The sequence below is a fragment of the Cervus elaphus genome, chromosome X (assembly GCF_910594005.1).
Source record: "Cervus elaphus chromosome X, mCerEla1.1, whole genome shotgun sequence".
NCBI lineage: Eukaryota > Metazoa > Chordata > Mammalia > Artiodactyla > Cervidae > Cervus > Cervus elaphus.
The window spans coordinates 61,287,754-62,367,065 of NC_057848.1; the positions used below are offsets into that span (position 1 = coordinate 61,287,754).

Consider the following 1,079,312-nt stretch of genomic DNA (forward strand, 5'->3'; position numbering starts at 1 on the left):
GTAGAAGCTGCAGCAAGTTATCCAGAAGATCTGGTTAAAATAACTAACGAAGGTGGCTACACTAAACAACACTTTTTCAATGAAATGAAACAGCCTTCTATTGGAAGAAGATGCCATGTAAGACTTTCATAGCTAGAGTTGTTATTGTTCAGTTGCTAAGTCATGTCCGACTCTTTGTGATCCCATAGACTGCAGCACACCAGGCTTCCCCATCCTTCACTATCTCCCGGAGCTTGCTCAAACTCATGTCCATTGATTCGATGATGACATCCAACCATCTCATCCTCTGTCACCCCCTTCTCCTCCTGCCCACATGAGTTTGAGTTTGAAGTTGATTCCAACCCACATGGATGACTCTGTGGGGTTCAAGACTTTAGTGGAAGGAGTCATGCAGATGCCATGGAAATAGCAAAAGAACTATTAGAAGTAGAGCCTGAAGATATGACTGAATTGCTGCAAGCTCATGGTAAAACTTTAAAGGATGAGAAGTTGCTTCTTAAGAATGAGCAAAGAAAGGGGTTTCTTGAGGTTGTAACTACTCCTGATAAAGATGCTATAGAGTTTGTTGAATAACAACAAAGGATTTCAAATATTACATAGACTTAGTTGATAAAGCAGCAGCAGGTTTTGAGAGGATTGACTCTGATTTTCAAAGAAGTTCTACTGTGGGTAAAATGCCATCAAACAGTGTTGCACACTACAGAGAAATCTTTTGTGAAAGGAATAATCAATCAATACAGCAAACCTCACTGTTGTCCTATTTTAAGAAATTGCCACAGCCACTCCAAACTTCTGCAACCACCACTCTGATTGGTCAGCAGCCATCAATATCAAAGCAAGATCCTCTTCCACTACAAAGATTACAACCCTCTGAAGACTCAGATGATGGTTAACATTTTTTTAAGCAAGTAAGTATTTTTAATTGAGGTGTTAGCAGATATAGAGAGGGTCGAAGGGGACCCTCCCTTGTGGGCCTCGGCTCTTGGTAAGGACACAAAGAAGAATCTGAGGTCTTTCCTGTGGCAAAAACAAGTTTATTAAGGAAAGAACAGAAAGAACACCTCAAGGGAGAGTGGGCCAGACCAAAAGTGGCACTGGTACCAGCATCAGAATGATGAGGTACAGGGGTTTTCAAGACAAGGCTGTTACATATCCATCTAGGTGGGCGTGGACTGACAGTTTTTATTGACAGTTGCAAGTTACATAACAACAGGCTCTATTGCACATGTCTTTCCCAGAATTCAGTCTGTTATAATCAGACGTACATACGTATAGAGTATTTATGAACCCTTTGAGGACACAGCTGTGCCTCAAGAGCACGTGTGTGGGAGTTGGAGAAGCCCCTGCGGTTAGTTTGTATCCACTGTGTGCCTAGGGCGCATGCGCTGGCGTTGGAAACGTGGGAAAGTCTCTTGTGGTTATTTTGTAGCATATCTGTGAGCTTTCCTGGGCCACACTGGGGCGTGTCTGAGGTGGGTTTTAAAGACCAGCTTGAATCTTTTTCAGCTAAGCTACCTCTCGTTGCTCACGCCTGACTTCCTAACACAGGTATGTACTATTTTTTTTTTTTTTTAGACGTAAAGACGTAATGCTATCGCTACAATATGGCATAAACCAAACTGTTACATGCACTGGGAAACCAAAAAAATTAATGACTCACATTATGGCGATATTTGTTTTATTGCAGTGGTCTCGATTCAAACCCACAATATGTCTGAGCTATTTCTGTGTGCTTTCTTGGTACCAATAATCATTCTGTCCTTTACCTCTTCAAACCTAGGGTTGGTAACAGCTCCTCTATTGTTATCCCTGGGGTATTTCACAATTCTGTGTTGCTCTTCCTAAACCCTCCCACACTTTTGTAAATAGTCCCTATACTAATTCTTTCTCATATTATCCAAGAAGAGTGTGCCATCTGCTTCCTGCTTGGACCCTGGCTGATAAAGCCCCTAACTTTTCTTGTTTCTTCCTATCTGTCTTTTCATACAAGCTCCTGGTTTTCTAATAACCATCCTATGTTCACTGAGGTATTCTTGTCCTCACTGTCGCCCAAGATCCTCATGTTCCAGTCAGTGCTAGCTCTTAGTTATGGAAGCGTTCATATGAATATTTCTGTCAGATGTGTTTAGTGTTTAAGGGAGTAACCTTTGAGTCCCTAAAGAGCTATGGAGTTGTTGGTGCTTAAAATGTAATTGCACTAGAGTCGTGGCAAGACTCATGACACATTTCACAAATATAACATATTTGTGATAGACATATCTGTCTCACCTGGATGTAGGTTTTAACAGTTTTCAGCTTTAAGTGGTTGATAGTGCACTAGTAAGTCCAAGATGTACTATTTAATTATGATGACCATGCATCCTAGAAACTGTTTTTGTCACTTGGACACAGTGCCTTTCTCAACACAGGTTATTTCTTGAAAGAAAGAAAAAACCAACAGTGGATTCTTATGCAAAAAAATATTCACAGATGGGAAGAGAGCTGTTATTTTAAGTGTTAATATTGCCAGGGACTCACAGCATAAATTGACTTCTCTGTGGCTACATTTTCCCCCTACCTTTGAAACTAGAACCCTTTGAACATGGGTTGCTGTATTGCAGGTTAGCACCTGCTGCCCAGGCAAAAGAATCTCTACAACAACCAGAGAGCTAGTGGCAACAATTATCTATATAGTAGAGTAAAGCCTGTATATGTACTTGCCCATGGAAGCCCTCAAATGAGCTTGAACTTTTGAACAATGAGATTTTGCTGTCTTAACCCTGAATGGTATTTTTTTAAATTGAAGTATAGTTGATTTGCAATGTCATGTTAGTTTCTGATGTATCTCAAAGTGATTTAATTACACATATATATTCATTTTCATATTATTTTCCATTATATGTTATTATATTAAATATAGTTCCCTGGGCTATAGAGTAGGACCTCGTTGTTTGTCTATTTTCTATAGAGTAGTGTGTATATGTTAATCCCAAATTCCTAATTTATTCTTCCTCCTCCCTTTCCCTTCTGGTTATCATAAATTTGTTTTCTATGTCTGTGGGTCTATTTCTATTTTGTGCATAAGTTCACTTGTATCATATTTTAGATTCCACATATAAGTGATATCATACGGTATTTGTCTTTGTCTGACCTACTTCATTTAGTATGATAATCTCTAGGTCCATCCACGTAGCTGCAAATGGCATTATTTCATTACAAAGCTAACGACATTGCTTTCCTCCACCCACTAGAGTTTGCCAGAACTTAACCTCTTCTACAGAAAACCTCCACAACTAGTGATTTGGATAAATGGTCAATGTAGTGGACAATAACAGCAAAACCTGAGTTATTTGAATCAGTTGAGAGGTTGTTTCACAGAGCTGATCGGTAAATCCAACAAAAAGAACTATTTTAGCTTTTTTGAGACTAAAACTGAGACTTATTTTTTAAATCCACAGACACTAGAAACATCCCGGCAACAAATTTTCTTATTTCTGTGTGTGAAACTTGCCCTATTTCAAGAACAGTTTTAGAAGTTATGACCAAATTGCTTGCATGTTATGCTATTTTTCAAGAGACAGTCTGTGACAATGGTTTAAGAATCTCTTTACCATCCCATACTAGACACTTTGTTTCTGGTGAAACAAACAATAAGGCTCAGTTTTAGTCTCAATCAAGAACATCTGATTATCATCATCAAAAGGAATATTTGGTTCTGATGTCTTACATATTTACTGTCTGTAAAATATAGCCAGGGGATTGCAGTTCCTGACATTTACATTTGTCTAATTTATTGTCCACAGGCTTTGAATTGCTTATTTAATTTAAATTAATGGGCCATGTTCAAATCAAAGAAAGCTAAACTAATTAAGGCAAAATAGTCTAATCTGGCACTTTAAACTCTAAGATTTATTACAGACATTCAAGATTTGAATTTGATTGCATTTATTGAATCAAGCCAGGAAGCTATTTGACTGTAATGTTTGGGCTAGGTTAATCTATGATGAAGTCAAACCTAAGATTAGAGGTGGGAGTTCAATTCAGTTCAGTGTCTGAGCATATAGGTAGTGGGTCCAGGGAGAAAGGGAGGGCAAGGCCTCATACCCTACTATCAAGGAGCCCATGGTATATTGAGAAGAATCAAAGGGGAGGGATAATATCACAAAGGACGAATTCTTCCATCTTCTCTCCATTTGAAACCCACCATTTTGAAGACTTCCAGAGATCCATTCGGTTCAAAAATGTTTTCCTAAGCATCTACTCTGTGTCAGAAACTGGTACCAGTGCTAGCAACTGGGAGCACATAGATGATTTTTTTTAAATTTGTAATTGAGATGTACGTGGAAAAAATGGAGAGAAGAGATAAATATTTACAATAGAGTAGGACTAGGAAGATACATGGACCCTGTGAAGAGAACCGCAATTTGTTCTGAAAGAATTGAGGGTTATGAGATGTTGCCAGCTGATACATTCAATAAACATTTAATAAGTGCCCACAATGTGTCAGATCATGAGGGTAAAAAGATGAATAAGAAATATTTCTTTCCCTGGAGGAGCTCACCATTCAGTGGAGCTATATATTGTGAAGTTCTAAAAATGTCTGCATCAGATGGATTATTATACCAACAACAAAAAATATAGAATCCTTAACCTTCTGAAAGATATATAACTGACTTAATGTAAAAAATAGAAAAATCCTGTGGACAAAATAATGAACAATGTACATTAAAAGACTCAGAAATATCTATTATATGAAGGTTAACAGTTTATTTTACTGAGTTTTATTGTGTATAAAAAAATATAAAGCTGAAGTTCCAGAATGATTCACAATGCAATTATGATTTCTGTAAGTTAAATTATATTAAGGTGCCTCAAATATTTCCCTTGGATTAAATTCCAATTTATGACACTAGGTTGTTTATAAAAGCTTAAAATCACTGGTTGGGAAATGTAAGACTTGGTTAACTAGCTTTTATCTACTTTATGCTAAATGATTTAAATGTAACAACAATAATTTTCAATAAATATAACAATGTTCAAATACTGATTCACAAAATTTTTGCTTTAGTATATTTCTGTACAAGCAAAAATTGTTGAATCAATTGGGTACAGAACTTTTTGCAGTTACATAAAGCAGTTTGTTTGCATTTATAAAGGACATATACTTTTTAAGTTTTCAAAATTCACAAATATTAAGATTACAGACAATTTTCCCCCTTAAACTCCTGTTTTATGGCTAAGAATAATAAATTTTGGAGAAATTTTCTACATGTGTCACCAACAGTTGACTTTCTTGTGGGGGCTATTTTTACCCACACAAGTTTTTATCACTTAGAATTATGTGAGGTTGACTAGGGAACAATCATGCCACTTGCAGAGGAAGTGGTTGCCAACCCACCAGCTCTACCTGCCAGCTAAGTGACTCCTGATGGTTGCTAACAGGGTGGGAGGGAGACAAATTATTATATCATCAACCTAAAGGGTCACTTGAAATTATTTTAAACTTTCAATATGAAATCTATGCATGCTGTATTGTATATGAAAAGTCTTATCCTTATATTTTTAACATACATGCCTGACATTATTCCTAACTCTTTCCAAGCAATACAAAGATGATAGAATTACTCCAATATCACCTCTCCTATCTTCCATGTTTTTGTTTTCTAGTATTATAGTCCCACCCTCTTTTTAATCACATCACCCTAAAATTCATCATTAATATAACTGTTTGTAGCAAAATCACTCACTAACATAATTAGTCTTTGATTTGATGTTAGCAAGCATGTTCTGTAAAGATGAGATAGTAAATATTTTCAGTCCTTGTCACAGCTCAGTTCTGCTATAGTATGAAAGTGGCCACAGACAGTAGGTAAAAGAATGAGAGTAACTGTGGTTCTATAAAACTATAGGTACAAAAGTAGGCAGTGGGCTGCTTTTGGCCCAAGGCCATAGTTTGCCATGTTCTGGTTTATACAATCCGAGCTTTGTTGAATTTTAATTTCCCAGTCCCTCCTTCCTTTTTTTACCTTTCACATCCCACTCTTTGTAGGTTCAATTTCTTCCTTTCTGAAATGAATCCTCTCCTAGGTCTCTAAAGCGTAACCACTCTTTGACAGTGAGAAATTTTTGAAGCCCTTCAGTCTAGAGCTCTTAATCGAATTTGACTTTCAAGGATTTTAGGCTTTGTGTAAAAAAAAAGTCCTAGTTCTGATCATTTTCTTTGAAAAGTCCTACTCTAATACAAAATTCAATCTACCTTATATTTAAAACCATTTAATCATGATATGAATATGGATAAGGACTGAAATGGAACATGAGAAAATGAAAACAGTGGATTTGATAGAAGGGTAGGGTTGGTAGATGATTCTTTTTCTTTCTAGTTATGTGTGTGGGGTGGAGGATGTGTTAGTCGCTCAGTTGTGTCTGACTCTTTGCGACCCCCAGGGACTGTAGCCCACCAGGCAAGAATACTGGAGCGGAGTGCCATTTCTTCCTCCAGGGGATCTTCACAACCCAGGGATCCAACCCGAGTCTCCTGCATTGGTAGGCAGATTCTTTACCCACTGTGCCACCTGGGGTGGCACGGAAGTCTTGGTTTCACTATTATCAAGCATTTTAAGAATTCTCATTTTATTTGCCATCTTCCTTGTCCTCTTCACTGTTTTTGAATTTCTCTCATCTACTTTTTTGGTTTTTTATTTGGATGCCATTCTTCTCCAAACTTACACTAATGTATAGTTACTGGAGCTTTTCTATCACTGAGCAAGGCATACATGCATGCATGCTAAGTCGATTCAGTTGTGTCCAATTCTTGTGACCTCATGGACTGTAGCCCGCCAGGATCCTCTGTCCATGGAATTCTCCAGGCAAGAATACTGGAGTGAGTTGCCTTTCCCTTTTCCAAGGGATTTCTAGTTATGTTTGTTCAATAAATAATTTTTCCCAGTCGGGTAGAGAGGGAGGTGGGAGGGGGGATAGGGATGGGGAATACATGTAAATCCATGGCTGATTCATGTCAATGCATGACAAAAACCACTACAATATTGTAAAGTAATTAGCCTCCAACTAATAAAAATAAATGAAAAAAATAAGTAATTTTTATAAGATATATCTCAATTATATATATAATATCAATTTCTAAATAGAATGGCATTGATTCCCCTTTGTAAGTTCCCAGTTTCTCAAATAATACCTTGGGAAAAACTTTTGACAACTCCCTGTCATTGTATTGTCCCAATGACAGAAATGCTTTGAACACTGATTCCCGGAAGTGTATGCTGGTTCCTTCTCAAGAGCCCTGTGTGCCGACCTCGTGTGCTGGCAATTGGCATCCTCTTGGCATGGGAGGTGTACTGCATAGTGACAGCCCAGCTTCTACCAGTAGCATCTGAGTTGCTGCTTTAATCTCAAATGTACGTTGATTTTAATGCCCTTGGCAAAGACTATGTAGAACCTGTTATTAACATTACAACTAGAACCACTTTAATCTTATGTGTCTGTTAGTCACTCAGAGTCGTGTCCGACTCTTTGTGACCCCATGGACTGTAGCCTGCCAGGCTCCTCTGTCCATGGAATTCTCCAGGCAAGAACACTGGAGTGGGTTGCCATTTCCTTCTCCAGGGGATCCAGGGATTGAACTTGAGTCTCCTGCATTGCAGGCAGATTCTTTACTGTCTGAGCCCCAGGGAAGCTCTTTTAATCTTACACTCACAGCCTTTAATGATTACTGTTATAGTGTAATATAATGTAATATTCTGTATCAGTTATCAATCACTACATAATTAACTACCTCAAAACTTAATGGCTTAAATACATAACTATTTCTTATCTTTTAAGATTCTGTTAGTCTTCTAGGATATTTTTTTGATCTTGGCTGGTTTGCTTTGTCTCTGCTGGGTTCATTGATGTGTCTGGGGTCAGGTAGTCGGTTGAGTGGGACCTGGATGACCTGGGATGGCATCCTAGGCATCCTCTGTAGTGAATACTATGACATGCAACCCAGATCCCCCTCTTTAAGGCCAAGACATTTTTCCCACAGTGACTAGAAGTGTTGTCTGCTGACAACTTGCTGGTGAACCTCTACCTCCATAATGCCAAAAGCAGCTACCGAGCCCTAGATCACACTCCCTCCTTGAGGGCAGCCCTCATCCAATGACTGGTTGATGCAGACATCAAAGTGCCCAGCCCCTTTGCCTTAATGTGAATCAACTTTGAAGAGCCATCTCAGCTTCAGAGCTCCCTAAGGGATCAGCTGAGACCTCTGTTCCAACTGTGCTGCAGCCTAACTTTCCCATGATCAATCGTACATGTATCCTGCCTCATAGTTGTTGCTAATAGCACTCCCCAGTAAACTTTCTGTTTGAAAGTCTCCATCGCAGAATCTGTCTTCTGGGAAACATGACTGAAGACATCTTCCATGTGACCTCTCGTGGTCCAGCAAGCAACCTTGTGCTCACTCATGAAGGTGGTTACAGGATTCCCAAGACCATAAAAGTTAATTGCAAATTCTTTGAAGGAAATGGGTTCAGAACTTGCGCAATTTATTTTTTGTCAAGTGATTTTGGTCAAAATCACAGTTACTAAAATAAGTGTGAATGGGCTGTGTGTGTGTGTGTGTGTGTATGTGTGTGTACGTGCTCAGTCGTGTTCGACTCTTTGTGACCCCATAGACTGTAGCCTGCCAGGCTCCTCTGTCCATGGGATTATCCAGGCAACAATACTGGAGTGAGTTGCTATTCCCTTCTCCAGGGGATCTTCCTGATTCAGGGATCAAACCTCGGTCTCCTGCATCTCCTGTATTGGCAGGCAGATTTTTTACCACTGAGAAACCTGGGAAGCCTTATTAAATAATCTTAATAGCAATTTTCAGACTTCCCTGGTGGTTCAGATCGTAAAGCGTCTGTCTACAATGCGGGAGACCTGGGTTTGATCCCTGGGTTGGGAAGATCCCCTGGAGAAAGAAATGGCAATCCACTCCAGTAGTATTGCCTGGAAAATCCCATGGACAGGGGAGCCACTAGGCTACAGTCCATGCGGTCGCAAAGAGTCAGACATGACTGGGCGACTTCACTTTCACTTTCACTTTCAATAGCAATGGTGATGATAATGCCTTTTCAATGCTTACTTCATGCTAGGCACTGTTTTAAGCATTACATGTATAATAATTTCTTTAATGCCATAACTTTGTGAGGTAGGTGCTGTTGTTATCCTTTTTTTATTTTTTACAGCTGAACAAAGAGCAGTTTCATCAACTATTTCCCCAAACAAGCTAATCTGCTACTTTAAACCTGTGAAATACCTCTGATCCTAAAATGAGGATGGGTGCCACAGCTCTGTGATGTACAGAAATCATTCCAATTGGCTGACTTCACTCTGGGGCTTTAATCATTGAGCAATGCTGATGCTAGTGAGAAGTTCCATAAATTTCAGAATTTTATCAAATGACCAAGACTTGGGTGAAGCAGGGACACTCTGAACATTTTTGGACTCTTCATATGTTGTGGCCTTCAGTTCACTCTTGCTCATGGACCTTTACTGTATTTTATTCACTAAGGGATTCCTGTGCCAAAAGACATTCAGTTGAAGGATTAGTCTGGTGCAGTCAAACCCCCTGCCATGCATCAGAGCAGACATTTTAAGCATCAGTCCAGCACATATTTGAGAAGAGGTAGATTTAGTGACTGATCCCATGTATTCATGCTGTCTGCCTTTTATTTTAATGACTGCTTTTCTCCAACATCCCTTGATAATCAGAAAGTCTTTATTTATGGCTACCCAAATGCTACAGAGGCAGAAGGATTTAGCCTAGAACTTCTTACAGCTAAGAGCTAACTAACCATCCCCTCATTCCTCTAACTTAACCATTTCTAAGGGAATGTGAGAGCACTAGTTGTTACACCATTGTCACCCCATGGATGACTGGATGGATGTGGATTCACTTTCTCCCTTACTACTTGGCACAGACATAAAAAAGAGGCTGATCCGGTCATAGGAATCCAAGTTGTTACCCTCTCATACTAGAATTTGCAAACAAGCACCTCTGTCCATGGGATTTCCCAGGCAAGAGTATTGGAGTGGTTAGCCAATCCCTTCTCCAGGGGATCTTCCCGACCCAGGGATCAAGCTCAAGTCTCCTATATTGACAGGCAGATTCTTTACCACTGAACCACCTGGGAAGCACCTAAAGTGTAGACATTGATTTTAAAAAATCATAACCATGCCCCTGGGGTACTTAGTAAAATCATTAATGAAAGGTGACAGCACCAATCAAATTTGAAAGGTTCCCCAGTGAATAGCTGCTAACTGAATCAGAATATTAATTTTTGTTTTATTGTAATATATCACTTGTTGAGTATATTAAATAAGCAGCTCAGTGTTAGGCTTCTTGACCACAGTATTATTGATATTACTAGCAGAAGTAAGATTTTCCCCAGGGAAATTATTTTGACTAATTTTTCTGTGTTCTAAGGAAAGGTTCTATCTCATTTCTGACTCATAGAGTTACTATTTTGTTCACTTCAATTGGCGACAGAAAAGAGAATTCTCTGAAATTACCAGGCCACTCTGTCCTATTTTGTATCATTCTTGGAGTTATCTACTTCCAAAAGTAGGAGAGGACTATAACCTTGATCACAGAGTTCCCAGAGTTCCGGACTACTCTCCGCAGGCCGTAGGGCATTGTGTGCATCTGACTCAGGGCAAGTCCCATCTCACTAAGTATTAGGGCCAAACTTCTCAAAATCAGAGAACACCAGCATTTTCATTCATACACTGCTGCTGCTGCTAAGTCACTTCAGTCGTGTCCGACTCTGTGGGACCCCATAGACGGCAGCCCATCAGTCTCCCCCATCCCTGGGATTCCCCAGGCAAGAACACTGGAGTGGGTTGCCATTTCCTTCTCCAATGCATGAAAGTGAAAAATGAAAGTGAAGTCGCTCAGTCGTGTCCGACTCTTAGCGACCCCATGGACTGCAGCCTACCAGGCTCCTTCATCCATGGGATTTTCCAGGCAAGAGTACTGGAGTGGGGTGCCATTGCCTCCTCCCATTCATACACTAATATACTAAAAACACTTTCAGCAAATGATTTGGTATAGCTGAGTTTAAAATGTCTACAACTTCTTCTTTTTTTCAGCTGAGTCTCTTCATTTTTGCCTAATATGACAGAGATATCAAATAAGAGGTAGGGAAGTGATTTTTTTATTTGCCCCAAATAAGAACAAAGGCCTTATTGAAGTTTGTTTTGTTAGGTCTTCCCAACTCCACCAAGACATCCTGTTTCAAGATAATTAAAATCTAATCAACAGTTACTTGTATCTATATACACAGATATTTTCTTCAATGTGCAAATCCCTTTGAAATTGTCTTCCCTTTAGCTCTTAATTTCTTATTAAGTGTGTTTTCAGTAGAAGCCTGAAATCATCATTAAATTGCCACAGATGGCTCTGCCTTGATCGTACTTTTCCTCAGTCTTTCCCTTGATGTAGCTAAGGAGCTAGCTTTCTGCTTTGATTTTCCTGAGATCTTGAAAACTAGAAATGCAAATGTCATTTTACACCATAAACTGGACTAAGTTTCTTTTTCCTCCTCATAATTCCTTGGAGGATCCTTTTAATATTGGTTTAAGTTGTGTAGCCATTTCTAACTATGTAGCATGTGGGTTATTTCCCTGAAATTGGTTTGATCTGATTTTGTCTTCATGATCAACTGAAAGCACTTATCAAAATCATTCAAATAAACCTACTTTTCATTCATTAATCTATCTAGATGTCATAGACAGATGTGTTTAGGATCAACATTTCAAGCCACATTCCCTAGCTTTTCACTTTCCTATCCCACCGTAAACCCAAGTGCCAGTAGTCCCTAGCAGTAGCCAAATATCAAAGACAAACAAAAAAAAGGATTTGCAGATGCCAATGCTGGTGTCGGCAACCAGTTTTCCCAAGTCCATGTGCAAAATTATGTTTTATGTGCTGGTTAGATAGTAGAATTCTCCTCCAAATATATGTAGACAAAGAGCCACCTTTTACTTCAAGCTGTGAGTTCTTTAAGGATGGAGACCTCATTAACCTTGATTATGGACCTTCAAGAGCCAGCCCAGTGCTGCGGGCTCTGTGAAGATTCTTGGTGAATTACAGACTGATTACCTGAAAATCACAGGCTGTGAAGAGACTCTTAATTAGGAATTAAATTGTAGGATTGATTAAATAATATTTTATACATTCTATGAAATTTAATTGAATCTAAAGCATATACTACAATGCTATAAAAAGGACCAACACTAAAGAAACCATAATTGAAGGTAAACATGAATGCAAACAGTTCAGAAAAATCAGTTCAAGCAGCATCAGGCATTGTTACTTAAACTGCCCCTATACACACACATACCTAACATGTACCCCTCCTTTGTCCTTTCGCATTATCTGGAGAAGAATTAAACTAAGGGCAATCACGTGGAGGTGATATTGTGCTTATCTTCCTTGTTCACTTAAATGTGCTTATTATTCTTGTTCACTTCTGGTTTGCTTGTTCTTCTTAAGTATTTGTGTATGTGGGAAGTAAATAGTGGTAACAACATAGAACTCAGTTATAGCTTAAAATAACTGAATCTCTATTACTGTGACCCTCAAACCATTGCAGAAAATGAGTGGGTCTGGTTAATGTCCAACTTGAATCTCCTCCTAAGTATCCAAGTATTGATGATGTTAAAATAAAGGAGATAGTTTATAGTAGTTCACTTGAATTCCCTCATCTCTTTAGCAACCCATATGAAGGGGTTGTCCAAGGGCAATGTCATATTTTTGTCCAAGAAGGGGTGTCCAAGGGCAATGTCATATTTTTGTTCCCTCTTTCTCTACAAGTCACCTCCAAGTTAGGGTTGGCAAAAACTGCCTTCAGTGGCTTCCCACAGTCTAGTGCCCCAAATGTATGTGTTCCTTTGTGCCCCCCTGTTAAATTCCTAGTCAAATATTTAATTTATTTTGTAGAAATACTATAGAATATTAGCAATCAACCCTTTTCATACAAGTGAGGAAACCAAGGCTTAGGGAGGTGAAGTAACATGCCTGATATAACCCAACTAGTTGTTTACACTCAACACAAATACAATTATGCCATAATCCCGGACCTAAAAAGACTGTTATGCATCACTTTTAAATACAGTTATATTCCGCCACAAAAACCATTTGAAATGGCAGTATTAGTGAAATGAGAATTTTGTTAAGATGAAGGTTGGAAGCAAACCCACGAAATATGGAGTTGATAGCTTTCTTCATTGTGTGTGTGTGTGTTTGTGTGTGTGATAGGCCTATATGGAATGACACAGTAAGTATCGTAAAGACAAAGGATACTTAGGTTATAACTTCAGCACTGTGTGAAAATAAAAATAATCATGCCTCCAACAATCACAATTTCCCTTATTTACCTTTGGCCTTTTCTGTTATTGTAAAATTCACATATAGTAAATGCACATATTTTAAGCATACCATTGGATTAAATTTGATAGTTACAAATACCTGTGTAATTATTACATGATGAAGAACACCGACTATGCCCATCACCTCAGAAAGTACCCTTCTTCCCCTTCCCACTCAATTCCTGTGCTGTGCTTAGTCGCTCAGTGGTGTCTGGCTCTTTGTGACCCCATGGACTGTAACCTGCCAGATTCTTCTGTCCATGGGGATTCTCCAGGCAAGAATACTGGAGTGGGTTACCATGTCCTCCTCCAGGGGATCTTCCCAGCCCAGGGATCAAACCCAGGTCTCCTGCATGGCAGGTGGATTCTTTACTGTCTGAGCCACCAATACAACCATATTTGGATTTTTATTACCATGGATTTATTTTTCTGGTTTTTGTACATAATATAAATGGAATCATATAAATGGTTTACTTTTTTATTTTTCTGGCTTCTTTAACTCAATGCTCAGTGAAAATCAACTAAATTGTTGCATATTACTGTTCATTTTGTAAAATCCCTATCTAGCATTCCACTGTATGACTCCTGCATTATCAACATCTCCCACCAGAGCGGTACATTTGTTACAACTGATGAACCTACTTTGACACATACTTATCATCTGGAGTCTAAAGTTTACATTTAGCTTCATTCTTGATGTTGTACATTATATGAGTTTGGACAAATTTATAATGACACATATCTACCATTTTGGGCTTCCCAGGTGGCACTAGTCATAAAGAGCCCACCTGCCAATGCAGGTAGACATAAGAGATGTGCGTTCAATCCCTGGGTCTGGAAGATCCCCCGGAGGAGGACACGGCAACCCATTCCAGTATTCTTGCCTGGGAAACCCCATGGACAGAGGAGCCTAGTGAGCTACAGCCCATGGAGTGGCAAAGAGTCACCCATGACTGAAGCTACTTAGCACAGGCACACACAAACACACATCCACCATTTATTTTAACATTGTATAGAGTAGTTTCACTGTCTTAAAAATCCTTAGTGCTCTGCCTATTCTTCCTCCTTCCCCCCTCCAACCCTTGATAACTGCTCTCAGTTTTGCCTTTTCCAGAATGTCATATAGTTGGAGTCAAACAGTAGGTACCTTTCCAATTTGGCTTCTTTCACTTACTAATATGCATCTTCCCTCGTAGCTCAGTCAGTAAAGATTCTGCCTGCAATACAGGAGACCTGGGTTCAATTACTGGGTCGGGAAGATTCCCTGGAGAAGGAAATGACAACCCATTCCAGTATGCTTGCTTGGAGAATCCCATGGACAGAGGAGCCTAGCAGGCTACAGTCCATAGGGGTCACAAGAAACATACACGACTTAGCAACTATACCACCTCAAGGTTCCTTGATGTCTTTTGGTGACATAATAGTTCATTTCTTTTTTAGCACTAAGTAATATTCTGTTGTCCAGACATACCATAGTTTATTTATCCATTGTTTATTTTTTAACTATTTCTTTAAAGAGCAGAATATTTAATTTTTAATGCATCACATTATTTTTTTCGTGGATAGTTAGTGCTTTTTGTGTCTGGTTTAATCAACCTTCACTTACCCAAAAGGTTGTAAATATATTCTCTTAAGTGTTCTTCTAGAAAATGTATAAATTTTACATTTGGATCTATGATCACTGTCAATAGAACTGGTGAGAATCAATATGCTTGCCTTGGTCTTAGGAGAAAAGAATTCTATATTTCACTAGTGTGATGTTATCTATTACTGTATAACAATCTAACACAAAACTTAGTGGCTAAAAACCATACTGATTTATTGTTACTCACAAATCTGTGTATCAGCTAGGGGCTTCCTTTGCTAGTTTTTCCTGGGATAACTCATGTGGATGCTTTCACCATAACATACAGTTCAGGATTAGGCTCAGCTGGGGTGCTAGAGCAGCCGGGCCTTTCTTCATTAAACCTCAGGGCCTTTCTCTGCACATTTTCTCCCATCTTTCAGTAAGTCGGCAAGACTTTCTTACAGGTCTATAAGAGCATTTCAAGCAAGCCAAAACAGAAGCTGTAAGGCCTCTTAAAGTCTAGCCCAGAAGACACACAGGAACATTTATAATACCAAATGTATTGGTCAACAGAAGCCACAGTGCCAGCTTAAATTTAAGGAGAGAAAGTAGGCCCCACCCCTTTTGGGAGGAGTAATATGCATTTAAATAAATGTGAGAATTGTAGGTAGCCAACTTTGCAGAAAAATCTACCACATTGCCTGTAGATTTTTAGATAGATGTCATTTCTCTTACAGGGAAATTCCCTTGGATTCCTAGTCAGCTGAGAATTTTTTATGATGAGAGAGGGTTGAGTTTAATCAAATGATTTTGTTATATCTATTGAAATAATCATATAGCTTCCTGTTAATGTCCTGATTTATATTTATTGGTTTTCAATGCTAAAGCAACTTTAATAGCTGCTATTTATTAGGGACCTACTAGGTGTCAAGAATTTTATATGGATTATTAACTCATATTTATCCTGAAAAGTAGGCATTATCTTCCCCATCATATAGATAAAAAAATTGAGTTTCAGTGTTGGAGTTACTTGCCCAGGGTTACTGAGCCAGTGAGTGGAAAATCCAGGACCCAAGTATAGGTCAGTTGACTCTAAAATCAATGTCTTACTTCTATATTCTGGTAGCAGAGTACTTAAAAAGAAGGTGGAAAATTTCTGGAGGCCAGTTTCTCTAGCTTCAGTACATATTTATATGTATGTCTAATCTTTGAACTTTTTTTTCTCTTTCTTTTTCATGTTTTAAATTATGAAAGCATAATAACATATTTATAGGAGACTTTATGGTTCTACTATATATTATAATTATTTTTCAAGTACATAAATTAATATTTTTAGTTGGAGTTTCAATATCAAGCTCTCAAAACTAATAGAGTGAATATACAGAGAAGTAGAAGGATATAGTGGACCTGAAAAGCACTATGAACCAATTCAACATAATTAAGATTTGTATAATTTTCACACAACAGTAAAATACAAATTCTATTCAAGTTCCCATAGACTATAAGCTAGGAGACACTGGAATATATCCAAGGACATAAAATAAGGTGCACAAATTTCATGGTCCAAAGGTATTGAAAGTTTTTCTTTATATATGGATCTACTGTTGTCCACTTTAGCATTTGACAGTGCACATTTTTTTTTAAACACTGAAACTCAAAATATTAAGTAAAACTGGAAATGACTAAAGCTGGAAGATTTTAACTTTCCTCTCAGACTCAAGTCAAATTAAGTCCAGAAATACGTGAACAACATTACATCATAGAACATTCGATCCCAAATTCTATTGCTACTGACTCCCAAATCTTATTAGACAGGATAAGAACACCCAAAATAGTGTATTATGATTCCATCAAACACAGCAAATGATCTTAGCTATGATGAAACTGCCAAATTATAGTGGACCTGTGACTCAAAAATTGCAACTCTTCCTATACTACTATTCTACTTAAAAATACACTGTTGGGACTCCCCAGTGGTCCAGTGTTTAAGAATCTGCCTTCCAATCCAGCGGGTGCTGGCTTGATCCCTGGTGGGGGAACTAAGGTCCCACATGGCACATGGTGCTACCGGCATACATACATATATATCTTGAAAATTGTCCTTTGTCATACAGCACCAGGGAAATAACATTCTGTCTTTAGTCATACTGAGTGAATTTAGTCATATTGAGCCATATTGAGAAGTTACCTGTAGTCCACCAGAATTTCCCCACTGCACGAGACATATTTTTATAAGTCACAGTACAAAGGAAGTCCATTCAGGTGTAATAGTTATAAAGTTCTGTCTCTATGTTAGTCAGTGTCTGTAAATAACAGACTCATGAATACAAGACTTTATAATGAATCATATTTAGAAACAATACTCGGATACCTAAAAACATATGTTCATGTCTTTTACTGTGCAATAGCTATTTCTCCATTAAAATATTTCTATATATCACATCTGTGTAATGTTCTGAATTTGCATTCTAAAGAAAGCAGTTGGGCCAATATTAAGAAGTGGCCTTATTTAACTCAGATATTACCAGTGGTATAATGTGAAGAACGATATTTTCTTCTGTCAAGAATTATTTCTGCCACATATCCCTCACTGCTTATTATTTGCCCATTTGGATTGGCAATCTCTTTTAAAATGTAAACAACCTAAGGGTCAACAGATTACTCCAATGATAAACTGAAGTAGCAATTTCTAAGATATCTATAGTGCTCTATATTTTATTAAGAATAACTATACTTTAGAAATTATAGTTGGGGAATTATTTCCACCTCCTTTAACTTATTTGATTTTCATCAGAACCATATGATTTAGTTGGTTATAGTAGTAGTAGTAATAGTAGCAGCAATAATAATGATATTAATGATGAAACCCTTATATACCACATACTATGAGCCAGTGTTTTAAGTACTTTATGTATATTAACTTATTTGATTATCCCATCAGCCTTACACAGTAGCTTCTATTTATATTACCATTTTTAAAGATGATAAAGCCAAGCCATGGAAAAGGTAAGCACCTTGCCCAAGGGCATTGGACTGGTGAGCAGTGGAAAAAAAAAAAGAAAGCTGCTCAGTGGTGTCCAACTCTTTGCAACCCCAAGGACTGTAGCCCTCCAGGCTCCTCTGTCCATGGGATTCTCCAGGCCAGAATACTGGAGTGGGTAGCCATTCCCTTCTCCACAGGATCTTCCTAACCCAGGGGTCAAACCCAGGTCTCCTGCATTGGCAGGTGGGTTCTTTACCGTCTGAGCCATCAGGGAAGCAGTGAACCAGGATTCAAATCCTGGCAGTCTGTTTCTAAGGGCCTAAGCTCTTAACCACTTACTGAAGATCATTTGTTTTTTTATTTACTAAGTGGTTATTTGCTGAGTACATACTGTATACCAGATACTCTTCAAGGCCTTGGAGATACAGCAGTGAGCAAACAGATTTGGTATCTCCTCACAAAGAGCTTTCATTCCTGAAGCAAGAGACACAGCAAATAGAAATTTCACTTCGTTACAAGTTATACAAGAACAACAGAGGAAAATCTCTGGCAGTTCAATGGCTAAGACTCTGAGTTCTCACTGCCTGAGGGCCCTGGTTCAATTTCTGGTCAAGGAACAGAGATCCCACAAGCCACACAGTGCAGCCAAATAAAATAAAATAGACAAGGTTATGTGAAAGACAGTGGTGGAGACTTAGTTGCTTTTGAGAAGAAAACACAGGGGCTGAGAATAAACAAGAGGAAAACAGCTGCCCTGTGTAAGATTTCATGACAGAGTTTATTTAGGAAGTAAGAATAGCAATAGCTCTAAGGGGAGAATGACTTTGAAAAGAGAGGAAGTGAATCTGAATTTGAGTTAGAATTGGAGAATGGGCAGAGCAAGTATCAGAATAGGAGATGCCAAAGGGGCTTGTTTATATGGATGGACTGTGGATTTTGCTCTGAGTGAAATGGGAAGTCATGGAAGGTTTTTAGCAGAGAAGCATCCAGATATTAAAAAGCAGAGACATTACTTTGCCAACAAAGGTCTGTCTAGTCAAAGCTATGATTTTTCCAGTAGTCATGTATGGATGTGAGAGTTGTTCTATAAAGTAAGCTGAGCACCGAAGAATTGATGCTTCTGAACTGTGGTGTTGGATAAGACTTTTGAGAGTCCCTTGGACTGCAAGGAGATCCAACCAGTCCATCCTAAAGGAAATCAGTCCTGAATATTCATTGGAAGGACTGATGCTGAAGCTGAAACTCTAATACTTTGGCCACCTGATGTGAAGAACCGACTCATTAGAAAAGACCCTGATGCTGGAAAAGATTGAAGGTGGGCGGAGAAGAGGATGACAGAGGATGAGATGGTTGGATGGCATCACCGACTCAACGGACATGAGTTTGAGCAAGCTCTGGGAGTTGGTGATGGACAGGGAAGCCTGGCAGGCCGCAGTCCATGGGGTTGCAAAGAGTCGGAATGACTGAGCGACTGAACTGAACTGATCAAGATCTAATTTCAATTTAAAAAGGTGATAGCTGGCTGCTTTGTGAAGAAAGAATTTCATAGAATTAGAAGCGGAGACCAAAAGACCAGTTAGAATATTTCAGTGGCTCACAGGAGAGATGAGGGTGAGGTGCAGAGTGGTGGCAAGAGAGATGGTGAGAGGTAAATGGATTGGAGGGCGTGTTGTGAGCTCACAGACAGTGAGGAGAAAACCTCAATGAAAATTTAAATTGTCCTGACTCTAAATTTATGCACATATTATCTGCCCCTAAAAAACGAATTTCAATTCTAGCAGCAGGAAGCAAAGATGTTCATTGTGGGAACCAGGGAAGATGAGGGAAACATGAAGGGTGAATGAGGTGGGCTGCCACAGTTAGGGGCTTTAGGCAGCCAAAGGTCTCTCTCTAGATTTGGGAAAGCAAATATTTCAGACTACATCATAGTAGAAGATCCCATTTAGCCTGCTCATTACAGAATGAGGCCAAATAGACTTTTTCCTCTCAAGGGACATACACCCCTCAAATTGACAAGCTTCATAGAATTCAATCAGCTGAATTAAAATTTTCATTTGCTTCTTTAATAGAGAGTGATTTAGCAGAGTTCTGCCATTTTCCTTTCAAATAAGGCTGTGTATAAGCAGAGTGTATGTCTCCTGAGCGTCCCAGCCAATGTAGTGCGCTGTGAAAGCCTGATAAATGTTCCATCACTCTAATGGCCTAAGACTTCTTCCTGGATGTCCTTAGGCTTTTCTCTGGGGTGTAAAGACTACATTATTCTGGGAAGCAGTAACTGTAATGGTTTGGTCAATTAGTATAAGTATTAGCTGTGACTAGGTCCAAATGATGAAATTGTAGTTTTAAGCATTTTGGATGTAAAGCACAATATATCTAAAACCTCTTTCATAGATTAAATCAGGTTACAGCCAATATTTTATCAAACTCCATTTAACAAAGTGGGCCAAGACTTGGAGGATCACTCTCTGTCAACCTTGTTTCTCCTTTGCTTCCCTTCTCTTGTCAAAACTTGTTCTAAAGAATTATAGATTTGAGAGTCATTTGCAGAAATACAAATGCCTAGTAAGACTTCAGGTATTTGCTCCTCCAGGGAGGTTCTCATTTTCACAGGAAAACAAGAAATCTTGAGCCAAAAGAGTGAATTTGGCCACCAATGAAATGAGTGGAGCAAATAAATTAAATGCTACTGTATTCACTAGGGTACTCCAGAGAACCAGTAAGATGTTTGTGTGCATGTATATATGCACAGAAAGAGATTGACTTTAAAGGATTACTTACATGATTATGGAGGCTTGCAAGTCTAAATCTGCAGTGTGGGCCAGCACTCTTGAGACCTAGGAGAGCTGATGTTGCAGTTCCAGTCCAAAGGCACTCTGTGGGAATATTCCCTCCTGCTCAAGAAGGCTGGTCTTTTTGTACTACTTACACCTTGAAATGACTGGATTAGGCCCACCAACATTACAGAGGGCAATTGGCTTTACCCAAAATTCACTGATTTAAATGTTAATCTCATTTAAAATCATCCTCCAAGTTGACACATAAATTTAACCATCACACCGACCTTTAATAAGAACTGTTAAGTATATGGGTCTACAGACAGTCCCTGGTTTACAATGGTTCAACATTATGATGGCATGAAAGTAAAACTCGTTTAGTAGAAATCGTGCTTAGAATTTTGATCTTTTCCCAGGCTAGCACTGCGTGGGCCCATACTCTTTCATGATGCTGGGCAGAGGCTCCCACTGCAGCTCCTGATCAGCCACGTGATCTCAACTCGTATACTTATAGCCATTCTGTACCCACACAACCATTCTGTTGTTCACTTTCAGTACAGTATTCAATAAATTGCATGAAATATATAACAGTTCATTATAAAACAGACTTTGTGTTAGATGGTTTGCCCAAGTGCAGGCCAATGTAAGTGTTCTGAGTATGTTTAAAGTCAGCTATGCTAAGCTATAGTGTTCAGTAGGTTAGATGTATTAAATGCATTTTCAATTTATGATATTTTCAATTTACAATGGGTTATCAGGACATAATTCCATCATGAGTTAAAGAATATCTATATTTGTTTACTTCTTATATGATTTATATCCCCCATTATATTTGATACTCTTTGGTTTGCAGTTCTGTTCAAACCACAGATAGATACGTACATACCTTCATATTTGAAATGCTGGTTTAACTCCTATTCATATATAGGTATGATAAAGAACGTATCAAGAGTTGTTGACCATGTCCAATTGGGCATATATTGACCCTGTATTAGATGGTACAAATCATAGGAGAAATCAAAAGTAAGTAAGGCATAGTTATTATTGTCATATGAAAGGCAGAATATTAATGCACTTATCTTAAAAAATGATAAGCACAATGCAGCTGGATTCAGAGAAGGGGAACAGGACATCCCAATGAGAGAATATATCCATTTTTTTCTTCTTTCCTTCAGCAAAAATTTATGAAGCTCTTCTATAGGTCAACCACTATTTTACATTCTGAGATAGAGTAGTAAAACATAAATGAATTTCCTAGCCTATTGGAATTTACTTTCTAATGAGGGAGACAACATGAAAACAAGTAAGTAGGGTGATTTTAGGTCTTGATAGTATTTTAGATAGCAACAGGTAAGATTTAAAAATTAAATGGAGTAGCAGGAGAGACTACCAATGCTGTTGCCGCACACGTGCTTAATTGTGTCCGACTCTTGTGACTCCATAAACTGTAGCCCACCAGGCTTCTCTGTCCATGGGATTTCCCAGGCAAGAATACTGGAGTGGGTTTCCAGTTCCTCTTCCAGGGGATCTTCCCAACCCAGAGATAGAACCTGCATCTGTCTGCGTCTCCTGCATTGCAGGCAGATTCTTCATCCACTAGGGTTGCTATTTAAGTTAGGGAGAGGCCTTTCTTGCTACAGAATGGCACTGAGCTGACACCTGAATGAAGAGGAGTTATCCATGCCTGTGTCTCAGGGAAAAGCATTCCAGTCAGAGGGAACTGCAAATATGAAGATTTCGAGGATGAAATGAGTTTGCAGTGTTTAAGAAAATCATGAGAGATGGCATTTATGAAAGCCCAAAGATGAGGTCAGATTTTTACAAATAAAGATTGGAGAGAGGTAAAGAAATGCAAAGGACCACAAAGAAGCAAAGGACCACAGCCTTGACTAACTCAGTGAAACTAAGCCATGTCGTGTGGGGCCACCCAAGACTGATGGGTCATGGTGGAAATATGTCTGACAGAATGTGGTCCACTGGAGAAGGGAATGGCAAACCACTTAGTATTCTTGCCTTGAGAACCCCATGAACAGTATGAAAAGGCAAAAAGATAGGATACTGAAAGAGAAACTCCCAAGGTCAGTTCAGTTTAGTTCAGTCGCTCAGTCATGTCTGACTCTTTGCGACCCCATGAATTGCAGCACGCCAGGCCTACCTGTCCATCACAAACTCCCGAAGTTTACTCAAACTCATGCCCATCGAGTTGGTGATGCCATCCAGCCATCTCATCCTTTGTCGTCCCCTTCTCCTCCTGCCCTCAATCCCTCCCAGCATCAGGGTATTTTCCAATGAGTCAACTCTTCGCATGAGGTGGCCAAAGTATTGGAGTTTCAGCTTCAGCATCAGTCCTTCCAAAGAACACACAGGACTGATCTCTTTAGGATGGACTGGTTGGATCTCCTTGCAGTCCAAGGGACTCTCAAGAGTCTTCTCCAACACCACAGTTCAAAAGCATCAATTTTTCGGTGCTCAGCTTTCTTCACAGTCCAACTCTCACATCCATACATGACCACTGGAAAAACCATAGCCTTGACCAGACGGACCTTTGTTGGAAAAGTAATGTCTCTGCTTTTTAATATGCTATCTAGGTTGGTCATCACTTTCCTTCCAAGGAGTAAGCATCTTTTAATTTCATGGCTGCAGTCACCATCCGCAGTGATTTTGGAGCCCCCCAAAATAAAGTCAGCCACTGTTTCCACTGCTTCCCCATCTATTTGTCATGAAGTGATGGGGCCGGATGACATGATCTTAGTTTTCTGAATGTTGAGCTTTAAGCCAACTTTTTCACTCTCCTCTTTCACTTTCATCAAGAGGCTCTTTAGTTCTTCTTCACTTTCTGCCATAAGGGTGGTGTCATCTGTGTTAGAGATGTGTTAATATTTATCTATTAATTAGGACACAGATAACTTAATCCAATATGTATCAATACAATTATCTGGTCCCTATTTATCCCTCTTATGCATAGGATAAGAATAAAGGCTTTGTCAAATGCCACATAGAAGTCCATTTGCACCGCTTTTATAGAGTACCTTTGATATGTCAGTTGACAAAATTCAACATAACCTATCTCATCACCTTACTCCATGACAAATCTGCTTCTTCATTTTCCTCTTTCTGATGAAGAGGCCCTTTCTTCTTTAGGTCACCCAGGCTTGAAAGTTGAATTGTTTTTGATAACCTCCACTTTCTTCTTCTCGGGATCAATTAATCACTAAACCAGTTGTTTGCTCTTCATTATAATATTCTGGAACTCTTATGTCTCCATTTCCCACTTTTCCCACCCTAATCCAGGGCTTTATCATGTCAGACACAGACCACTGCAAAAGCTGAACTGACTTCCCTCATTCTTCTGCGTAGTGACAGTGTGAAGAATGGCTCCCTTTTATTCCTGTCACTCCCATTTAAATGCATTTACCCATTTCTTGTGTACACATTTATTAGACATTGGGGCAGAGGGGAGTGTTTCTTGTCTCACCTCTTTGTGAGCAACTTGAAGGCAAAGATTATACTATCAACTCCCCCATCATTGTCCACACAACTATTACACAAATACCGTTTAATTGCTTTATAGTATACAAATATGTAAATAGCTGTTAAAAGTGAAAGTAAGTCACTCAATCGTTTCCGCCTCTTTGTGATCCCATGGATCCCATGGAGCCTGTCAGGCTCCTCTGTCCATGGAATTCTGCAGGCAAGAATACTGGAGTGGGTTGCCATTCCCTTCTTCAGGAGATCTTCCCAACCCAGGGATCGAACCCAGGTCTCCCACATTGCAGGCAGATTCTTTACCATCTCAGCCACCAGGGAAACCCAGGAAACTGGAGTGGGTAGCCTATCCCTTCCCCAGGGGATCTTCCCAACCCAGGAATTGAACTGGGGTCTCCTGCATTGCAGGCGGACTCTTTACAGGCTGAGCTACCAGGGAAGCCCTTAAATAGCTGTTAACTAGAGATCAAAACCATTGAGTCAGTTCACTTATTTCATTTATTCTCTTATTTCATTCTTATTAAATGTAGGTATGGAATATTTTTGTAGCACCATAGTTACATGAAGATAATTATATGCAACTTATTAGAACCAAGACCAACACATTGAATTCATCTGGATGGTCTTGTGGTAAAGTATTAGAAATTTGTCATTTGAGAATCTTCCAAATGTATAGGATGCTACTCCAAGCAGAAATCTATTGGCAGACAAAATACCCTGAGTTCGATGCTTCACTTGCAGTGTTAGGCTGAATGGTATTTGGCAGCAAAAATCCATCCAGAGACCTCCAGAGACTCATTAAAACTAGATTAACGCTGAAGCATAGCAAAATGGTTTCCATTTGGACCATGGTGCCAACTTAATAAATACATGAAAAATAAAATGATTAAGTAGTTCCTTGTAAAGACATTCATCTAACTAGGCAGTTCCTAAAAACAGTCAATGTGTATACACTTATTAGGTCAATGTAGTTAATGTAACTTCTTTGAAACATAGGACCTAAACTCAAGTGACAGGAGAGATGACCCAAAACCAGGCCACATATGTGCAAGAAGAGTAAAAATTAATTATATAACTTTAAAGTTGAAGTACTAGCACATAAATATGCCTCATTTGTATGACATAATGGAGAAGGAAATGCAAGCCACTCCAGTATTCTTGTCTGGAGAATCCTGTGGATGGCAGAGCCTGGTGGGCTGCTGTCCATAGGGTCGCACAGAGTCGGACATGACTAAAGCGACTTAGCATGCATGCGTGCATTGGAGAAGGAAATGGCAACCCACTCCAGTATTCTTGCCTGGAGAACCCCGGGGATGTAGGATAGGAGCCTGGTGGGCTGCAGTCTATGGGGTTGCACAGAGTCCGACACGACTGAAATGCCTTAGCAGCAGCAGCAGCAGTATAACATAAAAAATGAGAATAGTCACTCTATGGGAGAACCACTTACTGATGGATACATAGCTAAGTGGCTCCCAATCCTGTATATGATATGCATTTATGTCAGAACTCAAAGCAAGTACAAATCTTTTTCTAATCACTAGAGTAACTCATTGTCATTGTAGAGCATTTGGAAAATATATAAGCACAAAAGGAAGATGAAATTTACCTGGAATCTTACTACTCAGTTATGACTCCTATTAACATTTGGTGAAGCTATGTAATTGTAATATATTTTATATATAGGGATCTTATTGTGCATACGGGCAAAAGACATATTTTCTACAATCAAAAACACATTTCATTTTCTTATGTCACCGATGCCACCTAATTATTATCGATACATCTGCTCTTACAAATTTTAATTATTTTGTTGATTTTTATTAGTACTTTAACAGGGAAAGTCAAGAGCATATGTGTTGTCAAGATAATGGTCTGATGTTTGCTTTGGCAATTTTGCCAGCTATTATGAAGCCTCTCTTTAAAAGACCTCACTGAATCCATAGTAACATCTTATGAAATAGGAAGCACGTTGGTAGTTGCCAAAAGGTGTCAAGTAGGCCCATTTCAGGGAAGATTATGGGTCTTCTTGGAGCCTGTTTGGCAAGGAACATTGGAACATGAGGCATTGCTTGCCTGGGAATTAGGAGATCTGAGTTCTAATTTTGACCCTGCCACTAAATTACCACTAACCTCATTTTCTTACCTAGGTATAGAATTGGGGGGATGGGTATTAGGAGAGAAAAAATATTTGAAATGATCTGAAAACTCATCAAAAGCCTATTGTGATCTAGACAGAAAGTACAGGTGCTCAATGTATTGCATATTGGATATTGATTGATTGAATAGCATATCCAGGTCAAAAAGTTGTTGACGAAGCAGTTATAGCCACAACATTAAATTAACTGGAAATGTGGGAAAAGAAAAAAAAATGTGTCAACCCTTTTAAAAATGCCCTTCAGTGAAAAACATAACATAAAGGTCTCTTTTGCAACTGTAAATATTTGTGAATAGTTCTCAGATAACTCCAAGTCACTGATTTGCTGAGGTTGGAGTCTTGACCTCCTATTGACCCCTTCATGTCATAGCATTCCTTTTACTTTGGTTATTTTTTATTTTTCTAATCTCATAGCAATAGATCAACACAGGCCCATGGTAAACACCAAGGGAAGTCTCAATTAGGGTGTTTCATTATATTAAGGCTTTGAATGATAATATCACGTGTCCAGTTCATATTATTAAAGTTATGGTTAATCTTTCCTGGACTACATCTGCTGTACTTCCATTCCTTTCAGAAGGGACTAGGAGAACAATTGTCGTGTGCATGAATAAGGTTTACTAGTGAGACCTTTTGGTTTGGGGGACTCAACTTTATTGACTCAAAGTTGGAGAATAACATTAGCTATTAGATTCTTCAAGACCCCTCAGCTGGCAGTTATTGTTGTTGTTTAATCAGAATCGTGTCTAACTCTTTACAACCTGGTGGACTATAGCCCACCAGGTTCCTCTGCCCATGGGATTTCCCAGGCAAGAATACTGGAGTGGATTGCCATTTCCTTTGCCAGGGAATCTTCCTGACTCAGGGATTGAACCCACATCTCCTGCATTGGCAGGCAAGTTCTTTGGCCACTGGGCCATCAGGGAAGCCCACAGTTGACAGATTAGATTATAAATGATATAAGGGACAGAGCTCTGACAAGGCTTCACAATGATAAAGTGTTGGGGCCAGAGACAGGCAAAAAAAAAAATAGGAATCTCAAATCCCTGTTACAGGGATCTCTCAATTTTCACCACTAATCACATCCACACTCCCAGAATAAGAGAGAAAAATCACTTTCCTACCCATCTACCCTTTCCCCTGCACTGCTCCTGTGTTCACTTTCTTTAGACCTGGTTTCTCTTCCTTTGATTCATATTATTTCTTGGTTTCCTTTGACCGCTTAGAACACAGAGTCAGCAAGAAGTCTTTGGGGGTGAGGAGAGACAATACCAGTCTGGGAGAATCAGAGCTTTTGCCTGTGAAGTGCATTGCCCTGCTGTTCCCTGTTACTAGCCATAGGAAATCAAGAAAAAGGGATCCGGTGTCAGATGAAGAAAAGAGTGAAAGAGAGGAAGCATCAAGTGTCTTTTTTATCTCTCAGGGATCTATGGGGGTCTCTCTCTCTGAAAGACGGCAAAACATGAGGGCAAGTGACAAAGCCCTGTCACGTGTAATTTCAAGTTTGGCAGCAGGAGAACAGATTGAATGACATGTAAACCTTCCTCACTGAGACTTGGAGTCACATACCACTTGTTCCAGAAACACAATCATAAACACCAGCTGAGGACTTTATAGAAAAGAACAAGAATTTACATGGAAGTTGTGGCCAGTGAATAGCATTTCCAGGGAATAATGCAGTGTGATAAGGGCAAGAGACACATAGAGAATCAGCCAAAAGCTCCATCTTCTTTCATTAAGTGTTCTGCCCACGCCCATGAAAATTTCTCCGAGACAGCTTTTGGCAGAGCCTTGGAAGAAATGAAAATTCAAGTTCCTGCCTAATGATGGAAAGCAAAGAGTTAACTAGATGTCTGCTAAAGCCTGTCTTCAGTCTCTCCTGGTCATACATCTCTCTTGGTCACTCATCCTAGGAGTAATATAATAACAGCTTCCAACAGGGCTGATATCCAGCTATTACATTCCTCTACAGTCCTACCTATTGTTTGCATCTGTTCTAATCATCCAGTGCCCATTTAGGCTATCATACTTCTACAGGCAATTTTTGAAAGAGTTTCCTCTCATGATTTTGCCTGAGATATGCTGCTCTTAGACAGGACAGCCTCTTCTAGAGACTCACTGGAGAGGTCTAGGGAACGCACATAAAGGAAACTGCCCTATTTCACATTTGACAGCCCAATACTGCCAGCTTCTCAAGGGCTGACAAAGTTAATAAGCCACAGAAGACTTGGGGAATGTGTACATGTAAGTGAAAAGGACTAATAGATCCCAGCAGGTTTAGGACCGTCAGGAGGCATGCATGCAGCCTCCCTCATCACCTCTGTCTTCTCCTCTGGCTGAATGGAGTTCTCATGGTTGCTCATCTCCACCCAAAGTAGGGGACCCCTGGATGAGACCCACATCCTACTTGGTTCCTTAAGATTGGAAGCATTTTGTGTCTCTGGCCACATGGCTCTGACTAGTTTGCTGCTACCTTTGCAGTCCAGCTCATGGTTGTTGTGTTAGGAGGGTAGCAGCAGAGAATGAAGCCTACCCCAGTCATTCACTTGTTCAGCCTGTGGGGTGAGTGTGAGAAAAGTAGCATGAAAATGCAAGCGTTCTCATTCTAAAATAGAAGATTAAATCCATTCCTATAAGCGAGTATAGGAAGGTCTTAGAGGTTTATGGTTCCTGCATGTCCCCTCATTGTGTAGGTACAGCCCTTCCAAGAGGCAGAGGGCTGGGCTGTAATAACCAAACATCTTTTTAGTTTGATATACTGTTGTCTAGCCACAAAGACCTGGTTCAAAATGTTCCTGAAACTCAGAGAGATGGGTGCCTTACAAAGTGGGCTGTCTCACAGTTTGATGAAAATTGCAGATTTTAGAGCCCATTTCAGATCCCAGATCTGCCCAGTTCAGATCCCAGATCAATACACATTGAATGTGTATTCTGTGACTTCAATAAACCTGGTCTCTGTTTTCTCGTTTGTCAAATGGGACCAGTAATAGCACCTATTTACTAAGGCTGAATGGGGCTTAGCTAGAATACTGTATATAAAGCCCCTCACACAAGGATCTGGCACATAATATGTGCTCGGTAAGTGGTATTCACTCCCCCTCCACTTTGCCCTCATTTTTTCTTGGCTTCTTGGAGTACAAGGGCTTAAGTCATAGAAACACACATGAGCCTGAGAAGGCCAGAAAATGAAGGGTGACTAAGCGTGACACTTCTTTTCTCCAGACTGTAGGTAAAGGTAAACCACTGCTGCCTTGTGGGCTCTGAAAGGTTCTTCTGTATTAGTCTGGGCACATAGAAGGGAAGTTAAAATAAATAATTTTTAAACCGGAACAAGAAGCAGGAGGGAAAGTGTCATGACTTCCCAAGTTTCCTTGGTCTTCTCTGTGCATCTTTGCTCTGAAGACTTCAGTCAGGTGAGCTGGAGAGGGTATGGGCCTTGTCAGGGTTAGGATATGCTGTGGGAAGCTCAGTGGTCCCCCAGCTTCACCCCCAAATGCCTGATAAAGATCTCCATTCATGAAGATCTCATAAAGACTGATCAGAAAAGTCTAAGAACTGAAGAGCTTAACTAAAAGTCTTTATAGGCAGACATTTTGGGGAATAAGGAAGAAGAAAACCAAGAAAGAAAGATGCCAGCAGCAGTATTGCCAAGTAGGCTGCCCTACTTACCTTGCTTAGGATCAGTACTAAGTTGTCAGAAAAAAACCTAATGGAACAGTGATGTAAAGCCCACTCATGACAAAGAATTTAGTTCACAGAGTAGTTGAAAGTTACAAATGCTTATCAAAGAGTTAAGTTGCTTCCCTAGCTCAACTCCACAAGTGCTTTAAGGAACGCCCAGAAAAAGCAAGCATGTTACAACCATGCCATATTTTAGATGTAAAATTGGAATTTATGTTGAATTTTCTTGAAGATAAATTAGAAATTATTTCTTTATAAAAATATTCATATCAGGATTTCTTTCAATAGTGTGTTTTAGAAGGGCTTTTCTCCATATGTAACTCCCATGAACGTCTATTGGGCAAAGGTAGGAAGTCCTATACAAAGAGAGAAAGACATGATGTTTTATGAAGAGCCAGGGAGAGCAAGCATGAACTGGACACAATTCTTTCCAATTTGTTCCAGTGCCTTCTGGGTGGTTTTCTTAAGCTACAAACCAATCACAAAGAGAAAGAGTTATCCAATGGGCTGAAAATAAAAGTATGTCTCCTGAACTGTCTGTTTGGAATCAAACACTGCCATAACATTGCTATGTGCACCAGAATCTCTGGCAATAAGTATTATGTTTAGTAGCTATATATTACTATTAAACCTATTTAATAATGATTCTAGGGATCCAAGCTGTCCACATATAGCAGCTATAACTTTTTGCTGATAGAGGAGAAATTAGAAAGGCAAGAAGGAAATAAAATTAATTTATATTAAAATTAAAGGAAAGCATTAGCTGACTTCATTAAGACAAGTCAGTCATTAGGAAATCAAATTGCATGTCTAAGATCACAAAGCCCACAGATAGAGCAATAAGTATGAAATCTATTTCTCTTCTAAATTTATCCAATATTACCTCAAAACCCTGCCAGAAACATAATTCATATCCTCGTGCCTCTTTCCTAGTTAGAGTTTTAAAACTTTATATAAAAGACTTAAAACTCAACATTAAAAAAACTAAGATCATGGCATCCGGTCCCAAAACTTCAAGGCAGATAGAAGGGGAAAGCGGAAACAGTGACAGATTTTCTTTTCTTGGGCTCTAAAATCACTGCAGATAGTGTGACTGCAGCCATGAAATTAAAAGACTCTTGCTCCTTGGAAAGAAAGCTATGACAAACCTAGTCAGTCTGTTCAGTCACTCAGTCATGTCCAACTCTTTGCGACCCCATGGACTGCAGCATGCCAGGTTTCCCTGTCCATCACCAACTCCCAGAGCATACTTAAACTCATGTCCATCGAGCTGGTGATGCCAACCAACCATCTCATCCTTTGTCATCCCCTTCTCCTGCCTTCAATCTTTCTCAGCTTCAGGGTCTTTTCCAATGATTCAGTTCTTCACATCGGATGGCCTAAGTATTGGCGCTTCAGCATCAGTCCTTCCAAAGAATAGTCAGGACTGATTTCCTTTAGGATTGACTGGTTTGATCTCTTTGCTGTCCAAGGGACTCTCAAGAGTCTTCTCCAAGACCACAGTTCAAAAGCATCCATTCTTTGGCACTCAGCCTTCTTTATAGTCCAACTAACACATCCATACGTGACTACTGAAAAAACAATAGCTTTGACTAGATGGACCATTATTGGCAAGATACTGTTTCTTCTTTTTAATATGCTGTCTAAATTTGTTATAGATTTTCTTCCAAGGAGCAAGCGTCTTTTAATTTCATGGCTGCAGTAACCATCTGTAATGATTTTGGAGCCCAAGAAAATAAAGTCTGTCACTGTTTCCATCATTTCCCCATCTATTTGTCATGAAGTGATGGGACCGGATGCCATGATTTTCCTTTATTGAATGTTGAGTTGCAAGCCAGCTTTTTCACTCTCTTCTTTCACTTTCATCAAGAGGCTCTTTAGTTCCTCTTTGCTTTCTGCCATAAGGGTGGTGTCATTTGCATATCTGAGGTTATTGATCTTTCTCCAGGCTATCTTGATTCCAGCTTGTGCTTCATCCAGTATGGCATTTCCCATGATGTACTCTGCATATAAGTTAAATAAGCAGGGTGATAATAGACAGCCTTGACGTACTCCTTTCCCAATTTGAAACCAGTCCATTGTTCCATGTCCGGTTCTAACTATTGTTTCTTGACCTGCATACAGATTTCCTGGGAGGCAGGTAAGGTGGTCTGGTATTCCCATCTCTCAGAATTTTCCAGTTTGTTGTGATCCTCACAGTCAAAGGCTTTGGCGTAGTCAATAAAACAAAAGTAGATGTTTTTCTGGAACTCCCTTGCTTTTTTGATGACCCAGTGGATGTTGGCAATTTGATCTCTGGTTCCTCTGCCTTTTCTAAATCCAGCTTGAACATCTGGAAGTTCACAATTCATGTACTGTTGAAGCCTTGCTTGGAGAATTTTGAGCATTGCTTTTCTAGCACGTGAGATGAGTGCAATTGTGTGGTAGTTTGAACATTCTTTGGCATTGCCTTTCTTTGGGACTGAAGTGAAAACTGACCTTTTGGAGTCCTGTGGCCACTGCTGAATTTCCCAAATTTGCTGGCATATTGAGTGCAACACTTTCACAGCATCATCTTTTAGGATTTGAAATAGCTCAGACAGTGTATTAAAAAGCAGAGGCATCACTTTGCCAACAAAGGTCCTTATAGTCAATGCTATGGTTTTTCCAGTAGTCATATACGGATGTGAGAGTTGGACCATAGAAAAGGCTGAGCACCAAAGGATTGATGCTCTCACATTTTGATGCTGGGGAAGCCTCTGGAGAGTCCCTTGGATTGCAAGGAGATCAAACCAGTCAATCCTGAAGGAAATCAACCCTGAACATTCATTGGAAGAACTGATGCTGAAGCTGAAGCTCCAGTATTTTGGCCAGCTGATGCAAAGAGCTGACTCGTTGGAAAAGACCCTGATGCTGGGAAAGATTGAGGGCAGGAGGAGAAGGCACCAACAGAGGATGAGATGGTTGGATGGCATCACTGATTTAATAGACATGAGTTTGAGCAAACTCTGAGAGATAGTGAAGGAAAGGGAAGCTGAAATTATGTTATATGATAAGACACAAGTTTTTATTCTATGTTTACTCCTGGAGTTGTGTCCAGGCCCAAAACACGCTACACAGTCAAAAGTAATTTTAAAATAAGCCAAGTCCTTACTTGTATTTCTTAACATTGCTGTATCAGTCAGAGTCCCAGCAGAATATAGATGGCATACTCAAAGGGTGTAAATCAAGAAGGTTTTACAAAGGAGTAAGCAGGGTATGAGAAACCAGCAAAGATAGTAAAGTGCCTGGATACTGAAAACAGAGGGAATCCGTTACTACTTAGGATTGAAGGAGCCAAGGGAGGGAGGTGGTGTTACTAGAACTGAGAGCTGTAGCAATGGGAGAAGGGCACCTCAGTGGGAACTGTGGCTCTTGTAAAAGACTCTGTGCGTGTGTGCTAAGTCTCTCAGTCATGTCCAACTCTTTGAAACCCCATGGACTATAGCTCGCCAGTCTCCTCTATCCATGGGATTTCCCAGGCAAGAATACTGGAGAGGGTTGCCATGCCCTCCTCCAGGGGATCTTTCCAACTCAGGAATCAAACCAGCATCTCCTGCATTGACAGGGAAGCAGGTAAAGGACTGCAGTCACTGCCAAAAACCTAGCCAGCCTGCATATGGGGTGGGGAATCAAAACCCTATCCAGCTTCTTTTCGCACACCTTGACCTTATGCTAGTGCCTCCCTCTGGCTGAATCTGGCTCTAGCCCCAGCCACAGACCCAGGAGATGTAGTATCTGGAGCCTCCAGGAGTACAAAGCAAAGCAGAGAAAGGTAGAGAATGACCCTGCAAGAGCAAACAGAAAATAACCAGCACAAATGTGAACAGGAATTCATAAGCCACATCAACACATCCTTGAAGTGTCCTTAAGGTGTTCCACTTCTTTTTCATCCATTTCCTTCATAAATCACAGCTCTTCTCTCCATAACCCCTAAAAAGCCCTCCATCTCTCCGCTCTACATGATTCTTGTTAATGTCTTGTGCTCCTGCTCTTTACAGTTGATTTATTCTATGTTGCAAAACTCCAAGAGTAAATTTGATCAGGCAGAACCATCTTTCCAAGATGCAGGAAAATAAGAAACTGACACATACCACACTAGAAGTCTCTTTAGCAAACAGCAGAGAAACACTAGAGGACTTAATTTGTTAATCACTTTTGTCCTTTTATAATAAGATTTTCTAAAATTCTGACCTCACCACCCATTCCTTACCATTATAATTAGCACACCTGTAAAGTGTCCTTATTCTTTTTTCTTTTCATCCTTAAAACACATGCATACACTCAAACATATAAAATGCTGTACAACTCCATTAAGATCTCAAGTTCATTGATGAGAATGATACCTCTGATGGAAGCCAAGATTGCCTTCCACTAAGACTTTCACACTGAGTGGTACCGTCTCTATTTTCAGCCCAAATGGCTTTTCCAGTTGCTGATGGGAGTTTTTCCTCATCATTGAAGAGAAATGCCAGGCTTATAATAAACACTGCCTGGAGACAGGAACTAACAATATATTAAACCAAATTCTGAGAATCAATTAAACTACTTTATTGAATCAATGAGTCAAACTTTCATCAGGCATTCTCTTTAAGTCCCTGAAGCACAGCCATCCTTTCCTTGGGTACCCATTTATCTCAGTGTTTTCTCTCTTTTTGAATTATCCCATATTTCTGTCCATTTCGTATTTTTACAAAAGATGCCTGGTATATTTATTTGATAGGCCAGGCAAGTGGTTGATAGCATAAGACCACGAAGTAAAATTTGTAGTGATGAAAAGAAAGCAGAATTGTTGTGTCCCGGGTGATATATATTTTTAAGGTTCTTTAGGTACATTCTCCAGAGACTTACCAGATTACTCTCCCAATTTCAGCCTATCAGTATTCCCATTCCTCATTCCATTGCCAACATTAGTCATTCTGCTTCTTGGAATTTGTCTGAAGGACATAATCATGTTAACTCATGTTATACCAAAAATGACTCCTTTTGTTTTCTTTCTGATCTCCTCTTTCCCTACATTTCTGTAATGAACAGTTACTTTTGTTATAGGAGAAAAATAACTTATTTATGAGCAGAGATAAATAAACAAGGGAGTCATACTGATTTAATGGGAAGAACACTGAGCTAGTCACCAGAGATTATGGATCTCAAAACTAGATGTGCCTCAGAATCACCTGAATAACTCTTAAAAAATCATCTTTATTGGAGAATGTCTCAGTTATGGCTTCTAGCCTCTATTACTTGATTACTTGTCATTCCCATGGCTGTTAACAAACCAAGCTTGGAGACAACATCTTTTGCCATCATCCCTGGCCTGCAGAACAGAACCACCTTTCAACTCCTTAGTAATGCTAGGGCCCCTCTAGCCATCACATTTCTGAGATCCTTGGTAAATGGTGGGTGTTTTGGGTTCCCCTGGGGATAATTCTCTGATGGGTTTTATGGCCCCACATAATATATCTCTTATAGTATGCCCACATTCCTGAGCTTTAAAAAAATTTTCCTCTACCATCTGCTAGGGCAACTCTGGCATTTCCACTTCCTATGACATGAGATGTATCTTTCTCTAGGTTTCTGAGACATACGAAGTGAATTTTTACCACCGATAGGAGCTTACAGGTATTAAATCCTGTGCCCTAAGAAAATGCTTTGAGTCAATTAATTCTTCATAACTCAGTCTTAGATTCCAGTTATTTTGTAGAAGCATCTTCATAATCCAATCCCAGGGAGTACTATGGATTTTACAGGACATGCTACCAAATTCTTACAGGCCTTCCGGGTATAATCTCTTTCCTCCTTATCAGACCATCCTAAGCTAGATTACCCTGGGATTTAACCCTGGTTGGAGAGGAGGTAAGGCACCTCTGAGGGCTGAGGCGTACCTATTGCCTTGCATCAGAGAAAACTGCAGTTTCTTCCCTCATGGACCAAGTGCTAACTCTTATTCCAGAATGATGGGCCATCTCTTGCAAGCTGTCTGAGGTTTCAGGGAATCTACAGAGCCAAAACCCTCAAGAGCATTTTCTCAGATGTCCCCATCTCATGTTTCAGGGACCCTCCCAACAATAGACTTGACTTTGGCTGACAATTCAAATGTCTATGGAGCTCTAGGATCCTAACTGTCAAATCCTGAATTTATTCCTCAGCTTCGCCTGTTCTCCCACAAGAGATACAGGCCCCCTAGTAAGCTACCAAGGAGACTGTCTGGCTCTCACACTTGGCCTTTACTTGTTAACCACTCTTAGTTGCTTATTATCTCTCAGGGCATCAGTACACTTAGTAACAATCAACAACTCTTACTGGACTACATCAAAATTTGAAACTCTAACTCTTCAAAAGGCATTGTTAAGAAAAGTGCACAAGTGCCATTCACAAAGATAGAACATATTCTGGGATATAAAGCAAAGCTTAACAAATTTAAAATAGTCCATACTATACAAAACATATTCTTTGACTGTAACAGAATTAAAGTAGATATCTAGAAAAATAAATATTCTGTAAAATCTCCCGAGGTCAAAGTGGGAATCATAAGAGAAATGAGAAAGTATTCTGAGCTGAAGTATAACAAAAGCACAACATAGCAGAATTCATACGACAGCCAAAGCAGTGCTGAGAGGAAAATTTTAAACATTTAAGGTTTATACTATAAAAGAAGAAAACTTTATCAATGACCTAAGATTTCACCAAAAAACAAACAAAAAACCTAGGTAAAGAAAAACAAATTTTAAAAAAAGCAAGTAGAATGAAAAACATAAATGTGAAAGCAGCCAAAATGAGAAACAAGCAAACAAAAAAGAGTAGAGAGACTCAATGAAAAGAAAAGTAGGTTCCTTGAAAAAGTCAATATATTTGATAAACTAGCTGAATTGACCAAAAAAATAAAAAAGACACCAATTACAAATATAAGAAATGAGAGAGAGGAAATCACTATAGACAGTGCATATATTAAGATGATAATAAAGGATACCACAAACAACATGTGGCAATAAAGACATTTTACAACTAAGATGAAATGAATTCCTCAAAAGATACAAGCTTCTACAGGTCACTGAAGTTAACAGTGATAACTTGAATAGTGCTGATATTAAAAGAAATTAAATTTGTAATTTAAAAACTTTTAACAAAGAAAAATCCTAGTCTAGATGGCTCCTCATGCAAATCTTAAAACACATTTGAGGAAAGAATAACATTTCCACACAAATTCCTCCAAAATCTGTAACAAAAGGAAACCCTTTCTAACTCAATTTATGAGGCCAGAATTATACTGATAAGGATACCAGACAAAAACATTCCAACAAAAGAAAACTACACAATAATAGCTCTCCATTAAAAACAAATATACTCAATGAAACACAAATTAGACACAAAATGCAAAAAATATAATCCAACAGTATATAAAAAGGCTAATAATGCATTATGACATAGTGGGGTTTATCACAGAAATACAAGGCTAGTTCAATATTCAAATCCTAATCAGAAGAATTCACCATATTAACTGACAAAGGAAGAAAGCCATATCAACATCTCAATAGATAAAGAAAAAGCATTTAGCAAAATTTTATATCTATTTAATATGATAAAAAAGAAAACCCCCATAAATCTGACAGTAGAAATGAACTTCCTCAATCTCATAAAGGTTATATAAATTTACATTGCTCCAATTGATGATCTAATTTCATTATTTCTTTAGTCATAGAAAAAATTTGTTTTTCAGTTTATATTGAATTGTGACTTTTATTCACATCCTAAAAATCCACCAAAAGCTTTTGAGATACTGGATTAATGGGAAATATTCTTTTTTTTTTCTTTTTTTTTAATTTTATTTTATTTATTTTTTTTTTAATTTTTTTATTAGTTGGAGGCTAATTACTTCACAACATTTCAGTGGGTTTTGTCATACATTGATATGAATCAGCCATAGATTTACACTTATTCCCCATCCCGATCCCCCCTCCCACCTCCCTCTCCACCCGATTCCTCTGGGTCTTCCCAGTGTACCAGGCCCGAGCACTTGTCTCATGCATCCCACCTGGGCTGGTGATCTGTTTCACCATAGATAGTATACATGCTGTTCTTTTGAAACATCCCACCCTCACCTTCTCCCACAGAGTTCAAAAGTCTGTTCTGTATTTCTGTGTCTCTTTTTCTGTTTTGCATATAGGGTTATCGTTACCATCTTTCTAAATTCCATATATATGTGTTAGTATGCTGTAATGTTCTTTATCTTTCTGGCTTACTTCACTCTGTATAAGGGGCTCCAGTTTCATCCATCTCATTAGGACTTGTTCAAATGAATTCTTTTTGACAGCTGAGTAATATTCCATGGTGTATATGTACCACAGCTTCCTTATCCATTCATCTGCTGATGGGCATCTAGGTTGCTTCCATGTCCTGGCTATTATAAACAGTGCTGCGATGAACATTGGGGTGCACGTGTCTCTTTCAGAATGGGAAATATTCTAAACTGACCAATGATTAAACATTGCACCAGACAGCCTAGAACCTCTTTGAAAGTGAATGTCTTTGAAAGTCATGTCTGACTCTTTGAGACACCATGGACTGTAGTCTGCCAGGCTTCTCTGTCCATGGAATTCTTCAGGCAAAAATACTGGAGTGAATTGCTATTCCCTTCTCCAGGGGATCTTCCCAACCCAGGGATCAAACCTGGGTCTCCTGCATTACAGGGAGATTCTTCCTTTAGCATGTATAATTTCTCCAGAAATTAAATATCATGTCAATGTTTGGGACAGACATGGGGCTACACAAATTAGTATAGGAGACTAGGAAGTCTAACAGCATTTTTTTTTTTTAGAGTTTTAACCTGTCCTTTCATATCACCTCAACTTTACCCATGCTTAAGTTTGACAAAGAAAGATTAGTTCAGATCTTGTTGTTATTCCCCTCTGTAGCTACTTAGGCTTCAGTTCTTTATGTTCTAAACCCTTTACCAATCTTCTATCTACTGTAGATCTTTCAGATTTTTGTTTGTTTCTCCTGCTGAGTCTTCTCTCCTGTTCTTTGTGGCTATGATTAATATGTGTCTTATTTCTTCATTGTTGTTTTAATGGGATTCAGGGTAACAGCATAGATGTTTTCATCTGCCACTTTTTATAGCCTTAGTGTGGTTTAATTTATATAACATAAAATTTACCCACTCTAAGTATCGATTTCAATCATTTTAGTAAAATCAGAGTTGTTCAACTCTGAACAAAATTGTTCAGTCAGAACAATTGTTCAAAATTAAAGTTGTTCAACTCTCCCTGTAGTCTAGTTTTACACTTCCATCACTCCAAAAAGTTCTTTCATGTTCATGTGTAGTCTAAACCCACTCCCAGATCCATCCCTAGACAACCAGTGAACTGTTCTGGCTCTGAAGATTTATCTTCTCTGGAAATTACATTTAAAATGAATCATTCAGTATATAATCTTTTGCATTTGCCTATTCTCACTTAGCATTATGTTTTTGAGATTAATGCTTGTTGCAGAATGTATCAGTAGCTTATTTCTTTTTACTGATGAATAATTTTGCAGTAAAACCACATTTTTTTTTTATCCTTTCACCAATTGATAGATATTTGGGATGCTTCCAGTCTGTAGATACTGTGAAAAAAATGCATCAGTAAACATTCCTCCACAAGTCCTTGTGTAAACAAGTTTTCGTATCTTTCATAGATATCTAGGCATAGAATTGTTTTTGTTGTGTGGTATGTTTATGATTAACTATCTAAGAGTCTGTCAAATTGTTTTTTAAAGTGCCTGCAACATTTTTTATTCTCACCAGTGATGTATGACCATTCTACGGGTTGCATTTTAGTGGTGTACCAATCTGATTTTAATTTGCATTTTTGTAATGAGTAACAATGTTGAGGTTTTTATTTCCATGTATTTATTCACCCATCTCTGTGTCATTTTTGTTGAAATATCTGGATCTTTGGACCATGTCTTAATTGGATGGCCTTCTTATTATTGAGTTATGAGAGTAATTATTCTTGATACCAGTTCTTTAGCAGATATAGGAGTTGCAAATATTTTTTGCATGTTATCTAATTGTCCCAGGACCACTTGTTGAAAAAGCCATTTTTTCCCTATCAAATTAACTTCTCAACTCTGTCAAACATCAGTTGACCATAAATGTGAAGGTAATTTGAGAATTTCAGTTCTGGGCCATTAATTGATATGCCTATCTGTGCACCACTCCCACACTGTCTTTACTAACACAGTAACTTTTGATTTGGGAAGTGTGAGCCCCCCCAGCTTTGTTCTTTTTAAATATTGTTTTGGTTATTTTGGGTCCCTTGCATTTCCATGTAGTTTTGGGGATACCTTGCCAATTTCTGCAAAAATGCCAGTTGAGAATTTGATTGCAATGAATCCATAAATCAGTTTGCCACGTAATGTTAAAACTTAACAATCTATGAACATGGAAGTTCTCTCCTTTATTTAAATCTTCTTTAATTTCTCTCAGCAATGTTTTATAGTTTTCACATGAAAGAGCTGCACCACTACTGTAAAATTTTTCCTAAGCATTTGTTTTCTTTTTGATGCTGTTGTGAGTGAAATTTTCTTAATTCTATCTTTGGATTCATTGCCTTTGATTTCATATCTTTGGTTTCATTGCCTTACATGAAACACTCTTTAATGGTCATTCCCAGCCCCTTTATGTAAAATATTTATTCCATGTTAGTGTGCGAGCATATATATAAATATAGTTTCCCAGATAATTTCCAATAACTCCATACACCCTTTCCCTGAAATATCCAAGGCCCAATGGTTAAGAATTACTTTCATATAAACAACTAGGGCTTCCCTGGTGGCTCAGTGGTAAAGAATCTGCTTGCCAATGCAGCAGACGTGGCTTCGATCCCCGGGTTGGGAAGATCCCCTGGAGAAGGAAATGGCAACCCACTCCAGTAATCTTGCCTGGGAAATCCCATGGACAGAAGAGCCTGGTGGGCTACAGTCCATGGGGTCACAAAAGAGTTGAACACGACTTAGCAACTAAACAACAACAACGAACTACTAGGTACATTAAAATGTGATTTAAAAAGAGAGTAAATATTGCTCTCTGCATTTAGATGCATGTTTTCTGGATTTAGATTATCTTAGTTGATTTTATTTCTGACCATCAAGGTTTATTAGAGAAGATACTTATAGTTTGAATTACAATAAGTAGATAGGCTGAGAGGTGGAAATAAAATCATTCTGAATGAATACATCTGGGGCTTCCCAGGTGACTCAGTGGTAGAGAATCCGCCTGCCAATACAGGAGACACAAGAGATGCAGGTTCAATCCCTCGGTTGGGAAGATCCCCTGGAAGAGGAAATGGCAACCCACTCCAGTATTCTTGCCTGGATAATCCCAGGGACAGAGGAGCCTGGCAGGCTATAGTCCATGGGGTCTCAAAAGAGTCAGACATGGCTGAGTGACTAACATACACACGCATGTAATAACCTATAAATGTGTCTGATCTTTACTCATGATAATAGAGTTCTTATGAAATCTTTTGTTAACAAAACCTTTTACATGTCTGTATACAACCTATCAGCTACAGATGGCCACAGGAACATGCAAACAACTACTGTTATCTCAGTGGTTTAAATCATATTTTTTTTAGCTCACAACACTGGGTCAACTAATCTAGGCTGGACTCTGCTGGACAAATCTGCTAATCTCAAGTTTCGCTTGCTTATATGTCTAGGGGTTGGTTTATCTGTGTTGAGCTCAGCTAAGAAGCCCTTTTGATCTCAGATATGTTTGCTCACATATCCAGTGGTTGTTTGATCTAGTCTGGGATACAGTAGGCAGCTCTGGTAACCTCAGATATACTTGTTCACACGAGTTGGCTGGGAGTTGGCTGATGCAGGCCAGGCTTCGCTGTGGTAGAAACTCTGCTTCACTTTTCTCTCATCCTTCTTTGGGGTCCAGTGGGCTATCCTGAGCTCGCCATGTTCTTCCAGCAACAGCAGAGGCACAAGATCAAGTGGAAAAATGCAAACCTTTTGAGGACTAGCTTTGGAACTGGCTCCCTGTTACTTCCAGCTTATTTTAAAGTCCAAGGCAAATCATACAGTCCTACTCAAATTTGAGTTTGGGAGGATGCTACTGCAACACAGACATATGGAAGGATGAGGAATTTGAAGCAAATAACACAATCTACAACGAAACTTTAGAAATAACTGACTATTGAAATTCCAAAATCAATATGACTTGGTCATGATTATGCAAACTCATACTTGGGAATCTCACCCTTAGACCCTCTCAAAATGACCTCCAAAAACCCAGCTCATGAGAGTCAGATACTACTGAAGGTCTTGGTATTTGTGCCTTTGTTCTGCTTTCTGCAATTTAAGTAAATAAATACGTTTCTAATATAGGGCTATACGAGTGTGCTGACCTATACAATATGCCTGAAACTGCAAATAGTTATCTAAATGATGCTTTGAAATATCACAACAAATATATTTAATTTGATTTTAAAAAATCAAATGGCTTTGTGCTTTCGAAACTGCGCTCGAAGCATTCTGATTACTATCTGCCTCTAATGGATGTGTGTTTCAACGCTCCCTAAGCCTCTTGTGTTAAGGAGGCTCTGAGTAGGATGTTCCTAGTTGTCAAGATTTCAAATAATCAACTAAATGGTAGAAAAATTTCTCAGTGTGGCACAGAAAGAGAAAAAAATATTTGACATGTAATTAGATTGTACTCACTTAGTAAATTTATTGGGAGCAAAGGGAAATTGCATTTTGAACAAATATATCAAGAAGCTAGTATTTTACTCTAATTAGTCATTTGACTATGGGTTTCTATTCAACTGTGACTAGGAAATTATTTCACTCAGTGAACTCTAAATACAGGAACAAATGAAAAACAAGAGTCAGTTTATGTAAATTTGAAATTTCTTACAAATATTCTTCTCTTAAAAAAACCTAGCAGTATTTCATAATCTGAAATGCTATAAGAAGTCATGTGATACTCAAATAATACCATGTCTACAGAATGCTGTGAAACCTAAGAGAATCGTAAGTTTACTTATAGTCAGATATATGTTTGGATAAGAACAAACAGTTTAAATCCTTCAGTACAAATCCTTATCTATTCACAAACCTGTTAATTCACGAAGGAACTGGCCATAGCTCCTTTTGAATAATTCATTTTAACAACTGGTTATTGGGTCCTCATTAGGTATATCACCTATGATAAGTGTTGTGTTCATCATCCAGACATGGCTTTGGAAGACTCAAGTCCAAAAACAGAGAGAGACATTTAGAAAATTACTAATGATAGAACTGACATTTATTGAATGCTTACTTTGTGCCAGGCACTGTGTTATGATAATTATATCATATAATCCTCACCACACTACTATGACAAAGGTATTATCATTATTCCCATTTTACAAATGAGAGAACAGAGGCTTAAAATAGTTAATTAACTGGTGCATGGTTTCACAGCTAGGATAAAAGGCAGAGCTTCAATTTGAACACAGCTAGGATAAAAGGCAGAGGTTCAATTTGAACAAAATTCTTTTGGACTCAGTATTAATCACCATTGTCCAATAGGTGATAAGTGCTCCTCAAAGGAAAGTGATGCATTAAATAGTAAGGAAAGGGGTCAGAAAAGGGTGGGGTGTAGTAAGGAAGGGAATTCTAGGCAGAGGGATATATGAGCAAAGCTAAAGCTCTACAGAAGATATTCAGACAATACAAGGAATTCTGGCATTGCTGCTACCTTCAGGGTGTGAAGGGGAGGGAAAATGCATGGAAAGAAGCCTGGGAATAGAAGTTTGGGGTGAATTCGTCCAAGGTTTTGAATGCTTTTCATAGGAAATTGGACTTTGTTTTTAAAAGCAATGGGCTGCCATAGAAAGTGATTTAAAAGGGGGGGTGATGAGTTTTAAATTATGAGATCTCTGCACTTACCTAAGGGGTGCTGCCATGTTCTATTATTCAGAAAGCTGCAAGTTCCCATTACTAAGGCATGCTGGCCTCAGGGTGGATGGGGGAAGAGAGTCAGCTTGAAAAGCCCAGGCTTGGGCCAATTTCAGTACTAAATATTAATATATAGTGAAACTATCAAATCAGTACTATATTAATCTCCACATATAGATATTTATAAAAACTGGGCCATTTGAAAGTTGTTTCTCAAATGGATAAAATTGATAGTAAATCTTCACTTTTGGGAATTAGGCTTCCCAGGTGTTGTTGTTCAGTTGCTCAGTTGTGTCCAACTTTTGGCGACCCTGTGGACTGCAACACACCAGGCTTCTCTGTTCACCAGTTCCCAGAGCTTGCTCAAACTCATGTCCATTGAGTCAGTGTTGCCATCCAACCATCTCATCCTCTGTTGTCCCCTTCTCCTCCTGCCTTCAATCTTGCCCAGCATCAGGGTCTTTTCTAATGAGTCTGCTCTTCACATCAGGAGGCCAAAGTATTGGAGCTTCAGCTTCAGCATCAGTCCTTCCAATGAATATTCAGGATTGATTTCCTTTAGGATTGGCTGGTTTGATTTCCTTGCAGTCCAAGGAACTCTCAAGAGTCTTCTCCAACACCACAGTTCAAAAGCATCAATCCTTCTGCACTCAGCCTTTATGGTGCAACTCTCACATCCACACATGACTACTGGAAAACCATAGCTTTGACTATAGGGACCTCTATTGGCAAAGTAATGTCTCTGCTTTTTAATATGCTATCTAGGTTTGTCATAGCTTTTCTTCCAAGGAACAGGTGTCTTTTACTTTCATGGCTGCAGTCACCATCTGCAGTGATGTTTGGAGCCCAAGAAAATAGTCTGTCATGGTTTCCATCATTTCCCCATCTATTTGCCATGAAGTGATGGAACCAAATGCCATGATCTTCATTTTTTGAATTTGAGTTTTAAGCCACCTTTTTCAGTCTCCTCTTTTACCTTCTTCAAGAGGCTCTTTAGTTCGTCTTTGCTTTTTGCCATAAAGGTGGTGTCATTTCCATATCTGAGGTTATTAATATTTCTCCCAGCAATCTTGATTTCAGCTTGTGCTTCATCCAGCCTGGCATTTTGCATGATGTGCTCTGCATATAAGTTAAATAAGAAGGGTGACAATATACAGACTTGATGTATGTACTCCTTTCCCAATTTGGAACCAGTCTGTTGTTCCATGTCTGGTTCTAACTGTTGCTTCTTGACCTGCATACAGGTTTCATAGGAGGCAGGTAAGGTAGAGGGGTATTCCCATCTCTTCAAGAATTTTCCACAGTTCATTGTGATCCACACGGTAAAGGGCTTTAGCATTGTCAGTGAGGCAGAAGTAGAAGTCCTTCTGGAATTCTCTTGCTTTTTCTGTGATCCAATGGATGTTTGGCTTCCCAGGTGGCTCAATGGTAAAAAATCTGCCTGTAGTTCAGGAAACTTAGGAGACATAGGTTCGATCCCTGGGTCAGGAAGATCCCCTGGAGGGGGAAATGGCAACCCACTCCAGTACTCTTGCCTGGAACATTCCATGGACACAGGAGCCTGGTAGGCTGTAGTCTATGGGGTCGCAAAGAGTCAGACACAACTGAGCACACATACACATGAGTTACAAAGTGAAAGACATATGCCATCTATATAGAAGTGACTTCCAAGATGAATTGTTTAATGAGATGATGAGATATCACATTAGGACTAAAAATAAGCTTTTATATTCCACTGATCAGAGGATGTGATGGTTGGATGGCATCACTGATTCAATGGACATGAACTTGGGCGAACTCTGGGAGATGGTGAAGGATAGAGAAGCCTGGCATGCTGCAGTCCACAGGGTGATGAAGAGTCAGACACAACTTGCAACTGAACAACAACAATTCCACTGAAGTTCTTTTTTAAAAAATAATTTTTAATGGAGTATGGTTGCTTTATAGTGTTATGTTAGTTTCTGCTGTACGGCAAAGTGAATCAGCTCTACATATACATATACCCCCTCTTTTCTGGATTTCCTCCCCATTTAGGTCACCACAGAGCCCTGAGTAGAGTTCCCTGTGCTATACAGTAGGTTTTCATTAGTTAGCTATTTTATATAGAGTACTGTATATATGTCAATCCCATTGAAGTTCTTGTTTGTTTTGTTACTTCCAGAATTCTCATCACGACTCCCTCTTAGTCCTTGCTCCATGTTTTGTATGTACTGATCCCTCTGCCTGATAAGTAGTTTCCCTCTCTTTTCTTGATTCAGTGTTAATGGTCATGCAAAACTTGGGTTGGTCATCATCACCTCCACCAGGAAGCTACCCTAGCATATTTTCCCTGCTCCATTCTTAATTAGGTGTTCATGTTGTGGGCAACCAAAGCCTCTTGTTCTCACTTCCAGCTTCTTTCATAGTCCCTCTTATACTGGGTTGCAGTATTCTCTTTACCTTTCCATGTCCCAGTGACTGTGAGCTCCAAGAATGAAAAGACAGGTATCCAACTTTTGTATTATTTTCCCATGTAACCACATATGCAATAAAAGTATGTTGAAAGTGACTTCAGATTTTATTACCAAATGATCATAATCAAAACAGTATGGTACCGGCATAAAAACAGATATATAGACCAATGGAACAGAACAGAGAACCCAGAAATAAACCCATGCATTTATAGTGAATTGATAATCACCACAGAAGACTAGAATTGAGTTCTTTATATATAAATGCTTTAAATATATATATATATATATAAGCCTTGTTATATGCAACACGATGAATACAGAAATTAAAAGTCCTTTCCTACCAACAAAACATGAGGAAACAAGAAATTATATTTTCATATGCTGTATTGAGTTGGTTTACTTTAGTAACATTTTTAAAGTTTTTTGCATTAGCTATCTCTTTAAAAAGACATTGTCAACATAGCTTTCTCTCATATTGTATTAGTGCTGTCTTAAAATCCAAGCATTTCTTTTTAAGGCATCCTCAAGGATGAGCATAGTTTAATTACAAGGAGAGAAACCAACAGAAATACTTTTGGCACAGAAATTTTGCACTCTGCCAAAGTACAATTTATTCCTGGTGTCACATACTTAAGAGTATATATATATATTCTCCTGTCAGAGCACATTGTTTACTATATCCCCATAAAGATGAATAGAAGAAAGGTTAAATAACACACAAAGTCCATGATTTTCACATTTTGCAGAAAATTTAAGATGAGCATTCATCCATTCATTCGTTTGACTAACCTTTTGACTACAAATGCCACAATGGTGGGCTGGATTCCCTAGGAAGCCAGTTCTGAGATAGACATCATTGTGCAGGCTATTTACTAAGGAGTGCCTTGGAGATAAACACCTATTGAAGGGAGAAGAAAGGAAGTGGGAGTGGGCTGTGGAAGAGGTCAAGTTATGATGTAGCCCAATGACAGCCTTGTCTAACCCCACAGGGATCTCTGAAGCTATAGTTCCCCTTCAGAGTTGCCATCCTGAAGGATGCCATTACTAGGCCTGTATACTTCTAAATTAATTAATCATTGTGTCTCAACTACCTTGGGAAGGGATGTGACCTTGAGCAAGGCAGTTCTATGTAGCTGAGGTGATTCCTGAAGGAGCTGACAACTGAAGGCTGTTTGTCAACAGTCCTCCCAATAGTAAGGGGAATAAATCCTTCACTGAAGGGGGTCTGGGTAGCATGTCATCTTGTCCACCCTAACTATGCACTATACCAGGGCTTGGAAATAACTCTTACCCTTGGAAAACTCAAAGTCTGAAGGATAGATTGTCTTGGAAGCACACAAACAAAAATGTTTTGTTTTGTGGTTATGGTATTTAAGACATTGTTACAAACATTTCATATGTATTATCTCTTTTAATGCCTACCAGGACCCAATGTGGGTGGTACTATCAATATCCCCATTTAACAGAACAGGGAAAAGAATCAGTGGTAAAATGACTTGCCCAAGGTCTAATAATAAGTGGCAATGTACCTAGGATTCAAACTTTTTCAGTTTGACTCAAGTCTGATAAATGGAAAAACAGTAGGGACTGTAGAAACACACACAGAAAAACAGGATCAAGTTTGTTTGCATGACTCTGTTTCAAAGAGTAGAATCAGGGCTTCCTTGGAGGTCCAGTGACTAAGAATCTGCCTGCCAATGCAGGGGACACAAGTTCGATCCCTGATCCAGGAAGATCCTACATGCTGCAGAGCAACTAAGCCCATGTGCCATAACTACTGAGCCCAAGCTCTAGAGCCTGCAAGCTGCAACTACTGAACCTACACAGCCTAGAGCCCATGCTCTGCAACAAGAAAAGCCCCCACAATCAGAAGCCCACACACCGCAACTACAGAGTAGCTCCCAATTGCCACAACTAGAGAAAGTCTGCGCACAGTAACCAAGACCCAGCACAGGCAAAAATAAACAAATGAATGAAATTTTATATTTATGTAAAAAGAGCAGAATCATTTCTAAAGTGATACAGAGTTGGGATTAATATACACACTACTAAATATAAAATAGGTAAACAACAAGAACTTACTGTAACACAGGGAACCATACACAGTATCTTATAATAATCTATAAAGGAAAAGAATCTGAAAAAGTACATATATTATATATATTATAAATTATTTATATATACATTTTCTTATACATATTTATATTGATTTGGCCAAAAAGTTCATTCACATTTTTCTGTAACATCTTGTTGGTCAACCCAGTATATATATATATATATGACAGAATTACTCTGCTGTACACTTGAAATTAACACAACATTGTAAATTAATTATACTTCAGTTCAAAATTTAAAAATAGAATGAGATGCAGACGATGTTAGTTCTTCATCTGACAAGGCCACGCTCCTCAGCGTGGGCTTTTCCAGTGCACTTTATGACCTAGTCATTCTAGCTCTTCACCCTTATCTCTTATTCATTGCTTATGGCCTCTCTCATCTCTCGCCCCCTCATTCACCCACACTGTCAGGTTGAAAAATTTGAAGTTTCAGTACCCAAATACAGTCATGCTCTCTTAAACTTATGAGCCTTTGCACACACAGCTCCTTCTTCCAGGAATGATTTTACCAGGATGATCTGTGATCATCCAACCAACTCCTATATATTCTTGAAGACTTGGTTCAAGTGCTACCACCTCTCTGAAGCCTTCCTCAAATTTCCCAGGTAGAGTAAAACACTTCCTCCTATTCCTGCCCCCACTGTAGCTTGTACATAATTTTACAATAACCCATCATGCTCTTTTATAATTATTCGTATTCATTTCTGCTTCTTTCACCTTAAAACAAGGATTATGTTTTAATTATCTTCAGATTTCTAGGTTCTAAGCCATTTCTGGAACAAAGTAGAACATTAATGCACTTCCCAGGTGGCATTAGTAGTAAAGAACCCACCTACCAATGCAGGAGACAGAAAAGACATGGGTTCGATCCCTGGGTTGGGAAGATCCCCTGGAGACGGGCGCAGCAACCCACTCCAGTGTTCTTACCTGGAGAATCCCATGGACAGGGGAGCCTGGTGGGATACAGTCCATGGGGTCGCAGAGAGTCAGACACGACTGAAGCACTCTAGCAGAGCACAACACAGAACATTAATATATTTTTGGAATGAATGGACGAATAAGTCTTTCTGGACTCATAACTCCACTTTATCCCCCACACCCAATCGGCCACCAAGTCTTGTGGCATCTGCCTCTTAAAAAAATTTCCGAATCTCTAATATCCCTTTCATCTCCGCAGGTAGTGCCTAGTTCAGTGCTTCATCATTTCAGACCTAGACTATGTCTGCAGCATCCTAAGTAGTTTTCTTGCCTTTAATCATGCCCCCTCCTCTCTCTGCTCAGGCTATCTTCTGCATGACTAGCAGAGTGATTTGTCTGAAACATAAATGGGATTACACCAATCTCTTAGCTAAATCCTTTCCATGGATCCCAATGACACATAAGATAAATTTTATATTTTACGTTGCTTATATGGTCTGCTAGTTATTTGTCCCCTGCTGATCTCTGAAGCCTCATCTCTCATTATTCCCCTATATTCAGAGACAGAATGATAACAAGTGGTACTCCCTGGATGGCTACTAATTCGGCACCCCATCAAGTTGATATTCTTTAAATACATACTTCCTCGGCCATATTTTAAAGTGAGGATGGAAAGATATGAATTTTCTAATAATAAAATTTATATGCTTCTTTACATTTTAGCTAAAGGATTTGTGACATTAATTTATTCCATACAATTTCCAAATTCTGACAACCTCTTGGGAGGCATAGTGAACCATTTAACATGTAGCTACTAGATGAAATTTCTTATTCCAAATAAATAGTCCTATTCTTTGCTGCTGAATTTAGGTGACTGTCCTCTGACTGGTCGTGGGTTTGGTTGTGCCATCTGCCTGTAGTTGGAACCTGCAACTTGCATGTGTGTGTTGCAAAAACTGTTCAACCATGACAAGTCAGCACCACCAGGAATATTTTTATTTCTACTTCAGGTACTGAATATTTCAGTCAAAGGGGATCTGATTTCCATTTTGCCAGTTATGTAAAGAACTGTAGATTGAAGCATGAATGAACTGGTGTCATTTGCTATTTAATATTTAACACTTTAGTGTTTTAGCACCCAGAATATACTGACACCCTGTGCAGTTGCCTGTCTGCCCTCCTCCTAAATCTGATTCTGCCCCTCACCAGCTTGCTTAAGTATACCGTATATGAGCAAGGACCCATGACTGCCCAGAAAACTCCTATTCATCTTTTTATTCTCAATCTGAGGGCCACCATCTCTATGAAACCTTCCCAAATTCCCCAGAAGACTTAAGTTTCCATTGTCTGCTATATATATTGTTATTTGCTTTAGTCGATCACTTATCACACAGTATTCTTACTGCTGGTTTACATTTATCTTTTCTCTTAGGGCAAAAATATCTTTATAAAATATGAATACAAACAACACACTTATTTTTCTTAAGGCATATTTATTGTAAGTAGGTTTGATGAAAAAGGGAATGGATATCTGAAATTGGGCTGATACAAGATGACTGTACCCACATCCCAAATAATCTCACATGGGAGAGAAGTATGATCAAGTTGTAGGGTAGGTTAGACAGACTAAATTAATTTGATAATTGAATTCCTTTTCTAAAAAACCACCCATTGCCATCGCTCATGACGCTAATATCAGATTAGTTTGGGAAGTGCTACACTTCGCTGTGATAGCAAATGTCACCTATGTATTTAGAAATTGTAACTGTGTTTACAGAGGAAATGTATGAAAACAAAACTTGCATGACTTTTGCCCACTCATTGTAACTCATCAGTTTACAAATAAATGGATAGTATGGCTCAGAGCTCCTATGGGCCAGTTCACATTGTTAATTGTTGACTTACTATTCCATTACAGAGGTATCAGATGGCCTTATTTCATACCAGGGGCACTGGCATTTCACTTCTGACTGGCTCTGACTGGGAAAATGTTTCTCTCTACCTTAGAAATACTACCCAAATATAATTATACATGAACAAAAAGACCTGCAAGTGATCTCACACCAATTTTGGAAACATCAGTGTGAGTCTTCTTAAAGTAATCAGACTTTGTATGTAAAAGTCCTGGTTACAAACTCTTTGGGGAAAAACACACTATTTATTATTACATATGGCAAAGCCATCATTCCTTGATCATTGTTCTGCTTTAGATGAACATTTGTTATTTCATTTCACATCTTATTGGAGAACCCAGCTCACGTTGTCTGCATGTGATTATAAAGGCAGAGAAGATGGAGACATTAACTCGTTAGTGTAGACCTCTTTTTATATTTCCATATAGGTATAATTTAAGATGGTTTGCATTTCTCTCACAACCTCAAAATAAATGTAACCCACACTAGCTGTTATTTTATCATAGGCAAGTGACATTACAGTTCCATCTTCTATTTAAAGTAAATGTATTAGAATAGAATTTTAATTCAGTCTGTAATGGTTAAAAGGGTAAACTCTAGAACCTCACCATGTGGACCCTATCCCTTACTAGCCGTGTGACATGGAACAAGTCACATATTCTCCCTGTGCCTTAGATTCCTCAACAACAGAATAAAGTTAATACTAGTCCCAGCCTCACAGAATTTTAGGTGGATTTAATGAACTAACACATATAAAGCACTTAGAATAGTAACTTAAACATAGTAATGTTATATAATTGGTAGCAGATGTATTAACTGCAAGCCTTCACCATACCTTTTTTTTTTTTGCCATACCACGCCGCATGTAGGAATTCCCTGGTCAGGGTTCCAACCCCTGCCCCCTGCAGTGTCTTAGCCACTGAACCACCAGGAAGTCTGTCCTCACCATGCCTTTAACATGGCTATGTTCCTTGTGAATCTATAGGCGTCTAACTACTAAGAAATGGACTGGCATCCTACCTATTCAACACTGCACTAGAGTTCCTAGCACTGTAAAAAAACAACAACAACAAAGAAACAAGTTACTAGATTTGGAAAGGAAGGAAATAGGACTAGTATTAATCAAGACAAGTTTACCTACATAGAAAACCAAGAGAACAGAGTCAAAAAATTTTGGAACTAATAAGGGGATTCAGACACACTGCTGAAAGTGGTGTTGATATATAAAAAAAATTTTATTGATATTTCTACACACTAGCAACAAAGAGTTATAAATGCAGTCAAAATGTTTAAGTATCATTTATACTAGCAACAAAAATCTTAGATACCTAGAAATAGTCCATTGAGAGTTGTGCAAGACCATTACATATAAAATTATAAAAATTTTAATTGAAAGTTACCTTAAAAATCTAAATAAATGAAGAGCATGAATAAGTGATCATGGGAAGACTGAAAAGAGTAAGGATATTGGAGTTCCCTGGTGGTGCAGTGGATAAGAATCCAGCTGCCAATGCAGGGGACACAGGTTCGATCCCTGGTCCGGGAAGATTTCACATACCATAGGGTAACTAAGACGCTGCACCACAACTACTGAAGCCAGCACACCCTAGAGCCTGTGTTCCACAAGAGAAGCTGCCGCAATGAGAAGCACCACAACTAGAGAATAGTCCCCGCTCACCACAGCTAGAGAAAGGCCACACACAGCAACAGAGATCCAAGAAAGCCACAAATAAATAAACAGAGTAAGGATACCAATTCTTGCCAAATTAACCTACAAATTCAATGTAATTCCAATTATGAGAGTAAGTTGTGGGTCAAACTCCCAGGGCTCAAATTCCAATGCAGCCACTTACTATATGACCTTGGGCAGGTTACTTCACCATTCTGTACTTCAGTTATGTTGTCAGATGAATAGAGATAATGTATGGCCTTCCCTTTTGGGTTTTTGTGAAGAATAAATAAAATAATAAATATATAAAGTGCTTAAAGTATTCCTGGCACATAGTCAGGTGCTCTAAAGATGTTACCTATCATTGTTAATGTTATATTAAGAACTACAGATCCACAAAGACAAGAAACAAACACTTTAAGGAATAAGAAATAAAACTGTCCAATGTGCACTTAAAACAACCTTTACTAATAATTGTAAAAGGCAAATTAAAACTCTGAGTTATTTCTCCAGTCGTATTGGCAAAAATTAAAATGTGTTGGCAAGAATGTAAAGGAAGCAAGTGTTTTTGAGTACTGTGAGAATATAAGTTGGCACCATTTTATAGGAAAATATGACAGTAACTAACAAATTGTAAAGTGTATATACATTTTAAAATTTATCATGTACATACTTTTTTTGTTTTTTAATTAATTAATTAACTTATAAATTAATCTTCGTGGCTGCAAGCAGGCTTTCTCTAGTTGCAGAGAACAGGGCCTACTCTTCACCATGGTGCACAGGTTTCTTATTGCAGTGGCTTCTCTTGTTGCAGAGCACATGCTCCACAGTGAGCAGGCTCAGTAGTTGTGGCACAGGGGCTTAGTTGCCCCGCAGCAGGTGGAATCTTCCAGGACCAGGGCTCAAACCCATGTCCCCTGCACTGGCAGGTGGATTCTTAACCACACTGGACCACGAGGGAAGTCAGTGCATAAGTTTTTGATTGCCATTTATGGCAACTTATCCTACAAAAACCATTATGTAAGTACACTAAGATGGAAGAGTGTTTATTGTCATATTATCTGTAATATAAGAAACTGAAAAAACCCTAAAGATCCATATTATTCAGTCAATGAAAATAAAGTGATGGTGCAAATTAAAACATGGAAAAATGTTCAAGCTAAATTCTCTGCACGAATATACAGAAATCGTTCACAGTAGGAAACTTGGAGGGTGCGAATAGAAAGGTTATGTATGTTTACATACAGGTTATGTATATTTATGTATGTTTAGAGTTTTATTTTCTATATGAAGCATGTCTGCGTTTCACAAAAACATCACAAGGTGAGAGCATCATTTTTATAGTAAATTCTTCTAAATTTTATTTAATTAACGTGGTTCCCACTGTTAAGCATGTTTCTCAGCTTGATATAACTATGTTAAACTATCTTATTTGACGAAGTACTAAAGACTTCCCCAATTCAGGAGGATAGAATCTTTAGATTTTAAACTTATGAAAACTTTGGAATGGTGATTCATGAATGTTTCAGTTCTGCCTTTTCAGGTGCATGCTAAAACTGATTATATATTTCACCAGAGCCAAATGGCAAAGGTTTCAGATCTCTGAGTGCTTGAACACATTTTGTTATTTCCCTATATGTCCCTTCCCAAGACAATGAAGAACCATACTCTTAGGCTTTCTTTAGTCAGCAAGGAATTTCCCCAGGAGTGGTAACTCTGGGGTGGCTTCAACATTTAAAAAGCACCACTCTTGATACCTCAGTATGGGAGTGTAAGGGGATCCTGTAAGACAAAACACTCTAATTGCAGAAAGGGAACATTTATTTTTAGCACTTCTAAAGAGCCTTCCCAAAATGAACTTTCACTTTTCCTCATCTTCCCACGATCAGCTCTGACAGTCGACATGCCTGAAAGAGTGTCTCCTCCAAGCCTTTCATCACAGCCACTCCACTCAGTGGTTCATTCTGTTCTTTCTCTCCCACCCTTCATCATGCATGACCTATTATTTTAGATGTCTTATCTAAAATCCCCCCAGTGTAATGTGACTACATTTAATATATAAGTCTCAGCAGATATGTGAATTGTCTCACTTTCTTCCTACAAATTTCCCTTATATGCAACTTTTCCATTCTTCCTCATTTTCACAATGTCCACGTAGCTCTTCTCAGTTCTCTGTTTCTAGCCTGAAATCACTGCCTTCATTCTGTCAAGGTTTTTGTGAATTAAACTTGCCCTAGTAAGTATCCTACTCTTGTTTTAAAACTAGGGGGTTATATTCAACTCAAAAAGTATATTACCTAACCTTAGGTTTTTTTCAGTGCAGGTGGTGAGGCGGCAAATGTTCACATGCTGAAATTTGTTCTTGGGTGTTTGTATTCAAGAACTACTATCTAAAACTGATGTGCAGGGAAACACTGTTCAACTTCATACTGAAGGTTCAATCCAGTGCAACATGAGGGGGAAAAGGCCTTCAGATCAGAAAGAGAGATGTAAAAATTATTCAGACTCCAAGATAGTGTATATAGAACACTTTATCAATCTTTTTTTTTTTTAAAAAAGGCTTCAAAAACCAGTATTTGAATTTAGTAATGTTGCAGCATACAAAGTCTATATACAAATATAAAGTTTATTTTTACATACTGGCAATGAATAATTACAAATTTAAATGAAAAATAGTGATTTTAAAGTAGTTATCAGAAAATATGAAATACATAGGGATAAATCTGACAAAAGGTGTAGAAAAACTATATACCAAAAACTAAATATCATTGTAGGTATAAACTAATGAAGATCTAAATAACTGATAATGAGAGGTAAAACAACTTATCTATAGAGAAAGAGGTTTTAGTAGGTTGAACTGTGGTCCCACAAAAGATGTGTCAGTCCTAACCCCCAGTGGCTGTGAATGTGACTTTATTGGGAAAAAACATTGTTTGCAAATGTAATTAAGTGAAGAATCTCAAGATGAGATCATCCTGGGTTATCTGGATGGGCCCTAAACCAAATGACAAATATCTTTGTAAAAATAAGAGAAGATACAGAATACACAAAGGAGATAACGAAAAGAAAAGGTCATGAGAAAATAGAGGCAGAGATTGGAGTCATGCAGCCCCAAGACAAAGGTTAGAGCCACCAGAAGACAAAAAAAGCAAGGAAGCATTCTGCCCCAGAGCCTTGGGGAAAGAGCAGTCCTACCAATACCTTGATTTCAGACTTCTGGCCTCCAGGACAGTGAAAAAAATAAATTTGTTCTAAGGCACCCAGTTTGTGATAATTTGGCAGCTCTAGGAAACTAATACACAGATACAAGAATTATAGTGGACATCTCATCAGAACCTATGCAGAAAAGAATGTGAAGTGAAATATTTAATGTATTGAAAAATAAATCCACCAAACTAGAATTCTATATCCAGCAAAATTGTTCTTCAACAGTGAAGAGAAGGTAAACTTTCTCACACAAACAAAAAACTGAGGGAATTCATTGCCCATACATGCATTTTGCAAAAAAAAAAAAAAAAAAAAAAGTTAAAACTTCCTTGGACAGAAGGGAAAATATACAGATCAAAACCTTAGATCTACATAAAGAAAGGAAGAGCATGGGAAAAGGGGAAAGAAATAAAATGATTAATTTTTCCTATTCTTAAATGCTCTGATAACTGCCTAGTAACAATGTACTGGGTGATTATAACATATACATAAAATATGAATGTAATAGCAATGTCAGAAGGAATAGGTGGAAGGAATTGTGAATGCTCTTTAATAAAATACATACACTATATGTGAAGCAGCTTTGTGTTATTTGAAGGTAAATGTAAATGAATGAAAAATATTTAATATTATAAATTAGGGAAACTTAATTTTAAAAAACATATTGATAAGTTTCATAGAGAAAAAGAAATAATATATAATCTCACTTACATGTCTAACCTGAAAAAAAAATGAACTCTAAGAAACAGAGTACAGATTGATGGTTGCTGGGGTAGGGTGGGGAAGGGGGATGTGGAAATGGGTGAAGGTGGTCAAAGGATACAAACTTTCAATTACAAGAGGAACAAGTTCTGGTAAGATAATACACAGAATGGTAACTAGGTTAACAGTACTGTATTATGTATTTGAGAGTTGCTAACAGTACATTTTAAAAGTTTTTACCACCACCAAAAAAAAAAAAAAAAATTATAACCATATGAGGTGACGGATGTGTTAAACTAACTTTATTGTGGTAATCACTTTGCAACATATACACATACCATGGGCTTCCCTGGTGGCTCAGACGGTAAAGAATCTGCCTGCAATGTAAGAAATATGGATTCAATCCCTAGGCTGGGAAGATCCCCTGGAGAAGGGAATGGCTACTCCAGTATTCTTGCCTGGAGAATTCTATGGACAGAGTCTGGTGGGCTATAGTCCATGGGGTCACGAAAAGTTGAACACAACTGAGTGACTAACACGCACATACACACACACTAGATGATGAGTGCTTCCTAGATGGTGCAGGGTGAAGCGGTAAAGAATCCATCTGCTAATGCAGAAAATGCGAGTTAAAAGATCCCCTGGAGAAGGGCATGGCAATCCACTCCACTATTCTTGCCTGGAGAATCTCATGGACAGAGGAGCCTGGTGGGCTACAGTCCATAGGTTGCAGAGAGTCAGACATGACTGAAGCAACTTAGCATGCACTCATAACAAATTATTACATTGTATACTTAACCTTACATGGTATTATATGTCTTATACATCTCAATAAACCTGAGGTGAAGTATATTTGATATATATAAGATTATTGTTGTTCAGTTGCTCAGTCATATCCGACTCTTGGCAACCGCATGAATGGCAGCATGCCAGGCTTCCCTGTCCTTCACCATCTTACAGAGCTTGCAACTCATGTCCATTGAGTCAGTGATGTCATCCAACCATTTTCTTCTCTGTCGTCCCCTTCTCTTCATGCCTTCAATCTTGCCCAGCATCAGGGTCTTTTCTAAAGAGTCTGTTCTTTGCATCCAGTGGCCAAAGTACTGGAGCTTCAGCTTCAGCATCAGTCCTTCTAATGAATATTCAGGATTGATTTCCTTTAAGATGGACTGGTTTGATCTCCTTGCAATCCAAGGGACTCTCAAGAGTCTTCTCCCACACCACAGTTCAAAAGCATCAATTCTTCGGCATTCAGCCTTCTTTATGGTCCAACACTCACATCCATACATGACTACTGGAAAAAACCAATGCTTTGACTAGATGGAGCTTTTGTCAGCATGTCTCTTCTTTTTAATATGCTATCTAGGTTTGTCATAGCTTTTCTTCCAAGGAGCAGGTGTCTTTTAATTTCATGGCTGCAGTCACCAATGCAGTGGTTTTGGAGCCCAAGAAAATAAAGGCTGTCACTGTTTCCATTGTTTCCCCATCTATTTGTCATGAAGTGATGGGACTGGATGCCATAATCTTTGTTAACTGAATGTTGAATTATTTTAAATTAATTAATTTTAATTAGAGGCTAATTACTTTACAATATTGTAGTGGTTTTTGCCATACATTGACATAAATCAGCCATGGGTGTACATGTGTTCCCTATTCTGAACCCCCCTCCCACCTCCCTCCCCATCCCATCCCTCAGGGTCATCCGAGCACACCAGCCCTGAGCACACTGTCTCATGCATAGAACCTGGACTGGCAATCTATTTCACATAGGATAATATGCATCTTTCAATGCTATTCTTGCAAATCATCCCACTCTCGCCTTCTCTCACAGAGTCCAAAAGTTTGTTCTTTACATCTGTGTCTCTCTCTTTTGCTGGCTCATATATAGGGTCATCATTACTATCTTTCTAAATTCCATATATATGCATTAATATACTGTATTGGTGTTTTTCTTTCTGACTTACTTCACTCTGTATAATAAGCTCCAGTTTCATCCACCTCATTAGAACTGATTCAAATGCATTCTTTTTAATAGCTGAGTAATATTCCATTGTGTATATGTACCACTGCTTTCTTATCCATTTGTCTGCCAGTGGACATCTAGGTTGCTTCCATGTCCTGGCTATTGTAAACAGTGCTGCAATGAACACTGGGATACACATGTTTCTTTCAACTCTGGTTTCCTTGATATGTATGCCCAGCAGTGGGATTGTTGGGTGGTATGGCAGTTCTGTTTCCAGTTTTTTAAGGAATCTCCACACTGTTCTCCATAGTGGCTGTACTAGTTTGCATTCCCACCATTCTGACCAGCATGAAATGGTACCTCATTGTGGTTTTGATTTGCATTTGTCTAATAATGAGTGATGTTGAACATCTTTTCATGTGTTTGTTAGCCATCTATATGTCTTCTTTGGAGAAATGTCTGTTTAGTTCTTTGGCCCATTTTTTGATTGGGTCGTTTATTTTTCTGAAATTGAGCTGCAAGAGCTGCTTGTATATTTTTGAGATTAATTCTTTGTCAGTTGCTTTGTTTGCTATTATTTTCTCCCATTCTGAAGGATGACTTTTCACATTGCTTATAGTTTCCTTCGTTGTTCAAAAGCTTTTAAGTTTATTAGGTCCCATTTGTTTATCTTTGCTTTTATTTCCATCACTCTGGGAGGTGGGTCATAGAGGATCCTGCTGTGATTTATGTTGGAGAGTGTTTTGCCTATGTTTTCCTCTAGGAGTTTTATAGTTTCTGGTCCTACATTTAGATCTTTAATCCATTTTGAGTTTATTTTTGTGTATGGTGTTAGCAAGTGTTATAATTTCATTCTTTTACAGGTGGTTGACCAGTTTTCTCAGCACCACTTGTTAAAGAGATTGTCTTTTCTCCATTGTATATTCTTGCCTCCTTTGTCAATGATAAGGTGTCCATAGGTGTGTGGATTTATCTCTGGGCTTTCTATTCTGTTCCACTGATCTATATTTCTGTCTTTGTGCCAGTACCATACTGTCTTAGTGACTGTAGCTCTGTAGTATAGTCTGAAGTCAGGCAGGTTGATTTCTCCAGCTCCATTCTTCTATCTCAAGATTGCTTTGGCTATTCAAGATTTTTTGTATTTCCATACAAATTGTGAAATTATTTGTTCTAGTTCTCTGAAAAATACCGTTGGTAGCTTGATAGGGATTGCATTGAATCTACAGATTGCTTTGGGTACTGTACTCATTTCACTGTATTGATTCTTCCAATCCATGAACATGGTATATTTCTCCATCTCTTTGGGTCATCTTTGATTTCTTTCATCAGTGTTTTATAGTTTTCTATATATAGGTCTTTGGTTTCTTTAGGTAGATTTATTCCTTAAGTATTTTTTTCTTTCTGTTGCAGTGGTGAATGGAATTGTTTCCTTAATTTCTCTTTCTGTTTTCTCATTGTTAGTGTATAGGAATGCAAAGGATTTCTGTGTGTTAATTTTATATCCTGAAACTTTACTATATTCATTGATTAGCTCTAGTAATTTTCTGGTGGTGTCTTTAGGGGTTTCTATGTAAAAGATCATGTCATCTACAAACAGTGAGAGTTTTACTTCTTCTTTTCCTATCTGGATTCCTTTTATTTCCTTTTCTTCTCTGATTGCTGTGGCCAACACTTCCAAAACTATGTTGAACAGTGGTGAGAATGGGCACCCTTGTCTTGTTCCTGACTTTAAGGGAAATGCTTTCAATTTTTCACCATTGAGGATAATGTTTGCTGTTGGTTTATCATATATGGCTTTTATTATGTTGAGGTGTGTTCCTTCTATGCCTGCTTTCTGGAGGGTTGTTTTTGTTTTTTTTTTTTTTTTGAGGTTTTTTTTAATCATAAATGGATGTTGAATTTTGCCAAAGACTTTCTCTGCATCTATTGAGATAATCATATGGTTTTTATCTTTCAATTTGTTAATGTGGGGTATTACACTGATTGATTTGTGGATATTAAAGAATGCTTGCATCCCTGGGATAAAGCCCACTTGGTCAAGATATGTGATTTCTTTAATATGTTGTTGGATTCTGTTTGCTAGAATTTTGTTGAGGATTTTTGCATCTATGTTCATCAGTGATATTGGCCTGTAGTTTTCTTTTCTTTCTTTTTTTTTTTTTTGTGGCATCTTTGGTTTTGATATTAGGGTGATGGTGGCCTCATAGAATGAGTTTGGAAGTTTACCTTCCTCTGCAGCTTTCTGGAAGAGTTTGAGTAAGATAGGTGTTAGCTCTTCTCTAAATTTTTGGTAGAATTCAGCTGTGAAGCCATCTGGTCCTAGGCTTTTGTTTTTTGGAAGATTTCTGATTACAGTTTTGATTTCCATACTTGTGATGGGTCTGTTAAGATTTTTTATTTCTTCCAGGTTCAGGTTTGGAAAGTTCTACTTTTCTAAGAATTCATCCATTTCTTCCAAGTTGTCCATTTTATTGGCATATAGTTGCTGATAGTAGTGTCTTATGATCCTTTGTATTTCTGTGTTGTCTGTTGTGATTTCTCCATTATCATTTCTAATTTTGTTGATTTGATTCTTCTCCCTTTGTTTCTTGATGAATCTGGCTAGTGGTTTGTCTGTTTTATTTATCTTCTAAAATAACCAGCTCTTAGTTTTGTTGATTTTTGCTATGGTCTCCTTTGTCTCTTTTTCAATTATTTCTGGCCTCATTTTTATGATTTCTTTCCTTCTACTAACCCCGGGGTACTTCATTTCTTCTTTTTCCAGTTGCCTTTAGGTGTAGAGTTAGGTAATTTGATTTTTCTCTTGTTTCTTGAGGTAAGCTTGTACTGCTATGAATCTTCCCCTTAGCACTGCTTTTACTGAATCCCATCAGTTTTGGGTTGTTGTGTTTTCATTTGTTTCTATGCATATTTTGATTTCTTTTTTTATTTCTTCCATGATTTGTTGGTTATTCAGAAGCATGTTGTTTAGCCTCCCTATGTTTGTATTTTTAATATTTTTTCCTGTAGTTGACATCTAGTCTTACCTCATTGTGATCAGAAAAGATGCTTGGAATGATTTAAATTTTTTTGAATTTACCAAGGCTAGATTTATGGCCCAGGATGTGATGTATCCTGGAGAAGGTTCCATGTGCACTTGAGAAAAAGGTGAAATTCATTGTTTTGGGATGAAATGTCCTATAGATATCAATTAAGTCTAACTGGTCCATTGTATCAAATAAACAAATAAATAAAAATAAAAAGAAATAAAGTTTGTGTTTCCTAGCTAATCTTCTGTTTAGTTGATCTATCCATATGTGTGAGTGGGGTATTAAAGTCTCCCACTATTATTGTGTTACTGTTAATTTCCCCTTTCATACTTGTTAGCATTTGCCTTACATATTGCGGTGCTCCTATGTTGGGTGCATATATGTTTATAATTGTTATATCTTCTTCTTGGATTGATCCTTTGATCATTATGTAGTATCCTTCTTTGTCTTTTTTCACAGCCTTTATTTCAAAGTCTATTTTATCTGATATGAGTATTGCTACTCCTGCTTTCTTTTGGTCTCCATTTGCATGAAATATCTTTTTCCAGCCCTTCACTTTCAGTCTGTATGTGTCCCTTGTTTTGAGATGGGTTTCTTGTAGACAGCGTATATAGGGGTCTTGTTTTTGAATCCATGCAGCCAGTCTTTGTCTTTTAGTTAGGGCATTCAACTCATTTACATTTAAGGTAGTTATTGATAAGTATGATCCCATTGCCATTTACTTTGTTGTTTTGGGTTCAAGTTTATAAAGCTTTTCTGCATTTCCTGTCTAGCAAAGATCCTTTACCATTTGCCGAAGAGCTGTTTTGGTAGTGCTGAATTCTCTGATCTTTTGCTTGTCTGTAAAGCTTTTGATTTCTTCTTCATATTTGAATGAGATCCTTACTGTGTACAGTAATTTGGGCTGTAGGTTTTTCTCTTTCATCACTTTAAGTATATCCTGCCATTCCCTTTGGCCTGAAGAGTTTCTATTGAAAGATCAGCTGTTATCCTTGTGGGAATCCCCCTTGTGCATTATTTTTAGCTTTTCCCTTGCTGCTTTTAATATTTGTTCTTTGTGTTTGATCTTTGTTAATTTGACTAATATGTGTCTTGAGGTGTTTCACCTTGGATTTGTCCTGTTTGGGACTGTCTGGTTTTCTTGAACTTGGATGGCTATTTCCTTCCCCATTTTAGGGACATTTTCAACTAATCTCAAGTATTTTCTCATGGTCTTTCTTTTTATCTTCTTCTTCTGGGACTCCTATGATTTGAATGTTGGTGCGTTTAACATTATCTCAGAGGTCTCTGAGGTTGTCCTCATTTCTTTTAATTCTTTTTTCTTTTTTCCTCTCTGCTCCATTTATTTCCACCATTCTATCTTCCACCTCACTTATCCTATCTTCTGCCTCAGCTATTCTACTCTTGGTTCCCTCCAGAGTGCTTTTGATCTCAGTTATTACATTATTCATTATATATTGACTCTTTTTTATTTCTTCTAGGTCCTTGTCAAACATTTCTTACATCTTCTTGGTCCTGTCCAGACTATTTATCTGTAATTCCATTTTGTTTTCAAGATTTTAGATCATTTTTACTATCATTATTCTGAATTCTTTTTCAGGTAGCCTCACTATCTCCTCCTCTTTTGTTTGGTTTGGTGGGCATTTATCATGTTCGTTTACCTACTGAATATTTCTCTGTCTTTTCATCGTGTTTAGATTGCTGTGTTTGGGGTAGCCTTTCTTTATGCTGGAAGTTTGTGGTTCCTCTTTATTGTGGAGGTTCCTCCCTGTGGGTGGGGTTGAATGAGTGGCTTGTCAAGGTTTCCAGGTTAGGGAAGCTTGTATCGGTGTTCTGGTGGGAGGAGCTGGATCTCCTCTCCCTGGAGTTCAATGAAGTGTCCATTAGTGAGTTTTGAGGTGTCTATGGGTTTGGTGTAACTTTTGGCTGCCTGTATTTTAATGCTCAAGGTTATGTTCCTGCATTGTTGGAGAATTAGCTTGGTATATCTTGCTCTGAAACTTGTTGGCTCTTGGATGGAGCTTGGTTTCGGTGTAGGTATGGAGGCTTTTGGATGAGCTCTTGTCAATTAATGTTCCCTGGAGTCAGGAGTTTTCTGGTGTTCTCATATTTTGGATTTAAGCCGCCTGCCTCTGGCTTTCAGTCTTATTCTTGCAGTAGCCTTTAGACTTCTCCATCCATACAGCACTGATTATAAAACATCTAGGTTAATGGTGAAAAGATTCTCCACAGTGAGGGACACCCAGAGAGGTTCACAGAGTTACATGGAGAAGAGAAGAGGGAGGAGGGAGATAGAGGTGACCAGGAGGAAAAGAGGGGGTGTCAAAAGGAGAGAGACAGATCTAGCCAGTAATCAGTTCCCTAAGTGTTCTCTATAGCCTGGAACACCCAAAGAGATTCACAGAGTTGGGTAGAGAAGAGAAGGGGGAGGGAGGAGATAGAGGTGACCTGGGGGAGAAAAAGGAGAGTCAAAAGGAGAGAGAGCAAGCCAGTAATCACACTCCTAAGTAAAAATGGGTACCAAAGATTGGATTCTTAAAGGTACAGAATTGATAACAAATACCAAAAAGCAAAGATTAAAAATCTAGAGAAGTTAGACTCTCAAAAATACAATATTAAAAAAAATCACAATAACTATAAAAAATATATATATAAAATTTGCTTTAAAAATAAGGTCTTTTTGAACAGCATGTATACTATCTATGGTGAAACAGAGCACCAGCCCAGGTGGGATGCATGAGACAAGTGCTCCGGCCTGGTGCACTGGGAAGACCCAGAGGAATCGGGTGGAGAGGGAGATGGGAGGGGGGATCGGGATGGGGAATAAGTGTAAATCTATGGCTGATTCATATCAATGTATGACAAAACCCACTGAAATGTTGTGAAGTAATTAGCCTCCAACTAATAAAAAAATTAAAAAAAAAATAGGGTCTTTTTTTGCAAGGTAATAGTAGATTATAAAAATGAAAATTAAATTAGTAATAAATAACTTAAAAATAAAAAATTAAAAATTAAGAAATGATAATAGTAAAATATATCTAGGAATTTCTCTGGAGCTGTTGAGGATGGTGTGGGGTCACTTCAGTTTCAGATAGTTCCTTGTTCCAGCTTATACTTCTTCTCAAGGTCTATAGGCCCCTTCCAATGTAGTCAATGCCAGCTACAGAGTTTTAATCTGTTGCACCTGTCACTTCCAAAGCAGGTCCCTGTTCTTTGTTTATTTTAGCTTCCTCTATTTGCAAGTCTCTTCAGTGTCTAATTTCCACCCTGACACAAGGGGGCGAAGGTGGTTACTTATTTAGGCTCACTTGTTCAGTTGTGCTGTGGGGAGGGAGGAACTCTGTGTAGGGGGAGAGCTCATAGTGTATGGACCATGCTGGGTTTGCCCCAGCTCACAGCATGTGTGCTTTCCCGGTCTACACTGCTCAGGCTCCTGGTTGCTCTACAGGGAAACTGTCTAAAGTGGGCCCTGGGTTGCGTACACTTCCCAGGTCTAAGCCACTCAGGTTCAGGTTCTCTGATACTCCACAAGGGCACAGACTCAGCTGGGCCTGCGTTTTGTGCCCTTCCCAGGTGCTTGGTGAGTGCACTCTCCCAGGTGGGCTGTGCATCTTATCACCTTCCCGGTCCCAACCCCTTGGTTTCCTGGGTGTGCAGTGAGAGCACCATCTCAGGTGTGCCGTGTGTCTCCTCTGGTGAGCTGATCTCTGACTGCGACCCTTCGGGCAGATGTCAACCATCCAGAATCCCAGGAAGACTTGGTTAGCAACTGGAAGCCTGTTCACAGTTTGGTGGAGGATGCAGTCTCTGGGGCTGAGATTGCCCCTCACCTTCCAGCTCTGGCTGTCGCCCACCTGCCTCCCTGCCTCCAGCTGGGGGAGGGGATGGTCTGCAGCTGGCTAGCTCTCCTCTAGTGTACCCTCAATCCTTTGTTCTGTGAGCAGGCCAGGATGTGTCTTAGAGCTTTTCGCAGGAAAGTTCTCTCTCTCTCTCTTTATTTCTCTCTCTCTGGCTGTCCCACAGTTTGGGTTGCTATCTCACATTAGCTCCCTCAGAGAGCCCTCAGGGCATTCAGGCCTGGTCCTTACCCTAAGCATGCAGCCATGACTCCCTGTTCAGCCACCGCTCGCTGCTGGCAGACGCAAACTTCTGGGCTACTTCTTCTCTGGGAGGTGCAGTTAGGTGCCTAATCTGTGGGTGTTTTTTCTTTTTTTTTCCTCCCGGTTATGTTGCCCTCTGGGATTCCAAAACTCTCCCACAGACCCGCTGGTGAGAGGGTTTCCTGGTGTTTGGAAACTTCTCCTCCTTCATGACTCCCTCCCAGGGACAGGTCTCCATACCTAACTCTTTTGTCTCTCTCTTTATATTTTATATTTTGTCCTACCTCCTTTCAAGGAGAATGGGCTGCCTTTCTGGGTGCCTGGTGTCCTCTGCCAGTGTTCAGAAGTTGTTTTGTGGAATTTGCTCAATGTTCAAATGATCTTTTGATGAATTTGTGGGGGAGAAAATGGTCTCCTGGTCCTTTCCTCCACCATCTTAGGACCACCCTGAATGTTGAATTTTAAGCCAGCTTTTCCACTGTCCTATTTCACCTTCATCAAGAGACTCTTTAGTTCCTTTTCACTTTCTGCCATAAGGATAGTGTCATCTTCTTATCTGAGGTTATTGATATTTCTCCCAGCAGTCTTGATTCCAGCTTGTGCTTCATCCAGCCTGGATTTTCACATGATTTACTCTGCATATAAGCTAAATAAGCAGGGTGGCAATAAACAGCTTTCATGTACTCCTTTCCCAATTTGAAACCAGTCCATTGTTCCATGCCCAGTTCTATCTGTTGCTTCTTGATCTGCATACAGGTTTCACAGGAGGCAAGTAAGGTGGTCTGGCATTCCCATCTCTTTAAGAATTTTCCAGTTTGTTGTGATCCACACAAAGATTTTACTGTAGTCAATGAAGCTGAAGTAAGATATAGATCAATTAAAAGAGGGGATGAAGTGGAATCATATTAAATTCTCAAATAAAAGCAGAGAAGGCAGAAAAAGTGGGGAGAAATGTAGAATAAATGAAACAAATAGAAAACAGTTACAAATATATTAATAGTAAACATTAATCCAACTATATCAACAATCACTTTAAATGTGAATGATCTATTATACAAGTTAAAAGACACAGATAGTCAAAGTGATATAAAACAATATCCAATCACATTTTGTCTAAAGAAATTCATTTTAAAGATAAAGATTCAGGTAGGCTAAGAGTAAAGATATGGAAAAATTTTTGTTTGTTTTTTGGTTTTGACTATAGGACAAGGAAATCATTAGGGACACAAAGAGGCATAACATAGTGAAAAATAAGTCAATTCTCCAAGAAAATATAGAAATGTTAAATGCATATGCAACTAAAAACAAAGTATCAGAATATGTGAAGCAAAATCTGATAGAGATGAAAGGAGAAATAGGCAAATCTACTATTATATTTGGAGACTTCACTACCACTCTGGAAGTAATTGATAGACCAAAAAGGCAGAAAATCAGTAGAAAAACAGGTGACTTGAAGAACTCTATCAATCAACTTGATCTACTTGACATTTATAAAATATTCCATCCAACAACAACAGAATACATATTACTCTCAAGTGACATAAAGCATTTATCAAGATAGAACAAATTCAGAACCATTAAACATACCTAAAAGAATAGAAATTATACTGTTTGTTCACAAACCACAATGGAATTAAACTGAAAATCAGTAATAAGAAGGTAGTTAGAGTATCTCTGAAATATTTAGAAATGAAATAACATACTTCTAAATAATTTGTAAGTTAAAGAAAAAAGCCCAAAGAGATTTAAAATATGTAGCTTAGCCTAAGTAAAAATGGAAGTACATCTTAACAAAACTGTAAAGAAAGCAGAGAGAAAAATAGAGTAAAAAAATCAAAGAAATTGAAAACAGGAAAACAATAGAGAACATCAAGGAAACGCAAAATTGGTTTTCTAGAAAGATCAATAAAATTAATAAAGTTCTAGTTGGGCTATCCAAGAGAAAAGAAGACAGAATTACAAATATCAGAAATGAAATAGGAAGCATCACTTCTGATTCCATGGACATTAAAAGGAAAATAGTGAAATACATGCACATGTATTCTACACCTGGCAAAGCTCTCCTTCAGAAATGAAGAAGCAATATAAACTTTCTCACACCAAAAAAGGTGAGGGAGCTCATCACCACTGAACCTGCCTTACAAGAAATAGTAAAGGCAGTTCTTCAAGTTGAAATGATATAATCATATACACAGAAAACTGTAAAACCTCAGCAACAACAACAACAAAACTGTTAGAAATAATGAACAAATTCAGTAAAGTTGTTCCAGAATGACAAGCTTGGGCAGCTGTCTTCCACAGTTGATTTGATATGGACAGACTCTGGCCCACAGAGGGAGAAGGCTAACTTAGTGCCAGGAGTCAAGGTGATGATCCTGAGAAAGGACTAAAAACTCCCACCACAGAAGAAACTGGTCTCCATCCTACCCCAGCTGTTAGCCTTGGGAGACCCTGGGGTATGATAGTCAGATGTGGCAGACTCTTGACTTCCACCAGCAAAAGAGATACATTTACACGGAGGTGAGGATTTTGATTTGAGGGGAGCACTCAGGTCAACCAAGGAAGGACTCCCAGACCCTGCCAGGCATGAAAGAGAGGACCCTTATGGAGGGCTGAATTATCTGCCCATCCCAAACAGAGGCTTCCCACAGAAATGTACCCAAGACCCCAAGCAGGAATGTCAGGAACAGGTGACACCACCCTACCCATTCCATTTCTGCAGTGGGCATCTCGGGAGAGAAGGGCCTTCTGAGGGCAGGGGATGCAGGCCCAGGGGAAGATGAGGGTGACCCAACCTAGAACACACAGGGAGCCATGCATAGCCCCCTGACCCTGCAATCAGCTCTGATGGACCCCCACAGAAGCCTGTCAGGTGGAGGTTCCCCTTTACTCCCTTCTTGGGGAGGGAAGGCTCCTTATCTGAAGGGTGAGGCATCAGGTGGATCCAGGCAGGGCCCTCAGAGTGCCGCGGTCAAGGTGAAACCTGTGGGGTTTTCCCAGCAAGGTGCCCCTGAGGTGCAGCAGAGGAAGGAGTCCAGGCCCCACCAGAGGTTGGTTGGATTCAAAGTGAGTATTCAGAGTAAGGAGACCAGGCCCACTCAGCCCCTGGCTCTGGCATGCTCTCTCCCTGCCTTCGTCCCTGGGAGACCCCAGGCAAGGGTTCTAGATGTGTCTCAACTTCCACCCCAGGGAACTGAAGCACAGTGGCATCGTCAGTGGGGGACTCAGGGTGGGGGACATGGAGGTGAGGATGCGGAGGAAGGCTCCCACCCTGCCCTGTGAGGCTGAGAGGGCCTCTCTGGGGACCCAGGGGCCCATGACGCCTGCCCCGCCTGCTGTCAGCTCTGAGGCGACCTGAGCTGGGCTAGGGGGCGCTGCGCCCCTCTTTGTCTTCTGACTTCGGTCTCTGGCACCTCAGGGCGATGATGGTTGCAGGATGAAGGAACGGTGGGCTCCAGGTGGGCTGAGAGGTCGAGGAGACCCACAGGGACCTGCCCTTCTCTACCGTCAGAGGCCCAGGGAGGCGCCTCCATCCTCCCAACAACCCCGCCTCCCTGGGGTCTCAGACATGGTGGCCTTCGCCCCACAGAAGCCCTCTCTAGGAGTGTTTCTACCGGACCAGAACCCCAACGTAGACAGAGTTGTGCAGACATCGCCCTGCCCCTGCCACAGGCCCCAGAGACCCCGCAGGTCTGTCTGGCAGATTCCTGGCCTCTGCCCTTCTCAGTAGTCCCTGCGAGGTGGCCGCCATGGTCTGAGGGGCTCACCCTCCGATCGGCAGAGGGAGGAGCCCCAGTCCTAGCAGGAGTGGAGACTAGGACTCCGAAGGTAGGAGAGGGAGGCCCTTCAGCTGTGGAAAGATGGATCTCCGACCTCTCCCACTCCTGCCGTCAACCCCAGTAGACTCCCAAGTAGAGTTGCTCCAGTGCCCTGTGTTGCCCGCCACCAGCCCCCCAAGCCCCACTCTCTTGTCTGGTCTCTGGGAGGCAGAGCCTGGGCCTCAAAGGTTCAGCTGCAGGTCAGCTGAAGGGGAAGAACGCACCCCCATCTGCTGGTCTCATGAGGCTCAGTGCAGCAGAGGGATGAGTCTCAGGCTCTGCCAGGGGTTTACTGGAGGATGGAGCACGGAGTGGACCCACTACTGAAGAACAGAAGGGGCCCACGCCTCCCTGCCCCTGCTTTCAGTCATCAGGGACCCAGGGTGTATGGTTGAGTGTGGTGCCCCTTCACTTTCTCCTCTGCTATCTCAGGGAAGTGAGACCTTAATTTCGGGAGGGCTACCTCAGGTCAGCAGAGGGAGGAGTTACAAGCCTCAACATAAGGACTCCCATGAACGCCCTATTAAGAGAGTTGGCTCCCCAGAGTTCATCCAGCCCTTATGTCACCCCAGGTAGACCCTTGGCAGGTGTGGCCAAATGTGGTGCCCCCCTCACTCCCTCCTCTTGGTTTGAGGAGTGTGAACTCTTGTTCTGAGACTTTTGTCTCAGAGCAGCAGAGGAGTGGGTGCAGGCCTGCCTGGACAGGAGAAAGATGAGGCCTCTCAGTGGGCACTGATGGGACCATCCACCTTGGAACAGTGAGGACATCACAAAGTCTGGCCTTCCCCCTCCTGTTGGTGCTCTGAGTTGGGGGCAGGATTGTGATTGTAGCTGCAGCCTGAGGTGCCCCTTAGCTCCTCTTATACGGATTCACATCATCCTGGGGGTGAGGGCCATGGTCTGAGATGTGTGTCCTCAGGTCAGCTAAGCAGAAGAAGCCCAGACAAGGCCAGGAGTCAGTCAAGGTGATGTCCCTGAATGTCTGCCACACCAGAACAGAGGGGACACCACAGTGCCCAACCTTGGACACCCTGCTGTCTCACCTGGAATCTACAGGCTAAGCCAGCTGGTTACACCCTGAGGAGCTTTCTCGGGATTCTTAGGACACTGATCAGTCAGGAAAACAGGAGACCTCCACCCGAGCACTATCTAAGGGGAGATCTGTTAAGATAGCCTTGACAGGGTTGAGTTTCTCACATTCTTCCTCTTTTCCTCAGATCAATTAGCTCTAATCACCACCTCTTGCCTACGCCTCTGCCTGCCACCCTCAACAACATCACTATGTCTCACAGTCAGAAGAGTCAGAGCCAGAAGCTTGAAGTAGGCCTTCAGGCTGAAAAAGAAGCTCGGGGCCTGGTGGGTTCACAGGTTCCTGTAGCTGAGGAGAAGAAGGCCACCGCCTCCTTGCTCTCCTCTTTGATCCAAGACACCCCAGAGGTTGTGCCTACTGCTGGGGCACAGAGTGTTCCCCAGAGTTCTCAGGGGGCCTGCTCCTCCTCCACTACCATTGAAGCCATTCCACTGAGCAAATCAAATGAGGGCAGCAGCCAAGAAGAGGGTCTAAGCAGCTTCCAGGTTCCCACATTCTTGCTTGGTGATGTGCTGAACAAGAAGGTGGCTGAATTGGTACAGTTGATGAATGCCAAATATGCAAAAAAGGAGCCCATCACAAAGGCAGAAATACTGGAGAATGTCATCAAAGAGGATGAGGATCACTTCCCTGAGATCTTCAGCAAAGCCTGTGAATGCATGGAGATTGTCTTTGGCCTTGAAGCAAAGGAAGTAGACCCAACCAGCCACTCCTATGTGCTCCAGACGACACTAGGTCTCACCTACGATGGGATGCTGAATGATGGCCAGAGCATGCCCAAGACCGGCCTCCTGATATATATCTTGGGTGTGATCTTCATGGAGGGCAACCGTGCTACTGAGGAGAGAATCTGGCAGGTGCTAAATATGATTGGGGTGTGTGCTGGGCTGAAGGATTTCATCTACGGGGAGCCCAGGAAGCTCATCACCGAAGATTTGGTGAAGGAAAGGTATCTGGAGTACCAGCAGGTGCCCAACAGTGATCCTCCATGCTATGAATTCCTGTGGGGTCCAAGGGCCCATGCTGAAACCAGCAAGATGAAAATCCTGAAGTTTTTTTCCAAGGTCAATGGGGCTGACCCCACTTCCTTCCCATCCTGGTATGAGGAAGCTTTGAGAGATGAGAAAGAGAAAGCCCAGGCGAGAGCTGCTGGTGGAGATGCTACTTCTGCCATGGCCAGCATCTAGGTTCATGAATGACGTTGGTCACATACTTATTGCTGTTTGTCAGATTTTAGAATAAGTATTTTGCTATTCTGTTAAACCTGGCATTAGAATAGGAATTTCCTTAGAAACCTGCAAGAGCCCAACAATAAAATAGATGGGATCAAGAAACAGAAGAAAAAAATGTAAAAGGTGGTTATCCTAAGAATCCTATATCTCTTTTCACCTGTTGTTTTGTAAAGTTAAAGATATACACTTAGATTTGCTTGGCTAATTAAGCAATGTATGAGAAGTTAAATTCTAATAAATGAGAATCCTGGCTCACTGGCTTATTTGTGCTTATAGGTGGGTCTTAGAGGTGAGAGAAAAGCCTAGAATGGAAAATTGCCCCTGGCAGTTCCTCTGGGATCATGGAGAAACAGAGCCCACTCTCCACCTGGAGCAGGTGTGGAAGATGTCCTGCCTTCTGTCCCCACACCACTAAATACAGTGTACAAACTTGGTGTTCTGTACACATCGTCTAAAAGGATTTCCTGAGAAAAGGCTGATATTTCTTTGAAGCAGTGCCCAGAGGCTGGCACTTTTTCCCTGCTAGGAGAAACAGAGCCCATGGCACTGAAAGGACATTTAATTATTAATAAGTTGTCATCAGTGTAATTTGGCCAACCCTAAGCAAGGGCTAGATCTTCGATAGGGGTGAAACGAATGAAAATAGTCATTTGGATGGAAGAGCAGTTGGGAGGAAGGAAAGGGTTAGTCCTTGACTCAAATTCTGGGAGTTTTGGGTTGCATTCAGCTGGGGAAGACCACCCAATATCCAAGTTAAAGATTATACCTACTAGCAAGGAAAATTTACTGAATTTTGTTACAAAGAAACATTTGAGGTTCACTTGTTTTATGTCAGAGAGTGCCGTATATTCTCTGAGATGCCATGGAGCACCCGCGTACACACACACACACACACAATCCCAGGAGAATGATAGAGTCTAGGGTCAAAATCATATTAGAATTATTGTTATTATTAAAGGTCCATTAAATGCCAGGCCATGTGCTTGACAGTCCCACAAGTCAGGGCTTGTTAAACCTGCTTCACAAATGAAGAACCTAAGGCTCATATTGGCCACTTGGTCATGGACCCAGTATCACATATCCAGTAAGTGACAAAGCTAGGACTGGATCCCTGGTCTGAATTCACTGAGATCCAAGCTGTCCCCACTCCTCCTAGCCTAAGGCAGACCTTTTGTCTCTTAGTTCATTTCTCTTCCCAGTACTGCATCATGGCAACAGAAAGAAGGGCCCTGTGGCCAAGATACTAAAAGCAGGACTAAAGAAGAAAGGTGATAATGAGAATTAAACTGGATTTCTGGATTGTGTGTGTGGCCTTAATTTACCTCTGACCCTTGTGCCTGAGCCCCAGGGCTCCTTGAAAGCTGACTTGAAAAGTGCCCAGGAGCTGACACTTTTGCCTGGGGCCTGGCACTTTCTTGCATTACACACCCTTCCAGTGGTCTTCCTTCATGTGCACTTCTGTCCAACTCTGGAATGTGGCCTGCTAATCAGCTTATCACTTCCTCTTCTCTGAAGATTGTGCCCTGCTCCCAGTGGAACAGCCCCAAATATTATATCAACATTATTTTAATTTGTGTCTCCCCTTTTCTCATTAGGCTAAGCAGAAAATTAATTTAATTCCTCACCCATATAAAGACAGATTTAGGCAGTGAAGTCCTGAGTAAAAGGATGCCTCAGGGCAGGATTTAATGTCAGCAGGACCTTTCCCCTTTGTTTCAAGAAGCAAGCATTGAGCCAGAATGACCAGGAGCCAGGGGAAAAGATCAGACAGGACACAGTCAGTCAGTGAGGGTCGTTAAGAGCATCCTGGCAAGAGCAATTGCCAGAGTCCAGAAAAGAGACCACCTACCAAACCAAGTCAGAAGAGGCCCAGGCAGGCTGGTGGGGCTCTCTGAGTCCAGAGTTCAGGGGCCAGAAGACGAGATGGTGGGGAACCTGGGTGGGTGGTACTGAATGCATTATAAGAATAGGCTGGGCACTGTTTACAATAGCCAGGACGTGGAAGCAACCTAGATGTCCACTGGCAGACAAATGGATAAGAAAGCTGTGGTACGTATACATAATGGAATATTACTCAGCTATTAAAAAGAATGCATTTGAATCAGTTCTCACGAGGGGAATGAAACTGGAGCCTATTATACAGAGTGAAGTAAGTCAGAAAGAAAAACACCAATACAGTATATTAATGCATATATATGGAATTTAGAAAGATGGTAATGATGACCCTATATGGAAGACAGCAAAAGAGACACAGATGTAAAGAACAAACTTTTGGACTCTGTGGGAGAAGGCGAGGGTGGGATGATTTGCAAGAATAGCATTGAAACATGTATATTATCATATGTGAAACAGATCGCCAGTCCAGGTTCAATGCATGAGACAGGGTGCTCAGGGCTGAGGCACTGGGATGACCCTGAGGGATGGGATGGGGAGGGAGGTGGGAGGGGGGTTCAGGATGGGGAACACATGTACACCCATGGCTGATTCATGTCAATGTATGGAAAAAACCACTACAATATTGTAAAGTAATTAGCCTCCAATTAAAATAAATTAATTAATTTTTTTAAAAAAGAACAGGCTGGGAAATCGGCATTTGTGGTCACAAATGCTGGAAGTCTCAGTGTGGTCTGAGTGGGTAAGTCAATTGGAGGAGTGGGCCAGCCATGTACCAGACACCATGCGTTCACTTCCCCACCACCCATTGTGTCCTATTAGAAAGAGCACAGGTGCTACCCTCCATCATTTGGATGAGCTACGTTTCTTGACACCTCTAGGGGTGCAGGGCACCCTTGTGAATGTCCCTGGACTGGAAGCTGTCTTGATGCTTGCTGGAGGCTGGGGTGTTGCTCCTGTGCAGAGTGAACCTCTCCATAGAAGCTAGGGCTGTGTAAGTGAGTGGGGTTGGGGACCGACGTCTACCAGTTCAAACAGGTCAGGGGCACCTGTGAAGAGTGGAAGGCAATGCACAGCCACAAGGAGGGGGCAACTGGAGAGGCAATCCTTGGGACTAATCACCTCAGAGACTCTATGGCTAAAGGGCTAGGCATGGGCATGCATTGAAAAATGATCCAGGTATTGTCCCTGGCTCAGGCTGCCTCCCTTGGTTTCTGAGCTGTTGGGACACTAGAAGGTGGGTGTCCAGTGGCTATGACTGCTGGTCTTCATTGCCACCAGATTGTCCAGGACAGAGGATTGGCCTGCATTATCTACCCAGGTGTAAACTGGGGCACTGTAGGACTTAATTCATTTGCTTTCCGTTTCTTAGAGATAAGTGTCCTTCATGACCCAATGTCAAATCAGTTGAAAGTTGTTTCATATCTGGATTTTTAGGTTTATCAGGTATGATTCCATTCCTCTCACTCCACTGTGGCCAGAAGCAGAAGTTCTATAATCCAAATTTAAAATCTAAATTATCAAGGCATGACAAACGTCCTCAAATTTCAATCTCATTCACATTATAACTAGTATTGAAAGGCTATGGGACACATTTGTACTAATATAGACATACATACAACTAGGAGAATATACAGCAAAATGTCAACAATATATTTCTCTACTGTTGTTGTCCAGTTGCTCAGTCGTGTCCAACTCTCTGTGACCCCATGGGCTGCAGCATGCCAGACTTCCCTGTCCTTCAGTATCTCCTGGAATTTCCTCAAACTCATGTCCATTGAGTCAGTGATGCCATCCAACCATCTTAACTTCTTTCATCCCCTTCTCCTTCTGTCCTCAATCTTTCCCAGCCTCAGGGACTTTTCTAATGAGTCGGCTGTTTACATCAAGTGGCCAAAGTATTGGAGCTTCAGCTTTAGCATCAGTCCTTCCAATGAATATTCAGGGTTGATTTCCTTTAGGATTGACTGGTGTGATCTCCTTGAAGTCCAAGGGACTCTCAAGTCCTCTCCAACTCCACAATTCAAAAGCATCAGTTCTTCGGTGCTCAGCCTTCTTTGTGGTCCAACTCTCACATCTGCACACGACTATTGGAAAGACCATAGCTTTGACGATGTGGACATTTGTCAACAAAGTTGATGTCTCTGCTTTTTAATACCCTGTCTAGTTTTGTTATAGCTTTCATTCCCAGGAGCAAGTGTCTTTAAATTTCATGGCTTCAGTCACTGTCTGCAGTGATTTTGGAGCCCAAGAATATAAAATCTGTCACTGCTTCCACTTTTTCCCCTTCTATTTGTCATGAAGTGATGGGACCAAATGCCATTATCTTAGTGTTTTGAATGTTGAGTTTTAAACCAACTTTTTCACTCTCCTCTCTAACCCTCAGCAAGAGGCTCTTTAGTTTCTCTACTAGTGGAAATATAAGTTATTTCTTTATTTTCTTATTCATGGTTTTAAGATTTTCCAACATTTTGGAAATATGTATGAGTTACCTTTATAACTATAAATATTTTAAATGTGATTTTGACTGCCAAAAATAAATACATATCCTCTAGATGGTTTGTTTGCAGAAAAATTGATCAACCTCTTGCTGAATTCTACCCAGCCTCTGGCTTGCCTATTGCTTATTTGACTAGAAAGAAAAAGAAATGCAATCCAATTAGTAAGCTATGTGTAGCCATCCAACTTCCCTCACACTTTCAAAGACAGTGCTGCACAGATAAGAATCCATCTCCTTTTTAAAGCTTTCTCTCCAGAAAAAGTATTAACTTGTATTTCAAAAAGTAAAATTACATTTACATCTAAATCATATTCTCCATGATATGATTGGATCCAATATTTATACAAAGGAGAGTATATGGGCAATTTGAGGAGGAGGAATTATAATTATCACATTCATTACTATGAATGTTGTTTATGTGTCTCTTGTCAGAGCTCATAATAAATAAATGATGTTATTTTAAAATGATATTCTTCAGTCATTACTGCATTAATTCCAACTTGTGCCTGAAAATGCACTTTTATTTTCTTATGACTGATGCAACATTTTCATTAGAACATTTATCATTTTCTTTCATAGACTATTATCAACACACAATTTCCCAACTCATGATTATCTTTCACAAAGTAAATATCATGTAAAAAGTATTGTAATTGATAAGTTTGATAATTTTCTCTACTGCAGGTTATATGCTCTGTTGTTGGCTATATTTCACATACCCATTTTCTGCACTCAACTATTTCACTATTTTCATGGTTTCATTCACACACTGACCTAACAAAGTCATTAATGATTATTGATATGATTCGAAATTATTTGTGTGCCTTGTGCTGTGCTGTGCTTAGTTGCTCAGTCATGTCCAACTCTTCGCAACCTCATGGACTCTAGCTCGCCAGGTTCCTCTGTCCATGGGGATTCTCCAGCTAAGAATATTGGAGTGGGTTGCCATGCTGTCCTCCAGGGCATCTTCCCAATCCAGGGATCAAACCCTGGTCTCCCACATTGTGGGTGGATTCTTTACCTTCTGAGCCACCTGGGAAGCCCAAGAATACTGGAGTGGGTAGCTTATCCCTTTTCCAGGGGATCTACCTGACCCAGGAATCAAGCCAGGCTCTCCTGCATTGCAGGTGGATTCTTAACCATTTGAGCTACCAGGAAAGCCCTTTTGTGTGCCTTAGTATATTCTAATCACTGTGTTGCTTGTTCCTTGTTCTTTACTTTACTTTCTCTTTTCCCTTTGTTCCTTCCTTTCATTCCTTTCTTTTTTTTAAAAAGTACAACTACATAGCCTCTTTCCTTATGTGAACATTTTCTCTTTATTGGACTGTAGCCTACTTTCTGAAATTAATCAGCCCCTGAATTTTACCAAATCATTTTGATCCAAATGTGTTTCTATGTTTTTTGTTAGGTGTAAAATATATACATATGATCTATTTCTTTGCAACAGGATATTTTCTAATACTTTCATTTTTTATTTTTAAAATGTAGGTTTCACATTCTCCAAAAAAAGGATGCATGTGAAAATATACTTCAATTTAAAGAATAATAAAAGTGCAAGTGAATTAATAAGTACCAGTGACTTTCCCAATACCATTTTTTTTTACCAGTGTCATTTAATAAGTTAGCTAGCATTTTCCTCTTGGAAAATTAAAACTGTTCCTAATTTTCCCACGTCATCACCTTGTTTCCTTTATATGCATTTGCACTAGATCTAAATCATTTAATCACTATTCTACACTTTTAAACATAACAAATTACTACTGTAAGACATTCTTCTTACAATAGTAAGAAGAATATGATTTTATGTAACCTGTATAAGATTTTAAGTAACCTGTCATTTTTGCCTTTTCTGCAAACTCCTGTATTCTATGTCATTTCCTCTATATGCACAGCTTCATATAATTTAAACTGTGTCTGCCATGGACTGAATATTTATGTCTTCTCCAAATGCTTATATATTTGGAGGTGAAGTATTTGGGAGGTAATTAGGTCATGAAGATGGAGCCCTAATGAATGGGTGCCTTTAAAAGAGGCCAGAGAGCTAGCTAGTTCTCTTTCTTCCATGTAAGGATCAGTCAGTTCAGTTCAGTCGCTCAGTTGTGTCCGACTCTGCGACTCCATGGACTGCAGCACGCCACGCCTCCCTGTCCATCACCAATTCCTGGAGTTTACTCAAACTCATGTCCATCACGTCGGTGATGCCATCCAACCATCTCATCCTCTGCTGTCCCCCTCTCCTCCTGCCTTCAATCTTTCCCAGCATCAGGATCTTTTCCAATGAGTCGGTTCTTCGCATCAGGTGGCCAAAGTATTGGAGTCTCAGCTTCAGCATCAGTCCTTCCAATGAATATTCAAGACTGATTTCCTTTAGGATGGACTGGTTGGATCTCCTTGCAGCCCAAGAGACTCTCAAGAGTCTTCTCCAACACCACAGTTCAAATAAGGATACTGAGAAGTTAACAGTCTGCAACCTGGAAGAGGGCTCTCATCAGAATCCAACCATGCTGACACCATGATCTCACCCTTCTAGCCTTCAGAACTAAGAGACATAAAGTTCTACAGTTGATAAGTCACTCAGTTTATGGTATCTTATTATAGGAGCCTAAACTGATGAAGCTGGTTTTAGAAAAGGCAAAGGAACCAGAGATCAAATTGCCAACATCTGCTGGATCATCAAAAAAGCAAGAGAGTTCCAGAAAAACATCTATTTCTGCTTTATTGACTATGCCAAAGCCTTTGACTGTGTGGATCACAATAAACTGTGGAAAATTCTGAAAGAGATGGGAATACCAGACCACCTGACCTGCCTCTTGAGAAACCTGTATGCAGGTCATGAAGCAACAGGTAGAACTGGACATGAAACAACAGACTGGTTCCAAATAGGAAAGGGAGCACATCAAGGCTGTATATTGTCACCCTGCTTATTTAACTTATATGCAGAGTACATCATGAGAAACGCTGGGCTGGAAGAAGCACAAGCTGGAATCAAGCTTGCCGGGAGAAATATCAATAACCTCAGATACACAGATGACACCACCCTTACGGCAGAAAGCAAAGAGGAACTAAAAAGCCTCTTGATGAAAGTGAAAGAGGAGAGTGAAAAAGTTGGCTTAAAGTTCAGCATTCAGACAACTAAGATCATGGCATCTGGTCCCATTACTTCCTGGCAAATAGATGGGGAAACAGTGGAAACAGTGGCTGACTTTATTTTGGGGGACTCCAAAATCACTGAAGATGGTGATTGCAGCCATGAAATTAAAAGACGCTTACTCCTTGGAAGGAAAGTTATGCCCAATCTAGACAGCATACTGAAAAGCAGAGACATTACTTTGCCAACAAAGGTCCATCTGGTCAAGGCTATGGTTTTTCCAGTGGTCATGTATGGATGTGAGAGTTGGACTGTGAAGAAAGCTAAGCACTGCAGAATTGATGCTTTTGAACTGTGGTGTTGGAGAAGACTCTTGAGAGTCCCTTGGACTGCAAGGAGGTCCAACCAGTCCATCCTAAAGGAGATCAGTCCTGGGTGTTCATTGGAAGGACTGATCCTGAAGCTGAAACTCCAATACTTTGGCCACCTCATGCGAAGAGTTGACTCATTGGAAAATACCCTGATGCTGGGAGGGATTGGGGGCAGGAGGAGAAGGGGATGACAGAGGCTGAGATGGCTGGATGGCGTCACCAACTCAATGGACATGAGTTTGAGTAAACTCGGGGAGTTGGTGATGGACAGGGAGGCCCGGCGTGCTGAGATTCACGGGGTCGCAAAGAGTCGGACACGACTGAGCGACTGAACTGAACTGACTGAACTGAAGCTGATGAAGACAGTGTTCAAAGCCATTGTTTTATAACAGTCTTTTTTTAAAAAGTTCTTAGCTCCCTTGTTTTGTTCCATTGTTACTCTTTATTGTTTTTCTAATTTCAGTTTCATTTATTTCTGTTTGTATCTATATTATTAGTGATACTATCATTCTTCTTGCCTTGGTTTTAATTTACTTTTATAATTTTTCAAGTTAGGAGCTGATATTATCAAATTGAGTCTTTTCTTCCTTTCTAATATAAGCATTTAATGACATAAATTTCCCACGAAGCACTTCTTTAGCTAAGTCCCCAAAATTGTGATATGGTGTATTTACGTTTTCATTCAGTTCAAAATATTTTCCAGTTTCCTTCAATAATTTCTTTTGATCCATGGTTTACTAATTGTACTGGTTAATTTCCAGATATCTGGGGATCTTGATGATATAAAAGAAAATAAATGTCAAGGTCTTAAATGCTACAGTGAGGAGTTTCTACCTAATGTGCTGACCAATGGGAAATCATTAATGATTTTTGAGAAGTGTGCTGACATGATCAGAGCTATGCTTGAAGAAAGACAGTCTTGAAGGATAGAATGGATTGGAGGCAGGAAGTAGGGAGGTAGCTAAGGGTCAGCTACTCATTCTCACCAACTATGCCATATCATGCTGTTACATGTACTGAATTTCTCTCTGCTCCTGAAAGATCATTTCTTTAAGTATTCAAGTCACTTTGAATTTAAATGCCAATTTAAATGTACTAACAAATTCACTAGTTAGTCATCTAATTAGTACATACTTTAACTATCTACATGAATGACTGATTTAACCATTACCATGGCCAAGTCAGTTAAATTGCTCAGTTTGGGCTAAAATTGTTGTTAGTGGAGTAGATATTTGTATTTAACATATGCATTTCAAACTATAAGTAATTGCTACTTAGAACCTAAAACGTAATTGTCATGAGACATAATTAGTGTTAAAAATCAGAATCTTATAAATCTCTGCCTAATTCCTAAATCATATATCTAAATGTCTGGTTGCTATATATATTTTATAAGGTCTCACGCTCTTTTAAACCAAAGCATTTATTTTAATAAATCTCTTGGAACTTACCAATTCTGTGGAAGTGGAACAATTGTCACCCAGCATGTGTGACTTACATGGTAAACAAGATGAAAATGGGCTGAGCTCATAAAATGGCATGTGTATCCCTGACCTGGGGAGAGTGGCACCTGGTTGGTGGTGCCTGTCTCATATTAACCAGAGACAAAACAACTCCTTGTTTATCCCAACTTGGCTTTTTGCTTGTGCCCATGCTTGGCTCATGCCCTGGACACAAGGGAAAAAAAGGATTTCATTCTATTCAGTGAAGATGCTGCAATTTTAAAAATTTTTATTTTTTCAATACAGTTAAATGTTACAACATCCGTATTATGAAGTCAGGAAGTTGGAATAATTTCTTGAAGATATATAAGGAAATAGGAATAATTGCTTGCCATAAATGGGAAAGGACAAAGCACTTGAAGTCATGCCTTGAAGTTAAAAGAGTCTGGTTGGCCTTTCACTTTCCCCTACTTGGCTCTTCACAGACAGTCAGCAGTAGAGAGACTCTTGAGTCATGAATCAGAAACACAACGTTCATCCTGAAGTCACATAGTCACTTTCAAAGAACACTACAGAACTTTTGTGACCAAGACCCTTTGTGTCCTTCCCTTCAACATTGTTTTCATCATCACTGTGGCTCTTAATGTTTTGGGGTATGGATCCTTTTCAGAATCTGATGAAAGTAAGGGAAATGGGAAATTTTGCCAAGAAAATTCTCTCCTAAGTGCATAAAATTTTGTCTATAATTTTTGTCTAAAATTATAGACAAAATCATAATTTTGTATATAATTTCAGAACGTTGATAGATTCCTCCCTGTGTGAGGTTTGTGTCCCACAAAGGATATGTTGACGTCCTAACCCCCAGAAACTATGGCCTTATTTGGAGAAAGCGTCTTTCCAGATGTAACCAGGTCATTAGGGTGGACCCTAAACCAATATGCTTGGTGTCCTCACAAGAGAGGGAAAACAATGTGAAGACATAGACACAGGATGAGAATACCATGTGAAGACAAAGAGATTCAAGTGATGTACCTATGGCCCATGGAACACTGAAGTTTGCAAGTGTCACCAGAAGCTAGAGCAGAGCATGAAACAGATTCTCCCTAGAACACTCAGAAGCAGCCCAACAGTGCTGACATCTTGATTTCAGACTTCTGACCTCCAGAATTATGAGACAATACATTTCTATTGTTTTTAGCCTTCCAGTTTGTAGTACTTTGTTTTGGCAGTCCAAGGAAACTAATACAGATTTTGGTTGCTACTGTAACAAATATCTAAAATATAGAAGCAGATTTGGAATTGGATAATGGGTAGAGTGGAAACAGTGTCAGACTTTATTTTTTTGGGCTCCAAAATCACTGCAGATGGTGATGGCAGCCATGAAATTAAAAGATGCTTACTCCTTGGAAGGAAAGTTATGCCCAATCTAGATAGCATATTAAAAAAACAGAGACATTACTTTACCAACAAAGGTCCATCTAGTCAAGGCTGTGGTTTTTCCAGTGGTCATGTATGGATGTGAGTGTTGGACTGTGAAGAAAGCTGAGTGCCAAAAAATTGATGCTTTTGACCTGTGGTGTTGGAGAAGACTCTTGAGAGTCCCTTGGACTGCAAGGAGATCCAACCAGTCCACCCTAAAGGAGATCAGTCCTGGGTGTTCATTGGAAGGACTGATGCTGAAACTGAAACTCCAATACTTTGGCCACCTTATGTGAAGAGTTGACTCACTGGAAAAAACCCTGATGCTGGAAGGGATTGGGGACAGGAGGAGAAGGGGACAACAGAGGATGAGATGACTGGATGGCATCACTGACTCGATGGACATGAGTTTGAGTAAGCTCTGGGAGTCAGTGATGGACAGGGAGGCCTCGTGTGCTGAGATTCATGGGGTCACAAAGAGTCGGACACGACTGAGTGACTGAACTGAACTGAACTGAATGGGTAGAAGCTAGAAGAATTCTTAAGTGTTGATCAAAAAAACTTGGATTACCATTAAGAGAGGATGGTAAAAATAGAATATTACAGGCATATTAATGTTATGGGGGGCTTCCCTGGTGGTCTGGTAGTTAAGAATCCACTTTGCAATGCAGGAGACATTGGTTGGATCCCTGCTCCGAGAAGATCCCACTTGCTGTGGGGCAGCTTGGCCCAAGTACGACAACTGCTGAGCCCATGTGCCTAGAGCCTATGCTCCGCAACAAGAGAAACCATCACAAAGAGAAGCCTGTGCACCACAACTAGAGAGTAGTCCCCGATCACTACAACTAGAGAAAGCCCATGTGCAGCAATGAAGACCTAGCACAGCCATAAATATATAAATAAAAATATATTAAAATCGGGTGGAGAGGGAGGTGGGAGGGGGGATCGGGATGGGGAATACATGTAACTCCATGGCTGATTCATGTCAATGTATGACAAAACCCACTGCAATGTTGTGAAGTAATTAGCCTCCAACTAATAAAAATAAAAAAAATTTAAAAATAAAAAAATAATTAAAAATTAAAAAATAAAAGCACTTCTGGTGAGGCCTTAGAAAGAAATGAATGCATTATTGAGCACTGAAGGAAAAGCAATCCACATTATAGAGTGGCAGAAAGTTTGTTTGAATTGTGTTTTGCTGTTGGGGGAAATGTAAAAAAAGCCATAAACTTGGATATTTCACTGAGAAGTTTTTCAAACAAAGTGTGGAAGATATAACTTGTTTCCTTTGTACTGCTTTTATTAAAAGGTAAGAGTAAAGATATAAATTAAGGAATAAATTATTAAGCAAAAAGCAACCAACACTTAATGATTTGGAAAATTCTGTCTATGTAGATAGACTGGAAATAAGGTCAAAGGTGTGGCTGAACAACTATTGGCTACATCACTCAGGTGTGTGCCTTATGGATCCAATCAACCATCTCAGCAAAAGTCAGCAACAGGAATGTGGTGATCTCAGAAGGCTCTGGGGGAAACCCCATATCAAATGGTGTGAATTCCCTTGACATTCATGGAAGACAGGTTTTTGAGAAGTATACTAACATGGCATAGTTAGCCTAGATTGGAAGGGACAGAGGTGGGACAAACTGAAGGAAACATGACTCTAAGGGCAGAGCCATGGATGCAAAGGCCAGAGAGAGCACAGGCCGAGGGGGCAGAATTGCCTCTTTGTTTCCAGAAGGTAAGGCTGCTGCCCAGGGATAAGAGGGAAGAGCATCAAGTCACAGAGATTTAGTCCTAGGCCCTGGAACCTAGTGAAATCTGCCCTATTGTGAACTTACTTTTAGACTGACACCTTTTTTTTTCTTCCAATTTCTCCCTTTTAGAATAGGACGTATAACTTTTATTTATTTATTTGGCCATGCCCTGTGGCATGCATGATCCTAGTTCCCAAACCAGGAATAGAACTCATGCCCCCTGTGATGGAAGTGCAGTGTCCCAACCACTGGGCCACCAAGAAGTCCCTAGCATGTCTATCTTAAACCTGTTCTATAATTATACATTTGAAGCAAATTTCTTTTCCAGGTTTCACAAGTATATAGATGAACAATAATTTTGCCCCAAGATGGACCATATTCTGAGTCTCACCTATAACTTATTTAAATGATGCATAGGATAAGATTTAAGACTTCCATTGATTATACTTAGGTGATATTTTGGACTTAAAATTGATGCTGGAATGGGTTAAGACTTTAGGGGATGTTGGGCTGGAGTTAATGTATTTTGTACACAAGAAGTACATGAACTGGGGGGTGTGCAAAAGAAGATTGTTATGGGTTGAATTGTGTCACCCCCCCAAAAAAAACACATGTTGAGGGCTTCCCAGGTGGCGTTAGAAGTAAAGAATTTGCCTGCCAATGCAGGAGATGTAGGAGACGCGAGTTCGATCCCTGGGTCAGGAAGATCCCCTAGAGAAGACAGTGGCTAGCCACTCGAGTATTCTTGCCTGGGAAATCCCATGAACAGAGGAGCCTGGTGGGCTATAGTCCATGGGATCGCAGAGTCGGACACAACCGAGCATGCATGCACACGCATGCACAATGTGTTAAGAAGTTCTAATTCTCAGTATCTGTGAAATTGACTTTATTTGAAAATAAGTTCTTTGCAGATGTAATCAAGTCATTATTGTGGGCTCGAATCCAATATGCCTGGTGTCCTTACAGAAAAAGGAAATGATGTGCAGACCACAGACACAGGACAAACACCACATAGAGGTGGAGGCAGACATTGCAATGAGGTATCTACAAGCCAGGGTGTGCAAAGGATTGCTGGCCGCCACCAGAAGCTAGGAAAGGAGCACGGAACAGAAACTCCCTGAGAACCCTTCTAAGGGACCAGCCCTGCCGATGCCATGATTTCAGATTTCTAGCCTCCAGAACTGAGAGACAACCAATATCTACGGTTTCAAAACGCCCAGTTTACCCAGTTTGTGGTACTTTGTTTCACCATCCCCAGCACACTAACCCTACCACCCTAAAGTCTCATCCACATGTTTTTAAGCAACCCGTGAAACCCAAGATCCTTCCATTTTTAGGTATTTGTTCAGCAGCCAGACCTAGCAGCAAGATGTCTTGAGTACAGTACAAAGCAAATTTTGATGCAATTTCTATGACTAAACCTAGAGAATATTCTACCGCTTAAGAATCGTTGCAGAATTTAATGAACTACAAAAGAGTATGCTTTGAAAACAAGGTAGACTGGGAGCAGAAATTTCATCCTAGAGTTCAGATCCTCGCTGTGACTAACCTTTGCTTACTCATTGATTAATGTGTTTACCTGTCTTCTCCACAAGCATAGAGTTGAATATCAAATTTGCAGCTGACTCACTTTTTGATGGATACTCACATTCTTTTTCAAGTGCTAAGTAAAAGCTTATCCTTAGCGAAGTAAAATGCAGTCAACAGGCAAGTGAACTTGTCCTGAATACTTTACTAAAGTGTTAGTGTGAGTCCCTCCTTAGGTAGTTAGCTGGGATTACGTCTGTCAGCTTCCAGTGGCCGTAGATCTTGGAAATATGGAAAAATACATGTTAAAAGATATAAGGGAACATAAGTAAAAAATCAGATGATATGAGCTACTACATCATATAGTTTTGAGGTCAAAGAAGCTGCTGAAAACTCATGAAATAGAATAGATTTCAAAATGTTTTTTTTTTAAAAAAGAAAAATTTATTTCTATTATATTTAACTTTTCAATCTCTGAGGGAAAATATATTATTCTATTAACTTTGAATTTGGGGCTCTAATTTAGAAAGAGTTTTCTTTTTTAATTTAAATGTATTTATTTTTAATCATAGGATAATTGCTTTACATTATTGTATTGATTTCTGCCCTATATCAAAATAACTCAGCCATAGGTATATATATGTCCCCTCCCTCTTTAACCTCCCTCCAACCTCCCACCTCCCATCCCATCCCACCCTGGATTTTCTTCTTATTTTCTCTTGTGCAGTGGTAAAAATATTCTTTCCATTGGGTGTAAAGAGAAAATCCAACCATTAGTATAAGGAGAATCATTTATTCATCAAATATTTACAAAGTATCTACTATGTATCTATCTTCAAACTGGGCAAAGGCAATACAGAGACACATGAGATAGTGTCCCTGTCCTCAAGGATTCTCACTGATAGAGGAAGACTCAAAAAATTATAATTATAGTATGTGCTGATAAGAGAGATACCTGATTCATTCAGGATTGGTGGAAGGGAGTGTGGAGGACAGATGCACTCCAAGAGGTAGTAATTGAGTTGAACCTTAAAACTGGCAAGTGCATTAAAGGGAGATGTGATAGCATGGACTAAGGAAAAGGTAAGAAACAGCACGTTACATGGGATACATTCACACTAAAAAAGCACTCATTGTGTTTATCTGAAACTCAAATTTAATTAACTGTCCTATATTTCTATTTTCTAAACTTGGCAACTCTAAATGAATTGAATGCATTTCTGTGTCGCTGGAAGGTCAAGTGCAAGTCAGAGGTTGTGAGAGACAGGACTGGAAAGACAGATGTCAGATCATCAAAAACCAGGTTTGCCAAGTCAGACAACTTGTACTTAGCTTTGAGAACAGTAGTGAGCTATTGAAAAGTTTTTAGCAGAAGGGCCATATAGTCAAGCTCCTCTTTTAGATGGTTCTTCTGGCAATATATGGAGCATTCATCGAAGCAAATAAGGGTAGGGACAGGGAAATTATTAAATAGACTAATGTAAGGTTGATCCCATAGAAATGATGAGCTTAAACTAGTGCAATGGTTGGGGGAGATGGAGATTAGGTGCTGGAAGAAACTTCTAGGAGTAAAGTCCAGAAGTTTAGGTAGTTGACCAAAGGGGGTTAAGAAAGAGAGAGGGAATCTAGAATGACTTCACAGATCCTGTCTTAGTGACAGGATGTATGACATGGAAAATGTAGGAGAAAGGGCAGGACTTTTAAGGAAGATGACAAGTTATATTTTGGGCATGTTTATTTAGCTGGTTGGACTTCCCTGGTGGCTCAGATGGTAAAGCGTCTGCCTATAATGTGGGAGACCCAGGTTCAATCCCTGGGTTGGGAAGATCTCCTGGAGAAGGAAATGGCAATCAACTACAGTACTCTTGCCTGGAAAATCCCATGGATGGAAGAACCGGGTAGGCTACAGTCCATGGGGTCGCAAAGAGTCAGGCACGACTGAACGACTTCACTTTCTTTCTTTCGTTTTCTATTTAGCTGGTTGGCTAAATTCCAACCAAATGGAAATGAGCAGCAGGTATCAGAGGAGTGTTCCATTTTGTCAATGTAGACTTGGGAATTGTTAGCATAGAGCTAAAACTATAAAAAACAAAACAGAGAACCAATTAAGAGCATTCATTCTTGCCATTGGTAGAATTAAAAATCTTCTTGAAGGACAATTGTCACTCTATATAGTTCTTTCTAAACCTGGCTCGTCCATGTACCATAAAAAGATTCAGCACAATGAATATACTATCATGGCAGGACACTGTATTAATACTTACTGTAAATCATGTGGTGGAGTTCCTGTTTATCTTGTTTGTGGAATTACCTCATATTTAATATACCTCAGTGTAACATGAGCTAGAAATAAGCCAATTTGTAGAAAAAGATAACAGTCAATATTTTTGTGGAATGCATATATCATTCCCATCACAAGATATGACAAAACATCAACAGCAAGATGACTTATCTGAGCCAATGTCAGCATTTATAAAAGGGAATTTCTGGCCTTTCATCCAGTTTAAAACTTCTACTCTGTAACAATGTTGGTTGTAGCTTTAGGTAGCAAAGGAGCTTGTTCAATTAAATGTCAATGTATAGAATAAGGAGAGGGTGAAAAATTAAGTTCGTATGAAGAACACTTTAACTCTTTAACTTGGAAAGAACATTTAAATGCTAAATAAAACAGACTTTCATTGCCTAACAAGACTCTAAGATATGTATACCAATAATAAACATATAGGTGGATTATTGAGACCCTAATGTATCAGACACAGAATTAAACAATTTACATGTTATTCCATATAACTTTCACAGAAATCCTATAAACTAGATATATGGTCATTCTCATTTTATCATTGAGGAAACAAACTCAGAGAAGTTGCTTAACATTTTACAGAGAGACAATTTTCAAAGTCTATATTTAATATATATATATAAGAATATATATAATATAAGAATATATATATATATATAAGAATATATATATATATATATATAAGAATCCACCTGCCAAGCACAAGACACAAGAGACAAGTTCAGTCCCTAGGTTGGGAAAATCCCCTAGAGAAGGAAATGGCAACCCACTCCAGTATTCTTGCCTGGGAAATCCCATGGACAGAGGAGCCTGACGAGCTTACAGTCCATGGGGTCACAAAGAGTCAGACACGACTTAACAACTAAACAACAACAACAATATATATAATTCAGATACACACATATATACATACATACACATGTACCAAACATATATCTGTGTATATATACATTAAAACACATTTATTTATGAAAATACATAGCCTAGTTACTTTTTATCATTGTCAAAGTAAGCATTTCTAATTTCACTGTCTGGTTCACAGTTCGCATCATAACATCTTCTTTAAAGGGAAGAGTGTAACATGAATTCCTCCCTCTCTGAGCAGTTATGAAATTAAATAATCAACATATTGCTTTGCCTTATGTCAATTTACCTTCCTAGATTTAAGCCATAGAATCTGTGTTGAATACTATTTTAAAGTTTATCAAGTCCTACATCCTTTTCTGTGTAGGAATCCCTCTTTGAGATTCTTGACATATGGTTTTTTCATTTTCATTCAAATGTTTGCATTTGACTAGGAGGGAAAAAAAGTGGGTTAGTTGCTCAGTCATGTCCGACTCTTTGTGATGCAACTCCATGGACTGTAGCCCACCAGGCTCCTCTGTCCATGGGATTTTCCAGGCAAGAATACTGGGGTAGGTTGCCATTCCCTTCTCCAGGGGATCTTCCCAACCCAGGGATCAAACCCGCGTCTCCCATACTGCAGGCAGATTCTTTACTATCTGAACCACCAGGGAAGCCCAAAGAGAAAGTTTGTTTCCACCTGGTTTCAAACAGAAAACCTTTTGCATGTGAGGGGAATGTGATAACCGTTACACTACAGAAATGAGGAAAGGTCACCAATTCCAATGTTGGGGAGCTGTGGTAGGTCCTAAATCTGTCCTCTAAAGATTATAGATCTATCCTTGTTGTCACAAATAATGGCAAGATTTCATTCTTTTTATGGCTGAATAATATTTCCTTGTATATGTACCACAACTTCATTATACTTTCATCCATTGCTAGACACTTAAGTTATTTACGTATCTTGGCATTTGTAAATAACCTACAATGAACATTGGGTGGCATATATGTTTTCAAATTAGTATTTTAATTTTCTTCGGATTTAATACTTTCTAGGTATTGTGCGATTGCTGGATCAGATGGTAGTTCTATTTTTAGCTTTTTGAGGAACTGCCATACTGTTTTCCACAGTAGCTGCACTAATTTACATTCCCACCAATAGTGCATGATTTTCTTTTCTCCACATTCTTACCAATGCTTGTTATTTCTTGTTTTTGTTTTCTTTTTTAAAATAATAGCAATTCTAACCAGTGTGAGGTGATACCTCACTGTAATTTTGATTTGCATTTTTCTAATAATTAGTGGTGTTGAGCAGTTTTTCATGTACCTATTAGATATCTGTGTCTATTCAGATTATTTTTAAAAAATATTTTTTCTTCTAACTCCTCCACAGTACTTCTTATAGAAGTTCTTCCCACTTTTTGCTTCACTTTTGTTTTACAGAACTAAAAGTATTTTAAACATTATTTTTTTAGACCTTATATCTTGAAAGGGTACCATATGAGTGAAAAAATGTTTCCTTTATGATGTTTGTTTGTTTAAAACTAATATATTAGGAAGAATGCTTTACTGTTAATAGTGGGGATGGAGTGGAAGGACACATTATGATTATCTGTACTGTTTTCAGTCTTGATATGATCTTTCCCAGCATCAGGGTCTTTTCCAGTGAGTCAGTTCTTCACATCAGGTGGCCAAAGTATTGGAGTTTCAGCTTCAACATCAGTCCTTCCAATGAATATTCAGGACTGATTTCCTTTGGGATTGACTGGTTTGATCTCCTTGCTGTCCAAGGGACTCTCAAGAGTCTTCTCCAACACCACAATTCAAAAGCATCAATTCTTCAGTGCTCAGCTTTCTTTATGGTCCAACTCTTACATCCATACATGACTACTGGAAAACCATAGCCTTGACTAGACAGACCTTTGTTGGCAAAATAATGTCTCTGCTTTTTAATATGCTGTCTAGGTTTGCCATAACTTTTCTTCCAAGGAGCAAGCGTCCTTTAATTTCATGGCTGCAGTCACCATCTGTAGTGATTTTGGAGCCCAAGAAAATTAAGTCTGCCACTGTTTCCATTGTATCCCCATCCATTTACTATGAAGTGATGGGACCGGATGCCATGATCTTAATTTTTTGAATGTGGAGTTTTAAGCCAGCTTTTTCACTCTCCTCTTTCATTTTCATCAAAAGGGTCTTTAGTTCCTCTTCACTTTCTGCCGTAAGGGTGGTGTCATCTGCATATCTGAGGTTGTTGATATTTCTCCCAGCAATCTTGATTCCAGCTTGTGCTTCATCCAGCATGGCATTTCTCATGATGTACTGTGCATATAAGTTAAATAAGAAGGGTGACAATATATAGCCTTGATGTACTCCTTTCCCAATTTGGAACCAGTCTGTTGTTCCATGTCCAGTTTTAACTATTGCTTCTTGACCTGCATACAGATTTCTCAGGTGGCAGGTGAAGTGGCCTGGTATTCCCATCTCTTTTAGAATTTCCCAGTTTGTTGTGATCCACCCAATCAAAGGCTTTGGTGTAGTCAGTAAAGCATAATTAGATGTTTTTCTGGAACTCTCTTGCTTTTTCTATGATCCAGTGGATGTTGGCCTTTTGATCTCTGGTTCCTCTGCCTTTTCTAAATCCAGCTTGAACATCTGGACTTTCTTGATTCACATACTGTTGAAGCCTAGCTTGGAGAATTTTCTGCATTATTTTGCTAGTGTGTGAGATCAGTGCAATTGTGGGGTAGTGTGAACATTCTTTGGCATTGCCTTTCTTTGGGACTGGAGTGAAAACTAACCTTTTCCAGTCTTGTGGCCACTGCTGAGTTTTTCAAATTTGCTGGCATATTGAGTGTAGCACTTTCACAGCATCATCTTTCAGCTCAGCTGGAATTCTACCTCCACTAGCTTTGTTCGTAGTAATACTTCCTAGGCACACTTGACTTCGCACTCCAGGATGTCTGGCTCTAGATGGGCGATCACACCATCATGATTATTTGGGTCATGAAAATCTTTTTTGTATAGTTCTTCTGTGTATTCTTGTTATCTCTTCTTAATATCTTCTGCTTCTGTTAGGTTCATATCGTTTCTGTCCTTTATTGTGCTCATCTTTGCGTGAAATGTTCCCTTGGTATCTAGTTTTCCTGAAGAGATCTCTAGTCTTTCCCATTCTATTGTCTTCCACTATTTCTTTGCATTGATCACTGAGGAAGGCTTTCTTATCTCTCTGTGCTATTCTTTGGAACTCTGCATTCAAATGAGTATATCTTTCCTTTTCTCCTTTGCCTTTTGCTTCTCTTCTTTTCTCAGCTATTTGTAAGGCCTCCTCAGACAACCATTTTGCCTTTTTGCATTTCTTTTTCTTCAGAATGCTTTTGATTACCACCTCCTGTACAATGTCATGAACCTCTGTCCATAGGTCTTCAGGCACTCTGTCTATCATATCTAATCCCTTGAATCTATTTGTCATTTCCAGTATATAATCATAAAGGATTTGATTTAGGTCATACCTGAATGGCCTAGTGATTTTCCCCACTTTCTTCAATTTAAGTCTGAATTTTGCAATGAAGAGTTCATGATCTGAACCACAGTCATCTCCTGGTCTTGTCTTTGTTGACTGTATAGAGTTTCTCCATCTTTGGCTGCAAAGAATATAATCAATCTGATTTAGTTTATAGAAGGTCTTGTAGGTCTATGAAAAGACCTTCTAGAACTAACACCAAAAAAAAGATGTTATTTTCATCATAAGGAACTGGAATGCAAAAGTAGGATGTCAAGAGATATCTGGAGCAACAGGAAAGTTTGGCCTTGAAGTACAAAATGAAGCAGGGCAAAGGCTAACAGAGTTTTGCCAAGAGAATGCACTGGTGATAGTAAACACCCTCTTCCAACAACGTAAGAGAGGACTCTACACATGGACATCACCAAATGGTCAATGTCTTCAGAGAAACTGATGAAAGACCCGAGGCCAAGCACAAACCATGTGAAGGCATTCTCTAGCCACATAAACATTGCTCCATTCATATTTGTGTACATTTTTACCAAGTATGATGCCTCTTACCTATCTTATCATCTAGTCCATGTTTCTCCCTCTTGTTTCTAAAGCTATAGTGAAACTCTTTGCCTAATTTAATAAGTATCAGTATTAGTTACTACGGCTGCTGTAACAAATTGCTATAAACTTAGAGGCTTAAAGCAACAAGAATTTATTATCTTAAAATTCTGAAAAGCAGAAGTCTGAAGTGGGAGTGACTCAGCTTAAGAGGTATTGGCAGGGCTGTGTTCCTTTTAGAGACTCCAGGGGAGACTAAAACTCCTTGCCTTCTCCAGGTTTCAGAGAAACCTGGCATCCCTTGCTTCAACCTTCAGAGCATCATTCCAGCCTCTGCCTCCACCATCACAGCCTCCCTTTCTCTGACCCTAATTGTACTATCTTCCTTTTTTTTCCCATTTATTTTTATTAGTTGGAGGATAATTACTTTACAATATTGTAGTGGTTTTTGTCATACATTGACATGAATCAGCCACGGATTTACATGTATTCCCCGTCCCGATTTTATAAGACTGATTACCTTGAGCCCACCTGGATATTTCACCTTAATCTCTCCATTGCATTTCTTTAATTTAATCACTCCTGAAAAGTCCCTTTTGCTATGTAAATTAACATATTCCCAGATTCTAGAGTTTAGAATGTGAACATATTTGATTCCACCTACCACAGATTTTTTTTCCCCTGAATTTCAGACATTTTGGTTCAACAGCATTCCCTTGATTTACCAGCCTAGTTAGGCTTTCAAGGCTCATCAACTGAATCCATTAATTTAACTGCAATTCATTGAATGAATTGAGTAGAAAGTACCACAATAAACTGGACATGCCAATTATCCTGCATGTGTCTGGACACACACAAAATGACTTCTCAAGAGTCATAACTTTTATTAAACACAAGCCTTGCTTTACTGCTTTCCACACTCTGCCTGTTTGGGAGCAATGCTTGAGATATTTTGCAGACTCAATATGCATTGAGTAATGGTTCTTTCCACATCTTTCCACCAAGATACTATTTTAATGATATGTGTTATTGATTTGCTTTTTCCCCACAGTAAGATCACAGTAATAATCTATAGTGGTAAATAAAACAAAGAGATGATTAAATATTCACTTGAGCTATATTCTGATCAGTTCTTTCAGAGACACAGGATAATAGAGACAATATCAATAACATCATAGAAACTAAGCAATTCTCCCCACACTAAAATGTGAAGGCATGCTCAAATGGTAACATTTTTCCCTAATCCATACCATATTGGGTCTTCAAAGGTTGGTTTCTCACTACCAAACTAAAGTTGATTTTCAATTTACAAAATCACTTGGGGACTAAACCACTTTTGGGACTTCTCTGGAGGTCCAATGGTTAAGACTCCGCTCTTTCACTGCAGGTGATGTGGGTTCGATCCCTGGTCGGGGAGCTAAGATCCCACATGCTGCAAGGTGGGGCCAAAAACTAGAAAACAAAACACAAAAACTAAATCACTTTTAAAGGCATTCAGACTGCTTAGAAAGTTCCATTATTATCCATGACAATTACTAGCTGTAAATGTAAAAAGTATACAAAATCTCAGCATACATTCTGGGCCAGTTGGCACCAATGAGAGTGTTCAGACATTTATTTCCTAAGCCTGAAATTCCAAAGGAATGTTATGAAGTCCTCTGGACTAAAATCCAACTCCTAGATTTGTGGCATCTGCCCATTTAATAAACGTGCCTCTGTGTATTCCTTGAATAAGTTGACTTAATAGAACCAAAGACAGAGACCAAAGCAAGAAGTTTCCTCTAGGACATTCTTAAGCTTTGTTTGGACACTTCCTAAGACTACTTTGGGGTTTTCTAAGTTACCTCTGCCCTCCCCCTTCGCCCTCTGCCCTCACTCTCCAAGCTAACTGCTTTGCTGATCATGCTGTTTGCTTGTGTTTTCATGTGTATCTGGTTGGACTGTTTTGGTATAAGGGAGTCACTGAGGATCTCTCTTTCAGCTTCAGTTTTACTCTGTGTCACTAAGTCCAAAGGATAGAAAGCCCCTTTTACAGGCCATGGACTGAATGCTTCTGAGATATCTTTTCTGCAGTCTGTAGCAACTAGGGATTTGCATTACTTTGCCTTTTGCCTATATGTTAAGACACATAATTTACTTACTTTTAAAACGAAATAGTATATATTGATATTTCATTGTTTCTTTGTTTTTCTTTGTTTCCATTTGTCTCTCTAAGCTGTGAGCTGAGAGGTTTGAGAGCCAGACTTTGAAATGAGTCAGCTGTTTAGAGCTTAGACACTGAAAGAGGTTTCCGTAGCAACGGGAGATGTGTGGGAAAGCCTTATGCACACTATAGCTTAGGAAGCAGGATTTACTGGCTGAATCGCAAAGCTTTCCCTCCGTCCAGGAGGTATTTTCTTAGTACAGGGATACTTGATCTGTGTTAGTTTTAGCTAACATTCAATTTCTTCTCAGGGTGAACTTTGCATTTTGTGGAAATAAATTAAATACTGATATTAAACACATACTGTTTCAAAAAAAAATAATCACAAAATCAATAAAGCAGTATTAACTAAAGGAACTAAGCGTTAGTCAATGGTAAATAGCAAAAGTATCTTATTGATCTCATCACATATTCACTGCTACAATGAATTCAATCTGGCAGATGTCTTGCCTGCATTCCTGTCTATAAAGTGGTCATTAAATAAATATATAGAAAACATCTGACGCCTAGTAGGTTTCCTAGAAGAGATTTCATATTTCAGACAGCCAATCCTTATTTGACCTATGGCCAGCTAACTTGATTGATTAGAAACTGACTAAGCAAACCAAGTCTTCTGGTCCAATTCAATAGCCACTTAATGCTAGGTCACTGCATTGTGATGCAGGCATCAGGCAGAAGTGAAGGAATCAGTGTATTTCCATGTCCACAATTAGAGAAACAACTCCAAGGGCATTTCCTAGGAAATTCATTCCACATACACTGCCTGGAGTTTTGAAAACAAATTACAAAAGGACTTGTGATCTAAGAAATGTTGCAGTTGGACTATAAACAAATTTGGCCATATGAAAAATTTTACAAAATACTGTATCTTAACCTAGAGCTAAACATGGTAATTTGTTAGGCCAGGGTTCTCCTCCTATAATCTTTAGGGCTATTGTGGCTTATTAAAAACCAGCTTTTCTCTTTATTTCTGTGGATGGCCTCCACACTCTTGTTACCATTCTGCTGGAAGTAAGCCTTATCTTTCTGATAGAATCATTTTGATTTCTAAAATGACCTCAGAATTTTAGCTAAAAACTACCTCAAATTAGTGATCATGATAATTCAAATATTAGTGGTCTTTTAAAAGTGGCTATTACCAAAAGCTATGTGGGAATCCATACAAACTAGCAGCAATGCTTTGTAACTTCAAAATATTCTATGATTGTAGACTTGGATCCATATTTATAGAAAGTCAGAGCAAGAATTGCTTTTGTGATCAAGTATTCCAGCTTCCTCATTTTACAGATAACAAGGCTTTTGTTGACAAAAGAGCCTTTGTCCTTCAATTACATTAAATTAAGTGAGATTTGGGGCTTCCCAGGTGTCACAAAATAGTAAAGAACCCACGTGCTAATGCAGGAGATACTTGGGTCAGGAAGATCCCCTGAAGGAAGAAATGGCAACCCACTCCAGTATACTTGCCTGGGAAATCCCATGGACAGAGGAGCCTAGCAGCCTATGGTCCATAGCGTCACAAAGAGCTGGACACGCCTGAAGCAACTATGCATGCACACAAGTGAGATTTGGAGATGGTTTCATTTGAAATACATTTTCAATTCCCTGCTAATATATATTTGAATGTCAAATTATATTTGGTTTACATATCTGTATTTCTTTAAAAGAACTTACATATCTGTAAGGTATTTAATGGAATTGGAAATAAAACTTAATCATCTGTGTCTAGGTTCTATGACTTTTCATTGACAACTAAAATGGTCTCCCCTCTTCCTTGAGGATAAATGTTGAAAATGCCTAGTATCAATCAGACTTCTCTGTAATGGTCATAAACACTGAATATGTAAGTGGCACACTAACTCTTATTTCTGCATGGATATAACAGTATTAAAGCTATAGCTATAGACTCAACAAGCTACATCATTCAAAACAAAGTATCTTATGGTTCAAATGAAAGAATTTTCGTATTAGTTGTCTTTTATCAGGTAGGCCCTAAATAGAAAGCATGCCTATAAAACAACTTTTCAAATATGTACTAATTTGACTATTGGACCTGCTTTCCATATTGGAAGCACTGAAATAGTTAAATTAACCCAAATCTTAATTACCAGTGTGTTGAGTAATTAATGTTTTAACAAATATATGTGACACATGGTTTAAGGTTAGTAACGCTTATCAAGTGAGTGAATGAGGGAATGAACATCCTCAGTTGATTTTGATCAGTCTCTCTCATGAACCCCTTATCCTCTATCCCATCCTCCCGAGTTGGGAGTGCTAAAGAATGCATCACACACCATATACATTTACAATGTGATCTTTTTCTTTGAATCTCAAGGCTAATAGCTCTGCCCAGATACTAGACATGTCTTCCTGAGCTGTGAGCTCTTCCATCCCAAACCAAGCAAACACACTTTTCCATAGTCCCCTCTTCCAATCACGTTCAGTTTTATTCCAAATAATTTTGTCCCTGGTAGTAACACTTTTATTCTCTCAACCTATTCAGGTTTAAAACCTTGAATCATCTTTGGCAGTTCCTACTCACAGAACTCTCATTTCAATTAGTCATAGACTCTATCCATTTTCTTTCAAAATGACTGTCATTTTCATCCAAATGCATGCATTTCATCCAAATGTGTTCTTCTCTATGCATGCCTGCATGCTAAGCTGCTTCAGTTGTGTCCGACTCTTTGTGACCTTATGGACCGTAGCCCACCAGGCTCCTCTGTCCATGGGATTCCCCTGGCAAGAATACTGGAGTGTGTTGCCATGCTCTCCTCCAGGGGATCTTCTTGACCCAGGGATCGAACCTGTGTCTCTTAAGTCTCCTGCATTGTCAGGCAAGCTCTTTACCACTAGTGCCGCCTGGGAAGCCCTTTCCCTTCTCTATGCCCATTTCCAAAGATTTGTCTGCTTACTCTTGGATGATGACAATAGCCTCCTATACCAGCCCTCACTTTCCGAGTTCTCTCTCACCCCAAATGACCTCCATTGTTCTCCCTCTCTGCTATCTGCTACAGCATTTCCAATTTGTGTCTCTCAGTTTAGCACTAAATTCCATAATTTTGCACTGGTTTTCACTGCTGTGTGGAAAGCTCATTTCCCCAATGTATTATAAACCCCTTAAAGGCAAGCATAGCTTAAACTGCTCTGTATGTCTTACAGCCCTGGGCACAGAGTGGCCACTCCTTCTCTCTTAAAATAAGAGAAGCTCATGAGTAAAAAATAAATAGAAGGCAGAATAATAGGAAGCAGACAAGGAGAAAATAATCAGAGGAAATCAAAGGGGGTTTTCCTGTGCAAAAATACCCTTACAAAGTGAGATCTCCCTATCCTATCCCACTCTACCTCTGTTGGACTCGCCCTAGTGGAGCAGTTACCATGCTTCTATTCTCTTTACCTAGTGTCATTCTTTTGGTTGGTCTGAATAATCTAAAAGGGAGGAAGCAATGGCAGGGGTGAGCTCTCAGCCTTAGCATCAAAATAGGACCCATGGCAGCACTGGTATCTTGGCTGAAATACTGAATTTTGAGATGATTTGGAAAGACAATGGGAAATGAAGGGTCTTTGCTAAAGAAACAATAAACCCTCTCCTTTCTCTAGCAGGAACTACCATTAAAAGCTGTTTAGAGTTGCATATCTCTAGTTTCCCATAGACTTCCACAGAAAATCTCACATCATCATGCCTTAGGTTTGTGACACTGTTCACCAGAAGGGGCTTAGATATGTTTCAACCACACAGCCCCCAAATCACAGAGACTAAAGACATAAACATTTCTCACTGATGCAAAATCAACTGGGGAGCATTTGGGAGGTGGGGTTTTCCACCATTTAGTGACTCGGAGACTGAGGCTCCTTCTGTCCTCAGAACATATATTCTCCATGGTTACTAAAGAAAGGGAATAGAGAGCTTGGAGATGCCTATGAACTCTTAATGCTTTGACTTAGCAGTTACATGTCACACCCACTCAGTCCATTAGCAGAGTTTTCACATTGTTCCAACATAACTAAAAGGATACTGGGCTGTTTATGGGATCACATGGAAAGCTGGGAAAGGACTGATGTCTTCCACAAGCACCATTATGTTATCCGAGGAGTTCTGCATCAATTTATCACTTGATTCCCACAACAATTCTGTGAGGTGTCTGGGACAGATAGCAATTCCTTTGTCAAGAAGTAGCAACCAAGACCCAGACTGCAAAAGCGACTTTTCTAGGTTACACATTTAACTAGTGGCAGAGGTAGAATTAGAAACCAAGGGGCCTCTTTTCACTACTGAGCTCTTTGTGCTTTAAAATATTTACTGCTGGAAAGAAAAAAATCAATGGCTAAGTACAAGCCAAGAAGATAAAGATGGTTGACTCACTTCATACTCAGTCACTTTCAGCCACTTCCAGATTCAATGAAAATATCTCTCTTCAGATTGTAATCATACTAAATAAAATTATCTAGAAAGTTTTTAAAGAAATTATCAGATATTTAACTATTTTTAACTAAACCCATGGACTTTTTTCACTGGCAAAAACAAAAAAAAAGAAATCTCTATTGACCTGTAAGTAGTTACCACCACAAAGCAGATTGAAAGAAATAGTAGAGAAATCTTGCTTAGCAGACAAAAGAGATGCTGAAAGGAAATTTAATCAAAGGAAGCTTAATATTAAATATGTAGTCTGTTGGTCATGTGACCGACATGAATATACCCATGAATATATTATGCCATACAGATAACTGGTCAACTACACTTCAAAATAATGGATGTGTCCCATTCATTACTAGGCTTCTCCTTATACTCACCTCTTCTGCACTAATATACCTCAGATTTAATACCTGTCACATTGTGTTGCAAACGCTGATGTGCTTGTTCTTCCCTTTCCTGCAACCTTTGAAAACAAAGATCATGTGTTATTGATTGTTATTGATTGTCCTTTCTTGTCCCCCCTTCGATGGTTCCCTTGGCTTTAGTTGATCGCTTTCATATCCCTCATTGCTCTGTCCTAGGTCCAGTACTCTTCCCAATCTATACTAACCTCTTGGGAGGTTTCATTTACTCCCATGGATTAAAGTACCATCAATATTGTGGTGATGCCTAATCTCTGACTCTGATTGACCTTTAGATCCACCAGTCATTCTCTACAGGACTTGTCCATTGGTCATGAAACTCAATACATTGCCAGGTGACCCAATTCTCTCCCTTACCACCCCCAAACTGCTACTGCTCCTATGTTCCTTGACTCTTTGAATGGCACCATTATCCAACTGATAATGCAAGCCAGATATTTGGTAGTCATTCTCCTCCTCCCTATTCATTTCCCACCACAATCAATCAATCATCAAATCCTGACTTATTTCCTAAAACATTGCTCAAATCCATAAAATTTCTCCCCATCTCCATATCTACTACATTAATCACAACAGTATTAGCTCCCAACTGGAATACTCCAATATTTCCTCTTCTATCCCGTTTTCTATACATCAAAGAGAGTGATCTCTCTAAAATACCAGTATGGTCTTGTCAGTGCCATATGTAGAAGTAATAGATTATCTGTTGTTGCTAGGTGCTTTGAGTACACAAAGATAAAAATCTAGATGAGGGTGGCATTATGAATTGAATGCTTGTGCCCCGCAAGTTCATATGTTGAAACACCAATCCCAGTGTGATATTTATTAGATGGAGTCTTTGGAAAGCAATTGGGGTTGCACTAGGTTTAGATGCAGTCATGGGGGTGGAGCTCTCATGAAGGGGATTAGTGCCCATATAGGAAGAGGCCAGAGATCTAGCTAGCTTCCTTTCCAACACTGTGAAGATACAAGGAGAAGTCAGAAATCTATAGCCTGGAAGAGAGTCCTCCTCAGAACCTGACCATACGGACACCATGACATGGAACTTTCAATATCCAGAAAAGTGAAGTGAAAGTTTTAGTTGCTCAGTCATGTCCAACTCTGTGACCTCATGGACTATAGCCCACCAGGCTCCACTGCCCATGGAATTCTCCAAGCTAGAATATTGGATTGAGTTGCTATTTCCTCCTCCAGGGGATCTTGACTCAGGGATAGAACCTGGATCTCCTCCACTGTCTGCAGATTCTACACTATATGAGCCACCAGGAAAGCCAGTCTCCAGAAATGTGAGAAATAAACTTCTGTTGTGTTTGTAAACTACCCAGTCTATGGTACTTTGTTTATAGAAGCTTGAACTAACTAAGATGAAGGTTGAAAGAAAAGATAGTCTAAAATCAGTTAGGATTTTTAGAGACAAATAGCAAAAACTAACTGGATAACTTAAGGGGAGAAGTTTGTTGAATGGATATTGGAGAGTTCACATAATCAACAGGATATCTGGCAAAGGAGGTTTACAAAAATACAGATATATGGAGGCTAAACAACATGCTTCTGAATAACCAACAAATCACAGAAGAAATCAAAAAAGAAATCAAAATATGCATAGAAACAAATGAAAATGAAAACACAACAACCCAAAACCTATGGGATTCAGTAAAAGCAGTACTAAGGGGAAGGTTCATAGCAATACAAGCTTACCTCAGGAAACAAGAGAAAACTCAAACAAATTACCTAACTCTACACCTAAAGCAACTAGAAAAAGAAGAAATGAAGAACCCCAGGGTTAGTAGAAGGAAAGAAATCATAAAAATGAGGCCAGAAATCAATGAAAAAGAAACAAAGGAGACTATAGCAAAAATCAACAAAACTAAAAGCTGGTTCTTTGAGAATATAAATAAAATAGACAAACCATTAGCCAGACTCATTAAGAAAAAAAGGGAGAAGAATCAAATCAACAAAATTAGAAAAGAAAATGGAGAAATCACAACAGACAACACAGAAATACAAAGGATCATAAGACACTACTATCAGCAACTATATGCCAATAAAATGGACAACTTGGAAGAAATGGATGAATTCTTAGAAAAGTATAACTTTCCAAAACTGAACCAGGAAGAAATAGAAAATCTTAACAGACCCATCACAAGCATGGAAATAGAAACTGTAATCAAACATCTTCAAACAAACAAAAGCCTAGGACTAGATGGCTTCACAGGTGAATTCTACCAAAAATTTAGAGAAGTGCTAACACCTATCCTACTCAAACTCTTCCAGAAAATTGCAGAGGAAGGTAAACTTCCAAACACATTCTATGAGGCCACCATCACCCTAATACCAAAGCCAGACAAAGATGCCACAAAAAAAGAAAACTACAGGCCAATATCACTGATGAACATAGATGCAAAAATCCTCAACAGAAGTCTAGCAAACAGAATCCAACAACATATTAAAAAGACCATACATCATGACCAAGTGGGCTTTATCCCAGGGATGCCAGGATTCTTCAATATTTGCAAATCAATCCATGTGATACACCACATAAACAAATTGAAAGATAAAAACCATATGATTATCTCAATAGATGCAGAGAAAGTCTTTGACAAAATTCAACATCCATTTATGATAAAAAAAAAAACCCTCCAGAAAGCAGACATAGAAGGAACATACCATAACATAATAAAAGCCATATATGATAAACCCACAGCAAACATTATCCTCAATGGTGAAAAATTGAAAGCATTTCCCCTAAAGTCAGGAACAAGACAAGGGTGCCCACTCTCACCACTACTATTCAACAGTTTTGCAAGTTTTAGCCACAGCAATCAGAGAAGAAAAAGAAATAAAAGGAATCCAGATAGGAAAAGAAGAAGGAAAACTCTCACTGTTTGTAGATGACATGATCTTCTACATAGAAAACCCTAAAGACACCACCAGAAAATTACTAGAGCTAATCAATGTAAAGTTTCAGGGTATAAAATTAACACACAGAAATCCCTTGCATTCCTATACACTAACAATGAGAAAACAGAAAGAGAAATTAAGGAAACAATTCCATTCACCATTGCAACAGAAAGAAAAAAATACTTAAGGAATAAATCTACCTAAAGAAACCAAAGACCTATATATAGAAAACTATAAAACACTGATGAAAGAAATCAAAGATGACCCAAATAGATGACAAAATATACCATGTTCATGGATTGGAAGAATCAATACAGTGAAAATGAGTATAATGGCCAAAGCAATCTATAGATTCAATGCAATCCCTATCAAGCTACCAATGGTATTTTTCAGAGAACTAGAACAAATAATTTCACAATTTGTATGGAATTACAAAAAACCTTGACTAGCCAAAGCAATCTTGAGAAAGAAGAACAGAACTGAAGGAATAAACCTGCCTGACTTCAGACTATACTACAAAGCTACAGTCATCAAGACAGTATGGTACTGGCACAAAGATTGAAATACAAATCAGTGGAACAAAATAGAAAGCCGAGAGATAAATTCACACACCTAAGGACACCTTATCTTTGACAAAGGAGGCAAGAATATACAATGGAGAAAAGACAATCTCTTTAACAAGTGGTGCTGGGAAAACTGGTCAACCACCAGTAAAAGAATGAAACCAGAACACTTTCTAACACCATACACAAAAATAAACTCAAAATGGATTAACGATCTAAATGTAAGACCAGAAACTGTAAAACTCCTAGAGGAAAACATAGGCAAAACACTCTCTGACATAAATCACAGCAGTATCCTCTATGACCCACCTCCCAGAGTAATGGAAATAAAAGCAAAGATAAACAAATGGGACCTAATTCAACTTAAAAGCTTTTGCACAATTGAGGAAATTATAAGCAAGGTGAAAAGATAACATTCAGAATGGGAGAAAATAATAGAAAATGAAGCAACAGACAAAGAATTAATCTCAAAAATATACAAGCAGCTCTTGCAGCTCAATTTCAGTAAAATAAACGAGCCAATCAAAAAATGGGCCAAGGAATTAAACAGACATTTCTCCAAAGAAGACATACAGATGGATAACACACACATGAAAAGATGCTCAACATCACTCATTATCAGAGAAATGCAAATCAAAACCTCAATGTGGTACCATTTCACGCCAGTCAGAATGGCTGCTATCAAAAAGTCTACAAACAATAAATGCTGGAGAGGGTGTGGAGAAAAGGGAACCCTCTTACACTGTTGGTGGGAATGCAAACTAGTACAGCCACTATGGAGAACATTGTGGAGATTCCTTAAAAAACTGGAAATAGAACTCCCATATGACCCAGCAATCCCACTGCTGGACATACACACCAAGGAAACCAGAATTGAAAGAGACTAATATACCCCAATGTTCATCACAGCTCTGTTAACAATAGCCAGGACATGGAAGCAACATAGATGTCCATCAGCAGGCAAAAGGATAAGAAAGCTGTGGTACATATACACAATGGAATATTACTCAGCTATTAAAAAAAAATGCACTTGAATCAGTTCTAATGAGGTGGATGAAACTGGAGCCTATTATACAGAGTGAAGTAAGTCAGAAAGAAAAACACCAATACAGTATATTAATGCATATATATGAAATTTAGAAAGATGGTAAATATGACCCTATATGCGAGACAGCAAAAGAGACATAGATGTATAGAACAGACTTTTGGACTCTGTGGGAGAAGGCAATGTTGGGATGAATTGAGAGAATAGCATTGAAACATGCATATTGTCATATGTGAAATAGATCGCCAGTCCAGGTTCAATGCATGAGAGAGACTGCTCAGGGCTGGTGCAGTTGGATGACCCTGAGGGATGGGATGGGGAGGGAGGTGGGAAGGGGGGTTCAGGATGGGGAACACATGTACACCCATGACTGATTCATGTCAATGTATGGCAAAAAAAAAACAACTACAATACTGTAATAAAGTAATGTCTCCAATTAAAGTAAATAAATTTTAAAAAAGAAAGAAAACTAGGAAAAAAACAATCAAGAACCAAAAATAACTAGGCAGCAAGAAATACAGCCAGTCACTCCACAGGAACAACTGGTGTTGGCACCACTGCCACAGGTCACTTAACTACTGCCTCAAGGAATAATCTCTAAATCTCTCTGTTCCTTTGCATCACTCTCAAAATTCCAAGTCCCAGGAGGGAACATTCAAATGGTGAAGCCTAGGTTATACATCTGTGACCAAATATCAGGGAAGACGAGGTTGAAGTACCAGGTGACTTCAAAATTCATGATGGAGATGGAGCCCTAATTCCCACTGACTCACATGATGGCAGGTTCTCTCAGAATTGAATGGTTGTCTAGATATAGGCAGAATAAAAAAATACAACTGCATATAAATCTAATCAAGTTTACAGTTCCTCTCCAAGAATTTTGGAAACAGATGTATTTCAGGATTCATACATTTTCAGACTTAGGACAGTAATAAGATTCATATACACGTAGTATTCAAGTACAAGTAGTATACCAAGCATACGTGCATGCTCAGTTACTGAGTCATGGCTGATTCTTTTGTGACCCCATGGGTACTCTAGCCCACCAGGCTCCTCTGTCCATGGGATTTTTTTAGGCAAAAAATAGTGGAGTGTGTTGCCATCTCCTCCTCCAGGAGATCTTCCCAACTCAGGGATCGAACCTGAGTCTCCCGTGTCTCCTGCATTGGAAGGCAGCTTCTTCTTTACCTGCCAGTGATTAAATAACACACAGAGGGATTTGAGAGAGTAGTGCATTATCAAATACATTTCTATTTCTGAACTGAAATAAATGCTTATTAACTGAGATAAATAAAGACTAGAGAGAGTCTCACATCACTTCAGGTTGAATTTTACTATCAAATGAGTTCAGGTCAGATCTGATTTTTTAATGAATTTTGAAAATTTTTTTATTTTCGTAGCTTTGGGGGTTTGAGAATTGCAAGAAAAAGATGGTCAGCCTATCTCTGTCAGCACCATAAAGCCTCATCAAAGTTTCTGGGGAAAGGAAAATGCGATTATTCTGAAAGAATAAAGGATGACTTATTGAAGAGCATAACATCTGAACCCAATCTAACATAAAGGATGAATAAAATTTGAATAAATCTGAATGTGAGGGAAGACATACATATTAGAAAGCATAGCATAAGGGAAAATCCTTGGATGGAAAGACAAGGAAACATGTGAAGTATTGCTTAGGTCAAGTTTCAGGATCTGTGAAGGAGAACAGGATATAACCTTGAAAGGTAGACTATACACCATAGAGTGCCAGATTAAGGGATTAATTTTATTCTCCAGCCAATGGGGAGCCATCCAACGTTTTTGATACAGAATTATAAAATCAGAGCTATGCTTTTGGAAGTTTAATCTGGGCATATTGTTTCAGTTTCAAATGATTATATAGTTGAGTTTTATCTGATATCACAGGAGGTGTTTATACAATGGAAATCCATTTTCTCTTGCCCTTATCTCAGTAAAGATCAACAGCTGCTCAACATCACCTGGTCAATATCCCTCTCCTGGCAGGCCACTCCTACTCAATGCCTACTAAGAAGTACTGAAGAATGGTCAGAAGACTTGTGAAGAACTAAGTTATTGGTGTAAGATAAACCACAAGCCCACAATGCAATACAGAATTAAGGGTTAACATCTAACCACTTCTTCAGTTGCTATTTATTTCATTTAATGATCTGGTATCAGGATGCCAGATGCTAATCAGAATAATGAGTTAATTATAATTATTCCATGTCAGGGAAAGAGTTAAAGAGAAGATCAACTCCAACAAACATTTACTGAACATTCAGTGAGAACCAGACATTATCCTAGACAATTTCTGTACATGATACTCATGTCAGGGATGAACTATTTCTTGGCCATGCACCAAGAAACCAATCTCTCTCCCTTCCCTTCTTAACTCAAATTCACCCTCCTTTCTTGGATACAAAATGAATTTTCCATCTTTGGCACTACTCTGTCCTTAGGAACAGGAACTGGTAATTTTCTTCATTACAAAGTATCTGTAGTCCCAGCTACCACAGAGATCAGAGTGGCTCTATATCAAAGACCATTGGCTGCCCCAGTTGATTAGCAGCCAAAAGCACAAAAAAAAATGCATTCTCAGCATTTTTAAATGATATTAGCCCATTACTTCCTGCTAAGTGTGAGCCATAAAAGCATTTTCACTGCTCCCACCCAGACTACTGCATTTGGTTCAGTAGTACTGTCCTCCCTACCAGCTGTTACCTGCAGTCTCTGCAATGACACGTATTGGCCAGTTATGGCTGAGATCAAATTGCAGAATATTTTGGCTCTATGGGCTAAAATATTTCCAGGAATTAAAGGGATTTAAGAATAAACTATTTAAAATTATATTATTTAATATAGTTAATACAAAATATTAAGCAATCAACATGGAAGCAGTTTAAAATATTAATGAGATAGTTTGCAAGGAATAAGCTGTTTTAAAACAACTTGGGTTTCATGTGCTTCACCAGTGTCATTACAATACTACCACCATCAACTCATCTTCCAAAGTTACTCTTCTTTAACTTGAAAAAACATTTTTGTGTTAATATACTTGAAATTTCCTGGCTCTAGTTAAATACATTTTTAAAAAGACTTTAGGGACTTCCCTGGTAGTCCAGGGACTAAAAGTAGGCACTCCCAACACAGGGGGCCTGGGTTTGACCCCTGGTCAGGGAACTAGAACCCACATGCCACAAATAAGAGATCACATGCAGCAACTAAAGATGCCACATGCCCCAACTAAGACTCTGCACAGCCAAATAAATAATTTTTTTTTTAATAAAAAGACTTCATATTTATCTGGCTACTGTAAGATAGTATGATTCAATGCAGCAATTCTCAACATGCTTCTCCCATGGTACATAGAATGGAAGGCATGAATATGCTTACACCATTCTTCTGAGAAAGTCTCAGTGCAGTCATCATAACTGCATCCCTTTTCTTCTCATTCAAGAAAGCAAATCAGAATTCAAGGGACTGAGAGTGACCACATGTTCTCCTGGTTTTCCTTCCGTCCCACTCAGTGTCCTTTTTTGGTCCTTCCTCCACAACTGACTTCAAATTAATGGTGTGCATTGTGGTTCGGTCATGGGGACATCTCTTCTCATACTATATTCTTTTTTAGGGACTTTCCTTGATACCTAAAGACATTTAATACCTACATGTTGAAAACTCCCAAAATTTATATTTCTAACATAAATCTCTTTTCTGGTCTCCAGAAATCCACCTGTTCCTCTGTCTATTTGATATCTGACTTTCCAAAGACATTCCAAACTCAGTTTTTCCTTATAATCTTCCCCCACCAGCTAGGTCCTCTTTCAATACTCTATGCCCCAGTGAAGAGTTTCTATTCAGTTCTGTAAGTCAGAAACCTATATGTCAGCTATAATACCTCCTCCTTCTGCATTTAATCTATCTCCAAGTCCTGTCAAGATCCTCAGCGACAGATTTCTTAAATCTGTCCACATATCTCCCTTCCTACAGCTTTTCCCCTAGTCTAAGCCATCACCCTATTTCACCTGGACTGCTGTAATTTACTTTCCACACAGCATATATGGAATACAATGTTAATGGCACCCTAAAGAGTTGCTCAACTCTGAAGGTTCTCAAGCCACTGGAGAGGAATAAAATCAGGGGGTCATGGCCAGAACTTAGTTTCTGTGCAGGAGAAGAGATGGTCATCTTTAAGGAGACTGTTGTGACAGAAACCCATCTTTATGTGGAACAGTTTAAGATTACAGTTGATAGGAAAAGATTAGTAGAGTCTACAAGAGATAGGACTCAGGAGTTGAGAAGCCTGGATTCATTTTCTGGGGAGAAGTTAACTCTTCTCCCCATAACTCCTATGACAGTCCTCAGCCTGCCTTTGTGGATGCAATGCAGCCACCTGAAAATCTCAGTACTCTAAACTGGCATTTATTTTCCACAAATGCCTGCTCTAGCTTCTGGATTTAGCTATATCGGCTAGGTTCAGTTCTCTAGAAGAGGAGAAAGCATAAACAGAGAGATGTGGATGAAGACAGGGCTAAACGGAACAGAGGGTCAGTACTGGGAAAGAAAGGGACACAAAAAATGATCTAAAGCAATGAGAAAATGTATCATCCATAGCCTCTTCTGTCCTCTTGCAAAGTCACACAATCAATCTCACCATATATTTCTAATTAAACAGGAGCCATGGTACTGATGGGGCTTCCCAGTTGGTGCTAGTGGTAAAGAACCCGCCTGCCAATCCAGGAGACACAGGAGACGTGGGGTCAGTTCCTAGGTTGGGAAGATCCCCTGGAGAAGGAAATGGGAGCCCACTCCAGTATTCTTATCTGGAGAATCCCACGGACAGAGGAGCCTGGTGGGCTACAGTCCATGGGATCATGAAGAGTTGGACACGACTGAAGCAACTTAGCACTCATGGTACTGGTAGTATTCCTCATCTCTTAACACACCCTACTCTCTTATTCCTTTGCTGCCACCTTGTTTCTTTCCTATTCCTGGAATATACTAGGCTTCCCTCAGCCTTCAGGATTTAAACTTGCTGTTGCCTTTGCTTGGACCCATCTTCTCCCAGGTATTCTCACTACTTTCTCCCTCATTTATTTCACATCTCTGCTCATATCATTTTTTATCAGAGAAGATTCCCCAACCCTCCTCACCTGTGCTTACTATCCCTCTTATTGTCTATATATTGTCTATATACCACCCCCACTGAGGGGGTTAGCTTCAAAGGGGTAAGTTCTTCTATATTTTTCCTTTCCTCTTTCTTTTCATCCCTAGAGTGTCTGGAGCAGTTTTTCTAATTGATATAAGTGACATACAACATTACATTAGCTTCAGGTGTACAACATAATGATTCAACACTTGTATACATTGCAGAATAATCACCACAATAAACATTAAGTTAACATCCATCACCCATACATAGCTACAATTTTTTTTGCAATAAGAACATTTCAGATCTACCCTCTTAACTTTCAAATATGCAGTACAGTATTATTAACTATAGTCATCATGCTGTACATTTCATCCTCAGGACTTATTTATTTTATAACTGGAAGTTTGTACCTTTTGACCCCTTTACCCATTTTGCCCACCCTCCCACAACCCTGCCTCTGGCACCCACCAATCTATTCTCTATATCTATGAATTAGGTTTATTTTTAGAGTCCACATTTGAGATCATACAGTGTCATTCTCACTACATCAGTTTAGAACAACACTAGACTTACAGTAGGTATTAAATAAATATTTGTTATATAAAAAGAATCTCCCTTGTAGCTCAATCGATAAAAAAAAAAAAATCTGCTTGCAATGCAGGACGCTGGGGTTTGATTCCTGGGTTGGGAAGATCCCCTAGAGAAGAAAATGGCACCCCACTCCAGTACTCTTGTCTGGAGAATCCCCATGGACAGAGGAGCCTGGTGGACTACAGTCCATGGGGTTGCAAAGAGTTGGACATGACTGAGCAACTAAACCACCATATAAAAAAGAATAAATAATCCAATGCAACATAGTGATGAAATACCCTAATGAAAACTTTTCCTATCAGTTACTAACTAATGCTAACAAAGAAAGTCTTCCATACTTAAGCAGCATCGATTTGGTTGGATAGAATCCAGGAACTTTGACAATCTTTGCCAACACCCACTCAGAACCCCCTCTGCCCCATCCATCTGCTAAACGTTTCTATTCATATATTTGCCTTGTGGCTTTGTTTTCAGCCCCATCTAAACTTCTTCTTGCCCAAAGGAAGAAGCATAATCTAGGTGTCTGGTACATATTTAGCCTTTTCCTGCTCGAGACTTGGTGTTCTGTCTTTTCCCAGGACTTCTGAACCACAGGCTCCTCTTCTCAGTGGTTATTCCACAGCCACGCCTCCTGCCCTGCTCACCACATGACTGATCTGAAGCAGGTTCGGATCTTGTACAGACCAAGTACCCACCTCCTACTGGTAATGTCCGGACAAGTTGAGTTGTGTGTGGGAGGTAGCGCGGGGGAATGAGTTTTCAAGCTGCTTTTAAGAGCCGTTTGAGTCGTTATGCTTATGACAGTACACAGCAGAAGATTGTATTCATGCTCACTAAACTCTAGAAAAAAATACTGAGTTTTTCGGAATTTAAAAATAGAAAGGTATACCTATTTATACAGAACCAAAATAAAACACTAATTATTCTACTGAAATTATATTGGGCCTTTTGCCTGTGAAGGTTTTAGGTGGAGCATTTTATGGAAGTGAAAGTGAAGTCGCTCAGTCGTGTCTGACTCTTTGTGACCCCATGGACTGTAGCCTACCAGGCTCCTCCATCCATGGGATTTTCCAGGCAAGAATACTGGAGTGGGTTGCCATTTCCTTCTCCAGGAGATCTTCCTGACCCAGGGATTGAACCCGGGTCTTATGCATTGTAGGCAGATAAAAGTGGCTAAATCAGTCTAGCAGAGAGAATAAGAGGAAATGCAACTCTTACTCATCGGTTAAAAGGCTATAGAAAGTCCATGAAATTTATACTAGAGTCATACCCAGAATCCTCAACTCTTATTTTCTTTAGGGTGATTTTTCCAACAGATAATACTAATTTAGGACCCCCCAAAATAAAAATATCCCCGGGTTTAGTTAATGGTTTAGTTATAGTTAGCATATTTTTCATGCCCAATCTCAGAGCATGATAGAATTAAAAGAGAATAGAAATGTGAACCAGGATTTAATCATAGTTCTGTTGAAAAAAATTGGTGTTCAACTCTAAGCCAGTTACCTATCCTCTCTGAGTCTCAGTTTCTCCATCTGGACAATGGGGTCATTTTGTAACCATGCGGCTTCCCTGGTGGCTCAGACAGTAAAAAATTTGCCTGCAATGTAGGAGACCCGGGTTCAATCCCTGGGTTGGGAAGATACCCTGGAGAAGGAAATGGCAACCCACTCCAGTATTCTTGCCTGGAAAATCCCATGGACAGAGGAGATTGGCAGGCTACAGTCCATGGGGTCGCAAAGGGTTGGACACAACTGAGAGACTAACACTTTAGTAACAATGGTTGTTTTTAAAAAAATTTTATTGGAGTACACTTGATTTACAATGTTATATTAGTTTCAAGTGTACAGCAAAGTGATTCAGTTATATATATACACATATCTTATTTTTAGATTCTTTTCCCTTATAGGTCATTATAGAGCAATGGTTCTTTTTTTCCCCTTAAATAATTTTTTTAATTGGAGGATAATTGTTTTACAATGTTGTGTTAGTTTCTGTACAACAGCGTGGATCGGCTGTATGTATACATATATTCCCTCCCTCTTGAACCTCCCTCCCTCTAGGTCATTACAGAGCACTGAGCTGAGCTCCTTATGTTAAACAGCAGCTTCCCACTAGCTATTTATTTTACACATGGTAGTGTATATAATCAATGCTACTCTCTCAATTCATAATGGTTCTTAACTGAGGGTTGTATAATACACCCAGTTGGGACTTTGGAGATGTATGGGGACATTATTTTTTGGCATTTAGCAGGTAACTGCATGAGCAAGAATTGTCCCCCTCAAAATACCAGTAGTGCTCCTCTGGGGAAAGACCAGTTGGGATTTTTAAGATCCCTTCCAGGTCTGATATTCTATGATCCTGTGATACCTGCCTCTCTTAGATTCACTCTGTTAATATGTAGTCTACTAGCATTGGGAACCTATAAAATCACTTTTCAAGTGATTTTGAAATTATTTTTCTTTAAGATGTACCATGAAATTTCAACTTTTCTCACAGACAATACAGTGTCTTGGGTAGAACTATACATTGAACGTGACAAAAAGATAGCATAAAGGATGAGAAAAGGAGAAAGTGGACCTATACGACTCAAGGTATATATATGTGTGTGTGTATATATATATATATTCCATGACGTAATAAAATATTAACTCTAAGTAGACTGTTAAATTGAAACACATTTATGGTAATCAGGCTCCCCTGGTGGCTCAGTGGTAAAGAATCTGCCTGCAATGCTGGAGCCATAGGAGATGCGGGTTTGATCCCTGGGTTGGGAAGATCCCCTGGAGGAGGGCATGGCAACCCATTTGCCTAGAGTATTCTTGCCTGGAGAATCCCATGGACGGAGGAGCTTGGCGAGCTGCAGTACACACAGTCTCAAAGAGTCAGACATGACTGAAGCAACCTAGCATACATGCACATGGTAATCTCTAGAGGAAAGACTAAAATAAAAAATTGAATAAAAAAGATCTGGACAGGCAAGTAATGAATTTCAGGAAGATCAGTATACACATACTCACACACCTGTTTGGACTTTAGACAAGTTATTTAAATTTCCTGAGCTTTTGTTGCTCATATGTTAAAATAGAGATAATAATATAAGGCTGTAACTTTTAATTAGGTGGCATATTCAAATGCATGGGTGAAACAAGGCCTACTTTGAAGGTCTTAGCCCCCATGATTAGTATTAATAAACCAAAATAGAGTGGCTAAAAAAAATGATTGATGATCATTTGAATTGCTGGATTTCAATGAAACAAGGTCCATTTCTTCAAAAGAACCACCATAGGAGCCCAAATGCTCAGAAAATCATTGATAAACTGCCAGAATAAATTTATTAATTCATCCTCAATGAATCCCTGACATCAGAATGCCTGGGAATCTTTGCTCAGGTGAACCAAAGTCATATGCATGGTTCCCAGCCCTTAACATATTTTTTAAGGCCAAGAAATACGCTTCTGGTGTTCTAAGACTCAATTTCCAATGTGTGTGGGGAGGAGGCAGGCAGAGGGGGTTTCCCCCACAGCAATGAAGGAACAACACCAAGATGCCTGAGAATTTAACTTGATTCTGACACCATTTCTACCAGAGATACAGCATTAGATGCCACAGGTTAAGGGCTCAGTCCTACAAGACTGCCCTCCACTCACTGTCCTCTCTCCAACTTCAGATACCAGTCTAGGTTGTCACCTGTCTTTCTGACCAACTGACCACAAAGTGGGGCTTCCCAACAACCTCCACCTTGGGTTTCAGACACCAGCCTCAAGTCCAGATATTTACCTGTACTTCTGACCAACTGGCTATAAATCAGAGGTTCCACAACCTCCTCCTTGGGTTTGATTAATTTGCTAGAGCAGCTCACAGAACTTCCAGAAACATTTTACTATCTAGATCACCTGTTTATTGTAAAAAGATATAACTCAGGTACAGCCAGATGGAAGAGATGCATAGGGCATGATATGAAGAAGGGGTGCAGAACTTCCATGCCTTCTCCAGGAGCGCCACTCTACCCAAATCACAAATTCACCAAACTGGTGAATCCACCCAAATTTACCCAAACCCTGTCTTTTGGGCTTTTTATGGAGGCTTCTTTTATATAGGCATGATTGACTAACCCAGTGGTCACGGGTGATTGAACTCAACCTCCCGCCCCTCTCCCATCCTTGGAGATGTAGGGGTGGGACTGAAATTTCCAACCCTCCATTCAGGAGGTTGACTCCTCTGGCAACCAGCCCCCATCCTTACGAGCTTTACAAAAGTCATTTCATTAATATAACAAAAGTGAAAGTGAAAGTCACTCAGTTATGTCCGACTCTTTGCGGCCCCATGGACTATACAGTTCATGGAATTCTCCAGGCCAGAATACTGGAGTGGGTAGCCTTTCCCTTGTCCAGGGGATCTTCCCAACCCAGGGATTGAACCCAGGTCTCCCTCATTGCAGGCGTATTCTTTACCAACTGAGTTATGAGGAAATATAACAAAAGACACCTTTAAAGTCTTATCAGTTAAGAAATTTCTAGGTTCTATGGAGCTGTAAGCCAGGAAATATGGGCAATAACCAAATATGATAAATATATTTTGGTCATATGAATGACCAAATATAGATTTTTAATAAATTATAATATTGCAAATACATTAAAAACTTATAGAAACAATGTCAGTAAACCATTAACACTTTTTTGACACCAAAGGGTTAATCTTCACCTATCTAGAAAAAGTGTTTATTCAAACAACTACTTCTTCAAAGATTTCAATTTTATAAAGCTTAATCAACCACTGTAAAGTTGTAAGGATATGACACAACCATTGTGGCATATTCAAAATGCACATACCTAACTGCTTCAAATTTAATTTTGTGTATTTCCACATCTGGCTTTATGCAAAGGAAGGTCTTGAGTAGGCAAATAGCTTCCCCATTCTCACTGATCTAATATACCGTGGCATTCCAATATCTGAGTGTTTCCACTAGATCAGTGATTAATTCAAGAGATATTTATTGAGAATCTACCTATTATGTGTCAGGCACTATCTTCAGCACAGGAAGAAAGTGTGATGAAAGAAAGATCAGAAGAAAAAAATAAAGATCAGAGTCTTGCTTGTGTAGAGTTTGCATTCTCATTTCCATAGTGTTAACTCCAGTGAAGAAAATAAAAGAGAATGACAAGAGAATGATTTAGGATAGTGGCAGGGCATCTTTCTCTTGAGGGACCTGTAAAAGCCTCTGGATCAAAAGTAAGCTAGATGTGGATTGGCAGTAAGACACATCCAAGGGAAGGAACAGCAAGCAACAAGGACTGGTTTTTAAATATTCATGTTGGTGAAAATCTCCAAGAGGACTGATTTAAATGACAATTTCTGAGCTCCAATTCCCCTCTTTGAGTTCGGTAGATCTGAGCTGAGCTCCCAGATCTGTGACTGAACAAGCTTCATGCCCACCCTAAGGCTTTGCTGATTCTGGTGGTCTATGAATCACATTTGGAGAAACACAAATCTCAGGCCTGCTTCTTGGTGTGGGGGGATGAATTTTCATACTGAAGCCCAAGATAGGTTGGGGAATCAGGAGCTTTGGGCTAAGAGGAAGAATCCCTAGAATCTTGGGACCCTAGAGGCACAGACAATGAAATAAGCAGGCCAGGTGGAAGCTGGTAGGTTTGTTATTCAAGACTGAAGAGGCCATGGGGGTAAGGAGATGAACTAAGGTGGGGAGATCAACATTGATGGGTTTAATCAATGTTCCAACTATCAGAAATCAGTACATCATTGAGACCTGCAAGAGTGGAAGCCTCTTCCTAAGGCGGGTTGCTGTCTGCCTTGTTTCATACTTCCCACTGTGTGGGGGTGGCCCTGAGCTCATAGGTGCTGATGAAAGACAGAAGGACCTCAGAAACCTGCAGATGTACTCCATCTCTCAGGGAGAAAAGGGTTGAGATGCTCCATTTTACCTCTTTCCTGGCTTTATCTCACCAGCGGAAATATCGCAATGTTGACTGAGAGCAACTTGAGTAGGGAGGAGATGCAATCTACTTTTTATTTCCAACCCAGATGATGATAATGAGCTTCACCACATTCTAATTACTGATTTCTGCCTGGAGGAACATCTTGGCTTTTCCAATTAACAATAATTTAATATGTTATTGCTTATCCTTTGTTCTTTTTCTTTGAGCTCATCCAATTACTGCATACTGCTTTGGTTTTCTTAGTCCTAAACACTAGCTTTATTATTTTTTCTTATGAGACTTTTTTTAGATCTTGTCCTAATTATAAAATATTTCCAGTTGTATTTAAAATCATGGTTAAATGCTTCATGGGGGGGTACATGTAATAAACGAGTGGATGAGTGGATGAAGTCTCATCTCTTTGTTACTTGGGAAATAATACAAGTTACAAAATACTGTTTTGAAATTTTTAAACAAACCATTTTTATTGATTTAAACTTTTCTCAGCTCAAGGTATATGCAGTTTAAAACTAAATTGCATCTTCTTTGCAAATCAGTGGCTTCAGAAGCAACCCCCTTGGTTGATTGACTAATCAGTCCGGGAGTCATTCTGCACTTTGCTGCCTTTCATATAGTGTGGGACTCAAACCATCTCAGGAACACAGTGGTTTCACAATATGCCTAAACTGTTTTAGAAAGAAAGCAACCACAAGGACAAAATTTCACCAGATGCTATTCTATCAAGTTTTATTGAGTAGTAACTATCTGCTAGGTATTCCAATTACTGTCTTCCAAACAGTGCTTGCAGTCTACACCTCATAATTAACTGTGTCAAAATGTTTTACTGTTTCCAAACGCAACCGTAAATTTCTTGAAGGCAGAAGATATGTCATACCTTTGTTTGTCCCCATAATATCAAGAGAAAAAAAAGTCAGGTCAGAGGGGGTTTCCAAAAGTAAACATTGATGTGTTTCAGTGCCGGTTCTCATTCAATGCACTAACTTCATTTGGGCTATATGAATCTCTCCGAGTATAAAATCCAATAAATTAAACTTTTTAGCCCAATCGATCATCTGCAACTGCACTGAGATCACTTTTTGTCCCTTCTGTGGACTCTTACATAGGCTTGCTGACCTGCTGCTGGGAGAAAAATAGAAGTGTAAATTAGACACATTTCTAACAGTGTTTTTCCAGTCTCTATTAAAAAACTCTATAGCCTAGTGGCCAAAGGACAATTTTCATGACCACTTTATTAACGGAACACATCAGCTTTATTCCACTGACTTCATTTATAGAATTTCTAGTCTTGTAGAAGAAATGTAACCTTGAAGCCATTTATTACTAGAATACACTTTTAATCAGATTGTGTACTTTGAAAGACATTATACATAGGAAGCCCTATTGGAATATCCCAATTACTTACTGTTCCCAAGGGATTGGGCAGTTTGCCCCACTGCAATAAATCATTTCCTTGTGCAAATAAATTATTAGCAATGTGTCTGTGAGCACTCTCATCCTATTCAAATTTGCTAAAAAGCTCTTCAGTAGATTTGTGTTTATGTAAGAGAAGGTGTTCCAAGTGTTGATCTAACTTCAGCTGTGAGAATGTGAAACAGGCAGAGGGTAGCTGAATAAATTTTGAACTTAAAATTTTGAAAGAATAAGTTCTAGACCTGTCCCCATCACTCATTGGGTAACCATGGGCAAGTCATTGTACCTCTCTCAGGCTTTGACTTGTGTCCATAAAATGGGGGTAAAGCTGCCTGCCCTCCCACCTCTCAGGACTGTGAGGATTTACAGGCTTTGTAAGCAGCAGAGCACAATACAAATTTAAGGGAAGACAGCCATAGCATAACAAATTCCTTTACCTTGAGCAGTTCTTTGTGAACTGAGCATAAATTTTCCTGGGAGAAATTGTAGTTTCTAAATGAATAAAACTTAAAGTTCTACTGACTAAAATGAATTCTTTTTTTTCTTTTCCTTTTTTTTAAAGTATAGTTGATTTGCAATGTTGTGTTAGTTTCAGGGGTTGAATGCTATGCATGACAGCCAAGAGTTCCCTTGTCTTTGACTTCTATTTGGTTTCAAATGGAGAGCATTAGAAAGAAATTGAATGGACAGTAGAATTTTCATTCCTTCAGTCCCCTCTCTGTGGAGTCATCACATCATGAGCTAAACTAATGTCTTCATAATTTCTCCTGAAGTGACATTTTCCTTACTGATTTGTAGGATTTCTTTACATATGCTGGGTGCTAATCCTGTTTTCAGTTATGTACATTGCAAATATTTCTCCTAATGTATGGTATGTCTTTTTACTTAAAAAAATAATTTTGTTTAAACTTAAAAGCTTTTGCACAACAAAGGAAACTATAAGCAAGGTGAAAAGACAGCCTTCAGAATGGGAGAAGATAATAGCAAATGAAGCAACAGACAAAGAGTTAATCTCAAAAACATACAAGCAACTCCTGCAGCTCAATTCCAGAAAAATAAATGACCCAATCAAAAAATTGGCCAAAGAACTTAACAGACATTTCTCCAAAGAAGACATACAGATGGCTAACACACACATGAAAACATGCTCAACATCACTCATTATCAGAGAAATGCAAATCAAAACCACAACGAGGTACCATTACACTCCAGTCAGGATGGCTGCTATCAAAAAGTCTACAAGCAATAAATGCTGGAGAGGGTGTGGAGAAAAGGGAACCCTCTTACACTGTTGGTGGGAATGCAAACTAGTACAGCCACTATGGAGAACATTGTGGAGATTCCTTAAAAAACTGGAAATAGAACTGCCATATGACCCAGCAATCCCACTGCTGGGCATGCACACCGAGGAAACCAGAACTGAAAGAGACACATGCACCCCAATGTTCATCACAGCACTGTTTATAATAGCCAGGACATGGAAGCAACCTAGATGCCCATCAGCAGATGAATGGATAAGAAAGCTGTGGTACATATACACAATGGAATATTACTCAGCCATTAAAAAGAATACATTTGAATCAATTCTAATGAGGTGGATGAAACTGGAGCCCATTATACAGAGTGAAGTAAGCCAGAAAGAAAAACACCAATATAGTATACTAACACATATATATGGAATTTAGAAAGATGGTAATGATAACCCTATATGCAAGACAGAAAAAGAGACACAGATGTATAGAACAGACTTTTGGACTCTGTGGGAGAAGGCAAGGGTGGAATGATCTGAGAGAATAGCATTGAAACATCTATATTATCAATTGTGAAACAGATTGCCAGTCAAGGTTTGATCCATGAGACAAGTGCTCAGGGCTGGTGCACTAGGATGACCCAGAGGGATGGGGTGTGGAGGGAGGTGGGAGGGAGGTTCAAGATGGGGAATACGTGTAAATCCATGGCTGATTCATATAAATGTTTGGCAAAAACCACTACAATATTGTAAAGTAATTAACCTCCAACTAATATAAATAAATGAAAAAAAAAAAGAACTTTGTGCCAATTTTTTTACAGGGATTCTATGTGTCAAGTTATTCCTTGTGCATGTTTTCTTTGTCTTCTTAAAAAAACAATTTCTCTACTCTAAAATCATTAAGATCTTTTCCTAAATTTTCTTATAGAAGATCAGTAAAATTTTGGCTCTTCACATTAGACTTTTAAGCCACCTAGAACTGATTTTTGTATGAAAGAGAAACCTACATTTGCTCAATTTTCATGTGAGTAGCCAATTTTTCTGAACAAAGGATTGAATGGTTATTCTTTCCCTACTGTGAAATATTTCATGTTTTTGTTTCATGCTACTGTTCCCTTTATCACTCCAGGCTTAATATATGTGCTGACAAAGTGAGCATTCCCATTTCACTTTATTCTCTGGCTATGTGACTATCTCCTTGTAATAATTTTCTGTTGCTGCTCTAACAAATTATCACAAACTTGAAGGCTTAAAACAACATGGATGTATTCTCTGAACTGGACTTTCTGGAGGCCAGAAGTCTAAAATCAATTTCACTAGGCTGAAACCTCTGGAGGCTCTAGGGAACAAAATGTTTCCTCTCCTTTTTCAGTTTCTAGAGACCTTCTGAATTTCTCAAATTCATTGATTAATGATCCCTTCCTTCATGTTTCAAAGCCCAACAACTTCAAATATCTCTCTGCTGAGGTTGTCACATCGTCTTTTCTCTTCTGCAGTAGAATCTGCCACTGCCTCCGCCCTCTTGTAAGGACATTTGTAATTATATTTAGGGTCCATCTGGATAAACCGGGATAATCTCCCCATCTCAAGATTCTTAACTTAATCACATCTGCAAAGCCCTTGTTACTATATAAGGTAACATTCACAGGTTTCAGGGATTAGGATCTGGATGTCTTTGGGGGCCATTATTCAGCCAATCACTTTCTCCATTAATTAATTCTATGAGCTTCTTGAGAGCCTGTACTCTTACTAGCCTTTAGACTCCTAGTGCATCAAAAGTAGCAAATGTTCAGCAGACATTTTCCAAATAAATACAATTTTGTTTCATCTTTATACTATGATGGTAAATTCCTTCAAGGAAAACTTTGCATCTTTAGCTTCTTTCATACCTTCCAATGAGTCTATGATGGCCTAGATCCCAAATAAATTCAAAACTCTTGAGGCAATATGGTAGAATAGAAATGGATCTAGGATCCAGTTCTGGTTGTATCACTTATTAACGATGAGTTTTAAGGCAAATTCATTTTTACTTATCTGGAATTCTCTTTCTTCATTGATAAAACAAGAGGAGGAAAGAGTAAGCCTAGCTGGTGAGGGCCCAAGCCCCCTACACCAGACTCATTCAGAGCATTTCTGCTCTTATCTATTTTATATGATTACTGAACTTTTTTATACAAAATTTTGTTTGAAAAAATAAAAGGTTCTCCTCCTTAAAACCTTTTGAAAATTACTGTTCTCATCTCAGACTACCATGGGAAGTACACCTAAAACTCGGGTGTACTCTTTGCCTTCTAAATTCCTTTTCCAAGGACCATTGCCTTGAAATTATTTTGTTGAAACCATTGCCTTGAACAGAGGATGAGATGGCTGGATGACATCACTGACTCAATGGACATGGGTTTGAGCAAGCTCTGGGAATTGGTGAAGGACAGGGAAGCCTGGCATGCTGCAGTCCATGGGATGACAAAGAGTCGGGCATGACTGAGCAACTGAACTGAACTGACTGCCTTGAAACCAGTGTGTCAGAAGAGTCCTTGTGCCCTCTTCTTGGCAGTTGCTTGTGTCCTCTTTTGCCTTAACACACAAAAGTCAAATGCGTAAGCTCTAAGATACCAAATGAATATGTGATTTGAGGCATACTTTCTATAGGCAAACCAGGATCCAAACCTGCCACACAGACCCATCCAATTGCAAACCACAGCAGTCATTTGGGGAGATGGGATAGAGGAGCACCATGGCAATTAATAAGCCAGGAAATTCACTGTATTCAGTATGTAGGGGTATACAAAATGCTCCTTGAGAACAAGATGGTGTCTTCTTCAGATTCATATGTACACATTTATACTGAATAGATGACACAGTATCTCCCCCCCAAAGGACTTATATCTTAGTATATTACATCATAAGCACAGCTTTAATATATCTCCATCAGTAAGATAGCCATGCTGATTAGATGGACTGTAGGCCAATATTTGCAGTTTCTCAGATATGACTTACATTGTCTCTCTCTGAAATTCATCACAGAAGTCCTAGAGCTCACTGCTATATATCCCAGCAATGATCAATAAAATTACTGATAAGGAAGATCTTAGCTTTTTTTCATGTATTTCCATAGCTTTTCTGGAAAATAAAATCCCAGCCTCATTTTGCTATATGAGAAAGAATCGTGTTTATGTATTCTGATCACTTACTGTCTGTGTGACCTTAAGCAGTCCCTTTCTACACCTGTGCATCATTTATTCCCATCTGTGAAATGAGAAGATTCAGACTAAATGAGCTCTGAATTCCTTTTCAGACTCAAGCCTTTACAATCTATTATTACCAGAGTAAATGTATCATTTTAATCCACTGAATTGGTTTTCTTAGCTGTCTGCACCATTCAATAACTATTTATTTAATACTTCCTGGGTGCAAGAATTTCACTCAGAAAGAAAAAAAGAGCAGCAGGAAACTGTTGATTCTGTCAGTGACTGATAATATTATTCATTGGCACAAATTGTGATTTCTGTATTTTTTTAAATTGACCAAGAGTAACCATGGCAACATGAGTTGACTATTGCCCTATGGTGAAGTGTCAAAGTCTTAACAAATTCCTCCTCTGCAGCAATGATAGGGAAGTAAGAAACATGCCACTCTTTTCTAAAGCTCAATTAGTTCAAATTAATGCAGGAAGCTGGGTAATTTCAATGGACTCTTCAGAAATTCTGTGACAGATCATTTAAGGGTGGAGGAGCAATCCAACTACCAACAAAATTTGGTTACTATTTTTAATGCTCCATTACAGCCATACAACTTAAAAGCAATAGCCTGGGTTCTCGAGGCATGTGGTAATCAAGAAAAGAGTGATATTATAAGTTTTTGTTATAAAAGTGAAGTATGGTCAATTTTTTAAATGATTAAAATCTAGAAAGAATTTATGTTTTAATTGCATCATAAATAGTATAAGAAAAGGTGGATAGAAAAAATCACATGATGTGTGAAAATATGAAAAATCAACCAGGCATCATGAAAAAGAATGTTGTTAAAGGTAGAAAAGTTTAGAAATACTACTCAAAAATCACTTGACATATAAATTAAATTAGTTACATATGAAGAGGTTATTATTTTCCTCAGTTCTGTCGTGTTATAGTGACTTTTTTCATTAGAAGATATATATTGGCAGTGTTTATTAACAAGTTGAACTGCTTCCCAGATAAAGCTATTTGAATATTTCTTATCAGTTTCTTAGTATGACATGTTAAGAGTGATGCTACTCTGCATACCTTTCATGCAAAGGCTTTTCTGAACATTTCCTACACATGTTGAGTCCCTAATCCTTCCTTAGCTCTTCTTACTCTCCATTCAGACTTTACAGAGAAGACTCAAGACAATCAAAGTCGTCTTTGCTGGCTCACTCGAGGTCTTTCTCTTCCACTTCTGAAGTCATCTCTCTGTTCACTTACTTCCTCATTTTCTTTCTGTATTTTAGAGAAAGAAACATCTCCCCACCACTCTAAGTCAAATTCGTCCCTACAGGTTCTTTGATTCCATTACTCTTCTCTGGTTCTTTCCTCCAAGCCTGCTCATCTCTCCTTTTCTCTATTCCATGTCTAGCACTCATCTTTCATCTAGGTGTCAGATCTAATCTTACCAACTACTGGGTGGATATTTTCAGGTAAATGTTCCTTGGACTCCCTAAACTAAATTTTTTTAAAAAAGTAAACTCATCACTTGACGCTCCCTGGTGGTCTACTGGTTAGGATTCAGCACTTTCACCACCACGGCCTGGGTTCGATTCCTCGTCAAGGAAACCTTTTTTCTGGAGAAGGAGATGGCAAACCCACTCCAGTATTCTTGCCTGGAAAATCCTATGGACAAAGGAGCCTGGTGGGCTACAGTCCACAGGGTAGCTAAGAGTTGGACACGGAGTGACTAACAAACTCCTGTCCAATAAGTTGCTTCTCCTGATTTCCTCATTTTGTTTAATGGTACTACACAGTGAGGGTTTCCGTGGTGGCTCAGATGGTAGAGAATCTGCCTACAATGCAGGAGACCCAGGTTTGATCCCTGGATCGGGAAGATACCCTGGAGAAGGAAATGCAACCCACTCCTGTATTCTATGGACACAGGAGCCTGGTGTATCGGGTTGCAAAGAGTTGGATACGACTGAGCGACTTTCACACAGTTAAACTCTGTTATCTTAAACCATGTCTTATGTAGGTAATCACCAAGTCCTATTAATTGTAAAACCATAATGTGGATGGCGTCTGACCTCTGCTCTGTGGTCAAGTTAACTTAATTCAAGCCCTCATTCTTTCCTAGCATTACGACAAAAGTCCCCTAAGTCATCTTTCTGTTTCTGTTCTCACTTCCCTCCATTCCATCCTTTATATTATCACCAGGGTGTGTCCTTTGGGTTTTTTTTAATTGAAGTATAGTTGATTTACAATATTGTGTTAGCTTCAGGTATATACTAAAGTGATTCAGTTTTATATTTTTTCAGATTATTTCCATTATAGGTTATTACAAAACATTGAATATAGTTCCCTGTGTTATACAGTAAATTCTTGTTGTTTACCTGTTTTATATATAGTAGTTTGTATTTTGTATCTGCTAATCCAAAACTCTTTATTTGTCCCTCCCCTAACCCCTCTCCCCTTTGGTAACCAAGCATTTATTTTCTGTCTCTTGAGTCTGTTTCTGTATCATAAATAAGTTCATTTGTATCCCTTTTTTTTTAGATTCCACATATAAGTGATATCATATGAGTCATCTCTGTCTGACTTACTTCACTTAGTATGATAATCTCTAGGTCCATCCATGGTGCTGCAAATGGCATTATTTCATTCATTTTATTGCTGAGTAATATTCCATCCTATACAAGTATAGGATGGAATATATATACAGTGTGGAAAAAAATATATATATATATATCCATTTCTTTATCCATTTCTCTGTCAATGACCATTTAAGTTGCTTCCATGTCTTGGCTAGTATAGTGTTACTATGAACATTGAGATGCATGTATCTTTCCAAATTAGAGTTTTCATCTTTTCCAGATAAATGCCCAGGAGTAGGATTGTTGGATTATATGGTATTTCAAGTTTTAGGTTTTTAAGGAACCTCCATACTATTCTCCATAGTGGGCTGTGCTAGTTTATATTCCTACCAACAGTGTAGGAGGGTTCCCTTTTCTCCCTGTCATCAGGATGATTTTTGAATACACAGCTCTGATCATGTCATTCACCTGCTAAACACCTTTACTAGATGCACAGAATAAAAATCTAAACTAGTTACCATGCTATTCCATATCCTCAGCCACATGGCCTGAGCTTCCTATGGACCTTGGAAATAGGATCGACCTACTTAATAGCTCTCTGTTCTAGAGATGATCCCAGTGCATTACTCTTTGCAAACGTTGCCCCCCTGTATCTGTAGTCTTGTTCTCATCTTTGATCAAAACTCAAGGTCAGTTCAACTCCTCCATGAAGACTTTGTTTATTCCCTCTGTTTCGAATCACTCTTCCTTGCTTTGTGTTCCCTTCAATCTCCACTTGCTCTTATGAGGTTTTCCTTCTGGTTGCTATGTTCCTACAAATCCTGGCAGAGTGTCAGCCCTTGTTTGAGGTGAATTGGATCAATACATACTTGATACAATACACTGAGCTATGATTATGGTAATATCATGGTATACCATAAGAAATCAGTTTCTCTAGGTAAACAATGACTATCAGTTGGTTATTCTATGTGGTTTAACCTAATACTTAGTTCTCTAATTGAATTACTTTCATTACTACCATTACTTCTTTTTTTTCTGGAAATGAAATTTTACATTATAGATGGGTCATGATTTGAGTCCCTGGTTCTCATAGTTAGAACAGAAAATGTCATTTAGACCTTCTTATTTGTATTCCTCCCTTGTCAGCAGACTCATTTTATTCCCTCGATCATGTCACTTAAATCACAACACTAAGGTCATGTATGCTCAGGGCTAACAGCTAAACACAGTGCATCTTGGAAAAAGCTTGGCACAGGCACTTAATGGAAAACAGTCATTCTGGCCAAAAATAGTATGGCCAAACATCCTGAGTCATTGGAAAAGTTTAATTTTGGTTCAGTTGATCTGGTTCCACTAAGAAGATCCTACCACATTCTTACTGCACTTTATAAATGAACTGAATTCAAATTCCCTTCTTTAAATTCTTGATGATCTGTTCATAGGAATTACTAAAATGTTTTCACACATCAAATTGAATACACTTGTAATCTCTCTGTAATTCCCCCCTACTCTGCAGAGCCCACAGAGTTAAATGACTTCCTAGAAATAGGTATCAGAATATTTGCATTACACTTTGTATTTTGTCAATTATAAAGTATGTTCTTTAGAAGTTCACAGTCACTGGACTCTACACATGGACATCGCTGGATGGTCAATACCAAAATCAAATTGATTATATTCTTTGCAACTTAAGATGGAAAAGCTCTATACAGTCAGCAAAAACAAGACTTAGAGCTGACTGTGGCTCAGATCATAAGCCCCTTATTGCAAAATTCAGGCTTAAGTTGAAGGAAGTAGGGAAAACCACTAAGCAATTCAGGTATGAACTAAATCAAATCCCTTATGATTATACAGTGAAAGTGATGCATAGATTCAAGGGATTAGATCTAGTAGACAGAGTGCCTGAAGAACTATGGATGGAAGTTTGTGACATTGTATAGTAGGTGATGACCAAAACCATCCCCAAGAGAAAGAAATGTAAGAAGGCAAAGTGGTTGTCTGAGGAGGCTTTAAAAATAACTGAGAAAAGAAGAGAAGCAAAAGGCAAGGGAGAAAGGGAAAGATATACCCAACTGAATGCAGTTTCAGAGAATAGTAAGGAAAGATAAGACAGCGTTCTTATATGAACAATGCAAAGAAAAAGAGAAAAACAATAGAATGGGAAAGACTAGAGATTTCTTCAACAAAATTAGGGATACCAAGGGAACATTTCCCACAACAAAGGACAGAAACGTCAAGGACCTAAATAGAAGAGATTAAGAAGAGGTGGCAAGAATACACAGAGGAACTATACAAAAGAGATCGTAATGACCCAGATAACCAGAATGGTGTGGTCACTCACATAGAGCCAGACATCCTGAAATGTGAAGTTAAGTGGGCCTTAAGGAGCATTTCTACGAACAAAGATAGTTGAGGTGATGGAATTCCAGCTGAGCTATTTCAAATCCTAAAAGATGATGCTATTACAGTTCTGCACTCAATGTGTCAGCAAATTTGGAAAACTCAACAGCAGACACAGGACTGGAAAAGGTCAGTTTTCATTCCAATCCCAAGAATATTCAGACTACTGTACAATCGTGCTCATTTCACTATTAGTAAGGTTGTACTTAAAATCCTTTAAGCTAGGCTTCAGCAGTACATAAACTAAGAAATTCCAGATGTACAAGCAGGGTTTAGAAAAGGAAGAGGAACCAGAGATCAAATTGCCTTTGGATCAAGGAGAAAGCAAAGGAATTCCAGAAAAACATCTACTTCTGCTTCATTGGCTACGCTAAAGCCTTTGACTGTGTGGATCACAACAAACTGTGGAAAATTCTTAAAGAGACGGGAGTACCAGATCACCTTATCTGCCTCCTGACAAACCTGTACGCGGGTCAAGAAACAACAGTTAGAACCAGACATGGGAAATGGACTGCTTCAACACTGGGAAAGGAGTAGGTCAAGGCTGTATATTGTCACCCTGCTTATTTAACTTCTATGCACAGTACATCATGTGAAATGCTAGGCTGGATGATTCACAAGCTGGAATCAAGATTGCCAGGTGAAATATCAATAACCTCAGATATACAGATGACATTGCTCTGGCTACAAAGGTCAGTATAGTCAAAGCTATGATTTTTCCAGTAGTCATGTACAGATGTGAGTGTTGGACCGTAAAGAAGGCTGAGCACTGAAGAACTGATGCTTTCGAACTGCGGTGCTGGAGAAGACTCTTGAGAGTCACTTGGGCTGCAAAGAGATCAAACCAGTCAATCCTAAAAGGAAATTAAAGGGTTGATTTCTCTGAGTATTCATTGGAAGGACTGATGCTGAAGCTGAAGCTCCGATACTTTGAACACCTGATGCGAAGAGCCAACTCATTGGAAAAGACCCTGATGCTGGGAAAGGTTGAGGGCAGGAGGAGAAGGAGGCAACAGAGGATGAGATGGTCAGATAGCATCACCAACTCAATGGACATGAATCTGAGCAAACTCCAGGAGATAGTGAAGGACAGGGAAGCCTAGCATACTGCAGTCCATAGGATCACAAAGAGTTGGACATGACTTAGAGACTGAACGACAGCAAAAACAGCAATCACTGGAAAGGATATGGTTTTATTCTCCTATATTTAAAGTGTTCTTTTTTATTATCCTGATCAATTAATCTCTTTGATGATTGTAATCAATTTTCAACTGTGTCTCAGATGTTGCATTGTTGTGGTAGTTTTACATAATATCAAATTATGGGAAAGAATGATTCTTTAAAGGACTGGCTGATATACAATTAATCTATCAGTATCAGTTCAGTAACCCAGTCGCGTCGGATTCTTTGCGACCCCAGGGACTGCAGCACATCAGGCTGCCCCGCCCTTCATTATCACCTGGATACAAATGTTTAATAAATAATAATTTGGAAATATACTGAGTTTTAAAGTCATACATTCTTAAATAAAATCAAGCCTCTAATCATTGACCCTTTGGATTCCATAAAGAAAGAAATAGGAGTCTTGCCAGCTCTCATTCTGAGATCATTTATAGGTTTAATCTGTGTATCTGAGCCATCATGACACCCTTAAAAGCTCTTTTCTCACTCATTGCCAGAGCTACTTGTGCACTGGAAAGAGGCTTAGTAAATTCCCCTAAGCCCTGCCTTCCGCTCATCATCATCCATTATGCTCTGGAGCTATATTGCAGGTCCCACTTCTTCATTCCTGATTCTCCCCATCTTCTTTACTCTCCTATTTAGAATTCTTGTTTGAATTGTATGTTTCAGTTCGGTTCAGTCGCTCAGTCATGTCTGACTCTTTGCAACCCCATGAACCGCAGCACGACAGTCCTCCCTGTCCATCACCAACTCCCGGAGTCCACCCAAACTCATGTCCATTGAGTTGGTGATGCCATCCAACCATCTCATCCTCTGTCATCCCCTTCTCCTCCTGCCCTCAATCTTTCCCAGCATCAGGGTCTTTTCAAATGAGTCAGCTCTTCACATCAGGTGGCCAAAATATTGGAGTTTCAGCTTCAGCATCAGTCCTTCCAATGAATATTCAGGACTGATTTCCTTTAGGATGGACTGGTTGGCTCTCCCTGCAGTCCAAGGGACTCTCAAGAGTCTTCTACAACATCTCAGTTCAAAAGCATCAATTCTTCAGTGCTCAGCTTTCTTTATAATCCAACTCTCACATCCATACATGACTAGTGGAAATACCATAGCCTTGACTAGATGGACCTTTGTTGACAAAATAATGTCTCTGCTTTTTAATATGCTGTCTAGGTTGATCATAACTTTCCCTCCAAGAAGTAAACGTCTTTTAATTTCATGACTGCAGTCACCACCTGCAGTGATTTTGGAGCCCCAGAAAATAAAGTCAGCCACTGTTTCCACTGTTTTCCCACCTATTTGCCATGAAGTGATGGGACTGGATGCCATGATCTTAGTTTTCTGAATGTTGAGCTTTAAGCCAACTTTTTCACTCTCCTCTTTCATTTATCTGGCTTCAATTTTGGTTTTCCCCCTGGATACTGTCTTTCAACACTCTGGACACCAACAGCCAGATCCCGATGCCTTTGGGACTACAACCCAGGTACAATACCCCAGGCTTCAGTTGTCCAAGAACAGAGCACAGACACTCTGCCTGGTTTAATATTGACCATGCTGCAGCTACAAAACCAAACCCATGTACCAAATGCTTTTGAAAGTTTTCAAAATCCAGAAATCAAGGCCAATGCATTTTGATAACTATATTAAAGATTTTTTTAAAAGGAGCAAGGGAGAAAGGAACCAATCAACAAAGTGATTTGGAGTCAGCAGATGTGAATCTGAGTCCCTGCTCAGCCATATACTAGCTAATGACACTGGACAAGTTTGCAATTTCTCTTCTTTATCTATAAAGTAGCACCTTGCCTGCCAGTTTCTTAGGGCTGTTATAAGGACTAAACAGAAGATCACAGAAAATGAGACACTTTGCAAGCAAAGAAAATTATCCTTATTGAGACAATAAGGACAAATAAGTAATGTTTTGAAAGGAATAAAGCTTTCGACATTTTACAAAGTAGCTAAGAAAATAATTATTTAAAACGTAAAGGTATTTCAGCAAATTCTAGTTTCTTATGGCTCCTGGAGTGTCCTAGAAAAGTTAATTATTCATGCTAACTGGCTGTTGCCATTTTTTTACTTACCATTTCTCCCATTACACCATCACTCTGGTTTCTTACACACAGAAAGGGCTGCCTTTATATTTCATGTCTTCTTTTCAATATCGAGACTAATACAGCATGGTGACATGAATAATAGCCAATCTGTCACAGCCTACGCTGCACCTCATAACATGATTCATCGATGCAGTTTTGGTGGTGCAATGCTCCTTGATTTGAAGTTCTGGAGGTCTATGGTTTCCCTCTATATTAACTTTGAACATGTTCTGTCAGTATTCTAAAGCACAGTGGCTTTGAAGTGAAGGGATGCTCTATTTTAAGGGACAAGGATTCCTAACGTTTAGTATAGAACTATGTTCCGTACACTAATTCAATCGCTTTCTTAGTTTTCATGCCCTTGTTTACATCAGAAATAACCATCACCCACAGTTTACATAAATATTATGCTTCACAAAATATTCCATCATTTTTCCTCAATTTTCTTTTTGTAAAGAACAATACTTAGTTAATAGAGCTACCACCAAAAGCCTTTTAATTGAATGAGTCATCTATAAAATAATCAATGGTCATGCTGAGGGCAATTCCATTTACAGCTTGCCTGCTTGCTTGTAGGTTTTTGGGGGAAAAAAGCAGCACTTTCTGGGAGATTCTTTCTTCAAGTCTCTGAGAGGTTCTCTTTGTTCTAGCACATCAACCGTTTTCATATCCCTATACCTCTAAAGTCACGTATCTGTGGAAGAGCCATTTCTCTATTTTTAGCTGTGCTAATGGCCAATTTTCACACAATAGAGCAACCTGACCAAACAGTGACCTGAAACAGCATGTTGAGACAGATGACATGCAGACTAGCCGTTACAATCCAAAATACTGGCTGTTAAAGGCTATATGTGGTAACAGTTAAATCTGGGCTGTTTAAAGATGGCACCCACAGCACAACTTTGGGAGAGTTATTTTCAGCTCAGTTTCAGATAGACACTGAATTCATGCTCTGGGACAATGGAGTGAGCCCTTTTATGAGCTGAGGTTGACATTTCAACTGATTGATACTTATTTCTAGAGCCCTTGCCATGGCTGTCAAAGTGACTGAATCATTTGATTGAGTTAGAAGGCAAAAGCTGGATTTTAAAGCACAAATTAAATTTATGAAGTGAAAAACTAAAGTGAAAATGCCTGGGCGAACAAGGCTGAGATACCTTAAAGATTCCCCCAAACAGTGTGTCCGAAGAGCAGACTAGGGGACAGCCAGCCAGAGCAGAGGGTAGCGAGAACCATGGGGCACATGGCCTCCAAAAGGGATGGAGAGATGAGGGCAGATTGCCAAGCATTCAGTCTGTTTTCTCCCTTGGCCACTCGCTCTCTTAGGAGGGACACTGGATATGTCTTTGGCATGCAGGCAAATTAGTCAACTGGTAAATATGAAATGCCTACCATGTATCCTACTCTCCAGGTGCTATAAGAAGGAGATACAAAGAAATTTGTAATGTGACTTCCACACTCAACTTGATTAGTTAGGGAGTAAAGATATCTCTTCATAACAAAACTAAAAGTTTGGCCATATGCCAAATGAGAGATCAGGCTTTTGAAGTTCATGGAAGTTCGTGGTTCTCCATCTGTTTGGACCTTTTCCACCTTTCTTCACTGACTTCACAAACTAAGGCAAGTTCTTTCAGTATAGGCTCTCCTAGAACCTCCACTTTCCTTCATAGCCCTTTTCTGGAGTAACTCTGTGATTATTTTGCTTCTAGACACCTGCCTGTAAAACCTGCAATCAACTTGAAAGACCAGGGCATTTTCCTGTTCAACACTTTATCTTCAATTTTTAGCACATCGCTTAGTTTTCCTCTCATGTAATTTAGTATGTTTTTTGATATTTATACTTTAATTGGATATGATTTACATATAATAAACTAAATTCATTCAATAGGCAAACTTTTTTTCCAACTTTTTATTTTGCATTGGGATACAGCTGATCAACAATTTATAATAGCTTCAGGTGAACAATAAAGGGACTCAGCCATACATATACATATATCCATTCTCCCTCAAACTGCCCTCCCATCCTCAATGTACAAATTTAGATATTAATAAATGCATACAGCCAGGGAACCACTGCCACAACCAAGATACAGACTGTTTCTATCAGCTCGAAGTGATCTCTTGCGACCCATTGCAATCCATCCCTACCTCTGATCCTGGCCACAGGCCACCACCAAAGGTTTTGTCTGCATTTTCTAGAATTTCTACAAAATTTAATTTTCTAGAATTTCTAGTTTCATATCCATGGAATTATACAAGGTGTACCCCTGTATGTAGATTCTTTCTTTTTTTCCATGCCCACACATAATAAATATATTTTATTCATTTTGATAGATAAAGGTTTTCATATATGGCTGAATCAGGTGTTATACAACCAATTCTTTGCTGATAAGCATTGAAGTTTTTTCCTATATTTTTCTTTCATGCTGTAGTAGCTTAAACATTGTCAGTTCCTGTTCCATTTTATCTTCTGGATTAAAAAATAATTTCAGTGTGGCCTTGACCTCTGGTTTACTATTTGGAGCTGTCAAATTTGGATATTGGTAGATAGTATATTAAGACTCAGTTTCAAATAATAGAAAAGCAACTCAAAGTAAACTTAAGCAAACAAGGGTAGTTATTCAACATAATGATTTTGAGAATCCTTCATGTTACTATGCTGACACAATAATTTTTATGCATCTTCCAACAGTATTTTCTGACAAAGAATGCATTTCTGTTTTATTAGCATGTTTCCCTCATATGTTATTTCAGTCATTTTGTCATGGCAAATGAACAGAAGTGTTTCAAGTGGTGTGTGAATAGGTGAGAATCCTCAGCAGGGGCTGCAAACTTTCATCAACTGTTAAATGAACTTGGGTAAAGTATTGGACTGAGTATCACATGATTTTATACATTCGAAACTCTGGAGTTCACCTTTTTTTTTTTTGCTAACTCTGTCACATCTGTGAGATGATCACTGTTTTTACCTTGTAATATAGCCAAGCACTTGTACCAGGAATCAGAAGTGTGTCAGATCAGCCAATTATTTGTCATTAATTTCTGCTTATGTTATTCATAAGAGCCCCAAAGCTGAGTTTCTTTGAAGGGATATTTTTAAGTGACATCAATTTTTCAAAGGTTTCTTTACTTCCAGCTAGATTTTTGAAAATCCCCAAGTTGGCTTTCTGGGTTCAAAGAAACTGTAACTAGTTGATATCAGGGGAAACTGAAAGGATGAGCTATGGCCCCTTTGTGGGGTGGAACTCCCCACATTCCTTGGGACCACTTGTCTCCCTCATGCAATAGATGGTCACATAAATACCAAGGGAGTGTGCCAGTGTATTTGCAGATATTCAAAAGTAATAGAGTTTTTTTCTTTCTGACTATAAGAGCTTAAATATATAAATAGAACATCCCTCACTTTGAAGACCATTGCTAAGCAGTGGAGAGTTATTGACACTCAGTAAATAGAGGAGTGACATCATAAAAAGGGTATTACAACTATACTAATGTGGTGATACTACACAGAATGTGTTGCAAAGAGTAGTGACCAGTGAAGTGAAAGTCACTCAGTCGTGTCCGACTCTTTGCAACCCCATGGACTGCAGCATGCCAGGCTTCCCTGTCCATCACCAACTCATGGAGTTTGTTCAAACTCATGTCCATCAAGTTGATGATGCCATCCAACCATTTCATCCTCTGTTGTCCCCTTCTCCTCCTGTCTGCAATCTTTCCCAGCATCAGGGTCTTTTCCAATGAGTCAGTTTTTCACATCAGGGGGCCACAATATTGGAGCTTCAGCTTTAGCATCAGTCCTTCCAATGAATATTTAGGACTGATTTCCTTTAGGATTGACTGGTTTGATCTCCTTGCAGTCCAAGGGACTTTCAAGAGTCTTCTCCAACATCTCAGTTCAAAAGCATCAATTCTTCAGCATTCAGCTTTCTTTATGGTCCAACTCTCACATCCATACATGACTACTGGAAAAACCACAGCTTTGACTAGACAGACCGTTTGTTGGCAAAGTAATGTCTCTTTTAGTAATACTTTTTAATATGCTGTCTAGGTTGGTCATAGCTTTTCTTCCAAGGAGCAAACATCTTTTAATTTCATGGCTGCAGTCACCATCAGCAGTGGATTTGGGGCCCAAGAAAATAAAGTTTGCCACTATTTCCATTGTTTCCCTGTCTATTTGCCATGAAGTGATGGGACCAGATGCCATGATCTTTGTTTTTTTGAATGTTGTTTTAAACCACCTTTTTAACTCTCCTCTTTCACTTTCATCAAGAGGCTCTTTAGTTCTTCTTCACTTTCTACCATAAGGGTGGTATCATCTGCATATCTGAGGTTATTGATATTTCTCCCAGAAATCTTGATTCCAACTTGTGTTTCATCCAGCCTGGCATTTCTCATGATGTACTCTGCATAGAAGTTAAATAAGCAGGGTGATAATATACAACCTTGACGTACTCCTTTACCAATTTGGAACCAGTCTCTTGTTCCATGTCCGGTTCTAATTCTGGCTTCTTGACCTACACATGGATTTCTCAGGAAGCAGGTAAGGTGGTCTGGAATTCCCATCTCTTTTATTTATTTATTTATTTTTTATTGTAAAGATATATATTATGTATCTGTTTTATTGTTTTCTTTTTTTTTGTTTGTTTTTGTTTTTGTTTTGTTTTGTTTTGTTTTTATTTTATTTTTTTATTAGTTGGAGGCTAATTACTTCACAACATTTCAGTGGGTTTTGTCATACATTGATATGAATCAGCCATAGATTTACACGTATTCCCCATCCCGATCCCCCCTCCCACCTCCCTCTCCACCCGATTCCTCTGGGTCTTCCCAGTGCACCAGGCCCGAGCACTTGTCTCATGCATCCCACCTGGGCTGGGGATCTGTTTCACCATAGATAGTATACATGCTGTTCTTTTGAAACATCCCACCCTCACCTTCTCCCACAGAGTTCAAAAGTCTGTTCTGTATTTCTGTGTCTCTTTTTCTGTTTTGCATATAGGGTTATCGTTACCATCTTTCTAAATTCCATATATATGTGTTAGTATGCTGTAATGTTCTTTATCTTTCTGGCTTACTTCACTCTGTATAAGGGGCTCCAGTTTCATCCATCTCATTAGGACTTGTTCAAATGAATTCTTTTTAACAGCTGAGTAATATTCCATGGTGTATATGTACCACAGCTTCCTTATCCATTCATCTGCTGATGGGCATCTAGGTTGCTTCCATGTCCTGGCTATTATAAACAGTGCTGCGATGAACATTGGGGTGCATGTGTCTCTTTCAGATCTGGTTTCCTCAGTGTGTATGCCCAGAAGTGGGATTGCTGGGTCATATGGCAGTTCTATTTCCAGTTTTTAAAGAAATCTCCACACAGTTTTCCATAGCGGCTGTACTAGTTTGCATTCCCACCAACAGTGTAAGAGGGTTCCCTTTTCTCCACACCCTCTCCAGCATTTATTGCTTGTAGACTTTTGGATAGCAGCCATCCTGACTGGCATGTAATGGTACGTCATTGTGGTTTTGATTTGCATTTTTCTGATAATGAGTGATGTGGAGCATGTTTTCATGTGTTTGTTAGCCATCTGTATGTCTTCTTTGGAGAAATGTCTGTTTAGTTCTTTGGCCCATTTTTTGATTGGGTCATTTATTTTTCTGGAATTGAGCTGCAGGAGTTGCTTATATATTTTTGAGATTAATCCTTTGTCTGTTTCTTCATTTGCTATTATTTTCTCCCAATCTGAGGGCTGTCTTTTCACCTTACATATAGTTTCCTTTGTAGTGCAAAAGCTTTTAAGTTTCATTAGGTCCCATTTGTTTATTTTTGCTTTTATTTCCAATATTCTGGGAGGTGGGTCATAGAGGATCCTGCTGTGATTTATGTCGGAGAGTGTTTTGCCTATGTTCTCCTCTAGAAGTTTTATAGTTTCTGGTCTTACATTTAGGTCTTTAATCCATTTTGAGTTTATTTTTGTGTATGGTGTTAGAAAGTGTTCTAGTTTCATTCTTTTACAAGTGGTTGACCAGCTTTCCCAGCACCACTTGTTAAAGAGGTTGTCTTTTTTCCATTGTATATCCTTGCCTCCTTTGTCAAAGATAAGGTGTCCATAGGTTCGTGGATTTATCTCTGGGCTTTCTATTCTGTTCCATTGATCTATATTTCTGTCTTTGTGCCAGTCCCATACTGTCTTGATGACTGTGGCTTTGTAGTAGAGCCTGAAGTCAGGCAGGTTGATTCCTCCAGTTCCATTCTTCTTTCTCAAGATTACTTTGGCTATTCGAGGTTTTTTGTATTTCCATACAAATTGTGAAATTCTTTGGTCTAGTTCTGTGAAAAATACCGTTGGTAGCTTGATAGGGATTGCATTGAATCTATAGACTGCTTTGGGTAGAATAGCCATTTTGACAATATTGATTCTTCCAATCCATGAACACGGTATGTTTCTCCATCTGTTTGTGTCCTCTTTGATTTCTTTCATCAGTGTTTTATAGTTTTCTATGTATAGGTCTTTTGTTTCTTTAGGTAGATATACTCCTAAGTATTTTATTCTTTTTGTTGCAATGGTGAATGGCATTGTTTCCTTAATTTCTCTTTCTGTTTTTTCATTGTTAGTATATAGGAATGCAAGGGATTTCTGTGTGTTAATTTTATATCCTGCAACTTTACTATATTCCTTGATCAGCTCTAGTAATTTTCTGGTGGAGTCTTTAGGGTTTTCTATGTAGAGGATCATGTCATCTGCAAACAGTGAGAGTTTCACTTCTTCTTTTCCTATCTGGATTCCTTTTACTTCTTTTTCTGCTCTGATTGCTGTGGCCAAAACTTCCAACACTATGTTGAATAGTAGTGGTGAGAGTGGGCACCCTTGTCTTGTTCCTGATTTCAGGGGGAATGCTTTCAATTTTTCACCATTGAGGGTGATGCTTGCTGTGGGCTTGTCATATATAGCTTTTATTATGTTGAGGTATGTTCCTTCTGTTCCTGCTTTTTGGAGAGTTTTAATCATAAATGAGTGTTGAATTTTGTCAAAGGCTTTCTCTGCATCTATTGAGATAATCATATGGTTTTTATCTTTCAATTTGTTAATGTGGTGTATTACATTGATTGATTTGTGGATATTAAAGAATCCTTGCATTCCTGGGATAAAGCCCACTTGGTCGTGGTGTATGATTTTTTTAATATGTTGTTGGATTCTGTTTGCTAGAATTTTGTTAAGGATTTTTGCATCTATGTTCATCAGTGATATTGGCCTGTAGTTTTCTTTTCTTGTGGCATCTTTGTCTGGTTTTGGAATTAGGGTGATGGTGGCCTCATAGAATGAGTTTGGAAGCTTACCTTCATCTGCAATTTTCTGGAAGAGTTTGAGTAAGATAAGTGTTAGCTCTTCTCTAAATTTTTGGTAGAATTCAGCTGTGAAGCCATCTGGTCCTGGGCTTTTGTTTGCTGGAAGATTTCTGATTACAGTTTCGATTTCCTTGCTTGTGATGGGTCTGTTAAGATCTTCTATTTCTTCCTGGTTCAGTTTTGGTAAGTTATACTTTTCTAAGAATTTGTCCATTTCATCCAAGTTGTCCATTTTATTGGCATAGAGCTGCTGGTAGTAGTCTCTTATGATCCTTTGTATTTCAGTGTTGTCTGTTGTGATCTCTCCATTTTCATTTCTAATTTTGTTAATTTGGTTCTTCTCTCTTTGTTTCTTAATGAGTCTTGCTAATGGTTTGTCAATTTTGTTTATTTTTTCAAAAAACCAGCTTTTAGCTTTGTTGATTTTTGCTATGGTCTCTTTAGTTTCTTTTGCATTTATTTCTGCTCTGATTTTTAAGATTTCTTTCCTTCTGCTAACCCTGGGGTTCTTCATTTCTTCCTTCTCTAATTGCTTTAGGTGTAGAGTTAGGTTATCTATTTGGCTTTTTTCTTGTTTCTTGATGTAAGCCTGTAATGCTATGAACCTTCCCCTTAGCACTGCTTTTACAGTGTCCCATAGGTTTTGGGTTGTTGTGTTTTCATTTTCATTCATTTCTATACATATTTTGATTTCTTTTTTGATTTCTTCTATGATTTGTTGGTTATTCAGAAGCCCATCTCTTTTAGAATTTTACACAGTTTGTTGTGATCCACACAGTCAAAAGCTTTAGCATAGTCAATGAAGCAGATGTTTTTCTGGAACTCTCTTGCTTTTTCTATGATCCAATGGATGTTGGTAATTTGATTTTAACTAACTTGTTTAAGTGATATACACTCATAGGACAGTATATAAAGGAATAAAGAGTATAAAATCCTCTATATCCAGCCCAGATCCTTAGCTAACTACTTAGCTAAACTAGTTAATAGTTTCTTGTGCATCCTTCTGGATGGTTACTGTGTGTCTACAACATGTACACTTATGCCTGCTGTTGTTTAGTCGCTAAGTCATGTTTGATTCTTTGCAACCTCATGGACTGCAAGAGCCAGGCTCCTCTGTCCTCCACTACTTCCTGGAGTTTACTCATATTTGTGTCCTTTGAGTCAGTGATGCTATCTAACCATCTCATCCTCTGCTGCTCTCTTCTACTTCTGCCTTCAATCTTTCCCAGCATGAGGGTCTTTTCCCATGATGCCTATGCCTAGACTTGTCTATTTGGATAAATGAGGTTAACTGTTCACACTGTCATGAACATCGCTTTTTCATTTAACAATATACCTTAGACACCTTTCCACCCATGTAAATAGAGAATCACTTGATTCCTTTTCAGTGCTATTGAGTATTCCATTACATGGATATGCTATGCTTTGTAAACCAGTTCTTTCTCTCTTTTTTTTTTTTTTTTTCTGTTTTGTTCCTCATTAGAAACACTCTAGCGGCCATGTGTATACATATGTCATGCATAAGGTTATTCTTAGAAACAAAATTAGCAGAGTAAAAGCACATATAGCTTTCTATTGTTGCATAACACACTGCTCTGTCAAACACCAGCCATTCATTTTTTCATGATTTCCTGGGTTGGCACCTTGGGCAGAGCTCACGGGCTGTGGCTCACCTCTCTTCCCCATGATGCCAGATGGACCCACTCAGGCATGTTCAGTCTCTTGGTGGGTTGGTTGGTCCTAGATGCCCCTCTCCCCTATTGGGGGCTCCAGCACTAAGAGCTGTGATGGCTGGGCCCCTCTTTCTCACCACATAATCCCTGTCTCCATGTGGTATCTCATCCTCAAAATTAACCCAGGATGAAATACAAGGTTGGAGCAATAGAAGCAAGTAAGAACAGACACTGAAAAGCTTCTTATGGCCTAGACTTGGAAGCCACATGATAATAATTCTGCCACATTCTATTGGTCAGAGTAAACCCACAGCACGCCAGATAAAAGGAATAGGAAGGTTAAGTCACCTCTTTGTTTAATTTTTATTTTTTTATTTATTTTTTAATACAATAAACATTTTGTACTGGATATAGCCAATTAGCAATGTTGTGGTAGTTTGAGGTGAACAGCAAAGGGACTCAGCCATACGTATACATGTTGATGGAACTTAAGACAAGTTTACACAGCAAAGACACCATCGTACAGAGATGGAAGATGTTTAACCATTGTTGTAAGCAAATTTGTAAACCACCCTCCCCAAAGAATGTGCACATGTTAATTTTTATGTATCTTTTCAATTAGGAGAATATTGTAATGTTCAAATCACTATAAAATAATACAAGAATGATGCAAGGCACCTTGTAAAGGAACTTATTAACTGATTAAGAAAGAGGTGCTAGGCAAGAACAGAAGATTCTTTCAGTGTTGTTCAGAACTAGGTCTCTGATGTCATTGCACAAGTTCAGAATATTAGGAATGGTGGAGACCACAGGCCTAATTTGCTCCAGCCCCATCTAATGTTGAGATTCCCTCTTCAAACACATCCCATTGGTAGGGACATTTTGTCTCCATGGATAGTCCATTCCATTTTTGATGAGTTCTGTTACATGGATCTCTCCTAAATTGAGCCAAACATTGCCTCCTTCCTCAGTCCTGCTTTAAATCTGTAGAGGCCAGAGAATGATTCCATTCATTCTTGGCCATAAGGCCTCCCACACTGAAGTTCACTATTGTGTCCTCCCTTAGTCATTTCTTCTCTTAATCAAACTTCCAAGGTCCTTCTTCCACTCCCCATATCACGTAGCTTCCAGAATTGCCATCCTCTCTAAGGACAGCAGTGTTTGGATATACCTCTGTGTGTCAATCTTTCTCAAACTACAGTGCCAAAACAGAATACAGGGACTTGCCTGGTGGTCCAGTGGTTAAGACTCTGCACTCCCAATACAGGGGGCCTGGGTTCGATCCCTAGTCAGGGAACTAGATCCCACATGCTGCAACTAAGAGTTTGCATGCTGTAACTGAAGATACTGCATGCCACAACTAAAGATCTCAGGTGCTGCAGTTAAGACCCTGCACAGCCAAATAAATAAATATTTAAAAGGAAAAAAGAATAGAACACATACAAGGATGGTCTGACTAGCACATAACAAAGCTGAGCTATTAACTCTTTTTCTTGGACATTTTACTTCATTTAATAAAACCAAGGCTACACCAGCTTTGGGGAAGCTACGTTTTATACTTCACTCATTTCTACTTTCAGTAAATGAAAAACTTCTGAGATTTTTTTCCCCGACTATGCTCCTTTCAGTACAGTGCCAGGAATCACTTGAAAAGTCCTGTCCTTCCAAGCAAGGAGCTTTTTGCAATTCTCCATGTGACAATCCTTTTTTTCTTTTTTTTTAAGTGGGTTTAATAAACTCTCATTTGTATTCCTACAGAGTGGTATCAGTACTTGGTCCTTCTTTTCCCAAATAATTGATGTATTGCATGCTTTACAAGGGAACAAATCAAGAGGTGCTCTTCAAAAAATTCTACATCTTACTTTCTGTCCTAACACAATATGTATGTTGGCTCTTTTGTAATTTTTAAGTATAGAAAGTGAAAGGAAAGAAAGTGAAAGTCACTCAGTCTTGTCCAACTCTTTGTGACCCCATTGACTATGGGATTCTCCCGGCCAGAACACTGGAGTGGGTCGCATTTCCCTTCTCCAGGGGATCTTCCCAACCCAGGAATCGAACCCAGGTCTCCCACACTGCAGGCAGATTCTTTACCAGCTGAGCCACAAGGGAAGCCCTTAGGTATAGAACAAGCCCACTTTTTGCTGTCCCAAATGAGAAAGGAAAACTCAGGATCAGACATTGTGATTATCAATCATCTTGGTTGTAGGAGTCAGACATACACTCCCTTAAGATGCACTAAACAGGTGATGCCAAAGGAGCTTGGTTCTCCTGAGAAAGTGAAGAGGGGTGGCGTTTATACTCTTCAGACTTTTTAAAAGGAAGAAACATTGCAACTAGGATTGAAAAACCATTACAGGTAAAAACTGATTGTTCCTTAATATTATCCCCATCATATTTTGTTGAAAAATTCTTTTTTTATTTTTTGAGTTCAAAATCTTTTGCTGGCTGCCTTATGAAAATAATCAGTTAATTTAGAGCCTGGAAATGAGAAGTATTCCCTGATTTTTGACTAAAAATTCCCTTAAAATAAAAAAGCCTTTTTTCAACAAAAATATAAAATTTTATATTTATTTATATCAATCAAGGTTCAGCTTTTAGATTCAGAGGAAGTATCTAGCTGGGATAGATTTTAAGGCTCCTGATTATGTCTTAAAAATACATTCACTGTCCCTACCAAATTCTTGTGATAAGCAGATTTTATACCTATGTTATGGATGTCTTCCTCCAAGTCACTGAAAAAATGTTGAACAGGTCAAGACCAAATTTCCAGCTTTTCTGTATGACACTAGAAAGTTCCCTCCAGGATTGCAATGAGCTATAACCAACACCCTTTTGGCTACAGTGAATCGACTACGGCTGAATCCACCAAGCTCTACTGGGCATGCAGCCCACGCTTCTGTAACTCATCCAAAAGGACATCATGAAACACACTAATATCTGCTTTCCCAATGCAATGCCCTCTTCTTTCTTTCTCCCTGAATTCCTAGTTTTAAACTTGGCAAGTTTAAGGTTGTTCCACAGATTTGAGTTTATTTAACCTTCATAAGGAAAGACATTCCTAATGCAGAGATTTTTTAAGTGTCTGTACAATTCTGTAATTTAAAAATGCCAAATTCATCCATACACCAAATAAAGTGAGCTAGCCCAATGCACACACTATTCTTAGCTCAGTCTGCCAGGGCACATTTGCATAATATCACAATGTACTGATTTCAGCTGTTTGTAATATCAGGCCCAGACTGAGCAAGGCCAGGAAAAAGAATGGAAGTGGCGATAGACGCTACACTACTGCTTTTCATTAATGAAAGGCTTAAAGAATGGCCTCTAAAAAAATAACACTTGTCAGAGCCTTAAATGGGTACTGTCTAAGGAGTATTGATTGATTCTCGACTAGCCAGGAAATTAGAAAGAGGAGAGTCATAGTGGAACAATTCATCTTTTGTCAATAAAAGGAATCTTTGTTTCTTTTGGAAACCATCTCTCTAGTTGTTCATAGCATGCAGTCTCTAAGAACAGTATATTCTGTAACGATTTTCATGTGTTATCTTGGAAAGTTCTCCAATTGCAATAATTTTGTGTGCTTATACATGTCACCTTTAACCACTTTTAATCACATTCACCTACCAACGTGAAGTGTCCTAGAAATGAAATGTTGGCCCAATGCACCCAGGGGTTGTTTAGTATGGTAGCATTGAAAATGGAGAGAAGTTGTCGTTTATGTCAATGAAGACTAAAAATTACATTCTGTTATGTTGTCTAGATAGTCATTTTTTCATTAGAATGTAAGTGCTATGGGAGCAGGAATGTTGTTTTGCTCAATGTCCTGTCCTCAGCACCTTGAAGAGTGCCTATCACATAGCAGGCACTCAGTAATATTCATGGGGTGAATAAATGGATTAATGGATAACTACTTCAATATGCATATCTACTCAATGTCTCCTATGGACAAGGCACCAGATAACATATTATTGGGAGTAGTCATTCATTTATTCAACAAATACTGAATGCCTAGCATGTCTCAGGCACAGAACTAGGCTCTAAGAGTATAACTATGGAGAAGATGGATTGTGCCCTCTTAGAGCATATAGCCCAATGACAAGTAACCAAAAGTAAACGATAGATTCTCCACTTTGGGGAGCTATCTATGTTAAAATTAAGTTGGGGAGAAGGTCCTACTATAGAGCACAGGGAACTCTGCTCAATGTTATGTGGCTGCCTGGGTAGGAGGAGAGTTTGGGGAAGAATGGATCCACGGTTATGTATGACTGAGTCCCTTCACTGCTCAAACTATCTGAAACTAACAGAGCATTGTTAACTGGTTATACCCCAATATAAAATAAAAAGCTTGAAAATAAATAAATATGATCAAGTTGGAGAGGCAAGATATGAACAGAAAGCTAAATAATGAGACTTCAACATATACAATACAAAGTCTATCATCCCTTTTTTGTGTAAGGTTCTAAGGCTTTTACAGACTCCACCTGCAATTAAGTTCATGTCCAGTTTTTTGTTTTGCTCTAGATGCGAAGAGCTGACTCATTTGAAAAGACCCTGATGCTAGGAAAGGTTGAGGGCAGGAGGAGAAGGGGACGACAGAGAATGAGATGGTTGGATGGCATCACTGACTCGATGGACATGGGTTTGGGTGGACTCTGGGAGTTGGTGATGGACAGGGAGGTCTGGCGTGCTGCGGTTCATGGAGTTGCAAAGAGTCGGACACAACTGAGTGACTGAACTGAACTGATGAAGGTTTCACTCTGTTTTTTTTTCACTTATCATTTTTTCTTTCCCATACACTATAAACCCCCAACCAAACAGGAAACAAAATAAAGTGTGATACAGCTTGTTTACTTGAAAACATCTCAACCTTTCTGCCTACACCACCAAAAGCAATCATACTTCAAAGTCTGTTGGCTGTATCATCTCAACACTTTTAATTTAGATGTAGTTACATTTGCATAACAGTTTAGCTGTGAATTTGGCAGGAAATTTCTGAAGAGTTATTTTGGTTCTACAGAGAGCATGCCCAATGTCTAATAAGCAGATCTCCTGTGCAGTATTGCATTTTTATCTTCACAAAAAAAGTACCCTGGAGGCTCATACCTTGGCAAAAGCTTTTTTTGCTAACAAATAATACGATTAGCAGCATTGCTTTTCCTGAGAGTGATAATGTGGTAAAGCCTGTTGAATTTTTGAAACCATAGTAACAATACAGGAGAAACTCAAAGAAAATTATATTTTCAAATTTTCATATAGTTTACTTTTCTGATTATAAAAGAAATGCATATTCATAATTATATATTTGGAAGGTACAGAAAAATAGAAAGAAGGTAAAAATCTCTCAAATCCTACCACCTGAAGTTAAACACTTTAATGTATAGGAGTAAGTTGTTCTGGTTACCTGTGTGTGTGTGTGTGTGTGTGTGTGTGTATGTAGCAGACTAAAAAGGATTCTAAGATGAGGATACCATGATGGATTAATAATGACTACCTTCTTTCTTTCATTCTTTCATTGTTTCATCCTTTGTTTTTTTAATTTAATTACAGAAAATTTCAAACAAAAAACAAAATAAGCAAAATAAAATCCTGAAACCTCATGTACCCATCATCTAGCTTCCACAACTTTCAACATTCTACCATTTTTGTTTCATCTATATCTCTTGCCCAATTCCCAAGAGACTTGATTGTACCATTTGTATACTTCTTTTATCATTAAGAATGGCATATATTAAAATACACATGCTTCAACTGCACAATTTTGAAAAAATTGATACATCCATGTAATCTACACCCATATCCAGAGAGTTCCCTTCACAATCAATTCTGCCCCTCCTCCATCTTAAAGGCAACCAGAATTTGACTCACATAGAACTTCATATACATATACAAATGCATGTACATAAACTGTACGCAAGTCAGGAAGCAACAGTTAGAACTGGACATGGAACAACAGACTGGTTCCAAATAGGAAAAGGAATATGTCAAGGCTGTATATTGTCACCCTGCTTATTTAACTTATATGCAGAGTACATCATGAGAAACTCTGGGCTGGATGAAACACAAGCTGGAATCAAGATTGCCGGGAGAAATATCAACAACCTCAGATATACAGATGACACCACCCTTATGGCAGAAAGAAAAGAAGAAATGAAGAGCCTCTTGATGAAAGTGAAAGAGGAGAGTGAAAAAGTTGGCTTAAAGCTCAACATTCAGAAAACTAAGATCATGGCATCCAGTCCCATCACTTCATGGCAAATAGATGGGGAAACAGTGGCTGACTTTATTTTGGGGAGCTCCAAAATCACTGCAGATGGTGATTGCAGCCATGAAATTAAAAGACGCTTGCTCCTTGGAAGGAAAGTTATGACCAACCTAGACAGCATATTAAAAAACAGAGACATTATTTTGTCAACAAAGGTCCATCTAATCAAGGCCATGGTTTTCCCAGTAGTCATGTATGGATATGAGTTGGACTATAAAGAAAGCTGAACACCGAAGAATTGATGCTTTTAAACTGTGGTGTTGGAGAAGACTCTTGAGAGTCCCTTGGACTGCAAGGAGATCCAACCAGTCCATCCTAAAGGAGATCAGTCCTGGTTGTTCGTTGGAAGGACCAGTGTTGAAGCTGAAACTCCAATATTTTGGCCACCTGATGCAAAGAGCTGACTCATTTGAAAAGACCCTGATGTTGGGAAAGATTGCAAGCAGGAGGAGAAGGGGATGACAGAGGATGAAATGGTTAGATGGCATCACCGACTCGATGGACATGAGTTTGGGTAAACTCCGGGAGTTGGTGATGAACAGGGAGGTCTGGCGTGCTGCAGTTCATGGGGTCGCAAAGAGTCGGACATGACTGAGCAACTGAACTGAACTGAACTGAAACATATAGACATCATAAACATTTCATGTACATAAACATATATATATAGTATGTACTCTTTTGTGTCTGGGTTCTACATTCAGCACAGTATCTATGAAGTCCATCCATGTGATTGTGTGTTTCAGTAGTTTGAATTTTGGGTTTTGTTTTGCTGAATGTATGAAGATATCATGGTTTGTTTATCCATTTTTCTGTTAATGAACACCTGAGCTATTTCCAGTTTGGGATTTTATGAATAAAAGTGATGTAAACACTCTAGTGTGCATTATGTGTGTGTGTAAATATAATTTTATTTTTCTTGAATAAATATGCAGAAGAATGGCTGGATCATCAAGTAGGTGTATATTAGTTAGTTTTATAAGAAACTGTTGGACTTTTTCCCATAGTGGTTGTAACTGTTCCCCACATCACCAGCTATGTAGGAGAATTCTAGTTGTTCTACATCCTCACCCACATTAAGCATTGTCAACCATTCTGGAGGGCATGTCAGTGTTACATTCTGATCCAGTCGTTAGGACAACCTAACATGTACATTTCTAGGTTGAGGACAGATCGGGGCCCAGTGGGTACCAATGGCATCCCAATGTCTATGGTGTCACAAAGGCCACTCCCTGACCAGTTAGTGCCTAGAGTATGGGGGACAGAATTGGCAGGAATGAGCACTGGTGACTGGTGTCTTAAAAGGCTCAGGCCAGCTAAACAATCAAGCTAGGTCAATAGAGCAAAACATCATGTCTGGAAATAGAAGCTATCACAGCTCTGATGGGCTTAGGAAGCATACAGTCCCCTGCACCATGAAAACCAAGCAGCAGTTCTCCAAGAGCCATGTGGATCACCTCCTCCAGGAAAACCAGGCTGCCCAGAACCAGAACTTGACCACCCAGATTTTCCTCTCTGTCATTCTCAAGCACGTGTCTTCCAACATTCTGAAGCTGGTGAGCAATGAGACCCAGAGCAACTGCGAGATTCTCAGGGCAATGGACAACCACCATCACGTCTTTTTGACAATGACGCCAAATCTCAGGTTCATGAAATATTCTGATGCGGGAAGGACTGCTGATACCTGAGTCCCAGAATCTGGAGAGAGTCCACACTGACTTATTCATCGCCAAAATCTCCCATGGACCAAGAAGCCCTGTGCTGTTAACACTTGCACTTGTTATTAAAGAACTTAAATATATGGGTGTGCTTCTGGCTTCTCTCAGGTGTAATCCTGTTGAGTTGAAGGTGTCTGTGAGGCATCCAAGAGATGAGTCCATAGAGAGCTGGAGGGATAGAGGAAGTGGTCAGTGGAGGGGGGGGGGCTTGAAACGGATTACAGAGGAGTGGTTTCTCATGATAACTTTGTGGGGAGTGCCCTGGCGGGGAAGGGTAAGTACCAGGTTGAGTTGGGGGAGGGGGGAAAGAGGACTTCCTCATTGGCTCTGAGGAAGTAAGGGTTTGAGACCAGAAAGTTGGCTGGGGGCATTCTAGGCATGTTGACTTCCCAGAGTGATGGTGGTAACTGAGGTGGAGCTGAACATGATGACTGGGGAGGGGTGCAGAAAGTGTTGGTCGCTCAGTCATGTGTGACTCTGCGACCCCATAGACTGTGGCCCTCCAGGTTCCACTGTCCATGGAATTCTCCAGGCAAGAATACTGGAGTGGGTAGCCATGTTCTTCTCCAGGGGATCTTCCTGACCCAGGGATGAAACCCAGGTCTCCCGCCTTGCAGGCAGATTCTTTGCCATCTGAGCCACCAGGGAAGCTTCATTCAGAAAGGGGAATGTCTATAGGTCAGAAGGAGATATCAGTGGGGGTGGGAAGGAGAGGGCTGTACAGCAATTGGCATGAACTTAATGGAGCAGAGACTTACAGGAAGAGCAAGGTGGGATAGAAGAAAGATTAAACAGGTATACAGAGGAAATTATGTTCATGTTGATTTCATTTATTGTCTATACCCAGCCTCATTCCCAAAAATAGATTTGAAGCATGGATTATTAGTTACATAGTGCCATGATGTTTCCTACAGAATGTATCCTTTTATCCTCTCTTACAAAAACATAAATAGGAATATTACATATAAGCCACTCTCTGGCCTTAAGGCTGGCAATTCAAGCAGCTCCTAATGATTATTAAATATTAATGAAACGATTTTTTTTCAAACTTTTTGTGTGCTCTACGACTTATGAGATCTCAGTTCCCCAACCATAGATTGAACTCAAGTCCTGGCAGTGAAAGTGCTGAGTCCTAACCACTGGATCACCAGGGAATTCCCCATGAATTGATTTATTAATGTGTTTCATTTTAAATACAGTTATCAATCTCATTTTCGATGAAACACCAATGAATCTAATGATCATATATTTTATAGGGCACCATAAAGTTTTAAGTAGTTGAATAAAGTTTTTAAAAGTATAAATATATTCCATGCATAAATTCTGTTCCAAGTAATGAACTAAAAAAAAAAAATGAATAGGGAGATGGAGTGGGGAAGGATTGGGAGTTTGGGGTAAGCAGATACAAATTATTAAATAGTGAATGGATAAGCAACAAGGTCCTATTCTATAGCACAGGGAACCGTGTTCAATATCCTGTGATAAACCATAATGGAAAAGAATATGATAAAGAATTTATATACATATATGTATATGATCCAAGTCATGCTTATGGAGAAATTTTGCAACCACTTCTGCACCAAATGTGAAGGACACTCCTCTGTCATTTTCACCCCAGCCTAAGACAACTTTATCAGGGTCAGACCACAAAAGATCACAAAGAAAACCTTGATCTGGTATATCAGTTGTTTGCTTAATTTGCTGAATCCACTCTGTAGATTGACAATCTGGTGATAAAGCTCCATGACAACAGAATATTTTCTCATCCACGATGGCTGCTATTGGTAAACAGTTAAAGCAGTCTGTGAAAGTTTTCCATAGTTTAATGTTATATCTTTTTTCATATTTATCATAAAATCCATAAATTCTATTGATGCTGGCACATTCGTGATTTCCTCTAAGAAGAAAAAGTTCTCGGGATATTTGATTTTGTAAGCCAACAAGAGGCAGATAGTCTCCAGTGATTGTTTTCCCCTGTATATATATATAAACCTGAATATATATATCTATATACAATAGAATTGCTTTGCTGTGCAGTAGAAATTAACACATTATAAATCAACTATACCGAAATTTAAAAAGGAAAAGAAAATACAGTTCTTATAGACACATTCATGCACTGTATTAAGTTCAAAACAGTTGTCATGGTGTCACATTATATATAGTGGAAATCTGAGATTAATTTTTTTGAACATAATTATTCACCCTCCTTTGTGAGCATCAACATTTGAGGTTTTTGCTTGTCCATTGGATGCTCAAAGACCACCCTCTGCTGTCTCTTTTCATAGAAGGCTGGTAAGAGGCCATCCAGATAACCAGAACAACAGAATTAGATGGACTGAGTTCAAGACAGCAGTTCACCACTGACAGGCCGTGTGATCTTATACATTCATTTATTTCCTCTGAACATCAGTTTCTCATCTATAAAATGGGAATAATGAGTTTTTCCATCTGTGGGCTTTCACAAGAATTAAGACAATTTTTGCCTGTAAACTGCAGTTTAGCACAGTGCCCAGCACAGAGTATTCTTCATGAGCACATTCAACTTCTTCCATAAATACCACGTGTTTAGGCATGCTTCCCTAAGACGCAGCTAGATCTGGTTTTTACATGATACCTGGCTGGATGCTGTGGCCGCTGGCACCGAAAACCATACCCTGCTAAACCTTGCAGAGAGATGAAAGAGTGCCTTGAAGATGTGAGAGTTAGAACAGAGGACTAGACAGTCCAGACACAGATTTCCTCTTGGTTGCCCACTGCCTGGTGACCTACTTTCTCTCTGCTTTCCACCATTTGTGCAGCAGAAGGCCCCACCCTGGCCTTTGCCTGTTACACAGTAGTACCGTGAGAATAAGAGTATTGGTGCTGACTTTACAGCTCTTTGCTGTATAGATCCAAGAAATCTTTCTTGCCACATGATTTCATTATCCAAATGTTCACACTACAAACTTGTGATTTGTTACAGAGACCCATGAAGCTCTCCTAGCATCAGCCAAGCCCAACTCTTCCTCTGCTCTTCATTGCCATTGACAAACAGCCCTGTCCCCAGTAACTGCCTATGGAGATTCACCTTTAAGATTACTACCACTACCCCACCCCAAAATGAAGTATCTGTTTGTCCAGGGCATTGGTTTCTCATATTATATTGTCCTTCAGCCTACAGAGAATGGTGGGTAATGCCAGGGAATTAATTACTATACTAAGATCATAGCATGTTGGCTAAATAGCTGGTCTATGCTGTGCTGTGCTTAGTCGCTCAGTCATGTCCAAAGTTTTGCAAAACATAGTCTCCTGGATACTTCACCGAGCAGTACAACAAAGGATATTAATAGTCTCAAGAAGCCATAGCAGGTGGGTAAACCATGCCAGGGTTAGCAACTCCCTGTGGCCGGGTCATCAGGCCTTCCAGTTCATGCAATGGCCCAGAAGTGGGGGTCAGTTATGACTCTTGGAAGGAGGCAGGCTTCTGAGGTCTTTCGAACACGCTTTGATTTCTGCAGTGAAGTTTGGAGGCTGAGCATGTAGGAGCTCAGGTTAGAAAGCCCTTTGGGGAGTCACATAGGTGAGAGAGAATCAGAGAAATACTCCAATGCCTTTAAGGAATTATGCCTCAGCTATGCTTGCAGTTTTTATGGGAAACCTGGGGACTATGACAAACATAGTACCCAGCTTATCTCTTGCCTCTTCATTTCCTTAATGGTATCTTGTGAAGAGGAGAAATTTTTAATTTTTATGAAATATAATTTTTCAACATGTAATCTTATTTTCTGTTATTGCATGTGAATTACATGGACTATTTTTACCTTCTAGGCTAGGCTAATTCCACTAGGTCAAAATGTATTTTCTATTTTACATATTAGATACAATTGATAATATTTGATACAAATTTTTGGATTTGTCCTCCTGGTGGAATACCTTTAACAAGTTTTGGTATCAGGGTTATTCTATTTTCTGAAAGACTTTGTATAAAATTGTTCTTATTTCTTTTTGATATGTTCAATAGAATTTACCACTGAGATAATCTGAGACAGGGGTTTTGTTTGTGTAGATGTTTCTAATAAGTTCAATTACTTTGACAGGTATAAGGCATTCAGATTTTCTATTTCATCTTGTATCAGTTTTGATTGTTTTGTTTTTCAAGTGCATTTTTTCTCACTTGTCTAACGTACTGGCATAACATTTCCCTTTTGACATCTGTAGACCCTATAGGGATATCTGCTCCTTCATTCCTAGTACTGGTTATTTGGTTTAATTCTGTTTTTTTTAAGTCAGTCTGGCTAGGGTTTCATAAATTTTATTAACCTCTTCAAAAACTAATATTTGACTTAGTAAGCTTTTTATGTTGTTTTTCCATTTTTTATTTCATTGATGTCTGCTCTTTATAATTTCTTTTCATTCTACTAACAGGATTCAGTTTGGTATTATTTCTCTAGGATCATAAGATAGAAAAGTAACAATTATTTTTACTCATTCTTTCTCTGTAATATAAATATTTATTATAAATTTCCTTCCAAGCATGCTTTAGCTGCCAATCACAAAGTTTGTTGTTTTGTATTTTCATTTTCTTTCCATTTGAAATATTATCTACCTTTTGATTTCTTATTTGTACTATGAATTGTTTAGAAATATGTTGCTTTATTTCCAAATAATTAGGGCTCTTCTTGTTTTATTATTGCAATGGATATCTAATTTCATTGTAATCAGGAAAATAAACTTACAAAACAAACTTCTAAAATTTATTGAAACTTGATTGATGTCCTTATATATGTCTATCTTAGTACACATTTCATGTGTATTTAAAAAGGATATATACTCTGCAGTTGTTTGATGTTACATTTTATAAATGCCAATTAGGTTGAAGTGGCTGATAGCATTCTACAAATCTTCTATATGTTTAGTTATTTTTCATCTAGTTCTATCAATTATTGAGACAGGGTATTTATCTCTGATTATGTTTTGGGGTTTATCTTTTTCTCTAATATAGTCAAATTTGTTTTAATGACATTTTGGCTGTATTTTAGGCATATGCAGAGTTAGAATTCTTATTTCCTCCTAAGGTATTGTTGATTATCATTAAGAAATGCCCATCTTTCTCACTAATAAAACTATTTGTCTTGAATTGTATTGGTATAATCAATCCCAATTTCTTATAGTATTATTTATATATTGTTTTCCATCTTTCAACTTTCAGCCTATTTGTGAATATTCATTGAAAATTCATCTTTTGGAGACAGCATATGTTGTTTTGTTTGTCTGTTTAAACTATGTTTTTTACATTCCCCCCTACAACTTTATTGAGATATTACTGACACACAACATATATGAGTTCAAGATTTACAATGTGATGACTTGATACACATATGTATTGCAAGATATCACAACAAGGTTAACACCTCCCCTCATATAATTACACACTTATTTTCTGTGGGGAGGATATTTGCAATCTACTCTCAGCAATTCTCAAGTATACAATACAGTATTGCTAATTATAGTCACCATTCTGTATATCAGATCACCAGAACTATTCATATTTTATTTAGTTGAGAGTTTGTACCCTTCAACCAACATCTTCCCATTTCCCCTACCCTCCAGCTCCTGCAACCACCACTCTATTCTCTATAAGTTCAGTGTTTTAGATTCTGCATATAAGTAAGACTATACAGTATTTGTCTTTCTTTGCCTTATTTCACGTAGCATAATGCCCTCAAGGTCCATCATGTTGTCACAAAGAGCAGGATTTCCTTCTTTTTCATGGTTGAATAATATTCTTGTGTGTATGTGTGTGTGTGTCACATTTTGTATATCTCACATTCTACTTATCCATTCATCCATCAGGGGACATTTAGGTTGTTTGTAAGTTTTGGCTGTTGTGAATAATGCTGCAATGAACATGGGGGTATGGATATCTCTTTCAGATAGTGTTTTCATTTCCTTAAGATGTACACAGGGAAGTGGGATTGCTGGATCATATGTTATATTTATTTTTAGTTTTTTTGAGGAATCTCCATACTGTTACCCATAGTGGCGGTGCAAATTTACATTTCCACCAACAGTGATGAAGGGTTTCCTTTTCTTCACATCCACAGCTTCATCAGCACTTACATTTTGCCTTTTGACAATAGCCACTCGAATGGGTATGAGGTCATACCTCATTATTGTGTTGATTTGCATTTCCCTGAGGATTAGTGATGTTGAACAACTTTTCACATATTCATCAGCCATTTGTACATCTTCTTTAGAAAGACATTTATTTGAGTCCTTTGCCCATTTAAATTCAGATTCATTGGGTTTTTTTTTGTTTGTTTTTATTATTGAGTTGTATGAGTTCCTTCCATGTTTTGGATATTAACCCCTTATCAAATAGATGGCTTGCAAATATTTTTCTCCCATTCCATAGATTGCCATTTCATTTTGCTGATTTTCTTTTTTTTTCCAGAAGCTCTTTAGTTTGATGTCATCCCACTTGTTCATTTTTGCATTTGTTGCTTGCACTTTTGATGTCATATAAAAAAAATCATTGCCAAGACCAATGTCAAGGAGCCTTTAAGTCTTCTTGGAGTGTCCTTGACTCAAGATCTAACATATCTCTTCTACCATGGTGCTATCTTCCTGACAACTCTACCCTATGTCCTTTGTGTGATAAAGTTTTTCACTCTGGCTGGTGAGAGCACAGAATATTCCCATCCCTATGGGAGCTTTGGAAATTGTTCAGCCTAGTGCTTTACGCAATTCTATTTCCTGTGCCTGGTAGTTTCCTCTCATGCATGCACAGGAATAATAAGCTGAGAGCTCAAGGGAACACCTTTACAGATCTCTGGAGTTTTCTCTCTGCAGCTTTCTCCTCTCTGCTACTCTACCCCATGATTACCAGCTCCACTGGTCTCCCTGAATCTTGTTCTTTAGCTTTTCAATTCAGCAACACCACAAGGTTGTGTTTGGCTCCCCCTTCCCTCTGCATTGCAGCTTAGAAATACCTCCCAGCCATACATTGGAGCAATTTGAGGGATTGCCTCATTTATTTCTTTTCTCCTTGTGATAATAGTCCTATGCTTCCTGTTGTCCAGCCTGAAAAGCTGATTAGTTTATTTTATCCAGTTTCCTAGTTGCCTAAGCCAGGAGAGTAAATCCCATCCTGATTACTCTACCATGGATGACTGTAGAACTCTGTGACAAATTTCATGGCTTCATGTTTCGTGCTGATCTTTGAAAGCTTTTCTTTTATTTCTTTAAATACAGCAAGCATAGCTCTTTTATAGTTGATTACAGATTGTTCCAATTTCTCAGGTCTTTGTTGATTATGATTTTCCTATTGTTGCATAAAAAATTACTACAAATTTAGTCACTTAAATCCACAACCAATTACTAGCCCACGATTCTGCCTGTCAGAAATTCAGGCAGAATTCTTTGCTTGGGGTTTCACAAAACTAAAATCAAGGATTTGGGCAGGCTGCATTCTCAGCTGCAGCTGAGAGTCTTCTTCCAATTTGACATTGTTGCGGCAGAATTACATTTCTTGCCATTGTATAGGATTGAGTTGGCTCTTTAAGTGTTTTCTGTCAGCTGGGGGGCACACTTGTTCCCCAATACTGTGCATTCCTGGCCATGTGGCTTTCTTCACCTTCAAAGCCAGCAACAGAGATTTTCCCTGTGCCAAATCCCGCTCATGCTTGCTTCAAATCCCTTCAACAGAAAGAGTCCAATAAATTGTCCTCTGTGGGTCTGATTAAGTCAGGCCCACAGAGGATAATCTCCCTATCCTAAAGTCAACTGATTTAAGACCTTAATTATATCTGCAAAATCCCTCTACAGCAGCACCTAGATTAATGTTTGATTGAATAGCTGGGGACAGAATTTGGGGGATCTCTAAGGGGCTGTGTTCTTAGAATTTTGCCTACTACATTTGATATGTTTCTATTGCCTATAGTTTCTGTTGATTCTTGTTCTTGGTGTCCTGTTTCCTTATGTATCTAGTTACAGTTGCTTGTTTTCTCAATATTTGATAAGAAACTTTATTAGCAGGAATTATATGAAGCCTAGAATGATGGCTTTCTCCTACAGAAGACTTTTTGTTTGCTTACAGCAGGAGCCTGTGGGCACTGTTTTTCCAGGAACACCTTAATAATATCTATTTAAGGTTTGTCCAGACCACCCAGGACCATTTATGGTCTAATTTACTTCTAGTTCACCTTCATCCCAAGGATTAGAGTGGGTGGTAATTTATTCAATCTTTTCCCCCAGGAAGATCTTGGGATTTGATCATCATCCTCCTCATCCCATAGGCCTTGGGTGGCTCAGGTGGTAAAGAATCTGCCTGCAATGCAGGAGACCTGAGTTCAATCCCTGGGTCGGGAAGATCCCTTGGAGAAGGAAATGGCAGCCTGCTCCAGCACTCTTGCCTGGAGAATCCCATGTATAGAGGAGCCTGGCGGACTACTGCCTATGGGGTTGCAAAGAGTTGGACATGACTCTTTCACTTTCTATCTCCTCATCCCAGGATGTTACCCAAAATGCAGATCAATTTTGTGGCTGTTTCTTTGAGTGTAAAATACGCTCAGAACCAAAGTCACTTTGAATGCTGGGATTCCCTCTTCATTCTCCTCTTCTCTTAGAATTTGGATTTTTCTCTAGTTCTTTTGTGCTTTATTAATATGAATTTTATATTGCATCCGACTTTTTGGTTGTACTCTATAGATTATTCTGATTGTCTAGCTGCCAATTTTAGAAGTGGATGCCATCTCCATTGTTTCCTATTTCTACTGTTATTTTTAAGAAGCTCAGTGCCATTTTGATTCTTGTTCTCTTATATGTGACCAATTTTTTCTTTCTCCATGGAACATTTAGCATCCAATCTTTAGCTCTGGTTTTGCATAATTTTGTGATGATGTACCTAGTATGGATAATTTTTGCAATTTATTGTGCTGAACACTAAGTGGGTTCTTTAATCGAGAAACTCATATCCTTCAGTTCCAGAAAGTTGCATCATACACATTATAATTTACTTGTCTATGACTTCACTATTGTTTTTTTCTAAAACTTAAGTTAGTTGGATGTTTGGCTTCTTGTAGTGATTGTCTAATTTTTTTGTCTTTATTCCTTTGTATTCCCTTTATTCCCCTTTCCCCTTTTTCTTCTATTTCACTAAGATTTGCTCAAATTTATCTTCCAATCTTTCATCAAATTTTCACATCAGCAATTACATATTTAATTTCCAAGAACTCTACCTTGTTTTCAGAATATTCCTTTAAAATAGCATCCTGTTCATGTTCAGTGATGGGATTTTCTCTGATTGTCAGAGGATATAAACTGCAGTGTCATTTAAAGTTTTTTTTTTTTTTTATTCCCTGCATCATCTCTATTTCCTCCAAGTTCTTTACTTTTGTTCATTTTGAACTCTATTGTTAATATTAGCGCTTAATTAGCCCCCAGGCCCCTCTGTCCATGGGGATTCTCCAGGCAAGAATACTGGAATGGCTTGCCATGCCCTCCTCCAGGGGAATCTTCCCGACCCAGGGATCAAACCCAGTTCTCCCACACTGCAGGTGGATTGTTTACCATCTGAGCCACCAGGTTGCTCAAGAATACTGAAGTGGGTAGCCTATCCCTTCTCCAGGGGAACTTCCCAAACCAGGAATCGGTTAATATTACAATCTTTGCTTAAATATGTGTGATTATTTGCTATCCATTCATATTTATTAGTGAGTTACTAAAAATCTTACTGGAATTTCTATATTTGGGAAATAAGATTTTCTGTATGTGAAATACATCATAAATCAGGAACCTCTTTCAGTGGGAGACACTTAAATGTGCACGTACATGCGTGAGTGTGTGTGTGTGTGTGTGTGTGCGCGCGTGCGGCATTTTGTTTAGGGCCAGTTTTCACAGAGAAGATTTCTCTCATCTCTAATCTTTCGGGCCCCTGTTTTGGGAGCTGACAGAGAAAATGGGGTTGTGGGCTGTCAGTGTTCAATATGAAAACTTGCAACCAATTCCCTTATTTTCAGTATATTCCCTTACTTCAGACCTCAGTTCAGTCTGGTATCCTCCAGCCCAAAATCGCTCCTGTCATTTCACTGTCTTGTCGTTTCTCTATACACAAGTTTCATTCTTATAGTGACAAAGTGGCTTTCTCTGAAATCCTTTAGATTTCCCTCTTCCATATCAGTTACTTTTGTGAGGCTGTGGCAATATCATGGTGGCAACTCCACGCCAGCATTCTATTCTAAGTGCCTTCTTCAATCATGTAAGTGACCCACTGTCTCAGTGTTTCAAATTCAAGTTCTTAGGGAAAAAATCAAATTAACCCAACTTAGATCAAGGATCCCATTTTGGTCATATCAGGTTCAAGGGAGGAAAGCAAGTCATACACAGCTTATAGAAGCATTTTAAAACTTCTATATAGCAGAAAAACATCATAAACAAAATTAAAAGGCAAATTACAAACTGGAAAGAAATTTGCAATCCATATAACAGACAAAGGGTTAATAGACACACAGATGAAGAGATAATACATACTAAGAGAACTAAAATAAACACCTGGTAGCAGAAAAATGGGCAAAAGGTATGCAAATACCGTTCACACTAGTGACTAATAGATATTCGGGGAAACATTCAACACCAAACAGTAATGAAACGAACAAAATTTAAACAGAAAAGTTTTCACCTAGGAGATAAAAAGAGATAATGATATTCAGGATTAGTGGTAACCCATGTAACCAGGCACCCTCAGACACTGCTATAAATGGTATCATCTTTCTTGCGGCTGTTTGGCATTATACCTCAAAGGGATTAAAAATAAGCATTCCTGGGGGAATGGAGAACTTGGTGTCCTGGGCTCTTAGGCAGAGCCTGGGGGTTAGCCACAGGGTGCTGGCGGGGCGTGGGATGCTAACAATATGCAGATGAGGCCCAGTGTGGGATGAGGTCCCCAATCAACCAAGATGGAGCACCAGTGCCAAGACTCTCAGTGGGCCTTAGATCACCTTTTCTTTGGCTGAGAGTACTCCTGGGGAGTCGTAGGACCCCACAACCAAGGCCTTGCCCTTAGGATCTGCAAAGCCAAAGGTCCCTTTGACTGTGTTGATCATCAAGATGGGCACTTCACCTGGATTATCACATTTAATCTTCACAGATTCACGGAGTGAGTGCTACTAGTTCACTGGACCTTACAAAAGATGTCACCATTACTTTTGAAGATCAGCAAGAGATAATAAATTTTCACAGACTGACTAGAAGCCCAGAACTAAAGGAAGAAAAAGAAGGGATAAAGAAACAATTCCAAAATGTAGAAGATGCTTATGATGACATCAGGCTGGTGGATGATGGCCTAATGACACCTTATCCCATTGGCGATGCTTTCACCATTTTCAAGAAGAAACACCATAAATGTTAGAAAAAGCAAAGAAAATTTTGCAAGAAGAAAATGACATCTTAGAATTCATAGTGGAATCAGTTCAGCAAGTGTGAGCAGATTGGAAAGTTCAATTACATGCCAAAATTAGGAGCAACATAAACCTTAAAGCTGATGAAGATGAAACATTCTATACCTTTTTTTTTTTTTTTTTTTGCCATACCCATGGCTTGCAGGATCTTAGTTCCCCAACTGGGGATGGAACCCCAGCCCCCTGTAGTGGAAGCATGGAGTCCTAACCACTGAACTGCCAAGGAAGTCCCAGTATACTTTTAAAAATTTGTTTAATACATCTGAATATTGTTTAAAATGAAAAACTAAACATTTCTTTTGACCCAGAAATTCCACTTCTAAAAACCACATCCTAAGAAAAATATACATGGATTTATATTAAAATCTACACATGTTCAACAGAATATTATTAACAATAGAGAAAAACAGTAAACATCCTTAATGTCCAACAATGGAAGACTAGTTAAAAATATGTGGGGCACATGCATGGAAGGGAATAATGGAATATAATATACACATTATTATATATAATAATGGAGTATATTTATTCAGTATGTATATACATATTTATTAACATTCAGGTTCTAAACATATTTAACTACATGAATTATGTCATTTTAATTTTTTTGAATTATGTCATTTTAAATTTAAAAACAAGTTGCAAAATTTTATTTATTTACCATCTTCTTATTTTTGTAAAAATAAATAGAATAATACATTAACATGAAAGGCTATCCATGGTTAGATGGCATCACTGACTCAATGGACATGAGCTTGAGCAAGCTCCATGAGCTGGTGATGGACAGGGAAGCCTGGTGTGCTGCAGTCCATGGGGTCGCAAAGAGTCGGACACAACTGAGTGACTGAACTGAACTGATCCATTCTCAGTGAAGAAGGAAATGGCAACCCCCTCCAGTATTCTGGCCTGGAAAATCCCATAGACAGAGGAGTCTGACAAGCTACAGTCCATGGGGTCACAAAGAGTCAGACACGACTTAGCCACTGAACAATCCAGTCTCAAGCAAATAATAGTTATCTCTGGATAGTGACATTCAGTTGCTCAGTCATGTCCGACTCTTTGTGATCTCATGAACTGCAGCATGCCAGGCTTCCCTGACCATCACCAACTCCCAGAGTTTACCCAAACTCATGTCCATTGAGTTGGTGATGCCATCCGACCATATTATCCTCTGTCGTCCTTTCTCCTCCTGCCTTCAATCTTTCCCAACATCAGGGTTTTTTCAAATGAGTCAGCTCTCTGCATCAGGTGGCCAAAAGATTGGAGTTTCAGCTTCAACATCAGTCCTTCCAGTGAACACCCAGGACTGATCTCCTTTAAGAGGGACCGGTTGGATCTCCTTGCAGTCCAAGGGACTCTCAAGAGTCTTCTCCAACACCATAGTTCAATCTATGGTGTCAAAGAAGCATCAATTCTTCGATGCTCAGCTTTCTTTATAGTCCAACACTCACATGACTACTGGAAAAACCATAGCCTTGACTAGATGGACCTTTGTTGACAAAGTCATGTCTCTGCTTTTTAATATGCTGGATAGCGACATTAGGAATGACTATTCTTTTCTCTGTAGTTTTCTAAATTTTCAAAAATTCCACTGTGAACACATATCCCTTTTGTAAATATAAAAACCAAGTAAATATTATTTTATTTATTAAGTAAAGAGGTCTGGTATTGTGGAATAGTTTATTGGTCACTTCAAAGCACAGGGGTCTTACAATAGGCAAACGCTTGGTTGTCCCAATTTTCAGGTCTGTACAGACCTGGAGTTTCTGTGCTGACAGCCAAGTAGTAAATGAGAGACCAGGCTGCTCTGCTACATGGGGAGACAGGGAGAAGGGGGCACTATTGGGGAAGTGGTCATTTTTTTCTGAGCTCAATCAGTCTTTTTTTTTTTTTGGCTGTGCCTTTTGCAGGACTTAGTCCCCCAACCAGGGATGGAACCCAGACCCCTTGCCTTGAGAGCGTCAGATCTTAACCACTGGACCGCCAGGGAAGTCGCTCAGTCAGTCTAACAATCATAACAATTCTTTCCGGAGTCTGTCAGTCAGGTGTCTCTCAATCTTACTTTTCACTGCTGCTGAGCTCTGATTTTTATATGCCTTCATCTGCATTTTAGAGGGAAACTATATACGGCTGCAACAGACATGCTCTCCTGAAATCCTTTTAAAACTGAATGTATCAGAAAAATTCTCTAGTTTGAGCTACCCTTCTCTTGTCATGTATGGTATGATGGTATCTTAACTGGGCCTTTTTTTCTTTTATATTATTGCTTCATAGAGATCAGTAATTCCTCCCACTTCATCATCACTCTAGGGAGGTGGGCATGGATTCCTGACATATAAGGGAAAATGGTCTCATTTTTGTGTGTTTATTCCACATCTCTGAAACAGAGGATCGGCAGCTTGCCCCCAGAAACAGAAGGGAGGAGTGTGACAGGCAGGGAATGTGCTCTGTGTTGAGTCCTGCCCCCAAGGCCACAGAAGCGGAGCCCCAAACCAAGGTCACCTCCAGAGCTGCCTGAACCCCTTTGTACCCAGTGCCAAAAGCCCCCTGATCATTACTAACACGCTTCCTGATTCCCAATTAGGCAAAGACGTGCACTCCAGTAAACACCCTATAGTACCCCAACCAATCACCTAACACAAACCTTCCAGCAGGAATTTTCCTTGTCTTGAGGCTATAAAGATTGGTTATTGACCCATGAAAACTGTCAGCTTTCCCTGATCTGTCAGGAGGTCGGCCCACTGCCTTCTCAGAGCCCATTTTGTGTCTGCTCTTTGTTCTTAATAAACTCACACCTTTCTGAAATGCCCTTGTCGGGAAATTCTTTTCCAACCGGTGCTCAACCTTTTCCAACCTGCCTCAACATTCTGGGAGCAACAGAGTCTGGTCATTTCTGAAGATCATCTCTGGAGGCTAAGGCTGCTTTGGCTCTAGATTTCTGAATCGTGACTCAGGTCTTTTCTGAAACGGGAACATGGTTAGGAACCCAAATGTTATATAATATACAAGACCGTAGAATCAGTTCTGGGGCTTCCTTGGTGGCTCATTGGTAAAGAATCCATCTGCCAATGCAGGAGACACAGGAGACACGGGTTCAATCCCTGGGTTAGGAAGATCCCCTGGAGAAGGGAATGGCAACCCACTCCTGGATTCTTGCCTGGAGAATCCCATGGACAGAGAGAGGAGCCTGGCGGGCTACAGGCCATGGGGTCACACAGGGTCGGACACGACTGAAGTAACTTAGCAGGCACACACAGAATCAGTTCTGCCCTCTTGGTCTGTGGGAATCACCTTATAGTTGTTTCTATATTTTGGGTAAAATCACCCTGAAAGTTAGATTACACCTCTATGGAAATTAAGGCAACTGCATGAAAAAAATAACTGTACAGAGATCCCACGTTTGCCATAGCATGTGTTGATAAAATCACTTTGACCATTGTTCTTTCATAATGAAACTACAAAGTCTTTTCATTTTGCAGCAAAAATATTTGCTTTCAAGCTTTATAATGTATGGAAAAATGCATCCCCACTGTAGATTTTATATTGTGTTTATCTTGATGCTGGTATGTTTTATTTCTTGTTTTTAAAATTATATGAAGATTTCTTTTTGCAGGGTGGTATAAAGACTGAAGATTCAAATAAGTTGTAAAATAAAATTTGACTTTTTTTTTCACAGAATGTGATTTTTAAAATCCTGAATGAATGTTAAAATGCTTTGGCTATTTAAAATTACTTATAATAAATTAAAACACCACTCCTTGTAGAGAATAGACATATGGACACCAAGGGGGGAAGGAGGGGGTGGGATGAATTGGGAGATTGAGATTAACATATGTACACTATCGATACTGTGTATAAAATAGATAACTAATGAGAACCTATTGTATAGCACAAGGAACTCTACTCCATACTCTGCGGTGACCTAAATGGAAAGGACATCCGAAAAACAGGGGATATATGTATATGTACAGCTGATTCACTTTGCTGTACAGAAGAAATCAACACAACATTGTAAAGCAACTCCACTCCAATAAAATTAATTTAAAAATAAAATTTAAGAAAACACCACTCTAAAATGTTTGGTTAAAGTGGTAGTAAAATGGATGGATAGGATGTCTGGTTACATGTGACTCTTATAGAGATTGGGAGGTGAATCATTCTTAGAAGTTCACTGAAATTTTCTCGTAATATAATTTGCTTGAACATGTCAAAATTTGGGGTTGACCAAAGAGTTAGCTTGGGTTTTTCCAAAAGATGCTTTGGGAAAACTCAAATCATTTTTGTGGCCAACCCAAATAAACTTCTTTGATTTATATATTTGCTTTTAATTCCAATACCTTATGTGTGTTATCCTTCAAATGTATCATTAAGTTATGAGGTTTTACGTTTGAAATGGAGCAAATGGAAAAATGGAAAAACTAGCATTCAAAAATAATGTCACTCTAGAGAGGAGTTGTGATTCAGTTTTCTGTGTGTCTCTGAATTATTCTCAACCAAATTCACAAACCTGAAAAATCCTGAAAGCCAATATCACATTCTTTTTTTTAGCTTGAAGGATGTCTGGATATTATCTAAACCTAATTCCAAATTTTACAGAAGAGAAAACTAAGATTTTCTAAGACTAAATATGTAACCTAGGATCATACACCAGAGTCTTAAAATCACTCTTTCCAGCGTCTTTATAAGACAATGAAATGTACAATACACAGCCTACAGAGGACACCACTGCAAAATCCCATGATGGCAAAATCCTGTGCTCATTTGTGGAGCAACTATTTTCCCTCTGTGAAGAAAGAAGAATCAGAGCATCTACTGCTTCTGCTATCCCTTAGCTCTAAATTGGGCTCAGAAAATTTCTCAAATGCCTATTTGGTAATTGCATAAAATCACAACCATTAGGAGTGAGTCACTCTACAGTTAAGCAAATTTTTATTGAGATTACTTTATGCTAATCAAGGCTAATGGGCTGACCATGAGCAAAGGTATCAGCTAATGTAAATACATGGTCAAGTTATGAGTGGTGGTGCTTTTACTAATAAGCCAGTTTTTAATGAAACAGGCTCCCTGAACCCCTGCACTGCCATTACAGACCTGTCAATCCTTCACACTCCCTAAGGCCTATTCTGCCTAAGCTTTGACGTTAGCTAGCAGAAACTAAAAACGATTTTGTAATTCTTTGACAAAAATCTTTCTGGCATTTAGTGTCTTGTTAGGCACCTAAGCAGCAGATAAATCTCAGCTTCATGGAATCCGACTGGCTCTGTCTCTAATGGAGATGAAACTAAAGAAAAAGATCATCTCTTTCTGACACCATCATGATTTTCTGCAAAATTATGTGAATACATTATTGTCATTCTGATACACACCCCTCTAGCGGTTTCCTTGTGGGCTTTTAGAGAATAGTTACTAATAGACTTCCCTGGGAATGCACTGGTTGTCTAATGATGACTCATTTTTCCATATAGTCTCTCCTATTCAGAAGGTGTTTATTGCTTCCAATTCTACAAGCAGTGCCACCCGCATTTCCTTCCCCATCTCTCAGCCTAAAAATGCAGCTGAAAGAAAGCTAAAAGTGAGAGTCGTTCACTGTAAAATTCTCCAGGCCAGAATACTCTGGAGTGGGTAGCCTTTCCCTTCTCCAGGGGATCTTCCCAACCCAGGGGTCGAACCCAGGTCTCCCGCATTGAAGGCAGATTCTTTACCAGCTGAGTCACAAGGGAAGCCCAGGAATATTGGAGTGGGTAGCCTATCTCTTCTTCCTGTATCTTCCTGATCCAGGAATGGAACCAGGGTCTCTGGCATTTCAGGCAGGTGGATTCTTTACCAACTGAGCTATCAGTGAAGCCCCCTCCCACTGCCAAAAAATGCAGTTGTGACTTCAAAGCAATACACAGTTCCATTTGATTTCATCTTGAACACACACACACCTGAAATATTTAAGAGGTCAGTTTGGATTAATGAAAATTTGATATTTCTGAATGTTTAGATGAATAGCAATAAAAAATATTGTGTATAGAATGCCTTTATGCTTTCAAAAGAATTTCAAATCTATGGCTTCTCGTGATTTTAGAACAGCACTGAGAAGTTCATAGCACATGTATTAGCACCCTTCTTTTCCATGTGAGGATCCAGAGGCTCAGAGAGGCTGCATGGTTTTTCCCAGCTTATTCACCAAGTTAAGTTTAGTAGCAGAGACTAGTATGGCCTTCCCCCATATCCTCTGCTTTAGCTCCTATCAGAAATACCTAGATAATAGAATTTGACGCACTTTTCCTGAGTTGCTTTGAAGATGTAAAAACCTCCCCATCTCCAACAAATGGAAGATGTTTAACTACTTGATGGCAATGAGCACATAGCCCCAAGCCTCCTGGACCCTAAGGACTGATAATGTGAACTCCTGTGACCTCACCATCGACCATTCAGAGACTGGCGCATAAGCTGATAGGAGACCCTGCAACCCTACTCCCTCACCTGGCTTTTAAAGGTGTTTTGTCAAAACCCTTCAGTGAGGTGTTGGCTTTTTAAAAATGACAGAGTGAGAGGAACCAGGTTACTACTCCCATTTAGCACACTGAAACAATTGTTTCTAGTGATGAGTAGAAATCCATGAAAGTTTAAGAAAAAGGCATTTTCACTCTTTCATAAGACATTGTGTGTCCTTGTTACCAAGTCCAAGCTCACTTTGCTCACCGCACGATAGGCCAGTGAATCCGAGAGACAAGGTGTTGAGGCAAGGAAGAAACTTTAATCAGGGAGCCGCAGACCGAGAAGATGTCAAGCTAGTGCCTCAAAATAACCATCTTATTGGGGTCTGGATGCCAGGTTGTTATCTCTGATCTGAGAGAGAGAAGCAATGAGGAACTAAAGTCAAAAGGCAGAATAGAGAGGGAGATGCAGTGGGGAAGTAAAGTGAAACAGTCTTCAGTTTTGCAAAACATCTCCAAGGGAATGGCCAGCCTTCAGAAGAGGTGTGTTAATCTCTTCTTTTCACAGGTGGCAGAGACAAACTATCTCTCCAGGAGCTGAACAAAGGCACTTTACAGTCAAGCAAGGGAGCAGGTCTGTCTAGTCATAGCAGGGACAAAGGTCCATCTAGTCAAACTATGGTTTTTCCAGTAGTCATGTATGAACGTGAGAGTTGGACTATAAAGGAGCTGAGCGCCGAAGAATTGATGCTTTTGAACTGTGGTGTTGGAGAAGACTCTTGAGAGTCCCTTGGACTGCAAGGAGATCCAAACAGTCCATCCTAAAGGAAATCAGTCCTGAATATTCATTGGAAGGACTGATGCTGAAACTCCAATACTTTGGCCACCTGATGTGCAGAGCTGACTCATTTGAAAAGACCCTGATGTTGGGAAAGATTGAAGGCAGGAGGAGAAGGGGACGACAGAGGATAAGATGGTTGGATGGCATCACTGACTTAATGGACATGAGTTTGAGTAAACTCTGAGAGTTGGTGATGGACAGGGAGGCCTGGCGTGCTGCAGTCCATGGAGTCGCAAAGAGTCAGACACGACTGAGCGACTGAACTGAACTGACTGAGGGGAGCAGGGTCCTCCAGACCAATCACTGAGTATGATTGTAATAATAAAAGCAAGTCATAGAAACAGTTTCCAACATAGAGTCAGAATTGTCTTCCTCCCTGCAACATCCTCTTTACTGCTCTCTCACTTAATTATAAGTCTTGGACCTAGTGTGTTGGCTCTATTTAGAAGCTTTGCTTTTCTGATACTTGGAACTCCAGGGAAACTCATTTTAATCACTGCCACTGGTTCTACCAAGCTTAGAGCATCCTCCTTGTTTCATATTTATTGACCATATCTCTCATTCCTTACCTTTATCATGCTACCTTTCAATATTTGGGGTAGTATGGTGTCCTTATTAGAAACAAAGATTTAGGGATCACATCCCATGAGGTTTGATCTTATTCCTTACTGCCCTCACCAGTTTCTAGCCACACGACCTTGGATTTCTTACTCAAGGTCAGTGACTCCTCCTCTTGTAACATAGTGTTCATGTATTGGGTTCGCCAAACTGTTTGTTCAGGTTTTTCTGTAATTACTATTGGCCAACGCAATTTTAATCCGCAGGTGATTGGATGAAGATCACACAGCAGGTTTATGGCTGAGACAATCAGGAATGAGTACTAAAATTGACTCAAATTGATCATTAAGCCAGACTGTTTACACTGAGAAAGGCTGTTTCACTTAACTTGGTTGCTATAGCTACAAAATTATAGATAGGTAGGTAGATAGATAGAAAAATAGATAAATAGACATAGATATTGACAGACAAAATCTACATTCCCCTATGGCTAATAATTATGCTACCATCCAAGTATAGAATTTCTCCCATATATATATATATATATGTGTGTGTGTGTGTGTGTGTGTGTGTGTGTGTGTGTGTGTGTGTTTGTCACATAGTTTCTGCAGTTCATTTAACTTGAATTCTTCTGGGACCCTAACTAGGATATGTAAGTTGCAAGTAACCTGACTAAAAATGACTTAAAACAATAGGGATTTATTGTCTCACTTGATAGAACTCCATAGTTAGCCTTCTGCTGGGGTCTATAATGCAGGACTCTCAGTTGATTTCTCTGCAATTATTTTGGCCTCCCCCTCAGCTCAAATTGTCACATTTGTGACACATTGATCACATTGTCAGAAGGCCCATCAAAAAGTGGGAAGAAGATACTTTCTCTTTTTGCATCCTCTGCTCTTCTTCAGAGAGGAAACCTTTCACAGAAGCACATAATTCTCCCCTTGGAAGAATTCCTCTTACTTTTTTTTAAAGACAAAATTGGGTCACATGTTCAACTGGAAACAAATCACTGGCAAGAGAGCAATGGGGCTACCATGCTCGGTTTAGATGGGAGCAGCTTTGGCATGTTGCTACTATCCTGAACAAAGTCAGAGTTCTGTTAGCAAGGTGGCAGGGGAGCATGGCTATTGGATAGGTAAGAACCAGCAGTGCCATGGAGATGCAGAGACTGGTATCTGGCAACAGATTTCTGCCTGATGTAACCTTACATGAAGATCAACCTTCCCTGTGACTTAATACTGAAAAGGAAAGCCCAAGAGATTTACTCAAAGTGATGTTAATTATGGACCACTACTTTGTGTTTTTTCTTTTTGATATAGAAGTGAAATTTGATATACAAAACCACATAGGATGAAGCTAAAGTTGAGAAGGAGGGTAATTTGGAGTATTAACAATTCATAGAACTTTTCAAGTTTAAAAGGAACATTAGAAAATATTTATATTTACATTTCAGAATCCTCTGTATAGTCTATGTTTTCAATAGAACATCCATATTGAATGATTGTTTCCCTCTTCTTGAAAGTGAAAGTGTTAGTCACTCAGTTGTCTCCGACTCTTTGTGACCCCATGGACTGCAGCCCACCAGGCTCCTCTATCCATAGGATTTTCCAGGAAAGAATGCTGGAGTGAGTTGCCATTCCAGGGCATCATCACAATCCAGGGATCGAGCCTGGGTCTCCAGCATTGCAGGTGGATTCTTTATGGTCTGAGCCACTGGGGCATCTTCACCCCTCTTCTTGAACCATTTCAATGATGGGTGTCTCACAGCTTTCTGATGCAGTCCAGTGCTCTTTTAAACAAGCCTATTAAATAGTTCAAGTCTATGCTGAGCCCCAAATCTCTCTTCAACCATTCATCCTAGTATTTGAATGTAGGACCATACGGAACTGATCTAATCTCTCTTCTAAGTTCTAGACATCCAGACATTGCTCAGTCTGTCTTCCATGTAACAACCCTGCAAATATTTGAAGAGAGCTATTGGGTGCTTTTTTATTGTGTACTTTTATGTCTTTTCTTCTTGAAGTCATTCATCCCCAAATCTTGCATAGTTTCATAGTCCATCACAATCCTGGTCCCTTGCTTGTAGCTTTTGCTCATCTTTTTTTTTTTTTTTATTTATAATTTGTATTTATTTATTTTCTTTTTTGCTGCACTGGGTCTTAGTTGTGGGAGGCAGGATTCTCTAGTTGAGGTGCTCAGGCTCAGTAGTTGCAGTGCTCAGGCTTAGTTGCCCCACGGAATGTGGGATCTTGATTCCCCAACCAGGGATTGAATCTGCCTGCATTGGAAAGTGTATTCTTAACCACTGGACCACCAGGAAGTCCCAGCCTTGGTCATCTAAAGAGAGCAGCCAAAGAATGACAAGTGCAGATACTAAATATCTATTAAGGGAGTCCAAGCAGGCACTACTTCTATATTTAAACTGTGGACTTAAATAGGTTTTTAGTATATGTGCATGCTCAGTCATGTCAGAAGTGTCTGACTCTTTGAGACCCTGTGGACTATAGCCAGCCAGGCTCCTCTGTCCATGGGATTTTCCAGGCAAGAATACTGGAGTGGGTTGCCATGCCCTCCTACAGGGGATCTTCCTGATCCAGGGATCGAACACTTGTCTCATGTCTCTTGCATTGGCAGGCGGATTCTGTACCACTGAGCCACTGGGGAAGCCCAGGTTTTTAGTATATCTAAGTCTTTTTTTTTTTTGTGCAAATATTCAGTTTATCATCTATATCCTGTAAAGTGAAAGTCACTCAGTTGTGTCCGACTCTTTGTGACCCCGTGGATTTTACAGTCCTTGGAATTCTCCAGGCCAGAATACTGGAGTGGGTAGCTTTTCCCTTCTCCAGGGGATCTTCCCAACCCAGGGATCGAACCCAGGTCTCCCGCATTGCAGGCGAATTCTTTTACCAGCTGAGCCACAAGGGAAGCCCATATCCTGTAAAGGCATTGTTTTTATTATTTATGAGATTTTTAAGGGAGAAGTGTAATTTGAGGAAAGGATGTTAAATTGGTTCACTTAAATTCACATCAGATTGAGATTTTTCTTCTTAAAAATCTTATGTCTTTTGGGACTTCCCTGGTGGCCCAATGGATAAGAATCCACCTGCCAATGCAGGGGACATGAGTTCGATGCCTGATCCAGGAAGATTCCACAGTTTGCGGTGCAAATAAAGTCTGTGTGCCACAACTACCGAGCCTGCACACTAAAACCTGCAAGCCATGACTACTGAAGCCCACACGCCTAGACCCCATACTCCACAACAAGAGAAGCCACTGCAATGAGAAGCCTGTGCACTGTGACGAAGGGTAGCCCCCAATCTCTGTAACTAGAGAAAGTCTGGGAGCAGCAAGGAAGACCTAGCATAGCCAAAAATAAAAATTAATTAATTAATTAAAAGAAAAAATCTTACGCCTTTTTAAGTGTAGCTGAGATGTGGTAACCATTGAAGTTCTGTAAGAAAAGGGGCTTTCAGAATTTGTTGAAACTGGGGCTCTCAATCCCGACTGTATAGTATCATCTGGAAAGTGGAGAACAAAACAAATATCACAAACAAAACCCTTGATATTCAGGTCCGCTCTAGACCAATTTAATCAGAACCTCTGGAGGTGGGTCTGGGTACCAGCATTTTGGGGGAAACTCCCCAGATCATTCTTATGAATAGCCAGGATTGAAAATAATTGCTCTGTAATGACACAAGCCCAGAAGTTCTGGGTACAGTAAGAAATGGTCCTCTAATTTAAAAATTATAGCCTAGTATCTTAGAAACAAGATAGTCTTCTCAGATTCAGATGTTTTTCCAAATTTTGTATATATTTTGGACCAAGGTTAGGGGCTCCTTACATTTATTCATGTACAGTCGTTCTTCCTTATCCATGAGGGATACTTTCCAAGACCCCCAGTGGATGCCAGAAACCACACATTGTGCTGAACTCTCTATATATTAATACTATGATTTTCCTGTACTAACAGGGTGGGTAGCATATACAGGGTGGTGAGCCAGACAAAGGGATGAATCACCAGCCAAGAGTGAGTGGACCACAGGAAGTTTCATCACACTGCTAGATGGTACTCAATTTAAAAGTTATGAATTGCTTATTTCTGGGATTTTCCATTTAATATTTTTGGACCATGGTTGACTGTGAGTACCTGAAACCATGAAAAGAGAAGCCAAAGATGGGGGGAGGGTGGGATTTTGTAAATATATAATCCCCTTTCCCCTCTAATATAACTACCAAACATTTTTGTATTTTTTCTTGCAGTTTTCCATGAATCTCTTTTTTTTATAGCTTGAATCATATTGATTTTAAGCCAAAATATTTTCAAGTACTATTATCTATTCTTTATACTTATCATTTTAATGAATGCATAATATCTTAATAAAAGGATGCATCATACTTTCTTTACCCATTTCCCTGTTGCCAGACATTTAGGATGGCTGTTTTAGGTATTGCTATATGGAGTACTTTCATCCATATAACATTTACTATATTTTGAAAAATTTCCTAAGCATAACTCCCAGAAGTGGAATTAATTAGTCAAAAGGTATAAATATTTTATTGCATATTTTATAATTGCTTTCCAAGAGAGCTCTAAAATTTTCAGTAAAATTTTCTACATATGATAATACTGGTTCTGCCACACTGAAGCCAACATTAGGACTCACTGAATTTTTTACAACTTCTTTCTCAAATTGCCTTTCCTTGATCATTCACATGATTAAATGTGTACTTATAAATATTTTCTCACTCTATTTTTTTTTATATTGGAGTAAAGGGATAGGACTGAGGGGGAAATAATAATGTTGTAAAAGTGAAAGTGAAAGTAGCTCAGTTGTGTCCAACTCTTTGTGACCCCATGGACTGTATAGTCCTGAATTCTCCAGGCCAGAATACTGGAGTGGGTAGCCTTTCCCTTCTCCAGGGGATCTTCCCAACCCAGAAATCGAACCCAGGTCTCCTGTTTTGCAGGCAGATTCTTTACCATCTGAGCCACCAGGGAAGTCCTTATATTAGTATACACAAAACTAAATAAATGAATAAAGACTTATCTGGGCCAAGGGAAACCAGACTAGCAGGACCAAAAGCCCTCACTATCCTGGGGTAAGGGTGAGGAGGAGGAGGGAAGGGGAGTAGGGAATTACCTTTCATTCCCTATTTTAAAAATATCAGCAAAATAAAAAAAATATGGCATAACAAAGTTTGCAATCAGATTATATACACTATCCCACACAGAAAAAAAAAATAAAACCCTGGAAATAATATAAATTCTAAGAACACACTATTGTCCATTTTATGTGGATCTTTTCAATCTATCTTGCAGACCTTTATGTACATAAGTATTCACAATATTTTTAAAAAATATTTATTTATTTGGCCTCACCAGGTCTTAGTTGTGACACACAGGATCTTTGATCTTCATTGCGGCAAGCAGGGACTTTTACTTATGGCAGGCAAACTTTTAGCTGTGGCATGTGGGATCTAGTTATAGACTAGATGACTAGGTAATCAGGTTCTCCTTTTATTTCCACTTTGGGGGACCAAAATCATATTTATGGGAATCCTGTCCACTATTTAGACATGGACTTCAGATACCTCACACTATATATAAGCACAAAGATTTCCCAATGCACCATGTAGAAAAGGGTAAAAGTAAATGTCAGATGGAGTCAGAAGATCCTTCCATCATTGGGCTTGATCTATGATTTAGCTTAGGAGAGAAAATAAATTTTTGGTTCGTGTATGCAAGTCAGCTCAAGTATGAAACTGCTGTTATTATGATTATCCACTTCAAACTTTCTTCCAAATATGCAGACATATCTGAAATGTTTCCCATCAACACCTGCAAAGTGAAAGTGAATCTCATAGTTAACTTTTCAGGGATGGTAGTTAGACCTTGGGCATTGAAATTGATTATACTTGGAAGCTTTCTATTTGCAGTACAGGTTCACTGTCTTACTACTCAATTCTTTTTAATCATGCTCTGAGCACTTAGTGGATTTGAATGAAGGCATGTTTTATTTACTCATTTACCAATGACAGAACTATCAGAATGCCAATTCCTAAGCCTCACTATATATGTACCTTCTTAGATGATTTTGTTTTGGTATCTGTGGATTTCTAATTCTTTCATTATTTTGTAACCCTTGATGATTCTTAGCTGACTACCCAGCCAATTCCTGTTCTCTAGTTTTGATTGATGCCAGATTACTTAGCTCAAATTACCCTGACCAGACATGAGTGGACCTAGATATCATAGCTCATGGGATCCTAGTCCCAGAGTTTGCCTCAATAGTGTGATCTCTGAATGACAAAGCTCCTCTCTGACACCCTCAAATGCATCGTCTTCTCCTTATTGTCTGTGTATATAGTCCTCACTGATAGATGCTGTGAAGAAAACTTCTGGGGAATTTCTGTGGCCATTTTATTTGACTGTGGTAAAATTTATATTTATTAGATCTTTATGCAATTTAGGGAGAGGGATGCACAATCTAAAAGCCTGAAGGAACATTTTGACAACAGCTGAAAGAAATCATAGTTACTCTGTACTGGCAAAGGTTTTATTGTTCACAAATTCTATAAACTGCCTTTCCACCATAGGTTAATTATTATAAAATACTGCATATCACTAATTTAGTTTCACTGTCTCTCTTCATTCTGAGGTGGTGACCTTCCTTCTTTTACCGAGAAAAGAGAAGCAATCAGAAGAGAATTTACACATCCTCCCACTGCCAAATCCACTAACCCCACTACATTATACACAAACACAGTGCCTCATCCTTTTTTTCCTATGTAATAGCAACTTTTCTGCCTTAGTCTGGGATCCCTACCCAAGGATTTTAATTAGTATCCCTCTCTACTGCATCATTGTATGCTGATGAGAATGATCTGTGACAAAGAGAAAAAAAGAAACATGCTGTAAAAGGTCTCCATTTAAAAGGAAACCCTTCGTACACAGGGAAACCATCCTCCCCACTCCTCCACCCCCGAAGTTGTTATCTGTTGCCATGTAACAAAGTCCCCCAAACATGGCAGCTGAAAACAATAGGGATTATCTCACAGTTCCTGTGGATCAGGAAGTTGGGAGCAAGTGAGTTGGTGGCTTTAGCTCAGGTTCTCTCAGGAGGTTGTCATCAAGCTGTCGGCCAAGGCTATAGTCCCAAGTCCCCTGGAGCTGAAATGTTCTCCTTCACGCTTAGTCACCAAGTTGCTGGTCAGCTTCAGTTTCTCGTGGGTGCTTGGACTGAGGTCCTCAGTTCCTGACCACGCCACCTGGTCCTCTCCATCGAGTTGGAATGGCAGCTTGCCTCCCCGGGCACCAGTGTTCAGAGAGAGAGAGAAGCCTTGATGTAAATTAATCTCCCAGAAGTGACACCCCATAACTTCTGCCGCATTCTATTCTTAGAAGTGAGTCACTAAATTCAGCCAGAACTCCAGGGAAGAGGATTACACTGGGGTGTGAGTACCAGGAGTCAGGGAATCATGGGAGAGCAGTTTAGATCCGATTACCATACTCCCCTAGATATTCCCATAGTCCTCTGCTTCCCTTTCTAGCTCAACTTTTCAAAAGAGTAGCCTATACTTACTATCTTCATTTTCTCACCTCCTATACCAGTTCGGTTTTTACCCCCATCCACCCCATTGAAACAACTCTCACCTTGTCAAATTTAGTAATCCATTTTCATTCCTTTTATTAAGGATTCATCAACAATATTTGGCCCAGTTCATCACTGTCTTCTTCTTGAAACAGTCTCTTCACTTAACTTTTAGGATTCTCTAGTCCCTTGGTTTTCCTAATACCCTACTGGCTTTTCCATGTCAACCTCTTTTGTTAGTTTTCCCTCATTTATCCAATCTCTAAATCCTATCTCATCTGGGGAAGGAAACCCCAGAAAAGAGGGTATAAATGTATATGTATAGCTGATGCACTTTGCTGTACAGTAAAAACTAACACAACATTTCAAAGCAACTATACTCCAATAAAAATTAATTTTAAAAATGTTCTCTCATCTTGGAGCTTCCCAGGTGGTGCTAATGGTAAAGAGCCCACCTGCCAAAGCAGGAGACACAAAAGACGCAGCTTTGATCCCTGGGTCAGGAAGATCCCCTGGAGGAGAACATGTCAACCCACTCCAGTATTCTTGCCTGGAGAATCTCATGGACAGAGAAGCCTGGTGGGCTACAGCCCATGGGGTCACAAAGAGTTGGACACAACTGAAGCAACTTAGCACGCACGCATGCATCACATCCAGATTTCATCCAGATTTACATCTCATAAACATCTAAATCTTAAAATGTCCCAAACAAGACCCTTGATTTCTACCCACAAAATTAATATTCCCAATGTTTCCCATCTTATTGAAGAGCACGTCCATCAGCCAGATTGCATAAGTAAAGATCTTAAGCACTTTCGTGGCTTATCTCCGTCTCTTCAGACCCAGAATCAATGTTTCAGCAAGTTCAGTGTACTCCACCTTCAAATACATGCCAAACTCAACCCCTGCTCTTACCACTAGGATTTTTTTTCTTTTTTTTTCATTTATTTTTATTAGTTGGAGGCTAATTACTTTACAATATTGTAGTGGTTTTTGCCATACATTGACATGAATCAGCCATGGATTTACATGTGTTCCCCATCCCAATCCCCACTCCCACCTCTCTCCCCATCCCATCCCTCTGGGTCTTCCCAGTGCACCAGCCTTTAACACTTGTCTCATGCATCCAACCTGGGCTGGTGATCTGTTTCACCCTTGATAGTATACTTGTTTCACTGCTATTCTCTCAGAACATCCCACCCTCACCTTCTCCCACAGAGTCCCAAAGTCTGTTCTGTACATCTGTGTCTCTTTTTCTGTCTTGCATATAGGATTATCATTACCATCTTTTTAAATTCCATATGTATGCATTAGTATACTGTATTGGTCTTTATCTTTCTGGCTTACTTCACTCTGGCTAACAAACACATGAAAAGATGCTCAACATCACTTATTATCAGAGAAATGCAAATCAAAACCACAATGAGGTACCATTACACGCTAGTCAGGATGGCTGCTATCCAAAAGTCTACCACTAGCATTTTGGTGCAACTCACCAAAACTCAAGATGAACCTAAAGAGGTGTTTAAAAGGAGGTTTATAGCTGTACATTTCAAATGCCTATCTCTTTATGGATGTTCTCTATCTGGTGACACATCGGTCTCCTGGTGTCCTGTGTTCTTTGTCCACACTTTTCTTTAGCTCTTGAGCATACTGAAGACAGTTGATTTAAACTCTGCCTAAGTGCAACAACTATGTTTCTTCGGGGACAGTTTCTATTGACGACTTCGCTTGCTGTTTGTGGGCTATACTTTTTGCTTCTTTGCATGGCTCATATTTCTTTTGCTCAAAATTGGACATTTTACATAATAGAATGTGTCAAAGCTGGAAATCAAAGTCCTCCTCCTTTTTCTTAAGGGTTGCTTTTCTGCTACTGTTGTTTGCTGGTTTAGTCACCTTCCGAAACTAATTCTCTAAAGTCTGTGCATATTGTAAGGAAATCATTTATTGTGTGTGATCACTCTGCTCAGTTAGAGAGTCTGATGGTTGGACTAATGGTTAGACAAAGATTTCCTAAATGCTTGGAACAAAAAGTTTCCCAGTGTTTGCTGAAGGGCTCTGTTCTCATGCTTGGGCATGCCATCCACACTTCAACGCATACTGGGTTGGGAATGTTCATTTGGGTTTTTCCATAAGATGCGACAGAAAAATCCGACCCAACTTTCTGGCCAACTCAATCGTTTCCAACTCTAGCCTTTATTTTCTTCTTGCAAAGAGCCTTAAGTTCAGCTCAAGGTGAGAGCTTAGGACCTTCTCAGGTCTTCCTTGAACATTCGCAAAGCCCTGGGGATAAACACACCCTTATACATGTGCTTAGTCTTCCAGATTTCCAGAAATCAGAGCTTTCCAAAGCACTCTATGCACAACACATGTCCAAGACTTCCTTTTAAGAATTTTGATTAGCCTCTGGTTTGCCCCAGCTGTTTATCTCCCCCCTCAAACAGCTATAATTTTTAACAACTGCTGCAATTGTTTTAATCAAAGACCTTCAAGAAAAAGCTATTTTTTTTTTGGTTCATTTTGAGTCAGGTTGGATAAAGACAAGCTTTGGGACTGTTATCTACTAGGGAGCCACCAGGTCCAATGCCATTCTGTACCCCACCAATGGCTGCCAGGCTTGTTCAGCTTCTGTAGAGCAGGGAAAAGGAACTCAGGAAAAGAGGAAATTGAAATGCTGTAAAGCTCCCTGTCCTTACCAAGACTCAACTATTTTTCTTGAATAGATGCTCCCAGATTGTTCTGAGCCTTTGTTTAATTTTCAGAGTTCCGAAACAGGTGATTCTGTCAACGACAATCTTTTCATTGATTTTATGGAGGAGAGGGTTTACGAAGTTTCTTATTCCATCATTCCCACTGATGTCACTTAATTGCTATTATTTTGACTAGAACGTTCCTTCTTTGAAACTTTGCATTTTTGGCTACCTCAGTTTAGTCAGGTCTTATTCTAGATTGTGTTATTCGTAATGTCTATTTAAGGAAAGCTAAGAAAATGTAAAAGTACTTACTCATATGGAAAAGTAAGCAGCAAAACGTAGCCCATTATTCATTTATTTATGTTTGATTATGCTAAGTCTTTGTTGCTGCCTGCAGGCTTTCTCTAGTTGCGGTGAGCAGGAGCTACTTTCTAGTTGCAGTGTGCAGGCCTCTCTTGTGAAGCACCAGCTCTAGGGTGTGTGGGCTTCAGTAGTTGCAGCACACAGGCTTAGTTGCTCCATGGTGTTATAGCCAAATGCTCTAGGAAACAAACTCGCTCAGAAGGACCAAGTGGATAGTGGAGTGCAGTTAATTTCACCGGCAGGTCCGAGGCAGAGTTTCCTCTTTAGCCAGGCACCCCGACTGACTTTTGTGAGAACCTTATATACCTTAAGTGTACTGCTGAAGCCCACCATCCTCAAATTCCTTAAACCTAGCCTGGAAAGTGTTAAAGGGAGATACAATCAGGTTACCGCCATGATCCATAATCAGAAGGGTCAGCTGGTTATATATCGTAGCCTACGCCAATGGGTGCCATAAAGATTACAAAGGTGATTGACTACATAGGGGATTATTACATTCTTTTTGGCAATGGGAAATCTTGGTATGGAATCTGGTGTTTATCAGTCCAGGAGGCCAGTTCAGCAGTAGGTATGTTATCTCCATGGCTACCAGGCACATGGTCCAAAGTTCACTGAAAGTGCAAGATGGCATTTCCTTCTTTTTCAAGATAGAGTCAGCTCAGCCTGTTCCTTTCCTCCCTCAATGGTACATGGAATCTTCCCAGACCAGGGATCAAACCTGTGTCCCCTACATTAGCAGGTGGATTCTGACCTACTAGGCTACCAGGGAAGCCCCTAGCCCATTATTTATAGCTCAATTTCCTAGGAAAAATTTTAAGCTATAATACTTAGGGTGAAAACAAGCATGTGGTTAAAATGTAATACAGAGAGTATTTATTCAACTGTCCATGTGCTTTCTGAAGATGGCAAGTTCTTCTTGCTCCAAAATTTAACAAACCAACTGCAATAGCCCTGGATTGAAAATACACACCCGTAAAGTCTGTAGCTCCCCAGTCACTGGCCAAAACAATAAAACTCACATTCTTATCTTGCAAAAATACAATCACTATAACCTCTCACTAATGATTTGCCCATTGCAGTTCCTCTCCTTTCTAATATTTTATTCCTATTCATTTTTCTGCTTCATTCCTCTCATTTCATTAACTTTCATTTCTCTCAAGTCCTTCCTCATTTTCCTCTGTTACTCAAAACAGATCAGCTTTTGTTTTTCTTAACAATTTATCAGTTTTTTTCTCTCTTTTATTTCCATGTTAATTATAATGTCACTTGAAAATAATGATTTACTCATTCCTTCTTTCAACACATATTTATTCAGTACCTACTCTGGGCCAGAAATTTTTCCTCACACTGGGGATATGTTCCCACCTACAAAACAAGACAGACGATAACTCTACCCTCATAGCAGAAAAAAGATAATGATCGAACCAAACCTTCTATAATATATCAGGTGGTGATAAGTGTTATGAAGAAAAATCAGCAGGGAAAGAGGATATTGAGGGGTGACGGTAAAGAGAAGTTGCAATTTTAAGTAGGGTGGTTCAGAAAGGATGCCCTGATAAAGTGACTTTGAGAAGAGACTTGAAAAAAGGTAGAGAGTCAGCCATGCAAAGATCTTGATCCGGGTAAACAATGTTCCAGATAGAACAGCATGTGAAAAGTGCAGCTCTAAATCAGAAATGAGTCTGAAAAGTAAGGAGGCCAGTGTACCTGGAGCAGAGTGAGCAAGAGGGAGAGAATTAGGAGATGAGGTCAGAGAAGTAGAAAGGATGGCAGAATGTGTAGAACCTTGTAGACTTTTGGCTTTTACCAAAGTATTTAACAGATTTCAGAAGTCATACATTCCATTTTGGGGGCTATTCACTTACATTTAAGTATTTATTTGTTTGGAAAATACCCTGATGCTGGGAAAGATTGAGGGCAGGAGGAGAAGGGGGCGACAGAGATGAGATGGTTGGATGACATCACTGACTCAATAGACATGAGTTTGACCAAGCTCCTGGAGATGGAGAAGGACAAGGAAGCCTGGCGTCCATGGGGTCACAAAGTGTCAGACACAACTGAGCAACTGAGCAACAGCAACAATTTATTTATTTGACTGTGCTGTGCCATAGTTGTGGCACACAGGATCTTTTAGGTGCAGCACTAGGGCTTCCTTTGTGGCTCAGATGGTAAAGTGTCTGCCTGCAATACAGGAGACCTGGGTTTGATTCCTGGGTCGGGATGATTCCCCTGGAGAAAGAAATGGCAACCCACTCCAGTGTTCTTGCATAGAAAACCCCATGGACGGAGGAGCCTGGTAGGCTACAGTCCATGGGGTTGCAAAGACTCGGACACAACTGAGTGACTTCACTTTCTATCTTTCTTTCTGTGGGGTCTAGTTTCCTTACCAGGGAAGCCCAGGAGCTATTCATTTAGATGTATATTACTTTGGTTGATAAACAGAAAGGATAATTTTAGTCATTTTTAAAATTTATGCCAAAGCTCAGAAATTTTATCTGTAATATGCTCAGTCATGTCCGACTCTTTGCAACACTATGGGCTGTAGCCTGCCAGGCTCCTCTGTCTATGAGATTCTCCAGGCAAGAATACTGGAGTGGATTGCCATTCCCTTCTCCAGAGGATCTTCCCAGCCCAGAGATCAAACCCACATCTCCTGCTCTGCAGGCAGATTCTTTACCATTTGAGCTGCAGGGAAGATGACAATAATAACTTACCTGAGTTGATAATATTTGACTTAAAACATTATTTTCAAAACAAGGTCTGACATTTCCCAAAATCCATTCTATAAATGTGGAATACCAATCATTATTACATGAAAAAAGGGAATGCTATGGTCAAATAAATTTGGGGAGGTAAGGATTTAAAATTTTGTGTGGCTTCTTTGCCACACAAATTCTCAAAATTTAAAAATATATCAAATGTGCTTTACTGAACCACCAAAACAGACACATGCCTGCAGCATTTCATAAAACTCTTTGATCAAACAAATATAAACCCCAAACAAAACCTTTTCTTGGAACTTGGAGAATTTTTTGGAACTTGCTGAAGCAAAAAATATTTTGGAAAGTGTTCTTCCAACCATGCTCTGATATCTTCCATTAAGCTCAGATGTCTGAGGCCAATCTGATTTTTCTTCCTCTGCAAATTCACTTTTTTTCCCTACATTTGTTTTCTCAATAAAAATTAAAAGTTTTGCCCAATTTTTCTCCATATCTTTACTAATTTTTCTTAGAAAATTTTCTCAGTGTGCAGATCCAGATCTTTCCTTCTTCAGAAATATTTTCCTTCTTATATTTTGCTTATTTTGGTTTCTCATCTTGGTTCGGTTCCTTGTACAAGAGCATGAATGGTCTGCATTTGCCTGATCCCTCATACCCACCCTACCTTTCCTTTTTATAATCATCTTTTTAACTGGCAGAACCTCAATATCATTGTAGTGTTCTGATCTTTGTCACTTCTTCTAGAGATTTCACTTTCTTTTGGTGAATTATAATTTTCCTTATATGTTTCCATTATTCCAAATTCTTTTGATTTTTTCATTCTCTTAGCCAGACTTTTTGTAACTTTCCTTTTTCATAGTCTCTGATTTAATTTCTTATTTTATACTCTCCATTTCTAATAATATCTGTTAAAAATATTACCTAAAATTTATTTTTCTCTCCTTCCAAAAATTATTTTTTAAAGTATGTCCTTTCTCTTGAAAGAGGAGAGGTCGTTCATGATCACTATTTCCCCATTTCCAAAGTGTGACCGACACAGTGACATGACATTCCAAAGAAATTTATAATACCCTTTACCTTGCCTTCCTTCCCAGACATCCTTGCAACTGAGTATGGTCATGTGACACAGTCTCCAGCCAATGAAATACAAGCAAATGTGGGGAGCGAGAGGAATAAGGCCTCCTGAAAACTTTTTATATAGAGCATACTAAGTTGGCATGACCCACTGACACTTTGTATCTTCCTGCCTAAAATTTGGATGTGAGGCTTGGAGATCAAATAGCCACCTTGCAACCAGGAGGAAGAAAGTCACACACTGAGTCCCACACTAAGAAGATAGAAAAAGCTCAGATTTTGATGACATCCCTGACTACATCACTGAAATAACCTCATCTTTTTAGACACTGCTTGTCTGTTTTCTCATACACACAGACAAATGTGAGTGGATTTTCCTTTAGCACATTTACTTTTCACCAGTTTGCTATTCAAGAGGACAGGCTGATATATGTTTAAAAAACTGTGTGGTGGAGGAGTGTGGAGAAGGAGTTGGTGCTTTGGCAAGTCCCAGAAAAGAGATTTTCATCTCTCTGTGATACCTCCCTTCTCTTCGGTAAAGCCATTGAGCAATGGAACAACTTTATATACTTAGATATCTTTTAACCTAGCCTCCATTTCAGTTCTTTGATGGCTTTGTCTGGCCTTCTTCCCAGAGCTGTTGTCAGAAATGCAGCCATCTGTACAACTGGCTATCTATCTGTTCCTGGTAGCTCTGTGCCTCCCGGAGCTTTCTAGGGTATTTGTCTGTTGATATTCTAGCTCTTTGTTGGCAAAGGGAGCTCAAGGAGGCTTGTTTCTCATCTGTCCTAAGTTCCTTCCTGCCTGCAGCCCTTGCCTTTCCAAATGAGGTGGTTGAGGTCCAAGCAGGACCCTGTGGGGCTCCTGGGCCCAGAAGCCTTGCTGTCCAACCCATGCACACTCCTTCCTTCCCATTTCTTGATTACAGGAAATAGGTTTCATTCAGCTTCTATAACCCTCCCTGAGAGTTCCCATGGGCAGGTTCAAATAGTTGCTAATTAGGGAAAATCCACTCACATTTGTCTGTGTGTATGAGAAAACAGACTAGCAGTGTCTAAAAAGATGAGTTTATTTCAGTGATGTACAGAGGGATGTCATCAAAATCTGAACTTTTTCTATCTTTTTAGTGTGACTTTCCCTCTCCTGGTTGCAAGGTGGCTGTTTGATCTCCAAGCCTCACATCCAAATTTCAGGCAGGAAGATACAAAGTGTCAATGGGTCATGACAAAATGTGGTCCACTGGAGAAGGGCATGGCAAACCACTTCATTATTCTTGCCTTGATAACCCCATGAACAGTATGAAAAGGCAAAAAGATAAGACACTGAAAGAGGAACTCCTCAGGTCGGTAGGTGCCCAATATGCTACTGGAGATCAGTGGAGAAATAACTCCAGAAAGAATGAAGAGACGGAGCCGAAGCAAAAACAACACCCAGTTGTGGATGTGACTGGTGATGGAAGCAAGGTCCAATGCTGTAAAGAACAATATTGCATAGCAACCTGGAATGTTAGGTGCATGAATCAAGGCAAATTGGAAGTGGTCAAACAGGAGATGGCAAGAGTGAACGTTGATATTTTAGGAATCAGCGAACTAAAATGGACTGCAATGAGTGAATTTAACTCAGATGACCATTATATTTACTACTGTGGGCAAGAATTCCATAGAAGAAATGAAGTAGCCATCATAGTAAACAAAAGAGTCCAAAATGCAGTACTTGTATGCAATCTCAAAAACGACAGAATGATCTCTGTTCATTTCCAAGGCAAAGCACTCAATATCACAGTAATCCAAATCTATGCCCCGACCAGTAACGCTGAAGAAGCTGAAGTTGAATGGTGCTATGAAGACCTACAAGACCTTCTAGAATTAACACCCAAAAAAGATTTCCTTTTCATTATAGGGGACTGGACTGCGAAAGTAGGAAGTCAAGAAAAACCTGGAGTAACAGGCAAGTTTGGCCTTGGAGTACAGAATGAGGCAGGTCAAAGACTAATAGAGTTTTACCAAGACAACACACTGGTCATAGCAAACACCCTCTTCCAACAACACAAGAGAAGACTCTACACATGGACATCACCAGATGATCAACACTGAAATCAGATTGATTATATTCTTTGCAGCCAAAAGTGGAGAAGCTCTATACAGTCAGCAAAAACAAGACTGGGAGCTGACTGTGGCTCAGATCATGAACTCCTTATTGCCAAATTCAGGCTTAAATTGAAGAAAGTAGGGAAAACCACTAGACCATTCAGGTATGACCTAAATCAAATCCCTTAAAATTATACAGTGGAAGTAAGAAAGAGATTTAAAGGACTAGATCTGATAGACAGAGTGCCTGATGAACTATGGATGGAGGTTCGTGACATTGTACAGGAGACAGGGATAGAGACCACCCCCAAGAAAAAGAAATGCAAAAAAGCAAAATGGCTGTCTGAGGAGGCCTTACAAATAGCTGTGAAAAGAAGAGAAGTGAAAGCAAAAGAGAAAAGGAAAGATATACCCATTTGAATGCAGAGTTCCAAAGAATAGCAAGGAGAGATAAGAAAGCCTTCCTCAGTGATCAGTGCAAAGAAATAGATGAAAACAATAGAATGGGAAAGACTAGAGATCTCTTCAAGAAAATTAGAGATACCAAGGGAATGTTTCATGCAAATATGGGCTCAATAAAGGACAGAAATGTATGGACCTAACAGAAGCAGAAGATATTAAGAAGAGGTGGCAAGAATACACAGAAGAACTGCACAAAAAAGATCTACACGACCCAGATATTCATGATAGTGTGATCACTCATCTAGAGCCAGACATCCTGAAATGCAAAGTCAAACCGGCCTTAAGAAGCATCACTACAAACAGAGCTAGTGGAGGTGATGGAATTCCAGTTGAACTATTTCAAATCCTGAAAGATGATGCTGTGAAAGTGCTACACTCAGTATGCCAGCAAATTTGGAAAACTCAGCAGTGGCCACAGGACTCAAAAAGGTCAGTTTTCATTCCACTCCCAAAGAAAGGCAATGCCAAAGAATGCTCAAACTACCACACAATTGCACTCATTTCACACACTAGTGAAGTAATGCTCAAAATTCTCCAAGCCAGGCTTCAGCAATACTTGAACCATGAACTTCCAGATGTTCAAGCTGGTTTTAGAAAAGGCAGAGGAACCAGAAATCAAATTGCCAACATTTGCTGGATCATCAAAAAAGCAAGAGTTCCAGAAAAACATCTATTTCTGCTTTATTGACTATGCTAAAACCTTTGACTGTGTCTTGTGGAATTTACCACAAACTGTGGAAAATTCTTAGAGATGAGAATAGCAGACGAGCTGACCTGCCTCTTGAGAAATCTGTATGCAGTTCAGGAAGCAACAGTTAGAACTAGACATGGAACAACAGACTGGTTCCAAATAGGAAAAGGAGTATGTCAAGTCTGTATATTGTCACTCTGCTTATTTAACTTATATGCAGAGTACACCATGAGAAACGCTGGGCTGGAGGAAGCACAAGATGGAATCAAGATTGCTGGGAGAAATATCAATAACCTCAGATATGCAGATGACACCACTCATATGGCAGAAAGTGAAGAACTAAAGGCCCTCTTGATGAAAGTGAAAGAGAAGAGTGAAAAAGTTGGCTTAAAGCTCAACATTCAGAAAACTAACATCATGTCATCCAGTCCCATCACTTCATGGCAAATAGATGGGGAAACAGTGGAAACAGTGGCTGACTTTATTTTTCTGGGCTCCAAAATCACTGCAGATGGTGACTGCAGCCATGAAATTAAAAGACATTTACTCCTTGGAAGGAAAGTTATGACCAACCTCAACACCATATTAAAAAGCAGAGACATTACTTTGTCAACAAAGGTCCATCTAGTCAAGGCTATGGGTTTTCCAGTAGTCATGTATGGATGTGAGAGTTGGACTATAAAGAAAGCTGAGCACCGAAGAATTGATGCTTTTGAACTTTGATGTTGGAGAAGACTCTTGAGAGTCCCTTGGACTGCAAGGAGATCCAACCAGTCCATCCTAAAGGAAATCAGTCCTGAATATTTGTTGGAAGGACTGATGTTGAAGCAGAAACTCCAATACTTAGGCCATGTGATGAGAAGAACTGACTCATTGGAAAAGACCCTGATGCTGGGAAAGATTAAAGGCTGGAGGAGAAGGGGACAACAGAAGATGAGATGATTGGATGGCATCACTGACTCAGTGGACATGAGTTTGAATAAACTCCGGGAGTTGTTGATGGACAGGGACGCCTGGTGTGCTGCAGTCCATGGGGTTGCAAAGAGTTGGACATGACTGGGTGACTGAACTGAACTGAACTGAGGTAAGGGAGGGGATGCAGAGATAAGCGAGGAATAGTGAAGGAACACTAGTGAAGCCTCATGGCAGTGTCCTGGTTCCCCTTCAAGGGAAACACATGATAATATCTTTGAGCTGTTTTGTAGATACTGAAATCCCCACCAGGTAGGAAAAATTAATGATACGATGTCCAGGAGCATGTAGACCCCAGACTGGTTGGAACTAGAAGTTGATGCTAATATTCACTTATCTCACCACCAACAAATCAGAATAATGTCCATGACCTGATCATGTGCTTTTTGAATGACTACTATAAAACTACCCCCTCCAGGTCAGGATACACAGTTTTGAGGGCATTAGCCTGCTGTGGTTCCCTTTGCCTGGCAAAGCAATAAAGCTATTCTTTCCTACTTCGTCCAAAACTCTTGTCTCGGGGATTTAATTTGGTGCCAGGATACAGAGGCCAGGTTAGGTTTAGTTGTTGCCTTTTTCTGTGATGGCCTCTCCATGTGACCATAATTCTCTGATACCTTTTCCAAAAAGAGGTAAAACTAGCATTGGCACTTTTCTTTAATATTTAGAAGAAAATTTGTTCTTAATATTTAGAAGAAATTTCTTAAAAGTTCAGATAGGTAAATAACACCCTTACTTGGTTTCCAAAGAGGAAATAGATCCCCAGCCATCCTTTTAACTCTTTTGCTTATTCCATAGGTGGATATTTGGGTTTTATTCAAGTCCCATCTTACACAGGGTTTCCCAGGTGATGCCAGTGGTCAAGAATCCACCTGCCAATGCAGCAGATGCAAGAGACGCGGGTTTGATCCCTGGGTCGGGGGAAGATCCCCTGAAAAAGGAAACAACAACCCACTCCAGTATTCTTGCCTGGGAAATTTCATGGACAGAGGAGGCTGGCAGGCTACGGTTCATGGGGTCACAAAGAGTCAGACACAACTGAGCATGCATGCACACATCTTACACAGAGTTCCTGAAGTTCACTTGGAACTTATGAACACACATAAACATTCAGAAGGGAAATTAAATTTCTCAGTTCCAAATACAGATGTACTGCAACATGACTTTTGCCACTGAATCTAATGTGCCCAAGTCCAATCACTGAGGTACAGTCTGAAGGGCACTATTCTGGGAACAGGAGGGTCACTTATGAAGTCTGTGACCAAGGTTGAGGGATTTAAATTTTCAATTTCTTCATTTCCTCATCTGTAAAAATAAATGTTTGGATTAGAGTGACATGCTCAACCAAATTATACATTAGAATAGTAAACTATCCAATATCTGTATGGTGAACCTCAGGAATAAACAAATAGGAGACAGGAGAGAAGAGGGCATGTTTTCAAAATATGAAATAGCAGATACTAAACTGAGGTTCCTGCTGTCTCTGACATTCTGCTACATCGGTTTTATGTATATATATATATATATATATATATATATATATATAAAAATAATATATATATGTGTATATGTTTATGTATATATATATACACACAAGTACATGTATTTTTACACACACAGGTTCATAGTGGTTATTTATTTTTAATTTGGTGATTTTTATAGTTTTGGAAAGTTTATGCCTTTCTATAGGTCTCAAATTTTCTACCATATATTACATATTTTATAATCAAAGAAAGAAAACAATAATTCTTTTCCCATAATGACATACTCATTTGTGTAGGGAGTTGTCCAGCGGAGACCAATAGACAACATAATATGCCCCTGTCAGTGTCCAAAAGGGGTGATATAGCAGCAGCAGCAATAATAATGTCAAAAAACATTAAGCTATTATTTGAGCCCTGCTTTTTGTTTTATACCTTTATTTTCATGTTATATAATATAGTGAACCTTTCTTATTTACCATGTACCAGGCCCTGTTCTACACTCTTTAATTTAAATTTCATAAGAAATCTATAAGAAAGGCACTATTATGATCCCTATTTAATATATAAAGAAATCCAGGGATAAGGAGTTCTACATCATCAGAATGACACCCTAGCACATGAAATAGCAGAGAGGAACCAAAGAACTCTGCAAAGGTGAAGTCCATTTTTCTGGCAGAGCATTTAGGAAGTGCTGTCTTTCTTTGTTCTCTAGAGGTGTGGGTCTCAATTGCATTGACCTGACATATGCTTTGAAACATATGAAATATACTTTGTTACTAATACTAGTTTAATGACCAAAGTTTGCTAATTATGTTCTTTTTATTTTATTTTTATTTTTTGCCACCCCATGTGGCTTGTGGGATCTTAGTTTCCCGACCACGGATTGAACCCGGGCCCTTGGCAGTGAAAGCACAGAGTCCTAGCCACTGGACCACCATGAAATTCCCAACTGTGTACTTTTTAAAGTTAAAAAAAATTAAGTGTACAATTTAGTGGTTTTCATTATATTCACAAATTATATGAACAGCACCATGGATTCCAGAATATTTCAACACTTCAGAAGGAAACCCCATACTTATTATAATTCTTAATCTTCCTTTTCCCCAGCACATGGCAACTACTAATTGACTTTCTGTCTCTATCAATTTGCCTACTCTGGACATTTCATATAAATGAACTCATACAAATATGTGTCCTTTTGTGTCTTCCTTCTTTCATTTAGCATAATGTTTCAAGGTTCGTTCATGTTGTAGATATGTCTGTACTTAGCTCCTTTTATGGCTGGATGATAGTCCATTGTATAGATATACCACATTTTGTTTATCCAATCATTGGTTGGGAGAACATTTGGGTTATTTCCATTTTTTAGTTATTGTGAATAATGCTACTGTGAATATTCATGTATAAGTTTCTGTGAGCTACTATATATAAAATAGATAACCAATAAGGACCTACTGTATAGCACAAGGAACTATATTCAATATCTTATAATAATCTATAATGGAAAAGAATCTGAAAAATAATATATATGTATATGTATAAAATGGAATCACTCTACTGTACACCTGAAACATAAATCCACTATGCTTCAATAAAAAAGTTCTTATATCTATACCTGGGAAGGGAATTGCTGTGTCATATGGTAACTGTATGTTTAGTTTTCTGAGGAATTGTCAGACTTTTTTCCAAAGTGGCTGCACCATTTTACATTTCCACTACTGGTGTACGAAGATTCCAGTTTCATCATATTCTCACTAGTATGTGTTTTTTTTTTAAAATCCCATTTTACAGGGTGTGTTTACAGCAATTTCATTGTGGTCGTGATTTGAATGATCTAAATGACTAACAATGTTGAGCATCATTTTATGTACTTATTGGCCATTTTTATGTAGTCTTCAGAGAAATGGCTATTCAAATCACGAAACCATTTTCAAGTGGGTTATTGTCTTTTTATTGTCAGTTGTAAGAGTTATTTATGTGGTCTGGTTAATTTCCAGAGTTCTCAAAAGGCTGATTTAAAAATTTTTGCCAGTGTTCTCATGGCTTTTATGAAGGAAAATATTTTCATAGGTCCTGACTACCATTCCCAAAGGTCTTCCCTAATTATATACTTTTAATAATCAATCACTGGAAGATAATTTGGAAACTGTATTTCTGCCAAGGGATTCATACTTACAGTACATAACAAACTCATAAAACTGTGTGGCAAAATTTTAAAAATCTAAGAGAAAATAGATAAAAGTTATGAATAGAAATTTCACAAAAGAAGAAAATTAAAACATGAAAAAAATGTTCAATATCATTAGCCACTTGGAAAATGCAATTAAAATCATGGTGATATATGGCATGTATCTATCAGACTGACTAAAATAAAACATATATTGACAATTGCTGGTGAAGATGCAGAGAGTTTGGATCACTGTATGTTCATGGTGGAATCTATAATGATACAGCCATGTGGAAAGCAATTTGTCAGTTTCTTACAAAACCAATTATTATGTGATCCAGCAATTATACTCTTGAGCATTTATCCCAGAGATATTAAAAACTAATTTCCATAAAAAGTCTTGTATATGAATGTTCATAACAACTTTATTTGTAATAGCTGAAAACTGGAAGCAACACAAATGTAGTTCAACAAATTGATAATTAGATCAACTGTGGCACATCCATACCAAGGAATACTATGCAACAATAAAAAGGGATACACTATTGATACATGTAACAACATGGATGAATCTCAGGGGAATTTGCTTGAGTGGGAAAAACAAATCTCAAAGTGTTGTATTATTTATGATGACATTTATATAACATTCTTGAAATAACAAAATTGTAGACATGGACAACAGATTGGTGGTTACTAGCATTTATGGATGGGGAAGATGAGAGGGAAATGGATGTGACCATAAAAGAACAATATGTGGGATCTTAGCAGTGATGAAACAGCTCCATATCATGATCATTGTGGTAGGTTACATAAATCCGTACATGTGATAAAGTTACAGGGACCCTCACACACATTGTAAAACTGATGAAATCTGAATAAGCTCTGTAGATTGTACCAGTGTTTATTTCCTTGTTTGGATATCCTAGGATAGTTCCCTTAGGGGAAGTAGGTAAGCAGAACACAAAGTTCTCTGTACTCTTTGTATCTTCCATGAATCTATCATAATTTCAAGACAAAAATATAAAGAAGTCAGTCAGAGAAGACTTGTGCTTAGTCCTACAGTTGCTATGTTGCACTCACCTACATTCTGATAGCGTTCCTCAAGTGAAGAGAAGAGGTGAGGAGTCAAAGCTAGTAATCTGGAAATTGAAATGAATCACAATAGATCCATCTGAGTGAGTGTCATGGTAGAAAAGAAAGGCTCAGAAACACCACCTTCTGGGATCAGAGAGTAAAGTACAAGGATAATGCAATAATGGAGGAGAGTTATGAGAGTATAGATTTGCTTATTTATGTGTGTGTGTTGTTAAAACTTTACCCTGTAAATCTTTTAATAAGTGGATTTCAAAATGACAGTCTGTCAATCTCACTAAGGTTAGTTTTAGGTCTAGGGCATTTTCTCACTATATTTATATTTTATACTTCAAGAACAATTCTGGTTCTGAGAAAATGTAAAATCCTTGATATGTTCTCACACTAGCAATGCCAGGGAAGAAACGGCAATGAGTTTTCCTTAAAAAACCCTACAGCCCAAGGGACTGAACTGCCTCTAGTTTCCTAATTGGTGGCAGAAACTCTATTTGCTATGATGTGGCTAACTTAGCAGAATGTGGTCCTTGGACACTTTGTAAAGATTATACCTAGCATTCCAGTCAATAGGGTAGTTTATTTGTAGATGTCCTGTCTTCTTCTTTAGACTACGTTCTTTCCCAGGACAAGGATCGAATTTATTTCATCCTCATATTCTAAGTGCATACACAAGGCCTGAACCTTAGTAAGAACCCAATACATTTTTGATAAATGAATAAGTGTGACAGATGAGGTCATCATACTTGGAAAATGTGTATTTTGGGGTCCCCAGACTTGATAGTAAGGGTAGCATATTTCATTCTCTTGACCAATTCTGTAAGTTTTACTTTCAACTTTTGGGGTCCAAATACGGTCCAGTGATACAATAGTTCTAGATCCAGGGCCAACTTAATGTTTGAATAGACTGGAAGTTTCCTACATTCTATATTTTAAGGGAAGGACTTCACACCCAGACACCCAGAAGACCTTTATCTTAGTCCATTCTGGATTCTATAACAAAAATACCACAGACTGGGTGGTTTGTAAACACAGGGATTTATTTCTGGAGGCTGAAAGTCCGAGTCAGGGTGCCAGCACTGACGGGTGGGGGCCCTCTTCCAGGGTGCAGACTTCTTGTTGTCCTCCCATGGAGGAAGGGGTGATGGATCCCTGTCACTTCTATAAAACACTAATCTTACTCAATAGGCATCCACCTTCATGACCTAAGCCCCTTCCAAAGGCCTCACCTCCTAATACCATTACATTGAGAATTAAGATTTCAATGTATGAAATTTGGGAGGGACACGTTCAGACCATAGTGGCCTTCAATATGATTTTAGACGGGGGTGACTGGAGTAACCTTCAACATTGATTCTGAACCCCATGTTTTCCAAATAAAAAACTGGAGAGAGGAGAAGTGACTCATCCTACCTCATCAAGCAGGTGAGTGAAATGGCTAGAATTGGAGTGCCTATCTCCTAAATTCTAATAAAATGAAAACCACACTCAGCTTCTTTCTACAATGATAGGCATTTCTTTAGGAAACAATGAGTTGGAATGATCTGGAGCCTAGACTGAGGGATGTAGTGGGAGATTAGTCATGTATAAAATACGAAAAGGAAATGTCAGTATTTCCTAATGTACATTTTGAAAATACCTTCCTTTGCTTCCTTAGAGCAAAAGAACAAACGCCTAAAGTGTGCTCCCTACAGAAGTGTCTAGGAACACAATCTGAGAACATTCATGTTTAGCATTGTTGGTTAGGTTGCAGAGGACCTGAGGTCTTGGTGAACTACATGGCCAATTCTGAGTAGCAAGTGCTATAACAATGAAGCAATCTAAGGTGGCTCTCAGAGCTTTATTCACCAATAGATGCAAGAATATTTTAAAAGGTGAGATAGTTAAATAATTGAAGTTTATGCCAAAATGATTATTGAAAAGTGAAAACTTTTAATGTGGCATGGTGACTAAATAATGTTTTTTTCCTTCTGACCTGAGAAAAATTTTTACAGCTACACTGGAAAGGCTGGATTTTATGTAGTTAGAAAAATATTGTTGAAAGGCTCAAATAGGCTGATACATGTCAATGTATGTCAAAAAACCACTACAATATCGTAAAGTAATTAGCCTCCAAATAAAATAAATAAATTAATTTAAAAAAAGAAAGGCTCAAATAACTATCAGATAGCACATTTATTTATAAAGACTGCTAGGAGAGGAAGTGAGAGAGTTGGAGGAAGCCCCCTGGAGGAGGGCATAGCAATCCACTCCAGTATTCTTGTCTGGAGAATCCCATGGACACAGGAGTCTGGCGGCGGTGGGGGTGGGGGGCGCTACAGTCCATGGGGTCACAAAGAGTCAGACATGACTGAGGTGACTGTGCATGCATACACATGTGGAAGAGCCTCCAAGGACCAAATGCAGAGGTTTGAAATTGATCAGACATTATCAAATAAGGAAACAATATGGCCCAAAGGATTTTTAGGAAGTTTATCTAACTGGGATATGAAGTGGAGGTAGTGGGAGACAATAGCATTAATTCAGGTGGAATGTTCCAGAGAAGGTGGCTCTGAGAATGGTTTAAAAAAAATAGAAAAGAAAAACAAATAAATATTTGCAACCCTCTGTGATTAGCCATGGGAGATGAAGAGACAATTCAAAGACCTTGTATTTCTGAGCTTGAAGCTGGTAAGAGTGATCGCACTTCTCATTTGGGCCAGCTTGGGGGAAAGCCTAGCGAGGTCAATTCGCTGACGTGGAGAAATAGCTAAGCTTTAGGGGAATGTCTACATGGGCTTGGGGCATAAATTAGACTTAGCCGGAGATTACGATTCGATTTGGAGATTCATTAGTTAGCAATGATGAATGAAAACATGAGATCAGGTGAGCACTCGGAGGGGATGGAAAAGTAGAAGGGCAGATTAAACAGCAAGCCTTGTGGGACATCTCCAGCTCCCCAAAGAAGGACCTAGAATGTTCAAAAGCTATCCAGAGAAGAAGAACAAAGTGGAAGGAAATTATTACCAGACTTCAAGACCTATTACAGAGTTACAGTAACTTAGACTGTGTAGTAATGGCATAAGAATCAATAAATATACCAGTAGGACAGAATAGTCTGGAAATAGACTCACACATATATGTGTTTATTTGATTTCTTGTCAAAGACACCAAAGCAACCTAATGTGGAAAGAAAAGTCTTTTCAGCCAGCAGGGCTGAATATTCACATTTTAAAATTAACCTTAACTAGGACCTTATACTGTACACAAAAGTTAGTTTGAGCTGGATTGTAGATAAAAAACATAAAAGCTAAGGATAAGACATAAAAATCAATAATAATGAAAGAAAATAATTTATAAATTAGATTTTATCAAAATTAAAATGTCTGCTCACTAAAAGACATCATTAAATCAATGAAAAGGCCATAAATTGGAAGAGAATATTCACAAGTCATATATCTGACAAAGAACTAGTATCTGGGTTATATAAAGAACTCCTACAGATCAACAATAAAAAGACAGTGTGATATAAATGGGCAAATCATGGGAGCAGACATGTCACAAAGGAAGATACACGAATGGCCAATAAGCACATGAAAATGTGGTAGACATCACTAATCACCAGGGAAATGCAGATTAAAGCCGAATGGGATAACCACTGCACACATACCAGAATGGTTAAAATGAAAAAGAATGAAGACACAAATGCTGACAAGGATTTGGAGCAACTGGAACTTTTATACTCTGCTGGTAGGAGTATAAAAAAAGTACTACTTTGGAGAAAGTTCTGACAAACTCATAAAATGAACCATACACCTACTCTAGGAGAACAGAAGATCTACACCTTGGTATTTACTTACGTGCCTGTTTTCACAAAAACCTGCAAATGAAGCTGTTTATAGCAGCTCTCTTCCAAACAGCCCAAATTTGGAAACAGCCCAGGTGTTGTCAACTGGAAATGGGTAAGCCAACTGTGGGTATAGCCAAATTATGTTCCCTGATGGTTCAGTGGTAAAGAATCTGCCTGCCAATACAGGAGACACGGGTTCAATCTCTGGGTTGTGAAGATCCCCTGGAGAAGGAAATGGCAACCCCCTCCAGTATTCTTGCCTGAAGAATCCTACGCACAGAGGTGCCTGGCGGGCTACAGTTCATGGGATCACAAAGCGACTTAGCGACTAAACAACAACACTCGGCAATAAACAGGATGAAATACAGATAACATGCAACAACATGCATGGATCTCAGAAACATTATCCTGAGCAAAATAAATCTTACACAAAGACCACATATGTATGATAATATTTATAATAAGTTCTAAAACAGGAACAAGTGATCTAAGGTGAAAAAATCAGACTGCTGGTTGCCTTTGGGTGGTGGGTGGGAATTGACTGGGAAGGGGCATAAGAAAACTGGATGGGGTGCTGGAAACACTCTACATTATAAGGTTTGGGTTCCATGGTGATTGTGTTTGTCAAGCCAAATTAATTTTATACTTAAGAACTTTGTATGTTACATTATATGAAAACTTTAGCTCTCCTTCCCAAAGAAGTATACAAATATTGTGTGTGTCTTTGTGTGTGCATGCTCACCCATGGCATGTGTGGGGGTCCGTATGTGATGGAGTATAGAGAGGGAGGCAGAGATGCTGTTTTAACTTTGGAAACCTGAAAACTCCAAATAAACTTTATTCAAAGGAAAAAAATCTTTTAAATGTACATTTAGATGGAAGGAATTTGCTGGAAGAAAGTTTTCCTTTCATTATCTTGCTGCTGCTTTTCTTTCTCTATGTGATTGTACTGGTCAAACAACCCATATTGCTTGACAAATTCTTTTTTAGAGCCGGCAAAGAACAGATTGTTCAATAGATGCGAAGGGGGAATTAGTAAGACCCATCCACTCCAGTCTAATAGACAAGATTGTGATTCATACTTTGCTCATAGACCATTATCTTTGATTTTTGTCTACTGAAGAGAGCAATTTACTCACTGGGTTTTTACAAAACGTACAGAGTAACTAAGTTTCAAAACTTATATTATACATGCCAATAATCCAGACCTAGGTGGCTCACAGTCTCTTTCCGGCAGCGAGACATAATGGAATGAAGAAGGTGGGGAGGTTGTTCTCCTCCCAAGCATCTCTTGCATGCATAGCAGGGGCTCTGCCTCCTATTGTCCCACTACACTAGTCTGATTAATGTTTTCTGGACACTCAATGCTTTTTAATGACTCTGTGTTTTGCTTATATTGGTTTTTTGTCCTAGAGTCATCTATATTACCTTTCTAACTGTTGAAGTCCTATTTGTCTTTTAGTCTCCACTCAGATGAACTCCTCTTTGAAACTTTTTCAATTTCTCTAATCAATTTTCTTCCACTGCTGTGTTCTCCTGACACCTTGATTATATGTATTATAGTGTTTGTCTTAATCTGACTAAAGTTGATAGTTGCACGTCTGTTGACTATTCTAGACTGAGTTTCTGGAAATTAGAACCTGTGTATTTGGTTTCTAGCGCTGTTTAGTCACATGATATTCTACTTGATATGGGTGACTTCAAGGATATTTGCAGATCTCCTCACTGAAACTTCCCTAAGAGTAGGCAGCAGGACTCTATTTAGCGCCCTACCCACTACATATACACACCCTAGGGACGTGTTTTGTGTGGATTTGGCATACAGCACATTGGTGAATGTAATGATGATGTACTTTGAAATGTCCCTAAGACCCAGGAAACTCAAATGTTGTGCAAGCTGTTTTGTTCAGCTGTTTTATATTAAAGGGAAAACTGTAGTACAGCCAGTCTTTGAGAACTAATTGATCCTAGTTTTGAAACTTTTAAAGAAGAAAAGAACACTTGGGTTGGAACCATCCAGTTTGTATTATACAAGGGTATTAGTGATGGAGAGGTTTACATATATGAAGAGTGTAAAACTGAATAGTTATTTCCAGTTGGAGTTCCACTTTACTAATCCCAATAGGGAAGGAAAATGTCCCCATTGCTCAAACCCCAAAATATCTCTTTTTTCCTGCAAGATTCACTCAGTGTCAATCCATTTGTCCTTGCCTGAATGCTTTCTCCAGACCTCAGTCATGTGCTGCGGTGCACTGAAGGCTTATAAGGTAGTAAATATCCGGTGAGCCAACAAGCTGAGAAATTGACTCCAAGGAGCTGAGTTTTTACTCAGTCATCACCCTTGTACATTTCTCTTACTCTAAGTGTTAACTTTGCAGAATTGAAAACAAATTGAGTGCTCACAATTATTTAGAGTACAGAATGTACAGACATGCTAACATGTTGTGGGGACAAATCTGAACAATTCTCCTTAGTGAAAAGAGGTGTCATAGCTGGCAGGACAGCTTCAGAAGCCAGGGGGCACTGCTTTTTAAAATCTGATTTTATTCTTCCCGGTATTTTTTGAAGTATAGTTGACTTATAATATTATGTTAGCTTCAGATGTACAATATAGTGACTTGAAATTTTTATACATTATAAAATGATCACTATGATCATAATACATTTAGTTACTATCTGTCCCCACATGAAATTATTAAAGTATTATTAGCTCTATTCTTTGTGCTGTATATTACATCCCCATGACTTGTTTATTTTACAACTGAAAGTTTGTACCTCTTAATCCCCTTCATCTATTTTGCACAACCCCCACCTCCTTCCCCTCTGGTAATCAGCAGTGTGCTGTCTGTACCTATGAGTCCATTTTTGTTTTGTTTGCTTTTTCCACGTTGTCACAAATGGCAAGATTTCATTTTTTTCATGGCTGAGTACTATTGTACTGTGTATCTATATGCCACATCCTCTCTACCCATTCATCTACCAATGGGCACTTAGGTTGCTTCCATATTTTGGCTACTGTAAATAATGCTGCAATAAACTTAAGGGTGCACATATCTTTTTTTAGGTTATCTTATTTACATTCTTTTCTCAACTGAACTGTAGTTGATTTATAATGTTGTGTTGGTTTCCTATTATAGCAAAGTGATTCAGTTATAAATATATATATATATTTCAGTATATATATGTGTATATATATATTCTTTTTCATATACTTTAAAATTAGTGTTTTTTTTCCATTTATTTTTATTAGTTGGAGGCTAATTACTTTACAATATTGTAGTGGTTTTTGCCATACACTGACATGAATCAGCCATGGATTTACATGTATTCCCCATCCCGATCCCCCCTCCCACCTCTCTCCCCATCCCATCCCTCTGGTCTTCCCAGGTGCACCAGCCCTGAGCACTTGTCTCATACATCCCACCTGGGCTGGTGATCTGTTTCACCCTTGATAGTATACATGTTTCAATGCTATTTTCTCAGAACATCCCACCCTCGCCTTCTCCCACAGAGTCCAAAAGTCTGTTCTGTACATCTGTGTCTCTTTTTCTGTTTTGCATATAGGGTTATCGTTACCATCTTTCTAAATTCCATATATATGTGTTAGTATACTGTATTTCTGGCTTACTTCACTCTGTATAATCGGCTCCAGTTTCATCCATCTCATTAGTACTGATTCAAACGAATTCTTTTTAATGGCTGAGTAATATTCCATAGTGTATATGTACCACAGCTTCCTTATCCATTCATCTGCTGATGGGCATCTAGGTTGCTTCCATGTCCTGGCTATTATAAAATTAGTGTTTTCATTTCCTTTAAGCTAATATGGAGAAATGGAATTTGTTGGATCATATGGTAGTTCTATATCTTGAGGAACCTCCATATTTTTTTCCATAGTGGCTGTACCAATTTACATTCCCACTAACACTGTAGGAGGGTTCCTGCTTCTCCACAGTCTCACCAATGCTTATTATTTCATGTCCTTTTTGTAACAACTGTTCTGACAGGTGTGTAGTTAGGTATCTCACTGTGATTTTGATTTGTATTTCCCTCATGACTAGTGATGTGGAGTGTCTTTTCAGGTACCTGTTAGCCATCTCTGTCTTGAGTCCTGGTTTTTTAAACTTGACTGTCCCAGTCTCCCTATGGAACAACATATGTTATCCTCCCAGAGAAACAGAGCATCTCTGAGAATCTTTGGGGTCACATGTATGTGTGTGTGTGTGTGTGTGTGTGTGTGTGTGTGTGAAGTGACTGACGAGAGACAGAGAGGCAGAGTGTGTGAAATAAAATTAATAGAAAAGAGATTGCATTGATATTTGGTAAATTTGTTTGGAATCCTAATACTGAAAACCAGCCATATTGGGTGTTCTAGAAAGACAGCCTGCATAATGACAGAATTGCAACTGTTACAAACCTCTTCAAGAATGCCCACGTAGAAGTGGAAACATTCCTGGAAGATGCCCTGTACTTTCCTTTATTTTTTTTTATTAGAGTAAGTGTGATGAAGAAAATACCAGACATTTGTATTCATGTGTATTAGCAAAAGGGCTGACTGATTTGGCATAGAATGTTGCTCTCTGTGTAGCAAATTCAAACTAACCTCTAAAAAGTGGCACAATGTTTAGAGATTAAAAAGGTCCTGGATGTGATGATTCATGAAAGAAGAGCACTCAAATGCTATTTCTCTAATTGTGGATTTTCCCTTTTTTTCTCATTTAGAGCTAAAGAGCAACCCAGAATTTAAGGCACATTCTGTTGCGTGTACCTGCTTGTAGCATTCCCATCCATTAGGGATAAAGGGCACACCCAAGGTGTCAGAAAAAGCTAGCATGTTGGCCAGGTGGCCTCATTCCAAGATAGCCAAATGCATCAAGCCAAACCCTGGGACCATATATATGTTTTGGTTTTGGCATATAGCATGATGAAAAGTATGATAAGTTGTCATTTTCAATAAAGTTAATAATTTGGGGCAGAAATTCCTACCCTAGCTACAGCTGTCCACTTGGTTTTGATTGGAAATGGTCATCCATTTTGCCACTACCACATTCTTGTACAGAATATAATAGGGTGCTGCTATAATCAAGATCTAAAATGTGGAAATGGCTTTAACTAGAGGTTGGAAGATGTCTGAGAAGCATGATAGTAGAAGTCTAGATTGCCTTGGAAAGACTGTTGGTAGGAATACGACGTGCCAGTGAGGGCACATTTCAATTTATCTCATGAATGACACACCTCAACTAAATGAGGTTTCTAAGGCACCTGGATGACATTTATTCAAAATGGTCATCAGCCCTGGATTCCGCCATGCCTTCTCCACATATTGGTTATTAATATAATCAGTCAGTGTAGATGAAGAGATGATCCTATTGGATATTCATTTCCTCCACTGTGTTCACTTGGATTATGGCTATTTGGAAAATTCGGATACATGTTGCTGGCTCCTTTGACAAGTTCTTCAGTGAACTTGAAGAAGGAAATGGTAACCCACTCCAGTATTCTTGCCTGGAGAATTCCATGGACAGAGGAGCCTGGCGGGCTACTGTCCATGGGGTCGCAAGGAGTCAGACAAGACTGAGTGACTATCACTCCCTCACTCAGTGAACTTGATTGGTTTAGGACCAGGCCAGTGAGGAAGGTGAGGATAAGGGCTACAGATCACTTCCCCGCTCAGTCCTTTAAGGATCCGTGTTCCCTCCAGGTACAAGCGCAACTCCTGGAGGAAAACTTTGGCATTCATTTTTCTTTTAAATAACTGCAAGAAGCTTGAAGAAAGGGGTATTGGTTGTTGTTTTCTATATTGTTTCCTAGACTCAATTCAAGAAGATATACACTTCTCTGTATATACTCTGTGGATATACACTAACAGAGTGTGCCTAACTGAGGTTGAGTGCAAGCCACAGAGCAGTGGTCTCACCATGGGTGGTTCTGGCATCCCCAAAGGCCTGAGGACCATTGCTCTACTGCAGGGTTAATATGGGCTCTGTGAAACTGTGCCTTCATGGTCAAAGAAGTAGCAGTTCATCCCAGCAGTTCTCAGTTAAGCAGGCTTCCTTAACACAGAACTTTCTAGAATTCAATGTTCTAATACACAGTTTCAATCCTGAGGGATAGTGTGTGTGCCAGTGTTTCTCAAAGTATGGTTCCCCAGGACCAGCAGCCTTACCTGGGAACTTAAACATCCGAAGGCTTGAGCCCACTCCAGACCTACTCAATCAGAAACACTGAGGTGGGGTTCAGCCATCTGTATCTTACAAGCCCTCTAGGTGTCTACAATGTGGACACATACCTGCGAGTCAATAGTCCTTGTGGTGTTTTTCCGAAACTGCTATTTCATCAAACATTTGCCACAGCTAATGTTTCCGACCACAGGAAATGTTACTGGTGTGTGTGTGTGTGTAATGAAGGTATGTGAAAGTATTGCTGTTTGTGGTGAGGGTTTTTTGGAGCTCAGTTTAATTATTGACTTATTTAAACGTCACCTTTGGTTAAAAACAACGTGAGTCAGCTCATAGAGAATGCTGGGACTAAAGGATTATTCCTGGGCATTCTGGCCACTTCTAATTTATGCCAGGCTTCCCTAAGACACCAAAGTACTGACTTGTTTGTTACCAGCAGACCTACGCTATTCTTGAGCAATGAAAAAGGAAAAGCTGCAAGGAAACTCGTCAATGATCAAATCTTAAAGTCCTTGGAGCAAGATTGAGACAATGCAGTACTTTTCTCTATGGATTGAAAATTAGGAAGACTGAATAGGGGGGCAAGGTTGAGTGAGTCTGGTTACAGCATAGGATACCCAGGCTCCTGTCCAATCTGGGCAGGCAGCATCTTTCATGCAGCTGGACCTAAGAGCTCTGGCACGAGGGGGGCTTAAGACAGGATCACAAAGTGACTGAACTGGGCTGGGTTGGGCTAGGCTAGGAGCTCCTGCTGAATCTAGTCCAGATGTCTTAGGAATCAGCAGACTTCCTTTGTGCAAAAGCACGCTGCTTGGGGCCCCAGGAACTTTATTTGATGGATGCCAATTATGTTTCACCTGTTTCTCCACTCTCACCTTCCTACATGGTCGACTTCTGAAGCTTCATGACCAGGCAATGGCAGCTTTGGGGAGATAGTGAAAAGTCATCAACACTGACAATGTTTATGGTGACCCAAATGTATGCATCTGTCAACTCAACAAAGACACTCTATGTGCACTTTATTGTAAGTTGTATATGATGGAAAAAAACTGCAAATGGACACTGAACTCTAGTTCCTGAGATACATACCAAATTAGAAGGAAGTGTACAGATATCTGTAGTTGATTTTGAAATGTGTCACAAATAAGATGGAGTGATGGATGGATAGATGTACAGTATAGTAGTATGTGAATATTAGAACACAGGTGTAGGTTTACCAGCATTCACTGTAAAATTCTATTTTTAATTTATGGTTTGAAATTTTAATAAAAAAAGAAAATAGCTATGTTCAGTTCTCAGAGATGGAAAGGACTTGAGATATTTAGTCCCATGCCTTTCCTCTATGGAAAGAAATGAGCATCAGAGAGGGGGAAATGACAGTGTGAACAGCAGGGTACTAGAATATAGTTCTTTTTGTACAGTTCATCACTGAATGGGAATGAGAATTCTTCTGTTCCAGCCGGCAGTTCAAGTACAACAATTATACTTTTAAGAGTATTCATGTGAATATAAATCTCTAGACTGTAGATTATCTGAAGACAGTGATCAGATGTACATAATTCAATGTGTAACTCCAGTTTCTACCACAATTCACGGCACATAATGGACACAGTAAATACACGTTAAAGGATTTTTCTTTGAATGAATATAAAGAGTTTATTCGGTGCGTATCTGGGTATACAACAACAAATATTAAACAACTTTTTTTTAAACTTTTTTGTGCACAGGACAGAAAACTGCCTGTACATGCTATGTCCACTTTTGGAACACAGATTTTAACAATTATTAATGCACAAAATCTTACATATCATGCAACTCTATGCCAAGATTCCAACTTTCTTCCATGCAACAGATATGAAGATCTAAATGGAAACCTAGCTAAGTCTTAAACACTTTTCCAGAAGCAGGTATAAGTATATGTTGTTTAGGGGTAACCAGTCTTAACATTTCCTTGTACACAATATTCACGTGCCAAATACAATGACAGGAGGACTCATACGTACACAGATAAGACATTTCTTATTTTAACAACACAAAAGACAACATCACAGTTCCACAGTTACTGTCTTTACACAAGAAGCCACAATAATAGTTTAACATGATAACACAAATGGAATTGAGAGAAAACTACACTTGAGGATAATCTTTATTTTTAAGTAATCTTTACTGACTGGGGTTGACAACACAACACAATTTCTACGCACAAAGTACAGCACAAGAACTTGACCAGAATACTACGAATCTAAAGGGGAAAAAAATGGTAAAATCACAAGAACCTTGAGCCTGAGATGCCAATTCAGCTTCAACCCTGAATTTGGTTGAGTTGGATTAAGTGACAGAGAGTCAATAGAACCATTGAATTTCAGAAATCATAAAATTGCAAAGTAAAGAATACATATGAATCAAGCATAGATAGAAAACATTAAGCCAAGAAAACAACACGGTTCACAGAATTTTGTTTGCCCCTACAAAACACGGAAGCAGTTAATTTTGTTCTGTTTTCTTTTTTGTTTGTTTGTTTTTGAAGAACAATGGTGGTCTTTTCAATTGTCTTGGTTGGAGAGCAAATTTTTCTTAACCAGCATTAGTGCTGTGAAATGTTTTTGGTTTGTCTTCCCCTAAGCAGAGGTGAGATCATGAGAAAATTGGGCAGTCCTTCTCCCAGATTTAGTTCACTGATCAGGCTTGGCACTGTTTTTTTGCACAAGCTCGATCTAAATTATGGGGCTTTTGGATGGATGAGAAGGTTTGATGGCAGATTAGAATAGTGAACTCTGCCTTGTTTGTTTGGTAAACGTCATTGACAAATCTCAACTTTCGGGTGAAGGACTGCTAGAATTCAACAGCACCTGGAGGTAAGGTTCTGTTACAGAGCCCTTGTTTTGCCCTCACTGGCTACGTTGATTCGTTGTGGCTCATAGACTTGCCTCCGTTCAGCACGCCGGAGACACTTCTGCTCTTGGTCGGGGTCCCGCTTCCAGATCGGGAGAACTCCGTGAGGTCATGCAGAGACGGCTCCTTGTACATGGCCACTACAAAGCACAGAGACATGGCGTTAGAGGCCACCGCACTGGCCCTCAGCTTTCCTTCTATCCCCTGGGCTTCTCTACTGGAGGCCAAACCTGAGAAATGCTGCTTTCAAAGACTCAGTAAAGAGTGGACTGGACCAGATGAAGCAAAAGCCAGTCTTGGTACAGAGATGTGTAGAGAATTCTAATGCCTTATTTCCATCACTGATGGTTTTATATGAAAAGTTAAAGTGAAAGTCACTCAGTCGTGTCCGGCCCTTTGTGACCCCATGGACTATACAGTCCATGGAATTATCTAGGCCAGAATACTGGAGCGGGTAGCCTTTCCCTTCTCCAGGGGACCTTTCCAACCCAGGGATCGAACCTAGGTCTCCCACATTGCAGGCGGATTCAAGTAATCTGGCTCCAGAAAACGTGCTGTAAAAGGGTGCTGTGCTGACTTGACTGGGCAGACTGCACCTCTGGTAAACTGCTCTTCTAACCTCAGGCCAGTAACCTCTTGAAGGGCTTGCTCTGCTCTGTCTGGATTTTCTACCCCTTTTCCACTGTGTCTCACTCCTTCTGTCATCCCTACCTCCTGCGGTCCATTCCTATCTCTCACACTTTCTCACTTGCTGTGTGTGTGTGTGTGTGTGTGTGTGTGTGTGTGTTAGTTTCTCATCTGTGTCCAACTCTTTGTGACCCCATGGACTGCAGCCCACCAGGCTCCTCTGTCCATGGAATTCTCCAGGCAAGAATACTGAAGTGGGTGGCCATGCCCTCCTCCAGGGAAATCTTCCCAATCCAGGGATCAAACTCACATCTCCTGCATTGGAGGCAGATTCTTTACCAACTGAGCCACCATGGAAGCCCTCGCATTTGCCACCAAGCTGCTAATAATGACCGAAAAACAAAACTGTGAATGAAAACTGTTGGGACAATACTGTTGGGCCCAAGGTAGTTTCCAATAAGTGTTAAGTGTGCACGCATTTGAGCATCCGTGTTTCTACCTATTTTGGCATACCTTGAGGTTCTTGGCTGCCCTGAGTTAGCAATTTCCACATAAGTAAGGTGTTACCACATGTAGATATATTGGGTTGGCCAAAAGTTCATTTGGATTTGGCCAAAACAAACTTTTTGGTCAACTCTAATCAGGAGATTAGATGTTCCCATCAATGCTTTAATGTTCTTTTTAAGTGTAAAATTTTACCGAAGTTTTGTATAAATGCCTCAGGATGGAAGGATTATGTTCCACTTTCAAAATAAAGGATTGATTGCAATACCGATACTCATTTCATCCACAGCTGGTATACTCTCAAGTTTACCTTTCAGTGGTTTGGGCAGAAAGTGAGCTGCAGGCTTGTTCTTCTTCACATGGTTTCCTTTCATGATCTCTCCTTCTTTGTTCAGACCCAGATACCACCCTCGGCCTGACTGCTGCTGACGGTATATCATCGATGAATATGTCACGTAATAATTTTCAAACACCGATTCTTTGAATTTGCACTCAGGTGTGAAATGTTCCTACAAGAAAAGTAAATAAACAAAAGCTCAATATTTACAGCTATGAATTTCATGGAGAACCATATGGTATTGCCCTTCAGGAGTTTAGGACATACTTTGTTAAAGCTTGTTATGACTGGCATTCTATTTTAACAGCAGAAACTATTATCATTGGAAACCGAGACTATATATAACATTTCACGTGATGCTTTATAAAAAGCCCTAAGTGTGAGGGCTACTAATCAATAATTAGCTCTCTTTGTAATAAGGTAATGGAAAAATGAGAACCAGTCACATAAGTGTAATGTGTTGGATAAACAGAGGAGCCACAGATTGAAGAGACAAGCATAACAGTGTCACGTGGAGCTTTGTTCCTTTCAAGATTAAATATGAGAAATAAATATCTCATCCTTGCACTTAATTTTCATAGATTGTCCAGTTACTATATGCTATAATTTTCAGTTGCCCTAGGCTGAAATCTGTGTTACAGTGTTACAATGCTGAACGCCTAAATTTTTAAAGACATGCTACTAAGAAAGACTAACTTTCACTTTTAGATAAACTAAACTGATTTTTTTTTCAGACCATTGGACCTTGACTTAAAAACAGAAGAAAAAAGTCCCTCATCACCCCATCCTTGCCTTACAGTAGCATTTCACACAAATCAATATAGAAGCAAGGAATTTACAGTAATTCTACAAGCAGACATGAGAGAGCAGCCCAGGGGATTTTGAACCTGACAATGTGATTTTCTGCCATGTACATGACCATGTTTTCTTTGGACTTCCCCATACAAATGAAGGCTTCCTGACCCAACAGACTGTTTCTGAAAACAAACAAAACCAGAAAACCTTCTTTTAAGCTTTGCAATATGTGCATTATGCAACAAATAGCTATGTAAAATATCCATTTGTAGACAACATGAAATGAACAGCAGATTTTAATCTCTAAGTAATCTGCAGGGTAGCAGTGGGTCCACTTGGAGTCCAAGATAATAAGGAAAATGCTAAGTGAGTTTCCTATGACAGTGACACCAAGGATGCCCTTTGATTCTTGCTATTTTGCTGGGATCTTATCAGGAATAAGTTTCGATAAAACCTGAAAAAAAAAAAACCCACCTTGCAATAAAATATTGCAATCTTTCCAGACACCAGTCTTTTCTGAATGATGCCTCCATGGTCCTACCTTCCTTCATTTTCATGTTAGGTAGCATTACTATCTGAGCAACAGTATCAGAGAATCACTTCAGCAAAGAGAGACAGATTCCTCAAATGAGGCGGCTTTTTTTCTTAATGTTAAATAATTGAGCACTTTTCTTTTTTCTGGAAATCCACAAAATCTGTTTCACTCAGTAATTTCACTGGTTCTTCCATCTGGCTTCCAGAGTGCCTGGAACAGAGTCATCTTTTGGGATAATTTCAGCCTAGGGGCATACTCGATAGAGACTCAGAAGACTCACACAAATTCAACCTACTCAAGAAGCAATGTACTTTGAAGGCAACTATCACAGGGTAGGAACCAAAGCGTTCTATTTATGGGCTGTGAACACTCCTCTTTGTAGAATTCTCAACATAGGGAAAGCCAAGGTATGCCTACAAAGAAATATGACTAAAATAGTCTCCACGTGTTCTCTGGGGATGAGCATGATTGCATAGAATGTTGGTTTAGCCTTGCCTAGAGTAAAATGACAACTTCATGTGGCATTTTAAATTCTCCACAATGTAGTCGTTACCATGCCTTGTGCCTTTATAGACCCCATTCACGTCATTTCTTGGATCTCTCTACCAACTGGCTTTCCTCACATTCCTCAAGGTTGAGCTCAAATATGACTGCCCCGGAAATCATATATGACCTCTCCTAAATCAGAACCGATGACACTTGTATTTGTGTCCCCAGGAACCCTTATCTCCATCTCTGGCATGGCCCTGTGACTCGGACATGTGCATACTTGGCTCTGGAAGACAAGGAACTTGTCTTTTATTTCTGAATCTGCCTTTCAGCCATCAATGACTGATCATATTGCCTTGCACACAGCAGACCATTCAGTTATTGTTTACAGCAGGGGTCCCCAACACCTGGGCCACAGACCAGTACCACTCCATGGTCTGTTAGGAATTGGGCTGCAGAGAAGGAGGTGAGCAAGCGAAGCTTCATCTGCATTTACAGCCACTCCCCATCACTCACATTACTGCCTGAGCTCTGCCTCCTGTCAGATCAGCAGTGGCATTAGATTGTCATAGGGGGGCGAACACTACTGTGAACTGCGCATGCAAAGGACCGAAGTTGTGCACTTCTTAGGAGAATCATCCCAAAACCATGCCCAGCCCCCTCTCCACCCCATCTTTGGAAAAAAACTGTCTTCCATGAAACCAGTCACTGGTGCCAAAAAGGTTGGGGACCGCTGGTTTACAGGACTTGCATTGCAGAGGTTCAGATTGACGTATCAGAAACGCGGGGATTCAGAAGTATCAACCCAGTAAGAAGTCTGCAGGGAATTTCCTGAATACCACAGAATGAAATCAGCTGTATGTAGATGGAGGCTGTCATTGCAGGGACAAATCCTGTTTGTGTGACTTCGAATCTGTTCAGAATAACAGATACTACACAGACACTGGCACCTCCAACATGCAGAGGAAAAAAAACTTGGCAATTGTTACAACTATTGGAAAATGGCAAGGAAGGACTCAATGAACTGAATGCTCTGTCACATCCTGGCAATTTCTTAGTCATCACCACTAAATTTGGACTCAAGAACTCAGTAGAGAGGGAGGAAAATGAGGCCAAAAAAAGAATGTTGAAGAAACCAAAGCAGTGTTCTGTTCTCGGTGTGTGACACTGTCATTTTATCCAGTGCTGAAATGAGTAGGCAGAAGAGGCTTGATTTTTATCAAATGTGGAAAGATGTGAACATCCCACCCAACACAGGAAGGGCCACCAAAGGGAAGAGGGGTGTATAGCTGCATCTCTGTGTCTCAGCAGTGGTTCACAGAAATAATAGAAATCGGACTGAACCCTAACCAGAGAAGCCTTATTCACAGAATACCAAGTAGACCTCTGGCAAGCAATCAATCTTTGATTGATCTGGAGATGATTATTAGTGCTCTGGGAAAAAAGGTACCAGAGTGGCCTTGACACTTAGTAGGCACGAAATAGAAGCAGCACTCATTGTACTCTGTATTGAATAGGCATTAGATAAATACCGGCTATCATAATAAATGAATTAAAAAGACGTCACGCATTCCCTGCACAGCCACGAAGAAATTACTTGGCATGAGTACAAAAGAAAAGGTGCTTTATGTCTTCTAACCTTTCATGCACTGATTTCTCTTAAAAGTTGTTTACCTCTCTTGCATATCTATACTTATTTTGGAGGAATAATGTTAGTAAGGTTCAGAGGAATAACTCTGAAATAAAATATTCAGTCTCTCTAAACTCTCTTTTCTGTAATCATCCTCTCTATTCCCCTTAAAGTTCAAGGTTAGTTTTTTCCTCAGTGATTACCTAACTTTTTTATCCACAGAATCCATACCAGTTAATGACAGTGATTATATTCTGAGTAAAGAATGAAAAATCTACATTTGCAGAATGAACAGATCCAGGAGCAAGATCTAACAGTACAAACTTTTTAAACCAATTTATTCACTATTAAGGGCAAAATAGTTCTTTGAAGGTTTACCACTGACAAGATGTAAACATCTGAAACCCTCAACATCAGGTCAATAGAGCATATTAGAGAATACTTAGAGATACAAATGGTGATGGTCAGCTGCCCTCAGTGGGGCATATTAGGCTTCCGCATAGACTTTGAGAATCAAGTGAATAAGGCATTCATGCAATCAATAACGCAGGATATACGTAAAGAGCCCCCCAGATCCAATGGTGTGCTAGAAAGCAACCTTGTCCCAGAAGAAAGGCTCTGGACCTGGGATAGCAATTTACCCTGGTGCCTTGAGTTGCCCCTGGCACCAAGGGCATAGAATGGAGGGGATGAAATAGCTCTCTGGCCTCTTGGAGCTTGAGCCAGGTCAGAAGAAGCATTGGCTGTGATGGTAGCTTCCCGGAAGGGAGCCTACTAAGGGCCTTGTCACTCCGCAGGGGATGTGAAGCTGTATCCTCAAGAAAGTGAAAGTGCTAGTCACTCTCAGAAATCCCATGGACTGTAGCCCGCCAGGCTCCTCTGTCTGTGGAAAATTCTCCAGGCAAGAATACTGGAGTGGGTTGCCATGCCCTTCTCCAGTAGAGCCATAACCTAAATGGCAAGAGCTCCAAACCATCTGTATATCATGTACATCATCTCCACGTGCTAAACACGTCCACAATACCACAGTGCACACACCACGGCTAAGTGCCTTCTTGATTAAAAGACGTCATTGTGGGGGTGGGGGGTGGGCTTGTCTGGTGGCCCAGTGGTTAAGGCTTCACTTTCCAATGCGATGGGTGTGCATTTGATCCCTGGTCGGGGAGCTAAGATCCCACAGGCCAAAAAACCAAAATATAAAACAAAAGCAATATTCCAACAAATTCAATAAAGACTTTAAAAATGGTCCACATTAAAAAAAAAAAGTCATTTGCCAAACACATACCGTAATAGCAGCTTTTTCATTACTTTTGCCCCCAGCTTTTGTACTTACAACTATGCTACCAACCGATAGGGTGGCAGTGATCTGCTTGAGTTTGTTCCTCACTAGGCTTTGAGGATTGCCAGGAATATCGTGAATGCTTTGAACACATTTCTCCCAAAAGAAATCTTTTTTAAAAGGGTGGTGCTGATTTCCTTGGATCTCAAGAGACCAGCAGAGTCTCCTTAGGTTGTCCACACATAAAATGGCAACACGAAGGTCCTAGGCTGTTGAACAAAGCCTGAACACTGAATATAAGTTTTCGCATATGTAGGCACTATATGAACTGCACATATCCTGGTAGAGATGAATGTGTCTCCATACATTTTGTTCTATTCACATGTCACATTATTTATTGGCATCATGGAACACAGAAAAACAGTTTATAGGTCAATGAGTGGGCATCTTTAAATGTTTAAAGTTTCTTTAAAAACTTTAAAAAATGAACTCAATAAAACATGATTTCTTCTTTTCAGCAAGTTCTAGAAACATAACTAATCTATCTCACTCTTTACTTCTCTCACTTCCTTCTCTTTTCCTACTCTCTTCTGGCCACATTTTCAGTAGCCTGACGATCCAATTAATTTAACAATTACTGCCAAGAGCAAGGGTCACTCTTCTGATTCTCAGCCTGATGACAATTAATTTTCTAGACTTAAAGTTAGCAGGTTATACAAACAGGTCTGACTTGTGTGTGTCAATTATTCCCCAGCCTAATGAAAATAACATGCAGATTAACATTAGATTTTCAACTCTGTTAAAAAAAATAAAATAGAATCTAAAAGATAAATCATACCCATGGAGGGGATGACCCCATAACTACCTATAGACTCTATATAAACTTCCCTTCTATCGGTGATTTCAAAATCCAGGATTAATTATTATATTCAGGACTTTGATGTTCTCTCCCAGGGTATATTTGACGTGAATGAACTTCATTATTACTAAGATCAAAGCACGGGAAGGGAGAGGTTGGGGAAGAAGGAATCAATACTTAGCCAGTGCACTGTAGCTAAACAAAATGATTAATTCATGATAAACAGAGTTTGGTTTGTTCACTCAAATATTCCCTGGACTGGGGGATACTTGAGGGCAGCTCTGAGCATGGGGCCTGGCTTAGAGTCAGTGATCAATATATATCTAGTGAAATAAAGAAAAGAACAGAATTTCATAGGAAGAGGACTTGGGAGATAGCTTATACAGGTCCAAAAAATGGTTAAACGGGGTAGGATATGAATAGAGGGCTGTTTGAGAGGAGAGACTGACAAGTCAGAACTTGCCTGCCAGGGCAGAAAGAGTAGGTGATAAAAGGAGGAAAGCAGCCTACAGATAAATTCAATTTAAAAAACTGGAGAGGGAGAAGAGAAAGGGAAGGACGGAGGGAGGGAGACAGAGAGGGAGGAAGAGAAAGGGGACTAATAAAGACAAATCCAAAGCTGAAGCTGCAAGAATAAAGAGATTTTAAACTCATACTCTTGGTCTTTGGCTCTGCAAACAGCTAAACACTGCAACTAAATTCTGTTCGCTTGATTTCTGTAAAAAGGTGAGGAGGTGGGGTGGGGACCAGTCCTGCTGACCTTACTGGATTGTTGGACGAAGAGGGCAATGAGATGATGTATGTGAAAGAAGCTCTGAGAATTGTAAAGCCCCATACACATGAAATGTGTGATTACTTTTGATAATACATGCCCAGAAAACCAAGGCAAAATAAATACATTCTCTCTTCTTTTCAAGGTTCTTCTGCACTCTGGAATCAATTTCTAAGGAAAGGATCTGCCTATATTTGCTTTATTGTCATGGAAGGAGATCAATTCTGCCCAAAATGAAGACTGCACGTGAATGACACTCGGTGTTTAGCGTTCTCCTCCAAGGTTGGCTCCCCCAAAACTGTTTTGCTTCCCTCCATTTGTCATTTTGGTCTGCAATCGGCTGAAAAGGCTGCAGTGCTTCAAGCCACAGCACTAAAGAGATGAAGTACTGAAAAATGGGCTTCATGAACTACCACGTCACAAAATGACTTCAAAGTACACGTGCTAACTGGCAACTGTTTGCAATGAAACAAATCATAATCAAGAATATGCACATGGGACTATTTCTCCTCATATGGTTATAGTGAAACTTCTCAGCAGCGTTTTTGTATTCCAAGGTATCTAATAAACATTTTCATTGACTTCATGTTGAGCCCACAAAATAGGGCGCCCCAGTATTGCCTTTCTTCAACTCTTAACAAACAAAAATGAAAAACAGGAAAAAAAAAAGGAAATGTTAACGAGATTGTCAAGCAATGGCTTGTGTAAACAAAATTAGGATGCAAATATGACCACCTTTTAGCCCTGGGGTTCATTGAGTCCTTTGTATTGGCTTGTTCTAGATTTTCATCTATTTCTGTAGAGCAGTCTCATGAAATATTGAATTCTACAATTTGTTTTATAAAATACACAGAAATAAGCTAGAATAAAGCAGGAATCAAAACCAAAACACTGCATCCCTTACAGAGCCTAATAAGGGTGATTTTTGTTGTGATTAAAAATAAATGATTAAAAAAAAAAAAGATCCTAAGGCCTCACTCAGTTCCAAACCTGGTCAGCAGATAACATTCTGAAATGGAAGTAACTTGCTGAGATTTGTGATGAAGAAGTGGGATAGGCCACACATCTCCAGGGCCGTGTGATTGGTCCCAGGCAGTGTCAATCTGGTCCAAGCCTTGCAGAAGAATACAGATTGGCTAGGAATCCAATTAGGTAGCAGAAGAGAGATTTCATTTTACATAAGATATGACAGAGACTATGTGGCCATCATACTTTCTTTAAAAATCTTACCAGATTAAATCTTACTGCTGAACGAAAACCTGTGCATGGAAAAGCATTTTTTTCAAGTGAAGAACACTTCTCTAAAGTGAGTAACTTTCTCAAACTTTTTTTGTCTATGATATGTATTAACTCACAGTGTTGGTTTTTCTTATAAGCAGGGATGACCTATGTGCTTTGAAAGGAGAATCAAATATCAGATATGATCTCTAAAAATAAGCTTTCCTGTCTTTTGGCTGGTTACTGGAATTAATCTGAGACTATTAGCTAGCTATTCTCCATTACTGTGATGCTTTCTAATTTGTGGCAGGATTCTTCTGTAGAACTTCAGAAAGAAAAGTGAAAGTGCTAGTCACTCAGTCGTGTCTGACTCTTTGTGACCCTGTGGACTGTAGCCCACCAGGCTCCTCTGTCCATGGGATTCTCCAGGCAGGAATACTGGAGTGGCTTAGCCGTTCCCTTCTCCTGGGGATCTTCCTGACCCAGGGATCGAACCTAGGTCTCCAGCATTGCAGGCAGATTCTTTACCGTTTGAGCCACTGGGGCGTCTTCAGAGCAGGATCTAAACCCATCAGCAAGAGAATGACTTTGGAAGTATTTGTAGTCACCAAGAGAATAAACTTATAGGTTGTATTTTAGATAGCTCTTCCAAGTTCCTGCCCAAATGTTCAAAGCCTGGGAACTGTGAAAACCTTCCCTAGACATCCAACAAACTGTCATGCAAAGGAGAAAGGTTCTTTCTGCATAGATCAACTGAAAAAACCCTGGCAAGGTAGGTGGCCTATTAAAACTGAAATTGTATCCAGGTGGGTTCATCAGGCGCCTGTTCTAGTGCTGCAGGCCACTGTGAGGGTGGTCATTCTGACTTGTGGTGGATAGTGGTCGAGTTAGATTTGATAGGGTCTGTCTCTGCAGAACAGAGTCATTTACAATAGCCAGGAGTCTACTTCTTCAAAGACTTTCAAAGAAGACTTCTTATCTTTTCTTTTGCACAGGTAGCAAAGCAATGCCTCTGCTCAGAAGGAAGTCACTAATGTGTGCTTTCCACTGCAAACTAGAAAACCTGGAGTCACAGGGCAGGGTTCAAAGGCCTCATCTATAAACCGAGGATGAGAAAGAAGTCGTAGAGGGCTATGGGATGACCACAACGCATAACACCTGCAAATGACCTCTGGGGATAGGAAATTGTACAGAGTCCTGTTTCCATGTAGACAACGCATTTCCACTAACATTTGCCCCTTGAAAGGAGATAATGAAAGGATGCTTGTGACAGTCACTTACCACAAGTCTGAGTGGTATGATTATTCACTAACTGAAGACTCAGATGGAAGAATTCATTCTCAACTATTCCTTACTGAGAGCCCACGGTGCACTGAGCACTGTGGGAAGTCCTTTTGCCTATATAATGATCTAATTTAATCTCAACAGCAGGTCTCTGTATGAGCTTCAGAATGGAATGACCTCCCTGTGGCCTGAGAGAGGAGCTCTCCCACCTCACAAGGGAGAAAAGAAGCCCTTACCAAGCCACTTCCTTATGAACTCCACTGCAAGCGCACCCTTTCACCCCAACAGTCACTGTGTAGACAAGCGCTGTCATGTCAGTTCTCCTCTAAATGGATAGTTCCAACGTTGGCTGAAGGGTCAGTCCTGCCTCCGATTCGTGTGCCCTGGCTCTCTGAACACCACAGAGCTCTCTTCGAAGCTGCCACATCAACTTTTCAGATTTCGGACTTCGGGCAGCTGACCTGGGCTCCGATCCTGAACCTCTAAGAGGAGAATAGCAACACGTGCCTCCCAGGGAGGACTGCAGAGAGTATGGAAAGCAGCCAGCACACATGGGGGTGCTCACAGACTAGGGGGTCCGTGGCTTTGCCTTACTTTCCTGTTCTTGTGATAGACAGGTGAATGCAGACTCCTCCCCATGACCGTCCCAACTTCCAACTGATCTGGGAGTAGAGAAGTGCCTTCCCAGTTCACAGAACTTCAAGTTACACATGAACTATATGGGTGAGAACTCCTTTCATTAGTGATTCCTTTGCAAGGGTGACAATGCATGCATCTTTCATTTGGGGCTTAAAATATCCTAAGATTCTAAAATTTGAATTACTATAATGTGTATCAGTGAACCTGCATGATATTAAAGAGATTTGTGAAATAATCCAGTATTAATGGGCCAAGTGACATTTACACATCTCATTTTAATTACTATGCCACAAAAGTGCAACATGATTATTCCACTTCTTTTGTTCTAAACCACTGTTTTGCTAGTTCTACTTTCATCATGTAGGTTACTAATAACAACAATCCTGAAAACTCTAATAGCTCCTTATGTTTAAGCAGCACCTACTTTAACAGTTTTCTACAAATGCTTCAATAGTTAATGACATTCGAGTGATAGATAAGGGACAGTTTTATAATGATGACAATAAGAAAGGTAATGATTACAATGGATTTGGTAGACTTTTTTTTTTTACAGTCGAAGAAATGAAACCAGAGATGTTAATGCACTGGAATCTGGCTTCCACACTTTCATTTAGAGGACGAATCCAGAGCAGGGAGGCAACTCCTTCTAGAGGAAGCTGGAATCTGTTTAAGGTAGCCGGTGTTGACATACGTGTGTGTATGTGTGTGCTAGAGTCACTACAGTCTCTGCAACTGTAGCCCACCAGGCCCCTCTGTCTATGGAATTCTTCAGGCAAGAATACTGGAGCCATTTCCTTCTCCAGGGGATCTTCCCAAACCAGAGATTGAACCCACATCTCTTGCATTGACAGATGGATTCCTTACCACTGAGCCACCTGGGAAGCCATGTTGACATGTGAGAGACCCTTATTTTCAGGCAACTTGATCTCTAAGATGTTTCCAGAGCTGAAAAACACCGAGGACCCAGCAGTGCTAACTGGCCCTGGGCTGCAGAGGAAAGGAAGAACTTTAACTCAGAGCACAAGCCAAGCCTGCCAGGCAACATCCCATGGATCTTAAGTAATGTGTCCATGGAACATTCTCTTAGTTTATGCCATAAAAACTTGACTCTTCCATGGCAAAATATTCATGTCTGAATTTCAGTACATTTGGGTGCTGATTTTCTTTTCTTTTCAGGGACCTCTGTACACTCAAGAGTTTTTAGGGGATGACCCCAGAGAACTTTTACTGACACTAGCCTTCTGCCTCTTTAGGTGCAGAGGTGGGTAACTGGTAGAGCGAAATAGAAATCAGCCTGATCGGAGTCCTGTGTCTGTCTGTATGTTCTCAAGAGACAGACGGACATAAAGAGAGAAGTGGGGGTGGGGCAGACAAAGAGACAGAGAAAGACAAGTGAGAAGACAGAAAGTCAAGGTGGTGAGTTCTTTTTCCCAGTTCTATAATCCTGAGGCCTTTGAGAAATGCCTGCCGTTCCCCATCCTGCCTCCACCCCCAACCCCACCATACAGCGGGAGGGTGAGAAAGTGAGCCATCTCTCTTGTTGGAGAAAATCTGTCTCCTGTCCAAATTCCAGGCTGTGCTCAGACCTCGGGGTAAAATCTGAGAAGCCATTCAGGGCAGGTTTTCTTCTGTAAAGTTAGCATCTACAGAGGAGCCTGATAAACAAATAAACCTATTTCTTCCTAGAGATTTTCCTTTGCGGAAAGTACATCCATCTTTGAAGGAAAAGAAAAAGGAAGTCCAGGTCTTTGGAGAAACTCAGGATTAGTATAAAGTTCATTAAAATAAGACACTTTGAAATATGAATGTTGTTATCATAAAGTGAATTATATTTTCATAAGAGGGACGTAATGTTCAGATGTGTAACTATGGCGCAGTAACAAGACAATGGTTCCCTATTTATGACCAAACTCTTGTCACCTGTGATGCTGTTTATGCTCCTCATTACCTGATACTATGGTTCCAGAGAAACCACGGCGAAAAACGCGATGCTTTAAAGCACTGTTTAGACCGAGTGTCCAGCTACAATTCATAAATGAGCTTTCAGTAGCTTAGATTAAATTAAATTTGGTCTGTTCTGGATTTCCTGAAATACTGCAGCATTTTTAGATTAATTTTTTAAAAGGGTTTTGATGTCATTCAATTTTGAAATAGACAAATTACAGTTCTTTATCAAAATATGCAATTTCAATTTTCAAATATTTGTTACCTAAGTATTACCGGAGTTGAAAACACAAGGTAAGGATACAATATAAACTATAAGAATATATCAAGATGATTAAAACTGCATAAGCTTTGCACAACCATGATCTATTTGGAATAATTTTCAGCTTTCATTTTCAACAGTGTAGATTGTTAAAGCATTTGCATGATAATGCAAAATACATAAATTATCCCTGCAGGGAACACTTAAAACTTAAGGTAATTATATAGCATAGAAGTGATTTCAAAGAACTCCAACAAAATAACAAATAATTCTACAGTCACCCTTTACAATGCTTATTATTCTGTTACCAGTGATCTTGACCACTAAAATCCCTTTCTTTACAATTATACTCACATTATCAATTCTTACTTTGTTCTTTTACCATCAAGCTCTTACAGCTGGCCCTGAAAATTTGCATGCTGTAAAAGCTGAACTAGACAGCTAGTAGAGATGAATTCCCCAGTTATATTCATGCTGTGAACAGAACCATAACACTCCCTTAATATATCTTATCATTGCACTTTTATACTAAACACGAATCCAAATCAAGTCCTATTTTTTACATTCCTCCTGTTTAAAATCTTTTAATGGCTCCCTGCTGCCTACAGGATAAAATCCAAAACTCCCTGGCCTGGCGTTCAAGGCCCTCCATAATCTCGCACATGTGTTCCTACAAGTCTAGCATAAGATTCCTCAACTCCAGCCAGATTGGAGAAATAAGGCCAGGACCAAAAGGAGCAGAGATTTTGCTTATGAACGGAAAAATATCTCCTCCAAACCAATTAGTATGCTTTGGAGGCTGGGATATTCACTGTGATTAGAGAGAATTACTGCGTCACAGGGAATATATAACTAATCTCTCCTGAGTTTCTTAGGCTCTGCATTATTCTTATTTTTTAAATTCAAAGAAAATGTCTTGCACTTCTGGAACATCCCAGCCACCTCGTGTCTTGATTCTGCACCCTGTGACTTAGCAGGGGCTGCCCCCAGGTATGGAATTTTCTGGAGGCCACTGGTAATAACCGGTACCTCTTCCTTTCATGGCACAAAGAGAAAACAGAGTCAAATGTCAGCATGTCAGGAACCTTCAGGCTCAGCTTCAGCTGGAATGCAAAAGCACTTTACAACCGACTATTTCTGAAGACTTTTCACAGTATCGAGGAAAAGGGTAATGAAATTGTATCTGAACAGAAGGAAGCTAAATTATTTATCTCATACTAATTTTTACCAGATGGCTGGTGATGAAAAATCTATACTGGCAAATCTGCTGTATGTATTAAAGATAATCAAGGGGGCTAAAACCTTAAATGGTCACAATATATTTGGATTTAGTTTTATGGCTCCTATCGATTCCATACATAGGTTCTTCTAAGTCAATGTGATTGGGACACAATAAATCATATCATCAAATCATCAGGAGCTGCATCTTCTATTCATGAATCACATCAGCACTTGGATTGTGTCTCTTTTTTTTGTTGAACCTGCAGAGAGAATACATTTGGGATGTTGCCACATGATGTTACCTATCATATCCCTCTGCATCAGGAGGTTCCAAATGACACTCCTTCCCCAAGAGAAAGAGATCACAGTCCTCAGAAGGAAATTCCCTCACCGAGCTTCCAGCAGAACCAGTTAAATGCTGACTTCTGATGACAATAAACCATTGAGGACTGGAAGGGAGATAGGGTGTACCAGATGTGCATCCTTTTCTGCTCAAGTGATGTCTCCAGGGAGCGGGTTGTGTGGGTTCAACATCCAATTTGGGCCTGTCATGGATCCATTTCCTCTCTGTTCTGAAGCCCACCACTGGAAAAAGCCCACCCTTGTTCTTTGGTTGACTCTCAAATGCCAATTGTCCAGGAAAGGCTAGAATATGTTTGATAACACGTGCTGGTTCACATCAAACAAAGCACGTTCACATGTGCCAAGCCACTCGATACTGTTCTCCAGGTAAAGCAGGTAGAAGTGCTGGCCCTGGCAAGGAATTGCTGTGTATACCAAATCCCAGTGTATGATTCACCTAGTGAGTCTGAACATCTTTATACAATGTATGAAGACCAACTGTCTTACATAGCATTTTCTGGGAGTTATATGCCTTCAAGTCAACACAGACTGTTTGAGTGCCTGCCATGTGCATTGTTTTTCCTAAACTAGATGCCGATACTCATGGTGCTTTAGCACTTTTGGCAGAGCAGCTGCTGTCCCCCAACAGTTGTCCAAAGAGGACTTTTGGAGCTGCAGTCAGAACTCATACAGTGCCCCATGGTGTGTTCTTATGGTGAGGGACAACAGGTCAAAATTGAGTTCCATAGTCTACAGTGGCCAAGCAAGATACAGACCTACTGTGCATTCTTCCCACTATGACAACCTGATTGGGCATTTATTTCATTTGCAAAAGGTTCATTTAGTCATTTAATCTGTTATAGTTAAATGTTCTACTCTCAGCAGCAGCAGCTGAGGAGTTACCAGTTGCTCAAAAATTGTGGTGATCCTGGGTCAAGTTACAGATTAGAATGGCAGTAGCTTATACTGACACGTAAAAGCAAATCCTTCAGAATCACACCAGAATGATCAAAGTTGCCACTGTGATATTACCTCAAGGAACATAGAACCCCTACATTCTATGACTAGCCAAACTCGAGTCAATTTAACCTAGTAACTAACTGCAAGTGATACTGTACACCATATGCCAATATAAGATAACAAGGCTCCATCGTTAAACCACCTTGCTGCAGGGCGAGGTTCCTAGTACTCTAACCGCCGGCAACAATATGCTGTAAACACACTTTGGTGTCACTGAAGTTATACTTTCTGCAATTCTGATCTATTGAAAGAATGGTTTCAGAAGCAAGGTATTTGTGGAAAAATCATAAGGAAAAGGCACGAACAGGTAGGCTGTGAGCTAGGTGACCAGAATAAAGGACAGTACTTCCCTGGAAGTAGAGTAGCTAGGACTCTGAGCTCCCAATGCAGGGGACCTAGGTTCGATCCCTGGTCAGGCAACTAGATCCCAGCAGAGCAAAAAAAAAAAAAAAAAAAGACAGTTCAAATACTCCTTTGAGTAAACACTAGCAGAGTTTCAAGTCTCAGAGCTTTGGGGTGACTCCATAAGCCTTGCCCAGTTGTCACAATCTCTGCGATTGTTCTAGCATTAGAAAGAAACAGGAGGGACAGATCAAACAGATGTGAAGCAATCAGCACTTTGGTGTTTACCTTTGCACCAACACGTCAAATCACGCATGTGGCTCCAGTGAGAAAGCAGAGATGGGGCGCACGCAGCAACCCGTCAAGGAAGGATAGACGTACACACCAAGTCTGTGTGAGAACTGCAGATTACATTTTGTCTTTTTAGCAACATTAACTCTGTTCTTCTAAATAGTCTCAATGTGTATCCACAGTTGATTACTATATTTTGAATGAGCAATAATAGGATCAATTTTCCCTGAGCCTGAGTCACAGCCTGGTAGTAAATTAGGTGCTCAGGAAGGTGTGTTACTTCCTTGAGGCCACTGAGCCATCATTTAAGGCATAATACACTTGCTTTTGTTTGTGAAGATGCACTGACTCACTTCAGTAGGAGTTGTTTTTCCTGCACTGCTGATGGCTGAGTTAAAGGAATGTACTTTTTTTTTTTTTTCCCTCCTCACAGTATGGATGAGATGGCATGAGCTAAAAACACATTCTTGCCACCTGTACTGTGACCCTTGGAGCAAATGCCCGTGATGTTTGGTTAAAGTTTGAAGTTTAATCTGTAGCTGTGGAACAGAGTCCATGAGAACTAGGGGGAGATCATAGATTCCTCCAGAGCATCCTCTAATTGTGTTACCTGGTCACCAATGCCATAAAAACCATCCTTGTAGTAAAACATTAATTTACAGCATAAGGCAAATCGTGTTACTCTACTACTCAACACGCTTCAATGACTTCCCTTCTCACTTAGAGTCAAAAGCAAAGTCCTTACCTTGGACAATAAAATCATCTGTTATCTGATCCTGGCTACTTCTCCATTCTCATCTCTCACTTGCCGATTTTTTGTTTGTTTGTTTCTTTGTTTTTACTTTATGTCAGTCACACTGGCTTCCTCGCTTGTCCCATGAATATGCCAACCATATTCTCACCTACTTTGTGATCCCACAGACTATAGCCCTCCAGGTTTCTCTGTCCATGGGGATTCTCCAGGCAAGAATACTGGAGTGGGTCATCATGCCCTTCTCCAGGGGATCTTCCTGACCCAGGGATGGAACCCAGGTCTCCTGCATTGCAGGCTGATTCCTTACCATCTGAGCCACCAGGGAAGCCCTATTTTCACCTAACGGCCTTTGAATTTGCTGATACCTCTATCAAGAAGTTTTTTCCTTTAGACACCCACCTGAACCCTTCCTTCCCGTCCATCAAATGCCACCTTAACAGAAAGGCTTTCCCTGATGACCCTGCATGAAAGTTGTCCCTATCTCTCAGCACAGCCTTGTCCCTCAAACCCTGATTGTTCATTCTCCAAAGCAAATTATATATGAATTTGTTTATTATCTGCTGTCTGTCTAACCCATCTAGAACATAAGCTCCATGAGGACAGGGCCTATGTTTTGTTCATTGTTGTGTTCTAGAACATGGAACAGTGCATCTAGCTCTGTATTCATGCCATAGAAATGTGCTGAGTGAACAGATGGATGAATTCTGGTGGCCTGATAAGTTGAAAGGACAAATCAGACTAGATTAGTAAGGTCTCTGCATAAGTATTAAGGAATTAGATTTGTCATAAAAAGATGTTTCAGCTCCGTTGAGGTACAGTTATCAGGGCTTTCATTTTCACTATGGTTATGAACTGCATTATAATTATAAACCAGCATGTCTACGCAGAGAAACAGAAGCAACCTTTACTAACACTCTTTTGAGCTATACATGAAAGGCTATTCATAAAAAAAGGGTAGATCAAGATGAAAGGAAATAGCTAAAAAGAATACCTTTGAAAAGTATGCCAATAGGTAATTAATCATTAAAAGCAGCAAATCCTGATGGCTGGTAAATTTCAAGGGCTTATCTCAGTAATATATGAAAGTGCAATCTCCTCAACATATTAGAAATGTCAGTTCATTGTACTGAACAAAAGAATAAATGAAGAATACGTCTTTCCCAAGAAGAAGCCATTATTTTTGATGATTTCATTAAAACACATTAAGTAAAGATTAAAACAGTAAAATATCAAGGGGAGTTTAGTCAGGGACCCAGTGCTTCACTCTGATGTGTTTTTCATGGGGGCTGAACACCTACTGTGACCTGTGCTTCCACTGCTCTGCACTGAGTACAGGCGTCTTGGGCTGAACAGGTGTAGAGTAGAAGGGACCACATCTCATGTCCTTGCCGTGGACCACATTTTGTCTGCCCCTGACCAAAACAAAGATAAGGATTTCTGAAGAAAGAGGAATGTTGAAGAAGAAAGAAATGCCACAACTTGCTAATGAAGTACAAGGGAACAGGAAAACCACTTTGGCGTGCCGTACTTTAGATGCTGTTTAGAGACAGGAAGAATTTGAAAGGAAGCATTACGTGAAGGAGAAGGAAAAAAGAATGGTTTCTATTTGGACCCACATGGCATAAATAAACATCAAAACCTACCAACAGCAATAAATGCAAACCGTACCACTGTTTCACTCACTGGACGATTGTGACTATGTGAAGCAAGTGTGAACATCAGGACGCCGCTGCAATGTGCGTGGTTCAACATGGACTCAGAAGGAACTTTACCTAACCAAATGCCTGGGATGGTTCTGCCAATAGCAGAAGTTCAGGGCCGTGATCCAGGTGTAATGAAGAGGTTTGGCTGTATTCCCTGGGAGATAGTCTCTTTTGGATATAAACTAACGGACTAGATACTGGAACCTTATAAAATAAAGCAACATACATATTAAGCCTCTAGCAGTTCTTTTTATGGAAACTGGTTTTTAAGATATGCTGACTTCAGTCAAATGTCTTGGCTTGTTGATTTTGACACAATGGCAAAAGGAAAAGTGGATAAACAATCCTAACTAAAGGCTGATGGCAAAGAGCAGCCCAGAACTGTTGTCCTTTGCAGTCTTTTCTTCTTCATTGAATGTTCTATATTAAGGCAACTTTGCGCCCTGGTTGAGAAAATAGGTTTTCAAGTCAAACAGTGGCAGAGCACAAATTAAAATCCAGCTCTGTCTAACTGGGTAACTTTGGGTAACTACTATGACCTCTGGCCTTAGTTTCTTCATCTCTAAACTGGGGAAGATAACTTTCTTCATAGGGTTATTGGGAGGATTCAATAGGTTAAGATTTGCACAGGGGTCACTTAATAAGGAAGAGAATTTTCTAAAGCGAATGTTTTAAATTCAGGAATGAAAGGCATTATTGTGGGACACTGGCATTCCTATAAAACACAAATACTTTGTGCTTGAATAAAACATTGGGGCAGTGAAAGCTGCTAACCAAGTCGCGTCACTTCTCTGTACAAGTCACAGTGGGGCTGACAATCAACTGGCGTCTGCAGTCTGCATCAGTGCTGCTTCCGGGGTTGGAGGGGACGGTTTAGGTGTTTGGTTCAGAAAATAGGGTGGTGGCAGGTACTAAAATTCAGTAAAGTCATTTCTGGGGTAAAGTCTGTTTTTCTTTCCATCCTTAATCAGTCATCCTTCGAGCAGAGGTTAGGATTGTCTTCCTCTGAGAACTGAAACAATGAGTTGTTAAACATCTGGCTAAGAAATCCCTAGGGGGTTTCTCTGGCATACTCTGCCACTTCTCTGCTCTTTCTCAGCTTTTCAGGAGTGAAGCCACTTCTCCTGTTGCCAGGCAATGAATTCCAAGAGCTTAATTTGGATGGTGACTACTAAAAATGCATCTAAGTGCACCTTCTTGCCTACATCCTAGTTCCTAGGCCTTTCTTGTTTTGTTAACATCCACATTTAAAAATACTGTTCAACGCTGCACTGCAATGGTCATCTATCATGATAGTCTTCATCTGCTAGTCCTCAGGTATTAGTGAAAAGGGGACCTCGAGTGGGCGCTTGATTGTAAGTAACAGTTTAAAGTCTGTTTCTTCCAATTAACTCTACGCTCATAGAAAGCAGGGACTGTGTTTGCCAAGTATGAGGAAATCACTGGATTACTGCTTGGATGGATGGATAATGGATGGATGGAAATATGTATACTACAGGAAGCTATTACGAGAGAAGCAGAAGGACTAAAGATCTAAAAAAAGCAAGAAATATATCCTTACTAAGCAGTCAAAGGAAAACAAAAAGGAGCTCAGATTAGGTATAAAATTTGGTCAGACAATCAACAGCAGGTGGAAAAATGAAAAAAAAGATAGGGTTAAGATGGGCTGAAAAGGGGCTACCAGAGTTGATCTGCGAGTGTGAGGGTTACCTGAGAGGGAAAATGCCTTTTAGAGGCTGCTCCTCTAACCAGATTGTAGCCAATCAGTATCAATATTACATAATGATGGTGAAAGGATAATTACTTAGTTCAGTTCAGTTCAGTCACTCAGTCGTGTCCGACTCTTTGCGACCCCAAGAACCGCAGCACGCCAGGCCTCCTTGTCCATCACCATTACTTAGTATCCAATGAGAATAACTATAATTGATATGCATTCATTCAGCAAACATTTACTGAACATGTACTATGTGCATGAAAAGTTGAGACACTAAGTGAAGCACTAGGGCTACAGCAGTGGACAAGACACAGTTGTTTATGGAGTTTACCGTCCGGTTAAAGAAACAAGAGTGAGAAATGCTCAAGTACTGCTGGCAAGGTGAGTACTGACGTAGGAATAACCATCGTGCCCTATAGGATCTTGGAGGACACGCTGTTAGCTATCCAGTCAGGGAAGGAGCTGTGGTTCAGCTAAAGCATCTTAGACCCAGGTTCAACAGCCATTTTATCCTGAGGGCCACTAGAGAGGCTCAGTCACAACCCTGAATATTTGATAACAGGTATAGGGCTTATCCAACTGAACAGGAGGAAATCTCATATGGAAATCCCATAGATGTTGGGAGGGAAAAGAGCTGAGTTGCCTTGGGAAGTTTTCTAAGAAGGCTTTCTCTAGCCTGTAACGGCTTCTCACAGCTGACAGCAACAGAGAATAAGAACCATCCTGCGGCACGATTTCCTGGTTAACAAGGAGTTCACCCGAGTTTGTTGGAGGGATTGAGCATCGTACCTTGGGATTCCCATGACAGCCGGTGAATGACCACACTTGGAATAGTGATTCCACATTGCCAGTCACCAGAAGCATGAGGGTCTAACACTAGTACATCTTCTGGCAGATGCCAGCAGGTCACTAGCTGAATGTTGGAGGGTAAAAATGGTTTTTTAAAAATGATGGGCATATAGGAAACACAGCCTTCTCTGCCATCCTCCATTGAGGCACTACTAAAGTGTAAGAAAAATGACAGGTGGAGAAAAAATAGATACAATGTCCAGGAAAACAGAGACAGCTGGGCAAGCCTAATTTGGGAACATGGCAGGGCATCTTAACCATGGACAGGCCATACATAGAAAGGAAGAAAGTGCCAGCCACGGGCATTGCTAAGGCCTAACCTGACTGACAGTGAAATATTTAACGACCCCTATTGAAGCTTTTCAGAAACAATGGCATTTATAGATCACCCGTGTGCACTGTGAGCTCCATTCCCAATTATTGGTAAAATGACTTCTTTATATTGTTCCCCCTGAAGGAAGTCTTGTTCTTAAGGAATTATAGGAAACCAGTCTTAGCCAAAACAAAGCTAATTAATTGGCATAGGTTAATGGATGGCCGACGGGCAGCGTACTGTACTAGATTCTTAGGAACGAATGAAAAGACTTAGTTGAATCTTTGCTTTTAACTTTGACCCCCTAGGGTCACATTTATTATGAATAAACACAACCCATTAAAAATCACTAACTGACAGATTAGGCATCTATATGACTCCATCTATTACTACAATATTATTACCACTCCATATTCTTCAATGATCTTACTAGAACCTAACACATAATTATCTCTAGCAGGCACCAGAAAGAGCTGACTTAAAGATGGACATTCGCCTTAACCCCTAAAAAGCTGGTAGTAGGCTTTCACTCAAACCACATGTGTATGCACAATCTATTTGAAAACATTTAAAAACTTGGACCCAGTGTTATGTTCATACAATGGTATTACATGTGATGCTAGAGTGACATGAGCTACTTTTTATCATCTGAGGTTTTCACTTTATGGCTGTGGCTATATGCTTAAAGAAGTCAAATAAAAAAAAAAAGAAGTCAAATCTTTGATGACTGGGCTTTATGAAGGTTTACTCTGGGAGTTCACAACAGAAATTCAGTTTATTTTCTAATATTTCACCTGCTGAAAGAAATTACCAACCCCCACTACGATTATCACTCTGATGCCACCAATCACAGCCTGAACTATTTGATGTCTCTAGCTTTTTGATGATCCTGTTTCTTCTTCAATTTCTAGAGAAGAGAGCAGAAGAATTTAATGAAGATCTCACCTTATTGATTTGCTTCAGGTGTTTAAAATGCGCTGAGAGTAAAATATTTATTATGCCTAACTGGTTGGTTTATTTTCTTGAGGATCTGCATGAAAGTGCAGACTATGTAATAAGTTCCACTTGTGACTGCAAAACCTCACTGAGACAAAGCCACCTAGGGAAGCTGAACAGTTAGATTTCACCAGGCTACAGTATTTGTGTTCAGAAGGGAGGGATGTTTTTTCTAAGAAGGAAAAATAAATTGTCTGCACTCAAGTAATTTTCCCAAGTCATTTTCAGAATGAGCAAAAAAGGGGAGCCTGCCAAAACAGACAAGTTTCCTTTAAAGAAAGGTGTGAGCAAATACAACCAGCAATTATGAACAGAAACTGCCTTCACTACAGCTATCAGCTAGGATACACAGCACATTCGGGAAACTAATCCTTAAAACGCTCATCTCCTTTTGTATGGCTACTTAGATGAAAGCACCGAGCTAATCCAATTATTCTAACTGTGCTTTTAAAATTAAATTTTTGATTTATTTTGGCTAGGTAGATGATTCAAAAGTTACAGTTACGACAGATTTGAAATTCAACTGACATAGAAGAATCATCATTCTTAGAAAGTATTATAGAAAAGAACTTTCCAGTTTGTCTGAAAAATGTCTGTGCATTCAAGTGTCTGGAGTAGCTTATGCAACTCCACTTATATTCTTTTAAATCAAGGAGTTCTGTTGGGAAGAGACCTTGGGCTCTGTCACTTGATTTCACTTACTTAAGTCTGGCAAGTGTTTCGAAGCTTGGGTTTCCTAGTTTATATAATGGAAAGAATGATACTGATCTTTGTAATTTACACATTAAAGACATGATGTATAGTATTTCTACAAGGCCACATAATTAAACAGCTTGGTGTTTTCTGCATAACTGTCTTTAAAGAGGAAGTTAGGTTTAAAAGTGGAAGCCCCCATCTCCTGCATATTCTGACAAATACCTCACACTGAAAGTAGTTTCAACGATATCACACTTCAATGATAAGTAAAAATATAGGATCTTAATTCAGACTGATGATGAAATGCCAGCTTGCTTTTTCCATCCATCTTAAATAATCCAGAAAATTGGTCTTATCTCTCCAATCCTTCTGACATGTGAAGGACATGAGTAGTGACTTGAAAAGAAAAGATGAAAGACTGATCTTCACCACTGCATTAATACCTTCTAAATCAATGACCTAAAAATGTTTCATAGGGTGATTAAAAAAAAAAAATGTAAAACGAACATTATAGACTTAATAATGGCAGCCTCATATTCTTTTTTTAATCCACTTGGATATTTTGTTTGAATAATTTATACCTTGTCTAGCAAGGCAAGCCAATGATTTGAAGCACCCTTCCTAGAAGTACTCTATGGAATACATTTGATTTGAATACTGCTCTATCTATGTAAGATATGCTTCATTTTTAGAATATGGGATTTGAAATTTATTATATTTGGGAGAGTTACATAGGGAATACATGCTCACTTTAGTATCTGCCCAATAAAAATGTAACTGAGAAGAACAATTTCTGCAACAAATGCCATCACGTACAGTCCAAGGATCCAACAGAAACACATTTGAGGAGTTCTGCTCCTTTAGAAAATCTGCACTGTGCTGTCTTTCCAGAAGCCTATTACCACTACTACCCATTCTTTGGAGGAGTTGGAGCTGGTCAATGGATAACAAATCACTCAAACTACAAGGCTGCTTGGCTAGTATAAGTCATTGTTCTTTCTTGTCCCAGTCCCCATCACAGCTGTCTTGTTCAGCCTTCTCTTTCTATTGCACACTGAATAAAGAAGAGCTTGGGAAAGTTTGTTAGAAGCAGTATAACCCTCAAATCTCGCCTTTTCAGATGCTCGGTGCTCCTCTACAACTGGCATTTGTGGATATGAAATAATAATTTTGCTTTGTACCTCTTCCCTAAATCTAAACTGTGAGTCTCTTTCTTGACTGAGAAATCTATAACAGAGGTTCTAGCCTTCTAAGCTCTAATGCTGAGTCCGCTTGGCACTCTGGAGTTCCAGTGGGGATGAATGAAAATATTTCACTGTGAACTCTGGTGATGTTACTGCTGCCGCATTACTGAGCTGTATTTGACGCTTTCCATAACCAGGACTCCAGGAGGCAGCACGATCAAGTCCGAAGATTTTCCTTCTTCCTCATATAGTCTTCTGTTTTCAGCAATAATATTAGATAGTAATTTAATTTATTAGCCTAAGATTACTTCAGTTAAAAAAATGAGATGGAAAGAATTGCTAGATTAGGTGAGATAAAAATATAGGAACAGTTGAAGATGGATATTTCTTTATTCATATTCATGGGTAGTTTGCCATTTTCATGTGTTTCATTCTATAGGAATGGCTTCATTTTATTTGATTTGATAATAGAGATATAATGAGAAATAGAATCAAGCTGTGAAAATGTTCATGACAAAATCCCTCTCGCTAAACACTCTTTCTTTAAATGTGATGCAAATTTCATCAGGCAGTTTGAACTTTCTTTATCACCCTAGTCTTTGGAAAGAAGAAAACACAATCCTCAATAAAAATTCTAACTTGCATATTAACCAAGTTTTCCTTCTCTTTGGAGGAGGTAGGATAAAAATGCAAATAAACAAAGTCTTCAATATAAGAAATTAGGGAATTTGCATTTATATAAAGCCTCATTCATGTCCAAGTAAGAAACACAAAAAATTCCACATTAGCAAAGTTGAAATTCATGAAGCTCTAATGATGTTGCCTGATTTCTATAGGCCTGGCATTGAATGATTCACTCCCTGAACACTGACAAAAATCAGATCCATTGTTCCTTTAATTTTATTATTTTCCCCTATAAAACAGTTCCTTTTTATACAAGAGTACCGTGATAGGCAATGACAAGTACAATAAAATTGAAAATGTTCCCAGTTAACAATGAATGATTAAACTGTCTTAGCAGTTATCAATACGGTTCCATATTCTTGCTGAATGAAAAGAGACCTTTGGAATACGCTGTAACTATGATTTTAATATATACATTGTTCAGCACGAAAAAATTAGCTTACTAAATAATGCTTTCTGAAAAGCATTATCCAAAAATAAATTGCAGCAATCAGCAATACACAGACTGAATCCATGTCCAGGAAATTTCCATTTTTAGATAGAAAATAGCATGTATCCATGACAGAGGAATAAAATGTAATCCAGGTAAAATGACACGTCTGACTCTGAAAAGAACATTTTGATTCCGTTCAAAAGTTGCTTTTGAAGGCTAAAAGCAGCAAAGGCCTCTTCAGTTTTTCATTTGGTAATTGTTTCTAATCTACTCTGCAATTAAAAAAATAGCGTATTAATGGATAATCATTAAGAAGGAGGGAATGGCTTTCAGCTAGCTTCCATCCTCTCGAAGTCCACAGAATGTGCGGGCTGTGGGGCAGAGATACTGATGGCCACGGAGTAGTTGCTGGGTGCTTGTCACTTGACAGACATGGCAGTTGGGTGGTCCCTTTGCTCCAGAAGGCTCTTGGCTTTTTCATTGTCTGCTCCAAAAGTCTTTTTTAGGATTTCTACACTACCTGTGATTTTAAGGAGCTCCAGTTTGGAGAGGACCAACTCCTCTACCACTTCCCAAAGCTAGATACGCGACTAATGAAAAGGAAAAAAAAATCAGCATAAGTTATCCAAGAGAACAGACTGACCTCAAATGTGTTCCTCCTGGAATTCTGTATTGGGCAATGCGATGTTCGGGACAGAAGTTTGTCTTCCTGCTTATATTTTGCTTGTGCTGTGCTTAGTCACTCAGTCATGTCTGACTCTTTGCGACCCCATGAACTGTAGCCTGCCAGGTTCATCTGTCCATGGGGATTCTCCAGGCAAGAATACTGGAGTGGGTTGCCATGCCCTCCTCCAGGGGATCTTCCCAACCCACGGATCGAACCCAGGTCTCCCACACTGCAGGTGGATTCTTTACCATCTCAGCCACCAGGGAAGCCCAAGAATACTGGAGTGGGTAGCCTACCCCTTCTCCAGGGGATCTTCCCAACCCAGAAATCGAACCGGGGTCTCCTGCATTACAGATGGATTCTTTACCCGCTGAGCTACCAAGGACACTTACGTGAATATTAAAATGGTTGTGTATTCTCTGAGCCTCCTGAAATATGGAGGAAGAACTGGGAAGTTGAAGGCTGAGATGGCCTGGAATTTAAAATCTTCTACATGTACAAACCACAATTTTCCACGTCTTAACTGGTTCTAATAAATTCTGAGCCGAACTGCTCTACAAAATCCATAAAGCAGTTAACATTACCTTGATTATTTCTACCCAGATAGTTGAAAGTTCACTAATGAATCTTAAGCAACAAAAATCTACAGAGCACTGATGTCCTTTATGAACGACTCTTTCACAACCCCAAGGACTGTATCCCGCCAGGCTCCTCTGTCCATGGGATTCTCCAGGCAAGAATACTCAGAGTGGGTTGCCTTGCCCTCCTTCAAGGTATCTTCCTGACCCAGGGATCGAACTCTAGTCTCCTGCATTGCAGGCAGATTCTTTACCGCTGAGCTACCAGGGAAGCTCCTTTATGAACGAGTACATAGTAAATCCACACCAGAAACCAGCAGAGCCATTTTCAAGCTCAAGCCTTGGGTAGAGACATCCATTAAAATCTTGAGAATGGCAATATTTGAGTTACATCCGCATTCTGTATCTAGTCCCAAATGAGTCATTCTCAACTACTCTCCCTTACTCTCCAATATGTAAGCATACAGTAAATGAATGGACATATGGTTGTGGATAACCTTAGCCATAGACATGCAAATAAACCAGCACATGTTTCACTTATTAGAAAGCAAACTGGCAAACTATCTAAAATCCAAATTTATATCAGAAATAAGATAGAGCTGGTGTGTGTGTAGCAGGGCGGGGGGAGGCGCGTGCACATTCCGTTTCTATATTTTCAGTGCTTTGTACTTCACCAAATCGTCGCTGCTGAAACTTCAGTTATTTCAGAGTCACTGTGGGGAAGCCCTACAGAGAGTCCCACAGTTATCTTCTGTGAGTCACCTGTCTCTTTGGTATTCTTTGTCATTTGATGTCTACTAGTCCCATTTAGGTCTCTTAAATTTAGCACCACTCCCCGCTCCCCCCAAGGCTGCTCTTACAAACGAGCAGCTGCTGCAAGAGTGTCGTCTTAAATGGCTCCATAAATGAATAAGTAAAGACTATGGCCCATTCCAGTGGCCTGTTTTGGCTCAATGGTACAAACTCCCAGCTGGCGAATTCCCCGGGAAGTACCACTACAAGAACAATCTGTTTGATTGATGCAGCAAAGTCTGAAAATTGTTATGACATGAAGCTCCCTACACAGATTGTGAGGAAACTTTGGTTTGCACATTCTTTTGAGGACAATAATGTGAAAGTCCACCTTACGTACTTTATTTTTTTGTCCAGGGCTGTTATGAAGCTCAGTTATTCCAAATTACAAGTCAGTTTTGAAATGTTATACTCGATACCTATACAGGCTATGAAAAGACACATCATTTCTTTGTTTCTGTGAAATGACCTCATTTAAGATGTTTTATGAGAAATTATTCAGAAAAGTCAAGCAAAAAAGTTCAACTGTAAAAAGGAAGTTGCTCCAAGAGATTAGTTGCTCATTAACCCGAAACACTAGTCTGAGTGTGTGTGTGTAAAAGTGAGAGAGAAAAGGAAATGAAACTAATTAAAAATTTACTTAAGAAAAAAAAAATTCCACAGATGGCTGGTTCTAGAACACTAGGCAGTTTAGAAAATGCCAGAGGGTTTCCCACATAGGGCCAAGAAAAATTCTCCTTTTAAAAGAAGCAGGGGCAGGAGGACCAAGAAACAGGGAAAGAGAGAGAGGTGAAAACCCTGAACCTCTCTCTACAAATATCCAACAATGGTCTGGCTCCAGGAAGTCCGGCAATATACAGCAACTAGTTTGCTAGTTAGAAGTTCAAAGAAATAAGTATATGAAAGAGGTTCTCTTCTCACCCTTTTCTACCTTCCTCACTACTGCCCTATTCGTTTACTTCCTTGTTGTTCTTAAATTTAGCTGTTCATTGACCACCACATTCAAATACATGCTGGGTCCACTGAGCTCCCTGAAAATGAGGGGGTACAACCAAGATCTCTGTTTGTATGAAAGGGGGTCTCAGTGACTTGGAGTGTGCTCTTTTAGCCCCTTCCCTCCTGGAGAATATTCTTTAGGTCAGAGTTGTCAGAGGTCACCCCGAGTCAAGATCCACGCTTTAACTAAGTCTAAAATTCCTTCGTTGATAGCTAATTCCTTCTTTCAAAGGCAGGCTGTCTGCTTCTCCTTGGTCCGATGAGGCCTGGGAACGTGTGTTAATTCTCCTTCAAGCATCACATTGATTCTGGGGTTCGGTTCAAGCCAAGGCTCCTGTGGTTTCAAGTTATTTTTGATCCGACTGTGCAATTAAGATCGTTTCATCCCTGTGCGCCGAACAGCCATTATACTTACTGCAATTGTTCCTGCTTGGTTTGAGGGAATAGTGAGTGAGTGATACCCGTGCATTTTAAGGAGACACAGGGAACCTAATTTTGGCAGATTTCATAAACTCTTAGAATCTATGTATCTACAATGCGACCTTCTGGCTGGGCCTTTGGGAAATGTATCTTAAGCACCTAGCATACTACAGCTAATCAGACATTAATTCTGAGCAAAGGGACACTGTGAAAAGCATCTCATTCCTATTTATGAAGAACATGCAGATTATTTTGCAGTAGATTGTTTTCAGTATTCTGTAAGTGCTTATTACATGCAGGCAGTTTGGCTGAGATGTAAATGACACTTGAAAGAAAAGCAAGTCTTTACCTTGATATAAAACAGATGGCCAAAGTGTGTGCCTGACCACTTTCTTAATAGGCACCAGGATAAAGCAGAGCATCAAAAGGTGCTACTTTTAAATTAAAAAAAAAAAAAAAAGCTATCTGCTGAAAAGAAAAAAAAAGCAAAGAACAGTAATGTCATCAACTAAATTAGGGCTGACAAGGGACTGGAGGTACTTTGTCATTAGTTTCCCAGGTAATCAGGTGAGGAGGGACCCCATCCCGGGTATAAGCACATGGAACCTCGCTCTCGTTCTGTCTCTGAGACACACACACACGGAACCTCGCTCTCATTCTCTCTGTCTCTGAGACACACACACACACACACACACACACACACACACACACACTTCTTACTCCTGCTCTGCTATGTCCTGGGAGCCTAAATGAGAAGAAGACTAGATGAAACATATCAACTTCAAGGGTGGCTACAGGGTGGGCTATTCTGACCCACACTCCTTAGCCAGTGTCTTTATTTTAACATGTTTCCTATCTCAGGTCATGATAGGGAGTTTTTATCCTATGCTTTAATTCCCCAGCATTTACACTGTATTTCTTAACCTGACCATCTGCATTTTCAAATCAAGATGTCCCAACTCTGAATGACTTAGGCCAGCCTGCCTAAACTGTTAAGGGAAAAGAAAGGATTTTCCTCTTTCTGAGAAGAGCCCAAGTTGCTATATAAGGTACCTCATAAACATCATCAATACAAATCCAACATCTAAGAGTTTTTTCACCAAGTATAATACACAGCATATTGGCATTTCTGAAAGGAAAAAAATGTGTTTTTATTGTTAGGATCTAGCCATATTCATTTTTTGCTAATGAGGAAATTGGTGGGACAACTACATGTGCCTAAGTCATGACCAAAAAAATGTGTAAGAAGAGAACATTTGAATAAGAAATGTGAGTAAGAAGCCCTGAACTTAAGTGGAGAAGTTGGAACAGGGCAAAATGGACTGGAAAGAGACTGGTTTGTAATGAAAAGACTTGAGTTCAACTTCAATTCTGCCACTTATTTATGAACTGTGTGTCCTTTGTCAAATCAGTTCATCTCTCTGAACATGAGAGTCCTTATCTGTGAAGACATAATAATAACCCTTGGGATCACACAAGGTGGTTGCAGGGATCAAACAAAGTAACAACACAAAAACACTATACACTTGAAAATGTTAGACATAGGTCAATTACCTATATTATACATGACCAGGATACACAACAATATATAATTTGTAAGTCAAAGACCATTATTAACTATTCTGTTTCCTCCCACTTTTTCAAGGATTCAAATGCCCTGATCTAGACACAGAGGTTGCACACATTTAGGCATTTCAGAAAACAAAACTGAAGAAACACAACAATCTAAGTACACTAATAGTATTCAGCCATTCAAATAATGATGTGGAAGAATATCTTAATACAGGGAGGAATATTTATGATAATAATAAAAGGTTTCAAACATTTCATATATGTTGTTGTCATTTAGTTGCTAACTTATGTTTTTCTCTTTTGTGACCCCATGGACTGTAGCCCACTAGGCTCCTCTGTCCATGGGATCTCCCAGGCAAGAATACTGGAGTGGGTTGCCATCTCCTTCTCCAGGGGATCTTCACCACCCAGGAATTGAACCCTCATCTCCTGCATTGTCAGGCAGGTTTTTCACCACTGAGCTACCTGGGAAGCCCATGTTATGTGTGTGTGTGTGTGTGTGTGTGTGTATAAAACATAATTATATGTATATGTGTGTGTGTGTATATATATATATAAAACATATATTAGAGAGAGAAATAGTCACTGGCCACTGTAAGGATCTATAACAGAATATTAATATTGGTTGTCTCTGCTTAGGGGGGTCTTAAAATGGATAGTTCTTTGTATTTTCCAATTTTTCTACAAGCACAAATTACACTGTTAAACAGGAAATTAATATCCTCAAAATCAGTATTCCTTTAGAGACAGGGAGGAGGAGAAAGGGAGAGAGAGATGAACAAAGAGAGAGGGAAAGGGAGGGCTCAATGAGAAAGTTAAAATTCTTGTTCTACGTAAGACTATAAGAGACTTACAAGGACATTTCAACAATTACTAAAGAGACTTATCAGGTGGCACTTCTTATGAGCAGACCAGCTGGATGTTCATGAAGCATTGGACCGGTGGGGGTAGATTCCGGTGAATTGGCTTTGAAATTGAGTTCCGATCCACCTTTGCCATGCGGTGGTTGCCTGTGCCCTCTGTATGGGAAACCCTGCCCTGCGCTCCCTTCAGTAAGCATACAGACAGAGTGCAGACCAGGGTCTCCCAACAGCAGCTGCATCAATGTTCCACTTCAGATTTTCTCTCTTCAGTTGTGATTTTAGGTGGGAATGGATGGCTCGTTGAGTTACCTTTTCCTTTGGAACCGTCCCGCTGCAGTGATGAGCACTGGCTGAGGAGGGTAGCGTGACCTTGCGGAACAGTTTGTCCCCTGGGAATAACCATACTTTTGGATTTTCCGCGAATCTTATTAATTCAGTCTTAGAAAAAAGGCACAATCTGACAGTATAATAGATAAGATCCTCAGAGTCTTCCAAGAATTATAGGCTGAAGTCAGCATGTCACTGTATAGACCATAACAGCAAATAATAAGATCAAACATTTATGAACTCTTTGTGCTTTTAACACTGTAAAACACTGTGCGTGTCATCGCATTTAATCCTCTTAAGGACTCCATTAAGTCTATACTACTATTACCCCCATTTGAGAAATGGGGGGTAGAGGGACAGAAAGATTAACTCCTTATCCAAAATCACAAACCTTACAAGCAGCTGAGCTGGGTTTCCAATCCATGTCTGACAGAGCCCTCCCTCTTAACCTCTGTAAGCATCCTGAAGGCAAATATGAAGTGTCGTTTATTAATGATGCCGCAGCCTCCTTAAACCTAGGACATCAAAAAGTTGTTGCCAGAGAGTGAGAAGTAGGATTATTCTATTTTGGAGATAGAGAACCATGATTCCATTATTTGCTATCTTGAGTCTGAAGACTCATTAGCAGTAGACAGATGTTGAGATGTAGTAGCCAGTCCCTTGTCAAGAGGGAAGCTGTTTCTACATAGGAATGGTAACTGTAGCCTGTGAGGAGATTTAATAATCTGAGAATATGTGTAGAAAAGAAGACAGCCACTGAGGCAGAAACCTGGGGGTTAGGAAAGGTATCAACATTTAAGAAGAGACAAAAGAAAGGGAACAATCAAAAGAAAAATAGAGAGAAAGCAGTGTTGGGAAAGCCCAGAGAAGAGTTTGTGCCAGTGAGGAGGAGCTGAGGAAACTAGTCCACTGCTGCAAGAAGGAGAAGTCACGTGAGGTCCGAAGAGAACAGTGGATTTAGTTTGGTGGTCACTGGTGACCTCAGCAGTAGGAGTTTAAGGACAGTAATAAGCGCAGAAGAGAAAGTGAAAAAGACTGAGGAATTAACGAGATGAGAAAATAGACCAATCAAAGATAGATTAGGTTGGCTCTTGGCTATCAAGGAAAAGAAGCAGTTTGAGAGGGGAAAAGAGTCCCAGGAGAGACTTTTGAGGATGGGAGTCCTGACAATTATATGTACGATAATGGGAAAAAGCTGATAGTCAAGGAGACAGTTAAAGTACAGTATGGGAAACTAAATAATTGACCGATCTAGGTCTCCATGGCTTTGGGAAATGATACAATCAAGAGAAAGATGGAGGACTTAGCCATAAAATGGAAGAAAAGGCCTTCTTTTGGTAGAGGGAGGTTGAATGGAAGGACCTATAAGATCCTTCACAGTATTAAGACTTTTTGATGAAGGACAAAAAAAAAATCCTGTCACTATTGCAGAGTGTTTGGATGGTGAGGAAGGAAAGGTACACCTATGGACTCAGGTCCATAGGTGTTCTATATGGTACAGAAAAAAGTAATGTTAAAAGGATCTAGTCTACTTCAGAAAATCACCAATAACCCCTTCACCTAATGCTAAACCTGGACATTTTTTTCAACAAAGAGGTCTCTCTCTCTCTTTTGTTGTCTTATCAGGCTTCTAAAAGCTGAGAATAATACCTTTGCATGAAAGTGACATGCAACATGCAATCTACCCGCACAATGACAAGAATATCCGGAAACCATGTCACTTTAATAACGTGGCCGGGGGCTCCCTCCCCCACTTTGGGCCCCATGCTGTCCTTACTATCTCTAGACTCAGCCTCCTACTTCTGCCTAAAATACCTTTAGGATTTCTCCTGTGTGCATAACAAATAACAGCATGATGTACATTTCAGCACTTATTCAAAGAGGTTTCCAGGTGCTAGATACAAGCGGTGGAAGATCTTGTGTTTTTTCCTTTAGATCTAAATAGTCTGAATCTCAGTATTGCTCATGGGAACTGTTTCAAAGGCTGAAGTGTCAGAATCAGAAAGGAAAGAAATGTGTGGGTGGCAAGTTGCTACATGCAAACCTGTCATATTCTTCTTTCATTTTCAGACCTGAATATGCATGGAAGAAGAAATTATAGCTTATCCCAAAGTTTTTATTGTCGGCATCAAATACAACAAAAAATGTCAAGAAGATAAGATTGGTATATTTAAGTGAAAATGTTCACAAATTTGATCTTTAACTCAAATAGCTCTATCTGTTAATGAGCCCCTTCACTCCCTTTGAATATATTCTGAGAGAAGGTTGTGGGGCAAAGTACAGAGTAAAATCTCATTTATTCAAATTTCACTACTCTGAAATTTACAATAATTTAAAAACAGAATGGAAAGAAACTTATTTTTGTTTAGCGATCCATTTAGACATGGGTACAAAATAATGGCACTGAGGAAGAAACTTAAAAATATTTATTAAAAATGTAGGCATAAAAATGACCACCACAGCATTGTTTTATAACAACAATAAAAAGAAAACACTCTAAACATTCATCAACAGAGAACTGGATAAGCAAATTATGGTACATACATACAATAGAATATCACCAGCCTTTTAAAATGATGATGTGGATGCACATTTATTGACAAAGTATGCGCACAAGATGTAAGTGAAAAAAATGCAAGTTACAGAATAGCACATACAGAATTATCACATTTATGTACAACAAAGTACATATATGTGTATATACATATACATAGAGAGGCATATGGGCGACAGACATTGAAATCTCTGGTTGGTGAATTTGTGGTAATGTTTAACTTCTCTTCACTTTCATATAAAATAAAAAAAAAGAAAGTATTTGTGAACAAACTTTTCTGGAGTCCTCAAATAACTTTAATTCACATGTCAACAACTGAGACATTAATTATACATAATTTCATTAAATCAGGTCATCTCAGGACCTTTACCAAAAAAGGAATAAGCATAGTTTGAATTAATCTAGGGAACAGGTGTTATTGCATCTCTTTAAAAAATACTTTATAAGACTGACCCACTTCATAATTCTTTTTTAGTAGTGAGTGGGTTTTATGTGTGTGTGTGTGTGAACTGAACAGCAAGTCTCAAAGTTGTTCCTTAGCTCTGGCGTGCACACACACACACACACCAGCACCACCATCATTTCCATTATTAATCTACATCATCATAAAGGATACTAAAAGATATTAAAACTGATTACATAATTCTTAGTGGAAATAAATATATACTTAAAATACCCATAGTGCTTCCTAGCAACAAATCTATAACAAATGAGAAAGGAGTCAATGGTTGGATTATAGGAGCTCAATTTAAATTAGGCTGAATGACATCTCTACTTCATATGGTGGGATATGTTTAGCCAGAAAAACCTATGGTTTTCAAATTTATACTTAACAGTTTTTAAAAATAAATCATTTCCATATAATGAAGTAGGATAAAATTATGAATCTTACAAACACAGTCAATGTTTTTTAATGTTTTCCTCATAGACAACTTGGATATGTATCAACTGCACTGATATGAGTTTAAGCATTACTCCCAGAACTTATTTTAAGCCTGACCCAGTGAATCAACTAAATATTTCAACAGCTATTTATTGAGCACCCACTGCACTGTTCCAGGCACCAAGAAGAGGTTACTGAACAAAATAAAGACCCTGCCCTCAAGGAGCTGACATTCTAGTAGAGAGACAAAATAAATAAACATGTACATATCCATTCATTCAACAGAAACAGTGAACAAAATTCTTGCCTGCAAATAATTTATGTTCTAGGATATAGATACAAACAACATACAAATAAACATTTTATTCAGCAAACATACATTCAACAGGTTTGTTCTGATTGGATTGATTTATATCTGTATATATTATGGACAGTGGGAGATGGAGAATCAGGAGGACAAAGTACTGATTTAAATTAGGGAAGCTTCTTTGGTAAGGTGATATCTGAACAGGGATCTGAAAGCAGGGAGAGACGAGCAGTGGGGCTATCTGGGGAAGAGCAGTCCAGTCAGAAGGAACAGCCTTTGAGAAGGCGCTAAAGCAGAGGAGGCTTGTCATGACGTGAGCAAGGAACAGAACGAAAGCTAATGTGACTTGAGCTAGCGAGTGGGGAGTGAGAAGCCAGAGAAAATGCAGAGGGTGCAGTCAGACAGAGAGCTGGGGGACCATGTCACAGAGGGTCTTATCATCCACACTGGGTCTTATCATCCACACTAAGGACTCTGAAGTATGCTCTAAGGAAGCCATTGGAAGAATCTGGGCAGAGGAGTTATTACACGATCTGACTTACATGTAAAAAGGATGACAGTAAAATAGAGCAGGGAGGCATGGAATGTAAGAAGGAAGATTACCTAGGAGGTTGTTGCCAAAATCCAGGTATGAGAGGGGGAAACAAGAAGGTAGAAATGGAAGTGATGAGAACTGGTTTGGTTCTCAAGTTGCATATATTTTGAAGGAAAAGTCAAGCTTTGCTGCTGCATTGGGTGTGTAATGTTAGAGAAGAGAAGATGCAAGACAACTCCAGGGACATTGACCCAAGCAGCTGGAAGGATGAGGTTGCCATTTATTGAGGTGGAGAAGCTTGTGGGGTAAAGCAAATCTGGGGAAGGAGTATGAATATTTCTATTTGGGCAAGATAACTGAATGATGCTGATAAGGCACCGAAATGGAGATGTCAAAGAAGCAATTGGAAATACAGTTCTGGATTTTAGATAAGAGGTCCAGGCTGGAGGATTTGGGGAGCCACCCATACACAGATGGGTTTCCCTGGTGGCTCAGATGGTAAAGAATCTGCCTGCAATGTGGGAGATCTGGGTTCGATCCCTGGGTTGGGAAGATTCACTGGAGGAGGGCGTGGCAACCCACTCCAGTATTCTTGTCTGGAGAATCCCCATGGACAGAGGAGCCTGGTGGGCTACAGTCCGTGGGGTTGCAAAGAGTTGGACGTGACTGAACGATTAACACATCCATATACAGATAGTATTTGCAAGTCATCAGAGTGGTTCTGAAGAGAGTGGTTCTCAAGAGAATAAATACAGATAAAGAACACATCCAAAAGCTAAGTCCCTGGGCCCACCAAAATCTAAATGTGAAGAAGTTAAGAAAGAACCAGCAAAGGAAACAGAAGGATTGGCCAGTGAGAGAGGAGAAAAACCAAGAGAGTGTGGTGTTCTGGAGGCCAAGTGAGATGTGGAGGTAACTGGTGATTTTGAAAAGAGTAATTGGGTGGAATACTATGATGGGTGGGGTGGGGGCGTGTAGGGGGCAAAAGCCAGACTGGTTAGGTTTAAGGAAGAATGAGAGAAGATGAGGGGAGATGAGCATACAATTCTTTTAGGGGTTGTGCTGTAACAGGAAACTAATAAATGGATTGGTACCTAGTGAAGGATGTATAATCAAGGAAGATTTTTCTTATTTAAATGGGAAAAATAGGAGCATGTTTGTATGTTGATGGGGATTATATGTTACAGAGGAAAATATGATGACATAGGAGGGAGGGGTGATCATTTCTGAACTGATCATCTTGAGAGATGTGGGGTTGAATCCAGTGGAAAACTGTAAGGGCTGGCTTTCTATACGAGCAAGGAAAAGTGACATAATAACAGGGGGGAAAGGCAGAGTAGGTAGGCAGAGATATAAGTGGGTAAGAGATAAACTGGTGGAAGTACAGGGAAATTTTATTTTCTATTTTCTCTGTGAAATAAGAATCTTAGCTTGAAGAGCAGGAGGAGACATTCAGGATTTCAGGAGAAAGAAGTATGAAACAATCAAGTACGTTAATTCAACTAGGAAAATTCTAATAATACTACTACTAATAAGGAGGATGAGGTAGAGGAAGATGGCTTTATATATGCCAACATATTTAAATCCCTCAACCCTATGGCTTAGTTTCCTACTACTATCCCCATATTATAGATGAGAAAACAAAGTCAAGTCAGCAATTCATTTGTGTAGCAGGCTTACTGGGCAGCACTGATGGTCCACCAATGATCAGGAATTTAAAGTGAAATCAGATAGCAGCACTGTGTTTTCCTCTAACCACACTTGTACAGATGTCGAATTGGCAAAGATGTGAATTTAACTAGGGTGGGATGTTGCCAGTTGATGAACAACGGGTGGGGGGAAATTGAATTCAATCGATAGTGTAACCAAGAGTGATTAGCATGATGGATTGTTGTCACCTAAGTGGGGGAAGAAGCTAAGTGAGGAAATGGACAGTCTTGAGCCTGGGGACTAGAAGGAATGAACTGTACAGGCAGAAAGTGATAGTCAAAGAACAAGATGCTTGAAATTACGATGGGGATAAAGGTTACTTTGAATGACCATCTAATGTTTTCCTTCAGAGTGGATGGCTGAGGTAGAATGGATAAGATCACTGGAGAAGAAAAATTCAAAGAACTGAGGTCAAAGCACCTGGAAGTCATCTACATGGATACTGAGATCATCAAGATTTACAACAAGAGTAATGTTGGAGGGTGTCTGTCAAGGGGCAATGGACAGTAGTGTTGAAAAGAATGATGATGAAACACAGGAAAGATGCCTCTTGTCTCCTCTTCAATTAAGGTAAAACTGAAAAGTGGTGCACAGTCCAAGATAAACCAATAATAGAGAACAAACATTTGGGAGTTCTCATAGTTATAGTTCTGAAGAGTGCCCCAAATCCTTGTCATTTTCACAAATAATCAGTTTCATATCAATTTGCTGCTTGCTGACTTCTGATCATCTAATATGCACCTTAGTGACAACGTCACATATTAAATCAACACACAGACAAAAGGGACTGAAAAGTTGAGGTAAGTTAGACACTGTTCAAAGAACACTCTTACTTTTTTATCTTTTATACAGGTAATATAATTAATTTTAGAAGCTTTGATAAAAGTATAAAAATAAGAATCATGTTCATGTATGATTCTACCATGGAGTAATAACTAGTTTTGAATCTTTGGGGGTATGTGCCTCTTATATAGGGAATGAGAGCCAAGAGTTGGGGGCCTGAGTCCTCGAAGAGATGTTTTTGTTCTTGAACCTTTTTAATCTTAGCAGTGTGCAATAATTCAGCCTCCTGTTAAATTAATACATGCTAGTTGCTAAAGCATCATTACTATTAATGAAAGGTTTTGCTCTAAATGAGAAATACTTATTTTGAATGAATAGAAACATCTTCAATCTGTAGCAGAATGGCTTAGTATAGAGGTACTGGGGGGTGATCAAAGATTACAGATAGCAGAAAAAAAACGTAAGAAAGAGAAAGCTGAAAAACTTATACTTCAGTGAACCTGCAGCTATTTGGTCCTTATAAGATTTGTTAGCCCAGCAGCCTAACAAGACAGGGTGAGCTGAAACCGGCACAGGTGAGGTTGATGGGGCTATTCCAGTTCCAAAAGCATGTTAAAACATGGATGGGATTAATGCACTTAGAAAACCCAATTAAATGTCTAGTAATGATTTATTATTATGAATACATGTTTTCTTCCCCAGTACATATCAATGAATTCAGAAAGCCTAACTGGACCCTCAGTCTCCCTGTCTATATAAAAAAAAAAGTAGGCTGCAAAGGGAAAATGGTATATTATCTGCATTTGGGTGGTTCACCTTTGTAGAGATGGTCGTGATTTCCTTACATGGAATTCAGAAAATTATGAACTCCTACTCATACATCAGCCAATCAGAAATTAAAAAGGTTGGGGAATACGATTAACATTTCAAAAAGCTCTTCCTTCAGATTTAGTTGATTCTTTCCCACGGAGCTTCTCATATGTCACTACACCATGCACGGTCTGTTAGAGACATGCACAGACAGAACATCTCTGCAAAACAAGAGCAGAGCTGCTGCTGAACTATGGGATGGTATCTTAGGAAATAAAGCAGCGTTCCAGATACATTATCCTGTGAAATGGGTAACGAAGCTGTGAGATTCTGACATGTCAATTTTTTTCTTAGTATCTTTCATGTGCTCTTTGCTCCTTTTGATAAATGGCATATACCTTTCACATCTATACTGACTCCAAATTAAACCTAGAAAGAGGAAAGCTCTGACTGCGAGCCTATCACCATGCCCCATTCATGCACATTTATGACTGGACCATATGATTTTCTTGATAGATAGGTGAGCCATGGAAATTCTAAGCTCAGAAATGATCCCAGACTTACAAAGATGAACTTGCATGAGTGTAGTGTTTCACCCCCACCCCTGGCCCACTGATATTCTTCAGTTCATTTAACTTAGAAGAGCTTTCAGCCCCTAATGAGCAAAGAAATACACTCAACCAAGTAAAACAGGATAACAATGCACCCATAAGAGATGGTTTTCTTCATAAAAATGTTTCAGAAAATACTCAAAAAATGGATTGCTTCTTCATAAGCTGCACTTGTAAGCTAAAATTTAATTTTAGATTCTACAGTTGCCTGAGCCTCATGAAAAGTCTCTGAAACTTTTGTTACATAGAAGGATGCCTTAAGTCCAATGTTCATTCAGCCACAGTGATGGGGATGCAAAGATTCATTGAGCACCTATATATGTCAGACAATTCACAGAAGTAATCTTCATGAAGCCCAGAAATATGTAATACCCCAGGTTTTACATGAGGAATCTGCAATAGATCACAAAGCGGCCAAGTGACAGTGAAGGGTGGACATGCTTATGATGTATGTATTATGTCTTAGTTGAGGGTTCTCTTAGTCCCCTATTTTCTGTGACCCTATGAACTTGGGAAATATGGACAATTCTTTCCCCTACATTCCTACAAATGTATTACGAGATGGAGAACCTGAAGAACTGCCATGCCTTAGGAATATTTACACTACCCCTAAAGATTGTACTATTCTGGTAGCTGTCTCTCTAAGACAGAAAAAAGCTTACAAGAGTAGAAAGCTATTGGGTTGGTCAAAAAGTTCAGGGGTTTTCCATAAGTTGTTTTGGGAAAACTCAAAATTTTTGGCCAAACCAATATATCACGAACTCCTCAGCATAGTTCTACAAGTTAAACGTGCTCAGAATCCTCCTAGTTCCTAACAGAATCTTATACATCTCCATCCTCAAATCTATTTACAAAGAAGCAATGTGGGAAAATTACTCTTACTGCGTTTCTCTATAATGAAACGATTTGTGCAGAAACAGGAATTTTATGACAGATTCTGTGTCCTCTAAAAGTTATCTTTAATTTCACTGCCATGTAGAGATTGATGAAAGAAAGGAGACTATAAACTATGCAACAGCTTTTCCTGGCTCATTGATGAGGGAATACAACAGAACCCCTTGGATTTAATTTTCAGAAATACCAAAGGCCAGCATTTTTGATTCTTTATGAAATTCAATATAAAGGAATAGATAAGCAAAACTTAAGTCAAATCTGGTACATTAGACCTTCCTCTCCCTTCAGATCAACAAAGCTTGAATGGGTTATCTGCTATCAATTCCTCCAAAGAAATCTCAAACATATTTTCTTGCCAGAAAAAGCAATATATATTCTAGGGAATCATGCTTTAATACATTCATAGAAGAGAGAAAATTCCCATTAATATATCAGACGCTTGCTGATATTCTGGAGTAACACTAACAAAATCTGCTAACATAGTATGTAAGCAACTAGGGTAACTCTGTGGGTAAATTTGGTTTCATTTGACCTCTGATTATATATTTGTTAAACTGTGCATATTCAGTTATGCCCAGAGATCCCTTTTGATAAATATTAAGTTTTCAAATACTGTTCTACTGGGTTTGGAATGAAACTATAGAGTGGATAATTACCATCTGAGAGAGCAAAGCCTCTAACTACCACAATTACCCACATTAATTCAAATTGCATGAAAAGAGAAAATAACAAATGTTTGGAAGACTGCACTATGGGGGAAACTAAGCAAACTAGCACAAGGAAAAACCTGATATTAACAGAAGGAGGAAATCATGTATTTTCTCCCGTTGTATGGGGTAATGAGAGTCAAGCTTGGAGTCCACTTGATTTGTTTCCTGGGTCATTACCAGTGGGCAGGAATACAGACAAGGCAAGTGAGCCCTTCATTAGGTGATATAATAACTGAGTGCAGCATAAAATCCTATTTCTAAGCCCAAATGAGAAATGTTCTCAGTCGAGAAACATCTAGTTATGTACCTTACCATTTTCAAAAGCTGTCTACCTCTCTTTACATACAGCAAACTGCCATATTTTGACACCATTCACAGGTTCATTTATCATATGAGTCACAGACCATAGAAATGTGACATTTTCTACAGTTGAGCGGGGTGAAGAGCAGGACCATTAAGCGGAGGCAATTAGAAGACACAAACAGTCATCCTTTATTGGTCAAGTCCAATTATATCCCCAGTGGAATCCTAATGGTACTTTTATATAAATAAACCAGATCATCAAAGGCAGAGACAAAGAAGATAATGTTATCATGAAAGATTCATTAGAAACCAGTAACAATTTTTTGAGCATGAGTAGAAAGTTAATTGTTCTTTTCCCCAGATACAACCCAGCTATTTCAAAGATGGTCCCTGGTCAACCAGTACCAAGGAGCTCTCATTAGATCTTCATGCTACTCAACTCTATTGCTGGGGATTTTATGAAAAAAACTTCATGACGGATACAAAGTTCAGGTATTTAAGGCTTGCAAAATAGATTCTAGGGGTCAGAGGGATCAGATGTAATTATCTCATTTAATATAAGGAAGGGAGCTGCGTATGTGTGTGCTAAGTCGCTTCAGTCGTATCCAACTCTTTGCAACCCCATGGACTGTAGCCCACCAGGCTCCTCTGTCCATGGGATTCTCCAGGCCGGAATACTGGCGTGGGTTGCCATTTCCTTCTCTAGGTGATCTTCCCGATCCAAGTATGGCACTCAAGTCTCTTACATCATCTGCATTGGCAAGCAGGTTCTTTACCACTAGAGCTATCTGAGAAGCCCAAGGAAGGGAGCTATCTGAGTTCATACTTTCATCTAAACTGGACTTAGAAGCTGAATTCTCAGCTTTCTAGATCAGTGTGCCCACCCTGGGGTTCCCTGGACAGTTGTGACATTACTACATATTCAACAGTGTTTCTCATGTGTAAGAAGAGAGGACATGATTTATCAAGTGGCATTTTATTCATCACTATCTTGCAATGGTGACAGAGACTTGGTAAACACTCAAGCCTCCATGAGGAAGGGGGGAAGCCCACGTGTAGTCTGGCTCTCCAAATGGTTCCTTTCTAAACTGTGGTGTTCTTGATTCAGCCATCTCTTATTATGGAAATGAAATAAATAATTTCTTTTCTCTCATTCGTTGGCCTCTAACACAGCAAAATGTTCTTCTATCATCTTCTATCATTTATTAAATATTAGTAGAGTATCTATGAGATATTTAATAATGAATTTGGTATGGAGGGGGGATGTTAAAGGAGGGCATGCCATTCATTATCCACAAATAGCTTAAAATACGTTTTGAGGATGCTTGATTTACACACAAGAAACACCTGGGGAATAAAATAGGTACATGAAAATATGACATACAGTCTGCTCTGAAAACACAAAGTGAGGCCCTGTGATGTTTATGCAGACGTTTCTAAGGTTGTAATGCTGCAAGGAAATTGTCTGATACTATCGCATACTTCTTTAATCTCTGTATTTACAATTGGCTTAATGAAGCCAAACAGAGTAGGGCCTTAAGGACATGTAATCCAGCTTCTATCAAGGGACTTTTGCTAAATAAAAATTTGAAGACTGGAAGTTCTTCCATGAGTAATTCAGGAGAGGAGGGAATGACTGTAGACAAAGCAAACGATAAAGCAAAAACAAACAAGAGACTCTATCTCATTTGAATTCAGAATGTCATACCTGAAGGGAAAATGAACTACTGGGTATCCTTATAAAAGAAGTTTTCAATTAAAAGCAGGAATTAAAATTGAGTTGGTAAGGAAGCTTCTTTGAGCAACCACAGAGACAATAAAACTGTCTGGAGGAACAATTTGCCGTTGAATTAAGTGGGATGGCCACAGAAGGTACATGATTGCTTTGGGGACTACAGTTAGTATCATAACAGCAAGAAAAACGTTTTAAGACCTCTGGAAGATATGTGAATCTGCCATGAGATCACATCAGAGGTGGTGATGCTGAAATTCCACAGAAGATCAAGATGCATGAAACGACTAGAGAAAAGTTCATGTATGTTGCAAGAAAGCCACTTAAGATTTCCTGGCCAACACTGTCTCACATATAAACATTATGTACATACCTGCAACTTCTGGAATAATGAAGAATTCTTTCACTGTGACTCTAGGCCATAATGATCAAACAAATTTTACTGGACAAAAGGATGAATTTCACATTACTCATTTTGGGTTTATTGTCACAAAATATACTTATTTTGACTTTGCATTTAATTCAGCAGTACAACATGGTGATCCAAAAGCAGTACTTTTTTTTTTTTCTTTTGGATCATTTGTTACACACACATACTATAATGTAAACAACAGGACTAGGAAAGAGGAAATCACCATATTTGATTATGTGTTTTTGATATTATTACTACATTGCTTGTCTCTATAAATCTACCCTTAGAATCCTAGAGATAGGAAAAACTTAGAATAAAAACTCCTTTTACAGCCAACTTTCTTTCGCATGACACAAGCTAAACTCTCTCAACAGGATCGTCCTTTACAGAAAGAGTACATTTATATCAAGGGTCCCCCATGAACTTTGACTCATCATGGATTCTGGTAAAGTGGCTCTGTATATGGCTTCCTGAATGATTAATTTCCTCAATATATCAAATGAAACACTGGTCCATGACAAAATGGAAATGGATTTGGTGGCAACAGTAACAACAAATAAAGATTTAATAAAATCTCATAAAAAAGACAAATTTCCTCTATTACTGCTATATTTAGATAAATTCCCCATGAAAAATGTTGTTTTTAATGTCTTGCTGCTAACTTTTAAGAACAAAGTTTTCCCTTAAATTCGAAGAGAAAATACATTATTTATGCAAAAGTGACCCTGGTTGGCTTAGATTTCCCCCTAATGTCCCAACAAATGTTTGGAAATGCAGTGTAGCCACTCGACTGGGTGACACCATATGCTAATACATAACCTATGAAATAGTCATTGATTCATTAAGAAATTAAAAGTTGGTAACACTCAGAAAAAGAAAGTGTTATTGTGCTTATAAACGTGAAATGGGAACACGATGAACAATTTGTGAAGTAATTAACTAATGTGCCAGAAATGAGCAACTTGCTGATGAGACTTTTCAGGTTTTTTCACAGTGGGTCCTACTTTCATTTCCCTGAACTGGGAACCAGATGAAGTTTGACATCCCTCAGGTTAAGGGAATACCGAGCCATTTAAAAATCAGGATTTAACTATTAATAGACGCTAGAAGTGAAAGTTGCTCAGTCATGTCCGACTCTTTGTGACCCCATGGACTGCAGCCTGTCAGGTTCTTCTGTCCATGGGATTCTCCAGGCAAGAATACTGGAATGGTTTGCCATTTCCTTCTCCAGGGGATCATCCCAATGCAGGGATCGAACCTGGGTCTCCTGCATTACAGGCAGATTCTTTACCATTTGAGCTACCAGGGAAGCCCAACAGATGCTATGTACTCAATAAATCAGTGGGTCGCTATCTCATACTCTTATGACGCATTTCATATAGAGGGATCTCTATACAAATGACAGTGAGGTATTGGTAGAATTTCTCAGATTACTGAATTCTAGATTTGATGAACTCTATATACTGCTAGCTAAGAAAAATATATCATAGTAAAGGAATGATTTAAGGAAATTATGCGAATGACACCTAGACTTGAGTATTAGGCAGGTATGCATAGAAAAAGGCTAGAATTGTGTGTTTGTAAAGCCTCTCAAAGGATGACTTAAGTCACCATTCAATGACGCATAACAATACTCCAAGAAATAACAATCATAATAAACACTCAATTAGGCACAGGCGGTTAAAGCAAAGCAAAACTCCAAACCAACTAATTGTCCATCTTCTTTCAGCAGGCTTTTTTATATCAGCATTTAGTCAGTTACAATAACTACCCTATCACAGCACCAATCAACTCTCATTATGGTTCCAATTTTTAAACTCAGGCAGCTCACAATTATCCTGACAAAAATGCCAAGTATTTCCCTCTTCCAAAAGGAAGATCGACCATATAAAAACACTATTGTATAAACGCTTCTATATTTGCCATAAAAAACACTGTGTCAAATATTCTGACAGAAAATTCTAAGCAAAATAACAGGAGAGCCTGAGCTTTAGGTGAGTGATAGAACCATTTAAAACCTGTTTGCAGAGCTACCTGTATGAATTATTAGCACAAATGGGGAAAAAGAGCAATGATGACAAATGTATTTGAAAAGATTTGCCATCATATAATCTTCTCTACCGACTCACTGAATTCCTGCCGTTTCATGGTGTATCTTTACCACTATGGTGGCAACAGGGATTATGGGGCCTGGGCCAGGTCACCCGGACTGTGAACCCAGAAGGTGGAGCGTCACCCTTATAGCCTAGTTGGAATTTCAGAGCACTTAGAACCTTGTGGGAGCAAAAGAGTGCTTCCTTTTTCATTTTGGGTCCCTGAACCTGACAAGACTGAGGTGTCTCGACTGACAGAAAGTTCTGAAACAAATCTAGTCCAGAATTGTTTCAAAACCATCTGGAATTCTTCTACTTCTTTAATACTATCACTCCTCACCAGTTTGCTTGCATCTTTTGATGTTATGATGGTACACAATTACAAAAACAACACTACCAACCCACTGGCTGGTTGTCAAACTGCCTCTCTGCATCCACACGAAGGTGCCAGCTAGGAGACCAGAGCTCTTATCTCTTCGACAGCAAGAACCATGCAAATAGATGAACATCTCCACAGACAGTGAAAAACAAACAAAACACACCCCACCCCTCAACCTTGAGGTCCAAATCCACTAGTCTCACCAAAGCTTGAGAGGTTCAAGAAAGCTGCTGTTTGAGGGATGGTGAAGGATGAATTATGGAGATAAAAAAGCACCCACCCCCCACCCCGACTCTGGAGAGAAGGCATACCAAAAGAGCTTCCAAACCACGGAAAATAAAACGCTGCTCTGCGTGCCCCAAGTGTGAACAGAAATCAGGCCACGGTCCAGAGCAAAGAAAAGCACTGAGCAAAACCAGCCATCATGGTTCCCTTGACCTCTTTTCTCTAGGTTAATTATTGGCTTGAATAAAGTCTCAAGCCTAGATCAAAGACACTGGCGCTTAAAGTGTTTCCTGAGCCTATTATCTTATGCAAAATTTAAGAATTGTTAGATTCAAATACCCTTGTGACATGCAAATACTTTGTTTCCTGGACTTCCCTACTGGAAGCAGAACTTTTCTGGTCTGAGCAAATGACTCTGGGAATAGAAGAGAACAAAGAAACAAAGTCAGCTGGGCTAGGTGACTTCCCTTGCTGGTGAGGATATTACGAATGCAAATATAATAAACAGCTTCAATAAATGTGCTTTTTATCCATTTGCTGTCTCCAGTGTTAAATACCTATCTAACCACCCACCTAGTCAGAAAGAAGTGGTCATTTCCTACCAGTGATCTTCATGCCAGATGTGGAAATGGAGCCAGATTTTGACCCTACCATGTCCTCTTGCTCTGAGACCCCTCTTATTCAGTGACCACATCAATATATATTTAACGCAACTGGTAAATTTCCACAATGATGCACCCTCCCCCACCCCCACCCCCAAGGACATTCAAATTGTTTCCCTATATGGAATTTTCTTACAGTGAATTCTAGATTAAAAACATCATTACCAGGAAATGGCAACCCACTCCAGTATTCTTGCCTGGGAGAATCCCATGGACAAAGGAGCCTGGTGGGCTACAGTCCATAGGGTCGCAAAGAGTTGGACAGGACTGAGCGACTAACACACACACACACATACCAGGCTGCCCAGCTCGGGGAGAAACAGTTTATGTCGATCCCTCCAGTAGTAGGTCAACTGTTAACGATTAGGGCTCGGAACTTAGGACAAATCTCCTTATGTGCACTGTAAACTCCAGCCATCGTCAGTAGAGATGAACGTGATCACGGGGCTGCCTAAGTATCTGTGGATGCTGCACAGATATCTGATCATTGATTGGTTGATAAAGCTCTTAGACTATTTCAGGCCCAGATGTGTGACTGGGCTGTCTGAGACTGGAGGAATGGAGGGAGTTTTCAGGACATTTGTACGTTAAAGGTTATGAATTAACTATTAATAATAGTTAATTTAGAAAGTATATAAATTAACTATACTCTGATATAAAATAAAATTTAAAAAATTAAATAAGAGATTATGACACAGTATAGAAATACTCAGCTTCAGATCTCTCCTAGGCTCTGCCTATAACTTCTTCAGTGGAAAGAGTCTGCAAAGTGTTAACACTTGTATTACAGTAAATCGTCCTTATGATGATGTGGACAGGGACCGGGGAATACTGTATATAATACTTCTGAGAATTTTTTAATCAAACCAACAAGCAAACACTTTGGTTGTTGTAGCCTTGCTGATTTGGGGGCCAGATTATAGCAGTGGGTTTGTTATGCACAGGATTTTCTGTTATACTATTTGCTATACACAAAGGAGTATACCTGTTGACATCTCATTTCTGAAAGCTATCACTGTCATTTTCTAGTGTCTCTTTCTCAATTATAACAGTGTTATGGGATGATTCATACTCTCCCTCTGTTAGGCATTTTTTCATCCTTTGTATTTTTACAGTCTATGTCCTGACACCTTAGGGTTGTTACTTACTTTTGACTTTTCCAAATCTCTACAACAATTTTTTTCTCACATAAAAATGGACATCATCTCTCATTCTAGCTACTTGTTTTATGCTGAGCCAGAACTCCTATACACATCTGAGGCCCTTATGGAAGGAGATGTAACATGGCTACTGGCTATATGTTAAATCTTTTCAAGAAATCAATTGAGGCTTTTCCAGTATTTTCACTTCCAAGACTGTCAAAAGCAGTTAGCATCAGAGAATCTGATGAATAACTTAATCAGAATTTTAGCACAGACGTGTTATCTATTCACACATTCAGCCTGGGCAAAACATATTAAATGTATTAGTCAGGGGCTTGCCAGTTATTAACCTTGGTTACAGCTATTATAATGATCAAAGAAATGCTTTCATTTAAAGTTTCCCTGTTCAGAAGTCACAATTCCCTTTAAGCAGTGTAACCATTGAAACCAGTGCTGTTGCCTTCAATTTTTTTTTCTCATGTCTCAGTAATTCACTTTCTTATGTAATCTTGAAATGTTAACACTTGCAAGGAAGGATGGAAGGTTAAAATTGACCCTTTTAACTTATTTTAAATATTCAAAAGGCTTGACAGAAATAATGTGCTTTGTCTTTATTCTTTATTATACACATCTTTATTAATTTAGTAAACATTTATTTAAAAGGTAATTTTTGCTGGGCATTGCTCTCTGACTAAGAGGGAGGTGGAGAAAAATAAAACCAGTTATTCCTTAATGAGCATAGGATTTAGTAGGCAAACTACTCTTAAATACAGCTTTCATGGAAAAAAGGATAATAAGAAAAAAGGTCTTGATAGGCTCTGTGTTTTTCTATCATACTGTAGATTAACATTATACTAAAAAACTATACAAACAAGAAAACAGGGACTAAAAACAATGTCTGCACCAAGCCATGAGATTCACTGAATGATTACATAAAATACAGCTAAATAGTCTTATTTGCTCTATTTTACAAAGCTATTAAGCATTATCAAATATGTTGCTAGAGCAATCTCTAAAGGTATTACACGTTTGGTGCAGGCTATGTATTTAAAACTGAATTATTTGGGGACTTAAAAAGTAATTCATCCTGTAATAGCAACAGAGCAATGAACATAAGATTGGTTTCTTCCATTATCTTTCCTGTATGTGTGTTGTGTGCGTATGCATATGTGTCTGTGTGCGTGTATTACCTCCTTACATCAGTTTTACTTGCTAAAATTCTTCTTTGTTATTCTTGCCAGTTATTTTATTTATTAGCTGCAACAGACTGGCTTTTTATCCTAAAAATATGAATTTAGCTTCTGAGTGAAAGCCATGAGACACTCTTTTAAATATGTATCCCAATGACCTTTCATTTGGATTATTTTTTCAACTTGGCCTCAAAAACAGAATTGAGAGCCAATCTTATTCTATTTAGCTACAACCACTATTGTTTCCTTGATTTCTGAGAAAGTACCATCCTCAGTCATTTTTTCCACCTAAGAAATGAAGAGCTTCACCCTGAATAATTTCCCAGTTTGGTTATTTCTTTTTTACAGAGACCATAAAGAGAAGGCCCTTGACTTTGAAGGCACAACTAACCAGAATCATCTAATTTCACATTCAAATAATGCCAAGCTAGATTTTCTTTCACATTTGAATGAAATTTCCATTAACTGCAAGAGAACTAAACATGTGAAATAATCTGTGACTTAGGAAATGTGTTTTGGGTTTGAAAATTATGCTGATTCACCGGTATTCTGAAGGAATACCTAAGATGAATACAGATACTTTGGTATATTTTTCACTACATAATTGTTAGGATCTCTAGTTCAATAGTACCAATATAATAACTGCAAGCCTCTTTAAAACATAAAGTTTGTCTCCTTGAGCTAGCAGAGTCATTCATTAACAAATAAAATGTGCTTGTTTTCTTTGCTTTTCTTCCTGTAAAATAATCCCGTTGTTTACATTTTCCATTTTAGTGATACCACTCAGAAATAGGGATGTATGTGTATAATTACCAACCATTAGTCTGAAAGTGTCAATCTAAAATGTTTAATCCCATAGGCCGTGGAAACAAAAAAGTTTTCTAGATGTGAGTGAGTGTGTGAAAGTCGCTCAATTGTGTCCAACTCTTTGCGACCCCATGAACTATACAGTCCATGGAATTCTCTAGGCCAGAGTACTGGAGTGGGTAGCCCTTCCCTTCTCCAGGGGATCTTCCCAACTCAGGGATCGAACCCAGGTCTCCTACACTGCAGGAGGATTCTTTACCAGCTGAGCCACCAGAGAAGCCCTTTCTAGATGTAGGTACCAAAATTTGGAATCTAAGTTTCCAGGGTCATAAACACTAAACATAAACTAATGTTTTAATTAGAGGGTAAAATTTGTGTCTACTTGTTTTGTAGGGAGTGCTATACATGATGGCTACTGGCTATATGCAAAATCCATAATGATCATTTTCTTCTGCATTGGATAGGATAGTGCTCATGTTCATTTGAGATGTATTTTCTTTTATAACTGAGTCAATCCCACTTCCCTAAAGAACAATAATGTTTAAACCAGTGCCCTTTCATTTAATTCTATTAAATTTAAAAGCTTCTGTAATAATAACCCCAGAAATTAAATTACACAAACTTGCTGATATACAGATTTGACATAACTCAAACATTTTACATGCTACAAATGTTTGCTAGGAGTACATTCATCACTGTGAATTGATCGATGAATTCATCTAAACTTTAACATCCTTTCTGTATTAGAATATGGGCTTGAGCTGTGAAGCCATGTCACTGAAAATTAGATATTAAATTGTCACATACTAAAATCAGAGAAACCAAATAAATCTGTAAAAGAGTAAGTTCTCAGCTGACAGCTAAATGTCCTGAACATCTGAGGCCTCTTAATATAAACAATCCCCCCACATATAGTATGAAGTCAAAACATGTATCAGAACCCATTTTAATTTACCTGGACAATTTAAATTTCCATTAAATAATGGAATTTAAGCTTAGTGACTAGAATGCTGAACCCAGGAAATCTTTGCTGTTGAATCTCATTTTTTATGACACTTGTTCATTTTGGGGAAAATGAACAAATTTTCTTGACCTCAAATTAGCTTATAGTAAACTTGTATGGTCTATCTAAAACAACAACAACAACAACAACAATGGTCATTTCTCAGTTTATTGACTAATTATCCTATTTTTCTGAAGAGATTTGGGATACCTGAAAATATCATGTTAAAAACTGCATTCTCGAGAGCAGGTATTTACTCAAACTGTCTCCCAATGGATTGTTTGCTAGTTGCCACGAAATAAATTTAAAAAGCAAGAACTATACAGTAAAACATCTTGAATGGATCATCAAAATTCACATCTGTGATGGGAGAAGAAATTTGCTAAGTTTAAGCTAGGTAAAAATAATTCGATAGAGAAGGAAAATGTCCCCTTAGTTCAGATTCCAAGTCTGCCTGGGCCCACGGGATCAGTAACACACGCTGCTTCATTCCCATCGCATCAAGCTAACACTCAGGGAGACCTGCTTTCTGGCCTTGCATCTAGTTTGCCCAGGACCATAAAACAGCAGTTAAAATCACTCTTAAAAATCCTCTCTAGAAATATATGAATAGAAAAGTTTTGCTTGTCAAAGGATTTCTACTTATCTACACATTTTAGCTACCCCTACAGTAACCCAAGCAACACTGTGTACTCTGGAAATGGAAAACAAGTGTTGATGAATGGTAAATAATTAGTCAGGGGAAAATGCCGTTACTAAGTTCTGGAACATTTCAAAATCAAAAGATAAGGCTTTGGGCTCGGCTTTGAATCTTTACTATCTTGTTTCGAATATCTGTTATTATTCCTCTATTAAAATAGATACTAGGACATTAATCACACTTTTACATTTAAGACTCGATTTCCTTTAGTTAATGTTTATCTCAAGCAGCTTTGAAATATGTATAACAAATAGCTTTATATGATTAAGTTTTGAAAAACTCTCAAAAGCTTCTGTACAACTCATTATTCTTGGTAAAGAAAAACCAAAGGTATGAACAAAGTTCTCAATACACAATGAGTAATAATTTCCTTACAGTTCTAGAAAGACTTAGTTATATCATGGACAAAAGTAAATATGTTACAAAATAATGGCTAATTATGATTCTCTGTGCCACAGATGGTTTCCCACTGCCACCTGAGCCTACATCAAGTCTGCCCCCATGGCAACAAGGAAAAAAGGGAGTGGGGAGGGGGGAAAGGTGCAAAAATCCTGAGATTAATCATGGAAAGCAAATTGCTCTCTGTAGCAATAACAACATGGAGGTATTGTTTCTTTGTTTAATGGCCAAAGGGGGGTAAGAAAGGGCAAAAGTGTAAAACTGAATTTGAAAGAAATCAAGGGATGTAGAAGCAGAAATGCAAAAGAAGATAGGAAACAGAAAAGGAAATAAAATAAGAAAGCTCTTCCAAGGATCAGCATTTTCTTTCATCTCAAGAAACAGTCCTTCAGAAATGTAAAGGCAATTTGTTTGCAAGAACAGAAAAAAATCAGCTTCAGAAATTTCAGATATGGGACAGAGTGTCTATAAATGCATGGTTTCCGACTTCATTGGGGGTGGGGGTGGTTCTCAGTGCGGCAGTCATTTTTCTTACTTGTCTTATTAGTGGTTTTCAACCCAGGCTACACATTAGAATCAGCTGGGGAGCCTTAGAAACTATTCCTACACAGACTCCACCCTCAGATATTTTGATATTATTGGTTCCTGTCTAGCATACAGAATGGAATTTTCTTAGAGGTCCTCAGGTGATCCTCATAGGTAACTAAGATTGTGAACTATCATCTGACTAGGGGTCAAAAAACATATTTTTTTTATAAAGAACAAGATAATAAATAATTTAGGCTTTGTGTGGCAACTATTCAACTCTGCCATTGTATTGCAAAGCTTTTAAATGGGCGTGACTGTGTCTCAGTAAAACTTTATTTACAAAAATAGGTGGTAGGCCTGATTTGGCCTGTGGGCCACAGTTTATCCACCCCTGGTCATTAGACTATCTCTTTCCTCTCCCTTTTCCTAAAACCACTGTTGCAAACTTTCACCCTATGTCATCCTTATGCCTGATTTTTAGCTGATGACTCTATCTTGCTTCAATCATCCAGCTGGAAATTCTTCAACTTCCTTGTCCATCACCTGCAGATTCAGTGCACCTATGTTCACATCTGTCCTCATCGATTTACTGTAGAAGCAGCACCTCTTCAAGGTGAATCTGATCTTCTCACATATTCAATTCCATCACTCTCTCTCTGACTCCTCTGAGACCCTTACTCCACAAAGGATCCCATCTCCTATGTCTTCAACATCTCCATCTCTACTGGCTCTTGCCCTTCAGCTAACAAATATATCTAAGAATCTGAGGCAAAGAACCCTCAAAGCCTTCTTCAGTTCTGTGTCCTCCTCTAAATACTCACCCATGTCTCCCCTTCCCTTAGAAATTCTACAACTACTGCCTGTCCCCTGTCTCTTCCCATTCACTCTTCAAGTCACTCTTCAAGTCTAGCTTCTGTCTCTACTACTCCACTCAAGGTGCTCTTATCAAGAATGCTCAAGACCTTCATATGGTAAATTTCTAGTTCTTGTTTTACTTGTTTTCTTTGAAGCATCTGACATTGTTGACTCTTCCGAAAACCCTCCCCCCACTTGGTTTTTACAATGCTATGACATCTGTCACAATTTGTTCTTCTGTTGCAGGGCTTCTATGCTATTATTGCCTAATATTATTTGACAAACTCTTTTTTGCTCCTCATGCTATGTATTCCTCAGCTATTCTCATGGCAACAGCCACCACCAACATGTGATAACTCTCATATTTTATCCCTAGCTCACACCTCTTTCTTAAGCTCTAGGGTCATATTTTCAAATACCTATGTCAACCTGTACTTGGGTATCTTTTTTTTCCTACTATTGTTTTTCCTTTATTCTCCACCTTGGTTAATAGCTCACCATCAACTCAACTGCCAAAGGTAAAATTCTCACTCTCCTTCAGGGCCCCTAATAATACTGTGCACATTTTAAACAATGTCTACCTAAAGATATTTCACTTCTATCTGCGCAGTGGATGGCAACTATATACGTTCAACCATACATGGTGCTCCTGTTTTCCCTCCAAATCCAAACAGCCACCAAATCCTCATGATTCTACCTCGAAATACCTCCCGAATCCATCTCCTTTTAGCCCCTGCCACTGCAAATGTTTTAAGGCAGACTTTACTCAGCCCTCACAAAGATAATTTTCGATAACTTCCTGATAGATTTTTTTCCTTGCCATAGCAGTAGCCTCTGTTTCCTGTTTCTCTTTTTGCTTCCTCCTCAGGTCACTGTCCAATTCTATTTTCTCTTTGGTAACAAAACTGCTTACCATATTTCAGGAGTAGAAGTGCCATGGTTTTATGTAAGGAAATAGTGATCCTTTCTCTTTGGTTACCCATTCTTCTTGATGCAATAAGATATGTCATTTAGCTTTTTGGTCTTGTGTTGCTAAAATCACTAAGACAGGCAATATTCTGAGAGAGTTGGAGTGCTACATTTTAAATAAGATGATAATAAATGAATCACCCACTAAGGATGGTGATCAATGTGGTGATGGGACTCCAAGTCACAATCAGTAAGAGGTAATGCAAAGAATCAGAAAATTTTTCCTGGAGAAGATTCCAATTCTTTCCCAGAGCAGATGAATTTGGATATCTTTTTTCTCTGAACTCCAGGATTATCAATCAGACATCTCTCCTCCTTAACCAAGACATAGCTTCTTTTCTTTCATAGGAAATATTTAAGATTTCTTTTCCTTAATGGGATATGTGTACAAAGAGACCCACATTTGCTATAGACTGGCCTGCCTACCAAAGAAAGGAAGCCCATCCATCTACAATGTTGAGTCCCCTGGAAGGCCTTCCTTAGGAATGAGCTCACATTGACATTTACCATTTGCTAGAATAATGGTCAACTTGAATGGTAGGGTATGAGTTTTGACATCAATTCCCTCCATGTAATACTCTTGCCCTAATTTTCTTAAGTGGGAGCATGTGTCATACTAACTAACTTATATGACATTTTCTCATTCTAACTTAAATATTATCTCCAAACTGTTTAAAAACATTTACTATTGCCAGATTAAAATTAAAAAAAAAAACCCAATCCTCTCATCAGGGCACCTCAATGGTGACCAAAACTCAGGGAAATTCTGGATGCGTTACCAGTAATGACTTCCTGCGTCATAGCTATTTACCTTCTCAAAAGTATGCCCCACGTATTCCATTTAGTTCCCATGCCTGCACAGTAGTTGCAGAAAGCAATCATTTCTTTAAGAAAAACCTACCTTTGCATCTGGTCCTGGTGAGGTAGTCTGTTGATCTAAATGAGGTTAATTAAAATCCTTCATTGTTAAATTACCTTACCTCAATGCACAAATCTGAAAGACAAATCCCTTTTCCTATTGTTTCTAATAACGTGTGTGTATGTGAGTGTTAGTCACTCAGTCATGTCTGACTCTTTGCTATTCCATTGACTGTAGCCCGCCAAGCTCCTCTGTTCACGTAATTCTCCAGGCAAGAATACTGGAGTGGGTTGCCATTCCCTTCTGCAGGGGATCTTCCCGACCCAGGGTTAGAACCCAGGCCTTTTGTACTGCAGGCAGATTCTTTACCATCTGCGCCGCCAGGGAAGCCCTACTTAGCCATGTATTTAATAAACTGAAAGACCTCATGTAGTTTGAGATACATTCAAATCTTGCATTTGTAAAAAGGGTAAAACCCCTGCATTTATTTAACAATAAGACAGTAGAAATGGCCTGATGGGAATGCTGATAGGGACTGGGATTTGAAGATTATGCTGCTAATCTTTTATTGTGAAATCTGAAATGTTCTACCCCAGTTTACCAAATGAATGGGCCCTTCGGTTCCACTCTTCTCCCTCCCCTCTTTCTCATCCTAGTCTCTGAAAAACAGAGTTATGATATGCTTTCACCATTTCTAAGAATCTTTCTACATACCTGGCTTTGAAACAAATTTAAGGAACAGGCCAGAGCAAGAGTGTTTAAAGGTAACCACTTTTGCACTTTGAGAAATAGATATCTTTAGTCACGGTAATAGACTGCTTCAAGGCTATCTAGAACAAAGTCTGACAAGCAATTTTCTCCATTTTTAACATCTTATCCTTTTCTTAGACTATATGAAATTCAAAACAAAGATTAAAAAATATCCATATATTAAGTGGTTTCCTGTAATCTGTAACTAGATCTACTGCTAAAAGTAAAATCCTAACCCTGGCACTGTACCATTTCTGCCTATATTTAAATATAAAATTTTAAAAAGCTTAATGTGGTCCCAGGTTCCTAGCTAAACTGTTGTCTACATTGTGTATAAATTTCTTGAGAAAAGTTTCACTTTTTACTTCATTCATCACAAACTTCTAAGAAAAAGCCAAGCTGGAATTTGTATGTAAGAAGAGTGTACTTGATGGAAAAATAGTACTTAGAGATAGCAAACATGACCTAATTGAACTGAAAGGTAAGATAAAGAAACACTTCTAAAACTGTTCTTTGTGTCCTAGAGTTGATTTGAGGAAGTGGTCTCATTAATTTCCTTAGGAGTAAACATGGATAGATATATGCTGAACTGAGTTGTAGAAATGGCTTTGCTTCCCACAGTTGCAAAGCAAGTCAGCAAGACAGACATTTGGGTTGAAAATAACAACCCAAATGCCAATGTATGCAAAAATGTTTAGTGAGTCTTTGAATTTTACACCAAAAATGCTAGCTTCAAATGATTAATTAGCAATATATATACTTTCATTGGAAATTAATTTGTCTTTTTGAATATTTCCATTCAGAACACTCCTCCTTGAATCACACAAACCTGCAGTGATAACACATGTGCAGCAATTTCCCTTCATATCAGATGAAAACTAGAATAATCAAAACATAAGCACAGTGAAAGGCTTACCGAGGTGTACAGGTATCCCTCACTGTTCATTGCCAAATACAGCTTGGTTTGAACTCCTTGAATAGCCACCACTCGAAGACCCACAGGGATGAGGTTAAACAGAGCTGCAACCAAAAAGAATGTGAAAACAAGGTTACAATATCGAATTCCATAGCTTTTCAATGTTTCCAGCAGGGCTATCTGGTCTTCCAAAAGTAAAGTCTGCTTGGTAAGAATATTCATATATGTATATATGGCTAGATAGATATAGATGATAAAGCCTCTTCCGCCTTTCAGTACCCTCAATTCATGGTTGTAGTCACATATTGGGGATGTAATTTTCAAACACCCTGGAGAAAATGGAAAGGAATTCCATGGTTTGTAGTGTTGGAGGTGGGGAATCTTGATGCTTCTGAAGCGATCCAGTTCCAGGAATTAGTCTAGTCTACATATTAAATAACTTTATCTTCAACAAACCAAGGTTTTAAACTGCTCTCTTAGACAACTGCTGAGATTCACAGACACAGATATGATCTACCAGTTGGGGAGAGATTCCTAGAATCTTAGCAAAGACACTAGTCCAACTCCTTCACCTAAATTATCTGTATTATTTCTGACACAACCGGTAAAAAAAAGAAATCCAGGACTTAAAAAAAAAAAAAAAAGTCATTTTGGAATCTTATGTTCCCAGAGTAGTATTTCTTAAAGAACATTTTTCTAAGATGGGGTTCAGAGGGGTCTTAGCTTTTAGTCTCCGGGAGCAAAGGTTATAGGAATAAAAACAACAAACTTGAGAATTTTATTTAATTTTTTTCCCTAAATAGTTGTAAGCGGGCAGCTGGCTGGTGCCAAAGAGGACTTCATTTCTCCATTTGAAGGTCTGATTGCGTGAAACTTACATCCCGGCTGTCCTCACAATCACACACCACTCACTGGAGAAAAGCAGTGGGTGCCTTCCCCCTGCCAGCTGTCTACTCCCTCCTACACCAGGAATAAAAATAAAACAGTACATTTTTAAAACATAGTGCTTGCCACACACATCTTTTGAAAATAGCCTGTGCACCTTTCTCTCAAGACTCCTAGACCAATGTTGACGATTTTTGCTTTGGTGTGTAAGTTTATGGAGGATGATAAATCGGTCTGCTATCATTTCTGTGAGCAAGAACGTAGTCACCCCGTGGGCAAGAATATTTTTTCTCAGCTCTCTTATCTTGATGTATATAGATTCTACTGCAGTAGGTGGAGTTATAGAGATGAGAAATATTAATGAAGAACTCAATATTCCTTGGTGAGCCTACAATGTACCTTCCCCTTAAAACCAGGGTGTTACCACAGAGGAGCTAGGACAGATTGTATGGTGCAAAATGCAAGTGTTCCTACCACATGCTGCTGATGGCACTTCATTCAATATTCATCATATTAAAAGCTGTGCCCTTCTGTTATGTGAGGTGAGGGAAAGGAATTGCACAGATTGGAAGCCAGGATCTCATGCTATATTTGACCATGCAGTGCCCAGGAGTGAAGTCTGATCTTGTTCAGCATGTCATGTATATGTTCCAGCTCTTTCTGTGATGGCACCTTGCTCACGGCAGGTGCTCAACCTACATTTGTGGACTGCTAGCAATCTGTATGGTGAAATCATGATAATATTATATTTTTGAAATGTAATAGATCACAGTCCCATTACATAACAGCTCAAGAGTTTTAAAATTCTGATATCTAAGAAATCAAATGAAATCAAACAAAGACCTCCTTATGGGTTTGGCTTAAAAGGCATAGCACTAGACAACTAGAACACCAGCGTAGGCTGGAGTCCTAGTTTAATCAAACTAATAGATGACGATATATGACAGGTAATAAAGGATGTTTAGAATTGTTTCTAGAACTCCATTTTTTACAGTATTCTGAACCTTCTTAGTCCCCTGAATGCAGGTGGTAACAAGCTAAAAAAAGAGAAAGAAAGAAAGATTTGATTTTCACCACATGCCCCAACTACTCTGACGTGTGTTTTAATGGGCAATAAAATGTTTAATTCTCAAACATCAGATAGCAGTAGAAGGAAGAGAAGCAAAGAATATGAGTAACCCATGCCCAGGATTATCTATCCCTGAATAATGGTATGAACTATACAGTGGCACATGGATTTTTCACTATGTACCATAGATATTTGTGATGCCCGATTCAGAAATAAAAAATACCATGGTAAAATAAAAAATTGAAGAAAACAGCAAAAGTGGAGAGTGACTGGTGATACCAGTCCAATTGTTTTTCTGTAGACATTTAATATCATAAACATTTAAGATCATTAAGATGAATTTATGATCAATTAAGATCATAAACAGGTTTGTTACAAGTCTGTCTAAAGGGACAGTCTTTCCAGATAAAAATGCAAAGAAATTATTACATCAAGGGTGAGCTTGCACAGATTAAGTATTCTCCAATATGCCTCTGTTTCTCTAAATCTGGAGTACTTCTTCATGGACTTAGGACATTATTTTGATTAGGATGAAAATATGCTAAGCGTGAGAAGAAAACAATGGATTTTGTGTGTATCTAAAACACATTCACTAAACATCTGATATTTCTTCTTCCGTTTCTGTCAAAATTTTGAGGAAGAAATAAAAGGGCCCCATTTCTTGTTTCCTGTTGTATCTACATGAAAACAATTAAACTCCTTGTACATTGAAAGACCCGTTTTCCTTAGAGATGTACACAGAGTTGGCACTCAGTGTTTGCTTAATACAAAAAGGAGGCCATCTTTTTTTTAATCAGTTGGGTTAAGATCAACTTCTCAAAGGGAGCAATTTAAAAAGTATATCTTAATGTTGATCAGAAAGACTTGACCCATTAAATTGGTAACACTACTGGAGACTTGAAAGGAAAGTTGCCTATTCTAACATCACCCTCACTGAATCCAAGGCAGATATAATAAAACTGCTCTCATGAAATGTCTATCATCTTTTCCTTTTCAGGGGGCAATATATAATTTACAATGGCTGATTTGCTCATGGTGAGATTTTACTGGACTGATATTTACGATTGTAATAAAGCTACTTAAGGTCAGCTTAAATGCATAATACCAAATATATGCTTTTAGAAATAGATGTATCTTGGTAAATGTGAATTGATTTGTTTTATCATGATCTGGCTTATCATGTCAGAATTAAAATATCATAAAATCAACCAAGGTGAACCAAGTGAGAAAAAAAATATGATGAAAAACCCTAAAAATTAAGAAAAATATAAACATAAATAACAAGAATGCATATTAAGGAAATAGTATATAAACAAAATAAATAATGAATGCCAAGAAAATTGCTTGGCTTTAGGGGGAAAAAAAGAATACATCTGCATAGTTAAGACTTCCATTTTAATGATGATCATTTTAATTATTACTTTAACCATTAAATATTCTTGTTTCATGATGACTTACACCCTACAATATACTCAAGTGGGAAGAAAAGCTAGCCCGCTGGCCTCTGATCACACTTGGCTGCTGGGGCAGTCAAGCCCCACAGACTTGCTATTTCTTCTGAGACACTTCATTTGTGTGCTTCATCTTATGGTAATACTCACCATTGGCTGACTCACCTCTCATTATTTCATTCTGCCTAAACACAGACTCTGGCTCTTTTAAGGCCCAACAATATCATTAGTATGCAGAAATGTCATGCATATCAGTCAGTTATAAGACAACCAAAGGCAGAAGCTATGCATATGCACGAACTGAAAAGTAAAACTGACTACCTGAGTCCACAGTTAAGGAAATGGAGCCTTATTTACATACACAGGTGTGTGTGTATACGCATGTGTCTATGTGTAGATATATGTGTGTGTGTATAGTACTCTACAATGACTACATACAGTGTGATCTTGAGGTGTGTGCTGTATCACTGCTTATACAACAAATGAACCGTCCGGGTTTTTTTTCCTTTTCAGGAGAGGTATGTGAACATTGGACCCAAAATAAACTTTTTCACTGATTTCTGCACTAATCTGCAGAAAATGTTAAAAGTAGGTGAGGGAAAACCTGACTGCATGGGGGTCATTAGCAGCTGATCATGAACTTCCTTTTAGTAGTGCCCAACGAATCTGTTTTGCTGAGGCACTTTGGAAAGACGAGCAGCTTTGCTGTTGTTCAGTCACGAAGTCGGGTCCAACTCTTTGCGACCCCATGGACTGCAGCAATTCATGGGAACGTTTTATGATGGACTCACGTCTGTTATAGGGGAACAGTAAAACCCTCTAATTAGCCTTGACTCATTTTTTCAAAGAGAATAGTATACCTGAAAGAACATCTAGCATACTCATTGTAGAACTGCAACAGTACAGCATTTTGCAAAACAGTGAAGAACTATGAAAACTATGGGCAACTATGAAATGTATGGAACTTTTTCATCCTAGGTACCCACAGAGCTTTCTTTAAGGGTAATTAAAGGTGACTTCCTCTTGAGGTCTTGCCTTGGCCATCAATCAGCCCAGGAAGCTGTCTTAAAACATGTGAAACTCTTTTAACACTCAACATTGGAACCCTTGTCTATGGTTTTGTTCTCTCTAGCCCCGTACCTCTGGAAATGTCACAGAGGACTTGTTAGCTTTCAGGTGGGCTTTTCTTGGCAATGGCACAATTTCTGGGAGATTAATGAAGTCTGAGGGAAATGCAATATAAATTACAGAAAACTGGGAAGGAATTGTGAGAATTAGGTGATTTAGTCTCATGAAACATCGAATATGTCTACAGCAATCTTCTAATTGCAAAAAAAAAACCCCACCAATTATTATCATTGAAGAGGGTGTCACTATTAAGGAGTTCATGCATTTATGACTCCAAATAAATAAAGCCAATCACAAAAGGTTATATAACATCTTGGAATCACTATCCTTCAGTAATTGGAAATAAAACTTTCTTTTTGATGTGTTTCTCTTTTAGGTTCACCATGATGGTCTCCAATTTGGTCTTGACTTAAATCACGATTAAAAATAAAGTGCTCAAAGAAATCTCTTTACCCACCTGTGGAAGTATCTCAATGTTAAAATCCCAATTAGTCTGAGAATTATCAGTGTGTGTAGGGCAGGGGGAACAGAAGTGAAAGCTTGTAATGATGAATTCTCCTGACATGAAACCACTCTTCTCTCTTGGGATGAGACCGGTGCTTAAGAGTAGAGATAACTGTGCTATTTCAGGATCAGTGTGGGGGTGAGTAAATTTTCTGTGGGAAAAAAGTAATAAAATCCAAAGGACAGCCATAAATCTATCCAGATTACCATGGAGATGACATTTGGACTGTTCTTCAGATGGTGTCAACATTATTTGCTACAGTTCACTATTTTAGATATTTTTATGTTCCCCTTCCTTTAGGCTAACCTGCTGAAACAGGATGATATAGTGCTGACTCTATTTTGGATTCACTTCGGGATTAAGCAGGGTTGTTTACTTAAAAAAAAGAAAGAAAGAAAGTGTCAACAATATGCTGGGATATACTATTATTTATTTTGCAGTCACTTACTGTAAGTGCTGTCCTCATCTTTGGTGCCATCAATAGTTCCATCTGCCTGCAGCTGCAAGTGGTAACCTTGTCGACTGTATAGCTTGGTAACTATACCCTTAAGCTGAGGCTCTGCAAAGAGAAAGAGGGTTGGGATCAATTGATAAGTTGTGCACATATGGTTGAAAAGACTTAGAATTCTAATTCCAGTTATACATTTTAGTGGAAAAGGTCAAATGACACTTTTTATAAAGAGTCCTCTGAAAGAAGGAAAACAAGCAAACAAACTGCAAGTTTCAGAACCAACCTCCGGACTGAAGAAACATGTGACTGCCACCTGGTAACATTGGTAAAGCCCTAAAGCTACTGACCGCAGAGACAGTTTCTGATGGCGTGTCCTTTGGCTTACAGAGTGGCACTTCATCTCACTGAGCATTCAAAATGGCTTGGCAAGGGGCATATTCTGCCTTTTAACAACGTGCCACTTCTCATGCGGAAGGAAAAGGAGAAACACTAAGATGAGATTTAGAGTGGTTTTCCAAGCAGGGACCAAAAACACACCAGCAAAAGTTTCCCTCAGAATCACCACAGTTGGAATAAAGCATCCCCTCCATTCTAAGAAGGTTAAAACTGCGTAAACAATCTGGAACCCCATCAAAGGATTTCTATTTAGAAAACTGAGCCGCCATACAGAAAAGGGGGGGGGGGGGAAGGAGAATAAAACAAACATATTAATTATCCTTAGGGGAAAATGCGTGCAAAGAGCAGGGGTTTTGTTGGTGGGGAGGCAAGAAAATTAGTTCATACTTATTTTCAAATTTAGTATCAGAAATGTAATTATCCAAAATATGTGTTCTCAAGATAATTTTCAATTATGAATCACCATAGATTAATGAAGCACCTCATTTATCAATAACAGCCGTGCTATCCAAAATTTGCTTTTATTGAATACAGACACCTGCACTGAAATAATATTTATGTCATTATTCAGACCACATAAACATGCTTTGCCACCACTTAAACCTGTTTCAAAGCAAGCCTAATTTACAGCTAATTCCTTAAAAACTTCGAGCAAGCAGAAAATGCATGTCTGCATGTTCATTCCAGGATGTGTAAAACACACAAATAGCGAAATAACAGACTGATACGTCAGAAATTCTGTAATATGTATCTAGTACAAGTAAGACAATTGAGTAAAGGATCCATTCGGTTAAGAGGAGCCAAAGAAACTGCTTCTTCGCCTGAAGGTCTACCTTGACGCAACCCGACACCTCGAGCTGTGTGAATTTCCCCTGGCGCTGGAACACCGCGCTGCTCTTCTCACTGAATTGGTTCAAAAGGACCCACGATCTGGTTAAATTTTCTCTTCAATCCTGCATTTTAGGAGCAAGTAACCAACCAATTTGACTAATCGAACCAGATCACTAAGCTCTCGGCCACAGGTTCTAGGAATCCACCCCCTCCTCTCCAGCAAATATTTCAAAGCTACACCACAAGTCTGTCCCAGTAAGCTTAAAAGTGACCAAAGAAACAGAATGCCTAGACAGCGGAAACCCAGGGTCCTTGGGGAAGGGTCAGCGCTGCGGGGATGAAGGCAAGGGAGGGATTCCCTGGGTTCTCCCTCGGGGGAGGGGTGGGCAGGGGTCTGCCCGGCTCCGCGCCTGCAAAACACGCCATCCACACGGCTGCCCAGAGCTCCCGGCTGCCCAGAGCTTGCACACATGTGGCCTGTCTGAAGCTGATGGCGCGCCCGCTGGGCAGGGTATGCCCCCCAGCTCTGCGCCTGTCCCACGGCAGTTGCAATGCAGCAAGCCTGTTACTGTTACGAAGGAGGCGAGAGAGCGATCGCTTCCCACGCACGCACACCGGCTAGGTGGCCACATCCGCACTAGATGGGCCACCGACAAACTCACCTCCGCTTCCATCCACGCCCCCCAGCCCCTTCCATACTCGTAAAGTACGAAGAGAGAGAGAGAAAAAAAAAAAAGCCAGCCAAGAGCCCCCTTCCAACCTGGTCTCCTTCTGCGCCTCTTCTTGGAGCCGAAGAGTTTGACCCGGGAAAAGACGTTTAACTTGTTTTTGTCGCAGCTGGTCTTGCCTTTGCTGGGGCTGCTGACACATTTGCAGGCGTTTGATTTCTCGCGCTCGCGGGCTTGTCGCTTCTGCCGGATGAGCGAGCTGGCGATAGCCGCCGCCATGGCCACGACGCCCACCACCACCACTTCTTTCGCGGCCCCTCTCCGGGTTCGCCTCCTCCTCCCGCGCCTCCGCCGCCTTCGTCTCCGGAGCCGGCGCTTGCCCGGGCTTCTCGGCGCTCGGGCTTCAGCCGAGGAGGGGGCTCAGCATCCCGGCCGAGCTCCTCCGGCGGTGGTCCGGCTCCCGCGCGGGCGGCCGGCTTGCCTGGGTCCGAGCCGACGCCACAAGCCCCGGGCCGGGCTCGCGGGCGAGACTGGCTGGCAGGCGGTGGCGGCAGAGCGGCGCGAGTGCGTGCGCTCGGCCCCTGCGCCCGGAGGACACTGCGAGTCCAAGTGGCTCGGGTCGGAGTTTGGCGGCACCCCCCGCCCGGTGCCGCGCGGAGGGGGCCGGAGGAGGGAGGCGGGCGGAGGGAGGGAGCGCGGGCGGGAGAGCGAGGCCGGGAGCGCGGGCGGCTGCAGGGAGGGGGGGATGGAGGGACCGTGCGGGGTGGGGATGGGGGGGCGCGCCCTCGCCCTGGCCCTTCCGAGCCTCCCACTAGTCCTTGCAACTTCTTGGCCCGCCGATCGGGAAAAGTTGGCCCGTGCCAGCTTTCCGACGCGGCTCAAACAGGTAATGGCCTCGCATCTTTGCTGCCGCCGCTGCCGCCGCTGCTGCTCTGGGCGCGGCACCGACTCAGTATAGGAATTCTGTCGCTGCAGGCACCCTCCGGAAGAGCGCGACGGCCTCCCGCGGCCCCCTCCCCCGGTGGCCCCTCCCTCCCGGAGCCCAGCCCGCCGGCGCCCCGCCGCCGGCCGCCCCCACCCGCCGCATCCCCCCCAAGTCCCCGGCGGGCCGCTCGGGCTAACACCTGTCGGGGCTCCGGCACTGCCCCATCGCCCAAACCCTCCTCCCCGCCTCTTCCCCAGAGGAGCCTCGGGCGGAAACAGTGATGGAGGAGACGCCGGGATGAGGCAGTTGGGTTGGAGGCGCGGGGAGGCGGGTGGGGGTTGCTTGGAGATGGGGGATGGCGGGGTGGGATGTTCCGTTCCTGGGTGATTCGGAGTTGGCCCCAGGACGCCCGGGCTGGAGCCCAACCGAAGTTCGCCAGCCCCCAGCCCCGGGCTGGGACTCGCCACACGCACTCCCCTCCTAACACACACTCGCTGAGGTTTTTCGCATGGCGACACTTGTAGCCTTTCAGGCGCGAGGCCGGGGCTCGCAGACGGGTTCGGCCTCCCCCCGCGGCCGCAGCAGTAGCAGCAGGCACTGCAGAGCTGCGCCCGCACACCACGCTGCCACCCAGTGGTTTTTGCTGACTTTTCATTTCAGGCCAGTTTGTGCCTTCCGAACCCCGTTTTCCCTCTGCGCCCCCTCACCGTTCAGCTCGGCTTTGGGATCCACGCAAAGAAGTCGTGTGCAGAAGCAGTATCTGGGAAATGCAGAGCTGAGCCTTTCTTTAAGCTCTGGCGCGTCTCCAATATTTTAACTTCTTTTTTTTTTTCTTTTATTTCCCCTGCTCCTCAAACTCAGGCAGCCTGCCTCCCTCCAATTCAGGAATCAAGTGTGGCTTTTTGCCCGCCTCACTCAATTCACAGGTTCTGCCCCATCTATGCCAGAAAGGAAGCCCCTCAACGGCTCTGACATGGAGCTATCACTACTGCTCTGTCGACTAGACCTCTGGCTCTTTTCAGAACTGCTGCAGATGCAAAACCAAATGCCCAGGCTCTGGTCCTTTCCTGACCTTTTGGGCCTGAGCCTCAACTAAGAAACTGAAATCTTTCAGGCTTCTTACTTTTAGCCTGTCAGAGTTAAAGCTCTTGAACCTTCTGTAAATTTCACTGCTCCACCGGGTAAGCTGTTGCCATCTCCCTTCCACCTTTCCCCAATCTTGAAGTGTCTCTTGCCCTATGGGAAGCACAGCTGTGTCTGCTGAGGTGCACTGGCCTGAAGGTTGCAGTGACTGAAATGGATAGACACGGGACAATGATGCCGAACAGTCTGAAATTTCCTGCAGGTTAGTCTACCACTCTTTCCTGCTTTGCGTTTTCCCAAGAGAAAAGGGAGGACAAGGTAGAAAAGTTTTAGCATCTCAAGTCCACTGAAGTATCTTTAGACTTTAATTCATGGGGGGAAAACCCTGGGCTGCTCCCTTGGGACTCTGAATGCCTTAAAAATTGGGACTGGGTCTTGGTCACCACTATATTCCCACCCCCTGGCACGTTTTCTGTCCACATAGTTTAAGCTCAAGAAAAGTTTATTAAAAATAATTGACAAGTGACTGATTGATACTGATTCTGAAGGGTACAAAGATGTCTCCTGGCTAGAAGGTATTTGATTTAAATTCCAACTACAATGAAGGGAAATAATCTCCCTAAGAGAGGGGTTGAAAGCAGCTCTGACCAGGACCAAATATTTGGGGTGTGGGATGGACAGTTAAGAGATTCCTACTCATTCATTATGCATGCTTTTACCTTCTGCTGTGTACTACCTTCAAGACTTCCCCCCACCACCACCACAAACCCACCTTTTTTTCCTCTTGTTTCTCTCTTGGGACCTTGCATCAAAGCAGGCATGACAAAGCTAAAGAAAAACACAGTCCTGATTCAGACAAGGGACAGAACTTGGGAAGAATAAGGGAATGGTACTGAGAAAATAAAGAGGGCTTTCCCAGGCTCTTCCCACTGCTTCTCCACCAGGTCAGCACTCACTGTTTGCTTGTCTGAACAAGGTATTTGCAGATGGGATTTGAGGTAAACAGATGCAGAGAAGACTTCGGGGATATATAATGAAGAGAAGCGGCGCACCATTACAGAGACTCAAACACAAACATGTAAATACATCAACTCTTTTTCTGACTCCTACCCACCACCCCAGGCTTTTTTTACACATATAAATTAGAGAATTAAACTCTATGCTATGAACACATGAAACCACTGGATCAAAGCTGACAACCGGATGATTCTTTGGGTATTTATATATATCTTTCTTGCTCTAACCTCTCTTGAAAAATGAGAGGTATCAGGGGAACCAGAGTCTCTCCCTGTCCCATGTCCCTGTCAGCCCATAAAATGTACTTCTGCTGATTTTTATCCTGCCTTTATCCTTTCAACTCCATGGACAGGAAAACAAATGACATGTGATGGGCAAGACCAGACATAGGGGTCTCTAACTCTTTGTGATCTGTCTACAGACCACATGCATGCTGTCTCTTCCAGTAAGAGAATCTGAGGGCTGTCACTGGAGAGGGATCATGGCAAGGGAGGAGGGTGTTGGGGGAAGAAGGGTGGGGAAGGGATGGAAGGAAACCCACTTTCACTTTGGGTCCAAATTGCGTTGTACAATCACTTTAACCATTAATGGAGCAGACCTTTTCATCCTTTCCTAACTTGCCTGTGTCTTTCTCAGGTGCTCTCAGAGAAGCGTGTTAATACAACAATGAAACCCTCAGAGGAGACCTGTGCTAAAAACTCATTCATCTTGAGAAGGCAATAATGAAAGAAAGACTTGCAGGTCACCCTAGAGAAGCATATTTTGCCTTTCCTTTCTGTCACACTGCCACCCCAGACCAGGAGTGTGGCATTTCAGTGGAAGGATGAATTAAGAACTTTCCTTTGATGTACATGCATGCTCAGTTGCTCAGTCGTGTCTGACTCTCTGTGACCCTATGGATTGTAGCCTGCTAGGCTCCTCTGTCTGTGGGGTTCTCCAGGCAAGAATACTGGAGTGGGTTGCTATTTCCTCTTCCAGGGGATCTTCCCGACCCAGGGATCAAACCCACATCTCTTGAATCTCCTGCATTAGTAGGTGGATTCTTTACCACCGAGCCACCTGGGAAGCCCTTTCCTTTGACACTCACTTCCAATGTGCCCTTTTCTCCTGTCTTGCTCTGTTCCTACCAGTTCACCCTGCACCCTTGTAGGGGAACTTTCCAGATCTCCTACAGATCTAGAGTTTCAATTCTTCCTGCTTAACTCCAAGGCTCACAACTCCTCTATGCTAGGTGGCCCTACTCACTGCAACTCTTCCCAGACCTCTGATACTCACTGCACTTTCCACCAGGCTCTCTCCTTCATCTGATTCAGGAAGAAAGCATTCTTGGCTCCTTTCTCCAAGTCAACTCACTAGCCTGAGTGACAGGAGGCACAGGTCTTTACCACTGTGTGACCTTTATCATGTCATTTCCCCTGTTGGGGCTTCAGTTTTCCCATCTTTAAAGTCATCCTTGAAACATGATAAATGGCTTTCCAGTTGTATCCTGCAGAACCCAAAGAGTAGAAGGATGTAAGTTCCCTCACCTGTGTTTCAATCATAGCACTTCCGTTTTCCTCACTTTTATATACTGAGACTTGTTTGTATGATTTCTTACAAAAAAATAAAAATAAAAAAGATGATACTGCTGAAAACAAAACATTTGAAAACCTTGGGATGAGATGTTCTAGAAAGTCTTCTTGACTCTGGGAGCCTATGATTTTTGCGCCTGTGCCCCTATTCCTCCTCATACTTGCCCTCTGCCCTTTCTCTTCCCATCCCATTAGAATATAAACTCTACATGGGAATCCCAAAGAAAAATCTGAAAGTCTCTTTGGCTCCATTCCTCCTGGGTTCACTTGAGAAGCAGGCTTTGGTATTCTTTTCAGGGAGAGGTATGTGAGCTACTGGAGCAGAGAAGGCTGATCTTGGTCTGCCAGTCTCTTTTGGCAGGACTCAGGGGAGCTGGAAAGAAGCTGAGGGGACCTGCTCTCAAGAGGCATCTCCAGGAGAGAGACAGAAACCCAAACAGATGTGACTGTGATGAGTAAAAACGAGAGAATTGAGACAGCCTAATCAGGAGCAGCCTCAGTACTTTCTAAGCAGGAAGGAATTGGCTGTCTTTCTGAAACTCAGAAAAGATTTCAAACACCCTTCCTCCGTGAAGATAAACATAATCAGAGCCTCTTGCTGGCTGGCTCTGCACCTTTGCTAACAGTCCATCAAAACATCTGAGTGACAAGTTACCAGGTCAAGGACTGATGATGAACTCAAAGGGAGGGCGCTGGGAGTGGGAGGTGGATTCAAGTGTACCGGGGCCAAGCAACACTGGGATCCTGCCAGTAACTGGCTAGGGCAGCAGAGGGGTTATTGAAGAGACTGGGTAGCAAGTACCACCTTTTGTGGTCTATTTAATTATACCCAAAAGCCCAGAGAAACGACTGGATAGAAATACAAATGAGGAGATTAGAGAAAAGCCATTAGCAAAAGCTCTTGCCACATAACTCCAAGCAGAAAGAAAAATATGATTTAAGGAAATCTTGTCAATGTCACACTGGAATTCTAGAGACAGAAAGAGTGACTACTGTATTCTGTAACATAACCTGACACATTTACCAGCTGGCATAGAGTCTCTCCTACTCAGATCATTTGGGGGAATTCTGTTTTGGAAATAAAAGGTCTACAGAATCAATATTTTGGCAATTGATTGGCTCTCCTGACCCCCATTCAGAGTGAAAAGCCAGGGAGCCCTATGCTTGCACTGCTCTAGACTAGTAGGGTTGGTCTTCATTGTGTCCTATTTCTGAGATCATTCTCTAAATACTTAAGCTGTAGAACGTACTGAACCTATCTCTGGTTTATATTTAAATCAAAGAAATAGATAAATAAAATCAGTGGGGAACACACTAATTGATTCTGATCCTTAGGAAGAAAAATCCTATAACCCATATAAAAATTTCATTGTTTCATAATTTATGAACTTTAAAACCATAAAGTATCCTGATGGAATTAATCATACCTATGAATTCCACTCTTTGCCATTTAATTAGCCATAGCAGCAGCAACATCAAGGGTTCAAGGCCTCTGAATATCTGCTTAGTCATTTTAATTAAGAAAACCTGGAGAAAAATACCCGATGACTGAGATGGACCTTTCTCCCTTGAGGATTAGGAGAGAGGAAGGATCACAAGAAAACGAGCTTAAGCTTCAATATGTGGGGATTGAAGTTTTGTACAAGGAAAACACTATTTTCAGCAAGGGTGTCCAATACCATAGTTGAAAATCGGCAGATTTTTTGATAGAAGATTTTGTGACTCCAATAGAAACCTTTTCTACCTTAGTGAATATGTGGGCTCAAGGCTCTCATTCTGTGATTTAAAACTACGCTCTATTCACATGGTCTTCCCAGTTGGCAGAGTGGTAAGGAGTACACCTGCCAAGCAGTAGATGCGGTTCCTTCTCTAAGTCAGGAAGATCCCCCTGGAGAAGGAAATGGCAACTCACTCCAGTATTCCTGCCTGGGAAATCCCATGGACGGAGAAGCCTGGTGGGCTACAGTCAATGAGATCGCAAGGAGTCAGACATGACTTAGCGACGGAGCATGAATGCACACACTATTGACATGCTCATGACCTGCAACCAAGAAGGAGTCATGAGGAAAAGGGTAGCAATACCATTACTGAGAAAGCGTATGGTCCTGTGTGATGGAGCTTGGAGACTCCTAGTAGCTTTGCCTTTGGAAGACCATACTGAGTGAACTTGGAGCACTCGGGTTAAGGAAGTCACATCCATTTTCTAAAGTTTCTCTCATGTAACGTGTGGTTAATACTTTGCAGATACAATACATCTATTCTCAACCAAATGGTTTGCCCCAGTGGTGACACAGTGTCCCAAGCCAGCAACGACACCAGCTTCTCTGAAATCAATTTAGTTTTGTTCAATCATATTTGAAGATCTTGAAGGAATAGTTGCTATTTTATGAACTGACTGGTGACTAACAAATATAAATGAGATGTTTCTATGATGAAACACTTAGGGCAGACAAGAAATGTGCAAAACTCAGAGGCAAAATATCTGTAGCACGGGGTTCATTTCTTGCCTAGTGAACTAAGTAATCTAAATGAAAAGCTAGGGGAAAAAATAATGGGAGGATGTGAGCCAGAAGCCGACCATCAGTCATTTTTCTGGATCTCAGTTGTTTCAGGAAATAGGATTTCTGGAGCAAAGTGAGCTAAACTCCAGATGTGAGGAAGGGAATACAGTGTTTGCAAATGATCTAACCTTCCCTGTTACCTAGCCTGGGGCAGGGGTGGGGTGGGAGGGTGGGGCAGGATTCACAACCAACATAAGAAACTCTAGTCTAGTTAAAGCTGTGGTTTTGTCTAGTCTAGTCAAAGCTATGGTTTTTCCAGTAGTCATGTATGGATGTGAGAGTTGGACTATAAAGAAAGCTGAGCGCCAAAGAATTGATGCTTTTGAACTGTGTTGTTGGAGAAGACTCTTGAGAGTCCTTTGGACTGCAGGGAGATCAAACCAGTCCATCCTAAAGGAAATCAGTCTTGAATATTCATTGGGAGGACAGATGCTGAAGCTGAAGCTCTAATACTTTGGCCACCTGATGCAAGGAACTGACTCATTGGAAAAAACCCTGATGCTGGGAAAGATTGAAGGCGGGAGGAGAAGGGGGTGACAGAGGATGAGATGTTTGGATGGCATCACTGACTCAGTGGACATGAGTTTGAGTAAGCTCTGGGAGTTGGTGATGGACAGGGAAGCCTGGTGTGCTGCAGTCCATGGAGTCACAAAGAGTCAGACATGACTGAGGGACTGAACTGAACTGATAAGGAACTCTGGATGGATTTCCTATTTGCTAATGATATTGTTTCCATCAACTTCCTATCAAGAGTTGCCATCTTTTACAGGAGCAGAGAGGTAATGAGAAACTACTTCAGTGCTCTCTCAGGATTAAGTCTTAACACATCTCTTTACAGACAGCAGCCAGGACATGGGCAGGAGAACCGACTGAATTTGGGGGAGATGGTATCCATCAGATTCTAAGAAGGGGACAAAAGCCAGGTCAATGATCCACCTGAGAACCATTCAGATGCCTCAGAGGATTTTTAAACCCTCCACACTGCTTTAGTTGTTATTCATTCGTTTTTTGGTTTTGGGTTGTTTTTTTCCCCCCTAAATTGGGGTTTCAAATGGTGATAACAATAAATACTGTTGTTATAATTGGATAAACAACTTGTTAAGTGGATGACAGATGGGCAAAAAGTGGAAACAGTGTCAGATTTCATTTTCTTGGGCTCCAAAATCACTGCAGATGGTGACCGCAGTCACAAAATTAAAAGACACTTGCCCCTTGGAAGAAAAGCTGTGACAGTGTATTAAAAAGCAGAGACATCACTTTGCTTACAAAGGTCCATATAGTCAAAGCTATGGTTTTTCCAGTAGTCATGTATGGGTGTGAGAGTTGGACCATAAAGAAGATTGAGTGCCGAAGAACATGCTTTCGAAATGTGGTGCTAGAGAAGACTCTTGAGAGTCCCTTGGACAACAAGGAAATGAAACCAGTCAATCCTAAAGGAAATCAACCTTGAATTAGAAGGGCTGATGCTGAAGCTCCAAAACTGTGGCCACCTGATGCCAAGAGCTAACTCACTGGAAAAGACCCTGATGCCAGGACAGATTGAAGGCAAGAGGAGAAGGGGGACGACAGAGGATGAGATGGCTGGATGGCATCACTGACTCAATGGACATGAGATTGAGCAAACTCAGGGAGATAGCGCAGGACAGGGAAGCCTGGCATGCTGCAGTTCATGTGGTCTCAGAGAGTCAAACACGACTGAGCAACTGAACAACAACAAGTGATGTGACATCAGTATTTTTCTTAATCCCTACAAGAACTTATAAAGTGTTATCATTACTGCCACTTACAGATGAGAAAGGGAAGTCTAGTGAGACTTGCATCTATGGTTTTCCGGCCTGTACATAGGTGGCAGAGCTCATAGTTAAACTAAGGATTCTCAGACAATACAATGTTATGTTTACAAGGCCAGACCTTTTCTTCTTGGCATTGGGATTGAAATTTAGGTTGCTGAACAGTGGTGCTTGATATGACTATCTTTTGGCTTGGGTAACAGGAAAAGATGAAATATGGCATGATTTTCAACTCACGTGTTTTTTTTTTTCTTTCTTAAACAAAAGTGAATTATGAAACACACAAGAATCGATATGACCTATGCATAATTATTAGCACAGTTCATATACTTTGAATAATAGCTTCTTAGAGTGATATTGAAAGAAAACTTCACTACCTTTCTCACTAAAATTCAATGATTAGGACTTCCCTGGTGGTCCAGTGGTTAAAGAATCCACCTGCAAATACAGGGGACAGAGGTTCGATCCCTGGTCTCACTCATGAGCCCACAAGCTGCAACTACTGAGCATGCACTCTCCAACAAGAGAGGCCACCACAACTAGGAGCCCATGCACCGCAGTGACAGACTAGCCCCCTCTCTCCACAACTAGAGAAAGCCCACGCACAGCAACAAAGACCCAGCTCAGCCAAAAATAAATAAATAAATTCAATGATTATAAATCACTGCTTGATGTTATTCTGCGTTTCTCAGCCCAGGGAGTACTTGGAGCACAGGACCTGGTCTGACTCACATCATCTGAGGTTTGGAATGCTAGGATACTTAACATTTCCTGGACTTGATCTTCACCCCTTCGTAGCAGAGATGAGAAGTTAAAGTGACTCCCAATTCGCTCAGTTCTTTTTTTACAGGGAAAACTGGAACTGGCTTTGCACACTGTAAGCTTTTTTGTGCCATCTGCTTTCAGCTACAGGAAGCTTGAGTTCAGCCAAAAGAGAGAAAAATATTACACACAATGTATTCACTTCCATGCTCTGACGCCCATGACTATTCTTTTGCAATCAGGGGTTCCTCTAGATCCATTCTAACTAATTTGCTCTAACGTTTCCCTTCTGACAAACAATCAAGAGATTGAAATTATTTACTAACTTCTCCTGTAATCACTGAAGACCTCAAGCAACTTTAGAACCTGATTTCATAACAGGGGCCTTGATGCTCAATTAACAATCTCATTTTACAGAAGCAATCTGAGATAAGTGAAATCAATTTGTCCTGGACCAAACTGTTCATTCCTTGATTTAAAATTTACTGAGAACCATTTGCCATGTACCGAGCTACACCCTGAAGGGATGCAAAGGTACCTGAAAGATGCAAAGGTAAAAACAGCTATATCCCTGGGTCAGAAAGATCCCCTGGAGGAGGAAATGGCAACTTACTCCAGTATTCTTGTCTGGGAAATCCCATGGACAGAGAAGCCTGATAGGCTACAGTTCTTAGGGTTGCAAGAGTCAGACATGACTTAGCCACTAAACGACAACAACAATTTACTGAGCACCAACTATATCCAACCAGTCCATCCTAAAGGAAATCAGTCCTGAATATTCACTGGAAGGACTGATGATGAAGCTGAAGCTCCAATACTTGGGCCATCTGATGTGAATAGCTGACTCATTAGAGAAGACCCTGATGCTGGGAAAGACTGAAGGCAGGAGAAGGGGACGACAGAGGATGAGATGGTTGGATGGCATCACCGACTCGATGGGCATGAGTTTGAGCAAACTCCAGGAGATAGCGAAGGACAGGGAAGCCTGGCATGCTGCAGTCCATGGGGTCGCAAAAAGTCAGACACTACTGAGCAACTGAACCGAACTGAACTATATCCCTGGCATTATCTAAGTACCTTGTCCTTATTTACTCATGTAATACTTACAACAACCTTCTGAGCTTATCCTCATTCTACAGATGAAAAAGCTGAGGAAAAGAGAGATTACTGAGTTCATTCAGGTAGGAAGTGATGGATTCAAATCCATGCATTCTGACTTATATCCCATGATCTTAAAAGGGCTCTATTGTCTCTCCAGAGACTGTCCTTGGCCTCAAGTGGAGGAGAAAGAGAAATATAGACTAAAACCAAATGTGATTAAGCACAGTAAGAGTGGGACCAAATGTCCAAAGTGTTGGGAGCACACAAAAGAAGGCACAACTAACTCTGGGCAGGAAAGGTCAGTTTCAGGGAAAAAAGAAAAAAAAAACATCTTGGAGGATGAATTCTAGAGGATGAGAAAGAGCTAGGGAGGTTGGGGAACGAAACTGGGTAAAGCCAGACTTAAAACCTGGGTTAAACTGACTCTTGGTGCTGAATTCTTACCAAGATATATTACTTACCCTGAGGTGAGAAGATTTACACAATCTTGAATTTTTTAAAAAATTTATTTATTTTAATTGGAGGCTAATTACTCTACAATATTGTAATGTTTTTTGCCATATATTCACATGAATCAGCCATGGGTGTACATGTGTTCCCCATCCTGAACCCCCCTCCCACCTCCCTCCCCATCCTAGCCCTCAGGGTCATCCCAGTGCACCAGCCCTGAGCACCCTGTCTCATGCATCGAACCTGGACTGGTGATCTGTTTCACATATGATAATATACATGTTTCAATGCTATTCTCTCAAATCATCCCACCCTCACCTTCTCCCACAGAGTCCAAAAGTCTGTTCTTTACATCTGTGTCTCTTTTGCTGTCTCGCATATAGGGTCATCATTACCACCTTTCTAAATTCCATATATATGCGTTAATATACTGTATTGGTGTTTTTCTTTCTGACTTACTTCACTCTGTATATTAGGCTCCAGTTTCATCCACCTTATTAGAACTGATTCAAATGCATTCTTTTTAATAGCTGAGTAATATTCCATTGTGTATATGTACCACAGCTTTATTATCCATTCGTCTGCCAATGGGCATCTAGGGTGCTTCCATGTCCTGGCTATTATAAACAGTGCTGTGATGAACATTGGGGTACACGTGTCTCTTTCAATTCTGGTTTCCTCGGTGTGTATGCCCAGCAGTGGGATTGCTGGGTCATATGGCAGTTCTGTTTCCAGTTTTTTAAGGAATCTCCACACTGTTCTCCATAGTGGCTGTACTAGTTTGCATTCCCACCAACAGTGTAAGAGTGCTCCTTTCTCTCCACACCCTCTCCAGCATTTATTGCTTGTAGACTTTTGGATAGCAGCCATTCTGACCAGCCTGAGTTGGTACCTCATTGTGGTTTTGATTTGCATTTCTCTGATAATGAGTGATGTTGAGCATCTTTTCGTGTGTTTGTTAGCCATCTGTTTGTCTTCTTTGGAGAAATGTCTGTTTAGTTCTTTGGCCCATTGGGTCGCTTATTTTTCTGGAATTGAGCTGCAGGAGTTGCTTGTATATTTTTGAGATTAATTCTTTGTCAGTTGCTTCGTTTGCTATTATTTTCTTCCATTCTGAAGGCTATCTTTTCACGTTGCTTATAGTTTCCTTCATTGTGCAAAAGCTTTTAAGTTTCATTAGGTCCCATTTGTTTATTTTTGCTTTTATTTCCATATTCTGGGAGGTGGGTCACAGAGGATCCTGCTGTGATTTATGTCCCAGAGTGTCTTGCCTATGTTTTCCTCTAGGAGTTTTATTGTTTCTGGTCTTACATTTAGATCTTCAAACCATTTTGAGTTTATTTTTGTGTATGGTGTTAGAAAGTGTTCTAGTTTCATTCTTTTACAAGTGGTTGACCAGTTTTCCCAGCACCACTTGTTAAAGAGCACAATCTTGAATTTTTATACCCCTACACTTTGAATCACTTGGCAGCAAGTTGATCCCTTATTGTAAGCATTCTTCAGGAGTGTATTTTTCTGTAAAATATTGATTATAGGTATGGTTGTTAGGCATTCTGGGGATCGGGAAAAATAAAATGTGTTATGTAGAGGTTCTGATAGACATTTGTGAGTTGTTTATTTCTTGCTTGTAAGCAACTGTCTTCCCTTTCCCACTGACTGTGTTCCACACAATATTGTCAACGGTGATGTTCAAGTGTACAGTAGTTTATCGATTTACAACTTCCATCAGCAGAGGGTTTAGTAGAAGTAATCCCCTTGGAAAGATGCCAATCAAAATGAAAATTAAATTGGCATGTATACCACAGTGAGTCACACATTCTCCTCCTGCAATAATGGGTTAGCTTAATGACCAGAGATTTGCATGTGGGCAGTTATTAAATAATTTTATGATGATGATAAAACTGTAAGCTAATGAATTAAAGATTATAGGGAAATGACTGTCACAACCAGATAATCCTAGTAATTCCTCTTGTAGATGTCAATATTCCTACTGGAGAGGGACAACTATTATTTGGTTACTGTTTGAATATATTGTAAACATATTAGAAAAAAAAATTTTCCTACTTAGTCATTCCTCTTCCTGCTACTAAAATACCAGTGCCTACTTTCTCTATCATAATCTTGGTATACTTTGGTCTGAAAAAATATACTTAGAATTATTAAGGGAAACAACAGTGCCCCATTTCACTGTAAGAACCAAGACAACATACTGTATGTACGTGTGTGTGTGTGTATACACTCCAGACAGGCTGAAGACAATGCAGTAAAGCCAACATTTCAGCCCACATGCCCACCGTCCTTTAGAGGTTCCACAAGAGCCAGCTCTTACAGGTAAGACTTCAGGATCCAGGTTGTCCTAATTCTATTCCTTCATTAATATTGTCCTTTCCCATATTGCATCCCTGGGTCACCGCTTTCCAATAAGACAGCTCCTCTCATCAGTGCTGGATTAATGATTACTAGTAATGTTCTCATGACCCCCCTCCCCGGCAAGTGGCTCATTCTAATAAGGATTTTATGGAGGCAATATTATACCATCAATACAAAAGAGCACCTCTAGTGGTGACATGTTAAGTGACAGAATAGGCTGCCTGAACGGCTTCAAGGGAACTAAGAGCTTTGGAGAATCCCTCAATTTAAAAGTCCCCAGTGCATGAGGTCATGACTAAAGTCACGTTTTAATAGTGCTTCCGCGTTTTCTGAATTTATAAAATTATCTTCTGTGATGTTACTATCTAAAGTGGTAAAACTTTAATACGCCCTTAAAGGCAGCATCTAAAGCAGTAGTTCCTAAACTCTGATTTGTGGTCTCACACTCCATGATGAAAACTTCACCTACTTGAGATGAATGAGGAAAAACATGAAAATGTAAGGAATTCTTCAGAATGCTGATGTATTCACTTTAAAACTGTCCTTTCAGTCCTTATCACCATTTTTTCTTTTGCTTTTCAAAAGTTGTAGGAAAGATGATGTTAAATAAATCTTTTACAGTTGAAAAATTATTAATGATATAGCAAATATACGTCAGTAGCAAATCAACACACACACACACATATTCATACATACATACATCCTGGCTGACAGAATCCAATCTAAATTAGTAAGTATAAATTCAAAATAAATAAATTAGTAAAAAGTCAGTATAAAATAAAATAAAAGTCCCCTGTGATTGGTGGCTCAGATGGTAAAGAATCTGCTTGCAATGCAGGAGACCCGGATTTGATCCCTGGGTCAGGAAAAGCCCCTGGAGAGGGGAACGGCAACCCACTCTAGTATTCTTGCCTGGAGAATTCCATGAATAGAGGAGCCTGGCGGGCTACACTCCATGGGGTCGCAACAAGTTGGACCCAACTGAGTGACTAAACACTTTCACTTTTCACTGTGATTTTAAGTTTGGGACTAGCTAATGCAAACTATTACATATGGAATGGATAAACAAGGTCTTACTACATAGCACAGGGCACTATATTCAATATCTTATGATAAACCATAATGGGAAAGAATATGAAAAAGAATACACACACACACATATGCATAACTGAATCACTTTGGTGTACAGCAGAAACTAACACATCGTAAATCAACTATACTTCAAAGTCCCCTGCCATTTTATTCTACCACCTCTATGAATATGTGTGCATGTGAGTGTACACATAACCTCGCTGCGTTGCTTTTGCTATTCATGTTGCATAAATTTCCATATCACACAAGCTCATTCAGCTCTCGTTCAAGTTTTTTACCCTTCATGGCCAGGATTCATGAAAAAATGTGGTCTTTACCAACACACTTACCTTCTTCACATTCACCATTCACTCTAATTTTATCATATAAAAGTGTGTGTGTGTGTGTGTGTGTGTGTGTGTGTGTGTGTATTCTTAGCAATTCTTCCCTATAGATTTCAATACCCCTTTTAGAGGACAACTACTATTTGGTTGGTATTTGAATATATTTAAAATATTCCTGTTCATTGCATTCCTCTTCTTATGCTCCTTCAATTGTTTGATTGTTTTGGTTCAATTCTGGAAATTTAGCCATCAACTCTTCATCTAATGTTTCCCCTTAAATCGCTGTCTATTCTTCTTCTGAAACTTCAGTTAGGTGTACATGAGACTTCATTCTCTCCTCCATTCCCTTTCTTCCTTCTCCTTCCTAATCCCAACTATTCAACTTTGTAGAATCAGGGTGCTTCACCGATCCCCTCTCTAGTTGGATTGAGTCTATTGATTGATTTTGTTTTTATTCCATCAATGCACACACAAATACTGTATTATACATTATGCAACATAAAATATATATAGCATATTGAAAATTATATATGTATATACATACAAGCATGTGTATACAGTAAGTCCTTCAAGCTGAGAATTTTCAAAGGTACAAATGTGCATTCCTGGCCCAATCATGAAAGCCAGTTCACATGTCTGGCATACATTGTCACATGCATGCATCCTGTCCAAGCGGCTATACTTTTGTACTTTTGTACTATATGATGCTGCACAGTATCATATAGAGCACCATAGTACCATAGCTTTATTTCAAGCCTAGGATGTCCAGAAGAAAGCATAGAAGCAGCAGTGATGTAGCTGGTACTACTGTACTTTTCAAGGTACTGTACTATAGGATTAAAAATGTTTTACTTTTTGTTTGTTTTTCATGTATTATTTGTGTGAAAAGTATTATAAACCTATTAGAGTACAGTACTATAGAGCTGCTTATGTTAGTTGGGGACATAGACTAACTTTGTTGGACTTACAAACGAAACAAACTAGACTTATGAATGCACTCTCAGAACAGCACTTGTTCATATGTAGGGGGCTTACTGTACATATATATATATACACACACACACACACATAATTTTTATAATGTCTGGTTCATCTTTTCTAATATGTCTGCTATTTCTTGATAATATGCTGTTTATACTTTATGGATTCTATTCCTTCCTTTATCCTATCGAACATTTTGAAGATGCTTATGTTAAAGTCTCTTCCATATTGCCTTATTATACAACTTTTCTGGAATATAGATTACCCTGTTTATTGTCACTTCTGACCACCCCTGCAATGACTTATATCCCTTCTTGCTCTGTAAATCTGAGGGGCTCACCTTCAGCAGGAGAGTTCCTTTCTGTAGAAGTCCTATGTGAACACTGGAAAGCAGTTATCTATCTCTACAATTTTGTGTTCTTTCTCTGCCAGCATTCTCTGGGTTTCACTGGATCAAAGCCAGTTTTTAAATTTCCCAGCTTGTTAGTAAAAATTAAGATGTGGAGCTTTGACTTTTTATACTCTAGGCCCAGAGAGGACACTCCACCTATATTCTGCATCCCAGGCCTTGAGTCCTGATTCATCATGAGCCAGATGGACTTTTGACTCCTAGGTTTATGAAGGAAGCCCAAGGCTCTGTGTCAGGGCTGTGGCTTCACCTGAGTATATTACTCACTCAGTCGTGTCTGACTCATTGTGACCCCATGGACTATAGCCCACCAGGCTTTTCTGGAATTCTCAGGAATTATCCAGGCAAGAATACTGGAATGGGTTGCCATTCCCTTCTCCAGGGGGATCTTCCTGATCCAGGGACTGAAGCCGGATCTCCTGCATTGCAGGCAGATTCTTTACCATGGCTTCACCTTAAGATCCAAGATATATATCCAGGTCTAATACTCTTGGGAGAAGGCAATGGCAACCCACTCCAGTACTCTTGCCTGGGAAATCCCATGGACGGAGGAGCCTGGTAGGCTACAGTCCATGGGGTTGTGAAGAGTTGGACACGACTGAGCGACTTCACTTTCACTTTTCACTTTCATGCACTGGAGAAGGAAATGGCAACCCACTCCAGTGTTCTTGCCTGGAGAATGCCAGGGATGGAGGAGCCTGGTGGGTCTATCTATGGGGTCGCACAGAGTCGGACACGACAGATGTGACTTAGCAGCAGCAGCTAATACTCTTGATGGCCATTTAGCTTCAACTGTTGCAGTTTGCTCTGGCTTTGAATTCTTTGTTTCTACCACCTAGAAATTTTCTTTTGGATTTAGAACTTTTGTATTGTCAAAGACATGCTTAGATTTTATCTGCTGTTTGTACATTTTTAAGGAAGGATGGGGGCTTCTCTAATAGTTCAACATATTGACTAAAAATCTCGATCCAAACTTTATTTCCATCATAACACTAAAATTGTTTTTACTAAGATCATCCATAACCTTCTTATTGTTACATCCAATGACTGCTTCTCAGTCATTACTTTGCACAACTCTTTAGCAGCATTGGATGCCAGTGATCACTCTTCTTGACATTTCTTCCATAGGCTTCTCTGAGACCCTGTTCTCCTGGTTTTCCTCCTACTTATATTTGATTGCTCATTCTCAGTCTCCTTTTCCTCTTACTGACCACTTGAGTTCCACAGGATTCTGCCCGAGGTCCTCTAATTTTCTCCCTTATTGTTTTCTTTAAGGTATTTACTCGTCATTCATCCATTTGACACATGTTCTTGGAGCACTTACTATGTGCCGTGCTGAGTTGCCAGTATTCAGTAGTAAACAAGGCAGATGTGATTGGGCTCACATGGATAGCCAGAGACTGGACTCTCAAACATAAATAACTAGCTAGAAATTGTGATCCCCGCTATAAAGCAAAAGAACAGAACACTCTTCAAGAGTAATACCAAAGAAGCTAGTTGAGATTGGAAGGTCAGGGAAGGCCTCTAAAAGGAGAAGTGGTCTAGCTGAAGCTTGGTATATGGTAGGAATTCAGCCTCATGAATAATGTAGAAAATAACTACCTTTCCTACCGTAACAACTCCAGAAATTTCTACTGCTTTTGATGGAGTTGAGGACATGCTGCTCCTAAATAGGACACTTGGGCACATTGAAAATGTTAAGCTGAAGGAGTTAGAGAAAACAGTAAAAGCAGGTAAGTCACTGACCTTCCACCCTCCCTTGTCAGAAGCAGGCCATAAAATCCTCATGTAAGAGGCTTCCCTGATAGCTCAGTTGGTAAAGAATCCGCCTGCAATGCAGGAGACTGTGGTTTGACTCCTGGGTCAGGAAGATCCACTGGAAAAGGGTAGGCTACCTACCCCAGTATTCTGGGGCTTCTCTGGTGGCTCAGCTGGTAAAGAATCCACCTGCAATGTGGGAGACCTGGGTTCGATCTCTGGGTAGGGAAGATCCCCTAGAAGAGGGAAAGGCTACCCACTCCAGTATTCTGGCCTGGAGAATTCCATGGACTGTATAGTCCAAGGGGTCACAAAGAGTCAGACACGACTGAGTGACTTTCACTTTCACAAAGGGCCCTTATTGTACCCAGAGGAAAGAAACATCATTGTCTCCAAAGGCCTTGCTCACTTTCCTCAAGTTTATGCACTTACCTCATACACCTTGGTCTATAATGACTGCCCATTCTGCAGGAAAACTAGCATAAAAATACTCACGTCTAATTGTTTCTTCTAGTCTGCATTACCTTATGAAGACTCTTATGACGCATAATAGAAGACACTTGCTCCTTGGAAGAAAAGCTATGACAAATCTAGACAGCATACTGAAAAGCAGAGATCACTTTGCCAACAAAGGTCCACCTAGTCAAAGGTATGGTTTTTCTAGTAGTTATGTATGGATGTGAGAGCTGGGCCATGAAGAAGGCTGAGCATTGAAGAACTGATGCTTTTGAATTGTGGTGCTGGAGAAGACTCTTGAGAGTCCCTTGGACTTCAGGAAGATAAAACCAGTCAATCCTAAAGGAAATCAACTGTGAGTATTCATTGGATGGACAGATCCTGAAACTGAAGCTCCAATCCTTTGGCCACCTGGCACAAAGAGTTGACTCACTGGAAAAGACCCTGATACTGGGAAAGGTTGAGGGCAGGAGGAGAAGGGGGTGACAGAGGATGAGATGGTTGGACAGCACCATCGACGTAATGGACATGAGTTTGAGCAAACTCTGGGAGATAGTGAAGGACAGGGAAGCCTGGCATGCTGCAGTCCATGGGATTGCAAAGAGTTGGACACGACTGAGTGACAGAATAACAACAACAATGCCATGTAAAACTGATGCTAAGTAATTCTGTATGCTTTTCTCTGAATTTGTCTTTGTTGTTCAGACCTTAGCCAGGGTTGAGGCTGGGTCTGAAATCCACGAGAGTTGGGGAAACCTTTCTTGTTCCCTATAATTTCATCAGCTCAGATAACTCCTCTGAACTCAATACATGGATAGTTTTCCCCAAATGCCACTTAGGACCTCGAACTGAACAAATCTCAAATTGAACTCATCTCCCCCAGACTGGTTCCTCTTCTCTTATTCCATGTGGCTATTGAGTTTGTTTCTTATAGCCTACTTCTTTCTGGATTCATTCACCATCTCAACTGAGCCAGAAACCTGTGGTATTATCCTGAGTCCTTCCCTCTCCCACCTCACATCCAATGAGTAATCAAGTAATGCAGATTCTATATTCCTACTACTTCTCTAAATTCCTCTTGTTAAGATTTCACCTATTCCAGTGTTATTTCTTCCTTGAATTTCACCATAGCCTCGTCTCTGGACTGTGACCAAAATACTCGGCTCACTGCTCTAATGTTAACAGAAAAATCTGATGATGCATGCCCTGTTAACAACTCTCAGTGGCTCGCCACTCACAAGCCTTCCATTATCAGGCCCCAGACTTCCTTGGCACCCTTACGTCCTTCCTCAGACACGTTGTATTTAAGCCACACCGAAGGACTTCCCTTCCCCAAGACACCCTTTCCATCCCTTTAGCCACTCCAGCTGCTATAGCTTTGACAATTCTATCTACCTCACTTGCAAACCTCCAGATTTATTTCAGGCATGATCTCCTCTGGGAAACCTTCCTCCACGACCCCCCTGTAAAGACAGTTTCTTCTTCTTTGCTCCATAGCACCCCAAACAGATAACTATTATGGCATTTACACTGTTCATTTACTGTCTACTTGTCCGTCATGCCCACCAAGCAGGGAGCTCACACGGCAGGTGCTGGGACTTCATCTCTGGATGCCCACAGCTAGACAGAGGAGGGACTCCATAAATGACAGTTTCCTGACTCCATGAGTTAGCTAACTCTCTGTTTCTCTGTTTAGAAAGTAGACATCTGAAACACTGAAATGCAGACAGATCTATTTTAATGAGTAGGTTCATGTATGAATGCATGTTAGAAGGTAGCCATGTTTTAACCTAGAAGAACTACACAGTTCATGCATCAAACTATAAGCTGGGAATGATTGGATCCTTGTGAAAGGGGAAGTTAAATCATGTTGGTAAATAGATTGACCCATATATTGTCATATTTGATATTAAAATAATTCTTCAGAAGTATACAACCTGTTAAGGTCTGACAGAACCCTCTTACAACCATTGTCTTATTTGATATGCTTGAGAACAGCTGATGAAGCCAGAGATTTCAGCTGGCTCTATTTTACAGACCAGAAAACTGTTTTCTCACCAAGGGGTCATGGTTTGCCTACCATCACACACCTCATTTACTGACTGATCATTTTAAGCCCTACCTCATTCCAAAGAGGCAGTGTAGTTACTTACAAAAGGTATCCAGGAAAACTAAGGGCAGAAGAGTGAAGGAAGAAGAGTCAGATGTAGCAGAGGCCAGCAGGGTTTCAAACCTCAGGTTTCAGACTCCTAGGCTCCTCTCTTTTAGTTCCATTAGGCTGCCTCCAAAAGCTTTTTAACCACTAGGTGGTGATCAGCAGGATCACCTGCTTTTGTTTGCATTAAAAAAAATTTTTTTTTAACCTCATAAAGCAAGTAGCCCAGTATCTATTAGAATAATCTCATATCAAATGTAAGCACGGAAAACTAAATCCAAACTTGAATTCCTGAAATTATTCTGCTTGCACTAGAAATCTACACAACAAACACACAGAGGCAAGGTGAAATGAGCTGAGACCACAAAGAAAAATTGGCCCATGAGGGTACAAGGGCCTGCATTTGTTTTAAATATATATACATATACACACACGCACACACACACACACACACATTTAGATCAAAAGGTGACTTGGTTTCTGAAGTAAATGAATTCAATTTTGATCACATCCCATTTTAAGGACATCCACCTGCTCCTAGGTTTTGATGAAAGTTTAAACAATGATGTGGCCTTACTTGGATCCCACGCCTCAACCAGAATCAGTTACCATTTTCCTAAGTGTTTTATTGAAATTGAAAATGATAATACCTATAAAACCTCTTCAGGGCTGACATTTAAAGTCTCTTTTTCAGTACAAACAAAATTATAAAATGGAAAATATAACCTTTCTCGCCCTGTATTTTCTTCACAGGATATAAAATTGAAAGGTAGTCCCTATTCCAGAATCATGAGCAACTAGCAGGAATAATGATGAGGAGTGATAATAATAATAATAATAGCAGCTAGCATTTTTTTGGAGCATTTAGTCTGGACCAGGCCCTGTTCTACCACTTTACATGGGTTGACTTACTCAATGATCACAGCAACCCTACCTGGTAGGAACTATTATTATCTCCACGTTACAGATGAGGACAATGAGGTACGAAGAGGTTAAGATTTAGCCTAAGGGTATATAGCTGATGACTGCTGGAACTAGGTTCCTAACCCAGATAATCCTGCTATGCAGAGACATGCAAATAATCTTAATTTATAGTTGTTCGGTCAAAAAGATGGATTATAGATTTTGTGGGTCCCTTCTGACCTTTTTCTACTCCCTGTTGTTGTTCTTATTTTCTGTTTATAACATCGTCAACTAACATTCAAGTAGCAGAGGCTCAGACTTCCCAGGTGGTGCTAGTGAGAAAGAACCCACCTGCCAATGCAGGAGCCACGGGAGCCACAGGTTCAGTCCCTGGGTCAGGAAGATCCCCTGGGGTAGGAAATGACAACCGACTCCAGTGTTCTTGCCTGGAGAATTCCATGGACAGAGGAGCCTGGTGGGTCCACGGGGTCGCACAGAGTCGGACATGACTGAAGCGACTCAGCACGCATGCACACATGCATGCACATGCAGTAGGGGCTCAGAGAAAATAAAAACTTACAGAAAGTTGTATGAATTTCTTCAAGAAGTGGGAATAGTTTTCAGTGATCTTTTTCCCCTTTGATGCTCATCACAGTGCTTTCTATCATACTTTGCAGCTTTGAAATTACTTCTTCCCATGTACACAGCTAACCCTGGTGTTGCCATGGAGACTGAGATCAATGCCACAAGAAGAGGCTTCATTTGCATATTTTGTTGATTAGCAGGGGTATTTGCTAATCCTTTCCAAATTCTCCCATCCACTACCATGACTAATCTCTTACGTTGGCAATATATGGTTTTCATGAATGTTAGGAACTGATCCTCTCAGGTTATTTAACACTTCAGTTCTGTTCAGTAATAGCTTAATTAAACCTTGAGGAAAAAAAGTCACAGGAAAATAAAAGTAAGTCTTTGAAATCAGTTAACAAGAAGAGAAAGATAGAATTCACTGCTGTGAGGAAGAGCAAAGAATGTAATAACATAATACTGGGTTGGCCCAAAAGTTGGTTTGGGTTTTTCTATAACATGTTGCCAAAAAAAAACCTGAACAAACTTTTGGGTCAACATAAATGGTACATTTCATTCTGGGTATTCAGGAGTTGACCATCCTGATCAACCCTCATGTGTTAAGAATCTTCTCTGTGCCTGGCAGTGTGCAGGTGCTGTCATACGTGTTACTTCATTCATGTTCATAATAATCCCATGAGGCCCAGAGCAGAGTTGTTGAGTCACACATCCAAATTCAGACACCTACCAAATAACAGTATCTGAACGGAGCTGGACCACCCAAGTGTGTCTGACTCCTGCCATTCCCCTGGAGTGGGACTTGCCATCCCATACTTAACTTAAGATGGAGCTTACTTGCTATCTCATAACTTAACTCTCTAGACAACAGCAATAGTGTCCGTGAAGAAAAACTTCAAGGCAATAGATCAGGGCTCACTTTGATGAAGCCATTTCTAATAAACAGGGACGGTCCAAAAATGGAGAGAATAGATTCTTTGGGGAGGTAATTAGTGTCCTGTTATTGCAGTGTTTATATATGGGTGGTGGGGTTCACACAGGCCTGATAGAGACTTATCAGATGCTGTAGAAAGAATTCTTGCATTTTACTGGATGATTGAATCAAATCATTATGAATCCCTTTGTCAAATCCAACACAAAGACCACCAGTGAAGGCCACTGGTCTTAAAAACATGCTGTACCCTCTTGACAGAGGTTCAGTAGTGGCTTAAAAGTGAGAGTTACAAGGGTTCCAGAGGCTGGAATTGGTCATAAGGCAGTTTTAAAGCAGAATTTTGTTACGTTCGGTCCTTATAAATCCAGATCAGATTTTGTAAACTAGGTGAGTTTCTGGGATACTCAGTGATCTTGTCTTTGAGATACAGTAGCCACGTGGAGTTACTGTTAAAACATCCAAGGTAAAAAAAAAAAAAAAAAGAGAGAGAGACACAAACTGTCACAGACCAGAAGAGATGAAGCTCTCTCCATCTCTTAGGGTTTCCCTGGTGGCTCAGATGTTAAAGAATCTGCCTTCGCAATGCAGGAGACCTAGGTTTGATCCCTGAGTTGGGAAGATCCCCTGGAGAAGGGAATGGCTATCTGCTCCAATATTCTTGCCTGGAAAATCCCATGTAGCCTGGTGGGCTACAGTGCATGGGGTCGCAGAGAGTCGGACACAACTGAGATGACACCCACAAGAGATGAAGACGTGACAATTAAACGAGGTGTGATATCCTGGATGGGATCCTGGAAAGGAATAAGGGCATTAGTGGAGAAACTGGTGATATCCAAATAAAATCTGGAATTTATTTATAGTAATGTACCAGTGTTAGTTTCTTAGTTTTCACAGATGTATCATAGTAAATTAAGATGTTAACATTAGGGAAAATTGTGGCAATACCCCAGCTATCCAGTGGTTAGGACCCAGTGTTTTCACTGCCAGGACCCGAGTTCAATCCTTGGTAGGGGAGCTAAGATCTTGCAAGAAGCACAGTCCAAAAAAAAAAAAAATTAGGGAAAATTGGATGCAGGGTAAGTGGGAACTCTCTGTATCATCTTTGCAATTTTTCTGCAAATCTAAAATTCAAAAAAAAATTAAGTTTATCAAGAAACAGTTTGAGTTTCCCTTGTACCTCATGGCTTGCTTCAGTTGATCTATTTCTGAATCATAGTTCAATATGTTTTACAAATTGTGGTTTGTTTTCTTTCTCACTTTGATTTGGGAAACATTTTACGGGCCTTCTAGTCTGAATAGAATTTCTCTGTAACCTGAACTATGAGGAAATAAGTAGTAGGATTTGATGGGGATGGAAAAGATGTGTCTAAAAGAAGACTTATTTTTTCACTCCTTTTTTTCCCCAATCTTATACTTTCTTGAGTTAAGGGGACCATCTTGAGTACACAAATGACGCTGCACCCACAGGGTGGAGAGAAGAAAGCTGCTAAATCTGTTCAGAAAGGCAGGCATACCCTCTGTCACCGATAGAAAAGCGTCAAGTAAAGACCAGTGAAGCCATGACACGATGATGTACCAGAGGATACGAGAGGTTGACACAAGCCAAGGAGAGCGCTCCTTTCTCTCTTATTGAATCAGAAGCTGCACCCTTGTTCTTCCTAAGTTGTACCAGGAGATTTCTCAGCTAGCAAGCACCAGACATTACGCATTTCAAGTTTTCCCCTCTTCAGAGGAGCGGGCTGCAGATGGTATTTGTGATTGCAGCAGAGGAAAATGCCATTGAAGGCAAAGAGTACGGATAATATAATAGCTTCTTTCCTAAGGATATTTGTTTTGGCATGCCTTTCCACTGATACTTCCTCTTACGTGCCTGGGAGGCTTGAAGCTTGTTTTCTCCTCCCCGCAAAAATATTGACATTATTGGTAATGGACAAAGCATGACTTGGCATTTGCAGAGATAAGGAGCCCTGATAGCTCGTTGGTAAAGAATCAGCCTGCAATGCAGGAGACCCTGGTTCAATTCCTGGGTCAGGAAGATCTGCTGGAGAAGGGACAGGCTACCCACTCCAGTATTTTTGGGCTTCCCTTGCGGCTCAGCTGGTAAAGAATCTGCCCGCAATGCAGGAGACCTGGGTTATAATAAGGCACCGTTTGTTGTGGTTTGCACCTGATAATTAGAACTAGTATTTATTTGTGTCCAAGGTCAACTATCATTTCTGCTTTTTCAACTACAGGCTTGATGGAATGACGAAAATAAGTATCCTGGGTTCTCCTCATAACTTGTCTTGAGATTTTTGGAAAACTGTTTACACTCAGGGCTTCTATTTCCTCATCTAGAAAATAAGTGACCTATATACAAAAAAACCTCTTTAAATGTAATTAACCCACCACTAATCAGGAAAACAATGATCATGGGAGTTTATCTCATTTGCCAAACAATTATTTGTCCATCATATACAGTTGCTTCATCAAATTGAAAAAGTCATGAAGCACAAGAAGCTGGAAGCCCCGAGGCAGGCTCTCCACTTAATATAGAAGATGGCAGGCCCAATTACAGAGTGGTTAAGAGCACAAACTCTGCCACTAGAAAAGTAGGTGTGAATCTTGAGTCCATATCATGTGAGCTGTGTGACCTTAGAACACTGATGAACCTCTCTGTTCCTCAGTTTTCTCAACTATAAGATAAATATTACTATTAGTACCTATCTCCTAGGGGAATTGTGAGAACTAAAGGGATTAATATTGGTAAAGAGCTTAGCATGTTCTTGGTATACAGCATACAAGGAAAAAACTGTAGTTGCTGTTTCTATCATTCTTCTCATTGAGACATATTATTAAACTCAACTGTATCTACACACATACCTTGACAAAAACAGCCAGAATTTCCCATCTACCACAGACCAACAGAAATGACTAGTGTGGGTACTATCATTCTCCCTAATTTGGGGGATGAGAAAACTGAGGTACAAGGAGTTAACACAACTTGCCTAAGTGTCAGTTAGTATATATCAGGCACAGGGTTTGGACCCTGACAGTCTGGTTCCAGAGTCTCTGCTTTTAACCCTATGTATTGCTGCCATAATAACAACTCATATTTATTAAGTGCCTACGAAGTACTACACTCATTACAAACCTTATCCCTCATCCTTATGATAACCATGCAAGGAAGGCATTATGTTTACTTCAGTTTCTCACAGTTGTGGAAAGTGATGCTCAGAAAGACTGGGTAACTTGCACAATATCACAGAGTGAGGGAGGGCTAGAGGCTGTCTCTATAATCCATGTTTTGCCCACTCTCTACTGTACTGTTTCTTAGCAAAAATGAGATTCCTGGTTTTTAGTTTAGTTTTTTTCTTTTTTTAGACTCAGTCTTTCCAGTGGGAGATGAAGGCAAATTTTGCTCAGTGTCAAATTTCTGGAAGGGTTGGATAACGGCAACACCAACGTCCTCCCTGGGAAATGTGCAGAGCATGCCCATTAATGAGGCTCAGGAAGCAGTAGCCTTGGGTGGAGGCCCCCTGCTGCTGGTCCAGACCCCACAGGCACGGAGATCTGTAGATCCCTCCAACAAGAAGATTTTCTCTTCCTTAAAGGGAAAGAGTTACTGAAGCACACAAAGAAAGCTTTCATATGAAATTCAAATTTGCTCAACCTTCCTGAGAATGAATCTTAAGTGAGCAAAACAACATTCTGACTAAAGCCCATAATCACATCACTTGTTACATGATGAAATACAATGAGATGCTTGGAAGAAATCCCCGTGGAACAAATTCACCCGATTTAATTCTCTGGGCAAATAGTTCTTCTTGATGTACCCTAGAAACACACAGGCTATCAAGGAAGCCAATGCATTTTTGTGATCTAGTAAGAAAACATACCTAGTAAAATGAGAAACAAAGCCAAAAGTTAATATTTCCTTGTCCTTAGATGCTTGGAACCATGGTCCACAAAGAATGCTTCAAGAGGAATTACAGTGAACAACAAAGGAAGGGCTGGAAAAATATGTAAGTTCTGCAGTGTTTATGCTTTTCCCATTGGATATTACTTTTATATAACTCCTTATTTCAATTTGTGTAAAAAAAAGTCTCCCAAGTTCAGAAAGGTTATAAAACTAAATATGAAAAAGAAGACAGACAGGAAAACTTATATTTTAAATAGAACAGACTTTTACTCTTCCAGTATTTTAATATTATATTATCTTTCCCAAAGCCATACTTAGCAAAAACTGAAGAAAAATGTGTGAATTCATACTGTTGAGGAACCTTATAAGCAGTAAAATATGAACACGTTTATATTAAATAAAAGCTTTTATGAATCATAATCCATCATGCAGTGGCTTAGTTGCTTATACTTTAAGCTGATACAATTTTTGTAGTTTTCCTGTTTTGGCTCTGTGGATTTTAACTCCAGGTTACACAAAGTTTCAGAGGGAAGACAATCTCTTATCCAGCATTTAAATATGGGGAGACAAGACGTAAGATTTTTCCCTTCTCCCATTCCCAATGAGCCATAGTCCCCCGACTCTACAAAAACCTCTCATGAAAAATTTACCATGAACAAACTCTGACCTCCAAATTGGAGAATAGGTTTAATCAGGCCATATGCATAATTATCGTGTAGTCAAGCATCACAGAATTTTGGAATATTATGTGGTTGGTGGATATTTTATGAGCATTATATTGGTGCTATTGCTTCTGCAATAATGGTACTTACACACAGATCTAAGATATCATGGCACACAAAACTCAGAAAGTAGGAATTACAACTCTTCCCATACTCTAGCCTTCATTTACAATGAGTAGGAGATAGCAGTCATCTGCCATTGGAGGAGGAGTGGGAAAGCAGAGGGAGATATCCCTTGCTCCTCAATCCGAGGTACGCACTGCAGGAAGGGCAGGGATAATAACCGACCGACGGGGCTTCCCTGGTGGCCCAGTGTTTAAGACTCTGTGCTTACACTGTGGGAGGCATGGGTTCGATCCCTGATCAGTGAACTAAGATTCCACATGCCACACACCATGACCAAAAAAGAAGAAAAAAATAACTGAGAGAAACCTCACAGGCACCGAGGACCTGAAGAACATGGAGTACCAGCCAGTGGCCCTCTGCTGCTGTGATGGGCAAGAGAATAAAGAGGGAACACCCCCACCTGCCACAGTTCCAGTTTACAGAGCCCGCTGAAGCATGGGGATAAGGAAGGAGAATAGAAACAAAGGGTCCAGGTACTCAGACCAAAAGCCCTGCTGAAGAAAAAGCTGTAATCCTGCTCTTCAATAAAGTGAAGCCTATTGTGAATTGAATAAAACTAAAGCAACAACAAAGCCCAGATCCAGATCAATCTAACAATAGACTGACCCCAAAGCAATACTAATGGCCTAATAGAAGAAAAGGCATTCCCACTTTTGGACACTGATATAATTTAACTCAGTTTCTGTTCTTTTACATCGAGTGACTTGCAATCAAAAGGAAATTACAGAAACAAACAAAAGACTTTTTTGTAAGGAAGAAAATAGGAAACATTCTCAAGAGATAAAGAGTCTATAGAACCAATCCTAGAGATGATCTAGGATGGAGGAATTATCAAACAAGATGTTAAAATAACTATGATACACATTTTCAAAAGATATAGTGGAAAGGTGAGTAACATGCATGAGTGGATATAGAATTTCAGCATTGAGATGGAAACTGTGAATAGAGGAAGATGGAAAAGCTGAAAATAAAATGTAGACTATCAGAGATGATGAATTTGTTTTGAGGGGTTATCAGTTGACTGGCTACAGCAGAGAATAAAATTTGTGACTTGGATACATGTAAATATGAAGTATCTAAAAAGAAACAAAAAGAAATAAAGCAGCAAAAAAAGGAACAGAGCATCTGATATCTGTGGCACAATAGCAAACCATCTGACATACAAGTAATTAGAATCCCTGGAGGAGAAGAGAGAAATGAGCAGAAAAAATATAGAAGGGGATAACGGCCAATAATTTTTCAAAATTTATGGAAAGACATCTTTACTATCCAAGGAGCTCAGAGAATACCAATCAGGATTAATACAACAAACAAAAACCAGCTGGCCGTATTAGAATCAAACTACTAAACATACTAAGATAAAAAGACTGTCTTGAAAGCATCAAGAAAAATCAGAAATACTACATACAGGGAAACAATGATAAGAATAATATTTAACGTCTCATCAGAAACCATGAGACTGAAGACAATGGAATAGCATTTCATCTCCTCGCTGGGAGAAAAATAAAACCTGCCAAATCTGAATTACATATCCAGCAAAAATATTTTTCAAAGATGAAGGCAAAATAAAGAAATTTTCAGGAAAAAAGGAAGCTGAAAAGAATTTTTATTCAGCAGAAATATGCTGTAAGAAGTACTCAAAATAAGCTCTTTATACTGAAGCAAAATTATACCACCTAGAAATCTAATTCTGTTGGAAGAAATGAAAAATGCCTGAAGAAGTAAATGTACTGGTAAATACAAAGAATCATTATTTTAAAAAACAGTAAATATGTGTTTGTCTGTGTGTGTGTGTGAGTGTGTGTAGAAATCATATCAAAGACTACTGTTTATGGTAAAAATAATAGTAACGTAACAAGGCGGGGTTAGAACACATAGTGGAGAAGGAAATAGCAACCCACTCCAGTACTCTTGCCTGGAAAATCCCATGGATGGAGGAGCCTGGAGGCTACAGTCCATGGGGTCACAGAGTCGGACATGACTGAGCAACTTCACTTTCACTTTTATGCATTGGAGAAGGAAATGGCAACCCACTCCAGTGTTCTTGCCTGGAGAATCCCAGGGACAGGGGAGCCTGGTGGGCTGCCGTCAATGGAGTCGCACAGAGTCAGACACGACTGAAGCGACTTAGCAGCAGCAGCAGCAGAACACATAGAATAAAACATGAGAAAATGATCATAAAGGCTGTGAGTAGGATAACTGGAAGAATAGTTCTGCAGACTTCTTATAGTCTATGTGAAGTAATAGAACATATATTGAAAATAGCAGAGATAAAGATGCATACTGTATGGTTTCCCTGGGTCTCCTGCATTGCAGGCAGTTGGTAAAGCATCTGCCTGCAATGCAGGAGACCCAGGTTCAATCCCTGGGTGGTGAAAATCCCCTGGAGAAGGAAATGGCAACCTACTCCAGTATTCTTGCCTGGAAAATCCCATGGACAGAGAAGCCTGGCAGGTTACAGTCCATGGGGTCGCAGAGTCAGACACGACTTAGCGACTAACCACCACCAAAGATGCATACTGTAATCTTGTGAAAATGCTACAAATAATACAAAGAATGTAATATAAAAAATATATGAGGGAATTCCCTGATGGCCCAGTAGTTACGATTCTGTGCTTCCAATGATGGAGATGGGGGTTTGATCCCTGCTCAAGGAACTAAGATCCCAACATGATGTACGGTGCAACCAAAAAAAAATTTGTTTTGATTCACCCCAAAAAGTCTGGAATAAAGGAACAGAGAAGCACCCAAATGGAAACTTTAAATCTAAACATACATAATTATAATATGAAAAGTGAAAGTGTTAGTTGCTCAGTCGTATCCAACTCTTTGCAACCCCTGTCAGGTTTCCCTGTTCATAGGATTCTCCAAGTCAGAATACTGGAGTACATTGCAGGTGGATGCTTTACAGTCTGAGCCACCAGGGAAGCCCAATTATGATATAAACAGTCTAAAAACCCCAAATAAAAGGCAGAAGTTGGGAACTGGAAGAAAAATAATGACTCAGCTATACACTGCTTTACAAAACACACTTTAAACATAGAGACACAAAGAGGATGAATGTCAAAGGATGGAAAATATAAATACTGCAATGCTGAGCCTAACATTGATGGTGTGGCTGTACTAGATAAGGTAGGCTTCGTGGAGGTGAATATCATCAGAGATGAAGAAGGAAATTTCATTATTTATACAATGGTCAGCTTAACAAGAATATAAATTCTTATGTGTTTGCACCCAACAAAGGCATTATTACATACATGAAGCAAAAATTGATCGGAATAAAAGAAAAATACAGATAAATCCACAATCATGGTCAGAGGTTTCAATACTCATCTCTATTGCACTGATAAAATATCTAGACCAAAAAATCATAGCATAGAATTGAACAACACTATCAATCAATTTGACCTTATATAAATTTATAGAACACTACTGTAACCAATAGCAGGAAGCACATTCTATTCAAGGGCGCCAAGTACACTATTAGCTCAGCCCACTAAATAGTTTAAATAAATGTCTGAAATCAAACAGATATATCTGATTGCAACCATATCAAGTTTAAAATCCACACCAAGAATATACACTAGACCTTGCCCTCAAATTTGGACATCCAATATTACATATTTATTAATAAAAAAGCCAAAGGTAAAAGAAAAATTTGGGCTTCCCAGGTGGCACTGGTGGTAAAGAACCCACCTGCCAAAGCAGGAGACCCAGGTTCAATCCCTGGGTCAGGAAGATCCCTGGAGGAGGGCATGGCTACCCACTCCAGTATTCTTGCCTGGGGAATCCCATGGACAGAGGCGCCTGGTGGGCTACAGTCCATGGGGTCACAAAGAGTCAGACATGACTGAAGTGAAGTACCATGCATACACAAAAGAAAAATTTAAAGTGGAAGTTAGAAAATACTGAAGGAGGGGATATACATATAATTATGGCAGATTTGCATCTATGCATGGCAGAAACCAACACAACTTTGTAAAGAAAACTTCCTCCAATTAAAAAATAAAGTAAAAAAATAAAGCAACTATATTCCAAAAAATTTATTTACAAGAGAAAATACAAGTGAATGATAATGAAATACAATAGATCAAATGAGTCTAAAGCTGTCCTTGTAGGGAAATGTACAGCTGCTTTAAATGACTTTACTCGAAAAGAAGAAAGTTGTACAATAAGTGATTTATATTTCCACCTTAAGAAGCCACAAAAAAACCTACTGTATAGCACAGGAAACTCTATTCAATACTCTGTAATGAACTATAAGGGAATAGGATCTAAAAAAGGGTGGCTATGTGTATATGTATAATTGATTCATTTTGTTGTACACCTGAAACTAACACAACATTGTAAATCAAGTATGTGTGCATGCTAAGTCGCTTCAGTCCTGTCTGACTCTTTGCAACCCTATGGACTGTAGCCCGCCAGGCTCCTCTGTCTATGGGATTCTCCAGACAGGAATAGTGGGGTGGGTAGACATTCTCTTCTCCGGGGGATCTTCCGATGCAAGGATTGAGCCCACGTCTCTTATGATTCCTGCAGTGGCAGGTGAGTTCTTTACCAATAGCGCCACCTGGGAATCCCAAATCAAGTATACACCAATAAAAATAAATTAAAAAAAAAAAGAAGTCAGAAAGAGAAGAACAAACTAAATCCCAACTGTATAAGGAGGAAGGACATGATAAAAATGGGGTTATCAATGACACATAGAAGAGATAATCACCAAAGCCAAAAGATGATTCTGTGAAAGAGTAATAAAATTTTAAACCACTAGCAATACAGATCAAAGGACTTCCCTTGTAGCTCAAGTCAGTAAAGAATCTGCCTGCAATTCAGGAGACTCAGGTTTGATTCCTGGGTTGGGAAGAACCCCTGAGAAGGAAATGGCTACACACTCCATTATTCTTGCCTGGAAAATCTCATGAACAGAGAAGCCTGGCAGGCTACAGTCCATGGGGTCGCAAGAATTGGACACGACTTACCACTGAACCACCACCACCACCACCAATACAGATCAAGAAAAAGAAAAAAAATACAAACTGTGAATATAATAAATGGAAATGAGGACATCATTAGAGATACTACAGACATTAAAAGGATAATGAGAGACTGTTGTGGACAACTCAATAAAAAAGACCAAAAATCAGTGAAAAACAGGCAAAACACTTGAACAGATACTTCAGTAAAGAAGATTTATAAAGAACCACCAAGCACATGAAGAAGTACTCAACATCCTTCGTTATCAGCCAGATGTAAATTAAAACCAAAATGTAATCCCACAATATACACACAAGACTGTGACAAATAAAAACAACCGTCAACAACCCCAAATGTTGGTGATTATGGGGAACGATCAGAGTTCTCCTTGGCAGGAATATAAAAATGATGGGAAACTGTTTAGCAGTAGCTTAAAAATTAAACTTATATCAACCTTAATAGGCAAGTGCTAGGTGTTTGTCCAAGAAAAAAAAAATGAAAACGTATGTCCATAGAAAAATTCATAAGAATTGCTTTACTCATTGTAGGCAAAATCTGGCAACAGTCTAGATGTCCCTCAGTGACAGATTAGGTAAACAAACTGATATATTCGGGCAATGGAATAGTTCTCAGCAAGAAAGTGTCACGACTTACTGATACACACAGACACATGGGTGAGTTTCACAAACCTTATACTGGGCAAAAGGAGCCTAGACACCAAAAAAGCACCTACTATAATGTTTCCATTGATATGAAGTTCTAAAGTAGCAAAAATATAATCCATGATGATAGAAATAAGTTCAGGAATTGCTTCTGGGGTGTTGACTAGGAAGGGAAATAAGGGGGCTTTCTGGGGTGATGGATATGTTCTCTATCTTGAGTATAGATTACATGAGTGAAGGCATTTTTTCAAAACTGATGACACTATCTATGTCTACTTAAAATCTGAGAACATCACTGTATGTAAATTATATCTAAATAGCAAAAAAAAAAACTTTAAAAAGTAATATACACTCAACTTCTTGTGTGTGGATGTGGGAGGCTGGTGAGGGAAGGACAACAATGAAGACTGGGAAGAGAATAGTGAGTGGAGAAGAACAGTTCCAGAAAGATTGCTCCGAGTGTGGTATGTGTCATCTTCCTGTTCCAGAATGACATGGAATCCTCGTTCCAATGTAGATTCTTGTTTAGTTCAGTTCAGTTCAGTTCAGTCGCTCAGTCGTGTGTGACTTTTGAGGCCCCATGGACTACAGCACACCAGACCTCACTGTCCATCACCAATTCCTGGAGTTTACTCAAATTCATGTCCACTGAGTTGGCGATGCCATCCAATCATCTCATCCTCTGTTGTCCCCTTCTTCTCATGCCTTCAATCTTTCCCAGCATCAGGGTCTTTTGACCCTGAGTCAGTTCTTTGTATCAGGCGGCCAAAGTTTTGAAGTTTCAGCTTCAGCATCGGTCCTTCCAATGAATATTCAGGACTGATTTCCTTTAGGATGGACTGGTTGGATATCCTTGCAGCCCAAGGGACTCTCAAGAGTCTTCTCCAATACCACAGTTCAAAAGCATCAATTCTTCAGCAGATTCCTGGGTTCCAACCAAAGCATCACCAACTTGAACCACTTTCACAGAGGATACTGATGGCACACCCTGACATTGCAAAACAGCTGGGTTCCAAATTCTTTAGCCCAGAATCCAGAAGTTTATCATAGAGAAATAGTGTAGTTAGACAACACTGAAGCTAAGGCTTGAAATGTGATCTTGGATCTTTTCACAAGTGATGAGTGTTATGAGTCAGCTTTCATGTGTCTATGAAACTATGAATCAGATTACTCTATTTTATTGAGATGAATTGATGTTATAATTTTTAGTTGGAGGCTTGAAACTTTGAGTATTTGACAGAAACTATAACATTAACTGAGATTCTACATCTTCCTGTTATTGAGATGAACTGTCAATAGGTATTCATGTAAAGAATGTTTCAGGAGAATGAGTTCTACTGTATCAAAACAATAATTTGGCTTCTATGATGCATAAAGCAGTCATAGAATTGTTATGGGAACAGAAAGACACAGGCTGGGGATTGCTAGCAACCCAAGACTATAAACCTCTGACATTGGTATTTTAAATATATAAAAATATTGCCATCAGAACAGTAACATTGAGCCTATCAACAAACCAATATTTGCTCAAAATTCATTACACCTGGGACAGTATGGTATTAGATGTTGTTGTTTAGTTGCTAAGTTCTGTCCAACTTTTTTGTGACCCCACGGACTGTAGTCCACCAGGCTCCTCTATCCATGGGATTTTCCAAGTAAGAATACTGGAGTGGGTTGCCATTTCCTTCTCCAGGAGATCTTCCCAATTCAGAGATCGAACCCAGGTCTCTTGCATTGCAGGCAGATTCTTTAGCACTGAGCCACCAGGGAAGCCCAGTATGGCATGACATGGATGTATATTAAAGACTGGCTCCAACGTTCATGAACTGGGAGCTCAGTCTGATTATTTAATCTCTCTGAGCCTCGGTTCCCCCAGCAGTAAAATTAAGAAAATATTTACCTGCCTGGCAGGGTAGTTGTAAAAATGAGAGTTATCCACGTACAATATTTAAGCTGGAGGCTGGCCCATAGTTGATATGTAACAAATAGTAGCTGTTTTCTCTTGGTCACACAGTCTAACCATTAGGGTGATGACTTCAGCCTCTTTTTCTTAATGAGGAGGAAGAAAGAAATTGCTGACCAAGAATAAGGACCAAGTGGATCACATATTTAAGAGAATGAAATTATATGGAACAGAAAATACTAAGAGTCCGATATAGTTGTTTTTGGAATGTTAAGATCTATACAGCAGGATCATGATGTGATGTAGGGGAAAGGGACCAAAAAGGCTTCTTCTTTTTTTTGAGCTGCTTTGAGCTGCTTCTGGACTATATATCCCGTGGTTTGCACTGTCCATCCCGAAGCCAGCACAGTGCCTGTAACATAGCAAGCTCTCAGTGCATAGTTGTTGAGTGAATGAAAGATGTTAAAAGGAATCATCACAATTTGTCTGCAGTCCAGGCTGGCTCAGCTACAGTGAACTTGACTAGTTGTGTTATATCTCGATATTCTACTATGTAGCCCGTTTGTCAAGCAACTAAGAAGTCAGAGAGTTCTCAGGATGCAAACAAAAGTTTGTATTTTTTTATTTCATATAAATGATATTTTTAAGTTACTATTGTGTTTAGTCCTGTGCTATCAACTGGGAGCTGGGGGGCAGGGGTCTTTCCAGGTGGCGCTAGTGGTAAAGAACTCGCCTGCCAATGCAGGTAGACACGAGACACAGGTTCAATCCCTGGGTCAGGAAGATCCTCTGGAGGAGGCCATGGCAACCCACTCCAGTATTCTTGCCTGGAGAATCCCATGGACAGAGGAGCCTGGCGGGCTACAGTCCATAGTGTCCCACAGAGTCAGATAGGATTGAAGTGACTTAGCACACATGCAAATGTAGATTAGAGGAATAATAATAAAAAAAGGATTCAGTAGGAGCCCTGCCTCCAAGGAGTTTAAAATCCAGTGGGGAAATGAGCACAAAGTTCAATACAAATGAAGGAGTTTAGAACGAGTGTCATATGATTGGTTTAGCCAGTAAGTCTTATGAGAGCTCTAGGGGTGAAGAAATCTTATTTGTCTCGGGAGAGCTTTGGAAGGGCATCTCAGAGGACATGAACCAAAGTCTCACACATGTTTTAAGTCCCTGGTTAAATAACACCTCCTCAGTGAGGTGATCCCAAATCCAGCCAGCAGACGGCGGCTGTCCTAGTCCTGACCCTCTGTGACTTTTTGTATTTCCATTACAGCACTTGTTACGGGTCTGGTGTTAGCTGGGCAACCAGACTATGCCTTCCTGGAAGGCAGGCCCTATGGCTCTTTCATTTTGGCACTTTCTTCAGCAAGTAGAACATCACAGAGAGGCTGCTGCAGAGAGAACACTTTAATGAACTGGACAAATTCCTGTTGGTGTAATGGAGCCAAGAGGACTGACTGAAGCCGTTCTTTTGGGGAAGAAAGGAGATAGGACTAGAAGGTATGTTGAACCAGCCTGTTGTGGGTTCTGCTTACAGAATAAAGCCAACCACCCCCTGCCTCCAACTGGTTGGCGTACAGAATGAAGCCAGTGAGCGTTCTTCTTGAGAGAAGCAACATGATGAATGTGGAATTTGAAGACCTTGTCATGATACCTTATACTAGCTAGTATTGGAGCTGGAAAAATATCTTCTTACTCACGCATGCAGTTAAGCCCTCTAGTGAACAGTAAATAGTACAAAGAATGCCAGCAACGCATGCACATAACCAACCAAACAAAGAGTCCCACTGTGTGTGTGCATGCTAAGTCACTTCAGTCGTGTCTGACTCTTTGTGACTCTGTCGACCGTAGCCCAACTGGCTCCCTGGTCCATGAGATTCTCCTGGCAAGAATACTGTAGTGGGCTGCCATTTCCTTCTCCAGAGGATCTTCCAGATCCAGAGATCAATCCTGTGTCTCTTATGTCTCCTGCATTGGCAGGCAGGTTCTTTATCACTAGCACCACCTGGAAAGTCCAAGAGTCCCAGTAGATATCCCAAATCTGACTCCTCTGGAGCCCTAGTATATGCCTAGATAACACTCATTTTATCATGAAAGGATCCTGAATCAGCAGTCTTAGTCCTCTAAGAACAGAGTACAGGATGGAGTATGTTGGGAAAGGGTTAATATTTGGACACTGAAGCTACATGTTGAACTAGACCTGGGAAATTGGCACAGGTAACAGATTAAAGCTTTACGTCCAGGAGAGAGGCACATACTGTCTTTAAATATACAAATGATCATACCTGTTATTTACAACTCCCTTTGAATGAAACTTTTTCAAAATTCTATTTTAGAAGGCAGTAGTATCATGTCATGTCAGATAATAGCTGCTAAATCCAAAGAAAATAACAAATTATACAAGTAATTGCAAAACAAAGAAACCAGACTTAAATGCAACCATTTTTAACATTCTCCCAAATAAGGCCCTATTAAAACAGTTTAGCAAGCCCTGGCCAAAGAATTCCTTCTCAAAAGAATGTTGTTATGTTTTAATTCTTGTAGGCAAAACTCAGACTTTCCAATGGATAGATTAAAGGGTAATCTTTTAAATATATCTATTTTAAAAGAAGTCTTCACTTTACAAAAACATTCACAAGGCTCGTTTCCTTACTACACACTCCATTTGGATTTCAAATGGTACTTGATGTACACATAGTTTTCTGGAAGCAGTTTAATTGTATAAAGCAAGACACACTTGTTCTGTAAATTGAGATATCCTTAAAGTTACGGGCCACATCCAGTGGCACTGCAGGAATTAAAAGAAATATTATGGCATATTCATCTTTCTCCCACATCACTGGTCTTCCAAGAGGAACTTATGGAACTTTTACTACCCCAAAGATACTTGCTTCCTATGGATACTCTCCTTTTCTTCTCAAGATCTCTTCACTTCTAACAGTATTCACAACCCCAAGCTTCCAGTTTCTAAAGCGAAAGGCAAAGGCAAGTACACACTTCCATGATACATTCTAAAGACATGATTTGAAGATATTCTTTCTGGCTAGTTTTATAAGATCAGTTTAGATTGTTTACTCATTTGTCCACAGCAACTAGATTGAAATATTCTGGAGTGCTCTCTATGCAACCACTGTCAAGATATTCATTCACTCAAAACACCCTGAGTATCTTCTAAGCCCCAGACCCACGGCCAGGCAGTCAGAGCTGTGTATCACAAGAAGGCACTCTGAAGCACTGCCCAAGTAACAGTGGCCTCCATGTTTGAAATGAGTGATCTATGGAACAGCTGAAGGTACACATTTGCATCCCCTGAAAAATAGACTTAAGTCATCGTTGATTAAAAAACAATGAAAACATATACCATTTCCTAAGTGCCTATCGAGAAGAAAACAAAACAAATACACTGTTTCCTGTAGTTCCTAAAGACAAAACAAATACACTGTCTCCTGTAGTTCCTAAAGAAGGGGGAATCTGTCTTCATGTGTTCTAAATTCTGGAAACTCTCAGTCAACATGATATGTGGACGATTAGGCAGATGTAGGCATAGCCATGAATAGAAGGCCCACAACAGCCAGAAAAAGAAACGGATACGAAAGGACTTTGAAAAGCTGAAAAAATAGTCACAGGGACAAGCAGAAAGCAGTACAACAAGGATATAAGGACTTAGAGAAATAAATGGGTGAGGTAAGGCAGGATGGTTAGACATAAGACTTTTAGGAGTCTAAAGACGCTTAGCATCCTTAACTTCAATTAGCATGATCAGGAGGGCTTCTGTGTTATGAAAGGAAAGGAAAGGTTAGTTGCTTAGTCGTGTCCGGCTCTTTGCGACCCCATGGACTGTAGCCTGTCAGGCTCCTCTGTCCATGGGGATTCTTCAGGCAAGAATACTGGAGTGGGTTGCCATTTCCTACTCCAGGGGATCTTCTGGACCCAGGGATTGAACCAGGGTCCCCTTCACTGCAGGCAGATTCCTTACCATCTGAGCCACCAGGGAAGCCCTTCTGTGTTGTGAAGGGTTACACAGAACACAGCTACAGTCTGTTTCTGGGTTCCCTGAGGACCAAACAAGAGGCACCAGAGTCAACTAGAGGAGGGAGAATTTAGGGTGAATGTTTTTGCCTTAAGAGCCATTGAAATGAATTCTTTAAAGAGCTCAAGAGCTGGTGGGTGTGGTGGCTGAAGACAAAATCTCATGTGTACAAGAGAAGTATTTTCCTGTCTAAACACAAAGAGATAAACTACCTGACCTTTCTTGAGACTAATCATTCTTTGGTTGCAAAATCCTTTCTCCTGGTCTCCTTTGCACTGTGTTACCATGGACTCAGAGCTTACCCTATATCACATCAGGTACCTTCCTTTCCTTTCAAAGAGACACTGCAGCATCCTCGGTGACTGCCAATCTGTCCCCAAGTTTGCACTCATTTCTGCAAAGGGCCTTGGTTTGCCATGAACATACATCTATTTAAAACAGACACATCTATTTATAGCATTTCATCAATCAATCTAGAAGTCTTTTGTAAGCATAAAGTTAGATTGTGCTTGAATCTAACCAAACAGCTTAGATGGCAATCTGATCGCTTCCAATTAATCTATGCACTTGTCAGTGAAATAATTGTCTGGTAAGAATTACTTATGGCACAGACCTTACTCAGCTAAGAATTAATGCACGCTTTCTACTCAAATATTTTACAAGCAGAGCAATGAGTTTAAAGGTTTCTTCCACATGAATTCTAAGGGGCATGGAGTCCGTAGTCCCTTTAAGGATGATCACAAGCCATTTACCATCTGAAATGTAGAAACTTTGGTGGGTTTATTAGAAGCATGAGTTGTGAAAATAATCAGAAAATGAAATGCTGAACTGACCTCACAAAGTCTATAATGATCTCCATCACTAATATTGCCCAGGATGCCCTAATGCTCAGATGAGCTTTTTTCTCCTTTTCATGAGGAGATCAATTGAAAATAACCAAATAAGCAACGCCCATGCAACATGACAGATCAATCCTAACCTTCATCTCGGGATGCTCCAGGACCACTCCAAGTAGTTCGGGAGATCTTATGAAGTTCTCAGAAGGGAAAAATCTATCAATCCCAGTTAATTCTGTTGAGTAAACACGCGCTACTCAGTAGTTTTTGAACAGGGGGGGAAAGATTTTGAAGAAACAAAAATTGTAAAGAGTAATCACTCATTTGGACTAAACATCCTAGCAAAATGAAATATTTAGAGGGGTGAGCAATCCTCCTGGTCCTTGCGAGTTCAATGATCAAGAAAGTGCAAAGGGTTGCAGTGGAAGTGTTTTCTTGATGAGGCTACTTCGTTCAGATAATATGAAGACTGGCCAAAGTTTCCAAAGTAAAGATGTCATTTTCCATTTAGTTACATGTTCATATTTCTCATCAAAAAGTAGCCACCAGAGTGACTGAAACCCTCCCCAAGAATCCCTGTCATGTTATTTTCAGAGGCTGGAAAGTGGCCGCTCAGGCAACCTTGTCTCATCTTGTTTTCCTCCGTGAGCCGGAGGCTCTTGGGCGTTGGTTCCATTAGCTATCTGCCGCATCTCCCTGGCCGCCATGGAGGAACAGATCTTCTCTTAGTTTCGCTTATATATGGAGTGCCTATCTTCTGTGATTTCCCTGAAGATACACCTAATAAGATTCTCAGAATTAATATGTGACTGTGTCGACCCCCCCCCCCACCGCCTTAGCTCTATGTTGCCTTCTCTTTCCTTCCTTTCCTAAGCTAAAAGCAAAATACATTTCAAGCTGATGATAATTATTTATTCCCCTTTCTTCCTTTAGAAATTCAAATGAATGTCTTGTGCTACCTACACAGAATAAAGGCAAATTCAGAGTTAGGAAATCTCTCTTGAACCAGCTTGTGTCACAGTTTTCTAAATACAAACAGGGCTTTCAGGACACAAACATTCCTCTTCTCTAACAATTAAGATCTAAAATTCCTTAGGAAAAAACACAACAAAACAAAGGAAGCATTTCTCAAAGAGTCTATGTTCAACAGCCACCCATCATGGAGAACGGGGAAACTGAACAGCCGCTGTCCCATTTGGACAGAAGAGATCTCAACAGAAAGATCTCCGACATAATTCTGCTAATTTCCACAAAGGCATTAATGTCCAGGATAAGTTCTCAAATCTGTCCTTCAAAAACATTGCTTAAATAAATCTTACCTGAATACGACTTCCTTAACAAAGCCATGCTTCTTTATAAGCTGGTCCTACCCCAGACAATTGCTGTCTACATTTGGAGCAGACAGAGAGAGAGGAGATCAGAGAAAGTTTAGGGCACATCTAAAGTATTCTCCAAGGTACTGGCCAGAAACATCAAGCCCATACTCGCGGTATAGAGAGATCATTAATGGGCATTAGTGACAGACCATTATGACTCTCACAGATCATTAATGATTCATCATGCAGCAGTATTGTTCTGGCAATAATCAGACCATTGCTTGGGCTCAGATATAAGCTTTGCCCATACTATTTGCTTAAACTTATTATTTCCAAGCATAAAATTTTATTTTGCCTTCTAGAATTACGAAAAATGGTCTGTAACAGGATCCCTCAGCACATTAGATGAGTTTTTGGAGCAAGCTGCTTTCTTTGGTAGACGTTTCCCCCACAGTCAGAAATCTTGTTGTCTGAAAGGCTCCCTGATACCTTTTGGGATGTGGAAAATGTGTCTTTTGTTTTGAAATTGATTTACTGATGAATCAAAAAGGCTACAAGCAAAATAAACATGGATAAGAATTACAATTGTTCAATCCCCTGTCACAATTCCTGTCAAATGTTGACATTTTACCTGAATTTTGAGTTTTTTGCCAAAAAATGCATTTTCATATCAAAGTCCCTTGTTAAAAAATTCAGAGACTCTACTAGCAGCCAATGACGAGGTTTTTAGCTAATTATAACAAAAGGCAAGAAACACAGTCTATTTTAACATTATGCCACACACGTTACTGAAGCACTCAACAGTGTTAATATAGGAATCAAAATTTTAAGGAAAAGTGAAACCCCAAACCAAATTGTCATTCTTTTTATTTCTGCCTTATGGAAGATCCACTATTTTGGTTAAAAATTCAAGTGGAAATGGAAATTAAGTTATTCCGGGAGCAAATGAGTCTTTCCTATTGAACAGATTGGATTCTCCTTCTGTGTAGCTCTGGGAAAATTTCCCTTGAGTCAGAAAGAAAGGAAATCTGTCTCAAGGTCTGAATATCGTCACTATCAATGAATATTGAAGAATTACTGACACCCACCAGGAGCTATATTTATTGAACCCATCACCCATCCTCAGTGCTATATGGAAAGGAAGATTTTGTATACCCCAAAGCATTCCATAAACTTACATAATTTTTTTTCCCTTAAGCGTCTCTGCATACTCAAAATTGCCTTGTGCTCTCTCCCTCCACTTTTCCATCCAACACGAAGAGTGTAACAGACAACAGCTGCAGACGGGAGCCCCTCCCAAAGGGATCCAGCCTCCAGCGAAATTGGTTTAGCTTTGTAAGGACAGGATTTCAGCAGTAGGCAGAGGATGGAGAAAATTTGTTCTGCCTTCAAATCAAGCATCTTCTCCCCGCCCCCATCCACTGCCCACAGCCAGGGGGCCTGAACACCAGGAGCCCTTAGAACCCACAGAAACCAAGGAGCTTTTCCTCAGCAGGGGAGAGTGTCCTGGTTTCATAAGCTTTGTTGTCACCGTTCTTTTGGATTTTTTGCTTGTTTTTTAAAAATTTTCAATAATTTTGGAACAAAGAGCAGAATTTTTTTAACATTTTCATTTTGCACCAGGCCCTGCAAATTAGGTAGCCAATCCTGAACCTTGCCAGCCATTCGTCAGTCCTGCTTAGAGGGCAGATGGTCAGCTTCAGAGTGTGGCCATGGGGTCTTCCCCACGGCCCTGGGACCAGGAAGCTCAGCTCGTGTTCTGGCACTGGACACACAGCTGCACCGGCCTGGATCCCTGTTTGCAACCCCAAATGGCTAATGGAAGAATTGAGGCTTCAGTGAACTCCTTACACAGGACAGATGCCAGCTTCCTTCAAACAAAAATAGAAAACCCTAATACAGAGGCAGTCTCTCTTGGCCAATGGAAGAACTCTTATTAAAAAGGCATTTCTCAAGGGAGGAAATTAAGTCATCTCCATCTGAGTGGTCTTATTGGGTCTCATCAAGAGACTCGGATCTTCCCTGTAGCTGCGCTCTAGTTTCCTCTGGCCGGACAGGGGCTGCACCGGTCAGTGCACTGGGATAAGAGCAACTCAATCTTCGACTGTCTAGACGGTACAGAAATAAACAACGTGAGGGCTGACTTGGAGCCAAACTGCAAGGCAGGTGAAATTTATTTCTGCGCTCCTTTCTCCCAAACTAGTTGTCAGCTACTCCGAGCCTTCGTGCTGCCATCCAGCTGCTAGAAGTCCACTGCAGGAGGAGCCAGCCCCGTACGAGGCCTGGCAGCCCCCTCCGTACCCCAGGCCCTTCCTTCTCTTGCATTCCAGGTCTCCCCCACCTCCTAGTCCTCAATGTGGCTGGTCTTGGTCAGGCATTATGGAGGAAAGCAATCCAATTAAACGGATTCACACGAATTTGTGAATAAATGACAAATCTCACAAAGGTGTTTTCACTTTGAAAGAAAGAGCCTTGTTCTTTCATTGGCATACTCTTGGGTACTGGGACCAATGGAAGGTTTTCAAGCAACAGAAAAGTAAGTAATAGCAAGGGATGCTAGTCTATTTTGCCTTAGGTGGGATGGACTTCAATGTTTTCATCACTTCTTAGTTGATTACAGTTTCTGAACCTTAGTGCTCAGGTCCTCCCACCCTTTCAAAAGTAGTAAGGGGGATAGGTTTGGGCTGAGCCAGTCTCTTGGTACCACTCCCAACCCCACATGTCAGACTAATTGAGTTCTCAGAACTAGTACCAGGCTCTTTCATACCTCAGCAGGTCTGTTCAAGATCTCCCAGCCTGGGGTGCCCTCTGTCTGCCTGTTAACCTTCCAAATGGATATCTCCTAGAAAGGTTTTTCTTCCAGCCTCTCCACACTTCTCAGCTGACCTTGGTCCCTTCAGTGTACCCAACACAAACATCTATCATTGGACTATTCAACTTGATTGTGTTCAGCTGTTTACATTTATTGGCCGGTAAGTGGGCCTGAGGGCAAGGGTCCCATGTGAGCTGACAAGTGCCTGTGAACAAATGAAATCAATAGAAAATAGGGTATCCTAAATGGTGAACACACTAGGAGCCTGAGCCTGTGCAGCTGTCATCACTGGGACAAACGTTCGCCAGCTGTAGGACACAGTTTTGCATTTGTCAGCTTACACAGGGGTGGCCAGGGTGCCTTCACTCCCCTTACAAGGATTTCATCCAGGTGGGATTGATACTGAGGTCAGCCCGCAGTGCTGTGTCCCTCACCCTCTTCAGCAACTCTCTTTCTGCCCATTGACCAACAGTACCCCGCCAAAGTCACAACCTACTGTCTGTCCTACAGGGACAGTCCCACTAGACAGAAGCTGACAAATCTAGTCAGCTCCAGTGAGTGGCCCTTCATCCCAGCCCTAGAAATTCAGATCTTCAAGTTTTCATCAGCCTGTGGCCCAGTAGCCCGAGTAAGCATCCTGCCTTCCTGGAGGCCCTGATCAATACTCTGCCCTCCTCTTAGAGCCCAGACACATCCACATCCAAAGCAATAATGCCTGATATTTAATCATTTCCCATTAAAATGCAAGACTGTCTCCAGGCCCCCTTGACAGTTTAATTGTTTTAAAATGTCTGCAGAAGTCGATGTAAACAGATTTGTAGTACATTGTTCACTTGCTGTACCACTGCAGCTTCCTGGCTAATTAATAAGACAGTTTTGCTGCAAATTGGGCATCTAGGCTGCATGGATCCCTCACGTTGGGAAAAAGTTATGGGAGAAAGGAAATTATAGGAGTAAGGACAGGCACATTTTCCATTGAAAAGTACCAGTGACTTGAAATTTTATGCCTATACCAAAACCTGCATGCAAATGTTTATACTAGCTTTATTCCTCATCGCCCAAAACTTGGAAGCAACCAGGATGTCCTTCAGTAGGTGAACAGATAAACAAACTGTGGTACATCCAGACAATGAAAGGGGCTTCCCAGGTGGCGCTAGTGGTAAAGAACCTGCCTCCCAATGCAGGATATGTAAGAGATCCTGGGTTCGATCCCAGGATTGGGAAGATCCCCTGGAGGAGGGCATGGCAACCCTCTCCAGTATTCTTGCCTGGAGAATCTCATGGAAAGAGGAGCCTGGCAGGCCATAGTCCATGGGGATCACACAGAGTTGGACATGACTGAAGCGATTTAGCACGTAGCAACAAATGGACAGAAATGACCTATCCAGCCACGAAGGGACATGGAAGAACCTCCAATGCATACGACTGAGTGAAAGCTGCCAGTGAGCAAAGAGCACATACTGTGTGATTCCAACCAGATGACATACTGAGAAAGGCAAAATATGGGAACAGTAAAGTCATTGCAAGGGATCATGAAGAGGAAGGGATGAATAGGCAGAGCACAGAGGATATTTAGGGCAGTGAAAATACTCTGTATGGTACCACAATGGATGCATGTCATTATACATTTGTCCAGACACACTGCATGCACAAGACCAAGAGTGAACCCTAGGGTATGCTATGGACTTTGGGTGATTACGATGTCACTCTCAGTTCATCAATGGCAACAGATGCACCACCATGGTAGGGGATGTGGATAATGGGGGAGACTGTGTGTGGGAGGGGACAGGGGTATAGGGGACATCAGTGTACCTTCCCCTCAATTTTGCTGTGAATCTAAACTGCTCTAAAAAATAAAAATGAAAAGTACTGAGTACCTAGTATGTTTCAGGAGTGCATGTTATCTCACTGAATTCTCATGACAACCCCGTAAGGTTTTCTTTGTTCTACTCTTTGTTTTTGTAGATGAGAAAATGCAGGCTAAGAGAGGTGAAGTTCCTTGCCCAAGATCACACAGCAGGCAAGTGGCTGGAATCCTATCAAGGGTTTCAAAAGCTTGCTTGGTGGTTAAACTGGATACCCTTTATGGTTTCTCCTGAGGCAGAGTTATCATGATGGTGAATCCCTCCTCCTCTATAAAGCATTCTCCAGTGAATCCAATTGCTCGACATCCATCAGCACTGCCCATGTCTCTCATTTCTGATGATACTCAAGAATCCCAGGGAGGAAAGGAAATGCCCAACAGGCAACACCCCCCGCCCCCGACTCCAGTCAAAAGATAGGAACAGCTTCACTTCTGTCCACTGCTGAGGGCTGCATCTCCCTGTCAATTTCTCTGACTGTAGCAGGGGCAGAGGAGCAGCCAAGGAGATCCACATCGCCCCTACCCCTGGGAACACAGGAGTCAGCTTCAGTAACAGCTCACCATTTATTCTGCCCACGGCTCAAATCCAAAGGTACAAAAGGCACACATGAAAACTTGGCCACTCCCAGGAATGCTGCTTAATTGAGTATTTTAATGTAAGAGTCAAAACTCTGCAAAAAGCTAAGTGATGGGATCAGAGTGGTAATGATTTCTTCCTTGGGCTTCTGTAAGAATTAGATGAGAAATTCACAGAAAGTGGGTAGGGCGGTGCCCAGCACACTGAGAGGTCGATGAAACGAGTCTTTTTCTCTTCCCCTCAGTCCCTTCTGGCCCATTTACTCGTATCCCCTGTAATCTCATCGCTATCCTTCCTGACACAACATTTTGTGTCAGGCAAACATTTTTGGCAACATTTTTACAGAAACTGATCAATAAGCAAGCAATCCATGAACACTGAGTCTTTACAGTGTACCTTTGTACAGTGTACCTTTGGCGTGTTCAGGAGACACAGATGGAAAACACACACATATATATGGAACTTGGGGAATCTAAAAGGATGCCAAACATGAATACAGTTTAAAAATATCATTCAGCATCCAAAGCCAACAGGGATATGCTGAAGGCAGAAACTGGAGCGATGATGTTGAAAACAAGGTTTGATTGGCCTAAGTCGCCGGTTATACAAACTACAGCTTCCCAAATATTGATCGTGGTGTGTGTATTCCCCTGTTACAGTCTTGTAAGAATCAAAACTGAACCAGTGCACACAAGCTGGCACTGCTTTGTCTTTGTGCTCTTAGTAACAAGAGCTGGATGATACCCCATCTCTGATACTTGGACTGGTCTTCTAGAATATTCTATGTCAGGGTTAAAAGCAACATAGCACATGCTATCTTCTGCTTGATTCTGCTTTTGATGTTGTAGTAAATAACACCTGAATGTGTCACTGAACAAGCTCAAGATATACAACAATTCATACATTTGTAAACTTGATGCTTGATCTTTTAAAGGTTCTGGGGGGAGGGGGGTGTGTGCGCGTGTGCACGTGCACCAGCAGGCAGGCACACATGCACATCTTATTAGAAGGAAGACTTGTTCCAGACACACGTGATTTTCAAGCATCGTGGGAGAGTTATTCATTTCTCCTCAAATTGTACGCAATGCAGGGAGAACAGAAAAGTTATTTGATTTCTGCAGTTTGTCTCTGAGGGAGAACAAACTAATGAAAAACGGCTTCTCTTTGTGTTCATAGCACCCTCTGGTGGAGAGCTAGCATATTTCAGTTGCGTGCTAATCCTGCTTCAATGATTTTTATTTTCCTCTTAAGATTTTATGGAAGTAGAAATGAAAATTTTTGACTTTTTAAGATTCATATCTGAATACCATAGGAATAAATTATAGTCTGTTTAGTTCTCTTATTCTGAAAATTATCTTGGCTGGATTTTAAATGAATGTCAATTTCTTATTTTAGGGAAACTACCTTTCATTCAGCAAACATTTCCTGAGTGCTTATTATGTGCTAAGCCTGTTCTGGCTGCTTGAGACACTGGAATAAAGAAGCCCGGGTCCCTGCCGGGGAGGAGCTTGTCCAGAGCTGAGAGGTACCTTGGAAAACCATCTTCAAAAGTGAACCAGGCCAGGTTAAGACTCAAAGACGGTGAGTAAAAACCTAAAAGGCTTCATAGAGAAGGAGACAGTTGACCTGTGCATTGAAAGTTGAATAGGTGTTCGCAAGGCAGATGGAGTAGGTAAAAGAAATAGGTATTCTAGGCCAAAAAAGTAGACAGAGCAAGCCAAACCCACATGGGACACTCCTGAAGGTGAAGTCATTTAGCATGACCACAGGCTAAGGATGGGCAGCAAAGAACAGGGGATTTCAGAGGCATAAACTGAAGAAGCAGGCAGGTGATCATTTAGAAAGTCAGTTTTAGGAATTTGGACTTCACCACAAGGGCAATTAGGTTTTATAGTAGAAAGGTTTAAAAGTGCTCTCACACAGGTAACATGGGCTGCGGCCTGGGGGGTGGGAGAGGAATGAAAAAGAGGTAAGTGACACAGTGAGAGATAATGAAGATGGAAAAGGGAGTCATAGGTTCCTTCTGAAGACCCCACCATCACTATTCCCCACAAAAAACCCTAGTTCTCTTCACTACACAACAACTGATTCTTGGGTTGGGGAAGGGGCAGGCACTGATGACTTCAAATAGTCACCTAAGCTGCTCTTTGATTTGGATGACACCAGGCCAATGGGCTCTATCCCATCTGGAGATTAACAAGGAAGTAAAACTGAGTCCCCCCAAAACCAACTCTTCTGCCGAGATTAACCTCTCTACCCAAAACGTTATTCTCTTTCTTGTCTTACTCCTTTTCCCCTCAAGATGGAGCAGAATAAAAAAAGTGGGAGAGGGGATTGAAATTGAGCAGGACCCTGTGGGGGTCCTCCCGGGTACAAAAGCCTCTCTTATTTGTAGGGAAAACGGTTCAGCCTTCCAGTCCTTCCCTGAGCTCCACAGGGCAGATTCAAACACTTATAATTAAGGGAGTGAGGGAATGCAGGGACAGGAAACAGCGCAGGCATGGAGCAGGGTCCTGGCTCCTTCTGGGGGTGTGCACAACAATCTGATATCTATCTTTGAGTTCTTCTATGGAACCAGCGTCCCCACCCAGATGGAGGTTGGTAACTTCAGGCTGAGCACACACATGTGGACCCCAGACAGGTTGGAATCCGAAGGTTGATGATTGAGGGTCTGAAAACACCACCCTCTTACCTCACTACTAACCAATCAGAGGAAGGCCACACACCCTGCCATGCTTCCTACCACTTCCTCCAAATTTTGCCTATTAACACTCTTCCCCAGCAAAACCATAAGGGAGATTGGGCTTTGTGAGCATGAGCCCCTCCTTTCTCCTTGTTCAGACTGGCAATAAACCTTTCTCTGCTCCAAACTCCAATGTTTCTGTTTGGCCTGAGTGTCAGGCACACCAGTGACTAGAGAAGCAACAGAGCAAAGTGGTGAAAAGCATGGGCTCCAGAGCCACACAGACGGAGGCTTGAGTCCTGTCTCTGAGCTTCCTTGGGCCTATTTCCTCACCTCTCTGACTTCCAATTTCCTCCTCTGGAAGATGGATGGAATAATTGTAGCTATCTGTTAGGGTGGTTGTGAGAACTCAACTAGGTGATGTATATAAAGCACTCACTACAGTGGCTGGCACATAATATGTGTGTGTGTGTTCAGTAGTTCAGTTGTGTCCGACTCTTGAGACCCCATGGACTGTAATGTAGTCTGCCACGCTCCTCTGTCCATGGAATTCTTCAGGCAAGAGTACTGGAGTGGGTGGCCATTCCCTCTCCAGGGGATCTTCCATCCAAGGATTGAACCCGCATCTCCTGTATCTCCTATATTGCAGGCGGATTCTTTACCACTAGCACCACCTTGGAAGCCCTGATAAAAAGCAGTTGCTATATCCTTCAATTAGAAATAAATAAATCTAAAGAGACTTTAATTTAGAGATTATATTTTTGTGTTTTTCTTAGCATTACGTAACATGAAAACTAAGCAAAATTCTGATCCATTTTGGCTTTATTAAAATTTTTAAAAATGTAAAAAAAAAAAACTGACTGTATTTCCCCTTCCCTGTTCAGTTGGCCCAGGCAAACGAGTCTTTTGTAAGATGCCTATTATGCGAGTCCCACAGTATTAAATACCTGCCTTGGGTCTCAGGAAAGCCTCTATCTGCAAGGTATCTGATGATTTCAGCAGTCTGTATCCCTCCTGACCAAGACAGAGTCTAAACTGCATGGGGAGGATTGAGAACAAGCCAGACTCTCTTGGTCCAGAGGGCCTGGTCTGTGTACCTGCCAATTCTTACTGGAAAGCAGAGAGCCCGGAAAGGAGGCTGGCAGCAGAATCCTATGGGATTTCTAAGTCAGCCAAGAAAGAGGCAGGTGAACAGGCAAAGGCCAAGTCAGGATGGGAGAACAAGAGGACTTGGCATTGCTGGGAGCCCAAGCAGAAAGACAGACAGCATGGTTAGGCCTGGAGGAACTGGGTCAAGGTGCACCTCCCACATGACTTTTTGCATGACTGTCCCAGAGTAGGCATTCCTAAGAGTGAGTCCTTGGAAACACTAATCTGACCAAGATTTTCTGACTGAAAAGGCCCCGTGATCAGTTAGTTTGGGAAAGGCTGTTCACCACGCCCTGCTCTTGCGGATTTGTATCATACATTTGGATGGCTGAAGGTTCTCATAAAGCCTACAATAAAGAAACCTATTATCTGTGAGAAACTGGGTTAAACATACTAATTTGTCCCCAGAATCCTTTATTTCCCACAATAACTACTAATGTTCCTTAATACTAGTATTTAGTGAAAACCACGGAGGACATGCCAAGCTAAGGTCTCCTCGGGCATCAGCCTCTTTAGCCAGGGCAGAATCATTCAGGGAGCCCGTGGAGTGGCTCCAAGGTCCTGATCCTAGGTGGGTGTTGTGTTCTCCACCTGTGTATCAGATGACCCCAGAGTCTAGAGATCAGAAAACCGCCCTGGATGGCACTGCCTCTACTATTTCTGGAATTTCTGGTTTCCAGGCGAGGGCTCCCTGAAGGAAGTTTTGAAAACCTGACACCCAGAAAACTGAAGCCCTTGAAGAAGGCAGTCCACTTGACCTAGAAGGAGAGCACTTGTGGGCCAGCCACGGTGACTCTAGACTTCTGAGATAATGAAGCCCCGGAAAAGGGAAAGAACTCAAGTATCATTTCTCCAGCCTGAGGGTTTCCTGTGGGCTCACCTGCCCCCACACTGCTTCCGCAGCAGAAGTCCCCTCCTTTGACACACGAGGGAACAGAGACTCAGGAAGTCTCATCATAAGTTGGGGTTACAACCAACCCTGCTGCTTTTGTTCTAAGACAATATAAATATAGCGTTTAATGGAATGGCACAAAATGTTGATAACCTTGGGATGTGGTTCTCTTATGCACTGAATTGTGTGTCTCCCGCCCCCCAGAATTCAGGGGTTGAACCCCTAGCCCCCAGTTTGTCTATAGGGCCTTTAGAGGGGTACATGCGTGCGTGCTAAGTCGCTTCAGTCGTGTCTGACTCTTTGCGATCCTATGGACTGTAGCCCACCAGGGCACCTCTGTCCATGAGGATTCTCGAACCAAGAATACTGGAGTGCGTAGCCATTCCCTTCTCCAGGGGAATCTTCTTGAACCAGGAATCGAACCCGTGTCTCCTGCAGCTCCTGCATTGCAGGCAGATTCTTTATCCCTGAGCCACCAAGGAAGCTCCCTTAGGGGGTTAATTAGGCTAAATGACATCATAATGGTAGGATCCTAAACTGAAGGGACTGGAGTCCTTATAAGAAGAGGAAGAGATACTAGAGCACTCAGAAAATCTCTCTCTCTCTCTCTTTCCCACTCCCCCACCCCCAGGACTATGTAAGGGCACCATGAGAAGTTAGCCACCTACAAGCTGGGAAAGAGGCTTTAACCACAAACTAACCCTTACAGCACCTTGATCCTGGACTTCTCGCCCCAGAACTTTGAGAAAAGAAATGTCCAGTGTTTAAGTCACACTGTTTCTAGTATTTGGCTATGTCAGCCCTAGCTGACTAATACAGTACCTCCTTCTTCTAAAGTATACATAACTTTGCATTTCTTTTCCAAACAACCCCACCTAGAGGACAAAAGTGTCCAAATCTGTAAAACTATATAATGCTTGGAAAATATGCCACCAGGAGCGGTATACAAACAGGAATGTCATTTAAATGAAATAGAAATGAGGCAAAATCACAATGTCCAAATGCAAAGTGAAATCAGCAAACGTTTAATGAATGAGTAATCTGTACCTGGCTCTGTGCTTGACTGTAACAGGAGGCTGGGGTGGGAAACACCATGTTGAATAAAATCTCAAGGGATTCTGCATATAGTGGACGAGACAGAGAAGTAAACATTTAAAGAGGAGAGAAGTTCAGGGTTACAGAGCAGGGACGTCGAAGACACTGGTCGGAGTTTGGGAGGTTGGAATCAGGGGAGGCATCCAGAAAAGGGGATATTAATCTGAAACAAATGGGACCTAATGAAACTTAAAAGCTTTTGCACAACAAAGGAAACTATAAGTAAGGTGAAAAGACAGCCCTCAGATTGGGAGAAAATAATAGCAAATGAAGAAACAGACAAAGGATTAATCTCAAAAATATACAAGCAACTCCTGCAGCTCAATTCCAGAAAAATAAATGACCCAATCAAAAAATGGGCCAAAGAACTAAACAGACATTTCTCCAAAGAAGACATACAGATGGCTAACAAACACATGAAAAGATGCTCAACATCACTCATCATCAGAGAAATGCAAATCAAAACCACAATGAGGTACCATTACACGCCAGTCAGGATGGCTGCTATCCAAAAGTCTACAAGCAATAAATGCTGGAGAGGGTGTGGAGAAAAGGGAACCCTCTTACACTGTTGGTGGGAATGCAAACTAGTACAGCCGCTATGGAAAACAGTGTGGAGATTTCTTAAAAAACTGGAAATAGAACTGCCATATGACCCAGCAATCCCACTTTTGGGCATACACACTGAGGAAACCAGATCTGAAAGAGACACGTGCACCCCAATGTTCATCGCAGCACTGTTTATAATAGCCAGGACATGGAAGCAACCTAGATGCCCATCAGCAGATGAATGGATAAGGAAGCTGTGGTACATATACACCATGGAATATTACTCAGCCGTTAAAAAGAATTCATTTGAACAAGTCCTAATGAGATGGATGAAACTGGAGCCCCTTATACAGAGTGAAGTAAGCCAGAAAGATAAAGAACATTACAGCATACTAACACATATATATGGAATTTAGAAAGATGGTAACGATAACCCTATATGCAAAACAGAAAAAGAGACACAGAAATACAGAACAGACTTTTGAACTCTGTGGGAGAATGTGAGGGTGGGATATTTCAAAAGAACAGCATGTATACTATTTATGGTGAAACAGATCACCAGCCCAGGTGGGATGCATGAGACAAGTGCTCGGGCCTGGTGCACTGGGAAGACCCAGAGGAATCGGGTGGAGAGGGAGGTGGGAGGGGGGATCGGGATGGGGAATACGTGTAAATCTATGGCTGATTCATATCAATGAATGACAAAAAATAAAAAAAAAATGCAATCAGGTGAAAACAGGAACTGTTCTAGAAAGGGGCAGAACCCAGAAGAATCACACAAAGTCTCTATGCTAAAATGCTTAGATATGCTTAGCTCCCAGGAGAGAGCAACTAACACACATATAATTAATTACCTTACAAGGCAGTCAGCATAACAACAAGGCATTATGAAAGCACAGAGTGAGTGGGGCATCTACCAAACCCAGCCGTGGGGTTGGGGGTGGTCAGGGAAGCCCCTTCTCAGAGCAGGTGGTGGTGGCAGAGTTTTGAAGGCCAGTGGTCATTAGTCAAGTGAGTTGGGAGGGGCTAAGAATTCCTGGCAGAGGGAACAAATACAAAGACAGACAGGCTTGAGACAATCAGACCAGTTGAGAGACGCATCCAGTTTGGAATGCTTGGCACACAGATCTGCAGGGGTGGGATGAGACATGAAGTCGTGAAAGTTGCTAGTAGGCTAGATCGTGTGGCACCTCGTGGACCATGGAAAGGCTTGCCACCATCCTATGTGCCTGGGGGGAAATATGCATTTTCAGTGAGGGACCCGACCCAGTTGGCATTTTAGAAAGAGCTCAGTGGCTGCAGTGTGAAGACTGTGTGGTGGCTGCAAGTACAAGACTAGAGAAGGAGGATGACATCTGAGATGTCAGCTATCCCAAGCAATGTCAAGAGCCTAAAGAGGCAATGACACGGTGAACAGAGAAAAAGCAGACTTCAAAGCTACTGTGGATATAGAATTCATAAAACATGATTATGGACTGGAGATGGAAGGTAAGGAAGAGGCAGGTGTCAAAGAGTACTCTAGGGTTTTTGACTTGGGCAACTGGATTGTTGGGGTGGTGTTGTTCATCAAGAAGGGAACCGTGGGGGGAATTCCCTGGTGGTCCAGTGATTAGGACTCTGCACTTTCACTGCTCAGGACCCAGGTTCAATCCCTGGTCAGGGAACTAAGGTCCCATCAGCAATGAGGCACGGAAAAAAGAAAAGACAGGGAACCTCAGAGTGCATTTTCCCAATATTCTATTTTTACAGGTGAGGAAAGTAAACTCACCCAACATCATTCAAAAAGTGAGTGACGACTGGCACTACAAGTCAAATATTTTCCGATTCTTTGCCAACTAATCATTTCATATTTGTGCACATTCAGTCTTGAATATGAGGGGAGGTGGAGATGATCTAGAATTACTAGGTTTGGGATATGGAAGAGGGACCTGATATGGAGTCAGGGATTCTGGAGTGAAGAGCAAAGAGACAGTAACTGCAGTCTTGGGGGGGCGGGTAGATTAGATAAGATGTGATGCCCTGGGAAGGATGCATAGAAGGAGATGAGGAGGCTGAGGACGAAATCTTGAGAAATGCTAACATTTATAATAGAGGAAGAAGAGGGAGTGAAGGAGAGGAAATAGTATCTTTCTGCTAGCATCTTTTATTCTGTTTCAGTAACTTATATTGTTGAAAGGCATCACCTTTTGAGATGAGCTTAAAGAGAGTAACCACCTCTTCCCTTTTCACTTTTTTGTAAATCCATTAGCAGGAAATTACATCCATAAGCAGCAACAGAATTTTCCAGTAGGAACAGACCCTATCAAGTGGAATATGTGAAGGGTATCCATGGTCAAAAGTAATGGTGTCATAAGGGTGGAGCCTAATTACCTTCATCTGAGAAGGGAGCAGTTAACAGCGTTTGCCACTGTTAATCGTTATCGTCATCATCATCAACATAGCAACTATTATTTACATTTACTCTTTATGATTATCTCAAAATGCAGCCATTATGAACTTATTCTATTTTATAGATGACAAAAGCCCAGTATATGGAAAGTAGAACCTGCTCAGGTTCACACAGGCAGTAGAAGAATTTACATTTGAACACATTTAATAATTCAACAAATATGACTGAAAAGAATGGAAGTACTTCCCTGGTGGTCCCGTGGCTAAGTCTCTTGAGCTCCCATTGCAGGAGGCCCGGGTTCGATCAGGGAATTGGTCAGGGAACCAGATTCCGCATGCCACAACTAAGAGCTGGTACAGCCAAATAAATATATAATTAAATAAAGAAAAGACTCGAGCACCTCCTATGATGGACCACACTCTAGAAAGGTATTCTCTGAAGTCAGATACACAAGTCTCAGGGATGGGCAAAGCAAGCAGATGTGGGAAGGACAGATTGGAACTCCAATTACATTTATTTCTTTCATACTTTTTTATTTGTATGCTTATGTTTATTTTAGAATATAATTTAAATCTATTAGTAAAGATTTACATACACACAATTGTACACAAATAAATATATACACTCAGGTAGAGGTGTGTGATCAAGAGGTTTGTAGATGACCGGGTGTACAAACAGTGATAAACAAAATCTCACTAGCCCTGACCTCGTATAAATTACACGTAATGCTGTCTGTCTCGTGAACCCATGTTCCTGAGTCTATTTTTTACCACCTTGAAGTACACAAATCCTTTGTACTGTTTGGACCGAAGCACAGGCCATGGATTTAATTTAAAATATAGTTTTGTGAACAATCTATTTTCTAGACATTTATCCTCAGAGGCTATTTCTCATTGTCAGAAGAATATCAGGGGTATCTGTGTTTGAATCAGCACCTTCCATTACTCATTTTTAGCAATGATGATTTTTTATAGTTCAAACATGAAAAGAATTTTAAAATTTGAAATACGTACCAGATAGCTGACCACATTACAGGTTAGCTTCATTTTCCCACATTCCCTAAGCACTACTTTGCTTTAATATGTTGAATCCTCCATTGTCTCAGACATTCATCAAATGTTTGAGAGCATTCTGCATTCTAAGCCCTGTTCCAGGCACTAAGGAATTCAACTTGTATGTTAGCCTATCTCCAGTTTTTGTCTTTTCCAAAAGTTAAATGCTAGGTAAAGCTTTACTTATCTGGGTATTATTTTTTCCCTTTCTCTGAGTCCCTTTCTCTGGTTGTGGCCACCACAACCAACAACAAAAAAGAAGGCCCTGTTAGGGGCTCAAGTTTTAATTGTCAGATATGAACAGAGCAAATACACAGGAATTAACTTTACTGATAGACATGAAGTCACAGGTGCAGAAGTGGTTTCCCTTTTGATGGCTATGAGCTACGCTTTGAATTTTTAGAGTGCAAAGATCAGAATGTGTCTGAATTACCAAACATCTGCCCTGCCAGTATGATAGAGTTTCAAGAGAGCCCAATTCAACTAAGAATCAACAATGCCAAACTATAAGACTCCTGGAACCAGTGAGATGAGACAATGAAGCCTATAACCATCCTGATCTTTCTAGTTGTGTGGCCAAATCTGAGCAGTGTTTGAGTCTAAGACTTAACTCGATGAAAGCAAATTTTTCTTTCATAAAATGTCTGAAAGGTGAGCTGAGAGCCACTCTCAGTGTACAATAGGGTGACAGGATTGAGATGGCTGACTGGCTGGCTGGACAGACAATGAATACGAATACTTCAGCCTATCAAGTAGCAGGATTCTTGTGAACTTAATCAAAATTGATCAAACACTAGACTTCTAACTGTGCTCTTTTGTTTGACTAAAGCTGATGAGTGTTTTCTGGACTGGTTGTGTCTTGCTGCTCTCTCAATAGCTAACAGATTACTTCTCCCTCTTGTTATCACCACCATTACCATCACCACCAACAAAATTATGCAGCCAACACATAAATGGATTCAGATTCCAAGACTCACAACTGAAATAATGCCAAAGTCTTTGATCATAGTAGTAACAACTGGCTCCCGCTTAAAAATCCATTTTATCAGCATTTACTATGTACGTGTTACTTACACACAGGACTAGCTCAAATTTTGGATAGAAGTAACCTTCTTGTGTTTCTTCTAATGAAAGAGCATGCCAAATAGATCTACATGTTCATGGTCTATTTAAAATTAGAGAGAGAATTTCCAGTAAAATGGGTGTGGTATAATTCAGCATATGTGGATAAGAGGCACCAAAACGGAGGCTCTCTGAGGACAGGAACATTGGTTTGGTTCCCTGTGTGTACTCTGCTTTATATAATAGCTGGCACATGGTAAGCAGTCAATAAATATTGTTTTGAATGAATGAATGGATATAAGACTGTCCACTAGATTAATCTGACTCCCTCTCCTCTGCCTTCAATCAGTTAGAATGCTCATTTCCAGAAAATTAACTCCTTAGTTCCCACCACACACACATTACTTCACCAACTTAACTGCCCTGACACTACTGTCCTCAAAAAGGCCTGCTTGCACAGTTGGCTCCTTGCCTGGTGTCTGGAATTAGGCTGGCAAACAGTTCCCTAAAATGATATGAAATGATAAAGGTGACTTGGTGCATTTAAACAATTTTGAACAAACAAGGTGGTTCATGCCGAATACCTATCCGTTTTCCTTCTGGGTATCTGGAATTTTGGCATATATCAGGCAGATAGATGGTGCCTATGTGACTAGCCCTCAGTAGAAACCCTGGGTCCTGGGTCCCTAATGAGAGTCCTGGATAGACAACCTTTCCCATGTGTTGTCATGCTTCTTGCTGGGGAAACAAATATGTCCTCTTGGAAAGAACCCTTGGAGACTTGCGCCTGGTTTCCTCCAGATTTCTTCCCATGTACCTTATCCTCAAGCTGGCTTTGTTGTTTATCTTTTCACTGTAATAAATCACAAATAGAAGCAAGACTGTATGCTAAACCCTGGGAGTCCTTCTAGTGAATCACCGAGCTTGGGAGTAGTCTGGGCAACTCCTGACACATCTTCTACTACATACTCATCATGAAATAAATAAAATAGCCTCAGATCCACCTGAGACTGTCAGCTCCATGGGGCAGTAACCTTGCTGGTTTCATTTACCACAGTATCCTCAGCATCAAACACAGTGCCTGGCACACTGACTGTGAATATTTAAAATATTGGGTTGGCCAAAAGGTTTATTCTGGGTTTTCAGTAAGATGTTATGAAAAACTTGAATGAACTTTTTGTCCAACCTAATATAGCAGAAAGTGAAGAACTAAAGAGCCTCTTGATGAAAGTGAAAGAGGAGAGTGAAAAAGCTGGCTTAAAACTCAGCATTCAAAAAACAAAGATCATGGCATCAGGTCCCATCACTTCATGGCAAACAGATGGGGGAAAAATGGAAACAGTGACAGACTTTCTTTTCTCGGGCTCCAAAATCACTGCAGATGGTGACTGCAGCCATGAAATTAAAAGGCACTTGCTCCTTGGAAGAAAACCTATGAACAACCTACACAGCAGATTAAAAAGCAGAGATATTACTTTGCCAACAAAGGTCTGTCTAGTTGAAGCTATGGTTTTTCCACTAGTCATGTATAGATGTGAGAGTTGGACCATAGAGAAAGCTGAGCACTGAAGAACTGATGCTTTTGAACTGTGGTGTTGGAGAACTCTTGAGAGTCCCTTGGACTGCAAGGAGATCCAACCAGTCAATCCTCAAGGAAATCAGTCCTGAATATTCATTGGAAGGACTGATGGTGAAGCTGAATCTCTAACACTTTGGCCACTTGATGCGAAGAACTAACTCCTTGGAAAGGACCCTGATGTTGGGAAAGATTGAAGGCAGGAGGCGAAGGGGCCGACAGAGGATGAGATGGTTGGATGGCATCACCAACTTGATGGACATGAGTCTGAGCAAGCTCCAGGAGTTGATGATGGACAGGAAAGCCTGGCGTGCTGTCCATGGAGTCTCAAAGAGTTTGACACAACAGTGACTGAACTGAACTGAATATCTGTGCAACACACGAGTTAATGAAAGAATACATAAACTAGAGAACTATGTATGGAAAATTAATACCTTAAGACTACATGTACAAACTCATTGTTAAAGGCAGAAATATGGGTAACCCAATATTAGTTCTGATTTTTATACCTCAGTGTCCAACAATTTCTTATGGAATATTTATCTAAAATTATAACAGAGCTAATTAGAAAATACAGTCTAATAGATTCAGGTTTTTTCTCTTGCCTTTAGCATAGCACCTGATATATATAAGGCACTCAAATGTAGTTATTTAATAAACAAATTAATGAAGATATATATCAAGTTCAAACTCTATAATGAAATTGCTACATTAGTTTGCTCTCAGAATAAGAAATCAGTCTGGACTGTGAAAATCTATTTGTTAGCGAATCATCACAAATTTGCATTTCTTTTCTGAAAAACTTATGCATACTTCAGAGAATCAGTTATTTGTGCAGAAGATTTCTAAGCTGGTAGGTCTAACTCATTTATCATAGAGGTCAAGAGAGGGAAAGAGCTTACCCAAAGTCTTCACTGTATGAGGAATATATGGGGGGTTGAACTTATACCCCAGATTCATATGTTGAAGTCCTAATTGCCTCAGCACCTCAAAATGCGACTATTTGGAGATACAGCCTTTACAGAGATAACTGCATTAAAGGAAAGCAGTAGGGGCTTCCCAGGTGGCTCAGTGGTAAAGAATCTACCTACCAATGCTGAAGCTGCAGGAGCCGTGGGTTCGATCCGTGGGTCAGGAAGATTACCCTGGAGAAGGGAACGGCGACCCACTCCAGTATTCTTGCCTGAGAAGTCCCATGGCCAGAGGAGCCTGGTGGGCTACAGTCCATGGGTGACAAAGAGTCGGACATGACTTAGCGACCAAACAACAGCGACAGTCCAAACAGAAAGGTGTCCACAGAAGAAGTGGAGATTTGGACACACAAAGGCAATGTACACACAGAGGCAAGTCCACATGTGGACATTTAGAAGGTGGCTATCTGCAAGTCAAGGGCAGAGGTCTTTGAAGAAACCATCCCTGCTGACCCCTTGATCTTAGACTCGAGAACTGTGAGAAAATACATTTTTATGGTTCAAGTCACGCATTCGGTGGTGCTTTGTTATGGCAGCCCTGGCAAACGAATACAAATGTCATCCTTCAGATGACAAACTTTGCTACGCACCCCTGTCAGACCAGAGAGAAAACAGAAGGCAGCTGGCAGTCAGAGATTCTGGGAGCTCTGGGCAGCTCATCCCTCCTTCCTGCTGCCCAGTCAAATTTCAGGCTGGAGAAGCCAAGCCAGCCTGTGGAGGCTGGAGTAGGGTTTGGGGAGGAGCCTGTATGGCAGAAAGTCTGATGCAGGCTACTGGGTGCCGGTCATTGGCAAGCAGATTCCTGGAGATGGCAGCATTAGCTAATGATTGCTCCTTCAGGCAGGACAGCTGCCTTTTTCCTTTTTCCCTCACAATTGACAGCCAGGGTAGGATAAGGAATGGGTCCAAATCAAGCAAGGACCCTTGCCAGAGCCATATGTTCCTAACTGGGGTGGGGAGCCCTAGCAAAGCTTATAGGATTTCTTCCTCTTGGCTAATTTCCACACCCCGCCCGCCCACCTCCCATCTCAGCACTTTAGTGGAGCACAGTGTCCATGAATGCCAGGCTGCCTGGGGGACAATTAGACCATCACATCATTCAGTGTGTGTTGCACATTTCCCATTCCAGTCATCCTGGGGTGATTTGATAGTCCTGCCCATTCCCGCCTCTCCCCACATCCCTCCTCCCCACCACCTCGAGGCAATGTACCATGCAGATTTCTGGCTCCCGACTTATGTTCCCACTGTAGACTCCATCTGGAATGTCCTCCTTCCCTTTGTCTAATGCCAATCCTTTGTCTACTTCTAGGCTGAACGAAGCCCCTGTCATCCATGAAGCCTTCCTTGGACACCATAACCTTTCCCTTCCCCTCAATCACAGTAATGTGGTATGATGAGCATCCTATAAGAGAGCTGTATGTGAGAAGCTGTGAGATGGGAGCCGGGGCTGAATGAGGGTAGGACAGAGACGGGAGAAATAACCTTGTGTGTATACCGAGCGTGGCACTTACTGGCTTGGCACCTAACCATGTGCTCCCTTAGGAACAAGTGTGACATCATGGTTTGACTGGCAGGTCATGTTCCACTTTCTGTATGCTGATCACCGCTACCTCAGGGCTCTCCCTGCCAACACAACCCCACTCCTCACCCCCTTCCCCAGCCTTTGTGCCTCACTTACCCTGTGTGTCACTGGATATTCTCCCAAGCTGCTTCCCAACTCTTATAACTTAGTAGGTGCTGAATATACACGTAGAGGTGAATTTCAATCCAGTGTAGCACCTCACTGAGTGTCTGAGAAAATCTAAAAATAACTGTCTTGTGATTGTTTTCGGTCATCATGAAAATGTCAGGCAAGCATGAAGCGGAGCCAGCTGCTCTCAGGGAACTCTTCTGTGCCTAGAAATGAGTGTGAGTCAAAAGTGAGTTGTCAAAGGAATGGAGGCCGGAGGCCACTGCAAAGGGCCAGACGGGTGATCCCTGACCTTGAAATGCTCAGACTGCTGAGGAAGACAGGTACTGAGCACTGCAGGGACAAATGGGCAAGGAGATGTGGAAGCCTGAGAAGATAGAAAGGGGGTGGGGAGCGGATAAAGCAGATTTGAGGACCCGCCCTCCGCCAGGTTCTGGGTGAGGTACTTTACCCAGAAGAGCTCATTCAGTGTCTTTGGCAAAGTCGTGAAGTTGGTCCCGTTGCCCCACCCATTTCTGACATCATAAAAAGCCAGGTTAAAGGACTTGCCCAGCACCACACATCTAAAAAGTAGTCGGGTGAGATTCGAACCAGGTCAGTTAGACTCCAATGGGCTATACTGCTCTTGTGCTGTCCCCCCAAATGCAGCTCCGAAGGCCGCTACCATGTAACACTTCGGCTCTGATTTCTTGGTTCTCAGACCCTCCCTTCTCAGTTATCACCAGGGAAAGGTTGAGATGAACAGGCCTTACCCTCTTCTCACACAGGAAATGTAAATACCTTGGCATATCACATGCTCCCTCTTTAAACTGCAGCTGGCCCTGAAGCATTGTGATCTTGCAGCTCTTGCAGCAAGTTTTGATTACAAAAACTCTCTGATGGAAAATCATTTATCCTTGTTAAAGGATGCAGCCAAAATCAATATATGCATTCTATCTTCTATAACAGTCATTTCATTTATGCTAAGTAAATAATAGATCCACAATCAATGATTTGGCTATATACTAATGGAAAATAATGAAAGCAGCTCATGTGAATACATTGAGCCCCCCCCCTTTCCTTTTGAATCATCTTGGGATGGTCTGCACCTACTTCACTTTAATATAACTGGGCTGGCAGGCCAGCAGGAGCAGTAGGCAGGTCTCCTGGCTGCACATTAACTCTTGAAGGCCAACCCACAGCCAAGAGCAAATCACAGCCCTTTCGTAATGAGAGGGTAGAAAGGTTTACTGCATGCTGCCTGCACTCAGTTTTTGCGGCAGGTTGGTCAAAGTCATCGTTGGCTTTCGATTCATAGGTAAAGATGCAAATATCTGCTTAACCATAGACACCCAGACCAACGACTGGGGATGACATCATGAAACCGATGAACCCACTTTTGCTTCAGGATCTCGACACATCTAAGTTTTTGCAATAGATGGGGAACCCTGCAAACACCAAGTGAATATTGGTGCCCTGACAGCTCCTTAGGGCTTATTTCAAACTGGTCATCTTCCCTGTAAAATGCCATTTATGGCAACTGGCTGAGAGGGAGCTATTAATAGTAAGCAAAGCAGGGCATGGCTCCCGCAGACACCTCAAGTATGCTGTTCTCATCACCTGGTTCTCTGGATTAGCGAACAAAGGGAGAATGACGTTCGCATATGGGCTGAGGAAAAGAAAGCGTGTGGAGCGGTTACAATGGCCTAGTTCACTGATCCCAAGCCGAGGTCACCAGGGGAACAGGATGACCTTTAACCCTGTATTCTGCAGCCCTGCTGGCCTCACTCTGGGGCCTGATCCTGGCCTCCTCATTGTCTTCTTTGTCCTACTTCTTGAGTGCGATGTGTATAAGAGGAAAGGGTACAACCTCCAGAATCTGAGACCTGGACCGACTCCACCAGTTAGGAGCGATGTGACTTGGAGCAATTATGTCACCTCTCTAAACTTCAGTTCTTCCTCTGTAAACTGGAGCTCTGCAAGGTTATCAGGAGGCTAAGGGGAGATGATTCTAATAAAGCAGCTGAAATCTAACAGGGTTTCAATAAATGGCGATTGTTCTGGCTAATTCTGAAGGTTAGGATCCTGTATTCCCCTTCTTCTCTACTCATAACAATGATCAGCACAGTTACTTCATCAATAAACCTGGCCTTTGATGAGTCCTTGCTGTGTGCTAGGAACTGGGCTAGGTACTCTGCGTGCCTTGTTGGGGCATGTGAAGGTGGGTGGGGAGAAGTGGGGAGATGATGGTTATAATTAAAGGAATGGTCTGGTCCCTGAAACTCTGCCTACCTCAGCAACCATTATTAATCTTAGAGATGCTTGTGTCAGAGATCATAAACAATGCACATTTAATGTTCTCCTCACACATCTGCCCTCCTTCAGCAATTCCTTGTGTCCATCCTGGGCTGAACAAGCAGCAAGGCACTGCTCTGTGGTTTGAGCAGCTGTGTGTGTGTGCATGTGAGTGCACACTTGTGCCGAAAAAGAAAGGCAAGGACTAGAAAACCCTTTGCAAATGTCTGACAGTGGTTTCTTTACATTAACCATCCCATTCTAGTGTTGATTCTTGCAAAGAGGGAGCAGGCAGCCACCTCAAGCCTATCCTGGTATTAGCTTGGCGTGTCAAGGTTGCAGCCCCCTTAGAGAACCGAGATTCCAGAACACTCCTCCCGCCCCCAATGTGAGTGGGAGAGGATCTTGGGAAGTGTGGCCAGAAGAAAAGAAATTAACAGACAACTCATTGCAGATGAGAAGACTGAGGGCTACCATGCCACCCCACCACATCCCGGTCTCCAGTTCAATTACTGTCAAGGCCTCCAGTGGGACTTCAGCACTGAGGTCACTAAGTCAAAAGCAAGGCTGGATTAGAACCCATTTCTAAACTGTGTGAACCCCAGCCCTCTTACACTCCACCGTAAAAGGTGCCTAGAAAGCTACAAGGAAAGAAAAGGCTGGGATGATGGAACAAGGACAGGTCAACACGAAAGCTCAGCTTTCTTTCAGCCTCTAAGAACACATGTCTGGACATACATCACACTATCAGACTGTGGGTCAAAATCCTGAACATGCAGATTTATGTTCCTCTCTGGCTCTGATCTCAGCGGAATCACCATGTTAAGTGTGCCAGAAAGAACCCCAGAGGGTTCACTTAAGTCCCCTCGAAGGGCCCTTGCTCATGCTTTTTATGGCCCTTGAGGTTTAATATTCTCTGCCATGCCGCCTGGTCCTCCCTCACCTGCCATTCAGTTCTTATTAACGATGACTTATGCCTGTGACAAAGGTCACAGACATGATTTTTTACTTTCATCAAACTCGGTCATAACTTTTGAATGAAATAGGACTGCTCCCCTGGAGCTGTGAGCACTTCACCACTCCTGGAACAGCTTTGGAGATGTTCAAGGCTGAAAGCTTAGAAAGGGCCACTGAGGCAGCAGGCTAGTCAGGAGGCATGCTGCCCTCTACACTGTTAAAGCTGGTGGTAAGTCGGGTTCTCAAACAATGAATAGTGTGATATCTGCCTCACGGGACTTGAGAGCAGGGGTGGATCGTTCCACTGTCCAGCACGATGTTTGTGATAAAGCTGTCCCAGCGTCAGTGCTCACCAAGGTGGCACCAAGTTTCCTCCTATTTATCAAATCCAGACGGTATTTTTCAACTCTTAAGTTCAAAAGGTCTGTTTGCCAACACCTGACATTAAGAACCACACTTGGTTCTTGGATATTCCCTCACTCTTGGTTTTCCTGACCCCACATTATCCACTTTATCTTTCCAGCTTCTCCATCTCCTCTCCTGTCTCCTTAATGGCTCATTTTGTACTTCAAACTCTTCATTGTTGGTGGTACTCAAGATTCTGTGAACACTTCTCCTTCCTTCTTTTCTCTTTAGATCAGTGCTGTCCAATGGAACTTTCTGCAGTGATGGAAATATTCTATATCTTTGCTGTCCAATATGGTAGCCACAAGTTAGATATGGCCATTGAGCAATTAAGCGTGGCAAGTGGGATTAACGAACTGAATTTTTAACTTCATTTAATTACAGATAACTTAAACTTAACTAGCCACATGTGCCTACGTGCCTATCTTTTTGGATAGCCCAGCTCTAGACACTCATGTGTGGCAGTCTCATTTGGTCACATGTCTACAGGTAACACTTGCATGTTTATGACTTTTCCACGTCCTTTGACTTGATAACCAAGTGTACATGGAAGAGTTTCATCAATGTTACTTCCAGTAAAATTTCTACTTACAGGCCCAGCACATACAACAAATACTTGTGAAATGAGAGTCTGAACAAAGGATAAATATAAATAAATAAGCGTCAGGGGAGTGGGTGTGTTAGTCACTCAGTTGTGTCTGACTCTTTATGACCCTATGGACTGTAGCCCACCAGGCTCCTCTGTCCATGGGATTTTTCAGGTAAAAATAGTGGAGTGGGTTGCCATTTCCTCCTCCAGGGGATCTACCTCACCCAAGGATCACACCCAGGTCTCCTGCATTGCAGGAAGATTCTTTACCATCTGGGCCACCAGGGAAGCCCGAACAAAGGATAGTGAGTTACTTTGACTTTCATCCATTCTTGTGAGAGCTAGGATTTTGGAATTCAGGTGAAGAGCAAATGCCTTAGCTGGCTGATGAAAGCCAGAACGTACATTCTTCTCCAAATGTATCCCATTCCTTCACCACCTGCAGAACAGGAAGAACACAGATTTTGTCCTCCAAAGAGGCAGTGTGGGGATTGGGTTAAGATTTTGGTAATATCTGAAGTCACACTGTCTGGGTATGAATCTTGACTCTACCTCTTATTAGATGTGAATGAGGGCAAGTTACTTAACCTCTCAGTGCCTGTTTCTTCATTGTAAAATGGGGATGATAATCATAGCACTTACTTCCTGGACTTATTGTGAGGATTAGTGAAATACTATGGCCACCTGATGCGAAGGACTGACTCACTGGAAAAGACCCTGATGCTGGGAAAGATTGAAGGTGGGAGGAGAAGGGGATGACAGAGGATGAGATGTTTGGATGGCATCACCGATGTGATGGACATGAGTTTGAGTAAGCTCCAGGAGTTGGTGATGGACAGAGAGGCCTGGCGTGCTGCATTCCATGGGGTCGCAAAGAGTCAGACACGACTGAGCAACTGAACTGAACTGAAGTGAAGTGATGCATAAAACTGTACCTAATGCAGTTGTCTAGCATAGAATAATGGCAATAATGATAGCTAATATGGATCTGGATCATAAGCTAACTGAGTTCCCTAATCTGGCTTAAACATGCCCTCCATAAGAAGGTCCAGGAACTCTGGATCCCAGGTCCAAAATGAGGGCCACTTAATGAGGTCCCCCAAATCAATACACCTTTAGTAGTAGAAATGGCTACAAGGCCTTGTCTTATACACTCAGTTCTGGAGTACTCTCAGACCCTGGGTTTCTAAGCCTTGTACGGCTGCTCACAAGTTAATAGAATTGTTTTCATAGCCAACTACAGAGTCCTGGAAGATATTCTGGATTTATAGAGAAATATTTCCCCAAATGACTGAGTTTTTAATTCTATCTCATCATAACTAGAGACAATGGAATCCCTGCTTGGCTTACAGACAGCCTGGGGAAAATATGTACATGTATATATAATATAAAATATAGATCTATATATATTACATTGTATATATATTTTAGGGTTTCCCTGGTGGCTCAAATGGTAAAGAATTCACCTGCAATGCAGGAGACCTAGGTTCAATCCCTGGGTTGGGAAGATCCCCTGGAGAAGGGCATAGCAACCCACTCCAGTATTCTTGCCTAGAGAATCCCCATGGACAGAGGAGCCTGGTAGGCTACAGTCCATTAGGTTGCAAAGAGACATGACTGAGTGATTAAGCACCCATATATATTTTATATGATGTATATACATTAACATATATGTATATATACATAATGTACATATGGATATATACATAAACCTATTTTTTCCCAAATTTGCTTTGAGTCAAGCAGAGGGCTCCACTTTCTCCAGTTATAGTGTGTCTACCTAGGTATATAATATAAATATACATTACACACATCATATATGCAGTATATATTATATCTTGTTCATACATATACTTACATACACCTTACAAGTCTGAAGGGCTTCCCCTATTCAACATTGTCCTTAATACCTAGACCTCTAGCTGGGAACCTGTGTATCTTTTCTGGTTTGGGGACAGATACATGGCTCACTCCATGAGTATCTGCAATCCTTCCATGTCACATCCACTACATTTGCTTGTGCACAAAAGCATGGCTTTTTTTTTTTTATCTGTAAAGACGGTGTCTCCTGTACAGCAGGAATGATAATTGGATGCTAAGACCTTAAATTCAACATTGATTTGGGAACTGAATGTTCTGGTAACAGTTAGTTAGCATCCTTAATCGTAGTATTAGCCTCGATCCTAAATCATGAACCTTAACACGAGGAGCGACTTTGGAGGACACTGAAGAGTTGGCACTTTTCCCTGGATGGACCACCCCCTCCCTGCTGTGAATTCACCAGCTGTCAAACAAGGCCTTGCATGCTTTGCCTACATGGTAAGTTGCAGTTCTGGGTTCCATCCAGTGCTAAGAATACATCCTCAGCCATGGGACAACATGTCACGCTTGCATTTATGTACTGGGCAGAGAAAGAACAGAGCTGGAGAAGTGGCTGAATTGGGGGAAGCACAAACATAGTAAGTGCTCACACTGTCAGCTGGTGGCTCTTTAGAAAGAAGCAAGTGGTTACCAGTCAGCTACCTTGCTTCCCATGCCGTGCCCAAGGCACAGAGGGAAGGAAAACACCATCACTTCTTTGGATCCAGTTGTCCCAAACGAGCCTCTTTCCCCTGCTTGAGTAGCATTTGCTGTGTTTGTAGCTTGTATTGTGAGCTGAGAAACCCCTTCCTCTGCCCAGGAAGCCTCAGATCCAGGCCCCACCTGGACAGCCCAGCAGCACAGGAACCAACTATGATTAGAAAGCATGTCAACCCTGAACCTGGGTAACTGGAATCGTGGCAGCTTTTCTAGATAAAAGCAGGTGTAATTAATGCTTTGATATGCCAGTGAAATAAAATCAAATTCTGTTGTTCCACCTGAAATAAAATTCAAGTATAGGGCAAACCTCTACACCTTGCTGAGGGGAACACCCAACTTTTAAAAAGTGGTACAACAGTTCCTAGGTGGGCGCCCTTAGGCCTGCTGCTGGTCCTTTTGGTGTTGAAGTTGGCCAACTATGGCCCAAAGGTCACACACAGCCCACTGTCATCTGTTTTGGCCCAACCACAAGCTAAGACTGTTTTCTCCATTTTTATATTGTTGAAGAAAATCAAAAGAAGAATAATGTTCAAGGTCCTTAAGCAGAGTTTTCTTGGAACAGGCCAGGGCCATCTGCATTGTCTGTGCCTGCTTTCTGACTACAGTGGCAAAGTTGAATCATTGGAGCAGAGGCTGCAAAGCCTAAAATATCTACTGCCTAGCCCTTTATGGAAAAAGTTTTTCAACCTCTTTCTTAGTGCTCCAATAATCTCTTTTATAAAATGCTATTAACTGTACCTTTATCTTAAGACTTTTGTAGGGATCAAATTAGATGATGGGTTTAAATGCACCTTCTTGGGAATTCAAAAGGTAACACAGAGACTGAAGGAAATCTGGGGCCTATGAGAGAGGCTATTTCTCCTCTTTTCAATCAGTTCCTTCACAATAATGGCAAGGATCTACTCAACACAATAAACATATACTAAGCCTCTGAATGGAAAAAAAAAAAGTAGTTATGAATGCAAGAGGTAGTGGGGACCTTCCTTTGGATATTAGTTCCACCACTTGCTAATATGTAAACTGGAGAAGTCCTGGGACCTTGCTGAGCCTCTTTCCTTATCGGCAAAATGAATTAGTAATATATCACCCCATTTAGTGTACAGAGCAGTCCAGTGTGAGAAGTAACTATGTCTTACATGCCTTCCTATGTGCTCACTCACTCTGTCATGTCTGACTCTGTGACTTCATGGCCCACCAGGTTCCTCTGTCCATGGGATTTTCCAGGCAAGAATACTGGAGCAGGCTGCCATTTCCTTCTCCAGGGGATTTTCCTGATCCAGGGATCAAAGTCGTGTCTTCTGCATTGGCAGGCAGATTCCTTACCACTGAGCTACCTGGAAAGCCCCAATTATGTAATAGGGAAGAACAAGTCTGACTCCATATTGGATCTATTTATTTCATTTGAACCTTTGTACCCTATTGCTTTTGCTACAAGTTAATCACTAAAGGGATGTTGCCCGAAGCTTAAAGGAGGCATAATGGTCAATCTCTCAGGACCCTGACTCCTATGCCTGGAACATTAAGCTAAAATACCTTTATTTAGTTCACAGGAAACATTCTGAATAGGCCTCTGAATGGCTGCAGGAAAGAAGAAATTAAAATATCTCTTCTGGAGTCTGGCAGGAACTAAGAAATATTTTGGTGGGAACTAGGAAATATTTGCAACAACTTAGTGACTTTTTTACTTTAACTTCTCACCTCCCCTTCTTTGTACAATAAAGAAACTAGCATCCAAACCCAGGCAAGATGGTTCTTTAGGACATTAGTCCACCATCTTCTCAGCCTGCTGGCTTTCCTAATAAAGCCACCACTCCTTGCCCCTACAGTTTGTCTCTCAATTGACTGGCCAAGCTTTGTGAGTTTGGACTCCGAAACTATTAGCTAGGCCAAAGTGCTTTTTAAATGCAAAAGTAAAAGTGCCTCACATGCCAGTGTGATGATTATTACACATACTGTCTCTCCTCTGTTCACTTGCTTAGTCACCCTTTCAAAACTGTCAGATCTATTAAGCATGGCTTCCCCTTACAGAAACTAATTACATGTGCTGCCTTTGTCCAGGTGGGATTATATGATACTGTCCTCTAGTATACACTCCACCAGCTTATTTGACATGGAAAATCAGACTCCCTAGTCTCAGTGGTACCATGCCAGGTACCCTGATCCCATGCCCAATTGTCATATGGCAGAAAGAACCCAAGAGACAAAACAAGGAATAGAATGTGAGTTAGAGATGGCTGGCAGGCAATTCCAGAAAAAAAACATAGCTGCATGAAAACTGACAAATGCTATGCTGTCATGGTTAAGAGAGCTGGTTCAGGAGTTAGATGGGCTTGGATTTGAATTCCCACTCTGCCTCTAGCATTTGTGAGACCTGGAATGAGTTATAATCTCTTTGAGCCTACTAAAAGCCCTTCCAAATCTCCCCATTGCCCCAGAGATAGCATCACCTTTCCCAAGATGGCTATCAAGACCCTGCATGATCTGGCCTATATGCAACTCTCTCTCCTCTTAAGCCTTCATGGACCTGTTTCAGATCCTTGAATGTTCCATGTTCTTCCCTACCTAAGGGACTCTGCATGTGCTATTTACCCAGGTGGGACTGAAATGCCCTCCCCCACTCTACTCTTGCCTCCTTCACCTATCTGTCATCTGTCTTGTCCTTTTAGGTGTTTGAAGACTTTTGCTGGTTTTTGGTAGGTGTTCTATGAGAACTGCTCCATTCGTTGATGTATTTTTGATGTATTTGTGGGAGGAAATGAGATCCATGACCAACGATTCTGCCATCTTGACTCTCCTTCTCTTATTCATTCTTCAGACCTTAGTTTGAATGTCATTTCTCCAGAAAGTTTTTCCTAACATTACCCCTGTATCCACACAACTGGTTTATGGAACACCACCCCCCTCCCCCAACAGCATCCTGTGCCTCTATTGACTAGCATTTGACACCATTACATACATTTTTAAAAGTGTAAAGTGGGTATTAATTGTTGAATGCCTGTCTCATCCATGAGAACAAGGATCTGGTCACCATTTTGTCTAGTACCTAGATTTGTGCCCACTACATAGTGGGTGATGAAGAATAAACACTTATTGGATAAATGAATGAATGACTCTGGGATGTACTTTATTTTAGAGGATATCAACTTCATCATCTCACAGAGTAAAAAGTTCCTGAAGGCTAACATCTGCAAGGACTTGGATAACAGGTCCAAATAGCAGGTCCTTTCAGAGTAACAATTCCAACCTCCCTGCTGGCATAATTTCAGGGCAAACCTCTTTTTTCTGTTGCTAGCCAGAATGCTATTCAAAGCCAAATAATGCAGGCCATGTTAAAGGGATTTAAATAGCTTTTTGACATTGCATGTGATTTATAATGTCTGCAAAGGCAGAGCTGAGATGGCTGATGTTTCCTTACACTGCAACAAATTAAGGTGTCTATTTTCCCCAGCAGGTGTGTGAATACTGTAAATCCAATTAATGCTAATGACAGCACGTTCCTGCAAAGTGAATGAGGGAGGTTGTTTCTGTTATAATTTCTCGCAACTTCCCACTGCTTCAGCGAGAAGGCAGCTTCCTTTTCTACCTCTTGAAATGACAGTAAAATCTCACTCCTATTTTTCATGTCTTTTACCCAAGACAGATATAAGCTCCCTATAAACCCATTTTGAGCAGAGTACATAGAATGTGGTGTTTGGGCATTCAACTATGCTTCTCAACTTTTTATGTGGGTACAAATCCCCAGGGTATCTTGGTAAAATGCAAATTCTCACACAGAAGTCCAGGGATCCTTTCAGGCTGTGGGTTCACGAACCAGACTTTGCGAAGTGAAGTCCTAACGGATACTTTCGTCTTTCTTTATCATCAGTAGTAAATGATGTGATCAATGATCATTCTGATGCCCTGAAAATTCCTTCTGAACCACCCCCCAAAGAGCAGAAATCCAAGGCATTAACTTGAAATTTGGGGGTCACAGTCAAGAATTCCCCAAGAAAGCAACTCTTTGGAAAGCTAAAGGGTGTTTCAAGCTCAGAGTAGGAAGGCTACAAGCAGAAGTTGTAGTCAAAACAGACACAGACATCCTGGTCCAGTTATTTACAAGTTGTATGACCTTGGCCAGGACATTTAAGCTTACTGACCACCAGTGTCCTCATTTGTGAAAAGGGATAATAATTGCCGAGGGAATTTGGAGGATTACAAACTTGAGATATAGTGCAGAGCCTGGCAGTGACTGTATTAGCACAGCCAAGGGACATCTTGGTTCCATAATACCTGGTTGCATTTAAGACCCACACTAGCTGACCAACTAAGCTTCCTCATTGGCAGCCTCCTCTGTGGACATACCTGCCAGAGAAGGGGCCTTTGGGGGGACTGCAAAGCCACAGAGGTTTGGGACTTGGTCCTTAGCCCTTTAAGTTCACAACTGCCATCAGCCCCATGAGGAATACTGTCACTGAAGCCTGGCATCACCCACCGCCCCTCTCCACCACCATGGCCACCCTTTCAGGCCTGGCTATTTAGGTATCTAAGGGCTTCTCTGGGCTTCCCTGGTGGTTCAGAGGTTAAAGCGTCTGCCTGCAATGCGGGAGACCCGAGTTTGATCCCTGGGTCGGGAAGATCCCCTGGAGAAGGAAATGGCAACCCACTCCAGTACTGTTGCCTGGAGAATCCCATGGACGGAGGAGCCTGGTAGGCTACAGTCCACGGGGTCGCAAAGAGTTGGACATGACTGAGTAACTTCACTTCCACTTTTTTTCACTTTTCAAGGGCTTCCCAGGTGGCTTAGTGGTAAAGAATCCACCTGCCAATGCAGGAGGTGCAGATTTGATCCCTGGGTCAGGAAGGTCTCCTGGAGAAGACAATGGTAACCCACTCCATTATTCTTGCCTGGGAAATCCCATGGACAGAGGAGCCTGGAGGGCTACAGTCCATGGGGTTGCAAAGAGTTGGACACAACTGAGCATGCATGCACATCTAGGTATCTATCATTTTATCTCCAGACACCATCAAACACTTCTTTAAAACTAGAAACTTTCTTCTCTCTATGGAATTTGGAAAGTTTTGTAGTTTCTAGGCATGCATCACCCGATGTATACAAAATAAAATAAAAGGTCTGGAATCAGATGGTCCACATTTCATGTCTGACAGTTTCTTTTAACATCTAGGCTGTTCACAAACAGGATAGAGGTTTCCCTTAGAAGTTAGGAACCAGAGTGGTGCTTCTTGGAGTGCTGGTAATGCTTTCATCTAGGTGGTCATTACTTAAGTGTGCTCAGTGTATAAACCTTAATCATTAATTATATGTGCAATCTTCTATATATGCATATACTTTACTACAAATTGTTGAAACATGCCATTCATACTAACTCATCTATAAGATTAGGCAATGTTGGGAATAAGTGCTTTTATGTTCAGAAAGCAAGAGTAGGTAGGATAGTTTAAGAAAAAATCTTGCCAGTGGACAGTCTCTGTGCCAGCAGCCTAGGAGGTGACATCTTATTAATTCTCCCCATCAGCCCACTTCCTTTTATTTTGGTCTGTGTGAAAAAAGGCATGAAGCAGATTCATGGAAGCCTCGAACTCCTGTGGGAAGCGTAGGAAGGACTGCGCAGTTTGGGGTCCAGCACGGTGGTGCCCTTACTTGCTTGGTTTGGTTCTGTCCCAGGTTCTGTCCCAGGTGGTGTCTAATTGTGTGACATCCAACATCCAACATCCTGCATCAGCTGACAGGTATGACTCGGCAAGGAGCACAGCTCAGCTGACTGTTCTCGTCCAATAACACTGTCAGCAAGCTTCTCTGTCACAGAGAGCAATGAGACATACTCAAGCTGTGGCTACTTGGCACGCAGTCATAAATGGATCCTATTTCAGTAGTTACTGAGGTTAGGATTTTCTTCTTCAAGATAATCTTCTCCTGTGTCTTTGTGGACACAGGAGTTGCATTCAACTCCTCTTTGGTTATATACTGAAAGGGACCATATACAGTAGCTCTGACAGCAGTGTGGTGGGGCGGTTAAGCGTGTGGGCTTTAGTGTAAGATAGATTCAGGTTCAAGTCCTTGCTTTGCCACTTACAAGCTGTGTGACCTGGCACAAGTTGCCAAACCTCTCTGTGCCTCAGTTTTATTCGAAATGGATCAAGTTGTTATGAAGCATGAATGACATAATATTTGTAACACGTGCTTAGGCCAGTGCCTGACACAGATTTAAACACTCAGTAAGTAATCATTATTGTAGCATCATCATGCCTGTGACTGCCATGGAAAATCAATGAGACAAAATGTAGAAAATGTGTGATGCAAAGTTAGTGCTTGACAAATGCTAACTGTGATCATCTTGAGACAACTGCTTCAGAGATTAGCATTGCTGTGGGAACATTTGCTCCATAGGGAAGCTGGGTATTATCCTGATTAGTTGGAGTATAATCTGACTTGTAAATAAAGAAAAGGAAAAAGTATGAGTTATTGTCCCTGAAAAGGTCTTGCAAAACCCCCTGGGACTAGGGTCAGCTCTCTTTGCACCTGGTCACCCATGCTGCCCACCTGCAATCAACCATCCAGTTACTGAGAAAGTTGAACATCATTGTCCCTAAATGTAATCCCTGAAATCTTATATTGGATTTCTCTCACTCTATATTCATTCATGTAGCTATTCATTTGCAGGTCTTCTTTAGAACATGATTTTGTCAAACGTACTGCAAAAAAACAACAGACTCTGAAAATGTAATATTCAGTGAAAAAAAAGTTTTGTGGTCAAAGGTGGCAACTCTGCATACTATACCAGTTTTTTGACATCTGTAATATACATTGGCCTACTAAAGGTTCTGACAAGTCCTGCCAATCGCTTGTTGGTTCATTCCTTTAATAAAACACGTACTGAGTGCTTAGTATTTGCCAGTTACTATTCTAGGCACTGAGAGGAATAGAGCAAAGAACCAAACCACCCTCCAGGGCACAGTTTAATCCAGTGTTTCCCAAATCCACTCTCCGTAGAGACCATGATTTGGCACGTCCTAATTCCCCACTCTCACTACAGCTGAAATGAGTATCTAGATTTTCCAAAGCCTGGCATTCAACCTCACACCTCTGCATCTGCTTTACCCTCCTCCGCCTGGAATGCCTTTTCTCTTTCCTCAACCCGTGTCTGCCTCACCAACTCTCTTCTTGCATGGGGATTCTGCTCCAGCTGCAATTTCCCTGAGAAGGGCCACTTAGCTCACGCCACCAGGCTGAAAGAGTCCACCCTCGGCACGCTCACCATGCAGAGGGCACACCCTGTTTTGTGGCACGGATCATCAGGATCTCTTAACTTCTTGGTCCTCGAACAGACGCTGCCTTCCTAGAAGGAAGTGACCGTGCACCATCCATCTCTGTATTCCCAGAACTTAACTTGGGTTTGGCTCTCAGTAGGGACTGTGCGAACAAATGTTAAGTGTCTGTGCGAATCTGGGCCACCTGTCTTGGGTTATGCAAATGATCTTCCAAAGGCACCTGTTCTTAGGAGCCTCAACCTGGGAGGGCATGGTTTGCCAAGTGCAAGACACATATGTATGTCTGGGTGGGGTGGTGCCCTTTCCTCTAGGGGCAAGGCTTGGGAAGCAGAATACGGGTTGGACTTCAGCCGGTATGGCCTGGACTTGGCCTGGCAACTTTTCACCAGCAACCTTGGAATGGAAGAATGGGGTTCCGGGCTCGGATAGGGGATCTTGGAGGGACCATTAGGCTGATTACCCTGCACAGCCTTTTCAGACCTTAACACTATATAAGTAAACCAAGTAAAATAAGTCAACGACAAAGACCTTTTACACAAGCATGAATATACTTAGCGTGTTTCCTTTCTTTTGCCTAAATAATTATGTAAGTTGGTTGTACTCAGCTTATGGCTTATTAACCAAATAGAATATTTGCTGCTCATTTGATTCTAAGGAAGTGAAACTCAGTCTGGAGGATTCCCACTGCAATGGAACAAGTTAAAATTGGCCTTACTGCTGCATTTCATTTATATAACTTGGAAATGATAAACAACACTGAGAATCGCCAGATAAAATATAGGATGCCCAGTGAAATTTGAATTTCAGATAACAGTAAATTTGTTTTTTGTATAAGTATGACCCATGCAATGTTTCAGGTATACTTAAAAGATTTGTTGTTGTTGTTCATCTGAAATTCAAATTTCCCTTGGTCTCGTTTATTTTTATTGGCAATTGCACATGTGATGCCTCTGTATGAACAGCTATGGGATAGTCAAACTGTCCTATGACTACACCTTCAATAAAAAAAAGTGCAGGGCATTGGAGGCAGTAATTAGTGGATAAGCTTGGGAACAATCTCTCATTCTTTCCTGACATTCATGGTGGAGAACACAGGGAGAACAGAGACCGTCATCATTCTAGAAGAGAAAGAATGTGAGCAAACTCTCTGAAAGAACGTGAGCAAACTCAGTTTGAAAGGGTTTAGAACATCGAGGTTCAGTTCAGTTCAGTCACTCAGTCATGTCCGACTCTTTGCGACCCCAGGGACTGCAGCATGCCAGGCCTCCCTGCCCATCCCCAACTCCCGGAGTTCACCCAAACCCATGTCCATTGAGTCGGTAATGCCATCCAACCATCTCATCCTCTGTCTTCCCCTTCCCCTCTTGCTTTTGATCTTTCCCAGCATCAGGGTCTTTTCAAATGAGTCAGCTCTTCACAATAGGTGGCCTAGCAACATCGAGGTTGGGTTGCTAAAATCTGTGGAGGCCGTGGTAACAGACCCATTTAAAGTGAAAAGTGGAAAGAGCCTTGATTTTTGCTATTGATTGGTTAGGTTTTGTCTCTGTGCTTTCAGAGAATGCATAAATTGATGATTTCTTAAAAGGGAAGTTTATCAAATATTACAATGAGAATAAAAGTACCTATGTCTCAGGGATTTAGAAGAATTAAACCTAACACATTTTAAGCATGTAACCAGAGTATAGACGTTCCAAAAATTGGAGCTGCTAACATTACTATTATGTCTATTGTTTGGCATTATTTCTAAATCTGGAGCAATCTTCTATAGGCTTCCCGTCTTTCAAACTGTTAACAGGATGGTCTAGAACAAAGGACTAACTTTTAGGGGAAAGGCAAGCATAGGGAACTCGAAAACTTACATCTCACCATCAGTGCTGAATTTGTACTCTCAAATTATAGCACCCCTGGCTCGCTTGTAGTGCAGGAGACCTGGGTTCGATCCCTGGGTCAGGAAGACCCTTGGAGAAGGGCATGGCAACCCACTCCACTATTCTTGCCTGGAGAATTCCATGGACAGAGGAGCCTGGCGGGCTACAGTCCATGGGGTTGCAAAGAGTCGGACATGACTTAGCAACTAATACTTTCACGAAGAGCAAAGATTTTATCCTGACATAATTTTGATACTGTTTATTTTTAGTTATTATTTATTCTCTGTGTCAGTCCATTAACTCCGTGCCTTTTTCAGCCATGCTTAACATTGGCATTTGAGCAAACTTTGCTAGTTTCATGAGTGAGCTGCAAAGATGGAAAGATGGCCAGAGATTAGGACTCATTTTGTCCTCAAAGGCATGTTCTGATAGCTGGATCACAAATGAGAATCTCCAGTTCTATCACAAATTGATCCACTATGGTTTTGGCCACTTTTCCTTTTACCTCTGTGACCTATTTAACAGCTTTGGAAACTTTTAAAATCCATGAAGTACTCTAACTGCAATTAGATCTTGTGTTAGGTCAGTGTTACCTCTCATACTATTTGTCCCTAACAGGAATCTACACAAAATGTCATTCATTGAGTCTTGCTGGCAAAGCTAGTTATGAATGTATATATAGTGGGCTCAAACCACAGCAGCATAGAAGACTATTTCTGCACTGAGCTAACTGCTGTGTCATTGTAAGTTCAAGGTGATGGCTGGTCTATATTTAGCTAAAAAAAAAATGGCCTCACTAAAAAACGAAAGAGATGATCAGTTGATACTCAGTAAAACCAAATGACAGTAGTCTCATAAAACTTAAAGAGGGATCAGGTTCCAGAAAGCAAGTTACTACAAATAGAACCATGAAACTAGTTAGTCCATCCTTATGGCCTGTGCTTCCCACAGTCTGTACAGTGCCTGGGAATTAGTCCCAATGCACAATGCTGTTCCTTCCAGTGAGGTCACATGAGGGCCTTCCAGAGAAATCCTGATCTCACTGGGCCCCTACAGGACAGAGGAGTAAGGCTAGACTTATGAATGGTAAAAGCTTGGGTTCCCCAAGTTTCAGAGACCCAGTAGGTGGCAATGGAGGGGGGATCAAACATGCCATTGTTCCCACTTGCATATCTTATGAAATATTAAATGCCAATAACAACTGCCCAGTAACCCAAAAACTTTGAAATACTGAACAATCAAATGATGAACAATATCCACGTTTTGTAAAGTCAAGCTATAAGATATTGTGTGTGGACTAAGGCATTACAAGCAAAGTAAAATTTGGATTGTTCATATTAAGGAACAGTTAATGTTTATAATCTTACCTCTTAGCTGTCAATACTTTTGCTATGTTCAGTTCAGCTCAGTCACTCAGTCGAGTTCAACTCTTTGCAACCCCATGGACTGCAGCACGCCAGGCTTCCCTGTCCATCACCAACTCCCAAAGCTTACTCAAACTCATGTCCATTGAGTCGGTGATGCCATCTAACCATCTCATCCTCTGTCGGCCCCTTTGCCTCCTGCCTTCAATCTTTCCCAACATCAGGGTCTTTTCCAAGGAGTCAGTTCTTCGCATCAGGGGGCCAAAGTGTTAGAGATTCAGCTTCACCATCAGTCCTTCCAATGAATATTCAGGACTGATTTCCTTGAGGATTGACTGGTTGGATCTCCCTGCAGTCCAAGGGACTCTCAAGAGTCTTCTCCAATACCACAATTCAAAAGCATCAATCCTTCATGGCTCAGCTTTCTTTATGGTGCAACTCTTACATCCGTATATGACTACTAGAAAATCCACAGCCTTGACTAAACAAACCTTTGCCGGCAAAATAATGTCTCTGCTTTTTAATATGCTGTCTAGGTTGGTCATAGCCTTTCTTCCAAGGAGCAAATGTCTCTTAATTTCATGGCTGCAGTCACCATCTGCAGTGATCTTGGAGCCCAAGAAAAGAAAGTCTGTCACTGTTTCCATTGTTTCCCCATCTGTTTGCCATGAAGTGATGGGACTGGATGCCATGATCTTAGTTTTTTGAATGTTGAGTTTTAAGCCAGTGCTTTCACTCTCCTCTTTCACTTTCATCACGAGGCTCTTTAGTTCCTCTTTGCTTTCTGCCATAAAGGTGGTGTCATGTGTATATCTAAGGTTATTGATATTTCTTCCAGCAATCTTGATTCCAGCTGTGCTTCATCCAGTCCAGCATTTCACATGATGTACTCTGCATATAAGTTAAATAAGTAGGGTGACAATATACAGCCTTGACATACTCATTTCCCTATTTGGAACCTTTGTTCCAGGTCCAGTTCTAACTGTTGCTTACTGACCTGCATACAGATTTCTGAAGAGGCAGGTGAGGTGGTCTGGTATTCCCATCTCTTTCAGAATTTCCCACAGTTTGTTGTGATCCACACGGTCAATGGCTTTGGCATAGTCAATGAAGCAGATGTTTTTTCTGGAACTCTCTTGCTTTTTCTATGATCCAACAGATGTTTGCAATTTGATCTCTTGTTCCTCTGCCTTTTCTAAATCCAGCTTGAACATCTGAAAGTTCTTGGTTCATGTACTGTTAGAGCCTAGCTTGGAGAATTTTCAGCATTACTTTGCTAGCATGTGAGATGAGTGCGATTGTGCAGTAGTTTGAACATTCTTTGGCTTTGCCTTTCTTTGGGATTGGAATGAAAACTGACCTCTTTCTGTCCTGTGGCCACTGCTGAGTTTTCCAAATTTGCTAGCATATTGGGTGCAGCACTTTCACAGCATCTTCTTTTAGGATTCAAAAAACTCATCTGGAATTCTATCACCTCCACTAGCATTGTTCATAGTGATGCTTCCTAAGGCCCACTTGACTTTGAATTCCAGAATGTCTGGCTCTTGGTGAGTGATCACACCATTGTGGTTATCTGTGTAATTAAGGTCGTTTTTGTGTAGTTCTTCTGAACTTTTGCTATGGTCCCCAAATCAATTTAGGATTAAGCAATTTAGTAGAAAATATTTCATGGAGGGGTGATTTCACTTGAGAACACAGACCATTCAGCATCCGTCCAAAGGCCACACAACACATTTAAGGTACTATATGCCAGCAGTGGGACACACCCTTGCCTTTATTCTGTTAACATTCTTTCCAGACTTTTCAGTTGATTTTATTAAAGCCAACGCAGAAGGGGGTTTTACCTTTACAAGTGTGTACGTGAATAGATTCGAATATCTAGGCATTGGCTTACTATTCTACCAGCCCCCAGTCCAGTGACACCAGGGCCACTGTCCTCTGTCCTTTCATCATCCTCTTCCTTTGCTCTAGCTTTTGCCTCAGGCCCTGACTTGAAGGAGATGATGATCTAGTAGAAAGGAGGAGATAATGGTTTCTACTTATTCTTTGCACTAAGAAAAGTAGGACCTCAATACATAACTTATTTTCAAATTTAAAAACTGAAAGAATTAATTGTGAAGTTTAGGTCACCTTACAAAATACACTTCAAGTATTTCCTCTGTAGCAACAGAGATGATGATGTGGAGAGCTAAAACTTACACAGCACTTACTAAAAGCTAGGCTAAGTGTTTTGTATATATTAACTCATTTAATCCTGACTTCATTCATATGAAGGAAGCACTGTATTCTCCCAATTTATCGATGAGGAAACTGAGGTATTAAGAGGTTTAGGACCTTGCCCAAAGTCATTCAATTGGTAAGTAGGATTCAAAACTAGAATTCAAAAACAACTAGGATTCAAACTCAGACAGGTTGGAGCCAGAGTCTGTGCTCTTATCCACCACACCAAACTGTTAGGTGTTCCTAGAGTTCTCACAGCACCTGCAGAGATTTTGGCTTACCCTAACACTGTTATGTACAGATGTGAGAGTTGGACCATAAAGAAGGCTGAGCACCAAAGAACTGATGCTTTCGAACTGTGGTGCTGGAGAAGACTCTTGAAAGTCCCTTGGACTGCAAGGAGATCAGACCAGTCCATCCTAAAGGAGATCAGTCCCAAATATTCATTGGAAGGACTGACGTTGAAACTGAAGCTCCAATACTTGGGCCACCTGATGCGAAGAGCCGACTCAGTGGAAAAGACGCCGATGCTGGGAAAGACTAGAGAAGGAGGAGAAAGGAGGATAAGGGGATAACAGAGGATGAGATGGTTGGATGGCATCACTGCCTCATTGGACATGAGTTTGAGCAAGCTCCGGGAGATGGTAAAGGACAGTGAAGCGTGGTGTGCTGCAGTCCATGGGGTCGCAAAGAGTCGGACACGACTGAGTGACTGAACAACAACAACAGCAACAACAACGCTGTTGGCGCTTAACAGAAATGACTAGAATAAGGGGCATGTAATCTAAGATGTTCAAGCTGGTTTTAGAAAAGGGAGAGGAACGAGAGATCAAATTTCCAACATCCACTGGATCATCGAAAAAGCAAGAGAATTCCAGAAAAACATCTATTTCTGCTTTATTGACTATGCCAAAGCCTTTGACTGTGTGGATCACAACAAATTGTGGAAAATTCTGAAAGAGATGGGAATACCAGACCACCTGACCTGCCTCTTGAGAAACCTGTATGCAGGTCAGGAAGCAACAGCTAGAACTGGATATGGAACAACAGACTGGTTCCAAATAGGAAAAGGAGTACATCAAGGCTGAATATTGCCACCCTGCTTATTTAACTTGTATGCAGAGTACACCATGAGAAACGCTGGGCTGGAGGAAGCACAAGCTGGAATCAAGATTGCTGGGAGAAATATCAATAACCTCAGATAGGCAGATGACACCACTCATATGGCAGAAAGTGAAGAAGAACTAAAGGCCCTCTTGATGAAAGTGAAAGTGGAGAGTGAAAAAGTTGACTTAAAGCTCAACATTTAGAATACTAAGATCATGGCATCCAGTCCCATCACTTCATGGCAAATAGATGGGGAAACAGTGGAAACAGTGGCTGACTTTATTTTTCTGGGCTCCAAAATCACTGCAGATGGTGACTGCAGCCATGAAATTAAAAGACATTTACTCCTTGGAAGGAAAGTTATGACCAACCTCGACATCATATTAAAAAGCAGAGACATCACTTTGTCAACAAAGGTCCGTCTAGTCAAGGCTATGGTTTTTCCAGTGGTCATGTATGGATGTGAGAGTTGGACTATAAAGAAAGCTGAGCACTGAAGAATTGATGCTTTTGAACTGTGGTGTTGGAGAAGACTCTTGAGAGTCCCTTGGACTGCAAGGAGATCCAACCAGTCCATCCTAAAGGAGATCAGTCCTGGGTGTTCACTGGAAGGACTGATGTTGAAGCTGAAACTCCAACACTTTGACCACCTGATGTGAAGAGCTGACTCATTTGAAAAGACCCTGATGCTGGGAAAGATTGAAGGCAGGAGGAGAAGGGGATGACAAGATGAGATGGTTGGATGGCATCACCGACTCAATGGACATGGGCTTGGGTGGACTCTGGGAGTTGGTGATGGACAGGGAGGCCTGGTGTGCTGCAGTTCATGGGGTCACAAAGAGTTGGACATGACTAAGCAACTGAACTGAACTGAATCTAAGTGTCCATTTCCCCCACTGAATGGTGAAATGCTTGAAGTCAAGACCCATGTCTCATCTGTCTCTGTATGCTCCAGGGCCTTGCACAATATCTAGGCCTATTATATGTCCAAAGGGCTTTCCTGGTGGCTCAGCTGGTAAAGAATCCGCCTGCAATGCGGGAGACCTGGGTTCGGTCCTTGGGTTGGGAAGATCCCCTGGAGAAGGGACAGGCTACTCACTCCAGTATTCTGGCCTGGAGAATTCCATGGACTGTGGTCCATGGAGTTGCAAAGAGTCAGACATGACTGAGCGACTTTCACTTTCACATGTCCAAGAGAAATTTGTTAAGTGAACTAATTTGAAATATTAATCCAATCCATATGAAGTTGACATTGTTACAGGTCAAAACAGTTCATTGTCAATTTCATTTAGTTCAACCTTCTGGGACACAGACAACACCTACCAGCTCTGAAGCTAACCTATTCTTTATGCTCTTTCAAAGCTTTATTAATTTGTAGCACATTGATACTTACAAAAAGAGTATACCATCAGACAGTTCTACTCATCTACCACAGACAAGGCCAGATTATGGAAATGTTGGTAGTCCTTGATTTATTCATTCAAATATCTTATTCCTCATTTTCTCTATTGCAGGTACATAATAATGCCTCAACAGACTTCCCAGGTGGCGCTAGTGGTAAAGAACCCACCTGCCAATGCAGGAGACTTTAAGAGACTACGGGTTCAATCCCTTGGTCAGGAAGATACCCTGGAGGAGGGTATGACAACCCACTCCAGTATTCTTGCCTGGAGAATCCTGTGGACAGAGGAGCCTGGTGGGTTGCAAAGAGTTGGAAACTACTGAAGTGACTTAGCATGAATGCATGCAACAATGTCTCCAACAACATCATTTTTAAAGGTCTCCAAGCCAACAATGGACAGGACATCAGATGTTTCATCAAAGTGACATCCAGCTTAACTTTCCAAAGCAAATTTCCACTTCATCCCTATCCCCTTCTCTCATTTATTTATTCAGGAAATAATTTTCAAGCATTTCTTTCAGGCTGGTTCTTGAGGACATAAAACACACTCAGCTCCCATCAGTGGCTTTTTGTAGCTAAGTGGTAATAACAGCTCACGCCACAAGATGGCACTCCTAATTCTTCTTTGTATTCCCTTTCTACTGTGATGAAAGACCTTATAATTTTTCCACTGTTGCAAAACAAATAGAATCACCATGAGGGTTGTTTTTTTTTTTTTTTCACGATTGATGTAGCTGACTGTTCCTATGAAGTATATTTCAGATACTTCAAAACGATAGTTTTCTCAGGGACTTTACATGTTACTTTGGGAGAGGGTGTATGTTGTAACACCGAGGCCATGCTATGAGGTGAAGAGGTTGGAACCTTCTCTTACTGCTGACCATGACCCTGAGATCGCTAAGGTTTAAGGAAAAGAAGGGCAAAAAGTTACAGAGAGCACTGCAGGCAAACAGCTCTGCAGCAGAATGTGCAGGGAGGTTGGAGTGGGGGTGGGGAGCTAAGTTGGCCCCAGGCACTCACCTAAAGCTTCCCAGGGAAGAAGATGCTGGAACTGCATCTTGGAGTTTCTCATACTCAGTTGCTAAATCCCCTCTATTCTTACCTACTTTGGTTCCAGATGCTTATGGCCTGGACCCTCTCTACCAAAGGCACAGGACTGAGTTGAATTTGGCAAATTTTGATCAATGAGTTTTACTTCAAGGAAAGAGCCAAAGGCTGAAAAGAACACATTTGAAAATGATACTAATATTTATTAAATGTTGAATACCGAGCAACTTGATAAGCAAAGGGCTTAGCAAATTTATTTCATTTAATACAAGAAGCCTATGAGAAAGTTTTATGTACCAAAGGTTTATGTAACACCTGATTCTAAGCACTTCACAAATATTAATTCATTTCAGCGTATCATCATAACATCCCTATGAGGATATACGCTATTGTTTTTTCCCTCCCATGGGAAACTGAGGCATATAAGGATTATGTGATTTGCCAAAGGTCAAATAGCAGGTAAGAAGCACAGCTGGAGTTCGTGGTCAAGAATGCCAAACTCCAGTGTCTGGGCTCTTATGCTGTCTCTCTGTTTCACAGAAAAAATATTATGTCCATCAGATAAGAATGCTCTCAAATTTCTGCTATGAAACCGATAAGTTTACCTAATCTGCACCTCCTCTATTTGCCTAACATATTTGCCAAAATGTCCAGGACACAATTAATAATCAACAGTCATAAATCACAACCTGAATTTTTAAAAATGTAATCAACTAATCTCAACAGATGACTTTCATGTTGGAATTATCTGACAAAGATTTTAAAGCAACCATCATAAAAATGCTTAAACAGCAATTAGAAATTCTCTTGAAACAAAAAATATAGAATCTCAGAAAAGAAATAGAAATTACTAAAAAGAACAAAATGGATATTATAAAAATGAAAAATATAATAATATAAATTTAAAAATAACTGGATATAATGGATAGTGAAGTGATGACCAGAGGACAGAATCAGTGAAGTTGAGAATGGGTCAACTGAATTCACACAATATGAACAGCTATTAAACTGTAAAAAAAAAAACATGAACAGAACCTCAGAGATCTGTGAAACAACAAAAGATCCAATATTCACATCATGGACCTCCAAGAGGAAGAGAAAGAAAACTGAACTGAAAAAAAAAAATACATAGAAAATAAGAGCTAAAAATTTCTGAAGTTTGGTGAAAGATGTAGACCTATAGATTCAACAAGCTGAGCAAACTCCAAACAGTATAAACCTAAAGAAATGCATGCCAAGACACGTTGTAATGAAACTTCTGATGAATAAAGACAAAAAATTCCTGAAAGCAGCCATACAAAAACAACACATTACCCAGAGAGAATACCAATTCAAATGCCAGCAGATTTCTCATCTGAAACAACGAAGAACAGGAGGAAGTGGCACAACCTTTCAAGTACTGAAAGAAAATTCTTTTCTTCGAGAAAGGCCATGTGAAGAGAATGAAAACACAAACTACAGTCTGGGGAAAAGTTATTTGCAAACCACATACCTGATTGAAAGTATCTAGATTATCTAGAATTATAGAACTGTCAAAGCACAACAGTAAAAATAAAAAAATCCAATAAAAAATAAATCAACGAAAGTACAAACAGATATTTCACTAAAGTGGATATATAGATGGCCAATAAGCATATTAAAAACTGTTCAAAATAATTGGCTATCAGGGAAACACGAGTTAAATGCACTATAAGATACCACTGTGCACTTAGCAGTGTGGCTAAAACAAAAAATAATAACAGAAAATTCCGGTGATGATGCCAAAAAATTGGATCACTCATCTATTGCAGGTAAGAATGTAAACTGATACAGCTACTCTGAAAAACGGTTTGAAAGTCCCTTAAAAAATTAAACATACAACTATCATATGACCTAGTAATTGCACTCTTGAGTATTTATCCCAGAGAAATGAAGACCTATCTTTACACAAAAACCGGTACACATATGTTTACAGCAGTTTTACATGTAAGTTCCAAAAAGCAGCAACAGCTCAGATGTTCTTTAATGGGTGAATGGTTAAGCTAAGTGTGGCATGTCTATATCATGGAACTCAGGAATAAAAAGGAATAAACTATTGATACTCACAATACTTGGATGAATCTCTAGGGAATCATGCTGAATGAGAAAAGCCAATTCCAAAAGTTTACATACTGAGTGATTCCGTGTATATAGCATTCAAGAAATGACAAAACTGTAGGAATGGAAAACAGATTAGTGGTTGCAAGCAGATGGGGAGGGGTGGTGAGAGGGATATAGGAGAGCAGTGGATGTGGCTATAAAAGAGCAACATGAGGGATCCCTGTGGTGTTGGGACCATGTGTAGTCCTGTGAGTGCTGACGCACATGCAACTGCACAGGTGATAAAACTGTATAGAATTTAATATGTATACACTCACGCAAGTGCAGGTGGTGCTAGGGGAAATCTAGGGAGGATTGGCATCTTATATTAGTGTCAGTGTCCGGGGTGGGATATTGTACTGTCTTACCGCAGGATATTACCATTACCATAGGGCTTCCCTGGTGGCTTAGACGGTAAAGAGTATGCCTGCAGTGTGGGAGACCTGGGTTTGATCCCTGGGTCTGGAAGCTCCCCTAGAGAAGGGAATGGCAACCCACTCCAGTATCCTTGCCTGGAAAATTTCATGGACAGAGGAGCCTGGCAGGCTACAGTCCATGGGGTCGCCAAGGGTCGGACACGACTTAGCAACTTCACTTTCTTTCTTTCACCATTGGGGGAAACCAGGCAGGTCCCTCAAAAAATCTATTTCTTGCGACTGCATGTCAATTTACAATTATATCAATAGTAATTTCCACTTTAAAAAGTAAGCATGTTACTCAGTCACTTAAGGCTCCATATTCCTCCCTAGGAACCACCTATTTTTTTAGTTTCCCTTCACAATCAGTTCTCAGTCCACCACAATGGATCCTATCATTCCATTGAAATGGCTTTTGTCATTCTATCCCTATCTCACTTAATGTCTCACCCTACTGACTGCTCCTTCCTTCTGGAATCATTCTTTCCATTTCCTACATCAGGGATCACTCCTTAATCTCCTCTTTGGGATCTCTTTCTCTATCTGCCTATTCTCTTCCTACCAGATCACCTGCCGCACTATCTCATTCAGTAATTAACTTCATCAAGACCCGCAAGGTACTGCAAGGTACTCACAAATTTCTCACATTCAATCATCAATCCTATTTCTTCAATTCACTCTATCCAGACCTTCGACTTAACAATCCAGCATCATATTTGCTCTCTTAGAAACAAACTTGCCTCACTAATTTCTCTTTCTCTGTCACATCTGCCTTGCAAAGTCCGAAATTCAGTGAGCTCTCCTCTCTGCCTACTACATCCCTGTATTTTAGCAGCTGAACACTGTCTGAAAAATCACAGTCGTGTTGGCAGCTTTCATTTTAAAATCAAGGTCATAAATTTCAAATGAGCCCTCTATGTTGCCTGAACATCCCACCCCTACTTTAATGTTCACATTCCTACTATCCAAAACAACTATTTCACAGCTTTCTCTCCCTCTTCAAAGCTACAAACAAATCCAACATCTAAACTTTCACTCACAAATGATGTTTGTGCCTCACTCACTTGACAAAGCAGGCGCCCTATAGGGAAATGTCCCTGCTTCTCTCTGCGGGTACCTACTCCACTTGTGTTCAGTGTCCATGCCATCCCCTCCATCCTTCAGAGGGGTCCCCTTTCTCCTATTATTCCATTTCTTTCTTATATCTCAAATTTCTCTCCGTCTCTCTGATCATCTTCATCAGAAAACAGGTATGCCCTAGCTATTATCCATTTAAAAAAAAATCCTTTTACCTCACATCTGCATTCCACCTGCCACCTCACTTCTGATCCACTTCACAACCGTATCTCTTGTATAAATGGTCTATAGTCACTATTTTCACTTATCATCTCTCATTTTTTTCCTCAACTCACTCTAATCTAGTTTCTGTCTCCACCACCCACGATATAGAAACTTTTTTTTTCTTTTTTTAAATTTATTTTTATTAGTTGGAGGCTAATTACTTTACAATATTGTAGTGGTTTTTGCCATACATTGACATGAATCAGCCATGGATTTACATGTGTTCCCCATTCCGATCCCCTCTCCCCCCTCCCTCCCCATCCCATCCCTCTGGGTCATCCCAGTGCACCAGCCCTGAGCACTGATGCATGAGTCTCATGCATCCAACCTGGGCTGGTAATCTGTTTCACACTTGATAATATACTTGTTTTGATAACATTTGTTTTTGCAAAAGATATCAATGACCTTCATGTCATTAAAGTCAGTGGTCTCTTCTCTGCTCTTAATTTACTTGACTTTCAGTAAGACTTGACACATCTGACTATTCCATCCATTTTAAAATCTGTTCTTCCCTGGGCTTCAAGAACACTGCACTCTCCTGGTTCTATTTCTATCTCACTGGCCTCTCCTCAACCTGTTTTGTAGCCTCCTTTTCTTCTCACCCTAAGTGATCTCATTCGGTCCTATAGCTTTAAATACTGTCTATGTCCTGATGACTCCCAAACTTACATTTCCATTAATATCCAATTGCCTACCTGACATCACCATTTGGATGTCCAATAGGTACTGCAAAATCAACATGGTCAGATGCAAACTCATGATTCTTCCTGCAAAAGTCCACTCCCCCAACTCTCCCAGTTGCTTACATAAAAAGTCTAAGATTGATTCCATTCTTTTTCTCACCACATGTTCAAATCATCCAAAAATCCTTCATACTCTACCTTCAAAAATGTATCCTGAATCTGCCTACTTCCATCCGTCACTAATATTACCATCCTGATCTGATCCAGCATTCCTACTTGGCCTAAAGCAATTGCTTCTGATGTATTTTACTTAGCTTTTATAACTCCCTGCCATCCATTCTCCAGTCACACTAGAGTAATCAGTTTTTAAAAAAAAATAAATCAAGTTTCCAAAATGGTCCCTTTACCTTCTATGATGCCCAAAGGGACTTTTCTTTGATATTTACTGTGGGAATATGATTGAGCTCTTTGAGGTAAATCTTGTATTTTACAGAGTGGCCCCTCTGATGGGATCCTCCCAGATTTTATAATGCTCAGACTTGTCTGCACTGAGTCTCCAGCAATTCATCAACCAGCACTAGATCTCACAGCAGATTCTAATCATCAGTCTCTGCCCTGTAATAAACTTAAAATCCTTGAAAAAGAGAGAGTGGCAAGGATGACAGAGTAGAAGAACTCTACGCTTACCTCCTCTCACACACACACCATAAGAACAACAATCTGCAGAATAGCCACTGTTGAAAAAGTCTGAAATCTACAAGAAAAGACATAAAGAAGGAACCAAACCACACTGAGGAAAGTAGGAGGAGCAGACTTGCAATAGAACCAAATCCCATACCCACTGGGTGGGTGACCCACAACCTGGAGAATAATTATATCACAGAGGTTCTCCCATAGGAGAGTAAGTTCAGAGCCCCACATGAGCACCCGCCACCCCACCCCCCTGCAGCCTGGGGGTCAGGCACCATGAAGGGGAGCCACCAGAGCATTTGGCTTTGAAGACCAGTGGGGCTTAACTGCAGGAGTTCAACAGAATTGGGAGAAATAGATACTTCACTCTTAAAGAGTGCACACAAAATTTCACATGCACCAGGACTAAGGCAAAAGCGGCAATTTCATAGGTGCCTGAACCAGATCTACTTGCTGGTCTTGGAGGGTATCCTAGGGAGACAAGGCTGGGGGAGTGACCTGTGGCTCACCCTGGAGACATACACAGTGGGGGCAGACATCCCTGGGATTATTCATCAGCATGAACTCTCCTAGAGGCTGGCATCTTGCACTGAGACCTGGCCTAACCCAATAGCCTATAGGATCCACCACTGGGATGTCTCAGGCAAAACAGCTAACTGGCTGGTGAACACATATCCACCCATCAGCAGAGAGGTTGCCTAAAGACTACCTGAGCCCACAACTGTCTCTAGACATGCCCCTAAACAGGGTCTTACTCACCAGAGGGTCAAGAAGCAGCTCCAACCACCAGTGGACAGGAACCAACTCCTTCCGCCAGGAAGCCTGCACAAGCCTCTAGGCCAGTCTCACCCACCAGGCAGCAGACACCATGAGCAAGAAAACTATGGTCCTGCAGCCTGCAGACTAAATCTGCAAATGCAGACCAAACACTACCATGGGAATCAGATGACCCCTGGCCCTTGGGTGATGAGAGGGGAGTGCACTGAGTTTGCTCAGATTCATGTCCATTGCACTGGTAATGCCATCTAACCATCTCATGCTCTGCCACCTTCTTCTCTATTTGCCTTCAATCTTTCCCAGCATCAGGGTCTTTTCCAATAAGTCAGCTCTGCACATCATGTGGCCAAAGAATCAGAGCTTCAGCTTCAGCATCAGTCCTTCCAATGAATATACAGGGTTGATTTCCTTTAGGACTGACTGGTTTGATCTCCTTGCAGTCCAAGGGACTCTCAAGAGTCTTCTCTAGCACCACAGTTTGAAAGCATCAGCTCATAAAGATGTTCAAATAATTTGGCATGAGAATGGATGCAAAGAGCAAGAAATTAGTACTTTTAAACAAAGAATTAGAAAATACAAAGAACAAGCAAAGGAATTAAAGAATACAGTAACTGAAATGAAAAATACATAAGAAGGAATCATCAGTAGACTAAATGAGACAATGAGCTGAAAGAAAGAGTAGTAAAAATCACTATCACTGAACAGGAAGAGGAAAAAAAGAAAAGAAATGAATTTCCAAACTATATAAACAGCTCACACAACTTAATAACAACAACATCAAAAATCAACCCAGTCAAAAAATGGGCAGAAAACCTAAATATACATTTCTCCAAAGAAGACATATAGATGGCCAATAGGCACATAAAAAGATGGTCAATATCACTAATTATTAGAGAAATGCAAATCAAAGCTACACCTCACACTGGTCAGAATGGTCATCATTAAAAAGTTGACAATAAATTCTGGAGTTGGTGTGGAGAAATGGGAACCCTCCTACACTGTTGGTGGGAATGTAAACTGATGCAACCACTATGGAAAATAGTATGTGTTTTTCTTAAAATACAATAGAGAAATATCACATGAACCAGCAATCCCACTTCTGGGTATATATCTGGAGAAAACTCCAATTCAAAAAGATACATGCACCCCAGTTTCATAGCAGTATTATTTATAATAGTGAATACATGGAAGCAAACTAAGTGTTAATAAAGAAGATGTGGGTGTGTGTGTATGTGTGTGTGTATAGACATATATAAAGGGATATTACTCAGACATAAAATAGAATGAAATAATGTAATTTGAAACAACATGGATGGACCTAGAGCCTAGAGATCATCATACTAAGTGAAGTAAGTCAGGAAGAGAAAGACAAATATCCTACCACTTATATATGAAATCTAAAAATATAAACATTTTTACAAAACAGAAAAAGATTCACAGACATAGAAAAAAAGTTATGGTTTCCAAAGTGGATAGTGGGATAGGGAGGGATGAGGAGCTTGGGATGGACATGTACACACTACTATATATAAAATAGATAACCAACAAGGACCTACTGTATAGCACAAGGAATTATATTCAATATCTTGTAATAATCTATTAATATAATAGAAAAGAATCTAAAAAAGAATATATATATGTATAACTTTGCTGTTCATCAGAACTAACACGACACTGTAAATTAACTATACTTCAATTCTAAAACATGGTTAAAAATCAAATCATTCATTTCCTTACTTAAAATGAACCAAGAACTACCTGAGAGATTTAGAATAAAATCTAAACTCCTTTTCCTACCTACTTTCCCAAGCAGTCCTGTGCAAAGAGTCACGGAGGGATTTCAGCCTCTACTTTTCAGAAAAAAAATTGGGGGAGAGGGCAAGGGAACTAACATATAAACAACCACTCCATATCTGCATTGGAGAAGACTGTTTTATTTTGCAGGAAATTAAAAGCCTTTGGCAGTTCTTTACCAAGCATGGGTCAACTAGTCTGGCACCTCCAGGGTCTTCCCAGGGGGACTGATTTTCATATTTCCCTAATCTGAAGACCCTGCTTCAAGTGGGCTGGTTTCAGTGGGCCAGAGAAGGTGTTACAGTGAGCCAAAAAATTTCCTGCATCCAAGAGTTTGTTCTAATTCCACCATCTATCTCTTTACCTCATCCACTACTGTCTTTCTCACCACCCAGTGAACAATCATTCATTACGGCGGTCAGAGGGCAGCACTGACCCAAAGAAACATAATGAAAACCTTGGCCTTCTGGTCCAGCTAGATATGCCACTAACTTAGCTGTGTGACTCTGGGCAAGCCACATACCCTCTTGGAGCCTCAATGTACCTGCAATGATCCGTGTTAACACTAAGATTCCACAATCAACTGCTAGCTTCAAGCTGCAATTCTACTAGCACCAGATCAAAGACAGGAAATGTAAGAGTTATGTAAGAAATAATAAAAAATCATTGGTACTTTCCTCTTTTTCCTTGGAAAAAGTTCATGGTTTCTTTAGTCTTTCTTTTGTGAGACAGGGCTTCCGTTGTGGCTCAACTGGTAAAGAATCTGCCTGCAATGCAGGAGACCTGGGTTCGATCCCTGGGTAGGGAAGATCCCTTGGAAAAGGGAAAAGCTACCCACTCCAGTATTCTGGCCTGGAGAATTCCATGGACTGTATAGTCCACGGGGTTGCAAAGAGTTGGACATGACTGAGCGACTTTCACTTTCTTTTGTGAGACAGAAATCTTAAGCTCCTGAACCAAACTGCCAATATCTACTCACTTACTAGCTTCCAATTTGCAACAGTTTGAAACTAATTTCTTTAAAGTGGTGGGTCCTGCTTGACTTTTCAAAGCAGAAGATTTTTCATTATTTGCACTGTGAAAATGTTTTAAAGGAAATTAAATGAGGAACGATTAATTGATATTTGAATAAGTCCTTAATCAGCCAGATGGGAGCTCCAGGGATGTGTGGTCTCTAGTGGCCCAGATTTTGCTGCTCAGAGAAAGTACGCTGTGCAAACCTAAACTGCCCTCCCAATGCCTAAGTAAGGCTTCACAGCTTTTCTGCCTCCACACCCCCTTTCCTCTCTGGTCTCCTGTCCATTCTCTGTTCCCGGTGAATCTATGCTGAAACACTTCTGGATAGGTTCAGACCCAAAGAGCTAGCCCTTTTCCAATTCACCCACCTTAATGCTTTTTTTATTTGCTTGTTTTCACATCTCTATGCCTTTGTCCTTTGCCTCTGATATCCAGGCTTAGTTCTCATTCCATCCTCTCAAGTGTAGCTGGTATGGCTTCTCCTCTGGGGCCATAACTCTTCCTCAGCCCTCTGCCCTGACCCTTCCGAAAACAAGCAGCAGTGTCACAATAACTTTTTAATTCCCCGTTAAGGCTGAGTCCTCCTTATCTCTGTATTGCACAAGGCTGGTGAATTTGCAAAGTACAGTTGACCCTTGAACAACACAAGTGTGAATGGTGCAGGCCCACTTACACATGAATTTTTCTTTTCACATAGCACCTGCTACACAACTGGTTGAACCTGCAGATGCAGGACCATGGATACAGCCGGCCAAGTGTCAACTGCTGGGCAGCATTTCGACTCTAGCAGGGTCAGCATTCCTAAGCCCTGAGTTGTTCAAGGGGCATCAGAACTTAATCACTTGTCTACTGAATAAACAAAGCACAAGAATGGATCCCCAAAGCCTGGATTTGCACATGCAGGAAAGTTGTACTTCCTAGACTCTATGGCTAGAATGATGTCAAGGCCTCCCTTCTGTATGCCACTGTTCATTGGCTGCTCTCTACAGGGAAGTCATTTGCCTCTACCATAGACTGTGGTAATGCATTTGAACTGATGTTGAAAGACTTAGCAGATGTTTTCTACTTAACTGCAATCAAAGGAGGCAGGAACCAGGCTAATGTGGACTGTTGTCCTGGAAGGCTCCCTCGGTGGTCTGAATTGTATTATCTTGATGTCAGCAGCAACATTTTAACTTCTGTACAAAGCAAGATATTTATGAACAGTCAAGCTGGTTTTGTCACTCTAATGACCCTAATTGGAATTCGCCAGTAAAACAAGAAAAAATCTCCGTGAGCATTCGGCTTGAAAAGTGAAATGCAATTAAAAAGGGTTCATTTGTTAGTTGTCTACATTTCTCAACTTATCCCCAGGACATATTTAAAATCTATGAATTTTGACAGGAAAGACATTATCTTTGATCTGTGGTCTTGATATCAAAATATTCACCATAGTTAAAATGTTGGCTCATTAAAACTTAATTCACCCTCAGCTCCTCCATTCCTTTCTAAACTCTTCAAATTTATGCAATTTCACCCAAGAGTGACGATGACTTCAGAAATATCCCATGGAATTAATTTTCAGGGGCATAACCTAGACAGTATATTAAAAAGCAGAGTCATTACTTTGCCAACAAAGGTCCGTCTAGTCAAAGCTACAGTTTTTCCAGTAGTCATGTATGGATGTGAGAGTTGGACTATAAAGAAAGCTGAGCGCCAAAGAATTGATGCTTTTGAACTGTGGTTTTGGAGAAGACTCTTGAGAGTCCCTTGGACTGCAAGGAGATCCAACCAGTACATCCTAAAGGAAATCAGTCCCAAATATTCATTGGAAGGACTGATGCTGAAGCTGAAACTCCAATACTTAGGCCATGTGATGAGAAGAACTGACTCATTTGAAAAGACCCTGATGCTGAGGAAGATTGAAGGCGGGAGCAGAAGGGGACGACAAAGGATGAGATGGTAGGATGGCATCACCGACTCAATGGACATGAGTTTCAGCAGGCTCTGGGAGATGGTGAAGGACACGGAAGCCTGCCATGTTGCAGTCCATGGGATTGCAAAGAGTCAGACATAACTGTGCCACTGAACAAAATAACAAGTTGAGTGAAGTTTCTAGTTTCTCACAATCACACCATCTTTCTCCTTCTAAAAGTTCAACCTTCTCTATAAGAGCATGTCCACTGTGCACAGTAGGACATCTGGTATAGATTCTGCCTTCTCATTAGTTGTAGCTAATGACAACAATAATAATCAGTAATAATATAATTAACATGCATTGACACGAACGGTATTTCCTATAACTTTTACTTTTAAATTTTAACATCTCTGTAGGATAAGGGATATTAAACCCTACCGTGTGAATGAAGAAACTGAACATTAAGAGATTTTCAGTGTCTTGCCCAAACTGTGGTTAGTGGGGGTGGCAGAGACAGGAAACAGACCCATGTCTTTCTTTCCTCAAAACCAAGGCATTTGTTTCTCTCTGACAGGAGCCTCTGACCAAAATGGACTTATTTATCTCATTTCTGCTTTACAGGTGAGTAAACTGAGTCCTCGAGAAGGTCAATTAACTAGTTCAAGAAAGTACTGGAGTAACTTCAAACTCAGTTCTGTCAGCTTCCCAAGTTCATGCTCTCTCTTATACCTCCCTACTTCCACACTGCACTTCAGTTGACCTGAGACTCATCACATGGGGTGTCAGGACAGCCTGGGGCCTGGAGGACACTATGGGTGAGTTGCCATATTTAAAAAGGTCGGGGTGGGGGGGGGGGAGGGAGCCATCATCAATTTCCCTTTTCCTCATGGCTCATTTTGGCCCTGGGCAACCTGATTCCCTGTGGTTCAGAGCACTGTGGGAGGATGTTGAGATTCCTGTGGTAAGTTGAATGTTGATTTCCCCCAAAAGATAGTTACACATCCTAATCCCTGAACCTGTGAATAATATCATATTAAAAAAAAAGAAGGTCCTTACATCTGTGATTAAATTAAGGACCTTGAGATGAGATCATCTTCAATGATCTGTCTAAATCCAATTACAAATGTCCTTATAAAAGAAAGACAAGGGTAGAAAAGGAGGTGATAAGAAGATGGAGGCAGGGACTTCTCCAATGGTCCAGTGGCCAAGACTCCAGGCCACCAATGCAGGGGGTTCAACCCCTGGTCAGGGAACTAGATCCCACGTGCCACAACTAAAGATCCTGCTTGTCTCAATGGAGATCAAAGATCCCGTGTGCCACAGCTAAGATCCAGTGCAGCCAAATAAATAAATAAATAATATTAAAAAAAATACAGAAGCGGCCATTAAAGTGATGAAGTTACAAACCAAGGAACATCAATGGATGCCCAAAGCCACCCCAAACTAGAAGAGGCAAGGAGCAGATTCTTCCCTAACGCCTCTGGGCATAGTGTGGCCCTGCCAAAACTTGACTTGGGACTTCCAGTCTCCAGAAATGTGAGAGAAGAAAATTCTGTTAAGTCACCAAGTTTGCAGTCATGTGTGATGGCTGCCACAGGAAAACAATGCACGCCCTGAGTGTGGTTTGAGGTGCTTCCATCTGGAGATACATACAGGGACAGCTCTGTCTACCTCTAGGACTGAGTATTTTGATCATGAGAAACCCCCAACCAGGAAATTCAGGATGCTTAGAATGCAGGGTACAGGGCAAACTTCTCGGACTGAAAGGTGCATGGTGGATGGTGGATGGTGATCAAAGTGGACGGCAATTGGGCCCTAGCAAAGGCACTGTGATTGGAAACACCTGTGTTAATACAAGCACCATGAAAATCTTGATAGGCATGCAAGCTAAGGATTCCTACAAACAGGAAATCAATACTGTACAAGATGTACTAACCAGAAACATGAGGGCATCAGTGAGGCTTCAATTAAGATAACTCGTCCTGCCCAACCGGTCCTGCCTTTAAATTTCATCTGAAGCTGCGTGATGTGGAGAAATGAGTACAGACTGTGCTCTAAAAACATTGGATTTGAGTTCTGGTCCTGTTCGAGGTAACAGAGTCATTGAGCTGACAGTGACTAGAAAGTTTATCACTGAGATGTTGTCAGGATTGAGTTAAATGGCACAAGTTTCTATGAAACACCAAACAAGGGCATACTGAATGGTGGTTGGTGTTCTCTTCAGTCATGAGACCTCAGCCTGCAGCGCTGTCTCTGCCATCCTTTCCTTGAGCTGCTTCAAGAGTAAGAGGCAAGGGAGAGGAGGATGAATTCAAAGAGGAGCATTAGCATACATACACTATCATGTGTGAAATATAGAGCTACGGGGAAGCTGCTATATAACACAGGGAGCCCAGCCTGGCACTCTGGGATGACCTAGAGGGGTGGGGTGGTGCGAGGGGAGGAAGGCCCAAGAGGGCATGGATATATGTATAATCTTGACTGATTCAATGTATGGCAGAAACCGGCATATGGTAAAGCAATTATCCTCCAATTAAATAAACAATTAATTAATTTTTTAAAAACAAGAGTAAGAAGCAAGATCTATCCTCATGTCCACTGCTCTAACCTAAATGTAAGATGATGGCTCAGAGCAAGAGCCTCCCTTCCATACTGAACCGAAGTCTCAAATGGTGAAATGCAATGGACTTTTCCCTTGGACTGCAAGGAGATCAAACCAGTCAATCCTAAAGGAAATCAGCCCGAATATTCATTGGAAGGACTGATGCTGAACCTGAAGCTCCAATACTTTGGCCACCTGATGTGAAGAACTGACTCATTGGAAAAGACCCTGATGCTGGGAAAGATTGAAGGTGGGAGAAGGATACCACATAGGATGAGATGGTTGGATGGCATCATCGACTCAGTGGACATGAGCAAACTCTGGGAGATAGTGAAGGACAGGGAACCCTGGCATGCTGCAGTCCATGGGGTTGCAAAGAGATGGACATGACTTAGCAACTGAACAACAACAAATGGATGGACATCGCAGCTCTGAAAGAGCAGATGGTTCCTCAATTTATCTACTTTTTGTTTCTCTTGTAGCTGATCTTGTAGATCTTGTAGCTGAATTCCCTGGGTGAGCTAGGTGACTGTTCCCAACCATTATGTATTGGTAACATAGATTAAAATTTTGGTCACATTTATTAAATGAATGATTCACAGAGTTTACATTTTTAAAAATGAAATCAACAATACAATACAAGCTACCACCACAGCTACCGGGCTAGATTCTGTCATGACATTTTGTGCTGGCAGTCACTTGAGTGGCTGGGAAGAGTGGATGATGCAAGAGACGTGGCATTAGGAATAATTACTTTCTATGAAGTCAAACTTTATTTCCATTGTGACACCAAATGACTGAATTCATTTTCGTCCGTTATGCTCAGCTCTTGGGCCTTACCTGGAGTCTTATGTGTCAGATTCTTTTAGAGGTGTTAGCATTGAGATCTGTCAGTATGACAAGTGGTCTCTTTTATTCCTACTGTTCAGTGTTCCTCGTTCTGGGATTCTGACAACTGAGAAAACTCCTGTAACTTCTTAATTAATCATGGGAAGCCTCAGAGGTGAAGAAACTGACCTGTTGTTCAAAAGGCAATAATTTTGTTTTAAAATATTCACCAGGGAAAGAAGAGCACAGCCTGAAGTAAGCAAAATTTGGAGTGATTTGAATGGTCTCCATTCTACCAAGTCACAACTTAACTCTGTGGTAATGGATCAGTCATTTAAAGGAGAAAAAACCAGAATGGTAAATAACTCCAGCCAGGAATAATACCATGCATGTGTTTGTCCTCAGAAGTATTCTGACATTTTCTGCTGGACCTGACATCTTAAGAGTTTCTTTGCAGAAGTACACGGGAAATCAAAGTCAGACAATCCAAGTGCAGTTTTCTTCATTCTATTGGGAATTCTCTTTACAACTACAAACACAGGGTATAGGAAAGGTCAAGTTATTTCCTTAAGAAGCTAAAATGTAGGTGGAATGGAGCCAAATTAATTAACTCCTACATAGGTTTAAGTTATTTATAAATGTGAGAAGTAAGCACAGCCTCGATTTCCAAGTGCCTGTAGCTAGCATCCTTTATGAACCACTAAAAACACCCTAATCGTCATTTTTACACTGGAGGAATTTTGGTTTAGCCAAGTCAGTTCTGCTTTCCCCACTTATTTTTCACACAATAGGATCTGGCAAAGATGCCGGAGTCCTAAAATAAATACAATGAATCTAGGCTGGTTTGTACCATGAGTTATTTCTGTCAGTAACTGACAGACCCACTCTGAATCATCAAGATCCATCCAAACTGAATGACTGTCAAGGGGTCTTGGCAGATAACACATGAATGGCAGCTTTTGAGCAGGTAAAGCCTCAGGAACACAGACACTCTATGTTGTAAGACATGTTACACATGTTTTAAGACTTATGTTTGGGAACATACAACCTGCATTGTAAAGACACACAGGGAATGATTCTTTTCATAGATCCACACATAAGGGTCCTATTCCAATTGAATTCAGAAAGCCTTTGCAGAGGCAAAAAGACTTACAGAAACAGAGTAGACCAGACGAGTTGGAGAAGTGGACCATAAGTAATAAATGTAATTTATTGTCCAAATCAGAACATTTTTGAAGATGAAATCAGGAGCTATTACTGCATGAAGACCTAGCTCTCAGGCATGGGAAGGGCACTGTTAATATTATAGTGGATACTGGCCACAGAGACAGAACATCTTGCACGATGCCTGGCACCTAGAAAAGTTCAATAAAGGTTCAATGAATAAATTAAGAAAGTAAAATCGGATCCCTTGACTTCTCCAAAGTCTTTAAGTTACAGATCCACTGAGGTTCTTAAAGTATCATTATTAAGGACTTGGTGGTGGCCATGGTTTTGATTCACTTTGTTATAATAAAACAAGAGAAATGGGAGATGCAAGCACCAAACCCAGTGGCTTTGTCTCAGCTTACACCTTCTTAGATCTTTGGAAAAATACGCCATTGTTGGCCACCACTCTCTTCCCTTGGTTTCCATGACATTGTGCTGTCCTGGTGCTCATCTTACTTTTCTGACCATTGTTCCCTGTACTCCTTTACTAGCTTCTCTTCTGTGTTTTTTTCTCTCTGCCCTACAACCAGGTATTCACAGGGGAGCCATCTCTGACTCTCTGCCCTCTCTCTTTACCTATGTTCCCTAGTATTCTCATCTACTCTGTGTTCTCCTCATACAATTCTGAAATTTTGGCCTGTATCCAAAGCATCAATTCTGCAATGCAAGGTTGCACCTGCACCTAAGAGTCATCTTTTTGAAACAGAACTCAACATCTTAAATCAACTCTTCCTTCTGCTGTCTTTCTGTGAAAGGTCCCATTTTTCAAGGGACCAAGGCTTGAAGCCTTAAGCTCATCACTTTTTCTTTCCTTTCTCTGAGCCATACAACCAGGACAGCACCAGTTTCTCCTGGACCAGTCTACCAAATTACTTTTACATTTGCTCAACTCGAAATGCAATCGCCTTCCTTCAGGTCTACCCTCGATTTCTTGCTACAGTGTATCTACCTCCTAATTAGCATTTCTGCCTTAGTTGCAAGTTCCCCAATCCAAATCACTAGGGTTTAAAGTTTCCTCTATTTGGATGTCAAGGCATGACGTATCTTAGCTCCATAACTGCCACTGCTGAAAGCAAGAGGGGTGGTTCAGAGGCAATCCAAGCACTAGAGAAAGTGAACACAAATCTCCATAAATCCGTCAAATAGTTGAAAGGGCAGGTAGGAGACAGAGAACTGGAAGAAATATTGAAATAGAAACTTAATAATATTAGAGTGTGTGCTAAGTTAATTCAGTCATGTCTAACTCTTTGCGACCCTATGGACCAGAGCCTGGCTGCCAGGTTCCTCTGTCTATGGGATTCCCCAGGCAAGAATACTGGAGTGGGTTGCCATGCTCTCCTCCAGGGGATCTTCCCAACCTAGGGATTTAACCCTCGTCTCTTACATCTCCTCCATTGGCAAGTGGGCTTTTTGCTACTAGTGCCACCTGCGAAAGGTAAACAAACATTTCATACTACCTAAAGTTATCAGGGCAGGAGGAGAAGGGGATGATAGAGGATGAGATGGTTGGATGGCATCACCGACCCGATGGACATGGGTTTGAGTAAACTCCGGGAGTTGGTGATGGACAGAGAGGCCTGGCGTGCTGCGATTCATGGGGTCGCAAAGAGTTGGACATGACTGAGCGACTGAACTGAACTGAACTGAAAGTTATGATGAATCATTTTAGAGTAAAAAGAAAGACTTATAATAATTACTTGTTGATACCAATGAAATGGAAAGGCAGATATTTCAAGTATAAGCAAAATTAATGTTAGATGTCACGTTGATGTGGGTTTCTGTATGTTATATAAAAACAAATTAGTATATGTATAGTTTCCTATACATTCAAGTTTAAATAAAACACTTGGATGTGGACAACAAAAACCATATATGGTGACTCTGGGGAAATAAATATACAAAGTAATATCAGATGCCAAGTTATTTTCAGATCTTGCTGTCTCAGGAAACCTCTTTGCTTCCTGTCCTTAAAATCTTTTGAAATTCTTCACTATATTTTCAGATACTTGATACATTCCATGTGAAATAAAGTGAACTGATATAACAGCATAAAATATGTGATAAACATAAGCACACACATACACTGAGGGAGAAATTTAAATATTAAAATGTCTGATGCTTCTTGGTTAATTGAATGGCTGGATGCATTTATTAAAATGCAATATTTGATTGGACTTGTGATCCAGCAATCTAAAGTAGGGGCATAGGGGTGGAGGAATCTGTTAGGGGCAACAATCTAATTAGTCCTATGCTCAATGGTTGGAATGAAAAACAAATTAAAATTTCATGATTCAAAAATGTGTAGAGCAAGTTTAATTCTTCAAGTGTTAGGGCCTAAGCACTGCTAATCCTTTAGGGCAAGGGGAATGTGGGGGCACTATTACAAATCTGGGCTGGTTGATGATCAGAATTAAATAGTCTGTGAACTTTGCCCATTTCTGTGACTCCCAGATGAAGCACAGTGATTGGCACATAGTGGGTACTCAATAAACAGCTATTAATGAGTGAATAGAAAAAAGATAATGAAAAAAGATCTTTAAATAACAGTATTTTCGCCAAAATACTGGTGAATATTGGATCTCTACTTCTCCTGCCCATCTTACTATAGTCATTGTTGTGACTATTGAAGGTTTATTCTCCCCATAACACTCACATTTTTCTTGCTAGATGACCTACCCAATCATTAAAATTAACATGTTCTTCGGTTGACCAGAAGTAAGAAAACAATTCTGAAAAAGAACGCCCAGTTGAACAAAGGAATATAGTTAAATTAGGAGTGGAAAATCCCATGGACAGAGAAGCCTGGAGGGGTACAATCCATGGGGTCGCAAAGAGTTGGATACGACTGAAGCGACTTGGTACATAGTTTTAGAATAGCGAACTTCAAACTTTATGTGAATGAAACCATAGATAAACCTCTTAGAAATGTAATCACAGAGCTGGCAGCTGGTGTGGGGAGGGGGCCTTTAGTCCCATCCTGAATACATCTGACTGCTAACTTCATCCTCTCTCTCCTAATATTCTGGAGTTCATAATCCCACGATTCTGAAAGGCAGAGTTTGAAAACTAGTGCCCTAGGACATGCCTGCAGCAAGGGTAGAGAAGGGAAGCTGAGTTCAAACTCAGGGGGAGGATATGTGGCAGGAATTTGGAGCTGGACAACAATAAATTGACTTGAAAGAATGTATCACAAGACAAAACGAGCATGAGCTATGATCAGATTATGGCGGCTTCCTAGAATAGCACAGCTATTGGTGGCAGCTGCCTTAGCAAAAACACACCACCTGCTGTCTATATTCAGAGTTCACAGGGCCGGCCTGTCAACACACCCAAGTGTAGAAAGTGCTTTCCTCCCCATGTGCCGTCTCATTGGCACACCTGTATTTCCTTCCAAAACTCTTCTATCTGGGAAACTGAGTTGATACTACTCTGTGGAAATTACTCTGCATCCTGGTCCAAGCAGAGAGTGTAATCCCAGGGGGAGGTGGTTATCTCTGGTGCTCAAGACAGGCCATGAAGGGAACAGAGAACCGAGAGTCTCTGGAAGTCTTGTGCCCTGCTGCACTCCACTGTCCACATCCCTTAACCAGGAGCAAAGACTTTGGCAAAACTGGGGCATTTCCACCCCAAAGCCAAATGGAGCAAAGCACCCAGGGTACTCTGAGGAAATGTCAAAGTCATCAAATCAAGCCACATCAAAGCATACCCTCACAAAGAATGAAGGCCACATGATATTTTAGAAGGCCTTCGAATGTTCACAACCTTTCTCTCTCCCTGGGCATAGCATTTAGGGCCCAGAGCAAATGCCACCTTCTGCAGGAAGCCTTGGCTCACTGTAATCTTCAATGATCTGATCTTTCGTTTCTCGGGCCTTCTTCTGCACCAACCATTTCTATCACATTTCATTCTGATTGTGTACTTTTGCTTCCTGAGTTATTCTAAGATGATTTTCTGCCTCGCAAACCAGACTAGGGGGTCCCTTAGGACAGACACTCCATAATATATAATAATTACTTAGCTCTAGGCCCGACTTCTAGAAATCAACCACCTAGCCTTGCTGTGACCAATCAATAGCTTTGGTACTGACTTGTTCCTTTATTACCACATTCATAAAGCCATCGGCACACTGTCTTCACTTCCGTGTTTAGCGGACATCTCAAAACTGACATGATCATAGAAGGACACGAGATTTCCAACCCCACTACCACTCCATCCTGATTTTTCCCCAATACTCCCTATTTTGATAAATAGCAGCACCACTCAGTTGTTGAGCTCCCAAACTTAAAATTAATCCTTTATTCTTGTCTCTCCATCATCTTCTACATTCAATCCATCAATAAATCTCACTCATTCTACCTATAAAACTTATTTCAAATTCAACCACTTTCATCATCTCCAGGATAAATCTAGAGTCTACACCAAACCACCATCATCTCCTGGCTATACTGTGCTCACGTCCTCCTAACTGAGCTCTCAGCTTCTGCTGTTGTGCCATTCAGAGTTGAAGAAATGCAAAGACATTCCATGTTTTTTGATAGGATGACTTGATAGTATAAAGATGTCACTTAATTAAGTTTAATTTATAGAGTTAAATTATAAATTTAACATAATCCCACTTAAAATGTCTCAAGTTTTTAAATACAGTTAGATGAACTGTCACTGACCTCCACATGGAAAAATCAACAAGTCATGGAAATACAAAACTGAAAAACTATGAGCAGGTACCAGTCCTACCAGAAATTAAAACATACTACAAAACCTCTATAACTGAACAGGTGTGATGAAAGTGAAAGTGAAGTCACTCAGTCATGTCCGACTCTTTGTGACCCCATGGACTATAGCCTACCAGACTCCTCAGTCCATGGAATTTTCCAGGCAAGAGTACTGGAGTGGGTTGCCATTTCCTTCTCCAGTGGGTACTAGCACATTATTTAGAGATCAGGGGGAAAAAATAGAAAGTTTAGAAATAAGTTCAAGTAAATATGGAACTTTAGTATATGAGACAGATCATATCTTGAATAAGTAGAGAAAGATAAACATTTTTGATAGATGGCACAGGGAAAAAGATTAACCAATTGGAAAAAGAAAATTAGATTTACGCATCACACAATACATAAGAACAAATTCCAAATCGATCAGGGATCAAATGTAAAGTGAAACCATACAAACACTAGAAGAAAATATGGGTGAATTCCTCTTTAATCTGGATGTAGTAATAGATCTTTTGACTAGAACTCCAAATCCAGATACAGTAAAACAAATGATTTTCAAATCTCACCATATAATAATAACTTTTTAAATGAATGCACATCAATAAATACCATAAATAGAACAAAAAGGTAACTGAAAAACCAGGAGAAATATCTGCAAAATGTATGACACATAAACGTCTAATATCTCTAATGCATAAATACTTCTTAAAATCTGAAGGAAAATAAAACATAAATCCCAGATAGAGAAATGGCCAAAAATATGAATAACTCACATCAAACTAGACAAAAAAATGGTCTTTAAGCTTATCAAAAAAATTCACCCTCACTCATAATAAATGATATGTTAGTTAAAATTACATTAACAATACATTTCTCACCTATCAGATTGGCAAAAATGAAAAATTACAGCACTCTTTGAAGGTGTGGCTGTGGAGAAACAGGCACTCTCATATACTGTTGGTGTGAATGTAAACTGGTTCAGTTCTTGGGAAGGGAATTTGGCACTATTTAACCAAATTATATATGTACTTACCTTTTGACTCAGCAATCCCACTTACCATGATTTACTCTGAACATCTATCTTTAATAATATGAAAATATGTATGTACAGATTGTTTATCACAGCACTACAATGGCAAAGATAGGAAAACAGTGATATACTATCGACTTCTGTTCTTGTGATTTCTCTTTAAGTCCAAAATCATGTCAGAAGTAAGAGAAAAGATTCTTTTTCCTCTAAAGAAGCCTTCACTAGTTTATCAGAAGAATTTTCAGACCTCCTTTTTCATAGTATCCATCTCACATTGCATTTGCAAAATAGAGAATCAAGGCTTTAAATGTGTAAGTGAACAGAATATTTAACAAATCATTAATCACACTGTTGTACTTCTCCCCAGACTGACAATAAATTTTGTAAAAAGTCAGTCAATCAGCCAACACCATTCATCTTGAGAATTCCTACTGCGTGGAGAGTACTCCAGGAAGTCCTACGTCACATTACTGTAGAAGTGATGGAGGTCATCCTGCTTATTCTTCCATGTCTCCCTAAAGCTGGTCGTTGAGTACATTCCAGTCTGGCTTACCAGGACACAGGCATAAGGCCAGGGTGGTTAGAGAATGACTGCAAACGCTGCATTTTCATTATTATCTATGGAAAGGAAGACAGTCCACTGGCCCTTATTCCCTCAATTTACCTACAGTTCAATGTCTTCAGCAAGGGTCCATAGAGATTCTGAACTTGCTTCATTTGAAATTCAAAGAGCAACGTGAAGAGAAGTGGTTCTTAATCCCCTTTAGTATCCATAGGCCACCTATGGATTTCTCTCTTCTGCATACATTGGCAGGCTGAATTTTATAAGATTTTGCCACTTCTCTGTAAGGAGCAGGTATGTTTTCCTCCCTAAAAAAATGTCCGGGTATGAGAGATACTGTAGAGGAAATATGTAGAGGACTGGATGGGAAATTAGGACAGTTAGAACCACAAAGGTCTCTTCCCACTCCAAGATGGCATGATTATATGGTTTAATTCCTTTGAAAATTTTCTGATCCTTCAAGAAGATGTAATTATATGTGCTGCCTTTGTGCCTCCTCCCGTTTCGTACTTAGGCCACTGGATTAAAATTAAAGATGTACATGTTTGTCTACAAGGAGCTTTGGCAAACTTCTAGAAAGAATCAAATAGGTTTTGTGGGCTACACGGCCTCGGTGGCAACTATTCAGTTTGGCTCTAGTAGTGCAAAAGTAGCCAGAGACAATATGAAGATGAGGGGCGTTCACTGTATTCCAATAAAATTTTATTTACAAAGAGAGATGATGGATGGGATTTGATCTGAGGGCCATAATTTGCTGACCCTGGTGTATGACACTTAAGACAGAGGCCATGTCCTAAATCCTGACGTCTCCAGATCTAGTACAATACCTGGAAATTTCTAAGGTAACCAATAACCAGTTGCTGAATGAGTTCATGGTTGACCACAGGGTGAGATTGTCTGGTTATGCCTAGAAATTTCAAAGTACCTTGTTTCTCATAGAGTGTGAAGTACAGATAACCTCAATCATAATTGTAATCCAATCATCACTATAATGTTCGAATAACATCTACAACATTCCTAACAAGTCATTGTCCATTTCTACTTAAATATGGAAATTATCACTCTGTGACAACCTAGAAGGATGGGATGGGATTGGCAGTGGAAGGGGGGTTCAAGACAAAGGGGACAGCAGGGCTTACCTGGTGGCTCAGACTGTAAAGAATCCGCCTGCAATGCAGGAGACCAGGGTTCAATAGCTGGGTCAGGAAGATCCCCTGGAGAAGGGAATAACTACCCACTCCAGTATTCTTGCCTGGAGAATCCCATGGACAGAGGATCCTGGTGGGCTACAGTCCATGGGGTCACAAAGAGCTGGACACGACTGAGTGACTAACACTTTTACTTTCATGTTAGATTCACACTATTGTGTGGCAGAAACCAACACAACATTGTAAAGCAATGATCCTCCAATTAAAAGTTTAAAAAAATGGAAATTCCCCATGTCTTAGGGTATCCCAATTCATTTTAGGAAGGTAATGTCCAGTTGAAACAATTTATTCTATTGAACCAAAATCTGTCTCCTTGAATAGGTCCTGGCACCTCCTAATCACTCAAAATCATAAACTATGGGCCAGAAAGGATCTTAGATTTCACCTAGCCCAAGTTCTTCAGATTACAGATAAGAAATTCAGGCTAAAGGAGATCTAGAGAGTTCCTCACAGTAGCCCAGACTGTCAGCAGCAGAACTCTGAAAGAGACAATTTCATGTGTGCTGGTATCCCTGGCTAGATTTACCACAGATTTGGCAAAAAGAAAAAGAAAAAAAAATCATCTTTGGAGTACTTTTGGAGTGCGTGTTCAGTCGTTCAGTTGTGATGGACTCTTTGCGACCCCTTGGGCAGTAGCCGGCCAGGCTCCTCTGTCCAAGGGATTCTCCAGGCTAGAACATCAGAGAGGGTTGCCATCTTCTTCTCCAGGGGATCTTCCTGACCCAGGGATCGAACATGCATCTCTTGAATATTAAAATTGACCAGGAATATGGATGAGGTCATGTGGGCAAGTTGTTTAACCTCTCTGGATTAAATTAGGTGACTTCTTGAGTCCCTTTATGCTCTAGGATTCCTCCTCTAGATGAAAAAGGCAGAATATTTCAAAGCACAGTATAGGGATGTTGTTCCAAAAAGCCTAATATTGTTCACGCCAGAAAATATTACAGCTTCTATAAGTGGTTCAGGCCATGGACACCTAAGACTTGGGTTCAACTCCCAGATCTGCCATTTACTTGTTATGTGACCTGAGTGCAGGGCATTTAGCCTTTTTGAGGTGCAGTATTCTTATCTGTAAGTTGAGAATAAAAGCACCTACCTCACGGGGTTATCATGAGGATAAGGAATGAGTTATGTAAACAAGAGATATAGATGATATTATGAAACAAAATTCATATTCTATGGCAAGGCAAGAAAAAGTTAAACATAAAAATTCTTCCCTGCTCTTTAGTCTCCCCTCTACCCCTACTGTGCATTGTGTATCTGAATTATGCATCAAGCAAGCCTCCCCCATCGGGAGTTATACCTGTTCAACCATAAAGAGCAACAGTCTCCTAGCAGCAACAAGACAACTCCTTATAGATAACATTCCTTCTTGATCTTGTAAGGGGCCACATGACTCACCACGATGGCGCTTAGATATGGAGTATGTAAACTGTCAATAATACATCATTTATTGTACAGCCCTCTGTCTCAAAAAAACTTCTATGACTGTGCCTTGACTTCTAACCTGCGGGACAGTTCTCAGAGCTTTCTGAGATGCTCTTCCCAGGTTATAATTCTCAAATTTAGCTTCAATAAAATTTTCCATTCCGTTCTTAGGTCGACTGATTAATTTTTCGTTGACAATATACAGTTGGGCTCAATAAGTGAAATCTCTCATTAACGTAAGAATTCTGAAAAAAAGCAAGCTAGATAATGCAACTATAAGACTGGGTGTGGGGGTTGGTGTGGATCATGAATGCCTCTAGTCATTCTCAATTGGAAAGTCATCCTAGAAATGGAATGACGGCCCCTCCATCTTTGTCCTCGTGTCATAAAGCCTCCAGAACTTTCAACAAGATGTTTAGTTCTTCATTCATAGAGCTCAAATGGGAAACGATCTCCAACGTTTGCTTTCAGAATTCTAGTTTTACACTGCAACGTGAGAAGTGATGAACATGTGGTTTTTTTTGGTGTTACTACAGAATTATGAAAGTGTTATTGATGTCCAACAATTTCATCCCACAAACGGGAAACTTTTAATAATGGAGGGTGACTCTAAGTAATGTGTAAACTTGGTGCATATTCTGCTCAGTTCTTGATTGTCTACAGAGGAAAAATAGCTTCTTTTATTTAAAAAAATCTATCTAATGTTAAGAATATTCATTACAAAACTGCATATTGTATTCATACACATTTCAAGTAATAACTTGAAGGTGGAATAATGTAATTTACACTAAAGACTCAGAAAAGAACACTAACAAGTCAGGTCAAGTGTCTTATCCAAAGTAGTCAATTAAGCCAAAGATCAAGCCAAGACTTGAATTCACAGCTTCTGCCACTTCTCTGTGTTGGAGGCACTCAACTTATAAGGATTTAATCACTTTGTGTCCTTGGGAAACAAGTTAAATCAAACAGAAATTGAAGTAGGAATGGTAGGTGGTACATCATATTTTTTTAAAAAAGAATGAAGGATGTAAAAGAAAAATTGCTTTATTCAAGCCAACAGTTATAAAGTGACAATTGGGTAGATACTGTAAAGAATTCTAAACAGGTAGCAGGAAGGATTTTCTATCCTCAAAAATCTTCTCAATTTCAGAGAAAAACATCAACTTTCATTCAACTCATTAATTCAATTTCATTCAATTCATTTACTGTTCAATCCCAGAAACATTTACAGAGAACTTGCCATGTGTCTGGTGCTGTCCTAGGACAAGGAAGATGACGAACACAGAAACCCCAAGCTATGGGACAGAGGTAGGTAAAGTTTTCCTGCAAAACACCAGATAATAACTATTTTAGCCTTTGTGGGTCATTCAATACAAACAATTGCAGTAAATTAAATAAAGTAAAGAGCTGAAGAAACACTATCACTGGAGCAAGAAGACAGCAATAGGCAATGCATAAATGAATGAGCACAGCTGTGTTCAAAACTGAAAACTGTTTTAAATCAGTGGGTCTTAACAGGGAGTGTTTTCCCCCCAATGTCACCTCTTACATCAGGGGCACACTGGGGAAAGGGGTGACCTATTACTTGCATGCCAAGGGCAAGAGTTGTAGGACTCTGCTAAACATTGTTCGTTATTCAACTGCTAAGTTGTGTCCAACTCTTTGGAACCCCCATGGACTGCAGCATGACAAGCTTCCCTGTCCTTCACCATCTCCTAGAGTTGCTCAAACTCAGTCCTGAATATTCATCGGAAGGACTGATGCTGAAGCTGAAACTCCAATAATTTGGCCACCTGATGCGAAGAACTGACTCATTTGAAAAGACCCTGATGCTGGGAAAGATTGAAGGCAGGAGGAGAAGGGGACGACAGAGGATGAGATGGTTGGATGGCATCACCGACTTGATGGATATGAGTTTGAGTAAGCTTCAGGAGTTGGTGATGGACAGGAAAACCTGGACTGCTACAGTCCATGGGATCACAAAGAGCCAGACATGACTGAATGACTGAACTGAACTGAAGGTAAAAAAGTAAAAAATGGCAAGAAAAAACTGGTCAATGGCTAACCTAGAGATCCTAATTACTTTGTTCAAGACAGACATGTAGACAGTATTGAAATGATTCAAACAAAGATCAAAGACAGACATATTTGGATAAACTGACCTTTTAGGTCACTTCTAAACCTGAGGTTGCCAAGAAGGAAAGAATACAGAAAACTCACTTGTGGAAGAAAGAGTCTGATCTCCTCACAGGAAAAGCAAAGGTCTTTGGCATATCTGTAGCCAATGCCCAAGATACAAACAAACTACTAGCTGTCACAAGATTGGCGAATCTCAAAAGTAAGCAACAATCCAGTCCCTTAGCCAAGGGAGCTCTGACTGCTTCTTCCTTCCTCAATCAATTTCTTGCTTACCAGCATCCAAGTCCTGACCCTCCCAATGGGATTGACCCTGAGCCAATCAGATTCTCTTTTTCTCTGAAACACTTGCTAAGTGCTGAAGGCAAACTTTGCATCTTAGAAGGAGGAAGTTGATGATAATTACTGACTTTGCTAAGTGGCCTCATACACATTGAACAGGGAAGATGGAAGCTTTGTCTTTCAAATGGCTGAGAAATCACTAAAATCATTCAGGCCCTCGAGAAGGTGAGAGAAGAGTAGCTGAGAAGGGATTCTGCTTACAAGAGCTAATTATTTTTTAAGAGGCTACCTCCCCCTTTTATTCAAGAAGTTCAAAGGTTTGATTTTCTAGCAACAATGGGAACAGAAAGGATGGAACCGAATATTGTATTAATTTTCTATCTTTAGAATGCTTAAGAAAGGAGCATTGCTATTTAATACCTTTGAAAGTACAAAAAGAACAATCTCCAATAATATGATAAAAATAAATTGGTTGAAGTGACCAACTGGTGGGCAGTGTCACAAGGCCATAGTAGCTTGTACTAAGTACCCAGGCATTGGATATACCAAGCTTAACTCATCCTAGTCCATGAGGAGTTCCAAGTGGGGCAGGATGGAAAAGCAGATCAATAATGAACATACCATGTGGGACAGTACACGTAAAACTATGGGATGACCAACTCTGCCCATACTATGAGGATGAAGAAAACATTACTGATCAAAGTGCACCATTCTAAGACTTGGGGAGAAAAGGGAAAGGCAGAGAAAGTAGAATGAACAACACGAACAGATTCATGAGGAATTAAAGTTCACAGCATGACTGGGGAATGGGAAGTGGGCCAGCAGGCCTGGAACAAGGGTGGGGGATGCTGAAAGGAAGTGAAACTGGGAAAGAGTTTGGATACATCTGAAATATATTAAACACTGTGACAAAGGATGGGACAGGAGATTACAGAATCCAAACTTATATTTGGAGAAATAAAGGGCACCTTGAAGACATTTCAGTTCAGTTCCCCATATGCTTATTCCTACTACTACTATAAGTACAATAAACAATATCATGACTACAAAGGTCACCATTTTCGAGCACTGGATTCTAGATCTGCTTACAAGTTTGAAGGTGCAGATGAAGGAATCTAAGGGGATTCACCTGGAGTTTCTTCTGCAGTGTTCAGAGTTCCTTTGCTAAGTAGGTGAGATGGTTAACTTTATGCGTCAATTTGACTGGGCCAAGGGATTCTCAGATTGCTGGTAAAACCTGATTCCTAAGTGCATCTGTAAGAGTGTTTCTGGAAGACATTAGCTTGTGAATCAACAAACTGAGTAAATAAGATTGCCCTCCCCAATGACCATGGGCATCATCCAATCCATCAAGGGCCCGAATAGAGCAAACAGGCAAGGAAGGGCAAGTTTGCTCTCGGGGGCTGGGACATGAGTCTTCTCTGGTCCTCCTACGCTGGTGCATGGTTCTCGAGTCTTCGAGTCCTAGCAAGGACCTACAGCACCCCCCATGCACACCGATTTTGGGCCTTTGCACCCAGATTGTGACTTCTACCATTGGTTCCCCTGGTTCTTAGGCATTCAAGTGTGGTTGAATTACACCATGAGCTTGCCTGGTTCTGCAGCCTGTAAATAGATGGCAGATTATGGGTCCTGGCTTTCATATCACACAAGCCAATTCTTATTATCTGTGTGTGTGTGTGTGTATGTGTGTGTTTCTCTGGAGGGTGATACAGTAGACTTCAGATGGGGCAGTGGCCTGAGACCCGTGGCATGTTAAGGACATCCGTTGTGGGAGATGAAAATGGGAGACAATCTACAAGCAATACATGCTGGAGAGGGTGTGGAGAAAAGGGAACCCTCTTACACTGTTGGTGGGAATGCAAACTAGTATAGCCACTATGGAGAACAGTGTGGAGATTCCTTAAAAAACTAGAAATAGAACTGCCATATGACCCAGCAATCCCACTCCTGGGCATACACACCGAGGAAACCAGATCTGAAAGAGACATGTGTACCACAATGTTCATCACAGCACTGTTTATAATAGCCAGGACATGGAAGAAACCTAGATGTCCATCAGCAGATGAATGGATAAGGAAGCTGTGGTACATATACACCATGGAATATTACTCAGCCGTTAAAAAGAATACATTTGACTCAGTTCTAATGAGACGGATGAAACTGGAGCCCATTACACAGAGTGAAGTAAGCCAGAAAGATAAAGATCAATACAGTATACTAACGCATATATATGGAATTTAGAAAGATGGTAATGATAACCCTATATGCAAAACAGAAAAAGAGACACAGATGTACAGAACAGACTTTTAGACTCTGTGGGAGAAGGCGAGGGTGGGATGTTTCGAGAGAACAACATCAAAACATGTATATTATCAAGGCTGAAAGAGATCACCAGCCCAGGTTAGATGCATGAGACAAGTGCTCGGGGCTGATACAATGGGAAGACCCAGAGGGATAGGATGGAGAGGGAGGTGGGAGGGGGGATCGCGATGGGGAATACATGTAAATCCATGGTTGATTCATGTCAATGTATGGCAAAAATCACTACAATATTGTAAAGTAATTAGCCTCCAACTAATAAAAATAAATGGAAAAATAAATAAATAAAAGAAAAAAAAAGAAAATGGGAGACAATATGATACATAACTGACCCAACAATGTCACTGCCAAGGCTGTGTATCCTGGATGCGCTTTTTCTACTCACTTTCCAGTGTAAAGGATCAATAGGTGAAATTCTTCTCTTATTATGTCCCGGAGTATAAATAACCCCAAAAATTTTAAAAATGACCAATGATACTACTTTTTTGTAAAAACTGACTTTATGAAGGTCAAAAATTAAGAGATAACAGAGGACACAAAATAAAAACTTCTTATTCTTAGTGATAAAAAGTACCTCTTAAAAGTGGATCTGTGTCAAAGATCTTGGCCATAAATACAAGGTATTGCGTATACTCTGTCTAAGCATATTCAAAGGGTCCATAATATGGTAACATGTGGCTTTGAAAGAGACAGAATCAGAATTGATTAGGATTTTCCATGTTAAAAAACCTCTAACTCACATCCTTTCCTTCTCTTATCCTGGAGCTTTACAATCCCTAAGGAAAAGAAATGTTGTCATTCTGCTTCGGTTAGCAGACTATTATTTCTTGTTGTAAGGGAATTATACACCCTACTCAATTTGGGCTCAAACATTTTCTCCTTTTGTGCATTTCCTCCAACACACACGCAGCTCCCAATCTATTTCTTATGCAGATAGCACACTAGCCTAAGTAGTTGAGGAAAGCCTTCCTTTAAAGAGGATGATTTTTGGTCCACTGAAAAAGACCATGGGAGATCAGGCCTGTCAATTCACTCATCTCCCCTTTTACCCATCACCTCAGGATCTCAGTTAAGAGTGATAAATGTGGTAGTGAAAATGATTGTTTTGGTGGTCTTATGGGTTGCTCATTAGGAGCAATATATACACAGAAGTTAAGGGTAATACTCTTTGGAGTCAGATCAGGGTTCAAATCCCAGCTCCACAATTTACTAGCTAGTTGACCTTGGGCACATAAATTCAAATTCATGCACCAAGTCTCCATTCTTGCATCTCAAAATTAGGGGTAAATAATAATATCAAACTCATGATACTGTTGGGAGGATTACAAAGATAATGCATGTAAAGCTTTAGCATGGCATCTGGCACAGAGCAGTGCTCCATATTGTGCGGCTACATAAAAATTATTTGGCGCTTCCGCTTGCTTTTGTTTCAAAGGCAAAAGGAACTTGTCTTTTGTCCTTCCAGGCCCCATCATAGACATGAAAACCACTTCAGAATGGAATGCTGTGGCTAAGAACTTGACCTCTGGACTCTGCCCAAGCTTGAGTCCCTGTCCATTATGACTTTTCCAGGTCTCTGTTTCCTCATCTGTAAAGTGAGAAAGAAAGGAAATCATAGATGTAAAGTGCAGTGATTGGCCTATGGTATACAGTAAAAATGTAGGCAAGAGATATTACTGTTGGGGAGGCTTACTCTGAGCATATGAAGGTAAGATGACATTTTTCAGAGGCAGTCTGACAAAAGTTGAATTCAAGGGTTCCCATCAATTAGTGTCCAAAGCTCTGCAGTGTACTTGATTCTGTGATGGTGGTCTATTTCACAGAAGGATTGTTCATCACTTGGCTTCTTAAACAGGAAGTTTCTAACTCCTTGGGGAATGAAGAAAGAGTGTGGCTACACTGGGCCAACCTGGGTGGGCGTCTAGAAAACTTGACCCACAATGCTGGTTTCTCATTGTGTGGGTAAGGGCATTTATGGCAGTAGCATTTGATGAAAAAGTTTTGCTGGCTGAAAAGCAAGATATTCTTTCATGCTAAGTCACTTCAGTTGTGTCTGACTCTTTGTGACCCCATGGACTGTAGCCCACCAGGCTCGTCTTTCCATGAGATTCTCCAGGCAAGAATCCTGGAGAGGGTTGCCATTTCCATCTCAGGGGATCTTCCCCACCCAGGGATTGAACCCGTGTCTCTTACATCTTTTGCACCAGCAAGTAGATTCTTTACCACTGGCGCCACCTGGGAAGTCCATATATCCTTTCAGTCTCTGTCAGTTCAGCTTTCTGATTTATCAAGATCCTTTCTAGACACCTGTCCTTCCTTAAGTGTTTGGCTGTGCCATTTCCCACAGGACCTTGGTATTATAAGTCTTCAGAGTTTCAGGATGATTTGCCCAAAGCATTAGGTGCCCTTGGGAATGAGTTCTCTATTTCTGAAAATCTCTTATCTCTATTAGGCTAAATGAATACCATTAGTACAATGTAGACATACATTGTAGACATACATTGTGCTAATGGTACCCGGGTGATCTACAAGTCAGCACATCCTTTAAATGCCTAACCATTTCCCTACAAGTCATTTATAGCGTTCAAACAAAATCCATCCAGAATAAAACCAAAGCACAGTGCCTTTCCAAAGAATAAAAACACAAGTCTAAAGTACAAATTTCTCAAGTGGTAAAAAGAAAGACCTGAATGGTAATATTTCACAAAATATTCTAGTCATGAAAGCCCCTTCATGATCTGCCAACTATACAGAAACAAAAAAATTAGATCCAAAGGATGCTGTGACAGGAAAGAATCAAACCACATAGCCCAAGGCATCTACCCCTCAGTTTGTCTAATAAAATGGTTTGATCTTGGAAAGTTGTGGATAAATCAATGCTCATTTAAAAATACTTTCAAAAAAATAAAAATACTTTCAAAAAGCTTTACAAAGCAATCTTGCAGTGGATCCATTAATAAAATGAATAACTGGTCCCATTTTACCTCTTTTATAAAGTTAAATGCTCAAATAGTAATACTTAAAGTGGGATTTACTTATGACCCAAGAGACCCTAGCTCCACAGCTATATAGCTTAAGCAACTTTCATTCCAAGATGGATATTATGGCCCTAAACTGGTACACTGGTGTATTAATACATAGTAAAGTCAATTGCAAACCATAAAGCTTCAGGCATATGGAATTGTACCATGGGGATGTATATGTGGCATATAATCTCCTCTATATGAGATTATATTCAGCTGATATCAAAGGAAAAATCTGGCAACTCCTAGAGCATGGCTTCATATTGTAAGAACTTGTATATGAGCTAGAAAATGGCATTGAATACCAACCACATGGAAACTTCTAAAGAACAGATTGACAACATCTTATGATCCTGGTGGCCTGATCACATTGACAGAAACTTCATAGCCTTTGTCTATTCAGGGACTTCCCTGAAGTGGAAAGAGAGTGGGAGAGTGATAAGATATAAAAATGAAGACAGCAAGAACAGAAGAGATTTTATTATGGGGAGGTGCTTTGTAACTGCAAAAAACAATCTCATATGCATAAAAGAAGAATGATATAGGACTCTTCAGAGTCTTTAATATTCTAATGTGCAGTGCAAATCTCCAGGGCAGGAAGATGGCAAGCAGCTGCTTCTCAAACAATTTGTACTCTTGGGACCCATCCCAGGGGAGCATTTCATTTGGGTAACATATTTAGAAATGCTGCCTTAAAGACAATTTTAACCACAATAAGAATAACTAGCATCTATTAAGTGCCAGGGACAGAATAAGTGATACACAGGTACCAGTCTGAATGCATCACACAAGATGGGTCACAGTAAGTAGCTTGGGACCGTGGCTATAAACTGATGAGGACTCAAAAGGCTCATTTATATATAACAATGGCTGAATAGGCTTAAGGGTGGCCTGACAAGTTAAAATCCTCACCCAGAGCTACATCTTCATCATCAAGAGTGATAAAAATAGTTCACCTTTATTGATCACTTTTCATGTATCAGGCACCATGGTCAATCAGTCCTCAAGACAGCCCTATAAATTTCAACCATGTTATTGTCTCTAATTTTACCCTTGTTTGACCTAATGACCTGGTGAGTGTCAGGGGTAGGATTGAAACCTGGGTTTCGCTGTTCTTTCCATTCACTAGCTGTCTCTCATGAACACACTGATGAAGACAGTTTCTGAAGGACTGGCAGCATATCGTATAGCAGTTTATGCTGCAGTTAATTACACCCAGCAGAAGGCAGTGAGAGAAAATGATATATATGAATGGATTCTCACAGCTCAGGATTAAAAATACAATCAGCAACACAAATGTTTTTAACCTGAAATAACCTGCCAGCAAATTCTATGTGGAGGCTAATTGCCTTGATCAAGTAATGAATCTATTTTTCACTCTGCATTTGAAAATTTTCATTAAGGTAAAACAGCACTCAAGAGACAGACCTTATTGTGCAACACGATCTGTGAAAGCCTCTTACTAGTAAGACAAACATGCCCTTAACAGTGATGCGTAACACCCAGTATTTTCCAATTTTGAGAAGTATTCTTTTGTGCATTAAGAGGTAACGGAGGTTCCTATTTCCTTGATATACCACGCAGCCTCATTTCTAAAATGGAATCGTTGCATCTTCAACAAAGGCACTTGTATTGGGCACCTATGGTGTGCTCGGAAGACATGGGTTGTGCACTCTACGGGAAGATGAAACACTCTATGGGAAGAGTTTAACATCAGGCAGGCAGTGATAAGGGACTCGACAACAAACTGTGATTCCAAAAGAATCTCAGGGTGAGAGTGTTGGGAACAGGTCTAGGGAGGCAAGAGGAGGGACTGGATTTGAGCAAGGTTTTGAAGACTTTTGAACTTGATCAACTTCAAATTACCACCTTGGGCTGTGTTGTCCATATTAAAAGAAAAGTGAAAGACTTCAAGTTAAAGAATAAAGTTCAGAAATAAAGATACTCGATAAACCAGGTTTTCTCTTTAAGGACAAATACAGTTGAATATACATTTATGCAGCTACCATTTTTATGGCTAACAAGAGATTTACCAAAGCAGTGTTTTATGTTTCTAGGGGAGCTATTATTCTAGAATGAATTATTTTGTACACAGAGAAGATAAACTGAAATTTAGTCACATCTTACGCAACAGTTCAAGTCACCAACCTAGGGAATATCCTAGATGGGGGAGTCAATCTATCCAAAGGCTGGTTTGTATAACTTAAGAGTTCAACATTCAAACCAAACTATGTTTTTAACACCCCCTAGGTTCCAAGTCCTGTCCAAACTCTCTGAGCCTCAGTTACTTCATGTATGAAACGGGGATAAAATAATTACATTACAAGATTTATATAGAGATTAGAGAAACTCGATATGTACTTGGCTTAGACTGGGTCTTCAAATAAATGGTGTCTACAGTAATTGCTGCCTCTTGTCCAAGGTCAGGTGCAGTGGACAGGAGGCGAGGAGACATGAGCTAGAAGCCCTGCTTGAGGTGATATTCCACAAGGTTTCCCCACTTTTCTTCAAACTGGCACATCACTCCATTTTCCTAACCATTTGTTAAGCTCCTCTATCATCCAAAGCATCAGCACCCAGAATAGGTGGAGGACTCTCAGAGCAGCTGCAGTGCTCATAGGAGAAAGGAGCTGATTCTGTGAACAACAGGCTACCACCTAAAAGAAAACTGGTAATTTGGAAAACTACAGGGTTTTTCCGGTGGCTCAACTGGTAAAGAATCTGCCTGCAGTGTGGGAGACCTGGGTTCAATCCCTGGATTGGGAAGATCCCCTAGAGAAGGGAACGGCTACCCACTCCAGTATTCTGGCCTGGAGAATTCCATGGACTGTATAGTCCATGGGGTCACAAAGAGTCAAACACGACTGAGCGACTTTCACTTTCACACTCTTGTAGTTAGTTGAGTAAATATCCCACACCCCTCTACCTAGCGCTCACCCAGAAACAGTTTTGATTCCAGGAGGATGTGGGTTGTTAATTCGACTTCCCACAGAAGGAAGTGAACATAGGAGTAGGTGGTAGAGTCCCAAGATGAGGGACAGTAAGCAGAGGAGGGATGTGAAGATTGACACCTAGGATTCTGAGTCAGGAAATAAGAGGAGTAAAGTGCAGTGGTTGGGGTGCGAGTCTAACCAAGCAGCCGATCTCTCTCACCCCTAGCTCTGACTTTCTGTGCTAAGGGAATCCTCGTAGCTCCAAAGAACTTCTCCACCAACGGGTACTAAATGGTAGGTTCTGCACATCACGATCCTGACAGCATCAGATCCCTGAAGTCAGGTTTAGAAGCACGAAGAGTTAAGGTCATCAAGAAAAAGTATGCTTAACTCTTAATCCTCCTCAAAGCAGTCCCGAGAGCCTCTGTTGCAGAGAAAGTAGAGTACAGTTCAGGCAAGGCAATCTGAGTCTGAAACTCAATTCCCCCATTTTCTAATAGTGTGATATTGGGCATGTTACTTAGCTCATTGGCTCATACTAACACATGTTTGAAATACAGACAGTGAAGTACTCAGAAAAGATTACTTTTCTTCTCTCCACCCCAACACCAGCCCACGCCTGGGCCTTTCCTCTTCTTAAAGCTGCCCAGAATCAAGATTGCCAGTTTCAGCAAGAATCTGGAAAATGAGATGCCCATGGCCGACATCATTTGGCTATGAAGCCCTGGAACTTTTGAACACTGACCTATCCAGCTGAATGAAGAAAACATGTGACGCTTACATGAAGTCAGACTTCAACCACATCTATCAGTCCAATTTCCATCCATTTGGACTGTGCATAACGTTGTTAGGAAACCTAGCAACAGATAGAGTCTTATTTGAACCACTGAGAAATTTAAAACAAGAAGTCAATCAGTCCCCCATCAATCCATTTCCACCCCCCCATTTAAACACAAGCATATGGAGACCCAAAAATGGAATGGACCTTGTTCAAGTTATATAACTTCCTGAGAGCCCTTTACTCTGATAAGGGAATAAAAGCAAAGCTAAAAAACAGGAACCAGATAAATTGCAACTGCTTTTGAAAAAAACTAAATAAAAATCTATTAAATTACTGAGGTAAATTTAATTTTGTTCTTCATCTTTTAGAGGACTGATTTCTCTGAAGTTAGATGAGTTGAATTCCTGTTTGTCCCTTAAACTATTACTTAGGGCTTCACAAAATCCCTTTTTCTTGATTTCACATGCTTGTTGGTGGTATAAAGGAACTAAGAACTTAGGGAAAAGTGATAGTTCATTTTTAGGAGTGTTTTCAGAACTAAACACTCTGAAGGAAGCAACTAGCCCAGTGCCTGGCATAATGGTAGGTACCAAGGCAGTTTGAGTTCATTCTCACTGGTTAGATTTAATTCTCTAAGCTTTTGAATTTTGAACTAGATATGGAGACAGGCAAAAGAAAACACTGAAGAACACATTCCTCTCTGGTCATCATCAGCTCTGCTAAAGAAAAAGAGTGAACTAAGGGAAGCTTTCTCAAAGTACTGCAATGAAAAGAGCTTCCTGAACAAGATTATACTTGAGCCTGGGCCCTGGCCCCAAACAGACTGACATTATTTAAAACTTTTCACAGATGAGAGTTTGCTACTAAGCTCCTAGAAGGGAGGAACTCTGTCCTACTTCTCCAGATCTCCTACAGTAGACACAAGAGGAAAACAATGACTAGGAAAAGACTCACTGAATCGCAGCCCTCAGCTTTCTTCTACCCAGTCATTGCACTGAGCTCTAATGGAAAGTCTTATAAATAGTTTCAGTTCAGTTCAGTTCAGTCACGTCTGACTCTTTGCGACCCCATGGATTGCAGCACAACAGGCTTCCCTGTCCATCACCAACTCCCGGAGCTTACTCAAACTCATGTCCATTGAGTCGGTGATGCCATCCAGCCATCTCATCCTCTGTTGTACCCTTCTCCTCCTGCCATCAATCTTTCCCAGAATCAGGGTCTTTTCCAAGGAGTCAGTTCTTTGCATCAGGTGGCCAAAGTATTGGAGTTTCAGCTTTAGCATCAGTCCTTCCAATGAATATTTAGGACTGATTTCCTTTAGGATGGACTGGTTGGATCTCCTTGCAGTCCAAGGGACTCTCAAGAGTCTTTTCCAACAGTTCAAAAGTATAACTTAAAAAGCTTTTGGCAGGGAGGGATCAATTAGATGTTCAGAATTAACAGATATAAACTACTATGGTGGCTCAAATGATAAAGAATCCACCTGCAATGTGGGAGACCTGGGTTCGATCCCTGGGTTTGGATGATCCCCTAGAGGAGGGCAGGACAACCCACTCCAGTATTCTGGAGTGGAAAATCCCCATGGACAAAGAAGCCTGGCAGGCTATAGTCCATGGGGTCACAAAGAGTCGGACACAACTAAACGACAAAGCAGAGCATAGCATATATGAAATAGATAACCAACAAGGGCATAATATGTAGCACAGGGAACTATATTGAATATCTAGTAACAACCTATAATGGAAAAGAATCTAAAAAAGGATAGGTTTATACAAATATGTATAACTGAATCACTTTGCTGTACATCTAAAACTAATAAAACATCATGTATCAACTACACTTTTGGGAGAGAGTTGATATAGGTACATGTATGACTGAGTCCCTTCATTGTTCACCTGAATCTATCACAACATTGTTTGTTAATTGGCTATATCCAATACAAAATAAGTGTTTTAAAAAATAATAATAAAGAAAAAAACCTTGTACTTATAAGCTGGTAAGCCAACCATGGGAAAAAACCCAAATATAAAATTAATGGAAAAAAAAGCTTTTGGAAGGATGAGGGAAGAATTAGGAGGCAGAATTTGGATTAAATTGAAATTATGACTTTAATAATCCAAGGAAACAGGACACTGGTGGGGATTAAATAGAAGCATTATGAATGTCTCAAAGAAACAGTAACTTTCAGACCATAGCTTTCTTATTGGCATAGTTATTATATAGCCAAGGGGTGCATTGCTGGGTGATGACTTTGATGAGACATGTGGCCATGTGTGAAGATGTCTGTTTGTTATCACTACTCAGTGGGGCAGGGGGCCAGCTGAAGGGTTGCTACTACTATCTTGTGCACAGAGTCCGGGCATCTGCTCATCCCACCAGGTTCAGGACAACCTCTGACAACAAATAATCTAGATCCAATGGTCAGTAGTGCTGAGGTTGAGAAACTTTAGTCTAGCCCAACATGGGGCCTTGAACTGACCAACTGAAGGGAAAAAAAAGATATATAAACTGACTTTTACAGCAGGAAAGAAGCACAAATAAATATGCTCCCTGGGTTTTAGTTCTCACGTATGTTCCCCATGTTAATTTGGTGTCATTTTTAACCCAATGTTATTCATTATCAAGTATCTGATTGTCTTGGTTGATGTGATAAACTGCTCTATGTACAAACAAATTAGGAACCATTACATAAAGACAATGCCTTCCACCCCATGGGGACACTCTAGGGACACCAGTCCATTTCTGATTTTCCCCATGTCCACTCCTCTACCCCCAGCAGCAACGAAATGCAACAGGAGAGAAGACAAAGTTCAGATTTTGTGTTCAATCTAACCTCTTCCCCCTACCTGCAGAGATACTGTTTCTTCCTTTTCAAAGCTCTTTCTTGAGGCCAGCAGACAGGTGAGAAAGGATGACAGGATATCAAAAAGCTTCTCAAGCCAAAGGAATATACAGTCTCCTTGGTTAGTTTTCATGTTCCACTATGGAGATCCCAACCTACATTTTAAGGTACAGGATACTGTTTCAGCAAAGATTTAATTGAGACACAGGAGAGTAGTACTGGCTAGGCAAAGGGGAAAAATGTCATTAGAGGTGGGTGAATGAATACATTCTCATCTACCATGACATTTTGCTGTCTTGGGAAGAAGGGTACTGAGCCAAGAGTTTAGCAGCTGTAGCTTCTGGTCTTAGTTTAAAAATGAGTAAAGCATAATGTAGTTTTACTTAAGGGGTAATCGAAGTACAAGAATTTATTTAAAAATAAGTTTCCCACAAAATCTCTGAACAACTTTGCACTATGAAAAAATAACTAATTTTTTATTTTCTAATCCTGAAAAAAAAAAACAAAGCGTTTTTACTTTTTTGAGGCCACCAAGGAAGAGGAATTTGACCTTGGACAAGGGGACACCCTGTACAGAAAACTTTCATCCAGTTTTGCACAGTAAGTTAACATTTCCTTTCAATGTAAATTTGTAAATCCTAGATGAAAACTCAGCTCAATTATATGGACTCTATATCATATTGTCAACTCAACAGTTCTTCACTGCAAAAACTGTGTACCTGCGCTTTTTATATCCAAGCTCTGATATAAGAGATTTTCACTGTTAGACAAGGAATCAATTTCCATAGTCTAGCAAGAATGCACATGTTTGTAAAGTTGGCAGAAAACTTGCCTTATTGGAAACTCATGTAACATTATCCTTGATTGCAGCACATTAATACAACTTCAAAGTATGTCAGATTGAAAATACTGAACTCAAGAGGTAATTTACTTTTAATTTGAATTCCCCGTGGTCCAATATTTTTATGCTATTAAGAATTATTGAGAAAGCTTAACTATATTTAAAAGGACAAACAACAAAAGAATAAATCAGTCCTGGCAACGACTTAAACTTGAGATGCACTGAGGAGAAGAAAAATCAATGACATCTTTACAACGATCTACTCTTTCTTTAGCATTGAGACAGTCTGTGATTCCTCATCACTCCCTCTATCCAGGGTCATTCAAACCAAACTTGCCTCAATAATTTATGCTAGTTATGTCCAGGATGTATAACAAGGTATGCGAAGTGAGGAGACGTTTTTTGGACATTGAAATCAACTGGGCTACAAAGTCCAGATGTTATGAGGGACATATGAGAAGCTTGTATTAAATTAGTATCTCCTTCCTGCAATCAGCTCTACTAATTATATCCTGAAGCTCAGTCCCACCTTGGCTTCCTTAGTACCTTCTTTTCCTGCTTCTCCTTCTCTTGTTCCTGAGGAGTGCTTTCTCTTCCAGATCACCTTCTCTGCCTCTCTTCCCTCCAAAGATGATCTCCTCTGGTCTGATGCTTTTCACACCACCCACAGGCTGGTAATGTCTGTCACCAGCCTAGAACTCATTGCTGAGCAGTTTAAATGCAGGTCCACTAGTGTTTTAAACACAGAAATGTTGCTCAATAAGGGTTGAAAGTGATAGTTGCTTAGTGGTGTCTGACTCTTTTGGAGCCCATTGGACTGTAGTCTGCTGGGCTTCTCTGTCCATGGGATTCATCAGGTGAGAATACTGGAGTGGGTTGCCATGCCCTCCTCCAGGGGATCTTCTTGACCCAGAGAATGAACCCAGGTCTCCTGCATTGCAGGCAGATTCTCGACTGTCTGAGCCACCAGGGTAGGATAAGGGTTACATGAATGAAATATAAAAATGGATTCATGGGACTTCAGTGAAAGACAGGTAGAAGAAAGCTGAGTTGTCTTAGACAAGTCCATCCTAGAACCTGGCTCACCAGCTGCAGACTATGAGAAAGAATAACTACAGACTATGAGAAAGAATAAATTTGTTTCTGCTTCAAGCCAAAATCTTTTCAGTTCAGTCGCTCAGTCGCGTCCGACTCTTTGCGACCCCATGAATCGCAGCATGCCAGACCTCCCTGTCCATCACCAACTCCCAGAGTTTACTCAAACTCGAGTCGGTGATGCCATCCAACCATCTCATCCTCTGTTGTACCCTTCTCCTCCTGCCCCCAATCCCTCCCAGCATCAGGGTCTTTTCCAATGAGTCAACTCTTCGCATGAGGTGGCCAAAGTACTGGAGTTTCAGCTTCAGCATCAGTCCTTCCAATGAACACCCAAGACTGATCTCCTTTAGGATGGACTGGTTGGATCTCCTTGCAGTTCAAGGGACTCTCAAGAGTCTTCTCCAACACCACAGTTCAAAAGCATCAAATCTTTAGCTTAGGGTGACTTAAAAAACAAGAGCTAACTGATGGTTCAAGATCTGCCATTCAAGTCAGTCTTTCCTCCTCAAGGGCAGAGATTGTACCTCTTGTTGGTGGTATGCCTAATAACCGGCACAGTACTTGGTTTGTACAAGACAATAAATACCTATTGATAAATACATCAGATTCTGTTAACAGTGAGTAAAAGCATCATCAGTCATTTTCTGCCTAGAATTATGGTAAATGGCAGGTTGAACTCAGAGTACCAAAATTCGTTATTGGAATAATTATAAATTTTTATTATTTCTTGATGGACACTGTGCTGGCCTGTGGTTTCTATGTAATAAAGCTCTATTTATTAGGTATGAAATAAAGGGTGTATGTTTAAATGGAGTCTAACTGGTAAGGGAGACAGATCTCTTTTAAGACACCAGTAACTGCTCCCAAAGAAAATGCTACCCTAGAATAAAAGGCTCCCGAACTATTCTGATTTGCTTTGGGGATTTTTTTCCCTCCCACTAAATATTCTGGGTATATTTAACCAATTATCCACTAAGTGAACAGCTAACCATGCATGCCAATTAGAAATTGACTGAATCGGTTCATGAATCTTCTAACATAAATTCAAAATGCTACCTTCTCAGAGAGAAAAATCAAGGGATTACAGAGGGGAAATGGCGGAGGAGGGAACCAAACAGAAAAGTTATTGGCTGGCAGCTTCTATAACTCCCTAATTTTTGAAATGCCCTTTGTTCCTTCCTTATTGCATGAAAAGAAGTAGATTTAGTTCACAGCCTGAGGCAGCCTGCGAGACAAATGTGCTCCCTGTGTGAATGGACTGCTTGAGCCCACATTATCCCATAGAAGGCTGTGACTAGGCTGAGCTTTGCAGGTTGGAAGGATTCTAGAAAGGGCCCCAAGAGAGGGACCACGGGAGCTCTACTACCTCCTTGCTTGTAAGTGTTTTTCCTCAAAAAAGTATTTTCACTGGTGGTGTGTGCGCGCGCGCGCGCGCGTGTGTGTGTGTGTCTGTGTGTGTGTGTGTCTGTGTGTGTGTGTGTGTGTGTGTGTGTGTGTGTGTGTGTGTGTGTGCTTACATCTTCTCTGAATGCCGGCTTGTGACCACAAGGGGCACACTTCACTTGTCTCAGGGTTCTGTGCTTTTGGAAGGGGCAGAGTCCACAGAGCCAGGCGGGTAATGTTGGGTCTCTGGGAGAATTAAACTGAGACAGCTCCTGCTCCATTGAAGTCCCCAGTGGAGGACCACACATAAGACCCGGGGAAATGTGCTCACACCAAGAGAAAGGAGAAGGAGCAAATAATCTCAATATGAACATGTGTCGCTAAAACCAACTCACATTAAAGACAGGCCACACCAAAAAGGGGTCCACCCTTACCGCACAAGATCACTGCATTCCGAAGTGGACAAAAAATCCAGAACATGTGTGGAACCTGGGAGCTCTCACTGGGAGTGCCCAAAGCTGGGAGTTTGGGAGTTTTGTACTGGTACGGACCCTGCCTCAGAATCTTGGTACCGCCAGAACCTTGCATCATGGCTTTCTTTTTCTTAGAGAGCAGCTCTAAGAATTCAAGGTGCAGTGGTTCCACAAGGAAAACTATGAATTAGAAGCATTATTCCACTTAAGAAAGCAATTCAGGAAGAATGACCTGCACTTTGTTCATCTAGGGAACAAGGGAGAAGAGCATGTGATAAATCTCAGGGATGACTGTTTAACCCCTTGCCTACTGCTTATACCGATGTTCCTACCAGGATTGGGGAAACCCACAGGGAAGTCTCCCAATGCATGCGCTGGGTATGTACACTGTGCTGAGACATGAGAGAGATTAATGTAGTGTTTGTCTAAACTGTATCTGTCACCAGCAATGGGTAAGATGGTGCTGAGCTCTTCAACATGGATGGACCTTAGAGATGATTATACTAAGCAACTCAGATAAAGACAAGTACCATATGATATCACTTACATGTGGAATATAAAGTAAGATACAAATAACCTTATCTACGAAACAGAAAGAGACTCACAAACATAGAAAACACACTTATGGTAACCAAAGGGGGAGGGGTAAGTTTAGGAGTTTGGGATTAACATATACACAGTACTATATATAAAACACATAAAGCACAGGGAACTATATTCAATAACCCAACATAAGCCATAATGAAAAACAATCAGAAAAATATATTGAATATATATAACTGAATCACTTTGCTGTACACCTGAAATTAACACGTTATTTTAAATCAACCATATGCCAAATAAAAAAAGCAAAACAAGCAAAACAAGAAAAATATGGTGCTGAGTTCTTACACCTAAAAGGGGGGGGGGTCAGGTATTACAGTAGAGCATGAGCTGGGGCAGCACAGTGTGGTAAAGGAGATGAAAGATTTGGCTTCAAATCCCAATTAAGGCGTTATTATCTGAATGATGCTGAAAAAGTTATTTCCCATCTCTACACACCAGTATCCCCATCATGTCCTTCAAGATTTATACCTACCTCATGGGTAGGGAAGATTAGTAAAAATAAATTGGAAGTGCTCGGCACAGAAAAGATGCTAAAAAATTTGAGAGCTGAGCATCTAACCAAAGCACAGTATGGAATGCCATGCACAGAGCAGTCCACACAAATTCCGGAGACCTCCTTCTCCATGCTTCTAGAGAGAAGTGGACCACTTTATACAATTTCATTCATTTTGAAATTCACATAGAGCTATCTCTTGACAGTGACCCAACCCAGCTGGTGATACTTTCTCTTCAAGTGCCTTTAAGTCAGTCCTCACTATGTCATGAAGGTTGTGTCATTCAGGGATTTAAGGTCAGCAGGTGTTTTGTGAGCGAAGGTTTTAAGGTAGAAGGTCAACTGGCCTGAGGTGACTAAGAACTGACCTGTAGCTGAATATTGTGCACCAGCACAGTGAGTCAATTGCAGTTCTTACACTGTAGACTGTACAGCATTTCAACAGTCATATATGATGAGAATCTGCCCTGTGAACATGCTAAGTTCACCCTCACCGTTTATCTTTTCTCTGAAGAACAAGCTACCTTTCGATTCCATCGTTTTTCTCACAGCAGACCAATTGTCCGCCCATGCCTGCGGACCTTAGTGTACCTGGCAATGTGTCTCCATAAGATGATACCGGAGGGACTGGAGAACAGAAGGGGAGCTTTTCCTAGGGCTGGTCTCATTACGAGACACACTCTCCTATACTGGAGAGACGGCAGTCTTTGGAGTGAGACAAGCTGCAGTGGAGCATTGGCTCTACTACGTCCCAGTCAGGTGACCTTGAACAGGTTATTCCACGTCTCTCCGTCTCTGCTTCTTCATCCATAAAGAGGAGAGGAAAAAAAAATCTCCTACACACTTCTAAGAACCTTTGAAAGACTTAAGATAAAGTTAGGTAAAGCACTTGGCACATAGTAAATTCTGGATAATTGTCAGTTATTGCTTTCATTATTATTTACCATAGACTATAGAGTAGGGTTCCAACAAATAATGAGAGAGAACTCATGGCTAATTTCTAAACCTCTAGGTAAAACCTAATCCAATAGAAGAGGGGAAATACTCAGAGTGGGTCTTAATAACATTCATATCCAGGGTGGAATTTTAATGAACTGAGAAAAAAATTAAGCAATAGCATCTGCTTTTTAATTATTAGAAATGACCTTTCCTCATTTATGCTATTATAGGTGATGAGCATCCTCTGGCATAATGAAAAAAGATGAGGCAAGTGACCAGTTTCTGTTATTTATCAAGGGAACCTTCTGCTGCACTCAGATGGAATGTAGTTTTCATAATCACTCCACTCTGCCTTTGCATGTCCAAGACAGGTCATAACCTCCTTGACGGTGAGGGTCATTTCACTTCCTTCTTCTGAGTGCCCCATTCCACCTAACTTTAGGCCCCAGAATCAACCAGTACCTCCCAAGTCCCTTCTACTTGTGACAATGTCCTGCAATAGCAAAGCTGAGAATGGAGTGCAGACAACATTTTTCCCTTTAAAACTAACATGTTTCAGGAATTAAACTGCTTTTAGACAGCAAACTCACATATAGGGTAAAGCTGAGCATATGGAGAAATCATGGGAGATAAAGGACATGGGCTTTGGAGGCCAGAAAAACCACACTCAAATCAAGTCCGGTCATTCATTGGAGAAGTGAATTAACATTCCCATATTTTAGTGTGCTCATCTGTGAAAGGTTGGGAGCAACCCCTACCTTACAAAGATTTTGTGATCCTACCTCCCAGGGCCTTTGCACAGTGCTCGCTGCATGTACATGTGAACTCAGTGAAACTGGGCTCTCTTTGCCTTCCTCTGTGGAGATCCGGTTTTCCAGACAGTGTATACTAGTTGCTTCCAAAGCTGGATATGATTGAAGGTTGACCTGGAGCTGTTCTGAAAATATACATCTTAAAATAGCCAGGGCTCCTAAGTTGCAATAGGCTAGCACATGAGTGGAAGTGAACATGTGATTTTGATGTGTTGGAGTGAGTGTGGATATTGGCTGCGAAGCAGGACAAGGGTAAGTGTTTGATAAAATGCAGGATGTAATCTCTCTTGTTCCACACTTTCCCATGGGCATTATCTAAGCTGCATATCAAGCACATGGAGAAATACTGTAGCATATAACAAATGAATACCTGAATGAATTTAACTTAGAGTGCTAGGAATGATTGATAAACACAGATAACACTGAAATCATGGCAAAGTCAGTCTACACATACACGCTGCTGTAATAATGTTATGCTGAGGGAGCTGGCGATGATGTTTAGATGATAAAAGGGTAATGCCCCAGTGATGACAGCCAGGGGGAGAGATACCCAGATCAGGAGCAGCTGGTATCCACTTCTGCAATCTTACCCTAGAGCAGCGGGAAGCAAGTCAAGAAGCATGCAGATGACCTTTTCTGGCACGGTGATATGCTCTGCTAATTCTCCATTTTCTTCTTTAAGTGCCATCACAGGAGGTCCCAAGAAACTCTTCCTCCCACATTTGCAAGCTGCATCACAGAGAGCAGAACGAGTATTTCCACCACTACTTGCAAAAAAGGATGTTGGTCACAAGGTGGCAGGTTACCACGCTCCTATGGAAAAGCTGGATTATATTTCTAAAAGCTCAGAGAGGCAGAGGCAAGAGAACTTCAAAAAGGTAAGTGTGTGTGTGTGTGTGTGTGTGTGTGAGAGAGAGAGAGAGAGAGAGAGAGAGAGAGTGAGTGTGTGTGTGTAGTGGGAAGGACAGATACCTTACATGGCCACAAGCTCTAAAGGTCATATAAGTGCTGCCTGTCCAGCGTGCCCTCTAATCACAGGGCACCTCCTCAACAGGCTCATGCAACCAGCATGATAAGAATTGCGAATTGACAGCTGACATCATACAAATGACCTATGCCAAGGTAATTCTGTTCTGAGGCAGCGAGTCCAACCCTGCTAATACATTAGGAACTTTTGAATATCTAGGAACTTTTGAAATTTAAAAAAACAAAACAAAACAAAACCACATCAAGAATTAGCCACCAGAGACTATGCAGGGTTTTCATTTGGACAAGTTATTGTTTAATTACTTGATTTTGGTCCTATGTTGGGTTCAGGCATCACTATTATTTAAAAGGTCCTCAGATAATTCAAGGGTGGAGTCAAGGTTGAGAATCACTGAAATAATCTAAGCAATATTACTGAAAGTAGGGTCCACAGCCTTAGAGCTGACCCATGAACTTGTCACTAGGCACATTTTTTGTTTAGTTCAGCTGACACTATTTTTCACAGCAAGATAACAATACTTTCTTTATTTGATGTATAGTTGATTTACAATGTTGTGTTAGTTTCTAATGTACAGGAAAGTGATTCAGATTTACAAATATATATGTATATGTATGTATGTAGGTATACATATATATGTATATGTATGTATGTATATACATGGACTTCCCAGGTGGTTCATTGATAAAGAGTCTGCCTGCCAATACAGGAGATCCGGATTCGATCCCTGGCTCCGGAAGATCCCCTGGACGAGGGAATGGCAACCTACTCTAGTATTCTTGCCTGGAAAATTCCATGGACGGAGGAGTCTGGCAGGCTACAGTCCATGGGGTAGCAAAGAAGTGGACACGACTGAGTGAGCACACATGCATGCATGTATATACACACACACACCTATATACGCATATACTTTTTCATATTCTTTTCCATTATGGCTTATTGCAAGATATTGATTATAGTTCCTTGTGCTATACAGTAGGATCTTGATTTTTATCCATTCTATACATAATGGTTTGCAGCTACAAATCCCAAAGTCCTAAGTTATCCCACCCCATCCTTCCCCTTTGGTAACCTTAAGTTTGTTTTCTAAGGCTATGGGTCTGTTTCTGTTTTGTACATACGTTCACTTGCATCACAATTTAGATTTCACATATAAGTGATATCAGAAGATATTTGTCTTTTTCTGACTTACTTCATTTAGGATGATAATCTCTAGGTGCATCCATGCTGCTGCAAATGGCACGTTTTCATTTCTTTTTATGGCTGAGTAGTATTCTATTGTATACATATATACCACATCTTCTTTATCCAGCCCTTGTAAATTGTTTGCAAATAATTTCTCCCAGCCTTTAGGTTACGTTTTTACTTTGTTTATGGTTTCCTTTGCTATGCAAAGGCTTCTAAGTTTGATTAGGTTCCGTTTATTTTTGCTTTTATATCTACTGCCTTGGCAGACTGACCTAAGAAAACATTACTACAATTTATGTCGGAATGTTTTGCCTATGTTCTGTACTGGGAACTTTATGGTGTCATGTCTTATATTTAAGTCTTTAAGCCATTTCGAATTTATTTTTGTGCAGGATGTGAAGGAGTGCTCTAACTTCATCGATTTACACGCAGAAAGACAGCAATACCTTCTTGATAAAACAGTGCATTGACTTACATTCTGGCACAAGCTCCTCATCTTATCACTGACTGGTAACAAACAATTCAGACTCAGCCCTGAACCATGGAGCACACTTGGAGTAGCACTTTCCTAAAGATAGCAGGTGGGGGCTAGAGAAAAAGGGAACGGCATTCATCTTTGAAAGTGTGTTACTTGTCAAAGCTGAGCTTTGATGGGAACACACTGCTTAGTGGGGCCAGCAAGGCATTTCCCAAAGCATACTTTTAGGATGTTACTACGTATTATGAACAAAAATGGTCTGGTACCTGGAAGATGCTGTTTACCATTTAACTGCCCAAAGTGAGACAAATTCCTCTCTTATGCAGGATGACTCTCTAAGAGTGGTATGGAATTCAAGAAACATGTATGGGATCACAGAATCTTTCTTTGCACGAGGCCATATGATTAGTAGTTCATAAAACGTAACTTGGAAAATAGTGATGCAGTTATTATTTAAGAACCTGCATAAGAGAGTATAGTTAATTCTACATTCTCTTCAACCAGGCAAGCAAGTTATCATTTAAAACAAATGAGTGAAAATTGGAGTTGACACAGCAGCCCATGTGGTGTATCTCCGCAAAGGCGCAGCCCTAGACCTTAGGGTTGGGCTTGACTTGGTGAAATAGCTCAAAGTCATCCAGGCTATGCCTTTCTGGGGGTGGACCACAGTCTACCTATGGTCATACCATGCCAGGTCAGAAAGGCAGATTTGCTTCAGTGGTTTATTAACTGACTGTGAAAAGGAAAAACCCAAAAGGTGTTGCTGAGACATCAGGGCACCAGAAGCATGCTGGCAACACAAACCTTGATGGAACAGCTTTGAAGGGAGTAGTGCTGCATGGCTGGAGACCTTCCAGATTTTTTTCAAGGATCAGCATCTAGATTTTGACTTTGTTTTAAAATCAAAATCACCACCATTGTTCATCCAGTAGACCTTTCTGGGCACGTTCCCAGGGCAGTGTTCCTTTAATTATAAATACTTAAAGTGGACCATCTGTGTTGGCTTCACAAAGGAGAAATATCTGCCTCCAGTATTAAGTGAGGAAAACCTCAGTCAAGAGAGTCCTAAAGGAGAGATTACTTCTTAGGAACCCTCACTACCGCCTCGACAGGAACACCGAGGCTCGAGGGAGAAGGGAGGCCTGTTGCTTTAAAAAGTGAATCATCAAAGAATGAATGGTTGTTCATTTCTACCAGAAAAGCCAGCCTGGAGACTGAGTTGAGATGCATGCATCTAATAAGAGAATAATAAATGCCCATCCTGACCTGAAATTGAATTAGTGGCTGTTATGTATACTTCCTTGATCAAATTATGAGTTTTCCAGAGAGTAGAAACTATCCCCGAAACATGACTTAATGCTGTGCTTGCTGCCATAAGGTGGGGAAATAGGAGAGAAGAGAGACTGCGTTTCAGTGCCATTACTAGCTTCCCAATCTTGTTAGGAGATAACAAGTTGTCTTGTTAGAAGTAGCTGACAAGCAACCAAGAGAAATACACTTAATCAGTATATGGGGAGAGGATAGTGTTTATTCATCACTAAACAACAAGGCTTTCAAATTTTGGGCTTTTAATTTGATTTTGATATGGACCAATATTTTAACTTTTCTTGTGACTCTGCGATTAAGCTGCCATTGGCTTCAATGAGCAAAAAAACCTTTCTGAGTTGTTTTGTCATCCTTCACCTCATAAATCAGAGGAAAAGTGACCCCAAATCAGTTATTTTGAAATTTAAAGTTTTGGAATAAAATCTTTTATTGCTTCAGAGTCACACAAACATATGGCCCCATGTTTTTCTAATCAAATAGGAATAGCCCTAAATTCTTACATTCACGGGGACAGATATTGAACCCAATTATACCATTTCTGCAAGTCAAGACATTTTCCAATATCACGCATCAGAGGTGATTTAGTTTTATTGAACTATGAATTCAAATAGTGTTAGACCCATTCTTCTCAAAAGGCAAATTAGAGGAATATGAGGAAGACACACAACAGGAGACATCAGAGTTGAAGAAAAGGTGAGGATGAAAATAAACACAATTCTCTTGACACATTCCTACATATTCTTCTCTTTTCTCTCCTACCATTTAGACAAGACTGATATTCATGGTGACATATTCTCTCTCTGGGATAAGGAAACCAAGGCATTATCAGAGTAACAGACATTGTACTTGTTACACATATGCCCCCTTAACATTTGGCACATAATTTTGCTTTCTTTTGGTTGGTGAAAGCTGCCATACTTCATCACCGGTCTAGAGCACAGACTCTCTTCTCCTCCAACCAAAGTCACTATGCTTGGATGCCTCTCTGAATAAAAAGGTTACAGATGTCCTAAGGGAGATGGAATATATATATTTCTATAACTTTTTTAAAAAATTCACATGAAAACAGGAAGAAGGCCAGACCTTTGATTAAGATGGTGACAAATCATTGAACTTTGTGATATTCTTCTATGTTGTGAGAATTCCTTCAACTTTGCTATTGTAATCAGATTTTCAATCCCACAAGCACATGCAGGTAATCTGTGATTTATTTCTCTCTGCAGATTTTCAACATTATCTACTTGGAAGCCTGTATACCTTGATGTGATTCTTCTAAACAATCTTCAAACATCAGTAACAGACCAGTGACTCGAATTTAGGAAGCAAAAACTATACTGTTAAAAGATAGGCATTCAGAAGTTACTCTAAATCAGTGATTTTATTGGGGCAGACATGACAATGAAAGAAAAAATGAGGGAAAGAATAAAGCTGTAATGATTATACTTTCTCTTGCCAAAAGGCTCCTGGGACAGTAAGAAAAAGATTTTAGTAAACATCTCAGCTCTCCAAGTGGCTTTCTTATAACAAAGACCATAGCTGGTCCTGGGCCAAGATTAGACTCTCAAACACTTGTGTGTGCTTCTTCAGCCAAATACCAGTACTCATATAATATTACATCATACGTGGTTTTTATGGAAATAATCACATCACTGAAAATCACAAGTATTTGGAAACAGACTAAAGCATTTATTTTGGAATCAGCTGTTCAGAAATAGAAACCTGTTTCTGGCAAAGTGTAATCTGTCCTAAGGATATCCTGAAAAGCCAGTGAGGTATTTCAGGCCTTCTGTGTATTATTTTACATGAATTCTGAAGGCCCTGGAAACAATGCAAAAAATGTCTTTCAAAAGACAGACAGTGGTGAACAATTGCTATCTGTACCAAATCTCAGGTGATTATAAATTATGGAAATAACTTGGCCTTTACAAAAACATCACCAACCAAAAGAAACACCAAGACTTTGTCTATAATAATGCAAAAATAGTTGGCAGATTTTATCAATTCAGTAAAGAAGCAGAAAATTAATTCCAGCTTTATCATAATATACATAAACCTCTTTGACCTAATTTAATCATTTGTAAGAATTTTCCAACTCTAATTTACATTCTACCACCACCACCACCCCCCACCACCACACTGGCCAAATTTCAATGAATGTTTCATTCTTTACTTGAGGGCTACACACACACAATCTCATTAGAAGAGGTCACACCAGCAGCTTGGCATTGCACAGATCAATCAGCCTAACCATGCTGCCCACTGCCTTCACCTGCAGTGGAAATGGTGGGCATCCACAGTCAAGGTCAATTAATGTTTCATGTTTTGGAAGAGAGGCCATGAGAGGACCTCTCTCTTCAAAATGCCTCACATGAGAATAAAATGTTTCAAGGTATGGACATAGTTTAGAACCGAGATTCTATCCATTTTTAATAAAGAGATCTCTTATTTATACTCATTATAATATAATGTTATAGCAACTGGAAGAGAGAACTGAAGACAGGACCTTACAGCATTTAAAAATCAGTCTTGCAAAAATCTTCCAGGTGGCCAGAATGACCACTGAACCCTTCTAAACCCATAGTTACTTCACCTCCTGGCAATGACGAGTTTCTGGCCTTCGAGATCCCACATGAAGTAAGCATGTTAATTTCATAGCATTGTTTCCTTATTTATCCAAGGTCTCTTCCATGGCATGTTTTCTTTCACCCCCATCTAAGGTCTTCAGGATCCTGTTAATTTGCACAGAGATCAAGCATATTCATTGCAAATTTGGGATCACCATTAGCTTTGGGGTCCTTGTTTAAAGGTGATGAAGTAAAATTGTAAATAATATCACAATGTCATCCCAGAAAACCTCTCATGTGTCTAATACTATTTATAAATAATTCTTACAAATCAAGAGGGAAGTATTAGCTTCACTATTCCAGAGGACCTGGCAGGACGGCAAGACTAAGGAAAATCTTCAGTCTGAAAGAAGACAATGCCCATCATCAAAGCACACAAGAGAAAGGATGAAAGCCACATTTAACACAAGGACAGCCAGAATAAAAAGTATCCAAACCTTGTATAAGAGAGCTTAACTGCTACCCATTCTCTAAAGAATTCTTCATATTTGAAAACATTCATAACAGTATTCATGATACACTCCAGATATTTTGAAAACTAATAGATCCTATCTAAACTATATGTAATAAGAGAATGGATGGGTCTTAAATTTAGTTATTCAACTGCCTTTTTTTGAATCTGAGAATTGTTAAAACAATTTGAAGTAAGTTTCTAACCAAATTCCTGACTGAATTTAACCAACTGCTTCTTAAATGGCTTATTATACTTACTCAAACCAACCTTTGTGTTTCAGGACAATGTACAAGTAGAAAAAAAAAAAGTATAGTATCTGTTAATACAGACACACACATCTGTAAGAATATAATTATATAAGAACTAGTATATTTCTATAATTCAGGTACTGTTTTCTACATGCAAATACATATACTGCACACAAACATTATTTGAGAGAAAAGAAAGAAAATATTGGAATGCATCATCTATAGTAAAGTAAATATCACTGGCTGAATTTTTTTGTTTCAGTGAAGCATAAAATCAAGTTAGTATTTTCTCTACAAAACCACCAAAATTTTGTCTTACTCACTGTAAAGGGCCACCATTTATATCTCCAGATGAATAACTGTTCACATCAGAACTTCTATGCAAAGTGGACAGCTTGCATACCAAAGTATGAAGTAGAAAACAAATTCAAATGCTGTATTCTATAGCTCAAATAGAGTTAAGCATAGAAAATGTACACTTGTCATTTTCTGCCAAAGAACATTTGAAGCTCTATGTGGAAGGGCGGAAAAGGGGGAGACTTTGAGATGTTAAAATCTGCTTACAAAACTATAGATTGGAGTCAATTGGGAATAATTTCCTCAAACACCAAACTTTGAACAGACCTGTGCAGCAGAAAGACAGTTGTACTGGAGATCCCATAATGTTGCCAAAAGGGCGACTTGAAATAGGAACAAGGGCACTTTTAGAAATCGTACCAGAAACAGTTACGCAAAAGTGTATACCCACTGCCAAAGGACTGGTTGAATTCTGTCACCTCTGACGTCATTCATTGCTAAAATGCATGGATGGCATTTGGTCTGGGGGGGGAACTCAGGTTGTTATATAATAAGTACTTAATTAGCATACACAGTATACCTCTCTACTGTCATTTTGGAAATCAAAACATACACAGATGGCAAAAAGTTTACCACATTTGGTGATGTGAAAACTGATCTTATTTGACATGTGCCAGAAAGTTGGGAAAAAAATGAATGCATACACTTTCTGGAGAGACGAGGAACTTTTGAGATACATTTGTAATATGGATTGCGATGAATACCTTATTGACCTCAGTTTAAGTACCAGCAAGTAGAATTTTCCAAACCTGTACTTGAGCTGCAAAGAAAAACAAACTACTCATTGTTTCCTTGAGGCATGCATTTCACTATGGCAAAGCGCACCAGGCGTGCATGACAGGGGAATCTGGGCCTGCTTCAGCCAACTGAGTAGACCATGAGCATATTTCGAACACAAGGCAGAAGGCTTTATGGAGTGGAGAAGAGGGAGAAAATTTGGAACCATCGTCTCATGATTTCATTTTGGAAGGGCCATTCCTCAGCCGACTGCTGCTTCAGGAAGGCGAGGTGATGGGCCAGACTCGGCTACGGGAGCAAGCAACTTTAGCAGCCAAAACGGGGCAGTGTCATGACACCAGCTGAACACGTTTCAGCTGCGAGAAGCAGGAATATGCTGCGCGCCGGGCCAGAGCTGACTGTATTATACAGCGTCCCATCTGAGGCTGCATAAGACATTCACTGGCGAGCTTACGGGGCCTCGGGACGATGTCAGGAGCCGCACAACACACAGCACACCAGAGGGCAATGCACAGTCAGAAAGAAAGAGAAAGAAAGAAGAATGAGGGGAAACAAGCAAGACACGCGTCCGTCGTGCACAAACCTTCGGGCTCTGTGTGTTCTTTGTGATGGACTTGCTTCAGCGGGCAGCAGAAGATTTCGTGACACTTAGCACGAAAGGGGGACTCTTTTTTCTTTAATTCCGCAGATTGGATGGAATCTTGCCGTAACATAATGTATTCCTGTGTGCCAGGGGGGGCGTCATCCAGAACTGTGGTCACCACATAACAAAATGAACTCAAGTTAGAGCTTCAGGAAAGCAGGGAAACGTCTTACATCAACTCTACTCCCGGGGGAGACTATAGAAACAACAGTCCCAAGAAAAGTTTCCAAGAAAAGCATTGCATTGCTTGGGGGTTTTCTTTTGAGGGGCTTAGTTTGCTAATATGAGTAGTTTACTCAGCTATACATACCTTGATAGCTAGTACTGAATTGGCCAAAAAGTTCGCTCGGATTTTTTCCAGCCAAAGGTGAGAAAAACCCAGATGAACTTTTTGGCCATCACAATATACTGAGCATTTAAGGGTTAGATTGTCCCGGATGAACAATAAAACATGTTATTACCAATAACCATATTGTATCTAAATAAACACTGTGGAAAGCAACATGTTTCAACTTGAGGTACAATATAAATATTTACAGGCGAAAACGGCTAATTTCCACAAAATTTTCAGTGTATTTGTTTACATTTTCTTCCAGGGTCTGCTCCTGGTGAGGGCCTGGCTTTCATGCACTATGTACAGAGTTGGACAAAAGGATTCACTTTGTGTGTCCCAAAGAGAACTGGGGCCGTGACAAGTAACCTTCACATATTCAAAATCCCCTAATGAAGTGACCACATTCCAGTAAAGAGTCTAATAATCAACAGTGGATCAAAGACCTACCTTGAATGAGGCACTGCAGGGCCTCATTCATTTTTGGCCTCAGATAAGAGGCCCCTCTTAGATTTCTAGGCCCTTTGTGCATTTTCCTAAGAAATACTATGAATTTCTAGTGTTTGTTCCCTGCTCAAACAAGGTGCCTGCTTTCACCTGGTCCATTGCAACATTGTTTTTCCTGCTAACTACCCACCAAAGAGTGTGCAAATTTGATCTGGGTCTGCAGAAACAGGGCATTGACCTCAGAATGGATTTTTTTCTTTCACACCTTCCCAGTGAGGCCATCCCATTTTACCACGAGTGAGTCAGTACCCCTAAAGTTATGATTAACAATGGACTGACTCATCCTACTCATCCTACTCCCTCAAATGCATACTCTTAACATGCCTTGAGCAAGACTGGGTACCAGCTGCAAACTTCCTATGGGGAGAACAATGCTTGTAAAATATCACCAGCTTATGGCTGAGATTGGATGGGTCTCATGCTTCCACATTTGGCACAACATTCTCAGCTCACTGGCTAGGATCTTAACAGACTTTTAAGAACTGTCTTTCACATTGGAATGAAAATGGCATGAAAACCAACATAACCTGGAAATTAGTGTTATGAGTTGAAAACAAGTTCTTGATAGATTGGCTGTGTGTGGAATTGTTGCCTTCCTTTATAAGTCATTAAGTTATGCAAGAAGGTGATGAATATTTTAGTCACTTCTCTATTTTCCTCTAGTGCTCAGCAGTAGTAATAAAAAATATTATATAGACAAACCACCACAGCCTTTTCTGAAAGAGAGTTCCCTTCATCTGCTAGGAATGTGACTGCAACTTCTTAGAATCTGGTTGCTGAATGCACATCTTTGGTAGCAACAGCTGCTATCCAGACCACTGGCAACCATTTCCTGCATTTCCTGCCATGAGCAGATAGTTATGATAATATATACATGTATCAAATTCTAGCATCACAGATGAAGGTAAGTTCTAGTTTGACTATACAAAATATTTAAGGAAAACCTCCCAAACTTAGAAACTCAAAACAAACAAACAAACAAACAAAAAACACACCCATGATTATACAGAAGCTGAGAAATCCCATTTTCTTTTTTTTAAATTTATTTTATTTTATTTTTTCCATTTATTTTTATTAGTTGGAGGCTAATTACTTTACAATATTGTAGTGGTTTTTGCCATACATTGACATGAATCAGCCATGGATTTACATGTATTCCCCATCGCGATCCCCCCTCCCACCTCCCTCTCCATCCTATCCCTCTGGGTCTTCCCATTGTATCAGCCCCGAGCACTTGTCTCATGCATCCAACCTGGGCTGGTGATCTGTTTCACCCTTGATAATATACATGTTGCGATGCTGTTCTCTCAAAACATCCCACCCTCACCTTCTCCCACAGAGTCCAAAAGTCAGTTCTGTACGAGAAATCCCATTTTCATGTATTGTATATAAGAGACACATTTTAAGATCAGAGGAGAATTGGAGGATTAAAAAGAAAAGAACAACTTTTGGATAATACATAGAGAGCTTATTATTCAGAAGTACATGATAAACACCAGTAAATTGTTTTCCATTTTCATTTTTCGACATCACAAATGGGCATCTCTGGAGATTAATGGCACAATAGCCTTTGGCTGACTCTCCAGCCATCAGCTTTACCCAGCTGGTCATTAATTTCCACAAAAAGCCTTGTACTTCCATCATTATTGTTTAATTAGATACAACTAGTATCTGTAACATACAACAAAATTCTAGTGAAAGAGCCCCACTGACTGATATAAGAACCAGACCTCAAATTCATCATCATGGGGAAAGCAGGAAAGTCACAAAAGTGCAACATAATTGCTTTCCACAAAATTCTCTCTCTCCTATTCTTTCTTCAAATTGAATTTAGCAAGTGCAAAAGATGCCAAGATGAGAGCATTTAAGGAGCCATCTGAGTAATGACCGCAGGCAAAGAACATTTCCTTGGAAACTGTGAACATCTGGGAGTTAATGGCTTAGCTTTGCGTCCAGGCTGTCTCTACTCAAATGCCCCAAACATAAATCAATTCAGGAAAAGCAGAAAAAAATATTAAATCCATCAGCACAACTTGGTGTCATTTTGACACAAGACCTAAAAATATTTTGGACTTTTTAACCAGAAGTGGCAATCTACAGGAAACACATCACTTTAGTCTATAAAATCTTTGAATGTAAATTCATTTTGATGAAAGATTAAAACTATTGTATTAATTTATTCCTAGGGCTCCTTCAAGTAGAACAGTGACTGTATGTGCAATTGAGAACAGCAGGAGTGACAGGGAACTTCCCACAAGACCCCAGCACCAAGGCAGGTGGGTACCTTAATTCTACTACCTTAAAACAAGGATGAGGAGACAATGTGTCCAAAGGGCACAAACTCTAGAAAAAGGAGAGGAGACTTGCAAAGAAGTCAGCTCATCAAAACAGGAAAAAAGAATGGAATCTACCTTCCCCTGACTTAATCCTAGGATTTCTGCTATTTCCCCACTTCTAGTGCAATCCTTCTTGCACACCATTCCAGCCTCTGAAAACCACTCTTGCCTTTGTTCACTGAAACTATTTGCCCACATTTATTCAGTCACTCCTGCTCTTCTTCTCAATAATGTTTATCCAATCTTGAAGGTTGCATGAAAGACTGCAGTGATTAGGCAGGCAATAGATTTACACCAAACCTCTTCCAGTTTCAGAGCTTCAATTTGACTCTTTCAGACAGGTAAGATGGTAAAAGGAGCTCATGGTTGATTTCTGAACTGCGGGGCCCATGTTTTGAGAAAGGCCATGAGCCCCATGACAGTAGCAGCCAAGGAGTAGACCTCTGCTGGGAAATGGCACCCACATAGCCAGTGCCCTTGACCTTGATCACACAGGCCAACTACTCAGAATCCCAAAGTCCCACAAGGGTGGTAGAGAGTTGGAGGAGAAGTGCACACATGCAAAGTCACACACCCACAGCATGCAGACACTGACAGGTGGCATACTCAGACACAAGGGTGACAATAAGTGACTCTACTAGTGGCACAATTTATGGAAGACCTTGTTTCCATTCTACAAGGTGTTTATTGACTAACCATTAGGTGGGCAAGCCGACATCCAGGATTGGTTTCCCAGAAACAGTACTGGATTGGCAGTAAACCGCCCTCACTCTCCCTCCAGGCTTTTCAGCGATTCTTAGGATCAAGGCCATGGTCACGAGTGGGGACAGTCATAGGAAGGGAAAAGAGTTTATGTCTAAAGCCAGTGACCTGGTCTACGTTACTCATGTTCACAGAAATAAAGGGTTCCCATTTCAAACTGGACATAATGCATCAATCTGCAGCAAACTATCTGAGATAAAATGAAAACGTTTGTCGTGGTTGTTCAGTCGCTCTGTCATGTCTGACTCTTTGCAACCCCATGGACTGCAACACACCAGGCCTCCCTGTCCCTCACCATCTCCTGAAGTTTGCCCAAGTTCATGTTCATTGCATCAGTGATGCCATCCAGCCATCTCATCCTCTGACACCCTCTTCTCCTTCTGCCCTCAATTGTTCCCAGCAGCAGGGACTTTTCCAATGAGTTGACTATTTGCATCAGATGACCAAGATACTGGAGCTTCGGCTTCAGCAAAACTAATTCCAATGTAATATATGTCTAAATGCATTTTTAATTAAAGAAGTTAACAATAATCTATTCTATGTTTAGAAAGTCAACTTCTTATTTTACCCTGTACTTTAATCAATAAAGATGATATTGGCTACATAAAATACCTACCCAAATATTTAGTAGTATCACAGACACTACACTCTTCCAAGTCATTGCAAACAGAATTTCTTTAGCGATAACTTAATGCAACCCCTTTGTCTTAAAACATAAGGAAAATAAAGCTCAGGAAGGGGAATTGACAAGCCACAAAGCTATTGGAAAAGCCCAGCCTAGAAACCAGGATTTTAGTGTGTTTACCAGCAAGTCTTAAGTAGTTTCTGGTTGGTTTTCTTTGTTTATACAAACTGATATATTTAAACAGGATCTTTGGTATACCTTAGCTTCAAAGATTATCTCTGTCTCCAATGAAGTTTACTGTCTTTATTTAAAGACAGAAAAGCAACCATAAACAACCTGGGAAACTAAGACAATGCCACAAAGGCATCTGGCCCCTGGCCAGGCCACTGTGACTTGCAAGGTATGCTGGTTTCAAGCTGGAAGCAGTTAATAAGCCCTCAGTTATTTGATGATGCTGTTTTTTGCTTTTCAATGAACTCTTTGGAAAGACGACTCAACATACTTAATTAATGATACATGATTTGAAATCAAAGCAAATCTGAGATCACCAGGGCAACAGAAATGAACACAACCATGGGACTACCAATCAAAGTTACTGGACATATATTAGTGACTCCAAAAAGCAAATGCTTGAAAGCATCTATGAAAGTAAAAATAGGGAAAACATACAGATTATCAAATTCCTCAAATAATGAAAAAGAAGAAAACAGAGTAATTAGAGTGATTATTCTTCCTTGTCACTGAGCACCTGTCAAGCAGAAAAGTAAATTCAGCCACAGATGAATTAACTCAAGTCCTCTATTTTGCTTTCCAACTCACTATCTATTGAATGCATGTGTGCCTGCTAAGTCACTTCAGTCATGTCCAACTCTGTGTGACACTATGGACTGCAGCCCGCCAGGCTCCTCTGTCCATGGGATTCTCCAGGCAAAAATACTGGAGTGGCTTGCCATTCCCTTCTCCAGGGGATCTTCCTGACCCAGGGTTCAAACCCGAGTCTCTTAGGTCTCCTGCGCTGGCAGGAAGGTTCTTTACCACTAGCGCCACCTGGGAAGATCCATCTATTGAATACTTAGACATAAGCTTTACTGCCACACTGGATACTATCAATGGCAAGTTTAAATGTCAATGAATTCTCTGTCTCCACCTGTGCTCATGTGCAGTCATGTCCGACTCTTTGTGTTCCTTTGGACTGTGGCCCACCAAGCTCTTCTGTTCATGGAATTTTCCAGGGAAGAACACTGGAATGGGTTGCTATTTCCTCCTTCAGGGTAGCTTCCCAACTGAGGGATTGAACCTCCATCTCCTGTGTTTCCTGCACTGCAGGTGGATTCTTTGCCCGCTAAGCCATTGGGGAAGTCAATGAGTTATTCAGATAATTCACTGAATTGCATTAATCAGTACTAATGGTCATTTGGTTTGGCCAAAATAGAAACAACTGTAAAATATTTCTGGACATTTCAGTTACCTTCCCCTTTGCAATCTTCCCCAACTTCATGCAGCCTCCCAAGCACTATCCAGTTTTCCTTCAATTTTGTTTCTTCAGGCTGTTTTGCTACTTTCATGGAAGGAAAAAATTCAAACTCACTATCATGGTGGCCACCCACCTCCAAAATGCTATCACACGTCTATCTTCTTCCACACACTAGCATTCAGTTCAGTTCAGTTGCTCAGTCATGTCTGACTCTTTGCAACCCCATGAGTCGCAGCATGCCAGGCCTCCCTGTCCATCACCAACTCCCGGAGTTTACTCAAACTCATGTCCATCGAGTTGGTGAACTAGCATTACATAGTATCTAAAATATGCCTGAAGACCTTGTGTTGTTCCTGCTGTTCAATATGACACCCCCATTGGCTCTACTCAAATGCCACCTCTTCTGAGATTTCTTTTCAGCCATGTTAAATAGGTTTGCACTCATCACAATCTGTAATTATGTAGGTATTTATGTACATGCCTCTCCTCTGACTCTTCCCACATGAATATAGGATCTCTGAGGCAGAAACACTATTTGTCTCATTTGTCACTCTATGAAGTGAAGTGAAGTGAAGTCGCTCAGTCGTGTCCGACTCTTTGCAACTCCATGGACTGTAGCCTACCAGGCTCCTCCCTCCATGGGATTCTCCAGGCAAGAATACTGGAGTGGGTTGCCATTTCCTTCTCCAGGGGATCTTCCCGACTCAGGGATCGAACCCAGGTCTCCTGCACTGCAGGCAGACGCTTTAACCTCTGAGCCACCAGTCAATTGTAAAACACACTCAAAGAATTCTTACGAATCAAATGAAGGATGCCCACCTTCACCCAGCCTTACTTCAAAGCAAAGGTAAACAGCTCATTCTAACTCTTCATGAGATGGTTAGATAGCATCTCTGACTCAATGGGTGTGAATTTGAGCAAACTCCAAGAGATAGTGGAGGACAGAGGAGCCTGGCATGCTACTGTCCAACAGGTCACAAAGAGTCGAATATGATTCAGTGACTGAACAACAATAACAACAATAACAACTCTTCATGTCCATATAACACTTTAAGAAATTTATCCTGTCATTTCTTGAGATAGCCTTCTAGACATCATCAAAATCTTTTAGTGAAAAGTGAGATTGATAATTATTTTCATATATGTGTCTTTCCTCCACAACTTGAATGGGAGCTCTTAGAAGACCAGAACCATGTCTCTTGGTATCATCTTTGCTTTCCTAATGGCCCACCTACAATGCTTTGCACATGGTAACTTTGCATGCACAAACTCAGTCCCTTTTAGGGAGAGTCCCGCCTACTTTGAAGGTGTGTGCTAAGAAGAAGGGATCAGAAATGGAAAGAGTTCAGCACATTGCAGGTACCTGGCAGGCACCATAGTGGCTGCAATGGAAGAAAGACCATACCTGACAGAGATGGAGCCCGTCGAGCACTGTACCAGGATCCCCACCCTAGAGACACAGCTAAATTCCTGAGTGACCTTTGGAATGGCACATCACATCTCTGAGTCTCAGTTTTCTCATTTCAAAAGTAAGTGATGTGGGGACTTCCCTGGTAGTCCAGTGGTTGGGGTTCCAAATTTCCACTTCAGGGGATGTGGGTTCGATCCGTGCAAGATCCCACATGCCAAAGACTGTGCAAAAATACTTTTAAAAAATAAAACAATAATAAGTGATGTGGACCAGGCCAGGCTTTCTCAACATTAGCACTCTGACATCTGGGGTTGGATAATTCCTTGTTCTATGCACTGTTCTATGCACTGCAGGATGCATAATAGCATCCCTGACCTCTACCTTGTAGATGCCAGTAGCATTCCTGTCCAATTTGTGAACACCAAAAAAGGTCTCCAGATACTGTCAAATCCCCCTTTACCAGTGGGATGAGGGCAAAATCATCTCAGTTGAGAATCACTAGCTTGATGATTCTCCCACCCTCGTGCCCAGTTCTATAAAGCTCTCTGTAAAGAAATCTTACCTGGAAGTCTCTTTGTGACCCTCGGAGATGCTTAGCATCCAGCAAGGACTCAGATGTTCTATTCAGGGGAGTTTGGTTCAGACCAAATAGTGAGTAAGATGTGCTAGTGAGCACACCAGTCATCCAGGTAAAGAAAGCCTCGGACAAGATGGAAAGCACTACAGCTGCACACCAGTGAAGTCCTTGCTCAGCTCATGGCAAAGGCCTTCTCTAGTGAGGGATGCCACTGGGCAGCATCGATGGCATTGCACAACGTTAGGGGAGTATGTCCAGGCACGTGCTGAGAATACATAATAGATGGGGCACAGCCTACCAAAGACCCAGCTCAAATGGGGACAAGAAGCAAGAAGAGGAGGCGGGCAACTCTCTGAGGCCTTATCTACGGAGCTTTCCTGAAGGTTGGTCTTCTCATCATAAAAGGACCCACATCATCAGGGAATATGGGTTTCCAAGGTGGTGCAGTGTAAAAGAATCAGCCTGCAATGCAGGAGAAACCTGGGTTCGATCCCTGGGCCGGGAAGATTCCCCTGGAGAAGGGAATGGCTACCCATTCCAGTATTCTTGCCTGGAAAATATCATGGGCAAAGGAGCCTGGTGGGCTACAGTTCATGGGATTGCAGAGTCAGATGTGACTGAGCACACACACACTTGCACACGACATCAGGAAATATGCAGCCCTTCCCTCAAGACAGAAATGAGTCCTTCATGCAGCAAAGTGGCAGCTCCTTCTCGCAGAACAGATTGTGCGCAGAGGTTCTGTGCACAGCTGGAATGGCATGGATATTGTCCCCACCACCATGTAAAGCATGTGAGAAAGAAATGCCAAGACATACACTCGACCTGAGAACACTGGGTGTTGTTAATTCACCTCAATATACTGTCTGTAGGGCTGGCCCCTGCCCATTACTTCCAAGTTTTCTAGCCTGATGTCATCGCATTCCTCTCCCCCATGTACCTGTTCGAGTCCAAGTCAAACTGAAGTATCCATCCTAGTCTCCTGGAAGGTTTGTTAAGACACAGGTTGCTGGGCACCTTCACCTAGAGTTTGTGATGGAGTTGGTCTGGAGTGGGCATGAACAAGTTCCCAAGTGCTGCTGATGCTGCTCAAGGATCACATGGGGGTGGGGGGATGACTGCCTAGGTGTTTGTTTTACTTACTCCAACTACCTCTGCTGTCTGCATCCTCCTCCACCTGGTACAAACACAGCCTACACCATTGGTTCTCAGCTAGGGTTGAGCACTAGTATCACGTGTGGAACTTTTAAAAACTAAAGTTCTCATGGTACCACCCCAGATCAAGCACACTGGACTCTCCAGCCTGTGGCTGGAGTGCTGGTGGGTTTCCAAACTCCGCTGGTGATTCAACTGCACAACTGGAGTTAAGAATGACTGTTGTAAGTCAGTGAAAATTCCTCTCTCTCCCTTGGAGTGGGGGCGAGGGGGCAGCGGCTCTGGCCTCTGATTATTTTGCTACAGTTGACCCTTGAACAAGGCACAGGGTTAGGGGTTGTCAAGCTTCCTTACAGTTGACAATCCACATATAACTCATACTGGTCCTTCCCTATCTGCGGTTCCTACATTCGCAAGGTTCCACATCTGCAGATTCATTCAACCGTGGCTCATGCAGTCCTGTAGTAGGAACTACTGAAAACAACTCTTGCGCGTAAGTGGACCCTGGCAGTTCAAACCCACATTGTTCAAGAATCAACTGTATTTCCATTTCTTTGCACACCTCAGGCCAGAGTGGCCATGTCCTCTTGGGCACTGGTACTGTTCACTGTGTAAAACTCTACAGCAGCTCCTATCTCCCCACAGCCAGTCTGTTGTACTCTGAACAGCCATGGTGGTTGGTGTATAACTCTACCACAGCATTAACCCACGGTACCCTAGGTTCTTCTTGTCTTTCAATATGACAATCTCCTCACTAGCCAGTTTTCTTGAAGGGAATCAAAGCAAGCTCTCTGCTTATTAGAACCCCTCAAGGTCAATGTCTTGGGCTGGCGATAGCAGGTGTCTTGGCCCTGAAGCCAGTTGGTGACGCTGCATGTCACCACTCTGGATTCGTGCTGATCAGCTCTGCACATAGATTCCTTACCCTCAGGGTCCACACAGAGTTACTGCAAACTTTCCATGTGATGCAATTTGAACCACAGTGCAGCACTAGCTCATGGTCAGGAAACAAAATGGTACCAAGGATTCATCGGGAACCTTGTTGGTGACCAGTCCGGTAAATACACTAGTCCTTCTTTTATGACATCACAAAAGGGGGGGTGGAATACATTTTCCATAAACTGCATCCTTGAGTCCTGTAATTCAGGGGCTCTCCACCCTAGCTACAAAATCAGAACCTCTTCAGGGATCTTTTATAACACACCCATGCCTGGGCCCCACCTCCAGAAAGTCTCTTTAATTGGTCCTGGAGCAGGGTATGGACCTTGGCAGTCAAGCTCCCCAGGTAGTTCTCAGGTGCAATTAGGATGGTGAACCAATGTGCCTAACCAAAGGAACAAGAGAAAAATTGAAGCTGCAAATGTGAGCTCAATTAATTGCAAAGATGTCTTCCTGAACAAAAAAGGAAGCGCTCTAGAAGATGCTGGGAATTTCGCATTCTAAACCCCTTAATGATTGGATAAATAAATATAGAACACAATAAATTCCAATAAATATGGAATACAAATGGCTCACTCAAGGAGAAAGCCTTAGGGAATGAAGAAGAATATACTGGCAAAGGCCTCATAATCCACTGGTACTGGTTCAAATTCTAGTTCAAACCCCCAACTCCCAGTCCTCCCCTTTGCCAGTATCTCCCCCTTGGCAACTGCAAGCCTGTTTGGGATTCAGTTCAGTTCAGTTGCTCAGTCGTGCCCAACTCTTAGCGACCCCATGGACTGCAGCAGGCCAGGCTTCCCTGTCCATCACCAACTCCTGGAGCTTGCTCAAACTCATGTCCATTGAGTCGGTCATGCCATCCAACCATCTCACCCTCTTTCGGCCCCTTCTCCTCCTGCCTTCAATCTTTCCCAACATCAAGGTCTTTTCCAGTGAGTCAGCAGGTATAAACTGGGATTAGCAGGTGTAAACTATTACATTGGGGTGGCCAAAAAGCTCATTCAGGTTTTTTGTACCATCCCAAATGAACATTTTGGCTAATCCAATATATAGGATGGAGAAACAAGGTTCTACTGTACAGCACAGGGAACTATATTCAATATCCTGGAATAAACCATAATGGAAAATAATGTGAAAAAGAATATATATATTCAGATGTATATATATATATATATGTGTGTGTGTGTGTGTGTGTGTGTGTATATGAATTACTTTTCTGTACAGCAGAAATTAACACACTGTAAATCAACTAGACTTCAATTTTAAAAAATTAAAAAAAAAATTTTAATTCCAGTTCTGAGACCAGAAGTGGTCTCAACAGTGTGTTCAGCAAGTTCTATCTCCTCTGAATCCAAGAAACAGGTTGATCGCTATTTGGAAGTGAGGATCCTAGACCAGCATCATGGGTAATGCCTGGAAGCTTGTTAGACATGTAGTCCCTCATCCCTGCAAGTCTAGTCCAATAGGGTCAGAATCTGTATTTTCATAAGATTCTAAGGGGACTGCAATGCATACTAAAGATCGAGATGCACCTAGAACAGGGGCTGGCAGATAGTCATGGAGTCTGCCCTCAGGATTAGTTCACTTCCTTGTCCCTTGAGTCCAAACAACTATTTGGGTGGCAATTTTACGTATATTCCTGGAAACCCATCCACAGGGTAGAGGAAAAAGCAGAGGACTTGAGAGACCTCTGCCTCCTACTGCTTAACCAAGAGTCCATTTCCTACCTTTTATACATGGCCCAACTAAATCAACATAGAACTCCTAACAAAGTTGTGTTAAAAATTAAAAGAGATGCTTAGGTGGAACTATCCAGCACAATGCCTCACCCTTGATAGGTACTCCATATGTATTAAGTACTCCCTGAACATTAACTGAGGCTGAATCCAATTTAACATCAAAGTGTCTTTCCCAAGAAAAAAACAACAGCCATCTACTCTCTAGCTGGACAAAGCTTTCACATGACCCTCATGTTAATTTTCTAACCAAAGTAGGGAGAATGACTCGTAGGAGAAAAAGATGCTATACTGCTCACAGAGTAAGAAAATGAATGACAAATGGTATCTTTTCCAGATTGTCAACTGGAATTTCTTGAAAATGTTTCATTATAACTGGGTTCATTGAAAAATTGTATTTGCTTTCACTTATTTTGTTTTCTGACACAACGTGCTTCTGGTCATGATGTCCTAGGGACTGAAATAACTAGGCAGTCTTTAAAGATTACTTATAGATTGTTTCCAGGTGTGACTTTTCCACCAAATTTTGCCTCTTCCTCCATGAATGATGATGGAGGTCACTGGTACCATTTAATAAGGAGTCTTTCTCTTCAGACAGAGTAAACTAATGGGACTGCCCACAGCATGCTGTCCCAGCCAGCTCTGCCCAGTGTGTGTGAGTGTGTGTCTATGTATGTGTCTGAGGCTAGAGACATGCCTTTATTTTTAACAACTATTAGTACAAGAGCTCGGGTAGGCTCACAAAATGATGTCATAGTTACTCACAGAAACTTTGTCACCTGATATTTTCTCAGACTTTGCTCTTAAGACCTTTCTTGGGCAACATCATAGGCTACATTGCTAAAGAAAGCCTATTTTTTTCCTATCAATTTTTTCTATTTTTAGAGCATTAAATCTCGGAGGAATGAGGTTTCCTCACCTACATACTAGAAAGTGCACTCTCAAGCATCACACCCGTCTTACTAGCAAATGTGTTCATGGTCACCATACTTCTTCACATGGCATGCTAGAAGATCCCTGCACTATGCATGATTGCTATTTCCTTCATACTTTTCTCTCCTGTTTTGAAAGCTAAGCTCTGATTCAAATCTCATGGTTGCCCCAAGTCTCCTGAGATGTCTCAAGAGCCCTACCTCACAGGCTCTGCTAATAGCCAGAAATTCCTCAGCCCTGGTGATAGTGACTGGAAAATTATACTGTAAAAATTATATGATCAAGTGCTGTCAACCTCACCTCTACCTCTCCATATCCCCCCAAAAGGTATTTAAGCAGTACACTCATTTTACTTAACTAGTTATAAAATATCAGGTTCTCCAAGAAGTTCATTTGCATTTTCCATAACAGCGTGAGAAAACCTGAATGATCTTTTTGGCCAACTCATTACAATCCTTTCAAGCAATCAGAGTTCTCTTATTTCCTCTTCCTGCCACTGTTCTATGGGCCATATGTGTTTCTGTCACTTACTGATGTCTCCTTCCAACCCAGCAACACTGAAGAAAATTCACTGAAGTACATTAGCAGCTCATCTTGACTGACCCTTGGGCAGGAACCATAAAGCAAAAATCAACGTATGGGCTGATCTATAAAAAGCATTTCTCAAAAACTATAAACTAGGCCTATGGCATTGTGGCTTTGTGCTCCCTGGCATTCTGTGAAGTGTGGCTCTACCAGTTGATTGAGAAGTACTAAAGAGGGAAAGAGGCCCCTGAAAAGACATCAGAAAAAATTCTTTCAATTGATCAAGACGTGAGCCATCTCAAGTCTTGTCTCATTTAAACTATGCACTGGTTAAATCCTTCCATTTCGAGTTAGTCACAAGCTGCACTCAAGCTCATCAAAATGATACAAAATGAACTTATTTACAAAACAGAACAGACTCACAGAATTAGAGGACAAATATATGGTTACTAGAGCAGAAGAGTGGGGAGGGGGATAGACTGGGAGTTTAGGATTGACATGTACACACTGGTATATTTAAAATAGATAATCATCAAGGACCAACTATATAGCACAAGGAACTCTGCTCAATACTTTGTAATAACCTAAAAAAAATTTTAAAGGAATAGATATATGTATATGTATACATACATACATACATATATATACACACACACACACACATATATATGAATCAGGCTTCCCTGGTGGATCAGATGGTAAAGAATCTGCCTGCAACACGGGAGAGTCAGGTTCAATCCTTGGGTTGGGAAGATGCCCTGGAGAAGAGAATGGCTATCTACTCCACTATTTTTACCTGGGAAATTCCATGGACAGAGGAGCCCAGCCGGTACAGTCCATGGGTCTCAAAGAGTTGGACATGACTGAGTGGCTAACACACAACAGCAACACAACTGAATCACTGTGCTGTATACCTAAAGCTAACACAACATTGTTAATCAACAAAATTCGATTATAAATTTTTTTAATGACAGCTCAGTTTGGCTGCAACATCAAATTCATCAATTTACAAGCTCAAATGGTTTTTTAAAACCTCCAGGAAATGCAGTCTTCACCTGTATCCTGTGGAAGAATTCCTTGCCCTTACATAATTAAAAGAGGGACATTTTTTAGCCAATAGAAAGTTTCAGAACAAAATTCCCAAATCCAGTGGCAGAAATCCAGAAGAGAATTCTCAAACAGAAATATTTCAGTAACATGAGTGCTCTTCTCTGCACTCAGGTCTGCCATAGTTTCTAACTCCCCATTAAACAAACCGAGCTGTTGTTTCTTCTCAGGAGGGCTGTCCCTGTGTGGATGACAGAAGGAAGAATATAGTGTGCCAGGTTAGAACCCACTCTAAATTTGTTTATGAAAAACTGCAAAGCAAATGGTATTTGAGTTTGTTTACTCTTGGCAGCATTTCTGTTTAAGAAAGAGGCATTATGACTGTTTGAAAAGCTTCGAGCCATCAAATGTCCTTAAAATAGCATTTAATGATTTAGGTGTAAATGAATCATAAACACTTAAATTAAACTTCCCCCTCATTCCCTACAAACCCAGCTGGTTAAGTGAGGTTTTAGCCAAAGAGCACTCTTTAATCCTATTTTTCTCTTAATCCTATTAAACGTAAGGTCTTCTGAGGTGGGCTCAAGGCTAGATTTAGTGCTCCCATTTAAGACACTGGGAATACTCACTTTTTTTTTCCAGTTCTTACAAAATTTCAAACTTGCACTTTTCTTTCTTTTGTTATTGAAGTATAGTTGATTTATAATGTTGTGTTACTTTCTGCTGAACAACAAAGAGTCATTCTTTTGATATCCTTTTCCATTATGGTTTATCACAGGATATTGAATATAGCTGCCATTGCTATACAGTAGAACCTTCTTGTTTGCCCATTTGATACTCACATTATATTTTTAAAAGGAGTAAAGTGGAGTGTCTTGTGTGTATAAATGCACTTTTATATATTTTCAATATCTGTAACAACCTCATAAGGCAGGTGACATTACCGTCCCCAGTTGGTACAGAGAAACCTGAATGAATGTCAGAGAGATAACAGAGAGGAACCCAGAAACAAGATGAGAGCTGGGATTCAAACCCAGGACTTCATGTCTCCAGGGCCTATACTCTTACTCACTGTGTCTTACTGTATACTCAATTATATATCTGTGGTAGGCAGAACAATGGCCCCTGAAAGATGCCCACATCCTAGTTCCTGGAACCTGGGAATATGTTACCTGAAGATTGCAGATGTAATTAAGTTTGCTCATAAACTGTCATTTAGAAAGATTATCCAGGTGGGCCCTATGTAATTTCTATGTGCTCTTGAAATCAAAAGAGAGACAATTTGGTCACACAGATGAAAAGGAAGAAGACACAGATCAGATTAAAAGTGTGAAAAGACTCAACAGGCTGTTGTTGGCTTTCAAAAGTGGCCTGAAGGAGGCCTGAGCCAGGGAATATACGTAGCTTCTGGCAGCTGGGGATGACCTTCAGTTGACAGCTAGCAAAAAGATGGGCATCTCCATCCTACCAGGAACTGCATCCTGCTAAAAACCAACATGAAAAGGGAATGGATCCTTCTCTAGAGCCTCCAGGAAGAAATACACCCAAAGCAAGCCAAGACTTGCTTCTAACGTTCAGGACAGCAAGATTAATAAATTTGCATTGATTTAGCCACCCAGATTGTGGTATGTTGTTGCTGCTGCTGCTGCTAAGTCGCTTCAGTCATGTCCAACTCTGTGCAACCCCATAGATGGCAGCCCACCAGGCTCCCACATTCCTGAGATTCTCCAGGCAGGTATGTTGTTAGGCCAGCAGAAAACTAATAAAATATTCAATGTTTAAAATGCTGAAAACCTAACTAGGTTCTATATCCTGTAAGCTTTCTAAAGGTATTTTAATAACAATAATCAAATATCAATATGTGGAACTGACATACCTTCATTATCTGCAGCCTGAGAAGAAAACATATGCACAAAGAGGTTTCCTTTGGCCTTTTGCTTTTTCACTGCCTCCCATAATACTACCTTTCAATATTCTTTCAACAACTATTTATTGCTGCTTCTAAGTCACTTCAGTCATGTCCGACCCTTAGCGACCCCATGGACTGCAGCCTATCAGGTTCCTCCGTCCATGGGATTTTCCAGGCAAAAGTACTGGAGTGGGTTGCCATTGCCTTCTATTTATTGAGAACCTACCATATGCCAGGCACCATTCAATGTATACAGTACACAGCAGAAAGGAAAAAAAAAATGTAGAGAAAAACCCTTGCCCTCATGGAGTTTACACCTCTGGAGTGGGGCTGAGGGGTAAACATAGAGTAAAGAAATCAGGAAGATGAGACTTCCAAGGGTCTCTGAGTCACTCACAGGAAGGGATGTGCTTGAAATCCTTGGAAGACTCACATAGTTGAAAAATAAACACTGACAAGTTAAGCTCCTGATACATCAGTGAGCTGTCCTTTAGAGCAATCCAGGGTGAAAACAGAGCAGAGGCCTGAATGAAGTGCCATAGAGAGACCCAGAAGAGTGTGCCCAGTAAAGGGATCAAAATCACAGATCCTGTGGAAAGAAGCAGGACTTGCTGTTCTGGGTCTTTTTTGTTTGTTTTTCCTTTTAAAGAAAATGAAAATGGACAAAAAATGTGGTTGGAAGTGATTTGAGACTAAAGGGGAGAGTGGGAGGACGTGAGTTCAAAAAAGTAAATGGAAGCCCACTCACTAGACCATTGTAGTATCTCTGGCTTCAATTCTGAGTGGCGGGGAGCCATTGGGCAGACTCGGGCAGAAGAGTGATCAGACCTGGCTTATGTGAGCCAAAGCTCATTCTTGTCACTATGTAGAGAACAGACTTCAGAAGTGAAGAAGAAAGACTGGTTAGGAGTCTACTGCTATGATCCAGGCAAGGGATGAGAGCAGTTAGGACTTAGTGGTGTAGGCATGAAGAAGTGGTTGTATTCTGGGTACATACTCTAGGAATACAAACTTTTATGAACAGAAGTTAAGTCTAACAGCTAACACTATGCAGCTGCAAATGATGCTGCTTCATATAGATACCCTTTGAAAATGGTAATTCTGTGGAATATACACTTCCCAAAGGGAAAATATTTATTGTGGATGAGCCAACTCTATTCTCTCGGCCTAGGAGAGACCTCTCCTCACACTGAACCCCCTTCTGCATGACTTCATCGTACTAAATGCGTCTGTGTAGACTGGGATCCAATAGGTACCCAGCAAACATTCACACAGCAGGACAGTATTAGTGACAGTGATGGAGATGAGAATGGACAGTTTGCAAAACAACATTCTTGATAAATCGATTCTCTTGAGCCTTGACACCATGCTTCTCTCTCTCTTCTCTCAATGTATTTTCTCTGTCAGTATGTCAAAGATTCCACCAAACAAGACTAACACTTCGAGTGCTAGCGGGAGAATGGAGGAACTGCAAAGTGAAGAAGAGGCACCAGGCATGCCAAGCTGGGAACCTGTAGTGAGGGAAGGCCTGCTGCCGCTGCTCTTGGCTTCATCTTTGCCTCTCAGCCCTTAAGCAAGTCCAGTTTACATCTCCTGTTCCAGAAGCTCCCTAGAAGCATGCTTTCTAAAACGCTGTGAGCAGACTTGCAATCCGCTCCACCAATGGTTGGAGGAAACAGTCGCAGGACTGCCCCTCACTTCCGGGGTAAAGCAAGAACTAGTTGAGTCCTGCTGCCATGATAATTGGCAGAGAAAAGAATGTCCAGTTATTGAAGAATACTGTAATGGTTCATTTTATGTGACACCTTGACAGAGCCATAGGGTGCCTAGGTCAAACATTATTGTGAATGCTTGCTAGGTCCGAGGCACTTTTCTTATATGATCATTTTTTGTCAATGTGTATTGCCCCGTGTGTTGCCAGATTGCTAGATTTGGAAAAGCCCATTCATGCTTTAACAATAAAAAGAACAAAATATAGAGGAAGATTGCAGGACTTGAGCTGCCTATCTTCATCTCCCAGTCCTTTTTCTTCCTTGCAATTGATAACTCACTTATTTTACTTCCTCTTTTTCCATATTGGAAACTGATCTAGCCAAACCATGAATCTAAAAACTGTTTATTAGAAGTTTCAGTGTTTTCTCCATCACTCTGCATGAGTCCTAAGCGCCCTCGGCAAGTACATTGGTCTGCAGAGTTACAATTGTTCCTCCAACTCCTTCAGTGTTATGACAGAATGAATTTTTGCTTGATGGGAAATTATTTTGTATTTCATTCCATATTTTAAATCCCTGTGTCTATACACACTGGAAAAGGTTAAAATCAACACTTCAACATAATTCTGATCAGAGGTGATCACCTCTCCCTGATCAGAGGTGATTATCCTAAATGAAATTTGCCAATGATCAGCATCATTTCTCTTATGTGCTATCAAAGTGTTTTAATGCAGTGAGTAAAAAACACTGACGGTTGTTATCATGATACAGAGGAGACACAAACTTAATGCTGTGTGCGACCAGTTGAACAGTTACCAGCTTGATGTGTTTTCCCTTTAAAAATCACGTTCCCACGTAGCCCCCAATTTGGTGTAATGTTCACCTTCCTAACAACTCTGATTGCTACAGTGAAGGAAGGTGAGGCTCCAAGAATTATTTGCTTAAGGTTACCCAGAGACTACACGCCAGAATTAGGAACACAACAAAGTTGCTGATCCTAAAACTGACATCTAACATACAGATAAATTTCATAAGTTCATTAGTATAACCTTTACTCAGCATCCACTGTGTATCAGATCTGTGCTATACTCTGTCCGAAGCACATAGCTATGACCAAACCAATGAACGTTGACAAGAAGTTAATAAATAAATGAATCGCTCTCAGCATTTTTTTTTTTGTCTCATCTTACACAGCTCCCCAGAGAGAGAAGGTGTATGTGTGTGGGGTATGTTGACATGATAATGGGGGTGTTGATCTGATAACAGAGACTTTCTTTCTGAGACGCATGAGGCTAAGCACCATACAAGCACAACATGAACAAGCTGAAGACTTTGGAACCTAGGCCCATTGAGGGCCAGTGGCAAACTTAGAAGCAACCCTGAGAAGGAAGGATTATTCAATTACGGGTTGCCAGCATGGCCCCTTGGGAGCAAATTACTCCAGACAACTTTTAAAATTTTCTTTCTTGAATTGAAATTCAGCAGCAACAACAACAAAAAGAGTGCAACGGTGTCCACCCAAAACAGCCCGAACAATACTTCCAGAGATAAACACAAAGATGGAGTCGCATTTCCTCATACTCAGTTGCTGGAGAAGATCATAGTGCTTTTCCTCATTGAATTAAAAGGCCACAGATTCCTAAACGTTTCCATGTTTTGGCAAGAAAATTATAAGTAGTTGTGCCCGCTGAGTTTGGTATGAATATAAATACAGGCAGGTGTAGATAAACCGAAATGTATCAATGCTATCACATAGAAATGCAAGCGTCACTCAGCATTTGGGGTGCGAGGGGTGGAGGAGGCCATCTCAGCCAGCCCTACAGGACTGCCCAAGCCCAGAGGGTTGGTTTATAAAAGCTTTTTTGGCCAGGCCTGGCTTCCTTTCTCCTGTTGAATGGGGCCTAGTGCCAACCTAGCAGGTGCCCTGGAAACGATGGAGAGGTGGGTAGGGCTTCTCTCACACACTCCACGTCACCTCAGGGCCTGCAGTGACTCAGCCTGGCCTCTTCACACACAGCATGGGTAAATGTTAGGTGGGAGTTTTAGGCCCCGCCTGGTCAAGCATGTCACCCATAGATACCCCACGGGGCCTAAGGAGAATGGAGTGACAGAAGAGAGATGACTCCACAGAAGCCAGCACAACTACCAGAAATAGAGGCCATACAGTGTCTCTGAAAGCCTAGCAGTTAAACCTTACTCTCCACTTCCGAGAATTCATGCTGCCTTGGCTTTACCAGCCAAAAAGACAGCCCACGAACATTCTACAGAACAATGTCCCTAGGAAGTTTCCTAGAAGACTCAGAATATGGGCTTAGTCCACGGTGATAACTGAATTGCTTTCTTTTGGCTAACTTTAGAAAAAAAATGGCAAGCGAGAACCCTCTCCCCTCCCCTCGGATGGTTTGAATCATTGAGGGAGTTCTATTTTCTGCCACAAAACGCATGGCCAACCATCTTTTCCACAGGACCCAGTTTCATCCTACCTCTCACTCACCTCAGCACTTGTCCTCTGCTGTCTAAAACTGTGACCTTCTGGTTGAACTGAAAGCAAGCTGATCCAAACATACTGAGGAGGGTTGGTAGATGGAGCTCAGCTACATAGGCAGAGGCAATCCCTGAGAGCACAGGTGGCGAACCAAGTGGTGAAAAGTGATGTCAAATGAGGCTCCAGAAACAATCTAGCCAATCCAGAGTCCAAAAGCAGGAAGCTTACAAGAACCACTCCATGGGCATCACCGGCAGCCAAGAGGAGGATTCCATGAGGAAACCACATTACTTGGAGGAAACAAAGATCTGGCTTTAAGATGTACAAGGCAATGCCGTCTCCAGATCACCAGTAAGTAAAATGACCATATAAAAAGCAGAATGACAAAAAGTCACTGCCTTCTCATACCACCCAAAAGGCACAGAGGTAAGCAGTGTGCATGCGTGCTCAGTTGTATCTGACTCTTGACGACCCAATGGACTGTAGCCCACCAGGCTCCTCTGTCCATGGGATTCTCCAGGCAAGAATAATGGAGTGGATTGCCGTTTCCTCCTCCAGAGGATTGTCCCAACTCAGGGATCAAATTTCTGTCTCCTGCATTGCAGGTGGATTCTTTAGCCCTGAGCCACTTGGGGAGCCCCTGCAATTAGAAGACATGGGGTCTATCTCTGACTCTGGCACTCACTAGCTTTGTGATCTTGGGCAAGTCACTTAAGTCTCTGAATCTTTCCTGCTTCATGTGCAGAATGGGAACAACTGCACAGGGTAGGATTAACTAAGGAGGGAGACAGGGCGGCTGACACCAGCTGGACTCCAGTTGGCTCTGCTGGGGTTAGAGAGAGCTGGGCACAGGGGCCAGAATTCACAGGGTCAGGTTACAGCTGCTCTCTGGCTGAGAGCACAGCCTAGCTTGGTGGGCACCCTCCCCTGCCCTTTCCCTTCTCCTCAAAGAATCCCAGGCCCTGGATTTGCTTCCAGGGAACCAAATTGAAGACAACCAACTTTCAACAACACAATGAAAGGAAACTAATATATGCAATTTTTCTCCTCAAAGGCCGACTTGGGGCTATATATTATTGAACCACATACCCCGGACAGTGAGGCAGATTTCTCAAGCCAGTCTCCACTGCCTTCCACTGCCTTCAGGAGCCAGGAGAGAGGTCCCTGAGCAGGCTGGCAGGAGAGGTGCCACCCCTGACACCTGGGCCTGTCTCTCGAGCTCTGCTTCTCAGTGGAGGAGGGCATTGTCACTTGGGTCTTGATGCGCTTGTGTTACAGTGACTGACTTGTGATTACATCAGGCAGTGAATCCACGGGAGGGTCCCTTGAGGTGTCTTATTCTAGTTATTTGGAATCATAGTCAGTACAGATTGACTTCCTTCCTGCAACCCGGCAATTGTGTGAGTGAATATAGGACATATCTGTTCCTGAGAAACACCCATGCTTTAGACACCTTTTGTCTAACTGTGTACCCTTTTATTCCCTCTCTCTACTTTAGAAAAGGGAAAGAAGCTGTGGTTTTGAGGACAAAAGTAGAGCAGAGTAACTTCCCAGAATTGTGTTTCTGAAGGCTGCTTGTCTTCAGTTCAGATCCTAGGGATTCTTTGGTGAGAAGGGAGCAGGCAGGAGATGGCAGGGGTGTGGGGCGGGGGTGGGGAGTGGGGGTCGCAGGGCGCTCACCAAGGAAGGCTGTGGTCTCAGTTCGAGGCTAACCCTCACCTGATCCCACAAGGTGCTCTGGACCACAAATGGCACCATAGCATTGGTCCCATCTTCAGGCAATAGTTACAGTTCAGTCGCTCAGTTGTGTCTGACTCTTTGCGACCCCATGGACTGCAGCACCAGGCTTCCCTGTCCTTCACCAACTCCCGGAGTTTACTCAAAACTCATGCCCATTGAGTCAGTGATGCTATCCAACCATCTAATCCTCTGTCATCCCCTTCTCCTCCAGCCTTCAATCTTTCCCAGCATCAAGGTCTTTTCAAATGAGTCAGTTCTTCATCAGGGGGCCAAAGTATTGGAGTTTCAGCTTCAGCATCAGTCCTTCCAATGAATATTCATGACTGATTTCCTTTAGGATGGACTGATTGGATCTCCCTGCTGTCCAAGGGATTCTCAAGAGTCTTCTCCAACACCACAGTTCAAAAGCATCAATTCTTCGGTGCTCAACTTTCTTTATAGTCCAACTCTCACATCCATACATGACTACTGGAAAAACCATAGCTTTGACTAGATGGACCTTTGTTGTCAAAGTAACGTCTTTGCTTTATAATATGCTGTCTAGGTTGGTCATAACTTTTCTTCCAAGGAGCAAGTGTCTTTTAACTTCATGGCTGTAGTCACCATCTGCAGTGATTTTGGAGCCCCCAAAAAACAAAGCCTCTCACTGTATCCATTGTTTCCCCATCTATTTGCCATGAAGTGATGGGACTAGAAGCCATGATCATAGTTTCCTGAATGTTGAGTTTTAAGCCAACTTTTTCATTCTTCATCTTCAGGCAATGGGGTTGAACAAGTCACTGGCTGTGGGCTTCCCTCAGGTATGAGGAGGCCATGCTCATAGGCAAGAGGCCTTTTGCTATAGAGAAGGGGGCAATGAGGAACCTCAGCAACCAAAATCCCCAACGACTGGGAAAGGGAAGGTAGGCAGCTCACCAACACTGTCCGTTACACTAGCCAAACAACAACCAGACATCTTGTAAAACAAGCTTCTCACCCTGGGCCAACGAGCTCCCTGGGAACTTGTGTATCCTCACCTCCCACCACTCTCTCCTTCCTCATTCCACACCAACCAGATTGGTCCTTGACCATGCCCGCATCTTAGGGTCTCTGCACTGGCTCTCCCTCGGCCTGGAGCTCTCTGTGTGTAGATAGCATCTTCTTGGTTGAGCCTTCTCTAGCCACCCCACCTCTGCACATACACGAGCAACCCCATCACTCTTCATTGCTTTATTTTTCTCTACACAACGTATCACCATCTGACATAAAATATGCTTTATTAATATTTATTTATTTTCTTCCCCCCTTGAATGTCAGCTCCAACGAGGCTGGAATTTTTGTGTTTTTTTTTTTTTTTTTATTATTCATTACTGTTTCTCCAGTGCCTACAACAATGCCTGGCTCATTAAATATTGGTTGAATAAGTAAATGAATAGCTCCTTCATTTTAAAGCCCTCTCCCCTCAGCTTGAGCTAATGAGACTCTATTTCCAATGTTCTCATCTTTCCCCTCTATTTCATCTACACCATTTCCAGTGCATTAGGTTTGCTTTTTAAAAAACATTTATAGGAATAGTCATGTTTATTTCCACTTCATATTTTTAAATGTTCACCAAATCAACAACAGTCATCACTTCCACACTGGTGATAAGCCATGTTTGTTTTGAAATTGAAAATCCATAAAATGCCCAATTCTGCCAATCATGAAGAACAAAACATCTCAAGAAAGAATCCAGTGACACTTACCAAGTAGACAAAATCCCAGTGGAGTAAAGGTGTGTCATATATCCTAAAAGGTTTCCAAGCTGTCACCCTCACACCAATAAGCTGTATTTGAACAGAAATCTAAATACCTTCCATCAAATAAAGCTTTCCATATAAGTCACTTGTTTCAAAAAACCTACAAAATAATATGTGCTACTTTTTGTACCCCTTATATAATACAGTGTTTGTGACTAAAAAATCAATACTTAATAAATGAGGTTTTGGGGGGGGACATGGAATGAAAAAGAAATCTCACTATACCATAGTACACTTGCACACACAGTACCTATTTTTTTAATTGTACAATAGAAAACCTTTATTTTTTAGTGGTTGTCCATATTATATTTATTCAATGTAAAGGGTAATATTTAGATTTCCCAGGTGGCGCTAGTGGTAAAGAGGCCACCTGCCAATGCAGGAGACATAAGAGACACAGCTTCAATCTGTAGGTCAGGAAAATCTGCTGGAGGAGGGCATGGCAACCCACTCTAGTATTCTTTCCTGGAGAATCCCATGGACAGAGAAGCCTGGCAGAACGACAGTCCACAGGATTGCAAAAAGTCAGACACAATGGAAGCGACTTAGTACGCACACACACAAAGGATAATATTTAAAGAAAAATTTGAAGATGCCTATCCTTATATGGACCTCAAGGTCACAGTATCTATTTTGGAAAGTCAAATGTTTTACTAACTGATTCATTTCACTGGGGGCACGAAACAGAAGTGCAAGTTTAGATAAGCTTCCTGAAGAATGGGTATGCTTTCTCCCATTTCCAATGGTAAAAGAACCCAGCAATGGCTACAAAACCCTTCCTGGCTACATGACCTTGGACTTTCTGAGCCTTAGATTTCCTCAGCTATACAATGGGAAGAATCTCACTGGGGTTGTAGTAAGGATGCCACGACATCACGAATGTGAAAGGACTTCATAAGCAAGATATACACACAAGATTTGAGGTAAATCTGGTCTCTAAATTCAGATGGTACAAGTGTAGTCGTCTGTAGTTTTAAATAGTGGAGGGGGGACAGTGGTAGGATAGAAAGGCTTTACCAATTATGATCACATGCACAAAAAAGTAGGAAAGGGGATTCAACAGTCACTTGACATCTGAAATTAGTAGATGAGGCCAATCTGCTCTTCCATGTCTAGTGTTTTGCTTTTCACCTGTTAAATGAATCCTACTAGGAGTCCTGCTGTGAAAGTGCTGCACTCAATATGCCAGCAAATTTGGAAAACTCAGCAGTGGCCACAGGACTGGAAAAGGTCAGTTTTCATTCCATTCCCAAAGAAAGGCAACGCCAAAGAATGCTCAAACTACCACACAATTGCACACATCTCACATGCTAGCAAAGTGATGCTCAAAATTCTCCAAGCCAGGCTTCAACAGTACGTGAACTGTAAACTTCCAGATGTTCAAGCTGGGTTAGAAAAGGCAGAGGAACAAGAGATCAAATTGCCAACATCTGTTAGATCATCAAAGATGCAAGAGAGTTCTAGAAAAACATCTACTTCTGCTTTATTGATTACACCAAAGCCTTTGACTGTATGGATCACAACAAACTGTGGAACTTCTTAACGAGATGGGAATACCAGACCACCTGAAATCTGCATGCAGGTTAAGAAGCACCAGTTAGAACTAGACATGGACCAACAGCCTGGTTCGAATTAGAGAAAGGAGTATGTCAAGGCTGTATATTGTAACCCTGCTTATTTAACTTATATGCAAAGTACATCATGAGAAATGCTGGACTGGATGACTCACAAGCTGGAATCCAGATTGCTGGGAGAAATATCAATAACCTCAGATATGCAGATGACACTGCACTTATGGTACAAAGAAGAACTAAAGAGCCTCTTGATGAAAGTGAAAGAGGAGAGTGAAAAAGTTGGCTTAAAACTCAATGTTCAGGAAACTAAGATCATGGTATCCAGTCCCATCACTTCATGGCAAATAGATGGGGAAACAATGAAAACAGTGAGAGGCTTTGTTTTTTTGGGCTCCAAAATCACTGCAGATGGTGACTGCAACCATGAAGTTAAAAGACACTTGCTCCTTGGAAGAAAAGTTATGACCAACCTAGAAAGTATATTAAAAAGTAGAGACATTACTTTGCCAACAAAGGTCCATCTAGTCAAAGCTATGGTTTTTCCAGTAGTCATGTATGGATGTGAGAGTTGGACTGTAAAGAAAGTTGAGCACCGAAGAATTGATGCTTTTGAACTGTGGTTTTGGAGAAGACTCTTGAGAGTTCCTTGGCTGCAAGGAGATCCAATCAGTCCATCCTAAAGGAAATCAGTCCTGAATATTCATTGGAAGGACTGATGCTGAAGCTGGAAGTCCAATACTTTAGCACCCTGATGAGAAGAACTGACTCATTTGAAAAGACCCTGATGCTGGGAAAGATTGAAGGCTGGAGGAGAAGGGGATGACAGAGGATGAGATGGTTGGATGGCATCACCAACTCTATGGACATGAGTTTGAGTAAGCTCCGAGAGTTGGTGAAGGACAGGGAAGGAAGCCTGATGTGCTGCAGTCCATGGGGTCGCAAAGAGTCAGACATGACTGAGCAACTAAACTGAACTGAACTGAGGAGTCCTGCCAGAAAGAGCAATCTTTGGCCTTTGTTTCAGGATGTCTCATTGTCTCTGGGATAATGTCACTGACTCCATTCTATTCCAACAGATAGCTCCAGTGTGGCATGATGGTTAAGAGCACAGGCTAGCAGGAGAACAAGGTGGTGGAGGAAGAGGTGGATGTGTAGTACATCTATCTCCACGGATACATCAGGAACACACCTTCAGACACAGATGTGCTTGCAGAACACCAGCTGAAAGCAGACAGGAGTACCTGACCACCAGAAAAGAATATGTAGAACCATGCAAAAGTCAGTAGGACGAAGGAACTGGGGGGGAAACCAGGAGTGTTAGTAGGACTGAACCTGCCCTCGGCGGGGGTGGGAACTGAAGCAGGGGTCTGATCCCCACATCGAGCCAATTGTCTGGGTCAGTGGAGAAACATTTAAGGCTGAGAGTAAAGCAGCTGATCTGTGGCAGCCTAAATGGAATGAGAATAAGAGCATAGGCTATGGAACTGGACCATGTGGCTTTGCATACTGTACCCACGAATTACTAACAAAGCAAATGAGTGTGAGTATGAACTACATTTACAGGGTTGTTGAAAGGATGAGATACATGACATGTGGAAAAATGTCCATCCCACAGAATTAACTCCAAAAGGGGCAACTGTGGTTGTTACACAGATGAGCTATGCTTTTCTGTTTTAATTTCAACTTTATGTTTTACATGTCCAGGTCCCAATGTCCTCAGTAAGCACTAAGGAAGGCTTCCCCAGCTGCTAGAACAAAAGCTCAGTTGCCTCATCGAGTCAAGTCTTCATAGATGTGACTGAGAAGGTCTCTTCCTTCTAGAGGCACAACATAACAACATGGAGTGCTGGGCTTGGAGTCAAGACCTCAAGTTTCAGCCCTCCATCTTACTAGGAACTGTGATCGAGGCTAATTCACTCTATTTCTACAGTACAAAGTCAAGGTCCTGGAGGGAAGTGACCATATCTAAATGTTCATCCAGCCCCAGCTCATTGACTTGAACCTAGTAGGGCTTCGATAATGACTCGTTAAATCAATTAAAAACATCACTATGTTTGAGTTTAATTTTCCTGTGTGTTCAAAGGGATAATACCAGTAGCTCTGTCTCAAGTTTGTTTGGAAACTGGGCAGTGACTCTCACAGTATAGCATCCTTTCCTTCCATTTCACCCATTGAACAATGCCTGCCTTGGCTTCCTCTGCCTGGTCTCTCATGATTCCCTTCCTCCATCTATTCCCTACTGGTTAGTACCTATTCATCCATCAGTTCTCAGCTCAAAAGGTCCTTTCTCTGACTCTTCATAATTCTCCTGCTATTAGAGCCCTTCCCATATGTCCTTCACGGAACTGTAATTATACTTGCCTGATGATTTCATTCTTCCCATTAGATTGTAAACACCACCAGGGCAGGGCCCCATATCTTCCATGCACACCACTATATTTCCTCTTCTTTGGTCAATTGTTAATCTATAGGAACAGCTTATTAAATAGTTGTTGGATGAATGCATGAAGAGATGATTAAATGAACAAATGAGAAGCAGTAATAATAATCCTTTCTCCCAGACCCTTTTCTAGAACCTTCACATTGTTAGTTTAAGACCATTTCCATTGAGTGGATCAGTCCATTGCAATGCCCTTAGGAAGATCACTTTGCAAGCCCTACTATTTAATTGGAAAATATACTATAACAAATTCTTAGATACAGAAACTGAGAAAGCCATCACACCACCTCTGTGGGCACCCATCTACCTCCCCACCATCAGAATAAGCCTTCCTGTCCTTGGACCCGCACCATTTCTTCTGTCTAGCATTCATTCAAGCCCCCTGACTCTCATTTTTCCAGCTTGCTTGGAACCTGGTTGAGTCCTCAACTGTTCTGATCCTCTAAGGCCTGTCTTCAGCAGGTCTTCATCTCAAGCTGATGGCCGGCTTTTAGCACATTGTTTGGCTTAGCGAAAATGGTGAGAAGGGAAAAAGGAAGGGAAAGGGAAGGAGTCAGCTCTGCTTGCTTCCCAAGGCAGGGCCGTTTTTCCTTCTTCCCCATCCTTCTGCCTGCTCATAGTAATGGCGGTGGGGAGGAAGCAAATTTCTCCTGCAACTACAGAAGTCATGAGCTAGCTCCCTGTAGAGTATGTTCCCACTGAACCTCTACAGACTTCCAGGGATTTCACTATTATTATTGTTCCTATGTTCCAAATGGAGAAGGTCTATGACCAATCATTCTCGTGGCAGCAGTCCCATGAAGGCCACCATTCTTCAGATGTCTTTGTCCACAAAAAATCCTGTGTTATATAAATGTGATGCATGGCACTGTCGTTGTTTTTGCTGTCCACCATGGGCATTAAAGTCATTAACCCAACTAATATTTTCTGAGTGTCAGCTCTATTCTCATCATTTGGGAATACAACACAAACACAGAACCACAGGAATGAGAGCAAGGGCAGAAAGCCAGAGACACATTACTGTATAGCAAGTACTTTAATAGGGAAAATTATGGATGTGGGGGGCTAGAGAACAGGGCTGAATAATCCAGGATGGGGGAACAGGTAGAAAGAAAACACTTTCTTTGCTGGAGTACAGAGGAGAATGGACAAATCAAAACACGCCAACATAAAGTTTTTACAGTCTTCCACTTGCAAAATATTCATTTGATCAGTAGACATCTATCACATACCTACTCTCTGCCAAGCATATTGCTATACACTGGGGATACAAACTGAAACAAGGCAAACATGGTCCCTGCCTTTAGACGGGGATTTCGACCAGATGGTCTCAAAGGTGCCTCCCAGCAAGAATGTTTGTTTTTCCTCCCAAAACTACAAAAGCCCTTTGATTTGATGCCACCATGACAAATCCCAAGGGTAACAACAGGCAGTCTCTCCAAGATTAGAAGGGCATCTCCTTAGAACCATACAAAAGGAAAACCCATCGAATCTCCCTGGTGACAGAGAAGACAATACCTGTGGCTTTCACAGCATATCCTGCAGCCCAGCTCTCCTGAATAGGCCCATTAAGGAAATGACAAAAGAATTCCAAGCAGCAGGCATGGAGAACTCCAAGAAAAATCATTCTCATTCATATGCCAGGGAGCAGAGTTATTATGGTGGTATCCTTGTTTATAATTGTATATCAAGGCTAGAATAGAGAAGAGTCTGCCATGGTGCTAAAAATTGGGCTCTGGGGGCTCAGAGTGGAGGAAGAGACTGAATATTAGTATGGATTGGTAATCCACTCATTTTTCACATGATGGAAACAGGTAATCCAACCTCTATCTTCGGAACTTATTTTTTCAATACATAGATACTTCAGCACAGTGAGGGTCTGAGATTAGTCTACAACTTGTTCAATCTACAAATATTTCTGTAGTGCCTGTTATGTGTCAAGCACTGTGCCAAGTGGCATATAAGACACTGATAGGCCTTACCTCCCAATACCATTAGGACACATGAATTTCCAGGGGCCACAAACCTTCAGTCCATAAAAAAGAAGATATGTGATGTCAGACTCTTATTTTCCCATTTAGAGTGTCAGTTCTTTTAAGGCATAGGTTAATATCCGATAATGTAGGAGTAAAGAATATAGACAGTGAATTCATATGAAAACTGAGTTTCAATCTCAGTTTTACCACTGATGAACTATATAGCCTTGGGCATGTTACTTAACCTTTCTGAACCTCTCTGAACCTCTCTGAGCAGGACGACAATTTGGAGTGGTACAGATACACTGCATATCCAAAAGCAAATAATGCATGTGAGTATTTTGTATATATATACATATTTACACACACATATACATGGGTCACATGTAGCAGAGAATAAGCAGGGATCGATGACATGGAGGACAAGAGCTGCAGGAGGTCAGCAGAGTGAGGAGCACTATAAACAGCAGGTGTAAGAGAAGGCTTCACGGAAGAAAGAGAGCTAAAGAATGCTTCAGAAGAAGTAAAGCAGAGGACGGAGAGCATTTTGGACCAGGGAACAACCTGAGCTAATAAAAAGGCCTAGGCATAGGAAACCCACAAGAAATGACTGGGTTGGGTGTGGGGTCAGGATGCTAGGAATAGCTTCTGTTTTGTAATATTAGTTATTACCTTTCATTTTCATATGTGTGTGTTTGTGTATAAAATATTTATTGGTTTGGGCTTCCCAGGTAAAGAATGGTAAAGAATCCGCCTGCAATGCAGGAGACCTCGGTTTGATTCCTGTGTCTAGAAGATCCCCTGGAGAAGGGATAGGCTACCCACTCCTGTGTTCTTGGATTTCCCTGGTGTCTCAGTTGATAAAGAATCCGCCTGCAATGTGGGAGACCTGGGTTCGATCCCTGGGTTGGGAAGATCCCCAGGAGAAAGGAAAGGCAACCTACTCCAGTATTCTGGCCTGGAGAATTCCATTGACTGTATAGAACATGGGGTCACAAAATGTTGGACACGACTGAGTGACTTTCACTTTTGTTTTCCAAAAGAGTTCCATATTCTGAAATGCACTGGGGCCCAAGAGGTATAGAGAGAAGACTCAGGTCCTATACTATATTCCCTACATATTTACATAATTATTCTAAGGAGAAATTTTCAAATGGTGTGAATATTCCAGGAATATTTCATAATAAAAAAGGGTCTGTGAAAATCAAAGTGAATATCATATAACTATAAATCGCAGCTATGGCCGAGACTGTATTATAATAGTGACAATCTAAGTGGTGCAATGACTGTCACATCATTGCAAAATAAAAGACTATCAGTTCAAAATAATTTCACAATTTGTATGGAAATAGAAAAAACCTCGAATAGCCAAAGCAATCTTGAGAAAGAAGAATGGAACTGGAGGAATCAACCTGCCTGACTTCAGGCTCTACTACAAAGCCACAGTCATCAAGACAGTATGGTACTGGCACAAAGACAGAAATATAGATCAATGGAACAAAACAGAGAGCCCAGAGATAGATCCATGTACCTACAGACACCTTATCTTCAACAAAGGAGGCAAGAATATACAATGGAGAAAAGACAACCTCTTTAACAAGTGGTGATGGGGAAACTGGTCAACCACTTGTAAAAGAATGAAACTAGAACACTTTCTAACACCATACACAAAAATAAACTCAAAATGGATTAAATGTCTAAATGTAAGACCAGAAACTATAAAACTCCTAGAGGAGAACATAGGCAAAACACTCTCCGACATAAATCACAGCAGGATCCTCTATGACCCACCTCCCAGAATATTGGAAATAAAAGCAAAAATAAACAAATGGGACCTAATGAAACTTAAAAGCTTTTGCAAAACAAAGGAAACTACAAGCAAGGTGAAAAGACAGCCCTCAGATTGGGAGAAAATAATATCAAACAAAGCAACAGACAAAGGATTAATCTCAAAAATATACAAGCAACTCCTGCAGTTCAAGTCCAGAAAAATAAATGACCCAATCAAAAAATGGGCCAAAGATCTAAACAGACATTTCTCCAAAGAAGACATACAGATGGCTAACAAACACATGAAAAGATGCTCAACATCACTCATTATCAGAGAAATGCAAATCAAAACCTCAATGAGGTACCATTACATGCAAGTCAGAATGGCTGCTATCCAAAAGTCTACAAGCAATAAATGCTGGAGATGGTGTGGAGAAAAGGGAACCTTCTTACACTGTTGGTGGGAATGCAAACTAGTACAGCCACTATGGAGAACAAGGTGAAGATTCCTTAAAAAACTGGAAATAGAACTGCCATATGACCCAGCAATCCCACTCCTGGGCATACACACTGAGGAAACCAGATCTGAAACAGACACGTGTACCCCAATGTTCATCACAGCACTGTTTATAATAGCCAGGACATGGAAGCAACCTAGATGCCCATCAGCAGACGAATGGATAAGGAAGCTGTGGTACATATACACCATGGAATATTACTCAGCCATTAAAAAGAATTCATTTGAATCAGTTCTAATGAGATGGATGAAACTGGAGCCCATTATACAGAGTGAAGTAAGCCAGAAAGAGAAAGACCAATACAGTATACTAACACATACGTATGGAATTTTAAAAGATGGTAACGATAACCCTATATGCAAAACAGAAAAAGAGACACAGATGTACAGAACAGACTTTTAGACTCTGTGGGAGAAGGCGAGGGGAGGATGTTCTGAGAGAACAGCATTGAAACAAGTATACTATCAAGGCTGAAAGAGATCACCAGCCCAGGTTGGATGCATGAGACAAGTGCTCAGGGCTGGCGCACTGGGAAGACCCAGAGGGATGGGATGGGGAGGGAGGTGGGAGGGGGGATCGGGATGGGGAGCACATGTAAATCCATGGCTGATTCATGTCAATGTATGACAAAAACCACTACAATTAAAAAATAAAAAAAGACTATCAGTTCAATCCACCAGGAAGGCTGGTGAGCCACTGACTGTGACAATGATCTGGTCAGTTTAGCCTGAATTGTGTCTTTCACTTCCTCAAGCAAAGGCAGCAATGCCTCTTGTTTAGTCTCCATCACAATCGGGGTGAATATGTGTTTGAAGTTGGCTTCCTTGCTGTTCCGTTACCCTCTAAATTCTATTTAGTGTAGCAAAGAAACATCTTAGTAATTTTATGTATTTGATTGGAAGAATCTTCTTCCAGGTCCTTCTGACTAATCCTCAGACTCAATATTTCACTAAAAAAAAAGAGCAAGAAGGAAAACCACATCTGGGCTTCTGTAGCCTATTTACGAGTCCCATGTTCACAGCAGAGAGTCAAAGAGGTATTTGATTATAAAGACATGGTTGTTATTAATAAGGATGTAGTGACAGTTTCACAAATAATTAGAATCTAATTCCCTTTAGCAAAAGAAATGAGTAAAGTACATGTTATGACACATTACCTACAGCCTGTTTACTTTGGTAACTCTCTAGTGCACCAAGTCCTGTTATTTACAGAAACTCACTCCAATTTTCCTGGGAATTTGTAAAGCCATACTATATAAATGTGCAGTCAGTGTCTTCTAAATGTACTCCCTATTGATGGTTCACATTTTAAAGCTCAGCTTCCAATTGGAATTACTGTGGTCTTGGTGGTTTTGAATTTACTGAATACTTTCAGTTGCTTTTTCTTTATTGGAAATCCAAGTTCTTCCTGCCAACATGACCCCATAAGTATTTTATTGCGTCTGTACAGTATTCACAAATAGCACTGGAGAAATTTAATCTAGCAATTCTATGAGGGCTACAAACAATAAATAACTCAAGGGAATAGAATGCAAATGGCATATTCAGAAAAAAAGTAAACAAAAGGGTGATATTCATTTGCAAAGTTCCTGATGCCTTACTGAAATGTTCCGGTCAATCCAATTTATTTTATATTCATGAAATGTAAATTAAAATTTTAAAAAGCCCTAACTACCACTACCACCCAAATATACTCCATTCCAACCACCTTTCTATCAGGAATGACATGTGCAAAATCAATATGAACCCAGTAATGGAATGTACCCAGGAAGGGAAAGTGAGCACTAACAAATTTCCTTTTTAGATAATGCTGTATTGGCATAAGCTGGTGGTCAGAGCTGATCAGATTATGTTAAATGAAATCTACGATCCCCATCCCACCTCACACTACTGAAGGGCAATTGGAAAGGACTTTTCATTCTTTCCTGCCTATAGTTTCTACCACGTGCTGAGTCGCTTCTGTTTGACTCTTTGCAACCCTAAAGACAGTAGCCTGCCAGGCTCCTCTGTCCCTGAGAATCTCCAAGCAAGAATACTGGAGTGGGTTGCCATGCCCTCCTGCAGGGGATCTTTTAACACAGATATATTTAAATTAACTTACTTCTGCCCTTTAAAGTTTCACATGCCCACTGAGGGAAATTGGGAAAAACATAATGAAGCAAACAACTACACAAAAATCAGTCAATTAGAGATTGTTAACATCTTGGCATTTTTTTCCTCCAGTTCTTTTTTCTACATATTGTTAATTTTCCCCATACGATTATAGTTAAAACCTTGATATCTCAATCTACAATGGGCACTATCCATGTTGTTAAAATTTATCATATGATTGAAATTTAAATGACCATGTAATATGCTATCAAACTATTTTCTAATGGTAAACATTTAGGTTTTTCTCCATTTCTGTTGTAATGAATAAGAAGACATGATTTGTAAACAAAATGCCACAAATAACAGTAAAATAACGTTGTCTTTGTTCTAGATGTAGAATTACAACTTTAAAGGATATGTGCATTTTAAGGCTTTGGATACATCTGGTCAAGGTGATTTCTAGAAAGATCACTTGGATGTACAATTCCAACAGCAATGTACTTGAATGCCAGTCTTGACATAATTTTCTTCAAAGATCCGTACTACCAGTAAAATACAGATAAATGAAGAAATCATCTTTTGCCAATATGATAAATATAAAATGGATATTTTATTAATTTGAGTTTCCTTGATTACTAGAAAAGGAACTTCTCATAGGTTATTGACTCTGTAGACTGTATTTTGTAACTTGACTTTTTAAGGCCTTTGAGACCAGACTCCTGTTTGAAAACAATGAGATTCTAAATATTTTCAAAGTAGAATAAGGATTCTTTCTGTCTCCCTGGAGGTGGTGGTTTAGTCACTAAGTATCTGACCCCATGGACTGTAGCCTGGCTCCTCTGTCCATGGGATTTTCCAGGCAAGAATACTGGAGTGGGTTGCCATTTCCTTCGCCAGGGGATATTCCTGACCCAGGGATTGAACCTGGGTCTCCTGCATTGCAGGCAGATTCTTTACTGGCTTAGCTACAAGGGAAGCCCCTTCAGTCTTCCTAAATTTACCCTCAATACCTCTTTCTGTTGTCCAAACTTACTTCCAATTGTGATTTCCTCAGTGGGGTAGCTGACTTTCTAGATGACTTCATATGTCAGTTAGTTTAGCCCTCAGCCTCTTCTTGCTTTCCCAGGTCTTGGGTGGGGTAGAAAATGTGTTTAATAAGTACTCCTGGCAATTCTGACACAGATGATATAGAAACTATGCTTTGAGAAGCGCTACTTTAGCCACTTCTCTGAAATCTCTAATAACTTCAGAAATTCTATAAAACTTGCCTGTACCCCCTCACCAGTTTCCGCTTCAGAGTCTCCTGGTAGGGACAACTCTATGGCATTAGTGCCTGGATACTTCCCAGTGGAGCAGGACGTCCCACTCAATGCAGAGTGTTTCACAACACTGGCACCCACCCACGAAATGGCAGACAGCCTCAAAACACTCCCACCACTTTGCCAAATGAATATGGCTCCTGGGCAGGAAACATGGCCAGAGCCACTTTGGCTCAGATTCTTAGGGTACGTCTGACCACTGCTGAGATTCCAGCAGCTGTGTGTGCATCTGTGTTTAGTCCAATATCATGTTTGTTTCTTTTTAACAACCCTGGATCTACTTGTCACCACTCAGAGAAGATGAAGCCACCTAGCACACAGATAAGATGTTAGAAGTAAAACAGAAAAGATCCAGGAAACAAAGAATGCAGGACAATCTCTCTTGGACTCTGTGGATCGGTATTCTTTTCAGTCACAATGGAAGAACAGCTAGGTGCTGGAAAGCTAAACCATGATGGCTCATATGCCTCTCAGGTGATAATGCGGCCCTATACTCTTTGCCAACGCCGACATCCCAAGTCCAGGCAGACTCTGATTTTAGGCAACCAGGTGACTGATGGTGTTGCAAGCTAAGGTGAGTGTGGAGTATGTTCCCTTGGATTGCCCACCACTGAAGAGCAAAGATGGGCAGAGTGAGATGGTGGGTTCACATTTGAAAGCGACAAAGGGTCATTTGTGTGGAACTGCACTCCTATTTTGGCCAGTGTGAGTTTCAGTGAGCCCTGGGCTTTTTCTTCCTTCCTCCTGGCAGTGGAACCACAGTGAGGGAGAACTCACCGTGAATATAGCTACATAAGCAGTTGGTAAGCTATTAGCAACTTGAAAGCATCTATTTCTGTCTCAGTCTACAGAATGTAATGGTCCAGCTAACATGATCGTCAGCTTCTTGGATCCTTTCTATTATGTGTCCTAAGTGGCTTGCAGGAAACAGACTGAAGAAGTGATCCTTCTAGGGATACCCTCTAGTTAATTTCATCATGAAAATCCAAAACATAAGCAAAACATAAAGCAACAAAAAACTTAACAGTGGAGCCAAGAGTGAACCAGGAATCACTCAAAACATAAAGCAAAAAAAAAAATACTTAAGAATGGAGCCAAGAGTGAGCCCGCAGAGCCATATTGCCCAGGTGGATGTTGGGACAGGCACCAGTGCTGTGGGGATGGGCAATTCTGTTCTCTGATGGATGGATGTAGCATCCAGGAAGACTGCAAGATCACTTTTGTAAGTTCCAAAAACAAAGAGCACAGAGAAATCACAATTCAGTAATTCTCTCAGCAGCAATAGCATCAGGATGTTCATGCATGCCTAATGGTAGTAAGGACAATGCATGAGTCCCTCTCTCAGGACTTCTGCCAGGACACACAATGGTCATGTGACCTCTAGGCAACATGAAACACAGATAAAAACCGTTCCTTCTTCCAACTCCCCCTCACTGAGCTCCCAAGGCTGCAATTCATCTTGCCCCTTCAAGGAGCCCAGTGAGTACACATTTCCACAGTCTGAAGGGAACACAGAAGTCCCCATTCAGCTCTGTATGGATGCTCCAGACTTCTCCTGGGTCCCCCAAATGTGAAAACTTATTTTGGAAGTGTTAGTGGCTCTGTCACAGAATTTCTTTTTAGAAGAACTGTTAGGAAAAAAAGCTCCCAGGGTCCCTGCTTCAACCCCGGCAATCAAGACTGTGGGGCCTGCTCCCTACCCAGAAGACAAGCCAGGGGAGGGATGAACGTCTGCCTGCCAGGCTCTCCTCCAACTGCTCTGGGGTCTCCATGGAGGCTACTCTAGGCACCTGATCTTGGGGAAGACACACCCTTTGTCAGCTCCTCTTTATCGGCTAGTCTACTGAGTTCGGTTAACAACCCGGGTGGAGGCTTTGGGCCTGTGGGTTTAACATTCTACATTCTCTGTCTTGAAAAGGCTCTTTGGGTCTCACCTGTTGCCCCCATGCTGCTGGCTGCTGAATGTCTACCCCTAGCCTGACTTCTCATCCAAGCCCATTTCGGTATCATCCGCCGGGAATCTCCTCTGTACTGGGCTGTACTGCTGGTACCTCAAAAGACATCTAAAACCAAAATCTTCCAAATCACAGACCAAGAAGCCAAAAGGGAGAGAGCAGAGTCTCCCTTGTCTTACTTCCCAGCTTCAATCTTCACGTTCTCCCAATTTCTCAACACAGTGCTCTTGAACCAATCAGACGTGGTTTCAGTTCACATGCTGGCTCGGTTTTCTCTGGTGATGTGGTCAGCCATTCTATGCCTTCTTTTTCAGCTTCACTGAGATACCATTGACAAATAATATTGTGTAAATTTAAGATGTCCAATGTGATGATTTCAAGCACGTACATATTGTGAAATGACTGCCAAAATAAGAATAGTTAACGTCTCTATGACTGCCAGTTACCCTGTTTTGCATGACTGACAAGAACATTTGACATCTACTCTCTAACCAACATTCAAATATACCATTGGGTATTGTTAATTACAGTCACCATGCTCTATTCTACACCTGCTTAAAGGGAATCTCCTTCGTTATAAACTAGGGTTGATAACAGGACCTATTTTCCATAGTGGCTATAAAGATGAATTGAGAAAATTTAGTTAATAATACTTGCTTAGCTCAAGAGCTCCTCCTGACATAGTAGCTGTTACCATCGTTCTGCTAATGTTTTCAGTGTTTATCTACATTACCTCAGGCGAACTATTTCAAATCTTGTTTCACTATCCTTCATTCACATTCATTCATCCAAACAACAGGTATTTATTGTGTATTTATTACATGCCTGGAACTGTGTGGGCAGTGAAGATAAAGCAGTGAATAAGAAAGACACAGTTCTCATTGTAAGCAAGCTTACAGATTAGCGGGCAAAGACCAACTTTGAAAAATACAACTCTGATCAAAATTACGATAGGGGAAGTAAACAACAGTAGCTCAGCAAACAGTAAATGGGTCCTAAATCATTTACGACTAGGCTTTTACACTGTCCTGCAACTGGTCTCCTATTTCTAGCCTCTCACATTGCTTATCCAGCTAGCACATGGCCACTAAATTTATCTTCCGAGAACACGGCTTTCTTCACATAAGTCTTCTCCATAACCTTTCTAAGGTAGCCCACTTTTTACATGATATGGCCAAACTCCTCAGGCTGGCCTTCAGGAGGCGCTTATGTGCAGATGCACAAGTATTGGACCTAATTAGACACATGGAGTTAAAATTTGGGCTCGGCTCTGCTACTCACTAGACATGTAAACTTCAGCATGACACCTAGCTCCTGTAAGCCTCAGTGACCTTAAGAATTCGCCCTGCCTGGAATGCCTCCCTCAACCCTTTCTCTGCCATCTCTGTCTGAATGACTCCTACAGTATCCCTCCAACAGCGTTTCATTAGCAGATGGAATGGAAGAACAATGAGATAATATCAATGATAGTAGATGATGGTAAGCATCTAAAAACATGATCTAATCAAAAGCTGTGAGGGGTGGTGGAGGGGGTTAAACAGACTCTTATAAGTCTTGCTTGGCAAGTGAACATGGATCCCAGGCTTGGAATGGTTCCTTCTCCACTGATCACGAACTACAACGAACAATTATGTGAGCAGGTGCTAAGGCCACATGACATAAGGCACAGTTGTTAAGAAATCTAGAAGGAGTGCTCGGGCCTGGTGCACTGGGAAGACCCAGAGGGATCGGGTAGAGAAGGAGGTGGGAGCGGGGATCAGGATGGGGAATACATGTAAATCCATGGCTGATTCATGTCAATGTATGACAAAAACCACTACAATACTGTAAAGTAACTAGCCTCCAACTAATAAAAATAAATGAAAAAAAAAAAGAAATCTAGAAGGGAAATTCAGGAGCGAAGCAGCAGAACAAGTCACAGTAGATGCCACATTTCTGTCTGTTGTTCAGTTGCTAAGTCATGTCTGACTCTTTGAAACCCAATGGACTATAGCACACCAGGCTTCCCTGTCCTTCACCATCTCCCAGAGTTTGCTCAAACTCATATCGATTGAGTTGGTGATGCAATCCAACAGTCTCATCCTCTGTCTGTTGGGTCAGAACTATTTCCACTGTCCTGCTTCCAGAAGATTTTCAGGAGAACCACTGAGGCTGGGCACACTTGCTGATTAACCTGGATACGAACCCAGAGAGCTCACCCCACCAAACCACTTGGGTGGATGGGTTTCCACCCTTTCCTCACATCCAGGGCCCGTGAGGTCAGCCAGAGCAGCTTGCAACTTGAATGCACTTGAGGGCCAGGGTGCTGTTCCAAATTGAGATCTGAACCAGGATCCTTCCCTCTGTCATAAAGAAACCCAAGAGCCCTGGGTTCTCTTTTTTCTTGATGAGGCCAAACATTCATAGGACTCTTTCAAACATCCGCAGGATCAGGGAACACCCTCTCAGGCTTTCGATAGGCCTGCTGACAAATTGTTTCACATGTACAAAGCTCAGTCACACCATCAGCTGCCTCTGAAGTGAAATCCCACTCGTGAGAATAAATGCTACAGGACCTTTCTCCAGCTACAAGAGGCATATTTGCGCTGCTGTGCAAAAATGCTTCTGATGTTAACTGTAACAGCACAAATGAAGATTTCCTAGTGGAGAGGAGACAGAGGAGGCATAAGGGAGGGAGTCCAAGTCCCGGTTGATTCTACTGCACACCTTTTAACAACCTAAATTATTTGTTTAGGGGCATGTAGGACCTGATTAGTTCACATCTCCATCATCAGCAACTCTCACGGGTCAAACCTTAGAGGACTTGGTCCATAAATACTTCTTGAAGATCCACTAGGGGTGCACACTGGCACTTTACTAAACACCAAGTATCTAGTGTGTGTGCTAAGTCACCTCAGTCCTGTCTGACTGCGATCCTATGGACTGTAGCCTGCCAGGCTCCTCTGTCCATGGGGATTCTCCAGGCAGAAATACTGAAGTGAGTTTCCATTCCCTTCTCCAGGGGATATTCCCAACCCAGGGATTAAATCAGAGTCTGTTATGTCTCCTTCATGGGCAGGTGGCTTCTTTATCACTAGCACCACCTGGGAAGTATCTAGTAGTGCTCAGTACACATGGGGTGAACTACAGTCATGATTTCATCATACTTCCTAACCTTGAAGCACGCAGCACCCACCTCATACCTCACTTCTTTGAGGGAGAAACACAGGACTTAGGTCACCTTCAGCCAACACGTCAGATCACTCTTGTTTTCTCTGTGTCCTACTCCTGTTTCAAAGCATTCATAGGTTTTTTTCAATAGAAGGTTGAAAATGTACTGAGAGATAATGATATGCCCCAAGTTTGTTGGGGAGGAGGAGACTCAGAATAAAAAAGAGAATCCTTTCCCATCTTCATAAAATATCAGAGCAATTTTATAGATAGAAAGGAGAGAAGCTATCTTCCAGATGCAGAGAGCACTCTGTGAGAGAAATAATTGAGCGAATCTCTTTGGTGACTTCCCACTGGTGCTCTTCTCTTCACCCCTGCTTTCTCACTGATGTCCACTTCGAGGGGTCAGGAGGAGACTGCGCCACTGAAAAGCCTGGAACATTTCCCTCTCACTGAGCAGAGATCTTTCTGGTGTTTGCCTTAATGCTGGTGTGTTCAGCTTCCCTCCCCACACCATAACAACTGCAAAAGTTGGGTCCGCGGAACCAAGACTCAGAGGCAAAACTCACTTTTATTCTAAGATTCTCCTGGATAACTAATAAATGAGCAACTATTTCCTTGGGTTCCAAAATCACTGCAAATGGTGACTGCAGCCAAGAAATTAAAAGACGCTTGCTCCTTGCAAGAAAAGCTATGACAAACCTAGACAGCACATTAAAAAGCAGAGGCATTACTTTGCCAACAAAGGTAGTCAAAGTTGCAGTTTTTCCAGTAGTCACGTATGGATGTGAGAGTTGGACTATAAAGAAAGCTGAGCACCAAAGAATTCATGCTTTTGAACTGTGGTGTTGGAGAAGACTCTTGAGAGTCCCTTGGACTGCAAGGAGATCCAACCAGTCCATCCTAAAGGAGATCAGTCATGAATATTCATTGGAAGGACTGATGCTGAAGCTGAAACTCCAATACTTTGGTCCCCTGATGCGAAGAGCTGACTCACTGGAAAAGACCTTGATGCTGGGAAAGATTGAAGGCTGGAGGAGAAGGGGATGACAGAGGATGAGATGGTTGGATGGCATCAGCGACTTGATGGACATGAGTTTGAGCAAGCTCCAGGTATTGGTGATGGACAGGGAAGCCTGATGTGCTACAGTCCATGGGGTCACAAAGAGTCAGACACTACTCAGCAACTGAACTGAACTGAGCTGTCAAAGCCCCAGGAAATTGCCTGCAATTAGAAGCATGAAACAGAGAGTGAGGCCAGCTCCATTAAGTGAGGTCACTCACTCTCTGCAAGAATTTGGGAAATAATACAATTATGCATATGTAAGAATGTGTCAGTTTCCTCGTGTGTGGGTCTATGTGCATGTGCCCTGGGTTTATCATCATGGAAGGGCTGAAGTTTCAGAGAAAGAAAAGAGAAGAGAAAAAGAATAAAAACTTAGACTGTACACGGTCACAGGTCTCATCAGGCCTGGGAAGTCAGCAAGGTTCTTTTTGTTCATAGGAGTCAGAACCATTTTGACTATACATCTGTCAACATTTCAGGACCCCCAGTTCATTCAAAATTCCACAAGCTAATCATCTTATTTACTACTGTCCAAAGCTCCACCCAGGATTCCACGGGGGGACCATATCCTAACTCCTTCCTAACATGTCCTTATACAATATCACCATTTTTAGCCACTCCCCTTAGCCATTTAAAAACTTGAACCCTAGATACTCATCCCTGCCCCTCTCTTCCTCCTGCCAATCTTCACCATCTAGGAACTCAGCATAAAACCTGGGTTTCCTCTTTCCCACATCTTGAATTCTAACCCATCACCAGGTCCAATGGATTCTGCCTCAAAAATGGATCTCCAATTCAATTACTCTCACCATCCACACCCCACCATCCCAGGCCAAGCTACCATTGCACATGTTTACTCCTACAGCGGGGTCCTGATTTATCTCCAAACTTGCCCTTTTCCACTGAATTATTCATATAATCTCCAGAGAAATCTCTTAGAAACCAAAATCTGATATTGCTGTTGCTCTGCTTAAAGCATTTCTTCTCATGTTGTTTACAAGAAAATGCAACTCCCTCAGGATGCCTTGCCAGGCCCTAGGTGACGTGGCTCATGCCCACCTTCCTGGCTTTATCTCCTCTGACTCTTCCCAGGCTTCAGGGCTCTTTTCTGCCCTTTGGACCTAATCCACTAGTTCCTGCCTTGGCAGTTTTGCACCTCCTCTGCCCTCTACCTGGAACACTCTTCACCTCTTTGCTTGCCCAGTCATTGCTCATTATTCAGGTCTCTCTTACCTTACTTAAAAAAAAAATCATCTAAAGAAACTCTCACCCAGCTTCCTCTCTCCCTGTTCACTCTATGCCTTTTATATGATAGTAGCTCTATATCAGGTTACATGTTGGTGGCATGTCTCTTCACTTTGTGCACTGCCGAACTCCCAGCGCATCGTCTAGCACATAATCAGGGCGACTGTGCGGAAAGGCAGGCCAGATTTACTTCTCATTTTACTTGTGAAGTTGGTAATTTCTCTTTCTTCCCGAGTTTCAGGATTCAGCATCTGCATGGATATTGTTGACTAAATCATGACACAGAAGGCGGAACTATTGGCTGGAATCTTAGTGGGGCCTGCTCATTCCACCACAGGCTTGAAGCCTGCTGGCTATTCTGCCCATCCCCTTGTTGTATGTCACCAGGAAAGCTGAGCGGGAAAGTGGCAAGCTCGGTGTGCTGGAGGCAGAGTTGCCTGCAGAAGGGGCCAAGGCAGAGGGGACATGTTCCCTTTATGCCCAAGGCTTTTCCCTCATCAGAAGACATCAATATGCCCATCTCCAAGAGTCCTAGGGGTTTGGTAATCTCTGAGCCTTTGACTACACAGTAATTCCTCTCTCCTTTCTGTGCCTTGTGCCCATGGCAAACTCTTAAAGACCCTGCAAAGCCCAATACAAGCATAGCTGCCTCTGAAATATTTCCCTGGCTGCCACTCCTTCCTCTGGCTCCAACCATATCTTGAGCATGTAAACTAATGACAGGGCGATGCCATTGATGGCATCTCTCTTAAAGTGTAAGCTCCAGGAGGTCACTGGCTGAGGTTTTTGCATTTCCATAGGGGAATGGGTTCATTGATTCATTTAATGACTTTCACAAGTTATTTACTGAGGAAAAAAAAATCAATGGTCAGTGTTTGTCCTCTTAAAACACACACCACCAGCAGGGAGAGTGATCTCCTGGCTGAATTCCTTACTCCGGATGAATTTCCTATGAGTTAGAGGGTGTCAGGAATAATGAAAATAAAATTTTGAATCCCTTGCAGATACACACAGATCTGAAAATCTGGTGAACGGGAAGCTTTCTGAGAAAAGAAATCCAGACTGCAGTACACACAGAGAAACAGATGAAACTGATGAAGACAAGGTTAACAGACATGAAATGTGAAATGAGGAATACCAACCAAAGTAAGAAGGGGGAGAGGAGATATTTTAAGATATATAACAATCATTTCCAATAATTGCAGAAAAAGACATGAATCCTCAAATTTTAAAAACACGCTTAGTTACAGGAAGGCTAAATAAAAACAAATCTTACCCTACATACACTTAGTGAAACTGTAGGGGTGGAAGAAAAATAAAAAATATCTGAAGCAACTAAAGAAAAACAAAAGATTACTTACAAAAGAAAGACAATCGGATTGACAACACTTTCCACAGCAATAAATGGAGAAGTGTTCTGAAAGTGCTCTACTTCGCATTGGGGCAAAGACACCTCTACCCAGCTAACCCATGATGAAAAGAATGAAACAAAAATTTCAACATCTTCAGAGAAAAACTGAGTTTTTTGCTTTAGTACAAGGATATTCTATAGTTTGAAAACAAGGCAACTGAATCTAAATGAAAGGAGTAGAACGTAAGAATGAAATGGCAAACAAAAAAGTTGCTAATGAATCTAAATCAACACTAACGAAATAATAAAGGAAAATAATAGCTAATGGAGGGAGTGTGAAAATAAGGTGGTTCTAAATACAACTAGACAGTAATTTAGTACATGGTAATTGGGAGATCAAAGATAAAGCACTTTAGGTTCTTTACAATTCTTGGGAGAAAGTGAATAGTTTAAGATTTGTAAAGATAACCCTGAGTCTCTTAACATTCAATGAAAAAGCAATTAAATATCAGAAACCGACGCTAACGGAGGTTTGAGCTTGGTTCCAAGTGTTCATTCTACTACAGACTCTAAAATCTCGGGAGTTGGCCCAAAAGTTCGTTTGGGTTTTTTGGCAAGATGGTACATTAAAAACCAAACGAACTTTTGGGCCAGTTCAGTACTTTCCCTGATGTCTGGACACCATCCAACTATCTCAGCCTGCCAAGCTGCAGATATAAGGATGTTAGATATTTCTGCCAGGCTGCTAGAGCAGGGCACTAGACAGTCATTATTTTGATAGCTTTACCAAGGGGTAAATGGGGTACCTGTTGTGTATTATACACACAAATGTTCTTAAGGTGGCCAATCTGCTGGAAAGCCAATGCAGCGTTTTCCTTTATTGTGAGGAACCCCATCTCAGGCTTGGCTGGTCTCTCCTTGTTCTCTGAAGGAGTCCATACCTCCTTTTCTAACAGAATTCCATCACTCTGGCAACTTTTCCTTTCCACAGATACTATCACAATATCATTGTAACTAATCATTTTGACCTTTTGTCCATTTACATCTTCTTCTCTTTTTTAAATTTTTATATTTATTTTAATTGGAGGATAATTACTTTACAGTATTGTGATGGTTTTTGCCATACATCAATATGAATTGGCCAGAGGCAACCACTAGGGAGAACAGTATGGAGACTCCTTAAAAAAAAAAAAACTAGGAATAAAACTACTGTACAACATAGCAATCCCACTACTGGGCATAAACCCTGAGGAAACTAGGACTGAAAAAGACACATGTACCTCAGTGTTCACTGCAGCTCTGTTTTAATAGCTAGGACAAGGAGGCAACCTAGATGTCCATCAGTAGATGAATGGATAAGGAAGTTGTGGTACATATACATAATCAAATATTACTCAGCCAGGAAAAGGAATGCATTTGAGTCAGTTCTAATGAGGTAGATGAACATACAGCCTATTAATCATTTACTTTACATGTTTTTAAGAAAATGGAAAAAAAATTAAGTGAGAGCTCTGATTCTTCCCCATCTTTCTGTCAGTTCAAAAACAAGCAGGAAGGTGAAGACTAGGAAATCAGGGAGGTGAAAACCCTGCCTAAGAAATAGCTTGGTAGAAATATTGAAATACCATAAATACATCTATACAAGGAAATCTTTTTGAAATCTATTAAGGAATTCTGCATGTATTTGATGATGGCTTCTGTATTTAAAGCAAAACACAAATTGCATGCAGCATTACCTAAAAGCTTAAGTAAAACCATAAAACCTTTGATAGTTGTCTCTAAGGGACCCATCACCACATTTGATTAAAAATTCGTGGTTTCAAAAAACACACTGACTTTCATATCAAATAAATCAATGGACAAAAAAATGTTGAGTCTTACAGGGAAAAAAAAACAGTAGTTTTTGATGAGAAATACTCGAGTCCGGAGATCTGGGTTAGGCAGAGTCAAAATTTCATGATCTGTTATACTAAGAAAAGGGTTTAAATGAAGTTTAATCTCAGAGAAACTGAGATCCAGTACGGTTTCTAGGAATGGTGAAAACAAAAAAGAGAAAAAAAAGATCTAGAAACCAGTGGAAGAGTTGCCATTCCCAACCAGTTTAAAAGCACCTTAACAATTAAAAACAAAGGAATAAAAATACTAGTTACCAAGCACAGAATGACTATCCCTTGCATACAAGCTTCTAAGGCATCAATAAAACTGGCTCTCCAGATTCCATTACTGAATATGCCAACAGTCAGATTTGATATACTGCTGGAAAATGTTATTGTAGAACAGAAGACAAGAAAACTGACAAGTCTATAAAAAATTTAAATGGCAAAATGAGTAGGGACCAATAAAAGTCGACTCTTTCAGCTGAAAAGCAATCAACCTAGTCTAGAGAAGCCATTTCTACTGGTGAGGCTGTTTCAAGGGTTAGAACCCAGCCCCTGGGAGCCTTAGAGGAGCCGTTTGCAGGTCAGTCTGAGAATTTTCAAGTAGTTAAAGTACTTATTTTCACAGGGTTTGTACCTTCGTTTCATAAAATGGAAATCTTCCCCAGCACCAGGGTATTTTTGAATGAGTTGGCTCTTTGCATAAGGCAGCCAAGTTATTGGAGTTTTCAGCATCTGTGCTTCCAATAAATATTCAGGGCTGATTTCCTTGAGGATTGACTAGTTTGATCTCCTTGCTGTCCAAGGGACTCTCAAGAGTCTTCTCCAGCACCACAGTTCAAAAGGATCAATTCTTTGGCAATCAGCTTTCTTTATGGTCTCTCCACATACATGTGGCTAGTACCTGGAAGGTTCTCTACCCGGTGTCAGGCAGTGGAAAAACAGAGCCATTTAATATAAGCTATATGATTCAGTGGTTCTTGATCTTAGGTATATAAGAAATACCTTCAGCCCTAAGACCAGAAATTCTGATTTACATGGCCTGCTGTAGAGTCTGGACATTTTTAATGTTAAGAAACCATTCCAGGTGATTCTATTATATAGCCAGGGTGTGAACTCCTAAGCTAGTTGGGAGCAGAGACATGTGTATCCCAAGAGAACAAATCACACGGGCAACTTTTCTCCCTTGACAATTGATGACTCGAGCTGACGGCATAAATTGAAAAGTGAAACTTGGATGAAAAATAGATCGTTCTCTAATGTGTCAGAAATCCAAGTGCCAGGAGTCTGTACTCCTATTAGGGATTTACTCATTCACTACAAATCAATATGAAATATTGAAGAATATTAATACTTTGAAATCTCAGTGAATTCCTAATAGACCTAAGTACAAGTGTGACTCACCTAGAATGAAAGAAATTAGAATGGCTCAGGAAGTCTGTTATGAGTTTGAACATTAAAAAGGAACATAGGTCCAGATGGGGTTGGGTGGCCCAGATTTTCCATAAACCCTGGGATTCTTGGGATAGGGGTGGTGACTGAACACAGAATCCACAAAGTCAGTGGTGCTAAAGCTTGCCTTGGAAACAAGAAGGGATCCCTTGAATCTTCCATAGAAACACAGAGTCTCTCACTCACTCATATGGAGGCCTCCTCAAAGAGGAATTAATAGGACTCTTTAATTGGCTGATTATAATAAAAATATGATAGAGACCTGAGTTTTCATAGACACAAGATAATGATGTGACAATGGAATACACCAGGTGATATGATGTGCATAAGTCATGCTCAGGAGGAAAATGACACTCTAGGCACACCCTGAGTCAGTGCCTTGATGGTACCTGGAAGCCCCCAGAAGGAAATGAGCCTCTGTAGGGGCCTTGAGGACTGTGGGGTACACAAAGAAATATACCCTAGCCTTGGGGAGCCCAGTAGGCTGCTGGTCCTTGATGTGGTGTTTTGGTCTGACATTTTCATTGCATTTTCTTTTGGGAGGGAGGGTACAAGAAAATTGCAATTTCACTTTAAAAAGCTGATGAAAAAAGTAACTAAGAGGCCCTAACACGCTCTGGCTTTGTAAAATACTTTGTCAATAAACAGTGTTTTCCTAGCCACATGTCTTCAGCAAGTGAAACTCAACAAATGGGACATGTCAGAATGGCAGTTCATCTTTACCTCCAAATTGTCAAGAAAAGGAACTCCAACTACCTGTATGGTATGGCTTCACTACTGAGCCATCACTGTGACAAAGAATGCTCTGCTACTTTGGGTTTATGATGACAAATTCAAGGATCTCATAGGTTTAGTACATGCAAATAACACATCCACCTCATGAAGCAACTGCTTGATCGAGCTGGGTAAGAATCATGGAAAGAAGCTCCAACTAACTCAATTCAAAAGATTATCAAGTAAATGCTCAGTCTGGTATGTCTGAAAAGACGGCCCCCAGGCTGGAGATCAAATCCCGGTTCTGCCATTTATTAGCATGGTGACCTCAGGGTCACAGAAGCAAGTCACCTGTTAACCCCTAAAGTCTAGTTTTCCTTACTGCAAAATGGGGTTAAGGACAGCATGGAGAATGCAGAACTGCTGAGAACATTCAGGGAGTTCATCACAGCCTTCAAGACATCAACTGCTGTTGTTGTCCTTGCGGGAATTGGTCTGCTCCTTGCCTGGTTCATACTAGGTTCATACAGTCCCGCAATACACTGGTTTATTTCATATCTATTTCCCGGTGTTCTGCCATTGGCCAGGCCCTGTTCGAGGCCCTGGGGACACAGCAGTGAAAAAACCCAACTCCAAGTTCTCTTGGACCTTACGTTCTATCGGATAAGACAGATGACGGCAAAAGGAATAAACAGAGCATAATAAAGGAATTAACAGAGGAATAAACAGGGCATAATGTCAGGTAGTGATGTGTGCAGGGAAGAACAATAACACAGGCTAAAAGGGAGCGTCAGTGTCAGGGCCTGCTTGAGATAAGAGTTCCATGGAGACCTCAGCGAGGGTGACACCAGAGCAGAGACCCGAGGTTTCAATCTTCCCGGTGACTGGGGCACCTTATTTGTCTGTCAGTTCTATCACCCAGGTACTCGGTGGAGCAGACTCCCTCGGCCCCCTGTCCCCGTCTCCTGTTGGAAGCATTCATGTGTGGCCTGCCCAGGGACATGCGATGACACTCACGGCATTGCAAGGAGGCAGGGAAGAAAGGCTCGTTTGCAGCCCAGCTACAAAAACTCGAATGTTCGGGTTTGCCAGATTGTTATTCCGGTCCATCCCTAAAGGGTAAGCTGCTACCTTCCCCCCCTTCTTCTAAAAATAGCTGGCTACTTCAGTAAGGCGCTGTGTAACAAAGACGCTGCCTGGCTCCGATCCACATCTTCCTGTTATTCAAGTCTGCCAGGACAGGAGTGAGCGCCTGCCTCCCCAAGGAATCGTGGGCAGACGGCCAAGTGCACAGGATTCGGATGCTGCTGTTAGGAAAAGCCTTGGGGGAGCTTCTCAGCTGAACTCAGGGGGCACGAGAGGAGTGTGGGGGGGGTGGATTCTCCTACACTCTCTCAGGGCACAGAATGGCTCCGCGTCACTTTCATGAAAGCAGATCGACTGGAAGGGCATTCTGACCAGTCTCAGGCCCCCTGAGTCACATCTCCCCCAGCTCCTCCTCCCCCTCCTCTGACAGCCTGGATAACAAGATTGTGGGTTGGTAAGAGAACAGAGCTTTAAGTGCAGGCTGCAGCTGGAGTTCTAGTCATTCAGCCTTGGCACAGTGCGCAGAAGCTGAGTCAAAATGCCCCGTGGCTCAGGCACTGCATTCCTAAAGGGAACAGGACTGTGGGAAGCATCTCGTGCGACCTCTTCATTTTCGGCTCCGATTCCAGCTGGGGTGAACACAGGCTGAGTGGGCCTGGTTCTGACAAGGGCCACGCCAGGGAGGGCACTCTGGGTAGGGTGGGGGTGGTAGTGAGGGGCTCAGGGGGGTCCCCTGAAAGTCTAGCACCAAGGTGGCTTCCTGGGAACGTCCCTGGTGGTCCAGTGGTCAAAGCTCTATGCTCCCAACCCGGGGGGCCTGAGTTTGATCCTTAGTCAGGGAACTAGATCCTGCACATGGCAACAAGGATCCCAGTACGGTCAAATAAATGAAAAAACAAAACAAATCTTGGCTTCCTATTGTGGGCCATCCTGATGATCTGATGTCATTATTACACCTGTTTTCTAAATGAGCCACATACATCTGCGGGGGGGGGGGGGGGGGCGGGGCATGGGCAGCTTTCCTTAGCTTTGAGAAATAAAAATGTAACTTTTATTGATCATATATCAAATAACGATAGTGATTAGAAAGGTGGCCTGCTATGCCAGCGACAGCATTGAGTGTGAGCTTAGAAGCCCTGGGTTTTACCGTGTCTCTAGGTAAATGGAAGAAAATGAGCTGAGAGAGGACAGAAAGGAAGGAAATACACCAAAATGGTCAGAGTGGAGTTGTCTGCACAGGCGGTCTCTTCCTTCTTTATCATTTTCCCTACTTTTCAAATTTTATCTAATAAGCATGACAAATCAGAACACCGACGTCATAGAAGATAAAAGACGAGCGTTAGAATCTCATTCTTATGATTTGTGTCACTTTGGAGCCAGGTACAGTCTCTTCTTTAGGTCCTTTGCTTTCCCATTTGTGAAGAGAGGCAGGGGCAGGAGGAGGAGACATTAGTTCTAACATTCAGTGCTGCAAACACATTTATTTTTTAATACTAGTACATCTAGGCACTTTGAAGAGCTGGGACATGATCACTATTTCAAGTCACCCTGACCAAAGTTGTCTTGTGCTGTGGAGCGAATCCTCTCTGCAGGGTAATGACACTCAGCCTGAGAGTGAGCAGGTGTGAGTATTTTTCTGCATTTGCTTGAGTCACAGTCATCCTGATCTTGATCTTGAAGTGTGGGATTAATAACAAACTATTCATAACGTCTGTCTTCGGCTGAAGCCATTTCTTTATTTCAGATCCTGCTTTTGAGTGTTCCTCAGAAACACAGATAACAAAGCACATCAATTATCTCATTTAATCCTGAAAACCACCCTGGTAAACAGGAACAGTATTATTATTAATTATGCCCTGCTTATGGATGATGGAAGCAGGCTCCGAGAAACACATAGAGAGGACCAACACCTGAACCCCTGTCTGCTCAGCCATGTTAAATACCATTCTAGGAATTTTATCCCCCCAAAAAAGTGGTCAAGGGTTTGCTGGGGATTGGGCTTCATCACTGAGCTTCTAGTTGTCTCTATCTGGTTTTCCTTGTGACTCAGGACGATCGCATCCTCTAGCAAGAAGGATTCTGCTGTTGTTGTGGTTGTGCTGTTTCCCTGGTCCCCGGGCCATGGAGAGAACAAGTGGCACTGCAAAAGCCTCTACCAGCCCTCCCACCAGGAACTCGAGGCTCAGGAGTGGGTGTGGAAGATGCCGGCAATGTCCTCAAGTAGAGCAGGTGGTAATTATGCCGTGATCAGTGCTCCTCCCATTTCAGAATTCCTCCAAGCCTGGGGAGAGGTGAAGATGACAGTAGGCCCCACGGAAAGCCCCTGGGGGTAACACTGAGTGACACGCTTCCCCAACCTTGTTTTATGGTTCCCGTTCAACTCAGTCTCCAAGTAGAGCCGATCCAATGTCTACAATGCAGGGCGTGAACATGGGCTTGTGATGGACACGGGCAACCTCCGCAAGGGGGTGGTTTCTCAGTGTTGTGCTAACATGATGTTTCTATCCCAAGAGCCAACAGCAGGGCATGTGTGCAATGGGAGCAATGGGTGTGAGCAGCTCTACAACTGGCTCACTAGGTGACACCGGACAAGTCTTTGGATCTCTTATACTCCATTTTCTGCATCAATAAAATAAACATAATAAATAGATCTTATAGTATGTTTATGAAGATTAAAGTAGGACATTTTCCCGAAGTGTAGAGAAACTATCAATATTTTCTAGGTATGTTCACAGGTGTTTGGTAGGTGTGTACGTGACTCAGGGTGTACCTGAGCACAGTGTACCATGATCTCACAACTTGGGTAAACATTAGGTTAAATAAAGCTAAGGCATTATATTTATAGCTCTTACACCACCAACTTCCCAACTTATCATGGAGTCTAGAAGCTGCTCAGAAGCCCCATGGACAGTTCAGGGCAGGCCAACAGTGTCAGGCTGGCCCAGGGGAGCCACTCTGCACCACCAGCTTTTCCAGAGGATATAGCACCAAGATTGAGCTATGACTCCCAGGTCCTCTGTCTGTTGCCTAAGGGGTATCATCTGTTAGGGAAGGCCAGGGTTGAGGAGGCCAGTTCAAGCACTAAGGCTGGTCACAAGCTTGTGCCCAAGGCTACCAATCATGAAAAGGTTGGTAACCTTTGACCACCCACAGAAATCCATAAGACTGGCTGGCAATACATGCCCCAGACAAAGACTGGAGTCCCTGTGAGAAGACATTAAGGAAGCGAAGTCTAGCGGTGACATTGCTACCTCAGTGGGATTGTGGTCATGGTCCAAGGCAGATAGGACAAAGCCAGGAAGATTAAAAAGTTCAAGTAGAGGCAAAGTATCAGAGCAAAGAAAGATGGGAGAATTAGCTGAAAGAATCCTCAAATGAGGAAGCCGCTGCCAATTCTATAGGAATGGTCTTTCTTTCTGCCAAATGGCGAACACTTCACAGAGCAAACCTAACCACATAAAGCCAAGTGAATAGTTAAGATGTGAAGGAGACATAATAGGTTATAAAACAGAAGCAGGGACCCTACGGAAATGCAGATGAGCATCTACCATCCTTCTTTAAAACTTGGCCTCTGCACGCGGGACTCAGGCAGTTTATTTACCAACCATTTACAATGTACCAGCTGCAACAGGGACACTGTGCCAGTTACATTTATTGATTGCCTAGGATAACGCTGGCAAGGAAGTAGCAGGACGGGGATTGAAATTCGGATCAATTTGATTCCAAAACCCAGGTTTCTTCATTGACCCACAAGAGAGGCAGGTTGCTTGTCTTTCCTAAGCCTCTCGGCCTCTTTCAGTAACATGTTCCAGTGCTAGATCCTAAGCAGGATCACACGGTTGGCCTCCAGGCCTAAAGGGATGCAGCTATTTGGTCCTGTGTTCCCATAGCTAACAAGCCCTGGCATCCTCGGCCTGTTATATATAAAAGGAGGGTTGCAATGTCTGGGTGTCTATAAAATCCCTGACAGATTAAATAGTAAAAAGAACCGCCAGGAACTTCCATGGGGGTCCACTGGTTAAGAATCTGCCTTCCACCACAGGGGATGCAGGTTTGATCCCTGGTCATGGGACTAAGATTCCACATGCTGCTGGGAAACTAATCTCACGCCACAACTAGAGAGAAGCTCAGGCACAGCAATGAAGAGCCCATGTGCCACAATTAAAACCCGAGGCAGCCAAAAATAAATGAATTGATTTAAAAAAAAAGAACCCCAGCTTTTGCCAAGAAAGGGTAAATTACTCTCTTTCCAGGACAATCTGAAAAATCTTTCAGTGAGTTTTTCACAACAATTTCAAACATATCTTGCCTGTGCTACCATCAGGTCATTGTTTTATCTCTTTCCTTTATTGGCGATGTCTTTCTCTGGTTGAATCCTGCATGTTTTTCAAAGGCCATCCAAAATCATAATTCCCCCTATGAAGTATTTGCTCATTTTTCTAACACTCTGGGACCTCACATTACTCTGAATCTCCATGGTAAATATTTTATCTGGTATCACAGTTAATAATTTACCTCTATTCCTAAACTTCCCAATCATTACCATGAACTGATTAAAGCAGGAGATCCATATTCCTCACATCTGCAGGCTTTAGAACAGTCTGAATAAGAAACAGCCAGAAAAAGACTTCTGTCCCTACAAGGTACCCAGGAGCCATTTCGCAACTTGAATGGATACATATGTGCCCAACACAGATCCTCACAGCTCCTCCCCTTCCTGGAAAAAGGAAGAAAAGAAAATGAACCTCCCAGGTCCCTGAGCAAACAGCTCCTTCCTCTCCTAGAGACTGATCTTCATGTATATCCCCGAAGTGACAGGACAACATTTTAAAACAATGTTTGGAGCCCACATAAAAAAAATAGTAACCCAGGCAGGAGGCAGGAGGCAGTGATCAAGTGATCAAGGCAGTGATTGAGACCATCCCCAAGAAAAAGAAAAGCAAAAAGGCAAAATGGTTGTCTGAGGAGGCCTTACAAATAGCTGAGAAAAGAGACTCAAAAGGCAAAGGAGAAAAGGAAAGATATACCCATTCGAATGCACAGTTCCAAAGAACAGCAAGGAGAGATAAGAAAGCCTTCCTCAGTGATCAGTGCAAAGAAATAGAGGAAAACAATAGAATGGGAAAGACTAGAGATCTCTTCAAGAAAATTAGAGATACCAATGGAACATTTCATGCAAAGATGGGCACAATAAAGGGCAGAAATGGTATGGACCTAACAGAAGCAGAAGATATTAAGAAGAGGTGGCAAGAATACACAGAAGAACTATACAAATAAGATCTTCATGACCTGGATAACCACGATGGTGTGATCACTCACCTGGAGCCATACATCCTGGAATGCGACGTCAAGTGGGCTTCATTCAGGAAGCATCATTACAAACAAAGCTAGTGGAGGTGATGGAATTCCAGATGAGCTATATCAAATCCTAAAAGATGATTCTGTTAAAGTGCTGCACTCAATAGGCCAACAAATCTGGAAAACTCAGCAGTGACCACAGGACTGGAAAAGGTCAGTTTTCATTCCAATCCCAAAAAAGGGCAATGCCAAAGAATGCTCAAACTACCGCACAATTGCACTCATCTCACACTCCAGCAAATTAATGCTCAAAATTCTCCAAGTCAGGCTTCAAAAGTACTTGAACCTTGAATTTCCAGATGTTCAAGCTGGATTTAGAAAAGACATAGGAACCAGAAATCAAATCGCCAACATCCGTTGGATCACAGAAAAAGCAAGAGAACTCCAGAAAAACATCTACTTCTGCTTTAATGATTACACCAAAGCCTTTGACTGTGTGGATCACAACAAACTGTGGAAAATTCTGAAAGAGATGGGAATACCAGACCACCTGGCCTGCCTCCTGAGAAATCTGTATGCAGGTCAAGAAGCAATAGTTAGAACTGGACATGGAACAACAAACTGGTTCCAACAGGGAAAGGAGTACGTCAAGGCTGTATGTTGTCACCCCGCTTATTTAACTTATATGCAGAGTACATTGTGCAAAATGCCGGGCTGGATGAAGCACAAGCTGGAATCAAGATTGCAGGCAGAAATATCAATAACCTCAGATACGCAGATGACACCACCCTTATGGCAGAAAGCAAAGAAGAACTAAAGAACCTCTTGACGAAAGTGAAAGAGGAGAGTGAAAAAGTTGCCTTAAAACTCAGCATTCAGAAAACTAAGATCATGGCATCAGGTCCCATTACTTCATGGCAAATAGATGGAGAAACAGTGGAAACAGTGACAGACTTAATTTTTTTGGGCTCCAAAATCACTGCAGATTGTGATTGCAGCCATGAAATTCAAAGATGCTTGCTCCTTGGAAGAAAAGCTATGGCCAACCTAGACAGCATATTAAAAAGCAGAGACATTATTTTGCTGACAAAGGTCTGTCTAGTCAAAGCTATGGTTTTTCCAGTAGTCATGTATGGATGTGAGAGATGGACTATAAAGAAAGCTGAGGGCTGAAGAATTGATGCTTTTGAGCTGTGGTGTTGGAGAAGACTCTTGAGAGTTCCTTGGACTACAAGGACTACAAGGAGATCAAACCGGTCAGTCCTAAAGGAAATCAGTCCTGAACATTCATTGGAAGGACTGATGATAAAGCTGAAACTCCAATACTTTGGTCCACTGATTCATTTGAAAAGACCCTGATGCTGGGAATGATTGAAGGCAGGAGGAGAAGGGGACGACAGAGGATGAGATGGTTGGATGGCATGACCGACTCGATAGACATGAATTTGAGCAAGCTCCAGGAGTTGGTGATGAACAGGGAAGCCTGGTGTGCTGCAGTCCATGGGGTCGCAAAGAGTCAGACACGACTAAGTGACTGAACTGAACTGAACTGAAGCCAGGCAATTCAGTCCTGAAATCTGTAACTCCTTTGAAATCACTCTATTTAAAATGATAACAGAGATTGATTAATGCAAGGCTGACAAACAGATAGTTTCATCCCAGATCTGTCTTTCCCTTCCTCTGCTTAGTATATGTGCTTTATCGACACTATCATGTTTCCATGGCAGTTTACATTTTGAAATTTTCACGGTCCTTTTCCTTTTGCATCCAGCATGCTAAACAGGAGTGGTTAGGTCCACATAGAAGACAGGGAGAGACTCAAGCACCATGATGTTAAAGGTCATCCTTCAAATCAGAGGCAGATTTGAGAACAGAACACTGACTTCGGAGACTTGGACTCTGTAAGCATATTAATCAACAAGCCCGCTGTCCATACAAAGAAAGGAAGAAAAATGTCACTGAATTAGAGTTAGAAGATTCTTCTATCAACATACTATTATTTAATCAATTTAGAGTAAGGGATTGACACAAACTGACCAAAAGGAACAGATTAAAGATCACAGACACCCAGACCCCACCCAACATGCGCTGTCTCAAAATCTTGGCAATACTGCCCAGGAATCTGCCTTAACAGGATTCCAGGTGATGCTGTTGGTTACTTCTCATGGGTTTATGCCACTAGAAAGGTGTCAGATTTGAAGTCTCACACCCAGACTCTGTCCGGCCTTCCACTGAAGTCCCTATTTAAAATGGCAGTGGGGGTTGGGGGAGTGTGGGGCTAGTTATCACACTGCATCCAGGGAAGATGAACTCTTCACATAGACCTGTACAAGTCCCTGGAAGAGACTGTCCAGACTGTTTGGGTGAGCCCTACGTTTGGCCTTGACATTCCCTCAGAATGTGCTTTTCACTCCTCTATTATTCTGGTATGAAGAGAAAGGAAACCCCTAGCAAAGACAACTCATTCCAACCCAGGTTATGATTCTAAAGCAATAAAGAGCAAACGCTGTTAAAGTAACCAAAAAACATCATTCCCTTTTAGGGACAGGTCCTTGTTCTGATTTCCTTCTTATGTACCTGGGCAGGAAAAACCTCTACCATTTAGAAACCCCAAAAATAGTTGGGGTACTGTTAGACCTGTGGAAATATGATGAATTGAATTATTCCAAATTACAGCCATAAACAGGGCAGGAAAGAAAAAGAAAACAAACAATGAGAAAACAACCATCACATTGTGCAACTAGCATTTTAAATCATCCTTAAAAAAAATAATCTGACTTGACCGGTTTTGTCTATCCTTAATAATTGGAATAAATCAACAGCTTGTTTGGCGGTTTTGGTGGAAAGATAAAACAGGAATAAAGCACTTAATGGAAACAACATGCCTCCACCCCAGGATTCAATCCACACCAACCCCTGTGGGAAGGCTCTCCCTGCCCTCCTGTTAGCATGATTTGTACTGTGCTTGAACCAGGTGAGCTAATGCCTCATTAATGAGTGCAAGGCGCCCACTGAGATAATTCCTCCTGTTCCGGGCCTTAAAAATAAAGAAAATACAAAAAGCCTTGGAAAATTTACATATGCCTTTGACAAACTTCATTCACTGATTACAAGTCAATCATCAGTTCTCTCTGTGACCCTAATCTTAGGGTTCCTCAGGAGAGACCTGCCCACCGGCACCTCCGATGGCTTCCCCTAGGCAGCAAGCAGCTGATGACCAAGAAACTACTCAGACCCTTGAACCCGAGGGTTCGCCCCACTTCTGCCCTCAGAGCAGCCACTGTCTTTCACACAAAAACCTTTCCAGTCCTTTAAGCCCCACCTCATTTCCTTGAATCCTCCTTCTACCATGATTTTGCAGCTAAACCACACTGCAATATAGGCTGATTTCCTGGCCTCTGCCTCTTCCTTTTCCCATTCCCAGAGAATACAGCCTCGTCCCTCAACCTGCCTTCCTTCTCGGTTCCCTAGAAGCAGGGCGGGAGAGCATCCATGGCTCAGAATACAATTTCTAATTTATCTCTGCCCTTTTTCTTGAAAACCTATCTGCCTGACAGCACGCTGACAGCTTCGAAACTCACTAATGGTTTCCAAAGCTTTTGTCAAGTCAAGACCTTGCTACTGTTTCTGTGCTTCTCTTGGACCTTTCTTGCCTTACAAACAGAAAAATAAAAGAAAGAAGGAAAACATTATTTTTCTTATTTGGACCAAAAAAAAAAAAATAACCCAACACAACTCATGCTCAGCTGGAGAGAGTGTGGGGGCAAACTCCATGGGGAAGAAAGGGCAAACTGCTCCAAGTAAGGGCTTAGTTCATCTTCTTAAAAAAATGCTTTCAGGCGTCATAGCAGATGCCACACTCTCTGCACCCCACCCATGTTCCCTTGGCACTTCCAGTTCCTAGACACATGGAGGGCTTTCTACTGGGAGAATCTGCAATTCTGCCTGCCAGAGGCCAGAGGAACTTGCTCATCCTGGGCATGAGGGAGGCTAGGGAGTTAGGAAGTTCCAGGAAGCTGACTCTATGGACATGAGTTTGAGCAAACTCTGGGAAACAGTGAAGGACAGGGAAGTCTGGTGTGCTGCAGTCCATGGGGGTCACAAAGAGTCAGACACAACTTAGTGACTGAGCAACAATAAGTGAGCTGACGTTTCCAGGAGTGGTCCCTTAACAGACATGGGTCCATGAATAAACGCTCCACTTTCTTCTAGTCTAAGAAATGTTCTGCCCAACTCTGTGACTTCACCCCAGTTGCCCATATTGGAAACTTAATAAATCATGTACTGTGTATATATTGGCCTACAGTGCTTGCTTCCCCCTTCCATCTATCAAGGTGCTTCCTGGAAGCACCTCGGAAATAAATCACCTGAACTCAAGTCTTAACTCAGGGTCTACTTCCGGAAGAAATGAGTTAAGACCTCTATCATTCTCATCCCCAGTCCCACGACCACCTCTCCCCAAGCCCTGCTGCCACGGCTACACGGCAGTCTCTGAGGGAAAGCCAACAGGTCTGGGCACAGCAGCCTTCCTGCCCTGAAGTGAAAGGTAGCACTCTTTCCAAGGACTGTTTGGATGTGCAGTTTACATCCACAAGACCAAGAGCTGGGATGCTTGCTGGCCCTGGCTCAGCCCTGGAGGAGGGGCCTAGGACATTTCTAAGGCATCTCGAGGATGTTGCTAACTATGATGAGGAGGGATGCTTGGGGAGCTGGCCAAGATGCTCACTGAAAGGTGTCATCTTCAGCTACTACTCAGAATCATGAATTAAGAGTTATAGGTAAGACTTCTTGCTTCATCCACCCGAAGGGCCACTCTAGAAGATTCCCAAACCAGGGACTATAATTCTTGGCTCTGGTCTGGAGAACTAGGCTTCCCTGGGACTTATCCCAGTCATTCAACAGTGCACTCCTGTGTCTCTCAGGACAAATTTCTTTGGGCACCTTCATGATTCCACGAGGAGAGGCTGCCTGAACCATAATGCAGTTATAACATGCCCTCTTGCCACAAGCTCACTCACTAATCCCTGTGAAGCTGTGACCAGTCTATTTAACGAGTTTGGAGGAAGGAAGAACTGGGCATATTTAGCTCAGTTCCCTCTTTCCCTTTGCAATCTGCTGGCTTAAAGAAACAGATGTTCTGGTCTGCTTGGCCATGGACCTACGTTGAGATCTCTAAACAGCTTTATCACAAATCAAGGTGAATCATCTAACTTTCCATCTACCTCACTACTGTGCCTCATCTTTATTGATTATCTTCTACTGTTGGAAGGAATCTACAGATGAGGACTTCCAGATCTTCAAGGGTTTAAATTGATGAGTTCATGGCCATCTCTTCATTACTCTCGTCAGTTTCCACCCAGGCTTCAGGGAGGTACAGATATTCATTACTTCCCATGTGAATTTTGGAAAACTACTTAAACCTTCAATACCTCCATCATAAGATGGCACTAAGGATTAGATAGGAAGTGAAGTGCCTTTAAAAACACTTGGCATGTAGTATGCATAGAACAAATGAGAGATAAGGTAATATGCTGGCTGTCCTGGTTTCTCCAATTTCTTTCTGGTGCTAACACCATCACTAATCATACTTCGCCATTTCATAGCAAGTACTGCTATAGTAATATTTTTGTCCTGGATCATAAGAAGCTGCAAAGTGAACAGCAAGCGGCTCTGTGATGTTTGGGTCATGTTTCCTCAATTGGTCCTGCTGGTGTTGCACAAAGGGTGCCTCCAGGGCTTTGAGAGGCCTAATGATCACAGAGCAACATCTGCTCTATAATCCCCAGTGAGTCAATTGGAAGACAGCAGGAGATGACTTGAAAATCTCATGCCAGGACTGGGATGGCCAATTCCTAACAGACTGGCCAAACTGACAATTCTAAGTTTGCAGTGGCCAAACCATTCACACAACACGCTGAACAGACTCCTGACATCTTTCACCAAATGACTGAAGTTGGCAAAGGAGATGAACACATTTGAAATCTCTGATCTTGGGAAACTGGATGACAGAGGAAACACCCTTCATAAAGAAGGTGGTGAAATTTGCAGGGGCGTTTTGTTTACGATGCAAAGGAAGGATCTACATTCTGATAGAGCACCATCAGAAGAGGGCAGCAGTAAGTCAGAAAAGGGCTGCATTCAGCTAATCACATTGATTGTCAACTCCCACCTCTGATGTGCTCAGAGATATCATGAATAGAAATATTAATATGAGGCAGGCAGAAGACATTCACTCCTATTTGACAAACTGATTGCTTTCAGAAAGTTGCTTCAGCCAGGAGAATGATCACATGACTGCTGGCTGTTGAGGCCTCACATCAATATCCAACCAAGTGGTCGTCATATTTCAATGGGACCAATCTAAGAAGAAACAGGAGAAACTTGACAGCAAGTCTCTAAAGTCTCTCTTTGTGTAGATGGACTCGCTGAACACTTCAAAGGAGAAGAAATGTGCTTAAGTTCAATACCAGAGTCACGACCACAGCCAACATGACCTGGCTGATGGACCAAAGCTCTTTTTACAAACCAGACTATCCCTTTATTACCAAAAAAATAAGGTGGGAGCAAGAGTGAAAGAGGGGAGGAGGGGAAATGGAAACATGAAAGATTCTTTTTGAAGCTGATCCTAAGTATGATGTTGTAGTGGCCACAAAGATCACTATGAATTAGGTAAGATTAAACAGAAAATTTAAAAGGAGCAGCATTATCCTGAATAACGAAGCGGCTGAGGACTGAGGTAAATGCCTGTTGACCTGTGTGCCTCTCCTACCCTTCATTTAACCTGGTGAGCAGCAAGTCTAACCTAAGGGAATGTCCTTTTCTCTAATCTACCACACATTCGAAATGATAGTTCGCTTTTGGACAACTGCTTACAGTTCAGTATAGATATGAAACTGTTCACCCTGTTTCATGCTTTCCCCAAGTTTGCTCTTTATTTTCCCTTTTCCTCTTCAGTTGCCTGGCCGTGGCAGATTTTGTTCCAGGCAGCATCCGGGAGTGTCTATTTTGGCTGCAACAGGTTACCCTGACAGAAGATTAGGCTTTCAGCTCTAATTAAAAAGAGCCTTCTCGCTTCCTGAAGGCAGTTGGAGCCTGGGAGCAGCAGGGGCTGCCGGAAAAGAGGCCCTATTTTCTCCTCAGTTGCCCATGGAACAATTTTCAGGAGCTACACTGAGTCCAAAAGGAAAGTACATGATGATTTTCTCTGAAAAAAAAAAGAACAGCCAGGAATTGTTTCAGAGCTGGCTAGCCCATCTCCCTTGGAATGAACACATATCTGTGTTTCCATATCTGATGGGGGAGAGGAGTGAGACCACCAGAGAGTTTAATCATCTTGGAGCAAAAAGCTTTCCTGAACAGTTGACACACTTCTCTGCTTCCTTAAATAGAGGAGGAAAAACAATGTAAGACTCTCTACCTACTGTGCTCTCATGTAACTTCCTTGTAGCTCTTGGTTCTTGACTTTGAGGCTTGGTCACACCTGCTCTTCAGGGAATTGGCCCTTGACTTTCCTTCACTCTGTTTGACCGAACCTATCCCTTCCACTACCAAGCCCCTCCTCCCATGCCTTGAGTATGAAACCCCACATTGTAGCCTGTGACCCCTGGACCGTATTCTCTACTCGAAGTGTCAGCCCACAGAGCCCTGGGCAGTCGGCGATCCCCATGAGGAAGGGAGCTCTGGATAATGAGAGAATTTCCTCTGCACCACGCACACTGTGATTTAGGAGGTCTGATGTCGGCTTATTCTCCACGGATCTCCCACATTCCATCAAGGTCTGTTAGGTAAGATTAAAGAGAAAATTTAAAAGGATAAATTTTTAAAAATTTATCAAGGTCACTAGTCACTCACCACAGGTTCAAACCCTGCAAGGAGAGATATAACCATTAAACAGACTGGTAACCCTCTCTTATCTCATGGAGCCAAAGCCATGTGGGGGACCTGGGGTGTAAACATGCGGGTACACTGCAATGTGAAAAGTGCTACAACGAGGGGAGAACAGGGTAATGTGAGATTTGGGAAAACAGACTTGTAAATCGTCAATGAAATCCTCCCGGAGGCATAGATGTGAAGTTGGGTCCTGAAGGATGAATAGGAGTGAATGAGTCATGGGCAGAAAGTACAATGAACTGAGATGACCAGAAAATCACCATTATTTGCTGCTATGAGACTAACAACTGTCTCTAGAATTTCCCTGGCTCAATCCAACATACTGGTGTGCAAAGTATTTCAAAATCAGATCAGCAGGAATGGTAGTACTGGGTATAAATTAAGAGCAAAGAGACTGTTTGAGTCTCTATGAAGTCTTAACTACGAATAAACTGTAAACTGATTTCTTATTCAAGACCACAAAACCCACAAACCATAAAGGGAAAGAATGATGAATGTGACTACATGCAAAATTTAAATGTAGCATAAAAAAAGACATCATAAACAAATTAACCCAATAGATCACAAGCTGGAAAACATGTGCAATATATTTCACCAACAAAAGGATTAAAATCAACAATAAATGAAGAACTGCAACAAATCAGTAAGGGCCAAAAAGATCATTAGAAAAAAATAAGCAAATGATAGGAATTTCAAGGAAAAGATCTAATGGTCAAGGAACATATAAAAAGATGTTCTACATCAATATCATCTTGAAAATGTAAATTAACGAAAAGGAAAAGGGACAGCTTCTCAGAAAATACTTTGGCAGTTGGCAGTGTCTTCCCAAACTAAAAATGTACTACGCCATGAGGGACAGCAATGGCACCCTCAGGCATTTTCAAAAGACGTATTTTCAAAAACTATAAATTATACAAATGTTCTTCGATGGGTAACTGGTTAAACAATGGTCCACCCATACCATACAGCATGCTACATGCAACAATTTACAATAATTAGGATAATGGAAAACAGGTAGTAGCCAGAGATTAGGAAGGGTGAGAGGAGATGGGTCTGGATAATCAGGGACATCTTGTGTACAGTGGGGTATGTTAACTGTGGTGGTGGTTACACATGCTCTATACATGATGAAACTCCATAGAAAAACACACACGAGTGTACATACAACAGGAGAAATCTAAATAAGCTCTAAGAACTGTCAGTGGTTTTAACACTGCACTATAGTTGGGTAATATGTTAACACTGGAAGAAGCTGGGGCAGGGTGCTCTGGTGAATCTACCATTATTTCAAATTAAATTTTTTAAAAAATTAAAAGTATCGGTAGACCTGAGGCAAAATATTAACTTTTGTTTGATCTTTTTGGCAGGCATTGAAGAGGAGGTAATATTGTTTTCTATCCCAATAGTCCATGTTGGAATTCTTTTGTGATCATAATAATAAAGAATAACAGTAACAGAAAAAACACAGGTTAAAGAGCAAACAGGTTAGTTACCAGAGATTCAGGAGAGGGGATGGATGTGGCCATAGAGTGACACTGGGAGGTCTTGTGGAAAGTGACAAAAGCATTTTTGTTGTTGCGTGCATGCTCAGTCTTCTCTGACTCTTTGTGACCCCATGGACTGTAGCCCACCAGGCTCCTCTGTCCATGGAATTTCTCAGGCAAGCAAACTGGAATGGGTAGCCATTCCCGTCTCCAGGGGATCTTCCTGACCTAGAGGATCGGACCTTGGTCTCCTGTGTTGGCAGGCAGATTCTTTACCACTTGAATCACCTGGGGAGCCCGGCTAAAGCATAACTCATTTCAAATCACATATCTATTGCATACTAGCTGTGCAATCATGAGAAAATTGCTTAGCTCTCAGAATATCAGTTTCCTCTTTTATAAAGTCAGCACAATAATCCCTGCCTTATACAGACTTCTTTTTGTAAAATTAATTAAAATAATGGCTACAACGTGCCTGGCTTAGTACGAATGTGATTAATGGCTGGTATGAAATGATCATAATGATGATGATAAGGGTGTTCCTTTTTTCTAGAGCCTCAGCTGAAATTAATTGGACAAGTCACCACAAAGTAAGCCAAAGATGATTCGATTTAACCTAGGGGGGCTTTCTTACATGGATAAGTTTACCATTCAAGGTCTTCTTGACTTGAGTAACATCAAATCATAGTGTCCTTTAGACAATTCCATAAAATGTTATAACAGAAAAGGTACACAAGGATACCCGATGTGCTACCAAGTCTGCTCAAGTTTTAGGACTATTGGTCAATATTTTAACCACACAGAAAGGTAGAACTTGAGGAGGTGGTGAGAAGAGCTGCTGCAAAAATGCTCAAGCTCTTTTTGGTCTTCTCTCGTCTCTATTTCGTAGCCATCGACAAAGGTAACAGTCCTTGGCAAGGTTCCATGAACTCAGTGCAACTCTACCCAACTATGTGTAAAAGAACTGGCACTGATTTTAATGATAAAAAAATAAAACCCTACTTCATAGGGTTATTTTAAGGATTCAATGAAATAATCTCAGTTAAAACAATTACTATGGTGCCAGATCTATATTCAATGCCACTCAACCCCATTAAGTATTACTTATATCAGAAAGAAACTACTGATGCAATTAAGAGGTCATAAAAAAGTGAAATGGGTTAGAACATGCATCCACAGATCATTCCTACCAGGCACAACCTGTGCACTGTGAACTCCTAAAGTCCTTGTTTTTACTGTGAACCCAAGTGATGATGCTATGGACATTTATCAAGTTCTTTGCAAACTTATTACTTCATGTGGTAATAATTCTAACTCCAAAGGGGCCCTGCTTTTGAGTAACAATGTTGATGGGATATGTATTCATAAGAAATGCTATTACCAAGTTCCTTAGGATGAGCCTTAACAGTGCTTCTTTTTGTCTCTATTACTACTAGTTCCCTTGGTATTTCTGACTTCCAGCCATAAAGACCCCTTGAAGCAATGGTTTCTCCATATGACTTTATGCCTAAGCCTAAGAAAGATAGCTTGTGATTTATAAGAAGAAAGTCAGTATTTATGGGACAACTTGATTGCAGCAGTGCACACAGGCATGTAAACAGACTTGACTGTGTTTCAGGGCTTTTTCTATCTAGTCTGATAATTCTACTTGTTGTCATGTAATTTTTCCACAAAAAGTATTTGAATACATGTTACACTAGGCCTACACTATTTTAGGAACTGTAGGGAGATCCAAAAATTATGAGGCTGAATCCATGCTTCAAAGGAACTAAAAATGGGGGAGATAAAATTTACATACATGAAACAGTCAGTGAAATCAGCCACCTAGGTTCTCCTCATGGAATTAAAAAAAAAGATACAAAACTTCTACATGACTATGCTTCATCTTGGTCTACAGGTCAGGGTGTCAATAGCTGATACTGCTGCTGGCTACATAAACCTCAAGAAGAAATCACTTCTCATTTCTGAAAATGTTTATATGTTAAATTAGGGATTTGTAACTGAATCCTCAGTGGATGTAATGTTTATTCTCAATGTTTGAGGTCCACCATCCAACCATCAAACCATCAAACAGGATCCCAGTGGTAGAAATTGAATGTTCCCATAAATCCCTCTTTTCTACAGTATAAGGCTTGAATCCCAAATCAAGACGGACCCAATGGTTCTAATTACTGAATGGGGCAAGGCATTATGGGTGACTGCAGGGTGGTCTACATGGGACTCTGCAGGTCTCCATCTGTGGTAATTCTCTTCTCATGCTACACTTCCTTACTAGAGACGGTCATCAGTTTCCAAGGCTTTCACAATCATCTTCAGGGGGCGGGGGATAATCTCCAAAACTATAAATCTTCAGGACTTAACTTGACGTGCAGCTCTAGACCTGCCTTCCAGATGTCTACTGGGCAGCATCACTCCAAACTAGATTTCCTCAAGAATTCCCAATTCTATCTGAAGCACCAACATTGTTCCAGTCAGTTAATTCCTGTCTGTTGATTCCACAGACATAACATTTGATTTGCATATCACCCTATTTCCCCACATTTAATCTGTCCCCAAGTCCTGACAGTGTAGCCCCCAGATGTCTGTATCTGCCCACGTACGATCGCCTCTGTCACTTTCATAGCTCATTCTTATATCTTCTCTTCCCCAGAGTGCACCAGTAATGGCCTTAAAAGGACCCCCTGCTTCATCTCTTCCCTTTCATCCAGTCACTGTCCACAATGGGAGCAGAATCTTCTTTCTAGACTGTAAATCCATACAAGCACAGCATCTATGTATGTTGAACTGAGATGAATTCAAGTGCATTATCCAATCTTCTAAAATGGCAGTTTCCTTATTCAAAACATGTGCACATTAATGACTTAAGGATGCTTTCAGAGCCAGAGAACAAACAGAATTTCATTGTATTTGACAAGTATACTGTCCCAAGATTTAGAAAGAAGGATATACTTCTATAATATTCACATACTATTACATCACCAGCATATTGGAATCATGATGAGCTTCATAATATCCAATATATTAATGTTATGAGTTCATATTTTATGGGGCTCCCCTGTGGAAACCAAGCAAAATTCTCAGAGTAAGGTGCTCACCCCCAGATAGGGTGTACTGCTGGGCCATCTAGAGCAACAAGGAAGCAATCGCTAAATTAAGCCCTGGTGAATGTGAGAGGGTAATTTATGTCTCCAACCTGAGCCATTTATTCCCAGTTCTGCAAACTTCCTATCAAATAGAATATATTTAACTATATGATCAAAACAGAAGGCTGATTCACTGGCTTTTCTAGGTTGAATTTCCTCCTACAGCCTTGAAGGTACCATCTTGTATAGCCACACTGAACGACACAGTGCCAGCCAGGCAAGCCACCCTGCGAGGTGACTGAATGACTGCAAGACTGCACTGTCTTTGCTGTTGCCCATTTTTTTCCTCTGACCTCGTGTCAGAAGACTACTCCTTTTGCCTACATCATGCCTGCTCCTAAAAGATACCAGTGACGCTTGGCTACCTTTCACCTCCCATCTGTCTCCTGTGTCACAAAGCTCTAGTCACGTGGACCTTCTGGAGAGTTCTAAAACCAACAGTGAGCCCTTTCCTGTCTCTGGGACTATGCATTGGGTTGGCCAAAAAGTTTGTTCAGGTTTTTCCATACAATCCAATAAACTTTTTGGCCAACCCAACACTTGCTCTCTCCTCTACCTGGAATGTTCTTCCTCTAGATAAGCACATATCTGGCTATTTCTCATTCAGATGTCAATGTAAGTGTCACTTCCTTTATGGAGAGTACCCACCCTCAACACCACTTTAGGTGCTCCTTAGGCAATTACAGAGGCCTTCTGTCTTTAGTGGCATCATTATTTCTGCACTGCTGAACTGATCAAGGCAGAAAAAGAAATTTTTAATACCAGAATTTATGACCTTTTGCTGATGAAAAGTTCCTTTTGATTTTCCTGAAGCTGTAGGAGGTACAGGAGAGAAAGGGTATTAGTCAGTCCTCTTTTGATAGCAAATGGCAGACGCCTCAGTCAAATGAGCTTTAGTAACAATAGGGATTTATTGGCTCACAAATGGGAGGTCAAAGGTTATGTGTTGGCTGTAGATGTGACAAGATCTGAGGGTTTGGACAATGGGAGCAGTGCTTGGCCTCTCTTCTTCATCTCTTAGCTTTGCTTTTCTGTGTGTTGCCTTCATTTTCAGGCATGATTTGCTCACATTTGGAAAAGATGATCACAGAATACTAGGCTCTGGGCTTGGGACACAATTGTGAATAGTAAGAAAGGCAAGGATCTTGCTGTCTGGAAGGCATGACTTGGTGAATGATGAACTGTCTGGGCATCAAGCCTTTCCCAACATTTCACAGCAGTAACAAGGGCAACTGTGAAGAAGCAAGGACATATAGGTGTGCAAATAAATAAATAAACAGAGTCATTTCAGATAGTGACAATGGGACCTCTCTGGTGGTCCAGGGCTAAGGCGCTATACTCCTAATGCAAAGCGCATGGGTTCCATCCCTGGTCAGGGAGCTAAATCTCTCCCTGGTTACAAAAACCAAGAGTCCGCATGGCGCAGCAAAAATAGACAATCTCGAGTGCCACAACTAATAAATCTAGTGCCAAACGAATAAATCAATAATTTTTTAAAAAAAGATAGTGAATATAGGGTTATCATTACCATCTTTCTAAATTCCATATAACAGATCACCAGCCCAGGTGGGATGCATGAGACAAGTGCTCGGGCCTGGTACACTGGGAAGACCCAGAGGAGTCGGGTGAAGAGGGAGGTGGGAGGGGGGATCGGGATGGGGAATAAGTGTAAATCTATGGCTGATTCATATCAATGTATGACAAAACCCACTGAAATGTTGTGAAGTAATTAGCCTCCAACTAATAAAAAAATTTAAAAAAAAAAAAAAAAAAGATAGTGAAAATGTCATCTAATCCACCTTCAGGACACCTTGTCACAGATTCCCAGAGATTTTAATTCTAGCCAGTCTTTACTGAGCACCTATTCTGTGACAGCCTGTGCCAACAAGCTGGGAGCAGACCAAGGGCTGTTCCATCCTACTAGGTGAACTCCCAGGTGGTTGGTGGATGGGGGAAATCAAGAGAGAGTACGGGTAAAACAGTTCCTATATGAAGTGATGAGGGGCAGAGACAGAGTATCAGAAGTGATGGACAGGAAGAGATAACTCATCAAAGAATTGGGACAAATGCTGCTCCCGAGAGCTACAGGGATATGGAGGAGAAGCAGTTCTCAATAAGAACAGTAGGGGAGGGAGTGATGAGCTTGATATAGGACATATTTATTTGAAGGATATATGGAAAGCAGTTACCAGTATCATTTCTGCTCCTTTTTGTTCAGGGCCTATATACACCAAAAATTATACTTCACATACATTATTCCACTTAATTACATATCTAGTGACTCTTGGCAAAGGACATGTTGTTACTCCCATCTTTTACATGTGGCACATAGGAACATCAGAGAGGTTATGGAACTCATGCAAGGTCACACAGCAAGTTCGTGACACAGCAGGCCTTTGACTTTCTACCCCTATCTGACCCATTCTATCTTATGCCCCTGCCTTATTACAACCTATATTTTTTAAAATGGCAGCCACAAAGATCTTATGGACTCATCTTCCCATTAAAATAATTTCCAGTTGAAGAAAGGAGCAAGGGGAATGACTAAACCCCATGTTGATTTATTTTGGAAGACTTTTCACAAGACTCTTTAAGGAGCTCTCTGACAGTGCTAATTTTAACCAAGTCATTGTAGAGCAACCTTGGATTTCTCCATGGAAGGCAAAGTACAAATACAAGTGGATGACTCAGCACAAAACAGCTGTGGTTCTCCAAGCAGCCCATTACTGGCACCATAAAATGGATGAGTAACAGCCCTGAGATTCAATCAAGATTCTGAACTTGCTCAGAAATGCCCTCACATTTCCCAGGCCCACACCTGCACACACTGAGGCAGTGGCACTACTTCCCAAAGAGTTTACCCCCAGTGAATCTTCTTCCTATAATCCTCCTTGTTCGTGCATTGAAGGCAGGCCTGAGTTGGGCCATGGGACATGTCCTGCAAATGATAAGTGGCAGTAAGCATCTGTTTGCTGAGAACACAGATCACAGTGGTAGGCAGTCAAGGAGGGGCAGAAACTGCAATAACAGTAGGAGCAGCAGCCATGGAAATCTGGTTTCAACATCTGGATGAAGTCCTTGACTTAAAGAGCTCTGAGATGCTGGCCAGCATTACTGTTACCATGACAGAGCCGCTTAAGGCACTCTAAACCCAAATATCCCCCATGACGTTTTGTCCTGTCTCTCCTGCTGATCTCACTACCCGCCACCCAAGGAATAGGGTAGGGTGTTTCTTCAGACTTCCATCTGGAGTCCAGAGCCCAGGCGATGCGGAATGTTCTCCCCTGCTTTTGTGAACATCCACTTCAATGTCATGCTGCCAATCACATAATCAGGTTTTCATTCCAGAAATATATAATGAGGGCAAGATACTGTTTAGGCTCCAGCGATACAGCAGGACCAAAACAGGAAAAGATTCTTGCTTTTGCAAAAGTAAGGGGGTGGGGCAGACAACAAACAATCAGAATAACAAATTAAGTTACTGTTACTGTTAGTTGCTAAATTGAATCTGATGCTTTTACAGTATAATAAAAAATATAGTGAAATTTGATGAAAATGGGGGAATGTGGGCAGACTAAGGGGAAGTAGGAGTGCCAGAGTTGGGGTTTAAAATAAATAATAAATGTCATAAATTAAATAGGGTGGTCAATGTAGGCCTCATTGATGATGTAAGAGATGAGCAAAGACTTAAACAAGATGAAGGATTTGGTCCAGTGGGTATCTGAGAAAGACTCATGCCACACTAAAGGAACAGCCAGTGCAAAGGCGCTGAGGTGGGAGCATGACTCGTGTATTTGAAGAGCAGCAAGGAGGCCAGAGAAGAGTGAGTCTTGCTCAGTCAGCCTCTTAGAAAGCCAACGTGATTGCTTTAGGCCCAGAGTGAAAACCTTTTACCAGCTTCCTCCCCCCAAAACATTTGAAGGAACTACCAGAATGGAAGATTCAATGCTATGTTCATAGGTACATCCCCACTGAGAAAATGTTGCCAATTCAAAAACTATTTGCTAATGGATGACTGGAAAAAATGAATACAAAAATCTGACTTTTATGATTACAACCAAATCACCCTGTCACCTCTTGAGTTCTTACTTCATCTTAGGCCTGGGGATCCTCAGACCTATTCCACAGGGTCCAGGGTTTAACCTATTCATGCTTCCACCGAAATAACAGACAATCTCCTTTGCAGTCACCTGTGCTTTGCTGAATGGAGTAGACCATACTGTATTTTTAACAACTTGCTCTCCCTAACATGATATGCTTAAGTTCCAAAGCATTTAACAGCATCCTTGCTCATTAGCCCTTCATCCTCAATCCTACCTCTCCACCACTTTCTCCTACAGAGGCTTAAATTAATTTCCTTTTGACGTCCCCACAGACCTGGAGCAAATTACATATCATCCTAATGGATCTTACCACCTTCCCTGTTGGTGGCAGCTTATTCAACAAACATGCGTGTTGTGCCTGATACGTATTGAGAACCATTAAAGAAGTTAATGTCAAGGGTGAGGCCCTGGATGAGCTTTCCAGCTCTCCAATATGGAATACAAGCCATACGATTGCTTAGTGCCAGAGAGGATAGGCTTGTCAACATCTCTTATGTAACTGCCCATGCAAGTGTATGTATCAGTACACTCTTTCTAACAAACCCTTTGGAACTCTGTAACAAGACCCTTCACATCCTTTCCCCTAGTAATCTCAATTTTGGAAAGCTGGAGTAAGAGAGATAGTGAAGTGCTTGCACACAAAGATATTTATTTGCATTGTTATTTGGGAAGGTGAGAGGCTGACAATTAAATTTGCCCAAATAAGTGGATATTTAAGTGTGTATCTATACAACTATCGGAGAAGGCAGTGGCACCCCACTCCAGTACACTTGCCTGGAAAATCCCATGGACAGAGGAGCCTGGTGGGCTGCAGTCCATGGGGTCGCTAAGAGTCGGACACAACTGAGCAACTTCACTTTCACTTTTCACTTTCATGCACTGGAGAAGGAAATGGCAACCCACTCCAGTGTTCTTGCCTGGAGAATCCCAGGGATGGGGGAGCCCGGTGGGCTGCCATCTATGGGGTCGCACAGAGTCGAACACAACTGAAGCGACTTGGCAGCAGCAGCAGCAGCAGCAGCAGCAGCATACAACTATATAACTGCTAGGAATATTTAGTGATATGAGGAAATGTTCATTATATAATGCTAAGGGGAAAAAACGGACACAAAACTCTATGTACCAATGTTGCTGCTGCTGCTGCTGCTGCTGCTAAGTCACTTCAGTCGTGTCCGACTCTGTGCGACCCCATAGACGGCAGCCCACCAGGCTCCCCCGTCCCTGGGATTCTCCAGGCAAGAACACTGGAGTGGGTTGTACCAATGTTACTGAGTCATAAAAAGAATGAAATAATGCCATTTGCAATGATATGGATGGACCTATAGATTGTATACTGAGTGAAGTAAGTCAGACAGAGAACAACAAATATATGATATCACTTATATGTGGAATCTGAACAAATGGTACAAATGAACCCATCTGCAAAACAGGAGTTGAGTTATAGATGTAGAAAACAAACTTGTGGTTACCAGGGGGAAGAGGGATGCGTATAAATTGGGAGACTGTGATAGACACAGATACACTACTATATATAAAATGTGTGCTATGCTTAGTCGCTCAGTCATTTCCAACTCTCAACAACCCCATGGACTGTAGCCCGCCAGGCTCCTCTGTCCATGGGGATTCTCCAGGCAAGAATACTGGAGTGGGTTGCCATGCCCTCCTCTAGGGGATCTTCCCAGTTAGGGATGCTCTCCCACTTTGCAGGCGGATTCTTTACCATCTGAGCCACCAGGAAGTCCATTTATATCTATATATAAAATAGATAACTAATAAGAACCTGCTCTATAGCACAGGGAACTCTATTCAATACTCTAATGACCGATATGGGAATAGAGTCTAAAAAAAAAGAGTGTATGTAGGCTGAATCCCTTCGCTATTCACCTGAAACTATCACACCACTTTTTGTTAGTCGGCAATTGTTGCTGTTATTCAGTTGCACAGTTGTTTCTGACTCTTTGCAACCCCATGGACTGCAGCATGCCAGGCTTCCCTATCCCTCACTGTCTCCCGGAGCTTGCTCAAACTCATGTCCATCGAGTTGGTGATGCCATCCAACCATCTTGTCCTCTGTCATCCCCTTCTCCTCCTGCCTTCAATCCTTCCCAGCATCAGGGTCTTTTCAAACGAGTCGAATCTTCACATCAGGTGGCCAAAGTATTGAAGCTTCAGCTTCAGCATCAGTCCTTCCAATGAATATTCAGGGTTGATTCCTTTGGGATTGACTGGTTTGATCTCCTTGCTGTCCAAGGGACTCTCAAGAGTCTTCTCTAGTACCACAGAATTTTTTTTTTTAAGAGTCTATGTGTATGTATAACTGACTCACTTTGCTGTATAGCAGAAATAAACACAACATTGTAAATCAACTCTACTTCAATAAAAACATTAAGGAAAAAAAAAGAAATGCATGATAGCTGAGCTTACAAAATTCCTTACTTACAATCCCTTTGGGGTGAAGTGAAATAAAATTTTGATCAACTTTATTCTTCAAAGAGAAAAAAAAATAACCTCTAGGTACCACATTTTTCTAATTTTATTTTAAATAATACACAACATGTACAAAATACTGGAAAGAATGCAACAAAATGCCAACTTGATCTTCTTCGGGTGATTGGTATGACAGTTTGTATACTTTCCTGAAATCTCCCAGAAGATGCAAAGACTCTAATTTCTATATTAAATTTTAATAAATGGTTATTTTAGAGCTGATTAAAAGTAAATAAATAATTCAAATATTTAAAGTTGGGTAATGGGTATTATTAAAAAAATGGACCATATCTAGGTGGGGTGGTGGGATCCTCCAAGAAAAAGGACATGTGTATTACACATGTATATTGCATTCATCTAAGGTAGAGGAGATTTTTGAATCTCTCCCATTTCTGCCTTTGAAGGACACAGTCTTCTTTTGGGAAGGTGTTTAACACTGGACTCTCAGGAAGTCAGGCCAGACCCAAGGGTGCCCTCACCTCCCAGGATTCTCCTGACCCCCAGAGGGCAGTTCACTCCCCAGGAGAGAGAGAAATCACCAAAGCTCCTCTGACAGAGGAATCTGAAGCACCTTCAAAATAAAAAACCCAAAAGCTGGGAATCAATCTCAGAAAATTCTTATTCTAGTCCCCCAAGTCCCCATCCAGGGCAGTTCTCACCTGTTTCTCCAGGAGTTGGGCAGTCAGAATATGTCTCAGTACCAATGAGACCCCAAGACTTTCCTCTTCCTTACCTAAATGCTCTCCTAAAACACAGGCCCACCTACTGGCCTTTCTGGTCTACATTTGCACCACTTCCTACCATGGTGCACCTGGCTCTCAGTGATATCCGGATCCCCACTCTTTATCAAATACACCATATTTGGGTCAAATATTAATCCTCTGCATGTGCTCTTCTCCTTTCTCCCAACAACACCTGTCTGTTCCTGAAATAACAATCATTTCTCCTGCACTCTTCTCAAAGCCATATGACTTACCCCATGAGGCACAGCTGATTGGATTGGAATGTACAACATGGCAATGAAACACGGGAATTCTGGTCAGTCTCTGTTGGATCCTTGAACTTGGAATAGAAAGTAGATTTAAAGTTGAGGCTGATATAACCATAAGTGCATGAAAGTAGAAGAAGATAACAGAACTTCTGTGTGTGTGTGTGTGTGTGTGTGTGTGTGTGTGTGGTGTGGGGAAAAGGAGAGAAGAGATGAACTTGAAACAGTGTTAAAAGCCACAGTCAGTGTCTATTTGACCCAAGATGATGAGACAAGTAATCTGAGTTCTTGACCTTCCTGTTCTTGAATCCCGCCACATGATCCAGGTCAGATTGCACTCACAGACTCCGCCAGTCTGATTGCCTCTTTTATTCAGGCAGTCAAATGGATTCTCAACTTACTCACAGCACTTTGCACATTTGTAATAGCCCAGCCAGTAAAATACAACTAAAATAATCGTCTTCAGACTACAGGTTAAGCTTCATGAAAGCCTAGACGATGCCTGGCTTATTCTTCACTTCGCCCCTGGTAGCCACCAAGTAAGAGGCCCTCAGCAACTACTTGCCTTTCTTGGGCAATTTCATGACTCGATGATCTCCCAGTTTTTCTTAGTCAAGTTCAAGCTCCATTTTGCCAGTGGCCTTTCCCTGGCTCCCTAAATTCACAGTGATGAACTACTTACTTTTCCTAAACTACTCTGCACCAACTGTGGTCCCCATTATTCGCCCTGATCCTCAGTCACATGCTGTCATGAACTCTTATTTCCCTACCATAGCTGTGTGTGCATACATGTGTGTTGTGCAAATGCGTATGACAGTCCCTGCCACTGGTCAGGGCATGGACTAAATAAATATTTGCCTAACAAATGCAGCATGTATTCTAAATTTGCCTTTTTCTGACTCTGACCCAGTCTTTGGCAGGAAACTAATAGTCTTCAAAGTCACAGCTTCAAGCCAGCAGGATACTGGGTGCTTAGTAGCGAGTGGCCTGAAAGAGTTAATGAGTCTGAGAGAATATAGTTTGGTTACTTGCAGGCCAACATATTTGTCAAGGGCCCAGTGAAACATGTGTTGTGCTACAGTGTCTGATTTGTTTTTTCATGCTGCTTTTGTGCCATAATAATGTTTCTATATGAAAGCTGCTTGAATTCAACTAAGAACTACTGTGTTCATTTACATTGAGAAAGCAAAATTTAGATTGTAGGGTTTGGTTGATTTTAATGTTCACTGAAACAAGGTCAACGGATAGTAAAATGCATATAGAATGGAAAACATGATCTATTGCTTCCTGAATGGGGCAAATTTCTCCCTCAAAAGACTGCTCTAAATCCATAGAAAACACAGGAACGAAGATAAATGAAAAAAAAAATTCTACTTAGGAGAACAGATCTGAAAGTGTTTTCATTTTTTTTTTCTCTTTAAAATCAAAAATAGTCATGAGCCAAGCGTCATTTTTCTTCATGAACCTAAGAACCTACACTAAAACTCGACAGGCTTTCACTTGCTAAATCACCCTCCCCATGCATTTATCTCAGCAGCTTAGTAGAGATGATAGCAAATAGGGCCAGGCTGGCTGTGTACTGCAGCTATTTACTGAAAGCCTGTGGCATGGACTGCACACAGCTTAAACCACAACTCAACCAAACGGATTTATAATTGAAGCTGAAAAGTCAAGGGCTGCGAAGATACCCCAAATCTCCCCCAACTGCTCTGGCCTGAGACACTTGATGTCTCCCTAGCAACTTGGGTCACCGAGGTACACACATATCCTCCATGTAGTAATTGCTTGTCTGCAGGACTCACTGAAAATGAAAAGAAAGGACAGTTGAAATGAGGGGGAAAAACCATCTAAGATGGATTCTCTTCTGAAATAAATTTCTTAGGAACTATAAGTCAAGAAGGAAGTTCTCCCTTAATCAGAATTCCAGTCATGTTCCCCTCCCCCTAAGGCCAATCTTTGGGACTATTTGCTCTTTACGTACCCACAATGCTTAGCAATAGTGAGTATATGTTGAGGAAAATACTAGAAGAAATAGCTGAGCATTGAATACAGCCCATTTGCTCCATCACACTTAGCTCCTGACTGATAGCAAAGGGTTCTTTTTTTAATAACTCTGAATTTCCCCTAACCAGGCTGCAGACATGTCTACAGCTGGGAGTAGAGACTGACAAGGTTGCTTCCAGTTACAGATATTCATGGGGTAACCTTCTAGTGAACACTGTCGAGGACAGCACAGATCCCTTTGCTGTAGTGCAGATGTTTTTGTGAAAACCTAACCCACCAGGGAGCTGAGAGTCGAAGCAGAATCTTTTGTCAAGAATCAAAACAATGAACCAACACCTCTAACCTGAACCAGGCAAATACACTCATTAAAAATCGAACATGTCACATTGTCTACTTTCAGGGTTAACTTTTCCTCCAAACCTGAAAACATTCTCTGTGGCCAAACAACTCCTGGCCTCCAACAGACCTAATGTCACAGCATCTGAATAGAGTCATGAGCTTCTGTAAATCAATTCACAGAAGCATGCATGTTTCCAATTTTACCCAAGGATATAGAGAAGGGAGAATTTACTGTTTTCCAAAAACTCACATGTGCTCTCCTCATTCCCTTGTCTAGGGGATCTTCCCAACCCAGGGATCGAACTCGGGTCTCCTGCTTTGCAGGTGGATTCTTTACCAGCTGAGCCACCAGGGAAGCCAGGATGACCCCCAATGTATAGAAGTGTAGTAAGAGTGTGACAAAGGACAATTCGCAGCATACAGAAAGAGGTTTGTGGGTTCAAATAAAAACAAACAAGCATATGAATAGAAAAGAATAACTGGAGCTCAGTTAATAAAAAATGTAGCTCATATTTTCCCATGTCCACTTCCTGAGAGTGTAGGTTAAAGGTCAAGTGTTAGTCGTTAAGTTGTGTCCGACTCTTTGCGACCATATGGACTGTAGGCCGCCAGGCTCCTCTGTCCATGGAGTTTTCCAGGCAAGAATACTGGAGTGGGTTGCCATTCCCTTCTTCAGGGGATCTTCCCAACCCAGGGATCGAACCCAGAGCTCCCGCAGTGAAGGCAGATTCTTTACCAACTGAGCCACCAGGGAAGCCCTAAGGGTGTGGGTAGCCACAGAGAATGAAAAACCAGCAGCAAACTAACCCTATCATTAGAAAGGTCATTCCTCCTTCAAACTTTGGGTAGCTCACCCCTCCTGAAGACAGGCTCTAGGCACTTCCTGTTCCTGAGATTGGTTCTAACAGTAAATCTGTCACCCTCAATGGTGGCCTTGTAAACCTGAATATCACTTTGAAGTGGTACCAGGTGCAAAGTCAGAAGAGCTTAGTACCTTTTACAGTAAAACAAGCCCACTAATCCCATCCTTCCATCCCAGAACACAGTTTATGGTGCCATTAAAACCAATTCCTGAAATAAACTCAAAAATAACCCCAGCAGAAAATGGGGGGGAGGGTGTCTAAAAGGAGGGTAATAGGATTGATTGTTATAAGTTTTGAGTCTATTTGCTTCTTGATTGTTTTGAAATTGCAGCACCGTGTCCAACAATCAACCAGAGTCCTTGGAGTCTGGGTTCTGTGGCAGGCGTCCCAGCTATAAAGGCCTTGGTTTGCAGAGGCCAAGCCATCTTCCCTATCCTGGAAGCAACAGGTATTTAGTGGCTGGGTCGTGGTGGAAGGATTCAGGAGAGAAATCTGGGGCCACCTTTGCCACTTAAGGCAAAGTGGGCAAGTATGACACTCGGGCAAATATGACCTTTCCAGGTCTCCCTAATTCATCTATAAAATGAAAGGTCTCCAAGGCTCTTCTGGCTTGAAATGTCTTGCCATCCACACCATTCTGACCAGGAGCATCCTAGTTCTTAAGAAACTTTAAATTTCTTGGAGATTCACAGGGGAAGACCTGGAAAAGATTCTCCAAGATAGTTCTTAATACGAACCCCCAGTGGCTGCTTTGTGGGTTAAAGGTAAGTTCCCTAGGGCTCAGTTCAGCAGCACGGCCTGGGAACTCAGCCAGTCAGGGGGAGAGAGAGAGAAAACATGGCCTGCCACCCTTCCAATGAGGGGCTCCCCTCAGTCCCTTTGTGCTCGGTCACTGTGAAGAGGGCAAGGTTCCCTTCCAAGTCTTACTCTTGGAAGTTCCCAGAGTGAGTAACTTGGGAGGGCTCTCCCTCTGGTTGAGTGATGTCGTGTTAATCTTCAGGCCAAACAGCAAAATGTGTGGCCTCTTAGCAATGGCTTCCTCATTGGCCTCCAGACTTGAGGCCACACTTTCTTCACACCATCCTGCGCATGGCTAATGGATAAATATCCATCCCTGAAATATTTTCATCTTCTCAAAGTCCTGCTCAAGACTAGTACTGGCTCCCAAATGCCTGGAGGACGAGGCTCCTGTATCTGTCTTCCCCATCACTCTGTGAGGTGGCTAAGGGCACTGGCCAAGCCATAACGTCTTGAGATTCACCACCTAAACCATCAACCACCATTCACAGCAACTGAACACAGGAAGCTGGAATAAGTGATGAGCCTGTTGACCTAAGGGGTGGATTACAGCTAATTTTCCTTTTCTCTGTTTTGCTAATCACTATTTCAGTAATCAACACATTTCGTTTTGCTTTCCTAAATGAAAAAGCAAAACAAAACAGATTGTCTTCTTAGAATTCAAGGTAACGTCTTTTGCTTTTCACTTTCAACTCAAGAGCTAAATCTAGATACCAGCCATACACAAGGCAGTACACATACATCGTGCTAGCCCTGGAGGGGCTTCTAGACCATTCAAGGATGTGGCAAATAAAGAAGCAATGATGCCACAGGAAAAATGTGGCAATAGCTTTAAGAGTGATCCCAGCAAAATGTTAGAGGAGTTCAGAGGAGAGGAGGGAGTAGGCCCATAGCCACAGAAGAAGATGCCTTCTCCTCAAAAGCTGATGAGGATGAAGGACCTAGGTCATTCTTCCCCCAAATTAACACACCTCAAAAGATGCTTGGTTTGATTGTGGGCAAGTACAAATGAATTGCAGGCATGATAAAAACTGCTTTTCAATGCTGCCTAATTATTCTGCATCACAGTAACAATTTGGCATCCTATCTAACATGTCAGAAAACCTTGATGGGAATTTGTTATTTTATTTCAGAAGTGCTCTGCTCACTGAGCATGGTTCTCCACTCACGACTTTGAAAATAAGCTGGATGAAATGTGCTCTAGGCTGCAAATAATGTATTTGCAATTGGGTGGCTTAGTAAGTTGGAAATCACAACATACCATCCCATGGGAAGAAATGGTAGGTGTACAAGCTAGTCCATCATAAATCCTATTCAATTCGCCCTTAACATCACACAAATGTGCCCAACTCTTTGACCTTTGATCCAAACGGTCATTCTGGAAGTTAAGCAAAACATATGTTGCTATCCACATGTCCCAGATGAGGAAAGAATCAAAGAAGATTAAATGCTTTGCCAAAAGTCCAGCAGTAGGTAAGGAGAGGAACTTGGGGGGAAAAATACTATGCCTTTTACTGAAGCTAGTCCAGTTACAGTATAACTGGTGATAAATCATTCCTTCTCTTTTCCTCTTGCCCTGGACTAGAACATACCCAAGACTTCAGGCTGAGATATGAGAGAGGGAGAGGGGAAAAGGGCAGCTCTCCAGTCTGGCAGAAATGAGTGGTCCTTCTGCCCTACAGCACCCGAAATGAAGGTTCCAGAGTCACTACTCTTTCCTGGAAGCCTGGTGGGTGACCCCACACACACCACCACCACCAAGGGCTTGGAGCCTATGGAAGTCAAGGTTTGCCTGCTCTGGGCTACAAGTACAAACAGGAACTGAAGTCACATCAAACACTCACAGAAAGCTGCAAAGTGGAGCATTTGAGGATTCCGGGCTGCAACTTGGGCAAAAATTCTCTTTCACCCAGCTTCCCACTACTTCATGGGAGCGTGCCCTAGCACCCTGCATCATCCCTTATTGCCCATGTGGCACTTTTGAACAGAGATGGTACATGGGAGGATAAATTAGCTTCTCACGACTTGAAAAGAATCACGGGCCAAGTTCAAACTATGTTTCTCTTATTAGCCTTCTTCCAAACCTGCCAAGTCACCTAAGGCTAAGAGTGCCCGAGTTTTTGGGCAGGGAGACTAATCGGTGAGAAATAAAAACGATGTAGGTGGCCTTAGTTCTTTCTTAAATTCTGCTGATAAAAAACAACATACAGTACAATTGCCTTTTGTTAGTTATAGTTCTGAGTTTCATCACATGTATACATTTGCAGACCTATCATCACTATCTATCACTCCAACCTCGTGCTACCCCTTCTAAGTCACACCTGTCCCCCTACTCCTAACTCTTCACAACTGCTTTGTTCTACATCACCATAGTTTTGGCTTTTTAATAATGTCACATAATTGAGATGAATGGAGCCAAGTGGTGTGTGCATCTTCTGGATCTGTAGGAGGTACATTTGCAGTCCCTGCCTGGGCTGAAGGTTTAAGAAATACTTGCAAAGACAGTCTTTCCACCGATTCAGCTGAGCGCCGAAGAACTGATGCTTTCGAACTGTGGTGCTGGAGAAGAGTCTTGAGAGTCCCTTGGACTACAAGGAGATCAAACCAGTCCATCCTAAAGGAAATCAGTCCTGAATATTCATCAGAAGGACTGATGCTGAAGCTGAAGCTCCAATACTTTGGCCACCAAAGAACTGACTCATTGGAAAAGACCCTGACACTGGGAAAGATTGAAGGCAGGAGTAGAAGGGGACGAGAGAGGATGAGATGGTTGGATGGCATCACCAACTCGATGTACATGAGTTGGACCAAAAGAAGATGACATTAAACCATCAGTGTGCTTCACAGTTAGCCCTAATTCAGTCTTCTGTTGTAGAGAGACTAGCCCAACACACTTGGTGGAAAGCATGAAGAGTGGGAAAGGAAATATGCCAGTCGACTGCACAAAACATTAAAGCACCAAGAGTAATGAGATGGTGGGGCAGGGTATACAGAGATGGGCAAGAGGAGAAAGTCCAGAAACAAGCTCTAAGGAACCCTACCATTTAAGGATCAGTTATAGGAGGACAAGCCTGTAAGGGAGGAGTAGAAAGAGTATCCATTGAGGAAGGAGAAAGAGGAGAAAGCAAAATTAAATAAACCAAAAATAGAGAACAGTCGATGGTGGATGTGATTAAGAGATCAAATGAGATGACAAAAGAGAAGACCATTTTATTGGGCAACGCAGGAGGTCACTGGCGAACTGGACAATAATAGTCTCAATGGAGGAAGGACTAGAAGGGGACAAGGAGAGAATGGGGAAAAAGTAAGTGTGGGTGGCAGTACAGACACCTTCGTGGAAATGTAATCTCCTTGCCAAATCTTTTTAGTAGTTCACTTCCTGCCCACTACTTAAAAAGGCCTTTCTCCTAGCCAGATCACAGCAGTTCGAGGATGCAAATAACAGGCGTCCAGAAAAGGGAGGTTAGGTGGCAAGCTCTTAGCCTAAGCACTGTTGGTTTCCACAGCCCCAGAGAGGCAAGACTTCTCTGCCCGTGCTGCCCTCTGTCCACGGCTGAGAGCCTGGCACAATCTTGCCCGCTCCACTCCATCCATTATTAATGAAATCACTGCAATCAAAAAAGAGTTAGGGAGAATTTGGAAGGCATCGAGTAGGAATTGCAACAAAACACTTTGGGATTCAATGAGGAATTTTTTTTTTCATTTATTTTTATTAGTTGGAGGCTAATTACTTTACAATATTGTAGTGGTTTTTGTCATACATTGACATGAATCAGCCATGGATTTACATGTATTCCCCATCCCAGATCCCCCCTCCCACCTCCCTCTCTACCCGATCCCTCAATGAGGAAATTTTAAATGAAACATCCAAATACACATTTCTCCCCAAGAGATGCTCTGATTTGAGGCTGAGCTTGATGTACTTCAGGGCTTCCCTGATAGCTCAGTTGGTAAAAAATCCACCTGCAATGCAGGAGACCCCGGTTCAATTCCAGGGTTGCAAAGATCCCCTGGAGAAGAGATAGGTTACCCACTCCACTATTCTTGGGCTTCCCTTGTGGCTCAGCTGGTAAAGAATCCGCATGCAATCTGGGAGACCTGGGTTCCAGCCCTATGTTGGGAAGATCTCCTGGAGAAAGGAAAGGCTACCGACTCCAATATTCTGGCCTAGAGAATTCCATGGACTGTATAGTCCATAGGGTTACAAAGAGTCAGACACAACTGAGCGACTTTCATGTTGATGTACTTCCAAGAAACTGTCAAATTATAAATTAGGTCCTACTCCTAGATGCCTAGGTAAGTTTCTCACGCAGAACACAATGCAGTCTTTTCTGCCCTGCTCCTTCTCCTGTGGGCTAGGGTTCAGAGCAAGGGAAATGCCAGAGGCTCTGATGATAAGCCTGTCCACCAGACATTGAGAGGCATTTGCTGAGGTTTCCCAAACCATGGGCAGGCAGGGGATGGGGGTGGGGTGTGGAGGGGAGTGGCTTAAGTATAATTTTCATTATACTTTGCGTTTAAAGGAGAAGAAAGAGGAGAAGAAAAGCTGGTATTAAAGTTAAAGTCGCTCAGCTCTGTCCAACTCTTTGCGACCCTATGAATTATACAGTCCATGGAATTCTCCAGGCCAGAATACTGGAGCAGGTAGCCTTTCCCTTCTCCAGGGTATCTTCCCAACGCAGAGATCAAACCCAGGTCTCCTGCATCGCAGGCGGATTCTTTACCAGCTGAGCCCCAAGGGAAGCCCAATTTAGAGTATTTCCTAAAACAAAACCCAAAAGTCTGATGAAGATTTGCATGCTTGGTTGAGAGAGTGCCAGGAAATAATGAATCTGGACCTAGCTTGGCCTCCTGTTGAGATTGCCAAAGCTGGTAGGGATCAAACCCACACGCCCTGCATTGAAAGGTGAAGTCTCAGCCACTAGACGCCCGGGGAAGTCCCTCAGGTCTTTAACCAGCAGTCCCTTAATACCAATGCCTGAAACTAAGGAGCACCAGACCGCATCCTGTAGCCATCTGTCAGGACTCTTCTCTGAGTAACTCACTGGCCCAAAGAATGAGGTCTCCTCACCAATGGCACATCCAAAACAATAGTCTCCAAGCCCAGTCAGTCCTTTCCCTGCCAAACCTTGCAATTCTCATCTACCTTTCATTGACCAGCTGCTTCATTATGTGCCTGGCATGGGGAGAAAGGGCTTTACAAAGAATATTTCATTTCACCCACGAAACAACCCTTAGAAGTTGGTATTATTATTTTCTGCATTTCTTAGACAAGCCAACTGAGGCTATGAAGATACGCCATCTGCACCAGGCTATATATGTAGTAAATATTCAAGCTAAGACTCCAGCACGCCCCACACCTGCACCTCCTCCTCAGGATCAAAATGCCTGCCAGAGTCCATAAGTAGTTTCAGACTCAATAGTCAATAAGCCAGAGTCAATAAGTAGTCAATAAGCCAGAGTCAACAAGTAGTCAATAAGTCAGAGTCAATAAGTAGTCAACAAGGAGGTAAATAAGTTTCTACCTCCACTGAGAAACGTGCCCCACAAAGGACACACACACACCTCCACATACCACTTTGTCAAAGAAAGGGAAATTTTGGAGGCAACCTAGGAGCCTTGACCCTGGGTCAGCTGTGAATCAGCCACAGTTCTGGGTCCAAAACACCTAGTCATTTGAGCAATGAGATAATGTCCTCTTCGGTCTTTTCCCCTGGCTTCCTCAGGAAAGCCAGTATGAAGAAATAGTTCCTTTCATTTGCCCGTTTCAGAGCTAATTCTTCCAATCCATAGAAAGAACCGTCTCAGCATCGTACTTCACAAGACAAATGTCTGGATGGTTAATTATCAATCTATTCTTAACTGGTCTCAATGGTATTTTCCATCTCCTTAGTTCACAATGGGGGAAAAAGAAAAGAAAAAAAAAAAAACAAAAACACACTACTGCAAGAAAAACAAAACCGGGTAAAATTTCTCATTATACAGCTTCCTTGTACATGGTGCTCTTCAAGTATTTTGTTTGCTTGTTTTGCCTTTCAAACATACAACTTTTCATCTTCAAGATTGCCCCAGGTCATTTACAAGATGAAAAATTTTTATTTGAGTCTGACAAACAGTTTCTGCAAACATGAGACCAGCCAAGATTCTACATAGCTCATGAAATTTATATCAACTTGACCTAAAAGTCCAGTGCAGGGGAGGTAAATCTCATCTATTCTCTCACATTGACTCTAAAGCCTTTGTAATAATCACACTACGGGATTTTGTGGGTGTTTTTTGTTTTTTTTTTTGCATCCCTGCGGTCATGAGAGGGAACAGTTGATCAAACGCTAGGCCACCTGGTCCTCTCTGGGGCATCAAAATGGGCTCCGGAGCTGTGCATGAGCGTGTTATTGGCTCACCTCCAAATCCCGTGGCCAGTGAGTGATGAGGGACGACAGATGCCTCCTGTGACCCCGGGTGGAATGTGTAGTAGGGCCTGGCCAGCTCTTTTTGTGTAGGTTGTGCATAGCTCATTCTGGTCAACATGACTGTCTCCCTACACGTGGGAACATAAGCCCTACCATTAAGGCTCTGCCTCAACATTTCACTAAACTAAGAGAGTATGAACTTACCAAATACAGCTTCCAATGAAAATCACATTTGGAAATTTGGAAAACTCAGCAGTGGCCACAGGACTGGAAAAGGTCAGTTTTCATTTCAATCCCAAAGAAAGGCAATGCCAAAGAATGCTCAAACTACCGCACAACTGCACTCATCTCACATGCTAGCAAAGCAATGCTGAAAATTCTCCAAGCCAGCCTTCAACAGTATGTGAACTGAGAACTTCCAGATGTGCAAGCTGGATTTAGAAGAGGCAGAGGAACTAGAGGTCAAATTGCCAACATCTGCTGGATCATAGAAAAAGCAAGGGAATTCCAGAAAAACATCTACTTCTGCTTCATTGACTATGCTAAATAAAGCCTTTGACTGTGTGGATCACAATAAACTGGAAAATTCTTAAAGAGATGGGAATACCAGACCACATTGCCTGCCTCCTGAGAAAACTGAATGCAGGTCAAGAAGCAACAGTTAGAACTGGACATGGAACAAAGGACTGGTTTCAAATAGGGAAGGGAGTACATCAAAGCTGTATATTGTCACCCTGCTTATTTAACTTATATGCAGAGTACATCATGTGAAATGCTGGACTGGATGAAGCACAGCTGGAATCAAGATTGCTGGAAGAAATATCAATAACCTCAGATATACACATGACATAACTCTTATGGCAGAAAGCGAAGAGGAACTAAAGGGCCTCTTGATGAAAGTGAAAGAGGAGAGCGAAAAAAGTTAGCTTAAAACTCAACAGAAAACAAAGATCATGGCATCTGGTCCCATCACTTCGTGGCAAATAGATGGGGAAACAATGGAAACAAGTGAGAGACTTTTTTTTCCTGGGCTTCAAAATCACTGCAGATGGTGACTGCAGCCATGAAATTAAAAGATGCTTGCTCCTTGGAAGAAAAGCTATGACCAACCTAGACAGCATATTAAAAAGCAGAGACATTACTTTGCTGACAAAGTCTGTATTTAGTAGAATTTATTCAGTATTTATTTAGTAGGTCAGATATTTCAAAACATAGAAGGCACAGGGAAATTAATTAAAGATGCCCTTGGTGATGAAAACTTTTGGAATCACTAAACTAGATCATCTCCAAGGGCCCTTCCAGCCTGAACATCCTCTAAAGCACTCCTGAGTAGCCAATAGATCCACAGGCTACATCTTAGAGCCAGGCAGGCTAATTTCAGGATGAAAGATTAAAAAGCAGCTTCTGTGTTGCTGCTTCTCAAATATGCTTAGATATTAAATTTTTTAGTGACTGAAAAGTAGTGGCAATTTTCTCACTGGTATTATTCTATTTGGGAAAGGGGTAATCTAAAATTTGAAGAATAAACATTTCCCACCATTCCACTGCCACCATGGGATTAATAAAGCCATTTTAATTTTGAAAACCATCTGTCCCTTCTTTCCTTCCTTCTGGTCCTATGTACTGAATGTGTCTACTATTTATGCCATACACAGTCTTCCTTTTCCCGGTTTGGCCTCCCATGGAAGGTATTTGTCACTGATGCTCTAAGAATGCTGCTCTTGTTAAGTGGCAGGAGGGCTGAGATGAGGTATTAAGTGTACAGAGGCCGCCCACTCTGAGAAGTCAAGATTGCACCTGCAAGGAGCAGCCCAGGAAAAGGTAGCTACAGTATTCAGAAATGCAGACACCAAGGATGGACGGGGAGCATCAGGGAGGCTTGGACTTTCAGTTCTTCCATCTTTACATCCAAAGTGGCATTCTTCACTACTGCAAGAGGAGACATCTCTGGGACACACACTGAGCCATCTGAATCAAAGTCCTGTTAAGTCATGAAGATGATTTGTGTAAGGACCACTCCTATGCTCCCCTAGAAACTTGTGTGATGAGTAGCTCTCCACTAGCCTCTGCCAGCTCGTGTGATGAGGGTAAATCACAGGTCACGACAAAAGAGATAGATGGCTACAGATCATTCAGACAGTGGAGTCCCAAGGAAGCCAGTTCAGTTCAGGGTTCTTGCCAGCTCTATGCACAGAGAGGACTGTTCCTAGTAGAAAGGATCAGCCTACCCAGGGCTCTTCATTAGGATGCTTCTCAACACCACTTGCCAACAGAAGTGATTAACCCTTTATCCAGAAAGGATCCAGGAACTGAGACGTCTGTTGGTGAGTATGTTTCCAATTAAACGATTACATAGGAACCAAACTAATATGTGGAATGCATTGAACAGATCTGGTGGAGTAGAGAGAGGCGAGGTCAGAAATTGTTTTATATCAAGAATAAGCAAAGAGAGCATCCTCTATGTGGGCAGAGTGAGTGCAGGTTACACCCAGAGAAGCTTGGTTGACATCATAAGATTCCCAGGCAACAATAGAAGACTATTACCTAACTGGATGATGCAGGTAAGATGACAATTCCACCTTCCAGGTGCATATTCCATTGCATTTATCTAAGATTACTATTTACTTTTTTCAATCGATTTACTTAGGAATAGATTTCCCCCCAGGTAAAGAGGTAGAGTCTTTAAAAGCAATGGTCAGGCGCCAGATTCAATGACTTCAAATTCTGGCTCTGCCACTTACTCTCTGTGTAACCTTGGGAAAGTTACTTAAGAGTGCCAGGCCTCGGTTTCCCCATCTGTCAGGTGGGTATAATACCTCTCTTGCAGAGTTCTGGTGAAGATCAGATCCCAGTGCAAAGGCAGCACCTGACGAATGACTTAATATTCTGTACACGGTGACTATTTGTTATGAATTATTAGCAGCCAGAGCAATGGAAGGAAGACTGAAATATGGCCTGAGTTTTGTAAATGTTTGGCTTCGTAGAGCCTGGAGAGAAAAGAACCCCTGCATCTTGATTGGCATCCACTGGGCAATTGAAACTAATGAGCAATTATTTATGATCCCAATTCTACTTATAAATTGTTCCAGGAGGATAAAGCGTTCAACAGTTGGAAGTGAATGAACTCAGTGAGTTGGATTTCTACAGAGTAATTTAGCAAGAAAGTCAGGGGTGATCAAAAGACCTGGGAGTCTGTTCTGCTTCCATTTAACCTCTTTGAATGACAATTTCCACATCTGGAAAGAAGATATAACAGTGTCTGCCTGATTACTTCAATGTATTTTTGTGAAAATCAAATGAGATAAAGATCCATATACACCGTAAAGAATTTCACAGTGGGAAGCATGGCTGTTATCACAGACATCATCATTTTTAACTGGTCCTCTAATCCTCTCAAATGTTTTCTACCTGTCACTTGAACTGCCAACACCCTCTTCCTCTGCAAAGAATTCATACTTAAGAACTGAACCATTTTGCTGGGTAGAAACAGTATCACAAAATATGTCATGATCACAGAAACTGTCTGGAGAACCGGGATGCTCCTGACTTTTCCTGTGTGATCTCTGACCACGTTCAGAGTGTGGGAACAAAACTGCATAGGGGACAGAGCACAGTAACAGACCACTTTTTGGTTCTGCAAGCCCATGTGCTGTGAGGTGGAGCTGGACTGCAGAGGCCATAGGACAAATCTGAATCCCTTCATCACACCAGCATGACTGAAAGAGCTCCCTGCAACATCACCTCTCCTCAGTTCTTTTTTCCAACTTATTTTGAAAATTGTATTTGTTTAGTAAAAAAAAAAAATTGTATTTGTTTAGTTAGTTTTACTTTTGCCTGTGCTGGGTCATCCTTGCTACGCATAGGGGCTTCCTCTACTTGCTGTGAGTGGGGGGCTACTCTTTGCTACAGCGTGAGGGTTTCACACTGTGGTGGCTTCTCAATTCGGATCATGGGCTCAAGGGCACATGGGCTCAAGAGCTGTGACACACGGGCTTAGCTGCCATGCGGCATGTGGAATCTTCCCAGAGTAGAGATCGAAGGGTCCTCTGCACCACCAGGGAAGTCCCTCCCCAACCCCACTTTATAATTAACCACTTTACTGTCACCATTTCCTAATTTTTCAGTTGTACAATTTGCATGGCAAGCTTTAAAAAAAAACACAAGCAAACAGCAAGTGAGATAATACTATAAAGAATGCACAGTCAAATATGCATAAATGATCAATGGAAGGATAAAAAATGATGACTAGAAACTTCTAGAAACTCTAGGGTTGTTTTTTTTTTTCCCCACTTTGGTGCAAGAGGTTGAAATGGGAAAGAGGAAACTTGTTTTCCAATTCTAGATAAGGGATGCATGTAGAAAGGACATGGTTCTAAAATCAGACGGGTTTACGGTTAAATTCCCAAGTCTAGGACTTAGTAGTTGTGTGTCTTTGACCAAATCATTTTAGCCTCTCGGAATCTTAATTTCCACATGAGTGACTGCCAGGAGTAAATTAAAAATACCATTACAGTGCTTGGCACATGTAAGATGTTCACAAGTGCTAACTTCTGTCAATTATTTACCTCTCCTGGTGATGAAGACCTATAAATTGTGCTGGAGTAATTTCTGTATGTATAATGAACACCATGAATCTAAACATCCTGAACGCCCACTGGAAAAAAATAAATTAAAAAAAAAAAAAAAAACCATTACAAAGCTGAGAACTTCAAAAAAAAAAAAAAACGTGATATTTGGAGAAGAAAGACTAAATAATAAATTCATCAAAAAATGATTTCAAATCACTTTGATCGTGATCATAAGACAACGACAGGTCTGTTTAGGCTTTCTGTTCATCCAAAATTCAGATGTTCATATTCTAACCCTCTGTAAGAATGTGACTATATTTGGATATGAGGGCTTTAAAAAGGTAATGGAGATAAAATGAAATCATTAGAGTGAGGCCTTATGGCTTGCCCAGTGCCTCAGTGGCAAAGAATCTGCTTGCAATGCAGGAGACCCAGGTTTGATCCCTGGGTCAGTAAGATCCTGTGGAGAAGGAAATGGCAACCCACTCCAGTATTCTTGCCTGGGAAATCCCATGGACAGGAGAACCTGACGGGCTAGAATCCATGGGGTCGTAAAGGGTTGGACATGGCTGAAGCGACTTAGCACACACGCACATAGTGAGGCCTTAATCCAGTATGACTGGCATCCTTATAAGAGAAAATTTGAACTCAGATATGTACTCACAAAGAGGAAAGACAACATGAGGACACGGCCATGGCCATCTATGAGGCAAGGAGAGAGGCCTCAAGATGAAATCAACCCTGCTGATGCCTTGATCTTAGGCTTCTAGCCCCCAGAACTGTGAGGGTAAAAAGGTCTGTTGTTCAAACCACTCATGGTATTTTTTTTAATCAGCCTAGCATATTAATACAAGGGCTTACCAGACAGAGAGGGCAGGTATTTGGGTTTATTAACTCTGTCACGCTAACTGGAGTACCAGTCAATATCCATACACACTTCAGTGCAGTCTTATAGCAAAGCTTTCAAAAAGGAGATTGGGACTAAAAGTAGGGGGATGATATTATTTTTGACGTTTTCAAAAAGCTTGGTAAGGGTGGTGACTGAGGGTGCAGACAGTCAAAAAGAATTGCGGACAAGGAGCACCTTTGAGTGCCCAACTTGGGCGTGACAGTCAAGATTCCAGGAGTGAAACAACAGAGAAATCCTCTAGGGATGAGGCCTTTGGGAGAATGTCCTGGAGGAAGAGAGACCAGCTTGGCAGGAGCTTGATAAACATTTGGTTTTATCAAGTGTCATGACATTCCAGTGCCTTCTACAGGAGTTGGACAATCAGTAGAGGGCTCTTCCTTGCTCCACATTTAGACACTGAGAAAAAATCCACCCTGGATCTTACAATGCTGGCACATAAGAGCTAAAAGCAGACTTCCCCATTTGTCTTTTATAAGTCAGTCAACAAACTTACAGCAAGAACTCCCACTGTCGAAAACTGGACTCCTGACGTGGCCAGGAAAGGGAGACTCCTGGAAAACTGATTGTCTCTACCACTGGAGGGGACTGCATTTTGTCTGGTATGAGATGAAGTTGACTACATGCGTACCCATGCTCCCTCCAGCACTGGAACCAGGAATAAGAGAACTACTGCTCTTACTACAGAATTACTGCAATATGAGGCAGAAAGAGAGGGAAAACCATATGTAAGGACACAATAATCCTATTAGATAGACATTATTAATTCCAGTGGACAGATGAAGAAATTCTGTCAGTAGCTGGGCCATGATGAGAGCCAAGATTTTTCTGGCACTGAAGATTGTGATCTTTATACTACAGCCTTGCTACAGAGGTCAAGAGTGGGAAATTACATCTAGTTGAAGAAATCTGGGAAGATGTCATATTTCAGCTTGACCTTGAAAAAGCCTAAGGGCTACCATGGCAAATTACCACAAACTAGGTAGGTTAAAACAACAGACATTTATTCTTCCACAGTTCTGGAAGGTGAAGCCCCAAATCAAGGTCCATTCTCCTTCTAAAGGCTCTAGGGAGTCATCTTTCCTGCCTCTTCCTATCCTCTGGTGGTTGCAACCATCCTCGGTTGGCCTTGGCTCTTAGCTCCATCACTTCAACCTCTGCCTTCAACTTCACATGGCTTTGTCCACATGGGTCTGTGACTCTGTGTTTCCAACAACTTTTATTCTTGATTTATATATTGTTTTGCTTTTTTTTTCCTTTTATTTACTTTTTTGAGATTTTGACTTTTCAGTGGCTTCTTATAAGGACACCAGTCATTGGATTAGGGTCCACTCTATTCCAGTTTGACCTCATCTTCACTAATTGCATCTGCAGAGAACCTATTTTCAAATGAGATCACATTCTGAGGTTCCAGATGGACATGCATTTTAGAGGAACATTACTCAGAACGGATGATACACATTTAGCAGACAGATAGGAGAGGAAAAGCTTCTCAAGTCTGGGGGAAGAAATAGCATGAGCAAAGGTGCAGAAACAGTAAAACATGGAAGTTGTTTGGAGAATGGTAACTGGCTTGCTTTGACAAGAAAAGAGGTAGAGCTACAGTGATAGGTTGAGACCAGCCTAAGACGGACCTAGAGTGAGTCCCGTGGGGAGGACATGAGCAGATGTCACTTCAAAGGCTTGATTAAAGTCTGTTGCCTTCAAGACACAGAAAGAATGCTCAGCCAATAGCCTTCTGTGTTTGGTGTGTGTGTGTTTTCATTCTGAAAGCAGCAGCAGTAGCAATAGCAGAGAGCAATGTATGTGCACAATCCTCTCCTCCCTCTCCCCACGACTACAGGAAGAAGTTGAAAGTATTCAAGGGGGAAATGTATGGAGCAAAAGCCACATTCTTCTCCATTACACAGGATCATTGGAACGTGTGTTTCCATCATTTCAACATGACAAATAGCCAGGGATGCTCCACTACAATTCAGGAATGCACTGTATCAGTGAGTGTTCTGCAAAAAGCCTCACATATCAAATGGGTGTATTTTGGGCATATAATTCCAAAACACAGAGGAGAAATCCATTAAAAATATTGCTTTCCTCCTTTAGGATGTAATTCATTTGAGACTCAACAGTTTGCCTTTGTTTGACATTACATATAAAAGTAATAATACAAGTCATAAAAGAATGAGGCTAACCGATAAGCACCATTTTCAAGGACCTACTATGTGCCATACTTTGTACTCATATTCTATGTAACACTCACAAAATATTTATCAGTACTTAAACTCCGTTTTACAGATGATAGAGGTAAGGTTCCTAACAGTTCACAACAGTCAAGCGACAGGGCCAAGAATTCAAGTTCCATGTTTGTTTCATCTCCCTTCATCTCCCTTCTTTTTTCACTGTACAACACTATCCTTAAAACCTTCTAAACATCTGCCTTTAACCACATTTAACCAGCACGTCAGATTTCTAGAAAAGCATTGCATCTGCTCTTTCATACAATTTCAGTTTTCAATAAAATTGTCCTTTCTGCCAGGGAGTTGTATAATCGTATCTGTCATATCAGCACTGGGAGATTCTGTTATTCACATTAATCAAAAGTATAAAAATGATTTTAGACTTATATATAAATAACTCTGTTCATAGCTGTAGCTGGTTTATTCTCGGTGGGTCATTTCTACGTTCAGTGATTCTGTTTGAAGTCTGGTGAGTGGGAAAAAAAAAGGCAAATCTCTCTTTATTGGACTCTAGCATTTAGAGCTAGTGGTGAGATAGATTTAATATGAATGGAAATCATTCTATCTACAGCAAATACCATTGGCTGAGGACTTACTATGTGGTATGCCTTATGTTAAGAAGTGATCATACAATTATTCACTGTTATATTTAAAACTGATAACGCACAAGGACCTACTGTATAGCACAGGGAACTCTGCTCAATGTTCTGTGGCAGACTGGATGGGAGGGGAGTTTGGGGGAGAATGGATACATGTATATGTATGGTTGAGCTGCTCAGCTGTCCGCCTGAAACTATCACAACATTGTTAATCAGATATACTCCAATAAAAACTAAAAAGTTAGGAGAAAAAGAAGTGATCATACAGTTATTCATTTGATAACTATCACTTCCTTGTAGGATAAGCAGCAGGTATTATTCCCTTTATATAAATGAAAAAACAACACACAGAAAGATCAAGTAACTTGCCCAAGGTAAGTATCACTGCTAATAAGTATTAGAGCCAGGGTTTGAATTCACATCTGTCAAACATCAAAGCCATCAATACAGTGCCTCCCATCAGCTACTTCTGATAAAAAAATGATCTGATGAAGTAATGTATCCATTATAAAAATAAGGTCAAGGAGAGGGTGCATGTTACAGTGACTGTAAAACAGAGGCTTTAGGAGATGTTACAGAAGATTATCTTCACAGACTTGGGGTTAACAAATATTTCTTAGGGCAGAGACAATATGAGCCATAAAAGAAAAAAATTGATAAATTAGACTTCATTTTATTAAAATATCCTATATACCAAAGAGTAGAAAAAGAATAATTGAGCCACAATCTGGGAAAAAATATTCATGAAACACTTATCTGATAAAGAACTTGTACCCAGAATATATAAAGAACTCCCATAATTCAATGGTCAAAAGATGAACAAGCCAATAAAATATAGGCCAGAGACTTCCCTGGTGGGCCAGTGGCTAAGATTCCATGCTCCCACTGCAGGGGGCCCAGGGCACGATACTTAAGACCCAGTGAATGAAAATAAATGAATAAGAATAAAAAGAAATAAACAGTAAAAATACATTAAAAAAAAAGACAAGACTTTAACACATTTCACACGGAAAACACGTGAATGGCCAAACAGACATGAAGCAGTGCTCACCAGGCACACATCAGGGAAATACAAATTAAAACCATAATGATACCACAGCACACCCGCTAGAGTAGCTAAAATTAAAAAGACTTCAAATATCAAAGTGCTGTCAAGGATATAAATTAACCACAGTTCTCATACATTGCTGGTGGCAATCTATTTGAAACTATGCTTGGAGTTTTCCTGAAATATTAAACGAACTCTTCCCATATCACCTAGGAAATGCTTATCCAGATAAATGCTGAAGAAAAATGAAAACATATTTACAAAAGACCTGAACACAAATGTTCAGGTAAAAATCTGTAAAACTAAAAACTGAAAACAACCCAAATGTCCATCAACAAGAGAATAATAAACTGTGCTACATTCATATATTGTGTGTGCATGCTAAGTCACTTCATATATATTGTGTGTCTGACACTTTCTGACCCTATGGACTATAGCCACCAGGTTTCTCTGGCCATGGGATTCTCCAGGCAGAATACTGGAGTGGGTTGCCATGTCCTCTTCCAGGGGATCTTCCTGACTCAGGGATGGAACCCACGTCTCTAATGTGTCCTGCATTGGCAGGCAGGTTCTTTAATACTAGCGCCACTTGGGAAGCCCATTCATACGTTGGTGGGCTACTTAATAACTAGCAACATAGAGCTTAAAACCATCATGCTGAGTGAAAAAAAAAAAACGGGCACAAGGGACTTCATAATGTATGATTACATTTATGCAAAATTCTAAAAAAGACAAAAGTAAGCTATGATGAAAATAGAAACAGAATAGCCTTTGTCTCCAGAGTGGGTGAAGAAGTTACCTGGGAAATGACAAAGGGGAAGCTTCTAGGGTGATGTTTTATATCTTGATAGCATTGCGGATGGCACAATTGCAAACATTTGTTAATAAGTTTATAAAATCGTATACTAAATGTTGGTACATTCCATGGTATGTAAATTTAACCTAAGTTAAAGATGTGTGTGTTTAAGAATTACTGAAATACATACTACTATATATAAAAGAGATAATAAGGAACTACTGTATGGAACAGCAAACTATACTCAATATCTTGCAATCACTTATAATAGACAGAATATGAAATATTACATACATGGGAATCAGTTTGCTGAAACATGGTAAATCAGCTATACTTCAATATAAAATAAATAATGTTGACCGAAAAAAAAATTATTACTTAAAAGTGAGCACTGATATCAGATAGTCTTAAGTTGAATCCAGGTCCCATTAAGAAATTTATTCCATAAGTATTTACTTATTGAGTTCTTTTTACATGCCAGGCACTGTTCTCATTATTGGGGATACAGTAGTGACCAAAACTGACAGAAATCACTACCCTCACAAAGTTGTTTAGGAAACTGTGCTAAGGGTAAAGAATAAATCACTGAAGGAATTTAAGAGGGAGGAAGGTGATCCAGTTTGCAATTTCAGAAGATTATGCTAATCCCCATTCACTAAATGAAGATGTGTTATCAGCTGTGTGGCCTTAGATAGGGGCTTCCCAGGAGGTGCCAGTGGTAGAGAATTCTCCTGCTAATGCAGGAGACATAAGAGATGAAGGTTTGATCCTTGGGTTGGGAAGACCCTGTAGAGGAGGGCATGGCAACCCACTCCAGTATTCTTGCCTAGAGAATCCCATGGACAGAGGAGCCTGGCAGGCTACAGTCCACGGGGTCGCAAAGAATCGACATGACTGAAGTGACTCAGCATGCACGTATGCAGGTATCTAAACTTTATCATTGTTATAAAATTGGGAAAAAGAACTGCCTATATCAAGGATTATCATAAGGATTATAGAAACAGAAGTAGCAACTGACATTTAAAAATTGTCTAGTAGCTCTTATTATGATCAAACCTGATATACTTCCACTCCATTACATGAATTGGTAAACTTCATTACTGCAGCTGGAGTCATAAAATAGAAAAATGCATCTTCAAAATGATCTGAGTGATCATTGGGGAAGCCATAAGAAAGATTCCTTGAAGTTCATTGTCTTCTAGTATTCCATCCCCTAGAATCTGATCTCAAGTCATAAAAGCAGGAACAAAAAGAATTCACCATGGAGAATAAAATCTCATCTTTGAGGTCCTCTAGAGAAACTGTTGGAGAAGGCAATGGCACCCCACTCCAGTACTCTTGCCTGGAAAATCCCATGGACGGAGGAGCCTGGTAGGCTGCAGTCCATGGGGTCTCGAAGAGTCGGACACGACTGAGCGACTTCACTTTCACTTTTCACTTTCACGCATTGGAGAAGGAAATGGCAACCCACTCCAGTGTTCTTGCCTGGAGAATCCCAGGGATGGCGGAGCCTGGTGGGCTGCCATCTACGGGGTTGCACAGAGTTGGACACGACTGAAGCAACTTAGCAGCGGCAGCAGAGAAACTGTAAATACTCTTTGATGTTCTGTGTGAAAACCACCATGTGTGAGTGGTGGGCCTGATTAATGAGGAGACAATTTTGTGAAGGTAAGAAGTTCTGAGACCGAAGGAAGTTGGGGAAGAGAAATCCTGTAGAACTCTCCAGAATCAGGGGTCCCCACAACTGACGACTCATCAGAATCACTGGGGGGAACCTGACGTATCGTCTACATTTGTGCAGAGCACGCTCTGGATCTCCTCACTCAGACAGCCTGGGAGGGCCACCTGAGCATCTGTACTTTAGAAACAAAACAAAACAAAAAACCTCAAGATAATGATGATAGTCGCTCCTCACAATTGGGATACAGAGGATTGGTGGAGAATGCAACACTCAGAATAGGAAGTCTGGGGACTTCCCTGGTGGTCCAGTGCTGGGACTCTACTCTGCCAATGCAGGGGACCTGGGTTCCATCCTTGGTCAGGGAACTAAATCACTAAATCACCACATGCCACTGTGCTCAGTTTGTCTCTTATGCCTCAGAACTCTCTTCTAATGTAGATATTATGTTCTGCATCTTGATAGATGAAGGAGTGGAGGCCCAACAAAGTGAACTTGGCCAAGGCCACACGGACAGTAAGTGGCAGGGTCATGATTCAAACTCTTACCTGACTGGATCCAAAGTCTGTGTTCTTAACCACTCCACCATGCCACTCTCCTGGCTGGGAACACCTTCCACTAGTCCTCAGTCCCCTAGATAGGCTGAAGTGATGTATAAATGGATCTCTGGCTTGGCAGATGGGCTATTTTTGCTTTCAATGCAGCACAGAGAAATTCCACCCAAAGAAATATGGATCAGGAAGACTGGAGACCAGCTCGTCCCTTACCCCAGCAACGGTGTCTGTGAACTGCCTGCTTGCCTTCTTGACTTTGTCATTTCTCTCTCTTGACTTATGTACCCAGAAGCAGCTGTCCTCACCGTGAACCAATGCACAGCAGAGGAGACCCGGACAGACTCGGCATGGCTTGCCCATTGTCAGGTCCACAAGTCTACAGACTGCAGCTGGCTCAGTTGGCTTTCCTGACAGTGACAAAGTAGCTTGGAAGACTGGGGAGGAGACCGGCCCAAGAATAGCCTGGATTGTCCAGCTGGTGGCCCGAAGCCAAGCAGGCACTGTGCCAGGGCCACAGCTGGCTGCTGCTTCCTTACGAATTATGGCAGAGCGTTTGTGGAAAGCCAACAGGATGGCACTTTGTGGAGGGCAACCAGGATACTTTTGACTGTGCTGTGTATTCTAATAACACACGAGCTGTAAAATGGATGCAGGTCACAAAGGCAAGAGAGCAAGCAGAAATGAGACAGAATGAAGACGGCTTTGATGGCCAACCACATGCAAGTCATTTGTGTATTTCCATTTCCTCTGACTTCAACAGTGATGATTATATGTGAGTTTAAACCATGGTATGTGCAAGTTCTCTGCAACACTAATGTGGCATGGATGGTGGAGTTTTGCAATCACAAGAAAAATGAGGGAAGACCAAGGCTCTGTTCTGCAGGCCTCAGCTCTACCTCTGAGAGAATGTATGACTTTCTGTTAAATCATTTCCACTCTCTTTGAATCAATATTCCCATGTGAAGGAATGAAGGGACTGGACTAGAACACTGGGTTTTGTTTTGTTTTTTTTTTTGAGGGAGTGTTAACTTTGTAATCTTTTTTTTTTAATTAGTTGGAGGCTAATTACTTTACAATATTGTAGTGGTTTTTGTCATACATTGACATGAATCAGCCATGGAAGAACACTGGGTTTCAAATTGCATTCCTCAGAACCCCCTCAGGAAGCACTTTGAGGGGAGATACAGGTGAGAATTACTCGGGCTCTACCTTCCCTTTAGTGCCTTCAACCAGAGGGCTCCGTGGTTAAAATAATTTTGAAAACCAGTGAACTCAATGACATGTAGGGCTGACCCTGCAGAAATTCTATGGTCTCCACGTGCTATGAGGCAGCATCGATGGACAGGCTATGCCCTTGAGATATCTCTTAACTGGATGCTGAATTATACACATTCATACACAAGTGCACTTCTCTGGGGGAAAGGGTTAATAGTTTGCATCAGATTCTCAAAGGTACACATGAGCCCTGCTAGCAGAACTGTAGAATGTTTAGAAGACTCCACACCATAGAAATCCATTGCACTATAAATCTGGATTGGGTATAAATGAGGACATTAGGATATATCTAAAAAGAAAGAAGAAATCAAAAGGAAAAGAAAGCAAGAGATCAGTTTTCATCTAATCTAGCCCATCAGAATTAGAGAAATCATCACAATAGAGTCTCTCCATAGACGAGACTGAGAGCATTGGCCAAGCTTATTAAAACCCATTACAGTGAGGAGAAACAATTCATACTTCCATAAAACACTCTCAAAATGCACAACTGATTTCCTGGCATTCAGAAAGGCTTGGCAGAACTGCTGGGAACTATGTAGTGGAAAGGTGGATAAAGAATGAGCAAGCACAGAAACAGATTTACTTTGTACTTCCACATCAGACTGATGTCCAACTCAAGACCAAGAACATAGGTGGGAGTTAAAAGTCCAGCTGCCAGAAACACAAACTCCATTTGACTTCTTTGGCACATAGTAGTCACTCAATAAATACTTGCTGATGAGTTAAGAGACTCTCCCCAACCAATCACTGGTAGGAATATTAAACACTTTTAGTCCCTCAAAGTCCTTTTTCATATGACATGAGATCCCTACTCTAACTTTCTAGGCATCTGCCAAGACTCCACTCCAGGCCAGGCCTTCTGACCACTCCTTTGCTGGACGATTCTCAGCATGGTTGTGGTTGCAGACTGGAGTGTGGCAGTTTGGAGAACAAATTACCTGGAGACGAGTTCATGAGTGTCCCGGGACATTTGCCATAGAGATTATGGTTCCTTTGGCATTGGTTACCCAACCCGCATGGAACTACCTTCGTGGGGTGATGTGCCTGGGTGACTCTCATGGCTTGGACTAGCGCATGCCTGGGGCTTTCTCTGTGTCCCCACCTCGCCACAGCAGCCCACACCTACACAAACTCTCTTGGTACTTGACTTACACTACCTTGGGTTGCTGGATTTACCTGCTCTGCAGTTATCTGACCTCCCTTGTTACATTGCATACCACATGAGAATAAAGAGAAAACAAATCAAAAAGAATCTTCATAGTTGGTGTTTCGCTTCTAGAAAATCCTTATTTAGCTGGTCTTATATGTCTCATTTCTAAACACAGCAACCCACTCCATTATTCTTGCCTGGGAAATCCCACAGACGGAGGTGTCTGGAGGGCTACAGTCCATGGGGTCGCAAAGAGGAGGACACAACTTAGCGAGTGAGCATGCACACACTTCTACATGTCTAGAAAAGCAATATGGATAACTAGAAAGTTGTTTCTATTTTACCACCTAACACCTCTTTGACTTTGGTCAGGATCAACTAGCCATGCCTTTGTTTCATCATCTGTAAGATGAGGATAGAAATAATACCACATATTCATACATATGGGCTCCAAAATCACTGCAGATGGGGCTGCAGCCATATTAAAAGACACTTGCTCCTTGGAAGAAAAGCTATGATCAACCTAGACAGCATATTAAGAAGCAGAGACATTACTTTGCCAACAAAGGTCCAGAGTCAAAACCATAAGCAAAGCTATGGGTTTTCCAGTAGTCATATACGGATGTGAGAGGTGGACTATAAAGAAAGCTGAGCACTAAAAAACTGATGCTTTTGAACCATGGTGTTAGAGAAGACTCTTGAGAATCTCCTGGACTGCAAGGAGATCCAACCAGTCCATCTAAAGGAAATCAGTCCTGAATATTCATTGGAAGGACAGATGCTGAAGCTGAAACTCCCATACTCTGGCCACCTGATGCGAAGAACTGACTCATTTGAAAAGACCCTGATGCCGGGAAAGATTGAAGGTGAGAGGAGAAGGGGACGACAGAGGATGAGATGGTTGGATGGCATCACCGACTGAATGGACATGAGTTTGAGTAAGCTCCGGGAGTTGGTGATGGACAGGGAAGCCTGGCGTGCTGCAGTGCATGGGGTCGCAAAGAGTTGGACATGACTGAGCAACTGAACTGAATTGATTCATACATATATTTGGCAAATATATACTTGTTGAGAAGCTACTCTCAGCCTTTATGCTTGGCACAAAGCATAGACACAGAATCGTTTTCATTAAATTAATAAAGGAACAAATGAATGAATATCAGGATTATATGGTACATGACCAAGGTATCAATGTGTAGGTGACCTTCTATAATCCCCTTGAGGTCTAATATTGCTGACAAGATATTTTCCTACATCATAAAAGTGGGCCTGATGTAAAAATTGTCACTGGAAGCATGAAGGTTCTGAAATGATTCAAGAGACTGTGCTAACTACATGATTTAGGGGGCTGAGTACAAGATAAGAGAGGATGGTGTATTGTGTTCTAAAATTAAGAATTTCAAGATGGCAGCAGCAGAGCATTAAAATAAGAACACACACCCTGAAGAGACTGCTAAAGATCAGAAGTCTCATTAACGTCTGTAGCCAATAAGAGTGAGTGTTAAAGAAGAGCTGTTTTTATTTTTAGTATTTTAGGATGAATAGAAGTTTTTCCAAATTAATTTTGATGTATCAACTCTTTCAATCATTTCTTTGTGATTCCTGTTTTGCTACCTCTTGTAAACTCTGACAATTATTACACAGCAAGAGGATATGAAGGCAAAGATTAATTTACCTGTGTGTGAGGAATATTTCATTTAATTTCTTAGTTTAATGTTAAGTTGATGAGACAATGACTTATAAACCAAATCACAGGGAGAATACGTGTTCCCTCTATACTTTTTAGGAAATACCATCTGTTGTAAAACTCAGTGGCATTTTCTTGTCTAAGCAATCCCACTGGGTCATAATTTAAAATTAGTTAAAAGTTTTCCAAGCTAAGAAGAATTGGAAATAAATGAGTTTCCTTACTTCCTTTAATTCTTTTGTGGACCAAACACCTTTTCAGAGCCCTGATTAAGTGTTGGCACAGCACTGGGGACTCTGAAGACAAAGAGATAAAAATACTATCCAAGTAAACAAAGAGCATCAGGAGGGCTGGATATGACATGCAAACAATGAGAAATGAGAGAAAAACAAATGCTATCCTCAAAATACACCAAAGCACAGAGAAAAAAGAAGAAAGCAGACTGATATCTACCTTAGACAAAATGTTTAAAAGCTAATTCCTGAAAGGGGAATGAGGTAGATGTAGAAGGCAAGGAACTTTCTTCAGGTGGAGAAATGGGCATATGGAGACAAAGTTGCACAAATAATGTATGTGCTTTTTGTTTCCCCCTCTAGAATAGAAACTCTATGAACAGAGGACCTTGGTTCTGTTTGTTCACAATGGTATACCCAGTGTCTAGCTATAAATAGCCACTGAATGAATGAATGGTGCTTTATTCTAGAACTCTAAGTATTTTGATATGACTGGGAAATAAACAGGGATGATGAGAGTAGAGACTAAATAAAGTGGAGACAAACTGGGCAGAGTTCTGCATATCATGCCAAGCAGTTCAGGCTTTATTCTGCATAAGCAATATGGAGCCATTGAAGACACTTAACAGGAAAGTGCCACGGTCACCTGCGAGCCAGTCAATGGCTTCTGAAGGAAAGGCTGGGCTGTGGGGGAAGGTGGAGGAGGACTGACTGGAGGTGAAGAGGACTTCTGAGTTATTGGTGTCACTGATGTTTGAGAACAAGAGAACATGGATTAAAGTAGTGGTAGTGGGGATGGAGATGACGTCTATTTAAGGAATAAACTCTACAACTTTGCAATGGAACAGATTTGGGGAAGGGAGAAGTGCGCCGGCTGCGACGGACGGCGCAGAAGGGTGGCCGTGAGGAGCTACCCCTCGCCCAAGGTCAGGGATAGTGACCAAGAGCACCAGACTGCGACAGTGCAGGAGCAGCGGCCGAGAGGAGCTTCCCCACGCCCGAGGTCAGGGGAGGCGGCCGAGAAGAGCTACCACACGCCCCAGGTCAGGGACAGCGGCCTAGAGGAACTACCCCACCCCAGAGGTCAGGGGCCCCGCCCGAGAGGAGCTACCCCACGTCCAAGGAGCGCCTGCTGTGCGGGCGCAGGAGGGCCAGAGGAGCTACTCCACGTTCAAGGTCAGGAGGAGCGGCCGTGAGAAGATACCCCTCGTCCAAGGTAAGAGAAACCCAAGTAAGACGGTAGGTGTTGCGAGAGGGCATCAGAGGGCAGACACACTGAAACCACAATCACAGAAAACTAGCCAATCTGATCACAGGACCACAGTCGTGTCCAACTCAATGAAACTAAGCCTTGCTGTGTGGGGCCACCCAAGACGGACGGGTCATGGTGGACAGGTCTGACAGAATGTGGTCCACTGGAGAAGGGAATGGCAAACCACTTCAGTATTCTTGCCTTGAGAACCCCATGAACAGTAGGAAAAGGCAAAATGATAGGATACTGAAACAGGAACTCCCCAGGTCGGTAGGTGCCCAATATGCTACTGGAGATCAGTGGAGAAATAACTCCAGAAAGAATGAAGGGATGGAGCCAAAGCAAAAACAACACCCAGTTGTGGATGGGACTGGTGATAGAAGCAAGGTCCGATGCTGTAAAGAGCAATATTGCATAGGAACCTGGAATGTTAGGTCCATGAATCAAGACAAATTGGAAGTGGTCAAACAGGAGATGGCAAGAGTGAATGTCAACATTCTAGGAATTAGCAAACTAAAATGGACTGCAATGGGTGAATTTAACTCAGATGACCATTATATCTACTACTGTGGGCAGGAATCCCTTAGAAGAAATGGAGTAGCCATCATGGTCAACAAAAGAGTCCGAAATGAAGTACTTGGATGCAATCTCAAAAACGACAGAATGATCTCTGTTCGTTTCCAAGGCAAACCATTCAATATCAAGGTAATCCAAGCCTATGCCCCAACCAGTAACACTGAAGAAGCTGAAGTTGAATGGTTCTATGAAGACCTACAAGACCTTTTAGAACTAACACCCAAAAAAGATGTACTTTTCATTATAGGGGGCTGGAATGCAAAAGTGGGAAGTCAAGAAACACCTGGAGTAACAGGAAAATTTGGCCTTGGAGTACAGAGTGAAGCAGGGCAAAGGCTAATAGAGTTTTGCCAAGAGAACACACTGGTCATAGCAAACACCTTCCTGCAACAACACAAGAGAAAACTCTACACATGGACATCACCAGATGGTCAACACCGAAATCAGACTGATTATATTCTTTGCAGCCAAAGATAGAGAAGCTCTATACAGTCAGCATAAACAAGACCGGGAGCTGACTGTGGCTCAGGTCATGAACTCCTTATTGCCAAATTCAGACTTAAATTGAAGAAAGTAGGGAAAACCACTAGACCATTCAGGTATGACCTAAATCAAATCCCAAATGACTATACAGTGAAAGTGAGAAATAGATTTAAGGGACTAGATCTGATAGACAGAGAGCCTGATGAACTATGGATGGAGGTTCGTGTTATTGTACAGGAGAAAGGGATCAAGACCATCCCCATGGAAAAGAAATGCAAAAAGGCAAAATGGTTCTCTGAGGAGTCCTTACAAAAAGCTGTGAAAAGAAGAGAAGCAAAAAGCAAAGGAGAAAAGGAAAGATATTACCATTTGAATTCGGAGTTCCAAATAATGGCCAGGAAAGATAAGAAAGCCTTCCTCAGTGATCAATGCAAATAAATAGAGGAAAACAACAGAATGGGAAAGACTAGAGATCTCTTCAAGAAAATTAGAGATACCAAAGGAACATTTCATGCAAAAATGGGCTCAATAAAGGACAGAAATAGTATGGACCTAACAGAAGCAGAAGATATTAAGAAGAGGTGGCAAGAATACACAGAAGAACTGTACAAAAACGATCTTCATGACCCAGATAATCACAATGGTGTGATCACTCACCTAGAGCCAGACATCCTGGAATGTGAAGTCAAGTGGGCCTTAGAAAGCATCACTACGAACAAAGCTAGTAGAGGTGATGGAATTCCAGATGAGCTATATCAAATCCTAAAAGATGATTCTGTTAAAGTGCTGCACTCAATAGGCCAACAAATCTGGAAAACTCAGCAGTGGCCACAGGACTGGAAAAGGTCAGTTTTCATTCCAATTCCTAAGAAAGGCAATCCCAAAGAATGCTCAGACTACCACTCAATTGCACTCATCTCACACGCTAGTAAGGTAATGCTTAAAATTCTCCAAGCCAGGCTTCAGCAATACGTGAACCAAGAACTTCCAGATGTTCAAGCTGGTTTTAGAAAAGGCAGAGGAACCAGAGATCAAATTGCCAATATCCGCTGGATCACTGAAAAAGCAAGAGAATTCTAGAAAAACATATATTTCTGCTTTATTGACTACACCAAAGCCTTCGACTGTGTGGATCACAATAAACTGTGGAAAATTCTGAAGGGGATGGGAATACCAGACCACCTGACCTGCCTCTTGAGAAACCTGTATGCAGGTCAGGAAGCAACAGTTAGAACTGGACATGGAACAACAGACTGGTTCCAAATAGGAAAAGGAGTACGTCAAGGCTGTATATTGTCACCCTGTTTGTGTAACTTATATGCAGAGTACATCATGAGAAACGCTGGGCTGGAAGAAGCACAAGCTGGAATCAAGATTGCCAGGAGAAATATCAATAACCTCAGATATGCAGATGACACCACTCTTATGGCAGAAAGTGAAGAGGAACTAAAAAGCCACTTGATGAAAGTGAAAGAGGAGAGTGAAAAAGTTGGCTTAAAGCTCAACATTCAGAAAACTAAGATTATGGCATCTGGTCCCATCACCTCATGGGAAATAGATAGGGAGACAGTGGAAACAGTGTCAGACTTTATTTTTTTGGGCTCCAAAATCACTGCAGATGGTGACTGCAGCCATGAAATTAAAAGAGACTTCCTCCTTGGAGGAAAAGCTATGACCAAACTAGATAGCATAGCTTTTTAAAGCAGAGACGTTACTTTGCCAACAAAGGTCTGTCTGGTCAAGGCTATGGTTTTTCCAGTGGTCATGTATGGATGTGAGAGTTGGACTGTGCAGAAAGCTGAGCACCGAAAAATTGATGCTTTTGAACTATGGTGTTGGAGAAGACTCTTGAGAGTCCCTTGGACTGCAAGGAGATCCAACCAGTCCATCCTAAAGGAGATCAGTCCTGGGTGTTCATTGGAAGGCCTGATGCTGAAGCTGAAACTCCAATACTTGGGCCACCTTATGCGAAGAGTTGACTCGTTGGAAAAGACCCTGATGCTGGGACGGATTGGGGGCAGGAGGAGAAGGGTATGACAGAGGATGGGATGGCTGGATGGCATCACCGACTCAATGGAGATGAGTTTGAGTAAACTCCGGGAGTTTGTGATGGACAGGGAGGCCTGGTGTGCTGCGATTCATGGGGTCGCAAAGAGTTAGACACGACTGACTGAGTGAACTGAACTGAACTGGTGACATGGAAGGGAACATCTAGGCAGACTTCCAGATTCCTAACTTCTTCAGTGGAATCACAAAGGCTTGACCTACATGGTGCAGGGCAGTGTGTGGAGGAAGATGATCAATTATGACAGATAACTGCAATATTGCAAGAGAACTTCTACAATGCCTGGAAAACAAAATGAGTTTATGGGATGTCATAATTTTGAAACTTGTCCCAAAATATCACAGCGCAGTTTTCATTACTAGCATCATTTTCTTACAAGAGCATTCTCTTCTGAACCCCAAACACACTATATTAGGGATGTCTTTTAATCACCAAATTGTTACAACAAATTGGAAAGCTAATAGCTTGTCAGTGCCTCCAATACACAACTAACCACAGGAGCAGGAAACTCAATTTGAAATTCTAACACCAAAGGAAATTCTGAAAGACACCTGATTCAGTGACAGTCAAGTTACTCAAAGTAATGAAGCCCATTTTAAAAAATATATTTATTTATTTGACTGCACTGGGTCTTAGTTGCAGCATGTGGTGATACAGTTCCCTGACCAAGGATCGAACCCAGGCCCCCTGCATTGGGAATGTGGAGTCTTAACCACTGGACTACCAGGAAAGTCCCTTGAGTCCATTTTTGACTGGCTGATGCTCCTGCCCTAAGGATTATGTGTGCAAATGGCAACAATCTTGGACTAAAAGAAATGAAAGTCACAGAGATCTGAGTGCATCTGTGTGTGTGCACACCTAAGTATACCAAGTGCCATAACAACAAAATGGAGAGAAGGAAAGGGTGGCCATACTTTGTGAGCACTATGTTTTGACCACTTTTATCATGTTGGCCAAAAAAGTACGGCTTTTTCGTATGATCTTAGTGGAAAAATCCAAACGAACTTTTTGGCCAATTTAATACATCCATCACTCTCCTTAAATTCTCACAACAGGCTGAACTGACAGGAAGGTAGGTGAGATCTGTTTATAAGTTTCCTGAGTGCAGGGTAAGTGTTTTATTCGCCATTATACCATACTCTTCAGCACAGTGCCTGACACATGGCTGAATTTTCTGAAAATAATTGAAAGAAGAGAGGGAAGGAGGGCAGACATCAGCCCCATTTTACACTGACTTCAGGCAGCTAGGAAGAGATGCCACTGGGGTTTATATGCTTTTCGCCACCATGGCCTAAACTGTGTCTACTCTGCCATACTGTCTCCTAAAGGTGTACTGGGTCTGAGTGGAAATGTTCTTAAACAAGAAGGGTCAAAGACTTTCATGGAAGACTGTGGCAGCATCTAAGTTGGCACTGCTTCTGTAGCCCACCCACCTTCAGACAGAGGGCACGTTTCTTCTTCTTCCCTGCTATCAGTGAGACAAGAGATAGACATTTCTAATCGCACAAAGCACCAAGTGGACCTATCTACTAGCAACTAACAAGTCCACTTGGGGATGGGCAGAAGAGAACTTCTAAACATACTTTTCTCTTTTGGATTATTTGTTCTAGTTCTGTGAAAAATGTCATGGGGAATTTGCTAGCCCCATGAATCAAAACCCCCTAAATTGGTTAGCTCAGTGGAATAGGGGTCAGAGGCCAAGAGTTGAGTGCGTGCAGTACTGAAGAAGATGGGATTGTGTAAAGACTGGAAGAATATGAAAAGCTGACTATGGTGTTTACAGAACTTGGGTGCTCTCCACAATCAATTGCTGCAAATCCTCTACAGTCAATTTCGGGGTACAGGATGAACTGGTGAAATGAAAAGAGTACGAGTGGCACAGATAGTGGACCTTAGCCCTCTATAGGGAAAACGGGATTGGAGAGCTGGATTCGATTTTGCATCATTGTTCATTGGCTGCATCGCATTCTCTCTCTCTCAAAAAAAAAAAAAAAAAAAAAAAACTTTTTCAAAGCCTGGACTTGTATTCATGGCATAGACAGTAGATCTGTCTGGGTGGTGCTATTAATATTTGGTTCATTTTATAATCTAGCCTGTAACGGATCCCCCAACCCTGAGAACAAGGGCTCAAGCAAGACTGTTACCATGCATAAGCCCCATCTCTATAGTCCTGCCAAGTCACCATTCTGAGACCCCATTCTTTTCACTGAGTCACTATCTCCACTTCTAAGTCTTTATCTCTTAAATATTTAGTGCAAGTTAGGAGAACCCCTCAGTACTGCAGGAAAAGTCTAACAGATCAGATTGTCACGATATAGGTTTGGGAAACTAATAGTGAGGATTTCATTTACATGCATCACACTGTACGTTTTTACCATTCATCACAGCTCACTAAAGGAAGGTGAAGATGCGCACACAGGCTCCGTCGTGGCAGGCTCTGCAGAAGACACGCCGCTGAATCAGATGCATCGCTGTCCCCATGAACCTCAACAGTGAGAGCAAGTGCTGTGACCACAGCTGCTCTTGATTCTCAAACCCAAAAACCCGAACATGAAGAATGACTAAAAGTTTCCGAACCTCTTCTGGTGCCAGGGGCCATTTGGAAAGTAGAGTTTAGAGGCTGAAAGACTACAGTTTCTGGGCTAAGCTGATGGTCATGCCCAGGGATTAGGTGAAAAACATCTTCCCTCAGCACCTTTCAGAATGATTACTTCAAAACTCCCTTTTTCATGGAAGAACCACCACGAAAAGACCAGTACTGCCCATGTTTGTGGTGTTTCACTGCATACTGAGCGCTGCGGGTGTGTTATCTCCTTTGAGGGTCACAGCCAGCCTGTGACATGTGCAGAGGAGGCAATATACTGTCTCCGTGTGCCAGAAGAAGGCACGGCCTCAGAAAGTGAAGTTCAGTGTCTTGTCCAAGATCACACACCTTGCAAATGACAGAGCTGGGATTCGAACTCAGCATTTCTGAATCAGAGCTCTTATACTACACCAGTTTCAAAGTGCCAGAGGACTGCACAGAAAAGGACCTTCAGCATGTTTAGGGGTTCTGGGGAGGTTCCTTGGATAAGGAAGGATTTGAACTGGGATGACAGGAATGGATCATTCTTTGCCCGACAGATCCAGAGGAGCAAAAGAATGCTGAAGGCAGAATGGTGTGGACAAAGGGAGGTGACGAAAAATGATGGCAGGTGACAAAAGAGCTGAAAACAGTGATTGGGGCTGCGGGAGAGCAGACCCGTGAGAAGAGAGGCTGGAATTGAGGGTAAGAGCAAAGTCACGAAGGACTTTTCGACTTTGGGACAGTAAAAGACTGCATCTGGCAGGCATCGGGTGGTGCAGAGGTCCAAGAACAGCAATGGGCAAGACGACTGTGCTATACTTGAGTAAGTGTACACATGCAGCAGTGTGCAGGATATACTGGAAAGGCACAACTCTGCCTGCTATAGGAAAATGGGATTGGAGGGAGCTGTCCCAAAATGGGATCTGGGACCTGCCAGACTAGACTCTGTTTCACTGTTCCTTGGATGCTTCTCAAAATTTGTTTCTGAAACCTGGACTTGTATTCATGGCCATTCACTGGCGATTGCTATTTGCAGCCTGGCCTTCGAACAGTGTATTACTTGAGTTAGACACAGGACCCCAGAAAACTTCTGGGTCCTGGGGGCCTCCCCAGAGGAAGGTTCACTTTTTCACTTTCCAAATGAATTACACTTATATACGTTTTCTCTAAGTATCTGTGTAAGAACTTACAACGGTTAGCTCTATTTTAAAGAAAAATGAAAAGTATTTGTGAGAACTTCCTGTAGGGGGGAAAAAAAAGGTCACTGAAAATGCATTAAGGTGTGTTACTAGCAGACAGATGGAATGACATTTCGGAGAAAGAAAATGGGCACAAGAACACTTTGGGGATTTGATTGTTGAAATTATGGTCCTCTTCTCCATGGTCAAATGGAATAAAAGGTCAGAGCTACCATTTTCTCCGCAGAAAGCTGCTGAAGTGATCATTTTAATATGGATGGGTTCCACAAATAAAAAAAAGGTTTTCCGGTGCTCTGCAAAATAGCTGCTTTTACAACAGTAAACATTCAAACTATTTAGGATCCTAACTATGACCCAGTGCACATTAAAAATATTCAAAATACTAACAATGGGACTTCTCTGGTGGTCCAGTGGTTAAAACGTCACCTTCCTGCAAGGGGTGCAGGTTAGATCCCTGTTCGTGGAGCTAAGATCCCACAAGCCTTGTGGCCAAAAATTAAAACATAAACCAAGCAATATTCTTAAATTCCACAGACTTTAAAAATGGTCCACATAAAAACAAATCTTAAAGAAAATACCAACAATGAAATGTTTTAACCTGTATATGAGAAACGCAGAAAGGAGTTGTTCTAGAAAGTCTGGAAGTTTGTTCCCATGGAGAACACTGGACCCAAACACCACTTGGATAACAATGTGTGAGATTCTCGATTCATATGTCCTGGCTAGGACCTCTTCACCTTCCAAATCATTGCAATTCGCTTTCTTGACATATTAAATGTTCCTCTTTCCCTTAAAGGACTAGTTAAGCTTTCAAAATAGAATGTGTTCGAAGACGAGTAAGGTGTTTTTTTTTGCATTTTTTATTGATGTATAATTGATTCACAATGCTGTGTTAATTTCTGCTGTACACCTAAGCAATTTGGTTATACATATATTCATATTCTTTTTAATATTCTTTTCCATTATGGTTTATCACCAGATATTGACTACAGAGGAGGGCCCTTTTAAGAGCTATACAGTAGGACCTTGTTGTTTATCTATTCTATATATAATAGTTTGCAGCTGCTAATCCCAAACTCCCAGTCCATCCTTTCTCTATTCCCTGATCAACAATGACAAGTCTTTTCTCTATGTCTACAAGTCTGTTTCTGTTTCATGGATAAGTTCATTTGTGTCATATTTTAGATTCCACATATAAATGATGTCATATGGTATCTGTCTTTCTAAGATGAGGAAGGCATTGAAATATCATCTGTATCTAGCTCAGGGGAAAACAGTGGGAGGCTCCACTGACAACCCACAAAATCTCAAATGATCTTACCTATGATCTACTACTTAAAAGATGAACAGAATCAATACTAAATCAATGGAAGGTGACACTTAACATGAAAATGGTGTGGGGAAAAGTTCTCTATTTGCCACAGTTATGACTTCCTCCCAGTGGGCTTCCAGTCCTAAGGAATTGGCCATTGTCATGTCTTAAAACACTTTCTTGTGGATATTGTATTGACCTTAATTGTTTGGGACTTACATACCTATGCACAGGTCTCAATATATTTGGCTAAAGAGCATGGACATAGGGAATGAAGAAGGGATAATGGAAGGGGTACAGAAGAAAGGGGAGAAAGGAGAACAGAACTAGAGGGAGAAGGAGAGGTAATAACGGAGGATGGACAGAACCAGATGAGGGCCATATGAATCCCACTTGGAAGTAATTCCAAGTCCCTGCTCCCAACCACACAGCACTCACTCTCAAGTCAGTTTCACTTTTGCTGTCTTCACAACCAGCTGAGGCTGGCTTCCTACTCCGAGATTTACAGTGACTGATGAAGACAAGGCTGGTATCTTGAACCTCTACTAGCCAAAATGATGGCAGTCATCAGCTACACGTGGCTATTGAAATTTAATTATAAACTAATTAATATTACATAAAATGCAAAATGCCATTTCCTCACTAGGATTACCCACATCTGAAGTGTTCAAAAGCCGTATGTGACTAGGAGCTACAACATCAGACAGTGTCGATATAGGACACTTCTGTCACCATAGAAATTTCAATTAGACAGCATTTTCCTAAACTATGGTTTTATCTGTGACTTTTTGTTTTCATCTGTGACTTGATGAACCTTCCATAACACTATCTGGATCCTCCCTTTCTGCAGGCCTGCATTCTATCGACTTTTTGCCCTTGGGTGAATTTAATGTATTTTTCCAACCTGCTTCATTTTCATAGGCTAGCTCTCTTAATTCTCTTAATGTAAGATGATTTGATGGTTTCAAACACCAAGAATGACAACAATAACTACTTTCAAGCACTTGACTTAGAGCATATACTCAATCCTTATAACCTATTTTACAGATGGGGAAACTGAGGTATTGAGAGGTTAATATTTTGCCCAAAGTCATATTGTTGGCAGATAGCAGAACCAATATTTTAATCAAGGCAGTTTGACCCCAGAGACATATAGGTTATTGAGTGTTTTAAGGGACTCTCAGATAAAGAAATGAAAGACAGACTTTATGTATTTGAAACCTTACAATTTAATCCAGGAGACTTAACAAAATGAGGTAAATAATAAGCTATTCAAAAGATTGATAGCTACCGTGAGCTTTTGGCCCCACAGTAAAGTGTATTTTCTACTTATCATGAAACAGGCTTGTTAAATTACAGGCTTTTGCATGAAGGCTTGTTAAGTGGTAACCCTATCTGCTTTACCTGCAAGAAATATCAGAGCAGATACAAACAAATAACTACCATCCTTGCATCCTCTATGGAAACGCATGCTAAGTCACTTCAGTTGCGTCTGACCCTTTGCAAACTCATGGACTGTAGCCCACCAGGTTCCTCTGTCCATGGAATTCTCCAGGCAAGAATACTGGAGTGGGTTGTCGTTTCCTTCTCCAAGGGATCTTCCCAACTGAGGGACTGAACCTGTGGCTCATGCTTGGCAGGCGGATTCTTTGCCACTAGCGCCACCTGGAAAGCCCCTCTCTGTGAAGAAACATTAAGGTCAGAGCTCATCTTCTATGAGAAAACTCCGTGTGACTGTCTAGAGATTAGTCACATCCACTGTAGGACAGACTCATGAGACATCATGGGGCAGAGCAAGCACACTATCTGGGAAATTGAAATACCTCTATCCAATATTGGCCCTTCCACTGGTTAACAAGCATTACCAACTGCGAAAGAGTCCATGCTTCTTGCTAGATCTTAAGTTGACCTATCAGTAAAATGAGAGAAGTACACAAGGTCAGAAATTTCCAAGTTTGGGTATCTGACTTTTCAGATGGTCAGTATGACAGGATACCTGCCCATTGCTTGTAGATTTTTCTTTCCCAATTCCATGTCCATGATGGCCCTTTTCACCATTGACAAAAGAGAGATGAGGGAATTCTCTGGTGGTCCAGTGGGTGGGACTCTGCGCTTTCACTGCAGGAGACATGGGCTTGATCCCTGGTCAAGAAACTAAGATTCCATAGGCCATGAGGCAAGGAAAAGAAAAACATTTTTTTAAAAGAGGAAGAGAGACAGTCCTCTGACCACCCTGAATTTTACTATGGAGCTTTATCTCAGGGAATAAAATCCTCAAGAGTACAAAACAACAAAGATAAGATTCAAGAACATGGAATTCCTGAGGGAGAGACCTTGTAGAGCAAACCCAAGAGTGTCAGAGTAAGAAATATTGATAAGGCAGGGCCTTTATTTCATCCAGTGACAAATCACGGCAGATTCCATGCCCTTATCAACCCATCTTCATGTTAGAATTTCAATAGTATTACTTGTCACAGGATAATATAATCAAATCAGACTTAACCAGAAAGGCAATCTTGGCTGATTGATTTGACAATGAGGACTGGTTTCACTACTGAGGTTATATGGTGGACGTTTTCCATAAACTGAATGACCTAAACGAACATTTCCAAGGTTATGATGAAAATACACATACAGTATATAATTAATATAGCGAAAAGTGAAAACTACATCCTTTAAAACCACTTAAACTCATGCTTTATATATGTGAAAATAGTGACGTGAACAGTTACACAGGATTCAAAATGATTTATCTTTTTAGGTGGACTACAAACAAAAAAAAATGAGGAACCAGATGTCAAATATTAAAAACCTTTCCACCTCTATTAGTCTGGGTTTCTCTAATGTTCAGAAAGTACTTCTTATCCATTCCTTTTAATCCCTCAGCAAAGTCTTTCTTCACTTTAAGTCTCCAACATTTGAATCACTGGATTCTGCAAATTTCCTTGCGACATGGAACATCTTACCTTTCAACTTCTTAACAAGGAATCAAAAAGCATCTACTACTTCATCTCTCTCCTGGCTCATGAATGCTGATCAGTAATAATTTGAAGTTGCCTTTCCCATGTGGACTTGATTAGGGAGAGAATGTTTTCTTTTAAAAAAGAAATTTTGCACGGGTAGCCACTTTGTTCCTACAATTAGCTACAAAATGCAAAACAATTGCTAAAGCTCTTCCCATGAAACAGCTGGTTGATAAATGCTACTAATCTCTAGAGATTAGTAGTGGTAGTCAGAGCCAGGGATATGCTTCCAGAAGTATTTTTTGTGTCTTTAATGGAGGGAAGGCATGGAAGAAATTCATGGTTAGGAGAGATACTGGTATCTTTTGTTTTCTAGATGATAAGAATGAATAGGGTTTGCTTGTCAATTGCTCATTAATTTTGGGGACTTCATGATCTGTGTATTCAACTTACAGACAAAAAGAATGGAAGAGGTGGATGAAAGTGTTTAAAGGAGCAGATAAGATAAGAGGGAAGATACTTTCCATTCACATATTCAGGAAACATGGAAAACCTAGGATGCACCAGGCCTTGGGTTAAGGACCAGGGATAGAAAGAGCTGAGTAAGATGCAGCCTCTGCCCCTTGCAAGCTTCTGGTTCAATATGGGATGAGATCACAAACAAAACTGTCAATTTTTGTTTATTTCACTTCTATGACAATGACGCTGTAAGAGTGGAATGCTATGACAACATAGAGAAGGGACATCTGGAAGGGCAGTAGTGGGGAGGGGGTTTTGTGGGTTAGTAAGACAGACATTGTGGACAAAATAATGCCCATGCTAAGACTGGAAGACTGAACAAGATGTAGAGGGAAAGGACATGCTAGAAAGAGAAACAGAGGTGCAATGGCAAAAGCATCTCAAAGCATATGGCCCATTCACAGTTGGAGTGGAGGTGTACATGCTCGTGTGTGTGTGTGTGTGTGTGTGTGTGTGCACACAGGAACAGCAGAGAGGGGGCTTATGGTGGTGAGAAATGAGGCAGGTAAGAATTTGGAATTAGAGAAATATCCTGAAAAAATATTTCTACTTTGACCAAAAACTATATGCTACATATGTGCCAGGACGCTAGGAGTGAAGGGAAGACTGTCAGGATAGGTAGGACACATTCCTTTGAAGAGCTCACAGACCAAATCTTCACATTACCAGTATTCCCCTACACAGGGTTCCAGAGACTTTTCAATCAGCCCTTCCTTTAAGGTTCAGACGACATAGTCCAATAATCTACCTGCTCCCCAGCATACAGGGTGAAAGGAATCAGGAATAGCCTACATGCTTCACTCAATTTATCCCCAGTCTTCATCCAAAAGCACAGGGCATTCATGTGAGGCTCAGGAGCTACATCAGGAAGCCCCCCATGTTATCAGCGCGACTCATCCCTTCCTCACCCTTTACTTCTCTCTCCCTGCCATGCAACTACTCCATTCATTTAACTCTTTTGCTCCCAACTCTTGCCGTAGATATGGCTTCCAGAATCAGTCACCAATAGATAGTAAGGATCAAGGATCAATGATCAGAGCTAAGCACGTTCAAAAGGCTTGGAAGAGCACTCAGTGTTGAGTACTGTTGGCTGTGAACACTTTGGGGAGTATGAGGGTGGGAGTGTAGTCAGCAGTGGAGGCAATGACATGGGGGTAGAAAGGTCTGAAGGATGTAATCAAGCCTGGGGGAAGATGCTCTAAGGTCGAGAATGCAAGTAGGACCAGAGATGGGAGATGAGCAGGTCAGCGGAAAATCGTCTGAGTTGGGTGTTATCAACGTTCATGAATATGATTTGAGCAAAGAGGAATAGTTGTACTAATAATTAGACTTCTTTTTTTCCCCTTAAATTTCAAGCCTATTTTCTCTGCTTTAACAACACCATTAACTTTTCCCTTAAGTAATACTATAAACCTTGTCTAGCCTGTCCACATAGTCAGGACACACATACACCAGGGGAAAAAAGAGGATAAAATTCAAACTCAGAATGTGTATTTTTCAATGGAAAACAAATTATTGATAGCAGAGGGAAATGGATTCTGCATTTCATTCACAGATTTGTGCATACAACCCAGGAAGACACTGAAATGCAGCCACCAAAGAAACTGTACAAGAAAGGTTGAGGAAATTGTGATTTCAACCACACAGAATAATAACATACCTTCATAGACTTACACTAATACAAGAAAAAGTTTCATCTATATGATCCAGGGGCCTAGCAGAGATCCGCACAGGCTGGAGTGGGGAAAGTAGCTGGCTCAGAGGCTCTGGGAAAATTCTATTGTGCTTCTCTCGGACCCACAGTTTCACTGTTGAAAAAATGAGGACATTTGACTGGTAGGTGGCCCGGAAGACCGAGTCAGAAGGGACCTCAGCATTTCTTTGTGGTTTTTTGCTTTGTTTCAGAATCAAGTTAAAAGTGTTACGTCCTAAGCTTGTGTGTCAGTTTGCTGTAGGTTTTTTCTTTTTTTAACTTTTGTAACGTTTTTCTTTAACAGCAATCAAAGCAATATCATCATCAGTTCTCATAAAAATGAAAGCACGACTGGAGACATTCCCCAGCCACAACAATTACCTACAGGCACTAATAGCATAAAGGCAGTTTGGGGAAATATTAATGGCACTGGACCTAATCATATGAGTGCTTTGGAGTTAGACAGCAGCTTCTTCACAGAGAGCTCAAACAGTGCACCTGGACTTTAGCACGCTTCTCCTCACCATAATCCTGGTAAGTAAGGAAGAAAAAGACTCACATCTTCCAGTAGGACTGCGTGGAGGAGAAGGTTGAGGCCAGGTCTAGCTGAAAGCAGACTTCAGAAGGGAGGGGAAGGTTGAGACCAGGTCCAGCTGAAAGCAGACTTCAGAAGGAATGGCATGTTTCACAGGCTTACAGACAAGAACTGATGTACCCAGTTTGGGGGGTAGTTGGGGGAGGCTGTGTGTGTGTGTGTGTGTGTGTGTATGAGCACATGTGCACCAAGTCTAACTGACAAGGATCCCAGAATCACAAACTTGGGGGGTAGTTGGGGGAGGCTGTGTGTGTGTGTGTGTGTGTGTGTGTGTGTGTGTGTGTGTGCACATGTGCACCAAGTCTAACTGACAAGGATCCCAGAATCACAGACTTGTCCTGAGACAGGGAAAGGGGACAGGACAGTGAACAGTGGCAGGGATGGTGCAGAGCTCAGGTCAGCTGTCTCTCAGCCCATGGCCTTTCCACGCAGTATTTCTGGAAAACTGGATGGAATTTCCTGCAACAACACCTCCCCAGCAGTGGTGTTCTCTTACAGAGAGGGAAAAATAAAAGTGAGTCAGTTAACAGCCACTGCTCTCCTCTCCTCTGGCTACAGTTAAGAAGATAGGAAATGCTAGTAGCCAAAGAGGCTGAAAGAAAGTGACATGAAAGTGTCAGTCACTCAGTCGTGTCCGACTCTTTGCAACCCCATGGACTGTAGCCCACCAGGCTCCTCTGTCCATGAGATTTTCCAGGCAAGAATACTGGAGTGGGTTGCCATGCCCTCCTCCAGGGGATCTTCCTGGCCCACAGATCAAACCTGGGTCCCCTGCATTGTAGACAGATTCTTTACCATCTGAGCCACCAAGGAAGTCAGAGAGGTTGAAAGAGCTAGAAAGTGCCTCTAGGCTTTGGCCAAAGTTACTCTGGACAAGTGGGGACTGAGCAAAACAGGCAAGCACTTTGCAAGGATCCAAGAGTGCCTGCTTTCAGCTGAGAAGAAATGCCTGAGGCCAAAAGCAATGAAAAGTGTTGGGGTCCTTTAATGGACCGGAACCTTGTAGTACGGAGTCGACGATAAGAAATTGAAAGAGAGAAAGAGAGAGAGAGAAAGAGACAAAAAAGACCCGGGGACCTAAGCTCTGGTGGAGCAAAGGTGCTTTAATGATTTTCCTATGAGTATATATAGGCTGTGGTACAAGAAACTTCTTTCGGGAATGATAGAGATCAGAAAACCAAACGTACAGCAACCGTTACCAAGGGAACAAGGGGTAATGTTAGTCACAAGGTCAGGACACAATCTATATCTCAAGAAAGGGGAACGAGACTAAGCAGTTTTGTCCTAAAGAGAATGTTTACTAAAGGAGACCCAAGCCTGCCTCACACAATGACCTCAGTCCCTGGGAGCAGCATGCTGTTCCGCTTGAAGAGGAACAAAGGACTCATGAGAGACAGCACGTAGGAATCCTCCCGTCAAACATTCCCTGACAAAAAGGACCTTGACCCTTCCCAAGCCCTAGGAAAATAATTATCTAAAAATCTGAGTGATTACTAAGTATGGGTGCCAATTTACCAAACACTAGCAACCCCACTTCCCTGGTAGCTCAGACAGTAAAGCGTCTGCCTACAATGCGGGAGACCTGAGTTTGATCCCTGGGTCTGGAAGATCTCCTAGAAAAAGAAATAGCAACCCACTCCAGTATTCTTGCCTGGGTTGCGATTTCCTTCTCCAGGGGATCTTCCCGACCTAGGGATCAAACCCGGGTCTCCCACATTGCGGGCAAATGCTTTAACCTCTGAGCCACCAGGGAAGCCCTAGTCTTAGAGATTCTTTCCCATTCTATTGTTTTCCTCTATTTCTTTGCACTGGTTACTGAGGAAGTCTTTCTTATCTCTCCTTGCTATTCTTTTGGAACTCTGCATTCAAATGGGTATATCTTTACTTTTCTCCTTTGCTTTTCCCTTCTCTTCTTTTCACAGCTATTTGTAAGGCCTTCTCAGACAACCATTTTGCCTTTTTGCATTTCTTTTCCATGGGGATGGTCTTGATCCCTGTGTCATGTACAATGTCACAAACCTCCGTCCATAGTTCATCAGGCTCTCTGTCTATCAGATCTAGTCCCTTAAATCTATTTCTCACTTCCACTGTATAGTCATAAGGGATTTGATTTAAGTCATACCTGAATGGTATAGTGGTTTTCCCCACTTTCTTCAATTTAAGTCGGAATTTGGCAATAAGGAGTTTATGATCTGAGCCACAGTCAGCTCCCAATCTTGTTTTTGCTAATTGTATAGAGCCTCTCCATCTTTGGCTGCAAAGAATATAATCAATCTGATTTCAGAGTTGACCATCCGGTGATGTCCATGTGTAGAGTCTTCTCTTGTGTTGCTGGAAGAGGGTGTTTCCTATGACCAGTGGGATCTCTTGGCAGAACTCTATTAGCCTTTGCCCTGCTTCATTCTGTACTCCAAGGCCAAATTTGCCTGTTACTCCAGGTGTTTCTTGACTTCCTACTTTTGCATTCCAGTCCCCTATAATGAAAAGGACATCATTTGGGGGTGTGAGTTCTAGAAGGTCTTGTAGGTCTTCAAAGAACCGTTCAGCTTGCTTATTTAACTTATATGCAGTAGTCATGTATGGATATGACAGTTGGACTATAAGGAAAGCTGAGCGCCAAAGCATTGATGCTTTTGTTTTGTTTTGTTTTGTTTTGAATTGATGCTTTTGAACTGTGGTGTTGGAGAAGACTCTTGAGAGGCCCTTGGACTGCAAGGAGATCCAACCAGTTCATCCTAAAGGAAATCAGTCCTGAATATTCATTGGAAGGACTGATGCTAAAGCTGAAACTCCAATACTTTGGCCACCTGATGCAAAGAACTGACTCATTGGAAAAGACCCTGATGCTGGGAAAGATTGAAGGCAGGAGGAGAAGGGGACGACAGAGGATGAGATGGCTGGATGGCATCACCGACTGAATGGACATGAGTTTGAGTAAACTCCCGGAGTTGGTGATGAACAAGCAGGCCTGGCGTACTACAGTCCATGGGGTTGCAAATAGCTGGACAGGACTGAGTGACTGAACTGAACTGAACTGAGTCTTAAGAAGTGGAATGATTATTCCGCAAACTCTTGTTGTTTGAAAATAAATAAGAACTAAATTAGAACAGCATTTCTTCAATAAAGTGATTAGCATTAGAATAATCTCATAAGGTGAGACTCTTATCCTTCTGATAGGTAAAACTCCCTCTGGTCATAAAGTTAGAAAAGGCTTTTTTTTTTTTTTTCTCTACTAGGTTTCTTGAGAGAGAAAAAGACTGCTGCATTATGTGTTCTGTTTAGATACCACATAGCTTAACTCTCTAAAAAAATTTTAGTACCTTGTTTATAATGGATTCTTTAGTCTTCAGGCTTTACAGACCTTAAATTATTTTACCCTTAAACAGATAACAAGGAACTATTTTTATGCCCATTTGACAGTTGAGAAAACTGAAGCATAGAGCCCTGGAAGAACTCACCTAAGGTCATACAGCTTTTAAGCGATAGAGGTAAGATTCAAACCCACCAGGCTAGCTCCAGAGCCCAAGCCCTTAACCACCATGTGTTTCTGCCAAAGGGTAAGGAAACTTCCCAGTGGTGGGAGTGTTTGTTTCTATTTTTTTGCCCTGTTAGAGCACAGAGAATGGTAATTATGACCAAAGTAGCACTTTGAGCTCATCTAACATCATTTATCTCATTTTACTCATGAGGAAACTGAGACCCAGGCCAAACCCAAGATCAGAAAATAAGAGAATGGTAGAGACAAAGACTTCAAGTATGTGTCATGACCCCTCATGGCACCAGCCTGAAGTTCTTCCTCTCCACCACGCCCTTGAAGCCAAACTTGTCCTCAATTGGGTTAGCAAATCCAGTTAATCAGTGCATCATCAAGAACCTGTGTTGCCCATACAGAGAGGGACAAGGGCACATTTTCCCACATAAAGGAAATATTTTTTAAAGAAAAGGCTGACATACCAAGTAAACAGGTGCTAGAGTTAATTTCTGTAATACAATCCTATTTTCCCACTGCATACATTTAAAAAATAGGAATATGTAACATTCGATTTTCTTGTCACATGATATTATGAGAGGTATATCAAAATAGTCACAGGAAGGAAGCATGGAAAATTAACAAAACTAGAAAGAACATTAAAAGAAAAATCACCTATTATCTTCCATCTCTTCAAGTCAAATCTTAAACACTGTTACAATATTGCCTGTGTGACAAATATTTTACATGGACAAAACTTCAAAAACCTCTCAAAGAAAAAAAAAAAAGCAGGCAGCGCAGTTTTTTCCAATGTCTGTGTCCCTCTAGAGGCAGGTACTGAATGAAATGGCCCACCCACACTCCAGGAGAGATGACCCCTACATTCCAAGGAACCAGAGATAACTTGCAAGAGGCTGAAAAGGTTTCCCAGGAAGATGATGTCTCTGGGGTAGAGCATGAATGTTGTGAGACATCCACAAAGGGAGCAGTAGTTTCAGTAGCAATCAGAGTATGAATCCTCTATTTTTCTTGGGTTTGAATTATTTCAATACTCCTATCTTCACAGTGTCTCTGACCACTCTGCTCCATCCTTCCTCTTGCCCTAGTGGTTTAGCTGCTGGACTCTACTCTTCATCTACTGGTAAGCCTGTGGATTCTTCTGAATACCCTGCCAGGACTGCCAAAACCAGCCTCAGCAGCAAAATGCAAGATGCAAACCTTGCATGTAGCTCCAGATGTGCAGCACAGCAGACGGAGCTCAGGACTGAAATTCATTTAATCAAATTTTGAAATTCAACATTGGATAATTTTCTGCTAAAGCAAAGATTTGGCTGGTGTCCACTTAGTTCAGTAATCTCAACAATGACCCAAATGACTTCTGATTGGCTTGCATGGTCCAAATGATATATAAAATAATTGTTCCCATTAGCATATTAGCTGATGGCAATAGTAGTCAGATATACTGGGGGCAAGGGGCGAACTCTTAGACTTATATTAAGTTTCTCAGGGAGGGTGTGTAGGTTAATATTTGTTTTCTTAATAACTATTAATCAGATTTTGGCTATAAGATAAATGTGCCACATTTTGGGGATAAACTAAGGATGTGTAAGTGCATATTTGCTAGTTATGTCTAACTCTTTGCAACCCCATGGACTGTAGCCCACCAGGCTCCTCTGTCCATGGGATTCTCCAGGCAAGAATACTGGAGTGGGTAACCATTCCCTTCTCCAGGGGATCTTCCCAACCCAGGGATCGAAGCCGGGTCTCCTGCATTGCAGGTGGATTCTTTATCATCTGAGCCACCACGGAAGCCCAAAGCTAAGTATATATAAAGCATATTCTATTTATTTGTGACTTCACTTTTGAAACAGACCCGGACTCTGTGGGGGTTCCTGAACAAGGAAGCCTTTCTGTCTCTCCCATTACTTGTTTGTAGGGAATAGACTCCAGCCTCTATGACCTTCCTTGAGTTCCAAAGGCCAGATTAAAGGAACAGAGAAGCTCATCAGGAGGCCACCTGAGGCCAGATTAAACAAGTGCAGACACTGCACCCACCTTGATCCTTATTAGCAACCCCACCCTTGAACCATGGCTATAAAACTTCTCACCAAACAACCTCAGGATCGGACAGAGAATTTTTGAGGCACGAGCCCACTGTGTCCCCCTGTGCCTGGCAAAGCAACAAAGCTATTCTTTTCGACTTCATCCAAAGCTCCGTCTCTGTGATTTGATTTCTACGGACACTGAATTTGCTGCATCACTTTCAGTGTTGTTTCTGCTGCTGCTAAGTCACTTCAGTCGTGTCCAACTCTGTGCGACCCCATAGACGGCAGCCCACCAGGCTCCCCCATCCCTGGGATTCTCCAGGCAAGAACACTGGAGTGGGTTGCCATTTCCTTCTCCAATGCATGAAAATGAAAAGTGAAAGTGAAGTTGCTCAGTCGTGTCTGACTCTTAGCGACCCCATGGACTGCAGCCCACCAGGCTCCTCCATCCAGGCAAGAGTGCTGGAGTGGGGTGCCATTGCCTTCTCCGTCAGTGTTGTTGAGGGGACACAAATGTAATCTTTATGATTTTATGAGTAACCTGTAAGACCCTTTTAGATGGGATAAATCTTCTCATCATAACAATGAAAATAGCCCAGTTTTATTGCTATAAGTTAGAAAAAAATTACCTTGACTTACAAAACTCAATCTCTCTCTCTCTCCCCCTATGGTTTTCACCTGTTCCCTAGTTAGGAACAGGAAGCAGAAACATTTTCCACGTAATTCACTGTGTGTCCTTACAGTGAGCTTTTTTACTTACACACCCCAAACCTCCTTCATTAGCACTTTTCCTTCTCCCTTCATACCCTCCTCTGCTGTGAATGTCTTCTGCTCTTGGCATCAACTAGTCCTATGCTAATGACCCTCAAAGGGCCTTAAATTCTATAGCAGACTAACTTGTCAGCTAAGTCAGCAAATCAGATTTCTAATTCACATTAAAGTGAGTAGGCACAGACCAGATGCTTCATAATATGTGTTGAATGAATAATTGAATGGACAACCAAAAAAGGTGTCCTTTTCATTATAGGGGACTGGAATGCAAAAGTAGGGAGTTAAGAAACAACTGGAGTAACAGGCAAATTTCGCCTTGGAGTACAGAATGAAGCAGGGCAAAGGCTAATAGAGTTCTGACAAGAGATCCCACTGGTCATAGGAAACACCCTCTTCCAGCAACACAAGAGAAGACTCTACACATGGACATCACCAGATGGTCGACACCGAAATCAGATTGATTATATTCTTTGCAGCCAAAGATGGAGAAGCTCTATACAGTCAGCAAAAACAAAACTGGGAGCTGACTTTAGCTCAGATCATAAACTCCTTATTGCCAAATTCAGGCTTAAACTGAAGACAGTAGGGAAAACCACTAGACCATTCAGGTATTACCTAAATCAAATCCCTTGATTATACAGTAGAAGTAAGAAATATATTTAAGGGACTAGGTATGATAGAGTGCCTGATGAACTATGGACAGAGGTTCGTGACATTGTACAGAAGACAGGGATCAAGACCATCCCCAAGAAAAAAAATGCAAAAAGGCAAAATGGTTGTCTGAGGAGGCCTTACAAATAGCTGAGAAAAGAAGAGAATCTAAAGGCAAAGGAGAAAAGTAAAGATATACCCATCTGAATGCAGAGTTCCAAAGAATAGCAAGGAGAGATAAGAAAGCCTTCCTCAGTGATCAGTGCAAAGAAATAGAGGAAAACAATAGAATGGGAAAGACTAGAGAGCTCCTCAAGAAAATTAGAGATACCAGGGGAATGTTTCATGCAAAGATGGGCTCAATAAAGGACAGAAATGGTATGGACCCAACAGAAGCAGAAGATATGAAGAAGAGGTGGAAAGAATACATAGAAGAACTGTACAAAAAAGATCTTCATGACCCACATAATCACAGTGGTGTGTTCACTCACCTAGAGCCAGACATCCTGGAATGCAAAGTCAAACCGGCCTTAGGAAGCATCACTACCATCAAAGCTAGTGGAAGTGATGAAATTCCAGTTAAGCTATTTCAAATTCTAAAAGATGATGCTGTGAATGTACTGCACTCAATATGTCAACAAATTTGGAAAACTCAGCAGTGGCCACAGGACTGGAAAAGGTCAGTTTTCATTCCAATCTCAAAGAAAGGTAATGCCAAAGAATGCTCAAACTACCGCACAATTGCACTCATCTCACATGCTAGTAAAATAATGCTCAAAATTCTACAAGGCAGGCTTCAACAGTATGTGAACCGTGAACTTCCAGATGTTCAAGCTGGTTTTAGAAAAGGCAGACGAACCAGAAATCAAATTGCCAACATCCGCTGGATCATGGAAAAAGCAAGAGAGTTCCAGAAAAACATCTATTTCTGCTTTATTGACAATGCCAAAGCTGTTGACTGTGTGGATCACAACAAACTGTGGAAAATTCTGAAAGAGATGGGAATACCAGACCACCTGACCTGCCTCTTGAGAAACCTGTATGCAGGTCAGGAAACAACAGTTAGAACTGGACATGGAACAACTGACTGGTTCCAAATCAGGAAAGGAGTAAGTCAAGGCTATATACTGTCACCCTGCTTATTTAACTTATATGCAGAGTACATCATGAGAACCGCTGGGATGGAAGAAGAACAAGCTAGAATCAAGACTGCCAGGAGAAATATCAATAACTTCAGAAAATGAAGTTGCATAAATGTGGAGGGAAGCACACAGACTGGAAATGTAGCAACATTTATTAGGATTTTCCTAAAAAGTTCCAGGTAAATACTGTCATTCAACAGAGCTCTGCTCTGTTAGCAGCAGTCAGAAGCGGTATGCTTTAAGGGGTATGCAAACATTAATATATATGATTGCAACATAGCCATCACACAGGGTGCCCAAACCTCTAGAACCAAGAACTTCATTTTACTCAAAATGAGTAAGTTCAAGCAATCTATCTACAACATAGTGCCTGGAGGAGCAAATGGCAATCCACTCCAGCATTCTTCCCTGGAAAATCTCATGGACAGAGGACCCTGGTGGGCTACAGTCCATGGGGTCGCAAAGAGTCACAAAGAACTTGCTTTGGACTGACAGCATACGTTTGATTCCTCTGTGAGTGACACGACAGGATACAACTTATAGGGAAGAGTGTAAAAACCCTTCTCTTCTTCTTAAACTATGAGTTCGTCATTATTTTGTGTTCTCTTCAGCCATTTCCAGGATATTTGCATATACTTCCTTTGTTGTTGTTGTTGTTGAATTGGTAAGTCATGTCCGACTCTTTGTGACCCCATGGACTGTAGCCCACCAGGCTTCTCTATCCATGAGATTTTCCAGGCAAGCATACTGGAGTGGGTTGCCATTTGCTCCTTGATGCTGATATGTTTTTAATAAATCCAACCACGAATGAGGACAAGAGGAACTAACAGAGAAATGGTACTTGTGTTTAACAATCAGGAAGGACTCATTACAAACTATATCAAAGTGAAAACTGTACTTCCTAGATGTCACTCCGTCAATATGTAAGAAACCCATTTACTGAGTCAACTGACTTGGTGTTCCAGGATTTTATTTTACTGTTGAGTTGTCCTATCCAGAACACCAAGAGGCTATGCTGATCACAGCCACACTTTACACAAGTACCTCCTTGAGTCTTTCTTGAGCTGGAGTGGACAGCTGCTGATACCTACCTTGAAAATATCCTAACCCAAAGTATTTCCTTAGAAAAGACCTGTCACATGGTAACTCTTCTTAGTGATTTTTCATATTTAGAAACTGCTAAGCTAAAGAAACCTCCTGGTATTGTTAGATATCTTGCATAGGGAAATGCCATCTGAAAATAGCTTTCAAAATTAGGGGGTCCTGCAGAGGCAGAGTTAGAAGGAGCATCATCACCATTAAGAGAAACAGAAGAGATATCTAACCATATTTGATATTTAAATTTTATAGTTGAGTCACAAAATGAATATTATGCAGATGTACTAATAATGATGTAAAAGAATAATGACATAGGAAAATACTCACCATTTACTATTCTGTGAGGGAAAAGCAGGATATCCATCTAGATGGGGTTAAATGTCCCACCTAGAGTAATGTAACTACCAAGGGAAATACCAGGAAAAGAACCAGGACTCGCCCATCCCAAAAGCATGTTCATGCCCTAAGTCACATTAAATCCCCAAATTCAAGATGAAGAAAGTGAAAGTGTTGCTCAACTGTGTCAGACTCTTTGCGACCCCATGGACAGTAGCCCACCAGGCTCCTCTGCCCATGGGATTCTCCAGGCAAAAATGCTGGAGTGGGTTGCCATTTCATTCTCCAGGGATCTTCTCAACCCAGGGCTCCTGCATTGTAGACACAATCTTTACCTTCTGAACTACCAGGAAAGCCCAAAATCCCCAAATAAGCTACAATTTTCACAGCCTTGAATTAAATGAAGCCTTGGCACATATTTCTTAGCAGAGCTTGTGAAAGACTTTGTAAAATCAACTAATGCTGGGAGGAAGTTTTTGGCATCTAAAAGGAATATAGACAAAATGGGAAGGAAATCCAAAAATGAGGGGATACATGTATACACATAGCTGATTCACTTTACGTACAGCAGAAACTTAAACAACATTGTAAAGAAACTATCCTCCAATAAAATTTAAAAAAAAAACAAACCTCTCTGGAAAGTATGTGTCCAAGCCAGGAAACTTCCTAATTTGAGGAGCTACAGGTTTCCCTTTCTTCTCCAGAAATGAACTGTATGGTACGTTTAGAGTGAGCCTTTTTGTTGTTACAAAGAGCCCTGGATTGATGATCACTCCTGCATGCTATGCTGTGATCTGTGTGTACAGTGGGACCACAGACTTATGTCTAAATTCTTCTCTATCTGTGAAGGGTATGGTCTGGATTGCATTGTCTCTCAACTCTTTCAGCTGTCTGGGTAACTACTGAAAAACACAGGTGTTAGATTCAGAAGGACTTAGCTTTGAATCTCACCAGCATCTCCACTAGGCTATGCAGCTGTGACGAAGCAAAGCTCAAGGCTGACTGGGCCTCTGGGAGAACAGTGTCCCTGCCTGGGAAGGAGGCGGTCACCAGCCAGGGCTCAAGGTTTCCATAGTGGAGCTCAGGCGGACCCAAGTCCCATTAGCTCCTTCCCTAAGGGTCTTGTCGTGCTGCTCAAACTGAAAGCCTTTGAAATGGAAGACTCGAGGCCCAATGCAGGCCAACTGGTGCTCAAGCAGGACCTCAACCATCTGGAGCTGGCTCATAATTTAGAAATCAACACAAACTCACCACTGGGTGCCTTTCCTTGATGTCACGGTTGTCATTGCTAATCAATTGTTGCTGCCTAAGGATCCTGGGAGGATCAAAAATACCATATATACACCTTCCCTCAAATTGGTATACTTAGAAGGTAAGTTCCACTCAGGGAATGAAACTGAATCGGTTATTCTTGCTCTCACAGCCTGCTTGCCTACTGTGTGTCTGGTACTCTACATGCACCTTGCAAGACAAAATAGAATATTCTGGTCAGTTCAGTTCAGTTCACTCAGTGGTGTCTGACTCTTTGGGACCCCATGGACTGCAGCACACCAGGCCTCCCTGTCCATCACCAACTCCCAGAGTTTACTTAAACTCATGTCCATCATGTTGGTGATGCCATACAATCATCTCATCCTCTGTTATCCCCTTCTCCTCCTGCCTGCAATCTTTCACAGAATCAGGGTCTTTTCCAATGAGTTGGTTCATCGCATCAGGTGGCCAAAGTATTGGAGTTTCAGCTTCAGCATCGGTCCTTCCAATGACTATTCAGGACTGATTTTCTTTAGGATGGACTGATTGGATCTCCATGCAGTCCAAGGGACTCTCAAGAGTCTTCTCGAACAACACAGTTCAAAAGTATCAATCCATTCTGGTCAGAACCCTTCAGGTTTGGCTCACTTTGTGACTCTGGGCAAGTCACTGACCCTCTCTGGGCCTCATCCCTTCTTGTAAATCATTCAGGGATGGGTTCTCTAAGGGTCTTAGCAGTTCTGATCTTTTTGACTCTAGCTGCATCAGCTGCCAGAGTCTAGCAGGGAGTAGAAGCAGCAGCAAAATCAACAACCATGGAGATGGCTTCCCAGTCACAGGGCGCTTGTTTCATGATACTGATCAAAAGGGGTTGAGGAGGGAAGCAGGTGGGAAACAATTACAAGTACCTATAAATTGTTGAACAATCTTTCACAACTTATACTACCAGCAACCTTCAGGAACACTGTAAACCAGCCTACTCCTAAATGTCACCAGAAAATAAACACATTTCTGGTTTGAACTCCTCCATCATCTCTGGACCAGGTAGCTCTAAACGCCCCTTTTTGCACTGATTACCATGCCCAGCAGCAATGAATGAGAGTACCTACTGGCCCATGTTGGCCTTCTTTAAAATTTTCACCATTCTGACCAGTGGGAAATGGGCATTTGGTGTGGCTTTGATTCACATTTCTCTCAATATGAGTGAGCCGGAATATTTTTCTGATGGTTAAGGGTCATCTTTATATCAATTTTTTGGTAAGTTGTCTCTTCCTAGTTTTTTCCCCGTATTTTCGTAAAGCTTTTAGTCATTTAGTTCTTGCGTTACCAGTTTGTTATATATTAAGTGTATTCACCTTTTGTGGTACAGTACAAATATTTTCTTCATATTGTGCCAGTTTTCTGTTGACTATGTTTACAGTGTTTTATAGTGCAATTGGTTTTGATTTCATATAGTCATCCATCTTTCATGTATTTGATTATGCTTCCATCTGGAATTTGAGTGATGGTTAGGAAGCATTTTGATACAACAAAGTTTAAAACACATTTTTTTCTTCTTTTTTTTCAGATTTTTTTCTAATGTTTATATCCTTTCATTTTTTACGTTTATTTGCCTGTTTGATTTGGAGTTTATTCTTTCATATAGTGTGAGATATAAGCTTAATTAAATGGTGATAGTAATGGAGTTCAATGCATACAATAAAATAAATATGCTTGAGTACGTATGTGCATGCTAAGTCGCTTTGGTCATGTCAGACTTTGCAACCCTATGGACTGCAGCCCACCAGGCTCTTCGTCCATGGGATCCTCCAGGCAAGAATCCTGGAGTGGAATGCCATGACCTCCTCCAGGGGATCTTCCCCACCCAGGGATCAAACACAGATCTCTTATGTCTCCTGCAATGGCAGGCAGATTCTTTACCACTAGGGTCACCTGGGAAGGAAATAAATATCATTGAGTACATACCAATATGAATAAATAAGTAAACAGATAAAGAAACAATGGAAAATAGCAGATCCTCTTTACAGAAGAATTAATAAGCAGAAGGTATGTTATAATAAGAAGAACATGATCACTGGAAAAACACCACAAAAATTATTGTTGCCGTCAAGAAATATTGATGGGTGGTAAAATTATGGTTAAAACCATATATTTACATAAGCTCAAGGCATTTCCCCATAAAATACTAATTAATACAAAGATAAAATTAGCATCTTTACAATGGAGTGACCTGGTAACCTATATCAACCAACTGATTAGAGTTAATATCACCAGTGAGGAGACAGGGTGATGTCACATGACTCCTGATGTGACTCACTGGGAAGGGCATGATTATTGCTCCTGTGCTATTTCTCCCCAAAATTCAGATTTTCAATTTAATCAGGGGAGACTTAAACCAATGTTGAGGAACACTTTGCAAAAAGAATAAAAAAAGAAAGAAAACTAAGCAGTACTCCTCAAAAGTGTCAAGGACACAAAAGACAAGAAAGACACAAAAGCCTGAGGACTGTCACAGGTCAGAAGAGACTCAGGACACAGGGTCACTAAATGCTATATGACATCCTGGGTGGGATCCTTGACCAGCAACGGGACAACAGTAGAATAACTGGAGAAATCCAAATAAAGTCTACATAGTATAGTTAACAGTATTATGTCAAAGTTTGCCTCCTCATTTCAATAATTACATAGGAACACAAGAAGTTAAGATCAGAGGAACTTCAGTCAAAAGTGTATGGGAACTCTGCTAATTTTGTCACTTTTCAGAAAGGCTAAAATTATTTCAAAATAAAAGTTTTTAAAAGGCCCTCCTTGCCTTCTGATCTATTTCATCCAAAGTGAACAACTGAAGAAATAAAGCAGCTTTTCTCATCTCTGCTTAAAAAAAATGTGCTGCTAGAACATTAGAACACTCAGGTTTAGACTCCGGTTACTGGTTAACCACCAGAGCTGAATACCATCCCTGCTAGAAACTCTTTCCTGGCATGGTGATCAGCAAACAAGGAGACCTGGGAACAAAAATCTCCTTCTTTTGCACATCATAGCTACATGATCTTGACTGTCAATCTCTCAGAGGCTTACTGTCTACATCTGCCAAATTAACTCCCACCTTGCCATACGGTGCAATAAAGAATAAATGGGATATTGTGTTATCATATGGATTACATGAGTTAAAGTTGTAAAAAAGTCACTCACAATGTCATACACTGAGAGATACTTAATAAGTAATAACTACCATTTTCATTATTTTTATTATCATGCCAGTTGGCCCAATCTTTCCTCTCAGGAGCAATACATTTTATATCACTGAAACTATTTCCAGTGATCAGAGACATCATGATTTTCCTACTATATCAGTCTACTGGATCCCCAAAGTAGGAAGCAGCTCCTCCAGTTCTGTTATTATCTGTCGTAGGCTGCTCAGGCTGCTATAACAAAATATCAGAGACTGGTGCCTTAAGCAATAGACATTCCCTGTCCTAGAGGCTAAGTCCTGAGGTCCAGGTGCTAGCATGGTCAGATTCCTGTGAGACCTCTTTTTCTAGCGTGCCAACGGCTGCCTTCTCACTATCCTCACCTGGCAGACAGAGAAAGAAAGCTCTAGTCTCTTCCTCTTCTTATAAGGACACTAATTTCATCAAGGGGGCTCTGCCCTCACGACCTCATCTAATCCTAATTACCTTCCTCTGCCTCCGCCTCCACCTCCAAATTCCAGGGATTAAGGCTTCAATGTATAATTTTGGGGGAACATAAACATTCAATACATAGAACGCTTATACCTTTTAAAATTCCAAATACCAGTTTACTTTGTAGATTTCATTTAAAATTTAGAAAATAAAAACATTTTAAACACTTATTTTACTGGAAAGGCTGACATTTCAAGATATTTTTCTCTTGTGTTTTCCTATATATATAATGTGTATATACAGACATATGAATTATACTGAATATGCAGAGTTTTCTTTCACTTAGCATTTGCATCAATATACTTAGAGACTAGACTTTTTTTAGGAAATGGAGGAAATTTAGGGGTTTTAATCATGCATACATCACAGCATGTATTACAGTACTCACTACCTCTCTATTGTTGGATATGCTATGGTTTGCTCTGCTATCATTCCTATAAACAATGTTATAATGTGCTGAAAGGTGTATAAATAAGGATCCTCCCCTTTGAGAATATTTCCCTATATCAGTAAGTAATCTTTCACAGTACACATTTTAACAACTGCATTATACTTAATTATGTCTTCCATTTCCTTAACTAACTGTCTGTTACTGAACAAGAGATTATATCTACCATTTTGCTCTGAGAAATAACCTTGAACAAACTTCCTTGAAAAAATGGCCTATGTACATCTCTGACCTGTTATTTCAAATAAACCCCCAGAAGTGGAACTGCTGGATCAAAGGCTTCATAACTGTGTAAGGTTTTGATACATACTGCCAAGTTGTATGCTCAGGAAAAGCGTATTATCTCAACACTTGCTAGAAGGCTATGAAAGTGCCCACTTCTTCTCTGTCCCCTTACCAATGACATCATGGCTTGGGAAAAAAAAATCTCTATTTTAATATGCAGAAAATATTTCATTTTTGTTAACTTTTCTCTTTTACAACAGCTAAAAATTTTAGTCTCATTTTAAACATCAATTGGTTGAACTCATGAAGGAGTTTACAAAATATCATCTTGGTGGTGAAAAGTAACTTTGGTGCTTTATATTTTGATAACAAGCAATATGTGGAAAGGGCCAGAAAGGTATTATTATCCTTAGCTCTATTTTGGTAAATGTGGAAGTTGATGTTCAGGAAGTCCGAAGCTATTTTCCCAAGGTCAATAAAAGATCACGACTCCCAGGATTCATCACAGGCCCTGAAGTTGTTAAGTAAACATGGAGTGGGTAAGGAATCTAAACTTTTACAGATGCAAATAAAAAGGTAACATATGATATAACTCAGTGATGGAGTTGGCCCAGCCCTCTCCTCTCCTTTTGCCTTTCCCCTCTAAGCATCATCTTGGCAATAAAAAAATAAAAGCAAAGGGAGGAGGCAAGTGAGACAGCTGGGCTTGGGAGGTCTCCCAAGCATAACTAGAACATATTTTATTCGCTTCAGCATTTGGCTCCACAACAGTACTTGGGATGACAGTCTGTGTGGTGCCTCGGGGCCAGTCACATGGCTTCCCGACCGATGTCCTATCTAGGTTGCTCGAGCCTCCCTGGTCCCAGCATGTCTCCGCTTGGCTTTTTGCATGGAGATCCAAAAAGAAATGGGCCACTCAAGGGACAGTAGCTTTCTCCCACATCACACAGGTCTGCTCATGTCTTAATGTTCGTTTCTGTGTTTTTAAGGAAGATGCAAATGCACTAATTCTTTTCAGGCAGTCACATTTTCTGTCTTTTCCAAAATAATTCATTTACTTCCCTCATATCAAAAATTCAAGGCTGACCTCTGTGGTAAATAATCCAGCATTCTTTTAAGTGACTTAAATAACTATTTATTTAATTCCAGAAGATAGATGAGACAGGGATTTTTATATATGTAGCATATATATCATATATAATATGTATGTGTGTGTATATAATATATGACATATTTAATATATACACACATATATGTGCTATACCTACACACATAGACACACGACACATACTTTGGAATTTGATAGGAAAGGCTTACAGGATTTCAGAGACGCAGAGCTTGAGCAACAGGGTGGATGAAGGTTCCATTTGCTAAAACGGGTAAAAAGTGGAGGGGATGGTAGGTCAAGAGAGACACATTAAGTAAAGAGCCAAACTAATACTACAGAAAATAAAACCAAACATTCACATTCTGGAGAATTCCAGTGATCCAGTGGTTGGCATTCCAAGCTATCACTGCTGAGGCCTCAGGGTCAATCCCTGGTTGGGGAACTAACATCCCATAAGCTGAGGATCACTTTCCTGAGCTGAAGAAAAAGCTGAGCATATTCCAGGCAAAACCAGTGAAAAGAGATCCATACTTGGATAAATATGGTGTGTATCTGTATAAATAAAATTACACGGGAATTCAGTCTACAAAAGAAGAGGTCGATTATTATACAACCATCAGCTTAGTCTTCCCTGGAGACATATGGGTTTTTTCCTTCTGATATTTAGTACTACAGAATTTTTCTAGGAAAAACTATCACCTTAAGGGTCCAAAAGTTGTGGAATAAAAGGAATAGCAACCATTGTTACCATCCTTGAAAACTATGTTGTTTAGCCTAGAGAAGCAATATAGAGTAATGGAAAAACTGTCAAACTAGATGCCGTAAGATAGCATTATGGACATAGGAAATCTCTTAGCTTCCTTAAGCCTTGGCTCCTTCCTAGATAATATCAATATAATTTTAATATTTTCTCATAGCTTTGTATGAAGGATAAAAGTTGATGGTATACACTTACTTAGAATTACAAATTCACAGGCAGAATCAGCCTAATGGTTTTCACTTCCCTTCTCAGGAGAGTTTTGTCGTTGAGATAGCATGACCCATGGAGACATAATAATTCCCTTTCTTCTTCCTTTTCTCAGTGTAGTGAAAACACAGGTATAAACATCTCTCTTTGGCAAGGGGAGTAACAGCTCTCTTGACAATCTAGGTGCCCCAAAATTTGGTCCCATCTTCTTTAATGAATCACCCCTTCTCTGTAGGGTGAAGCTGATGGATCTTCACTTACATTACTGATAACCTGCTTTACTCTCCATCATCTATTCTGTATTAGGGTCCTGGTTCATGCCTGCTCTAATACCTTCATTAAATGGAGATAACTTAGCATTGAGGAAGAGAGCAATGTTAAACTTAAATTCCATCTTTTAAACTTAAATGCCACTTCCTCAACGGTTTAGCGAGTTAAGAATCTGCCTGCAATGCAGGAGACGCAGGACATATGGGTCAGGAAGATCCCCTGGAGGAGATGGCAACCCACTCCAGTGTTCTTGCCTGGAGAATCCCATGGACAGAGGAACCTGGTGGGTTACAGTCCATAGTGTTGCAAAGAGTTGGACGCATCTGAGCATGCACGCACATACATACCACCTTTGCTATTTTTCCCTCAAGGGAAAAATTGATGCCACCATCAATGAAATTCTATAATTCAAATTTTCTAAACTGTTATAAATAAGATGATTGATGTTCAAATCATATTCTTTAATTTCTATACTTCACAATTTGGTTCTGTTCTATTTGCTATTTTAGGTATGTGTGATTGTATCCTGAAATCCATTTTAATTCCCTTGGTGTTAGGGATATAGCAATATGATATCTAGAAGGAGCTTATAATAATATAAGAAAATGCTTATGGTAAACTGAAATTTAAAAAAATCAAGATATAATAATGATTTTTATATAAGATCTCAACTAGAAAAAATATACATAGAGATGAAGGGAAAACTATGTTCAAAAGTTGCCAGTGATTATGACTTGGTGATGGGTTGCAGTTTAAATGTATGCAAAGATAAAAGATATCAATACTAATTGTAATTCCCACAATAACCAGTAAGGAGATCAAACCAGTCAATCATAAAGGAAGTCAGTCCTGAAATATTCACTGGAAGGACTGATGCTGAAACTGAAACTCCAATACTTTAGCCACCTGATGTGAAGAGCCAACTCATTGGAAAAGACCTTGATGCTGAGAAAGACTGAGGCAGAAGGTAAAGGGGGCGACAGAGGATGAGATGGTTGGATGGCATCACTGACTCACTGGACACGAGTCTAAGCAAACTCTGGGAGATAGTGAAGGACAGGGAAGCCTGGCGTGCTGCAGTCCGTTGGGTCACAATGAGTCGGACACAACTGAGGGGCTGAACAACAACAACCAGGTATTACTTTCATAAGTTAAAAAAATTGAGAATGTACTTCAGTAAGTAAATATTTAGGCATCCATTTCATAAAAAGTAGAGTTGTTCTAAAAGTTAAGAACTTATTTAAGGTTTTATTTTATTAATTTTATTAGAATTAAAGAGGCTTATTATATAATCATTACATATGAAATATATCAAGTATATCAATATAACTGTAAAAGTAAGTGACACAAAAATGTCATACTTACAAGGAAAAGTCACTGAACCCACAATTATAGCAGAAGAGTTTTAACAAACATCTCTCAAAAAGTGACAGATCTATCAGGCAAAAGATTAATACAGTCATAGAAGATTTGAACCACATAATTAACAAGCTTGATCTAATTGAACTGAAAACAGCCCTACACTCAATGATTACAGAATACACATTCCTCTCAAGCACGTGCAGGACATTAAGGGAATCTGATCACAAACTAGCTATAAAGCAACTCTTGAAAATTCCAAAGAAATGCTTTAAAAAAGAAAACAAGCTCCTTTCAAAATCCCAAGATTCAACAAAAAATGGTTAAAAAAAGGAAGAGAGGGAGAGAGACTTGTGTGTTTGGAAATTGAAATAGCAATTTAAATAATTCACAGATCAAAAAAAAAATAATAGTATTTAGAATATGCTGTGCAGAGTAAGCATGATATGTACTTAAAAGGTGAATACTTTGAAAAATAGTCACCATATTAACTTTGATCTGGATAATTGAAAATTGATTGTGTTAGCAGACAGCAGTGAGTGGTCTCTTTCACCCATGTTAGAACTCCCACCTTGTATTGCTCCAAATACCAAAGAAGACCCTGTGATAAAGATTCTGTAGAAAATATCACGTGGAATGTCTGAAGATGAAGAGACATAGTGGAGATAATTGATGGAGAAGGCGAAAGATTTCCAATGCAGGTACGAGGAGGAACGGGAAGCAAGACCAATGCATCAGTCTTAGTAGGAAAGACTCTAAGATGGGAGAGAAGTTAAAATAGATAGATAGATAGATAGATAGATAGATAGATAGATAGATAGATAGATATGGAAGAAGGCAGAATGGACCTAACAAGTTATATAAAAAGGATAATAACCAAACTTTGGTTAAATGGCAACCCTGGGTTTTGAAGTCATTTCTCACCACAATGTACTTCTCAGTCGCTTCAGTCGTGTCTGACTCTTTGTGACCCCACAGACTGTAGCTTACCAGGCTCCTCTGACCATGGCATTTTACAGGCGACAATACTGAAGTGGGTTGCCATTTCCTTCTCCAGGGGATATTCCCCACCCAAGGATCTAACCTGTGTCTCTTAAGTCTCCTGCATTGCAGGCGGATTCTTTACCACTAGCGCCAGCAGGGAAGCCCACTTAGTCTAGTTTCCACATATTTTTTGCTGCATTCTTTTTTGAAGCTCACAATACACAACCATTTTAAAAATGATTGTCCTAAACCGAGCTAAAGTTTAAACTCAGCACATTCCAATAATCCCCCTTTTGTCTGCCTCCACTGTCAAGCACCTCTTCTCTTTCTTGATATACTCTTTATCCAAATCAGTTATCGTTTCCTTCACTGTCCTCATTTTCTATAAATTGCTGATTGTATGCACATTTGCAATTCCCACACTGCCAATGGTGACTTTCTAGCAGTACTGAAACATATCCAACCCCATTCAACCACCTAAATTCTCTCTACCAAGGCCAGCAACCCAAAGATGCTTGTTCAGGGAGAACAATTCCCACCCCAGCCACATGAGGGCGCATCAGCAATGATCTCAGGAGGCACAAAAGTGTGCAACAGATAGGAAATTCACCAAAAGCAATCTTGGACTTCTTTCCTTCGAAATAAATGGCACACCCTCCAAGGGAACACTTTGCAAGCTCTCCAGTGACAGTGCTTATCAGTTCTAAGTCAGGCATTATTCCAAACATTTCAAATGTATTAAATCATTCTCTACAAAACCTGCATGAGATTGTCATTATTATTATCCTCATTCTACAGATGAAGAAACAGGGGCACAGATTTACAATATAAATAGAACATATAAAAATTATTCTGGAGTTAAAATAAAGGATTGGTTGATTACCTATAATTGCTTTATAAAATCCTCTGACCTGAATTGGGGGTCATGAACCTTTCCCTACAAAAGACCAGACTGTAAATATTTCAAGCATGGGGGGTCATATAGTCTTGGTTGCAACCACCCAACTCATCCATAGCATATGCATGAAAGGAGCCACATACAATGTATAAACAAATAGGTGTTGGCTATACTCCAAACTTTCTTAATGGACAATGAAATCGAAATTTCATATAATTTTCATATATCACAGGACATCATTCTTTATATGTTTTTTAATCATTTAAAAAAATAATAGAAGTATTCTTAGACTATGGGAATCATTCTCCCTAATCAAGGAGCATCTTTAAGTCATATAAAAATGGGAAGCAAGCTGGATTTGACTTGTTGGACGGAATTTGTCAACCTCTGGTCTAAATCAGTAACATACATCTGATAACAAATCCACCGCACCAAAATCACAAGGATAAATTAGTTTTCAAGTGCAAACTGTAACATTAAAAAAAAAAGGATGAAAGGAAGGCCAACAGGAATACAGGAAGAAAAAGAAAGAAGATAGGAGGAGGGAGACAGAAGAAGGGAGGAGGGACTCACTTTAATCTAGTCATTATATTTCTAAGAATGTATTTAAGTAATCATGAATGTGTGCAAGATTTATTTCTTCCCTAGGATGTTCATACCTACATGATTCATAACTACAAATAGACAAACAAAATCCAGGTAAACAGCATGACACAACAAGTTAAATAAATACAGTAAACCAATGGAATACTACATTGAATGCCATTTTGTCAAAAAGTTTCCATGGCATCTGATCATGATAAGACAATAAAAGAAAAACAATGTAAAATATGTAACAGTGATCTAATTTTTAGTAAAAAGGATATAGACATAAAAATGACTGAATAATATGCATGAAGATGTTAACAATGGATATCTCCAGCTGGTGAGTTACAAAAGACTTTTTCTTTGTTTTACAATATTCTTTGTTTTTAATATTTTTTTACAATGAATATGTGCTACCTTCAAAATCAAGAAAAAGAACTTAATCTTTTACCTGCGTCTATCCCAGTGAGGTAGTTCTATAAGACTTCTGAAGAGTTTCTAAATGTTCCTGCTGGTTTTAAACATGTTGGGCTTAGTATCACGAAGAAAAAACATTTTGTCTTCCCTGATGAGCTGGCTCTTCTGTCCATGATGATATCAGTGAACCCGTAGAAAACCATCATACACCCATACCACTAAGAAGTACGAAAGCAGTACTCAGTGAAATTCACACCTAGTGCCCCCAACATCATTTGAACCAGAAATTTCTCTGGAAGCCATTTTATAAGCACTATTGCAAAGTTAATAATTTGAATATTGCATTCACTTACTATGCTTATGGGGATATTTTCAGGTCACAGAATATCCAAAAATTGGATGTGAAAAGGGCAGACTGACCCCCTCAAAAGCTTTCCCAAATTAACTAAAGATACATTCCCAGTCAACTTCATTGATGCTTCTCAAAAGAAAACCGACAATACTGAATTACCTGCCTTACAGCCTCCCTGGAATAAGGCAGGGGCAAAACAAATGAACAAAATGTATTAAAAGAAAGCAGAAGATAAGACTATTAAGGAATGAATAGTGTCCTCAAGATATCACTGGTCAAAGATGAATCTGTATTGAAGCAAACTGTTAGACTGGTAAGAGATATTGACAAAGTACTAAGCTCTGAAGTTTGGGGTCCTTATCTAACCTCAAACTTTGGACACCAAGACCTCTCACTCATGACTCACTTCTCTACAACTCAAAGGGCTGAAAGAAGTGCCACAAAGCCTCTCATTGGCTTCAGGCACCAACCGGAGGCCAGCGCCAATCTCAATGGGTCTTCCATCCCATACACATCATTTGCAGTCTTGTTCTCACCCCACTGTGGTGCTTCTCTCTGCTTCAAGCTTCCACTGCTGCCCTTGTCCATCGCTGTGTGTTCTGATTCCATCAAAAGAGAAATCGGGTTATTTGCTGAACCTTGACAGAATGCTCCTCCAGCTCCTACTTTTACTGAACCCTAACTATCTTCTGATGACACTGCCTTCCCAGCAGACTTTCGGGTGAAGACTGTTTACTCTTCATATTTCACGAAGTGGGAATAATGGAGATCTGAACCTGTTATTTACTAACCCAACACCATGCTCATTATTCTCGAATTCTCATATAAAAACCTCTGGTCTCTTAAATGCTTGCCTCTTAGCTATCTACCTCTTTATGCCTCCTAATAACTTTCCCCGTTCATGACCTATTCAAGATGGTTTTAGTTCATGGTTTACTGCCTTGTCCACTACCGTAAGTCCTGACATCATCCTTTAGAGATCTGCATTGCCTTTGCATCCACAGACTTATCTCTTCACTTCCATCCCTATCTGGCCTGGATCTGATGGCTAAAAATTGAAGCTACTTTCCCTCCAGCCCCCTCAGATTCTTTCCCTCATGGTCCTTCTGCCACCACTCCAAATTCCAAACCCTAACCCAATATTACAATCTACCCTTGCTGATTCACTAAGCAAGAGAAAGTCATGCAAACTGGTCAGTTTAGCAACATTACAAACTCATGATCTCCAACCTTTGCTGGAGTTTCAGCAACACCTCCTTTACACTTTTACTCAGTCCATACTCTATCTTCCCCAACGACCATGTTAAGCCTTCACTACCTTGCTCAAAAGCCCCTGCTACCCTCCAATTTCAATCTCTGGCTTGCCCCCTGCTTCACTAACAGAGCTGAGGTTTTTGGCTATAATCTTCTTCACTTTTTCCAGCTCCAACGTAAACACTTACAAATCATATCCTTCCTCATTTTTTTCCCTCAAAAATGAGAACTGGTGGGAATTCCCTGCCTGTTCAGTGATTAGGACTTGGTGCTTTCATTGCCAACGGCCTGGGTTTGATACCCAGTCAGGGAACCAAAACCTCGTGTGCCACATGACTTATCAAAAAATACCACGAAGACTGTAAGGACCATCATCCAGTTTAAGGGCAATCCTTCCCCTGGGCCTTGCTCCACACCCTCTCCTGTCATCTCTCAGACACTGGTACTCCTATATCCTATATCTTCCATCCTATATCTAAACCATCCTCTCCATGTAGACCTTTTCCTTTCATACTCCAGTTATGCCAGAGTCTTTTCATAGCTGACAATTTTCAAAAGTACCCATCTGTTAGGATGTGTCCCCAAGAAACTAGTCCCTTCTCCCCTTCCTGCCCTATCAAAACCACTAGAAGTCCCAAACTATTCACAATATTCTTTTCCTTCATTTTCTACTGATCTCTCATTCATCTGCATCTTGCTCTTCCCACTTCATAGAAGGGGCCCTTGGGACGGTCAGCACTAAGCTCCAAATGCAAAATCCTTGGGCTCTTTGCAAGCTTTCTCTTTCTAGATCTCTTGTACATAATACAGTGTTGAAACATTTGCTCCATCTTGGTGCAAGATTGTAATCCTGGATTAGGGTTTGGAATTTGGAGTGGTGGCAGAAAGACTGTAGTGGAAACACTTCTTCCTCCTTTGGTGTCCCTGACAATGCATTCTAGTTCTGCCCACACCTATCTGACTCATGGCCTCCTTGTAATGTCTGCCATGGGATTCAGGACTGGACCCAACATGTGTAGCCTAGATGGGACTCAGTGGATTTCAATGTCCACCACAACTTCCCAGCCCTCACACCACTTCACCAGTGGTATGTCCTTGTTGTAACTGTCAACGCCAAATATAATTTTTTAGCGATGAGATATATCTTTTAAAAGAGGATGGCTTTATCACCTTGATCTCACATTACACAATATAATATTATATATAAAAACATTAGTATATTTCCCCCTAAAGTGAGGAGAGCCATAGCATGGGTTAGCACAAAGGGTCCTGATTTAATCATCTAAAAACGGGAATACTAACATTACCTTCAAAATGTAATGAGGATTAAATGAGTTAAAGGGGCAGGAGAGACCAGAACCGTATGCAGTACACAGCAAGTGGCATGATACGTGTTTGCTGAATCCACAAAGTCAGTGAGTGACCTTGGGCAGTAAACAATTGGTTGGTTGCAAAAACACAAAGTTAGTAAAGGCAAGTAAAGCATCAGTCCAACAAATTGTCTGGGGTACTCGGATCAAGTCCAGGGATTACGATCCCCTAGGCTATGTAACCAAGTATGCACGTGCTGACATGGCATCTCTGGTGGGAGGCCCAGTGGACTTCCAGTCTTCTCTCCATGATTCCTGTCAGCACCATGATGAAAACCAGTAGCAGCAGAAAGCTGGGAGAGCTGGAGTCTGAGCTGCCCTGGATGGCAGACAAGGCAGGCACGGAACACATTTGCTGCTGCTCCAACCAGTATGCTGTCAACAATCTCCTCCCCCAGCTATGACCCAGCATACCTCGGCCCACCCATTTCAAAAGCTGCCAAACACCAGCATCAAGAAAACCAGTGGCAGATGGACTGGAATTTGATTTTTGCAAGCAGTCATTCTGGCATTAGGCAGTCAGTCTTGGAGTGCTCTGCCCCCCTCCCCCCAGATTAATGAGGTCACCATGGGAGTTTGTGAATAGACACAGGAGGTGGAGCTGCCACATTTCTTTAGCTCCTCTTTTTTGGCTGTCAAGTGAAATTACCCAGTGTGGCTTTAGCAGTGCCCAAGGCAATCACGAATTTAGCACACATTACACATATCCATTGCATCTCTTCTACCATGCCCCTTATTCAAAGTGGCATTTGATTGTATTGGGAAAATATTTGTTCTTATGTAAGTTTCCTTAGACCTTATAAAATGTACTGACACTAAAACCTAACCAATACAGAAACTTGTACATGACACTGATCTTTCTTAATTCGAGAGTGGCTTTAATATATAACACGTCCCCATAATAGGATACAACTTTTTCTTTTACATTTTCCTAAAAATATGTTTAAAAACTTCCCTACATACTAAGCACACAGTGTGATGTAGGAAACTTTTAGTCCAAAGGAATATAGTGCGTCACACATATTATCTTTTGTGAGTCCTAAAGACTCATTTGTAAGTGTCTCAAGCTCTTCATCTGCCTAAATATAATTTCATTCACACTTTGTGGTTGCTGCATGGATTCAGTTTACATCCAAAGGAACACACTGATGATGACATTAACAACACAGGATGCCAATTAACATCTGTGCTTCTTTTGTTCAAAATAGGAACAGGTTTATTTCAAGTCAAGTTTTCATTCAATACTGACAGCCATAAAGAGAGATACATCTTTAAACATGCTAAACAAAAGGCCAAGGGCCTTTTGTACCCTTTCTTTAATGTCACTGTAAATAAAGAGGCGTAAGAATGCAGACAGACAAGGAGTGAAAGGACAGTGCAGGACACAGAGAGGAAAAACTCGGAAATCAACACGGAAATCTATTCTTCCAGGCCAGTTATTTCTTCTTCAGTTTTTGAAACAACATCAGAAACTGTCATAACACAGTACATGGAGATACATTTATTCGGCAAATTGACTTGTTTCTACATACTTCTGAAAGAATGGACGAAAGGCAGACAATAACCATCACAGAGAACCCCTTCCACCCAGAGGTCATGGGTCCTGACAATTTTATTTGACTAGGGTGAGTGAGTTAATACACATATTGCCAATAAAATACATCATGCAGAGCTGAGATCACAATGTATACAGAGCTATTTTGACCTGCATTATCCTATAGATTTCACATCACTCAACAGTTTTGTAAACGTAATTTTAGTATTATATATAAAACTCCATCATATGGCTATACCAAGATAAAAATAGGATTAAAAAAATTGTACTCAATTTACTTTTGATTGGCTAGAGAGATTGGAAGACTGGCAGTGGTTAAAGCAGTCATATAAAGAAATATAGCAATCCTTGAATTTTTTTTTGTTTGCAATTCTACAGAATACCTTGGAAATCCCTAACATTGAGACAAAAAAGCAATCAGACATCTGTGCTACGAGAAAGACAAAGATAGAATGATGATGGCCCAAATCTCATGCCATTCCATCTTTTACTACAGGTCCTGAGAAAGTCCATGCTACGTTTAGGTTAAGACTGAAGTGTGTATGTGTTTGTATGTGTGTATGCTACAAGGAAGAGGGGTGTGATCGTGGAGTACTTTCACCAAAGAAGTTCTGTTTTAACCTATTTTATATATATCAGGCAATTAGAAGGCATTTTTTTGAGTAAAAGAAGGTTCTGCTGCCAAACACACACACTGCTGCTGCTGCTAAGTCATGTCAGTCGTGTCCAACTCTGTGTGACCCCATAGATGGCAGCCCAACAGGCTCCTCTGTCCCTGGGATTCTCCAGGGAAGAATACTAGAGTGGGTTGCCATTTCCTTCTCCAATGCATGAAAGTGAAAAGTGAAAGTGAAGTCGCTCCATCATGTCCGACTCTTAGTGACCCCATGGACTGTAGCCTACCAGGCTCCATCCATGGGATTCTCCAGGCAAGAGTACTGGAATGGGTTGTCGTTGCCTACTCCGAAGTGCACACACACACACACACACACACACACACACACACAAATAAAAATTTGGAAAGCACTGGTGTAGGAGAAAAAAACAAGTATTGAAGCCTGTGGACTGGGTTCATATCCTAGTTCAATCATGTCAGCAGTTCAGTTCAGTTCAGTTGCTCAGTCATGGCCGACTCTCTGTGACACTATGGTCTGCAGCACACCAGGCCTCCCTGTCCGTCGCCAACTCCCGGGGTTTACTCAAACTCACGTCCATTGAGTCGGTGATGCCATCCAACCATCTCATCCTCTGTCGGCCCCTTCTCCTCCTGCCCTCAATCTTTTCCAGCATCAGGGTCTTTTCCAATGAGTCAGTACTTCGCATCAGGTGGCCAAAGTACTGGAGTTTCAGCTTCAACATCAGTCCTTCCAATGAACACCCAGGACTAATCTCCTTTAGGATGGACTGGTTGGATCTCCTTGCAGTCCCAGGGACTCTCAAGAGTCTTCTCCAACACCACAGTTCAAAAGCATCATTTCTTCGGCGCTCAGTTTTCTTTATAGTCCAGCTCTCACATCCATACATGACTACTGGAAAAACCATAGCTTTGACTAGATGGACCTTTGTTGACAAAGCAGTATCTCTGCTTTTTAATATGCTGTCTAGGTTGGGCATATCTTTTCCTCCAAGGCGTAATCACCTTTTAATTTCATGGCTGCAATCACCATCTGCAGTGATTTTGGAGCCCAAAATATAAAGTCAGCCACTGTTTCCCCATCTATTTGCCATGAAGTGATGGGACTGGATGCCATGATCTTAGTTTTCTGAATGTTGAGCTTTAAGCCAACTTTTTCACTCTCCTCTTTCACTTTCATCAAGAGGCTCTTTACTTCTTCTTCACCTTCTGTCATAAGGGTAGTGTCATACCAGCATATCTGCGGTTATTGATATTTCTCCTGGCAATCTTGATTCCAGATTGTTCTTCTTCCATTCCAGCGGTTCTCATGATGTACTCTGCATATAAGTTAAATAAGCAGGGTGACAGTATATAGCCTTCAGGGTGACAATTTACAGCCTTGACGTACTCCTTTCCCTATTTGGAACCAGTCAGTTGTTCCATGCCCAGTTCTAACTGTTGCTTCTGGACCTGCATACAGGTTTCTCAAGAGGCAGGTCAGGTGGTCTGCTATTCCCATCTCTTTCAGAATTTTCGACAGTCTGTTGTGATCCACACAGTCAACGACTTTGGCATCGTCAATAAAGCTGAAATAGATGTTTTTCTGGAACTTTCTTGCTTTTTCAATGATCCAGCGGATGTTGGCAATTTGATCTCTGGTTCTTCTGCCTTTTCTAAAACCAGCTTGAACATCTGGAAGATCACGGTTCACATACTGTTGAAGCCTGGCTTGGAGAATTTTGAGCATTACTTTACTAGCATGTGAGATGAGTGCAACTGTGTGGTAGTTTGAGCATTCTTTGCCACTGCCTTTCTAAGGCATTGGAATGAAAACTGACCTTTTCCAGTCCTGTGGCCATTGCTGAGTTTTCCAAATTTGCTGGCATATTGAGTGCAGCACTTTCACAGCATCATCATTCAGGATTTGAAATAGCTCAACTGTAATTCCATCACCTCCACTAGCTTAGTTCATAGTGTCAGCAGTTACATGACTTTAATTAAATTATCCTTTCTTTCCAAATTAGAAATTTCCTGATCTGTAAACTGGAGACAAAATATCCACCTCATAGGATAGCACACATTAGCTGAGGCAGAACTTACCTGCTTAGTGGTCCACAGAAAAGATGACATTAGAAGGAAATCATCATGAAGTCAGGTTGTCAGATTCAGTCTACATATAATACTGCACATAATCTTAAATACCATCAACCAATTAGCTCAATTAGACAAGGGTTGGCAAAGGATTGGCAAAGGGTTTTGGAAACTTTTTCTGTAAAGGTCAGATAGTAAATATTTCTGGCTTTGCACAACATACCATCTGTCACAAGTATTCAGTTCTTCCATCCTAGTGAAAAACCAGCGAAAGACTATATATAAATAAATGGGCAAGTTTCAATACAACTTTACTTACAAAAATAGTTAGTAGTCTCCCTGCGGGCTCTACTCTGCCAACTCTAGTTTTAAAGAGTGCATAAGGTCATCCTGGCAAGAAATTGGGGAAACAATTGCACAAAATCCTCTATAGAACTTGTCTTACAAATAAGAAAGAAGGGATGAACTTGAATACCAAGGAGTCCAGTGGGAGAGATATAAGTTGTATTCTTGCCCCAGTGGCCTTAACCCAAGACAAGTGACTTTCTAGATGAGGGTTAAGGCTCATCAACTTGAGTCAATGGCAACCAACATGGACCCTCTTACTAGGAAGCCACAGATCCTGCAATAATGGTACTAGATTCTCCCACTACTAGACAATCTGATTAGATACTCTGCTGGCAGCTGCACATATTCAACGTAAATGTCCATCAATAGAAGAATGAATGAAGATGTGGTACATACATACAATGGAGTACTACTCAGCCATCAATGTAATGAAATAGTGCCATTTGCAGAGATGAGGATGGACCTAAAGACTGTCATACAGAGTGAAGTAAGTCAGAAAGAGAAAAACAAATATTGTATAACATTGCTAATATGTGGAATCTAGAAAAACAGTACAAATGAACTTACTGGCAAAACAAAAATAGAGTTACACATGTACAGAAAAAGCTTATGGTTACCAAGCAGGGGAGGGGGTGGGATGAATTGGGAAATTGAGATTGACATATATACACTGTGTATAAAATAGATAACTAATGAGAACCTACTATAGAGTTCAGTGAACTCTATTCAATGCTCTGTAGTAGCCTAAATGGGACAGAAATCCAAAAAAGAGAGGATATATATACACATATAACTGATTCACTTTGCTTTGCAGCAGAAACTAACCCAACATTATAAAGCAGCCATACTCCAATAAAAGTTAAAAAATAAAAACGCAAACTAGTGTCTCCAAACAATTTATTCATCTCATAGTTCCGTAGATTGATTTGGCTAAGTGAACAGTTCTTACTTGGGGTCTCTCTGGCAGCTACAGTCAGATGGAGGTTGACGTCCTCCAAAGTTTCACCTGGGCTGGATGTCCAAGAAGGCTTTTTCACTAACAGGTCGGGCACCCTCAGCTGGGATGGTCGGAGCAACTGGTGGCTGGTCAGACATTTCTCTCTTCATGTGGACTCTGAACATCTAAGCTTTCTCTAGCATGAAGAACTAGTTTGGATGGATATCTTACCTGGAACGTAGCTTCTAGCAGGATGAGCATTCCAAGAGATTCAGACCAATGTTGCTCCAAAGCTTCTTATGATCTAGTCTACAGGGTCATCAGTGTCACTCCCACCACATTCTAATGGGCAAAGGCCAGCCCTGGTTCAAACAGAGGGCCTACATACAAGGAAATATTGTTCATTTGGATGCCATCTTTGGAAACCAGCTGATAGAAGCATGTCAAAAGGTATCCATTTAGAAGAGCAAGTTTTTGGAACAGTGCTCGGTTGACTTCTTTAAAGGTCTAAAGCCAAACTAGATCACAAACGCTAAGCTTTCACTATCTCCTCATAAATGTGTGTTTCTCGAGATCATCTAGCTACAGAGTATGTGTCAGAAGTTTTGGTTAAAGCCTCCTCGCCTCACTAAGGGACACACAGAACCACTTTATAATAAAGATGTAAAAATCTCTTCAAAGAAGCTGAAGGTAGTTTAAAGACATTTTGTAAAGCTGCTGACCTTTGAGGTGAAAAGCAATCCTTGCTCAAGATTCTAGTCACAAAGCCTGCTTGAGGGTAAATCCAAAGCAAGAAGATAACAGTTACTGGATTATTCAACAAAAATAGTGGAAAAGATAAAGCAGAATCACAAGGGACCTGACAGAACACCCAACCCAACACACAGGGCAGGTGTCCTTTCCCCAGTAAGTTTTAGGGAGCTGACCTTCTGAGCAACTACTCTGTACCATGAAAAACAATCTGCATGCATTATTTCTCACAACTGCTTACTACGACCCCATGAGGCCATTATAAAGTAGGCAGTAGCATTATTCCTATGTTACAGATAAGTAAATTGAGGCTCAGATCAATTGAGCGATTTGCCCAAGGAAATACACAGGAATTGGCAACAAAAGGATCTAAAGCCAAATCTGCCTGATGCCAAGTCTGATGCTTTCTTCCACTATGCCACTCCACCCCTCTGGCCAGCCAGCCATCTCTACTTGTGAAATAATGAAGCAACCATTCTCTCCGGAAATGGCTCTTTCCAATATGGGGCATTTCTAATGATCAGGGGGACAGAGCCATGCTTCCTTAGTGTACATTTACCCCAACAGTTTGTGCAGTCCATCAAGAGGAGTCTTTCCTGCAGGGATTCTTAGTCTCAGAAGGCATGGCTAGGTTTTAGCAGTACCATAATTCCTTGGAACAATATGTAAAATGTCCTGTTTACAACCAATTTTCACAGAAATGGATCTACAACTTTGATCAGATTCTCAAAAAAAGATGACTGAAAAAATTTAGGAGCAACCAATCTATAAAGAAAGCAGAGCTGTGTCCAGGGGGAGCTAATGAGCTGTCTAATCATTAAAACAGCCAATAGGGACCCTGGTCTTCACAAGCTCACATTCCACTTGGAGTGATACAAAATGCATCTGTGCAAGCAGAGAAGGTACAAAATGATACCATCCACGATCAACAGGTCCCTATGGGGCTGAGCCAATGCTTCCCCCACAAATTATTTTGCCCATTCATTTCTTTAATTGAAATATCATGCTAATGCCAAACACAGGACAGAGATTAAACAAACAAACAAACAAAGAAACCTATCATTTCACTTTTCTCTGACCATTCTCTGGTCAGAGCAATGATAGGTTCCCCACAGTCTTGTCCATTCACTGTCTTTCTCCCACCCATCTCCCACCAACTTCCTCCCTCTAAAGCCTGGATACTTCTCCAGAGTTTACCTCAAGGGTCTTGGAAGCAGAATTTGAAACCAAGTATAGCTTTGAACTGGCTTCTCAGGTGGCGCTAGTGGTAAAGAACCCGCCTGCCAATTCAGGAGACATAAGAGATGCGGGTTCGATTCCTGGGTTGGGAAGATTCCCCTGGAAGAGGAAATGGAAACTCACTACAGCAATCTTGCCTGGAGAATCCCATGGACAGAGGCGCCTGGAGGTCTATGGTCCAACTCGCAAAGAGTCGGACACAACTAAAGCAACTTAGCACGCATGCATGCATAGTCCTGAACATGATCTCTGAGAACCCACTTCTTTCTACACTTCCCTGTAACCCTATGTAACTGGGTTGTATCTAACTGCCAAATGAGCTTCTCATGTGTTCTCAGCTAGGTGACACCAGAAGTTGTTAGGAACTGTCAGTGAATGCACAAAAGACAGTCCAAGAAGGAAAGAGAAGAACCCTCAGAGCCACAAAAGAGGACTTGGCTTGGTTGCCAGGAAGCACAGGTAGGAAGGAAGGCACCAGTCAAGTCAGCAAGGAGCCTAAGGAGTTTGGATACATGGGCGGCAGCAGGTGGGAGCTCCTGTCTGCACTTTGCGGCTCACTGCTGCCTGCTCTGCTGGGGTCTGAATGACGGAGGAGTCATGACAACGGGGATAGATGGATGTTTCTTTGCTCGTTTCTCTGCCACCTTCCTGCCTCCACTCAATAACCTTGCAGTCTCAGGAGGCAGATCGCACACATTTCAAAGGAACAGAGGAACTTCAATGGGCTTTTTGTTCTTTTTTTGAATTTTGTGGTGCCAAGGAAGAATCGGCCTTATTTGTCAACTCTCCATTCCCCGCCTGGTGAAATTTTAGAAGGCCAGAGTCAGAGTATCTGATTACGCTTAAAAAGAAATGTGGTTGATATTCAAGGGCTAATTTGGAGAGATTTGTGGGCCTCCGTTTTCCCCTCAGCTCTGTAGGAAAACTTCCAGTTTGCATATGGATTACATCAAAGCAGAGCAAAATTGGAGTTTCTGACAGCTACTGCTTTATTAAACAAATCAATTTTATTTGGAAACGTAAGTTACATGACATTCTTTTTTCTTTATCTTTTTTGAGGCTGGGTACTGTGTGAATAAATATTAATAGTAACAATAAAAATGCTTAAATTCATGTACAAACTTTGAGAAAGAAAAGCCAGAACATTCAAACTTATTCATCCCAATGGGGGCATATCTTTCTTGAACACTTGGATTTAACAAGCCTTTAGTAATCGCCTTCTAGGTGATTTTATCCAGAGGTCATGTGGCTTACATTACCTCATGAGGTCCCATTTTAGAGGCAAGGAAATCAAGGGTAAGAGCGATCAACCAACTTGTCCAAAGTAACCATGTTAGGAAATAGAAAGTTGAGAAATTTTGGTTCCAAATTCAAAGCACTTTCCAATACACACACCTGCTTTCTCATAGAGGAATAGATAAAATCTTATTGGCGAAAAAAAAAAAGCCAGGTAGGAAACTTCCTGGCAGGCCAGGGGTTAAGACTCCATGCTTCCACTACAGAGGGCGTGGGTTCGATCCCTGGTAGGGGAACAAAGATTTCATATGCCATGAGGTGCAGTCAAAAAAAAAAAAAAAGGCAATATAAATGCACAAGGCATTTCATGTCACCCACTCCTGTGCTTCTACCCTCAACTGTCATATTTCAGGCACGCTCCACTTCAGGACAAAATGACTGCAGCCCAGGCAAAGCTCCAGCAGCCCCTTTGAGTTGCAGAAATAGGCAGTCATCTTGGAAACAGTCACGCTCCCAACTGATATGACCTTTCCTTGCATAGAGCAAGTGCTAACTAAAAGTGAAAATTAGTTTCAAGAGAGCTGAATCCTCTCCCTTGCTGCAAGTCTTATTACCCCTCACAACTGTCTACAGAGCAGGGGCCAGGAATGTCCAGCTATAGAGTCCACACACTGCAAGGGCATCGCCTTCTCTCCTTGAACGATTATGGCTGTCTCGCTCCAAACAAGACTCCTAGAAGCACCTTCAACATTTACCAAGTGCCTTTCAAATATGGAAATACACACTTTATAATCACCATAGCAGTACTGAGTACTTCCTCTATGCTAGCCACTGTGGTAAGTGCTAGAAATGCAGTGACAGACAGAGTCCTGGAGCCTATATTCTAGAAGGCGAGAAGGAAGTTAATCCCGTGATCACCCTTCAGGGGGAGAAATTGTCCAACAGAAAAAGTAATTAAACAGGAAACAGGGCTGGACCTCAGGGAGAATTTCTAGTAGGAAGAAACATCTAAGTTGAAACATGCAAAGAATGAAGGGGAGTTAGCTAGATGAATGGGAGAAGAAGGAAAAGAATATGATCCTGACAGATGGAATAGAAAGTGCGAAGGATCAGAGGCAAGAGAATGTTCTAGACACTGAAAGCAATACATTATGACTAAAGTTGGCAGGGCGGGTTAATGGTTTGAGAGCTAAAGAGGTAAACAGGGGCCCATTCTTAGAAGGCCTTGTAGGTCATAGTTTCTGGAGTATACTAAGAAGGCACAAAAGCCAATGGCTTATTGTTTACTTGCATGGGTGGCAATTGTGGAATTTCAAGTGTCATTGAAGACTGGACTTATTCTTCATAAATACTTGTTTTGTTGATTTTTCTACTCTCTATATTCACTCGGCTTAAAGAAAAGCCCTCTGAGGAGAGATTGGGTTTCCGAAAAAAATAAATGTTTTTGTCATATTGTGCATGTGTGGCAGATGGAATTAAAAATATGTCTTAAATTAATTTGTTTCAGTGTTTTAAACAATTGCTAATGTTCCTCTTTTCAGTTAAAAAGTTAAAGATGTATGGGCATGATTTATAATAATATTACTAAGGACCATGTATTCTGTTATATCTGCACAAAGAATGGCAAGTGGCATTTGTGGTGTCTAATGTGTGAAAATATCCCAAGGCAGTGAACAGATCCATTATAAACACAGTATGGCACCTGTCTGTCTTTCCATCATCTCTTCACCTACCAATACATCTTCTGCCTCATTTCAAAGGTCATTCAAAAACATTCAAAAGTGAAAGTGAAGTCGCTCAGCTGTGTCTGACTCTTAGCGACCCACCAGGGGTCTGCAGGGACTGCAGCCCACCAGGCTCCTCCATCCATGGGATTTTCCAGGCAAGAGTACTGGAGTGGGGTGCCATTGCCTTCTCCACAAAAACATTCAAAAAGCCCCCCAAAAACATAATGGCAATGTGATTTATAAAAATAGGTAAAGAAAGAGACACGTGAACCCCAATGTTCATTACAGCACTGTTTACAATAGCTAGGACATGGAAGCAACCTAGATGTCCATCGACAGATGAATGGATAAGAAAGCTGCGCTACATTTACACAATGGAATATTACTCAGCTAGTAAAAAGAATGCATTTGAATCAGTTCTAATGAGGTGGATGAAACTGGAGCCTATTATACAGAGTGAAGTAAGTCAGAAAGAAAAACAGCATTACAGTATACTAACGCATATATATGGAATTTAGAAAGATGGTAATGATGACCCTATATTCGAGATAGCAAAAGAGACACAGATATAAAGAACAGACTTTTGGACTCTGTGGGAGAAGGTGAGGATGGGATGATGACAGGGTAGCATTGAAACATGTACATTATCATATGTGAAATAGATCGCCAGTCCAGGTTCGATGCATGAGACAGGGCGCTCAGGGCTGGTGCACTGGGATGACCCTGAGGGATGGGATGGGGAGGAAGGTTCGAGGGGGGTTCAGGATAGGGGACACACGTACACCCATGGCTGATTCATGTCAATGTATGGCAAAATATTGTAAAGTAATTAGCTTCCAATTAAAATAAATAAATTAATTTTAAAAATAGGTAAAGAAGAGGAAGAGTAAATCAAAATACATCAGTAAGGTCAAGTCTTGACTGGAAGTGCACTCACCGCATATCATGAAGTCCTATAGAGCTGACAGAAAATGACCCAAACTGGATCTTGAGTTTTCCAGTGGCCAAAAGCAGAGAAGCAATTAGTTGTAACTGTGATCCTCAATCTTGGCTGCTCATAGAAATCACTAGGAGGGAAGGGGGCTTTTGAAAAATTATCCTCATCTGAGAGTGGATATGCCTCACGAGGCATGAATATTTCTAATATGCAGCTATGGTTGTATTATTCAGTGGATCTGACCATTCAAATAACAAAATTCCAAATACTCGTAAGTTAGAAAACATGTCAGTTGCTCATGAGAAACAGAGCCTTTCCTGGTAGTGAGGACAGAGAATATCTTCCCTTGGATGAGTTCTTCTAAAGGGTAGAGAGTGGGAAACTGCAGACAGAGCTTTCAATACTATCCCTCCCATCAACACGATGACAGGCTTCTGACGAGTTCCAGCAGAGCCCTCCATGGGCGGTCCAGAGCCTAATGCTGAAGGACAATTCAAAGAAGGTAAGCAGGGCTTCCTTAGTGGCTCAGTGATAAAGAATCCACCTGCCAACAAAGGTGATACAGATCCAATCTCTAGCCTGGGAAGATCCCACATGCCATGGGGCAACTAAGCTGGTGCGCCACAACTACTGAGCCTGTGCTCTAGAGCCCAGGAGCCCCAACTACTGAGCCTTCGAGCCACAACTACGAAAGCCCACACACCCGACAGCCTGTGCTCTGTAACAAGAGAAGCCACCACAATGAGAAACCTGTGCACCACAACTAGAGTAGTCATTGCTTGCCACAACTAGAGAAAAGTGTGCACAGCAATGAAGTCCCAACTCAAACAAAAATAAATTTTTTTTTAAAGGTATGTTTAGGAGGCTTCAGGTGTATTTCATGGACACCGTTCTCTGATGTACTCACTTCCGGAAGAACATTTCTACAGGAGCAGACAGAAAAATTAGTTTCTTCACCCACTACCCACCAAAAAGAAGCCCTTCTGAAACTCAGGAACATTTCTCAGCAGCCAGGCAAAGCAACAGCTCAATGTGCAATAATTCCAGATGATATAGTTAAAGTACTAGAGATATGAAACGCCCTTCGTTTGCCAAGGGACCGGTCAGTAAACCTTAAAAGTCATTTTTATGTCAAGCAAATACTTAAGGATCACAGAGAAATTCACTAGTAATCTGTGGAATAACAGCACACCAGACCTGTGAAATAGGGGAAGATATGAGAATCATATTGATTTTGACCTTTACCAATGCAACAGAAACATCCTGGCTTCACAAATATGATTAAGCCTCCTGGGTGATGGAGCTCCAATTCTTATAATCCACTTTAAAAATCAAATACCACTCCAGATGCTGTCATATGCATGTCATTCTGCCGCTTCTCAAGGCCACCCTCTGCTTGGAATCTGGAAGGCCAGGCCTCAAGGGTCTCTCAGAAGTCTGTTCCTCCCTTTGTCCGAGTTCCATGCTGCTTGATCACCCCAGGATCTCTGCTTCTTCTTATCTTCTACTGTGGCTGAAGGTACTTCAGCACTAGGCTATGGCCCACCCATGGAGAACTCTACTGTGCAGTATTTTACTGGTAGAAAATACTGTCCACCAGTATTTTCAAACTTTTTTTTTTGCCCCAGGAATATGTGTGTGTGTGTGTGTGTGTGTGTGTAAAATCTGACCCAGAAGTTAAATATATAAAATAGATAAAGGCAGAACTTCTCTGGTTGAAGAAAACTGATCATCTCCTGTAAAAAAATTTTTTTAAAACTCCACAAACCTTTGGTCTCTGGAGGCTCAGCTTGAAACCACTGCCTTGTAACAATCATGGGTTTAGATGAAGGTTGATGCCCTGACCACAGTTTCATATTAATAAATAGTTCCTTCATTAAATTATCTTCTAATTATCCCCTTGGATGTACCACTTGTTCCCTGCAGGAACCTTAACTGATAAAAATACCAAAATGACGATTATAGAAAGCTTACCAGGATCACCTTCTATAAACTTTCTTGCCTGCCTTTACTCCCCTGACCTTTCTAGAATATTTGATGATGTCTACAGCCCTTGATTACTGTTCTAAATACAGTATAGGTATATTCTTTCAAAATATTCAGGACATTGGGCTTCTTTTAGTTGTGTGAACAGGCCAACCTCTTCCCACATCGTTCTACATGCTGTTCCCTCTGGCCGGAATGCTTTTCCATTTCTAGCTCCCTCTCAGCACTGAGATCTCCACACTGAGATTTCAGTTTAGATGTCCTCTCTTAAAAGGTGTTGTTCTTTATCCTTCTATTTAAAAGTAAGCAACTATTAGTCACTATAATAACACTGTTTGTTTCCTTCATTACATTTTCACCATTTGTGCTTAATTAATTAAATAATTATTCTCCTGGAGAGCACGGGATGTCTATCTTTCTCTCCACTGTACCCCCAGGGCTCAGCATAAGACCTTGCAAAATATCCATTAGTGAACAAAGTCAGAAGAACAGAAGAATATGTTCTACATACTGTTGTTGAAATTTTTATCTCACATAATCCGTAGAACAATCATGTGGATAAGCAGATATTAAATTTCATTTCGCAGAAAAGGAAGCCTATCCTCAGTGAAAGTAAATAATTTGTTGAAATAAATGAATCAGCTAGTAATCTTGGAAAGGATATTTGAAACCAGGCATCCTTTACTCTGTGGCTCTTTCTAGTAATAGCTAATGTTTATTGGACAATAAAGGACAAAAATGGTAGGGACCTAACAGAAGCAGACAATATTAAGAAGAGGTGGCAAGATTACACAGAACTGTACAAAACAGATCTTCACGACCCAGATAATCATGATAGTGTGATCACTCACCTAGAGCCAGACATCCTGGAATGGGAAGTCAAGTGGGCCTTAGGAAGCATCACTATGAAAAAAGCTAGTGGAGGTGATGGAATTTCAGTTGAGCTATTTCAAATCCTGAAAGATGATGCTGTGGAAGTGCTGAACTCAATATGCCAGCAAATTTGGAAAACTCAGCAGTGGCCACAGGACTGGTAAAGGTCAGTTTTCAGTCCAATCCCAAAAAAAGGCAATGCCAAAGAAAGCTCAACTACTGCACAATTGCACTTGTCTCACATGCTAGTAAAGTGATGCTTAAAATTCTCCAAGCCAGGCTTCAGCAATACGTAAACCATGAACTTCCAGATGTTCAAGCTGGTTTTAGAAAAGGCAGAGGAACCAGAGATCAAATAGCCAACATCCACTAGATCATCAAAAAAGCAAGAGAGTTCCAGAAAAACATCTACTTCTGCTTTATTGACTATGCCAAAGCCTTTGACTGTGTGGATCACAATAAATTGTGGAAAATTCTGAAAGAGATGGGAATACCAGACCACCTGACCTGCCTCTTGAGAAACCTGTATGCAGGTCAGGAAGCAACAGTTAGAACTGGACGTGGAACAACAGACTGGTTGCAAATAGGAAAAGGAGTACGTCAAGGCTATATATTGTCACCCTGTTTATTTAACTTATATGCAGAGTATATCATGAGAAACGCTGGGCTGGAGGAAGCACAAGCTGGAATCAAGATTGCCGAGAGAAATATCAATAACCTCAGATATGCAGATGACACCACCCTTATGGCAGAAAGTGAAGATGAACTAAAAACCCTCCTGATGAAAGTGAAAGAGGAGAGTGAAAAAGTCGGCTTAAAGCTCAACATTCAGACATCTAAGATCATGGCCTCTGGTCCCATCACTTCATGGCAAATAGATGGGAAAACAGAGGAAACAGTGGCTGACTTTATTTTTCTGGGCTCCAAAATCACTGCAGATGGTGATTGCAGCCATGAAATTAAAAGACGCTTACTCCTTAGAAGGAAAGTGATGACCAACCTAGACAGCATATTAAAAAAGCAGAGACATTACTTTGTCAAAGGTCCATCTAGTCAAGGCTATGGTTTTTCCAGTAGTCATGTATGGTTGTGAGCAGTTGGACTACAAAGAAAGCTGAACGCCGAAGAATTGATGCTTTTGAACTGTGGTGTTGGAGAAGACTCTTGAGAGTCCCTTGGACTGCAAGGAGATCCAACCAGTCCATCCTAAAGGAAATCAGTCCTGAATGTTCACTGGAAGGACTGGTGTTGAAGCTAAAACTCCAATACTTTGGCCACCTGATGCGAAGAGTTGACTCATTTGAAAAGACCTTGATGCTGGGAAAGATTGAGGGCAGGAGGAGAAGGGGGCGACAGAGGATGAGATGGTTGGATGGCATCACCAACTCAATGGACATGGGTTTGGGTGGACTCCGGGAATTGGCGATGGACAGGGAGGCCTGGCGTGCTGCGATTCATGGGGTCGCAAAGAGTCGGACACGACTGAGTGACTGAACTGAACGTTTATTGAGCACTTACTGTGTGCCAGGCCTGTATAAAGTGCTTTATGGACATTCTCTCATTTTAATGCTCACAACAACCCAAGACAGTGGTAATCATTAGCCTTCATTAACAACGAGGAAACTAAGGTTCAGAGAGGTGAAATGACTCAAGGGAGATTACACAACTGGGAAACAGTGGAGGTGAGATGAGTTCAGTTGGGTCTGACTCCGAAAGTGATGTCCTTTGCACCAAGAAGTGCTAGTGCCTTTAAAACAGTTAGAAAACCTAACACCTAGAATAAGGAGAGGCTACCTAGAAATGACTTACCCATTATTTCCCAGACAGGATGAAGAGAAAATGCTAGGCTTATTCTTGGGAACAACAGCATGCTGTAACCAGAGGTGGGGAAAGGCAACGATTTTCAGCTTTCACTTCACTCCTATCATCTCCATCAAAGGTAAGGAGCCGAACATTGGAAAGGCAACATGAAGATAGTTTGAAAGGAAATGGAAGAGGGCTGAGCAAAGCAAGGAGCCTGGAAAAGCAGCCTTGGCTATCCTAAGGGATTTCAACTGAACAGGGATAGAAGCTTCATCACCCTGTATCCCTACAACAGCAATGGTCACATCACAGGTACTACATCCAAGTTTTAAGAATGAATTAAACAAGTCTCCTGACCCTCCTAGATGACATCAGAGGCACAGAGACCACATGGAGATTGAATTTCCAAGTGACCCTTTGTAATCTGAGGGAAAGAGAAGAATCTGAGCCATGCCAACAATTTTCCAAAAGGTTGACTATTTACATTTTCAAACAAATTAAATGAGATCAATGGGATACTTTCCCAGAGTAGTTTGTTTAACAGGATGACTTGGGGGAACTTTTCTGTGAGGAATCCCAGTGTTCACCATCATCTTTTGTTACATTAATTAAGAACTGTACAAAACAGATCTTCACGATCTGTGCGCAGTGGAAGCACTAGGTGTTTCAAGTGTTTATCCCATTTCCTTCTCATAAGAGCCCTAAAAGGTAGGTATTTCCCTGTTCTCTTTTCATTGGTGAGAAATGGAGGCACAGAGAAGTTGAATGCCCAATCATCCTACTCCAAAGCCTGGCCATATAATAGCCCCATCTGAACACTGTAGTAACAACCTGCCAAGGTAGTTGCAGACACTCTCCAGTCATATGGGTTAACTAAGAGACTCACAAAATAAGGAATTCCGGTCACTGAAGCATTTCTCGCGTGAGGGGCTAGAAATTTAGAAATGGAGGGCAACAGAGATGTTCAACAGCAGGGAAGAGAATGTAGATTAGATTGGCAATATCAAAGGACACTTAAGAATCAATCCCTTGGAGGGGTTGGGGGACTGGGAAGGGAGATCAAGACTTGACTAACAAAACAGAAGCTCAGACAACTTTCAGTAGACCGATACAACGTGTATGCTGACACAACAAAGGTTTCTTTTAAATCTCCTATTATGTGGAATAGAATAAGCACATCTGTTTTCTATTATAACACATTTAAATGAATAAAATCGTGCTCTTGAGAGGATTAGCTAGGATTAGAACGTGCATAGAAAAGTACTGATGCTCATATACGGTGAGATGATTGGAACAGAATTTCCATCTGAGTCTCTTCGGTAGGACAGACTTCTCCCACTGACACCTCAAATTATATCCTGGATGACCTTCCTTTTTAATTAATTACATGTATTCATCCATTTAACTCACATTGACTAAGCACTTAGTGTATTTTCAGCACTGTGATTGGCCACCTTTTAGCTTTGCTCTTTCAAGTAAACCCCAATATATTAATAGAACTCAGTTGCTTGGGTAACTTTGATTCTGTACTCTAGTTGCAATGCAATTGTTCCTAACTTCTTCAATTAACCCTAATGGATATTTTTTAATTACACCAACCACACCAATTTGGATTTTTTTTCCATTTATTTTTATTAGTTGGAGGCTAATTACTTTACAATATTGTACTGGTTTTTGCCATACACTGACATGAATCAGCCATGGATTTACATGTGTTCCCCATCCTGATCCCCCCTCCTGCCTCCCTCTCCATCCCATCCCTCTGGGTCTTCCCAGTGCACCAGCCCTGAGCACCCATCTCATGCATCCAACCTAGGCTGGTGATCTGTTTCACCCTTGATAGTATACTTGTTTCAATGCTGTTCTCTCTGAACATCCCACCCTTGCCTTCTCCCACAGAGTCTAAAAGTCTGTTCTGTACATCTGTGTCTCTTTTTTTATTTTGCATATAGGGTTATCATTACCATCTTTTAAAATTCCATATCATATATATGTATTATATATTATATATATAATTACATATATTATATATCATATATATGTATACATATTATATATACAGCATTAGTATACTGTATTGGTCTTTATCTTTCTGGCCTCCTTCATTCTGTATAATGGGCTCCAGTTTCATCCATCTCATTAGAACTGATTCAAATGAATTATTTTTAACGGCTGAGTAATATTCCATGGTGTATATGTACCACAGCTTCCTTATCCATTCATCTGCTGATGGGCATCTAGGTTGCTTCCATGTCCTGGCTATTATAAACAGTGCTGTGATGAACACTGGGGTACAGAGGAGAAGTTTTTTATTTAATGTGAAAGCAGGCATTTGAACAAAATGTTACTAACCTAAGTCAGGTACACCCACCTGACATGCAGCAAAGCCAATCTACTAAAACTGACTTTTGGTAAAGGAAAGTACAGTTTTTATTTGCAGGGCACCAAGTGAAGACAACGGACGGCAAGAGACCCAAACTCTCTGATGGCTTTCAGGCAAGGGTTTTTAAAGGCAATGTTATGAGGGTCAGGGGTGTGTGATCAGCTTGTCAACACTCTCCTCACTGACTGGTGGTGAGGTAACAGGGTGATATTTCGGAAATTTGAACTTTCTGCTTCTAACCAGTCTGGGGTCTATGAGCTTGTGTTCAACATGTAGTCATGTCCTCCATGTTGGTGGAGGTTTTAGTTAATGCAGAAAGACTCAGAGATAACACATCAGATTATTACCTATATTCATTCAGGAGGAACTAGGAGTCCTATGACTGTATTGTTCTCATCATTACTGCTTGAGTCTGCTATTTGCAAAGCTGGGAGGGCCAAACAAGAAGCAGGAAACATAGAGGGGTTTCTCTGAGAAGGTCCCACAAGGTCCTGCTTGGTTTCCATCCCCCCCCCCTTTTTTTTCAATATTTCTCAGTCCTAAGAGGAAAAGGGGTGGGACAAGAAAAGGAATAAAGTTTTGGATAGAGAAGTTAATCATAAACTCACCCAGGAACTTGGTTTTAGGTGGATCTGGTTTTAAAAAAAAAACAAATCATAATACTCAATGATTGTGGAAGAACAACATAGAAAATGCACTAGTATGATTTTTGAAAATCTTAAGATAGCAAAGCACAAAAGTGGCTTTTCTCTAGAGAGAAAATGATGCCCATTCTTCTGTCAAAAACACTCAAAAACTGTTTATGTGTTTAGTAGCCTGTCACAGAGAGGAAACAGCCTGAATGATTCAAGCACATGAGTAAAACTGCTGATCTATCAGAATATTCCATCATAGTATTCGATCATGCTGGGCATTTAGCCATTAGCTAGAAGAATGGGCACGTCTATAGTACCTAAGAGTTTAAATGAAATTTATACACAGAGATAATGTAAACACTCTTACCTGTGTCTGTTTCCATTTGAAAAGCCTGAGCTATGCTCTATCTATATAAAAGTGCTGTTATTCTTAGCAAGAGATGGATACTCTCTGTGGTACATAATAATGTGGCAACCAATCATGCAGAACACAGGTTTGGGTATGTGGAGGCAGATCCATAACAAATGAGTCATTTGGGCCACAAGGCATTCCAAGGATGGACAGCTATGGTCCTATAAATATCCCAGGCAGTGATACAGTGCAGTCAGTGAAGATATAATCAGCTCATTGTTGGTACCTGAACTTGGGAGTTTAGGGATGGAACCATGCATATATTACACAATGATGGTCAATTCTCAACTGTAAACTGAAACTGTCAAATATAATTACTGCAGTGTATGTCACCTACCTACTAACATCTACATATGTAAAAATATTTGATTTTAATAATAAAGTACAGCTAATGATTCCGTTTGGTTTCTTAAACATTATTTTTAATAGATAGATGATCCACTGTAATTTATTCAATTTTGTGCAGTGCTCATCTCAACCGAATTTTTTAGACATGGCCCTTTAAATACTTTATGAACTGATGTAATGAAAGAGTGAGTTCACTTATCGTTGAAAGACATCACCATTATAATGTTAAATCTGAATTTCAGACAATTAAATTTTATTAATGTATTACAGATTCCGATTAGTGCATTATTTCATTTCTAAACATCTACATGCAGCTTTTACAATCTGAGCCTATGGAGGACTGAAAATTTTCCTTGATTCTGTATCTTTACAACGCTTGTCACACTCCCTGGCACATTACTCCCTGGTCCTCAATTAGCTTGTGTCAGTTATTCCTCTCAGATGTGTGTCATCTTTGGGGATGTGTGATACATTCCCCCATCTGATGTGTATACATGAAGGGACTTCAGCTGGAGTAATAGCCCTGGCTGTTACCCACCTGTGATTTACCCTACTCTAAAAAGAGGAGTAAGCTACCTAAGTGGTAGTGTACATGCATTGGGCTACCCTGCGTAGTCAGGAAGAGCTCGTTTATATTGAAAAGCCACAAGTGTAGAAAACAGTTTGGGGGATTCTCAACAAGTTAAACATAAAATTGCCATATCATCAGAGATTCCACTCTCTGGTAATCTACCCCCAAAGAATCAAGAGCATGTATTCAAACTAATTCTTGAAAATAAAAGATCATAGCAGCACTATTCACAATAGCCAAAAGGTGGAAATAACCCAAATCTCCATCAATGGCTAAATGAATAACCAAATGTAGTATGTCTGTGTTGTGCTGTCCTTAGTCACTCAGTCGTGTCCGACTCTTCACGACCCCATAGACTGTAGCCCACCAGGCTCCTCTGTCCATGGGGATTCTCCAGGCAAGAATACTGGAGCGGTATTCTTGGAAACATAAATGGAAAGTGCCATTTTCTTCTCCAGGGTATCTTTCTGACCCAGGAATCAAACCAGGGTCTCCTCCATTGCAGTTGGATTCTTTACCAGCTGAGCTACCCAGGAAGCATGTAGTATGTCTATACACTGGCAAATTTTTCAGCCATGGAAAGCGATGAAATAGCAATACATGCTACAACACAAGTGAATCCTTGAAAACATGCTAAATCAAAGAAGCCAGACAGAGAGCACCATATTGTATGACTCCTCAAATTGCCAGAACAGGCAAATTCATAGAAAGAAAATAGATTAGTGGATGCCAGGAGTTGGAAGGAAGGAATGAGGGGGTACTGGCTTAATGGGTATGAGGTTTCCTTTTGGGGTGATAAAAATATTTTGGAACTGACAGAGATGGATAGTTGCACGACACTATGAATTGTACACTTTAAAATGTTTTAAAAGATAAAATTTATGTCATGTATATTTTGCCAAAATTCTTTCAAAGTGCTTAAGTACTAGAGATTCAGTCTTTTCTGTACCTTTCTGCTCAGAATCAGCATCCTGGGTAAATGTAGGGTTAGGGTTATCCAATGGGCCTAACTTTTCCTTCAGGTTTGCTGTCCCAGTGTCTCGACATGAGGACTCTAAGGGAGTCGGGTGGAGGTACAACTGCTAGCAAACACTTCTCAGTAATAGATCTAAAGCCAGTTTCTCCCATCAGCTTTATGGGTAATATTGCTAGCATTCTGCCTCCACCTGTCTGCCTTTTGAATTTTATTTCTCAACTAATTCTTTACTTGGAAATAATGGTAAGTTGTTTACTGGCATCCCTCGTCTCCATCAACAGAACTGAAAAACCTGACAAGTGTGGTTCCTATGACCTCATCCAATTTAAGATTGAACAGCAGAGGATTAAAGATAGAGACGGGGCTAGAAGCACCCCCTCCACTACTGCTCATCCTTCCAGGTCTACAAAGAAAGGCTGAACATCTGTTCAGAGAATACAGCAAGGAAGGAAACTCATCTGCCACAAGATACCAGGCCAATGTGAATGCAAAGCTCTCAATCAGCATTCTCTTACTTCAGTCATTCAAGTTGCTCATGTATCCACTTCATGAGATCTGAAAGGCGTGTGTGTTCAAGATGGAATCAAGAGACTGGATTCCCTGGATACTCAAATTCCTCTTTGAACTATAATGCACATACATCATCGTTATGCTAACAATGTCTGGGTATATTTTCTTAATGATCCAAGAACTCATCACTTTTAACACATCTTCCCAGGTTCTAGATAGTGCAGGGTTTAACACTAATTTTTGAGCCCATCAGAACTGGGTTTCAAATGTCAGTTCTGCCACTGATGGGCTGCATGACATCAAGCAACTTAGTCAAACTCATGGAGCTTCAGTTTTCTCACCTGTAACATGGAGATACAGCATCCTCTTATCTAAGATCAGTTAGAGGTTTGAATTAGAAAATGTATTCACAGATCTTTATACACTACATGCTTTGTGCGTATTAGTTTACATTCTCTTTAATGGAATTGCATTTCAATGTCCTTGAATGGGCATTATTTACTTTTCAAGGTTTTTTAGCTTTAATGAAATAATTCATCTCTTTGGCTCACTGTGACTTCTCTGGTAATACGAAAGTAACTAAGTCAGCATGACAACATTCCCCTGACTCACCTAATACCAGGCCCTGATGTGACCACCATCAACAGTTTTCTGTTTATTTTTCCATATAAACAAACAAGATTATACATGCCCATATTTAGGCTTGCTTTTTTTTTAGGCTTGCTTTTTATTTTTTTATTTTTATTTTTTTTTCTCATCAGTATTTTTATTTTTTTTATTATTATTATTTTTTTTTCCAGTGGGTTTTGTCATACATTGACATGAATCAGCAATAGATTTACACGTATTCCACATCCTGATCCCCCCTCCCACTAGGCTTGCTTTTTAAACAAATGGGATCATGCTATATATGCAACTGTAAAATTAGCTTGTTTTATTTAATTATATACAGTGACAGTCTTTCAAGTTTATAGATAGCAAGACAGGTCTATAGAATTCTTTTTCTAGAAGCATATTACTCCAAAGGAGAGAACTATCACAATTTATTCAACTATTCACCTGTAGAAGGACATGTAAATGCTTCTACAAATTTTCCTGTAAATATATACTTATGGAATGACCTTTCACCCATCAGATAAATTCTAGAAATGGGATTGCTGGATCAAAGAGTATCCACATTTATATGCTAATAAATACTGCCACGTTCTTCTCTCAATAAGTTACAGTCAGTTGCACCCCCAGCAGGACAGCAGGGGAGTACTTTTGCCCCACACACTTGGAAAATGTCAGTTATTGATCTGTTTTATTTGGACTAGTGTCAAATAAAATGACAAGTTTTAATGTGGTATTACCTGATGATTAGCAAAATTGAGAACCGTTTTCCCTATGGATGTTCACTCAGATTCCTTTCAGTTTTTTAAAATTCCAAATAAATGCTTCAACAAATCTGTACTTTCTCCTTTAAATTACTGGTTCAAATCCTCTGTTTATGTATCCATTAGGTAGTTTCTTTTTGTTATGAATATGGGCATATATTGTGTATTAGCAATATCAAAGTTTCCTGCCAGAAATATGCAAATATTTTCTCCCAAGAGATCATTTTTATGTAATAAAGTCTGTAAAGTTGTTTTGTCTTTAAAGAGAAGGAGCATCACCCAAAAGTCATATACATATTTTCTTACACTGCTTTTTAATACTTCAGTAGTTTTCTCTTTACATTTCACCTTTAGTACATCTAGAATGTATCTCTGTAGCTGTGAAGAGGTTCTACTTTTTATTTTCTTCTAACACCATATATTTAAAAATTTGTATGTAAGTTAAATCATTATGCTGCACACTTTAAACTCATATAGTGCTGTATGTCAATTATATCTCAATAAAGCTGGACAAATAATTTTTAAAAAGAAAAGGTTACAAATAGGAAGGAAATAAACTATTCTGAGATTCTTAAAAGAAAAAAAGTTAATGTCATTGAACATACATGATTACTAACAACCACAAAAGTTAAAAGGCTATACACAAGGCAGTTCCTCAAAAAGTTAGTCAGAGTTACCATATAACCTCACAATTTGGCACAATAAAGGACAGAAGTGGTATGGACCCAAAAGAAGCAGAAGATACTAAGAAGAGGTGGCAAGAATACAAAGAAATACTGCACAAAAAAATCTTCATGACCCAGATAATCACAATGGTGTGATCACCAACCTAGAGCCAGATATCCTGGAATGCAAAGTCAAGTGGGCCTTAGGAAGCATCACTACCAACAAAGCTAGTGGAGGTGATGGAATTCCAGTTGAGCTTATTTCAAATCCTAAAAGATGATGCTGTGAATGTGCTGCACTCAATATGCCAGCAAAGTTGGAAAACTCAGCAGTGGCCACGGGACTGGAAAAGGTCAGTTATCATTCCAATCCCAAAGAAAGGCAATGCCAAAGAATGCTTGAACGACCACACAATTGCACTCATCTCACATGCTAGTAAAGTAATGCTCAAAATTCTCCAAGGCAGGCTTCAACAGTACGTGAACCGTGAAATTTCAGATGCTCAAGCTAGTTTTAGAAAAGGCAGAGGAACCAGAGATCAAATAGCCAACATCTGCTGGATCATCAAAAAGGTAAGAGAGTTCCAGAAAAACATCTATTTCTGCTTTATTGACTATGCCAAAGCCTTTGACTGTGTGGATCACAACAAACTGTGGAAAATTCTGAAAGAGATGGAAATACTAGACCACCTAACCTGCCTCTTGAGAAACGTGTATGGAGGTCAGGAAGCAACAGTTAGACCTGGGCATGGAACAACTGACTGGTTCCAAATAGGGAAAGGAGTACATCAAGATTGTATATTGTCACCGTGCTTATTTAACCTATATGCAGAGTACATCATGAGAAATGCTGGGCTGGAAGAAGCACAAGCTGGAATCAAGATTGCAGACAGAAATATCAATAACCTCAGATACGCAGATGACACCACCCTTATGGCAGAAAGCAAAGAAGAACTAAAGAGTCCCTTGAAGAAAGTGATAGAGGAGAGTGAAAAAGTTGGCTTAAAACTCAACATTCAGACAACTAAGATCATGGCATCTGGTCTCATCACTTCATGGTAAATAGATGGGGAAACATTGGAAACAGTGGCTGACTTTAATTTTTTGGGCTCCAAAACCACTGCAGATGGTGACTGCAACCACGAAATTAAAAGATGCTTGCTCCTTGGAAGAAAAGTGATGACCAACCTAGACAGCATATTAAAAAGTAGAGACGTTACTTTGCCAACAAAGATCCATCTAGTCAAAGCTATGGCTTTTCCAGTAGTCATATATGGATGTGAGCAGTTGGACTATAAAGAAAGCTGAGCACCAAAGAATTTATGCTTTTGAATTGTGGTGTTGGAGAAGACTCTTGAGGGTCCCTTGGACTGCAAGGAGATCCAACCAGTTCATCCTAAAGGAAATCAGTCCTGAATATTCATTGGAAGGACTGATGCTGAAGCTGAAACTCCAGTAGTTTGGCCACCTGATGTGAAGAGCTGACTCATTTGAAAAGACCCTGATACTGGGAAAGGTTGAAGGCAGGTAGAGAAGGGGTTGACAGAGGATGAGATGGCTGGATGGCATCACCGACTCAATGGACATGAGTTTGAGTAAACCCCGGGAGTTGGCGACGGACAGGGAGGCCTGGTGTGCTGCAGACCATAGTGTCACAGAGAGTCGGCCATGACTGGGTGACTGAACTGAACTGACCTACTCAAGCGGGATGAGAACGTCTTACGTCCAAACAAAACACTTCTACACCAACATACACAGCAGCATTATTCACAGTTGCACCAAAGTGGAAATAACCCAAATGTTCATCAACTATTGAAGAGAAAAATTATGTGACGTATCCATAAAATGGAGTAATATTTAATCATAAAATGGAATGAAGTACTGATATATACTACCATGTGAATAAACCTTGAAAACATTAAGTGAAGGCAGTCACAAAAAATTATATTATTTCATTCATAGGAATGAAATGTCTAGAAAATGCAAATCAGTAAGATATACAAAGTAGAATAGTGGTTATCTAAATGGGGGGGGTGCAGGTTGGGAAGAAATGAGAGCTATTGCTAAGGGGTATGGGGTTTCTTGTTCTAAACTTGACTGTGATGGTGGTAGCAGAACTCTCTATATATACTTATTAACAAAACCACCACTGTATACTTTAAATGGGTGAACTGTATGGGATGTAAACTTTATCTTCCTAAATTACAAAATAATTAAGACTTTTTTTAATAAAAAATAAAAACAGTATGGCAAAAACCATTACAATATTGTAAAGTAATTAGCCTCCAACTAATAAAAATAAATGGAAAAAAAATAAAAACAAAAAGCCAGTCTTTCCTTTTGACTTCACTAAGTCCTTTAGCATTAGCAGGCTCCCATATATAACTTGTGGTAAAGAACCCACCTGCCAATGCAGGAGACTTAAGAGACGTGGGTTTGATCTCTGGGTCGGAAAGATCCCCTGAAGAAAATGGCAACTCACTCCAGTATTCTTGACTGGAGAATCCCATGGACAGAGGAACCTGGCAGGCTACAGTCCACGGGGTCACAAAGAGTCAGGAACGACTGAAGCAACCTGGCACATGCACACACATATTTTCTTGTATCTATAACTTCCACTCTGATCTGTTCATTTCTTTGTCCAATTTGGGTCAATATCATACTGATTTGTTCTTTTCTGACATGAGAATTTTCCCCTCACACTTTTTTTCCTACAAGATTTCCTTATCAATGCTAGCATATTTATTCTTCCACATGAATTCCAGAATCATCACCTCAAGTTAAAAAAAATCCTAAGTATTTAAGATAATAATTTTTTCCATACAGGGGCATGGTATATCTCTCGCCTTGAACAGATATTGCATTCTGCCATTACATAAAATGTTATAGCTTTTCACATAGATTGAATCTTTCTAATTTTGTTCCTAGATGATTTAGTTACATCTTATTGTAAATTGCATTTTGTCTTATTTCAATCTAAATTGGTGCTATTGTAAGTAAAAACCAATTGATTTTTATAGTTATGTTGCATCAAATCACCATATTAAATTCTTGTTCATTCTAGAGATTTTATCCTCTAGTCGTCTGGTTTTCATAGATATCTACTGATATTGTATTCAAATAATTGTCACTTTTCCTATCTATAAAGCTAATTTCTTTTCCTTGATATATAATACTATGATTATCTGTAAAACAATGTTGAATAGTAGCAATGATGTAGGAATCCCTGTCTTGTTCCTGTTTTTGATGGAAATGCCATTTGTATTTCTCCATTTATCATGATGTTTATTATTGGTTTATAATAAATATACTACATCATGTTAAAGAAGTAGCTTTCTATTTTTGTTTTACTTAAAATTGAGCATTCATTCATGATTTTTAAAACTCAAAAGTACTTTCTTTTTTTCTGTATTTATCAATGACATGGTTTTTCTGCTTCAAATCTGTCACACTGATAGATTTTCAATTGTTGAACCAGCCTTGCATTCTTGGAATAAACTCAATTTTTTAAAGTGTCACTCATACTTCTCTCTCACTTCTCTACCCATCTGTCAACCTGAGTCCAAGAGACAAATGAATTAAAATGAATCTATTTGTTTAGGAGTGTCAAAAAAGTGGCTTAGGTGCAACCCCTACATTTTCTAGTCTCTGACTCAGGTAGAGTGCCTCTGCTCTGCAATTCTAGGATTTGAGGGGCTGGGAGCTTGCCATCAGTCAGAATGGCAGCTGGATCTCAGAGGAAAGACATCTGAGTTTGTTGTCTGCCTATGCAGATGCTATTTCTATCTGCTGACTAAACAACTTCTCATAATTCAGTCATTTGTGGCACAGATGGCAGTAAGTTTTGGAATCCCATGGCATTTCTTCTGATTTCTGGGATAAGTGCATTTGTGTACTGGGTCGTCAGGAAAACAATCTAGGCTACCTTTGGAGTAAGACTGGAATGAATATTTGGGAGAGAGTCAAATCTTTACCTCTTGCAGTTCAAAGCTCAATCATTAAAATTTTCCTCATCCTTGAGATCAATGAAAATACCAAACAATACATAGCACTATATCTTCACCACATTTTGCTTTTCTAGGACAGTCCCTCCCAATTTATGGCTCTAATCTCCTTCTCTCATGCACTGAATATAATGCACATAGCCAATTCTATAGGCAGTGTGCTAAACCCCAGAAATCCCACAAGAGTCCAAACCCTGCTCTCACAGCAATCACTTTAATAAGGAAGAGATATATGTGAACAAATCAACGAGATATAGGAAGATTAGACGTGCCAAAGAATGACTTAAGAGGACCCATGCCCCATCCATGAACACGGTATATTTCTCCATCTGTTTGTGTCCTCTTTGATTTCTTTCATCAGTGTTTTATAGTTTTCTATGTATAGGTCTTTTGTTTCTTTAAGTAGATGTACTCCTAAGTATTTTATTCTTTTTGTTGCAATGGTGAATGGTATTGTTTCCTTAATTTCTCTTTCTGTTTTCTCATTGTTAGTGTATAGGAATGCAAGGGATTTCTGTGTGTTAATTTTACATCCGGCAACTTTACTATATTCGTTGATTAGCTCTAGTAATTTTCTGGGAGAGTCTTTAGGGTTTTCTATGTAGAGGATCATGTCATCTGCAAACAGCGAGAGTTTCACTTCTTTTCCTATCTAGATTCCTTTTACTTCTTTTTCTGCTCTGATTGCTGTGGCCAAAACTTCCAAAACTATGTTGAATAGTAGTGGTGAGAGTGGGCACCCTTGTCTTGTTCCTGATTTCAGGGGAAATGCTTTCAATTTTTCACCATTGAGGGTGATGCTCGCTGTGGGTTTGTCATATATAGCTTTTATTATGTTGAGGTATGTTCCTTCTATTCCTGCTTTCTGGAGAGTTTTTATCATAAATGGGTGTTGAATTTTGTCAAAGGCTTTTTCTGCATCTATTGAGATAATCATATGGTTTTTATCTTTCAATTTGTTAATGTGGTGTATTACATTGATTGATTTGCAGATATTAAAGAATCCTTGCATTCCTGGGATAAAGCCCACTTGGTCATGATGTATGATTTTTTTAATATGTTGTTGGATTCTGTTTGCTAGAATTTTGTTAAGGATTTTTGCATCTATGTTCATCAGTGATATTGGCCTGTAGTTTTCTTTTTTTGTGGCATCTTTGTCTGGTTTTGGAATTAGGGTGATGGTGGCCTCATAGAATGAGTCTGGAAGTTTACCTTCTTCTTCAATTTTCTGGAAGAGTTTGAGTAAGATAGCTGTTACATGGGGAACACATGTAAATCCATGGCTGATTCATGTCAATGTATGGCAAAAATCACTACAATATCGTAAAATAATTAGCCTCCAACTAATAAAAATAAATGGAAAAAAAAAAAGGAGGACCCATGCCCTTCAAGTCTTCTCCCCAACCTCCATCTTGGATTCAATCACTGATTCTTTCACTAATCTTAAACAAGTGCCTCACCTAGAGTGAAAATCCCTCAAAACATAACCCTACAAAATGCAGTAACATACTAACAAAAGCAGCTCATCATCACTGTATTACAGCAGTGTCTACCACAGAACCTGGCTCTGTAGCAACAGGCACCCTGTCAGTTATTTCAGATTGCAAGAATCCATGGATGCAGTCAAATTTCTGCAAAAGCACTGCAGCCTCGAGAGGAAGAAGGTGAAGCAAAAATGAAGGAATGAAGAGGTAAATGGATAAACACGCTGAAAATAAACGGAGAAATGCACATAAAAGCATCAATAGTGCCACGAAGTTCTCTCCCCAAAGTAAAAGGACATTAATAGCACCACTGTCACTCAGAGAGAGGCCAGATTTAAAGCTGGAATGTGCAATACACCTCCAGTTTATTTTCTTGGAGAGGCTGGGTGTATCCTGACAGAATCTAGATTTCTGCTTTCATGCCTGTGTTTTTTAGTCACTTGGAAATAGAATTGCTCCAAAGAACCATTTTCAGTCACAGTGAATGCAGGCTGCCTGAAATAACTCGATGCCTCAAATACATCAGCCTTTACTATACGTCTATAAAAAAAAAATTGACCAACACTCACACACACGGCTTGTTGCTGGCTCTTCCTCATGACATCATCTATGTAAGTGTGAGAAACACTGCCCCAAATTCAAATTGTTCACTGTCTGCTTCAATAAACTTACTGATGGTCAGCATAACTGAGGAATGGCACTGATGGATCAATTGAACATTCTAGTTATCAGAGACCTATTAAGTATACTTAGAGCCCCATGAAATATACTACATAGAGATAAAAATGAGTAAGAGTAAGACGACACTGTCTTAATTCAACCTTCCTGTGATGATTCTGAATCATCACAAAATCAAACAATCTAGGTCTGGGATGTACCTGGGTAGTACAGTAGGTAAATCTATTGCCACCATCATTGTAGGCTAAGGGCTGGCTAACGTATCAGTAATTTTAAAATGAGATGTCCACTTTGGTTACTCAGAACCACGTTGGTTACTTAGAACCAAAGAACTCTGAGGATCACTTCACCTGCAGCTTTACTCAGGACTTCGAATGGAACCCTTTATTCAAATGCAACCCTGAGAAGTGATCTTCTGTATATTTGGCTTAGGGGTGAGAACTAAGATCTCAGAATGCCTCCTTCGGTGATCCCTGAAGCACCTCTGTGGAATCCTATAAATCTACAGGATGTAGTTTATAATTAAGAGTTTTGCCTGGATAGAGAGTTTCCAGATGAGATTAACTGAAGCTCACAACATCAAGGTGACAAGTGCAGGGTCCCAGTCTAAAGCAGTGACTGATCTGAAGTAAGAGGCCAGGTCTCCTGACTCTGGGTCAAAGGGCATGTTCCAGCCCTTGCAGCCTTCCTCGCAGCTTCTCTTGCTCTGCATTTGCTCCAGAAAACAGAAGTTAGCACTGGTTTCTGAGAGTTCCAGATTAAGCACATGACTGATTTCAGACCCATTCTGAAAGTGTTCCTGGCTTAAAAAAAGAAAAACATATTTTTTTGCCTGTTTTAGACCATTAATCGAGCAATGAGGTCTTCCAGATCCAGGAGCTAGTATAAATCATAAGTCCCTGAAGCTTATTTCTACCATTTACTTAGACAGGAGATACTTTAGCTCATCCATCAGTTCTTATCTTTTTATGATGTGTGATATACTGGTTTTTTGATTGAAATATTCTTTCCAACATTGTTAGCCTTTAGTATGTTAGAGCTTAGCACTGGTAATAACTGTCATTTACAGAAACCAATGAGCTAAAAACAATACAGAATGTGACATGCTTAAATGTGGGAATTTTATTTGCATGCCCCTCACCCCCACTACAGAAATAGGAAGCTGTCAATCTATTCTCAAAAAATAAGTGAATGAATGAGTTTGGGATATTTTGGGTTAGGGAATCCACAAAGCCCTCTTTTCCTAGTCCACAGCCTTCTCCAGCAGAGATCTAACAGTAGCTACCATACGAGGAAGATCTACTAAGAACAAGGTGCTTGCCATACATTATTTCTCTGAAATGGGTACAAGATCATCACATTTTACAGCCCAGGAACTGCGGGTCAGATAATTACTGAAGAACCAAGGTTCTTATATTTGAAGTAAATTCGCAGCGAACCATGGGGTCAAATCTTGAAACCTGGACAGCCAGGCAGAGTGTTAAACTCTCCATCTGAGGAGCAGGTGATAACAAGATTGGCCCAGGGCATTCACGGCATGACGGGGATCAGGAAGTTCATGTTCACAGCATCTTCCCCTAACCTCCTTTGAAGAACTACAAACTCCATGAAATTACAGAGCATTGTTGTTATTACAAGGGATTCTGAAAACTGCTGAATGTACTTTCAACCCGAAAGACTGTGCTGGGAATCATTTTAATTCAGATTCTCATTTGGTATGAAAGCAATAAACATCTTTTAAAAAGATTTCTTTCTTTGCTCTAAGTGGTTATGAGTAATAATGTGGGTGTAAATCTTCTTAATTCTTCCTGAGCTATTTGAAATTCTTAATCATGATCAGAGTATAAAACAAAACAAGATATTATATGTGTATCATTAAAAACTGTATTTGCTGAAAAGTCACTTCAAGTTTCCTTTCTCTGGTTTAACTGACGGTAGTTTTCAGTGCTGGATAATGCAGTTTCCATGATCGTAAGAGGTTTGTTTCTTTGACTTTCAATTTAAGCCCTGGAAATTTTCTGTCTCTGAGAATTAACGGCAGAGGGGAAGCAAAGATGCAGGAAGAAGCTTGTCTGAATAGGTAGAAAGCACCCTGGAACAGGAGTCAGGAGACATGCCCACTAGGCTCTGGTTGTCGGGCTATGCCCATTCATCTTTCGAGTTTCAAGATTCTTACCAATAAAGTGATAAGATTGGGCAGATGACATCTAAGTCCCTTCTAGAACTTTGGCGCAAAGATAATTGGATGTGTTGGGTTGGCCAAGAAGTTCATTTGGCCAAGTTCAAAATTAACTTCTTGGCCAACACAGTAGAATAGAGTCTAGTAGTACAATAGGGTCACTCAACAAAGGTATATTTAGGCACCTACTTTGTGTTGGGGCTCTGTTGAAAGACACAAAAAGGAAATGAGCCTTCAGAGGGAAGTCAACACATATAGATTGGGTGAAGAGGACTCAGGAAAGGCTTTCTGGTAGAAGAAGCAACTGAGCTAAACCTTGAAGGCTTTTTCCACATATTTCAGAAAAGAGAGGGAAAGGTTAGTTGTTCTAATTAATGCCTTTGATAAGAAATGACCTAAAGATTAGGTAATCTATAGAAGTCAGCTTTCAAATTATGTTCTGAGTATAACAAGGCATCAAAACCTATGGAGAAGAAAACATAGATTTCCCATCAGGATAGCTAAAAATTAAGACTGACTATACCAAGGGTTGGGAAGGATCTGGAGCAGATAGAATTCTTACCAACTACTGACAGGAACATAAAATGGAGTAGCCACTTTGAAAAGTTTGGCAGTTGATCAAAAAGTTAAGCCTGCAGTTACCACAGGGCCCAGCAATGCAAGTACTAGGCATCCACCCAAGAGAACTGAAAATATATGTCCACACAAAAGCTCGTACCCAAATGTTCATAGGAACTTTGTTTACAATAGCCAAGAAGTAAAAACATACATCCGAATCGGTGTATACATACTGGGTTGGCCAAAAAGTTCATTCTGATTTTTTTGTAATCTTACAGAAATACAACACAGTGGAATGTTAGTCAGCAATAAGAATAAATGAGAATTGATATATGCAACAACATGAATGAACCTTGAAAACATCACAGTCAGCTAAATAAGCCATTCACACATATATCTGGCATAGGAAAATCCAATCTATGGTGTTTGAAATTACAGTGGTTACCCAGGTAGTGAGGAGTATACTCTGAAACAGGGCAGAAGAATGACCTCTAGAGCGCTTGTAATGTTGTCTTTCTTGATCTGGGTGCTAGTTACAACAGTCTGTTCAATTTGTAAACATTTACTGAGCTGTTCATTTTGGATTTGTGCACTTTTCTGTATGAAGCCATTCTCCTAAATTAGTTTCCTAAAAAAAATTTAAAGAAGCTATTTATACTTCATCTGTTTCTACCTTCTGGGGGAATATTAACTCTACACAATCAAATACCTGTATCATCTTGAATGCTATGTTTGAACTTAAAGCCAAAAAAGGAGCAGGGCAGCTTTGCTGTGCTCTTCTTCTCTTACTCCCTGGAATGGGCTTCAAACATTTTCAAAATCATAAATAGCATGTATCCTGTGGCTGCCACTCTGGGTATCTGAAGTAAGAGGTCAGACATTTTAAATATAAAAGTCAGTGTTCCGGCAAAGTGAACACCTTCCTCCTGGAAGTCCTTCTCAAAACAGATTTCTACCATCCTCTCTCCTTCCTCCCTTTCTTCTCTTCAACCATCCATTAACCTATCCATCCATCTATCTATCCACCCATTCATTTAAAAAATACTGAAGTCCTACCATGTGCCTGGCATTGCACTGGGCCCTACCACAGTGAACAAGACAGACAAAGCCCATGCCCTCGTGGAATTTCATGAAGAACATCACTAAGGTGATTGAGAATTCTAGAATTGCATCTAAAATCAAAATGGATTAAAGATCTAAATGTAAGACCAGAAACTATAAAACTTCTAGAGGAGAACATAGGCAAAACACTCTCCGACATGAATCACAGCAGGATCCTCTATGACCCACCTCCCAGAATATTGGAAATAAAAGCAAAAATAAACAAATGGGACCTAATGAAACTTAAAAGCTTTTGCACTACAAAGGAAACTATAAGCAAGGTGAAAAGACAGCCCTCAGATTGGGAGAAAATAACAGCAAACGAAGCAACAGACAAAGGATTAATCTCAAAAATATACAAGCAACTCCTGCAGCTCAATTCCAGAAAAATAAATGGCCCAATCCAAAAATGGGCCAAAGAACTAAACAGACATTTCTCCAAAGAAGACATACAGATGGCTAACAAACACATGAAAAGATGCTCAACATCACTCATTATCAGAGAAATGCAAATCAAAACCTCAATGAGGTACCATTACACGCCAGTCAGGATGGCTGCTATCCAAAAGTCTGCAAGCAATAAATGCTGGAGAGGGTGTGGAGAAAAGGGAACCCTCTTACACTGTTGGTGGGAATGCAAACTAGTACAGCCACTATGGAGAACAAGGTGGAGATTTCTTAAAAAAAACTGGAAATAGAACTGCCGTATGACCCAGCAATCCCACTCCTGGGCATACACACTGAGGAAACCAGATCTGAAAGAGACACGTGCACCCCAATGTTCATCGCAGCACTGTTTATAATAGCCAGGACATGAAAGCAACCTAGATGCCCATCAGCAGACAAATGGATAAAGAAGCTATGGTACATATATACCATGGAATATTACTCAGCCATTAAAAAGAATACATTTGAATCAGTCCTAATGAGATGGATGAAACTGGAGCCCATTATACAGAGTGAGGTAAGCCAGAAAGATAAAGACCAATACAGTATACTAACACATATACATGGAATTTAGAAAGATGGTAACGATAACCCTATATGCAAAACAGAAAAAGAGACACAGATGTACAGAACAGAATTTTGGACTCTGTGGGAGAAGGCGAGGGTGGGATGTTTCAAGAGAAGAGCATCGAAACATGTATATTATCTAGGGTGAAACAGATCACCAGCCCAGGTGGGATGCATGAGACAAGTGCTCGGGCCTGGTGCACTGGGAAGACCCAGAGGAATCGGGTGGAGAGGGAGGTGGGAGGGGGGATCGGGATGGGGAATACATGTAAATCCATGGCTGATTCATGTCAATGTATGACAAAAACCACTACAATATTGTAAAGTAAATAGCCTCCAACTAATAAAAATAAATGGAAAAGAAAATCTTTTTGACGCTTATAGAGAGTTTTAAAACTCCAACCATGGATCTGTTCATATAAATGATGAAAATGTCTTTTCTTAAATAGTGGACTGGGTCCAAACTCCTCTATTATTTGCTGATTTGAGCATTCGTCTAGTGATATTAAAAGAGTATGCATACACACTCATATAATGTGCAAAGTATACCAAAATGAGATGAAAAAAGTGAGTTTCTATAATTAGCACCATGCTGTATCTCAACAAATGTATGTAATTGCAGGTTCCCAGAATGGACAGAAAGATTCAAAGAAATACACCGTTCAGTCACATCCTATCATACATGCAGAGAGGATTTTAGATCAAACACCAGGACCCATGAATCCTACCACCTAAACTATGGCAACAGGAACCTGGGTAGCCACATGAGATGAGGTCCTGATTTGATCTATGCTGGTGGCCCTTTCTCCCTTTGAAAGCTATACTGAGTTCAAGAGGATTAATCAACTGAAAAGTTACTCTTCAGAACTGCCTTCATCTTTTATGTTCTAAGAGAGGGGGAACAAAAAAACGGGAAATGAGGAGGGGAGAAAGTATTTTAAGCATCTAAGCATCACTTTCATTATTAATACAGCCAAGGTCTGAAAATTCTGCTGAATATTTAAGGAAAGACTTTTTAATCTTGCACAAAAACCAACCCAAAGTTAGGTGATTAAAAAAATAATCACTGAACCCTTTCAGTTTTCAGTGATGCATAAAGAGAGGGAAGAAAACTACACAGTTTCCGTGATAAACTTAGCCTCTTCATCTAAAATCCTGAGTCACCTGACCCTTCTACTCTTCCCAGCAGAGAGCCACCACACTGCATACCTGAGTCACTGCCACAATAATGGATGGTATGACACCAGGCTTTTCTATAAGGTAAAGGAAGATTTCTTCAAGGGTAAGAACAATAACTTAGAGAATATTTTAAGTGAAATTGTCCAGGAGGGTCTGCCTGCTCCACTACTTCAGATTTGTCAAACTCCAGAAGATAGGACTTAACTTTTCCAACCATCTCCTCAGGGGAACCTTCTGGACTATGTGTGGCCCACTACCCAAAGGCCCCAAGAAACCCTTTGGCATGGCAATGTCCACTTCCCTATTCTTTTGCACAGATGTAGCACACATCCTTTTCCAAATCACTTTGTACATGCAACACTATTTTCCAGATTCATCTTTATTGATGAATGGGTGGATACCATTCAATCATTCAAAGTGCCACTGATAATACTAATTCATTCTCATATCTGGCCATTCACTTTTGATAGAGCAATACACATTCTGGTTTATGTCTTCTCACACATGCAAGGATTTCTCCCTGGTTAACATCTAGAAGAGGGACTTTGGGACCATAATAAGGCATGCACATCTTCAACTTTGCTAGATATTGCTAATGCTGTCCAAAGGAGGTGTATAAATTTATATTCCCACTAGAACTTCAAGTTCCCCCGCATTTTTCTGTGGTATGACCATTTGGCATGATCGTGCTTTTTAATTTTTGCTAATTTGACCCTCCCTTGGGAAAGACAAGGGTCAACATCTTTTTATGTTGGCTAATTTGACCCTTGTGAAAAGTTATTTTGAGTTTAACTTACCTTTTCCTCATTACCTGAGAGGTTGAGAACCTTTTCTCATTTGTGGCTCAGCCGGTAAGGAATCCACCTGCAATGTAGGAGATCCAGGTTCGATACCTGGGTCAAGAAGATCCCCTGGAGAAGAAAATTACAACCCACTCCAATATACCTTTTGTTAGTATTATTACTAATGACCATTCACATCTGTGGCAGAATTCTTTTCAAAAGCTGATCCTGTTGCTTTATTCAGGAATTCTTACATTCTAAGCAATTAGGGAAGCCAGAAAAGAGACGCTTGGTGAGAGGCAGATGTCTTGGGGGAAATGTCTATCAACCGTTTTCTCTTTTTCGGTTAACGAAAAAAAAAAAAAAAACTACAGTCAAGATTGTACTCATAAGGTAAAGTGGGACGGGAAAAACGTTTGTTTGTGATCTGGTATTTCCGTATCTTCTCACTGCATACAGTACCGTTTACTGGATATTGCTAACGTCCACTGGCAGAATAACTAAGGATCCAAGCAAGTATCAGGAAGCAAAAAGTACTACCAAAAGGAAAGTCAAGAAAATGGCTTCAAGCAAGCGGTGGGATGGACATAAGGCTGGGCTCAGTAGAAGCAGACGGTGTGCAGGAAGCTCCTGCCGTACTTTCCCTCGAACTCCTGCAGCAGCTTGTCGATCCCGTTCTCCATGTCCTCCATGCGCTGGATGGACTGGCACAGGTCGTAGATGAGGAACGCTCCCAGGGTGGCCTCCTTGTGGGTGTCCAGGATGTCCACGTTGACCACATGCACAGGCTGGCAGGTCTCCTGCTCCCTGGAATTCAGATCTTCCACCACCTGGTCATACACTCGCTCTTCACAGGTGAAGATGAGGTCAAACGGATCTGTGCACTCCTGGAACCTCTCCGGCCTGGGCTTAATAGTCTTATTTCTTTCCAGCATCTGTAAAATGCCAATCTGCATATAGTATTCTTTGTCTTTCCTAAGGAGGTCTTTGTACATCTCCTCATACGTGGTTCTGAAATCATAGACGTTTGGCCTGTCACGTGCTGGTCCTGGAAGCATCACATTTGTTCCTGTTCCAAAGGACCGGACGCTGAATCCTCTTTTGCTGAGGATGTTGTGCGCCTCCATGCTCCGGTTCTGGTTGCTCAAGCATACCACTGCGACGCGCACTGGCAAAGACGGCATGACTGCGGCTACACTCACAGAGACTCACAGCTCAGAACTTTCGCTTCTGAACTCCTGCTGTGAACTCCTGCCGTTTCCACAGAAGCAAGATGGTGGCCACGACACCCAGAAGTGGAAGCTGCGGCGCTGGCAACGTAGAATACCAGGACGTACGGTGTGGGCGTGTATAATGTGTCCTGGCAGCCTCCTCGCGCAGGCCCAGATCGCTGGGCCGCAAGATGAGGGCCACTGCAGTTCGGAAATCATAGACAGAGGAGCCAAGGTGCTACAGTCCTCCGGGTCGTAAAAGTCAGACACGACTGAGCAACTAAACCACCACCACCACCATAGTTGAATCAGGTTATCCCTCTGTAAAATGCCTGCTAATATCCTTTGTACGTTTTTCTAATGAATATCTGTCTTTCTCATAATGATTTTTAGAGTACAGCTTCTAGATATTCCATTCAGTTGCTCAGTCGTGTCCGACTCATTGCAACCCCATGGACTGCAGCACGCCAGGCTTTCCTGTCCATCATCAACTCTGGAGCTTACTCAAACTCATGTCCATCAAGTCGGTGATGCCATCCAACCATCTCATCATCTGGCGTCCCTTCTCCTCTAGATATTAATGTCCCGTCTCCTTCTAGATGTTAATCCTTCCTTATTTATAAGAACTAAAAATAGCTCCCACCATGGTGCATAGCACCCATAATGATGCATTATTTTAAATTTTCTTTGTGGTATATACTTCATCAACTAGTCTTTATTTTTAATGAAGGCAAATGTATCTATCTTGTATAGTTTTCATTTTGTGTTTTTAAGAAACCTTTCCCTACTTTGAGATCATTAAGATATTCTTCATCTTTTTCAGGATCAAATAATTCTTGCTTTTAACATTTATATCATTAATCCATCTTGAGTTTCCATTTCTGTATAGTATAGGGTAGGAATTTTTTTTTCCATCTACATAGCCAATTTTCCCAGGACTATTCTATTGATTTGTAATGTCTCCTCTGTCATAAACCAAGTTCTCATATATGTATGAGTTTGTTTCTGGAATTTCGATTTTGTTCTATTGGTACATTTGTCTGTCTTTGTACTAATATCACATTTTTGTTAATATGGGTGAATAACAATTCTTAACATCTTATAGAGCTACTCTCATATTGTTTTTCTTCTGTAGAGATTCTTGACTAATCTTTACCCTCTTTCCACATAGATTTAGGGCAAGTTTGCCAAGTTCTAGAAAAAAAAACTGTTGGAGAGTTTGATTGGAATTGCACTAAACTGCAAGTTAATTTGTGGAGAATTGATTTATGTATCATATTGAATCTTCCAAACAATTTAAATGGTATATATCTTCTATTATTTAAATTTTGTTCATTGTTTATGGAATTCAATAAAAGCTCATAATATTTCTTTAAAAGACATACATTTTGTTAGGTACAGCTCCGAACTTATTATGGGTTTTGCTACTATGTAAATGGAATTTTTTTTCCATTCAAATTTTGCAATTTACCTTGCAAATAAACTCTAATTCTAGTATTTATTCATAAATTACATAAATAACTAAGGAAATAGAGCTTGTGTGCTTGAAAGTAGCTGACATTCTGAGCTCACTAAAATAGAGTCAATTTTGTCCTTTCATTAAACAAAGTGGGATAATTCCTATTATGTTCAAAGGCTGTGTTTTAGTTAGTGCGACAGTGTTTCCATGTTTCAGAAATGATATTTTTTCCTATGAAAGCTTCTACTTTTCCTATCGGGGACTCACTCCATTATAGTAGTTATAAATGGAAAGCTTTTTCTTCTTATTCTTTAGAAGATGTTTTGGTCCTTTATTTTCATTTAAGGTATATACTTGTTCAAAGTCATGGTTTTTTTGTCCTTAGTGATTATAAGTTTAGAGAGCATACACACACATACACATGCAAACATACTTTATCTGGGTTCTTTTATATACATGAAGTGTTTTTTCTTTTTAAAAAATTGAAGCAGAATTGATTTACAATGTTGAACCAATCTCTGCTGTACAGCAAAGTAACTCAGTTTTACATAAATACATATGTATATATAAAAAATATTCCTTTTCATTATGATTTATCTCAGGAGAATGGAGGAAGTTCCCTGTACTATACAGCAGAACCTTCTTATTGACCAGTTCTACATTTAATAGTGTATATTTACCAACCACAAATTCCAAGTCTATCCTTCTCCCCTCCTCCTCCTTGGCAACCTCAAATCTGATCTCTATGTCCTTGAGTCTGTTTCTATTTTATAGATAGGTTCATCTGTGTCATACTCTACATTCCACATATAAGTGACATCACATGGTATGTCTTTCTCTTTCTTAGCTCACTTTGCATGATAATCTCTAGTTGCATCCATGTTGTTGCAAATGGCATTATTTTGGTTTATATGGTGAGTAGTCAACAAAAACAAGACCGGGAGTTGACTGTGGCTCAGATTATGAACTCCTTATTGCCAAATTCAGGCTTAAACTGAAGAAAGTAGGGAAAACCACTAGACCATTCAGGTATGACCTAAATCAAATCCCTTACGACTATACAGTGGAAGTGAGAAATAGATTTCAGGGACTAGATCTGATAGACAGAGGGCCTGATGAACTATGGACGGAGATTCGTGACACTGTACAGGAGACAGGGATCAAGACCATCCCCGTGGAAAAGAAATGCAAAAAGGCAAAATGGTTGTCTGAGGAGGCCTTACAAATAGCTGTGAAAAGAAGAGAAGCGAACAGCAAAGGAGAAAAGGAAAGATATTCCCATTTGAATGCAGAGTTCCAAAGAATAGCCAGGAGAGATAAGAAAGCCTTCCCCAGTGACCAATGCAAAGAAATAGAGGCAAACAACAGAATGAGAAAGACTAGAGATCTCTTCAAGAAAATTAGAGATACCAAGGGAACATTTCAGGCAAAGATGGGTTCGATAAAGGATAGAAATGGTATGGACCTAACAGAAGCAGAAGATATTGAGAAGAGTTGGGAAGAATACACAGAAGAACTGTACAAAAAAGATCTTCACGACCCAGATAATCACAATGGTGTGACCACTCACCTAGAGCCAGACATCCTGGAACAGGAAGTCAAGTGGGCCTTAGAAAGCATCACTACAAAAAACTAGTGGATGTGATGGAATTCCAGTTGAGCTATTTCAAATCCTAAAAGATGATGCTGTGAAAGTGCTGCACTCAATAGGCCAACAAATCTGGAAAACTCAGCAGTGGCCACAGGACTGGAAAAGGTCAGTTTTCATTCCAATCCCTAAGAAAGGCAATCCTAAAGAATGCTCAAACTACCGCACAATTGCACTCATCTCACATGCTAGTAATGCTCAAAATTCTCCAAGCCAGGCTTCAGCAATACGTAAACCATGAACTTCCAGATGTTCAAGCTGGTTTTAGAAAAGGCAGAGGAACCAGAGATCAAATTGCCAATATCCGCTGGATCATCAAAAAGCAAGAGAGTTCCATAAAAACATCTACTTCTGCTTTATTGACTATGCCAAAGCCTTCGACTGTGTGGATTACAATAAACTGTGGAAAATTCTGAAAGTGATGGGAATACCAGACCACCTGACCTGCCTCTTGAGAAACCTGTATGCAGGTCAGAAAGCAACAGTTAGAACTGGACATGGAACAACAAACTGGTTCCAAATAGGAAAAGGAGTACGTCAAGGCTGTATATTGTCACCCTGTTTATTTAACTTATATGCAGAGTACATCATGAGAAACGCTGGGCTGGAAGAAGCACAAGCTGGAATTAAGACTGCCGGGAGAAATATCAATAACCTCAGATATGCAGATGACACCACCCTTATGGCAGAAAGTGAAAAGGAACTAAAAAGCCTTTTGATGAAAGTGAAAGAGGAGAGTGAAAAAGTTGGCTTAAAGCTTAACATTCAGAAAACTAAGATTATGGTATCTGGTCCCATCACCTCATGGGAAATAGATGGGCAGACAGTGGAAACAGTGTCAGACTTTATTTATTTGGGCTCTAAAATCACTGCCGATGGTGACTGCAACCATGAAATTGAAAGACACTCCTTGGAAGGAAAGTGATGACCAACCTAGATAGCATATTAAAAAGCAGAGACATTGCTTTGCCAACAAAGGTTCGTCTGGTCAAGGCTATGGTTTTTCCAGTGGTCATGTATGGATGTGAGAGTTGGACTGTGAAGAAAGCTGAGTGCCGAAAAATCAAAAAAGTGATGCTTTTGAACTGTGGTGTTGGAGAAGACTCTTGAGAGTCCCTTGGACTGCAAGGAGATCCAACCAGTCCATCCTAAAGGAGATCAGTCCTGGGTGTTCATTGCAAGGACTGATGCTGAAGCTGAAACTACAGTACTTTGGCCACCTCATGCAAAGAGTTGACTCACTGGAAAAGACCCTGATGCTGGTAGGGATTGGGGGCAGGAGAAGGGGATGACAGAGGATGAGATGGCTGGATGGCATCACCAACTCGATGGGCATGAGTTTGAGTAAACTCCGGGAGTTGGTGATGGACAGGGAGGCCTGGCGTGCTGTGATTTATGTGGTGGCAAAGAGTCCGACACGACTGAGCAACTGAACTGAACTGAGTAGTCCATTGTGGAGAAGGCAAGGGCAACCCACTCCAGTACTCTTGCCTGGAGAATCCCATGGACGGAGGCGCGCAGTAGGCTGCAGTCCATGGGGTCGCGAAGAGTCGGACACGACCGAGTGACTTCACTTTCACTTTTCACTTTCCCGCATTGGAGAAGGAAATGGCAACCCACTCCAGTGTTCTTGCCTGGAGAATCTCAGGGACAGGGGAACCTGGTAGGCTGCCGTCTATGGGGTCGCACAGAGTCGGACACGATTGAAGCGACTTAGCAGCAGCAGCAGCAGCAGTAGTCCATTGTATTAATAAAAAGAAAGTAACTTGATAGATTTCTTGCTTGAATACACTCAAGGTGAGGGAGTACATTCTCTAATGAGCTGTCAAGTCCTTTACTTAAGAGATACGAACAAACTGAATTTTGAATAAGCTGGTACAGAAGCAGTAGCTATAGAAAAGTCACTATGGACCTGTAAGAGAAACCACTGGATAGGTATATTCTCTAAATTCTTCCCAATGATCCTGTCTCCTCTTCACTTGTTATTTGGTCTAAATTAGTTAATTTCTTGTTAGAGGACCTAGAAGAAAGGAAGAACAAACTTCTTGATCCAAACATACTGAGGGCAGATGGGCAAACCTTACAAAAACATAAGACCTGAAACAAGTGAAACATGGGAAAAGAGATACCAATATTGGATGCCATGTTGGTTGTTAGAATTTGTCTTTATAACATTTTCTCCTTGATTGTTCCTGTTGAAGAGGCTCACTGTTGATTTTTATATATTGAGCCTATACCCAGAAACCTTGTGGAACCTTATATTAGTTATTCTCATTTGTCTACATATTTTAGTACATTATCTGTGTAGACAATCATGCCTTCTGTGAAAATAAAATGTTTTCAACCCTTATATTTTTCTTTTCCCAATGAAATGGTTAGGATCTCATTAATAAAGCTGAATAAAAACAGTGACTACAGATATCCTTGTCAGTCTTGTTCCTGACTTGAAAGGCATATGTACATCTTGAAGAAATCTCTAGTCTTTCCCCTTCTGTTTTCCTCTATTTCTTTGCACTGATCACTGAAGACGGCTTTCTTATCTCTCCTTGCTATTCTTTGGAACTCTGCATTCAAATGGGTATATCTTTCCTTTTTTCCTTTGCCTTTAGATTCTCTTCTTTTCTCAGCTATTTCTAAGGCCTCCTCAGACAGCCATTTTGCCTTTTTGCATTTCTTTTTTAGGGGGATGGTCTTGATCACTGCTTCCCGTACAGTGTTTCCTGTACAATGGCACTCTATCAGATCTAATCCTTGAATCTCTTTGTCACTTTCACTGTATGATCATAAGGGATTTGATTTAGGTCATACCTGAATGGTTTAGTGGTTTTCCCTACTTTCTTCAATTTAAGTCTGAATTTTACAATAAGGAGTTCATGTTCTAAACCACAGTCAGCTCCTGGTCTTGTTTTTGCTGACTGTATAGAACTTCTCCATCTTTGGCTGCAAAGAATATAATCAGTCTGATTTCAGTATTGACCATCTGGTGATGTCCATGTGTAGAGTCATCTCTTGTGTTGTTGGAAGAGGGTGTTTGCTATGACCAGTGTATTCTCTTGGCAAAACTCTGTTAGCCTTTGCCCTGCTTCATTTTGTACTCCGAGGCCAAACTTGCCTTTTACTCCAGATATCTCTTGACTTCCTACTTTTGCATTCCAGTCCTCTATGATGAAAAGGACGTCTTTTAGGGTTGTTAGTTCTAGAAGGTCTTATAGGTCTGCATAGAATCATTCAACTTCAGCTTCTTTGGCATTAGTTTTTGGGGCATAGACTTGGATTACTGTGATATTGAATGGTTTGCCTTGGAAACAAACAGAGCTCGTTCTGTCATTTTGAGATCACACCCACGTACTGCATTTTGGACTTCTGTTGACTATGAGGGCTACTCCATTTCTTCTAAGGGATTCTTGCCCGCGGTAGTAGATACAATGGTCATCTGAAAGGAATTCGACCATTCCAGTGCATTTTAGTTTACTGATTCCTAAAATGTCAATGTTCACTCTTGCCATCTCCTGTTCACTTGCTAGCTCCCCATCACTGCCATCACCAAAGATGTCTTGGACAAAGTACTGTCCAGAGAACCTTAGCTATAACAAAGATCAATCACATGGATCCAAGCCATTTGAAAGGTTTAGGCATCTAGTTTCGATGTTTTCCTACTCTCACCAGGAATGTTGCTGGAACACCTAGAATCAAAAACCTTACTCACAGAGCCATTTGTTCCCTACTGAATGAAGCTTGTGTAAGTTTTATGTAAGTTTACAACAGAGCTTAGTGTGATGAGCTGGCAAGAAATGTTTGCCAAGTTTCAAAGGCTTGGAGGAAAGATATCATAACCCTGAAAGGCATTTTCTTTTTAGTTTTATTTGGAAGTGTTTTTAACTCTAAGAACAAAAGGTAGTCCTTGGACTGTCTCTTTTCAGATAGCTGACACTACATTTCTCTACTGTTATCAGTTTCCTAAATAAGTGTAGTTGTATTTAATTACTGCTGAATACAGGGGAGATGTGTGTTAGTCCTTTTGTTCAGTACTTTAGGATCAGAGGAATAACAGGTGTAGCAGTGTGTCAGTGTTTCTTCATTCATTTCAAAGTCACCTGTATCACCAAAATGTACAACTCATCCAGCCCACCAACCTTAAGGAACTGCAATAAATACAATTCTAAAGAATTCAAAGCTAGCTCTGTCTTTCCCTCAGATATCAAGTGTGGATGGAATGTTTTATTGAATAGTTGCCATCCCAAGAGAGGTTATAGCAGGCAGATGATGTGAACGAGCAAAACGTGCTCTTAAATCACTAGATATGACAGGCCCAACCTGAAGGAAAATAAGCCTGTTTAGGTTCAGAGAGGTGAAGCAACCTGCCCAAGGTCACACAGTTCATCCATTTTTCTCTTCCACTGCTTCCATCCCAGTCTAAGTCACAACTGTGCCTGGTCTAGTCCACTGCAGCAGCCTCCTAAAGACTCCCACTGCCTCCAGTGGGGCTCCTGCTTTGATCCATTCTCCACCTCCTTATAGCTGGAGTGAACTAATTAAAACATTATCTTACTGAAAACCTGCTAATGGCTTAACATTGTTATTACAAAAATGCTTAAACACTTTTTTTTTTTTTACCATGAACAGGTAGGCCTATAAGGGGCTGCCCCCTTCCTATCTCTTCAGCCTCAGCTTTACTCACTTCTTCCATCATGTGCTCTGCTCCAGACATGCTGGCCTTCAGGTAATGTACTAGAACCTACTGGATTATCTCCTTATACCTGCTCATCCCTCTTTAGGGAAGGTTCCTTTTACACACCCTTGCCTAAATAGCTCTTCATTCTTCATATTCATTTGTGATATCTCACCTCAAGTCTCACTTCTTTGGATCATGAAATTCCATCAGTGAAGTTCACCAACACTCCAGGTGAGGTCAGGTCTCTCATAACATGTATCTTTTCTTCATGGCACCCACCATGTTTGTTACGTAGAAAGTTCAATACCTCTTTGGTGAATGCATGAAGCATCTGATTGAGGTGTGTCTTCTTGTCTAGATGGGAAGCTCCAAGAGCACCACTAGCGCCATGGATGAAGTAGATACAGATGGATGAAGTAGATACAGAACTTGAACCAGGGATTCAATCTCTCCCAAATCCCTCCGGTTCCCCAGATTTTACCTTCCCACTCTGCCTTACTCCTCTGTTCATCTGCCCCCACCTGTCAGAACAGTGGTCCTCTTCCAACAGACACTGCCTAATTCCACTGGTAGCTCAGGGGGCGCTATTCCCAATTACACCTAGTCACTCATGGGCAATTACTCATTGTCTAGGGACAGCCTTCATCAGGGGCAGAAGCAGAGTTACCTGCTAGTACCTCAAAAGCCACCATCAGGACACTGTTACTTCCCATTAAGGAAGCAGTCCTCTTTTTAAATGCCCACAGGTCCGTTATGGGGAAGGTAACGTTTGCCCAGTCCACCCCTCAGTCAACATGTTTCACTGCACACTCTTCACCTGGCTCAGAGTTGATTAAGGTGCTCACACAATTAAATGGAAGAAAGAACTGAAATCAGAGAGAATGGATGAGAAAGAAAATGTTCTCAATTTGGCCACAGGTTGAATCTGACTTTCTCTTCTGGCAAACGTTCCCATGAATTTGGAATGAATAACTTCATGTTAAACCTGTACATACCTGAATATTAAATTACCCATCCCAGAACAATGGCAAATGGTATGTGTGTATCTCTCCAGTTATAAGGTTGGCCAAAAAACTCATTCACATTTTTCCATAAGATATTACGGAAAAAACAGTTTGGCCAACCCAATACCCTCATTTACACAGCTTGAATCTATAATGACAAGCAAACATTCCTCATAAGAAAAAGTACTCTCTGATGATTATTTTGTTATTCTTGTTGTTCAGTCACTAAGTCATGTCCAGCTCTTTGTGACCCTATGGACTGCAGCCCACTATCCTTCATTATCACCTCCCCAGTAGAAAGAACATCACACTTTTCTGGTCACCTAACACCAAAGCACTCTATAGGCCATTAGTGCATTCTGGATTAGAAAACCCAAAATGTGTAGAATGCAGATTTGTGATGTGAAAGGGAAAGTGAAAGTTGCTAAGTAGTGTCCGACTCTCTGCGACTCCATAGTCCATGGAATTCTCCAGGCCAGAATACTGGAGTGGGTAGCCTTTCCCTTCTCCAGGGGATCTTCCCAACTCAGGGATCAAACCCAGGTCTCCCACATTGCAGGTGGATTCTTTACCAACTGTGCTATCAAGGAAGCCCTTTTGTGATCTGAATGTGGCCTAATTATCACATGGTCAAACACAGTCAGTGCAATCATTGGAATAAATGCACTGGTATGGAAGCATAATTTGCACTCATGTGGATACTGAACTATTTACCGGAAGCAGCATCTGTTTTCCAAATTCACCAGAACCAAAAAAGAAAAGGGAACGGAAGGGAAGAACCCACCATCTTCGGCAAGTACAGAGGTTAATTTGCTTTAAAGTAACCAACATTAGTGGGTGGTATTTTGTTTATTTTAATGATCAGATGTGTTCTCTCCATTGTCTCTTAGACCAGTGAAATAAGAAGATTAAGTAGAAATGTGAATAAAATGCTACCATAGTGTTTCTAATGAGTTTGATTCCACACCAATCTGAATACTTCAGAGGTGAAAAAGAATCTGGACTCATTCTCACCTGGGAACCTGGGAGGAGAAAAATTCCCATTTTTTTCTCAGGGCCCTGACCTGATCTTTTGACAACTCTGAGAACTCAAAGCCTGGAAGGTGGTGAGGTCACTTGGCCCAGGTAACAAACTGTGCCTGTGAGGTCTGCCCAGAAGTATCAGAGGAGGATTTCAGCCCATGAAGAAAAGAGTGTCTGGCACAGGGGTGGCACAGGGGTGTTGATTTGACAACATGGAAGAGGAGAAAGAATGGTCTTTCTGAAATGTGCAGATTTGAAGAGGTGGGGTTGTGTGGAATGGCAGGATTGTTTTTCCTGTACCACGGCACCTGAGCTGCTCTGGGGAATCGATTTCTTATGCTACAAAAGGATAAGACAGTGTGATGCTGACTGGCCCTGGGGACACAGCTTCAATTCAAATGCATTGATTCAACAAGGATGGCATTGTTTTCTAGTAGGATCCAGCTGCCCACTCGCCAGACCCCGTGGTGATCCTTATTTAAAAAGCAGGAGGCATCTCTGAAACTTTAATATGCACTTTTACAGAACAATACAGGACTAAAATGTAAAGCACATCATTTTGCCTGTGTTGTTTTTAGCATTTGATTCAAGTGCATGTAAACTGTGAACGATCTCAAATGTATGGTTCAATCAGAGGTCACCAGGAGATGACTTAGTTGAGCTGAAGGATGTTTAAATAAATGAATGGTATTAAGAACCACACAGTTGATAACCACAAATGATTCATTCAATTCATCATTCCAATAATTAAGATCAACTGTGAAAAAAAATTGGATCCATTCAATGGAAAAAGAACCTGAGAGAACACACAGCCCATTCTTGACATTATAAGAGATCTCTAAGCCCAACGCCACTAATGTTTCTTGAGAACTTTCGTGAATTGATCATAATTAGCTATTTTGCCTTCTTTACACACATCAGCCAAGATAGCCCTTCAACTGTGCTCAGTAATTAGCTCCCCTCTTTAACTCCTACATGCATAAAGGAAGGATGGACAGAAAATGTGACTTAGAATCAGAGAGGTCTGGATTCAAATCCTGATTTCACCGCTTATGTCTACATGACTGTGAGTAAAACGTCATGAGGACGATTTCACAGATTGTCACAAGGATGTAAAGAAAGCATCAGTAAAAATGCCTGGCATATGATATTACTCAATAAATGTCAATGGTACCTCCACTTAAAAAGCCACCAGAACAGAATTAAAATAAAGATTATCAATAGAATGTTTCTTACTGATTAGTTTAAAACAATGTTTGGAGAAGTTTAGGTTCCTTTAGAAATCAAACCCACCTTTGAATGCCACAGGAAATTTTTACTTCTGTATTTAGATATACTGGGCCACCTCATTGCAGAACAGAAAGCAGTGTTAGGCAACTCGATTCTTAAGAGTAGGGACCATGTTTCATGGTCTTTGGGTCCCCAGTACCTAGGCACAGTGCCAGGAACAACATCAATACTCAATATATACACACATGCCTACATATATACATACATAGCTTTATGAAGTGGCATCATAGCATGGAATCTTAACCAGCCTCTAAAACAGATTTGCAGCAGATGCTTCACTTTTCATATTAAAAGCTATCTTTTAAGAACATTTTAGGAGCAGAGATTCTCAGTGGGGATAGAACTCCAGACAACCTGTGAACTTCTTAAAATGGAGAAACATAATTGCTACCTAAGAATTAATAATAGTAAGCACTTAAATAGGAGATGTATTTTTTACCTATGTACTGTCCCCTGTACGTCAACTCATTCACCCCTCTCAACAACCATATGAAGGCAGTGCTAACATTTTACCCATTTGACAACAAAGTGAGGGTACTTGGAGAGGGTAAGTGATTTGCCAAAGAGCACGCGACTAGCAAGAGACAGAATCAGCATTCACACCAAAGTCCACGTGACCCCCTACATCTACCTGATCTACCTGAACCACACCCATAGGGCTGCAGCTTGTGCATTTCTCTTTCTTTTTCTTAAAAGTTTCCACAATGGTTCTGATTAATATGCCTAGTTAAGAGTCAGGCAATCAAGGAATGATTAGATAAAAAACATGCAAGAAAGGGACTTCCCTGGCAGTGCAGTGATTAAGACTTCCCTTTCCACCATGGAATATTACTCAGCCATTAAAAAGAATTCATTTGAATCAGTTCTAATGAGATGGATGAAACTGGAGCCCATTATACAGAGTGAGGTAAGCCAGAAAGATAAAGACCAATACAGTATACTAACACATATACATGGAATTTAGAAAGATGGTAACGATAACCCTATATGCAAAACAGAAAAAGAGACACAGATGTACAGAACAGAATTTTGGACTCTGTGGGAGAAGGCGAGGGTGGGATGTTTCAAGAGAAGAGCATCGAAACATGTATATTATCTAGGGTGAAACAGATCACCAGCCCAGGCTGGATGCATGAGACAAGTGCTCGGGCCTGGTGCACTGGGAAGACCCAGAGGAATCGGGTCGAGAAGGAGGTGGGAGGGAGGATCGGGATGGGGAATACATGTAAATCCATGGCTGATTCATGTCAATGTATGACAAAAACCACTACAATAAAAATAAATAAATAAATAATAAAACTATAATTTGTTGTTAAAAAAAATAAAATATGTTTTCACGTGAAAAAAAAAAAAGACTTCCCCTTCCAGTGCAAGGGGTACAGATTTGATTCCTGGTCAAGGAGCTAATATCCTACATGCCTATCAGCCAAGAAATCAAAGCATAAAAGAAGCAATACTGTAACAAATTAAATAAAGACTTTAAAAGTGGTCCACATCAAAAAAAATTTTTTTAAACATGCAAGAGAAAGAGAAGGAAACCAAATGGCCCAGGCCATTAGCACAGTTCTCCAAATCCAAATAACAGTATGCGAAATAACCCATCCCTGTGACTCAAGCAGAAATTAGACCTTCACATGGTTACGAATCACCTTTACAAGCTTTTGAACTCTTCTGCCACTATTGGCTCACCCTAAACAATCTCTCACCACATAGCGAGGCTGGCCCGGCTGTTTCCAGAGAGAGCACAATTGTATGGTGTCAACCAGGCCTGATAGATGGGATTGTTAAGGACAATGACATACTCTATGAGGTATCCTAACTTACTACCAAAGAGTAGATGTTATTAGCAGTTAATATTGTCTATTCTTCTCCCAGCTGAATTTTTAAAGACTGTGGAAAGTGATCTAAACTTCAATGTTATTGCAGAATCAAGAAGCAACTACTTCCCTAGTTCCATAACGAATGCTGATCAAATACATGTGAATTGGAAAAGTATATTTAATTTGCAGGTTTCTGTCTACATGGTCCGCTTCTATTTTCTTTGATAAGATTAGTGAACAAAGTTTAGAGGACTTTTTTTAGTTCAAACATTTTCCCATAATGGCAAATCAATCTGCTTGGGCAAACAGAACATCAAAACGTTTACCATCAGGAGCTATCACAGGAAGTTGATCCGATTTACACATAAAAACACCTGCTAAAACTTAAATGAAACTTAATAGAGGAACAAAACTGGATAAAGGATTTTTTGAGTCTTTTAAAGCAGCGACTACAATAACTGCAAGAGTATGGACAAATGGTACCAAGTCTAATCAATCTTGTATAGTTCTTCTGCACTGTTGCAAATACATTTCATACCAGGGTAGAGTAAGCACACAGCAGGCAAAATGTGGTAGCTGAAGTCAAGCATAGCTAATATGCTGCTTAGAACAGGTGAGATCTACAGAATTCCCTGATCCATCCTGATTGGCTCTGGTATAGAGGACCAATTCCTAGCATGCTTTTCTTCTATGATTTTTATGTCCATGATATATATACGCTGCTTGGATCTAAACAGATACAGGAGATGGTAGCAGTATGTGAGCAGAAAGCCTATTCTGTTTTACATGGCAGTATTATGGATGATAGTAAGGCAATCTGTCATGCCGAGACTGGTAGGTGGGAGCCAGCAGCAGGTCCCGGACTCTCCCACCAGAGTTAACGACAGCTTAGAGAAACGGGCCAGGGCTGGGGCAGGATGATAGCATAGAGAAGAACAAAATGGAAACCTAACACCCACAGAGCCAGCAACACCACAAGATGTAACAAAGTCTCAGAGATAAAGGAGGCCCAGTCATCAGAATGGACTTCTCAGGTGGCTCCGTGGTAAAGAATCCACCTGCAAATGCAGGAGATGTGTGTTTGATCCCTTGGTCGGGAAGGTCCCCTGGAGAAGGAAATGACAACCCCCTCTAGGATTCTTGCCTGGGAAATCCCATGGACAGAGGAGCCTGGAAAGCTACAGTCCATGGGATAGTAAAGAGTCAGACATGACTTAGTGAATAAACAAACAAAAAATAAAGTCATCAGAATATATACTAGGAGCCCAGAACACAAGACTCCAGAACAGCTTCCCTGGACAAAGGCCATTCCTCCTCTAGCTCCTTTTAAAATCCACTTTTCAAGAAGAGTTGGGGGCTGAAGCCCTCCCCACCCACACACATGCTCTCCCTACCCAGCAACTATTACATGCCTGGAGTGAGCTATGGGAGAGTTCTACTGAATGGAGACGTATAAGTAATCCAACATGCAAATGCATTGAAGTACAGTGCAGAGTGTGGACAGGGACTTCCCTGACAGTCCAATGGATAGGACTCTGTGCTTCCACTGTAGGAAGCACAGGTTCGATCCTTTGTCAGGGAGCTAAGATCCTGCAAATTGTAGACCCCCCCCCCCCAAAAAAAATGTGGACAGTTTAATCACAAAGTTCTGGGTTCAAAAGCCAGGTCTGAAGCTGCTAGCTGTGTCCTAGTGGATAAATCACCTAATGTCACCTAAAAATGAGGGTAGTAGTACTTCACCCTGTGAATGTTGAGAGGATTAAATGACTCAGTGCATTTAAAGCACTTAGTGAAGTATCTTCAGCATGGCAAGTACTCAATAAAACTCATTAATTGCTATTATCATTATTAACAAATGACCAGAAGGCTTTTATGTTGCCCAAAATGAATAGGCTGCTACCTCAAAAGATCATAAAAAGCAGAATCATAATGAGTTTTTTCCTAACATACCTGTTATGAAGTTTCTTAAAATTAAATATTCAACAAGCCCAGTGCCAGTCTCTCTTGCATGCATACCTGTGCTTCTTCTGGAGCTCTGCCATTCTCTGTCTCTCTCTGCCCCATATCTATTTGTAGCTAGGGAGGACAGATTTCATACCTGTGCAGAACTGTTATCTGCCAAGTTATGAAATGAGGGAGGATGTGAAAAGGCAACGAAAAACATTAAGGAAGCAGAGGGAGACAAATCCAGGAGGAGGTTGGTATCCAGCCTCAATTCCATCTGCCCCCACCCAGGCTCCTCTCTGTCTTGCACCCTTGACAACACCCAACTCAGATTAAATCCAGCTCTTTAATGACTCCACACCTGCTCACAGGTGGATCACCATCCACCATGCTGTCTTTTCCCCTTTAAACTGATGCCCTCAAAGCTCAAGGGTGAGTCTTCAGTGCTGCCTGCCACCCCACTCTACCCCTGTTACCGAAAGAGTGTGTAGGATCTGGCTGCTCACTGCTCAAAAGCCAATAAACAGGCCAGGTTGGTGGAAAGGAAAGTTTGCTGTATTTCAGATGCCAGCAACTGAGGGGGGAGGGTGGCAGACGTCTGTCCAAAGGCTGACTGCCCACCCCCTGCCCCGCCAGCGCCGACTCTGCACCAGCAACCAGTGGAGCAAGAGTTCCTGTAGCCACAAAGAGGGGGCTGCGTGTGGAAACAGCACCGTCAGCTCTGACAGTCATCTCCAAACTGGTCACTGGTGGTCTGATCAGCATCACCTTGGTTATTTTAGATACAGTTAATCATTAGTTCCAGAGTCTGTTTGTTCCCATTGCTTGAAGCCAGTTTTCAGAATTTTAGCAACTTATGTCATGGGTACAGTCTGGTTATCATGTAGTTAACTTCTCCACCTGGGGGTTTAGTATCTATAAGACAGTTCACAGGATGTGGCTCAGAATATTATCTATAGCCCTTGAGAAAAAACTAAAGGTCCTTGACTATGCTTAATAACTACATGATTATTATTTGGTTTCTTTTGACTATTTTCCTTTTTTTCCCTCTGAATTTCTCATTTCTCTGATTAAACTTATTCTTTGACTAAAGTTTTCCATAGGCAAAAGGCAGGCAGAGGACATGGGGGGGGGGCATAGGGTCCTGTTCCATTGCACCCCCTTACCCCATTCATTTGTCTGCTTTCCCTAGATTATTTCATATGCCTCCTCTCTGCTCACTGCTAACTCTCCTTTCTTCCTCCTCACTCTCAGCTGATGACCTAGCTTCTGATTTCAGTAAGAAAAAAGAAGCAATTAGGAGAAATTCCACATCCTCCCACCACCCTATCTACCCACCTACCGGCATCTGTACCCACCAGTTCTGGCTGTTAACTGTGGACGAAGGGTCTCTGTTCTGAAGGACAACCTTACAACAACACTAGGAAGCTAGTGCACCTGCTTTATTCTTCCCCATATTATGATATCAGAGTCATTACTTGATAATATACTATCAGTCTTTTTGTTTACTATCTGAGCACCCCCATTAGGATATAAGCTCCTTAAGGAAAATGTTGCATCCTGTGGCCAAAAGGAGTGCCAGGCACATATTAAGCACTCAGTGAATATGTCTGTGTGGAATGAATGGGGAAAAAAGAATGAATGAAAGAAAAATATGAATGTCTCACTGTGTTTCAAATTCTCTATTGAATGCTTAGGGTTCTCTCCCTCTTTCTCCGCCATGAGCTCTTCCCCCACCAAAATCCCTGGGAGAGGAATCTAATGTCCCAGGGGGACGTGTTATTAAAAGTTGATGCTCTTCGAGGAGGCATGTCATGGACATCCATGTGAATAAGGATGCCTGCATTGAACCTGGTCATGACTAAAGAGTGCCAGTGAGTGAGGCCCCACCCATGGAGCAGAGCCAGCCAGGCAATATGGGAAGTAGGCTTGCCAAGCAAAGGTCTATTTAGGATCCAGATCCAATGACAGGAAGGCTTCTTAACTTCCTTCCTTCCTTGCCACTGAGCCTGAGGCTATGCCAAGGAAGTCCAACCCTCAAACATCTACAGAAAGTATCCCAGGGAGGAAGTCTATGACTTGTATATGCCATCTGCACAATGCTCAGGAAGCCAGCCAGCCTGGACACAGAGGGGGCCTCTGGTTTGTACCTTCTATGCAGAAGATGCTCGGTTTCTGGGCACCGTGGCCAACATGGATGAAGGATCATAGAAGATAAGGGGTGTAAGGGGCTTGTTACTTACAGCACATGCATGATATGCATCAGGGAGGTTGTTAAGAAGATGGAGGAGATGGAGATGAAAGAGGAGGTGGAAGAAGCAAAAGGGACACTGGAGGCAGGGAAGAGGAGTGGAGAAGCTGGAAGAGGTGGAGAAGGGAAGAAAGAGAAGGTAGAGAAATAATTTAGTTTTACATGTCAGTTATAAATATTAACTTAACCTGAAGACTGCAAATGTGCTACTAGACTCTGGCAGTCACCAGCTCAGGCAAGTTGGACAAGTCTCTTTGCTCATGGGAACTTTGGTTTTTCTCACCACTCAATGCTGGAAGGTGGCATCTCCAAGGACCCTCACAGTTCTGACCTCTGTAAAATCATAATCTTTCCAGTCACCAGCTCGGCTCCATGATATGGGTCTGTGGAGCCACCAAGCACCGAGGCCAACCAGTACAGAGTTTGGAACTTCAGCAAATGTCCCTGAAAACAGGCAGAAAGTCCCTCAATGGAGCCTTAGCTGCCTTCCCACAGATCCCAAGGGCTTCCCTGGTAGCTCAATTGGTAAAGAATCCTCCTGCAATGCAGGAGACCCCGGTTCGATTCCTGGGTCTGGAAGATCCACTGGAGAAGGGATAGAGTACCCACTCCAGTGTTCTTGGGCCTCCCTGGTAGCTCAGCTGGTAAAGAATCTGCCCGCAATGCGGGAGACCTGGGTTCGATCCCTGGGTTGGGAAGATAGCCCTGGAGAAGGGAAAGGCTACCGACTCCAGTATTCTGCCTGGAGAATTCCATGGACTGTATAGTCCACGGGCTCACAAAGAGTCAGACATGACGAAGTGACTTTCACCTTCACAGATTCCAGCTTTCTTCCCAGGAAAACATTCTCCCAGAGGACCCACTGATGCTATGTCTCATTTCACAGCTCCATTTTCCTGAGAAATAAACATCACAAACTAGCATTTCTTCCTCAGCACAGAATGAGCCAGTGCAATGAAGATCAGCCAATTTGTCCTTTCTTTAATACTGTTTATTGTCTCTTTAACGATGAATTCATTTGAGCAAGTGACCCCAGATCCTAATTCACGGTGACCATTTAACGTTCATGAGACCTCTGCCAATCTCGGCCCCTGGTCCCTTTTGCCCTTTCAGAAACCACACCTAGCTGCCTCAGGAAGAGGCCACACTAGTCTTACTTTGGGAAAGGATCCAGCATGGCAGGCAGCACACTTACAGTTCTTATGGACCACATGGAGAAATCAACCGGAGACAGGCAGCCCCAGAGGCAGGCAGCCCAGACTAGGAAGAGAGGAGACACAGTCTGTGAACACCACGTTGTTTCCTTACTGTTGAATCTTTCCAAGTTAACTGGTGTGGAATTTCAATCGCTTGCCCATATATAGCCTTGGAATATCTTATAATTCAAAGAGACATCATGGTATACTGGAGCTGGAATCCAAAAGACCAAAATAAAATTTTGGCTCCAACCACTTATCACACTTTGGGCAATCTACATAATTTCTCTGGGCCTCCTGACTCTCCCCGTCTCTAAAATGGAGACAATAATAGTACATAAGAAATAAGATCAACTAAGATATCTCTGACTCAAGCACATAGTATAGTGTCCCATACAAACAGAAAGAATAAATATGAGCTACTAGCCATGGATAGTATTATGAAACCATGGATATGAGCATGCTGTGGGAAATAAAAAGAGCCCCTAAAGTGTGTTTGCCAAAGTGCTGACTACAAAGTGAGCAACTAAACATTAGCCTTTGCTTCTGGATATGACATCCCTGTCATCATCAAACAGCACGGATTCACATTTGTCCAAAGGAACCAATCATCGATGGGGACTCAAATTCAGGTAGAGGTCGCAGCATTGTTACAGTAGCTGATACCTGGAAATGGCCCTAATGCCCAAAATGACAAACGTCCAAAACAGAAGCCTAGTTGAGACTGGAATATACACATATAATCAACTACCATGTCACAATGAAAATGATGCTCCAAAAGTATATTTATGGCAGAAAAATACATCCAAAATATGCTGTCAAATGGGGGAAAAAAGGGGAGCTAAGAAACAGATGTTTTAAGCTATACATTATAAACCTATTTTGTGTGAATTTCAACAATTAGATTTTAACTTGGAAATGAAACAATAACAAGTATCCCACCTGATCTCACTTTGCAAATACGTGGTACATATGTTACAATGCCTAGAAAAATTCTCAGAGACTTTACACGTCAAAAGTGTTCTTTCTGCATAATAGGAATTTAGGTGATTTTCACTTTCTCTTTGGACTTTTACTGGAACTTTTGGGGGTGGGGGATTGTTAATTTAAAAAAAAAAACAAGAAACGTGTTTATTCAACACCATGACAAATAGGGTCCCTAATCATAAGGCTCTAGGGCCCCGAAACTATCCATCATTTGGTTCCAGAGGCTGACATGCCTGTTTCTGGAAGGCCCAGGCCTCCGGGGAATCAGACACGCACCTACTTGTGGCCCCCATACTTCCTCTGTGAGAGAGATGAAGGCAGAGATATGTCTTGCGTTCTCTAGTGCATCTGCCCAAACATCAAGCCACCTTTGAAACTGCTTTGAAGGTACATTTTAATTAAAATGCCACTCCGGGAAGAGAGGGGAAGAGAAAGTGCTTCCTTTTGGTGTGATGAACATGGTTTGGAACTAGGTAGAATTAATGGTTGCACAACATTGTGGGTATACTAAATGCTACTGGATTGTACATTTAAAAATGGCTACTTATATGTTGGTGCTTCTCTGGTAGCTCAGTGGTAAAGAATCCGCCTGTCAATGCAGGAGACTCGGGTTTGATCCCTGGGTCGGGTAGACACCCTGGAGAAGGAAACTGCAGCCCACTCCAGTATTCTTGCCTGGGAAATTCCATGGAGAGAGGAGCCTGGCTGGCTATAGTCCATGGGGTGGCAACAGTCGAACACGACTTAGCGATTAAACAATAACTGTATGTTTTGTGAATTTCACCTCAATAAAATAAAAACAAAACTTAATCCATGAATACTGAGTGTTGGTAATTTCAATATGGATGTGGAAAATTCACCTTAGAATTTTTGTGTGTTCAATACATAAGCAGTTTGCACACCAAGATCAAAATTTTAATAGAAACGTTTTTCCTTTGTTTCTGGGAGATGCATATTATGAACCAATATGCCATTTTCATCATGTCGTTACCATAATCATAGGATATTAGAACTGAAGGACAGTTCAGCCACTTTGTTTTACAGAATTGGTAACTGAGGCTAGAAAAGAGAGAACTGGAATACACAAATAATTTACAAAATCAGGTTTAGAATTCAAGTGTCCTAGTCCAGGGTTCTGTCCAGAATAATCCATTTCTAGTCTTTTCTTCATTCAATTTCCTGTTATTCTTTATGGTTTTTTAAAAATACATATTTACTCTTTAATCAAATTATCAGCCTTATGCCATTTTCCAGAATTTGTTTTCTGTACCCCAACTCCTTCAGTGATCAGTATATTGGTCATATGTTTTGATAACTACATTGAGCAAACTCATCCTATTTAGTACAGTTATTTCAATTGTGAGAAGCAGGTGATGGGGTGTGGATTAACTCAGTAATGTGCCACACCCTCTTGGCCCTACCACTTTATCCCTGGCAAAGCTGGAGGTCTAGGTTTCATCTGGATCTCAAAAACACGATCATTAACACAGCGGTTTCTGCATCTGCACCTCTCACACTGCCCTGACTCCAAATCACAGTGAGATTGTTTACTTGAAGGACAAAGAAATCTTTCCATCCAGAGCCAAGAAAATTACACCTTCCTTGTATTTTGCACAGATTAATATCTGAGAAGGCTTATGATCAAATGCTTCTTGAATGTGTCGCTCTGCAGCTGGATTGCATGGTTGCCAGTGACCCACTCCTTGGAATCAAAGAAGCACTGGCATGATGGTGACAGCAAAGATCTGGGCATTTTGTTAAGTTATGTGTCACCAATTTGCAGTTTTGCAACACCTGCATTCAACACTGGAGTCTGAGCTGAAGAGTGCCCTTTGCTGCAGAATGTTAAGTTTCAAAAACTTGCTGGACACTTCAGGCATTCTGAGCAGTTTAGATACATTTGGAAACAGTGTTGTGAATTGAACCTGGATCCCACTTTCCAGAAGTCTATCCACTGCACACCCAAACTGTGAAGCCCTGTGTGTTTATTCAGTATCACTCCTTAGACTTCCAAACAAACAAGACAAAAGATCTCAACTCCTTTCCTGTTTCTCAGAGAGCCAATGATGATGTATTAAGAAGTAACTGGAGCAGGAAGGAAGGGGAAGGGAATCCTATTTGGTTAACATTCCCATCGGTGCACATAATCAACTTAGAATGAAAGCCAACTTCATGATGGGTTTTCCCTACCTTGGCTGCACCCCAAAGCTTAGAGGATTTTAGTTCCCAGACCAAGGATCAAACCCAGGACCCCGGCAGTGAAGTGAGAGCACAGAGTCCTAACCACTGGACTGGCAGAGAATTCTTCGTGGTAGGGTTTCTGAGGCAAGAGAATAATGTACAAGAGTTTTCCTAAATGGATTCAACAATGCCAGCCACAGTGGGATTCATTCAGTATTACTTGAAAAACTCCCACAACAAATAACCCCCAACATTAAATTTGACCGCTAAGTAAATGTAAAGCAAACTTCAAAAGGAATGTCAATGATATGTCACCTCTCAGAGCCTCCAATCCAGGAATAAAATGACAAGATTGTGATTTTTTTCCCCACAGTATGACACACATGCGAGGATCACACTCCAGTGGGGAGTCCCCAGATTAAAATACAACCCCAATAATACACTCTATTTGTGTATGTGTGTGTTGTAGAGGAAGCCAGGCAGTGGCGCAGATGAGGACGGGTGGCTGAAGCACTCATGAATGGGCTGGCATCCAGGGCAGCTGGCAGCCCATGTGCCCTGCTACTGCACTCTAAAATTTACTGCAAAGAATAATTCAAAGCTGAGAACTCCTGGACTACAAAAATACTAAGCTTCCTTCAAGCTCTGTAAAATAAATATACTGAATCAAAAACAGTGTCATCATTACCAAATTTTTTATATATCCGAACTTCTTTGTGGCCACAACTATATGGTACCTAACTACACTCTTATGAAAGGACAAAAGCAACACTTTAGATGCTCTGTTCATGTCCATGTAGACCCCCATGTAATTACTGCTATTCAAGGATTACGATCTGATGGAAATAATAGGGTTTGGAGACAAAACATGTGGACACAAATTTGAATTTTGCCACTAACTCATCTTATATACCACAGTTTCTTCATCTGGATTCAAATCCTAGGATGATATTCTGTAAATTCCCCCAAATTCTCTATGGCTTATGCTCCTCATCTGTAAAATAAGGATAATGGTAATGCTTATCTCCTAAGCTTGTAGTTAAGGATTTAATGAAATGATACCTGTGGAGTCCTTCAAGCTGCCCACAGCAAAGACAGTGCTCAATGAATGTCAGTAACATCATCTTTGTCCCCATTTCATTAAGGTGTTTTCACAGCTCTCTGAATATAGTTAAAGTCGCTCAGTCATGTCTGACTCTTTGCAGCCCTATGGACTATACAGTCCATGGAATTCTCCAGGCCAGAATACTGGAGTGGGTAGCCTTTCCCTTCTCCAGGGGATCTTCCCAACCCAGGGATCAAACCCAGGTCTCTCGCATTGCAGGCAGATTCTTTACCAGCTAAGCCACCAGGGAAGCCCAAGAATACTGGAGTGGGTAGCCTATCCCTTCTCCAGGGAAAGTCGGATTTTGGATGAATTTGTTAACCTTCTCTACTATAATGCACACCATCATCTTCATCATCAACATCACAATAAATACACTTTTGAGTTATGATGTGTCAAGTACCATGACTATGCTGGGCAGTTTACCATGAGGGTAACTTACTTGATACTACCAATGCATCTGCAGAAGTCCCCAGGAGAGGTTCCTATAGATCAAGAAAGTGACATTGCTAGTCACATCATCAGTAAGTGATAAAACCAGGATGTGAACTCAAGGCTCTCTTATTGGAAAGTGACTATGAATCATGATAATGAGGACAGCAAGGCTTCACTGCATTCTTACAATCACCAAGCATCACACGCAAAGTTAAACCTGAACTAGGCAGATTCTGCACAGCCGTAAAACACTGACTTGGTATCCAGGGTCACAAAACAGATAGGAACCAGAAATATTGAGAGAATTGGGGTCCCAGAAGGCAGAAGAAACAGAGGCTATCCTTGGTCTCTATCCTTATCCATGACAGCAAAATCTAACACAAGTCTGTGCTCCAGAGGGAACCATCTGAAACCATAAGAAAACCCACTTATACAAACCCTTCTTGGAAAGTTGAGTCATAGAGTTTCTACTTAAGAAGATAACCCAGTTGTACAAACTCTTCCTGGAAAGCAGGGCCATAAAACAGTGCACTGTGCTTAGTCGCTCAGTCGTGTCCGACTCTTTGTGACCCCATGGACTGTAGCCCGCCAGGCTCCTCTGTCCATGGGATTTCCCAGGCAAGAATACTGGAGTGGGTAGCCTATCCCTTCTCCAGGGGAACTTCCCGACCCAAGAATCGAACCAGGGTCTCCTGCATTGGAGGCGGATTCTTTACCAGCTGAGCTATCCAGGAAGCACATGATAGAATACTAGAGCTAGTCAAAACCTTAAAAAAAAATCAAATCTTACAACCTCCCTGATCGGTAGACCAGAAAGCTGAAGACGTGATTAAGTGGAGAAACACATTTTCACTGCCTCCACAGAATAATCAGGGGCTTTGCAAGCTTTTCAAAGGCAGGGGGGCGGGGGGGGGTAAGTCCAACAGTTACCAAGGGCTCTGTAAGGGACCCAAGGCTGCTGCTGCTGCTAAGTCACTTCAGTCGTGTCCAACTCTGTGTGACCCCATAGACAGCAGCCCACCAGGCTCCCCCATCCCTGGGATTCTCCAGGCAAGAACACTGGAGTGGGTTGCCATTTCCTTCTCCAATTCGTGAAAGTGAAAAGTGAAAGTGAAGTCGCTCAGTCGTGTCTGACTCTTAGCAACCCCAAGGACCACAGCCCACCAGGCTCCTCCATCCATGGGATTTTCCAGGCAAGAGTACTGGAGTGGGGTGCCATTGCCTTCTCCGAAGGGACCCAAGGCAGAATGTGATAATAAATCCAGCACAGGGCTTGGCCCTCAAGGCGCTGCCTGTACACAGAGGGAGACAAACAAGTCACAAGCAACATGAATTCAAGCCAAGACGAAGTTCAATCGCCAGGCTATGAGAGTTCAAACCTGTTTTCCAGCTGGGGGAAGGGTGTCAAGAAAAGTTTAGTAAAGTAGATGATGTTGACAAATGACAGGTAAAATGACGAGACGGAGAACTGTATTTAAGTAAACAGCTGTAGCAGAGGCAGAAAATGTTACTGTGGAATCAGGAAGCACCAAGGGCTCCAATTTGGCTGGAAATGAGTACACATGAAGAAGAACAGAGGAGCACACGGCTGCTCAGTAGCTTGGGAAGCTTGGAGCTGAGAGGAGGCAGTTCCTTAGCAGCTGGAGTCTGCGTGACGGGTGAAGGTGATTCAAAGAGGGCCTTAGAAGGATGTACCTGGCACTGCTTTAGGGTACAGGCTGGAGGCAGAAGAGGCCAGAGGGAAGAGACATGGGATGCTGGAGAACAATTAGAAGGATGTTTGTCCCCGCAGCACAAAGGGTACTGCCTGCAATGGAGCAATGGCCTGGGACGTGCAGAGAGGTGGTCGTTAGTGATACTTTTCCTTTCCTTCCTCTAGGTTTGCACTAAACATTTGAGGGGCACTGAAGGGATCTGAAGCAGGAAGCAGTCCTCACACCTTATTCCTTAGAGACGCTCATCCTCTGAAGGGACAGGACTAACTAAAGAGTTTCTGAATACCCAGTCACTGTCCTCTGGGATGGGTCTGGCCAAACTCTGGCACAAGTGAGCACTTTTCTCCATCTGCAGAATCTAAGCTTTTGCCTTTTTTCAGGGAGGCTTTGGGGGTGGGATATAGAAAGAATCCAGCCAGTTCCAGACAATAGCCCTTACTGTGACCACATCGACCACTGCACCACGTAGTCTGTGACCACAGTTTTTCTGGGTCCTAGCTCCTTGATAGGGCTTTTCATGGCACCAATACTCAAACTACACAGGCATCAACTCCCATCGACCCCACTCACTCTGAGATCAGAGGTAACAGGAAAAAAGCTACTTGGCAGTTAGATGCATCCATTCAGAAGTCAATATTTACCAACTAAAACTCTGTCAAAGTAGCTGAGGCACAGGGCAGTTACGCAGACGTTCCAAGAATTCCCAAAGCCCCACAAGAGAAACCAGTCCTCAGCACTGCATGTTTATGTTTGATCTACATGAAGCTATTTGCATCATCTTCCCAAGGTTTCTGCTGAAAATTAACTAGGTGGATTCAGTATTCTTCCCTAAGATGAGTTACTGATCTTAGGATCAAGGCAACATAATACTCGATAAAGCCTTGTCTCTACCAGTAGAACACATCTCAAATCTCCCTCTAACTAAATCTTTTCACAGCTCTCCCCAAGACTAAAAATGGGATAACGTCAAGCAAGCAAGAACTTGGGAGTCATCAGCAGGGCCAAGGACGATCAGGTCTTCCAAGGATGAGCATTGGGGTAAGCGACAAACACTATGCAGTACTAGTCACCAGAACCCACCACAAGCAAAGTCACTCCTATGAAATGAGGTGTAAAATTAACAGGCCAGTCAGTCTTTTGCGACACACTAGGTAGAATGCATGGTTCCACTGGACTGGGAAGAGTTATCCCAATCACACCCCAGCTGACACATCCATGTGCTTTCTTGCCTTCAAAGTTGTCCCGTGCTAATTCCACATGTGTTACAAGTGTCAGACAGCTCCTCCTTTACAGAAAGATGAGATAACTTGACCGAGATCATTCTGCACAGGTTGCTAGAGAGAGCACATCTGCCTAACGTAGGGATATGAATGAAGGAAAGAGTAGCACCAACTGCTATCTTGTCTCTTCGTCAAGGGATCTGAAAACTTGTACAATAAGAAAGTGCATATTAGCTCTTTCCAAATACAGGAAATAGAGATTTCTGATCACCCTGGAGATGTGCTGATGGGACAAATCCCTCTGTGAGTGAACAAATAATTAAAATGTGAATACTCCACTTTGAGGTTTTGGTGATCTGATGCCTACTGGTAATATAACATTCTTGGACTTTAAAGATAAACTGGTGGAGTCACAAAAAGAAAGAAGAACAAAAAGAAAAAAGTAGCAAACCTGATACACTCTTCAGATATAAGATTGTCCCACCTCAATGTCCATTGACAGATGCGTGAATAAAGATGTGGAACATATATATAATGGAATATCACTTGGTCACAAAACGGATGAAATAATGCCATTTACACCAACATGAATGGACCTAGAGGTTATCATACTGTGTGAAGTAAGTCAGACAAAGACAAACACCATATGATATTACTTATATGTGCAATCTAAAAAGAGAGAGAGATACAAATGAACTTATTTCTAAAACAGAAAGAGACTCACAGACAAAGAAAACAAATTTAGGACTACCAAAGGGAAATGGGGTTGGGGAGGGATAAATTAGGAGTTTGGGGTTAACAGATACATACTACTATATACAAAATAAACAACAAGGACCTACTGAATAGCACAGAGAACTACACTCAATATTTTGTAAACACCTATAAGGGAACAGAATCTGAAGAATATGTATATATAACTGAATCACTGTGATATACACCTGAAACTAACACAATATTGTAAATGAACTATACTTCAATACTTGAAATAGAGTAGACCCTAAATAAAGGACAATGAATATCAGTTTATCTAGCCATCCCTTTAAGCATCTTTGTTCCCCCAAGAGATGTTTCTTATTTACATCTCATCAATATATCTTCTCTCAGGAAGTGTCAGTTGTTTAGTCGTGTCTGACTCTTTGCAACCCCATGGACTATAGCCCACCAGGCTCCTCTGTCCATGAGATTTTACAGGACAAATCCACTCTCTTGGCAGGGACCAGGGAAAATTCTGAGGGGTCAGATGTCAATACCTAATAAGGTCTCCTATGCTTTCCCAGATAAGTTGACATTTTATTTATTTATTTATTTGGTTGCATAGCATGTGGGATCTTAGTTCCCTGACCAGGGATAGAACCCATGCTCCCTCCATTGGAAGCACAGAGTCTTAACCACTAGACCACCAGGGAAGTTTCATAGGGTAGCATTCTTAGCAAAGAGAGAATACATTAAGACAAATGAGTGAAACACAAATGATAGACTTTCAGATTTCAGCCAGTTCGTGAAAGAGGTAAGGACATCTTCATATTACCCCAGGGCCAGAACATCTTCGCATTACCCCAAATTACAATGTGTGGCCTACATTTTTGTAATTCTACATTTTGCTAAAGAAAGAGTGAATGCCTGTTCAATTCCACTCAGTTTTCACTCAGTTCAACTGAATTGAACAGAGTCTCAGTGGTCCCCTACTGGCGCTTAGAAAGCAGACAAGAATAAGACACAGTCTTGCCTTCAAGAGGCTTGACAGCTACAGAACTTTGCAGACATGGAAGCAACTCTTTAAATATGATCAGACCATGATACTTGCTATGGAGAATTTGGTTGGGGCGGGGGGGGGGGGGAGGCGCGGAATAGGAACGCAAGGGAAGAAGACACCTATTCTGTTTGGAGGAAAATAGGGGAAAGCTTCATGGAACAGGTAGAATTTGAGATGAGCCTTAAAAAACAATGAACATTTCTAAGGATGAAGATGGAAGTCAAAACGTTGTGAAGGTACTGGTTAATGGAAGTTGTTATAAGAACACAAACATCCTATATTAATACATACATGTGGAATCTAGAAAAATGGTACTGATGAACCTATTTACAGGGCAGGAATAGAGATGTAGATATAAAGAACAGACTTGGAGACACAGTGGGGGAAGGAGATGGTGGGATGAATTGAGAGAGTAGCACTGACATATATATACTATTCTGTGTCAAATACAAAGTTAGTGGGAAGCTGCTATATAGTACAGAGAGCTCACCCTGGCATTCTGTGATGACCTAGAGGGGTGGGATGGGAAAGGGGAGGGAGGCTCTAGAGGGAGGGGTTATACATATAACTATGGCTAACACAACATTGCAATGCCATTATATTCCAATTAAAAATACAGGAAAAATCTTAAAAAATAAAAAATGTAAAAGCCAAAACTAAAAAAAAAGAATGTACCAAAGGAAAGACAGTAGTCCAGTGAGGCTGGAAATCAGAGTAATTAGTAAGAACATTGTTTTTGTTAAAACTGGAAAGCTTGGCTGGGAATAGATCATAAAAGGCCTTGAAAGTCCTTCTGCAGTTGTTAAGTACAGAAGAGAACTATACTACTAGTACTTTTTTGGTGATCATGTGAACTTCAAAATAAAATGGAGTCATAATGGAAGAAGATGCATAAATAAACAATATTAAGACTTAAAAGGGGCATAACTGCAGATGCAGCAAAGAAAAAAATCATTAGATAATGTTATGAGCAACTTTACACCCATAAATTTGAAAATTTCAATGAAATACCCAAATTACTAGGAAAATAAATTTTAAAATTGACTCCGGAATGGTTCTATAACCATTAAATTTTTTTAAAGCATCCCATTAAACCAATGCCAGACCCGTGGGGGGGTGTGTTTATGGATAGTTCTACTAAATTTGCAAGAAACACATAATTCCAATCTTATACAAATACTTCAGAGAGAATATGGGAATATTTCCCAACTCATTTTATAAGGCAACTTTCATCTTGGCACCAAAAATAGACAAGAATAAAAGAGAAAGGAAAAATACATGCTAGCCTAACTTATGAACATAAAAGTAAAAATGCCAAACAAAATATTACCAAGTGAAATCTAGCAATGTACAAAAACAAAAATTATGATCAAGTTGGGTTAATTCCAATAATTTGAGTTTGTTTTAGCATTAAAAATTTAATGAGTGTAAAGCAATGCATTGCTTTAAAGGATTAAAGGAGAAAGGAAAAGAACTATGCTATATGATCACCTCAAAAGATACAGAAAATTTATTTGATAATAGTCAAAATCCATTTGCCATAAATGGATGGCACCTATATTAGCTAACTATAGGTGGTGATTTCTCCAACCTGATAAAATTTCTCCAACCTGATAGGTTTTTGTGCCAAGATGAGAGTTGTCTTATAAAATGAGTTGGGAACTATTCCCATCTTCTCTCTGAAGTGTTTGTATAAGATTGGAATTATGCGTTTCTTGCAAATTTAGTAAAACTATCCATAAAATATATTTTCCAAAATATTTTGGAAGTATCATAACTCAATGGCAAAATATTATAAGCATTCTATTTAAGATCAGAAACAAAAGAAAAATGTCCACTGGACCACTTGGATTCAACACTGCACTACAGGTCCTAACCAGTGAGGTAACGGAAAAGACAGCCGAAGGATTAGGAAGGAAGAAGTAATACTGTCAATATTTGCAGATATGATTGACTACACAGAATACAAGAATCTTAGGAATTATTAGAATATGATTAAGAGAATTTAGCGAGGCTGTTAAATGCAGACTTCTCAAGTACAAGTGCATGCTAAGTCACTTCAGTCGTGTCCAACTCTTGACGACCCCATGGACTGTAGCCCGCCAGATTCCTCTGCCCATGGGATTCTCCAGACAAGAATGGGTTGCTGTGTCCTCCTCCAGGGAAAGTACAGGTGGTAGTATTCTATTCCCCAGGCTATAGGATGGACACCCGGGAGTTTGTTTGATTTTTCCATTATAATCCTTTTTATCTTCAGCCATCTAATATATGTACTCTTCAGCATGTGTATTTCACTATAAACTTTTAAAAAAGAAACAGAAGAGTTTGGAGGTAAAAAGATCAGTGCTATGCTCTCATGACAGTCCAGATGAGAGAGAGGAGAGCTTAAAAAAAGGCAGCGACCATGAGGACGGAGCATGAGGGCTTAGAGGAAGCCGCGACATGGACCCAGAGCTTAGCGGAGGATGGTGAGAGTAAGAAGGCTCTGAGAAAGACACAGAGGCCCCCTCCCAACTCTCTGTCAGAGAGACTCCCCCTTGGTGAACAACGTCTGGCCCAGAGCCCATTTCCTGACAGCCCCACTCTGTGCCCCTAACAGCGGACAGCAGAGCTGCCCCCAGGGCTACAACGGAGGGGGAGTCACTTCAGTTCTTTGCCCGCTTCCTGTGCCATCTCCCTGCCTGGGAGCACAGCCCACCTTAACCCTGCCCTTCCAATGACATGGCCACATGGATGGAGTCGATCTGCATTTACTGGGTCTGAGTGATCCAGCCTCTCTTCTTAGAATAAAAGTTGGAAACAACAACCTGATAATAAGATAAGAACAAATCTTATTCACTTAACTGATTTCTGTCAAGGCATGGTAACCTGCCAAATTGCTGTCTGTGTCTGGTTTTGTTTGCAGCTTTTGGCTGCGGGGAGCAGTGGTGGAGGGGATCCTTTCTGTCTCCAAAAGAACCACGATTTCACATTCTAAAGCCCCAAGACCCACAAGACAGAGGTGAGAACACTTTAGGACCAAGAACTAGGCTCTAACTGGGCCCAATTGTCCAACTTCTTGTTCTTGAGCCTTTCTGGGCCATGCCCTCTCCCCTGTCCCTATCTCTGGATCTCACCTATGAATTAAAAGGGAAGGGGACCAACCCAGCAGTAAGGACATCAAACTCTGTTCTAAGGACCCACAGCCCTCTTCTGCAGAATCTCTTGGCTGTTGCTGAGGCCAGGAAGGAGGAAGGCAAGCACTGATCTCCCCGCCACATTTCAGTCACAGGAACTCCTATTTGACCTGTTGGAAATATTAGACTTTGCATAAGATTTCAGAGAAGATTTTTTAATACCTGTTAAAAGAATACAAAGGGCTTCCCAGGTGGCGCAGTGGTAAAGAATCCGCCTGCCAATGTAGGAGATGCAAGAGATGGGGGTTAGATCCCTGGGTCAGGAAGATCCCCTGGAGAAGGAGATGGCAACCCACTCCAGGATTCTTGCCTGGAGAACCCCATGGACAGAGAAGCCTGGTGGGCTACAGTCCAAAGGGTCACAAAGAATCAGACACAACTGAGCACTCACACACAGTAAAGAATATAAAGCAAAAAAAAAAAAAAAGTGTGAAAACTACTATATTAGAAGATGTCTGGATCATATAGATGACAAAATCCTAGACCAGTAAGTCCATGAAATCCAGAACCATAACCAGAAGTACTGGTAGCAACCGAGTGGCAGGTGTGAGTGTGAAAAGGGCCTCTCTGTACTCCCAAAATAATCTGTGGGTCCTCCTGCCCCTTACTGGCCACACACACACACACACACACACACTCAGCAGCCACCAGGGAGACAAAACAACTTCTTTGGGGCATCATGAGGCCGCAGAAGACTGCGTTTGAGCCGAGTTTGCAGAGCAGATGGCCTCAGCTCAGAACACGGCTTCACCAGGTTCAATAGACCATGTACAAAGGAAAAACAAGTGAAAGATTAAGGATGTGATGGAAAGCTCCCCGATAGGTACCTCAGTGAGGACACACTTGCACCTAGAAGTGAAAGGAATGGAGAGATGGAGGAAGGGAGTGAGAGGGAGCAACAGAAGAAAGGAGGGAAGAGAGGAAGGAAAGGAAAGGGGCAGGGAGGGCAAAGGAGGCGAAGAAGCAGAGAAGAGCAAGAGTGTAGGGCCCTCAGCAATCACCACCAGGAATTAGATCAGAAGGTCAAACACCAAAAGACAGCCAAGACAGGGAAGGCGGACACCACCCCAAGACCCAGCACTCCAGGGACCAAGTCGAGGTGACTTCAGGGGAGCTGTAACACAAAGAAGAGGAAGGGAAGACTTTTTTTTTCCCTTTGCAAAGTACAGGTACTTCCCTGGTAGCCTGGTAGTTAAGACTTCACCTTCCAGTGCAGGGGTGTGGGTTCGATCCCTGGTCAGGGAGCTAAAGATCTCACAGGCCTCATGGCCAAAAACCCAAAACATAAAACAGAAGCAACACTGTAACACATTAAATAAATATTTTTTAAATGGTCCACATCAAAAAAAAAAAAAAAGAAAGAAAGAAAGGAAGAAAAGTACCAACACCTGCAAACAAAAGGATTCCTCCACTAGCCAAGAAAGGTTAAGAATCTTCATAATAATTCCCACTCCCTTGAAAAGTAGAAGCTCAGAGGCCAAGTCTCAGGGCAGGACGGAGGCATGGCTAACTTCATGTGTGTGCCATCTTCCTTGGTCCAAGTGGAAGAAACGGATGCACTACCACCCATCCTGTACTCTTTCCCCACAATACTACAAGCCAAGAAAGGTAGTTGTCATGGTGAAGCATCTCAGGAAGACACAGACAAAAAGATGGAGCAAGAGGAGAAATCTTCTGTAAGGTTGAGATGCTCTGTGTCTGTCCTGTCTCCAGAACATGACCCATGCCCCCTCAAACTGAACAAGTCCCTCAAGATTGGGGAAACTTTGCTGCCAAAGTATAAATGCACTGAACTCAGACACCCAACTCTGATCACTGCAGAGAAGCTGGCATTAGAACCCAAGTCCATCTTCTCCTCAAAGCCATTTTGACAAGAAGCCAATAGTCCACTACACCTCCAAAGATTATTAATATTGTGGTTTGGTTAGAAATCAATAAATGTACTTTTTAATCATCCTTGAAGCCAAAAGCTATTGAATAGTCTGCTGCAAATACTTAAAAACTAGTTCAATTTATTTTACTGCTATTCCAATGACAGCATTTGTTTGGAACATGTTCTGTTATTTGTGGGTTTTAATCAGACATGATAACATATTTTTAAGTGAGAAACAGGTTTTTGATTTTGAAAAAAAAATATTCAATAGATTGGGTAAGCTATTCTACTTGAGGAATTAAAAAAAACAGAATTTGAGGAAGGATAAAATCTTCAGAATAAAGATAAAATACTTCTGCAATGAAAAAGAAATACGGTATGGCCTCCATCTATTCCCTTTAAAACTGCAGTAAATGAAAGTAGATGCAAATTTTCAAAATTTGTTTAATATCTAAGTAGACCATCAGACAGAAACAACTCAGTGACCCTGTAATCACAGAACAGTTTCAGAAGATGATGAAGCAAAAGTGCTATGGAAACAGAAGTGAAGAATAAGAAAAGGATTGATTCTTCAGGCTTACAACTCAAGTTAACAACTGAATTGTTCTGAGGTCAGAGAAAAGCTTTTGAGAAAAATGCACGACAGAGTCCAAAGTAACTGCAGACTCACACCCCAGTCCAGGCTGCCCCTGTTAGAGACTAAGGCATCTAACACAGTCTGTCTGTCTGCCTCCCTTGCTGTCTCCTGGGGGACCTCCTGGAAGAATGCAGCCAAGGCATTCCAGAGCATGATTCTTTCTTATCACACTGGACTATTCAGAACTTGGATTGATTCAATAGTTCAGGCTTGGGGAATTCCCTGGCAGTCCAGTAGTTAGTGCTCCATGCTTCTACTGCAGGGAGCTCGAGTTCAATCCCTGGTCAGGGAACAAAGAGTCCTTGTGGTATGGCTATCAAATAAAAAATAAAACAGGGTATCCATTTAAAAAATAGTTCAAAAGTGTGTTCTGTACATCTAGGCGAGGGTGGGATGTTCTGAGAGAATAGCATTGAAACAAGTGTACTACCAAGGGTGAAACAGATCGCTAGCCCAGGTTGGATGCATGAGACAAGTGCTTAGGGCTGGTGCACTGGGAAGATCCAGAGGGATGGGATGGGGAGGGAGGGGGGAGGGGGGATCGGGATGGGGAACACATGTAAATCCACGGCTGATTCATGTCAATGTATGGCAAAAACCACTACAATACTGTAAAGTAATTAGCCTCCAACTAATAAAAATAAATGAAAAAAAATAGTTCAGGCCTATGCTGTCGGTTTCCATGTTTCACAACATGGAACTAAACCAAGGAAACTGGAGAACCTTGGCTTAGGGTGATGCCCTAGGAGGAGGGCTGACTTGTAAGTCACGAACATGCTGAACGTCATCTGTGCACGTCATGCTTTGACGTACAGACGGGTGCTTCTGTGACCCCTCCCACAAATCAGTCCTTGAAAATGGAATTGTATAATCAGCACAACAAATTTATTTTAAACATAGATCTTCAAGTAATTTTGACAGACATCATCCAAATGTATAATGTCCTTTCCTGTCCATTTGAGACATATAGTGTTAGTTGCTCAATTGCATCCAACTCTTTGCAATCCCATGGACTGGAGCCCACAAGGCTCCTCCGCCCATGAGATTCTCCAGGCAAGAATACTGGAGTGGGTTGCCATGCTCTTCTCCAGGGGATCTTCCCGATCTAGGGCTGGCACCCAGGTCTCCTGTACTGCAGGCATATTCTTTACTATCTGACCCAGCAGGGAAGCCCTTGAGACATACAAGCATAAGACAAAGCCACATGCCCATTCCCATATTATGAAGCTATTTATTCCTTTCTCACAGCTGTCCCAGTGGTGGTAAGGCCAGTGCCCGGACTGTTGGAGAATTTGGGTCAATGTGGAGAATGGCCCCATAGGAAGATTTTCATCTCTTGCCCTCTCCCCTTCTCTTCTCTCTGCCTCACTAAACTCACCCCTCCTTCAAGGTCTAGTATCAGTATCCCTCATCTAGGATGCTGTTGTAATTCTTCTCTTCTCAAATTTCTATGGCATTTATAATACTCACCACGATATAGTATATTTCAGCTCCTCCTCTATATGTGCGTCCATCTTCCCCTCCCAACTGTTTTACAATATGATAATTATCACCATCAAATAGCTTGCTGAGGCCCCAACATACACTAAAAATGCCATGGTACAGTGGGGGAAAATACAAATGGGTTTAGACAAAAGTTCTAATTTTAAAGTTCCTGCTTCATCATTTCCGAAGACTGTGACACAGGAGAAGTCACATATCTGTCTGAGCCTTAATGTCCTCATCTACAAAGTGGGAGTGATGATTTATGACGATAAAGGAGGAGGAGAAGAGGCAGGAAGAGAAAAAGAAGCCCTTGTCAGCAGGGCACTGTGAGATTTCAAACTCTAGAGTCCAATGGACCTGAGCTCTATCATTTACTTACTGAGTCACCAAATTCAAGTTCCTGAAACTCTCACAGTCTGTTTCCTCATCTATGAAATTGGAATAATAGCACCTCCCTGATAATTCGCCTGGTTAGTAAACAAAAGAAAGGGCCCAGGAAAGGGCCTGGCACATACAATGCATCAAACAAAATGACAGCTTTGATGAGTCCACTCATGATCCTAATTATGTGTCAGCCTTATTCCCTGACCTCAAGGGGTTCCCAGTCCAGCACAAGAAATGAGAAACATATAGAAGCATCTCCCTCCCAATGGTGCAGCAGCACATGCCAAGACCAAATGAGCAGAAAAGACACAAGAGCTCTGGCTGGTGGAAAGGGAGAGCTGGCAGAAGGCTCCATCCATGCGGGAGGGCTCCGTGCTCCGTAAAGCACAGTTCCCCACCATTCCTTCCCAGCATAAGTGCCCACTCCACACCAGGCACTTTCCCACAGGAAAACCCACACGATGTCTTAGAGGCAGTGTGAAATCCATGAGGACTTTCCATCAGAGGGGTGACAGGACTGAGAGCTGCACTTTAGGAAAATTGAACTGAGAGTGCTGTGAAGAATAAGACATTCAAGAGGCCAAATAGTTCATAACATCCAAAAGATGGAAACAACCCAAATGTCCATCTAATCAACTGAGGAAGGGATAAACAAACATGGTCTCTCCATGCAATGGAATATAACCTGTCCATTAAAAGAGGAATGGAGATCTGATATATGCAACAACTTGGCTGTACCTTGAAAACATGGGGCTAAGTGAAAGGAATCAATCACCAAAGTCCACACACTATTAATAAATGATTCCATTTATATGAAAGTCCAGAATAGGAAAATCTATATACAGAAAGGAGATTAATGGATGCTTAAGAGCTAAAGGTGGCAGGAGGAGTAGGCAGGAGGATAGTGGTGGTGACAGCTAAAGGGTTGGGGGCTTCCTTGTGAGATGACACACACGTTCTAACATTGACTCTAAGTAACTTGTCTGGTGTGTGAATTACATCTCAACAGAGCTGTTTTAAGAGAGGCCACTGCAGCAGTCCAAGTGCAGGCCCGAGAAGGAGGCTGAAAGACAGGCAAGAGCAACATGGGAGATGAAGAAATTGGAGAACATTCTCTGATTCAGAGGCAGAGGGAGACTGTGGCTAAAGGCAGACTTCATTACTGCACTTTGCTTTATTGTTCTTCCCTGATAATGCGCTATTTCAGAAACTGAAGGATTCTGGCAACCCTAGAAACCCTACCTCAATTAAGTTTATCAGCACCATTTTTTCAACATCATTTCTTCACTGTGTGTCTCTATGTCACTTTTGGTAATACTCGCAATAGTTCAAGCTTTTTCATTATTATTATAATTGTTTTGGTGACCTGCATCAGCAATCTTTGATGTTACCATTACAAAAAGAGGATTCACTGAAGGCTCGGAGGATGGTTAGCATTTTTTTTTAGCAATTAAGTATTTTTAATTAAGGTATGTCCATAGACTATGTGCTTGTGCTAAGTTGCTTCAGTCGTGTCTGACTCTTTGTGACCCTATGACTATAGCCCACCAGGCTCCTCTGTCCATGGGATTCTCCAGGCAAGAATCTGGAGTGGGTTGCTATTTAATAGACTATAGTATAGTGTAAACATAACTTTCATATATAACAGGGAACACAGAAACGCACGTGACTTGCTTTACTGCAGTATTCGATTTCTTACAGAGGTCGAGAACTGAACCTGTGATATCTCTGAGGTCTGCCTGTACTTTGAAAAGCAGGCTGGGGAATTCTCTGGAGGTCCAGAGGATAAGAGTACACACATCCAATGGAGGGGGTGCAGGTTCAATCCCTCATTGGGGAACTAACATCCCACATGCCAGGTGGCATGGCAAAAAAAAAAAAGGAAAGAAAGGCAGGTTCCCTGTGCCCTTCAGTATCTGGGAAGGAGACAGAAGAAAGAACAGACTTTATCATCACATGGACTGAATTTGCAATCTGCTTCTGCCACTTGCTTGCTACTTGACTTTGATCAAATCACTGAATCTCTCCGAGCCTCAATTTTCCCATCAGCAAAATGGGGGAAATGAAAGTATCTGCCTCATCAAGTCGTTGTCAGGACTCAATGATGAAAATGTATTAATGTCAACTAAATTGCCTGACAAGTACAAGGTCCTCAATAAATATCAAGCACCATGGTCATCATGTTGCAGACATATTTGTGACTAAACAGGGATAACAATATGGGAGCAGGGAGGGTGGTTAAAGTTCAGAGGAGTTTGAACTGTCTAGGGTGAGGCTGAGCTCAGGGCTTCTTGTCCTTACCACTGAGATACACATTAGCTGATGAAACGTCATTGCTCAAAATACCTCTTAAGCTGGGTTTCCAAAAAGAAAAGTGAAACTTAATAGCCATCAGACAGTAAGGAATACCCTCTGAGAAATGTGGCCTTTGGCAAACCCAAGGGTAACCAGGGCCACTGGGCAACACTGGATTGCTTTACCCTAACTTCAGTTCACTTCAATCACTCAATTGTGTCCGACTCTTTGCGACCCCATGGACTGCAGCACGCCAGCCTTCCCTGTCCATCACCAACTCCCGGAGCCTACTCAAACTTGTGTCCATTGAGTCAGTGATGCCATCCAACCATCTCATCCTCTGTCATCCCCTTCTCCTGCCTTCAATCTTTCCCAGCATCAGGGTCTTTTCAAATGAGTCAGCTCTTCTACCCTAACTTGGGTTTGGCTCTTTCCTGGCTGCCTGACAGAAGAATACATTTCCCAAAGCACTCATAAGCACACCAATGCACACTCCTTGCTATAGGGTCAGGATTGTTAATATCAGAGGTCAGCCAACTATAGCTCAAAAACCAAATCCAGCTGCCCGCTTGTTTTGTAACTATAACAGTAACTCTAAAATGGTGTTTCTATATAGTTTATGGCCTTTTTTGTACTAAACTAGAGTTGAGTAGTTGCAACGGAGACAATTCAGTTCAGTTCACTTCAGTGGCTCAGTCGTGTCCGACTGTTTGTGATCCCATGGACTGCAGCATGCCAGGCTTTCCGATCCAACACCAACTCCCCGAGCTTGCACAAACTCATGTCCATCAAGTCGGTGATGCCATCCAGCCAGCTCATCCTCTGCCGTGCCCTTGTCTTCCTGCCTTCAAGCCTTCCTGACATCAGGGTCTTTGCCAGTGAGGCAGTTCTTCACATCAGGTAGCCAAAGTATTGGAGCTTCAGCTTCAGCAACAGTCCTTCCAATGAATATTTAGGACTGATTTCCTTTAAAATTGACTGGATTGATCTCCTTGCTGTCCAAGCGACTCTCAAAAGTATTCTCCAACACCACAGTTCAAAAGCATCAATTCTTTGGTGCTCAGCTTTCTTTATAGTCCAAATCTCACATCCATACATGACTACTGGAAAAACCATGGCTTTGACTAGATGGACCTTTGCTGACAAAGCAATGTCTCTGCTTTTTAATATGCTGTCTAGGTTGGTCATAACTTTTCTTCCAAGGAGTAAGCGTCTTTTAATTTCATGGCTGTGGTCACAATCTGCAGTGATTTTTGGAACCCCCCAAAAAATATAGTCTGTCACTGTTTCCATTGCTTCCCCATGAAGTGACAGGACCAGATGCCATGATCTTAGTTTTCTGAATGTTGAGTTTTAAGCCAACTTTGTCACTCTCCTCTTTCACTTTCATCAAGAGGCTCTTCAGCTCTTTGCTTTCTGACATGAGGGCTGTGTCATCTCCACATCTGAGGTTATTGATATTTCTCCCAGCAATCTCGATTCCAGCTTGTGCTTCATCCAGTCCAGCGTTTCTCATGATGTACTCTGCATATAAGTTAAATAAGCAGGGTGACAGTATACAGCCTTGATGTACTCCTTTCGAAATTTGGAACCAGTCTGTTGTTCCATGTCCAGTTCTAACTGTTGTTACCTGACCTGCATACAGATATCTCAAGAGGCAGGTCAGGTGGTCTGGTATTCCCATCTCTTGAAGAATTTTCCACAGTTTGTTGTAATCCACACAGTCAAAGGCTTTGGCATAGTCAATAAAGCAGAAGTAGATGTTTTTCTGGAATTCTCTCGCTTTTTCAGTGATCCAATGGATGCTGGCAATTTGTTCTCTGGTTCCTCTGCCTTTTCTAAATCCAGCTTAAACATCTGGAAGTTCATGGTTCACATACTGTTGAAGCCTGGCTTGGAGAATTTTGAGCATTACTTTGCTAGCGTGTGAGCCACTAGGAAAACCCCCAGTGTTTCTAGGAGCTGACTTAAACATTTAAATGAGTGATTTTATTGGGCTCTGATAAATAAGTGAAGGACTGATGCTGAAGCTGAAACTCTAATACTTTGGACACCTGATGCAAAGAACTGACTCACTGGAAAAGACTCTGATGCTGGGAAAGATTGAAGGCGGGAGGAGAAAGGGACGACAGAGGATGAGATGGTTGGATGGCATCACTGGCTCAGTGGACATGAGTTCCAGGAGTTGGTGATGGACAGGGAAGACTGGTGTGCTTCAGTCCACGGGGTCACAAAGAGCTGGACAGGACTGAGCGACTGAACTAAACTGACTGGGCTCAGGCTCAAAGAATATATTAATATGAGCAAAGAGGACTAACTTCTAAGATGGAGTTAGCACTCCAAATTTACTAAGGAAAGTATGTGAAAGCTGCTACATACAATTAAAAAGGGACTTTGACATTCTTAATAAAAAAGATTGTAAATTCTTTGTTGCCACGTGGGAAGGAGCCTGGATTTGCTGATGCCAGCACTGCCCTGAACGACAGGGAAGAGACCAAGGAGACTGTGAAGAAGCTCAGGGCAGGGTGACTAGCATCCCCGAGCAGTAACTCTGTCATATCACTATCACACCTGCTGAACAGAGGAGGGACTCAGGCCTCAGGATATTTCCAGAAGGCTTCAGAAGCTGGTAAATTATCCTGTGTGCAGAGGCCATGTTACATTTTCATTATTATTCTACTTTTAATAAGATTCAGACCCTGGGGATATAAAAGTGATTAAGCCGCAGTCCTACCCTTAAGGGATAGGCAGGAGAGTGAGGGGACAGGTGTGGACAAGGGAGTTGACAAGTATAACAAAGGATGAAAAACGGGGGCCCACGCCAGTCACTGTCATAAGGGGCACCTGGTCCCTTATAATAATGCTACTAGATGTTATTTTATAACATGTAAAATAAGGGTTGCAGGAGAAAAGCAAATCATAACTTGCTCCTCTAAGATGACTTTCCTTCAAACAAAAGCAACTGGTTATCTGTCACGAATGTATTACATACCAGAAACCTCTTAAAAAGCCAAGGCAACAAAATAAACTAGGCCCTGCAGATGGAAAGTCATCAGAAAGTCTTAGGTCATCGATAAAATATGCTGATCGTGAAATATTTATCCTTCACTGCTAAAAGAAGAAGGATCAGGTTATGAAAGCTGGCCTCTCAGGCCATCTGCTAGGGCTAAGACTGAATCTCCAGTGACACTTGGGGAAGAGAGTTTAAAATAAATATTTATAGAATGAACTAAAGAATCAGAGAAAGATGGGGGGAGAAAAGGATGGAGGGAGAGAGATAGGAAAGGAGATGCAATAGGGATGATTTTGTGCCTCTTCTGGGGGTTTCAGTACATGGGAACCATGAAGAGTTCATCATGAACAGATATTCATTATCTCAAATTATAAACTATCAACTGCTATAAGGATACTAAGTCAAAGAAGAGGAGACGAGGGAAGGGAGTTGGTGAGGGAGTGGACAAGAGAGAGGCAAGGAAGGAGGGGAAGAGGAGAAGAAAGAAAGAAGAGAAAGGGCCATCATTTTACTGAATACATAATATTATCACAATTAAAGAAAACGCTGTGGTGAAATGGCAATAGGCAAGGAAATGTAGATTCTGGTCTTATCTCTGCCACCTCCAAGCTGGCCACACTGGGCCTCAGTTTTCTCATCTTTAAAATGAAACAACAATCCCTGTCATAACCATCTAGACAATTGTGGAAAGTAAATGGCATTATGAAAGTGAAAAGGCCATAAAAACTCTAAAGTCCTATACACCTGATAATTATTCTTAATAATTTTATTTCCCATTATGGAATACTGGCGCACAGTTAGAGAACTATAATGGCAGGTCTTTGTGCAGCCACCCCAGCAAATCAACCTAAAAAGATCTCTCCCAAGATGCAAGGAGCCTAGAGGTCCTGGGGTTTGATCCTGGGGTCAGGAAGATTTCCTAGAGAAGGGCATGGCAACCCACTCCAGTATTCTTGCCTGGAGAATCCCGTGGACAGAGGAGCCTGGCAGGCTACAGTCCATGGGGTCACAAAGAGTCAGACACGACTGAAGTGACTTAGTACACACACACACATACAAATATATATTAATTTATGTATTTATTTTTACACACTCATGTATTTCAAAGATTCAGTGCAGTTCAGTCACTCAGTCATGTCCGAATCTTTACAACCCCATGGACTGCAGCACGCCAGGCTTCCCTGTCCATCACCAACTCCTGGAATTTACTCAAACTCATGTCCATTGAGTCAGTGATGCCATCCAACCATCTCATCCTCTGTCATCTCCTTCTCCTCCTGCCTTCAATCTTTCCCAGCATCAGGGTCTTTTCCAATGAGGCAGTACTTAACATCAGGTGGCCAAAGTATTGGAGCTTCAGCTTCAGCATCAGTCCTTCCAATGAATATTCAAGACTGATTCCCTTTAGGATGGACTGGTTGGATCTCCTTCCAGTCCAAGGGACTCTCAAGACTCTTCTCTAACACCACAGTTCAAAAGCATCAATTCTTCAGTGCTGTGCTTTCTTTATGGTCCAACTCTCACATCCATACATGACTACTGGAAAAACATAGCTTTGACTAGATGGACCATTCTCAGCAAAGTAATGTCTCTGCTTTTAAATATGCTGTCTAGGTTGGTCGTAACTTTTCTTCCAAGGAGTAAGTGTCTTTTAATTTCATGGCTGCGGTCACCATCTGCAGTGATTTTGGAGCCCAAGAAAATAAAGTATGTCACTGTTTCCATTGTTTCCCCATTGATTTGCCACGAAGTGATGGGACCAGATGCCATGATCTTCATTTTTTTGAATGTTTTAAAGTCAGTGTTTTCACTCTTTTTCACCAAGAGGTTCTTCAGCTCCTCTTTGTTTTCTGCCATAAGGTTGGTGTCATCTGCATATCTGAGGTTATTGATATTTCTCCCAGCAATCTTGATTCCAGCTGTGCTTCATCTAGCCCAGCATTTCTCATGATGTACTCTGCATATAAGTTAAATAAGCAGGGTGACAATATACAGCCTTGATGTACTCCTTTCCCAATTTGGAACCAGTCCCTTGTTCCATGTCTGGTTCTGACTGTCACTTCTTGACCTGCATACAGATTTCTCAGGAGGCAGGTAAGGTGGTCTGGTATTCCCATCTCTTGAAGAATTTTCCCCAGCTTGTTGTGATCCACAGTCAAAGGCTTTGGCATAGTCAATAAAGCAGTAGATGTTTTTCTGGAGCTCTCTTGCTTTTTCAGTGATCCAACGGATGTTGGCAATTTGATCTCTGGTTCCTCTGCATTTTCTAAATCCAGCTTGAACATCTAGAAGTTCTTGGTTCATGTACCGTTGAAGCCTCGCTTGGAGAATTTCAAAGACTTAGAGGCAAATGCCATCTTCCTACATTTATGGCTGGGTTTTGGTTTCTGTTTTGTGGTTTATTTATACTCCTGGAGAGCAAAGTCATGGAGATGTGGATCGTGCCACAGCAACGGTCCAGCAGCCCTCATTTGCTGGCTGGGTGGACAGCTGCAGTGACTGTGTGAGGGCCTCTTTGCCCTGGGCTGCCCATTAGCCATGTACATGTCCCAAAGTCCAGTTCTCCAGCCTCCCACGTCCCTACCTCCCTGGGGTGGACTGGTTCTATGATGATGCTCTGGGTGTCATTCCTGGAGACCCCAGCCTAGAGACCTCAGGACCACGCATCCCAGTGATTTTGTCAGTGCCTGACTGACAGCACGAAAATCCCTGTCTGCCTAAGACAGCAAGAGTAGCTTTTGGTGGCTTTCAGATGAAGGCTGGCTGGTACAGTCAAGGATGATCTCAAAAGGCAGAGCTGGAGAGGAGAGAGAGAGTGAGCACGTCCCAGCTAGCAGGAGAGCCTGGGTGCTGGTGCAGAGCAGGGATGCGTACAATGCAGTCCAGGGAGCCGGGGGACCAGGTGCCTCCCACCAGGGTGGACAACCGCAGCTAGGCTGGCAAGAGCTGGCTCGGGCTGGCTCTAGCGACTGACGCCACGGGATGAGCCCCATCCATGATCATGGTGTCAGACATCAGACAGGCCTGGGAAAAACTGTACATCACCCCAGCGAGGCGAGGCTGGTGGATGCTCAGTGCTATTACGACCCAAGAGAGCCCTCTCTTTTTTTGTTGTTTTAAAAAAGGCCAATTTCAGAGAAACAGAGAAGAGAATGCTGATTGCCAGGAACTGGGAGAAGCAGGAAAGAGGGTGAAGAACGTGAAGAATACACATTTCTAGGTATAAGAAGAGTAAGCTCTGAGGATCTAATGCAGAACATGGTGGCTATGATTATAATATGGAATTATATACTTAAGTTGCTGAGAGTAGGTCTTAAGTGTTCTCAACACACACACGCAGGAGTTACCTCGGTAGGGTGATAAACGCATTAATTATCTTAACCTTGGTAATCATTCTACAATATATATAACTCATTACATTGGACCCTTTCAACGTACATCAATTATTCATTAATAAAATTTACTTTTTAAAAAAGAGTTCTCTTTTAGTAGCAGAGAAAAAAATGTTGACATATAGTTATGGAGTCATCCTCCAAAGATGAAGATTTTTTAGCAGAAAGGCTAAGGATAGAACCGAGGCTGCCTAACAATGAGTGGCTTTATTGCTTCGAAACAGAAATTTTTGATTAAAGTATATCAATATTAACTCTATTTTATAGGATTCCAGTATTTCTGCCAAGACCGTTCTGTCGCAGTACCACAGAAAATTTCCCCAATGAAACTGTTTCAGTTTATGAATGCTATCTATTTCTAGAAAAAAACACACACTGCTACGTGTCATAAATGAGAGAAGTTTACATAAGAGAAACAAAACAGAACACCCCAAATGAAGAGTACATTTAAAATAAAAGGCTCAGGACTGCCGAGAGTGAGCACAGAGAACAGATAATATTAAACAATGGCCAACATGTAGATAACAATCAATTAACATTAATCGCCAAATTACCCTGCCTTTTTTAAATAACTGCTTTGAGACGTAATATACACATCACACAAATCACCCATTTAAAGTGTGCGATTCAGTATAATGGGCTCCAGTTTCATCCATCTCATTAGAACTGATTCAAATGAATTCTTTTTAATTTCGAGAGAACAGCATCGAAACATGTATATTATCTAGGGTGAAACAGATCACCAGCCCAGGTTGGATGCATGAGACAAGTGCTCGGGCCTGGTGCACTGGGAAGACCCAGAGGAATCGGGTGGAGAGGGAGGTGGGAGGGGGGGATCGGGATGGGGAATACATGTAAATCCATGGCTGATTCATGTCAATGTATGACAAAAACCACTACAATATTGTAAAGTAATTAGCCTCCAACTAACAAAAATAAATGAAAAATAAAATAAAATAAAGTGTGTGATTCAATCATTATTTTTTTAAATTAATTCACAGAATTGGGCAACTCTCACCACAGTCTAATTTTAAAATATTCTTGTCATCCCAACAAGTTTTTAGCCATAAGTAGTCTCTATTCTGCCATTTTAATCCCCACAAAAGACCACCAAGAACTTGGGCCCTGGAGCCAGGAACAACCGAGTTCAAGTTCCACTACTTGCTAGTAAATTCAAACTTCCTGGGCCTCAGTTTCTTCACTGTAAGAGGTAGATGATAATACTACCTACTCTGTAGACCAGCTGTGAGCATCTGTTGGGACAAGGCATTTATATCAGGTTGGCCAAAAGGTTCCCTATGATTTTTCTGAAACATCATATGGAAAAATCCAAATGAACATTTTTGGCCAACCCAATATTACTTGCCAATGGCTGGTCCACCATGAGCGCCAGATATATGGCAACCATCATCACCACAATCCTTTTCATTCATTCTGCTTATTTTCCACTTTCCATTCTTCATCTATCTTTCATTGTCATTCTATTAAAATGCATCCCTAGGGCTGACATTAGTACCTTGCACATAGTAAGCACAATATGCATGCCATGAATTAATTACTTAATCATGTAGTGGTAGTGTGTGTGCCTGTGTATAGATTTCATTTAGTCCAGATCCTCTTCCAGGAAAAAAAATTAAAGTAGCTTCTTGAATAGCAGTAAAATGTCGTGAAAGCAAAAGGAAATGTTCACATTTAATGCCAACTAGAGGCAAGTTTATCTGAGGGCTGTCTTAAAACACTGCTCCAAATTATCATAATCATTGTCTACATTTAGCCACAGAGACCCAGCGGCATCCAGTCACATTCTAGAGCTCCAGACCACGCCATCGCCTCCCTCCCAAGCAGCCCTTCTCACATCCTTTGAGGGTACAAACCTACAACTGCCAGATTCACCATCAGCTCCGAGAAAGTTCTTACCAAAGGCTCATAAAGTTAGTAGGCTGCGAAGCCATGATTCAAAGTCAGCCACCAGACGCCAACTTTACATTTTCTTGCTTGCATCACACTGCTATCTTATTAGAATCATCCATGTTTTTTCAGGAATCAAAAAAGAAAAGTATATTTGCCTCTCTGTGCATTCTGTAATGGTAGCAGGAACATGGAAGTAGAAAAATACGACTAAAAAGTACAACGACTCAATAGCAGCAAATGTTGCTACTTCAAACCAAGTTAGGGGTTGACTATAATGGGCTTATTATTTGTTCTTGGTGAGAAATGCTTTTGAGCTGCTGCCTAAGTGGCAGGAGGAGAGAATAGAAAGAGCACTGGAGCAGGAGTCAGATGGCAGAGCCACTAATCACTCGCTTTGGCCAAGAGCCTTTACTCCTCTGAATCTCCATTTCCCCTTCCTGGGAAATGAGGGGGACTGAAGCAGGGCTGCCTAAGGGCCCCTCTGGCTCTAATATTCTGGATTCTCTGATGTCTCTGGGCAAAGCAAAACTGACTTTGGATTCTCTTAACACCCACTTAATTTAAATAATTAACGTCTTACAGCCTTGTATAGCAAGTCACCAAGTGACTTAATCATCAACTTGTCAGAGAACAGCAGAGAGCTCAGGGCTGCATCCAAGGCCTCAGGGCCCAGATGACTGGAAGCTGACTTGCTAAAGGGAAGGAGAGGAAATTCACCACCACAGAAAGAATGCCCTCTGTGTAGAATGATTTGCCTTGGAGAGTCTGAATTGTTTTACCCTGAAGTAAACCAACTCCATGAAGCAAGAAAGAGAACTTGGTTTGTTTTAGAAAACACAATTATCTAAAATGTTGATGTACAGTGATATTTTATTAACACTTCAAGGCAGTGTGGAAGAATAAACAAAATAAAATCTAGATGTATCGGAGGCAACTGTTCATAGTACAAAAGAACATGGGCTTGGAGTCCAACAGGCCTGGATGGATTCAAATCCTGGCTCTGACCATTAAATGCTAGGTATATGAGCTCCAGTCAGTTCTGTTCAACAATTCAGACATTTACTGGATGCTGATTAAATGCTAGGTCATGGGTCAGGGGGTGCGGCTACTAACTCAGACCAATCAGCCCCTGCCCAGGAAGATCGCATCATCTCCCAGAAGAGTGTGCTGTGTTCAGTGGCTCAGTAGTGTCTGACTCTTTTCGACCCCCATGGACTGTAGCCCACCAGGCTCTGCTGTCCGTGGGATTTCCCAAGCAAGAATACTGGAGTGTGTTGCCATTTCCTCCTCCAGACAGACACTTAAAGAGGAAGTATGTCTAGACGAGGTGACACGTAAGCAAGTGTTTGAACTTGCTTGCCCAAACTCTGATCCTCCTTCTCCTCATCTGTTCATGGGGGGAAATGAAGTCTACCTCACAGAACTGATGCAAGAGTTCAAGGAGGCAGCAGTGGAGAAACTGAGCACAATAAAAATCCATAACAATAGTGGATCCATAACATCATAGCCCAAGATGTTTTCTCAGTCTCCAGTAAAGCATGACTTATATAATCTACTTATTTTGATGTTATTTGTTGTCTGTCTCACTAGAATGCCCTATATGAGGACAAGGATCTTCATTTTGTTTTTAACATATACCACCAGTACCTAGAATGGTGCTTTTACTTATAGCATAAAGTGTTCATTAGATAGTTCTGGAAGGAAGGAAGGGGGGACAATCTTTAGAAAACATTGCTATTTTTAGCAAATTCCATAAAATACAGCTTAAGTTAAAAGTGAATATATTATATAAATAGGTCTTGGAGTTAAGTCTCTGCACACCCCCTTTCAACCATAAGTCCTTCCTCTATGAATTCCTGGGGACTTCCACAAGAAGTAAAGTAGTTGCATATGGCAGGATGGAACTTGGTGCTGTGTCCACCTGACAACTCCATGGCAAACCTCATGCCATCTCAAATTTAATGTGGCCCAGCTGAACTCTTGCTTTTCTCCCAAACCTTCCTCCCAGCCTCTCCCATCTCAGTGAATGTTTCTACCCTTCATGTGGCAACCTTCTTCTCACCCTTCCAGTCTGTTGCACATCTTGCCAGCTGACTATCTAACATGCATTCTCTCTTGCTTCTTACTAACAAAACCCTCATTTTATTCAGTGTGGCCACATGTCCAGCTAAGAGACAGCACATGGGTCTCATTTTCAATTGACATTTAAAAAAAGAGAGAGAGAGAGAGTTGCTGGGTAGGGCTTCCAAGGACTGCTCTTCCAAAGGACGGATTCAGCAGGGAGGCAGGCCCTTTGGCCCTCTCTGCCTCCTTCCCACATCTTGAATCAAGAAGTAACATTAAGAATGGGTTACTAAATCCAGAGGGTTACTAAATTCATTCTAAATCCAGAGGAGCTGGAGAAGCAGAAAGCTGGAAGGTGCTGGTGTTCTGATGACAACATGGAACCATTATATCTTCCCTGGAATGCTCACCTCCAGATTTCTTTCATGTGAAAGAAGTAAGTTTAAGCTGCTGTTCTGACAAGTTACTGTTACCTGGTATTGAATGACTTTCCTAAGTTCTCAGCTCAAATATTTTTTTTCCTTCATAGCATTTCCTTACATTTTATTATTTATTATTATACATTATTTCTATATATTTATATCTAATTTATATATTTATTATAGCATATGTTATGAAAGTGAAAGTGTTAGTCACTCAGTCATGTCTGACTCTCTGCAACTCCATGGACTGTAGTGCTCCAGGCTCAGTCCATGGGATTTTCCAGGCAAGAATACTTGAGTGGGTTGCCATGCCCTCCTCTAGGGGATATTCCTGACCCAGGGATCAAACCCAAGTCTCCACAATGCAGGCAGATTCTTTACCATCTGAGCCACTAGGAAAGCCCATATGTTATACATTTATTATATATTATTAAATATATATTTATTATTTATATATTTTATTATTTCTTTGTGGTTTTGTTATTGTTACTTGTCTGTCTTCCCAACTAGAATGTCAACTGTATGACTATGTCTGTTTCATTAACCAACTCCTGGCATGTGCCTGGCATTTAGCAGGAGCCTGATAAATATTTTTCAAATACACGATTCAAAGAGCTTGAATATAGTATGATATGTAGTGGGCACACCAGGTCAGTCCCATTTTCAAAAATCATGAAGGGTCCTCTAACTCAATGAGGAAATGCAGAGATCCCCAAGATCACTTCTGTTAATACAATTCAACAAATGTTTATGGAACACCTACTGGGTGCCAGGTTCTATGCAAAGGATGAAAGAGAAGTATTCCCACCTCCTACGTTGTTAGTGGGCGTGTAAGTTGGTACAGCCACTATGGAGAACAGTATGGAGAGCCATATGACTCTACAATCCCATTCCTGGGCACATATCCAGAGAAAAACATGATCTAAAAAGACATAATACATGCATCCCATGTTCACTGCAACACTGTTTACAATAGCCAAGACACGGATGCAACCTAAATGCTCATCCACAGAGGAATGGATAAAGAAGATGTGGTACATATATACAAAGGAATATTACTCAGTCATTAAAAAGAATGAAATAATGCCATTTGCAGCAACATGGATGTACCTAGAGAGTGTCATACTGAGTGAAGGAAGTGAGACAGAGAAGGAGAAATACCATATGACATCCCTTATATGTGGAAACTAGAAAGAAATTATACAAATGAATGTACTTACAAAACAGAAGGAGACACAGACTTAGAAATCGAACTTATGGTTGTTGGGAGGGAAGGGATAGTTAGAGAGTTTGGGACTGTCATGTACATGCTGTTATATTTAAAATGGAAAATATCTATTGTACAGCACATGGAACTCTGCTCAATGTTATGTGGCAACCTTGATGGGAGGGGGGTTTGAGAGAGAAGGGACACACGTATGTGCATGACTGAGTACCTTCATTGTTCACCTGAAACTATCACAACAACACTGCTAATTGGCTATACCCCAATACAAATAAAAAGTTTAAAAAAATGAAGACAATGTTCATCCAGTAGTACTTCATTCAAAACTCTCAATTTCAACAGCAAACTAACAAAAGTGGAAAGATTCTGGTTGTGGGCTACTCTGAAATCTTAACAAGGAATATATGATAAGTGATCACTGCTAATTTTCATTAAAAATGTACAAGCTCCAAAATAGTGGGATGCTCATATTGTGGCATTAAGATTAATAACCTTCATTTATTTTGCTCATTTATAACATACTTTGTTCCCCCACTGGCATTTTTCCTCCTGGATCAAGAAAATATAGAAACAAATACTTCTCATTTATCCAAAAACACCAACTTGTTTGGGGTAATTAATATATGACAGACTATAATAATTCTACTGTAGATTTGTCTATTCTGGTAGTTAAATTCGTCCCATGAATATTATTCTGGCATTCTCTTGAATCTTAAAAAGAATATGAACACTAACATAAAAATGGCAAACGCCCCTTTCCATTGCAAACCTAAAAGCCAATTTTAATGGCTTTACAGTGAAAGTGGCCTAAAGCGACCTAAAGAAAAAGAAGTCATTCTGGAGGTTGGATCGTGTTGTTTCTAATGGATAAAGAAAGAAAAAAGGGGAGTGGAAAAAAAGTTCCACTTTACACTGTGTCTAGTTAACCAAGAAGAGAAAACAACACCAGGGGGAATGTTAGTGAGGACAGGAAAGGCCAAATTGAAGAACATCCAGCAGGAGGGAGAATGGTACAGAGTGACCATGTTCCTGCCTCCGTCATGGCAACCACCTGATTACTGATGGCTGGACTTCCCCGGGTACTGCTAATGAGAAAGCAAAGCCAACGATTTTGCCATGAGATATGCTACCAAATTGGACAATAAAAATATCAGCCACAGTATTAGACGAAGAATAACCAAACTATAAGGACTACTAAAGGGAAGCGAAGAACGATTGTAACAGGCACCATTAACAAGAGAATTTAAAAGATGCACTAAGGATCTAGTAGGAGTAACCATTAAAAATGTTTGAAAAAAAAAAAAAGAAGAAGAAGGGCCCCAGAGACCACAGAGCCCAGTGGTTGTTAATTGATGATGGTTTTGGCCCCTGGGGACATTTGGTAGAGTCTAGACATTTGTGTTTGTTGTAACAGGCTGAGGGGGAGGGGGTGCTACTGGTATCCAGGGAGTAGAGGCCAGTGATGCTGCTGAACATTCTACAATGCACAGGCCAGTCCCACACAGCAAAGAATCATCCAGTCCAAAATGTCAGTGGTCGAGAAATCTGAACTAAACTCCATCCCTCACAGTCCAGAGGAGACCAAGGTCCAGAGGAATGTGTCTTGTCTAAAGGTCATTCTTATCTATCATCTATACATCTATCTTTCTATCCACCTATCTATCTGCCATCATTTAAAATGTCATTTGGAATAACGAGTCCTGCTACTGTGAAGTGTGAAAACCACTGCCTAAATCCCCCAGGTAGTCTCAGATAAACTGAAATATGTGCTTATTCTCTTTTCCAAGAAGCCCATAACTATCCAGAAAGGTGTACGACTCTGTGAATTAAGTCCTCTTACTCTCATTTTTCAGATGGAGAAGCACAACCACAAGCAGGGGACTCCATCCCATTCCTCTCCCGCCCCCACTCCATCCCTCCCTCACCTCCACTCCATCCCTCCCCCACCCCACATACATGACATCCCACGGATGTCTGGGGTGATGCCTCCCTGCCACTCAGGATGCGGACCACGTGCTCCCTGCCCTCCTCCCTCAATTACTGCCCACTCATTTGCTCAATGAAGCATCCTCCTTCCTGTTTCCTCATGCATCCCATCCTCTTCATATCATCTCCTTTGTACAAACCATGAAGCTGGGGCTGGGAGGAGGGGACCAAGGTCGTCTAGAGAAAAACAAAGCACAGCCCAGTCTAGGTCCCCTAGGGGCCCTTCAGGCTGATAGGGGATGGAGAAGGCAATGAACGGTTTCCACCAGATAAGCTGGGGTAAGAATCTCTGGAGGCTACAAGTGCTGTGGGAGGCTACAGCAGGAGAGGAATATATACGGTTGCTGGGAGAATCAGTGAAGGTGTCTTGGAGGAGGTAACAGGCATCCTGCTTGGCCCGGGGTAAGCAGCTGATGCCCATTTACAGAAGTGTATATACTGGGAAACAGGGAGAATCCATAAAGGAGGAGACAGACAGAAAAGGAGCCTCAGACTCACTCTAGTTTTAGAGCTTTTGATATTTAGACAAAACAAGAAAATATTCTTGAACCCCTTCCCGGATGTCCCCTTTCTCAATGATCTTCACAGTCTCTCTTGTCAGTGAAACAAAAACCAGATTCCATACCTAGGCATCCAATGCCTTTCACTCCCTAGTTTAAACCACATCTCCCACTAGAGGAAGCTGCTAAGGCATCCGAATTGGTCTGCTCATCACCACCAGCCCTCCCAGGAAGCTTTTCACCACGTGGATTTCAAGAACCCAAGTCCTTGCTCATCTCTCACACTGGCAGCTTACACTCTGACAATAAGAGGAGTCACTCCTTGAATTCATTGCAAATATGAGGAGTAATTAGTAAACAGCATCTTCATTTATTGAGTACTAACCACATGCCCAGCACTTTACATGTATGACTTTACTTAATCCTCCCTGTTAGCATCCCCATTTTGCAGTCGGAGAAACCGAGGCAAAGAGAGGTGATGTGAACTGCCCAAGGTCACTCGACTAACCAGTGGCTGAGCAGGGATCCGCACCTAGTTCTGGCAGTCCCCGTGGCCTAGTCACACCCCCAGTCTCAGCGATGCTTCTGGAGCCCCCAGCTCTCTGAGCTCCCTTGTTCATATGAACTCTGAAGCACATGGGGTCGGCCCTCTTGGACACCACAGTGCCTGTGGCTACTAATAGAAATGATCGATGGTAATAACCACAGACATTTAAACAGTCCTTCCAAGTGACAGGAACTCTTTAAATACCCTGACACAGGTTAGTGCAAGTAATCCTATCAGCTACCATATGATCATTGTCATTCCTGATTTATGGATGCAGTAAGTGAAGCAACACTTGCCAAATGCCCCGAAAACTAACAAGTGGTCAAGCTAGGATATGAAAATGTGGGCAGTCTGGCTACCACTTCGGCTTCCTGAATTCTGTATTACAAAGACCACCTCTTGGGCACTAACTCATTTAATCTGCAGAGTAGTCCTCGGAGGCGGGTAACATCATCTCTCATTTTAATGTCTTTTTTTTTTTTTTTTTTGCTGTGCTGTGCTGTGAGGCTTGCAGGATCTTATTAGTTCAACCAGGGATTGAACCTGTGCCCCCTGTAATGGAAGTTCGGAGTCCTAACCACTGGACTTCCAGGGGATTCTTCCAATTAGATAAGGAAATTGAGGTTCAGAGATGTTAATTAACTTGCCTGAGGTTACACAGCCAGTAAAAAGAGGATCTGGATTGGGAAGCAAAATCTATGTTCGTAACTACCACAGATCTGCCCCTCTGAAATTCTCTTGGGTCCCCCTGATCTATATACCCTCTACTGAACACCATGAACTGAAAAACCAAAAACAATGGGTTCTAGCCAAAGAAAAAGCATTTCTGGTCTTCAAGCTACATTGCTACAGGTCCCCAGGAGGTCTGAAAGTGAAAGTTGCTCAGTCTTGTCCGACTCTTTGAGACCCCATGGACTATACAGTCCATGGAATTCTCCCGGCCAGAATATTGGAGCGGGTAGCCGTTCCCTTCTCCAGGGGATCTTTCCAACCCAGGGATCGAACCCAGGTCTCCCTCATTGCAGGTGGATTCCTTACCAGCTGAGCCACCAGGGAAACCCAAGAACACTGGAGTGGGTAGCCTATCCCTTCTCCAGGGGATCTTCCCGACCCAGGAATCCAACCAGAGTCTCCTGCATTGTAGGCGGATTCTTTCCCAACTGAGCTATGAGGGAAGCCAGGAGGTCTACTTGCACCATGACCTGAGTTGCGGCAGAACATGCCCTAAGGGTGGCTGCAGAGCCTGGGTCTCCCAGTCCTTCGGGCCCTGTGGGCTGTGGACCAGTAGGAGGACCTAAGCCCCCTGACTCCCTGGCCCCAGACTGAAGTCAGGCCCAAACTGACAAGCAAGCTCACTACTGAAATACAGATGACTAATGAAGGCAGAGGAGGCAGGAAAAAATGACAAGCGTATTACTCATTTTTAAACCACAAATGTACAATTATAACCTTACTCACTAATAATTTCAGGTGGCACTCTCCTGACAAGTAAGGATGACTCTACATGCAGTAGTACCATTTTATAGTAGTGAGTGGTATGAGAAGAAGCATATAATCATTTATTGTTGTTTCTATATCCCCTAAGGGCCTCCAATGTTACAATTCTGACATCACTGTAATTTATTACATTTCCTTCTATGCCACATCCATAGAGCCTGTCACAGAATGAGTTACCAATTTTCATCCTCCACAAAAAAAAGGAAAAAAAAAAAAGACCAGACAGGACTTTAGATGTTTAGGGTGTTTTCTTGAGACCAACATCTCTGCATCATTTGTAAAGTAAGCAACTATATGAGATCAAAGAAAGTGCATAAGCCTATATTTTGGAAGATCTGGATTCCAGAAGTGGCTCCATCAAATCTGCGTAATTACCAGCAAGGCAGTCACCACTCTATGACTGTTTAATGGTTCCCAGAATTTGTTTTAGTCAAGTGTAGTCAGACATGCAGGCACAAGTTCTGGTGTTCAATCAGAGCTCTGCCACTTCCTCTCTGAGTCACCCTGGCCAGTTCCCCCTCACCTCCTGGGTCTCAGTTTCCTCATCTGGAAAATGGGAATAACAGCAAGATCTTCACAAGGTTTCCATTAGGATTAACTGAGAGCATAGCATATCTGCATGGAGTCCATAGTTGGTGTTCATGAAGCACTTGCTATTATTACCACAATCAAGTCAGAAAACACAAATGGTACCTGGGGAGTGAACTGGAGCTGGGGCGTGGCCCGCAGGCCTGAATTCCAAATGGAACTTCTTTCACCGATCCTCTGGGGGGTGCGGGAGTACTACTGAGGTAGGAGAGAGAGAGGCCCCAGCTGCATGCTGACCCTTTGGTATCTTTGAGATAAACGACCAATGGGAATGACATGCCCTAAATGGATGAAAAACCAGGCAGTCCATCACAGCCTCCACTTTTGTGTTGGAGAACTTTTCCCAGTCCAGTACACGCACAGGAGCGGTCTTAAGTCATCCTCTAGTAACTATGACAACATTGTGATATCATTAGCATTGCGGTTTCTGACCTTGCATGGGTTTCACTTCTGACGCCTGGTGGAAACCCAAATAAGAAATTACAGATGACATGAACATAGGAGAGGGAAAAGTGAAGTCACCCTCATCCAAATCCCAGAAGATAAACCCCATATTAAAAACCTAAGCTACCCCAATAGGGCCCAACTCACTCTGCAAGTTTGCCCATATGCTCGCCCACATGTACTATGCTTCTAATAAGCTCTGTGCCTGCTTTGCAGTCATGGTCCCTTTGTTAAATTCTTTCTTTAAAGAAGACAAGGACCAAGATCCTTTCCCCCTAACAAAATCACTATTACCAAGTCCTAACCCTGCTGCAAGGACAGGGAACACGTTCTCAGGTTCCAAAACAAGACTCCAAGTACCAAAAATCACATAACATGCTTTATGCTACTGTCTATGAGAAAGAGGGAAAGAAAATACCTTTTTTTTTCAAAATTATGAGGCCAAAATGGTCATAACGCAGAACAAGGACTCAACCAACTGAAATTCATTATGGAAGTGAGGGGAGAAGTCACAGAAATAGAAATTGTCACACATCTGACTTCAGGGGTATTTTTAAGTCTCCTTAGAAACAGCCTTCTTATGGGAATATTCATAGTTAGGACTGATTATTTCACAAATGTCTTCAATCTAATTCAGAAAAAAAAAAAACTGCTGTCACTAACACTAGTAAAGAAAAAAAATCTTTTGGCAAGAAAAAGATGTTCAGTTCTTTTTTCAGCTTCCAAAATTATGGATTTTGTAGTGTTCCACCTGCCATTCATTTAAAAAATAATTAGTTAAGAATGAAAACTATTTTTTCCCTTCGAAGAAGCTCCAACATAATCTGGAAGACTTCCTATGTTTATGATGTGGTTCCATGGAGTTGAATGTCTTCGTTTTTATGAGCAGGAAGTTGTATCAATTAAAATTATGGAACGAGCAAAAGAATTTGATGCTAGCTCTATTAGAAACATAACTTGGAACAACCCATAGCCCTTAACTGAATCCTGCCGCTGCCTCTGCTGCTGCTGCTAAGTCACTTCAGTCGTGTCCGATTCTGTGCGACTCTATGGACGTCCAGGCTCCTCTGTCCACAGGATTCTCCAGGCAAGAATACTGGAGTGGGTTGCCATGTCCTTCTCCCTAACTGAATCCTAGGTAGATCAATTATGCAAACATGGACAGGCACCAGCTCACTGCCCAGTCCTGTGTTAGGGGAGATGGTTTGAATAAAGATGTATAGCTGAAGGGCCCACAGCTGCCGCACAGCCAAGGCCTTGCAAAGCGGTGGTCCAGCAGATAAAAGGTCAAGGGCAGAGAGTTAACAATAGGTCCAAGTGCTAGGACCAGCCTCTTATGCCCCAGTGGCCTTTAACAAGTCACTTCTCCCCACTTCTCCAAACATCAAACACAGTAGGTGTACCTACACACTTTGGCAGTTAGCCTTGGTTGGAACAGCCAAGTTCAGGCCTGTTTGCAGACCCCTGCCTTAGAACGCCCTCCCCTTTCTCTTCTACTTGGATAAATCTTACTCATCTTTTAAAATTCAGCTCTCGTCCTCTGTGTCAGGAAGCCTTCCCAGACCTCTTTACCCTACCAGTAGTCCAAGGGAATTGGAACCTCCTTCTTGTATTGACCTCACCCCAACTCTGCACTCGATTTATTTTCCCTGTGAAGCTCTCATCACACGGGGATGGATTTATCTGCCTGAAAACCAAGACGTCGACCTTCCCGGAAGCAGGAACCATGGCTCCTGAACACCCAGCACCCAGGATGTGACCCGGAAATGGTACTAAACAAATCCTGTTGGAGTGAATGGACTGGGCACTCCTGTCACACAAAGCTATCCCACCTAGCACTTAATCACCTTGGCACTTGAAGTCACTAGCGTGACCCTTTAGAGAGAATGAAGACTGCTTGAGGGCACTATCCTCCCGCAGACACGTGTGGCTTAAGCGTCCTCAGCAAGGAAGGGTCACTCACCAAGCAGGGCACAGCTTACTCAGGGATCTGTGAGCTGAGCCACACCCCAGGTCACTGGGTCCTCTTGCCTCTCCCATGGCCAACCTCCTTCACTCCAGCTGCACACCCAGCTTTCACCAGTCCCCTACCTGTGGCAACACACTCACCACATCCTGAGTGCCACCTCCTACAGGCATCCCAGCAGGCCCATGGGCCTGATTTTTGAGCCTGCCATGATCCTCTTGGGTCCTAATCCCAGGATGAGGGATGGAGAACAGTGCCACAGACCAAAGCACTGGACTTGGAGTCAGAAAGCCCAGCTGTTACTACCAGCTCCCCTACTTTCTAACTCTGAGGACCTAGGGTAGTGCAGGCCCCATCTCCCTTATCAATAATTTGCACATGATAAAGTCACCAGATCAGAGGAAGCAATGAGATCATAGGGGTGAAAGTGCTCTTCTCACTGGAAAGAAGTGATGTTCAATGGACAGGAACACAGCCCCCTACCCCAGGAAGACATCACAGCGTCATCTGGGGCACTTCCTCCAATTGTACCCAGCTGTGGGAGAAGAATATGGCCTCCCCACTGCAGTCACAGCTAGGATGAGACACCTTTACCCATCGGAGGGATACCATCTCTCAAGGGTCCAGGGCAAGAAAGTTGAAGAGCTCCCCTCTGGGTCAGTGCACATGGAGACAGGCATGGCTTGCAGTTCAGAAGAAAAGGCCAACAAGGAATGGGGCTCCAGCAATGTTCCCCAAACTCTGTTGTGTCATGGCACTCACACAGGATGCCAGGTGTACATGGCATGCTGGGGGGACAGCTGAGACAGCCAGCCACCTCTGGTGATCCAGGCCATCACCCTCAGGACTCAAATATATCTTCCCTTGTTTTTTCAGCACATCCTTAGGAAGCTGTGCTAGAGCAGGAGTTGGTAACTTTAAGATAAAGGTCCACCTTCAGGAGCAAGTAAGTCAGTCGTATTCAACTCCCCCAGTATAAGGACTTACCTGGTGGCTTGATGGTAAAGAACTTGCCTGCCAATGCAGGAGACGCGGGAGATGCAGGTTCAATCCCTGGGTCGGGAAGATCCCTTGGAGTAGGAAATGGCAACCCATTTCAGTATTCTTGCCTGGAAAATTCTATGGACAGAGGAGCCTGGCTGGAGTTGCAAAGGGTCGGAAACAACTGAAGTGATTGAACACGCACGCATCTAGTGTTAAGAGCCTGCCGTTAATAATCAATGCCCCACAAATCCCTCAACAAGTCAGAAGGGGTCAAAATCATGTCTCATCACCTTAAAAAGTCTGCCAGTCCTACAATCCCTTTTCATTTTGGTTTGGGGCTTGATTTCACCTTAGGACCACACCCTGTTTTGAAGGTGCTTCTTGGCTCTCTGGCCTGAATCTACTCTTACTTCCAACCCCCAGGACCTATGTGAGTTTCTGGACTATAAACTTGCTCCAAAGCCTTGCTGTTAATTGTTCTCCCCAGCTCTTGTGCATTACCACCTGGGGTGTCTGCTGTCTGTATCTCTATCCCTCCTGGCCTGACCCCCACCTAGTCCATGGGGTGGAAAGGTTCTTTCTACTCTATGGCATAATTGCTTGGGGCTTGGCCTTTGGAATGGCCACGATGCAAAGGAAAATTGCAGCTCTACTGCTCACTAGCTATACAACCTCAAATATGTAAGTCTACTTTAATTTCCTCATTTATGACATAACAAAAAGAGTAGCCATCTTAGAGTGTCACTATGAAAAGTAATTTTAAAAAATATTGCATACATTCATGAAAATAGTTGAGTGCCTACTATGTGTGAGACACTGAAGGATAAAACAGTGGCCCTGGTGAGAATCCCATGGACAGAGGAGCCTGGTGGGCTACAGTCCATGGAGTCACAAAGAATCAGACACAACTGAGTGACTGAGCACATACACCTGGTGAGAATATTTTTTTTTTATTTTTATTTTTTTGTCATACACTGATATGAATCAGCCATAGATTTACACGTGGAAATTCGCAAATGTTCTATAACTGTTAGTTAAAATCATGAAAATACTGGTTACAGATCATCTCATTTTAAGTGTTTACTGGATCCTGTGCAATATATTCAGGCACCTGCATCACCCATATGGGCATAGCAAGAGCTACATAATCATTCTAAACATTGTGCCTACTTTAATCCTTTTCTTTTTTCTTTAATCCATTTTTTAAAATTGTGTGTGGGGAGCCTCCTCTGAGGAGATGCTCTGTCTGATGCTAGGGAACCAGGCTCTCCAAACCTGGTTAAATAATCTGGAAAATTCATATAAATGTGTGTCTGTGTGTATACACACACACACATATATATACATATAATGTAATATTTAATATAGTATAAAGTGAAAGTGTTAAGTCACTCAATTGTGTCCGACTGAGCAAAAGTGCAAGGCAGGGAGAAGCACTTTTGTTAGGGCCATTTGAGAAAGATTTCACACCACTCAAAAAATGGAGAAAATTTCTGGCATCTGAAAAGTAGGGTGGCCAGACCCCAGAGCTACAGCGGAAAGCAATGAGATCCAGACTGGTGCTCCTGTTCAAACTTCTCAGGTTTCCTTATGAAGATGGTGGCTGATGAGTGAGGGCTCCCAAATGTCATGCTGACAAAGGGCCTGGGCAGAGAGCTAGCAGGCAGGCCCCTCTTCTGCTACGAAAATGGCAGCATGGTTATGACAAGATCCTGGAATTCTGACCACAACCACTCCTGCCTTGCTTGCTTTAAGACAAGGCCACATCCCCAGTGCTGCCATCTCTTCAGCTCTCTAACACCTTGGAGAAAGCCAGCAATCAGTCCCTAGTTTATATTCAAAGCCCTACAATAAGGATCCCACCCTTTCTTCTTTCTGCTAGTATTAACAAAGAACCTTTCATGAGACTGGTTCCAAATAGGAAAAGGAGTACATCAAGGCTGTATATTGTCACCCTACTTATTTAACTTATATGCAGAGCACATCTTGAGAAAACACTGGGCTGGAGGAAGCACAAGCTGGAATCAAGATTGCCGAGAGAAATATCAATAACCTCAGATACACAGATGACACCACCCTTATGGCAGAAAGTGAAGAAGAACTAAAGAACTTCTTGATGAAAGTGAAAGAGGAGAGTGAAAAAGTTGGCTTAAAGCTCAACATTCAGAAAACTAAGATCATGACATCCACTCCCATCACTTCATGGCAAATAGATGGGGAAACAGTGGAAACAGTGGCTGACTTTATTTTTCTGGGCTCCAAAATCACTGCAGATGGTGATTGCAGCCATGAAATTAAAAGACGCTTACTCCTTGGAAGGAAAGTTATGACCAACCTAGACAGCATATTTAAAAGCAGAGACATTACTTTGTCAACAAAGGTCAGTCTAGTCAAGGCTATGGTTTTCCCAGTAGTCATGTATGGATGTGAGAGTTGGACTATAAAGAAAGCTGAGCACTGAAGAATTGATGCTTTTGAACTGTGGTGCTGGAGAAGACTCTTGAGAGTCCCTTGGACTGCAAGGAGATCCAACCAGTCCATCCTAAAGGAGATCAGTCCTGGGTGTTCATTGGAAGGACTGATGTTGAAGCTGAAACTCCAATACTTTGGCCACCTGATGCGAAGAACTGACTCATTGGAAAAGACCCTGATGCTGGGAAAGATTGAGGGCAGGAGGAGAAGGGGCCGACAGAGGATGAGATGGTTGGATGGCATCACCGACTCAATGGACATGAGTTTGGGCGGACTCCGGGAGTTGGTGATGGACAGGGAGGCCTGGCGTGCTGCAGTTCATGGGGTCGCAAAGAGCCGGACACGACTGAGCAACTGAATTGAACTGAACTGAACTGATGAGTTAGGTGCAGGGCTGGAACTGGATGGATATGGAAAAAGAGATGCACAAATATTGAATATATGACAGAAAGTATAACTTCAAATGATTAATTTTAAAACTCTAGTACTTCTGCCTGATTATTTTTCTAGATGAATTTCGCTAGCAATCTGTCACATCTCATAAAGTATCCCACTAGGTCTTTAACTGGCATGCACTGACACTCTATATTAACTCAGGGGATACTGTAATCTTTCCCATATGTTGTCTTTTCAACTAGAGCGAGGTATCTCTCCCTTCATTTATTTAATGCCTTTTATTCCTCCCTTTAGGACTGTATAATTTTATTTAAATAAATCTCATGTCCCCAATTAAATTAATGCCCTAGTATTTAATGTATTTTGTCTCCAATGCAAATGATTCTTTCCCTCATTATATTCTTCAGTTGCTTGCAACTAAAAACATGACTATTTGTGTTTATCTGCCTTGAATTTCAAGATGTTGTTAACCTCATTTACACCACCTAGATGTAATGACCGTATATGTTAAAGATATACACAGTCTTTCCAGGGTATATCCCCAGTAACTGTCACAATGCCTTGTATGCAGTGAGTGCTAGGCCTATTGAAGAAAGGTATATCTTCCTTTGCTGGTGGTACTCATCTAATTTCTTTTTCCTTACCAATGACTATGGCTCACATTTCTAGTACAATGTTAAAATATGGTAGAACTTTAGTCCTACATTCATCACCTGTAATTTTTTCTATTTTTATGGGAACTTTCTTCTTTATGAAAATTACTGTTACGTCTTTTATTTAAATATATAGAAATCATATTATTTTCCAGTCACCAAATAGATTGTTCAAGAATAGTTGATGCCATTTCACCATCTATTGAGATATTATTTTAACTATGTTTTTATATTAATAAGTTGAATTGTCACAGTAATTTTCATTTTATCTTCTTATCCTATGCTCCTGGATTAAATCTCATTTGGTCAGAGATCAATTTTTAAGAAGAATTACTTCTGTTTACGGGCTTCCCAGGTGGCACAACGGTAAAGAATCCACCTGCCAATGTAGGAGACTCAAAAGATGCAGGTTCAGTCCCTATGTTGGCAAGATCCCTGGAGTAAGAAATGGTAACCCACTTCAGTATTTTTGCCTGGAAAATTCCATGGGCAGAGAAGCCTGGTGGGTTACAACCCATAGAGTCTCAAAGAGTTGGACATGACTGAGCACACACACACACACACATACACATTTGTTTATAATTATTGAATAAATAGTAAATATCCATAAATGTAATTTTCCTTCCTTGTACTTTTTCCCAGTTTGAAGACTGAAATCATATTTTCTCAAAAAGTAAATTGGTAATTGAGTTAAGGCAGCATCAACTCAACATTTTAAAACAATTTAGGGAACAGAAATTTTTTATAGCTGTAGAAAGTATAGAGAAAGATTATAAACTTTCCTTATATTAGGGAGCCAAATGCATCTGAGTTCAAATCTGAGCTTTACCACTTACTTGCTGGGTGACTCAGACCCATTACTATTATAAGATCTGTAAACGAGTATTACTAGCTCCCATGTATAATCATTGTACATTGTATAGATTGGAACTTACAGATACTTGTGTGTGTGTATACAAACGATCTCGTCCATAGTAGACATTCAAAAACTATCATGGCTTTCAAAGTTTGGGTCTTTCTATCAATGCATTGGATCCAAATATCCCACAGTGTGTGTGGGTTTCATGGTAAGACTTGAATGACTTGTTTCTTCTTCTGCAACAGGTGCAGTCATGCTTTCTGTTTGCAAGGAGTAATTCATTCCCCCTCATTAATCTGATTTATCAGCATACAGTGAAGTGTGCTGTTTCTCTGCAAAATTCTAAATCTTTTACATTTGTTGTGAGATCTCCTGCTCATTTCTAATTTAATTAATCTACATTTTCTCTTTTTTAGATAGGCAAACCATTGTTCTTTTTTTTTCCCCAAAAAAATTAGCTTAGGGTATATTAGCTTTTTCTCCAGTTTATTTATTTCTGCTTTATGTTGATTACTTCTTTCTGCCCACTCTTTCTGGCTTCTGACATTGCTCCTGTTCAAAAACATCGAGGTGCAAGCTTAATTCATTATGTTTCATGTTTCCTTTCTTAGTAACATAAACACGTAGGATAATGCATCTTCCTCTAAGCACCACGTTGGCAACATCCCACATTATTTTGATATGTTCATATTTATGCTTGTTTTGCTTATTAAAAAGTCTGGGTTACTGGGTTCTGCACTTCTCTCAGAATCATGCTATTATTTAAAAGTATGTTGTTAATTTTCCTTGTTTGTTTTTCATTTCATTACAGCTTCATGAAGCGTTTTTTTAAGTACTTTTGTCTTTTTATATTCATAAAGTATGTATCTAAGTCCAGGCATATCATTACTTTTTATGAACGATCCACATGCATTTGCAAAGAAATTTTATCACTACTTTAAGAGTAAATAATGTGATTAGTTTTAAATTTATGCTGTCATTTTTAATTAAAATAAGAGCAAGAGGACTCTGAAAAATGTGCATTTTCTTTTTTAGATTCTAATCTTAGTTATGGGAATTCTTCCAAAGGAAAATGAAATGCTGTTAGTTAATTCCCTAATGCTGCCACTTAACATAAGAATGACAGTTAGTCTAAACAAAATATTATAATGTGTTAGTTCTAACCAAATGTAGTAATTCATGATATTTAAACTTGGGAACACAGTGAAATCTCATTTAAGTAAGATCAAAATACACCACCATTGCAATATGTACTTCTTCAAGATAGATGGCTATTGGTCAGGAGGAAAAATCTACATACTTCTTTTCTGATAATTGACCAGCACTTTCCAATGTATATTCATTGCCTATTGATGGGGATTAAATGGGAAAAGGGCCTCAGGGATTATATACACTGGGAAATGCTGGCTCACACAGAGATTTCCTTTCTGCAAAATTTCTTAGGGTCTTCCCAGACCAGTGGAGCTTATGAATCTCTAAAAAAGGGATTTAGGTTCCCCAGTATCTGACCACGGAATGCACCATTGCTAAGCATCTTGAAGCACTAGTATTTTCATGGAATATACGTTGGGAAACACTGTTGATAAATAACAATAGCAGTTATACAAAGACAGGGTTGCCTGGCCTTTGGAAGCCAGTTCCCCAGGCAAGCACACAAATATATCCCAGCAGGAGGTTCAGTGAAGTCAAGCTGGGATAGTTCTTCCAGGACCATGAGAAAAATCTTCTCCCCGGGAGGCTGGGGCAAAGCAAATGTTGGAGCAGGTAGTGAGAAGAATGCACTGTACAATATTCTACAAATTTCAAAGGATGTCTATCCCTTAGGATCAAAGCAGAAACTGCCCCCAGTTAAATTGAGCTTTTCGAGGCAAAGGAAGAAGAGCAAGTTCATATTATAAGAAACACATCCCTTCTCACTTGAGGTTCACAACCAAACAACGATAGTGTGCTCTACCCATCACTGTCACCTCAGGCCCCCTGAGCACCTCCTCACATTTACTGGGGGCTTTGGCACCTGGCTCCCAGGCTTCCTCTCCACCGCATGTCCCACCTTAATCCTATATGACCTCAATGTTCATGAGGATGACATATCCAACCACTGGCCTGTCAGTTTCTTCTCTCCCATCTCCAAAGATCACCTCCATGTACCCATGGTGACCCCTAGAATTTGCAATCGCCTGAAACAGCTCAACTCTGATACCTTAAGTTCAAACTGCCTAATTTCTGCTCACTAGTTTTCTCTGCCTGTGACACTCACTCTTTCAGCACTTACATAGAAACTGGAGGTCAGATGATTATTAAGGCTCCAGGATGTCTACTAGGCCACTTTTGCATCGATCATAGATACCATAATTCCCTGACTTCAATTACCCTTTTACCAATATCCTTAACTTCTGTGCCTCCTTTTCCGTACATCTCTCCCACCTGATAACCCCACAATCCCAGAACAACATGATGGAACGTCCGTCATGGATCCACATGGATTAACAATTCTTCATGACCTACTCCAATTTCTCTGCCAGTCCTCACTTTTTCCTTCTGTTTCCTCAAGTTTATTTAACTTTACTACCTGTCAAAATATAGCTCCTGCCTACCTCCCATTCATCTGCTACTCTCCAGACTCACTAAACTGCTATTATTTTCAGAAGATATCATGGTCTCTCTTGCCACGGGACGTTGTTTCTTCTTCTTGGAGTGCCTTTCTCCTGTTCCAGGTGAAACTTAACCTGTCCTTCTACCTAGACACTGACTCTCGGGGAACCTTTACTTGAGTCCCCACCCCCAGGATAGCTTAGGTGGTTTCATGATTGTTCCCATCACCTTCTGAAAACCCAACCTCTCAAGCCAGACACTGCCAGACCCTCCTTGAAAGCAGGGACCATTCCTGTTCATTCTTGGAGCTCCAATATACATCACAGCATAGTTTAGGCCACTCAGCCTTCAAACCGTGTTTTCATGAATGAGCAGAGTAAAAAGCCAATAAACTTTTTAGAAAAGGAGTGATTCAATTCTAAAATGATTTAGAAGAGCATGTTAGACTTCAACAGGGGCCTTTTCCTCTTGCTTCACATAGCTAATTTCTAATTACCCTCCAAAATTCAACTCAAAAAGCTCTCCCAGCCCCCCAGGGCTAGGGTGAAGGGTCCCTTCTCAGGGCTGCCCCAGCCACCCTGCACTAACCTCACTCACTATTTGTAATTACTTACATGTTAGGCTTTCAAGCTAAAGTGTGAGCTTTCTGAGGGCAAAGAATGTGTCTTACATTTATATCTATGTGCTGCAGTCCTCAAGACCATGCCCAGGTTGAACAATTTGCTCAAGAACTCACTCTACTCAACAAATTACTGCTCTTGTAGCTGTGATTTATTATGATGAAAGAATACAAAACAAAATCATGAAAGGGAAAGTGCACGTGGGGCTAAGCTGACAGAAGCCCATCGAAGGATGCCATCTGGGACCTGGCCCAGGGATGGGGAGCTGGAAATAGCCATCTTTCCTCCCCAAAACGTTCTGATGTGCCAACCCTAGCAGTACCCACTGACGGAGTACTGGGAGCTGGCAACAGCAGGCCAGCTCTCTCATCTCATCTCATGAACTGGTGTGGTGTATGTGTGTTGAGAAAACATCTTTCAAATCACTGTAGAACAAGTTTAACAGACTTAGTTCAAGTTCTCTGCTTTGTATTCAGTGCCTGCTCTGGCCAATCACTAGCATGGGCCCTGAAAATAGAGAGACCAATAAGGTCCAGTCACCATTCTTAAAGTCTGTGTCACGGAGGAAGGATTCAAAGTCAGTGGTCCCTTGCTCCCCTCTCCTCAGATTGACTAGGGAGTGTCCTCTATCAATGCAAAGTTGAAAGGACCTACTAGAATCAGTATCAACAATAATAACAATAACAGTCAACATTTATGAAGCACTTACTGGGTGCACCAGACATTGGGCTAAGCACCATGCATCATTTTTAGTCATTCCTCTTATTGGCCCCACATTGCTAAAAAGTCACTTCTGGGGGCCTGGATATGCAGTAAGTGATATTTCCAAAAGTATGGAATACCACTCAGCCATATAAAAGAATGAAAAAACACCATTTACAGCAACATGGACAGACTTAGAGATTATCATACTAAGTGAAGTGTAAGTCAGACAGAAAAACCAATATCATAGGATATCACTTATATGTGGAATCTAAAATATGATACAAATGAACTTATCTACAGAACAGAAAAAGACTCAAAAGACATAAAGAACAGAGTTCGTGGGCTTCCCTGGTAGCTCAGCTGGTAAAGAATCCACCTGCAAGGCAGGAGATCCTGGTTCGATTCCTAGGTTGGGAAGATCTGCTAAAGAAGGGAACGGCTATACACTCCAGTATTCTGGCCTAGAGAATTCCATGGATGGTATATTACACGGGGTTGCAAAGAGTAAGACACAGTGGAGTGACTTTTACTTCTGGTTGCCAAGAGGAAAAAGGGGTGGGAGAGGGCTGGATTGGGAGTTTGAGGTTAGCAGATGTAAACTATTATACATAGAATGGATAAACAACTAGGTCCTACTGTAGAACCCAGGGAACTATATTCAATGTCCAATGATAAACCATAATGGAAAAGAATTATTTTGTAAAAGAATACATATACATGTATAACTGAGCCACTTTGCTGCACAGCAGAAATACAACATTGTAAATCAACTATACTTCAATAAAAATAATAAAAGGTGTGCTAACATTTTGTTGTATTTTGGGTGATCTGACCATTTCAAGCAAGTGTTTATGTATGCAAATGAAGACACATAGCTCATGCCTATTTTTGTGGACTCCTGGGTGTTCTGTATCATTCTTTGTAGACAGTCAGATGCTCGGTAAATCTCTGCCTAACTAGCTTGGTAGTATGCTGACGGGTTGATACCAGTTAGTGACAAATGTGATTTGGAATGGTCAAGCTCAGGCTTTGGAATCAGATGCCGTGGGTCAGAGTCCACACTCTGTCACATACACAACAGGGTGATACTGGCAAGTTACTTGACATCCTTGAACCTTAGTTCCCTTTAATCAGAATGCTAGTTATTGAAATCCCAGCCAGAACATTCTGAGGCCTGGGGAGACATGATCCCTCTCCAATATGGACTTTAGTTTCCCCGCAGTGTTAGTCGCTCAGTCGTGTCCGACTCTCTGCAACCCCATGGACTGTAGCCCACCAAGGCTCCTCTGTCCATGGGTTTCTCCAGGTAAAAATACTGGCGTGGGTTCCCATTTTCTTCTTCAGGGGATCTTTCCAACCTGGAGATCAAACCTGGGTCTCCTGCATTGCAAGCAGATTCTTTACCATCTGAGCCACCAGGAAAACCTGCAGTGTTTATCTCCAAGATGTGAGTGTAGTGAGTTTGGGCAGCCAAGCACTTGGGTCTCTGTGGAGGGAGCTGTCCTTTTGAAGATGCCTGGGGGACTGTGGTCAGCCACCCTCTTGGAGCCCCTGTGGCCTTGCTGTGGCCAGACCATTCTGTCCTTAGTGCAGAAAGAGCTACTGGGGTGGGAGGGTGGGGCAGACTGGCTGCTGCCGTGCTTCTTCGGGGGCCTTCTCTACATCCATACCTGCTTCTCAAAGGCAGTGAGTGCTATGGTTAAGAACTTTGGTTTTGTAGTCAAGTAGAAGTGAATCTGAATCCCAGCTTTACCACTGACTTAGTGCTTGGCCTTGAGAAAGTTACTGACCCAACTGAGGCTCAGTTTGCCCATCTGCATTCCCATCTTCCTCATGGTCAACCTCCCAAACTACATCTCCAGCCTGGGTCACACTTTTTCTTTTTTTTGGCCTAAACTCACAGTTTGCAGGATCCTAAGTTCCTGACCAGGAATCGAACCCCAGGTCACTGGCAGTGAGAGCGTCAAGTCCCAACCACTGGACCACTAGGAACTCTGTAGGTCAGACTTCTGAAAGCCAAACTTGTATTTCCAATGGTCTATTCTTTCGCTTTCTTTGCAGGCTCCAGAGGTATCTGCAACTCAACCTCACTTCAATCAAACTGGAATCGCTGACCCACCTCACTCAGTGCCCTGTGTCTAGTGTTCCTAGAAATGTCACTCAGTGGCTCCAATCAGAAACCCAGGAGTCATCCTGGACTTGTCAGTCATTCTTACGTCCCACATCACCCATCAGCACGTCCTGTGGGCAGGCTCTTCACTCATTCTAGCTATTGTTCAGATCTGCCCACACCTCTCCCTCCCCAAGGCCCCCATTCAGCTTCCTCTCAGTCTCCCAACAAGCCTAGTGCAAAGCTTGCTCACGGGTCTCCCTGCTTCTCCTCTCGTCCTTCTTCAGATCCGACTGAGTCATTCTGAGCTTCCCTCCTGTGTACACACCCTGGGTCCCAGTCATCATCTCCTTGTTTCCACCTTAGTCCCTTACAGTCTATTTCAACAGGGCAACTGGGGAATGTAGGGGTGGGCAGTCATCAGACTAAACCTGTCAAAACATATGCTCATGGTGCCATCCGTCCAGTGGCACCCCATTTCATTCAACATGAAAGCAAGGCATCCTTACATTGGCCAAGATTGTCCACCATCTGCATCCCATTGCGACCATCTCGCAAATTCTGGCACCCACCACTCTCCCTTGTTCACTGCAGACCAGCCATGTCAGTCTTGTCACTGAACCTTAAACATACCAATTCTCCTACCTCCTTAGGCCTGTGCACCTTGCTCTTCACTACCTGGAACACTCTTCTCCCTCACATATCCATCTCTCACCTCCTTCAAGCCATTACCAAAATGCCTGTCAATGTCTTTGTCTTCCCTTCCCATGCCATATAAATTGACATCCTTCCCCCCAGACCACAGCTGCGCCCCCCCCCCGCCATGGCACTCATCACCATCTGATATGCTTCATGTTTACCTGTTGGTTTCTTTACTAGTTCCCTCTACCCAACTAGAATGTAAGTTACACAAGGGTAGGGATTTTTTTTTTTTTTAGGTCTATCTTATTCCTTGTTATTTAGTCACTCAGTTGTATCTGATACTTGGCAACTCCATGGACTGTAGCCCACCAAGCTCCTCTGTCCATGGGATTTTCCATGCAGGAATATTGGGGTGGGTTGCCATTTCCTGCTCCAGTGGATCTTCCCAACCCAGGGATCAAACCCATGTCTCCCATATTGGCAGGCGGATTCTTTACTGCTGAGCCACCAGGGAAGCCCTTGAACCCAGAACAATGGCTGGAATGTAGTAAATGCACAATAATTATTTGTGGGGACTTCCTGGTGGTCCAGTGGTTAAATTCTGCGCTTCCAATGCAAGGGGTGCAGGTTTGATCCCTGGTCAGGGAATTAAGATCCTGCATGCCAAACAGCACAGCCAGAAAAAAACAAAAATAATAATACTTATTTGTGGAATAAACAACAACTGGACTGACCTTTTCAAAGTGGAATACAAACTGGATCATGTTAGCCCAGGCTTTGAATCCTTTAATGACTTCCCACTGGGGTAGAAAAGGTTCAAATCCAACATCGTCTCCGGCCACTCCACTTCCTCTCTAGGCTCCAGCCCTGGTTTTCTACCATGCTCTCTGTTTCTCCCGCTCATGGCCCTTCACCTCTACTGGTCCCTCCTCCCCCTGCAATGCTCTCTTCATTTCTCATCCTATATTAACTTCTCCACACTCTTCCCTTTCCAGCTGAAATGTCACTTAACTTGGGGAAGCCTCCTTAGAATCCTTAGACAAGGACAAGTCTCTCAATTTTCTGAGTCTCCTTCACAGCCCTCTCCCACTTCTCTTATTAACTCAATGGACAGGAGTTTGAGCAAGCTCCGGGAGAAAGTGAAGGACAGGGAAGCCTGGCGTGCTGCAACCCATGGGGTCACAAAGGGTCAGACATGACTGAGCGACTGAACAACAACAACATATTTAGCTCTTCAATGTTCTATTTCCCTTAACGAACATGAAGATGGAGACCATCTCTAGCGCATTCATCCTCTGGTGCCTAATAAACACACAGTAGGTGCAGGGTAACTATTTAACAGGCTACTAAAAGCTGATAACACAGCTCAAATCACGTTAACTTCTGAGATGTAAGGCCATGGGTTTAGCGCCCGTGGGACAGACAAACTGATAAGTCTGCAAACGGGAAGAAGAGGTCCCTGGAGCTCAAGGCTGAATTAAGACTTTGCAGGGCTCAAGCACTTAAGTACAGGCTCTGTCTGAGAAGCCCACAGGCTGAACGAGACCACCTCTTTCCTTCTGCAAGATCTAAATTGCTGCCAGAAACAACAGTTCTTTACAAGTGCAGCTGTCACCTGCATATGAAGACAGTTTCCACAACTGAGTTTCGATAAATGTGTTTCATCATGTGTTTTTTCCTAAGCTGCAAGCAATGACTGAGATGTTTATTGTCAATATTTTTGTTGTCAAGTGAGAAAATAGCACAGATAATCAGCTATAGGTCCTGTAGATAAAAATGACAGCCAACAGAAAGAGAAAGATAAAAATACCAATACATAAAAACATCAGAAATGGCACCGCAGACAATAAAAATAGACAAGGTGTAAACTACCGGAGAATAACAAAGTACTCTCTCCAAGAAAACTTTAATTAAATACGTGATTCGTCAAAAATCTGCCACTAAACAGTCAATCCTTCTAATTCTTAACAGTCTGGGGGACGAAGTGGCTTTTGGTTTTTAGGTATAGTTTAAGGGTTAAGAAAGGAGACTTGGGGGAATTCCCTGGTGATCCAGTGGTTAAGACTCCATGCTTTCACTGCCGTGGGCCCAGGTTCAAACCCTAATCAAGGAACTAAGATCCCACAAGCCACACAGTACAGCCATCCAAAAAACAAAACAAAAGAGAGAGAGACAAGAGGGAGGTAGGAGGGAGGTTCCAGAGAAAGGGGACATATGTGTAGATCTATGTTTGATTCATGTTGATGGTTGGAAGAAACCAACAGAATTCTGTAAAGCAATTATCCTTCAATTAAAAAAAATTATTTTTTAAAAAAAGAGAGAGAGGACTTTGGCACCAGTCTGCCCGGGTTCAACTCCTGACTTGGTCACTTTCAAGCTATGTGACTTTGGGCAAGTGGTATAACCTCTCTGAACCTTGGTTTCTCCCATCTGTAGAACAGGATAAAAACAGTACTTCCCTGATAGGTTTTATGAGGATGAAATGCACTAATATATGAAAAGAAGAGAACGGGGCACTCATCAAATGTTATTTTCTTTGTAGTGATAGCTGTTGTCATCATCCACATACAACATGAGCTAAAGGCTAAAGAGATATTGGCAATGAGAGGTCCTGGTAGACATTCTTTAATGAAAAGAAGGATGTCTGGGCATTTGGACAATCATCGAATGCCATTCAAAATAAAAATATTGTAATAACACACTGTCAAAAACAGAGTGAAGCGATGCAAACATTGCATTCCCTCTAAATTTGATAAGCAGGATAAACAATACAAGGAACCCATGAGATTAACAGGCCAATGGAAACATTTTTGCCTCTGAGAACCATGTTACGAAGATTTTGAAAAGAAAGCCAGGGGTCTCTAAGTACATTTATGTTTGGATACTTATTGGCCATCTGGGTTACTGACTCTCTGTTACTCATGTCCAAATAGTAGGCCCAGTATTTTGGAACAGCTACATTCCAGGTGGCTCAGTGGTAAAGAATCCAACTATCAATGCAAGACCAGGGTTCGATCCTTGGGACAGAAGATGCCTTGGAGAAGGGAATGGCAACCCACTCCAGTATTCTTGCCTGGAGAATTCTAGGACAGAGAAGCCTAATGGACTACAGTTCATGGGGTCACAAAAAGTTGGATATGACTTAGCAAATAACACTATACACTATAAATATCATATTTTCATTAAAATAACCACTTTATATAACATAGCCATATTTTTCAAAACAAATTAAAATAAAACAGTACTGTTTGTATTTTTTTATTTTCATGTCTGCTTCTGCATTTGATTTGTTGCAATAGGTTGTTTTAGCTCAGATACAGGAAAAAACTCCAGTCTTACAGAGATATGTAACTAGAAAAGGTAAGACTTTGCAGGCTCCCTCAAAGGGAGTTAGGGACACCCAGTAATCCTTGGACCACACTCTAAGGAATTCTCATCTGTGGCTTTCAAAGGACAGATGTATGAGCATCAGTGTCAGAGAGGGATTATAAAAAGGCACAAGAAAACTCTGGGGAGTGATGGATAGGTTCGTTATCTCGATGGTAGTGATGTTTCCACAGTGTATACACACATCAAAACTTATCAAACTGTGCATTTGAAAGATATGCTGTTTGCTGTATGTCAATTATACTGCAATAAAGCATTTAAAAATAGGGAAAAGGGGGAAAAAAAGAAATACTGCCCAGAATGGCCTTGACCTTCCTCTCTTCTTCTCTCCTTCCACTCTCCACAAAGCCACACAAGTTACACTCCTGCTGTGTGTCACTAATGTGGCCCCCAGCCCTCACTAGATGCACCCCGTGTCCCACCCCCACACCTTTCTACCTTTGCTCTCACCCCTTCCTCACCCTGAAATATCCTCCTCACTGATGCCTTTACTTCCTGCCTCCGTCCCTCCACCCACTAGAGAGCTTACTCAAAATCCTCATCAGCTGTCACTAGCCCAAGAAGCATGCCTAGATCCTGACAATTTCTTACAGGAAAATTAAGCTACTGACTCCTCCACTTGTCTGGGTCCAGAAAGAATCAGTTGAGAGCAGCTGGGAGCACATCTAGATCTGGATTACCTCACATTGAGCTGTCACCTCTTAACCTTCTTTGAATCAAGAAGAGACACTTAAGGGGGATCAGAAAGGCTATAAGCAGATGAAGGCTGCCCAGGACAAACAGCCTTGTGTTACAGAGCCTGGGGCGAAGATCGATCTCCATTTCTAGGGGTCCCTCCACAATACAGAAGAAGAGGTCACCATTCCATGTCCATAACTCAGTGAGCTCCTGGGAGGCGAGGGCCACAGTTGGCCATCTATAATCCTCCAAGTGCCCAGCCTGACTCACAAAGTATCTGTGCTACAAGTGACAAAGGACTATCTCAGTAAGATTCGGTTTCTCAGTCTACAAAAGGAATCTAAGAGCACCCACCTGTCCGGGTTGTCTCAAGTCCTTATGTACAGTGTCTGTTTTCTAGGGTTCAGTTCAGTTCAGTCACTCAGTCGTGTCCAACTCTTTGCGACCCCACGGACAGCATCACGCCAGGCTTCCCTGTCCATCACCAACTCCCAGAGTTTGCTCAGACTCAGGTCCACCGAGACGGTGATACCATCCAACCCTCTCATCCTCTGTCATCCCCTTCATCTCTTGCCTTCCATCTTTCCCAGCAACAGGGTCTTTTCCAATGAGTCAGTTCTTCATATCAGGTGGCCAAAGTATTGGAGCTTCAGCTTCAGTATCAATCCCTCCAATGAATATCTAGGACTGATTTCCTTTAGGGTGGACTGTTTAGATCTCCTTGCAGTCAAAGGGACTCTCAAGAGTGTTCTCCAACACCACAGTTCAAAAGCATCAATTCTTCGGTGCTTAGCTTTCCTTATGGTCCAACTCTCACATCCATACATGACTACTGAAAAAAACATAGCTCTGACTAGACAGACCTTTGCCAGCAAACTAATACCTCTGCTTTTTAATATGTTGTCTATGTTGCTCATAGCTTTTCTTCCAAGGAGCAAGCGTCTTTTAATTTCATGGTTGCAATCACCATCTGCAGTGATTTTGGAACCCAAAAGATAAAGTTTGTCACTGTTTCCATTGTTTCCCCATCTATTTCCCATGAGGTGATGGGACAGGAATCCATGATCTTCATTTTTTCAATGTTGAGTTTTAAGCCAGCTTTTTTACTCTCTTTCACCTTTATCAAGAGGCTCTTTAATTCCCCTTCACTTTCTGCCATAAGGGTGGTGTCATCTGCATATCTTAGGTTATTGATATTTCTCCTGATTCCAGCTTGTGCTTCTTCCAGCCCAGCATTTTGCATGGTGTACTCTGCATATAAGTTAAATAAGCAGGGTGACAATATACAGCCTTGACGTACTCCTTTTCCAATTTGGAACCAGTCCATTGTTTCATGTTTAGTTCTAACTATTGTTTCTTGACCTGCATACAGATTTCTCAGGGGGCAGGTAAGGTGGTCTGGTATTCCCATCTCTTTCAGAATTTTCCACAGTTTGTTGTGCTCTACAGTCAAAGGCTTTAGCATATTCAGTGAAACAGAAGTAGATGTTTTTTTCTGGAACTCTCTTGCTTCTTCTATGATCCAACAGATGTTGGCAATTTGATCTCTGGTTCCTCTGCCTTTTCTAAATCCAGCTGGAAGTTCTTGGTTCACGTACTGTTGAAGCCTCACTTGGAGAATTTTGAGCATTACTTTGCTAGTGTGTGAGATGAGTGCAATTGTACAGTAGTTTCAGCATTCTTTGGTACTGCCTTTCTTTGGGATTGGAATGAAAACTGACCTTCTCCAGTCCTGTGGCCACTGCCGAGCTTTCCAAATTTGCTGCCATATTGAATGCAGTACTTTCACAGCACCATCTTTTAGGATTTGAAATAGCTCAACTGGAATTCCATCACCTCCACTAGCTTTGTTCCTAGTGATGCTTCCTAAGGCCCACTTGACTTCACATTCCAGGATGCCTGGCTCTAGGTGAGTGATCACACCATTGTAGTTATCTGGTTCATGAAGATCTTTTTTGTACAGTTCTTCTGTGTATTCTTGCCACCTCTTCTTAATATCGTCTGCTTCTGTTACATCCATGCCATTTCTGTCCTTTATTGAGCCCATCTTAGCATGAAATGTTCCCTTGGTATCTCTGATTTTCTTGGTATTTCTGATTTTCTAGTCTTTCCCATTCTATTGTTTTCCTTTATTTCTTTGCATTGATCACTTAGGAAGGCTTTCTTATCTCTCCTTGATATTCTTGGGAACTCTGCATTCAGATGAATATATCTTTCCTTTTCTCCTTTGCCTTTTGCTTCTCTTTTCTCAGCTATTTCTAAGGCCTCCTCAGACAACCATTTTGCCTTTTTGCATTTCCTTTTCTTCAGGTTGGTTTTGATCACAGCCTCCTATACAATATTAAGAACCTCCATCTGTAGTTCTTCAGGCACTCTGTCTATCAGATCTAATCCCTTGGATCTATTTGTCACTTCCACTGCATAATCGTAAGGGATTTGATTTAGGCCATAATGGCACCCCACTCCAGTGTTCTTGCCTGGAAAATCCCATGGATGGAGAAGCCTGGTAGGCTGTAGTCCATGGGGTCCCGAAGAGTCTGACACAACTGAGCAACTTCACTTTCACTTTTCACTTTCATGCATTGGAGAAGGAAATGGCAACCCACTCCAGTGTTCTTGCCTGGAGAATCCCAACGACGGGGGAGCCTGGTGGGCTGCCGTCTATGGGGCTGCACAGAGTCGAACATGACTGAAGCGACTTAGCAGCAGCAGCAGCAAATGTTCCAGTGGTTTTCCCTACTTTCTTCAATTTAAGTCTGAATTTGGCAATAAGGAGTTCATGGTCTGAGCCACAGTCAGTTCCCAGTCTTGTTTTTGCTGACTGTATAGAGCTTCTCCATCTTCGGCTGCAAATGATATAATCAATCTGATTTCAGTACTGACCTTCTGGTGATTTTCATGTGTAGAATCGGGTACCTAGGGTTATGGTAACAAAATGCAACCAATCAGGTCGCTTAAAACAATAGAAATCTATTCTCTCACAGTTCTGAAGACTAGAAGTCCGAAGTCAAGGCAGCAGGAGGGCCATGCTTCCTCCAAAGGTTCTTCTGGCTGCCGGTGGTTGCCAACAATCCCCAGCATTCCTTGGCTTGTAGCTGCATCACTCCAATCTCTGCCTTCATCTTCACTTGGCCCTCTATGTCTCTGTGTATCTCCAAATCTTTCTCCTTATAAGGACATCTGTCATTGATGAAAGGGCTCACCCAAATTCTGTAGCTCATCTCAACTTGATTACATCTGCAAATATTCTACTTCCAATTAAGGTCACATTCTGGGATTCAGTGTAGACATAAATTTTAGGGGGACCCAATTTCACTCAGTACACAGAGCGTGTGTGAGTACCACGGCTTGCAGGAAGGTTTTTCCTTCCACACTTACCAGATGTGAGAGGCCCACAAGGAAATGACAGTCGCGGGTAATGACTATTTTCCTCCTCAGCTCCAGCTTTCCTCCCACAACTCCTGCGCCTCCCTGTTTCCTTGTTCCCTGCACCCCCCACCCACGTGGTCAGCACCACACAGTACACACACCTGCCGATTCAGAGGGAAACTTCAGATGCTATCCAGGAATCGCCTCCTTACATTTAGGGACTATAATTTCATGCTAAAATTTCTCAGTGAGGGGGATAGAATTTCCCAGGGAGAGAATATGTTTGCTGCATGCAGCCTACACAATAAATCCAAAGGCCAGCTTTTTTCGAAGGAATAGAAGGGAAAGAATGACTCTGAATCTAATTACCCTAAAAATGCCTTCCCAAATCAGCTCTGATACAGGATGTTGCAATGTAACTGGGCTTTCTAACGTCAGTGGCCACTGCTCAAATACAATGGGAAAAGGTCACAAACTGTTAAAAAACAGAAATCAAAATGATATGGTAGGTATGTCCATCTTTAACACCAAGAGGACAGGAATGTTTGACAAAACCCACAGGAGCTGGGAGCTGGGAGGAGTGCGCCCCAATGGTAGTTTTCCATGTCAGCACATAGCAGGTCCCCAAATACTTGGATATCTAGGGAATGTCTGGGACATTCATGGGGACGTGTTCAGTAAAGCGCTGAACCCACTCCTTGCTGGAACACAGAGATCTGCCCAACAAAGAGGTGGCGGGCCTCTAGTACTGCTGTGATTCCCTTTTGTCCCCAATTTCAAACCTTAAGTACAATTTCGAGTTACTCAAAACATCATTACTTCTCAAAGGCAACCTGGACTTAGTCTCCCGCCAAGTTAAAATGGCTTTGACCTTTTCTGCTGTCAGTCTCAGTGATTTGGTGATGTATTTACAAAACTCTGTGATTTCCCTTGAGGATTCTTTTTCTCTCTCTGCCTTTCTTCTATTCTTTGTTCTTCCTCTATTCTTTCAGGATGTTTGCTTCTTCAAATGGTGGTACCTAATGCATCATTACTTTGCAATATTTCAAGATTTTTGGTGTCCACACCTGCCTACATAATGCATACTCTTGTAATCCATAAAATTAAACACTTAAAAATTAAATTAGAAACATGGAATTGACATCAAAAAGGTGACCACATGGTGTGTTACATTGAGAATACTTTGCTAAATGGCCACAGGGTCAATATACAAGGACACCTTACAAACGCTGGAAACTTTATGTGCTCACACTTATAAGAGCTACTAATATTATATCTGGTCAGTATGTTTGGTGAAAGCAAAGTGTGTTTAAGTTTAAAATGTCCTAAGAATAGCAGCTAAGTATCTGGGTCAAAATTCCTATTCAAATAATTACATTTTCCAAACCAATGTTAATTACACATCTTAGAAACACTGTTAGATAATGCTACTTGATAAGATTATTTGATCAGGTACAGGACATCATGTACAAAATAACCTGGATCTCCCATGGGTTACTTTCTTTATGAATTGGAAAAATGTAGCCCCTGATTCAAGTGTGAGTCCCCACAAAAGTAATCTGAGACAATCCACTGAGACACAGAGAAACATCTTCATATGAACACTTTCCCCAAACCCTTCTGAGAACACAACACCAACTCCTTATTTATCCAGCGCAAAAATGATCTGTGCATTTTTCGTATCCAGAACTCAGGTGATAACAGGAAGAGGGGCAAAAGAGGTCTCTTAGAGCACCAAGGGAATGCTCACACACACACAGATGCAAAGTTCTAGAAATTTATTCACAAAACAGCTCCTCAACTCCACATGGAGAACTTCCTTTTTCCTACTTTCCAGAAAGTTAATAAAGGGTGGACAACCAACTCCCATATGAACATCTGAGAACCATCAAGAGGGAGGTAGGCGACCAAGTACCAAGAGCGCACCACTAACAACTCAAAGTGACAGGGAACAACTTCCCTACCAGGAAAGGGGACTAAAAAGCAAAACAAAACTCAGAAACATCAGCCCAAGAACTCAAAGAATAGTCTCAGATCAGTCACTTGGTGCATGATAAAATGCTCCTCAGTCACTCTGTCATGTCTGACTCTTTGCAACCCCATGGACTGTAGCCCACAAGGCTCCTCTGTCCGTGGGATTCTCCAGGTAAGAATAGTGGAGTGGGTTGCCATTTCCTTCTCCAGGGGATCTTCCTGACCAAGGGATTGAACCCGCATCTCCTGCATTGGCAGGCAGATTCTTTACCATCTGAGTCACCAGGGAAGCTCAAGAATACGGAAGTGGGTAGCCATTTCCTCTTCCAGAGGATCTTCCTGACCCAGGGATGGAACCTGGGTCTCCTGTATCTTCTGCATACATCTTTACCTCTAAGCTACTGGTGAAATCCAAAATGTTCCCCACATCTGAAAATTTGATTCTCATTAGTAAGGTTTTGAGTCTTCCAAAAAAGATAGTTTACATTCAGCAGTATTTCCTTCAAAAAAACAAAGCAGCAAGTAGGACACTTCAGAAAGATATCTACTCAAACATTTCACATTAAAATTATTTTGTTACCACACTATTTACAATAGCCAAGACAGGTAAACAACCTAAATGTCCATCAACAGATGAATGGATAAAGAAGATGAAGCACATATATCCAAATGGAATATTACTCAGTCATAAAGACATGAAACAATGCCATTTGTACCAACATGGATGGACCTAGAAATGATCATACTACGTGAAGTAAGTCAGACAAAGACAAATATATGATATCCCTTATACATGGAATCTAAAATATGATACAAATGAACTTATTTATATGAACTAGAAACAGAATCACGGACAGAGAGAACAGACTGGTGGTTGCCAGGGGGAGGGGGTTGAGGGAGGGATGGAATGGAAGGTTCGGGCTACCAGATGCAAACTATTACATATAGAATGGAACAACAACAAGGACATACTGTATAGCACAGGGAACTATATTCAACATCCTGTGATAAACCATAATGGAAAAGAATATTTTAAAATAATAATGTTCATATATATGTATATACATATATATATATGTATATATATATATAACTAAATCACTTTGCTATTCAACAGTAAATAATACAACACTGTAAATCAACTATACTTCAATTAAAATTTTTAAAAAAATTTGATATCTAAATGGCAAGCACTCAAACTCAGCTATCCACACTAACGTCCTCCCTGGGGTTCCCATAGAGAAGAAGACTTATTTTGGAGGTGGTGGCTTTGGGATTCTTATTAAATAGCTCATGTTCTTTCTTCCTTTTGGATCTAGCCCTCACGTAGGCCACAATGTAGGCCAAGTCCATCTGCAGTTGTTTTTCAGTCACGAAGTCATGGCTGACTCCTTGTGACCCTGTGGACCATATCCTTCCAGGCTCCTCTGTCCATGGAGATTCTCTAGGCAAGAATACTGGAGTGGATTGCCATTTCCTCCTTCAGGGGATCTTCCCAACCCAGGGATCAAACCAGGGTCTCCTGTATTGCAGGCAGATTCTTTACCATCTAGGCCACCTAGGAAGTCCTTTTTATTTGTTATGCACTTTATTTCTACTATTATTACATAAACTCCACCTCAGATCACCAGGCATTAGATCCCAGAGTTTGAGAACCCTTGCTATAAAGGATTTTTAGGGGAGTAATAAAGCAAAGGCTTGAAAACACTGAGATAAACTAATCTCCATTGCCTTAACAGGAATTAATTGCAACACCATCTATAAAGTTGGGAAACAGAAAAATGCTCTGTGTATCAGAATTTGACCAATTCCCTGAAGATGGAAAGCATATGGAATCAGATCCACAAGAAAAGAGGAAACCAGAGCTCAAATCATATGTAGAAGGTAAAAGCAGATCCACAGAAACTCTAAGCCCAGGTGAACTATTATAAAAAAATGGAGGAGGCCCTGGAGCAATTACTGGGTCAATTCAGTTAAAAAACAATGCCCGGTTGTAAGTGCTCCTGTCCGGGCCAGCACACAGGTACATATACACACACTCACAAGACAAAGGCCTTGCACCACAGGCTAAAACCTGCGAACTATAAGAGGAACGCTCTAGCTCCTAGGTCTGAGACAGAGGCTGGGGCTAATTCCAAATACAGACAGAGGGGAAAGAACTGGAAAGGCAGCTGAACCCAGATGGAAACACCCTGAAGCCTTTATCCAGAATAAAGCCTTATTTATCCAGAATAAAGCTCTGCTCATTCTCATTAATGCGTCAGAGTCCCTACCCTAAGCGCTTACTCCATGCTCAGACCGCCCTGGAAATGACTTCTCACTGGTCAGAGGGGAAAAATATTCAAATCCCTGAAAGAAAGCTCCTAAAGCTATTGATGATGCCCCGTTCCCATTGTCTTGTGCTTTCACCAAACTGGGTTTCTCTCCATTCTTGCCACATAGTGCTGCCTTGCTCATGAAAGCTTCCCTTTGTCGGAGGGAACACTGGAGTGTTCCAGTGTTCCTATCCCCTATCCACTCTCCTTTTCTGGATCACTCTACTCATCTTTTGGGTCTCAGCTCCTCGACCTTTGCCCACTGTTGTGCCCTTTCCTCACAGCCCTCAGACAGACAACTGTGGCTAGCATTTGTTATTCTTTTTTGTTGTTGTTATTGTTCACACCACGTGGCTTGAGGGATTTAGTTCCCTGACCAGGGATCAAACCCATGTCCTCTGCAGTGAAAGTGCCAAGTTTTAATCACTGGACCACCACAGAAGTCCATGTCTAACACTGTTTAGCCGTCAAGTAACCATGAGCTCTATAGGGATGGTACCTACTCTTCTGGTCAATGACTCTCCACGGCCTAGATCAAGTTAATAGCTCAGAAAAATATTGATTAGCTTGACCTACAATAGGTGGAAGAGACATTGGGAGCCTGTCAGGGCTCCTGGCAGTCAATTAGCAATCTCCCTCCCTCCCTCATTCAGCCAAGAACCCCAACAATTGGCAGGACCAAACTTGGCTTCCACTTTCCCAGCTCCCTCTGATTTTATAGGAATTTGCCTCCATGTACTGTTGCCACATGAGCTTTTTCAACCACAACTGCCAACATCTTTACCAAGTACTATGGCCACCTATAAAGCACAAGGAAAGCCCTAATCAAGAACCTGACCATGATGACACCCTGATCTCAGACTGCCAACCTCCAGAACCATGAGAAATAAATGCTTGTTGTTAAGCCACCAGTCTATGTTATTCTGTTAGGGCAGCCTGAGCATACTAAGACACCTCAGGACCAGTGGACATGATCTTATTTGCAAAGAGTCTTTGCAGGTATAATCAAGGTAAGAAGAGCTCATAGTGCATTAAGGGGGGCCCTAACCCAATAACTGGTATCCTTAAAACAAGAGAAAAATTTGGACACAGAGAAAGACAGGACACCCAGACACACTGAGGAGGAAGCCTTGGGAAGACAAGATCCTAGTTTGGAATGCCAAGGATTGCCAGCCACACCAGAGGCTAAATGATGCAAGCAAGGATTCTTCCCAGAGTCTTCAAATGGAGCACAGCCTTACCAACATTTTGATTTTAGACTTTTGGCTTCCAGAACCATGCAACAATAAACTTCTGTTGTTTCAAGCCACCAAATTTTTTATACTCATTTGTTGTGGTAAGTTGCTAAGTCGTGTCCAGCTTTGCAACCCCATGGACTGCAGCCCTCCAGTCTCCTCTGTCCATGGGATTTCACAGGCAAGAATACTGGAGTGGGTTGCCATTTCCTATTCCAATACTAATGCGCTACAATCGTCCTAAAAAATGTGCACAGGAACCACCTTAAGGTAAGACCGACACAGAAAAGGTCTTCTCATTTTACCTAAGATCTGCTGCCCCTTGACTATCTTTGGTTGGTATGACCTTGACTCCTGGTAACAAGAGGACTTCTTAGGGCAACCGCTATTGAAATGGGCTTCTGGCTATGTAGAAAAGAGCCCATGTGCAGGAGTAGACAAGGGGACCAAAAATAGTCCTGCTTAGAGTCACCATGAGATTTTTCTATTCAGAACATTTTGTGCTGCTGACAAAGGTTGCAATAACTCAACCACTCCAAAATCATCAATGAAGAAATGAATTTACCAACCCCAAATCAGCAACAGAGAGGTATCCAGGACAACATATCCATTGTCTCAGGAAAGGGTTGGATGAATCTACAACATGACCATGGAAACAAGAGATCATGAACAAGGGCTCTTCTGAAAGAATGAGCTCTGGGAGAATGCCCAGACAATCACTACTTGTTAATTAGACAGTGCCCCAATATCACAGGATGGCTACTAAATAACAATAGGCCCTGAACAGAACAGCAAAATTTTCAGTTTATTGTCATTAACCAAGGCTTTAAGAGACAAAGAAATAGGATCCACAATAGCAAAAATTATGAGGCAACTGTAGTTAGGAGCCCCAGGCTCCATCCATTCCCAGCTCGGTACTCATTTAAGGAGCATGACAGCAGTTGGACTTTCAATATCTTTTGACTGAGAAAACACTGAACCAGAAACAGCTAGACTGCATTCAGTAATTCTTTTAATTTGTCTTTTATTAACAATAAAAGTTAATACATACGGCACTTACTTCATACCAGGCAGTGTTCTAAGCCCTTTGGGGGAATATCTAACGTAAGCCTGACAACAACCTTCGGCAGTATACACCGTTATATGTCCATTTTCCAGATAACAAAGCTGAAGTTGGGAGAAATTAACCAATATGTCCAGCATCATCACACATCACATAGTTTGTGTGTTTTATTTTTTTTATTTTTTATTTTTTAGTTTGTGTGTTTTAGATGGAGGATCTCAAACCAAGCATATTTCAAAGCCTATGTTCATAACTTGCCATCACAGCAGTAAGCACAGTCATTGATAAGCACAAGCACAGATACGGACCATGTTCATCATTTAGTCTATAGCTAATACTAGCTGTGCATATTCAGTATCTGAACAATGAATGCTACCCCCACGTTCTCAGGGTTCAGGGCTCACATGTTGGGACCCAGTGCTGGAGACACTTTAGAATCTAGTTCAGTTCTGAGTCTCTACGGAGGATCCTGGCAGATCAGTGATGCCCAAGAAGAACCTACTAGATGAAAAGCTCCTCAACTCCCCACCTGAGGCAAAGAATCTCCCAACTCCCCAGCATTTGGATGGCAGTGTAGGGAAACAACTTGTGTGATTTGTCAGGCTGTCCTCCATTGAGTTATCTTCAGGAGATGACAGCTAACGGTGTACTCTGTGACTCCCTATTCTAGGGTAGGAACTTAGAAAGTCCTGGAAACAGAAAGAAAAGCAGAAACTTTCAATGGCTCTTACTGGCCATCACATAGGAGCCTGGACGTCAGTGTCTTCAGAGGCGCGTTTGCCCTGCCAATGGATACTGAGTGGATTACAGATGGAGAGCAGAGGGCATGGTGAATGCCTGCCTGAGAGTTCTATTTTCTCCTCCTTGCTTAGCATGAGCTCCCAAAGAATGCTGGACCTGATACAAAAGCAGTCTTCTGGAACTGGTCCCCTCCACTCTTCAGAAAGTGCTTCAGATAATCATTCAGGGATTACCCCTGTTAATGACCATCTCCTGGTGACAGCTGCTAGGCCAAAGTTATGCAAGCCCCAGCTGGGGGTTGTACATCAGGGTGAGCTCTGGGCAGCAGAGTCTTCGCCAATGAGAGCAAAAACATCATCTGCAACAGGGCTCCAGGGACCTGCTGTGTTGGGTGGCAATGGAGAGCTTCACCCTAGGTTACCCATGCTCAGGGCGCTGACTGAACTTTTTGCTGAGCTCCAGACCCAAGCAGTCAACTGCCAAGCTGACCTCTCCTACTGGCAGGTGCTGATTTGTGAGGCCTGAAGCTTATACAGTTCAAGAAACTCTTTTTATAAACAAAACATGAAATAATGGGTACATAATGAGCCATATGGCCTTGCAAGGGGCCGTGGAAGTACAGGGCCCCAAAGCTAAAACTTCTTTACATTCATAATAAATCCACCTCTGATCTTAAACGTCACATGGGAAACTGAAGTCACCATTTTTCTGCTCCTCTCACAGGCTGCAAGGGGCAGACTCTAAGATGGCTCCCATCAGCCCAGGCTCCAGGTCATGTCCTCATACCATCCATACCCCTTTGAGGATAGATTGCATTCCAGTGCAATGTAATCACGGACACAAGTCACATCCATCCCATCGCCTGTGCAAAGACACTCTCCCCCTTTCTGGCTTTGAGGAAACAGCCATGCTGGGAAGGCCCATGTGGCAAGGAACTGACAGTGGCCTCTGGCCAGTAAGAAATGAAGGCCCTCAAACCCTACGTACCACAGACGTCGGTTCTCAAACTTTAGTGCACACAAGAATAATCAGGAGAGCCTCTCGGAAATCAGAGCTCACCCCCAGAAGGTTTTAGTCAGCAACCCGGAGGAGGGGGACTCTGAATCATTTTTCACAAGATGGTGATGCTGATGCTACACTTTGCTAAACAATAAATCCTACTTCCTGTTCATTTGCCTGCCTAGAGTCTTTCTCATATGTCACTTTCTCTCCATTCTCATTGCCACCTGCTTAGTGTATCTCTCATCTTGTCTTACCTGCACTAATGAAATATTCTCCCACTTCCCCTTTCTCCCTGCTTCAAATTTCTCACATGTCTTTAATTTGTTTTTCATAGTACCCCCAGAATGATCATCCTAACACTTAAATGGGATCATATCACTCCCTTTCCTCAAGACCTTCAGTGACAATACAAAGATTAACAAGGCCATTCATCACAGCCCACATACAGAGAATTATAAACTTCTTCAACAGTGAACAAGAGAAGAATGATTAGATAAAATATAATACTGATACATCCTTATGATTGAACAGTATGCAGTCATGACAAATGATGTGTTAAGGACGTTTCAGTCACATCAAAAAATGTTCACAATATGATAGGTGAAAAAAATATAAGAAATATAGCTAGCTCTAAATGGGCTTCCCTGGTAACTCAGCTGGTAAAGAATTCACCCGCACTGCAGGAGACCCTGGTTTGATTCCTGGTTCGGGAAGTTCCCCTGGAGAAGGGATAGGCTACCCATGTCAGTATTCTTGGGCTTCCCTGATGGCTCAGACAGTAAAAAATTTGCCTGCAATGCGGGAGACCAGAGTTTGATCCCTGGGTCCGGAAGATCCCCTGGAGGAGAGCATGGCAACCCACTCCAGTATTCTTGCCTGGAGAATCTCCAGGGACAGAGGAGCCTGCTGGGCTATAGTCCATGGGATTGCAAAGAGTCGCACATGACTAAGTGACTAAGCACAGCACACATAGCTCTAAACAGTGTGATCCCCATTGAATAGATTAAACACTGAAGAGAAATTCGCCAAAATCATTGAGTATTTTTTTTCCTTGTGTGAGTTATGTGGTCTTCTTTGCATGTTTCTGCATTTGTTTCTGTATTTTTCAGGTTTCCTATAACCAGCACATGATTTAAAAACAAACAAACAATAAAACGATCTGTAAATAATGACTAGGACTCCTCAATGTCAGGTATACGCTGCCAAACCTGGCAGTCAAGGCCATCGAGGACCTTTCCCGATTTGTTCAGCCTCGTCTCCAAATACATCTACCCTCCAGCCACAATAAACAACATGTTCTTCTTCAGCTATACACCATGTCTTTGCTCCCATGGTTGCTTCCACCTGGAATCAGACCCTTTCCCTTGCCATCTCCACCTACAGAGCCCCTACTTGACTTCCTTGGTTCTGGCCAAAAGCTACCTCCTCCAGGAAGCACTTCTCTGATCCCTTCCTGATGAATGTCCCCCTCCTTTGCTTTCCAACAGCAATCATTTCTAGCTCATTGGCTCCTTCATTTATCACTTAATCAATTCCACTTTCCATCACATAGTTGGATGGATGACCTCTTTACTCCACAGAAGGCAAGTGCTGGAAAGGCATAGACTAGACAGATAACAATCAACTCCTAACTCCTCACTTGGCCCAAAGGCTTGGACATCAAAGACTCTCAGTAAGAGGAATGTTGAAATGAAATTATACATACAGACAATTTATAGCAAGTAAACCACTGCATCTTTAGGAAAGTGGCTAAGTATGGTTTGGATCCAATGGGACATCATTTCCTGGTTAAATTCAGCATTTTACACGATAGATAGAGCCATCAAACAATGTCTTGGTGGCAGACAGTACTATACATCTTCATCATGAACAAACTTTAAAATCTAAGGCCAGATAAGGTACACCACTGCAGTCCACAAGCCAACACCTCTGAGTTTTGTGGGTCACAGTCAATGAAGGTGAGGATAAAGAACCGAGTCCTTAAGCTGTTGCTTAATGTCAAACTGAAGTGAGGAGTCAAAAGCTAGGTGAACTAAGTAAACTCCACAAAGCCATCGGAGGAAAACAAGACCCTGTTGGGAAAATCTCAGAGGAAGGTAGACTATCTCAGGCATCGTTTGAAAGACAGGAATGCAAATATAAGAAGAGAATAGGGAGGGAAGTAGCATTTCCTGAGCATCTTCCACATGAGCAGCATGTGATATAGGTGGTGTATGTCTGGTACTGAGTTCTCACAACAGCCCTGAAAGGTAGGAACTGTCAATCCTGTCTCACTGCTGAGCAGATGAAGCCTAGAGAAGTTACATCCTTTGACCAATGTCACACAGCTACTATGTAACAGAACCAGGACTCAAACCCAGGTCTTTCTGATGTAGCCCCAAGCTCTCTGCATTAGATGAGATCACAATGAGGCTCCCCCTTCCACCATGCACTCAGCTTGAGTTCCTCCAAAGAGCCACAGGAGAGCTCATCCTAAAAGCCAATCTGAACATTCCACTTCCCTGGAGAAAATGCTACCAATTCTCCAGTACCTAAGAGAAAACGGCCAAGCCCCCTGGATGGCACACGCGATCCTTTATAATATGACTCAGGCCTACATTTCAAGCCTCCCTCTTACCACTTCCCACACACGCTTCCCAAACTCCATCCTCTTTTCTGATTCTGCACCTTGGCAAGTGATACGCCCGCCCTTGCATTTCAATTTGAAAACGTACTCATCCACCAAGACTCCTATCTCCAATATCACCTCCTTGGAGAAGGCTCATTTGAGCCATTATCCTTCATACATTAACACTTCCTTCGTCTGGTGTTGGAGAAAACTCTTGAGAGTCCCTTGGAAGCAAAGAGATCAAACCAGTCAAGCTTAAAGGAAATCAACCCTGAATATTCATTGAAAAGACTAATGCTAAAGATGAAACTCCAATACTTTAGCCACCTGATGTGAAAAGTCAACTCATTGGAAAAGACCCTGATGCTCGGAAAGACTGAGGACACGAGAAGGGGATGACAGAGGACAAGATGGTTGGATGGCATCACCAACTCAATGGACATGAGTTTGAGCAAGCTCCAGGAGATGGTGAAGGACAGGGAAGCCTGGTGTGCTGCAGTCCATGGGGCCGGAAAGAGTCAGACACAACTGAGCGACTGAACAACAATCACCTCTGGTGTTCCTTTAATACACTGGATATAACTCAATTAAAGAACTTGCAAAGGGTACAGTCTATCTGCCTTACTGGACTGTGAGCTCTTTGAGGGTAAAATCATCTCTAAACACTCTGTACCTGGCAGAGTAACTGGCAGATGATAAAATGCTTATGGGAAAATGTCAGGTTTAATCTAAACATTATGAGAAAATATATTCTAATTGCAAAGATGAAGAGAAGCAAAAGTCAAGTCAGCAATTACACTCACATACACACTCGCGTGCACACACGTCAAACCAGTATGTCAACAGTGCATTAATTACAGCAGAGGAGCAGCTCAGTCAATGTCAATCATCTCATCTCTCTCTGGGCAACTTTCTATGATCATTATCTGAGATACAAATGCTGGCAACACCTGAAGAATGAGGACATCTCACCCAGGGATGAGGTAATATCAGTATCCCAGATAAGTCACATCCAGCAAAGGGATTACACCAAATACGTGGTGAGAAGTCAAAACCTCAATTGGCCGTGACCTCTCATGCATGATACATAATGATAAACATTCTGATCACCTATGTTTCTGGCGTCTGACCACATATGTCTCTGGCATCTCAGCTGGCCATCTCAGAGCCTGTTAAGTGATATCTGCTCTGATCAGCCACACGTTTGATCCAGAAGATAAACAGGGCATCATTCATCAGACAAAATCATAAAATCAGGCAAATTCCACTTAGCAAGAGTGAGGGACAAAGTTAGTATGTGCAAGTCATAAACTGCTTTAAAAAAAAAAAATAGGTGTTATCTCAAACAATAAAGTGTAAATGCTGTGGAGTAATCATTTGCAAATAATAACAATTCAGCTTTACCAGAATATAAACTACAAATATCTATCCTTTCAAAAACCATGCAATTACACTTAAAGAGAAGACATCACACTTCACACACATAAGACTCAAGAGTTCAAAATGAAAACCAGAATACTATTTCACGCTCTAATGAATAAATGTGAGAACACAGTTTACAGATGTGGTGTTCCATTTAAGACCACATGTAAACAACTATTCTTCATGAAAGTTTCATACTTAATAGTCAAAATGCCAAGTCTCTAAGTCCAGGTGAGTATTGGGTAAACAAAATTCTGGGTTTCGTCTACCTCACCATCTAATCAAGGTTCAGTAAGATGCATAAATTGGCACCCTATACTTATGATTGGTCTGGAGGTCTATCAGCTCAAATTTCCCAAACTCAGTCACTTGCTGCCTAGAGCCTATAGAAAGTTGATTTCAAATATCCTTCATATTTTAAAAATGTTAACTCTTTTTATTTTACAATGAAAAGGTAACAGTCTTCTCCATAATAAATAACAGTTTTACTTCCCTACCTCATGTACCACAACAAACATATATTAATATAAATGTTAGGAGGAAAAACTGAGCTGCAGAAGAGTGAATATAGTAACAGGATGTCTACATAAAGTAAAAATAATGAAAAAGAAATATCTTCTTTCTAGATAGTTCCAAATGTAATAGCAACATAAAAACATGAGTGCAAGTCTTCATGCCAAATTCAGCATCCTGGGCAGAGGAGAGGGGAATATGACCAGTGAGGTATATACAAGGGGCTTTGACTGTATCATCAGTCATATTTGTGACCTTGAGTGGTGGATCCATCAGTGTTCACCTGAATTTTTTTTTCATTTATTTTTATTAGTTGGATATATTCTTTTTTTTTAAGTTTTTATTTATTTACTTTTGGCTGGGCTGAGTCGTCATTGTTGCATGGGCTTTTCTCTAGTTGCGGTGCTCGGGCTTCTCATTGCAGTGGCTTCTCTGGTTGTGAAGCATGGGCTCTAGAGCACACAGGCTTCAGTAGTTGTGGCAGGTGGGATTAGTTGCCCCTCAGTATGTGGGATCTTCCCAGACCAGGGATCGAACCCGAGTTCGATGGGTTCTTATCCACGGCACAACCACGGAAGTCCCTCCCTCAATCATTCTTCATACCATTTTTATATCTGAAATATTTCCTCCTAATTTTTTTAAAACCAGGGCTGGCGATCTGTTTCACACTTGATAATATACATGTTTCGATGCTGTTCTCTCAGATCATCCCACCCTTGCCTTCTCCCATAGAGTCCAAAAGTCTGTTATGTACATCTGTGTCTCCAGAGGGATGGGATGGGGAGGGAGGTGGGAGGGGGGTTCGGGATGGGGAACACATGCAAATCCATGACTGATTCATGTCAATGTATGGAAAAAAACCACTACAATATTGTAAAGTAATTAGCCTCCAACTAATAAAAATAAATGGCAAAAAAAAAAAGAAAAAAAAATCTTCCCCTGATATTGAAAAAAAAAAAAAAAGTACATTCAAGGACTAAAAAAAAATAAATAAATAAAACCAGGTCTGGTGTTAATTCTTTGAATTCCCCTAGTGAGACACAACTAAAAATAAATGACGTTCAGGTCGTTGAACTGAGAGGAGCTCTTTCTTAGTAAAGAGAAATTTATCCAGATCTGAAGTCTAAAGCCAGTGCTATCATTGAGTAGACATTCTTCTGATTTCAAATAAGAACATTAATAGCCAAAATGCTCCCGTCACTTAATACATGGCTGGCACTTGACACAAATTCTCTGCTTCCATCTTCATAAAATCCCTCTGAAGGAGATAGTAGTATTATTTTGCGTGGCTGATAATGAACTTGATGCTCCGAGAGATTAGGGAAGTTATGCAAGGTCACACATCTGGTAAGGGTGGGGCAGGGACTTGAATACAATTCCAACTCTTAAATTCTCTCTTGCTTCTCATCCCCTCCTCACACTGTCTTTCCAAATATGCAGCTTCCTGGTGTGAATGAGAAAAAGGCTCCCATGTGAAAGAGCACTGTCTGGACTTCAGTCCCACTCACCCCCAGACCCAGGCACCCCCAGACCCAAGCCCTACCTCCTGTTTGCCTTGTTCTCCTCTGACCTAGAGGCATCTTTTACCCCTGCTTTCTTCCTAGATCTCCAAGACACTTTTCACAAATTCAGCCTGATGGGAGTGGGAAAATTGTTGAGAATGCTTTGGGATTTATGGTGATCCTGGGTGTTTAAAAATACCCCAAACACCTGGCCAGAGAGCCAGCAGGAGCGGTAAGAGCCTCTGAAAGAGACCTGGCTGCCTGTCCCCAGACCCACCTGCAGAAAGCCAGTTTCCCTTACCGGGCGGCAGGGAGGGGTTCCTATAAGATTTCCTTTGCAACCAGAGTCCTATTGCTACAACTACAGTGCTAGTTAAGTATAAAAGCCATTCCCCTAAATCCTTTCAGTCCACTCTTCAAGTCTATCCTGGACTCTAAGCCCCAAAACACTGTTTACTCTTTTGGGGCCCATGACCATTCCCTTCCAGAAAGCCAAGCTTTTGTCATCTGAGCCAAAGCGCCCTCTTTAGCATGGCGAGGGTGCCGTCTCTAAACCACAAGTCTGATCACACCTCCTTTCTGCACTTGGCCTTTCAGTGCAAGCAGCTCTCCAAGGCCTACCCAGTCTGTTGCCATCTGCTCTCTGCCCTCTTCCCATATGGCTACCCGCAGGTCATCTCCAGTGCCCATCATGGCATGCTCTCACAGACTTTGCAGGTGCTGTTCCTTCTGCCTGCATGCCATTCCCCAACTCCTTACCTGGGGAACTCATAGCCATCCCTCAAGGCTCAAGTTAAATGTCACCACCTGGATGATGCCTGGAGGACCATGCTTCAGCTTCCACTCCTCAGCAGCTTAGCGGTTCCCTCCTCTGTGCTCCCAACCATCTCACACTCATTTCTATGGTGTTTCTTGCCATAAGATGCTGTAAACAGCTGTCTATGAGGCTGCCTAGCTAATCCTCTGGACATGTCTTAGCACTGCCTATAAATACAGTCCCAAAGACTTTGGCCTGGCATTCAAGGCTGTCCTGACCAATCTGGCTTCAGGTGACATCACTAACCACACCTCCCATCATTTCCCGTCCTATACCTTTGCCTTTGCACACCCTCCAAGACAAATCGACCTCTCACTGTCAGCCACCATGTCACATGCTTCCTCAACCCTTTGACAGCCCCCTCTACCTTCCCCCAGATCCCACCGAGCTGTCAAGTCGAGCTCCCAGTGCCCCTCTGCCAGGAGCCCCCCAGCAGGAGTCAGTTTCCTTCTGTCCTAAATCCCCATAGGCCCCGATGGTGTCTTTATTATGTGTGTCTCATCCCATGGGGCCTACGAGATTGGGAGCTCCCGGCACGCAGGGTGCGTCCCATTCATCTTTGTGTCCCGGAGCTGACAGTGGGTGCCCAGTGCAAGCTTGATGAAAGAATAAGGATCCACTCTCGGGGCTATTTTTAAAAGAAGAATCCATATTAGAAACGTGTGAAAATGCAAATTCTAGACTGTGCTCCTTTCTCCTCCTTAAGAAAACTATTATTAGATGCCTAATTTCTCTTAGCTTGTACAACAGAGTCCCCAAAGGATGTGGAAAAAGCTTGTGAAAGAAATAAATGCAAGAAACTGTGAGGAGGAGAAGGCCTAGGAAGGTTCTGAGGTTCTAACCTAGCCCCCAGATAGATGATAACGTGCCTTCAGCAGGAGCAGGGTATCTACAGATCCCGTGTCCCAATCCAAGCTCTGCCTTGCTGTCTTGTCTACCTGCTGGTCTCTTTCATAATGACTTTTACTTTGTAAACAGAAAAAATTCAACTTCATATCTAAATCCAAGCTTTTTCTTCTTCTTCTTCAGTTTGTTTGTTTGTTTTTTGGCCATAAAGCGCGGCTTGTGGCAAGATTTTAGTTCCCTAATCAGGGATTGAACTTGGGCCCTGGACAGTGACAGTGCAGAGTCTTAACCACTGGACCACCAGGGACTTCCCTCAAAGCTTTTTTCTAAAATATAAAGCCCATTATTCAACAGCTTCCCAGGTAGGCCTAAGGCCCTGTCCCAGTCCTATGAAATATCATGCTAAGTATTTCCTTGTCAATATGTGATTTCCAAATGAATGAATAAGTTAAGAGTGCTAATGACTTTATTCAAGAAAACAATGCATTATCTTCCCTACATTGGGATTATGATATTGCTTTGACATGCCGCTGATTCATAAACTTTTCAGAGTGACGAATATGCATTGTTCTATTATTTTCTTTTTTAAGTGTTCAATTTGACTGGTACTCTCTTTCCTGCCCCCCCCCAAAAAAAACTGAAACTTTAGGTATACCTAAGATGTGTTTTGCCCCCAGTGGGTCCTAAATTTATTTAGAGTTGTAGAGTTGGTGGTGGACAGGGAGGCCTGGCGTGCTGCGGTTCATGGGGTCGCAAAGAGTCGGACACGACTGAGCGACTGAATTGAACTGAACTGAACTGAAAACTAGCTTTAATCAAGATATGATCCCAACATAAAAACTCAGATATGAGTCTGCACTTGTATTTCACTGGTATTAAATTCCCTACAGGTCCATAAATATCCTATACACTTTCATAAACAGTGGAAATGGTTTTGAAATGGTTATTTTACTTTGGTGTTCAGCCGCTAAGTTGTGTCCTGCTGTTCGCGACCCCACGGACTCTAGCCTGTCAGGCTCCTCTCTGTGGGATTTCCCAGGCAAAAATACTGGAGTGGGTTGCCATTCTCTTCTCCAGGGGGGGGAATCTTCCCGACCCAGGAGTCAAACCTATGTCTACTGCTTGGCAGGCAGATTCTAAACCACTGAGCCACCTGGGAAGCCCTTTAATATCAGGACCCAAATTCAATTTGAGTAGAAAGTTCTCTGATTAATCTGATGGTTCTTGGGCTAGTTGTGCAGCAGGCAGTTTCAGCAAAAGAACTCAACTCTTTCTGGCCAGCAGGTCATGTGGGGGGAGGACAATCAGCCTTGTCCTGATTCCACATGGAGCCTGTGCCAGACTCCTGCTCACATAGCTTACACTTGCCATGTCTTCCTTCCTCCTGCCCTCTCTCCATTTTTTCACCCTTGCTTAATCTGGCTTCCGCTTTCTTGGCTCTTAGCACAAACCAGGTATTTGATCCATTCTTGGTTTTCAAGGTGCTGGTTTTTGGAGTAGATTGTTACTCAGTGAGACTTCTGCAAAGCCCATATGACAGAAATCTTTGAAGGAGAAACAGGATCAACGTGTTCACTACTGGCAGACACCAAAAAGCTCTGTGGATAATGTAGATGGTATTTCACCAGCCCTGCTGCCAGAATGCCGCAACCAAAAATTAATCTGTATATTCATGTTGCAGCAGTCAGAATCTGCTGGCAGACAGATTCTCTCACATCTAGATACATATTTTACATAACACCTGATTAGGCTAGGAGACTTGCAAATTTTATTACCCATGATTTTTTTTTTTTTATCCTGCACCAAGAACCAAAAGACATGTTAATTTCCGGATTTATGTTAGACATACACCAGTCCCCTGCTGAATTCTACTATCAGTCTATCAACAAATATTATCAAGTGTGCACAGGTATAAGGGGGATTCAAAAGAGGTATAAAATCTATCTATCCCCAGTCCTCAGAGAATGATATAATTACTGCTATGACCCTGATGCTGGGACCCTGATGCTGGGAAAGACTGAGGGCAGGAGGAGAAGGGGACAACAGAGGACGAGATGGTTGCATGGCATCACTGACTCAATGGACATGAATTTGAGCAAGCTCCAGGAGAGGATGAAGGACAGGGAAGCCTGGTGTGCTGCACTCCATGGGGTTGCAAAGAGTTGGACACGACTGAGCACTTGAATGATAACAGTGGTCTGAATATTTGTGTCCCCCTAAAATTCATATGTTCACAACTTGATGCTGGGGCCAAAAAACATTGCCTGCCATTCCAGTTAACAAAGAATGCTGCCAGTCACCAACCCACCAGCCACTGACTGAAACCACCTCCTCCGTCCACCCATGATGTGCCCTGAGGGGAATTGCAGATGGAGAAAAGGCCAGGATACTGGCCCTAGAAGGTTAAGATGCATATTCTAAAGAATAATTTCAATGAGCCCACACTTGCAACTTCTCCTACATAGAAAAGCACTAAAGTCATTCACTTGAGATGTTTGTTTTTTGTTGATTAACCTAATGTTTTGAATTCCAATTGAAAGAGTTCTTTTTCCCCAACAAAAACTCCGATATATCCTGGCTCCTCCCTTACCTCCTCAGACCAGTTCCTCAAGTTCTCTGAGAGGCGGTCTCCCTGGGTTTCATCCTCAGTAAGGTCCCCAGATAAAACACACTTACAGGTCGTGTGTTTTTCTGCTGTCATCAAATACCCCCAAGGTGACAGTCATAGGTGAAGCATTTGTAAAGTGATTAGCTCATGAGGGTAGAGCCCTCGTGAATGATGTCAGTGCCCGTACTTATAAAAGAGACACCAGAAAGCTCCCTCGCCCCTTCTGCCCTGAGTACAATGCAAAGTATCTGCAACCGGAAGAGGGCCCTCACCCAACTGCGCAGGCACCCTGATCTTTGGCTTCCGGTCTCCAAGACTGTGAGATATAAATGTCTATTGTTTATAAGCCACCAGTCTGTGGCACTGTTTTCACAGCAGCCCGAATGGACTAAGGCATAGAAACAAAACACCTACCAATTTAAATAGATAATAACCCATCTAAGGCAATTTGCAAGAGCCAGTGAATAGTAGTGTCAAAAAACAATGTAGGAAGTACCTTTGCCAAACTCAACACAATGGAAATGTCTGCTCTGAAAGAAAAGGATTCAGAGGCATGATGGTGTCCTACTAGAAATCAGAAGATTTAGGCTTTAGTCCCAGCTATGCTCCTGACTATCTCTTGGACCGTTAACAAGCAGTGTAACTTCCCTGGCTCTCCAATATCTCCTGTGTACAATGGAACAAAACAACCTGCCCCACCTACCTCATCCAACTGTTTTAAAGAGCAAGTGATATGAGTGTTGGAAAGCAATTCCAGAAGCTCTATTCTGCTACACGACAAAACCTTGGGTGAGTCCTTCATCTTCTCCCAGCCTCAGTCCCTTCAACTGTAGAGAGCTGGGTTGATCTCTGAGGTCACCGAGCTTAGGATGATGACAAGGAAAATAGAAAGAAAGGATGGGGTACACCACCGACACCAGATTGCCAGGGGAGACTTCCACACCCATCCACATTTCTAATTCTTTGGCTCTAACAGCCCCAGAGAGAATGTGGCCGAGTTCTATACAGGTATTTTCAAGAGAACATGCCAACCATCCCATCAAAAATGGAGAGCCACAGTCCACATTCCACACCATCTTGTCACACCAGGAATTTGCATGTTATTGCAAAGTTTAACACTCTCCATGAAAACCTCAAGGTGGGCAGGTCCAGAATGTCATTACCAGATATACAATTTTTCCAGTCAGCTTCAGATCTAAGTGCTCTGGAGAAAGATCAAGTGAACCATGCCTATAAAAACATTATACCATGTGTTTCATGTGGTCTCAATCTTCATAATTTGGTTGTCAGGTCTACAATCATAATTTTGGTGTGAGGTCTATAATCATGCCTTTCATTCTTGGCCACAAACCCATTCCAGTTATCTCCCTACTTTGTCCTCTGATTGCAGCAAAGAATGAGGAATTAAATTGCACACTGATGATCTAAATCCTATATGTGCTAAGTCACTTCAGTCGTGTCTGACTCTTTGCAACCCCATGGACTGTAGCTCACCAGGCTCCTCTGTCCATGGAATTCTCCAGGCAAGAATACTGGAGTGGGTTGCCATTTCTTTCTCCTAAATCTGATATATATTTCCTTATATTAAAATTATTGACTTAGTGGAAGGAAGGAAGGAAAAAATAATGGAAAGGAGGTAATGGAAGTAAAGGAGGAAACAGACAGAGAAATCTACCACACAAACCACCTAACAGAGTCTTTCTTTTTAAAATACATTTATAAATTGCAAGTCAACAAGATCTAGAATTGACACATGCAAGTGAAAGGTACCACAAGTGACTTTTTCACAATAGTTTTACTTTCAGAACATCTAACTCTATGGTCAGTATTCCATGATGCTAACTGGTTTGCCTGTTGGCAGACTAGAATTGGTCATTAGGGAAAGAAATGGATCATAGCGACCCCAAGAGCAGTGTGAATGGGAAGACTTTTGAATGGAAGGATGAGGGTTAAGGCCTGGTAAGTTCTCATTTTTACTCAAAGTCCTCTCCAAATATTAAGACTACCTTGGTCCTCAGGAGTCAGTCCTCTGCATCTGAGCAGGCAACAAAGAACAGCAGGAAATGACAGCAGATCCAAGTGGAGCATCTTATAGTGGACTAGTGAAGCAATGCACCCAGACGTGGTCCCCTCCCATCACATGTCTTCAAACTTTTCATAACTTTATCTAAGTAGGCAGTAATTTTCCCATTCAGAGAAATCATTCTTTCATTTCTTTAGGAAAAGATGCACCTCTTTCCACAGACCATCAGATTTCAAACTTTATTTCTGCTCATACAGTTCCGAGTCAGGCAGTCCTGCAATTTTGGGACATAAAGAAAAACATCCAGAAGTGGGTTCATGTTCTAGCTCAGCTGCTTCCTAGTAGCGTGAACACAAGCAAATCGATTAATGTCTCTGCACCTTAGTTTTCTAATCCAGGAGACGGGATAATGGGAACAACCTCGCAGGATTGCTCTGAGGTATGCAACCTACTTCTTCTGTGAAAAAGCACTTGGCAAATGGTAAATGGCTGATTGTATGCTTTAATATGTGTCCAGCTAGAAGACAGAAGGGTCCTGGACTTCTTTGGTTGGATTTATTTTTGTATGCCCAGCATCCAGCACTGGAGTGAGACGCAAATGAGACCTTTATGAGATGCCTGATGAAAGCATGAGTGGCTGATGAGTAAAGGAACACACTCCCTGGGCGTCCCCATAGGTACCAAGAGCAGCGACAACATCCCACATGTCTCTGTTCTCTTGCATGCAGCACAGAGCCGAGCTCAAAGCAGCTGATCAAGTGAAGTATACCCGAGGAATGAATGAAGCTCCCTTCAGGCTGGACCCATCAGCAAATCACGATCATTTTTACTTCCATCCCTGTCTCCTCCTTGCCCCTACCTGGACTGCACTTTCTGCTCCCCTGACTGCTCTCCTCCCAGTCTCCCCCCTTCACAGAGGCCTCCGCGATTTACCACCCCCACCTCAGGGTACAAAATGCACAGCTGGGCTTTATGGTTTCCAGCCTTCCAAGCTGCTCACTGTTTTCGTTTCAGACATAACCTCCCAAGGTCAATGAGAATGCAACCTCTTTGGGGACAAAGACCAGGTCTTATCAACAGAGGAAATTCCTTACAAAGACTGGCACCAGTGCTGGGCACTTAGCTAAAAGACGATCTTCTAGAACTCACGTTCCCTAAGGGCATTCCATGCACAAATTGCTCCAAGTCTGGGTGATCACTGTGAAAATTCTACTATCCAGAAATTTAGTTTTCTGAACTACTAGGGTTTAAATTTGTTTCTTAGTTTTGTTTCTCTCAGATGAGGAATCTCATTCTAGCAGATACCATATGCTTCCTTAGTTTCTCAAGTAGAGGATCTCAAACAAGATATGGCCACCATATGTGCATCAGCCTTACAGTGGGCTGGACACACAACTCAGATGCACTCGAAGATGGTGCACAATGAGGCCGCCTGATTTAGCTGATGACTGTGACCCCGTATGGTCACCGCCCCGACCCCTTCTAAACTGCACAGCCTGGCACATTGACCCCTCCCTGAGAGACTACTATGTAAAAGACTGCTGCTGTGTATTCCTGCCCCCAGGGTCACCCAGAAAATAGAACTCTTTGGCCGTGCTGCTTTCAAGTACCATTCAATTCACCAAGCATTCACTGAAGCCCTCCTATGGACCAGGTGCCCAACGAGAGAGAGAATGGTTCCACAGTTTTCTGCAAGTTAAAACAGCAAAGATGGCTGATAAATAACAGGATACGTTTTTCCACAGTATTCAGGCAGACTGCTCAAGAAGCAGCAGAAAGATAAAGCGATTCTGTTTTTGACTTGCCCAACCACTGACCCCAGGCTGCTCCTCAGAACCAACAGACAGAGTCCCTGCCATCTTGTGGCTCATGGTCTAGGGAGGAACAGACAGGCAAACACACCATGGCTGATGTACTATTATTAGTTATTTATTATGCAATAGTGAAAGTTGCTCAGTCCTGTCCGACTCTTTGTGAGCCCATGGACTATACAGTTTATGCAATTCTCCAGTCCAGAATACTGGAGTGGGTAGCCTTTCCCTTCTCCAGGGGATCTTCCCAACCCAGGGATCAAACCCAGGTCTCCCACATTGCAGGCAGATTTGTTACCAGCTGAGCCACAAGGGAAGCCCTATTATGCAATAAAACCCCTTATGAACACATCGGAGGAGCCGTAGCTAGTCTGTCTGGGGGGCTCCTGAGAAGGCCGTAGAGAGACCAGCCCTGCCCTCGATGAACTCAGTCAAGCTGGGGGGCTCAGAGACAGCACCCCTACCCCCACCCCAGGAAGGCAGAGATGGACTGTCATTCCAGCCGCCTCTTCTCTGCCCTTCTGCCCCAGTAATGCCCCCGCCACCCACCTTGGTCATGCCAATGACCTTCTTTAGGTTCAGCCATCTGCTGCAGAGACGCGGGGCTCTGGCCCCACAGCAGATCGCAGGCACTTGGCACTTGCTCTTGTCTAATCTTGAAGGAAGTGACCATAAAGAAGGGCAGCCCTGAAAGAGAAATGGCCTGCCCAGCTCCCGTCTGCCAATCCACAAGCTCAAACTGAGCATCTGCTGTGCGCCAGGGCACTATGCTCTGATTATACCAGTTCCCTCTCTCCCAGAGCCCATGGCCTGTGAGGGAGACAGACCATTAACAGATAATAGAACGCAGTGTGATAAATGACATCATCCGTTGAATAAAGTGCTGCGATTGCAGTGGAAATTATCTGCTTGGTCTAGGGAGAAGGTAGGGAGGGTGGATGTTTGAAGTGGGCCTTGAAGGGACCTGAAGGGCTTTGCCCGGTGGGTGAGGTGGGGAAGAACATTTGTGGCAGATGTTGTTGGTTACTTACTGAACGGAATTTCATTATCATCTCCTCTTCCCTCTCTAACACAATCCAGACTTTATTCAGACTTTTCCTTTAGACAGAAACCCTCTAAGCCAATCTAATCTCAGTGATGAGAGTTTATCATCAGTGACAATAACAATAGTAGCAAACATTTATATAGTGCTCACTATATGTGTGTCACTATTCTTAGTGTTATATAAATTCAATGATTTAATCCACAGAACAACCCAATGAAGTAGGTATTATTGTTATTCGCATTTTATAGATGAGAAAACTAAGGCACAAGCTCTGCATGCTTTACCACTGTAACCTATTATCTATTTATTATGAGATGTTAAAGGTCCACATGGCAAAAGCAACTCTGGTGAGCAGTCTTAGGGGGGACCTTCGCCTAAATATCAAAGGGTCAGGCCTGAAAGGCCACACTGGAAGGCAAATGCTAAAATTGCTAAATTGTCCTCAGTGAAAAACATACAAACTCTGGACTTCAACAGGACCGTCAATCTTTTCTGTAAAATAAATTGAAATGTCATAAGGTTACTTCTTCAAAATTGCATATTGTTCTAGTACATATAGTATTAAACGTTCTATAATCTTTCCATCACTGAATGACAGTTCTCCTGCTGATCTGGACCTATCGCTTTCACAGTACATTATCTTTTATTTGTCAACAGTAAATTGTCCACTGGTTCCCTTGGGGTGCAGTGGAGAAGGTGTTAAAATGAAATTATCTGGGAGATGAACACTTAGGAGGCCAACAGATGACTTCGAATGTGAATAACGTTAATTTGGGGGCATTTCCCGACAAAAGGCCACGTGTAGTTTGTATGGCTGAACAATCTTCCACCAATAAAGGCCTTGTAGGGAAAAACCAGTTCTAAAAGTACACTTAGCAGCTACAGTGCTACACCTGCATTCCCGCGCCACATCTCATTCGCCTGCGTGCATGCACATCTCGTTTTAATCTCCAACGAAGTTCGGTAGGTGCATCATATTGTTGTTCTCATTGTACAGGCTCAGGAAACTAAGATCCAGGGAGACAAAGAGGCTCACCCAATGGTACTCATTTCCTGTCTTCTTTCCACAAACACACCGCGTTCCCTCCTCCCTACCCCCATCCCATGCGAATCTTTGTATAACTAATGAACACTTGGTTGATCTGCAGCCCAAACCTGTACACCCATTCCCTGCTCCGTCTTGTCACACACATCAGCAGGCGGGTCACACTCAACAAGTATCATACGCCCAGATCTTGTTCAAGAGAGGCTGGAGCAACCACTTCTCACTTTGGGTTAGTGGTCTCCCCACGGTAGGATCAGCTCCCCTCTCTAGACCTACTGGGTCCTCCCTCCTAATCTACTTGCCAGTGGCAAGGGTTAATCACAGCACCGTGGAGAGAGGAAGAAAGAATTTGCACTGACTAGTCCCAACATTAACCCACAGTTGAATACTGATCAAGAACCTCTGTTCCATTCACTACTCCAGGCAAGTGGCCCAACACTGCTCTCCCCACCCCTTCAGGTCCTCAGGAGCAGCTGGTCTCAGGGCTGCCTCACCCTCCAAACTTCAGAAGTCAAAGGGTCCAGCTGATCTCCAGACCCAGAAGATGCTCTTCTTCCAAGATATCAGAATGGTCCAGGCTTTCTTCTGCAGAAATGAAAACTTGGCATGCTTGCATCTGCAAATCAGCAAGTGGTTTTCAACACCAAAGCAGATGTAGAAACTGGTACGGACCAAGTTAACCCATGTGGCTATTATATGTATGCACATACACACATTTTAGAGACTGCAGTTTAAAAAGCTCTTTGTGTACTTTAAAGACTCAAATTAACCGTAGACAACATTTGAAATTCTCCCTCCCAGAATGTATCCAGGAATGCAGAAAGGACCTCAGTAAAAAAAAAAAAAAAAAAGAACAACTCCGACTGCCACCATTCTGTGTGTTGTATGTCCCCCCAACATACACATACACATACACATACATGCACATGCACACAGCTATGTAAGCCCAGGAGGGCGGGGATCTCAGTTCTAGTTGGTGCTCCATCACCTCCGCCTGAACACTGCCTGGCACACAGCATATACTCAATATGTATTTGGTGGATGAATGTTATATAGAAAATCCTTGCTTTCCAAGTTAAACAAAATTATTCCATACCAACTTGAACCCTTACTTCAGAAAGAACACACTTCTTTATTTCTTCAACTAAGCATTTCTGACTTAGCAGGACCATCTTCTTCAAAGGAAGCACTCAAGACGCATGCTCCAGGACACTTTATTGAGACAACTCTCACCATTAGAGCCTCAATGTAAACCATTTAGCTCTGGTTCACACACAGGTGAAACTGGCCCTGGGCAGTACCTGTGCTAACTTTGTTTGGTACTGGAGGAAAATCATTAAATGAGACTCAGTGATACAGAATTCATATCTCACAGGGGCCAAGCCTGGACCAGCCACAGGGCCAAGGTATGCTGAGCACATTGTGACACTTGTTCAACCGCTCTGGCAATACCTCTGTGTGTGTGTGTCTGTGTGTGTGTGTGTCTGTGTGTGTGTGTGTGTGTGTGCGAGCGCGTGCGCATGCGCGCGCGTTTAGTTGCTCAGTCATGTCCAACTCTGTGCGACCCCATGGCCTGTAGCCTGCCAGGCTCTTCTGTCCATGGGATTCTCCAGGCAAGGATACTGGAGTGGGTTGCCATGCCCTCTTCCAGGGGCTGGCAATACCTACTTTCTTTCTTTAAAAAAAATCCTTTTTTAATGGATAGATTGTATTTATTTTTAATATGTATTTTATTTTTTGACTGAACTATGCAGCATGTGGGATCTTAATTCCCAGATCAGGGATCAAACCTACATCCACACTGGAAGCTCAGAGTCTTAACCACTGGACCACCAGGGAAGTCCCAATAGCTATTTTGTAAAAACAATAAGAAAATAGTAAAAGATTGTGTTTATTCATTACGGCAAAAATCACAAAATCCATGAACTCTATAAAATTTTGTTTCACTAGAAGTTCATCTCACTTTATATACTTGGACACTTGTGCATAAGAAAGTATTTCTTTCAATCCACTATCTGATACCAGCCTTTCTTTCTTCTCTTCAGAAATCCCCTGATTCCACAGCAGAGTGACTTCACAGTATTGACCTTAAAATTTAGCCTTTGTCAATAGTATTACCAATGCCCATATATTTCCCTTGACCTGGGATGAGCTTCTTACCAGTTGTAGCTTTGGTTTTACATCTGGCACTTCTGAAAAAAGACCATGTTGTGTGAGACTGCAGAGCAGAGTCTCTCCCCTGGAATGAGCAGGGGGATTCCCAGCACAGCTGTAGCCCACCAGCCCGGTCCAGCCCACACCATCACTGCAGTAAGTATATATACCACAGCCAGGACACAGATTCTCTGAAACAGCTCTTCAGGGGCTTCTCTGCCTTAGCCCACCCGCAATAACAACCACCCTTAAGTTCTTAGGGGAATGGTCTATTATAAACACTAGATGCTCAAAAGCTATTATCTTGTTAATTGTAGCACCCTTAAATCTTAAGTCAGGATCTAGCATTATCCTCTACATATTACAGACATGAATGTTGATATGAAGTTCTGAAGTGATTTTCTCTTTTATTAAATAAAGAAAGGCAAGACAATAGCAAAGCAAGGAATTCCCTGGTGGTCCAGTGGTTAAGACTCCACGCTTCCACTGCAGGGAGTGTAGGTTCAATCCCTGGTCGGGGAAGTTTGGCATGCCATGCAGTGAGGCAAAAAAAAAAAAAAAAACTAACAGTAAAGCAGGTAATAAATGATACCAGCAAAGCAGTTCTCAGGTCGCAGTGCAATATGGGGAACATTATGACATACACCCTCTAAGGTTTGAGTTCCATTTTTGACAGGTCTAGTCCTCATTTTAAAAGAATATTTACATCATTACGCTGTAGATAAGAGAGACCAAACATGCTAACATGCACCTAAGCAGAAACTGAGCCTGCATAAGAAATGAGGGGTGGCTGACCAATGTCAGTTCATTTATTTACCCAACGATGAGGGTCTGCTATATACCTTAGAAGTAAATGATATGATATTAAGGTCATTATCAATCACTGTTGAAAACGGTTCTGCAGTCACATTGGGGAAACTTAAAGAGATGAAGAGAAGGAGATCCAGAGAGAAGTGATGCTGTCCTATCACATACTTCCTAAGTGCTAGAGATGGAAGTGGATTCCAAAAATATGAGGGTTATCATTCTGGACTCCTCTCACCTCCTTAATCAAATGAGATGTAAATAGACCACTCATTACTGTTAACATTAAACCTAATCTCCTCCCCACCTTGAAGAGTGCCCTCAGATCTTTAGACATCATCTACTTCATTCCTACCTCACTGAGTCTAAGCTTGGACCACTGCATCAGCTTCCCACTGCTTTCCCAGGCAGCCAGAGCTTTTCAAAATACGTATCAGTATCAGGTCAGAAGGCTCTCCACCATGAAACCCTCCTAAGGTTTCCCAATGCATTGAAAAATTACATTCAAACTCCTCATCCTGATAAAGCCCTCAATGCCTTCTGCACTGGCCCCTGACTACATTTCCAGGTGCACCCAATGCCTCTCTAGTCATAATGAATGTTATTCAATTATTCACACTTATATTTGCAATCCCTCTTCCTTCCCCCTCTCCCTTCCCTCTATCCCCTCCCTTTCTTTGTCTTCAGATGTGCTGTTCTTGCTGCTTGAAATTCTCTTTCCCCTCTTCTCTGCCCAGCCAACTCATCACACACTTTTCAGATCCCAGTTAAAGGTCTCTTTCCTCAGAAAGCCATCCCTGCCCTTTCCAAGCTGAGTTAGCCACCCTGCTCTGGGCTCGCACTGCTCCCTGGGCTTCTCCTATCACAGCACTGCCAATGCTGTGTTTATCTCGATCGACTCTGGCCTTGTGTATCTTCCCCACTAGACTGGGAGCCCTATGAGGGCAAGAGATCATCTGTAGCTTGTTCACCTTTGTATCACCAGCACCTAGAATCAAGCCTGACACAGAGATGGCACCCAACACGCAATCAATGAACGGATAAGTGAAATGCATGGAACGCTCCTGAAATTTCTATGTGGCAACTTCTGGGTAAGATTTGTGAAAGTATATTTACTTTTCTGCAACTGCTGAAGCCAAAGTTGAGAGTCACCATGGATGTAAGTTGGAGTCAGAAATGGGTTGCCTCCTGCCTGGTCAATACCCCAAACTCTCAAGAATGATGTTATTTGTCAAATACCAAAGGTCTTTTTTGACTTAATAAAAAATCATGACCTATTAATACTAGCCATATTAGTTTGTACTTTGTATGAATAAAGTCAATTAAGCTGCTTTCTGGACTGGTAGTATCTGACTGCTAAACAATCCATATTCTGGATAGCTTGGAGGTTCTCACTCCTGTTATCAATTTTTTAAATAAGTGCAAACACATATATGAATCTCTAATCACAGAGGCAATGATTCATAAAACTCCAAGGCCTCCGATCTTCGCAGCACAGAATAAATTAAATCACAATGAGATATCACCTCACACCTCACAGAATGGCTACTATAAAAAAGACAAAAAATAACAAGTGTTGGAGAAGATGTGGAGAAAAGGGAACCCTTGTGCACTGCTAGTGGGAATGTAAATTAGTACAGCCACTATGGAAAACAATATGGAGACTCCTCAAAAATTGAAAATAAAATTACTATCAGTTCAGTTTAGCTCAGTTCAGTCGCTCAGTCATGTCCGACTCTTTGCAACCCCATGAATTGCAGCACGCCAGGCCTCACTGTCCATCACCAACTCCCAGAGTTCACTCAAACTCATGTCCAGCTCCAAGGGAGCAACAACAGTGACTCTCTGCCTTCTAAGTGTCTCCCCAGTGCCTGGCACTGAGCTTGGCATAAGGCTGGTGCTCTCTGAATGAATGGTGGCCAGATTCTCAGGCATGTGTTTCTAAAGCATTGTCTATCACCTGACAGTAAGTGTATCTGCACGCTCTCTGCTCATCAATGGGCAACAGGATATATTAAACAAATGTAGGGCCTTCACAACAGAATATATTAAACAAATCTAGGGCTTCCCTGGTAGCTCAGCTGGTAAAGAATCCACCTGCCATGCAGGAGACCCCAGTTCGATTCCTGGGTCGGAAAGATCCGCTGGCGAAGGGATAGGCTACCCACTCTAGTATTCTTGGGCTTCCCTGGTGGCTCAGCTGGTAAAGACTCTGCCTGCAATGTAGGAGACCTGGGTTTGATCCCTGGATTGAGAAGATCCCCTGGAGAAGGGAATGGCTACCCACTCTGGTATTCTGGCCTGGGGAGAAAGAGTCGGACTTGACTGAGTGACTTGCACTTACACTTTCATGGCCTTTACTAGAAACCGAAGTCCACTGGGGACATTTCTATTTCAGGAAACATATAAAGATGCTTAGGAGAGTTTTGAAGATGGCAGGAGGCATGAAAAACAAGGCTTAAGAGCCAATATATAGAGTGGGAAATCTGTGCCCTGGATATAAACACAGCACGCATGACACTGGCTGCCCAATCCAAAGCCACATGCAAGACCTATACAAACCATCTTTGCAGGGGCTGGGAGGAGAGAGGATGCACAGTGAAGATGCTCAAAGGGGCTGCCGATGATGTGTTAGTCGCTCAGTTGTGTCTGACTCTTTGCGACCCCGTGGACTGTAGCCTGCCAGGCTCCTCTGTCCATGGAATTCTCCAGTCCAGAATACTGGAGTGGGTAGCCATTCCCTTCTCCAGGGGATCTTCCTTACCCTGGGATCGAACCCAGGTCTCCTGCATTGCAGGCAGATTCTTTACCATCTGAGACATGAGGGCCCTTAAAAGCCAGGGGAGCGCCCCAGAGGGGTGGCGTGGTGGTCAACACCTAAGTCCATGCCTGGATATTTCCTCTACTGCACGCCAAGTATTTAGCAACTGTCTCTCACACTCCCCACAAAGGATCGAGAGGAAAAGAAAAAAACTTAATTTCCACATAGTTAAACCTGACTTGGGTTCCTGAACAGAAGACATGTCTCACACATCAAAGAAGCAGAGGAAAACAAATAAAAATGTCAAATTGTTCCAAGACTAACTAGGAAGTTAAAGTTTTTCCAAATGACAGAAAGAGTCAAATTTCTATTCAAATAAGCATTCACTGTATTTTCTTTGTGGGCCAGGCTCTGTCCTAGGTACTGGGCATCCAGAGATGAATGACAGGGTCTCTGAGCTCAAGAAGTTTATGGTATAGGGGGAGAGACATACAACAAAGCAAAAAGGAAATGGAGATAAACTGCAAAAGGTCACCGGAAGGCACAGTCCACTCCCAACGCAGGGATGAAGGGTCATGGAAGTCATCCCAAAGAAACCCCATTATTTCTACCAAAACATCACTGCACAAAAAAACACACCATAAACAATAAATAGACAGAAGAGGACCAAAAAAAAGCCCCAATCTCTCTTCTCATAGTTCTCAAACTTGCAAGCCATTTGAATTAACATCTCCATCCTTAGGACCCTTCATGGTTTGGGCTCTTTCTTCACTTTATTCACCATGTTACTTTGATGACCTAGGACTAAGATTGAAGAAACAAATTGAGTATGTCAAAACAACTTTTCCTGGGAATTCCCTGGCAGTGCAGTGGTTAGGACTCGGTGCTTTCAGGTAATCCTCAGTTGGGGAAACTAAGATCACCCAGGCCATGTGGTGGAGAACCCTTCCCCATCACAAAAAAAAAAAAAAGACTTCTCCCATCAGGTAAACAACAACAACAAAAGATGAACAGCCATATTCACAGCAGCATTAGCCAAAAGGTAGAAGCAACCCAAATGTCCTTCAGCAGACAACATGGAAAAAGAAGATGCGGTTCATACATATGTGACGGTTGATTTTACGTGTTAACTTGGCTGGGTTATGAGACGCCCAGTTAGCTGGTAAAGCATTATTTTGGGGGTGTGTCTATGAGGGTGCCTCTGAATGAGATTAGCATTTGAGTCAGATTGAGTTCATAAGATTCCCCTCACTAATGTGGGCAGGCATCATCGGATCCCTTGAGTGCCCCCAATATGACAAAAGGGTGGGAGGAAGGCAAATTCTCTCTCTTCTGGAGCTGGGAGGTCCTCCCCCTCCTGTCATTGGACATCCGAGCTCCTGGTTCTCAGACCTTCAAAGTTTAGGACTTAGACCACCGCCACGCCACCTTCCATCTTGGATGAGGAGTTACATCATCAGCTCCCTTGGTTCTCAAACCTTTGTACTCAGACTGAATTATACCATTGGCTTTCCTGGTTCTCCATCTTACAGATGGTAGATTGTGGGACTTCTTGGCCACCATAACCACATGAACCTATTTCTATAATAAATGTCTTCCATCTCTGTCTAATGTATAGATATCCTATTGGTTCTGTTTTTCTGGAGAATCCTAATAAAATGCACAGTGGAGTATTATTCAGCCTTTTAAGAGGACATTCTGACACACCCCACAACATGGATGCTCCTTGAGGACATTATCTTAAGTGAAATAAACCAGTCACAAAAAGATACATACTATCTAAAATAGTCAAACTCATATAAACAGAAAGCAGAAAGGTGGTTTCCAGGGGCTGGGTGGAGTAAGGATGGGGAGTTTTTGTTTAACCGGTATAGTTTCAGTTTTGCAGGATAAAAACATTTTAGAGATTATTTGCACAATAATGTGAATATACTTAACACTACTGAACTGTACACTTAAAAATGGCTAAGATTTTTTTTTCTATTATGTGTATTGTACCACAGTTTGAAATAAAATTTTTACAAAGATCATGCTATAATGCTACAGGGTACACTGTCTTGAAACTCCACTCCAAGAAAGAGTGGTTATGGTATACAAAGGCCCCAAACAGTTTAACTTGTGTAGAAACACTCTATTCCACTTGACCCATCCACTCCATCTAAGTTCCCTCATCTAATGTAATAAACAGGAAATTAAAAAAAGTAATGCTTTGGTTCTGTTAGTCACAGGTAAGTACAATGGTATGAGAGATGAACACAGTTTTAAAAACTGTTCTTGGCTTTGTTGGGGGAAAACAATACAAGCAATCTTATTTAGGTCACAGCAGTTACTGTAAACATCCCAAAGAAAGCTTATTAATAACAACCACCCACAAAGGACCCGGTTTCAACCATGGAATGTCATGGAGTCAGTGGAAGGAAGGCTGGGGGAGAATTTGTCTGAATTTTGGAAATTAGAATGTTAGCACCTTTTTGTATTAAATAGTTGAATGTGGATCTAGAAATAGCAAATAGAGCCACTATTTTAAATTAGCAATTGGGACTAGATGGCCTTTTGATTCATGGCTCTAAATCATAGTGACTGATTGCTTACTTGACTTAAAAAAAAAATCAGGGAAACATCCTAAATATTTATGCCGATTCTTGATTCAGTAGAGTCTGAGACCACCTTTACCTTCAGTGTGGTCACACACAAATGCACTGGGCTAGGCCCCTGTCCATAGCTTGCTTTATGGCTTTAGGCAGATCACTGCCTCTCCGTGGGCCCGATTCCCTCCTCTTTGTAATGGGAAGGTTGGACCAAATGGCTATTATGATCCCTTCCAACCATTATAGGGGCTTCCCAGGTGGCGCTAGTGGTAAAGAACCTGCTTGCCAATGCAGGAGACGTAAATGCGAGGTCGTAAATGCGAGGTCGATCCCTGGGCTGGGAAGATCCCCTGGAGAAGGAAACAACAACCCACTCCAGTATTCTTGCCTGGAGAATCCCACGGACAGAGGAGCCTGGCGGGCTACAGTCCATAGGGTCACACAGAGTTGGACACGACTGAGGCGACCTAGCACACACTCATGCACCAACCATTATAATCTCTTATTAAAAACGTTGGAAGTACGGTGGTGATGGTCACAGAGCAATTTGAGTGCACATGATGCCACACAGAACTGTACACTTACAAAAAAATCACTGTCTATTTTCCCACAGTAAAAAAGTAAAAATCAATCAACATTTTCAAAAAGAACCTGGGAAGCTGAAACAGCCATTGTGAGCAATAACTTATAATGAGAATTGCAGGAAACTCAAATTCTTCAACAAAAGACCTCTAGCCTTGGCTTATTATTTATTTTTAATCAAGTAATACTTGATCCCTAAAGAAACATTCAGATACACCAGAGATGATGCTACGGAAAGAAAACCTTTTCATAAAACAGTAATTCCTTCGATATTGCAATGACCTGCCCATTCACCATTTGAGTCCCATCTGTATATATCAGGCTTTCAGAAACTGAGCTTCATCTCTATCAATATGCTGCCCTGGTCACAATTTCACTCTCAGTAGAGCAAGTGCTCTCATCTCCTCCGGCCATGTAAACGAAGCAAGTCAACTTCTGGTGCAAAGACAGGAGAACAAGTTTATTATCTTTTACCTGGATTTTCCAGATCCTAGGAAGATGCCTCCGTACTAAAAATCAATACAAGACTTTTCAAGGTATTCAGTGTTGTCACTTGTCTGGAGACAATAGCCTCAGAAAAGAGGATGAACTGTCTTACTTCCCTTTCCTCCCTTTCTGTGCCCGCTGCCCTTTAAAGACATGTTCTTTGTTCCATAAATTCAAAGGTTGCTTTTATGTCCAGTAGGGTGGAGGCAAAAAGCTGTGTTTTTTAAAATGGTGAAATCTGTCAAAGTCCCAATGGCTCTTGTGATACAAATCGGGTCATTCTATACAGCCTGAACCCCCAATTCCACAGGGGGAATAAAAACCATTTATAACTCAAAGTAAGTAGCAGTAATAGGTCAATGCACTTGATTGGTCATGAACCAGTGACAGCAACACTGCTCGGGGCCTGGGGGAGAAGTGGGGTGCATCTAGCTCTAGCCTAACCCTCACCCTCCTACCCTACTCCACCTTCTGCCTGATACAGGCAGGAAAATGGTACCAAGAAGGGGAAATACCTTTGCCCACCTGCTCCAGACTAGCAAAGGGTTATCTTAGAAGTCCCACTTCAGGCCCTTATCCCACCATACTAAGACCCACTGAGGCGCAGCCATTAGAAGGGTCAGAGTATTGCAGCAGTGACCACCACCTTTCTCATGCCCCCAAAGCTCCCTCCAGGCCTTGCCCTCTCTGAAAGGGCACAGTCTTTGAAATTCTAGAGGAGCAGGAGAAAGACTGGAGGCCAGCCTGACAAAAAGAGAAAAGAGGAGCAAGAATGGAGAAAGGAGGCTTCCAAACAGAACATTTGACTATGGAGAGTGACTAGGGCAGAGAAAACCAAGGGCCAAGGCACGCAGTTCACGAAGGGGACAGAGCTGAGGACAGAGCTCAGGGCTGTTTTTGGAGATACTGACCCCTCTGAGAATCTGCTGAAAGCTATGGATGCTACCACCTGAAAAATGCACATTTACGCACTATTTCCAGGGGTCCTTTGATGTCTCTAGGACAATGCCCCGCCAACTTGCCCAATGACAGGAATCACCTAGATGCTTATTTACAATTCACATTACCAAACCCTCTTCCTAAAGTTGTGGTTCAGCAGGCCAGGGGGGAACAAACCCTACAGGTGACTGTTAACTTCCAGCAAACTTGAGAAACATTGCTCAGGTTCAGTAACTCCTTAATTGGCTGTGCATTAGAATCACTTAAGTTTTACAAACCATATGGGTTCACAAGCCCCATTCTTAGATCAACTAAGTCAAATTCTCATGGTGGGGATGTATGCAGTGGAAGGTGATGCTGACATTCAAGCAGTTTCAAGAACCTCAGCTCTAGTGGTCCCTGGACGAAAAATGAATGAATGACCTATGTCCAACTCCATCCAAGCTTCCTCCTTGGTAGTATGGATTGGCCAGGGCCCAGATGGCTATGATGGGCACCAGGTCATATGACATACCACCAACACTGGACAGTGTTTTGTACATGGAAAATCCACTTCCTTTAAATAAAACTTTGTAAAACATCAGCTCCACGAAGGCGTGCGTCCGTGCTGTCTTGGCCAATGCCTTGCAACCCCATGGGCTATAGCCTGCCAGGCTCCTCTGTCCATGGGATTTCCCAGGCAAGAATACTGGAGTGCATTGCCATTTCCCTCTCCAAGGGATCTTCCCGACCCAGGAATTGAACCTGCGTCTCCTGAATTGCAGGCAGATTCTTTACCACTGTGCCACCTGGGAAGCCCTCCATGAAGGCAGGGCTAACTATCTGTTCTGCTCACTGCTATCATAGGAGTTTCAACAAATATCTATTGAGTAAAGTAATGAATTAATTAATACATGAATTAGCACAGTAGGTACTCTGCATACACAGATTCTGCGTCTATGGATTCAACCAACAGTGAATCCAAAAAAACACTTTTTTAATTCCAGAAAGTTTCAAAAGGCAAAACTTGAATTTGCCGTAGGCCAGCAACTATTAACATAATATTCACACTGTATTTACAACTATTTACAGGGCATTTACATTTGCATTAGGTATTAGAAGTAATCTAGAGATGAGCTAATGGAGAAGGAAATGGCAACCCACCCCATTATTCTTGCCTGAAGAATCCCAAGAACCGGGGAGCCTGGTGGGCTGCCATCTATGGGGTTGCGCAAGGTTGGACACAACTGAAGCGACTTAGCAGCAACAGCAGCAGAGATGAACTAAAATATGGGGGATATGCATAGGTTATATTCAAAGAAGCTATTATGTAAGAGACTTGAACATCCACAGATTTTGGTATCTGGGAGGGTCCAGGAACCCATGGTTCAGGAGCCCAGTAACTATATAACTAAAATCCATTAAATCAGAGTATGACTGTCAGACAGATGTGTGACTCTGCAGATTTGTTCCTATGGCCAACAAGCTCTTTAACAAAAACCCTCTAACTTGAATAATCAATATGAAGATCACTACTATTTTAATAATATTATCAATATCACCACTGACCAAATTCCATGTATGTTTTTCATACATTATCTCATTCTATCTTTAAAATAAGCATATGAGATAAATATAACTATCTCCATTGTAGAGAGGCTTAGAAAGCTTCTTTGCCAAAGGTCACATAGCAACTAAGCAGAGGAACTTACATGTGAACACAAGTCTCTATAACCTATGCTTTTAACCATACAGCCACTTCTACATAGAAGGTGGCCCGCTGGAAAATGGAAGTTATACCCCTAATTAAATCAAAAGTATTAAATCCAGATGGATTGTTGCTGTCATTCTAAGGGCTTCTAATATGGCTTGAAGTTTCAAAGGTACAAGAACATTTAAAGAAATCTAGGAAGGATGCTCGGAGAAGGCAATGGCAACCCACTCCAGTACTCTTGCCTGGAGAATCCCATGGATGGAGAGGCCTGTTGGGCTGCAGTCCATGGGGTCGCTAGGAGTCGGACACGACTGAGCGACTTCACTTTCACTTTTCACTTTCATGCTTTGGAGAAGGAAATGGCAACCCACTCCAGTGTTCTTGCCTGGAGAATCCCAGGGACGGGGGAGCCTGCTGGGCTGCCATCTATGGGGTCGCACAGAGTCAGACACGACTGAAGTGACTTAGCAGCAGCAGCAGCAGGAAGGATGCTGAGCTTGATGGTTAAGTAACACATTTATTCAGTATCTCTTTTGTGACAAAGGCCCTTGAGGAGGTTAAAATCTAGCTGGGGAGATAAAACACCTAAGCAGATGAAAAGTTAATCATGAGATTTATCCACGGACACTGCCAAATGGGTAACTGAGAAGCCCCGTGCAGTTCTTTGTAACAAGGGTGGGAGAGATGCTTCCTGGATGATGTGGGTTAAGCTTGGACATAAAGGATCACAAAATGTTGAAATAATAGAGCATTCCAGGTCAAGAAACGGTAAGGATAAAAAAAGGAATGATAAGAGCTGGAGCAGAAAAGTCGGTTTGAAGACAATCCATAAGTAATATACTGTTTATGTCCATTTTCATTATTTCATTATGATCATTATATTCATCCATTGTACAGAAAATAGAAGACACAAATAAATATACATTCATATCTTCTATAAGCCAATAACTGCAAGATTCCTTTTGATATATATTCTTTCAGGATTTATTCTAAGCATAATTGTGTGTGTGTGTTTATTTATACATATACATATTTGTCTACATGCATTTAATTTTATATTTATTTTAGATTTATTTATTTTATTTATTTTAGATTTATACATGCATATGTGTGCGTGCTAGATTACTTCAGTAGTGACCGTCTCTTTGTGACCTTATGGACTGTAGCCCGCCAGGCTTCCTCTGTCCATGGGATTCTCCAGGCAAGAATACTGGAATGGGTTGGCATGCCCTTCTCCAGGGGATCTTCCAGACCCAGGGATTGAACCTGGGTCTCCTGCATTGCAGGCCGATTGCTTACCATCTGAGCCACCAGGGAAGCCCCATACATGTATATATGTATCTTTAAAAGTGCACATATTTGTATATACATTTATAAAACACGAATGATGTTTGTGGCGGAGCCCAGTGAGAAAGATCTTAAGGCAGTGGAGAAAAACTTAACAACCACAGGGACAAAATCACCATCTCTCCTTTGTCACCCCCAAATCCACAACCAGGGCACACACCAAAAATGATAGTATGGAAGATTATGACCGGAAAACATTCTAACAGGGTGTTGAGGTTTTAAAAAAAAAGCATGTGATAGTATTTATTATGTGATCCCACACGTATACTTAAAAGATGAAATCAGAAAAATAAAAGACTGGAAGGAAAAATCTCAAAAAGAACCTAGGAGTGCAACCTTCGGGGGGATATTTTCTTCTATATGCTTTTTATGATTTTCCGAATCGCATGCATTATTCTGTAATCTGAAAAGAACCGACGCAACGGAAACATAAACCATAGAAAAGCGGACAAATTCGACATGGTCCAGGGCATTCTGTTCAAGACGCAGCCTAGGTTTTTCTGAACAGCTGAAACCGAATTAGCATTGACCAGAAGACAGAGGAAGCAAAGCCCTTGCGTTGGGCCAAGTCCAGACTTCCAGGCTTGGACGGGTATCTGCCTTTGAGCGGCACAGCGGGTAGGTCAGGTACAGGCAGATCAAGGAACCCCACGATGGTTGGGAGCGGAGGTGGGGGCGGGACCCTCTTCCTCCCGCCCCACCCGCCGCCTCCCGGGAGCTGCACGGAGCCCGCGGTTTAGACCTCCAGGCCCCGGGCCGCCCGCCCCCTTCCCCGGCGCTCAGCCGTCCGCCCCGCCGGCCCCGGCGGCGCTCCCGGGGTGGTGTCCCCACGCGAGCACCCGGGGCCGGTGGGCGCAGCCCTCCGCTGCCCGCCGCCGCTGTCGGCCGCAGAGCAGCTTTGTCATGCCGGGCGCCGAGCACTTTTCCTTCGCCAAGTTTCACCTTCGGTGACACAACTTTTCCGTGTTTCTTTTTTCGGCAGCCGCCGCATCACGAGGCTCATGAGCACACAGGTTGGTAATACAGCCGCCGGCCGGATCCGCGGCGACCAAGGGTCGCCGGTTCAGCGGGCCGTTCGGCGCTCGCCTCTAAGTCGGGTCCCAGCCAGTAGAAAAACCAACGCTCCCGGGAGCGAGAGCCGCGAGGAGCGCCGGCCCGGTTTCCAGGAGAACGGTTCACATTGTTCCCCTGGCTCCGAAAACCACGCGCAAATCCGAGAGCTCTTGTTAAGTCTTAACGTTCAATAAACCCCCCCAAGGGGAGAGGCGAGCTCACGCACGGAGAATCAAAGGCAAAAGAAGCAGGTCAATTCACAATACTTTCAAAGTCGTGGTTGAAAGAAGATTCTGAAAATATCCATAGGCATATTCAAGAACTGCGCTCAGCCTGCCTTCTTTAGGTTGTTTACTTCTACTTTTAACAGCAGCATAAATATTTTAAGAACTCGATCTGTTTACTAACTCCCAGCGCAAGAGCAGAAGAAACGCTACCTCCGTAATTTGGAGGGATTTTTTTTTTTTTAAACTGGGTGTCAAGTTTGTTATTAAACTTACCTATAACCTTGCAATAGACTCATCACTGTTAATTACGGCTGTTAAAACATAGGTTCTGCAGCACAAGAGAAACATTACATGAGTCCTAACTTGGAGAACTATAATTAATATGCTCGTTCAAGGCGTGTGTCTCTGTTAACAAGATATATTTTTGGAAATATTATCTAACTAAAGGCAACATAAACAGTATAAGAAATAAAGCTCGCACTTTATTTTTCCATTTAAAATGAGTTACATAATAAGTAGTGAAAAGCTTCTTCCATGGAGCAACCCTTTGAGGGGGGTTAGGATTTCTTTAACTGAAGTTAATATAGCTATTACAGGAGAAAATCCAGACAGTTAATGAAAACCACTGACGTCTGTTCAGGAGAAAAGGAGTGGGGGTGTGCAGAAAAGGTGGGGGAGGAGGCAGAGAGAGGGAGGGAGGAGGGGGTGAGGTTGAGAGAGAAAGAGAAGGGAAATGAGACAGATGATTCTGATGGGAAAAATAAATAAATAATTAGAGGACTTTTACCCAGTCCTGAATTATGGGTAAGCATAGTCTTTAGAACACAGGTGAGATAAGCTCTCAGACACAGTTCTGGGGGGAAAAAAAACACCATTATTTTCAAACTGACAGATGCTTAGATCTTGAAAGATAAGAGTCATGGCCAACTGAGGGGAGCTGCACTTCAGAAAGTACAAGTCAGAATGTCCAAAGCCAAGGAGGAAGGAAAAGGGCACAAGGGCACCCCTAAGGCTTACGGTAGGACTAGGTTTCTCTCAGTACAGTGCCTGGGATGGATAAGTCACTCAAGAAATCTGTTCAGAAATCTCTTTGGGTGCACAAAGATCACTGCCCTGTAGCAATCGTGCCAGTATAGGCAACTCTTCCTAGTCATGTCTATGTTGGTAATTGGCAAGTAATTTTGTCCCTGGGCAAACCTGGATTAGAAAAGAATCAACTGTGTTGCCTAGAAAGGCAGTGTTACGTGTATCAATCCTGGATAGCTTGAACGATTTCATGTCAATCCCTGGCATATGGTCAGTGCTCAAAAGAACTATTGTTATCGAATGCCAAGTTCGTGTGCCCAACGTTGGAGTCTGGAGCAGAGAATCCCAAACTCCCCAAAGGGTTTCAGCTAAGCATCCCTAAAGCCCAGGTGAGGGCGGGGTGGGGGAGGTGATCAGCTCCAGCACAATTCTCTTAGTGGTGAGGTAACAGGGCGATGAATTTTATCAGTCCTTAGGCCCCAAAGGTCTGGGGGGTACTTGCACCTGATCATCAAGTAGTTAACTTCTTCCATTTGGTGGTGGGTTTTTAGCATCTGAAAAACTCAGGAAATGTGCATGAGATACTATCATCTAGGTACTTCAGAGAGGAACTACCACAGAGGCTATGGGGGAGGGGTCTGTCAGGGGCAGACCCCACAGGGTTCTGCTCCTGTTACATTGTATTTTAAGACCCCGACCAAAATAACTTCTCCATCCTGTGTAGATGTCAAAAACTCACCCACTGACATTAATTCCTTGGTGTTAAGAGGCACTGCCTCTGGCAATCCTTTGTTCAGTGCCAGGTACTGTGCCAGTAATTTGGGTCCCACCAGCTGTGTGAGCTCACACAAGCTACAAAATCTCCCTAAATCTTCAATTTTCTCATCTCTAAAGTCCATAAATACTATTTGCCACTTCATTTGCCTGCCATGAGGATTAAATGAGATATATATATATAAATCATGAATGCCTAGTAAATAGTAAGTGGTCCATAATTCAGAAGCTACTATAATGGTAATGATAATAACTATGATCATTATTATTACTATTAAATGATGAATAGACACCCAGGCTTAAATGAATTCCCTACCTTGCCTAGATCATTCAACAAATACTCCTTATGGGCCAGGTAAGTACAAGACCCTGTTGAGTGCCCGAGGGTGGGGGGTCTTCCAAGAAACCAGAGGACAAGACAAGGAGAAGGGGTGTCAACCGGGACAGAAAGCCGGCTGCCTGGAGAGGTTTCTAGGTCTCAGGAACCACAAGTGGCATTCTGTGAGATCAATAAAGGGAAAACTAAAATGTGATGATAGAAATCAAAATAGTAGTTGCCTTCTAAGGGGGAATGATTAGAAAGGAACACAAGAAAACTTTCTGGGGTGATGAAAATATTCTATTATGTGGGTGTAAACATTTGTCAAAATTCATTGAGATGTACACTTAAGATCTGTACATGTTATTGTATATAACCTTTAATTACACCAAAGGAAATTGGGTTCATACCATTTTTTTTTAAATAATTCTTTTATACTTTGGCCTCTGACCAGGCCTGCCTTTCACCAGAAGATTTTTTTTTCTTTCTTCTCAGATCCTACTGACAGGGTCCAGAAAGGACAGACATATATACCTGAGAATTCCTCTGGGCGATAGTGATTGTCCAGAACAAATCTTAAGTCTCTGCAGAAGGCTGAGAGCAGGCAGGTCGAGCAAAGCTCAGTCCAGCACTGATGCACCCTCTAGACCGTCCACCTAAACCTTACACCCACAGAAGCTAAAGGTGCTGCCAGGGTTTTAAAGACTCAGCATGGATACCTACTACCCTCTGCCCACTGCCTATGGGGATGGTCATTAGCCAGTGACCCTAATACTATTTCCATTTGAAAATCAATGCGAAAAGTAATTTACAAGGGCAGAAGCATGAGTAGGGCCTGAGAACTGCCTGACAGTAATCTCAACCTACAGTAATTGTAATTAAGGTTTAATGTTTATTACAAACTCAGATCCCTAATAAAACAGCCCTTCACATTTCCGTCGTGCCCCAAGAATCAAGAACATCTCTCTTTTCTAACATAAAAGCCTCATCTTTAGGATTAATATCCTGGAAAAGAGAACTTTCAAGAAAAACAAATGGCCATCCAATTAGAAATTAGAACTGCAGGCTGGAGTGGGGGTCAGGATGATTACTATATGCTATTTCACTTTCTTTAGGAAATTAGTGCCATTTACCCAGAAATCCACACCCCTAAGAAATGTTTCACCAGGATATGGCATTCAACAAAGATGAAGTGCCGTGTGAAGTACCATGCTTAATAATGTCAGAATTCTGATTCAAATAAGTTTGTAGAACTGGTCTATCACAAATAGATAAGCTACCTGTTGAGCTGGTGAGGACCAACTAGACTAAACCATGCTATATAGGATGACGAGCCTGAAGTCCACTCCTCAGCCTGCGCGACAAATCTATTGCAAACGTGTTTTCTGGATGCTTCTGGATAGGGAAACGTAAACCAGTGACTAGACCCAGTGATTTCTGCAGACGTTTGTCTCCTCTACTAATGGCTAAGAGTATACTTATGTGCCTAATCTTCACCTTCCAAAGATCATGTTAAGCTTAGCAAGGTAATAAACATGGAGGATCCCCTTCACTCGTCACACTTGAATTCATGGGAGGTTTTTTCCTCCTCCCTGAATTGTTTAATCTTGGCAGTTATCTTCTATTCCTTTCAAATTTCTCAACTCCAAAAATACAAGCCATAATGAAGCAGACACTAGAAAGCCCTTTTATTGGATATATTTGAGGAGCTGCAACACATTCCGGTTGTTCTGTGTTGATTGTAATTCCCAGAATGAGTAGTTGATTTGAACATAAAACAGCACAGCTGCAGAAAGACCTGGAATGTTAACAGTTTTGTCTCCCTAGTGACTGTCTCACACACAGATCAGCCCTCCAGCTTACCACCCAGACCCTGATTCCAGTTCTCTCCCCAGCTCTGGTCCAGTGCTCAGGGCCACCCTACACAGCCCAGCACTAGGCGTGGACCTCAACCCTAGAGCTCACTTTCTGCTTCTCATGCCTCAGGCAACATCCTTTCCCACTCTAACCTCCTTCACATCACCAGCCCCAGGATGCATCTGAACCCTCTGAAAGGACTTGAACTGTACTGGAAAGAGACATAGAGGAAACAGAACTAAGAGAGAAGATACAGCACCCCCAACCCACATCCCCCTCCTGCTCTAGCCTGTGGGTCAAGAAGAGGCACAGCACTGGAAATAAGAATGAAGAGGATCTGGGGGTATTGTTCACTCATCTCTTGCACCTCTGCCCAGGAACAGATTAACAATTCTGATCAGAGATCTCCCTGGCCACACCCCCTCACTGAAGCTGTCATCACCATCTTGGAAACAGGAGACAACCTGGGGCTGATGACCCTCAAACCACACTGGTCCACAGTGACTGATTTCACCAGGTGAAAAAAGAAGTCCCTTCATGAGTAATAGGGAGGTTATGATTGCTAGTTTTTAATAAGAGGTCACCAGCGTCATGATTTCTTGTGGGTGAAATACCTCTCAACAGCTGGTTGGCCTGGCCCAAGCCCAAGAAAGACACTTGACAGAAGCAATCTCAGTAATCCGCCAAGACCAAGATGAGCTTTAGGAATGGCCTTCAGGGTTCAAGACTTGAGATGCTGGCTGCCTGACCGCAATGGCCTTTCTTAGGTAGGGTTGGTGGGGCTACTGGAAAAGGCCAGGAAGTGAGCTGAAAATGAGCTGTGCCCGTGAATGTACATGGGCACCGTAATCTGTTAGAGCAACAGCTGTCCAAGTGGCTGGCCTCTCAGACTATGCGTGGAATTGTCCCGCATTGCTCAGCAGCCAGCAGGAACCCAGCCTGATGTGAGTGCTGGCCGTCTCAGAGAACCCACAACCCACAGCCCACATGGCCTTGAAATCTGTCTGGAAGTGATGGCTCTCTGGCTAAGCACGAGGGAAGGGGTTGCTGGCAAAACACAGACAAAGCCAACTAAACCCAAACTCCAACTACAAACCAAATGACAGTTTCAGTGGTTTTGGCCACCTCTTGCAGCACACGGGATCTTAGCTCCCAGACTGGGGATCGAACTCAAGCTTCCACTCTCATGCCCCCTACAGTGGAAGGGCGAAGTCTTAACCACTGGACCATCAGGGATGGCCCAAACCAAATGACAGTTTGGAAATCCACAACTAGCTAGCACTTTCACTCAATCCACAAATGATCTGCGTTTATCTGTAAAAGGCCACACATCTTCCAAAAGCCACAGGAACACAGTTGCCATAAACCAGACACAGCCTTCACTGAGTACTTTTCCAACAGAGAACTGCTGAAAAGACCTTATGTGACAAGGTAGAGAAGAGTGAATCAAAGCTAAGCAAGTATCTGCTTGAACAAACAAATGTTACGCTTTCTTCTCCCCTGAAACAGAACTAGGTCCTCCTGTTCAGGAGCTGAGTGCCCCAGACTATATATTCATCTGCCAATTTAAAAGTTTGTGCAAAGCCTAAATAAATACACAAAAGATGATTTGCTGCACAAGAGGCCATTTTAATACTTTCAAACGCAATCAAGATTCCCCTCCTACCTCCCAAAGAGCCTATCTTGTCTGCCTATGTTACCAAAAAAGGTTACAGAAAAGATCATTGTCCATCACTGGTGTTAACCTCAATGAGTTGAAAAACATCATTTAAAAAGACAAAGAGCAACTGAGATGCTCTGAAAGTCGCATTTCATTAAGGAGCACAAAACAACTTACTAATTATCTACTACCTATGTTTTAAAAAGTCTAGAAACTCTGTTCACAGTCATAAGAGTCCCATCTCCTTGGGGAAGTAAACTCCCTTCTTAAAAGTTGTCTTGTAAAATTACACTAATTTATTCTAATTACAACTGTAATTCCAAATGCTAATTACACAATTCCTACAGAGAGGTATTCCCTTTCAAGTGAATCAACATAAGAAAATGTTATGACATATGCCTAGTAAAAACTTTCATTATTGGGTTACAGAAACTTGGGCCAATAATGTTTCCAGACTTGTTACTCCCCTTCTGGACAATTACAAATTATATTCCTAGAGCAGCATCTCATTTTCTGTGAATGAATTTGGTTTCAGGATCCCCCCAAAGGTAGCCTGAAATAAGCCTTAAGTAATCACCTGATGGAAATCAAGGACCAAAGTTCCAGAAACAAACTTGAAATACTCCCAGGTGCAGAAAAGGAATACCTTGCCTACGTGCTACCTTGCCTTGGTGCTACCAACTTCAATTGCATTTACCTTTCCGGGCCCCTCGAGGGCAAACAAAAACAGTCTAACGACCCTGAAGTCACTTTCTCTTATCACACGAATACCTGTTTAAAACGCACAACAATGAGGAAAGCTCTGGAGAAGTGTAGCAGGAGTTCTACTTTCCGGGTGACCGGTTCAATTAATCTGTGCGCTTCAAACAGCCAGCGGGCATCAGTAGGTCCGAAGGGGGTGACCTCGAGCCTTGAGGCAGGCTCTGACCCTTAACACCACGGATGGCAACATTGACCCTTAGCACCACGGATCTAAACTTCCCCCCGCCTCAAACTTCTAGAGCCTCTCGTCGACGCTTCGCCTAGTTGGGAGAAGCGGCTCCATTTAGAAACAAGGGATAAAGGCCCTGAGCTGAAGACTTTGACAACTTTCCGCGGGGGAGGGCTGACGCTGCCCTAGAATCTCCCGGGAAAGAAAGCTCCGGAGAGATGGGGAGAGGCGAGAAGGAGAAGAGGAGAAAAAGGAAGAAGGGAAGGAGTGGGAGGGAAGGGAGTCCCAGGGCTCCAGGGGGAATCGGGGCCCGTGAACGAAGGCTGGGGCTCCCCCCGCGGCAGCCCCAACTTCTGCAGCCGCGTGCACCCGGCGTGGGTCGCTGCGGCTCGGCGAGCCTGGGGCCCTCGGGCCGGTCCAGCCCACTCCGGCGTCCGCTCCGGGGCCCTTCCGGACACTTGCACCTCCGGCACCTGCCGTTCCCCACGGCTCTACCACACCCCCTCTTTATCTCTCTCTGTGCCCCTCTCCGCACCCGGGGTTCCCAGGATGTTGTCTCGGGTTTACAATCGGGAGCTAAGCCGGGCCCTTAGCAAGGCCACAGCTAGGACGGGTGGGGGTTCGGGGGGACGCCCCCTCCTGCTCCTGAGTTCTCCCCGGCCTGCGCCCTGTTCCGCTGCGCCTCCCCAGCCCGCCGGTGGGAGGCCCCAGGCCGAAAAGCGCTCTCGTGGGGGGGGAGGGGGGGAACCGGCGGCCGGGCGCCGCGGGCCAGGTGGTTGAACACCCCCCCGAGTGGAGGGACGGGGCGCTCCCCTCCCGCGGAGGCCCGCTCCCGCCGGGCACTAGTGGCCGAGGGACCAGAGCCTTTGTTCTCCCGGGGCTCGGCGAGGCGGCGCTGCCGAGGCGCAGCGCGGGCGGCGCCGGGGCACCGGGATTGCTCACTTTTGCACGCGGCGAAGGGAAGGTGGCAAGCTCCTGCCTTCTGGGGAGGGGACGGGGAGAGTTGGGGAGCAGGGGGCGTGAGGGGGAAAGGAGCGTGGGGGGAAGGGGGTGCGTGTCTCGGCCAGGCTCTTTGTTTGCATTGGGGGCGGGGAGAGGGGGGGCGGAAAGGTGGATCGGAGCACGGGTTCTAAGAGTGGGGCAGATTCCTTCCTGAGTATGTCACCGTGTGGCACCCGCGCAGCACACAGATGCACACTCGCGCACACGCAACACGCAGGCACTCGCACCGAGAGGCGGCCGGCCGGCGGCAGGCAGCGCTGTTCCCGGCGCTCCGGGCTGCAGCACCTCCGTCTGCCCGCAGCGCCACCCGGGTGCGTCCGGAGGGGGGAATGGAGAGAGGCTGGTGGCACTCGCGGGGCGACAATCCCACGAAGAAGGAGGGAAAGTGGTGCAAATTCTGAGCCCCCCACCCCCACCCCAGCGGCCCGCCCCCCCCCCCCCCGCCCCTTTCTCGCCCGGGGTCGCAGAGGTCACGGGCAGATTAGGCTGCGGGAGGGAGGCCGGGAGCCGCCGGAGGGAGGCGCGCACGCGAGCGGGCGAGGGAAACCAAGGGAAGGGAAGCAGGCGGACTCGGCGGGCGGGCTTACCCTTAGAAGCATCTTTCTCCTCTTTGGGCTTGGTCACCTTTCCACTCATAGATCCCAGCTTGCTTGACAGGGTTCGGCCAGGAGACGGAAGTCCTCGCCGAGCGGGCCGGACTTGGGAGAGTGCTTAGGGCGGCAAGTCGCGACCGCGAGCTCCCCTCGGTGTGGCTCCGGGCGGAATCCGCTGTTCCCCAGCGCTGCCACCGCCGCCGCTGCCTACGAGAGAGTGGGGAGGAAAGGAGAGGGGTGAAGGAGGAGCCGCCGCCGCCGCCGCCGCCACCGCGAGCCCGAGCGGCCGGCCGCGGGAGGAGCCGTGCGCCTGGCTCCAGAAGTGCAGAGACAAAGCGGCGCGGCGCTACCCCCGCGCCCCGCGTCCGCCGCTCATGCCCACCCGCCCGCCCGCGGAGAGCCGCGCTCGCCACCCCCGGAGCCGTCGAGACGTGCGGCCGGGACTCCCCGGCTCGGCCGCCGCGGGCCTCCCTGGGCTCCGCGCCGGCCGCTCGCCGGGCCAGCGCGGGCCTCCCGGGGAGTTGCCTGGGAGTGGGCTACCCGCGCGCCGGCGGGCCGCTTCCCCCGCCTCTCCCCATACGCTGCGGGCCGCCAACTCCATCAAAATAAAACGCCGAGGAAGGTTAAAACACACACACACACACACACATCAAAACAAAGACGAAAATATTCACTTAAAAATAACGAGGCTCCCCGAAAGGGATATGTTTGAACATGTGATGAGCAACGTGTGAGCCTGTTACACCGCAGAGCCGCGCAGCTCCTCGCCCGCGGACAATCGAGAAGGGAGGGTCGTCGCCTGTCTTTTTGTTGAACCAACGTTCCAGGTTCCTATGATTTTGCCAAAAGGGGGTCCCGAGTTGCTGGCGGGCAGAGGAGCGGGACGCGACGGCCCTTACCTGCTCTCTCTCTCCCTACACCCACACCCCCTTTGGAGCTCGCCCGCTCCCTCGCTCGCGCTCTGCTTCCAAAGAACTCTCGGGTCCCGGAGAGCCGCGAATCGGCGCGGCGGCGCCTTCTATATAGACCACAGGGTACGGGCTCGCGGGGGGCGGGGGCCGGCGAGGGCGGGGCCGGCACGGAGCCGCCTGCGGGCTGTAGTAAAAGAAGAGCTCGGCAGGGGCGCGCCGACGTCAGCCGCGGGGTGGCCAAAGCCCCGCCAGGCCGGCGAGCGTGTCGGCCGGGCGGCCCCCGGCCCCTTCGGGGCGGGCAGGACCCGCGGGGGCCGCCAGGGCGGACTCGCACTGTCGGCCGCCGAGATCGAAGCCCGGGGCTCCCGTCTCCCCCTACCCCGGCCCCCGTTACCCTCCACCCTCTAATCCGGGCGCCCGCCTTCCCCGCAGCGCTGCTGGGGCCCGCGCTGCTCACCACCTACACTTTGGGGACTCCGCTGTTGGCAAGTGCCTGCACCCAGCGATGGAATCTCAGTCCGGGAGTCGGCGACTCCTCGCCTCCGGCCAGTTGCCCAAGTTGAACCAGCCGGACTCTCCGTGAGGAGGGCGCGCTGCGATCTGGGTGTCAGTAGGACAGAGAGTGAAACTGACAGCGGCCGCGGCCGCCTCCCACCCCCACTCCCCGCACACAGGCCCCTCCTCCTAGGGCTGGTCGCTCTGGTTGGCAACCTAGGCACAGAGTGCCCACCACGCGGAATGGCCAACCCCAGACAAACCGAGCGAGGTGGGACTGGGGCCGGGTGCTGGAGAGGGATTAGCGGATCGGCCTGTCGCCTGGAGCACGCTAGTGACCAAAGAGGGACGGTCCATGAAGATCTGAACTAAAGGGAAACAGCTCAGAAATTGTGCAAGAGAGGGGCGATGGGGAAGACGAGAGAGCCAGGGATAGGGAAGGGGGACAGGGTAGCCCTGGGACATCCTAGGAAACCCTTTGCTCGCGATGGCCCCGTTCTCGGCACGTGGATACCCGGAAGGGCGTGGGACCGGGGTGGCCGCTGGCAGGACTTGGTCCTGAAAGCGGTCCATCAATCAGACCATAGGCTCCAGCCTGGCGGCAGAGACGCGGCAGCGACTACCATACAGAAAATCCGTTTCCCCTCGTCCCACCCAACTCCACCCGCTCCTTAATTCGGTTTCGTTAATGGCATTAAACCAGGCGAAGAAATTATATAGATGGATTAGTCTTACTGAATCCCAGGCGGTAACTCAATTACGAGAGCCTGCTGTGTCTTTCAAGACCAGGAGAGTGGGTTGCCCCTGCCTCCAGCCCCGGGTCTAAAGGTCGGCAAGCCTCTAAATTCAATTTGCAGCCTCTGTCCTTGGTCTGGAAGGAACTCCAGGCCTATTTTTCTTGTAAATAATATCTAATAATCTGGAAGTTGATGACACAATGTGATTATCCAACCCAAGTTTAGATCATTAATATCAGTACTCTGGGAAAGAAGGAATTTCTCTTCAACTGACTGGAATTCAAAAGGGATGGAAACCTGGGTGAATTTAGAAGAAAGATGAAGGAGAGAGGGGTTGAATCCTCAGTTTACACCCAATAATGGTCAGTTACTATGGATTTAGTACCTACCCTGTGCCAGGCAGTGGGCTAAATGCTTTACATCATTATCTTATTTCATCTTCACAAAAAACCTAGGAAGTGTTATTTCCATTTTACAAATGAGGAAACTGAGGCTCAGAGAGGTTAAGTAACTTGCCCAGAGGTCACACCTCCTAGTGGTGGAGCCTGGATAAAAAAACTAGGAGAGCAAATAGGAAACTAGGTGGGTCTGTCTTTTCTGTGCTCTTCTATTAGACAACATGGTCTCTCAACACTCCTATCAGCATCTTAAAAGGCAGGGGAAAGCAGATTTTCACTGAAATCTGCCAAGCATGAAACCCCTCAGTCTTTTCAAACTCCCTTAACTCAGCATGTTCAACACACACACACACACACACACATTCCTCTCTTGTGTACATGTAACATTTGCTTTGTCTACATAACTCCAGTAAGCAACAAGACCCTCTTTCGGGGAAAGGGTCAGTTTCTGTCCTGGGGGTTATTAAGCATGGTGTGCATCCTGAGTATCTAAGCTTTCCTGACACACTAAACTTTCCAGAAAGTTCTCTGCACAGAGAAGACTCCCCCATCCTACCAGCCCTATTACCAATGGCACCTCTGGCACAGGTAACTTCTAGCTGGAAGCCAGATATCACCCCATTCCTTGAAGGACAATAATAGTTAACATATGACTAAACCTAGGTGTGGAGAAGGAAATGGCAACCCACTCCAGTATTCTTGCCTAGAGAATCCCATGGACAGAAGAGCCTGGTGGGCTGCTGTCCATAGGGTCACACAGAGTCTAACACAACTAAAGCGACTTAGCATGCATGCATGCATTGGGGAAGGAAATGGCAACCCACTCCAGTGTTCTTGCCTGGAGAGTCCCAGGGACAGAGGAGCCTGATGGGCTGCCGTCTGTGGGGTCATACAGAGTCGGACACGACTGAAGCGACTTAGTAGTAGTAATAAACCTAGATGAGTTTACATGATTGTGGTGAGTTGAAGAGACATCTGCTTGGGAGCATGAGTGGAGTCTGCCTGTCCATGCAAATAGACCAAAAAAAGTGTGTTTCTTCACCCCAAACCACTCTGCAAAAGAAATAATCAGAAGATAAAGAAACTAGACATTTCATGCAAGAACAATACAGCGATGTGTGTTCATTTGGGGGCAAATCAATGACATCATAAAGATATTCATGCCAGAGACCAAGGATCATGAATATTTAAGGACCAGGACAAGTTATCTCCTCTAAACAAAGCTTCTGAAGATTCTGCTAGGGAGGTCACGGCAGCCTCTTCTGTGAAAGGCATGGAGGCTTTCCCTTTTTCCAAGCCCCGTGAGATGTTTAATATGAACAAAATGGTAGTGGCTCAGAAAAATCCATGCTGCTGTGTCCAGCCCCCAAGCTCCGTGGTAATTTGGGATGATCTGCTGCAGAGAGATCTGACATCCACGTGAGGGCATTCAGTTGTTCAGTCACTCAGTCATGTCCAACTCTTTGTGACCCCATGGACTGAAACGCACCAGGCTTTCTCCTGTCCTTCACCATCTCCCAGAGTTTGCTCAAATTCATGTCCATTGAGTTGGTGATGCCATCAGAGGGTGATGGCATTGAGTTGGTGATAGCATTCAGAGGGTGGTCTTTTCCCCACCATCAAACAGACACAGTGTTGAAGCATCTCAATGAAACCTGGGCTTAGTTTGTAGCACTTCTCTGCCCCTCCCAGATCCTTCTGCCCTGTCCTCCTGGGGTGAAAATTCTTTCACTTTCACTCTAGCAGTTGGCCCTATCTGATCCCTTCATTTCTCCTGACTTGTCACCACAGTAAAATGGTCCCTTCTGTCCTCTGCCCCTCCTATGAGAGAGAACTCTATACATTTAATACAACATGGGTCACAGGGGTTACCCTGTAGAGTCAAGTACTCCAGCCCTTGAAATAAAGTAATATTCCAAAACAAAAGCCTACATGGCCACGCCCCTAAAGAGGGCCAGGTTGTCTTCTGGAGGGTGGGACTGAGCGTGAGTCTCTGACAGGAAAGTGGAAAAGTGACTGAGCATCTCATCCTTTTGGCCCTATCACCTCCCTGGGGTCTGTTTCACACCAGTTCCCAAATGCCTCAAGACACCAGCTTCCGGATTCCAGGTTTGCTCGTCCTCCAGCAGCTCTGAGCAATGCTTCTGGGCAAGATGCCACACGGTTCCACTGTCTGTGCGGAAGGGTAAGCTTAGGGTGAGTGGGGCCATGGGGGACAGACACACTTAGGGCTTTTTCCTGACAGGTTTGGACTAGCTGAGTATAGAGCCATTGTCATCAGAAACCACCAAATTAGATGCTTCAGTGACTAGACTGCTTCTCACTGGACCAAATGTGTTTTTCATTTGTGAAAACACTTCACAGCAGAAAGCCGGTTCAGAAGGAGGCAGCCTGGCAAAAGCTACACTTCCAGCCAGAATACTTGAGATAAAGAAAGGCCCACTGGGCCAAGATCTGAGAGGTGGAATTCCCTTTAATTTTTAAGTTCACATCTCAGGAATTTTGTTTGAGACACAAATGATAGAGCTCTGAAAGGATTCATTTCTGATGCAAACCCTACAGTGTTTTTCCATGTCATAACTTAAGGTTGCTTTCTAGCAGGATCATAGGTAAGTTGGTGGATTTCTGTAACATAAGAGTTGGGTAAAATATAGTAAGAATCTATTGTACAGCACAGGGAACTCCAATCAGTACTCTGTAATGGCTTATATGGGAAAAGAATCTTTAAAAAGAGTGGATATAGGTATATGTATAACTGATTCACTTTGCTGCACGCGTGAAACTAACACAACATTGTAAATCAACTATGCTAGATGCTAAGTCACTTCAGTCGTGTTTGACTCTTTGCAACCCCATGGACTGTAGCCCACAAGGTTCCTCTGTCCATGGGATTCCCCTGGCAAGAATACTGGAGTGGATTGCCATTTCCTCCTCCAGGGGATCTTCCCGACCCAGAGATCAAAGCTACATCTCCTGCATTGGCAGACGGATTCTTTACCACTGAACCACCATGGAAGTCTCCAATAAATTATTAAAAAAAAAAAAAAAAGAAAGAGCTCGGTAAATAACCTCCAAGGGTTTCCCATGTGGTGCTAGTGGTAAAGAATCTTCCTGCCAATGCAGGAGACATGAGACACAGGTTTGACCCCTAGGTTGGGAAGATCCCCTGGAGGAGGGCATGGCAATTCACTCCAGTATTCTCACTTGGAGAAACCCATGGACAGAGGAGCCTGGTGGGCTACAGTCCATAGGGTCGCAAAGAATCAGACAGGACTGAAGTACCTTAACACAGCACAGCACAAAATAGCCTCCAAAGATGGTGACTGTGGCATGGCCATTGTGAAGTGGACACCATGAGTACTCTCCTTGATTCTACAGGGCTTATAACCGCTTCAGTGGTGGAAGCGATGCTGTATTCATTTTAGGCCAGCTCCTGCCTGGCCCTCTTAGGACATTTGCACTCAGAAAAGCCAGCCACCCAGCATGATGTCAGCTTACCCTCAGACTACCACGGTGGAAAGGTGACATCTAGGCTTTTCAGCTTTCAGTGCTAGCTGAGCTCCCAGACAACAGCTAGTGTTGGCTGCCCATCGAGCAACCAGGCCATCTTGGATGTCCAGCCCAGTCAAACCACCAAGTAACTGCAGCTCCTGGTGACATCTGACGACAACCTTGTGAAAGACCCCTAAGTGCTGAACTATTCAGTGGCACCCTTCTCAGACTCCTGACCCATTATTTTATGAACAAAGTTAAATGGATCTTTTTAGCTGCTACATTTGAGGGTACTAAGCTGTGCAGAAATAGTAACTGGAATATTAGCGACAGTTTCTCCTAATGTTAAATCCAGGCTGGACCTGTGACTTGTTTTTACCAACAGAACGTGGCCAAAGTGATGCTGTGTCAGTTCCTGGCCAAACTTTAGGAGACTTGGCAGCTCTACTTTCTTTCTGGGGGAAGCCAACCACCACATAAGAAGGCAGATGCTTTGACACCCGTGTGGCGAGGAAGCCCAAACAGCCTATGCAGAGAGACCCCGTGAAGAAGAACCGAGGAATCCAGCTGATGGTGGGGACAGGGCTCCAGACACATGACCCCAGTCAAGTCATCCAGCCAGCACTCAGCCATTCAGCTGCGAGGCTCCAGAATTCATGGAGCAGAAAAGAGCTATCTTTGCAGCACCTGGTCCAAATTTCTGACCTACAGAACTGTGAGTAGAATTGAGAGTAGGGAAAAGTTACAAGACAGAGAGATGTCAATGATTTATCCAAAAACAGCTTAACACTAAGACCTTTCCAATCTATACCGAGTATGCATGATCTTCTGCCTCCATTGAACTTGAACATTTAGAACATTGTACTGCGATGTTGGAATGCCTGTCAGGAATGAACATCTTAAAATGTTCTGTCACTTTCTTCTCCAGTGAAGGAGGAAACAATGAGGGAGAAGTTGTTCACGGATTTCACTCTTGCTCTCATATGAGGAACATCACTGGGCAGCATCAGGTCCCCAGCCCGAATCCCTATCAGTCCACAGCCTTCAGAATCTCCCAAGTCAAGAGGAATGGGTCATCAAAGGTGGCCTTTTCCCCACAGCATGCTCCTGTCATTTTCTCCATCCGAATCAGAGGACCTAGCCATCATCTCTCCCAGTAAATAACACACAAGGGACTTTGACCAAGGTCAGCTTCCAGAAGACTGTCAAATCTTGCTCTTCCCTCCATTCTACTGGTTACATGGCAATATTAACAGAAAACATGTCAGGCAGAAAAAAAGATATTTTTTACAAAATTCTTGGATATGGTAGTAAGTTGTTAGCACAAAACTACTACTTATTCCCATTTGCCCATATCTTGGAATCCTCAAGTAAACTGTAAAGTCCTAGATGACAGGGACTGGGTTAAACTCTCCTAACTGCCCCCATGGCCACTCCATGGTTTACATGGTACTTGGCACATCCAAGGTACAGTAAATAGCTTCATCATTGTATCACCAGTGATTTAATTGACTGGGTTTCCAGCTCTGTACTAAATATTTATCCAGATTTTATGCTCACAGCAATCCTCTGAATTAGTGACTATGATTGTCTCCATTTTCAAGAGGAGAAAACAAGTTTGGAGAGGTGAAACAACTGACCCAAGATTGCAGTAAAAAGGTATGCCCAGAATTGAGACTCAAGTAGGACTTTCTGTCTCCAAAGGCCCAACTCTTTCTACTCTGTGACACTCCATATTTTATAAATGTTACAAAATCATTGGTGGCTCTAAAAGGTCTCTTTATTCAAAAATAAAGCCAAGGGACTTCCCTGGTGGTCCAGTGGCTAAGACTTCTCATTCCCCATTCAGATGGTTTGGGTTCAATACCCGCTCAGGCAACTAGACCCCACGTCCCCAACTAAGCGTTCACATGCCACAACTAAAGATCCCTCGTGCTGCAGCTAAGACCTAGTACAGCCAAATACATAAATAAATAAAAATAAATGTTGGAATTTTTAAATAAATACAAGCATTAGAGCAAGAATAGAGATCTCAGGGCAGATTGGGCTTTCATGCATTTCCTGTCAATACCTGACCGCCCACGTGGTTGACAGGGAAGTGTGTCCATGGGAGGGATTCCCCTTCCGGGAAGGGCTTCCTAGCCAGCTGTGAGGGGGTGGGTCAGGGGGCAGCCTCAGAGGTCACTTCCTTCAGGGTCTCCCTCTGCTGCACAGCCCTGACCCTCACCGGAAGTCCTGTCCTTCCGGGGGTGGCCTACATCTGAGTGGCGAGGCCTGGCCGTCTGGGCTCAACGCAGGTTCTCTGGCAGATGGCCTCTCATGCCACAGCTCCCCACCTGGTGGCTGAGGCTTTGAGGCACCTGTATCGAGATCAACTTCTCCCTCTGCCTGACCCCACCTCCTCCCTCTTCCTTTAACACTTGTTGAACCCTAGTGAGCATTTTCTGGCACAAACCCTATCTGCCTTCAGAGATCACAGCCTGTGACTCCTCTCTCCTTTTCTCTCCAACGCTGTCTGATTGCCCAGGCTTTTGGTGAAGAGAGATCCTGAGAATCTTTCTCTTCTTCTGGTGGTTTAAGTGACCGTCACTGTGTGGCTAGTGCCTTTTGCCTCCAGCTTCCATTCTCTTGGAAAGTTTCTTACAACCCTCTTTAGAGCGCCAGAGTTTGGGGCTTGGGTTTATACATACCCACAGAGTCCTGATACCCTGCTGGTACTGTCTAGAACAGTTACATTTTAGGGATAGAGGGATAATTTGCAGATGGTTCAGAAATACCAAGCTGAGTTTCTAATGATGAGACAGTTGTACCTGCACTCTCCTTCCGTGAAACTGTACCCAGTTGGTGTGATTTTTTACCTGCCACAGGATGGACTTGCACCTGGCACATAGCTGGGGTGTGCTGGTACCTATTACCCTGTGGGTATAACTACCTGCCAGTCTGCGGCTATATTCTCTAAGGGATGCACTGGACTCAGTTTCCCAGTCCTGCAATTCTTTTTTTTTTAAATGAATGTGTACATTCAATGTCTTTGGGCTTTCTAGGTGGCACTAGTGGTAAAGAGCCCACCAAGGCAGGAGACTTAGAAGATGTGGGTTCTATCCCTGGGTCAGGAAGATCCCTTGGAGGAGGCATGGCAACCCACTCCAGTAGTCTTGCCTGGACAATCTCAGTGACAGAAGAGCCTGGCAGGCTGTGGTCCATAGGGTCGCAAACTTAGCATGCACGCACGTACATATCTTTATATGTAGGAGATTTTATTTGTTTTTATTACTTATTTATTTATCATTGGCCACACCATGTGGCATGTGGGATCTTAGCTCCCTGACCAGACCAAGGATCAATCCCACATTCCCTGAACTGGAAACTTGCTGTCTTAACCATTGGACCACCAGGGAAGTCCTACCCCTGAAATACTTTATTCTCTTCCATTCCACTTCTGCCAATGCAGCCTCCAGTGTTATTTTCCTTCCCATGTTCTCACCCGCCTCTCCTACTCCCAGGGTCTAGCCTGACTGCTCCCTATTACTTTCTTCTCCATATTCATTCCACTCTATTACATAAAGCCTACCTTCTGTGTACCTTACCCAGACTGAAAAGTCAAGATTTACTGTGTCTGCTTCTGGAGAGAGCCTCTCAGATCAATGACAGGAGATCTGCCTCCCTGCCACTCAGCCAGCAAAAGAGGAGCCCTTTTGTGGTCCCTACTTACTACGGAAGGAAAGAAGTAACAGCATCATTTATCTTCTCTGTAGGCAAGCACTAGAAGCATTGTCAAGGCAGCAAGACTAATGACCAAAAAGAGGAGCGGTAATTAATAAATGGTGCTTTACATAAGTTGTTATTTCATACTTGTAACTGTCTTAAAAGTTAGAGATTGTCACCCTTCATTTAGAAATAATGAAAAGGGCTGAGAAAGAGTAATTTACCTGCCCAGGTAGTAGATAGCAGTAGAGGGATTTGAACACAGGTCTTTCTGTTGCAAAAGCCTAGGCACTTTGCACTGACAGATGCTGACATAGTTGAAAGGCTCACATACCAGTCTTGCCCTGGTTAGCATGGGCCACAGGATTCTGGAAGAATTCACGACCAGTAAGTGCATGATGCTGTGGCTTTGGTGTTAGTGGAGAGGACGTCTCTGAGAGACAGATCAAAGCATGCAGTCAAGAGGGCTACGGCACCGGGGCCAAAGGCAGAGGAGTCTCTGGAGAGGCCAGTTCTCCACAGCCACAGTCCTACCCTGCTCCTCTTTGCTCTTCCTGCTGGAATACTGAGCTCAATTGTCTGTTGTCAGCTCAGCGACCACTGTCACTCCTGACCAAGGCCAGAACTAGGTTACCCAGAAGCCCCTTCACTGTGTGGTTCCAGGTTAGAGTTTGCCCCTGAGAGAAACAGACTTAGAAGGTGGGAATGAAGCAAAAGTCACTGTTCTTGGGACGCTGTGACATTCAGTGTGACTTCACACGTCTCTCTCTCTGAGCTTCCACTTCCAGGTCACCTTTTGCAGTGAGACCTGGTAACTTCTCAGAATTCCAGTGAGTTCTGGCTTCCTCACCCCCTCCAATGCTTCGTGAAAGTGAAAATCGCTCGCTCAGTCGTGTCTGACTCTTTGCAACCCCCTGGACTATACAGTCCATGGAATTCTCCAGGCCAGAATACTGGAGTAGGTAGCCTTTCCCTTCTCCAGGGGATCTTCCCAACCCAGGGATCAAACCTAGGTCTCCCACATTGCAGGCAGATTCTTTACCCGCTGAGCCACCATAGAAGCCCAAGAAAACTGGAGTGGGTAGCCAGCGGATCTTCCTGACCCAGGAATCCAACCAGGGTCTCCTGTATTGCAGGCGAGCTGCAGTTATTAGAGACATTTGATCCTCTGGCATGAACCTTCTGGACCTTCACTCTCCTAGCTACTCCCACTTTTTATAAATATGTGTATATAAATAGATAGATAGATCCCTTCTTACTGTGACATTTCAGTTCTATTTTCACAATTGCCCCCAAACTGATATAGGTTCCACTCCGAGCCTCATAGCCAGCCCTTTGTTATTAAAGAGCAACTCTCTGGGACTCAGTCTAACTAAGGTCCAATCATACAAACATCTTTCTTCTTTTTCTTTAGAAACCACAGAAGATCCTGAGAATATAGTGACCTAAGCATGAGTTGTTTCCATCCTTAACTCCAGGCTGCCTGGCTCTCCTTAACCAAAAAGCTACCAAATATGAGTGAAGCCCTAGGCATTGTGGGAATCTCAGCAAACTTCTCTGATTGCTGAGCAAAGCTGGATGCAGCCCCAGGAAAGCCCAGTGCAAGGAGACAAGGAAACAGTATCAGACCTATATTCCTGGTCTCCTAGGCCTTCTAGGACTTCCCTAGTAGCTCAGCTGGTAAGGAATCCTACTGCAATGCAGGAGACCGAGGTTTGATTCCTAGGTCGGGAAGATCCACTGGAGAAGGGATAGGCTACCCATTTCAGTATTCTTGGGCTTCCCTGGTGGCTCAGCTGGTAAAGAATCTGCCTGCAATGCAGGAGACCTGGGTTCAATCCCTGGGTTGGGAAGATCCCCTGGAGAAGGGAACAGCTACCCACTCCAGTATTCTGGCCTGGAGAATTCTATGGACTGTATAGTCCATGAGTTTGCAAAGAATCAGACACGACTGAGCGACTTTCACTTTCACACCTAGGCCTCCTAGAGAACAAAAAGGAATGAAGTAAGAAGCAGAGGGGGACTCTGCAAGGAGACCTGGGAAGAGAGCAGCTTTCTTCAGGTACTTAGTTTCTCATCACTTAAGGACCTCCTAGCCTCTGTGGGACTCTCAGAGACCCCTTCCACCCTGAGCTGACTGCTATGGGTGAACAACTAAATCCTTTATAACCATGCCCATTTACCCAGCACCCAGTGGCAGGTTGATGAAGCAATGCATGTCTAAAGAAATAAACTGATTGGGGGATAGACAGATGCCAACTTGAACAACCACAACAGCTATAACAACAAAAGAACTCATACAGAGATTCAAGTGTAACCAAAAAGAGACTTTCTGGAACTACAAAATGCAATTCCCCAACTACAGTTCAGGGATGAATTGAAGGAGAGGATGATCACTGCTGAGACCAAATTGTCACCTGGAAGAGAAAGTGAAAGAAGAATCACGGAGCACGAAGTCGAAAATACCAAGACACAGAATCATGAAGGAAAATATGAGAGTTGTAGATCTTGACGAATAGTCTTCTAGAAGAAGAGGGAAGACACAGAGGAAAGGCAGTAATATTTTTAAAAGATAATAGAAAGATTTTTCTGAGCATAACAGCTATAAAATTTACATAATATAAAAGATGCAAAGAATAACTGTTTTGGAAATTAAGAAATACACTCCTAGAACACCACTGGATAAAAAGTGAAATTACAAACTATCTAGAAAGCAATTTAAAGGAACACTTTATTCTAAAATCTACTTGGCACAGTAAATACCTTATTCAGAAAAATAATTATCTTCTTCAATCTCAGTATTAACGAACAAAGATGCAAACATAAAGGAATTTAGTATTCATCTCAAGATATGTGGGGAAGAACCAGAAATTAAACAAACAAACAAAAACTAGGAAAAGTCTTTTTAGCAGCCAAAAAAAAAAGTGGAATTAATGAGATAACCAAAACTTGTTCTTTGAAAAGACATGCAAAACAGGTAACCTTTTTGCAAGCCTCATTAAGGAAAAAGGGAGAATAAATATTGACAACACTGGAATTGGAAAAGTATACATAAAAGATTTAAATAATTATAAATGACACTACATTAAACTCTATAGCAGCAAATTTGAAAATTTAGGAAAAAAGCATGATTCTTCAGAAGCCAAAATTAACCCAACAAGAAGTGTTGAATAGGTCAATTATCAAAAAGGAGATGGAAAAAGTGAACAAATATCTACCACTGAAAAAGTCATCATAACAGAGTGGTTCATTTGTTTCAATTCAACTTAAAAAAAAAAAGTAATGTTAATATGATTGGAATTACTCCAGGCCATAAAATAGAAGGAAAGCTCTTTAATTCTTTTTCCCTTAGCTTTATTGAGATATAATTGACAAATAACACTATGTAAGTTCTCTGTGTGTGTATATGTGTGTAAGAGAGTGAGAGATCACATAGTATTTGTCTTTCTCTATTGTTGTTCGTTGTTGTTCAGTTACTAAGTTGTGTCTTACTCTTTGCGACCCCGTGGACTGCAGCACACCAGTCCTACACTATCTCCCGGAGTTTGCTCAAACTCATGTCCATTCAATCAGTGATGCCATCCAACCATCTCATCCTCTGTCATTCCCTTCTCCTCTTGCCTTCAATCTTCCCCAGCATCAGAGTCTTTTCCAATGAGTTAGCTCTTCCCATCAGGTGGCCAAAGTATTGGAGCTTCAACTTCCTCATCAGTCCTTCCAATGAATAGTCAGGGTTGATTTCCTTTAGGATTGACTGGTTTGATCTCTTTGCTCAAGGGACTCTCAAGAATCTTCCAAGCACCACAATTCAAAAGTATCAGTTCTTCAGCACTCAGCCTTCTTTAAGGTTCAACTCTCATACATGTACATGACTACTGGAAAAACCATAGCTTTAACTATACAGACTTTTGTTGGTAAAGTGATGTCTCTGCTTTTTAATACTCTAAGTTTGTCATAGCTTTTCTTCCAAGGAGCAATCATCTTTTAATTTCGTGGCCACAGTCACCATCCACAGTGATTTTGGAGCCCAAGAAAATAAACTCTGCCACTGTTTCCACTTTATCCCCATATATTTGCCATGAAGTGATGGGACTGAATGCCATATCTTTCTCTACCTGACTTATTTCACTTAGCATAATGCCATCAAGGTTCTTCCATCTTGTCACAAATGGCAGGATTTCCTTCTTTTTATGGCCAAATTATATTCCATTGTGTGTGTGTGTATATATATACCACATCTTCTTTATCCCTTCATCCATTAGTGAACACGTGAGTTATTTCCATGTCCTGCTTATTGTGAATAATGCTGGAATGAACATGGGAATGCAGATATCACTTCAAGATAGTAATTTCATCTCCTTCAGATATATACCCAGAAGTCAAATTGCTAGATCATATGGCAGTTTCTTTTTAATTTTTTTGAGGAACTTCTGTACTGTTTTCTATGGCTGTACCAATTTATATTCCTATAACAATGCACCAGAGTTCCCTTTTCTCTATATCCTTACCAGCATTAGTTATCTATAGTTTTTTTGATGGTAGTCAATCACACAGATGTGAAGTGACATATCATTTTGGTTTTGATTTGGATTTCTCTGATGATTAGTGACTTCGAGCACTTCCTCTTATACCTGTTGCCCACTTGTATGTCTTCTGTGAAAAAAATGTCCATTCAGGTGTTTTGCTTATTTTTTTTTTTATCTGGGATTTATTTTTTTTTTTTCTTTTTTTTCCAGTGGGTTTTGTCATACATTGATATGAATCAGCCATGGATTTACATGTATTCCCAATCCCGATCCCCCCTCCCACCTCCCTCTCCACCCGATTCCTCTGTTTTGCTTATTTTTTAATTGGATTGTTTGGGTGTTTTCACTATTGAGTTGTATGAGTTCTTTATAGATTTTGTATATTAATCCCTTATCAGATATATGATTTGGAAATACTTCCTCCCATTGCAGAGGTTGTCTTTTCATTTTGCTGATTATTTCTTTTTCTATGCAGAAGCTTTTTGGTTTAATATGATTCCACTGGTTAATTTTTGCATTTGTTGCCTATGCTTTTGGTGTCATACCCCAAAAATCATTACCATAACCAAGGTCTAGGAGATTTCTTGAATTTTACAGTTTCAAGTCTTACAATTAAGTCTGTAAACCATTGTGAGTTAACATTTGTGAGTGGTGTAAGATAGAGGTCCAATTTCATTCTTTTGCATATGGGTATCTAGTTTTCCTAATACTGTTTATTGAAGAGACTATCCATTCTCCATTGAATATTCTAGTGTCCTTGGTGGCCTCTCAAGTCTGTTTCCTTGATCATGCCAATGCCATACTGTTTTGAGCATTATAGTTTTGTAATATAGTTTGAAATCAACAAGAGTGAGGCCTCCAGCTCTCTTCCAGCTCAAGATTTCTCTGCCTATTCATGGTCTTTTGTGGTGCAATATGAATTTCAGGATTGTTTTTTTTTTAATTTCTGTTATAAGTGTCATTGAAATTTTGATAGAGGGTGCAATGAATGGCTTTGTGTAGTAAGGACATTTTAGTAATATTAACTCCTCTGATTCATGAATGTAGAATATCATTCTATTTATTTTTATCTTTTTGAGTTTTTTCATCAATGTCTTTTAGCTTTGTAAATAGATTTTTGGTTAAATTTATTACTAAGTATTTTATTATTTTTGATGCATGGCAGTGGAAACCAGATTGGAGGTGTACATGTGCATAAATGCTGGGCCTAGCTGCAGGTGAGCTTAGTGGTGCAGGTCAGTGATAGGAGAAAGGGCCAGATCCAGGCCCACAACCAGCTGCATGGGCCCTGGCTATCAGCATACACTTCCATGGCTGTAGGATGTCAACATGTATGCACACATGGCAGTGAAGGCTGGTGATGGGTGTCAGGCCAGCAGTGTGCAAGGTCTAGCCCTGAGAACACACACAGTGGCATGGGTCAGCTGTGGGGGCGGGGGGGTCTAGGTTTGTGCCTTGTACTCCTGCAGCCACTGGTTTCTTCAGTGGAGAAAGCTGCTGGGGTCATCTACAGAGTGGGTTAATGGGAATCCCCTTAATTCTTTTCTAGGAAGCCAATGTAATTAAATACCCAAATCTACAAAAGAGGCTACTAAAAAGAAATCCATAAACACTTTTAAAATGTAGATGCTGACATTTTGAATACAACACTTACAAATATAATCCAACAATCTTTCAGTAAAGTAAAGTAAAGCTATGGAGGGCCATAATTCTTCGCCCCTCCTTGTGTCCAAGATTTTCTTCATGTGATTTTGGAGTTTCTGCCATCAACATGGTATATGTTTCCCCGCCCCTTAACTTTGTTGTTGTTCAGTCACTCAGTCATGTCCGACCCTTCGCGACCCCATGGACTGGAGCCCACCAGGCTCCTCTGTTCATGGTATTTTGCAGGCAAGAATGCTGGAGTGAGTTGCCATTTCCTTCTCCAGGGGATCTTCCTGACCCAGGGATCAATCCTGCGTTTCCTGCATTAGCAAGTGGATTCTTTACCACCGAGTCACCAGGGAAACCAAATGGCTTTGAGGGAATAAAATGAGGTCGAAGGGTACCAGTCCCCAGCCTACACGTCAAGAGGCCTTATGCACTTCTGCCTCCCTGCTTGTGCTTCTGCAGTCACTTTGAAACAGCCTGGGCTGCCTGCTTGCCCCAGGAGGAGGATGAGAGTCACCCAGGGCAAAGCTGCTCCAGCCACCACTCCCTGAAGCAAAGCAGCCACATCAGACCAACAGACCTGCAAGCGACAAGCAGAGCCACTTGGCTGAGCCCAGACTAGACTAACCAGACCCCAACTAACCTGAAGAAACCATGAACAGGAAGAAATGATTGTTGTTTTTGAAGCCACTGAGATTTGGGCTGGTTTGTTTCATAGAAATTACTGATATACAGTATTACATTTGGAAATGCAAAGGAGGTTCAGTATCAGCAAATCTATCAACATAATTTACTACATTAGTAAATTTAAAAAGAGAACTGGTTGACTAATGGTATCAAGAAAAGCTTCAAAGTCAACTGATAAAATTCAGCTGCACTCCTAATACATTTCTAAATGAAACAGGATTAGAAGGAAGTTTCTTAAAATAATACAGATTGTTTACCAAAAATGGATGCCAAATATTATCTCAAATGGCAAAACACTGACCTCTTCAAATAAAAGTCAGAAGTAGACAAGAATGCTTCTTATCCTCATTACTATTCAACATTGCCTTGGGGATTCTAGCTTATAAAAAAGACCAAAAAAAGAGAGGAAGAACTAACAAATATCAGAAAAGACATCTATTTCTTTGTCTGCTAGTGGTATATTTGTACAGCTACCCAAACAAAACACTCTAATAAAATCTGTGAGACTTATTTAGAGAATTTGGTATGGTAAAGAATACAAGGTTACTATACAAAACAGATAGCATTTCTCTATTCAAGCAATCAACACCAAGATATGAAAATGGGAAAATTATATTTGTAATAATGAAAAAACCTATATAACAAGAAAAACATCAGGCCAGTAGGAAGAAAATTACAATAGCTGACTGAAGGACATAAAACAAAATCTGGAAAAAGGGAATGAATTAAAGAATTATAAGATTTTATATCATAAAATATCAATTTTCACAAAACCAATGTTCTTTTTAAAATTCCAATTTAGATTCCCAGCATGATTTTTCAAGGAAAAGAGAGGGAATTTATTTTTGCAGATGGTCCCCCATTTATGATGCTTCGACTTATGAGTTATTGGTCACACAATGGTGCAAAAGTAATATATATTCACTGGAAATCATAATTCAAATTTTGAATTTTGATCTTTTCCTGGGCTAGAACTATGTGATCCCATACTCTCTAGTGATGCTGGGCACCAGCCCCCACTGCAGCTCCCAGTCAGTCAGATTATCACAAGTGTGAATAATCCATATGCTTACAGCCATTCTGTACCCATACAACTGTTCTGTTGTTCACTTTCCCTACAGTATTCAATGAATTACATGAGATATCAAACTTGTGTGCATGCTCAGTCCCTCAGTCGACTCTTTGCGGCCCCCTGGTCTGTAGCCCACCAGATTCCTCTATTTCCCAGGCAAGGATACTGGAGTGGGTTGCCATTTCCTGCTCCGGGGGACCTTCCAGACCCAGGGATCAAATCCCCGTCTCCTATAGCTCCTGCATTGGCAGGCAGATTATTTACCATTGAGCCACCTGGGAAGCCCTGTGATATTCCACAATTTATTATAAAATAGGTTTTGTGTTAGAGGATTTTGTTCAACTATAAGCTAATGTAAGTATTCTGAACATGTTTAAGGTAGACTGGGTTATGATACTCTGTAGGGTTAGGTGTATTCAATGCATTTTCAACAGGGTATTTTCAACTTACAATGGATTTATCCAGATATAACCCCATCATGCAGCTCCTCGCCCATGGACAATCAAGAGGGGAGGGTCGCCTCTCTCTTTTTGTTGAATCAACCTTCCAGGTTCCTTCTTTTTTTTTGAAAGTTGCTCAGTCGTGTCTGACTCTTTTTGACCCCATGGACTATACAGTCCATGGAATTCTCCAGGCCAGAATATTGGAGTGGGTAGCCTTTTCCTTCTCCAGGGGATCTTCCTAACCCAGGGATTGAGCTCAGGTCTCCTGCATTGCAGGCAGATTCTTTACTAGCTGAGCCACAAGGGAATTTTGCCCACAAAGGTCCATCTAGTCAAAGCTATGGTTTTTCCAGTAGTCATGTATGGGTGTGAGAGTGGGACCATAAAGAAAGCTGAGCACTGAAGAATTGATGCTTTTGAACTGTGGTTTTGGAGAAGACTCTTGAGAGTCCCTTGGACTGCCAGGAGATCAAACCAGTCAATCCTAAAGGAGATCAGTCCTGAATATTCACTGGAAGGACTGATGCTGAAGCTGAAGCTACAATACTTTGGCCACCTGGTGCAAAGAACTGACTCATTGGAAAAGGCCCTGATGCTGGGAAAGATTGAAGGCAGGAAGTGAAGGGTCAACAGAGGATGAGGATGAGGTGGTTAAATGACATCACCGAATCGATGGACATGAATTTGAGCAAGCTCCCGTAGTTGGTGATGGACAGGGAAGCCTGGCATGCTACAGTCCATGGGGTCACAAAGAGTATGACAGGACTGAGCAACTGAACTGAACTGAACCCCATCATAGAGTTTCCCAGGTGGCGCTAGTGGTAAATAACCTGCCTGCAAATGCAGGTAGATGTAAGAAATATAAGTTCAATCCTTGGGTCTGGAAGATCCCCTGGTAGGAAATGGCAACCCATTCCAGTACTCTTGCCTGGAGAATCTCATGGACAGAAGAGCCTGGCAGGTTGCAGTCCATAGGCTTGCACAGACGGACATGACTGAAACAACTTAGCAACCCCATCATAAGTTGAGGAAGATGTGTATACATAACCTTAATATTTATATGGAAAAATAAAAACCTTAGAATAGCCATGAAAAATAAGAATAATGAGAGAAAAATATTTTAACCAGATATCAGATATACCCTAATGTCACCATAATGAAGTCAAAACTTCATGTGGCATGGGAATAATAGGCAATTAGAACAGAGGAATCAAGTAGAGAATAAAGAATTAAGTCCCATACATAGGCATTTAATACATGGCAAAAGTATTATTTCATTTTAGTGGAAAAAAAGATGGATTGTTAACAATAGAGATGGAACTAGCTATTAATTTGGAAGAATAAATCATTAGATTTTGGGACTTCCCTGGTGGTCCAGTGGCTATGACTCCACGCTCCCAATGCAGGGGACCTGGGTTCAATCCCTGGTTGGGGAACTAGAACCCACATGCCACAACTAAAAAAAAAAAAAAAAAAAGGTCCCACATGCTGCAACTAAGACCTGGCACAGCCAAATCAATAAAACTAAATATTTGAAAATAAAAATTGGACTTCTATTTTATACCAAAAATCAATAGTTTCCAGGTAAGGACATATTTAAATATAAAAACAGTAAAAGTCTTGCAGGAAAATCTAGGAAAATATATGTGCAACCTAGGAGAAGGAAAACTCTCTTAACCAATCCTTAAAACTCAGAAGTTATAAAAGAAATTTAACTATATATATATTTTCAAAATTTTGGCACAAGGTCCAATAAGTAAAATCAATAAAACAAGAAACTGGACACAAAGCTGCACACAGGTAATAGATGAGGGGCTTATAGCAATAACATAGGAGGAGCTTTTAGAAGCTGACAAGGAGAAACAACCCATTCAAAAAACAAGCAAAAGATATGAAGAGCCACTAAGAAGCAAATCCAAATGGCCAACAATTTTTTCAAAAGATACTCAGACTCATGAGTAGCCATAGAAACTCAAGTTAAAATAACAATGAGATGATCTTTTTCACACAACTGTTAAAACTTAAAAACTGCAGAAAGATCAACCATTGATGGGATTGCCCGAAATGGTGTATACCCATACCTTACTGATGGAATTGTGTACTTGTTACATGCTTTTTAGAAAGCAACATGGTGACCTTTAATGAAATTTAAAACAGTATATATGCACTTTTTAACCTAGCTATACCATTCCTGGGAATCTGTCTCAGAGTAAGAAAAACAAAAGTGCAGGTTAAGGGTCTGGTTTGAGATCAAATCAGTCCATCCTAAATGAAATCAATGCTGAATGTTCATTGGAAGGACTGATGCTAAAGCTGAAGCTTCCATACTTTGGCCACCTGATGTGAAGAGCCAACTCATTAGAAAAACCCTGATGCTGGGAAAGATTGAAAGCAGGAGGAGAAGGGGACGACAGAGGATGAGATGTTTGGATGGCATCACTGACTCAATGGACATGAGTTTGAGTAAGCTCTGGGAGATGGTGAAGGACAGGGAAACCTGGTGTGCTGCAGTACATGGGGTCGCAAAGAGTCAGACACGACTGAGTGACTGAACAACAAAGCAAAAGGGTATGTATAGGAAGGTTGCAATGTGCTTTCTTGTGACCAAAAAAAAAAAATGGAAGCAAAGTGAATGTCCACCAAAAGTCGAATGAATAGAGAAATTGTTCTCCATCACAAAATTCTGTGCAACCATCAAAAAGAATGAAGTCCAGCAACTGCAGCTGACTTGTAGGTTTTGTTGAATGAGAATAATATTAATAATGCTAATAATAAGCACTCATATATATCTTTTTTAAAGTGCTTTATGTATTTTAACTCCATCAATACTCATAATAACCCTAAGAGGTAAGTACTATTATTATCCTCATTTTCCAGATGAGGAAACTGAAGACCAGAGAACCTAAAGTCACACAGCTAGTAAATGGCAAGAAGAATAAGATGCAGGAATGTTTAAGTAACATGACATAACTTTTGTAAAATAATCTATAAGAAAAATGTGTTTATGTATACATATGCATGTTTTATATAATTATATGAGAATAGAAATATAGAAGGATACTTACAAGGCTAGTAATGTGGGTTATGTATTTTTACATAATTATACACTATTTTTACACAATTACATATTAATATGTGTTTAGGTAAACTCCAAATAATTAAAGAGCCACAGCATTTCAATAATGAATGATTCTAGAGGAACCACAGTTGCTACACCAGGTGAAGGACAGAGGAGAAGTGTACCCCCAGTGAAGTCCCTGCAGATCTCTGTCACCCAGTGTCTCCTGCCCCTCCTCTGCTCGTCCCTCCCTTATGGCAGAACTACTGTATTTAGAAATGCCAGGTGCTTTTCCATGCTACCTAAGCCAAGAGACTTCCTGGAATCCAGTCATCATTGTGCTCTGAGATTTTCCAACCCCAGAAGTCTTCTCAGATCCCCTTCTGGTGCATACATCTCAGATTTTGGGCATAGAGACAGAAAGGATCTGCCTCACACTCACATTTCTGAGGGAAAATAAAGCTTTATCCTTGGGACGATTTCTTGCCTTGCTTCATCTACTGCAGAGTGATTTAAACTTGACAATGTCCACTGACTCTGCACACTCAGACTCAAGGTGTTCACGTGGACAAACAGACACAGATCCTTTCTCCCAAGGAGCCTGGGTTCTCGAGGAAAGATATACCTTTATATTAGGCACTCAGTGAACGTCTGTTGAGTGAGAGAAATGATGATTTACGGGAATGATTCAAATAAAAGGTAAAGAGGGAAGTATTAAATTACAATCTATAAACAAAATGCTTTAGGATTTGGAGTGGAGAAGCATGAAAGCTTTGAGAAACGGTTTTATAAAGAGATGACATTTGAGCTAGAGGTAATGTCTCTGAAAGCGTGCCAGCATCAGACCCTCTGAGGCTCCTGAGCACTCCAGGCCTGCTGAATCAGAATCTCCAGAAGTGAATTTTAGGACTTGGTATTTTAAAGACACCCTCGGAGTCCTTCTTACGCACAGTGAAGCCTAGGCCATGGGCAGATTTGGGTGTGCAGAGATGTAAGGAAGGACACAGCAGTCAAAAGCATTAGTTAAGTGCCCAGGCATGGAAGTAAAATGAAGAGTGGCCAATTCAATTTGACTGGGGGTGGATGTGAAGAGTAAAAACAAGGAATCAGATTGGAAAGGTGGGTTAGGGCTAGAACATGGAGGGCCTGGGGAATGCCAAATGAAGTATGAACTTTTTCCTGAAGGCAACAGAAAATCATTAAGAGATGTGGGACAAAGAAACAAAAGCAGGGCAACCTTGACTTTCATAGAGCCTCCAAAATCTGGCCATGCATCAGAACGATCAGGATGGCTTGTTAAAAAGTCCAGGTTCTGGGACTCTACTCCCAGACCTTTTGAATCTGAATTTCCAGGGATGCAGCCCAGAAACTATATTTTTAAACAATCTTTCCAGGTGATTCCTAAGCAGCCAACCTGGCATTGGTTCATGAAATAGAGTATGAGAAGCGTTGCTTTACTGACAAATGCATTCCTGAAAAGTTGTTCACGGTGATTTTCTTAGCGGAGTCATTTGTTCAAAGTACTAGAGAAGTGTGCTATTTAGAGGCAAGATCCAGCAAATCGCCTTCTCTATAGAGTGTTTCAATAAAACGAATACCCAGTTTGAATGCAAAACCCCTGATGACTTTCGATGAAATGTGACAACACATTTGGGTGGTAAGACCAGCATCTGGCATTAATGATGCCATAAGGTTACACAAATTCAACATGGGGAAAATACTTCAAAACATTCTAGTTTTATCTGGCTTTGAAGCAACATGAATAAACCTTAAAGTATTATTGGAAAGGAGAAAGTACTAGTAAGATGTCATGTCAATAGAACCGTGGCTTCAAAATGGAAATATCCACCATGGATTCATGTTGAGGTCACAGGAAAAGCTGAGGCAACAATCTAGGTACAGACTAGGTGGTCACTCAACCTAATTCATGCCCCTCTAAGGATCAGATGAGATGACTTCCAAGATGTTTCCTCTAGGTTTAAGGGGGTTTTTTGACCGTGCCATGTGACTTGTGGAATCCTAGTTCCCTGACCAAGGATTGAACCTGGGCCCTTGGCAGTAAGAGCACAGAGTCCTAACCTCTGGACAGCCAGGGAATTCCCTAGGTTTAAGATTTCAAATTTATGATATTTAGACACTCATCTACCCCAAAGATGGGTAAAAGGAAAAAAAAGTAGGGATATAATGTTCAAGTGTCCGTCCATAATCCACTCTTCTACAAAATGTACACAGATGATGATTCTGAGTCAAAAGATTTGTCTCCGCCAGCCATGTAATATTTTAAGACTGTAGTTTTCATTTAAAGTAAGCATATCTGTTACTAAAATGTCTCTTCGTTTTCATGAAAACACCTTGGTTTTGCAAGCTGGAATGTTGGCATAGTACTTTGCATAGCAAATGCTCAAAAGTTAACCTTAAGCAAAAAACTGTTAGTGCTTAACCTTTGAACCGCCAAGGCAACTTCTTTTTCTCTCAGAGGTCTCCTAACCTCACCCTCAGAATTTTTCAGCTCCCCTCAATTCCAACTCCTTCCCCAAGGCCTGTAGCTATAAACAAGCTGGAAATCAGAGATGTGTCCTGACTGGGGTTTTGCAGGGAGGAAAGGGAATCCAAGCAAGTCTTTTGTGCACCTGGGGTGGATTCCCTCTGTCACAGGGCCTGCCTGAGCCACAGGAATCCCTGCTCTAGGCAGCTCTGCGTCACTATCTGTCACTGTACCAGCAGAAAAGACAAACACACATAACCAGTGCCCTGGGCCAAGTTCAAATTCTCAGCATTAGTAACAGGACAGAAAGCCCAAGGCAACTTTAGAAAAAAGGCAACTCTAAGTTGAGAAGTCAAGAAAGGGTTAAATCTAACATTTGAGCTGCTTTCCTGCCAGCTAATATTTTTGGGCAAGAGGGGACAAAGAAAGGAAAGAATTGCCAAACATTACCATGGTTGGGAGCATGGACTCAGACTTTTATTCCTAAGGTACGTCCTGCCCTGACATTTGCCTCCCTGGCCCAGGCGGAGGAAAACTGGGCTGAGGTTACCCAAGAGGATCACAATTCCAGTAGCATTTCCCCCAAAGACTTTGATTTCACCTACCTTATAAGTGGAGATGTGATGGGTTCAGTGGTGAGGAAGAAGCTGGATCCCACCATGGACCAAACTCTTAAAGGGACCTGTTGTTATGAGTGCCAACGGTCACGCGCTCCCACGGGGGAGGAAGCTTCTTGATCATATCATCACCATGCAGGTCTGAGATTTCCAAGAGTCTGCATCTGAACCAAAGCACCCCCAGCTCCCTAAGCCCCTCGTGGGTTCAAGGGCTCCGGGCAGAACAGGCAAATCATCCAAAGTGATGGCAGGGGTCAGAGGACCCCATGTGGTGCATAGCAGACTGTTGTGAGGAGTGGTAAGTCACAGGGTCTATACTGCAGCTATTTTTAGTGAAACCAAATTCCTTCCCCAAGTTCTCTTGCTTCCAACTTGTTCTAAGTGTAGGAGACCAGCTGTGGTCAGATCATCTTACTGGACCAAGGCTCTGTCAAGGCGAAGGAAACAAACCTGGGAGGTGGAGCCAAGAGCTGGCGACTGTGGGAGCTCTGGCTCCTTCTTGCCGTCTCAGGCATCTCCGGAGGGAGTGGGCATTCCCCTTCAACCTGGCAGAAACCTGAGAGGTAGATGACATCAGAGGGAAAAATTGAGAAGTTGGCAGCCCTTCCTCTCTCCCCCGATTCCTACAAACACTCTCTCTCACATACGCACACATATAAACATGCACATACACACATACTCGCATTCTCAAATGCATGGCAGGTCTTGCAGGCCAAACCCGAATCTTGGTCTGGACTTGTTAGAAGGGTCTAGAAAAGAATGCCATCATCCAGGAGCCAGGCCAGGGGTGAAAGTATGAGGGCTGGTGTCTAGTCACTTTGCAGCTGTCATTCATTGTTCTCAGAGGGAGTTCTAACGGGGAAGATTTATTTTGGATCCAAACCTTAGCCGAGGTGTTAATTCAGAAGAAGACAGATCCTGAGTGTGCTAACTGCATTTCCCAGATCCATCTAGGTGAGCGTTTTACGAACTGTGGGCCATGGCCCATTATACAGTAGTAAAAGCTATTTACCAGGTTGTGATAAGTATTTAAGAATGAAAAGAAATAAAATAAACAGAGTAGAATAGGAATTTAGACTAGAATATCACAGAACACATTCCACATAGTAAAGGGGAATATTGTTCTGTGAAACTTGCTTCTTCTATGGATATGTGTACTCAGTCACTCCATAAAATGTATTTCTTACTGCTGGTCATCATAAAATTTGTTTGAAGAACAGTGAGCTACATGATTTGGTAGAAAAGAGCATCAAGAAAAGCCCTTGGGCAACCCCCAATTTCATAAATATTACTATTAATACTACTATAACCACTATTTTGTTGGGGAGTCATTATGTGTCAGGCACCATTCCACTTTATGTTCATCATCTTATCTACCCTACCACAACCTTCTGAGGTAAATTTATCTGATTCTCCAGAAACAGCAGCAAAGCTCAGTATCAAGCTCAAACAGCAAGTTAATGGAAGAGTCAGGGTATAAACCTTGGTCTACCTATCTCCGAAATTTGTGTTTTTAACCACTTTAGACCACTCCCTTCACTTGGTCAATACATGGTTAAATTCACTGTGTGTGTGCTAATTCGCTTCAGTTGTGTCCGACTCTTTGCGACCCTATGGACTGTAGCCCTCCAGGGTCTTCTCTCCATGGGATTCTCCAGGCAAGAATACTGGAGTGGGTTGCCATTCCCTTCTTCAGGGGATCATCCCTACCCAGGGATCAAACCCGGGTCTCATGTCTCCTGCATTGGCAAGCAGGTTCTTTACCACTAGCACCACCATATGTGTTTAACACATATGAAAAGCTTAGATGTGCTGGTGGCTTAAATAAAATAAGATGAAAATATTTAGAAAAATAATTTCACATTCCCAAAAGCTTCTGGTAAACTCTTATTAGAAAAGAGGGCTTCATTTTGAATTATAATTCATTGCCTATTAGACTCAGAACCCCTCACCTCACACCCAGCTTCCAGACATCTGAAAAATCAGCTGGAACAATATGACTTCCAGGCACTAGATTTTCACAGTCTTACCCCTCTAGTTGCTTCCACTCTATTCCAAACAGAAATCTTGTAGCAGGCCGCATTTGGTGTTCATCTTTTTATAGTTTGAGCTAAATCAGTTCAACCACTTCTGAGTTGATGAGGAAAAAAAAAAAACAAAACATACTTCTTCCACTTCCAAAATAAGCTCCTCTTTTGGGCACACAGAAAGCTCAGAAAAGGCTGAAACTTAAAACTTCCCACTTCACATATGGGTACTTTTAGGCCCTCATTACTTTTAAATTTACTTTTAAACTTCCTAGTGATTTGCTCATTTTGCAGGCTCCGATGTTCTGTTGTCATTTTTGTAATTCCCACAGCCCACACCCTTCGCACAGATTCCTTGTGTTATAGACCAGAGGTATTGGCCTCCACAAGTGCCAGTAAAAGGGGTGGGGCTGAATAGGGGCGGAAGTACCAAATATAGCCTAGGGCAGGTTAAGTGAAAAATGCCCCAAAGGGCAAGCCTTCCTTTTGTTTCCTGGCTATTTGCAGGGGCCCAAACAATACCACCTGGCTGCTGGCTTCAGAAGGGAATTCTCTCCCAAGCAGGGGAGCCTGAAATTGACCTCACTGGCTAGTCACTTCTCTGTAGTAGTTTTTGGCCACTCATCAGAGCTTCCTCTGATCTTTTTGTTTGAAATGAAAACTAATTGACTAATAAACACGTGTACAATTTCCAGGCAAGAAGCTCTCCATTGTCACCAGTGACCTGATCAGACCCTGGGGCCACAGGCACTGGCAGGCGTCCAGCCCAAACCTCAGCTTGGCACTGTGGGGGCCTGGCCCCTTCCTGGCGGGACTTCACTCTCAGGGGCCGACATGTGCCCCCACCTGTAGCGACATCCTTCCGACACTCTTCAAAACAGGAACAGTTGTCTCAGTGCTGTCATTCTCCTGGCTATTCTATTTTTGCCGGTATGGAATAGGATATTGCAGGCCTGCCCCAGCCAGAGCAGGGCTGTCTTGTCGTAAGGAAGCCCTGGGGCTCCCCACCCCAGGACGTGCCCCAGCCCTGCCTTCTCTAGTGGCCACACTCACCGAAGCAGGGCAGGAAGGACAAAGTCAAGGGGTTCCACTTCTCAACCTTACCTCTCTGCCTGGAGCTTCTATGAACAAAGGACATTTAATAATAGAATTCCTCGTCTGGTATTTATAGCGCCAATTGCTCAAAGCTGTTTTAGGCTTTATTTTTAAAATCCCAGCCTTTGTCACAACCTCCCCAGGAAATGGAGCAGAAGGCAGGTATTAGCAGCTCCACTTCACAGACCAGGAGACTGAGGGATTGATCAAGAGGGTACTATTCCAAGGATGGACAATTAGCAAAGGCAGACAAGAAGTGGAAGCCCACCCAAGCCAGGTACCAGGCTGAGGAATTCGGTCCTTCACTCCTTCATCCATTCATTCTCCCGACATCGATTAAGTTTTGATACTTTTCTAGCTACTACACTAGACATCAGGGAAACAGAGAGGAGCAAGTTTCTGGTCTCTTGTTTCTTCAACAAATAAATTTCCAGGAAACAAGGAAGGAAGGGGGAACTTGTGATGAAAAGAGATTCGCGAGGCACATAAACCAAATCCTTGTTTGGATCCCGAATCAAACATACCAACCAGAGGGACACATTTATGAAATGCCAGGGGGTCTTTTGATATGGACTCAATGTTTGATAGTTCAGTTCAGTTCAGTCGCTCAGTCGTGTCTGACTCTTTGCGACCCCATGAATCGCAGCACACCAGGTCTCCCTGTCCATCACCAACTCCTGGAGTTTACTCAAACTCATGTCCATCGAGTTGGTGATGCCATCCGGCCATCTTATCCTCTGTTGTCCCCTCCTCCTCCTGCCCCCAACCCTCCTAGCATCAGGGTCTTTTCCAAGGAGTTAACTCTTCGCATGAGGTGGCCAAAGTATTGGAGTTTCAGCTTCAGCATCAGTCCTTCCAAGGAACACCCAGGACTGATCTCCTTTAGGATGGACTGGTTGGATCTCCTTGCAGTCCAAGGGACTCTCAAGAGTCTTCTCCAACACCACAGTTCAAAAGCATCAATTCTTCAGTGCTCAGTTTGATAGTTAAGAAATTGTTAATATTTTTAATGAGATAGAATTACTTTAATAAAATTACCTTACCATTTAAAGACACACTTTGAAGCATTTACAAGTGGAATGATATAATATCTGAGATTGGCTTCAAATGATACGTGGTTGATAGAAAGTGAGCAAGGATACAGGTGAAACAAGAATGCCCTTAAGTTGATGATTGCTGGAGCTGGGTAGTGAGTACGAGGTAGTTCACTGGAATTTTCAGTTTTGTGTATGCTTGAAAATTTCTGTAACAGAGTCAGAATCACCTGGAAACCACAACTTATAGCCATTTATGATATGCCCAACTCAGAGTTAAAGCATCTGCCTGCAATGCAGGAGACCCGGGTTTGATCCCTGGGTTGGGAAGATCCCCTGGAGAAGGAAATGGCAACCCACTCCAGTATTCTTGCCTGTAGAATCCCACGGAGAGAGGAGCCTGGTAGGCTACAGTCCACGGGGTCACAAAGAGTTGGACATGACCTAGCGACTTCACTTTCACTTTCAACCTCTTCTGAGCTACATCAGCTGCTATCAAGAAACACGAGATCAACCCGAGATGAAATAAGAGAGGAGGAGGGGAAGCAGATTTAGACACAAGGCTTCATGGGCCATGGTAAGGAGTGGGGACTTTTCCCTGAAAGCAGTGGGAAGCCAGTAAAGTGCTCCAAACAAGCAGCTGATATACTTTTTTTTTTTTTTTTTTTTTAGCTGATATACTTTTATTTGCATTTTTAAAATATCCTCCTGGCAACATGGTGGGAAATGTAATGGTGGAGATAGGAGTAGAAGCAGTGGGCCCACTGGCCAACTATTAGAGAGGACCATGAGAGACAATGGTGGCCTCTTCTGGAATAGGGTTAGGATGGGAGAGAAGTGAACAGATTTTATAAGAATTTAGGAAAAAGGATTTCCTTGGTGGTCCAGTGAGTGATTAAGAATCCGCCTGCCAATGCAAGAGACACAAGTTCAATCCCTGATCTGGGAAGATACCACATGCCATGAAGCAACTAAACCCATGGACCACAACTACTAAGCCTGTGCTCTAAAACCTGGGAGCTGCAACTACTGAAGCCCGTGCATCCAAAAGCCCATGCTCTGCAACAAGAGAAGCCACCACAATGAGAAGCCCGCACACTACAACTCAAGAATAGCCCCTTCTCACCACAATTAGAGAAAAGCCTGCTCAGCAACGAAGATCCAGAGCAGCCTAAAATAAATAAATTTTAAAAAAGAATTTAGGAAACATGATCAACAGAGTGAGGTGCTGATGTGGAAGTGGGGGTGAAGAAGTAGGAGGAGTCAGGGATGACTCCTAAGTTTTTGTCCTGAGCAGCTAGATGCTAGGAGCGGGGATGAGGGCAGGGTGAGCATCCTTAGGAGAAAAGGAAGATCAAGAGATTAGTTTTGGATCTGGTGTCCAATGCTTTCTTGGCAGTTCAACGAGAGTGGAGTGGCTTCACTAGGCAGAGGGCTGAGTTGTGCTAACATCCTCAGTCCACGAGCTAATTGAGCTACCTGGGGTGTCCTGGTGTCCCACTCATTACTGCTCCTGGGACCTTTTCCAAGATGACCATGCTGGGTCTGTGTTCTCTGTGATCTCTGCTTTCTAGGAGCTTCTTTCCAGGTACCTTGCAGGGATGGGTCCAGTGGCTTGGTAGGATGGACCAGGCAGAGTAAAAGACAAGGATATTCCAGATCAGCCTGGAAATGCTAAGACAGACCACAGGACCACTGCCACCCCCACCTCCCATGTGGACAGACTCCTGAAGTGCCTGCCCCGCCATAAGCCCATCTGTTCTTCACAACAACACTGTGACAAAAGCAGGAAATGAAATCTTTGACAGATGTGGACAATGTGTGTGCTCTGATGACGGGGACCGTGATGTCTTTGTCCACCTCTCCCTCTTTCCCACCCTCAGTACCCCAGCACTGAGCACATAGCTTGGCAAAGAGAAGGGACACAGTAAGCATGTGGTGAAAGATACAAAATGCTATCATTCATTTTAATTAAACACAGGAAACAGCAGCACCTTCCCTGAGCTGTCCAGATACTAACTAAAGTTCCTATCTAAGCCTGTCTGGACGTTCTATCCAGAAACACACAACTTACCCTACAAAACAGGTAACTGTGTGTGTGGGGGGGACTGGTTTTATTTATTGTCATTTGTTTTATACATGTGTGTGTGTGTGTGTGCGTGCACGCGCATGTGTGTGCTTAGTTGCTCAGTCGTGTCTGACTCTGAGACCCCAGGCTCCTCAGTCCATGGAATTCTCCAGACAAGAATACTGGATTGGTTAGCCATTTCCATCTCCAGGAGATCTTCCTGACCCAGGGATTGAACCCATGTCTCCTGCATCGTCTGCATTGCAGGTGGATTCTTTACCCACTGAGCCGTTGGGGAAGCCTATATATATATATATATGAAATTTCAAAAAGCCAAATGTAGTAAACGCTTGGGCCTAGCCTTCCAGAAGCCATATGATCCACAGTTAAAAAGAATTTAATCAAGGAAATTGCTTCAGTAGGCACAAAGATTGTCATCTGGGAAAAATGAGATTTGCAAGGAAAGCAGCAAGCCTTCATCCCAGGAGCCTGGAGTCATAAACATCTTATAGAGGATCGCAATAGAACAGGCAGGGCTGGAGACGGGGAGGCCAGGTTAGAAAGATATGGTAAAGGAGGAAAACAGGTCCCTGTGAGGGGGTCCAGAGAAGCAGAGACCCAGATCCAAGGAGCAGGCCCACTCTGGAGCTGTTCAGGTCCCTCAGGCTGGGGTCTGCATGAAGACAGGGCAACCTTACCAAGGAGCCAACGAATTTCTGGTTTGAAAGGTAAGGGGGAAAGACAGAGGGGGCTTCCCTGAATGTATTAGAAAGGACTTTGAAAAGTGAAAGTGAAGTAGCTCAGTCGTGTCTGATTCTTTGTGACCCCATGGACTGTAGCCTACCAGGCTCCTCGAAAGTAATAGAAACCCAACTTAAACAGGCTTCTCCCATCAGGTGGGTCCCTCTCTGATAACCTTAGAGACACACAAGTCTAATAGAAACAGACCTAACCTCTTTTCCAATAATACCAACCAAATTCCAGATTGAGTCTCATTGAACTGGATTAGCATTGTACCCAAGAGCTTGGAATTCAACAGTAGGCCAGGCCCAGGTCACATGAGTAGGCATGTGAAGTATAGATAGGGGTCAATCCCACCCAAACCAATTGGACTGAGAATAGAGGCCTAATGTTTCTCAATGAAAAATTAGTGTCATCAGAAGATGGAGAGGGACTTCCCTGGTGGTCCAGTGGTTAAGACTCCACACTTCCACTGCAGGGGACCTGGGTTCAATCCCTGGTTGGGGAACTAAGACCCCACATGCCACGGGGCTTGGCCAAAAGATAAAAAAAAAAGAGTAACCGCTCTTTGCTCAGTGCTCTGTGGTGACCTAAATGGGAAGTAAATTAAAAAAAAAAAAAGAGGGCATATATGTATACATATAGCTGATTCACTTTGCTGTATGGTAGAAACTAGCACAACATTATAAAGCAACTATGCTCCAATAACAATATATATATTTTTTAAAAAGATGGGGAAATGAAAGCTGAGGAGGCAGAAACAGCAGAAATTCAGTGCATGGAGGACAAGACTGTGGAAAAATAATCCATACAAAACCGTTGAGGGGAGAGGGAGGGGACATATGTATACCTATGGCTAATTCATGTTGATATTTGGCAGAAAACAACAAAATTTGGTAAAGCAATTACCCTTCAATTAAAATTTTAAAAATTAAGTGACATAGAGGATTAAAAAAAAACCCTTAAGGGGAATGAGCCCAGGCAGGAGATGTTTCCAGGAGGTGAGGAAACATCATTGGATGGGGAGAATGAAGGAGACATGTCAGTGGAGAGACAGAAGTGTGATGGTCTTCAGAGATTTTTGCCCTGTGCTTGAGGCAGCAGCAGAATTCTTCATAGGATTGAAGAAAAATGTTCTGCTGGGCTAGTCCTAAAAGGAGGGCCTCAGCCTGGTGACGTGTTAGGGAACAGCAAAACACCTCTGCTTTGGGCCAAGCAGGTGTTGGTTGCTGTTTGTATCCTTAGTTCTCATGTCAAATCACTCTACTCCAGCCTCTTTCATGAACCTCAGCTATTGTAAAGGCTAAGATGATTAGTGCTGTACAACAGAGATCCTGGAGTTGTCTTACCAGGAAAGGGCTTCTGCACCACCAGCCAGAATCTGACTTCTCTGATTCCAAGGGGAGTAAGAGAGTAGGAATGAGAAACTGAAAAGCTATCTATCAGCCTGTTGGAGTCACTCCATCTCTTTGAGCTTTAGTTTTATGACCTGTAAAGTAGAGATAATAATAGTGTATTTGGAAATGCCTAGCATCCTATCTGACTCACAGTAGAGTCTCAAAAATGACCATTTCTTCTCCTGTTCTACCCCAAATCCTCCAAGGTGACATGGAAGCACTTCCTGAAAAGTACTTTCAAAGTACTTCCTGAAAGCAGCTGTTAACTCATCAGCTGAACCACAGCCTGAAATCCTGAAACCAGAGCTAAGCCACCTTATCCCTCTGGCTCTCCTGACCTCTTGGTGTCACTGGAAATTGCCTAATGGCCTGTTCCCTCTTATTTTGTAGAACAGTGGGAAGAGTCATACCCTATCCTAGCCAGGAACCTGGGGATGTTACTTGTCTACTCACTCTGATCATCCTACTCTACCAGGACTGACAGATTCACAGTTGTAGAGAAGTGCCAATTAGCCAAGATGGCGATGGTCAGGCTCTCTTGCCCCACGTCCTCCCGCTCTCACCCCACATTCTGTAAACAATAACTTTGCATGGTTACATAACAGTGGAGATCATTTATAGCAACGCACATGTATATTATGATATACTCACTTGGCCACGTGCCACCTTTGTTCTGAATACCTATATAGGCACCACCTGAATAGCCCTTGCGTCTGTGTCAGTCACAAAAGAATAAAGCATGGCTGCCTCAGTGCTGTATCAGCCATTAGCAAATAAAGCATGTCTGTAGTTCCTATGGCTCCTTGCATTTTCTTCCAGCTTTCCTGCTTGTGCCTTGTCTATCCTGGATTCAGCGATCAGCAAGACAACAGTATTCCCCAAACTCAAGTGAGCCTGAGAGGTCACCTGACCTAATTCTCTCTCCCATATTACTAAATAGGAGACAGAGGCCCAGAGAGGGAAATTGGTTGAGTTGAGGTCACACAGCATCTTAGGGACAGAGTCAGGAGTAGACATTAGGGCTGAAAGACCAGTGCTTTTTCTGTTGCTACACAGCTGTTTATAAACTGCTTTTATTTTCACAAAATGTGGTATACTTTACTAGCTAAATTAACTTATTTTCAACATACATCTACAATAAATGTTTTCAGAGATAAGGCAAAAAGATGAAATGATAACTGTTCCTCAAAGAAAAAAAATCATCCTACTAGTATTTATCCAACCAGGGTTGATTATGTGGAGTAGGGAGCTGTGAGGGAAGGAAGCCTAGGCCTAAGCCACATATTCACAGAGAGTCTCAAAGTTCAACTTTTTATATCATCTAACAACAACAACAGCAAATGTATTGTATTTGGTATATATCAGACTCTACTCCAAGATCTTTATTGACAAAAACTCATATAATCCAAAGTTATACTACAATGATGTTCTAAGTGCATGCTAAAATATTAATATATGAATGATATTTTAAAAATAACACAAGTGTTGCTACCCTATTTTGGCATTTCTTCTTTTCTTAATATATCAGAAGCTTCAAACAATGAAAGAGGCCTGGGTGTTGACCTTGGAGAGGTCCTACTACCATCCACTCATCTATCCATTCATCCATCCGTCCATCCATCCACCCTTGTACTCATCCAGCCAGCCACCCATCCACTCATCTACTCATCCTTCCACCGATCCACCCACACACCCACCCATCCACTTATCAATTCAACCATCCATCTGTCCATTCAGCCAGCCAGCCACCCACCCACATATCTATTCATCTGACATTTGCCACATTCCTCCCTTATACCAAGCCTTGTTTTTGGTGTTAGTGATGCAGAGATGAAAAGAATACACTACCGCACTTCAGTTGCTCACAAAGTGGGGCGAGGAGGGATAACTAGGAACTTAAATGGAAACCACTGTGGAATAGTTGCATAAAAGCATGGAAGAGGGGCACCTTGCCAAGTCTGTTGGCTTAATTATTTTCAGTGGGGAGTATTAAGGAAGACTTGCTTAAGGAGGTGACACCTCAGAAGAGAAGGAAAATAACAGTAGGAGACCTCAGCAAGAGTTCTTCTGGGGTAATAATACCCTTGGAAAATCTGATGAAAAGTATATCTCTCTAGATAAGGGCATGTGTCTACTTATATGCACATTTTACCCTTTCACAGGTGAGTTTAAAATCCAACTGCATCACTCACCAGCTGTGAGACTTAGAACCTCTCCTCTCTAATTGGTAAAATGAGAATAACAATGGTATTAGTCTTCCTCTCAGGGTAGTTGTGATGATCAAACGCAAAACTGTCTGTGAAGCACCTACAGGGACTTGGCAATCAATAAGTGGTCGTTCTCCTTCCTTCTCCTAAGTGGAATTTAATTTTCAAAAGCAATGAGATGACAGTGTAGCCAAGAGGTAAATTGATCTTTTTTTTGTTTGTTTGTTTCCTACAGAGTCTATTGGGTTGTTTTTTTGTTTTGTTTTTTTTGCCTCTTCCATCACACAGATTAGTCTGTCTGGTTTCATTTTCCCAAGTGGCTTCTTATGGCCAGCCTCTTAGATTATCTGGAGTCCCTCAGGGGACCCTTAGAGATGTGATCCCTGCTTAGGTCAGGAGGCCATTCTTTCCCTTTGGGAATCCTCTTCTCTATGTGAAAGGACTTTAATGTTTCTTTTAAGGCTTCTAGAAATCTCCAGCTATATATAGAGTAGCAGTTCTAACAGGTACATGGGCTGGAGGTGCTGTTTCAGGCCTACAGGAAAATACACAACCCCAACTAATCTCTTGACTTCTAGAGTCTGTATTTGTTTCCTAGGGCTGCTGTAACAAAGTACCACCAGCTGGGTGGCACTAAACAACAGAAATGTATTCTCTCTTAGTTCTGGAGGCTGGGGGTCTGAAATGAAAGCATGGGCAGGGGTGATTCCTTCTGGAGGTGCTGAGGGAGAATCCATTCACTGCCTCTCTCCTCACTTCTGGGGGTTGCCAGCATTCCTTGGCATTCAGTGGCTCCTGTGGATACCACTCCAATCTCTGCCACCATATTCCCATTCCCTTGTCAAGCTTTTTGTTTGCTTGTTTTTGGTTTTCTGGTCACACCGTGCATCATGTGTGATCTTAGTTCCCCTACCAGGGATTGAACCTGCGCCCCCTGCAGTGAAAGGGCGGAATCTTAACCACTGGACCACCAGGGAAATCCCACATTTCCTTCTCTGTGTCGCTCTGTGTCAAATCTCTCTCTCCTTTCTCTTAGGAGGACACTTGTTGCATTTAGGGACCATCCAGGCAAGCCAGGATGATCTCATCTGGAGATCCTTAACTTCATTACATCTGCAAAGACCGTTTTCCCAAATCAGGTCACATTCCTGGGTTTTAGGAATTAGGACATGGATGTTCTCTTGTGGATCACCATTCAATTCACTATAGGTCTTCATTCCATGACCGAAGTCTACCTTTTTCAAGCCTGGCGATTTCAGTTTTTCATGACGTCACTACCTTTGAGTAAAGGGGAAAAATATATCAGATACTAACTGGTGCCAGACCCAGGGCTGGCGGCTGTATCTGCATTACGTCACTTAATCCTCACAGCGGCAGATGCTCAGGTCAACTTTATTTTGCAGATGAGGCTGAGAGTACTTCAGTCATTAGCCCCAGGTCATACAGTTAGCATATAGTGAAGGTGCATTCCAACTCATCTCTGCCAGATTCTGAAATTTCATTTACTGAGGACTGAGCCTGGGCATGGCATTCTCCTATATGCTTAACAAATCAAAACACATCTAACATCCATAACTGGGACTTCCCTGGTGGTCCAGTGGTTAAGAATCTGCCTTACAATGCCGGGGACACAGGTTCGATTCCTGGTCAGGGAACTAAGATCCCACGTGTTGTAGAGGAACAAAGCCCATGTGCCACAACTAGAGAGTTTGTGCACTACAAGGAAAGATCCAGCTTGGTGCAAATAAGACCCAAAGCAGCCAACTAAATAAATAAATAACATTCATAATGATCATATCAGTTAAATACATTATTAATAGCCCCTTCCTTTCCTAGAGATGAGGAACCTGAGACATGGAGGGATTTAGTAACTTGTCCAAGGGCTTCCCTGGTGGTTCAGTGGCAAAGAATCTGCCTGCCAAGCAGCAGACATGGGATTGATCCCTGGGTTGGGAAGATCCCCTGGAGAAGGAAATGGCAACTCACTCCAGTATTCTTGCTTGGCAAATCCCATGGACAGAGGAGCCTGGTAGGCTACAGTCCATGGGGTGGAAAAAGAGTCTGACATGACTGAGCGACTGAACAACAACAACTCCTTGCCTCCCAGAGTCATGGGGAGGATCTCGGGAGATGACATATGTGACTGGAACTCACTTTGAAAAGAAGACAGGTCCCATGGAAAATAAAGTCATTATCCATATCCTTATAGTCTTCCTCTTCTTTCTTATCATAATAACCAGTGCTGTCAGCACCATCCAAGTACCTCTGCAGTTGCCCAACCTAAGAAGTCCAAGGCCAGGGTCAGCAATGACCAGGGGGTGCCACTAGCTCACACCGCTCTGACCTGATCCTGACACTCTTGAGGAAAATATTATACAACCTGAGGGAAGAAGGATGAGCTGGCATAAGGCACACAGCTCGGTCACATTGTCGTCATGTTTGGAGTGTCTCCTGACAGTGGAGAGGGTCAGGACAGAACTAACACACCCTGACATACACGAGGAACTGAGCAAGTAGACTATGCAGGCTCCACAGAGTCACGTGTCATCAAGGGCTTCTCAAGTCAGGCCCAGCTATTAACAACACTGGGGTAGGGCCAGGGATGGAGGGGAAGCTGGAGTTGATGTCACCAGAAATCCTGGAGGTCAAGGGCGGCAGGGAACCCCTGCCTGGGGCACATGCCCCAACACCCCAGCTCCAGCTCTTGCCTTTCCAGTGCTTCATTTTGAAGGATACTATCAAGCCTGAACCTTTAGCCTGTCTCATTCTTTCCTCACCCTTAACTCCTGTGGAGCCTGCATTGTGGTCATTGCCCAGGTTCTAGAAGTCTCCTCACCGGCTGTGCTTATGGCCCCATCTGTCTTCTGAGAAACAGTTCCTCTTGTGCTGTGACGTGTGATCCAAGAAGCACCCCACCTCCCATCCTATTGTGCCCATGGAGGTCAGTTCAAATAGTGCTCATGTGTGTGCTCAGTCACGTCCAACTCTTTGTGACCCCATGGACTGTAGACTGCCAGCCTCCTCTGTCCACTAGATTCTCCAGGCAAGAATACTAGAGTGGGTTGCCATTTCCTCCTCCAGGGGACCTTCCCAACCCAGGGATCGAGCCCACATTTCCTGTGTCTCCTGCACTGGGAGGCAGACTCTTTACCACTAGAGTCACCTGGGAAGCCCCTAATAGTGCTCATAAGTCGGGCCAGTTGACACCTTCTGCTGGGCTTTTTCAAATTGGAGCTGGAGGGGAGGACCGTCTTTGTTTTCTTGGGTCCGCGCAGTCATCTTTCGCACCTCATGGAGGATGCTGCCTTCAGCAGGAAAGAATGAAGCTGCCCCATGAAGAAAAGAGTGGAAAGGCAGAACCAGCGTGTCCAAGCATTCTTCTTCCTGCTTTCCAGCTGTCCCCAGGGCTAGCTCCATTCTTGTCCTTCCCCAGCTTAATCGCAAGAACCAACATATTCCTCCCTTTTTTGTTTTAAGCTGAACTGAATGGTGTTTCTGTCACTTTCAATTCAACAGTCCTTATCCCTCCATATGCCAAGAAGAGTCATAACTATCCTATCTAATCCATAGCACTAGGGGCCTCATAACATTTCTCTGAGGTAGCTAGCCCCATTTTACAGATGAGGAAGCTGAGTCATGGAGAATTGAAGTAATTGTCTGAAGGCCCCCAGTGAGTGAGTGGCAAAGCCTAGAATCTATGTTCTTTCCTGACCCTTGCTCCTCAGAGTGGGCATGACAACCCACTCCAGTATTCTTGCCTGGAGAATCCCAGAGGAGCCTGGCAGGCTATAGTCCATGGTGTCGCAAAGAGTCAGACACAAGTGAAGCAACTTAACATGCACACGCACTGGATATTATAGCTATCCTGAGATTTTCCTCAAAATATTTACCAAGTCAAGAGTGTCAGGAAGATGAGGTCTGTGCCTTTCTTGAGCATCTTCTGCACAACTGGCCCTCTGTTTTGTGCTAGAGGTAGTAAGTTGTATTAGATAATGTGCTAGGCACTATTCTAAGAATTTCATGCAAGATAGCTCATATCATTCTCACAATAATTCTACAAAGTACGTATTGTCATGCTTATTGTAGAGTTGAAGAAACAGAGGCCCAGAGAAGTTAAGCAACTTGCCTGAGGTCACACAGCTAGTAAATGGCAGAGCTGGGATGCAAACCCAGGCAGTCTAGCCCTGGGCTAGGTGCTTGTAAGCACTCTGCCAGACTGCCTTTAAGTTCTTTTCTTTTTCAGCATTCTCTTCTGAGGTGATCCCACCTGCATCTTCATATCTTTTTTTTTGCATCCACTCATATCACACAGTTTTATTGATGCCTGCTGTAAGCCAGGCACTGATGGTGATTCAGCAGTGCAGTGGGTTGAATGACTGCCCCAAAGATATGTCCAATGAGCATGACAATACCTACTTTGTAGAATTATTGTGAGAATGATATGAGCTGTCTATTATGGTGGCATGGCACACATGAGTGCCAAGAACAATTATGGAATGTCACACATAGTTTAGAACAAACTACTTTCTCCAAAAGTTACTTTGAAACATTCATTGTTTTCTCTATTTAAAATGCCTATCTTTTACTTGCATATTGGTATATTATGAAAGATGTGGTAATTCCTTGGCTGTCCAATGGTTAAGACTCTGCATTCTCAATGCTGAGGGCCCAGGTTCAATCCCTGGTCAGGGAGCTAAAGTCTCACAAACTGGGAAGCTCAGCAAAAAAAAAAAAAAGAAAAAAGCCATGATCCTTGTGGATGAGAATGTTTGGATAAGCCAGGGAAAAGCCTGGGATCACTTACGGGGAGTGCAAAGCCCTCACATCCTCTAAAGATAATTGACAAGCCCTGATCATAGTTGTATGTTTCAGGAATTCCAGGCTTGGGTTTTTTTCCCACAAATTCATCAGCAAAGGGAGATTACAGAATTAGGGTCCTTTGGGGGTGTTAGCTCTTTCTTGGGCTGCAGGGAAGAAAATATAAAACTAAACTCAAACCAAACAGTCATACTTAGAATCCTGATGCTTTAAAAACCTAAGGTAAAAAAAAAAAAAACACACACACACACATAAAAACCCAAGGTAACATCATGGTCTGCAACTTGCTGAGAAACAGTAGAAAAACCTTTGGTCAGCTGTTAGATGGATGGCAGTGTGTGTTGAGAGAAAAGAAAACTCTCAGTTATGTGTTGTAGACATGAATTTCAGAAACAATGACATGTGTATAAATACAAAACTTCATTTTTCTAAAGTTTAACTGACTCCTTAGGCCTCCTATTTATGCTGAAGACAAAAAATTTAACCTTACCAGTTCAAAGTAGACTTGTTATTTCTGGATTTTTGGTCATTCTTTAATGCCTCGTTCAAGTAAATACTTAAACAATCCAGGATACTTTCTCCCCCATTTCTGACCTCCTTCCTCATGTCAGATGGGCAGCGGATGGTTTCATAGGGTCCAGACATCTGTGATCTGCCACTTGTCTCTGATCAGTTTCAGTCCCAAATTGCCATTTACTGGCCATGTAACTCATCCTGTGTGTTCTTTGCAGTCCTTTGGCAAAGGACATCCCACTTCTTCTCCCCAGGCTGAATTACAAGGATAACACAAAGGGTGAGGAAAGAGATAGTCAGCTCCATAAATGGCAGGGCAGGAGGAAACACGGTAGGGTGACATTTGCCCAGATGTGAGTGGATGTTGCTGCCATCCACCACTGAAATGCCCAAGTCCTCCTCTAAATTGCCATGGACCCTGCAGATTGTTCTGTATCATCCATTTTCTGTCAACTGGGCAGCCTCCTCAGGTCTGTTTGCCTACAGTATAGTCCCATCCCAAAGTAACAGGAGCTAGGAGAGTATGTCAGGCAGTGTCTTCCTAATCATTCCATACCACCCTTGGTGTTGGCAAGGTGGGGTGGGGTACAGGTATATTTCTCTACTGGCCCCAGAATATCTCCTGATCAGAGGATGCCTCTGTCCTCAGATAGCAAGGAAAGAAGCAAAGTGGCTCCAAAGGAAAAGAGGAAAAAGAGTAAGTCGTTTACCTGCATCTGGTCTGAGTAAAAAGAGTCTGTGTCATTCAGACCATCTCACCAGGGGAGGACTGATCACATAGGGATCTGGGGTCAGAGGCCCAGCTACTAATGTGTTTTTGAAAATGATTTCAACTTCAAGAACTTATAGCACTAAGAACCTGTTGAAAGTTAGTAGCCTTGGGGTTCTGGTCAAACCCTTTGTTACATCTAGGGACCAACTGAACTTTCTTCTTCACTTGCTATCAATTAGTTATTTCCATTATTTCTCCCTCTTTTTCTGGACTGTTTTTGGCATTAGCTCATCTCAGTTATTTTGGCATTTCAAAGAAGCACTTTTTCCCACAAGCCAGAAGTTGATGTAAGTTGATCTTTATACATTCTGAGGAGACTTGATTATCAAAGACCTCAAAGAATTTCATTATCAAATGTTTTAATGATGCAATCCTAGCATGTGGTCCTTCCCAGAAGTTTAGAACTATAAAATTGGTTTTTTTTAAAGACATCTTTTCTTAGTTCCACAGACGAAACTTTTAAATCAAACATATACACACCTTAGTAAATGGATAGCTTTTTTGTAATATGGGAATTATAATGTGGAACTACTATAGCAACAGCTGAAGGAAGCACATGTTCAAAATTCTCCCAACAGCAATTTAGCCATATGTAGAAAGAAATGTTAAAAATGTGTTTATTCATATCCTTTGTTTCAACTGCACTTCTAGGAATTTATAGTAAGAAATAAAGACGTGTGCATAGAGACTGAACTTCCACTTAGAATGTAGAAAGGCACACGAGAATGTCATTTCCACCCTAACAATGAGAAAGATTGAGTAATTTATAAAAATATAACATTTCTTGATCCCAATAGAACTCTGAAGTCAGAGGGAAAGCAAGGAAAATGAGTTCTTGGATCACCAAACCTTCTGAGAAGAGATGAGACAGCTGATCTATTTCATCTTTGGCAGAGCAGAGGGAAAAAGGAGTTGGCAACACAAGTGGTATCAGCTAACATTTTTTTTTCTTTGCTGTGCAACATGTGAGATCTAGTCCCCTGACGAGCAATCAAACCCACACCCCCTGCATTGGAAGCATGGAGTCTTAACCACTGGACCAGCAGGGAAGTCCTGTCAGCTAACAATTTAATGAATTCTTAAAGGCCAAGTCTGGGTTAGCACATCAGTTTAAAATAGCTAAGGAGCGCAGACATAAACAGATCTCACACTCACTTCCACAAACCTTCACTGGGGGTTCACTTGAAAGACTGAAGGGAAGGCAGGAGACTGGAAAGAACTCCCCTTGGTGAAAGAGGCCTGCAGGAAGTGATGACTGATGCTGGGGGACAAGTACAAAGTCTCATCTATTTCCCTGAACCTTTTTTTTTTTATGAAGCAAAAGCTTTAAGTGACTGGGAGAATGGTGGCATAACTTTTTGCTCCCAGGTTCCAAGTCGAAATCTCTTGCCTCAGGAGGGAGATAGAAGCAAAAACCTCCTGACCTGAAGGAGGGGCACGAATCCATCTCGAGCTCAAGGGCTTTCAAGGGTCCCAAGCAAAGATCCACATCATCTGGGAGAGGGGAAGGGAACTCTTATACCAGATCAACCCTGAAAACAAGGCAGAATCTGGTGCCATAGGGAAGAAGGGCAAGAACACTGAGAAAGCCCTACCCTTGAAGACCAAGTACACAGAGCTTGCCTAAGAAAGGGGCTGGACCAAGACAACAGAAAATGTGTCCACTCCCTACCACAAGCCAACTATCGAGTAACAAGCAATAGCAGTTTAGCAAGAGTGGAGAGACAGTCAACCTCTGTAGGGTAAGTGTATAAAAACTAGTAATTCCCCTATGGGTGGATAATTGAGACACTGAGAAAAACCCGTGAGCATCAAGTTCCATTCTAAGAACAGGTTAACAGCAGCCAAGATCTGTAGAAATTTGAAGCCTGTAGCACACTTAGGTAAAGATAGCAACAACAAAACAACACAAACCCTGCTAAACTCCCAACTAAGCTGACTCAAGTCCCAATGGCCTAGCAGAAGAAAAGGTGTACTAATTGGCAGGCTAATGTTCTTCTAAAGATGATGCCCAGGAATCAATAAAAAATTTTTAAGATACACAAGAAAGCAAGTTAAAAAAGAAACATTGTCAGGCGATTACATAGTTAACAGAACTAGATTCAGAGATAATCCACATGCAGGAATTTTTAAACAGAGACTTTAAAATAAATATTAATAATATGTTTAAAGCAGAGACATTACTTTGCCAACAAAGGTCCGGCTAGTCAAGGCTATGGTTTTTCCAGTAGTCATGTATGGATATGAGAGTTGGACTATAAAGAAAGCTGAGCGCTGAAGAATTGATGCTTTTTGAACTGTGGAGTTGGAGAAGACTTTGTAGAGTCCCTTGGACTGCAAGGCGGTCCAACCAGTCCATCCAAAGGAGATCAGACCTGAGTGTTCATTGGAAGGACTGATGTTGAAGCTGAAACTCCAATACTTTGGCCACCTGATGTGAAGAACTGACTCATTTGAAAAGGCCCTGATGCTGGGAAAGATTGCAGGTGGGAGGAGATGAGGATGACAGAAGATGAGATGATTGAATGGCATCACTGACTCAATGGACATGAGTTTGAGTAAACTCTGGGAGTTGGTGATGGACAGGGAGGCCTGGCATGCTGGGGGTGCGTCCATGGGGTCGCAAAGAGTTGGACACGACTGAGCGACTGAACTGAACTGAAAGGCAGAGAAGAGGGCTTCCCAAATGGTGCTAGTGGTGCCAATGCAAGAGATGTAAGAGAAATGGGTTTGATCCCCGGGTTGGGAAGATCCCCTGGAGGAGGACATGGCAACCCACTCCAGTATTCTTTCCTGGAGAATCTCATGGACAGAGGAGCCTGGCAGGCTATGGTCCATAGGGTCGCAAAGAGTCAGACATGACTGAAGCAACTTAGCACACACTGAGACTCAGAGGAATATGATATTAGATGGAAATCTGGATATATGCAGATAAATTAAGTGGAAAATGGCAAAAATCAAGGTAAACAAAATATATTATTTTCACATTTAATTGCTTTGTAAAATTTTTTATCATAGTTGATTTACAATGGTGTACATGTTTCAGATGTACAGAAAAGTGTCTTTTAAAAAATTTCCTTGAGATGTCCTTTTTGACCTATGGTTTATTTAGAAGTGTGTTGTTCAGCTTTCAAATGTTGGGAGATTTTTCTGTTATCTTTCTATTATCAATTCTAATTTGATTCCATCGTAATAGGAGAACACATTCTGCATTATTTCAGTTCTTTCAAATTTATTGAGGTTCATTTTATGGCCCAAGATATGAACTATCTTGATAAATGTTTTGTGGACCTTTGAAAATAACAGGTATTATTCTGTTTTGAGGGGAAATGTTCTATCAGTCAGTTCAGTTTCTTGGTCGTGTCTGACTCTTTGCGACCCCATGGACTGCAGCACGACAGGCTTCCCTGTCCATCACCAACTCCTGGAGCTTGCTCAAATTCATGTCCATGGAGTCGGTGATACCATCCAACCATCTCATCCTCTGTTGGTTCTATAAATGTCAATTAAATCCTGTTGGTTGACAATATTCTTAATTTTTTCTATACTCTTCCTGATTTTCTGTCTAGTTGTTGAGATAAGGATGTTGAAGTACCAAATATATCTGTGGATTTGGCTATTTCTCCTTTTTTCATCACAAATTTTATAGCTCTGGTTTTTTTCATGCATTTCTCTTTTGGGTTTCTATGTCTTCTCTTTTATTCATTCATTTCCTTTTGACTGTGCTGGGTCTTCGCCACTACACGAGGGCCTTCTCTAGTTGTGGTGAGTGGTGGCTGCTCTTCTTTCACTGAGAGAAACCACTACGGTGGTTTGCTATTTCCTTCTCCAGGGGATCTTCCCGACCTGGGGATCAAACTCAGGTCTCCTGCATTGTAGGCAAACGCTTTATCATCCGAGCCACCAAGGAAGTCTTTACAGTCTACTGGTGACATCATTAAACTAGTTTGAATGAAGTATAGAAACTGTACCTCCACTGACATCCCTTTACTCTCTCCATTTATGATAGTTACCTTAAATTATTCTTCTACATACAGTTAGAAATACAAGAGACAGTGCTTTAATTTTTTCTCCAACTGTCAAATATAATTTGTAGAGCTCAAGAACAGGAAAAAAGTCTATTGTATTTACTTGCATTTTTACTAAGTGTATTCCTTCTTCCTTCCTGATGCTCCAAGATTTATTTATTACTTTATTTTTTTAAAAAAATCATTTCCTTTTAGTTGAAGGAACTTCCTTTAGCCTTTCTTTTAGGGTCTGCTGGTGAAAAATTCTTATGTTCCTTTATCTAAGAATATTTTGATTTCTCTTTTATTTCTGAAGTATATTTTCATTGGGTAGAGGATTCTGAGTTGACAGTTTTATTTCAGCACTTGAGAAACATTGTGCCAGTTCCTTCTAGCTCTATGGATTCTGATGAGAAATCCCTCATTCCAACTGTTTTCTCCCTGCAAAGTGTCATTTTTCTCTTACTGCTTTGAAGATTTCTCATTGTCTTTATTTTGCAGAAGTTTAACTGTAATGTGTCTTGACACAGATTTTCTTTGGGTTTACCCCTTTGTAGTTTGTTTAGCTTCTTGAATCTGTGTGTCTTTGCCAACTCTGACGAATTTTCAGCCATTATTCTTCAAGTATTTTTCAGCTCTTTTATTCCTCTCCTCCAAGACGCTTATTACATTAATGTTAGATATTCTGTTATAGTTTCATGGGGTTCCGAGGCTCTATGCATTTTTGTACTAGATTTGTTGTTGTTGTTGTACAGATTATATGCATGTGTGTTCAGTTGCTTCGGTCGTGTCCAGCTCTTTGCGACCCTATGGACTGTAACCCACCAGGCTCCTCTCTCCATGAGATTCTCCAGGCAAGAATACTGGAGTGGTTAAAATCTGGAGGGACAGGGTGGGGAGGGAGGTGTGAGGGGGTTTCAGGATGGAGTGGACAGATGTATACCTATGGCCAATTCACACTGATGTATGGCAAAAACCATCACAATATTGTAAAGTAATTATCCTCCAATTAAAATAAATAAAGAAAAACACAATACTGGAGTGGGTTGTCATTCCCTCCTCCAGGGAATCTTCCCAACCCAGGGATCAGGCCCACGTCTCTTAAGTCTACTGCATTGACAGGCAGGTTCTTTACTGTTAGCACCACCTGGGAAGCCTGGTACAGATTGAGATAGAATAAATAGTATTCTATCTTCCAGTTCACTGATTCTTTCCTCTATCTCCTCCTTTTCTTATTCAACCCATCCACTAAACTTTCTATTTCAATTATTGTATTTTTCAGTTGTAAAGTTTATGTTTCCTCTTCTGTACATCTTCTATACCTTTGTTGAGACTGTCTGTTTCTTTGCTGAGAGTTTTATCTTTTTTTTATTCTTTTCAAGTGAAATTCTCCTTGAAATATTTTTATTATGGCTGCCTTTAAATTTTCATCAGATACTTCTCACACCTATGTCATTTTGGAATTGGCACCTCTTTTTATTTTTATTTTTTGGCTTTACTTCTCAACATGTGGGATCCTATGACCAGGGGTTGAACACATGCCCCTTCAGTTGTAAGCATGGGGTCTTAACCACTGGACCACCAGGGAAGTCCTGGAATTGACACCTCTTGAATACATTTTTTTATTCAGTTTCAAATCTTCCTTTTGTACACGTAAAATGAAGATTTTACATGTACAAAATAGAAAAATTAGATTTGATAGACAGAGTGCCTGAAGAACTATGGACGGAGGTTCGTGACATTGTACAGGATGCAGTGATCAAGACCATCCCCAAGATAAAGAAATGCAAAAAGGCAAAATGGTTGTCTGAGGAGGCATTGCAGATAGCTGAGAAAAGAAGAGAAGTTAAAGGCAAAGGAGAAAAGGAAAGATTTACCCATTTGAATGCAGAGTTCCAAAGAATAGCAAGGAGAGATAAGAAAGCCTTCCTCAGCAATCAATGCAAAGAAATAGAGGAAAACAACAGAATGGGGAAGACTAGAGGTCCCTTCAAGAAAATCAGAGATACCAAGGGAACATTTCATGCAAAGATGGGCTTAATAAAGGACAGAAATGGTATGGACCTAACAGAAGCAGAAGATATTAAGAAGAGGTGGCAAGAATACATAAAAGAACTGTACAAAAAAGATCTTCATGACCCAGATAACCGCATGGTTATGGTGTGATCACTCACCTAGAGCCAAATATCCTGGAATGGGAAGTCAAGTGGGCCTTAAGAAGCATCACTACGAACAAAGCTAGTGGGGGTGATGGAATTCCAGTTGAGCTATTTCAAATACTAAAAGATGATGCTGTGAAAGTGCTGCACTCAGTATGCCAGCAAATTTGGAAAATTCAGCAGTGGCCACAGGACTGGAAATGGTCAGTTTTCATCCTAATCCCAAAGAAAGGCAATGCCAAAGAATGTTCAAATTACCACACAACTGCACTCATTTCATACACTAGCAAATTAATGGTCTAAATTCTCCAAGCCAGGCTTCAACAGTACGTGAATTGTGAACTTCCAAATGTTTAAGCTGGATTTAGAAAAGGCAGAGGAACTAGAGATCAAATTGCCAACATCCACTGGATCATGGAAAAAGCAAGAGAGTTCCAGAAAAACATCTACTCCTGCTTTATTGACTATGCCAAAAACATTGTGGATCACAATAAAGTGTGGAAAATTCTTCAAGTGATGGGAATACCAGACCACCTTACCTGCCTCCTGAGAAATCTGTATGCAGGTCAAGAAGCAACACTGAGAACTGGACATGGAACAACAGACTGGTTCCAGATAGGAAAAGGAGTATGTCAAGGCTGTATATTGTTACCCTGCTTATTTAACTTATATGCAGAGTACATCATGAGAAACGCTGGCCTGGAAGAAGCACAAGCTGGAATCAAGATTGCCGGGAGAAATATCAATAACCTCAGATATGCAGATGACACCACCCTTATGGCAGAAAGCGAAGAACTAAGGAGCCTCTTGATGAAAGTGAAAGAGGAGAGTGAAAAAGTTGGCTTAAAACTCAACATTCAGAAAACTAAGATCATGGCCTCTGGTCCCATCACTTCATGGCAAATAGATGGGGAAACAATGGAAACAGTGACAGACTTTATTTTTTTGGCTCCAAAATCACTGCAGATGGTGACTGCAGCCATGAAAGTAAAAGATACTTGATCCTTGGAAAAGGAACTATGACCAGCCTAGACAGCAGATTAAAAAGCAGAGACATTACTTTGCTGACAAAGGTCCATCTAGTCAAAGCTATGTTTTTTCCAGTAGTCATGTATGGATGTGAGTATTGGGACTATAAAGAAAGCTGAGCGCCAAAGAATTGATGCTTTTGAACTGTGGTGCTGGAGAAGACTCTTGAGAGTCCCTTGGACTGCAAGGAGATCCAACCAGTCCATGCTAAAGGAAATCAGTCCTGAATATTCATTGGAAGGACTGATGCTGAAGCTGAAACTTCAATACTTTGGCCACCTGATGTGAAGAACTGACTCATTGGAAAAGACCCTGATGCTGGGAAAGATTGAATGTGGGAGGAGAATGGGACGATAGAGGATGAGATGGTTGTATGGCATTACTGACTCAATGGATATGAGTTTGAGTAAGCTCCAGGAGTTCGTAATGGACAGGGAAGCCTGGTGTGCTGCAGTCCATGGGGTCGCAGAGTTGGACACGACTGAGCGACTAAACTGAATTTTCTATTGAAACCTGGAGAATTTCATAATGTGTTATAATGCTTTGGATCTAATTTATTTAAACCTTAGGAGGCTTTCTCTGACACCACACTGGCAGAGGGAGGATGACTCAGCCTCATTGCTGATAACAGGGATTAGAAATCCAGCTTCCCTACTTGACCTCTTCTGTCAGTCAAGAGGAGGTATCTCATTACTGTTGAGTGGTGAGTAGGATTTCTGGCTCCTCATGAGGCCTCCATTGATAGCTTCCTGCCTTGGAGGGGTAGAAGTTCTTTGTTACTGCTCCCCAAATAACCTTGACTGACACCAGGAGGTGGGGAGCTCACTATTAGCCATCAGGAATGAACAGTGCTCCCTATATGGCCTTCTCTAACATCATCTTGATGTGAGTTTTGGGTCACCTTGTAACAATCTGCAAGGATGGAGGTCTAGGTTCCCCATTCTGCCTTTGTTGATATGAGTTGGAGGTGGGTTCATAGTTTTTTCTGTGATGTTTTGCTGGAGGAGAGCAGTATTGTCTAAAAGTTTCTGTCTTCCTAGGCTACTCTTTTCCTAGTCCTTTGGCTAGAGATAGCATGCTTCTACTGGGTCTATTTTTCTCTTGGTATGTGCCCATTATTATTTCTCTGTTACTGACTTCTTCAGCTTCAAGTCTGGGATGTATGAGGAAAAACAAAACCGAGAGAACTAAGTACCACGTTGTACCTTAGATCCTGAGGTCTATACATGGTTTGCACGTCTCTCCACATCTTAGCGTCTTCTTACATTTCTTTTATATATAATTTCTAGGGCTTTTAGTTGCACTTAGCAGGGCAAAGAGGATAAAGTAGTCCATTTTCTCAAAAGTGGAAGTCCTCCAAAAATATTTAAAGAATTAAAATTATAAAAACTATGTTCTCTGGTTACAAAAGAATTAAACTAGAAACCAATAGCAGAAAGATATTCTAGAATATCTCCAAATATTTGGAAATTAGGAAATACACTTTTAAATAACTTATGAAACAATAGAGAAGTCACAAGGAGAATCAGAAAAAATTTGAGTTAAATAAAAATAAAACATAATATAGTCACAATGTGTGGGTACAGTTAAAGCAGTGCTAAAAGGGAAATTTATAGCACTAATTGTTTAAACTAGAAAAGAGGAAAAGTCTAAAATCCATCAGCTAAGTTCTACTTTGAAAAACTAGAAAGAGTAGAAGAAATTAAACATAAAAGAAGCAAAATGAAGGAAATGATAAAGCTAAGAACAGAAATAAATCAAATAGAAAACAAATGATAGAGAAAAATCAATTAAATTATTTCCTTGAAAAGAATAAAACTGATAAATCTCTAGCAAGACTGTTCAAAAAAGAAGAGATAAAACACAAACTTTTCAACATCAAAATAGGTTGTGTAACAGCTATAGATTATAAAGATATTTAAAAGATATTAAGGCTATACTATGAATAACTTCATGACAGTACATTTAGTAAATTAGATGAAGTTTAGTAACTTAGATATTCTTTGGAGATCACAAGCCACCAAAGTTATTCAAGAAGAAACAGATCACCTGAATGTCCTTACGGCTACTAAAGAAGTAAAATTTATAGTCAAAACTTTACCACAAACAAAACTCTAGCCCTAGTTTGAAAACCTCCCCAAAGAAAACTATTGACTCAAGAGGAAGGAATAATTAATTCAGTTTATAAGGCCAGCTTTATCCCACTACCAAATCAAAGGCATTAAAATAAAATTACAAAACAATATCCCTCTTGAATACAGATGTAAAAATCCTTAACAGTATATTAGCATATTTAATCTGATAATATATAAAAGATAAACTATCATACCTAAGTAGAATTTGGTCCAAGAACGTAAGTTTAGTTCAAAATTCAAAGGCGAATAGATAAAGAAGTGGTACATATATACAATGGAATATTACTCAGTAATTGAAAAGAATGAATTGCCATTTGCAGCAACATGAATGCAAGTAGAGATTATCTTACTAAATGAAGTAAGTCAGAAAGAGAAAGATAGATACCATATGATATCACTTATATGTGGAATCTAAAATATGACACAAATGGACTTATCTACAAACCAGAAACAGACTGATGGACATTAGAAAAAGACTGGTGGTTATCAAGGGGGAAAGGGTTGATGAAGGGATGGGGTAGGGGGTTGGGGTTAGCAAATATAAGCTTTTATACATAGAATGGATAAACAACAAGGTCTTAGTATATAGCACAGAGAATTATATTCAGTATCCTATGATAAACAATAATAGAGAAGAATATTTTTAAAGAAGAATGTATATATGTATAACTGAATCACTTTACTGTACAGCAGAAATTAACAAAACATTGTAAATCAACTATATGTCAATAAAAAAATTCAAAGACCAATAAGGCAATTCACTGTAACAAGTGAACTGTTTTTTATTATCTCACTCCATGCATCAAAAATATTTGACAAGATTCACCACTTATTCAGTTCAAAACCCTCAAGAAATAAGAATAAAAAAGAAATTTCTAAAACTGATATTTATTTTTTAAAAATCCTCAGCCAGTAGACTTTCTCTAAAAAAATTGGTCTATCACACTCAAATGATGAAAGAATTTGTTTTTTCCCCCTATGATCAGGAATAAGACAGGAATGTCCAGTCTCATCTCTCTTTTTCAACATTGCACTGGAGGTCCTAACTACAAATACAATAGAAGAAGATAACTTATTTACTCTCAAATCAAAAGAGATTTGAAAGGAAGAAATAAATTATCATTCATAGAAGACATGCTGGAAACTGTAAAAAATTTCAAAGCTTCTAGAACTAATAAGTGAGTTTGTATCAAAGTCATAAAATATAAGATTCACTCACAAAAATCTATTTCTATATGTTGGCAATGAACAATTGGAATTGAAATTTTAAAAGAAGCATTAGCTTTTACAATACCACCAAAATACATACAGATCTGTACCCTGAAAATAAATCTTTATTGTAGTATTGTTTTTAGTAGATGTAAACCTCAAACTACATAAATGCCAATATAGAGGTATGGGTAAATTATGCATGGTTTTTTCAAATAAAGGGATGCTATCCAATCACTCCCCTTCATGGATCATAGCCTTGTTGTGGCAAAGGGGCTTGCATAACTCAATGAAGCCATGAGCCATGCCGTGCAGGGCCACCCAAGACAGATGGGGCACAGGGTAGAGTTCTGACAAAGGGTGGTCCACTGGAGGAGGGAATAGCAAACCACTTCAGTATTCTCGCCCTGACAAGTGACAGACTTCATTTTCTTGGGCTCCAAAATCACTGCAGATGGTGACTGCAGCCATGAAATTAAAAGACACTTGCTCCTTGGAAGAAAAGTTATGACCAACCTAGACAGCATATTAATAAGCAGAGATGTTACTTTGCTGACAAAGGTCCACATGGTCAAAGCTATAGTTTTTCCAGTAGTCATGTATGGATGTGAGAGCTGGACCATAAAGAAAGCTGAGTGCTGAAGAATTGATGCTTTTGAACTGTGGTGTTGAAGAAGACTCTTGAGAGTCCCTTGGACTGCAAGGAGATCAAGCCAGTCAATCCTAAAGGAAATTAGTCCTGAATATTCATTGGAAGGACTGATGCTGAAGGTGAAGCTCCAATACTTTGGCCCCCTGATGCGAAGAGCCGATTCATTAGAAACGACCCTGATGCTGGGAAAGACTGAAGGCAGGAGGAGAAAGAGATGACAGAAGATGAGATGGTTGGATGGCATCACCAAATCAATGGACATGAGTTTGAGCAAGCTCCAGGAGTTGGTGATGGACAGGGAAGCCTGGTGTGCTGCAGTCCATGGGGTCGCAAAGAGTTGGACATGACTGAGTGACTAAACAACAACATCAGTTCTTGCCCTGAGAACCCCATGAATAGTATGAAAAGGTATGACAAAAAGATATGACACTGAAACATGAGCCCCCCATGTCAGAAGGTGTCCAACAGGCTACTGGGAAAGTGTGGAAGGCAATTATTAATAGCTCCAGAAAAAATGAAGCAGCTGGGCCAAAGCAGAAACAACGCTTGGTTGTGTATGTGTCTGGTGGTGAAAGTAAAGTCCTATGCTGTAAAGAACAATACTCTATAGGAACCTGGAATGTTAGGTACATGAATAAAGGTGAATTGGATGTGATCAAGCAGGAGATGGCAAGAGGGGACATCCACATCTTAGGAATCTGTCAACTAAAATGGACAGGAATAGACAAATTTAATTCAGATGACCATTATACCTACTGCTGCAGGGAAGAATCCCTTAGAAGAAATGGAGTATCACTTATAGTCAACAAAAGAGTCTGAAATGCAGTATTCGGGTGCATTCTCAAAAACAACGGAATGATCTGGGTTCCTTTCCAAAGCAAACCATTCAACATAACAGTTGTCGTTCAGTTGCTAAGTCGTGTTCAACCCTTTGCAACCGCATGGACTGCAGCACACCAGGCTTCCCTGTCCTTCACCATCTCTCAGAGTTTACTCAAACCCATGTCCATTGAGTCAGTGATGCCATCCAACCATCTCATCCTCTGTCACCCCCTTCTCCTCTTGCTCTCAATCTTTCCCAGCATCAGGGTCTTTTCTAGTGAATTTCAGCTCTTACAATCAGGTGGCCAAAGTACTGGAGCTTCAGCTTCAGCATCAGTCCTTCCAATGAACATTCAGGGTTGACTTTCTTTAGGATGGACTTGTTTGATCTCCTTGCTGTCCGAGGGACTCTTAAGAATCTTCTCCAACACCACAGTTCAAAAGAATCAATTCATCGGTGCTCAGCCTTCTTTATGGTCAAACATCCGTACATGACTGCTGGAAAAACCATAGCTTTGACTATTTGGACCTTTGTCAGCAAAGTGATGGTTCTCCTTTTTAATATGCTTCGCAGGTTTGTCAGAGCTTTTCTTCCAAGGAGCAAGCCTCTTAATTTCATGGCTGTAGTCACCATCCACAGTGATTCTGGAGCTCAAGAAAACAAAATCTGCCACTTTTTCTACTTTTTTTTTTCAATGACCCTCTTGATGACAGTGAAAGAGGAGAGTGAAAAAGCTGGCTTAAAACTGAACATTCAAAAAACTAAGATCATGGCATCTAGTATCACCACTTCATCACAAATAGGGGAAAAGTGGAACCAAGTATATGTCCCAACCACTGATGCCAAAGAAGCTGAAGTTGACTGGTTCTATGAAGATGTACAACACCTTCTAGAACTAACACACAAAAAAACCCAAAAAACAAAAACAAATTTCCTTTTCCTCATAGAGGATTGGAATACAAAAGTAGGAAGTCAAGAGATACCTGGAATAACAGGCAAGTTTGGCCTTGGAGTTCAAAATGAAGCAGGACAGAGGGTAACAGAGTTTTGCAAAAAGAACACGTTGGTCATAGCAAACACCCTTTCCAACAGCCCAAGAGATGATTCTAGACATGGACATTACCAGATGGTCAATACCAAAATCGGACTGATTATATTCTCTGCAGCCTAAGATGGAGAAATCTAGACAGTGTGCCTGAAAAATTATGGATGGAGACTCATAACATTGTACAGGAGGCAGTGACTAAAAGCATCCCAAAGAAAAAGAAATGCAAGAAGGCAAAGTGGTTGTCTGAGGAGGCCTTACAAATAGCTGAGGAAAGAAGAGAAGCAAAATGCAAAGGAGAAAGGAAAAGATATACCTAATTGAGTGCAGAGTTCCAGAGAATAGGAAGGAGAGATAAGAAGACCTTTTTAAATAAACAGTGGGAAGAAATAGGGGAAAACAATAGAATGGCAAAGACAGAGATCTCTTCAAGAAAATTAGAGATACCAAGGGAACATTTCATGCAAGGATGGGCATGATAAAGGGCAGAAATGATAAGGACCTAAAAGAAGCAAAAGAGATTAAGAAGAGGTGGCAAGAATACACAGAAGAACTATACAAAAGTCTTAATGACCCAGATAACAGCAATGGTGTAATTAGTCACCTAGAGCTGGACATCCTGGATTGTGAAGTCAAGTGGGCCTTAGGAAGCATTACTAAAAAGCAAAGCTAGTGGTGGTGATGGAATTCCAGCTCAGCTATTTCAAATCATAAAAGATGATGCTGTTAAAGTGCTGCACTCAATATGTCAGCTAATTTAGAAAAGTCAGCAGTAGCAAAAGGAAAACAAGGTCAGTTTCCATTCCAATCTCCAAAAGGGGCAATGTCAGAGAGTGTTGAAAGTACCATGCAATTACACTCATTTCACATGCTAGCAAGGTAATGTTCAAAATTCTTCAAGATGGGCTTCAACATTATGTGAACCGAGAACTTCCAGATGTACAAGCTGGGTTTAGAAGAGGCAGAGGAACCAGAAATCAAATTGTCAACATCTGTTGGATGATAGAGAAAGCAAGGAAATTCCAGAAAAACATCTACTTCTGCTTCATTGACTATGCTAAAGCCTTTGGCTGGATCACAACATACTGTGGAAAAGTCTTCAAGAGATGGGAATTCTTTAAATTCTTACCCATCTCTTGAGAAACCTGTATAGAGGTCAAGAAGCAACAGTTAGAACTGTATATGGAACAACGGACTGATTCAAAATAGGGAGAGGAATACATTAGGGCAGTACATTGTCACCCCACTTATTTAACTTCTATATAGAGGAAATCATGTGAAAAATACAAGCCTAGATGAATTACAAGCTGGAATCAAGATTGCGGGGAGCAATATTAAAAACTCAGAAATGCAGATGATACCACTGTAATGGCAGATAGTGAAGAGGAACTAAAGAACCTTTTGATGAGGTTAAAAGAGGAGAGTAAAAAAGCTGGTTTGAACTCAACATTCAAAAAAGTAAGATCATGGCATCCAGTCTTCATGATAAATAGAAGGGGAAAAAGTGGAAGCAGTGACAGATTTCATTTTCTTGTGCTCCAAAATCACTGTGGATGGTGATTGCAGCCATGAAATTAAAAGAGGCTTGCTCCTTGGAAGGAAAGCTATAACAAACCTAGACAGCATTTAAAAAAGTAGAGACATCAATATGCTGACAAAGGTACATATGGTCAAAGCTATGATTTTTCCAGCAGTCAAGTACTAATGTGAGACTTGGAACATAAAGAAGGCTGAGCACCGATGAATTGCTGCTTTCTAATTGTGCTGCTAAAGAAAACTCTTGAGAGTCCCTTGGACTGCAAGGAGATCAAATCAGTCAACCCTAAAGGATATCAACCCTGAATATTCATTGAAAGGACTAATGCTGAGGCTGAAGCTCCAGTACTTTTGCCATCTGATGCAAAAAGCCTACTCATTGGAAAAGACTCTGATGCAGGGAAAGATTGAAGGCAAAAGAAGAAGGGGGCAGCAGAGGGTGAGTTGGTTAGAGAGCATCACTGACTCAGTGGATATGAACTTGAGCAAACTCCATGAGATAGTGGAGGCCAGAGGAGTGGCATGCTTCAGTTTATGGGGTCACAAAGAGTAGGACGCAATTTAGTGACTGAACTGCAACAATAATTCAATCTCTAAAAAAGATAGTGTAGATTATTATTTATCAAGTGTATTTTAAATATCTTATGCTTTTTAAAAGTTAAAAATAATATATGCAGTAAACTTGATTTAAAACTATCTTATACACAGTACATAATAATGAGCTGCAGTAGATAAACATCAAGGTTTACATGACAACTTGCTGTGAATTATAGGATGGATTGTGAGTGTTTTAAACTTTTTCATCTATTTACTTATCTGCTTTTCCTCATTTTTATACATGAGCTGTATAGCTAACATCATAAAAATAAATAACACTTTAATATACAAAATTTGGTCTCTATCAGCTCTTTTGTATGGTTGAGAAGTAATATTACAGAATAACATAAATGTGTCATCTTTCTAAATTTCTCTTCATCTTTTTCATCTTCATCTAAATAAGCTCTCTAAATAAATGTGGTCTTGACCTTTTCATGTAAATATAGTGAGATTTGGGTGGTTCAATTTGATCTTCATAATTTCAACATTCTAGAATCTCAATTACATTTCCTATTTTCCCCAATACTTTGAGATACACTAGTATTTTAACATTCATATACAATTCTGCCTTTTGAAATTTCCTTTATTTTATCCCTAGTGCAATTGGTATGACAATCTAAAGTGGTGCTGGGAAAACTGGTCAACCACTTGTAAAAGAATGAAACTAGAACACTTTCTAACACCATACACAAAAATAAACTCAAAATGGATTAAAGATCTAAATGTAAGATCAGAAACTATAAAACTCCTAGAGAAGAACATATGCAAAACACTCTCCGACATAAATCACAGCAGGATCCTCTATGACCCACCTCCTAGAGTATTGGAAATAAAAGCAAAACTAAACAAATGGGACCTAATGAAACTTAAAAGCTTTTGCACAACAAAGGAAACTATAAGTAAGGTGAAAAGACAGCCTTCAGAATGGGAGAAAATAACAGCAAATGAAGAAACAAAGGATTAATTTCAAAAATATACAAGCAACTCCAGCAGCTCAATTCCAGAAAAATAAATGACCCAATCAAAAAATGGGCCAAAGATCTAAACAGATATTTCTCCAAAGAAGACATACAGATGGCTAACAAACACATGAAAAGATGCTCAACATCACTCATTATCAGAGAAATGCAAATCAAAACCTCAATGAGGTATACACACCAGACAGGATGGCTGCTATCCAAAAGTCTACAAGCAATAAATGCTGGAGAGGGTGTGGAGAAAAGGGAACCTTCTTACACTGTTGGTGGGAATGCAAACTAGTACAGTCGCTATGGAGAACAGTGTGGAGATTCCTTAAAAAACTGGAAATAGAACTGCCATATGAGCCAGCAATCCCACTCCTGGGCATACACACTAAGGAAACCAGATCTGAAAGAGACACGTGCACCCCAATGTTCATTGCAGCACTGTTTATAATAGCCAGGACATGGAAGCAACCTAGATGCCCATCAGCAGATGAATGGATAAGGAAGCTGTGGTACCTATACACCATGGAATATTACTCAGCCATTAAAAAGAATTCATTTGAATCAGTTCTAATGAGATGGATGAAACTGGAGCCCATTATACAGAGTGAAGTAAGCCAGAAAGATAAAGACCAATACAGTATACTAACGCATATATATGGAATTTAGAAAGATGGTAACGATAACCCTATATGCAAAACAGAAAAAGAGACACAGATGTACAGAACAGACTTTTAGACTCTGTGGGAGAAGGCGAGGGTGGGATGTTCAGAGAGAACAGCATTGAAAAAAGTATACTATCAAGAGTGAAACAGATCACCAGCCCAGGTTGGATGCATGAGACAAACGCTCAGGGCTGGTGCACTGGGAAGACCCAGAGGGATGGGATGGAGAGGGAGGCAGGAGGGGTGATCGGGATGGGGAACACATGTAAATCCATGGCTGATTCATGTCAGTCTATGGCAAAAACCACTACAATATTGTAAAGTAATTAGCCTCCAACTAATAAAAATAAATGGAAAAAAAACACAAAGAAGAAAAAAAAATAAAACATCATTAACTCCAAGATTAGTTTTAATCGAACAATATTTTAAGTGATCACATTTCTACTTGCATTTTAAAATATTCTTTAAGCATTCACATCATGTATATATTTAATTCAGATACTGCTGAGAAACATAATTTCTATTTTACTTGTACTGTCTGCATTGGAAAAAATCACTAATTTACATCTCAGAATTATTATGTTAAAATGTTCCTGAGCAGAAATCAGATCATGAACTGTCAACAAAGTCTTTTGCCTGATATTATTTTTAAAAGTCATTTATTCTACCCTCTCTGTTAAAGGATTATGGAAATCAATACACACTGGTCAGTCACTAGATTTGAAAGAGGAAACCAGCCCAGGACTCTAGTGTATAATTATGGAATTGAGTGAAAAACACTGGTAACTAAGTTAATTATGACACATCTGCTTATAGCATGGCATTTAGGAGAACAGGTTGTGGAGCGAGATTGCTTGGGTTCCAAATCCTGACTTACTAGCCAGAGAATGTGGGGAACTTACCCTCTCTTGGCCTCTATTTCCTTCCTTGAAAATAAGGGTAGTGTAAATGAACAGATGTTCCAGAATGGAAAAATAAAATAAAATAAAATAAGGGTAATGCCAGTATCTGCCTCAAAGGAATGATATATTGATTAAAGCACTACATTCAAAGCACTTAGAGTAGCGCCTGGCAGGTTGTAAGGATTCAGTAAATATTACCTATTATTTGATGAACTGGTGGTTTGAGGTGAAGTCAGTTCAAGATACAGATGGAATCAACAGTGGATTAAATTGTTGTTGTTGTTCAGTCACTAAGTTGTGTCTTATCCTGTACAGAGAAGATTATTCCTTGGAGCTCTGCTAAAGACTGTTTGTGTCCCCTAAAATTCATATGTTGAAATAAAATCTCCAGTGTGATGGTGTTTGGAAGTATGGCCTTTAGAAGGTAATTATGTCATAAATACTCATAAATGGGATTAGTGCCCTTGTAAGGGGTTGAAGAGACCAGAGCTCTCTCTGTCCACCATGTGAGGATACATGGAGATAATGGCCTTCTATGAATCAAGAAGTGAGCACTCACCAAACATTGATCTGTCAGTGCCTTGGTCTTAGACTTCCCACACTCCATAACTGTGAGAAATAAATGTTTGTTGTTAAGTCATCCAGTCAACGGTATTTCTGTTATAACAGATCTAATGGGTGTAGACAAGCTCCTCAATCATTTTCATAGAAAGATTTCCTCACGAGAGTGGATTTTGATGCTTGCCTTTCTCTCTTTAGACATGACCCTTCCCATCCTTATACAGAGGAAGGCCAAGAACCAAATTTATCTTGTCTTTGACTTGGACAGAAGAGCATTCCCAGTGCTTCTCAGTAATAAGCTTTGTGAGTGTATCAGATCATATGTGCTGTATACTCTTAGAACAACTAGAAAAACTCAGAATAATTCACAGATCATGCAGACACTTGCACTTTAGGTCACAGTGCCATATTTGCTGGTATCCCCCTTTCAGCCTTGTATCTGTGCTGTCATGCTAAGGGCTTCCAGGAAAAGAATGCTCTTCGCTCAACTTTTGACTTAGACTATATAAATCTATCCAGAAATCATTGTTTTTGTTTTTTAGAACAGAAAGATGACTTTATAGTATAGCAAGAGATCACAAAGCTTACTTTAAAGATGAGGCTCTTGGGACTTCCCTCAGTGGCCAAGACTCTGGGCTCCCATACACAGGGCCTAGGTTCAATTCCTGGTCAGGGAACTATTAATAGACCCCCACATACCACAACTAAGAGCTTGCATGCTGTAACTAAAGAGCCTGCATGCCACAACTAAGACCTGGTGCAGCCAAATAAATAAATAATTTTTTTTTTTAATGAGGACCTTCACTGAAACCAAAAAAGGAGAATTGACTTGCCATCACAAGCAGCACAGAACAAGGCAAAGAATAAGAAATAGAGAATTAGACAGCTTTGTGACCTGGGACTAGATATTCATGATTATCTGTTCTAGTAGCAATAATAACAGCTCAGCAGTCTTGATCACCTATGTGCCAGACATTGTGCTAAGACCTTAATATGTAGTAACTCATTTAAACCTCACAGTTACGCTATGATTCAGGCCTTTTGCTTAAAGTGTTTCCCACTTTAGATATGGGAACACCGAAACTTTGAATGTTTAGGTGATCTGCTCCAGATCATGTAGCTAGTGAATACTAGGGCCATGATTAAAACCCTGGAAATCTGATTCTTGATTTGAACTCTTACCACTGTGTTATGAAATGATATGGAGGCGCTAATACTTGTCTGATAAGATTACATTAAACCACATAGTGCTATGAGATAGCAATTAGCACAGGTAAATGGAATTCAGTACTCAGTAGGTAAATGTTGGTACATTTTGCCTGTTACATAGTCATCATCAGATTAATTAGGGACCCTTCATGGATCACAGCCTTCTCATGGTGAAGGGGCTTGCATAATCCAATGAAGCTATGAGACAGGCTGTGCAGGGCCACCCAAGACAGATGGGTCATAGTGGAGAGTTCTGACAAAACACGGTCCACTGGAGGAGGAAATGGCAACCATTCCAATAGTCTCACTTCAAGAACCCCATGAACAGTATAAAAAGGCAAAAAGATGATACCAGAAGAAGAGCCACCCAGGTAAGAAAGTGTCCAATATGCTACTGGGGAAGAGCAGAGGGCAATCACTAATAGCTTCAGAAAGAAAGAAGTGGCTGGGCTAAAGCAGAAATGACACTCACTTGGGGATGTGTCTGGTGGTGAAAGTGAAGTCCAATGCTATAAAAAACAGTATTGCATAGGAATCTGGAATCTTGGGTCCATGAATCAAGGTAAATTGGACATGATCAAGCAGGAGACAGCAAGAGTGAACATCAACATCTTAGGAATCAGTGAACTAAAATGGATGGGAATGAGTGAATTTAATTCAGATGACCATTATATCTACTACTATGGGCAAGAATCCCCTAGAATAAATGGAGTAGCCTTCCTAGTCAACAAGAGTCTGAAATGCAGTACTTGGGTGCAATCTCAAAAAAAACAGAATGATCTCAGTTTGTTTCCAAGGCAAACCATTCAATATCACAGTAATCCAAGTCTATGCCACGACCACTGATGCTAAAGAAGCTGAAGTTGAATGGCTCTATAAAGACCTACAACACCTTCCAGAGCTAACACAAAAAAGATGTCCTTTTCATCCTAGCAGACTGAAATGCAAAAGTAGAAAGTCAAGAGATACCTGGGATAACAGGCAAGTTTGGCCTTGAAGTACAAAATGAAGCAAGGCAAAAGCTAACAGAGTTTAGTCAAGAGAACATGCTGCTTATTGGAAACACTCTTTCCCAACAACCCAAGAGACAACTCTATATATGGACATCACCAGAGGGTCAACACTGAAATCAGATTGATTATGTTCTTTGAACTCTTTGTTATATTTGAACAATGTGATTAGTTCTTTTTTGAAAACTTTTAAGAGCAAAATTCAGAAGTCAAAAAGTCATGAGAGACATTTTAGCAAGAATACCAAATGTGGTGACACAACCCAGGAAAACAATGAGAGGAGGTGGCTAAGTCTAATGCCTCTTTACTTCATTTTCTTCCAGTTTTAATGGGAAATAATTGATACTTTTTACTGTATAAGTTTAAGGTGTACAGGATGATGGTTTAATTTACATATATTGTGAAATGATTACCACATTATGTTTAGTTAATATCTGTCATCTCATATAAATACCAAAGGAAAAAAAAAACCCTTCTTGTAGTAATGAGAATTCTTAAGATCTGCCCTCTTAACCACTCCCTGTACATCATGCAGCAGGAACTATAGTCATCATGTTGTACACTATGTCCCTAGTACTTATTTTATAACTGAAAGTCTGTACCTTTTGACTATCTCCCTTTAAACTACTCCCCTTCTGGCCTCTGGTAACTACAAACTGATCTTTTTTCCTATGAGTTTGGTGCTTTTGGTTTTCTTTTTAAATTAAATTCCACAAATAAACGAGATCATATCCTATTTGCCTTTCTCTGACTTATTTCACTTAGCATAATGTCTTCAAGGTCCATCCATGTTGTCACAAATGGTCGGACTTCCTTTATTTATTTGTTTATTTATTTATTAATTATTTTTTCATTTATTTTTATTAGTTGGAGGCTAATTACTTTACAATATTGTAGTGGGTCTTGTCATACACTGACATGAATCAGTCATGGATTTACATGTATTCCCCATCCCGATCCCCGCTCCCACCTCCCTCTCCACCCGATCCCTCTGGGTCTTCCCAGTGCACCAGGCCCGAGCACTTGTCTCATGCATCCAACCTGGGCTGGTGATCTGTTTCACCCTAGATAATATACATGTTTTGATGCTGTTCTTTCGAAATATCCCACCCTTGCCTTCTCCCACAGAGTCCAAAAGTCTGTTCTGTACTTCTGTGTCTCTTTTTCTGTTTTGCATATAGGGTTATCATTACCATCTTTCTAAATCCCATATATATGTGTTTCCTTTATTTTTTTATGGCTGAATAATATTCCACTGTATCTATGTGTGTGTGTGTACATGTATATCACAAATTCTTTATCCATTCATCCATCAATGAGTACTTAGGTTGTTTCCGTATCTTGACTATCATAAATAATGTGTCTATGAATATGGCAGTGCAGACATCTTTTTGAGTTAGTGTTTTCATTTCCTTTTGACATATTCCCAGAAGTGGAATTGTTGATCATTTCATAGTTCTATTTTTAATTTCTTGAGGGACCTCCATACTGTTTTTCCAAAGTGGCTGGACCAACATGCAATTTCATGAATAATATACAAGGGTGCCCCTTTCTACACATTCATGCCAGCATTTGTTATCTCTGGACTTTTTGATGATACCCATTCTAACAGGTGTGGGTTGAGAGCTCACTGTTGTTTTAATTTGCATTTCTTTACTAACTAGTGACTTTTCAGATATCTATTGGCCATTCATATATAAAAGAAATTCTGAGAACAGAAGAACAAAGCAGGAGGCATCACACTTTTTAATTTCAAGGTATACTGTAAAGTTATAGTAATTAAAATAGTATGGTATTGGCATAAAAAAGACAAATAGACCAATGGAAAAGAATTGAGATCCAAGAAATAAACCCAAGCATATACAGTCAAGTAATATTTGACAAGTAAGCCAAGGATACTCAATGAAAAGAAGAGATTCTCTTCAATAAATGATACTGGAGAAACTTGATATGTACATGAATAAGAATCAAAGTTAATCTCTACCTTATACTACTCAAAAAATTAACTCCAAATGGATTAAAAACTGAAGTATGAGACATGAAAGCATGAAACTCCTAAAAGAAAACAGAAGAAAGCTCTTTGGCATGGGACATAGAAATGATTTTTTGAAAATCACACCTAAAGCACAAGCAACAAAATTTAAAAAAAAGTGGACTATATTTAACTAAAAAGGTTCTATATGGCAAAAGAAATCATCAACAAAGTGAAAAGACAGCCTACAGAATGGGGTAAAGTATTTGCAATATATTAATCATATATCAGATAAAGGGTTAATATACAAAGTATATAAAGAATACTTACAACTCAACAGCAAAAAATAAAACCTCAAATAATCTTTACTTCATTCTGAACCTTGCACCATTTATACTTCATTTGAATTGTCCTCTGAGGAAGCTATATTAAGTGTTCAAATCTAAGTAACAATGCAATGTAATTAGTCTATATTTATATTTGGGGAAATTCTTTGAAGCAAATTATACAGTAAGAGTTTAGCTTTAAATAAGTAGGACTAAGTACTGTAAAGCAAAAAGCAGGTTAACAGGACTTTTATCTTTTAAGCTCTGATCTGGGATCAAGTGAACCATTAAGCCCCCTTTCCAGCTTGCTAGTACCTGTACATATCAAACCAGAGATACTCCTTGTCAAGATGGTGTACTGAGACAATAGTAAAAATGAAAACAAAAGCAACCTTCTGCCTCAAACACAAAATAGATGTTAGATAAAATATGAAAAAATCAGTTAAAAATGCCTGGTCAAGATTAAAAATAGGAAGAGGAAATACCTTTATAAAAACCAGAAGGAACTCAAAAGTTAGAATGGCAAGGAGATATTGATATAGAACAGCTCTTAGAGGTGACAAGGACAGGTCTTGGAGTATTTGTATTTTAACATCTATTCAAGGATAGCAAATAAGGGCTCAGGACCATGTAGAAAGCTAGAATTGAGTTTCCTGCCTAAAGCTACATGCACCTCCCCACCCCCACAAAAAAAAAAAAAAATGTCCTTTACGTGAAACAGAGAATCACAAAACTCTACCTGCCAAGAGAAGAAGCAAAATAGCTTGTCATACTCTTGTCAGTATGGGTAAAAAAAGAGACAGTTGTAAGAATGGGTTCCCAAATCTGCATTATCCATGGAAGTGAGACTCAAATTCATGGTACTTGCATGGTTCAGGAAACTGAAGCAAGAAATAAAAAACATGTTTGAAGCAAGAAGATTCTATAGCATCTGGAAAAAAGGGCCAAATTGACCTACAGGATTTCATCTGCTACCAAAGTGTCTGGGATACCTACTGAAAATAACTTCCTCTGAAGACTAGTTCACATTCAAGACTTACAAGAAAACAAAACACTGTGAACAAGATTTTGGACTCAAAACTAGAAATAATTTGGCATTTAAAATGTATTTAATTTAAGCTCTCTTTGAAATCATTTTTTAAAAAGAGAGAAAATGAAGAAGAATAGGTGAATTTACAAATGATCCAAATAAAAACTTCCAAATTTGGAAAATGTAATCATTGAAATTTAAAAAACTCAACGTATGAAACAATATGTTAGAAATCATTGAAAAGAGTTAAATGAATTGGAAGATAAAGCTGAGGACATCACTGAAAATGCAGCACAAAGAGAGAAAAAGAACATATGAAAGTGAGGTGAAGAGACATGAAAGATAGCATGAGAATAGCCAACATTTGGCCATCAGGAGTTCTAGAAACTACAGTATATATGCAATCTTCAAGATAATATTTGCTAAAAATTTCAGAACTGAGAAAAGTGAGTGTCCCCAGATTCAAGTAGCATATGCAATGTAAGTGACTCCCTAGAAGGTTATGTTACAACAAATCACAACTAGATAGACTACAGTGAAATTGCAGCCACAGAGAAAAGATAGATTAATTGCAAAGGAAAGAAAGCCACGGTGCAGTGTATGTCAACTGTATCTCAATAAAAATGGAAGGGAAAAAACAAAGAATGCCACAGTTGCTGTAGATATTGAATCACCAATAAGAGATGTCAGAAAAAATAATATATTCATAGTGCTGAAGGAAAATAACAATCTAATAAGCTCTACACAGCTAAGCTCTCATCTTAGAGGAGCATAAAATACTTTTACAGGCATATAAATTCCGAGTTTATTACTCACAGACCATCACTAACAGAACTACTAAATGACACATTATCACAAAAAGGAAATAAAACTAGAAGAAAAGTTTTAGTTACAAAAATCACTGTAAACATATAAAGTGCTAAACAATATGCCTAAATAATTTTACATCTACCACTATTATATAATACTTATACAGCACTTGCTATGAGCCAAATATTATATTTAGCACTTTACAAGAATCTTTAGAGATAGGTACTGATATAATCCTATTTTATAAAGGAGAAAACAGACTCAGGGAGGATAAGTGACTTGTTCACTGTCTCATAGCTAATAAGTGGCAAAGTCTGGCTACAGAATCTGTGCCCATAACCTGTTTGCTACATTGCCTCTCTAATAAATTACTAATAAAAATGGTAAATATAAAATGAAACTAAAAATCTAAACAATAGTAACATAGAAGATGGAACATGTGAGCTCAGAATTAAAACATCCTACGGGCTTCTCTGGTGGTCTCCTGGTTAAGAATCTGCCTTACAATGCAGCAGATAGGTTCAATCCTTGGTCCAGGAGGATCCCACATGCCATGGAGCATCTAAGCCTGTGGGCCACAACTATTGAAACCTGTATGCCTTAGAGCCCATGCTCCTCAAGAAGAGAAGTCACCACAATGAGAAGCCCAAAAACTACAACTAGACAGTAGCCCCCGCTCACCACAACTAGAGAAACCCTGCATGCAGCAACTAAGACCCAGCACAGCCAAAAATAAAGAAATAAAGAAATCTTTAAAAAAAAGAAATTAAAGTACCCTAAAAGCATTTTATTTTTTAGGAGGAAAGAAATACAGATTAAAGTATAAAGATAAAAAACCATCAAAAGAATAGAAACAAAATGTATATCAAACCAAGAGAGGGGAGAAAAGGAATAAGGAATCCTTGATTACTCCAATGAGTAAGTAAATGAGAAAAAAATACAAGTAATTCACCACAAAGCCCAATTCAATCAGTTCCAAGAATACAATGCCATATAGACTTCTTTCTTTAACCACAACTAATACAATTAGAAGTCAATAATTATAGCAAAAATGTGGACTCTAAAGAACTTATAAATGAAATATGGATTAAAGAAGAGATCATGATGGATACAGTATTTGCAATAAGCAGCACTGAAAGGAATACATACAGAAATTGTGGGATTCAGTTTAAGGGGATTATTTGGGGGGAATTTTATAGTTTTAAAGAGAAAATAATAAAAATCAAAAAGAAACATTAATAAAAACAACAGAAGTGATCAACAACATGAGAAGGTTCTCTACAGACAAATAAATATTGGAGGACATTACTACAGATTTCATAGAAATTTAAAGATAATAAAATAATACTATGAACAGTGAGTGTAGGTCAATACATTTGGAAATGTAGACAGAATGAGTAACTTCCTTTTAAAATGTACTTAAATCAATCAAGAAGAATATCAGACTAAAAGTACTAGAGAAATTGAATAGTAGCAGAAATGTCTGTGGGGTTGCACAGAGTCGGACATGACTGAAGAGACTTAGAAGCAGCAAAACAACAACAACAACAACAACAAAAAACTAACCACTAAGCCAAAGAATTTTCCAGACTATTTTGCAAAGCAAACTTTAAAGGAAAAAATAAAATAATATGTATGTATTTATTATTTTTTAAACAACTTTACTAAGGCATAATTGAAATTCAGAAAACTGCATATATTTAATGTTTACAATTTGATGAGTTTGGACATGTACATGTACTTGTGAAACCATCACCACAAATGAGGTAATAAACATATATAACCTTCAAAAGTTTTCTCTTACCCCAGTTTGTTTGCCTGTTTGTTTGGTAATAACACAACATGAGATCTACCCCCTTAACAAAATTTTTAAGTGCACAAAACTACTAACTGTAGGCACAGTGTTATAGAAAGCTTTCTAGAACTTACTCATCATACAAAACTAAAACTTTAAGCCATTGAACAGCAACTCCATACTTCTTCCTCTTTCCAGTCCTTGGCAACCACCATTCTACTATCTGCTTCTATGAGTTTGACTATTTTAGATATCTTATATAAACGGGATCATGCAGTATTTGTTTTTATGTGTTGGTTTATTTTACTTAGCATAATATCCTGAAGGTTGGTCCATGTTGTTGTATGAGATAGATGTCTTTTTTCCTTTTTAAAGGCCAAATAATATTCCATTGTGTGTAATACCACACTTTCTTTATCCATTCACATGTCAATAGACATTTTTGTTGTTTCCATATCTTGGCTATTTTAAATAATGCTGTGATGAACATGGGAGTGCAGCTATCTCTTCAAGGTACAGCTTTCATTTCCTTTAGATATGTACCCAGAAGTTGGATTACTAGATCATTCATTCCCACCAACACTTTTCTTGACATCCTCACCAACATTTAACTTTCATCTTTTTAAAAACATCTGTCTTCCCTCCCTACCACATCACTCATTGTAAGCTCCACAATATCTTTTGTCTTCTTGAAAATAGCTATTCTAACAGGTGTGAGGTGATAGCTCACTGTGGTTTTGATTTGGATTTTCCTCATGACTGGTAATGTTGAGCATCTTTTTATATACATGTTGGCCATCTGTATGCTTTTTTGGAAAAATGTCCATTCAGGACCTTTGCCCATTTTAAAATCAGGTTATTTGGGTTTTTTGATGTACTCCCACTTGTCAATTTTTGCTTTGGTTGCCTGTGCATCATACCCAAGAAGTCATTGCCAAGATCAGTGTCAGGAGGGTTTTCCCCAATGTTTTCTTCTAGGAGTTTTGTAGTTTCAGTTCTCATGCTTAAGTCTTTAATACATTTTTAGTTGATTTTTGTATGTGGAGTGAAGGAAAGGGTCCAATTTCATCTTTTTGTATGAGATGCAGATATCCAGCTTTCCAAACTTTCCTGTTTGTTGAAGAGACTTTTATTTTTTGTAGATTCTTGGCACTTTTGTTGAAGATCAGTTGACCATGACCTTATTGGGTCAATTCAAGGCCCTCTATTCTGTTCCCAGAGAAGGAAATGGCAACCCACTCCAGTGTTCTTGCCTGGAGAATTCCAGGGACAGAGGAGCCTGATGGGCTGCCATCTATGGGGTTGCACAGAGTCAGACACGACTGAAGCAACTTAGCATGCATGCATGCATTGGAGAAGGAAATGGCAACCCACTCCAATATTCTTGCCTGGAGAATCCCAGGGACAGAAGAGCCTGGTGGGCTGCTGTCTAGAGGTCGCACAGAGTCAGACATGACTGAAGTGACTTAGCAGCAGCAGCAGCTATTCTGTTCCATTGGTCTATATGCCTGTCTTTATCCCATTACTATACTGTTTTAATTACTGTAGCTTTGTAATGTATTTTGAAACCAGTAAGGTATAATGTCCCCACATTTGTTCCTTTTCAAGACTGCTTTGTTATTTGGGGTCTTTTGTGGTTCCATATGAATTTTTCAATTGTTTTCCTCTTTTTGTAAAAAAATGCCATTGGGATTTTGATGAGGATAACATTTAATTTGTAGGTCAATTTGAATACTATGGACATTTTTAATAATATTGAGTCTTCCAGTTCATGAACATGGGATGTCTTTCCATTTATTTGTGTCTTCTTTAATTTCTTTCGTCAATATTTTATAGCTTTCAGTGTATGGCTTTCACCTTCTTGCTGAAGGCTTTTCCTAAGTATTTTATTCTTTTTGCTATTGTAAGTTATTTTATTTTCAAATAACTCATTGCTAGATTATAGAAATGAAACTGATTTTTTATGTTGAATTTGTATTTTTCAGATTTACTGGATACTTATTAGTTCTAACAGCTTCTTTGTGAATCTTTTCTACATATAAATAATTTTCTATACATAAAATCATGCCATCTGCAAACAACTATTTAACTTCTTTTTTTTCTGATTAGGATGTCTTTTATACCTTTTTCTTGCCTAATTTTTCTGGCTAGGACCCAAGTACTTGAATATAAGTGGTGAGAGTGGGCATGCTTGTCTTGTTTCTGGTCTTAGAGGAAAGACTTTCAGTTTTTCACCATTGAGTATGGCATTTGCTGTGGACTTTTCCTATATGGCCTTTATTATGTTCAGGTAAATTCCTCCTATCTTCTAAAAACTACTTGAGATAATAGAAAAAGAAGCAATGCCTTCAATTCCTTTATGATCCTATGACAATCTAAATTTCAAAATAAACCAATAAAAAGGTTAAGAACCAAAAAACACAGTAAAATTATAAGCAAATTCAACATAAGGTTATAAATGAAAAACTCTTAAAATGTCTGCCAGATGAATCCAACCAATAAATTAGTTTTTATAAAAACTGCATCAGAGGGACTTCCCTGGCAGTCCAATGGTTAAGATTCTGTGCCCTCAATGCAGAGGCTGGGGGTTCAGTCCCTGGCTGGGGAACTAAAATGTCGTGTGGTGTGGCCAAGCTTTTTTTAAAAATTGCATCATGACTAAGTCAAGTTGAATTTGTTCCAGTAATTATAGAAAAAGCGAAGAAAAGATCAAATCATCCCACTAAATGCAGAGAAGTTATTTCAATAAATTGTCCACAAATTTGTGATTTAAAAATTCTTAGCAAAATGGGAATAAAAGAAATTTTCTTAACCTTTGATGTCTACAAAAAACTATAGTGAGCCTCGTGCTATGTAGTAAAATGTTAGAAACACTGATATTGAATCAGGAACAAGGAAAAGAAGTTGATTATCTCAATGCACTCACCGCTCACTAGAGATCATGGCTGATGAAGTAAGATAAGAAACAATTAAAATAAGGATTATAAAAGAAAAAATAAAATTTTCATTATTTACAGATGATGTGGTCATATTAAAAAATCCATGAAAATCTAAAGATAAATGACCAAAAATAATATGAGCAAGATTCAAGAATCAAGATAAATTAAAAAATAAGTAAATGTATCTATAAATAAGGAAAAATAGACAAAATACAAGATACCATAAAATATAAGGGACAAATTACATCAAAAGAGGTACATCACAGTTACATGTAATCAATTATTATATAAACTTTTACAGAAGCACTTAAAAGAAGATTTAAATAAAGAGGTAAGCATGGATAGGAAGACACAAAATGATTAAGATGTCAGTTTCCTTCAAAGTAATCTATGAATACATTGCAATCCCAATCAAAACTCCAATAGAAGTTTCCATAGAATTTAACTTACTGATCTTTTTTTTTTTAATCTTCTTTCAGTTTATTAAAAAAAAATTGAAGATGAGATGTATGAAGGTGAGATGTATGGAAAAAATAACATGGATATTTACATTACCATATGTAAAATAGATGGCCAATGGGAGTTTGTTGTATGTCTCAGGAAACTCGAACAGGGGCTGTGTCAACCTAGAGGGGTAGAATCAGGAGAGAGATGAGAGGGAAGTTCAAGAGGGTGGGGATATGTGTATACCTATGGCTGATTCATGTTGAGGTTTGACAGAAAACAACAAAATTATGTAAAGCAATTATCCTTCAATTAAATAATAAATAAATTTTAAAAACCCAAATCTTTCAGTTTATTCAAAATAAAAACATAGAATTATGAAAATATAATTTTCATAATGGAAAGGCTTGCAAGGTTTTCTAAGTTTTTAAAGCTCATCTCCATCCCTCAATAAAGTATACTTATATTCACTGGGTGCTTTGGAAGGAGCTCTCAGGTGGACTGCTTACTACATCTTAGACTTCCTATCCTGAGGCTGTATCAGTTGGGTCAGGACCATGATGGAATTATTTGTGTAGTTTTCTAGAATGTGAGTCAAATATGAACTGCTTGAGTTTTTCAGGAATTGCTACATCACTGAAGTCTGCAAACACATGCATATGCCTAAAGCTGTCAATAGCTATCACAGGGCAATCTGCTGGAGTTTTCTGTATGTGCAGAAGACAATGTCTAAATGTGTCACCATCAGCATGTAAAAATTTATTGTACATTTTTCACTTATTAATTGTTGGCCTACTTCATTTTGGAACATTTCTAAACTTTCTGTATCTTCTTTCATACAATGGAACCATATGAGAAAAGGCAGTCCTTCTTCTGTCAATCTCACTCCATTTCAAATGCTATTTCTCAGACAAGAGGAACACATTTATCTTGAATCTAATTGTAAGTCTCATCAAAATTTGTCATAGATTCCAAGTACAACATATTTGGAGCAGAAAGCCCTGATGGTTTGTAAATTATGTTGTCTCCATTGAATCTTTCTGGTTTTGAAACAGCCCCAAATGCAGCTAGCTAGGAAGGCACAATCATCATGCAAAATATTTGCTACTCTTTCAAAAACTCTATAGTTTTCTGAATCTTTTTGCTCAAAATATCTAATGATATTTCTTTTGCTGTGGACAAGAGTGGTGATTTCTGCTAAGTCATGAAGTTCTTGAAGGGGTCACTTTTTTGTTGCCTGATGTAATCTGCAAGTTCTTTCACTTGTCACTACCCCTGTATCCTCTCTTCATCATCATCCTATTATGCAATGATTTGAAGGTTGTGCATTTGCTTATCCTGTATCTCTGGGCTATATCAGCGTGCTGATCACAGTCAACTTTGGCAAACACTACTTGATTTGCATTTGTATATTCTTCCTTAATGACATTGGAAGCTTCCTCAAAAATTGTGTGCAACAATCTGCTTTTTTACCACTTTTAGTTCCACAGAACCATGGAAGCATGCAAGTAATACCTCATTTGTCTTGGTTTCTGAGACAGATAAGAGTGAAGCTCTAGACTAGCAATATTCCATGGCACTTTCTGACAGTTGTCTTTAGCTCCAATACTTGAATATTTTTCTAAGATGATTTTTTTCCTTCTTTTTCATTGTTTTCTTCTTTTTTGTATTACTTTAGTAATGTTCATGTCTACAAATTCAGGTGACTAAAAATTAGGTACATTAAAGTATAATGTTCAAGGTTTCACATAATGAGAAAATACCAGAATTAGAGGAATCAGAGATCTTGATAACAATATCATCATGGGAATCAAAGCAGTTAGAATTGCATTGTAATATTTACGAGAACTGAACGAAGAGCTGAGATCCACGGCATTACATAAGAAACTTCTCCAAAGTCCCATTTTGGTCCCTCTCCTCTTGAGTGGAGTAACTGGAAGGCTACTGAGAATCCACTAAAGACCATGATTTTATTTTGGCTAAGATAATAAAGAGCCATTCTAATGGAAACTGGCCAAGGGCTTTGCCAGTTTCTTTAGGGCCATTTCTGATATCTGGCCATGTCAGCATGTCACACAATAAGACTCCTTAAAAAAATAAAACCAAAAAAGAAGGTAACTAATTCATAATAAAGATTTATTAAGTTATTGAAGGGTACAAGCTACTTTATTCATTCCACTCAAGACTGAAAATTTAATATCAGTTTAACATTTCAAGGCTCTATTCTCCTCTTCCTTCAAGAAGACTTCTCTGATTCTGCCAGTGAGAAGAAATTTTTTTCTTTTCAGAAATCTACAGCTGTACTTCTCAAATTTAATGGGCATATATGAATCAGCCAGGTACACTGCTAAAGGGCCAGTTCTCAATCAGGAGGCCTAAGGTGAGGACACTGGAAGAAGCAAGATCTACAACCCACTTCTACAAATACCTTAAGGGCACCTATCACTCTCACTTTGGAATTCTAATTATTTACACATACACCTTCTCTTCCCCACTGAATTATAAATTCCTTGGAAGTATGACTGTTGTTGTTTAGTTTCTAAGTCATGTCGGATTCTTTTGCAATCCCATGGACTGTAGCCCGCCAAGCTCCTCTGTCCATGGAATTTCCCAGGCAAGAATACTAGAGTAGGTTGCCATTTCCTTCTCCATGACCTACTGATCTTAAAATTCATATAGTATTCATGATTTTTCAAGTGATAGTGTTTTCTTGTTACTGTTATCTAATTTTTCTACATATAGTTCATTTTGATCAGAGAATGTTCAATGTATCATTTCTGCCAGCTTCAACTGAATTTTACTGTCCCACCTAACCTCACCTGGTATCTTTCATACCTGCATACATACCTGCATGTGTTATATTTGGCACCCCTTCCTCATACATTTTTGTTGTAGGTTACAGAGTGTATACTGATTTCTTTTCATACTGGTTAATTTAGATGATTTCTGAAAGAAGGAGGCAATAAAATCTTTACTTCAGTGGTCTTCAAATCTTTGCACGTTTTAATGTTGACTCTTTTTTTCATATGTGTAAGGAGGTACAAGGAATATAATTTTCCACAGATTGTGAATAAAATAAAAACCATTGAAGCATTATCTCCTTTAAATATACACAGTTCCTATTTTTCTTTGACCTCATATATCCATTCCATACCCCCAGTATTTTTATCTTAGTATATTTTTATACTGGAATGTCTATAGTTAAGTCACATCAAAATACATATGTAAATTGAAATTAACTTAAAAAATTTTCTATTGGCACAAAGTTCTATATGCCTTTCTTCTGAACTGCATCATAATTATCACTATTACACAATTTTAAAAAGAATATAACATGTTTAATTACTTTATTAAATGTTTTATTAAATAATTATTGACTATTAAATATTTATTAAATTATTAATCATTAATTACTTTATTTATAATATTAAATAAAAATGTTTAATATTTATTAAGCCATTAAATTTATTAAACCTAAAAATAAAATTTTATTGCAAATTCATTTCTGAATGCATTGTATGAGGATAGGTTCTCTTTTAACTTAGGTATCTCTTAACTGATACTACTTTCTGACAGAATTAGACAAGGTTCAGCATCAATTCTATCCCTCTTTCACATTTTTGTATGTGGGAGGGCTAGGAGACTTTTTTCACATAAACAAGTATTAAAAGGAGTTTGTTATAGCAAAGTCACTCAATTCCCTGAACTCCTTTCGAATCATATGCTCTAATCACTTAGTCATATTTCATAAAAAAAATTATGTTTAATGATCTATCAGTGGGCAAGTTTATTAAACCTTCTACTATCTTTACTCAGTCTGATCAGTTTCAGGAGAGAATATATAAGGAGAGGATATGGAAATAGATATAGAGTACCTCTGTATTCCCAGGGGTCTATTTACCCCAACTCGAATATTTTACTCAACCACCTTACAACTGGAAATTTCTGTAATATAATTTTATTAAAAAAATGAAAAAACTTGAAGCAAAAGGTTAGCATTTGTTAATATCAGATGTGGTATATGGGTGTGTCTCTTCTAGTTCTCTGTATACTTTTCTCTGAATTTAAACTGTCTCATATAACATAACTCATTTCATCTTGACAATGGTTAAAAAAACCCAATGAGAACATTTTGCTCAAGTTTGAGTACAAGTCCACCCATTATCTAGCACATCTAATTCCACTGTGGCATGTAGTTGCTTTGACTTCTCAGACTTCACTGTGAAGTTCAAGATGTACTTTTTTAAAACAACCATTTAAAATAACTATTCTCAAATCCGCTGAGAAAGTGTGTAGAGAATGTGGATGCTTATCAAGTTTAAAAGCCCCAAATATGGCTGATGGGTGTTTATGTTTAACCAGCCTCCACCACCACCCCATCACCACTCACCATAACCACAACCACACACAATGAAAATTTGCTGTGTAGCAGGATCCTCGAGAACAGGATTATAGCCAAAGTTTGATAACCAGGAAATCTGGCCTTGGGAACCGATGAGGTTGGGATAGTGTAAAGAACCACTCTGAGCCTGGACTGAGAGGGGGAGGTGTTGGGAGAGAAAGGATACATGTATATATATGGCCCAGTCCCTTTGCTCTTCAACTGAAATGATCACATCATTAATTGGCTATAGCCTAATATAAAATTATTAATAGCAGCAGTTACATTCCCTCTCCTTCACCCTATTTATTAAAGTTTGAAGTCATATAAAGTAAGATGAAAACAAAACAAAACAAAACAAAAAAGAACCACTCTGAAACTACCTGGCCTGAAAGAGGTAGCATAAATGGTAAATACTAACCTTGACTACACAGCTTAGATGGCCCAAAGCCAAAAGTGTTCATTGAGTAATACAAAACCAAGGTCTATGAAGATCATTGCAAAAGCAGTCTGTTAGATGAAAAGAAGTACAGACTGATAGGCCTGGGGACCTGGGTTTCCACCCTGGTTCTCCTACCTTGTGCTAGCTTAGTGATCTTGAACACGTTCCTTAAGCTATGCAAAGCCTACTGTCATTGCATATAAACTGGGGGTTATAATAACTATCTGAAAAGACTGTTGTGAGAATTAAGTTAAATGAGATGATTTTATGTTATAGGTCCTGGTCAGACCTGCACAGAATAAGCATTCACTCAAAGCCTGTTTTTCTATCATTTTCTAAAAGATATTTTTATATGATTTTACATATAAGAGGTAGAGAAGAATAAACAGATAAACACATAAATGATAGTTTGCCATTGGGAAGTGTATGAGTTCTAGGTAGACACTGATATGCAAGTTTGGGGTAGTGCCCTGGTTAAAGGGCTCTGGTGTCCAACTGTCTGTGTACAATTCCCGGCTCTGCCATGTTCTACATACATAAACATAGACAAATCACTTCACCTCACTGTGCTCAGTCCCTCAGCTATAATAGCACTGCTATAGACTGAATGTGTCCCCCTAAAATTCATGTTGAAACTTAATTCCCAGTGTGATGATGTTAGGAGATGGGGCCTTTGGGAGGTGATTAGGTCTTAAGAATGGAGCCTTCTTGATCGGGACTAGTGCTCTTACAAAAGAGACCCCAGAGGGCTCCCTATTTCCTTCCATCATGTGAGGACACCACAAGAAGCTGGCCATTTATGAACCAGAAAGTATGCCCTCACCAGACACTGAATCTGCCAGCAACTTGATCTTTGATTTCCCAGACTCGAGAACTGTGAGAAACAAATTTCTTTTGTTTATAAGCCACTCAGTCTAAAAGACAAGTGACTTCCTCATGGAATTGTTCAAAGGACTGAAAAGGGATAATCAATGAGATGCTTTAGCATTGTGATTGGCACATACTAAATAGTGTTTGTTATTTTACACAAAAACACACCCAACTTTATTCAAAGCCTTATTCCCAACAAACCACGCCTCTATGACTTTCTAGTACAGTTGGTTCTTCAAATAACTACTAAATGAAGGCTTTTACTGACAACCAAGGTGAGCAGTCATTCCTTTACAGCCTTCTTTCTCAAAGTATATTCTTCAGAGATCAGCAACATCAGTGTTACCTGGGAGCTTATTACAAATGCACAATCTCAGGACTTGCCTGGTGGTCCGGTTGTTAAGATTTTGCCCCCTAGAACTGTGTCCCCCTAAAATGCAAGGGATGCAGGTTCAATCTCTGGTCCAGAAACTAAGATCCCACATGCTGTGTGGCATGGCTAATTTTTTTTTTAATGCAGAATCTCAAGCCTCACCCCAAACCTACTACATCAGAATCTGCATTTTAACAGGATGCCCAGGTGTTTCCAAAGCATGTCATAGATTGAGAAGTGCTAATTTTCATCTCCGCCGAGTCACTTGGCTTCCCAGGTGGCACTAGTGGTAAAGAACCTGACCGCCAATGCAGGAGATGTAATGATCATGGGTTCGATCCCTGGGTCAGGAAGATCCCCTGGAGGAGGGCATGGCAACCCACTCCAGTATTCTTGCCTGGAGAATCCCACGGACAGAAGAGCCTGGAGGGCTACAGTCCATAGTGTCGCAAACAGTTGAATGTGACTTAATAGCTAACGCACACACATGCACAACCTAATTGGCGTGAAGCAGTATCTCACTATGGTTTTGATTTGCATTTCCCTAATATAGCCCACCAGGCTCCTCTGTCCATGGAATGTTCCAGGCAAGAATACTGGAGTGGGTAGACATTCCCTTCTCCAGAATAAAAGCGACAATGAAGTGTTAGTCGCTCAGTCATGTCTGACTCTTTGCGACCCCATGAACTGTAGCCTGCCTAGCTGCTCTTTCCATGGGATTCTCCAGGCAAGGATACTGGAGTGGGTAGCCATTCCCTTCTTCAGGGGACCTTCCTGACCCAGGGATTGAACCTGGGTAATGAGTATCTGTTATATATTTGTCACCCACTTTTATATCTTCTTTGGAGAAATGTACATTCAAGTCCTTGCCAATTTTTTGGTTCTTTTGTTGTTGTTATTGAGCTGTATGAGTTTTTTTTTTTTTTAATTAGGATATTGCTGTTGTTCAGTCGCTAAGTTGTGTCTGACTCTTCGTGATCCCTTGGACTGCAGCACTCCAGGCTTCCCTGTCCCTCACCATCTCCCAGAGTTAGCCCAAGTTCATGTCCATTGAATCGGTGATGCCATCCAACCATCTCATCCTCTGTCGCCTCTTCTGCCTTTGATCTCTCCCAGCATCACAGTCTTTTTCAATGAGTAGGCTGTTTGCTTCAGGTAGCCAAAGTACTGGAGCTTCAGGATATTAAGATATTATTCCCTTATTAAATATTTGATTTGCAAATATTTTCTCTGACATTGTGGGTTGCCTTTTTACTCTGTTCATAGTATTTCTTTGATGCACAGAAGTCTTTAGTTTTGATGAAGTTCAGTTTATCTATTTTTTCTTTTGTTGCCTGTGCTTTTGGTGTCATATATAAGAAGCCACTCCCAAATCCATTTTTATGAAGGCTTCCCCTATGCTTCATTCTAAGAGTCTCATAATTTTAGTTCTTATATTTAGGTCTTTGATCCTCTTTGTGCTAATCTTTGCATATGATATGAGGTAAGGATCCAACTTCATTCTTTTATTAATACATACACATATCCAGTTTCCCCAGGATCACTTGTTAAAAGACTGTCATTTTCCCATTGAATGATCTTGGCATCCTTGTGAAAAATCAATTGACCTTAGATATATGGATTTATTTCTAGACCCTGTTCTATTCCATTAATCTATATATCTATCCTTATTCCTTTATTGACAATTTTTTTTCTTTTAATAGTTTTGGCTGCACTGGGTCTTTATTGCTCTGCCCCGGCTTTCTCTAGTTGTGGTGAGGGAGTGAGGTTACTCTTCATTGTGGTGCACAGGCTTCTCATTGCAGTGATCTCGCTTGTGGAGCACAGCTCTAGGTATGCAGGCTTCAGTAGTTGTAGCACATGGACTCAGTAGTTGCAGCTTGCGGGCTCTAGAGTGTGGGTTCAGTAGTTGTGGCACATGGGCCTAGCTGCTCTGTGGCATGTGGAATCTTCCTGGACTGGGGATTGAACCCATGTCCCCTGCATTGGCAGGTAGACTAGTGGTCTACCACTAGACCACCAGGAAAGCTCCTACCAACACTGTTAAAAATTACTGTATCTTTTCGGTCAAGTTTCGAAACAGGGACGTGTGACTCCTTGCTATTGACTGAATGCTTGTATCTTTCCAAAATCACATGATGACATCCTAACCTCTAGGGTGATGGTGCTTGGATGTGAAGTCTTTAGAAGGTGATCAGCTCATGAGAGCAGAGGTTTCATAAATGAGATTAGTGCCCATATAAAAGAAACCCTGTAGAGCTCCCTTGTCTCTTCTGCTATACGAGGACACACTGGGAAGATAGCCATATATGAACCAGAAAGCAGGTCCTCACCAGATGACAAATCTGTTGTGCTACATTCTTGGACTCCCTAGCCTTCAAAACTGTGAGAAATAAATTTCTGATGTATATAAGCCATTCAGTCTATGATATTTTGTTACAGCAGCCTGAATGGATGGAGACACTCCTTCAGATTTGTTTTGCTTCTTTAAAACTCTTTTTGGCTACTCAGAGTCCCTTGAAATTTTACATGAATTTTAGGATCAACTTTTCCATTTATGTAAAAATGAGGGGGGTATTTGACATCTGACTCTATGGACATGAGTTTGAGCAAGCTTCGGGAGTTGGTGATGGATAGGAAGTCTGGCATGCGGTGGTCCATGGGGTCGCAAAGAGTCAGACATGATTGAGTGACTGAACTGATGGGGGCTATTGTGATATTGACAGGAATTGCATTGAATCTTTAGATCAATTTAAGGGGTATTAGATGGTAATAATATTAAATCTTCAAGTTCATGTACACATGGTTTTTTCCCATTCATTTAACTCTAATTTCTTTCAGCAATGTTTGTAATTTTCAGTGTATAAATCTTGTACCATCTTGGTTAAATTTCTTGCTATTGTGAATGAAACTGTTTACTTTAAATTCCTTTATGAATAGTTTATTACTAGCATATAAAGTTACAATTGATCACTTTATGTTGAACTTATATCCTGAAAAATTTCTGAACTTGTTTATTAGCACTAACAGTTTTTCTGGATGCTCTAGGAATTCTATATATAATATCATGGAATTTCTATATATATGATCATGTCATCTGAAAATAGAGATAGTTCTACTTAATTTCAATTTGGATATCTTTTCTTTATTTTTCTTGCTTAATTGCTCTGACTAGGACTTCCTGTACAATGTTGAATAGAACTGGGGAAAGCAAGTTGCATGTCTTGTTCCTGATCTTACAGAGAGAGTTTTCAGTCTTTCACCATTAAATATGATGTTCACTGTGAGTTTTTCATAAATGCACTATATCATGTTGAGGAAGTGCCCATCAATTTCTAATTTGTTGAATATTCTTATCATAAATAGGGAAATCTAATTTTATCAAATGCTTTTTTCTGCATCAGTTGAGATAATCATATGAGTTTTCTCCCCCTTCATTCTGTTAGTATGGTATATTACATTATGAACTGAATCATGTCCCCCTCAAAAAAAAAAAAGCATATGTTGAAGCCCAAGCCCTCAATGTGACTGTATTTGAAGAGAGGGCCTTTCAGGAGGTAATCAGATTAAATGAAGTAATAAGGATAGAGTGTTAATCCTGTAGGACTGGTATGCCTACAAGAAGAGGAAGAGACACTAGGAGTGCATGAGCACAGAGGAAGTGCCATGTGAAGACACAGCAAGAAGTAAGCAAGGGAGAAGACTCACTAGAAACCAACCAGCACCTTGATCTTAGACTTTCAGCCTCTATATCTGAGAAAATAAATTTCTGTTATTTAAGCCACCCAGGCTGTGGCGTTCTGTTAAGGCAGTCCTAGTAGACTAATATACATTGACTGTTCTTTTCCTTAATGTTGAACTCCTTGCATTCTTTAGACAAATCTCAACTGCTCATGGTTTAGAGTCCCCTTAATATACTGCTGGATTTGGTTGCTAGTAATTTGTTGATGATTTTTACATCTATATTTGTAATGGATATTGATCTGTAGTTTTCTTTGCTTGTGAGGTCTTTGTCTGGCCTTGATAGGAGAATGCTGGTTTCAAAGAATAAATTAGGGAATAATCCCTCCAAAATTACATATTTTGGAAGAGTTTCAGAAGAATTTGTGTTAACACTTTTTAAAATATTTTGTAGAATTCATCTGGTCCTAGGTTTTTCTTTGTGGAGAGGTTTTTGATTACTGATTCAATCTCAGTTTGTTATGAGTCTACTTAGATTTTCTATTTCTTCTTGAGTCAGGTTTGGTAGTTTGTTTCTAGGACTTTATCCATTTCATCTAGAATATCTAATTTTTTGGCATGCAATTGTTCACAGTACTATCTTACAATATTTTTTATTTCTGTAGGTCTATAGTAATGTCAGCTTCATTTCTGATTTTAATAATTTGAGTTTTCTTTTTGTGTTTCTTGGCCAGTCTGGCTAGAGGTTTGCCAATTTTTTGATCTTCCTGAGGAACCAACTTTGGGTTTTATTGATTCTATTGCTTTTCTCTTATGTACTTTAAAAATTTTCTACTCTAAACTCAATCCTTCCTTTTGCTACAGTAGGATTTAGTTTTCTCTTTTTTTCCTTTATGGTGCAAAGATACAGGTTATTGATTTGAGATCTTTCTTCTTTTGCAATGTAGGTGTTTATAGTCATAAATTTCTCTCTGAGCACTGCTTTCATTGCATCCCTTAAGTTTTGGTATAGTATCTTTTCACTTTCATTTACCTACAAGTGTTTTATAATTTCCCTTGTGATTTCATTTGATCCATTGGTTGTTTAAGAGTGTGCTGTTTAATTTCCACATATTTGTGAACTTTTCAGATTTACTATTTTAATGATTTCTAGTTTCTGTTGAGTTGGAGAAATTACTTTACAGGATTTCAATATTTTAAAATTTACTGAGACTTGTTTTGTGGCCTAATTTATGGCCTATGTCTCTTAGTGTTCCAAGTGCACATCAGAAAAATGTATAGTCTGGTGCTGTTGGATACAGTGTCTGTTGGTATATAACATTTCGTTATTGATCTTCTCATTATTCTATCCATTTTTTAAAGTGAGGTATTTAAATATTCAACTATTATGGAGAACTATCTATTCTATTTCATTTCTGTCAGTTTTTGGCTCTTATATTTTGGGGCTCTATTATTAGTTATGTATATATTTATAATTATTGGATCTTCTTAATGAACTACTTTTTTTATCAACAAATAGTGTCATTCTTTGTCCCTTATAATGATTCTTTAATTAAGGTGATCCTCTTATAAAGTGAATATAGCTGGATCATTTTTATTAAAAGTTTTTAATAAAATTTCAGAAAAAGTGAGGGAAAAGTATAGAGATTTCTCATATATCCTCTGCCCCACACATGCATATCTACCCTCATTATCAACATTCCCACCAGAGTGGTATATATGTTACAATTAATGAACATACATTAACACATCATAATCACTCAAAGTTCATAGTTTATATTAGGGTTCATTCTTGGTGCTGTATATTCTATGGGCTGGACAATTGTGTAGTTACTTTCACCCAACTTTATCAAATTGAAGAAGTTCCACTCCAGCTTATTAAGAGTTCAGTGTGGATTTGTCAAATGCTTTCTCTGCATTTATTGATATGATCATGTGATACTTTTTCTTTTTTGTCTGTTGATAAGATAGATTGCATTGATTTTCAAGTGATGAGTCAGCCTTGCACACCTGGGATAAATCCCATTAGTCATGGTATATAATCTTTTTTATACATTGTTGGATTCAATTTGCTAATATTTTGATGAGGATTTTTCCGTGTTCACGAGCAATATTGGTCTGCAGTTTTCTTGTAATGTCTTGTCTGGTTTTGATATTAGGGCAATGATGCCCTTGAATGAGTTAAGATGTATTCCCTCTGCTTCTATTCTCTGAGATTGTAAAGAATTGCTATAATTTCTTTTTTAAATGATTGGTAGAATTCACCAGTGAACCCAATCTGGGACAAATGCTTTCTATTTTGGAAGGATATTATTGATTCAGTTTCTTTAGATACAGGCATATCTGTTGTCTGTTTCTTCTTGTGTGAGTTTTGGCAAATTGTGTCTTTCAAGGAATTGGTCTAGTTCATCTAGGTTATCAAACCTGTGGGCTTAGAGTTGTTCATAGTCCTCCTTCCTTATCATTTTCCACTGTTGTCTGAAAGCAGACATTGTATGACCTTAGTCTTTTAAATTTGTTAAGTTGTGTTTTATGGCCCAAACTGTAGCTATCTTGGTGACTATTCCATGGTAGTTTGATAAGAAAGTGTATTCTGCTGTTGTTAGAAGTAGTCTAGAGATATCAGTTATATTCAGTTGACTGATGGGTATTATTCAGTTCAACTCTGTTCTTACTGATTTTCTGTCTGTTGGATCTATCCTTTTCTGAGAGAGGGATGTTGAAGTTTTCAAGTATAATGGTAGATTTATCTATTTCTCTTGGCAGTTCTATTAGTTTTTGCCTCACATAGTTTGATGCTCTGTTGTTTTCCTTCTAACACTGGCTCTCCTCCTAGGCTACTGGTTTTCAAGGCTGCCACTGAGTTGGGGAGAGGAGGATGTAAGTAGGGAAAGTTAAAACACAACAAAGTCTTCTATTCTTATCAAAGTCCAGCTATTTTTCTTGAATAAAATTCTCCATGGATTTTTGAAGCCTTTGGTTAATTTCTAGAAAAAGTTGTGAACAAGTTGAGTTTGATAAATTTGCCAGTGTTTTCCCTGCTTTCATGGAGGAATGACTTTACTCCTCTATTCCGCAAGTGCTTCTCTCTATTGCTTTTTGGCTCTAGTCCCACACTATCTCTGTGGCTTTGGGCTACTCACGTTACTTCTCCACGCTTTCTTCCTCTGTACAATGTAGAGGGGTCTGTGAGTGTGAAGGCCAGATAATCTTAAGATTTGAGATTAGGATATAAGTTATAATTGACATATAAAACAGTATTGTTTCATAGTTTAATGGTAAGCATTAAAAAAACATTTCTTAGTGGTATATAAGAGAGCATCTTACTAGTATGGCATCTTAGATTCCATGAGATACATTAAGTTAGTCATGTTCAGGCTTTGAAAGTGAAGTGAAGGGGGAGGAGCCAAGATGGCGGAGGAGTAGGACCGGGAGACCACTTTCTCTCCTACAAATTCATCAAAAGAATAACCGAATGCAGAGCAAACTTCACAAAACAACTTCTGATCGCTAGCTGAGGTCATCAGGCGCCCAGAAAAGCAGACCATTGTCTTCGAAAGGAGGTAGGACAAAATATAAAAGATAAAAAGTGAGACAAAAGAGCTAAGGACGGAGACCCGTCCCGGGAAGGGAGTCTTAGGCGGCCTTGCTTGGGCTAGGGTCCGGGCCTGAGTGCCCTGAGGACAATCGGGGGGAGCTTCTGTGAGGTGCCAACTTGAACTGTGGGAGACCAAAGGAGAGAGAGAAAATTGACCGGCCGGAACACACTGCCGGCCGTTCTCAGAACAAAGGGACGGGGAAAGTCCCGAGAAGAGCTCGCTGGCTGCGGACCGGCCCAGCCCCGCCGGAGGCAGGAGGCAGGGGGGAGGGGAAGGTCGCGGCGAGACACAGGGCGCAGGCACCCGACCGGCGCAGGGCGGGGACTGGGGCTGGGGACGCGGAGGGCGGAAGGCGCGCGCACCCGCCTGGCGCCAGCGGAAACTGAGACTGGGTCCGCGGAAGGGAGTGGGTGCGCCACACCTGGGGATAGCGCGCCCACCAAGCCCCTGGCTGCCTGGACCGCTCTGACGGGGAAGGCACAGAGAGCAGGCGCAGCTTTTCCTTCCGCGCTTTTGTGTAACACCCGAGGGCTGGAACCTCGCGCAGCGCGGGGCGCGCTCCATATAGAACAGCCGGGAGCCTGAGCAGCGCAGACGGAGAAAGCAGCGTCAGCCTCTTCCGGCAGCGCCAGCCCGCCCCCGCAGGGCCAGCCCCTCCCCGCAGCATCAGCCCCGCCCCCGCAGGGCCAGCCCCTCCCCGCAGCATCAGCCCCGCCCCGCAGCGCCAGCCCCGCCCCGCAGCGTCAGCCCCTCCCAGCAGCGCAACGGAACTAGCTACCTGAATAAGAGTCCGCCTCCGGCCGCCTGTGTCAGGGCGGAAATGAGCCTCTGAAGAGACCGGCAAACAGAAGCCAAATAAACAAAGGGAACCGCTTCAGAAGGGACTGGTGCAACAGATTAAAATCCCTGAAGAAAACAGCGACTTCACCGGAAGGGCCCTGTAGATATCGAGAAGTGCAAGCTGGAACGAGGAGCTATCTGAAACTGAGCCGAACCCACACTGACCGCAACAGCTCCAGAGAAATTCCTAGACATATTTTTACTTTTTTTTTTATTTTTCTGTTTTTTCTAAGTAAGGAAAAAAAAAAAAATTTTTTTTCTTTTTATATTTTTCTTTTTTATTTTTTCTCTTTTATTTTCCTTTAAAATTCCCTATTACTCCCCCATTACTCCTTAACTTTCATTTTCATAGATTTTTACGATTTTTTTAATTAGGGGAAAAAAAAATTTTTTTTTTCTTTCTTTTTTTTTTTTTTTTCTTTTTCTTTTTTTTTCTTCTCCTTTTTCTTCTTTTTTTTTTTCTTTCCTTTTTCTCTTCTATTTTCTATTTTTCTTTTTCTCTTATTTCTTTTAAAGTCCTCTAGTACTCCTCTACTACTCTTCATTTTCATCTTCACTACACTATAACCTTACAAAAAAAAAAAAAAGAGAAGCCCTATCTTAAAACCGAAGATTATTCCCTCCCAATCTTGACTCTCTGTTTTCTACCTCAGAACACCTCTATTTCCTCTTTTCCCCTTCTCTTCCCCATCCAATTCTGTGAATCCTTGTAGGTGTCTGAGATACGAGAACACTCTGGGAACAGACAGCTGCGTAGATCTGTCTCTCTCCTCTTGAGTCCCCCTTTTTCTCCTCCTACTCATCTCTATCTCCCTCCTCCCTTTTCTCCTGTTCATGTAACTCTGTGAACCTCTCTGGGTGTCCCTAACGGGGGAGAATCTTTTCGCCATTAACCTAGAAGTTTAATTATCAGAGCTGTATAGTTGGAGAAGTCCTGAGACTACAGGAAGAATAAAACTGAAATCCAGAGGCAGGAAACTTAAGCCCAAAACCTGAGAACACCAGAAAACTCCTGACTACATGGAACTTTAAGTGATAAGTGACCGTCCAAAAGCCTCCATACCTACACTGAAACCAACCACCACCCAAGAGCCAATAAGTTTTAGAGCAAGACATACCACGCAAATTCTCCAGCAACACAGGAACATAGCCCTGAATGTCAACATACAGGCTACCCAAGGTCACACCTAACACATAGACCCAACTCAAAACTCATTACTGGGCACTCCATTGCTCTCCAAAGAGAAGAAATCAAGTTCCACACACCAGTACACTGACGCAAGCTTCCCTAACCAGGAAACCTTGACAAGCCAAACGTCCAACCCCACCCACTGGGTAAATCCTCCACAATAAAAAGGAACCACAGACCTCCAGAATACAGAAAGTCCACTCCAGACACAGCAATCTAAACAAGATGAAAAGGCAGAGAAATACCCAACAGGTAAAGGAACAAGAAAAATGCCCACCAAGTCAAACAAAAGAGGAGGAGATAGGAAATCTACCTGAAAAAGAATTTAGAATAATGATAATAAAAATGATCCAAAATCTTGAAAACAAAATGGAGTTACAGATAAATAGCCTGGAGACAAAGATTGAAAAGATACAAGAATTGTTTAATAAAGACCTAGAAGAAATAAAAAAGAGTCAATTAAAAATGAATAATGCAATGAATGAGATCAAAAACACTTTGGAGGGAACCAAGAGTAGAATAACGGAGGCAGAAGATAGGATAAGTGAGATAGAAGATAAAATGGTGGAAATAAATGAAGCAGAGAGGAAAAAAGAAAAAAGGATCAAAAGAAATGAGGACAACCTCAGGGACCTCTGGGACAATGTGAAACGCCCCAACATTCGAATCATAGGAGTTCCAGAAGAAGAAGACAAAAAGAAAGGCCATGAGAAAATACTCGAGGAGATAATAGCTGAAAACTTCCCTAAAATGGGGAAGGAAATAGCCACCCAAGTCCAAGAAACCCAGAGAGTTCCAAACAGGATAAACCCAAGGCGAAACACCCCAAGACACATATTAATCAAACTAACAAAGATCAAACACAAAGAACAAATATTAAAAGCAGCAAGGGAAAAACAACAAATAACACACAAAGGGATTCCCATAAGGATAACAGCTGACCTATCAATAGAAACCCTCCAGGCCAGAAGGGAATGGCAGGACGTCCTGAAAGTAATGAAAGAGAATAACCTACAACCTAGATTACTGTATCCAGCAAGGATCTCATTCAGATATGAAGGAGAACTCAAAAGCTTTACAGATAAGCAAAAGCTGAGAGAATTCAGCACTACCAAACCAGCTCTTCAACAAATGCTAAAGGATCTTCTCTAGACAGGAAATGCAGAAAGGTTGTATAAACGTGAACCCAAAACAACAAAGTAAATGGCAACGGGACCACACCTATCAATAATTACCTTAAATGTAAATGGGTTGAATGCCCCAACCAAAAGACAAAGATTGGCTGAATGGATACAAAAACAAGACCCCTATATATGCTGTCTACAAGAGACCCACCTCAAAACAAGAGACACATACAGACTGAAAGTGAAGGGCTGGAAAAAAATATTTCATGCAAACGGAGACCAAAAGAAAGCAGGAGTCGCAATACTCATATCAGATAAAATAGACTTTCAAATAAAAGCTGTGAAAAGAGACAAAGAAGGACACTACATAATGAACAAAGGATCAATCCAAGAAGAAGATATAACAATTATAAATATATATGCACCCAACATAGGAGCACCGCAATATGTACGGCAAACACTAACGAGTATGAAAGAGGAAATTAATAGTAACACAATAATAGTGGGAGACTTTAATACCCCACTCACAACTATGGATAGATCAACTACACAGAAAATTAACAAGGAAACACAAACTTTAAATGACACAATGGACCAGCTAGACCTAATTGATATCTATAGGACATTTCACCCCAAAACAATCAACTTCACCTTTTTCTCAAGTGCACACGGAACCTTCTCCAGAATAGATCACATCCTGGGCCATAAATCTGGTCTTGGAAAATTCAAAAAAATTGAAATCATTCCAGTCATCTTTTCTGACCACAGTGCAGTAAGATTAGATCTCAATTACAGGAAAAAAATTGTTAAAAATTCAAACACATGGAGGCTAAATAACACACTTCTGAATAACCAACAAATCATAGAAGAAATCAAAAAAGAAATCAAAATATGTATAGAAATGAATGAAAATGAAAACACAACAACCCAAAACCTATGGGACACTGTAAAAGCAGTGCTAAGGGGAAGGTTCATAGCATTACAGGCTTACATCAAGAAACAAGAAAAAAGCCAAATAAATAACCTAACTCTACACCTAAAGCAATTAGAGAAGGAAGAAATGAAGAACCCCAGGGTTAGCAGAAGGAAAGAAATCTTAAAAATCAGGGCAGAAATAAATGCAAAAGAAACTAAAGAGACCATAGCAAAAATCAACAAAGCTAAAAGCTGGTTTTTTGAAAAAATAAACAAAATTGACAAACCATTAGCAAGACTCATTAAGAAGCAAAGAGAGAAGAACCAAATTAACAAAATTAGAAATGAAAATGGAGAGATCACAACAGACAACACTGAAATACAAAGGATCATAAGAGACTACTACCAGCAGCTCTATGCCAATAAAATGGACAACTTGGATGAAATGGACAAATTCTTAGAAAAGTATAACTTTCCAAAACTGAAGCAGGAAGAAATAGAAGATCTTAACAGACCCATCACAGGCAAGGAAATCGAAAGTGTAATCAAAAATCTTCCAGCAAACAAAAGCCCAGGACCAGATGGCTTCACAGCTGAATTCTACCAAAAATTTAGAGAAGAGCTAACACCTACCTTACTCAAACTCTTCCAGAAAATTGCAGAAGAAGGTAAACTTCCAAACTCATTCTATGAGGCCACCATCACCCTAATTCCAAAACCAGACAAAGATGCCACAAAAAAAGAAAACTACAGGCCAATATCACTGATGAACATAGATGCAAAAATCCTTAACAAAATTCTAGCAAACAGAATCCAACAACATATTAAAAAAATCATACACCACGACCAAGTGGGCTTTATCCCAGGAATGCAAGGATTCTTCAATATCCGCAAATCAATCAACGTAATACACCACATTAACAAATTGAAAGATAAAAACCATATGATTATCTCAATAGATGCAGAGAAAGCCTTTGACAAAATTCAACACTCATTTATGATTAAAACTCTCCAAAAAGCAGGAATAGAAGGAACATACCTCAACATAATAAAAGCTATATATGACAAACCCACAGCAAGCATCACCCTCAATGGTGAAAAATTGAAAGCATTCCCCCTGAAATCAGGAACAAGACAAGGGTGCCCACTCTCACCACTACTGTTCAACATAGTGTTGGAAGTTTTGGCCACAGCAATCAGAGCAGAAAAAGAAGTAAAAGGAATCCAGATAGGAAAAGAAGAAGTGAAACTCTCACTGTTTGCAGATGACATGATCCTCTACATAGAAAACCCTAAAGACTCTACCAGAAAATTACTAGAACTAATCAATGAATATAGTAAAGTTGCAGGATATAAAATTAACACACAGAAATCCCTTGCATTCCTATATACTAACAATGAAAAAACAGAAAGAGAAATTAAGGAAACAATACCATTCACCATTGCAACAAAAAGAATAAAATACTTAGGAGTATATCTACCTAAAGAAACAAAAGACCTATACATAGAAAACTATAAAACACTGATGAAAGAAATCAAAGAGGACACAAACAGATGGAGAAACATACCGTGTTCATGGATTGGAAGAATCAATATTGTCAAAATGGCTATTCTACCCAAAGCAATCTATAGATTCAATGCAATCCCTATCAAGCTACCAACGGTATTTTTCACAGAACTAGACCAAAGAATTTCACAATTTGTATGGAAATACAAAAAACCTCGAATAGCCAAAGTAATCTTGAGAAAGAAGAATGGAACTGGAGGAATCAACCTGCCTGACTTCAGACTCTACTACAAAGCCACAGTCATCAAGACAGAATGGTACTGGCACAAAGACAGAAATATAGATCAATGGAACAGAATAGAAAGCCCAGAGATAAATCCACGAACCTATGGACACCTTATCTTTGACAAAGGAGGCAAGGATATACAATGGAAAAAAGACAACCTCTTTAACAAGTGGTGCTGGGAAAACTGGTCAACCACTTGTAAAAGAATGAAACTAGAACACTTTCTAACACCATACACAAAAATAAACTCAAAATGGATTAAAGATCTAAATGTAAGACCAGAAACTATAAAACTCCTAGAGGAGAACATAGGCAAAACACTCTCTGACATAAATCACAGCAAGATCCTCTATGACCCACCTCCCAGAATATTGGAAATAAAAGCAAAACTAAACAAATGGGATCTAATGAAACTTAAAAGCTTTTGCACTACAAAGGAAACTATAAGTAAGGTGAAAAGACAGCCGTCAGATTGGGAGAAAATAATAGCAAATGAAGAAACAGACAAAGGATTAATCTAAAAAATATACAAGCAACTCCTAAAGCTCAATTCCAGAAAAATAAATGACCCAATCAAAAAATGGGCCAAAGAACTAAACAGACATTTCTCCAAAGAAGACATACAGATGGCTAACAAACACATGAAAAGGTGCTCAACATCACTCATTATTAGAGAAATGCAAATCAAAACCACAATGAGGTACCATTACACGCCAGTCAGGATGGCTGCTATCCAAAAGACTACAAGCAATAAATGCTGGAGAGGGTGTGGAGAAAAGGGAACCCTCTTACACTGTTGGTGGGAATGCAAACTAGTACAGCCACTATGGAAAACAGTGTGGAGATTCCTTAAAAAACTGGAAATAGAACTGCCATATGACCCAGCAATCCCACTTCTGGGCATACACACTGAGGAAACCAGATCTGAAAGAGACACGTGCACCCCAATGTTCATTGCAGCACTGTTTATAATAGCCAGGACATGGAAGCAACCTAGATGCCCATCAGCAGATGAATGGATAAGGAAGCTGTGGTACATATACACCATGGAATATTACTCAGCTGTCAAAAAGAATTCATTTGAATCAGTCCTAATGAGATGGATGAAACTGGAGCCCCTTATACAGAGTGAAGTAAGCCAGAAAGATAAAGAACATTACAGCATACTAACACATATATATGGAATTTAGAAAGATGGTAATGATAACCCTATATGCAAAACAGAAAAAGAGACACAGAAATACAGAACAGACTTTTGAACTCTGTGGGAGAATGTGAGGGTGGGATGTTTCAAAAGAACAGCATGTATACTATCTATGGTGAAACAGATCACCAGCCCAGGTGGGATGCATGAGACAAGTGCTCGGGCCTGGTGCACTGGGAAGACCCAGAGGAGTCGGGTGAAGAGGGAGGTGGGAGGGGGGATCGGGATGGGGAATAAGTGTAAATCTATGGCTGATTCATATCAATGTATGACAAAACCCACTGAAATGTTGTGAAGTAATTAGCCTCCAACTAATAAAAAAATTAAAAAAAAAAAAAAAAAAAGAAAGTGAAGTGAAAGTGAAAAAAGGGGCTTTAAGGCTCATTAAATTCATAGCCATTTGGTTCAAGCTTTAAGCCCTGGGTCCAGGGTCTATCATTAGACTTCTCAAACACCCCCTTCTCTATAAACCTGGGAAAAGGGTTAAACTTCAAACCTGTTGATTTTTAATCCTAGATCACTAAAACTGGCAGAAAGCCTAGAGATCAATGTCCAACCTCCTCTGCAAAATGATTTCTCAATGACCCAGAGGCTTACTGGCAGAGTGAAACTTAGAACCATGGTTTCTTGCTCTTCTCTACTAGACCAAGCTACGTCTCTTGCATCCCTTTCCTCTCAGCTTCACATTTATCTGCCTATCATTTTTTTTCCTATCATTGCATAGTTGTGCTCCTTGCCTTAATGGGCAATTAGAATGGAGACAGCTACACATTTTAAAAATCATTAAATCATGTTTGTATTTTAAGTAATGTGATTTCCATTTGGACATGAGTAAAAATGCGAAGATAAGCCAGAGGCCCATTGCAAACCAGATTCTCCTTCCAGGCAGCAGCCAGATCACTATTGGCAAGAAAGAGAGGGCTAGTGGCGGCCATTGTTAACCCTTTGTTGTTGATGTTTACTTGCTCAGTCATGTCCAACTCTTTTGCAACCCCATGGACTGTAGCCCACCAGACTCCTCTGACAATGAGATTTCCCAGGCAAGAATACAGGAGTGGGTTGCTATTTCCTTCTCCAGGGGATCATCCCAACCAAGGGATTGAACCACATCTCCTGCATTGGCAGGCAGATTCTTTAACACTGAGCCACCAGGGAAGTCCCTTAGTGGTAACCAAAATGTTTATAAGTCAATTAGGTCAGAAAATTAAGGTTTTAGTCTCTGCTCTGACAATATCTGGCTGGCTGTATGACCTAAGGTCTTGGTTGGTGGGGCAATACTTGGTCTGAGGTTTCTGAAGTGAAAATGGAATAATCTGGGAGGCAATATTTTTAGGAGAAGATGGATCAAAAGCTAAAGACACAAGATCGGGCAGGTTCAGGGTGGTATGCCCATAGACTCAAAGGCTAAACAGATGAAGATTAAAAACCTCAAAAAAGTATATACCCCTTGATGTAGAAATTCAGTTTCTAGGAATTTATTCTTTGTAAATAATAAGATAAACATACAAATGTGTGTATATAGGACTTCCCTGGTGGCTCAGTGGTAAAGTATCCACCTGCCAATGTAGGAGACATGGGTTTGATCCTTGGGTAAGGAAGATCCCCTGGAGGAAATGACAACCCACTTCAGGATTCTGGCCTGGGAAATCCCATGGACAGAGGACCTTGGTGGGCTACAGTCCATGGGATCACTAAAAAGTTGGGCACAACTTAGTGACTAAACAACAACGTGTGTGTATATAAGGATAAATACAGAAACACTATTCATTACAGTGAAAAATTGGAAATAATTGAATATTCATCAACATGTGGTTAAGTACATGATAGTTCCTCTTTACAGTACAATGTTATGCAGCCACTAAAAGTAAAAATGAATTATTTGTGGTCATGGAAATCTTTTCACGATTGATCAAAAGGCAAGTTATAGTGTCTGAAATATAATTTCACGTGCATAAATTTAAAACACATGTGACTCTATATGCATAGGAAAAAAGACTGAAAGCATGTTCACTAAATGTTGCGTGGTTTCTTATGGTTGGTGGAGTTAATCCATTTTTTCTCAATTTTCTTGTCTATATTTTATATATCTTCTACATAGAATCTGGCATTTTTGAATAATTAAAAAGTTCAATGCTTAATAAAAAGCAAGAGAGATCATTTAAAGCAGAAGAGGCTAGAGAATTCCCTGGTGGTCCAGTGGTTAGGACTTGGTGTTTTCACTGCCAGGGTTCTGGGTTCAGTCCCTGTTCTGGGCACTAAGATCCTGTAAGCTGCACAGCATGGTCAAAAAGTAATGACAATAAATTTAAATCATTTTAAAAAATAAAGCAAAAGAGGCTAATAAACAGGGGAGACTATGGGAATGAAGCTGAAAAGATGGATCCTGGATGAAGCAGTGCTGACAGGGGAAAGGCAGAACTTTTCTTTGTGGTCAGAGCTGCTCTGACTTTCTGGAAGGCTATTGTGGGGGGAATATAGGGGAGGGATCCTGAGGATTGAAGGGCTTGTGTCCCAGAGCAAGACATGTCTTTGGCCTACATATCCACACAACCCTCCAAAGAACACCTAATCCAGCTCTCCAACAAGTGCTCTGTAAATGTTTAATGACTGAATAATGATAAACAGATACATAGCTATTAGTCACTCATCAAGGAACCATTTTTTTTTTTTTTACATAACACAGCAGAGGCAAAAACTGCACGATTTCAGGCAAATCTCCAAGTTAATTTTTCAGAAAAACACTTCATTTATAATATTCTGATACTTTCAAATAAACATATACACACAAAGAGATGACTCACCCTGTTGTATTTCCATAACTTACCCTGAGTTGGGGAGAAGATATGCCTCCAAGCCTACCATACTATAAAAGATTTATTACATTAAAATTACTTCTCATTTTTATAAAATGATTAAAGCCAAGCTTGCTTTGAAAGGATCTGGAACAGTCAGCTTTAATCTAGTTCTCCTGCTAGTGCTGACCAGCCAGGAGGTGTTGAACAGGTCATGTCCACCCCACCCCCTGAGGCCTCCATGTCTCCATCTATACAATCTACTAAAAACCCCCTCCATATCTAACAGAAAGATCTCCATAGTGGATAAAAGTTACAACGAGTCCCTATGTCACCTGTTAAAACTATAGAAGATTCTTTGCATTCCCACCCAAAGTCCTGGCTCCATGAGGGTTTCTGGTATTGAACATGCATAACTCTCTTCCCTCAATGGGATGATTCTGCTTGTGCTGACTCTCATGGGTCAGAGTCACCACTGAAAGGACTGGGAAGACAAACTGATCTCCAGAGACCCATGAGGACTGGTGGTAGGAAAGGAAGACCTCTCTCTGCTCAGCAGTGACCTCCATACATTAGACTCCTCCTCAAACAATCTCCATCTAGTATATTCCACCAATTGGTGAGATGTTGAGGTTGACCAATGGGTTTGCACATACATAGAAGCCATTCATCCATTGGTGTCTACTGTTTTTAATCAGCTCTATATGGGGAGGAAATGATCTTGTTCAAAGTTGTGCTGATTCCTTTGCAGGAGGGAGATGAGAGAAATAAAAAGGATATATGGACATGGAGAAAGAAGGTAATTCATTCACTGTATATCAGATTCCTCCTCATCAGTGATTCTGCTTTTCTTGGCTTATTATACATCCTTCCTTTCCATCTATATTTTGGATATCCAGAAATTATTGCTTTCCTCTATATTAGTTAAGGTCAGTAAAGCTAGCCTCTATAACTCAAAATTCAGTAGCAAAACAAAAAAAGGGTTGTTTTCCATTCAAGCCATAACCCAGTGCAAGCATTCCTGGTTAGGCAGCTCTTGCATTGTCATCCTGGATCCAGGCTCCTCTCATACTCAGAGCTGTTGTTTGTTGTTTTAGCCACGAAGTCATGTCTGACTCTTTGTGACCTCATGGACTGTAGCCAGCCAGGCTCCTTTGTCCATGAGATTTTCCAGGCAAGAATAGTGGAGTAGGTTGCCATTCCCTTCTCCAGGGGATCTTCCCAACCGAGGGATCGAACTCATGTCTCCCGTATTGCAGGTGGATTCTTTACCACTGAGCCACCTGGGAAGCCCAATGCTTAGAGTTCTCTCCATCAATCTGACTGAGATATGGGAAAGGGATTGAGGATTACCTGGAGTTGTTCTGGGCTAACTCTGGACAAAATTCACATCATTTACATTTGTTTCATGTGGAATAGTCACACGGCCACACCTTATTGCAGGGGAGCCTAGGAACAATAGTTGAACTAAATGCCTAAGAAGAGTAGAACATGAATATTGGTGAGTGCTAGGGGTCTCTGCAACAACCTCCAAGGTCAAGTCCTCCATTCTTTGATTTTCAAATAGGAATGCAAATCCCTAAGGCATTACAATAAATCTGGAGATAAGAAAAGACAAAAGGAAAATAAGTGGGTTTCCTGAAACTGACCATGACATGACTAATACCTTCTCCAAATAATCCAAAGGGAATAGTCGGCTCACAAATTAGAGGTTACTTGAATGAAGACAGAACTCTACTGACAGAAAGGATCTGCTTTCTGACAATGAAGCACTCAAGGGCTGAGTCACATAATTAGAGGTGATTGACAGGTGACACAAGCCACACACACTGCCTCTCAGCCTATAAATTATGCTGCTATTAGGGGAAGATACAATGAATGTGACCAATGGGAGATGTGCAATGGGAAAAGGTGCAGAACTCCGTATATGTTTGCAGACAGATTTGTAGACTTTGGGAGGCAGTGAGTTGAATGGAAATAGAGCAGCCTCTGGAGGCAGACAGTTTGGTTTGAAGGCCAGGACATGTCATTTACCAAGTCTATGGTCTTGGGAGAAGATCTCAGCTTCTGTTAAGTCTTGGTTTTCTCATCACTAAGATGAGTATATTAATGATACCTTCCTCACAGAGCTCCTGGGAAAGGTAAATAGTTAATGTAAAATTGATTGGCATGAAATTTGGCACAGAGAAGATGCCTAAGAGAGGGTCTCTTTTAAAAAAAATATTGGCAAACTAATTTCTCAATGTGAGGCCTACTGCTCTAGCCTATCCTCGACTCTCAGATATCCCACCAGACAAAGGAGAAAGGGAGGGAATGAGAACAGAGAGCTAAGAGGGACCTGCAGGGGGGACTGGCAGGCCACAGCAAGGCTGTTAGTGAGTGAAGTGGAGGAACCTTTGCGGATAATATTAGTACCTATGTCCCAGGATTGTTTTGAGTGTTACATGAAATAATAGTTCATGCTTAGCCCAGTGCCTGGCACATAACATCAGCCTGAGTACTCGTATTATTTATTTTTCTTCTGAACAAAAGGAGAGTGGTACCTACCAGCTGGGTAAGGAGAAAGGGAGAATAAATTATCGTGTCCCTTTGGGTGGTCTCCGCCTTCTCTGCAATGTACAGGGTGGGGTGGGGGTGCAATAGGGGTCTCGGGGGAGTCAGAAAGGCCTGGCCATGCTGCCACCATGGACACTGTCTTCCTCAGTCCAGCCTCAGAGGGGAATGTCTGAAGACAGGATGAGATCATGCCTGGAAAGTTCTTTGTGCTCCAGAGAAGAAAGATGTCCTGTACATTTAAGTCGCTATTATTTGCAGAGCCAAATGCCAGACTTTGAAATGCAGCCAGCCTCTCTTCAATATCTAGTTATGTTTCCACAGCACAGGATGAAAAAAAACCAACTGTTTATATGCAGTAGTATTTCTGGTAACTGAACTTATTAGTTTAAAAGGCAATATTTACCGAGCTCACAAAATAGCATGCTTTCTGTCCACAAAGACCTGTTTTAATTAAAGCTCTACCTTTAAAATTCATTAAAGTAATCAGTTCTAAGAGATTAGGAGGCCACGCATTAGATTTCAACCTGGGATTGCCACACATTCCCTTCTGCAGGTGCAGGAGGCCATGATTTCAACAACTGTGAAGATCTCTCCTTTCACTGGATTTCAGTTTTATTTAAAGACACTGGCTGGCTAGCCTCGGGAATTTGTCTTTTTTATTAGGCATGAGCGGCTCAGTCACCTACTAGGTGGATCACCTCATTATTCTCGTCACCTGGGCAGAGCCATGACTCAAAAGCCAGCTCTCCCAGGGCAGACGGGATGGGTTGGGGAAGGGGACTGTGGAGAGATGAAAAGCCACCATGTTCCCTGGCCACAAAGCGGCTTGGCTCTTACACCCTAGCCTCCTGGCTGTTCAGAGGAAAAGAGCTGGCTGGAAGAGCTCAGTGGGCGCAGCTTAGAGGCATAAGGCTACATCACTAACTACAACCACCACACGTGTAATTGCTACAACACACGGAGCACTTCCTCCACGCTAGGTCTACACAGCTTGTGTTTTAAGCCTCTTGGCAACCCTATGAGATGGGCGCTCACATCATCTTCCTTTCACACATGAGGACACTGAGGCTCGGGGAGGACAGGTCCCTGGCCAAAGCCCACATGGAGAGGAAGTGACAGGAAAGCAGCATAGGCAGAAAATGACTAGCCTTGGACCTCCACTGGGGCCACTTTCTTTTTTTAACTTATTTTTAATTGAAGGGTAATTGCTTTACAATATTGCTTTGGCTTCTGCCACACATCAACACGAGTTAGCCACAGGTATACATATGTCCCCTCCCTCTTGAACCTCCCTCCCACCTCCCACGCTTGGGGCCACTTTTTAGAGGTGAGCTCTGTGATGTCATTTCCCTGAGGTTTGGTTTGCTCATGTAGAAAGGATGGCCTCTCTCTGACAGTGTGATGGCAAGAATTTCATGTGGAGACACGAGGACAGCATTCAGCACACGCCCTGGCATGGAGGACACACACAATGCAGAGTAGCAATTCCTACCAGGAGACTGTAAAATGTGACGCTGACCACCCAGCTGTGGGAGAGAGTCAGCTCCCCTGCGCCTTGACAACCGCCCAGCAACCCCGAGTGGGAGAATGGAGGCAGGACAAGTGGCTTGCCAAGGGAAGAGGGGACCTCCATCAGCTGGTGCATGTGGGGGCGGGAAGGAGGGGGGCCGGGGAGGCAGAACTGTGAGTGCAGGGCCAGGGCGGCAGATGACCATCAACCCCACTCCTCGCAGCGGGAGTGGAGCTGAGGTTCATGCAAGGTACCGTGGCAGGGATCTTGGAGACAGGCTGACTGCACAGAACAATGAGACCTGGGAGGTGACAGCTGGCTCTGAAAAGGACTCAGTTCAGCCACTTCTCCCTGGAAAACAAGCTGTTGCCACCAGATGGAAACACTAAGAAAGGCCCTTGACGGCACTCTTATCCAACTTCTTCACTGTCCACCTGGGCACACCAAGGCCCCATGAGCAGGAGTCTATTTTATGTCCAGAGAACAAGTGTCTACACTTGTGGGTAGCCATTCTCTTCACCAGAAGATCTTCCTGACCCAGGGACTGAACCTGCATCTCCTGCACTGCAGGTGATTCTTTACCTGCTGAGCCATCGGGGCCTGGTGGTACTAATGCTCTCACTAATGCTCTATTCTGCAGGACTCTGGACAATGGCAGCCCTGTTTCACTTTTCCTGCTCCAAAAGCCCCCAAGAGTCTTCTCCAGGGGGATCTTCTTCACCAGCTGTGGCTTCTCCTGCAGAGATGACTGAGCCGGGCCTGCCACAGGCTTGGCATTTGGCAGCAGGTCCAGGTGTCCCTGAGGTGAGGCCATGCCCACCCCTACACCAGACTTGCTCCTTGGCCAGGCACCAAACGGGAAGCAGAGACTACAGTGGTATGCAAGCTGGATGCTGGCTTGGCCCTCAGTGATCACAAACAATACTCAATTGGGCAAGAAATAACAATATTCACATATTTATTTAACCACTATGGATTGAGCAAAATTTTGTGCCAAGTCCTATGCTCAGTGTTAGAGGGGTGCTGGTGCTATAAAAGCAGACAGCATCCCTGATGATCAGGTGCTTACAACCTAGTGAAGGGGATCGCCTAATTGAAACCATATACTTCCTGTTTTAATTACTTGCTAGGTGTGTAGGTGATGGAAGAAAAGAACCAGGTTGCTAGGAGAGTAGATAATGAAGGCTTGGCTGGGCTTGGAGGATCATAAAGGCAGTAACATTTGGTCTGAGCTCTAAAGGATGTGGCAACCCACTCCAGTATTCTTGCCTGGGAAATCCCATGGACAGAGGAGCCTGGTGGGCTACAGTCCATGGGGTTGCAGAAAGAGACACACATGACTTAGTGACTAAACAACAACTAAAGGATGTGCAATTCTCTAGGCAGAGGCTGCAGGAGGCAGGTTGGTAGGTGGGAGAAAGGCTTACAGGCAGAGGAAACTTTAAGGATGACACCAAGAAAGAAAACCCGTGACAAGTTGAAGGAGTTGAGAGATTGCTAGTTAGGCTGGGGGCAATCCCGGAAAGGAAGAATGGTACAGGATGAGGTGATGAGGTCAGTGGGCCCACGTCACTCAAGGTCTTTGGTCCAGGATCAGGAAACTTGCTTTTAAAAAGGCCAGTGGGGAACAGTCAATGGATTTTAAGCCAGAGACCAAGATGACCTGACTCAGGTTTTTGAAAGATTTGGCTGCCGTGCGGAGAATGGATTGTGGGGAGGCAGACCAGAGTGGGGGTGCAGGGACCTGCGTGGGTGCTATTATCCAGGAAGAGGTGATAACCACTCAGAGGAGGAGAGTGGGGAGAGCGAACATGTGCAGTGGGTTGATCTGAGAGAGATGTCAGAGGTCTAACTGAAAAGCCTTGCCGATGAATCGAATGCGGAGTGTGAGGGAGCAGGAGGGGTCAGGAGTGACTCCTTCTCAGGCTGGTACCCTTGGTGGATGCTGGGAGCTATTCACATGGATGGGAAACCCCGGGGGAAGTGATGGTGTGGAGTGGGCTGGAAGGAAGGGGTATACCTTTTGAGATGAGTTGAACTGAGATGCCTGGGAAGCAGAGCAGTGAACAGCTGCATATATAGATCAGGAGCTTAGAGGAAAGGAGCTGGAAATCTAAATTCTGTCAGCTCAGTATAGAGGCAGGGATTGAAGGTGAGGCATGAATGAGCTCCTCAGCAGGGCATTGAGTGTGAGCATGGAAGACGTAACTCTGATCACCTCTATCAGATTAACGTCAGGGAGAGAACAGACAGAGAAGGCTAAGAAGAATAAGGCAGGCTGGGAGCTAGGAAAGTGAGGGTGTCAAGGAAAGAGTCATCATGGAACAAGATAGAAAGCCCAGAAATAAACCTGCACACCTATGGGTACCTTATTTTTGACAAAGGAGGCAAGAATATACAATGGGGCAAAGACAGCCTCTTCAATAAGTGGCACTGGGAAAACTGATACTACATGTAAAAGGATGAAATTAGAACACTTCCTAACTCCATACACAAAGATAAACTCAAAATGGATTAAAGACCTAAATGTAAGACCAAAACCCATAAAACTCTTAGAGAAAAACACAGGCAGAACACTCGATGACATAAATCAAAGCAAGATCCTCTATGATCCACCTCCTAGATTAATGGAAATAAAAACAAAAGTAAACAAGTGGGACCTAATTAAACTTAAAAGCTTTGCACAGCAAAGGAAACTACAAACAAGGTGAAAAGACAACCCTCAGAATGGGAGAAAATAATAGCAAATGAGACAACTGACAAAGGATTAATTTCCAAAATATACAAGCAGCTCAAACGACTTAATACCAGAAAAACAAACAACCCAATCAAAAAGTAGGAAAAAGACATAAACAGACATTTCTCCAAAGAAGACATACAGGTGGCTAATAAACACATGAAAAGATGCTCAACATCGCTCATTATTAGAGAAATGCAAATCAAAACTACAATGAGATATCACCTCAGACCAGTCAGAATGGCCATCATCAGAAAGTCTACCAACAATAAATGCTGGAGAGGGTGTGGAGAAAAGGGAACCCTCTTGCACTGTTGGTGCGAATGTAAATTGATACAGCCACTATGGAAGATGGTGTGGAGATTCCTTAAAAAACTAGGAATAAAACCATCATATGACCCAGCAATCCCACTCCTAGGCATATACCCTGAGGAAACCAAAATTGAAAGACACATGTACCCCAATGTTCAATGCAACAGTGTTGCAGCACTGTTTACAATAGCTAGAACATGGAAGCAACCTAGATGTCCATCAACAGATGAATGAATAAAGAAGCTGTGGTACATATACACAATGGAATATTCAGTTCAGTTCAGTCGCTCAGTCGTGTCCAACTCTTTGCGACCCCATGAACTGCAGCACGCCAGGCCTCCCTGACCATCACCAACTCCCGGGGTTTACTCAAACTCATGCCCATCAAGTCAGTGATGCCATCCAGCCATCTCATCCTCTGTCACCCCCTTCTCCTCCTGCCCCCAATCCCTCCCAGCATCATGGTCTTTTCCAATGAGTCAACCCTTCCCATGAGGTGGCCAAAGTACTGGAGTTTCAGCTTCAGCAACAGTCCTTCCAATGAACACCCAGGACTGATCTCCTTTAGGATGGACTGGTTGGATCTCCTTGCAGTCCAAGGGACTCTCAGGAGTCTTCTCCAGCACCACAGTTCAAAAGCATCAATTCTTCAGTGCTTAGCTTTCTTCACAGTCCAACTCTCACATCCATACATGACCACTGGAAAAACCATAGCCTTGACCAGACGGACCTTTGTTGGCAAAGTAATGTCTCTGCTTTTTAATATGCTATCTAGGTTGGTCATAACTTTCCTTCCAAGGAGTAAGCATCTTTTAAGTTCATGGCTGCAGTCACCACCTGCAGTGATTTTGGAGCCCAAAAAAATGAAGTCTGACACTGTTTCCACTGTCTCCCCATCTATTTCCCATGAGGTGATGGGACCAGATGCCATGATCTTAGTTTTCTGAATGTTAAGCTTTAAGCCAACTTTTTCATTCTCCTCTTTCACTTTCATCAAGAGGCTTTTCAGTTCCTCTTCACTCTCTGCCATAAGGGTGGTGTCATCTGCATATCTGAGGTTATTGATATTTCTCCTGGCAATCTTGATTCCAGCTTGTGCTTCTTCCAGCCCAACATTTCTCATGATGTACTCTGCATATAAGTTAAATAAGCAGGTGAGAATATACAGCCTTGATGTACTCCGTTTCCTATTTGGAACCAGTCTGTTGTTCCATGTCCAGTTCTAACTGTTGCACACAGGTTACTCAAGAGGCAGGTCAGGGATTACTCAGCCATAAAAAGGAATACATTTGAGTCAGTTCTAATGAGGTGGATGAACCTGGAACCTATTATACAGAGTGAAGTAAGTCAGAAAGAGAAAGATAAATATTGTATACTAATACATATATATGAAATCTAGAAAGATGGTACCAATGAATTTATTTGCAAGGCAGCAATGGAGAAACAGACATAAAGAATAGGCTTATGGACACAGGGAGAGGGGATGAGAGGGTGAGCTGTATGGAGAGAGCAACATGGAAACTTACATTACCATATGTGAAACAGATAGCCAATGGCAATTTGCATTATGTCTTGTCTCAGGGAACTCAAACACGGGCTCTGTATCAACCTAGAGGAATGGGATGGGGAGGGAGATGGGAGGAAGGTTCAAGTGGGAGGGGACATATGTATACTTATGGCTGATTCATGTTAATATTTGACAGAAAACAACAAAATTCTATAAAGCAATTATCCTTCAATTAAAAAATAAATAATTTTTTTTCATTTATTTTTATTAGTTGGAGGCTAATTACTTTACAATATTGTAGTGGTTTTTGCCATACATTGACATGAATCGGCCATGGATTTACATATGTTCCCCATCCTGAATGAACCCCCTCCCACCTCCCTCCCCACCCCATCCCTCTGGGTCATCCCAGTGCACCAGCCCCGAGCACTTGTCTCATGCATCCAACCTGGACTGGCGATCTGTTTCACACTTGATAATATACACGTTTCGATGCTGTTCTCTCGGATCATCCCACCCTCTCCTTCTCCCATAGAGTCCAAGTCTGTTAAAAAATAAATAAATTTTTTAAAAGGGGGAGTCATCAACAGTAGCCCTGGGGCAGATGCCCTGTAAGATGAGGATGGGAAAATGTCCATTAGATTTAGGAAACTAGAGGTGATTTGGGACCATGAAGAATCAGCTCTGCTCCCCCTTGAGCTGACTGTATGAAAGGACCATAGTTAAGTTGCAGAATCCAACCTCAAATTCTTCACACTTCCCCTTGCCCCTTTCCCAGACCCACCCACATGTTGAGAACTCCAGTGGCTGAGCGGAACCTTCCTGAGTACAGTTCATCTGGTCCTTCAGATCTCAGGGTAACTCCCAACTGCTTGCTGTTCCAGGCATCATTTTTCTAACTACCACTTATCGCTAATGTGGTCCTCATGCTGGCTTCATGTTGTTTGCCTTTTATTGAAGGCTAATAGTTAGGCATTAGCTACAATTTATTCCTACAATTACTTTTCAAGGGCTCAGAAATGATAGCCGTTTTCAATCCTACACTATCAAATGTGTTTCTGACGCCATTATAATCATAGAATTATATAAATAAATGAACAAGCAAATTACCCAAAGCAAAATGTGATTAGACTCCAGGCAGTCCGTCTTATGCTTTAGTATTCCAGACACCCTCCTTTTTAGGTACCTCCCAATCACCTCCCTCACCCCCATATGGATACACAAAAATGAAGCATCAGGCTGGATTACTAAAGTGGCAGACACAAATTGTCAGGTCCATCCTAGGTAGGAAATTTGATGATGCAGATGTCATTGAGAAATGAGCAGTTATTTCAAACCACAGAGACTCATAATTAAGTAAACCAAATTCAGTATCACAATTCAATTTGTTTCCAAATTAGTTGCTATCTTCTTATACAGGAAAGCAGAGCATAAGTGAGGGTGGATTTATATTTCATAGTACACAAATTCATCCATTAATGTCTCCTTTGAGGATTCTCATCAAGTTTAGTTTCAAAGATGTGACTACTTAACATCTGGACAAAATTGTTTCCTCTTACTCTCTAGTTGTGTTAGAATTTATTAGGAACGTAACTGAAAATTACCTACCCAGTTTGGCATCTCAAAAATATCATATAGTTTACAGATAAGGAAGATAAGACCAAATGTGATGAGTCTAGAGACTTCTTCAGGGAATTGTGCCTGATGTTCTGGGCTCCAGGACCTACTCAGGAACTTGGGGAAAATACCCTCTCAGTCAGCAATGGCACTTCCTCTGAAGAACTCATTAGCTCAATTCACAAATAACTTTAAAGACCAATTATAATTTGATGCCACACCCTTAGAACAATCTACTTGGTCTCCGTTACCTTTTCTGGGGCCTAATATGCCAGCAAATTTGGAAAACTTAGCAGTGACCACAGGACTGGAAAAGGTCAGTTTTCATTCCAATCCCAAAGAAGGGCAGTGCCAAAGAATGTTCAAACTACCACACAGTTGCACTCATTTCACATGCTAGCAAGGTCATGCTCAAAATCCTTTAAGCTAGACTTCAATAGTACGTGAACTGAAAACTTCCAGATGTACAAAAGATTTAGAAAAGGCAGAGGAACCAGAGATCAAATTGCCAACTTCTGTTGGATCATAGAGAAAGCAAGGGAATTCCAGAATAAAATCTACTTCTGCTTCGTTGACTACACTAAACCCTTTGACTGTGTGGATCACAACAAACTGGAAAATTCTTAAAGAGATGGGAATACCAGACCACCTTACCTGCCTCCTGAGAAACCTGTATGAAGGTCAAAAAGTAACAGTTAGAATTGGACATGGAACAACAGACTGGTTCCAAATAGGAAAAGGAGTACATCAAGGCTGTATATTGTCACCCTGCTTATTTAACCTATATGCAGGGTGCTATGCTGTGTTTAGTCACTCAGTGGTGTCTGACTCTTTGCGACCCCATGGACTGTAGCCTTCCAGGTTCCTCTGTCCATGGGATTTCCCAGGCAAGAATACTGGAATGGGTTGCCATGCCCCCCTCCAAGGGATCTTCCCAACCCAGGGATCAAACCCAGGTCATGCAAAATGCCAGGCTGGATGAAGCTTAACCTGGAATCAAGATTGCCCAGAGAAATATCAATAACCTCAGATATGTAGATGATACCACCCTAAGGGAAGAAATTGAGGAGGAACTAAAGAGCCTCTTGATGAAGGTGAAAGAATAGAGTGAAAAAGCTGGCTTAAAACTCAACATTCAGAAAACTAAGATCATGGCATCTGGTCCCATCACTTCATGGCAAATAGATGGGGAAACAATGGAAACAGTGACAGAGTTTATTTTCTTGGGCTCCAAAATCACCGCGGATGGTGACTGCAGCCATGAAATTAAAAGACACTTGCTCCTTGGAAGAAAAGCTATGAGAAACCTATTGCTGTTCTGCGCTGTACTTAGTTGCTCAGTTGTGTCCGATTCCTTGTGATCCCATGTACTGTAGCCCTCCAGGCTCCTCTTTCTATGGGGATTCTCCAGGTAAGAATACTAGAGTGGGTGGCCATGCTCTCCTCCAAGGAATCTTCCATACCCAGAGATCGAACCCAGGTCTCCCACATTGCAGGTGGATTCTTTACCATCTGAGCCACCAGGGAAGCCCAAGAATACTGGAATGGGTAGCTTATCCCTTCTCCAGGGATCTTCCCAATCCAGGAATTGAACCGGGGTCTCCTGCATTGCAGGCGGATTCTTTACCAGCTGAGCTACCGGGAAGCCCTGACAAACCTAGACAGCATATTAAAAAGCAGAAACATCACTTTGCTGACAAAGGTCTGTATAGTCAAAGCTATGGTTTTTCCAATAGTCATGTATGGATGTCAAAGTTGGACCATAAAGAAGGCTGAGTGCCAAAGAATTGATGCTTTCAAACTGTGGTGCTATAGAAGACTCTTGAGAGTTCCTTGGACAGCAAGGAAATCAAACCAGTCAATCCCAAAGTAAATCAATCCTGAATATTCATTGGAAGGAGTGATGCTGAAGCTGAAGTTCTAATACTTTGGCCACCTGATGCAAAGAACTGACTCATTGGAAAAGACTCTGATGCTGGGAAAGATTGAAGGCAGGAGAAGAGGGCAACAGAGGATGAGATGGTTGAATGGCATCACCCACTCAATGGACATGAGTTTGAGCAAGCTCCAGGAAGTGGTGAAGGACAGGGAAGCCTGGTGTGCTTCAGTTCACGGGGTCGCAAAGAGTCAGACACGACTGAGTGACTGAACAATAACTACCCAGGCCTTAGAAAGCATCACTACGAACAAAGCTAGTGGATGTGATGGAATTCACATGGATGTGAGCTATTTCAAATCCTGAAAGATGATGCTGTGAAAGTGCTGCACTCAATATGCCAGCAAATTTGGAAAACTCAGCAGTGGCCACAGGATTGGAAAAGGCCAGTTTTCATTCCAATCCCTAAGAAAGGCAATCCCAAAGAATGCTCAAACTACCGCACAATTGCACTCATCTCACATGCTAGTAAAGTAATGTTCAAAATTCTCCAAGCCAGGCTTCAGCAATATGTGAACCGAGAACTTCCAGATGTTCAAGGTGGTTTTAGAAAAGGCTGAGGAACCAGAGATCAAATTGCTAATATCCGCTGGATCATCGAAAAAGCAAGAGAGTTCCAGAAAAACATCTATTTCTGCTTTATTGACTACACCAAAGCCTTCAACCGTGTGGATCACAATAAACTGTGGAAAATTCTGAAAGAGATGGGAATACCAGACCACCTGACCTGCCTCTTGAGAAACCTGTATGCAGGTCAGGAAGCAACGGTTAGAACTGGACATGGAGCAACAGACTGGTTCCAAATAGGAAACGGAGTACGTCAAGGCTGTATATTCTCACCTGCTTATTTAACTTATATGCAGAGTACATCATGAGAAATGTTGGGCTGGAAGAAGCACAAGCTGGAATCAAGATTGCCAGGAGAAATATCAATAACCTCAGATATGCAGATGACACCACCCTTATGGCAGAGAGTGAAGAGGAACTGAAAAGCCTCTTGATGAAAGTGAAAGAGGAGAGTGAAAAAGTTGGTTTAAAGCTTAACATTCAGAAAACTAAGATCATGGCATCTGGTCCCATCACCTCATGGGAAATAGATGGGGAGACAGTGGAAACAGTGTCAGACTTCATTTTTTTGGGCTCCAAAATCACTGCAGGTGGTGACTGCAGCCATGAACTTAAAAGATGCTTACTCCTTGGAAGGAAAGTTATGACCAACCTAGATAGCATATTAAAAAGCAGAGACATTACTTTGCCAACAAAGGTCCGTCTGGTCAAGGCTATGGTTTTTCCAGTGGTCATGTATGGATGTGAGAGTTGGACTGTGAAGAAAGCCAAGCATCAAAAAATTGATGCTTTTGAACTGTGGTGCTGGAGAAGACTCCTGAGAGTCCCTTGGACTGCAAGGAGATCCAACCAGTCCATCCTAAAGGAGATCAGTCCTGGGTGTTCATTGGAAGGACTGTTGCTGAAGCTGAAACTCCAGTACTTTGGCCACCTCATGGGAAGGGTTGACTCACTGGAAAAGACCATGATGCTGGGAGGGATTGGGGGCAGGAGGAGAAGGGGGTGACAGAGGATGAGATGGCTGGATGGCATCACCGACTCAATGGGCATGAGTTTGAGTGAAATCCGGGAGTTGGTGATGGACAGGGAGGCCTGGCGTGCTGCAGTTCATGGGGTCGCAAAGAGTCAGACATGACTGAGCGACTGAACTGAACTGAGAGTGGTCAGTGCTATAGCCCAAACTTACTGTCCTTCCAATCTCATTTCAAAATTGTTCCTTTCTTTTTCAGAGGTCTTTACCCTCACTATCAGGCATCTGGTCCAGATGCCTGGTTTCTGCCTCAGCTATCCTGAGGGAACCACAGGATAAATTAGTTGGCAAGTGAGCCAGCTAAGAAACAAAGAGGCATCAACACCCATCAGACATTTGAAGTTGAAAAAACAAAAAGCAAAGCTTTCGAATTTCGAAAGATTCTTTTTTAAAAGATTTTGGTGCCCTAACTCCAGCCTGAGAACTGAGAAAGAGAAAAGTCTTTGTGCCACTACTTGTAATGCACAGACCACTTACTTCCTTTTTCAAAGGAAAAACAAGAACGAAAGCAAAACCAAAGATCTCAGTGTCATTGTCCTGATCCTTGACATCTGCCTTCCCTTTTATTTCATGATCCGCTTGATTTTTGTCCTTGTTAGTTTTGAAAATCTCCTGCAAAGTCTCCAAAGCTTGATGTGACGGGGTGAAGCAGCTCTAAAATACCGTCAGTATTCGCCAAGACTCATTAATAATAAAGAGAAACAATGGGATAGGAATTTCTAGGTGGACTGTGTTCTCAAATGAATAGCTGATAAATAAACACAATATTTGTGACTTGGGGCATTACTAATACATCCTTTTTAAGAAAATCCTAAACACAAAACTCAGAAACAATGAGGATAGATTGGAGGGAGCTTATTTGCATGACAAAAGATCTCTTTAGCTGACGGAAGGATTCACCGTTCTCTTTTTTAATGGGAGCGCATTTGTACAAGATTCCTGTTTACAAAAATAAAAACATCAATTTGTACCAGAGTTACAGGAACTCTACAGTAGGTAATATGAGAACCACCTTATAATAAATGATTTATCTCAGGTCAGCTGGGCTGGAAGGCCACACTTGGGACTGTGATGGCTGACTCTGCCAGGACTCTGGAATCCATTGGGTAACTCTGGGCTCATTTTCCCCAGATGCCCCACTCTTCTGTTTTCTTAATGCACATGTGTGGAAGAGTGTCCTCAGAAAACAATCTTTGGGGACATTTGACTCACATATCAAGGAATCACAACCCTCCTGCTCTCCTGTTTCCCTGACATCTGACCCCCCCAAATCAGGATGAGTAAGTTGGGTGGTCAGGACTCCCAGAGCCACTGGACTTGACCTGAGCTCTGATCTGTGGATATCCCTATGGATCTGAGGCCTGGATGAAGCTGCTTGAAGTCTCCATTTATAACAAAAAACAACTTTGTTGATGATTAGATTAAAATGGCTCCAAAATTCTGTCATGGTACAAGCCTCAGTTCATGTCTGGAAGCTCTGCCAAACAAGGCCGTTTGTTAGTTTCAGTGGTTATGGAAGGAAGCTTTAAAGTGTAGTTTAATGATGTTCCATCTCTTCACACTTGGTAGTTTCCAGAAAAAGAAGCAAATAACAAAAAAAGGATCCTGCTGTTCTTACCCAAAGAGGAAATCAGTGAGCAACTTATACTATTAAGGGGCCCAATCATACTGTGATGGGGGCAGCTTCTTCTATTTTAACTGGGAGAAGAAACAAAGTAAACATCACATAAAGCAGGACTCAGTCCCCCTAATCTGGAGATGAGCCACAAAGGTAGCTGGAAGCAGATGAGCATATGATTAGAAAGAGCTTGTGAGGCTTGGCAGCTCATAAGACTTGGGTGTGAATCCTGCCATCTATTTTCTGTGGAACCTGGCCAAGTGATTCCATCTCTTTAATGAGATGATTCTTCATCTCAGAAACTGGGAGGATACCATCAACCTTACAGGGGAGTTGTAAGTGTTAAATAAGATAGTGTATGTAAAGGGCTTAAAGAGTATGGAGCTTGACACAAAGTAGGCCCTCCATAAATGTGGAATTAATACCCATTTATGAATATCAAAACTAAGCCTGTCCCTTTAATTCACTCTAAAGCTTAAGCAGGATCAAGAGGATACTGATAGTTGTCAAGTAAAGAAGAAAAACGTGAATCTATTGCTATCTAGCATGGACTAAGAGAACCATCTCATGAGAAGATATGTGGAGAGATGAAGACTCTGAATAATGCCTTGGAATTCAAGGTCTGAACTGGATAATGGCAGCCCCCAAATTAAAATTGACCATACTCTTTATCTATGGTCCAAAAGAATGATCAGAAAATATAATCAGAATTTTTTGTAGTACTTTGGTGAAAATTAAAGAAATGTCAGAGGGAAAAAAAAGAGAATACTGATGGCTGTGACAGAAAACTGCATACATCATTAGGCTTTTGATGCAAATCCTAGGCCCAGGAAGATTTGATTCTCAGATTTCACTTAGAGTTAACAAGGGTGGTCTCATCTAAGTCTGTGAGCAAAAACAGAACTTGATTAAATGTGAGAGATGACCATGAAGGAATGTTAAGATTGCCAACTCTGCTTTGCCACAGTTAAGCCTAGAACTCTGAGTCATATACCAGGGCACAGGGTGACGGTGTGAACTTACCTGAAAGGAAAAATAGTGCCAGTGCAGAACCTGCTGGGCTTCTGACCTAAAAAATGTGGACACACAATGACAATCCCTTCTAATCACTCTTTAAAAACTATTTATTTTTATTTAAATATTGCAAAAAATACTTATATATTTATTATATACTTGGCTGCATTAGGTCTTAGTTGCAGCATGTGGGATCTAGTTCCCTGACCAGGGATTGAACCTGGCCCCCTGCATTGGAAGCATGGAGTCTTAACCACTGGACCACCATGGAAGTCCTCTGAATCATTCTCAATGAATGAACTCAGTACTTTAGAAAAATGGAGAAGATTCAAATGTTTTTCCTTTCAAGCCTGTGGCTTCCAGTCATAGAGGTCTTTAGGGACAAAGTAGCCACCTTCCAAGGATCTCCTTCTAATAGCATGAAGCCTCTTGGCACTTCTTTGTATTGCTTTGGATTAGTTCAATGAGAAACATGGCTACACAGAGAGTGACACCAACAGGTGTCCTACCAATAACCCAAAGCAAAACAAAGCATGAAACTTGCTTTGGCTTAATGAATCTCTTTCTCTTCATCCACTTTGGTATGGGAGGAAAGAATTAGCTGATCCCTCTTATTTAAGCTGTATCTGTAACCCTTTGCCCTGACTTCCAGTTGAGTTTTCCCTGTCTCAGGGTAAAAGATGTTTTCCTATGACATCCTCTAGAGAAATCAAAGCAGCCTTTATCTGCTCTTATTTGCATGTGAGAGGATTCCCAAGCCTGGTACTCCAGAAACTTACTGTGAGCTCCAAAGCGGTCTTTACACCAATACCCCATTCTGGCTACCCCAGGGCTCTTCAGGCCAACATGAAGAGCAGTCTTTGGGCTATACCAATTATCATAGGGAGCTTCCCTGGTGGCGCAGTTGTAAAGAATCCACCTGCCAATGTAGGAGACATAAGAGACTCAGGTTCAACCCTGGGTCGGGAAGTCCCCCTAGAGGAAGAAATGGCAACCCATTCCAGTATTCTTGCCTGGAAAATCCCATGGACAGAGAAGCCTGGCGGGCTACAGTCCATGGGGTCACAAAAGTCAGACACAACAACAGCAAATTATCACAGGGGGTGTTTCTGACCTTTCGCAATTCAAGTTCACATTCCACTTTCCTCAGGTACCATGCATGTATGGCTTCACAGAGTATTTCTTGAGCACCACAAGTGATGAATACTTACTTGATGGGTACATTTGGGTAGATTACTGGACAAGCTCAACTCAACACCGTCCTCCTTTCTCTTGGGAGCAATTGTACTCCTGGGAGTAGGTGTTCTCTGCTCCTCTGTGTGGGCAGCCTGACCTGGTTCTGTGCTGCTTATATTGAAGTGGGCAAGTTTGTCTAATTTTTACAATTCATTTAACAGACACATTTCACTTGCTCATTAAACTCAGTCTTCTAGGATGGCCTCCATCAGCAAGGAAGTGATCTTTTAAAGCCCATATTTACTGTTTTGTGTATTTCTCAACTTGCTCAGAATCTAGATGATGAAATTGAAATTGGGACCCCCTTTGTTCCACTGCATAAGCACCAACCATGTGCCACGTAGACTTTCTAAGTCACAGGGTAGGACAGTATCATAAACATAGTTCTTGTCTCCATGGAGCTTATATGTCTAAGCCTCCCAGGGGACATTTCTGGTGTGAACTGCCTTTCTGCCACCATCACTTATGTAGCATGCTATCTTTGTGGAACAGGCGATTGGGACAGTCCCCCAGCAGAGGACATCAGGGGCATAGCCAGGACGATGTTCTGTCCTGCTTCCCTGCTCATGCGTTGTCCTGAGATATCTTTGCTTAGAGTTGTGTTCCTAAGGGATACAACTGTTGCTGAAACAGAGAAGGAATCCTACCTATTGTAATGTAAAAACTTGGCACTTTCTTTTTTTCCTTTTTCAAATACAGCTCTCTTCTTGTTTATAGATCACATCAATGCCCTGTAGCAGTCAAAGCTTTTGAAGGCACACTGTTTAGGATTCAACACTACTTCAAAGCCCAGGAAACTTTAAACCTGACCAAACAGCAGATATAATTTTCCAAATAAAACCGGAGAGTTTCCAAGAATATTCTGTGTGGCGCACCATGCTGAAAGTTTTGAAATTGTTTCAATGTTTTTAGGTGTGCAAGTCCAGAACCATAACTTGAAACCAAATTTTATTTCTACTGGGTAGATTGGAATTACCTCCAATAAATCCTTTCAATCAACATGCTTTGACTGAGTACCAGTGATGTGCCCAGAAGGGTGATAATGGTCATCTCCTATTTGCCGAGCTCTGCCAGCCTTATGTATGAAAAGCCTATAAAATCTATGCCAAGTAGGATACCAGAAGCCCAATCTCCACCACAGGTAGGCTTAGTCTCAGTCCTGCTAGCTGGCACCTGCTCTCTGGTGTATCGGAGAGGATACTGTGGCTCTCTATGCCAACTAAAATATGGCCTCCATGCCAAATCTCATTGTCTGTGCCCAACAACAGTTTCTAATGACCATTCCAGCTCCTCACTGATACTGGAACACTGCTCTGCCCCCACTAGGAACAGTTATCTCACGCTCAAGAGTTCATGTGATAACAGGCTTTCTAATTATCTCTTTCACACGCTATAAGGTTAGCCTGCCAAAGTCGCAGTCACATGTCAGCCAAGGCTGATCTCAGCAAGAGTCAGACTTAAAGATTCCAAAGGGGTGGGTGGAGAGAGAGCCAGGTGGGGAGGTATGGATGACTGGTTTGGAGGAAGGGAAGGAGACATGCTCTGCTTTAGCATCTTTCCCTTCTCATGCGTTGCCTGATGTACAGGTTAACTGGTGATTATTTTCTAAACCATCAGTCTTCAAGACACATGGTCTGTCAGACTTTTGTACCGTTTACAGTGTTAAAAACACTTAGAAGTTCTGACTCCAAAGATGAACAGGTCTTGTACATTTTGATTGTTTATGTCAGGGATTAAAAACTCAAATGTCAGTATATAAATACATTTGTAAATCCACATTTGCAGATTGAAAAAGAAACTCACATGTCTGAAAAGGTCACATATAAAACATAAATGAGTGAAATGGACTCAGTGTAAGATAACAGGAGTGCTGGGGACATTTGGGAAATTGGAGTGTGACTACTCTATTTAAACACATACCAATTCAATGAAAACAGAACTACGGACAAATTAAGCAGGTCTGTGGGTTAGATTTGTCTTGGGATCCACCAGTTTGCCAAACTTAGCTTTACAGAGATCAAAGATAATCGTATCACCCTTGAAACCTCAGGTTTTATAATCTCTATAGCTAACTTCTAGATAGAACTGTTCAGTATTGCACAACTGTGGAACCATGAAAGGAACACTGCTTTCACAAACAGAAGACCTGGGTTCTAGTCTAGATCCTACAAAATGTGCTTGTAAATAAAGCGATATTGGATAAATCCCTTGTCTTCTTTAGTCATCTGTAAAGTGGCCTGCCTTAAACAGCCTTTAAGGTACCAGAATACCTTCATCTCTAAGATTGCTTCTTCCATTTCTAATCTTGCCCTCAGGGAATGAGGCTCTGGGAGACAGGAAGAGGAATATATTAGACTACCACTGTTTACTTCTATGATGTGCAACTAAGATGTCCATGGTCAAGATTTGAAATAACACATTTTGCTAAGGCTCATGACAAGCGCTTAAATTCAGTGTATATCCACGTGCACAAGTGGTTTGGGACAGGATATAGTGAGGGACAGCAAGGTGGCACGATTCCATTTTGATCTGTTTCCAATAATGCTGAGGTACAGATCTGACTCATGAATAATTGTGAGCAGGGAAACAGGAAACGGATGCTGCCTAAGCATTTTTCATTCACCATGAGTTGATTATGCACTCGTTCACTCAACAAACATCAAACACCTCAGATTCTGGTGATGCTGAGCTAAATGAACAAGGTCTCTTGTCAAGTTCACAGACAAATATTAAGAGGCATCTGGTTTCACTGAAAAACATACTGAACAACAAGGATGTTGGGGCTGAAGTATTTCCCAATAGTGTCCTCCTTTCAGGTATAAATCAGTTGTATTTAAACCAGTCCTAGACCCAAAAAGGTTCCCCTTGGGTGCTTCTGGGACCATCATGGTTAGGAAGTTCTAGAGGTTAAATGAGTAAGACTTAAAGTATAGCTGTTCTGCTTTGATGTAATTTATGTACTGGGGCTCCTCACAGGATTTCACTTGAAAAAAATGATTTTATTAGTTGTAATAAGCTAAATAAAGCCCGCCCCTACTCTATAATGTCCACATCTCAGTCCCTAGAAGCTGTGAATGTTACCTGAATGGCCAAAGGGATTGACAAATGTGTTTTTTTTAAAATATATTTTAAAAATTTATTTGGCTGAGTTGAGTCTTAGTCATGGCATGCACGCATGTGGGATCTTTTGTTGCAGCAACCCGGCTTCTCTCTCACAGGCTTAGTTGCCCCTTGGCATGTGGGATCCTAGTTCCCCAAGCAGAGATCGAACTTGCATCCCACACGTTGGAAAATGGATTCTTAATCAGGACATGTTTTATTAATAAATAAAGGATCTTGAGATGAGCACTTAAGTAATCCTGAACTATCCTGGTAGGACAAATGTAATCACAAGGTCCTCAAAAGAAGGACTCAGGACTTCCCTGGTTGTCCAGTGCTAAGACTCTATGCTCCCAATGCAGGAGGCCCAGGTTCGATCCCTGGTCAGGGAACTAGATCCCACATGCCACAACTAAGATCTGGTGCAGCCAAATAAATGAATAAATAAATAAATCCTTCTTTCTTCCTTAAAGAAGGAAGCAGGAGGGTCAAAGTGAGAAAGAGAGACAATAATGTGACAATGGAAGTGGAAGTTCAAGTGATGCCACCATGGGACAAGGAATGTGGGCAGTCTTTGAAAGCTGGAACAAGCAAGAATGGATTCTCCCCTAGAGCCTGCAGAAGCCCTGCTGACACCTGGATTTGATTCCACTGAGACTCATTTTACTCTCAACATCCAGAATTGTAAGATAATAGGTTTGCGTTGTTTCAAACCCCTAAGTTTGTGGTGATTTGTTACAGCAAATGTAAGTAACGAATATGCTAGTATAAAACATCATGAAGCTTTTAAAGCCATGCTTCCTTTAACCCAGAGGCAGAGAGACATTTTTCCAGGGCAGTGCCTCGCCATGATTCTTTCTAGGGTCGCTCAAATCCTGGCATAGCAGTTAGAATTCTTGGTGTGAGCTATGCAAGTGCCCTAATTTTGAACTGGTTCCCCCACCCCCCTTCAGCTTCCTCAGGCCAGACGTTGACTTGTTTGTCTCTTGCTTTAGGGAGAGTGGAAGCCTCCAGTTTCCCCTCTGTAACAGCACTGACCCAGTTCTGCAAGCCGTTGCTAGTTAACGATCTGAAAAGGATCTGGGAAGGCTTATTGTTCGCCATCTTATTTTCCAACCTGGCTGGATTAACAAGCTAATCAGAAATTAATGCTCTGGGTAGGCACTTCTTCTGACTTAACAGTGAGCAAGTCAGCAAAATCCTTAATTGAGCACTTTATTGCCCACCTCCACACCGACAGGGTTAACGATTATGAAGTAGGGAACTCAGTTATCATCATTTCCCATTGGGAATTTGGCTATTCTTTTGGTTCCTGAATGTAAGATGAAACAGGAAATAAACAGTGCATGGTAAAAACTTGTTACATAGTTAGGTCAACAGGGTTTTTTTCTTCAATGTCTCTTTCCATTTGGAGCAGCAGGGCAGAGGACAGGAAGGTTTTGTGTGCTGGATATCAAGGGATGTGATCCTAATCTTGGTTCTGCTCCCAACTTGCTATGAGTTCAAGTCCCTCGGTTGACTTATCTGCAAAATTGGACTAGGGACCTTAACATCAAAGAGTCTTTTCATCTTTGGCAGTCTGAATCAATGGTTCCCAGATTTTTGAACTGCATGGACCAATGACACTTTCCATGAACATTTTGGAGACATACATAGAATTTACAAAGTTTGACTGCCAAGTGAGGGCATTTTTAAAAGGTACCACAATACTGTCAAACAAGAAAAGACATTTTATCACCAAAAAACTTGGAAGGGCATCATCTCAAAGTAGAGAACAGGTCATTACGTTGAATCCTTTTAGCTTTATGAATAACTCACTATCTTGTCTATTTTTTTTCTCTCATTTTAGATACAGGTATAAGAAAACTGGGCTTCCCAGGTGGCTCAGTTGTAAAGAACTTGCCTGCCAATGCAGGAGAGGCAGGTTCAATCCCTGGGTCGGGAATATCCCCTAGAAAAGGAAATGGTAACTCACCCCAGTATTCTTGCCTGGGAAATCCCATGGACAGAAGAGTCTGGCAGGCTACAGTTCATGGGGTTGCAGGGAGTCAGACAGGACTGAGCAACACACACATAAGAATCATTGTCCAGACTTCCCAGGCAGTCCAGTGGTTAGGACTCCGCACTTCTACTGCAGGGGGCACAGGTTTGATCCCTGGTTGGGGAACTAAGATCTCACATGTCACGTGGCCCAAGAAAGAAAAAAAAGATTGTTAAAGATTGGCAAAACTCATCAGATCCACTTTTGGGATTCAATGCTCTATGGCACCAAAACTTTCTTATTTGTCCCCTAAAGTCACCCTGGGTGGGTGATCTCTTCCACCAGGCCTGCTTACTGCTGCTTCAGTCAGAAACTCATCAAGGGAATGCCGCTGGCCTCTTCCTCCCCAGAAGGAAAAGAACATCTATGTCTAAAAGCTTCAGCAGAGAACAAGACAGAGAATAAAGTGGCAAAGGAAGCTAGGTTTGATGAGTTGGAAAAAAATCAAACAAATCAAAAGGACATGTGTGGTGCATTGTGCCTGTGCATGCGCATGCATGCATTCTGAAAGAAGAATCTAGGAAATTTGAAGTTTGGCCTCAGGCATCTGAAGCTGGGTCTCATTCATATGACTCTGGTTCACAGAGAAAAATGCCAGACTCCAGATCTCTCTGCCCCTTAGGGAGGGTAGGCCTCTCTAAGCATCTCCGAAATTGCTACAGATAGTCCCAACTCAGTAATGTTGAGGTTGCTTACTGATTCAAAGCCTGGATCAATGACCAGTGTTGCCATACTGTGTTGACTTTTTCCCTCATGGACTCGAAGAAGTTGGGTGACCCAAAGCCACAAGTTGGTCAGTGGGAAAGCTGAGATCCTATTAAGGATTGTCAAAATACAATGGGTGCACACTTTATTTAAAAAATTAAGATACTATTACTTTATAATACTAAGTTGCTTGTGCACAACATTCTATTTCTACTTTTGTGTACACTACAGTATGCTCACCACCAAAAATTTAGTTTCCATTCATCACCAGACAATGGATTCCTTTAATTCATTTATTCATTTTGTACATCCCTCACTATCCCTTCCCCTCTGGTTACCACTACCTAGTTCTCTGTACCTACATGTTTGGTTTTGTTTGGTTTGTTAATTTATTTTTGTTTGTTTCTATAGCTATCTACACACACATGAGTGAAATCATGTGATATTTCTTTTTCTCTGTCTGACTTATTTTACTTAGCATAATACCATCGAGGCCCATCCATATTGTCACATGTAATGCCTACATTATTAACCATGGTTATATACTGCCTTCCAAATAGTCCAGTTTTACCATAGGATAGGCTATATGATAGTTTGGTTTCCTATTTATCAAGGCTTTTTTTTTAATCCTAATAATAGAATGATTATGGTAAAATTGAGGTGAAGGGTAAATGGGAGTTCTTTGTAACTATTTCTGTAGGTGTGAAATTATTTCAAAATGAAAAATTACCCAAAAAACGGCCAAAACTGTCACTATTTATAGATGACATGATATTATATATGGAAAACTCTAAAGACTCTACCAAAAAACTGTTAGAATAAATAAATTCAGCAAACTTGCAGGATACAAAAATCTACATACAATATCTGTTGTGTGTGTATACACTGATAACAAATTATCAGAAAGGGAAATTAAGAAAACAATCCCATTTATAATTGCATCAAAAAGAATAAAATACCTAGGAATAAATTTAACCAAGGAGGTGAAAGAACCTGTACATTGAGGTTGACTATAAGACATTAATGAAAGAAATTGAAGAAAACACAAATAAATGTGAAGATAATCCATGTTCATGAACTGATAATACTGTCACAATGTTCATACAACCCATAATGCAGATGCAATGCAATTCTTATCAAAATTCCAATGGCATTTTTCACAGAAATAGAACAACAATTCTAAAGTTTGTATGGAACCACAGAAAACCCTGAAAAGCCATGGCAAAGAAACAAAACCCATTTCAGATAGGGTTGAGAACCCCATTGTACTCTTCCCAGTCTAGTCCCCACTTTTCTCTTCTTGTCATTAGGAATACAGTATTAAACTTCCCATGCACATTTTAAATCATCACCAGACATGTACACCCATAAACAATGTATACTATTAGTGTATGTATTTTTCAACACTTAACAAATGAGGTTATACTTCATCTTGAGGCAATTTGGGTTTTCCACTCAACATTATGTTTTCAAGATACTAAATGGATAGATAGCTAGTGGAAAGTTGCTATGTAACACAGGGAGCTCAACTTGGTGCTCTGTGACAACCTAGAGGGGTAGGATAGGGTGAAGAATGGCAGGAAGGTTCAAGAGTGAGGCAACATATGTATACTTATGGCTGATTCATGTTGATGTATAGGGGTTTTCCCGGTGGCTCAGGGGTAAAGAATCCACCCACAATGCAGGAGAGATGGCAGGAGCCACAGGATAGATCCCTAGGTTGGGAAGATCCCCTGTAGAAGGGAATGGCAACTCGCTCCAGTATTCTTGCTTGGAGAATCCCATGGACAAGGAGCTTGGCAGGCTACAGTCCATGGGGTCACAAAGAGTCAGACACAACTGAACAACTAAGCCTGTATGCACGCCGGCAGTGAGAGCGTGGAGGCCCAACCACTGGACCACCAGAGAATACCCACATAGCTTTGTAAGAAGTTTTTATATTAGGTAGAGCAAGATACTGTACTTAGTTCTTCCAAAATCTTGTAGATATTTCTCTGAGATTCTCCTATTCTCTGCAGCAGTTTGTAAAAGAGGGATTGGAAGATTTGGTAATTTTTTTTTCTATAAAACTGCTTGAGCCTAGTGTTTTTTAATGTAGAGAAAATTCACTTTCATTAATTTTTATTGCATTATGGAAGTATGTTTTCTTCGAGTCACTTTTGATACATTTTCTAGGAAAATATTAATTTCTTTCAAGCTTTCAAGTTTATAGGCATAAAGTTGGTTGTAGTTTTATCTTATGATCACTGAAATCTCTAATTCACCAGTACAACTGTCATAGTCCCTTTTTTATTCCTAAAATTATTTGTCTTTTCTTGACCATTGTTGTTATTTTCTCACTATATTCATCCCTATTTTCCTCAAAGAACCAATTTTTAAAATTTGTTGATCCTCTCTCTGATTTGTTTTCTACCGAATTCATTAATTTCTGCTCCTTACAGTTTTCTTCTTTTTAAAATACTTTGTTTTTCCTTTCTTTTTTCTGGTTTCCTGAGTTAAACATTTAATTCATTTATTTTCAATTTGCTTTAATTTGTAAATTAAATATAGTTAAGATTGTAAAATTACCTTTATCACTTCAGCAAGATAACACTAGATCTTTTCTTTTTAAATAATTTAAAACTGACAGAAAAGTTGCAAAAATAATAAAAGAATTCTTATGTACCACAAAGCAAATTCCACAAAGGTTATCATGTATATATAAATGAATGCACACATGCTAAGTTGTTTCAGTCGTGTCTGACTCTGTGCAACCCTATGGACTACAATTCACCATTCTCCTCTGTCCATGGGATTCACCAGGCAAGAATACTGGAGTGGGTTGCCATGACCTGCTCCAGGGGATCTTCCCAACCCAGGGATCGTGTTGCCCTAAAGGTCTGGGAGCCAGCAACGAGAATGAAAACAGAATACAAAATCCAGTGCAATGGGTCAGGGGATCTGTAGCCTCTATTGGACTGAGGTGTAGAGTCCATTCTGAGTCCAGCTTTTATTTCTAATTGCAGACTACAAAACTATCTTTGATCTAGTCTTTGATCTATCTTTCCCAAGACACTACACTGACATAGTCCAGATCTCCTTGTTTTTACCCCAGGCCATTCCCTTCTGGGATAGTCTTGGGAACAGTCAGCAAGTGTGTAGGCAGTATTCATACCTCACACTGACCTGGTGTTCCAAGGTCCATGTTTTCATGATCCCAGTCATACTCCCTTCTGGGTCATACTCCCTTCTGGGGTCTGTAACAGGTTATTATTCTAAGAAGAACATGAAAAATAGTCATCAACACAGTTTCTTGATATATGCTGTTTTCCAGGTACTATTTCTTTTCTTTTTTTTTTTAATTAGTTGGAGGCTAATTACTTCACATTTCAGTGGGTTTTGTCATACATTGATATGAATCAGCCATAGAGTTACACGCATTCCCCATCCCGATCCCCCCTCCCACCTCCCTCTCCACCCAATTTCTCTGGGTCTTCCCAGTGCATTCCAGGTACTATTTCTATGAAATTTCTCAAGGCTGTGAAAGTACATTATTAGAAATTCCCACTACAGGGTCGAACCCAGGTCTCCTGCATTTCCTGCATTGCAGAGGGGTTCTTTACCACTAATGCCAGCTGGGAAGTCCATCATACACACACACACACACAAACACACACACACACACACACACACACACACACACACACACACACTTGCATATAATGGGTTGGCCAAAAAGTTTGGAAAACCCAAACGAACTGTTGGTCAAATCAATATTATATACTTTTCTAAACACATTTGTTTGAAAGAAAGTTGCTGACATAAAGTCTCTTTTTCCCTCATATTTTAGTGTGTATTTTCTAAAAACAAGGTCATTCTTTTTACATAATTGCAATACAATTATCAAGTATCAGGAAATTCACATTGATACAGTATTATAATCTACAGATCTTATTTATGTGTTCAGTTCAGTTCAGTTCAGTGCAGTCGCTCAGTTGTATCCGACTCTTTGCAACCCCATGAATCGCAGCCCACCAGGCCTCCCTGTCCATCACCAACTTCCGGAGTTTACTCAAGCTCATGTCCATCGAGTCGGTGATGCCATCCAGCCATCTCATCCTCTGTCATCCCCTTCTCCTCCTGCCCCCAATCCCTCCTAGCATCAGGGTCTTTTCCAATGAGTCAACACTTCCGATGAGGTGGCCAAAGTACTGGAGTTTCAGCTTCAGCAACAGTCCTTCCAATGAACACCCAGGACTGATCTCCTTTAGGATGGACTGGTTGGATCTCCTTGCAGTCCAAGGGACTCTCAAGAGTCTTCTCCAACACCACAGTTCAAAAGCATCAATTTTTCGACACTTGGCTTTCTTCACAGTCCAACTGTCACATCCATACATGACCACTGGAAAAACCATAGCCTTGACCAGATGGACCTTTGTTGGCAAAGTAATGCCTCTGTTTTTTAATATGCTATCTAGATTGGTCATCACTTTCCTTCCAAGCAGTAAGAGTCTTTTAATTTCATGGCTGCAGTCACCATCTGCAGTGATTTTGGAGCCCAAAAAAATGAAGTCTGACACTGTTTCCACTGTCTCCCCATCTATTTCCCATGAGGTGATGGGACCAGATGCCATGATCTTAGTTTCCTGAATGTTAAGCTTTAAACCAACTTTTTCACTCTCCTCTTTCACTTTCATCAAGAGGCTTTTTAGTTCCTCTTCACTTTCTGCCATAAGGGTGGTGTCATCTGCATATCTGAGGTTATTGATATTTCTCCCAGCAATTTTTTTCCCAATTATTTTTATTAGTTGGAAGCTAATTACTTTACAATATTGTAGTGGTTTTTGCCATACATTGACATGAATCAGCCATGGATTTACATGTGTTCCCCATCCTGAACCCCCCTCCCACCTCCCTCCCCATCCCACCCCTCTGGGTCATCCCAGTGCACCAGCCCCGAGCACTTGTCTCATGCATCCAGCCTGGACTGGCGATCTGTTTCACCCTTGATAATATACATGTTTCGATGCTGTTCTCTCAGATCATCCCACCCTCGCCTTCTCCCATAGAGCCCAAAAGTCTGTTCTGTACATCTGTGTCTCTTTTTCTGTCTTACATATAGGATTATCATTACCATCTTTCTAAATTCCATATATATGCATTAGTATATTGTATTGGTCTTTATCTTTCTGGCTTACTTCACTCTGTATAATGGGCTCCAGTTTTATCGATCTCATTAGAACTGATTCAAATGTATTCTGTTTAATGGCTGAGTAATATTCCATTGTGTATATGTACCACAGCTTTCTTATCCATTCATCTGCTGATGGGCATCTAGGTTGCTTCCATGTCCTGGCTATTATAAACAGTGCTGTGATGAACATTGGGGTACACGTGTCTCTTTCAGATCTGGTTTCCTCGGTGTGTATGCCCAGGAGTGGGATTGCTGGGTCATATATCTCTCGACAATTTATGTGATACTAGTTGTCTAACTAATATTCCTTATAGCAAAAGGATCTAATTTGGGATTAGGCATTGCATTTAGTTGTCACATTTCTTGGGGGTGTGTGTGGTATCTAATCTAGAAGAGTAGCTGAGCATTTCTTTGTCTTTCATGATCTTGACAGTTTTGAAGAGTACAGACCATTTAATTTGGACAATGTCTATCAATTTGGATTTGTTTGATCTTTCCTCATGAAAAAAATTCAGGTTATTTCTATAACTATGGCAGCAATGTCACACAAATGATGTGTCCTTCTCAGTGCAACTTAGGAGACACATGATATCTATGTCCCATTACTGGTGATATAAAGTCTGTTCACTTGGTTACAGTGGTGTCCTCCAGGTTTCTCCTTACTATGTTTTTCTTTGTTATTAAGTGTTTTATAAAGGAAACTTTTTGAAAGTATGTAAATATGCCATTTCTCATAAAAATTGTAACCCACTACTTTTAGCATCTATTAACGATTACTGCCAAATGGTGATTTTCTGATTCCAGCTATATTTATTAAAATTTCCTGTAAAGAAGGACTTTCACAAGTTCTCCATTTATTTATTTATATTGGTATTTGTATGAACTTGTGGATTCACAGCAGAGCCTAGCTGAGGAGAATAAAGCAGCTGGGGCACAAAATTTAAGGAGGCACTTATCCTCAGTGCTGTGCAAACATCATCTTAAAAGCAACAACCTAGAGCCTTTCCCCTCCTCCAGCTATGTGTCTATTCTCACCCCTTCCCATCTAGCAGTTTTACAGTCATCTCCACCCAGCCCCACGTCCCTATTTTAGAACTCGGTCTTACAGTCAGTCTGAAGTTTCTGTCCAGTGGTAATATTAGGGACTTGGCAGATGCTTTCACTGAACAAATGGGCCACTTGGCTTATACCTAGGTCCTGAGGCTGTATCTGTGTCCTCCTAGTTCCCAAGGCCTGTATCTTGCAAAGGATATGGTCTCAGGCAACATTTCACAGCTTCCTTTTATGAGACAAGGCGTTCTGTCCTCCATTTCCAGTTCTTGCTTTTAGACACTCAGTTAGTCCTGATCCCCCTTTATATATGAAGCACGTTAGATGTCTCAGCAGCACCTAACCACTTGGCCATCATCGCCCGTTACCAGAGCAAGAGCCCAGCAACACTCAGCCATGCTCACACCTGTACTTTGCTTTTCTGTATCTGATTCATGGAAATACCTGTCTTCTATCCAAGGCCAAGTGTCTTTTTCTTTATCTTTTCTGTATATTATCCATCAATTCTACTGTCTACAGCAGAGGAATTACCAAAGTATGTGCCATTTCAAAGTATTTGTCATCTCTCTTAATTCCATTGAGAGATATTTAACTTATGACTGTATAGACACTTTATAAATGATCTATTATATTAATCATGTTTTTCAAACCTCCTGATGAAATTTGTATGCTCTCTCTTTATTTTGTCTAGGTATTTGAAATCTAACTAATAATATATTCTGGTGTTAAACACAAGTTTTAGATTTCAAATAAGGGAAGCTGGAGAATTAAAATGCAAACAAGATAGGATGGCTTCATAAGAAGATTTGATTATCACTGTAAGATAAAGAATGAAATGAAGGAATTATTCCTGTTAAATAATACAGATTGAGTTTTTTGCTTCTGTGTCATATCAGAGAGAAGGGTTATTTTTGTCTTATGCATGCCTGTGAATTTTGTTTCATTAGCAATTATGATAATAGATCTGCTCACAGAGGAGAGGGTAATTGTCCATTTACTCAGGCTCTAACCAACTTTACTATAAAATTAATTATGTGGCATATACCATATGTTTAGTGATCTACCAATAAACCTATTTTAAGAAAGGGCTGGAGGTTGGCATTCTAAGACTTTTTATTGTGGGCTGAATATTAAAACCAAAGGCAGGTCCCACATTTTGAATTCCTAAGTTCATTTTCTCCAGGGCCTGATTTATGTATCAAATAACTGACACGGGTTTGTGGTGGTAACATTCCGTTCTAGCTACCTAAGACAAGTGATAATTTCCCTAGATAGCAATTACATGAATAGACAACCTCCCTTTAATTGAATATCAGACTTAATATCTATAACATTCATGCCATTTCAGGAAACAGAATGGAAATGATGAAATTGCAAGTCTTTTGGAAACAGACTAAAAGGTTATAAATATGAAACTCAATCTTCCATTTTAGGACTCATTTTCATATATACTCAAATCCCTTGCTTTATCTCAAAACCTTTCATTTCAGTAGTTACAAAATGGAAAGGCTTTGAGAGAGATGAAATCAACATGCTGAATGCTTAAGGAATGATAGATATAGATATTACAAAATTGGAGTCAATGTCTTGCAGTCTAACAAAAGCCCAACAAATACTACACTGCACATGATAGATAATTTTCATTTTCAAATCTGTTTTGCATTTGACAACAGAATATTCTGGCTAAGGAAAGATTTGTTTTCCCCTCAACAATCTAGTCACTGTCTTACACTTAACATAATTATTTTCCCCTTCTGAATCTCTCTTGTCATCATCTCAGGCTGGTCCCTTATCATCCCATGCATGGATTAAAACAGTCTCCAAGCTGGTCTCACTCTCTTTTCATGGAAAAAAAAATAGGGGCTTCCATTTACAGCATGATTACTACGGGTCAGGCACTGAGCAGAGTATTTCACATGTTTTGTCCTGTTGACTCCTTACAGCCTCCCTATGAGATACATACATTTCCATTATCATCTTTATCCACAGCTGAGACAGCTGAGGGTCAAGAGAGATGGAACACCTTGCCTAAGATCACACAGCTAATCAATGGCTGCGCTCAGCTTCAGACTCAGGCCTCTGGGGCCTGTGCTGATTTCCCTGAGCTTGGAGTAGAGAAAGAGTGTCTTTACTTACTCGATTTCCTGTCACTCAATTCATCCTTGCATACCAATGCCTGAGAATCTTCCTAACACACAGCTTTCATTATCTCCTTTCTGCCTTCTCAGGAAATGACCAACTCTCCAATGTCAATTCAACAGAGTCCCAGAACTCCCATAATCTGAGTCTGGTAGACCTCTCCAGTTTGCTGTGCATTCTCTGTAAAAACAGCATCTCTCTTCATGGTCCCTGGGCCAGGCTTTTGTTCATGCCATTCACCACATCTGTCTACATAATCTCTTGCCAGCCTCTGTTTCCTCATCTACAAGTTGGGACTCACAACATTGTTCTTGTGAGACCAAGTCTTAATGGAGGAAAAGTCCCTAGGGCAAGGTCTGGCATACATAAAGCAGGCTCTAAAGACAAGGAGGCGCTATCTAGTCAAGTTTCACCCATCCCTGAAGGATGCACTTCCTGCCTCCTCTTCCACAGAGCCATTCATGAAGAGAAATGGTATCCTGCTCTTCCCCAGGATCCCCTCTTTCTTCCTGTCCTCCTTCCTTTTGTTCCTTTCTCCTCTTCCCCTCCCTCTCATTCTCCTTCTGCTTTTGCATTACCCATATGAAAATTACTACATTGGACTTGGTATTACAGTGATTCATGTCCAGGGTCCGTTCCCCACTTACGAGAACACACATTCATAGTGAGGAAAAGCCTTGTTTGATTCATCTGTAGAGCCACTTTATAGGTTGTTATTTTAAAATCAGAAAAACTGGAGTTTACATCTCAGCTCTATACCCTAAAGTTATTGTGTTCCCAGTTTCCCTATCTGTATGATGGACATGATAATAGTACTCAATTTTTAAGGCTGCTGTGATGGTTTTTTCCTTAATGGAGTGTTCCACACAGAACTCGACACAGGTATTCTAATGAATACACTGTAAAACTTCTGTATTGATCTGATGTTCATAGTAATACACCTATTTTTTTGGTAACCGGGCTTAGTGATTAAGAACACAGGCTCTAAAATTGAACTACTCAGGTTCCATCTTAGCTTTGTTCCTTACCATCTGTTCTTGGAAAATTATTCCTCTGAGCCTCAGTTTCCTTATCTTAAAAATGGGTACAATAATAATACTACTTAGCCCATATGATTACTTTCAGGTTTGGTGATATGGTTACTAAAGCATCTACTATAATATTCAAGCACACCTGAGGTGCTTGATTCTTTCTTTCACATAATTGATGCCCAACAAAAATCAAGTCTTCCATTAATTATTCTATCTTTGTTTTATTTTGGAAGTGGGAATGGATTTATTGTATCTTCTATACTCTGCCTGCTCTCATGGCAATGACTGGCCCTGGCCTGGCAGTACACTGCCCTCAGTGGTCTGGGGCTGATGACACAAATCTACTTTCTTTCTTTTTTAAAAAACTTAAACTGCATACAGCACATTTTTTTTATTTTTTAAAAACTTTTTTATTTTTATGTTTTTGGCCACATTTCACAGCATGTAGGATCTTAGTTCCCTGACCAGGGATCGAACCCATACCCCCTGCACTGGAAGCACAAAGTCTTAACCTCTGGACTGCCAGGGAAGTCCCAAACCTACTTTCTTCACTAGGCCTCTTGGAGAGAGTATGGCTTGTTCTGTTTTCCCATTTCCTGATGAGAAGACTAATGCACACAGCAGTGATGTGTTCCCCAGTACAATTATAGCCAGGACTTCAACAGAGAGCCATGTCTGGGTCTAACCTCGCTAGAATATATGGCTTTGATAATGCAGGACTAAAGAGTCTCACTCTTTGGCATTCACTGTTCCTAGGAAAATTCCAGCTAGAATCTCCACACTATGTACTTTAATAGTAAAGGGAATACCACACCAGGAAACTAATAATTTCTCCCAGCCAAAATGACCTCTTCTTTCTAAACAGGGGCCCAGTAATTCTCCTTGGAAAATTATAGTTCTGTTACTAGAGTGTCTCTTCATCTGGAAGGAAAATTGCCCATTCATACGGCCAGGCAAGGATGAATAAAACATGCTGGTGGAGAAATACACTAGGCGTGAAGTCCCATTCATTCCATTCTACTATGTCAGCACATTCTGCAGAGGTAAGTTTCCTAGACTGCCACTACATTTTGCTATTTCTTACTTAAAATAGAGACAGAGGGTAGCATGTGGCTTCCTATCATGTTAAAGCAGACTTGTATCCAAGAATAGTGTGCAAAAGTAGAAGTGTCCCTGTTTATCAAAGATATGCGAGAGGTTGACACTTCGAAAATAACGCCTCTGCTTAGAAGTCTCTCGAGCATTGGTACAAATCTGAAGATCTCAGTTAGCCAGCTTCTTCTAACTAATTAGCGACATCCCACAGAGACAGTCTTCATATAAAGTGGAATCAGTATTTGCAAATCTTGAAGGTAATGTTTGGTCCAGTAAGACAATGAATGACTACAATGGTCCTTAATTGAGGACATAAGGGTTAAGAAAGCAGAAGAACTCATTACCTTATCATAGTAACTGGATAATTATCATCAACAGTGCTATGCATATTTACTATTATTTATTGGATGCCTACCTTATGATAGGCACTTTTGAACATGCATACAATGCTCTCAACAATTCTGGGAGATAAAGTATTATGATTTCTACTTATATTACCAGCTATGTGACTTTGACTACATCATTTTATCTTTAAGTTCCTCTACCTACTCATTGGGAAAATGGCACTTATGAGAACTGTCAGATCCTCACAGGTACAAACACATGCAGGGGAATATACCAATTGCAGGGGAAAAAAAAACAACAATGATTTGTCACCATGTGTCTGTGAGCAAACTGGTCTGTGTTTTAGAGACTCTTAACAGTGTTGGGCATTTCAAATGAGGGCTGGCATCCAAATAGCTATAGTGAAGTCTTCATGTAGAGGAAAGATTGCTGAATACTGAGGCCTGGATGTGGGCTCCAGTTCCACAGCTTAAGTCTCTCGGAGGCTTTATTTTTTCAGGACTTTATTTTTTCACAGATTTTTCCCTTTCAAAAAAATTGATCTATACAATTTACAATATTGTGTTAGTTTCAGGTGTATGGCTTCAGATTCTTTTCCATTTGAGTTTATTACAAGATACTGAGTATAGTTCCCTGTGCTATACAGTAAATCCTTATTGTCTATCTATTTTATATATGGGAGTGTGTGTATATGCATCTCAAATTCGTAATTTATCCCTCCTCCTCCTTTCCCCTTTGGTAACATAAGTTAAATTTCTATGTCTGTGATTCTATTTCTGTCTTGTAAATAAGTTGATTTGTATTATATTTTTAGATTTCACATGTAAGTGATAGCATATAATATTTGTTTTTCTCTGTCTGAATTACTTCACTTAGTATAATAATCTCTGGGTCTATCCAAGTTGCTGCAAGTGGCATCTTCTTTTTATGGCTGACTAGTATTTCATTGTATACACCACATCTTCTGTATCCATGCCTCTGTCAATGGACATTTAGGTTGCTTCCATGGCTTGGTATATAGTGCTGCTATGAACATTAGGCTGCATGTATCTTTTCAAATTAGAGTTTTTGTCTTTTCTGAATATATGCCCAGGAGTGGAATGGCTGAATCACATGGTAACTCTATTTTTAGTTTTTTAAGGAACGTTCGTACTATATCCATAGTGGCTACACCAATTTATATTCCCACCAACAGTGTAGGAGGGTTCCCTTTTCTCCACATCTTTTCCAGCATTTATTATTTGTAGACTTTTTGATGATGGCCATTCTGATCAGTGTGAGGTGATAACTCTGGGATACTTTAAACAAGGCACTTCATCTCTCTGAGATTTCTCTGGAGACAAATTAAGTGGGTTTGAATCTCAGTTCTGCCACTTGATAAATTTGTGACTTTAAATAAATTTCAAATTATTGAGTCTCAATGTCCTTATCCATTAAAGATAGTACCTATCTCACAGGGTTCTTCTGTACATTAAGGGGAATAATACATGTGAAGTATTAGCACAATGCCTGCCCCCTATTACATACTTGATAAATTTCCATTGTTACTGTTCTTATCTTCTGTAAAGTGAGGATGTTAGTAGTTAATCTGTGTGCCATACAGGGCTGTCACAAGGGTATTACACAGGGAAGCTCATGACATCTTCAAATGTGTAGTACTTTAAATTCAGTTTCTAAGCTGGAAGAAGCTGTAAGTGCTCAAAGTTATTTTTACCTCTCTTCCTTACTCAACAATGCCAATCTCACACACGGATTGTAGCTGCAAAGGTTGTATCCATGTAAAATCATTATAGTAGACAGAATTCCCTCAGCCTCTGTCCTGCAGGTCCTACCTCCTGATGGCCATGTATTACTGGAGATACCATCTACCTTATCTCTGGTCTCCTGAGATCGAGTCCTTTCTGAACTGGTAGTGTTGAAGTCCAATCTTTCCTTTATTCCCCAAACATAGATCTTTAGATAAGAAAGAAGACAAAACACTTAAAAAATAATCTAAATCTATTTTATATTCAATTACTATATAAAAAAGATGCCTCTAGAAATGGTTAAAATAAATTTTGAAGTATATTAAAGTCAATTATGGCTGAGGATATAGATACTATCAATAATCCATTATATTCAACAATGTGTGTCAAGGTCCTTAAATATATGCACTTATTTACTTATTTATATGCATATATTTAAAACAGTAGTTCTACTAGGAATTTACAACAAGAAAATAATCAGTCAAAATATAACCAAATTGATTCATGGTAGAATTATTTATCTTGTTTTGTAATAGCAAAAACTGAAAGCAGAAAAATGTCCAGTAATAAAAGATTGGTTAAATGAATTATGGTAGAGTTGTGTGGAAAGCAACCACAAAAATGCTTTCAACCAAATTTAATGACTTGAAAATACAATCACAATAAGAGGTTAATCGTTGAGAACAGCATACAAAACCATGAATACAACCTATTCATTAAAAAATTTTATCTATATTCTCATCCAGGGTAAAGACTTGGAGAAAATGTATCAAATATAATAGGTATCTCCAAGTTAAAGTACTATAGATACTTTTTATTCTTATTGCTGTTTTCTTCATTATATTTTATCTTTTAAAATTTGCCATAATAGTTACATATACAGGTAGGATTTGGTGGCAGTAAAGTGTGAAGTTTCCAGTGTCAGAAGACCTAGGTTCTAATTGTAGCATTACCACTTCCCAGCTCTGTGAACCTGAACAAGATGCTGGATTACTTGGGACTTCAGTTTCCTTCTAAGTTAAATGGAAATCACAATATTTACCACAGAAATTTGTTGTGGAGATCAATCAATGCATGCAAAGCACAGAACCCAGTACTGAGCTCTTAGTGTGTACTCAAAAACATAAGTCATTGTTATGTATTACTTTTAGAATCAGAAAGAAAATGTTATTTTAAAAATAACTCTGGATTTCAATACCTAAGGCTTGTCATAGGCCCCAGGCATTTTGTTTCCCTAGCAGCTTGTTGGATGAGCAGAGCACAGAAACTACACAAATAAAAAAGTTAAGTTAGTTGCTCAGTTGTGTCCAGCTCTTTGTGACCCCATGGATTGTAGCCCACTGGACTCCTCTGTCCATGGAATTTTCCAGGCAAGAATACTGGAGTGGGTAGCCATTCCCTTCTCCAGGGGATCTTCCCCACCCAGGGATTGAACCCAGGTCTCCTGCATTGCAAGTAGAAATACAACATGGAAAACTGATCCTGGGTGAAAAAGGAATTATACTCCAAAGGTCCTAGAGAAAGAAACAAAGAGTTTCTTTCAGGATGAGTACAGAGCTAGGAAAATCAGACCTTGGCTTCCCAGGATATTTATTTAAGGATTGTCCTTTATGACCACACTGAATGTTTTCACCATATCCTGCATTTTTTATATTCTGTGGGAAAGTGATGGTGTTAGGTATAATCCTTTCCAGATAAGCCATGTCGGGCTGTACTGCATACATCCATCAGCTTCTTTACATGAACTCAGGGTACCAAAGGACACTGGACAAGGAGCAGCATGCACTGAACAGTAAGTAGTTCATCAATCACTCTCCAGAAACCAGAGCAGGGAAAATGATTCCCTCCTTCTCCAGGAAGTAATCAGCCATAGATAGGTAAGATGATACAGAGTCCTTTAGAGATGTCAGTCTCACAACCCAGTGTCAGGTCAGGAAGCAGGAAATGAAGTGAGTTCAGAAAGAGAAAGAAATGTGTCTGACAGCTCACCAAACCACTGAACATAGAGATAGCAGCAACCAGTGTAGATGATGGTCAGATACCGAGTTAACTGACTGAAGATACCACACCAGAGCAGATGTAAGGTGGGAAATCAGAGTCTGAGGATTCAACTTCAGATTGGAGGTGGCTCAGTGCACAAAAAGGTTGAATATGGGTAATAAGATACCAAGAGATTTGCATGGGAGGGGGGCACACCTCTGCCTTTTTGGTTATTCAAGGACAATCTGGGTAGTCTCAATAACTTTAAGAAAGCTCTCTGGGAAGAACACTCCCAAACCCAAATAATTACCCCAGAAAATGATGCAAAAACACTAGTGTAACTGTAAATGGTCACTAGACTCACCAGAGTCTGGGAGGGATCACCAGACTGCATGCTCTCTCCTTCCTATTTGCACAGCTAGGTGACATTGCCCAGCCATGCTTGCAGTTGGATATAGTCATATGACTGAGTGTAGGCCAATGGAATGTGAGAGGAAGTGACCCCAAAACCAACTACATGCAATAGTTCACCTCTCCCTGCCCCAGTTTCTGTGGACCTGCGTTAGATCATAAGAAAGAAACTTTTACTGTTTCTAGCCACTGAGTCTTTGAGGATAGTTTACTACAGCAGTTAATCTACCCTAAGCAGTTAGTTAATTATGTTGTTCCCTTTCTCCCTATCAAGTATACTCCAAAGTTATATCTCTTAATTATGTCATCAACTTAAAAATTTTTTTCTTCTCAATATAATAATAATACATGCTTACAGTAAGATATACGGGAAACACTGAAAAACACAAAGAAGACAACAAAAGATATTCAGAGTTATCAGCCATTCTGAGATAATCAAGATTGAGATTTTGGCTCATGTCTTGTCAATATGTTTCCTAGGAGTCTTTATATTTGTCTACATTTCAAAGCTGGAATCAGAGTGTTCATCATGTAGACTCAGTACACATGGATTCCCATCACAATTTTTATAGGAGATTCTTTAATAAAGATAACACCCACTTTCCTTTATGTATAGATAATCAGTTAGAAAATAAAATCACAGAAAACAATTCATTTAAACTAACAACAGAAATCTTCTTACTGAAACTATTCTTTCAAGAATACTTATAAATTTCAACAATCCAAAATAACATTCAAATATTTTGAAGCAGCCCAACTTCTTCTTAAAGTTCAAATGGCAACATGACTTGTAAGAAACTCAAGGAAAATTTGGAAAAAGAAGAGTTGTGTGAGGATGGCAGCAATAACACCTATTAAGATATCATAAGACTTGTGTAATTAACACAGTTTGATGCCATTAAATGAATGGACAAATCAATGGAACAGAACAGAGGATCTAGAAATAGACCAAAATATAGCTTTTAAAAACCTGCTTTATTATTAAGGAGCCATTTAAAATCAACAGGGGGAAATGAATTATTCAATAAATGGTATTGGACCAACTGGCTACACATTTGAAAAAAGAATTAGGTTGGCTATCTGCCCCATTTCTTATACTAAAATAAGTACCAGATGGATAAAAATGCTAAATGTTTTCTTAAAAAATGATATCACTAAAGTAACAAAAGAGAAAACAAGAAAAATTTATTACATTCTTAGACATGTATTGTGAGTATGACACATGCACCAAGAACCATTAAACAAGAGGCAAAGACATTAAAACATAAAACATTCCATGTATCAAAATACCATGGATACTATGAATAAAATTGAAATATAAGTGGCAGATAAAATACTTTCAATGTCTATGGTAAAGAATCTAAAACTTTAAAGAGGTTTTATATACCAGTAAAGTAAATTTAATAATCCATAAGAAAATGGGTAAGGAACATGCATATAGAAAAAAAATGAGTCAACTATATGAAAAGATGATCAATCAACTCATAGCAACAGAAAAACAAAATTAAACTAAAACAAATGATCCTCTTCCAACTAGAACTGAAAAGGATAAGCTATAGTATATTCTGGGATGCAAAGAAACACCCTTGTTCATTATTAGTGGTAATTAAACTGGGGCACCCTCTTTGAAGGACAATTTGACAATATTTATCAACATTGTAAATGTATATACACTTTGATTCAGTGATTCTACTAATAGCCATTTATCTTAGGATTCTACGTGCACGTGCACAATGATGTGTGAGTGAAGATAATGCCTTCAAAATTATTTGTAACAGCAAAAGACCATAAACAACTTTGGGGCTGTTTACATAAATTATAGGGTATCCATATGTTTGAATACCACACAGCCATTAAAAATAATGAGGGAGATCTATTCATACTGAAATGGAAAGATTGCCAAGACACATTGTTAAATAACAAAAACACGGCTCAAACAGTGTATAGACTATGCTATCCTGTTTGTGGGAAAAAAAATCGGGGAGATAAAAATATACAGATATGCATCCAACCTGGACTGGTGATCTGTTTCACACTTGATAATATATATGTTTCAATGCTATTCTCTCAGATCATCCCACTCTCGCCTTCTCCCATAGAGTCCAAAAGTCTGTTCTATACATCTGTGTCTCTTTTTCTGTCTTGCATATAGGGTTATCGTTATCATCTTTCTAAATTCCATATATATGCGTTAGTATACTGTATTGGTGTTTATCTTTCTGGCTTACTTCACTCTGTATAATGGGCTCCAGTTGGTGGGAAGGGGGTTCAGGATGGGGAACACATGTAAATCCATGGCTGATTCATGTCAATGTATGGCAAAAACCACTACAATATTGTAAAGTAATTAGCCTCCAACTAATAAAAATAAATGAAAAAATAAATAAAGTGGAGTTCAGCTGTGAAAAGAATATATATATACAGATATGCCTATACGCGAACAGAGTACCTCTCTTGAAAGGAACACAAAATAAGTACAGTGGTTACTTCTAAGAAGAGTGACTAGGGGATTGAGGGTGGTGAGAAAGAACAATTTATTCTTCAATGTATAACCATTTTACTCTTCCCCCCAGTGCATGTATTATTAAAAATATAAAGTAAGAGAAAAGGTAAAATTTTGGAATCCTCTGTCATGTACATTCTTTGGGAAGCTAGCATTCCCATGTAAGTACCCAGAGAAGAGAATTCTTGAATTTTGGGGGGTGGGGAAAAATCAGACACAAAATTCTTCTAGCTTAATTTCCCCAATGTATTCAAATTCTAATGTAGAAAGATCACACATTCCTAATGTGAAAAGCAGTTGAGCTAAATTTCAGCCATGACCATTGCAAAGGTGAAACAGATACCTGTGAACCGTCCACAGAAAGACAAGATGAATAATTGTTGGAAACAGAAGGGTCATGAACAGAGAGATGCTGGGCTAAATAGTCTGCAAACACCTTCTCATTTAGTCTTGCTGGCAAACTTGTGATATAGGAGTTATCTCCATTGTACAGATGAAGAAACCAACTCCTAGGAAGGAATGAAATTGCCCAGGATGACAAGGCTATGACTCTGAGGAAGCAAAGAAATAGCACCCTGTGCTATTTCTCAGAGGTCTGCTGATTAAAAACAACAGGGGATTTTGCCTTTCTTACCAGCTCAGGAAGTGTGTAGTGAAATTCAGCAATGCATATCCTTCATGCTACCCAAAGGCATTCTTACACTTACCATCCCTCCCCATCATGAAGGACATGAAATATTCCTCATCCATAAAATGAGAAGTATCTATTTAGCAGGGTGGGTACAAGGATTCAAAATTAATTATAGGCAGTGCCTGGCACATCAGGGATGCTCAATACATGGTGGTCCCTAGCACTGTTCTCACAAACCACTGAAACTGACAGTCACATGGGCAACAGTGGAATTCTGATTCCAGGTTATAGAAATATCTGGAAGTAGGATCACAGCCTTGTGTAACTTAATGAAGCTATAAGCCCTACCACACAGGGCCACCCAAGATGGACGGGTCATAGTGAAGAGTTCTGACAAAACGTGGTCCACTGGAGAAGGAATGACAAACCACTCCAGTGTTTTTGTCTTGAGAACCCCATGAACAGTATGACAGTAGGATAGTAAAGGTTTTAAGAATGTGAGCTCTGTCTGACTTATCTCATTTAGCACAAGGTCATCAAGTTCCATCCCTGCTGTCCCCAGTGGCAGGATTTCATTCTTTCTCATGGCCAAGTAATATCCAAAGATAGAATATATACATATATATAAAGATATATAGTGACACATATACACACAAATACACACAAACACATCACATCTTCTTTATCCATTCATCTGTTTGTGGACACTTAGGTTGTTTTCATATCTTGGCTATTGCAAATAATTCTGCAATAAATTCTGCAATATATGACATCATTTGTATGTGGAATCTAAAAAAGCCAAAATCACAAGAATAGAGGGTAGAGTATTAGTTATCAGGGGCTGGACGGTAAGAGAATTAAGGAGACGCTGGCCAAACGGTACGGACTTGCAGTTAGAAGATGAGTGAGTTCTGGAGATCTAATGCACAGCATTGTGATCGTAGTCAACAATACTACATTATATGCTTCCAAGCTGCTAAGACACTAGATCATTATTGTTCTCACCACAAAAAAATGATGAAAATGTGACATGAGAGAGGTGTGGGCTAATGCTATGGTGGTAATCATACTGCAATACATAAATGTATCAAATCAACACATTCTATACCATAAACTCATACAATGTTAAATGTCAATTATATTTCAATTAAAAAATAGTAATGGGAACTCTGAAGTTAGAAATACCTGTTTCTGAATCTTGATTACACAACTTCCTAGTGGTGTGACCCTGAATAAGTCATTTAGCCCCTCTTAACCTTCATTTCCTTTCCTTTGAAAGGGGATTAGCATTCACAGGCACCATCTCACAGGTGTGTGAAGTGAAGTGAAGTGAAAGTCATTCAGTCGTGCCTGAATCTTTGCGACCCCATGGATTATACAGCCCATGGAAATCTCCAGGCCAGAATACTGGAGTGGGTAGCCTTTCCCTTATCCAGGGGATCTTCCCAACCCAGGGATCAAACCTAGATATCCTGCATTGCAGGATTCTTTACCTGCTGAGCCGCCAGGGAAGTTCCCACAGGTTTGTTGGGATTCAATGAGATGGTGAACATGACTGACTCAGCACAATATCTGGTGCCTGATAAGTGATGGATAAACATTATGTCCTAATTTTTCACTCATATGCTTTTCTGTGCTTAGATGGAAATCCCTATGTTTTGTGCCAGAACTCATTGATCTTGGCTTTGAACATCCAAATACATAGATACTTATATAAAAAAAAGGTAAAACACATCAAAAGTCGTCACCTCTATTTAAGTCTTCCTCAAATTCCACCCTTTCCATGACCCTCTTCCCACATCACTCCTAAGGAGATGTAGCTGGTTCTTCTTCAGGAGTCCCACAGTCCTCTGATTAGACATCTGAGTCAGCATATGCGAGGGCCCATGTGGCTTAGTGCAAATGACCATATAATTTATTGTTCAAATCAAGACACTTTTGAGAGTGAAGAGGATGCCATTAATCATTTCCCTGGAATAACAAGAATAAACCAGGACTGTCCTAACAAAACCAAGATGAAAGTAACTCTAGGTTTAATGGAATGACAAAGAGTTTTGGTTCAGATGCAGCCCTTGCACATAGTAGGTATTTAGTACATGATAACTGTAATTTTTGTGTACCTGTATCCCTAAGAAATCATGAGCCTCCTAGGATGGAGAGTTAGGCATGCATACTCAGTTGATAAGCCATGTCCAACTATGTGACCCCACGGACTCTAGCCCGCCAGGCTCCTCTGTCCATGGGATTTCCCAGGCAAGAATATTGGAGTGGGTTGTCATTTCCTTCTCCAGGGGATCTTCCCCAACCCATGGACCAAACCCGAATCTTCTGTGTCTTCTGCATTGGCAGGCAGATTGTTTACCACTGTGCCACCTGGGAAGCCCTTGGGGGTGGAGAGACTAGGTTTTAATTACTTTGCCACCTCCCCAGAACCTCTGGTACATGAGACCTGGAAAATATGAAGGGCTTGTTGAATTGGCCAGCAAGTGACACCTGTTACCACTTCCAGGGCTGTTATCCCACTGTACGGAGGACAGCAAAGATTGAAATGACATCTGCCACCAGGAACCCCAGTCCCAGGAGATCAACCATGGCTTGAGGCTGCCAAAGATGACTCACACAGGCACAGGATGGAGCCACACTTCACTGGCATGGAGAAGAGACAGATCAGCTTCCATGGTGGGCATCAGTCCCTCCTGGCCAGCAGGTTCTGGCCCATAGGGAGATGATCTGCACCCACCACTCTCTTGCTGCAAGCTAAGGACCCTGTTCCTGCCCATTAGGAACAGGCAGTGCAATGGAGTTGACCAGGCACTGTATGACACCCGTGCTAAGCAGAACAAAGGGATGCGTGTGAAGTCTGAAAAACAGGAAGATTTCTCCTATGAGGTGTGGGGACCGCATCTGTGGTAAGGAAGTGTTCCAGGCCCAAGGCCCATTCTTATGTGGCCAAATTGGGAGGGAGAGTCAAAAGACTGCAAGAACACACAAGACTGCTTTTCTCAATGATTCTTAATGAACACATATTGACTGAGTATGGATGTGAGAGCTGGACAATAAAAAAGGCTGAGTGTCAAAGAATTAATGCCTTTGAACTGTGGTGCTGGAGAAGACTCTTGAAAGTCCCTTGGACTGCAAGGACATCAAACTAGTCAATCCGAAAGGAAATCAGTCCTGAATAATCATTGGAGGGACTGATGCTGAAGCTCTAATACTTTGGCCACCTGATGAAAAGAACTGACTCATTGGAAAAGACCCTGCCTGATGCTGGGAAAGATTGAAGGCAGGAGAGAAGGGGATGACAGAGGATGAGATGGTTGGATGGCATCACTGACTCAATGGACATGAGTTTGAGCGAACTCTGGGAAATAGTGAAGGACAGAGGAGCCTGGTGTGCTGCAGTCCATGGGGTCACAAAGAGTCAGACACAACTGAGTGACTAAACAAAAACAAAAATTGACCAAGTGAACTAGAGTCAATATCACATTCTCTTATCTGAAGCCTATATCCTTAACTAGGATGTCCAGGGCTGTCTGAGAGGGAGGAGCAGGTGTCAGCAAGTAAGTACTGGGGATGGGAATGTCAGGTAGCCCTAGGGGCTCATGGTCATCTACTGATTGATATTTCAATGTAAATATTCAAACATTCAATGGGTGCTAACTACATACTGGGCACCAGACACATGGTAACTTAGATTCAGTTCTTGTCCTCACGGAGCTCATGCACATATAGGGTACAGGCAAGGTTACTGGTGATTATGGCAGTGCTCTGATACCCTCTCCACTGACTCTTCAGGGGAAACCTCAACTGACCCCTGAGGATGGGTTCTGCTTTCACTGGGCTTCCTTCCTGCAGCACAAAAAGCCAGAGTCATAGACAGTCCGGATGCCCTGAGGGCCGGAAGCAGACAGAGTCCACTCAGAGAACCACGGGCTGACCATCCATTCATTTCTGAAGCTTTTCCTTCCCAGGCTGGGAGTCAGAGGCTTGGAAATTCTTGGGCAAGCTCGAGTGCATGTAAGGAGAACTCAAGGATCACCCTGTACGGCTCCCTGAGAAACCAGTAGGCTGGGACAATTCTCAGAGAAGGTCCTTACCTTCAGTGTGTGTGTCTGCTAAGTCACCTCAGTCATGTCTGACTCTTTGCAACCCTATGGACTGTAGCCCACTAAGCTCCTCTGTCCATGGGATTCTCCAGGCAAGAATACTGGAGTGGGTTGCCATTCCCTTCTCCAGGGGATCTTCCTGACCCAGGGATTGAACCTGCATCTCTTGTGTCTCCTGCATTGACAGGCGGGTTGTTTACCACGAGCACTACCTGGGAGTCACCTACCTTCAATAATGGTTCCTGAAATGTACCTTGCTATTTTTGTCTCTAACCATTCACCTCATTCTGTCACATCTTTAGTTAATGTTATTGTATCCATATCAGGAAGAAAAAACAAGGCAAGCTTCTGGACTGACACACAGAACAATTAGAACCTGATTCTTCCACCCATTGGCAATGTGGAATCATTGACTCCCCTCTCTGGACCTCCATTTCCTCATCTGTTGCCAATTAGCTTCAGTCGTGTCCAACTCTTTGTGACCCCATGGACTGTAGACCACCAGGCCCCTCCATCCATGGGGTTCCTCCAGGCATGATTACTGGAGCGGGTTGCCATTTCCTTCTCCATTCCTCATCTGTTAAATAAGGGCTAATGATGCTTGCTTTGATGGGCAGCTATGGTCACCGCATGAGGAAATGTACTTAAAATAGTTTGGGAAATGTAAAGAATGTAACAGGTAGCTTAGTACCTGACATATAGAAAGCATTCCAAAAATGTATAGTTGTGATAAAATGTGAGTTAGGAAGCTCTCCAGTGATTGGGTAACTGGGCTGTTGAACAGTCAATAAGAGCCCAGATGAATCCTCTCTTCAAAGGCAGCCAGTGGCTTTCTCTCAACACCCCACAGTATGCTATTTATTATCCTTTCTAACTTTTTGAAACCATAGTTGAGGTTGGCTAATCTCTAACAACCCTCTGTAATGGTAATCTTCAGTTTGTTTAATCCAGTGTTTTATTATTAAGTATATAATAGACGGAAATAGAATTTCTCAAATTTATTCAAAGTAAACACAGCTTTGAAAATTACCCACTTTGCCCCTTCCAGATGGTAGTTAGAAAGGCTGGCCAAATGCAAGCATTTATCAGGGGCATTTATTTAGGTGCCAATTTGACTTCAAAACCCTGTTCCCTTTACTTGTGTGCAAATAAATGGAAATAGACTTTGACTGTTTGAAAGCAAAATTTTAACACTGGCTGGCATATAAACAACCAATAGTCAAAGTATTCTCAGTGTTAGCCATCTTCACTAGCATTTTAGGATGTAAAATGAGGTTGATAAATCCTACCTGTGATGAGCACCAAAGTCAATTCTTTCTGCACCACAATGATGTGCAGTTCACCTAAGTGTTTCATCTGGAGCTTGAAATACTTTGATACCCTCATCAACATGTGAAAGAAACTTTAAACCCATGATAAAGTGCTGGGCTCTGCCATACTCCAATCCAAAAGACTTACCAAGAAATTTAGGACCATTCCAACGGGGACCATTCTAACTAGCTAAACATAGTTGAATTACTCAAAGAAGAATACAAGCCTAAAAGATTGGATCCATTTCCTGATGACTAACAAGCATCAAAGTTCACTTTCTAAGGCAGAGGTATGGAAGAGAGATATCTCAAGTTACCAATAACTGAAAATATCAAAGCACATCCAGCCTGAGGTGTGTAAGGTACACATTTAGAGTGTCTCCCACACAGCTAAGTTGTCTCTTTGAATGATGCCAACCTCCATCTAGTGAATGAATGGACAGCCCCAGCCCCTCTGAGATCAAGGGATAAATAGTCTTTATTTATTCAATAAATGTTCTTAAGCACCTACTGTATACACTGAGACAGAAACTGGTAGAAGATCCTTCTCTCAGAGGGATTACATTTTTGTGCACAAGACATCAAACAAGCAAATGAATGTTTACATATTATGATAAATGGCAAAACATTTATTACCAGAAAAAACATTATTACCAGAAAAAGCTGGGTAACTATCATAAAGAATAATGGATTTGGGGGAAAACATAGCCTTTTCTACCTTTTTATTATGCTTAACGTGGTTTGTGACTATTTCATCCAGGCATTTGACTTGCCTATACATTTCCTATATGGTATCTTTTAATAAACAGAAGTTCTTTATTCTCAATAAGTCTAGTTGACCAAGTATGTGCTTATATATTTATTTCTTTCTGTGTCATGTCTATCAAAAACATTGTCTATCCCTAGATTGCAAAGATATTCATTTGTGCTTCCTTTTAGAAGCTTTGTAATTTAGGCATTATATTTATATCTAGGAGCCCTCTTGAATTACATTTTCTGCATGGTGTGAGGGAGAGGCAAAGTGTATTTTTTATATGGTTATTCAGTTGTTTTAGTACCATTCATTGAAAAGATTTCATTTTTGCGGGTGAACTACTTTGGCACATTGTCAAAACTCAATCGAATTTATAAATTTAGGTTTAAATTCTAGAATTCCTATTCTGTTGCACTGATTTATTTTTCTATCTGTAGGCTAGTATCACTCTTAAAAATTTTTTTTTTTCTTATTTGTTGGTCATGTTGAGTGACATGAGGGATCTTAGCTCCCAGACTAAGGATTGAACCTGCTCCCCCTGCCGTAGAAACTCGGAATCTTAACCACTGGGCCATCAGGGAAATCCCACTATTTAGTCTTTATCCAGCAATTTTTACACTTTTCAAAGTAGAAATCATATGTTTGTTATTTTTTTCTTAAATTATGTTGTGTTTTTGATGCTATTGTAAACAAAATTATTCGCTTAAATTTTTCCCAAATGTTTTGGGCCACTGTAAATATGTACTATCCTTGCTGTAAATTGAGTCATGTCAATTTGGTCGATTCACTTATTAGTCTGAGAATGATTCTGTAGATCCCTTAGAATTTTCTAGGTAAACAATCACATTGTATGCAAATACAGGTGCTTTAAAATTTTCCTTTTTAACATTTATTTTCCCATAATGCACTGGTTAAGATGTCCAGAACAATGTTCAATGGAAGCAGTGAGACTGGGCATCCTTGCCTAATTCTAAATTTGTGGGAAAGTGTTTGTACCTCATCAATAAATATCATGAGACTGTAGCTTTTTCATGTGGAGGAAGCTTCCTTCTGTACCCAGTCTGCTGAGGTTTTGTTGTTTATCATGAAAAGGTATTGCATTTTGTCAAAATCTCCTTACTCTAGTGATATGATCATACCCCCCTCCTTTTCCTTTATTCTCTTAATATATTGTTGGTTTCAGCTGAATATTTCGTTAAGGATGTTTGCAACTATGTACCCAAAATATATTGGTTGGTAGTTCTCTTCAAACCAATCATTTTGCAAGATTCTGGCAACAGGGTTTTGCTGCTTCATAGAAAAAAATGTATGAAGTGTACCTCTTCTTCCATTTCCTAAACAGGTTTGTGTATAATTAGTGGAATTCCTTCTTTTAAGCATTCACCAATGAACATTCACCAGCGTCATCATCCAACTCATTGCTCAAATGCAAAAGTTATTTGAGATCCTTCACTGTCGTTGCAAAGTGATGCCTTCCAGCCCTTGAGGTATGTGAAAAGGGTGCCAAAGGCCCAGGATATTTGTTTTAAAAGTTGTCCCAGCTGTTTGAAACAGCTGCTTGTCAACACCTTCTTAAGATATAGAGCAGGACATAAAAGTAAAATTAAGGGGCTAAACCAGATCAGTTTTATGATGAAAATGTTGCTGTGGAATAGTGATTTTTCATCAGTGTCAAAAAACAAACATTTAAAAAATCACATTGGCCCAAGGTAACCTAAGTGTGACCACACACCCCCCCCCACAACTCCTTTGCTATTTACACAGATTCCATAGTTTGTGCAGTCTTGCCTCTGTTTATGGCTGAGGATTACATTTAGCTCAAAAGGTGCCATAGAATTTACACATCAATTAACAGTACGGCAGACTTGTTCCCTAGTTGTTCCTCATTTAGTCAGAATGGATCAGCCTTTTCAGGAGTTTTGATGCGCCCAGAATTAGGCCCAGCTGATTTATTATATTCTGCCTGTCAGTTTCTCTCTTCCCTGCTGGTGGGCTATAGGAAATCTCAGACACCAACTACTGCCAACTTCGTTGATATTTACAAGGAAGCATTAGGAGGATACAAACTTTAAAATTATACATGCTAGTTTTCATGAACAGAATTAAAATGTGATCAGTGATCAGAGTGATCAGGATAAGTGGCAAAACACTAGCACAAAGGATTCATTGCTTCCATACAGTTTGACACCAAACTAACAGTGCCTTCAGGAACCATTTTTTTTTTTATGGCTAGTTCTATGTTTAAGTTTTTTTCTTTTATTTTTATTAGTTGGAGGCTAATTACTTCACAACACTGCAGTGGGTTTTGTCATACATTGACATGAATCAGCCATGTAGTTACATGTATTCCCCATCCCGATCCCCCCTCCCACCTCCCTTTCCACCCGATTCCTCTGGGTCTTCCCAGTGCACCAGGCCTGAGCACTTGTCTCATGCATCCCACCTAGGCTGGTGATCTGTTTCACTATAGATAATATACATGCTATTCTCTCGAAACATCCCACCCTCGCCTTCTCCCACAGAGTCCAATAGTCTGTTCTGTACATCTGTGTCTCTTTTTCTGTTTTGCATATAGGGTTATCATTACCATCTTTCTAAATTCCATATATATGTGTTAGTATGCTGTAATGTTCTTTATCTTTCTGGCTTACTTCACTCTGTATAATGGGCTCCAGTTTCATCCATCTCATTAGAACTGATTCAAATGAATTCTTTTTAACAGCTGAGTAATATTCCATTGTGTATATGACCACAGCTTCCTTATCCATTCGTCTGCTGATGGGCATCTAGGTTGCTTCCATGTCCTAGCTATCATAAACAGTGCTGCGATGAACATTGGGGTGCACGTGTCTCTTTCAGATCTGGTTTCCTCAGTGTGTATGCCCAGAAGTGGGATTGCTGGGTTATATGGCAGTTCTATTTCCAGTTTTTTAAGAAATCTCCACACTGTTCTCCATAGTGGCTGTACTAGTTTGCATTCCCACCAACAGTGTAAGAGGGTTCCTTTTCTCCACACCGTCCAAAAGCCTCCATACCTACACTGAAACCAACCACCACCCAAGAGCCAATAAGTTTTAGAGCAGGACATACCACGCAGATTCTCCAGCAATGCAGGAACATAGCCCTGAACATCAACATACAGGCTGCCCAAGGTCACACCTAACTCATAGACCCATCTTAAAACTCATTACTGGGCACTCCATTGCACTCCAGAGAGAAGAAATCTAGTTCCATGCACCAGAACACCGATGCAAGCGTCCCTAACCAGGAAACCTTGACAAGCCAATCATCCAACCCCACCCACTGGGTAAAACCTCCACAATAAAAGGAACCACAGACCTCCAGAATACAGAAAGTCCACTCCAGACACAGCAATCTAAACAAGATGAAAAAGCAGAGAAATACCCAACAGGTAAAGGAACATGAAAAATGCCCACCAAGTCAAACAAAAGAGGAGGAGATAGGGAATCTACCTGAAAAAGAATTTAGGAACCATTTTTTAAAACTACCATCAACCTCATATCACAACTCACCTCACTCCCCTGTGATAGCTCCCTCTGCAACTGGCTCTGGCTTGGAGTCTAGGGCTTCAGGAGTATCAGAGCAATGGCATTCATTTCTTCATGACAGCTTCCTCCTCCAGCAAAACTAGCAAATTTGTTTGCCCCCCTGAGAGATTTTTCCCCACAGAGTCTCTGTGATAATTATGACAGCATTGAATATAAAAATTCATATCCTAAAACACTGAAGTTTATATTCTGTGTAAGATAGTCTAGTTTCTATGTATTTTTTAGTATAAATTATCACAAGTAATACAAGCACATAGTTAAAAGAAAAATAAAGTACCACAAAAGGGCCTCAAAAAGAACTATTTTGAAAAATAGTTCTCCCATGCTATACTTTCCAGTGGCCACTATTTCAATAATTTCCTATATTTCCTTACAGTAATTTTCAATGTTCATATACAAATATGTATAGATGCATCTTTGTAACAAAACTATTTATTTATTTGACTGCACCAGGTCTTAGTTGCAGCATGAAGGCTCTTCAGTTGCATTATGTGAATTCTTACTTGTGGCATGTGAGATCCTAGTTCCCTGACCAGGGATCAAACCTGGGTCCACTGCACTGGAGCACAGAGTCTTAGCCATTGAAACACCAGGGAAGTCCCAGATGCATCCTTTTAAGTCATAAGCGGGAACATACCACACAATCTACCCTGGACCCTGTTTCTTTTTACTGAATAACACCCTGGTAAGATCTCCATTATCTCACCTAAGTCCAATTTCCTCCTCTGTTCTCTCGACTTCTGCAGTAGTATGTTTAACTGAAATTCTTATTGAGATGTCTGAAGATTCCAGGCAGTTGTAAGAAATACAGAGAGATTGCTTGTTCACTTTGCCCAGTTTATACAAATGACATTTTACAAAATTATAAACCAGGATATTGACATTAATAGAATTCACCAGGCTTATTCTGATTTTTCCAGTTATAATGGTTCCCGTGTGTGTGTGTGTGTGTGTGTGTTATATTTAATGCTATACTTTATTTTCTCCTGTGTAGGTTTGTGTCTATCTCAAAAGTTAAAATACTGAATAGCCCCAACAATAGAAAGATCCCTCCTGTTGCTATTTGATAATCACACCCATCTTCCTCCTGCTGCCTCCTCTCCTGTCCTTAACTCCTGACAACCATTAATCTGTCCTTCATTTCTAAAATTTTGTCATTACAGAAATGCTATAGAAATGGAATCATGCATTGTTTAACTTTTTTGGAATTGGCTTCTTTTTTCCTACTCAGCATAATTTCCTAGGGGTTCATTCAAGTTGTGTGTTTCAATAGTTTAGTCTTTTTTGCTGCTGAGTAGTAGTCTGTGGCATAGATATGCCACAGTTTCTTTAACCAGCACTTCTTCAAGGACACCTGAACTGTTTCCAGTTTTTGCCTATTTAGAATAAAGATGCTATGAACAGGTGTGTACAGGTTTTATGAACATATGTGTACAGGTTTTTGTGTGAACATAAATTTCCATTTCACTGGGATAAATGACCAAGGGTGCCATTGGCAGGTTGTATGATAACTGCATGTATAGTCTTTTTTGGGGGAAGGGGACACACCACATAACATGTTGGATCTTAGTTCCCTGACCAGGGATTGAACTGTGCATCCTGCAATGGAAGCTCAGAGTCTTAACCACTGGACTTCCAAGGAAGTCCCATATTTTTAGTTTTGAAAGAACTAGTTTCCAAAGTAGCTACCATTTATTTGCATTCACACATAAATACAGGAGTGACCTTCACCATTATTTGGTATTGTCACTGGTTTTTATTTTAGCCATTCTGATAGATGTGTTGTGATGTTTCATTTTGATTTTAATTTGTATTTTCTTGATGGCTAATGACGTGGGACATCTCTTCATGTGCATCTCTGCTATTTGTATATCCACTTTTGTGAAATATTTCTTGGTAATTTTACAATAAGATTTTTTTTTCACTGCTGAGTCTTGAGAGCCCTTTATATATTCTTGATACTAGTCCTTTGTCAGATATGTTGTTTACACATGTTTTCTCCCAATCTATAGTTAATCTTTCATCTTCTTCACACAGACTTTCACAGAACAAGTTTTTAATTTTTTTTTCTATTTTTCCTTTATGGATCATGCTTTTGGTTTCAAGTCTACAAAGTCTTTGTCTAGCCCAAGTTCCTAAATACTGTCTCTTATGTACTTTCTTCCCTTAAAGGATCACAGCAAAAGGCAAGGGAGGAAGAGAAAGATGTACCCAACTGAAAGCAGAGTTCCAGAGAATAGCAAGGAGAGATAAGAACAATGAACAATGCAAAGAAATAGAGGGAAAAAAATAGAATGGGAAAGACTAGAGATCTCTTCAAGAAAATTGGAGATATCAAGGGAACATTTCATGCAAGGATGGGCACAATAAAGGACAGGAATGGTAAGGACCTAACAGAAGCAGATTGAGAAGAGGTGGCAAGAATACACAGAAGAACTATACGAAAAAGGTCTTAATGACCCAGATAACCACTGTAATGTGGTCACTCACCTAGAACCAGACATCCTGGAGTGTGAAGTCAAGTGGGCCTTAGGGAGTATTACTACAAACAAAGCTAGTGGAGGTGATCGAATTCCAACTGAGCCATTTAAAGTCCTAAAAGATGATACTGTTAAAGTGCTGCACTCAGTATCAGCAAATTTGGAAAACTCAGCAGTGGCCACAGGACTGGAAAAGGTCAGTTTTCACTCCAATCCTAAAGAAAAACAATGTCAAAGAATGTTCACCCTACTGTACAATTGTGCTCATTTCACATGCTAGCAAGGCAATGCTCAAAATTCTCCAAGCGAGGCTTCAACAGTATGTGAATGAAGAAATTCCAGATGTACAAGCTGGGTTTAGAAAAGGCAGAGGAATCAGAGATCAAATTGCCAACATTGGTTGGATCAAGGAGAAAGCAAGAGAAGTCCAGAAAAACATCTACTTCTGCTTTGTTGACTACACAAAAGCCTTCGACTGTGTGGATCACAACAAACTGTGGAAAATTCTTCAAGAGATTTTATTATTCAAGGTGGAATAACAGACCACCTTACCTGTCTCCTGAGAAACCAGTATGTAAAACAAGAAACGACATTTAGAACCAGACATGGAACAATGAACTGGTTCAAACTGGAAAAAGAGTACATCAAGGCTGTATATCGTCACCCTGCTTCTTTCCAGAAATTGAGAATCCCTTGGATAGCAAGAACAAACTAGTCAATCTTAAAGGAAATCAACCATGACTATTCATTGGAAGGACTGACGCTGAAGCTGAAGCTCCAGTAATTTGGCTGACTCATTGGAAAGTACTTTGATGCTGGGAAAGACTGAAGGCAAAAGGAGAAGCAGGCAGCAGAGGATGAGATGATTAGATAGCATCACCGGCTCAATCGACAAGAATCTGACCAAACTTCAGGAAATAGTGAAGGACAGGGGAGACTGGCATGCCAGTCCATGGGGTCGCAAAGAGTCACACAGGACTTAGCGACCAAACAACAACAACAATGTACTTTCTAAAGCTTTTATGGTTCTGTTTTACATTTAGTTCTGTGATCCATTTTGTGGTATTTTTGTATAAAGTATGAGATTTAGGTGAAAGTTTTTGCTGTTAGCTTTTGCCTGAAGATGTCCAAATGTTCCATCACTGTGTGCTGAGGAGGATATGCCTCCACTGAATTACTCTTGAACATTTGTTAAAAGCAACTGAGCAGATTTGTGTTGGTCTCTTCCTGGATTGTTTATTCTATCTCACTGACCAATGTGTTTATCTATACACTCACCAATACTACACTATCTTGATTATTGTAGCTATGTGTGTTAAGTTGCTCAGTCGTGTCCAACTCTTTGCGACCCCATAGACTGTAGCCCACCAGGCTCCTCTGTCCACGGAATTCTCCAGGCAAGAATACTGGAGTGGATTGCCATTCCCTTCTCCAGGGGATCTTCCAGAACCAGGGAACAAACCCAGGTCTCTTGCACTGCAGGTGGATTCTTTCGTATCTGAGCCACCAGGAAAGCAGGGAGTACAAAGTAAGCCTTATTATCAGGTACAGCTATTCCTCCCACTTTATTCTCTATCAATATTATTTTACCTATCCTAGAGCCTTTCCCTTTCCATATGCTTGAAAAAAATGTACATTCTGTTGTTATTGGATGAAATCTTCTGTATATGTCAATTGGATTCTGATTGGTTGATAGTGTTGTTTAAATTCCATATATATGTGTTAGTATGCTGTAATGTTCTTTATCTTTCTGGCTTGCTTCACTCTGTATAATGGGCTCCAGTTTCATCCATCTCATTAGAACTGATTCAAATGTATTCTTTTTAATGGCTGAGTAATATTCCATTGTGTATATGTACCATAGCTTCCTTATCCATTTGTCTGCTGATGGGCATCTAGGTTGCTTCCATGTCCTAGCTATTATAAACAGTGCTGCGATGAACATTGGGGTGCATGTGTCTCTTTCAGATCTGGTTTCCTTGGTGTGTATGCCCAGGAGTGGGATTGCTGGGTCATATGGCAGTTCTATTTCCAGTTTTTTAAGGAATCTCCACACTGTTCTCCATAGTGGCTGTACTAGTTTGCATTCCCACCAACAGTGTAAGAGGGTTTCCTTTTCTCCACACCCTCTCCAGCATTTATTGCTTGTAGACTTTTGGATAGCAGCCATCCTGACTGGCATGTAATGGTACCTCGTTGTTGTTTTGATTTGCACTTCTCTGATAATGAGTGATGTTGAGCATCTTTTCATGTTTTTGTTAGCCATCTGTATGTCTTCTTTGGAGAAATGTCTGTTTAGTTCTTTGGCCCATTTTTTGATTGGGTCACTTATTTTTCTGGAATTGAGCTGCAGGAATTGCTTGTATATTTTTTAGATTAATCCTTTGTCTGTTGCTTCGTTTGTTATTATTTTCTCCCATTCTGAAGGCTGTCTTTTCACCTTGCTTATAGTTTCCTTTGTTGTGCAAAAGCTTTTAAGTTTCATTAGGTCCCATTTGTTTAGTTTTGCTTTTATTTCCAATATTCTGGGAGGTGGGTCATAGAGGATCTTGCTGTGATTTATGTCGGAGAGTGTTTTGCCTATGTTCTCCTCTAGGAGTTTTATAGTTTCTGGTCTTACATTTAGATCTTTAATCCATTTTGAGTTTATTTTTGTGTATGGTGTTAGAAAGTGTTCTAGTTTCATTCTTTTACAAGTGGTTGACCAGTTTTCCCAGCACCACTTGTTAAAGAGGTTGTCTTTTTTCCATTGTATATCCTTGCCTCCTTTGTCGAAGATAAGGTGTCTATAGGTGTATGGATTTATCTCTGGGCTTTCTATTCTGTTCCATTGATCTATATTTCTGTAAAAGACCCTATTTTAAAAGCAAATTTCATATTTTTTAATATAACTTTTGCAATTTTGGCTTGTTTTTTTAATATTGTATTTTTGAGAGTCTAACCTCTACTCTAGATTTTTAATCTTTCCTTTTTGGTATTTGTTATGAATTCTGCACCTTTAACAGTCCAATTTTCAATACCAATTTTTTACTTAGGAATGTGATTACTGGCTTGATTGCTCTCTCCCCTTTTGACTTGCCTTTTTCTCCCCCAGGTCACCTCTATCTCCTCCCTCCAGCTTCTCTTCCCTACTTAACTCTGTGAATCTCTTTTTATGTCCTGGGCTGTGGAGAAAACTTAGGGAACTGATCACAGGCTAGATTGGTCTCTCTACTTTTGACTCCTCCTCCTCTCCTCCTGGTCACCTCTATCTCCTTCCTCCATCTTCTCATCTTCATAACTCTGTGAACCTCTCTAGGTGTCCCTCACTGTGGAGAATCTTCTCACCATTAGTCTAGATGTTTTATCATCGGTGCTATATGGATGGAGAAGTCTTGAGGCTACTATAAGAATAAGACTGAAAGCCAGAGGCAGCAGGCTTAAATCCAAAATTTGAGAACACCAGAAAACTCCTGACTCCAGGGACCATTAATTGACAAAAGCTCATCCAGAAGCCCCCATACCTACACTGAAACCAAGCTCCACCCAAGAGCCAACAAGTTTAAGAGCAAGACATACCAAGCTAATTCTCCAACAAAGCAGGAACATAACCCTGAGCACAAAAATACAGGCAGCCAAAAGTCACACCAAACCCACAGACATCTCAAAACTCACCATTGGACACTTCATTGCACTCCAGAGAGAAGAGATCCAGCTCCACCCACTAGAACACCGACACAAGCTTCCCTCACCAGGAAACCTTGACAAGACACTCGCACCCCCTCGTCCAACCCCACACACGAGGAGAAACCTCCACAATAAAGAGGAACCAGAAACTTCCAGCATAAAGAAAGGCCACCTGAAACACAGCAACCTAAACAAGATGAAAAGGCAGAGAAATATACAGCAGGTAAAGGATCATGATAAAAGCCCACCAAACCAAACCTAAGAGGAGGAGATAGGGAGTCTAACTGAAAAAGAATTCAGAATAATGATAGTAAAATGATCCAAAAATTTGAAGACAAATGGAGTTACAGAAAAATAGCCTGGAGACAAGGATCGAGAAGATGCAAGAAAAGTTTAACAAGGATCTAGAAGAAATAAAAAACAGTCAATAAATAATGAACAATGCAATCAGTTCAGTTCAGTCGCTCAGTCTTGTCTGACTCTTTGCAACCCCATGAATCGCAGCACTCCAGGTCTCCCTGTCCATCACCAACTCCCAGAGTTTACTCAAACTCATGCCCATCGAGTCGGTGATGCCATCCAGTCATCTCATCCTCTGTCGTCCCCTTCTCCTCCTGCCTCCAATCCCTCCCAGCGTCAGGGTCTTTTCCAACGAGTCAACTCTTTGCATGAGGTGGCCAAAGTATTGGAGTTTCAGCTTCAACATCAGTCCTTCCAATAAACACCCAGGACTGATCTCTTTTAGGATGGACTGGTAGGATCTCCTTGCAGTCCAAGGAACTCTCAAGAGTCTTCTCCAACACCATAGCTCAAAAGCATCAAATTTTCAGCGTTCAGCTTTCTTCACAGTCCAACTCTCACATCCATACATGACCACTGGAAAAATCATAGCCTTGACCAGATGGACCTTTGTTGGCAAAGTAATGTCTCTGCTTTTTAATATGCTATCTAGGTTGGTCATAACTTTCCTTCCAAGGAGTAAGCGTCTTTTAAGTTCATGGCTGCAGTCACCATTTGCAGTGATTTTGGAGCCCAAAAAATTAAAGTCTGACACTGTTTCCACTGTTTCCCCATCTATTTCTCATGAGGTGATGGGACCAGATGCCATGATCTTAGTTTTCTGAAAGTTAAGCTTTAAGCCAACTTTTTCACTCTCCTCTTTCACTTTCATCAAGAAGCTTTTTAGTTCCTCTTCACTCTCTGCCATAAGGGTGTGGGGTGTGGTCATCTGCATATCTGAGTTTGTTGATATTTCTCCCGGCAAACTTGATTCCAGCTTGTGCTTCTTCCAGCCCAGCGTTTCTCATGATGTACTCTGCATATAAGTTAATAAAGTAAGGTGACAATATACAGCCTTGACGTACTCCGTTTCCTATTTGGAACCAGTCTGTTGTTCCATGTCCAATTCTAACTGTTGCTTCCTGACCCGCATACAGGTTTCTCAAGATGGGACTGGTGATAGAAGCAAGGTCAGATGCTGTAAAGAGCAATATTGCATAGGAACCTAACATGTTAGGTCCATGAATCAAGGCAAATTGGAAGTGGTCAAACAGGAGATGGCAAGAGTGAATGTCGACATTCTAGGAGTCAGCGAACTAAAATGAACTGGAATGGGTGAATTTAACTCAGATGACCATTATATCTACTACTGTGGGCAGGAATCCCTTAGAAGAAATGGAGTAGCCATCATAGTCAACAAAAGAGTCTGAAATGAAGTACCTGGATGCAATCTCAAAAACGACAGGATTATCTCTGTTCATTTCCAAGGCAAACCACTCAATATCACAGTAATCCAAGCCTATGCCCCAGCCAGTAACGCTGAAGAAGATGAAGTTTAATGGTTCTATGAAGACCTACAAGACCTTTTAGAACTAAAACCAAAAAAAGATGTCCTTTTCATTATAGGGGACTGGAATGCAAAAGTAGGAAGTCAAGAAACACCTGGAGTAACAGGCAAATTTGGCCTTGGAGTGCGGAATGAAGCAGGGCAAAGGCTAATAGAGTTTTGCCAAGAGAACGCACTGGTCATAGCAAACACCCTCTTCCAACAACACAAGAGAAGACTCTACACATGGACATCACCAGATGGTCAACACCGAAATCAGACTGATTATATTTTTTGCAGCCAAAGATGAAGAAGCTCTATACAGCCAGCAAAAACAAGACCGGGAGCTGACTGTGGCTCAGATCATGAACTCCTTATTGCCAAATTCAGACTTAAATTGAAGAAAGTAGGGAAAACCACTAGACCATTCAGGTATGACCTAAATCAAATCCCCTATGACTATACAGTGGAAGTGAGAAATAGATTTAAGGGACTAGATCAGATAGACAGAGAGCCTGATGAACTATGGATGGAGGTTCGTGACATTGTACAGGAGAAAGGGATCAAGACCATCCCCATGGAAAAGAAATGAAAAAGGCAAAATGGTTGTCTGAGGAGGCCTTACAAATAGCTGTGAAATGAAGAGAAGTGAAAAGCAAAGGAGAAAAGGAAAGATATTCCCATTTGAATGCAGAGTCCCAAACAATAGCCAGGAGAGATAAAAAAGCCTTCCTCAGTGATCAATGCAAAGAAATAGAGGCAAACAACAGAATGGGAAAGACTAGAGATCTCTTCAAGAAAATTAGAGATACCAAGGGAACATTTCATGCAAAAATGGGCTCAATAAAGGACAGAAATGGTATGGACCTAACAGAAGCAGAAGATATTGAGAAGAGGTGGCAAGAATACACAGAAGAACTGTACAGAAAAGATCTTCATGACCCAGATAGTCAGGATGGTGTGATCACTCACTTAGAGCCAAACATCCTGGAATGTGAAGTCAAGTGGGCCTTAGAAAGCATCACTACGAATAAAGCTAGTGGATGTGATGGAATTCCAGTTGAGCTATTTCAAATCCTGAAAGATGATGCTGTGAAAGTGCTGCACTCAATATGCCAGCAAATTTGGAAAACTCAGCAGTGGTCACAGGACTGCAAAAAGTCATTTTTCATTCCAATCCTTAAGAAAGGCGATCCCAAAGAATGCTCAAACTACCACACAATTGCACTCATCTCACACACTAGTAAAGTAATGCTCAAAATTCTCCAAGCCAGACTTCAGCAATATGTGAACCGAGAACTTCCAGATGTTCAAGGTGGTTTTAGAAAAGGCCGCGGAACCAGAGATCAAATTGCCAATATCTGCTGGATCATCGAAAAAGCAAGAGAGCTCCAGAAAAACATCTACTTCTGCTTTATTGACTATGCCAAAGCCTTCGACTGTGTGGATCACAATAAACTGTGGAATAATGCAATAGCTGAGATCAAAAGCACTCTGGAGGGAAACAACAGTAGAATAATACAGGCAGAAGATAGGATAAGTGAGGTGGAAGATGGAATGGTAGAAATAAATGAAGCAGAGAGGAAAAAAGAAAAAAGAATGAAAAGAAATGAGGACAACCTCAGAGACTTCTGGGACAATGTTAAATGCCCCAACATTCGAATCATAAGAGTCCCAGAAGAAGAAGACAAAAAGAAAGGCCATGAGAAAATACTTCAGGAGATAATAGTTGAAAACTTCCCTAAAATGGGGAAGGAAATAGCCACCCAAGTCCAAGAAACCCAGAGAGTCCCAAACAAGATAAACCCAAGGCAAAACACCCCAAGACACATATTAATGAAATTAATGAAGATCGAACACAAAGAACAAATATTAAAAGCAGCAAGGGAAAAACAATAAATAACCCACAAGGGGATTCCCATAAGGATAACAGCTGATCTTTCAATAGAAACTCTTCAAGCCAGAAGGGAATGTCAGGACATACTTAAAGTGATGAAAGAGAAAAACCTACAACCCAGATTACTGTACCCAGCAAGGATCTTATTCACATATGAAGGAGAAATCAAAAGCTTTACAGACAAGCAAAAGCTGAGAGAATTCAGCACCACCAAACCAGCTCTCCAACAAATGCTAAAGGATCTTCTCTAGACAGGAAACACAGAAAAGGTGTATAAACACGAACCCAAAACAACAAAGTAAATGGCAACGGGACCATACTTATCAATAATTACCTTAAATGTAAATGGGTTGAATGCCCCAAGCAAAAGACAAAGACTGGCTGAATGGATACAAAAACAAGACCCCTATATATGCTGTCTACAAGAGACCCACTTCAAACCTAGGGACACAGACTGAAAGTGAAGAGCTGGAAAAAGGTATTTCACACCAATGGAGACCAAAAGAAAGCAGGAGTAGCAATACTCATGTCAGATAAAATAGACTTTGAAATAAAGGCCATTAAAAGAGACAAAGAAGGACACTACATAATGATCAAAGGATCAGTCAAAGAAGAGGATATAGCAATTATAAATAGATATACACCAAACATAGGAGAACAGCAATATGTAACACAAATGCTAACAAATATGAAAGGGGAAATTAACAATAACACAATAATAGTGGGAGACTTTAATACCCCACTCACACCTATGGACAGATCAACTAAACAGAAAATTAGCAAGGAAACAGAAACTTTAAATGATACAATGAGCTAGTTAGACCTAATTGACATCTATAGGACATTTCACCCTAAAACAATGAATTTCACCTTTTTCTCAAGTGCACAGGGAACCTTCTCCAGGATAGATCACATCCTCGGCCATAAATCTAGCCTTGGTAAATTCAAAACAATTTAAATCTTCTCGAGCATCTTTTCTGATCACAATGCAGTAAGATTAGATGTCAACTGCAGGAAAAAAACTATGAAAAATATAAACATATGGAGGCTAAACAACACACTTCTGCATAACCAACAAATCACAGAAGAAATAAAAAAGAAATAAAAATATGCATAGAAACGAGTGAAAATGAAAACACAACAACCCAAAACCTATGGGATTCAGTAAAAGCACTGCTAAGGGGAAGGTTCATAGCAATACAAGCCTACCTCAGGAAACAGGAGAGAAATCAGATAAGTAACCTAACTCTACACCTAAAGCAACTAGAAAAGGAAAAAATGAAGAACCCCAGGGTTTGTAGAAAGAAAGTAATCTTAAAAATTAGGGCAGAAATAAATGCAAAAGAAACAAAAGAGACCATAGCAAAAATCAACAAACCTAAAACCTGGTTCTTTGAGAAGATAAATAAAAGAGACAAACCATTAGCCAGACTCATCAAGAAAAAAATGGAGAAAAATCAAATCAACAAAATTAGAAATGAAAATGGAGAAATCACAACAGACAACATAGAAATACAAAGGATCACAAGAGACTACTATCAGCAACTATATGTCAATAAAATGAACAACTTAGAAGAAATGGACAAATTCTTAGAAAAGTATAACTTTCCAAAACGGAACCAGGAAGAAATAGAAAATCTTAACAGACCCATCACAAGCAGAGAAATCGAAACCATAATCAGAAATCTTTCAACAAACAAAAGCCCAGGACCAGATGGATTCACAGCTGAATTCTAACAAAAATTTAGAGAAGAGCTAACACCTATCCTACTCAAACTATTCCAGAAAATTGCATAGGAAGGTAAACTTCCAAACTCATTCTATGAGGCCACCATCACCCTAATACCAAAACCTGACAAAGATGCCACAAAAAAAGAAAACTACAGGCCAATATCACTGATCAACATAGATGCAAAAATCCTCAACAAAATTCTAGCAAACAGAATCCAAGAACATATTAAAAAGATATCATTACCAAGTTGGCTTTATTCCAGGGATGCAAAGATTCTTCAATATTCACAAATTAATCAATGAGATACACCACATTAACAAATTAAAAGATAAAAACCACATGATTATCTCAATAGATACAGAGAAAGCCTTTGACAAAATTTAGCATCCATTTATGATAAAAACCCTCCAGAAAGCAGGCATAGAAGGAACATACCTCAGCATAATAAAAGCCATATATGATAAACCCACAGCAAATATTATACTTAATAGTGAAAAATTGAAAGCATTTCCCCTAAAGTCAGGAACAAGAGAAGGATGTCCACTCTCACCACTGCAATTCAACATAGTTTTGGAAGTTTTGGCCACAGCAATCAGAGCAGAAAAAAAAAATAAAAGGAATCCAGATAGGAAAAGAAGAAGTAAAACTCTCACTGTTTCAGATGGCATGATTCTCTACATAGAAAACCCTAAAGACTCCACCAGAAAATTACTAGCGCTAATCAATGAATACAGTAATGTTTCAGGATATAAAATTAACACACAGAAATCCCTTGCATTCCTATACACTAATAATGAGAAAACAGAAAGACAAATTAAGGAAGCAATTCCATTCACCATTGCAAAGAAAAGAATGAAATACTTAGGAATAAATCTACCTAAAGAAACAAAAGACCTATATATAGAAAACTATAAAGCACTGATGAAAGAAATCAAAGATGACACAAATAGATGGAGAAATATACCATGTTCATGGATCAGAAGAATCAATACAGTGAAAATGAATATACTACCCAAAGCAATCTATAAATTTAACGCAATCCCTATCAAGCTACCAATGGAATTTTTCAGAGATTTAGAACAAATAATTTCACAATTTGTATGGAATTGCAAAAACAAAAAACAACCCAAAAACTCCAATAGCCAAAGCAATCTTGAGAAAGAAGAATGGAACTGGAGGAATCAACCTGCCTGACTTCAGGCTCTACTACAAAGCCACTGTCATCAAGACAGCATGGTACTGGCACAAAGACAGAAACATAGATTAATGGAACAAAATAGAAACCCCAGAGATAAATCCATGCACCTACGGACACCTTATCATTGACAAAGGAGGCAAGAATATACAGTGGAGAAAAGACAATCTCTTTAACAAGTGGTGCTGGGAAAACTGGTCAACAACTTGTAAAAGAATGAAACCAGAACACTTTCTAACACCATACACAAAAATAAACTCAAAATGGATTAAAGATCTAAATGTAAGATCAGAAACTATAAAACTAGAGGAAAACATAGGCAAAACACTTTCTGACATAAGTCATGGAAGGATTCTCTATGACCCACCTCCCAGAGTATTGGAAATAAAAGCAAAAATAAACAGATGGAACCTAATTAAACTTAAAAGCTTTTTCACAACAAAGGTGACTATAAGCAAGGTGAAAAGACAGCCTTCAGAATGGGAGAAAATGATAGCAAATGAAGCAACTGACAAAGAATTAATCCCCCAAATATACAAGCAACTCCTGCAGCTCAATTCCAGAAAAATAAATGACCCAATCAAAGAATGGGCCAAAGAACTAAACAGACATTTCTCCAAAGAAGACAAACAGATGGCTAACAAACACATGAAAAGATGCTCCACATCACTCATTATCAGAGAAATGCAAATCAAAGCCACAATGAGGTGTCATCTCATGCCAGTCAGAATGGCTGCTATCCCAAAGTCTATAAACAATAAATGCTGGAGAGGGTGTGGAGAAAAAGCAACCCTCTTACACTGTTGGTGGGAATGCAAACTAGTACAGCCGCTATGGAGAACAGTGTGGAGATTCCTTAAAAAACTGGAAACAGAGCTGCCATATGACCCAGCAATCCCACTGCTGGGCATACACACTGAGGAAACCAGAATTGAAAGAGACACGTGTACCCCAATGCTCATCACAACACTGTTTACAATATCCAGGACATGCAAGCAACCTAGATGTCCATCGGCAGATGAATGGATAAGAAAGCTGTGGTACATATACACAATGGAATATTACTCAGCTATTAAAAAGAATGCATTTGAATCAGTTCTAATGAGGTGGATGAAATTGGAGCCTATTATACAGAGTGAAGTAAGTCAGAAAGAAAAACACCAATACAGTATATTAACGCATATATATGGAATTTAGAAAGATGGTAATGATGACTGTATATGCGAGACAGCAAAAGAGACACAGATGTAAAGAACAGACTGTTTGTGGAAGAGGCGAGGGTGGGATGATTTGAGAATAACATTGAAACATGCATATTATCATATGTGAAATAGATCGCCAGTCCAGGTTCAATGCATGAGGCAGAGTGCTCAGGGCTGGTGCACTGGGATGACCCTGAGGGATGGTATCGGGAGGGAGGTGGGAGGGAGGGTCAGGATGGGGAACACATGTACACCCATGGCTGATTCATGTGAATGTATGGCAAAAACTACCACAATATTGTAAAGTAATTAGCCTCCAATTAAAATGAAAGATATATAAATAAATTAAAGTTCCCAACTGTAATACTGGACTTGCTTATTTCTATTTTCAACTTCATCAATTTTGTTCCATGTATTTTGAAACTCTGATTTTGGGTATGCACACTTTTAGGACTGTAATATCTTCCTGACTGATTGATCCTATTAAACAATGTCCCTCTTTGTAGCAACTTTTTAAATTAGAAATCTATTTTATCAAATATTACTATAGCCACTGGTTTTTCAATATTTGCATTTGCTTCTTTTCCCGTTCTTTTACTTTCAACTTATTTGTGCCAATGAATTTACTTATGACATTGAAAAATGTGCTGAGAAGGAAATTTAAGCCATTAAATGCTTACATTAGAAATAAGCACAGGTCTCAAATCAATAACCTAAGTTCCAAACTCAAGAAACTATAAAAAGCATTAGAGTTTTTCTAAGGAGTTTATATTTGTAACATGGTTTTTTACTTGTCTAATCTTTTTTCTTTCAATTGTTTTATTTACACCTTTTATACTTCATGTAATTATGGATATTTTAGCACTTGAATTTATTATTGTTTTCTTTATTTAATTCCCCTGATTCTCATTCATCTGTTCTTCTTTTCTCCCCTTCCTGTGGACAGCTTAGACATTTTTTTTTACTATCTATCTTGATGCATTCACAGTGTTTTTAAGTCTCTTTTTGTGAAGTTTTCACTACACAAGTGTAGTGGCTGCTTGGTGTATCACAATATAAATATGTACCCTAGGGACTTCCCTGGTGGTTCAGTGGCTAAGATTTCACACTCCCAATGCAGGGGGCCCACGTTCAATTCCTAGTCAGGGAACTAGATCCCACACACTGCAACTAAAGATCCTGCATGCCACAACTAAGACCCTATGCAGCCAAATAAATAAATTTAAGAGAATAAATAAATATATGCCTTATAACAGTTTACTGGTATCAACTTTTTACCATTTAAGACTTGGAAACCTCACTTCCATTTAGATCTTTCTACCCTCCCCACTTTTAAATATTACTGTTTTGAGTATTAGATGATGTTTTATTTGACTTAACCACTAATAATAATTATAAAACTCCTGAGGAAATGGATAATATATGTGCCCACACTTCTGTTCTTCCCATTGTTCTTTCTTCATTCCTGATGCTTCAAATTTCACTCTTTTATCATTATCTTTCTGTTTGAAGAATTTCCTTTAACCAGTATTTAATGGTATGTCTGATAGTGATAAATTCTTTTTTGTTTTTCTTTGCCTGAAAACATTTTTATTTTCTCTTCATTCCTGAAAGATACCTGAAACAGTATTTGCTGTTGACAATTATTTTCTTTCAGCATTTGAAAAATGTTGTGTCACTTCTGGCCTCTATGTTTTCAGATGAGAAATACATTTTTGAATGGTGTGCCCCTATCGGTAATATGCCATGGCTCTCTGGCTGCTTTTGAGATTTTTTTTGTCTTTATTTTTCAAAAGTTTAATTATGACATGTCTTATTATCTTTTTTTGGCTTTCCTATTTATGGTGCACTTAGCTTCTTGGGTCTGTAGCTCTGTGTCTTTTGCCAAATTGGAACTTTTCAGCCATTGTTTCTTGAAATACTCTTTTAGCCTCCTTATCTCCTATCCTTCTGAGGCACTGATTATACAAACATTGGAATATTTTATAATCCCACAAGTCCCTTGGGCTCTGTTTCCATTCAGTCTATTTTCTCTCTGTTGTTCAAAATGGGTTACTTGTATAGTTTGTCCTCAAGTTTATGTCCTCTGTCATCTTCAGTCTACTATTAAACCCATTCAGCAAGTTATTTATTTCAGTTATTGTAATTTTCAGTTCTGCAATTTCTATTTGATTCTTTCTTATAACTTTACTTTTTGCTGAGATTTTCTATTTTTCCGTTTGTTTCAAGAGAATTTGTAATTGATTGCAGAAGCATTTATATGAGAACTGCTTTGAAATCCTTGTCAGATTCCAACATCTGATTCATCTCAGTGTTGGCATCAGTTGATTGTTATTCCTCACTCAAGTTGTGATTTTCTAGTTCTTGTGATGACGGGTGGTTTTCAAGCGTATCCTGGACATTTTGTTCATTACATTAGGACTCTGAGAACTATTACTTCTTTGATTTCAGCAGGCATTCACCCTGTTTTAGTTTAGCATGCAGGTCTTGAGCTAATTTTGTGGGCTGTGGTTCCAATGGCAGTTTGATTTCAGAGGCTCTGTGGTGTTATTTTGGTCTGCTTCATTCATCTTGTGCCCCTAGGGCTTCCTGAGTTTCCTGCTAGTGATGACTGAGGGTTTCATAAGGTCAGGCTGCAAGGTGTTCCCAGTGGGGTAAGGGAAGGGTATGTTGAGATCCACTTATTGATGCCCCCAACCACTCTGGTGTCTCTGGGTAGGGGTAAAGACTTTTTAACTATAAAGATAAAGAGGTTTCCAAGATTTGACCATTTGCCATTGTCTGTATTGTTTTCCAGTGCCTCCCACCTGCTCTGGTGTCTCTCAGCAGGGGAGAGGAGTCTCCAGTGCATTAGAGCAAAGATGCTTCCCAGACGGGACCTCTGTCAGCCTTTAAAAAATGTTAATTTTAGTTTTAATACTTCTACTGTGGTATAATTTACACATATAAAATTCATCTATTGTAAGCATTAAAAATGACTTTTTGTAAAGTTACAGAGTTTTGCAACCAGAACCACAATCCAGTTTTAGAACATTTCTATCACCCCAAACAGTTTGTTCCTATATGTTTACAATTAATCCATACTCCCACCCCTATCCCTAGACAACCACTGATTTGCTTCAGGTCTCTGTAAATATGCCTTTTAATAGCATGTTAATAAAGGGAATCATACAATATGTAGAGTTTTTGGCTTCTTCCTGGCTTCTTCCACTTATCACAATATTTTTCAGGTTCAGCTATATTGTTGCATATACCAGTTATTCATTCCTTTTATTAATAATTGCAAATAATATTCCATTGACTAGGTAAGCCACATTTTATGTACTATGTACATATTGGTGGTCATTTGGATTATATTCAGTTTGGGACATTATGAATAATGATGGTATGAACATTTGAACTCATATGTTTGTGTGGGCACATGTATTCATTTATCTTTGGCAGATTTCTAGGAGTGAAATTGCTGCATCATATGTTAAGAAATTGATGAGCTGATTTTAAAATGACTGAAACACTTTTACATCTTCACCACAACTGTATGAGGATTCTCATTTCTCTGTTTGATGAGTTATTTTTGTTATACCATATTTTAATCATTTAGACATCATTCCTTTTAGTTCTTTGAACATATTTATAACAGTGGCTTTGAAGTCTTTGGTGCTAAATCTAACATCTTAAGCTAACTCAGAGTCAGCCTCTTTGACTGTTTTTCCCCCCTAAATATGGGTCACACTTTGCTGTTTCTTTGAAAGTCTCAACATTTTTGTTCAAAACTGGGTATTTTTTTTCACTTTTAAAAATTAAAATTTTATTAGAGTATAGTTGATTTACAATGTTGTATTAGTTTCCAGTGTACAGCAAAGTGATTCAGTTATACATATGCATATATTCATTCTTTTTCACATTATTTTCTCATATAGGCTATCATAGAATATTAAATGGAGTTCTCTGGGCAATACAGAGAACTGCTGGTTATCTAAAACCTGGATATTTTTCAATAAAAGTGTAAGACCTCTAGATTGATTCCCTAGAGGCTGTTGTTGGCCATGTTTTGTTAGTTACTTAGTTAATGGATTTTCTAGACTCATTGTGTAAAGTCTGTTTACATGCAAAAGCATGTAGCTACTAATGTCTTTGCTCAGGTTTTAGAAAACTCTGTTTTTAATTTTTAAGCCTGTCTCTTAGGGGTCAGCCCTGTGTCACCATATCTTTGTGAGCAGGCAAGGACTGGTTAGACATATGCTTAGAAATCCTGAGAAGGTAAGTATTCCACCTTTTTGGATGGGTTTCTGTGTGGGCTGGATGTTACATTCAAAGTTCAGGCAGTTTACAAGTATGTCTCAGCTTCTATTTTCTATCAGGCCCTCTCATGTCTCCTCTGTTGCATTTCACCAGGAACTTAAGGGGAGCAAGGACTCTCTCTGCTGTCTCAGCATTCAGGCAGCTTTGAGCATGAGCACGGCCTTCTAGACTGCCAGGGACACGTGGGAGTTGGGCAAGGACCACCACAGTTGTTTCATTTCCTGGATTTTCCAGTTGAGTTTAAGGCTAGTCTGTCAGTCTAGCTAGGCATGCTGTGCTGTCATCCTCCCATTCATTGTCACCAAGCTCAGCTCTGTTTCCTACGAGTCCTAGGAGCACAGGGCTTTTTTTCTGCTGCACTCCAAACCAATTCAGCCACCTCTGACCACCAAGTTGTTGCTTGTATGGCTGGTCCTACCCTAACAGAATTGCTGTGCTAATAGATGGAGGGGAGAGAGAAGCAGCTCCACACTAAAAACATTGAATTCCTACTGTTCTGACCTGAGGTTCAGGCGTTTTTGTAAAGAAACAATAAAACAATTCTAAATTTATTATATGCCCTTTGTCAATTTCCATGGTCCAGAGACGGGTGTCTTATCAGTTTGGGCCTGAGCTATAATTGCTTTTGTGCATGCATGCTCAGTTGCTCAGTCATGCTCAACTCTTTTGCAGCCCCATGGACCGCAGCCCACCAGGCTCCTCTGTCCATGGGATTCTCCAGGCAAGAATACTGGAGTGGGTTGCCATGCCCTCCTCCAGGGGATCTTCCCAACCCAGGAATCGAATCCAGGTCTCCTGTACTGCAAGCAGATTCTTTACTGTCTGAGCCACCAGGGAAGCCCATAATTGCTTTTGGGAAAGAATATTTGCTGACCTCCTTTGGCCATCACTCACCATAGCCTTTAATGCTGCATTCTTGCACTATCACATTTCAGTCCTTACAAAGCAACCAGATCATATTCCTTCCCTACTTACAACACAGCACTGGTTTTCCATAACACTAAAAATAAAAATCTAAACTCCTTAATGTGGCCTACAGGGTCCTGTATGATCTGGCCCCTGCTAGCCTCTCAAATCTCCTACCACTCCCCCCATTGCTGTCCCCAGTCCCCCCATTACACCTGATCCCCCATTCCCTTCTTTCCATCCCAGCTGACATACATGTTTTCCACTTCTCTGTCCGCTTGTACTTGCTGTCCTCCCCGACTCCGAAATGCACAATGACTGCCTTCTTCTCATCACTTAGATCTCACCTCCTTGGAGATGTCCTTCTACTCCACTCAAGCTGAAACATCCCCTCCAGTCACAGAGCTCCAACTTATTGTGTTCCCTGCACTTACTGTGGGCAGGAATAACAGTGTTAGTGCTAGGTTATTGCTTGAGCCAAATCTTGCTGCAACAGGCCCTGGGAGGACAGTGTATTTGTATTCTCTAGCACCTAGAACTGTGGCTGCCACATAGTAGGTGAATGTTGGGCATTTTTAATATATAAATAAACAAAAATATATACTGGATATCTTTCCATATTTTTCTCATTTTTGCAATGGTCGCATATTTTCCCATTGTAAAATGCACCATTGTTCGCTCCCTTGAACATCTTATTACTATAACAACTCAGTGTTGTGTGAGTTGTGGGAATGGATCTTGGAATCAGACAGACTTGGGTTTGAACCCTGGATTAACTACTTACAACCTATGAAATTTCATACCAGTTCTTACTCTCTCTGTGTCTAACCCAGTTTCCTCCCTAAAATAATAGTATCTGCCTCACAGAGTTGTAGGGAAGAATAAATGACAGGAACTAAGGGGCTTGGGATTGTGCCATGCTCCTAGGAAATGGAAGTGAAATTGCTTTATTTTGCTTTTGTGTGAAGTGGCAAAGTCACTCCCTAAAGCTTTCCCCTCCTTGGCAATCCTTCATAAGAAGCACATATCCCAACCCAAACAGACTTAACTGAACCTCTCCCTTCTTTTTCATGTGACTTTCCCATTGCACAGACTCTGATGGAATCTGGGACCCCGGCACTCTGTCAGCAGCCGCACGTGCCCAGTGAAGAGGAATAAAGATGCGCCCAAGCACATTAACTGAATAAATGACAAAATGGAGGCTGAAAAATACCTTCTGCCCCTCCTGCCAGGACTAGCAGACTGCGGAATTCCTAGAACCCCAGTAAATTGTGAAATAAAGTGACAGGCTGTGGTTTGATTGAAAATTGTCCATGTAAAAAGTCAGCCACACTCCAGCCACCACTGTGGCTTGTATCTCTGGTGTCTGGAACCTTGGTCTTAAATCAAGAAAATGGTGAAGCAGCAGTGGACTAGAAGTGGACTAGCAGTGGACTAGCAGTTCACTTACCAAGAAGAAAAGAAGCATGTTCTCTGGACTCTGAAAGTTGATGTTCTTGGCTTTTGCCCATAATCAACACTTTATTGAAAAGTTGATACCAAAACAGGAGGTCACTGCTGTACCCCTTACCAAAATTAAACATAATTACCTTATCTTGATAGATTAAGTAGAATTATAGAACTGATAATGAACTGATACAGAACTGATTTCTGTGATATCACTCAAATTCAGGAAATTGTGTGGGTCATTAGCATTGCTTTCTTTTAAATGAATACCCTTCTGTGAGCCTGGCCTTCCCTCCCTTAGGTTGGTACAACTCTGTTGGACAAGCTGCACAAAGGACCACTATCTGAGAATGGCTGCAGACCATGGAAATCCTGTAGCAACATGGACATTTTGCATCTATAAAATAAGAATTTGGACATTGAACAAGTCATTTCTTTTTATCCTTTTCCCCTTCTTTTCCAAGGATGAATGTAGTAACTCTCTAGCCAAAGGCATGTTGATTCTTTCACAGCCCCGCCTACCCATCTCTCATGTTTATATTCTAAATACATGTTTTATGTCCAGATGGGAGAAGGATGAAAGGGAGGGGGACAAAGAAATATTTATTTGATTTATATCTTATCTTGCAGAAAATTGATGCTGCTGGAAAATGAAATTTTATAGGTCAGATTTTTCTTAAGCATAATCTTATAAAAACAGAAAGAAGAGGTCAATTTTATATGTGGTAATACTACTGACAGAAGGTTAACTCCAGATAACAAAATCTGGATAAAATTTGGCTTCCTGTCATGTTCAGATGGGGTAGGCTCTCCCCTTTCTGACATACAAGGCATCCTGACCCAACCTAGAGCAGCACCTGGGATTTTTTGGTTTGATTGTATCTTGCACCTGAGCACTCGTTTGTGATGTCTTGTCCTGCAGGTAACCAGGCAAGGCTCCCTCTAACAGTCCAAGTGTCAGGGGGATGCCTTTCCGGTGTCATCTTATTCTGCACAATATCAACCAAACTAGACCATTAGACCTATGACATTCCTTCCCTCCAACCTCAGCACAGCACACACCAGATTACAAGGGGAGAATACGAAATTCTTTACTGAAGAGGGAGAGAAAGAGAGGGTAAATGGAAGTCATGGTCTTTGGTAACCTAATCACAGAAGGGACTCTAGTCACTTTTGCCATATCTGTTCGTTAGAAGTGAGTCACAGGAATTCCTTGATGTTCCAGTGATTAGGACTCTGTGATTTCACTGCCCAGGGCACAAGTTCAGTCTCTGGTGGGGGAACTAAGATCCATAAGCTTTATGTGCAGCTGAAAAAAAAACAAAGGAATGTGGGGATCCATGAAGCCATTTTAGAGACTATCTGCTATATTTGATACTCAGTGAAGGGGCTACTGAAACCCAGTGAGAGAGGGATGGTCTTTTTAATATGTGATGCTGGGTTCATTTCATATTCATATGGAAAGTTAACCATGATCCTCAAATTTTATACAAAAATTAACTTGATATACATATTAGTTAGACCAAAATGTAAAAGGCAAAACAATAAAATTTCTAAAATAGAGTATCAGAAAATGCCTCCATGACCTTGAGTTAGACAAAAATTTAAAACAGAGCATAAAGAATACTAACTACAGATGAAAAGACTGATAAAGTGAACTTCATTACAATTATGAGCTTATTAATGATTTTAACTAAAATATTAAAAAATAAAGTATTAGCTTAATTAGCACTATCTACAATGCTTACATCTACAGTGTTACAAAACAATGTAACAACAGTTTATTTCTCATTCACATTATAGTCTAATGTGGATTGATCCTCTTCTAAGCAATGACTCAAGGACTCAGAGTGCTTCCATATCATGGCTTTAAGGTCACCTAGTATTATCCAAACAGCAAACAGGGAAAAAAGTTTGGAAAAGACAAACTGGATACGCACCCATCTCAGTGCAGAAATAACACATATCATGTCTGCTCAAACTCCATAGAGTAGAACTAGTCCATGGCCAATCCAGCTGCAAAGGAGATGCTGGGAAGTGCAGAGTAGCTCAAGACTGTGGGTACTAACAGACTTCCCCAAGATGAGGAAACAGAAAGCAGACTATGGATCACTTTGGACAGTTATTACTGTGTTTGTGTGTGTGGACTCACTTGTGTCCGACTCTTTGTGACCCCATAGACTATAGCCCGCCAGGCTCCTCTGTCCATGGAATTCTCCAGGCAAGAAAACCAGAATGGATAGCCATTCCCTTCTCCAGAGGATCTTCCAGACCCAGGGATCAAACCCACATCTCTTGTGTCTCCTGCATTGCAGGCAGATTCTTTACCACTTGAGAGTTGAAAGAATTTTGAAGTGGATGCAGAAAAATAAATGTAAAGGAAAAAAATGAACTACTATCTAAATTAAACCATTTGGACATTCAGGTCATCTCCTGCTCCTCCTGATTTGTAAAGATCCTTTTTCTGCCATCCTGATCACTGACACCACACAAAGGATTAATACTGGACAGAGGAGAAAGGTACTGGTAAGAAAGAGATCAATAAATCCTGAAGATGAGAGTTAAGAGTAAGAAAGACCAGAGTCAGCAACACAGACTAGGTTTGGGGAAAGTTTTGGAAAGATTGGGAATGAAAAATAAAAGAGTTTGGGACATTTGCACTGCAGGCAAGTAATTGAGAGAAAGACATGGAGGAAGAAGTTTTAGAAAGAACCTCATGAAGGTGTGACACACTGAGATTGGAATGGGGACCTTGGGCTCCTTCTGAGACAACATCTATAATGCTAATTACATTGTTTTTCACATTTTTTCCCTTAATGTTCAGAATATTCTTTCTTTGAATGCGACCTTGCAAACAAGTCAATGTATGAGAAAGAGCAGAATCTCTGGAGTCAGGCAAACCTGAATTTTCATCTGGGCTTATTAGTTAAGCTATCTGACACTGGACCAATGACTCAGGATTTCTGAGAGCCAATTTCTCCCATGGTAAGATGGTGGAAAGGGCACCAGCTCACAGTGTTAGGATATGGGTGTTAAAGATCATACGTATAAAGGACTCAGCTTGGTGAATGGCAAGTGTTGAATATACATGAGAGCCCTTTGCCTTCACCCCCACTTTCTGGATGCCAAAGTTCAGAGAACAAGATGAGTAAGGCTTTGTGTAAGAGATGGATGACCAGGAGAATGTCCCCAGGACAAGAACAGAACAAGGAAAGAACTGAAGGTGAGGAATGCTCGTGGCATTTGCTGAAAAGAGTAGAAATGATCTCTCCACTTTTATATCATAAGGCCTCTTCACCTTTTATCATATCCTCATCTCTGAATTTCACCAACAGCAGCCCTCTCTCAGTTCCTTGAATATTCTGTGTTTCTTCTTAAACCTCTCTCCCATGGGGCCTCTGCCTGCAATGCTTCCCCCATCTCTGTATCCTTTACTATTCATTCCTATTTACCCCTTACATATTAACTTAAATGTCAGGCAAGACTTCCTTGAAATTCTCAGGTAAGTGAGACCTGTTATATGTTCTAAGGGCCTTCCTGGTGGCTCAGTGGGTAAAGAGTCTGCCTGCAATGCAGGAGAGCTATGTTCAATCCCTGGGTTGGGAAGATCCCCTGGAGAAGGATATATGTTTTGAGTATAATCTGTCACTTTCTTTTCTATCACTAATCATGGTCTGTAATGATCTATTACTTTGGGTGATTCTTTATTTGACATATATACCCTCCAGCTGGCCATCATCATATCCCTAACATCTAGGGCATAGAAAGTCCTAAATAAGTGCCTTTTGAAAGGATGAATGAATGAGTACATGTCTTGTGATGGGACTAAAAGTCAATCGTGTCATTCAAAGGTCTTTCCAATAGGCCCTCAATGACAGATTGGTCTGAACTACTCATAAAGATCAAAATCTTCAGCCCGGAGGCAGTGCCCCATTGCAAGTTTTTTTGATGGCTGAGGGCTGATGGCTAGCTCTGTAGTGATCCTTTCTGTATCACCCATCTATCTGTGTGTGCTACATATGAAACTGGCCTCAAAAACAGAAAGGGAATTTAAACTCACTTCCTAAATGCTATATCAAGTCCCTTATATAAAAGAATCGAAACTTCTGCTTAAATGCTTGCTTCTCTGACCAAGGGCCCTCTCTGCTGACAAAAGCCAATAAGAATGGCTGTGGGGAGGGACAACCATAAGCCCTAAGTTCAATTCTTTTGCTATTTTCCAACTTGTAAAACATTGGTTTGGAGTCTTATTCCTTTGATCTCACAGGGAGGGCCTCAGACCAGTTTACATAATGACAGAAGGTTGCAATTCACATAAGCAAGAATTCATCAGAACTTCTTCAAGATTAAATGGTTGGCTACTGTATAGCACAGGGAATGATATTCAATATCCTGTGATAAATCATAATGGAAAAGAATATATATCTATATAACTGAATTACTTTGCTGTACAGCAGAAATTAACACATAGTAAATCGATTATACTTCAATAAAATAAATTTTTTTAAAAAAGATTGAATGGTTGGCACTGGAAGGCAATGAGTTCTCTGTCACTGGAGGTACTCAAGAGAAGACTGACTAATCCTTCTACAAAATTGCTGCACATCAGATGGGGAGGAAAGGAGAAGAGGCCTGAGATTCTTTCCAACATGGACATTGGAAGATCCTGAAATGGGTGTTCTTTGAGCTGTCTCTCTGGTCATGGGGGATGGGTTTACACTGAGTCATCTCCTTCCTGGATTCCCTTGACCCCAAGAGTCCTCTGGCTAGGATTGGGGTACAGTCCGTGGCTAGGAAACATAACGAAGTTAATACTCTTACAGAGACTGACTCCGTGACCTTGGTTCTCATTAGCTCTATCCTCTATTCGCCCCCAACTTCACAGGTGCATTTCTGATAGGCAGCAGTGAAATTAACGAGAGAGACAGAGAGAGAGAGTTTCACACCAGGCAAAGTGATGTAATCCAATGACATCTATTTTAGCATGATAACTTGGTTCTCTGGTTAAGAATGAAATTTTCAGGGGTGATAAAATTAAAATGCTGGTTTTGAAGTATTTTGAGTGAGAAATTTTCTATCAAAGCAAGAGGAAATGTTATGCAAAAGGATTTGCAGCTTCAACCATGCAGAGACATAAATATCACATATTAATAGATTTGACCTAGTTGCAATTATAGTCAGCTTCATTCTCATCTCCTCTCCCTCACATGTTTATTCTGTATTTGGGTAGCTTACTCTGAAAGTCCAGGGGATATCTGTGGAAATGCAAAAAGAATGAAAAGTAGGCAGTTAGCATGATAATAAACAGCACTGAAAATAAAGTGGACTTGAACATCTTTCAGTGTTCCAAATGACTTAAAATTATTCGGGCGTGCAAATTATTAGTCTTTATTACTTTTGCTGTCTTCAATTTAAGATCACACAGTAGATTACCTCATTACATAGTTAGACCTTCAATTATGCTTGACGATGGCAAATATGATACGGCCTTCCCCAGCCTACCTGTTGAATTTCCTATTACCTTCCACTCACACGAGCTGTAATGAATCTGCTTAGCAAATCTCTTTGAACTTTAGAGTCACACAGGAACTCAGAAAGCATCTAACTCAGAAATTCTCAGTTTTCTGGGGTTATGTGAATATCAGAGATTCTGAGGAAAGCCATAGACACTTTCCTCAGAACACTGCACATGTGTATTTACACACGCACACACAATCTTACATACAGTTGCCTGGGGTTTAGAGAGAGCCATGAAGCCCTTCCATGGAGCCCAGATTAAGATGTGTACCCACGCAGACTTTTCCTTTGAAAGATAAGGAAGCTAAGGGGAAAGATCTATTTAGATTGATCTTCCCAAAGTTGCTGCTCTAATTGCAATTTGATTAAAAAATAAGACAATTTTAAGAAGAAACTGAAGACAGGAAGTTTAACAGAAGGTGTCACCTGATTAAAAAAAAAACACTATTAAAAAACTTTGGGAGTCGGGAGTGATTATATGATATGGTACTTGCATAAGTATTTTCTAAATGGAATATTATTTTTACATGATATGCCCAAAGAAAGACTAAGGCCATTCCATCTGCTAATCTTGCTACACATTCTTTCATTTCCCACTGTCATGCAAATTGTAACATAGAAGTCTACCCTTTGCTTCTTGCTAGTTTCTTTGGAAATTTGCACTTATCAGTTTAATCATATTTTCTTCCCATTCTAAGGAAGGCCTACAAAAGGTACTGTTTGTATGCTTACCTGTTTGTGTGTCTATTTTTTTGAGGAAATAGATTTAGTGTGGACCCTCTGACATATGAAAAGATTTTTCCCTTGCAGTTAAGTTTCTTGTAGGGTAAAATGAAGATTTACACATCGTCCAAATCCTAGTTGCTTCCATACTCTCTGCATTGAAATTATTTCCCTGGGGTATCTGCTTATTAGGGTCAGCCTGGGAATATGACCTGCAGAAGCTGCTATAGATCAATGTAGCCGGAGACTAAGAACTTGCTGAAAATTCATCATCTATGATTCTATCAAGTCCCGGTTACCCACAGAGTCATGTGAAGACTAGGACCAAACACTGATGCCAGGAATCAAATACAGCACCACCAATGAGTTTCCACAAATCCTCTGTTTCCAAGAGTGTAATGGAATCCACTGAGCGATGCTAGTTCTATAAACCTAAAAGCAAACACTGCCATCCCAAAGGCTAAGCACAGATCCAGGTGAGAATACTGAGTCTAACAGATAAGATGCCGTGGAAACTGAGACAGACCTAATTTAAGCAGAAGCTATTGTTATTTTTTTTATTTATTTAGATCAGCCTTCTAAACCTAGAGTGAGTAAGAGTTTGGGGACCTCCAAAAATAACAGCTTGTAATATTTAAAACCACTAGTTTTTCTGAATGTAAGGATAACAAATATCAAATTCTACTTGCCACTGGCTTCTCCTTCGTGGTGAAACATTGGGATTCCAGACTCTGAACTCGTTGAGGCTGAGCTTCAAATATTTTTTGGCAATTGGTGGAAATTGCAAAAATGTTTAGGGGTCCTGATCTTCACCCGCAGAATCGTATACTTTTGCTAGCTGAAAGTTCTTGGGACTGGTCCAATTTGGAGATGATTTGACTACCTACACAACTGATGAATGGGTCCACTCACTTTTCTCCAGAGAGAAGACATAACAAGGTAAGTGTTGGTTTTAACTGCATTTCATGTGAATTGGTTAATATGGTCCACAAAAGAATTAGCCAGAGTAGAACCCACTGACTACGAAAAAGGGATCAATTTCCAGTTTTGCAGGAAAAGGGGGATAAGCCCAGAGTGTTAATCTCCTGGGTGTTGACCGTTCTTGCTCTTGGTGGCCCTGAATGAGCAGCAGGACAGAGAGGGCAGATGGGCAAACAACCACACACCAAACATCAGGGCCAGTGCACCACACTCCAGTCTCTGTCAGTGACCTGCCAAGGCCAATTCAGAGTCAGAGCACAGGTGGCCTGTCCTCAAAAGCTGTGCAGGCTCACACTTAGGCCACATTTTCTGTCCCTGAGGTACGCCGGTGTGATGATCATGGGTGCATACTCCACAGTCACACTGTCTAGGTTTAAAAGGCTGACTTCACCACTCCCTAGCTGTGTGAACTTGAGCAAGTTACCTTACCTCTCTGTGCCTCAGTTTCTAAAAGTGGAGTGGGTAGCCTTTCCCTTCTCCAGGGGATCTTCCCAACCCAAGGATCGAACCCAGGTCTCCTGCTTTTCAGGCAGATTCTTTACCAGCCGAGCCACAAGGGAAGCCCAAGAACACTGGAGTGGGTAGCCTATCCCTTCTCCAGCAGATCTTCCCGATCCAGGAGTCAAACCAGGGTCTCCTGCAGGTGAATTCTTTACTAACTGAGCTACCAGGGAAGCCCTCTAAATCTGTAAAATGGTGATGATGATAATAATAAAAGTATTTTGACCTCTTAAGGTCCTTGTGAGGATTAAGTGAATTAATGGCTATATAATGCACTAAAGTTAACAACTGAATATACAATGTGTTGTATAAATATTAGCTTAATATCACCAGACTTTGCCCAGTTCTCAAGTATCAGGAGACATAGCTTCATTCAAGAGCATATTCAGAAAAGACAAACTTAATTCTCATTTTTCTTCTTCATTATGTGGTTGAAGGAGTGAAGAGGATGAGACCTAGTTGGTATGGACAAGTATTGCAGCTTCACACACTCCTTAGTGTGAAGGGGTTTGTAGTGCACATCATTTGTGGAGTAACCACAGAAGGCCACATGCCAGTGGGTCACCTGGGGAAATGATCAGTTACTTGGGGACAATGGGTTATGAAAACCACTCTCTTCCTGTCACTTCCTAGGGTCTATAGTAAGGCCTAGTTGCCAGCCAAGGCATGGTTCTAAGATGCTACTACTGATTTTCCCAAATAAAATGGGCAAAGTGCTATCAGATTAGTGAAGGGGGACATCAAGGTACACTTCCAGGTGCATCTGAGAGTCTCATACTGTGGCCAAGCAATCACATGGCTCAGTGTTTAACACACAGATTGTGACATCAACTCAGTATGAATCCTGAGTCTGCAACTACTTGCTCTGTGACCCTTGGAAAGATATTTAATATATTTCTGCTTCTGTTTATCATCTGTAAAATAAAGATAACAGAACCAACCTTGGAAGATTACAGTGGGGCTCAAGATGAGGTAATACAGCTGAGATAGTTAACGCTTTGTTGCTTCGCAAATTGAGCTCATAAGCACACAGCACAACAGCTGACCTAGAGGAGGTGGCTTGATGTTTGGTATCTATTATTATTTCTTCTCTTTAGCATGGGCTACAGTTTTTTCTTGCCAGCTCAGAACCCTCACTAAATCATGTGGTCCTTTGAACAGTAGTCTGGACTCTGCTGCCAAGTGTACTGTTTAGGAGGCCAACACCAAAGTACACCAGTATCTTGTCCATGTAAATGTGGCTCATTAGTGTCACAGCCTTGACTTAGGGTCATAGGTCAACTCTTCAACAGCCATTGTATTCACTTCCACTTCTGGGAACACACCCTCCCCTAGGCCGCAGTTTCCCTGTTTATAGAATGAAGGAGTTTGGGGAGAAGATCATCTCTAAGGGCCCTCCCAGCTCTGATACTCTAAGTTCTCATGGTTTTATACCTAAAGACATAAACATGTAGAAACATCATGTTCTTGAGATTTTTAAATAAATGATACAGACACAGACAGGGATGAGGTTAGTAGAGGTAGTGATGACTTCAACCCTTAAGAATAAAAAGTGATAGAGAAAAGACTTAAAAACTCCCATAGGAACATCTAAGTAGGGAGTAAGGAAAGGGGTATATATGAATTAACAACCCAACTTTGATCAGTTTCAGTGAAGACAAGAGATGCCTGCTACTGGTGGGGTATTGACCTGTCTACACTCATCTCACCCAAAGACACAGCAGACCCCAGACATCTCAGAGCCATGGGCCACGTCTGCCCTGAATGCTCCCTGACTGGGATCTTGGACTAGGGAGATATGACCAAGGCCAAGGGTTTGTTATAGAAGAAACAACATTCCATGCACCAAGGCCAATTTGAATGCAAGTTTACCCACTGTAGTTCTTGGCATGAAGCAAGAAACAGATTTGTTTGAACAGAGCGGTATTTCTATTTGCAATCATACCACTGTGTGCTGTGATCCTATTAATTCTCACAAGCAAAGCAGCTCAGTGGGGCTGGCTGCCTCCCTCTGTGTGCATGCGTGCACAACCTCCAAGGAATGCTCAAAATGGGATCGCGGAGGCAGTAGGTGGCAGTCAGCTACTTTCTAATTCAGGAAGAGTCCAGGGCCAGAAGGCCATATTCTGCCCAAAGCAAAACCACAGTCTCAAACACTCCTTGAAAAACCACTACCTATTTTATGGTTGAGGGAAGGAAACCAGATCTGCTTCCCACCAAGAGGAGGGTGGAAGAAAATCATTCATCCACGAATGGGAGGTAATCTGCTATGGCGGATAAAAGTAAGAGCTCTGGAGCCAAATTGCCTGGGTTTTCCTCCCTAGTCTGCTGCTTATCAGCATGTGACCTTGGGCACATTATTGAACCTTGCTTTGCCTCAGTTTATTCATATGTAAAGTGGAGAAAATAATTGAACCTAGCTCATAGAATTCTGGAGAAAATTTAATGTTAATAATTATAAAGTATTTATAACAGTGCCTAGTGTTTCTTAATTGTTTACTAAACAAAATAATCTTTATATGCTTGGCACCAACTAAAGTATCTGAAGATCAATAATAATTTAAGTGCTTTTCTCCTTTATTAAAATCTTCCCCTCCTTGCAGATGGTGACTGCAGCCATGAAATTAAAAGATGCTTGCTTCTTGGAAGAAAAGCTATGACAAACCTAGACAGCATATTAAAAAGCTGAGACATCACTTTGCCAACAAAGTCCATCTAGTCAAAGCTATGGTTTTTTCAGTAGTCATGTAAGGATGTGAGGTCAGACCATAAAGAAAGCTGAGTGCCGAAGAACTGATGCTTTTTAACGGTGGTATTGGAGAAGACACTTCAGAGTCCCGAGATCAAACCAGTTAATTCTAAAGGAAAGCAATCCTGACTACTCATTGGAAGGACAAATGCTGAAGCTGAAGCTCCAATACGTTGGCCACCTGATGCTAAGACCTGACATTAGAAAAGACCCTGACACTGGGAAAGATTGAAGTCAGGAGAAGGGGACAAAAGAGGATGAGATGGTTGGATGGCATCACTGACTCAATGGATATGAATTTGAGCAAGTTCTGGGAAATGGTAATGAACAGGGAAGCCTGCTGTGCTGCAGTCCATGGGGTTGCAAAGAGTCGGACACAACTGAGCAACTGAACAATACCAACTTGCAGAGCACAAGTACTAATGACCAAAATCAGTAGAGATTGTTGTAGATAGCCTCACATCACTGTGAATTCATGAGTGCCAGATAGAATATTTTTGTCTTCAAAATTCATATGTTGAAATCTCCCTCAAGGTGATGGAATTAGAATGTGGGGGTCTTTGGGAAGCAATTAAGTCGTGAGGATGGAGGCCCTTAAATGGGATTAGTTCACTCTCTCCCATTCCAACACGTAAGGACCACTGAGAAGGCCATCTATGAACCAGAGAGGTGGCCCTCATCAGACATCACTTCTCCCAGCACGTTGATCTTGGACTTTCCAGCTTCCAGAGCTGTGAGAAATAAATTTGTTTCCTATAAGCCTCTAGTCCATGGTAACTCTGCTACAGCAGCCTGGATTGACTAATAGAACCACCAGACTTAGGGAATGTTCTAATCTAAATGATAAATCAAGAAAGATGCATCTCACCTAAGGTAATTGTATTAGAATAAGGTGTGCTTGTGTGCTCAGTCATGTCCAACTCTGTGTGACCCCATGGACTGTAGCCTACCAGGCTCCTCTGTCCATGGGATTCTCCAGGCAAGAATACTGGAGTGGGTTGCCATTTCCTTCTCCAGGGGATCTTCCTGACCCAAGGATCAAACCTGCATCTCTTGTGTCTTCTGCACTGGCAGGTGGATTCTTTACCACTGGTGCCACCTGGGAAGCCCCAGAACAAGGTAACTGATAAAGCAAGCAGACTCAGATATGTGATTGGCTCAACACAAGAGAACTTTACTTCTCATGCATTTAAAAATCCAAACAGGTGTTCCTGTTAGACCGGCAGCTTTCTTCTAAGCAGTGACTCAGGGACCCAAACTCCTTATACATTGTGGCTCCTTTATCTTCAATATGCAGCTTCCTTGATCACTATACTCCTTTGTATCAGAACAGTGAAAAGAGAAAGTTGGGTGGAGAAAATGCACGATTGCTTAGAGATGATACACACTCTTTACTCATGTGCTATTTGTGAGAACTAGACAGATGATGTCATCAAACTCTAATGAAGACTAAGAATGTAGTTCCCAACAGGACAGTCACTTTCTTCTGACCACTCCACACAATGGAAGGGGAACATGAATTTGGTTGGATGGTTAGCCATCTTTACCATTGGCTCTAGGGTAACAAGTTCAAAATTGGCAGAGTAAGGGTGGGGTAAGATTTTGAGCTCCTAGAGGTCAGAGGCTGTCTTTTATTCTTCTCTATGTCCTCAGAACTCAACACAGGGATGATATCTTTGTAGGGGACAAAAGAATCAAGTTGGCTATATGTCAATAGAGTGCCCAATTCTTCTTTCTTTTTTAAAAAAATTATTTTATTCTTGGCTGCACTGGGTCTTCATTGCTTTGTGCAGGCTTTATCCAATTGCAGCAAGTGGGGGCTACTCTTCATTGTAGTCCATGGGCTTCTTATTGCAGTGGCTTCTCTTATTGCAGAGCATGGGCTCTAGGGCATGCAAGCTTCAGAAGTTGCAGCACACAGACTCAGTAGTTGTGGCTCACAGCCTTAGTTGCTTTGCAGCGTGTGGAATCTTCCCAACCCAGGAATCAAAGCCATGTCCCTTGCATTGGCAGGTGAATTCTTGCCCACTGCACCATCAGGGAAATCCCCACTCTTCTTTCTTGTCAGCTATATCTACTGGGTCTACCTGGTACTCTCAATCTTCAACTTTCACATGTGGGCTGAACTCTGAAGTTTTCCAAATCTTTTCCATCACCACATAAGAGAGATCCAGGATTCTTGGCTTTCAAATACATCTAGTACCTACTCCCTTTCCCCCATTTAATGAAGACAGTAGGCTGCTCATTTGCACATTTTTTTGGAAAGAGGTTGAAAATACAACTTATCTTCTCTAGTCACACATTTAAAAACTCCTTTATGTTGCCTAAATCTTAAAGATCTCCTCTCTAATTTGGGGCTTCTCTGTCCATTTTTGTGATAGGTTTCATTCATACAAATTCCCCTTCTCTTTGAATTCTAGTGAGGGATCAACTGTTCCAAAATGAGACAGTGGAAACAATTCCCAGAAGCACTGGTCTGTCCCATGGAGTCAGGCTTTGGTGATATAACCCAAGTCCAAATACCTCCCAGAAGTTAAGGATCTGAATATGAATGATTGATGTCACAAGTCTTTTCTGAGTAGGTAATACAGATAAATGGTTTCAAAGCAGTATTTAAATCTGCCAATAATGATTATAAAATGCTTCTAATGTGACTAGATGTTTTTCTCCAGTGGCATCAAGTATGCTAGGGTCTGAGGACTGATCTAGTCTAAACATGGTCTGCAAAGGCAGACCTGAAATCTAGAATCTGATTTTCATGCCAACAGAAGAGTACTGTATGTATTATATAGGTATATGTAGGTGGGTGTTTTTATTTGACCAAGTGGTATATATGTATGTGTGTGTGAATGTATACCTATACATATATGTGTGTATCATCACATGAGTGAATAAGTATCTCTGTATGTATGTTTGCGCATGTCTAGATATGTGTGTATTCATTTGCATTTTTGTGTGTATATATACATTGATGTGTGTATATATGGCTTTATATGTATTATGAGAGTGTTTACATTTATTAGTACAGTATGTGTTTGTATATGTATGTGTATATACATGAATATGTATCTGTATATATGTAGGTGTGCATGTGTGTGCATGTCTGCACATGCATGTTTTTGTATCTGTGAATGCATATGGCAGTGTTTATGTGCATGTATGTATGCATGTGAATAAGTGTTTTTATGGGTTTGTATAAGTACATGTATATATTTACACATATAAGTATATGCATATTTTAACATAACGCCCGTATATGTGTATAAGTATTTATGTGTATATAGTTATATTATACATGCACATAAACCCCTTAAAAAAGTTTCATGAAACATTTACAACACTCAAGGCACTCATTTTTCATGCAATGCTATTTTATTAAAGAAATACCCAAGTCATGACTACTTAAATGATTTTTCTCATCTATTAATGGGTTGAAACCACAGTGTAAAAAATATGGCAAAAGATAACAATCATAGCAAACATTTGTTAAGCACTAGCTCAATGTCAAAGACTTTACATACACTATTTCATGTAACAATCACTACAATCCAGTGAGGTAGGCACTGTTAACAATTCCATTTTATGGACAAAAGAACAGAGGCATATAGGGGTTAATCAACATGCCACATTCTGGTGCCAGAATGAATAAGCTACTTGCAGTCACTAAGCAGAGATGGAATCTGGAGCCAGACAGTATGGCTCCCAGGCCCTCACTCATAAACAACAGTCTGCACAAACCTGCTCCCTATTTGTAAAGAGGCCTCTCTAATCCCCTTGCCCAATGTTCTGGTTGAAAGTTCATCCCTCTCCACCTCTTCACTCCATTTCTCAGACCCAGTGCCTGCTGCCAGGCCCATCGCTGGCAGCCTCCCTAACTCGGGCTCAATTACTCAAGTGACTCTGAGTCGACGGGAACAAATGCAGTGGAATCAGATGCAGCTTTAAGACATAGTCACGATTCTCCAGCAAGTTTCATTATCATGATTTTTCCTGCAATAATGATCCCATGTCTTTGAGCCCCAGTCACTCATAAGAACTGGGAGACAGGCCCCAGCGAATCAAAGTGACTGAATCTTTCTGGCGTGTCCAATTGTACAACGGGCGTAAATCCATGCCCTTCATCATCTTTCTGTATCTTGTTTTGACATCTACTAAATGAAGGTAGTAATAACTGCAACCTTTATGAAGCCCTCCTTCCAGATGGTCTTCAGTTTTCATATTTGGCAACTGGAATTTTCTCTTTGTCTTCTTGTGCTGGTCTCTTTTTTTTTTTTTCTCTTCTTTTCTCAGTTGCTCTCTGTTCTCCATCTCCCTGTCTAGATCATAAGAAACTCAAAGCCCAACCCTTTCATCTCCTTTCTGGGTGTTCCTCAGCCAGTGGAAGCATACAAAGAAAGATTCCAGCATAGCTAGGAGTCCCTCACTGTTGCACAGACCTCTCACCCTGTGGCTAGCACAGTTCTAGGAACTGCAGATCTGGAGACCCCCAAAGACACAGCCCCTGCCAATAAAGAGCTCGGTTCAACTGCTCCTATAGGACATATCAGCAGTCCTATCTCATTTAGCTTGAAGGAGTCCTTTGATCACCATGAGGAGGGAAGGAAAAGGTCCTCAAGTAGGCCTGATGACTCTCGACTAATGCAAATTCCCTCTTCCAAGACAACCCTACCTTCAAAAAGCCCCCATCTGCTGCTTTTGTAGGTTGGATGGAGTGGGGGTAAGGGTCTAAAGGGGCAGCTTAGCCACCTTTGAGAAGTATTAGAAAGGAGTCTTTGGTAGCTCCTTGGCTGATCCCTTGAAACTATGTGGTTAGCCCCAGCAGTCACCATTGTGTTGTGAATCGGGCTTCCCTGGTGGTTCAGACAGTAAAGAATCTGCCTGTAAAGCAGGAGACCCAGGTTTGATCCCTGAGTTGGGAAGACCCCCTGGAGAAGGGAATGGCAACACACTCCAGTATTCTTGTCTAGAGAATCCCATGGACAGAGGAGCCTGGCGGGCTACAACCCATGGGGTCTCAAAGAGTCAGACACAACTGAGAGACTAACACAACACAACCTGTCATCTCTGTGCTTTGGTCTCCTCTTCTGTACAATAAGAATGATAATAGTACCTGTTTCGAAGGGGTGTGTTTAAATGAGTCCATCCATGCCAAAGTGCTTAGATGCATGCCTGGCACATAGTGATGAAGGATTGTAAGCCTCCATTATTATCAAATTACTTAATACCCATAGCCTCCAGTTTTGCACTTCAGCCAAATATCCAGGACTCCAGGAAAAGTTCCCTCATGTACCTCATAACATTCTCTTTATCTGATTTTATCTGTGTGGATGGAGCAGAGTGAGAAAGGAGGAGAGAGGAGATGAGGCTTAAGAGGTCAGTAGAGCCCAGACCATGCAGGGCCTCAGGGGGTGTGGCAGGAGGTATGGATGTAATCAGAAGTGGTTAGAAGCTTCTGAATGGGACATAATCTGATTTAGATTAATAAGGGATTATTCAGGCTACTATTAGAGAAGGAATGGATTGCACAGGACAAGAGTGATCACAGTGTGACCAGAGACTAGTTAGGAGGCTATGGTTGTGGTGCAGGCTAGAGATTATACACACACACACACACACATACTGAATAAATGTAATCACATTCTGGAATTTTTTTGAAGGTGAAGGCAACTGGAATTGCTGGTGAATGTTTTATATATATCACACACACACATATATACACACACACACATATATATAAATATATATCTATTTATATATACACACATGCACACATATATATGTGTGTGTATATATGTATGTATACACACATATATGTATGTATACATATGTATATATGTGTGTGTGTATATATATACATATATATATTTGCTTGGTGGACTTTCCAGGTGGTGCCAGTGGTAAAGAACCCGTCTGCAATGCAGGAGACATAAGAGACTTGGGTTTAAACCCTAGGTCGGGAAGATCCCCTGGAGGAGGGCATAGTAGCCCACTCCAGTATTCTTGTCTGGAGAGTCCCATGGACAGAGGAGAATGGTGGGCTACAGTCCATAGGATCACAAAAAGTCAGACACGGTTGAAGCGACTTAGCACACACACACACATTTATTTGTACATTTATTATATATACATATATTTCTTCTCTCTTTCATGAGAGTCAAAATAGAAGAAAAGAGGCATACACTAGTCCAAAAGAACATACTGTCACTCAATTTTGAATGAATGATGGCAAAAAACTGTCAGAGTGAAGAATTTTGAAGTGGTTTAGTTAAAGGTCCTGAAGAAAGCAGGCTTAGGGGGAGAATATTCAGTTGGGGGTATGAACATTTTCTATGATGATAATGATGATGATGATGACAATATAGCCTGCAGACAGGGAGCTAATGATGCAACAGTGGCTGGCTGACTGGAAAAAGTTAGCACTTCTGTGCAGAAATGAAGAATATGGTGCACATCCACACCCCTGCCCAAGCTTCAGTTGCCAGGAGTAAGAGCGGAGCTGTTCTCATTATCTCTGAAGTATGGAGCCACAGAGCTGGTGAGTCTTCTTATAGCACAGGAAAGCTAAAATTAGCAGCAAATGCTTGTTTTTAAAGCTCCTTGCACTTTCCTAGCATGTGCGCTATCGTACTGCTGCCAGTTCAAGGTTTTTAATACTTAGCTATCGCCTTTAGCTATGAAAGCTTCATTCATCAATCAAGGTTTAATCTCAGCTATGAGTCCAGATGAAAATGAGCATTATATAACATGACATCATGATATCAAAAGCACATGACATCGTGGTCCTGAGATTAAAGATGAAGATCCAGGGCTGGCTGTGCATTCGAGAGCCCTGGGCCAGGCTAATCATGACCTAGTTCCACCTGGCAAGAGGGAGCACCATTTTGCCAGATTCAGGATTCGATGGCCATAGGCGAGGAAGGAAAAGGAAGAGATCCAAACTGACTTTTTGAGTGTCTTGGAATCAGTGTTTCATAGGAAGGTATTTAGTGGACTTGAGCTTGGTGAATGGAGCATGCTGGTGGGGTTTGGGTCATGGCCTTTGGAGGGGCCATTTTGCCTAGACTTCCCCCAGCCCACTCCATTCCCCAAGCTACCAGCAAGCATCAGAAGAAAACTAAGGATAAGTGGAAGCAAAACTTGGGGCAGTAGCAAGATGTGCATATTAAAGTGTGTAAAGCCTCTGATATAATATGCACTCATTTTAGTGTTGGCTCACAGCTACGATTAAACCTTGACTGATGAACGAACCTTCTCCCTGCACCTTTGACTGATTTCTTGCTCTATTATCAAAAGTCTATATTTTGGGAGACTGCTCTTTGAAAAGACAGAGGAGTGGATTGATCCTTCAGGGTAAGGCATGTACTTTCACAAGAGCCTGAAGAACTATCAAATTTCCAGCAGCCTCAGCCTTTGAAAATGAGAGTGCTCTGCTCTGAAAAGGTCGACCATGGCTTTTCTTCTGACAGAAAATTACTCCCTGATCAGTACCTCAGTGTGCTGATACACATGGCTGAAAACCACAAGTTGCATGTGGGAAAGAGCACAGGTTTCTGATGCACAAAGATCTGGGCTCCCATTCTGGTTCACCAACTTACTGGCAACATGACCTTCCCCTTTCTGAGCCTCAGTTACCTCATCTGGAAAATGGAAGATACTCATAAGATTGTTGCAAAGATTACATGAGTTAATGCATGTAAAGTGTTTAGCCCATAATAATCACAGAAGCCAGCATTCATTCTGCACCAAAGTTTTTGATTCATTCGTCAACACTCATGCACACATCTGAATGCTACCTCAGAACCAGATGTTCTTGGTGCTGGGGACATAGCAGTGAACAACTGTTCATAATTATCTTATTTGCTTTAAATCTCAGAACAAGCGTGTGGTAGGTGTTTATGACTCCCATTTTTTAGAGAACAAAAGAGGCTTAGAGAACTTATATTACTTCAAAGCTTCTCTCACCAATGTTTCTGCACAAACAAATACGTGCTGGCCAGCCAGTGAGTAGCAGGGCAGAGATTTTCACTCATCTCCTTCCGACCCGACACCACACTCTCCCCACTGTGCTCTGCTTTCATACCTATGGCTTGAACTCCTCTGCTCCACAGCAGCTTTGTATATCTGGATAATGTGAGATGACTTAAAAAAAAAAAAGGAAGGAACATGCCACCTTCGGGGGCATGGACCAGTGTGCTGGATCTTGCTGAAAATGAGGTACTGGTCTCAGAATTGTTGGGGTAATAAGACTGCTCTCTGCTCAGGAGCTTTTGATTCATGAGACAGTTCACAACCTGTAGGCAGTACTGATGCAGGCGATCAGAATGGTGGAGGAGGTGGGAGACAGGGACACACATTGGCCAGACTCTGCTTCAAGGAAGGCCCCGCTGCCCCTGCAGGGTGCATGGTTACATGCAGCCAGCAGCTCCCTCAGGGTCTGCCACCAGTGCTGAGAGCTGCCTCTGCCAAAGAGCAGAAGGACCCGAAGTACTGCCTTTCCTGAGATTGCCCTCAGCAGGTGGCTGGGCCAAGCGGGCAAAGGATTATGGGTTAAAAGGCCTGGACACTTTTGCCTACCCCAGGGCAACTGTGAAGGTCAGCACTGGCTCCAGAGCTCCTGGCGAGTTGGGCCGAGGTGCAGTCAGGTCTGCCTTGCACCTGGACTCCTTCCTCTCCTCAGTCATGCTTCCTTTCACAGGTGTTAGTCCCTAAAAAATATCATGTCCTCTAAATTCCATCTCAGCTTCTGCTTCCAGAAAACCCAGAATGAGGAAGTTGGTGTGAGGAGTAATCAGGTCTCCAGAGTGGAATCACTGGCTGCCAGGCTGGCATTGAGAATCCACTCACTAGTGACAGGCGGAGCGCACAAAGTGGTGGTCCAATCATTAGAATAGTCACCAGAATCTGAAGACTGGGTCCTGTGGAGAGGAAGTTGCTAGCAGGCAGGAGGTCTCAGGCTATTTTGGACACTTCTGAGCCTACAGAAGTGCTTTGCATTAGGTTCAGGCTTTAGTGTAAGCAATGCTGCTTCTTGGTTCAGCAGATGCTATGATGCTGGAGGGGTCCATGGTGAGAACAATGCCCACCGATAGATTTTGGCAAGCCCCAGGGGAAGAGCCACAAGACAGTCTGCTGGGGTTCTAGTGCAAGACCATGGTGAGAGACCTGAAAAACTTAAAAACTCCTCATGGTTGCTAGTGGTACAGACAGAATGCCCAACCCTTAGACACCAGAAGTCCATGGGTCCAGAATCTCCCCGTTAGTCTGGATGCTGTCAGGGGCCCCAGGTCACAAGATGAGGTGAGCCGATCAATAATCCATAAGAAGCTGGAAGGAGTACATCTTGGATTAAGTATGAACAAGGCCACAGGGTAGAAGCATGATGCATGAGTTAAGTAGCCCCAGATCCTTGCGGCATCCACCAGTGTTGCCCCCAAGCTCTCCATGAGCTGACATTCGAGGCCATATGCAGGATCCCATACCACCAGCTGGCAGAGGAGGAAAAAGCCTGAGCTTGATTTATGGAAGCAAATGCATCTTCATGTGGGTGGGTGTGGTGCCAGGGAAAAATGGACAGTACCTTAGTGTGGCCTCTCTCAATGACGGCCTTGACAGACAGTGGGTAAGGAAGAGATTGTAATGGGCTAGTTTTGGACAGTGTACCTGGGCAACCACTGTCTTTGGAAAAAGAAGAGGTGAATGGTCTGGCCAGCTGGATAGGGTCCATAAAGGAGAAAGACGAGAGTACGGAGAACAAGATGCTCAGCAGTAGAGGCACGTGGATGGGCACCTGGGAGTGGGGCCCAAATATGAAGACCTCTGTAGCCCACTTTAATCTCCACCAGCAAGCATCTGTTGTGAGAGAGGTTGACAGAATGACCCAGCCAGGTAACCTCAGTCAACCTTTACCTTCTGGGGTCCCCAAAGTGGCCTGATGGGGACATGAGCGGAGTGGCTATGGTGGCAGATATGAAGCCTGCACATGGCCCAACAGCATGATCTCCCACTTCAGAAAGCGTGGATCTAATTACTGTGGCCTCTCAATATTCAACTTGTCAACAACAGAGACCAACACTGAGCCCCAACCACGGCACTAGGTCTTAAGGAGTCCTCCTGGCCACCTGGAAGGCACATTGACCACACTGAGCTTTCCTTACTTGGAAAGACCAGTAGTTTCTCCTCACGGAGAGAGGCCTGGAACAGATTCTTCCCTCACGGCCTTGAGAAGGAATCAGCTCTGCCAACACTTTGATCTCACATTTTTAGGCCCCCAAACCATGAAAAAATACATTTCTGCTAAGCCCCTCAGTCTGTGGTGCTTTCTTTAAAAAGAAAAAAAAATTATTTATTTGGCTGCACTGGGTATTAATTGCGGGGATCTTTGGTTGTGCCATGTGGGATCTAGTTTCCTGACCTGGGATGGAACATGGGCCCCTGCACTAGGAATGCAAAGCCTCAGCCACTGGACCACCAGGGAAGTCCCTGTGGTGCTTTCTTATAGCAGCCCTATCCAACTAACACCCCACTTACTTATCACTCACAAAACCCATTGGGAGAATCTATGCTTTCCATCCATGAACCTCAGGGCTTTGTTAGCTTCAAGGCTGTGATTCCCAAAAGGGAACACCTCTTCCAGAGGATACAACAAGAATCACATTGAATGATATAAGGCACAGCTGTAACCTGGGCACTTTGGACTTCTTACTAGGGACACCTGGACAAGAATGAGCCGCTGTCTTGACAGGACAACTGACATGGTCACCAGGAAGCAGTCAGGATGCTGTCACACAAAGGGTATAGAACCAACTACCAGTCATGGTCCTGAGACCAACTGTAGTAGCAGGGACTGTAGTTCATCCAGTTAACCTCCCTCACCTGCCTCCTCTGTTTTCCCTCAGGAAGAGAGGCCCACTGACTCCCATGGTTCCCAGAAGACCTGTCCCTTGAATTTGTGTGAAGAAGTGAATCCAGACAGCACAATGGATAGACTCTGATAGACGTGGGAATGTGCTAATTCAGATCCCTCTCCAAGGAAGGACTTGTTGCCCAGTTTTGAGGAGAGCAGTCAGCAGACAGACTTGACTGCAGAGAGCTGTCACCAGAGGTGACATGTCCCACAATGAGGACTGAGGGAGGCAGGGCATATCGCCCGCTGCTGGGCAACTCTGACAGATAACTCCCTCTCTAGAGCTCCTGTGCCTGGTTAGCTGACACTTTGCTGAGCCTGAATTGGAGTTCAACTTCCTCCTCTCCCCTGTCTGATTTTTCCCCAATCCCTTCGTAAGCACTGACCCATAATAAACACCTTGCACCCTCCAGTCTGTTCGATGTCTCCTTCCACAGAACCCAATCTGTGACTGTGTGGGGAAATGATGTCCTCTGAGGAATAGCCAAAATATTTGGGGATTTTTCTGAAAAGAGCAAATTTCAAAATGACAGGAGAACTCTTTTTTAAATATATCAAGGCTTGTCATGAAGTATTAGGTACAGGAGATTCTATTTAGCTTACTCTGGGTGGCTCCACGAGGTGAAACTAGGCAGGCCTAATGGAAGGACACCCCAGGCAGACAGATTTGGGCTCCATATAGAAAGAGATAACTTTCCAGTATTTTGAGCTATATGAAAAATGAAATGGCCTGGACATGAAATCCTGCCCTGGAGAATGTGCAGTGGAAACTGAATGAACCCTCAGAGGGCGATGGTAGCAGAGATTCTTGCATTCGTGAGGGCCACAGTCTGGATGACCTCTGAGCCTCCTTGGAGACACTCTGGGGTCATGATAGGGGGTCAGCTTCTTTTGTCTTTTCTTAGCACTTTCAAAAATTACAAAGGCAAATTACGCCATCTATAAACTTAAAACAATACAGAAGGGTAAAAAGTAAAATGTGAAAGTCTTCCATTTCCTCTACCCTCCCAACCTCACGGCCCTGAGGTGACCACTGAAGGTACCTGATGTGACACCCCATCTCCAGACATTTAGGTGATCTAGGCACCGAGCTATAGTTTACAGATATCTGCTGATTTCGCCCTCACCCTCAACAATAATCCTGTTTGTAGAGATGAGGATGGACCTAGAGACTGCTGTACAGAGTGAAGTAAGTCAGAAAGAGAACAGCAAATATTGTGTATTAACACACATGTGGAATCCAAAAAAATGGTACAGATGTCCAGAACAAATGTATTGACACTAAGGTGGGTGAAGGGGGCATGGGGTGAATCAGGAGATTGGATTGACATATATACTCTACTGTGTATAAAATAGATAACTAATGAGAGCTTACTGTATAGCACAGGGAACCCTACTCAGTGCTCTGTGGTGACCTAAATGAGAAGGAAATCCAGAACAGAGGGAATATATGTATACATACAGCTGACTCACTTTGCTGTACAGCAGAATCTAAGACAACATTGTGAAGCTACTATACTCCAATAATTTTTTTTTTAATCCCATGAGGTAGGTACTCACATCCCCGTTTTATAGGTAAGGAAACTGAGGTTCAGAGAATGTCACAAAGTTAGGACACATGACAGTGACAGAGCCAGGGGTCAAAACCATAGACTTCTTAACCATAGCTCTTCTCCAACCATAGACTCTTAACCATGACACTGTACTCCAGAGACGAAATGTGGAGAGGGGACCAGTGATGAGCAAATATAACCAACACAATTACATTTTAGCAAAGGACCATAGTTTCCGAAACTTTTCAAGTTGTTGATGGCTATGCACAACATACTGCGAATCAAAAGATTTGTTGTATTCCAGTGGCTCATCAGATTCTAGGAAGTCACCTGGAATTTCTCCCACCCTAACCCTTGAGGATCCATCTCTAGCAACAAAAGTCTCTGGTGATCTATGATGGTCACAAGTGCTTACATTCAGCTCTTGAGGATTCAGATTATTCAACAGCAAGAGGCTCTCAACCCTGGCTATACATTAGAATCATCTGGGGAATTTCTCCAAATACCTAGGCTGCATCTTGCCCTATAAATTCTGAATTAATTGACCAAGGAGACAGCTTAGACACTGAGATTTTTACAAAGGCTTCTCTAATATCCTCAAACATGGAGGCCATGCTGAGGAGAAACCGATAACATTTGCATCTGGACAAGCTTACAAAAACAGGATTCATATAAAAAGTAGTACGGGGCTGCCTTCCTCTGCTAGAGGTCCAAAATAGTCTGTGGTGGTGGTTGCTTAGTCGCTCAGTCATGTCCGACTCTTCGCGATCCCATGGACTGTAGCCCTCCAGGCTCCTCTGTCCATGAATCTGGATTTCCCAGACAATATTGGAGTGAGTTACCCTTTCCTTCTCCAGGGGATCTTCCAGACCCAGGGATCAAACCTGTCTCTCCTGCATTGGCAGGAGGGTTCTTTACCACTGAGCCACCAGGGGAGCACCATAGTCTGTGGTACTTCTCCCCTAAAATGGTACTAGGACTCCTTGCTGTCTCTCACGAGAGTTGAATGTCTTGTGACTGCGACCAAGAGAATCAGAATCCGAGACTAATCTTGACCTGAGGGAGGCAGAATTTTAGAATACCAAGGTCTTCCCCTTTGATGACTCAGGGATAAAGTGAATTTGCATAGAAACTCATCCTAAATCATATCTTAACAATCCTTTGTTTACTATCGTGTCTCCAACACTAAAAAAATGCCAAGTACGTTTGTGTGCACGTGCTTAGATTGCTCAGTCGTGTCCAACTCTTTGCGACCCCATGGACAGTAGTCCACCAGGCTTACATGCATAATTGGTATTTATTAAATACTTACTGTTTTTGGACTCTGTGGGAGAAGGCGAGGGTGGGATGTTCTGAGAGAAAAGCACTGAAACAAGTATACTATCAAGGGTGAAACAGATCACCAGCCCAGGTTGGATGCATGAGACAAGTGCTCAGGGCTGGTGCACTGGGAAGACCTAGAGGAATGGGATGCGGAGGGAGGCAGGAGGGGGGATCAGGATGGGGAACACATGTAAATCCATGGCTGATTCATGTCAATGTATGGCAAAAACCAGTACAATATTGTAAAGTAATTAGCCTCAAACTAATAAAAATAAATGAAAAAAAAAAATAAAAGGGAAAAAAATGTTTACTGAATGAATGAGTGAATGAATGGACTTCTGTGATCAGCCCCCAGTTCACAGTACTTTTTTCCAGGTCTGAGCTTCTGACCAGTCTCCTTACAGCCCCAAGCCCACAGCTTAGAGCAAGGTTATGAGATTTTGATCCCAGGCCAACAGTATCAACATCACTTGAGAACCTGTTAGAAAAGAAAATTTGCGAGCTCCAACCCAGACTAGAAAGTCAAGGAATGGGGCCCACTCATCTGTGTTTTATCAAGCCCTCCAGATGATTACTGTGCACCTTGAAGTTTGAGAACCACTGCTAGAGATAAGATTCCAACTCTTCAGGAGGTGGCACAGGCTCTTTGCTCTCTGATCCCAACTTCCCCTTTCAGTCTCCACTACCCTGACTTTCCTGCATGCATTCAGGGAACCAGATACACTAAACATCTCCCTCTCTCCAAAATATGGCATGTTATTCCTATCAAACACTGACTCATTCTTCTAGAACCCACCCATATCTCTTCTTTGGCATTTTCTTCCCTGTTTCTTCATTCTTCTGTTCATTTGATCACTAATTCAGTTAGCCAACAAGCATGCATTAAACCTATAGTTGCTGGGTGCTAGAGATCTAAACATAAAGAAGCTTGCTGTCTAGTGGATGTCAACTGAAAGAAAAACTCACAGAATAAGAGCTGTGAGTTTAAGTTTTATTCAGCATCTCACTGAGGACTATAGCCAGGGAAACTACAGCTCTGAGGGACTGCTCCAAAGAGGTAGGGGAGAAACCAGTTTATATATGATTTTTGGCTAAGGAATAGGTGCAGTCAAGCATACATTCTTGGTAAAAGATTATTGTTCTTCACGGAGAACAGATATCTCAAGTTAATCATTTTATTCCTTTTCTATGCATGGGAAGATGTAAGAATCTGGGATCATTAAAATTTTTTTCTTGAAACAAATACATCTATCTATGAGGGCTGGCTATCCAAAGCTCAGAGTACCCTGTTCTTCATCCTAAATTTTTCTCTTTCAGGGTGCAACGTCAGTCAGTGACTACAGGGGCTGGAACTAATCCTTATAGAACTGGATGATGAGCAACACTTTGTTTTTCTTTGTTTATATGGAAGACGATGAAATACAAATGAAAGGTTAAAACACAATATTGCAAGTGATATAATAGAGATAATCACAGGGTTTTATGCCAGTTGAAGTTGAGTTGAAAATCCCAAACTCTGCCTGGATGCAAGGGGAGTGGTGGTCTGGAAGTCTCACAAATGAGGTGACACCAACAGAGTCCTGAAGTACCAAAATAACCATTCCAGGATCCAATTTATAGTATGGTGACTATGGTTTACAATAGTGTATTGTTATTAAATACTTGAAAGCTGCTAGGAGAGTAGATCTTAAGTTCTCAACATTCCCCTCCCCCATCCTGAAAAAATAGCAACTTATGTGAGCAATGGATGTGTTAACTGACTTGACTGCGGTAATCATTTTTCAGTACACATATATACACCAAAAAAATCCCATTATATGATGTTATATAATTCTAACAGCAAATCTCAATAAAATTGGAAAATAAAGGATAAAGAAACATTCCAAAGGCACAGCAAGTTTTTCAAGACTTTCCTTATATAACCTTGGTGATTCCCTCACATAAGCTCACTATTCCTTGACCTGCTGCTCTCTAGATACCATACCTACTTCAGATCCCAGCTCTGCCCCTCCAAACTGCACTTGGGTTCATCTCTGGTCTCTAACTCCACCGTCTTCTTAATATGGTCTTCTACTGTGGCCTAGAGTTCTAAATATTCATGCCCTGTTTTCCTACTGGGAAAAGCTCTGACAGATCCTCAAGCAGGTCAGATACCAAGCTACAGTCTTATTCATCAGCACACTGCATTGCAACTAGGAAGGCAATGAGAGAGCTGCAACTTGGAAACACACACACAAAGATTAACTTTCATCTTTTGTTTAGAGCTAAGTGGCCCATTTGGGATTGAATCTATGACCATGGCCTCTTAGGTTCTGGGTTCTAGCCAGCTGAGAGCTGACTGGCCCAGTGTGGATTTGCTACAAATAATATCCTCAAGGCACTTCTATATTAGAGCTAAGACAGCCTTTTGTAAAATGGATAGTGTCAAGAACTCATTGGTAACCATGTTGTGTATAATAAACAAGGAATACGTGCATTCGCTTTTCTCAAGCCACTTGAAATCTGCCAGAAGGAAATATTTTAGAAACTGCTCCATGGGCACTCGTTCAAGTGCAGTACGATCCAGCTGAGTTGAGGCACTGAACATCTCAGGACTCCAGAGGGTCTATTTCCTGCTCACTTAATCTCTGGCTGTTTAATAGAAAGAATGTCTTATAATCATCAATGCAATGATTTGCAACTTGAAAGCATCTTATTTTTCTAATTTCAGAGAACTAAACCTATTTGGGGAAGGAGTGATCTTTAAGTATTCCTAGACTTGAACCAACTAAAACTAACCAGTGAAAATAAACACAAAATCAGAAGTCGAAATGTGGTTTACCTTCTGTTGCTACACAACAAGAACCAGCATAAAGTAGCCCACCTCCTCTCTGCCTCACTGAAGAAGACATTAGTCCCTAGAAACTCAGTCAGCAACCAAGTGGAATGCAAAATATTTGCTTGGGTGTGGGTGGAGAGCCCTGGAAGGATTCCATTTGCCCCCTGCCCCTGAATACTCCCCACTTACAGTACCATTTCCTCTTTCTGGTTTTATTCCTCCAAATCCCATAAAGCTTTTCAGCCTCTCAGAGCTCTCTATGAAATAAACATGAGAAATCCTGGAGGGCATCGTAGTATGAAACCTTACATTTATCATGTACCAGGAAGAGGGTGGGCTCACAAGAGACTTGCTGGCATGATTTTCTGGGGAGGAGCTGCTGAGAAGAGAGTCAGGATACTGCCAAAGGTGTGACCATTGGGCTGGCTTGAATGTGGCTAAGTCAGAAATAAGACTGCATAAAACACTTTACTGATCCTACTGGTGCCTGCCATTTCCAGAGGGGACCCCTTTCCTTAAGCAGCTTTGGAGTCCAAATTTGCAGGCTAGGTCCTGACAACTCTATTAAACTGAAAGTTCTGGCCCCAGGCTAACCCTGTGGGGAACCAAGATCTGTTGCCTTTTTTCAGACCCTCTGGATGGCTCTGCTGTGCTGACCTCAAACAGCCCCTCTTCTGGGCTGGGTTGTAAGGTCACAACTTGGAGTCCACATGCATGCGTGCTAAGTCACTTCAGTCATGTCTGACTCTGTGACCTTGTGGACTGTAGCCTGCTAGGCTCCTCTGTCCATATGAATTCTGCTAAATTCTGCCCAGATTCCATGAAGGATATGCATATCCAGAACAGGCTAAAAGAGAACAGCAAAATTTTGCTCACAAAATCAGGATCTTTTTCTTCATGCTTGAAATCCCAAGCTTTTCTTTCCTTATTTGACAAAAATAGTAACTGGGTCAAATATAGAAAATTCACCACCTCTCCCTTTTATTTACTTCTCCATCTGTGTACAGGCTTCATCAATGATGACAGCAGGAATTGGCTTGGTTTTGGAGCTCTGGTTGGTTAGCTATTTGATGTGAGGAAGCAGCTGGGAGAACACACACACACACAGTTCCCGGGCCCTACTCCAGCACACAAACCCCCACATCCATCAGCCTCTTCCTCATTCACCAAACAAGAGGCTGCTCTGGGAGTTGGTTACAGGACCATTAGAAGAGATGCCTTCTCTAACTTGCTTTTCAAAAATCATACAGGAGAGATATTTTAATAATGTTATATATTTTTTCCAAATAACAAAAACAAATAAACACCCACTTGGCATCACTTGGGAAACACAAAAAAGAAAAACTAAAAGAAGTCATCTATTAGCTAACTACTAGACATTAACCTAAACATTAATTTCATTTACGTATTTCTAGGTTTTTCTGTACATACCTATGAAAATAAAGAAAAAACTAGTTATTTTCCATCTCCCCACCCTTTCCAGTTTTTCCTAAGCAAGGCAGATGCTGAGGAAGTCACTGAATCATGCCTCACATCTCCTGTACTCAACAAAGCAAAGATAGGCCAGACATGGCCTATCTTCTTCTGCCTAAGAAGGAACTAGAGCTTTGCTGCCCAATATGGTGGCCCATGGCCACATATGGGTAATTGAATTTAAATACCTTAGAATAAAAATTAAAATATATTTCCTCAGTTACACCAGCCATATTTCAGAAGCTTCTTAGCCACATGTGGTTAACGTAAATCAATTACAATTACAGAAACATATAAACTTATTTTCTCAATTGTACCAGTTCCACTTCAAGTGCTCACGAGCCATGTGTGGTTAGTGACCACCATCTTGGACAGAGAAGTTTACAGAACCTTTTGATCATTACAGAACATTCTGTTGGTTAATGCTTGACTAGGGCATCACAGAAGGCTGCACGGTGGTGGCAGTGGTCATGGTGGTGGTAGAGGAGTAAGAAGAGGAGGAGGAGACATTGGCAATAGGAAAGGGGAGAGTCTCTGAAGAGGTTTGAGAGGAAGGGAAGAGAGAAAAGTGGCTGCAGAAGGACATTAAACTTTGACAAGGGAGAAATGTTTGAAGGGAAAGTAAATGAGAAGGTTTTACTATTTCATATGTGAAATAACTCTTCTCCTACTCCACCTTGTCATGAAATTGTAGATAATCCATTTGTCTATTTTTAGACTTGGATTTGTGGGCGTTTGTATTTTAATGTGATATATGTCACTGACCTCAAAGTGGACACCTGGTGGAAACAAGACAGGCCGACATTTGGGTTATATATGCGTCTATAAAATACACAAAAGAAGATTTTAATAGAAGATATATTGTCTTGCCCCTTGACATTTTTTCCCTTGCACTATAACAAGCATTTCTTGTGTTCATTCTTTACACAGACACAAAATATATACATAATTAAATGCACACAAACACTCACGCATTCCTTCAGGCTGTTATTTCTACAAGTCAAATATACTGGATTAGAAAATATGCACTTTTTTAAGCTCCCAACACATACTGATATATTTATCATAATTGTCAGTAGTAATGTATGACCGACCATTCCCATTTCCTCACGACCTCCTCAAACCTACATATTTTCATTCTTTTTATTTTTGATGTTTTCGAAGCAAAAACATAGTATTTATTTTAATTGGAAACACTTCCGAAGTTTCTCCAAACAAGGGCAGAAAGAGCAATGCCAATGCCGATAGTTTAATATAACCTTTAGCTTCTCAAAGCACAGTGAAAACCCTCTCCATGGAACTCAGAAGGGGCACCTGGAACCAATAATTCAATTTGAACAAATCTCTTCTGACTCTCATCTCCAAATTACTTGATGCCTCTATGAGAACACTTAGCAATCTGCTTGCCCTTGACATATTTACATGCATCTCCATTGGCCCTCACTGGACCAGGATAATAGCTCATTTCCCTATAAAACACATCTGGAACTCAGCACAATGTTTCATATACAAAGAGAGTGAATGGTGGATATACAGAGTTGAATCAAGGTGCTTTTGCACTTCCTTGAAACCCTGAGCTCCTGGTGGGAAACACGGGGCCGATGAACTGGAAGTGTTAGAAGAAGTGGATCTGAGTCCTGGCTCTGCTGTGTACCACCTGTCTTTGAACCTCAGCTTCTCCATTTTTATAAAATGAGAAAGTGGGCCTAGATGATATTTCTGGTCCATTCCAGATGGAACACAATTCTATTCCTGAGTGGTCCTGAGTGTCTGCAGGGATTGGAGTTGGAGGGGATGAAAAGTGTTGTGTGTGGGTCTTCATGTGAGCATGTGCACATGAGAGTGTGTGCAGGGAGAGAGAAGGTGTGAATAATGGATGTGTTCTCCTCTCTGCTGCGAGTCCTTAGAGATAAGGGAAAAGGAGAAGAGGCAGCAACAGGTTTGAACACCAATTAGATAAGGCTTTAGGATACACAAGCCCATTCTAATTATTTGGGGATGTGTGCTCTGGGTCACTGGGGAAAAAGTTCCCACGATGCTTTGTGAAGCTGAAGGTCATCTTAAAGTGCCAATGTTTGCACTGTTCTTTCCCTAGCGAAGTAGCAACTGGGAAAAAAGTCTGGGTAGCTTTGTTCTTGATTAAAAGCAGGAACAGAATTTTCAACATGAATTAGGAGTCCCCTGTGGCTGACATTGAATGGGTCTATTATTAAGAGCCTCTATTCTAATTACCAGTTCGGAAAAAAGCTTTATGCCGCTGACAGAATACTACTACATCAGTGGAATGTCTTGAAGCCATGGCCTCAAGAATAAATGACTGCTTGGCTTGTAGTTGGAGATTTTGTGTGCTAGTAAGGCTTTGCAGAAGGCCATGTCTCTATCCTGATAAGGAGACAGTCATTTAATATGGTACCACAACCATCCAACATTCTGGTCACAGAGAAGCTGGCTTTTTTAGGCACAAACATGAAGCCAGAATCGTACTATGTAACTGTCAGCCTGAGAGAGCCTGCTCCTCTGCCTTGTTTTGTCACATTTGAGGTCATTTGAATCAGGGAGCTTTTTTGTAGATTTATTGTGAAGAATCACCAGCTGCAGAATTTGAGAACACAAAGAACACTGGAAATCAAGTTCACATTGATGGGTTAGCTGATGTACTCAGAGCAAAAGAGATTTTTCCCAAGGTCACAGAGCTGTCTTCCTGGAAGCTTCCTAGGATGGCTGCTTCCTGACTGTAAACCACTTGCCACAGCTCCAAACCATATTTGAGGTCCATTTGCATTAGCACCAAAACCATCAGGATTCTAGTACTGTCAAGAGTTCAAAGGACCTCATTTCAGTCACTGAGCACTTCCAGATTTCCCTTTATTTGTAGATCATCCAATGTATAAAAGACTAGGAACCATTTTACTCCTCTCTGTTGAGAAATTTTTAAAAAAAATGCTCCCTCTTCTCTATCAGCTATATTGTGGAAACACGAAAGCAGAAGTAGCACTCTGTCAAGGGCATCAGTGCCAATCATGGATTTTACCAACTCACAGTGCCTTTGAGGCCACATTTTCATTAGTTTAGAAATGTTTAATATTCATATCAAAAAAAAATCAATCAAAACCATATTCTATCAAGTCAGGCAGCTGTAAGTGACTGAGCCAGGACCAGAAATCCAGGCCTATTTGACTCCACAGAGACCAGATGAGAAATAATTTTCATTATTTCTGGAACTTGGGCAATGGCTGTAGGAAGAAGAGGAACAGGCAGCTCTAAGATAGAATCATCAGGACTAATGGATCTATATTAATTCAATAATTATGCATCCCACAGATATTTATTGAGCCCTTGTTATGTATCAAGCTTGTGCTAGGGGATGTAAATGGAATTATGAACCAGATAGACACAGTTTGAACTCTCAGATTGAAAAACAGCAATAGGTAATCTTAGGCACTTAAGAAGCCTGATGTTCTATACCTCTGTCTTCCTGCTTTATAGCATCTACTTCACTATTTGTCTTAAGTGGGATGATTGCAATTAATCATGGTCCAGGGGAAATAAATCACTATTTCATTTTTGTCCTTTGAGCTGATTCTTAAAGTAGCCCACATGCCCTCAATTACAGATTTTCTTATTTCTGCCTACATTATTGAATGTTCTGAGAAAGCGAAGGAAAAAGGAAGACAATAGCTTCCTTCTACCACGAGAGTAAAACCTCATTTTGTGTATAACCCCCAAATTTACTCCTAGCCCCAACCACCTTCCTGACTCCTAGCTCTAAATTTCCAGGTTTCTGCTGGCCTTCTTCACCTGTCTCTGATGTTGTGCTTCTCAGTTCTGTGAATGACAAATTGTCATTCTCCCAGACTTGCATGCTTTGTGTGTGCATTCTCAGTTTTCTTCTACTCTTTGCCATCCCATGGACTATACCGGCCAGGCTCCTCTGTCCATGGATTTTCCAGGCAAGAATACTGAAGTGGGTTGCCATTTCCTCCTCCAGTGGATCTTCCAACCCGGGGATCAAACCCACCTCTCCTGCATTGGCAGGCAGATTCTTTACAATGGAACCATCAGGGAAGCCCTATTCTCCCAGTCATCCAGGCCCAAAGACTCATCGTTGATTCCTCTCTTCTCCATGCTTTGTTGTTGCTGTTTAGTTGCTAAGTCATGTCTGACCCTTTGTGACCCCATGGACTGCAGCACGCCAGGCTTTCCTGTCCTTTACTATCTCCCAGAGTTTGCTCAAACTCAAGTTCATTGAGTTGGTGATGCCATCCAACCACCTCATCCTCTCTTGCCCCCTTCTCTTCCTGCCCTCAATCTTTCCCAGTGTCAGGGTCTTTTCCAATGAGTCGGCTTTTCACATCAGGTAGTCAAAGTATTGGAGCTTCAGCATCTGCCCCTCCAACGAATATTCAGGGGTGATTTCCTTTAGAGTTGACTGGTTTGATCTCCTTGCTATCCAAGAGACTCTCAAGAGTCTTCTATAGCACCACAGTTTGAAAGCATCAATACTTTGGCATTCAGCCTTCTTTATGGTCCAAACCACACATCCATACATGACTACCAGAAGAACCTTATCTTTGACTATACAGACATTTTTGACAAGACAATGTCTCTGCTTTTTAATATGCTGTCTAAGTTTGTCATAGTTTTTCTTCCAAAGAGCAAGCATCTTTTAATTTCAGGGTTGCTACCACCATCCACAGTGAATTTGGAGCCCAAGAAAATAAAATCTGTCATCGTTTCTACTTTTTCTCCTTCTATTTGCCCTGAAGTGATGGGACCAGATGCCACGATCTTAGTTTTTTTGAATAATGAATTTCAAGCCAGCTTTTTCACTCTCCTCTTTCACCCTCAAGAGGCTCTTTAGTTCCTCTTCACTTTCTACCATTAGAGTGGTATCATCTGCATATCTGAGGTTACTGATTTTTCTCCCTGCAATCTTGATTCCAGCTTGTGATTCATCTAGCCTGGCATTTCACGTGATGTACTCTGCATATCAGTTAAGTAAACAGGGGGACAATATACAGTCTTGTCATATTTCTTTACCAATTTAGAAACAGTCAGTTGTTCCATGTAAGGTTCAAAGTGTTGCTTCTTGACCTGCATACAGGATTCTCAGGAGACAGGTGGAGTGGTCGGTAGTCTCATCTCTTTAAGAATTTTCCACAGTTTGTTGGAATCCTCACAGTCAAAAGCTTTCACGAAGTCAATGAAGCAGAAGTAGATGTTTTTAAGAATTCGCTTGCATTCTATATGATCCAATGGATGTTGGCAATTTGATCTCTACTTCCTCTACCTTTTCTAAACCCAGCTTGTACATCTGGAATTTCTCAGTTCACATTCTGCTGAAGTCTAGCTTGAAGGATTTTGAGCATTTCTTTACTAGCATGTACAATGAGTGCAATTGTATGGTAGTTTGAATATTCTTTGACTGTAGCCATGAAATTAAAAGACACTCCTTGGATGGAAAGTGATGACCAACCTAGATGGCATATTAAAAAGCAGAGACATTACTTTGTCAACAAAGGTCCATCTAGTCAAGGCTATGGTTTTTCCAGTAGTCATGTATGGATGTGAGAGTTGGACTATAAAGAAAGCTGAGCACCGAAGAATTGATGCTTTTGAACTGTGGTGTTGGAGAAGACTCTTGAGAGTCCCTTGGACTGCAAGGAGAACCAACCAGTCCATCCGAAAGGAAATCAGTCCTGAATGTTCATTGGAAGGACTGATGTTGAAGCTGAAACTCCAATACTTTGGCCACCTGATGAGAAGAACTGACTCATTTGAAAAGACCCTGAGGCTGGGAAAGATTGAAGGTGGGAGGAGAAGGGGATGACAGAGGATGCGATGGTTGGATGGCATCACCAACTCAATGGACATGAGCTTGAGTAAACTCCAGGAGTTGGTGATGGACAGAGAGGCCTGGCATACTGCAATTTGTGGGGTCGCAAAGAGTCGGACACGACTGAGTGATTGAACTGAACTAAACTTGAACATTCTTTGGCATTGCCTTTCTTTGGGATTGGAATGAAAACTCACCTTTTCCAGTCCTGTGGCCACTGCTGATGTTTCCAAATTTGCTGGCATATTGAATGCAGCACTTTCACGAAATCATCTTTTAGGATTTTAAATAGCTCAGCTGGAATTCTATTACCTCCACTAGCTTTGTTTGTAGTAATGTTTCCTAAGGCCCACTTGACTTCATATCCCAGGATGTCTGGCTTTAGGTGAGTGACCACTCCAACGTGGTTATCTGGGTCATTAAGACCGTTTTTGTATAGTTCTTCTGTGTATTCTTGCCACCTCTTCTTAGTCTCTTCAGCTTCTGTTTGGTCCTTACAGTTTCTGTCCTTTATCATGCCCATTCTTCCATGAAAATTTCCCTTGATATCTCCAATTTTCTTGAAGAGATCTCTAGTCTTTCCCATTCTATTGCTTTCCTCTACTTCTCTGCATTATTCATTGAAGAAGGGCTTGTTATCTCTCCTTGCTCTTCTCTGGACCTCTGCATTCAGTTGGACATATCTTTCCCTTTCTCTCTTGCCTTTTGCTTCTCTTCTTTCCTCAGCTATTTGTAAGGCCTCCTCAGACAACCACTTTGCCACCTTTCATTTCTTTTTCTTTGGGATGATTTTGGTCACCACCTCCTGTACAATGGTACAAACCTTTGTCCATAGTTCTTCAGGCACTTTATTGACCAGATCTAATGCCTTGAATTTATTTGTCACCTCCTCTGTATAATCATACGGTATTTGATTTAGGTCATACCCGAATGGCCTAGTGGTTTCCCCTATTTTCTTCAATTTAAGTCTGAATTTGGCAATAAGGAGCTGATGATCTGAGCCACAGTCAGCTCCAGGTCTTGTTTTTGCTGACTATATAGAGCTCTCCATCTTAGGCTACAAAGAACATAATCAATCTGATTTCAGTATTGACCATCTGGTGATGTTCATGCATAAAGTCATCTCTTATGTTGTTGGAAAAGGGTGTTTGCTATGACCGATGTGTTCTCTTGACAAACTCTGTTAGCCTTTACCCTGCTTCATTTTTTTTTTAAATTGTCAAACCAAAGGTCAAGTTTAAATTTAATGACTTTGGTATTAACTATACACATACTAGTAAGTGCTAAGACTTAAAATCTTCCGGTTCAGTTTTGACTCCAGACAGGATCCAGAGAGGAGTTCTAAAAATCTATTCTCTGGGTTTTATGGAGACTTCCTTTACCCTCCTGTGTTAGCCTCTTAAGGCACTACGTCAGCCTTAAAAAGGCACTGGAAAGGGTGAACCCTGCTTCATTTTGTACTCCACGGCCAAGCTTGCCTGTTACTCCAGGTATCTCTTGACTTCCTACTTTTGCATCCTGATCCCCTATGATGAAAGGACATCTTTTTTGGTGTTAGTTATAGAAAGTATTGTAGGTCTTCATAGACCCGGTCAACTTCAGCTGCTTTGGCATTGGTGGTAGGGGCATAGATTTGGATTACTGTGATGTTGAATGGTTTACCTTGGAAACAAATCAAGATCATCCTGTCATTTTTGAGATTGCACCCAAGTGCTGCATCTCAGACTTTTGTTGGCTATGAGTGGCTACTCCATTTCTTCTAAGTGATTCTTGCCCACAGTAGTAGATATAATGGTCATCTGAATTAAATTTGCCTATTTCCGTCCATTTTAGCTCACTGATTCCTAAAATGTTGATGTTCACTCTTGCCACCTCCTGCTTGATCATGTCCAATTTACCTTGATTCATGGACTTAACATTCCAAGTTCCTATGCAATATTGTTCTTTACAGCATCAAACTTTACTTTCACCACCAGACACATCCACAACTGAGCATCATTTCTGCTTTGGCACAAGACACTTCATTCTTTCTGGAGCTATTTCTTTGCTCTTCCCCAGTAGCATATTGGACACCCACTGACCTAGGGACCTCGTTTTCATATCCTTTTGCCTTTTCATACTGTTTGTGGGGTTCTCACGGCAAGAATACTGGAGTGGTATGGCATTCTCTTCTTCAGTGGACCACATTTTGTCAGAACTCTATACCATGACCTGTCTGTCTTGGATGGCCCTGCATGGCATGGCTCATAGCTTCATTGAGTTACTCAAGTTCCTTTGCCATGACATGGCTGTGATCCATGAAGGGGTTTCTCCTTGCTCCCCACCTCTATTTAACTGCCACGTCTTTGCTAGTATACCTTCAGAGTATCTGGCCCATTTGTCCCATCTTCTCCATCTCTAACATCTGAATGGACTTTTGTGGCTAATGTCTGTCAGTTGACTGGGTTAAGGGATGTTCAGAGAGCTGGTAAACATGATTTCTGGGCACATCTGTGTTTCTGGAAGAGATTAGCATTTTAACCAGTAGACTAAAGAAGATCACTCTCCTTAATACAGGCGGGCATCATCCAATCTGTTGAGGGTCTGAATAGAACAAAAAGGTAGAGGAAGGATGAATTGCCTCTCTCTAATCTGGGACATCTATCTCCTATTGCCTTTGAACATCTGATTCTTGAACTCCTGATTCTTGGACCTTCGGACTTGGACTTCACCTTACATCATCAGCTCTCCTGGTTCTCAGGCCTTCAGATCAGAGCTGAATCACACTACTGGCTTTCCTGGTTCTCCAACTTGCAGACAGCAGATTGTGGGACATCTTGATCTCTAAAATCACATTAGCCAATTCCTATAGCCAATCTATTTATCTATCTATGGAATCCTGAATAATACTAGGACTGAGATTCAAGACAAGACTAGTGACCTGCCCAGGATCACACTGTTCATGGACAGCAGTCCATATATATCTGATATCAAAGCACATATTCAGGCACTATGGCAGCTAAAAAACCTTCTTAACTCTCACTTGTTCAACTTTAATGCCTTAATGAAGTTTCTCTTCAGCCTTCACTACAAAAAGTTTTCAGATTAGTCTTGCTAAAGCATGGCTTTTACTAAAAGCTTCTTCATTGCTCTCTAAATCTTAGCAGTTTTTCATTGCTTGGCATATCCCAGGAATAAAAACCAGGTCAAAATGGCTTAACCATAGTAAGTGTAAGAATATGTTTTCATCATCCTGGTATATTCTTGTGCCTGGAATAGTGTTCAACTCATAAAAGGTACAGAGAAGGCAATGGCAACCCATTCCAGTACTCTTGCCTGGAAAATCCCATGGATGGAGGAGTCTGGTAGGCTACAGTCCATGGGGTCGCTGAGAATTGGACACAACTGAGCGACTTCATTTTCACTTTTCACTTTCATGCATTGCAGAAGGAAATGGCAACCCACTCCAGTGTTCTTGCCTGGAGAATCGCAGGGACGGGGAGCCTGGTGGGCTGCCGTCTATGGGGTCACACAGAGTCAGACACGACTGAAGTGACTTAGCAGCAGTAGCAGCAGCAGCATGAAAGGCATACCAATAGTTTTACTTCTGTAGCACCCCTGCAGTCAGGATGTCTAGAGTTCCACAGGTGTGCCTCATCTTCCCAGCTGGCATGTAAGCTCTTTGAGGTCAGGTGCCATGGTTTCTATGTCTTTGTAGCTACATCTCAGTGTCCATAGAGAAAAAGAAATATTTAGTACTCAGGAGAGAGGGGTTAAATAATGCACAGAAGAGCTGCTTCTTTCTTCCAGCTGTCCTGAAGCGTTCTTGTGTATAGAATAGACCAATGCTGCCCCCAAACATTCCAGTTGGAAAATTTGCAAGTGCTTACTTGCCCACATTCAGCATTCTGTTTGCTCCCACCGACCCCCAACATTTACCCCACCCTTACTTTTATCTACTGCCTTGTACATTACTTAAAATAAGTTCAATGTTACTTTCATGAAGGCAAGCACTACATCTCACTTACCTTGGTGCTTGCCATCCCTCAAAGTACCCAGTGTATTACTTTTGGCACATACTAAGAAAGCAATCAACACTTTTAAAAATAAAAAAACAACAGTGATGGGTTAACAGCAGATATACCACAAGCCGTGGACATTTATGCTGGTTTGCCATTCTTCCAAATGGATCATATCCGAAATGGAATTCTTCATATCATATCCCAAATGGAACTCTCCTACAACTGTTGGTGGGAATGTAAGTTGGTGCAGCCACTATAAAGAACAGTATGAAGGTTCCTTAAAAAACTAAAAATAGAACTACTATACGACCCAGAAATCCCACTCCTAGCAAATACCTGGGGAAAACCATAATTCAAAAAGATACATGTGGAAGGTGGGAGGGGGGATCGGGATGGGGAATACATGTAAATCCATGGCTGATTCATGTCAATGTATGACAAAAACCACTACAATATTGTAATTAGCCTCCAACTAATAAAAATAAATGAAAAAAAAAAAAGATACATGCACCCCAATGCCCACTGCAGCACTATTTACAACAGCCAGGACATGGAAGCAACCTAAATGTCCATCAATAGAGGAATTGATAAAGAAGATGTGGTACATGTATACAGTGGAATTTTACTCAGCCATAAAGAAGAACAAAATAGTGCCATTTGCAGAGACATGGATGGAGACTGTCATACAGGGTGAAGAAAGTCAGAAAGAGAAAAACAAATATTGTCTAATATTGCTTATATGAGGAATCTAGAAAAATGATACAGATGAACTTATTTGGAGAGCAGAAATAGAGACATAGATGTAGAGAACAGACTTATAGATATCATGGTGGGGAGGGGATGGATGGGATCAATTGGGAGATTGGGATTGACATATATACACTACAATGTATAAAATAGATAACTAACGAGAACCTACTGTATAGCACAGGGAACTCTACTTAGTGCTTTGTGGTGACCAAAATGGGAAGGAAATCCAAAAAAGAGTGGACAAATGTATATGCAGAGCTGATTCATTTTACTGTACAGCAGAAACTAAGACAATACTGTAAAGCAACTATACTCAAAAAATTAAAAATATGTATGAAGGACAGAAACGGTATGGACCTAACAGAAGCAGAAGATATTAAGAAGAGGTGGTAAGAAGACACAGAAGAACTATACAAAAAAGGTCTTAGTGACCCAGATAACCGTGATGGTGTGATCGCTCACCTAGAGCCAGACATCCTAGAGCACAAAGTCAAGTGGACCTTAGGAAGCATTACTACAAACAAAGCTAGTGGAGGTGATAGAATTCCAGCTGAGCTATTTCAAATCCTAAAGGATGATGCTATAAAAGTGCTGCACTCAATATGCCAGCAAATTTGGAAAACTCAGCAATGGCCATAGGACTAGAAAAGGTCAGTTTTCATTCCAATCCCAAAGAAATACAATGCAAAGAATGTTGAAACTACTGCACATTGCACTCATCTCACACACAAGCAAGTAATGCTCAAAATTCTCCAAGCTAGGCTTCAACAGTACATGAATTGAGAAATTTCAGATGTTCAAGCTGGATTTAGACAAGGCAGAGGAACCAGAGATCAAATTGCCAACATCCATTGGATCATAGAAAAAGCAAGAGAGTTCCAGAAAAACATCTGCTTCATTGACTATGCTAAAGCCTTTGACCGTGTGTATCAAAACAAACTGTGGAAAATTCTTCAAGAAATGTGAATACCAGACCACCTTACCTGCCTCCTGAGAAATCTGTATGCAGGTCAAGAAGCAACAGTTAGAACCAGACATGGAACAACGGACTGGTTCCAAATTGGGAAAGGAGTATGTCAAGGCTGTATCTTGTTACCCTGCTAATTTAACTTATGTGCAGAGTACATCAAGAGAAATGCCGGGCTGGATGAAGCACAAGCCAGAATCAAGGTTGTCAGGAGAAATATAAATAACCTCAGATATGCAGATGACACAACCCTTAAGGCAGAAAGCAAAGAGGAACTAAAGAGCCTCTTGATGAGGGTGAAAGAGGACAGTGAAAAAGCTGGCTTAAAACTCAACATTCAAAAAAAGAAGATATGGCATCCAGTCCCATCTTCATGGCAAGTAGATAGGGAAACAATGGCAACAGTGAGAAACTTTATTTTCATGGGTTCCAAAATCACTGCAGATGATGACTGCAGCCATGAAATTAAAAGACTCTTGCTCCTTGGAAGAAAAGCTATGACAAACCTAGACAGCATATTAAAAAGCAGAGACATGACTTTGCCTATAAAGGTCCATCTTGTCAAAGCTATGGTTTTTCCAGATTCTTAGACCATGTTTAGATGGAGAGTCAGACTGTAAAGAAAGCTGAGAGCACCAAAGAATTGATGCTTTTGAACTGTGGTGTTAGAGAAGACTCTTGAGAGAGTCCCTTGGACTGCAAAGAGATACAATCAGTCAATCCTAAAATAAATCAGTCCTGAATATTTGTTGGAGGTACTGATGCTGAAGCTGAAGCTCCAATACTTTGGCCAACTGATGCGAAGAACTGACTCATTGGAAAAGACCCTGATGCTGGGAAATATTGAAAGCAGGAGGAGAAGGGGACAACAGAGGATGTGATGGCTGAATGGCATCACTGACTTTATGGACATGAGTTTGAGTAAGCTCCAGGAGTTGGTGATGGACAGGGAAGCCTGGCATGCTGCAGTCCATGGGGTTACAAAGAGTCGGACACAACTGAGTGACTGAACTGGACTGATAGAGGCAGCAATGATTTGAGGTGCGGATAAGAGGATATTCAACAGACTTAGTCTTTGCAAAGTAGGAGAGGTCATTTGCTAAGGATGTATTGGCTGGGTGGAGTTTGAGGAGAGGAGAGGAGATCTGCAATAACTGGTGTCAGGAACTCCCTTGGGTGTGGACAAGATTAAACTCTGCATCAGGGATCCTGAATCAACATGACATACTTAAATAAAAGTCCCATTGTTTGTAGTTTTTGAAAAATGACTATAGAGGCTGAATAAATTAAAAATTCATTCTGCATGATTCATGGATATAAAGATGGATCTTCTTTGAGTAGAGTGGCCCACTTATACAGATGACACTTATAGGAGAGTTAGGACACATTTCCTCTTCAAAAAAAAATCATAATTCTAGATATAGTGTGAGGTGATTCTTCTTTGCAGTTCTTCCACTACAATATCCCGTAGGATGGGATAGAAAGTTAATTTGTAATTTTTAGTCTTTATCATTATTATTAACCTTTCTTGAAGAAATAGGCCCACAACCCATATTTTTGTTCTTCTAGTCTCTTTAACCTATAGGTTTGCGTAGGTCATTTTTTAACCTTATTTTAAAATGAAGACATATAAAACCACAGAAAACAAATGTAGAGCTTAGGGAATTATTATACAAATAATACCTTCGCAAGCACCATCCAGGCTAGAAAACTAGCCATGCCAGAAGCTCCTCCAAATGCCCAATCCTCATACAGTGGCCCCCTCTCCAAATATAACCTCTTTCCTCAATTTTATAGTAATCATTTCCTTAGATTCATATGGTTTACCACCCACCTTCTCTCCTTCCTCCAGTCAGTAACTCTTTGTGTCTGTTCACTTGTTGTCAGCCTCTGTATGCCAGATGTTATATTGTACTACTGTACTTTTCAAGGTACTGTGCAGTAAGATTAAAATATTTTATTTTTGTGTTTGCTTTTAATGTGTTATATAAGTGAAAAGCATTATAAACCCATTACAGTACAATACTATATAGCTGATTCTATTAGTTGGGTACCTAGGTTAACTTTGTTGGACTAACAAAATTGGACTTATGAATCCACTGTCAGAACAGAACTTGTTTGGATGTAGGGGACTTACTGTATCTGTTTTCCTCTCCAACTTTTATTTGGACCTTCTCTTTCCCTCATCTCTGTTATTCCTACATGTTTAAATTTTATTCAACTACCAGGAGTTTCTCTTCGGTATCACATTCCATTATAGAAGGAGATTCCTAGGGCGCCAAATTAATGAGGCATAGGGACTATAGAGCTCTGGGCTTCCCTTGTGGCTCAGAGGTTAAAGCGTCTGCCTGCAATGTGGGAGACCTGGGTTCGATCCCTGGGTGGGAAGATCCCCTGGAGAAGTAAATGGCAACCCACTTCAGTATTCTTGCCTGGAGAATCCCACGGACGGAGGAGCCTGGTGGGCTACAGTCCAGGGGGTCGCAAAGAGTAGGACACAACTGAGCGACTTAACATAACTTAGCCCTTTCAGACCTTCTTAACATAGGCTCTTATAACTTAATTTGTTTCATTTTTAAAATTTTACATATACTTTTCCATGTATCTCAATAATCTTCATATCCATCATTTTCGTTGGTTTCAAGCAATTCCATTAAGTTGAAATACTATGATTTTATAACCATCCCTCTATTAATGGTTGTTTGGGATGTATCCAGTTTTCCATGATAATAAATAACACATAATGCATTTCTTATTCTGAATTATACCCTTAAAACAAATACCCTGGAGTGAGATTATTCAGTAAAAACATAGGAACATTTTATGACTCTTGATAAAAACTGCCAGATTATTCATCAAATTGACTGAGATAATTTACAGTGTTGCTAGAAATGTAAAAATGTTTCAATTTCCCCAGTAGTTCTATCACTAGTTTTACTAATGTTCCTTTATTGCTGCTAATTTTAGAGTTATAAAGTGACATTTCATCGTTTTAATTTGCACCTCTTTTATAGCTGGCAAGACTTAATACTGTTTCCTATATTAATTTACTAATGGTGTTTCATCTTATGTAATGATTCTTAGACCACTGTCCATAGTGAACTTAACATAAATTTATAAAACTCAATATATTTTGGAAATGTCATCATATGTATTAAAAGTAATTTTCTATCTTGTCACTTGACTTCTATCTTGGTTTTGTTGTGGTTTAGTTTTATTAATTTTTATTGTATAATCACACTGCTTATCTTTTCCTTTGTAATTCATTTTTCTCATTTAATCAAACATTATCTCCCTCCCATGACTGAATAAGTGCTCCATTTTCTCTGTTTCCACCATAATTAAATTTTTCTAAATAGTTGACGTGAATTTTTATTGTGTTGACTGTGATATATTGCATGAGGCATAGGTTTAAGTTAGTGTTTCCCCATGGTAATGTCAAGTTATTTCAACAGCATTTATGCAAATGAACCCTTCCCTGTTGTTTGGTTAAATTTATCTGGACATGTATTGAACTTTTATGTATGTTGATTTAAGTCATATTCTTGTTTGCCAGAGGGTACCTAACTGGATTTAAACAGGCTATATTAATGATACTGCTGTTTTAGAAACAAGGGCCATGCTGCAGTGTCATATGATCAAACCTCACAATGGCAAGTGCTCAAAAGTAGTTCTTTCTCTAAACTTTATTTCACTCCCTTCTTTTCCTATTGTCTATAGTCTGTCTTGGAGAAGGAAATAGCAATCCACTCTAGTATGCTTGCCTGAAAAATTCCATGAACAGGGGGGCTTGTTGGTCAGTCCATAGGGTCGCAAAGAGTCGAACATGACTGAGCATACAGTACATAGTCAGTCTGTCTCTCTCTCTAGAGAGAGAATTTATAGGTGTGTAGATATCTATAGCTATATAGATATACATCTCCTGTTGGTTCTGTTTCTCTGGAGAACAGCTGACAAGGTGGTAATGTGCTCCTAATGGAGCTACCAGTCCCACTCTGCTGGTTGTCCTTTGTCCCCAACATGCTTTTCCTTTGAGCCTTAGCCTAAATGTTACATCCTCAGTGAAGTATCACCTTTTTCTATGCTTGATGGATGGAAAATAGGTAGAGGATGGGTAGAATCAGTATATTCACCCAAAAGCCCTTTCCAGAAATCTCCTTTTGCTGTGCCTACCTTGTTCTCCAGCATCCAACCTCTCTCTGACAGGAGTAAGAAAATGGCGCTGACTGAAAGAACGCTTTGGAGAGCTTGGCCTGACAGCACACTTCCACATGTCCCTTACTCTAGGCAGTAGATCTGTTTCCAAAGTGTCAATTGAGTCATAATAAATTTAGCTGTGTTTTCCCAATGAGTGCAGTCATAATATATACCTTCCCTGTGGCATCGTTGACAAGTAATTTTGTAAACCAAAATGTTGGTAAAGCAAATACATTATACATGTTTCAGAGTCATCTGTGATTTTTTGAAATTTTTAAGCTACTCATGCCTCTCCCTGAGCATCTATATGCTTTACTGCGAGGATATTTAAAGAAACTGTAAAAACAGAAAGGAGGAATGTAGGAATGTGCGTAGTTTCACAAAGCCCCACAGGATAATCTTAAACCTGCCCCTTACACACACACATCACACATCACACATCCACATACATAGTCACTCACTCACTGAAAACCCCTGAAGCAAGCAAGATACAATGATTGCATTCTATAAGTTCACGGTTTTTTCCTTTATTAGGTTTTCTTAAAGCAGAGCCCATCTGTGAAGGATACAGCCAGCCAGCCAGCCCCTCTGATATGCCAAAGAATGTAGACAAATATATAGAGGGTCATCAATAATTTTTAAATTAAACTGAGTCTTCAAAAAATGTATTTCCAAATGGAAGACTTTGTCTATTTGGCAGTCTTTACAGCTGAACTAAACTGGCACACTTTTGAGTTTAGGTGGCAATAAAATAAATGATAGAAAAACTGCTTCAGAGGTGACTTAAGCTTCAGATATTCAGGCTAGGACTCGTGAGACATAATTTCCTACCAGACAATGGGCCTGCAATTAAGATAAATAGCAGCTATGTGAACACAGTGTCATCTCTTAAGGACCAAGTATCCAAAGAGACATCAGACAGGGGAATCTATATTTATTGAGCTCCTACTATGACTCAGATACTATTCTAGATGTTTTTAAACATTATAGTTTTCACAGAAACATTGGCAAGTAGGGAATATGTTGGTAGATTAGGAAACTGAGGCATGGAGTTTAGAAACTGTCTAGTTTTGTTCAGTTCAGTCACTCAGTCGTGTCCAACTCTTTGCGACCCTATGGACTGTAGCTCGCTAGGCCTCCCTGTCCATCACCAACTCCTGGAGTTTACTCAAATTCATGTCCATTGAGTCAGTGATGCCATCTAACCATCTAATCCTCTGTCATCCCCTTCTCCTCCTGCCCTCAATCTTTCCCAGCATCAGGGTCTTTTCAAATGAGTCAGTTCTTCACATCAGGTGGCCAAGGTATTGGAGTTTCAGCTTCTGCATCAGTCCTTCCAATGTATATTCAGGACTGATTTCCTTTAAGTTCATATAAAAAGTAGACTGTAAAGACCTGGGGTCCAGGTCTTTCTGACTCAAGGCCCCTGCTTTTAACCATTAAATTGCTAGGTAACCGAAGTCATTTAGCCCCATTGTCAGCTAGAGAGAGAGAGCAGAGGGCTGGCAGCAAATGACACCAGAGTTGGTCGTGGGGGTGTGATGATCAAGCTTCTTATTGCCTTCTTATCAGCGGCAGAAGCATGGCAGTGGTGGTGGTGGTAGGCCAAGAACACAGGCAGTAGAGCACAGAGCAATCACGGCCCATGGTGTGGTTGTTCTCAAGTCTATGATGATATTAAGAAGCAAGGAGTATTCGAGCATTGTTGTTGAATTTGTTCAAGCAGTGTTGAATATGTTGATGGCCATTTTTCTTGAGAGAAAGGAGAGGAGTAACATACAAAGTAAGTAAATCAGCCTTCTCAGCATCACCTCTTATCATCTGCCATTTGTCTTAAGAATTAAATCCCGGGAATTCCATGGGGGTCCAGTGGTTGGGACTCCACGATCCTTGGTACATTAAGTAATAAGTAAGATCCTACAAGCCATGTGGTGTGGCCAAAGAAAAAAGGAAATTAAATCCATCTCTTATATTCTCCCTTTCAGCACTTCAGACATTCTTTTTTGGGGGGGGGGGCATTCTCAACTAAATCTGAGCTTTAATCTTCCTGATTCCTGATTTTATCTTCCTTTCTAGAGTCGTGGGCCACGGATTCATACTTGACTTTATATTGGACTTTTTGGAATTATACTCTATGATAAGCTTTTGTGCACAGCCTCCCCTTTCTTTGCTTTTATCAACAATATGGTAGTCTCTGTCTTTTACACTTATCATTGCTTCTCTTAATTCTAGTATGGTATATCCAAGCTGAGGCTCCTTGAATCACTGACTTTGTCCCATTGTCCGTTGCTACCATAGAAGGACAGAACATTAAAGGTAAAGACCAATGTTATACACAGTTGGAACACTGGTCTCCAATCTACGTGTCTCCAATGGGCTCTCTTACAGTTGAAATGTGCCATCTCTGCTCTATCTTGCTTTTCTTAGTTTTTATTGGTCTTATGAAGCATCATCCAAAGCAGTCATGTATCAATTCAAGAGTTCCATAGTATTCTGCCCAAAACATCATCTCCCAGTTGTATTTCGTCACATTTCTCCTTTGGTCTACGGATTCAGATTGTAAGGAACTTGTGACATTTAACCCTTACAAAGATGAGTTTTTTTAGATAAAGCATCTATTACAGCATTCTAATCATGAATTCAACTCTACATACCTCACCAGAACCTACGAGATAATATTAACTTCATATATGACATCTTTAAGATCACTTTGCTCATGACTCTAGACATTGGAAATTAACATCTGAAGTAATGAGAAACTGCCTTCATGCTTTTACTTTTAGGATCACTGGGAAACTTCTTCCATTTTTTTACTTCTACAGTGCATAAGCTCAAATGACAAATGGATAAAAATCACATTTGGTCCAGTTAAGTAAGGGGAGGGGATCTGAAGCTTCACCTATACCATTCCCCTCCCACTCCTTCTCCGCCATCTGTGTTAGTCCCAAAAGTATTTCCTCAGACTCAGACAGCACCACATAGCACAATTTGACATTATCTTATTCTTCCTCCAAAGAATATAATTCATGACATTTGTCTCCCATGTCATCAACTTCAGTCCAAAACCTTCCCAGTCTAATCAGTGTGACTGTCTCCAACATCCTGGTGACTTAAGTATCCAGAAGAATTGGCAAATGTAAATATCCCTACAGTGTAAAAGAGTAATTTACCAGGTCACAATCTCTGGTGGAATATGTACTTTAGGATTATTCAAATCCATTTGCCATGAATCTGTTTTAATCATGCATCCTTCTGCTCTTACAAAATTTCCTAAGTAAAGTACAATCTCCCTTAAAACAATCTCCATTTCAATTACTTGGAAAATCAATCAAGTACTTCAATCCATCTGTAAAATGTTCTGTCTAGTGGCCGTGGTACACTCAATCCCCAGAGATAATAAACTGTATTCTAGCACATCCACTCACTCTGCTTCCACCATTAGGCTGTGTGCATACTAAGTATAAGTTCCATTTATTCCCAAACTTGTTTATTCAAATTTTACTTGTTAATTATAACTAACAGATTTAATTAAAATATTAATTAAATCAAATGGAAGTGTGAGTTGTTCTTTGTATAAAAGTTAAGTTGAATAGTTCTGGGAAAGACAATGTCAAGAAAATGAGAAGCCAAGTCATAGATAGGGAGGAAATATTTCCAAATAACACATCTGATAAAGGTGTTATCCAAAAAATACAAGAAATCTTTCATTTTTAAATTTTTTTACAAGAAATCTTAAAGCTCAACAATTAGAAAATAAACAACCCGATTAAAAAATGGGCCAAAGACCTTAACAGACACTTGACCAAAGAAGACATACAGATGGCAAATAAGCATATGAAAAGATGCTCCACACCACATGTCATCAGGAAAATTCAAATTAAAACAGCAATGAGATACCACTACACATGTATTAGAATGACCAAAATCTAGAACACTGACAACACTGAATACTGGCCAGGACGGGGAGCAACAGGAACTTTTATTCACTGTTGGTAGGAATGCAAAATACTACAGCCACTTTGCAAGACTGTTGGGCAGTTTCTTACAAAACTAAACATACTCTCATCATATGATCCAGGAATCATGCTTAGTGGTATTCACCCAAAAGAGTGAAGACTTATATTCACATAAAAACCTGTGCATGGATGTTTACAGCATCCTTATTCATGACTGCCAAAATCTGGAAGCAACCAAGATGTCCTTCAACAGGCAAACCAATTGTTATATCTAGACAATGGAATATTATTCAGCACTAAAAAGAAATGAGCCATCAAGCCATGAAAAGACATAGAGAAACTTTAAAAGCATATTGCTAAGTGAAAAATGATCTGAAAAGTCTATATACTATATATTCCAACTATATAACATTTTGGAAAAGGCAAAACTATGGAGACTGTAAAAATCTCACTGGTTGCCAGGGGTTGGGGAGGGAGGGATAGATAATAGGCAACACACAAAGAATTTATGGGCAGTGAAAACTCTATAAGATACCATAGTGATGGACACAGATCATTATACATTTGTCTAAATGGATAGAACATACAACACCAAGAGTAAACTATAATGTAAACTATGGCCTTTGGGTGATTATGATTTTCCAATGGAGGTTAATTTATTAAACAACAAATGTACCACTCTGGTGGGGGATGTTGATAATGAGGAAGCATGCATGTGTGGGGGCAGGAATATATGGGAAATTTCTGTACATTTCCCTTAACTTTGCTCTGAATCTAAAATGGCTCAAAAAAGAAAGTCTTAATTTTTTAAAAAGTTAACCTGAATACTTCAGAAAAACCTTATAAATGCTGCAAAACTATATATGGACAAGCAGAAACTGAAGAAGAACTAAAGAACCTCTTGATGAAAGTGAAAGAGGAGAGTGAAAAAGTTGGCTTAAAGCTCAACATTCAGAAAACTAAGATCATGGCATTTGGTCCCATCACCTCATGGCAAATAGATGGGGAAACAGTGGAAACAGTTGCTGACTTTATTTTGGGGGACTTCAAAATCACTGTATATGGTGACTGCAGCCATGAAATTAAAAGACACTTGCTACTTGGAAGAAAAGTTATGACCAACCTAGATGGCATATTGAAAAGCAGAGACATTACTGTGCCAACAAAGGTCCACCTAGTCAAAGCTATGGTCTTTCCAGTAGTGATGTATGCATGTAAGAGTTGGACTATAAAGAAAGCTGAGCGCCAAAGAATTGATGCTTTTGAACTGTGTTGTTGGAGAAGACTCTTGAGAGTCCCTTGGACTGCAAGGAGATCCAACCAGTCCATCCTAAAGGAGGTAAGTCCTGAGTGTTCATTGGAAGGACTGATGTTGAAGCTGAAACTCCGATACTTTGGCCACCTGATGTGAAGAGCTGACTCATTTGAAAAGACCCTCATGCAGGGAAAGATTGAAGGCAGGAGGAGAAGGGGACAACAGAGGATGAGATGGTTGGGTGGCATCACCGACTCAATGGATATGAGTTTGGGTGGACTCCGGGAGTTGGTGGTGGACAGGGAGGCCTGGCGTGCTGTGGTCCATGGGGTCACAAAGAGTCGGACATGACTGAGCAACTGAACTGAACTGAACTGAAGATATCTGTGAAATAATAGAGAGAATAGAAAAAGCCTAGATGGATTTTGTACTCAGTTGCATTATAGTGTTATTATCAAATTCATTATCCAGTTAAAAAAAATAAAACTGTAAATGTTAGAGGGATAATCATTAATACAAGGGGAAAAACTCAGCCTAATGTTAAACACTGATCAAAAACGTACATGAATTGAAAGAGACACATGTAGCCCAATGTTCATCACAGCACTGTTTACAATAGCCAGGACATGCAAGCAACCTAGATGTCCGTCGGCAGACGAATGGATAAGAAAGCTGTGGTACATATACACAATGGAATATTACTCAGCCATTAAAAAGAATACATTTGAATCAGTTCTAATGAGGTGGATGAAACTGGAACCCATTATACAGAGCGAACTAAGCCAGAAAGATAAACACCAATACAGTATACTAACGCATATATATGGAATTTAGAAAGATGGTAACAATGACCCTATATGCAAGACAGCAAAAGAGACATAGATGTATAGAACAATGTTTTGGACTCTGTGGGAGAAGGCGAGGGTGGGATGATTTGGGAGAATAGCATTGAAACATGTATATTATCATATGTGAAACAGATCGCCAGTCCAGGTTTGATGCATGAGACAGGGTGCTCAAGACTGGTGCACTGGGATGACCCTAAGGGATGGGATGGGGAGGGAGGTGGGAGGGGGGTTCAGGATGGGAAACACATGTACACCCATGACTGATTCATGTCAATGTATGGCAAAAACTACTACAATACTGTAAAGTAATTAGCTTCCAATTAAAATAAATAAATCAAATAAATAAATAAAGGAAATAAAATGCTAGAATTTTTAAGTAAACATTTTAATTAATCCTTATAACTGTCATTGAAAAATTAAGTAGTTGAACTACACTTGAGCATATCATAGTCAAACTGATGAAAACCAAAGATGAAGAGAGTCTTGAAAGCAGAAAGAGGTAAAGGACACATGACATATAAGAGAACAATAATGCAAATAACACCTGGATTCTCAAAAGAAACAATGAAGACCAGGAAACAAAGGAATAAAATGTTTAAGGTGCTGAAGAAAAATTTTAAATTTTTTCACTCAAAATTCTATATCCAGAAAAGTTTCTTTCAAAAGTGAAGACAAAACATTTTCATATTAAAAGAAAGAAAAAAAGCTGAGACTATGCCACCACTAGACCTGTGAGTTATTCAGACTGAAGAGAAAGGACACTACATGATAACTCACGTCTCCAGAATGTAATTAAGAGCTCTTGAATTAGTAAATATTGATATGTTGGTAAATATAAAGACCATATAACTTTCTCTTAAATTTTAAATTAGTTTGTGGTATTTATAACATACATAAATGCAATATACGTTAAAACTATAGGACAGAGGGGAGGAGCCAAGATGGCGGAGGAGTAGGACGGGGAGACCACTTTCTCTCCTACAAATTCATCAAAAGAATAACTGAATGCAGAGCAAACTTCACAAAACAACTTCTGATCGCTAGCTGAGGTCATCAGGCGCCCAGAAAAGCAGACCATTGTCTTCGAAAGGAGGTAGGACAAAATATAAAAGATAAAAAGTGAGACAAAAGAGCTAAGGACGGAGACCCGTCCCGGGAAGGGAGTCTTAGGCGGCCTTGCTTGGGCTAGGGTCCGGGCCTGAGTGCCCTGAGGACAATCGGAGGGAGCTTCTGTGAGGTGCCAACTTGAACTGTGGGAGACCAAAAGAGAGAGAGAAAATTAACCGGCTGGAACACACTGCCGGCCGTTCGCAGAACAAAGGGACGGAGAAAGTCCCGAGAAGAGCTCGCAGGCTGCGGACCGGCCCAGCCCCGCCGGAGGCAGGAGGCAGGGGGGAGGGGAGGGTCGCGGTGAGACACAGGGCGCAGGCACCCGACCGGCGCGGGCGGGGACTGGGGCTGGGGACGCAGAGGGCGGAAGGCGCGCGCACCCGACTGGCGCCAGCGGAAACTGAGACTGGGTCCGCGGAAGGGAGTGAGTGCGCCACACCTGGGGATAGAGCGCCCATCAAGCCCCTCGCTGCCTGGACCGCTCTGACGGGGAAGGCACAGAGAGCAGGCGCAGCTTTTCCTTCCGCGCTTTTGTGTAACACCCGAGGGCTGGAACCTAGCGCAGCGCGGGCCGCGCTCCATATAGAACAGCCGGGAGCCTGAGCAGCGGCAGACGGAGAAAGCAGCGTCAGCCCCGCCCCGCAGCGCCAGCCCATCCCCCCAGCGTCAGCCCCTCCCCGCAGCGTCAGCCCCGCCCCGCAGCGTCAGCCCCTCCCGGCAGCGCCAGCCCCTCCCAGCAGCGCAACGGAACTAGCTACCTGAATAAGAGTCCACCTCCGCCGGCCTGTGTCAGGGCGGAAATGAGGCTCTGAAGAGACCGGCAAACAGAAGCCAAATAAACAAAGGGAACCGCTTCAGAAGGGACTGGTGCAACAGATTAAAATCCCTGTAGAAAACACCGACTTCACCGGAAGGGCCCTGTAGATATCGAGAAGTGCAAGCTGGAACGAGGAGCTATCTGAAACTGAGCCGAACCCACACTGACCGCAACAGCTCCAGAGAAACTCCTAGATATATTTTTACCTTTTTTTTTCTAAGTAAGGAAAAAAAAAATTTTTTTTTCTTTTTATATTTTTTCTTTTTTATTTTTTCTCTTTTATTTTCCTTTAAAATTCCCTATTACTCCCCCATTACTCCTTAACTTTCATTTTCATAGATTTTTACGATTTTTTTAATTAGGGGAAAAAAAAATTTATTTTTTCTTTCTTTCTTTTTTTTTTTGTTTTTTTTTTTCTTTTTTTTCTTTTTCTTTTTTTTCTTTTTTCTTCTTTTTTTTCTTTCCGTTTTCTCTTTTATTTTCTATTTTTCTTTTTCTCTTATTTCTTTTAAAGTCCTCTAGTACTCCTCTACTACTCTTCATTTTCATTTTCACTACACTATAACCTTACAAAAAAAAAAAAAAAAGAGAAGCCCTATCTTTAAACCGAAGATTATTCTCTCCCAATCTTGACTCTCTGTTTTCTACCTCAGAACACCTCTATTTCCTCCTTTCCCCTTCTCTTCCCAATCCAATTCTGTGAATCCTTGTAGGTGTCTGAGATACGGAGAACACTCTGGGAACAGACAGCTGCGTAGATCTGTCTCTCTCCTCTTGAGTCCCCCTTTTTCTCCTCCTGCTCATCTCTATCTCCCTCCTCCCTTTTCTCCTGTTCATGTAACTCTGTGAACCTCTCTGGGTGTCCCTAACGGGGGAGAATCTTTTCGCCATTAACCTAGAAGTTTTATTATCAGTGCTGTATAGTTGGAGAAGTCCTGAGACTACAGGAAGAATAAAACTGAAATCCAGAGGCAGGAAACTTAAGCCCAAAACCTGAGAACACCAGAAAACTCCTGACTACATGGAACTTTAAGTAATAAGTGACCGTCCAAAAGCCTCCATACCTACACTGAAACCAACCACCACCCAAGAGCCAATAAGTTTTAGAGCAAGACATACCACGCAAATTCTCCAGCAACACAGGAACATAGCCCCGAATGTCAACATACAGGCTGCCCAAGGTGACACCTAACACATAGACCCATCTCAAAACTCATTACTGGGCACTCCATTGCTCTCCAAAAAGAAGAAATCAAGTTCCACGCACCAGTACACTGACGCAAGCTTCCCTAACCAGGAAACCTTGACAAGCCAATTGTCTAACCCCACCCACTGGGTAAATCCTCCACAATAAAAAGGAACCACAGACCTCCAGAATACAGAAAGTCCACCCCAGACACAACAATCTAAACAAGATGAAAAGGCAAAGAAATACCCAACAGGTAAAGGAACATGAAAAATGCCCACCAAGTCAAACAAAAGAGGAGGAGATAGGGAATCTACCTGAAAAAGAATTTAGAATAATGATAATAAAAATGATCCAAAATCTTGAAAACAAAATGGAGTTACAGATAAATAGCCTGGAGACAAAGATTGAAAAGATACAAGAATTGTTTAATAAAGACCTAGAAGAAATAAAAAAGAGTCAATTAAAAATGAACAATGCAATGAATGAGATCAAAAACACTTTGGAGGGAACCAAGAGTAGAATAACGGAGGCAGAAGATAGGATAAGTGAGGTAGAAGATAAAATGGTGAAAATAAATGAAGCAGAGAGGAAAAAAGAAAAAAGGATCAAAAGAAATGAGGACAACCTCAGGGATCTCTGGGACAATGTGAAACGCCCCAACATTCGAATCATAGGAGTCCCAGAAGAAGAAGACAAAAAGAAAGGCCATGAGAAAATACTCGAGGAGATAATAGCTGAAAACTTCCCTAAAATGGGGAAGGAAATAGCCACTCAAGTCCAAGAAACCCAGAGAGTCCCAAACAGGATAAACCCAAGGTGAAACACCCCAAGACACATATTAATCAAACTAACAAAGATCAAACACAAAGAACAAATATTAAAAGCAGCAAGGGAAAAACAACAAATAACACACAAAGGGATTCCCATAAGGATAACAGCTGACCTATCAATAGAAACCATCCAGGCCAGAAGGGAATGGCAGGACGTCCTGAAAGTAATGAAAGAGAATAACCTACAACCTAGATTACTGTATCCAGCAAGGATCTCATTCAGATATGAAGGAGAACTCAAAAGCTTTACAGATAAGCAAAAGCTGAGAGAATTCAGCACCACCAAACCAGCTCTTCAACAAATGCTAAAGGATCTTCTCTAGACAGGAAATGCAGAAAGGTTGTATAAACGTGAACCCAAAACAACAAAGTAAATGGCAACGGGACCACACCTATCAATAATTACCTTAAATGTAAATGGGTTGAATGCCCCAACCAAAAGACAAAGATTGGCTGAATGGATACAAAAACAAGACCCCCATATATGCTGTCTACAAGAGACCCACCTCAAAACAAGAGACACATACAGACTAAAAGTGAAGGGCTGGAAAAAAATATTTCATGCAAATGGAGACCAAAAGAAAGCAGGAGTCGCAATACTCATATCAGATAAAATAGACTTTCAAATAAAAGCTGTGAAAAGAGACAAAGAAGGACACTACATAATGATCAAAGGATCAATCCAAGAAGAAGATATAACAATTATAAATATATATGCACCCAACATAGGAGCACCGCAATATGTACAGCAAACACTAACGAGTATGAAAGAGGAAATTAATAGTAACACAATAATAGTGGGAGACTTTAATACCCCACTCACAACTATGGATAGATCAACTAAACAGAAAATTAACAAGGAAACACAAACTTTAAATGACACAATGGACCAGCTAGACCTAATTGATATCTATAGGACATTTCACCCCAAAACAATCAACTTCACCTTTTTCTCAAGTGCACACGGAACCTTCTCCAGAATAGATCACATCCTGGGCCATAAATCTAGTCTTGGAAAATTCAAAAAAATTGAAATCATTCCAGTCATCTTTTCTGACCACAGTGCAGTAAGATTAGATCTCAATTACAGGAAAAAAATTGTTAAAAATTCAAACACCTGGAGGCTAAATAACACGCTTCTGAATAACCAACAAATCATAGAAGAAATCAAAAAAGAAATCAAAATATGTATAGAAAAGAATGAAAATGAAAACACAACAACCCAAAACCTATGGGACACTGTAAAAGCAGTGCTAAGGGGAAGGTTCATAGCATTACAGGCTTACATCAAGAAACAAGAAAAAAGCCAAATAAATAACCTAACTCTACACCTAAAGCAATTAGAGAAGGAAGAAATGAAGAACCCCAGGGTTAGCAGAAGGAAAGAAATCTTAAAAATTAAGGCAGAAATAAATGCAATAGAAACTAAAGAGACCATAGCAAAAATCAACAAAGCTAAAAGCTGGTTTTTTGAAAAAATAAACAAAATTGACAAACCATTAGCAAGACTCATTAAGAAACAAAGAGAGAAGAACCAAATTAACAAAATTAGAAATGAAAATGGAGAGATCACAACAGACAACACTGAAATACAAAGGATCACAAGAGACTACTACCAGCAGCTCTATGCCAATAAAATGGACAACTTGGATGAAATGGACAAATTCTTAGAAAAGTATAACTTTCCAAAACTGAACCAGGAAGAAATAGAAGATCTTAACAGACCCATCACAGGCAAGGAAATCGAAACTGTAATCAAAAATCTTCCAGCAAACAAAAGCCCAGGACCAGATGGCTTCACAGCTGAATTCTACCAAAAATTTAGAGAAGAGCTAACACCTACCTTACTCAAACTCTTCCAGAAAATTGCAGAAGAAGGTAAACTTCCAAACTCATTCTATGAGGCCACCATCACCCTAATTCCAAAACCTGACAAAGATGCCACAAAAAAAGAAAACTACAGGCCAATATCACTGATGAACATAGATGCAAAAATCCTTAACAAAATTCTAGCAAACAGAATCCAACAACATATTAAAAAAATCATACACCACGACCAAGTGGGCTTTATCCCAGGAATGCAAGGATTCTTCAATATCCGCAAATCAATCAATGTAATACACCACATTAACAAATTGAAAGATAAAAATCATATGATTATCTCAATAGATGCAGAGAAAGCCTTTGACAAAATTCAACACTCATTTATGATTAAAACTCTCCAAAAAGCAGGAATAGAAGGAACATACCTCAACATAATAAAAGCTATATATGACAAACCCACAGCAAGCATCACCCTCAATGGTGAAAAATTGAAAGCATTTCCCCTGAAATCAGGAACAAGACAAGGGTGCCCACTCTCACCACTACTGTTCAACATAGTGTTGGAAGTTTTGGCCACAGCAATCAGAGCAGAAAAAGAAGTAAAAGGAATCCAGATAGGAAAAGAAGAAGTGAAACTCTCACTGTTTGCAGATGACATGATGCTCTACATAGAAAACCCTAAAGACTCTACCAGAAAATTACTAGAACTAATCAACGAATATAGTAAAGTTGCAGGATATAAAATTAACACACAGAAATCCCTTGCATTCCTATATACTAACAATGAAAAAACAGAAAGAGAAATTAAGGAAACAATACCATTCACCATTGCAACAAAAAGAATAAAATACTTAGGAGTATATCTACCTAAAGAAACAAAAGACCTATACATAGAAAACTATAAAACACTGATGAAAGAAATCAAAGAGGACACAAACAGATGGAGAAATATACCGTGTTCATGGATTGGAAGACTCAATATTGTCAAAATGGCTATTCTACCCAAAGCAATCTATAGATTCAATGCAATCCCTATCAAGCTACCAACGGTATTTTTCACAGAACTAGACCAAAGAATTTCACAATTTATATGGAAATAAAAAAAACCTCGAATAGCCAAAGTAATCTTGAGAAAGAAGAATGGAACTGGAGGAATCAACCTGCCTGACTTCAGACTCTACTACAAAGCCACAGTCATCAAGACAGTGTGGTACTGGCACAAAGACAGAAATATAGACCAATGGAACAGAATAGAAAGCCCAGAGATAAATCCACGAACCTATGGACACCTTATCTTTGACAAAGGAGGCAAGGATATACAATGGAAAAAAGACAACCTCTTTAACAAGTGGTGCTGGGAAAACTGGTCAACCACTTGCAAAAGAATGAAACTAGAACACTTTCTAACACCATACACAAAAATAAACTCAAAATGGATTAAAGATCTAAATGTAAGACCAGAAACTATAAAACTCCTAGAGGAGAACATAGGCAAAACACTCTCCGACATAAATCACAGCAAGATCCTCTATGACCCACCTCCCAGAATATTGGAAATAAAAGCAAAACTAAACAAATGGGATCTAATGAAACTTAAAAGCTTTTGCACTACAAAGGAAACTATAAGTAAGGTGAAAAGACAGCCGTCAGATTGGGAGAAAATAATAGCAAATGAAGCAACAGACAAAGGATTAATCTCAAAAATATACAAGCAACTCCTGCAGCTCAATTCCAGAAAAATAAATGACCCAATCAAAAAATGGGCCAGAGAACTAAACAGACATTTCTCCAAAGAAGACATACAGATGGCTAACAAACACATGAAAAGGTGCTCAACATCACTCATTGTTAGAGAAATGCAAATCAAAACCACAATGAGGTACCATTACACACCAGTCAGGATGGCTGCTATCCAAAAGTCTACAAGCAATAAATGCTGGAGAGGGTGTGGAAAAAAGGGAACCCTCTTACACTGTTGGTGGGAATGCAAACTAGTACAGCCACTATGGAAAACAGTGTGGAGATTCCTTAAAAAACTGGAAATAGAACTGCCATATGACCCAGCAATACCACTTCTGGGCATACACACTGAGGAAACCAGATCTGAAAGAGACACGTGCACCCCAATGTTCATCGCAGCACTGTTTATAATAGCCAGGACATGGAAGCAACCTAGATGCCCATCAGCAGATGAATGGATAAGGAAGCTGTGGTACATATACACCATGGAATATTACTCAGCCGTCAAAAAGAATTCATTTGAACCAGTCCTAATGAGATGGATGAAACTGGAGCCCCTTATACAGAGTGAAGTAAGCCAGAAAGATAAAGAACATTACAGCATACTAACATATATATATGGAATTTAGAAAGATGGTAACGATAACCCTATATGCAAAACAGAAAAAGAGACACAGAAATACAGAACAGACTTTTGAACTCTGTGGGAGAAGGTGAGGGTGGGATGTTTCAAAAGAACAGCATGTATACTATCTATGGTGAAACAGATCACCAGCCCAGGTGGGATGCATGAGACAAGTGCTCGGGCCTGGTACACTGGGAAGACCCAGAGGAATCGGGTGGAGAGGGAGGTGGGAGGGGGGATCGGGATGGGGAATAAGTGTAAATCTATGGCTGATTCATATCAATGTATGACAAAACCCACTGAAATGTTGTGAAGTAATTAGCCTCCAACTAATAAAAAAATTTAAAAAAAAAAGAAACTATAAAAAAAAAACTATAGGACAAAAGACATGAAGTAAAATGGAATTGTGCAGTTAAAAGTTTATAATATTTTATGTGAAATAAGTCTTAATTCTATGCAGACCATGATAAATTAAAGACACATGTTGTAATCTATAGAGAACTCATTGAAAAATAATGAAACACATTAAATGCAAATAGTCTAAAACTACCAAATAATAATCAAAGGTGGACATATTGTATAAAACAGCAAGATTCAATTATATGCTCTCTGTAAGAAACCCACTTTGAATGTAAAGACACAGTTGGGTAAAAGTAAAATGATAGGACATGATATATCATGCAAACAGCAATCAAAAGAAAAATGGACTGTCCATACTAATATCAGACAAAGTAGGCTTCAGAATGAGCAATATTATCAAGAGTGAAAAAAGGGGGGCTAAATCATTGAAAATAAAGAACAATTCTAAACATGTATGGGGCTTCCCTCATAGCTCAGCTGGAAAGAATCCACCTTCAATGCAGGAGACCCCAGTTCAATTCCTGGGTCGGGAAGATTCTCTGGAGAAGGGATAGGTTACCCACTCCAGTATTCTTGGGCTTCCCTTGTGAATGAGCTGGTAAAGAAGTTGCCTGCAATGCGGGAGACCTGGGTTCGATCCCTGGATTGGCAAGGTCCCCTGGAGAAGGGAATGGCAACCCACTCCAGTATTCTTGCCTGGAGAATTCCTTGGACTGAGGAGCCTGGCAGGCTACAGTCCATGGGGTCACCAAGAGTCGGACATGACTGAGCAACTTTCACTTTCACTTTTCTAAATATGTATGCCAACAGAGTTTCAAAATACATGAGAAAAATCTAATAAAACTTAAAGAAATAACAGATCAGACTACAATTATGTTGGATTTTTAACACCAAATTCGCAATCATTATAGAACAAGTCAATGATGTATGGCAAAACCAATACAATATTGTAAAATAAAATAAATAAATAAATTTTTAAAAATTATAGAACTAATTAGACAGAAAATATGAAATACTTGAATAGTACCATCAATCAACTTGACCTAATTAACACTTGTAGAATATTTCATCCAAAAATAACAAAGTAAAAATTATTTTCAATAGCATATGAAATATTTACCAATATATACTATGTTATGGGCCATAAAGTAAGTCTAAATAATTTTCAATGATTGAACTGATATGATGAATGATCTCTGACCACAATAAATTTTAATTAGAAATAAGTGCCAGAAGGATATCTGAAAAGTCTTCAAATATTTGGAAATTAAGCAAACACTTCTAAATATGGCTCTATATGATTCTTATTGATCAAGGGAAATTTTAAAATATTTTGTATTAAATTAAAATGAACATACAAAAGATTAAATTTTGTGGGATGCAGCTAAAGCAGTGCTTAGAGAGAAATTTGGTGCATTGAAAGCTTATATAAAAAAATAAAGAATGATTTCATTTCAATGCTCTAAACTTCCACCTTAAGAAACAAACAAAAGAAGAGCAAATTTAACCCAAAATAAGAAGTAAAAATATAACACAGATAAAGCAGAAATCAGTCAATTGCATAGAAAAAAGAAAAATAATAGAGAAAAATAAAACTACAAACTAGTTTTTGGAAAATACCAATATGGGAAAAAGTAAAAAAAGACACAAAATACCAATATTAGGAACAAGAAAGGGGACATCAATAAAGATCCTACAGTCTTTATTTTTTTATGTTTTATTTACTTTTATTAGTTGGAGGCTAATTACTTTACAATATTGAAGTGGGTTTTGTCATACATTGACATGAATCAGCCATGGATTTACATGTGTTCCCCATCCCGATCCCCCCTCCCACCTCCCTCCCCATCCCATCCCTCTGGGTCTTCCCAGTGCACCAGGCCTGAGCACTTGTCTCATGCATCCAATCTGGGCTGGTGATCTGTTTCACCCTAGATAATACACATGTTTCGATGCTGTTCTCTCGAAACATCCCACCCTCGCCTTCTCCCACAGAGTCCAAAATTCTGTTCTGTACATCTGTGTCTCTTTTTCTGTTTTGTATATAGGGTTATCATTACCAGATCCTACAGTCTTTAAAACGATAAAAAGAAGTTTTCATGAATAGTTTTACACGTCAAAATTCAATATCTCAGAATTAACAAATATCTTGAAATACAAAGCTCACCTAAGAATATAGCATCTGAATATCACAGTATCTATTAACACATTGAACTTCCTCACAAAGAAAACTTTAGGCCCTGATGGCTTCACTGGTGAATTCTAAAAATTAAGGAAGAAAAAAGTACCATTTCTTTTTAAAAAAAAAATATTTATTTATTCATTTATTTATTTGGCTGCACTGGGTCTTAGTTGTAGCATGTGGGACCTTTTCCATTGAGGCATGTGGGATCTAGTTCCCTGACCAATGATCAAACCTGGGCCCCCTGCATTAGAAGCTCAGAATCTTCCTGGACTACCAGGGAAGTCCCAAAAAACACCTTTTCAAAACTAGGAGAGACAGTAATCTTTTCAATTTTTTCTGTGAAGTCAGCATTATCCTGATATGAAAGCCAGGTAAAACATTATAAAAAAAGAAAGCTATGCTTTTGCGACCCCATGGACTGTAGCCAGCCAGGCTGCTCTGTCCATGGGGATTCTCCAGACAAGAATACTGGGTTGCCATTTCCTTCTCCAGGTGCTCTTCCCAACCCAGGGATCGAACCCAGGCCTCCTGCATTGCAGGCAGATTCTTTACCATCTGAGCCACCAGGGAAGCCAGCAAAATATTACCAAAGATAATTCAGTCAAGACATAAAAGGGATAATACATCAAGGCCATGAGGGGCTTATCCCATGAATGCAGAGTTGGATTAACACTTCAAAATCAACCAATGTTAACCAACATATTAATTGACTAAAATAAGAAACACATTTATCTCAATAGATGCAGAAAGTATCTTGACAAAATTAAATACTCTTTCATACTATCAACTCCCAGAAAGCCAGGAATAGAAGAATAGAAGGATGCTTCCTTGAGTTTATAAAGTACATTTGATTTTTGAACAGTTGAGCTTGAACTGCACAAGTCCTGGATTTTTTTCAATAGTAAATGCTACAGTACTATACCCACCACAGTTGGTTGAATCTGCAAATGCAAAACCACAGATATGGGGGAACCATGTTTACAGAGGGCTGGCTATCTTTTATAAGCAGATTTTCAGCTGTGCGGAGGGCTGGTCTCTCTAACCCTCGCATTGTTCAATGGACAATTATGTATCTTTTTTTTTTTTTTTTTTTTTTTTACAATTATGTATCTTTAAAACACCCTCCAGCTAATATTGCACCCTGTTTTCAGTAATAAAGCAAATTTGTCCATTCTTGCCATTTTTATTCAACATTGTATTAGAAGATCTAATATAGTAAGAAAAAAATTAAAGATTGGAATAGAAGAAATTAATCTCTATTTGCAGTTGCCTTCATTGTTTACACAGATAATTAAAAAGAATTTCCAAATCAATTACTAGAACTCATAAGTGAATTCAGTAAAGTGTCAGGATATGACATCAATACACAAAGATCAATTGTATCTTTATATACTAAAAGGAAAAAGTTGTAAAATGAAATTTTAAAAGAAACAATTCCATTTACATTATCATCAAAATTATATGATGCACTGAGAAAGCCATAATATCACTCTTGTGGTATTTCTGCCAAAAATACATAACCTTGCATCCAATCATAAAGAAACATCAGATGAACTCATATTGAGGGACAATCTACAAAATAACTGGCATATATTCTTCAATAATCTCAAAATCAAGGTATCAAAGAAAGTCTGAAGAACTATTCCAGATTAAAGAAGATAAAATTCCACTGGGGAAATGTAAGTCAAACCACATGAAATGTCACCTGTTAGAATCAAAAAGACCAGATAACAAGTAAGTGCTGGTAAGGACTTGGAAAAAAGGGAACCCTCCTACACTGTTGGTGGGAATGTAAACTGGTGCAACCACTGTGGAAAACAGTACAGAGGTTTCTCAAAAAAATTTAAAAAAAGAGTTAAAAGAGTTACCATAGGATAAGCACTTTCACTCCTGGGTATACATCCAAAGAAATTAAAACACTAATTCAAAAAGAAGACATGGAGACAACTTAAGTGTCCACCAAAAGATGAATGAATAAAGAAGCTGTTGTATATATATATATATATATATATATATACAATGGAATATTATTTAGCCATTAGAAAGGAATGAAACCTTGCCATTTGTGACACCCTGGATGGACCTAGAGGGCATTATGCTAAGTTAAATAAGTCAGTGAAAAACAAATACCTCATGAACTCACTTATGTGTGGAATCTTTAAAAAACAAACAAAAAATCAAATTTGTATATACAGAGAACAGATCAGTGATTGCCAGAGTCAAGAGGTGGAGGGTGGGCAAAATGGATGAAAGGAGTCAAAAGGTACAAACTCATGTTATAAAATAAGTCATAGGGGTGCACAGGATGTACAGCATGATGACTAATGTACAGCATGATGGTTAATAATACTGTATTGTATATTTGAAGTTTGTTAAGGGATTAGATCTCAGGTTCCCATCACAAGAAAAAAAAATTCTGTAACTATGTGTGGTGATAGCTGTTAACTGGACTTGTTGATCATTTCACAATATATACAAATATCAAATCATTATGTTGTATGCCTGAAACTAATACAATGTCATCTGCCCACTGTACCTCAATTAAAAATAATAAAAGAGATTAAATTCACATGACGGCAAGTGCAATGCATGACACTAAATTATAATCTAGATCAGGCAAAACATTAGCTATACAGGACATTATTAGGATAACTGGCTAAATGTGAAAACAGACTACGAATTCGAAAACAGAATTGATTTGTATCAATGTTAAATTTTCTGATTTTGATAATGGTACTGTGTTTATCCCTGTTTTCAGGAAATATACACTGAAGTATTTGCAGGGTACCATATCTCTTAATTATTGCCATATGATTCAGGAAAATATAAGTGCATGTGTCTGTGTACAGGCAGAGAGAGAAAGAGAAAGAAAGACAGAGATAAGTACATACAAATGGTGCAAAATGTAAATGGTTGATGGATCGGGGTAAACGATACATGGCACAGGGTATTTCCTTACACTATTCTTACAATGTCTTTTTATTTTTTTAATTATGTCAAAGTAAAAATGAAATAACTGACCAAGTGTACATTCCAATGCATTGGAGAAGGCTGCCCTTCCTGGGGAGGGGGTGCTAATATGAACACGAGTCATCATTTGACTTATATTTTCCTCATTAATTAATAGGTTGATTTTCTAATTCACGGTCTGAGGTTTACCGGCATAAGCCAGCTTTCCCAGAGCTAAATCACTAAAGAATGAGCTGCTTGAGGAGATTCTGGACCTCATTTTTCCCCTCAGACATGTCCTGAGGGCATCCTCTATGCAAGGCTCTATACTACTTGGGCTCTGAAGCCAAGTAATCCTCCCAGGAGGCTGGGCCTATGTGGTCTGGTTTGTATAATACATCCCACCAGTCTCAACCATCTTCACTAAAGGGAATCCACCTCCTCGCTCCATTTGTTTGGCAAAAGACAAAGTGATATCTTGTCATTTGGGTTTCTCACTTCTTCAACTAGTTGCAAAAACAGGCTCTCCCAATTGGCAATTCTACAGTATCAATTGCCAAAATGTTTTTTTGCCACATGCTCTGTTTTGTAATACACTGCTACAACTTTGTTTACTCACTAAGTGATTTCTCCCATCACCACTTAGAAGCCCCAGCATTCTTCTTGAGATCACAAAACCCTCAAAGGAATATCACTCTATAAACTCTGAATTTCCTCCTTGTGTACTTATTAACCCTGAAACCAGTCCTTGTGTTTGGGAAGGCAGGCAGCAAATCACCAAATAAACTAAACTCTTTTGTGTTTGTTTGTTTTTACATGAAACTCATTTTAAAGAGAAAAGGGTGTGTGTGTGTATATGTGTGTGTGTGAACATGCAATGACATTTTCTCACCTAGTACTAAAATATGATTGTGCTGTGGGAGGCAATTTGTGAGGGACTATTCTATTCCTTTGTCTTTGAACTTCCCTATGCTTTCCTCATTTTTCCTTTAATTTCTCAGTTGGTATTATATGGGCCCCTTAATCCACACATACTCTATTTAACACAGTGCCATGGCTTATCATCCATTTTTATCTATCTTCTTCACTTGCTTTATTTTTCTTCTTATCACTACCTGATGATATCATAAATATGGTTTATTCTCTCCTACCAGTGGAATAAAAGTACCATTACAGAAAGTATATTGTTTTCAGTGCGTTCTCTCAGGACCTAGAAGAGTGTCATACATATATATATATATAGTCAGTCCTCAATAAACATTTGTTAAATGAATGCATGATCAGGCAGTGATAACATAATGCCTTATGTTATCAATGCATATTACAGGTCAAAAGCACATTCCTGTCTAACACTTTATTTGATCCTTATGATAGCCCTGGGAGGTAGACAGAAAAAGTGATATTATCCTCATTTTATGAATTAGGAAGCTGAATTCATATACCACAAGATACCAGAGAGACTAAGTGATATGCCCAAGTTCATACAGCAGGACATAAGCAGAGTTGAAAAACATATATCATGGTTTTCCCAAGCTTTGAGGCCAAATACTTTCCACTCACCTACTATGCCTTGACAGACCTCTGTGTGGTTTCGGAGTAAACCTGGAGGGTGGGTGGGGATGAAGCAGCCTAGCAGCCCTAGGGTAATTCTTCCTTTAAGTTACTAATTTATGGCATCCTCTTCTACCTGGGACCAAATTTCCCCCTCCAACCAAAATGAAATGATGAAGTGACAGATGAGAGGGCCATGGCTTTTGCCTCAAATCTAAGCCATGGTGGTTTATCTGATTGTGGCCTCATGCTGACTCTTCTACTTCTTGAGCTATCAGATGTCATGGTCACTGCCATGACCTGACCTCATGGAAAACCCTAAAACAGTGCACACTGTACCTCTGGCTACTCCCTTCCTCTCTGCCCCTGCCCCAAGTTCCCTCAGTGCCAGCTCTCTGTCATTCACTGAACGCCCAAGAGGCCCCCTAGCTGAGCTCATCCAAGTTCAAGCTCTAAGCATCTTAGGAACACATTTGAGCACAGTTTGGAGTCACAAAGAGCTTCCCTGATGCTTCAGCTGGTAAAGAATCCATCTGCAATGTGGGAGACCTGGGTTCGATCCCTGGGTTGGGAAGATCCCCTGGAGAAGGGAAAGGCCAAGGCCACACACTCCAGTATTCTGGCCTGGAGAATTCCTTGGACAGGGAAGCCTGATGGGCTATGGTTCACGGGGGCGCAAACAGTCGGACAAGACCGAGCGACTTTCATTTTCACTTTGGAGTCACAAAAGGGCAACACTGTGAAAGGAGAAAGTTTTGTTCAGGCACAAAATCAGTAACTGAAGAAGCAATGGAAGCTAAGTACTGCAAGGTTTCTCAGACTTTTTGGCAAGTTACTACTTATATTAGTCAGGGTCCTTCCGAGAAACAGAACTAATATATATTGGATAAAAATATTTTATATGAGTGATTAACTCATATGATTATGGAGGCTGAGAAGTCCCAAGAGCTATAGTTGGCAGGCTGGAGACCCAGGAGAGCCAATAGTGGGGGTTCCAGTCTGAGTCTGAAGACCCAGGAACCAGTAGACTCGATGGTATAAATTCCAGTCCAAGTCCAAACACATAGGCAGGAGATGATCAATGTCCAAGATGGAAGACAGTTGAGAAGAGAGAGTGATTCCCCCTTACTCAGGCTTTTATTTCTATTCAGGCCTTCAAAGGATTGGATGAGTCCCATCTATATTGGAGAGGGCCATCTGCTTTACTCAGTCTACCAACTTGAATGTTAATTTCATCCAGGCACCCCCTCACGGACATACTCGAAATAGAATTTAACCAAATATTTGGACAACTTGTGGCCTAGTCAGGTTGACACATAAAATTAACCATCACAAGCCTACAAATTCCACAACGTGGCACCATAGGCAACTCCTTAAACCACATTTAATCTCCAGTAAAGACAATAACAAGGTCATAACTCCAACTAACTGATGCAACTATTTGCATATAACTGAAAATGCACTAATCTCCTCCCCAGAAGAGCTAAAGTCCTTGAGGGATGTTTACTTTTATCTTTCATATATTGATACTTAAATACTATGTTATAAAACTGACAATAAGAAATACAATGACAAAGTCAATATATATTATATGATAAAGGAATAAGAAAAGGAAGAAAGTAAAGATTATTTGCTTAGTATATATGTGTATAGTATATAAATACATATACATATGTATGTATAACACACAAATATATTCATAATGAAATAAGGAAATATTCATATAATTATAGTTCTCATTTCTGAAACTGGTCACATGGTCATAATTGGTATCCATAACTACCTTCTCCCACTACTCAATAACAGTATTCATTATTGTCAGTGCAGCCAGCTCTTTTCTCAAGGGGAACTGGTCCCTCCTTCATTGAAGATGTTTTGCATCTATAAAGTGACTCAAGTCTAAGAATTGACTAAGAGACCATGACTCTCTGTTTTTATGATTCAGGTTACGATTTTTCCTCATTTGGCCTAAAACTTTTCTGCTTATGCAGACCAAGTAAGAACTTAGTAGGCGTTCACAAAATCTCAATATCATGTAACAAAAAGTCTTTATTTCTTACTTATAAGTGTTTTCAGTCAGATAGGGTGATTCTGTTTCAAACTACAGGCGAAGAACCAGCTTGCTGCATGTTTCATGAAGGGAGTCCAGGTCAGAGAGGCAGCAACTACCTGGCTCGTGTTTTCCTCACAGCCGAAGATAAAAATTATCAAAAGGGCAAGAAGACACAGGTCCTGCCTCTAAGATCTAGACTTGGAGCTTCCACACTGTCCATTTCACCCATATTCCATTGCCCAAAGCGCCAGATATGGAGGATATTTGCAAATGTTAGTCTAAATACTTCATACTGCTTGGGTTTCCACATCCATCCAAGATGGAGTAACAGGAATGGGATTTGCCACCCTACTTGAAACAACTAAAAAAATGGCCAAAATATATTAAAAAAAAAAAAAACTATTTCTAAGACATTGAAAGTGATGCAATAAAAGACAGTGATCCTTGAAATATGGAAAACAAATGAGATGAGACCTACAATTTCCCATGCTTGTTGCCTGAAGGGAGTTTCCAGGCGGCTGAGCAGAGAAGATGCGAAGAACTAACTCATTTGAAAAGACTCTGATGCTGGCAAAGATTGACGGCGGGAGGAGAAGGGGATGACAGAGGATGAGATGGTTGGATGGCATCACCGACTCAATGGACATGAGTTTGAGCAACTCTGGGAAATAGTGAAGGACAGGGAATCCTGACGTGCTGCAGTCCATGGCGTCGCAAAGAATCGGACACAACTGAACGACTGAACTGAACTGAACCGAACAGAGAGGGGAAACCCAGTAAGAGCCCTATGGCGCCCCTGAGTGGAAGAGACAGGGATAAAAGCCTGGAAAAGCCAAAGGGGCAAGAGTTCATAGGACAGAGTAACAGAGAGAAACAAGGTGCACAGAGAGAACTCTGGAGATCTGCTGAATCTGCTGTTTGAGTACTGAGGAGCACATGTGTGTGAGGAAACTACCAGAGAAAGAACCACACAAGACGTTTAGGCAAACAATCTTCAGTTCTTGCACAGAGATGGGAAAAGCTCCTGTTCCCACAAGGCAGAGTGGACAACTCATAATTCATGAGGCACTGAGTATTCAGAGAGGTTTTCCTCAGTAGTGAGGCAAAATAAATAGTAAGTCTTCCCTTGTGGTTCAGCTGGTAAAGAATCCATCTGCAATGTGGGAAACCTGGGTTCGATCTCTGGGTTGGGAAGGTCCCCTGGAGAAGGGAACGTCAACCCACTCTAGTATTCTGGCCTAGAGCACTCCATGAACTGTATAGTCTATGGGGACGCAAAGAGTCAGACACAACTGAGAGACTTTCACTTTCACTTTCACTTTTCACAGGAAAATAAGCCTTTGAACTGAATGCTACTCTGATGCTGCCTAGCAAAGCAAGGCCAAAAGGATCAAACTGTTTCTGATTAACATAACTGTGGTCCAGTATAAAGCTCAAAAACATTTTTAAAAATCCAGCACTGTAAAGATAAAATTCAAAATATCTGTCATGCTATCAAAAATGGTCAGGCATGCAAGAAAGCAGGAAACTAAGATCCAAAATTACAAGAAAAATCAACTTAAAACCAGTGACACAGATGACAGAATTAGTAGACAAGTACATTCAAACAGGTGTTGGTTATACATGTGTTTCACATATTTTAAGAAGCTAGAGAAAATAGTGAACATGATAGTGGAGACACACAAGATATTTTAAAAGACCTGAATGAAACTCCTAGAAATGAAAACAATGAAAAATACGCTAGAATTGATTAATACCAAGCTAGCCATCACAAAAAGAAAGATCAGATAATTTGGAGAAATAGAAATAAAAACTATAAAAAATGAAACACATTGATATATGGCAGAAGCCAACACAATATTGTAAAGCAATTATTCTCCAATTTAAAATAATATTTTTTTAGAAAAAAGATCAACAAAATTGAAAAAAAAATTGAACAGAGTATCATTGGGCTTTGGGACAACTCCAAGTAACTGAATATTTATGTAACTGTAACCTCTGAAGCAGGGAAAGGGGAGCAGAAGAAATATATGAAGAAACAGTGACTGAATATTTTTCATATCGGATGGAAACTATAAACCAACAGATCTAAGAAGGTCAACAAATCCCAAATTCCAGAAACATGACAAAAGCAACAGTAAAGCACACCACAGTCAAATTCTTTAAAAGCAAAAGTAAACCACTTAAAAGCAGCCAGAGGAAAAAATACACATTAAATACACAAGAGAAAATATAAAGATTACTACAAATTTATTATTAGAACAATGTCCACCTGCAATGCAGGAGACCTGGGTTTGATCCCTGGGTTGGGAAGACCCCTGGAGGAGGGCATGGCAACCCACTCTAATATTCTTGGCTGGAGAATCCCATGGACAGAGGAGCCTGGTGGGCTACAGTCCATGGGGTCACAAAGAGTCAGACACAAGGTAAAGCACAGTGAAGTAACAAAATTCCCTTTCATAAAGGAAAGTCATACATAGACTTTTCCAGATGTACAAAAGATTAAAGAATTCATCACCAGCAGGCCCACACTGTACAAAATATTGAAGAAAGTCCTTCACACAGAAGGGAGATGATAACTGGGTGAAAATCTGGACCTATACAAATAAATGGAGAGCACTGGTAATGGTAACTAGAGAGATAAATAGAAAAATATTTTTTCTTATTATCTAAATCTCTTTGAAAGATAATTGTCTACCTAGAGAAAAGCAATAATATGTATTATAACATTTATAACATAAATACATATAAAAATTATGGAAACATACTGGCAACAAAGGCCAGGAGATGAAAAATTGAAGTATATTGTTGTTAGGCTTTTACACTATGTATGAAGTGATATCGGCTTCCCAGATGGCTCAGTGGTAAAGAATCTGCCTGCCAAGCAGGAGACAAGGGTTTGATCCCTGGGTCAGGAAGATCCCTGGAAAAGGAAATGGCAACCCACTCCAGTATTCTTGCCTGGGAAATCCATGGACAGAAGAGCCTGGTGAGCTACAGTCCATGGGGTCGCAAAGAGTTGGACATGACTTAGTGACTAAATCACCACCACATGAAGTGATATACCATCACTTAAAAGTAGAATGTGAAAAATCAAAGATGTACACTACAAGCCAACTTAGCTACTTAAATAACAAAACCAAAAATCATAGTTAATAAATTGACGAAGGTAAGAAAATGGAATCATAAAAAAATATTCAGTTAATTCAAAAGAATGAAAGGAACAAAGAACAGGTAAGAAAAGAGAAATCAAATAGCAAGATAGTAGATTTAAATCCTATCATATTGCTAATCACATTAAATGCAAATAGCTGAAATCCCTCCCCTCAATAAGGAAACAGAGTGCATGAAATTAGATAATAAAGCAAGACTCAATCATACCCTTCCTAAAATAAGTCATGGTAAATATAAAAATGGGCTTCCCTGGTGGCTCAGAGGGTAAAGCGTCTGCCTGCAATGTGGGAGACCTGGGTTTGATCCCTAGGTCGGGAAGATGGCAAACCACTCCAGTACTCTTGCCTGGAAAATCCCATGGATGGAGCAGCCTGGTAGGCTACAGCCCACAGGGTCGCAAAGAGTCGGACACGACTGAGCAACTTTACTACTTTAAATATAAAAATGCATATCAATTAAAATTAAGATAATGAAAACTAATATCTCATCCTAATAATCATCAAAGAAATGTGAGGTGACTATATTATTATCTGACAAAGTAGCCTTCAGAGCAAATAATATTACCTAAGACAAAGACATCAAGAGAACCTAAGACAAAGATACCAAAAGAGAACCTAAGACAAAGATACCAAAAGAGAACCTAAGACAAAGATACCAAGATACCAAGAGAATTAGAGATACCAAGGGAAATTTTCATGCAAAGATGGGCACAATAAAGGACAGAAATGGTATGGACCTAACAGAAGCAGAAGATATTAAGAAGAGGTGGCAAGAATACACAGAAGAACTGTACAAAAAAGATCTTCACAACCCAGATAATCACGATGGTATGATCACTCACCTAGAGCCAGACATCCTGGAATGTGAAGTCAAGTGGGCTTAGGAAGCATCACTATGAACAAAGCTAGTGGAGGTGATGGAATTCCAGTTGAGCTACTTCAAATCCTAAAAGGATGCTGAGAAAGTGCTGCACTTGATATGCCAGCAAATTTGGAAAACTCAGCAGTGGCCACAGGACTGGAAAAGGTCAGTTTTCATTCCAATCCCAAAGAAAGGCAATGCCAAAGAATGCTCAAACTACCACTCAATTGCTCTCATCTCACATGCTAGCAAAGTAATGCTCAAAATCCTCCAGGCCAGGCTTCAACAGTAGGTGAACCGAAAACTTCCAGATATTCAAGCTGTATTTAGAAAAGGCAGAGGAACCAGAGACCAAATTGCCAACATCCATTGGATCATTGAAAAAGCAAGAGAGTTCCAGAAAAACATCTACTCCTGCTTTATTGACTATGCCAAAGACTTTGACTCTGTGGATCACAATAAACTGTGGAAAATTCCTCAAGAGATGGGAATACCAGACCACCTGACCTTCCTCCTGAGAAATCTGTATGCATGTCAAGAAGCCACAGTTAGAATTGGACATGGAACAACAGACTGGTTCCAAATTGGAAAAGGAGTATGTCAAGGCTGCATATTTTCACCCTGCTTATTTAACTTATATGCAGAGCACATCATGAGAAATGCTGGACTGGATGAAGCACAAGCTGGACTCAATATTGCCATGAGAAAGATCAATAACCTCAGATATGCAGATGACACCACCCTTATGGCAGAAAGTGAAGAAGAACTAAAGAGCCTCATGATGAAAGTGAAAGAGGGGAGTGAAAAAGTTGGCTTAAAGCTCAACATTCAGAAAACTAAGATCATGGCATCTGGTCCCATCACTTCATAGTAAATAGATGGGGAAGCAATGGAAACAGTTACAGACTTTCTTTTCTTGGGCTCTAAAATCACTGCAGATGGTGACTGCAGCCATGAAATTAAAAGATGCTTGCTCCTTGGAAAAAAAGATATAACCAACAGCTTATTAAAAAGCAGAGACACTACTTTGCCAACAAAGGTCCGTCTAGTCAAAGCTATGGTTTTTCCGGTGGTCTAGTATGGATGTGAGATTTGGACCATAAAGAAAGCTGAGAGCACCAAAGAATTGATGCTTTGGAACTGTGGTGTTAGAGAAGACTCTTAAGAGTCCTTTGGACAGCAAGGAGATACAACCAGTCCATCCTAAAGGAAATCAGTCCTGAATATTCATTGGAAGGAGTGATGCTGAGACTGAAACTCCAATACCTTGGACATCTGATGGGAAGAACTGACTCATTTGAAAAGACCCTGTGGGAGAAGGCGAGGGTGGGATGTTTCGAGAGAACAGCATGTATATTATCTATAGTGAAACAGATCACCAACCCAGGTGGGATGCATGAGACAAGTGCTCGGGCCTGGTGCACTGGGAAGATCCAGAGGAATCGGGTGGAGAGGGAGGTGGGAGGGGGGATCGGGATGGGGAATACATGTAACTCCATGGCTGATTCATGTCAATGTATGACAAAACCCACTGCAATGTTGTGAAGTAATTAGCCTCCAACTAATAAAAATAAATGAAAAAAAAAAAAAGAAAGAAAGAAAGAAAAGACCCTGATCCTGGGAAAGATTGAAGGCAGGAGGAGAAGGGGATGACAGAGGATGAGATGGTTGGATGGCATCACCGACTCAATGGACATGAGTTTGAGTAAGCTCCGGGAGTTGGTGATGCACAGGGAAGCGTGGCATGCTGCAGTCCATGGGGTTGCAAAGAGTCGGACACAACTGAGCAACTGAACTGAACTGAAGACAAAGAAGATCATTTCCTAATGAAAAAGGGGATCATTCATCAAAGACATAATAATCCCATCTGTTTATGTACTTAATAATAGAGTTTCAAAATCTATGAAGCAAAAATTAATAGAACTTTCAGGAGAAATGCACAAACCCACAATTTTAGTCAGAGATTTCAACACATTTCTCCCCAGAACTTATAGAAAAAGTAGAGAGAAAAATGTACCATAGTATACATCTTCAAAGTGTCATGTAACTTTTCTACTTCTTACCCTTTGGCACATCTCTAAAAATACTGCTTCGCAAATATCGTTCTCATGTTCAGTAGTTTCCTACAGTTAGGTCCAAAGACCCAAGTCAGGCATTCAATATCTTTAATAATCTAGCCTCTATTGGCTCCCCTTGAGGAACTTTCCAATCTAGTCAAATGAATCTAGGCATGATCTCCTAAACACGCTGCTTGCATTCTCTGATCCAGGTTTTTGTTCACTACTTTCCCCAGGTGGAAGGAGATGGACTCTCCTATCATCTCCCCTTAAAAAAGCTCTACTTACAATTCAGCTCAAGTACCACCTCCACAGGAAGTCTTTGTTACCTCTACAATTCAGTGCAAACCTGTGTCCCACGAACTCCTCATATACTTATTGAAGGTTTCATCTATTTGAATATTAACATGCCAAACTATAATGCATTGGTTACCTCATTTCTATATGTTCTACCTTTCCAACTAGACTCTCAGTTGTTGAGAGCCAGGATACCATGTCTTACACTTCCTTGTATTCCCAAGAAGTTAGCTATTGCCTTTTACACAGTAGATCCTAAATAAATGATTATTGATGATGACCGTGAACTTGATGATATTGATGCTTATGATGCTTTCTTCCTTATGCCTGCCAACCTTGACAACAAAGCAGTTAGATTTTAACTTTTATGCAATTTAGGAAAACCATTCATATAATTCCTCTTGGAAAAAAAGACCTAATGTTAAACAGAAAGGGAACATCAATGCCGAAAAGATTAGCTACGTTCTTTAGAATGAACAGAGACTGTGGATGAATATGTTACATACAGGCTAAGAGGGGCTTAGGAACATGGCTTTATTTCATCTTGTACTTTGGCCACCTGATTAGAACAGCCAACTCACTGGAAAAGACCCTGATGCTGGGAAAGATAGAAAGCAGAAGGAGAAGAGAGTGGCAGAGGAAAAGATGGCTGGATGGCATCACCAATTCAATGCACATGAACCTGGGCAAACTCCAAGTGACGGTAAGGGACAGGGAGGCCTGGTGTGTTGCAGTCTATGGGGTTGCAAAGAGTCGGACACAACTTGCCAACTGAATGACAACAATCTTGTTTAGACAGGGAGTTAGACAAGGGCCCTAACGTCTGCTTTATCGTAAAGTTGTCATTGGTTAGTCGCTCAATCTTGTCCAACTCTTTGTGACCCCATAGACTGCAGCCCGCCAGGCTCCTCTGTCCATGGGATTTTCCAGGCAAGAGTACTGGAGTGGGTTGCCATTTCCTCCTCCAGGGGATCTTCCCAACCCAGGTATCAAACCCGAGTCTCCTGCTTGGCAGTCAGATTATTTACCACTGAAGGAAATCACTCCTGAACTTTCATTGGAAGGACTGATGCTGAAGCTGAAACTCTAATAATTTGGCCACCTGATGGGAAGAACTGACTCATTTGAAAAGACCCTAATGCTGGGAATTATTGAAGGTGGGAGGAGAAGGGGATGACAGAGGATGAGATAGTTGGATGGCATCACCAACTCAATGGACATGAGTTTGAATAAGCTCTGGGAGTTGGTGATGGACAGGGAAGCCTGGTGTGCTGCAGGCCATGGGGTCACAAAGAGTTGGACATGACTGAGCTGAACTGAAGTGAACTAAACTGAGCCACCTGGGAAGTCCCTATCAGGCACAACATTGTAAAACCAGTCAGTCTACAGAAGAGGCTGGATTAAAATTGGGTTTCTGTTTCATCCATCTCATTAGAACTGATTCAAATGAATTCTTTTTAACGGCTGAGTAATATTCCATTGTGTATATGTACCACAGCTTCCTTATCCATTCATCTGCTGATGGGCATCTAGGTTGCTTCCATGTCCTGGCTATTATAAACAGTGCTGCGATGAACATTGGGGTGCACGTGTCTCTTTCAGATCTGGTTTCCTCAGTGTGTATGCCCAGAAGTGGGATTGCTGGGTCATATGGCAGTTCTATTTCCAGTTTTTTAAGTAATCTCCACACTGTTCTCCATAGCGGCTGTACTAGTTTGCATTCCCACCAACAGTGTAAGAGGGTTCCCTTTTCTCCACACCCTCTCCAGCATTTATTGCTTGTTGACTTTTGGATAGCAGCCATTCTGACTGGCGTGTAATGGTACCTCGTTGTGGTTTTGATTTGCATTTCTCTGATAATGAGTGATGTGGAGCATCTTTTCATGTGTTTGTTAGCCATCTGTATGCCCATTATACAGAGTGAAGTAAGCCAGAAAGATAAAGAACATTACAGCATACTAACACATATATATGGAATTTAGAAAGATGGTAATGATAACCCTATATGCAAAACAGAAAAAGAGACACAGATGTACAGAACAGACTTTTGGACTCTGTGGGAGAAGGCGAGGGTGGGATGTTTTGAGAGAACAGCATGTATATTATCTATGGTGAAACAGATCACCAACCCAGGTGGGATGCATGAGACAAGTGCTCGGGCCTGGTGCACTGGGAAGACCCAGAGGAATCGGGTGGAGAGGGAGGTGGGAGGGGGGATCGGGATGGGGAATACATGTAACTCCATGGCTGATTCATGTCAATGTATGACAAAACCCACTTCAATATTGTAAAGTAATTAGCCTCCAACTAATAAAAATAAATGAAAAAAAAAATTGGGTTTCTGGCTGACAGAATAAATCAAGCTCACTTGTCCAGATGGCTAAACCCTTTTCTACTAATGTTTATGGAAAACAAGTCAAGTTCTAAATTATGTTACCTTCTTTTCTGAAATTTGGATTTTAAAAAGATGGTGGAGATAAGGGTTTCTGAGAAGGCCAGGTAGGACACTTGCATCTCAAAGAGCTCTCATAAAATTGGCACAAACTTTCTGCCTGCTCCACTTTAGCAAGCAACCCTGCAGTACAAGAGAGAACAATGGCTGACTATACTATTTGATTTTTCTGCTCCTGTAAGTAAAAGTTATATTTTTCATGATAAGAAATCCTGGAACTTTGGTATCTCTAACTTTAATTATGTTGCCTTTTCTGCAATGCAGTGATTTGAGTCAATTGCACTGTATTGTCTCATTCACACAGATGCTGTCATCATTGCTATGGTACCAATGTGGTTAGGGGACTTGGGGACTAGAAGCAAGATGCCCAATATTATAAGATGGCATTGCTATGGGAAACCAGGTCCTATCTTTGAACATCAAATTCACTGATGTCCCTTTCATATTTGCACAACAGTTTTTTGCTTGTTGTCTAAGCAAGATGGGAAGCATCAAAACAGAAACAGTTGTCTTCTACTTCTGGAACATATGCAGAGTTCCATAATTAGAGATTTATCTGGCAATACACATTGTTGTTCAATGAATTATGCCTCCAGGTAGGCAATTTTAGAAGAACTGTGCCCTGTTTTTCATTAAATGTATCCATTTCCTAGGGCTGTTGTAACCAAGTACCATAAATTGGGTGGCTTAAGTTTATTAGATGTGTAATGGAGGCCAAAAGTCGAAAATCAAGATGTTGGCAGGGCCATGCTCCCTTCAACCTTTCCAGTGAATGATGCTTCCTTGACTCTCCCAACTTTACGGAACCCCAGATACCCCTTGCTCGTGGCAGCATACCTCTAATCCCTGCCTCTGTCTTCACATAGCCATCTTCTCTCTATATGCGTCAGCATCCCTTCTCTTTTTATAATGAAGCCAGTCATACTGAACTTTAAGAGCCCATCATTCTCCAGCATGACTTCCTCTTGGTTACATCTGAAAACACCCTATTTCCGAATAAGGTCACATTCACAGATACTGGGGGTTAGGATTCAAACATATCCATTTGGGGGGACACAATTTAACCCATAACAGTAACTATATATATATATACACACACCCACCATATATCTTTGCTGATATACACTACATCACAATTCTTTACCCTGACTGCTATTTGACATGACCACAGCATTCCCTTGAAACCTCCAAGATGGATATTTTTTGTGTAGGCGAAACACTTTGGAGTCTCTAACAGTGCTTTACAACTATAATGAAGTGCCACATAACCATGTAGAAATAGGGTCCCAGAACCTTTTCAACTTACTAAGGAAATGCTTCTGAGATAGAGGTTAAGACATAGCAAGAGAGAAAACAAATTAACTGAGAAAGTAACATTTCATCAGTTTTTCAGTTTTAAAAGTCCCAGTGCTTGTTGCCAAATAAACTCTCTAAGTACTTTCTTCAGAATAAATGGATTTCTCCCTAGCTGAACACTTTTACAGGTCAGTCAAATAAGACAAAAAAATCAAAAGACAAAAAAATCAAAAGGCAAAAAAAGTGATGATTGCGTCAATAAAAGTGTTTGCAGAATGAATTTTTTATATGTCTTAATGGCCACAGCCATATCTTTAGTTCCCAAGTAATATCAATAGCTATTTGACATAAAGTTACTTTCTCTTAGACCTAATGAATATGAGCAGTGTCCTTAAAAATCCATTTTTATAAGCTCAAAGGACAAGAAATCCTAGCAAATTTACCCTCCTCATTTATCACTTGTCTCTCCACTTACACCCACAATATATACCTGACAAAGATTCTAAAGAGTGGAAGTACACTGCAATCAGACCAACTGCCATTCCAAATCTTCCTTGCCAACAAACACAACTTCTCCCTCAAGTTAATGCCATTTTAGGCTTAAAACTAAATACCCATTGCACTTCATTGCAGTGTTAAAGGGTAACCAACGGTCAGAAAGTTATGTAGTCTTCAGATTTGGCATTGGCAATTTAAGGAGATTTTTTTAGCAGAGTAAACCTGCAGGCACAAACATGTCAAATGAGGAAAAGTCAATTGAGAAAAAAATGTTAAGAACGAGTTTAATTAGTTGGAAGCAATGCTGTTAACTGTTAACACCCAAGTGTGCCTCCCCAGGAATTAAGTCAGAGTTTGGTCAATGAAACATAGTGGAAATACATGTGTGCTAGATCAAAGGCCGGAGAAGGCAATGGCACCCCACTCCAGTACTCTTGCCTGGAAAATCCCATGGACAGAGGAACCTGGTAGGCTGCGGTCCATGGGGTCGCTAAGAGTCGGACACGACTGAGCGACTTCACTTTCACTTTTCACTTTCACACATTGGAGAAGGAAATGGCAACCCACTCCAGTGTTCTTGCCTGGAGAATCCCAGGGACGGGGGAACCTGGTGGGCTGCCGTCTATGGGATCACACAGAGTCGGATATGACTGAAGTGACTTAGCAGCAGCAGCAGCAGACCAAAGGCAATGGCTTAACTCAGCAGGACGAGGGAGACTGCAATTTGAACATTGCTTCTCCAAACCAAAGCAGTGTTTTTGTTGAGTAATGTTCACAATGGTTGATTATGAGTTCCACAAAGGATATCCAGACAGAACACTGATTGAATATGCCCTCTGAGCAGTCATTTGTTGCTCTAACTGGGAAGCAAGAAGATACTCATATTTCCCAGATTCCCAAGAATACTCAAGTCAGCCAGAGACACCCTTGGCTTTTCTGCAGAACAGGCAGAGAGGGTCAGATCTCATACAGGAGGAAAGGAGTTACAGTCTCAACCTCAGAGAGCTAGTTTCTGACTTCCTCTCCTTGCTGAACATATGAAAGAAGAGTTGTAGGAAAGAATGAAGCCAAAATAAAGTACAATGAATTAAGAGATCCTTCAGATCCATTGAGTGCTCATATAACTTCTACATTTGGAAAATCTATTGCTTAATTTGCAAACTCAGTGAATTCAATTCAACACATTTGAGTGCTTACTAATACCAGGTACTGCTAACCTGTATCAGCATCATCTAGAAAAAGTAAAGGTGAAAGTGTTAGTCACTCAGTCATGCCTGACTCTTGTGACCCTTTGGACTGCAGCCCACCAGGATCCTCTGTCCATGGGATTTTCCAGGCAAGGATATTGGAGTAGGTTGCTATTTCCTTCTCCAGGGGATCTTCCTGACCCAGGGATCAAAGCTTGGTCTCCTGCATTGCAGGAAGATTCTTCACTGACTGAACTAGGAGGGAAACCCTGGCATAGTCCAAGTGGAGGGCAACTTCAAGTGCAAAGGCCATGGGGAAGAGTGTATCTTGCATGTTTGAGAAATAGCGAGGAGGCTAAGGAGGCTGACATGGAGCGATGGAGGGAAAGAAAAGCCAATGATGAAGTAAGAGAAACAACAAGGAACCAGATCATGTACGGCCATCGCAGTTTTGAGTAAAGGAGTGTACCAGTAAAGCAACTGCTCAGAAAATAGACTGTTGGGGCAGGGCAGAAGAAGGGAGAACAGTAAGGAACTGAATGCAATAATATAGGTAAAAGATGATGGTGGCTTGAACTAGTATGATAGCAATGGAAGTGATAAAAAGTTGTCAGATTCTAGAATGAAAGAAAAAAGAAAGGAAGGGAGGGAGAAAAGAGTCAATCAGGGTAGAATGAACAGCATTTTCTGAGGGATTGGATATAGAGTATAAGAGAATATGAGGCAGAGGATAACCAAGATGAATTCCAAGGTTTGTGGCCTGATCTGACTTAAAACTCAACATTAAAAAAACTAAGATCATGGCATCTGGTCCTATCACTTCATGGCAAATAGATGGGGAAACAATGAAAACAGTGACAGACTTTCTTTTCTTGGGCTCTAAAATCACTGCAGATGGTGACTGCAGTCATGAAATTAAAAGACACTTGCTCCTTGGAAGAAAAGTTATGACCAACCTAGACAGCTTATCAAAAAGCAGAGATGTTACTTTGTCAACAAAGGTCTGTGTAGTCAAAGCTATGGTTTTTCTAGTAGTCATGTATGGATGTGAGAGTTGGACCATAAAGAAAGCTGAGTGCCAAAGAATTGATGCTTTTGAACTATGGTGTTGGAGAAGACTCTTGAGTCCCCTGAACTGCAAGGAGATCAAACCAGTCAATCCTAAAGGAAATCAGTTCTGATTATTCATTGGAAGGAGGGATGCTGAAGCTGAAGCTCCAATAGTCTGGCCACCTGATGTGAAGAACTGACTCATTGGAAAAGACTCTGATACTGGGAAAGATTTAAGGCAGGAGGAGAAGGTGATGACAGAGGATGGGATGGTTGGATGGCATCACTGACTCGACAGACATGAGTCTGAGCGAGCTCCAGGAGATGGTGATGGACAGGGAAGCCTGGAGTGCTTCAGTCCATGGGGTCGTAAAGAGTCAGACAAGACTAAGCAACTGAACTGAATTGATTAATAATAAAAAGGAAAGATGGAATGAATTGGTGTTGAATTATTTATGGAAGACCATTAGTAGAGAAGGTATGAGGGTGGTTGAAGATTAGGAGTCCTATTTTCAACATGTCAGTTTTGAGATGGCTATTAGATAACCAAATAGGTATGTCAAGTAGAAAGTTGGATATACAAAGATGGTATTTAATGGGGAGATTCAGGCAAGAGATATACATGTCTTGAAAGCCTATGTAAGTTATTTAAATTCATGAGACTGGATAAATTGCCAAGGGAATGAGTATAAATAAAGAAAAAAGGTCCAAGGCCTAAGCCTGAGTCAAGCCAAAGTCAAGAAGTCAGAAGATGATGTGGAACAAGCAAAGGAGACTGAGAAAGAGAGACCAGTAAAGTAGGAGAAAAACAGAGAGTAGACTATCTTGTTCTAGAAGCTAAGTGAAGAAAGATTTTCCAAAAGGAGGAGGTGATCAACAGTGGCAAAGCCAGCTAACAGATCAAGTGAAATGAAGACTGAGACTTGATCACTGAATTTGAAACAAGGCTGTCACAATGGCCTTGAAATGGGCAGTTTAGTAGAGCAGTGGAAGTGAAAGCTCATCTACAGTGGGTTCAAGACAGAATGGGAAGAGATGAAATGAAGACAGCTAGTGTAGACAACTCTATGAATTCTCATGTAAATTGAAGGAAGGAAATGGGACAGTGAGTGGGGTGAACAGAAGACTATCATAAACTGAGACGAGCAATAGCATGTCTTTATGCTGATGAAACTGATCAAAGAGAAAGGGAAAAATACATGAGGGAGAGGGGAGAATTGCTGGAGAATGTAATGGGGAGATAGGATCTAATGCAGAGTTGGAAGGGGTGTCTTTTGAAGCAATGGAAGTTCATCTGTAGTCACTGTATAAAGGCCGAGAATATAAGTAGACATGAATGTGTGTGGGTAGATGTTTTGGTAGGAGTCTGCAGTTTTCTTCAGACTGCTTCAATTTTTCTCAATAGAGAAGGAAAAAAGCACACTATTTGAGAGAGTAGTGGAAGGAGGAGGTGTTAGGTGTTGGAGAGGAGAATGTGTGTAACAGTCATCTGGAAGAGTGGGCGCAAGCATGGACCAGGAGAGCAGACGGACCTAGATAAGATCATCATCACTTAGGACTGAAGGTTTGGACAGAGCCATCAACAATAAGCAGGGGTGACAAAGCAACTATGCAAACATACTACTGCAGACAAAGAAGAAGGGAGGGGAAAGAGAGATGGGTGAATGAAGGGAAGACCCAACAATTCTGAAGGAAAACAAAACAAGAAAACAAAGTCATGTTTAAATGTCTTATGGAAGGACATCATGCTAAAAAAAAAAAAAAGAAAAGAAAAGAAAACAGGAGTTATAAGATAAAATCAGAGGACAGGGATGGGGGGGTAAAAAATAAAATGTTAATACACATTATAATATATAAATTAAAAATAACAAGAAAATAGAATGGACTAATGGAGGAAAAATTGGAGAGAACAAAGGTAGATATTCTGGTTAAATTATTAAACCTGAAGTATCCCTGGAGGTTCGGATGGTAAAGAATCTGCCTGCAATGCAGGAGACCCAGATTAGATCCCTGGGTTGGGAAGATTCCCTGGAGAACGAAATGGCTACCCATTCCAGTATTCCTGTCTGGAGAATTCCATGGATAGAGGAGCCTGGTGGGCTACAGTCCATGAGGTCACAAAGAGTTGGACACAACTAAGCAACTAACACTTATACTTTTCATGAGGAAAATCTATTTAGGTATCCAAGCAGAAAAAGCAAGTCATCCACAAAGGGGGGACAGTCTGGCCTCAGATTCTTCCCTAGAAAACTTTCGGTGCTGGAAGAAAGACCAAAATCGTGACTCCAAAATGCTTTACCAAGACAAGTTGTTCAAGTATGAAAATAATAGGCAGATATTCTCAAACATGAATAAATTAAACACTCAGGAAATGTAGCCCTAATGAGCTCCTCAAAAAAGAAATACTACTTGATAATGAAACTCAGCCAACCAAGAGGAGAGTCTAATGAAGAACTCAGGACAGGATAACATAAGGTAATGGGACAGTAAGCATCAAACCCAATTAAACTAGAATTTAACTGAGAGAATTGTGATTGCAGAATAGTAATGCAAATATTATAAGCTCTGATGACATGAAACCCAGACAAGCAACGGAAACCAAGAGGTAGAGGGGAAGGAAGTGAGAAAAGTGGTAAGAGAACTAAGTAGCTGGTCTTTTAAGGTCATTTATACTGTTAAAAATTGAAATATGGAGTCCTGCAACAAATATTACTTCAGTCTCATAATGACCTTTAGAATCTGTTCATCTGAAAGAAATCTTTTAGAAACCAACATCTCTTATGGCAAAGAAACTTTTACCTAATGTTCAGTGAGTTCTTCAGTTCTATTTTATTTTCCTTTTATTAAATTCAAGAAAAAAATGTAAATCTATGTGTAATAAATGTGAATTTTGTTCCCAGCAGAGATCACGGAGTTAATAAATGTTTTATTTTGCTTTAAAAAAAAAAAAGAAAGAAAAAAATGTAAATCTAATACTTTTACTATTAAAATAATAACATTCTTCCATATGATCCAATTCTTTTACATTTTTTTTATCTGCACATATATACATTCATTCATCCTTCTGTTTTTATAGAGAGTGCTATCCATAATAATGGCCGCAAAGTGTGATAACATCAGTCATTTCTGAGCACTGAGATTTGAGATTTTCTAAAACATATGTTTTTGTCCTTTGTTATATTGCTTGAATTTTTATACCTTGCCTGATTCATTTTATAAAAAATATTCATTCCTATTAAAGGATCACTCTGTGATAAACAGGTAAGGGAGAAAGAGTTGGCCAAATATTTAGTTTTGACCCTAAAATGAGGCTTTCACTGTAAGTCTTCCATGTCAGAACTACTTTGCAGGGTCATCACTTAGGGCAATTTCAAATTGATTTAGGTTACTGAACATGCATGCGCTGCCTGTACTGTTCCAACATGTGATTCTTTCTCCTCTTGCTTGTGGTGAAACAAACCCTAGCCAAGAGAACACTGACAGAAGACATAAATTATCCTGTGAGTTAAAAAGGGCAACCAAGGCTTTTGCCATCTGCAACAGTGGTTTAGGAACTGTGCAGAGAAAAGGATCGTGGTAGCAAAAGCTCTGTGATACACTACTGGAGGCTGCTGGAGACCATGGTAACTGTCTAGGGCTTCTATCAGTATAAGACGGCCTCACATGTCATACATAATCCAAAGCAGATCCTGAGAGAGACAACACTGATTTAGAAGCATGCATAAACATCACAATTCTGAGGTTATAAGTCAAGTGATACAGGATTATTTTTATTTCTAGACTTACATATCTGTAGATTAACTCCCAACCCACTGAACATATAACTAATAAAGGTATGTGTCCTATAGAAACATTCACTAGACTGGGATTCCAGTCCCTCCCCTTGAAATCCAGGCAAGTTTTGCCCTCCAGGGACAGGAACAGAGATCTTCAGAAAGGAATTTTCCTAGCACAAAAGTGGCAAAAATAATAGAGTTCACATCTACTCTTTATCCAGCTTCCCCTAACTAATATCTTAAACAACCACAATACAATCATCAAAACCAGGAAATTAACATTAATGAAATACTATTAATTACAGGTCTCATTCAAGTTTCACCAGCTTTCCCACTAATGTCCTTAATCTGTTCCACGATCCCACCTTGCATTCAATTGTTAGTTCTCTGTATTCCTCTCCGATCTACAATAATTCCTCAGAATTCATTTGTCTTTCATAACCTGTACATTTGAAGCACACTGAGCAGTTAATTTGCAGAATGGGTCTCAATTTGAGTTTGGCTGGTTATATATAACCTTATGAGGTTATATAGTGTTGGTATGAATGCCATAGAAGTCACGTTGTGCCCCACCTACCTGAGTGCATTGTATCAGGAGGTCCATCAGGCCCATGTGTCTTATTACCCTTGATGTTAATCCTGATTAGATAGTTTAGGTGGTATTTGATTGGTTTCTCCACAGAAACGTTAATATTCTTTTCTCTTTGCAATTGGTAAACATCTTTGAGATATTTTGAGACTATGCCAGTATCTTGTTTCTCCTCAAATTCTCACCTACTGTTTTCCTTTTATCCATTGGTGGCCCTTCCTGTAAATAATTATCCCTGTGCTATTTGCCTAATGGTGATTTTGCATTTTGCTCATTCCTTCTACACATATTAATTGGAATTCTTCTATAAGAAAGAGCTGCCCATTATCTTCTATTATGGACTGAATGTTTGTGTCCCTCTAAAATTCATATGCTGTAAACCTACCCTCCAATGTAATGATATTAGAAGGTGGGGCCTTTGGGAGGTAATTAGGGCTAGATGAGGTCATGAGGTCCTTACAAGAGTCAGGAGGTAGCTTACTGCTCTCTTTCTGCGACAAGAGGAAACAAGAAGTCAGCAATGTGCAACCCAGAAGAGGGTCCTCACCAGAACTTGACCATGCTGGCACCCTGACCTTGCATTTCCAGCCTCCACAACAGTGAGAAATAAATTTCTGTTGTTTATAAGTCACCCAATTTACAGTACTTTGTTATAACAGTCCAAATGGAGTAAGATATCTTCAAGGTACTTATTCATTCATTCATTTATATCAGTATGGACAAATGGATATTTATTGCATTCTACAGGTTATAATATTACTATACTATCATCATTTATTTTGTTGCTCAACTTGTCCCAAATTTGGCCATTGGCAGTCTCATCAGATTGGATCCTATCTCCTTTTGACATGCTTTTTTTGTGTGAACATTTTCTAATTGTCTTACCACAAGACGCTCCAGGTTCATCTTATATTTTCTATGTTTCAACTCTGAAATCAGTTACTTCTCTGAGAAGCCTTGGTTCCTTTTATTGGAAAACTATTATTTCAAAATCAAGGTCTGGGCACTAAGTGCACTTATTGCTAATGGGTTGTCCCGAGTGCTAGGTCTTTTCAGAGAAAAAAGCTAGAGATATAGGTGTGTATATTAACTCACATATAAAAAATATCAATATATTTCTATATCTATCTCTCTGTAGCTATACTAAAAGTCATGAGTTCACACTGATAATGCTGAGCCCAATCCAACACGTCAATCATTCTAGCCTTCCCTCTTTCCTGATTTGTAACTTCTTTCTCCACCTATGAGAACACAGGCTCTCATTATCTACAATAGATTCATTTGATTTGTTCAATCTTGACCACATAAAGTTGTTAAAGAATTGCTAAGCAATACCTTACAAATAACAAGAGTTAACAAAAGGAATGCAATATTTGGGTACAGTTTTTTGTCTTTAATCTTACTGTAACCAGGCAGAATGCTGTTTTCCAAAGTCACTATAGTAGTTAACTATTGCTACATAACAAATTTTCCCCCAAATTTGGCAACTGAAAACCACAGACATTTTTCTCACTAGTTCTGTGGTGTTGGGGGTCTGGGCATAGCTTAGGTAGATGCCTTTGGCTCCTGGTCTCTCACAAAGCTGCAATCAAGGTGTCAACCAGGGTTGCATGCATCTCAAGCTCACTCGTGTGGCTGCTGGCAAGCCTCAGTTCCTCCACAGCTGTCAACTGGAAACATCAATTCCTTGCCACAAGGATCTCTCTACAGACAGCTCACAGCCAGCTTCTATCAGGATGAGAAAGGAAGAAGGGTGCCCAAGACAGAAGTTAGGAATACCATCTGGAAATACAGTTGGAATACTGTTTGTATTCCAATTGAGTTCCTTCTCACCCCACCCCCACACCCCCCGCCCATCTTGGTTGATTTAAATCATCGATTCATTTTTGGCAGAGTATTGGGAACATTACCACAGTTCTAAGAACCCAAGTTGTACCAAAAGAGCAGCCCTGAGAAATGTCACTGCCTCCTCATCCCTACTACCTCATGGCCATCCTTCTCTTCATTCCATCCCAGACCCTGCAGGTAATCAGTCTGTTCAGTTTCTGGTTTACCCCTCCCTCCTGCTTATATTGTACACATGAGCAGATACATCTATATTTTCTTAAATCCCTTTATTCCTTACATGAAGGGTATAGTCTTTTGCACTTTGCTATTTCCATTTAAGAGTATATTCTTGAAATGATTCCAACTCAGTTCATTAGACTCTCCCTCACTTTTTTAAACTGCTGCCTATGACAACATTGTGTGGATGGGTCATGCTTTATCCAACCACTCAGGGAGAGGAATTTTTTACTATCCCCTTTTGACCAAGAGATGTTCCCCAAATATTTAAGGATAATTTTAAAGTAATAACTGGGAAAGAAGATTGTGTTTCCTCTAGGCTACTCTGCAGATTAGAAGAGCAGTGTTTCAATTCTCATTGCCTGATAAGACTGAAATGGAACCAGAACCTCCACACTCTGCTAGTAGCCTTCTGAACAGAAACATCATCTTAAAAGTGGCATAGCAATATGTAAGAGCCACTTCCGTTGACTCACTAATTCAACTCATAGGAATTTAAGAAAGTCATTTAGCAGAGGGATAAATCTTGAAGCAGAAGGATGTTCATATTAATAGAAAGAAAATGTATAGTCTTCAAAACCAGAAAAATAATCTAAACATCCAATAAGGGATGGCCTGATAAATTATGATTCATCTACACAACAGAATACTATATTGCAACTAAAAATAATTATGCAAACTCTGCAGACAGGAATGGTTTGAATATATTGGGTTGGCCAAAATGTTTGTTCAGGTTTTCCTAGAACATCTTATGAAAAAACCTGAATGAGGTTTTTGGTCAACCAAATATGGGAAGTGAAAAAGCAGGATACAAAATGATTATGGTTAAAATGCTGCCAAAGTGAAAACCGTGTGTAGCTGCTCTAAAGTGGGCTGATGCTGAGAAGTGGCTGCTCTATCTTAGTACATTTCCCAGTTCCTCCAGCATCCTGGCAGCGCCATGTGCCTGAGTTCTGGCTAATAGAATTGTGTAGAATTTATGTGAGCAACCTTTCTGCCTGGGTCACACCCATCTCCCATGTGATTTCTTTCCTTGTCTGCTGGCTGATGTCAATACAACAAAATCATGCGTTGAAGAGAACAGAATCTCTGTTAGTCTGAGTCCCTGATTGTGGGATACCGTCTCACCCCTACCATTGCCAACTGGACTTTAATAAGCAAGTAACAAGTATCTAACATGATAAGCCACTGAGGTATCAGGGTCTATCTGATTTGAAAACTTCTTTAATGCTAACATTTTACTCTATCGCACTCCAATCTGTAGGGAAAAAAAAAAAGTGAGTTGAGTCATTAGTATTCCTTCCTATGGTACTTCATCAGAAAGACAGCCAGCAAAAGCCAAACACCTATCCTACCGCTGATTATTCTCAGCAGAGTCTCAGAACACTCCTGGAGAGGGGAGGGGAGTGGATTTATGTGCCTTTGACTCTCAATACGCTGTACTCACAGGGCTGCCACAGCCAGCAGGAACACAATCATCTAGGAAGCCAAGAGTGTCAGAGATTTGGGGCTATAAAAGATGACTAGCCATATATCAAAACATCACCTTAATCCAATTGTTCAAGCAAAGATGTATTAGACAGAACAGCTGCCTTGGGCCTGTTGGAGATGGGCTGACCCAACCCTCCAGATCCTGACAGAGGCAGCTATGGGGCTGTATATCATCAGCCTTAATATCTGTGACCACATCGATGTATGGCATTGCTTCTCTTGTTAGAATTCTTGCTACCCGTTGGCCTCCTGTGTTTTCCTGCTGAGAGTGCTAGTGGTTTCAACACATTCCAAGTCAAAACGTGGACAAGCCAAAGGAACAGCTAAAGAAGTCTATTATAAATATTTAAAGTTTCTTGTATATTATGATGTTTTGACATCCTAAAAAAAAATCTTCTGACTGGAAAAAGCCTGCCCCTCCGGGACTAGCCAATTCTCAGAGATAAAGTATCCAGGCAGAAGTATGCCTTTGATATGCAAACCAACTAATCCAGAGCCTATCTCCTTCTGTCTGGCCCCTACACCCCTGAAGACATATTCCTCTGATGTAATCACTCAGCCCCAGGTGTCAGAGGAGTAAGGACCGACCCCTCTAGCCCACAGCCCAAGGAAACTCTTCCAACTAGCCCATCCCAAACTGTTCATCTTGCCTCAACCTTCCCCTCCCTCCTATTTTCTGTGCCTCCCAACCACCCCCTCTCTTTCCTATCTGGAGCCTATGGGGCAAGGTGGCCCCTCACCCCATCCCCCTCTCTAGCACATGAGAGTATCATCATCTTTGTTCCCTGAGCCTATCCTCTGTCTCCTCTTGTGGCTGTGCCTGACTAACCACCTCATAGAAGAATACAACCAAGGAGCTTCCAGCTTATAAAAGAATCCAGATGAAAGCCGACTCCTTCCAGAACACCATCTCCACCCCACCTCTCTCCGTCAACTACAGAAGGGGAAAAAAAATAAATAAAACTCTGACTCCTATGAGCTCTTCAAATGTAACCAGAGTACATTATGCTTATTATAATGATTTAAGTATCTATCTCATCGCCCTTCCTGCAAGTTCCTGCAGAGCCAGATTGTGTATTTTTTATTTACCACCTACCCCCTCCACCTTCTCACTTCAGGGTCTAGAAAAGGGCCACACGAATCCTCTCTTTTCACTGAATTTGAAATAGACTTCCAAACACCCAAATAGTCAATACCTTTTAAGTAGAGTGCTTTCACTTTCAATTCAGTTCAGTCGCTCAGTCGTGTCCAACTCTGCGACCCCATGAATCGCAGCACGCCAGGCCTCCCTGTCCTTCACCAACTCCCGGAGTTTACTCAAACTCATGTCCATCGAGTCAGTGATGCCATCCAGCCGTGTTATCCTCTGTCGTACCCTTCTCCTCCTGCCCCCAATCCCTCCCAGCATCAGGGTCTTTTCCAGTGAGTCAACTCTTCACATGAGGTAGCCCAAGTATTGGAGTTTCATCTTCAGCATCAATCCTTCCAATGAACACACAGGACTGATCTCCTTTAGGATGGACTGGTTGGATCTTCTTGCAGTCCAAGGGACTCTCAAGAGTCTTCTCCAACACCATAGTTCAAAAGCATCAATTCTTCAGTGCTTAGCTTTCTTCCCAGTCCAACTCTCACATCCATACATGAATACTGGAAAAACCATAGCCTTGACTATATGGACCTTTTTTGACAAAGTAATGTCTCTGCTTTTAAATATGCTATCTAGGTTGGTCATCACTTTCCTTCCAAGGAGTAAGCATATTTTAATTTTATGGCTGCAATCACCATCTGCAGTGATTTTGGAGCCCAGAAAAATAAAGTCAGCCACTGTTTCCCCATCTATTTGCCATGAAGTGATGGGACCAGATGCCATGATCTTAGCTTTCCGAATGTTGAGCTTTAAGCCAACTTTTTCACTCTCCTCTTTCACTTTCATCAAGAGGCTTTTTAGTTCCTCTTCACTTTCTTCCATAAGGGTGGTGTCATCTGCATGTCTGAGGTTGTTGATATTTCTCCCAGTAATCTTGATTCCAGCTTGTGCTTCTTCCAGCCCAGTGTTTCTCATGATGTACTCTGCATATAAGTTAAATAAGCAGGTGAGAATATACAGCCTTGACGTACTCCTTTTCCTATTTGGAACCAGTCTGTTGTTCCATGTCCAGTTCTAACTGGTGCTTCCTGACCTGCATACAGGTTTCTCAAGAGGCAGGTCAGGTGGTCTGGTATTCGCATGTCTTTCAGAATTTTCCACAGTTTATTGTGATCCACACAGTCGAAGGCTTTGGTGTAGTCAATAAAGCAGAAATAGATGTTTTTCTGGAACTCTCTTGCTTTTTCAATGATGCAGCAGATGTTGGCAATTTGATCTCTGGTTCCTCTGCCTTTTCTAAAACCATGTTGAACATCTGTAGGTTCACGGTTCACGTATTGCTGAAGCCTGGCTTGAAGAACTTTCAGCATTACTTTACTAGCATGTGAGATGAGTGCAACTGTGCGGTAGTTTGAGCATTCTTTGGCATTGCCTTTCTTTGGGATTGGAATGAAAACTGACCTTTTCCAGTCCTGTGGCCACTGCTGAGTTTTCAAAATTTGTTGGCATATTGAGTGCAGCACTGTCACAGCATCATCTTTCAGGATTTGAAGTAGCTCAACTGGAATTCCATCACCTCCACTAGCTTTGTTCATAGTGATGCTTCCTAAGGCCCACTTGACTTCGCATTCCAGGATGTCTGGCTCTAGGTGAGTGATCATACCATTGTGATTATCTGGGTCATGAAGATCTTTTTTGTACAGTTCTTCTGTGTATTCTTGCCACCTCTTCTTAATATCTTCTGCTTCTGTTAGGTCCATTCCATTTCTGTCCTTTATCGAGCCCATCTTTGCATGAAATGTTCCCTTGGTATCTTTAATTTTCTTGAGGCGATCTCTAGCCTTTCCCATTCTGTTGTTTGCCTCTATTTCTTTGCATTGATCGCTGAGGAAGACTTTTTTATCTCTCCTTGCTATTGTTTGGAACTCTGCATTCAAATGGGAATATCTTTCCTTTTCTCCTTTGCTTTTCGAATCTCTTCTTTTCAGAGCTATTTGTAAGCTGTGACCCACTTCCGAGGTCAGGGGCTGCAGCCGACAGGAGCTACCCCATGCCCAAGGAGCGGTGGCTGCACAGGCGCAGGAGGGCCGAGAGGAGCTACTCCACGTTCAAGGTCAGGAGGGGGGGCCGTGAGGAGATACACCTCGTCTAAGGTAAGGAGCAGTGGCTGCTCTTTGCTGGAGCAGCCATGAAGAGATATCCCACGTATCTCTTCTTACTTACCCAAGTAAGACGGTAGGTGTTGTGAGAGGGCATCAGAGGGCAGACACACTGAAACCACAATAGCAGAAAACTAGCCAATCTGATCACAGGACCACAGTCGTGTCCAACTCAATGAAACTAAGCCATGTCATGTGGGGCCAGCCAAGACGGACGGGTCATGGTGGAGAGGTCTGACAGAAAGTGGTCCACTGGAGAAGGGAATGGCAAACCACTTCAGTATTCTTGCCTTGAGAACCCCATGAACAGTATGAAAAGGCAAAATGATAGGATACTGAAAGAGGAACTCCCCAGGTCAGTAGGTGCCCAATATGCTACTGGAGATCAGTGGAGAAATAACTCCAGAAAGAATGAAGGGATGGAGCCAAAGCAAAGACAATGCCCAATTGTGCATGTGACTGGTGATAGAAGCAAGGTCCGATGCTGTAAACAGCAATATTGCATGGGTCCATGAATCAAGGCAAATTGGAAGTGGTCAAACAGGAGATGGCAAGAGTGAACATCGACATTCTAGGAATCAGCGAACTAAAATGGACTGGAATGGGTGAATTTAACTCAGATGACCATTATATCTACTACTGTGGGCAGGAATCCCTTAGAAGAAATGGAGTAGCCATCATAGTCAGCAAAAGAGTCCAATATGCAGTACTTGGATGCAATCTCATAAATGACAGAAAGATCTCTGTTTGTTTCCAAGGCAAACCATTCAATATCAAGGTAATCCAAGCCTATGCCCCAACCAGTAACGGTGAAGAGGCTGAAGTTGACTGGTTCTGTGAAGACCTACAAGACCTTTTAGAACTAACACTCAAAAAAGATGTCCTTTTCATTGTAGGGGACTGGAATGCAAAAGTAGGAAGTCAAGAAACACCTGGAGTAATAGGCAAATTTGGCCTTGGAGTATGGAATGAAGCAGGGCAAAGGCTAATAGAGTTTTGTCAAGAGAACGCACTGGTCATAGCAAACACCCTCTTCCAACAACACATACAAGACTCTACACATGGACATCACCAGATGGTCAACACCAAAAACAGATTGATTATATTCTTTGCAGCCAAAGATGGAGAAGCTTTATACAGTCAGCAAAAACAAGACTGGGAAATGACTGTGGCTCAGATCATGAACTCCTTATTGCCAAATTCAGACAAATTGAAGAAAGTAGGGAAAACTACTAGACCATTCAGGTATGACCTAAATCAAATCCCTTATGATTATACAATGGAAGTGAGAAATAGATTTAAGGGACTAGATCTGATAGACAGAGTACCTGATGAACTATGGACAGAGGTTCGTGACATGGTACAGGAGACAGGGATCAAGACCATCCCCATGGAAAAGAAATGCTTTCACTTTAGTAAGCCACTAATCTAAAGATGCTGATGTGTTGGTAAACCCAATAAATTTTTCATTTGTTTTAATTTAGGGAAATTTTCCACACAAATGTCTCTTTTGATTAAATTGACTAGTCAGTTCAGCCTTTCTAGTAAGTCAGATACTTTAAAAAAAATTATTTAGTATCAAATAGCTGATTTGACTGGTTTTCTGTTTTGTTGAGGTAACCAATAGCTGTTCAGTCTCAACTCCTGCCTAAGATGAATATAAGAACTCTCCTTTGAATCTACTGTAGCTTAAGTAACTTGTTAAATGTGGCTAAAATTTCACTCATCTAGTCTTCAGAAAACTCTGAGATACAGATACTAGGCCCATTTTACAGAGAGAAAAACTCAGACTCAGGTAAGTTAACTGATTTTTCCTATGCTATGTGGTAAGTAAATGACAGTACCATGATCTGAACTTAGTTATATCTGATTCCAAAATCCATTTGACCAAGACTTGTCCAAGGAGTGGGGAGAAAGCAGACCCATGTCTGAGTGGTTTCTCTGTGTGGAACAGGTCCTCTCCTTCAACTGTAGCAGCTGCAGCATCAGGGAACACAGGCCAGCAGCCTAGAATGAGCATGGGCAGAAATCTGATGGAGGAGTAGTTGGGTGGATGGGGAAGGAGTCAGTCAGTCCCCAGGAGCAGCTGAAAATGGTGTATGCTGGAAGATGTCTGGTTTTAGTGAATCAAGTCTCATGTTATTGTATCCATTTCCTTCCCAAACAGCACAAAGTGAGGGTAAAGGAGTAAAAAGAGGACACATGAACAAGAACACAATGCTATAATAATAAAAGAAGAGCCAGAAAACAAGATACACTCCTGTGATTAAGAATTTAGAGCAGACTTTGTTTTAAAGATCACATAAGTGTTGGAAACTAAAGTTGAGATAATCTGATCTCCTTAATTGCAGACTGGCTGGCTGGTTAGGCTGAAGAGGCTTGAAATAGTTCACCTTTAAGGCCAGCAGAAGCACTTAAGCAGCTGTCAGGATGAACAGCTATGAATATGGGCTGCTTCTGGCTACTAGCACTCTAGAGACTCCACAGTGCCTAATGGTGTTCTATGGCATACATACTCAAAAAGATAGTGTCTCCACTCCCAGCTCTTGAACCTGCTTTTATCGTGACCAGCTTAGTCTAACCACTGTCCAAATGTGCTGATCTTACCGAAGAACTTCTCAGAGCACAGACCTGCCATGTCTGGCATCACTAACTGTATATATTGCAAGGTAAAATACAAATCCATTCTCCTACAAGAAACATATCCCTCCAAAGTGCACACCTACAATCCTAATGCTAGTCTTGAAGGAGAGTACTGCTATCAACATCCATATAGAGCTGCTATATCCGGGTGCATACTTTGGCCTGCAATATAACTGAATCCATCCATGTTGCAGAAAGTTTGGGTGTCATGGAATTTGTCTTCGTGTGTTCAGACTGCTAAAACAGAATACCGTAGACTGGGGTCTTAAACAACAGACATTATTTCTCAGTTCTGGAGGCTGGGAAGTGCAAGATCAAGGTGCCGCAAGATGTGGATCTTGAAAAGGGCTCCCTTCTTAACTTGCAGACAGTCACCTTCTTGCCATGTCCTCACATGGCCGGGAGAGGAAGCTCCAGTGTCTCATCTTCTTCTAAGAAAACTAACCCTACCATGGGGGCTCTACCTTCCTAATTACTTCCCAAAGGCCTCACCTCCTAATATCATCACATAGGGGGTTAGGGCTTCAACATACAAATTTCGAGAAGACACAAACATTGCATCCATAAGAGAGTTCTACTTCATTCAGTCTTGGCAGAGACAAGGCAATCTCATCCTTTACTGTCCTTCTAGGGTTGAGAACAGAAAACAAATTTATATAACCAAGATATTTTAACTCTAAGGGCTTGAGTTAGGCTAAAATTATTTTTGGCAAATATTCCACACAGATCATCTAATTCAAGTAAGATTTATATCTCTCCCTTCATGATGCAATTATACCAGAGCTCTCAAATTAAAATGCATAGAAATATGGGTGACAGTCCAAGAACTGAATGCTTGAGTTAGACTGTCCTCATTGATCTTGCTTTGCTATGTAACAACAGGGCCAGATCACACACAGAAGTGACCACAGAGAAAGTTCATGTCAAGTCAGGGTTGATCAGTCTCTGGCTTCTCTCCTAAATTTCCAGCCACAGAAGAGGTAGATAAGAAGGCTATGAAAGTTATGTTTTTGTTTGTTTGCTTTTCAGGGTTTTGGTTTTGTTTGTTTTTTATGAAGTTCATTTTATATCTCTTAGAAAATGAAATTGGAAATGAAAGATTCCCCTGTTGGTGTCAGTCATGTCCTCATTCTCCATAAAGATGCTTCCCAAGGACCAAGGCAGCTGTACTCACCAATATGTTCCTGATCTCAGAGCCATCTGAGCAAGCAATTCACAAAGTAAATAGAGGAATAATTTTTTATCATCAATTTACATGTACTGGAAATCTCCTTTCGCTTTTCAGGGCTTCAGGATTCAAACACCGTTGGCCATTATGGTATTCTATTCTTCAGAAACAGAGGAAATAAATGATTCCCCTTAGAACCTGTATCAGTTCAGTTGCTCAGTTGTGTCTGACTTTTTGTGACCCCATGGACTGTAGTACGCCAAATTTCCCTGTCCATCACCAACTCCTGGAGCTTGTAGAACTAGTATAATATTCAAAATATTTAACAACCAGAACACCACAGGCACTAAACAAGCTAAAAAGATATAGACCTCAGGGCTCAGCTAGTTACTGAAAGTTCCCTGATTCACTGGAACCTAACCCCTTAGTTGCCAGATTGGGGGCAGTGGGGGAGCACAGGTAGGTTGAGAAAGCTTGTCTTGTCTTTGTAGGACTGGAAATTAGGCTACATCAGTCAAACTAACCTGGCCAACAACTTCAACACAGCTACACGGTACAGTGTTACCACTCCCACTGGTGGAGGGGAAGGTCATCGCCACAGCTGTAGTAGTAGTACTAACTAGTAGCGGCAAATGCAGCAGCAGCAGCAATTAAGCTAGTTAAGCAATTGAGGGATTAAGTAAGTGAGTTAGGCTTACTTATATCATCTCTAATCATCAAAAGGGACTTGCAAGATGGGTATTTTCTACAGTCTGTAGATATGGACACAACGTTTCAGAAACTTAAAAGTAACTTGCTACAAGTCACACAGCTAGTGCATTAACAGAACCAGGATGGGAGCTCAAGACTCCCAAGCTGATGCTCTGCTTCTTATGCAATACTGGCTCCTCCTATGAAGGCAGGAAATCAAAGGCTAATGCTCTCCACTCTGAGGTTCACATTTCATGACTTAATTTTATCTGTGAAGACCAGTAACTTTCCCCAGTAAAAATTCTGAAATGGGAAAAAGTGATACAACCATTGTTTTGGATACTAGGTCACTCTACATTTTTTTTTTTCATTTAAAGATAGAGAATTTGAGAATTTCCTGGCTCTCCAGAGGTTAGGACTCCACTCTTTCTTACTGCTAAGGCCCCAAGTTCTTTTTTTTTTTCCATTTATTTTTATTAGTTGGAGGCTAATTACTTTACAATATTGTAGTGGTTTTTGCCACACATTGACATGAATCAGCCATGGATTTACATGTGTTCCCCATCCCGATCCCCCCTCCGGCCTCCCTCCCCATCCCATCCCTCTGGGTCTTCCCAGTGCACCAGCCCTGAGCACCCATCTCATGCATCCAACCTGGACTGGTGATCTGTTTCACCCTTGATAGTATACTTGTTTCAATGCTATTCTCTCAGAACATCCCACCCTCGCCTTCTCCTCCAGAGACCAAAAGTCTGTTCTGTACATCTGTGTCTCTTTTTCTGTTTTGCATATAGGGTTATCGTTACCATCTTTTTAAATTCCATATATATGCATTAGTATACTGTATTGGTCTTTATCTTTTTGGCTTACTTCACTCTGTATAATGGGCTCCAGTTTCATCCATCTCATTAGGACTGATTCAAATGAATTCTTTTAATGGCTGAGTAGTATTCCATAGTGTATATGTTCCATAGCTTCCTTATCCATTTGTCTGCTGATGGGCATCTAGGTTCCTTCCATGTCCTGGATATTATAAACAGTGCTGTGATGAACACTGGGGAGCACGTGTCTCTCAGATCTGGTTTCCTTGGTGTGTATGCCCAGGAGTGGGATTGTTGGGTCATATGGCAGTTCTATTTCCAGTTTTTTAAGGAATCTCCACACTGTTCTCCATAGTGGCTGTACTAGTTTGCATTCCCACCAACAGTGTAAGAGGGTTTCCTTTTCTCCACACACTCTCCAGCATTTATTGCTTGTAGACTTTTGGATAGCACCCATCCTGACTGGCGTTTACCTCATTGTGGTTTTGATTTGCACTTCTCTGATAATGAGTGATGTGGAGCATCTTTTCATGTCTTTGTTAGCCATCTGTATGTCTTCTTTGGAGAAATGTCTGTTTAGTTCCTTGGCCCATTTTTTGATTGGGTCATTTATTTTTCTGGAATTGAGCTTCAGGAGTTGCTTGTATAATTTTGAGATTAATCCTTTGCCTGTTGCTCCATTTGCTATTATTTTCTCCCATTCTGAAGGCTGTCTTTCACCTTGCTTATAGTTTCCCTTGTTGTGCAACAGATTTTAAGTTTAATTAGGTCCCATTTGTTTATTTTTGCTTTTATTTCCAATACTCTGGGAGGTGGGTCATAGAGGATCCTGCTGTGATTTATGTCAGAGAGTGTTTTGCCTATGTTCTCCTCTAGGAGTTTTATAGTTTCTGGTCTTATATTTAGAACTTTAATCCATTTTGAGTTTATTTTTGTGTTTGGTGTTAGAAAGTGTTCTAGTTTCACTCTTTTACGAGTGGTTGACCAGTTTTCCCAGCACCACTTGTTAAAGAGTTTGTCTTTTTTCCATTGTATATCCTTGCCTCCTTTGTCTTTTTTCCATTGTATATCCTTGCCTCCTTTGTCAAAGATAAGGTGTCCATAGGTACGTGGATTTATCTCTGGGCTTTCTATTCTGTTCCATTCATCTATATTCTTGTCTTTGTGCCAGTACCATACTGTTTTGATGACTGTGGCTTTGTAGTAGAGTCTGAAGTCAGGCAGCTTGATTCCTCCAGTTCCAGTCTTCTTTCTCAAGATTGCTTTGGCTATTCAAGGTTTTTTGTATTTCCATACAAATTGTGAAAATATTTGTTCTAGTTCTGTGAAAAATACCATTGGTAGCTTGATAGGGATTGCATTGAATCTATAGATTGCTTTGGGTAGTATAGTCATTTTCAAAATATTGATTCTTCCAATCAATAAACACGGTACATTTCTCCATCTATATGTGTCCTCTTTTATTTCTTTCATCAGTGTTTTATAGTTTTCTATATACAGGTCTTTCGTTTCTTTAGGTAGATATACTCCTAAGTATTTTATTCTTTTTGTTGCAATGGTGAATGGTATTGTTTCCTTAATTTAATTAATTAACTAATTCCTTAATTTCTCTTTCTGTTTTCTCATTGTTAGTGTATAGGAATGCAAGGGATTTCTGTGTGTTAATTTTATATCTTGCAACATTACTGTATTCAATGACTAGCTCTAGTAATTTTCTGGTAGAGTCTTTAGGGTTTTCTATGTAGAGGATCATGTCGTCTGCAAACAGTGAGAGTTTTACTTCTTCTTTTGCTATCTGGATTCAGTTTATTTCTTTTTCTGCTCTGATTGCTGTGGCCAACATTTCCAAAACTATGTTGAATAGTAGTGGTGAGAGTGGGCACCCTTGTCTTGTTCCTGACTTTAAGGGAAATGCTTTCAATTTTTCACCATTGAGGATAATGTTTGCTGTGGGTTTGTCATATATAGCTTTTATTATGTTGAGGTATGTTCCTTTATTCCTGCTTTCTGGAGAGTTTTTATCATAAATGGATGTTGAATTTTGTCAAAGGCTTTTTATGCATCTACTGAGATAATCATATGGTTTTTATCTTTCAATTTGTTCATGTGGTGTATTACATTGATTGATTTGCAGATATTAAAGAATCCTTGCATTCCTGGGATAAAGCCCACTTGATCGTGATGTATGATCTTTTTAATATGTTGTTGGATTCTGTTTGCTAGAATTTTGTTAAGCACTTTTACGTCTACTTTCATCAGTGATATTGGCCTGTAGTTTTCTTTTTTTGTGGCATCTTTGTCTGGTTTTGGAATTAGGGTGATGGTGGCCTCATAGAATGAGTTTGGAAGTTTACCTTCTTCTGCAATTTTCTGGAAGAGTTTGAGTAAGATAGGTGTTAGCTCTTCTCTAAATTTTTGGTAGAATTCAGCTGTGAATCCATCTGATCCTGGGCCTTTTTTTTTGCTGGAAGATTTCTGATTACAGTTTTGATTTCTGTGCTTGTGATGAGTCTGTTAAGATCTTCTGTTTCTTCCTGGTTCAGTTTTGGAAAGTTATACTTTTCTAAGAATTTGTCCATTTCTTCCAAGTTGTTCATTTTATTGGCATAGAGCTGCTGGTAGTAGTCTCTTATGATCCTTTGTATTTCAGTGTTGTCTGTTGTGATCTCTCCATTTTCATTTCTAATTTTGTTGATTTGGTTCTTCTCCCTTTGTTTCTTGATGAGTCTGGCTAACAGTTTGTCAATTTTATTTACTTTTTCAAAAAACCAGCTTTTAGCTTTGTTGATTTTTGCTATGGTCTCTTTTGTTTTTTTTGTATTTATTTCTGCCCTAATTTTTAAGATTTCTTTCCTTCTACTAACCCTGGGGTTCTTCATTTCTTCCTTCTCTAGTTGCTTTAGGTGTAGAGTTAGGTTATTTATTTGACTTTTTCTTGTTTCTTGAGGTATGCCTCTATTGCTATGAACCTTCCCCTTAGCACTGCTTTTACAGTGTCCCATAGGTTTTGGGTTGTTGTGTTTTCATTTTCATTCGTTCTATGCATATTTTGATTTCTTTTTTGATTTCTTCTATGATTTGTTGGTTATTCAGAAGTGTGTTATTTAGCCTTTATATGTTGGAATTTTTAATAGTTTTTTTTTCCCCTGTAATTGAGATCTAATCTTACTGCATTGTGGTCAGAAAAGATGACTGGGATGATTTCAATTCTTTTGAATTTACCAAGACTAGATTTATGGCCCAGGATGTGATCTATTCTGGAAAAGGTTCCATGTGCACTTGAGAAAAAGGTGAAATTGATTGTTTTGGGGTGAAATGTCCTATAGATATCAATTAGGTCTAGCTGGACCACTGTGTCATTTAAAGTTTGTGTTTCCTTGTTAATTTTCTGTTTAGTTGATCTATCCATAGGTGTGAGTGGGGTATTCAAGTCTCCCACTATAATTGTGTTATTGTTAATTTCCCCTTTCATTCTTGTTAGCATTTGCCTTACATACAGCAGTGCTCCTTTGTTGGGTGCATATATATTTATAATTGTTATATCTTCTTCTTGGATTGATCCTTTAATCATTATGTAGTGTCCTTCTTTGTCTCTTTTCACAGCCTTTAATTTACCGTCTATTTTATCTGATATGAGTATTGCGACTCCTGCTTTCTTTTGTTCTCCATTTGCGTGAAATATTTTTTTCCAGCCCTTCACTTTCAGTCTGTATGTGTCCCTTGCTTTGAGGCGGGTCTCTTGTAGACAGCATATATAGGGGTCTTGCTTTTGTATCCATTCAGCCAGTCTTTGTCTTTTGGTTGGGACATTCAACCCATTCACATTTAAGGTAATTACTGATAAGAATGGTCCCGTTGCCATTTGCTTTGTTGTTTTGGGTTCGCATTCATACAACCTTTCTGTGTTTCCTGTCTAGAGATGATCCTTTAGCATTTGTTGAAGAGCTGGTTTTGTGGTGCTGAATTCTCTCAACTTTTGCTTGTCTGTAAAGTTTTTGAATTCTCCTTCATATCTGAATGAGATCCTTGCTGGGTACAGTAATCTGGGTTGTAGGTTATTCTCTTTCATTACTTTAAGTATGTCCTGCCATTCCCTCTGGCCTGAAGAGTTTCTATTGAAAGATCAGCTGTATTCTTCATGGGAATCCCCTTGTGTGTTATTTGTTGTTTCTCCCTTGCTGCTTTTAATATTTGTTTTTTGTGTTTGATCTTTGTTAATTTGATTAATATGTGTCTTGGGGTGTTTTGCCTTGGGTTTATCCTGTTTGGGACTCTCTGTGTTTCTTGAAATTGTGTCACTATTTCCTTCCCCATTTTGGGAATGTTTTCAGCCATTATCTCCTCGAGTATTTTCTCATGGCCTTTCTTTTTGTCTTCTTCTTTTGGGACTCCTATGATTCGAATGTTGGGGCGTTTCACATTGTCCCAGAGGTCCCCGAGGTTGTCCTCATTTCTTTTCATTCTTTTTTCCTTTTTCCTCTCTGCTTCATTTATTTCCACCATTTTATCTTCCACCCAACTTATCCTATCTTCTGCCTCCGTTATTCTACTGTTGGTTCCCTCCAGAGTGTTTTTGATCTCATTTATTGCATTATTCATTTTTAATTGACTCTTTTTTATTTCTTCTAGGTCCTTGTTAAACATTTCTTGCATCTTCTCAATCCTTGTCTCCAGGTTATATATCTGTAACTCCATTTTGTTTTCAAGATTTTGGATCATTTTAATTATCATTACTCCAAATTCTTTTTCAGGTAGATTCCCTATCTCCTCCTCTTTTGTTTGGCTTGGTGGGCATTTTTCATGTTCCTTTACCTGCTGGGTATTTCTCTGTCTTTTCATCTTATTTAGATTGCTGTGTTTGGGGTGGCCTTTTTGTATTCTGGTGGTCTGTGGTTCCTTTTTATTGTGGAGGTTTCTCCCAGTGGGCGGGGGAGGGGGGGCTGGACATTTGGCTTGTCAAGGTTTGCTGGTTAGGGAAGCTTGCTTTGGTGTTCTGGTGGGTGGAGCTGGATTTCTTCTGTCTGGAGTGCAATGGAGTGTCCAGTAGTGAGTTTTGAGATGGGTCTATGTGTTAGGTGTGACTTTGGGCAGCCTGTATATTGATGCTCAGGGCTATGTTCCTGTGTTGCTGGAGAATTTGCATGGTATGTCTTGCTCTGGAACTTATTGACTCTTGGGTGGAGGTTGGTTTCAGTGTAGGTATGGAGGCTTTTGGATGATCTCTTATTAATTAATGTTCCCTGTATTCAGGAGTTCTCTGGTGTTCTCAGGTTTTGGGCTTAAACCTCTTGCCTCTGGATTTCAGTCTTATTCTTCCAGTAGCCTTAAGACTTCTCCCTCCATACAGCACTGATAATAAAACTTCTCGGTTAATGGTGAAAGGATTCTCCACAGTGAGGGACACCCAGAGAGGTTCACAGAGTTACATGAAGAAGAGGAGGAGGAAGGAGATAGAGGTGAGCAGGAGGAGAAAAAGGGGGATTCAAGAGAAGAGAGACAGATCTAGGCAGTACTCTGTTCCCTAAGTGTTCTCCACAGCCCAGAACACACACAGAGATTCAGAGAATTGGATTGAGAAGAGAAGGGGGAGGGAGGAAATAGAGGTGATCTGGGGGAGAAAAAGGAGAGTTAAAAGGGGAAGAGAGTGATCAAACCAGTAATCACACTCCTGAGTAAAAATGGGTACTGAAGGTTGGATTCTTAAATGTCCAAAATTGATACAAAATACTGAAAAACAAAGATTAAAAATCTAGAGTAGAGGATAGACTCTTAAAAATACAATATTAAAAAAAAAAACAAAAACAAAAAAAACCTTAAGAAATATATATGATGTTCGCTTTAAAAATAGGGTCCTTTTTTTTTTTTTACCAGGTCATAGTGGGTTATAAAAGTGAAAATTAAGGGTAATATAGGAGTAATAGAGGACTTTAAAAAAAAGAAAGAGAAAAAAATTTTAATTGAAAAAATAATAATAGTAAAAATATATCTAGGAATGTCTCTGGAGCTGTTGCAGGCAGTGTGGGTTCAATTCAGCTTCAGATAGCTCCTTGTTCCAGCTTACACTTATCAATATCTATAGGCCCCTTCCCGTGTAATCAGTGTTAACTACAGGGATTTTAATCTGTTGCACCGGTCACTTCCAAGGTGGTTACCTTTGTTTATTTGGCTTCTGTTTGCAGGTCTCTTTAGTGTCTAATTTCCGCCCTGACACACGTGGGCGGAAGTGGTCTCTTGTTTAGGTTCGCTTGTTCAGTCATGCTGTGGGGAGGGAGAGGCACTGCAGACAAATATCACTGGCGTGTGTGGGGAGCACTCACAGTGTTCTGGCCACACTGGGTTTGCCCCCGCTCACAGAGTGTATGCTTTCCCCGTCTACACTGCTCAGGCTCCAGGTTGCTCTACAGGGAGCGGGCCCTGAGTTGCATGCACTTCCCAGGCCCAAGCCACTCAGGTTCAGGTTTTCAGGTACTCCACAAAGGCCCAGACTCGGTTGGGCCTGCATTTTGTGCCTTCCCAGGTCAGAGCAGTTCCGGCAACCAGGAGCTTGATGAGCGCACTCTCCCTGGGTGCAATGCGCCTTATCCCCTCCGCGGTCCCAGCCTCAGTTTCTGGGGTGTGCCAGTCGGGTTCGCCTTGTGTCTCTTCTGGGGAGCTGATTTCTGGCTGTGACCCTCCCGGTGGATGTCAACCATCCAGAATCTCAGGAAGTCTTTGGTTAGAGACTGGAAGCCTGTTTGCAATTTGGTAGGGGATGCGATCTCTGGGGCCGTTTGCCCCTTTCCCCGTTTGCCCCTTTCCCCGTTTGCCCCTTTCCCCTCCCCTCTGCCTCCGGCACAGGATGGGTTTGGTCCAGAGCTGGCTAGCTCTCCTCTGGTTTCCGCTCAGTCCTTTGTTCTGGGAACGGGTGGGTAGTACTTAAGTTTAGGCCTTTTCCTAGGTTAATTCTCTCTCTCTTGCTGTCCCACAGTTTAAGTTGCTATCTCTCGTTAGCTCCCTCAGATGCCCTCAGGGCTTTCAGGCCGGGTCCTTACCCTAAGCAATGCTGCCGCCTGCTCCTCTCCGTTCAGCCCCCCCTTGCTGGTGGCAGATGCAAACGTCTGGGGTACTTTTCTGCTGGGAGTTGTTTTTAGGCATGTAATCTGTGGGTTTTATTTATTTTTCCTCCCAGTTATGTTGCCCTCCGAGATTCGAAAACTTCCCCCAGACCCGCCGGTGAGAGGGTTTCCTGGTGTTTGGAAACTTCCTCTATTAAGACTCCCTTCTCGGGATGGATCTCCGTCCCTAATTCTATTGTTTCTCTTTTTATCTTTTATATTTTGTCCTACCTCCTTTCGAAGACAATGGGCTGCTTTTCTGGGTGTCTGATGTCCTCTGCTAGTGATCAGATGTTGTTTTGTGGAGTTTGCTCAGTGTTCAAATGATCTTTCGATGAATTTGTGGCGGAGAAAGTGGTCTCCCTGTCCTATTCCTCCGCCATCTTAGCTCCTTCTCCTAAGGCCCCAGGTTCAATCCCTGGTTGGGAAACTGATTCCACCAGCCATGCTGTGTGGTCAAAAAAAATTTTTTTAAAGATAGAGGATTCAACTACTTTAGCGCCAAAGTTCCTCTTTCTGCTGCTGCTGCTGCTAAGTCACTTCAGTCGTGTCCGACTCAGTGCGACCCCATAGATGGCAGCCCACCAGGCTCCCCCGTCCCTGGGATTCTCAAGGCAAGAACACTGGAGTGGGTTGCCATTTCCTTCTCCAGTGTGTGAAAGTTAAAAATGAAAGTGAAACCACTCAGTCGTGTCCGACTCGTAGTGACCCGATGGACTGCAGCCTACCAGGCTCCTCCGTCCATGGGATTTTCCAGGCAAGAGTAGTGGAGTGAGGTGCCATTGCCTTCTCCGCCTCTTTCTGCTAGCCTCCAGTAATTTTCACGAGAATGGTTAATACTGGAATTGATTGACAGGTGTATTGACTAACATTCTTCTCATGAGTAATTCATGCTCATTTTTAAACTTTGGGAAATACAAAGAAATACAAAGATTATGAAAATCATCCATAATCCCATTGCCCAGAGAGAATCCTAGTTAAAATCATGACATATTTTCTTCCAATCGTTTTGCTATACATATATTTACACACAAATTGAGATCACTTACACGTGTTTAAAATCTAAGTATTATGAGCATTTCCAGTGGTCATTAAAAATTCCAAGAAACAAAATTTAAATCTTTTTTAATGGTCCAACATATAGATGAAACATTATTTATTTAACCATTCCCCTATCTTTGGAGAACAGCAAGCCTTGGTCAGGAAATAAATAGCTATGTAAATAACAGGACCTGAATTAAGTGCAGAAGATTAAGAACCGTAGGTTATTCCTTGGTCTCTGCAACTTAATAGAATCAAGAAAGGCAGGACCAACACAATATTTTTAGCTTTTAGAAGGATTCATCCATATACATCTATACTTAGCCTTTTTGCTGATGTGTTATGTTGAAAGGTGCCCCTAGATCAGAGCACTTAAGACAGGGGTTCCTTACCAGAATGGTGAGAGTGGCTCTCATATCTGTACTGGTCAGAAACCAGTACCAGAGAATACAACTCAGGGAATTCAACTGGACCAATAAAAACCCAGCTTCTAAGAAAATTAAATCAAGGTTTTCATTCCCCATATTCACGATATTTAACAAAAACTTCAGTTGAAATTATTATCAATTATTGCATCTGTTTTTTTAAAATTTTCTAAATGATGATCCAATTTTAATGGGGGGATTCCTGGCTCTAGAAATCATAAATGGTAAGCTGTTGTAGTGCCACCCATGAAGAGGTACCCACTCTTCTCCAGATACATTAATTTTTTTAAAAAACTGCATTTGTAACTGGTGACTCAGACTTGAAGATTTCATGATTATACACAGTTCATTTGGAATGGGGAACAGAGCAGGTCACTTAGGAGTCAGAAGAGAGCTCTCGTGGAACAAAGTTCTCAAAGCACAGTGAAACAGAAACAGGCAGCAGAACACCAAAGTGTACTGTTGTCACTGGGAAGTGACTGCCCAGCCTCGGGCTACTTTTCTCAGTCCTTCCTTCATCTGTGTGGGGCCATGTGAAGTTTTGGCCAATGGAATGAAACAAATAGAGAATGTACCACTTCTGAACCAAGTGTCACTTGGTTCCTTGTACTTTCCTTTCTTCTGCAGTGACCATGGAGGCTCACCTTGAAGATGACAGCATCGTAAGATGGAATGGGGCTGCATGCTTGAGTCACCATTTATAGGAGAGCTGCCTAGGACAACTAATTAACTGGGAACATCAACTTTGGATCTTGTGTGACCAAGAAAGAAATATCTCTTGTGTTAAGTCATTGACATCTGAGGGTTGTTTGTTAAATTCATCAGACTGTCTCAACAGGGACTCATGAAAAAGGCCTTTCTCCTATCTGACAACCTGATTTAGCAGAGACAGAGCATGGGGGAAAAGATCAGTGTGGAGTACTTCTTCAAGATGGAAAACATCATTCTTATAATGAAAAAAAATAGAGAACACAAGGAGGGGAAAGACAAAGCAAGAAGACAAAGCACTAAGGTTTATATGGTCACAGAGAATCTAAATCAAAGCTGTAGAAAATCAAGGTGGCAGAGGGAAGTCTAAAATCAAATTTCTTTTTGATCTGACATGGACTTTTGATGTGTTCCATGGCCTACATGACCAATGAAACATTAGTTACAAATGTATATTTCTGTCAACAAGCAGTGTTTCTTTGGTATTCAAATCATTTCTGTTTCCTAAATAATCTCCCCTATTGATTGACGACTCTTCACTCTTGATTTTTAGGTCACATTCTAATTCACTGAGTTCTCTTGAGACTTTGGTTACTGGTTGAAGCGACAATAAAGGCATGAAAAATAGTTCAAGATTTCATTACACAGATTAAAGATGTTAATGAAAGCTTTTTGATCCGAAGCAAGATCAGTCAGGGTTTTTCAGTCAGCTATAGATTTTTCAGAGCTCTGGAAACATTCACAGTGACATGAAGCTGCACCCATCTGTTTACCGATATCTTGAGTGTTAAATGTGCCTTGTGTTATTCCCCAAGGACAGAGCACTGAATTGGTATTGCTGCCCTTCACCTTCTGAAGCCCTGCTCTGCTGGAATTGCTGAGCTTCATTCCCATTTATCTCTCAATCTATATATGTATATATCTTATCTATTAATTTTAAGCCCTAGTAAGGAGCTACACAGGGAATATGTGTGTGTGTGTTGGTCTCTCAATCGTGTCCAACTCTCTGCAACCACATGGACTGCAGCCCACCAGGCTCTCTGTCCATGAAATTCTCCAGGCAAGAATACTGGAGTGGGCTGTCATTTCCTTCTCTAGGGGATCTTCCCCACCCAGGGATCAAGCTTGGGTCTCCTGCATTGCAGGCAGATGCGTTACCGTCTGAGCTACTATACTAAATGCTGAAATCAATCTTGACTAAGACAGAGAGTCTTTCAAGAGCCCCAGCCACAACCAAAGATGAAAGCCAGACTGTGTTGCTGCCCTAGAATGATCCTAGGTCAGTCTATTGGTACTATATCCACTGGCCTCTCAGTTCCTTAGTCTGTTGGAATTATATCCTCAATGCCTGGCTCAGACACTGGCACAGAATAAGTACTTGACAAGTGTACATGGAGTAGAACTAAGTTCTGGAATGCTCCAAGTCATGATTTTCTTGGAATGCTTTCTCAGTTGGTAAAGTCTGTTTGTGTGGGCTTCTGCCTCAGTTTCTTACTGGGGCTGACTATCAGGCTTGGTGGCTCAGGTGGTAAAGAATCTGCCTAAAATGTAGAGAGCTGGGTTCAATCCTGACACTGAGCAAATAACTAATCAGGCTTGCAAACAAGCCACACTCCACCCAGGCATGGTCAACCCTTCCTACAGGATTTTGAACCCTGTTCTCAGTGGATCCATCTCTTGCTTAAGAACCTTCTCTAAGAGAAACAAGGCATTTTTCAGTTGATTTCAGATCATCACCCACTCCTGACATGCCCCCTCCTACCCTTACACACATATAAATTGGAATTTTGAAGATTCTCATGTAAGTCTTGGTCAAGGAAGTGTTCACTCACTCCACTGGGTGCTGCATTTTTCACTGCTGGATAGCCATGCCTTAGGAACAGAGCTTGTAACCCTGCCTTGTCTCATAACTTGTCCCACTATTTCTCCTGCTTTTGTCTCAGCACCTGCTCACTGCAGAGGCTCTAGTAAGTCCCTCCAAGAGTCCCCTCACTCCTCTAACCCCAAGGTATGAGATAAAGCCAGTTAGAAGTTCCATTCAAATGCTTTCTGCTACTTCAGACCTGAGGTTTGCTACATGCAATTCACTACATACATAATTAGAAACTTACAGAATACATCTTCTACCAATACTTCATTCAATCCAGGATTTATGGACGGTGGAAGGACTCGACCTACTTACAAAAAGAATTGAGGTAATATACACCTGTGAATAATTCTAGATAAAATTAATGGGGGAGGGACATAGGCATAGTTATAAAAAAGGAGCAAGAGGGATCCCTTTGGGGTTGTAGCTCTTCTGTATGTTGACTCTATCAATGTCAATATCCTGCATGTGACACCATATGATAGTTTTTGCAAGAAGTCACCTTTGGGGAAAGTGGGTAGCCTGTATTATTTCTTGCAACTGCATATGAATCTGCAATTATGTCAAAATAAAAAGCTTAATTAAAATTAACGAACAGGAGTAAAAGAAGTTAGGCTCTTTTGAAATTTGTTCTTAAAAGTCTTATGTACACAGGCAGAAAGGCAAATAAACTTTAGCTAAAACTGACTGAATTGATCTATTGATAATGAAAATCCAAACAAGACACAGGTTAGGCAAGTCTCAGTAAGGAAAATGAAGAGCAAATAGAAACATAGTATCAGAACCTTCTAGAACTCAAAGGGTATAAACCATTCAACTTCTGACAATAACACAAATTCCTCAAAGCAAAACATTTAATTATTTCAGTTTCCATACTGTATATGCCATAGTAATAACTATAGGTGCAAAAAACTAATCTCTTTCTACCACATTCCATTTAGAAGTCTATAAAAAATAGCCAAATGAATCTCTCATTCACAGTTATAAGTCATATGAAATAAATTGTGATTTAAAAATGAGATGCCTGATGACCTGATAAAGAAGTATTACATTGCGACCCAAAAGTCAACTAAATAAATCCATAGCATTAACTTGGAACTCTTCTCAATAACTGCAGCATAAAGCAAATTATTAATGACATACCTGTTGATATGCTGCAGCCGTCTGGGCAGCAATGCTTAGTTATACTCCTCACATGTACCTTCACCAGGAAATAATCATAATTACTTTTAGTACAGCCCTGAGCTACCACTAGTGAAAAATAACGATGAGGAGTGCATTCAACGTTATTGACTACATGAATGATAATACTATTAACAATTTAGATTGAAGGTCTTATCTAAAACAAATGTTCTAATGGGAAGGAGTAAAATGGTTTCAATAAGAGGCCCAGAGCGACTTCCAGATAGCCAGTACTACCTCCTATGAATTCTGATGGAATAAGATAGATGACATAAAAGGTGGTAAGTCTCAATTCAACAGATACTCAGGAGCATGTTCTGAGTAAGTATGAAGGATATCTTTGTACTTCCCACTTGTGTTAATTAGCCAAGACTTCCAGCTTCCTGGAGAGAGACCCAGGGATCTTGGCACTGGAAGCAGCCAATAAACTGGGAAAGATCCAGGGCTTCAAGTAAGTGTTACTAGAATAGAGATCTCACTAGAAATGCCAAATCACAGGGTAAGTCAGAATAGGAAGACCTTGTGCCCATCCACCTAAAACCTGCCATGAGAGCTAGAGAGGGGCCAGCTTGATGGTGTATGCTCAGGCTCACAGGACCCAGCCAAGGACAGGCGCATGCCCATTTTTTCTCCCTCTCTAGCCCCAAAGCCTTCATTTATTTTTTATCTTATACTGTTTCATGGTAATTTATCTCAAATCCTGTTTTTGGATAAAGTACAAATGAAAAGACAAAAATAATGGCCGATCATATACTGGCCTTATTCACTGGCCTTCCTTGTTGCTCTTAAAGGCTTATAGCACCCTTCCTTCACAGTGGCACCGTGGCTGTCCAAAAGCAGCTGAAGTTGTGAGGTTGTGAGTCACCATTAATTAAGCATTGATTTGGACATGGGCGTTTCTGGAGAACTGTCCTGATCAGAATACAAGCCATCTGGTCTCAGCTACCAGTGGTCTCTGAAGAGACAGAGATCTTGCTTAGAGAACTATCCTTGCACTGCTGGGTCCCAGAGACAGTCTCAGATTAGAAAAGTTGACCTGAACCAAGCAAATTTGGACCCCATCACCAAATGCCTGCTGGGCACTTTTCTTCTATTTTTTAAAGTAATTTGAACTAGAATCATTGAATATCTGAACTCTACCTATTTCCAAAAGGACTAAACATGTTCAACACCTATGACTGTGGATAAAAATAGATGGGGGTGGGATTCATTGTTTTTTTAATTTTCTCTTGGAGCCTTGTCAACACATGGAGAAAGGTTAAGAAACTTCAGCTGAAAATGACTGAACTGACGGAATGAGAAGGAAAAATCATCCCCAGCAGAGGCTGCTCATTCAATTTTCTACAGAGTCAATGGGAGCTGAAAGCGAGGACAGGAAACCCTAAGTGCAGTGTGAAAGCACAGCTCTTGTCTACCTCCTTAGGGGCTGTGTGTGTCATTCCTGCTGCCCAGAAAGCCCTCCCTTCAATTTTCATACCAATCATGAGTATGTCTCTAGACCACTCATTGCTCAGTCACGTCTGAGCCTTTACGACCACATGGACTGTAGCCCACCAGGCTCCTCCCATCCATGGAATTCTCCAGGCAAGAATCCTGGAGTGGGTAGCCACTCCCTTCTCCAGGGGATCTTCCTGATCCAGGGATCGAAGTTGGGTCTCCTGCATTGCAGGCAGATTCTTTACTGTCTGAGCCACCAGGGAAGCCCTCTATCACTCATTCAGTTCAGTTCAGTCGCTCAGTCGTGTCCGGCTCTTTGCACCCCATGAATCGCAGCACGCCAGGCCTCCCTGTCCATCCCAACTTCCGGAGTTTACTCAAACTCAAGTCCATCGAGTCAGTGATGCCATCCAGCCATCTCATCCTCTGTCGTCCCCTTCTCCTCCTGCCCCCAATCCCTCCCAGCACCAGGGTCTTTTCTCATGGGCGTTTCTCATGATCTATCACTCATTACCTCTTCCCTATTTCCATTCCTCATTCTCCTAGTGGCAATCTATTTCTTGAAAGCAGATCTTTTGACCCTTTCTGCTTTGCCCATTTCTCTTCCCCTCCAACCTTAAAAGAAGCTAATTACAGGAATAAGATCACAATGCAACCCTCCTGGAGGTACACCATGCCTTGCCTAACCTGTTGATTCTTTTCCTAGACAAAAAGAAGAATAAAGAATTAAGCAGTCAAATACCACCTCCCCCCAACAGTCCCCTTAGCAGTCCTGCAGGCAGATCATGTGGACAAGATAACATGTGAAGAGAGTCAGCCAGTCTGCACTCCATGGAGAAGGATGCAGAATCCAACCTTGAGGATTCACTGAGATTTTTTTTCCCCTTTTTCAGTTTAAAAACTGTCACAGCTAAGCAGAATCTTTGGAGATGGTCTCTGGACATAAATCCACCTTCTCCCCAGATTGCCGGCTTTTTTGATTAAAGCACCTTTTCTTTATACTAACACTTTCCTCTCAAATTATTGGCTTTTGAAGAGTAAGCAGTCAAATCTTGGTTCTGTAACATCCTTTCTTGATTAAAAGGAAATCACAGAACTTTCCTGGGGGTCCAGTGGCTAAGAAGACTCTGTGCTCCCAATGCAGGGGGCCCAGGTTAAATCCCTGGTCAGCAAACTAGATCCCACATGCTGCAACCAACAGTTTGCATGCCTCAACTTAAAAAACAAATCCTGCATCCTGCAACAAAGATTGAAGATCCAACATGCCAGAACTAAGACCTGGTACAGCCAAATAAATTAATAAAAATAAATATATTTAAAAGGAAATAGAGGCAAAGAGAGTCTCTTCAAGAAAATTAGAGATACAAAGGGAACATTTCATGCAAAGATGAGCACAATAAAGAGACTAGAGATCTCAGAAGATCTAGTTTCTTGGATCAGAGATCTCTTCAAGAAAATTAGAGATATAAATAAAGTGCTGCAGTCCATGGGGTTGCAAAGAGTCAGACACGTCTGAGCAACTAAACTGAACTGAACTGAGAGGTAAAGAAGATGAAGTGTTGGTAATAAGGGAATGGAAGTCAAGCCTCAACATGGTTTTCCCTGGCGGATGATGGGATATGTTGGGATGTGTAAGAGGGTCTGCAGTCCAGTCTGGTCCCTACTGTGGAGGAGCAGGAGGAGGAATGGCAGAACTGAATAAGGCAGAATTCACTTGCCTGACTGCAGAAACATATGGCTTTTCACTTTCATGCATTGGAGAAGGAAATGTCAACCCACTTCAGTGTTCTTGCCTGGAGAATCCCAGGGACAGGGGAGCCTGGTGGGCTGCCGTTTATGGGGTCACACAGAGTCGGACACTACTGAAGCGACTTAGCAGCAGCAGCAGCAGCAAGGGCCCAAGCACAACATCATCACGGGAGAAGAGAGCCAGGGAATAAGGAGTAGACCAAAAGAGAGTTAAGTCTGTGTGTAAAAGAGGAAAGACACAGGGACAGCACCCAGGGGTTAATATTCTCATTATATCCCTGGAAGCAGGATTGTAGATTTAGCAAATAAAAATATAGACCCCCAATTAAATCTGACTTTTAGATAAACAACAATTTTTAGAATAAGTGTATCCCAAATGGGAAGGGCTTCCAGGTGGCTCAGTAGTAAACAATCTGCCTGCAATGCAGGAGACATGGGTTCAATCCCTGGTTTGGGAAGATCCCCTGGAGAAAGGAATGGCAACCCACTCCAGTATTCTTACCTGGAGAATCCCATGGACAGAGAAGCCTGGTGGGCTACAGTTCATAGGGTTGCAGAGTTGGACATGACTTAGCGACTAAAACAACAATCCCAAATGGAACACACATATTTTTAAAAAGTTGCTATTTATGTGAAAATCTAATTTAAGTGAGCAACCTTATCCAGACCTTAAGCTCTGGAGTCAGATAGACAAAACTGGACAAGTCACTCAATTGTGTGTGTGTTTACCTCAGTTTCCTAAACTGTAAAAGGGGAATAATAATAGTGCCTATTGCCCAGGCCTATTGTGAGGATTAAATGAGATAATTCATGTAAAGCCTTTAGAATAATGCCTACCATATGGCTCACAGAATGTTAGTCTATCTGGAAGCACAACAACTGGATCAGAAAGGTAGCAGTAAACCACTCACTCTGCTGTTACCTTTATGCAAATAAAGGTGTGTAACAAACTCCTCCCCTGGCTGCTGATACACCAACTTCTGCGACATCTCACACCTTCTAAGGCAAGCACATATCTCCAGAAGTTACAGGTGCTTAAGACAACCTTGTTTCTGTTCATAGCACCATCCTTCTCCCAGCACAAAACCTAGCAGTCATCTCTACCACTCCCTCTCCCGATCCCACCCTTGACATCTTTGGTTAACTATTTGCAAGTTGCATGTTAATTTCTTCTCAATACCTTAAGACTATGAAATTCTGACTTGGCATTATAACCACACTCTTCTTGCTATATATGCACATTATTCATCTGATCAACATTCCTTTCAGAAACAGGAAGTATTTTTATTGATTTTGCTGTAAATCCCATAGTCGGTGCTTCCTTCATATAAGAAAACAATGTGAAACTTGGCTGTCCAGAAGGTCACAGATTTTGGAGCTAAGCCAAAGGCCTGAGTTTTATTTGGTTGTTCTTCTTTAAGAAGAATCAATATTTATAAAAGAGACTTAAAAATTCTTCCACACTTTTAACCACATCACACATGTTTCTGTGTAGTCTGAATCAAACTTCTTTTGCAACTACACCTCATGCCAACATAGAATATCCAACAGTTCATAGACATACTCTTCACTTTCTACCTCCATGCTTCTTTGATTTTTGTTACATTTCCAGATTCATATTTTTTGAGTGCTGTGTCAGATGATGAAACAAACCTTGTACCATCTTATCTCCACTGTACCCCCTCCCCGCCCCTCTGCCAGCCCCCGCCTTGGCCACAACATGCAGCTAGCAGGATCTTAGCTTCCCGAGTCCTAAACACTGGACTGCCGGGAATTCCCTGTACCATTTCATCTAATCCTCATAACAAATGCGTCAAGTGATTGGTACCATCACCCCCATTTAACATATGAGGAAATTGAGGCTTTGAGACATTTAGTGACTTGCCCTAGGACATGGGCTAGTGAGTGGCAGAGCTTGTACTGGAATTCAAATCTTCAGGCTCAGAGCCTCACGTTTCTTCCCACTACACCACACAACTTCCCTTGGATACAAAGTGGCTTTGACTGCACCCCGGTCCAAGTTTTCACCTATGTAAATGTCTTTTTTTTTTTTTTTTGTCTGTTTCAAATATAATGTCCTCCATAAAGTTCTTGATCACTCATTCCAAAACTGAGCTCTCCTTACTCAGATTTCTTTAGCATGTTCTCTATTCAGTCATTCAAGAAACAACTGAGTACCTACTGTGTGCTAGCTTCTATGGTAGGTGCTGCAGAAATAGCAGTGAATGACACAGGAAGGACATTGATTCCATGGATTGTGTATCTTTGCAGTACATACACGTGTGCTCAGTCGTGTCTGACTCTGCGACCCCATGGACTGCAGCCCGCCAGGTTCCTCTGTCCATGGAATTCTCCAGGCAAGAAATACTGGAGTGGGTTGCCATTTCCCCCTCCAGAGGATCTTCCCAACCCAGGGATCCAACCAGCATCTCTTGTGTCTCCTGCATCAGCAGGCAGATTCTTTACCACTTGTGCCACATGGGAAGAGTATGTTTGCAGTATGTATCATAAAATCAGAATGATAGTTTTGCATTTCATGTTATCAAAAGCCCTTACTTTACAGATGAGTAAACACACACATGAAGTTAAGTGTCATGCCTTCACAAGCCTCCATCCACACTGCTCATCAGTTCTATCTGTGCCCATGGCATCTTTGCCCTCACAGGCTCTCAGCAACTTAAGGGCAGAAACTGCCTTAGTCATCTCTGTTCATCCTTCAGCATGAACACAGGCGGTCCAAAAAAGGGACATGGCAAACAAGAAAGATCTATTACAGATGAAAGAACTAGATCTTTAACATATATAAAGCATGTCACCATTCAAAGTATTCTCCCACACCATTCATTCCTTAGCAAAGGAGCTTTCATAAATTATGGATGGACACTGCAGAGCCAAGCTTGTGGGGAAGATCACATATTTTAAAAACAGAAAATGCTGTTTTCTATAATAACCTGCAATATTTCATTGTTATCCCCTCTTAATTCAATCCCCAGAATTGTGAATAGCATATTAATACCTAACTTATCTCAAGGCTACCTACCTATCAACTTCAACCCTGAAGAAGGCACTTAAAATTTAAAAGAATGCAGAAAATTCCTCTGAGCAGCTAAAATCTATCTTACAAAGTACGGGCACTGAAGAAATACACTGCACTGGTTCTTTGGTTTGTTCATTCCACAGTGCCTGAGGGCTCATGCTTTCTGTGTGCAAGTTACTCACTCTGGGGCTCTTAACTCTTTCTTGGTTTGGGCACATTTCTAACAGGTGTCAAATTTTCATGTTTCATAGCCACTGAAATGCAGGAAACAGAAGGTGGGAAAGGTTGGCCAGAAGGAGGCTATTCTCCCCCATTCTCAGAGTTCATTGGAATGCCAACAGCCACAGGTGTACCTCATAAATGCCCAAGAAAGATGACAATGCAGAATCAGTCTATGGATTACGGTTCTTCATTATATTTGTGACATGTGTAGCATAAAAATACACTGCGCAGAACAAGGGTTCCTTCTTAGCTGCAAAGGATCAGACTATGGCTGCTGGAAGAGATATTCATTTATGTTTCTGTATTTAAAAGGCAGAATTACCTTTGTGGGAGGGAAGGCACTGTGTTACAGTGAGACTGAAATTCCCTCCCCTTAAATTTTTCAGCTGCTGAACAGACTATACCTGGATTATCTTTCACCAGCAGGGGGAGGTTAATACAAGGAAGTGCTAAAAATGTCCAAGTCCTCACCCGAGGGGCTGAGCCATTTTGCAGTGTGACTGATTGACTCCTGTAAGCAGCACGGTCTAATTTAGAAAGGTCAGGAAATTGTGTTCAACATTTACTAAGGCAACAAACTTAGGAAAAATGAAAGTGGCAAAAAGGAAACACTCTCAGCAGGACTGTCCCTTACACAATGACTTCAAGAAGAGCTGAGGGGGAGACTTCACAACGTCTGCACCACTGCCAAGAAATCGTTTTTGCCCTGAACTCACACTTGGCGTATGTTTTTACAGTGAGAAGACATCTACACATCAACTCCAGAGACAGCTGAGTGCTTTCTCTACGTTGCAATGAAACCGATGATGCAGAGGCATTCGCTGTTGTTTTTCTGCGGAAATCACCATGGGTAACTCCAACTCCTTGGCAGGACCAAGGAGCTGGGCAGAGGGCAGCCAGCTCCCCTCTGCAGCTGCCATTGGGCTGCAGCAAAGATGGGCTTGGGGGTCTGGGAAGGAGCATAGCACTGGAGATTCTCCAGGGAGGCTGAATAACAAACTGTGAAGTTACCTTCACCTTAGCACAAAACTAAAGAACCACCACAACCACAGGGAGAAAGGTCAGTCATTGAAAAATGCACATACTGCCAAATTGTTTGCACTTCCTGAGAGACAAAGGGTAGCAAATCTGGCGGAAGTCCAGGCTCTAACATGAACCTGCTGTGTGAACAAGTCACAGCCCCTCTCGTGGCTTCAGTTCCTCTGTCTGCAAAATGAGGAAGTGGTATGGACTACAGAGTCTCTAAAACCATCTCAGTCCTAACAGCCTGGGCTCTAGGATTCAATTGCCATTGAAACTATGTGAGTGGGATTATCTTCCGAAGCTAAGGTTGTCCCACTTCTTTGTTTATTCATCATAAGAAAGATGGGCCAATTATCATAAATGATCAGCCCTCCCTCATGAACTGTGCTCGTATTTGGGCAACATTTAACTAGATAAATAACAGGAACCTGCACTGGCTGGCTGCAGAACGCCTCTCTGGGAAAAAAGCTGTTTTGATTTAGGACAAAGACTATGTTTGGTTATGAAAATGAGCTCCCAGGGCAGAGTCTGTATGGGTTGAACTGAGACTGGTCTAACAGCTAATCTGCTCTCTATAAGAAAAGGGAAGAAATGCAAGTGGCCAGAAAGAAAGGAGCTGAAGAGGGAAAGAAAAGAGGTAGAAGGCAGGAGGCAGGGGCCATGCAGCACAATGGAAGGCTGAATCACACATATAATGGGAGTCTCAAGAACAGCTCCCAGAAGCTGGGCTTGCAGATCAAATTTAACTGGATACCTTGCATTTTAATTTCAGGTGAACACGGAATAATTTTTAGTATAAGTATATCCAAAATATTGCTTGGGACATACTTATAGTAAAAAAAAATACATTGTTTATCTGAAATTCAAATTTAACCTGTAGCCTGTATTTTTTTATTGGCTACATCTGGCAACCCTACCAGGGACAGAAATGACAAATACTCTAGGAATTTCAATCTGAGGTTGTTTAGCTGTACTAGAGGGTAATCCCCCTCAGAGATGCCACCTAATCCATACCACAGGTTTGGGTTAGTTATAATAGAAAAAACTAACCCTTCCTCCCAGGACCTAGCTAGGGCACAAGGCTTGGTGAGTGGCTCATGGGCTGAATTTCAGCCTGCATTCCCCTCAATCCTGCCCTTTCCCTGTCTTCAAATCTTTAGCAAAGTCTGCTGCACACAGCCCTAAGTCAAAGGTAGGGAGGCACTGAAGCCCTCTGCAATACCGCCCCCCCACCCTGCCCCCTGCCCAGTCCAGGATCTGCAAGGAGAAATGCAGGGAAAAAATCTGTCAGGCTTATTTCAAGAGATAAGACACACAGCAAAGATCAAGGATTCAATAGTGGCCCCAGAGAAGAGGATTCAGAAATTCTGGAGGGATTCTAGGCTGCCCACTTTGCATTGGGTGGGATTAGAGTTGATTATAAAGGACAGGGTATAACCTAAAGATGGGAGAATTTGGGCATATCAATGTGGTTACATAGGAAGAGGAATCCTGACTCAAGACTTTGAGATTGAGGTTAGCTGTTACCTGCTCTGCAAAGCTTTTCCTGATGGCTCCAGGCCCGGGATTCATTCCTTCTTTGTGCTCCCCTGTTCCTGCAACCTCCCTCTGTTAAACCACCGGGAAAGAAACAGTCAGAATCCAAAGAGAAAGAGAGAGAGTGTGTATGTGTGTCCCCCTAACTAGATCAGGAGTCTGAAGAAATGATTTTTTGGCAGAAGAATTATCTAGAACTGGTTATTTTTAAGTAAAAGCTCTGAAAACCTAGAAGTTACCTTCTTGTAAGAGACATTTACAAGGGAAATCCCCATTTGTAAGTGTGTCTCCCTCTTCAACCAGGAAGACAAGGAAGACTCTCTCTAGACAACTTTATCAATAGAGAAGGCAGACACTTCAATCTGCCCAACCTTACCCTCCTTTACAGGCTTCCCTGATAGCTCAGTTGGTAAAGAATCTGCCTGCAATGCAGGAGACCCCGGTTCAATTCCTGGATACTGAAGATCCCCTGGAGAAGGGATAGGCTACCCACTCCAGTATTCTTGGGCTTCCCTTGTGGCTCAGCTGGTAAAGAATCTGCCTGCAATGCGGGAGACCTGGGTTCGATCCCTGGATTGGGAAGATCCCCTGGAGAAGGGAAAGGCTACCTACACCAGTATTCTGGCCTGGAGAATTCCATGAACTGTATAGTCCATGCGGTTGCGAAGAGTCAGACACGACTGAGCAACTTTCACTCACTCACTCACTCACTCACCCTCCCTTACAGGGCTTTTCCCAGTCACTTCCCTCAACTGACTCCAATCACCTGCTGTCTTTAGCTGGAGATGGTAGATGATATTTAAGGTGGTGACTTGGGCCTTTGGAGGAGTTACTCAGTTTTCCTGGGTCTCTCCTATGTATATCAAAGGCATACATGTCATTAAATTTGCTTTCTCCTATTACTTGGTGTTTTTATCACTTCAGGGCGGGGGGGAGGGTGGGTGGGCACTCAGCCAAGGGGTATTTTTACCTGCTTACAAGTTCTTTGAAAGCAAAGACTGATTTATTAACTTATTAATTTTAAAGCCACAGTAACTGGCACGTATTAGCCACTGGATACATTTATGGGAAAGAGAAAAGATGCTCTGAGTTTGAAATGAGGGCTGTAGGGCAGTATAAAAATGTCTTTGTGTATATAAGGGATTATTCTCCATGTCCATAGAGAGCACAACAAGAGAAGAGGCATCTGAAAAGCAAGGTGAGGGAAGTAAGCTAGCCAAAAGCAAGAATGGAAGTCACCAAGTAATCAGTCTCTGATGTGGGCTTCCAAAAATAGAAATAATTTTTATTTACTTTAGCTAGTTTAGCATGGTCCTATCTCTCAAGGTCCCTTGCAGATGGAGATTCTGCTTTTCATGACTTTGAATTCTAAGTACAGGAGAAGCCATAGCATGACCATTTCCCTAGCTAGTAGGGGAACACACTATTCACATTGTAATGCTTTGCTGATGGCCATTCCCATTTTCTGGGAACCTGCACAAGAAAATGCAGCCCCCAAAGCCCCAAACTGCCCATTCATAGGAGACTCTTAAGTATATGCTTTGAGTCGACGCTCAACTTTACCTTTAAGATGGGAGAGACGCAATTGACTCTTGAATGCCCTGCTAATTCAGTCCTGTTGACTAATCGTCTTGGGTTAATTTTGGAAATGCTGGAACTGTCTGAACTCTCATATGAAAGAATTGTAAATAGAAATCTGGAGAGGAGAAAGGAAGGACAGGTCAAGTCTCAGAATAATATTGGTAATAGCGATGATGAGAATTTCCCTGCCCTACAAAATCACACAGAGGTGTCATTCTCTGTCTTTAGGGCATTGTTTGACTCTAAGGAAGAAACACATTCCTTTTTCCAAGGTGAGGTCCACCCTAATTGGCACTTCTGTGCCCATCCCCCTTCTAGGACTTTACCCTGTTGATTCTTGTTTTTTCTCACCCTCCTCCTTTCCCCTTTACAATTCCCTTCCTCTGGCACCCTTCTCTTGCCCTACACACATAATCAGTTCTCTCCCAAGTGGAAAACACTTCTCCACTTCCCTGCTCCTTTCCAAGCCAACATGACTTGTCTTCACCCAGTTCTCCTCTCCTCCGAGATACCTAACAGTCCATACTGCCCACTCCTTATGGTTAGGAAAGCTCGTGTGACTTGTTCTGGCCAATGAATTGTGAAAGGAGGTAACACATCACTTGCTTAGAAGAGCAAACGTATCAATAAAATGTCCATGCACTTTTTCCTTGAAGGAGCAGCTAACCTCATGTTCTAGAAGGTATAGCAGCAAGATGATTAAAGCCTTTGTCAGCATGACTTAAACAGAGACCTCTCCCCTAGCTTATGATGATCAGACAGTAGGAGTAAGAAATCAGCATTCCTCACTGACAGAGAGTTAAAAACACTGAGGTTTGGGGCTGTTAGTTCAATCTTTTCTAATCAATTCTGATCAACAGTCTTTTTTTCTCTCTCACTTCTACTTTACTACCAGTTCCCTTCAATAAAAGTTGAGCATGTGGTTCTGAAATCTACCTGTGTATGAGAAACATGCAGAGAGCTTTTAAGAAAGCAGAGTTCTAAACCTACCCCACACCCGAGGAGTCTGAATACAATTTGGGGGTTGAGGCTTAGAAATCCAGTTTTTTATTGTCTCCCCAGCCAACTCTGAGGCAGCCAACCTGTCCCACTCCTCAGACACATCTGAGTACCACAGTCTCCACTCCTCCCTCCCGTTTACACATCACCTGCCTTCTTCATCCCCCGCCCCGTACCACAGACCAGGTCAGACCTCCATGACCTCCTCATGACAAAACCACTGTCTCTGTCCTATTCATGTTCCTTGTAACATCTGGCACTGTTATCTGCCACTCCCTTTATTGAAATTCTTGCCTCCCAAAGTTTCCGTGACATGACATTACTGTTGCTCTCCTTCTAGCTCTACAATAACCAATATATTTTTGGGTCTTCTGATTTCCTGTTTTCTTTCATTCTGGATAGATGTGATCTTATGCTTTGAACTTGAGTCCTCTGCTCTTTTTCTCCCTTACATATGTTCACCCTCTGTTAGTGTGCCGGAGCCATCATAACAAATCCCCATGAACAAGATGGCTGACAGGACAGAAATCTGCCTAACGGTTCTGGAGGCTAGAAGTCTGAGGTCTATGTGTTGGCAGAGTTGGTTTTTTCTGAGGCTATGTGGGAAGGATTTGTTTCAGGCCTCTTTCCTTAGCTTGTAAACAGCAATCTTTTCCTTATATCTCTTTATACTGAAGGAGAAGAAAACATGTTCCTCTACCCTTCTGGGTTCTTTGGTTGGTTTAATAATTAAACTAGCATAAGATAGATTAACCATACAAAAACAAATTTCATGACTCATGTACGGGAGCCCCCAAAACATGATACCTAAGGGCAAGTTGGGCAGTTGAGGCTTATATGCCATCCCGAGCTAAGAGATGGGATGGGGGTCTGGTGTTTCAGAAAGGAGGAGGGTAATTCACTGGACAATAAGAACAGATGCTTGAAAACAGAAACAGACCCACAGACACAGAAAACAAGCTATGGTGATCAAAGAGGAAAGGCATGGGGGAGGGATAAATTAGGAGGTTGGGATTAACATGTACACACTAAAATAACCAACAAGGACATGCTGTATAGCACAGAGAACTATACTCAATATTTTGTAATAACAGAAGGGAAAAGAATCTGAAAAAGAATACACACACACACACACACACACACACACACATATATGCATAACTGAATCACTGTGTAGTTCAGCGGAGGTAAAAAGCTCCTCCTGAAACTTTGGGAGCCCGATTGTCTTCAGGCTCCAAATAATCCACATGCCAAAGTGGTACATTTTGGGGAGACATGTTCTGAATCCCTTTGATATCATCTTCCTTCCATGTGAAGGGGAGCAAGAAGATATGTCACCCTAAAATATGCCTCTTTGACATGACGATTATCTTGAACTGGTTATTTTTAAGAAATAACAGATACAGGAGAAGTTCTGAAAGTCAACTAGAAGTTACCCTTTTGTAAGAGAGATTTACAAAAAGGGAAATAAGGGAAACCTCCATTTATAAGTGTGTCTCCCCCTGTACACCAAGAAGAGAATGTCCGCATTTCCAGAAAAATCTATGGAGAAGGCATGGACTTAAAGCTGCATGATAACTGTATCTTTGTTCACTGTGCTCTTCCTGGTCATCTCTCATAACTGATTCCCCTGCCCCTAACATTTTCTTCTCTCTTTACCTGGAGATGGTATTTAATGTGATGGCTTGGGCCATCTGGGAGAACTGCTTTGTTTTCCTGGGTATCTCTCGTTCGTACAGGAGGTATACATGTTATTAAACTTGTTTGCTTTTCTCCTGTTGCACAGGGTCTTAGCCAAGAACCTAAAAAGATAAAGGGAAAATTATTTTTCCTTTCCTATGTATGCATGTCTGTATCTGTCCAAATTTCCCCTTTTTATAAGGACACCAGTCATATTGGTTTAGGACCCACCCTCTTTACCTTATTTTAGCTTGATTACCTCTATAAAGACCCTATCTCCAAATAAGGGCACATATTCCAAGGTACCGGAAGCTAGGACTTCAACACATGAATTTGGGGAGACAGTTCAACCCAAAACATCCCTTCACTGATTTCATCTACCAGTGGTTTGAATGATCACTTTGGTCATTGTTATCCATCAGATTTAGCCTTGACCTCTCTCCTCATCACTAGCTCATTAATTAAAAAAAAAAAAAAACCGTATTGTGAACCTATAACTTCTCATTGAACAAAGGACACTGAACAAAGTCCTTCTCCATACAGAGCTAACGGAAACTCATTACACACATAGCTGTAAGGGAAGGTGGTGTACAGGTAGGGAGCACACAGGAAACCTATGGCAGGGGGGTCTGCGCTAGTCTCATTTCACATTTCCAATAGTATTTGGGGTACCTTTATTCAGATGTTCAACTAGCACAAAGCCAGTATGTTCAAAACCAAATGTCCACTTTCAAATCAATGACCCCAGCTGCTTTCTCAATTTCTATGAGTGATCCTATTCATTTACTCCCCTGGGTTTGAAAGCTTGCTGTCAACTTTGTTTCCTCTCTACCTTATTCCCAACAGTCCCTCAGTCACCAAGTCAGAGCCAATTCACCTCTCCAATGTCCATCAGTCCTATCTCTATTCTTGTCCCAGTGCCACCAGAGTTAAGTCAGACACACATCATCTCTACCTAGACCACTGCATTAGTCCAAGTGCCTTCCACACATCTACACAGTACTATCCAACTAGCGTTCTAAGTAATACCTGCTGGTGGCTGGCACTGGAGTCTACCCTAACATATCTTTCCTGCCTCATTTCCTGTCCCCACCCCACTTTACCTGGCATTGTACTTGGAACATGACCTGTGTTTTCCCATCTCTCTCTGTGCCTTTATCATCTAAGATAAGACACTCTATAGTTAGGGAGAACATGGAATTTGATACCCATCTCTATACCATCCTTACATTAATGAGAATGTCTTACATGCAATAAATTCAGTAAATATTTGTTGACTTGTAGTGTGTAGCGTTCTGTGTTTCACAAAGGATATTGTATCATTAATCCTCAAATTAACCTTTCAACATGGTACTGTCTTCAGCAGGGGTATACTAATCCCATTCCCGCCCCAAATCTGCCATTCTTCATGGTTGTCAGCCCTGGGCTAATCTGACTGGGCCAGGAAATGGGGAAAACAGCCATTATAGAGCTTCGAGAGCCTACTCCTTGTCCCACAAAGCATGCAGGGACATGCAAAGGAAGGCTGTGTTCATGAAATTACTTTAGACACAAGTTTCGACCCCTGCCACCTTGTTCTCCTCTCTGCTTGCTCCCTTATTCTCATCTGGCTTCCAGCTAGTACAACCCTTCCAGAATGGTGACCTGTTTGACTAACTGTTCAGCTCTTGACTTTCTGGCTTTCCTTCCTAGCTATAGATTGCTTTTTTCTTCCAAATGCAAAACTTTCTTAAGTTCAGTTACAAGACACCATTTGGCTTGGCCCCCAAGACTCATGACTAGGAAGATCATCCTTCTATTCCATCCCAGGAAGGAACCTATCACTCTGGAGTTGCCTTCCAATTGTGTTCTAGAGGCTGACAGCAGCAACTAAAAACCAATTCCTGTTCCGTCTTGTCTTAGCACAAGCAGTAGAGCTTGCATTGATTATTACTGCCATCCTCGGTCCTGTGGTGGAGGGATGTCAGGACCTAAGTTGATTAGTCTCTCAGCACCACCTCCTCTGTCACCACTGTGTTTGCTGACCACTGAGGAACTGGGCATTGATCTGCCCCATTGTGAGTGGTGTCCCTTATCACCTCCCAGCATAAAGCTCCTTGGTGATACTTTTTCTAGACTGAAAAGAGAAAATGTTATCAGCTTTTCCCCATTCTCACCTGCTGAAAATCCTGTCATGCTTTTATGCTTCTGAGATGGGTGATAGGAAGGTCTTGTCTAAAGGGCTTCGGGACACTAATCCAGACAAACGGCAGATCTTATATCAATGTGTTTGCTCTGCTTCTCTCTTGACAGTTCCTGAACTAAAAGCACAGGGCTGTGAGCAAAATATTTACTCAACCATTCCACGAATATCTAAGGAGCACCAACTCTGCACTAAGTGCTGGGAATCCATAAGCTGCTTGCCTCGAGTAGTTCCCAGAACAGTAGGGAAGAATGAGCCAAACAGATCAACTGCTTTTTTTATTATGATCATGCAAGGCAAGCATTTTCTCACATTTGGGAGGCCCCTGTTCAACCTTTTCCCATCAGCTTCTGTCTTTTTCTTTTCCCTTACAAAAGAAAATGAGAGCTTTGCTTAGGGAATTATCACTTGGATCCAGGCGGCAGAAGGGAAAAGATCTTCATGGCAGTGGTTTACTACAGCCTTTTCGTTGCAGAGATTATTCAGCCACAGACGATAATTTCATTCACTTGAGGGTTTGCTTCATTTCTTCTTTCCTTCGTCTTGTGGATATCATATCATCAGGTAACATGAACTTGAAAACATCCCACCTCCACAAAGAGATCATTTCTACACATGGAGACTGGAGCAGAGGTAGAGGGGAGGCCATGCTGCTAAAGAGACACAAGAGACCAGGCCTGGAAAATGGGCAGTGGGGCTCAGAGCGCGATCTGAAGGACTGGGGTAGGAGGCAGGGGATGAGTCAGGCTAAGAGGACCATGCTGGATGAGGGCCTCATCCCAGGCAGAGCTGAGAGTAGGAACAATGGCAGGAGTGGAGAACCTGGCACCTATCCCTGGAATAGGGATCCCTGGTCCAGGGATTACTGGACCATCAGCAAGGAATGGGAGATGAAGCCGCCATGTTAGACAGAGTCAAGTCACCAGGAGGCTATCTTCACTTGCTCTGCCAACAGGAACAACAAAGGATCTGCAAACTCTCTACCTCTGGTCTCTGGGAAATCTCTTCAGGGACTTTGGGAATGCTTTCTCCTCACCTTGCTATAAAAAATTTCCCTTTCTCCTCTAATTGGAAAAATGATATATAATCCTCTAATGATATAGCCGAAGTATCCTGGGTGACCCTGTCATGAGGGTGCCTCTTGAAGTCACTGCAGATATTTGAAAGGACGGAGAAAGTCAATGGATCTCCTTTGAAAATACAGAGGCCCTCAGCAGCCACCAGGGCCCTTTTGTGAATGTGCAGCAACAAGTGTCCAATTGCCAGAGACACCTGGAGGACAAGCTCGCAGCCTGGACCAGACAACACAGGAGGTGTGTAGTGATCAATGGAAGGTCTCACAAACAAGAGTGAAGAGTTACGGGAGGGAGGAGACATGCCACGCGGATGGATGATGAGCTGACAACAGAGCTCAGCATGGCGCCTTGAAGATGGTGAAAACTGTGGTCTAGGGCTGAGAGGAGCCAGAGAGAAGTCTGGTCAGATATCTGTGCAGAAGGAATAGTCAACGGACTACCTGGCCCACTGTAGTGCGTACTCATTTCCCATGGTTCCTGTAACAAATTACCACAAACTTGAAACAACAGAAATTGTCTCACAGTTCTAGAAGTTCAAAATCAAGGTGTCAGTAGGTGTATGTGCCCCTCCCAGGATGACCTAGAGGTGAATGCTTCCTTGCCTCTTCTGGTTCCTCGTGACTAGCAGCATGCCTTCGTTTATGGCCAAATTCCACTTCAGCTTCGTGGCTTTCTTCTCTGCATCTGTACCTTCTCCTCTTCTGTCTTTCATAAAGAGACTTGTCACTGGATTTACAGCCCACCTGAACAGTCCAGGATGATCTCATCTTGAGACCCTTAAGTTAATTACATCTGCACTCTCTTTCCAAATAAGGTCCCATTCACAGGCTCCAAAGACTAGGAAACTGACATATATGGGGGAGGGGTGCCACCATTCAGACCACTACAACAGCATTTACAAGGGGTAAAGAGGTACCCTCTCTTTTTTTCTGATTATAAAGTTAATACACGTTCCTTAGCACAAAGGAAAAGAAAATCCATCTTTAATTCTACAACCCAGAAACAGCCATTGTTAACAATTTGAGAAATTATATTCCAGACTTCTCTGGATATGTGCACACATTTTATTTAGCTCCTACTGGGCTATCATATAATCTGCTTTTTCTCTAATTATTGATATAGTGTAAATATCATCCTATGTCATTCAATCCCTTTTCTATAACATGGCCATCACTTAGCTGCATCACAGTTTAATTAACCAGTTCTGTTCTGTTTGATGCTTAAAATGTTCCCAAGTTTTCAGTGTTATAAGTAACACTGAGATGAGAACAGGCATGTCAGGGTATTTCAAGACAACTTGGGCCTATAAAAAGGATGACACAAAAGGATACTGATTGTGTATACCCTACCTTCTCTGAGTCTTATAGTAGAGTGTAAACTGGACTTCACTGAATCAGGCCAGGGTTAGGCCAAGGATTTGGCCCAGAGCTGAGAATGACTTTACTACTCTTTCTCTTTCTTAGAAAAATGCCTCATTATTCAGCTTCATCTCCTGTCACTCTCTGCCGTGTGCTTTTTATTTGCAAGGGGGTGGGGATGGTAACACAACTGTTTCCTCTTTTTAAATCTTGTATTTTATTAATGCTTGCCAGCTTTTTAAGCCAAGCCAACCTTCTTACTCAATGAAGTATAAATACAGCTTTTTATTTTAAGCTCCCTGAATAGCACTAGAAAAATCTACCATGGTTTTTTTCTTTCTACACCTGCCCTGAGAAATATTTGTCTCTAGACTAGAATGAATGGAGGGTAGGGGTGGGGCCATGGGTAAACTGAGTAAATATGGGGTTGTTTGAAAAAGCTATTCAGACTCCTGAACAGCTAGAAAAGATAGCCCTCAGACTGATGTGAAACGGAAGCTTATGTTTGAATTACAACAAAATCAATGCAAACCCACCTCAGAGTCTCATATAATAAGGAATACGAAGAGCCTTCTGATTGTTCATTAAAGAAAATTAGTGTTTGCTGAGGAAGCTCATTCTTCTACACAGCCAGCTGACTTTGTGAAATGACACAGGAACCAGCAAGTTCCGATCTACCTACATTTGTGATTTCTAGGATTACTGCCATAGAATTTTGGCCCATGAAGGGAATGTTCTTTCTGGTTTGGCCTTCTGCATTCTTAAAGTGACAAACTGCTTTTCTAAAATGTCAGTCTTGCTGGTATCTCTGCATCTGTGTAGCACAAGTGGGCAATTCTGATAATGAAATCACAGAAATGACAGTAATACACAGCCCTCATGCCTACAGTTTCAAACAATATGTTGAAAGTGCATTTTCATCACTCATTCGGGTTGGCTCCAGCAATGATTTACAAAAAAGAATTTCTTATGCAGTCCTGGCAGAGGGGGTTGTTGAGAATGTGAGAAGAACACAGTTCAGTCCAAACAATCAACTCATTAAGAGCAGCTTCTGTCATCCTGCAGACTCATGCAGCTCACTGCTTTCCATGACAAGCCTTGATACAACGGCACAAACACTGAGCTCTTGGATAGGCCAAGAATGCTCTATTAGATTTGCCCCATTCAGTCACTTCTTCATTCTTGAAATAGTTAATATGTCTACCATCAGTCATCTTAAAATCTAATGAGATAAGCAATGCACCAATGAGAGTGCCCAGCCTGCTAAGTAAAGTAGAAAGGTCAGAGTGCAGAGAAGGAACAAACACCTATCCTGCTAAACCACCATCAGGGGCTCACTTCCAGGGTCCTACCATCTGGCTTGGTACCCTGGCTGACTGCTCAACCTCTAAGTTCTTCCCAGCTTGACTGCAGAGCTAACACTTAGTTTTTATTTATGTTGTGCTTAGTTATATGACATATTTTACATGCATCATCTCATGTAATCCTCACAACTATTATATGAGGTAGATACAAATTCTATTTCATGGGTGTAGAGAAGAGGAATAAAATTACCCAAGAATTTGAGCCCAGCTTGGCTTAACTCTTGGAGAAGGAAATGGCAACCCACTCCAGTCTTCTTGCCTGGAGAATTCCATAGACAGAGGAGCCTGGCGGGCTACAGTCCATGGGGTCACAAACAGTCAGACACAACTGAGCGACTAACACTCAGCCTAACTCTAGAGCTCTGGTTTATTCCATCTCACCAACCTCACTCTCAAATTTTATTTCATCTCACTCTCAAATTTTAAAAAGGAAAGTGGCTAACAGGGTTAAAAAGCGCAGATGGGTCAATCGGAGTGTGTAAGAAGGGGCCTTTGACTTTGAGCATCAGGAAATCATATTTTTGGTCATTGTACTGGGGCTTTCAAATAAAAAAGTGCCACAAACTGGGTGGTTTAAACAACAGACATGTATTGTCTCATAGTTCTGGAGCCTGGAAATCAGAGATCAAAGCATTGGCAGGGTCTGTTCTTTCTGAGGGCTGTGAGGGAAAATTTCTTCCATGCCCCTTTCCAAACTTCTGGTAGCTTCCAGGGTTCCTTGGCTTATAGACAGTATTCCTCTGGATGTTTCCATAGTCTTTCCTCTGTACACGTCTGTCTCTGTGGCCAAATTCCACTGTTTATAAGGATACCAGTCATATGGGATTAGGACCCACCTTAATGATGTCATTTTAACTTGATCACCTCTGTACTCTATTTCACATTTTGAAATGTAGAGAAATATCAAATCACTATGTTGTGTAACAGGAACTAACATAGAGTTGTAGGTCAAAAGTGAAAGTGGAAGTGTTAGTTGTTTGGTCGTGTTCAACTCTTTGTGACTCCACAGACTGTAGCCCACTTGTCCTCTGTCCATGGGATTCCTATGTCCATGGGATTCTCCAGGCAAGAATACTGGAGTGGGTTGCCATTCCCTACTCCAGGAGATCTTCCTGACCCAGGGATCGAACCCAGGTCTCCTGCATTGCAGGCAGAGTCTTCACTGCTTGAGCCACCAGGGAAGCCCTTATGCCTCAAAAACAAAGAAATAATAGAAAAAGAGATCAGATTTGTGGTGACCAGAGGCAGGGAGTAGAGAGAAGGGAACTGGATGAAGGCAGTGAAAAGGTAACTATCAGTTGTAAGATAAAAAAGTATTATACTATAAGTATAATGCTCAACATGATAAGGATGATTAACACTGTTGTGTGTTATATACAAAAGTTGTTAACAAAAAAAGTTGTTAACAGTCAATACTAAGGGTTCTCATCACAAGGAAAAATATTTTTTTCTATTTACTTAATTTTGTATCTATATGAGATGATAGATGGTCTCTAAATTACTGTCGTATCATTTCATGACACATGTGAGTCAAATCTTTATGCTGTATACCTTAAACTTATACAGTACTGAATGTCTATTATAGCTCAATAAAACTGGAAGAAAAAAGAAGACTTTTAAAAACAAGTCACATTCTGAGGTGCTGAGGTTAAGACTTCAACATACCTATTTTGGGGAGGAGACCCTTAAACCCACAGCCCCCATGGAAAGCACAATTTCAGCTCAGTAGTAACTACAGAAGGTAGACAGAAAGGGCATAAGGGCTGGGACTTGATAAGGTCAAGAGAATTGGCTGGCAGCTAGAACAGGCCTGAGAATGTCCTCCAGGTGAGAGAAAGATCCCAAATTTCAAGAACTATGGGGAGAAAATAACCGATGGGCAGAGTCAGGCAGGAAATGGGAGGGGACGTAAACTGTCAGAAAGATGGTAGCCAGTCACTTTTGAAACAAAGGAGAAAGGGAGAAAAGATTTAAATAACTGATACTGGTGTGCAGTTTTGGAGACACCTTTAGCATCTCAGCCCAAACCTCAGCCCAAAGTCTCCAGAACCCTGCTTCATATTTCTTCAGTAACTTGCAGTTATAGCTTTGTAACTTAGATCAGCTTTATTTGTAGTGCTATAATTCTCCACTACTGTGTTGCACGTGATACAAAGTATCACAGGATCTATCTCACAGTTATTTCTAGAAAATGTTTGAATGATTAAGTAAATAAAAAAACACATAGATATGAGAAGACAGTGTGGTGAGGAACAATCAGGTCTTGACACTACTTAACCTGTACTCTGCCTGGCACTCAGCTGGCTGAGGTAAATAGAGAGGCTGAGGTCTGTGGGCCCCAGACGGGAGAAGGTGCCCAGCCAGGGTGTGGATGAGCCCACAATGGCACCAAGACACGGGGCCCTCAGAGAATACAGTTCCAAAACCTCTTCAGGTCCTGCCAGGGTGAGGAGCAGTGAAGCATGGCCCCAAGGACCTTATCATGTAACAGGCAGCTTGAACAAAAAGGATGCCTTATCACCTAAACCTTCAGTATTTCAACTCAGTTGTCAGAATCTGAAGCTACCTGAGAAGGCACAAGTCTTACAAGTCAGTGCACAACAGGCGTTTTTGAAACTGCTGACCCACCGGCCCCTAGAGCTCCAGGGTTTTCAGCAGTGCTTCATGGACTCAGCCCTGGTGCTGCTGACCTGGCATGTGGCAAAGCATGGCTCTTGTCATCTCACTACGTTCCCCTTAGTAAATGAAGAAAGCCCATTAGAGAATGATGAAATGCATTCCCCAAAATCTTCCAGCAAATCAGTGCAAGGGTGTAGAGTGTGATGGAGAGCCCCCTGGGTGCCCGGCTAGTCTCCTAACCATGAACCACAGTGGCCTTAAGAATAGACTACAACATAGAAGGCAAGTATGGCAGCACTATCAGTATTTCTCCTTCACAATTTTTCTTGGACTCATACACATAGTATATATTTATGGAAAGAGTTTATTAATAGCCTACCTGTCTAAAAGTATGATTCCTTCCATATAAAATGTGACATCTTATCATTGAGTGCATACTCTACACTCTTTATTCTTTCACTAATTTGACAGTTCTCCTTTGAAATAAAAAGCTCTCATAAACCAGCACCCTGTTGTGTGTGTGTGTGTGTGTGTGTGTGTGTGTGTGTGTGTGTAATAACCAAGAGAATATTTTAGCATTTAAAGCTACAGGGGCCTAAATTTGATAAGCCTATCCCAAAAAGAAAATGAAGGTTTCAGAAAATCTGACAGGTCCAAAAATTAAGCCTGCTCCCTTTGAGGCATGGTTCACAGAAACAGATTTTTAAAACTTTACATCAAATTTTTAAAAAGATGATGTAGTCCAGCTGCTGCAGTGCCTGTTTATAATTCTAACATTTTATTTTCAAAGTAGGGTTCACCTGCAGTAACAGGCTGCAGAAACAATGCCCATGGGCTAATCTGGTCAGGCCATTGACTGCTCTGCTTTCTTTTTTCTCTTTCGTCTCCTCCTCTGGGGAGCTGAGAGGCAATTAGAGCTGTCTCTATGCACTCTGGTTTACTGTGGAAGAGCTCAATTCACAAAGTCCAACTGTTGCTCGCTCACGCCAATTAAAGGGCTCTGTGCTTAAATCTGCTCCAGGCCATCTTTTAGAAATGAGTCTTTCTGACCAAAATTCTCAGATGGGGAAAGGCACTGAAAATTAATTAGTCCTATTCCTGGGTACCAGCAAGGATGCTGCAGTGCCCCTGTGCTCTAGGAGGGCTCACCTGGGACTTGAAGGGATGCTCAGAATGCGCACCTGCTCACCAATTTCCTAAATTGATTCTTACAAATGACAGATGCTGGCAGGCAAGTTCAGGGAAGGTAAAAGCCAAAGAGCAAAGAACCAAAAGTTGAGCTGAGTATTCAATTCATGATACATGTGGCCTTAACCTTCTGCCTCAGAAGAGATCTATATCTCAAGAATGGCTCTTCAAACAAACAGGAATATGGAATCAGCCACCACGCTGTCACTGGCGACATGACATTTAATGGTCACAGAGGGGAAAAACAGCTCCTGGGTCCTCTTTTGTGTGACCTATTGCTGTATGTCAGAATAAACAATGTCAAATGTTCAAATGGTTAGTCTCTCTTGCCTCATGCTGACCTTTCCATTTCTCTCTTACCACACCCTATCCCCCAAATGAAAAAGAAAGAAATGGGCAAAGCACTAAATTGACCCATTGTGATGACAGAATACGACAGTGTCTTCACTGTCACACGCTGCATTCACTGGAACAAAGAGTGGTTCCATTACAATATTTGCTTTGACACATCTGTCACTGCCCAATATCTTTGCCGTCTTGTACCAATCCCCTTGCAAGGAGATTATATCTGACTAAACTTTAAAAATAAGTGAGGAGGCCCCTTACATACAGTTGACTCTGTGAAGTCCCTCCAACTGAGGGAGGAAGCAAGGCCTAATAGATGATGGGACTTCTGCATTTGCATGCACTGTCAGGTACACACTTGGGGTCTCTCAGATCACCTACCTGCATCTCTATCTTAGTCACTTTTACTAGCTCTTTCACATCTCTCTGACCTTTAAATGTTAAAAGACTTCAGGGCCCAGTCTTTGGACATTTTTCTCTACACTTACTCCCTTCGTGATCTCACCATGTCCTCTATCTTTAAATTCCATCTCTATGCAGGCAACTCTCCAATGCACATATATGTATCTTCTGAAGCCCAGATGTGTCGTTGCCTTCTCAATAACTCCCCCTGAATTCTAACAGGCATCTCAAATTTAACATGTCCAAAACCAAAGCCCAGACTTCCCCTGATACCTGCTCCTCCTCAATATTCCCCCACTGAAGTTAATAACAACCCCACCCTTCTAGCTGTTCAGGTCAAATCCTTCAAGTCATCCTGACTCCTCTCATTCTTTCATATCTACACACAATCTGTTGTTCAGTTGCTCAGTTATGTCCAACTCTTTGTAACCCCATGGACTGTAGCACGCCAGGCCTCCCTGTCCATCACCAACTCCTGGAGCTTGCTCAAACTCATGTCCATCGAGTCGGTGATGCCATCTAACCATCTCATCCTCTGTCATCTCATCCTCCTCCTGTCTTCAGTCTTTCCCAGCATCAGGGTCTTTTCCAATGAGTCAGCTGTTTGCATCAGGTGGCCAAAGCATTGGCGCTTCAGCTTCAGTGTCTGTCCTTCCAATGAACACCCAGGACTGATCTCCTTTAGGATGGACTGGTTGGATCTCCATGCAGTCTAAGGGACTCTCAAGAGTCTTCTCCAACACCACAGTTCAAAAGCATCAATTCTTCAGCACTCAGCCATCTGTAAGAAAATCCTATTGGCAATAGCTTCTGACGACACTTAGAACCCCATCATCTCTCACCTCTGCCCCTGTTGCCACCTGTTCCAGCCCCTAGCACCTCTGCCTTAGGGTGCTGCAGCAGCCTCCTCACCAGTCCACTTCTTCCCTTGCTGCTTAACATTGGTTTTCAACACAGTGGGCATGGTGATCCATTAAACACATTTCAGATTATATCACTTCCCTACTGGCTCCCAATAGTCCCCCATGACATCTTCAGGCCTCCAGCCAGGTTCTGCCTCCCTTACTCAATTCTAGTCACCTGGCATTTCACAGACTTAACTATGCACAGGTCCATCTGAGGGTCTTTGCACTTGGATGCTCTCCCTTTGCCTAGAATGTTCTTTCCTCAGATGTCTGCATGCATTATTCCCTCAGCTCCTTCAAATCTTCATTCAAATGGCACCTTGTCAATGAGGCCTTTTCTTGCCACCCAATTCCAAACGGCACCCTCTCCCACACACCACAGGTGTGTTCCCTGTCCGCCTGTGATCCCTGATTCTACTCACAGCACTCATCACCGAGTTACTCTACATTTTCTTTACTGTTTAATTTTGTCTCCTCTGACACTGGAGTGCAGAGTCTATGAGATCAGAGATTTTCTTCCTGTCTTGTTCTCTGTTTTATCCATGGGACACAGAACAGTACCTAGCATACAGTGGGTATTCAATAAATATTCTTTCAATAAATGAATTAAAATCCCAAATCAACTAGTCAACTCAGAATAAAAATAAGGCAAATGTATTAAAGTAGCTGTACACTAAATAAAATGTTCACTCCAGGCAATTATTTGGGAACTCTGGGTGTGTGGGTCTGTGTGTGTCTGTGTGTCTGTGTGTGTGTGTGTGTATACATAGAGACAGAGAGACAGAGAACCTACATTAGTTAGCAATAAAGCAATAGAGACAGGAATGGGGGTGGAGTAGCAGAGCAGAGGTGCTCCCAGACCCTGGGGCATCGCCAAGGCCAATTTTGTAGGCCTAATGCTTTATAAAAATAACTTGCAAAGCTTATGACGAAGTACTATTGACAATTCAATTAGCCACACAAAAAAATGAAGATTCATCTAACCCCTGGCTGAAAACTTTTCATTGTGCAACATAAAATGGCTATACTCAGTTATAAACAGAATTACCAAGTCTGATTATTTTTTTATCTGAGAGTTCATCATCAATAGAAAAACAGACTAGACTCAATAGAAGGAAAATGACAGATGCTACAGGAGGAAAAGGCAGTTTACTAATGAATTAATAATCATGTTTGTCCTCTCTGCTGTAGACTTTTCCCTGTCTCACCACTCATTTCTGTCATTTGAACAGGAAAGCTATCTTTGCAAGAATTTTTTTTTTAAAGTCAGCCACTTCATCTCAACCTGCATGTTTTTTTTAACTTTTGATAATATTTTTCTTCCCAGACATATTTTACTGTGACAGTATTTCTCATATGAAAGCAGAGTTCAAGGTAGGTTACTATACACAAATCTAATTAAATATTTGATAAAATAGGTCTTTTGATCCAGTAAGAATTCAAAATTTTATTTATGTGTTTCCTTTCTCATATACTAAAAACTGAAATGTAGGGGTTTATGTGATGGCTCAGATGGTAAAGAATCTGCCTGTAATGTGGTAGACCAGGGTTCGTTCCCTGGGTCAGGAAGATCCCCTGGACTAAGGAATAGCTACCCATGCCAGTATTCTTGCCTGGGAAATTTCATGGATAGAGGAGCCTGGTGGGCTATAGTCCATGGGGTCGCAAAGAGTGGGACATGACTGAGTGACTAACACTCACTTTCAACTGATGGTTGAACAAATAATAATGAAGTTAGATCCAACATAAACTCAGCTTCTGGGGTGGCAGAGTGAATAAAGGCAAGAACACTGGCCAGGATTCAGAGTCTTGGTTTCCATACCTAGAAGACAGATATCAACTCTTTCCCCTGCCTAGTTCAACAAATTACTATGAGACCAAATATGAAAATGAATGGGAGTGGGCTCTGTCAATTGTAAAATACTATCCACATATAAGCCAAATGACTCAGAGAACTTGAAGGAACTGGCTTCTACCTTATTCCCAAGATGGGAGAGCAAATGGAATTGTTAAAATGTAGAAACTTTTGGCTTTTAAAGAAAATGAAATGCTTTAAAAAGCAAAAGAACATCGTTGTATTGAATCACTCAAAAATTCCTTTTATGTTTCATCTGCTATGATGTATTATCTTTGGAGGCAATATGATGCTCCTCTTCTAAAAATGTCACAGCTTTGAGGATAATAATTTAAGAATTTCAGACAAGCCAATGAATTTCTCTTAGAACCTCCTTTTTGAAAAATGACCAAGTATAAATCCTCTACCCTCAATTTGTGTCATAACAATTGATAACCAGAGTGGCTGTCTCACTTATAATTGGCTATATCCTACCAATATGGCTCTTGATTCTAGAATGCAGGGGAGCAGCAACACTTTTACAAGGCCCTGAGACACATATTGAAAGCCAGATACTTATATAACACTATTTTTGTATATGTCAAAAATCTTATTAATTTAACTTGGGTAGAATAGTAGTCTCCCTGCTTCCTGTATCCATGGGGTCACATTACGCTATACAATTGCACCTCATTTTCCCTGGGTGCCTCTGCTCATTTGCAGATTCTTACACACAGAGGATGCTAAGTAATTATCATGACATTCTCCAGTTGAATTCATAAATAGATTAAGTACAGCTTAAGAAGCTTCTGCTGCTGAAGTATGATGGTGGTTACTTCACAAATCATCCACTGGTGTAACCCAAATCTCAAAACCATAGAATGAGACGAGTCAAAGCCTCATACTGTCAGCTACAAGACTGAGCTCTGGTAAACCTATATAAGTAGGTCAGCCAGTTTTACCTCAACATCCCAGCTCTGTAGCCTCCCCTGACAGTTTCTCTTACTCCCTCTATTAAAAGGCAGGCAAAAATATCTGATAATAGGTACAGATTTTAGCCTGCACTCTAGTATGATATACAGTTGACAGGAATCAGAGAGTCAAGAAGTAAAAGTACCATTAATTTTATTAAGAACCTACAATGTGACCAGCTATTTATATAGACAGCATCTCCCTTAATCATACATTCACTTATTCACAAATAACCTATAAATGTCAGACAACCCCAAATCAGCAAAGCAGACAATGTTCCTACCATCATGTAGCTTACAACTGAGTTCAAGAAAGAGACATTAAAAATAATCACACAACTTCTACTTTCAGGTAAAATGTAATAATATTTATTTTGGGGGGCAATAAATACTCCCGTTGCAATAACTCCCATGGGCAAAAAATACTCCTGTTGCAATAACTAATTAAATATGGATACATTATAAAAAATAATAGTTTAACTGCCTGAGAGAACTTCAGTAACAACTAGGACTAGATGTTCTAATATTCTAGAACATCTAGTATACAAACTATACTAGAGTATACAAACATTCCAAGCCCCACAACAAGAATAAGGGGAGTCCATGAGGCAGAAGAAAGGGACCCCAGACAGAAATGTGGAAATGCAGGAAAGAATGAAGAACCCAAGAATGAACTAACATGGATGGACTTAGAGGGATAAGTGAAATAAGTCAGACAGAGAAAGACAAATACTATATCACCTATATGTGAAATCTAAAAAATACAACAAACTAGTGAATATAACAGAAAACAAGCAGATGCATGGATACGGAGAACAAACTAGTGTTTACCAGTCGGGGGCAGTGTAGGAGTGGGGGAGTGGAAGGCACAAACTACTGTGTGTAAGATACACTCAAAGATGTATCATACAACATGGGGGATATAGCCAATATACTGTAATAACTGTAAATGGAAAGGAACCTTTAAAAATTGTATTAAAAATTTTAATGTTAAAAAATCAATAAGATTTTTAAAATGTTAAAAAGAGGCCAATACCTCTTCAATATCTATATGATGACAAAGAGTTCAATATCATCAATAAGATATCACTATCCTAAAATGGTATATACATAGTAATATAGCTTTTAAGTTTATTACACATAGCAAAAATCCTGAGAAAACTAAAATGAGAAATAGACAACTCCACAATAATAAAGGAATACTTACCCATCAATATTTTTAATAAAGGTATAGTTCATATACAATGCTATGTTAATTTCTGCTGTAAAGCAAAGTAACTCAGTTACATATACATACATACATACATATATATATATATATATATATATATATATATATATACTTTTTCATATTCTTTTCCATGATGGTTTATCATAGATATTGAATATAGTTCCCTGCGCTATACAGTAAGATCTTATTGCCCATCTCCATCAATCTTAACAGTTGATAGACCAGACAGACAAAACTATCAATATACACATAAAAGTTCTGAAGAGCACAATTAACAAAGGCGATGCAATATTCATTTACAGAGCTCTGTGTCCAAAAGAGCCAGAATTCACAATTTTTTAAGGGCACCTGGAACAGTTATTAAAATCTACTATATGCTGAGCCTAGTCATGTATGGATGTGAGAGTTGGACTATAAAGAAAGCTGAGCACCAAAGAATTGATGCTTTTGAACTGTGGTGTTGGAGAAGACTCTTGAGAGTCCCTTGGACTGCAAGGAGATCCAACCAGTCCATCCTAAAGGAAATCAGTCCTGAATATTCATTGGAATGATTGATGCTCAAGCTGAAACTCCAATACTTTGGCCACCTGATGTGAAGAGCTGACTCATTGGAAAAGACCCTGATGTTGGGAAAGATTGAAGGCAGGAGAAGGGGATGACTGAGGATGAGATGGTTGGATGGCATCACTGACTCAATGGACATGAGTTTGAGTAAACTCCAGGAGTTGGTGATGAACAGGGAGGCCTGGCATGCTGCAGTCCATGGGGTTTCAAAGAGTCTGACATGACTGAGCAACTGAACTGAACTGACATGCTGAGCCATGAAAAAAAACCTCTACACATTATAAAATATTAAAACCATTCAGAATGCTTTTTAACTAAAATAGAATTAAAATAGAAATTAATAACAGAAATGTAAACAGAAATTAATAACAGAAATAAATTAATAATAAAAATAAAAAACAGGAAAAAAAGACCAACTGAGTGGAAATTACATAATACAAACAAAATAACCATGGCCCATGCATGGTGGTGGTTTAACAATTAAGTCTTTAAGCCTTTGCTCTGCTTCTTTGAATCTGCTCTCTAACTACTGGTTCAGGAGTCAGCCTGAGACTTCCCTGGTGCTCATACACAAAAATAGGATATCCCTTTCTCCAACTCTCCCCTCTGGGAATTACACCTCACGCTCCAGTCATGATTGTCTTCATTTCTTTTCCTGGTTCTCTTGGGCTAAAAGACAGAACCATTTCTATCAGAATGGAAGCTGCCTTTGCTGCCCTGTCTGAGGAAACAACTGAGTGCCTGCCCCTGGGGCAAAGCTATGAAAACGGAAACAAATAGCACAAAACTCATGCCCAGACATGTCACTTCTCTAAATTGCAAGTCTCCTCCACAGTTTGTCTACTTATATTTTTACATCAGAATCCTCAAGTAGCTGCTTTTGTATCTTGTCAAGTAAACAGTTACCCCTTTCAGAAGTTAATGGTCCCATACTGTGATTTTAATTTGCATTTATCTGATGACAGTGAAGCAGGATGACCATAGATTTCTCATCAGAAAATATGAAGAATATAAGATGGTGCAATAGCATGCCAGAAGAGATGGGAGGGAAGAAAGTCACCCAGAATTCTGTATCCAGTGAAAATATCCCTTAGGAATGAAGACAAAATAAATAAATTTGTAGAAAAAGGAGAACTAAGAGGTTACATTGCAGTGTTCTTTACCCTAAAGGGAAACAGTACTGGGGGGAAACCTGGATCTTCAAGAACAAATGAAAAGCATTAGAAGTAGTTTACTTCTTAAATTCTTTAAATCATACATGATTATTAAAAAAAAGTATAACACTTTCTTGTCTGATTTTCAATGTAGGTAGATATGATATATGGCAATTATAACATAAAGGATTAAACTGGGGATTAAAGGGATCTATATGGTTAAAAAGTTTCTACATTTTACATTAAATGGCATCATATTACTTCTAAATAGATTGGTAAAGCTTAGGAATGTATATTTTAATTGCCAGGACAATCACTAAAAACTAATATAAATTATTATAGCTAAAAAGACAATCGATAAAATAGAATACTAAAATATGTTCAAATAATCAACATGAAAGTGGGAAACAGGATACAAGCAACAACCAAAAAGAAAGAAAAGACAAACGAAACAACAAAATGGTAAGCCTAAATCAGATTCTCAGAATGGATAAAAAAGCAAAACTGAACTATACACTGCCAACAAGACACAAACTAAGAATAAAACTCTGACAGGTCAAAAGCAAATGACTGGGGAAAAAAAATACCGTGCAAACTGTATTAAGCATAAGATGGCTGGAGGGACAGAGGTATAGTGACCATATATATTCTGTTTGCTTGGGATAGTCGTACCATAGACCTGTTATGCCATTTTAATAATTAATATCACCTCCTTTCACTCTAAGAAGAGTCCTGGCTGGGAGAAGATATCACATGGTCACCATAGGCAGAAAAATGACACAAATTCTAAGATTCAAAAGGTCCAATGAATTACAAGTCTGTAGCCACAGAAAAAGAAATTCATGCCTAGACACATAGTAATGAAACTATACAGAGACAGATTTGAGGTATGTGTGGTGTGGGGGAATGAATTGAAAAGTAGGATAAAAAAGACAAGTCAACTTCAGAGGAATAACCAAATAGATAGCTGGCCTCTCAAAATCAGCAACAGAAACCAAAAGACAATAGGCTATTTCAATGTGTTGAACAAAATATTTTTTTTTCCTTTCTGGCCATACCACATGGCTTGCAGGTGTTAGTTCTTGGACCAGGGATCACACCTGGCGCCAGCAGTGAAAGGTGCTAACCACTGAACCACCAGGGAGTACCTCCAAATAATTATCTACCTAGAATTCTATAGGCTACAGAAGTATTTTTTTCTGAATCAATGCAAAACACAGACAACTACAGTCAATTATAATAATAATATTAATAATAATAAGCATTCAGTTCAGTTCAGTTCAGTCACTCAGTCGTGTCTGACTCTTTGTGACCCCATGAACTGCAGCACGCCAGGCCTCCCTGTCCATCACCAACTCCCCGAGTTTACTCAAACACATGTCCATTGAGTCGGTGATGCCATCCAGCCATCTCATCCTCTGTCATCCCCTTCTCCTCTTGCCTTCAATCTTTCCCAGAATTAGGGTCTTTTCCAAGGAGTCAGTTCTTCACATGAGGTGGCTAAAGTATTGGAGTTTCAGCTTCAACATCAGTCCTACCAATGAACACCCAGGACTGATCTCCTTTAGGATGGACTGGTTGGATCTCCTTGCAGTCCAAGGGACTCTCAAGAGTCTTCTCCAACACCACAATTCAAAAGCATCAATTCTTTGGTGCTCAGCTTTCTTTATAGTCCAACTCTCACATTCATACATGACGACTGGAAAAACCATAGCCTTGACTAGATGGACCTTTGTTGACAAAGTAATGTCTCTGCTTTTTAATATTCTGCCTAGGTTGGTCATAACTTTCCTTCCAAGGAGTAATCACCTTTTAATTTCATGGCTGCAATCACCATCTGCAGTGATTTTGGAGCCCAGAAAAATAAAGTCTGACACTGTTTCCACTGTTTCCCCATCTATTTGCCATGAAGTGATGGGACCAGATGCCATGATCTTAGTTTTCTGAATGTTGAGTTTTAAGCCAACTTTTTCACTCTCCTCTTTCACTTTCATCAAGAGGCTCTTTAGTTCTTCTTCACTTTCTGCCATAAGGGTGGTGTCATCTGCATATCTGAGGTTATTGATATTTCTCCCGGCAATCTTGATTCCAGCTTGTGCTTCATCCAGTCCAGCATTTCTCATGATGTACTCTGCATATAAGTTAAATAAGCAGGGTGACAATACACAGCCTTGACGTACTCCTTTTCCTCTTTGGAACCAGTTTGTTGTTCCATGTCCAGTTCTAACTGGTGCTTCCTGACCTGCATACAGGTTTCTCAGGAGGCAGGTCAAGTGGTCTGGTATTCCCATCTCTTTCAGAATTTTCCACAGTTTATTGTGATCCACACAGGCAAAGGCTTTGGCATAGTCAATAAAGCAGAAATAGATGTTCTTCTGGAACTCTCTTGCTTTTTTGATGATGCAGCAGATGTTGGCAATTTGATCTCTGGTTCCTCTGCCTTTTCTAAAACCAGCTTGAACATCTGGAAGTTCACGGTTCACGTATTGCTGAAGCCTGGCTTGGAGAATTTTCAGCATTACTTTACTAGCGTGTGAGATGATTACAATTGTGCGGTAGTTTGAGTATTCTTTGGCTTTGCCTTTCTTGGGGATTGCAATGAAAACTGACCTTTTCCAGCCCTGTGGCCACTGCTGAGCTTTCCAAATTTGCTGGTATACTGAGTGCAGCACTTTCACAGCATCATCTTTTAGGATTTGAAATAGTTCAACTGGAATTCCATCACATCCACTAGCTTTGTTCGTAATGATGCTTCCTAAGGCCCACTTGACTTCACATTCCAGGATGTCTGGCTCTAGGTGAGTGATCACACCTTCATGATTATCTGGATCATGAAGATCTTTATTGTACAATTCTTCTGTGTATTCTTGCTGCCTCTTCATAATATCTTCTGCTTCTGTTAGGTCCCTACCATTTCTGTCCTTTATCGAGGCCATCTTTGCATGAAATGTTCCCTTGGTATCTCTAAATTTTCTTGAAGAGTACTCTAATCTTTCCCATTCTATCGTTTTCCTCTATTTCTTTGCATTGATCACTGAAGAAGTGTTTCTTATCTCTCCTTGCTATTCTTTGGACCTCTGCATTCAAATGGGTATATCTTTCCTTTTCTTCTTTGCTTTTTGCTTTCCTTCTTTTCACAGCTATTTGTAAGGCCTCCTCAGACAGCCATTTTGCTTTTTTGCATTTCTTTTTCTTGGGGATGGTCTTGATTCCTGTCTCCTGTACAATGTCACGAAGCTCTGTCCATAGTTCATCAGGCACTCTGTCTGTCAGATCTAGCATTAGTGTATACTTTTACTAAAAAGTATTTACTAATAAAGATTTATTTAAAGTCAAAAGAAAATATACCAGATGGAGTATCCGAGGTGTAAAAAAGACTGAAAAATAAAGTAATAAAAATGTGGGCAAATATAAACGAACATTAACTATAAAAGCAATAATAACAATGTCTAGTGGTATTAAAAACAAAAATGAAATGCAATAGATTTTAATACCAAAAAATATATAAGCTTGAGGTGAGGAGGAGAGGACAAAATATAAATGAGTTCCAAAATTCTTACAGTATATGGGAGTAGGATAAAGGCTTAGACTCACTTTAGAGTTTGATGTTATTTATGCATGTTATAATTTACAGGCTAACATCTAAATAAATAGAAAGAGTATATAACTTTTTAAGTGGCAAAGGGAAAATAATAGAATGATTAAAAATATTTAACTGAAAGAAAGGCACAGAAGAAAACAAAGAAGAATACTATAAAATAATAAGTTTAATCCCAAATACACTTGTAAATACATTAAATATAAGTGAGCTGAATGTTCCAATTAATAGACAAAAATGGCTGGATTGGGTCTTTTAAAAAATCAATCATTTGTGGGTGTTGTTATTGTGATGAAACTGAGATTCAAAGAGATCGATTAATTTGCCCAAGTTCACTCAGCCATTAAGTAGCTAAGCTGAAATCTGAATTCAGGTTGTCTAAAGCCCATGCTCTTTTCACTACTACATGCTACCTCCTCATATATGGATTTGGCTGTAATCAAATGTGCAATGTTTGATTTTCTATGCACTAAGTCACAGAGCCACAGCTTAATCTAAGATATGAAAGCCCACTAGTTGTCTTATAAGCATCCATCAGTTGGTGGTCAGACTTTTTGGCCACTAGATGTCCTGATACTCTCATGCACGCCTTCACATGTGAGAAACAGAACATAAAATTCTTGTCATAAAATTTCATAACTCATAAGGTTCTCCTCTACAGGATAAAGAGTATGTCATGAAACATTTTCACATTCATTCTTTCATCTTCTCACCACTATATATTATGAGATATATAGTCATTATCACCCCCACTTTTTATAGATGAGGAAACTAGGATCCAGCAAGGTGGGGCATCATACCCAAGGTGCCACACAATAACAGATCTACAAACTCAAACCCACGTCTTCTGTCCCAACAGTCTGCCTTGAATTCACTAATACACCAAAAGTTATGAGACCTGTCACTACATGGCATGTGAAAGAGAAGCTGTTCCAACTCACACAGAAAGTGTAAAGAAAAAGGCAGTTGCTAGCTGTGACTAGAAAAATCACTCTTTTCTAGTTCTGTCCATGATAACACAACACCTTCATCACAGCACAAAGATGGTTGAGTACTCGTCTATGTATCATGATCTATAAGCAGTACAAGTTCAGACAGGAGCCAAGAAGGACCTCTGCAGTGAGCTAGTCACAGAAAGCTGTGAACAGGCAAAGATCTAGTCTCTGAACAGAGTGGTAGACAGTCCACTACACATAGCCCAAAAGCTCATGTGAGGATCTATGATTCTCAAGTGTGGCCAGCTTCCATAGGCCAAGGCAGCTAGCAGCGCACATCAGCACCTCAGAAGTGGAAACTGAGCATCTGAGATCATGTGGGCCAGGTCCAGGCTCCAGGGAAAGACTGGGTCAAGGATTATAGACTGGTAGAAGATGGTTCAGAGGAACGTGGAGAACTGGTGGGCCAGGTGGAGAAAAACAAGGCAACAGCCCAGTCACCATGGCCTGGTTGCATGGGTTCACCTCAAGCAAAGTGGATGTAAGCCTGGCAATAAAAGTAGGTCCAGACCCCACCTGATGGAAGGGATGGAATGATTAATATCCTTTCTGCCTCATGGTGGATTAGGGCTGAGTCCATGGGCTGGAGACTGAAGAAGGCAGAGGCTGACAATCAGAGCTGTCTCTGGGCAGGAAGAATGCTCAGCAGTCTATTGCATAGAAGAAACTAATATGGTTTCTCTGCAGGGTTTGGTATATGGGGTTGGAACAATTCTGTGACCTTCTTTTGTGCCCCTGTAACACAAACTCATCTCTAAAAACCAGTGTGATGACTTCTTAGACATCTGTCCATCGTTTCTTGTGGCTGCTTCTCTTTGAGAAACACAGGAGTGTTCTAGCGGATACAAACTTGGAGAGAATGCTGGAGGCTTTGTCTCTATGAGTGAGGCGAGACCCTGAGAGAAGTAAAAAGAATGAGATGAAATTCTGCCAGCAAAGTCACTGGAGAGCATCCTTGGCATGAGATTCTCTTGCCCAGCTGCACAGACTCGCTCTTTGGGCTTTCTTCTTCCAAGTATACTGGTTTGTCTTGCTAACCAGGAGGCCATTTGACAGCAATAATTATATCCCTGGTAGTTCAGATGGTAAAGAATCCACCTGCAATGCAGGAGACCCGGGTTCAATCCATGGGTCAGGAAGACACTCTGGAGAAGGAAATGGCGACCCACTCTAGTATTCTTGCCTGGAGAATTCCATGGACAGAGGAGCCTGACCAGTCCATGGGGGTCACAAAAGAGTTGGACATGACTTAGTGATTAACTCTTTCACACACTTGTTGTTGTTCAGTTGCCCAGTCATGTCCAACTCTTTGCGACCTAAGGAACACACTTAGATGCACCCAGATGTTCATAGCAGCACTATTTAAAATAGCCAAGACGTAGAAACAACCTAAATGTGCGTCAGCAGAGGAATGGATAAAAAAGATGTGGCATACACACACACACACACACACACACACACACACACACACACACAATGGAATATTACTCAGCCATAAAAAAGAAAAATAATGCCATTTGCAGCAACACGGATGAACTTAAAGATTATCATACTAAGTGAAGTAAGACAAAGACAAATATCAAATGATATCACTTCTATGTGGAATCTGAAGAAATGATACAAATGAACTTATTTACAAAATAGAAATATATTCAATAGACATAGAAAACAAACTTGTAGTTACCAAAAGGAAAAGAAGGGGATGGATAAATTAGGAGGTTGGGATTAAAATATATACATTACTATATATAAAACAGATAAACAAGTACCTACTGTATAACATAGGAAGCTATGTTCAATATTTTGCAAAAATATAGGAGAATATAAAAAAGAATATATATGTTTATATATGTATAATCAAATCACTTGTATAATTGTACATCTGAAACTGACATAGTATGGTAAATTAACTATATTTTTAAAAAAGTTTTTTAAATACCAACTTAACAATGTTGTCAGATGAAAAGAGAATAAACGAGAAAACTTGAGAAAGGCTCTAATATATGGTTCACATTCAGTAAATGAGCATCACTATGCAGTTAAAACTGTCTTACTTATGCACAGACCCTGCAGTGAGTTGTTCACACAGCCTGTATTCCAGGGAACCTCCACTACATGGAAGGCAGAATAGTGGTGGTTGTAATGATGGTGATAGCAGCTGCCCTTTATTGATCTATTTATGTATACTGTTCTGCTAAGTAGGTACCTTACATGTATTATCTTATTTAATCCTGACCACAACTTTAAGAGGTAGGCATCAACAAAGAAGCCAACCAAAAGGGTTTTGAGTTCAGAAAGTGCTGGATTTGAATTGTGGCTCCTGCACTTAACATCTGCATAAGCTTGAACAAGCCTATAGAACCTGTCTGTCATGGAGCATCAATTTCCCCATCTGTAAAACATATCATGCCTACTTCATGGATTGCAAGGATTTAGAGGGGATCGCATATATGAAGTTCCTGGCACATGCAGGTATTTAATGTTAGACTTTCTTCTTTATTTAAATTTAATAAGAAAAGGGCAAATGAATGAGTCTGTACATTACCTTATCACTCCTTAAATCTAAAAATTAAACTAAGATTTGTAGGAAGCAATTTAGTAGAAAAAAAAAGAATAAAAAACCAAACCATCTTGGAGGAAGTGTGGAGTAGGGCGGGAATGGAAAGAAAGCTAAAAGGAGATTTTTATCTTAGCTTTTTCCAATACTAGTCCTGAAAATAGAGCTATTTTTATTTGAATGATGTGTTATTTCTCAATTTTACTCACTTGACAACTGCTTCAATAGTTCTTCATGGAGGTCGTGGTTACTGGAAGAAAGCATATTGTGACATTTGAATAAACCATTTTTAGCAGCTCCTTTTTGGCCAAATAGAGACAATGTAGGTGTCAGGCAGAGTCAGAAATCAATCCAGTGGCTAACTTCATCTTAATGACAACAAGCCACAACTGCCAATTCCCAGAAAGTTTCTAACTGGCCTTTTCCAGGAGGATACAAGGTATAGGCCTGTACAGAACTTTAACAAGTGGCCCCTGCAACAATCTGCCAAGGGCCCAGTGGATACAAACTTATTTCTTCAACACTCCGCCCCCAACCCCTTCACTCCATACCTTTTTGCCCACTCTGACTTCTTTTATCCACTGGGCCCCAACCATTTCAAGTCACCCCTTCAACAGGACAGATAATCTAGTCCATCCAAACATTCAGCCCGAGCTTCTCTCCTGGCTAAATGTTTCTGTCATCTCCCCTTCTGGCTCAAGCTGATAACTTGGAGGGTAGTGCCCTTCGTAGACCAATCTGGCTCCATAGAAATACTCTGTCCACACACTGCCCCTGCGCACAGCTTCCCAAACCTCTTCTGTCACAGCTGTTGCAGAGCCCTGGCCTGATAGGGATGATTAAGAGAGGGAACCCAAGAATGATTCCCAGCAACCCAAGAACCATGCCTGCAAAAAATCTGAACCCGAGGACAAGTAGGAGTCTCATGAAATAAATCTTCCTCCTAAGGCCTCTCCACGTCTGTTTCACCCTTCCTCCTGCATTTGTACCCGTTCTAGTTCCTCTTTAAGAGCAATCCCCACCACCTAAACCTCATGTCTCCTCTCTAACTCTTGTTAGCACCTAACCATGTGGATTGGTATTCCCATCAGCCAAGACATGTGTCAGTCACAGAAGAACTGTCTCTATGTCATTACTGAACACACCGTCTCTTCAGTGCATTCAAATGCTTCAGCACAACACCTACCCTTCCATTTAAGAAAAATGGCTCTTGGCTTCTACTGGAACAACTACAAGGCTCACTCTGAGACTCCCATAGCATTCAAACCAATTATTGATATTTATACTCTTCCTTATTACCAACAGGATTTATATGATATGACTGATTTTTATTTATTTTATTTCATGATAAAATTGTAGGTAAAAAGAAGGTAAAAGGTCAGGAAATCAGAGCAAGGTGGGAAAAATGGTAGAAGGTAAAAAACAGGGTCAGGAGTCAAGTTAATACACAAAACATCTATTGAAAGTCCGGAACACCTGCCAACAGCATGCCAGTCATAAAATCAGCCAGTGTGAAGGAAGAAAAGCAGCGACAAGATTTACAGTGCCTCCAGGAAATAAGCCAAACAAGAGGACAGGTATTTCTGGTACTAAGATTAGACATTACATTACACAATCCATGAGCACCATGCTTCCTAGTACTGTTTCCTATAGGATCACTTGCTGTAGGCTGATGACTTCAGGTCAAAGCACTTCTAAGGGAGCCAGAGAGATGGGACCAGCTCTGCAAAGGTCTGGCTTACATAGGCTTTAGAATTTCTTTAGGAATGGGTAGTTGATGTAACTTACGGGCCATTCTCCATAAATATGATACCAACAACTGAGTTTTGGTTTTTGGCATCAGCAATTCCTAGCAAATGTTCCCTGACAAGTCACTGAAATGGAGCTCCTTTAGACAACCAGCTAAGCACGTGCTTTAGCAGTGAGTCCAGCTATCGTAAGTCAAATACTCATGTTAGTTATTTTAAAAACATAAAATAATCATGAAATGTCTAGTCTAGGACAGCATCAATTTCTGGTATACAGTTTAAAATACATCACAAGTGTGGCTAAGTAAATCATAAGGTTTCCCATGATACCCTCCTCCTAGGGGCCGCCTTCTTATATAATCCCTTTACCCTGAGTGTGGGCAGGACCACGGCACGATAAAAGCTTAAAGAAGTAAGTAGCCATATTGGGGAAACCCATAAAGCAAGAAACTGTGAGCAACCCCTAGCAGTGAGGGCAGCCAACATAGCACCAGGGGACCCTCTGTCCTCACACCACCAAGGGAATGAACTCTGACAACCACCCAAGTGACCCTGAAAGCAGATTCTTCCCCAGTTAAATAACTACACAGTCTGGCTGAGACCTTGACTGTAACCAGCTAAGACCCTAAGCAGAGGATTCAGCTAAGGTATGTTCACACTTCTGACCCACAAAAACTGTGAGATAATAAATGTGTTATTTTAAGCCATTAAATTTGTGGTAATTTGTGGTGCAGAAAAAGGTACGCAATATAAAAAGTCAAACTTGTTTGAAAATGTGTGCCAAAACAGCAGTTCATTTCTTAATTATAAAACAGTTTAACGGGGCGGGGGGGGGGGGGAGAGGGGCACCTACCAAAGATAAAAACCTTTGGCTTTAGAATAAAACAGAGTATCTTTCTGGCTACAGATAGCACAGTTAGTTAATGATTTAAGTTTCTCCTGGTTTCTGCAAATACAACCATTTTATCCACACTGGCTGTGTCCTTGCTGTGTGCAAGCACTGTTACCAGACTCTGGGAGAGTAAAAACAGGAAGAAAAGCCAAGATCCAAGGAAAGCTCACAAGCCACTCCAGGACACCAAACATATACAAGGGAAATTACTTTCAAGCAAATGCAAAACAACAGGTCACTTGTACTAATGCAAATTAAAGACGTAGAGAACTCAATCACACAAATAATCAGCATTGTTAAATACATTTCCACTCAGCTTTGGGTGTTTGGGCGCTTACCTTTGATTGTGGATATGCCTGTTGTCTTGAGAGTTCACCTAAAATACAAAGCAGGGGTGCCACCACACTGTGCCCATTACCCTCCACTTCTTCCCCTGCACTCTGGACAAAGAGCAGGCTCATTCAATCTGATCAACGAAGCAAGCTCTGCCTTCCTTCCACTTGTCCTGGAACAGAGGAGATATTCAGGGGAAAAGCTGAAGTTTAATGGACTTTTCTCCTTCCTCAGTGCCACTGTATCTGAGTCCATAAGTGCTAGCAGTTTTTTTTTTAATGTAATAAAATTAGGCAGAATGGGAGAAAATAATAGCAGATGAAACAACTGACAAAGGATTCATTTCCAAAATATACAAACAGCATATGCAACTCAATAACAGAAAAACAAACAGCCTAATCAAAAAGTGGGAAAAAGACCTAAACAGACATTTCTCCAAAGAAGACATACACATGGCTAATAAACACATGAAAAGATGTTCAACATCACTCATTATTAGAGAAATGCAAATCAAAACCACAAGATATCACCTCACACTAGTCAGAATGGCCATCATCAAAAAATCTACAAAAAATAAATGTTCAAGAGGGTGTGGAGAAAAGGGTATCCTCTTGCACTGTTGGTGAGAATGTAAATTGATACAGCCACTATGGAAGACAGCATGGAGATTTCTTTAAAAACTAGGAATAAAACTACCATATGACCCAACAATCCTACTAGTGGGCATATACCATGAGAAAACCATAACTGAAAAAGACACATGTACCCCAATGTTCATTGCTGCACTGTTTACAATAGTTAGGACATGGAAGCAACCTAGATGTCCATCAACAGATGAATGGATAAAGAAGTTGTGGTATATATACAATGGAATATTACACAGCCATAAAAAGGAACACATTTGAGTCAGTGCTAATGAGGTGAATGAACCTAGAGCCTATTACACAGAGTGAAGTAAGTCAGAAAGGGAAGAACAAACATTTTATAGTAACGCATATATTGGATTCTAAAAAGATAGTATGATGAACCTATTTGCAGGGCAGCAATGGAGATGCAGACAGAGAACAGACTTATGAATGTGAGGGGTGGTAGGAAGGAGAGGGTGGGACGAATGGAGAGAGTAGAATGAAAACATATACACTAATACATGTAAAATAGATAGCCAGTAGGAATTTGCTATATGACTCAGGGAACTGTGACAACCTACAGGGGTGGGATGGGGTGGGAGGGGGGAGGGAGGCTCAAGAGGGAGGAGATATATATATACCTATGGCTGATCCATGTTGATGAACGTCAGAAACCAACACAAAATTGTAATTACCCTTCAATTAAAAATAAATTTTTAAAAATAAAAAATAAATTTAGGAACTTCCCTGAAGGTTCAGTGGTTAAGACTCCAAGCTTTCACTGTAGCAGGCCTGGGTTCCATCCCTGATGGAGGAACTAAGATCTCACATGCTGCATGGTGCAGTCAAAAACTTTTTTAAAAAATTACATGCTCATTCCAAAACAACAAAGAAATTATAAACAAGGAAAATAAAAACCTGTAATCAAGAACCAGGAAAAAAAACACACTGAAAATTTTGGAGTAATCCACTTTGGCTGTAAGTGTGCATGTGTGTGTGAACATCATTTACACACACAAGAACACACATATGTGAATGCAATCACACTAACATGCTGCTTTCTCAATTGACAATTGAAAGCAACTGTCCATGTCAAACACACTTCCCCATTATTGTTTTTCTGTTTATCTTTGGCTATGCAGCATGTGGTATCTTACTTCCCCTGACCAGGGGCTGAACCCATGCCCCCTGCAGTCTTAACCACTGAACCAACAGGGAAGTCTTAATATGTGGCCTTTTATAACTGGCTTCCGACAGTTAGCATAATGTTTCTAAGGTTTACCCATATTGTAGCATGTATGGATTCTTTCCTTTTTATGGCTGAATAATATTCAGTTGTATGAACTTACCATGTTTCGCTTAAACATTCATCTGCTAATGGCACACTTTAGCTATTATAAATTAATGTTATTAACATTCATGTACAAATTTTTGTGTGGACATAAATTTTCATTTCTCCTGAGTAAATGAAATTCTACCTAGGAGTAGAATTCTTGGGTCACATGGTAATTCTGTGTTTAACTTTTTTGGGAACCAAAAAATTGTCTTCCATGGAGGCTGTACCATATTACATTGTGTAGAACAATGTATGAGGGTTCCAGCTTCTCCACACTCTTACCAAACTTATTTTGTTTTGCTGATTATAGCCATCTTATTGGGTTTGAAGTTGTCTATAATTGTGAATTTAATTTGTATTTTCCTAATGACTAATGAAGCTGAGCATCTTTTCATGTCCTTCTTGGCCATTTGTATATCTTCAGAGAAACATCTACTTGGATCTTCTGCCAATTGGTGGGGGGGGGGGTCTTCTGCCAATTTTTAATTGGGTTATTTGCATTTTTTGATGTTGAGTTTTAAGAGTTCTTTATATATCCTACTAAAAAGTTTCTTATCAGATATATGATCAGCAGATATTTTTCTCCTATTCTGTGAGTTATATAAATAATTTTACTCTTTTAGTAGTGTCTTTTGATGTACAAACATTTTTAATTTTGATGAGATTCAATTTATCAATTTTTTTCCTTTGGTTTTTTGTGCTTTAGGTGTCATATCTAAGAAACTATTGCCTAAACCAAGATCATGAAGATTCACATATGTTTTCTTCTAAGATTTTATAGTTTTAGTTCTATTGTCCATTTCTGAGTTAATTTTTGTGTATGATATGAGGTAGGGATTAAACTTCATTCCTTTTTTCCAACTTCACTCTTTTGTTTTCAACTTCATTCTTTTTCACATGGGTATCCAGTTGTTCCAAAACCATTTGTTGAAAATACTGTTACTTGCCCCCATCAAATTGTCTCAATACCCTTGTCAAAATCAATGACCATAAAATTGAGGATTTACCTAAGGACTCTCTAATCCATTGATATGTATGGTAGGCTTAATATTGGCCCCCAAATATCCCCAGATTCTAATCCCCAGAAACTATTAATGTCTTGTCTTACTTCTGGTAAAAACAGAGACTGCAGATGTGATTATTAATAAGGATCTTAAGATGGAGAGATTTTCCAGGATTATTCAGTGAGCCCAATGTAATTACAAGAGCTCTTATAAGAGAGAGGCAGTAGGATCATAATCAGTAGGAGAAACAATGATGGAAGCAAGAGGCTGGAACAATATAAGGAAGTGATATAAGCCAGAAATTTAGGTGGCATCTGGAAACTGAAAAAGACAGGGAAAAGGAACTATTCTCTCTGAACTTCCAGAAATAACCAGCCCTGACGACACCTTGACTTTAGCTCACTGAGACTGATTTTGAATTTCTGACCCCCTTCAGAAGGATAAGATAATAATTTATTTTAAGCCACCAAATTTGTAGCAACTGGTTACAGCAGGAATAGGAAACTAAACTGTCTATCCATGTGCTACTACTGCATTTTCTTAATTACTGTAGCTTTGTAGCAATTTTATTTATTATTTATTATTATAGGCATAATGATGTACAGCAGAATTCTAGAACTTATTTTTCATGCATAACTGAAACTTTATACCCACTGAACAACAATTCCCCACTGTTTTTGCTATTCTGGCAAGCTGTGTCATGTCAGAGATCAATATACCATTATTTAATTATTACAATTCTTATTGTTGAATATTTGGCTTATTTTCAGTATTTCACTATTATAATAACTATAAAAATATAACTTGGAGGTTAAATTTTTTGTTCATTTATAATCACCAGCTGAATTTCTATATCAAAAGAATGAATTTGTGAGGCTTTTGATAAGACCTAAATGACCTCCAGAACTCTGTGTACCCCCCAACAGCAAATGCAAATATTCTTTCCCCACACACTCATCAAATTTGTTATCAAATTTTAGACTTACAGATTAGACTATAAACCTAGATGTGAAAAATAAAGCTATAAAGTTAGTATAAAAATATAAGAGAATATCTTTTTGACCAAGAGGCAGGGAAACAATACTCAAACAAAACTTTAAAATCACAGATTATAAAAGCAAAAACTGATGCATTTAATAAATTCAAACTGAGGACATCTATTCAAAAATGTATAAGAAAATCACAGTTACTTGATATATGACAGAATTGGAAAAATTACAATTATATAACATTATATAATTATATAAACATTAAAATTATATATAATTTATATAATTACAAAACATTATAAACAATGTCTAAAACTGATAATGGATTATCTTAATTTCTAGAATATTCAAGGAAAGTCTTCAAATTAACCCCAAGAGAAAAATTGGCAACCGTCATTAGCACGCAATTTACAAAAGGGGAAATTTAGAAGTCTGAAAAGTATACAGAGACATGTTCTAACTCATAATAATAAGGCAAACATCAAATAAAACAAGATGGCACTTTAGCCCTTTTCAATTATCAAAAATTTTACAAGGCTAATCCCAAGAATTGGTATGAATGTGCAATATAGAAATCTATATGCACTGCTGCTGGGGATGTAGGTTGGTGCAGCCAATATGGAGAACAATCTGGCAGTTCTTAGACAAACCAGGAACAGGAATATCCTAAGACTGAGACATTCTGCTCCTGAATATATATCCTAAGTAAATGACCATATTATTCCCTACGGGTACTCAAAAGAAGGTGTCCACTGTGGCAATATTTGTGGAAACAAGATGTTTTAAGCAATTTAGATGCCAGAGTACTTCTGCTTTATTGACTATGCCAAAGACTTTGACTCTGTGGATCACAATAAACTGTGGAAAATTCTTCAAGAGATGGGAATACTAGACCACGTGACCTGCCTCCTGAGAAATCTGTATGCAGGTCAAGAAGCAACAGTTAGAACTGGACATGGAACAACAGACTGCTTCCAAATTGGGAAAGGAGTACATCAAGGCTGTATATTGTCACCCTGCTCATTTAACTTATATTCAGAGTACATCATGAGAAACACTGGGCTAGAGGAAGCACAAGCTGGAATCAAGATTGCCAGCAGAAATATCAATAACCTCAGTTATGCAGAAGACACCACACTTATGTCAGAAAGTGAAGAAGAACTGAAGAGCCTCTTGATCAAAGTGAAAGAGAATGAAAAAGTTGGCTTAAAACTCACCATTCAGAAAACTAAGATCATGGCATCTGGTCCCATCACTTCATGGCAAATAGATGGGGAAACAGTGGAAACAGTGGCTGACTTTATTTTGGGGGGTCTCCAAAATCACTGCAGATGGTGACTGCAGCCATGAAATTAAAAGACGCTTGCTCCTTGGAAGAAAAGTTATGACCAACCTAGACACCATATTAAAAAGCAGAGACATTATTTTGCCATCAAAGGTCCGTCTAGTCAAAGCTATGGTTTTTCCAGTAGTCACATATGAATGTGAGAGTTGGACTATAAAGAAAGCTGAGCACTGAAGAATTGATGCTTTTGAACTGTGGTGTTGGAGAAGACTCTTGAGAGTCCCTTGGACTGCAAGGAGATCCAACCAGTCCATCCTAAAGGAAATCAGTCCTGAATATTCATTGGAATGATTGATGCTCAAGCTGAAACTCCAATACTTTGGCCACCTGATGCGAAGAACTGACTCATTTGAAAAGACACTGATGCTAGGAAAGATTGAAGGTGAGAGGAGAAAGGGACGACAGAGGATGAGATGGTTGGATGGCATCACTGACTCAATGGACATGAGTTTGAGTAAACTCCGGGAGTTGGTGATGGACAGGGAGGCCTGGTGTGCTGCAGTTCATGGGGTCGCAGAGTCAGACATGACTGAGCAACTGAACTGAACTGAACTGAAATGCCAATCACTGAGGGAAAAGCTAGGAAAAAATATGGTGTATATACACCATGCAGCAGTTAGAAGTATCAGACTAGATGTGTGCAGAGCAATAAAAATGGGTCTTTTTTTAACCTTTTTTTTTGGCTGGATCATGTGGCATGCAGGATCTTAGATCCCCAACCCATGGTCCCTGCAATGGAAGAGTGGAGTCTTAACCACTGGACCACCAGGGAAGTCCCAAAAATGGATCTTAAACTGATGGATTTGAATTTAAAACTTTTACTATACCCTCATTCATATAAATAAAAATGTATACAAAATGAACAGAACAGAGAGTTCAGCAATAAACTCACATGAACAGAACTTTTTTCTGACCAAGGCAGCAAGCTAAAATGAGGGGGAAAGAATAGTCTTATCAATCAATAGAGCTGGAGCAATCCATATTCATAAAGAAGAAAAAATTAACCTCAAATATTAACCTCACTTCATATACAAGATTTATTCAAGATATATCACAGACTAAAACATAAAAGCTAAAACTATAAAGCTTTTATAATCTCAAATTAATGTTCTCAAGATGGTATCTGTTTATTCTCCCAGAGGTACCAACAGTTCAAAAAGAACTTCAGGAAGAAAGCAATGTTTAGCACAAATGAAAATACTAATGATAGAGTGTTAGTTTTCTATTGTCACATAACATATTGCTACAAACATACCAGCTTATAACAATACCCATTTATTATGTCACAGTTTGGTAAACAAAAGAGCAAGTGATCTCAAATAAGATCTCACCTTAGGATCTCCTGAGGCCGAAGTCAAGGTGTCAGTAAACTAGGCTCCTATCTGGAGGTTCTGGGGAATAACCCATTTTCAGACCAGTTAAGGGTGTTGACAGAACTGAATTCCATTTTGCTATAGGTCTGAGAGAAGGAAATGGCAACCCACTCCAGTATTCTTGCCTGGAGAATTCCATGGACAGGGGAGCCTAGTGGGCTAGAGTCCACAGGGTCAGAAAGAGTCAGAGATGACTAAGCAACTAACACACTCCACATAGGTCTGAAATCCCTGATTTCTTGCTGGCTCTCAGCTTCTAGAGACCACTCTTTGGTCCTTCCACACGCCCCATCACCTCCCAGGCAACTTCAAAGCCACCAATGCTTCATCAGACCTGTCACATACTTTGAACATCTCCGAATTCTCCTTTTGCTATCAATTGGAGAAAGCTCTCTGTTTTGAAAGGATATGGCTGACTAGGTCAGGCATAAGCAGATAGCCTCCATATCATAATATTAACTGACCTGGAATTTTATTTACCAAAATAATCCCACAAAGATCTAAAAGTTGAATTGGAATCACAGCCCAGAAAAATAGCCCATGACCTGGGTCATAGGTCAGAGTGACTGCCTGCTAAATAGGACCCAGTGTCTATTAACATAATAGGCAAAATGTCCAGAATACTATTGAAAACCACTCATCATGCTAAGAACCAGGAAAATCACAATTTGAATGAGAAAAGATGACTAAGTGACACTAATACTGAAATGAATCAATGTTGGAATTATCTGAAAAGAATATTAAAGCTGGCATCATAAAAATGTTTCAACAATCTACTACAGATTATCTTAGAAAAAATTTTAAAATAGAAAATCTCAGCAAAAGTAGAAAAGCTTATTTTAAAAAAAAAAAAAAAGAAAGAAAATGGAAAATATAAAGCTGAAAAGAATAACTTAAAAAAAAATCTTGCTGGAGAGGCTCAAAATCAGAGTGGAGATGACAGATCAACTCAGTAAACTTAAAAGAGAGCTTACCAGAAAGTGAATTCACAGAATGTACTTAATAAGAGAGAAAATACAGACTAATAGAGACTGAGAGTCCTGTGGACCAGTGAAATACATGCAACACTGGTGTAATTAGAATCCCATATGGAGAGGAAAAAGAAAGTGGAGCCAAAGATATAATAGCTGAAAATTTCCAAATTTTGGAAAAAAAGACAAATTTATAGATTCAAGAAGCTGAGTGAACCCCAAACAGTATAATGCCAAAAGAATCCATACCAAAGCACATCATAACTAAATCTGTGAAAACTAAAGACAAAGAAAACAGAAATTTGATAGCTGCCAGAGAACTCTGACACAATACCTGTAGAGGAGGACCAATTTGAATGACAGTAGATTTCTCATTTGAAAACATGGAAGCCAGGAAAAAATGGTACATTTTCAAGTACTAGAGGGAAAAAAACAGTCCAGCACAAATTCGATATCCAGTAAAACTATCCTTCAAGCATGAAGGGGAAATAGAAGCATTTTCAGACTTATCTTAAAAGAATGGCTAAGGGACATTCTTCAATGAGAAGCAAATGATAAAAGAATTGGATAGGAAGATCTAGCAACAGAAAGAGCAGAGATATGAATATATCCAGTAGAATACCCCTCTCCTCCTCATGTGCTATGCTGTGCTTAGTCACTCAGTCACGTCCAACTCTTTGTGACCCCATGGACTGTAGCCCACCAGGCTCTGCTGTCCACAGGGATTCTCCAGGCAAGAATACTGGAGTGGTTGCCATGCCCTCCTCCAGGGGATCTTCCCAACCCAGGGATCAAACCCAGGTCTCTTGCATTGCAGGCAGATTCTTTACAGTCTGAACCACCAGGGAAGCTCTCATGAGTTTTATAAATGATATTTGATAATTAAAACAAAAATAGCATATCTGGTTATCATGACAGTGATATTTAAAAGTAGAGAAGATTAATGGATGAAAGTAAGGCTTCATACTTAAGTGTTAAAATACTGATGCCAGTAGACTCTGATAAGTCACATGTGTATATTGTAAAACTCAGAGCAAAAGCTACAATAATTATACAATAAGATACACTTTTTAAAAACCTCTATAAATAAATCAAGATGGAATTCTAAAATTTTTTTCAAGTAACCCACAAAAAGGCATGTAAAGAGAATAGAGGAAAGAGAACAAGAAGGGGGAAAATAACAAACAATAAAATGGCAGACTTAAGTAGTAACATATTAATAATTATCTTCAATATAAATGGTCTAAATACACACCTATCAGAATGTCTAAAATAAAAAATGATAATACCAAATCCTTGCAAGTATGTAGAGAAACTGGATCATTCATCCATTGCTGGTTGGAATGTAAAGTGGTACTGACATGTTGGAATACAGCTTGGCACTTTATTTAAAAACCAAACATTCAACTCTCACATGACCCAGAAACTGCATTCCTACACGTTTATCCCAGAGAAATTTAAAAATTATGTCCACATAGAAACCTGTACATGAATGTTGAAAACACATTATTGCAATAGCAAAACACTGGAAACAATCAAAATGTCCCTAGTAAGTGAATAGTCAAGCAAATTGGCATATCCATACTCCTCAGCAATAAAAAACAACTACTAAAACATGCAGCAATCTAGATGGATTTCAAAGACATTGTGCTGGATGAAAAGAGCCAATCTCAGAAGGTCACATACCCTATGGTTCCATTTATACAATATTCTCACTATAGAGACTGAAAACTGATCAGTTGTGCCAGGGGTTAGGAATAATTGGAAGAAGGGGGAGGGGTGTGATCATAAAATCGGTAGCACAAGGGAGACGTTTGTGAAGACAGAATTTTTCTTCTATACCTGTGATAAAATCACTTAGAATTATACACATAAAATAAACCACTCAATGTTCACTACCTGGTTTTGATATTATACTACTATATTTATATAAGATATAAACATAGGGAAAGATATATAGGACCTCTCTGTATTGACTTTGTAATTTTCTATAACTGTTTTATTTTAAAACAAAATTTTGAAAAAATAAGGTACAAGAATTTTCCTAATTTTAATGCCACAGATTCAAGAACCTCAATGAACCCCAAGAATACCTTGACTCACTGTAGTCAAATTGCTAAAAATAAATAAGAATATTCACTACCTTATCATCAGAAACAATGCATGCCAGAAGGCAATAGAATGACTTCTTTAATGTGCTGAAAGAAAAAATTTCAACCTAGAACTGTATATGCAGCCAAATTTGAAACATGAAGGTAAATGGAGACATTTTCAAATAAAGTTGAGAAAATTTGTCATAAAATAGCCTATACTATCAAAATTATTAATGAAAATTTTTCATAATGATGAAAAATTGTAACAGATTTAAATTTGGGTCTACCCAAAGAAATGAAGAATATCATAATGGTAAACATATGACTAAATATATTCTTCCTCATTTTAAAGTTTCTTTGAAAGACTGTTGACTATTTAAAGCAGAATAACAAGATAATATGGGTTTATAACATTTGGAAATAAAACGTATCACAACAGCAGCACAAAGAATGGCAGGTAAATGTTGCTATACTATTATGAGTTTTTATACTACATGTGAAGTGGTATATAAATATGAACTATTATATAATAATATTTATACATTTATTTTCTATACATAAGTATACATGCATACATATATACACTCAAACATATATACATATGTTCTGAGACAGGGCCCATCTGCTTCACCATATGCATACACAGCACAATGAAGTTTATAAACTCCTCATTATGAGGAGGAAGATAAAAGATCCACCAGGTGACTCAACAGATATAAGCAGTGGAAACGTTTTAAGGTGGGAGACAAAATGACTTCATTCTTTCCATCTCTTTACCTTTCAACTATATGACATTAGTGTTCCCTGACAAGGACAAGATGGATCCTAAGATGAGTTCTGCTGCCGCAGCAGCAGCAGCCATTGTACCGTCCCCTATTCTAACAATGGGTCACTTCGAGCTTCAGTCTCAGGTCAGCCACAGTGACGGAAGCCCATGGAATCAGAGGTGAAGTTTAACGATGGCCACTGCCTCCTCTTTTCATTTGATCCAAGAGGCCATTGGAAACAGCCCACTGAGGGAGATAGACACTGTTTCCCAGAAGTAAATACAGCTCAGCTTGTACTTTGGAACAATTGGTCAACCTTGCTACTTGCACAATCTACTAACAAAGGTTATGTGGTACCTGAACATGATCATGGCAGAATCACCGGGCCTCGTCACCATCTGTCTTTTAGGATATCTACTCAGTGCTGAATGTACAGGTTTGTTTCCTTTATAAAGCTACATTGAATGTGCTTCTATTTTAGATACAGAAAGGTCTGGGGCTGTCTTCTTCATTAAATAATGATTACAGGATTTGATCACAAAATTTAGGATTCTAGTAGTTAGCTTATGGGTTAGTAAGTACTGGTTCTCTGGTAGCTATGCCTTCCTCATTTAAAAAATTAAACAGATTTACAATATTTATAGTATGTTTTTAAAATGGACACTGTTGGGCTTATGATTTGACAATGTAATTCCTTAGCAAATTGTCGTCTCCTTGGTTTAAAAAAAATTAAAAGGGAGGAAATGCTTTAACAAGGAAACAGCAGAATGTGAAGAAAAATTAATTGTCATTTTGTGGGTTCTTTACTCATTACTTTGAAATCAAAATGGGAAACAGAGCAAAAACAATGGTTTTACTTACACAAAAAGTTTGATTTTAAGACATAATGTGATTCAAAATTTTAGAAATATTTAATGAGTCAGACCTCTAATTTTTAAAGTCTATAAAATCATACACCTTCAATTGATAGTCTTAGAATACAAGTAAACTTTCTAGTAATAAGTTGTTACTTATCACTAAAGTTTTCCATGGGTTAGTAAGAAATTATTTTGTCTGATTCCAAACATCTCAGGGTTGACATAGGGGGAAATTCAGTGCTCACTTGAGCTCTTAGGACAGCAAAGCAAATCCAAGAATTGACATCAAGAGTACAAACTTAGTCAATGCAATTTATATCACTTGGTTTTTTTCCACAACTTCAGTGATTTTATTAATTCCCCAAAGGCAGGCACACAAAGAAACTACCCCATTGAGACAAACAGCTAGTTCTCACAGGAAGCATTTATCACATTTACTTGTCAACCTATTATAATAAAATCTAGTAGTTGACAGTGCCAAGATCAGGGGTGCCAACCCCAAGCATCCCCAGAAAGCAGACTGGCCCTGTGGTTTCCACTCCAGACATGATGTCACACTGAAATGCAGAAATAACGACACATGAACGCAGAGGTTAAATTAAACTAGCAAACTGGGCAGCATCAAGCAATAAAGAAATTTAGCTGGAACATTCACAAAGTAGAACATAAAGCTGTCTTTACACACATCTCATCAGTGTGAGATCTAGGAGGACAAAGGATCCAAACTCTTTCTTCGAGATAAGTGGTGAGATGATGGAGGTTTTAAGAGGCTGCTGCCCGCTTGAAGACCTCAGATGTAGGGAAAAAAGGGCAGATTCAGAGTAAAAAAAAGGAGGACTAGGATTTCAGAAACTTGGTAAATAATGAAAACAAGAGGTAAGCTTGAAGAAGGGTTAAATATATGACCCTCTGACAATGGTGAGGAGAAAGGCAGTGCAGTCCTCATAGTCAGAGATATTAGGTCCCTGAGCAGAGCACCAGGGGGCTTTCCCTAAGGATGAAGAGTGTTGGTGCAGTGCTCTCCTCTGCTGTTAAACTGTCACTGGCTTCTAAAAGCAGGTTCTATGAATGATTTTCATGGAGATGTTGCATTTTCATGGCTGTTGCCCTTAGGTATTGCTGCATCAATTTAGAATTTTGCAATCAAAACTATTCCGTGCAACCAATTCAGTTTTGTAAAGTGTATGGACCCAAGCTGTCTTTCATTCAGAATGAATGAATGAAATAAAATGAAAGACAGCTTCAGTCCATAACACAGTGGCTACTATGGTGCCAGGTACCATCACAAGGTACGAGGGGCTTGGGGATAAATCAGATTCCCTCTCTAATCTAAAGTACCCTGAGGCCAGGTGAGAGATTTCAATACAACATGATAAGATGCATACCAGGCACTAAAGGGGCATAGAGAAAGGAACATATTAATGGGGGGACACTGACAGAGGGACAATATTTTGAGGTGGGTCTTAAAAAATGAGTAGGCTCATTCTTCTTAAATGCCTGATCGAGGGCATTCTACACAGAGAGGAGCACTCATGTGCAGAGATCCAGATTCACAACAAATGTGAGGTCTTTCAGGAACTCAGTATTCTTTCAATGTTGAATATGACAGGTGAGGCAGGGTCAGGGCATCATATAAGGAAGGCCCTAAACTAAGGAGTATCGACAAAAGAATGCAATTTGGAGTCATCAGAAGTGTAAACATGAATAACACTGATGGCTGACTTAGGCTGCTTGGTCTGCCAACATTCTCATGAACTGTGTGAGAAATCAACGGCCAGACACAGGGAGACCAGTCTTGAGGCCACTGCAATCATCCAAGGAAGGCACGAGAAGAGGGAAGGAAATTCAAGTGACACTATCAAAGTACTGACTAGAAATGACATGACTTAACCATCTGGATATGGAAGGGGAAAGGGTTTAGAGGAAGTGGAAAGAACACGTCCTTGAGCATCTAGGATATGGCCCAGTGCCTAAGAGCACGGACTGTGGGCAGTCTGACTGCCCATGACTAAATTCTGACAGTGACACTTTAATGCGTTACTTGGGGCAAGTCACTTAACCTCTCTGAACCTCTGTTTTTCTGATTTATAAAACTGAGATGACAGCACCTATCTCATGGAACTGCCGTGAGGAGGGAATGAAATAATGGATGCAAACACTGAGCACATTGTCCATCCAGCATGACAGAAATAGGAAACATCAGGTCTTACCAGTCACATGGTGATGTACAGTTACAGAGTTGGAAAGATGATCTGGAATTCCAAAGATCTATCTGACTTGAGGTAGATATTTGGAACTCACTGTCACATATATGACAGTTACAACCACGTGTGTGTGTAAGGATCCAGGGAGTGAGAATGGATCTTGTGGCACCTAGTGCAGTGCCTGGCAGGAGTAAGTGCACAGAAAATTGTGTTGAGTCAGGAAAGGACTCAGATGGGGCCTCAGATGGTAAAGAATCTGCCTGTAATGCAGGAGACGGAGGTTCGATCCCTGAGTCAGGACGATCCCCTGGAGAAGGGAATGGTAACCCACTCCAGTATTCTTGCCTGGAGAATCCCATGGACAGAGGAGTCTGGCGGGCTACAGTCCATAGGGTCGCAAAGAAGCGGACACAACTGAGTGACTAACACTTTCAGGCTGGACTAGGGTGAGGCAAGAAGGGCACGAAGGGCACAAACATACTTGCACACCCTGAGAAGGCGTGCCTCCTTGGATTCTGTGTCCTAGGAGCCTTGTTTACCACACCCAGTCCTGGCCCTGAGAAAGATGTATGGATTGAAGAGGAACAAGGCTGAAACTGGTGGCTGGAGCCTGGGAGAACACTGAACCTCATGGGACAGGCAGAAGAAGGGGAATGAATGGATGCAAGTGGTGGGTGAATAACAAGAGTCAGTGCACAACAACAGAAATTATAAGCAAGGTGAAAAGATAGTCTTCAGAATGGGAGAAAATAATAGCAAACGAAACAACTGACAAAGAATTAATCTCCAAAGTATACAAGCAGCTCATGCAGCTCAATACCAGAAAACCCAATCAAATTCAATACCAGAACAACCCAATCAAAAAGTGGGCAAAAGAACTAAACAGACATTTGTCCAAAGAAGATATACAGATGGCTAATAAATAAGAAAAGATGCTCAACATCATTCATTATTAGAGAAATGCAAATCAAAACCACAGTGAGGTATCATCTCACACTGGTCATAATGACCACCATAAAAAAGTTTACAAAGAATAAGTGCTGGAGAGCATGTAGAGAAAAGGGAACCCTCTTACACTGTTGGTGGGAATGCAAACTGGTACAGCCACTATGGAGAACAGTGTAGAGATTCCGTAAAAAACTGGGAATAGAACTGCTATCTGACCCAGCAGTCCTGCTGCTGGGCACACATCCCAAGGAAACCAGAATTGAAAGAGGCACATGTACCACAATATTGATTACAACACTATTTACAATAGTTAGAACATGGAACCAACCTAGATATCCATCACCAGATGAATGGATTAGGAAGTTGTGGTTCATATACACAATGGTATATTACTCAGTTATAAAATGGAATGCATTTGAGTGAGTTCTAATGAGGTGAATGAACCTGTAGCCTATTATACAAAGTGAAGAAAGTCAGAAAGAGAAAGACAAATACTGTATATTAATGCATATATATGGGATTTAGAAAGACTGTAATGACGATCCTACATGCAGGACAGCAAAGGAGACACAGATGTAAAGAACAGACTTTTGGACTATGTGGGAAAAGGCAAGGGTGGAATGATATGAGAGAATAGCATTGAAACATGTACATTACCACATGTAAAATAGATGACCAGTGCAAGTTGGATTCATGAAGCAGGGCAGTCAAAGCTGGTGCTCTGGGACAACCCAGAGGGATGGGGTGGGGAGGGAGGTGGGGGGAGGGTTCAGGATGGGGGGACATATGTGCACCCGTGGCTGATTCATGTCAATGTAGGGCAAAAACCACCACAGTATTGTAAAATAATTAGCTTCTCATTAAAATTAATTAATTTAAAAAAGCAAGAGTCAGCGCAAAGAGGAGAACCAGGAGAGAGTGATTTCATGGAAAGAACACCCTGAGAAGGGAGAGATCAACAATTAGGAGTGTTTCAGAGCAGGCAGCAAATAGAGAAGTTCAAAATTACCCTTTAGGAAGTCACTGCTGATCCTGACAGGAGTCATTTAATTATACAGATGGGGTAAAGAAGAGAAAGAGCCACAGAAAAGTGCATTAAGTAAAAAGGAAATTGAGAAAAGGAGGAAGGCAGACCAGACACAGGAGTAGAAAGGAAGAGAGATAACCAGCACACACCAGCCTGCACAGGATCTCACTGATCCTGTCAGCAATGCTGGGAGGCAGACAGTCTGATGATACTACTGTTTACACTTGACAAAGTTAAGCTGCAAAGATTATGTGACTTGCCTGAGGTCTCATAGCCAATAACTGGTAAGACATGTGATTCAAATCCAGGTGTGTCTGCTCTGCCTCCAAACCCCTATTTTTCTACTAGATTGCACTGTAAATGGATACAGACACAGATGCTACTTGTAGGAGTGCCCAGGGCCAAGCACAGGAACTAGCAAGCAGAGAGGAGGGCATGGTGGAGGCTGGGAGGCATCAGCATGCCATGGCACCCATTGGCAGCTTGTGACTTTCTCCCAGGGCACCTGGCTGTCTGATGTAGCAGTTGGGATTGTGGGGCATTAAGCACTGAAGAAGCAGTGAAGGGAATAGAGAAAGTTGACAAGGAAGAGTTGAAGAGAAAAAGTCTAAGCTAAATTCAGGGGGAAAGTAAAGCCCAAGGGGACTGGAGGAGTGAGAGAAAAGGGAGAGACTGTCAAGGGACTAGAAGGCTCCACAAAGCGAACAGCTGCAATGGAAATAAAGGACTTTAGTTGTTTCTTCTCCTTTCCTTTTTTCCCTCGTTGGCACTAACAAGAAAACAGTCCCCAAATGCCCTGGAAAGTTCATGTTATAAACACCTCGTCCTGTTGAGATGCTATCAGATGTTCTCCTAAGGAAAGGAATAACTCTAGGCAGCTTCTTGAGTTCCTGTCATTAATTATAAATATAGATACTATATCTATATCTCTCTATCTAGAGAGAGACACATGCACAGAGACAGAGAGTGAAACAGAAAGAAGAGACTGAGATTGGAGAGGGGTGGGGTGGGGGAGGGGTGGAGAATTAGGTTAGAGACCTTAATCCTCCAGTGTTCAGGAGTGTTCCTACAGGCTAGGCAGTCAAAGCTAAAATAAATCACATCCTGAATCCCAGAGAATGACATATGTCACTGGAACTCCTAGAACACATTCCAACTTAAGGGGCTGTGAGTCTGAAGTTTTAAAAAATAAAAAACATGAATGCAGGGGTTTCTCTTTAATATCTAGTGAGACACCAGGGTTGCCTTTAGGCCTCTGCTCTTCCAAGGGAAATGTGCTGCCGAGTCATCTGGGCAACTGCATCCTGTAAACACAGCCCGGCCAGGGTGATGGATCACCTTGCAAGGATCTGCAATTAGCTATTTTCAAATGATGACAAAGTGTGAAGTTAACTGCTTACTTGAGAACTTTCTTTTTCATCCAGAGTAAATTCAAATACGGTTGAAAATCTGACCTTTTATTACTGGAGCTCTCTTGACTAAAAGTAAAACTGGATTTTAATTCCTAAATCTCCATATGTATACAGTACCATGAGAACATCATAGATTTTGGCTCCATGCCCCAAAGATAAATTGGCTTTGGGATTACTTGGATTAAAAAACAAAGCCTTTCTTAAGAGATGTATTTCATTTTCATGATATTTTCTTTCCTCTAAAGCTAAAGAGTTCTTTTAAATTTCAGTTTTTCTTGACCGTGAAAATGCCACCAAAATTCTCCATCGGCCAAAGAGGTACAATTCAGGTAAACTGGAAGAGTTTATTCCAGGGAACCTTGAGAGAGAATGTAGAGAAGAAAAATGCAGTTTTGAAGAAGCACGAGAAGTTTTCGAAAACACTGAGAAAACTGTGAGTATCTCCACATAACACCCTTCAGATGCAGAACAAAGAATAGAAAAACCTTTTTGAAAAATAGGGAAAAAACCGTATTTCCCTTTGGAATTTAAAAAATCTATACACGTATATATATTATAAATACTATAACAGAGAAGGAATAAAAAACACTGTAAATAGTACCATTAACTTGTCCTCTTTTTTTTTCTTTTTTTTATAGACTGAATTTTGGAAGCAATATGTTGGTAAGCAATTCATTTTATCCTCTTCCGGGTATATGAAACATTCGAGATTTACATATTGCTTTCCTCTGTGTCAAAAGGGCTCAGAAAAACAAGTTAACTTGTTTTTACCCAACACTGAATGGTAACTATCTGAGATAATGGAGATATCTGCTGGCAGAAAACCTTACTCCTCCCTAGGGCTTCAAAAGGAACATGGTTCCACCTCAGGAATCCCGAAGGAAGAAACCACAGAGAATTGTATCTGGGACCAAATGAAAGTTTACAATCCTCTGTAGAGAATCAGAAAATGCTGATTGACTTAAATGTTTACTGCTTAAAAGCCGTCCTCCTTCTGGTGGCCTGCAAGGCCCTCCTGATTGCCCCGCCCTGTGACCTCCACTCCTCCTACTCTCCCCCTCACACTCGGGGTGCCAGCCATCCTGGCCCTGCAGCTATTCCTTGCACGTGCTACAACTGCTTCTACTTTAGAGTCTTAGATCTGACTGTTCCTTGCATGTTGAAGATTCTTCGGCCAGGTTCCTGTAGGCTCACTCCCTCACGTCCTCTCAGGTTTTTACCCAAATATCACTTTCTCAATGATGTCTGCCTTGATCGTCTATTAATATGTGAACCTGCCTCCCCCCACAACCCCATCACTTTAGACACTGTATCCTGCTCTATTATTTTTCATAGCACTTTTCACCATCTGAGGTATCATATAATAGTCTTACTTATACTATTAATTTTTCCCACCTTGCTAGCATGCAAGCTTCATGTTGGCAGGTGTATTCAACTGTTTTGTTTATTGATGCAGTCCTAGTACCTCAAACAGTATCTGGTACAGAAGCACTGAGAAAATACTTGTTGAATGAACTGAAAAAGGAGGAAAAGTCACAACTTTAATGACAACTAAGTTTTAACACTAATTTAAAATCTAGCAGCAGGATTTTGAGGCAGTGTTAAGTTTCCCAGCTTGACTTACTTAAGACCATGTGCATGGACAGAAACTAACTTGGACAGCCAATTCACTGAATTCCATCAGTTCTATTTTCCCAGATTCCATTCGGTGAACACTAATGGGCTTATTCATATTCTTGTGACTAATTATTTTTCCACTTTGTTTTTAAATCATGAGAGAAGAAGAGGTCCACTCTGTTATATTTGCTTTATCTGCCTTTGTTCTTAATAATGAATGCTACTGTGCCAACTTTCTACTGAGGTAGTCCACTACAGTTAGTCCAAACAAGTCTTTTCATTCTCTATTTCTAATCTATTTAAAACTCTGAATCTTGTCTTTTTCAAAAGCAAATCAATTTCTACTTTTCCTCCCCATATATACCTGGCTGCATTTTAAAAACTCTCTTGTCCCCTTTATTGCCCATCCCCTCCTCAATTGGCCTCTCATCATTGAATATGGGTTCATCAGTACCTCTTTAACACCATATTTTGTTTTTTGTGTTTTTTTTGAGGTGTTTTTTTTTCATTTATTTTTATTAGTTGGAGGCTAATTACTTCACAACATTGCAGTGGGTTTTGTCATACATTGATATGAATCAGCCATGGAGTTACATGTATTCCCCATCCCAATCCCCCCTCCCACCTCCCTCTCCACCCGATTCCTCTGGGTCTTCCCAGTGCACCAGGCCTGAGCACTTGTCTCATGCATCCCACCTGGGCTGGTGATCTGTTTCACTATAGATAATATACATGCTGTTCTCTCGAAACATCCCACCCTCGCCTTCTCCCACAGAGTTCAAAAGTCTGTTCTGTACATCTGTGTCTCTTTTTCTGTTTTGCATATAGGGTTATCGTTACCATCTTTCTAAATTCCATATATATGTGTTAGTATGCTGTAATGTTCTTTATCTTTCTGGCTTACTTCACTCTGTATAATGGGCTCCAGTTTCATCCATCTCATTAGAACTGATTCAAATGAATTCTTTTTAACGGCTGAGTAATATTCCATGGTAACACCATATTTTGAAGCTGGGCCCCTGCCTTCTAGGCCACAGGCTGTGTTGTTTACTGTAACTTGGGTAAAGAAACCACAATGAGGTACCATTACACGCCAGTCAGGATGGCTGCTATCCAAAAGTCTACAAGCAATAAATGCTGGAGAGGGTGTGGAGAAGAGGGAACCCTCTTACACTGTTGGTGGGAATGCAAACTAGTACAGCCACTATGGAAAACAGTGTGGAGATTTCTTAAAAAACTGGAAATAGAACTGCCATATGACCCAGCAATCCCACTTCTGGGCATACACACTGAGGAAACCAGATCTGAAAGAGACACGTGCACCCCAATGTTCATCGCAGCACTGTTTATAATAGCCAGGACATGGAAGCAACCTAGATGCCCATCAGCAGATGAATGGATAAGGAAGCTGTGGTACATATACACCATGGAATATTACTCAGCCATCAAAAAGAATTCATTTGAACCAGTCCTAATGAGATGGATGAAGCTGGAGCCCATTATACAGAGTGAAGTAAGCCAGAAAGATAAAGAACATTACAGCATACTAACACATATATATGGAATTTAGAAAGGTGATAACGATAACCCTATATGCAAAACAGAAAAAGAGACACAGAAATACAGAACAGACTTTTGAACTTTGTGGGAGAAGGTGAGGGTGGGATATTTCAAAAGAACAGCATGTATACTATCTATGGTGAAACAGATCACCAGCCCAGGTGGGATGCATGAGACAAGTGCTCGGGCCTGGTGCACTGGGAAGACCCAGAGGAATCGGGTGGAGAGGGAGGTGGGAGGGGGGATCGGGATTGGGAATACATGTAAATCCATGGCTGATTCATATCAATGTATGACAAAACCCACTGGAAAAAAAAATAATAATAATAATAAAAAAGAAACCTGGAAAACATCAAGGGCATGATTTTGCTGTTGACCTGAAAGAAAAAGACTACAGCAAAGATGGGTTTATTCAGGATCAGCAGAGAATCCTAATTCAGGGTCTTCAACCACTGGGAGCCATGTGCAAGTTCCTGCAGGACAGAGGGCAGAGAACTCTTTTGAAGAGGGGAAAAGGAAGTGGGGAGGGCGTGCATATTAAGTCACTTTAGTCGTGTCCTACTCTTTGCGACTCCATGGACTGTAGCCTGCAGGCGCCTCTGTCCGTGGGATTCTTCAGGCAAGAATACTGGGGTGGGTTGCCATGCCCTCCTCCAGAGGATCTTCCTGACCCAGGGATTGAACCCACGTCTCCCGCATGTCCTGCAATGGCAAGCAGGTTCTTTGCCACTAGTGCGACCTGGTACAGTAAACAAAGAGTCCCTGGCTTGTCATTGGCTGACTCCTTGCCAAGAAAGAGGTGGAGTCTGTCTTCTTCCTGTTGGGCTCTGCTATCATTGGGCATGAGCGCTGTCCCTTCTGGTCTCTCAATTCTATTTAACTGAGGTTTCTGCTTATTAATTTTTTACACTGTCAATACTGCTTTGTCTACTAAAAACAAGACAAAAACAAGAAGAAAGAAAAAGAAAACCCAATTCCATGCTTCTTTTCACTTTGGAGTTGAGCTTCCCAAGCACCCCAAATAGCCTCTGCTGTTTCCCCTGTGTGGGCCTTCTCACACAACGGGGACACAGGCCCCTCATTCCTGCCCTACCCTCTGCCATTATTTCACCATGGGAAGAATTTGGCTGAAGAAGAAAAACTGCCCAACCACATTAACCAGCATCTGCCCAGCACTTTACAGTTTACAGACCAGCTGTCACTTTTAATCCTCACACCATCCCTGTGAGCAAAGCATTATGAACTTCATTTTACAGAAGAAACTGAGGTTTAGGGAGGTTAAACGACTTGCCAAAGGTCACGCAGCTGGGGAGTCGTGGAGCCCAGAAGAGCAGCCAAATTCTCCACTGCCCAACCCCCGCTTTCTCTATGACCCCTCCCGGCCTTCAGATCTCAACATGGTTATTCATTAAACCACCACTGAGTAGCCTTAAACAGGAAGCTCTCACTTGGCAAGGTCTTCTCCCTTGCTGTCTTTGACCCCTATTGTCTGTGGCTATGCCTCAGCCCAAAGTATACACAGACAAGCACCCAAAGGAGGACTAAATGCAGGATAAAATGACACTCATTTTAAAGATATGTCTCAGCAAATGAGTTGCTGTGTAGCTGGCTGCAAGCCCAGAGCTTTTCAGTGAAACATCCTAAATAATTCAGCTCTGTTCATCTGCAATATAAAGTGCAAATGTGGCTTGTTTTTTTAGACCAGTCCTGAACATCAATAATAATAAACCAGAGATAACGTATTTTGTTTTCACAGAATTGGGACAAATTGAAGTATCTGTGCAAAAGCACATTGGATCAAGGGGCAGAGGGGACAAGGTCTAATTTTTACAACAAGCAGATTTTCCAGGGAGGGACTCTTCCTGAGAGAGGGTTATTAGCCCTCAGCCAGTGGAACCTGGATACACACTCCTGACAGCGAGCAAGATTGACACACTACTGCTGTCCTCCAGCAGGCAGGGCTCCAGTCAGGAATCTTGGCTCTAAAATACGACTGACCGTCAGAAATCCCTCTTGAATTGCCCCTGTTCACTCACTGCTTTATTTTTGTGTCATCTTTACCGCTTACTCTTTTGTTACTCACACATCAAGCCTTGCTGATCTTGCTCCTGGCTTTCTTCAGGGCTCTTCCTCTGCTCAGAGGACGCACCAGCCTCCCTCCTGGTTCTCTTCACCCCTTTCTCCTGAAGCTGCCTTAGAGTTATGAGTTGAGGCAGAGCTCTGAGAAATCTGGCTGAAGGGTTGCCTTCTCATTCTGACCCTTCCCCTCTTACCTATTCCTTGCTCCTGTTTTCTGATGACCAGTGTCTTCAAAGGCTCTCCAGAATGCTGTGAATGTAGAAACTTCAGGAAAGATAGGAAGGAAACATAGCCAATCTATATAAAAACATAGCACATTTTCAGAAGCTTTTCTTCTTTAATTCTTTGTATTGAAAGCTGTTTGTCTCTTTACCAAACCATTCGGGACCTAATCATAGACAGTAGAATATCCTTCAGGAGTCGAGCATCTTTTGGGCTATTTGGAACCATCACTGGCTACTTAACAGTGAAATGATGAGATGAGGAAGTAGATGTATGTGTGCCATGCCAAGGCTGCCAGTTCCCTGAGTGGACTTGCTGTTACCTAGCTCAATTTGCTCTACAAGACATGCAACAGAGCAAGCCGAGTACGACACATAGATGATTGCTGAAGCAACGTGGTTCGATTTAGAATTAACTCCATCATCATTCTATAAGGAAGGACTGAAAATTCCTCTCACCTTCTGCTGAGTACATCTCTACACTCAGACTTTCTTCTCCCTCATCTTCCTCCCTTCAGTTGCATAAACAATCCACATGCCTTCCTTAGGGCCATTTCCTAGAACAATGTTAGCCTAAAAACCTTTATTAGAATTTTTAGAAACTTAGGAAAACAGAAGCATCCCATAAGCAGCTGATCTCCAGGTCAGAAGTCCTGCTCTGACCCTAAAATTAGGCTCCCCTCTCCACGAGTCTGTGCAGGAAGGACTGGGCATTCTAATCAACGCATCTGTTAATTCATCTTCTTAATCTACCTCGAAGATGGAGATCAGTGTGAGTCCAATCCATGTTTAAATGGCGGCATGTGCAAGGATGACATTAATTCCTATGAATGTTGGTGTCAAGCTGGATATGAAGGAAAGAACTGTGAATTAGGTAAGTAACTATCTTTGGATTACTGGTGTTTCCAAATTTCCCTTTGAAACCAGATGCAACTGGAAAATGCAATATGTATGTACCATAATTTTCTCTTAAATTATGGTAAAGAACCCTTTACATGAGATCTACACTCAACAAATTTTGAAGTATATGATACCGTATTGCTAACTTTGTATAGCAGATGTCTAGACTGTATTCCTCTTGCATAACTGAAACCGGGAGAACAGCAACTCCTCACTTGCTCCTCCCTCCAGCTCCTGGCAAACACCATTGTATTCTCTGCTTCTATGTGTTGGACTATTTTTAGACACATCATATAAGTGGAATCATGTGGTATTTGTCCTTCTGTGACTGCCTTGTTTCATCTACCATAATGTCTTCCAGGCTCATCCACTTTGTTGCATATGACAGAATTTCCTTATTTTTGAAGGTTGAATAATATTCCATTGTATAAAACATACTTTTAAAGCTTGTAAAGATGATCAATTCATTTTATCTGTGGTCATAGTTTCCAGGATGAGTTCAAGAAACCATATGAAGAGCAACAGTAGTATCTGGTAACTAGTAGGAAGTGGTAGGTTCCCAGGTGGCACTACTGGTAAACAACATGCCTGCCAATGTAGGAGATGTAAGAAACCCAGATTTAGTCCTGTGGTTGGGAAGATCCCCTGGAGAAGGAAATGGCAATCCACTCCAGTATTCTTGCCTGGAGAATCCCATGAGCAGAGGAGCCTGGTGGGCCACAGTCTGTAGGGTCACAAAAAGTTGGACACACAACTGAAGTGACCTAGCACGCATGCATGCACAGAACTGGTAATGGTGTTCTACTATCTTATTCATCCTCAATACAACCATTATTCTCCCCATTCTACACAGATGAGGAAAGTGCAGCTCAAACATTTCAAAATCACAGAAGCAGTAAATGGTTCAGCCAGGACCTGAATTCCAATTTATCTGACCAAAACCCATGCTTCTAACTGCTATCCACAAAACACAAAGAAAACTGACCCATAAAACTGTTTGAACTCATGACTAAAATATCAACAAAGAAGTGGAAGTCAACTAAGTATAGAATTGGGGTAGGGAAGGCCTATTATAAGAACCTTATAATAGGTTCTTCTCCACCCATATGAACCACTTCACATGTGAAATTTGTTGACAAAATTCAGAATTCATTTCTGAATTTGACTAAATCGATAAACTGGAGTTACACAGAAAATCTAGGGTCATTGTGTATCTTTTCTTTGCATAGCCTAGGCTTCTTTTTTTCTGAGATTTTGGCAGTTGGAACAGTAAAACCCAAAGTCCTTTACCTATTTGTTTATTACCTCTGGATGCAAGATTACTGGTACTGTGATTGTGAAAAGCATACAGTGTTAATGACAGATTCTCTTTCTACTCTGTAACTCCAGAAGAATAGAGGTGCAGTCCTAGGGCAAGAATTCAACACCACAGGCTACATGACAAAGGGCAAAGAGTAGAAAATTAGCAGGACTCTATTTAGGCGTTATGGCAATCCACCTGACACAGATGAAAAGGGCATGAAAACAAAATGAAATGCAGCGGCTGCACTTGTCCTACAGAGGAGGGGAAAGTCGTCTCTAATACTGTGCAGAAATCCTTTCAGTGCTAAAGAGAAATCCATTGATCATCCTTTGAGATCCAAAAGATTAAAAGGAATAGAAGACAGGGAAAAGAAAAGGTAGCAGGACAAAAACATTTAAAAAGAAAGAAAAAAAGGAGATGCAGGTGGGTGAACTGGTACCCTGAGCTTGGACTCCCACTCCCTCAGGCTTCACAGTGTGGGGACACTCCGATGCCTGGGTTTCCTTTCCTATAGGCATGTTCAACGGTTCAACATCTCCGAAGTGCTACTAGCATCTGAAAGGTTACAACTTCAAATTCAGATGGACCTAGATAAATCTGATCCTGCTGCTTGGAAACTCATGGAAACTGATTGACTATCACCTTAAACAATATAATTATCAGAGCTGATGGAATGAAAGACTCAATTGATCTCCATTAAGAATGAAGGGCATGTCATAGCAAAGTATAACTGAAAATAGTGTTTAATGTTAAATACTCCTAAATGTGAGTTGGACCATAAAGAAGGCTGAGCATCAAAGAACTGATGTTTTCAAACTGTGATGCTGGAGAAGATTCTTGAGAGTTCCTTGGACAGCAAGGAGATCAAACCAGTCAATCCTAAAGGAAATCAATCCTGAATATTCATTGGAAGGACTGATGTTGAAACGCCAATACTTTGACCACCTGATGCAAAGAGCCAACTCATTGGAAAAGACCCTGATGCTGGGAATGGTTGAAGGCAGAAGGAAAAGGGGGTGACAGAGGATGAGATGGTTGGATGGCATCACCAACTCGATGGACATGTGAGCAAACTCCAGGAGACAGTGAAAGACAGGGAAGCCTGGCATGCTGCTGTCCATGAGGTCGCAAAAAGTCAGACATGACTTAGGGACTGAACAACAAAATGTCTTTAAATATAAAGACACTTTAAAAGAGGCAGAGAGCCCTGAGGAATGTAGTTATAAAAGCACAAAACTGCTATGATAGGTTTTGCTGTGTGCATAAGGCTATGGTCCATACAGCAAAAGTGCTAAGTCTACAATGGGCACCTTTTCAGGCCCCCCAGGTTCACCACATTTTGGTTTGGTCACGGCTCCATGGAGACACTGCAGCCACCACCAACCCTAGCTTCTAGGGTGTCTTGAGCCCAGTTGATCAAGGTTTAGAAAAATCCTCCCAGCTTGCTTAGTTTAGAAACAAAGTGGGAATTCTCTCAAAAAACTCTACCTCTGACACTAGAGGAATGCAAAAGCATATACAAACTCCCATTTAAGCTGTTGCTTCAAACTGAACTAAGGACTGATCTCAAAAGCCACTAGGAAAAAAGCACAGTTCTTGGAGTATCTGTGCCCAAGTCCCTGGCCTCACCCAGTGTCTGAAAGGGAAGGAGATTTCCATTGTTAAGACCTTGTTCTTTTTCCTCTTCTCTTGTTCATCAGGCTCCTCTCCAGGGAAGAGAGGTGCAAACATTCAGGGAATGCTTTCTAGTTAGAACAATTAACTGGCTACTGTGTCCCTTTGGCTGGAATAAAGACCACTGAGTGTCCCCAGCTACACATCCCATCTGAGTCCTTTTCCTGTCCATTCCTGTCCCTTCTAAAGAGTACAAGAGGCATTTCCCCACAGTAAGAGAGATGGAAAGAAAAACAAGCACAGAAACACTTTTTTTTTTTTTTTTTGGTAAATCACAGACACTACTAATATACTGTGTATTTCTGTGGAGTAGAAAAAAAAAAGAAAATACCTTGAGTTTAGTTGATAAACTTGTTAAAGAGAATATCTTTCATCCCAATTTTGGTTCTCTCATCTGTGAATATATTGGGGCAGATGAAGGCAGAGTAAAATGAAGCAGAACACGCTAACTTATATAGTAGGCAGGAGGGGAGTTAGAGGTGTTTGTGCTAACATAGAGGGAGAAGAACAGACACTGTGAGATGTCCATCCACAGATATTCTAGGGGCTTCCCTGGTGGCTCAAATGGTAAAGAATCTGCCTGCAATGTAGGAGACCTGGATTCAATCCCTGGGTTGGGAAGATGTCCTGGAGAAGGAAATGGCAACCCACTCCAGCATTCTTGCCTGGGGAATCCCATGGACAGAGGAGCCTGGCAAGCTACAGTCCCTGGGGGTCGCAAGAGTCAGACACGACTGAGCGACTAAACCAACCAACCAAAGGACCAGGGAGAATCTACACCCAACACGGGCCTAATGTCCAAGTGCTCCAGAAACAACTGATGACTGAGTCCCACAGTGACTGTCCCCGAGATGCAGGACTACAGACCTCTCCACTGGAACTCCTTGTGCTGTTATTTTCTCTCCAGACTCTTAAGATCTTTACTTGAGGTCAAAAGACTGCTGGTCAGACAGCAATATTTCCCATTGTGTGCACAAAGCAAGCCCTAAGACAACAGCAGCAGCAACATACTGGACCACAAAGAGCAGTGATAAATGGGGAAAAGGATGGAGCGGACTAGTTACTTAGCCAAGGATGCAGAATCAGGCAAAGCACCTCAACTTTACCCATTCCTGTTGTGCCTGGCCAGGTCCAAACTGGTCAGCACCTGCCACCCACCTCTGTGAACTCCGCACATTCTCATATTGACTGAACATTCCCTACAGGGGGTATTTGATTTGGCTGCACACTCTAGTATTGCTTTGTAGCAACACAATGATTGCTAGTAACATGAGAAGAGCCAGTGATGTAATTACCGTTAGTAAGGAGAAAGGTCTTTAATAAATAAATAAATAAACAGGACCAAGCGCCATCTTTTTGGTTCCTGCACTGAGTGGATTATTGGCAGCAAAGGGTAAAGCTTAGGCTGGTTCCTTTGTCTACCTGGTAACAGTTGATTTGCCTTCCCTCGTTTCCTGAAGATCAGTAAGGAACATGAACTAATCATCACTCTGTTGCTGTTAAGTCATGTCAGTCATGCCTGACTCTGTGCGACCCCATAGATGGCAGCCCACCAGGCTCCAATCCCTGGGATTCTCCAGGCAAGAATACTGGAGTGGGTTGCCATTTCCTTCTCCAGTGCATGAAAGTGAAAAGTGTAAGAATCATTACTCTAGTCTATGCTAACTACGTAAAATGGAATTCAAAAATTTAGATCTGTCACTCACATATCCATAATATACTCCCAGACCATACAGTCATTCTGTTAGCCTGAAATCTAAAGGAAAAAAAAAAAGAGTCTGTGACATGAGCTTATGTGTTAAGGTGTACAATTCTAGGGGGGAAAGAGTAAGGGATGAGGGACTGAGATGTGAGGAAAGGAGAGCCAAGAGTAGGAGTCATCTCTTCTCACCTGCAACTGAATGCTTGATCTCTGGGGACTGTTTTCCAAGAAGCCACATGAGCTGGCCTCAGGAGAGTCAGTCTCAGAGGGGAGAAGAGGTAAAACAATCTGTCCACCAGCAAACATCTCTCGATGGTCAACAGTTCAGCCTGTGTGGCATTAACTCCCCGGCATCACCACGTTGTACACACTGGGGCCCCGAGAAGCCACGTGGCATCCCGGGCCTCAGCATCAACCCAGGAGCGTCAAGCAAAGAGACCAGAGGCCCACAGTACAGAGCTGAGCCAAGCCATTCAAGGAGGCACCTGGATGAAACCAAGGGAAGTCCATGCAGAGCTAATCATCAACGGGGCTGGGATAGATGCAGGTGAGGCTGGGGGCGACTAAGGTGGCCCACAACAGGTGGCTAACACAGTCACGCATATTCTAACTGCACTGACAAACGAGCACTTCTCTTGAAAGCTCTACTGCTGCTAAGCCTATAGGTAACGGGAAGGTGCCTCCCATTCACTGTGTTCCTGCGCTGCTCTAGAGACAGAAATCGGTCCAGGGGCAGAGCCTATTTCTCTTAACTCAGGAGGTCTCAGCTAGCAAGCCCTGAACTCTGCTACTTCCTGTTATTGAGATGGCATCGTAGAAACAAAAGGAAAGCACAGGAATTTGAAAATACAGAATAAGATGACAGGAACAAGCCAAATATATCAGGTATCACAATTAATGTGAATTGGAGTTAATGACAATTTTCAGTCTGGAGTTAAAAATCTAATTATATACTCCTGATCAAAGAGATACCTGAAATAAAACTATACCAGGAGGATAAAATAAAGGGATATAAAAACATTTGCCAGGTAAATGCTAACACAAAGAAACTGGCAAAGCCATCTTAATATCAGATAAAATAGAATCCTGACCAAAAGCATTACAAGAGACAAAGAAAGATATATGAATAAGGGAGATTGTATAGGAGAATAAAGAAAATATGGGCCCTAGACTGCTTATTATTGTCAACACATAGTGTTTTTGGCATTTAGGCATTAAAGGACCTTATTTCATTCTCCTGTGTTGATACATACCCACCAGGGCCAGTTTCAAGTTTGCTTTGAAAAACTGGATTATATTGACAGTGCATGCATGCATGCTAAGTCACTTCAGTCCTGTCCGACTCTGTGCGACCCTATGGACAGCAGCCTACCAGGCTCCTCTGTCCACAGGATTCTCCAGGCAAGAATACTGGAGTGGGTTGCCATTTCCTTCTCCTATATTAACAGTAGGCACTTGTATTTAGCAAAATATACTGTTTAGGGTGAAAAGGTAAGTCACAGAGTGGGAGAAGGTATCAACAATGCATATATCCAGCAACTAGAACTCTCATATGCTGATGGTGAGAATCTAAATTTGTATAATTATCTTAGAAAACTATTTGGCAATATCTACTAAGCCTGAACATATGGTCCAATCATTGCACTCATGAGTAAAGATCCAGTAAGTATGCACACATATGTTACCAAAAGATATGTACAAGAATGTTCATTACAGCATTAAACATAATAGCCAAAAACTGGAAACTCAACTCAAATATTCATCCACAGTAATAGGTGAACAGAGGTAGTAATATTCATACAATAGAATGTATTACACAGCATGTAGATGAACTATGGCTATACAAAACAACATGGATGAAGCTCACAGGCAAAATGTTAATTGAGAAACACAGAAGAGTACATAATGGGAGCTTCTCCTTAGATAAAGTTCATGAACAGGTGAAACTGATTCCTTGTTAGAAGTCAGGGTAATGGTAACTTTGGGAAAGAGGAAGTAGTGACCAGAAGGAGGAATTAGGAGAGCTTCTGGGCTGTTGATAAGGTCCTCTGTACTGATCTGTTTACTGTTTAAACAAGTGAAGTCACCTTGTGAAAACTCATACCAAAGTTCTGGGTACTTTCTGGAATCTGTTATACTTTAATAAGCAGCTTTTTTCACTGCAGTCTATGATTTTGTGAAAATAGCATATCTTCACCTTCAGTTTCATGCCAAATCACATATATTGCTGCCACCATTTTTATGCCATACTAAGAATTTTATCTTTTCTCCCCCCTACTCTTAGCTCAAGGCTCACAAACTTCTCTCCACAAATGTTCCCAGCTTATATTTGACCTGTACCGGAGTTAGTGGTTTCATGTACTTTTTTAGAATTGTATGTTACTTGATGTTATTGCTGTGGATTTTGCTTTTTTTCAGATGCAACATGCAGCATTAAGAATGGCAGATGCAAGCAGTTTTGTAAAAGGGACACAGATAACAAGGTGGTTTGTTCCTGTACTGCTGGATACCGACTTGCAGAAGACCAAAAGTCCTGTGAACCAGCAGGTCAAAATCTAAGTTGTTTTTTTTTTTTTCTGGTTCAGCAGATATGTTTTCCAAATGCATATTTGAACTTTTAGCATCCTACGTAATTTCGTTCCTTGTTTTTAGTTGCTTTTGAAATCACAGAAAAGGCTAGTAGCATGGGCAAATTAATTTTTCAAATTGCACCATCATTTTGAATAGAAATTCTGTAATTGTCTTCCATCTTCTTTTCTGTACCCAATTTTCTCCTTTGACCTTTATATCATGAAGCAATTGATTTGTGTGATTTCTGTGTGCATATTTATAATTCATGAAGCCAAATTAATGTAGTAATCCTGTAATAAAAAAATAAAAGATACATACGTGGTTGACTGATAGGCTTCTAGTACAAGGCTGGTGAATTTTAAGCATGATCTGTCCAAGCGTGGCTGGTTTACACTGAGAAAGTTATTTTCTATCCTTTGGTCTCAGCCTGAGTTTACACGCTTGGCATCAGAATAGTTCAGACAACTATCTGTTCTGAGTTGTGTCAAGCTGATCAGCACAGTCAATCTAGACAGGAGTGGACAAAGCAATGTTTCCCAGTTATGTCAACCATGCCACCATATTGACAGCTGACTGGTGTGTGGACAGCATCTCCACTTTTCACACTGCTCTTCTCTGGAAATGAAGGCAGCAGAAACTTGAAATTTTCTTTTAAATGTAGGCTCCACAGGATCAATTATGGGACATTTTTGAAGCAAACTAGATATAATTTCTTTGCATTTCCAAAGCCTGATAGCTTATTAAATTGATACATAAATCACACACCATTCCTCTGTAACTGGGTTCGATACCTATCTTAGCAATGCACCTGGCAGAGGAAATTACAGAAAGAACCAGAAGACAAGAGTATATAGATTGCACTAAGATGAAGAGTCTAATGCTTCGAGGACCTGCCTGCCTCCCATCCTTCTACCTGGTTCTTGACATACACAGCTTCAAACTAGCCTACCTAGGGAGAAGTATGTGCATATCTGTTTTTACCTTTAAAACCTAACTTCCAGTGTAGACAGCATAGTAGCTAAACTGTTATAAGTCCTTTTCTGTTATAAGAAAGAGAAAAAATGGAGAACCACCTCCAACTATTAAGTGTTATTCTGAATATAGCCTGTTTTAGCAGAATAAATAAGCCAAACCTAAAATAAGCTTTTCTGACTTTCAATAGTAATGGTCCCTTTTCTCGAGCCAATGTTGATGATTTATATTTATACATAAGTATTTTGAACTAATTTCCTGTTTTCCCAACCACATGCTGTCTTCATGATACTTTGCCACAGCTGGTTGCTATAGAAATGTCTGTTATAAGGAATGTGGATAAAAGGAAAGTGAGAAATGAAATGTGAGGTGACTTTGCTTGACTACAAATTTCCATTGTGCTTGTCCCCAGTGTATCAGTAGATGATTTCTTTTCTTTAGGAAATAAACCAACCCAAGATAAAATGTAGCCAGTGCCCAGGTAGATGTGGTGGTTATAATCATAGTAATTTATCTGGTTAATACTCAACAGACAGGTAATTAAATCACAATGACCTCTCCCCAATCGATACCTAAATTCCACCTTGGAATCTTGAAGGCATTTTGGTTTACAAAAGAAGTCCTGGAAATTCCCTGGCAGTCCAGTGCTCAGGACTCTGCATTCTCACTGCCAGCGGCCTGGGTTTGATCCCTGGTTAGGAAACTAAAATCCCAAAAGTCCCACAGTGTGGCCTCAAAAAAGAAAAAGTGAAATCCTGTTAACAATAAGGAGCAGACATCCCATTTACCTAATTCTAAAATCAAGGCTATATGGCACCAATCCCCAGACTTCCATTCCACACCTGGAAATACAACTTTTTCGTAAAGAAACAGAAAGTCATTGGACTTCATATAAGTGAAAGTGAAGTTGCTCAGTTGTGTCTGATTCTTTGTGACCCCATGGACTGTAGCCTACCAGGCTCCTCCATCCATGGGATTTTCCAGGCAAGAATACTGGAGTGGGTTGCCATTTCCTTCTCCAGGTGATCTTCCCGACCCAGGGATTGAACCCGGGTCTCCCACACTGTAGGCAGACACTTTACCATCTGAGCCACCAGGGAAGATAAAAGTCTTATGAAATTTGATTTGGGAACACCTCTTCTGTTTCCATAAAAATGACAGATTCCTGAGCCAAATGTCCTTTTCATGAAGCCGTTTGAAAACTTCCCATGGAAATAATGCAATTAACCTCTTAGTTTGAGACTATATTCATTGATTCGATTTTTTAAAAAATATCGATGGGCTTGCTTCTCAGACATGACAAGGATGGGCCTCACTCCTGACTTCTGTAATACTAGCCAATGAGAAATACCAGAATACTAATTTTTTTTCTCCATTTGTCTAGTGCCATTTCCCTGTGGACGAGTCTCTGTCTCACATACTTCTAAGACGCTCACCCGTGCTGAGACTATTTTTTCCAATATGAACTATGAAAATTCTTCTGAAGCTGAAATAATTTGGGATAATGTCACTCAAAGCAACCAATCATTCGATGACTTCAATCGTGTGGTGGGTGGAGAAGATGCTGCAAGAGGTCAATTCCCTTGGCAGGTACTCGGTGTGGATGGTGTGTCAAAACTGGAGCCCAGTGGAAAAGGGACAGGCCAGGTGGGAGGCTGAGACTAGACATCAGTCAGACCTATTGGGATGAGGGAAGTGTCCAGGCACATTTCAGCACAGAGTAGGATGAGGAAATCCCCATAATTGAGGAGTTGCTGAGAGAGAAATCCAGAGACAGCTACCACACAAGGCCAAGGAGAGTTTGGCATCAAGGACATGGCATAACAGGATTTCCAACAAACAACAAGGATGTCTGGAAGCGAGGTTACCAGTACTGGGGCTCTGGGTACTACTTCAGTTTCAGCCCCTGGGAGAACTGGACAGAGTCAGAAAGTCTCTAGGTCCAGAGAAACTGGGGTATTTCAAAGGCATTTTTAAAAGAACTCAGGAAGGATTAAGGCAAGAACTGGGGTCCTGGACCCAGGCAGGGCATAGGAGGTAGGGGCTTGGTCCAAGGCTGTAGTTTTCAAGGTGTGGTAGCATCAGATTCACCTGGGAACTTGTTGGGACTGTACATTTTCATGCTGTGCCCCAGACCTACAGGAATCAGCAACTCTGGGGGTAGGGCCCAGCAATCTGAGCACAAACAAGCCCTTCAGGTTATTCTGAACACTGTACAATTGGAAACTCACTGATCCAAAGGAAACAAACTTGTTATAGCAGCTAGGATGTGTGTGTGTTAGTGGCTTAGTCGTGTCCGACTCTTTGCAACCCCATGGACATTAGCCCACCAGGCTCCTCTGTCCATGGGATTTCCCAGGCCAGAATACTGGAGTGGGTAGCCATTCCCTTCTCCAGGGGATCTTCCTGACCCAGGGATCAAACCCAGGTCTCCTGCATTCCAAGCAGATTCTTTACCATATGAGCCACCAGGGAAACCCAGCAGCTAGGGTCCAAAACACCAAATAGTGGGCCTATGGTATCTAGTCCCACATTTCTCCAGGTGTGATCTGCAGACAACACACATGAGAATCATCTGTCCATGTTTCTGAGGTAACCAAGAGCTAGATTTGAGACCCATCATTACAAATCTTTCCATGTCTTCCTTGCTGCACACTTAATAGTGAGTGCACCTGTTGTCTCCTTCCTATCAGCCTAGGTAAGGTCATCTGGAGTGTTCAAGATCACTCGTCCCCACACACATTTACTCACTATTTCATCCATATGAAGTAAGATTACTGACTGCAGAGGTACCAAGCACCAGGTTTCAGTCTTGTCTTTTCCAAATGTGAAGAGCCATGCTACTCCCTAGGATACTCCAGAAAGACCCTGTCACACTTTCACACTGATTCCTTCCTCACCAGAGAAACTCTCTCTCCACACCCACTGCACCCAATTTCTCACAAAAGGTTTCAAAAGCAGGAGATAAACTGAATATACAAGTCACTTTTAGGGATGTCCCTGGTGGTCCAGTGATTGAGACATCACAGTCCCAATGCAGGGAGCCCAGGTTCAATCCCTGGTCAGGGAACTAGATCCCACATGACTCAACTAAAGATTCTGCATGCTGCAACTAAGACCCGGCACAGCCAAATGGAAAAAAAAAAAAAAAGTTTAAATTTACTTTTAGACACAGGCAAAACAGGAAAAAAAAAAAACAAAACAGAATCTCTCCCCATTTATGGATGAGCCAACTGCCACCATTTCAGTTAATCTGCAAGGTGGAAATACCTGATTTGATTGCAGACCTGACTGCAACACCCCTGCTGAAGGCCAAGCATCAAGAGAAAGTGAGCAACAGCTGGAGTTGCAACACCACCTAAAAAAGATTCAAAATGCTGCTGTGTCAGTAAAAGAGGATGGGGAATCACACGACCAAGTGGGTGAAGCAATCTGGCAAAGAGGCCCAGATGAAGTTCAGTTTCCTATAGAGTAATGAATAATTTGAACGAACTGGGAACTTCTGATCTGTTCAAGAAAAGGGTTAGGTGAGCTGTTGGCTGGCGGGAGCTGAAGGGCCACAAGAGCACGGGGGCGACGACTTTTTCTTGGAGGATTTAGGGATGAAAGTTCCAGGCAGGCATGTGGATCCTGTTCCCAATGAAGAAAGGCCGTTCCGGCCACTTGGGTCAGTCACGGGAGCCGGGCAGCTTGGGGAGCAGATCTGGTCTAGCAGATGCTCATGGAATTGTTGGCTTGAGGCGCTGCTGTGTCCCGAGAACCGCAGCGGCAGGACAAGGCCATCACGGACCGTTGAGGGCCTGGGCTCACCGGATGGGAGATGAGTCGAGGCAGGCTAGGGACCGCGGCCACCCCACCCCGCTCTGAGACCCTAAGAAGTGAGCTTCACCTTTCGCGCGGTTGTCAGCGGCCGTGTGCATGCTTACCTTATTCTAGGGCTTTCGGTTCAACTTCCCCCTGGAGGCAAAGCCGCCGCAGCCGCAGCAGGTTGGCCACAGGGGCTTCCCAGAAGTCCCTGCGCTTCCGGCTGCTCAGACCTCCGACCCCCAAGGTCAAAGGCGCAGGCAGACTTGACCAATCTCTAACCTCTAATCCCGCATCACAGCGACAGAGGGCCTGAGAGAGAAGCGGAGGCGTGAGGCCAGTTAACCTGCATTTTCATTCCAGATGCCCAGCTCCGGGTTCAGGGCCCCTGGAGGACTCGGGGACTCTGCAGAGCCACTCAGGAGCCGAGAGAGGAAGCTAGAGGGTTGACTGCACTATATGGGAACAGAAAGGCTATTTCCTAGAGTCGGTATATCCTTGGCGGGGTGAGCAACTAAAACAGAACTCAAATTTCATACAGCTACAAAGGGAAGCGATGAAAGATGTGAACATTAGAGAAAACAGGGAAATCGCAACACCTATATTATGAGACTACCTTCATCAACAGCTTAAAAGTCAGAAATTGGAGGAAGCAGCACTGAGTTTCAGCTTTCTACACCTCTCACTGGCTTTTGGTCCTATTCGCTTGACCCAGCCAGCCAACAATTCTGAGCATGTGCGAACTTGCCCCCAAGAACTCCACCCTCCTCTTCTGCTTTGAGTTAGAATCTGTCTGGCCATGGATGCGATGTGCCTGGTCTTTCTCTTTTGGTTTATTATGGGCCTCAGGTTCCCTATTAGCCATAAGTATTGTATGTTTAATCTGAGCTACATGGCTCAGATGGTAAAGAATGTGCCTGCAATGCAGGAGACCTGTGTTCGATCTCTGGGTGGGGAAGATTCCCTGGAGAAGGGAATGGCTACCCACTCCAGTATTCTTGTCTGGAGAATCCCATGAACAGAGGAGCCCAGCAGGCTACAGTCCATGGGGTCGCAAAGAGTCGGACACAACGGAGAAACTCACACTTTCACTTTTCATTGTACGTTTAATCATTTGAAGATCATTCTATGAGATTGAGAAAGCCAGAATACAATGGAAACCAAGTGGTTAAGCTTTCTTTAATCCTTTATATTGTTGTTGTTTAGTTGCTCAGTTGTGTCCAACTCTTGCGAGCCCTTGGACTGTAACCCGCCAGGTTCCTCTGTCCATGGGATTCTCCAGGCAAGAATACTGGAGTGGGTGTGCCTACACAGACCCAATTCTTTCTGTTTGATTAGGACACACCCCCATGGCAGACAACAAGTAGTTACCATCTGTATACACCGGAAATTTCTTTCTCCTGGTGGGGGGGGGGGATATTGGGAGGAAGATAAGATATTACATGAACTTCCTAAGACTATAGATATATCTTCACTTGAAAAGATAATCCTCTATTTTTCTTAGCTCAGATTATACAGTTCCAATTAGCAGAAATGAAAACATGACATATGTAATCTCATCTGGCCCCACAAAACTATTTTGGACAGAACATTTAGAGAATTCTTCTCTAGGATGGTTTGATGAAGTCTATTTCAATGACTGGGCTTCCCTGGTGGCTCAGATGGTAAAGCATCTGCCTGCAATGCAGATGTCAATACTAGTCTAGTTAGCCATTAAAAGCCAAAAGTGATCCTCCCCTCTGTGCCCAGAAAAATGAAGTAGGGCCAAGGGCTGGGTGAGCCACACCTGTGGGCTTAATAAGCCATACCTCAGGTAGAAATGGTTTTGCTCTTTATACATAAGAGAACAAGTATGCCAAGAAATATTGTTGGGAGGTGGCTAGGTATGGAGAGTAAGAGTTTACTGAAACGACAGAGAAAGGTCAAGTTTGAGTTAAAAGGTTAAAAAAAGGAAAAACAGGGGAGCAGCTATTACTCTAGGCTGGCATTGTCAGTGAAGAACATCAAAATAGATATGTGAATGTGTATTTTGCAGATGTATGTGGGTGTGTTTGGTGTGTATCTGTGTGTGTGAAAGAGAAAATGTGCTCCTGTTAGGATATAACAAACATTAAAATGTTTGACAGATCAGCACTCGAAGACCTTGCTCAGAACATATGCTTTCCCATTTTTCTGATCGTTCTCCAAAGTGATGTCATACAAGAACTTGTCCTTGGCCACGCAGACAGCTCATCTCCAAACAGCTAACATTTAGATAGCTGTGATCCTGAAGTAGTCAAGTAAACATTCCAAAACCAAGTTACTTGAAATATTTTTAAATGTAAATGTATTTTAGGGCTTTTTCTTGGCAAAGATGTTTACCAAAATTTCTAATACTAATCAGGAATGGGGAAAAAAAAAAAAAAAAACACTCTTTGGGCTTGAAAGGACACAACTGTATTTCTCAGCCATCCACCAGAACAGCGTAGGAGCTCCAGGCAGCAAGTCTTTGGCAGGAATCAGACTAGCTACAACATAGTCTCTGTGCCTGAGGCTGTGGCTATCATTCACTCTGGCCTAACTAGCCCATTAAGCTGAGAGATGTCCAATTCGCCTCTCATATAGAGGGTAAGCACCATTATATCATTGTATATGAATGCTTAACTCCTGTACTTGAGCAGATGTATTCAGTTGTAGTCATGAGACCCAGTAAAGAACAGTGTTGCACAAATTCGCCTAGTGAGGATACTCACCTGAGGTCTGGGCCAGTTTCAAGAACTGGTAACCAGTGCAGCTGCAGGGCCCTGTCTTCCAAAGGGTCCCGCACTTGTAGTTCAATGCTTTGCATTTGTGTTTTATAACTCAAGTTCAATGAGACAATGGAGCACGCGTGCGCTGGTGACCTGGAACCTCAAGTCACTGCAGGCTCACCTCTTAGCACCGCACAGGGGTGGATTCTTGACCCTCCTCTGCCCTGTCCCCTGGTGCCTTGGCTAGCTCTGTCTCGCCTTTCCCCAGCCGCCCAATGACCACTGCCACCGCCAACCCTTGGCACAGTGGCATATGCCCCCTCCTCACTGCCAACAGCTACTGTTGTCATCCTCCTCCAGCATAGGCACACAGAGAGTTGAAGCTGGGTGCCCAGACTCTCTGCCATTTGAGGAAGGGGCATGGCCACATGGCATCTCATATGGCCAGAAATGGGTCCTAGCACATTTGGAGGGGGAATAACGGGGGCAAACCTCTTGCCTCCCTTCATTCCAGGAACTGAACATATCCTGACACAGAAGTTGAAATCCCCTGGGAGTCACCATTGGCTGTTGATTGCTTCAGTGGACCAGTGGGAAGGAAAGATGGCACCAGGGCACCAGCACAGGGCTGATGGGAGAGGGGACCTGGCAGCTGAGAGCTGCATTTGTGAGTGCCTGTTCAGTGCCCCTTGGCACCTGTGAGTGCCTGCGCTCACCCAGTGGCTATGCCCCACACATGAGGGAGCCCAACTTTAAACAGTAAATTCACAACACCATGATAGGTTGTGAGAGACCACAGAAGAAAAACAAAACTGTTTTATTTTAGTATCTCCCATGACACTTTTTCCTAGCTTGAACAAGGGGACCTGCACTTTCATTTTGCAACGAGCCCCGCAAATTGTATAGCCAGCTCCTCCTGGACTAATCACTTTTAAAACATAAAGGTCACCAAGCCGTGGAAATTCGGAAACAGAATTTCTCGAATTTAGTTATGCATAAGGATATTCTAGAGATTTGCATTTTCTCCCATCCCATGCATCAAATATTCTGATGAAATCTGGGTGGGCTCCCAAAGCTGCATTTTATAAGCACCCCGGCACACTAGGAGAAATACTGGGCGCTTAGAAGCCTAGAGTCTGAAGCCAGGCAGACTAGGGTTTGTATCCCAGCCTCACCACTAACTGAGCTTAACTAACTGCATATATAAACCTTGGTTTGCTCATCTCTATGGATGTGTCACTCCACAAAGTGTTGTATTAAATGTACATGAAACACTTAGCACAGTGATTTGTCCACAGTGAGCAATACAGATTCAAAAAAAAAAAAATTAAGATCGTTGTTGAGTCTGGACGGTGGGTGAACTGGTGTTTATTATGTTGTGTGAGTTTTCCTATATTTTTATTTTTCAACATGAAAAACGACAGCTAGAATGAGAGGGAAAGCTGTGTTTAGAGAAGAGGGTCAGAGGCTTGCAGTGAGTCAGCCCCATAGGTCTCCATGTGGGAGGCTAGTGCTTTAGTGTCTAGGATTAGCCAGGGTTCAATAAATAGAATTCAGGACAAAAAGAATCTTCACTAGAATATGCCCCCAAGGACCTTCTCAGACTCACACCAGAAAGGAGTGACCACTCCCTTTTCTTAGTTTATTATGAGTGGGCTTATGCCTGAGGCTGTATGTGCTTCAGTAAAAGGGCAGCAGTGCCCACAAACGGTTTACCAAATGTTGAGTATGCCCTCTAGTGTTCACACTTCTCAGCTTTCTTCCTGAAGAGGTGGACCAAGGCCCTTGCATACACAGGAAGTGAAAATTCTCCAAGTTGATCTAGACATTGAGGTGGTAAAAATATCCATAGTCCACTCTGGTTATACGATGAATGTGTAGATGAAAGAATGGATTGGCATCTTATCTAATCACACCCAGGCTCAAGGTAGTGCTCAAACATCTCTGTCCCCAAATCAAACATAGCTTAGTAGAGCTTTTAGGACAGGGGCAGCTTACAGATCCAGTGTGAGGAGGTGGAGATGGTAGGGGGGAGACCAGAAGGAGTGCACAAGTTCGGCTGTTGCTCTCTGCCTGAGTGGCCATAGCACAGACATTAAGTCTCATTTCATATCATTCTTGTTGAGAAAGGACTTGAAAAGATCTCCTGGAAAAGTCAGTAGTTTTTCTTTCAAATGCTCTATGGCAAGCAGATTTCCTCGTGCATGGACAGGAGGCTCAGTAATCACTTGATCTCCAGGAGTCAAGTCAGTGCGCTTCTGAATGTACCAGCCATATCCCCAAGAAGCAATTTATGCTATCAGAGAACCTGACTCGCCTGGAAAAGAAATCCAAGGACCCTACATCATCCAAAGAAGCTATTTCCTCCTAGTTGCCTCATCTAGCACTCCCCCTGGCTATCACTGCTCATTCTCTTCAAGACAGTTTCAGAAATGGCTTTTTTGATTGTGCTCCAGGAACACTAAGACATCTTCAAAACTGGCACTTGCCAGAAACACTCCACTTCAGCCAGCACTGAGAAGCCAACTTTTTGCTCACTCTTCTAAATAGCACACGTGTTTTGTTGTTGTTGTTGTTGTAGATCAAATATATTATGTAGTAAGATTCATCATTTTGTTTCCACAGGTCCTTTTGCATGGTGAAATTGCTGCATTCTGTGGAGGTTCCATTGTTAATGAAAAATGGGTTGTAACTGCAGCCCACTGCATCAAGCCTGGTGTTAAAATTACTGTTGTTGCAGGTAAATAAACAAGGGATGGTAATTGTTTGCAACAGCCCTGGATCTATATGACTGCTGTATCATTTGGGTGTTGGTTTAGTAGCTAAGTCATATCCAACTCTTGCAACCCATGGACTGTAGCCTGCCAGGCTCCTCTGTCCACGGGATTTCCCAGGCAAGAATACTGGAGTGGGTTGCCATTTCCTTCTCCAGGGGATCTTCCTGACCCAGGGATTGAACCCCCGTCTCCGGCATTGCAGGCAGATTCTTTACTGACTGAGCCACCAGGGTAGTCCATATCATATTTTACTAGAGTCTATTAAGATCATTGCTAAATAAGTTGAACTAGTGGTAGAGAGGCAATCTTTTCAAAATCCAACTTATTCCATCCTTATTTATTATTATTGTTTTTTGGCCACACCACACAGCATGTGGGATCTTAGTTCCCCAACCAGGGATCAAACTCAAGCCCTCTGCATTGGAAGGTGGACTCTTGACCACTGGACCACCAGGGAAATCCCTCTGCATCATTCTTTTGGCAGACCTTTACTAGTACTCATCTCAGTGCAAATATACTTATCTATTGATGTGTCCATTTCCCCACCAGACTGAGCCTTTGCAAAAGCCATGTCACATCACTGATGCTTACATCCTTACCGCTGACACAAGCTATAACCTGCCCTTAGTTAACATTTGAATGAATGACCAAATGAATGTATTATCTGTGCTCAAACAAGTGGTCAAAATCCTTGAAATTGGGAATGAGTTTGAGCAAGCTCCAGGAGTTGGTGATGGACAGGAAAGCCTGATGTGCTGCATGCAGTCCATGGGGTCGCAAAGAGTCGGACATGACTAGGTGACTGAACTGAACTGAGGATAATTCATAACGAGTCAATTCATTATCACCTGTGAACAGGATGAGACTTGTAAACAGCATGGGTGAACAGATCCATCTATCTGATGGTCCTGAATGGCTTTTTGCTCTGAAAAGTATGCACTGGCCCTCAATTAAGTTTTACCAAAATCGTAACAGTACAAGAATAAGATATTTGATGCTTGACTGGCAGGTAATTCAATGGTGCTAAGTGGACACTTGGAGAATCTGCTTCTTTATGTGAAAGGTGATATGTGAATGAAGAGAAATTTATTTTCAGTGGGTGAATATAAGCTGCCAGCTAAGGACAGGGGCTTCCCTGGTGGCTCAGTCAGTAAAGAATCCACCTGCAATGCAGGAGACTTCCTGTAGCACAGGAGACCAGGGTTTGATCCCTGGGTCAGGAAGATTCCCTGGAGAAGGAAATGGCAACCCATTCCAGTATTCTTGCCTGGGAAATCCCAGGTACAGAGGAGCCTGGTGGGCTCTAGCCCATGGGGTCTCAAGAGTCAGACACGACTGAGCGACTAAACCACCACAAGGAAGTGATGCTAGATGGACACTTGGAAAACGTGTTTCTTTGTGGGAGAGACTGTGGCTGAAAAAGACATTTCTTTTCTATAGGTGAACATAACACCGAGGAGCCAGAACCTACAGAGCAAAAGCGAAATGTGATTCGTGCTATTCCTTACCACGGCTACAACGCATCTATTAATAAGTACAGCCACGACATTGCCCTCCTGGAGCTGGATGAACCCTTAAAGCTAAATAGCTATGTAACCCCTATTTGCATTGCTGACAGGGAATACACGAACATCTTCCTCAAATTTGGTTACGGTTATGTGAGTGGCTGGGGCAAAGTCTTCAACAGAGGGAGGTCAGCCTCAATTCTTCAGTACCTGAAAGTTCCACTTGTTGACCGAGCCACGTGTCTTCGATCCACGAAGTTCACCATCTACAATCACATGTTCTGTGCCGGCTACCATGAGGGAGGTAAAGATTCATGCCAAGGAGACAGTGGGGGACCCCATGTTACCGAAGTTGAAGGTACCAGTTTCTTAACTGGAATTATTAGCTGGGGTGAAGAGTGTGCAATGAAAGGAAAATACGGCATATATACCAAGGTGTCCCGGTATGTTAACTGGATTAAGGAAAAAACAAAGCTCACGTAAAGAAAAATGTATTTCCAAGGCTGACATATTTGGAATTGAACATTGACAAGGTCCTTTACTAACTAATCACTTTCCCATCTCTTTAGATTTGAGTGCATACCTTCTGTGAATATTCCTTTTTCTCTTTATGGGGAGAAGTCTAGCTAGACTTCATATTTTACTAGAATAAGTAGATAAGAAAATGTAATCACTAGAGAAACATACTGTGGTGGGAAATTGTGGCCATTCCTTCAGGTCCAGCCCTTGACCAAATTGTGAAGTTAAATTCTTAATCCTGCCGGTCAAGCATTGTAGTTCTCCACCGGGGCAACTCACTGCTTCTCTGTCCTTAGCAGTATTCCACATGCCAGATCTTTCTTACATCCCCCACCAAGTTAAAATTTATTGGATCTGTATCCAGGATATTTGGTCTAGTCCATCAAAAGACCAGCCCCACATTCATCCAGGAAGAACATAGGAGCACCTGAGAGATTAAAAGTCATGGGAAACACTTCTTCTTTTTCAGTACCCTTATTCGTGCATCCTTTATCCTTTCCACCTCCTAATCCCCAAATCACTTTCTCTCTTTCTCTCCCCTTTTCCCTACATAGGCATTAAACGAGGGGAAGGAGGCATTGTACCGTTTTACTGCTGTGCACCTATCAACCCCAGACTTGCTCTCAGTTTGGTCTTGAGCCTCCTTTTCATCACACAGAGATAAAGTAAGGTGCCTGATCTTGGAGGAAAAGTTCCTCTCAGACACTCACATTGTTAAAATCATACATAATGGAAGGAATGACCCATCAGAGTAGTTTCCTATGGACTTGTAATTGTGTTGTTACGGAGGTTTGACTAGACATGGTTCCATGAAGGCAAACGGGCATGTCATTATAACCAGGAAAACTGACATATAGCCAGGTGAGTTGACACCTGTCACAACAGTTTGCAAGTAGAGCAAATAGTGTCTTCAAGAAGACTCATTGCTGTGTCTCCAGTGTTGTTCAGGGCTAAGGAAGAAATTGCTCAGACCAGAAAACACGAGCATCATGCCTCCTCAACTCGCATATCACCACAGTGGAGAGGGCTGCACCAGGCTTACAGACATGTATCGTTCCCATGAGCCAGTTAACTCCCTTTTGCTGGTTCCATGCTCACCAGGCCACTTTTTTAAATTATAATTAGGCCTTCTATATTATATTCTCTAGAGGGTTATTGACCAACCAACATATCAATCAATCACATCGATATTTTGATCTATTTGACTATTTCCCTTTGTGAATTAAACTGATGTTCTGATTCACACCTTGGCTTTTCATTAATTTGGTTGATGTGAATAATTTACCCTGCATGTGATTACATGTGGAACTACTGACAACACCATGTTTTGGACCACTTTGACCCAACCACATTGCTGCTGCCCCTGCCCTCATCTTACTCCCATCCAGGCCTCACACTTGCTGATTTCTTTCAACTTACTCTCATTAATCCCTTTTATCCTTGAGTTTTTCAAATACAAGTATCAATAAATGTAGTTTTCAATTCCTCAAAAAGTGTTTTTTGTTGAATCATTCAAAGAGAGGGCTCCCAAATACTACATTCAGCAGGACACTCAAAAGAATGTATCCAAATGCCATATGACACAGCAGAGATTTGATGCTCTTTTGTCATGCAGCTTTCATGGGAGGCAGTGTGTACTGTTTCCTGGTGAGGACAGTGGTCTGGATCCACACAGAACAGAATTGAGTCTAAATAGTTGTGAATATGGCCTTGGATAAGTCACTCCACATTTTAAAAAGAGATTTTTATTTACTTGGCTGTGCCAGGTCTTAGTTGCAACCTGTGAAGTCTTACTCCCTGACCAGGGATCAAACCCGGGTCTCCTGCATTGGGAGCACCAGGGAAGTCCTAGTCACTCTACATTTTGTGCCTTGACTTCTGCATTGTGTAATGATAGAGTTTGACAGGATGCTCTCCAAGGGCCCTCGTTGACCTTGTGATAGTCAGTGAGTTCACATTCTTCCACACTTTTATTCAACAAATATTCAAGGAGTGATTACTGTATGCCAACCTCCAATAGTGTTTATTACATTTGAGTTCACATTTATATATTTTGTGAGTTAACTGAAATAATGTATGTGAATTGCCTTGTGGTCACCTACTATGCTACTACACAATAGCTGCTCAGTAAATGTTAGCTAAAACTGAATCCATGTTTATCCCACAATAGGAATTACTCTTGTATTGAGTATCAGGAGAAGAGGCCATACTTAAATAAAAATAATGCCTAGCATTGAGGTTTCATGAACAAATAAAAGAAATCAATTCAGCTATTGTTGGCTAAAGGAGAGAGGAGCTACTGTGATTATCCATCTCAGGTTTGAGTAGGACACTGATTCACGTATGGAAATGCATTACTTCACATTTGAATGATGCAAGGTCTGTAGCCCCAGCGCTCTGCGATTGGTAAAAGGGAGCCACACTGGCCTTGTTGCCATGGAGACCACCCTTTACAAAGAGAGCAATGGGGGCGTGGTCTTACACTTCCTGTGATTGGTCTTCCCTGTAGCAGAGGGAGGAGCTCCTGGGCCCACCAGTCTCGAGCCACAGTCTCTTACCTCAGGAGTTCAAAAATGACTGCATTCTTTAAGAGCCACCTGCGGCATTTTGCCGCCAGTAAACATTTAGGGCCTTTAAGCCCACCTAAGAGCTTCGGAGCCAGGCCCTCGCTAGATTCTACCTAGAGCATTTACAGTCGCCATATAAGAATCATTAATGCTTTCAAAATCGCTGTAGCTACTTAGTCTAAATAGGCTGAAACATGCTGCTGCAATATTGGAAGTGACAGGTTAAAATAGAACTCTTGCTGAGTGGAGAAAAGTGTGTTAATGTAGTGCAGTCATTTCAAGTTGCTGTTTAAGTATGATTGTTTTGGGTTCTTTTGAATATTAGTTGCTAAATGATGATGGGAACAAAATGTCCAATTTTCTTTGCCAAGGGAGAAAGAAAAGTTTTCTCCCCTACTTTCCTGAACCGTGACAGACCAGTTCACAAAATTGCTTAATGATAATTCTTAAACCACTTCTGAAAGCTGACAGTCCAATCTAAAAAAGTCAGAGCTGCAAGGGCCCTTAGACACCATCCAAATTGCTCTGTCCATTTAACAGATGAGGAAATTGAGGCCAAGATAAGGCCAGGCCCAGGTCTCCCACTTCACATTGTGGAAGTACAGTGCTTTGAATTAGAGCTTTGTCTGTTTTTAGGGCAGCAGGGGGCATTCTGCATTGGTGGAAATCCTTTCAGCAAACCTGGGACTGAACACTGCCTGAAATTCTTATTAGTGATGCTCTAATTGACAAACAAGTGACCAGATCAACAAAACCATCGGGTAGCAGGGAAGGCAGAGTGGCCGTCCAATAACAAACTGGAACCGCAGTCCTGGACTCAGGGCAGCACCTGTGGAGTGAACCTCCAGTGCTGGTGTCTGGCTTTTAGCCCACCTGAGAGAACTGGGCCTTCCAGGTGTGACATTTGACTTCCAGAGCAAGTTGATCACTGTTATCTGGCACACAGTCATCCTGGAACATTTCAGCTCAATTCATTGCAACTGCACGGAGTAAAACATAGGCAGCATGCCAAGACAGAAGGCTACTGCAGAAGCTGTTGTTTGAAAGTTGAAGGAAGGCTTCAGAGGCCAGCTGAAGCTGGGGTACTAACAATGCCATACAGTCCTGGGTGACAGGGGAAACACACTTCAGCAGCTGACAGGCCTGTCTGAGCAAAGTACTCAGGGCTCTTTTTGAATCTGAGGCTGATGCCATTTAGAAATCTCAGGATTCGAAAAAGAATGCTAGGGTCAGTGGATTAATACAAAATAAAAACTGGGGGGCGGGGGCGAGGATCTCATGGTTAAAACCACAAAAATCATGTTCTGGAAACTATGGAGACTGCTGAAGTTACAGCGGGCAAAAAACTTGGCCTGGGACCCCTGTCCTTTCCAACCAAGCCAGGTATCCAGATTACTCATTTTCTCCAAGAGTACTTTCAAGGCAGACTGTTTCCACTGTGTCTGTGGGGTTATGGCTTACCTAGAGATTTCCAGAGTTAATTTCAGCCTCTAGTAGGGATAAGGTTATCAGAAAGGAAAAACAGCAGGCAGAAACTTTCTTATAGATAAAGAGGCAATGGCTTCTAGAACAGAGCTGAGGACCTGTCACAGAATGAGAGTAATATTTTGAACTCCTGGCCAGATCACTTCACCCTGGTAGGAGACTGACCTCTTTTTTCCCCCCATCCTCACCCCTACCCTGTCCCAGGGAGTTACCTCTTGATTGGAGAAGGATGGAAATAGGTACAGGGATACTCCTGATTCCAAGGACTTCTTTTCAAAAGGCTGCTTCTTCGCAATGTTAAATATGAGATCCTAATCTATTAAAACTTGCTGATGTTTCCAGCATGCTGTCATAGATAGCTTCTGCAAATCAATAATCATGTAGTGGCTCAGGTGTTGACCTCATAAAGCTAAAAGAGTCCCAGGATTTACACATGACATGCTTTAGTGAAGATCTATATATAAAAATCTGTTTTCCTCTTGGAATATATGACAAAAATAAAGCATGCATTTTCATGATATTAAAACTCAGCTTGAAAGTAAGTAGCTGAATTAAGAATACACCAGGTCTCTGAGAAATAGCACATGCGTGCGTGCTGTCGCTTCAGTCATGTCCAACTCTGCAACCCTATGGACTATAGCCTGCCAGGCTCCTCTGCCCATGGGGATTCTCCAGGCAAGAATACTGGAGTGGGTTGCCATGCCCTCCTCCAGGGGATCTTCCTGTCTCCTGCATTGGCAGGTGGGTTCTTGACCACTAGCGCCACCTGGGAAGCCCTGAGAAACTCAGTACATGCTTGTTAAATGAATGAACCAATGGATAAATGAAATGGAAGGAAAACAACCTATTACTGACCACATCAGAGCAAAACACAGTCATCTAGGGTAAGAATGAGAAATTCACCCTGAACACAGGGAATATGCCATAGAAAAAGAGACAGATAAATACAGAGAGAATGTCTACATTCATGTCCTTCCAAGGATTATGAGAGGAGTTATTATTACTTTCTAGGAAATGTGAAACAGATTAGCCTTTCAAGACCTTGGTTATAGTCTTGAGTTCTTTGAGCACATGTGTCAATGTTTCCCAGGGGTAGACACTTCAGAGTGGAATTGCTAAGCTATACAGTGTTTACTTCAACTTTATTTGGTATTAGCAAATTGTTCATCAAAGGGTTGTACCAATTTATGTGCCAGTAACATCATGTAAGAGTTCTTGTTTCACATCCTTTCCAACACTTGGTATTTTGAGGAACACAAGCAGATTTTAAAGCTACAAATTCTCATATGTAAAATGTCTCTTTTGCATTGAATTCAGGTATTTTGAAAGTAGCTCTAAATGTATAAGTGTAGCTTTGTGTCTTCCCCAAGGTCAGTAAAGAGACCACTTTAGCTTCTAATATTATATTCCAAAACACCCACTAGAATTTTTCCATTTTAAGTCATTTTTGTTATGGTTGAGAAGCTAAAGTTCACTTATTTTATTTGTTCTTGTAGCTTACCATGTAAAAGAGCACATTCACTATCAAACTGAGATAAAAAAAATATTAACTAAGATAATTCTCAGCACATCATGTTTTTTTCATGCTTCAGATCTTTCTGACTTTCACTCTACCCGGCTCCTCTGTTCTATTATGATGTTTTGATTTATTCTCCAGCCTGGGTTTTGTTTGTTTGGTTATATTGGGAGTAATTGAGTTAGTGAGTCTATCTCACCAAAACTTATACAAAATGTATCTTTGAAACAGTTTACATTTTATTTGCTTTGGGCTTAAGGAAAGTTTCATTTACCTTTTTCACAAAGTCCAGCTTCATGGGCTATTCTCAATACACATTATTAGTCCTACTTTGTATACATTTGCTTCACAATTTAATGGTGAATTCATATACGTGAAACGAGGTGATCAACGAATATAAGGTAGCCTCTCATCAAGTACAAGGGAAAACTTTTTAAATTTTTAAATTAATTTTTACTGGAGTATAACTGCTTTACAATATTGTTAGTTTCTGCTAACAACAGTTTCTGATTCACAGCAAAGTCAATCAGTTATACATATACATATATCCCCTCTTTTTAAGATTCTATTCCCATATAGCTCATATAGGCCATTAAAGAGTATTGAGTAGAGTTCCCTGTGCTATACAGCAGGTTCTTATTAGTTACCTATTTTACACATAATTAGTATATATATGTCAATCTCTATCTCCCAGTTAATCCCATTCCCCCCTTTCACCCTTGGTAACCCGAAGTTTGTTTTCTACATCTGTGACTCTATTAAGGGAAAACTTTAGACTTGAGTATGTCTTGAGCTTTAACATAGAAAATACATTTTGAACTAAAGAGAATTTTTTTTAAAAGCCAGTTTTCACTTCTATTAATTTCCTTTTGAATGATATAAAGGGTTTAGTTTTGTCTGTAACATTCTTGGTTGGTTTGCTTGCTGTCCTTGGGCAGACCCCATAAGACCAACTACAAACTGATCATCCCAAATCAACAAAGGGGAAGTGTACTGAAATGTACTAAAAATGACTTGTTTTGACAATTAATTGCTTGAGACTTGATTCACTGAGCACTCTGGAGTCTACTGCTCCTAAGGGAAGACCATTTCTATGTTCTAATACCTAGTAATAACGAGCATTTTTCTCAGGGAAAGTCTTTTAAGTGAAACTGGATTGATTTCTGACTAAACCTCAAACAAAATCACTGACCTAATTTCTCTTCAAGTGGAGCATTTCTCATACTCTCTTATACTTTCAAAAATATACTCTGAAATTTTCTCTCTTCTTAAGAGAATACCATAGCCTAGAAGTTGGGAAGTCTTTTATAACAACTACATACTCTATATTGTGAGATTCATATGTAACTGTGGAAATGTCAACAATAATATTGGGTTGGCCATAAAGTTCATTCAAGTTTTTCCATAAGTTCTTACAGAAAAACTTGAACAAAATTTCTGGTCAGCCCAATACTTATTCCTCAGCCAATGCATAAATAAAAACTTGAATACACATTTTAATTTTCAGGGAGTTCTTAAAGATGAATAAAATGTTTGATTAAGCAGTTCACTGCTGGTGCTTCCTCAAAAAAGCTAAAAATAAATTTAAAGGCCAAAAGAAATAGTTAAATCTGTGATGGGATAGTCATTAAAACAACAGAAACAACCCAATCAAACCAGTGTGATAGGTTTTGATTCTCCTTCTATATTAAGGCATAAGTTCTAACTCCCTAATGGGCTGGGGAAAAGATTAAGTCTAGCAAACCCAGCTAAGAGCCCTTTGCAAAAATCAACAGTTCAGAAAACAACTGTGGGTATCTAGATGCTTTCCAGCTTTCCTTGGACTTCATCAAATGGAAGCAGATTTTTTTCAGTGTGTGGAAATATCCTCTCACAACCATGGCTATCTAACCCCTGAAACCTCATGTACTGCTTTCCTACAGATTTGGGTAAAGAAACTTTTTGAGCAAAATATTTTACCCTAGTTCTGGTCAGATGTCTCTGTGTCTCTGTCCCTTTCAGAGAAGCAAGGCTACAAGTAACCATGTTTTTACAACTTACCTAGCACTATTTATTAAACTGTCTCTCATTTCCCCACATGCAATGCTACATCCATCAATACAGCAAATCACATACATATAAGACTCTGTTTCTGGGTTTTCTTTGTTCTAGGGTATTTTATCTATCATTGAGCTCATGTTCTTTGTTTTATTTATTACAACTTTATGACAAAAATGAAGGTAAGCAAGTAACTCAAAATAATTATGGTGTCTTTAGTGTATCACTAATAAATGAAAGTAAAGGGGTTTTCTATTCTCTGACAAATTGTACCAATGTTTTCTTAGGTCAGTCCCTCCAGGCAACAGAAATCTTTAAAAAAATAAACAAATGAGACCTATCAAACTTACCAGTATTTGTGAAGCAAAGAAAACCATAAACAAAATGATGACAACCTATAGAATGGAAGGAAATATTTGCAAGTGATGCAACAGACAAGGGCTTAATTTTCACCATATACAAACAGCTCACACAACTCAACAATAACAACAACAACAACAAAACTCAATTCAAAAATGGGCAGAAGACCCAAATAGACATTTCCCCAAAGAAGAAATATAGATGGGCAACAGGCACATAAAAAGATGCTCAACATCACTAATTATTAGACAAATGCAAATTAAAGCTACAATGAGGTACCACCAGTCAGAAGGGCAATCATTGAAAGTCTACAAATAACAAATGCTTGGGAGGGTGTGGAGAAAAAGAAACCCTCCTACCCTGTAGGTGGGAACATAAGTTGGCACAGCCACTGTGAAAAACAGTATGGAGGTTCCTCAGAAAACTAAAAATAGGCTAGCATATGACCCAGCAATTCCACTCCTGGGCACATATCAGGACAAAACCATAATTCGAAAACATACATGCATCTGTATGTTCATAGCAGCACTATTCACAATAGCCAAGACGTGGAAACAAGCTAAATGTCCATTGAAAGATGACTGGCTAAGTGAAATAATGCCATTTGCAGCAACATGGATGCAACTAGAGATTATCTCACTACGTGAAGTCAGAAAGAGAAAGACAAATACCACGTGACATCACTTATATGTTGAATCTAAAATATGACACAAATGAACCTATCTATGAAACAGAAACAGAATAATGGATTAGAGAAGAGACTGGGGGTTGCCAAGGGGGGAGGGACTTGGGGGGGGATGGAGTGC

At 41.0% G+C, this 1,079,312-nt stretch overlaps 4 protein-coding genes, 5 non-coding genes and 1 pseudogene across 13 annotated transcripts; 6 read left to right on the top strand and 4 right to left on the bottom strand.

Annotated features, from left to right (window-relative positions):
• Positions 1-1,427: 1,427 nt before the first annotated feature.
• Positions 1,428-72,451, top strand: LOC122689818 (putative MAGE domain-containing protein MAGEA13P). The gene is made up of 2 exons (XM_043896573.1): positions 1,428-1,548; positions 71,092-72,451. Exon 2 carries the CDS (start codon positions 71,156-71,158, stop codon positions 72,149-72,151), a length of 996 nt encoding a protein of 331 aa, XP_043752508.1. The 5' UTR covers positions 1,428-1,548; positions 71,092-71,155; the 3' UTR covers positions 72,152-72,451.
• Positions 72,452-81,592: 9,141 nt separating this feature from the next.
• LOC122691110 lies at positions 81,593-81,727 on the top strand. The gene has a single exon (XR_006340347.1). It is a non-coding gene; the product is annotated as a small nucleolar RNA SNORA48 (small nucleolar RNA).
• A 6,219-nt stretch (positions 81,728-87,946) lies between these two features.
• TRNAY-AUA lies at positions 87,947-88,018 on the top strand. Its single transcript has one exon. It is a non-coding gene; the product is annotated as a tRNA-Tyr (tRNA).
• Positions 88,019-140,953: 52,935 nt separating this feature from the next.
• Positions 140,954-141,026, top strand: TRNAG-CCC. The gene has a single exon. It is a non-coding gene; the product is annotated as a tRNA-Gly (tRNA).
• A 60,971-nt stretch (positions 141,027-201,997) lies between these two features.
• FGF13 (fibroblast growth factor 13) lies at positions 201,998-736,444 on the bottom strand. 5 transcript variants are annotated; one of them, XM_043897275.1, is made up of 7 exons: positions 736,131-736,444; positions 711,861-712,073; positions 407,692-407,859; positions 266,398-266,508; positions 260,912-261,015; positions 204,701-204,899; positions 201,998-203,399 (listed from the first exon to the last, which is right to left on the bottom strand). In XM_043897275.1, exons 2-7 carry the CDS (start codon positions 711,907-711,909, stop codon positions 203,263-203,265), a joined length of 768 nt encoding a protein of 255 aa, XP_043753210.1. In that variant the 5' UTR covers positions 711,910-712,073; positions 736,131-736,444; the 3' UTR covers positions 201,998-203,262. The 5 variants fall into 5 exon arrangements, with proteins under 5 accessions (XP_043753210.1, XP_043753212.1, XP_043753211.1 ...); XM_043897277.1 differs by lacking the exon at positions 736,131-736,444 and adding an exon at positions 713,242-713,388; XM_043897276.1 differs by lacking the exon at positions 736,131-736,444 and adding an exon at positions 712,766-712,889.
• TRNAE-UUC lies at positions 323,207-323,279 on the top strand. The gene has a single exon. It is a non-coding gene; the product is annotated as a tRNA-Glu (tRNA).
• LOC122690225 (RNA polymerase II subunit A C-terminal domain phosphatase SSU72-like) lies at positions 587,025-587,985 on the bottom strand. Its single transcript, XM_043897280.1, has one exon. The coding sequence runs from the start codon at positions 587,893-587,895 to the stop codon at positions 587,311-587,313; it is 585 nt and encodes a 194-aa protein (XP_043753215.1). The 5' UTR covers positions 587,896-587,985; the 3' UTR covers positions 587,025-587,310.
• A 46,617-nt stretch (positions 736,445-783,061) lies between the features above and the next one.
• On the bottom strand, positions 783,062-810,717 carry LOC122690330 (annotated as a pseudogene).
• Positions 810,718-913,499: 102,782 nt separating this feature from the next.
• Positions 913,500-913,622, bottom strand: LOC122691118. The gene has a single exon (XR_006340354.1). It is a non-coding gene; the product is annotated as a small nucleolar RNA SNORA26 (small nucleolar RNA).
• Positions 913,623-1,038,446: 124,824 nt separating this feature from the next.
• F9 (coagulation factor IX) lies at positions 1,038,447-1,072,034 on the top strand. Its single transcript, XM_043897671.1, has 8 exons — positions 1,038,447-1,038,596; positions 1,044,878-1,045,041; positions 1,045,247-1,045,271; positions 1,050,846-1,050,959; positions 1,058,083-1,058,211; positions 1,060,592-1,060,797; positions 1,068,366-1,068,480; positions 1,069,958-1,072,034. Exons 1-8 carry the CDS (start codon positions 1,038,509-1,038,511, stop codon positions 1,070,503-1,070,505), a joined length of 1,389 nt encoding a protein of 462 aa, XP_043753606.1. The 5' UTR covers positions 1,038,447-1,038,508; the 3' UTR covers positions 1,070,506-1,072,034.
• The last annotated feature ends 7,278 nt before the right edge of the window (positions 1,072,035-1,079,312 follow it).

Bases quoted from the DNA above. Each gene is read 5' to 3' on its own strand.
- LOC122689818 (XM_043896573.1), top strand. From the start codon at position 71,156: ATGTCTCACAGTCAGAAGAGTCAGAGCCAGAAGCTTGAAGTAGGCCTT.
- LOC122690225 (XM_043897280.1), bottom strand. From the start codon at position 587,895: ATGCCGTCTTTGCCAGTGCGCGTCGCAGTGGTATGCTTGAGCAACCAG.
- FGF13 (XM_043897275.1), bottom strand. From the start codon at position 711,909: ATGAGTGGAAAGGTGACCAAGCCCAAAGAGGAGAAAGATGCTTCTAAG. The intron at 407,860-711,860 runs GTAAGCCCGCCC...TGGTGACCACAG, and splicing joins GGAGAAAGATGCTTCTAAGG to TTCTGGATGACGCCCCCCCT. The intron at 203,400-204,700 runs GTAAACTTGAGA...TGTGCTTTGTAG, and splicing joins TCTGCCCAAACCACTGAAAG to TGGCCATGTACAAGGAGCCG.
- F9 (XM_043897671.1), top strand. From the start codon at position 1,038,509: ATGTGGTACCTGAACATGATCATGGCAGAATCACCGGGCCTCGTCACC. The intron at 1,045,272-1,050,845 runs GTAAGCAATTCA...TCTACCTCGAAG, and splicing joins ATTTTGGAAGCAATATGTTG to ATGGAGATCAGTGTGAGTCC. The intron at 1,060,798-1,068,365 runs GTACTCGGTGTG...TTGTTTCCACAG, and splicing joins GAGGTCAATTCCCTTGGCAG to GTCCTTTTGCATGGTGAAAT.